Genomic DNA, 1,128,193 nt, shown 5'->3' with positions numbered 1-1,128,193 from the left:
TTCACACCTGATCCCCTGGATGCAGGGCTCTCTCCTGAGCAGCCTGAGGGCTGGGGCTGGGGCTGGGGCCTTCCTGTCTCTATTAGCGGGGGCCCAGTAGGTGTCTGTTAGTCACTGCTGCCATGGCAGAGGACACGATGGCCCTGACCACGTCTGTGGGAGCCACGGGGGTTCTCTGAGCTCGTTTCCATGGCTGGCCCAGCGATACTGCAGATGCGAATGTCTGGGCGTGGCCTGGCCCGTCCAGGAGGACAGCATTTCTCTTCCTGACACCGTCCCACTGTCCACGCTGTCCGGCTGGTGCCAGGCTTTCCGGGAGGGTGTCTTTCACTCACTCACTGGGGGTGATTTAGGTTCCTCGCTCCCTCCTTCCTTCTCCACACCTTCCTGCTTTCTCCACCCCGCACCCCAACCTCCTTCCCATCTAAGTTGCAAGCAACAGAAACCCGTTAGAGAGAACTTCAGAAATAAGGAAATCTGAGGAAGGCTCATCGGGAGCTTGCACACATTTCGGAAGGGAAGTAGGGAAAGCAAGTGTGACTTTGTATGGGGACTGGGTTACAGCCCCCAGAACAACCAGCCCAGTCACCGCCAGTCTGTCCTCTTCCAGATTTAAACTCTAGGAGCGAGTAACCTGGATGCACCTCTGGAGGGGAAACGAAGTCCCTAAAAGGAGCTCAGGCTGCTGTGGGGATGGGGAAGGGGCTGCTGGGCCTCAGCCAGGCCACCTGGTGCCCAGCCCCGGGGCACTTGGTCCAGGCCGGGAAGCACCGAGCTGTTCTGACACAGCTCCTGCCCCCCTGGGGTGCACAGTGAGGCCAGGACACAGCCGTGGAAACAGGGCAACCAGGGTGATGGGATGTGGTGGAGGGACACTTGGGACAGCGGGAGCAGTGAGCAGAGGCTCTGCTGCCACTCAGGTGGAGGTAGGTGGGCAGCCCTTGGGAAAGACAGGTCTCAGGTCAAGGTGACATCTTGAGGCAAGAGGGATATCCACACCTCGGGGGTCCCTTTGTGCAAATCTGCCATCCTTCTGTAGAGAATCCAGTTTAGTTTTGGTCCAATTAGGGCTCTCAGGGAGCTTGGGGACCGCATGCCAGCTCCACGCTGCGTGTCCTGCCTTCCACACAGAGGAGATCCTGGTTTCTCTGCAGTCAGGCTGCAGGTCAACTGAGTCCCTTCGCTAGGTCCGCCCCAGTGGAAGGCAGTCTCCTAGGCCCACGTTCCCTCAAACGTGTGGAGGCCATGTCTGGGCGGACGGGGAGCTCCCTCCACCACCTGCCCACCTGTCTGGCCCACGGTGGATGCAGGACTGTGGAGAGCAGCGCCCGGCGGAGGGGCCATCCTCGCCCCCTTGCTCTCCTTTCTCCCTCCCATGGGCCTCAGCCTCCAGCATGTCTCCCAACCTACCGCCTCTACCAGCAGGGCACGCACACCAACGTCTCCGTTCTTGTGGTTGTGTGGCACTTACCCAGTGCGGGAAGCACCCATCACTCCCTTCCTGGCTGCCTGTCCCCTTTCCTGATAGAAACTTCACTGCCACAGAAACATGTGATCCTGCCCTGCCAGCCATACCACGTGGACCAGGGTGGACAAGTCCATGCGGGGCCTGTGTCTCTGGGAATCTGGAATTGTGACAGAGAAGAGGGTGAACAGGGGAGGTCACTTGGGCACAGGTGTTAAGACCACAGGATGACGAGCAGCAGCCTAGGGGCACAGAGGCCAGCCTGGGGAGGAGGGGAGAGAGAGGAGGTGGGGGAACGAGCGCGGACAGAGCAGGGGGGAGAGGAGGAGGGAGGGAGGGAGGGAGGGAGAGAAGAGGGGAGAGAGAAAGGTGGGGACGAGGAGAAGACAGGAAAAAGTCAGCTGTTTCCATAACTGTGAACAAAATACCTAACAAGAACCACGTAGAGGAGGAAAAGTTTAGTTTGCTCCTGGTTTCAGGGTTTCAGTCTGTGGTCGGCTGACTTCATAGCTCTGGGCCCGAGATGAGGCAGAACATCATGGCAGACGAATATGAAGGCAGCAAAGCAGCTCAGGTCGTGGCAATCAGAGAGAGAGAGAGAGAGAGAGAGAGAGAGAGAGAGAGAGAGAGAGAGAGAGCGAGCATGCACTGCACTCTACTCACCAGGGACAAAATATAAACCCCAAAGGCAGGCCCCCAGTGTCCACCTCCTCCAGCCACATCCTCCAGGTCTACAGCTCTAGCCCAGTTAATCCCTATCAGTGGATTAACACACCAATCAGGTCGTGCCTCTCATAATCTGATCATCTCACCTCTGAGCCTTCTTGCATCGTCTCACACATGAGCTTTTGGGGGACACCTCACATCTACACCATAAGAGAGAGAGATGGAGGACGCTGGGGTGGGGACTTCCTTCTAGTCTGACTGGAAACCTGGACCTCTGTGGTATCCTCTTGTTCCATGGCTGCCTCGATTACTAACCCTGCCCTGCTGCCACCCTGCCTTATTTTCCCTAGAAGAGCTCTTCTTCATCAAAAAGAAAAAAATACCCCTTCACTGAGGCACCCAGCAAACGCCAGGAACGAGGTTTTGCCCATAGATCGCTGGGTTTCTCAGTGGCAAAGGAGTTCCCCAAATTCTTCATCCTAGATTATCTGTTGCAATGAAGAGACGGATTTTGCTTTGGTTTGTATCAGAGATAATGAAGACAATTCTCTGCAAAAGGAAAGGCAACAAGCATTTCAGCAACTCTGAGATTGCTTAAAAAATCCAATGTACTTAAAAAAAAAAAAAAAAAACTACCACCTACAATACAGTGACATCTATTAGAATAAAAAGTGCACATACTATTTGACCCAGCAATTCCACCCCCGGGAATCTGTCCCACAAAAGCACTAGCTCGTAAAGGTTTATGTGTAAGGGTGTTTATATTGCAGCATTGTTTGTAGCAGCAAAAAAATTAGAAAAAAAAACTGTAGATAAGAACTGTCAAACTACTTCTCTGATTATTACATCCCACATCTTATTAAGTATAAAAAGGGATTCTGTGCGCAACGTGCCTCAAAAATAGTGCTTTACCAAGTTAGAGGGTCCCCCTGACCCCGCCAATCACAGGGTCCTTCAAGCTGTGGAGATGCTTGTTCAGATACTATTTTAGGAAACATTTTTTGGGTGCCCACTGTGAGCCAGGGGCTGTGCTGAGGATGTCAGTAGTGCCATTAGTGATGGGGGACAAGTGTCACAAAGGAGAAGGGGAAGCCAGTAGTACAGTGGGAAGCCCTGGAGGGCTTCATGCAAGAAGCGGACATCTTGGGGACCACTGCAGAAGAAACGGAGTTAGCGGGAGGAAGGGGAGAAGGGAGAAGGCAGGTGGGGAAGGCAAGAGAGGGGCGAGGCACTGGAAAGAGCCCAGGTGGAGGGATCAGAGAAAGCACGGCTAGGGCGGAGCCAGTCACCCAGCGGAGGTGCTGGGCCGCACCAGTAGGCAGCAGAGGCAGCTCCGAGGAGTTTTATAAAATCACCTTTATTGAGGTATAACTTAAATGCCACGGATTTCCCCCTTTTAAGTTGAAGTGGGCTTAGTTAATTATGAGCTTTAGTTTATAGATTGTGCAACCACCACCGCAGTCTGGTTTCAGATGGCTCTATCACCTCCCAAAGGGCCCCACCTGCCCTCGACAGCCCTGGTTTTCCACCCCTCTAGTTCCTACACACGGAATCATACATCATATGTCCGGCTTTGTCCACTTAGCATGTTTCTCAGGCTTGACCGTGTTGTCGTAGGTGTCCCTAATCCTTTTTAAAATTACTGAACAGTATTCACTGCAGTTTGGATCTTGAATTTTCCCAAAGCACGTGCGATGAAGGGTTTGTCCCCAGACCTTGTCCCTGCTGGCAGGTGATGGAGCAGGCAGGAGGGGAAGTTAGGTCACAGAGGTGTGTGGGGACCCAAGCTCTTCCTCTGCCTCGCTGTTTTTGCTGTCTGACTGCTGTGACGTGAGCAGCTTCCTCCGCCATGGGTGGAAACAGCTAAAACTGTGAATCAAAATCAACCTCTGTCCTTGTGAGTTGATGATCTCAGGCATCTGTTTCAGCAGTGGAGAGCTACCAGGTTCTATCAAATGGATAAAACACGCTTCTCCATTCACCAAACGGACGTCTGCGTTCTTGCCTCTACTTGGTTGTAATAAATAATGCTACTATAAATATTTGAGTCTGAGTGGACAGATGTTTTCATCTCTTTTGGATAGATACTTAAAAGGAGTGAAATTACTGTTTTAACTTTTCTAATAGGTATGAAGTAGTGGCTCATGCTGGTTCCAGTTTGCTATCAAACCCTCATGATTAGTAGTGCTGAGCATCTTTTCATGTGCTGGTTTGTCATTCACATGTCGTTTCTGGTGCAGTGTCTGTCTTGGGGCTCCCATCTTTGGTGACTTGCTGGAAGGACTCACAGACCAGGGACAGTTATACCCATGGTCATGGTTACCGTGGAGAAGGACACCCAGCAGGTTGAGCCTGGAAGGGTCCAGGACAGGTGTCCACCGTCCTCCCTCCTGGGGTGGAGTCCCACAGAACACAGTCTTCCTCCAGCAGTGAAATGTGGCCACAGTGCACAGTCCTGCCCAGGGAGGCCTGCTTGAGACTCAAAGTCCCCTGTTCCTTCACGGGCTGGTGATGTATGTAGGCACCGCCCTCTGCCACACGGCTGGCCATGCTTATTGAAATTCCAAACTCCTAGCAGGCATTCACCACAAATGGCATCGTTTGTAGCAATGGCCTGGACAAGGTGGTACAGCAGGCTTCAGTGCCTGAGAAAGACAAAACAGCCTCACCAGTTGGAAACACAGGCAGTTTTCCAAAAGCCAAGCTCTCGGATGCCAGATGAGCACAGTCTAAAGAGCAGAGTCAGGATGCTGGGTCCACCCTCTCCTGCACGTGTCTAGCTAGTGCTTCTGATCACTTCTTAAAAATGTGTTCCTTTTAGAGGTACATGACAGTGGAATGTACTTTGGCATATCACGCATCCGTGGAGTGTGACTTCCCATTCTTGTGGTTGTGCATGATGTGGAGTTACACTGGTCGTGTATTCACATGTGAACATAGGAAAGTGATGTCTGATTCATTCCACTGTGTTTCCCATTCTCATTCCCCCTCCCTACCCTTCATTCCCCTTTGTCCAATCCAATGAACTTCTACTCTTCCCTTTCCACCCCTCTTATTGTGTGTTAGCATCCGCGTATCAGAGAGAACATTCAACAAAGGAGAAGGGGGAGCCGGAAGTACAGTAGGAAACCCTGGAGGGCTTCCTGCAAGAAGTGGCTTCTTGGGGACCACTGCAGAAGAAATGGAGTTTGCCAGAGGAAGGGGAGAAAGGACAAGGGAGAACATTCAACCTTTGTTTTGTTGGAATTGGCTTATTTCACCTAGCATTTTTGTCTTATTTCACATACATATCCAGGAGACAAGTTATTTATTAAACACACATTTTGCAAGTGTTCCATACATTTACCAGCAAGTGCCATAATTTCAATATTTTTTATGGCTGAGTAATATTCCACTGAGTATATATATCACATTTTCTTTATCCATTCATCTGTTGATGGGCACCTAGGTTGGTTCCATAGTTTAGCTATTGTGAATTGAGCTGCTATAAACATTGACGTGGCTATATCACTGCACTGTGCTGATTTAAGTCCTTTGGGTATATGCTGAGGAGTAGGATAGTTGGGTCAAGTGGTGGTTCCATTCCATGTTTTCTGAGGAATCTCCATACTGCTTTCCAGAGTGGTTGCATCAATTTGCATTCCCACCAGCAATGTATGAGTGCACCTTTCCCTCCACATCCTGGCCAATATTGATTGTTGCTTGTATTCTTCATAATTGCCATTCTGACTGGAGTGAGATGAAAATTCAGTGTAGTTTTAATTTGAACATTTTTTTCATATATTTGTTGACAGATTGTATTTTTTCTGTGAAATACCTGTTCAGTTCCTTAGCCATTAATTGATTGGGCTATTTTTTTAAATTTTTGGGGTTAAGTTTTGTGAGTTCTTTCTCTATCATGGAGATTAGTGCTCTATCTGAGGTGCAGGTGGCAAAGATTTTCTCCCATTCTGCAGGCTCTTTCTTTGCGTTCTTGATTGTTTCCTTTGCTGTGAAGCAGCTTTTTAGTTCGATACCACCCCATTTATTAATTCTTGATTTTACTCCCTGCACTTTTATGAGTCTCCTTGAGATATGGGCCTACTTTTCCTTCTAGTAGTCGCAGGGTCTCTTTTTAAGTCAAACTGTTCACCGTATCTTGTTGTTCTTTACATCCCCAGGAGACAAGTTATTTATTAAGACACATTTGGCAAAGGTTTCCTGCTAGTCTGGCTTTTCATTTTCTTAATGCTGTCTTCCAGAAGGGGTGTGAGCAGGACAGGGACGCGACCAGATAGGCATGCAAATCTCCTGCGGAGAACGGATGGCAGGGCCCGTGGGCTGGGACTCTGGGTAGGAGGGCATTGCTGTCGCGGTGACAGCTGATGGCGGCTGGGTGGCTGGGTTTGGGAGGCCATGGGGAGGATGGGGGAGAGTGGCCATGTCGTGGGGCTGAGTGGAAGGCGACACTCTCGGGCCGTGCCAGCACCCCGCGGATTCCAACAGGAGCAAGGAAAGCCGTACTCCTGAGGCCCGTCTGCATGACGCGGCACTGTGGCCATTTTAAACAGTGACACTCCTGTTCATTTGTGGGGCTTCAGTGTTGAATATCAGAGAAAGGCGAGACCAGATGGAATTCAGGGTCCCTTCTAGTCTCCTGTCTGCAGTGCCATGAACGATTCTTTTTAAGTCACTTTAACAATACTAAACTGTTCTGAGGCCCACGTCGAGGCCAATTCTTGTAGATTATGCATTTGTCACGTGTGTGTGTATCTATAACACCCAGTTTGGGTCTGAGAAAATGACTTCATGACTGAAATTAAATTGCAGGGAGACCTCTGCAAAAAGGAAGGGCAGAAACATCGCTGTAAAGGAAGCAGGGGGAGAAGGATAAGGAAATTCATATTCATGTATTAACCCAATTACCAAACGTACCTTGCAAATCCGGAGCACAATCAGTTTAAAATGGGATTTCACATCATTCCGTCCCAAGCGACACAGACAGGATTATAAATGAAAAAATTCTTTCTCCAGGCAAGGATACAGGGCTCCTCTCATTTGGGCAGCAAATGCTACCGCAGGAGAACCTTTATTTAAGACTGGAAATTCTATTTACTGAGGAGCGCAAACTACTGCTTTTCTGTTCTTGCAAAATAAACAAAACATTCTGGCAAACTAGATGCAAAGAGGACCCGAGGAAATGGGAAGGAAGGTGAAATCAGGTGTGTAGGTCAATGTCCACGCAGTACGTCAGGGGCATAGCTGTGACGCATATTTTCCTTTTTATTAAAAAAAAAATGGATACGTGAATCAGTAAGACAAAGCAAGAGAACAGAAATGAAGATGCATATATATGCATGTGTGTATGCATATGTATATATTTTAATAAGGGTTTCCTTGTGCTTTTTATTTTTATTTTAGAAAAGACAATGGAAAGGCTCAAAAATTAATGCCTTACCTGGTGGAAGCCATATTATACAGCTGTGGATCAGGGAGACGAGGGCTTCCCCAGCAAGTCTGCTGGGTCTGATACCCTGATGCTATGGAAAGACTGGCCAGGGAGATGGCGGCAGGCAAGGTACCCGCTCTCAGGGGCATGAGGTAATAACTAGGCTTTATTGAGGAAGTGATGATGAATCCTGCTTGGTACTTATTTTGCCCTCTCCTGCCACAGGGCCTTTGTACATGCTGTTCCATCTGAAGTCCAGTCATCTCCATCACATCCAAGTCTTGGGAACACAACCCCTGTGTCTCAAGTCCATTGTCACTTCCCTGCCGTCTACACGGTCATCAGGCAAATCCATTTCATGGAGTCTGAACATGTGTGTACTTTCAAACAGAACAGTAGGTCTACAGTGGGAGCCGAGCACCTCCAGGGTACAAATACTGATGGCCTGCGACTGCATTTTGAGTAGCAAATTTAAAACAAAGACACCCCGTCCCCCGCCTGTGGGGAATTGTCTGTCTTGCTAGCAATGTGCTGAACCCAAAGAAGGCTGGACAGGTTGAAAAAAGAAACGATGTCAGAAGCACTCAGAGTTAGGAAATTAGAGGTGGGAGGGCATTTAGAGGATATCTAATCAAACTCCCCATTTTAGAGGTAGAGAAACTGAGGCTTAGAGCAGGGAGTCCTTGGGCAAATCACACTACTTGCTGTGGCAGCTTTTGGACAAGACTGTTTGATTCCTGTCCCCTGACTTATCTGAGTCCTTGGGCATGTTAGAGGGCAGAGTCCAGTAGGGGAGGCAAGCTTGGGGGCCCTAAAGGAGTGTCCCGCCCTCTGGCTTTTCTAACATTGATTCTGTGACACGACATGCATATTGGGGTGTCTTAGGGGGAGCACTGTTTTTCTTGCCTGCCCTTTGTTTTTCTGCAAAGCTGGACCAGAGTAGAACTATGGAAAAGCAAATTCTCAGTAAGGTCAAGGATCAGCAGATGTAGAGCAAACACCAACAGAATCCGGCCACCAAAGCCCTTGCCTAACCTGGAGTGGAATGTCCAATCCTGAACACACCAGAGGCCCCTGCTATCCTCTTCCAGGCCACCTGAACAGAGCCATCGACCAGTGCTTTGAATTAGGAAGCTATTTGCATGGTGCTGAAAAGCAATAATTTCCTCCACCTCCTGGACCCGGCACACAGACTTTTAAATTCCTGTCAATTCAATGGGAGCAGTAGCAAATTTCTGGAAGTAACTAAGGCAGGTACACCAGGCATTAATAATATAACAAAGGGAGAAAAAAGAGAAACTTTTCATTAGTACTTTTTGATGTCAATTTATTATTAATCCCTTTACCAGTATTCAAACAGGCAGGCAGTCATAAAACATTCACAAACATCTTCTAAAACAGGCATCTGTTTTACCTCAGTTCCTTTTTAGAAACAGGGAAACCAGAGGCCCTGGCATTTAGAGGAGAGCAGTGTTAAAAATACTTGCTGTATCAAAAATAGCACTTGGGGACCACGCCTTACAAAGAGTTTAGTTTAAATTTTACGAAAGGCCGGTAGGCAGGTAGACGGTGGTTTGTACGGGAAGATGCAGCGTAAATCAGCAGATTTCCAAATGTCGGAGTCTGCGGTTAATATTATTCTGTTTGAAAGGCGGATGTTGACAAGGCCCACTGTCCGCATCCTGTCAAATCCCGCCAATGGAGACCTGCAAGCTGCACCTGGTCTTAGTTAAAAAGTGCATGCGGGCGATTCTGCTCCGACCCTGGGGCGCCGTCCTGCGCAGAGTGGCATTGGGTGTGTACCACCTAACTACCACCCGGTGGCCGAGAGGTGCTGCCTAACCCTCAGGACCTGCCCATCATTCTAACTTCGTTGGTACTTGTCTGTCCTGCATGGGAGCAGGCTAACTTGTCCTAGGGTAGGACAGTTAAGACTCGAGAGTCAAATCACTGTAGAAATAAGACAAATGAAAAATGCTGGAAAGCAAAAACCAAAGCAGAACAAAACCCGAACCGGCCTCTCCAGCGAGGAGCTGGGCGGAGGGGAGGCGGCCGGCTGCGAGTCCCGCCTAGCTTGCCTTTCCTTTGCCCCTCGCGGTGCCCGTGCCTTGCCAGGAACTGTCCTTGGTGTAGAGCCCGTGGTCCCGGATGTAGGCGATGACCGGGTCAGGCAGCAGGTACTTCACGCTCTGCCCTTGGCTCAGGGCCCTCCTGACGTACGTGGCGCTGATCTCATTCTGCACCGGCTCCCTGGCCAGGTGAATGTTGTGCTGGTACTTCCGCAGGATGGGCGAGTCCAAGACGTACCCTTTGGGGTCATGGCCCACCCGGCTCACGCACACCAAGCCAAACTTCTCCACTATTTCCTGGATGTGCTCGTCTTTCCAGAGGTTGGGGGTCTGGAAGGTCCTCAGGACATCTGCCCCGCAGAGGAGCTTCAGCTGGGGTGCAGCTGTGAAAACAAGGGCGGATCTCAGCAGAGGAAGGGTCGCTGCCAGGAGAGAGAACGCCATATTCTGCTGGGAAATCCCGCCAAGTGCTTTTCTTGGAATGTACTGAGGGCTCAATGTCTCTGTGTTTGACTTAAGAAAAAGCAAGTGAAGGAATCTGAAACTATTTCAGGGTCTGTGGTTATAAGCAATGAGTTAATCAATACAGCTTTTGTTTAATTTTGACAAAATATCAAATAAAGCAAAAAGGATCCCCCCTCCCAGTGCTGTAACAAATTTGTGATGGCTTTGGATTTGTGTGTGAGTGCAAGATCAGAGGTGGTGTCCCCAGAATCCCCCTTTCTGAGGAAAGGTAAGGTTTATAAAGCCCTAAGACCAACCAGCTGTGGGCTTGGACAAATCACTGCCATATTTGAGATCCATGTCAGCCCTAGTGTATTGGGCACTAGGACCTGGTCCTTCTACAGAAAACATCATCACGAAGATGAGTTAGTTATAAAATTCTTTGAATAACCAAAGAATCTTTAAGACCTCAGTTGGGGACCTTATTTCCAATATTCGAAGCTCTAGAACAACTGCTTCGGGTAGGTAAACTTTGGGGATTTTTTCCATCATGTAGATCATGTTGACAAAATAACACTTAACATTAATTAGGTGCTTAGTGCAGCATTATAACTCAACACTGTGTGTATATAACACCACGTGATCCTCAGAACAATTTTAGGAGGTAGGCATTTCTGTGCCCATTTTGCAGAAGGAGAGACTGAGGTTCAGAGAGTCAGAAGTCAGTCAGGCAGCCAGCCTCCAGGTGGGGCACCTGTAACTGCTAGGTTCTGCCGCCGCCTGCTGGTGGGAATCTGTATGTGCATCATACCTGCAGCATTGGGCATCAGCCGGGTTCCCCCACCACCATTCATATTCTTGAAAAGGAAAAACCAGGTCCATGCTGGAAGCATGTTGCCGGCTCTCTGGTCCTTCTGGAAACCCACCCCAGCTTCAGTAGATGGTGAAAGCTAGGCTTCTGGAGGGCTGGCATCTCTACTGCCATTTTGCCTCAGGAAGGAGGGGCAACGCTGGGGGTAAAGGGTCTGGGCTCCGCTGTGGTGGAGCATTTGAAAGAATCTGGATGTGGACCAGAGAGGAGGTGGGTTTACAAGAGAGCACTGGGTGGCCGGGTGTCAGAGACGAACGGTGTCCTGCAGAGGTCTGAGACCTGGCCTCAGACGGGCACAGGCTACTGTGGTGCCAAGACCTTCCCTTCTCTGGGCCCTGGATTCCCCATGCCTGGGACAACAGGCACAGGACTCCTCAGAGAGCAGATGTAATGATGGAAACACACCTCTCGGCCCCTCCAGCGGCAGTCTATCGGTAGTGATGACGTTCAGACCTTCACGCATGTGAGTTCTTGGTGGCTGCACACCAACACTCTAGTACAGACCCTACGACTCAAATTCCAACCCTGCCATTCAGAGACTCAGTGATCTCTTAAAACGAGGCTGTTAGTAGCACTTACTTAGAGGATTAGTTTCAGAATTGAATAGGTTTGTAAGTCTAATGCACTTTGAAGCATGGTTGGTACAGAGTAAGTGCTATATATGCTAACTGCCCTTAATTAATTAATTAACTTATCCATTTACCCATTTATCTACCTGTCTACTCACCAAAATATCCATTCAACATTTATGAATCATCTCCTAAATGTCTGGCCTTTTTAAACTAATGAAATTGCATTTAAAAATTATTTAGTAACACACTACATGCTTTTCACTAATCTGGGTTGGTCTCATTGCTTACATTGTATATATTCTACACTGTTCTACAGCTGTGAGGTTTTTTAATTTTTAATAATTTTAATAATTTTTAATTATTTGACCACTGTAGTAAAGAAGAGATCAGTGACTTTTCAAGAATTGTATGAGGTCTATGGTCTTCCCAGGGGCGGGTGCTAAATGATGCCCATTTAATTCCTGGGGCACACGCCCTCTGTTTCCAGAGATCAGAGAACTCAGAAGATGCCCCCTTCTTCTCCCAGTGGTTCTGTGGGGGCAATTTCCACATATCAGCTCCATATTAGGTACTGTTTGGTTTATTAACCATGACCGTAAGGGGTACTATTCACTCTGACCCTTGTCTAGAAAGGACAAGCGCCCACATGTCCCCTGGCCCCCATGGAGGTGGGCCTGCGAGGCTGGTGGTGCCTGTTATTCCAGGTGACATCATGCAGTGGATCAGTTCCTACGGTGACATTTGCTCAGACCCCAGTCCTGAGCTGTCTGGCCTTCTGGTCTGACGAAGGCATTCACATATCCCTTTCAAATTCCCTCACATCAGTGCTACAGAATTTTCAGACTAAGTGACTGTGTCCAAGTCCAAAGTACGTAACTCCAACGCCTAGTGTAAAGGTTTTCAATGTGGTTTGTCCTAAGGGTGATACAGCGACATGTCTGTGGGGGTTTTGGGGGCAGTGCGTCCTGCCTTTGAGTAGCTGCAGGCTTGGCAAAGCAGGTGAAACCAAGATTTACATGGGCATCCTGGGCTTGGATTTGAGGTTCGCTGGTGCTCTGGGAAAGCCGGCTGTTTCTCAGGTGGGAAATGGATGATCACTCATGGCCACAGAAGTCATGGAGATGGGCGGTGGAGAGAACGCAGCGTACACGTCCCACGTGGCACAGATCTGAACACAGCCACTCATGGTGACATCTGTCACAGCATCCCACTGAGAAGCCTGGGACGATGGGTCCACACAGGACACCAGAGATGGCACCAGGGACGGGCATCTAATGGGCAGCACTGAAAAGTGGGAGCAGATTGAACACCTGCTGTTTGAATGGAAAGGGGTCCTGTGAGCAGCACCGAGCTGGGCTCTCCCCGTGAGCAAGGGCAGGGACCACTTTCACAAAAGATGGGCAGTCAGACTTTAAAAGGGGGGCCATCATCCACCCTGAGGGGTCCTGTCCCAGGAGCTCCTGGTCACAGCGACGCACAGGACTCTGGGTGAGTCCAAGGAGGACAGCAAATCACAGAAGTGATGGGCAAAGCCGGGCTCTGGCAGAAGGAACGCTGAACTCAGCATGCAGCTCGCAGCCCAGGACATAACAAGACACGTAAAAGACGTGGCACACAGGATGGTCCCTTGGAAATACGTCACTTGCAACAGACCTGCCATGTCATGGAAAACCAAATGGAGGCTGGGAAAACTCCACCTTCTGGTTTTGAATCACTAACTTTTCCTCCTGATTACAAACATGAAATATGTGCTCCCCAGGGAGCATATGGAAGGTATGTAAGTATTTAAAACAGAAAACAACAACACGACAGTAAGACTCATTCTACTTTCAACACAAACCATCAACATGTTTGTATCTTTCCTTAAGTTCTTCTATTGATGTAGACATGTTTTCTATGCTTGAGGTAATATCTGTGGTATCGGATCCTGATTTTCTCTGTTCCTTCAGAACCGTTTCTCTGTGTCCTGCAAACCTTCTATGCAGATTCCTCACCCTCTGTGTACAGGATGATTTACTTACCCATTCTTTATATTTCAACAATGAGGTTGCTTTTATTTTCTGCCACTGTAGAAACTGCTGTGACAAACATCTTTCTGCATAAATCCTTGTCCCAATTTCTAATAGTCTCCTTAGCTGGATTCCTAGAGGGGGATTTGTCAAGCAAAGAGCATGGCGGAGTTTTTTTTTTTTTTTTTTTTTTTTTTTTTAAGGGACTGATATATTTTGGTAAATGGAAAAGCCTACTTTTCACTCCATGCACACTATCATTTTTGCACAGTTGTTCTAGAAAAGAACAAGACAAGCAGAATTTAGGGTTTTAAAAGAGAGACAGAGTCCAAATAGTACAGGCAGGTGGAGCTAGAGGGATCTGGGGAGAATGGGGGAGGGCTTTGGCAGAGGGAGTGAGCCCACATGGAGGACAGCGGCTGGGACAGGTTTCACAGGGAAGGTGGCCTCAGGACTCAGCCTCACAGGACAGGGAGGGTTTCAACAGGGGAGCCAAGAAGGGGAGGGGAAGAGGGACCTTCAGGCAAAGAGAGGAGGCAGATTCTGGAGTCTCTGCAGGGAGGCCAGGGGCGAGAGGGTTGGGCCTCTGCGCGGCATCCCTCCCAGGTCATCTGGCTGCTCCGTCTCTCCCTGTGGGCCCTGGTGATCCCCAGGCACGAGTGCCCCACACCAGTGCTGGTTCCTGCCTTGTGCCCTACCTGTTCCCCTGTCCTGAAGTGCCTCCAGAGCCTACTCAGCCTGAGCGTGTGGTGTAGTCATCTCCTTCCAGCCCACCTGGGCTCCCTCCTTCACACCTGTTCCCAGCTCAGGGCAGGGGCTGGCACTGGCTGTCCCTGTTCTCTGCCTGAGCCCAGAGCCTGGCCCAGGGAAGTACCAGGGAGCACAGGCAGGAGGCGCTAGAACTCCTTCTTAGATTCTCACTCCCGTGCAAAGACCCCCAAACTGGCTGTAAAGTGAACTGAGTGCTTATTAAACATCCAGATTCCTGGGCCCTGCCTCCACTCAGGGGCCTGGGAATCAGTGTTTTAACCAGCCTCCAGGTGATTTTGCTGTGTGCCATTTTTGAGCAGCATCTGGGGACTGTATTCCCCCATCAGGGCCTGGTGGCATGCCCAGCTTCTTTTAGAAGTATGCTCCCTTCCTGCTTGGGAGCATTAGATTTGAGAAAAACTAACAGGCATTAAAAAGAAAAAGAGTTCCAAGGTCAAGAAGTGGTAGGGATGGCTGAGGGCTTTTTCCCTTTCTGGATGAGTCACAATGCACATGGGTGTAGTTAAGGTTCTGGAAAGTTCTGCCATGTGTAAAACATCTTAGGTGCACCTCTCCTTGTCAGTGTAGAAGTGTGTCCCACCAACCCACGCTGCAGACCCCACAATAGAAGCCTGTGCAGATGGACGGCTGGAATCTTGGCCCAGGGGGCCAGTGATTCCCCGGGGACGTCACATCCTGCCTCCCACCGCCATGCGGGGCTCCTGCTTGCTTTCATAAGAAGGCCTGTGCCTCTGGACACCCTAAAGTCACAAGCAGCAAGTCTCCATCAACCACAAGGAGGTGACAAGCAGGTGGAATGTGGGGTAGGGTTAGGAGATCAGCCAAATGGACTGTAAATTCCTTAGAAATAGGTTTCCTCCTCTGAGTGAGCCGTTGAGCTACTGCGAGGAAGTGTTAGTCTCTCTTTCCTACTGAAATGGTACAGTTTGAATTCAAAAAGGCTAAATATGGCTTTTAAGAACCCCAGCGTCACTCACCAGTGTATCCCTGTGTGGCCCCAACTGTAATCCATGTCACAAGTGCAAGGCACGGGGTAGGTAAACTCCGTGGGCAGCAAATCCCAAGTTAGCACAGTAACTTGGGGACAGAGGTGGCAGGTGGTGTAATCTGAGCTTTTGACCTTGGAGGATTCACCCAGCCAGGTGGGCTGCGCTTTCCTTGTCTGCTCAGAGGACTGGATTCAAGTCCCCCGCAGCGGTGACGCTATCAGTTCTCACGGGATCCCTGGCCCCTCCCCCTGCTGCAGAGAGGGGGTGGACACCCACCTGTGGGGGCTGAGGGTGCCTGGCCAGGGCTCGGGTCTTCCATCGGGGGCGGAGATCGGAGCAGTTGGCTGTGATGGTGCCTGCGGCATAAACACAGGGGCTCAGGCATGTGGCCCTCCCGTCCCCAAAGCCACCCCAGGGGTCTTAGAATTTAAGTCTTGACCTGCTTCTATCCATCTTTATCTGTTCATCCTGTAAATGGGTCAAGGGTGCCCGGGGTGCCGGGCACTGTGCCAGGTCCTGGGACAGAGAGCGGATGCCATCTGGGTCCTCCTGGAGAGCCCCTCTGAGCCAGCTCACCACCCTCTGTGTCCCCCGGGTGAAAGCAGCAAGTGAGCCTAATCCCTCACATCCTTCAATGTTTCCCTCTTTAAAAACACGGAAGTCAGTGCTGAGTGGGGTGAAGGACACACGCCGTTAGGGACAGAGCTGAGTGCGTGGCTTCCTTTGGAAAGCCTGTGTCTTAGGTTTTTGTGAAAGTGAAGAGCCACCCACATTAAGCCCTGGCACAGCCTGGCCCCCCCGTGAGCTCTCTGTAGAGACGCCTGCTCTTGGTATAAACCAGGGTTTTAAAATGCAGCGGGGCGATGGCTGGGATTTGGGGCGTGGAGTCAGACAGCCCGAGTGGAACCCCAGTTCCCTCACCAGCTGCGTGACCCTGGGTGAGACCTGCATTCCAGGTCTTTGCGAATGGTTCTGCAAGGAGGAAGTAATGACAGTGGCCACCCTGAGGGGTGGTTCTGAAGATGAGAAGGGTTAACGGATACAGTGGACATTTTGGAGAGGATTGGACTTGCACCCGTTGGCACGCTCAGCTTCTTAAGCCATCTGTCTCCCTTAAGCCAAGAGGTACCTGTGCCTTCTTATGGAACACAGGTCGTCGCTGTGCACGCTTTCCTGTGCCGACTTGATCTTCCTCTTCTACTTACTGTATTATGCATTTGCTGGGGCCGCCTTTGGGAGGGGGCACAGCCTGGTGGAAAAAGCACATGCTCTGCAGCCAGAACGTGCGGGTTCAAGTCCAAGTGCAAGCCAAGTGCTCTGAGGACCCGGATGAGTCACCACCACTCACTGACCTCACCTGTTAATTGTTCGTGAAAGTTCACTCGGGCCTCATCTGCACCACGTATCACAAGACCACAATGAGCAAGTGCCCTACCCTGCCAAATGCCAGGGAAGCAGCCCCAGCTGATTGTGACCAGGAGGGGGTGTGGCAGAACAGGAAGCTCAGCGCACGCAGGACGCGCTCCAGTAACCCAACCTGCAGTTACGATCAGCTGTCTCAGTCTGTCTTCCCACCAGATAGTGAAAACGGACCTCATCTCATTCATCTTCATATTCTTGTCTCCTCGGAAAGTGCTCACCTTAAAGTCTCCTGAATTCAGGAACGAGGGAGGGAGTGGACGAAGAAGGAGATCTCACCCTGGTCCAAAGCTGCAGAGACTGGGCAGGTCTGCCGGGCCTGGCCCGGCTGATTCCATGGCTGTTCTGCTGCCTGGCTTGGTACGCTTCCTCTCTGAGGGTGCACCCCTGGCTTGGTCTGGGCTTTCCGGTCAGACTGAAGCAGGTCTGAGTCCCACCTCCACTTTCTGACGGTAGGACTCTGACTGAGCTGCTGACCCTTCCAGAGCCTCCATCGCCTCACCTGTAAACCCAGCCTCCCAGGGCTGCGGAGCTGACTGGAGACTGCAGGAAAGAGCCTGGCGTGTCAAGGTGTGGCTGCTATCTCGTCTGACTCGTCTCTAAGCTCCTAGTTCAAGTCCTCTGTACTCTGAATCTTGGATCTCTGGATTTTGTTGTGCAAATGGTTACTTTCAGACCAAGTGCGCTTTCCTGATGGACGTCCTCTCTGTCTCCTGGGCCGGGGCCACTGCGGCTGCTTCAGGCAGCTGAGTGGTACCCTGGTGTGGCCTGTGGATGGATGCTGGCAGCATGCCCCGTGTGTCCCCAGCAGCCCACTGATCTCCGGGGAAGCCCCTTTGGAGAGCCAAGACAGCCACCTCCTGCTCCGGGCTGGCAGGTCACTGTTCTTGCAGATGGCCACAGCGTGGCTCCAGGACAGCAAAGTGGCCAAGATCTTTAACAAATGGCATCAAAATGAACAACCTGATGAAAAGAAAGATGATCTTCAATAAGCTCCATGGAGAACTGATACCACGGTGACATCTGTCCCTCTGTCATTTACCACTGTGTCACTGTGGTATTGATCCACTGTGGACGCTGCCAGGAGGGGACCAGATGGAGCAAATGATGGGACCAGTTCCTGCCATGCTGCCCAAACAACCTGACTTGATGATTTTAGCCAGAGTTTCAACCTTTGAAAGGTCTCTATCAGCTCCCTGTGAAAACTCGTCTATGCCAGGATTCTCAACCATGGCAGCACATAAATCATCTGGGACCTTCTAAAAAGCACCCACACTTAGAGTCCGTCGCAGCGAGACCACATCTCTGGAGTGTGGGTGAGCATTTTTAAAAGTTTTCCAAGTGACACTTGCAGCCAGGGTCTTCGATCAAGGTCTTGAGTGAATCTCAGTTTGAATCATAAGCCTGATCTACACGCTCAGTGGCCGAGGCCGTGGGACTCAACCCTAGCCACACATTAGCATCACCAGGGGACTCTTACCCCGCCCCTGGCCAATGAGATCACAGGCATCTAGCTCCCTAGGTGGCTCCAATGTGCAGCCAGCGGTAGAATAAAGAACATAATAAAGAAAGGGGGGAAAAAAGATAAAGAGTATGTTCAGTAAAATCTTTGCTCACACCTGCATTTTTCAGCCGAAGCGTCAAGTGACATTAAATTACTATGGTTGTGCCTATGTATCTGTGAATGACTGATGGGTTTTGAGGACAAGTCACGTCGGCCTAGGCTGAGGGTGCAGAGAAGGGAGCGAGCACTATCCAGCACCTCCCATAAACCAGGTGGTTGGCCTGCATCATCTCAGTCAATCCCCACAGTATCCTGTGAGGTAGGTGACATCATCCGTTTTACTAGGGGAGGAGAGGAGACTCAGGGAGGCCACACCCCCGCACCAAGTCATTCGGCTGGTCAGTGTGGCTTCAAAGCCTGTGCCTTCCACAACCTGCCTCTCCCTGGGTGGAGGAGAAAGCAGATCGCTTCGAGCTAAGTGACTCCTTGTGCCATCTATTGCCTTGCTTCTGTCCCCTCTGTCAGCCTCTGTAGATGAGGCAACTGTGACTCATCTAGAAGGATGGTCTAGGTGCGAATTTATTCCTTGGGCAACGCTCAAGATAGGAGTCTTGCTTATCCCAAGGCGTGGTTCAAAAAAAGGGTGCACACATCTTAACAGTTACTTTGTATTTGCTCTCCTTTTAGTTTGGCAGCAGCTTCTGAACTGATGAATGCTTCTAGCTGGTTCTTCCACAGCAGAAGGTGATGTCATTGGAACCAGGCCCTGGAATCTAAATGATTACCTTTACTCAAAATGTAAACAGTTTCCTCTCAAGTGCCTCTGCAGTAAGTGAAAAATGAAGACCAAACTCTGTATGGACAGGCCTGCCAATGATTTGACCTGTCTGTCCCTTGTGCCTCCTATTCCAGGACAATCCTGGTGCTTCCAAACGGGAGACCCCGTCCGCAGTCCGCTGTCCCTGCATGGAGCTGGTGACTGTCACCGATGGTGAGGCTGTCCCTCTCACACTGCTGACAGCCAGGACAGATGAAGCTCCTGCCTCTCCCCCAAACACCCTGGTCCTGGGCTTGAAAGAGCTGTGCTGCTTATGTCGAACACTAACAGCAGTTCCAAAAGACAGAGAGGAACAAACATCTTGAGAAACTATTTCTAGCTTTACAGCCTTTTTTCCCTATTCTACATAAAAGTCTGGATTTAGAGAACCTAGAATTCGTATAAGCAAAAAAGACAGCTTATTGTATGGATTCAAATTCCAACCTGGTCAATGAGGAACATAATAACAAGGATGGTTCTGAGGCTGTTCTAGGTTAGGAGAGTTATTCACATTAAAAAAAACCCTCATTAGGTTTATTATCCTCAGTTCGCAAGTGAGAAACAGGTCTCAGAGACGAGAAGTCACTTGCTCAGAGTCACTGGCCCAGGGCCTGATGCTACAGCTCTCGGGGGGGGGGGTGGGTCTCTCCACAGTGGTTTGCAATTTGTTGCTTGGGGTCCTTTCTTAGGCGATGACTCTGAGGCCCTTCTCAGACCTGGGCTGAAGAGCTCTGGCTGAAGCCCCTGGGCAGCCCTGCCCGCTCCCCGTGCACCCTGCCGGTCGAGGCTCGAGAGCATGACCACCTCTACCTCAGCACCGTCACCGTCTCCATCCACTGCGGCTGCTCACTCTCCCAGGGGTCCACCCGGATCCAGTCGGACGTCTGCAGGGCCAGCCGGGCCATGGCCACTCGGTGATGCGAAGCCACCAAGTCCTTCTTCCCGTAGCCGTCATTGACAGGTGAGATGATGCCCTGGGTCACCTGGTACATTCCTAGGCAGGAGAGAACGGTGATACTGCACGTCCGGGTGGATGCCTGCCACCCGGCGGCGTGCGTCCAGGCAGGTGGAAACCTCTGCCTGCCCCGAGGGGTGCGAGCCTGGTTGCTCCCCTGTGTGGGCCAACAGCAAGGCAAAGGCATCACCTCAGAGGGCTCGTGCCTCCCTGACAGTCTCGTACAACGTGCAGCAGCTCTTTTACTGAAAGGAAGTTGCAAGAACAGAGCCTCTATAGCAACAGGCCCTCAGAGCCAAAATGTCAGAATATGTGTGATGAGCTGGGTGCAGTGGCCACGCCTATAATCCCAGAGACTTGGGAGGCTGAGACGGGAGGATTGTAAGTTTGAGGCCAGCCTTGGCAACTTACTGAGGCCCTGTCTCAAAATTTTAAAAAAATGTATTAAAAAGTGTTTTGGGGGGTTTGTTGCTGCGGATATGGCTCAGTGGTCAAGTGCCCCTGGGTTCAATCCCCAGTACAAGAAAAAAAAATATTTGCGGAACATCATGATTTCCCCTGTGTGGGACAACGGGAGTGCATTTTGAGGCTGCACAGTAGAAGAGGGGATGCAGCATGAAGCAGGTGTGGGGGATGATAGGGTGTGGAGGAGCCTGCTGCCAGTGGAAGGGGTGGCCTGCCCGGGAACGGATGTGGCATGTGCTGATCTGCCACGGACACGCCCTGCAGAGCCCGTGAAGCTGCCTGGGGTCTGCCTGACGAGAGGACTTTCATGTGTTATGCCCTTGAGGCCATTGTCTTCCTTTCGTACTGGGTCCACTTGGTCCCGACAGTGTTACTTTCAGAGACATTCTCTCTTTCTTGCTTAAGAGTCTCTGACATACAAGAATATTGAATTTTATTCAATTTTTTTCCCCTGCAACTGTTGACATGCTGGTGCATTTTTCCCCATGGTCAGTTTCCATGGTGGATTGCTCTGATTAATGATCTAATCTTAAACTGACATTTGCATTTCTAGGTGAACCTGACTTGGTAGAGATAGTGTCCTTTTTTATGCATTGATGGCTTCACTTTGCCAGTTACTTCTAGGAAGGAAGATGGGTCTGTGGTTCCTTCTCTTACTGTCTGTTGTGGTCTGGATATGAGCGGCCCCCACCCCCACAGAGCTCCCGTGTTAGTGCAGAAGTGTGTGCAGGTCAAACGAGTGGCCTGTGGGAGTATAACCTACTGGACTAACTACCTGGTAAATGTAGGCAGGTGGGATGTGGCTGGAGGAGGTGTCAGGGGGGTGTGCCCTGGGAGGACGGCCCTTCCCTGGGACCCCTTCCGCTTTCTCTCTCCTTGCTTCCTGACTGCATGTCTTGAGCAGCTGCCCTCTGGTATACCTCCTGCCATGATGTGCTGCCTCATCTTAGGCCCAGAGCAATGGACTTGGTCAACCATGGATTAAACCTCTGAAACTATAAACCAAAATCAACTTTTCCTCTTCTAAATTCTTGTCAGGTATTTTGGTCACAGTGACACAAAGCTGATTAACACAGAAACAGGTATCAAGGGTCGAGGGGTCATTGCTGTGACAGTACCTGACCACGTGGTTCAGACACATTTGGAACTGGTCTGTGGGAGGAGTTTGGAAAAGTTTGGAGATGCAGAATAGAGAAGTCTTAGATTGTCGTATCAGAGCTTCATAGGCAATTCTGGTGGGAGCTCAGAAGACCAGAATTCCCATAGGAATGTGGACTGTGCTCATGAGGGTTCAGAGGGAAATGATGACTCTCTGCAGGGAATTGGACTAGAGACTACTCATGTGACATTCTGGCAAAGAACTTGCCTATATTTCCTATGTCCTGAGACTTTGCATGTTGCTAAACTTAAAAAGTGATGGGATAATTAATCTGGTAGAGGAAATTTCAAGGCAGCACAGCATTCAGTCAGTGGCATGAATTTTACTAGAAGCTTTGAGATAAATTTACTGTGAGAATCAGTAGCAGAAAGCAGAGTGAAATAAAAACTTGCAGTTTGACCAGAAAAGTGCATTTAAAATTGAGGACAAGAAAGGTGGGGTTGTTGAAGAGATCATAACCACAAAAGAAATGCTAAGTACTTTGCACAGAGAAAATGGGAAAGAAGACTTGAAGGCATCTCAGGAATTCACAATACCACACCCATCACAGGCTTAAGGATGTAGAAGGAAAAATTCCTTTGAGAAGAGATTCCAGTTATGTCCTGCTTGCACAAGGGGTCCTAGGAATTTTTTTTCACTGTGCTCAGTCACCCAAGTACTCAGAGGTTGCTGTAGCTGGCTAAGATTACAGGGGGCACCATGAACTTGTGGTCAACCTTGGCATCATTCATATACTGCTGGTTCTGCAGGAATGAAGGATGTTGAATTTAAGCCGTCAAGGAGGTTTCCACCAAGATTTTGAAAAAAGGTCTGGGAGTGCCAGGCAAAGTGAAGCAGGGTCAGCATTTGTGCAGGCTGCCCCGAGCGGGTGAAAAGTGGAACTGTGAAGGTGAAACTGAATCTGGAATGCAGACCCTAGGAATTCATGCCAGTAATATGAACTGTCTTCTGACAAAAGCTGCTGACTGGAGAGAACCAGGCTGGTCGAGAGGTCATGAATACCTTCAATGGGCAAGGCCAAAGCCTCTCCTAAGCTGCCAAAGCCCTTTGGAGAGAACAACTTGCCCCCAGGTATCCTAGATGCTATAGGTGAAATTAAGGGACCTGTTTGTCTGCAGGGTTTCAGTCTTGTTTGGTCTCATCCCTTCTTTCTATGCCCCTATTCTTCCCTTTTTGAATGAAAATATTTACTCTGCACCACTGAATACTGGATATCTATAATTGCTTTTGATCTTTACAAAGGTTCACTGCCAAGAGTTTGCCTTGAGTCTCAGAAGACATTTTGAACTTGGATTTTTGGACAATGATGAAACTGTTAAGACTGTGGGATCTCTTGAAGATCAACTAAAGGCATCTTTCATTATGAGATGGACATGAACTTTTGGGTGCTGGGATGGAATGTTATGGTTTGATACAAGGTGTCCCCCAAATCTCCTCTGTTAATACAGGGATGTAAAACGATTGGATTGTGAGAGCTGCAAACTAATCAGCCCATCCTTGTTGGAAGGGCTAACTGTGTGGTAACTGTAGGCTGGTGGGGCATGGCTGGAGGTGGTCGGTCAGTGGGGCTTGCCCTGGAAGGGTTCACATTCCCTGTAGGCCCTTCTGCTTTCTCTCTCTCTGTGCTTCCCAGTTGCTGTGTCCTGAGCAGCTTCTCTCTGCATGATTTTCCGCCTTGATATGCCTCATCTTGGGACCAGAGCAATAAACTCAGCTGACCATAAACTAAACTCTGACACTGTGAATCGAAAAGACTGTAGCTGGCTAAGATTACAGGGGGTACCTCCTCCAAGTTGTTCTTTTCAGGTATTTTGGTCACAGTGACACAAAGCTGACTAATGCAGTGTCCTAATGCGGTGTTGGTACTGAGGTGATGCCAGACTCATACCGAGGCTTGAGGCATCTCCTCTCAGCTACACCCTGAGAGGGCTTATGTGGAGGACTGAAATAACATTTCTTCTTTGGTATTTGGTAGAGCTCACCAGTGAAGTCTTATGAGGCTTGAATTTAATTTGTGTGAACATCATTGACAGTTGATTTAATTTCTTTAAAAGATGATACAGATTAAAAGATGGTTAAAAGATGATACAGATTTCATTTCTTCATTATGATTTTTGGCAACTTACATTTTTCTAGGATTTCTGTCCACTACAGCTAACATATGAAATTTATTGGTATAAGTTTCTTCATGACGTTCTCTTATCTGTTTAATGTCGGCACCATCTGTACTGATGGTTTTTTCATTCCTAAGGCTGCTTGTGGCTCCTTTCCTTTTCCTTGCACGGTAGTACTGGAGGTTTGTTATTTTATTAGTCTTTTGAAAGAACCAACTGTTGGCATATTGATTTTTCTCCACCGAATGCTTGTTTTCTGTGTTCCACCAATTTCTGTTCTTATTTTTATTAATTCTACCCTTCTACTCTCTTGGTGTTACTTTGCTGTTCTTTTTCTAACTTCTTGTGATATATGCTCAGCTAATTAATCTGCAGTTGGTTCTATTTCCTAAAATACACAGTTCAGGCTATAAAATTTCTCTCTGAGCACATTTTACTTACATTGGTAGAGAGTGTTTTTGTGATCATTCAGTTCAAAATACTTTCTAGTTTTTATTATGATGTCTGATTTGATCTATGAGTTATTTGGAAGTATTGTTCTTCATTACCAAACATACTGTGACATTTGGAATATAGTTTTGGTATCGATTTCTAATTTAGTTCCACTTGTAGTCAGAGAACATACTCTAAATTGATTCAATCATTTGAAATGTGTTGAGCCTTGCTTTATGTCCTAGTATTTGGTTGGTTTTGGTAAATGCTTCATGTGTGCTTGGAAAGAATTTGTATTCTGTGGTTGTTTGGTGTAATGATTTGACCATTCAGTTAAGATTACTCATTGTTTTGTTTTTATCTATATTCTTACTGATTTTTTTGTCTGCTTGTTGTATTAATCACAAGTGAGAAAATCTCCCACTACATAGATTTTTTTTCTATTTTCCCTTTAGTTCTTTCAACTGTTGTTTGATATATTTTAAGAGTATATAACTAAGTACCCTTATAATTATAATTCATATGTATTCTTCTGTGAATTGAGCTTATCTTTGGTAAAATTATGATTTTCTAAAATTCAGCTTATTTCTCTGATAATAGAGACTCAACAGCTTTCTTTTGGCTAGTATGTTCACCACTTCTTTTTTTCCACTTTTCAATTTTCAATCTCTATACTTCTGTGTTAGACAAGACTCTGTAAATAGCCTATGAAAACATTTTAATGCCAAGTTTGACAATTTTTGACTTTTAACTGAAACACAGGTTTACTTATGCTTAATGTGAATGCTGATATTTTGAGTTTAAAGGTACTATCTTATTTTGTGTTTTTGGCACACATATTCTAGTTACTTTTATTCTCTATGTTTGATTTTATTATTTCAGTTTTTTCTCTTTGAGACTGCTGAAATTACATACAGTCTTACTGCCACAGTAAATCAAAACCTTTGTGTTATTAAAGAGAAAGGCAAACATAGCCTTCAGAACTCCATTTGCCACCCTCTTATTATACACGTCACTTTTGCTGCTGCTTTAAATTTATCTTTCACTTTACCCTATTAGACCTTGCTATTCTCTTTTATGCAACCATGCTTATTTAAATTTTTCATTTATTTACCATTTTCTTGATATTCTTCTTCTTTCTGTATGTCAGACATTCCATCTGGGAATCTGTCAGAATTACTCTGTCTGGAAGAATATATTCTGTAGAATTTCCTTAAGTTAGTGTGGCTTCAGTCTTGACAGGTATTTTCACTGGGTATAAAATAGTTGGTTGCAACATTTTTTCTTAAGTATTCTCAAGTTACTCTTCCATCATCTTTTATTGTTGATATCGAGAAGTATTCTATAGTCTACCATTTCTGTGAAGGTAATCTGTATTAATTTTTGTCTTTAAACATTGTCTTTGTATACATATTAATTGCTTTTTATTAACCCTGATTTGGGATCCCTGGGTCTCTTAAATCTGTGAGTTGTAGTCTTTTGTCAGATTTGGAAAATTTTTAGTTATTATCTGTTTAACTTTTTCACCACTGTGACCAAAGGACCTGACAAGAACAATTTTAGAGGAGGAAGAGTTTATTTGATACTCATGGTTTCAGAGGTCTCAGTCTGCAGACAGCTGACTCCATGGCTTTGGCCCTAGGTGAGGCAGAGCATCATGGTGGAAGAGCGTGGTGGAAGAAAGCAGCTTAAGATGGATAATCAGGAAGCAGAGAGACTAAGCTACCCTCACCATGGACAAAATATGTACCCCAAAGGCATGCCCCAGCGACCCACCTCTCCAGTCACACCCCACCTGCCTACAGTTACCACTCAGTTAATCCCTAACCGTGAACTCTGCACTGATTAAGTTAATGATTTCTCACCCAATCATTTCACCTTTGAATGTTTAGGCATTGTCCTACTTGTGAGCTTTTGGGGGACACCTCATGCCTAAGCCACAGATTATTTCTTCAGAAATTACCTCTGCTCTCTTTCTTCCCTTTTCTTTCAGCCCTCTCACTGTATATATGGAGCCTTCATGTCTCCTGCCCTCTCTTCTGGAATTATAAAATTTCTTTCTCTATGCTTCATTCTAAATAATTTCATTTGATCTGTGTTCCAATTCATTAAATATATGTTTTGCTCTGTCAATCTGATTCAGTCATTCGTTGAACTTTTGAGTTTTCCAACCTATGAACATGTCATACCTCTCTATATTTGTTTAGGTCTTCTTTGATTTCATTCACTGGCATCTTTAATTTTCAGGACAGAAATTTTATACATGCTTTGTTCAATTTATACCTAAGAATTTTACTTTTTAAGAATAATTTTAAGTGGCATTGTTTTTAATTTTGGTCTTCACATGTATTCTATTGGTGTGTATATATATATATGCATATATATCTATATATATGTGTATATATAGATATATATATTTATATATATAGATATTTGTATGCTGATCTTTTTGGAGAGGTGGGTATTGGGGATTGAACTCAGGGGCACTCAGCCACTGAGTCACATCCCCAGGCCCATTTTGTATCTTATTTAGATACAGGGTCTCATTGAGTTGATTAGCACCTCACTCTTGCAGAGGCTGGCGTTGAACTCATGATCCTCCTGTCTCAGCCTCCCAAGCTGCTGGGATTACAGGTGTGTGTAATTTATTTTGCAACTGAAATCACTTGTTCTACAATTTTGAGAATTTTTTAGTAGATTCTTGGAATTTTCTACATAGACAATCCTGTCATATACATGAAAAGTTTTTTTTTTTCTTTTTCCAATGTGGATATATTTTCATTTTCATTTGGTTCCACTTCTTTAAAAAAAAAAAAAAAACTCCTTTGAAATATTTTCTTTGAACCATGGGTTTTTTACAAGTGTGTTAATTTCCATGTGTTTTAATATTTTCCTTTTTTTTCTTTTATTGATTTCAGTAAGATTCCATTGTGCTCAGAAATCATATTCTATGAGACTTCAAATTTTTTTTGATTCACTGTACACAAATGGAGTACAACTTTTCATTTCTCTGATTGTACACAATGTAGAGTTATACTCTTCATGTAATCATACATGTACACAGGATAATGATGTTTGTCTCATTCCATTATCTCTCCTTCCCCACCCCTCCCCACCCCTCATTTCCCTCTACACAATCCAACATTCCTCCATTTTTTCTTACTTCTCCCCACCCTGTTATGTATTAGCATTCACTTATCAGAGAAAACATTTAGTCTTTGGTTTTCTGGGATTCGCTTATTTCACTTAGCATGATATTCTCTAACTCCATCCATTTACCTGAAAATGTCATAATTTCATTCTTCTTTATGACTGAGTAACATTCCATTGTGTGTATATACCACAGTTTCTTTATCTGTTCATCTATTGAAGGACATCTAGGTTAGTTCTACAATCTAGTTATTGTGAATTGAGCTGCTATAAACATTGATGTGGCTGTATCTCTGTAGTATGCTGATTTTAAGTTCTTTGGGTATAGGCCAAGGAATGGGATAACTGGGTCAAATGGTGGTTCCATTCCAAGTTTTCTAAGGAATCTCCATATTGCTTTCCAGAGTGGCTACACCAATTTGCAATCTCAACAGCAATGTATGAGTGTAACTTTCCCCCTACATCCTTGCCAACACCTATTGTTGCTTGTATTCTTTCTTGATAATAGCCATTCTAATTGAGGTGAGAAAGCAGGAATCAATAAATGGGATGGATTCAAACTAAAAACCTTTTTCTCAGCAAAGGAAACAATAATGTGAAGAGAGAACCTATAGAATGGGAGAAAATCTTTACCATATGCACTTCAGATAGAGCACTAATTTCCAGAACTAATAAAGAACTCAAATAACCAAATCAATAAAATAATACAACTAACCCAATCAATACTAAAATACAAACAACCCAATCAATAAATGGGCTAAAGAACTGAGCAGACACTTCACAGAAGAAATACAAATGATCAACAAATACATGGAAAAATGTTCAACATCTCTAGTAATAAGAGAAATGCAAATCAAAACTACCCTAAGATTTCATCTCACCCCAATTAGAATGACTTCAATTCTTTTAAACTTGTTGAGATTAGTTTACATTTAGAATATGGCCTATCTTGGTGAATGTTACATTGGTCCTTGGAAAAATATGTGTGCTCTGCTCTTATTGGGTGGTGAGTTCTGCACACACCAGTTTTAAGTTAATTGTGTGGTTCAACCCCTCAAATCCTTGCTGGTTTTCTGTCTAGTCATTGTTGAGAGTGGGGTGTTGAAGTTCCCACCTATAATTGTGAATGTGACTACTTTCCCTTTCAGCTCTGTTTTGCCTCATGTATCTTGAGACTGTTTTTTGGTGTTTCTGTTCTAGAAGTTTTAGAATGATTATGTCTTCTTAGTGGGCCTTCACTGAACTTTTAATTTTGTTCATTTTAGTCATTTCTAGAAATCAGACTGGTTCTTCAACAAATCTGGCAAGTCACTTTTTAGTTTTTTTTTTCTTTACATATAGGTGTAACTGTTTCAATATTTGTATTGGATAATATTAGTTTCAGAGTCTGGACAAGGTGTTTTTCTGCCTTTTATTTCTGCCAGTTCTCAGCCAGATTGTTTTACTTCTGTGCTTAGTCATCTTTGAATGCTTACTGGTCAGTGCCCTCCCATCCTGATGGTCACGTCCTCCTCTTGAAAGGCCTCACCCTTGCTCTTGCAGGCTCCTGGAATTACTACAAGTCATGGAGCCGTACATCAAGATCCCGACCTGAGCTTCTTGGGTTAATGTGGGCTGAAGGTTGTGAATCTGAACCAGGGCTCATATGTGGTCCTTCTTCCTGGGATGTTTTCTCCTCTCTTTTGTCTTCTGATTGTCTCAGTACCAAGGTACCAAGGCTTCTCACAAGTCCTCTAGGATTGGGGGAAAGAGAGGAGTTAAGATCCTGCTCACCTTGGCCCTGAGGGTGTGGTTCCTTCAGGTTGAGCTTAGTGTTGGGGAAGTCACCTCCATGCTCCCTGAGGTTGGGAGAGTGCCTGCTTTTGGGTTCTGCCCCTCCGGGCTTGCACGACCCTTGATTCAAAACTTATGTGTGTATTTCAGGACATCAGTTGCTCTGGTGCTTCAGTAGCCCACTAACCTCTCTGGTTACAAGTGATCTCTCATCTTTTCAGCTTTAACAATGAAGTACGAAAGACATTCGGTCCACCATGTCTTGTTTCAGAAGGAGAGTTGATCCAAAGCATGTAGCTTTCCCCCAAGAACTTGATGATCTCTGACGCATTTTCCCTGGCCATCCTGGCTACCAGGGGCCCTCCCTTCTGCAGACTGAAGTAACCACCATATCAAGGGGCGGCAGAACCCAGCAGAGAACAGGGAGGTAATTTTCACCTTTTGACTTCCAGAATTGGCTCCTGAAACTCATTTTAGAGGTAACACTTGCAAGGGTTAGAGCTTTCATTTGTAGGAGTCAGGTTTATTGAGAGAGAAAAAGTTTAAGTTCCTTTAAATGAATCAAGAACCAGAGTCCAGGGACTCAGAGCACAAAGTTACCCCAGAATCCGGAGTATTAAGAAGAGGAGAATATGCAAATGAAAACGAAAGGCCCTTTCTGGGCTGAGGGTGGGCGTGGGAGGTGAACTTGGGAGCAGGGTGGGAAGATCCTGGAGGATGGTCAATGGTTTAGAGAGCTCAGACTCGAGTCAGGCCTGCTCCCTGTGCCCTGCCACTTTTCAGAGTTGGGGCTGGGCGGGCAGAGCTGAGGCCCAGTGAAGTTTGGAAACTGCAGAGCAGGTGGGCGTGCATGGCGCTTCCTTCCTAGAGTGCTGGAGGAGACCTGATGTCGCCCTGTGACAATGGAAAGCAGCACCAGCAGCACAGAAATGGCGGTGTGGCGGGACAGTCAGAGTGCTCCGGAAGCCCCCACCCCACCACTTCAGCAGGGCAGCCAAGGAGCTTTGGAAATTCCCAAGGTTCCTTCAGATGGTAGTGACAGGGGTTAAGAATTAACAGTGGATGTGGCTCTATGGGGAGGGTAGAGGGTACTGGGGTGCAGCCCAAAGCCAGGGACCATGGCATTGGCAGGACCAGGGGGAGCCCAGGCACCAGCCCAGAAGCCAGGGATGTGGTGCTGTGGCCAGGAGATGCTGAGGAGGCTCCAACAGCTGAGGCAGCGAGGACAGAGGTTAATGCCTAAGATTGAGGGCAGAGCCCTCGGCTGCGGGCAGTGAGGGCCAGATGGCCTTTCTGGATGCCAGGATGCTAAACTTGCTCTGGAGATGCAGGAAGGAAAGATGAACTTGATTAATGACTGACCTGTAAGAGACACCACCTAAAATAGAAAATTTTTCTTTTCACCATTTGTGGTAATTGTGGCTTAAGAGAGTGTTGAGGGTTAAGAAAGCAAAATTACATTCCTGCCTACCTGGGTCCTACCTGAGTCCTGTGTTAGCTGTGGGACACACATGCCACTTCTTTCTCTTTTCCTCTTTAAAAGGAACAGAACTGGGAGGACTAACTCCTGTTGGGCTCTGACTTTCTGGGACCATTTACATACATCTGACCTTCACATTAATCTCTGTTTTACAGGAGGAAACAGGGTGGGAGGCTGGGCCCATCCGGGCAGCTCTGCAGGGCGTGCTGGATACCCAGGAGTCCCCTGTATGGGTCAGCTCATTCTGACAGCACAGGTCATGCATTGAGAAATCAATGCTTTTTTATAGCACCCAGGAGAGGAGAGTCAATAAAAATAACAATTTGAGCTAAAACTCCTTCTTGTCCTCCAAATGGTCATGAGTCCAAGCCTTTTCCCTTCACTTGGCTCCTGGCCACAATCCCAGCGTTGCCTTTCCTGTGACCCACCTCGCTCCTTCTTTACAGGCAGGTTCTTCTCCAGTGACCCTCAGCAGACCCACCCACCTCCACTACAGCACTTGTGTGATGGTGGTCTGTCTGCCTCGCCTTTCCTGAAGACTGGCAGCTCCTGAAGGCCTCAGCCTTCTTTCTGTCTGGGTAACTTGCACACTGCTTAGTATGGGGCCACACCACCCTTACTCCGGTGTTGTCCGAGCAACATGTGGCTGTGAGTTTAAATGGCGGATAGGACGGCTTGTTTATCTCCACCCCTCTGGAACCCAAGCAGATGACAATGAGGGAATAAAATAAAAACGGCATCACATGGACAAAGGGAATGGGAAGCCTTGACAGCAGCAGTTGGGAAGAGGCAGCAAATGTTGGACACTGGAGAGTGGACATATCGATCAGGGTGGTGGGCAGTGGAGGCAATAAGAGGCAAGGGGCATGTAGGGCAGGGGCCCAGAGCAGCCCAGGACCTGCAGGAGCAGCAACCTTAGGTTGGGGGTAGGGTGGGGGAGGGCCTGAAAACAGGGGGCCAGTTGAGAGGTTCTAAGGAGTCCTTAGATCCACCCCAGTCCCTGATTACTGACCCTCTTCTCCCATCTGGAAGAAGGCCCGATAGCTGCCTTCTGGACCAGAGCGAACGTGACACCTGAGTACAGGCACAGCCGTGGGGAGGAAGTACCATCTTCAAGACCAGGATCACATCTGTCTCCCAGAATGCCAGATCAGAGCTGTCTCTCTGGTCTCTCTGGGGAGCAGACTCATCAGGAGAAGACACAGACATATTTACACCCGGGGGTCTTGGACCTAAGGCACGGTCAGATACAGTGAGGACCGCCAGGTCCACCAACACACCCAGAGCTTCCAGGCTGCGGTCAGGCCTGAAGGGCAGCACGGGTAGACAGCTGCTGCGGCCGGGATGTGGATTCAGTGCTTCCCCTAAAGGTTCGTGTGTTGGGAGCTTGGTTCCCATAGTGGCCGTGTTAGGAGGTGGGGCTGTGGGAGGTATTTAGGTCACTGGGGACCCCACTCTTGGAAGAGCCAGTGCTGGTCTCGTGGACTGAGTTAGTTCTCAAGATGAGTTGTTATAAAAGCACAGCTGGCCCCTCCCCAGCTCCGGCTTCCTGTCCTGCTATCTGATCTCTCACGTGACTTCTCTCCAATGTGACACCATCTAGCACGAGGCCCTGGTCAGAGGCTGAACAAATGGAGCTGTCTCATCTTGGGCTTTCAACCTCCCAAACTAGGAGATAACTACTATCTTTTCGTTATAACTAGCCTGCTTCAGGCACTTTGGTATCACAACTTAAAATGGACTCAGGCAATATCCTAGGAAGAGACAAATTTAGAAGGTGGAGATGTGAGAGAGCTAGATTCTCATTTTTCATAATTGGAAGCCAACGGATAATATCTAAATCTGAAAAGTCAGGAAGCAACAGTATGACCTTGTTATTTACAAATAGGGAGCTGAAAACCAGAGAAATAGCCAAGAGTCAAAAGTGATTGCTCTGTGACCCAGGAATCAGGGTTGGGGAGAGACCAAACCAACAGTACTGCACTCTAAGTCCTACAGTAACTTAAATGTTGTCAATGAATAAAATAAGCTTAGAAATTAATATAAATGGTAAAGATCTAAAGTTAATAAAACACATCTAGCAAGTTAATGCTATTTATATTTTGGTTCATTTTCTTTGTCTTGAGTACACTGTTCTACAAATAATGCAAATCTACCTATATATCTTCCTATTTAAAAAAAATGTTCTTTTTAGTTATACATGACAGTAGAGTATATTTTGGCATATTATACATACATGGATTATAACTTCCCATTCTTGTGGTTGTACATGATGTGGAGTAACACTGGTCATGTATTCACATAAGAACACAGGAAAGTTATGTCAGATTCATTCCACTGTCTTTCCCATTCCCACACCCACCCGCTTCCCCACCACTCCCCCTTTCCAATCCAGTAAGCCTCCACTCCCTGCCCCTCCTCTCTGCTGTGAGTCAGCATCCAAATATCAGAACATTTGGTCTTTGATTTTTTTTTTTTTTTAAGGATTGGCTTATTTCACTTAGCATGATAGTATCAAGTTGCATCCATTTACCAGCAAATGCCATAATTTCATCCCTCTTTATGGTTGAGTAATATTCCATTGTGTATATATAGCACATTTTCTTTATCCATTCATCTGTTGAAGAACATCTAGGTTGGTTCCACAGTTTACTATTGTGAATTTGGGCTGTTATGAACATTGATATGGCTGCATCACTGTAGTATGCTGATTTTAAGTTCTCTGGGTATAAACTGAGGAGTGGGATAACTAGGTCAAATGGTGGTTTCATTGCATGTTTTCTGAGGAATCTCCATATTGCTTTCCATAGTGGTTGCACCAGTTTGTAGTCCCACTAGCAACGTATGAATGTACCTTTTACCCCACATCCTCACCAACATTTGCTGTTACTTGTATTCTTGATAATTGCCGTTCTGACTGGAGTGAGATGAAATCTCAGTGTAGTTTTAATTTTCATTTCTCTAACTGCTAGTGATATTGAACATTTTTTCATATATTTGTTGACCAATCAGATTTCTTCTTTTGCAAAGTGTCTATTCAGTTCCTTTGCCCATTTATTGATTGGGTTATTTGTTTTTTTGGTGTTAAGTTTTCTGAGTTCTTTTTATATCCTGGAGATTAGTGCTCTACCTGAGATGCAGATGGCAAAGATTTTTCTCCCATTCTGTAGGCTCTCTTCATGTTCTTGATTATTTCCTTTGCTATGAAGAGGATTTTGTGTTTGATACCATCCCATTTATTGATTCTTGATTTTACTTTTTGCACTTTTGGAGTCTTGTTGAGGAAGTCGGTTCCTAAGACAACATGATGGAGATTTTGGGCTTACTTTTTCTTCTAGTAGGCTCAGGTCTCTGGTTTAATACTTAGGTCCTTGATCCACTTAAAGTTGATATTTGTGCAGGGTGAGAGATAGGGGTTCAATTTCATTTTACTATATGGATTTCCAGTTTTTCCAGCACTGGTTGAAGAGGCTATTTTATCTTCAATGTATGTTTTTGGCACCTTTGTCTAATATGAGATAACCATATTTATGTGGGTTTGTCTCTGTGTCTTCTATTTTCTACCATTGGTCTACATGCCTGTTTTGGTGCCAATACCATGCTGTTTTTGTTACTATAGCTCTGTAGTATAATTTAAGATCTGGTATTGTGATGCCTCTTGCTTCACTTTTCTTGCTGAGGATTGCTTTGGCTATTCCAGGTCTCTTATTTTTCCAAATGAATTTCATGACTTCTTTTTATTTCTATGAAGAACATCATTGAAATCTAAATAGGAATTGCATTAAATCTGTATAACACTTTTGGTAGTATGGCCATTTTGACTCTATTAATTCTGTGTATCCAAGAACATGGGGATCTTTCCATCTTCTAAGGTCCCCTCAATTTCTTTCTTTAGTGTTATGTAGTTTTTATTATAGAGGTCTTTCACCTCTTTTGTTAGATTGATTCCCAAATATTTTATTTTCTTTGAGACTATTGTGAATGGCATAGTTTTTCTAATTTCTCCTTTGTTTGATTCATCATTGATGTATAAGAATGAAATTGATTTATGGGTGTTAATTTTATAACCTGCTACTTTGCTGAATTCATTTATGAGTTCTAGAAGTTTTTTGGTGGAGTTTTTTGGTTCTTCTAAATACAGAATCATGTCATCAGCAAATAGGGCTAGATTGAGTTCTTCTTTTCCTATTTATATCCCTTTAATTTCTTTCTTCTGTCTAATTGCTCTGGCTATTTCCAGGACTATGCTGAATAGACGTGGTGAAAGAGGGCATCCCTGTCTTGTTCCAGTTTTTAGAGGGAATGCTTCCAATTTTTCTCCGTTTAGAATGATGCTGGCCTTGTGTTTAGCATATGTCACTTTTCTAATGTTGAGGGATGTTCCTATTATTCCTAGTTTTTCTAGTGTTTTGAACATGAATGATGCTGTATTTTGTCAAATGATTTTGCTGCATCTATTGAGATAATCATGTGATTCTTGTCTTTAAGTGTATGGATGTGATGAATTACATTTATTGATTTCCATATGTCGAACCAACCTTGCATCCCTGGGATGAACCCCTCTTGATCATGGTGCACTATCTTTTTAATATTACATATCTTCTTTATGAGATTATATCATCAGCATTTTTCTTGGTCCCTTTGAAATTTTAACCATTTTAAATAGTTACATAGTAATGGAAAATTTTTTTTGTGTGTGCTAGAATCAATATATAGTGGCCGTCCTTTGATCTTGGTTGCAAGTTTGGGGTCATTTCCAAAGATAAATTAATAGAAATGTTCAAATGGCTTGAAGATTTGGGAGACTTTGTTACATTTTGCTAAAATGCTATGATGCTTCTCTGAATGAGTGGAGAGAGAGCTATCAGCAGGTGTGAGGGATCCCACCTCGCTGCACTCTGACCAGTGGGGCTGCTCATTTGAAACATCTTTGCCCATGTCTGAGAGTATCTTTTTGTGTTTTAAAATTTGCATTTACACTTGCCTAGGTGATTTTCAGCACTTGTTACACTCACATCTCTTCTTTTGAAAAGTGCCCACCCACTGTCACTGTCCAGCTGTCTACCAACACATAGGAACTCTTCTTAACAAGAATGCTCAGTATCTGACTCTTGGTTCTCCTGGCCACTGACTTCCCCTGCTCCCGTCTGGCATCAGTTCTCTGTGTCTTGGCTTAAAACTGTCATCTCCTTATCTTTTTATTCTTAGGAATTCCTCCCAGCATTCTAATTCCGCTTCATTGCTAGGAGCAGCCCGCCTACCTGTCTGCCCCCAGCATCCATTCTGCAATGGCGTTTCCACTTTCTAAGCACTTCGGTGTCCCCAGACTGCTCCCGCCTGTACTGTCCACTCTCCTTGAGGCTCATGGAGAACCAGAAATTCAAACATTCTATTTTCTTCCTTAAATGGAAGGCCACTTGCCCTGAATCTGCAGCCTGGCACCTCCTTTGGAACTGCAGTCCCTTTTCATATGACCTGTGTCTTTGGTTGGCCTCTTCCAGAAAGTTCTATCTGCCCCGTACTGGCTGCTGGGTAGGTCCCTGTTTCACAGAGGTAACATTTGACTCTATATTATCTTTAGTATTTTACTGAGTGAAATACATGAGGTAGGAAATCAAATTGCTTTTTTCCTCTAACTACTTAAATGTCTGTCTCATTTCCTCTTACTCCACACTTTTTTCCCTCACCCCCATTGATTCTGTTTTTCTCTATTCCCACATTCCTTTAATGTAGATTTTATGCTCCATTGTGCTAACTGGAGTTAGCATCACACCGTTGGTGCTGTGTGATGACACAGTGGGAAATTTCTGAGCCCCTAGTTAGTCTCTGGATTTCTTTCCTCCAGTTAAATAAATAAGACAAAATTCCCACCCATCGACGTTTTCACTAAAAAGCCAATAATAAGTGTCCATACCCATTTGGTCACATTTGCACTTGGTCGAGTGTCTCAGGAGAAGGCCACGCTGCGGCCCTTGGCACCCCTCAGGTGTCTGGCTCAGGTTGGCCCCAGAGAAGTGTGTTCTTGGCCATTATGCTTGTGATGGATTTTTTTCTCATGATATTTTGTGTATTTATTTAAATACATATTTGTTTCATTACCTAGTACTACCCTACCACTGTGATATAGAAAACCCTGTACTTTGGTTGGTTTATTCTGGATCTACATTCCCTTACTGAACTTATTAATTTTAATAGTTTTTCAACGTTTCTCCCTTGGAGGGATGCAGGACCATCACCCACAAACAATGAAAATGAAGTCTCCTTCCTATTTTTTGACTGATGTCATTGGGAAATCAGGGCAGTGAGCAGGCATTCTTTTCTACTTCCTTGCTTCTGTGGGAATGCCTTGTTATGCCATTAGGCATCAGGCTAGGGAAGGATTCTTGCAGTTCTAATTTACTAGGAGTGCAAAAAAAAAAAAAAAAAAATCCCTGAATAGGTATTGGATTTTATTGAATGACTTTTAAGTATGTATTGAGATGATGATTTAGGTTTCATAAAAATATATTGTCTTAGTAATGTGATATATTAATAGATATCTTTATAGTAAATTGTCCTTGAATACCTGGGATAAATGCTACCTAGTCTTGTAGAATTATTCTTTTATTAGCAATTTGATAACCTACTACTTTATATGGGTATTTTGCATCCAAGATTATACTGTTAAACACTAGCTGTAATGCCACAATATCCTTATCCAATTTTCTTCGTGCTAGAAAATGGCTATGGTAGTTTGAATTATTGGTCCCAATTCCTCATTTTGCCATTATAGCATTGCACAAAGGCAGAACGTACTTCCCCACCCCTTGACTTTGGGCATGGTTGCCTGGACCAGCAGGGTGTTAGCAGATGGGACATGAAGAGATGCAAAGCTTGCTTGGTGGGGCTTCAATCCCGAGCCCTTGTTTCCCCATGAGAAGAACATGGAAGTGGTCACTGCCCTTCCTGTTTCCCTGAACCCAGAGGCTGGGGACAGAATCCAGATGTCCCAGCTGACCCACAGACCTGTGATCAAGAAACAAACTGTTTTTCTAGCATATCCCCGCTATTTTGTGGTTTGATGCAGATGAAGCTAACTGATAAAATGCTTTACCTGGAAACAACAAAAATGCATGTGAACACTACTGTTAAGACCCTCGTGAATATAATTAGGTAACATGTGACCCGCTCATGGCACGCAGATCCATTCCTGGGTCTGGCAGGTTCAGCAGAAGAGAGAACTGTGGAAGAATGAGTTTTCCAAACATGGCCCCAGCATTATCCCAGGGCCAAGGACTCCTGGAAAACCTGGTCACTCTTCCATGCAACTCTTCTACCCAGTGGGAGGAGTGGGAGGAGTGGATTCTGAGGCACTTCCAACTTAGGGTCTTGGGACACTGTGTCTTAGAAGGTCACTGCCATGCTGTGAAATCCCAAACTCACCTATGGAGAGAGACCCCAGCGTACACGTGACAGTCTCCATACCCAGCGTGGCTTGCCAGACTTAAGTGAAGAGGTCTCCAGATGACCACTGCCTCCAGTCATCTGGTCACTCCCAGCCTTAGAGTTGTCTTAGCTGAGTCCCCAGACATCACAGAGCAGAGATCAGCTGCCCCGACTGTGCTCTGTCCAGATTCCTGATCCACTAAATCCATGAGCCTATCCAAATGGTCAAGTTCTACCTCTGAGCTTGGGGTGGTTTGTTATGCAGTAACAATAATTGAAGCGGTAACAAATATTCCAAAATGTCATGTGGTTTTCCAATGGTTATTCTGTTCCAGGGCAAGGATCCATCACAGAGCTGAGGCAGCAGCAGCAGACCTTTTAGTTCTTGCAATCCCACCAGAATGATTTCAGACATGTTGCTCAGAGTAGCTGGTTATGAGTTGAAGGGACAGGAAAAGGGGAAGGAGAGAGAGTTGGTCTCTCAGACAGAGAAGGATGGCTTCTCTTCTCCTGCCCTCCAGTTTTAGTGTCCCAGGGAAGTGTCTGGAGTTCCACCCAGGACCACCTCTTGACTTTTGACTGACAACAGGATGGCATTGGACTTTCAAGTCCCCACTGCATGTGGTGAAGTTCCAGGGCAACTCTACATCACGTTGGCCCATGCGGACTGGTTCTAACTGGAATGTGTTCTTACAGACTTCACGGGTAAGAAAAATTATCCTTCTCTCCCTGAGTTTTGCGATCTGGTCTGTGTAAGGGTCACAAAATTCCACCCCTTCAGGGTGACTTGTGTCCTTACCAGCATTTCAGGCCTGCATTCCTCCTTCAGATAGCAGGATGTTTGCTGGGGAATGTAACATATCCTGTTGACCTAAGCCAGGCAGGGCTGCAGGTAAATGGCTTTTAAAAAGAGCATGCAGGGGACAGTACAATGGGCCTGGGTTATAGAATGATCTCTTTAACCTCATGTTCCTACCATTCACGTCATTTGCTACCTATCAATACTACCAGATAATGGTAGGATTAGGACTTGAATTCAAGGCTGCCTGTGTTTCTCTACTAACCTGAGGGCGGGTGGTGAGGTTTGGAGAGGCAAAGGCTAGGCCAGCCAGGGATAAAGGACACCACCGGAAAGCCCCACCTCTGTCTGTAGTCTTAAACCAGGTCACTCTGGGATATGATGGAGGAACTGCCCCCCTCAGGAGCTGGCCTGAAAAAATGAGACCCCCTCCCCAGCAGGACTGGTTTCAATAAAATGTTATTGCTGCTTAAAATGCTAGCAGCCTCACAAACCATGAAGCGAAGACTTAATGGCATTCCAAACTGTAAAAACTTCATTATTTCCACAGAGAATGCCTTGGCACATTTATCAGTATTTTATTAAGAATTACCATAAATATTTAAAACAAAACTACACGTGTCAAAACCATTGAGAAAAGCATTAGGTAATGCTCAGATGTGGCTTCCCGGGAGCACACACTAATCCCTAACTCTCCCCTTCCCTTTGCAAACACGGTTCTGGGGCTTTTGCTGGGAGAAGCTCAGTGTCGCTGTGGGTGTAGGCACAGCTGGCCACTACCTACTCTTTTGTCCTTTTCTTCTTCTCCTTCTTCTTCTTCTTCTTTTTGGTTGTGCAGATTGAAAAGGACCCTGGGAAACAAGGCCTTGAAAGGCAAAAAATCTAAGACAGCTCAGGAGCAACAGTTGCAGAGCTGTTAGGAACCAAGTAAACAAGGAAAGGAAGCTGGGGTAATGGCAGGTGAAAGGGAAAAACACTGAAAGCAAAAGCCCAGGATCTCAAACCTCAACCAAACAGATATGCATGTTTTTAAAAAGAGATTATTGTGGTTTAAATTGGCTTTCAAGCTAAGCCTGAAAAACATGGGGGTCTGGCCAGAAGCGATTGAAGCTTTGATGCCTTTTCTTCATTTTCACATCAGATTTCAAGTGTTTTTAACCATTTTCCATTTTTTCCCCCTCTTTAGCCAGAAAGCTCCTGGCCTGCACAGTCTAAGTGAACTTGAGACTGTCCATTTTCTGTTCAGCTCTCTGCCCTGTTGGCCAGCAGTGCCCATCAATTTCAAAGGCCACTGCATGTCTAGATCAAAGAAGCTTGTGGTAGAGAGAAAAGCAGATCCAGGTATCCTGCTGTCTCAAAGTAGAGGCCTGGTCCTCTGGAAGCACAGCTGGCCGCTGGAAGCCAGATGGCCTGGCCTCCCTCCCCAGGGCCCTGGGTACACTGCCTGCCATTTCCCTTCTTTCTGTCTGTGCAGTGAAAGGATCTTTCAATCACCAAACTCTTCCTGCGTGGCTACAAAGCCCCCTCTGGTCTCCAGAATTTTCAATGCCCAAGTTTGTCAGTGTGAAGTTTTCCTTCCTTTCTTTTTCAAATGTCCTACTTTCTTTGAGTGCGACTTCCTAAAAACTTGGTCAAGTAAACAACAAAGCATCAATATTGCACAGGGTTTGTATTTCCCTCTGGGACTGGACAGAAAGGACTTTCACTCTCTCTCTCCTGCCCCATTCTCTACAATCATCTCTGAGTCCCAGGCACTTGGCACTTGGTTGGCTGGCAGTGGCTCTGTGTCTGAGTAGTGATGAAGCCCCTGGTGAGGTGGCTGCCTGCGGCTGCCTGTTCCAGGTCCTACTGCTTTTTGGACATTAGAACCCTTTTTTTTTTTTTTCTCTATTTTGTACCTCCATCTCCCACCATTTAACTCCTGCTGCGTGCTGAACAAAATGTGTCCTTTCAGAGTGGGTGATTTAAAATGAACTCACCAGAGCCCTCCATGCTAGGGTCGCTGGGCTCCTCAGAAACTTATTACATTTTCTTTGGGGACCTTAGACCTGGCAGGAAGTTTTCACAGAAAGAAAGGCAGGGGGGATGGAGTGGGAGGCACAGCTGTAAACAGGCGTTTCTGAGCGGGGGTAAACCCCTGGAGGTCTCATGGGGGAGCAGCTCAGGATGCTGCCTTGGGCCGCCTCTGCTTGTGGGATCTATGCAAACTGGCCCTGTTCCCTGGGCAATGTGCCACTTCAACTTCTCAAGATAGGCTTTGGACAGTGGAAGGAACATGAGAAATTTTAGTCCCTTTACCTGTACAATGAGAATAAATGAGAATACACATTTCAGAGGGCTGGTATGAGAATCAAGTTTACAGAGACCAGTTCAGGGGTAGATACGGTTCAGAGCACACTGGAAATATCACCAAGTCTGGGCCCACCTCCTTTAAGGGCACTACAAACACTGTTTCCCTTCCTTCTTTTTAAGGCAAGAGGAGATATTCATTTATTCAGCAGATGGCATTTCAAGCCAGGTAGTCTGCCAACACTATAGATTCAGAAATAAACATGGAGGGATGGGGGGTTTGGACTTGGGGAGAGGAACAGCCACTCAGTGTCAGGCAGAGGCATAGGAGGGCAGCTTTGGGAGCCCAGAAGATCTCTGAGCAGGCTGGAGCAGGTTTTCTGGAGGATGGGGCATTTACTGCCACCCTTACTGCAGAAGGCAAATGGTGACATAAGACAGGTGAAGCCTTGTTCATCAAATCAATTCGTCCCACTTTAATTGCATTGAAAGGAGATTAAAAAAAAAATCTTCAGCACACCGAAGCTCAATGACTCCTTGATTCTGCACTAATGTCCTTGCCCATTTCCTGATACGTTTTCAATTTACCTTCATGGCAATTTACACTCAAGGAAAGTGTCCAGGATCTGTGCCACGGGATTCAATGAAATAGGTCATGGAGTTAAATGCTGTGGCAGAACACAGGGCTTAATTTTATAGATAAAATTTAAACGGCTAAGCTGCTTTTTTTTTTTTCCATTTTTCTTGTTAAGACTGATGTTTCTCAGTGGCAGAGGGATGGTCGTAGAAAGCAGGAAGCCATCTTCCTGATTCTGTACGCAGTTAGGGTCAGGCCATGCACTCTGGCCTCAAAGTTGACAGACATGGCCTTAGAGAAGAGGCCTAAGTCGCCCACCTTCCACTTCACCTCACCTGTCTGCTCCTGGACAGGATCCTTTCCCAAGACTGACGCTGGTTGACAGAGCAGAGGACGACATTCCAACATCAGTTCTGCCGGAAATTCTCAAGGCCAGGTCATTGCTAGTAATGCAGAAGCTGTTCCCCATCAGCGAGGCGTGGGAAGTTGATCCCAGCTGATCTCTACACATTAGTGGAGAGCCACAGACTGGCAGGAGCTGAAAAGACCGCTTCCTATCAGTCACTGGAGGTTATTTCATTAACCCAGCTCCAGGCTCCAAAGTAAACAAGGACCACTTTTCTATAATGACCAAATTACCAATTTTATGAGTATGGAATAAAAGGATATGGGTTTCTTAGGTTGTAAATGTTTTATAGAGTTAATGCAATTTCATTTTTGAGACTTGTTTCTAATAATACCCCTAATTTACATGTCTAATGTATTCCTTGGTCAATTCTGCTTATGTAAATTTAAGATGATCTCTTCCATGTGTAATATAAGACATAATTTAAGCTAACCTAAAGCCAGCCATTCTTACCAAGCACTTAAAAATTAGTCCCCATAGGGAACGAACATTTTTGTTCAAAGTTTTTTTTATTTATTTTTTCATTTCATGTGCTCTTTAGTGTTTCTCTAACTGTTCTGCATAATGGTCGACAGGGACCTACCACCTCCTCCAGAGAAAAAGGATTCAGAGACCAAATATGCTTGGGAAACATTGAAGTAGACAAAGTGAGACAGATTTTTGCTGCAGACTGTAGATCCTCTAAGAGTCCAGAGCACATGGATGTGTATAGCCGATCTCCAAGAAGAGGACAGAAATCCCAGCGTTTAACTAACTCTTTAGGCTTTCATGGATCATTCTGTGGAATAAGTGTTCATGCTTTGTGAAATAGTTGGCTAACTCCATCAGCAGATTACATCATGGGTCAGATTGCTTTCACTGCCCATGAGACCCTGAGAAATTATTTTACAACTGTGGGTGTTTATAGATCATTTGGGGGAGCTTCCTCAAATATAAGCCTCCATCCCTGTCATCCAGGTTTAAGTACTCATGAGAATAGCAACCAGCATCTACCTGGTTATCTCCAACACTGCTACCGTCCACTCATGGTCAGCATCCCTGCCCACCAGCAGGATCCTCACAACCACCATCATATCGATAGTACCATCACCATCCCACCATGACCAGCAAGATGACTGCCAACACCATTACTGTGACCTTCACCTCATTACCACCACCAAGGTCTCCACTGTCATCCCAATAACACCAACACCATCACCGCCACACAGACCAGCTAAGTCCACTGCATCATTACCACCGTCACCTACAGAAAGTGCCACCATTGCCACTGTGCAGCCTCTGCACCACTGCAGCCACAGGACTGCTGTCAAAGCAGCCATCGCCACTGCTCCTACTGGTGCCATCATCCTTCAAGGTCAGATGAGGAGAGGGGAAGAGAGGACACAGAAAACACGGCGTCGTCGTTCCAGGTTATATGCAAAGTGTGGAAGGTAAATACAATTGCACACAGTTTCCCTAGTTACTATGGCATCTCAATACCATGAAGTGGAACTAGTGGCATCAGCAGAATCCTGGGATCTGAAGTCTAGAGTCTAAAGAAGACCTCCAATTCAAAGCAGGGGTCTCCATCTCAGGGGTTACAGCTGTCATACAGGGATGCATACCAGGTAATCTCACTGGAGGATTCAGCCCCACTCTGCCTTCAGATATGTGGATGGTGGCTTTGAGCTTATTGTTAGGGAGCAGTCCCTGGTATTAGCCATGGGGCGATCATAGAGGAACTTTAAAACCAGCACAAAATGAAGCTTGTGGCTGTTTTGAGCAGGTAACCTAGGGGGAGTCACAATAGACTAGCACTGAACTTCCTCAACTGTGTACTCTTATTAAGTGTGTTAGTCAGCTTTTTGTTGCTGTGACAAAGTACCTGAGAAAAATCACCTTAAAGGAGGAAAGATTTATTTTGGTTCATGGTTTCTGATGCTTCAGTCCATAGTCTCTTGAATCACTTGGTCTGAATGCTTTGGACCTTTGGAAAGACAGAAGATCATGGTCACGTAGCAGTGATGCTTAACCCTGGCAGCAGGGAAGGAGGGAGAGAGGGGGAGAGAGAGAACAAGAGAGAGAGAGAGAGAGAGAGAGAGAGAGAGAGAGAGAAGGAGAGAGAGAGAGGAAGATGGGGCTGGGAGCAAGATGTATCCCTCCAGGATGTTCCCCCAGTGACCTGCTTCCATCCACTAGGTCTCACCTCAGTCTCCACTATGTGCCAATCATCCTTTCAATGAACCCATCGATGGATCAATCCATTGATGATATAGTCACTTCCCCAAAGCCTGTCTCTCTACATTGCTGCAGGAGAAACCTAACCTAGCCTTTGACATATGAGCCTTTGGGGTGTGTTACTCAGCTTTTTATCACTGTGACCAAAATACCCCATAAAACAATGTAAAGGGAGAAAGGTTTACCTTGGCTCATAGTTTCAGAGGTCTCATCAATGGCTGGCCAGTACCATTGCTGTGGGCCAGAGGTGGGGCAGAATGTCTGAGGGAAGCACCCACCTCATGGCTTCCGGGAAGCAGAGAGAGAGGAGGAGCCAGGGGGACAAAATAGAAATCCCCAGGGCATGCGGCCAGAGACCAACCTCCTCCAGCCAGGCCTTACCTGCCTGCAGCCACCACACGGTACGGCGGTCCTTCCCGATTATTAATTCATCTTCCGTATTCATCCACTGATTAGGCTACAGCTCTCACGATCTAACCTTTTCACCTCTGAACATCCCTGCATTGTCTGTCACATGAGCTTAAGGGACACCTCACATTCGAACCATAAAATTGAGTAATTCCAGATCCAAACCATAAAATTGAGTATTTTAAAGTTACATTTTATGTATACATTGATACACACACACACACACACACACGTACATATACACATATGTATGTATGTATAATAAGGATACTAATGAGTGTTATGTATGAGTGCTAACCAAGTCTCAGGAACTATCTAATGATTTTACATATACCATTTTTTGTTTTTTGGTATTGGGGATCGAACCCAGGAACCACTGAGCCACATCCCCATCCCTTTCTTTTATATTTTATTTTGAGAGACGATTTTGCTAAGTTGCTGAAAAGGCCTGGCCAAGTTGCTGAGGCTGGCTTTGAATTTGTGATCCTCATGCCTCAGCCTCCTGAACCCCTAGGATTACAGGAATGGGCCACCAGGTTAACCATCTTCTTATTTCTTATAACTCTCGTGTGGAAGAACCGTGATGATCACCCCCACTTTCCTGATGAACAGAGTAGTTAAATAATTAGCCCAGGGATGCAAAGTTCATTAGTTGTAGCACTAAGATCTAAACCAGGTAATCTGATTCTAGGACTGTGATTTTAATCCAAATGCTACTGTGAGCATACTGTCTGTGCCCTGTCTGTGCATATATGCAGTGTGTAAATGTCAACTGTATACACACCATCTTGCTTGGGGTGGTTTGGGGGGTGTTCAGAGTATTTTTGATTATGTGCAATTTGTCTCATGTGCTGACTTTTGAGGGTAGCACCAGAGGACATGCCGGTCATGAAAGGCCACCAAGCACAAAGCACAGTGGCATCTGATGTAGCAGTGGAGTGCCACCTGTCTGTGGGCCAAGGTCTCCATGATCCATGTCAGCAGAGTGCAGCTCGGGGCTGCGGAGTCAGGGGTGTTGCTCATTATTCTACAGCATATCCTGGGTGCCAAAGTCCTACGTGGGTCTCGAGGAAAATTCCTCAGGCTCCAAAAGCTGGAAAGTTCTCCAAGCACCTGCACAGAAGCAAGAGCGAGTCCAGACAGACTGAGGAGAGTGAGGTGCCCCCGTGATCATCAACCCCTCATCCTCCTCTTGCTCATTCCTGAGACGTCTTGATAATAATCACTTTGCAAATCCAAGTATTGTTAACTCTTAAAGATAGAAAAATAGATGAAGACATATGTATACCCTCCACGAATACAGATAGAAACTGGAGAGAGAGAGAGAGAGAGAGAGGAACCCACTCAACACGACGTGAAGCTATGTCCCTCTCTGAGGGTCGGTAGTGGGTCCAGTCATTGTCAGGGACGCTCTGACTCCGCCATCAGGGAGGCTGCTGGGCTGAACTTGAAGATGCCCCTTGGCTCTCAGGTCCCACCACCAGCATCTCCCTCACCTTATTCTTTTTGATCAGTGCCCAGGACGTGCGAAGCTCTGTGCTGTGTTTATAGGGCTGGCATCCTTACAAGTCTCACAAGGCGGCTGCCGGCCTTCCTCTCAGGTCTCTAACGGGCTCGGCCTCCACAGTCACTTCCAGGCAGGAAACACAGGACAGGAACCGTTTCTCCGGCTTTGAGGTTGTTGCTTGTTTATGTGTTTTGTGCTCATTTTAACCATAACAAGTACCTCTTAGATTAAGATTTCTATCCATAAAATGGGAAAATAATACCAACCTCATGGATTTGTTCTGTAAACAAATTATAAAAATATTCTGTAAAATTTAAGAAGCTATTCATGTGTAACACTACTACTATTATTTTGTTTTCACATGATTAATTTTATTTTTTATTCTAACACATTAACTTAAATATTTGATGATGATTTCAACATAATTGGCTTCCTTTGCTTTTCCACCTATTTGAACATTTAATTTTAAAATAATTTTAGACTAAGAAAAGTTGGAGGTAGCACAAAGAGCTCCCACGTGGTCTTTGCCTCAGCCTTAGTTACTGTCGACATCTTACAAGATTATCTAAACCAGGAAATCAGCACTGAGGCCATCCACTAATCTAGGGACTTCACCCATTCTGGTCCCCACTGCCCGACGATGCTTCTTTCCTGGTCTGAGGTCTAGTCTAGGATCTCGGATGGCATGTAGTTTTCCTGTATCTTTAGTCTCCGCCAGTCGGGGCAGCTCCTGGTCTTTCAGGATCTGGACCCTGGAGAAGCCCCGGATGGTTATTGGCAGGTCACCCCTCAGCCTGGTTCCTTGATGTTTTCTCACGACAGGGGAAGCTCATTCGCCTTAGGCAAGAAGACTTCAGAAGGGCTGCTGTTCCCTTCCCAGTGAGCCACGTCAGAGGGCACGGGATGCCGATCTGCCTCGATTCTGGGGATGTTAACGTGGGCGCTTGGTCGAGATGGTGTTTGCCACATTTCTCCCCAGGCAGTCACTGTTTGCCCCGTGTATCTGTAATAAGTGCCATGCAGGAGGACGCTATGAGGATAAGTAAATATCTTGCTTCCCATCGTACTTCCGCGTCTAATTTTAGCATCCACCGATGACTCTGGTTTGCGATGATCATTACTGTGATGTTTGTGAAACGGTGATTTCCTCTCCCAAACATTTCTTCTACAGTTTTAATTAGAATTCTAACATAAGGAAGAACTGCCTTTTCTTCTGCATTTATTTATTCATTTATTTTTGTCAATATAGACTGAGATGTATTCATCTTATTCCATAGGTTTAATCCAATATTTTTGTTAAATGAGCCCAGATTTGCCCATTTGTTGCCTCTCTGTCTCCGTTATTTATGAACCATTTCCTTGCTCTCTGGAACCATGGGATGTTCAGGCTCGTCCTTAATGGCCCTGCCCAGTCCTGGGTCAACCATTTCTTTAAGGGACTCTGGTTGCTGCTACTGAAGAATGGCATTTAGAAGCCGGGGGCACTGGTTGTACCCATTGCCTCTAGATGTCATGGTTTCTAGACCTTCTTAGAAGACAGAGCTTGGAAATTATATGCCTGTGTGTACAATTATACTCACTATCCCCTGCATCTGTGCCTATCTACTTATCCTAGCAATATGTCCACACACCTGTTTATTTCTATAATGTCCATCTGTACATACATTAAAAACTATCCAACTCCAATTCAACACCAAAGATTTCATTCTAGCTTTCAGTCCTTTGACATATGTGATCACTTTCCTCGACAGTAAGAAGCCTGGCTCTATCATCCACAATAATTATTTGCTTGATCCTAGTATTTACATAAGGTAGTTGCAAAAACACGCACCCCTACCCCTGTGGAAAACCAGTGCGAGCCAGAGAGGTGCGCTTACATGTCCACTTCTGTGGTTCTGAGCCCTGCAGGACCCGGCTTCACGCTGCCTTCTCTCCCCTCCTACCGCCTCCAGTGCGGTTATGCGTTCTTTTGTAACAATCAGCCTCCCTTCCTACTGCTCGGCTTGTGCTGGGTTCCCATCGAATCCCCGTAGGCTGGGATCACACGTGTTGTTTTTCTGGCTTGGGATCCCACCAGCTAAGAGTCGGTGCTGTAGAAAGAGGCACACCCGGGGACGGGTCCCCCTGCTCACCCCATCTTCTGCTCCTTTCCCTCCCCCATTCTTTTCACTTTCCATCCACCCCTGTGAGTAGCCAATCTCATTGGTTTATAAAATCTATCCTTAAATGATTTTGTCCTTTTAAATTTATTTTCCCTATAATTATCAGTAACTCATAAATTTCCCCAAGGTCTGACTGGGTCTTGACAACCTCATCTTTAGGAATATTTATTCAGACACATCTATTCAATTCCTTTTAATTAATGCCCTTTGTGCTGCTGGGAATTCTACTTCACAGAATGTCTTACCCGACTGGATTTTTTGAATGCTCTTTGCATGGGTTCTCTTGATGGTCCTTAGTGAAGGACCCTGACTCTGAATGATGGCCGCTTCCCATCTGCAAGGCAGAGACAGTTACCAGCTCTGGCATATCAACCCTGGAGCTGTCTCCCTGGGGACCCGAGAGTTTGGCCAGACCGGCTGGTGTAGCGGCAGCAGCAGCCGAAGGTGACAGGGAGCAAGCCTGCCCAGGAGAAGAGCCGCCTGCGGCAGGATGACAGCCCCGGCTCTGTGCTCTCTGGGACCCGGGCTTCGCCAAACGCTTGCAGAACATGTCACCTCTCCAGACCTCGGGTGTCCTTGCTCCTGTAACACCGGGAGCACTGACACTTACCTCACGGGGCTGTTCTGAGGACCCAGTGTGGTGCCCAGTGAGGGGGTGTGTCCTCCTCACTTCACCCTTCATCCTCACACAAATGGAGTTATGTTCCAATTTGGTTTTTTTTGTTAATATTTTGGGTGACTGTGGATTGATGGGCAGTTGTAAAAAGTAATAGAGAACCATCCCAGGGACTTCACCTCGTTACTCCCAGTGGAAACTTCTTGCAATATTGTACTTCCGTACCACAGCCAGGACACTGAGACTGGTAAAATCCACTCATCCGCTGATCTTACCAGATGTTTTAAATACACTAACCTGAGTTATTAGTTCATCTGTGGTCTTCACGTACCCACTGGTCAAGACGTGAACACTCCACCCCCACAGGAAACTGCGCTGCTCTTTTCTGTCTATGCCTCTTCCCTCCCGTCTCCCACGGCCCCATCCCTAACCCCAGCGACCACAAATCTGTTCTTTAATTATATAATTTTATTGTTTCAAGAATGTGTGCTAAGTGGAATCATATAACATATAACCTTTTAGGATCGGCATTTTTGACTCAGCATTGTTCCCCAGAGATTCATCCAAGTTGCTGCATGAATAGCTCATTTCTTTTTATTGCAGAGGAATATTCTAGAGTATGGATATATTCATCCCTTGAAGGACATTTGGGTGGTTTCTGGGTTTTTGCTGTTATGAATGAAGCTGTAATGCACATTTGTGTACTGGTTTTCGTGTGAACCTAGGTTTTCGTTTCTCTCAGATGACTGTCCGGGACACGACCGCTGGATCATGGTGGTTGCGGGTCTGGTTTATAAGTAGCTGCCCAGCTTCTTCCCAGAGTGGTCGAGTCATGTTACATTCCTACTGTCACTTATGAGTGGTTCAGTTTCTGAGCATCTTTACAGCATTTGGTGTTATTGCTGTGTTCTTATATTAGTCACTTTGATAGGTGTGTAGTAATGTCTTACAGTGCCTTTTACGTGGCATTCTCTAATGATTAATATCTTTCATGTGCTTATTTATTATCTGTACTTTCTATTCTGCGAAATGTCATGTCTTCTGCCCATTTCCTAGCTGGACTGATTGTGTTTTTATTATTGAGTTTTGAGAGTTCTTTATATATTCCAGATACCAGTCTCCTTGGATGTGTGGTTGGCAACAAGTCTTTTTAAGGAATGAGAAAGTAAAACTAAAGAAGTAAGAAGTAAAGTGAGACTACTGACATATTAGAGTTTTGTGTCTTGTTGGGGAAAAGGAGCAGAGCACGGGACGCTAGAGGAAGGGGCTGGGGGCATCTTACAGCTCAGGGGATGGGCAGGGGGTGGCAGTTTTCATACATTGTGGGGATCAGCAAGAGTGTCAGTGCAGCCCAGAGACTGGGGACTCGTGAGGTGTCTGAGGGTCTCAGTGCGAAGCACACACACCTGTCCAGTGCTGTTCAAACCCTACCCTGGTGCAACCGAGTCTGGTGCTGGAACATGTGCCTTGGCAACTGCCTCCTCACAGACCCTTTCAAAGCCTGCTTCACTGAAGTCACATCTCAAGGTAGAAATGCAGAGACAGAGAAAATACTGATTTGTCATGAAATCAGAAAAGCACCTCTGTTTGAAAGAATTTGGAATGTAACACTGTAACCTCAACTCCTTGAAGCCTCCCAGGATAGGCAAAAACTTATCTCGGTTCAAAACAATTGCTGGAGTAATTCAGCATTCTTAAGCCTATCTTCTCCAGAAAAAATCTTTTAAATTAGAAATGGGAAAATGAATAGTTTTTTCTTTTCAGGTCAAGCTGGAGCACTGCCCATGAATATATATTAAAATCACTCTATTTGATTAATAAGCGTCTGTGTGAGCCCAAGATTAAAGTAACATGCTGAGCTTATATAATATTTACTCACGCTCTCGTGGTATCTCCAGAAGCCCAGCAGACCCAGAACTGGGGCTGTCGCTGCTGTCAATGGAATTATTATAGCTTAATTTCCCCCCTTATCTCAGATGGTACTGCACCACCTTATCATGATGCATTTAATTCTCTCCATATGCACTATGTAATAGAGAACTAAAATTAAAATCACAAGGGTAGCGGAAGTGCCGTGCATCATACTGGACACCCATCAGACATTTTTATTTAACACAGAAAATTGCTGGTGTAAATGATATTACAATAATATGCTTTAATTTAAAATGCAAGTCACTGAGAAGAAAAACTGGGAGCCATAAACTATTTTTCCCCTCCTCAAGGTTGTCCAAAGGGGAGGAAAAAAAGGACGAGGCTTTGGACTGGGTTGTTATCTTTACGATGCAATTTAATCTGGGATGCCACAAGCATGTGGGGCAGGATCGTTAGGAAATAACATCATAAAGTATCAAGAAAGGGCTAAAAGAAAACATGAGAAACTGTTTCGTGGTTTTCTCACTTCCATGCATAGATATGAGAATATTATGTTAACCTGTCTGGTCATGGCCGCAGAAATGGGAGACGCTTTAAATCAGCACTGGGTTGGGGCCTACTCAGGACACAAGAGGACAGACCTAACACAGACCAGATATACTGCATGGGCTGGACGCTTTATGGGCATCATCTCTTTTAAGGCTTAAAATAAATAACCCCGTAAGGTTAGGAGAGGTTATTCCTACGCTACAGCGGAGGAAACAGGCTGAGGGGCAGAATCAACGGATCAAGGTCATGTAGCTCGTGAGCAAGTTTGACATCAAGGTCGACTGCAATGCCAGCGAGCTCTTTCTGTGACCCCATGATCACAGCGAGGGGACAGTGTCCCTGCTGAAGTTTGCCACCATTCTGCATTATGTTCTTTTGGTATCCAAGGGAGATGGGAGAATCCCAGGACCCAGGAGCAACGGAGTCAGAGCTGAGCTTGGCTGGGTGGCAAGTCAGGTCTGGGTGGGGTCTGTGCACTGTCGGGTTCTCTGCCATAGCATGGCCTCCTGGATCCTGCCTAGGTCAGGACAGAGATTTGAATGACCTCAGATCTGTGCCCAGGTCTGCTCCACAAGCCTGGAAAACCAGTGCTTTTACTTCTGGAGGGATCTGTTGCATTGATCATTGAAAAGCTTGGAGAATAAATTCTGGAGACCTTAATTTGGAACTCTGAATTTGACCCAGAGCAAAATCAAGGAAAAGAGCCTGAAACTGACTGTCTCTAAGCGCTTAGAGAAAGTGATGGCTGCTCAGCGCAAGCAAGAGTTCATTAGGAATAGGTCACTTCCCTATTTGGTCGTTTGCAGATGAGCAGGCCAGTAACGGCCATGGTCACAAAGCCTTATCCAGGCATTTATTTGACAAGGTTCCAAGACGACCTTGGTAAAGAGGTGGTAATGCACACAGGGCCAAGTTGCAGGCAGGTGGAGTTGTCCAGCGCTGCATGACTGACCCCCAAAGATGACACTCCTCTCTGGTGGAGAGTGCCGGAACAGTCAGGGTCAGCAAGCTGAAGCACTGGGTCACGGCCGAGGCTCTCTAGATCCAGGTTGCTCTGAGGTTCCAGCAGCTGCTTTTCCAGAGGCTGAAGATCCTTTGCCAAGGCTCCTCCATGGTCTAGGTTCCACCTAGTGGGCATCTAATGGGCCACTTGGTTAAGAACTTTCGATGCGTCCCCTTCACCTGAAGGCTACTTTCCTTGTCTGGTCTTTCAGACTCCAAGGTCAAGTCCTGGCCACTTCTCTACTTCCTGTTGGTCCACCCAAACTCTCAGCTGCCCCCAGATCTGTCAGTGGGACCTGCACTTTCAGGACCCACAAAGCCTGCAGGGCAGCGCGGGGCAGAGAACAGCACTGGCCTTTGACAGAACCGGAGTTCAGGTCCCAGCACCCCCACAGTTAGCGGCTAGGTGACAATTCCCTAAGCCTCCATTGCCCTGTGTAGGTGGGGACAGTACTGCTCCTGACAGCCGAGCTGCGCCTGCACACAGCTTCCCTCAGTCCTGCAGCCAGGGGACGTCCTGCGTGTCACTGTTACTCCTGAGCCTCCCGTGTTCTGCCCGTTCCAACGCCTGCCTCGTTCCATTTGAATCAAACCTTGAGGAACAAAAGTACCTTCCTCTTTGTAAACTACGTCTGTACTGAGGACTCAACGTGGGACAAGGCTCTTGTCCTCTGCTCCGTGGTGCTTTTCAGAAGGCTCTGCACTCCTCTGCCCTGACTCTCACCGACTCCCTGAGCTCCTGTGCTCAGCCTTCCATAAGGAGGCTCCCTCCCCGCCTCTCCTCCTTCACTGGGGCGTCATCTACTGAGCTTAAAAATATGGCCACACTTTGGCTTTGAAATCTGACACTCACGTTCCTCTTCACCCCTCATCTGGCCACTGCTGGGGCGATTTCCAAATCTGTGTGGACAACCCAGCCAACACCTTGGCTCTTGCCTGCTTGCCTCTCACGGTGCCTCCTCTGCATCTGGGTGTTGCTCTGTGCCCTGGACCTTACAAGTCCTAGGACTGCTCCTGTCACAAGTCTCTGTCGCCAAGCCCTGACCCCATTTTGGCTCCCCCAAGTCACATATTCTGCCATTTCTGATAAGACCGTGCGTCCACATCCATGGGGCTCCAGTGCATTTGTGGCCTCCCAGTCTATCTGCTGTCCCCTGCACTTGATTGTTGGTCTGCCTGAGGTCCCATGGCGAGTCCTTTCAAGGATACTCAAAGCAGTCCTTAAAGCCACTGTCCCTCCTCACCCCCACCACTCTCAGGCAGCCCACTGCCCACCCCCCACCAGTTGAACTCAGATTTCCTGCTTCTCTGAGGCTTCCCTACAGTGGCCAAGAGCCGCTGGCAAAAGCCACCCCAGGGCCTCTTGCAGCTGTGACCCACAGCCACATTGTCTGGGAGTGCTTTGGAGGTCCTGGGCCACATGGTCACGCACCACATAGATGATCCCTCCCTCCTCAAGTCTCTGAGCTTCCCGGTTTCCCTTGCTCTCAGTTGAGGACTGTGCCCCTCACCTTGGAGGACAAGAGAAGTCACAAAGGGTGCCTCCTCTCCCTGCCGCTAAACACCTCTTCCCAACGTCCACCGCTCTGTCCCGCCCATCTCCCCTCCAGCAGCAAGGAGCAGGAGCCCAGGTCAATCCATCCACCTGCAAAGACTGGAAACCAGGCAAGCACAACCTGAATCTTTTGGGGAAGGTGGGTGTTATGTGGTCCACACACTATAATTTTTTTTACCTTTTAATAAGCCCATATTTAAAATTTTAGGATTTTTTATTTTGCTAAAACTTCAGACTTCAGGAGAAGTTGCAATAATAGTAAAAATAATTTACATATATATTTCATTCAGATTCCCTGAATGGAAATATTTTACCACGATTGCTTTATCCGTCTCCCTAACTCCACATACTTTTCTGAACAGCTGAGTAAATTGCAGGTACAATGTCCCTTCATTCCTAAATACTTAAGTATGTTTCCTCTGAACAAAATCTTTCTCTGACATAGCTAAAATAAAATAATCAAAATCATGAAATTAACACAGACACGACACTATTATAGATCTAATTTATATTTTACCAATTGTCTCAGTATTCCCCAATATAGCAATTAATCAATTAATCAATGCATAGGCCTGGGCTGCATTCAGTTGCCATGCCGCTTAGCTCTTCTTTCATCTGGAACAGCTATTTTGTCTATCTTGGCATTGACATTTTGTATAGGTCAATCGTTTTGTAGAATGTCCCTCTCAATGGCTTTATCTGATATTCCCCCAGGAACAGAGTCAGAGTATGCCCCTCTGGGGATGGCACAGAAGGGACGATGTGCCCTTCCCAGTAGGTCATATGAGGACGTGCATGATGCTGCTCTGTCCCACGCTGGTAGTGTTAGCTTTGACGGTTTGGTTAAGATTGTGTAGGCCATGTTTCTCCAGTGTGAAGTTGTTATTTTTTCCTTTGGAATCACTATGTCTATTACTAGGAGTTATTCTGCAGATGTGTACATATCTTGTCCTCCCAAGTCATCTAGCTTTAGGACTGCTAGTGATTCCTGTATAAGTCAGTTTTGCTGGTTGCCAAGTGGGGATTTCCCAACCCTGGGTCCCTTCTGCACTGGCCTTCTACCGAGAAGCCCTCTCCTTCTCCACCATTTGCTTGTTCATTTGATTGTTAAATCAGTTAGACTCTTATTGCAACTTCATCCAGTGAGTCAAATGTATTTACTGATTACACGTATTATTTATTTTCATGCTCAAACTGTCCTGTCGTGGCTGTGGGACACCTGCAGGCTGGCCTCTGTGTCCTTCGACAGGTGGCCATACTTCAAGTGCTTCTTCACTTTCGAGTATCATGAGATATTCCAAGTTTCTCTTTCACGTTCTCTTACCAGACCCAGCACCAACATTTTTCTAAGGAACCCTCTTATATGATGGTATTTGGAAATCAAAATTAGGATGCCAGTTTATATAATTGGTACTGGGGTATAATTATCTCTCAGCAGACCAGGCTAAGATATAGATGTAAGCATAGCTGTATATATACTCACATCCATTATCTGTCCATCTAATCAGTCCATCTACCTATCGGTCTACCTATCTCTGCCATCTACCCATCCATCCGCCTTTCCTATCCTGTCTCTCCATGACTTCACACTGATACCTACAATTCCAATCCCACACCGCAGGGCATGTCTCTCTTCCCTCTGTTCACATTTGTATTTCTCCTCTCCAACAATAGGAAACCTGCCTTCCAAGATCCACAAGATATTTACTTACTGCTCAATTCTAGGATACACAGAAAATAACTTCAGAACTGTTAACCTCTCTGGGAAAAGAAACCTACTTACTAGATTTAAATATTTGTTTACTGTAGAATATTTTGCACTCCATATTTTGCAACTGCAAGTGATGCAGACATTAATAACCTTCCAAACATGGAAACCTGTGTTTCCAGTTTCTCTTGAGAGGTCAGGTGTGCCTTTTCCTGGCCTTGAAGAGGGCACACCTGCTCCCCCAGGGCAGACCATCTCTCTTTGCTCTTGTACACTGGGCCCCAACTTTCCCTAGATCCTGGCCATCCCCCAAAGGACTGTCTGCCTGTTCCTAAATGGATAGCTATGCCGGGGTCAATACCACTGCCCCTCCCAGACTCCAGCAACCCAGGCTACTGAACCCAGAGTTTGCTTTTCCGTCTTCCCCTAACTTGAACTCCAACCTCTAACACTGAGTGCGGGGGGTTCTCTGTCTTTTCTGGGTTCCTCTCCTCTCTGAGGCTTCCACTGGCTACTTTGCAAGCTCTTCCTCCTCCGTGGGCAGCCAGTTGCTGAGTGTCCCTGAGCTCAGCTCTCCCTGTAGTTCTCTGTGATTGCTTCATTGTTATCACGGTCTCTTACGAAGGTCCCTCTCTATCCTGTCTTCCCAGAGCTCTCGAGGTTGACACGTCTAAAGCTGAACTTGTCTGCTCCCCAAATCTGGCTCTTCTCCTAGACTCTCTAGCAGGGGCAACTCTCTCCCTCAGATTCAACCCAGTCCTGGATGAACCTCACCTTCTGATCACCTTCCACTGCACTGCAACATCTCTCTTCATTCCTATAATCTCTGTTGTGTCAAAAATGCCGTTTCAACTGCCTCCTAGTGTGTGTGCTTGCCTGGGCAACAGAGAGCGCGAGATGCAAATGATCTCTGTGTGGGTGAAAGCAAAGTTCTTACAGGTGCCTACAGGGCTCTTACGATGTGCTCTTTTCCTCCCCTACCTTGCCAACTGCAGCTTTTCCCTTTGCTCCATGTTTCCTAGTCATCACGAGCCAGGCATTTCTTGGAGGTCCTGCTCTCCTCTGCCACAGGGCCTTGGCACATGCAATTTCCTGTGCCAAGACTGTTCTCTCCCTGTATCCCCTGACCCCAGCCAACCTCATTTTTAACCTAAGAAGTGCAGCATAATGTTCTCAGCGATGTCTTCCCTGGACTCAGCCTACATCAAACACTGCTGCCTCTGTTCACATTGACAGCACTGGGAACAGCCCCTTTGTGGTGCAGGTCACCTGGTAATTTTTACCTCTGGGATTTGAGTAGTGCCTGTTCTCCAGAAATGCTAGGGCTCTTTCTGCTCCCTTCCATCCTTGCATCTAGCATAGCAACCAGCACAGACTGATGCTCAAGAAGAGATCTGATGCACGGAGGCAGTGTGGCATGGTGATTATGGGCATGGGCAATGGGGGATACTGGCCCTATCACTTCCTGGCTGTGTGATCCCAGCCAAGTTACTTGATCTCTCTGAGCCTTGGCCTCAACCTCCTCAGCTGTAAAACAGAGTAAGTGTATCTGCCTCCTACGCTTGCTATAAAGATTAAAACCAGTTCATGAAACACTCTTAGAACACTCTCTGGTAAGTGGAAAGGGCGATGTAAATGTGTGTTAACTATGTGAAATGAATAGGTGCTAACTAGTCATTAAATGAGTATTAATTAAATTGGCAAAATCTGATTTTAAAAAAGGAATACAAGTAGACTGTTGTTGAAACATAGGCCAATGGCCAAATTATATTGATCGGAAATAAACCATCTAAATAACATAAAACAGGATTTAAATTAAATTCTGCTTCCATTAGAAAGTTTGTGAATCCATGTTGGAAAACAACCACTTCTAGCTGGGAACACATCCAACGCCCTGAGAGGAACGCAGGCTGGAAAGCCCAGTGTGCTCAGCCAACACGGGTGCGTCTGAAGCTGCCCACGGGTCACATGTTGGGCTGAATCGATTCTGACAAACATCAGTCAAACAAGAAAAAAAATCCCCCAGGAACTTTTAAAAGCCACTGACGTCCCCTCCACAGATTCCTCTGTCCAGCCTCTCAGAACCTCCTCTGTGAAAGCCCAGGGAGCCCGAGGTACAGGGCAGGGGTGCTGCTAGGATGGGAGGACCACACTAAGCAGTTCAGAGAACACAGGTGCACAGCCTGTCTTTTTCTGGAACATTCTTTCAAGTAAAGGAGCATGAAAACCAGTGGGTGCAGCATGTTATCCATCTGGCTCCTAAGACTTTGGTGATGGATGAGCAACAGTGAAAACCAGCAGGGACGTGTGTCCTTATCTAATGTGCCTTTCCAGGATAGGGGCTGGGTCATCACAGCACTGAAGACAGTAGGCCGTTTGATACCTTAGAGCGCCTCTATTGGTTTTTTAAAAAAATAAATACTTTTTAGTTGTCAGTGGATCTTTTGTTTAATTTTATTTATTTATATGTAGTGCTGAGTATTTTCTTTTTCTATTGGTTTTTAAGGGTCTGTTTCAGGAGAAAAAGGAAGAAAGGAAGGAAGGCCATTTGAAGTTCGACGGGCTGCTTGTAGCAGAGGGGTCAAAGTCAAAGGGAAAGAGTCGCAGCGCAGGAGGAAGAGGCCTTCATTTCTACCTGAAGCCACTAAACAAATCCCCTTAGCTTTGTTTAATTCCATTTATATCCACGTGATATAAAATTAAAACTGGAGTTGTTTTAGTGGTACACTGACAGCAGGGAGGGTCGCCGGGGTCTCCATTCTCCTTCGGTCTTCACGACAGTATAAAGGCTCTGGCCAGCATGTGGCCCTGCAGAGCAACGGTTGCTGTGGGAGGTTGTGGCTGGCGGGGTCCCCGAGCAGCAGGGGTCAATGCCGGACAGCCACAGCGCAGATGAGGGACACCCACCCCGCACCCTCAACATGGCCAGGAAGTCCCCTCGCTGCCTCCGGGGCTCTCCGTGCTCCAGCCCCACCTCCACCTGCCGGCTTCTCCCCATCCTGCTTTCTCTTCCCAGAGTGACCTCGGAAGTGCTCCCTCAATCCCGTCTTCTACCTTCTTCAAGGGCTGGGGTCACCTCCTCCAGGGGCTTCCCCGGCTGCCGGGGGGAGACGCCCCTCCTGGGTGCCCAGCGCCACCTTTGACCACCGCTTCCGCGGAATCCCGCCCCAGCTGCGGCTCCTTCTGGGCGGGGCTGCAGTTGGACCCGCCCTTTCCAGCCCGGCGCCTGGCCTGGAGTGGATGCAGCAGGCACCTGTGGGTCGTGGCAAGCCGGCAGCCCGATGGGTGACATTCAGAGGGACTCTGTCCTGAACCTGAGGAACGACCAAGCGTTTCCTATAGAAAGAGGCACTCAAAATACAGGCCAGGGGCCACTGGGGTCATACGCGACTCAGGTCTGTCCATTGATAGCCTAAGTGACAGGAATCATGTATTAGGGTTCTGTATGATTAATTATCTATGCATTCTGTGGTTCCGCGACCTTTCATGATCGGGAGGACTCTGAAACCTCTCGGGGTCACCATGAAGCCTTTCCATGAGGCTAAAGGAGAGAACCTGCGGGCTCAGCCTCGAGCACCTTAAGTCCCAGGACAGAGCAGATGGAGCCGTCCATGGAGCAAGGGGTACCGGTCTGCCTCTGAGGAACCTCACAAGGAAGATGGCACCGAGCCAGGGGACGTTGCCATGGGCCACGCTGGGCAGGAAGAGCCGCCGAATGGCCAGGAGTCAAGCTGCTCCCCAACAGTGAGCACATACAGGTGGAGTCTTACACATCGTCAGGCAGGCGTGCAGAGCGCGTCGCACGCTGCTGACCCAGGGGAAGCTAGGCATGTCCCCAGCTGCAGGGGACTTGCACTCTTGTAAGATATACAGGGAGTGCTGCACCAAGGCACATACTTCTCCCCTGAGAACTAAAGACACACTTAATTTTAACACGATAGCAATACCATCATTGACCTTAGAAATTAAACAATAATTGTGTTTTATATGATAATTCTTTAACACTATCTAATATCCATTTGGGCTTAAATTTACCTCAATTTCTTAGGCATATCATTTCATAGTTGATTCGTTTGGATTTGGATTCAGAATATGACCATATGAAAAGTTAGGGTTTGGAAATGAGCTGTCCCACAGAGCTCCAGTATGCATGCAGGGATGTTCAGAGGTGAGGTGACTGGGCTCCGAGAGCTGTGCCCTAATCGGTCCCTGACCGGGTGGTAACTGAGGCAGGTGGGGTGGGCCTGGAGGAGGTGGTCCCTGGGTGTGTGCCCTGGAAGGGTGCATCTTCCCTGTGGCCCTGTCCCCTCCCTCTCTCTGCTTCCCAAAGGCCACCAGCTGACAGCTTTCCTCTGCCCTCCCTTCAGCCATGATGAGCTGCCTCACCTTGAACCCAGGGCAACAGACTTGACTGTCTGCAGGCTGAGACCTCTGAAATCAAGAGCTCCAAATAAACTTTCCCTCCTTTAAACCATTCTCATCAGGCATTTTGGTCACAGTGACATGAAAGCTCACTAATGCACGTAATATTTTATTTACATGTCTCAAGTCTGTTTACAGTTTCCAATTCCTCCTTTTCTCTTGCTGTTTGTTAAAAAAAATTGAATTATTTGTCCTAAAGAATTGCCTTTTATGTATAACTAAGGCAACTTTGTAGAGTTATTGTTTATTTTGGAAGTTTGGTATTTTCATTGATGTATAATTGACACATATTTAAAGTGTATTATTTGATAGATTTTGATGTGCGTGTCCACTTCTGAACACCGTGATCAAGATAGTGAACGTATCCAACACTCCCAAAGTTCCTCCCTCTGCTGCTCCCCTTCACCCCAACTCCGAATCGGTTTTCTATCACTGTAGATTAGTTTGCATCTTCTAGAATTTCAAATAAATGAAACACTTATCATCTATATTTTCGTAGTCTGACTTCTCTCACTTGGCATAATCATCTTGAGACGCAGCTCGAGGTTTGGGTCATTCCTTTTCCTGAGTACTATTCTGTTGTGCAGATAAACCACAATCTACTTCTCTATTCACAGGCTGGTGTTTCTAGTTGGAGGTTATCATGGTTAAAGCTGCTGTGAACATTCATGCACAAGTTTTTGCATGAACCTGTTCATTCTTTAATTTCTCTTCGCTAAATATGGATGAGGGAAATGGCTGAATCACTAAGCAGATGTACATGTAGCTTTTAAAAAGCTGCGGAGCTCTTTTCCACAACCACTGCGCCATTACAGTCCCTTGGCGGTGTGCGAATGACACACTGCCCAGGGACGGGTCTTCAGCTGAGCTTGGCAAGCTCAGGCTGCAGGGGACAGTGGCACGGCACGTGGCCTTGATCTTTATCTTCCTTATGCTATGAGAATTTTTCATGTGCTTACTTGCCATCTCTATATATTCTTTGGTAAAGAGTCTATTCAAATATTTGCTATTTTATTTGTTTTGTTTTATTTCTAAATTGAGAGGTCCACATATACTCTGGATACCAGCCACTTATCCGATCTTCCAGTCTATGGTTTAGTTTTTCATTCTCTTAACTGTCCTTCAATTTTGAGGAAGTGCAATTTACCACTTTTTTTTTCCATTATGGGTCATGCTTTTGGTGTAATATTTAAGAAACCTTTATCTAACCTAAGGTCACAAAGATTCTTTCTCCTAGAAATTTTATCATTTTAGATTTTACATTAAGGTCTATGATCCATTTAGAGTTGTGTGTGGTGTGAGCTCTGGATTGGATTCTTTTTTCTTGTGTGGAAATCCAGTTGTTCCTACATTATTGAAAAGATGGTCCTTCTCTACTGTGTTGCCCTTGTGCCTGTGTCAAAAATCAGCTGTCTATGTAAGCCGGAGTCACACTGATACTTTCCATTCTGGTCCTTTTATCTATTTAACTATCTTTATGCCTATGTAGCTTTATAATTAGTCTTGAAATCAGATAGTGTGAATTCTCCAATACTGTCCTTTTTCAAAATTGTTTTAAACATCTTGGGTTCCTTCCATTTCTATGTCAATATTAGAATCAGTGTATCTACCTCTACTAAAAATCCTGTTCATATTGGCCAAATTAAATTTTTATATCATGGGCACGTACAAACGTGTAACAACAAATCCCATCATTTATTTACAACTATACTGCACTGATAAAAAATGTGAAAAAAAAAAAGCCTTTTGAGATCATGTTGAATCTATGGGTGAATCTGGAGAGAAATGAAGCCTGATCATTGTTGAGTTTTCTGATCCATGGACAAAGTATACCTCTCCATTTGAATTAGGATGTCTTTAATTTCTTTAGCAAGTTATGGGGTTTTTACTGTATAATCTTGCAAACTTCTGTCAGGTTCCTCTAAGTATTTCTTTTTTATATTATTGCAAGTGGCATTTTATTTATTTATTTTTTTATTGTAAACAAATGGGGTACAACTTGTTTCTCTGTACATGAAGTATAGGCGTACCATTTGTGTAATCATACGTTTACATAGGGTAATAGTTTTTGATTCATTCTGTTATTTTTTTCCTCCCCCCCACCCATCCCATTCCTCTTTTCCCTCTATATGTCCCTCCTTCCTCCATTCTTGCCTCCCTCCCATCCCCCATTATGTATCATCATCTGCTTATCAGCAAGATCATTCGTCCTTTGGTTTTTTTGAGATTGGCTTATCTCACTTAGCATGATATTCTCCAATTTCATCCATTTGCCTACAAATGCCATAATTTTATTATTCTTTATGGCTGAGTAATATTCCATGGTATGTATGTATGTATGTATATATATATATATATATATATATATATATATATATCAATCACAGTTTCTTTATCCATTTATCAATTGAAGAACATCTAGGTTGGTTCCACAATCTGGCTATTGTGAATTGAGCAGCTATGAACATTGATGTGGCTGCATCACTGTAGTATGCTGATTTTAAGTCCTTTGGGTATAGGCCGAGGAGTGGGATAGCTGGGTCAAATGGTGGTTCCATTCCAAGTTTTCTAAGGAATCTCCACACTGCTTTCCAGAGCGATTATCAAGAATACAAGCAACAATAGGTGTTGGCAAGGATGTGAGGAAAAAGGTACACTCATACATTGCTGGTGGGGCTGCAAATTAGTGCAGCCACTCTGGAAAGCAGTGTGGAGATTCCTTTTTATTTCAATTTATAATCCTTTGTTGTTAGTATACAGAAGAAATACAGCTGATTTTTATGTATTGATTGTGTGTCCTTCTCATACTTATTAAGTTCTAGTTTTTTTTTTTTTTTTTTTAGATTTCTTAAGATTTTCTCTGTAGATGATGATATCAACTGCACGTAGTTTCATTCTTCCATTCCAGTCTGGATGCCTTTTATTTCTTTTTCTTGTCTTATTGTTTTGGTTAGGCCCTTGAAACAATCTTGACAGCATAGTAGGAATAGACATTCTTATCTTGTTCCTGATATTATGAGGTAAAGTATTAGTCTTTCCCTTGTTGTAAGATGTTAGTTGTAGCATTTTGTGGATAGAGGAAGGTTGCTTTCTATTGCTATTTTGCTGAAAGTTTTTTTCAAGTTATGGATTGATGTTGCCATTTAACAACTGTCTTTCCTGTGTCTGTTGAGATAATCATAAGGTTTTTCTATTTTAGTTTGTTAATATATTGAATTACAATAATTAATTTCTGAGCATTGTACTAACATTGCACCTCTGAGATAATCCTACTTGCTGATGATATATTATCCTTTATATGCATTGCTTTGTTGATTTAGTTTTGAAATATATTGTTTAGGATTTTGGAATCTAAGTTCATAGTTTATAATTATGAAATGACACCTTCTTCTTATTTCTGGTAATATTTTTTCCTGAAATCTATTTTCCTTGTTATTACTATAGCTGCTCCAACTTTAACAGGAGAGGCTTCTATTCTTTTCTTTTAACCCATCTGTGCTTTTATATTTAAGGTGCTCTCCTTCTACCACTCCCTACATTTCCTTCTCTTGTGCAGGACTGGGGATTGAACCCAGAAAGTGTGCTTCGTATGCACACTCCCTCCTTACCTGTAGTTTCAGTTTCCACAGTTTCAGTTACTCAAGGTCAACAGTGGTCTGACAATATGAAATGGAAAATTCCAGAAATAAATAATCCCTACTTCTTAAATAACTTTTACTATAGTATAGTTATGATTTTTCCCGTTTGTTATTGTTGTTGTTAATCTCTTATTATCCTAATTTATAAACTACACTTCATCACAGGTATGTGTGAATGGGGGAAAACACAGCACATACGCTGCTATCTGCTGCTTTAGGCATCCACTGGCAGTCTGGGAGCATATTCCCTGTGGACAGGGAGGGCTGCTGTATAGCTGAGTCTTGCTTATTTTATCGAATCTGACAATCTGCCAGTTACCAAAAGTCATTAGACTATTTATATTTAAAGCGACTACTGATACAGTCAGGTTTAAGTCTCTTATCTTATTTGCCTTCTATCTGCTCCATCTGTGGCTTCCATTCCTTCTTTCTTCTTTTGAATGAACTGAGTATATTCAGGTTCAAATATTTCCTTTGTATGCCTATTAGCTCTGTTTGCTTTGCTATTTTGAAGTTTAATGTGTACATCTTTAACTTATCACAGCCCACCTCCAAGTGGTATCCTATCACTTTATGTATAGCACATTTCCATTTTACCCCTCCCACCCTGTACACTACCATTGACATATATTCTACTTCTACATGTGTTATAAACCCCACAATATAATTTTTGCTTGAACTGTCAATTACATTTTAAAGAAATTTAATAAGAAAAAAGTCTTTCATATACCATATAAAAACTCATGTGGTTACTACTTCCAATGTCCTGCATTCCCTTTGTAGATTAATAGTTCCAATTTGGTATTATTTTCCTTCAGCCTGAATTTTTTTTTTTTTTTTTTTTGGTAATGCAGGTTTTCTGGTGGTTCTTCCATTTTTTGTATATGTAAAATATCTTTTTCTGTTCTTGAAAGATATTTTTGCTGAATATAGACTGGATATAGAATTTTAGATGGATAGTTTTTTCTTTCAGTTCTGTAATGAGGTTATTTTACTGAATTCTCTTCTGGTAAATTCAGTAGCAAGAAATCTGCTGTCATTCTTACGTTTGCTCTCTTGTGGATGCTTTTAAGATTCTGTCTTATTCCTGGTTTTGAGAAATCCAGTTATCACATGCTCTGCTCTTATCTTCTTCTTCATATTTTCTTGCTTGGGGTTTGTTGAGCTACTGGGATCTATGGGATGTTTATGTCAAATCTGGAAGAAACTTAAGTCATTATTTTTTCAAACATTTTTTCACACCTTCTCTTTTTCCCTTTTGGGATTCCAATGACAAGTGTATAAAGCTGCTTGAAGTTGTCTCATGTATCACTGATATGCTTTCTTTCTGTATTAAAATTCTTTTTCTCTCCATATTCCATTTTGGGTAGTTCCTTTTAGTGTACCTTCATGTCACATTCTGTTCTACAGTGTCTAATTTATTTTTGTTCCTATCTAGTGTATTTTTCTTCTCACAGATTATAGTCTTCACCTACAAAAGTTTGATCAGGGTCGTTTTTATGTATTCCACGTCTTGACTTCATTTGTGAACATTTGGCACATAAGTGTTTTGATCTCTCTGCTGATTCTAACATCTGAGTCCGCCCTTGTCAGTGCTGGTTTGGATGCCATTGATTGATTTTTCTTCTCATTATGTGTGGATACAAATTTTAAACTTCTTGTCACAGAACACCAAATTGTCCTTCAAAAGTGTCTCCTCCTTTACTCTATCACTAGCAGCATGAGAGTGGCTGTTGTCCTCCCTGTCCTGCTAGCACGGATCCTGTCAGACTTTAATGTGTGCCAGTCTCACAGGCTAAAACTACTGACAGACACAACTGATGCTTACAGGCACCAACTATGAGCCCAGGGATGGACAGTGGCAATTCTATGGTGCCCAGACAACCAGGGTAGCTGCCCTCATGGTGCCTATAACCTTGTGGTATTGACCATATTTTTATTTGTGTTTTCATTGATTACTAGTGACTTAGGGCATCCGTTCTCAAACTTACTGGTATAAATATTTATTCTTTGGTACACTATCCACTAATGTCCACTGGCCAGTTTCAACTGTATTGTTTGAATTTTTAAAAACTCCCTTATATGTGTGTTTTAGTCAGATTTTTCACTGCTGTAACTAAAAAAATCTGACCATTACAATTTTATTTATTTACTTATTTATTTATTTATTTTTTATTTTTTTGCGGTACTGGGGATCGAACTCTGGGCCTTGTGCTTGCGAGGCAAGCACTCTACCAGCTGAGTTATCTCCCCAGCCCAGATCATAACAATTTTAAAGGAGGAAAAGTTTTTTTGGGGCTCACAGATTCAGAGGTCTCTGTCCATGGAAGACTGGCTCCATTCCTCGGGGCTCCAAGTGAGGCTGATCATCATGGCGGAGAGTGTAGCAGAGGGAAGCAGCTCATGTGGTGATCAGGAAGCAGAGAGACTCCACTTGCCAGATAAAATTATACCCCAAAGCCACGCCCCAATTCCCGCCTCCCCCAGCCACACCCACCACTTCAGTCACCACTCAGTTAATCCCTGTCAGGGGATTAATTCACTGACTGGGTTAAGACTCTTCCAACCCAATCATTTCTCCTCTGAACCTTCTTGCACTGTCTCACATGTGAGTTTTTGGGGGACACCTCACATCCAAACCATAACAATGAGATGTGTCTTTACTAAGAACAGAGATGCACTTTCACTTTTTCAATACTAAAAATATGCTTTTGTAAACAAAGGTATTTTCTTTACAATAAACACTTGTACATGATTTCTTTGAAGAAATGACTTACATGGTTACTCAAATACTTTTTTATGTATTAAAGGTAAACAGGAATTGATTCTGGTATGAAAACAATGCCCTTAAATGCAAAAGTATTTGAACAAAGCGAAAATAAAAACATATTTATATGCACAAACATACATAAATCCATAATATGTAAATATTTTCACATACATCTGATATCAAATGTATAAATGACACAATCTTTAGAAAGAATCATACAGACTCTAAATGCCATTTTATTCCCTTAATAATGAAATGGAAAGTCAAGGAGATGAAACGTTCCCAGATTATATATTTCCAGCTGATTAAATATTTCCTGCAATGTCATGCCATCTGTATTGAAAATACCCTACAGACAGGATTGTTAATTTGCAATAGTCTAAGATCTATTCTTCAAAAGGAGAAAATGTCAGAATCTCCATTAGGGAGCTCCTGCCTTCCCACTGAAGAGTGGCAGGAGCTTTCAGAGGTACACGCTGCCTATTCACCTGGCTGTGGAGGTGCATGTTGGGAGCACAGGGAAGAAGCCCCTGACTGAGGCCCAGGTCCCCTAAAGGGCCTGGTCTCTTTTAGCGTCAAGGAGAATGTGAGGCAGGTGGGGCGGAGAGTGACCCTGAGACGTGTCCAACGCTGCAGCCAGGGCGTGACTTGCACGGGTGTTACTGGCTGAGGGGCGTCAGCCCTCTGTGCATGATGTAGGAAAGCAGTTACGTGGTGAGCGAATCAGCCGAGCACTTCCACTGAGGGGGGCAACGACAGTGGCCAGCACAGTCCCTGGAGGTTCAACCCACCCACCAGTTCTGTGGGACTCGGGCCCCTCACCAACCTGTTTGGTGCAGGTGGTCTCTGGCAACCTCAAACAAGCGCAGGTGCATGTTGGTGATGGGGTTGAAGGAGCCGCAGGCCAGGAGCACCACCGGGATTCGGCTCTTCATCTTGTCAGGCGCATCGGCTCCCACTGCAGTGGCCACCCTGCCTTTATGGGGACAAGAACTCGCATCAGGGAGCTGGCACCAAGACAGAGGTCCAGGCCAGTGTCCCTCACCCTCAATTGCAGGAGGACTGAGGAGGCAATAAGATCAGTAGCATTTAGGGAAGGCTCACATGGGCCAGGAACCAGGCCAAAGTCAAGGTACACGCCTTCTGATGAATCCTTTCAATAGCTCTGAGTGGTTACTCATGTGGCTCAGGGACCTTAGAAGCTGCTGGGCCAGGACTGGAACCCAGGCAGCCTGACCTGAGAGCCCACACTCTGCCCTTCACCCCTAAGCCCTCCCCGGGCTCTCACGGGCCACCCTGAGGTCAACAGGAAGTCTATGAGATTCCTGTAATGTCAACTCTGGTAGTCCAAAAGGAACTCAGGAGGGCCTGCAGTACACAAGCACTTTAGAGAAACTTCTTATTTTGAAATAATTTCACACAAAAAAATTGCAAAAAATTTGTACAAAGAATTACTGTATACTCTTTACCCACATTCCCCGATGTTAACATTTCACAACACTTGCTTGATCATTCACTCGTACGTGTATATATACACACTTACACACCCACATAACCTGTAAATACTTAGAAGTAACTTTTCCCCTGAAATTGTTGAGTGTACGTTGTAGACATGATACCCATTGGCCTGCAAAGTCTTCAGCATGTGTTTTCTAAGAACAAAGACATTTTCCTACATAACTGCAGAACAATGATTACAATCAGGAAATTAACACTGCGACAGGACTATTATCTAATCTACAGACCTCCTGATTTCATCTACTGTCTTTTATCTGGGACCTGAGCTCTGAGAGGGCCCAGCTCCCCCTGTCCCCACTCTTAGCACCAGGGTGAGGTTAGGGGAAAGAAGGAAGCAGCCTGGCCCCAGGGCAGCTGCAGACAGGACCCTCCTGCTGGGCGCCCTGTGTGCTGGGCGGTAGTGAAGAGCCCCAGGGGAGGTAGGCCTCGCCCTGACTCCTGCCTCTGCCTCAGTGGCAGCGCGACCTGGCGCAGAGCACAGCCCCTCTCTGAGACTCAGTTTCTTCATCTGTGAGATGGGAAAATCACTCTGACCATGGCAAGGGCGGGGGAAGGAGAAGAGAGATGGTGGTGGCTCCCGATGCTCCTCGCCTCCTGGTTCACTGGCAGCCGCCTCCCCTGCACCGTGGGCAGGCCTAGTGACTTGCTTCTAATGAACAAATGCCCGGGGAAGTCCTGCCTGAGGGTAGGGTGACAAGGCCGGGCTTCCCTCTTGCTCACCTCTCTAGCGCACTCTGAGGGAGCCAGCTGCAAGGTGCCAACTGCCCCCGAAGAGGCCGGTGGGGCCAGGAGCCCACGGAGACCCCTGGTGGCCGAAGCCAGGAGGACGCAAAATGGCCAGCAGCTGTGTGGAAGTCCATCTTCGATGGTCAGGTTTTCAGGTGAGACTGCAGCCCTGTGGACACCTGGCTGAGGGCTGGTAAGACTCTGAGCCGGCAGCCTGGAGACCCACAGGGACTTGAGCAAAGCAGCAGGCAAAAATAAACAAATAAACAAGTGGAAGGAAGACCCGTGGAGCAGCGGAAGACGAGGGGGGAGGATGGCGGCGTGGGGGGCACCTGGACCGAAATGAAGCAAATCAAATTCCAGGCATGCAGAAATATGTCAAAGTGAACCCTGCGATTATGTACAATTACACGACTCTAATAAAAAAGCTGAGATAATAAATCAAAATAATAAACAAATAAGCGTGCTGTTCCAAGCTGCCTGTTTTGGGGTGATCTGTCATGCAGCCGCAGATGACGCAGTGGCCAGCAGATGGGATCCATTCCCTCCTCTTATCCCTCCAGCCACAGGGGCTTCGGCTGTGGGTGTGAGTTCTGGGGGAACCTGGAGAATTCTCAGGCGCTGGGAACTGGGGCCCTCTTGACCTAAGGAATTGTTTTTTATTTTAGACTAACTAGTGCATTATGGTTATATATAATACTGGTATTCGCTTCGACATATTAATAAACTGGTTCCATTTTAATCCCTAGTCCTTCCTCTCTCCCTCCCTCGGTCCCTTTCCTCTTCTCCACTGGCCATCCTTTTATTCATTATTTTTTGGTGTAATTATGGTCACATGGAGAATTGGAATGCACCGTGATACATTCACACAGGCACGCAGCAGAACTGGGTCAGCTTCCTTCCGGTTCTTCCCCTTGTCCCGCCCTCCCCCCTCCCCCAGGGTCCCCTGCTCCTAGTCTATCATCTCTCTTCTGCTTTTGCAAGGTCCTCTTATATTTACAGGAACAGGTTTCAATTTGGCCACGTGGTCAAATTTTCCAGGCTCATACCCACTGCTGCTTACCTGCTGCTTTACTGACTAGCAACGAAGGACTACCTGTCGGTGGTTTCTTTGTGAGCATCTCATGGCCTCCTGCTTTAAGCTTCCTTGCTATTTCAGTTTCTCCCGACCAGAACACCCCAGCACACCCCCATCTCTTGACTCAGCTCAGCAGATCACGTTATTTATGACTTCAGTCACTGGGTATCGACTGCCCGCTAGGAGCTAATATCAGAGACACATTTGGTTTTAAGTACCCAAAGTCTAACCTCAGTGGCTTGAGTGAAGAGAGGTCCATTTGTTTCTCATGTGACAAAAAGCCTAGAAGTAGACAGCTGGTGGCATTGGATCATGGGCTCAACAAGGACCTGCAGTTCCCTTGCTTCCTCCTCATGGTCACAAGATGACTGCGGCAGCAACAGCCACCATGCCCTCCATCAAGGCCACAGGAGCAAGGAGTTTCAGCCAGCTTTTCTGCTGCTGTGGCCAAAAGACCTGGCGAGAACAATTTTAGAGGAAAAGCTTATTTGGGGCTCACAGTTTCAGAGGTCTCAGTCCATAGGTGGCTGATTCCACAGCTTGGGAACCAAGGTGAGGCTGAACATCATGGCAGAAGACCGTGGTGGAGAACAGCCGCTCAGGACATGGCACCAGGAAGCAGAAAGTGTTTCTCACCATGGACAAAAGATCAACCCCAAGGACATGTCCCCAGTGACCCAACTCCTCCAGTCTCACCCTCTCTGCCTACAGCTACCACCCAGTTAATCCCTAACAGGAATCAATCATTTCACCTCTAAAAAACTTTCTTGCATTGTCTCATACGTGAGCTTTTGGGGGACACCTGATATCAAAGCCTTAACAAAGGAGTCATACTAGACTGGCTGTCCCTCTTAATCAGAACACAAGTGCTGTAGATTCTTCTCATTGGCTAGAATTCTGTCACACGGCTGCTCTAGCTACAAGGAGTCTGGACAGGCACATATCCAGCCTCATGGACTCTCAGTAGGAAGCAGCAAGGACAGCGGGTTGGGAATTGGGTTCGCTGGTCTACAGTGGCTGCCACAGGGCCAAGGATGCGACTGTGCTCAGAGCTCAGAGGCTGCTGAGACGGCTGGGGTCCACTCATCTCTGCTTACCTTTAGTAAATCACATGCGACGATCTAGAAGAAACCTGCCCACGCGCTTCCTATCCACCTGAGAGCAAGCCCCTAGGGGGCAGGGGGCTGTTTCCCTTGTCTCTGGATCTCAGCTCTGAGCACAGAACCTGGCCAGAGTAGGGCTCAGTGGTGTTGGAAATAGGACACTGGCCAGCTAGCTGCATGAGGGACCGGTATCCTGGCAGTGGGAAGCCCTGAGTACTTCCCAGTGCACAGAGAGGTTGTCCTGGATATACTCTGAGCTACGCTGTGAAGGTGAACAGCTCTCAGCCACAGGGTAGTACTGTCTCCCCAAGCTTCCTCTGAGGCTCAGGAACACCCACTGCTGCGTGCCAAGACATGGGCCTACAAGCTGCCGCCAGCTTCTTCCTGGGAGGCAGAGTGGTTTAATGAGATATTATTTGCAAAGTGCACTGAGCTATTCACAGGAGCAAGAGCAGCCTCGTGGAGATGGGTATATTTAAGGAAGATGACTGTTTCTCACAACTATTTTGAAGCCTTTCAAAATTCTATTTCATTTTGACAAAATATAAAATTTTGGAGCCATTAAAACATGTAAGTGCAGCATCTCAGTAGCCTACGGTTTTAATTCATTTTCCAGAAACTGCAAATTAGAACATTTATTTAAACGGCGGCATCAATGGCAAGGGGTGTGCTGTTGAGAAGAACGATGACCTTTACCAAGTACCTCTCTTGCTTTGCTTTCCTCGCTGGGCCATCCTGAGCCACACTGCTTGACAGTGACCGTGCCCCGTCCAAGCCACGCCTCAGGCTGGAGGACAAGGCTCAGGGACAAGGCCAGGGCACCTGCAGCATGTGTGATCTCCAACTCAGCACCCGCCCCGCAAGCCCCGCAGAAATGCGCTAAGGGGTGGAATGGGCTCCCTTGGGGTCCATCCGGGAACAAACCAGGCTCTGATTTGAGTGCAGATCCACCAGGCACGTGTGATAAAAGGGCCCACCTGCCCTTGCCACCTAATAATGTCTCGGGAGAAGAGTAAGCGGGGCAGACTTTCTGCTGCTGGAAAGCCTGTTCGTCAACGGGGTTAATGGAGGCCCATGGAGTGGGTAATAAACGCTGCTGAGTATTTAACAAGTGGAGGAGGTGGCGAGCGGCCTTCCTGGACTCTGCCATTAAACCGGAGCCAAGGCAGGTCCCACCTCTGGCCTCCCACCCTTCAGCCGCCCGCCCAACAGCATTTCATCCACTCCTCAAAGACAGCCTGCTGCTTCTGCAAATGACACCACTTCTAAGGGCGTCTGCTTTTGCAAACATGGCTATGACCTGAAAGGCCCTCCCACCTCTGGTGATGCACGTTCCTGCTTTTCTCCTTGGAATATCTACCCCGTGCCCGCCCCCATGCTGACGGGCTGGGACACCCTGGCCACTTTCTTCTCTCACAGAACCGTGGCGCCCTTTTCCCAGAAGGTGGGTCCTGGAGGTGGTTCCTTCCTCTCTTGGTGCCCTCAGGTCCCCACACTGGCGCACCTGGGTGCTTGGGACGCGGGTGGGTAAGGAATCAAGTGCTCCTGTCAGACGGCTGTCCTCTCTTCGGTTCTGTTCCAGTCTAGGCCTGGGCCTTCCAGAGCAGACTGGCCTTTCTGACTCCGTGGGGCACTTTAGACCCCTCCGGTGACGGCACTGCGCCCCCTCAGGTGGAGTGGAGGACACACTGCTCGGCTGCGCCTCTTCCAGGACCCCTCCGCACACTGGCCCAGCTGGCTCCGGCCCTGGGGGACTGAAGGTTGGTGGCTGCTACTTTGCCAGCAGAGTTTGGACAGCCCCTTCAGACCCCCTTCCCAGACCCTGCCAGCCCCTCTGAAGAGATGTCCCTGAGGGTTTCCTGACACCATCCAGAGTCTGCACCGCAGCCAGGCCCCTGGACAGGCCCATGGGACAAGCACTCAAGTGTGTGCCAGGGCCAGTCCCTCTGTTCTGGGCATGGGGTACAACGGGAAGCAGAGCAGACGCGGCCCCTTCCTTGAGGAGCCTCCAGTCACCTACAGAGCGACGACCCATCACCCAATAATCACGGGTGGGGCAGGCACGGGGCTCAGAGCTAACGCGTCACCTCGAGAGGCAGGATACTGGCGCCCACATGTCCGCACCTTGTCCTCAGAACCTGTGACTGTTATGCTCCACGGTACGAGGAACTTTGCAGGTGTGACTAAAGGAAGGGTCTCGAATGTGGAGGGTATCTTGAATTCTCTGGTTTTGTCACCAGCGTCCTTGTAGGAGGGAGGCAGGAGGGTGAGACAGAGAAGACGCGTGGATGGAGCAGGGTCAGAGGAAGGAAGGTGCTGGCAAGGGCTACCCGTGAAGCAGCACAAGTGGCCTCCAGAGGTGGGCACGGCAAGGAGGCAGCGTGTCCTCCAGAAGGGGGGCCACCCACCCACCTTCGCAGCACATTTCTGGCCTCCGTGTGCTGCTCCCGGGCACGAAGCGCGTGATGACTTGTCACAGCAGCGGAGGAAATTCACACTCTGCCTCTCTAGGGCGGGCTCCCAGAGCGACCTCGGAGCCAGGCTGCAGGGAGGGGAGCGCCCTGGGGAGGAGGACAGTGCTGCGGAGGTGTCCACACCACCACCACAGGCAGGCAGGGGAGGCGGGAGCGAAGGCCGCGGCGGCGTCCTCAGGAGGTCCCCTCCGCCCTGTGGAGATCGGGTGGGACCCAGCTTCCCAGGCCTTTCTGCTGCTCCCACCTCTCCTGGCTTGCCAGGTAGCGAGGTGCTGGCCAATGCTCCACACGTACTGAATTCCAGCTCAGCTGCACCCCGGCCCTTTTGTCACAGGCTGTCGCAGACACGGAGGAGGAGGCAGAGAGGGGAACGCTAACTGCAGACTGTAACGGGCTAATGCTGCTGCTCGGGAGGCAGTCAATTTACCTTTCCCTGCGGTGAGCACCTGACGCCCGACCCAGAAGGGCCGCTGCCAACTCCCTGTTGATTATGGACATAAAGCCGGTGGCTTGGGGCAGCATGGAAACGGATTCCCGAGCAGCCTTCATTACCCAGACCTCTCGGACCGGACTCCTCATCTTCGAGAAAACAAGAGACACAGTGTGTAGGGGGTTGACGAGCACACTTTTCAGGACCCAGGGTGACCCTTTCCACCTGGGTGAGCGTGCCAGCTGGTACTCTTCACGAGAGCGCTGGTACTTTTTCTTTTCAGCTGGGTTAGCTCGGCCCGTGGTTGCTATGGGCACGCAGCACTGCTAAGAACAAAAGCCACACAGCCTCCTTGTCGGTGTGCAGATCCTCCGCCAGCCAGCCCTGGAGGAAACAAACATGCCAATTATGCCCTCGTCCTAATTACGAGACTCCCAGTGAAGCGGGAGAGCGGGCGGCCGGCTCTTCAGCGCTGAGAACTTTCAAAAGACTTGAAGGAGCCCAAGGAACGGAAGGAGGTCCCTCGCAACCCCACACTCGTGAGTTTGGGACTGATTTCGGTCGTGGCAGTAAGTGGAGCTCAGCAACTGCCACGGGGCTTGCCGAGCCTGGCACTTGCTAGAAACCTGACACTCGTTGAGCCTCCATCTTTCAACAGCCTGGGAAGGATGGGTGTTTACTTGCAAGAGCCTCATCAACTTCCCCAGCCCCCGAGAGCCACAGGGAAGATGCAGATAATGACACTGGCCCCTCTCACACAGGACCGGGTCCACAGGGGCTTCTCCAGAAATGTTCATTCCTTTCTCCTTCATTATGTTTAAAACAGAATTCACCATCCTTATGCCTGCTTCTGTGTGCTTGGCTTGCTGTCTTGTTTGAAAAAGACCCCAGCAATGTTTTTCTAGTCACCATGATTAAAACTCGGCAGCCCCTGGGCACACATTCCTGTGGATAGGTAGGTCACTCAGACCACGTTGCCCGGGAAGAGGGCTCGGTCCTCCTCTGCTGCAGCCTGGTCCAGCTCCAGCCATGTCAATCATCAGTTCCAAGCATCGGCTGTCCGGGAGTGAGACATTGAGAAACAGGGACAGGGCGTCTGAAGCCATTCTGACAGAAATCACGTCTTCTGAGAATAAAGAGTCAGCATGTCCCAAATCACAGCTGACTGGCCGGCTGGGAACAAGGAAGTCAGAAGAGAGGGCAGAAGGTGAGAGGGCCCGGGGTGGGCGGTGGGAGGGAAGGTAGCAGATAATTAAGAACACAACCTGCCTGCTACCATGCTGGTGCCTTGGAGGTCCAGGGACAAAAAAAACCTGCTCCTGCTCACAAGAAGTTTGTTAGCTCACAGGAAGAACAAGCACCCAGGACCTCAGGCATGGCGCCTGCTGGTACCTCCCAATATGGATTCTTCCTTCCGTTTTAGCCACAGCATCTGTCTTTTAGCTGGGCATATTGCTACATTTCTCCGCCTCCTTAGCAGCAGGGTGAGACTTAGCAGTCCATGAGACTATGGTCTGGTCAGGGATGGGGAGCAGAAATCTTAGGTGATAATTCCCAGAACTCTCTTTGAAATGGAAGCCATGCCTTTCTCCCGATCTCTATTCCTGCTGCCTAGAATGCAATGGCTGGAATATGGCAGCTATGTTGTTTGCCGAGAACAAGGGCAAACTCAAGTTTGACAGAGAATAAAGCGAGAGAAAACCAGGAGCCTGCGGATCCTGAAGCTGCCATACAGCACTGGACCTCAACTCCAGGTGGCTCTTACCTGGGGGAGAAATACTCTTCAAAGCCATCGTTTTCTATTTTTTCCTATATGCAACTGATCCTAATTCTAATAGTTATACTGATCTAATGAACGCTTATTGAAGCAGTTTATAAAGAAATGAAAAAGTCCGTAAAGTTTGGGAAGTTTCTATTGCCCAAGTGAGATCTATTTCATATGCAGCAACTCAAAGGCAGATTGTTTGAAAGAGGAAAATACACCTAAGGAAAAAAAAATCACCATAACTTAATTTTTATATGAATTTTTCATGGAGGAAAATTCCTTACTCAGGAATCTGGAAAGCTGAAATAAGCAGCAGTGAACCTGCTTTTCTGGAGATCACAAAAGCCAGACGCCTTCCCACCTACTTCCCCCCAAACAGATCTATTATGGTGTGCTGCTGCACCCTGCTTCCAGGGGGCATTTGCCATATGGCTTGGCAGTTAAATGGTTTTTCAATACTTGACAAAAATGAAGCACAATCATTTTGCAAGGAACTTGTGTTCCTAGATGGGTCTTTTCCAAATAACAGCTGTGCCTCAAAATTGAGTTACTCAATTTGCAATTTGTGGACACAATACTCAAACATTTACAAGTGAGCAAAACCTCAAGTCACTTGGGCAATTTCCAAGCTTCAGAGTTTATGAAGTTTTTAGCAATGTTATGAATGTGCAGCTGTCGACAAGCTCAAGCCAGCATCTCTAAACAACCAGACCCTGCAGGGATGTCCTACTAATCAGCAGGCTATGTGGCATTGATGGCAAATCCATGGCAAAGAACACAAGATAGAGAGAAAGTCTCACCCCAAAGTCCACAGATGAAATCCTATGGCTTTCTCTCCACTCCCCACCACACCTGTGTAGATGACACATCTCCATTTTGCTATGGACATCTACAAGTCCAGAGATGTCTACTTGACACCACTTGATAACAATCTAGATGAAATGGAATCAAAGTCAATGAGTACTTTATAATTGAGTGACCTCGATTGACTGTATTAGTCAGGAGATGTTGGGTGAGCTGCAGTAACAAACAACCCCCAAATCTGTATGACAATAAAACTTTATTTCATGTTCATGTTACACACCATTTCACGGTGTCTGGAAGCTCTGGTCTGTGTCATCTGTCTTTCAACCCAGAACTCAAGACAATACATGATTCACTATAGAATATAGTCAGCCACCACAGCAAAAAGAAGAGGGTTCTGGGAGGCCCCTTACCAGCAATTTTACACTTGGTTCCAAATTGGACATGGCATCTCCATAGACCCGACTCCACTACAGTGAGCTAGAATGTCCACTCCTGCTCTGCTGAAGGTGGAGAACCAGAAGCATTTGGTGAATAGCATGTGCTCACTATAGTAAGTGCATCGACCACCTGCATTTCAGAGATCCGTGAGGAAAATGGAGATGATTACACCTACCTCTAAGGATTGCCATGAGGGTTAGTGGGATCAACCCAAAAAGACCCAATAAGATGCTCCAGAAATACCAGCTCCCTCCTTTCCCGTGTTCAAGACATAATTCACTATCTTCCAAACCTGCTCGGCTGTTGGTACCCCGTTGTCTGAAAAAGACTCCCCCAGTTTTCTAGTGGCCCATGGTGAAGGCCTGCCAGTCGGCCATGATATCTCCTCATCCTTCACCAAGCCCCGCCCCAGTGCAGCCAGCCTCAAGGACGGCCCACATTGCCTGGACCCGCGTCGCTGCAGGATTTCGTTATCTTATTGGATTAATTAAACCGTGTTTTAAAATCACATCGAAGACAAACAAACTCTGGTTATCTTGGTCCCTCTCCCCAGCGAGGGCAAAATGGTGAAGGAGCACGGACAGTTCTGAGAAAGCCATCTTCCAGAATAAAGGACGAGCTGAGCCTGAGGCCTGAGTGGACAAGGGTGGCACAGTGCCACCGTCCCAGGCTGGACAGGGTACCATGGCTCAGACAGGGTCACTGGAGCCCGTCCCAGTACACAATGCTGCTCCCGGAGAGGGGCCCCGCCTGGCGCCCAGTGAAGGTTCTCACATTTGTTAAGGCCAGAGAGTCTGAAGTCACCGCCTCACCTCCGGTTTGGCCCCAATCCAATCTATTCTTAAAACGTTAAGCACACTGACCAGTCCTGACGCCAAACTCAACCATTCAACTAATGTGACACCCCGCATGCTTTCTGGGCACCAAGCACTGTAATCGGTCTTGGCCCTCCTGCCGACCCAGCGAGAGTCTTTGGTAACTTGCTCTCCACGAGGGCCAACTTGCCAGGCTACATCCTTCATCTGGCCTCCACTGCCCACACGGGTGCCATATCCTCGCCCAGTGACAGTCACCTGGCATTCTGTGTGGTTTTGAGTTGATCCTGCTTCCTGGGCACTCGCCCTGGTGGTCCCCCTGGAAGTCAGTGCTTCCTCCTCTGACCTCTTAAAGGGGCCACACCATCTACTAGGGATTGCTGAGGCCCCACTCTTTCCTTGCCTAGAACCTCGACTGCCCAGGGGCAGGGATATGAGGGTCTAAGGCAGAGTGGAGGGAATGTCTGCCTTCTTCTTTGGTGGACAAGGTTAAGGTGAAAATTAGATCAAAATGGGAGCCTGGGATCCACAGCCACAGCAGCGCAGGGTCTAGGCGGAAGCAGGCGTCACAACCCAGAGCGAACGAGTCCCCAGTCAAAGCGGCAGAGCCTGGGCCTTCCCCCTTGGCTCCCACTCTGGCTTTCAACGTGGGGCCTGGCCTGGCCCCCCAGTTTGCCTTACCCTTCAGGGTTTTTGTCTCCCCAGTTGGGATGTCAGCTCTTAAATTTTGTTCTCATCCCACAAATAGGGTCTCTGGTTTGGGTGGGCTCCACCCTAGGATCTGGATTCCCAATTCCCGTGCTAGAAGTGTCCCGGGATTTCCTGTCCTCGCTCTGCCTCTGGCCGTCCTGACCCAGGTCTGTGCCAGGCCCCTGCTGCAGCCCAGCTGTGGGCGAAAGGCCACATCTCATGTGGGAAGCAGCCTTAGGTCCCCTACAACGCTCGGGGTTTCCCTGTGTGGCAGCAACGCGCAGAACTGCTGGTGACAGCAGGGGATGGCACTGTGGCACCAAACTGGCAGCCATCCGGGTCTTTCCCTCCCCTCCCCTGGACAGCCCGTTAGTTCCAGCTCTGCAAAATCCTTACTATCTGTTCCTCTGCACCCTCCGCAGTCCTTGGTTTGGGCCCATTATTTCTCCCCTGGGTCTGAATCTACTCTCGTCTCCTGTCTCCACTCCCACCTCCCCTGACCCATCTGCTCAGCAGCCCAGGGGGTCTTTCAATGTGCCTCTGACTCCCACCCAAGCCCCTCGACCTTGGGCGTTCTAGGGTGCTGGCACTCCTCAGCCCTGTAATCTGCTCGTGACCTGCTTCTCCAGCCTCCTGGCTCATCTTCCAGCTCCTTCCTCATGCTGCTCCATCCAGCTGCTCTCTGCCCTTGCCTGAGTGCCGTGCTCACTCTCATCCCTATGAGCCAGGCCAGGGGCGCATCTTTAAGTGTCCACCTCCTCCAGGAAGCCCTCCTCTGGGCTGCCACACCCCCTTGGACCTCTCTTAAATCTCATCACACAGCATTTTGTCCATTGTCTGTCTCTCCTACTGGACAGTGAGCTCCTTGAGGGCAAAGAATGTGTTCTACAATCTGTACTCCTGCTCCAAGCAGGGGTCTTGCTCCGAGTAGCTGTAAGACACGTGGGGAAGAATCAAATTGTGTGGATGAATCAAATTGTGTGGATGAGTTCAAAATCCGGACAATGTTGAGAGGCAATTCTCCATGGGTCATACACATTTCCGCTTGTCTTATGAGCAAAGCATTGACTACTTGTTGTCCTGGACTATCTTTTCAAGAATATTTGTATAGTGAACAGCAGCCTTGGAAAGCAGATATTATCTTCTGGTGCAAAGATGGGCATAGCTACTATCTAGTATAATGAGGTTGATGTCTCTTTGGAGCAAATTATAGGCATGTTTGTTGTCCATTATAAAATATTTGGGTTCCCTAAACATGGGGTTTATTTCCTGTAACAAAATTCCCTGCACATGAAGGCATGACTTGATCCCCTTCACTTGACCCTTTGGAACTACAGCCTAGGAATGCAGCAGGAGAAAATCCTCAGATCTAACTACTGCTATGCTGTGAGTCACACAGTCCTCCGTCTCTGTCTCAGGATTCTCACGTCCTCTGCCAGTGTCCATGAGAGTGGCATGTGAACTTGCTAGCTTGCAAGTAGGGCAAAATCTCAGACCCTTAGAAGTTCTTGAAAGACAGGAAAGTAAATTCTGAACCGCTTCTGGTGGCCCAGGAAATACGTCAGGGTGAAGGATAACTGAGAAGGATGCTGGGAAGACGTCAGGGGCTGAGACCCACTCTGCTCTTTCCATGTACGTACAATTCTTTTATTTTTGTCATAAAGACACTCAGACACAACTACTGTCCACACGACCGCAGCCAGCTGTCCTTATGTGGAAGGGTGGTGGGGAACCCCCTTTCCTAGTGAGGAGGGTCCACGTTGGGGCTGGGGGTGGAGGGCGGGTCAGGCTGCCTGGAGCTGTGCTCGCGGAGTAGAAATGGCAAATGAGCTTCAGGGTAGGTGGTGGGTCCAGCCAACGGAACGGAGGCAGACAGGAGGCGCCAGTGGCCCAGTGTCTGCCCGGGGTCCTGCCTGGTACTGGGTAGGTGGAAGCAGCTTGATGCTCTTGAAGCATCTTGAACTTGGAGGACAGCCAGGCTGTTTCCTGGTTTTAAGGAAGGAGGATTTGCTGAGGAGTGTGGTGTGACAGCTGTCCCTCCTGTACCACTATCAGTTTGGTCCCTAGGATCTCAAATCCCCTTAGCCTGAATTTGAAGACCGGCCCTAAAACAAAATCTGAAAGTTCTAACCAAGTAAACACCTTCGTTTTGGCTTGCTTGTCCGTGTACTCACACGGGGAGAAAATCAGCTGCCACTGCTACCAAGTTCCCCAAGACCACAGGGGGACCCCAGGGGACCTTCAAACACTGGAGAGCTTCAAACTTGGCCAGTCTGTCCACGAAGGCAGGACAGACCAGCGAGGCTCGGCGAATCCCGACAGAGGGATGCAGCCCGCCGGCGGGATGCTCAGAGGCAGTTGTTCGCTTGGGAATTTCCCCAGGCACAACAGCCAAGTTCAGAGCCACTCTCTCCAGTCACACGTGATATAATTTCCTCTGGAAATTATGAGCCAAGCGGCCATCTTCCCGTCTTTACTGCGCTGTGAGCAGACAGCCATGTGATGAGAGACCACTGCAAATTTGGGCAGTGACCTGTGAAGTCCGAGCACGGCTGATCCGGCGCTGGGCTGTGGTTAATTAGAACTTGAACGGAGTTCCTCCAACACGAATATAACGGGATGCACAGTCACCACGGTGCTGGCCGCAAGTGAGGCCAGCGTGGTGGGCAGGTCACAGGAACGACTGCAGCCCCTCTCTGAGTCTTGAACAGACAAACTTGATGTGTCTTCCCTCAGTTATTGCTTGAACTTTGGCAGGACTAGCAGAACGTGCCCTGTCCATGTCCCCATGTCCATGTCCCCACCAAAGCTTACCCATAGGCTGCCACTTCTCATGAACAGGAGGACATGGGCACGCAAACAGCGACAGACATGGACATCGCCTCTGTCCTTGAGCTGAGGCTGCCTGGGCTTGCGCTTGGGGGGCCCTGTGATGGAGGAAGTGACGGGCTCTGCGACTCCGAGCAAGCCCTCCCGTTCTCTCCAGGTGAGGACGACCCACAGAGCGGGGGTTGTGAGGATGGGTCAGGGACACCTGAGGACTCCACTCCTGACGCGTCCACGGAGGGAGGAGGACACTTCCCATCGTGCCACCAAGGAGCAGGACCCACACTGCTAACCCTGCGTCGAGACACCAGTGTCCACCACAGATTCGGCCTGTCCCTGCAAGGGCAAGACAGGTGAAGCCGCCACTGGTCTGAGGGCGTCCAGGCCTCAGGGAATGGACAGACCAGGGACTGAGTAGTCAGTTTTCCGGCTGATTTCTGCCTCGGGCGGGATGGCCTCCCGGGCTGACCCGCATCTGGGCCGCGGCACGCAGCACTGCAGCTGACCCCCCGGGCTCCCTCCCGAGGGGAGCTGGGCTCTGCTGCTCTGTGGGATCTGGAACCAGCCCCAGGCTGACAGCTGCCGTGCTAGGCCTTGACCCATGGCTCCTCACAGGGCCTGTGACTCGGGGCAACCTGTGTGTGCAGGCCACCCGCACGCGTCCCCTGTGAGCACGGAGGTGTTCAGAGGTTCAGGCAAGAGGTGGCCTGACCCGGGACAAAAGGACTGACCCAGGGCAACAGGCTTAACCCGGGACAACAGGCCTAACCCGGGACAACAGGCCTGAGAGGGACAACAGGCCAGTCCCGGGACTTTGAGGTCATGGATGGAGCCGGAATCCCCGGTCAGGCCACAGTTGGGGTGAAGCCCAGGGGGGCCGAGAGGCGGTATCAGACCAGGAGGCCTCATCCCGGGGCTCTAACCCTGTGAATTCCCCTCGGTACGCGGGTCTCACTAGATCAGTGAAATAACAGTGTGAGTATAAAGTAAAACGCAGGCGAAGATTAAGTGCTTTAAGTTAACTGATCTCCACGAGCGGATGTCACAGAGGGACGCGTGCTGGCCAAGGAGGGCCTGCGGGCCTTTTCCGTGGCACGGGGACCCTCCCCTCCCTCCTGGCTGGCAGACTCCCACGCTGTTTCTTCAGGGACGAGCGGCACAGATCCAGGCAGGAACCACAGCATCACACCCCCTGTGGTGACCCATCCCTTTGCAGTGGTCAGGGGTAGGCGTGTGACCTTGTTCTGCTCAGTGAGAGGCAAGAGGAGGGACCCAGAGGCCTCTGGGATAGATTCCCCCAGCTGATGAGGAGCAATGAGAGAATGTCCCTTTTTGGAGCTTTTCTGCCCCTTCCTAACCAGGACACTGTGGTGTAGGGATCCGATGCTCGGAGCTGCCGCAGCCTTCCTGTGCCATGAGGGAAGGCCCAGAGAACCGCATTAGCCTTGTGCTATCATCCCTACTCTGATGACATGAAATACTAACCATCTTTACTGTGGAGCCCACTACAGGTCAGGTACTCAGGGACTTGGGGCATCCAGAGACATCTCTAGGGCGGCCCCATCCCCTGCCTTTCAGGGTGTGTGCACTGCTGTGGGCCAAGTGGTCCCAGTGTGTGGACACAGGCACTCTCTGTGGGAGGTGGCCCTCGAATCCAGGCAGCTGTCCATCTGGTGCAGCTGAGAGAGGCCACACCAATCAAGGACCTGGGGATGTTGACCCCTGACGGGGCGCTGTGGGGAAGTTTTCAAGGGTCATTTTGGGAAAACATGGTTTTCAGGTGACACTGTGATCTGAGGACTAAGGGACGCTTCCCCTGGAGCCCCTCCCTGTGAACTCTGCTCCCCCAACACCCAGCAGAGACGCTGTCCCGGGCGGTGTCCAACGCCCAGGGAGATGCCATCCCCGGGTGGTCTCCTACGCCCAGCGGAGAAACAAACCTGACTGGAGAGTGGGTGAAAGGCCCGGGTAGTGTCGCTCCAAAGGAGATCAGCAGGGCATCAGGCACGTGAGAAGATGCTCAGCGTCACTGACGCAGGGAGATGCCAATCAGAACCAGGATGGGAGCCCCTCCTGCGCCAGGAGGAACACCCTAGAAGAGCAGGCGTCGCAAAGATGTGGAGAACGGGAACCCTCGTGCGTCATTGGCGGGGACACCGAATGCTGTGCCTGCTGTGGATAACGGGACTGAGGTTCCTCGAAGATTAAAAATAAGATTTCCATGTGATCCAGCAAGCCCGACTCAGTACACACGCCACATGTGGAAAGGAGCGACACAAACAGCTTTCTGTACAGCTGTTCACAGCAGCGTTACTCGTAAGAACCAAAAAGTACACGAACCCAACCATCCATGGATGGACAGATGAAAAAGCAAAACAAGTAGAACAGTTTAAGCACATCGTGTGCATATAATGGAATATCATGCAGCCTGAGAAAGGAAGGGATTCTGACGTACGCTGCGAACGGATGAAGCTCGAGGCCATTGCGATGAGTGAAATAAGGCAGAACAAAGGGCAGATACGACCCCAGCCAAGGTGAGGTACCTAGAAGAGTCAGATTCTAGGTGAGGTACCTAGAAGAGTCAGATTCATAGACAGAAAGCTGCGGGGGCCTGAGGGCCTGGGAGGAGGGGTGGCAGTCACTGTTTACTGTGCATGGGGTTTAGGTTTTCCAAGATGAAAGGTGTTCAACAGCTGCACCACAAAGCCAAGGCCCTACTGAACGCGTGCTCAAAACGGCCCCGACGGTCACCTCTGCCATGTGTACTTAGGATCACACGTGAGTCCCGAGGGCGCCTCCTCTGCTTCTCCGCGGTCACCCCGGCACAGGCCGTCGCGTCTCAAAGCGATCCCGAGACAGCAGAAAACCCGTCTCCAGGCCCGTCCTGACCTATTAGGGTCAGCGCCGCTCCTGACGTCGCTCCCACTCGGGGCTTTTCCACTACGTGAACCGAGAACCCCCACTTCCACTGTGAAGCCAATCTGACCCAGGCCGACCCAATGGTGACACACCCCAATTAGGTGGAGGGACAGGGCAGACTTCCGACCCCAAGGTCTGCCTCCCGGGCTCTCCCGTGTGCCAGGCAAGGCTACACCACGGGGTTCCATGCCAGCCCCCCGGGGTTTTTCTTGAGAAGTTCTTTAAGGATGCGTTCCAGCAAAACAAAGACAGACCAGAAAGGCACAGTGTAAGGCCGCCATCCAAACCAGGAGGTGGGGCCGCCAGCGTGGACGCTGTAGCAGCCGGAGGGCAACATGGGCCCCTCAGAGAACAGACGGCACTGGAGAGGCTGGGAGGACTGGGGGCGGGGTGAAGGCAGCCCCCCCTCAACAGCAACGGCAGCAGATGCAAGCAAACAAGACCAGAGAGGGGCGTGGGCCAAAGTGCATGTGCCTTAAAATGAGGCTGAACGTTACACCTGGAATGGAAGAGGAGAAGATTCCTCTGACCCTGATACCAGGGATTTCCCTTTATGTGACCCAGGACTGCCTGGCCCAGGAGGGAGCAAGCATGAGGTCATAAGCCACACAGCCTACTTCATGGTGCTCAATATTTGGAGCCAATCTTGCAAAAAGACCTTCATTGTGATTACAGAAAGTCATGTCCACCCCACAGGCAATGTAAGAACACAGCTACTGAGGAGACGTGGGCAGAGAGAGTGTTGGGAAGACAGAAAAGGCACTAATACATTCCTCTAAACTCAGGGAGGGTCTAGATGCTCATTAAAGTTGATGAACAAGAAACAGAATTGGTTGTGAATAACAAATGTGAGGAAAGAGTGTCTTAAGAGAGGGCTTCAATTTCCATTTTCATAAAATAAAATGAGAAGGTAGGCAGTTCAGGGCTATAGCAGCAGCTGTGATGATATCAGTATTTTTTTTTCTTTTCTAGTATTCTTGGAAAATGTTTTCCATCTACTATCAGGATTGCCTCATTGTCACAAGATCACTGTTGCAGCTCCAGCCATCACATCTGTGTTTCAAGTGGGAAGAAGGAAGGGGGAGAAGGGCAAAAGGAGTTAACCTGCTGAGTCAGCTGTCTCAGTAGTTTTCCTACAGCCCCACCTAACAACTTCTGCTTATATCTCACAAGCCAGAATGCAGGGACAAGGAAAACTATCACAAGAAAAACCGAGAAGTGTAGTTTTTTAGATGATGCATTGTTGCTCTCAAGAGAAGTGGGTTTGGCTGGGCATGGCGGGGCATGCCTGTACTCTCCACAATTCCGGGAGGCTGAGACAAGAGGATCACAAGTTTGAGACCAGACTCAGCAATTTAGAGAGACCCTGTCTCAAAATAAAATATAAAAGGGCTGGGCTGGCAACATAGCTCAGTGGCAAAGCACCCCTGGGTTCAATTCCCAGCACCAGGGGAAAAAAAAAAAAAAAAAAAAACAGGAAAGGGAGGGTGCAGAGTACAAACGAGTTAAATCTTCACCTTTCATAATGAGACTCAGTGGCATGAAATTTAGAGCTGTGCATTTAACCCCCCAAATAATTAAAAAATTCAAGTCTTGCCTTTGGGATGTAGGCGAGGGGAGGGGGCGGGACAGAGCTCTAATTCTTCATGAGAAGCCCTGTTGTGTGAACTGATTAATAAAAGTGCACATCTTACTTTGACTTAAAAAGCAGCGACAGCCTCTCGCGTTGCCGCACAGGCCACTGCCCTCCGGCGCCGGCAGCCTCTTCTGGGGAGACACCGTGGTCTGGGTTTCAGTCCTGGTCACTGGCATAGAAAGCGACCCGGGCTGGCTGCACTTCTCTTCTGGCGGCTGACACCGAGCCCTCCTCGCTCCGGCTCCCTCTGGGAAGGCAGACGGGCGCCCACGTGGCCCTGCCCAGGCGCAAGCGGCAGGCGCACCTGCGCCCGGCCCTGGTCTGCAGTGAGGCAGCTGCCCTCCCTCCGCTGCAGGTCCTCTCTGCAGGGAGGCACGCGCCCCACCTGCCGGCTCTGCACTCTGGGCCGCGGGCCTCACGTCTCTGTGATGTATTAATAGGCGGTGGCCAAACGGAGTTCTGCTGAGATAGGCAGGAGTTTGGGCCATTTTGGACGAAATCCTAGAAGCCCATGATAACGCTGAGCGGTGCAGTTTAATTTATGAGCGTGCAGGTCTGCTGTGAAATTGGGGAATGGAAGGAGAAGACATTAGCATTCGCACGCAAAGGCAGGGCCAAGTCCAGAGCTGTAACCGGCCTTTCTGGGGGAGGACGGGAGAGTCGGGAGGAGCGGATGTCCTCTTCCGCTCGAATCTGCGCGCACAGACCCAGCCTGTGTTCTGACCCTGCTCACTGCTGGAGAGCCCACGTCCTGGGCTCCTGCCCTTAATATTGCCCAGTGCCCTTCGTGGGTTTTTAACAAGAGCTGAACACCTGTACGCCCATCTGGGCCAACTCCAAAGACCAATGTCATGGCTTGAGCGTAATTTTGTTCTACAGGAAGGAAGGTGGAAAGGACCGCTTCTCAACTTCCTTTGAGCTAGGACATGCAGACCACCACACAGCTACACATTTCCAAATTAAACAGAGGAGAGGGGACGGTTCACTTGAACTTGCTGCAGCTGTGTGGGTAGTTCACGCCATGCAGTCTCTGGGCTAAGGAGCTTGTCAACCAGAGATTTTCTGTCTGACCTTGGCTTTGCTCCCTCACCTTTGAAGCCAATTTTGTAACCCACAGAGGAAAATAACTCTGACTTCCTCATTAGTGAAAATACATTCCTCCAAAGAGTTCAGGAGACATATCACGGGAGCCCCAAAAGCAAGTTAATATATTGCAGAAAAAAGGTCAGAAATCCTACCATAGTAGATTAAAATAATGTCCCCCAAAGATACCTGGTTCCAACCCCCAGAATGTGCAAATACTATTTTATTTGGAGAAAAGGTCTTGCAGATGAGATGAAGTTAGGGGTGTTGAGATGGGGGTGCGACATGCAATCACACACATCCTTAAAAGCACCTGACACACACGGAAAGCCAAGTGTAGAGGAAGCAGGGAGAAACCTGGATATGCCAGCCTTGAAGGCTGTGGCGATGTGGCCACAGCCAGGGACACCGGCAGCCACCAGGAGCTGGACCAGACCAGGAACGGGTTTCCCCTAGAACTTGGTTTCTGGATACCAAGTTCAAACTGTGAAAAAAAAAATAAACTTCTGCTGTTTTAAACTACCAAGTGTGTGACGATTTCTTCACAGTGGTCACAGGACACTGACGCACCCATCACGTGTTGGAGGAGGAGTTTCGTTTATGTCGAGCGTCCCGAGCGCTCCCCGGCTGGAGGATGGGATCTGGCAGAGTTCAACTTCCCACTTCCAGAAACTTGTAGGAGGGCGAATGTCACCCCAGGTTGGCGCAGGACCCCTGCCCACCCCCAGCCAGGCAGCACGCCCGCCTGTGGGAAGCAGAACCAGTTCAGTTCCTAAAGCCAACAACTGAACAGGTAAAGTGTGGAGGGGCAGAGGGGACGTGGGACTTGGGAAACTTCCTGTAAAGTGACCATAGCTCAGCTATGACTGTGTGTGTGTGTGTGTGTGTGTGTGTGTTTGTGTGTGTGTGCAGCACATCTTCAAATAAATTTTATGCTGACATGATTTTCCCCTAAGTTTCCTCTGTATCCACAGTTTTTCTTTCTAGTTTCCATTCCCCACAGTTAACCTCCACCTCAAAATATAAAGTGGAAAATTTCAGAAATGAACCATTCCTAAGTTTTAAATCTCAAGCTGTTCTGAGTAGCGGGATGGACTCTCGTGCTGGCCCACTCCATCCCACCCAGGACGTGACCCACCTCTTTGTCCAGCACAGTATCCGCACTGTATATGCTACCTGCCCGTTAATCCCCGAGTGGCCGTCTCTGTTTGCAGGCTGGCCGTAGAGGGATGAGGGTGTCTGTGCTCCACTAACCCTTATTTAGCTTCACAAGGACTCCGGAGTGCAAAAGTAGTGATACTGGCCATGTGACATGCAAAAGAGAATTTGTAAAGTGCCTCCTTCAACCAAAAGGGTGAATGTTCTCAACTTAGTAAGAAAACAACAATCCTATGGTGAGGTTACCAAGACCTACAGTAAGAACGGATCTTCTCTGTGAAATCCCGAAGAGGGAAAAGGAACTGTGTCCTGGTTTTGCCATTGCACCTCAGCTTGCAGAAGCTGTGACCACAGAGTGTGATGAAGAGCTTGGGTAAGTGGGAGGGCACTCAGTGACGGGGTTTGGCACTCTCTGAGGTTTCGGGCACTTGGTGGGGGTCGCGGAATGCATCACCATCAGATAAGGGCACTACAGTGTCGTTTCTATGGTCTCGAGAAACAAACCAACCAAGGCGAAAATGCAATGAACTGCGCTCTGAGCACCTCGCCCGGCAGGGTCTGGAGAACAGTGGCGCTCCTCAGGGACTGGGCCCGGTCAAGGGCTGTGTGGCGACAGTCTCGCGCCTGCCCGTGGCCTCCTGAGGTCTCCTGCAACCCGCCGGTGCCCAGCGGCAGAAACCCTGGCATGGCGCTGAGCTCTCTGGTGCCGAGGCTGCCGTGTTTTCATTTGAACAAAGAAAAAAGCCACAGTCAGCGGCTGAAGTCCCAAGCAAGTCTATCTTTGGTCTCTTTCCAGGCCGCGGGACAAAGTCACAGGTCACACGGAAGCCAAGGGGCGCCACTCAGTTCCTCCTGAGAAGTTCCTGATCTACACGGCGCTGTTTCTAAAGGTCATGTCACTGTCTGCCTCCCCCCCCCGCACCCCCGGGGTGACAGTTATCTCACTCGTGAACACACAGGTCCTGCAGGGCTCGCCCCTGGGAGCTGCCGGCCCGGAAGGGAGGCGCTACTTCTTTGAACTCTTCCCTCTCCCTCCATGGGCACAGTCTGAAGTCCCCAGTGCTCCCCCAACGCACAGGAGAGACTGTGGGCACGAAGGGTACCCCCGTGCCTGCCCAGTGGAAACCCAGCTTGGATTAATACACGAGCAGGCTGCTCGACAGCTCTCCCAGAGGGTGTTAGTACAGCCAGGGAAACACGCAGGGACCACAGCAGCGGCTCAGGTCCCTGACGAGATGCACGGGTGTGTCTTAAGACCCCCACGCAGAGAAGCGATTTCTAGACAGAAACAATCAGCCCAACTCCCTTTTGGATAAACACAGGCAGGAGCCTGGGTCACTTCTATCTCAACACACAGGAGCACAGTGCTTTGGAAGAGACAAGTCCCCCTAAATACCGCTTCCATGATGGTTCTTAGTGAAATGACTGCTTTCTGCTGAAAGGAACCAATCCCCTCTCTTCCCTGTAACATGAAGTGCTTCCTCTTCAAGGTGTGTGCCTTCAAGATTTGCTGCAAATCTGAAGAAGTCATGACACTGTACGATTGCTTTTTGCTAATTTCAGAAAGGCCTCTCCTCTTCTGTAGTTTGAAGAAATTGCCACCCAAACATACAGTATTGGGAGGAGGATCCTTCTTTAAGCAGAGGGAATGAGCTTTCTGGAAGGCTCATGCTTAATTGAAATATCGAACCCTGTTTATTCGGTGTTCCGTCTGCATAATATAACATCAGATCCCAAATCCCACTTTACAGTTAAAGAAACTGAGGACCAGAGAGGTGACATGGCTTAGCCGAGGTTACGCAGTGAGTTAACAAAGCTAGAGCCGGAGGCCCAGGCTCACGCGCCCTGCCACAGCTGGAATCTCTGTCACACAGTGACACTGTCTTATGAAGCAAGCACTTTGGTCCTGGAGATGTTTAGGCTTAATCTAAAGGTCACGTGATATGCAATATAACACGTAACCCTGTACAGGCCGGTGAGATTGACACTAGGGGACAGTGTGGCAGATGCATATGACCCTTTCTCTGAGGGAACACACTGGGGGACTCTAAGGCTAAAAAGGACCTGGAGACATTCTGTACTGCGTTTCCTCTCCCGGAGGCAGAAGCCAGACCTCTCTCGAAGGGAGAAGGCTCTATCTTATTTCTAATGCCCTTCAGGGAAGATTTCACAACTTCCCTTACAAAAGGGAATATCTGATTTCCTCAACAGGAGGATTCATGAAACAACAAAAGAAAATGAACACATAATTTTTCAAATAAAAATACATAAATAAAGCCTCCTCACTGTGATACCTCCAGAGTGAGTTTTTTAAAGTAACTTTCTGGTTTCATCCAATATGAACCTTTCAAGCTATCCAAGGAAAACGTTCTGGAAACTGGGAAGAGCTGGGAGTCCTCATGGAACCTCAGCTGTGGACTTCGTAGGAAGTGGTCACAGCGTGAGCAGCTTGTCCTGGGCTATGAGAACCCGGACTGCAAGTCTGGCAGACAGACTCCTGTGAGCAAAACGTTCCTCAACGCGAAGGCGAAGGCCTTGGGGACCACGCAAGGGTACCGCCCCGCGGATTCCACTTTAAGTTCCATAAGAAGCCCCTATTTTTTACAGAGTGGTTCTGCATTAGGCCTCAGTTCCAGAAAGTACATTTCCAAGTAATGTGAAGGGAAAAATAAGATAAAAACAAAATAGATTAAAAACTCCACCAGTGATTCCACATATATTCATGCCCAATAATTCCAAAGCCAGAGGTCAGCCTGAGAGGAGGAAGTCTGCCTAACATCCGTGATATTAAGAGAGCAGAAGCTAATAACGTGTGGACCTTTATCTGCAGAAGATGCGGCTGACTCACAGCCAGTGGCTTTGAACAGCTTTTCCAGCAGAAATGCTGAGATTCCAGGCTCCTGAAAATATAGGGTGCATCTCCAAGGCAGCTGTGGGATTAAGGTGGCCCACATTTGGGGTGCAGCCTATGCTGTCTGTGACTGAGAGCAGAGTGAACCCCCAGAGTCCTGGCCTCAGAGTCCCAGGCTCTGGGCGAGGGCATCGAACAGTCTTCCTGAATTCCCCCACCCCACACCATCCCACCCCCCAAGGGCCTGTTAAAACTTCACTGGATGTAACTCAACCCTCAGGCGGGGGCAATGCTGGCAGGAAGCCTCCTGCCCTGGGGTGGACCCCAGGCCAGCCAGGGCCCCAGCTGGGAATGGGGTCTCAGAAGACGTGGCACATCAGTCAAAAGCCATGATCCTCGAGTGCGATCCTCAGAGTGCCCAGACACCGCAGGGGGACCTCGATGTGAGCCAAATAGCTCTGAGGGACATGGAACAGACTTAGCCCTGAGCTGGGTCATGTCATTATTAACTATCTAAGGGGACCATTGCTATTCGTCTTATACCCATTATTTCAATTAGATGCTGTGACTCCACCTTTGCAGATGCAAAAACTGGGACACTGAGAAGGGAAACCACGTGCTCAAGGTTGCAGGTGAGGATTTGCCCCGACCCTGTCAGGTCCTCTGCTGGGCTTTGCAGCTGCCTCCCAGGATCTGGGTGTGAACTGGCAGCCTGTAGGTGGCAAGTGGGGCCCCAGAAGCCCTAGTGGGGACTTGACCGTTTCAACTCCATGTTCCCAACTGCACAACATTCAAGGAGAATTACAAAATTCTCAAACGCAAATTAAATTTGCTTTAATGTTGAAAGTAAAAGTGACCAGATGCCCCGCAGGTTCTTTCCCTAGGAGAGGGCATCAAGATCCAATAAGCCACCACCCCTGCCCTCCCCGGGAGCAGCTAGGAGTCACCACAGGACCAAAGCAGCTTTGCTCGGACAGCAGGCGGCTTTCCCAGTAACTCTAGAGGCTCACAGTCAAATCAACCAAAGAAACACTGGAGCTTGGTATGCTCAACCAGAGACATGCATTTACTGAAGAGATGATTGAAAAAGACTTAAAAGCACAAAATGAGTTTCCTGAAACGTCTCTTACTTCCACCTTCTTGAAACATTGGAGTCCAAATGTCACAGGAAAGGATAGAAATGGTGGTGGGGGGGTGGTCAAAGAATCGAAGCTTCATAAATGACCTTACTGGTGTTATCTTGTCATTTTCTGTGCCTACTATGTTTTATAAAAATCTTGTTTGGATTAAATGACTCCTAAGGGGTCATTCTAAAAATAAAATAGGACTCAGAGGTGTTTTTATTTTTTTAATTTCAAGTGTAAGAAACAAAATCTCACATGTCTCCATGTGTCATGGAATAATGAAAATGGTGGTGTTGTTAGAAACCTCATAATTAAAAAAAACTGTTCAATTAAAAATAATACAAACCAGCAGTTGTAAAATGCTTATGTGAGCAGAAGCCATTATTCTCTGAGCCGTCGAACAGATCTTGTATCATGCAGGTCCTTGGTTACCACTTTCTCGGGCCAGAGTCTGCAGAGCGATCAGCCAGCGTGCCTGGGACCCTTCCTCTGACCACGTCCACATCCTCCCTGGCGTGGCCTCTCCCTCAGCCCCGCTTACCTGCACTTCTCAAGGCAGATCTCCGGCCTCTCTGCCCAGGCCCTCACACACTGGCCACCGCCAGCTGCTACGTCCTGAAACCCCGCTGGGGTGCTGTGGGGCCTCTCCCGTCCCTCTGTGCCACCCTTCCCGAGGACACGCCTGGGCTGGCCCCCCTCGGTCCTTGGGCTGCAGCCCAGTCTCGTCAGCCAGGCACAAGGTGGGCCATGATCTGGCTTCTGTTGGCCTCTAAGGCTCAGAGGTTGGCCCCTCCACATTCCTGGCTCAGTGGTGACTGTCCCCAAGGGTGGCACAGGCTCTAACCCACCAGGACTGGAATGTGGACTGCGTGGTCACAGAGGAACAAACGGGTAGAACAGAGAGTCATGAAGGGATGTGTATGTGAACTTCGGTTTAAAATTAAAACCTCAGGTAGGTGACTTTTTTGTTGTTGTTGTTTTTGTTTTGTTGCGGTGTTGGGATTGAACTCAGGGCCTTCTGCTTGCAAGGCAAGCACTCTACCAACTGAGCTATATCCCCAGCCCCAGGTAGGTGACTTGATGCAGCTCTAAGGCACTTTTTTGGAGCAGGATCTGGAGCTGTTCATCAGCAAGAGTCCCCATTTCAGTTTCCTCTAGATAGGGAAGTCACCTAAAGATATGCGAGAAGCAACACCAGGGCAATCACCTTGCTCTCTGTCCCCTGCCTCCCTCTCCACAAGTATTTTACAGTCTAGTTCCTCCACTGATGCCTGGCCAGGGGAAGGAGAAGGGGCGGCGCCTACCTTGAGTCTTTCCAGAACATTCCATTCAGTTCTCAAAAACTACCCTTTCACCCTCACAGTTCATCCATTTCTGCAATATTTAATCAAGTTGTGCTACTCTATTAACAAACAGAGCTGGCACCGACGCAGAGGAGCTGAACAACTGCTGTCAAGTGTGGCCCGCACCAGACGGGGCAGGAGGTGGGACCGGGCACTCAGCTCCTGGCCTCTGTGCTCTGTGCCTGGCAAGGGCTGGGCTTAGCAAAGCCAGTGGAGCAGACACACCAGCCTCCCGCAGCCCAGCCCTGCCCCACCAGAAGTCCCCGGAGCCAGGCTGCCTGGTGCCCTCCACGTGCTGCCTGGCTCCTCACACAACAGAGGCACAAGTCGTCGCAGGTCAGACCCCACGGAACAGTGCTGCCACAGGACGGCTGGTCCAGCCTCATCACTCCACAGGTCCTCGCGCTGGAGACAAGCTACGTGGCCTGAGCAGGGGCACGTGGTCCCATTGCTGGCCCTCACCCCTCTCATGTCCCTCGGTCTCTGGGAGCTGGCAGATCACACGGCACAGAGTCCTGGGTCGGAACAGCTCTGAGACCAGGATTTCTCTGGAATGGTGCCACCGGCTGCCTTGGTGGGCGAGATCCCTCGAGCAGGAGTCACACTTGGCTCCCTTTGCTTCCCCATGGCGAGAGACGTGACAGGGGCCCGACAGAAGAGCTAAGCATTTGGCAACTAATTTAAAAAAACCTGTTTGATTAAAAATAATACAAACCAGCAGCTGTAAAATGCTTATGTGAGCAGAAGCCATTATTCTCTGAGCCACCAAACAGATCTTGTATCATGCAGGTCCTTGGTTACCACTTTCTTGGGGGTGAAAATGAAGCCATCTCCAAATGGGGGACTGCCTGGACGTAAGCTGCCTGACCCACGGCCCAGGAACTGGCTCAGAATAAGGGGGGAGCCCACCTCGCTCTGTGTGCCCCTCACAGGCAGGCTGAGCCCTGTGTGTCCCCAAGGGGAGCTGGTTCCATGCTGGGCCACAGAGCAGCGGCGTACATGGGCTAGACCCACTTCCTCGGCTTACAACTGATAAATAAGACTGAGCCCCTTCTCCTGTCCTTCAGTGCTTCTAATAATCCACAAGAATAAGACACAACAGCAGAAACACCGTTGTCCTGACTCCAGTGCAGAGGCACAGAGTATTTAAGACAAGCAAAGCCTGGTGTCCCCTGGGCCGACTCTGCTTTTGACTTGAAGACTGCTGGCCTCTCTCGTGATCCACCCTTAGTTTAGACACGGATGGTCCAGTATCTCAGCCGGCAGTGTGATGCACTATAGGATTTACTTCATCAATGACTGTGCCATAACTGTGCTTTTTCAAAGCCAAACTTTAAAGTCCTTTCAATTCCTTGGCTTCTATTAATAATCCCTTCATTCCACGAACATCAGTAGCATCTCCTGGGAGCTAGGCAGTGGGTCAGGAACCAGGGAGGCAGGCAGGGAAGCCCCATTCCTGCCAGCTGAAGGGGACAGGAAGGTCCCCTGATGGTCACACTCAGGGTGTTAAGAGCTGGTATGAACGGAAACAGGAATCTGGGTGCACTGGGGAGGGCGCTTGCCCAGCCAGGGTGAGGGAGGGGCTCCAGCAGGAGTAACAAGTGTTCTGAGTCTTGAAAAATGAATAGGAATCAGGCAGGTGAATAGGCTGGAAAAAGAACAAGCATTTGCAAAACCCTGGGAACTGAGAGGCTGGGCGGGGGGCATGCTGGGTTTGCAGGTGGGTGGGGGCATGGGCCAGGTGGGCAAGAGCCCTATGCTCTAGGTTGACAAGATCGATCTGGACCCTGATGGCAGAGGCTGGTGAGCCCCTGCGTGGCTGACGTGGGGGAACGATCAATCCACAAGTGATTACCTGAGGGTCCCTGAACAGCTGAGCAGCTCGTGGGACGCCTGCCTTCATTCACTGCTCCTGAGGCAACTGCAACTTAAAAGCCTCATTAGCAGGCAGGTCCCCCACCAACAGCTCAGCCCGCCTTCCTTCCACGATGCCCTCTCTTTGAGGCCACAGCTACTTTCAATTGCAATCTAATTTCAAGAAGTGATAAACATATGCTCATGTTTCCATTTACAAGTTTTTGATTATCAGCCTGGCATTGTAGCTGCAAATTACCCATTTTCTATTATAATTATTTTTACTTCTCTAGATGAAGGAGGCGAAGAAGCACTTTTAAATTACTAAAGTGCCTGAGCCACAGAAGGAGGGATGAAGCGAGGGACGAAGCAAGTACCACGGCATCTTTAGCCCACGGCAACAAAATAGCAAGAGTTTGCAAACTGCCATGTCAGTGTGGCCGTGCTCACTGTGATCCGTTTACCTAAAACCTGGCCCAGGTGACAGCCAGCCAGGGAAGAAGTCGGATGCTAGCACAATGGCTGCTTCTGAGGGCTCTCCAAAAGAAGTGCCTCGGAAACTGCTTTAGGTGACAGGCAGGCCCCTGGCACTCTTCGGCACTAGCTCTTAAGAGCCTTTTCTATTTCCAGGAGAAATTTTGAAAGGTGTGATTGACACACTTGGATGTGCCACAGCGCTGGGTCACACTGGGATGGGAATCCAGCCGTGCTCTCTGGCATCGTGGCCTTTCCAGAAGAAGACGGGGCAGGGCCAGGGCTGGTGGGCGCTGGCTGGGATGGGGGGAAGACAGGCCTCCATAATGGATGGGAGGCAATGAATTCGGGTCACTGATTGAAGGGAAACGGATTCTACCATGCAGAGTGCAGACATATTGGCAGCTTAATGTCCCATTTAACTGGCATGTACGTGAATCGACAGAGTAGCATGCAAATGAGAACGTGACTGTGGCTTCGAAGGTGCATTGGCAGCTTCGTTTCCCAAGTGCACTCTGGATGAACTAAACAGTGTTATTTAGGGGATGATGGACGCATCAAGAAATTGTGCCATTGCACTGATCTCCAGATTCCCAGCACCTTCCATGTATGACGTGCTTGGTCCTGGGGACAGAGGTGTGGAAGACATGGTCCCTGCCCTCAAGGAACTCATTTTAGAAGGGGAGTAAGACATGGGAAAAACAAGCAGCAACTTAAATGTTCAAAACACCATCTGTAGAAAAACAAAAAATTGTATCATGACTGTTGCAGGAATTCCAAATATTATCGTCTCACATTTTGAATCCTCGTGGGTGACAATAATAAATCAAAATCATACTAAATTGATAATAAAAGTAACAGTTACAGTAGCTAAGTGTAAGTGTACTGGGTGCTTTTTAGGTCTTCCGGCTCATTTCGGCAGCACCTGTGCCCGTAAGGACGTGGTCTTGGTGTCATCTTCAATCTGTGCGAAGGCTGTGCAGAGCATTAGGACCATCTTATTTCTGGGAAGACTGAAGCTGGAGGCCGCGTCAAAGGCGCAGAGCTGAGCAGCATAGGGCAAGCTCCTGTGGGTCACGGGGATGGGCCATGTCACTTTCCACTGCTTCTGAAGATGCAGAAACCAGCAGAGACCAACAGGAGTCCTGAGGGGCCCAGACTGGTCCCCAGGGAGCCCCAAGCTCTTTGGTATTCAAGATGGACTCCTTAGGTTTTGGAGGAAGCAATAGACTAATCAGCATATTAACCACCCTTTAGACATCAATCACAGACTCCTCCCTCAAGGCTAAATGGTTCTTCCTGAGCATCTCAAGATGCTGGCAGGTGTAAGGAAGGGGACAGCAGGTTAGCTTTGGTGGCACAGGGACCCCCAGGGCATTCCACCTCCAGTGGCAGGACCAGGAGCCTCCCCAGAGGCCAGCAGGGGTGTGCCCGGGTGGGGGAGGGTGTAGTGTCACAGGGGTGTCCCGCAGGCGCTTGTGCTGTAAGGAGGGCTGCTGAGTTTGCCAGAGAGGGCTCTGGCCAAGGACAGCGTGGGGCTCCCATGAGGAGGGCAGTGTGAATGCGGGTGGGTGGGCGGAGGAGCAGGAGGCCACCCTGCAACGTGAGGAAGTCACGTGGGCAGTGCCTAGCAGGGGGTGTGCTGTGAGCGTCACGGCATGGGTGGGCATGCTGTGGGGTTGTGCTGAGGGCACGGAGGACCCAGTCCAGAGTGGTGCCTCTGGTCCGTGGTGCAGGGTCCACTTGAGAACCCCTAACCAGGCCTGGGAAGGCTGCTCTTGCTCACGGAACCTGCCCAACCCCGGGGACAGTACGCTCAGGCCTCAGTGCCCCCGGCCTCAACATCCTCTGGGTTTAGAATGGCCAGCGAGACATCAGGGTGGCATGTTTGGGGGCCCTGTGGTGGGAGGAACTTGGGAAGTTTCCCTCTCTGTGGCGAAGCCCGGGGACATCTGCAGTTCACATCTAACACAGCTTCTGCAGGTCGTCCCTCCCTGGGCTCGCTGCTCAGGTGAGCACCTGGGAACCAGCACGGGGGGAGGAAGGGGTGCCTCGGCATCTCCCCGCATGGGCCCTGCACGGGGAGCCCAGACTCCGGGGCTTCTCTCTGGGCACCGAGCCCCTTCATAAGGACCCTGCCCTCCACTCCTGGCTCATCCCTCCTGGCCTCTGGCCCATCTGACATCTGGGAGGAGCCATCCCCAGGGAGACCCACTGGGGGGCTCCTGCTGAAGAGCTCAGGCAGCAGGGGAGTACTTGCTTTGAATATGTGTATTAACACCCCACCAGCATTATGAAGCTGCCCCAGCACACAGCAAAGGTGAAAGGACTGTAGAGTGGACACCTGGATATCCATCACCTAAATCTATAATTAATATTTTATTAGGTGTATTTGATCATCTATCTACTCTTCCATTCATTCATCAATCTGGATTCTCCTGATGCCTTTCAAAGACGCAGACAACAGCTAAGCCCATGGCCAACATCATTCTAAATGGAGAAAAACTAAAAGTATTCCCTCTAAAAACTGGAACAAGACAGGGATGCTCTCTTTCACCACGTCTATTCAGCATAGTCCTGGAAACTCTAACCAGAGCAATCAGACAGATGTGAAAAATTAAAGGGATACGAATAGGAAAAGAAGAACTCAAGCTATCACTACTTGCTGACAACATGATTCTATATTTAGAAGATCCAAAAAAATTCCACCAGAAAACGTCTAGAACTCATAAATGAATTCAGCAAAGTAGCAGGATATAAAATCAATACCCATAAATCAAATGTATTTCTATACATAAGTGACAAATTCACTGCAAGAGAAATTAAGAAAACTGCCCCATTCACAATAGCCTCAACAAAAATAAAATACTTGGGAATCAATCTAACAAAAGAGGTGAAAGAACTCTATAACAAAAACCACAGAACACTAAAGAAAGAAATTGAAGAAGACCTTGGAAGATGGAAAGATCTCCCATGTTCTTGGATAGGCAGAATTAATATTGTCAAAATGGCCATACTACCAAAAGTTCTATACAAATTCAATGCAATTCCTATTAAAATCCCAATGACATTCTTCACAGAAATAGAAAAAGCAATCATGAAATTCATTTGGAAAAATAAGAGACCCAGACTAGCCAAAGCAATCCTTAACAAGAGGAGTGAAGCAGGAGGCATCTCAATACCAGACCTTAAACTATACTACAGAGCAACAGTAACAAAAACAGCACGATACTGGCACCAAAATAGACATGTAGACCAATGGTACAAAATAGAAGACACAGAGACAAACCCACATAAATATAGTTATCTCATACTAGATAAAGGTGCCAAAAATACACATAGGAGAAAAGATAGCCTCTTTAACAAATGGTGCTGGGAAAACTGGAATCCATATGTAGGAAAATAAAATTAAACCTCTCTCACCCTGCACAAAAATCAACTCAAAGTGTATCCAAGACTTAGGCACTAGAACAAAGACCCTGTGCCTACTAGAAGAAAAAGTAGGCCCAAATCTTCATCATGTCAGCTTAGGACCTGACTCCCTTAACAAGACTCCTAAAGTGCAAGAAGTAAAATTAAGAATCAATAAATGAAATGCATTCAAACTAAAAAGCTTCTTCTCAGCAAAGGAAACAATAACATGAAGAGAGAGCCTACAGAATGGGAGAAAATCTTTACCACATGTAACAGATGGAACATTAATCTCCAGAATATACAAAAAACTCAAAAAACTTAACACCAAAAAACCAAATAACCCAATCAATAAATGGGCAAAGGAACTGAAGAGACACTTCACAGAAGAAATACAATCGATCAACAAACATATGAAAAAATATTCATTATCTATTGCAATCAGAGGAATGTAAATGAAAACAACTCTAAGATTTCATCTCACTCCAGTCAGAAAAGCAATTATCAAGAATACAAGCAATAGGGCTGGGAAGATAGCTCAGTCAGTAGAGTGCTTGCCTTGCAAGCCCAAGGCCCTGGGTTCGATCCCCAACACCGCAAAAAAAAAAAAAAAAAAAAAAAAAGAAAAGAAAAAGAAAAAGAATACAGGCAATAATAAGTACTGGTGAGGATGTGGGGGAAAAGGTGCATTCATACATTGCTAGTGGGACTGCAGACTGGTGCAACTACTATGGAAAGCAGTATGGAGATTCCTCAGAAAACTTGGAATGGACTCGCCATCTGACCCAGCTATCCCACTCCTCAGTTTATACCCAAAGAACTTAAAATCAGCAATACTACAGTGATGCAGCCACATTAATGTTCATAACAGTTCAATTCACAATAGTAAACTATGGAACCAACCTAGATGCTCTTCAACAGATGAATGGATAAAGAAAATGTGCTATATACACACACCACAGAATATTACTCAGCCATAAAGAGGAATGAAATTATGGCATTTGCTGGCAAATGGATGAAACTTGATACTATCATGCTAAGTGAAATAAGTCAATCCCAAAAAACCAAAGGCCAAATGTTTTCTCTGATAAGTGGATGCTGATCCATAGTAGGGGGTGAGTAGGGAAGAATGAAGGAACTTTGGATTATGCCGAGGGGAGTGAGGGGCGGGGTGGTGGGGATGGGAAGGACAATTGAATGAGACAGACATTATTACCCTATATACATGTGTGAAAAAAAATAAAAAAAAAAGAAAAAGAAATTTTAAAAAAATTTTTTAAATGCAGACAGCAGAGCACTTGGCATTCTTCACAGAAATAGAAGGCGCATGGCTCACCAGAGGTCAGCTTCTCTCTCTGAAGAAGATTTGCTTAGCTTTCCTTTTCCTCCCTCTGGACCCACAATGCACTGTACAACTCTCAAGGGCACCACTGGATGAATTCTGACAAAGGCAGGTGTCCATGGTACTCCAACCCCACCAACATCTGGAACATGCCCTTTGCCGCCGAGCCTGTCCGCTCCTTGAAGAAACCACTACTCTAACTCTTTCCATCGAGGCTGGTCTTGCCTGTTTTGGAACTTTAAGTATAAATGGAATCATACACCGACGCCTCCTGCGTCTGGCTTCACTCAGCACGATGTTTCTGAGATTCATCCGCGTTGCTGTGTGAATCTGCAGGGGCTCCTTTTCTGAGTGCTCTTCCATTACTTGGCGATAGATACAACTCTTCATTCTCCTACTGACCAGTTACTGTATTTCGAAAGTGAAGGTCGTCACCTAATCGGGGCTATGCTGTAACACCACCTGTTTGTCTTGTTGGCAGCTCAGCCGTGCCTGGAGGTAGCGCAGCTCTCCTTGGTCCGCGAGGGGGTATGAAGAACAAAAATAAATGTATGTCATCACCTTTGCAATAGAAAAGGATCAAGAAGCACAACTCCACGTGAGGCCTGGTGCCGCATGACTGTAATCCCAGCTACTCAGGAGGCTGAGGCAGGAGGATCGCAAACTCAAGGCCAGCCTCAGCAACTTGGCAAGACCCGGTCTCAAAATAAAATTTTTAGAAAGAGCAGGGGATGCAGCTCAGTGGTTGGGTGCTTGCCTAGAATGTGTGAGGCCCTGGGTTCCATCCCCAGGGCTTCAACAAAATCAAAACAAAAACAGGACAGAGCCAGAGTGGAGACTCCCAAGTGTGATGGGATTCAAGATGGTTCCAGGTGAGAATGCTAAAGTGCCAACAGGTAATATATTTGTGTTTATGTCCAATTTCTGGCCTGTTAAACTAGTTTTCCTGCATGAATATGTGATTTACTTTTCTAATAAATCTATTTACATGACAAACCCTTGATTGAAATCAAAACATTGGAGGGGCTAGCTAAGGGAGCTCCCAAGGCTGTCTGGGGCAGGTGTCTGGGGGAAGGAACATCTGGAGCCGTGGCTGTCAGTCCTGGACACCTCAGCATCACCTGGGGAACTCTGGCCACTGCCTCTGCAGCCTTTCACGTAATCGGTCAAGGCACGTCCAGGCATCGAGAGCTTTAAAAAGCTCCCTAGGTGATTCTAATGTGCAGACTGGGATGAAAAACCTGTTTTAGAAAGTAGCAGTTTTCAAATACCAGCAGTATCAGCAACCCCTGGGGACCTGTTAGAAATGGAAATTCCTAGGTCCACTCCAGACCTCCTGGATCGGGAATCAGGGCTGGGGTCCAGGAAGAAGGCAGAATAAGCCGTCAGGTGGTTGTTGCTTGGCATGTGGACCCACTGTCCTAGGGGTTGGTGGGAACAGGCCCTCACCTCCACCCCTACCCAGCTCCCAGGAGGTCTCTACCATGATGGTGCCTATTCATCCAAGGTCATTCCTCAGTCTAACCCAAGCCCAGAGGCACAGAGGGTGGGTGGGTGACAGTGAGCAGCTGCTGGCCAATTACCAAAGGGATGACATCCTAGGGTCCACCGTGTCCTAACCTCAATTAATCCCCATGCCAGTTAATCTGCCCTCAGAAAATCGAGTGTTGACTATAATCTTATTTTCACCATGATTTTTGATTACCAGTGACCTCCTTCCACTCCATTACCCTTGTTAATTGAGAATTGACTATGCAGTTAAAATGAATGTTTCCTGCACTAACAGAGCTGTACCAGATTCATCTTAAAGTCCCTCACAGCTCAAAAAATCGGATGCATCTGCAGATATATTGATCTGATTCAATTCATTTCCCCGAGAATTTATGAAATTACCTCTAAGGGGTCATTGGTTATTCATTCGTACATCCAAAGGCTTATAGGAAAGGAAGAGCTTTGTTTGGAGGATAACACTGTATTTAGAGAGTATTTTAATCCAGTATTTGGCAAAGCCTTGCTTCTTGATTAGCAGCAATGTCTCCCGTAAAAGACACTCAGCATAGAACTTGGGATTTGGTGACGGCCCCGGCGATACTGTTACCCTAGAGTTAGACGGGACAGGGGAGAACAATTGTCTCAGGTTCTTCTTCAACAGCTGGCCATTTTGATAAGGAAGAATACAAAGGAAGAGGGCTACCAGGAGATCGGGGAATCTGATTATCTGCTCCGATGCTATGTTTGAAAAATGAACTTTCATGTAAAACCGTAGAGATTACCGAATAGGCCAAAAATAAATAAGCAAATAAATAAGCCGTGCTGGGGAATCCATAGTGACAAATGCAATGCCTATTAAGTAGAATACACCATGAGAAGATGTGTATCACAATAACATGGTCCTTTTCCTGTATCACAATAAAGCAAAGCAATGTTGCCACTGTAGAGGGAAAGCCGCCGGGAAGGACAGTCACACAGCAAGGAAGCTTTCCCTCATCAGGCCACAAAGGACGTGGGCCAGCTGTCCCCTATTTACTGGATTCGGGACTGACCCCAGATGGCTGGACAAATGCCCTGTGCCGTCCAGAATCAGAATCAGAATCAGGTCTGGCCGTCTGATACCCTCCTGCACCTCCCCGGAGGTCCCAGCCCCTGCCCTCCCCGCATCAGGTGGCCTTGCTGTGCTCAAGTGACTTGGTTGGGAGTCTTTCCCTGGAGCGTAGGGAACTTCTCACTAAGAAACATCAGAAACAGGGAAACATAAACACAGTGAACAGTCACACCGAGGTCCCCAAATGGTCATTCACATGTTGCCGAATTCACTTCACCTCTTTTCCCTGAAGAAAGAACCGTCATAAACTCTATATTTTACCTCTAAGTACTTCAAAAATAAAGACCAGTTCCTAAAACAAGGACTCTCTCTTACTTATCCACCATGTCGTGATCACACCTGACAAAATGAACAATTAACAGAAATGTCCCAGGTTCGTCTAACACCAGTCCAAATGTCAGTTTGAAGAGTAAAACAGAAACCACTGATGTGACCAAGAGCAAATGGCAGATATGCATGTGCCCTCAAGTCCCGGAGAAGCAAGGGACCTCTGTCCCTCCCAGACTCCATCATCCCAGAGGTGTGGGAGGACAGGAGGGCTGTTCCCTCGTGGGGCTCCACTTGGGGACTTGGGGGGCTCACTCCCATGGCCACAGCACCCAAACACAGTCCTGCTGATTTCCCTGTGGGCAGTGAAGGATGCCGTCTCTCTTCTTCCCCTGGGGACCAGGTGTGTCGAGCTGGATCTGGGGCCAGGCGAACCTGATTTGTAGTCCTGCCCTGCCACTGAGGAGCTCTGGGGCCTTGGCAAGATGTCTGGCCTCCTGGAACCTGTCCGCTCCTTTCAACATGGTGGGGAAAGACCTGCCATCAGGGCCGTCCTGAAGATGGCAAGAGACAGCCACGCTGGCCGGTCACTGAGCCCCGAGCAGGTGCCTGGCCCAGGGTACGCTCACTACAGTCCCGCTCACTCGGAGGGCCTGAGGGTGAGGGTCAGGCAGCCCACATACGGATCCCTGAGGCCCCAGTGCAGTGCTGTGGGGCCAGCTCTGAGCTAGATCTGGCCTCCTGTTCTGCAGGACAGTGCTGGGGAGCAGGGAGTGCTGGGGACCCAAAGGAGGAAGGCCGAGCTGATGCTGGGGGCAGAGCACTCCCTCAGAGGACACCGGCCACCCCGCTGGGCACCTGGCATCTCCAATAGCAGCACCTCCTACAATCCTAAGCTCCACAGGAGGCACCAACTTGGTTCTTGAAAGACACTGGTCATCGCCCACCCTCCCTCCCTCTACTCTACATCAGTGACCCCCACCTCCACGGTCCACGCGGGATGGTGCTGTCATGAAGCATCTCAGCTCTGCTGGGGGCCAGACGTTATCTCCCTGACTCTAAACGCCAGTCTTGAGGTGGGCATGATTACTGCCCCTCGGAGGCGTGATGGTTTCCTATGGCTGTGGTAACAAATCACCCCAAATCCAGTGGTTTACAACGACGCACATCTCTTATTTTACGGTTCTGCCGAGTGAGAAGTCCCAAAGGGACCCGACGCAGACGTGGGCAGGGCAGCCTCCTCCCTGCAGGCTCTGGGAAGAAGGCCTTTCTCGCCTTTTCCAGTGTCTCTGCCACTTGGCTCCTGGCCCCACTGCCCTCTCTCTCATGCTGCTTCTCCCACTGGCCCTCCCACCTCCCTCTTGGACTTAGAAGGACCCTTGGGAAGAGAAAGGCCCCTCCAGAGGACCCAGGACCCTCCCCCTACCTTAAGCTCAGCTCTGGAGCAACCCCGACTTCATCTGCCACCATGGCTCTCCCCCAGGTAACCTGCCGTGGCACAGAGTCCAGGAATTAGGACGTGGGCGTTCCGGAAGGGCCACTGTTCCCACCTACCACAGCGGGTGAGGAAGCAGCTCAGCAAGGCAATGGAGCTCACTGGACGCCACACGACCATCAGGTGGTACGAGCTCTGCTCCTGCTACTTCTCCGTGTGGCCTGAGGTCAGCCACTTAACTCCTCTGTCCTCAGACACCTCACCTATAAAATGAAAACGTGGTCTCAAGGCTAAGATTTCCTCCAGCAGCCAGTCCATAACTGGGCTTCTGGGCCTCCCCCTGACTACACGGATCAGAAGGCCCGGGCCTTGCCGAGCCCTCAGCTGGTCTGTCCACCCCACTCAGGCTCAAATACCAGCCACGAAGGGGGAGATGCAGACTCATGAGCCCGGCAGACATCCTTCTCACCCAGCCGGAATCTTCTGAGCTTTCGTGCTGGACACCACGGAGACACGGACGTCAGGCCCTTGGGTGATTCCCCCGGGCCCCTGCAAGCACACCACAACACACCATCCAGTCAAGTGCCTTGTGTCTTCCTCCCAATCTCCAGCTTAGAGAAAAGGATTAAGGTTTCTTTGTACAATGAAAAGAACAAAGCAAGAAAACCAAACAGCAACCAGGGACGTGAAGGCTATTTGTTGAGAGTTCTCATACCACGGCAGAAAAAGCCCCCTTCTCTTTCTTTGATGCACCTTTTATTTTTTGAAGAAAGCACTTTTGTTACAGCAATTTTCAAACATATACAAAAGCAGAGAGATGGGCACAAGGAACCTTTTCCTAACTCCCGGGCCTACCATCCCCGTTCAGGTAGCTTCACAGTCTGAAATTCAGATTTGGAATCGCCATTGGTGGGGGGCAGCGCTGCTGTGCCGGCCAGCCCGCCTCCCTTTGTTCTGCAAACTGGCAGCCACCACTTCTCAGGATTCTGGTAATCAAGACGTTCAGAGCACTTGACTTCCTGGAAAAACTGACTGGTCCAGGGGTGGAGACATTATCCCTGCAGGACTAATGAGTCCTGCTCAGTCTGCACACTGGGTAAAAGAATGGAGCCATAAACTCCACAGAAGCCCAGAAGTGCCATCTTCCCCACCTTAGAGAATAAAGCCATCCGCAGCGGTAAGAAGATCCGGAAGACAGGGAAGGTCGGATTCCTCTGAGCACCTGGATCCAGCTGGGCCTGATACCCAAACCCTTTTCCATAACAATAGGCGCACTCCTAGTTTTGCTTAACCCACTTTGGATGAAGTTTTTATTTCTTACAACAGAAAGAATCCTGAATGTGCTGAACGTAGGCCATCCAAGAATGCCTTCTTTAAAGCAACAGGAGCGGTTCTCAGTCTTGCTTGTGAAGCTTACAGTATGGTCACTTCACTAACAGAATCAACCCACATTCCTTAAGGAATACAGTCCCTAATAGAAACAGCCAAAGGATGCTTCCTCGGGAAGGGAGAATCCCAGGTCCTTCACTTTTTATCTGGACAGCAATTCATCAGTGATGTTTGGGTGCTGCGATGACCCCCATCCACATCATCCACCACGACAAAGCCTGCTGGTGGCAGTTTTGAGCAGGACAAGCTGTCAGCAGCAGAGCTGGGCTGGCCTAGGGGACTGGAGGCTGCCCCCAGGGCAGGAAGACCAGCACTTCTCAACAGGACCTGAGGGAGGAACTGCCCAGGTCTGGGGTGGTAACTGCCACCAAGGGACAATGGCAATGGATGAGACTGGAGGAGGTGGGACACAGGCCACCCAGGCGCCTCCCCCTGCTCCTCCTCCCTTCTTGTCCCAGCCTCTGCTGTACAGTGTGGGCACACAGCTCTGTGCCAGACAGTGTGGAAATGAGCTGCAGTGGCCATGTCCCTGACCTCTGGGAGCCCATGCAGAGAGGGGTGGCATGGGAGGTGCCCTCTGGCATGAGATGCAGGTGCTGTGGGAGGAGCAAGCCTGTGACTGGCTGGGGCTCGTGTTATTCAGACAGGAAAGAGGACGTAGGTTATTCACTGCAGTACTGACTGGAAGGGCGAAGGGCTAGAGGCAGCTCAGTGGGCACCCTAGAAAACAGGCTCAGAGGCTCCGGGAAGCACGGGCAGAACACTGCGTGCCAGAGAGGGGCAGAGACCCTCTACGCGGGCAGTCCTTCCAGACGTAGTACTGAGTTAAATACAGCAGGGTGCAGACGGTGAGAGAAGAAGACCAGGTTTTATATTAAAAGAGTGAAATTTAAAAATACACATAAATCCTGAGATAGTGAAAAAAAAAAAAAAACCTGGCCAGCAACTGTCCATGGGGAGGTAGGGACAGAAGCTGCAGGATGAACGCTTTCAATGTACACATTCATATTTATTGTTTCTTAACTTTTATACCTTATAAATATATTCGCTATTAAAAAGATCAGACTCTAAAGCATAAACCGTCTGTGGCTTTAACGTGGTTTCCTCAGGCACGCTGGGCGCTGCGGCAAGAGGCCTCATCCCACACCGTCCCGGCAGGCCTCCCGTCCACGTGCTCTTCTCAGTGAGACGGCGACGTGTCCCCTGAGGCTAGGCAGGCCACAAAGCAACGTGGCAGAAGTGACGCAGGGCAGAGCACAGGCCGTGGTCCAGCCGCCGGGGTCCTCTTGGGACGCGAGTCCTCAGAGCAGCTGCCTGCCGCGAGACCAGGCCACGTGCCCAGACGCTCCAGCCAGCCTCCCAGCGGAGGCCCCAGCTGCCAGCCGCTGCCACAGGCAGGAAGCCCTTGAGGTGGCGCCAGTCCCAGCCACCCTCTAGCTGCTCTTGGATGAGAGACGCAGCCAAGCTGCCTAACTGGACCCCTCCACCACCAGAATCGCGACGGATGACGACGGAGATACTGTTCCTTGCGGGCTTCTCGGTTTTGAGGAGTAGGTCTTCGTTTGTGTGCTTGGCGGACCCTTGATTTCCTGAGACGGCCGCTTCCTGACAAGCTGACAAGTTTACCCTTGACTCAGAAATGACCCGACATGGCAAGTGCTTATTGGCCCTGAGAAAGAAGGAATGGTCTAGAAGGAATGAAGCATGCTGACTCTGGAAGCCTACGGGAGGGGCCACAAGAGGAGTCACATACAGGCTGCCGGACACAGAGGCCCAGGCTCCGGAGAGGAGACGTGGTGCAGACGAGGATGCTAGAAGCGTCTATGTAACAGTGACAGTTGAAAAGCAGGTATGTGATGGAACCATCAGGTGGAGCACATGGAAAAGGAGGCCAGGGAAGCCTGTCCCCACGGCGAATGCCACCAGGGGAAGGCAGCAGGCGAGGGGTCAGAGAAGGAACCACGAGGGAGGAGAGGAAAACTGAGACGGGGTTCCCAGGTGGTCAGAGGCAGCAAATGCTGCACGGACAACGTGGACAGAGAAGGCCCGCAAGATCTGGCAATGTGGAGGTCACTGGGACCAACAGCAGAGCACTTCTCGAAGTGTAGAAAAAAATAAAAATGCATTCCCACCACTACAAGTGACTTCAACCAAACTCGTAAAAAGAGAAAATAGCACGTAATCTGGGGCTACCTGCTTCATCTTCTGGGCAATGAGAAGAAACTGAGGGGAAAAAAATGCAACAATAAAACAAAAAAAGAAAGAGGGAGGTACAAACATTGAACTAAACTATCACCTGCACCCCCTGACCTGTGGGGGCCGCAGGCAGCTCTCTCAGAGGACAGTGGTGATGTCTGCTGCATGCACAGGGCACAGCGCGTGGGACAGGACTGTCCTCTCGGTCTTCCTGGGATGCATCTCAGACCACAGGTTAAAGGGAAATGGCTTCATGTCTCTGAAACATAAGGATCTTGAATTCTTTCTGTACAAATTTTAAAATGCCCGTAACTCAAAGCGCTTGAACTTCAGCCACTGACCCGAACGTACTTGCTACGAGAACACTTTTAAATCATTTCTTGGAGTGAAGCCTTTGTTCGTGGCAACGAGTACGCCAAGAGACTTTAATAAACATATGGCGAGTGGTCACAGAGTCTGCATTATGGCCCCAATTCCTGCTGCTATTCCTCTCCACGCTCTGACAGAAGCAGACAAAATGGGTGGGACCCACACGAGCACAGGCGAACCGACGAAGCATCAGCACCACCTTACCTCGTGCCTCAGCTGAACAGATATTTTGATGAAGAGCTTACTGAATCTTTACTTGGAGGTGGAGCATTTTGGTACAAAGGCAATGGCTACAAAATATTCATCACAACGCCTCAGGCTGTCACTACGGCGATTCTCTGCCATCCCCTGGCACTGGTGTCTGTGTAGTGAATCCAGTACCAATATTAGAGCATGGCACAGGAGCTGTAACCACGGGTTGATACAAATGAGGCTAAATGTTTGCGCCCAATGAAGTTTTCTTCTAAAATCATCTCCATTTACTAGAGAAATAACAGGAGCTATTATTAAATTATTAAATACCAGCATTATGACAGAAGGGGACACATGGTGCAGGCAAATCTTATTAAACACTCAGGCCCTCTTTCCGGGTGTTGGCTCTCCCCCTGTGCAGCTACAGAAAACTAGTTTGGGCCACTGAAGTCCAAGTTTGGGGTCTATTCTGATTCACTGGGCGGAGGATACGGTAACATTTTTCTTAAAGTGTTCCCATAATTTTGGGGGGTTGGTATTATGTGATGCAGTCTTCAATGTGATGTAACTGCGTCTGTGTCTTAGCGTGGAATTATGACCGTGGGTGTCTTCTGCACAGTCCTCTGGGAGTGCTCCTAGTTTAGGGAATGCCGTTACAGCAGGCGCTGCCAGGGCTGTGCCCCGCCTCAGACCCACTGTCTTAGAACAGGTCAGCTGGCCTTCCCACTACCAGCATCTGCCTCTTTGCCCCCATGCTTCCCCTGGAGATCAGAACCGGCCAGAGGAACCCATGAACTAATTCCCCCTAAGGAACAAAGCTCAACCAGCAACTGACAGGAATAGAGTATGTAGACCCAGCTCCCACGCTGCAAGGATAGCTCTGGGAATTCCCAGCAGGATACACTCCAGTCCCCACACTGGTGACCCGCTCAATGGCATGCTTCCTGGCCATTTCCCTACTTGTTGGTGCTTCCTGGAATCCACTCCAGATAAACCACTCGGACTCAAATCTTTGTCTCCAATATGACATGTCATGGCTTCCCTTTGTATGGCCAATCCAACGAGTTTGATCTAGGACTCACCGTTGGCCGTATGTTAGGCGTTGGCCAGCATCAGGCAGCAAAGGATGTGTGCACACGGGGATAACTGGCAAAAAGAACTGGCAACAAGGTATTGGAGCCCCAAAGCCTCAACAAGCCTGAATGGTGCAGGGTGCCCCAGGTAACTGCTGACCTAGGGTGTGTGTGTGGAGGACACAGGTGCTGAAACTTCATCAATGAGGTCCTGAAGGTGCAAACCAAATCCCCACTCCTTCCTGTGCCACTGGAGACCAGAAGGGTCAGTAGCCTCCATTAACCAAACACCCCGAGAACCCGAGTCTACAGGGCCAGGATGAGCACATCTGTAGAAACTGGCCAGGGGACCCAGAATATGGCCCTGGACCACAGACATGGAGGCGGGGATTCCAGGCTATTTTAAAAATTGCTGACTGAAAGATTTAATTCAGGATAAGGCTAAACAGGTGGTGCCCTTAAAACTGAAAACAGCAGAAAGATCATTATTTAATTTGGCTCATTTTAAGATTGTTTTTTAAATTATAGGAATAACAAAGCAAGAAACTGGACACAGTGAAAAAAATGGTCTCTTAAATCCTACTGTTCATATACAACTCTGGTTTCCTTGGAGGGCTCCCTGCAGACAGTCTGCCTGCATGGATCCTTAATGGCACTCTGTCCACTGTGCATGTGCTACCAAGGTTTCCTGAGCTACCAAACTTCACGTTTCTAAGGACTGCATAATATTCCACTGACCTGGGGTTCTGCGATTTCACAATCCTGCTGTTCTGTGCATTCAGACCCCGTCTAAGTTTTCACCATTATCAGTAATGAAGGAGAGAGTGTCTTTATACTGTGCCTATTTCCACTTTTCAGATTATTTTCTTAAAAGCAGAGTCCCAGAAAAAGCCAAGAGGTAGTGGCATTTCTGTGACACCAGAAACAGGCAGCTCGTCTGCTTTTATCATCTACGATCCTTTGATTACTAACAAAATATAAAGTGGCTAACAGACACTGGCAGCCTTTTTCTCACAAAGAAAGCAGTAAGAAAGATGGGCAATAGCACCCTAAGCATCTCAGGGAAGGCGGCCAGATGGGGGAATCAAAAGCAGAGCAGGCGTTGATACTAAGGATAGGGTTTGTGCAGTAAACACCTGTTTCTGATCTTTAAAATGAACATTCAAAAGTCAGTAATAATTTCAAGTTAAACTCCTACGTACTCATTCAGGTAACAGGCGTTCTGGCCTAATGATCACCTGCTCACAGAGGAACTTCCATCCTTCTGAGGCTTCGCTTCCCCTGGCCTGGCAGATTCCCCTACACTGACACTCGCTCCCTCCCATCTGCCACTCGCTGAGCCCAGATCCAGTATTTTCATCACTTGTTTACCTCGTTCACCTCTCCCCACCCCAGAAGCAAACCCTGGCTGGTGGCAGGGCTGCCTTGACGGTGGTTAGAGAACCTGCTTGTCAGCCGGGCTCCACTCTCCCTCCAGACACTGTGCCCAGGCAGCTAGGACCAGAGTCCAGGCACCGGCCCTGCCGCTCTGCTTCTCCTATGCTAATTCTCTGCTGCAAGGCAGTTCCGGGCTCCTGCCTGGGCTCTGTCCTGCCTTCACTCTCCATTTTTATAAGAGGAAGCAAGGGAGGGGGGATGATGGAGGCAGAAGGCAGGAAGAAGATTGGCTCTAATTTAAAACCATCTGAGGAGCTCTAAAAAGTTCCAGGTTGACTGATGGACACATTTACTCCTCAAAACCCTTTTCATAAATATCCACCACTTAACATGAGCTTTCAAGAGGCATAAATACCATCGCTGTGTGTCAGCCTTTATGGAAGGGAGATTTCCAGAGCTACTTCTTCGCTCCGTGGCTACAAGCCACATGATTACAATCCTATTAAAGCGGTACCCTGGGAATACAGCCTTTACCCGCCGGTCTACACTGCAGCCGTTAAACCTGCCCCACCAGGAGGGACGTGGAGGCCTTCCCTGTGTCTGCACGGCCATGCTGCCTCCTTCCTTTGCTCTGGGGAGGATGACAGCTCATCTCTCGTAATAAGGTCTACATCTAAGGCCAGTGGGGACTGAAGGTATATTTAGTCAACAGCTCAGGCCAAACAAATAAAATAACTAAAAATATTCAGGATATACTAGGGAGAGAGAATGTTTCTCAGGACTGTTTGGCTCCTTTCTTATTTAAACCGAGTCTTTTAGTGTTATAGTCTTCTGTCCTCCTGGGACTGAATGGGCCTGAGGGCAGCATGGTGTCCCTCTGGAGGCCTTGGTTCCTCACCAGGGACAGCACTGGGATGACAGAGCTCCACACGGGGAGGCCCACCACCCAGGCACCCTGCCACAGCTGCATGCACACAGGTGGGCTCCCCTCCCTGGACATGAGAGGTGGGCTCAGCCGCTGGGTGATCAAAGCTATGCTGGCCTTCAGGCTGCTGTGCTCAGAGGTAGAAAAGGAAGGAGAAAGCAAACAGGCTTTCAAGTGGATTCTGTCACTTGGAAGGGAGAGGACTCCAGCATGAGCCTTGCAAGATGGACCTGGGGGTGAGCAGGATGCCCACCTGCGGCTGCCACCCAGGATGACACTGACAACATCCGAGGAGGGACTCTGAACACCACGGAGTGCGTGACTCGGAGCCCTGGAGTAAGTCCTCCACTTTGCAGCTGTGAAGCCCGAACTGGGGACAGGCAGATAGTGTAGAAATAGGGGATCGGGTCAGAGGGAGGAAATGGAGGCCACGAAAGCCATCTGCATCTGGAAGTTAGAGACTGCCCCTGGGAGAAGGAATGTCAAAGACCTCCGGAGCCCAGGGAGCACCAAATCTACCTGTCCTTATAAGGACTACAGACAGGGAGTTGCTAATGAATGCCTCCTGGGCCCTTTCCTGCCAGGATCACTTTGGCCCTCCCCCTGCCCATTCGCTTCTCACTTTTTGCATCTCACTTGCAAAACTGGGCCTAGTCACCTAGTGACATAGGCAGGAAGGAAAGAGATAAGGGGAAAGCACAGGAGAATAAAACCTACAAAAAGGATAAGATCTGCTCATCCTATGCCTTTGGATCCCCTTCTTCCACCCAGAAGTCTGCTTTTACTTTTCTTTAATAAAACCTCTTACTTTCTGCTCTACGCTTGCCTCGGCGTGCGTGAGTTATAAGTCAACACCTGAGGAAGCGAGACTCCTTAAGGTGACCAGTGGTATCAGCTGGAGCACGACTGTTTTAAAAGTCACATCCTCAGTAAGATTACCTGGCACATAAAGCACTGCTTACAGGATTTATAGAAAATACCCCACGACAGTCTTCAAGGCATGTGAATAAGGAACATGAGCCTCCAATCAACACCCACAGGCTCGCTGAACCTGTGTCGATACTGACTGATCCGTCCCACGTCCCCATTCTACATGCGGTCATGACACTCAAGGCTCCTCCTTCATGAACACTGGCCCAGTTTGTGACTGGCTGCTGTGTGGACAGTTATGTACTTAATTCTGTTTTCATTAAATCTGCCTCAAGACGTGTGCGGCCTTCACAAGGGTCAAGACTGAGTCATTTTAACTCCTTATTCAAATCCCCAGGACACTGCCTGAAGTGTTCATGGAAAGAAGAAAGGAAGGAAGAGAGGTCGAACAATGGGCAGGCAGGAGACCTGGACAGCTGTGGAAGTGCTCCCAGCTCGGCAGAGGAGGATTCGGGCCCCTGGAGAAGGGCATGCAGCAGAGGTCGGGGTTCCACGGGAGGGCAGAGGAGCCCACTTAGGAAGGTTTCCTGTCTCAGCCTGCAGAGGCCCAAGACTATGGGTGGCGGGCAGCTCTGGCCAGAGGCAGAAAGATGTCAGGCCTCTCACCCAGGGGAGCAAGAAGACGTCAGGCCTCCCCTGGTGAGAGGCCAGGTCAGAGACAGCACCCTATGAGGCAAGAGCAGGCAGCTCAAACTGGCAGAAGAGACTGTCACCCTTGTACAAGGCACTTTCGCTCACAAACCCATCCACTCCAGAGCTGATTTCCAGATTCACACTAGCAACAGTTGCCTTGCTATTCTGGGGCTGGGGGTGTAGCTAAGTGCTGAGCTCCTGCCTATGCGCATGAGGCCCAGGGTTCCATCCTCGGCGTGTGCACGCACACAGACGCGCACATAAAGTATGCTTTGCTATTTTAATTTCTAAACTGACACATGGGTTATGTGCATGTGACAGAGACGATGAGGAGGGAATCGTGAGTCCAGTGTGGTTTGTTAAACACCATCATGTGGAGCCACACGGCTAAAAGAGTGGGCAGGAGCTGCCGTTCCAAGGCCTGCCCTGCAAAATGGGATCTGTCCATCTCTACCAGGGAACTATGATAAACGAGCACAGACAGACACTGGTCAGGACAAGCCACTTTATTTAAGAGCTTCGACAGCCCAAAGTGGTTTAACATAGATGCATGGAAGATTTATCTAGATGATAAAATACCTGAACTTGAAAGGCACATAAATTATAATTTTCCAGGTTTTTTTTTCTTTTAAGATCTCACAGTCAAGTGCTTTACGTAATGAATGAAATGCACATGAATTTGCTGCATTTCATACAAACTGCTTAGCGTCTGCAAAGTGCCTTTGCTACCAGATGAGTCAGAGTACAACATCAGTACCACACGTCTGTGCCTGTGGTTCATGGATTATGTGCATGTGACATCATGGGAAAATAATAAATATAATAAAAATAACACCAGCTATTATTGACTGGTGTTTGCCATACTGCATGGGTGCACTGAGGTCAGAGTTTTGTCTAGTTATCTTGCATACTGCTGAGTTAGGTACAAAGAGGCCCATTTTACAGATGCAAAAGCTTAGGTCTGGTAAACTCCTGTGATGCACAGGAGGTCATAGAGGTGACTTCATCTGACCACAAAGCTTCATGGTCACCATGAAGCTGCAACATGCATGAACATGCTTGACCCTTAGCAAAACAAAAACAAAAACAAGTTATCTTCCTCTGTCTACAGATTTCATTTTTAAAAACACATTTGTACACAGCCAAAAAGTTTATCTCTGGGCTTATTTTCATTTATTCATCCACGTATTTTGTTCATGGTACTCTGCCAGGTGCAGGGGTTATAAAATTGGACTCCACAGAGAGCCAGACAATTCCCATGCCCGTTTGGATGGTGGAGGTCAGCAGAGCAAAGGTAGGTAGTCCCCTGCAGGGGACCCACATAGGGCCAGGTGTTAAAGGCAACCCCCTGCAAAAGACCATTTTAGATCTCTTCCAACCTTCCTTCTTCCCCCAACCACCCAACCACCGCCATGGGCTGTGTTTCTGGTCTGAGTCTTCACAAGCTGGGCTGCTGTGCCTTTGACAGAGGCTCCCACAGGCCCTTTATCGTGCAGAATGTCCCTCTCATCTGGAGGCCTAGCTTCTGAGGAAACCACCACTAAACTAGATAATCCAACTTCCCCACTAATCACCCTGCACAGTCCCCAAGCCCCTACCCCACCCCCAACCTGCCTGCTGCTTCCTTCCATCCAGGATGTCTGCCCAGAACAAGGCATGTACAATAGCTAGCAGCAGCAGCGTCTTCCCACATGCCTGCACGGCTCAGCGTACTTCAGGTATCCAGACAATCCCCAGGATGACCCTCCAAGGAGGCCCTATTGTCATTCCTATTTTAGTTCATGCAGGGGAGAGAGACGGTGAGAGTTAATATTTCTTCCTGGCCAATGACATGCCAAGCACCTGTTTAGCTCGCAATTGTCACACTTCAGGAGACAAGCGACTGCCCAGGGTCAGGGACAGAGCTGTGAAGTGCCAGGTCTGTGACCGAGACTCGAGCTTCCTTTCTCTTTCTCTCACAGAGCTGTGGTCTGTGAGCGTGAGCCTGGTGTCCCAGGACTCATGGCTGGCAGTGCCTGGTGGGGGATGGAAGCAGAGCTGGGTTTCATCAGGTTCTAACTGTCACTCTGTGGCCCACATCCTACCGGCTCTAGGAGGGCAGGGCCTGTGTCTGATTTCTCAGAATCCTCACAGCAAGGGAGGGTGGACGCCAGTTAAATGTTTGAAGAATGAATGGCTGAACCAGACCTCATATTAGAGAGCAGGCTGCCTGAGAGATTCTACTGGGAACCCCTCACCTGGCAGAGGAGAGAGACCTCTCAGGAGAGGGGAGGGGAGCTTGCTGAATGCAGTCCCAGAGGACACCCAGAGTCCCTGCTGAACACCTTCACCCTTGCTTCCCCAACTGCTCCCCTGGAAAGGCACCTTCATCTACATACAGGGCTTCCATCTTCCCTAAGTAGGTACAGTCCCATTTTACAGAGGAGGAAGTCAAGGTTAAGGAACTTGCTTCCCCTACTTCCAGCTCTCTGCAGGCCAGTCCCACTGACTCCCTTCCTCAAACAAGCCACCTTCTCTCCCAACAAGACGTGCCTGCTCCATGGTTTTCCACACTGGAACTCTGATTCCCATGGAAGTTTGACTTCCAGCAGCTTTTGCGGTTGGGGCCCTGATAAACACTGGGCTTTCTATCTTCGCAGCTCTTCCTAGCTCTCCACACCTCTGTGTGCGGACATGGCCCTTCACGCGGCGTGCACCACATTGGTCAGCCCATCTCTGTGACCCCAGTACTTGGCCCAGTGGCGGTGAGCACTGAGCGGTGCACCAAGAAGATTTGTGGGTACTTATGTTTAACTGTCGCGTGCACGCGTGCAGACAGTGGGATCCGAACCCATCCAGGTCCGCCAGCTGCAGTTGGAGTCAAACCCGTAACTGGGGTCAGGTGGACGCAGTGAGAACCGGCAGCGTGGGGAGCAGGGGGCGGAACTGTTCAGGGCTACCGGGATCCGCAACTCCGCCGCCACCTGGCGCCCAGGTCTCCGCCGCCGACGGGAGTCACGTGGGCCCAGGCGTCCAGTCGCGATCCAGGTCCTCGCGGGCGCCCACACCCGCAAAGGCGGGCGGGCCAGGGTCCCTGGCTCTGCTTACCTGCGAGTCACGAGGCTCCGCAGTGGCACCGGGGGCGACGGGGACTGGGGATCTGTCCGGCCGAACTTGGGCTATCGACCCGCGCTGGAGGGCGGGGCAGGGATCGCACCCGGTGTCCCGACGCGGGGCCGCTTCGGGGCCTGGACTGTCCTGGGACTGGGACCGACAGTCCCGAGCTAGCCCGCCCCGCCCCCACGCCAGGGGGCGGGGTCTAGGCGCACTTGACCTCGCGCGCTCGGGGCTCCCCGCTGTGGGCGGAGTGTGAGCGGAGCAGCTCTGCGGCCGGCTACCTCGCCCGGGCAGGGTCCTAAGGGGACAGGGCCCCACCCGCCCCGCCCCTCGCCAAGCCACGCCCACTGTCCCCACCCCCGCCTCTCTCCCGCCCTGAGTCCCAACCGTCAGGACCTTTCCCAGTTGGCTTTTTATTTCCCTGTATTTTGAATTACGTTTCTTTCTCATTTTCTTTTAACTTACCTTTTTTTTAAAGGCCGAATTACAGAATATATCAAAGTATGCATGAGCACTTTTTACAAAGTAAAATGATCGCCTGTAATGTGCTTCTAATAGAAGCACAGGACCCTCGCCCTTGCTTCTCCCACCCACAACCCTTTTTATCATTTCCTCCGTTTAGTTCTTCTGGTGGTCACCCCTTGTCGCTGAAAAAATAAGCTTACATAGCGATTTCTTGATTTATCTATTGACTTTCTGCCATGTTAGATGAGAATTTACTCTCTTACAGCGCCCCTGCTTCCTTCTCCTGACAAATTTACACCTCTGTTCTCCAGCCCTGCCCTGTGAGGGCTGAGACCTCAAACCAGGAGTGCATGAAGGTTTTCTGGGGCCTGGAGCTTGCACGATTGTGGGAGATGGAGAAGGGGCAGTTTTAGGAAAGAAAGAAAAAAAAAATACAGAGCTAGGGCTTGCAAGGGAAAATTTATTTAGAATGAAAAAAAGAATTCATCACAAAATCCTGGGTCCTGGGAGATACAGGTCTTTAACCCCTCAGATCTTCTTAGGTAATATGGGTCCCTCGTTTGCTTCCCTAATGCAGACTGGCTTCTCTGCTCCCCACCCCCAAACCTCCAAAACTCCTGGCACTCACAAGGGACTTGCAGGGAGGGTCTTGAAGGTCAAGATTCACCAGCTTCTGCCAATTGGATTTCCTAAAGGAGTAAATTGGACTGTTCAAAAAAGAGGCATCGAGGATGATGTCAAGGTTGGTATTCCTAACTACAAGGGAGTGCTGTGTGAAACTCACTCTGGGTCCTGACTGTCACCAGATCCTCAGAGTGTCCCATGAGGTTGGTTGGGCTGAAACAGTGACCCCAGCACAGGGAGCCCCCAGCTAGCACCCCGATGGAGGGTGCCTCCCCACTCAGACTGAAGGGCAGTGTTCATGCCTTCTGGGTCCCTCTCTCCCGCCTGATAACCTGGGGCAAGTCATTTTACCTTTCCAAGCCTCAGTTTCCTTCCCTGTAATTGAGCCCTACTCCCACTAACTTTGGGGGAGAATTAAGTAGCTTAACATCTAAGTGTACAAGAATAATAGCCTTTGAATCTTCTTTATTAAGTCAATTTATGTCCCAGCATGGTAGGAGTTCCGCGAGAAAGCTTGGGGATTTCTAAGAATCTGTGTGTAGCCTGTGGAATGATGCATTGATTAGAGCCCCCAGATTAATATCAGAGGCCAAGTCATTCAGAGTCAGGTCCCTAGGTCAGGCAGGGAAAGAGTGGGCAATGAGTCCCCATGCAAGCAAAGCTTCCTTTCCTGGGCTAGTGAAAGCCAAGGCTTGCTCTAGGAGAGAGCCTGGCTTCCAGTGTCCACTTATTATGGGAGATGGGAACCTCGCATAACAGCCAAACTTTAGCTAACCTTTGGAGAGAGGTGGTGGCTGAGAAATCCATTCTGGAGAGACACCTGGCCCCTAACTCTCAGAAGGGAAACTACCTAGATGTGAGTTTGGCTGGCTATCACAGGCAGCTACTGGATCACGAGTATGCTGGGGTTAGCATAGTCGGCCCTCTCCTGTATTAGTAAGTTTAATTTCTCCTGGATCCTATTTGCCATTACAGCTTAAGGAAGGTGGCCAGGTGATGCCACTGGGAAAGGAGAAGGACTTTATATAGAAGATGGGTTAGATTGAGTCCCCCAGAAGCAGGTCCCAAGACTAGTAGTCAAGTGCAAATCGTTTATTTGGGAGGTACAGGAATCCCCAGAGGGGAATGGAGGTGTAACACAGGACATGAAAGGCAGCCCCTAGAAGAAGGCATGGAAAAACCACCACTGTAATAGGCAGGAGCCTAATCCTGTGGGAATGTTCTAGAAACCAGTATAAAGAACACACTTTAAATTATCCCACCCAAGAAAAGCCTGTAGGAAACAGGTCTCTAAGGGGAAACATGGAACTTAAAGATTTGCTTATGATATTGAATATTCAATAAATTATTTCTAGGCAGAAAAAGAGTTCAAGTTATAATATGACACTGTCCTGAAGGATCCTTGTGTCACTTAATGGTGTTCTGATGGAGCCTCATTGAGAACACTGAGCAGCAAGGAGTGTGCAGCTGGCCTGGCTGGGAGTCACAGGTTTAGGCTGTGATCTGAGCACATTCTGGAAAACAGGCTCTTGGGTGTGCAGTAATGAGACCATACTCTGGATCTACCTCTGCATTTAGATGCACCCATTCCAACCTTGACTTCTGAGCTCTCCCTCAGAAAGAGCAGGGTTTGCCTGGGTAGAAATAAAATGTGAAAAAGGAAACTGGTGGACTTTTAAAATGACCAGAGGGCAAACATTTCAATCACTGGGAGAACTGCAGAAGGTAGGTGCTTTCTTATGACCAGGGAACTGGCTATGCTAATGGCAAGTCTTTCTCCTGCTGCTGTGGAAGCAGGCCTCCACTAGAAAGCCTCCACTACCACTCAGCCAAAGTGACTTTCTGCAACACGAGTGGGTTTACAATACACCCCTGCTCAAAAGTCTCCAGTGGCTCCCTCCACAATGAGGATTAAACCTCCCGTTTGCCCCGTGGCTGGCGAGGCCCTTCTGTGTTTTGCCTTGACGAGTTCTCCAAGCATCGCTAGTCCTTTCCTCTGTTCTCCTTGATTATACTGCCCTTCCTTGGACACTGTGATAGTCAGGTTTTCATTGCTACAACCAAAATACCTGACAAGACAACTTAGAAGAGGAAACGTTATTTTGGCCCATGGTTTCAGAGGGTTAGTTCATGGTTGGCCAAGTCCATTGTAACAGGCCCAAGGTGAGGCAGAACATCATGGTGGAAGGCCATGGAGGAGAAGAGCTGCTTCTGGTGGCCAGGAAGCAAAGAGAGATGGAAGTAGGGGCAGTAGGGACAATGCTCCCCTCCGGGCCATGCCCCCAGTGCCCTGCCTCTTCTCACCACACCCACCTGTCCACAGTTACCACCCAGTTAGCCCATTTAAATAAGGATGGACCGATTAGGTTACAGCTCTTATAATCCTATCATTTTATCTCTGAACATTTCTGCATTAACACAGGAGCTTTTGGAGGACACTTCGTCTCCAAGCCATAACAGATGCCCTGGACATATTTGTACCGCAGAGCTGTTGTGTTGCTGTTTCACTCCTTGACATGACACATTCCCTTAGTCTCAAGGCAACTTGCCCAGTTCATTAGCTTCCTAACACGCCACCCTGCCCAAAACCAAAGAGCACCCCCACATACTGCCTCTTCAGAGTACTTCTTACTTGTTATTGAGGTGTATCTTTATTTATTATCTGTCTTTCTCACTTACATGTAACGTTCAAAGGAGCTGAGTCTTTATATTTTAATTCCTGATATATCTCCACACCCAGATGAGTACCAGGCTCCTGATAGGTATTCAAAAAATATTTGTTGAATGAATGAAAAAAAAAGATGAGTAAACGAATAGAATTGAGTGAATGAAGAATCAGTGAATACCTAGATTAAAAGCATTCTAGGATGCAAACTTTCAAGTAAGCTCGGCTGGATTTGTTGGAACACAGCAAAGGTAAGATGAAGCAGCTGCATTGCATTATCTGATCTGATTCGTAATTACAGGTTGAGTATTTGAGAAATTTTGCTATTTTATATTTGACCCAGTGTCTGTGTTAAATATTTAAGTAAAGGTTAGCTTGAAAGGCTACATGCTCATTTAAAAGTAGTAAAAAGAAAAAAGGTTCCCCGTGTCATTTTAATAATTCAGAATGGTGTTCCATGGCTTCTGTTGGTGTTTGAGAGCCCAAGATGGTAACTGGCTACCTGAAAAGAGAGGCCTTGATCAAATATTTAAGATCTCACTTATTTTCATTTTCTGCATATTTTGTATTCCTGCTTCTCTCTCACTTTTTTTTTTTTTTACCCATTTTGCAGCCACACAATTCATACACACTAAAGTTAATAGAAATGTTTCATGGATTATTAAATGCAGCGAAGCAATGAGCTTTTGCTAGAACATAAGGCCAAACTGGGGCCACTTTGCTGTTCTAACAAAATAATTTTTCCTTGAAGGTGTGGACTGAGTTTACAGAGGTCTCCTCTCTTTATGCCAAAGTTTTGCAAGGCAGTGCATGTCCCCTGCAAAGGAAGCATTCAAATGGAAAACAAATGCTCCCTAAAAACATCTCTTACAGTGGAGTAATTAAGAGGTATTAGATTAAGAACAGTTGAAACCATAGCATTTTAAGTGGACCCTAGAAAGTATGGCCAGAAGACACAAAGTAGTGCCTATTTGCTAATGAAAACATTGCCCTCTGGTGCTCGGTGGATTCTGAGTGGCTTCTACCTAGATTTAATTGTCTAAGGAATGTTCCAGTAGCTGCTCCCCAATGTTCCAATTGTCTTTCCTAATGGAGCTTTTACATCCCACCCTGCCTCTAAAATCTGAATCCAGGGCTTGGTGTTCATTAGGGCCTATTTGGTACAAAAGGCTTTCTGTAAGTGATCAGAGTTTAAAAAATTGTTCAGAATGGAACACACTTAAGGAATAGCCCATCATTTTTGTGATGAAGAGGTTGTTACCCAAAGAGGTTAGAGGATTTTCTCGGGGTCTCACGCAGCAGGCAGTCATGGGGTTGGACTATTAGGGTTTTGTTTGTCTGTTCGATACCATCCACACACACAGTCTCTGCTCACCTAGCAGAAGAGGCTTAATTGGCAGGATTGGACCTCAGAACTCACAGGAAGATTGGAGATCAAGATAGAAAGAGGCAGGAAGAAGGCAGCTCTGGAAAGCTGGAAACGAGAACCTTAGGAATGAGCTCTTAGTAGAAATGGTCCAGTTGGGGTGTCACTGCAGGGTACTGGTCAGATTCTAGACATTCTTATGTCCTCGCTTCTCTCAGTCATGAGTGACGGTCCTCTTGGAGAAGCCCTCTGATTGGCCACAATCAGTACACACTCTCCTGGCTGTCCTGGGGAAGGTGCTGCCGACTCCTTTGAATTTCCTCTCCTACTAAGGAGACTCTCATAGTGGAGAGAGGCCAGTCCCCCAAAGGAAACCCCGAAGGATGCTATTAGGGGGAGACGGGGATGCAGAGAAGCCAGGGTGTGTTAAAATCCCCACAGGTAGCTTCCTGTGCAGCTAGAGGTGGCCACGAGAAGCAAATAGGAGTCTGCTTGGGATAACTAGGAAGGTTTTGCTTTATAAACACAGGAGCTACCTGCCCCTCTCCTTTTTCCATCTTTTGGTCTGGGTGTGGATATAAGCCTGGAGACCAAGCAGCCATCTTGAGTTTATGGGGTAACAAGTCTGATGTTCAAGTCCATCTGCTAAGGAGAGCGAGCAGGTAAATAGGAGTCTGAAATGTTAAGTATGAACTCTGAACTGCCTATTTCCAGACTTCTTATCAGAAGAAAATTATATTTTGATTTGGCCAAGTTGTAGTGGAGGATCAGTAATACACAGTCTTGCACAATCCAATAACACCAAGTGGTTCTAGAGTCCCGTTCTCTGGATTCCCTATGCAGCACCGTTCCTGTTCTACATACAAAGCCGTGGTTTCTGTCTTCAAGGGCTCGTGGTCAAACTGAGGCTTTATTATACAGGGTTCTCCAGAGGGGCAACCAATAGGATATACTGAGATCATAAGAGGGATCTATTATGGGAATTGACTGGCAAGATTATGGAAGGATGGAAGTTCCACTGTGGGTCTGTCTTCTGCTCGCTGGAGAAACAGGAATGCAGGTGGTATAATTCAGTTCGAGTCTGAAGGCCTGAGAGCCAGGGCAGGGGGAGGTAGGGGCCGAGGACTTGCTCACATAAGCTCCAGAGTCAGAGGCAGGAGAATGCAAAGCCCTGGTGTTACGGTTTGGATGTGAGGTGCCCCCCAAAAGCTCACATGTGGGCAATGCAGGAAGGTTCAGAGGAGAAATGATTGGGCTGTAAGTGTCTTAACCAATCAGTGACTTAATCCCTAATGGGATTAATTGAAGTGGTACCTGGAGGATTGGGTGCAGCTGAAGGAGGAGGGAATTGGGGCGTGGCTGTGAGGTCTATATTTTGTATCTGGAGCGTGGAGTCTCTTTCTCTGCTTCCTGATGAAGCCAACTGCTTCCCTCTGCCACTCTCTTCCGCCATGATGTTCAGCCTCACCTCGAGCCCCGAGGAATGGAGCCAGCCTTCTATGGACTAAGACCTCTGAAACTCTTGAATAACCTTTCCTCCTAAAATTGTTCTGGTCAGATCTGTTAGTCACAGCAGTGAAAAAAAGCTGACTAAGTCACCTGGCATTTGAGGTCAGGAAAAGAAGGATGTCCCAGCTGAAGGAGAGAGGGAGAGCTTGCTTTCCCCTGCCTTTTTATTCTGTCCCAGCCTCTAACGGCTCAGACGATGCCCACTCAGACTGGTGGATCTTCTTCACTCAGTCTAGTGATTCAAATGCTAATCTCTTCTGGAAACATCCTCATCTCACCCAGAAAAAAAGGTTTAACCAGCTATCTGGGCAGCCTTTAGCCCAAACAAGTTGACGTGTTATTCTAACACGAAGGTTAGAATAATACTAGTGACCAGCAAGAGAGCAAGAAGCTGATGATTAGGACCTAGCATAAGACATTCTCAGCAGCGAAGGACACACTGCAAGGGCCAAGACACAGCCCAAAGGCCAGCTCCCCTTCCCGCTGCCCGTACCATGCCATTCCCTTCCTCGTCCGCCTCTTGGCCTTCTCCTTGTCCCTGCGCCTGCCTTTGGTCTCATCAACAACCTCAGCTCTCTCAACCTCCCACTGCAGTGCGCAGTGACCTCTCTAACTGTCCATCATGCACCTCCTCTTACCGGTACGTCTCTGTCCACGCCTTCTCTCCTCCAGTGAATCCTCGACCCAGGGCGCCTAGCTTCTGTCCACACCGCCACCCTGAAGCGGCTCTTGCCAATGGCTCATTCCTGTAGCACATCTGCGTCTTCATTTTGCGGGGCCTAGGGGCTGTGCTGGAGGCTGGCGTCACTACCTTCAGAGAAGCTTCTCCCTGGACTGCTCCTGGTTTCCTCCTGTGTCCTGCAGTGCACATCTATCTGGCCAGGACCGTGGATTGAGGCACCAGACCATGGCCCAGCCAGTGGGAGGACACCGTCCTTCCCCTTAGAAACGGAGCAGAGGAACGAAGACCCTAGAGGCGGTGGCATTCACCCATTTTCAATCAGTGCCTGGTGGAACCGTGCAGAAGTGCCTGCCACCCAGGACCTGGGGCCGCTGGGTTTCCGACTGCCCTCGGCTGGTTCTTCAGCTTCCAGAGGCCTCCCTGCAGATCTCCTTTCCTTTTACATTAGCCAGAATCGGTTTCTTTTGCTGGTGTTCATAGAAGCCTTAGTGAAACCCCACTCTAGGCTTTAAGTGTGGGTGCTAAACACACGTGTGTAGAGCAGGTTGCAGGCCCTGGTTTGTAACTGTGTCCCCAGGAAGCTCATTTATCAAAGCTCAGATCAAATATCACCTCCTCCTCCATGCAGCCCTCCCTGATCCATGTTCTGAGGATCAGCCCTGTTGCTTTCTGCTGCCTCAGCAAGCCGTGGATGGCCATCGATCCTTTAGGGCCTGAAGCACTCAAGAACCTGCCTCATATCAGACTTTAATGCTTGCAGTCAGAGCAGCTTGCCTGATCAGTGGGCCCAGCTGGTCTAGTAGGGCCATGGGGCCATGTCCTGATCTCCCCAGCTCACTTAGCATCTCCTTGCTGGTGTTGTCCTGCTCCAGCTGAGAACTGCAGGAAGATGACACGACTCCAGGGGTGTAGTAAGATCCGGGAAGCTTCCCTCTTCCGAAAAGGAGCAGGCAAGAAACGCAATGTGAACTGGAGTCCCTGGCATGGGAGGAGCCTGCTCATCCTTTTCTCCCTCCCACATCTCCTGTCCTCCTGAGCCTGTTTGGTTCTCCAGGAAGCAGATTCTGAGATGGATTTAGTGGTGCAGAAGTTACAGAGGCAGAGGAAGGAGGCATTATGGAGCAGAGAGCCCATAGACTAGGATGCGCCACTGGGCGAATCCTGCATCGCTCAGAGATGGCCAGGCCCTGACCTCTACTTTGTTTAATCATTGGCTGCTCGAGAAGACCATGACCTTGACTGAAAACAGAGGCAGACCCTAAGGAAGACAGCAGCTGCAGATTGTCAGGAAACCACATTCCTCTCACATCACAAGCCACTCTTTTGGAAGGCAGATCTAAACAGTGACTCTCTGCATGCACCACACCTTCATCAACAGAAGGACACCCAGATTTCCCATAGGACCTGCAGCTCTGTGCCAGCGTTTCTGGCAGAGCGAGGCAGGTTAGAGCTATCTATGTAGCCAGAGAGGTTTCCCCCATATCCTAGATCCTAATATAAAAACCCGAACTGGAGATTTCCCTGCTGAGCTCCTGCATGCAGTGAAGGACTTGGCCGGGTCCCCTTCCTCTGTCTGCTGGCCCTGCCCCACCCTACTTGCCTGCACCTCCTCTGCATGCAACCCAGGCTGTTGAGCACCCGACAGTACTGTGCTGAGTCCTCCCTGGCAGAGTGAGCAGACAAAAGAATGAGTTATGGAATGAGTGAAGCAAAGAACAATGGCCCAGATGAAAGAATGCAGGGACGATGGGAAAAGAGCAAATTGGATGAAAACGTGATCAACAGAACTACCAACTCAGTAATTGGGGATGAGATGATCATCTCTATCCCCCGCTGGGATTCTTTGGAAAAGCACTTGACCTCTTCCTTGGGTGGCAGTGGCAGCGTCTGCTACCTCTCCCACTGTTTCCCAGCGAGGACAGCTACTGTATTCAGTCTGAGCCTGCAGCTCGAGGGTTAAGTCACTGTTTTCCCTCAGAGGCAGGGTTGTTAAAGGCACGGAGAGCACAGATTGTCTATAAAGGCCGTGTGGCTCTCTGGCTCTCAGACCGCAAGGTGGTAATTGACTGCACTACCCCCGAGTCTCCCTTCCGTCCATCTTTATTGCTTCACGCTGTGCCCAGATGGCACCTGAGCCTGCAGCCTCCAGTTGTGAACGCAGCTGGCGGGAGCTCTGTGCCCCTGGAGGGGAGGAGAGCCGGCCGAGTGCTCCCCTCCACATGGTCCAGTAATGTCTCAGAGCCATGGACTAATTGGCCTGCCGTTCCCAGGGCAGATCCAGAGCCCATGATGGGGACGGATTCTGACAGCCTGTCCCATCAGGAGAGCATGCTGTGGAAATATACCCTGGAGGAGGAGATAATTGTCCCAAGATCATTTTCAGAAAGGACAAGTGGAATCTCACACTAGTGCTTTGGTGAAATGAAGAGGGCTCTTGCTTCCCCCCACAAGATCAGGGAGTATGAAATGCACAGTAATTGCTTCTCCATTTGCCGTTTTACATCCATCAAGTCAGTCAGCTTAGATTAAGTCACACTGTGTTAACAAACAACCCCCACATCCCAGTAGCTTAGGAAAACAAAGATCTAGTCTTTCCCAGGCCACCTGTTCATCCTGCACCTCACGTTTACACACAGATCTTCTTGGGGACTGTTTCAGTCAGGTTTTCTGCTGCTGTGACCAAAAGACCTGACAAGAACAATTTTAGAGGAGGAAAAAATTATTTGGGGTTCACAGTTTCAGAGGTCTCAGTTCATAGATGGCAGGCTCCTTCGCTCTGGGCCTGAGGTGAGGCAGAACATCACGGCGGAAGGGTGTGGTGGAGGAGAGCAGCTCAGGACGTGGCAACAGGAAAGGAGTGAGGGAGGGGAGACAGTGCTCTGCAGACCAGGGACAAAATAGATACCCAAAGGCACGCCCCCAGTGATGCCCCCTCCTCCAGCCACACCCTACCTGCCTAAGTCACCACCCAGTTAATGCACTGATTAGGTGAAGCTCTCATGACTCCATCATTTCACCTCTAAACCATCTTGTATTTTCTCACACGTGAGCCTTTGGGAGACACCTCATATCTAAACCAAAACAGGGACCTTGCCTTGTGGTAGAGGGAAGGGAGGGACAGGGAGAAGTCTAAGCTGGCTCCTTATGTCAGTCATGTCCCCCCAAGATGTTACCAACTGAAACGAGTCATATGTGGAACTTCTAGGTTCCACTGGCTGAGGATGTATAGTGAGGTCACCAGGGCCAAGTCTGAGGTTGACAAGTGGGAAAGTGAACCCCCGGAGAAGGCTAGCCTCCAGAGTTATATTATACTGAACCTCTCACATTTGCAATGGGGAGCCAAGCAAGGAAGTTCAGGCAATCTGGTGAGCTTCCAGGCACGTGCAGGGCTCTGAACCTGCAGGATGAGCAGAGGATGGGCCACTGCACAGGCAGCCTGAGTTAGTGACTGAGGGCCTAAGGTCTAGTTTGATTTCTACCTCTGCCTGTGTGACCTTGAGCAAATTGCCTAACCCCTCTGAACCTCTAAATAGCATATAAATAACAGCCATTAAGGCTGTTGTGAGGATTAAACCAGATATCAGGCAGGTGCATTATACATGGGAGATTTTATCATGATAAAGGAGTTCATGCTAGCTATGAACAATTTGGAAAATTTAGAAAAATAGGAAGAAATAAATAACATGAAACTCTTCCTTACCACCCAAAGAGAGTCAGAGTTAAAATTTTGGCATATTTCCTTCGAAAGATGAAAGCACGCTATTTTTAAAGCAGTAGCTGTTTCTGCGTTTGGGCAGCAGGACAAGGTAGGCATTTGTTGGGCAAGACACCTTAGTAAGCTTACTAGCTCTCCCAGCCTTTGCTAGGCTGGGTGGTAAGCATTGAAAAAGAAAAAAAAAGTTTTCTCAATTCCCTGCACGTGAATCAAACAAGTTTTTTTTATTTTTCTGTCAAAAGCAAAGAGGAAGGGAGGTTCCATTGTTGGGGTGTCCAGAAATTGGAAAAGACAGCTGTGAACCCAGTGGGAAGCCTAAGGGATCACCTGAGACAGAGACGCAGATGTGAGGGATGTACAGAGAGGTTGGAGAGTAGGGGACACAGAAAGACACCGTGACATGAAAGAGGCAGAGGCCAGGGATGCTCTTGCGCATGCGCTCACACAGAACGGGCCACCCAGGGTGCCAGGGTCTCCCTGCGTCTTGAATGAGAGGCACCAGGCAGTCTTGCCTGGGGCCTGGCAGGTCCGGTCACCACAGAGACTGAAGCCGGCTCTTCAGCTGGTGGCTTTTCCTGCCCATGCTGCAGCACCCGCCCCACCTTTTAATTTCAAACCTTTAGGATAAAGTATTTCACAAATAGCCCGATGTTGCTGGTGCCCGGAGGGATGCTTGTCCTGAGAGGGATGAAGTGGCTTAGGGAGAGGAGCGGGCGAGAGGGAACGGTGCTGAGATCTCTCGAGGGGATTAAATAACCCCGCTAAGAGGGTTTGCAAGGAAAGGTGAGAAGCAGCTCCTAGAAAAATGAAATCCTTTTGCTCAGGGTGTCCTTGAAATCTCAAGGAGGAGGTGGCTTCGGGTTCCTTCCTTCTGGTGCGATTTGGGCTCGAGTTATTATATTGGGATATTAAAGAATTCTGTAAATTGCTATGTATTAACTCTAAAATATCATAATGATGGATAATGGTGTTGTGGAGTTAATACACATCAATTTACAGAATATAAATATATATGTATATTTAACATAGTTGAAATCACACTGTCTCCATATTGTATATCCTCCTTTTCTTCCTAAGCATTATATCTCACATATTCTCCTACAACATTAAGAACTCTCCACAAACATCATTTTAGGGTTTTTTTCCCCTCTTAACAGGCATTGCGTTCGCCCTGCCTGGACCTCCTTGCTCCCCGCCCCACCTGCTTTGTCTCCTGGATTTCTCAGGGCTGAGTTGGGGGACGGCCTCCGACAAGGTCCTTGGGGGGCTCAATTATGGAAAACACGGACTGAGTCACGAGTGAGTGATCGCCGCCTCCCTCCCGCCTGTTACTCGGGAGCCGTCACAAAGATGCTTCCAGAGTGCAGGCCCAATTTTGTTATGTGGTTAATGAAAGGATGAAATTGGAGCCTATGAGTGCAACATGTAGGCAGGACCATAATTAGCCCACTGGAAGGTGAAGGATCCACTTTAAAATAAAAGAAAATAGCTTTACTCCCACAATGAAATGGCTGCAATTTTCCAGCTAATGCAGAACCTGCAGAATTTCTGTAATTATGTCCCCTAGGTCTTTTATCCACTGTAATTTCTCCCTTTCTTTCTCTCTCTTTCCCCTCTTTCTCTCTTTTTTACTCCCAAGTAAATTCCCTTCAGTTAAAGGAGGCTAAATAATATTATTTGCAAACAGAAAGAAAAAGCTCTTATACACATGGTGAATGCATTTTGTTTTGAAAAATAAAAAAATAATTTTAAAAAAGGCCAAATAATTAAGTTCTTAACCTACCTGAGTGTTCGTTTAAAGTTCAGCAGTACATGTATTGGTGATACTTGGTCTTTTTTTTTTTTTTTCCTCTGTGAAAGGAAAAGGTGGTTTTCTGGGAGGTGACTGACCGGTGCTACTGCATATCACAGGCAGGATGGGGCAGGGAGGGCGGGTCCAGATAGCGGCTCTGTCCCAGACCAAATCTGAGACCATCACCTCACCTCTCGGTTCCTGGGTCTCCTGTCAAGTTCATAAAAATCCCCCTTTGCAGGCTGCTCCCAAGCACGCTTCAAGTGTGGTTGAAGCATGGTTGGGACTCGGCAGTAGGAAGTATTATTACTTCTGCCCTGTGACCTTTGCTGGCCTGAGCTGGCAAGGACTCATTGGTTTCTAAGGACTTCGGGGTCTAGAAATCCAGAAGATGGTCAGAGTGAGAATCTTTGTATATTCTCAAAGCAGCACGTTGAGGGGCTTTGCGGGACCCAGTCTTGCAAGACAGGTGCTATTGTCCTCATTTGATAGCTGAGGAAACAGATAAAGCAACTTGCCAAGGCTGTGCTTCTTTAAGGCAAGCCAAGTCTTAAATTCCATTGTATCCTATTCTATTTCTCTGTGACTTTGCTCAAATTCTCTTATATCTCTGCTATGTACTGTTGTTTCTTATCTGTGAAATGGGCCTGTAGCTCATTGGTTATCAGATAGACCTGAATTTAAGCTCCAGAACTTCCTTCGCTTAACTGGGTGACTTCAGGCAAGGAACTTAACATCTCTGAGATAAATAAATAAAATTTAAAACAGCCCACCTATCTCACAGATGCATGTCCATAAAAGAGACAGCATTTGTAAAGCAAGTGAGTTCAGAACCTAGCGTCTTGTAAATGTCCAGTGAGAAAATAACTTTTGTGAGGTCACCCCTCCTGCTGCTGCGGTGAGGGTTCACCAAGGTCATAGACACGAAGGGCTTCCTAAGTTGGGAAGCCTCAGATCCAGACTGGCCCCTATCACAGATTCTGTATCCCTGGTCTCCATGCCCTCCTGGAGAGATACCTGTCACAGGCCCCAGTATGCAGGGGTGACAGAATCATCTGTACACCTAGCGACGCTCTCCACTCTGAACTGTCCCAGAACCGAGAGGACAGTTATCAGGTGAAAGTGTTTGCATGAGGCTTTAGCAGCTGGCGTGAAGGCTTAAGCCACAGTTCACCTTCCTGATTAGTTTTCCTGCAGATCCTAGGCAAACAGAGTCCCTGTTCCCTCAGCACACAGCAGCGTGGAGACCTGTCAGGGCAGCAGGAGGGGAACCGCTGATCTGTGATTAGAAATTCACTGCAGATCACCAGCCAACAAATCGTGCCCTTCGGGAAGACTAAAAATTGACTGCAGTGTCAATTTACTGCCCCAGCTTGGGAAACCGTGCCCCTGATCTGGGGATAGAGAAGTCACTGTCTTTGCCAGATCTGAGGGTCAGGGGGTGGTGGTGGCAGGTCAGACCTGGTGGGATTGGAAGAAAGGACTGTGGCAGTCCTTGGGGGATGTACCCCCTTTCCTCCCTCTGCGCCCCTTCCCCTGCTTCTTTTCTTTGTACAAATAATTGAGTTCAGTTGAGACAGGTCCCAGTCTAGGCTCTGAGTTAGAGGATCAGTCTTAGCTGGCTCACAAAAGGTACAGAGAGTAAAGGACAATGACAGGTGAGGGGGCGAGGGTGTCCAGGAAAGGGTTCTAGAGGAAATGGTGTCCTCTAGAGATTTTGGGAGTGCTGGCCAGACAGGGGTGGGACTTGGAAGAGCCTCGGCAGAGGCTCAGAGACATCTGTGGGGCACACTGGTCATTCAGCAGGGGTGCCATGTGGAGTGGCAGCATCCCAGGAGCCAGGCTGAAGGAGAAACCTGCCAGCCAGTCATGTCACGTGTCTGATGGCCTCAAATTCTGGTCCTGCCACTTTGCAGCTGGATAACTGTCTGCAAGTTTCCACATGGAGACTCAGTTTCTCAACCCGTAAATGGCCATACTCACATCTACACCCGGGGGTGACTCTCCAAGCCAGTGTCATTTTGACACCCATTCTTCTCCCCAGGTATGATGATTGGAGAGACTGTCACAGGAGACCCCCATCAGCAACTGGCCAGTAGAGCTTTCCTCTGCTAGAACTACCTACCCAAACCCGTTAAAGTTCATACTGTTGCTGGAATCAGGGAACACACAGAGCCCCAGTAGTTTCCAAGATCTAACCTTTCTGCTCAGTGTGGGGGTACAGGGGACCCCTCTGTGTGTTCAGCTCAGGGGCAGCCAGCTCAGCAGTCAGTGTCGTACAGAGAGGCCCCTAGTGGAGGCCCGGGCTTTAGGGAGGATGCAGATATTTATAGGCTGATTGAATGCAGATGCACTTCGGGTTTTATTTATATGCTCTTATTAGAGCAACACTCTTGGAAGGGGGAAACGGGGTGCCCAGCATCTGGCAGGAGCTGGCACAGAGCTCAGGGGAGGTTAACTGAATGAGCGCGTGGGCCATCTGCTCCTTCCCATTTTCTGTTTCTTTCCAGAATGCCTTCCCCGCCCCCCACTGTAGGAACCCTCAAATCATGGGGCCTGGGGAGGTTATCCTAGAAATAGCTCAGCCTGTTGCCCTCCAAATGTCCTATTTCTGCCCAAATGGTTGGTAGACTTGGCCAGGTGTGCCAGGTGTGCTCTGTCTTGTAACCAGGGATGTTTTCACACTCCAGGTGTCATCCTGTGGGGCCACAGGGGCCTGAGACAGACAGGCAGTGGGTCAGGGGCTTCCTGGAGCCCTCCGGGGTCACATCAGGGAGAGCTATGCTCCTAATATTCTGAAAACCATCTTTCCTTTCTGCTTTCAGTCATTCGTCCTCCTCTTCCAGGAAGGCTGCCCGGGACTCTCCTGCTGTCTGTTCTTTCTGTAGTGTGGGCTTCCAGACACGTACCTTGGTTCTTGTAATCTTAAAGCCGGCTCCTTGGCAAACAGCAGCGGGGGGTCTGGACTTCTCTGTTCTTGCCCAAAGGCCAGGTTCACCATGTGATTTTCACCCTTACCATCAACCTCTGATAAATTACTACCCTCGAGTCCAACTCTAAGAAGCACTGAACAAATGGCCTGGCTTTTGCTGATGGTTTCGTAGGGAGATGGAGTGGGGAAGTTATAGCATATGTTTTATATTAAACTTTTCAAAATATTCTCTTTAAAATGCTCTTTTGGCAGCTGCGCCCCTGCCTCCAGGCCTGCCCTTTTTAGCCTTTCCATGCATGCTCTTCTTTCCCACTCCAGGGTTACCATGTCGCACCACTGCAGGGACATCATAGTCCCTGTGTCTGATGTCCCCTGTCCCCTGTGAGGGTACAGGAAGATGGCCACCCTGCTATACTTTCTTCAAAAATCGCAACCCTAGCACACTGTCCCCAGTAGACCAAAGCTACACCAGGACATGCTGACTGGCCCAAACCTTGTCCCCCATCATCCCATGTCGAGAACTTCCTAACAGGGACCATCCACTGCAGGCGGGCATGAACACAGCCTCGGTGCTCTGGAGCAGGACATCTGGAGGCCAAGCCAGAGTCTGCATCTCATAAAAGAAGAGCAAATGGAGTCTCCAAGAGGCAAGTCACACGTCCAAGTTCACCCAGCTGCCCAGAGACACCGCCTGCCATCCCTGTCTACAGACCCCTGTTCTCCACCCGCCCACGATGCTCATCTTTCTATCTTGACAGTGGAGCGAGAGATGGAGCTCTGTGCTCTTATTTTATTATTCCTTCAAGGTTTGTCATAATGCCATGCACTTATTAGAGACTGAATCAAGAAGTTCAGAAAGATCAAAACCTTTCAGGTCATTAATGATACAACAGCATGCTGTACTTTTCTGACATGTAAGGCAGTAGCTGGTGTCTTAGGACATAGACTAGAGCACTGCATAGTCTGTGTCCCCAGCCAGCTCCGCCACTGTTGTGACTCAGAGCACCCTGCTTAGCCTCTCTGAACCCAGTTGTCGTATCTGTTATTTGGAGGTAGTTCCTTATACAGTTGTGATTAAATAATAGGTACAGACATTTAGAAGAGAGTCTGCATTTTAGTAAGTGCTCTAAGCTATAGTTATAGCTACAAATATTGGATGTTCATTCTTCAGCTTGACTATTCTGACAAAGGTTCACCAAGCAAAAACGGCAGCTGGATCCTTTTCATTCAAGAGGCTCAAGGCCTGGGCAATGATTTTGAGGGCATTTTAGCAACTTTGCTGATTAGCGAAAAAAAAAATTGATTGGCGGGCCAAATCCTTCCAGTCTTGGCCCAGGTGTAGATTCAATTATAATGCTCTGGCTGCCCCAGGAAGCACAGGCCATCCTCAGCTCCTGGCCCTTGGGTGCATGCTAATTTGCATGCCTGCATTCAAGTTAAAAAAAAAAAAATGGAACTGGTCAAAGCTATGTGATGGCAGAGAAAGGTATTTTCTTTGTCCTCTCCTGTCCCTAACAGAGTAGCAGATTGCCTTCAGGGAATAAATGAATTCAGTCATCCATTCCCGTAGGGCACTCACTAAATAAAAATACAGATCCCACGTCCCCAAGCAGTGCAAATCCCTTTGGCAAACTCAAGCTGCACCAAGAAAGAGTCCTGGACTTCTAAGTGTGCCAGAATTTTTGAAGTGAATGGATACAAAATAATACACTAGCTATCGAATTAAATACCCAACTTCTACAAATGACTAGAAGAAATATGTCTCCTGTAATCCCATGCCCCTTCTACCTCATTGTACAATACTATTTCATAGCTGGAAGAGGCCCAAGCAACCAGCCTTTCTCTGCTGAAGGACCCTTCCCCTCCAGCCAGTACCTGGGCTTCCCCACCAAGGCCCATGCCAAGTCCTCTGTTTCTGGTATAAAAGTAGCAAAAGTAATTTCAATGGCTAATAACAATTTGGGAAAACATTCTAAACTTCTCTTTCCCTCCCTTTAAAAGATCTGTGATGATCACCAGGCCCAGTGGTGCATGCCTGTAATCCTGGCGACTTGGGAGGCTGAGGCAGGAGGATCGAGAGTTCAAAGATAGCCTCAGCAACTTAGTGAGGCTCTAAGCAACTCAGCAAGACCCTATCTCTAAATAAAACATAAAAAAGGGCTGGGGGTGTGGCTCAGTGGTAAAGCGCCCCTGAGTTCAATCCCAGGTACCAAAAAAAAAAAAAAAAAAAAAAAAAAAAAAAAAATCTGTGATGCTTGTGCCACACTAGCTCTGCTCAGCCTCTGAGTGAGGGCACAGAGCTGGTCATTCCCAGGAGGGGACCCTGTGGGATGATGCACCCAGTTCATCAAAAGATTATGCACCATTGTGCTGTTTGCAGAGCTGCCCAAACCCATAAATCCAAACCAAGAAAGTATGGTGGGAACTCTTCAGGAGGGCCTGGGGATTTTTTTCCTTTCACTAAAGAGAAGCCAAGACATATGCATTTGCTAATGCTCCTTCCCCAGTCAACACAGCTCGGCCTGATTTCCAACTGGGTAGCTCCCTGGCCTTAATGGGCTGTAAGGGCGTCATTTTTGTTAATTTTGTAACCGACAATTTCTTCCTTGGCTTAAGCGGCCTACAGACTGTGATTTGTTAGTTCTCATTAGCAGGGAAAAGGCGTAGTCCCGCACTCCACAGCTTTCATAAATCACATTTTCAGGTGGTTTTAGCATGCTAGAACATTTCTGAGCACAGGGCCTGACATGAATAATCCTGCGGCTGTGGATCTGTGCTGGGCAGCCTGCTCTCGAAGCACTTCCACGATCCCATCTGTGATTCACCGAACATTCGTGCTGAGGCACAGACAAAGGTGAATTAGTTCCAGACAAAAATGCATCAATGCTCTATTGAATAGTCAATTATTAAACACATAATGGAATCCGTGGTTAGCAAGGCATGCTGAAGATGTGCCATGTTTGCACAATTTCTAACAGGAAAGGAGGGCCGGCTTGTAAGTTTTGAAAAATGAAACAATTCAGTGGTATTTAAAGTAAACTTGGAAACAAACCTTTCCTTACCTGGGGGTTGTGAGATTTCTTCTCTTTATTCACACGTTCTTCTTTTAAGTAGGCCTCAGGCTGGTTAGTCCACTCTTGAAACTTGTTGGCCAGCAATTCTGCAGGGAATGTTATGGGGTGAACTCTCCAGAGTGGTAGAATACCCAATCATCTTACGTTTAGGGTTTGTCTGGGCCTTTCTTCAACTCGCGTGTGGATACGTGTGCTTGTGTCCTGAACGTGCCTGGTGTGGCTTGTCTTCCTTCCTCCAGTTTCCTTCCTTGGAGTCACATGAAAATGAGCTGAGGATGGGTCATGAGGAGAAGGCTCTCCAGGGACAGGAAGTTCCTTCAGTGGAGGTCTGTGGGCAGTGGAGCGGGGACACATGCATACACACATGCCTGGGTGACCTCTGCATATATACAGACCTGGAAAGAGTCTTGAAAAAAGAAACTCCAGGTCTGTCCCTGCAGAAGTCCTAGCTGGGGCTGGAGGAGTAAAGGCCCACTATGAAGAGGGCATCCTTCTCCAGATTCTTCTTCTCCTATCCTGATTCTTGCCAGCAGATTCAGGTAAGCGGAGATGGAAGGGTTCCGTGAGGTGATGGGCAGGGAATAGCAGGGTCTGGTAATTCAGAGGACAAACATCCAACTTAGTAAGCCCTGGCTCTGCCACTTGGCAGCTGTAGCCCTCGGGACAAGTCACTTCTCTTCTCCTTGCCTCAGTCTGTCTGTCAGCATCAGGCTATGACGCTGGGTCTTTGGCCTCAACGTCTCCAATGGATGCAAAGCACCATCTACAAGTCACTCTTCTGACGTGCCTAGGTGTGTGTCTGCAGTGCCTTGGACGGTCCTGGGGTGGAAGGAGCTGTGGTGGTTTGAATTCCATGGGTACCCCTGCATGCCCACCTGGGTGATTACAGATGATGCTAAGCCCTGGTGTTCCCTTCAACCCTACCAGAAACCAGGCACGAGTTCTCTGGGTTCTGCTGCTGGACGTGTGTCTCGGGTGAACCACCTTCCTTTTGTGGTTTTATTCATGATAAAATGAGAGGTTAAATGGAAAAAAAAAATAGGATTATTAAAACAGAACTTTGGTTTTTCCTAAAAATATTGAAATCAGATAACAAATTGGTGAGGCCCTTATGGTTTGTGGGATAGTCTTAATTTACCTGGGGTGAATTAAATAAAGTCATGATTTTATTTTCTCTAATTGGTGCCTTTGCCCAGGCATGTCGATGCTTCTCCAGCCTCAACAACTTCCTGGGCAGATGCCACCATTATTCTGGCACCTGCACTCATTAGAAATTGACCAGTTTAAAGTTTCAATCTGAAACTCCATTCAGACCTCCTTGCCTACCCTCCCCCAGTGAAGGCCTCGGCCCTGTCCCCAGGAACTTGTAGGAGGAAGGGAGCCGTGGGCCCATCTCCTTCCTGGCTCCTTGGACTTGGGACACAGGGCTTGCCTATCAGACACCTGCTCCCCTCCATCCCGTGGATCCAGGCCCTCCAGGTTGAGGGCAAGAAGCAGGAAGAGAAGAAGCAGAAGTCCTCCCTCCTGAGAACTGGTCAGTAGTGGGGAGACGGTGCTGCTGGCCTCCTGAGGTTTGGTGCAGGTCTGACTCTGGCTGGTGGCCCACGCGGGGGTTTCTTATTGTCTCGGTCAACTTTGCATCACTGTGACCAACATACATGACAAGAACACCTTGGAGAGGGAAAGAATATTTTGATTCATGGTTTCAGAGGTTCAGACCATGATCAGTCAACTTCTTTGCTCTGGGCCCAAGTTGAAGCAGGACATCATGGTGGAAGGACATGACATAGGAGTGCAACTCCACTCAGGGTGGCCAGGAATCAGTAAGAGTGAGGGAAAGGGCTCACGGGGAAGACGGACCCTTCCAGGGCACACCTCCTCCAGCACGCCCTCCACACCCCATCTGCCTGTAGTTTCCACCCAGTTAGTTCATTCAAACTAGAATGGACCGATTGGATTACAGGTCTCATAACCTAGTTCTCATTCCACCCTGGACCTTGCTGTGCTAACACAGGTGCTTCAGGAGACAGCTCATATCCAAATCATAGCTCATACCCATGGTACATGCGGACTTTGGGGGTAGTATTCAACTTCCCCTTAGCCAAAGACTTATCCATGAGGGGGCAGCCAGGATTTCCTTCATTCACCCCCAGAGTGATCATTCCTACTCCCCTTCCTGGGAGCCATAGGAGGAGGGAGGTTCTTTCTGGCCCCATCTGTGGGCTACATGTGGTAGTAATGGTGGTGGTTTCTTTATACCATCACCCTCACTCCACTGCTGGTGTGAGCTGCTGCTACAGCCAGCCTCCAAGCTTCAGAAAATTCTAGGAGAGATGCAGGCCCCAGCCTCTGTCTAGAATTTTCCCCAAACTTCATGGAACCCATGTCAAGATTTTTCTAAAAGGTATCATTAGCCTTTATCCCAGTTGCCACCAACTGTAGAGGCACTGATGAGTGCTAAGTGCACCAAGGCACTTACAGGCAGGTGAGGCCCGCCCTCCCCTCTTGCAGCCTCCCTCAATCTCCGTAGCCTCATGTACCTGGCCTTGGCGAGGGACTGTGATGCTTTTCTCCTTGGACCTCCTCCTTCTTAGTACATTGTCCTTCCCCCTTATCATTTAGACAGGTGGAGAGAGGGTGGCCCAGGGCTGGAGGTGGCAGGCCTGGTTGTGCCATTTCCCCCTAAGCCTTAGGGAGGGGTCAGGATGTTGGACTCAAATTGCTTTGGGCTTGTTTTAGAATATAGGACACCTGGTGACTCCATTCCCCTAGACTTAGCTGAAAATTCTGGAACCACTGGAGAATTCCACATTCAACATTTTTTTTTTTAAACTAATAACAAGGTTGATGTTTTTCCAGTTTAATTGGATCCTTGCAGGCTCTCATGATTCATAAAGGAAGAGTGTTTGAAATCTATGATGTTTAAGGCACTTCTGCTTCTCAAAGTTGAGGACTTTAGTTGGAACCAAGGTTCCATGGTATTTTAATTAGGAAGTTGGTCAAATGTAGCTATCCTTTCTGCACCTGCCCGTGTGTCAGAGACTGAGGGCTGGTGACCATGAAGTTCTCTAAGGAGGTTCTCAGAGGAGGACCCACATGAGAGGGAGATCTTACTCCTGTGGGCAGGGGCAGGATCTCTGGTCAGGTTGGACATGACTAATGTTGCTTGCTGCCCCAAGAAATGAGGTGGGTAGAAAAGGGCCTTTATGAGATTGAGTTTCAGACTGGGTCTGAGAGATGGCACTAAGAGGCCTGCCACATGGTGGGCACCCTGAGACAGAGAAGGCACTTGTGGTGAACTATGGTGGAGAAATTGTCTACCGTGAGTATGAGATGACTCATCTTGAATCTTGTACTTCCCACTGGTCTAGTCCACAATATTTAGCCACGACCAGTCCAGGTGGTCCTCCTGGTCTCAGCTGAACCTCCAGGCATGACAGAAGGGCCTTTGTATCCAGTTGGTTCTCTCTGTCCTCACACCATACACCCCCTGGACTCTAGTGCACGGGAGAGCTCTTCTTAGCCCAAGCTTCTTAGGTTTGACTGCATATTTGTAGCAAATGAGCCCCCAAATCCCAGTGGCTTAGTACATCAAGAGTTCATTTCTCCTTAGACAAAGTCTGGTATGGGTCAGAAAAAGCTGGCTTCCACCTGGCGACACAAGGACCCAGACTTCCTCCATCTTGGTATTCCACCATCTTCCCACAAGTCCTCCAAGAGCTCCATGGAAGACAGGAGAGCACTGGAGCAGATCTATTCCTGAATCAGCTCCATGGCAGACAGGAGAGTGCTGGAGCAGATCTAGTCCTGATCGACCCTGGATGACATGGGCTTTAATTTCCTTAATGAACACTGCATTTCTTCACAGACACTTCCAGACGTTTTTCATGTCCAAGGCACATGTCTATGTCCCCAATTGATTACTGTAATGTACTCACCCAATAATGTTAAAATGAGTTAGGACTGGACTTGTCTGAACTGCACGAGGTGGTAATGATACTGTGCATTTATATAGCCCTTTTATTTTCCAAGAACTTTCAGATTTATCTTCTCATTTCACTCTTCCAACATTTTTCTGAGACTTGTAGCCCACTCCTCTGTATGGTTCAGCTGAAGGAGCCAGGCATAGCAGGGCGTGGGGCCCCACCTCTGCCCTCACAGGTGTAGCCAGCTCGTCCATGGCACCATGAAATGAGGGTGATGGAAGATGGATGGAACTCTCAGTTTCCTTTTGGATCCTCCCTCTTGTTCTCTCCCACTACCTGTCTAGGCTTCTCCTAGTGTCTCTTTCCTACCCATCTGCAACCTGTTCTTCCATGCTCACCGCGACCACCTCAGATCTTGCAGTGACCAAGAACCCAATCTAATGATGTAGAGCTAGCACAGGTGACTTGCATCAAACACCAGATGTCTGGACCTAAGTGAAGCAGGTGGGGTTCCAGTTGCGGGTAGGGGGAGCTGAATGTACCTGTTACTGAAATTCCCAGAAGATAACTTTTTAAGGTTCTTGAAAATGTGTTAGGACTGTCAGAAGGAAGAGATTTGACAGTTTCAATTGTTAAATACAACAGCTCTGTTTGGTATGAAACAATGTTAAATTGCAATTTTTTTTTTAAACAAAAGAAGAAAAATAGAAACCTTGAGTTAAACAGTGTGATTTGTACACATGCATTTTCCTTATTCTCTCCTGAGATTCCATTAAAATGGTAGAAATAAATGTGGTATAAATCTGCGGAGACAAAGAGGATAGTGGGTAAGAGAGAGCTGAGCCATTGAGAGTGTGGGATGGGGGAGGTGGAGATGGCAGAGATCCTGTCTGCAGCAGGGCAACCAGTGAGCCAGCAGGTGGTTCAGGGTGGGAAGCCCAGGTGCCTCCCAGGCAAGGTTTGAGACAGGCAGGCAGGATGCGAGCTCGTGTAGGGAGCAGGTAGGCTCTAGACCTCCTCTCTTCTGGTCCTAGGAGGTGACTCTGAAGTAACTCCACCAGGAGGCCATAAACTCTGGACACCCAGCGTGTGGGGCAGGGAGCTCTTGGAGGGTGCTGCTAAAAGCGGGATCAAGTCACAGTCCACAGTAGACTGGAAAGAGCCCAGCCCCTTTCCTTCCCTCGGCTCCCACAAGGATGCTGATGGCCTAGCCTAACATCACCATGTAGGAATATTCCAGAATGATATCTAGAACACAAAAATAGGACAAAAAAATAATGAAAAAGAAAGAAGGAAGGATGGATGAAAGGAGAAAGACAGGAAGAAAGATAAAGGAAGGAAGAAAAATTATGGACTCAATCAATAGGTCTAAAGCTAACCAATGGGCGCTACAGAGATAGAGAACAGATAAGATCGGTGGGAAATTATTGAAGAGATAATATAAATACATTTTCCAGACCTGAAGGCCTTGAGCTGAAGGTAGACAGAGAGAGCCTAAGGCATGCTCAGCCCAGTGGATGACAAATGACCCACAAAGCCCAGAGTACCAGAGATCATGAAAAGATCCTAAAGGGGGTAGGGGACATTTCATAGAAAAGTAAGTGGGTACAAATGGCGGAAGACATCTTAACAGCAACCCAGGATGCTGACTGATAATGAGCAATTCTTCAAAATCCTTAAAGGAAAAAACTTTTCAATCTAGAATTCTCGGTACAGCCAAGTCTTCAAGAATAAAACAGTGACCTCTCAGGCACCCTTTCTGTAAGCACAAAAAGGAGACATGGCATCCAGGAGGCAGAGGGAACAGGGATTTCAAGCTGGTGACAAAAGATGACCTGGGCCACAGCTGTGCAGCTAGAAAATGACCTGGGAGCAGAAGGTGGAGGGATCCAGGAGAGACATTGCCAGAAAAAAGTGAAATTTAGAGATTTTTCTTGTGCATTTGACTCTAATAAAAACCGTTTTCCAGCTGTGTCCGTGTTGAACATGCGTTAATGTTTGATGCCAAGGAAAAACCAGCGAATGAAAAGGTAAGGCAGTCTCAACTTCAGGGAAAATGAAAAACATTCAAGAAAATAAATGTAATTATAATGTACCGTTTGCCTCAGCTTTGAACAATGTTTTCACGGTCCTTAAAAGTAAACACTATAATGAGTCATCCAAAAACGGTGATGTGATTTTTTGGGGAAGGAAGGAGAGGAAAGGTCATGTGTGCATACACATATGTTTGGGGGGGTTGGTGTTGGGTGATGAGAGTGGGAGAGGCTCAGTCACCATCTTTCGTGGTAGAAGGTTCTAGATACTGCTTAAAACACACTTCAAGCACTAGCTGCCTCATAAGCATCTTATTTAGAAAAATGAAGATAAAAGTCAGGAAAACGTGCAGGAGAGTTGGAGTTTTTTCACTCTGGGGCGCTGGGTTGGGGTGTGCGTGAGAGGGGCGAGGTCAAACGGGCAGGGCTGGAGATTTTAGTGCAGAGGCTTCCAAATTTTGGGGATCCCCTAAGAAGAAGAATTTCCAAGTTAGTTCATCCCAATGAGGGGCTCTGCAGCTTAACATGGGTTGCTTCCTGGTGCAGCCACCACAGAGGTCCACTGTAAACCTTAGGGCGTTATTTATTGCTTAATGCTGTGGACTGACAAACTGTGTGTGTTATTATTTCATATGAAGAAGTTGAAGAAGAAAGAAGAAGGAGAAGAAGAAGAAAGAAGGAGGAGGAGGAAGAGGAGGAGGAGGAACACACCACTGACACGGGACTCAGGATGCCACTTCAGCTGAACCATTTCTAACTAGCCTTACATGCAATGCTGGGCAAACAGACCTTCTGTGGCTCCTTGTCCCCTCTTTGCATTGCTCAGCACAGGTGTCTCCTCCCCTTTGACAAGGACGGAAGTGAATTTTCTCATAGTGCTTTGTGCTTGCTTAACTGAGAGCCCTGGCACTAACAAGTTAAAAAAAATCTGTCTCCCTTCTCTCTCCCTGTAGGTCAGGTCAGGTAGGGTCCCTTGACCCAGGGACAACTCACCTTAGTCCTAGCAGCCATCTCAGCTGATGGATGAGCAGCGGAAGCCCTAATTTCAGGAGAAAGCTCCTTCCTTTCTCCCTTTCTTTCTTTTTTTTCAGCATTGGGATTGAACCCAGGGATGCTCTATCATTGAGCTACACTCCGGCCCTTTTCTAATTTATTTTTTATTTTGAGACAGGGCCTCATTAGTTGCTGAAGGTGACCTCAAACTTGTGATCCTCCTGCCTCAGCCTCCCAAGTCACTGGGATTACTGGCATATGCCACCATGTCAGGCTTCAGTTAGTACATTAGATGCTTTGCTTCAGGTGACAGACCCCAGACCAGAACTCAGGGTAGTCAGAAGGGAAATTAAGATTGCTGTAAATTTTGATAGGGCAATCTCTCTTAAATGACTGTAGCTCTTCCCCTTCTTGGTCCCTCAAAGTCATATACAATAGAGGCCATCATTCTGTCAAAAGTGGTGCAGCTGCATTTGATCATTCAAAGTATTCCACTCACATTCGATAGACATGCAGTGAATGCCAGCTGGGCACCATGCAAGGCTCTGTGCTGGAGGGACTCCACGTGAGGGCACTTGGCCCTGCCCTTAAAGAGTCCATGACCCAGGGCACAGGCTGCCTCGGTTCAGCTCAGCTTTGGAGCTGCTCCCACCTTCCAAAGCTAACTGGACTTTTCTGTGTGCCAGACTGTTTCCAGAGCTGGGGAGGTGGAAGTGGAATAGACACAGTCCCTGCCTTCTGGCAGCACTCTCTTGCTGGGGTCCATGGAAGACAGAAGTGAAAGTTGTCCTTGCTTCTGAGAAGGCTCCGTCCACCTGTGAACACGAAGTAGACCTGTTTAAGTCTGAGCTGGCTGGAATGAAATTCAGGGCAGGTGAAGAAGAAAGTGATTTTAATTAGGGAATTTCTTGTAGATTGAGGTTTTGCCCCCCCCCCCCTTTTTAAAAAAAAAAAAAACCTACGATTTAGTAAATTATGAGAAAGGGCACAGATATTCTGTTATTATAAACATAATTGTTGAGTAAATAAACTTGAACTTGAAGTCACTGTAGTTTCTACCCTTCTGGGGTTTGTAGGCATGCTACAACCTGAGCCAGGGACGCCTGACTAGGTTCTCCTAAGCTCACTAAGAGCTGTCCTGGGGTCCTTCTTCTTGGAAGGCTTTGAGGACATCAGGCTGAGTGAGAGGGCTTCCCTCCATGTCCCTTACCTCCCTCTATCATAACTGCCTGCTTCCCCAGCAGACTGCGATAAACTAAAGCCAGGGAATGGTTTGCTGAGCATCCCATGCCCAGTCCAGAACCTGGCCCATGGCAGATGCTCTGAGGGTGCTTCCCACAATGGAGGGGGCACCTGCTCTTGCTTACGCGAAGGAGCTTCTTCAGGCTGACTGGGGTAGTGGTGTGTGTGTGTGTGTGTGTGTGTATGCTGACTGGCTGGGTGTCTGGAGACACAGAAGTCTCTGCCCAGGTGTGAGTCATTGTCAAGTTCATTATCTCTAGGACAGATTTGTCCTTGAGTTCCAGAGACAGGTGCCATTTTTCCTCACTCTCAGGTGGTTCCCAGTCTGCTTACAAAGCCCTAAGAAAGACAGCCAGCATCAATCCCCCTCACACGCCCTGTGCAGGCCTGTCTGGCAGGAAATGGGTATTCAGAAACCCTGGTTTGAAGGATGGCACGCTTAAACTTCTCCTCAGAAGTTAACGTCTATCACTCTGCCTGTTTGACCAGCTTTCTCCCCCATCTTTGGAATACTGTGAAAAATATGATCTAAATGAGAGTACTGGGGCCAAAAGACATTTTTAAATGAGCATTTCTAGATTCGACTAGATTAAAATATTTACAAATTCCTAACAAAAATGAAAGTTCATCTGTCTCATAGGAGAAGGGTTAAAATCCAGGTGGGCAAATAATATCATTTAATAACAGGCAAAGAGTCTGAGTGGACAACTCCCCAAAGAAGATATAAAAATGGTCAATGGATGCAGGAAAAGATGCTTAACATAATTGTCCAACAGGAAAATGAAACCAAAATCCACATGAGATCCCACTTGATACCACCAGGATGGCTATAACAAAAAAGACAGATAATAAGTGCTGGCAAAGATGTGGAGAAATTGGAACTTTCATTCATTGCTGGTGGGAATGTAAAATGGAACAGCTAATTTTGCAAACAGTCTAGTAGTTACTGAAATTGGTAAATAGAGAGTCATGTAAAACCCAGAAATTCTTCTAAGAATATGCCTGAGAGAAGTGAAAACATATATCTACATAAGAACTTGTATTTGAATGTTTGCAGCAGCATTATTCATGATAGATAAGAGATAGAAGCAACCCAGATGTTTATCAATGGATGAATGGATAAACAAAATGTGGTATATCCACGCAATGGAATATTATTTGGCCATAAAGGAAATGAAGGACTAATGACCCTTCAACATGAAGAGACCTTGAAAGAAGCCAGACACAAGAGATGAACCACTGTATGATTCTATCTGTGTGAAATTTCCAGTAGGCGAATTTGTAGAGAAAAAGTAGATGAGCGGTTTCCTAGGGGATGGTTGCTGATGGGCACAAGTTTTTTCCTGGGATGATGCAAATATTATGAAATTGTGGTCTTGGTTGCACAGTTCTGACTATGACAAAAACCACTGAATTCTATACTGTAAATGGGTGGATTGAGTGGCGTGTGAATTTTACCTCAACTCTCCTAAAAAAATATATAAAAAATCTGAGCAGGGAATCTGAGCTAGTCTCTCCCACATGCACTGAGAGTTCTTTCAGGGCAAATCTGGCATTTTCTGCTTGTTTGGTTTCCCCATGAAAGTAAGCGTAGTGCTAGGCTTCTGGAAGCTGGCTCACTGATTAATTGGATAATTGATAAATATCCTTAAAATGGAAAGAGGCAATAGAGAAATGATCTCCCCACCTGTCATTATCAACAGATGGTGTGTGTGCAGGGGTGTGTGTGTGTGTGTGTGTGTGTATGACAAAGAGAGAGAGAGGTTGATTAGGTGCGGTGCCCGTCCCTCGCCAGTCCTTCTAACGCTGACTGGTGGATGAGGCAGCAGTAGAGAAGGGTGGAGGCACCTGCATTTTTATCCCAGCTCAGCTGTCACCTGGCCTGCATCTTGGGTGCTGGGACTCAGCTGCCTACCTGTGAGAGAAGGGGCAGGAGGTTAAGTTTCAAAGGCAGCTTGCTTCCTTTGAGAAAAACAGATTCTGACAGGGATCTGGAATGTTAGTTTTGCCAGAGCTTTCCAGGGTATAACCTCCTTCCTCCCCTGGGCGTCCTTTCCCTGGGGGTCCTGGTGGGCTAGGCTCCGGGCTGTCCTGTCTTCCCCCAGCAGAGCTCCTCTGAGTGGGAGCTCCCCGCTCCAGGACTCCGCCTAGCCACGCAGGTGGCCCCAATGGCTGGAGCCGAGGCTGCTTAAGGGTGCCTTCTTCCTCTGCTACTTCTTAATCCCAACTTGATGTTTCACTTTCCCTCTGGCCAAAAGAAGAAAAGGCAGAGCAGTGTGACTCCAGTAGACAGAAGAAGACGAGGAGAAGGAGAAAAAAGGAGGAGGAGGCAGAGGAAGAGGACAAAGAGAAAGCGCCCATGAGCCAGGCTGCCCCGGGTAGGACAGGTATTCGGGCAGCGACCTCTGATGAGGGGCTTGGGGAGGGGCAGGGGAGTGGCAGCCATAGTGTGCTGGACATCAGTTAGTTACCCTTGGAGCCAGTTTGGGTGGGTGCCATGATAGCAGCGACTTCGGAACCCTGACTGGCACCAGGTCCCTATCTTTGTCCCCAGAAGGGAGCGCCTGCCCTGCCTGCAGGGAGTGGCCTTTGTGGGCAGACTCATCTGCCTCTGCAGGATCTTATCTCCAGTGGTACCGTCATCGTAAGGCAGCCACTCTCAACAGAATTGCAGTTCCTTCCCCTGTCCCCATGCAGTAATTGTCAGCCCACTTTGCAGACGGGCCCAGAGAATGACACTTCCTAAGGCTCCAGAGCCAAATGCATCTCCCTATGGGGTCCCAGGTCCTTCCTTCCCTGATGCTGCTGCTCAATGCCAGCCAGAGTCTGGGCTTCCCCTCTCTCCCATCCCTGCCCAGCCTAGCCCACGACTTACAGACAAAGGCACTCAGCCAATATTTGCTGACATTTGAAGTTTGATCTGGGCTTGATTCTGCAGAGAGAAGGCTCCAAAAATAATCACCTGGGGAATGTCCCTGAAGGTCTCATTCGCTGCTCCCAACAGAGCAGGGGGCACTAAAGGATGAACTTGCCTTTCATTTGGCTAATCCCACTTCACACTCCTGGGAATGAGGCATTTAGAGCTTCAGCATCAAACCGACACCATATTCCAGATGATTCTCTTGAGCCAGTCTCTCCACTGCCACTGGCCTCCCCTGGGAGATGGCTGTTGGGATGGGGCAGGAGAGATTTCATGCATGCTGAGTCTCCATGGCTGCATCCTCTGGTAGCCATAATGGAGTCTCCATCAAGATGCTTGTTAAGACTATTTTTAAAAAGTCCCATTTAGCATCGAAGTGATGCCAAATATGCAGTCTTTAAAGAAAGATGACAAATGATCACTTCCTCTTCCAATTCTGTCCGAAACCCGAAGCTGGAAGACTTGCTGCAGAGTCTATTCTTGGACATTCAAGACAGAAGTTTCTGTTTTTATTATTTTTAAAAAATGTCAATCAAAATGTAATGCTATCAGTTTTCTCTGGGAGTCTCTGGATCGTGCATGAGCCAATGAGGCAGAGCATTGCCAACAGAATTGTCATCGTGGAGAAAAAGACAGAATATTAGAGAATAAATGCATCTGAATAGATGAAATCAATATCTTCTCAAACACCACCTTCCAAAAGCGTTTATGGGGCAGCTCTGGTGTACTAATGAAGACCCACAGGAAGTATGTTATGAGGGCCCCAGAGAGTAATAGCAAACACTTCTGAAGCACGAACACTGTGCCAGATGCAGTTTTAAGGGCTTTACACATTTATGTCGTTTAATCCTTATAGCCACTCTAGTAGGTCAGTACTATTATTATCTCCATTGTACAAGAGAGAAATTGTGTCTCAGAGAGGTTAAGTGATTTGCCTAAAGTCACAGAGTCGAGCAGGAATTCAAAACTCACGTATTCAGGTGCTAAGTATGGGCTCTTAACTCCTTTGTTGACTCTTCTCAAATGCATGCTTAAGAAGGTTATGCAGGCAGGGTCAGGGGAACCTGCCTGGGGGTGGTTGAAGAAGCTGGGTTTGGCACTTGGAAGAAGCTTCCTGCACCTCCTCTGGCCATTCCCCCAGGTGTGACTGAAGGATGTCACGTGTTTCTCTTACTATTTTGCAAAACATACTGTGTTTCCAGTACTTCTACCTTGTGCTATGGCTTGACTGTGTCCCCCAAATCCACATGTTGGAAATTTAACCGTCAATGCAACAGTGTTGGGTGGTGGGACCTATAAGGGGAGAGTAGGTCCCAAGGGCTCTGGCTTCATGAATGAATTAGTTATAACCCAGGAGTGGGCTCCTGATGAAAGAGAGTTCAGCCTCCTTTTGTTCTCCTGGTCTCAGGCTCTCTCCTCCTTCTAATATGGAATGATGTAGCATGAAGTCCTCACCAGAAGCTAGCGCTCTCAGACTTCCCCACCTCCAGACCCCTGAGCCCTAAAAAGCTTCCGTTAGGTGTATTACCCAGTCTGGGGTATTTTGTTATAGCAGCAGAAAGTGCACTAGGACCTCTTTTCTCCCGCCCACACTAGCTCCACATAAGCAGGATCTGTCTTCATTGTCTTTGTGCCCCTGACCCTCCAGCCATGGACTGGCTCAGAGTAAGAATTCAGGAAACTTAGGCTGAGTGGCATTGTTGGTCTAAGATAGAAAGAAGCAATAAAGGAATCTCAGGTTGGGCAGCCATATGAACAAAAGTATGGCAGTAGGAGGGACTTGGGATCTGCAGAGGTCCTGGAGGGCTCGTGGCAAGGCCAGGTCAGAGAACCAAGATGGTAAGCCTTGAATGCAAATGAGGATCACAGATTGGAGGACTCCTTTTCCTCGGCCTCCATGAAAATCACTGTCCAGCAAAGAGAGTTTAGGCATAACCATTTTTGGAAATATGAATGGACTTTTGGATCATGGGGAACACTGGAGGATACACTGACCCTCACAAATGCGAGTCTTGGGAAGGTTTCTGATGTCTGCAAGGGGGCAGCTTAAAGGGTGGACATATGGGAGGTTCAGAGGAGGAATCAGAGGCAGCGGATGGAGGCTTACCATGCCGCGAGACAGGTGGCGAACCCAGGGGTGGTGTCGGGGAACATTCTCTCTCCTCAAGCCCTCTCTCTCCTTCCCTGGTGATGCCATAGAAGAACACCAGAGGCTCTGCTCATGGCACCAGTTGACTGCATCCTGTTGGACACCATCAGCTTCACACACAGCATTTCTCATCACAGTTATCTTTCCCGCCACAAGGGTTGAGTCTACGAGCCTTCATCATTTCCCCAAGCTGCAATTTCAAGCATTATTTTCCTCTTGTGCAAGGAACTAAACTCTTTTATCCTACCCCATAATATAGGATTGGGAAAAAAAGGAATTGCTCCCTCTCAACAAAATTGATGCAAATGCCAACTCTGATTTGAAAACAGCCCTGTCATTGGAAAGCCATGTTTCTCCCTTATAAGCTATTCTTGAGTTCCCAAGAGAAGCAGAATAATCATTTGTAAGAATAATAAAATCATTTTCTCAGTTTGACAGTACCTGCTTTCCAGCATAGTTGACTATGAAGCAGGTGCTGATTCTTAGGACTCTGTTTTGCTAAAGAAACAACCTCTATTAGCACAGCCAAAAAAAAAAAAAAAAAAAAAAAAGTACTGATCATTAAGCATTAGAAATCCCCCACCCCCACCCCCAGCATACCCTTAGCTAGTAACTGAAAGGTCGAAGTGAGGTTAGATGGAAGTGAGAATTCATGGTTGACGGTACACACCCTTACCTTTCCACCTTTGCACACCTAGGTGTTTTTACCTAACCTAAATGTTCCCTTCTCTTCCTCAAATCCATTTCCATCTTCTGGCCTCTGATACTTCAATTTGCATCAACCTGACTGAGCTAAGGGATGCCCAGATAGCAGGTAAGACATTATTTCTGGGTATGTCTGTGTGGGTGTTTCCAGAAGAGATTAACATTTGAATCAATAGATTCAATAGGGAAGATTCTTCCTCACCAGTGTAGGCATGCATGATCCAATCTGTTGAGGACTGGACCAGAACAAAAAGGCAGGGGAAGGGCAAACTCTCTTTTATTCTTCTGGAGCTGGGATACACATCATATCTTGTCTTTAGAGCTCTGAGCTCTCAGGCTTTTGTATTGGGGCTTACATCAGTTTCCCCTCCCTGGTTCTCAGGCCTATAGACTTGGATTGAATTACTTCACCCATTTTCCTGGTTCTCCAGTTTGCAGAAGACAGATTGGAGGACTCCTTGTCCTTGGCCTCCATAATGATGTAACCCAATTCCCACAATTTATAAATCCCAACCCATCTCCTATAGTTTGTTTGTTTTTTCTGGAGAACCTTGAGAAATGCACAGGCCTAGAACAACTGCCATCTCTTTGGTGTGGCTGTCCATGGGTTTCTCCTAATCTGCTGGAGACCTTACAAACTACAGTCTGAACCATTTGAATTAGCCCTGATAAAGTCTTGGATGCTGCCCTTGGATTCTGGCATGTTAGTTTTCTCTTATCAGACAGGAGGCCTTTCAATGAGAGGTTAATAGCCAACTAGACTTGGCTCTACCATTTACTGCCTTATATAAGTCACTTCATCTTTCTTGGCCTCAGTTTCTATATCTGTAAATGGGAATTATAATAGTTTCATAGGTTGCCGTATTAAAAAAATTGTATAAAGCCCTTGCCATATGAGTAAACTCTCAGTTAATGGTATCTACCATTATTATCTTGTTCCTCCTCGTTCTCCTCCTCCACAGTATCATTAATCCCTGTATCTCCAAAGAAATGAAAGGTCTGAAGCACACATCAAATGTTCAATACAGGGCTAACTCATTCACAAGGCCCAGTAGGCACAGAACCTAAGGCCCATGATAACTTCAGGAATTCATAAAAATAATTTTAATTTCTTTTATGTTTAAAAAGGAATCTAGCCTGGATTGTATTTATAATTAAACCAATGGTAGTGATGACATGATTTAATTTTTTTTTTTTTTATGGAGAAGATGGTCCATAAAAGCAAAAATTTCTAAGACTGATCCATGAAAGTTATGATGGGGATCTGTTTCAACAAGCCTTAGTTAGGGTCCACCTTTGGGGCTGCTGTCACTAGGACAATGTATCTCCAGAGGAGGAACCTGTTGGAGCCTCAGGACCTAGGCAGGACTGGGCAACTGGCAGAAGCCGAGGAAATGTGGTTTACTCTTCAGAGACAGAGAAATCCCCTCTCTTCCCTAGCAATCCAAGGTATGCCATGTGACTGAAAGTTTCTTAGAATTTTTCCAGATTCCAGGAATTTTAGCATTAGAGATCTGTAGGAATAAAATCCACCATTTGGCAAATAGACTTTAGGCATTTAGGCTTTGGGAATTTATCACATCATTTTCTTGGGCAAGAGTGAATATTTGTACTAAGGTCAGAATCTGAATTCTCCAGAGCCTTTGGTAAAGGGCTGCTTTGGAAACTCTGAGGGAGGCAGCCTACCTTCTCCTGAATCCTCTCTGGCAATTTGAGTCCACCAACAGAGGCTACCTCCCAACCTCTCCCCTTCAACCTCCTTTTGCTTCTATGGGGAGGTCAGGGAGGGAGTTGAGGAGAGAGAACACAAGCTTGTACCCAGTCACTGAGCCCTGGGATGCAGACCTCAAAGGCCTGGGAGTCTTGCAACTCTCATGGCTCCAAGAAGGTAGCATCATGGATTCGGTGGTGGCTCACTCATGGACTGTGTTTGGGTGTCTTGGGAGACATTCACCATGATACAAGGGGAAGGATTTTTACATGGAATCTTCTTCCCATTTGGAGATGCCTGGATGGGATTTCCACCACTCCTGGCAACAGTATTAGCTACTAATATTTACAAAGCACCATTAAGGGCTTTCTGCTCACATTTTATCCCCAGAGTAACTTTGTGAGGATGTTATTTTTATCTCCTGGTGGATCTAAAAGATCCCTGAGATGGCTGATTGAAAGACCCGTGTGTGTGCTCCTTGTCATGCCATTTAGTTGTCCAAAGTGCGGGGCATTACTATTAGACCCAGAACTGGCTTAGAAACCATCTTGGCTAAGGGTTACTGAGTCCCCACTACTCATCAGGTGCTTTGCATGGAGACTCTTAACCTTCAACACATCCTCCGGTGGATACTGTTAGCACTTCTGCATACATCTGACGAAGCTGAGGCAGAGTTCAGCGAAGTAACTTGCTCAAGCTCAAGTCTATTAAGTGACAGAGCCAGAATTAGAAGCCAGGCAGCTTGCTCTAGAGACACCGCTGGCTCTCTGGTTCTCTTGTTGTGTAGTTTCTTCCTCTGTTCTTCCCTCCTCCTTTGTAAGGACTGGGGGTACCACAATGGGACTCCCCACAACCCTTGGTTTGTGCCCAGCTCTCACCATCTGTCCACACTGGACCATTCTCTTCAGGTCTGTTTACTATTTATCTATTTATTCTTTCTCCATCTCTGATCTCCACTCTCATCCCTCCATCCTTCATAGTCTCCTGTGCTAACAAGTTTTATATAGAAGTTTAAATAGTGTGAAAGTTGTCAGAATCAAGATGGAGCTCCTGTGTCAAACCTTAATGAATAAATAAAGAGGGTTACGGAGGAGACCTCACGTGTTATCTTTGATAACAAAAACTGTCACAAGAGACTCGACCAGAACGCCTTGCACAGAGACCAGTACAGCCTCACACAAAAAATTCTTCAGCAAGGACATCTGCCCAGCCTGTCCAACCTTGGACTGAGACCACTCTTATTATTGATCCTGGTAGTGAAGGATAATTGTTGCAAAACAACTTATGTAACCCTCCTCATTTTACCTCTAAAAACCCTGTCTCCCTTTGCCTCCCTGAATATATCCATAGTGTACTATGGTACACCCACTCCCACACAGTGTTCATTCCTGATGAAATTCATTATCTTTGGAGAATCTCTCTCTATTTGCTATTTAGATTGACAACAGTCATGTTACCTTAAAAAAGTCTCTGGAGTTTGTGTGTGTGGGTGTGTGTGCAAGCTTAGGTTCTAATTTATATAAAAGTGTTGTCCTATAAAATCCATTCTGGTTCTGAATTTCCCCATCAAATCAATGCTTTTAAGTTTCTTCATGTTCATTTATGTGCATCTAGTCTGCAGCTTCTCAATGCTGTCTGATATTTTATTCTCTAGCACATTTTACTTAATTATTCTCTCAATGATGGACCTCCAAATTTAACTTCCTGTGATTAGAATTAATAACATTGTTGATAAACATCCTCATATTGGTTCCCTTACTAAAACTATGCACAATCTCTGGGATGCATAAATGGAAGTGGAATTGGTAGATTATAGCCATAAATAACCAGTGTTTTACCAAGTTCTGCTAAGTTGCTTTCCAAGACAGCTGTACCAACTTCAAACTCCCAGAGAGCAGGCCACAGTATTTTGAACTCTTCACTTTTTTTCCTTGATAGCAAATTACTCACTTTTCCAATTTCCACTTTTCTAATGGGTGTTAGCCACCACCTTATTCATGATTTATTTTGTATATTGATTACTAGGTAGTAAGAGAATTAACTTATTATTCACTCAGCTTCCTATTTTCTGACATGCCTATTCATATCCTTGTTCCTTTAAACAAAATGGAGTTTCTCATCTTTTTCCAATGATTCAGTTTCTGATAGAGTCTAGAACAGATATTAATTCATTATTGGCATTAGATACTACAATATCTTCTTCCAGTCTGAAATCAACCTGTTAACTTTGTCTGTGATGCTCCTTGTTGAACTCCATGTCTATCAAGTGGTGATGTTCATCATTTTTTAAAAAGTGGGACACTGTTACACCTTCACTTTATTTATTTATTTTTATGTGGTGCTGAGGATCAAACCCAGTGCCTCACATGTGCTAGGCAAGTGCTCTACCAACCGAGCTACAACCCCAGTTCAATGTTTATCATTTTCAAGGTTTTTTTTTGTCTTACAGTTAGTGCTTTTGAGGATTTGATTACAGGCATTCAAGTTTATTTTCTTTTATGAGGTCTATGGTTTTACTTTCTGTGTTTAGGTTTTTATTCCATTTGAAATATTTCAGCATATAAACGACCTAACAGTACAGCTGAAAACCCTAGAAGAAGAAGAAAAGAGCAACACCAAAAGTAGTAGAAGACAGGAAATAGTTAAAATCAGAGCTGAAATCAATGAAATTGAAACAAAAGAAACAATCAAAAAAATTGACAAAAAAAATAGTTGGTTCTTTGAAAAAATAAATAAAATTGATAAACCTTTAGCCACACTAACAAAGGAGAGAGAAAACTCAAATTACTAAAATTCTGAATGAACAAGGAAATATCACAACAGACACGAGTGAAATATAAAACATAATTAGAAGCTATTTTGAAAATCTATACTCCAACAAAATAGAAAATCTTGAAGACATCAACAGGTTTCTAGAGACTGTGAATTGCCTAAACTGAACCAGAAGGACATACACAATTTAAGTAGATCAATTTCAAGTAATGAAATAGAAGAAGTCATCAAAAGCCTACCAACAAAGAAAAGTCCCGGACCAGATGGGTTCTCAGTCGAGTTCTACAAAACCTTTAAAAAAGAGCTCATTCCAATATTTCAGCATAAAATAACCACCCAGCTTTCTCTTCCTTTTGACAGATATGTTCCCAACTCTGCTGACTAAACAATCCTTTCTTGTCTCTCTGTGGTATCACCTTGATCATATTGTGTTCTCCTATATAAAGGGTCCCATTGGTCTATTGGGTCCCATTGGTCTTCTCTGTTCCTATGCCCTACCATCCTGCTATCACTCCTATGACTTTGTAGTAGCTTTTACTGTCCTAGGGTGAGTTTGTCCTCTTGGCTCTTCAATTTTTATTGACTTAGCTATCTATGGTGCTGCATTTTTTTCTTAGAAGATTTTGCAATGGATTTGTCAAGTTGTCAAAAAAAAAATACAGCTGCAGTTTTGTTAGAATTGCATTGAATTTTTAATATTCATTTGGGGGACTTGCTTACAATATTAAAATGTCACTGAACATGGTGCATCTTTCATATTACTCATCTTTTTTATGCATACCCTCTTATAGAGTAAAAAAATCATCATGTAGATTTTGTTAGGTTTGTAGATACTTTACCTTTTTTGAACTTTTGCTCTAATTGTAGATAATATCCTACTTTTAAAATTCATGTTCCATAATTGATTATTATCTGTATGGCAGAATGCTATTAAATTTTGTGTTATTATCTTACATTTGGGAATCTTGCTAAATTCTCTTAAAGTTGTAATAGATTGTAAATATTCTTTTTGTTTCTTCTGTGTGTATCTTTAAAATCTATTTTATTTTAAAATTCATTCTTTCATCTCTTTTTTTTTTCTGGTCTTATGGCATAGTTGAGGATCTGAAGTATCTGGTTAAATGGTGCTGTAGACAGCAGAACTACATTCTTTGTCCCTAAAGAGTAAGTCCTAAGGGAATCAATTCTTCATGCTTCTTTTAGAGTCCACAGTTGAAAGTTTATAGGAGCACAATTTGCCTTTTCTTCCCTTAAGGTTTATTTGCACTGTTCTTATGAAAAGTTAACCATTTTTTACTGGGAAAATAGGTACCATTAATTCTTGATTTTAAAGTATTGGCCTTCTTTACATCTAAGCAGCATAGCACATTTGACAAAAAACCAAAAGGGCACACTTGTTTTCTGGCCAAACTGCAAATGGGTCAAATCTTTCTGCTTCATTTCTATTTATTCCAGATTCTCACTGTAAATTTGACTAAAAGCACTCAATAATACTCATGCCACTACTTGAGTGTTTTGCTGCCTTGAAATTTTTACCAGATAAATTAGCCTATCAGTTTTCATAGCTTGTGGGAGGCTGAGTTTATCAAAAGTCTCAGGGCATGGAAAAAATGCATCCAAATTCTTTGCCACATAGTAACAAGGATGGCCCCTAGTATTGCTAACAGTCCTCATTTCCACCTGAAGCCTCCTCAGCATAGCCTTTACTGTCTGCATTCCCACCCATTCTGGCTTTATGAGTCTGCTCAAGAACTGCCCATTAGGCGCCACTTATAGAATTATACGTTTCTTCCAGCCCACTCTTATGAATTTCCCCAAACTCCTCATGCAAAACAATTCTAAATACTCTTCCACATTGTCAGGCATATAGTAATGGCAAACTTCACCCCACTTCTTGGAACCAATTTACTGTATTAGTCAGTTACTGTAAGAAACATGTGAGATAATCAAATTACAAAGAGAAAATGTTAATTTTGACTCACAGTTTTGGAGGTTGTACTGCATGATATGTTGGCCTGATTGCTTTGGGTCTGAGGTGAGGCAGCACAACACAGCTGGAGCTTGTGGTGGGGCAAAACCACTCAACTCATAGTTGGAAGCAAAAAGGAGAGAGGAAGAGACTGGAGTCTCATGCTCTTCTTAGAGAGCACACCTCAGTGGCTGGAAGATTTCCCAGTGGGACCCACCTCTTAAAGTCTCCACCACGTCCTAATAGCACCAAGCTGAGGATCATGCTTGGAACATATGGGTCTTTGGGGGAATTTCCAGATCCAAAGTATAGCAGTAATGAAAGCCTTTAATGAATTTCTACCTCTTCATTAGAACTCACACTCTAGTTAGAAGTGGAGAGACATGTAACAACGCAGCTTCAACACGGTGGACACCAACCAGAGGACTGAGTGAGGCACATGGACATGTGCAGGAGCGGGTAGTTGACTCTGATGAGGGAGAGGGGTGGAGTGGCCTTGTTGAGTCAAGTTTGGGAGCTGAGCCAAGTATGACCTTGAAGAGTGAGTGGGAGGTTTGGAGAACACTTGTGTATGTGGAGTTATGAGATTCCATCAAGGGCTTACTTAAGGTTCCGAGTCTGGCAGAAGCAGGTGTGAGTCAACTCCTCACTTACAAACTGTAGGCTGTCAAGAAAGCAATTTAGCTTTGCTGAGGTTAAATAAAGTGGGGTAGATAATACTAACTATCAGAGTTTGTAAGGGAGGATCAGAGGTGATGTATTCAGTATATAGTAAATCCCCCCCACAAGCACACACTCACAGCCCACCACATACAGATTGCATCTGTATATGCATATGACATTCAGGCAATGGGACAACCAGAGTACAGCTGGTTCGTCTTGTGAACATGTGATTGGACGATGGAGCTAGGTACAACCCGGCAAGTTCTAATTGTGGTTTGGAAAACCAAGGCAGGAAAACATGGCCTTAGTTCCTGTCCTGGCGCTCAAAGAACAGACTGCATCGATGCTGGCCTCCTAACCCCAGTGTGAGGCTCCAAGAGCAGAGAGTGGGTGGTGGGACTTGAGCCTGGTCTTGTCCTTCCTCTTATGCCTCCTATTACCAGGGGAATGGCTCTTCCTGGAGAGGTCAGCAGTTTTTCTCAGGTGTCCAGGGATTGTAAGAATGTCTGACAAGCAGGAGCCGTCCCTCGGCAGAGGGTGCTCCTCTGAATGCAGACCAGCATTTCTGTGTCCTGCCCAGGTAGTTCCAGAGAGAACCAGACACTCTTGGTGTTTGTGCTTAGAAAGGTTTCCTCTCAGGTGGAGTTGGTAACCTCCAGAACTCATTCTGAAACTCATCAGGATGCCGCTTAAAGATCCTGGGGTGACCTTAGTTTTTGGCTCCAACCTGCTTCAGAGGACAAGTCTATATTGCATACAAGATTATGTGTGGAATCAGGCTCAGATCACAACTGTCCGAGTTTATAAGCTGTGTGATCCTGGACAAATCATTTCTCTGAAACTTATTTGCTCATCTGTATGTGGGGCTCAGAGGACCTAAATTATAGAGTTGTTCAGAGAATCAAATGGAGTCCTTTGCACATTTTCTGGTACATGGAAAATGCTTAATAAATGATTTATACCTGGGTGAGAAAGCTTTGTGGAAAAGGTGGTACTTGAAAGAAGAACAGATGTTTGCTTGGCAGCTATGCTGGGGGCTTTTGGGTGAGAGGGAGCAGATGAACAAAGGCCCTGAGGCGTGAAATAGCCTGACATTTCAGGAAGCTTTAAGTGGTTTTGTTTGGCTGGAGCATGATGTAGGGGAGAGGAGAGACGTAGTGTTGGTGGCACGCACAGAGACAGTTAATTATAGATAGTCTTAGGTGATTCTCTGATTGCTTTGTGTGTGTCTCTGGCTATTTCCTTAGTATTGGTGTCTCCTGTTTGGCACTCTGCTTGTTGGTCAGACCAGGCTGGGCATCCATAAGAAGTGTCGCCTCTTCTGATCAGCACAGTGAGCTATGGCTAATAGGAAGCTTCAGAGGTTTGGGTTGGGGTACCTCAATCCTTGATCCTGAGACCCTTCAGCCTGCAGGCTGCAGTTTGGGACATCCCTGGCTTTGCTACTTCTTCAGCCTCTGCCTGCCATCTGGTCCCAAAGCCAATGTGACTTGTTTTCATTTTATTACAGCAGCATTTCACTCTTAGTAACAGTTCTGTGTCAGGTTTAGCCAGATAAAGTGGAGCGCTGTGTGTGTCATTGGACAGCAATTTATTATAAGAATTAGAGTTTTCACAATGGCAGAAAGAGTTGGGAGGGAAGGTCTGTGTTATAGGATGAATTATGTCTGCCCAAATTTGTAGGTTGAAGTTCTAATTTCCAGTGCCTCAAAACGTGACTCTGGAGACAGGGGCTTTAAGGAGGAAGGTAAGCTTGAGTGAAGTCACTGGCACAGGCCTGTCCCTCAAAAACCCATAGGCTGAAGGTTTGGTCCCCAGTGCAGCAATGCCCAGGGCCTTTTGAAGTGATTGGGTCATGAGGACTCTGGCCTCACTGGGAGATTAATCCATGGCTGGACTCTTAGCATAATAGGTGATTGGGGACGTGGTAGGAAATTTAGGATGTGGGGTCTAACTGGAAGAGTAGGTCAATGAGGTGTACCCTTAATGGGTTGATTTTGTCTTCTACCCCCTCTTCTCTTTGCTTCCCAGACACCGTGAGATGAGCGACTCAGCTCATGGCGTACTCCCTGCCATGAGGTTCTGCCTCACCACAGGCCTGTGACCATGGACTGAAACGTCTGAAACCATGACCCATAATCGATCTTTCCTTCTTTTAAGTTGATTTTCTCAGGTGTTTTATCACAGCAATGGAAAACTGACTGATCCAGGTCCTAATCCAATATGACTAGTACCTTCCTAAGGACAGTATGTTAGGACACAGACACATTCAGAGGAAGATCATGCAAATGCAAAGTAGAGAAGACTCTAATCATCTACAAGCCAAGTGTAGATGGGAAGAAACCCATGCTCCATCATGAATCTTTCACCTCCAGAACTAGAAAGTAAATTTCTGTTGTTCAAGCTACCCAGTCTGTGGTACCTTGTTAGGGCAACCTTAACAGACTAATGTGATCTGGAAGGGGAAGCTGGAATATCAGAATCACTATCTTTCCCCCTAAGGCCCTGTCATGGATGGGCAAGTTGGTGTTTGCAGAGAAATTCTGAGAAGTCAGGTAGGTCCAGCAGTAGAAATGTGAAGGTAGAATTAAGGGCAAAGTACCTGGGAGGCTGTGGCCTCTATAGGTGCTACCTCTGTGGTATCCAAGCATCTGGTGGTGGGTCTGAGTCACTGTTGGTGGTTAGGGATGGAAATCGGAAGAAAGAGCCAGGCGCACAGTGATGGAGGACAAGCTGGTATTCAATGAGTACTTCTGCATCTTTTTATCACCATCTCTGACCTTGGAGACCTTCAAAGAGAAATGGTTTCTGCCTTACTTCCACTTCCCAAAACTCACACAAGTTCCACTTTCAGCCAATGAACTTGAAACCGTAGACAGAAAGGAGGTTCTGAGAAACAAAGCTTCTAAGTTGATCCATCAGCTAAAATAATAGTGCAGCTCACGAAAGCTTTGAGATGCTTAGGGGAGAAAAAGGGAATCTAAGACGTTACAAATTGTACACCTAACAAAACTACAAACCTCACCACTTACTCACCAATGGTTCTGAGAAGTCTTTTGAAAAGAGACCCATTTAATTTGATCATTTCCCAAACTTCTTTGGCCCAAAACCTACTTTCTCCTGAGCATCTCATGAACAACACGTGAGGCTCAGACTGGATATTGGGAACTGCTGCCCGGGGGGACCTGTCAAGCAGGTGTCCACCTTCACGCTCAGCCTTCCTCCTGACCAGGCCCCACCTCCTAGACAGCAGATCCTCCCTTAGAGAACTCTTCTGCATGGAAGTCCTCCTGCCAGCTTCTTTCCTGCCCCTGGGGCCACACAGCACCAGAACACGGAACATCAAGCTCTCTTCCCCGTCACCCCCAGTTTGTTGAATGGGACAGGGCTAAGTGGCAAGAACCTCAGCTCTGGTGGCAGGTGACGTATGAGGTTGTGTGTGACAGGACTCTGTGGAATCTTGCTGGTGGGCTCCTGGCTGTCTGCTTTTCCATAGAGTCTGTTCCCCCAAATTGTTCCTTGGGTGACAGATTCACTTTTTGAACCATTTTGTGTCTAGTTCACCCTCATTGGTGGCAGGATGCTCCCTCGAGCCAAACAGTGGTGTGGCGTGGAGTCAGGAGGGAGCCTGTGTGACCCAGGAAGGGCCCTTGGGAATGTGGCACAAACAAGCCTCCCATTTGTCAAGTGCATACAACACGAAGCCTGTTGTTTTAGACAAATGACAGGGATTATTATTTGGATAACACTTTAAACATCAGCCAGATGTTTCTAAATCTATTGCCTCAGGGTCCAGGCTATTGTGATGTTTGCACTTCGCCCTACCAGGTCCTGTGGATCTGAACAAATACATTCTGGAGATGTATTTGAACAAATATTGGAGATGCCAGAAATCCTGGCTGTCAGCCCAGACAGAAACCAAGCAGAGGTGGGCTTTGCACGTATGTTGAGGTTCCTATTTTCTTTGTCATTTCAAACATTCATCGAGGACTTTAAAGCTAAGTTTTCCCTAAATCCAACCAAGTCTTGGAATTGGAAAAATAAAAATGAAAAGACAGACGTATTTCTGACAAGATTACAGCCTTTGGTTGGCTTGACAGGGCTTTAAATAGCTGTTATTGGGAAAGCGCTGAAGAGTCTAAAAAGAGTGCATTCCGACTCTCGCCTCCTGCGCCCCCACTCCCAGAGGTCAGTGGGCAGAGGAGCTATAATTACACTTCAAGTGGTTTTAATGACACAGGAGGGAATTCTGAAGACTTAAGTTGGAACAAAAACAGGCGCCTATCTTCAGTTGGTCCTAGTTCACAAATCTCCTAGCTTTCTCCAGATAAAAACAGTCCTGAGAATTCCTGAGAGATGAGATTCCCTGGAGGGGGCCTGGAGATGGAAATAGATGAACTTATTTTAAGCAGCTCGTATCCCTGGCCTTGAAGACCACTTCTCCACCCTGCCACACTGTGTAAACTAGGGCTTTGAAGACTGAAGTATTTGGGTGATTTTTCAATATTTATTGGGAAAACTTCTTTGTGAACGAACATTCCCAGTCTCTCCCTGAGGAAGCAATGTCCTCAAAAAATGCTCTGTGTGTGTGTATTTGGGAAAGTGACAAAGTGGTCACCTTAGTCAAAAACTGACTTCCTCCACCTCCTGTTATGGGAATGGCTAAAATACTCTGGCCATCAGGGACCCCAGGGAAGAGACAGGTGGCAGAGAAGGAGAGCACTGGGAAGGCTGGCTTTCTAGACTATAATGCCTCCCCTAGGCAGTTCTGTCTAGAAGCTGACAATGGCCAAGTAGCTGCATTTCTGCCAATGACCAGCAGAGGGCGCATGGAGTGGAAGCCAATTTCCTCTGAGGGCCTCAGATGGGAGCATCAGCAATTCCCATTTGTTTCTCTGTTTATGACACCAAAGGAACAACCAAGGGCCCCTCCTTGAGGTTGTGGGTGGGTTTATGCTCCTCAGACCTCCAGAGACTCCCGGCGTTCACTTTGGGTAGTGGGCTTCCCACAGAGTAGTGCAGTCTTAATGAAGGTCATCCTCCTGCCTGCATTCTTTGGGTGAGTCCCCACCCAAACCCCATGCATAGAAAGCCTTGGGAAGGTGGCAGCAGCTGCCCCCACGGCGGAGACACCCAGTGCACTGTCACAACCCGATACCTGGGAAGCAAGGGGCCTCTCAAGGAAGAGGCTATTTGAACAGAAATATTTTTTCCAGGACTAATTTGAACAGAGCCAGGTCTGAGAGACCTGGGCCCTGCTGGTAAGGATGGCAACTGAGATAACAAGGTGGACTTCCTGGCTGGTAAGGGTGGTTTAGCATGGGGAAGAGGTAGTGCCAACATGCAAAAGAAAGCTTTATTTTATTGTCACCCATTTCTTTTTTATTTGAGTTCTAATCATCACCATAAGATGTCTCAAGCATCAGCTCCATGAGAGTTGACTGGGTAGACACCCAGGTGCCACCACCTAGGTCAGGATACTGGGTGTTTCTGGCATCCCAGAAGTTCCTGCGATGCCAGTTCCTGGCTGGCACCTACTATCTCAAGATCATCACTGTTCTGACTCTTTGTCACCATCCATCAGTTTTGCCCGTTGTTAAATCCATATGGTGGGCTCACGTTTGTATCTGGCTTCTTGTGTCTGTGCCACCTGTCCACGTTGTGCTGGGCACCAGTGAATCTTTCCTGATGCTGGATGGTGTGCCATTGCACAAATATACCACGGTTTGTTTATTTGTTTCTCTAATGGGACTACTTTGCTTTTTTACCCATTTTTGGCTATCACAAGTGAAGCTGCTAGGCGCATGCATTCTTGTACAACTCTCTGTGAGGACAGATGTAGTCGCTTCTGTTGAGGATGTATTGGGAAATGAAGTCGCTGCTTACAGGGCAAGTTTATGTTTAGCTCTAGTAGATAGATACCGCCTCACAGCTTTGTGAAGTTGTGAACCGATTCGCATTGCTGCCAGCAGTGAGGGAGCCACACTGAAGAGCTTTTCAGCCCGGGTTGTCACTGCCACATCTCTGGTTTGATGCCATTCTGCTTTGCTGGTTTCCCGCAGATGCCACACTGGCCATGACTGGGTTCATGAATGCATGATGATCTTCACAGGACTTAGAGTACAATCTGGGTTCAAGGTCAGAGTTAGTCCTTGGTCAAGGGTTGAGTCTGTGGTCAAAGAAAGAGTGAGACCACCTTCCAGTTCTTATGGTGGTGCTTAGAGCTCTTCACTTGCTACAATGCTAGTGATGGTGATGGTGGTGGAGAGACAACCTACTGAGCCTTAGCCTGGGCTGGGCCACCATCTCCTCCACACTTCACAATAATCTGATGTGATAGGTGACATTATTCTTGTTTGGAAATTGAGGAAACCCAGTCTCAGTGAGGTTAGCCAGCCCATCCTAGTTAGAAGGGCTGGGATGCATGCCCTCCACTAACTACAAAATCCATCATTTTCTTTCCTTTTGTTACATTACTTATTCTTTGAAAACATATACTGGTCACAAATTCAAAAGTATACAAATATAAAGAAGAGCAAGCCATTCTTCTAGCCTCTGCTCCATCCATTTCTTGTCCCCAGAGCCAATTACCATAACCAGCCTCTCGTGTGTGTTTCTGGAGAACGTCTGCAAACACGGACGTTTTGAGCAGTCCTCTCCCTCACATACGGTCCTGCACCTTGCTTTCTTCATTTAACAAACCATGTTCGGTAGCTTTCCATGCTGGCATATGCAATGACCTCATTTTCAACAGCTGTACCAATCTATTTAATCTAATCATTCCTATTTTGGTGGACATTTAGATTGTGTCCAATTATTTGTTATTTTGAAAAATGCTGCCACAAATATCTGCACATATGCTACTTCACACATGTCAGTATATCTGCAGGGTGAACTTCTAGAAGTGGGATTGCTAAGCATGCTTATTAAGGCCCATAAATATTGCCAATCTTGACCTCCACATAGCTGAACCAGTGGCCCAAGCTCCAAGAGTCCAGGAGACAACCGATCTCAGAGGATTTAAATCCTCATCACCACCCCAATTGGCAGATTGGCAGGACTGGCACACTGTGTTTGCTGAATGGGATTGAAAGAACCTCTCCTGAAGTACTACAGGTAGCTCCTGGCTGCTGCTTCTCACCTCCATGGCCATTCCCTATCTTCTCTCCGATGACTTTGTCCTTGTGGGTTGACCTCCAGGTTAGACAGGAAGAGCTGAAGACAGAAACGTCTTTCCCACCTTTGTCCATTACATTCACCTGAGCCAGTTTGAGGCTGGGGTTTCTGAGTGAGTGTGGGAAGGCTATTTAATTATGAAATGATGACCATTTAGGAAAGACAACTTCATCAGACTCTCAGAAGAATGCAGAAGTCCATGGTGTGGGATTTCAGTCCCTCACTCTGGTGAAGATCAGGGGTGCATGGGAGGAGAGGCTTCTTAGTGCCACTCAAGCCTCATCTGTCACCTGCAGATGGTTTCCTAGACTTTGGATTTTGTTTCCTCCTCCTCCCCAAGCCTCTGAACAGGGCTGGCAGCAGGTGGGAGACACACCTCCTATTCCAGGACAAAAGGCTTCTGCCAACTGCCATCTTCATTTACATTTTGTTGACTTATTAAAGTGAGATCCAAATGTTTCATTGCTCTCAATTGCATTTATTAATGGAGGCTAAAAGCTTCCCAGAGTGAAGCTTATTGGAACATATGGTCAACCTTCCACCTTTGAGAGCCGGGGGCCTAGGAACGCAGGGAGGCACGATTTTAATAACCATTTGGTTCTTCCTGTTCTCCCCACCCCAAATAATTAAATAAAGAGCTCACCTTCTTAGTTTGAGGGGAGACTGACTGGATGGAGTCAGGAAAAAAGCAAGGAAAAGCGAGGAGATGTATTCAAATCACATGAATAATGTCTGTAGCCATAGACGGCAGAGGTGCAAATTTGCCTCCTTCTCTAAACTTTTCTCCAACTTTGCCTTATTTCTAAAGAGTTTTGATACTTGATCTGAGAAGGCTTATGTACCCTGGGCTCCATAAAAGACCTCATCAGTACCAGGCTCACAGACGAGGAAGCAGTCTAAAGAGAGAAGCAAAATGGCGGGCGGCCATGGGCAGAAGAAGAGCTCAGACTGGGGAGGTAAAGAGAGGGACCCTGTGGATGGGGTACCAGGAATCCTTTTGGGGATGATGTGGGTTTGAGCTTTGATTTGAAGAATGGATAGAATTTGGTCACCTGAAGAACAGGGAGAGGTACTGATGTGAGGACACCTGATGAACAGCTGTACTGAGAGAGGGGTAGATGGTACGCATTTAATAGATGGGAAGCAGGAGATGGTGATTGAAAAGGGTGGAGGGTCAGGAAGTGGGAAGTGGAGGCTGGGACCTCAGGAGGTGGCACCTTAGTGCCTGGGAGGGCGTTAGAAGAGAAGCGGTATTTCAGGCAGATGGTCTGGCAGCTCAGCGGGAAGCAGTGTCTCAAAGTGGCCCACTCGGCATTCACTGGGCACCCCTTGTGTTGTCGACAGGCATTGAGACTGGTGCTGAAGACACGTGGAAGAAGGTGCCATGCCTGATGGTGAGGGACTCATAGCGTCATGGGGGGCTGGAGATCATCCATTAGGAGGCAGCAGAAGTCCCGGATGTGAAAGGGTGAAGGCTTCAGTCAGGACACTTGTGGGGGTGGGTGGGCGGAAGAATACACAGGGAAAGATCTTGTACAAGGAGGCCAGAGCCCAGGAGGATGGTGGGACTTTGACAGCCAAGTGGGGAGGAGCCAGCACCCACTGAATGCTCCCCGAGGGTCCCATGTGCAGGCTTCTCAATCTTTGCACTGTTGGCAATTTGGGCTGGGTCATTCTCTTTGGTGGGGGCAGTGTAGTGCATTATAGGATCTTAGAGCTTCCCTAGGACCCTATCTAATAGATGACAGTACCAGCACTCTTTTGCCATAAAATTAGATGACCAAAAATGTTTACAGACACTACAAAATGTCCCCTGGAGAGCCACTGCTCCCCATGGAGAATCACTGCCCTAAGAGGTACAAGTACTATAGTCCTCACTGAGTCCCAGGAAAGTGGAGTAAATTCCCAAAGCTCAGCTAAAAATGATCTTAAACCCAAGCAGTGTGGAAGGAGCTTGCCTTCTTCACCAGGATGAGGCTGGATGAGTGGGGGAGGGAGACTGAATTCCAGCCAGGAGGGGAGAGAAGTGACTGCGGAGTGGGGTGCTCCTGGCAGCTGATCCCCGTCAGTGCTCTTAAGAGGACTGAATGGCCAGGCAGCCCAGCTCAGCACAGAAGAATATTCAAGAATCAAAGAGGGAAATGTTTATTTCTTTCCATAACACTAGGCTCCCAGACTCCAGGGGATCTGTTACTGATACGTTGCAATAGTTTAGAAGTCTGATCTGGATTAAAATGCATTTAGTTAAAATTAAATGCATGTTGTTAAAAAGTGGATAGGTTCAAAAAATTCTCAATCTAGAGATGATGTTTGCTTCTCTCCAAATCTAATTCAGGCCTCACCGTGCTACTATAAAATCTATTGATCTGTCAGTTTGTCTCACATTGGAATAAAGTAAATTTATAAACTCCAACACCTGGTGGATCTGTTACAGAACTCATTTCTTCTCAGGGCATCTTCCCTGCCTGGTTTAGCTGATTTCATGCTGCTTCTTAGCATTCAGTTATTTATTTAACAAATGTGATGTTGGGAATTTTAAAGCATTGAGTTTGGAGCTGGGGGATACAGATAAGATACAGCTTCTGCCCTCAAAGAGCTCACAGTCCGTGATCCGTCCAAGGCAAGCATGCGCTTCCAAGATCTTTGAAGTATGGCAGGACGTGGGTCTGTGAAGGTGTGCAAGGCATTCCAGGGAGTGGGCACAGCGTATGCAAAAGCCTGGAATCTCAGCAGTTTGATGTTTTAAAGAATGGCATGCCATTTTGTGTGACTGCAAGAGAGGACCTAGTTAAGAGCCCAGCATGGATTCCAGGCGAGCTGTCTCCTTTCCACTCTGGCCTTTGTTTCTGTTTTGTGGATTCTCCCACCACCCTCCAGCAGCTTACATGTTTACGGTGTCAATGTCCCTCCAGGAAGCCTTCCTCATGGGCTGCCTGTTCCCTGCCCCCTCTGTACCTGCGCCCACAGCTCTCAGGGTCCATGCCAATGTTGTGGTAATAATTGGGTTTTTGTCAATGGAAGGCAGGAGCTCTCCTGATGCTTTGAGGTGTTTTGAGGGCAGAAGTGGGGTCTTATCATCCCCTGGTTCCCTGCAGACCTCTTGGAAAGGGCTGGTACTCAACAAAACTTCCATTGTCCATTTCACTTTGAATTTCAGAGCATCAACTTCAAGGCCCTGTGTCATTTGTTCTGGACTTTCACCTCTGGCTCTGCTTGGCTTCATTTTCCATTCTCTCCTTCCCACTTCTTTTGTTAGTCCTTCTTGGTATCTCATTAGACCTCTGCCTCTGGCACCAGGATGTCCCCAGGGTTGTGAACTTGGGTCTCAGATTTCCTCACTGACTGCAGGCTGCTTGGCTGAATCCCTACCCTGTGGTTTTCATTACCACCTACTTGCTGACAACCCTCAGTCCAGCTGAGAGCTCTGCCTACATCTCAGACCTGTCTCTACTGTGACTACCTCTGCCCCTGGGGCCTCCAAACAGAATTCATCATCCTTACCACCCCGACCCCAAGTCTGATCTTCCTACTCTGTACGCTGCAGCCTCCTGAATGGCACCACTGTCAGTCATGAACTTCAGGCAATGTTCTAGAATTCCTTCTCCCTCCCTGATCCTATCAGACATAAAGCCCAATAGAGTCTCCCATCAAATTATTCCCAGACCTGATCCTTCCATCTCTCCCTACTATTATTTCAGAATACTTGCCCTTCCCTGTCCTTCCTTTCTTAAAGGGAGTCCCGCTATCTTTCTAAAGTTCAAGGCTGATCCTGCCATTCTTCTATTAAATTATTAAGGATTTAAAGATAGTATTTTAAGGACAGTATTTAAAATCCTCAAGTGACATCTCAAGATATTTATAATCTCACTCCTACCTCCCTTTTCAAAAAGTTAATTGATGGCAGAGATCACAAAATGCAGGGGATCCATAGCATTTGGTGGATGAATACAATGATTTTGTCTCTTGTGGATGTGATTGGAGTGTGCTTTGGGCTTGGACTTGGCTGGTATAACTTCCCACCCCATGTCATTGCTGGTGCCTGTTGTTCAGATTAGCAGGTTCTGATGTGAGACCCTCCCTCTGTGTTCTGACATTTCATTTTCTGTCCCAGAGAAGGTGAATTCCCCGTCTTGACGTTAGGTCATTACCTAATGCTCTGCCTTATCACTCAAGATTTGTCTGGAATGAGTATTCTTCAAAGGGAAACTGGTCTTCTTTTATTAACAGGCTTTGTTCACGCCATAAAAGAGGACTTGAGCTTTATTTCTAGAGTATTTGTTAGAGAATCAGATCCCTAAGAGGTTTTTATTTGGTAGGAATAAATCTGTCTAACCTGGCAATGCTTTTGCACTATTTATTATTTTACTTGCAATAACAATATCTTATGTGCTAATGCCTTGGTGATACAAAAGTGCTTTCTTGGACAGTATTTCATTTTTATTTTTGATCTTTGGGAAGTTAGGGTAGCAGGTGTTGCTATCTGAGAAGAAGGACAGGGACTTGGATTAGAGTTCAGTGAACTCCTAGACCACTACTCATTGACAGCAGTCACAATGTCCTCTTTGGAAATTGACCCTCTTTGTAATACTGGGGTTTCTAAAGTGGTCTCATGTATTTTTTCTAGTCTATTTTATTTAAAGGAAAATGTGTCCCCTTATGTCCTTGATTTCTATCGTAATTCAACACTGGTAAGATAATTGAATAGAGCAGTAGCTAAGAGTCTCTTTCTATTTTAGCATTTTCTGAGGAAGAACCAGAGAAAGGACTATTGTGGGCATGAGCATTTTAGCACCTTGGACAGTGCCCGCATCTGCTCTCCACCGCTTGATACTCAGGTCTCTGTCTTCAAATTCATAGCTGAGCTTCCATCAGGTAAGGTGGGAAAGTCCTAGAGATCTGTACCAAAATGGTTTATAGTTGACAATACTGTACCAAGAAAAATTAAAGTTAAAATTTTTGATAAGAGGGTAGATTTCCTGGGACATACTTTTTACTAGAATTTTAAAAAAAATCTTATCTAAGCACTTAAGGGTATTCTTGCTGCGTTTGGGGACTAAAAGTCTATTGCAGCCTGGAGATCCAGCCCAGGGAGCTATGCTATCTGTAGGAGATGGCCATACCCTTTCATGTGACAAAGGGGGTTCTCTTGGAGAGCTTCCAAAGCAAGGGCCCAGTTGCACTGATGGTGGACATATCTGGCCACACGGACCCGAGTTCTTAGAGCTTTGAAATACAGACATCATCACACAGTAATGAGAAAATCAGTGCTTGGTATTCATGAGAAAGTACTGTTCTCCATGGTTGGTCCTCGCTCCACCTCTTCAGCTTTGCACCCTGGATTCTACCCTTTACAACGTAGCCTTGAAATTGCCCCTCTGGGAAACCTCTCATCCTTCAGTTCAGAGTGAATTGTTCTTGCTGTCGGGATCCCATGATGCTTAGGATGCTTTTTGATTATGTGTCTTAGGAAGAGATAGTGGAGTGGAGGTTGAGACCCCAGCTCTGCAACTGTGCTGTGGAGTTTGAATCCTGATTCTGCCACTCACCAGCCGTGGGACCTGGGCAGTGTGAGACCTCCCTGCTTCTTTATCTATGGTGTGAGAATGTGATGAAACACCTACCACTGAGGGCAATGGTGCTGGACAACGTAGTGCAAATGCCAATGACCATCATCATGACAGTTAGCTAGCACAGCTTGGCCATGGTTGGAGTTGCTCATCTTAACCTCACTGAACTGAGCATATGATCAGCTTCAGTATTTGCTGAGTTCCCAACACTACATAATAGATACTCAATAGTTATGTGTTTATTGATTGTTATTGAATTGAAATCAATTGAAATCAAGACATATAGGAAAAACAACACTGAATTAATCAACCAATCAATGAAGATTTTGTTAAGTGCCCACCAACACGCTAGCCTGTGTGAAGATTTGTAGGCCTTCGTATAGTATAAAAACATAGCACTCTCCATAATATTGGTGTTCACTCTAATTATAATTAATAAATTCCTTTAAGTATCAAACTCAATCTAGCACAGAGCAGGCTACTTAACAGACATTGTCTAGTGACTCAAGGTTCCCTCCTGAATTTAAACAAGGATCAGTTTACAAAATCTTAAATTACCTAAATTTTGTTCAGAATTTGTTTGCTTGGGCAGGTAGTGACAGCTGAGCACACGCTGTGCTGTGTATGAGTAGCCTGGAATGCAGCCCTTAAAACCGGGTGCCTCCCTTTGAATTTATTTTAACTTCTTACTCAGAGACAATGATAGGTTCACAGGAAGTTGAGAAGGCAGAGGTCCTGTGTCCCCTTTCCCTAATTCCCCTAAAGGACTGCACCTTATGTAACTGTAGTACAACGTAAACCAAAGAATGGACATCATCAGTACAATGTGCCTGTGCAGTTCTTCCTCTGAATTTTAACTCCTGCCTCTCTGTGAGAAAACAGGGCAGGGGCCTGGTGGAGACAGCTCAAAGGCCACCCTGAGCAGGCACTGGCTCAAGAGCCACTGGGCAGGGGTGTCAGACCCTCACATCCACGCGAGGCCCCAGTGGGAGATGTAGCAAGGAACTTGCAAATCATCTAGGCTCACCACGAGCAGAGAAGCAGAAATACAGACATGGAGGGAGGCAGGGTGCTTCCGACCTTGAGATTTACGCGCAGGAATTCCCCAACATGACTTGATTTGCTTTTCCACTTAATCAGAGATTACTGCTACCCCAGGACATAACTCCTCAATGGATCCCCAATCCTAGGCTGGGCTTGGTGTCTTCTGTGAGGCTCATAAACACAGTATTCCAAGGGTCCAATCCTCATTTATGAGGAGGAACAGAGGGAGCGCCTGTGCGGCTGAGACACCCACCATGTCGCCCTGTTTATGAAGCTGCAAATAACCTGCTTACTGAGGTGTCGGCGGTGGTATTTTATAGGGGTTTAGGACACCTCATAAAGGCCTTTTATTCAGCATGCTTAATTTTAAATAGGTCCTTAAATTGTAGGGCATCTAAATGCCAGTGTTCTTTGAATATTTATATGCTTTCTTCAAGGAGAAAAACAGCAGAAATGGCTAAGACACAGGGAAAGAGACCCAAGCTGCTTCAAAGGGAAAGGAATCGGGGTGATGGAGGGAAGTCTCTCTTATAAGCAGGCTAGGAGGAGACGTGGCCATTAAGGGCTCTCCGGCAGCTGTGTGCTGAGATGGCAGCAGACAAATCTCCCCCTGCAAAGAACCTGGGCAGGTCACCCACCAGAATAGACAGCAGACCTGGTAACTACCAGAAGACCAGTGGGCAGCCAGGGCCTTGGTGGGCCAGAGTCCTTTCAGAACTTAATTTGATCCTGACTGCAACCAAATCAGATAGAGGTTTTAATTATCATTCCAGAGAGAGCAGAAGCGAGGCAGGAGATAAGGCACCAGACTCCAGGACACAGGACTGGCAAACAGGGAACCCAGAATTCAGTTCATTTACTCTTGTAGAATCACCACCCTCCTCCCGAGCTTCTTTACGGTAAAAGGAGGATGAAGAGAGAAGAAACACCTGAGCCACAGGCAAATGAGATTATCGCATAAATGTAGCTCAGGGCCAGGTTTATAGTATTAGCTCAACGTTAACTTTCACCGTCATTTTATTTATTTGGACTAATAAACACTTATAGAGAATTTACTAGGTCCTAGACACTCTTCCAGGCACTTAACAGATCTCAACTCATTAATCTCAGAAAGGCCCCAGGAGGTGGGATCATAATTATCTTACAGATGGGGGTTGGTACAGAGAGGTTGGCCATTACTCAGGGATGCACAGCTACACCATGGCAGGTTTGGGGCTCTGGAGCTTCTGTCCAGAACATTGTTTGGGTTGCCTCTGCTGCTGGGTGAGCTCTGGGATTCACGTGGGTGCTAATGGTCTACAAACACTGTTGGGTCTAGTCCTGGGGATCACACAGGGGGGCCTGCTTCAGTGTCACCTGCCGGGGAGTCAGCAGGCCACCAGGCCCCACCCTGAAGTCAGGGTTCAGAGGGTCTGGGTGAGACCTGAGAATGTGCATTTATAGTGGGTCCCCAGGTGATGCTGATGCTTCCCATCTGGGTCCCCACTTTGAATACAATAGGTATAGAGCAAGGCCAGGCTCTGCCTCTCCCACACCAGGTTGGGCGGTAAGAGCCGCCCTCAACTCTGTGCGTTCATGACTGAACCACGCTTCAGAGAAGCTGGGGTTTGCCTCCTTCGCGTTGGCTCTGATCCCCTGGTTCTCCTGCTCTTCTTTTCTTGACCCTCCAGGGGTCGTACGATTGGTGATACCCTATCCAGCCCAAGGTCACTTCATGAGCACATGACCAGTGCAGACGCCTAGGCCCTGCATTCAGGATGGACCCTACTTGGGGTCTAAAGCTCTGTGGATGTTGTCTTGGAATCCATAACCGCTGACCTTCTGATTCGTGTTTTTCTAAGTGACATTTGCTGGGATAATGGAGCATGGGCTGAGGCTGAGCCTCGGCTCCTACCTGGCGCCCCCCTTGCTGCCTCTCTGCGCTAGGTTCTCAGCGCCTGCTCCCCACCCTCTAGCGTCCTGGACCTCATCTGGTCTCCCCCACTACTCCCCGTTGTCCTGCATCCTCAGGGGGATGGAGCCGGTTGGAGGAGGCCCAGGTCTGTGAGCAGCCTCTGCCCCAGGTGGGCTGGGTGCCAACACCAGGAGCACATAGGGATCGGGTCGCGCCCCCTGGCATCTCACTGGGAGTCGGCAGGGACACAGGATGCTCAGTGTGGAGACTTGCAAGGGCCTCTCTTTCACCTTCAATCCAGGTGCCATGCATGTCCCGGTGTGGGGATGCAGTCGCTTGGGGGTGGCTCACCACTGTGAGTTGAGGCTGCAGGTCTTGGAAAGAAGGTATGGTTGATTTCCCGGCCAGTGGCCAGGGCTGTGTGTTTTCATTTTGCTCTGAGATCTGCAAGTCATGTTAGCCACCCTGATGGGACTCTCGAAAGCACTGTTCTGTGCTAGGCGGGTGCCCCATGCCTTCTCCTGTGCTGTTGTGGATCCCTAGCTCGGAGCCCACGCCATGGATGCTGCCCGATCTTGGTTCCTGAAGCACAGACATGAAGGTGGGAGCTGACTCGTGTGGATTCTATGGATCTTTCTTTTCCCTGTTATCCACCTTGCTTAACAGGGAAGGTTTCGAAGGTAATAAGTCAAAGTGATGTCCCCAAACGTGGACCACCTAGAATAGAGTATAGTTCTAATTCGGCTCCTCTCGCTCACACATTCATTACCCATCAAACTTTTACTGAAGAATGAAGAGGTTGAAGAGCAGGGTCATAGGGGTCATAGGGGAGATCAGGCCAATCCCTTCCCTCCAGGAGTTTGCCCTCGGGTGGGGAGGGGGAGAAGGACAGAGATACGTAGGATGGAGTGTGGTAACTGCTCTGGGGGGATTGTGCATGGAAGAGGAGAGTAGGGAGCAGGAAGTGACCTGGCCAGCCCCATGTCTGCCCTCCTCTCCTCCGTAAAACTGATGGATTTTACCAAGAGTCTCACTGTGTGCAAATGTCTCAAGAGAACGTGGGAACATGCTTGCTGGAGCCAGAGTTTCCACAATCTTCCTGCTCTCCTTGTAAACTGAGACCATTCCTGAGGTCCTCTTTTTCCTGCATATATGCAGGATGAGAAAAAAGCATCTCTAGAAACCTGTTTTCCTGTGACACCTTAAGAACAATAACAAGCATGTCTTTCCCACTCGGTTAAAGATGGTGACTCTAGTTGAAGAAAATCCAGGAAGCATCATTCCCAGACAAAGGAGCTGTGAAGGCCCAGACAGAGGAGGCTCAGGACCTCATCTGCTTGTGAAGGTGAAGTCCAGGCAAGTGGACACTGGCCCGGACTCGTGTAGAAGGCACTCCCTGAGAGCCAAGGCTTAGATGTGTGTTTGTGGCCATGGTTAATGTGTTCTTAGCCTGAAGGGTGCACATATCACTCTGAACTGCACAGGAGGGCGGAACACACTGTCAGCTGTGTGCCCAGAAGCCACCACTGGCCAGCCTCAGCCACAGGTACTATGTATGTGTCTAAGGAAGTTGGCACACCTGTGGTTCAGGAAAAATGTCCAAGAGAATCTTTGAGTATAACTTCTGAAAATTTGAAGAGCACATCAGGCGTTGTGCGATGAGAGAGGGATGTGTCATTGGGAAGGGTGTTTTGGTCCCTGCCACCTTCGGCATTGACCAAGGCTTGGGCTGTCTTTACCGCCCATTGACTAGCTCATTTAAAGACTCGGTGCTAGACACCTGCACGTGTGTTGAAACCCCCAGGAGTGTCAGGGATGAGTCCTTCCTTATCTTGTGGAGGACCCAGGTCCGTGGGGAGAGAGTATGGTACGGTATCTCAGGAGCTCTGCTAGGAGTCTGCCTGGAGGATGTGTGGGGAGAGAAAAAGAGAGAGAGAGAGAGAGAGACAGTGTGATTTTGGCAGGGTATACTATACAGAGGTCAGGGGAGACCTCAGCGAAGAGAGGATGAGCAAATCGAATCCTGACAGATAAATCTCTGTCAGTAGTGAAACCTCAAATCTCTAAGAACATTGAATGGGAAAAGAAATCTCAGTTCCAAATCCCAGCTCTGCTATTTATTAGCTGTGCACCAATGGACAAGTTAACTTTCGTACACCTCCGTTTCTTCACCTGTAAAATGGGTCTACTAAACCTGAATTTGCAGCAATTTAATACCTGTCCTCACTGTATGGTACCTAATGTGAGGTCTCTTAGGAGTGGGGTGGAATAGGAGAGGCATCCAGGTGTGGGGAGGGGCAGGTGTACAGGGGAGCTGCTGTGAAGCAGCTGGTACCTGGTGAACTGGCTGCGGACGTTGGGAGATGACAGAGCTCAAGGGGGGTGCTTTTGACGTACCCTGTGGGACAGAGGTGACTTTGAGGGTTTAAAACACAAAGGCACAGCAGAGCCACATGGAGCACTGCTCCCGGGTGGGCTGACAGGGTCTCCTGACAGCTGATGTCCTGGAGGGAGGGTGGAGTGCGGGGAAGCTTCGCATCCTTCCTCTGCCTCTGATGACTGCGGGTGCCCCATACTCCAGGTGGCACGTGGCCGTCAATTAGCACATCTCGGAAGTTGCAAATGGCATCATGGCATTGACACACATATCAGCAAGACCCTCAAAGGGATCCATTGTGCTCAAAGTGAGCCAAGAAAGAGAGAGAGAGGCCAGGCCCGGTTCACTCATTGTGCTCACTTCAAAACAAACAGAGACTGCGGGCCGAGCTGACAGCGTGGGGACGATCAGCAGCGGAACGGGAAGGCACGGGAGCTGTATGTTGGCTGCTCTCCACCCACACAACCTCGGGAAGAGTGCAGTCCTCTCCTGTCGTCTGAGGATGACTGACAGGGAAGCGAACGTCCAGATCAGAAGTGAGCAGATGCATCGACTCGACTCGATGGCTGTGGGGCTGACCTGCCTCTGCTGTCCATGCACCTTGGGCGGTGGCACCTCCAGGCCAGGGCTCAGCCTGCCCATCTCCGGGACATTCGTGGTCTCCTCTCATCGGGATCTTAGGACCTTGTGGGTGACAGCTCCGGGTTTGGAAGTACTGCCCCTTGATGGTGGGGTACACTTGGGCCGTCACTCACTCACTGTAAAATGGAGGTGATAATGTCCACTCAGTAAGAGACTACAGGACTTGTTCCTTCAGCAAATGTTTCCTAAGTAGTTACTCTGGCCTAGACTATGTGCTAGGCCTGGGAAATGGGGACAAATAAGGCAGATCCCCCAGGAACCCCAAGTCTAGCAGGTTGGCAGGGGCAGGGTTACACACACAGCTGTCCATGTGTAAGGCATCATGGCAGCCAGGAGGGGACATCTGAGCAGCTTGAGGAAAAAGCTTCCGGGAAGGTTTCCACATCTATGTGAATCAGGAGCAAAGGTCGTGTGCTGAGAGCCAGGGCATGTGTGAAGTGATTGACAGGAGAGCATGAGAAGTCATTGGCCAGGGATCGACATGTGGTGACCGGGGCATCCTGGTGGCGGTGGGAGGAGGCTATGCGTAGAAAAGCAAAGGATAAACAGCTGAGGGCAGTAGTGCTGGCAGGTCTTGCCAACAGGTGCATTGGTACCTGCTGCCACCTTTCCATAAGGAACCTCCACCTGGTGCCCTAGTTGACGAAGTTGGCCTCCCGGCTCGGTTTCCTGACGTGTCTGTGTGTATCCCTCCCCGTTCCTTTGCTCATGGGCCCCTGCTCCTCTTTCTCCTGGTGAGGTGGGAGTCAGTGGGGAAAGGAATAACTGTCGGGACCTCTGTTGGGGGTTCTTACCACCAACGTGATCAGCCACGGCCAGAGAGGCCACCGGAAGTCAGGCGGCAGGGAATAAACACCCTGGATTCTCTCTTGCTCATGCTCCTCGTTGGCTGAGCCAGAAGCTGGTTGACCTGAGAGCTTGACAAAGGCAGCATGAGGGGTCAGTCCCTCCGTCCTGCGGAGCAGGGGATGAGCAAGTGAGACCCACAGGAAAGCAGCCCCAAGGCCAGCAGGCGTGCTCTGCGACACCACCCGCATCCGCAAGGCTGTTCATCGCAGCAGACCTTCCCAGGGCAGACTCCCACAGACCCGTGGATGCTCTGGTTCTCATGCTCTGGTCTTTTTGTGCCATCTTTGGGGGCCATGGAGTCCCAGAGTGCAGGCTGAGCATCCTGTGGCATCAGAGGGCACAGAGGATGACCTGGGGGGCAGGGCAGTCAATGAGGGCCTGCGCGTGGGCTCCAGTCTCACCTCTCCACCTCCTCTGCCTCCGTGGCACCTGCGCCCCTCCCTCCTTTCCTGCCCAGTCAGTATTTCCTTGCCTCTTTACAGTAATTACCATTGACAGCTATTGACTGGTGGTGACAGGGCGGAGAGCTGAAGGTGAGGGGGTGAAGGATTTCCTTATGCAGTGAAGACGGTGATCAGCTCTCATCCAAATCCTAAAGCCTAACACTCCCTTGCTCCATCTCTCTTCCATCAAAAGAGGAACCTTTTGAGCTCTAGGTAAAGATCACCCCCTCCAGAAAGGCTTCCTTGATTGCTCCAGCCCACAGTCCAAGAGCAGGTGGGGTTAGTTCAGTCCGTCAATGCCATAGACATGCATATTCTAAAGCAGAGCGTCCCTAAATAAGCAGTCAGTAGCATCTGCTGGAGATCTTATGACCCACAGATCGGGGGATCCTGCCCCAGCACTTCTGATTCTGTAGTCCAAGGGGGCCTGGAAATTTGCATTTCTAACAATGTCCACTTGTGGTCTGAAGCGGTGGTCACTGCTTATTGGGTCTACGTCTCTTTCCTTAATGACCCAATAAGATATTTTGGCAGGGAAGGGTTTCTGTTTACCAAGAGGGTTCCCTAGGGCTTTGATAAAAACAAGTGCTTAATAACTCATTGGTCTTATGTTAACTTAAAATTTTTTGGTGTTTGTTGTTTTTTACTTATGAGTGATAGGGACAGAGAGAGGAGTTTAAAGTTACTGAACTGAATTTTATAATGATACCAAATAATGAAATTTACCTACGGAGTAGCTCTTTCTTCTTTTGGTGAATGAATCAGTATATAAAATCTTCTGAGCAATACCTGCAATACATTCAATGTGACAGAAATTATTATTATGGTGATAGAGGCACTATAATTCTGCAAAACCCCTTGACTTGCACAATCTCTGTTCCAAGACACACGAGGAGAAAGCAAAGACCAACCACTTGACGCCTTGTGTTATCCAAGATTTTCTCTTTTTGGAGGGGGAGTAAAATATACCCAGGTGTCAGCAGTACCTATCTTCTGAAGAGTAGATTATAGATGAGTTTTATTTTTTCTTTATACTTCTATGTACTTTCCTAATTTTCTTTGTTTAAAAAATGTCATGTATAACCAATTAGAACAAATAAAAAATAAAATAAATTAAAAAAAGAGAATATGTCACATTAATCCACACTAGTATGCATAGTTCCAATGCACTAATAAAAACCTTTCAAAAAGTAAGTAAACTGGGCATGGTGGTGCTCACCTGTAATCCCAGTGGCTCAGGAGGCTGAGGCAAGAGGATGGCGAGTTCAAAGCCAGCCTCAGCAAAAGCAAGGCACTAAGCAGCTTATGGAGACCCTGTCTCTAAATAAAAAATGCAGAATAGGGCTGGGGATATGGCTCAGTGGTTGAGTGCCCCTGAGTTCAATCCCAGGTACCCCCCTCCAAAAAAAAGTAAATGAGAAGATAATTTGCATCTATTAAAATGTCAAAATGAAAAAAAATTATAATATTGTTTAGTTATAGAGTGCAGACGTCTTTTTCTTTTTCACTTTCCTAAGTTTTTACTACAAACATGTATTATTACCATGATAAGCAGAAAGATGTTATTTACAAAACCCTGGGCATCTCCAACACAAGGTACACAAAACATCAACTTGGTACCCGAGGTGGTCCTGGGTGCTGGGCAGACACTTCATCCCAATGTGGGTGCCAGGAGCTGTTAATTGCTCATTCATTCTTTCACTTGGTCATTCATTTATTCACTTAAAGATTAATCGGATCTTTAGCACGTGTTAGCCCTGTTTTTGGATTTAAAGCTAGGAAGATAGCATAGCACACAGTCCAGGGCATGACTCTGGCATCTGCAAGACCTGGGGGAACCATACTTCTGCCACCTTCCAACTGCCACCTGGACAATTGATTTGCCCCCATGGTGTTGGTGCCTCATCTGTAAATGGGGAATCATCACGCTTCCTTCACTACAGAGTCTCCATGAGGGTGCGGAGGAAAGCCCATGCCCAGCACCTCGCCAGTACCTGCCAATCACAATCTGTTGTTCCTGGGGTCATTGTTCTGGGATCTGGTTCCTATCACAGTGAGGTAGCATCAGCAGCAGTCCCAGGACACCCGTATGGACGACTTTCTCACTCGGGTGTCCTAGACATGATTCAAGATGGAGACCATGCAGTCTTGAGCATAGAGCAGTCACTCAGTGTGCCACAGAAGTCGCCAGTGTCTCACATTGCCCTGATGGGACATCTGTGTCACTTCTATAAGAGAAGTCATCTTTGTGCTATGGATCAAAGCTGCTGAGTCAATTTGGCTGCTTTTGGAACAAATTCCCCAGCCCCAACATCTTAGTTCATTTGCTATAACAGGATACCACAGATGGAGTAATGAACAGAAATTCAAAATGAACTGAAATTGAGTTCTCACGGTTCTGGAGGCTGGAAAGTTCCAGCATCTATCCAAGGCTTTCTTGCTGCACCATAACATGATGGAGGGGGAAAGAAATGGTGAGAGAGAAATAAAAGGGGCCAAATTCATTCTTTCATAAGGAACCTGTTCCCATAGTAACAATATTAATTTATTTGTGAGAGCAGAGTCCTCATGGCTCAATGAGCTCCCAACATGTGCTTCCTGGGGCACATGTTCAAACCACAGCACCGGATGTCCACTGCCCTTTGGAACATCTTCCTTTCTCAGGGGTTAAGTCGAAAGGAGTTGTTTTAACTTAGTTCACATGGGGCATCTCACAGCTGCCGTGGCATTAATGAAGCTCCCTGGTGCCACACTGTGTGCATTGAGATGAAACGAGACCTCTTAGGAGATGAGAGCTTCCACCTGCCACTGAGTGCTTCTATCCAGGGAGCACAGTGCAGCCCTAAGCACTAATGAAAACATCCTTCAACATTAATAGAGTGATTACAATCAATTAGACAGCAATGGCATGCGGAATGAAAAAGTGGGTGCCCAGGGAACGTGGGACTCAATGGATCTTGGGAGGTTTGCTTGCTATATGCCCGATGAGTCATTTTGGAGATAAAGGCGCCATTTTTGTTTTCCCCAAGGGAGCTACCTGGTGTGTTTATTAAAGGCTGTTGGTGTCCTTCCCAAAGAGGAGCCACCAGGGATAGGTAGAAACCCAACTGCTCTGCAGGCAAAGTGGGAGACCCAGTCTGGTCCCAGCTGCAGGATAGATCCACTGTAGGGCCTTGGAGAAGCCATTTAACCTCTCAAAACTCAACCTCCTCATCTGTAAACTAAGAGTGATAATGACATCCTCACAGAAATGCTGGGAACAAAATATTAGAGAGTGTATAAGAAGTTGTTTGAGAGTGAGGAGTGCTATATAAATGACATTTTTATAATAAACATAAACATTTAGTAAAGATTCATTTATGGGCTAAAGTCCTCCAGAAATAAAAATTTCAGAGAGGCAGAACTTTGTGGTTCATCTTTTTATTAAAGGGCTCTTTTTAAAAATATACTGCCTTTTCAGATGGTAACTATTGCTTGTTCCCTGTTTGCTGTTTCTTTATTTATTTAGCCTTTATGAGTCTGCCCTTTGCTATTATTATTTTTTTCATTATGGGAAGTTTTAAACACATACAAAAGCAGAGAAGAAACTATAACATACCTCCATTTAGCCTTCACCCAGCCTCAGTAATTATCAATTTATAGCTGGTCTTTTTTCCTCTGTACTTTCTACCCACTTTCTTCCCACCCCACTCGTTATTTGAGAATGAATTCTAGCTATTCCATCATTGCATCCCTAAACACTTCAGGGTATACCTCTACAGGAGAAGCTATCTTTATAAAATCATAGCTACAATATCATTATCATATAAAAATTAGTAAGAGTTCCTTAATTTTATCAAATAATCAAACTGCACTCAAACTTCCCTGAATATTTTATATACATGCATTTTGCAGTTTGTTTGAATTAGGATATAAAAAAGCTTCATATATTTTGATAGATTGATGTCATTCTTTGTCACTTTTTTTTTTTTTAAATCAGGTATTGAACCCGGGGTTGCTTAAAAAATATTAAGTCAGGGTCTTGCTCAGCTGTTTAATCATATTTAACCTATAAGTTCTCCCTTCAACTATTTTTTGCTCTGCCATATATTTGTTAGAGAGTCTGGTCCGGGCTATTTGTTCTGGAGAGATTCTTGTGCTTTGGATTTGCTAATTGAATTCCTGTGGTGCTGTTTAACAAGTTGCTGTATTTCTTGCAAATCGGTAGTTAGATCGAGAAGCTTGATTGTGTATTTTTCCTTGGCAAGACCACTCTGTGGGGGGCGCTGTGCACGTGCATCAGGAGGCTCGTTGAGTTTGGTTGTCTCGCGGTGCTGGCAGACACTGATGCTTATTTTCTAGATTCATTAATGGATTGGGGCTGGCAGGATGTTGAGACACCAGTTCTGTCGTGCCGCCTCTGTTTATTCGCTAGAATACATCTATAAATAGATAATTCTCTTCTTCAACTCTGCAGTTACCCCGAGGGAGAGTTCATTTAGGAAAAGATAAATGTTTGATTAGTTCCTCTCTTTTCACCAGTTTTTAAGATCATTAGTTGGTTAGTTTGTGCCTTACAATGATGACTCACTTATTTTTGATTTTTTATAAACTCATGGACTTAAACATATTTGATAGCTTTGAACCCATCACTGCCGTTGTTGTTGAAGCTCAGCTCCCCTCCGCTTGGCAGTGAGATCGCCTTTAAGTGTGCCCCTCAGACCTTTTGACATGGCCCTAGGAGTCTTTGATAGTTTCCTTGCTTTTCAAGTACAACAAGGTGTTCCAGAAGGATCTTGCACGATTCTTGTCCCAAACCGGTCTTCAAACATTTCTTAAAGGATTTCCAGTTTCATTCAGTAGGAAAATTGGTACGAACATTGGCAAACCCCTGGTTTTAGGCATTTTTAGTGGCCAGAGATAGGGAAAAACGTGTATGTGCGTAAAGATTTAAGGTTAAATACATTGCGAGCAAGCACTACTGCTACCAATTTGGACTTAGGGCTATAGAATTGGACTTCACCTCATTGATCTTGCTCTTACGTGCCTTTCCTTGCTTACTGAAAACATCTTTCTTTCTGTCACCACATAATTACTCATGTGCTTTATTACATGACACACATGCCCTAGTCTAAGAACAACAATACAATCATTACACGAACACTATGATTTAAACATTAAACATGAGCTTAAGAAATTTTCGCAGTTCTTTTTGTCCTTAGGGCAAATTCCACTAGGGATAAATGTAGAGTTAAATTACTGTATTTGAAAATTGCTTGGAATAATTCTGCCCTGTGTGATTATTCTACCCACTGAATACAGAGTTAGGTTCACCTACTTCTTTCAGCTTTGGAGTTTTACAAATTACTTATGTAAAAATTTAATTTCATTTTATACTTATGTAAAATATTTTCAGGGTTCCAAAATTAAATCTGCAAGGCAAGGTATATATAAAGAAGTCTAGCACTGATCTACTTTTAATATAAGCAAATATGTTTTATATATTTCTAATTCATCTTTTTGTAGATTATTGGTAGCATACTATACATTTTTTTCTATCTTGCCTTTTGCACTTAATATATTCTGGTGATTCCTCTGTCATAGCATACAGGCTTATTAATCTTCCTTTTTAATAGATGGTACCATTTTTTTTGGTAAATACTGCTATCCTGTCTCTAGCATTCTGTCTTCTAATTTCAAATGTTGAAACTCTGGGCCTTGGAGAGCGGATCTCCCAGCTTACGAGGATGGTGTGTCAGCTAAGAGTTAGCAGGTTCTGAGTGATGACTCAGGATCTCCACAGTAAGCAATGGGTCTGGTCTAACAGGTAGTCTAACTGCTGATTTTTGTGTTCAATAAAAATTAGTTGAATCAAACTGCTCAGGATGTTTCAGACATCTTCAGATTGATCAGAACAGATGTCACTTTGTTGGCATGAGAAACACCCAAGGCATTTGGTCCTTTTTGGCAAAGACAGAAGTGTCTGAAAATCATTACTTTGCTTTTGGAGTTTCTCCTGGGAAAACTGTAATTTCTGGGGATCATGCAAGTTTAAGGATGAAGCATCATTTGGCAGGATCCATCCTAGGGAAAGGCTGTTTGGTAGGCCCAAAAAGAGCCCCTCACTTTTCCTCCATGGTATGACTTTCTTTATTGATTGACTGATTCACCCACTCCTGTGTTCACTAAACTTATAAAATAAACATTCCTTGAGAATCTACTATGTTCAGACGCCATGCTGGAAATTGGAACTGAGGGAATTCTCCTTCCTCCTATGAGTCCATGGGCAGCTTTTCTCATCTTCTCAGAGCAACCCTACACGACATTGTAATTTTTAGTTTCCCAATGCCAAATTCTCCCTCCATAGAGGCATCTTAAACCCCAGGCAGGTGGTAGGAATGGGCCAGGGTTTTCACACACCTGCTAAGATGTAAGTAGAACCTTGGAGGCTTCCGTTCATGGGTCCTTAGTTCACCAGCTGAAAGCATTTATTTATTTTTGATAGTTAAATCTGGAATAGACTTGGACCAAATATATCCAAACATACTTAGGCATTTAAAGATTGAAAGATTTTATGGGTTAATACTGTAGTTGTGTGCAGCATGAAAAAAAAATGGTTCCTTTTCTAAATACAAGCTCTTCTCTGGTTTCCCAGAGCTGGCAGGCTCTGCAGAATGGGGCACGGTTTGCCTTCTCTTCTGCAGAACTGGCTCTTGTTTTCAATAAAGTTTGAATGGGTTAAGCAGAGTACAGCTGTGTAATGCTGTAGTCTTCAGCTTAAAAAGGCTTTTACAAATTGCTCTACACACACCTTCAGACTGTGTCATTAAGCTACCTCTTGGGGTTACTGTGCACAAAGGAGATAATATAGGGAGAGAGTCTCTGAAGGTGTGGACCAGCAGGAGGCAGAGCACAGTTAGGAGGGGTGGAAGGAAGGAGCCCTCAAAAGTGGCACACATATGCATGCATGTGCACAAGCATTTACACACTCGATGCACAAAAGCACACTCAGATCCATGAATGCACACATGCCACCCTCACATGCATACACATATGCACATGTACTTACAAAGCATACATGCACACTTGTGCACAATTCACCTACTCACATCTACACCCACACAAATGGGGTCATTGTTTTCATACACTTGTTCAGATGTAAGGAGATTATACAGATATTCCTGCTCATCTATATACTCAGTGTTATGGTTTGGATATGAGGTGTCCCCCTGAGCTCCTCTGCTAGTGCAGAAATGTTCAGAGGTGACCTGACATTGGATTGATCCATAATAATTTGAAAGGACTAACTGGGTGGTAACTATAGGCAGGTGTGGTGTGGCTAGAGGACGTAGGGTGAGTCTTTGGGGTTTATATTTTGTTCCTGGGGTCTCCTACTTCTCTCTTAGCAGCTATGAGCAGATCAGCTTTCCTCCACCATGCCTTCTACCATGATGTTCTGCTTCACCTCAGGCAATAGTGTTAGTGGACCAGAGACTGAACCTCTGAAACCGTGAGCTCAAAATCAACTCTTTCTTCTCAGTTCTTCTTGTCAGGTATTTTGGTCACAGGGAAAAGTTGACTAACACTCACGTACCTGCTGACACACATACACACAAACATCTTCACCCCCACTACTCACCCATTCACGTCTACACTCACATACTTAGGAACACTTCTGCATAAGCATGTATAAAAGACACACTCATAAACAAACGCACACACACAGGTTTAACTCAACAAGTACAATTTTGCCATTCTTTGTTATTGTAGAGGTTTGAAATGACCATTTTTGATGGAAGCTCTTCTATTCTATCATTGTTACCCTCCTTGCTGTGTATGAAATCCAGGCCAAACGTGGAAAGATGGAAAGCCACCTACTGCCATGAATCTTGTCCTGGGTGTCCTAATGGGTTCAAACCATAATAGGTTTACTGTTTTTACTTTTTCTTTTGTAGTAAACATTAGCCCCGGAACGAATATCTAAAAAAAGAGGGGTAAAGTTTTATAGTCTCTACTCTCCAGCTGGGCAGGAAAACAGAAAGAGGACCTGGGGTTTTCCCACGCAGGGAGTTCACAGGTTGCTGAGCACAGCCCAGAAGGCAGCTCCCTTCAAACTATGGCCAGTAGTTTCAAGTTGAAGTGACTTGCTGGCTTGACACTCCCAGGCAAACATGCTTGTTTTTAGTTTCTAAGCATTCTGTACCATTAATGAATCCTTTAATCAAACTCATTAATTGTGTTTTTCATTATCCAAAATGACCCCTGGAATAAAACCCCCTACATCATTCAGTGGTAGTAGCTGTATATTTTGCATCTCATTTATCAAACTTTCATGAAGCAGTAATTGTGTTCATGTTTCCGGAGCCAAGCATGTCCTGAAACTGCTGGGGAAGTAATTTTTCTGAGTACTACTTCATTGCTGCCAGTCTGAGTGACAGAAAATGAAGCTGATTGTACAAGTGAGATTCTGTCTTCAGAGAAGAAACTATTTGCCTGATGCAGGTCCCTTCCCTCCAAGGCCAGGTATACATTGAAGTTTTCCTCTGGACAAAAAGGGCCTAAATTTTAGACTCTCACATTCTGACTTGTCCTGTACAAGGCCATGTCATATAGGGCCTGGAGTTGTGGCCCAATCAGAGCTGGCCCAGCCCCTGACCATCCCTTACCTGAGCCTCTCTTTTAACCTTTCCTTCCTAGGGGCTTTGGAGGAGCTGGGGATGTGAGGTTGCTTTTTATCCAGAATCCTTTCATGACTTTCAGTTTTCAGTCCGGCATTCAAGAAGTTTGGAAATCACCATCCCATCCTATCAAGTAAAAATCTGAAGAAACAGAAAAATAAACACCTTTACTCAGGCATGTGAAGATGTAAGTTTAGAAGACCAAATGCTGACCCCAAATGGGAAAGACCAACAAGTAAATACAGAATCACAACTCACCAGAGCAGAAACCCAGGAGCAGCACCCTTCAAGGGAACTTGTGCAGTAAAAGGAAACCTGAGACATAATTGATGCATTGCTGGAGGCTCAAGGGAGCCAAGAAAATAACTCCAAAGGGCCCAGTTATGGGGTTGGGAGGTTCTGACACTTTTGTGAGTTTCATCTTCTGGATCTCCTGGTGAGTATTGGAGAAAAATCCCCTCGTTTCCAGCAGGGGGAAAGAAAAGGAACCATTTTGAACAGAGCCACATTCCATTCTTCTTAATTAAAAAATTCCACAGGAGAAACTATTTCAAGAGAGTCAAACTTGCTGGAATCTTATCAGAGCCAAACTGACATGGCGAATGGGAAACACCAATCTCCAGCCTCCTCTAGGCTTCCATTACCCCACTATAGCCCCTGTAGCTTTCCATGTGGGGGAAGGCAAATCCTCCAGTCAAGACCCCTACAGTCATCCTGTCCCACCAAAGGGAAGCTGAAAAGCATGTAAGGTCTAGCCGAAGACACAGATCTAGCCATAAAACTGCAGAATGCTGCTTCTACCCCAGACCTCACCACCACATCACTAAAGGCTTATTTCCCCCTGGTTCATCAGGTACAGCTATCAAGAAAACCTTACAAGACTTACTAAAAGGAACAACAACAATAGAGTGTAAACAGAGATGATAAATGTTAAAACCAGACTCATACATGGCATGGAGGTTGGGATTATCAGAAATTTCAAATGATAATTTTTATGCTAAGGGTTTTAACAGATAAAATAGATAGTATGCAAAAGCAGACGGGCATTTAAACAGAGTGATGGAGATTCCAAGGAAGTACAAAAAGAAATGTTGAAGATAAAAAAATGCTGTAATGGAAATGATAAATTTCTTTAATGGGCTTATTAGTAGACTGTACACAGCTGAGGATGCAATCTTTGAGCTTGAAGGTATCTCAGAAGAAACTTCCAAAACTAAAATAGAAAAAAAAAAATGGGAGAGAGGGGAGATATAAATAGAATATTCAAGAATTGAGGGACAATTATAAAAGGTATAACATTTATGCAATGAGAATGTTAGAAGGAGAAGAAAAAGAAGAAATGTTGGTAGAATGACATAATTTCCTCCAGGAAACATGGGACACCAAACTATGGATCCTGAAAGCTCAGAAAACATCACACCAGATAAATCCAGAAAAACTATGCCTAGGTATGTCATTTCCAAGCCACAGAAAATCAAAGATAAATACAAAACCCCAAGGCAACCAGAGCAGGGTGGAAACAACTTACTTACAAATGAGCAAAGACAGGGATTACATCTGACTACAACTTATTTTCAGAAATTGTGCAAGTTGAATAATAGAAACAGAATAAAATGGCAGTAGCGAGTGGGAGGTGGAGGGAGTGGGAAATGTGGAGATGTAGGACAGAGCTGTGACTGTAAGATGGACAGGCTGGAGGACTATAATCAAAATATTGTGTTATGTACTGGAAAATTGCAAAAGGGTTCTATCTGAGGTGCTCTTAAGCACAAAATATCAGGTTGCTTTCCATCCAGAGTTCTTCTATGACTTTTGGGGTGCTGTTAGACACACAAAAAAAGTAACTATGAGAGATGTGAATTTTTTTGATTATAGCTATCATTTAACCATATGTATAAAATCATGTTGTACAGTTCAAATATGTGCAATGTAAAAGAAAGGAGTCATGCAATTAAGAAAAGAATGAAATATTTAGTGTTGAGAGAGAGAAAGAGAGAGGGAGAGAGAGAGAGAGCAACCAACCTACAATCCCAACCTATGAAAGTATCCTTCAAAAGTTCAAAAGAAATTAAGATTTTCTTAGAAAAACAAAAGTTGAGGGGGATTTCTTACATATATTTGGTCTGTTCAGAGTTCCTATTTCTTTGTGATTCAATTTTGGTAGGTTGTATGTTTCTATGCATTTATTCATTTCTTCTACATTATCCAACTTGTTGTTATATAATTGTTCAGATCAGTATTTAAGATCTTGCTTATTTATGTGGCATCAGCTGTAATGTCTTCTCTTTCATTCTGATTTTTTTATTTGAAGCTTCTTTTGCTTTTTATTCGTAGTTAGGTCTAGATAAAGGTTTGTTCATTTTATATGTTTGTTGCCAAAAAAAAAATCCCAATTTTTAGTTACGTTGACTTTTCTATTATTTTTCTCTTCTCTATTTCATTATTTTTGTTGTAATCTTTGTTATTTCCTTTTTCCTGCTACTTTTAAGATCAGTGTTTTATTTTTGTAGTTCTTAAGGTTTAAAGTTCTTTAAGATCTTTTATCTTTTAAATGGAAATATTTATTACTGTAAACTTCCTTCTTAGCACTGCTGTGGCTACATCCCAGAAGTTTTGGTATGGTGTGTTTTATTTGTCTTCGAGTATTTTAAGATTTATTTATTTATTTCCTTATTTATTTTGGTACTGGGGATTGAACTCAGGGGCACTCAGTCACATCCCAAGCCCTATTTTGTATTTTATTTAGAGACAGGGTCTCACTGAGTTGCTCAACACCTTGCATTGCTGAGGTTGGCTTTAAACTCATGATCCTCACGCCTCAGCCTCCTGAGCCACTGGGATTACAGGCGTGTGCCACCGTACCCCGCTTTATGATTTATTTTTTAATTTCTTCTTTGACACATGAGTTGTTTAGTAGTGTGCTGTTTAACCTCCACATATTTGTGAATTTTCTGATTTTATTTCTATTATTGATTTCTATATTCTGTTGTGGTTAGAAAAATATTTAACACAATTTCATTCTTACATAGTTAAGACTTGTTTCGTTGCCTAATATGTAACCTACCCTGGAGAACATACCATATACAATTGAGAAAATATGTGTATTCTGCTGCTTTTGGATGGAATGTTCTATACATGTCTATTAGGTCCATTTGATCTGTAATGTTATTCAACTTGTTGCTTCCTTATTGATTTTCAGACTGTGTCTTCTGCCCATTATTGAAACTGAGATAATGAAGTCTTTTACTATTATTGTATTGCTTTCTATATTTCCCTTTAATTTCATAAATATTTGTTTTATATATTTTGGTGCTTTGATGTTGAGTGCATGCATACTTATAATTGTTATATCTTCCTGATGATTGATCCTTTTATCATTATATAAAGGTCTTCTTTCTATCCTGCAGTTCTCTTTTGCTCACCATTTGCATGTAATATCTCTTTTATCCCTTCACTTATTCTATGTGTATTCTCACAAATAAAGTTTCTTATAGAAAGCACATAGTTGGGTCCTATTTTTTTTTCCATTCAATCCATTTGTATCTTTTGATTGAGGGGTTTAATAATTTACTTTACATAATGATAGAGTAGAATTTGCTATTGCCATTTGGTTAATTGTTTTCTGTCTTGTAGTTCTCTTGTTCCTCTTTTCTGTTATCTTCCTTTGTGTTTTATTTATTTATTTATTTAGGTAAGAATATGTTTTGATTCCTTTCTCTCTTTTTTCCTTCTGTGTATAGGTATTTTCTTTGTGGTTAGCATGAGGCTTATATTCCATACTTGTTACTGGAATATTTTAAGCTAAAAACAACTTTACTGTAATCATATACAAAAATCTACATTTTTTCCTTCCCCTTATACTTAATGTTACTTATGAGACAGCTAATATCTTTTTATATTGTGTCTTCATTAACAAATTTTGTAGTTGTTATTCTTAGTACTTTTGTCTTTTAACTTTTATACTAAAATCAAGAGTGATTTACATATCACCATTACAGTATTACTGTATTGTTTTTATCCATACATTTACAATTACAAGTGAGTTTCATACCTTAATATGCTTTCATGACCTATTTATTTCACCCTGAAGAACTTCCTTTAGCATTTCTTGCAAGGCAGGTCTTTTGGCAATGAACACCCTCAACTTTGTATGGAAAAATCTTTATTTTTTTGTTTATAAAAGACAGCACTGCTAGGGATGGAATTCTTAGGTGTCAGTGTTTTCTTTAAGTAGTCTGAAGGTACTATCCTTCTCTTTTCTGGCCTGGAAAGTTTCTTCTGAGCAATCAACTGATAGTCTTGTGGGCGGGGGGAATCTCTGTGCGTGATAAATTGTTTTTTTCTTGCTCTCTTTAAAATTCTACCTTTGAGATTTATGAAAAACATTTAAATAATTGATACTAATCCTAATGAAACTAATCCAAAAAGTCAAAGATTGGGGAACAGTTCCAAACTTATTTTATAAGGTCAGAATTACACTTATACCAAAGCTAGGCAAAGACACTGCAGAAAAAGAAAACTATGGGCTAATATCCTTGGTGAATATTGGCTCAATCTTCTCTTTCTTTATGCTTGGGATTGTGCATGCTGAACAGATGATGTCCTTCTAGTTACATTTTCAGTCCTGGGAAAACCTTGACATTGATCTAGGCAATGATTTCTTGGCAATGACACCAAAAGCACAGATAACAAAAGCAAAAATAAACAAGTAGAACTATACTAATTTAAAAAACTTCTGCATAATGACAATGTACAGTAAAAAGGTCACCTATACAGTGGAAGAAAATATTTGCAAATCATATACCTGATAAGGAGTTAACCCTCCCAAATAAATAAGAAAATCCTTCAACTTGATTCAAAACAACAATCTGCCTTCAAAATGGGCAAAAAACCTGAATAGACATTTTTCCTATGAAAGCATACAAAAGACCAACAGATAAATGAAAAGGTATTTAATATCACTAACCATCAGGGGAATTCAAATAAAAAGAGATCACCTCACACCTGCTGGAAGGGCTATTATTTTTTAAAAAGGCAACAAGTGTTGGTGAAGATGTAGAGAAATCGGAACACTTGTATATCCTAGATGGAAATCAAAAGTGGTGCAGGCACTATGGAAAACAGATTAGAAATTCCTCCCAAAATCAAAGACATAATTACCTATTATATGGTCCAGCAAACATACTTCTTGATATATACCCTTGGAAATCAGGGTCTTAAAGAGATCCACATTCAGGTTGATGTCATTCACAATAGCCAAGATATGGAAACAACAATCAAGTATCCAACAAAGCAAATGTCCATTGCAGATAAATGGATAAAGAAAATGAGGTTACAGATAATCACAGAATATTATTCAGCTTTATAAATCCTGTCACATAAAACTACATGCATGAACATTGAAGGACATTTACAATAAGAGAAAGATATCAGTCCAGATGGACAAATACTACGTTATCACTCATGTACGAGGTTTCTAAAATACTTCATAGAAGCAGAGTGAAATGGACGTTATCAGGAGATAGGAAAAGGGAGATGTGAGGAATTATTGTTCAATAAGTATAAGATTTCTATTATAAAACATGTGTGAATTCTAGAGGTCTGCTATACAGCATAGGGTTAATAGTTAACAATACTGAATGGTACATTTGAACTTAAGAGAGTGAATCTCAAGGTAAACGATCATACCACACGCTCAGACACTTGGGCATTCACACGCATGCACACCCAGAAGAGGCAGGAGGGAAATTGTAAAGGTGATGATTGTGTTTATTACTTTGATCATAGAGATGATTTTATGAGTGCATACATTATGGTAAAGCCCAATTTATATACACAAAATATGTGACATTTTCATTAGAAAAGAAAAGAATTTAAAAACATACTGTTAGTACAAAATATGATTGTGGAAATTTATTTCCAGAATATGTGCCTTGTAAGAAATGTCAAAAAAAAAAAGTTCTTTAGAGAGGAAAATTATGTAAGTATGAAACTTGGATCTATATAAAGAAAGGAAGAACACTGGAGAAGTAAGTGAAGGCAAAATAAAAACTTCCATCTTTCTTATTCTTTTAGCTGATTCGTATAAAACAGTTTATTCAGTTTATTCGTATAAAACAGTTTATTCAAAATAATTATTCAATAATAATAGTATTCGTATAAAACAGTTTATTCAAAATAGTCAGGGTTCTCCAGAGGAACAGAATCAACAGGAAGTATGATTCCCAAAAGGGGATTCATTAGATTGGCTTACACAACCAGAAACTGGATAGTCCATAGTGGCCATCTGCAGGCAGGAGAGCTGGAAGAACCAGCAGCTGCGAAGTCCAAGAGGAGGGAGCCCCAGAACAAGAGGGATCAACGAGAGCTTCTGGAAACTACCTGGAGAATCACTGGCAGAGTCTGCTTTGGACGAGTGAAGATGCGAGGGTCTGATATCCTCAGACGATCAAAGCACTGTCAAGAACCTGTTTAAAAGAGCTGAGCTTGCATCTGCATCTGCTTCCTTGTTTTCCAGCTTCTATTCCATCCTATTGGATGCTGCTGCCCATACTTAGGGAGGGTATCCAGTTCACTATCCCACATTCCAATCATTCCTAGTCACAACCTCATTGACACCCCCAGAAGCCTCTTACTCATTGGTATCTCTTAATTCAATCAAGTTGACAATTCAGATTAACCATTACAAATAGCAACAATGTATTCAGTTATGGATAAGTGAAAGAATGACAGTAATGATAGGAGGGATGAGATAGAAACTAGAATAATTTTGTTAATGTAAGTTATTCCCATGAAGCAGTATAGTTTTATTTGAAGGTAGACCTGGATTAGTTGTTGATGCATATTGCAAATTCCAGGGAAACCACACCAAAAAAAAGAAAGAAAAAAGAAAATGCAATACAAATGAAGTACGAAGAAAGGAGAGAAAATTGGATCATATAAAATAGTTAAAACTACCAAAGGCAGAAAAAGTGTGAATAAGGAACAAGAGCAATGAAGAAAACAGCAACATACATGGACCTTATTAATCTAACTATCTCAGCAATCACTTTGAATGACAGTGGTCTAAATACCTCAGTTGAAAGAGATTGGATCCAAAACAACTCTCAACTATGTTTTGTCTAAAAGAAATCCACTTTAAATATAAAAGCACATATAGATTAAAAGCAAATGAAGATGAAAAGACATACCATGACATCATTAACCAAAAGAAAGCAGGTGTAGCATATAAAATGAAGACAGAAAAGACTCCAGAGAAAGGAAGGTTATCAGGGATAAAAGGGAGCATTACTTAATGGCCCAGCGATCAGTTCTCCGAGGAAATAATAGCCATTCTTGACCTGCATGCACCTATCAGCACAGTGCCAAAGTATGTGAGGCATAACCTGAGGGATCTGCAAAGAGGAATTGATGAAGTGACCATTACAATTGGGCACTTGGACCCTCCTCTATCAGATGTGAACAGATCCAGCAGGAAGAAAATCAGCAAGGGCACAGTTGAATTAAGCAGCATCACCAACCAACTGGATATAAGGAACATCTGTAGATTAATTCATTTAACAACAGAATTCACATTCTTTCTGAACTCACATGGAATGTTCCTCAAGATAGACCACACTCAGGGCAAAAAAGCATAAGTTCAATTTTGAAAGAATACAAACCATACAGTATTTCCTTTCAGGCCACAGGGAATTAAGCTGGAACCAAGAGCAATACATAGAAAATATGAAAATATTTGTAGATTAAACAACCCACTGCTAGAAGACATAAAGGTCAAAGGAAAATTATAATAGAAAATTAAAAATAAATTGTATGAATTGAAAATCAAAATACAACTTATCAAAATTTGTGGGATGCAAGGTAAGGTGTATTAAAGAGGAACTTAAAATATTGAAGACATATTAGAAAAGGAGAGAGATCTAAAATCAATAACCCACATTTTCACACTAAGAAACTACAAGAAAAAGAGAAAATCAAATCCAAAATAAGTAAAAGAAAATCCTAAAAACTAGAGAAGAAACTAATGAAATTAAGAACAGAAAAATCAAGAGAAAAGCAATAAAACTGAAAGTCTGTTCTAGGAAAAGATCGATAAAATTGACTAAGAAAAGATAAAATAGACTAAGAAAAGCAGAAAACAAAATTACTAATATCAAAAAATGAAAAAGGGATCATAACTACAGATCCCATAGATGGTAAAAGACTGGTAAAGACATATTATGAATAATTCCATGTCCACAAATTCCTAGACAAAATGGTCCAATTCCTCAAAAGACACTGCCAAAATTCACCCAATAAGATATGTACAAATGAAATCTGTTAAAGAAATTGAATTGATAATTAATAAACTTCCCAAAGAGAAAGGACTATGTACAGATAGGCTCACTAGTGAATTTTGGTGAATTCTACCAAATGTTTAAGAAAGAAATTATAATAATTATAATAATAATTCTCTATGAGTTCTTTCAGAAGTTGGAAGCTCAGGGGAATGTTTTCTAACTCATTCTGTGAGACCAGTAATGTGCTAATAGTAGACAAAGATATTAGAAAAAAAGAAAAATAGAGACTAATACCCCTCGTGATCATAGATGCAAAAATCCCCAACAAAATATTAGCAAATTGGATACAACAATGTGTAAGAAGATTATACACTGTAGCCAAGTGGGATTTATCCTGGGTATTCAAGGATCATTCAAAATTTGAAAATTGATTACCATAGTGCTAAAGAAGAGGCTAAATAAAAACATAGTTTTATCAGTACAGGAAAAAAGAACATTTTACAAAATTCAACACTCACTCATGATCAGTGAATGAGGTATAGAAGGGGATCCTCCTCCACAGAAGGCTACAGCTGACACCATACCCAATGGTGGAAAGCTTCAGGCTTTCCCGGTAAGATCAGGAAGAAGACCAGGAGATCCCTTCACCTTTGGACAGAGCCTGACCCTCAGGGTACCCCATCCTGTAATAGGACAGTCACAGTGAACTCTCAAGTGTCCCTGGTCACAGTCCCTTTTATTCCTTGTCAAGACTCCACCTGTTACAGAGCAGCACCTTGAGAAGAAAGAAGACTTTGAGTCCCCCTGACGTTGGTTCCCACTCTGCTACTTCACGTCCCTGAGCGCCTGACCCATTCCTGCAGCCATGAGGCTAATAAAGCCCCCTCCTGTGTCTGGTGGAAGATGAGGATGAGACCTCACTACGTTTTGGGCGCAACTGGCACCTGGCTGGCTCCTCCCCACCTATCTGCCATTATCTGTCAGACTGGGCTGACCTGGGAGGCTGATCCTCACCAAGGTGTGGGTGGAGGATTCTCAGTCAGCTGCACACCGGAAACTCAAGAAGTTAGAAAGCACGCATGCCTGAGTCCTTGCGCTAGAGATTCTGATGTAACTGCTCTGCTGTGAACTGGGTCCCGAATTTTTTAACTCTTCCTAGGTGTTTTTTACTATGAAGTCCATCAGAACATCATTGGTTTGCCAAAGTAGAACAACCTTCCCTGGTGTGCTTTCTCTCCAACATCAGAATGAGGACCCTGGGAGCCTTAGCCTGTGGGGACGTGTAAGGGCTATTCTGTGCTCTGACCAGAGAGAGAATTAAGAGGGGCCCTTCCCTTTACACCCCCACCCCAATCCCAAAGGCAGTTGTCTCCTCTGCTGTTCCAGAAGGCCGGCCTTGGCTGAGGCATCTGAGCTGGTCTGATGCCCAACTCCCTACCCACGCTCACATTCCTCAGCTGTCACGGATGTACCTTCCCGGCAGCCTCAGCGGCCAGCTTTTCTCAGGGTGCTGCTCCTGGTGGGAGGTGAGCACACACCTCCGTCCACCAGGGCTCCTGGGGCCTGGCCCCGTCTCCACATACCAGCTGTCCAGCCCTGGCCCTCCCTGGGTGGAGGGGCACTACACCCTCTGCTTCTTCACTCCAGGCCTAGCCATGATGTCTCTCTTCCTGCCGTGGAAGACCCAGCTAGTTTGGACCAAGTGTCTGAAAGCTATGAAGTGACACGAGGAGGGTTTATTAAAACGGCCTGGATGAAGACCAGCACTTGTGATACCACAGGGGTATCTTGGGTGGGCAGGTGGGTGGGTGGGGCTGTGGGGCAGCTTAAAATTGAAACAAGTCATTGGGCTGTGGCTCAGTGGTAGAGCGCTTGCCTAGCATGGGCGAGGCCCTGGGTCCAATCCTCAGCACCACATAAAAAACAAATAAATAAAGCAGATCATTGTCAGAGACCTTGGACAATTTTGGACACTTGGCATTGGGTTTGTCACAGGTGTTTAAACAAGTCCTAGTCTGAACCTGAAATACAGGGACAGAGTATCTCAGCAGGTTCATAGGGACCAAAGTGCTGGTTCTTTCCTGACTTCCCAGCACAGTCACAGATTGGAGTGGCAATGGGGATATGGAGGGGTGGAGTATGACATCCTGAGGGCTAGACACACTACCTCACTTTACAAGGGAAATTCTGCCCCATTCCTAATCAGAGTCTAAGGTTGGGCTTGTGTCAACCTTTGACATTCCAAAAAGGTCATCGCAAACAACTTTGAAATCCATGAGTCCAACATCGACAGTCCTACCTGAGTGATAAGGTGAGTGGCAGGTTCGTCCTGATGTGTTCAAAACCTGGCTCTGGGCCTGCCCCACAGTAGATACTCAAGTCAACATTTGGAGAAATGGTGGAGGGTACCCCAGACACGTCCTGACGGGTACAGTGGCAAGGTTGCTTGGTCAAGGACTGATACTGTTTAGTCAGGCACTGGGCTGAAAACCAGCAAAACCCGACAGAGTCCATACCTCCAGGCAGCTTATAGCCCAGAGAGGAGGAAGGTATAGGCGATTGTCCCAGGCATCGTCACATGAATACATTTTTCAGGGCGGTGTCTATCTGATATGGGGAAAGAATATTAGGGAAGGTCCTGGAAGGAAGTATGAAGTGGGAATGACTTGGGCCAAAAGAGGAATTGGAGAGGGGACAGCTTCTGTAAGGGTCACAAGATGGGAAGACTATAGATCCTCTACAGACAGTGGAGGAGGAAGTGGGCAAGATGGCTGGATGGCCTCAAAGGCCAAGGTTAGGAGTCTGACTGTTATGAGAAGAATTCTGGATGGCCAGCTCTGTCATCAGGACTTCTTGTGTGGGCTACACTCTTCGCTTTCACTAATGGCCCTTCACTCACCTTGTGCATGGGACTGGAAGAAGCTCCCTCTCCCCAGTGTGATTTGTGTGCACCCCCAAGATTTAGAGCCATTGAGTTAATAAATGTGAGGTTGCAAAGTGAAATGAATTGAACCTGGTTTGTTCCTCCTTCCCTCCATCCATGAGACTTACAGAAGAATGGTGCACTTATGGTCAGTGGCTGGGTGGGTGGATGCCCTCGTGAACAGGGCTGAGAACAATTCTTTAGGAAAGAGGCAGCAGGAACCCTTGCAGCCAGGGTTGGGTGTACCCTCCCACCTTGTGCTGCATGTTCAGCCCCATCCAGAGGCCCTGGGAGCTGTGAACTGTTGTGCATTCCATGATTCTTATTGCTCTCTCTCCAGGAGGGAGGACCCTGTTCTTTGGCACCACACTTAGGGTGGTAGGGAGTTGTCACCCTCAGGAGGACTCCTTCTATGATCTTGAGATTGCCCCAGGATTCCTCAGGATCCAGGTTTCTATTAAGAAAGAGCTCTAAAGAGATTCTCCAAGTGGAGTCAGGGGTTTCGAGTATGTGACACACACTGGGGAGGCCCAAAGCCTGCCCAGGATTGGGAGCAGAAGCCATTTAATTCTGTGGCCTCACATTTCTTAAGCCAATGGCTCTCTTCATAACCTCCTGAGTGTGACCTTGGTAGCCATATTTTCTTACCGTGCCTGTGTTCTCTCATTGAAAACCCAGTGCTGGCAGTTTTCATTTTGTGTGCTGTGTTTTGGTCAATTAGCTGTGCCTTTCTGTACAAGTGCAATCCAGGCTCTGCTGGAATGAATTCCATGGTTGATTATTGGTACCTGGCATGGCAGAGGGAGGAGGTTCGTACCTAATGATTGTATCCTTGAATGGACAGTTTTGAAGGTCTCTTCCAGCTAAGGCAGCCGTCAAATGCTACATGAAAGTTTCCCAAACTCATTCTTCTTCCCTTTTCCTCAGGATAATTTATATTTCATCCCTATTCAAGTTCATTGGCAAGTACAAAATACAGCCTAATGGTAGTTCCATTTTTATTTTCATATATTATTGGACTTCCACATTATTATGTGATTTTCTTACTTAACCACATCCCCAGGTAGATAATAAACTCCTCAAGGGTAAGTCCTCTGCTCTGCACATTCCCTAGAGGCCTTCCTATGCAGATGGCTGCCTGTGAAGAGGATGTGGAAGGGCCTTGATTTGATTTAATTTTATCTGCCCGTGCACGGTTCCTTGTGAAGTTTTTGGCACCCTCTTGGTTGTGGCCTGCAGACTTGATTTATAATTTAGACAATTATCATGGATGCTCTTGGTGCTCTGCCAAGATCTCCCTGTTTACCCTGCTGCTGTTCAGCAGCAGCTCATTTGAGATATTTTGTGCCACAGACTCTCTTGAGTCTTGATATGACCCAGGAAGTTCAACACTTCTGCATCTTCCAACTTGAGCCTCCTAGGCAGCCTCCTGTCTAAAAAATTAGCTCCCCAATTCTTTTCCAGTCCTGAGGCTACCATAGTTATTTCTTCAAATATGGTCACTGTCGTGTGTTTTCTGAGTTACACATCAGGACCTGTGGTAAACATCGGGGAAAGAACTTTAAATCAGGACTGATCAGGGGAATGCAGGTGTGTGGTCATGATGAGGTCTGACCTGGGGAGTGGATAATCAGGAAAGTTCTGCTAGGGGTTCCCTCGGAAGCGTTGGGGCAGGCACCTGGGGCTGATTTCTGGGTCCTTTTTTGTTTCTCTAGAAAAGTCCTAAACTGGTTTTGTCGGCAGCCACACCCTCCTTGTCTACCTCTTGCACTGCCAAGAAAGCCCCTGATTCGAAGTGAGGGGCCTGCACAGTCCCCTCCGTCAGAGGTCGGATGGCCTATAGGAAGGGCCACTGTGTCCCTGTCTCGGAGCGGTTCAGTCCACATGACCCAGCAGTCCGGCTCGCATTGCTGGCAGTCCTCTCGTTCCCGTGTGCCCCCTGCAGCGGGCCCAGGAGAGAAGAATGCTGCAGGAATGTGGGCAGACATGAGCCCGCTCCCCTGCCTGAGCCCTGCAGCAGCTGCGCCCCGATTAAGCATCCCGGTTCAGACCAGGCCACCGACCCTCGGGTCACCTAAATAAGTCCAGTTCTTCAGGAATGCTGGGGATGTCACACAGGGCCCCACGGGGCTTTTGAGCTTCAGAGGCTCTCTATGATCGCACCCTGGCAGCCATGGGCACTGGGGGGTCGTGCCCTCCGAGCCTCCAAGCCTGGAGGGCAAACGACAGCTTCCCTTTCAGGTAAACTGTGGCAGGCTGTGAGTGAAGGTTCTCATCCCAGGGTGGGCCACCTTCTGGAGCGCTGTCATGATGAGGCCCTCTTAGGACTTACTTTACATCAGTGTCCAGAGGAACTTCCTTTCCAGCCTGAGGTGCCCCACAATAAGGGTTACCAAACTCTGTATGACCCATGGACCAAATATGGCCCACGACCTATTTTTGTATATAAAGTTTTATTGGAACACAGCCAGGTCTGTTTGCTTGCATGCTGCCTGTGATTGATTCAGGCTATGACAGCAGAGCTGAGTGCTTGTAACATTTACTTCCTGGCCTTTAAAGCCTGAAATATTTAGCATCCGGCTCTATACACTGTCCGGTACCATCAAAGCCAACTTAGCCCCAGATCCTATGTTGGGACTTGAATAGAGTAGGGGTTGATTCCTGGAGAGATTGAGCCAGAACTTCCCTTCCTACTGGAAGAACTTCCCTTCCTACCCTTCTGGGAAATGGAAACATATGATAGAGAAAAACCTGAGGCCAAATGATGCTGTTCTTCCCAAAGAAGTTCTGTTGTGTAAGAAGTTCTTGTTGTGTAAGATGTCCCCGAATAAAGAGTTTAGAAGCCAAAGATGTTTGAGAAACACATTCCTTCACCTCCTTTTAAAGATTCACAGCGTATATTAATATACTGATGGCTTTGAGAAGTCCCTTGGGTAATAGACCTTTTCACTTTATCAAATTAGTTCCAGAAATATGTTTTATGTATGCACTTCAAACACAACCCACTAAATCTAGAAACAGATTTGGGAAACAATAGTCTTAAAGAAAAAGTAAATTTCAAGAAATTCAGAAATTATTTGTTAATTCCAGAGCATTCTCACTTAGTTCTAGAAGGGACTGCAAAACGACTGGTACAGCCTTTCCTTGAACAAATTTGTGAGTGTTGCTCAGTCTAGGGTTCCAAGAGTTTTCTCTTTCGGGCTCCCGGTCAGTGGGTTGGGGAGGGAACGAAGCATTAGCATTATGGAGGATTAGCACCAGAGGTCATTTGGGTCCTCCTGCCCCTGCTTCCCCTGAACTATGTCGGTGGCAGCATTTAGCCATGCCTAAGAAGCGTGCCTCTGCGGAATGCCCTGGGAACTAAGGCACGCAGACGTAGAGGCCTCTCGAGGACAGACAGCCCCACTGGAGAGAGTCCCAGAGACTGGCTGGAGCTGTGCACATACCCAGGCCCCTTGCCAATCTCTCCTATCTCACATATTGGCATGAGTGGCTGGGAAATGGGAGGCAGGTAGGCACCTCTCTCCCTGGTACTCCCGGTGGGAGTTTGGGTTGGACATCACTATTGTGGGCCAGGGCTCATTAGCACAGAGAGACTGAGAGAAACGTGCCCCCTCTAGTGAGAGTTCATGAATGCACAGGCCCCTCGAGGAGCTTGGGAGGGATGAATGAGCCCCCACAATATGGTGTCCTGGCTGCCAAACCTGCTCTGTGAATTTCATCCAGGAGGCTTTTTAACATCCCCAGTCAGCAAAGGAAAAGCAAGATAGACGCCAGAAGTGGGAAAGTAACGGGAGCATATGGAAACATTAGAACACAGGTTGGAGAAGGAATTCGGGTGCAGTCCACCACTATGGGCTCAGACCTGGATGCAGTGGAGATTAGGCAGAAGACATGCATTTATGAAATGGAAAACAAGCCAATCTGGGAAGCTGAACTCAACCCACTGAGAAAATGAGCAGAATGCCTAACAAGTAATTAAAGAAACCTCAACAAAGCAGCCATGAGAATCTCTGTTATCTGAATCAGAATAACAAGACTTTTAAATGGGGAGATAATTGAGGGGTGTCAGGGCTGAGGAGGCTGGCCTGTCCCAAAGTGTGCTGGGGGTGAGCCCTGCTGCCACATTTCTCTACGCCATCAGAGCTTCCAACATGTCGCTACCCTTTGACCAGATGGTTTCATTTCTAGAAATCTGTCTAAGGGAACCATCAGAGGTGGGGAAGAAAAAGCTTTGTGAACAGAGAGGTTCATGCCACGCCATTTCCAGCATCAAAACATCAGAAGGCTTCTCAATGCTCAGTGACGGGGAAGGAAGAATTAGATGGACACCTGCATAGCGTGGAGTATTGTAGAGACTAAAGATCATGACGGCAAGGATTTTAATATATTTTTAGTATAGAATTAAAAGAAAAAGGAAAATACAAAAACATGTTATTCACTTATATCCGTATACCATGAGAGATAACAAAATGTTTAAAAAGTATTTTATGGACTGGGGATGTAGCTTGGTGGTAGGGCACTTGCTTAACATGTACGAGGCTCTGGGTTCAATCCCCAGCCCGGCCAAGATGGGGAAAAACATATTTATAGATGGTGGGATTGTGAATAATTTTTTTTTTTATTTTAAGTATTTTTCAGATTTTTGCAGTGATCATGCATTATGTTTATAACCAGAATAGTTGAGCTGATTCAAGGGTTCAGAGAGGGAAAAGAACATGGCCTCAGAATAATCAGATGCTTTGTGGAAGAGTTGAGATTTGGGAAAGGCCCTATTTGAGGTGACTGGTTCTGCCACAGGAGGTGGACCTGGTGGGTCTTGTGGTTCCCCTTGACAGCCAGGGAGCCAGAGACCTGTGGGTCAATGCACCACTGGATCTTGTGCCGCCACCTTAGTAGTCAGGAGGAGAACCCAGCTCCCAATTCTGGGCACGTGGGCTTTTCATTAGACTCAGCAGCCTGATGACCAGAGGAGCCCGTGGGCATCTGCTCATTATCTCTCAGCCCTCGTCCTCTGATTGCTTATCTGGAGTGACTGCAAAAGTGAGCCTGGGACGCCTGCCCCTGGCCAGGCTGGCTTGCTCCCTCTCCCAGTGTCCCAGCAGCCATTGCTCCAAATCACAGGGGCAGCTGCTTGGAGCTGGCAGCACTGTGGAGCCTGGGATTCCCAGGTTCATGGAGACTGAACCCCGGCAGCGCAGGGACAGAGACAGTATCTGCTGCACTCGGCAGTGCCCATGCAGTGGGGCCTCTGCAGACCCAACAGCTATTTGTTGGAGCAGCACTTGATCAGATGTGCATTTGGGTTCTTCACAGTGTCCCAGAGGAACGCTGCAGCTGGGGGCTCTCGCCAGGGAGCAAGATGTGTCATCAAACAACCCACAGAAAAAAGAGGGTGACTTGAGGAGAAGAACAGGAACCGTGGTGTCTGACGACTTGGAGTCGAGTACTTCCTCAGTCACCTCCAGCTGAGGTGTCTTGGCCAAGTCACTGAATCCTTCTGAGCCTTAATTTTCCTTATCTCTCAAATGGACACAATGATACCCACCTCACAGAGAGAATCAAGCAGCATGAGAATGATGGTTCATAAAGGTAGGCTCCAACTAAAATGATGGCTTTATTTAAAAAATATTTATTATTTGCTGTTGAATATAATTGGGCAATATTTTATTTAATTTAACATCTGTTCCAACTGAATGGTGCACCATGGGACATGGAGGAGCATTTTGGAACCATTAGAGGTGTTTGAGAGACTTCATGAAGCTCATGATAGTGGCTCTTAGGAGGACAGCATTACTAAACAGAGGACAGTGCAAATAGGAAGACCAAGGGCTCCATGACCCTGAGCTTTGTCAACATCAAGAGAAAAGTGAAGGGATCAAGGTTGGTCTGAGCTTGGGTGCTTACACAGGGGGAAGCAGATAATAACCCCCCATAGGCCCTAGGACTGCACCCATTCCCGTCCCCTGCCTCCATCCCCAGTTGGAGAGGTCCCTTGGCCTCCTTGACTCCTGTTATCCTTCCAGATCTGCTCAAAACTTCTCTTCCTGCTCCACTCCTGCTTCTCCATCCAGAAGTCACAGGTCAATCAACACCTCCTCCTCCTTCTGTCTGCCATGCTCACCTGGACTCTGTCTGAGAGGCTGTGCAGAGTAACAGGAAAAGCAGTGGCAGCACACAGAATCACACAGTCCCTGTCACATCAGTTTGGGGACCAAGGGAAAGTGACACATGGCTCTGAGCATCAGTTTTCTCATATGAACATGTGAATCGTAATTGCTGTTACCATCACTGAGCACTTACTGTGTGCCAGGCATTCTGCAATGAACTATAAAGACATTATTTCCCTGCACTTCTATGTATGTGAGGCAGGCAGTGGTGTGCTGGTAAATGTTTAACAACTGGCTCTCTCAAAAAAAAAAAAAAAAAAAAAAAAAGAAGCCAGTTGATCTGTAGTTTGCCGATTTCTGTGGTGTAAATGTTTCCACCAGGGTTAATTCCAACTTTCCAAGTTGACATCACTGAACAGAGTGGGGAAGAGATGTGCACAATCAACTCCCACAGACCATGAGAGCCAGTCTCTGGCATGCTTCTGGAATGAGGGAGGGAGACGCCATTGCTCCTAGTCTGTGGGTGAGGAAACTGAGCCTCAGAGGCATAAGTGACCAGCCTGTCACCCAGAGGTGAGGGCAGAGCAGCACTCTCTCTCAGACTAAGGTCTTCTGCTTCAGTCCACGTGGAACCCTTAGGAGGATGGTTATAACCAGGGTGCTCTGGATGTGGCCTGGTGCCTGGCAAATAGTGGATGCTCCAAATGGTGACTGTTGCTGAAACTATTGTCAATGATACTGTCACCAGCCAGTTTTCCAGGCTTGAAAACTTATTGGAGGCTCTTGGACTCTTCTTTCCATCTCTGTCCCCTTTGTATAGATGATTCAGACCCTTTACCAGTTTCCCTGGTGACAGTATTGGAAAAAGTGCCTTCTCGATTAAATAATGACCTCTGTCATTGCCAGAGGACAGTTTTTTATTTCATACTATTTAACACGAAGTTTCATAAACACATTCAGGATGGTTCATGTTCAAAAGAAAAGGAACGGTCAGTAATCCTGGGTTGGGCCTGTGGGGTGGGGAGGGAAAGGCCGGAGCTCATGACTCCTTGGTGGTCTTCTGCTAGGGACAGAAGCTTCCAGGGAATCTGTGATTTCACCTTTGGTCATTTACAGAGAATGTCTCCAGCAACCCAAGTACAAGTCCATGAAAGTGCATGCACATGCTTGAAGTCCCCAACACTGTGGAGTTAAGAATTCAGAGGGCAATGGGGAATGTGGACTGAAGCTTCCCTTGGATGTCACTAGGGGAAAGGCTGAGGGAACTATGGAGGGATGGATAGAGGATATAGCTTCCTCCAGGCCCTGGACCAGAAGTGAGATTTTCCCTGTGGACAGGACCAGCACCTCTTCTCACATCTTCTCTGGGAGTCGCTTCTTCAGGGACATCGGTCTTAGGGCAATGGCTAAGAGTAGGGGAGCCCAGGAAACGGTGGAAACAACACAAGTAAACACTCAATACTTACATTGTGGGTCATCTCATCTGCCCTGATCCTCACCGACGCACTATGGCATAGTAACTCCTTTAAATCTCTGCTTCATGTTTGAGCAGACGAAGGCTTCGGAGGTTGGGCAACATGCTCAAGGCCAGGTGCCCTGCTAAGGGTTCACAAGTATTATATGTCATTTGATTCACCCTTGTTGGTGGTGCTATTGGTTTTCCTTTTGACTCAAAGGGACTCAGAGAGGTTCAGTGAACTACTCAAGAGTTGTAGAGCAAAGGGTGGTGGAGTGAACGGCTGCTATGGATTGGCACTCAAAATATTTACCCCATAAGCCTTCCTGGAAGATCTGAGATGATTACCTGCCTGGGTCCTGGCCTCTAGCCTGCCTTCTGGGTGTAGTCCTGGAAGTACTGATGCCCAGCATTCCACCTATGACTTTTGGAAGAATGGTGTTTTTATTTCTCAATGTTAAAACTCCAGAAGCCATCTCATTGTTTACAGGCAATACACAGTTCCTTCTCTTTCTTTCTCAAATCATACCAGCTGGGCAAGAACCATCATTTCTTGGTTGGGGGCATCATTCCAGCCTGAAGAGAGGAAAGTCATGCATTGGCCTCTGAACCCCTTCACTCAACCAACCGTGGATTGTACTAAACCTACAGTAATCAAATTCTTGCACCCCCAGCCTCTGTTCCTAATTGGCCAGTATCCAGGACTCTGTGGAGGTGGAAAAACGTAATGATCTTCAAATGAGAAGACTGAACCCCCTCTTATTGCTACCACCCTGATTTGGACCTTGATTAGCTTTTACGGAGGGACGGCTACACCATTTGTAGAATTCAGGGAAAAACAAAAATGGTGTTGGTGGTGATGGTGAAGGTGGAACTGGTTCTGTAAGTGTAAAGAATTTCAAGAGGGACAGTAGAGCTTTAAACCAAGTGTGGGCCCTCCTAAGTGTGTGGTTCTGTGTGAGTATAGTCACATGCTCACGAAACCAGCTGGTCTCCACCAGACTATGGCAATCACCTCCCTACTGGTCTGCCTGCCCCTCCTCTTGGGCCCTCTCCAAATCATTTTCCATATTGCAGCCACAGTGACTTTCCTGGGTTATAGTTCTGTATAAAACAGTGCCCTGATTCACCCCTCTGTGGAGTGAAGGCCCATGTATGTGTATGGAGTGGCATAGAAGGTGCTCTGGAACTGGTCCCTCCTGACCCGGGCTTCTCAACCTCCACACTATTGACATCTGGACCAGGTCACTCTTCGCCTTGGGAGCTGTACACAGCATCTGTATTTGGCAGTATCCCTTGGCCTCTACCTGCCAAATGCCAGTGGCAGCCTCTGCTCCTCACTACCCCTGCATCATGGAGCAGATGATGTCTCCAGACATTGCCAAACGTCCCCTGGAAGCAACACCATACCCAGCTGAGAACCACTGCTCCAGGCCCAGAGACACTGAGCAGGGGCAGAGCCCGTGCAACGCATGGACAGTGGTGAGGAGGGAATCACACCCCACCTAGCCCTTCCAGTCAGACTTGGGTTGGTTGGCCCTGTGGGGGCTGTAGGAGTGTGGTTGTCCTTCCTCACACTTCTTTCTAACCCTTCCTTGAAACTTCAACTTCCCCAGGGAAAACATCAGGTCTGACTCAGGAAAACTTTTTAAAAAACTGGTTTCATCCTTCAGCTCTTATCATTCTTGCAATATGTCGAGGGACATATTGCTTGCATTACAGATTGTAATGCCAATTGCCTGCATTACAGATAAGGAAACTAAAGTCCCAGGAGGTGCCATGATTTGTCCAGTGCAGTGGGTATGACTTGCTTTTGATGACCTAGGTCCCAGGCCTCTCATCTAAGGTACCATGGCTGTTAATTTCCTTGAGGGACCATTCTAAACTCTCAAGCCATATGGTGGGCTTGAGCAGATTCATCCTTCCTGCTTTGTGGATTATCACATGAGCCTAAACTGGCCAATCAGAATGGGTCCTGGGATTCGTGCTGAAAAATCTTAGTTCTTCTGGAATTGTTGAATTGTTCAGAGGGAAGTCTGGAGACTTGGGGCACCTTGTGTAGGGAGCCCAAGTGAAAACAAGGGCTGAACCAAGGGATGGAGCACTGGGTCCTGTGGGCCTGGGAGAGCTCTGACATGCTGCTGGACTTAGCAGCTTTGTGAACCCATAAAGTCCTTTTTCTCTTAGCCAGTTCAGGGTTTATTTATAGTAAGGTGCTGCTCAGAAACGTTTGTGCAAGAGCCTTAACATGGCCAATTGTGTGTGTGATGGTTCCAGGAATTGACCTTTGCTCTCAGTGAGGGTCACAAGGAGATAGTGCGTGGTGGCATATACTTACCATGCCACTGGGAGATTTCTTTACCACTCATTAATGCATTCGTAGGGAACATCTACCCAGAGACACAGCAAGGAACAGGCCTCATAAATCTTTTAAACTGACATGAAAGCAAGGCTTTGATTTTTCCAAATCCCGGGTAGAAAGGGTAGCTTCTCTGTTTCAAAAATATTTATCTTTTAAGCATCTTCAGGCCTCAAGTTTATCAAGTGAGTTTTACTTTCACTTTTAAAGCAAGCTCTGGAAAGCAGCCAGAATGGAGGTGTTTCTCTTTCATTTTGCTACCCAACAATGCTTACAATGAGGTTCCTCTTTGGTAAGGCAGATTTCTCTCACCCTTGCTCTGGCCTTTGCATAATCTCATCTGGTCCTGGAGCAGCTTCCATCAGGCAGGGGAGACAGGTAAATAGGTAAATAGGAAATTATTCTGCAGGGCTGTGTGTGGGGAGAGACCCAGGGGACTGTGTGAATAGTGGCAGTGTGCCCAGTCCAGCTTGGGGATCAAGAAAGGCTTCCTGGGACTTGGATTGTGGCTCAGAGGTAGAGTGCTTGCCTAGCACGTGTGAGGCACTGGGTTTGATCCTCAACACCACATAAAAATAAATAAATAAAATAGAGGTATTGTGCTCACCTATAATTAAAAAAATATATATTTTTTAGAAAAGAAAGACTTCCTGGAGAGGTGACATCTTATCTGAGTCTTGAAGAATGAGTGAGGATTAGATCACCAGAGAAAGGGAGGGGACATTTCAAGCAAACTAAATGGTAGGCAGGCCCAAAGAAACATGAGGAATCAGCAGCACTTTGAGATGCTCCATATGGTTAGTGCTCCCTGTGTGGGTGATTCACGGCTCACCTCCTCAGGCAGGCCTTTCTGGATTGCCCATTAAGGAGTGTCTTCCACCAACTCTATCATATCAGCTGGAATTTTCCTTATAGCATTTGTCAAATCAGAAATCATCTTGTTTTGTTTTTGTTTTTGGATGGTTTAGGTTTTGTTGTGTGTCTTGCCCTTTCAGAGAAGGAAGTTTGTCTTGTTCACGGTCACATTCCCCAGTTGAGAGCAGGGCCCTCCATCAATACTTTATGGATGAGGTGGATGGACATTTGTGTGCATGTGTGTGTGTGCCAAAGACACCGAGGGAATTCCCACGCAGAGTGCCTTAGAACACATATGAATGGGCTCATATTTTAATTTAAAGGATGTGGGGGACTAACTTAGAGAATATATGCAGGGGGCTTCACTTAGTTGGAGCCCTAGAATAATCTCTCAGGTAGCAATGTGGAGGTTGGCTTGGAAGGAAGGACAGGCTTGGAGGCAGGAAGAAATAATAAGAGGACATTAGGATGGTCCAATCAGAATGCAGGAGGCAGGGACTGGGTGACATGGAGGACAGAGCGGAAAGGAGGAATCTGAGAATGTGAGTGAGGTAGAAACCAGGACCGGTGGGGTGAGAAGAAGGATGCTACTGCCAGGCTGTTCATCTGGGATTCCTGGTCCTGAGACCCGAGGCTGGGGGAGGATCTGCTGTGAAGTGAGTCCACGGTGCACCCACGGGTGAGTTTGCATCGGAGGGAAGCCTGGGTTGGAGGTGCAGCCTGGGCTCATTGGAGGCTGCAGGCGGCCCCTGAAGAGAGCATATGGAATGAGAGAAGCAGAGGCCATGGGGAGCATCAAAATTTAGGTGACAGCAGAGTTGAGGGCCTTACCTGTCTTCTGGACCAAGCCAGCCAACCTTGACAACATATTGTCACCTTTCCCACCAAACATGACCAGTGGAGGGAAAGTCTCCTCCCCCAGAGGCCAATGCCTCAGCCAAGGAAGTGGAATGCGTGTTGGGTGAGCACAGCGGGGAAAGTCTCTAAGCAGGAGACTGAGACACTCAGTCTCAGTGAAAGAAAAATCCTGCCCTCCCCGTCTCTCTAAGATAGTTTATGCATAACACAAGCAACTATGGACGTGTGTCTCTATGTGCATCTGCTCAGGTACGCACTTATACTTGTGGGCATCCATACATGCCTATGTGAAACGTGCATCCTGGAGAACTTTTGACATTGGCAGAGATTCTTCATTGCTTTGGCAGCTGCTGCCTTCCCTGGCGTGCATACACCATAATTGATTTCACCCAATCTTCTCTTGATGGGTATTTAAATTTTCTAGTCTTCTGCTGCTAAAAACAATGCTGCCACAAATAATCGGGCATGCATTACTTTGATTGCGTCATGTACGCATGTGGGGTAGATTCCTAGAGGGGAAACTGCTGTTGGCATTTCTGCTTTTGATGCTCATGGTTGACGAGTTTTCCGCGACAGGTGTGCCAGCTCCCGCTCCACCTGGGGCACACGCATGTCCATCCTCATGCCCTCTTCAGCAAAATGGGAGGTTGAACTTTTTGATCTTTGCCAACCCACTAGGCAAACAATGGCAGTGGAATGTTCACTTTTAATTTTGTTTTTTTTTTTAGGACACTTGACTCTAAGAAATTCAACAAAAAAACATTATTTTACTAGTTGATTTTTTTTTTTAACAAATGGGATACATATTGTTTCTGTTTGTACACGGAGTAACAGCATAGCATTTGCGTAATCATACATTTACATAGGGTAATAGTTTTTGATTAATTCCATTATTTTTCATTCTCCCAACCCCTCCCACTTCTCTTTTCCCTCTATACAGTCCCTCCTTCCTCCATTCTTGCCCTATCCCACCCCCCATTATGTGTCATCATCCGCTTATCAGTGAGATCATTTGTCTTTGGATTTTTGAGATTGGCTTAGCTCACTTAGCTTGATATTCTCCAGTTTCATCCATTTGCCTGTAAATGCCATAATTTTATTATTCTTTATAGCTGAGTAATATTCCATTGTATATATATACCACAGTTTCTTTATCCATTCATCAATTGAAGGACATCTAGGTTGGTTCCACAGTCTGGCTATTGTGAATTGAGCAGCTATGAACATTGATGTGACTGTATCTCTGTGGTATGCTGATTTTAAGTCCTTTGGGTATAGGCCAAGGAGTGGAATAGCTGGGTCAAATGGTGGTTCCATTCCAAGTTTTCTAAGGAATCCCCACACTGCTTTCCAGAGTGGCTGCACTAATTTGCATCCCCACCAGCAATGTATGAGTGTACCCTTTTCCCCACATCCTCTCCAACACCTATTGTTGTGTTCTTGATAATCGCCATTCTAATTGGGGTGAGATGAAATCTTAGTGTAGTTTTGATTTGCATTTCTCTTATAACTAAAGATGGTGAACGTTTTTTCATGTTTGTTGATTGTTTGTAGATCTTCTTCTGTGAAGCGTCTGTTCATATCCTTAGCCCATTTGTTGATTGGGTTATTTGTATTCTTGGTGTAGAGTTTTTTGAGTTCTTTATATATTCTGGAAATTAGTGCTCTATCTGAAGTATGAGTGGCAAAGATATTCTCCCACTCTGTAGGCTCTCTCTTTGCATTGCTGATAGTTTCCCTTTGCTGAGAGAAAGCTTTTTAGTTTGAATCTATCCCAGTTATTGATTCTTGCTTTTATTTCTTGTGCTATGGGAGTCCTGTTAAGGAAGTCTGATCCTAAGCCAACAAGGTGAAGATTTGGACCTACTTTTTCTTCTATAAGATGCAGGGTCTCTGGTCTGATTTCACGGTCCTTGATCCATTGTGAGTTGATTTTTGTGCAGGGTGAGAGAAAGGGGTTTAGTTTCATTTTGTTGCATGTGGATTTCCAGTTTTCCCAGCACCATTTGTTGAAGAGGCTATCTTTTCTCCATTGCATATCCTAGTATTTTTGGCACCTTTGTCTAGTATCAGAAAATTGTATTTATTTGGGTTTGTGTACGTGGCCTCTATTCTGTACCATTGATCTACCTGTCTATTTTGGTGCCAATACCATGGCGTTTTTGTTACTATTGCTTTGTAGTATAGTTGAAGTTCTGGTATTGCGATACCCCCTCTTTCATTCTTCCTGCTAAGGATTGCTTTAGCTATTCTGGGTTTCTTATTCTTCCAGATGAATTTCATGATTGCTTGCTCTATTTCTGTAAAGTACATTAAAAAATTAAATTTTTAATTAATTTTTTATTTGTTCTATTTAGTTGCACATGACAATAGAATGCATTTGTACATATTGACAGATTATAGATAAATGGAATGTAATTTCTCGTTTTTCTGATTGTACATATTGTAGAATCACATCGGCCAATAGTCATAAAAAAATATAAAGTGAACCAACTGCCATTTTAAGCGTTCCTGAGTCATTTCCCCCCTTTTGGGGCATGGATTGTTTGTTTTAGTCTTTTATTTTTCTTATGAATTTCTGGGGGCTCATTAGATACTAGGACATTAACCCCTGTCTGAATTGCAAATATTTTACCCATTTGCAGTTTGTCTTTATTCTTTTTAGGGGAGTACTGGGGGTTGAACTCAGGGGCACTCGACTACTGAGCCACATCCCCAGCCCTATTTCGTATTTTATTTAGAGACAGGGTCTCACTGAGTTGCTTAGTGCCTCACTTTTGCTGAGGTTGGCTTTGAACTCACCATCCTCCTGTGCCACTGGGATTACAGGCATCTGGCTGTCTTTATTCGTTTTAAACACTTTTTGTTAGAGCTTTATGGTTATACATAGTAGTTGGGTTCATCCTGACAAAGTCATACATGCATAGAAATTGATTTTGTTCATGATTCCCCCCATTTCCTCCCCCTTTTCCCTTCCTCCTCCGTTTTTCTTCCTCTATTCTACTTGACTTTCTTTAGCTCATTAATTAATTTATATTTGATGGTACTTTATATTATCCTATCCTTCCCTCCCCCTTTCTTTTATTTTACTCTAGCTTCCAAATATGAGAGAAAACATTTGGACTTTGAGTTTCTGAGTTTGGCTTATTTCACTTAACATAATAGTCTCTATTTCCATCCATTTACCAGCAAATGTCATAATTTCGTTCTATTTTATGTCTGAATAGAACTCCATTGTGTGTATATACCACAATTTCTTAATCCTTCATCTACTGATGGGCATCTGGGTTGGTTCAATAATTTAGCTGTTGTGAATTGTACTTCTGTAGACATTGAAGTGACTGTATCATTATAATATGCCAATTTTAAATATTTTGTGAAAATACCAAGGAATGGGATAGTTGGGTCATATGGTGGTTCCATCCCTAGGTTTTGGAGGATTCTCCATACTGATTTCCAGAGCGGCTGTACCAGTCTGCAGTTCCACCAGCCATGCCCAGGTGAGCTTTTTTCCCCACAACCTCGCCACCATTTACCGTTGTTTGTATTCTTAACCATTGCCATTCTGACTGCAGTAAGATGAAATCTTAGTTTAGTTTTGATTTGCATTTCCCTGGTTGCTAGAAATGTTGAACATTTTTTTTTTCCTTTTAATACCAGGGATTGAACCCAAGGGCTGAGCCACATCCCCAGCCCTTTTTAATACTTAATTTAGAGACAGAGTCTCACTGAGTTGCTGAGGGCCTCACTAAGTGGCTGTGGCTGGCTTTGAACTTGAGATCCTCCTGCCAGCCTCCCAAGTTGCTTGGATAACAGGCGTGGAACACTGTGCCTGGCTGTCATATATTTGTTGATCATTTATGTTTCTTCTTTTCCCCACCCCTGTCTTTATTCTTGCTGAACTCCTGGTGGCCTGTTGCCTGCAGTACCCACCCTGGAGCTGGGCCATCCACTGTACCCAGCAGAGGTGGAGGAAACCATAAGGGTTTGGAGGTTGAAATTGAATGAAGGAATGGAGCAGGTCAATCCTTGGCAGTAATAGATTCTAAGAATTCCCCTGGAGAACCTGCCACAGGAACGCTGCAGACAGGCTGCCCCGGGGGTTGTGCATCACTGGGGGGTAGGAAAGGAAAGCTGTGTTTATTCAGCCTCTAACAGAAAACTCCTGTTTCCAGCACCCTTGGAGCCAAATGAAATCAATATCCTTGAAATAGGCTGAGGCAAGCGGGGGTCATAGCCTCAGGCCCTGGGCCAGAAATAGCAGGACACGGTCTTCAGACAAATCTGGTGGGGGCAGTGTGCAGACAAAATGGCCTGGAGACAGCTGGAGGTGCAGGTGGGCGGCAGGTGACTCATATGTTACCACTGCCAGCCCACATTTGTCACTGTTTACCATGAACCAGGCCCTGGGGACATGGAGATCCTGCCTTCGAGGAATTCACAGACCAGATGAGTGAACAGATGATATCAGAACTGTGTGACAAGGACTCTGGCGGAGACAGCAGGAGGAGGCCAGGAGCCCCAAAGAGCATGGCCCAGTCTGTCTGGAGAAGTCTAAGAAGACTTCCTGGATGAAATGGCATAGAAGCAGGGTCCTGACAGACAGGTAGTAGTTAGGAGTCGAAAAAGAGTGTGCAGAGGGAGAAATACCAGGTGGAGAAGGGTTGAGGGTGAACTCCAGAGCGAGAGAACAAACTGTCCCTCACTCAGTGTAGCCAGAGGGTGGGTTCTGGGAGGGAGACAGATGGAGGGGGTGAGGTGCAGCCCCCAGGAGGTCTGGAACAGATCTTGAAGGACTCGTGAGGGCAGAGATGGGAGAAGGACTGAGAAACGCATCGGAAGGATCAGGTAGAATATATTTGATTGAGGGAAGACAGGGATTTCAGAGTGAGAGAGGAGACTGTGACTTCTGCTGGGTAATGACCCAGGGAGAAGAAGGAGGTGTAGATTTGGGGAAAAACGGATCAATTCAGTTTCACCATGTTGAGCCTGTGGGCTGTCCCCGCGGTGACAGTTGGATGTGTGATTGTGAAGTTCTGTGGGAGCCTGCGGGTGGGGGACAGGTGGGTCACTGACAGGTTGGAAACTGAAGGTACAGGGTCAGCGATGTTCACAGGGGTGGAAGGATGGGTGAGAAGTGTACAGGACAAGGGGACCACTGGACTGGATGCAGATCTCTGGCACTAGAATAGTTAAGGACTGGCCAGACATTATCAACCAGACAGGAGCAAGGGAGGAACCAGAGCATGGGGACAGAGAACTGGGACAGGAGTGGTCAGCAGTGTCCCCAGCTACAGGGAAGAGTCATGGGTCTGGTTCAGCATAAATCTTCTCAGCTGCTTGGAACTCAGAGGGTCTGTGCCAGGGACAGAAGACCTGGGTCATAGCCTGGGGCTTGATCAGAGGACAAGAGCTGGCTCCTAGAATATGTAAATATGGGTGCCTATTTTCCACAGTGGGGAGGTCTTTGCTTTCCGTCCTTCCATTGTCCCTTTCTCCCACATCATGGTGTCCAGGGGGACATCCCGCTTCTCTGTCTACTGCAGTCATTAGATGGTGCTTGGAGAGAGCTTAGGAAAGTGCCTGGCATGTTGTAAGAGCTCAGTAAGTGGTAGTTTTGTTCTTTTTTTTTTTCTACTTTGTTATTCTGAGTTGAGACTACCCTCTGGTGACCCTGATGAGTTTTTCCCTTCTATAATCCCCCCCTCTTGGGTGAGACAGAACCTGTGACTTGCTTCTCACCTGGAGAATATGGTAATGGGAAGCCTTTCTGTGATTACACAGCAAAGGTGTTGGGCTACGCTCCCTCAGTCATTTGATGCTCTAGGAGACTCTTCTAAGCAGGGGTGGGGGAGGCTCGGCTCTCCTGCTGGTTGTGAAGTTGCAAGATGCCCTGATGTTAATCCCCTAACAGGACAGAGAGATGCCAGTGGCCCTGAGGAACAGAGGCCCTCAGTCCTGCAAACACCAGGAACTGAATTATGCACAATGATATGAACTCACTAGGGGACCCCAGAGCCAGAAAGGAACACAGTCTGCCTGATAACTTAATGGCAGTCAGAGCACAAGGTCCATCTCACCTGTGCCCAGACTCCTGACCCACAGAAACTGAGATAATTGATGTGTTCTAAGCTGCTCGAGTTGCAGCAATTTACTCTAGTTGTACAATTTGTTAGAAGAGTAATAGAAAACAATTGCATTGACTTTCACTTACTTAATAAATGCATAATAAGTGACTATCACTGGTAGGTGCAGTGTTAGGCACTGTGGGGGGACTAAATGCTTAAGATACAGTTGTTATCTTCAAGGACTTCCAGTGAGTTACTGAAACTGTGGGTTCCCAAAGCAGGGGTTTGCTTATCAGCGGTGGGGTAAGGAGTTCAGAGGGACTTTCAGCCAGAGGGGACAGCATGTGGCAAGATCCATAGGCCTAGAAGGACTGGAACATTCTGGTGGGTGAGAACTTCGGTGGAGGACCACATGGTACCTGCAGTAGATGGGAATGGCCTCTGTCTCCTGGGCCATGACAGCCACACAGGAGAGTCTACAGAATTCTGAGCTGAGAACTGCAGGCGACAGATGTTAAGCTGATGGACTGTGAAGGAACAGGGAATAGTATTCCTACAAGACAACTCCCAGGAAAAAAGGAAAGACAGAGTGCCTCGTGAGGAGGAAGGGGAAATTAGTCAAACATTAAACCTCTCCGGGTAAATCCTTTCCCCAAAACAATGGGCCCTGGAGGAAGGAGGTGGACTCTGAACACTGGGCTCTGGACTTGGACCTTCCCCCTTGCAAATTAGTCCTGAAGGGAGGCACAGAAAATAGGAAAACTCTGGGAAACAATGAATCCCAGGGGAAGAAGAAGGGCAATTGGTGGGATTTGAGCTCTCGTCCCTGAGCTCCCATCTCTCCCGTTAACAACGAGTTTCAAACTTTTTACAACTGCCTTCCTGAGTTAAAATTTTAAGCTGCACAACTAATTCCCTGACTGTCCAAACCAACATGTCCGCAGTTCCAATGATTAATTCACCCTCTTTGTAACCTATAAAACCCAGACTCCTTCTGTAACCCACCAGCCATTTTTATACCCAGAAAATGAGCCCCTCCTGTACCTGATTGATTGACTTCACTTTGAAATAAAGGACAGCTTGCTGATCTGCTTGAGGTCTGCTTTTGTCCTGGTTATTTGTATTTTTATTATGGTGCTGAAACCATGTTGGTTATTTTTGCTTACAGACGGGTCTTTGCTGTTGGGCAGGGCCAACGTAACATGGATGCTCTTTTCCTGAGATGTGAGTTATCATCTCAGCTGTATGGGTGGAACCTACTGGGCAGGAAGTGGCTCTGCTCAGCTTCAGGATAAGATACTCACTGTTGGGGTCCTCAGACCACCCTGTGGATATAGGTTCTTTCTCCCAGATCTGTGGTTGCAGCCCAAAATTTTGGGGTTTCTGATCATTCTTAGTTGCTAGAGAAAAGGCTCCTGCCACAGTGGGGAGGAAGGGCACATTCAAAGAATCCTTCTAGAGGAGGTGACACCAGGGCATATCCCCACCAGCAGAATCCAGCAGTGCCTTCTCAGGCGAGTTCTGCTTTCTCCAGTCCACTAAGTGGAAATTCAGGAACAAAGCATGGTTTCCTGGGTAGACATAGTGGAACTTCTGAATCCAGCTTTTCTCCACACAAAGCCTCCTGCTGAGAGGAAACACTGACTTCCAGGTTTTGAAGTCCTGCCTACTCGGGATTTCCCCTGCAAGGGACATTTTACTTCTTAGAATAGAGCTGGGCAAGGCAGAGATTCCTCGTGAGCTCTTCACTGGAAGAAGCGCTCCCAGGATCAGTCCTCTTTCTCCCACCTCTCCCTGCAGGCAGAGATTCGCTGTGGTGTCTGATGGGTCAGCTGTCCTGGGATGCAATCCCTAGGGCCTGGGCTAATGGCCATGGTTTTGCTAGCCCCAGAAAGTGACAGGACACTGTCATTTTTGTTTGGAGGTCTCAGCACCGTGAGACTGGTTTCCCCTCCCATCTCAGCATGAGTCTTGGGAATCACATGCTCAGTGGCAGCTGTGTTGCTGTAGATGTGACAGTAAATATCCAGAAAATTGAGTGCTTTCTGGTCTTCAATTTAAGAAGTCATTTGCTGGATGGTGCTAACTAAGAACAGTCATTAAACTTGAGAAAGCGCTCCTCTGCTTCATTCCTTAATTAAATGGAAGAGAGAAACAAAAACCTGGTTATGTGAAACCCCAGGCTGTGCATGGAAATGCCCTGGAGGGAGGAGACTCAGGTGGAAGAGCCTGCCTGCGGTTCCTATTACATGCGTGGCTGAGTGCCTGGGCGGGTGGGCACGGGCATCCTGAGACCTGAATCCTGCCTTGTCTCCTGCCAGAATCAAAAGGCAGGGGCAGAATGGCAATGGGGAGGTTGGGAAAGGCCTGAGAAATCGAATGTCGCATATAGAATTGTGACTCCTAAATTCAAAATTGTAGGCCCTCACCTCCAGCACTGCGGTATTTGGAGACAGGGCCTTTTAGAGAGGTAATTAAGGTTAAAGGAGGCCATTATGACTGGAGTTCTTATAAGAAGGGGAAAGTTCAGCAGGCATGTGGGCACCCAGAGACAAGAGCATAGGAGGACACAGGGCGTAGGCAAGCTGCAAGCTGGAGGGGCCTGGCGAGGAACCTCCAGACACCTTGATCTTGGACTTCTGGCTTCCAGAAATGGGAAAACTACATTTCTGCTGTTTAAGCAGCCCAGTCTGTTGTACAGCCTTCCCTCCATGTCTGAGTGGTATTGGTTCCAGGACCCTCCTTCCCCAAACCAAAACACACAGATGCTCCAATCCCTTATATAAAATGTTGAAGCGTTTGCATGTAACCTACACACATCCTCAGGTATATGTTAAATCATCTCTAGATTACTTAAAATACTTAATACAGTGTAAATGCTATGGAACTGTTGTTAAACTAATTAGGGAATAATGAGAAGAAAAAATTCTGTATGTGTTCAATACAGACACAAGTTTCTTTTCAGTTATTTTCGGTGCATGTTTGGCTGAATCCATGGGTGCAGAACCTGTGGATACCGAGGGCCTATTGTCATTGATTTTGGCAGCCTGAGCTCACTAATGCAGCAACCATCCCCAAAGGTCAGAGAAGGCAGTAGGGCCGACAGGAGGCCACACTGAGAGGATCTGGCAGGCCCTAGAGGCCAAGGCCAGTGAGGCCCTCTCCCTCCACCATCCATGCAGAGGAAGATGCTGACAACTTAGGTCCCAGGGATGGACCTAAGTTGATGAGGGGTGACTTTGCTCACCTGCAGTAAGTCACAAGGAGGATGGTCTTTATTAGGCACTCTGCTCTGGTTTGGCTAGTAGGATAGGAGGAGCCTAGAGTCCCTTCCATTTGGGAAGATACCCTTTCCCAGTTTCTCTGTAGGAAGCCAGGAAGGACCCAGTCCAGGTGTCACCTATATAGAAAAGTCTGGGGTCCCTCTCTCAAGCCAGTGTCATTGAGCTAATGGGAGGGAAAGAAGGCTCCAGGGATCACCATTGGACCAAAGACTAAGAGAAAGAGGGCTATGGAGCAGCTGGAGTGGGTTCACATCAGCTTGGCTTCAGCCTGTCTTCAATTCCTGCAACAGGAATCCTCCTGCTCCACAGGCTGGCCATGAAAGGACAGGAACAAGTCCCACAGTGATACAGCTAGACGTCCCTCTGCCCATCTTCCTGAGGAGTCCTTGGAAGTGGTGCGCCACTGGAGGATGCAGGTTAGAGATCTGCTATGGTTTGGCTACTGTCTTAACCCAAAGGTTCAATTGTTGAATTTAATCCCTGTTGAGAGGTACTAAGAGGGTGGAAACAGTCTGGCCATGGTATTTAGAGGTGAGGTCTTTGGAAGGTGATTAAGATTAGATCATGTCATCAGTGGGAAGTCTCTATGATGGAATAGTAGCAGCTTTTAAGAAGAAAGAGGAAGAGACCAGAGGACACAAACTCATGTGCTCCCCGTCTCTCACCCTGTGATGCCCTTCACTACCTCAGGACTACCAGCAAGAAGGCCGTCACCAGGAACAGCCTTCCACCTTGGACCAGAACATGAGCCCAGATGAACTTATTTCCTTTATAAGTTATCCAGCCTCAGATACTTCATTATAACAGAAAACAGACTATTTCAAGGTCCTAGTCATGTTTACTTCTTTCTGATACAGGTAGACTAAAGAGCCTAAAGGAGTTCAAAATGCCCTTGGGTTTTCAAGAGCCTCATTGAGCCTAGCAGTGTGTGCCCCATGGCTGGAGCATGCTCAAAAGGACTCTGCCCACCACCTCAGCAGAAACTTCCTGAAGATGACCTGTCCTCTGGCAGTAGGCTGCTTGTGGCCAGTACCTGATCTGAACTCCGCAATATTCCTGGGTCCTCTGCTCCTGTCCTGACTTTCAACTTTATGGGACCTTACTAAGACTCACCTTCTCACCTCTGCCAGCACCCATGACAGAGTCCCTCCACAGTCATGGTGGGAGAGAGGGAGGAACACAAGACCAACAGTTCTGGGCTCATCCTGTAGTGTGGCATGCACAAATAGCTGGCCCTTCTAGTTATATGAACGAATATATTTTCTGTTTTGACCAAACTGGTTTGAGAATAGTTTCTGTCAGCATCCTGGCAAGTATTATGGATTGGGCATTTTCTTAATCTTGACTCCTTCTCAAAAAATGAGGACAATAAAATCCTTAATCCTATAGGGTTAAGTAAACTAGTACAGGGTCTGCAGCCAGTCCCTGGGGCAAGAAAAGAACTTCAGGGGTGATGCTTGCCAATATTGCTGCATCCACAGAGCTGTCTCTGTTCAGCCCTTCCTGCTCAGCCTTGTCATCTCTCTGGTCTTAGAATTCAACATGGCGCCCATCCTCCTGGAGACCACATGCTATATCTTTGTCACGATGGCATCACACTCTCAGAGGGGGCAAGCAGTTGGCCAGTGCTGACCCTCTGCCCTGTCTCCCTTCCCCAACCATGTTCTCTCAGCACTGGGGCCTCCCCCACCTCCTGCACCCCAGTGGGAGACAGATAACTCTTTTTCCTTATGTTCCCTGCATCCCTGAAGACCTGATAGCTTCCATATTTGGATTTCTTCTTTCTAGTAGAGAATCTACTATTTCTGTGTATCTAAAAAGATTCAGTGCTCTGTTTCAAATTGCATTGAGTGAAAATTTGCTAGTCAATACTCCATGGGCCAAGGAACACAACACATTGCTTGTGGAATCTTCATAAGTGAGTTTTGTGCTTGTTGTAAATAAGTTTTTGGTAATGAAATGAAGTTTTTGAAAACTTAAAACAATTGGTATGTGTTTGCTGGTGAAATACCCTGGTGTCTATACCTAACTTTCCAATAGTTTAACCAAGCCATTGGAGAGAGAGACTGCCATATGTGATGAAATTAGGTGACAAAAACATGTTCCCAATACAGTTGGGTTTTTCCAATACTATTTGTTTTATTTTCCCTAGGATTAACATTTTCTAAATAACACTTCTGAATAACATTTTCAAAATATCGGAACAAAGGGTAAAAGCCATCTGACACAACACAAAGAATAGTGGGTGATATAACTGTCAGTGGAATATCCGGTAGCACTTCCTCCTGCAGTTCTCAAGCCTGGTCAAGCCCTCTGACATCCAATGTAAGTCAGGTATACTTATATTTTGGAACTCACATGTATTTTATTAGTTATTTCATCTATGTTGGTTGAGCCATCTGGTATCTTTAGTCAGGTTCTCAGGGTGCACAGTTTTAGTCCTGAGCAGCCTGCTGTCTTCTGCCTCCTCATATCCCTACCTGTGACCTCGCAGGCAGTCCATTCTCCCTTTCTGCCTCTTCCTCCCCTTGACTCTGAAGGTGGGTTCTTGGGAGAGCAAACCTGGTTCTCTAAGCTGACCACCCTGTCTCTGCTGGCCTTGGATAAATCTCTCTCCTGGTGGTGGAAACTCCCCTATTCCATGGGGGCCTCTGATGCTCAGACAGAAATTGAACTAGAATTTATATAAATGAAACCAAGTTTCCCTGTGCTTATCTGTTATTGCAAAACATAAAAGCATTTGGTTTGATTTTCACAAAGCTTAGAGAGTCTGTGTGGGATGAACTGTCTTAAAGTATAGGCCATGTGGCCTCTGTGAAATCCCTGGGGGTCCCTGGAGGCACCTCAAAGGGGTAAGCAGACAGCTCCAGTGCAGCCAAAATGAGGCATGAGGGGAGGCCAGGGGGTTACCAACCAGAGGACACACACCATGCATATTAACATACCATGGCTCTGCAAAACAAACAGAGCTTTCCAACCTGCACCCCTAAATCAAAATCCCAAGTGTCGATTCTCCCCAGTTCACAGATTGATTTGCAATCTGGCTATGTCTCACACAGGCAACTTCACATGGCATGTTCCTGGGTGAGTAAAGTAGGAATTTCATTACTGAAAAATCATGGAGGCGTCCCAAACAACCCTGGGCAAAAGCTAGAGAGAAATGAAGTGGTTACCTGAGTAGCCGGTAGCACTTCCTTCTGCAATTCTCAAGCCCAGTCAAGTCCTCCGACGTCCAAGAATCCTTCCCTGCACTCTCAAGTGATCAGGAGCCATTCTCAGGGCTCCTGGCTTCCATGGATCCTGGGGTCCTTCTCTGTGCCCTGCTTTGTGTCCAGTGATCATTCTGTGATTTCCAACAGTTTAGTAAATTACTGACCACCCATGCCATGTCCTTCACCTGGCACAATTTCAGGAGGTTCCATTAAATAAAACATGGTGTTGGAAGAGAAAAGGAATGGGTTGGAGTTCTGGGCAGTGTGGTTTGTGCCATGCGGTAGTCCTGGTCCTTGAGATGTAACAATATCAAAATATTCTATACTCCCAGTGGCGATCTCACCTTGGTTCATGCTATGAGTTGAATACGTGTTTCCCAAAGGTCCATGTGCTAAAGCTTGCTTGGTCCCTGAAATAGTACTATTGGGAGGTGTTGGACACTTTAAGAGGCAGGGCCTCATGGGAGGTCTTTAGGTTGTTACGAATGTGTCCTTAAAGTCGATATTAGGACCCTGACCTTTTTCTCTTTCCCTCTTTTCTTACATATCTGCCACAAGGGGAGCAGTTTTGCTCTGTCATGTGTTCCTGCCATGATGAGCTGTCACAGGCCCAAAGCAATGGGGTCAACCAGCTATGGTCTAAAACTTCTGAAGATGTGAATGAAAAATAACCTTTTTCTCTTTATGTGTAGATTATCTCAAGTATTTGTTATAGTAATAAAAACCTAACAAACTTCAGTATCTATTCAGCAATAAATTCAAACTAAATTAGTCAAGCACAACATTCAACGGGATCCCAGAGAGAAGACTGTACCCACTCAGTAGGTCAGAGCCTGGTCTATAGTGTTGCTGTCTTCCTCCAGCCCTGGCCTGGATTGTGGTCCACTAGGTCTCCCTGATCTGAGCCAGGCAGGTAAACTAGGACTGGGATAGCCTCATTAGAGTCTCACCTAGAGTCATGCTGAAGATCATCCATCTGTACAGTTGGGCAGTGGCTTCCTCCACCTGAACTGCTATGACATGACAACACAGCTGGTGACGTGGGGAGAAAGTATAAATGGTGACAGGACTGGAAACGTGCTCACTCGGTAGCCACATTTTGGAACAATCCTTTCCCTGAGCAAGAAAAGGGAGAGAATTCTCTCCCCTCCAGAGTCGTGTATATTATGGAAGTTTATTCTGACCCTCTGGCACTAGTCCTAAACTCCTCTGTATCTGCCTTCAGGAGAGACTCCTGTTTTTTTCCCAGGGAAATGCTGGAAAAGACCCACGTCCCTATCCCCAGGAGTTTCTGGAAAGGCTGAGTGTGACATTTCCTTTATTAGGTGGTATGTTATTTTCTGTGACTGCTATAACAAATGACCACAAGCCCAGTGGCTTAGAACAGCACAAATCTATCCTGTCACAGCACCGAAGGTCAGTGATCTGAAATCAAGGTGGCAGCAGGGTCACACTTCCTCAGAAGGCTGTCAGGGAGAATCCTTTCTTGCCCTTCCTAGCTTTTGGTGGATCCAGTCGTCACTCCAGTCTAACTTCTGCATCTCCTCCTTTGTCTCTCTTATAAGGATGTATGCACTTGCATTTAGAGCCCACCCAGATAACCCAGGATGAGCCCCTCAGAAGGTTCTTATAACCTAACCATGTCTTTTACCATATGAGGTGACATTTCAATTTCTGGGGATTAAGACACGAATATACAGTATCTTTTGAGGACCCATCATGCAATCTGCCCCACATCATTAGGAACTGGAGAGGTCTGTGTCTTACCAAACTCTCCAACAGTGAGCACAGTTTTGTCAGGAAGTCCCTGCCCCTTGATATTAGTGGGATGGAGGGTCAGATGCACGAATGAAATGCACACATGCTGGCCGTGAATCTTAAGAGGCATCAGCGGCTGGAAAGAAGATGGTCTAAATTCCGTTCCCATCCCTGTTTCTGACAGAACAGGCTTCTCTCCTGGTAACAGGTTTTAAGACAAAACATGGCTGGAGTCTCTCAGAACCGAGCTCAGGCCAGACAGTTGTATTACATTCCACGAGTCATAAATATTTGGTGAGCAAAATCGATTCCTGCAGTAGTGGTGGAGGGATGGTAAGTGGAATGTTTGATTTTATTCTTTGGGTCAAGAATGCGTGAGTCAAAAAGCAATGTCTCTGGTGCTGTTCCCAGCAGGGTCACTGCTGTTCCTGGATAGGAGACAACTACCTGAGGCCACCTGAGGTGAACTGAAGACTTCCAAGGAGGTGGGGCTTGATCTCCCGCTGAGGGGCTCTGGGGCTTGTGTGAGCTACTGGCCCTCTAGCCTCTTCGGTGATGGCCCTTGGAGGGGATGCCCCAGGACTGGACTCAGTAGAAGAGAAAAGCTGGGGATTTGGTGGGCTTGGTACTCTTGGGTCAGAGTCAGCCTGTGCGAAAGAGGGATGAACCAGAGGCTGAGGCAAGCTGCAGGCACAGCAAGAATTCTCGTAAGACTCACAAGCCAGAAAATAAAGTTTGACTCCTTTATTCCACCACACTGGGTCTCTTCCACGCCCACAGCGGTGGATCACAGTTGGTAGTGCTAATTCGGGTCTCTTCCTGTCCCCCGTACCGAACTGCCTCTTGGAAGCTATCAAGGTCTCCCCAGGTTTGCCTCTGGCCTTCTGAGCCCTGCACAGGAAGCAGGAGAGAAGCCCCCTGCCTCTAGTTTCCCCTCAGCCTATCCACAATCCTTTCTGCCCACAGAGGGAGTTCAGAGCAGACCTCTCACCATCTGCTTTTTCTACTTATTTTACTTTCCCCTTCTTTTATCCACCAAGGGTGGGATTTCTACTTCTGGTTCCTATTTAAAAGGGATTTCCCCATATGCTGTGTTCTCTCCCTCTTTTCCTCCCACCATCATGGCTGGCTGGCTGCTGAGAAACACCACTTATGTAGGAGAAGGCGAAAAGCACATGGTCTAATGTTTTGTGGATACTAACCCCATTTTCTCATTTTGTTGTGATGCACATAGAACTGCATCAATAGTGATTTCTGTCCTTGAGGAGATCATGTTTACAATGGAAGGAAGAGCTCGAAACTTAAAAAAAACAAAAAAGTAGACGACAAATGACAAACCTGTGTGGAAAATCATGAGTTAGAGCCAGTCATTGCAAACAAGGAGGAAGGCAGAGCTCTGGAGAACGTTTTTCTCTGGGGCGTGGGTCCTCCAGCCTGGTGCTGAGAGTTAAGAAAAGATGGTCTTGGCTAAAGACCATAGCAAATGTGTGCAATATGGAAGCACAATAGCCCAACGAGGTATTGAGGTTTCTTTGACATTCCATTGCCAAGAGGAATTATGTCTTTATGTCCCTTGCATTAAATGCATTATTGCTAATGCATATTTAATAATGCACTTGTTTGTCTTAGCGAAGATTCCAGTTCAGTCTGTATTTTCTCATGACTCGAAGTCTGAAGTCTCCCAGACTGACCTTAAGGGAAGTATAAACAAGATCCTGACTTCCATGTACTGCAATCATTCTTGCTAGAGATGCGCATTGGATCATCATAGCAACCTTGACTCTGGACTTCTAGCACCACAGATTAGCTTGTCTGCAGTTAATTCAGTCAGTTACAAATTCTTCATAGGCAGGGCTTAGCTTTTAATCTGATGCCATATCCATCTCATGCAGTTTTGAGATGGTCCAGTGCGTTTCCTACCTTAAAGGTTGCACATAATTTGATTGATAACTCATAGCTCAAATGTTTTCAAAACAGGGGAAAAAAAGTCATTTCACAAATCAATTTCCTCAACTGTTCGATTTATTTTTTATTTTTGTTATGGGTTCTCAATTTAACTGCTGGAACTGGATCATTTTTTAAAAAATCTATTCTAAGATCATAACATCTGAGAGGCCAAGTATTTGCCTTAAAAGTAAATGTCAAAATAGTCTTTTTATGTTTCTAACTATTTGCATTTATCTTAATAGTTTTTTCCTGACCAAAAGAGCAATGTATGCATGCTGTAGAAATAATTTAACCATATAAAAAAAGAAACAGTGAGTTGAAAATCCTTGATAATCACAATTAGTGTTTTGGTATATATCCATCAGGATTTTATTCCTGATAATTTGAACCATGTGTGTTCAAGCTTCAATATTTATTTTAAAAGTATATTTAGTTTGGCCTTATATATCCAGAACAATTCTCTATGCTTCAACATACATTTTATGAAAATATCACATGATTTTTAATAAATGTGCTTTGTAATTGATTTAATGTTTCCTGTTATTGGATATTTGGGTTATTCTGTTCACTAACATTTTAAATTTGCTATGGTAAACAAGATTACAGCAAACATCCTTATACCTATCTGATTATTTTCTGAAAAAATTCTTAGAAGCACATTTCCTGGGTCAAAAAGTTTGAATATTTTAAACAGTATTGATGGTGCAGACCTTAAAGGAAATCATGAGGTCATGCAAAGAGCATTAACAGGGCTTTACACATGCCCAAATTGGAATCCTTCCATATGCATTAGCCTAACTTGACACTATCCTGTGATAGTGGTGTTTTATTGACTTTAAAGAATTGATATAAAGATTAAATAAGATACTATATTTGTTTTCTGTTGCTATAACAGAATAGCACAGACTGGGTAATTTATAAAGAAAAGAAGTTTAGTCAACTTAAGGTCCTGGATGCTGAGAAATCTGGAAGCCTAGCTTCAGCATCTAAGGAGGGTTTTCATTCCACATGGTGGAAATGTTGTGAGCAGGTGTAAAAGAGGAAGCAGAAGGGACTTGGCTTGTTTTTCAAACAACTTACACTGGAGATAACAGACCCATTCCAGGGATAAGGGTATTGATACATTCATGAGGACGCCACCCTCCTGCCCATCTGCCTCTTGTTGGGTACCATCCCCAACACTCTTGCATTAGGGATTAAGTTTCTGACACAGGAATTTGGGGGGACACCTTCAAACCATAGCAGATATCAAAAACAAAGGGTCTACTCCATTCCTGGCTTCTAGAAGAAATGCAAAAGAAGTTAGCTGTGCGCACACTAAGGCTACTTAACAGAGAACAGGGCAGTGTTTGTCCGGAAGACCCTGTGATGGAACTTCAGCCATCACGGAGGCCAGTGAGGGTGGGAGGTCTTGTCCTCCTCCTGCTCATTCTCAGCTTCCCTCTCTTGCCTCTTATCCCCTCATCCCAGAGAATATAGTGTGTTCCTCTACTGTAATTCTTAGAAGACCAAGGCTTTCTCCTAAATTGTCCACTTCTAACTTGAGAAGGAGGAGCCAAGAGGCAGTTGGGTGTAAGAGTCACAGCATCGTGCTCCCTGGAACTAAATCCCAGCTTGCCCACCAGAAGCTTTGCCATCTTGGGGAGGTTGATAGAATGTTCCATGCTCAGTTTCCTTCTTTATAAATCAGGAATAAAAAAGAGCAGTCTCTAGATGGCAAGGAGAAGTTATCACTTAGTAAATCACTTAGTACAGTGCCCAGTACATAGTCAGCACTCAGTAAGTGTCTGCTATTACCACTCCCCAGCGCCATTCCTACCTCAACCAAAGCAATCCTGCAAGCGTGTGTATTTTGACTGTCTCATTCACTGATGATTTCCCAGTGCACAGAACAGTGCCTGGCACGCAGTGGGCACTACAAAGCCATTTCTTGAACAAAGGAATGGTTCCCTGGACCTCTTCATCGCCAAACATGAGTGTGGGTACTGTTTGTGGCCACTTGTTGTTGCCGTTGTTTTTCACTCCTGACAGAGCCGTTCTGGAGTTTGCCTCTAACTTCTTCCCCTGTGGGAGAAAATGCTACAGTTTCTTGGGCATAAATATTTAATGTGCCTTTATCCGCAGAAAGCTCATTCCTTTAGTGCATTTGGAGTCACTCTGGTGTCTGCACAATCTGGCAGGCACTTTCTCTATGCAACAAGTATTTATGGATCCAAATCGCAGGGCACAGTGGACCAGGCATCTTGCTGGGTAGTAGTATCCCGAGGGACAGCAATCTCCTGCCGTCAGACTCCTGACTTTGGAAGAACAGACACACACATACACACACAGCCACATCTCCTGCTGTCAGAAAGGGTCCCTGTCCAGTGGGAATTGTTTCTTGCTCAGAACCATGAGTGGTGGAAGGATTGATGTGAGGAGAGAGCACAGAGGGGAGGTGATGATGTGGAGCAATATCTCAGCTCCATAAATTCCACAGAGTGCATGCCATTCACCAGGCACAGGGCTCGGTATGAGGGAAAAGATGGGAACAAGGGTTCTGGTTTAGACATGAGACGCCTCTCAAAGCTCATGTGTGAGACAATGCAAGAAAGATTACAGGTGAAATAATCGGGTTATGAGAGTTTTAACCTAATCAGAGAATTAATTCCCTACTAGGGTTTAACTGGATGGTAACTGTAGGTAGATACTGCAGGTAGATGGCTGAGGAGGTGGGTCACTGGGGGCATGCCTTTGGGGTTTATCTTTTGTCCATGGTGAGCGGAACTCTCTCTGCTTCCTGGTGCGATGTCCCCATCTGCTTTCCTCCACGACACCCTTCCACCATGATGTTCCGCCTCCCCTTGAGCACAGAGCAATGGAGTTGGCCATCTGTGGACTGAGACGCCTAAAACCTTGAGCCCCAAATAAACTATTCCTCCTCTAACATTGTTCTTGTCAGATCTTTTGGTTGCAGCAACAAAAATGTTACTAAATCAAGAAGACATAGAGAAAATAAGTTGACCATAAACTTCCCAAAGAAAGTATCCTCACAGGGTCCAGTACGAAGCAGTCAGTAAATGTTGACTAAATGAACCAATGGAAGTGCACATTCAGTTACAACATTTCATTTGCCCCTTAGGGTGTCTGGGTGGAAGGAGAGGCTGTTTCTAATGGATAGCCATGGAGCATACTCATGGGTATGCACAGGGAGGCAGATGGAGAGGAGTAAATTCTAATGTTCCATAGCACGGTAGGAGAGCTATGGTTGATGGCAACTAATTGAATATTTCAAAATAGCTAAAAGAGAGGATTTCAAATGTTCTTAACATACTCAGAGAAATGATAAATGTCTGAGGTGACAGATGTGACAGTTACCCTGATCTGATCATTACACAGCATATACATATTGAAATGTCTCACTGTACTCAATAAATATGTATAATTACCATGTATCCGTTAGGCAGGAAGGGAGGGAGAGAGGGAAAGAAGATGCGCTCTTTTGGCTCCAGCCTTCAGATGGATGTTCCTCTGAAGTACCTGTTTAAATAACCTCCCTCTGAGCACCGTGATTGACAAGTCTTACCTGAAGCTGGGCCAGCAGCCTCCACAAGCCTGGGGAGGAATCATACAGCAGCCGAGCCTCGCTGGGACCCTGGAACTCAGGGAGCAGCACGCAGGTGATTCTGCTGTGTCTGGAGGCCTGTGTGGCTCACTTGGGCTCCACCCCTGAAGGTGGGTCAGCCACCTCATTCTTTGTATCTTTAAGCTACAGTGGTCACAAAGTGAGCTGAAGGGTCATTTCAGAACCCATGGAGGTGCAAGGGGTAAGGTTTCTGTGAAATGTCCTCCCCAGTCCATTATGAATGGTGAAGAAAAGAGGTGAGCTCAGGAGGGAAGGAGAAGCCAGCCGGTTTCCCCAGGAAAGGGCTGGGTCACCAGGTAGGGTGGCATGGGAGGGGCTTCTAAGTGGAGTCTGAATGAGAGAGGTCAGATGCAATCCTTACAGTGATTGAAAGAAGCAGACTTTCTTTTCCCCACAAAGCTACTCACTGGCTGGAAATAAAGAGACTGAAAATTCTACAGGAAACAGAACCCTGACTGGGCTGGGAGGAACTGACTCTCAGTCCATCGCTGGCTCCTTCACCAACTGGCTTCCTCTTCCCATTCACTCCTCAGAGGCAGATAGATGCTAACTGCTTGTTAGAAAATGAAAGGGAATCAAGGCAACCCTGGCCACTGCTCTAAAGCATCCCGAGTCTAGTAGGGGCCAAAGAAAAGAAGAGAAAAACTGCATTATGGGAGGTGCCACCAGAGGAGGCTTTGAGCACAAATGTGGATGCCTAACCATCTGGGGATGGCCAGAAATAGCTTCCTTTAGGAGCTTATGGCTGTCCAGAATCTGGAAGATGCTTAAGAGTCAGACAGGCAAAGACTAGGAGAAAGAGTGTTTTAGTTATCTGTGACTATAACAGGCATTCTCCCCAAACTCAGTGGATTAAGGCAACAGTGAACTTTGACCCTCTCACAGGCTGTAGAGTTCAGGAGCATCCTCGTCAGGGTCTCTCGTACGGTTGCAGTCAAGATGTGAGCTGGGGCTGCAGTCTGAAAGGCTAACTGGGGTGGGGATCTGCTTGCAGGTGGACTCACTCATGGCTCTTGCAGAAGGTCTCATTTTCCTGCTGTGTGCTTCCCGGCAGGGATGGATGCTTGAGAGTCTCCAGAATACAGCAGCTGGCTCACGTGGACTGCGATGGAAGAGAGAGGGAGGCAGACTCTGCACTGCCTTTTATGATCTGGCCTCAGAAACCACAGTCACTTTGGCAGTATCCTATTTGTTATGAAAGTCCACCATATTCAGTATGGGAGGGGACTCTCCAGGACAGGAAGACAAGGAGGTGGGGATCATTAGGGGTCATCTTGGAAGCTGGTTACCATGAAAGCCCACCCATGCCAGGGGAATAGCATAAGTAACGTCACAGGATTGAGATGCTCAGGGATTAGATGAGGAACAAGCAGCAGTTCACTTTGGGGACAAAAGGTACAATTTGTATAGATGAGGCACCAGGGAAGGCATTTATACTCCTGAAGGAACTGGACAGCACTTTGGTGATGTGGAGGGCCAACAGGGACTGGGGTGTGATCTGGAAGGATCGTCCTGCCTGTCATACAGAGGAGCAAAGTTGGAGCCAGAAAGATCAACAAGGAGGCGACGGTGGCCATCTGGTTACAGCAGCGGGGGTTCTCCCCTGAGAGAGTCGCACGGAGCCTGACACTGGTCTCCTACTTAAGAAGTGACGGGCCCTGGGAACTAATTAAGTGTGGGATGGGAAGGATGGGAAGCGTCCAGGGAGCCTTCCTTTCTGCTAGCTGGATGTCTGGGTAGAGGGAGGTTACATTAACGGAGACGGATGCCAGAGAGGATCAGGATGGAGGAAAGCAAAGGGAGATGCTGAGTTTGTTTTGAACATGTGGATCCTGAAGAACTTCTAGATTTTTCACCGCAGGAATTTTGAGGCCAGAGGGACTTCCCAATTAAAGATAAGAACCACCACCACCAAAGGGAAAAAAAAATTATGGAATTCTTATTTGGGATCTAATTAAAATGACCTTGACTACGGTTTAGGTCTCACCGCTCAGAGGTGTAGCCTATTCTAGTGTTGGTAGGGATTCAGGGAAGAATTGAGCTGGACTTTGTTGTGCACCTACTATGTGTTCAGAACTGTCCTGTTTTTTTTTTTTTTTTTCTCACATGAATTATCTAATTTTGAAGACTGAAGCAGCATTATGAAGAGTTTGCTATTGGCCAAACAGTCTCCTAAGAATTTTAGGTGTGTAAACCATTTAATTCTCACAGTAAAACCACAAAGCAGGTACCACAGATAAGGAAACAGAGGCCCAGGGGCACTCAGTGATTTCCCCAAGGCCTGGAAGGGGGAGGCATGGTTGGTCTGGACTTTGTGCTGTGTTCAAGGTCACACGGACATGAAGGACAGAGGAGACGTTGAGCTCTCTCCTTCACATCTACTCACATGTGATAAGCAGAGGGAAGAGGAGGTGGCTTCCTGGGTGGCTCATGGTATCAAAGAAAAAGGTGGAATGATGAAAAATCATGTGAACATGAAACCAGAGACCCTTATAAAACCCAGGGGCTCAGGGCTCAGTGAGCCTTCCCATCCTCCTGAGAGAAACCTCCTTGTCTTTGCAAGCAGGAGCCCAGCACCTCTCCTGGGCATCCCTTGCTCTCCAGTCATGACACACCAGGTCAGGCTGAGGAGGTGACCTTCTAGGTACTAATGATAAAACGGAGGTTATGAGGTCACCATAGTTCACAAAATTTCATGATATAATACATGTGACCGCTAACTTCTATGTGTGACAAGCATTCCCAAACTTAGGGACTTAAAGCAACATTTTTTCTCCCTCCCATGACTGCAGGTCAGCTGAGTGGGGTAGGCTGACTGAGCTCGACTCGGCTGGGCGGGGCTCTGCCAGATGTGGCTCCAGGCTGTGCTCAGCCTGCAGCAGTTTCCAGTCTCCCATCCTCCTTGGACCTGTGGGCCAGCCCAGGGCGTGCTGCTCTCAGGTGATGGCAGAGCCCAAGGAGTCGCAACCAGCCACCCACACACAATGTCAGTCTCTGTTTGTACCAAGTCTGGTGATTTCCCATCGACCTAAGCGAGTTATGCAGTCCAGTCCCGGGTCAAGGCCTGGAGGAGCACACTTCACCCGTCAGGAGGCCCTGGTGACAAGGATGTGTAAAACTTCTTACTACAGGGGAGTGAAGTATGGTGGTGTGTTTTTGTCATGAGGCTAAGAGTACCTGGCAGGAACCTGGATGTGACAGCACAAGCCTGTCATCCTAGTGACTCCGGTGACAAAGGCCAGAGGATCACAAGTTTGAGGCCAGCCTCCACAACTTAGTGGGACTCTATCTCAAAATAAAAATATAAAAATAAGCAGGGTTGGAGGCACAGCTCAGTGGTATGGTAAGCATCCCTGGGTTCAGTCCCCAGTGGTGGCATAAGAAGGACCAGGAGGAGACAGGGCTCTTCTGATCAGTTACCCAGTTAACACGGTTGCTTGTGATCCCACCATGAGGGCTTCATTCCTGAGTAGGGCTGGGGCCACAGGAGGATGGAGACCCTGGGGAAGGCTCTCAGAGGCGGAGGAGCAGGGGGAACGGGCGGTGACAAGCAGGGAGGGGTGCTGTGAATGCAGCTGCAGCTGGGGTTCTCCACGGCCATGCAAGAAAGTAGTCTGCCTTCCCAGATGGAGAAACGGAGCAGACTGGACTCAGAAGCAGGTGCTGGGTCCACCAATGGGGGCTTCCTGACACCTCGGTTTATGGTCATCTCCCAGAAGGACATCCGGGAAGGTCGTGGGCCCAACCTTGGGATCAGGCTGCTTCTGGGCGGCTGCCCCTTTGTCTCATCAGTGGCACTCCGTGTTTCCAGCCACGGCAGCCCCAGAGGGAAGACTCAGACACCTGCAGGGGGCCAGGGAGGTAGGTGAGGCATGGTGGGAGCTGGAGAGCTCATCTCCATCGGAAGAGGGCAACAGCTACTCCGGGGACTGCCGCCACGTTGGGCACGAGAGCTTGCCAATGCTGACTCTTCTAGCTTTTCAGAATAATCTGGGACTCTACTTGTTGAAGTAAGTTTTTAAAAAATTACTAATAATGCTAGCAAAACAAAACTGGTCTATGGGCCTAATTGGGCTCTTGGACCACAAATTTGTAATCTCTGTAAAGACCCCTGGATCACATTATCTGTCAAGTCCAATAACTCCTTTCAAATTAGGTTTCCCCCAAACCCACTGCTCTGATTCAGGGGAGTTGTGGGGGTGGTTCTTGCTGTGATGGGTGGAGCCCCAGGAGCTTCCTTTACTGGCTGCCTCTGATTTCAGAGATCATACTCAATTTTGTTTATTCAACCAACACTTATTGAGCTGAGTTCAGCACTGCAGTTACAATAGTAAATAGGACAGACCTGGTCTGTGCTTTCAGAGACTCTGGGTGACCACGGGGCATGCACACAGGCACATAATCATGTTAATAAATACAGACTTAGCAATGGACTCATGCAGAGAGAGGAGAGCAGGAGGTGCAGCAGAGGAAGTCGGATTTAACCTGGGAAAGTGCTCAGAGAAGACCCAGGCAGACCCAAAGAGAGAGCAGGGAGCCCTGGGGCAATATGCACAAGGCCACACAGACTTTGGAGCTTTTGAGGAACACTGTGGAGACTCCACAGCAAGCAGGAAGAGAGTCTGGGGAGAGGCCAGGAGAGAGAACTCCTGAACTGTGGTCTGGGACCTCATTCTTGGCATCTGGGAAGGTGCGGGGGCATCTGATCTGATCCGTGTGTGTCAAAGCTTGCTCTGGTGCTGCATATGGAGGAAGCAGAGTGTATGAAGGGAGACAGTGGGAAGAGTCTAGAAGAGGGAGAGGGAGATCAGCTTGTTGGGGGCAGACAGTGCAAAAGGACCAAATAGTAGAGAGATATATTTGGAGGCAGAACTAATCAGACACCTCATGATTGTATTTCCATGAAATATTACTACTTGGTGTAAGCCAAGTTACTTGTTGCTACTGGCAGCAAAGTCCCTGGTGAGGCTGGATCTGGGCTGAGGACAACCATTATCTCTACAAATCTCGACAGCTGAGAATCACTAGTGCTCTCTGTGCTGAGTCCTCTGGCCCTGCTGTACTCACCGCCTCAATGAACATGACTTAATGTCTGTAGGCTAATGACATGGAAAACTTACCACCTCCTACCCCTGGCTGAGTCCTTGGTGGGGGGTACACACCAGAGATTCTGCATGCAGACTTCCAAAAAGACTAGCTAAAGCAGCTAGTCTATCAGGTGCCGAGTACTCCATGCTGTTTACATGTAGCTAACCAGTTTCACAGGTTTAATTGTTATCCCTATTTTGCAGATGAGAAGACTGAGGCACCCCGAAGATTAAGTCATTGTGTTAGGTTGCGTGTGAAACAAATAATAGTCTTGGGATATGAACCCAGTCTGTTCCTTAATCCACACACTTAAACTGTACTCTATGTGAACACACACTGTGGTCGTAGAGGGGTGTCATGTGTAAGCTTCATTCTGTGTTTTGTGGAAGGCTCATGAAGTGGCTTTGCTTGCATTGTCCCCATCAGACTCAGCAATGCTGCCAGAGGACATGTCCATCTCAGTGTCTGGATAGCCCATGGTGCTCTTCCCCAATTCCCAGTTCAAAAGAGCCGTGGTGACTGTTGGTTAGACCAAGAGTCAGCCCTTGATTCAGGAAAGACCTGTTCAAACAGTGCCAAGAGTCCCGAGGTGGCCAGAAATGAAGGGCTGCTCCACCCGGGGGGATGTTGTGAGCCGAGCCCATCAGCAGCTTCCCTGCAGAGATTTGCCTGGAGGATAGAAATGCAACTGGTCCATAAATAGCAAGAGGCCAGCAGGGTGGATATGCAGAGTCTAGTGAGGAAGATGGACAAGACGGCAGGTGATGGTTAACAGAGACAACACAGCCAGGCTGAGTTTCCCGTCTCACTATCACTCTGAACAGCAATGGATTTTTCTGGTAAAGAGGCGTCCCAAGAGGTAAAGGGCATCCTCAGGAGGCTTCCTGATAATGAGGCTACAGGGCAACTGGGTTGCCCAAGAAGGTGACAGAAGCTGGCCAGCTGCTCTCAGTTTGCATTTCTAGGGAAGCTGGTGGAGGTGAAACCCAAGAGAGATGGAAGAAACCCAGTTCCCTGGTGACAGGCTTCCGGACAGAAGGACCTGAGTTCTGTTATCTATGGGAGCAGAAATGGGTGAACTGTATGGCCCAACTCCTTGGGGACCCTCCCTGCCAAAAAAAAAAAAAAAAAAAAAAAGATTGCCATGTTTTTTCTGGGCAGAAATTCTTTTGGCAAAGACTGTGCACTTTATCATTACTTCACTTTATCTTTCAGATTCTTAAATTTGAGATGTACAGTACTTGCAAGCAAGACTAGGGCCGTGTTTTCTAAAGCAAGTGCCAGGAAACTGGTCCTATGACCTCACCTATTTCCATTCCTAACCTCCCCCTCCTCCAAAAGTGTTCCAAATTTAAATAAGTTTGGGGCAGTTGAGTTGAGTCTCCAAGGCCTCCAGGAGCTGGTATATAGTGGATAAAAATCCAAATAATTGAAGAAAGGACTGACCCAGTCCTTCATGTTGAAAATGTTTAACCATCGCTTTGTAGTTAAGGAGGGGAAGCTATGGATTTTGTTTTTCAGCAGAAGTACCTTTAGTGATTAAGCTATAGACATTTTTCAGGCTCATTTCCTTTGTAATTGAGAAACTGGTGATTTGGAAGAGCCATTGAGGACCCTTACACAAAACTTACTGACCTGTTTCTGACTTCACTGGAGCATGTTGAGTTGGTTGCCAAGGGCCAGTTTAGATGACACTGGAACAAATATGTCTGTCTACCTTTGCAGAAAGTAAGCAGGTGGAGAGAGAGGCTTATGCTTTCTAGACAGTCATTATTAAGCCACTTAGAAACTGTATGCATCCACTCTGCACAGAATCAATTCCTTGCAAGTGCACAGGACAAGAGCTCAGATTTCTCAAAACCCAGCCCAGTATGGGGCTGGGTGTTTTCATGCAGGTTACCTCATTCAATCCTCTTAACAATCCCTTGGGGAAGGGGGATATTTTATTCATTTTAATTATAGCAAAACTGAATTTTGGAGATTTAAAGTGACTAGGCAGAATGTCCTATTGATGTTTGGAGACAGATCCAAGTGCCCAATTATATTATTTCACAGTGCCTCCCTTGAGATGGTAAATGAGTGTTTTCAAAGATGGGTCCTGACTGACCTTTCCTTAAGATGTGGACCAAGCACCCAGTACTCCTGCCTCTGACCTATCATTCTGTGTATTGAAAACCCAGACATCGACTCAAATTGCTCAGTCACTTGTGACTATCTCTCATGACAACAGAGAATGTGTCCTATGCTGCTTTTACTGTGAGATAAACTTTCTTCTTCACCTGTGAGATTTCTTCTCCCAAATTGCCCCCTTTCCATCAAAAGATCGTCTCCCTCTGTGGTTTATTGACTGCTTTCTTGGCAGATAGTGGAGAATGAAGAAAATATTAGGGTTCCTCCTTCAGCTCCCTCTTCACTTATCATGTCCTGGAGGTGAGTGGTATACCTTTATATTTAGTATGCTATTAAGGCTAATTATACTTCTGAATTAAAAGAGTTTGCTCAAATTAAATGGGAAATGATTAAGTTCAGCCCAGTCTGATTTTCTGGTGAGATAGGAGCCAAAAGAAAGCTAAATGTAGAAGCAGGATTTCCATAACTGGAGAGCAGGTCTCAGGAAGGTAGGGGTGGAGGAGGGTGAAGCTGGCTTCTCCTGCCAGGAGGCCCCTGGGGAGGAGCGAGCAGCTGCAGGAGCTGTCCTTGGTGCTGAAGCATCTTCCGGAGTGATTAGTGGCGGTTCAGAAAACCATCTTGTGACAGTACCTTGGATATGTTGGGTTCTTATTTCTCCTCTAAAGTCACAGGGTTCCCCTTGGAAAAAGAAATCAGCTCATTTCTTTTTGCACCAGTTCAGTGCTCATTACATGGCTGAATGGAGGAATAAAGAGGCCTGGTTGATTCTGCGGCCCCTGAAACCCTTCCTACCCATGAACTGTGTCTATACTCCCAATGTGGAGTCATAAGTTTTGGAAAGCATACTCCAGGTTAGGAGGTACACACTTTGGGACATGCTTTACTGACTTCATTTTATTTTTCTCTGATGTTTTTAGATGCAGAAGACCTGACTGAAAATCTTAAGTGGATTTCTGAGATATACAACAGATTAAAATTCACTGCTTTGGTTGAAGTAAAGGAAATATCTGAAAACTCTGGTCACATAGGCCTGTCACAGGAAGCCCCCACCCCCAAGAGTCTATGTGAGTACCCTTAAGGACCATGGTGCAAGCTTGAAAGTCACTAATTTTAGTCCAAAACTTTGCTGGCCCTTGACTTCTAGTTTGATTCCTGTTTATTATTAGAAATGAATCTCAGGTTTCCTGCTGTAACTAGCTTTCCCTGACCCCTGTGCAGAGTCAGGAGTTGTGATTCCCCAGCCCTGGGCTCCTTTTTTATCACCACATTGTCAATCATTCCATTGGGCACTCACATGTCTCCTTCGCTGGACCTAGAGGTTCTTGAGGACCAGGAGCTCATGCCTGGAACATAGTAGGTACACAGTGAATACTAGAGGATTTAGGTTTAATGGAACTCCCACTCAGAAGACTCAACACCTCCAGGGATGGGGAGCTCATCCTGAACTGAGGTGACCCATTCCATTTTAGGGCTACCATGATGATAAGAGGCTCCTTCTTCATTTTAAACCAAAAGATGTCTCTCTGTAGCTCCCACTTTCTAGGGATATGTAGAATGGCCTTATATCTTTTCTATAATAGGATCTGCAAGTACTTGATGAGAGATAGCACATCAATTGATGCTAAGATTAATTTTATTCCTGGAATATCATATCTTCAGTCTTTTTACTTACTTATTTTCTTTTGCACACAGAATAGTTCTCTGTATTCCTCTTAAGGTCTGGAACTGGGTTATGAAATTTGTATAATCACCTCAAATTTGTTACTCTTAGCCCATTAAATTATTCTTTAGTTTCATCCTACTATTCCAATTTGGACTGTGAGATTTTGTCTTCTATATTTTCAGGATATTTTTCTGTCTAATATTGGAGACTTCCTACACTAAAAAAAAAAAAAAAAAAAAAAAAAGCTAAGGAGGTGCCCTATAGCCTTTTGCCACTTCTTTGAGCAGAATGATTGATGGGGTGAAGCCAGTATTTCTTTTGTATGGGTCACCTTGGGCTAGAATTAAAAAGCCGAATGGCAGGAAGCTTTGTCTGTTTTGTTCATGACTGTATCCCCAGCACGAGAGAGAGCTTTGACATAACTTAGGTGCTCAGTAAATGTTTGCTGAATAACTGAAACAAGTCAGACCAATGCTGGCATTTCCTGGTCTTAGACACAATGGAGATGATACCAGACATGTGTCAGAGGAGGGGCCTCTTGCTTCAATATTCAGGGCCAGATTCCCTCCCAACTGCTGTTCATGTCTGCAGATTGGGACAGTCATAATCTATTTCTCGTAAATGGTACCTAACAACACAGGAAAGCCAAATGGAACCTGATGATAAGAGATAAAATGAGTTTCTATTGCTGATAAAAGTACCAAGATGAGTTTATACTTGTTGATGGCTCACCACATACTCCTCACTTTGTGTGCATTACCTCTCTTGAATCTTACAACATTTCTATTATTTTAGAATAAAAACCACACAATTCTCAAGTCTACTGCCCATTTACAGCAAGGTTCCCGCCCCAATGCTGACCCTGACCTTGGCTGAGTCATTGTTGTATCTATGCACAAGCAGAGCTTGGGGAAGAGTCGCTGTCTTGGACAAAGATGATTTATGAGAGTGGGGACCACCAGAGACAGAGGCCAGTTGAGAAGCTGTTCTTCATCCTGAATTTGGGGATGATGGGGTAACATGGCAAAAATAAAAGGAAATACATGTATACATATGTGTTTATTTACACATAAACAGTAAATGTTAATGAATATATTTAACAGTAAATGAAAAGTGTATTTTTAAACTCATTCTTCTGTTTTGTATTGTTGGTACTAAAGATTTAACCCAGGGCCTTGTGCAGGCTGGAAAGCACTCTACCACGAGCAACACCTCCAGTTCTTTTTATTTCATTTTGAGACAGGGTGCTCACTAAGTTACCCAGGGCGACCTCAAACTTGTGATCCTCCCGCCTCAGCCTCCCGAGTACCTGGGATCATAGGCATGCACCATCAAACCTGCGTTAAAGTTAGTTTTTAGTAAATTATACTTTAATGTTCTGAAAGCCAGGGGTTCCTTTCTTCATTCTTTTTTACAGTCAGCAATATTGAGATATAATTTAATAAAATAAAATTTACTCCTTTAAAGTGTATAGCTCAAAGAATTTGGTCAAATGTGTTGGTCAAACCACCAATGCAGTTAACATACAGAAGAATTCCGATATCCCCAAAGACCCAAGTGCCTCTTTACAGCCAATCCTTAATTCTTACTCCCACCTCTGACAAACACTGATCTGACTTGTATTCCTTTAATTCTGTATTCTTCTAAAACATCATATAAATGGAATCATAGGATGGAGCCTGTTGTTCCTGACTTTTTTTCTGGTAGCATAATGCTTGTGAGATTCTTCCATGTTTTTCCATGTGGTTCCTTTCTTTTTATTTTTGCCTTTTCTATTTTCTGGAAGAATTTATGTAACTGATAATATTTCTTCAAAAAATGCTTTGTAGGATGCTCCAGGGAAGCCATCCAGGACAGAAAGGCATATTTAAAGATACCAATAATTCCAATGGATATTTAGGACCCTTTGTCATTGGGTGTAGGGGCTGATTCTCCTTCCTTCCCTCATCTGAATAAGTGGAGTTGTCCACATACCACTGGTTGCTGCTGGGTGGGTTGTGGATCAAAGTGTGCATGGGAGGAACAGGAGCAGAGAGAAGGATGAGGCTTCACTGACAGCTTGGGGAAGAAGCTGCTGGGAAATGGTGTGCAGGGCTTCCAGAGCAGACCACAGGGACCAGGAACTCAGCAATGCCTCAGTCCTCCTGGTAGCCTGTTCATTTGGGAGAAAATCACATTGTGAAGATTGCTTTGTTGTTTGTTTGCTATTTCCACTCTCTGTAGAAAGAAAGACAAAGCAATCTTCAGAAAGAGGCTTCTCAGGAGATTTCCTGTTGTATGTCTAGACCAAAGTGGTTTGGACAGGCTTTAGATAAATTTCTGATTGCCTTTACAGCCTTGGTAAGGTGAAACTTCCAGACACTGAGGAGTTCCTGATGTTTCTGAAATTTTTCAGAATTTAACACTCTGGGATCTTCCCAATGGAAGAAGTATTGATTTCATCATTCCTGGTCTCAGTTCCTGAGGATAAAGCAAGTGTGCTGCATTTCAGGCCCCTGTGAGGGCTCCCACCTGCTGAAACCTAGCGGACGTGGGTTTTAAAGAGATGCCCTACTTGTGTGGCACAACAACATGTATTGCTGAGGTAAACTAAAGCATGACCATCGTTGATATTCTAATGAGAATGTGCTGTTCCAAAGACCAGGACTTCTAAAATTCAACAAGGAGGGTTCTGGACAGAGAGAAAGGCAGTCCAATAGGGAAAATGATGCAGAAGTGATTTGGAGTGCCAGGACCAGGGGTCCTGAGAAGGTTTACCAGGGAGTGATGCCCCACTGCTGTTCTTCTCATCCGTCACCCTAGCAGTGCCCCAACAGCATCCTACCATCAGCCTCCCACCCACCTCGCCTTTCCAGCTCCTCCATTAAGTTTTGATTTTATTTTTACTGTTGTTAAGTGGGGCGGGCGGAGAGGTTCACCTAAAATAAGCTGCCCACTCACACATTCTTTTAGGAAACGCTCATGGAGTATCCCTATTTGTCAGACCCATGCTCAGCTACGTGTTCCATCTTTGAACTCCCAAACATCATTAACTGGTATTTAAGGTCTGACCTCCTTGGGTTTCCCCTGCCTGGTTGGTTGGGCAGACTATTAATGATGAGAAGAAAAACACACTCCACACCCAGTAGGATGGCTCTTATAAAAAACAAAGCAACAGCAGCAAAGACTTTTAAAATAAGAAAATAATCAATGATGGTGGCAATGTGGAGAATTTGGAACTCTTGTACATTACTGGTGGGACTGTAAAATGGTGCAGTTGCTGTGGAAAACAGTATGGCAGTTTCTCAAAAAAAATAATAAACGTAGATTTAACATATAATTCAGCATTTTCACTTTTGGCTATCTACCCAAAAGAGTTGCATGCAAGGACTTGAGCAGATATTTGTACACTCACAATAGCCACAAAGCAGAAGAAATTCAGGTGTCCATCAATGCATGGGTGAATAAACAAAATGTGTTTATACATACAATAGACTATTAGTCCCAAAAATAAAGGAAATTCTGATACATGCTACAACATGGACGGACCTCAAAGGTATATGGCTAAGTGTGAAATAAGTCAGTCACAAAAGGGCAAATATTTTATGATTCCACTGATTTTATTTATAAAGTCATAAAGTATCATGTGATTACCAGGTCTGGGGGGAAGGGTTAATGGGGAGATTTTATCTAATGGGTACAGAGTTTCAGTCCCGGAAGATGAAAATATTCTGAAGCTGGATGATGGTAATGATTATAGAACAATGTAAGTATACTTAATGCCACTAAATTGTACACTTAATGGATAAAATATTAAGCTTCAAGTTAAGTATATTTTGTCACAATAAAAAAGTGATACACTCAATCATCTCTACCTACTTAACAGAGTATAAAAGCAGAAGGCCAAGCTGCTTCCAGACATTAGGGAAGTTCTATATCAGTTCTTTGACTATAAAGTACTGTCCATATATAAAGAAATAATGCATTTTTCTGGAGAACAGGGAGTCTATGGTAGTTAGGTTTAGGTTGCAGTTAATGGAAAAGTGGACAAAGACTTGTTTGTGCAGTAGAGGAAATTTCCTGGATTTACACAAGTAAAATGTATAGCGGTGATATATTTTTTTCTGGCTGTGTCATTTATTTTCAGCTTCATCCTCTGCTGTGTTACCCTCTAAGATGGTGACCACCACAAACGTCACAGCTACCCATCCTCTTTTTCAGAGAGGTGGGGGGCTCTCTTCTCTCAGCAGCCACAGGTTTTGCCTGGAATTTCCTCTAATTGGGCCAACCTAGGACTCCGCTGATTGACTCAAGCCAATTGGGAACTAAGATTCAGAAGAAATAAGGAGGTCAAGTTCATCCTCATGTGGCTAGCCTCAAGTCAAACTACATATGGAGGCTTAATTAGATGAGCCTTTTGTTCCTGTGGTTTGCAACCAAAAGATTCTGGAATGACTCACACCCTTACCATGGAGATGGGGAGCGAAGTGGAAAAGGATGGGCATAAAAGGAAATAGGTTTTTATTAGGGTGAAAGAAAATTGAGGATTGAGTCCTTTTGGATTCTATATCTGAGGCAGGGAATATACCAGATAAGCCTGGAACATCTTGTTATACCAGAAATCAAGGAAACATTCAACCAACCAGAGTGGTGTTTAAAGGACTCAGAAGAAAAATAATCTCCCACTGGCCTAATATGAAACAATCTGAGGATCAATAAAGGTAATAACTGCAGTGGATTAAAGTACATCACAGTAATTCTTAAAAAAGGAAAAGAAAGAAAGAAAAAAAATAAGCAATCCTACTTGGTGACCTGTGAAAGATAAGATCAGTGACTTAAAGACAGTCATACACTTTTTGCTACTCATCCAGAGAGGTGGAGTCTGAGTCTCCTTCCCTTGAATCTGGGCAGGAGCCTGTGTCCACCAATGGGAAGGGTGGGACTGAGATTCACAAGATCTGTGTATTTCACCACCTGTCTTGCTGTCTTATCAAAAGCTTTGGTACTGGGAGGCCACCATGCTGTGAGGAAGCCCAATTCAGTCACGTGGGTGAGAGCTACCTCCAGAAACACCCAACCACTCCTGTCACCCCAGCTGAGGTGCCAGACCAGTGAGTGACAAAGCTGTGGTAGATGATCCAGGCCCAGCAGACACCACAGGAAGGGGAAGGACCACTGAGCTGAGCCAGCTCAGATTGCAGAATTGTGAGGAATAAAAAAATGCTTATTGCTTTAAGCTGCTACATTTTGAGGTTTTTGGTTACCTAGCAATATGTAACTGAAGCCCTTGGGAACTGCCTCATTATTTAGTCATTATTTTGAAAATAAAGGGAAAGAATGAAGCATTTACCCTCCCTTTCATTTGTGAACTGGAAAACCAAGTACTAGATGAGGATAAATTTCTCTTATTTGGTACATTCCAACAAATAAATGAAGAAAAAAATGATAGAAATAAAATGTCAGCATTTTGCAACCCCTAATAAAATAATGGATTTTGGTGTGAGACATCAATAACTGCTAAAGTCCCCAAAGAGAGAAACAGGCATATGTGGTTTGTCCGTTTGACAGGGTCTTTCTACATTGTCTATGTTGCCCAGGCTGACCTCAAACCTCAAACTGTCTCCGTGTCCTGAGTAACTGGAACTACAGGTACGTGACACCATGCCCAGAAAGATATATGTGGTTCTTGATAACAGAATATACCACCAGCCATGAAATTGATTTGCCAAAAATAAGATAAAAGAAAATCTGAATCTCATTATGCTTATTAGATTTAATTACCAATTTACAGGAAATACAGAGAGCAGAGAAACATATTAATCTACACCAGATAGACACAATTAGAAAAATACAGACTACAGTCAACTCTCTAGAAAAATGACCCAGTTTTGCTAATTATTTCAGGAGGGAATGAAAGGAAAGAGATGGATGAGGGAGAAACCTGTAGATTCAGAGTGGCTTTTGAAACCTGTCAATCAACTTTAATATATGGATCTTATTTGGTTCCTGACTCAAGTAAACAATTATATGAAAATTCATGAGCCTATTGATTCTTTGAACACACATTAGATACTTGGTAATATTAAAGAACATTTCCAATGCTGGAAACAAAAGACCTGACAAAACCAATGTAGAGCAGGAAAGTGGGTTTTTTGGTTCAGAAGTTCAGTCCATGATCAGCCAACAACATGCCTAAGGTAGAACATCATGGTGGAGGAAGGCATGGCAGAGGAAAGCAGCTCAGGACAGAGCACCAGTAAGGGTGGGAGACGGAGAGAGAGAGAGAGAGAGAGAGAGAGAGAGAGAGAGAGAGAGAGAGAGAGAAAATGCTCTGCTCACCAGGGACAAAATGTAAACCCCAGCCATATCACCATTGATCTACCTACCTCCTCCAACCATACCCTACATTAACCACCGAGTTAATCCATATCAGTGGATTAATGTGCTGATTAGACTAAGGCTCTCATAAACTAATAATTTCACCTCTGAAATTTCTTGCATTATCTCACACACAAGTTTTGGGGGGACACTTCATATCTAAACCATAACAAAGAATTATTGAAATTTTTCTTAAGTGTGATAATGGAATTGTGGCTATGCTTTTGAAATACCCTAATTGTTTAGGAATGAATAAAGTGCTTATAAAGCGATATGAAGTCTAGGATTTGCTTCCCTGTAGTGTGGGTGGGGCAGGATCGGCCATGGCTGGTGATTGTCGGGGCTGGATGCTCATGCACGAGGAGGGCTCATTAGTCTGTCAACTTTAGTGCATGATTTAAATTTCCTGCCATAACAGTTTTTAAAGTTCTGTAAGTAGCCCCACCCAGCCCTCACTGTTCTTCTGGAAACCTTCTGCTCTCACAGAAACAGGCCCTGCCTCAAAAGTCTCACATACTGCTCACAGTGCTACTTTGCATGTCTATAATATATGTCTCTGAGGTCATCGGACTGATGTGAGAATGACGGCCACAAACACATCTTTGTCTCCTCCACCCCCACCTGCTCTGCAAGAACTCCCGCCCCCTCATGTTCCTCCCAATTCCCTCCCTCCTGCTGCACCTGGGTTGCCTTCCCTTTGGAGGGGCGTGGACACAAGCTGCAACTGCTCTGCTTGTCCCCATGGGACCACCCACTGCTGCATGTGTCCCTGAGAAAAGCCCAGCTTCTGTACCCACAGACTATCTTCCTGCCCCAGCCAAACCCTGGCACGGCTTCCATGTTTCTGATGCCTTCAGCTCAAGATGGGGCAGACATGCTAAGATAAGCAGTAGGAGCCAGTTCAACTCACTGCAGTGGCCTTGAATGCACCATGCAATCGGCCGTGATGGATCCAGGCCATCATGCTGATGCGGGGTGACCAATTCCCTTGGCCTTGGACAATTGGATGGAGGGAGGCCCCTCTGCTCACCCCAAGCCAAGAGTTTTTATGGAAATGTAGGATTAAGAGAAAGAGTTTGGCTAGAATGCTACCATGTAACCTCGGGCTACCGTCTAACCAACAGCTACACGGGACAGAGCAGCACAAGTTTCCAGTTTCCTGAGAAATAGCATCACCCGTGTGCTGAGCAAAGTTGAGAAGACAGACAAAGAGCCATTCCTAGTTTAGACCGGGTGCTCATATCCTTCAATTCCCATTTCCTGTTTAATCCAACCTCACCAAGTTGCTGTTATTTGCAACCAAAGAGTTCTAACAAATATGCTAGAACTCCTTTAATTTATATATTGCTTTACAAAAAGGATTCAAAGTTCCCTTTTCCTAGAGTTATGAGTGAGTTCATTCCATGAAGGACTAGACTCCGAATTAACCCCAACCTTCCCATCCTGTCTCTTGGCCCTGAAACCACACTGGGCATGTTTGGGACTGCCCTTCCCCAAGGGGGAATAGGTTCCTAGGCATCATCATGTCAACATGCTCTTGCTGGGCACAGCATGGTTGCACTCCTAACAATCTTGCGGGGAGTACCTTTTAGAACCAAGGTGTGGCCCTTACCAGCCGTGTCTCCTATATCCTATGGAAAATGCCAAGTGCAGGAGCTGAGTCAGCCATTTCCTGTCCCTTCCTAGGGACCAGCATAGATGCTTACAACTGTGATTAGAGATGGATTGATTGACTGATGGGTGAAGAGACAGCTTCACATTTCCGATTTTGTATGGCAATTGTCTGCTTTTACAAAACATCCCTAGACATGATAAGAAGTTAAAGTAATTGCTTTCATTGTTCAAATTACTTGGCTTAATTGCTTTTAAAGAGTAGAACTCCAAAAGAGACACATTGTAAAAGCTGAGTCTGTTCTCCAACAAGATCCTCTGGTTAACGAGGAGACTGATAGCAAACTAGAGCCCACACCTCTGACCCCATGGTCTTGGTAAAAGGAAGGTATCCGTCCTGGACCAAAGATAAACTTCTGGTTGCTTACTTTCTTGTTATAAAACTCAGTCACAGAACACACACACATCTCTCCCCCAGGCAACAAAATCTGGTTTGTGTATTCACCCTGTTCTTCTGTTGTTTCTGGAATTTGGGTAAAACTGGTCCTTGTGAGCATTCTCTTTCTTTTTAATGTCTATCAACTGAAATGAATTAAGTATTTCCACTGAACAGGTGAAGTATGGGGCTCTCTGCAGAGGGGAAGGCTTGCAAATCAGGAAAAGAATCTGGTAAATTTTTGTGTGAGTTCAAGAACTCTTGATTTCAAGATAAATAAGAGGAAAGATGTATTTAGGAACATATGAGAAAACACCAGTTACCTTCCTTGAACTGGAGGGAGGGAGCTGAGGCAGCCAGAAGACCCCTTAGAAATCAGCCTTTACAGGATTTCACCATAGTCTCCTTGGCAGGATATTAAGAAAATAGGCGGAAGTTGTGGGAGCGATGGGGACGGTAATGTTTTAGAGAAGCATTAGCACGGAGAGGAGCAATTTGCAGGCTTTTCTGTGTTGTCTGAGTAACGCCTGCAAAATGATCAAAGACAAGATTCAGGTAGGAAAGGCCCAACCACCCTCATCTTCAGCAACGGCTCTGGGCTGGTGAGTAAAGATTCCATGGTTGAAAAATGGCTGAGGTGGCCAGCCCAGTCCGCGTCATCAAAGCTACGGCAGAGATGTTGAAGAGGGAGGAGGTCATGGTCATCATTTCTCACTTAGAGAAGAGCCAGGCAAGGGGCCACCAGCCAGACTATTGTTCACCTCAGCTAATGGGATGACTGCAGAGGCCAGTAGCCATACACAGAGGCTCCGGTGGGGCTGTAACTTAGGGCGGATCTAACTTTAACTTCTGAGTATATTTTAATTTATGATAAAGAATATCATCAGCCCCATCTATTTTCCCTTTGCTTTGCTGTTTTTCTCAACAATTTTCTTGGTACTTTTTGTAGATTTTCTTGTTCAGGATAAACTTGGAATCTACCCTCCAAATTCCAGCCTAAATCTATGAGACTTTTGACTGAGACTATATTGAATGGCAAATAAATCTTGGGAGAATTGTCATTTTTGCAATGTTTTGGCTTAATAAAACACCATGAAGTATCATTCTATTTATTCAATTCTTTTTAATGTTTTGACAAAGTTTGAAGGTTTAATTCAAGCAGGTCTTGCATATGTCATGTTAGATTTATTCCTGGGCTCATTATAGTTTTGGTTGCAGACCTGAGCAAGGTATTTCCTCCCATGACACTTTGTAATTGGCTGTTGCTGATGCAGAGAAAGCTCTTGGTTGTTGAGTTCTATTGTATCCACTCGCCTTCTGAAACTCACCTGTTGGTTTTAATGGCTCTTGAGTGCACTCTCCTGTTTTTTCAGGTAGGTAATCAGATGGTCTGTCTTCCCTACCGTATTTAAGCTGTGCTTCCTTTTATGTCTTTATTCCTCTACAAACACTGTATAATTTATCTTATTACTTGTATATCCTTCTTGAATTGTAGTAATGTCTCTGCATTTTATTGCCTTTAGTAGATTGTCTGAGAGTAGAAATTGTCTTATTTATCTTTGTACCACCTCTCTCCATTCCCCTAAGACCCTGGCATATTACCTGGTAGACAGTATATATAGATGCTTAATAAATATTTCTGTAGTAACCAGTCATGCCTTTTATTGTAGCAAATTATGTACATTAAATGTAGACTAGATTATGTGGTAAAATAGCACTTTGTTTTAGCCAATATATCCTAGTCTGATTTCCTTGTATACCACAGTTCTTACTTCTGACCAGGTGAATTAATTAGAATCACATTGTTCAGAGCATGGAGGGCTGCAGAGTACAACAGGGAACAAAGAAGTCAAATTCCTGGCTTTGGAATTAAAAAGTCAAGCCCAGATGAAAAGGCAAACTTTGTAGTTCATTGAACTTTCACACTTCTTCCAACCCCACCTAGCATGCACGTAGATGTGTGCGCACGCACACACACACACACACACACACACACACACACACTTGGACGAGACAAAGATCCCACGATAAGGAAGGGTGAAGCTGCACTCAAGTCAGCAGAAAAAAACCCACCCCAAGCCTGGAGCTCTTTCTGGGCGGAGCCTGTCACTGACCCCATGGCCTCCTACAATCTTGTGCATGAACAGAGGACGTGGCTCCAGTGGAGGAGCCATGATAATTGTCTTCTAAGATGCAGCAAAAATGTTTCACCTAGTAGTATCTGCCAGTCGGTCTATGTAGATGCAAGGGCAGGCATGAAGTCTCCCTCCTCCCCACCCCATTCCAACACTCTGCTCTCCCTGGGCCAGGACATTCCTAAGTCTTGACGCCTAGTGTTGTGGGAGTGGCCTAGAAAGCAAAGTTCTTTCCCTGCACTCACCCAACCCTTGGCATGGAGGGCCTAGGGGGACCCTGCTTCTGCTCCCACACTAGTGGAGGCAGAGGTGGAATGTATCCTTCGAGGGTAGAGATTGGTTGGGTTAACAGTGACTCTTCCTCTGCACCTGTCACCACCCCAAGGGCCTGGCCAAGAGCCTGGTGCATGCAGGATGTTTAGTAGCTATCGGGAGGTTGATGCTTTGGAGGTGCAGAGATGCAGGTGGGTAACAAATAGAACAGCAGGGCCAGAGAAGGTGTTTTCTCTTCTCCTTTTCAGATCAGTCACCCACCCGCCACTTCCACCTATGAGGAACCAGCTAGGGAAGGAGGCTGCTGATGGTCTCCTGCCGGGGCTTCCTGGGGAGACTCCCAGATCCTCACTCTAGTTAGCTCCTCAGCTCAATGGAGGCATGAACTTCAGGGAATGGGCTGGGGTTTCCATCAGACCTGGGTTTTGATGGCCCTGTGAGCTCCCTTGGAGCACACTGCCACATCAGACTCAGAAGCAGAGGAGATCCAGTCCGTGTCATCCAGAGAAGTGAGTTGGGCACCGTTAGGGAATTTCTAGCTGAACAACAGACCAACTATGGAAACTTAAGAAAATGAAAGAATGTCTATACCACGATGGCTCCAGGGATGCTAAATCCAATTTTATCCTTGTACTGCTGGGTGCCTGATAGGGGCAACTGAAGACTGTGACCCCGCAGCTGTTCAGTGTCACCTCCAGGAGCTACTCCAGTCCTTCCACCCTTCAGACCACAAAGCAGTCATGACTGCCTGTATTTTCTGCCCAAGCCAGTGCAGCTTGGTGTTTATAGCTGCATTCATTGCTGCCTTCAGAGAGGGGGCTTCGGGGAGCAGGGATGGCTTCCGCTGTTTCCTGGAATCCTGCACGTGGGTTGGTAAACAGCAGACAGCTCGTAAACATTTGTTGAGTGAATGAACGCTACCCTCTCACTGCTGAGTCAAAACAGGGAGCTGGAAGATAAAACAGAGCCAGTCTCCCTTCTCCTACCCACGGCCCTTCAGTTGTGTGCCCGTGGGTAAACCAGGGAGCCTCCTGGAGCTTCATCTGCAAGATGGGAGGAATTGTGGATCCTGCAAGGACCTCAGGATCATGCAGGAGCTGTGGCATCTTCCACAATATCAAAGTGCTCTTCTTTTCGCAAAGGTGCTTAACTCTCTCTGAGCTTGCTCTGGTTTCCTAGGACTTCCATAGCAAGGGACACAAGGGTGGCTAAGCAACAGAAAGGTCTCTCTCACTGTGGAAGGCCAAGAGTCTGAAATCAAGATGTCACAGGGTCATTGCCATTTGAAATTTCTGAGTAAGAGTCTCCCCTTGCCTTTGCCAGCCTGTGGTGACTGCAGCAGCCTTGGTGTCCCTTAGCATACAGACACAGCTTGAATCTCTGCCTCTGTCATTATATCAGCTTCTTCCCTTGCTCTCTAGATGTCCTTTTCTCTATATTGTGTAAAGACACTCACTGGATTTAGGGCAACTCTCACCCAATATGATCTCATCTTCATCTTTACCTTAATTGTACCTGACAATATCCTATTTCCAAAAAGTTCACATTTTGAGGTTCCAGATGGTCATAAATTTTGGGAGGAGCTTATTCCATCACTATGGGTCTGTAATCCCATTAACTGGATTTCATTCTCTGTTCCAGTCCATTCAGGCAAATACCTATTAGTGATAACTAGGTTCTCAAACAACGGCTCCCCATCCTGCAAAGTTAGCAGGAGGGGAAGGGAGAAGTGACTGTTGTCAAAAGTTTGCATGTGCCCACTGCCCCACAAGGCTCTGTAGGGCCCTCGGTTCATTTAACTCCATGAGATATTCCTGTCCTCATCTTCTTAAAGAGAAAATCAAGCCTAGAAGGATTAAAAGACTTTTCTGAGAAAAGGAATAAAAAAAGAGATCTCATGCAAAAAGCGGAAGAAGGGGATTGAGAGGGAGGGAGGAAGGGAGGGTCTGGGGAAGTACTGGGGAACCAACTCAACTGGATGATGCTGTATCCATGTACAAATAGACCACAGTGAATCCCACTCATATATCTAATTATAATGCGCTAACTCAAAAACAGTAATAGGAGACCAGTAAAGTAGAGGAAGAGAATCAGGGAGAGGGAGGAGGGGAGTCCTAGGGAATGAGATGGATGGAAGTGTTATGTGCATGTCCAGATATGTAGGGATGAATCCCACTATTGTGTATAATTATAATGGACCAATAAAAACCATAAGAAAGAACTTTTCTGAAATTGTGAATCACATGCTAGGGTTTAAGCCCAAGGCTATCTGACTCAGAGTCCATTTCTTATCACACCCATTACACACCTGTGAACCCAGGGCACTGGGGATACAACCGTGACAAAGGCCCTGTGACACAGACCGTGTTTGGGTGGAGGAGATGGGCAGTGCGTGGCATGGGTCCCCAGCAGGATATGTAGGTGCTCTGATAAAGCGACAGGCCCTAGGAAGAGTGGTGGTTGGCAAAGACTTTTCGGGAGAGAGACGGCTGAGCATCGGGGTCAAGAGAAAGCCAGCCACGGGAGCAGCCCAGCCTGGGGAAGTGGAAAAGGCAGAGGCCTTGCTGTGTGAGTGAACTTAGCAAGTAAAAATCAGAAAATAGTCTAGTGGGGCTGGGGCAAAGTCGGGTGGAGGGGCCAGGTCAAGCCAGGCCTTGGAAGCAGGGACTGAGGCTAATGGAAGCCCTGGGAAGGACATGACCAGGTGGCACGGTGTGCTTTAGTACGGACCACTTAGACTGTGCCAGCATTGCTTGTTTCCAACCACAGGGAAGTGGAGATGTTAGGGGGCTATGGCAAGCTGGCCAGGTGAGAAGGGATGAATGACAGCAACCTGGACCAGGGTGGAGGCTGTCGCGATGGATGGAGGGCTTGGAGTGAGGAAGTCTAGGGACAGAGACAGAGTTGGGATGGAAGAAGGATGAACTGTAGTTTGAAGGAAGAAGCAGGGTTGGGTCCTGTTTTGACTTGAGCAACTATGTGGAAGATGTTCTTCTTACTACGCAGGGGTGTCTGGTAAAGTGAGAGTCACTGTGTGGGGTGAGGGTAGGGAGGCGGCGACATTCTGCCACTCTGCTTCCTTTCCCTGCACCCCAGTCCACGTGGTAACAAGTAACCACCACAAACACCTGGTGTCCATGAGACCACCATGTGGCTTCCCTTGTCAGTTACCTGAAACCACCCAGGGGAATCCAAGTTGGTGTTGGGTGGAGGCAGGGAGGAAAAATCCTGGGGCCTGGCACAGCTCTGGAGAGCTGTGTGAGGGGAGCAGGGACTCCGCTGGAACAGTTTGGGGACAGGCATTGAGACCTTCTGCAGAAAGAGAAGCTGGTGGTGTGGAACAGAGAGGCCCTGGCAGAGAAACTGAGATGGGGAGGCAAACAAACATGCTCAATGGTGTCAGGACGAGAGCCTGAGCAATGGGGTCAGAACTGGGACAGGAGAGGAGACGCCAGCAGGCAGTGGGACAACCATTTAGATGATTGCCGAGAAGTAACACCAAGGCCACTAAAGAGGCAAGATGGCGCCCTTTGGTGTGGTGCCACCAGAGAACATGGTGCTGGAAGGGGATTATTATGAACCCCCCCAGGGTGGCCTCATCCCTGTCACTATGCACCCCACCCCACAAAGGAGTTGATCAAGAGGTTCGTGTCTAAAACCAGCTAGCATGAAGCACTTCCCCTCTTCCACTTCCTACACTTTCAAGTTTAATAGGTTTGGGAAATATTAAGGTGAAAGATGGAACTCAGCTGTGGCAACCAGGCGTCAGGCAGGAGCGGGGAAGGTGCTATCTGACACACCCCAGAGCTGCCAGCCCCGACTCCACTCGAGAACAGAGCCTGCTCATCTCTGTCCACGAGAACATTCTGTTCATCAGAGCGTCTCACTCCCACAACACAAGTTTTCCGTATCAGGCAGACTTGTAGACAATGTCTAAGTTTAAATGTAAATATTTAAAAATCATAATTCATTCTCTATTCCTAGAAGGATCCGAGGCAGCTTACCAATGAGTTAGGGGAGTTGCAGCGAAGATTTTTAAAAGAGCTTGCTGAAAGTACATAAAAGAGAGGAAGAGGAAATCACATCAGGAAGTCAGGAGAAGAGGAAATGATCTCTAAATTTAGCTCAAAGCTCATGACATCCCTAGGGAAAAAAGTGCACTTATTTGTTGAGTCCTGTGCACCTGAGAAAGGCGAGCAGCAGAGGTGAACATCTGGTGGGGCACTGAGTCCTTCTGGAGGGGAAGGGCCTCGGAGACAGACGCAGGTCTAAGACCAGGCGTCGTGATGCTGGGATTAAGTTCTCAGCACAAAAGCTCCTTTTTCCTTACCGTGAAGATGATCATGGTAAGCAGGGTGACTACTAGGTACACTCCTGGCTCCTGGCTCATAATTCTAGGAGGAATGTGTCATGGGAACCTTATGTAACAAAGAGAAAATGCCATCTGGTCAAATCTGCCTCCTCTCTGGCCTCCTGGCCAAACTGTCATTGGAAGAACATGCTTTTCAAAGGGAGGGACCACTGACACCTCCTGAGTCCTGGGCGTGGCCGCTGGAGTTCTCTGCCCCAAACTGACATCTCAGGTATCCAGTGGCAGCTGGGGCCAGGTAACTCCGGCTGGTCTGTAGTTCCTGCAATTTGTGTCTTGGAGCAAAAAACTGGCAGCCCTGAAGCCTGCAGAAAACGCCTCCATTCCTTAGAAAGCCCAAGCACGCTGCCGCACGACGCTGGCCAAGCTTCTGTCTGGACCATCTTGCTGCATGCTGTGGAATTCTGCTCCTTCTGGTGCATTCGACGGGCCCCGTGTCCTCAGGAGACCCCCCTGTCATCCCCAGTCCCATGCCAGGCTTCCTGGAGTACAAACCGAGATTGCAAAATCATTTCTGCCTGCTCACCTGTCCTTCATACTGCTCCTCCCCTGCCCTCAGCAAGACCTTGCTCCCTGCTGGGGACACCAGGAAATGGAACAGAAACAAACTCTCAAGGAGGTAACGCCGATTATAATAAATAGTGATGATGGTAGCAGCCAATATGGACTGAGTGCTCATAGTGACCCAAGCACTCTACAAGTTTGTCTTATTCAACCCTTGGGTTGACTCAATTTTATCTCCATTCTGTGTAGACGGAAATGAAGGCTCAGAGAATTTCAGCAACTTTTCCAGGGTCACACAGCTAATACCTGAGGGAGGAGGGGAGTCAATTCATGAGCCTAAAATATTAACCACTTCTCTTATCAATGTGGTGGCCTCTCTAGGCTTTTCTGTTGGGGCCATTCCATTGCAAAAGAGCTCTCAACTTTTGTCCTACAAAGGGGTGCACTAATTTTAAAACTTAGCTCTTAGTGGAAGAGGTACTCTGAGTGAAGAGTACCTTCCTAGAGCCCCTTAGATGACATCATGGGTATTTAGCCTCTCTGTGCCTCAGTTTCCTAATCTATAAAATAAGGATGGTAAGTGCTTGACACACTTTAGCTGCTGCTGTTGTTGTTATCATTACTGTTATTAGTGGAGTAGGTCAGATTAAGTAAATTTGGTTGGCAGATGGCCAGGAAGATTGCAGAGCAGTGGTGAGTTCTTGCAGAGTTTAGGAGGATGGAATGCTGTCCATCAGCTCATCAAGAGGGAGAAGGCCACCGCGGGTGTGGACATGTGTGCAAGCATGAGTTAACACTCAACCGCGTGTTCAAGCAGCCAGACAGCACCGTCCAGCCTGCCCTGGAAGACGGACCACCCGACTGACTGTTCCTGTGAACGTGTCCATCCTCAGGTCCGTGGGATGGCAATATGGAAGCAGCTTCCTCTCCTTCCCAGGTAGGAAATACCACATCCACCCAGTGTCCTGTGACTTCAGCACAGGAATGCTGTGTGTCACGGCCAGGGACCTTTCTATTTGATATGTGGTTCTGGCTGGCCAGGCCTGGAGGCTCGCTCAGCCAGTGTAGGGGGAGCTGATTGGCAGATGAGCATCACAGGAGGTCTGATGTCCTCGCCCCTGGCTGTCCCCGACGCTGCAGCAGATGGCTTGTCTTCCCCAGTTCTTCAGAGACAGCCCTTTGCAATTACCACTCCACAGCTGCCACGCACGACGCTGAGCTTGGTACTTCCAGCGTGTGCCTGGAAGATTATGTCACCCCCGCTGGCAGGAGAAAGCCGGCGCACTTGGCGAGTTTAGCAAGATTAAATGTGTCAATAGTCAGTTTTGAATATGAAATAATGCAAATGTCTCCTTATTTCGTTTGAATTTTTTTTTTTAAAGTCAAGATTGGTCATGTTTTTTCTGAAGCGCCGTAGACTGTGAATATGTTTAACTCATTCCTTCGTTCCACGAACGCGTGCTGGGGGCTTCTGAAGTGCCAGGCAACTGAGACATCAGGAGTCAAACACCGTCGGCAATCTCTTCCTCCTGGATGGAGCTTACTTTCTGGTAGGGCAAGGCAGACAATAAATAATAAAGACAAAAATGACATATACGACAGACTATGACAGACGCTGAGAAATGTCATGGAATAAATAAAAAAACAGCAGGGGAGAGAAGATCAGGAGTCCGGAGTGAGGCTGAGTGTTAAACAGGCCGTCAGATCTGATGGAGAAAGTGGACTTGACGTACGTGCGCAGGCGCCGCTCACTCTGGTTGACAACTGCTTGGTAGGTAGTTCTGGCAGGAGCTGCCGGAACTGTTCTGCTATGCCTACGACAACTCCAGTCCTTGTGGGAAGTCCCTGGGGAGACTGGAGAAGCAAAATCCACCCCCTGCCACCACCACCAAGGGTGACCAGCTGGGAAAGAAGACCTTCTGGGACCTGGGAGATTCAAAGCTCACACCTGGTAAATCCAGGCGAATGGGGACAAATGAGCATTGTAACCCCACATCAGTGCCTCGGTGAGCCCTCAGCCCAGCCTCTCAGAGTGGACTCTGGCTGACCAAAGCTGGCCTTACTTGTCTCTCAACACCCCCAGGGCCTCAGCTGAAATGCATTTCTCACCTGAAACCCAATCACTGGAGATTTCATCGAGCTCCAACAACTTGATTCTCTCCCTCTGCTGTGATTTTTATTCCTGCTTTGCATCCTAGAGTTAAGGGAAATCAACACTCATTTCCAGCATGCTTTGGGAGGTCTCCAGGGAAATTTTGCTTGAAGACACCATAGAACTGAGACCCATGCCTCAAGTGAGGTTGGAGTATCCCCGAAGATTTCACCCGCCAAGGCTCCTCCTGAACCACAGACAGGTTGGGCCAGGTTGACTCCAGAGTTCCCAGGACAGACCCCGCCTTATCTAGCAGAGTGCTCCTGGTGCTGAGCCCCGCCCTTACCTCTGGTCAGTTCCTGCCATCTTTTCTCAACCTCGACTTGTGCAGAAGCAAACTAGCCTCCATCCCCCTTACTTGTCATGCACGTTCTTTCTTGAAAGCTCTCAGTTCAGTGAAGAGTCTGATCATCAGCCAGGACACAACCTGTCTGAATCCTCCCTCCTTCTCTCTTATCCCCACCACCCATAGACCACCCAGCCTCCCTCTGCCATCCCCCAAACCTGCCCTCTTGTTGCCACCTCCACGTGCCTGTCCGTGACCTCATCAGTTGGCCCTCGGAAGACTCCAAATGTTGTCATTGGTCTCTTCTGTTTCCTTCCCAACTCCTTTTCAATGCCAACAGAGGAATCTTTAAAAAAATACTCACTTGGCTCCATCCCTGTCTACCCTGAAAGATCTTCAGTGTTTTCTTATTACTTATTGGACGAAATCCCAGATCCTCAGCAGGGCATGCTGAGTCCTCTGGAGTCCTGTCCCTGATTACCTTTTTAGCCTGAGCCCAGACCTGTTACCCCTCGCTCCACGCTGACTGCACTCTGTAACCTGATGGTCCTTGGAAGAGACAGTCACTCCTTCTACTCCTTCAAGATGACCCTTTTCCTTATCTATCTGATTTCAAGCCTTGGCTGATGTCCCCTACAGGAGACCTGCTTGATCCTTCTCAGTCAGAGCTGGGGTGCTGTCCTAGTTGTTGTCCGCTGACATTTACCAACCTCCCTGACTTTCTGAACTTGTCTTCATTATCGTAGAGTTTGGAAGTCTGGAAATGACATTACCCAGATTTAGTTACCAGCGCAACATGGAATGGTGTCTACCCTCCTCATACAGGGTCTGCTGTGATGTAAGACAGGCAAAAACTCCAATTTATATTCTCTAAGTGAAGGACGGGTGCCTGAGATTTGGAGGGCAAAGGAAGAAAATAAATCATTATTTACTTCCAGGAATGGTAGAGAGATGCACTGATAAATGGCACATGTCGGTGATTTTATTTTACTTTTTTTCACTTTCTGATTTCTTGAAAGCCAACATTTCTATTACCATGATGTCCTTAGCTCTCTCATCAGTTTTATAAGTATTGAACCTCTTGCAATAAATCCCTCCCTCTTGAAAAGAGGGTGTTTTCCATTTCCCTCACTCATATACGTACTCCCTGCTTTCCTAGGTAGAATTAGTCTGTATATACCCAGTGCCTTGTCCAGGATGTAGCACTCAATAAGTACTAAATATTGTTGTTACTAAGTTAAACTGAATCATAAAAGAAAAGAGCATAGGTCTTTTTACCCCCCACGGCTATCCAATGAGACACAAGTTTTTGCTCAGTTCATTGGAAATCTATAGATAATGCCAGATCATGTGTGGAATGAAACACAACAAAAAGAGAGAACCTTTGGAACAGGGGAGCCATGCTTTCAGATTGCAAATTTATTACCAATTATCTGGGATCTAGAGCCACTTAACTTCTCTGTTTTCCAATCTGCAGAATGAAAGAAGAAATCATACTTTTCAGAGTACTTATGAAAGTTGATTGTCAATAAACATTGGTTTCCTTTCTCTTCCAAGGAAGAGGAAATAGACGGTTTGAGATGTAAATAGCCGTAAATAGAGATTATTTATGATCTCATCCCCTCATTTTACAGATGAGGAAATGGAGCCCAAAGAAGGAAAGTAACTTGTGTAAGATTGCATCGTTATTAAATGGCGGAGCCAGGATCAAGATGAATTCTGCTGACTCCAAGAGCAGCTCCTTTTTCTTCTAGAAATGTAGATGATGATGATGGTGATGATGATGATGATGATGATGATTTCATGATTTCAGAAGGACAGAGAGTTCCCAAATGGAGAAAATGTAGGCAAGGTGACTTTTTTCCCACCCGATGTCCTGTGACATGAATGTAGTGTGATTGAGAAATAACTATGTGTTTGACTACCAAAGTTTGGGGGATTTTTGTCACTGCAACATGGTCTGTCCTATCCTCATTGAAACAGGCTGTGAACTGATTGGAAATCCATAGTGTTGGCTGATGTGGGATACCACAATTCAGACTGAAATCGCCACTGGTATTGCAAACTGAAGCCAGTGGAAATGTCTGGGACTCTAACTTGCCAGAAACATCCATGCTTCAGTGGGAAACTGAGAAGTGGAATATGAGGTAGGCCTTTGGAGTTTTGGAAACTTAGGGCTAGGCTGGTTAGCACAGGCTCACTGGTCTCAGATGCTAATTTTTGTATCTGCTGTTAAACTGCATCCAGAACTAAGAAAGATATGTGTGGCCCGCCTGGGTGGGATCCCTATGTCTGGCTCATGGGTTCCTGAAACCACCTCCCCCTTTATGCTCTCCAACTGGCTCTGGATTGTTCTTCCATACCATCTCAGCATCCTGGTTTATTCAGGAATGTAAATGTAGGGTTCCCCTTGAGAAGTGGTAGATTTTAATTCATGATGGACAAAGAGGCATAGAGATTCTGCTTAGACAAAGTATATGCCATTTTCCTTTATTGACGTGCCAAAAACTTAGATGGAATTATTGAATTATTACTCATTCTACAGCTCAGAAGGGAAATAAAAGTTTTAGCTAGAAAAAAATTCATGATAAAAGTGGTGGGCACCCAGCTCGAAGGCCAGAACAGCTAGCTACACCTGAGGGCTATGGCGAATTCACATAAATTTGAGAAGGGAAGATTTGAATAACCCCAAGAGGACGATTCAAGCTAGTAAGATAAATTTCAAGGTGAGACACTCATCTTGATGGGAAAGCAGACCTGGCACAAGCTTCTGAAATGTGGTAGAATAATGTGGGGAGTTGGGATGGGAAGAGGATCAGGGAAGCCAGATAGGAAAACTATGGCCAAAGGAAGTCCAGGGTAGGGGTTGGCCTGGGCTTCTCCTGAGCACGAGCCCCAGCAGGGCAGGGGCTGGGCTTGCTCGCTGCTCTATCCCAGCATCCTGGACCATTCCTAGCACCCAGTTGGGCCTCCAGAGTTAGTCGTGAGGTGAATCTGGTACACCAGATGCACCCTGGTCCATGGTACATAGTACCCTGTCTTCTCAGAGGGACAAAGATAGGCAGGATATATTTGGAGAATGGATTCATTTCCCTCTAATTCTTTGTTTCTCTTTTGCTTTGGGGGACTGTTCCTGACAAATGCAGTTGAAGACTAGGACCACATACATCTGAGCCAGGAACAAAGACACAGGGAAATAAAAGAAAGTACTAGAATCCGGCCAACAATACAATATGAGCCAGTAGAGAAGGAAAGGGGCCCACTTAGGAGGCTGGTTGTCATAGCAGGAGTCAGGGAACTACCTACAGGGGCAACGAGAACCCCAGATGGCTACCCCACTGCTGTGGGCAAGGAGGGGCAGAAAGAAAGACTGGAAAGAGGGGAGTGAGGTTCTGGAAAGGAGCCCTGGGCATGAAGAGATGGTCTTCTCCAGAAGCATGGACAGCAACTGCAGTTCCCAGAATTCCTGCAGCAGAGTCAAAGACAAGGAGGAAGAAAACTGTCCTGATGGAGGAATCTCCGGAGGCCTGAACGGGAGGCAGAGCAGCCGCAAAGGAGGCACAGCCTGGGAAATGCCCAGGGACGCCCTGCCAATCCCGGAGAGAAGTAGGGACGCAAGAAGATCAGAACCATACATGCTTGGTGTGGGCAGTTCCTGCTCACAAGAAGGAAGGGCAGGGGACACTGATCCTGTGGAACAGCCCCAGGGCTCCAGGAACCTTTGCTTAAAGGGGAAGTGGGAATTCAGCTTTTTTAGACGCAGAAAAGTTGGAACCTCAAGGAAAACCGTGTGGGACTGGAGCTGCAGCTGGGCACATGCCAGTCTTGTTGGGCAATTGTAGAAAGTCTGAAAGGATAATTTTTTCCCAGTGTCTTACATTTGTTTTCTCTATCTCCTTTCCCCCAGATGTCACCGAGCATCTGCTGTGTACCATGGCTGGCAACAGAAACTTGGGTCTGAGAACATATTGTTGCTGGGCTAAATTTGGTGACTTTGGGGCTGGAGCTGGGATATTCTGGTATATTCTATTGACTTTCATGCTCTTTGCAAAACAGGGCCTTGGAACTGGAGGGACCCCATCCTCTTGTTGTCTCCCCAGCCACACCCGTGCCCAGTGGGTGGACAACACCGAGAGCAGCTGCTCCCAGGGAGACACTTGGGCTCCAGCTGGGATGCTCCCCGGGCGAGTCTTTGGGGGACACAAACCTCAGGGGGCAAGGCTTTCATTGTTTTGGATTTTAATTTGCAAGAGGAAGGGGGCTCCAGCTTTGAACTTTGCTTTCTGTCTTGGAATTTAATACTGGAAAGGGTCCACAGCACTCACGTTCAGGGTATTTTTAAGTTGCTGGTATTGTGCCTCTTGGGGTATTTTTAATCTGTCACATGGTGTTCATGGCACAGCTTCCTCTGCTGAGCTATATTGGACAGGGTAGCTTGAAATTTGAGCTGGGAAATACAATCAGGATGAATTTTTGACCCAGGGCGCGGTGGGGACTTGGAGTGACTTTACTGAATGACTTGTTTTGGCCATTGCAGAGGCTTTTGAAGGTAACAGCTGAGGCTCCTGCCCCACAGCCCCTGGTAGTCAGGGGAGGCTGTAAACAGGGAGAGCAGAGCTCCTCTGCGGCTGTCACCCCAGAAAGGACAGGTTTACTCTGACTACCAGGAGGCTTGGCACTTAGGCCCAATTAGATAAGTAGACAGAACCTGGGTGGAAGTCGGGCGGAACGCTAATCCCACCTGCCTCCTGTTTCCACAAAGAAGTGGCTTCTCCTTGTCTGCCATCTGCTCACTTAATTCCTTCCAAGGACAGTGGAGTTGCTAACACTCAGAGGCCAGATGTGGGCCGGGGAGTGGAGTTGGAGACTAGTGATATGGCTCACAGCAAGGAGCCATAGGTGCCTCTGCGAGTTTGAAAATGGCCTCCCCTCTGGGCAGGCACGGTGGCACAGGGCTTGGTAACTCCATATATGTGTGCAAAAACAAATATGCCCCTTTTGCTTCTGTAAGATGCTTGGGGAGTAAGCTGGGCTCAGCTCCAGTTGCTGCTGGTTTCCTTAAGGGAATCCTTTTCCACAGGGCCCCAACTATACGCAGCCCTAGATATCCGCTTGCTCTCTGCACACCAGGGAAACTCGGCAAGCCTGCCTCTGGGGACACAACCGGACCTCTGTTCTCTTGGTTTGGCCTCTCGGGCCCTGTGGTCCGCCAGTCTGGATGGAAAGGAAGGAAAGTGCCCTGTTTTAGCCTAGCTTGTCCAGGGGCTCTTGTGCCTTGGGAGTTATCAGGTACCTGACTGAACCAAGAGTAAAGCATCCTCAGGTCTCTTCTTAGCTAGCATCTGCCATAATGTCCTCTGTCTGCCAGAGCCTTAAAGGGCAAAGGGGTTAAGTGAAATAAACTCTACCCAAATGCCTAACCATAATGGTAATTCAGATGATTTGTCCCTTATATAATAACATGTGAGGTCTTATGGTAGTAAAATCCCTTCCTTTCTTAGATAATTTTTCATCATGGCTGAAGATTGTACATTGTACCCTATGTCCCAAATGGATACTCACTTCTCTGTTTGTTTGACACAGGGTCTGGAGATGTTGCCCAGGCTGGTCTTGAACTGCTGGGCTCAGGCCATCTTCCTGCCTCAGCCTCCCGAGTAGCCAGGACTCCAGGTGTGAACTGGCACACCCAGCTTAAACTCACACCTGGATCCATTTGCAGAATTCCTTTGGCCTCTCTCTGAACCCTCTTGCTGTCACCCTGTCTGTAACTGTGAAATCCAATCTGTGTGACAGGGAATGCTCACAGACGGTTGGCACCTTGTTAAGACAGAGCTCGAAGGGAGGTGTGGGGTGCAGATGAAGCAGAAATAATTAAAGTAGAATTTAAAGTGGCACCTCACTCCAGTAGGCAGGCCAAACCTGCTCCATTAAGATGTTCACTGATGGAGTCATCAAGAAGGACCCTTCAAATGAGGACGTCGTTAGGTGGATAATGGAAAGCATTGAACAGGACAGAGCACAGCCCATACCCAGAGAGGAGAGATCAATATGTCCTAGGTCTTAGTTCCATGTATTAGCAGTAAAAGCTACACAGTAGGTTCTGATTACCGTGCCCAGGTCTGGCAGGGGTCAATGGAGAACCAGTGTGCCCCTGGGCTTGTCCTCTTACAGGCACTTATAGGCACCTGTGATCCACAGCTGCCTGCCCTAGGATGTCCACACTTTCCCTCCAGACACAAAGGGCCAAGCGCCTTGACTTTGTCTCTGCAAGTCCTCCACTTTCACCTTAAGTGCGGCCTTGGAAAGTTCTCCATCTCCCCTGAGCTTTGCTGCTCTGCCGGCTTTGGGTTTAATGCAGAGATGGTCGCAAAGGCTGCAGTATCTGCTTCTCTCCAAATGGAGTGCACTTGTTCTAGGGTCTGCCTGGGACGAGGAGGTCTCCTGGAACATGGACTTCCAATGCTAATGCTGGGAAAGTGCGGGGCACACTGAGATGTGCTGCTCACCCCGTGTGGTGCTCTGATTCTCCCGCCCTTCTAGTGACTACGTTCTCTGCACCTGATGGGAATTCTCCGCCTCTCTGTACTTTCCTGCCATCCCCACCAGCCATGCTGGGTGATGGATCTTGGGTAGGAATACCAGGTATGAGCTTGAGTTATCATAGCTAATGAAACTGAACTCTTTCCTTTCCGTGTGTCTAGACTCAAAAAGAGAGAAAGCTTAGAGACACAGGTGCTCCCTTGTCTGCAGGGTCATCCTCAAGGTTAATTCTGGAAGTGGCTCTCTCTTTTAGTATCCACATCATGCTTGGAAGTCCTGCTGTGTTTCTCTGGGTTAAAATAGCATCTCTGTTTCTTTTGTGCAGAACGGGGGAAACTTTCTTGTTTCAGATTCCATGCCAAACAGGCAGAGACTGGTAGTGGAACCATCATTTCCTCAGTTTCTCTTGTTGGCAGAGTGCTCACGGGGCTAATGACCAAAGCCTTATGATGTTTTGGCTATTGTCTTATCTATCTATCTGTCTGTCTATCTATCTATCTATCTATCTATCTATCTATCTATCTATCTATCTATCTATCTCAAGCAGACTGCTGCCTTGGGGCCACAGCCAGATAGGGCCTTCCAGTGGTAACCATGTGACTCCAGGAGGCAGCCAGAATACAATTGATATGATCTACTTGGGAGTGTCACATGATAAATCTGCACCTATGGGCTTGGCTGGGTCAGGTGATGTCAACTCCAGGACAAAGGTGATCTGTTTGCAGTCCCAAAATCATTAGTTCTTTATTTGTATTCAGTATGGTAAAGCTATTCATGAGAAACACATTTTTAAAACATCATTACTGTAAAATTTGTTAAACTGAGCATAAACATTTTACCAGCAATATGTTCTGGAGAGTCATTTTCTTTTTCTTTTTGTTTTTTAACGAGAACATGTCTGCCTAGCTGCCTGGTTCCTAGGTTGGGTCACATGTTACTGATGTCTCTACCTTGGAATGCAATGGGGCCCTCTCTGCTGTCTCGTGAATTAGGCCACAGCGAGTTCTTCCTTTCCCAGGGCTGCGGCAGTAAGCAGTGCATCATCATTACGAAGCTTTCTTTTCTACTTTATCTCGTACCATCAAGTGTAATCAGAGGACCAGAGGGCCTGTGTTCCTTGGAAGCAGATTTCAGGCACAAAAACATTTGGTTTACTGGTCTCAGAGGAGCCCTGTGTCTGTCACACCAGGGAGATTGCTCGGCACAAATGTTACTCAGACAACAGATAATCTTGAAGAACGACCTTTCCAAGAGTAGGAGCAGATTCATCTTTGGTTTTTAAACTCTTCCGTGTCCTAGAGTCTAAATGACTTTGACCCTTGACCTTTTCTGTTGCAGTTTTCCAGTTAAGGTTTACAAATCAGAATTGCATTTGCCTCTTCTCAGGCACATTGGGCACAAGTAGATTCCATGTCCCATCACATGAGCAGGAGTGACTTATGCTCAGAGCAATTGAGGTTTTTCCAGATGAGGGGAGGACAGAGAGGGAGCAACCCTTGTCCATCAGCTTCTCCTGAGTCTCAATCCTTGCTACATCTAGCTGTGTGATCTTAGGGAAGTTACTTAGCCTCTCTGCTTCATTTTCCTTCACTTTACAATGAGACAATGACACTTGCCTTAGAGACTCATCAAAGATTAAAAGGTGGAGTGTATAAAATTTCCAATAGTAGTTATTTGCTAGTGTCATTACAATTTCAGCTGTTTCTGAGGCTGCCACTTCTGAAGAGACTCACAGACAGTCTACAAGCAGTGCGTTATGAGCAGAGGGCATTGGCTGTGAGCTGGGGCCTGAGCCCTCCTGATAGGTGGTTGGTAAGAGGAGGCTGCCTCCGTTCTGGTCTAAGGGACCATTATGGTTCTTCTCTGATCACTCCAAATGACCTTTCCTCACTCCAGCCCTGCGGGGAGGGCTGAGCTGAACATCCACATAGTGTTAAGGGAGAAAAGATCACTTTGGGGAAGAACATAGACTTTGAGAGAACGTTTGGAAAGCAGTTACAGCCAGATAACACCTAGCATTACCCTTTGCCTGCAGCGTTCAGCAGGGCCTTGGGGACCATGTTCCTTATACACAAGCCCTTCCTGGGGTGTGGAAATGGATCACTGGTGTTCGTGCTGCCCCGGGGTGGTGTGACGGGGAGCACCTCCAGGGTCCTTGTGTTTGGCTACAGTTACCAGCCCTCCATGGAGATCGGCTTCACCTTGGGAACCCCAAGGGTCACTGCAGCATGTGGCCCCAGAACCAGGGCTTTGGTCTAGGGTGGGCTGAATCCTTTCTACAAAATGCTTGGTTTCTGCCCCCATAATGCCACCTCTCAGTCACCAATCCTGAGATTTAACTCACAGGTGAGTTGTGCAAACTTTCAGGGAACCGTGGTCCCTGCTGTCATGGAATAAAACGCATGATCTAATGGAGGAGTCATGTGCGAATCTGTCTAATTACCAGAGCGTGGTAAACGCTCTGAGAGTGCTTGTTGTATTAGGAAGAAATCTAACGAGGTCCTCAGGGATCAGGAGTCTCTTGAAAGACACGTTTCTGAAGGAGAGGTGAAATTTTCCAAGTGAAAAGAGAGTGAAGGTGTCCTTAAAGAGAAGCCGTCTAAGAAAATTTCAGGAGGTAGAGAAAACCTGGCACATTGGCGTAACTGAAAGTCATTTACCACAGTTGCAGGACAAGGGCCTGCTGAGGTCATGAGTGGCCAAGAAGCAAGACATACGTACGGGGAGGAAAGCAAGAGTCAGATGGTGCGTGACCTGGCAGAACACCAGAAGGACTTGGAGCTTATTCTGAAGACGACCAACATCCACTGATGATTTCATAAAGAGGATTGGCAGGATCAGATTTACAGTTCAGGAAGTCCATCCTGCTGTGGAGTGTAGACGCAGGGAAGACGTGATGTTGGCCCTCATTAGGGAGTGAGAGTGTGTAGGGGAGAGTAAAGTAGAAGTAAAGTTTAATAAACTGAGAGAGGAAAGAATGAAAAACAGGCCTCGATTCCTAGGCGAGGAATGTGGGTAACCCCAGGTTAATGGTAGGGAGGCCCTTCTTAGTTGATGTATTTTTTTTAGATACAATTCACTGGCAAAATATTGTTTTTATCTATTTTCTTGAACTTAGTAATTATTGTTATTTTAAAGTAGTTAAAGTATGCGTCTGAAAACTCCAACGTTCAGGTCACCTGTGCATCTATTTATATTGACTGTTCTTCTCAAGGGTTTCAGTGATTTGGTCCTGTTTCCTGGCATGTCTGGTATTTTTTTTTTTTATTGAATTATGAGCACTATATGTAAAATGAAAACATCAGATGTTTTATGTGTCCAGAGAGGAACAGAAGAATGAGTCATTGTCATCTTTTCCTCCCCCTCCTTCTCTTTTTGATTTTGAAACTTTAATGAAAATGAAAAAAAAAAAAAACATATAATATGGAGTTCAAGAACACTCTTGTTTGGTATGTCCTTGGGTCATGTGTTGGGAACATACATGACGGAGCCAGCAAACAGAATGTACATCCACAAACACACGCACAGCCACAGAATGAAATGTGAGCACTTGGCATGGCCAAGTCTCAGTTTCTCATCACACAGCAGCATGTCGGTGACCCCACGGCTGATGGAGAGCAGGGGTTCAGACTCTGGGCATGGTAGGGTGCTCCCTAGCCATGTCCTACCTGTGCTCCGTCACTTCCTGCAGCCCACAGATTCCTCCTCATGCTCAGACCTCTGAATCCGCCTCACGGATGCTTCAACCAGAGGCAAGGAATCAGCCACCTCCAGAAGCCCTTCCCTTTGCACCCTGGGGCTGTTCGCACCAAGGGGTCGATGTCAGCCTCAGGTCTGGCAGGCATAGGGGGAAGCCACAGGGTCTCCCCACACTCAGGATCTCAGCTGGTGGTGGGGGAGCAGCTTCCTGTGGCCGTGACTTGGTCTCCCCGGGTTGGAACTGGAAGGACAGCCAGGTTTCTTATAAGCCTGTTCACCAGCATGGACACTGCTTTCCCCTTGGTTTCTCTGTGCTGTGTCTGACTAGGAGCTTGGACATCGTCGAGTTACTCAAAGGGAAATGGCACAGCAGGTCTGTCTCCCTGTGGCTCCTTTTCCTTCAGCTTCTTGGGCTGCAAGTCCTGACTTCTTGGTAGCTGGAGTTCCAACTTTTGTCTGTCCCACCCAATGAGATGCTGTGAGCTCTAGACCACAGTTTTTTACTTCCCATACTGGGAATGGACAACTGGACCAAGGAGAAAACACCTTGTTGAATGCAGGGCTCATCCCCGCCTGCTGCCCTTTCCTGGGGATCTTGGCCCCTCGAGTCTTGGGTGGTTTGCTTGTTCTCTGATGCCTTCAAACAGATGCTTTCAGACTCTTCTCCAGCTCTTACAGTTTTTCTTAGCCAAGAGTTAGTCTGGAAGCATCTATGCAGTGTAAATCTGGATTTAAGATTAATATATTTCTTAAATGCATAAAAACCTGAAACCAGATTCATATTCTTATGAACTTACAAAAACAAAAGGCCCAACAGATGATTAAAGTTAAAGTGATTTAACACGTGATTAACAAACCATATCAATATGGTCCAACTTGTTAATCATGTGTTAAGTTCGAAACAAAACCAGTAAAATTAAAATCATTGCTAACTTAATATGATTAATGATGTATTTAAATATGTGACTGTCTCCTAACTGCAGGTGTTTAATTATGCTGTGTGGTTCAGTCTCAGCTCTCTTCTTTATCCCAGCAACTGAATAACTTCAACTCTACTCCACAGCATTATTTGGCCTTGTGTTGCATCACATTGTATTTATGCATAGGATGAAAACATGCTCTTCTCTCTTTGTGTAAAGTGTTGAAGTGTAAAGTACTCTGGGCACTTAGAATGATGTTCTTTGGCACCAACTTGTGTTCACAGAGATGAACACAAACGCAGGCCCTGAAATCTCACCACAGTGCCTGCATCTGGGTGGCCATCTTGACGTGTCAGGATGTTTTCATGCTGATATTCTTCAAAGATCATTGAGATGAAAACACAAGCGTAAAAAACGACCCCAAAGGGGCTTCCAAGAGTCTGTCAGATAACTGAGATGGGCAGACAGTGGCACCCAGCAGGGGTGGGTCTGCCTCAGTCCTAAGTCTCTGATGAGCTTCTTCTCAGCCTGGTCGCTCCTACAACTGAGAAAAGCACCAGGCCCAAGATCCCCACCCTGAAATCCCAGGATCCCTGTGAACCTCTACAGTCACCGTCCCCTCCCCAGCCTTCAGCCTACATCAGTGACTGCTCCTCCTTAAGAAGCAGGTGGCTGACACACCTGAGTTTCTCTTCCTGCGAAAACCTGAGGGACAGGAATCCCCAGCGAGCCCTCCTCGCAGCGTTCGGCTTCTTCTTCCAACACGTGAGTGAGAGAGAGAGGAAGTGTTCTCCAGACTCTGCCCCTGCCCAGGACCGTGCACTCAGGTCCCAATCCTCCCTGCCTCAGAGAAATGGTGGTGTCCAGAGACAGGGTCTTTGAAATCGTGACGTTAGAATGAGGTCATTAGGGTGGGCCCTAAACCAGTATGACTGGTGTATGCACCTTATTGAGAAGAGTGTACCTGGACATAGACAGATGGAGGGGAGAAGGGACAACAGGGACAATACAGCCGTCCACGCCAACCAAGGAGAGAGGCCTCAGAGGAATCCAAACCTGCCAACAACTTCGTCTTGAACTTCAGGCTCCAGATCTGCGTGAAAATAAATTTCTGTTGTTTCAGCCACTCTGTCTAGTCTAACCTAGATGGGTTCTCTTGTTTGGCAGCCCTAGCAACTGAGGAGGGAGGAGGAGGAGGGCAGAGGGGGAGGGGCGGAAGAAACCCAAGGAAAGTGCAAGAGGAGAGATGCAGGCTCAGGGTCTGGCAGGCACGTAGGCATGATCCTGGGAGCTAGCGGGTGCAGCCGGGCTGGGGGTGCCAGTCTGGCTGCCTCCCACTCACTGAGGGTCTGTGCCTTCAGAGAAGAAAAGGCACTGCTTGGAGCCTTTTATTCTTGGATCTGTTACACAACAGCAGCAAAGCGCTGCTGACAACCTTGCTTCTCCTGAGCTCCGGCACGCTGAAGGACTCGACTGATGATGGCATTGAGTAGAGGGAATGGCTACCAAGCCCAACCAGAGCAGGAAGAAGCAGCGGGGGCCTGGGTGGGAAGGAAAACCCAACAGATCCAAGCTTGGGGGACAATCAAAGTTTTAACACACACACATACACATATGAAAGTGAAATTTCCACTGGAAGTCACTGTGGGACATTAGAAAAGATGTTGGATTTAAAGAGACCTGAAATTAAATCTCTGCTCTGTCACTTACTTATGTAGCTTGTGTACAACCTTGGGGAAGATGTTCAAAGCTCTCCAACTCAGGTTTCCGAAAATGTAAAATGTAGATACTGACATCTGCTTCACTACACTATTAGCAAACTGCTAAATGGGCTAAGGAAATGAGCAGACACTTTACAGAAGAAGATCTACAAGCAGTCAATAGATATATGAAAAACTGTTCAACATCTCTAGTAATAAGAGAAATGCAAATCAAAACTACCCTAAGATTCCATCTCACCCCAATTAGAACCGTGATTATCAAGAATACAAGCAACAATTGGGTGGCAAAGATGTGGGGAAATGGTACACTCATACATTGCTGGTGGGGTTGCAAATTGGTGCAGCCATTCTGGAAAGCACTATGGAGATTCCTTAGAAAACCTGGAATGGAATCACCATTTGATCCAGCTATCCCACTCCTTGGCCTATACCCAAAGGACTTAAAATCAGCACACTATAGGGACGCAGCTACATCATTGTTTATAGCAGTTCAACTCACAATAGCTAGATGCAGAACTAACTGCAATCTAGATAAATGGATAACGAAACTGTGGTATATATACACAATGGAATATTACTCATCCATAAAGAAGAATAAAATTATGGCATTTGCAGGTAAATGAATGGAGTTGGAGAAAATCATGCTAAGTGAAATAAGCCAATCCCAGAAAACCAAAGGCTGAATGACTTCTCTGGTAAGTGGACGACAATACATAATGGGGGGTTGGAGGGAGGCAAGAATGGAGGAAGGATGGATTGCACAGAGCAAAATGAAGGGTGGGGAGGGGGTGGGGGGAAGGAAAAATAATAGAATGGGACAAACATCACTACCCTATGTACATGTATGAATACACAATTGGTGCGACTCTACTTCACGTACAACCAGAGAAATGATAGTTGTACTCATTTGTGTACAATGAATCAAAATTTTAAAAAATTGCAGGAGACGAGTATGTGGAAAGGGATGTAGCCTAGTGTCTCGCACACAGTGGGAGCTCAACAGATAGCACTTTTCCTTCAAGCAGAAATAAAACCTTTCCTTCCATTACCCAAGTGCAGGGTCCCTAATCTCCAGTAGTCCCTTTAAACAAAACATCCCTGATCATTTCTTGAGTTTGAGTTTGAGGGAAGTGAAGGTAGGGGGCCTGGGGTGGGATACCCAACTGAAAGGAAGTAGGGGTGAGCAGTGGGGAAGGGGTGGGGCTGAGGAGGGAAGAGAAGTCTACAGAAGCAGGGACGCACTTCATCGAACCCAAGGGGTGTGCAGGGGATGTCCCTCAGGAGGAGGACCCTGCAGCAGTGTCATGGAGAGGGTGCACCTGGAGGCAGGGTGAGCTGAGGTGACCCAGGTGTGTGCAGGGCAGCTGAAAGAGAGAGGCCTGGTGGAGGAGCTCAGGTGGGCTGTAGCAGAAAAGGCCCAGTAGGGGAAGGACCTGAGCTGGGAGACCAGCTGTGCTCCTGTGCAGCTCCTGAGACCTGGCTACAAAGTGGAAAGCAGAAACCAAGAGAGCCAGAAGCACGCCAGGGAAAGCCTGCAGCAGAGACCAGGCCAAGATTCTGTCTTGGTTACTGCTTCCTCCAGAGAATGGCAAACACAATTAACCCAAGGGAAAACCCAAGGTTGGCAAAAACACCAGAGACGTGATTATTGCTGTTTCCACTGCAGAAACAGTTAATAGTATCTGTGGCATGATAGGCACTTCCATATGTTTATTGACTTCTTATTACACCTTGTTTTGCATCAGGGTGGTTGAAAGGCAAAGCCAGGAAATCAAAGGTTGTTGATTCCGAAGTTTAGAATGTCAGCACAGGACCTTGGGCAGCTCCAGAGCCTCCAACCTCTGGAGGGCCAGAGCCTCCTGGGTGAAGGAAGTGTCATGGTGCTGCTTCTGTCCCTCTGTCTGAAGAAGACCCAGCACTCCTTGATCAGGGGGAGTTGTTTCTAATACGGGCTTATAGGCATGTGTGCTGGTGTGGTCGGTGGGGAAGAAGAAGGAGGGAGAGATGCTTCTGATTTTCATGTTGTGTCTTCCCCAGCATCACAACTAGGGCCATTAAATTGCTTATTAATTGTTAAATACATGCGTATTGAAGGGAGGAACAGTGAACGTGGGGATAGGGGAGCCGACGGAAGGGAAAGGAGCTATTGCCAGAATAACTGACGTGTACTTAGTGCTTGCAGTGGCCTTGCTTTCCCCCAATGCCATTTCACTCTTTCATCATCCTTATGAGGTAGGTATTTATTATCACCACCACCACCACCAAGATCATCATCATCACCACCATTTTAGAAATAAAGCAACAGAGACACAGGAAAATGAAGTAATCTGCCTAAAATCTTTGAATTGCCAATAGAATACAGAGTGCCCAGTTAAATTTGAATTTCAGATAGAAATGAATATTTTAGCATAAGCGAGTCTTAAATATGGCATGGGAATAATTATATTGAAAAATTATTTGTTACTTATATGAAATTCAAATTTAATTGGGTATCCTATGTATAGCATACTCTCTATATATGTCACATACATAATTTTTGTTTCTAAATCTGGTAACTACACTAAAGTGACAAACTGAGCAAGGATTACAGCAAGTCTCTGCTCTTCACACTACACTGCACATTTGAAATGTGCCCAGTGTTTTTTAGAGATCTATCTAAAAATGCCTTCATTTTTTTGCCTGATTCTTGGTCTATTTAAGCTTTCTACTTCTTTTTGAGTCAGTTTTTATAATTAAGGTTTTCTTAGAAAACCATTCATTACATCTAGATTTTGAAAGTAATTGGCCTAGTGTGTTGTCTTATGTTTTTAAATCTTCTTAGTCTTTATAATTTTACTGTTTTTAAAATCATTCCTTACTGTCTTTTCTCTGTCAAAGACACAATCTTTTCATCATCTTGAACTTTTTTGGAAGAATGGCTTTTTCATTTTATTATTTTTGACCACAGGGTCCTCTATTTCAATAATTTCTCTTTCTATTATTTTTTCCATTTCTTTTTGTTTTATTCTGCATGTTTTTAATCTTCCAGAAATGGATGATTAGTTTTTCATTTACAATATTTCTTGTGTCTCAACCCAACATTAAGGTTATACATTTTCTTCTGACTTTTATTTGGCTGATTCTCATAGGTTTTAATATGTAATCTTCTCGATTTTCATTTTTAATTAAAATTCCAGATTTGACTTTTCTATATTTCAGAGATTATTGAGAGTTTTCAAAATAGCCAAACAAGTTTTCTATTTGTTTACATTTTATGGACAAAGTTTTTCTTGACATTTTCTAGTTTTAGTGTATGATTTCTATTTGTTTGGGAAGTAATTGATGTTTCCTTTAAACCCTAATACATGACCCGATTTCTAAGAATGTATGAAAAGAATGCACATTTTCTATCTGTTGATTAGGAGGGAATGTGTATGTGCTTCGAGCTTGTCAATTATTATTCAACTCCCCTCTAGTTTTACTTTATATTTATTTAAAGGAATTGAATATTTTTGAGAAAAGTGTATTTAGATGTACTAGAATTTCTTTTCTCTTTTAAAATTTTTATCTTATTTGTTCTAATTAGTAGTACATGACAGTAGAATGCATTTATACATTTCAATAGATCATACATAATTGGAGTATAATCTCTCAGTTTTCTGATTAAACATATTGCAGGATCACATTGGTCATGCAGTCATACATGTACGTGAGGTAATAATGTCTGCCTCACTCTACTATCCTTCCTACCCCCATACCCCTTCCCCTCCCTTCGCTGCCCTCTACCTAATATAAGGTGAATATTCTTCCCATCCCCCCCATTGTGAATTAAATTTTTTTATAACATTGAATATTCATTAAAAGATAACTGTGTGTACAACATATTTGCAAGATGTCCCATACAGGACTCACAAATACTCTTAACTTAGGCTATGGATCTGCCAGTTTACAGTGCATAAGGAAAAAGGTTATCTTTAGAGCAACTATGTAGCTGAGTTTTGTGCAAAATAGAATTTGACTTTAGCACATACTTTTACATTGAGGAAAATGTCCTAAACATACATATATATATATATATATATATATATATATATATATACACACACACACACATATATATATATATATATATTTTAAATTTTAGTACATTCAGAGTAAGGAAAAAATAGGATTTTATTTCATATAAGTCTCAAGAATTCCTGTTTTTTTTCTTTAAATAAAACTATTGGATATTTTATGGATAAAAAAAGTTTCAAAATACCTTTTGTTTTGTTTTCAACTAAATCCCTCTTCAATTATTCTTTATTCTGCTTGACAACTTTTTCTTAATGTGATTATGGATTTGCTTATCTTTTATATTTACTTCTGGCAGTTATTTTATACATTGTAAAGTTATGATATTGGTGCATGTAGAGCTTTTTGACTGTTAGGGCATCTTTATGGATTTTATCTTGGGTCATTAGAAAATATACATATTATTTTACAATACTTTTAGCCCCAATTCCTCTTTATATGCCATAAATATAGCTATTCATCTCCCTTTTCTGTTTGTTCTTGCATCTGTCTTTTCAGACTTTGTTATTTTTAGATCTAGGTATAGGGCAGAGCATTGGAATTTGCTTTTTCCCAATCTTGTTCTTTGTCATTTTGTCTTTAAAGCAACTTTCTTGGGCATAATTGATGTACAGTAGAATTCACATGCTTAAAGTGCACAAATGCACACCCATGAAAAACCATCACAGTGCTTGCTTTCAGAATGAACGACTTTTTCATCATTATTTACAATAGGGATGTTAAATAGAGTTGCCTTAATTGAAATAAAGGACCTGTTGCATGTTTGGTCTTATTTTATGCTTTCTGTACTATTATATTGTTTTTGTATTTTTCCTCATCCAGTTTTGCTGCATGAAAGGGTCTTATTTTTAGTGACTATTTTGGCCCCTGCTAACTTGGAAGCTGTTATATATGTTCCTGGATTTTGGTGGCTACGTAGATTGGAAGAGTATAGTCAAGTCTTTACTTCTCCATCAATAGGTCAAAGGTCCCAGTGTCCCTTTGAGACATTTCAGTGTGGTTCTTATTCAGCTCAATCCCAGTCACATACCCCACACTGAAAGGAAGGGTCACTTTCCCACTCCTTCTGTCCCCCACACATTGGCAATTCTTGGGGTCTGTTGCAATCCTTTGAAGTTTTGGTTTCCAGTTTAAAAAAATGTTCACAGGATGTTCTGTCTCTTTTAGTTCCTTCAATGGCAGGCGTCAGTCCCTTACATTCCTCCGTTCCTGCTTAGCCATAACTTTCACCTGGTCAGTCCTAACCCCTGTCCTGTCCCTCAGTCATTGGTCCCTTTGGCACCCCGTCACCTCTCCTGCCATCATTCCTGGGGCTTCATCACCACCTTAGTGACATCCTATACCCTGATCTCTGAGGCCCCTGCCTTCCTGTCCTCCAATGGCATTTTCTCAGATGTCACCCAAGTTGCTCACTCAAGTGCCTGTTCCTCAGACTTTGTCATCCTCACTATCGCACTCCATTAGCTACCATGATGTCACCCACAATCTTTCTCCCTGTCTCCCCACGGCCTTGCTCAGCAGCTCTCCAACCTGAAGACACCACTCTCCCTTGTCCTCCGCCTCCTCCTGTAGGACCTACTTTCCCTCCTCATCCAGTGTGGATTCTAGGATCTGGAGCCTCCCCTGAAAATCCACTTAATTCACTTGCCTGTCCTTGTAGAGAACTGAGTAGTACCCCTGCCATCAACATAAGCCTTTTCTGATTCAGGAAAGGTCATCTTTGTAGATGTAATCAATTTAAAGATCTAGAGATGTGGTCATCTGGGTGAGGGTAGGTCCCAATCTAATGACAATTCCTTAGAACACAAAGGGAAATAGTCACACAAGGACAGACACAGAAAAAGTCAATGTTAAAACAGAGGCAGATACTGACGAGTCTGCAAGCTGAGGAATGCACCAGTAGACAGGCATGGAACTGAGGTCCTTTCAGAGTCTGAAGAAGAATCCAATGCAGCCTACACCCCGATTTCAAATCTCTGGCTTCATAATTATAAGAAAAAATTTCCACTGTTTTAAATCACCAATTTGCAACAGGCAGCCCTAGGAAACCAATACATTCCTGCTCATGTACTGAACCAGGAAAGGCCTGAACTACTTAAAACCAACTACTAGTTTAGTACTCCTCACTTCTACCCACGGTGCCAAACAGCAGGGGAAAATACCTCCAAGCTCTTTGGATTCTGCACTTTCCAGGTTTTTCTCCTGTGCTGATGGCACATGTCAGTCTCCATTGCTGGCTTGCCCTCACCCACCAGCACTCGGAGTGCAGGAGAGTCCTGGGATCTGCTCTGTCCTCTCAACCAAAGCTCTGCCCCTAAGAGAATCCGCTTAGCTACACAGGCTTCAGAAACAGGTACACTGGTGCTTCTCAATGTCCTTTCTCCAATCTTAATCTCCTATCTGCAACTCGAGATTCATCTCTGTCTTGTCTCCCCTTGGATGTCTAATTGACATTTTGAATAACAGGAATAAACAGAAATCTGGATTTCCCATCAGACATATCTGCTTTTCATTGCAGTTGTTCATCTCTCAGTAAATTACCTGAAATTCGTGAGACGTCCTTTTCCTTTTCAACAGCTCCTATTTCAAACACATCAGCTCTACCTCCAACATTTCTCCAAATGGAATTACTTTCTGTCTCTCAATTTCCAAAACTTCAATCCAAATCACATTCATCTGTCTTCAAGATGGTGACGATGGTCTCTTCATTGATCAGGAACTTCACCCCGAGACCCTCGAGTATAAAACTGATCATGTCTCTTCTTTCCTGAGCTCCCTTCCATCCATACACACACACCAGTCCTTCTCACCAACTTGGAGGAAAATTCAAACTCTGTACCATGGTCCCACAAGACCCTGCAAAGCTGTAATGCTCAGAGTGCACTGTTGTAATAAATTTGCCCTGTAACCAACAATGGCTCAAACCACGTAGATTTTTGTTTCTTGCTCACAGACCAGCACTGAGGTTGGTAGATTGGCAACTTTGTTCACATATATTCATCGAGGGGTACAGGATGACCGTTGTCTCCCGTGTGGTGACTCCCTTTCAGAGTCACCCTGGCAATCTTTTCTATTTCAACCAGCTATAAGGGAGGATGCTCAGTGAGGGATGCATATGGGTGTCGTTTTATGAGCAGAAATGAATGTCACTTCTGTTCACGTTACACTGGCTAGACTAGTAAACACTTGGCTTCCAGGAGGGCCAGGAAGTGTGGTCCAGCTGTGTGCCCTGGAAGAAGGGAAAGAGCTGGATTTCAGTGGCCATGCTGCTGTCTGCCACGCTAGCTCCATGACAGTATCTCCCTCCATGCCTGCCGCAGTTCTCTATGTGCAGCATGGTGGTTTTCTTTCTCAATGACCTGAACGCTCCAAGCTCATTTCCTGTTCAAGACCCAAGTTTCTTCTGCTCAGGATGCTCTTCTCTAACTCTGCACAGCTGCCTCCTTCTTGCTGTCAATTCCCAACACACATGTCATTCCTAACTCTGCCAAAGAAGCACCAGCACGATGGTCCCTGGTCTGATCACCACTCAAAACTTCTTCCTAACACTTGGTATCTGATCATGTGCCTTTGAAGGTCAGGGGCTCTGATGTGTTCACTACCATATCCTAGAATCATATAGAGACATATTAAATATTTGCTTGAATCCTACCCTTTGAATATTACATCCTACCTTGCGATTTTTGTTCTGATTTTTATTTTAGTTATTCTTTTGAAACTGGACTTTTGAGATGAAACTTAGATTCTCTGCTTCACCAGTTTCTTTCTGGTTTCTTGTCTTGCAAATTTGAAGAATAGAATCCACAGACCATCGTCGAAGGGAAGAGTAAATGGAGTAGGATTAATTTAAGGGAAAAGAGAAGAGATGGAACTCCTGTAATGCGGGAGGGGACCTGATAGCAGGAAAACCCTTTTCTGTGTGCTAGCTTGGGGGCTTATATGGTTTTTGAGTTTGAGCATTGACCAAAATCTATGTTAAACGGACATTGAAAAAGTTATTGGCTTTGAGTTTTAATCCTTCTTGTTACTTTCATCTGGGTTCACCTCCATCTTCCATTTTCCCCGCATTCTGAGACAATGGAATTGGCTGGAATATTCCCACAGGTAAGCCTCATGGTCTTTACAGATGAACAAGATCTTAGTTGTGGCCCATTACCTTGGTGACCTGACTTGACTATTCTTCAGTAATTTATTTAGAAAGTATACTTGGGTGTCATACTTTAAGAGTCTGGTGGTCAAAAGACTTTCTCTTTCCACACGGATATTTTATTAGCTAGAGTAAAATTCTCAGCTCACCATTCTTTTCTCTAAAAGCGAAATGCATTTTGTCCTCTTGTCCTTGAGTTGCCAGAGTTGCAGATGAGAAATTTTTGTTGGTCTAATTTTATTGAAACTAGTCTTTTCTCTGTGTTTGGAAGTCTATAAGCAAATTTCTTCATCTCAGAGTTCTGAAATTTTTGCAGATATATGTCTTTTTTCATGATTTCTATCTGATACTGTATATGCCTTTTTAATTTGAAAATTTATCTTTTTTCAACTCCAAACTTCTCCTTCTTCTTCTTAGACTTTTGCTTCTCCTAGTTCTGTTCATTGATCTCTGGAAGCTACTGCCTTCTATAAATTACATTTTTTTTGGATCTGTACTCTATGTCTCTTCTTATTTTTACTTGTTTCTTTTTTTCTTTGTATTTTTTGCTTTTGTGTGGTAAAATAGTTCTTCCACTTGAAGTTTTAGATGAGTCATTCAGGTTTTAGTTGAAGCAATTCTATATTTTTTTCAGTTCTGCAACTGAATTTTTCGATTTTGATGGTTTAAAAAAATACTTAATCAAGCTCCTATTGTATAGATTTATGCATTTTCATGGATTTTTATCTAGCTTTGTTGTTGTTGTTGCTTGTTTCTGGATTCAAGTGCCCTCATTAGGAAGGGGTCTGGCCCTCTGCTTGGTCTTCCTCCACGCTCCAGTGTCTCCTGACTTGCGGTCATTCATTTCATGAGGCCCGTCTGTGGGTCTGGCTTTCTCCAGCATGACCAGGTCAGGTGGTCAGACTGATGGGTCTCTGGAGCAGTGGTGCATTGAAAGTCGGAAGGAGGACCTGAAGGACTGCAGTCTTCTCTCAGTGCTCGGGGTGACTCTGGGAGCCAGCAGCTCAGATATTGGGCCTGCTTGGTGGTTGACTGTCTCCTCCCTTGTCACTGATCCTAGGTCCTCCATCAGCAGAAGCAAGTCTCACAGAGCAGAAGCCACCCACTGCCCTGGCCTGCCTGGGCCCCTTGTAGTCTGAAACCTCAGATGTGAGTGGGCTTCTCTTTAGGGTTCAGCTCTAGGGCTATTTCCACGTTCTTCCTTTTTTTGTTTTCACACAGAGTTACTGCGGCAGGGAATCTGTTGACAGAGGGCATCAGAAATGTGGGCCCAGGTTGCCATCTTCTAAGAATTCCTTCTTGATGCTACTTATTATTTCAGTTGTCCAGGGGCTGAATGTAATCACCTTCCAACCGATGATTCACTCCCAACTCCCATCTCAGGGCTGATAAGGCCATCTCTGCCTCAAGGGCCTGACAAGAAGAAGGTCCCTAAGGGACCACCACATTCTCCCTGAGTGTAGCGAGGTGGAACAAGTGGGTAGGGTCGGAAATGGAAGGGGAAGACAGGCAAAGTCCATTATTGACTGCCTAGGGACACTGGTCAGAAAGGGCTGAGGATGCCTCCTGTTCAATGGGCTTTATCCCAGAGGACACACAGAGTAACAGTGGGGAAGGAACAGGACAATTTGTTGTCCTGATAAGGCTAAAATCGGAGGGACAGGAGATGATGTTCACTCTTCAGGTCCACTCCCCAGGCAGGGAATAGTTGGCAAGAGCATTTCCCTGAAGTGAATTTTCCTGGAGTAGTTACCCTGTTATCCTGCTAGAAGACCCTCTTAGAAGGCACATGTGGGAAATAGATTGGCTAGACATTTGGGATCCAAATCTTGGCCATCTCTCCTCTCTTGAAACACAACTCACAGAGTTTTCTGGTTGCTGGACAGGATTGAGAAATGTAATGTACTTGGAGAGAGGATTTGAGTTCATTGGGAAAGAATAAATAGATCTTTCCGTCCTCTCTCTAAGACTTCGGCAGCCTCAAAAGCTTATCTAAGAAGAGAACCAAATGCTTTTAAACCACACTGATAAAAATCAAAAGTTAAGGAACCACATTTGCAGTGGAAGTTGAAGGAGACCCAGATGGTGATCTCCACAATCTGTCCGCAAAGGTCCTGCAGGTCTTGTGGCACTAAAGTGAGTGAACCCTTGCGTTTTGTCTCTCATGTGCCTGGATCTGCACTGTGGGCGGAGGCTATGGAGTCGCATAAGGTGAGAGTCCTCGTCTCAGAGCCTCCCTAGGTGGAAAAGTGATGTAGGGTGGGGCAGGCAAGAAACACGGAGAGAGTGACGTTGGAATGAAATGCACAACATGGCATCCATAGTGGAGAAGGAGCACCCAGCCCATCCAAGATGGAGGGAGAGAGGTTAGGGGGTGTCCCCAGGGATATGCTCTGAACCTCCTGGGGAAGTCAGTTCTCTAGCTAGCCACCATCTTCCCTGTTGGTCAGGGGTATAGGGATGGGTAAGAGGAGACAGCAGAGGAAAGTAAGACCAGGGCCCATGAAGGACCCCATTCTAGACCTCAGGAGAGAACATTTTCCCTTGATAACCTAAATAATCCACGGTCTGAGAGAACCTGTGTTTTTATCTGCAGCTAACCTGTGATGTCACCCATAGGCAAGAAAGTAATCTAGATGAAGCAAATCTGATCCACCATTCCCAGTTCTATCCTCACCTTCTATGAAGAGGAACCTGGTGGGTTTGGTCAGTGTTTGAATCCTAAACCACCAGAGACTCTTTGTCTTCTGGCCCACATGGGTGACTGTGAGTGGTGGGCCAGAGACAAAAAGTATAAAAAGCCAGCAGGCTGCAGGGCGGGAGCTGGCCAAGAATGGTTGGTAGAGCCAGGATTTCAGAAGGGGGAGCAGGTTGGAGCAGAGGCAGGGGTATTTGCCTTGATGCCCCCATGACCTGAGGAGTGGAAAAAGAGGGCTGGCAAGCTCAATGGCAGCTCCATCAAACACTCAGATAGATCAGGAGGAGCCCATCCCAGGTACCCAATTCTTTCCAAAGATCGATTTTCAAAAGTTTCTTAAACTTATAAGAACCATTGGAAAGACTATATATTCTTGAGTTCCCAATAAGAATTTCCAAAGCAGAGAAAATATTCCCATACTTTGGAGCTCTTGCTCAATGTCCTGGAAGGATGGGTCAATAGGTGAGACTCACTGACACAGATCTCCTCCTCTGCCTCCCCCTCTCCCACGCACCCAGTGTTTACTGGACTCTAATTGGCATACAGTGAATTGCACCTATCGAAAGGTTAGACTGGGATAACCTTCACCTTATGTAACAAGATCATACTCATCATGCTCTTTTGGGATTGCCCATCCACCCATGTCTAGGTAACAAGTGCTCTTCCTTCTGTCACCACACATCACTTTACATCTCCTAGAGTGTCATGTAAATAAAGTCATGCATCCCATTTGTGGCATCTTTCACTGAGCATGATTATTTTGAGGTTCTTCCACATCTTATGTATTAATGGGATTTTGCATTTATTGCTGAGTAGTATTCCATTGTGTGTATCTACCACAGTGTGTTATCTATTCACCTGTTAATGGGGATTTGGTCATTTCTAATTTGGGGGCAATAACAAATAAAGCTTCTATGAACATCAAGTGTTCCTGTGATTTCTTTTCTCTTTGGGAAATATCTAGAAGCTGATCATGTGGTAAGTGTAAATTTGACTTTTTATAAACATTTGTCAAAGCTGAACAGAGTGGCTCATGCCTATCATACCAGCAGCTGGAAGCCTAAGACAGGAGGATCATAAATTTGAGGCCAGTCTCAGTAACTTAGTGAGGTCCTAAGCAGCTCAGTGATACCCTATCTCAAAATTTAAAAAAATAAAATAAAAGAGCTGGGGACATGGCTCAATGGGTTAAGCACCCCTAGATTCAATTCCTGTAACCAAAAAAAGAAAAGAAAAACTGAAAGAAAGAAAGAAAGAAAGAAAGGAAGAAAGAAAGAAAGAAAGAAAGAAAGAAAAAGAGAAACTTTATGCATGACACTTTATTTACATGCCAACTGCTGTCCAGTGTTCTTCCATTTGACATTCCCACCAGCAGTATATGAGAACTCTATTTCCTCATCAGCTCTTGCAGTAGTGAGGATTTTTCATTTGCTCCATTTTAATAGACATCTAATGGCATTTAATTGCATTTTTAATGTGTATTTTCCTAATGACAAATGATATTCCGTACCTTTTCCTGTTTCTTTGTGATCTACACGTCTTCTTTGGTAAAGTGCCCATTAAAATTTTTGTCCATTTGAAAATTTGGTGCTGCTTATTTTCTTCCTAAGGAATTTTAAGATTTATTTATATATTATAGATAAATGTCCTTTATGTAATTTGAAAATATTTTCTCCCAGCCTTTGGCTTGTTTTTTCACTCTCTTACCAATATCAGCAGAAGCTTTTCATCTTAATATAGTCCAATTTATCAACTTATTTCTTTTATGATGATACTTCTGATGTCAAAGGTAAGAAATATTTGCCTGACTCAGGACATAAGTCATTTTAAATCATTTTTGGCATTCAAGTCCTGTCCAAAAATTAGAACTCTAATGCATTGTTTAGGAAAAAAAAAATCCCAATTCTTGATTTGTTTTTATTTTCTGTGAAACCACTGCATTGCCCTGTGTTTGGACAGCCCGTGGGGCTGTCACCCAGAGTTACTGCCTCTCAGAGACTCCGGACATTCCAGGGTATCCAGGGACAGTGTTCTCTCAGGAGGACTGCAACAGGGTCACCCTGGGCCTCGGCTTGCTTTCCTCTGCTGCCCCCTCCCAGCCCCACATGCCTGTCATCAGGGAAGAGTAGCTCGTGGCAGGGGTGGATCGAAGCCGTGGATTTCCCTGGTGAACACTTCCTTCAGATTCTAGGAGCAGGAGGAGACAAAATGGGTTCCCTGCAATACTAGGCTCCTGGGAATCCTCAGAAAGGAAAGCAGGCTCCACCATTACAGAGCACGTGCTCCGTGCCTTAAGCAGCTCCCAGAAACCTCACCTTGACTGTGAATGTGAGCATTGCCGTCCTTACTCCACAGCTAAGGACACAGTCTTGGGGATGTGACACAATCTGTCCAACTACCCGGAAATGAAGTGGCTGGGCTAGAACCTGAACAAGCGTCACTTCAACCATGTGTCATTTGGACAAAGGGATATTTATTTAACAATCACCCTTGAGGGCATTCCTCTATCCTCTATGGCTTTGATTTTCTCTCTGGTCTCTGATTGGGACCATAGGGGAGCATGGAGACCACCCAACTCCAGAGCAACTGAACACATACCAAGAACCTGGGCTGTAGAGTCAGAAAACTAAGATTAAATCCCAGTCTTTCAACATATTAGCTGTGTGACCTTGAGTGAGTTTCTTGATGTTTCTGAGTCTCAGTCTCCTTGTTAGATAGAAAATAGAGAAAAGAAAATGGATATGGGCAGGACTGCTGCTTGAAGACACATAATCTCCCCTGAAGCTGCCTGCAATGGAGTGAGATGCACAGATACGGATGCGGGAGGAGCACGGCCAAGCTGAGATTTGGCCACCTGCCAGTTTGGAAATGGCAAAAATATCACCACTGGACAAGGACTGTGAGCAACTGATATGAGTCCTTGTGCTGGAGAAGAGTTGAACTCAAGAGAGATTTCAAAAAATAAATCTTCCTACTCAAGGTGATCATGTAAATAAAACTCCTAAAACCTAAGAGAAAATCTACTGCTAAGAAAGATTGACAGTTGTGAGCTGAACCCATTCTAGATGAAATAAAAATAACAGATAATGTGAAAATTACATATGTAAAGGGAGTTTAGGATTCTCAAAGAGGTAAAGAAATGTCATCGTGAATAAAAGAGAACTTTGCGGAATTAAGTTGCCAAAGCGAAATAGGACCAGTGGGTATTAAAAGAGAACGAGTTGGAATCCTAGAAATGTAAATAATAGAATATTAAAATAAAAATACAGGTGGAAGCCACTTTAGATTGGAAGTTGTTGAAGAAGGAATCATTAACTGAAAGGCGGTGGACATAAATTCATTTGGAACTTAGCACATGGAGAGACTTCGAAGTGTGTTAAATAGACTGTTAGAAGGAAAGAAGAAAGAAAATAACGGAGCCACTAAGTATACCTATTAAAAAGTAAAACAAGAAAACTTAGATGTAAAGCTTTCATGACTTTAGATTAAGCAACAGTTTCCTAGCTATGACACCTAATAGCACAAGCCACAAAAGAAAAAAAAAAAAGAGAGATAAATTGAAATTCACTAAACTTAAAAATCTTTGTGCTTTAAAAGACATCATTAAAAAAAATAAAAAACAGCCTATAAAAGGGGGCAGAAATTTTGCTGATGATATCAGTTAAACATTTGTATGTAGAATACTCAAAGTGCTCCTACAACTCAATAATAAAAAGATAAACACCCTATTAAAAAATTGCCAAGGATCTTTGTAGACATTTGTCTAAAGAAGATATGCAAGTGTCCAAAAGGACATGAGAAGATAGACAATGGAATTAGCCATGGCCACATGGAGATAGCACTTCACACCCACTAGCATGGCTACAGTAAGGACAGACAATGAGAAGTGTTGGTGAGAATCCAGAGGAAATGCAGGTCTCATAGTCTGCAGGTGAGAAGGTAAGTGATGCAGCCACTTTGGAGATAGCCCAGCGGTTCCTCAACAGATGAAACCCAGATCTGCATGTGACCTAGAAAATCCACTCCTAGGTATATTCCTGAGAAACACGTGCGCCCATGCAAATAACCTGTACATGAATGCAAGTTTACATTATCACTTTACAGCATCGCTCAGAACAGCCCCCAAAGACAATATGATTCTTTGCCAATTGATAAGTGGACAGATCTAGGTGCTATGGCCACACAAGGGAACCTGATTTGGCAATAAAAAGGAATGAAGTTCTGCCACATGCTATAGATGCAGGAGCCTTGAAGACATCATGCTGAAAGTAGGCAGTCATGAAACCACATATTGGGGGACCCCATTTATAAGAAGTGCCCACGTATAAGGAGAACCCACAGAGGTAGAAAGTCAATCTGGATTGCCTAGAGCTAGGGTGGAGGGCTCAAGGAGAAATGAAGAGCGACTGCTAATAGGTTTGGGGTTTCTTTATGGGATGACGGAATATTCTAAAATTAATTGGGATGATGACCGCACAAATCCATTCATACAGTAAAAGCACTAAATTTTATATTTTGAGCGAATTGTGTTGCAACGTGAATGATGTATTTTTTATTTAAGAGAATAAAAGTAAAAATAATAGTGTAACAATTAGTCTATAGCTTCCAAACTGGCAAATGAGAAAATGGAAAAATAAAGAAGCAAAAAAATCACTAATTAAAATTATCCACTAATAATTAAATTTAAATATATCAAAAATCTCTCTTTTGCTAGTCTAAAATCACCTAGCAAAAGAGAGAGCATAACTACTACCCTGATATAAATAATAAAAATCAAACTTTTTGTTCGTTAAAGACATCCTTAATACAAAGTCAAAGAGAATATTTTAAAATAAAGAGGTGGGCAAGCTATAACTATAAATACAAATCAAAAGAGAGAAAGCTTTGTGGCATTTCCCATATGAGAACATTGAATTTAATGGGGAGAATTATTAGCGTCAAAAAGGGCCCTATGTATTGATCAAGTATTCCACCAAGAAAATATAACCATCCTGAGCATACAAGGCATGATATATTCATACAACAGAGTATATCACAGCAATTAAAATGTATGAGATAGATCTTAAATGCATCAACATTGATAAATCTGAATAATGTATTATTGAGTAAAAAAGCAAGATGTATCTCAAAACATAAAGAATGACACTTTTATGTAACTATTATCTGAGTTCTAAAACATGGAACAATGTATATTGGATATGGATAAATATGATTTTATAATTTTATGACATATTTAAATAAATGCTTGGGTCTTTTTTTCTGCTCTTTTTATATAGGAATTTCATGGATTGAAGGAGGTGACTTTTTACTCCCCACAGAATCTAAATCTGTAGTTTTCCACCAATGCCTTCGGGTGCCCACAACATTCCTGGTCAGCTATTCTGTACGTGGGATAAGATGAACAAGACACAATCCCTGCCTTGAGGGGTCTCCCAGGCAGCAGAGTGACAGATGGAGACATGAAATGCAGAGAAAGCACACTTCTTCCTCCCTGTGGGCTTTCTGGAGGAGGTGCCTCCTGCACAGAATGTTCATGGAGGAAGTTCTCTCCAGGCAAAGGTGGTGGGTGAGGCTGTGGTGAACCGCAGCGCCTAGCCAGACCAGCTTGGGGCAGGTGAGAACCATATGAGGTTCTATGTGTGAGTTTCAGGTGCAGGTAGCAGAGGCGAGGGAGATAACTAGCCAGAGAGATGTGCAGGGGCAGATCACCAGGGACCACAGAGACATGCCAAAGAACTGGAACTTGAATCTAGGAGAAGAGTGGAATCTCCTTGGCGTTGGTAACAAGAGCGTGGCCAGAATTGTGTCTTACCTTCATCACTCAGGTTCAGTCGCAGAGTTGAGAAGTGATTTCAAGAGATCAGGAGGGTGTGAGGGGAACCTGGGGTTGGAGATATATGTAACGGTGAGAGGACTTAAGAAGATTGCAGAACCTGAAGATACAGCCAGATTGGAGCTTGGGCGACTTCTGTGGAGGAGTGGTGGACAGGGTCTGGGGATGGTTAGGCAGATGAGGGAAGAAAATCATGCATTTGTTTTCTGATGCTTCACAGTCCTGAAGCCCCTGAGGAGAGGGGTGGACCCCCTTTGTTCTCATGGCTGCAGATTGTGCAGGGTATTCAGGTCGGGGACAGAAAGCACGGTGAGAAGCGATCTGTACATTATTTCAGCTTGTGGCTTTTGGGTATTTCCTTGTAATAATTATCTTGCATTCACGTTATCTACTTTGTGACAGGGAACACTGACATGGGGATCGCAGCGTGAAGTTAAGCAACACTGGATTGTATTGAAATCAGAGGATTGCTAACGTGCATCCCTGACATTTCGGCAGTATCGAATCTGATTCTGTCACATTTACAAGGTACCCTGAGCTGGGATCCAGAGGCGGCGTGTTATCATCGCCTAACATGGTGTTCCTTAATTATCAGCACTCACACTTCCTGCAGAGCAGATTGGAATCGCTAGAAATAGCACAAACTTGAAAATTAGCGTTTTCTCTTAAATAATCAGGGTGCTATATTTATAGTTTTTATGGGATCGGCATCTTAACAAAGGTAAACTAATTTCACACTCAAAGGTGAGGTCGTTTTCTCCCCCACCTTTTACTGTGTGATTCTTCCCTTTACTGGGGGCTATTTTTTCCATCTCTCAAAATTTCCATAGCAGGCTTAATTCTCTCCACGTCCCCCCCACCCAAAGGGTGTTTCTGCACTTGGCTTGCCCTTGTGATCATTCACTATGTAGGCAAGGAGCCCCTGATCAAAGGGAAGATTCTGTTTTTCTTTTCAGTGACTCACCAGCCTGTGACATTGCGACAGCTGATCACATGAATTGTACAGTTTTTAAATTCTGACGAAAGCCCAAAGGCCTTGTCTAGGTCACTGAATTCTAAATCAAATATAAACTACTGCCCATCAACTCGCAGTTGAGTGGAAAAGGAAAAAAAGAAGAGGAAGAAACTTAAGCAAGGTCTAATAGATGGAGAAAATTCTGTATGGCCTGTGACACAAAAGCGAGGCTTATAAAATCAGTATTTGGAGGTTCCCTCTCCAACTGGGGCTTCGTTCTTCCTCGGTGCTCACCTTTTCCTGCATCATAGGCACAAGATGCCTTCCGGGGAGCCCTATGCAGAAACCCAATGTGGATCTCCCTACAGATCCCTGTGCTAGAGTCCTCCACCCCCACCACTCACACATTAAAACAGACATCCTGCATTTGGGTGGAGAGTGCCCATCTTAGAGCAAACTTTGGAGCTAATTAATTCTCCATTATAAGTGCTTGGTGTGTAACTTACTAGTGATTCTCAGGGAGTGGGAAGAGGTGACGTGAGGAACCTTCAGCACTGGGGAGGGAAAGGTATTCTGGGACTTGCAGGGCTCCCTGAGCCACACGGTGCACAAGGCCAGGCCTGGGAGAATGCAGCTGGACTGTCAACACGGGTCTCCAGGCGCTCTCTGGGTAGATGCCTGTGGTGAGCTTTGCAATGAGTGATGGGTTCTTTTTGGCAAAGACATTGTAAACTTGAAGAAATGAGTATAAGTCATACGTCTTTGTTTTTGCAGTACTGTAGCTGTGCTCAGAGTCTGACAGTTATGGGTGTTTGGTAACAGAAAGAAAGAGACGGAGAAAGGAAGTGGGAAAGAGAGAGAAATTTAGAATTCTAGATTTTCAGGCTTAGAACCGAGAGGGCTCGGTGTCGTCTGAGAGGGCACTGAACTCTGCTCTCATTCAAAGTGGGGTTTCTTTGCCTTTGAATCATGGAGGCTTTATCTCTCTGGTACTGGTACCAGGTCAGCCAGGCTGCATGGTCAGACATGGTCTCTCTGAAGGTGGTCAACATTGTAGGTTACCACTGGCCCAGGGTATCATGACCCAGAAGGGAGCCTATGGTAAACATCCACCTACCGTAATGCACTCTTTCAAGAAAAGTTACCTCATTTCACTTCTGGAAAAGCACTCCTCTCCTCTCTCAGGCTAGGTACAGTGAGCAGCAGTATTTCCCCCTGGGACTCTGCGGTAGACCCGTGCTCAGGCTTGGCCAGTTGTGGCACTGCATCCCCCGGCCACTGTGAATGGCAGTGATGGATGAATGACCCAATTCCAGTCTGAGACAGTTGAACACAACCTTGCCACTGGCCGGGGCTCTTGAGAAAGAAAGCCAGCTCCAAATTGTCGTAAGCATAAAAAATGAGGCTCAGAGACTTCTGGTACCATGGAATGAAGAGATTGGAGACTCTTCTGTTCAAAGCAAGAACATGCAGCACATCTTAAAAAACAACCATTCCAAAGGTTTGAAAAGTGACCAGAGGCAACATATGGAACAGTGTTTATTCTTGTAAAAACTGTTGAGTATACAGCCATCTTGCCTGGGATGGCCCTGTTCCTGGTTTCCTGTTCCCTAAAATTAGTTGTTGAAGTAGTTCTATCAGGGTGGGGTGGGTCATGAACACCAGCAGTTTAGTCACAACTGGAAAATATTTGCAAACTAGGCAACGAATTTTTATCCAAAATATCTAGAGAACTCTTTCAACTTGATAAGGCAAAGACATTTGAAAATAGTCAGAAAATCTGAATAGATATTTTACCAAAGAATGTATATGAATGACTAATACACATATGAAAAGGTGCTCAACATCACCGGTCACTAGGGAAAAGCAATTTTAAAGCACAATGAGCTCTAATTATACACCCACTAGAATGATTATATTCAAAAGAACAAAGTCAAATGCTGAAGATGGTGTTGTTAAAGAGAAACCCTTTCATGGTGTTAGGGTAAAGGTAGATTGGTACAGCTACTTTGTAAAACAGTTGGCATTTAAAAGAAAAATTGAGCACGAACTTCTCATATGATCTGAAAATTCAATTTTTAGATATCATCCCAAGAGAAATGAAAATATATGTCCACACAAAGACTTGTACACAAATTTTCACGGCAGTATTATTTATAATAGGCCAAAGTAGAAACAATCAAAATGTTTATCAGTTGGTGAATGGGTAAGCCAAATGCAGTTTATCCATGCAGAGAAAAATCATTTACCGACAAAGATAAAGGATATTCTGATGCATGTTATGACATGGATGAACCTTGAAAACATATGCTAAGTGAAAGAAGCCAAACACGAAATATTTCTAACAGGAAAAATATATTTTCACAGAAAGCAGGTCAGTGATTGCTTGATTGGGGATGGGAGCAGGGATTCATCATTGACAGGCACAAGGATACTTTTTGGAGTGAGGAATAAGTTCTAAAATTGGATGATGATAATGGTTGCACAACTCTATCCATTTATTAAAATCATCCTATGATACAGTTACAATGAGTGAATTTTATGGAATACAAATTACAACCTAATAAAGCTGTCAAAAACTTGGAGATGCCTGGCTTCATTAGCGGTCAGACACATGTAAATTAAAGGCTCAAGAAATAAGTTTGTTACCTTAAGTTTGTACCAGATTTACAAAAATATTAAAGAGTAAAATTATGTATCAGTGATAAATATTGAGGAAAACAAGAATAATTATTTTAGTTTTTATAGATAAATATAGAAATAACTATTAAAATTAAAACATCTATATTCTCTGGCAATGGAATCTGTCCTTGAAATGAAGACACAGAATTTAAATATATAGTTTAAAGGATTTCATTGCAGCATTGTGTTTAATAGGAAAAATTATAAAAATCACCTGGAAACAAAGGGAATGTTCATTAACATGGAATGAATAAACAGTGATGTACCCATAAAATGACTTCAGAGTTCAGTTATCCATATATGAAGGATGAAGCAAGTTAGTATGGCGGAATGAGGTAGAAGCACAATCGTTGGAACTGCTGAACCAGAAGGGTCTAGGTTGAGCCTCTAGGAACAACCAAGTTGAGTTTCCAGGACACCAGCCCAGAGCTGGCCCACCAAGTTTTCTGGCACAATCAGAATTGGTAGTAGATTGTAATTTTTGTTCTCAATGGTTTGTAAGATCATACAAGTAAGAGGATTATACTTCTCCATTCCACTAACATAAAGTTGGACCACATGATTTGTTTCAACCAAAGAAATGGCAGTGGGGTGATGTATATCAGTTCCAAATAAAAGGTTTCATTTCCTTTGTAGGGTTCTACTATCTTTCCAATCTAGTGCAATGATCATGTGTCCTAGATAGGGGCTGTTCCTTCAGCCTGGATACCACAATGACAAAGACAGAGGAGCAGAGGTAAATCAAACCCAGAGCCAAAGTGTAACTACAGGGAAAAAAAATCATTCTTTGTCTTTAACCATTATTTTTTTTAAAGCAGCATAATCTAACAAAAGTTGGCCAATAAAACTAGTGATTCTTGAAGTTGAAGCCTCAGTTGCTGGATTCAAGATGCACTGCAGTATTTAAGAAAACAGCCAATAATTGCCCTGTGCCCCGACTCTTACTATCCATGAAGCTAGGCATGTCACTAGGATTCCTTGGACAGTCCCATAGAGCAGCCTCTCTGATTGCAGCTGAGTCAAAGAAGCAACCAAAGCAACATTCTTCCACACATCTCACTTCCAAATCTATCTCAAATACCTATTCAGCATGAGAACTCAGGTCCAGGGGAAGCAGGAGAGGTAGTCCTCAGCACTCAGGAAGATACATACCAACAAGATTAGAGAGCAGTTTCCTGAGATCACCTGCATCACCCGCCACTCATATCCTGGACCATCATTTAAGCCTTAAAAGAGAGTTGACCCTCATTACTCCGGTTGTGGTCTCCAGATGGCATTTCACATTAGGAAAAGGCTATCAAAGACTAATGGGGCATGCCCAACGAACAGAGCAGTCGATCACAGGGGCTCTTATTAGCTAAAGTTGGGGAAAATTGAGTTTTAAAAGTAATAATAACTGCAAAAGGTTAAAATGTATAAATGGCATGCATGTGAATTTTAAGTATACCCAAATGAAGTTAATGAGATAATGGATTAAGGCAATCGATTTCCAGTAGCACTGGGTGAAAGGCTTTGGGGAAACTTCATAATGGATGGATAGGCTGCTGTCACCTGCAGCGCCAATCTCTCCATCCCTGGAAGTAGGACGACCAGATGTAGTGCAACAGGAAGCCAAAAATGCTGAATCTAAATTCTATCAAGCCTCTGGCTCCAACTGCTAGTTTACAGGAAATATAGCAGGTAGAAGTACACGTTAATTGATATCTTGAGGATGTGATTAGCTTTATGCAGAATGTGGTAGATTCCTTTGAGCAAATGAGCAGTTCTCTTAAAAAAAAAAAAAAAAAAAAAAAGGAAGAAAAAGGAAAAAGTCCTGTTTAAAAGGGAAAAAGAATAAACTAATGAATTAAAAGTGACCTAAGAGAAACATCAATCAAAACTTGAGGACCTTCTTTAGAACCTGATTAAGTATGCCAAGTAAAAAATTCTTTTTTATAATTTTAAAAAACATTTCCCTATATTTAACAATAGGGAAATTCTGAATCCACAGTATTGTATGACATTAAATGATTGGTTATTTTGTAAAGTATGCTAGGCATTGTGATTACTTTTTACCCTTCATCTGTTAAAATATGTGGTGAAGTATTTATGGGTAAAATGCTATGATATCTGAAACTTGCTATAAAATACTCTAGCTCCCACCAGAAAGATGGGAAGGGGGTTGTATTTGGATTTTGTTGTCATTGTTGCTGCTGTGACATGTAAGTAATTATTCCAAATTTAGTAGCTTAAAAGAACCACGTATTTAATATCTTGCAGCCTTGTAAACTGGAAATCTGGCATGGGTCTCGCTGGACCAGTATCAAGGCATTGGCAGGGCTGTGTCTGCGTTCTTCTTCTCTGGGGGCGTCGGGGAGAACCCACTCCCTTGCCTTACCCAGGTTCTCGAGGCCCTGGTTCACAGCCCTCTTCCTCCACCTTCAAAGTCAGCAAGGTTTCGCTTCTCGGGTCATTCTTCCATAGTTAACCATCAGGAAAAGTTCTCTGAGTTTAAAGATTCACATGGTTGGATGGGGCCCACCTGGGCAAATTGAGGATCATCTCCAAATATCAAAGTATTTTAATTTAGGCATATTTGCAAAATTTCTTTTGCCCCGTAATGTAGTGTATTCACAGAAGATTTGCATGCGGACATCTCTATGGGGGAGCCGGTGAAAGTAAGGGTGGAGTGGGAATTGTTCTGTTTATCACAGGGGGAATTAATAGGAAAAGATTTGTAAAATGTCAATATTGAGAGTTTTTGAAGTTGGGTGACAGATATGTGTATGTTCATTCTACTTCACTCACTTCTTTTGTGTATGTATGAAAATCCCATAATAAAACCTACAAAAAAATGAGTTAGGTCTATTGCAGCTGACTGCACACAATTTATATGATGGATTATAAAGTGGGAAAAGTAAACTTCAGAGAAGTATAAGAAATATAAATTCCCATTTCATAAAATAAACAGTGACTTAACTTCTGTATATTTGTTTGTTGGCCTATCTATTTATCCCTTCTTTGATTTCATTTATCTTTGTATGATGAAATGAATCTGGAGAAAACTAGGCTAGGATGTTTAGGCAAGCTTTAACATGTTGGTGATGTACAATGTATGCATTAGAAGAGGAGAGAGGAGAACAAAACCCAGACAGAGTTCAGTGAAAACTCACTCGAATTACAAAGGGAACATATAAGCCCATTTATAAGACATTTGCATATGGAAATGTATAAATGTATATTTACACATAGAGATACATGTATGAACAGTTGCTCAGCTCTAGTTATCCCGGGATAGAAAGTATGCTGTGTGATTGAAATTTCCTCCCCTTCTACTTTATGGTTTGAAAATGCTTTGCAATAGACACATTTTCAAAAAACAAAAGTAAACCAAAAAAATTGAAGAAGATAAAAATATTTTAATTGTGAAGAATAAAAGAGATGCGAGTGAATTTTATGAACAGTCCTAACACCATGGGTGTAAACTGCACTCCTGCACCCTCCTCCTCTCTCACCTCCTCAGCAGAGGTACAATTTAAATATTATTAACACTGAAGATGATTCTGTGCAATCTAGAGGAAGGGAGTGAGGTAGGATATCTCCAAACTTCACACTTCATTAGAAAATACAAGCAGGTAAAGATAGATACGAAAAACTTTTGAGCAAACACTAAAATAATGCATATAATAACTGTCAAATCTGCAAAGGGAGGAAAAGGGGAGGGTGAAGAGAAGTAAAACAATCGAAGCAGTAGGGGTGCTTTAGTTGGCTTTTAATTTAGAAAATGTAGAATTCACTTACCTAGTGTTTATAGAGTCAAAATAAGTAAAATCAATGTAGAAAGCTTAAAATTAAAAATGGAAAGAGCTTTTAGGAAAATATTAGCCTAAGATGGTTACTCTGTTTTACAAAATGGAATTTAAGGTGCAAAGCATTAAGACTCTGCATGATAAGTGGTATAATTCATTGAGAGTAAGTGCGACTTTGAACTACTAGTAACATGGCCCAAAAAGACAGGATTACGAGGAGAAATGGACAACTCCAACCAGGTGGCAGGTATTAATACAGAGCTGTCCCACTGGTAGATTGAGAAGACAAAAATTAGTCCCTGGTTCTAGGACCCAGGAGATCCTTACAGGAGGACACGGGTATAGGGCTAGGGTGGCTGGAGGTGATGAGGAGACAGGAAACCCATTTCCTCTCATTCCTAGGCACGCATCAGAGGTCATATAAGCCTCAAATTTGAACTTTGCCCTGATTTCATTCTCCTATGTATCAGAAAAAAAAAAAATCTTGTAGTCTACGGGGGGTCAGCCAAGGCTTTAAGACCAACTCAAAGCCTATCATCCAGATTTTGGGATACAAATTGAAAACATTTGCTAACCAAATACTTTTTTTTTTTTTTAAATGTATGTAAGTTTTGAACCAGGAACTGGTAAGGAATGTTTCCTTCTGAAAATGAAAGATTGAAAGAGAAAAAACATAATATTAACATGAACGATGTTTTCCATGTGCTGTTAACAATTCTTATGAGTGAAACCCAAGTGCTAGAGCAATTCCTCACTCTGCAAACAGCTTTCTCACTTTGCAAAGTGATTTGCCACAGGGCACCTTTGAGTAATGAGCTCCTTGGTGCATTCTCTGCCAGGCACCTGTTTGCAAGGTGCAGCCGGAGGCAGTTCTGGAGCATGGAATCCTTCATAGGAAGGCACTCCTGGCCTGATGGGCTTCCCTTCTTGTAATGCTTTTGTAGCTGGAAATGAAACTATAGCCAGGGGCAGGTGTGTACCAGGCTGCAGCCTCCAGGTGGTGTGAGGGAGCCAGGAGGCCCCTGGTAATCCAGTTCCCACCATGAATTACATAGTGCCAGGGTTATAAATCCAGTGCCTGAGCATTTGCAATAATGAAACTGGAGAGGGCCATGGTTATAATATGGTTATAATGCCAATCTTGTACTTCTATGCGAGGTCAATGGGAGAAGGGCTTTAGAGTCCACTGTGGGACAAACATTCCAGGAAACGTTATGAGCTAGAGAGACTTTCAGCAGATTGGTGAAGCTTCACATCTGGCCTCACTGTAATAAGGTTTAAAGTAAATGGATAACATAGCCCACTGTAGAAAAATAAGAACATATAGACAAGCCAAAGGACAGGAAAATCACATAATTCCATATATAAACAGTCACACCCAAAATATGAGTTCTGTATCTGTGGATTTAACCAAATGAGAATTAAAAACATTTTCCAAAAGAAAATGGTGTCTCTACTGGATGTGTGCAGATATTTTTCTTAAAATCATCTCATCCATTTCTTCTTGTTGGAATTCAACTTGTCTGCTATTCACTAGATGTACTTGTGCACCCCTCTGTGAACGCTCCTCTGACCTCTGGCTTAGGATAAACCCCCAACGTATTTTCTAGGTCAAGGGGCTGCACATTTGCCAAATTACCACACACGGAGATTTCCATGTGATTCTGTTCCCACCAAATATAAGAATATTCAATTCCATTCACCAAACTCATGACTGGACATTTGTTTAATCTTTCCAATTTGATAATGTAAAAGTTACCTAGAATCTTTACACATTTTCATGTATTTGGTAACCAGTGATACTGTGCATTTGGTCATTGGTTAATTTCTTTATATGACATGCTATGAGGGAAAAGAAGAGATGACGGGGCTGGGGAGATAGCTCAGTTGGTAGAGTGCTTGCCTCACAAGCACAAGGCCCTGGGTTCAATCCCCAGCACCGCAAAAAAAAAAAAAAAAAAAAAAAAAAAAAAAAAAGAAGAGATGACTGAGAGACGTGGATGCAGGTGGAACAATTTCTGAATGGGTAGCTTTAGCAGGCTCTGCTCAAAAGTGGTGTTTAAAAGCTGAGACCAGAAGCCTTTAGCAGGAGCAGTGTCTCAGGGGAAGGGGAGTGGAGGCCGGGGAGTAAGGGAGAGGCTGGTACGTCCATGAAATGGAAGGACAGCCAGTTTCCAGGAGGATGCTGCCCATATGGGTTAAGAAGACAAACTTAGGTGCTGGTTTTGCCACTCACCAGCATTTGATCTTGGACATGTCATTGGACCAGATCAGGGGTCCATGTGTCCCTCCTAGGCACATGCATGAAATAGAACAACACTAACACTTGTGCTTTGAGGTTGTTTTAGTTAGGTTTCTCACTGCTGTGACCACAACACCTGACCAGAACAACTTAGAGGAGAAGTTTATTTTGGCTCACAGTTTCAGAGGTTCAGTCCATGGTCAGCCAACTGCATAGCTCTGAGCCTGAGATGAGGCAGAGCATCAGGGCCAAAGGCAGAGGAAAAGCAGCTAGGCTATGGTAGCCAGGGAACAGAGAGGTCTGCTCAGCAGGGCCAAAATGTAAAACCCAAAGGCACGTCCCAGTGACCTATCTCCTCCAGCCACACTCTACCTGCCTATAGTCACTACCCAGGTAATCCATCTCAGTGGATTAACCCACTGATTAGGTGACAGCTTGAATAACCTAATCATTTCACCTCTGAACCTTCTTACGTTGTCTCATGCATGAGCTTTTGGGGGACACCTCAGATCTAAACCATAACAGGGGCTATTATGAAGATCAAATGTGCTAATGTTTATAAAGCATTTAAAATCATATCTGGGAAAAAATAAGCAGAATAAAGATATTTGTTAAATAAAATAGCCTTGAGTTGCGAGTCCTAGGATCTTTGCCATGTTAGCTTGATCCTCATGGCAGCCCTTGTGTGGTGGGAATGATGGTCTTCTCTTCAGAGATGCGGCCACTGCAGCTCAGGGGTCCTTCAGGGAGGTGTTGGGCACTCAGAGCTCTTAAAGCCCCAGCTGTATCAGCCCAGAACTCCTTCCCAAATGGCAAACCACGCCGAAGAAAGGGAGATGTGGGACTGGATGAGGAGACAAGGCAGCGCTGAGGAATGTCCCTGAAGACATTCAGGCAAGGCTGGTGGGGACAGAGAGCAGAGGAGGTCTCCCTAAAGAGGGGAGTTGTTGGGACTAATGACACGTTAACTAACTCAGGCTGACTCCTTACTCCCTGGCGAGTGAGCAAGATCAAGGCCTCAAAGGTGGTTTCAAAGGTTAATGACAATAAATCAGGACCACCGTCAGGGATTGGTTAACAACAGTCCCACCAACGTGATCAGCTCGTGCTTGCCATGTAGTCCTATGGGACTTTCGCCTGCATGAATCCCCGTGCCTTGCTGACCTTTAAGCTGATTGGTTCCCACCTAGCCTTCACCCTACATAAAAGCTGTGTGATTTCCTCAATAAACAGTTCCTGCTGTGACTGGTCTCCCTGACGTGTCTGATTGTCCTCCACCCGGAGGGCTGGGCAGCGGGCAGTCAGTCAGTCAGCCCTACCTTTCCGGGTCTGGCCTTGTTGGGGAGTGCTCCCTTCCCTTGCCGCTGGTCGAGAAGAGCAAGGGGGCTAAAGACCCCAACAGGGAGTGAAGATGAGTCTAAACCCCAAGGTCATATCCAGGATTCATGGATGTGCTCCAACAGGAAATTGTCCAGCTGGTAATAAAGTTCATGTAGAACAGAAGTCTCAGTTCTCCTCCAGTTTCTGAAGTGACTTTTTGACTAAAAATGAAATCTGATCCACATGCATCTTCTCCAAGAGCTTTACCCTTAGTAAATGGGTGCTTAGTATTGGAATCAGGATTAAGAAGCCCCTTTGGAAGTATAGAAATCCATTGGATTAGACAAAGGGAAATGAAGCAGAGAGGAGGGAGAGGCATAGGAAAGACAGTAGAATGAGTGGGACATAACTTTCCTGGCCTTGTATTTGAGTGCTCGACCCGGGTAACTCCGCCTCATGTACAACCGAAAGAGTGGGATCCCAAATAGAGTAAGTTATACTCCATGTGCGTCTAATTGGCCAAAATACATTCTACTGCCATGCACAACTAAAAAGAACAAATAGAAAATATTAGTAAAAAAGAAGTCGCTTTTTAAAATGGACAGCTTTGTCTAAAGCAGAATGACAATCTAGCCTTCATTCTTGTCGAAAGTGCCCTTCCCGTCTGGGAGGCTGAGGAGGGTGGTCAGGGGCCGTGCTGTGAAGCGCTAGCTGAAGTGAGGAGAGAGGCAGGGCCAGGCCTGCTCTGCAGCACAGGAAGGACCAGCAGGCCCTCGGAGGGACACCGTCCGCGGGGTTTCACACGGGTCGCCCCAGCCCCCTCCTTCACAGCTACTCCCACCGACGCTGCGGACAGCACATGGTCTGTGAGAAGCGGTGAATTCTTGCTTCCATTTTACTTTTCCTGTTTGTGGTCTTATATTTTGCTTTTATAAGTATAAAGTGGGAACTAGCAATATGCAATTGTTTAGTTGATTCATTTCAATAATGAGAATAATCTCTTCTTTTTTTTTTAAATTCTGTTCTCAGGGGTACAGGAGGGAGTTGAGTGGCCCCTATTCCTCACGTCACCTATTTTCTTCTAAGCATCCTTTTTCTAAACAGATTTGGACCACCCACAGCCTGTCCCTACCCCTCCTATGACTCCCTGTGAAGTGTTCTTTTCTTTCACTGCCTGTACTCCATTAGGCCACCAAAGGGTCAAGGGAGTATGTGACTTTCAGTTTCTCTAGCAGGAAGCTAGGAAGAGAGAGGAAACTAAGGGGAAATATAGCTTAATGCCATGGTTTTCAAACTTCAGTATGCATCAGAAGCACCTGAGGGGTCCTTCAGACACTGGTTTCCAGATTCCCTCCCCCAGTATAGTTTCTAATTTAATAGCTCTGGGGTGTGCAGCAGTTATCTGCATTCCTTGAAAGTTCTCAGGTGTTGCTGAGGTGCCTAGTCTGGGCGTCAAACTTTGAGAATCATTGACCTAGAGCAGCCCTGCCTCCAGGTACCCTCAGGAGCAACAGGCATTTTAGTGATGAGAAACAGAAGAAGTAGTAGGAGCACTTAGGTGAGCACCTACTTATCCCCCAGCTACTCAGTTCAGCATAAAGGTCATTCCCAAGGGAGGAAAGACAGGACAAGAGGCCAAATAAAGAGGTGGAGCATGTCAACAACAAGTGCTACCTTCCCATAAGTCCAGAGTACTTTCTCAGTACCCACTGCATGGTGCTTTGTACCTCCTACCTGCTATGGATGCATAAAATGCTATGTATGCATTTTTCACCCTTTCTGTTCCATGTCTCATATCTCACTGTGAGTTCACTGAGGACAGAAATTGGATTGATCATTCATTTATTCATCCATAAAAAAGATTAACTGAACACTTACTCGTATCAGCTATTATATGTCTGATATTGTGCCTCATCAACTTGCAATATAACAGACCATCATTCTTCAGCTGCCTCTACCCTGAGGCTGGCAATACAGCAGCCAAAAGTTCTGGATCTATATTCTCACAATTTCAAGTCAGAGGAAAAGACTTTAGATGTCCACTCCTACCCATGCAGAGTAGCTTTTACTCTAGGACAATTCTTTCACCAAGAACAAGCTAAAAGCCTAAACAAAATATTTATTTTTACAACAACTTTGTGAGGCTGAGACAGAAGTCTCTCAAGTTCAAGGCTGACTTCGGCATCTTAGAAATACCCTCAGCAACTTAGTGAGACCCTATCTCAAAATAAAAAAAAATAAATAAATAAAGGACTGGGGATGCTGTTCAGTGGCAAAGCATCCCTGGGCTCAATCTCCAGTACCAAAACCAAAACTTCCAACATTAAAAAACAAACACAAACCATATATTTAAAAACAATTATTTGAAGGTGTTGAAAAGCTACTAAGTCAGGGAAGGTTTCCAAGGCCAAGGTTAGAGAGAAACATGAATTGTAGAGAGGTTAGTCCCATATCTGGCACTGTTTTTCTCCTGGAGGTGTCTGCCAGTTTGAAAGACCAAAAGAGGCTGAGATGATTAGTAGAACTTTAATATGTCTCACAGTGATGGATAAGGGGAAAAATATGAAATAAGAGCCCAAGATGGAGAAGTGGCCTCATAACCGTTCAAGGTTTTTGCCTAGGACTCCTAAAAATGTATACCTTAGGTATAAAGGTAAATTAAAAATAGAACATTGTTCACAAAGAAGTAAGCCCAGCTATGAATTATCTCACTTTCTGTTTAGATTTAGGTAATCTGTGCCCCTCCTAAGTTTCTGGTAGAATGAAAACTAAATTATTTTTGGAGTAATATAATATTTTCCAGTGCTTTGCATTCTTTCTTTAAATATTCATACATAATATCTGATGTGCAGAAAAATTAAGCATAGGGAGTATGGGGGTAGTAGAGTAAAACAGACATTATTACCTCATGTACATATATGACTACATGACTGATGTGATCCTATAAAATGTACAATCAGAAATATGAGAAATTATACTCATTTATGTAAGATTTATCAAAATGCATAAATGCATTCTACTGTCATGTATAACTAAATAGAACAAGTAAAAAAATTTAAAAATAAAACAGGTGACAGAGAGTAGATGGAAATTTTTTAAAAAAGCATAGAAAAAGAGAAAAATGGAGTGAATCATGATAAAAAAATTATAATATAAAATGTCTGTAAGGTACCAGTTATTGTAGACTGTAAACTCACATTAGTACATTTTAGAAAATAAAAGAAATGATGAATACTTGGATCAGAGAACTGAAAACAATATATAAAAAAATTAAGTGAAAATTCTGGAACTGAGAATATAATGATTAAGAAAGTGATTGATTTTAGCATTTAATCAGCCCAGCCCAGACCCAAAGAAAACTAGTAGAGTAGAAGATACAGATATGTCAGAAGAATACCTCCAGACTTCAATATGAGGAGACAAAAGAATGAAAATACACACAAACTTGCACATGGCTGAAAGGTCTAACACAAGTGCAATTGGAATCTTAGGATGAGAATAGAGATACTAGGAAGAGCAATTATCTCAAGTACAAATCACTAAAAATTTTCAAAAGGGATGAAAATACAACATGATAGAGTCAAGAAATTCTACAAAACTTAAATGAGATGCACATAAAGAAAACCACATTGAGGCATATAAGAAACAAAAGACAAAATGGAAAATCTCCAAATCACCTGGAGAGTTGGGAAAAGAATCATTACCTTCCAGGAATAGGACTTCTATCAACAGTTGACTTCTCTACAGGCTTCTGTTAAACCCAGGAGACAATGGACTAGCATCTTTAAGGTGACTAAAGAAAAGAAAAGCAAATCTGGATTCTCATCCCCTGGTAAATAATCTTCAAAATAAAGCTGAGAGGGAGGATTTTAAGACAAACCACAACTAAAGGAAATAATCACTATCAGAAGGGCTAAAGAATCTACCAAAGGGAATTTTTTCAGGTAGGATGAAAGTTATCCTGGATAAAAAGAGAGAAATGAAGGAAGGAATGTAAACCCATGGTAACAGTAAATTTTTTGAATACCATCCAATAATTTTCTATTGACTCAATACTATCACAGAAAACATCTATGAACTCTGGAAAATTACAAAAGACAATGTCAGTGACCTGCAGACACTAAACAGTAAACAAAAATAGGAAAATTCTAAGTGTGGAAACATGAAGAAACAGAAAGGAAGGGAATGGTGTGGGATTCAAAGTAGCCACGAACACACACATACACACACACACACACACACAATAAATGACATTTGAGCTACCCAAGAGACAGAGTTTTAAGTCTAAACAAGTTGTTTGCTGAGATAAAAACAAGTATTTTTCTTCAGAGGACTGTAATATAATCCAGATTCTTCGTATCATATGATTCAAGTGTCCAGGGTACTATTCAAAATTCAAAATATGAAGAAAAAATAAATATGACCCATGACCCAGTCATAAGAGAAAAGACAATCAACTGGTATCAGTGATGAGATTATGTTGATACTTGAATTAGTGACAAAAACTATAAAGAAGTTATTACTACTATGTGCAATGAAGTAAATGAAAATATGCTCTCAGTAAATGAAAAGATAGAAAAAATCTTATCAGAGAAGTAGAAGCTGTGCAAAAAGAAGAAAACAGAAAATTTAGAATTAAAAGTATACAGTATGTTATGTTAAAAATTTACTTAATTGACTTAACAGTAGACTAGATACTCTTTTCATTGCCATAGGAAGGGAATGGAAGAGGATGGGTCAGAGATCCTATCACTAGTGGAAATGCATTTGTTATCAATAAAGGGCAATAGTATCTAAAGGAAAATTCTAGAAGTTTATAGAAGTAAATGCAAAACAGAAGAGTTGGCAGTGGAAATTTTAAACATTCTAAATTTGAGAATTACCTTATTCAACAGAAATCTTAAGCAGATGGGATCCAAGATGGCGGACTAGAGGGTGACTGTATCTCCCGTCACTCCAGAACTCAGGATTCAATAAGGGGAGGTATTGAGAGACTCTGGACAAATATAGAGCCACAGAGTGAGTCTCTCCCACCGGGTGAAGCTCGGCCTGGGCGGCAGGCCCAGACAGTGAGTAGCTTCTCAGAGCAGGGCAACGAGAGTCTTCCCCAAGCAGCCCGGCTCCCTCCGGCGGCATGCACAATCCACAGCCAGTTTCTAGGAGCAGGCCCGCTCAGTGAGAGCTTTTCCGCATAGAGCCAACCCCAAGCCCCAAACCCAGCAGCAGACACCAGCCCACAGGCGGCTTCTGGGACCAGGGCAGGACAGTGAGAGGCTTTCCTGAGCAGCCGGCTCCCTCCGTCGGCGGCAGGCCCTGTCTACAGCCTGCTTCTAGGAGCAGGCCCGCCCAGTGAGAGGATTTCCATGCAGAACCAGCCCCCAGCCCTGGACCCAGTAGCGGGCTAGGGGCAACTTTCTTCAGAAGCACTGCATTATCAAGTTCCTCCAAGACTTCAGGATACTGAAGGCTGGGAGGTGATATACTGGAAATCTACAGGGACACTATAAGCCAATAGAGGAAATCTGCAATATCTCAGAGTCCCACTGATATCTGACCAATATGAGAAAACAAGGGAAGAAAATGTCCCAAACAAACCTAGATACTATATCAATAAAACCCAGTGACAGCACAGCAGAAGAAATGTCAGAAAGGGAGTTCAGAATGTACATAATTAAAACAATCAGAGAAGCAAATGAGGAGATGAAAGAGCAAATGCAGGCATTGAAGGATGAGATGAAAGAGCAAATGCAGGCATTAAATGATCGCACCAATCAACAGTTAAAAGAGCAAATACGGGAAGCAAAAAATCATTTCAATAAAGAGTTAGAAATACTGAAAAAAACAAACAGAAATCCTTGAAATGAAGGAAACAATAAACCAAGTTAAAAACTCCATAGAAAGCATAACCAATAGGATAGAACACCTGGAAGGCAGAACCTCAGACACTGAAGACAAATATTTAATCTTGGAAACAAAATTGACCAAACAGAGAAGATGGTAAGAAATCATGAACAGAATCTACAAGAATTATGAGATATCATGAAAAGACCAAGTTTAAGAATTATTGGGATTGAGGAAGGCTTAGAGAAACAACCAAAGGAATGAACAATCTATTCAATGAAATAATATCAGAAAATTCCCCAAATCTGAAGAATGAAATGGAAAACCAGGTACAAGAGGCTTATAGGACTCCAAATATACAAAATTACAACAGACCCACACCAAGGCACATTATAATGAAAATACCTAACATACAAAATAAAGACAGAATTTTAAAGGCTGTGAGAGAAAAGAATCAAATTACATTCAGTGGGAAACCAATAAGATATCAGCAGATTTTTCAATCCAGACCCTAAAAGCTAGAAGGGCCTGGAACAACATTTACCAAGCCCTGAAAGAAAATGGATGCCAACCAAGACTCTTATACCCAGCAAAACTTACTTTCAGCTTTGATGATGAAATAAAATCCTTCCATGATAAACAAAAGCTAAAAGAATTTACAAAAAGAAAGCTGGCATTACAGAACATTCTCAGCAAAATATTCCACGAGGAAGAGATGAAAAACAACAATGCAAATCAGCAACGGGAGGAACTAGCATAAAGCAATAACCAAATAAAGGAGAAACCAAATCATGTCAAAAAACAAAATGAGTCAAATTGTATGACTGGGCATACAAATGATATCACAATAATAACCCTGAATGATAATGGCCTGAACTCATCAATCAAAAGACATAGACTGGCAGATTGGAGTAAAAAGAAAAATCCAACAATATGCACTCTACTGTCATGTATAATTAATTAGAACAATTAAAAAATTAGACTAAAAGAAGTCATGAATACATGTTATAATCTCTGGAGCAATAATAAAAGAGAAGTGATCAAGCAAAAGTCCCAAATGTCACTCTCTTGTATTTAAACAATAGCTGCTGTGGCTGCAACTGGAGGAAGGGGTGGGCCAGGGTCTTATGGCCTGTTACGAGTGGCTGTCACACTCTAGAGAAGAAAGAGAGCCAATCCCTCTTGGACCAATTGGGTGGCAGGTGTATTATAAAACTTTCCCGTGTTATGGTTTGGATGTGAGGTGTCCCCCAAAAGCTCAGGTGTGAGACGAGGCAGGAAGGTTCAGAAGAGAAATGACTGGGCTGTAAGAGTCTTAACCCAATCAGTGAATTAATCCCTGATGGGATTAATTGAAGTGGTAGGGTGTGGCTGGAGGAGGTGGGAATTGGGGTGTGGCTAGGGTGTATATATTTTGTACCTGGAGAGTGGAGTCTCTCTCCTCTCTGCTTCCTGGTGATGCCAGCTGCTTTCCTCTGCCACACCCTTCTGCCATGATATTCAGCCTCACCTCAATCCCCACGGAATGGATCCTGCCTTCTATGCACTAAGACCTCTGAAACCGTGAGCCCTAAGTAAAATTTTCCTTCTCTACAGTTGTGCTGATTGGGTCATTTAGTCACAGCAGACACAAAACACCCACTCTGACTTTGGACCAGGCCATGTGACTTGCATTAGCCAATAGAAGGAGGCAGAGTGGTAGTGTGCCATTTCTGGGTGTAGGCATCAAGAAACTTGGAGCTTTATAATCTCCTCTTTAACCCCTGCCGTTGATATGGACACATATCCAGACATATGACAGTCACACAAAACAGTCAAACCAAACCAATTGCCCTAGCAGAGGCCAGCCTGGATTAGCAAATAACCAACAGTCTCACCAAAGGTGAGAAAGTTCCAACAAGATCTACCCATGGCTGATCTTACTCAGGTGAGCCATGAATGCTTATTTCTGTAAGCTTTGAAATGTTGTGATAGTTGGTTGTGCAGTATTAGGGCTGGAAAAAGAAGATGGTGGTTTCTGTAAGGAAGACGGTCTGTACACATGGAAGGGGCACAGTTAACAGAAGAGGGATGTCTGCCTTTACACAGCAAAAGCAACAGAGGCCCATTGTCCTGAAGCTATGTATCGCTCTTCTGCCCTGGCTGCCATTTTAGGTACAGAACCTGACGCAGCAATGCTTATCACTGAGGGGTGATTCCCTAAGGATGGGTTCCAGGATGCTGGAAGGAAAACGACCCCGCCTCCTTCAGCAGGCCAGGGTGGATTTTATGGCCAGAGTTCTTCCAGGACTCCTAATATCACCGTTTAGTTGGGGTGAAATGGGGAGTGGATGTGCTTTTAGCAGAAAGGCAATAAATGGTTTGAAAAATGATTTGCTCTTCTTCCCACCAAGGAATCTCTATTCTTAATGATCCTGTCAATAATGTCTCTTAGAAGAGACCCACAGTAAGTGGCATTTCTGTGGAAGCTGATCGCCAGACTCAGCCCTGAGAGCTAGGTTCTGAGAGCTAGCTGGGATTAACAAAAGAGACATAATTGCAATCCAGGGGGAAGTCTCTTCTTTGAGTTGTGTAAATGTGTTACATTTCCATAGCATTTTACCCCTTTATTTATTTCTCGATTATCTAGTACATTTCTTAGAGAAAATGGGATTAAATGGCAGCAAAAGAAATTTATGCCTATAATAAGGATGGAATTCTTAATGTGATGTTCTTAGGTTTGGGAAAGGGATTCTGGAAGGCAGTTGTGAAATCCCTGTCCCTAAATCTCAGAGACACAGACTGATCTGGAAAAATGGGTTGGTCAGTTTGGTGTCATCTTTTTTGGAGGCAGAAAAAGAAAGATCAGAGAGCCTTCACACTGAGCTCTCAGGGCTGGCCAGTTCTTTCTCCTACCCCAGCCTGGTTCAGTTCCATCAGGTTCTGAGATTTCCTCTCTCTGACTCACACGCCTGCTTTCTAGCCAAAGATAATGTTTGACCTTCACTAGTGGCTTCATTGGTCCCAAGCTCTCTTTCCCTATTCTGTGTGGGAGCCAGGGATGGTGCAACAGGGGAAAGAAGATAGGTTTTGAGCTCAGTCATCCAAACACTAAATGAGGGTACCATGGTCCAGGCATTGTGCAGAGCACACAGGTCAGAGTGGGGTCCTGCCTTCATTCTCAAGTGGGAGAGAAAAACGAACTAACAGATGAGGATAGAGAAGGTGCTGTTGAGTAGGAATAAGTGGGAGAAGCAAAGCAGGGAAAGCCATTACCAAAGGGTTGGGGTAGAAGACATTGCATTAAGAGATAAGGTGGTCAGGGAGGGCCTTCCAGGGAGGTAATATGTGTGCAGAGACCTCAGTGAAGTGGTGCAGAAACCATGTACAACTGGAGGAAAGGGTTAGTGCCAAGACCCTGAGGCTGGAATGCTCTGGGAATGTTTAAAACACAGTAAGAAGTTCAATATGGCTGAGTGGAAGGAGCCAGATGGAGCCTGATCAGACATGAGAGCAGGGTTTCAGACATCTGGGGGCTTGTAGGACATGGAAACATTTTGGATTCATTCTCAACCCTATGGAACTGGAAAAGCCTTGCGGTGCTTTGAGCTGGAAGTGAGAAGGTCTGATTTGCCTTTCTCAGGGGCTCCCGGGCTGCTGTGTGAATGCTGCCTGTGGTCCACACAGGGCGTGGTGGGGGAGGCCACCAGGCAGGAGGCTGTGGTAACCGTCTAGGCAGGAGATGATGTTGGCTCAGGCCAGGATGGTGGCAGTCAAGTGATGACTCATTTTGATACTGAGTCAATTCTGGCCCTGTTTTTCACAAATTGTGACCTTGGGCAAGTTGTTCAGCTTCTCTGAACTTCAATTTCTTCTTTTAAGAAAATCAAGGATACACATGTTTCTTTGTAATCAGTTGGTACACTGTAATTAGTGACTCCACAGCTCACTTTTTCCTTCCTGGGAAGTGATCCTCCTTCCCCTGAGAGGGAAGTCCTGCAACTAGTGTTTAAGCCCTGGGTGCAGAAGGAAGGGTTAGACCCCCTCATCTCTCTGGGTTCATGACCATGGTTGGTCCATGCAAGATCCCTCTCCTCTCTCATCTGCTTCCTTTCTCTCCATTCCCTACTTCCATTTTCCTCTCCCTTTTATCTTCAGCCTATCATTCCAGACTCTTCCATGTGTATCCTGTTGCAAACAGCATATTGTTAGTCTGCGTACTTGCATTTCAAATTTACCTAAATGGTATTATATCATATGTTTCATTATTTCTTATTTTCCTGAGCTCTGTGTCTTCCATATCCAGTCTGGTTAGCGTGTAGGTAGTTTGATCTATTGCTGCTAACTGCTCACTAGTACGGTACACCATGGTGAGCAGCTGCCCTGATTTACCTGAACAGACAGGTGAGTCTTCCAACACCCTGCAACTTGGAACAGCTCAGTATCTTTATGCTTGTGCTTCTTGGCCTGGCATGGAAATTTCTTGGGGAATATACCTGAGAAGCAGGGCAGCAGGGGCTAGGTATTACCTGATTTGACTGAGTACCACCAGACTGCTTTCCAGAATGCTGCACCTATCCCACCAGCAGCCTGTGGACATTTCCATGTTCCCCAGCGTCTCTCCAGCACGCAACATTATCCAGTTTTCCAGTTTTACCAGTCTAAATAAGTCCTCAGGTCTTTGTTATTTAATTAGCATTTCTTTGATTAGGAAAGAGTTTGAGCTTCTCATCCTATGCTTATTATCCCCTTGAGTTTCCTTTCTATAAATTGTTGAATTACACCCTTTGAATACTTTTAATTTGAGTTTGATATTTTTCTTTTGACTCAACAAGAGTTTCTTATAGCTTCTAAATAAATTCCTTGCTGATGTTAAATGCCCCGAATACATTCTTCCATTCTGTCATCTGTTAACTCTTTCCTTGAACTGAAAAATACTTAATTTCAATGTGACCGAATCCTCTCATTTTCTATCGTGTGGGGTTTGTGCTTCTGACATATCATTTTGGAAGTGCTGTCCTACCTCTGTTGTTGAAATACATTCTGCATCTCATTCTCATGACTTCAGATGTTCATCTTACACATGTAGATCTTTCATCTACTCAAGATACATTATCTTTCTCCTGTTGCAGTTGTTCCAATACTGTTATTAAACTATATTTCCTTTGATTTGTGATGCCATTTTATCATATAATAGTGGGTCTGTCTTGGCTCTCCATTCTGTGCTATTGATCTGAATTCTGTTCCTAGACCAATACTAAACTGTTTTTATTACTGTGGCTTTATAGTATATTTTATTATCTGATAAAGCAAGTTTGTCCTCTTCGTTCTTCTTTTTAAAGACTCAACTATAGATTTTTATTTCTTTCATAGAAATGATTGAGGTAAAACTTTCATGTCAAAAGATAGAGTTTCAAGTTCATTAAACTGAATACTTAGGATTTTTCCATGTTGATATTTCAAATTATATCTCAATAATTTATGTAAAAGTATAAAAACTCCTAACTAGCTGAGACAACCTTAAAATGTAGCACATATTAATCACTCCAGAAATTTTCCTTGTTATCTCCTGTCTCCTTTTCTGTTTATAGGTTGGTTTGGCCTGATTTAGAACTTAATTGACATGGAATTAGACATCCCATAGTCCTTGAAATCTGGTTATCTTTAAAGCTTCTGTTGTAAACATTAGCATTTTATTCCTTTCTGTTGCTTAGTAGATCGAGAGTTTTTGATGCGATGTACAAGGTCACTAGAAACCATACTTTTGAAGTCCTTTTGTGAGCATGTGTTTCAATTCTCTTTGGTTGTTACCCAGGAAAAGGATCACTGGGTCTTAGGGTGGGGCTATACTTAACTTTATTGAGTACTGTCAAACCGTTCTTCAAAATCACTGTAGCATTACATTCTCCAGCCATCTTTGGAGTTCCAGTTGCTCCACATCTCACCAACATGTGGTGGTGTCTATATCTTAGGTGGATGCTGTCCTAGTGGGCGCGAAATATATCTCGGTGTTGTTTTATTTTGATTTCCATGCTGACAGTGGTATCGATCATCTGGTACTATGCTTATTGTAGTGACTTCAGATCTTTTGCCCTTTTCTTTTTCTTGGCTTACTTATAATTTTTTTCATGGTTGACATAAGAGTTCCTAGCACTCCCTCCACCTTTCAGCTGTTGAATATGAATCTTCTGACTGATAATTTTTTCCCCAGTCTGTGGCTTTCCTTTTCATTTTTTTAATGATGTTTTGATGAGCAGAATTTTTTTTTTTAATTTTGTGGGAGTTCATTTTTTTCTTCATTATGTAGAGTTCTGCATAAGCAGTATTTACTCACCTATGATCACAAGGATTTTCTCCTGTATTCTATTTGACTCAAGAAAGTTTATGGTTTTAGCTGTTATACTTTGGTCTACTATCTCTCTCAAAGTATTATGATTGTTTTGTATGAATTAAAATAAAATTTGAGGCTCATTTTCCCAAAGTTGTTCCAGTACTTTTTTTCCCCTCATTGAATTGCTTTAGTGTCTTGGTCAGAAATCAATAATCTGTAGACCTATTTTGGAGTTGTCCATTCTGTTCCATTGATCTATTTGTTTTATGCCACCAACACCATCTTGATTACTATCACTTTAGAGTAGGGTTTGAATCAGATTGTTTAATCCCTTCAACTTCATTATTTTTCCAAATTGTTTTGGCTATTCTAGATCCTTTACATTTCCATTTAGTATTGCCCATTCAATTTCTTTTAAAAAATTCTTCCTGAAATTTTAATTGGGATTACACCAAATCTATAGACCAATTTAGGGGGAATTAATATTTTTGTCAACTTCGAATTTTATAATCCATGCATATAGTGTGATTTTTTTCATTTATTTATTTTTAAAAACTTTCTCCTAGAAATGCTCTACAATTAGATTCATCCTAGGTCTTGCATTTGACACTATTATCAATGCTTTGTAAAATTTCATTTTCTAATTGCTAATGATAATATAAGTAATTTTTGAATGTTGATCTCATATCCTTCAACTATGCTGAAGTCATTTACTAAAGTTAGTGGATTTTATGATGCTTTCTATATAAAATATTATGTCATTTGTGAGTGAAATTTTTTTTCTTCCTTTCCACTTTTTATGTTTTTTTTTTTCCTTGTCTTATTGCACTGAGTAGAATTTTCAGCATACTGTTGTATACAGAATTGAAGAAGAAAACCTTTAAACTGTTTTCTTAGGGAAAAATTCAATGTTTTGCCATCAAATGTGATTTTAGCTGCAGGTTTTTCACCAATGCCTTATATTAGATCAAGAAAGTTCCCTTCTCGTGTAGGCAAAATAATGACTTCCAAAAAGAATATTCCTTATTTCCAGGACTCTACAAATATATTGTTGGTGGCAAAGGGAATGAAGTTTACAGATTGATTTAAAGTTGCTAATCATCTGACCTTAAAATAACAGATTATCCCGGATTATCTGGTTGGGATCATGTCATCACAAGGGTCCTTAAAAGTGGAAGAAGGAGGCAGAAGAAGAGTCCAAGATGCAGTTTCAATAAAACTGATTGGTGAGGTCCAATGTCCCTGGCTGGATGTTGATGAAGGAAGAAGGCCGTGTGCCAAGATCATGGGTGACCTCCAAGAGCTGAAAAGTACTAGGGAACAAATTCTCCACTAGAGCCTCCAGAAAGGACCGGAGTCATGCCAACACCTTGATTCTCATCCAACGAGATCCATCTTGGACTTCTGACCTCCAGAAATGTAAGAATAAATTTGTGTTGTTTTTAGCCATCAAGTTTGTGATTATGAGTTATGGCAGTAATAAACAATTAATTGACCTTCAATTCCTCCGTAGTTGAGAACAGAAGTTGTTTTCTAGATAAGCAAGAGCTTCGGTGCTTCCTCTCTTGACTGTGATCTGTCACATTGTCTTGATGGCTTCTGTGTCTCACAATTTTTGAATACACCACAGATAATTCCACCTTTATGTGTATCTATGAAACAACAATTAAAAAAATAAATAAATAGAAGGAAAATCAGTAGAGTAGAGGAAGGGGAATGGGGGAGGAAGGAGGGGAGGGAAGGAGGAAGCACTGGAGACTGAAATGGGGCAAATTGTATTCCATGCATGTATGATTTTGTCAAAATGAACCCCACTATTATGTATGACTATAATGCACTAATAAAAACGAGACGGAGGTAAATACTTTTATTCTCCTGAAAGAGGTGTGGTCCTTTTTCTCAGACTGCTAGAGTCAGGGGGAGTTCATTGAAAATCCACTTGTGCTGGGTCTGGGACCTTCTTGCATTTTTAATTGGTTTCACCATGAGTATTTTGAGGCTGGAATCAAGATTTCCTCTTTAATACCTTGTGGCTCCAAAGCTCTGGTGTCCCTTGATACTTTATAGCCCAACTCGGTGGCCTCGGGAACATTCTGCTGCTGCAGGGAGTTCACTGTGGGCTCCATCCCGACCCTGTCTTCCTCTGCCTCTGCTCTCTCTGCTCTGCTGCCCTCGGTGTCCCAGGGCTGCAGGGCACCTACTGAGGCTCAGAATGCTTCAGGAGGATCTTAGCAATGCTGCTCTCTCTTCAGCTGACAGCAGTTTCTGGGTAGGAAGGCCCAGAGAAACTCAGAGGAAATCCAGTTCGCCAGCTTCCATGCCAACTTTAAAGAGCATTTATCAAGTTCCTTTAAGTTCCCCTAAGGAGATTGCTTAGAATTGTGTTGATGTTATAGAATAATCTGGGAAGAAATAACATTCTTATAATATTAAGTTGTGACCTCTGGGACCTTGAAATACATCTCCACTTATGCTGACCCATAATATGTGCATGTATTCATGTGTATCTCTATATATGTAAATACATATATTTATTAAAACTTTTGACATTTTGTTCTCTAGAGGTCTTTTCTATTCTCTATATTTTATGTTTAGGGGACATTATGAATTATATCATTTTAAAGATTTATTTACTAGTTAGTTATTAGTTGTGTAAAAATGACACTTTTTTTTTTTTTTTTTTTGGTACTGGGGATTGAACTCAGGGGTACTCAACCACTGAGCCACATCCCCAGCCCTATTTTGTATTTTATTTAGAGACAGGGTCTCACTGACTTGCTTAGCACTTCTCTTTTCCTGAGGCTGGCTTTGAACTCACCTCAGCCTCTGAGCCACAGGGATACAGGCATGCACCTTCATGCCTCATTTTTGAGGTTGATTTTAAAACCGGCAACTTTGCCAAGCTTTCTTATTCTGCTTGATTCTCCTGGGATTTATAAGCACATATTTATAATATTTCCAAATAGTGAGCATTTTATCTCTTTTCCCAAGTCTATTTATTCTCTTTTTTTCTTTTCCATTTGGCCAGGACCCCTGTGTCCTTTGATCTGCAGCATACAATCATTCTTAAACCACCTCACACTTCCCTGCCCTTGCTTCATGCCTTCCTGGCCACAGTAGAATTGAACTAGAAATGAATACCTGACCCAAGCTGGGCCAGTCGGGTGCTCTCCACCCAGGAATTTAGAATTGTAATTCAAAATTGGTGGTCAGCCTCTGCTAGGCAGGTGAATTGGAAAATATTATAAAGGTTGCATGGCAGCAGCTATGTTTGGTCACTTTGCACACAGAAGCAGAGAGAGAGAAGGAAGAGGAAGGTGGTTGAAGAGAGGTAGATCAGGAGAGAGGAGAGAGACAGAGGGAAGAGACAGAAGCACAGACATTTCTAAGCACAGGGGGAGAGAAAAGGAAATAAATAACCATGCAGATGCAAGATCAAAGAGAGACGCAGACCTTGCACGCAGCCACACACTTGCAGAAAGGGAGGGACATGCAGGGAGGAAAAGTCAGACACATGACTGGAGACCAGACTTCAAGGGCTGTGTGAGACCCCAGAGATGCAGAGGACTAAAGGCTGCTTTGGCTCTGGGGTTCTGCTGGGCTTCCTGGCAGAAGCTCCTCAGGAGGCCAGCCTGCAACTTCTGCCTGTGCTTTGGTGAGAATCATCTGCATCCTCCTAACAAATCCCATGTTAAGCTCACTTGAGGGACTTTTTGGTGTTAGATGCTTGGGTCAGTGCCGCACGCTCCTCTGCACTCCAGGTTCACAGGAACCAGGCTGCACCTAGAAAGTTCAAAGGCATCACACGCCTAACCATTCCTAACTGGAACTCTGCGCTGCTCCCTTCACTACATGCCTCGCCCCTGCCCTGAGCTCCAAGAGGTGCAGAGACAGCTTGTCCTCCCTTGCCCTCGGCTCCTGCAAGAGAGTCACTTGGTCAGCCGTGTCTCTAACCTGCCCACCTCTTTTCCTTTTCCCATCTCTGTCCTGGTCTAGCCACAGTTGTCTGTCTTCTGGCTCACTGCAGCCACCGCCTGACTGATGGTCCTGTTTTTGCTTTGGACCCCTCTTATCTATTCCTCATACAGTTGCCAGAAGGTTCTTCCAGAACTTCTAATTGTTTCAAAACCTGCCCCTGCTTAGAAACCTTTAAAGTTTTCCTATTTCGCTTTGCACAAAATCCAGGACCCACTTCGGCTTCTCAGACCCACTTGACCTACACGTATGCCCTCCCTCAATCACTGGACTCTGCCTCAAAAGACTGAGCTCATATTGACCGCAGGGGCCTTGCACATGCCAGCCTCTCTGCCTTGATATTTTCCATGGACAGTTTCTTAATTGTTGAGTCTCACCAAATGTTACTTCCTCGGGGAGAATAGAGGGACAATTTACTAGTGGAAGACCATCTAAGGCAAACACTCCCCGTCTTTTCTAGTTTGTCCTTGATCTCCTTCATAGTACTTATCTACCACATTTTATCCGATTTAACTATCTACTCTCTGTGTGTCCTTTGACCCCTTTTCCGAGGACCTCTATGGAGGAGTGGCCATTCCTGATCTTCATGCAGGACCTGACACAGAGAAATAGGACAATAAATACTCATGAATGAGTGGGTGAAGGAAGAGAGAATGGAGAGAAGGAATAATGGAAGGAATCCTCCCTGGGATGGACAGTGGGAAAGTGAACGGGGATGGAACGGCAGTGACCAAAGCAAGCATGGCATCCCACGGACGCTGGTCCCACTTGGCACCAGGCTCCCTCTCTGCTGCAGAAGCCAGCTCGGGCAAGGCAGGGTGGTGGAGGCAGTGGGCTTCCCAGGAGAGGGAGGGCTGGACAACGGGTCTGGAAGACCTCCCTACCTCCAGGCCCCCCTACCTCCAGGCCTGGCCTCGGGTCTTCGGGTCTGCGCATGCGCTCCCTCCTTCTGGAATGACAGGCTGAGAGAGCATGGCGGACCTCTGGGGCCCTCCTGGAACAACCCTCAAGCCCTTCCCTCAGGGGGCTGGGCTCAGGTTTGGTCATCTCTAAGGAATGTACTGCCGGGAGGAGACTTGAGCCGTGTCCTGGGGGTCTGCTCCCGCTGGCTCTGTCCTTCAGGCATTTCATACTCCTCCCTCTGAAGGCTGCAGAATCTGATGTCAAAGTTGATACTTTACAAAGTCAGTTTCTGCTTTCAGTCGTCTAAAATTTAATTCAATTATAGCAATTAGCAGCCTACCTGTGAACGTTTCTGTCCTTCATGAAGAAATAATGCTACAGCTGGGTGGATGCAGTCCTCCTTCTAGCATCTGGGCCACTGGGTGATTTCCCTTCATTAGAAAGCCCTCCCTCAGGTCCCAAGATGGAACCCTGGCTGTGGGGAGCCATCCATGTCTAGCAGAATCAGACTGGGCTGAGTCACGGGATACAGAGGTCTGACTCCCAGGAACTAGCTGTCACGAGAGACTGACTGTTCCAGACCACCAGGGAGTAGGTGACCCTGTATGGAAGTGGCTCACTGTCTGAGGATGTGCTAATTCCCTAAACAAATGGCTTCCCTAACTCCACCCATCCTGTTCCTCATAGAGGAAGCCCCTCCTGGTCCGGGCCTTTTACCTGTGCGACTATGAAGGTGAAGGTGCGGTCCTTCATGTTGTTGGAGGTCAGATCTGGTATGGCCTGACCTGCCACACGCCCTTCCGATTGAAGAGATTATTGACTCTTGTGTTTATTGGTTAGATAAGTTTATTAGTAAGTAATTGATTGATTGCCGGCTCCTTCATCCTCTGACAGAAACTCTTCCCGTCATCCACATGGGACGTGGACACCCCCACACCTGTCATCCTCGATGGCACAGCTCAAAGCCTTCCCCAGGATGCCATCTGAGAACTCCTCGAGTTAGCCGTCCTATCCTCTGAACTCCCAGATGAACTTCCCGGAGTCCCTTGAGACCACACGGCAAGGAAGGCATATTTGGGGGCAGTGTTTGGACAGATGCCCCCACAGCCACAGGGAGAGTCGCTGGAGCTGTGTACAGCAGTGTCACATCTCCACGTCTTCTCTCCTCCTGGTTGAGTAAGGGTGGGCCCCAACCCAGCTGCCTCAGTGCCAGGCCCATTCTCTGTCCTGGGAACTCTGCTTCGGGCCTCAGAGGCACTGATTTTAAGGTGGTCTTTTAAGATATGGCTGAGCCAGGGCATCAGAGGGGAGCCACGTGACCTGCAGCAGAGTTAGAGTCAAGGGGGAGGGGCAGGGTCACAGACAGGCAGGGGCGTGTGCCCTGCGGTCTCTGCTGCTGGTCCTCCGGTCATGACTATCTTTATAGTGAACACGTCCATAGCTTTTATCTGTAGCCCCTGTTGGCCTGTTTGAATAGGTTTCTGCTGCCCAAGACCACAGAGAGTCTTCGTTCAATTGCACATTGTTGCCCTAGTAGGAAGCGTGCCTGTAATTCCAGCATATCAGAGGTTGAGGCAGGAGGATGAAAGTTCAAAGCCAGCCTCAACAACTTCGTGAGGCTATAAGCAAGCTAGTGAGATCCTATCTCTAAATTAAAAACATTAAAACAGCTGGGGATGTAGCTCAGTAGTTAAGTGACCTTGGATTCAACCCTGGTGCAAAAAAAAAAAAAAAAAATTGTGTATTTGTCGCCATCTTTCCTCTGAGCTTTCAGCTTTTGAAGGGCAGAAAAATCGGATCCCACACCTATACTTCACAGTGATTAGTAGAGTGATATATTCAGTAGTGGCTCAATTACAATTTTCTTGAATAAACAGACTATTCATGATGGAAAATATATTCAGATGACCTTATTTATACCATCCACAAGATAGAACTAAATGCACTTATAACATTTTCCAAGAAATGATGATTAATCTTAAAAAGTGCTCAGTATTCAAACAACAGGCACTTAAGGAAATTATCATTTTAATGTGAACTCACAGAACCAGAGTTGACAGTCCTCTGGTTCAGAACTTCTGGTGGCTTCCGTTGCCTACTGTATTCTATCCAAAGTTCTGCACTGGCATGCAGGACCCCTAGAGTGTGGTTCCATCCCTCCCAATCCATCTCCTTCTTCGCACTCTCGTCAAATGAGACCACTGCTCTTTCCATTGTCAGAGGTTTGAGCATTTTGTCAGACTTCTACAACTCAACAAAGCTCTTCCTTTGTCTTTACCTTCAAAAATATTGACTTATTCTTGGACACTGCCTTAGAATCTCATATTGTTTTTCCGATTAATACCAATTCTTCTATTTCTTCTTCCAGAACTTCTGGAAGGAGTGGACACAGGGGAAAGGGAGGGAGGGAAATACCAATAACCAAGGGCAGGGGGTGATTCAGGTCACAAATAAAACCAGTCCATCAACTACATACACTCAGGAAACTTTTCCCAGGTCCTTATAGTCTGTAGGCATTGGGCAAATTACTGAAGTTTTCCTTGGTTTCCAGTCATCCTCTCCTTGACGATGAACAGGGACAATATCTTTTTCCAAATCCTTTAGGAATGGAGAGGGAACCAGAGTTTCAAGTGGCTCTACCACATCAGACTGAAGCCCATGACCCCATTCTGTAGAGAGAGTTTGGGGCCTCAGTAAACAGCTTCAGGAGTGTGAGCACCGGAGACTGACAACCTGCAGCCTCTAGGAGATGGCTGGCGAGACTAGAAAGAGCTCTCTGTGCTGGCTTCCATCTCCATTACCTTCAGGCCCCTGAGCTTAGGAATATCAGGGAGGGCTTCCTGGAGGAGGCAAACTGAGTTAAATCTGCAAGTTATGTGCCAGTCTATTTCTTGGCAATCCTGAAGCTGCCACTGTGGTCTTTCAGCTCTACCTTTCCTCTCCTCCTGGGTCTGGAAAGGCAGCTGAGGTTTGGCTGATTCTCTTAGAAACCCTTTAAATGGGCCCCCAATACTCCAGGGACACATTCATAATGAACCCTTCTGCACTTTATTTTTTGAAAAGTAGATTTCTGCTGCTGATTTGGACTCTCAGACTCATGTTTGCTGAGGTGAGGGTCCATCAGAGACAGGTGACAGTCAGGATCAGCACTGGCTGTATTCTATATTCAGCATCTTAACGCGGCTGGCAAAAATCCATACCACGTGCCTTGGGCCTGTGCACAAGTCTCTTCGGGTCATAGAAAACTCTATAATATTCATTTTTCAGAAATCGAAGGTTTCCCTTCAGGTAACACATCAAGATTTACAGTACCTTGGACAAAATTAGGCATTGGATTAGGAATTCAATGCATGACAATCTGTCTTCCTTCCGGAGGGATATTGTTGCACAAATCAGAAAATCATAGCCTGGCTGTATAATCAACATTTCATTCCAGAAAGCATATTAGAGTTGGAGTGATAAGGCCTATTGAAGCTGTGGATGGCAGTTCTTGAGGTTTCTGAACAGCCACACTTTCTGGGAGCCCTTGTGGCTTTTCCAAGCACATTTGGGGATTTCCAAGTCAGCTCTGTTCCTTATGATGGGCTGATACAGCCAGGGTCACGGGTTCATTTCAGCAAGGGTCCGTCGTCTTCATTTTCTACAGCTATGTTTTCAATCTCTAAAGATGCTCCATTGAATCTATTACGTGTCAACCAACCAACAAACAAAAATAAATCTACTAACTCTACCTCCCATTCTTGCTGTGCTCTTGTTTTTCAAATCCTCCCTAGACAAGGGGGAGGGAGGAGGGGGACGAAAGGAGGACAACATTGGGCAAATTATATTGTTATATTGTGTGCATGTATGACTCTGTAGTAACAAATCCCACCATTATGTACAACTGTAGTGCACCAATAAAAAAATTTACAAAAATTGAAAATTGAAAAAAATTTGAATTGTGAAAGCCAAGATAAAAAAATTCTTCCTAGGCAAGCAACACCAATACTACATGACATGTTTATCATAACTGCTATTTACGGCACACCTACTGTTTGTCAAACACACTATGCTTTACCTATTTTTACTCAATTGCAACAATCCTGTAAGATCAGTATTAGAGCCCCTAGCTCTGGGTTGAAAATGGAGGTTCGGAGAGGTCAAGAAGGCTCTTCAGGAGGGGGCCCAGCACAGGGGCGGGGCGTTTGACTTTCTCCTACTTTCTACTCTCACTTCAATGCACTGCAGACTGGGCTCCTCTTGCAAGGAGCTGCAGCGTCAAAGGCACCAGGGTTCATTGTTGCTAAGTCCAATGGAAAGTTTTCAGTTCTTACCTTAGCTGACCTCTGCAGCATTTACCACTGTCCCCTTCCCTTAGCCTGCACTGGCCGTGCCTTTTGATTCTTCTTCCATTTCCTCTGGATGCTCCTTGTCTCCTGTGTAGCTTTTCTCATCTCTGTCCTTTCTTAACGAGAATGTGGACCAGCTCCTTTTCTTGTCTGACAGGGTCCTCGCCCTTGGGTGGTCTCATATGCTCCCATGACTGTAGCAGCCTCCCTACATCCCAACACCAGTCTGTGTCTCTAGCTTGGCCCTTTCTTCTCAATCTTAGACCTGCAGCTCCCACCATCCATGGGACCTCAATGCCCAGGATGCCTTGCAGGGCCGTCAAGTTCAGTATGCTCCTCAGAGAACTTGGGACCCAGCTGTCCTGAGGGACAAGGGCTTTCACCACTGAGGGCTCAGTCCTGGGTCTCTGACCTCATGTGCAGCTCTGTGCAGCTGTGTGGCTCAAGATGACCCACCTCATCCACTTCTCCTGGGCCTTCTGGAATGTACCTGCCTCTTCTCTGGTGCCCCCCTTCTTGCTCTCATGGCACCTGATTCCCCCCCCAAGGACATGACTCCCTCAGCGGTCTTCTCAGGTGGACAGCCTGTTCTAAAGCAGGAGTCCCCCTTGCTGCTTCCTGCCGTCTTCTAATGATCCTAGACCTCTTCCCTCCTAGACTGGCCTCCATCCCTGTCTGTTTGACTTGCACGTCATTGGAACACCCACCCCTGACTCTGCTGCCATTATATACCATCCTCCTTCTCGCTCTTCTTTGGCTGTTAGTCATTAGATATTTTAGTACCTGGCTCACAGTTTCCTCTCCTCCACTACTCGTGCCCTCATTTTTGGTGACTGGGGCATTCACAGAGATGAGTCAGCCACCTTCCTGACCTTGCTGTTCCTTAGCTTCCTCATCTCCAAAGGCACCTCCTCCATGACCCCCAGTTGTCCTTTCTGTGGGCGCCCCTAAGACCTTGTCATCAGTAACCACTGAACCCCGTGACCTTGACTTTCAGCACAGCCACTCGGACCCCTACCAGTATTCCAGCTTGCTTCCTGGAGTGGCTTCACTCTGCCACCTCTTGGGCTTACATGGGGCCTTCCACGTCTTCATAGCCTCCACCACAACTGCCCTCCTTTTAAGGTTCTGTTTCGTTATCATATTTTCTTTTATATACAGTCTTTCCTTTCTTTCCTTTTATTGTACTTTCCTGGAAAAAACAAACAAACAAACAAACTAATCCTGTTGGTTAAAGTTTGGCTTTACCAAGTTGGCTTCCTGCCAAACTATACCTGCAGCATTGAGGACACTCGTACAGGAGCCCAGCATCAGGTTCATCTGAAACTGGCCATCACAGAGCTCAAGGATCCAGATCTGGACAACTATTTCCTACTTCTCTGTTTTTTTTTTTTTTTTTCAAACTTCCAGCACCTTTTTATTCGTGGTTTGTAATCTTGCTTCTTATTTTATGGAGAAAGTAGAATAAATAAGAAGAAACCTGCCTCGATTTCCTACCAGCACACCCATCAACCTTTCTGCTTGTGTCCAAATGCTCTACGCCTGTAACCATGAATGCATTTACTTCTGAACTTCCCCAAGGCTAACCCTTCCACCTGTGTTCTAGCTTCCTCAAGAGATCTTCTCATACAATTTCCCCTCTCCTACAACGTCAGCTCCTCTCCTCTATTGACTCATTCTCATCTACCTACAAACATATTATATGAATTATTCTCCCATCTAAAAAACAGAATCTTCCTTGACTCCCATGCCTCTCTACTGGCCTATTTCTTTATTCTTCTTTATTGAAATATAAAGAATATAAACTCTTTGGTTCTGCTTCCCCACTTTCCCTTTTTTGAGTCCACCCCCAAATCTTTTATCTTCACTACTTTACTGACTCTGGTCTTGCTGAGATCAATAACCTTCACATTGCCAAATCCAAACACCCTTTCTTAGGGCTGATCTTAATCTCTCAGCAACATTTCATTGTGAATCACTCCCTCTGTCTTGAAACCCTTTCTTCCCTCGACCTCCAGGACAGCTGGTGAACTTACCTGCAATCTGGATTTGAGTTCTTATGGTATTTGTATGTCTAATGGGCATTTCAAACTTAATAGTCCTTGTTGATTTCTACCTAAACTTGTGTCTGAAACCTGGCTTAGCCACTTGTTAGTAGTGAGATATTAGGCAAAAACATTTCTCTGAACTTTGGTATCTTATTTGTAAATGGAATATAATAATATGACCTACTTTATAGGATTAACTGAGGTAATAGTGGCATTGATCTTAAAGCCCGGCATATAGTAAGTGCTCAGTAAATGACAGATCTCCCTGTCACTGGTGCCTCCTCTTGGGTGTCCTCCATGCAGTGAATGGCATTGCCCAGTCACCCAGATCAGAACCTGATACCACCCTTGACTCCTTCCTTTGCCTAACCTTCCACATGCATCAGTAACCAAGAGTTCTCAAGTCGACTTTTTAAATACTTCTCAAGTCCCTTTGGTTTATTTTGGTTTTTTTCCCACCCTGCACCCCTACTGCAGTTCACCGGTTGCCCACCTGTAGCTTCCACCTGGCTCTCAGTCCTGTCCCCTCCCTGTGGTCAGCGATCAGTGCATTTCCTGGTCATATTACCCCACTTCTCCTTCTCCCCGTGGACTTCGGGAAAAGGTCTAAATTCCTTGGCATTGCTACGCATTGCTCCTCCTCTACGAGGCACTTCAGAATTTGATCTTGGCTCCCTTTGACCTTGTAACACTCTCTCTCCTGTCCCATGGCACACCTCTTCTGAACCATCTGTTATCTCCCAAATTTGCCTTGCAGTCTTAGCTCAAGGCTTTCGGACCTGCAGGTCCTTCCGCCGAGGACACTCTACTCCCCTGCCCCCAAACTCCCCACCTGGCTCATTCATACCATTCCTCAGATTTCCATCTTGAAGAGGCCGGGGCTGACTCCCCCTGCCCCAGGTGAGCAGGCTCCTCTTGCCAGTGCGCGTAGTTCCGTATGCTTTCGGGGGATCGCCCGTTTAAATGATCTGTTTCCCCACCAGGTTCCGAGCTCCTGGAGGGAAAGACCCAATGCCCCAAATTCCTGGGAAAACACATTTTTAATCCCTTGACCATTTTATAATACTCCCCCGTTTCTTAATAGTAGTGCACATAATTGAATGCAGCAGATGTGTACTTATAAGTGTTCCTAGACATTAGTACTTTTGATATTTGAAATGAAGCTGTGGAATTATATGATAGCTAAGATTCTTACTTGTTCTAAAATACTAGGACTTCCTGGTGGATTTGGATCTATGGGACCAGATTGTGACCTACCAGATTGCTGAGGATGCAGTAAGATTCTGAGACCTTCCCTATCCAGCCTAAAATAGCTAGGCAGTTGATTCTTGTTTTACTTTTCCATTCATTTGTTTAGGAACCATGCAGACACTGTATGAAAGGAAGTCACTGAACCGTTTTCTTTAGGGAATGACTTAACTGTTTTATATTCATTTTCTACACCGGCTTCTTAGCATAATGGAGGAGGCAAGAGAGAACAACTAAATGGTGATGCTCCCCACAGGCAACTTGCTCCAGCTTGCTCATAATTCCGTTCCTGCCACATCAGGGCAAACATCCTTCCTACAGTGACCCCTCCACTCTTGGTTTGTTAATGGATCTCAGTGCTACAAACATGCTACCCCGCGGTGGGTCAACACCATTGCTCTGGACCCAAGGCAAGCCAACACATCATGGCAGAAGGGTGTGGTGGAGGAAAGAGAGAGAAGAAGGGTCACATGGAAAATGAACCCTTCCAGGGCATGTCCTCAGTGGCCCGCCACCTCCAGTCGGGCCCCACCTGCCTACAGTTCCCACTCAGTTCATTCAAATGAGGAAGGGCTGATTGGGTTTACAGCTCGCACATCTAAACACGTCGCCTCTGAATATTCATGCATTAGCACAGGAGCTTTTGGGGGACACCTCATTTCCAAGTCACAACAGTAGCCTATCTATTGCAGTATGCCTACTCCTGAGTCTTTGTGCTGAGCCAGTGATCTAAAGATGAGCAAACTGCAGCTCTGGCCTAAGCAATCTCATTGACTAGGGGAGGAAAGTAAGGATGGCAAGGTGGGACATGATATAACAGAGGGAAGAAAGCCCAGGTGTGGGAGTACCAAAGACATAGGGAATTTTTAAGATGAACTCCAAATAACGAGAATCAATTAGTCTGTGGAAAAAAGAGATAAAAGATATGTTATGGATTGGATCTGTCCCCCCAAAGTCATGTGTTTAAAACATGATTCTCCCTCAATCCAGCAAGGTCATTAGGTGGAACTTTAAGGAACTGGTCTGTTCATGAGGACTGCAACCTTATCAGTGGGTTAATACATTTGATCGGTTAATGATTTTAATGGCCTATTAATTGGTGACTGTAGACACGTGTGGCCTACTTGGAGAAAGGAGTCAACTGGAATCATATCGTCGGGGACTATATCTTGTCCCTGGCTTCTCTCTCTCTCTCTCTCTCCCCCTCTCTGCATCATGGCTGCCCTGAGCTGAGCATGCTCTCCTTTCATGGTGTTCTGCCTTGGAGTCAGTTAGCCACGGTCTGAATCCTCTGAAAGCATGAGCCAAAATAAATCTTTCCTCTGCTAAGTTGTTTGTCAGGTCTTTTGGTCACTGCGACAAAAGGTTGACTAACCCAAGGGGAAAGGGCATTAAGGACCAAGGGGAAAAAGGAAAGACCCAAGTATAAAGTTCCAAGGTATGAGAAGGGATGGCAACAGAGACCTTCCATTCATATGCATTTTTCTGAGGAATGGCAATAGCGTGTCATGAAGGAGGAGACAGACAGATGCAGGGCCATACCATGAAGGTTTTTCCCAAGGCAGGGAAACTCTAGGACACTCCAATGCTTGGCAATCGGTGGGGTCAAGGTACCGCCCAACAGAATGAACACTGAAGGATAATGAGAATACTGGAGAATTCTAGAACCATCTCTACCCATTCTGAAATACCCAGGTAACTAAGTGCTCTTGTTCCATTTTCTTTTCAGTTGTCTGAAAAACATGTGGACACCCTGTGAGCTGAGAGTTATCAAACCACCAGGCCCAAGAGATTTACTTGAACCCTGAAGGTGACAGGGAGGCATTGGGGTTTATTAAACCAGGAAGCAACCTGGTGCATGTAGCCTTTCAGGAAGGCCAGGCTGCAGAACGAGGGAGGAGGAGAGTGCATCAGAGGGCAGGGATGGGAGTGAGGAAGTTGTCATGGCTCCAGCATCCTCTGTAAGGAGTGGACAAGGTGTGATGTGCTCACACTGCAGCAGGCAGCCACAGCTGGGGCCCAGATGGGACGGCAGAGGGTGAGACACGCACAGGGGTCCCGAGAGCAGCCAGACTTCAGCTCTCCAGTCCTGTGGCAGCTCTGTCTGCCCAGCCAGCTCTTCAGCTTTCATCGCCAATGTCACCTCCCCCTTCTTCCTGACACCCCCACTCTGGAACTTAAAACCAGTCCAGCCCCACTTACCCCAGGTCCCAGCTCCTCACCCTCCTTTCCTAACCTGTCTCCCTCCTTCCTGATCTGTTTCAGAGATTGGCACCACCATCAAGTCTGGAGTCCTCCCTCCACAGTCTATGCCCACCCAACTCTGGGTTCTGCCAGTTTTGCTTCCTGACTATTTCTGGACTCTGCTGCCCACAGCTAGCCCTTGTTACCTCTGGCCTGGACTGCAGCCACAGACTCCCAGGCCTTGGTAGGGGGTGGTCATCCCCAGTGCCAGAGCAGCTTCCAGGATACAGAGTCCTTTCCTGTCTCCTATTTTCCCCGGAAAAAGACTAGGTCTTTTGGTGCCATGTACAAACAGCAGATCCTGCTCAACTCTCCAGCCCAGTCTCTCACAGGCCTGATCCATGAGTAACACAGCCCTGAACTGATTGGCTCTCCCCTGCAAATACTTTTTTGCTTATTACCTTCCTACTTATGTTCTTTCCTGCCTCTTTATGAGTCACCCTTACGATGCTCGTCTTCTTCTTTATCAAGTTAGTTTCTACCTGCTTTTTAAGGCACAGAGTCGACCCCTCTAGGAGTCTTGCCTGGATGCAGACTGGATCCAGGGACCTTCCTCTAGGATCTAGCAGTTTCCGTCTTCCCCTGCCGTGGGGTTCTTCTCCCTGGGCTGGAATTGTCATTTCTTCATTCCTCTCTTCCCCCCTGGATACCTGTTCCCACAAGGCAGTGATTCCCTTGTGTGTATTTTCATGTGCCACAGAACACAGTGGTGGGCACAGATGGTGGAGGCACTTGATGTACATTTGTTGATGAATGAAGTGACAGGTGATGTGGACTGAGTCCTCTCCTAAGCCAGACCCTGTGCGTAAATCGGCTCCTCGCGTCAGCTCTGTCTCGGATGTTCTGTTGGATGATTCTCCCTTTTAGGTGGCGAGGCCAAGGGTTAAAAGTGAGTGATAGAGCCAGAGTTCTTCCCAGACACATCTACTGTGGAGCTTCATCACAGAGGAAATCACCCAGGAAGACAAGGAAGGGGCTGGGCCCCTGGGCCTTTATCGCCATGGACAGCTGCCCTCTGGAGAGGCAAGATGAGGAGCTGAAGAGTCCCCGGCCTTGTCTGCTCGGCCACCAGCAGTCAGAGAAGACATTGCCTTTTAACTCCCTCTCTCTCTTACCTTCAGGCTGCAAGTCCGATGCCTACTAGGACTGAGTGCAGCCCAGTCTCAACTTCCCTCTTTGCTCTGCCTCTGGATTGGGCTTTTAAATTGCCCCATTATGGTTTGACTATGCAGTGTCCCCCAAAAGCTCACCTGGGAGACAATGCAAGAAGGTTTAGAGGAGAAATAATTGGGTTATGAGAGCCTTAATCTCTTCATTGAATTAATCCCTGAAGGCAGGTAGGATGTGCCTGGAGGAGGTGGATCACTTGCGGCATGACTTTGGGGCATATAATTAGGTTTGGCAAGTGGAGTCTCTCTCTCTCTCTCTCTCTCTCTCTCTCTCTCTCTCTTTGCTCACTGATCATCATTCGTGGCACTCTCCTCTGCCACACTTTTCCTCCATGATGTTCAGCCTCACCTCAAGCCCCAAGGAAGTGAGCTGGCTGTCTATGAACTGAGACCTCTGAAACTGTGAGCCCCTAAATAAACTTTCCTGCTCTGAAGTTGTTCTTGTCAGGTCTTGTCATCAGAGTCATGAAAAAACTGACTGAAACACCTCTTCCTTCACGTTGCCCTCCCAGGAGGATTATGATGTCACGTGCCTCGTGTCCTGGGTAAATACTGGTAGTTCTCACCTGTAGGAACACATCCGAAAGGCTGAAACATCCCAAAGCCCAACGCTGCCCTGAACTTGGGAAGCACTTCCCACGGCCTGGCTCATCCTTGGTTCTAGCTGAAGCGAGCAATCCAGCCTGACCAGGGAGAGGGAGGGGGCGGGTCTTCTGCATCCTTCATCCTGTCCATCCCAGCTCAGGCTCGGGGCTCAGCAAGGAGGCTGTAAATACTGAATTCAATTGAGAACCATCCTGTAGCCAGAGATCTGTGATTTGCTTCTCAGCCTGCTGGGGGATGTTCAGCCATTCCCAGAAGGGGAGTTTTGTGTCAGCCCCCCACTACCTCTGCTGCCCAGAGTCCAGGCAGAGAAACACCCCATGAGACCCAGAAGATTAACCTACAAGAACAAATCACCAGAATACCTTTTTTGTTCCTATGGAAGCCATTTTCACAAGCGGCACTCTGCTAAGAAATAGGATTGAGGCCTGTTTATTTCCACATCAGTGAATCAAATCTGTTTTTATAAGAAGTGTGCATTCTGAAAAAAAAATTTTTTTGTGTGTGTGAGTGCATGTGCACACACACACGAATGCATGGTAAATATTTTAAGGCTAAAGGGATTAACTTCTCTTGGAGCTCAGAATTCTTTGGGGGTTTTGTGTACATAGCCGATGTGACTTTGCAATATTGGAGATATGATTCTCTCCTCAAGAGCCAATCAATTGCCTGTGTATTACTCCTAATCACCAATGGTTGTCATTCAGTCTCCCTGATTTAAAATTTCTTTTGGAGAGCAAAAGTTTTCCAATAGGAGCAAAGATTCCCCACATATGCCACCTTTAGCCTCCTTTGGAGTGACCTGCCATCCCCTGTTAGGAAGAGCAAGAGGCCAGCTGGCCACATTGCTCGTCTGTGTGCTTGTATTTGTTTCCAAGCTGCCAAGTGGCACTGATAGAACAGTGGACACGAGGCCAGGCCAGAGCTCCACAGTTGGGAGGGCGGAGAGCCCGGAGCTTGGAGAAGTGCTTTCTACTGGACTTGGCCAGGCTGACAAGGCATAGAGGACTGTGCCAGGCCAGGCCAGGAGGCACTGGGCAAATGGAGGCCTGCAAAGCACAACATGGTCTGAGGACAGAGTCACAGAATGGATTCCAAACTGCCTACCACCAAGGGCTCCTGTGCAAATAGCCAAATAAGATACCTCCTCAAGCGTGGCCAGCATCTGGCTAGTTTAATTTGGAGATCATGGTCTAGGCTGCAGGAGCACAGCTTGTCCATTACTCCCATACCTTTTTTTTTTTTTTTTTTGAGTTATCAGTTTTTACAGGATGTACCTCTGTGCCCTGTGCTCTGTGAGATATTTGAGCCATGTTCTATTGGCCAGAATTGCCAAATTCATTCCTTTTCAGAAATCCACTTTCATTTCCCTCAATGGTAATTCAATTTTTATTAGAAGTAAAAATTCTGTGCTTCTCTTAAGCCCATTGCTCATTTGTGGAATCACATTTCCCACTTAACTTTTGGACAGACGTGAGATTGGGAATTTTCTGTCTGGCTGAGGACATCTCTGCTTGAGAAGAGTTGATCTTGGCAGGAGTCGAGTCAAGTCAGCTCATGGTGGTTCTCCACACCCGCTCCATTCCACTCCAATCTCATCTCCTTGACCACTAGGAAAGGCCTCCACCTTCCCTCCAACCAATCCCATCTTGCCTGTGCAAATATCCCAGGTGGAACTAAAACCAGGGTCTCAGCACAGCGGCCATAGCTACTTTCCAAACAATGTGCCACTTCGGATTTTCCAGGTTTATATTATTTCATTTTCCTAAAACTCCATTTTGGAGCTTGATGAGATGGATGCACATGGAGAGGCTAATCCTCGGTCTCAAACTTGGTGCCTTCCTTGGACAGAAAACTGAACCGAGGGGAAGAGACCAGGGTTGTGTGGGCAACAAACCACTCCCGACACGCCCTTGTTTCTGCTGGGAGGACAGTGACATGGGGCTCAATGGACAACTCTCCTTCTCAGCTTGGACTCCCATTGATCGTTACCCTCCCACCATTTCTGTGTTCGTGGTTTGTTGTTGCCTCTCACAGAGCCTGTGGAGAGTCCTGCCTAGGTGACAGTAACCCAGGGCACAGCTGTGAAAACAAGGCAGGATCTGCTGCCCTGGGGAATCTCTCCCTCAGAAACTGAGAAGGCAGTGGCTAAACTGGGAACAGCCCACACCCGCTGCCTGACCCGAGGGTGACAAAGTGGGCCTCCGAGAGGTTTGCTTTAGACGGCTCTCACCCCGGCTCTCGGGTGCAGTCACCCACAGTTGTCTCAGATACCCTCTGAGATATATTTGGAAAAGAAGTTTGTACCAGCCCCTCTGTCCTCTTTTGTGATCCTCTCAGTGCAAGATACTTGACGTCTGTCTCCTGAGTCCTAGGGAACTGCAGTCTCCTAGTAAGAAACGGAGTCCCTCTGCCACCCTGTGCTGGCCCCAAGGGGGAGCGCGTTCAGCTGCCTAGGAGAACCGGAACGTGCTCACTCTCAATAAGGCCAACCCCAGGCCTGTTGGTTGGCAGTCCAAGGAGGCACTTGGTGAGCTTGGCTGCCCTGATTCCTGTCTTCTATGTTCAGGTCCCCTGGGAGAGTCCTGGCAAGTCACTGCTGCCACTACCACAGTGGCCTTCTGAGACATTCCCCTTCTAAATCTGAACAATTCGCAGCTCTTCACTGATTTCCCTGTGGACAGTGCTGGCAATAGGCAGGAATACTTAACCAGGACTCCACCACAGAGCTCCTTGGTAGGAGCAGGGAAGTAAACAAGCAGGAGCTAGCAGACAGCTCAATCCGCCAGGGGCCCGGGAGACCTCCTGGACCACTGCCCAGAGGCAGAGGCCATCTCTACCTACCGCCTCTGGTCAGCATGTCCAAGTCCCTCAAGCCCAGTCTCTCCCAGGGATGCCACCCCTCTTGAGTTCCAAATCCTCCTTTCTGGTGCAATATCTCATCAAGTGACCATCTGCTTCCCAGGCTGCTGTCCTACAGCCTCCTCCTCAGGACCCCTGACCCCAATCCTCAGTATCAAAATCCAACAGAAGGTTCCCAGTCTCTGGTGTACACACCAAGTAGAAGGCGTGGGGAAGCAGATGCAGGGTCAAGGAAAGCAGCATGTTTTCCTTTTTTCTGGAAGTAGTAAGTAGCAAGTAGTCATGATAAGTAAAAGTGGTAAGATTTGGAATCTTCCGAAAATCCTCTTCCCTTTCTTTATGGTTGGTCAGATTATCTCACGCAGTCCTCCTACCAGTGCCTAACTAAAAGCTCGAAGATCCCTGTTAAAAATAGTTCAGTTTCACAAGAGAGATGATGTGTTTAACCCTTAACAACTCTTTAATGCCCTCCACTCTTTGGTCAACGTATCTTTTCTCATACCACCCCTCCATGACGCAAAACCTAGTGGGAACCATCTCGGGGTCTCTTTGTAAAAGATGCCATTGCCTAAAACACAGTTCAGACTAAAGCAACGCAATGACCAATAGTAGGCACTCTGTATTCACGCTGCACCGGGGTCATGACCAGCAGGGACAGTTTTCCAATTGCCCTTTCTGGAACCTGCAACCTCAAATGGAGATAAGGTTAGAGCACGGAATAATCAGCAATTAAACTTTAATAATTTATATTTTAGAAATGATAGCATTCAATAAAATTTCTTGAGGGTCAACTGTGTGTCTGTCTGTTGCTAGTCACTGATGAGAAAGATGAAGAAGACTTGCCTATTCACTCAAGGGACTGCAGCTCCAGAGGTAAGTCTCTCTGACCTCTGTCGTCATCAGTTCTGTGCTTTGCTTTAGATTTATCATGTGCATTTGCAATCATAGGAAATGAACTTCCTGCCAGGCATGGCGGTGCACTCCTATAACCCCAGCAGCTCGAGGGAGGCTGAGGCAGGAGGATCGCAGGTTTGAAGTCAGCCTCAGCAACTTAGAGGGGCTGTAAGCAACCTAGTGAGACCCTGTCTCAAAGTAAAAAATTAAAAGGACTGGGGATGTAGCTCAGTGGTTAAGCACCCCTGAGTGGGTTCAATTTCTGGTAGAAAGAAAGAAAAAAGAAAGAAAAGAAAGGAAGAAAGGAAGGAAGGAAGGAAGGAAGGAAGGAAGAAAAAAAAGAAAAGAAAAAGAAAGGCAGGCAGGCAAATTCCTTGTGCTTATGTTAATTTTTATGAGTGGAAGGCTACCACCGTTGGTCAATTGTGCCTGCCTTGCTTTGCTTGACATTATGTGTGAGATTCATTAGTGGTGCTAAATGTGCAGCTATAGTCTGTTCATTTTCATTACTCTATTGTATTCCACTGAACAAAGACATCACAACTGATTTAGCCCTTCCTCTGTGAATTGGCACTTGGGGTGTTTCCAGTTTGAAAGTATTGCAAACAATGCAAACACTTTTGTGTCTTTTTTAAAAAAAACATTTTTTTATTTGTTGTTTCAGATATACATTACAGTAAAGTACATATTATACATGCATGGAGTATAATTTATTCTAATTAGGTTCCCATTCTTGCAGTTGAACATGATGTGCAGTTACACTGGTCGTGCATTCTTTTATGAACATAGGGAAGTTATGCCCGATTCACTCCACTGTCTTTCCCATTCCCATCCCCCCTCCCAACTGTCCATCATGTCAGCTTAGGAACTGACTTCCTCAACAAGACTCCTAAAATGCAAGAGTCAATAAATGGGATGGAATTAAACTAAAAAGCTTCTTCACAGTAAAAGAAACAATCAAGAACATGAAGAGAGAGCCTACAGAATGGGAGAAAATCTTTGCCACCTGCAGTTCAGATAGAGCATTAATCTCCAGGATACATTAAGAACTCAGAAACCTTAACACCAAAAATACAAATAAACCAATCAATAAATGGGCAAAGGAACTGAACAGGCACACTTCACTTTTGTGTCTTCTGACCCATGTGTGTAAGGAAGGTATACTCTGATAAATATCTAGCCGTGGTACTGTTGGGTTGCGGTTAAGTGGTATCTTAAATTTTAGTTAAGTACCAGATTGTTAAAAAATTATGGAAATTCCCAATCCTGCCAGTGGGTTAAAATAGCTTCCACTGTCCCAAATTTCTCACCAAATGTTTGATACAATTTGACTTACAATTTTGGTTCATCTGATGTTATAATTCTCATAAATTCGTAAGTATTTATGTGTATTTAGGATACTAGACCTTAGTCACTTAAATGCATTACAAGTATCTTCTCCAAGTACTGGCTCTTATTTTTACTATTTTATAGTACTAGAAAAATGTGAATATATTTTAAATTTAATGTAATAGCATTTATTAATCTTTTCCTTTTATGGTTAATATTTATTGTTTTTTTTTAGCTCCCTTTTCCCAAGAACACAAAAGATATCCTCCCATATCATTTTCTAGAAACTAGAGTTTTCAGGCAGATTTTTCTTTAATGCACATAAAATTAGGGTGAGGTAGTGATCATCAATTATGTTTTTTAATTAGTGAGTTATCAAGAAATCTCAATTCATACATTCAATTTGACACGTCCATCTCATCTTCCTCCGGGTCTCCCTTGAGTCTGCTCAAGTGAACATGCGTCCCCAGATTTTTCTGTGTTATTCCGTGGCATTTTGTCACCCTCCTCCTACTCGATGACAAGGCCTGTCTTCCATGCTGGACACTGAAATGTCATTTCTGTCTGGTTTCAGCCTCCCTTGCTTTCAGTGTGCCCGTTGAGTCCAGTCCTGCCCCTGAGAAGGTCTGTGCGGAGGGTGGATTTTCCTTCTTGGAGAAGCACGTGGTTCCTCCTCTCTGGGTTTCCTGTCTTCTTCTGAGTTCCAGAAATGCCCCATCCTGCCGCCTCGCTACCTGCCTGCACCAGGGGCTTTGGATCTCACTCAGCTCACTCCAGTTAGTTTTCTCCCTGATGGAGAGACAGTCAAGTCTTCAGGGTCCTCTCCCAAAGGACATTTTCCAGGCCAGGTTTTCCTCTATGGATATCCAGTCATCCTCCATACCTGATGGTATAGGTAGTATATGTCCTCATCTGTCTCTGATATATCCCTTGGTAGGTTTCTTCATGTTTTTGTCTAGTTCACTGGGCTGCTTGCTTATCTGTGATTCTTATTACTATAGCTTGCAATATTTATTAATATACTTTATAGCATTCTGTCTCAATTACTACAGTTTTATAATAAATCCTGATATAAGGAAGGCAAGGTTTCCAACCCTGTTCTGCAAAAGTGTCTTGGTTTTTCTTATTATTTTATATTTATGAGTACATGTTAGATGAGCTTAAAACCTTGACAAAACAAGCAAAGCACTTGTTTTGGATCTTTATTGGGATTCTACTCAAGTGACACAACATTTTTTGGAGATGTGTTATCTTTACAATAAATAATACTTTTGATTTTTCTGGTCTTTTAAATGTCTTTCGATAATGTTTCATAATATTCTCTGTATAAGTATTTTGTTAGATGTGTTGCCATATTTTCATATTCTTGATGTTTGCATTTTAAATGTTCTATTTTGAATTGTGGCTGGTATGTGGAAAGGCAAAGGATTTTTGCTTATCATTTTTGTTTTCAGTGGTGGTGCATGCCTGTAATCCAGTGACTAGGGAGACTGAGGCAGGAAAATCCCAAGTTCAAAGCCAACCTCAACAACTTACCCAGGTCCTAAGCAACTTAACGAGATCCTGTCTCAAAATTCAGAAAAATAAAATAAAAATTCTAAAAAAGAACTGGGGAGCCGGGCACAGTGGCTCATGCCTGTAATCCCAGCGACTCAGGAGGCTGAGGCAGGAGGATTGCAAGTTCAAAGCCAGCCTCAGCAACTTAGCGAGGCTCTAGGCAACTCAGTGAGACCCTGTTTCTAAATAAAAAATACAAAAAAAGGGCTGGGGATGTGGCTCAGTGGTTGAGTGACCTGGAATTCAATACCTGGTACAAAATGGTAATAATAATAACTTTATTATTATTATTTTTCATTATTATTATTATTATTATATTTTGCTGAAGACATTGATTCTAGTGATCTATCTATAGATATTTTTGACTTTACACATTTAGTCACTGGATCTGCAAGCAATAACTACTTGTTTCCCTTTCTTCTCAGTTTTTCTTTCTTAAACTCACATTTACTAATCCTTCCGTGCAAAACTGAACAAATATGGTGATAGCAGTATCTTTGCCTTATTCCCAGTCACAGAAGGAAAAAGTTTCAAAGTTTCACAGTTAAATATGATATTTAATATAAGTTAATATTCATTTATATGTAATATATAATGTAGATATAAAAAAACACATTGAGATATATAGATACGCAGGTAGATATTCACATTTTCATTACAAGAGAGAGAGGAACTTTCCATCTATTCATAATTTTTTGAAACCTTAAAAACCATGAGTATATATTGGATTTTTAAAGACATCTTTATGCATCTTCTAAATTAGCACTCCATTTATGTCTTTAAATATGTTAATGAAGTGAATTACATTACTCTATTTTCTAAAATTAGAGGAACCTTGGGTTTCTGAAACAAACCCTAATACTGTTAGGTTGGCTTGGTAATGATTTTTGGTGGAGGGAGGACTCTCATGTAAGTTCACCAGTGAGTTTGTCTTGTAATTTTCTTTTTCTCTGCACTATCCTTATCAGATTTGGTCATTAAGATTTTGTAAACTCAAAATGCATTTGGAGTTATGCTTACTTTTTCTATTCTCTTGACAATTTTAAGTAAGATTGAAATGATTGATTTCTTGAAAATTTATTGAAACATTTGATAAAAACCACCTAAACCTGGCATTTTCTATGTGGTCTACCAAATTCACTGGCTCCATTCCTTGGTTGTTTTCAGTCAATTTTATTAAGAATGTTTCATTATATTGCTTTGTGTATAATGTTGACACTGCGAATTTGTGTTTGAATTATTTTGAAACTTTTCAGGCTTTTGAAAAGTTTCAAGGAGGGTCTGGTGAATATTCCCACATCCTTCACTGGATTCACTGATTGCCAACATCTTGCCACGTTTCTGCTCTCCTGCTTGTTGGAATTCTACCATTTCTCCATCTCTCTCTGATTTTATCTCACACACACAAACACATACATAACTAAATCTACAAATACGTTTTTTTTCCTGAACCGTTTGTTAGTTGGAGATACTAGGCTATTTCATCCTTAAGTGTTCTCTATGAAGTGTCTTCCTCCTACCATTTGACATTGATATAACTCTATTATCTAATGTATAGCCTGAATTCACATTACCCACGCTGTCCTGAGAGTGTCAGAGGTTTACAATTTTATTTATTGATTTAGGCTCCAGGAAAATATCACATGATGTAATTTACATTTTTTCTTATTAGAATAATTCCCAAGCCTGCTAAAATTATTTTTATAACACTGACATTTTGAAGACAACTTTTAGATTTTTTAGAGTTTATTTATTTCATCAAAACTTTAGATTTTATCAGTATACATAATTCATAATATCTTCTTATTATCTTTGTATCATCTGCAGCATTTTTAGTTTTCTATTCCTTTTGATTTCTAATAGTGTGTATGTGTGTTTTCTCTCTATTTCCTCTGGATTAATCATGCCAGAGTTTTGCTTACTTCAAAGCACCAACTTGGGCTTTATTGATATTCTAGATATTTCCTTTTTTTTTTTTTTTTTTTGAGGAGAAATAAAAAGGGCTCACAGCTTCAGAGGTCTTAATCCATGGACAACTGGCTCCATTCCTCAGGGGTTCAGGTGAGGCTGAACATCTCTGGGAGAGGCAAGCAGCTCACATCACCCTCAGGAAGCAGAGAGAGACTCCACTTGCCAGATACAAATACACACCCAAAGCCACGCCCCAATTCCCACCTCCTCTAGCCACGCCCCCCACTTCGGTTACCACTCAGTTAATCCTTATCAGGGGAGACTCTCACAACCCAATCATTTCTCCTCTGAACTTTCTTGCACTGTGTCACACGTGAGCTTTTGGGGACACCTCACATCCAAACATAACAGACTTTTTATCATCAAGCTGGGAATACATACCCATGAACATAGAAGATAAATGAAAAGATAAATGGACAGATGGGCAGATAGATAGGTACATGATAAATAAATACATTGGTAACTATTGATATTTGTCCCAAGTTACATAATAAATTGGAATTATTGTGTGCATAACACAGTTTTCATGAGTGTGCTAAGTGCAAGCATGACCTCACTCCATTTCTCCACACAATCATGCACGCCTTCTCTTTTTTTCTTCTTGAAATGCAAACCAACAAAAACAACTATTAAAAACTGGAGTTATCCACCACGTGCCAAGTGCTGCACTGAATCTTGGAGTAAAACCTTTCTCTTAAGAGAAAGGTCTAACTCTTAGGGATCTTATCTTCCCAAGGAAGAGAAAGGTGAATCAAAAACTAGTGTACAGGCTGGGCACAGTGGTGCACTCCTGAAATCCCAACAACTGGGGAGGCCGAGGCAAGAGGGTCTCACGTTAGAGGCCAGCCTCAGCATCTTCAAGAGACACTCATCAACTTAGCAAAAGCTTATCTTGAAATAAAACAATAAAAAGTTTGAGAATGTGGTTCAGTAGTAAAGCACCCGTGAATTCAATCCTCAGTGCCAAAATATAAAAATAAAAAATAAAAATAAATTATAGTGTAATGCAGATAAAACCACTCATTATCTTCATATCAATCTCCATCTCATCTTGTGACTTTCCAAAAGCATGTACAGGCACCAGCGTCAAACATTCAGCTAAATGCCTTAAATATTTAAATTCAATTAATTTGCAAAAATACCAATGAGTTACACAGTATCATTATTTCACTTACTTTTAAATTAAGAGTTGTGAAGCCCAGGAAACCAAGTATCTTCTTTAAGAATATTCAGCCAGTGAATGCAGAAGCCAAAATTCAAACAGAGCTTATAGTGCCCCCAAATCCATGTTATTACCTATTTGATAAAACTACCTCTTTGTGGTGGAAAATAAGTCATTTTTCCCCTTCGAAGGTAATTTCAGATTTTTATACCTATTCTATGTACATTTGATTTCTGATTTCTTTGTAGTTGTAATTCTGAACAAAAACTTGCTGAGAGAGAGGACCTAGTTATAAAAAACAATCAGCTGAAAACTGAAGGCAGTGGTGAAGTGATAATTATATAGCTGCTGCTTCTTAGGAATTGGTACCACTTTGGGGCTTCAACTAGGATCTAGATATTTCCTTTATATTTTACTAATTTACCTTTCATTTTTGTTGCTCCTTTTAGTTTATTTACTTACAGGGTTATTTTATTGACTTCTTATAGTAAATGCTTAAATCATTAAATGCAAATAATTTTCATTTTCTAATGCAAGCACTAAGACTATAATTTCCCTCTAAGCACTGGTTTTACTGTAGGTAACTGACTTGATATATAATATTTTTGTTCAGTTTTATAATTGTAGTATGTTTTCTTCTTTGATTTATGAACATTTTAGTTCTATATCTTAAAATTTCAAAAATATGAAAATTGAATGATATTTGTCCTCTAATTTTTTTTGTTTTTGCTTTATAACTATCATATTATACACAATTGCATGGAGTGTATGCCAGTCTATTGCTTAATAGGAATAAGCACTGTGTGTTTGAAAAGAATACATAGTCTCTAATTGTTTGGTGCATTGTGCTTTAATTCCTTTTATTCATATTATTAAGTTTGCTATTCAAAATCTTCTATTTACTTATTTCTGGTCTACCTAATGTCAATTGCAGCAAGTTAATTAAAGTTAGATACTTACACATATCAAATAATGCTACTTCTTTAGTTCTATCAAATTTTTATGGATTTGGGACTGTTATGAAGAGACTAGAAGGTTGTTTTTTATCTTCCATGTAAATTGAAAATTTGATATTTGCGTAGTGATTTTTTTTTAACCATAAAACCGGTTTGGGTGTGTATTAACATAGTTACTCTAATTTTCTTTGGGTTAACTTGGTTGGTATCTACTTATGCATCCTTTGAATTTCATCTGAGTCCTTATGTTTTAGATACTATGTTTTAGTTACATCTCTTAAAATCAACATACAGCAGGATTTTTTTTTTTGCAATCAAACTTTGGCTTTTAAGAATGCTTAAATTTACATTTTTAGAATATTACTCAGCTTCAAAAAAGAATGAATTATGGTATGTGCTGGTAAATGAATGGAGTTGGAGAATATCAGGCTAAGAGAAATAAGCCAAACCCAAAATAAACAAAGACAGAATATTTTCTCTGACATGTGGATGCTAATTCACAATAGGTTGGGGGGCACTAGGGAAGAAAGAGTTACTTTATATTAGGTAGAGGGGAGTGAAAGAAGGGAAAGGGATATTGGGGTAGGAAAGATAGTAGAGTGAAACAGATATTATTATCTCATGTACATATATGACTGCATGATATATGTGATCCTACAATACATATAATCAGAAAAATGAGAGATTACACTCCATTGATGTCTGATTTATCAAAATGCATAAATGCATTCTACTGTCATGTACAACAAATTAGAAAAAATGAAAAATTTAAATAAAAAAATAAACCACAAAAAGGAATCTCCAAAATCTACAGAATATGTGAATTCATAAAAATTTTCAGAGGTGAAGTCACTATATTAAAACTATTTAAATATTACATACCTACAAAAATTTCTATTATTTCTGCCTTCTAATCAGGCACTTTCTCTTTATCCCAGTGTTTGTTTCCATTTTCCTGTATTATTTTCTTGCTGCCTTTAGATTGAATACATGCTAATGTTGTTTTTCATCTTCTAATGCTACTTTTTTATTATAATTGTTTGACAGTTAAATCTTCTATGTTTACTTTTCCAGTGTTGCACTGCTATTCGAGCGTGCCTACTTATCAAATTATAACAGATTCTAGTGACTCCTCCACCTGATTTTCATCCAAGAAGCTGGCCTGGAGCCACGCTGGCTAAAGTTGCCTATGGAAGGGCACTGGCTTTCTGCAGAGGGTGGCCTTTCCGGGCCCTGGTTCCAACAGCGGCCAGCAGCCTCCCACAGTATCTAGCTCCCTGACTGGGTCCTCTCTTGGCAGAGGGTGGATGCTAGCTACCCCTACCTGCGCTGTACTTCAGTGCTTCCCTGATGGACAGCATGGCAAGCCTTTTCCTTTCTTAGTATGTGTGGATCTCAACACTGGGAGAGGTGAGAGCTCTTCCTGGGGGCAGTCTAAAGGATAACGATCATTTCTTATGGATGCTATACCTACATTCTTTATAATTCTCTTTACTTCTTAATACTGTTATGATTTTGACATAAGATGGCCTTCGAAAGATCATGTGTGATCATATGCAAGACTATTCAGAGGTGGAAGTGATTAGATTATAAGATTGTAACCTAATGGGTGGATTAACCTAATGACAGGGATTAACTGGGTGGTAATTGTAGGCAGGTAGGGTGGGGCTGGAGGAGATAGGTCACTGCGGCTGTGCCTTTGGTGGTTATATTTTGTCCCTGGTGAGGGGGTTCTCTGCTTCCTTCTTGCCATGTTCTGAACTGCTTTCTTCTGCTATGTGGTTCCATCATGATGTTGTGCTTCACCTTGGACCCAGAGCTATGGAATTGGCCATCTAAGGATTGAGACCTGTGAAACCGTGAGCTCCCAGTAAACTTTCCCACCTCTATGTTGTTCTTATCAGGACTTTTGTTAATGAGATGAAAAAGCTAATACACACTAGCCAATTTCATATTGTTCCAGTTCCCTGTTTATAATCATTTATGTTATTAGATTTTTTATCTTCCAACAACACCTGGACTAATACATTGTCTATAAACTATGAGCCATTGTTGTCCAATATTTCAAATGCACTCTATTTCCTTCAGAATGGACATTTATCTTGTTATTTCATATTGCAAATATTTATCCTTAAAGAGATATTTATCAATACCTTTTCTCTCCTTTTCCATTAGTTTTCTACTGCTGCTATAAAAATTTTTTCACAAATATAGTGGATTAAAACAACAACAAAAATTTATTTCACAATGCTGTAACTGAGAAGTCCAAAATGAGTTTCACTGGACCAAAAACAAGGTGTTGTCAGAGCTACATTCTTTTCTGGAAGTTCTACAAGGGGGCAATTCATGTTTTGACCCACTTTCCAGCTTCTAAGAGATCCCCACATTCTTTGGCTGGTGATTCTCTCCCGCCATCTGTAAAGTCAGCACGTGGGGTTAAATTTTTCCCATGGTACAGTCTTTCTGACCTCCTCTTCCCTCTCTCTTTTTCACATGTAAGAACTCTTGTGGTTACATTGTGCCCACCCAGGAAATCCAGGATAATCTCCCTATTTTAAAATCAGTTGATTGGCAGCCTTCATTCCACTTGAAACCTTCATCCTCCCTTGCTGTGTAGAGTGGTACATTCACAGGTCCCAAGGTTTATGAAGGGGACCACTCTGGGGGAATTATTTTGCCTACCATGTCACTCAGGCACTTCAGATTCCATCTCGGATTATTTCCCTTGTTCCTTTATGATTTTTCTTAATGAGAATAATTTTGCAAGACAGACTTTCACTTTTTTTTTTGTCACGGAAGTGGCTGTACGTCCTTTCCATTCTTGAAATAATTTTTGCGGACACAGAGCTCTAGCGTGAGGGTGATCTTCTTCCAGCACTTGGCCCTTGGTCTCCCACGGTTACCATAGCAAAGTCAGCATGAGGTCACCGTCAGTGACCTTTCTGGGTCTTTTCAGAACTTACGTTTTTCTATGGGGTTCTGGGTTTCACATTGATGTATTTTGGTGTGGGCTTAAAAAGTATTTATCCAGTCTTGAAATTATTAGAATTCCTGTACTTGAGACTGGGTAACTCTCAACAATTCCAATCTAATCTCGGAAAATATCTATTTTTATGTCATCTGTTTTCCCTTTTATTCTTGTCTTCTAGAATTCAAATTATACTGGATCCCCCTCCCCTGTTCATGTCTTTTGACCTTGCTTTCATATTTTTGAGTCTCATAATCTCTAGTTTGAATATGGGGTAATTATTTGAGAATATTCTGCAGTATAAAATTTATCAACTATGTTTGACCTGTTGATTAATTTGCCCATTTTAAAAAAATTTCAATGATTATATTCTACTTTAAAGTTTCTTCTTTCTAAAACGTCTTTGGTTATTTGTTATGGTCCCTTCTGTTGATCTTGTCAGATTTCTTTTTTTTTTTTAATTTCTATAGATGCATTAAACAGAATTATTTAGATTTTTGTGTCTTTAGATTCCAGTATCTGACGTTTTGTGTATCTGTTTCTGCTGCCTGTTGTTTCTGCTGGTCCATATTCATGTACATTTATGTAGTTTTTAAATGCATGCTGTTTCTTTCTCCCTGAGCCTTCCTTGTGGAAGTTCTTTGAGGCTTATGTGAAGTTTTGTTCCTCCATCAATATGCTTGTTTTTGTCACCTGTGGGTGCTAAAATCTTGCAACTTCAATTTTAATTTTGTGCTTGGATTTTCTTGGAACACACAACTTTGATTTTTGCATATACAGCATGGAAGGGCTGGCTTATGGTCAGCTTTGGTTTAATCTTCATTCACTCTCTCAGTAAAGGTGTCTTTGAGGTGGAATGTAGACTTTATGCTGTGTACCTTGTATGACAAGCAGAAATTATAGGTGAAATAAGTCAAGGTCCATGGGTTGGAAAAACCCCTCAGGACACAGCCCACCTTGGGGCCCACATATTTCCGGGGGGTCCTGCTTTCACTACATTTTGGATTTTACGGAATCGTTATTTTTACATTAGCTTACTAATGTGCTTAAATCTGCTCTATTTTGTCTATCACTTAAATATCTAATGTATTATACTGTTGGAAATGGAAGCGGAAATTTCCAGCTTGTACTTTGTTTATCTTTCATCATGTATTTTGGTTTTCAAAAAGATGGTTTTCATGATACGAGAAGTTTTTTTCCCCCTTTTTATATTTTATTTTGAGACAGGGATTTGCTGAATTGCTTAGGATTTCACTAAGTCGCTGAGTCTGGCTTCAATCTTAGAATTCTCCTGACTCAGCCTCCTGAGCCACTGAGATTACAGACGAGTGCCACCAAGCTCGGTGGGAAATGCTATGTAACTATTACATAATATTCTATTAGATGAATATATCGTGATTGAACTCATCTTCTGTTGAAACATTTATGTTTTTCTATTCTCATAGTTGTGAAAATGCTACAATGAACATTTATATGTGTGTATGTGTGCGTGTGTGTGTGTGTATTTCTGTGCATGGGAAATTTTTAAAATATATAACCAATAATTACCACTGAATATTGTGGGTGGAATTTTGTCTCTCCAAAAATAGCACCTTAGGATATGACCTTACTTGGAAAAGTCACTGCAGATATACTTAGAGTAAACTCTTACTGGTGTAGGGTGAGCTCCTAATCCATTATGGCCTTGTCCTTGGAAGAAGATGGTCATGTGAAGGCATGGAAACAAAGGGAGAAGGAGCCAAGGGTACGAAGGCAGAAGCTGGAGTTAGGCTGCCATACGCCAGGGACCCTCCAGGGACCCTACAGGGCTACCAAAAACCTGAAGAGGCAAGGAAGCCTCCTCCTCTCAAGTGTTCCAAGGAAGTCTTGGGACAACTAACACCTCGATTTTGGACACTGTAACTGTGAAAGAAAAGGTTTCTATTGTTTTCAGTTAGCTAGTTTGGTGCTTTGTTATAACAACTCTGTGAAATTAATACATAGAGCATGTGCATATCCAGGGTTAGTGGCTCCTATGTAATGGCTCCTTAAGTGTTTGAACCAGGTTTCCTCTGACCATGAATGTTCCATGTTCTTCATTGTCCACAGGGGATGCTCCTTTTCTGATTTGATGTGTAAAGCAATCAATGTTGATTTTAATTTCTGTTTCCATGATGACCTATGATATTGAACATCTTTTGTAGGTTTGTCGTTCAGATCTTTTAACACGATATCAGTTTATGTATTTTTTGTATTTTTTAATTGCTTATTTTATTCCTACTGATTTATAGAAATTCCTCAAATATTCTGGGACCAATTCTTTTTTTTTTTTTTTTTTTTTTTTTTTTTTTTTTTTTTTTTTTTTTTTTTTGCAGTGCTGGGGATTGAACCCAGGGACTTGCGCTTGTGAGACAAGCACTCTACCAACTGAGCTATCTCCCCAGCGGGACCAATTCTTTGTTAGTGATGAGGGTTAAAAATATCAATCCTCACCTCCTAACTTCACAATTCACTTTATTTTTGGTGTCAGATGATGAGCACAAATTCTTAATTTCAATGTTCTGAATACATCAACACTCTCCTTCAAAATTTGTGCATTTTGTTTTGTGTTTAAGAAATTCTTTCCTCCCTTTAAATCATAAAAATATTCTCCTAAAATGTCTTCTAAAGTTCATAATTTTGCATGTTTCAGAGTAAGTCTCCCTTCCATCTGGAATTCTCTCATTATCTTTAATTGAGTAGTCCATCTTTTCCTCCATTGACTTCCAAGCATACATTGTGTTTCTGTAATGAGTTGCTGTATTTCTGGACCCTCCATTCTGTCCCATTTCTCTGTCTCTGACTTCTGCAAAGCACACAGTCTTAAGAACTATTGTTCATTTTCTCACTTTTGATGTTGCACGCTCAACTGAAAAATCTCTAGACTTTCATCTTTCCAAGATAAGCGTTAAAAGCTATTATTTTTAAATACCACTTTAGCTTCTTTCTGCAAGTGTTGATATGTAGTATTTTCAGTTATTGTTCAGTTCTCAATGTTTTCTAATTTTTATTTTCACTTTCTCTTTGATCCATTAACTATTTATAAGCTTTCCCTCTAGTTTCCAAATATGTGAGCACTAAAAAACTTTTTTTTGCTGTGAATTATATTTTAATACAATAGTTATTATATATTGTCTACACGATATAAGGTTCCTTGGTATTTGTTGGTACTACTTTGCAAATATCCAACTTATACTTAAAAATTAAATTGTACCTTAATTGTCAATTGCAGCACTTAAATTTGTCCATTAGAGCAGAATTACTGATAGTGTTGTTCAGATTTTCTCTATTCTTGCAAAATTTTACCTACACATTGCAAAAATTAAATACATTAATGTTTTTAATTGTGATTGTGCATTTGAGTCTTTTTTTTTGAACACTTCACTTTTTATACTTTTGAGATTAGGTTATTGAGTGTAAGGAAGATAAGAATTATTAGATCTTCCTGGCAAATTGAGCATTTTATCTTTATGTAGTGCTCTTCATTGTTTTTAGTAATACTTTTTGCCTGAAATTCTGTCTTACCCGGAAATAAAAATGCTACATGATCTATCTGTATGTGCGCAAAGATATATGTATATGTATGTATAATACACAAAGAAGTATAAATATGTACACACTCCTGAATATTATTTATTTCAACCTTTCTGTGTCCTTATTTTATTTATTTATTCATTTATATTTTGGTGGAGCTGGGGATTAGGACCCAGGGTCTTGTGCACCCAAGGTAAGCACTCTACCAACTGAGCTATATCCCCAGTCCTGTACTTAAGTTTTAAGTGTGTTATTTGTAAACAGCATATGGCAGTTTTAATAGTATATGTCATTTTGGAATCTCTATAGTAGATAAGTTTAATCCTGTTCCATTTATTGATGGAATATTTGGATTTATCACATAAGCTTACTTTTTTTTTTAAACAAATCTGCCCTGCCTATGCTTCTTTGAAAAATTCCTTTATTGTCATTTATTGTATTGATCAAGTTTTCTTCCATTCCCCTTTTCTTCTTAATTTTTGGTAAGTTATTTGTTCTATATATCAACTGCTTATCCTCAAAATTTTTCAAAAGAACATTAGCATGAACAAAGTCTACGGGTAATCCATGTCTCTATTCTCCTTTTGAACAAATTGTGGAACCTAGAATATTTTAATTCTGATCATTCCACCCCAGTTTCCATGTGATTTTTGTGTGTATTTTTTTGTTGCTATGTTTTTAGGCTCTTTAGTATTACTGATTATCCTGACTTATTTTATTTTGTCTAGCTCTTATGTGTATCTATCAACATATTTGTTATTCTCTTTTACTTTTTTCATCTCAAAGTTTCCTTCCATGAGGGCCTGTTAGCTATAAACTAGCATCCGGTGTCTGAAAATGTCTTTTTTTTAAATTCACTTTTGAATAACAGATTGGCTATTAAAGAACTTATTAATTACAGTCCTATCTTAAACACTTTGAAGATATATGTAAATTGAATCAGTTTCTGTGAAGAGTTTAAAATAGGCCCTAATCTTTGTTTGCAAAGTACGAAGTTTCATATTTGTGTATATGAATCATATTACATAAATCCTCAAAATCCTTAACCGTTGTGTGCCTAGCTGCTTTTTGAAAAGGCTAACCCCCTTTCCTAGGTAGCTGCAGTATTAAATCAACCTTTGGGCCAATTTTAAGGAAATACATTTAGTTTGAATTTTAGTAGTCTGATTTAAGAGGACTGATTCCCAAACTCTAAATCCAAAAAATAGCTGGATATCTTTTACCATAAAACCAGCTTCCGGTATTCAGTTACTCATGGACTAAAGCAGAAATGGAGTCACACTTGGCCATTTAGGCACGGCACTGGGTTTTAGATGTCCTTCAATTCCTCTGCTGGTGAATACATGCCATTTATCAAGTTCCATCCACTCGACACAGCTTCTTGACATTCCCAGGTGTTACAGAATGTCATGTGAAGGTGATATACTCTGTCCCCTTTGGACACATGATTCACAACACATAACGATGCCAACCTGAGGGGGAAAAAAATTCTTAAATACTGAGAAATCGAAAGACATAAAATTTTAAAATTGCTTAGTTGAAATGGTTTCCTTGGAGGAGTCTAACAGTCATCCTTAAGACTGGAAGTCTCTCAAGAGCCGACCCGGGCGGCCTGTTACTTTGAACTGGGGAGGAAAATGGATGCTTATCCTTTCACTTCCCTTTCACTGGGGTCTTCCCACCGGGGCGTGTTGTGTGGAAGGTGTTTCCTGGCTCAGCTCAGTCAGCTCTGGGCACTTTAAGCCTTGCTGTTTACACACTTGTTGACCCTCACTCTCTGTCACCATCTACCAGGATGTAGTGTGGAGACAGATCTGTGCACCGGGACTCAAGAGCTCTAGATGCCAGTGACGTTTCCATTTCCTCATGTAGGAAATGAGTATCTATCCCACCCGACCTTCCAAAATCCTGTCTTCCTCACACTCCTACCCCCACAGTAAGAATTTTTTCAGCACCAGGCTCAGGCTACACCCAAATGCAAAATCTAGACTTTTATAAGAATAATGCACAGTTAAGTGGTTTTGCAAATGGTGAAAAGTCAAAAAAGAGTGAGGCAGGAAAAATGCTCTGTTGAGAGAAGGTAAACCATTCCTCATTCATTCAACAAACCTCTCTCTAAACTGATGTGCCAAGTGCAGGAGTCTCTCTCCTATCCTGTGGTTTATTTTCTATTGGGGGACACTGGAAATTCTAGCAAGAAGAAACTGTCAGCAAGGAGTAAGTCAGGGCATTAAAAGAGAGCAGGGGTCTAGAAAGCGACGGATGGCCTCTGAAGAGGTGACATTTAAGATGAGGGCTAAATGTCATGTGATGAGGAGAGGGGAGTATAATCCCAGGAAGTGGTTTAAGCCTAAGACAGAAAGGAGTTTGTATGTTCAAAGGCCCGAAGGCCAGTGGACAAGGAATATGTTCAGAGAAGCAGGCAGGAGCCCATCAGGCAGGGTGATGAGTTAGACCACAGTGTCCTTCTTTGAAGTGTGATGGAAAGCCTCTGGAGAACTTGAAGATCAACATATTCTGGGGAGTCAGGATAAGACTCTCCTTGGAGGTAGGACTGAGTAGGTTGGGTGGGGAGGAAAGAGGAGAGACTGTAGTTAGGTGGCTTAATTTTCAGGACTGACATCACATGGTACCACAGACTGGGTGGCTTACGCAATTAATTTCCTCACAATTCTGGAGACATCTGAGGTCCAGGCCTCAGCAGGCTTGGCTTTTTCTCTTTGGCTTATAGATGACTGTTTTTCTCCCTGTGCCTTCACATGGTCTTCCCTCTGTTAAATGTGAGTGTTCAACTTTCTTCTTCTTCTTATGAGGACACCAATCAGATGGGACTGAGATTCACCCTAATGGCCTCACTTTAATTCAAGTACCTCTTTATAGACCCTGTCTTCAAATGCAATCACGTCGTGAAGTATTGGGAGTTAGGATTTCAATACATGAATCTGGGGAAAGGGGCACAGGACCAGCCAATAACAGTAGGGGATACAGCGTGACAAAGGCTTAGTGGCTGAATTAGTATGGTCCCTATCAGTAAAGAGCGAGGGGACCAGCCTGGCTAAGCAGAGCACACATGTAATGGAGTCACAGAAGTCAAGTGATCAGTAGAAGTTGAGGTCAGACTTGTGAGGTTCTTGAATTTTTGTTAAGAAGCTCAAATGCCTGCTGTAGGTCATGGGATGCCTTGGAGGGTATGTGAACAGTGAAGAAGAATTAGAAATGGATGGTTAAACCTCTGGTTACCTGAAAGCTGTGCATGAGAGTAATGGGTCAGGAGAGTGCTCAGCTCATGGACTTCAACTTGAGCTGGTAGGGACAGAAAAGATAGAGGAAGGAACATCTCCCAGGAAGAACCACCAATACTGAACGAAACAAGAGACAGGACTCCACCTGGGAAACTGTGAAGGAACCGGTCAGGCAAGGACTTCCCTGCAAAACTTGTGTTGGGATGGCAGTCAGGGAGGTCAGGACAGCCCACCTGTCTCCAGCAGGCATGGGGAGCTGGACGTGATGCCTCAGTGGGAAGGGCAGGCACTTCAGGGTGTCACCTGAGGGCGAGACAGACCTCAGTTCAGATCTCAACTCCCTCATTTACAGGAGTGTACTTTAATCTCTTTGAACAGATCACTTAATCTCTTTAAGCCTTAATTTACTGAGATGTCTAATGGGAGTAATAAGCTACGTCCCTAGACTTTTAGAGGGCGAAGTGAGGTGATGTGCATGATGCCTGACTCACCATAGCTGCTCATGAACAGCAGATTCTCCTGCATCCCACTTAAAGGAGCAAAGCCCTCAAAGAACAGAACAGATAGATTTAGCTGTTAATGACATATCCAAAGTACTCTGCATGGGACACGACCAGGCGCTTCCTGCAGTAGTACTGACAAAAGAGATGGTGTGGCTGCTCTCTGTGTTTCCTTACGTCTTCCTGGCATGGAAAACAGTGGACATTGAATGAAGCATCAGGGAAAAAGCTAACTACAACTTGTGTGGCCTGGTGAGTATCCATTGCAACTATTGATGAGTCTATTTATTGTGTCCCTACCGTCCAGCAGGAGAGGATGTGGCTCATTCTATTACATTTAACTCTAAAAGCAACCTTGCTTCCTTAGTCCCAGTTTGTAGAGAAGGAACAGATTCAAACCAAGTTAGGAACTTTCTCAAGACATGCATGGTTGGAAAATAGAAGAGCTGGGTTTGCATCGTTGGCCTGTCTGATTCTGGAAGTTATTTCTTTCCACTCAGTTCTACTGCCTCCTTTCCTTGGCCTCTACAAATCTCAACATTTCAGCTACAAATGGGGCTAATTACACACGGCTTATCTCAACCTGCCTCCCTTTTCCCAGTCTGTGTTGCAGGAAACAAAGGAGAATAAGTGTGTTCTAGTGAATTTTGATTCAGTCATAAACCATCTCCAAACTTAGTGGCATAAACAAACACTTGGTGATACTCAGGGGTTCAATGGGTCACAAATTTGGAAATGGCTTGACTTGGTTCCAGAATGTCCAAGGCTTTAGCTGGGAAGATCCAAATAACTGGGAATGAGGTGACTACACAGCCAGCAAATGGAATTATCTGGAGATTCTGGGATGCCTTAAATGTTGAACTTAGCTGAGGCTTCAGTCACACTTACACATAGCTTTTCCATGTAGCCTATGATCTTCCTAACATAGCAGTCCTACATAGCTGAACTTTTACTGGAATATCCAACTTTCACGTGTGAGCATCGTAGCAAACAGAGCAGAAGTTACATTGCCATGATGATCTGAGAAGTCACGCAGCATCACTGCCTGAAGTCTATGGGTAGAAGGAGCGTTCAGATTCAAGGCTGCTCAGGTTCAAGGAGAGGAGAGATTCCATCCTGCAATGGGAGAATGGTCACTAAATTTTATTACAATAGCCACCACAGGGTATAAAGGCCCAAGAAAAGTACATGAAAGTATTTAAGAAAAATGTCTTGCTACAATTAATGCCATGTTTGTTTTTTGTTATTTTTCTTTCTTGCTGAGCTTAAAATACTCAGGCCCAGACAATGCTGAACATGAACTGGATTTGTCCTTGCTCTTTCCTGAAGAGAAGGCCTCAACTTAAAAATGTGATAACAAGTTCCTTCAGCAGCTGCTGCATTTCTGTCTAGCACCAAACTTCTGAAAGTAATGTTGAAACTTCTGTAACCTACCCAGTCACTCGGAAGTCACAGTGACCCAGTGTTAGCAGCAGAGATAGGGAAGGGAAAAAATAAATGAATCCAGTTGTTTAAAAATCAGCTTTTCTTTTAAAGTTAAGTACTCTGAGTTGAATTCAATTTGGGTCACACGTAGAAAGCCTCAGTTTGATATTCTTTTTAAAAATAAGTTTCCATAAGTAGGCATAATTTATTTATTTTCTTCATTTATCTAGCATAAATTACTTAGGGGCTGTATTTTGTTGCTCAACTGGGCAAAGTATTAATGACCCATGTGAAAATAAGAGAGAATGGCTATGTGTGTGTGTGAGGCCTGTTTGTTAGATTCTATTTTCTAGAAAGGAGGAGTTATTTACTTATTAAAAACTACTGACCCAGATAGGTTGCCTGAGGGTCATTATTACCTTGCAGGTGGGGCCCTGGCCTTGGGGCTTACATCATTCTGCTCACCAGGTTTTTGAGCATGACCTTTAAAGAAATGTGCCCCAAGAACAAGTTAAGAATGAGCAGAGCAGTCTCCAAAAATTTAAAGATTTGTATCACTATGTTGGTGATAATTGTACATTTAAATGGGCATCACTCAGAGGCTATGAAGTCTAAAAAGTTTTTAAAAATCAAATACCTGAAGTTACCTTTTCTGATCTGAAACTACTTTTTGTTGTTTATTTGGAGCTTATCCTCTATGCCACTCCCCAAACCACCATATATGGGAGAAAGATGGAGTTTGGCTGATGTAAATTGACATTCTGCACAATTATATGAACATTGATAAGTTACTCAAGCTTCCTGGGCCAGTGATCTGATTATAATAAAATAGGGAAAAATAGTACCTGGTGTTGCAAGAATTAAAGGAGGTATGGAATCTATGACCTGTGTTGCCAAACCTGAGTAAATGGGGATCTTTAACTTCTGGGTTGCTTGATCCAATTTTTGCATCTGGGTTTGGGGTGTAGCTCAGTGGTAGACTGCTTGCCTTGAATGCATGCATTGAACCCAGGGTTCATTCCCCAGTACTGCAAAAACAACAACAAAACACACACACACACACACACAAAAGCAAAACAAATGAACAAGCAAACAGAAATCCTCAGCATTTTCACACATGCAATCATGTCATCAAAGCAGACAGCACGACAGTGCTCCATACAAATGGTGTGGACTTGAATCTCTTGGGCCCCTTCTTCAAGTGAACCAAATCAAGGCTGTGACTGGCATTTCAGAGACTTGTGAAGTAAGATAAGAGGAGGGCATTTTTACATTTATTAAACATTGACTATGTGCAACATGCTGTTTCATAGACATTTTTCTCATTTTCTTCTTATATAATGAATGACCTTACACGGTAAATGTCATGCTGTTTAGTCAATTGCTATCAAACACAGTGGCTAAATGAAGTACTCATTCATTATTTCTCATAAGTCAACTGAGCAGTTCTGATGTGGGCCAGGCTTGGCTGATCTTGGCTTGCTTATGTGTCTTTGAAGGGTTGCTGGGTCATCTGGCACTCACAAGGTTAGAGGCTCCAGGTGGTTTCTTACTGTCCTGCGGGGTTGTTTTGTTCTGTTACTTCTCATGGCAATGGCAGGAGTCCCGAAGAGAGAGAAAACATACATGCTGCTGTCCCATTGACCAAAGTGAATCATATGCCAAGCTCTGAGTTGGAGCAGGAGGCACTTCTACTGGAAGTAGATTCCAGGAGGCATGAACAAATGGAGCCAGTAGGGCACTTCACTGTTCTAATAAGCATTGTTCTTACTCTAACTACTAGGCAAAGAGATGGAGGCTACCAAGGTCATGCTCTTTGGTCAGTGGCCTGCCCCTGGTGTTTCTCTTTGCTATCATCTTTCCCAGGGACCTCCTACTTGGAAATGTTTTCTAATTGGTTCTGTTTCCCCAGTCTTTCTCATTTTTGTGGTCTGAACTTGAAATTTCATGTAAAATGTTTGGGATCAACCAAGTGATTCTCAACAATACTCAGTATAATGGCATCAAGGGACAGTGAAGGTAAACAGGTAAGGTAGGTCTTACTAATTAGAAAAAAATCAAGAGAGAACAGATATGCAATTGGATGTAGGCTGGCTTCTCTGATTTTGTCTGGGTCAGCTTGTGCCTTTCTTTCCATGCTATTCTTTTTGGAATCTGATACTCAAATCTAAGAAATGCCAGGTCTTGGTGTTGGCCTGGGGCACTTTCTAACTTGTTGACCTTGGACAAGGAAATAATCTAATTTCCCTGAGATGCCATTTCCTCACATGTGAAATGAGAATAGTTAGGTAGATGCCGATTTGTGACTTAAAGGGGACCTGCAGAGAAGAGCTCAGCTTGGTCAGAGTCCCATGCACCCATTGTGAGTCAAGTCTGTCCTCACGCATCTCCTGGTGACTGAAATGATGGAGAGTGAACTATCACCACTGTAGTGCTCTGGGTGTGCTGCCAGTCGGGCAGAGGAGGCCGAGCAACACAAGGGCTGTTAATAGATTTTATGGCTTCATTGAGTACCCCAAACTTTACTTATTAATTATAGATGTGATTTAGTCACTGTTGCAATATGTACCTTGTGTTAATTGATTTGTATGGGCTCATACCTAGAAACATAAAGAATGTGCAGGATTATAACTCCCACAAGGGATTGTAATCACTTAACTACCTTTTCTTTCCCCGGGGTGGGGAAGCAAAGGCTTCGAGACCCTCCAATGCCTAGTCTAGTGCTCCCTGGCAGGGTGATACAAGCTGTCTAGGTGCTCAGGAAATGTCTTGAATCAATTAATAAATAAATAATTTTGTTTCCTTCTATGTTTCTCTATCTACTTTATTTCCAAGCTACTTCTTCTGAACCTTGAATTGTGACATGTATGGAAACAGGGTTGGGGTTTCTCCTGAGCCATTAGTTAATGTTTATTAAGTAGCTTTGTGAGTCTTTAGTGGCCTAGGTGTGGTCGAGGATGTCGAGATGAGATGAGATGTTACGGTCCCTGTGCTCAGGGATTGACGGTACTCCCTAGCAAGAGATTTTATAAGGCAGGAGGTCAGGTGCTTAGGGATCCAGAGTGACAACGTAAAGTGGTAACTTCTTGCAGAGAAGTTTAAACGTGATCCCCACTGCAGACCCAGGTTTGCCTCTTCTGACTCAGCCGGTTCATCAGCCTCTGAGAACCTTTGCTGCCCTGCTTCTCCGAGATGGTACAGAGCCGGACCATACCCGGGTCCAAGACGATCGACCCTGCAACTCCTAGCAGCATTTAAGTTTCTCGGTTCTGGTGTGTGGCTGGCGCCCTCCCCAGACCAGGCGGCGTAGAGCGTCCAGAGACCCAGCCAAGGGCAGGACCCGCAGCGACGCCCGCCCGGCCACTCCGCCCAGATGTCAATTCAAAAGGCATGGCAGGGCAGGGTCCCCTGAGCCCGCGCAGGCGACCCTCAGGCGCCGGGCGATCACTTTCTAGGGGAGCCCGTCATCCCCGGCAGCAGCTGTTTGGAGAACCTGACTGGGGACGCCGAGCCAGAGGGCTCCGGGGAGTCGCCCACCAGGGTCCTTTGGGAGCCGGGTCCTGACTGAGGCAGGAGAACGCGAGTGCCCCGCGTGGGGTACGCGGGAGGAAAGTTGGGGGCCAAAGCCGCCCGGCTGGGAGCGCGGAACCCGGGGCCTGTGTCCGCGTCTCATGAATATGCACGAGCCACCTCCCTCCCTCCGTGACGTCACGGGCCGTCCCGGGGTGAGCGCCGGAGCCGCTCCGGGTCCGCGCCAGTGAGCGCGGCTGCTGCCGGCGAGCGAGCGGCGCGGCGGAGGGCACCGGAGGCCGAGCGCGGCGGCGGCGGCGGCGGCGGCGCCTGAAGCGCACCCAGCGGGCACGGCGAGGCGGCCTGCGACGCGGCGGACACCGGCAGGCGAGAGCCGGCGCGGGCAGTAGGCGGCGGCGGCAGCTTGTTGGCGGCGTCGGCGGCGAGGATGCTGCCTGGGAGGCTGTGCTGGGTGCCGCTCCTGCTGGCGCTGGGCGTGGGGAGCGGCAGCGGCAACGGCAGCAGCGGGGGCAGCCGGCGGCGCCGCCTCCTCGCGGCTAAAGGTGGGTGCTGGGGAAGTTTTCTCCTCTCCGAGCAGGGAGGCAGGGCAGGCTTGAGGGTGCGAACGGCGGGGACCCGGGCTCACGCTGGATTTGCCCTGGGTCCTTTACCGCAGCTTCTTAGGCTTCTGTGCGCCCGCAATTCCCGAAGTCAGCGCCCTATGCAGCGGACCGGAGAGGTTCTGCTCGCGGACGCCGGCCCCATCCCTGGGTGGGGTTCGGAGGCCAAGGAGAAGGCGAGGTCTGGGGAGTCTAGACAACTTTGGGGGCGGTCTGTGCCGGGGTGGGAGCGTCACGGGTTCCGGCCCAGGGATGGCTCCAACAGGGCGCTGGCACTGCCGCGGGGAGAAGCAGGTGTCTGCTCCTGCCCCGGGGGGGAGGATCAGCGGTGGTGTCTTTAAAGGAGGAAGCCGAGCTGTGACTGGTCTCTCAGCTCCAGGATGGAGTGGAACCTGGAGGCTCCAGGGAAGGGAAGGCTCCCGTGGCTGTGGCTCTCTGCGCGCTCCCCCAGGGCGTCTCTGGTTCCCCTGGGAATGCGCGCCCTCCGGGTGGGTGCCAGAGTCCGGAAGAAGTGCGCGATGTGATGCTGCTCCGTCTCCCCGACTCTGCTTGGGCTCCCGAGGTCCGAGGCGCCGAATTTGGCACCCCTCCCTTGTTCATCCAGTTGTTCTGAAGATGTTGACCTCCCCACCTCTCCGGCCCAGAAGGAAGCTAGAGCCCTGGGAATGCCTGGGGATGTCAGTCGAGCCTGGGAGCTGGCGAGCCCCGGACCTTGCTGCTGGGGAGCGCGGGTAGGGGCGCCCGGAGGGCGGGTCTGAAACTGAAGGTCACGTGCTAGCAGACAGTGTGGAGGCGTCGGGAAAGCAGGGCCGCGTGAGGGTGGATGCCGGTGGGCGCAGGGGAGGCAGTGGCAGAGCCAGGCTAGAGCGCTCAGCCTAATGATAACTTGTTGATTCTCTGCGCTGTTGACAAGGAGGGCGTGCGTTTGGTTTGCGGACTGTGGCCAAATTTGCCCCTTGACAAAGAAGAGGGTACATGACTCTTGCAATCTTGTCTGGCGGTCATTTTAGGGCGGAGGGGTTTGCGCCAGTCGGAAAAGAGACTCTCCATTAGAGACAACCTGATCCAGAGGCTGGCTTTGAACTATTGTGTACCACGAGCTCAGAGAAGTGAATGCGTATCAGGTTGAATTACTCTTGGCGGATGGAGAGATTCAGAGGAAGGCGGACGGTCTTGTCTGAGCTTTGGGAACTGCTTCTCCTGTAACTTGAGAGTAATAAATTTGAGAAGAATAGGAAGAGTTTCTGTGTATTTGTAATCTTTTAATTTTTTGTGATGTAATATCGAAAAGATCTTATTAGCAGGCACCCTATTTCTTTCTAACCCCTCCCCCGCTCCCTGTGTATCTTTAACAGTTTTTCTTCTGGAAAGAAAAAGAAAAACTCATTGGAGGGGGGATGTGTCAAACATAGTGTGGTAAAGGTGACACGGAGATGAATGGATCAAACTGAGAGACTGTTCCGGTGAAAACAAGAATGAAAAAACAACAAACTTCCCAACCTTCTGCCTTGTTCCTCAGTATAGACACTTTGTTAAGCAGGCAAATTATGCTTTTGGCGGGAGGGGGGCAGGGATTTTCCATGTCTTTGTAGCAGAGCAAGTGGCATATTTATAAGCAGATGTCTACAAACAGGGGACGCAGTTCACAGCAAGTGAAAACCAGGGAAGAAGTCATTTGGGAAGAAAACCTGGTGTGCATAACACATTGCTGAGTTCTCATGTCAGGATGGAAAGATGAGAGAGGAAGAAAAAATAAGGCTATCAGTGATTCACTTTATGTGAATAATTATGTGCATTTTAACCAACATCCTTCATCTTCCCCACTTAGCACATATCTATTTCACGGTTAAAACCAGTCATTTGTCTTCGTAGTGTAAAAAGTTTATAGATCCTCTGAAGTGAGAGTTACAGTCTGAATCCCCTTCATTTCCTCCTCTTTCCCCTTACAACCACTGGGGGGCAGCAAAGAGCACCTTTTGCTGCTTTTTTTTTTTTTTTTTCTTTTTTGAGACAAATGTGTAATATTTGATCACAGCCGAGACATTCATTATGACACTTTAGTTTGTATTTACAGGACCGACTTTCTTCATTACAATGCACTTGCAGTTTATTTTTTCACACCATATAATCTCTGAAGAATTATCTTGAGATAATAAAACTATATGCTTTCTGTATGATGCACCCTGGCTCTGATTTTGCCACTTTTAAGGTTCATGTTGCTATTCCCATCACCAAAAAGAAAAATCAGGAAACATGTGTAGACGATTGAACAAAAAAAATCATCTCTTTCTTCTTCCATACACTTTTCGGAGGGTGACATTAAGCTGTCTGGCTGAGTTGAATGTGCCCTCTAGATAATATTGTGTGCTCCCAGCTTGGGGCTGGCATAGAATGTCCGTGTCTTTGGGGCACAACACACACTTCCTTGTTTCCTGTTGTAGGAGATCAAATAGCTAATCCCCAGCAACAGTTTGGGTTTTCACAGAATCTCTGCAGAAATCATGCAGTGTCCTGGCAGTTACAACTCTTTCCCTCCACCCTTCTCTATCTTGTCAATCAAAAAAGAAAAAACTCTTACTGGATTCCTTGAAAAGACCAGATTACCCACCATGTGGTCTATGAAAAAATAGCTGGGGAGGGATTTTGGACCCAGAGAGTCTCTGGAACAGAGAAAGACATGTCTTACCCAAGGGAAAGAAGACAGTACCTGCTTCTGAAGGTTTGTGGTAAATTGGGCAAAATGTCATGGGTCTCACCATCTCAAAGACCACCAGGTACACGGTCCCGTTTCAGTGCCCAGCATTCAAGCATAGAAGTCATTTGGGACAATCTTTGAGGATAGACTTTCAGTTATTGGGGTGCTCTCACCTGTGTACCCAGAGCCTGGCCCAGGGCTCTGGAAGTTTCTGAGCAGATAGCTGAAGACCATGATTATGGTCCCTTCCTACTTGTTTTTGAGGAATTTTTGACCCAACTAGAGAGACAAGATTTTTATGTGGAAATTTTAAGAGAATGGCAGTAGACAGAATCTGTCCAAAGTCTAATACTAACGGAGCGATGGGGACATAGGCAAGGGACATGGGGGTGGGGAGAGAGAGCTTGCAAAAGTAGCGTTTGGTAATAGGGAGGGGGGAACTCAGGGCAGAATTCTAACAATAATAGTGCAGTTGGATTGTAGCATTTGGAGTTGGGTTGATCCTATTCCTGGGCTGTCCTGTGCTCTTATAGCACCTGCACAGCCTGTGTTAGCTTATTTTACACATGAGAAAAGGGGTCTGAGAGAGGACATGTGACTTGCCAAGAGTTTCAGCTAGAAAGTGTGGCACTGGGGTGAGAATATAAAGGGTTGCCATGTCATGTCCTCTTTGCCAGATGTTCTTCCCTTTGGATTTGAAACAGGTCTAGGGATCATCAGGAAACCGAGCGGTTTGTGTATCTGAGTTACCCAGGTGACTCTGAGGGTCCAGGTTGCTGTATCCAAGGGGCCTGCAGGTGAATGAAGAGAGTGGGCCTCGCTTTCACCTGTGGAAACCAGGTGCTTGCTCAGAGCAGTAGCCTCGCCCTCCTTCCCACAGATTCAAAGCCTGTCTTGAATATTCCAAGCTGCACACTGTAGAACTTCCTGCAGGGGCCAAGATGATACAGAACTGTATGATGAATTTTCCTTAATCATCCTGAGCAAGTAGCGTGTGTCTCCTAGGGACACGACAGAGCTTTTTCCCTGCCTGCAGTAGAAATGCCAAAAAGCCTTCAGCAGTGCATCAAAGTGTACCTCAGAGTCATCCCGAATCACCTGTGGTTCCTGGACCAGAATGTGCTTCATCCCTGCCTTGCACCCTCTGTCTTCTTGCTAGAAGTTCATCTTCCTCAGCTTCATTCCCATTGTTACTCAGAATGTGGCCAGACGTGGACATAGCCGTCCCTAGGAACCTTCCTGAGTTGGACACCCCAGGAGACACTGACTCTTTGTGGCCGCCTGTGTTTCCTTGTCTGATTCCAGCACCACTGTTCTGAGCCCTGGGAGTGTCATGCTGGCTCTTGCTGCATGTCCGGGTCTGACCTTGAGACATGAGATGTGCAGTCAATGGTGTTTGGCTTAGTGAATGCACCTGTTTGTAATTCAGGGCGTTATTGTATCTTGTCCTAGGCATTTGAGATTTTTCTCCCTTCCTGTTCAAGGTAAAATTTGGGTTTAGTTGCTTGAGAAATCTGGGTTCCAGTCCGGGCCCTCTCACTTATCCATAGATGATCTTGGGCAAGTTAGTTAATGCTTTTGAGGCTCAGTTTCCTCATCTGTAAAATGGTGATACCGAAATCTGCTTTGCAAGGTTGTCTTCATAGTGCTTAGAAAGCACTTAGCTTATTTTGTGGTATATAAAAGGCACTAACTATACAATAGTTGTAATTATTTATTGCTTAAACACCTGTCTAATGTATGAGACTTGGACAAATTCCCCCTTTCTGACCTCTTAGCAATTCAGTACCTCTGTTCATATTTTCTCCCAGGTCAAACTCTGTTCAGTTTCTCTGCCTCTCAGTCCGTCTTTTTGCTGTTTCTTTCTGTGTGTGAATGTGCATGTGTGTGCCAATGTCATATAAAAATACAAACGCACATGTACACACATATTTGACTCTGTTTATAAAAACAAAACCAGTTTCTTTCACTGGTCTGTGAATGCCTTTGAAGCCAGAACCCCCATTATATTCACCTCGAACTACTTGGAACTTAATTCAGGATCAGTTCAGAGGAAGGGTCAGCTGTGTTTGCTACACAAACAAATACACAAGTGTGACTCCATGTGCAGACCAGAGGTGTGGGAGGCTCTGGTCTTTGGAGGAGGAGCTTATGAGGTGTGATTTGGGGTATAAAGAAATGTTTCCTACCCAGTTAATGTTTTCCTCCCAGCTCTGCTGTCCCAGAAAGCAGAGAAGCGTTCTGCTTATGACCTTTATGGTGTTTGCGATTATGTGTGTTTACATAGACAGGGATTATCCAAACTAGACACCCAAATAAAAGACTGAAACAGACAATTTATTTTACTGTTTGTTGTGTATCCCGCCAGTATTGGGCCCTGTAGAAATCATTCCCTTGGGATGGTGATTTTGTGGTTGAGCCGTGGAGAGGACTGAGCTTGGGGAGAGTGTCACACTGAAGACACTGGTGTGAACAGGACAGCCTTGTGCTGTGAACTGTGGGGAAGAAACAGCAGAGGCAGGAGGGGGCAGTGGTCAGAGAGGAGTCAGGCCCGGAGAACATGCCCTGAGCCCCGTTCCCTGGTCTTTTCAGCCAATGGCTATTTCCCCTTCCTGTTCTTCTCTCTGAGGGAAACAAAATATGAAAGCAAGTTCCAGATATCAGAGTTCATCCTCTGTCTAGGGCAGGCCTCACACATGATGTGAACCATTGCAGAACTTGGGAGCTTATGGGAAAGTGGCAGCTTGTGCATCACAGATCCCCAAAAGTCTTGTAAGAAAGAGATTGGCAAGGTAATAAGAAATTAGGGAGGCTTGGTGGAGGAGATGAAAGGAGTCTTGATGGATGAGTAGGCACTGGGTGAGCAGCTGGCCATGGGCAGGGCAGGTGAACGCCAGACAGTAAGAATGCCCACGGTCGGTACACAGGCGCCAGAGACGGGGCTCAGTCAGCGTAGAATATATTTCTGGGTGCAGACTCCAGAGCTAATGAAATGGCACGTGTTATTGAATGCGTGCCCTGTGCCAGGCACTGGCTTGAAGCTCTTCACGTGTCAGCTGGTTTGATCATCACCGACTCTAAGGAGGCAAGACTATTCTCCCATTTTAACAGAACAGGAAACTGAGATTCCCAACTACTTGCTCAATACCTCACAGCTCCAGGGCGGCAGACCTGCAGTGCCAAACCCAGAACACCGTGGTCCACGTGGATTTCCCACCTCGCAGGGCCTAACCTACCAGAGGGACTTCATGTCTGCCTCAGGAAGGCTCTGCGTGGATCAGAGAGGCTGCGTAGGCCCGGAGGCATCGCCTCCCTGTCTGAGAATATTTGTTTGAGTTTCATGTCAAAACTGCTGCAAGAGTCACTTTCTCTAGAAGCCTTGCTGTCTGATTCACTCTTTGATTCAGGATGAGCAGGGTTGTCTCTTCCGGTCCAGGCATCTTGAAGCCCTCCTTGCTTCCTGTTATGCCTGGCCTCAAGCAGAGAAGGCAGCTGTCTGCACCGATGTGCTTGGAGGAGTGTCCTGTACCAAAAGACTGTCCCAGCTGGCTGGCCTATGTGCCTCCGGTTCTGTTATGGCTCTTTATTTGGATCACATATTGCCCACTTCTCACTCTTTCAGAACCAGGCAGGTTAATAAAAGATACCACATATACTTTCAAGGATGTTAGATGGTTAGACACTGGAAACTGAAGAAAGGGTGTCCAGAAAGGCAAATAGGAGGGGGTTTTCAGAAAGAGAAGCAGGTGTTTGACTGCCTGTGACAGCTAGTTTTGCTTTTAATATTATAGCAGAGTTCATGTATGTCAGCTGCATCTTTTACAGATACTCATTTCACAGGTTGGTGAGTGGACATCACAGGACCCGTAACAGTAGAGCCAAGAATAGATCAAGGGGTCAGACTGATTGTAGCTGGTTATAATCCAGTGGCAGGGCACTGGCTTGGCAAGCCAGGTGACTTCTTAGATGATGACTGCTTGAAGCCATTTCTCTGAAGCTTAGAAATTTTCTAATTCTTGGAGCAGATGACTTGTCTCCAATACCTCCTCAGGTCCTTGCTTGTCCCCAGCCCAGGGTACCCTCTGGTCACATCCATCTCTCCAGGGACATCTTTGGCAAGAAACTTTTCTCCTTTTTCAGTTTAATCCCCTTCTACTGGCCCAAAGCTCTCTCTTTGTCCCTGTTGGGGTGCTCCAGGGTACGACTGGCCCCTGTATCCTGACTCTGACTCTCACCATCCTTCTGAGAACCTACTGCTTGTCTCTATTTGGGCAAAAGGAATCCTCCAACTTGTTTGTCTCTGGACATCCATCACCTCCTTTCCTTCATCATGTTCACTTGATTCCATCCAGAAAGATCTAGAACCCGTCCCCCATGCCTATCCCAGGATGGCGGCATGAACCCCAGTTCTGCCTGGCCTACAAGAAGTTCCATTCACCATGAATTCCATGCTCACCAACCATGCAGGGATCTGAAATGGCCCCAGGACTTCGGAGTTTCTCAAGCTTCCATCCCTCACCGATTGCCCTTTGTTATGCCCATTGTCCAAACAGCGTGGCCCCTTGAGGTCCTGGGATCCTACTTCTGCAGGCACTGGGGTCTTTACCACCAGTGCCCAGACTCACTGTCTCTTGCCACATTCCATCGTTATTGTCCCAGGGTACTGCCACCCATTCCCGTCCCTTCTCAGTTTAGGTGGGTACCCCAAAGCCTCCCACCTCTTCCACCTCTCCCACCTCTGTCATGACCTCCATAAGGAGCTTGGACATTCCCAGAGTGAAGGCCAGGGCAGGAGGTGTCTGCAGGGAACTTCTGCCTTTACCCTCGACACTCAAACCCCTTCCTTCCGGAGTAAGAATGTGAGGACCCTGTAGCCTTCTTAAGACTGGCAGCCGCACCTTGCTGACAAGCCCCCACAGAAGCGCCCAGGCTCTGACATTGGTCCCAAACTTGCCAGGCTGGCATTAAAGTCTGTTGACAGTTTTGCTCCTTGCTTCCTCTCCTCTCAGTGAGCATTCCAGAAATTTCCAAATGGTAAACGGCTCCATCTTTCAGGAATTCACTATGTGCCAAGCACTGTTCTGAGTTCTCTGTGGGTGTCAACTCCTTTAATCCTGGAAACCAAACAATTGGGTGAGGACCCTTATGGTGCCTGCTTTTCAAGTGAGGAGACGGAGGCAAAGAAGGCGAAGCTACTTACCCAGTTCCCCAGCTAGTTGAACAGAAGAGTCAGGAGCTGGATCCACATTCTAGTTCCAGAGTCCGCTCTCTGATCTCGCCCTGTGAGAGAGTCGTAGAGGGACACTGGTGCCCGAGTCCTAACTGCTCTAGGCCAGGAGCTGGGATTTTGTGCCACGCTCTCTGTTGTTTGTGGGGCCCAGCAAGTTGGAGGGGCACCCAGTGTACCGTCCTTCTTCTCCTGATGTTGCTGTTCCCAAGTGGGGACCCTCTTCCTCTGTATTTCCCCCACCCCTTGTTTGTTCATCTCTTAAAGCACCTTTCGCCTTCTTGTCTCCCCAGGTGGACTAGGAGCCCCTGGAGGGGATGTGTCCTGCTCACCTCTGTGTGACCAGTGCCCAGCACCGTCTGAGGCCCAGAATGGATGCTGGGTGCTGAGGTGGTGACTGTGTGCTACGGTGCTGCCACTCACTGGAGTACTCTGCCCATGCATCTTTCTCTCGGTCATGACCACGTCCTGCCTTTGGTCACTGGGAGGAGCCACCCATCTGACCTTTCCCCTTTAGTTATCCAACTACCCACCCAAGCCAACTTGCAATATTCACTTTGTAGCGGTCTCGAATGCTCCGTTGGGCAGATGAATCAGGAGAACAGTAGCCACATCAAAACGTGTGAAGGAGTCAGGCTCTGCAGGTGCCACTGGAATCCGTACTTGGAGAGGCTGCAAATGGTTCTGGAGAATGCTTAACTGGCTACAATTTGACTTCTTCCTTTGGAATCAGTGCATTGAATCAGTGTCATGAGAAAATTGCCAATTTTTTAAAAAGCACATCATTTTTGTAATTTCTACCACTTTGCATTTCCATGATGTCTGTTATACTATGTGGTTAAATGTGCATCCTCAGTCAAATATGACTAGGAAATCCTGTGGAGTGTCAAGGCCATGGATTCCCTGCTGGCTGGGCCTGGATCCACTCATGGGCTGAGAGGCTCCGGCAAATCCCTCCGTCCCTCTGGACAGGAGCTTTTCCTTCCTAGGATCCCAGGGTACCTGCCTCCTTCCTCTGAGAAGTTTCCAAATGCAAGAGGCTTGAACACCCTTTGAAGATACCAAGTGCCTAACACAATAAAGTGATCAGACTTAGGAAATTTGTTTTGAGACTTTGGGACTCCAACCCCCAAAACAAAACTTACATCTTTCTTTATATGGTCTTGTAAATTTAGTTAATTATAATTTCCGAAGTTTGAATTGAGCGTTGAGTCCCTTCCCAGTTCTTTGATATACAGTCTCCAGTGTCACACAGTGGTGGTCACCGGGTTATGCAATGAATGCAACTTGCAGGCCCATAAATTTCCAGGAAGAACCAGTCAAAACTGTTAATATCACGTCAGGCTGATGTGTCGTTTTCCAATTTGCATGGGTAACTGCATTGCAGGAAATTAATTAAAACAGATAAATGTTAATCTAATGCATGTCTCCTTGTAATTAATGAAATATAACCATTACAGGGACATTTGATTTATTATTTTAATTTATAAAATGCTGAATTCTCCCATAAAGTGAGATATAGTAATAGGAGAAGCTGACCCATCTATAGCATTAGGAAAAATAATCACATTTCTATAAATTAATCACTCTCTAAAAGGATATAGTTCATTAACACCCTGAACTGAAAGTGTTAGATGTAAATTAGATTAACCTTTTTAGTGACACTTCCATTTATATTGTGCATTCTCTTCAAACTCAAAGCACTTTACATATATTAATTCAATTAACCCTCCCCAGACCCTTGTTAAGTAAGTACATATATCAAAGTTGGAAGGGAGGAGAAATGAAACCCTTCAAAAATATTGAAGTCCTGGTCTTAGGATGTATTATTTATGATTTCTTCTGCAGCAGTACAGTTTAGCTGGACTTATATAGCTTGAGAACATGGGTAGGTATTCACACTTTCTCTCTCAGGCTGCCAGGAAACATTTAGCATTCCACTCCAAACCTGAAGCCAGAGACTCCTCTGCCTGATGCTTAAGCCAAAGGCTGTAAGGAAACTTCTGCTTTTATTTAGTAAAGTGCACCCCAACCAGGATGGGCTGGGTGGGGGATAGGGGATCTCTAAGTCGGTGCAGGTAGCACAAAATTAGCGCTCGGGCATCCAGAGGGTCACCTTCCCCTTGAGATGGCTGCTACTCTGCCTTCATCCTCTTCACTTGACCATCTGAACTTGGAGGACACACTGAAGCTCTTGAACAACACCTTGGGATGCTTGTGGAAAAGAAATAAGGAGCAATAAGGAGGTGTGGACTGGGCTTATCCTCTTTCCTGGGAGCCTATCCTGAGGCCTGTTCTGGGGAGGACCAGAGACTGCTGTTCTGTTCCTCTGGGATCGAGAGGAAGGAAGAGAAAAGGACTAGCAAGAGAAAGGACTATCTATTCATTCAGCTTAAGTCTGCTTCTCAAGGGACATTTTCTGAGTGAGGGTCTGCTGTGGCTTGTCACTAGGAATGCCCTGTCTTTTATGGCGGCCATGCCTATTTGTAGCTCTTTGTCTCTTGCAGGGGCCTCCTGGAGATAGATATGCACATTGGACTGGAGGGAGTCTTGCATTGTAAGTTTGTGAACTTACAGTGTCTTAAGGGAAGAGACTGTTTCCTCAGCTCCCGTGGACATGTGTTTGGTCACTTGATGACCTCCATGTTCTTGTTTCCAAACCTTTGTTATCCTTCAAGTTGTTAAGCCTGCAAGCACTCCTGAACGTTACACTGTATTCCACAGACCAGATCCCTTTGGAATGCACAGTGTCCCCTATAACAGCTGGCCTTGTAACTAATGGCTCCAAACCAACCAAGGGTAATGGCTAACCCAAAGGAATGAATCGCTAGTGGTTAGACAGGAGATTCAGTGTAGGAGACTAATTCTGGACTGCAGAGGATTCTTCTCTGTGCCTCTGGAGTTAGCAAATCACTTTCTTTGATCCTCTCAGCCAACAGACAAAGACAGAGGAAGCCCCGGGAGTCCTAGCATCTCACTTCCTGTGCTCTCCAACACTTCCAGATCGGTTTGCGGCCAATCGTTCCAGCTTCTCCCCTCTGCAGCCCTGCCTGGGACAGACCAAGAGTCAGGGTTTAGAGCCAAGTCCTAAAAGACAAGTTATCACTCAGGAAACAGAGGTGCTGGAGATGGGAACAAAATACTGCTTTAGCTGCTTGTGGTATTTTAAGTCTTCTTTTTCTCCTTTTGGTATTTTTGTCTGTGGGAGTGTGGGTTCTCATTTGGAGAAGAAAAGGAGGCTCAGATCATTCATCATCAGAGGGAGAAGAATGTCACAACCAAGACCTGGACCTCACCTTTCCAGTTTTCTTTTTGCGGTTGTCAGTGTTGTTTTACAAACCAATCATTTTTGGCTTTATTACACTGACTTCAGAAATGTCAGGATGGTTGTATCTTGATTGTTAGTTTTAGAATCATATTTAAGACCATCTAGTGATTTACTCTTCTTTTAATTGGAAATCATCGATAAAGCATTTTTTTATTGTACTCATGTCTTTTTGGACAACCTCCTGCCTCACTTCCACCCTTCTCATCTTCCAGAACATAGATTCTAGCCCTCCTGGCAAGAGGAACTCAAGTTAGGAACCAGTCGAGAATCTTTGCTGGCAGCTGTAGCTTTTCCTGAAGTCTCACTACCACTCTGTCCCAAAGCCCACCAGGAAGAAGGTGAGGGGTGACAGAAGCGTCATATCAACCTTCAGGACCCCTCTTGTTCCCTCATTCCCTCACCATTCCCACCCCTTGCATCATCTCTGCGTGTCCCCTCCTAGCCCTTCTGCATCTCTCTCCTCCTGTCCTTCATGGCACCATTAGTGGCTTTTTGGAGAAGGGACTCCCTTGCTCCCTGAAGCCACTCCTTAAAATACTGCTAATAATGATGAAAATCATTACTATTTAACTTTACAATTTACGTTTCCTCAAACCAGTGGAAAATATGAGTAAAGCATCTTGAGAAAATATGGCTACATGTATTAGTCAGAGGCAGCCAGTCCTGCTAGACAGAGGACTTACCATGAGCCACAGCTTCAAAACAAGTCACCTGTTCCCACGTCCAACCAAAGGGCCTCCAGCATGGGAAAGCTGGAGCTGCCACTGCTTTGGATCTAGGAGATACCGGGCCCCCGAGCTCTTCTCTCTGCATCTTCTCAGGGAGGAAACGTCTCTGACCTTCACACAGACTCTGGTAATGGGACATGATAGGCCATCTCACCTTGCAGTGATTGTTTTGAGAGAGGGCACTGCTCGCCCATAGAGAAGCATGCTCACAGGGCAGCATCGTGGTTAGCATGGCAGACTGGGGCAGCGTGGGCAGACATGTGAGGCCCACAGGTCTCTGCTGTGGTGCTCAAGTTGTGTTCAACTAACAGCAGCATCTGTGTCTAAGTTGTGTGCCCTCCTCCAGGGATGAGTCTGTGAGACACGCCTTCTAGTATCTCAAAGCTGGCAGTGGCTGGTCACGGATCAGCAGGAAAGAGGGCCTGTGCTGGACAGAAGCTCCGGTGGGACTTAGATTCTGATTTGGGACAATCTTGTGCCTTTTCTGGGCAACTTCTGTGGCTGTAGTAGGAAATGTGCACTTGGATGTTCCTTCTGCTCTGGATCAAGGCAGTTTTGGGGAACTTTGGGGCCTGCCGATCCCTAGTCCACCCTCCCTAGTCCACCCACCTGAGTGTCTAGAGAGACCTTTGAAGGGATAGAAAGGCCCTGCCGTCCATGAGGAACAGGTGCCTCAGGTGTGCAGCTGGCGTGCTCAGATCCAGTCAGGGAAGCCTCACCTGGACATGGACATGGACATGGACTTCCAGCCTGGTGTCTTCCTTGTTTAACCATGAGATGCCTGTTCTTCATCCCATGGCGTCTGTTGGAGGAAGGGCGGGGCTTTTCCTGAGCAACTCTGAACACTGATCCAGCAGCCCCTAGGGCCCTGATCCTCTCCACCGGGAGCACAGTGTGTTCTCCTCAGCACCCAGGAAGCTTCTGTCTCTTGTCCTTGCTTGTCCTGGTACAGACTGCACCCCCAGGCCTCTTATCCCCCGGCCTCAGCGCCTCAGAACTTGGGGAGAGGGTGGGAGGCCAGCAAGGGCTCTGTGGGGGCCTCACTACTGAGGAAGCACTTGGTGACATGGATTCTCCTTGCCTGTGACTGTGGTTCTCTATGTCACCAGCCAGCGATGGATCCCTCTTCCACCCAGTTCAACACAGCCCACCCAGCGGCTCCCCTGAGCAGAGTCCCTCTGGGTCACTTTTTCATTTTCAGAATGAAGTCTGCCTCGTTGACTTATCTCAAAAGGCCTTCAGTGCTCCCTGGCTGGGAGGGAAGCTCTGCATGCGCACAGCCCAGCCGGAGCCTGGTGCCTGAGGGAGAGAAGCGGGCCCTCCACGCTCCCCTCCAGCTTCCGTTCACCGGCCTTCTGGAACTTGCCTGTGCTCCCGGCTCTGTACTCTCTGCTCAGTCTGTGCTTTGCCCTGCCTGGCTACCTGGCCCTCACGCTGCTGGCACCTCCTCTGGGACTCCCTCCCTGGGCATGTCCTGGCTGAGGGAGTTCCCCATTGTGTGGCTCCTCTGTAGACCGCCCCAGGGGCTCTTTCTGGTTTGTCATCATTGCCCACCTGCCTCCCCTTCATGAGACTGTGACTTAGCATTTCTGCGTCCCCAAACAGTCTAGCGCAGAGTTGGTGAGTGGGTGGTAGAGCTTCCAGGAACCCAAATCTTTGCTGGGGGTGATGTAGAGATGTGATAGTGTTTTCCCTGATTCCTGCCCTGGAATCCCCAGGATCCATTTTCTTGGGCCCACACGCCAGTCCAGGGCAGTCACAGCAAGCTTTAGGAGTGGTCAGCATCTTAAGTAGGATCTTACTGGCTGTCACCAACCTAAGCTGGTGCATTCAGTGAGAGGGATAGGGAACCCTTGGAGTGTGAGACAAAATTAGCTAATAGGAAGCTAGATAGCCCAGAGCCTTGAACCTCTGTGGCTGATGATTCTGGAGGCAGTTTCCAGAGTGTGCATTGTTCTTGGATAATGGACGGAAGTTGACTTTGCCATCCGTGAAGTCGTGTAGTCTGGAGCTCCCCCTCCCTGTAGCATCAGATACCCTCACTTTCCAGAGAGTATCTTCCTTCACTCGTTGGTGAGTTCAGCTGTAACCACCGACTGCTGCAGATCTGGCACTCTCCCTTGTTGCTCTTCAAATCCTCCTGGTTCCCATCAGCATTCCGTTAAACCCCAGACTCTGCAAGTCCTGAGCGTATAAAGCATGCTCTGCTTTCTAAACAGTTTGCTAAAAATGATTTGCAATTTACGATATCAGATGCATGTAGAGGTGAGATGAGGTTTTTAATTGGAAAAGCTTTATCATTGATTCAAGTGGGACAGCCATAGAGGATGAGACCTGTGGATTTCTGAGCCCACGGCTACAGCACCAGGGAGCAGGAAGAGGGGCTAATTTCTGGCTGTGCTGAGATTTCTGAGTTGTGTATATATAGCAAATGGGACTCTTTCTGAAGTCAGAACATTTGCTTTTGGATCTAAGGATATACTGACTTAGTTCTGAGCATTGAAACTGTGACACTATGCCCATGAAATACCACCACCCCACCCTTCTCAACCAACCCAAATCCAGAAATTCTGAGGCTAATGTTGGGAGGGAAACCTCAGGGATGGTCCTGGAGGTGTGGGCCATGGCTGCAAGGTGTTGATAGCCCTGATTCTGCCCCTGAAACTCCTTTTCTCCTAGACCAAGGGTTTTTTCTCTAAATTTGCCATGGCATGGGCTGGATCAGGGCCCCAACAGAATGGAACTCCCTATCTACCTGCAACTCTGCCTCAAATGTCCCTTTAGGTATCAAGTCTGGAACTTGGATCAAACAAGCTTTATTAAAATTTGAGGGTGAGTGACAGGGAAGTAAATGGAAAGGGTTGTGGAACCAGTGACCTCTTTTAATAACACATATTTGTAGTCTCATCATCTCATCCTGAAATGAAATATGCTGATACTTACTACAAATATTACTTAAATATGTAATGTCACCAACTGGTAAAGTTTCTAAACATATAAAAGAATGAGGAGGCAGTAATGTATTATAATAAAATATTATGTATTCCAATGTGCAAATTCTAAACTAGAGGAAGTAGCAGAGTGGATTCAATAGGGACGTGATGGGAATGACCACGAACTCAACAGCCACAGATGCAAAACACAAATGCCGCAATGTGTGTCTTTGGCAGCTCAGATGCCATGGGTCATGTGGTGGTGAAGTGACTTTTGGAACTGGTTAAATACTCTGGTACTGTTCTGATCAGGGCAAGGCACAGCTGGCTTCAATTCTTAGGATGGATATATTCCTGGAAAACTCAGGGTATGTTAAAGCTACTAAAGAATATCCAGCTGATTCCCTCCTGTGCTGCTGGTGGAAGAAGAAAACTGTGGAACTCTAGGTGAGGCACCGGGAGATGTTCAGGCAGAGAAGTGCCCAGACACACTTATGCATGTGCACGCGCACATACACATACACAAGTTCCTGGTTCTGGTTCTGAGAGGTACCCCAAATGGATCCCATATATGCTTGCAGGCTGCAATTGCCTTAAAGGGTACAGAGTATCTGGAACTACAATCTTTTGTGGGTTTTTGTGGGGGGAGTAGAAAATGCCATCAACTGAAAGAGGTCATCAGACTTCATGAAGAGACTTTCCAGAGAATAAGAAGGGGCCCCTGCCCAGTGGTATAGGTTGGGGGACCACATGGAACACATAAACCGCATGCTACCTCATTTACATCAATCAAGATGAGGACTGCTATTTCGCCCAGTTAGGCATGGAGGTATCTCTTGGTTTTTCCCATCTCTTGCTTCTCTCCCTAACACACGTAAGTGCTAAGGTGAAATTGGGACAGGGCAGGCAGGGAGCAAACCTTCCTCTGCCCAGACTCTATGACTCTTGGATCAGATATGAGATGAAGTTTAAAAATGATCTGCATTCAATTTTTTTTGGGGGGGACAGGATACTGGGGATTGAACCCAGTGACATTCCACCACTAAGCCACATCCCCAGTCCTATTTTGTATCTTATTTAGAGACAGGGTCTCACTGAGATTTTTAGCACCTTACTTTTGCTGAGGCTGGCTTTGAACTCACGATCCTCCTGCCTCAGCCTCCCAAGCTGATGGAATTACAGGTGTGCACCACCACACCTGGCTGCATTCAATCTTTGTAACCCAAATGGAATGCAAAGCTGTGGAACTGGGCTGGAACGTCTTTAAGGCAGTTGCACTCTCTGGGAAACAAGCTTGACATTGCAGCGGAGCAAAAATAACATCATCATTTTTTGGATTAGACTCCAAAAATACTGACTGGAGTATTTGTTACTGTCAATACTGGTGTTTCAGAGATAAGACATTGTTCTATTGATGGAAAATTCTCCCTTCATGTGCTCATTGATAATTTAGAAGGACGAGGATTTTGATTTTGTTTTGTTTTGTTTTTTATCCCTAGATATCTATTTTTTCCTCTTTCTTCACATACGCTTGAGGCGCTGCGAAAAGAGAGACTAGTTGGCCAAAGAGAGTTTCAGTTACTTTGAGAAGAAAATGCATTTTAATATTTTGCCATAGTGGGGAATGGTATATCCCCTTAATAAGTGGTTTGGTGACATTTGGTAGTTCTGTCATGTTTGACAGGGAGTTGAGTTCATAAAAATTTTTTCAGCCCACCAGTAACGTCAGGGCACTAAGGGATGTATGTATTTCTGAAATGAAAAGACCTGGTTGACATTCCGATTCTAAAATCAACATCATCTCTTATGCGTCACCATATTTTCAATTATACCGGACGATGGGCTGTGCATTTCGAAGTGGCTTTCCTGCTGGCTCCCGCGAAGACCCAATGTGCAATGAGAAGCAGGCGAGGATGGGAGGGGGTTCTCATGCCCACCCTTCCAGCCTGACTCACTAAATGCTTCCTTCTCCATGACTGTCTGCCCCAACTCTGTCACCCACATTGGTTCCTTCAGGATTTTATTTTAGAAAGGAGATTTGTTTTTTTTTTAATTTTCTGGAAAAGTACATCTTGATTGCCCTGAAATAGTTGAACCCCAGAAAGGAAAAATCATGGCAGTGAAAGCCTGATATTGTGTGAAGTACCGCTTACAGTCAGACAAAGATGCATCTAGCAAAAATTGGGGGGAGGAAGACTTGTTGATCAGGGTGTGATGCTATTATCTCTTTGGCATTTCAGGATAAACCCAGGCTTTGGCTACCTGGTTGTTTTCCATTTCCTTATCATCTCACTCTCCAAGTGGAAAATGCCCTAAATGTTGTTACATTCCCAGCGTGGCCCTTGTTTTAGTCAGCTTTTTCGCTGCTGTGACAACAGCACCCAACCAGCACAACTGTAGAGGAGAAGAGATTTACTCTGGGCTCACAGTTTCACAGGTCTTAGTCTGCGGAAGGCCAGCTCCATTCCTAGGGCCTTGAGGTGAGTCAGGACATATGGCGGAAGAGGATGGCAGAGGGAAGCAGCTCACATCACATGGTGATCAGGAAGCAGAGAGAGAGACTCCACTGTCCAGATACAAGTATATACCCAAAGCCACGCCCCCAGTGCCCACCTCCTCCAGCCACACCCCACCACTTCTCTTACCACTCAGTTAATCCCTATCAGGGCATTAAGTCACTGATTGGGTTAAGACTCTTACAACCCAGTCATTTCTCCTCTGAACCTTCTTGCATTGTCTCCCATGTGAGCTTTTGAGGGACGCCTCACATCCAGACCATAACGGCACTCTTGGGCATGGATTAAGGTCAGAATTACACTCAGGCAGCTCTAGAATGCATTGATTTCATGGGATACTGGATTTTTCTTTCCTTTCCTTTTCTTTTTTACCAGGAGGTTCAGGAGCAGACCTCCCTGACCCAGAGGGTAGTCATGAAACCAGGTTGGAAATGGCCCCATATTCTACCTGTGTCCAGGTGAGGACAGGAAGGCTGGCTATCTTTCCCACTCCACTAGGCAGAGCTGGAGGTGCAGAATGGGCTTGAGTTAGGTGGGACCTGCTGCTAGGGGCTTAGAAGTTGGAGCCTCCTTCTTGGAGAGGATGTGAACTTCAACCTGGGCCTCACAGCTGGTTTTGCCCCCCTCTCTGGGATGCATTTTTCTTCAGATTCAATAAAGTGCAAGTCACATGAACACAGAGGTAGCCACAAGGGTGCATGGGGAGAATGTGTGGGCAGAGCATAGGTGTAACAAATGCCATCAGTGCCCTGCCTGGGTCTCCTCTACTTGAGTGTTTTCATGCATGTAGCCTGGCGTCTGTCAGAAAAGCCCTTCGCCTGTTGGCTCTCTCTGGATTCTAGAATTCTCTGTTGGTAAGTTTTGCAGGTCACAAGTTCCAGGGAATTAACTCTTCCAGGAAGTGTTCTTACCAATGGCCAACAGGAGTCGGCAGTCAGCATCCCAGCTACCTCTTCCCTGGGTGGCAGGACATCTGAGTTGTTTTGCCCAGGTTTCCAGAACTCCGCCATGGAGACTTGCTTCCACCCTTTCCAGACTTCCTTGCCTTCTGCGTCCCTTCTGGATTTTCCTGAGATCACTCCCAAGTACCTGCACTCAGATCCCTGTCTCAAAGCTGCATTTGGGGGGAACCCAGACCCAGAAAGGGGCGACCAAGAGAAGGTGTTTATGGAGAGTACTTGTTGTACTCCATCAGGTTGGGAAGGCTGGGGCTCCTTCAGACATTTGATCAGATTTGTTGGGTAACTGCAAGGCTCTGTGGGACATTGGGGGGGCTCTGATCCCCTGACAGGTGCCTCCTCCCACAGAGCCCTCAGTGCTCATTAGCAGTGCGTGCCTGCCTTCACACCCATCTGGGGTTGGGAGATTTTGCTGGAAGAAATGTACAGTGCAGTGCGCTACATCTCTGGCAGACTCTTGGTCTGGTGGTGGTAGTGATTTTTCCTCTGGACCCAGGCTCTGGAGTCTTCTTGAGAGTGGGGTTGCCCTAGCTCCTTCCCCAAGCTCTAGGCAACGGCAGGCACCCACCTTCTGGCGGTGAAATGAGTTGAATTAGGCTGAATGCCTGCAGCCCACGTTTTCCAAGTGTCTGGGGGAACATCTGGCACCTCTGATCACAGCCAGATTTCTGAGTGTCTATTTTCAGCATTTTTCTCAGAACACCTCTAAGTGAATTTGCAAAGCAGTTACCTCTGTCATCAGCACTTCCTGGTATGGAACAACCAGGGGAACTAAATACCCCTCCCAGATTCAGGTCAGATTGCCCATTTGTCTGAATTACTGTGGTCACTCAGAAATTTCAGGTAAGGCACTGAAAATCTGATTCATAAAAATTCTGCTCTTTCTCTGAATGACTTAAAGCTTTGAGACATTGTCAGAGAAGCAGTTTGAAGCCCAGTTCAGGTGGGTGGAATTTAGTATTTATTATTTTTTGGCAGCCAAATGAGGTTATTTGAGAGGTGTTACCAGCATGGAGGGTATATGTAAATGGGCAGTTGCAGGTACTGAAAGCAACACCTGAATTATTACAAATGCCCTTTTAATTCTGGGTGTCTGAATGATGCCAGGTGTGTGAATGGCATCTGGGTCCTGATTACGCCACTCCTGGGGACTCAAATCTCAGACATACAACTCCTGCAAGACTCCAGTTGTCATCGTTAAAACAGGTCCAGTAAATCCTAGTTCAAGAGGCTTCTGTAAAGATAAAGTAAACCTAAGGATAAAAGCAGTTGGACTACACAAGAGGCTAGTGGGTTGGTTGTCTACTGCTGCCTAACAAACTATCCCACAAGTTAGTGACGTAAAACAGAAGCACTTTATTCTGCCATGGATCCTGTGGCTCAGGAATTTAAGCATGAGGAAGTGATCGTAGCTTGTCTCTGATCTGTGATGTCTGTGGCCTTGGCTGACTGGGCTTTGGGATCGCCTAAAGGCTTCTTCAGGTGGTCAGATATTTCAGGGTTGGTCTAGCGGGGGCTACCAGCCTGGCATGTGCTTCGGCTTCCTGGCTGCATGGACATCTCGGCATGGTCATACTTGCTGCCTGGCAGCTCAGGGATTCAGTGCACAGAGCGGAAACTTCAAGGCTTCTTGTGGGTCCCACTGAATCCCACTCCTAAGTCATCTGCAGTGAGGCCCTTTGCATCTCAGGTGCGTCCCTCTCTGGCCGGTGGCTTGCATTTTCTGTTATTCTTTGTTCTTGACCTTGGGCTCAGCTAGAGTTGTCTCTATGCCCCATGAAAGAAAGAGTGGACTGGGGACACTCCTTTTCTGGGGAGCGGATCTCACGCACACCTTATGAGGGTAGCAACTCACAAGGTGGGAACTCTGGAGGAAAGACAGGGCATTGTAGGAGGTCAAACTGGAGGGAAGCGAGGTGTCAAGGGGAGTAAGAACCTGGGGATGGTCACACAACTTCCTCGGTTTGCTTTCAGCTGCCCTGCCACCAGCCCTTGGTGAGTACTGTCATGAACCAGCATGTTCTAGAGAACTGCATGCTTCATGCCGTCCTCACGCTCCGTCAGCTGGGCATTGTCCTGATAGCCACACCAGCTGGGTAGGGGTCCGTGAGAACAGGGAAGGCCTTGCTGCTCATGTCTGGTCTCCAAAGGAAACTTTTACTGGTTTCTTCTTGAAGTATTGGTTTTGAAATTGACACACAGAAGGTCTACCAGAGGGATGCCCCATTTGGAATGGACTTTCTTTTTTTCCCTGTTCTCAGGTTAAAAGCAATGACTATGAAGCAGACAGAAAGAAAACCCTCCGAAGAGTACTGTGAATGGCTCTGATGGGTTAAAGCTGATGAATTTACATGACAAAAAACCCTGAGCACAAAGCTGATTGTCATCGCCAGTAATAGGATTCCCTGAAAAGCTAAAAATCTTAATTAAAAAAAAAAATACATCTTTTCTTTTTGTCAGGAAGTGTGGTAAGTGTTCTTTTGCCTCAGGAAGGCTCAGGCTAGAATCTCTCTCTACAGACAGGCTTACTAAGGCCATGTCCCTCTCATAACCCTTCCCACCTCCTCTTCCTGGGTTTGGCAGGCTGCGTGGAGCTGGAAGGCTTCAGTGAGTGTTGTCTATTTGAAAGACAGTTCTTTGCCCTCAAGATGACCTACGTTTTGATGGGGAAACTAGCAAGATGACAGGTTAAAGCATTAAAATGATGATGCTGCCCAGGAGGGCCGTAGTTACCGAGTGAGGCCGGAGTCCAGTTGGCAGGGCTATGAGGGCCTCCCTGCTTGGGGCGGCCCAGCGCTCTCCAGCCTCGTCCCTGCCACAGGCCCTTAGCACTTGGGAAGGTACCACGTATTTGTTTGTTTGTTTTTTACTTCTCCAGGCAGCATCATTTCCTCCCCTTGCAGGACCTGCCTGGGAGGTCCTCAACTGCCCCTAACCCTCACAACTCCATCCCAGGTCCTGGACCTGCCTCAAATGGCGTTCACGCCATCCTCCTCCTCCTCCTTCTCCTTCCTTCTCCTTCTCCTTCTCCTTCTTCATCCTTTATTTGACAAACCTGATTGGCTTACCAAGTAGGGAACCCTGTAAAGGGGCAGGTACCCCAGCACCTGGTAACTATTAACTGGGCGAGTAGACAAAGAGATGGCTGAAATCATCCAGTGAGATCGTTTTAGAGCACGCGGGACTCTGAGTAGCTGTGAAGTTGGAGAAGGTTCCAGAGCGGGGAGATGATGATGACCCAGAGTCCCAGTGGGCAGAGGGCACATGTTACATTGAGCACATTTGAGACCACCTGCTTGCCAGGGCTCCCGCTGGAAGGCCTGGGAGGATAGGGACCCCTTCAGAATGTTGGGCCCCATGGCCTTGAGCTGGGTGGGCTGGGCTCATGCAGGAAGCCCCCCCAGGCACCCCCAGGCTCAGAACCGCCCTGGGAGGCCCCGTGTTGGAACTCATCAAAGCAAGCACTCGCCCTTGTTTTCCTGCTGTGAAAGCAGCAGGGAGGCCCCCTTGTTTGCTTTGATCCACACAGCAGGTGAAGCCAGGGTGCCCCCCCACGCTCTCCTTCAGGAAGAGAAGCTGGAGCTCACTCTCACCCCAAAGGCTGGTCAGAGCACATCCTTCCTCCTGCTTGATTTGAAGTGCACTCTCACCCCAGGTTTGGCCACCAGAGCGCGTGCCCCATAGAGGTGTCTTTTAGTCACGGTGGCGGAGGCGGGGCATGCAGGACTGTCACTACGTACGAACCAGGGATATTGCTGGCCACTCTTGGCAGCCACGTGGTGCATTTGCTGCACCTCTAGCACTTACCTGGGAGATGTCGAGTGGCTTAGGTGTGCTCATTTTCTCCACAGGTCTTGCTTGCTGCTACCCGCGTTTCCCCTTCCTCTGCTGGATGATTACTGTCCCCTTTTGGCACAGCATGCATGCATACACAAAATATGGACATCCATGGAGAATATGGTGGGGCATCAATGAATAAAATAATAAACTTGATTTCTGTCCAGGGCGACCTGATGAATAGGAAAACGTGGCTGGCTATGATGTAGCAGGCGGGTTGGGGGAATAAGCCCTGGGGAAGGGAGAATAATTAGGAACCTGCAGAGAAACACATCCAGCAGCCCTGTGCTCCTTCCAAGAGACTGGGATGTGTTTCTGTAGATTCAGGATTAGACAATAATCTCATGCAATGGAAATACAATATATCAGGAAAATAGATTTGCTGGGAAGCATTGTGTCATCTGATCCTGTCTCCACAGGTATACCATATTTCACCCACTCCAGGTGACCATTTTCCCCTGAATATTAGCATTTCTGAAACCAGGATGGGTCTATTATGGATGGTGCCCTAGATGTGATGAAATGTGGTAAATGATTACATCAGTTGTTTGCCTGTTTGCTGTCAGATCTGTTCCTACTCTTCTCATGCTCTGCTCTGGGTGGTGGGAACTACATTCCCCAGATGCCTGGCCACCTGGGGCAGATGCTGCTGTCCAGGTTCAGCCAAGTTGAGGCTCTGATGGAAAACTGCAGGGGGGAAGCAAGCCAGAGCACCCCCTCTCTTCCTCTGCCCTGGGCCGTCTCACAGTGGCTAACTCTCCTCTTCTGTTGCTCTGCCTCCTGGCACAGTATCCTGCCCCTGCTGGGTCCCTTCTGCAGGGAAGGTGCCAGGGTTCCAGGTCTGCTGTGTGGCCCCTACCTCCTGGGCTGTGGTGACCCCATTTGCTCCTTCTGTCCCTCTGGCCCTGGTGGCTTCCTTTCTTGCCATTGGCTACTTGCCCTCTGGTTCTCCACCACTTGGTTTATCAATTCTTTGTATTAAATTTCCTCCTCCTAGTACCTGGAGTGTTCCTGTTTTTCTGATTGGATCCCAATGGGCATAGTGATTCATCAGAAAATGAAACAGGTATTGAGGGAATATTATTTCTCTTCTTCAAATCTCTACCTTTTGCAGAATTTAGTCTAGTTAGTCACCAGTGATTCCATTGATGCTCCCTGTCATCTCTTTCTCAAGTCCCTTACATATTGGGTTCTGAAGAGTTCCTGAGTCATCTCCCACTCCATTTAACTCTGTTTATACCCCTGTCTTTAAATAGACCTCACTCTGCAGCAGGGAACTGCCTCCCAAGCTTTCAACACAGAACGCCTCTGACTTCAAGTCACATTATTTGGGTTGTCTTATAGATCCCTCAAACTCAAAATGCTCTGGGCTAAGTTTGCCTCCTCCATCCATGAACCCACCTTGCTCTCTTGTGTTGTCCCTCTCCAGGGACAGAACCCCATCCAGCCTGAGATTCAGACTAAAACTGGCATCGGGTATATCCTGGGCTTCACTCTCCACTTGATCTCACCAATCCAGCTGATTCCAGAGCCTGTCCCCAGTGGTACTTGTAAACACTTAAAAACCTGCTTTGGGGTGGGGGTGGGGAACCCTCTGATTTGATTTGTAACATTTTCCAAATTATTGAAAATATTCCTATGATGGCTGATTTCAAGATACCAGTGTGATGTTGCTGACCGTGGACTTGGGAAATGATGCCCGTGGCTGCTCCTTGTGCACCCCTGAACTAGACCCATCCTCTTATTCTCTCCTGCTCTGTCTTCCCTAATTTAGACCTGCCACTTTCCCTCTTGGATGGTTGAGATGTAGTCTCACTTGTTTCCACTCTCTTCCCTTTTCTAGGAAGTTTTCACCAGATCTGAGCATGTCTCCTAAAAGCTTGGGTAGTTCCCTATGGTTTACAGGAATACTGAAGATTTTAGTATTCTAGGTTGGTTCTGGAGAACATGGGCCATGGCATCTCTGTCCCCTCAGGGCTCACACTGGACTTGTGTCCCCAGGAGCAAGTGGGGCATCTGTTCACACAGCTGGCATTTGCCACCCTTTCCTTAATTGTTAAAGCATTTGGCCACTGCAGAAGGGTTGCTTGGTGGGCTGTGGTGGTGACCAGGAAAGAAGCCAGAGAAGACTCAGCTTTACCTTTGGGGCTGAGAACAGTGCTAGGGAACTCTTGAGCTAAGGGGCAGATCTCCTCAGTGCCTCAATCACTTGTGGCTACTGCCAAGACTCTTACGAAATGAGTAGTAGTTTATAGGGTCAAGGCCTCAAGTAGCTCTTGAAAAACTGAAGATTTTCTTGGATATGGGTTACAATAGAGAAAATGGAATAAAATCCATAGCCATTTGTTAGCCAATTTCATGGTCATTCTTTCTATTTCTTTCTAGAAATCACGCAACAAAAAGTTGCCAAATCCCTGCCTTGGGCAATAGAGGCACAAAAACAGCAGTTCATGGTGCCAACTCACAGGCTGCGAGTGACTGTAGGAACCCCTGTTTCTGTTTGTTGCTCACCCAGAGAAGCCAGGGAAAGACTCCTGAAATTAGTCCCAGCAGCTTAGTGTCTGGGTCTCATTTTCCTTTTCATAAATAGGACCAAATTACTGACCCAATTGCGCACCCTCCACCCTGGGCTGATGCTTATTGAAGACTTGGTAAAAGAAAAAGAAAAAGGAGATGTTATTTTAAGAACAGGATAGAGCGTGACCCTTTGCTTATGTTATCATTGTGTGTGTGTGTGTGTGTGTGTGTGTGTGTGTGTGTGTGTCTGTGCGCGTGCACACCTCTGTGTCCTCAACTCTTTCTGAATTTTGTGGCAGCTGGAGTGGGCGAGGTTGAGGAGGTAGAAGCCAAGGGAGACACCCTATTTTTGCCTAATGGGGACCTTTTCTCAAAATGTGGATAGTTGCAACAAAACATTCAACAGAATTAGGTAACTGTGGAGTGCTGATTAGTTGGTTCTCTGGGTGGTTTCAAAGCAGAAAAAGGAATGTGGCTTCGAGTTAGAGTGGCAGCTTGTAGAGAGGACATTTCTGCCTTTTCGCAGATGCACGGATTAGAGCCTTGCAGTCTGCCTCTTATCCTTACAAGGCCTTGCTTTTTCAAGGAACAAGAAAGATCAGAGGATTTCCTTGAATATTGTTAGAGTTTAAAAAATACATTCTCATTGTAGAAAATTAAGGATGTGCATTAAAAATGGGAACATTGTTTTAAAATTCCTGTTAAAAAATTAAAAATCAGTCATACCCACCATCACTCAGAGATAATCCTAAAGGTATTTTGGAGATTTTTCTGTGCATATTTTTACATAATTTAGTTCATACCATATATGCAATTTATATCTTGTTTTTTTTTTCATATAACATTACCACATACGTATTTTTACAGGTTATTAAAACTCTTCATAAGCCTTGCCTTTAATGGCTACACAATATTTCAATATGTGAGTGTACTATAATTTATTGGAGCAGTTCGTTTTTGTCAGATATATTAGTGATTTCCATTTTTTTCACTATAAATAATCCTGCAGTGAAAGTTTTGTATCTCGTTTTATGTCCCCAGGATACAATTCTAAAAGAAGTATCAGAGAATATGAACATTTTAAGTTCCTGATACATTTTGCCAAACTACTTTCCAAGAGGAATCCATGGGTTTATATGCATATTTATAACCTTTCAGAGCTTTCTCGACTACCATTTTTCCTAACAGGTATAATTAACATACAGTAAACTGCACATATTTAAAGTGTACATTTTGATCATTTTTGATGTAGGTATACAACCCCTGAAGCCATAATCACAGCCAAGGGCAATGAACAAATCTATCATCCTCCAAAATATCCTCATCCTCTTTTGTCATTCCGCCATATTGCCCTTCCTTCCCAGTCCACAGGCAACCACTGTTCTGTTTTCTCTCACTATGAATTAGTTTGCATTTCCTAGAATTTATCTAAATGCAATTACACAACATGTTCTTCTTTTCTTCTGGCTTCTTTTACTCAGTGCAATTATTTTGAGATTCATCTGTTGTTGCATGTATTCATAGTTCCTTCCTTTTTATTGACGAATAGTAAGTATTTCATTGCATGGAGGCACCACAACTTGCTTATGCATCCAGCTGATGGACACTTGGGTTACTGTTCCAAATAAAGCTGCTGTAAACACTCATGGGCAAGTCTTTCATGGAATATCTGCTCTAATTTGTGTAAATACCTATGAATAAAGTGGATGGATCCTAACTAGCATCTTTTGTTACCAGTGATCCCCTTTAAGAATAAAACATGATGAATTATTATCACTATGATTTTACTTGGCTCACTGAATATTGCACTGGTTCCCCATCAAAGATGAGAATGCATTCAGGAGGACAGACACCCACCCGCTTTCTGCCACATCTTTTAGGGTCTCAGCTGAGAGTAACCAAGAGGGATACTGTACATGCAGGGACTTCAACCCTGCTCCTCACACAGGGTCTGTAGCCTTAGCTCTGTCCCAGGCACCTCCAGACCCTCTTGGTTTTCCCCAGAAGAGCAGACTCAGGTCTTTATGGTCTTTGCTCTGAGCTTTCTTCTTGGATTCAACTTCCTTTGTCTTTACAGAGAAATAGAAATTTTTCCTTTCTCTTAAAGGTGAAATGTTCTGGTCCTTCTCTGCCAAACACATCATCTCCTTTTCTTTCTCTGTACTCGATTGCTTTCCTAATATGAAGAGTGGGATGGGTAATTGTGGGTGGGAAAATGCAGAAACAGCTCACACATAACCTGTGTTGGAGGCCCTGCACCCAGCATTTCAGTTATTTTGGACTGAGGCAGATGGCAGAGATTAGTGTCATCTCTGTGCTGGACTTGCCTCTTTCTTCTCTAAGTCTTCTACTTGGAGTCACTCATCACATTGTCCCTATCATTTCTGACATGTGTATAACAAAGCAGGGTATTTTTCTTCTTTGAATGTCAGTTTTGTGTCTGGAATTGCAGGCTCTCCAGAGGACCACTGGGAAGGATGGTGGCTGTAGTTCCTGTGACTGTCAGTGCAGCTTGCTCTTCCTGGGTCACATCTTGCCTGGATGCTAGACCAGGTGCTGCATAGGAACATGACCTTGACCCAATGTTGAGCACAGCACTTGGCACGAGGTAGGAGCTCAGTAGATACTAGAGTGAACTGGGTGCATAGGCACAGTGGGAGTGCAGGTGGGGCTGGGTGACATCAGCAGGGTGAGCTGGGAGCTGTCGCTCCCATTCCCTACACTCGCCTCACTGTAAGCCAGGGTTCCCCATTTCTTTGGCTCACAGAACACTTTGTGTCTTGGTACTCTTTTTAGAGTGCCCTTAGGCTCTCGCTCATATACCCAACTGATGTTTATTTAGAATTCCTAAAATTTAATAAGTACTTAACGTCTTCACATGGTAACTACAGTAGCATACTACAGTGTCTTGGATCATGGAATCAGGATCGGCACTGTCCTCCCTTAGTTCATCCCAGTGTTTTTTGGGTACTGACTGAATTCCCTGTCCTAGAGGTAGAGCCATGCAGGAAGCACCCTCAAGGACCTGCTCATCCAGTGGGCCAGAGGAATGTGTGTATGGTCACAGTAGAATCCAACACAGGGCCATAATGGAGGTGCATGCAAGCCAGGGAGAACACATGAAGAGCTCATTGCATCTAAGAGAAGACCTGCATAGGTGGATAAGCGTGGGGCATGGTGCAAACCTATGTGGGTGCTTCCATCCAGCCAAGTCAGAGGAAGCTGCGGAGCGAGGGGACACCCTGGCTTGGTCCAGGAAGGTGGTGGAAGAGCCTTAGTTACAGGAGGAATCTTCCCTTGTGCCTGGGTACCCAGTACAGAGCCAGCCCACCTCAGAAGAGCTCAGGAGAGGGCTGTGGAGTTGGATCCAAGATCCACATGTGTGGGACTGTCGCGCCTTGCAGAGGGAGTAAGACAATATCACCCTATCCTGCCCTAAAGGACTGAGTCCTGTGTCTTCTCCCAGGAATTCAGGGTGGTGCAACCCCAACTCTCTTCTGCAATTATTTTTCTTCTCTCTCTTTTTTACTTTTGTTTAAATAAAGGGAAACGGCGTTTTGCCATGCTTTTTCCAGGAGTTTTAATCTTACTTCCTGGCCACGTGTCTGGCCCAGGGCCGTTGCCTCACTTCTCTTCAATTGGGGAATGACCTGCTTTGTCCTTCAGAACAGCGAGTTGACAAATACCATCTGATGTTTCTCCAGGAACCCCCCATTCATCTTGATGGCAGGCTTCAGACAACACCGCTGAGGTTGATATTTTCTACTTTGGGAGGTTTTTTTCCAGTGATTTCATTTAATGTGCTTTTGATTTCTGTGCCACCCTCCCTTGGTCCCCAGAAAGTTTACACGGTGTCATTTGGTGAAGAAAATGCTTTTCCTCAATTCCGTTCAAAGGCTGTTTAAAAGAATTAATCAAAGGCTCTGTCATTTGCCCAAGAATGGTTGCAGGCGATGGTTCTGCAGGTGAAGGATTGGCATTGATTGATCCTTTGACAAGAGGGCTGTGTCGACCAGCTTCCCTGCCTAAGTAGGCCAGGAGTCTCTCTTCTCACCTTTGTGCTGGCCCCAGAGGGGATAGGAGGGGGGAGTTTGTACTTCTGAGCAGGCCACGGATCCTGAGCAGCTCTGCAGATAGAAGCCAGGAGATCTGTCTCTATTCTCGGGCTTCTTCCTGGTGTGCTATGGGAGTGGAACCCTTCACAACTGGGGTTCTGAGTCCTGGGGTTGGGGCCTCCACTCTGGTGAACATGGAGGGGAAGACGGTGGTAGAAATACCCTGTCAAGATGCAAAACAGAACAACTGTCTTTGTTATATGAATCAAAAGAATCATTTGCATTTTCTCCAAGAACAGGGGGACAAACATATTCCTTTCTCAGGTCACCTCCCAGCTGTCTCAGCCCTCTAGAGAATCAGGCATGGCACCAGACTCTAGCTTCCTTCCACTCTGGGATCTTCCCCTTCTTCTTCCAGAGGCCCAGAGCCCTCACAAAGTCTCCTGCTTCAGAAACTTCTGGCATCCTCCTGGAGCCCCCATATGCCCCTTCAATGTGCTGCAGCATGCCCACCCCTCAAGCACCACCCAGGAAATCTGGCTCTTCTCTTCCACTTCTCTTCAAAAATCAGCTTGCAGGAAATCTGGCTCTTCTCTTCCACTTCTCTTCAAAAATCAGCTTGCTCTGTGAACTGGCTCTGTGGTGGTTTGGAGATGGATCCATCAAGGTAGTAATGTTCCTCTGTTTGCTCTTGGACTTCACCAACACTGACCAGCAGAATACAGACAGGTGTTGGACAAGTTGGGCTGGACCTAGGAGAAGGGACCTGCTAGTGAGAGGGATAAAAGGGATGCCAAGGCTTCTTACTTGTGACCAAATGATAGAGAAAGACCTGAACTCCTCTGGGCCAGTGGGTCTTACCTGTGAGTAGGGGGTGGCATTGAATCTTAATGTCAGGGCCCCACCTGGGGTGCCTGCAGCAGCTTCCTACCCAGTCCTGCAGCTCCTGTTCTTTGCACAGTCTAAAATCTGCTCTGCAGCCAAGTGACTTCATCCTCAAACCTGGATCTCAAGTGACCACTCTCTTGTTTAAAGCCCTCCAGTCTTTGCAGTCACGTTGAGGATGTGGTCCCAGCTCCTAAACACATCTCTGTGGTCCTTTGTGATCCTGTTCAAACTTAGTTCATGACCCTGTGCTTGGTTGTGCTTGCCACATAGATGCCATCATGGCTGTCTTCTGCTCTTGGGGATGCCATTTCCTCTGCCTGGGAGGCTGTTTGTTTTCTCCCTGCCCCCCATCCAAACTACTAGTCTCTATTTTGGTTTCTGTCCATTCAGAAAGCCCTCTGAATGCTGGTCAGGTGCTGCTGGTCAGGTGTGGAGCCTCCTAGCCTCTTCCTATTCACATGGTACCATGGTGTCCTTTGGAGCACACATCATGCCATATTCAGATGGTCTGTTTATTTATTTGCCTCTTCCATTACAGAGTGGAAAGCTGAAGTTAACTCTTGGAGACCTCAGAGGAACATAGAGTTTGTTGATGAACTCAGTGAAAGGAAGGTGCTCAGAGTCAGGCCTATGGCTACATCATTTTTGGCCCTTTGTGTGAAAAGTAGGCAGGACCCAAACCAATAGCTGAGGGATAGAGAAGGGTCATAAGAGTGACGCAGGGAGTCATCACCCTATTGTGCTGCCAGGGTTCTTCTGGGATACTGGAGCATATATCAGAAAAGAAAAACATCTAGGGGCACCAATGTGTTTAAACACCTTGGGGACAGAGGGAGCCTGCAGCTCCTTAGGGGACACCAGTAAATAGCTGCCATCCCTACATAGGGCATTGCGGAGCTGGCCTCCTGGCCATTGCTCCTGAACACCTGCCTCTGATCATGGCATAAATCAGGGACAGGCAGGAAGGCCACAGTGATGATGTATGAATGGGATGTATTTTGAGATCAAGAGAATAAGGGTCATCTTGCTTTTCTCTCTGACTGACCAAACAGTAACCTACAAGGTGGCCTTAACTTTTAAACCTTGTACCCCTTAGGACATGATTAATCCAATTGATTGTGACTCTACTTTCCATCCTAGGTATCGGGTCAAGAAGAAGTCGCCATGCAGTGGGCACCGTCACCTTCCAGCTGCCATAAGCAGCACCCAAGGCTTATGAGGAAGGATGGCTGAGGAATGGTCATGACTATCTGCCACGTTTGTCACTGAGGCACAAGTCAAGGGAATTTGCATGTGGGATTCAGGCAGTGGCTGGAAGGAGTCCCAGACATCTCTGGGCATCTCCATGTGTCTCCCTGTGTGTTTGTTCTAAGGCTGCATTGCCTTTCTGTCTTCCCTCCTGCTTGGAGAAAAGCTGTTTTGCTATTATAAGTGGTTGCCAATTTAATCCTTTCCTGAAAATGAGAACTCCCAGTTTCCCAGGAGTTAAATATTACAATTGTGTGCTGGGTGTTTTGAAGTCATAGCAAATAGCTTTTTAAAAATGGTGAAATAACTCAGTGTTTTTACACATCTACACTAATGTTTATGCGTGATGGTATGTAGGCAGAAACTACCCATTTGTCAGGAGGCCTGTACAACTAGTAGCCCTGCCCATTCTGTCACAGTGAAGAGACCCACAGGAGCTTATTCACACCTCTTAGGTCATACAGTCTCCTATTTACGTTTTCTGAAAATGGAAGAGTGAGTGAAGGGTATTGGGTATGCTGAAATATTTACAACACAAAATGTGTGGCCCTTGGCAAGTTATATGACTTCTTCTGGAAAAAGGGCAGTAATTTTTAGTTGTTTGTGAAGATAAATAAGGATCATATTATATATCCTATGTTATATCATAAGGATATTTTATAATACCTATGTGATGTTTATGTGTTCCAGCAAACACAGTTACATGTTTTGTATGGTCAACATGCTTAGCAATCAATTATTTGTTTAAGAATTGATTAAGAAATCCAAATGAGACCCTCCAGTTTGATAACATATCTACCTCATGAGCATTTAGAGTCCCCGAACAAAATCTACACCCATGTAGAGGCCACAGAGTAAACTGGAGGCCAGACTTAACTAGAATTTTACAGTTGCAAGGACTGGGTTCGCTTGGAACTGTGTAAGTAATACTAGTTAGTGGAATTCTGGGGATAATTGAAGGATATGTCCCCAAATCTGTTTTCTTCTGTGGTCTCTTTTGTATGTTCTCTGAGTTTCAAGATATATAATTGATGGAGGACCTTCTGCATAAACATCAGGAGCTTCATGAAACCATCTTATATTACCCTTAATAACTAATTTCTTTTGCTTAGGAGGAAACCAGAAGGTAATTTTTTCATGACCCCAATGATATGAGTGTGTCCTCCAAAATTTATGTGTTAGAAACTTAATTGTCAGTGCAACAATGTTGTAGGTGAGGCCTCATTGGAGGTCTGTGGATGATAATGGATAATGCTTCTATTTAAAGAGCTGTGGGAGTTGGTTCAATCACTTCTGCTCCTCTGACATGGGAGGACACAGTGTTCATCCCATTCTTTGTCTTTCTGCCTTCGCCATGTGGGAAAGTAGCAAGAAGGCCCTTACCAGACACGAGGCTACTGCCTTCATCTTGGACTTCCTTGTCACCAGAACTGTAAGGTCTAACATTCTAATCTATATATATTACCTAGTCTGTGATATTCTGTTATAGTAGCATAAAAAGGCTAAGACAACAACTTTGTGTTCTGGTTAGTTTGGATCTTGAAACATTTCAGAAATATAATATGTAGAATATATTGCTACATAAAATAAGGGGGAAAATATAAAAAGAAATTAAATATATTTTAAGAAACTCAAATAAAAAATTATTGACATTTTAATTTAAATTCATGTTGGTAAGTCTGTTCTCCAGCAACTGCAAAAGACATAAACTCTTTTTATTTGTTCATAACTTTGAGCTATAAAAGACACCATTATTAACACCTTTTTCTCATACGGAAGCATAGCCTTCAAGTTTAAGAGCTTAGGAAAGTAAAAGGAACTTGCAGAGTGTTAGTGACATCATGAAATGGTGTAGGACTTTCTATATGACTCTTTTTTATTTCTCTATTTTCGCATGCATTATCTTGTTTGAGACTCACAGCCAGACTGTGAGAGGGGCAGAGAAGGCGTTGTTTGCATTCACCAGAGCTGGATACAAGGCATATAGGTCCAAATGACTTGCCCAAGATCACTAACTAGTAAATGCTGGGGCTGCTACCCAAGCAAAATTCCCCACTGCCAAGTCCTGTTCCTTCTGCCATCCCAGTGGCTCTTCCTCCTCAGGGCCTGCACTGGGTCAGCTCCAATTCATGGGCCCTAATGATTCTCTCATCTCAGTCCATCTGCCCTTTCATCTTCTTTTTCCTGTGGTGGAGCTCAGTACCTTCCCTAAACCTCTTCCTAGGTGACTCTTCCTAGCATGTGTCCACAATCATGTCATTGCTAGGTGGAGAGTCTTTAGGGGCTTTCTATTGCTGTCCACATAAATCATGGCCTCCCCCTTCTCTCTGTCAGGGCCTCTCCACACCACACCACTTCTCTTCTGCCCCTGCCTCGGCCCACTGCATGGCATACCTCAGTGCTCCAGCCTCACTGCCTGGGCCTGCCTCTCTCCTGCCCCTTCTTTGTGTCTGCAGTATGGCCCACCTATGATACCTCCCACCTCCACTCTTTGAGCCCTTTCAGTGAGACTTTCCCAACAAACCATCATCACCTGCCCCAACTCAGGGATCTCTCCTTTCTTGAACTTTGGATCATTTTGGACCCATCAATCATGACATTGATGGACTCTTCTCTGCGACCCTGAAGACTGGCCTTACTTCCCTTGTTAGAGTCTGAAGGCAGGGGATTTCAGACAGAGTGACATAAAGGACAGGGCACCAGTTTTGGAGTCAGACCATCTGGGTTCAAGTCTCCCTGTTCCCCTATTTTAGCCATGGGGACTTCAGCCATTCAGGAGGCCATTGCTGATGTCACCTGAGGGACTTACAAAAAACAAACAAACAAACAAACAAACAAAACCTGTTTGCATCCTGCTGTGAGAGATGTTGATGTAGTTTCGACTGGGGTGTGGCCTGGGTCTCAGAATTTTTAAAAGCTCCTTAAACAATTCTGGTGAGTAACAGTCTGAGAGTCATTGGTTTCATCTGCCTGAGTAGGTAGGTTGAAACCCACTCTCTGATAACGTACTGTAGCCCAGGGCTCCTGGCACTGTATGAACTGGTATCTGGTGGGGTGCTCTCCAGATGCTGCCAATAAATGCCAATAGATCATCATTATGATGATGATTCCATTTCATAACCTTCACAGCATTTAGCATTGTGTTCTGGACAGAGTAGGTGCTCAGAACCTAGTTCTAAAATACAGAGCATAAGAAAATAACTGCTTTTATGATAGACATGTGATCTGTCAATAACCCCACAAGGCTTGTGAAGACCTCATGAGATCAATCCATGAAAGCTCTTAGCTGAAGTCCCAGGTGTTTACTGAGTGTTCCTCTGTCCTAGGCCTCTGTACCATTTTGGCTTATCACAAGTGGCCTGCAAGCAGCTTTGCCTTGCTCACCCTGAGCACAGCTGCACCTGACCACAGTGGGCCCTCAGCCCTGTGGATTTATGCAGGATCCACCTGAGGATGCCTTCTGCACTCCCACTGGGAAGGAGCTGACTTGGTGCTGACTCTGTGGTTTCCAAGGGCAACTGTGACCTCTCTCACATCTCCAGTCGTGATGGGCCAGTGGCCAGGAGAGAATGCACACTTTAGAAATTGCTCTTAAAATGGTAATGATGGAACTTAGCTTCCAGAAAAGCAGAAGGAATGATAGGGGACCCATTGTACATCTGCCCTTTGCCCCAGGTCAGTGCATTGCCCAATGTTATGGAAGACTGAGAGTCTCTGTAAAAATTTGGGTAGGCAACACTGATTTTAATGGAGAATTTTTGCCTTGAGGAAATCAATCAAAAGGAAGATTATGGCTTAGAATTATCAGGCTTTCTTCTTTGCATTCATTTGCTCATCTCAGAACTGAATAGCTATTAGTAGTCCTTCCTAATGCCAGAGAAAAGAAATGACCACTGAAGACATGGCGTCTTAGTACTGTTAAATGAAATGCTTATAGAATAAATATAGAATAAATATAGAATAAATAGTACCTCTGATTATGAGAAATACTGAAGAGCTTGGTGCTCTGCAAGGCTAGAGAGAAATGAGACAAGTGGCCTCATAAAGTAGCAGTCAGTTATTTTAAAGATGAGTTGGCATCTTTTAATTCCTTGACAGATAATGAAATAACTATTTGAACCTGAGGCTGTTGATCATTTCTGGTATAGTCAACAAAATGTATCCAACAATTAGTTTTTGAGTGTTCCACCATGCCAGGCCCTGGGCTTGGGACTGGAGATCCCTGGGGAGTAGGCCACAGTTGATGTCCTTGGGGAGATCCAGTCTTCTGAGTGGAGATGTAGGCTGGAGAGCAGTGTAGACTTCCCAGAGGAGGTGTGGCCTGAGTCAGGCTTGGGACTGGGGGAGGAATTGTTAAGCAGGAGAGGGGTTTAGCTGATGTAATGTAGCACCCTCTAATGTAGCACTGGATTCTGCACCCACACGTGGCTACAGGTATAGACCTGGTCAGGCCACAGTTATAAAGGCTGGACAGAACAGAGTTTTCTTGATTCCCCTCCAGGAGGACAAGGGACACAGACACTGGCTCAACTCTGCCTCAGGCCTTCTTACAACATCAGCAGTCCTGGCCCACTGCAAAATGCTGGCTCCAGTTGCTCCGAATGCCTGATCAGGTGTTGAGGAAGGTCACGAGACTCCAAGTTGGCAGAGGGGCCTTAAAAGAAAGGGTTTGATGGGACCTGGGGGGTGGAGTTTCTTCTTTTTTTGAGGGGGTACCAGGGGTGGAACTCAGGGACACTTGACCACTGAGCCACTTCCCCAGCCCTAGTTCGTATTTTGTTTAGCGACAGGGTCTCACTGAGTTGCTTAGGGTCTCACTATTGCTGAGGCTGGCTTTGAACTCACGATCCTTCTGCCTCAGCCTCTGAGTTGGGACTTCACCATTTGGTGAGACCTCCTTTATTTTTTCTTCAGGCCTTCTAGAAGTGTCTCAGTCCTCTACCCTTCCCCCAGGCTGCAGGCAGAGGATGCTCCTAGGAAATGATGATGTCATTATGAGCATCTCTCTGAGGATTCAAATCCTCTGTAAGGACTAGGTTGAGTGGAGAGGCAAGAGTGGGGTCATGGATCCAGTTCTGTCACTTGCTGACAGCACTGCCCAGCTCCCTCGTTTTTTTTTTCCTTCTTTTTCCTCCTGGTTAGTCAAATGAAGGTAATTCAAGGTATTCAAAGGCTTGTGAGAATTCCATGAGATCATCCATGAAAGCCCTCAGCAGAAAGCCTATGCTATCACCAGCATGCAGCAGATTACAGTCAGGGACATCTACAATGCCATGACAGTTCCCACTGGGAAGGATCTGTGTGATGAGCAAGCAATGCCAGACAAAGAACTGAGGATGCCAGACAAAGGATCATCCCCTCCCTCCTGGCCCATAGGTAGTTCTCGGTATTTATTGATTGAATGGCTGGATGAATGTATGAATGAGTGAACAAATGCAAATCAGAACTGGCCCTTCAGTATTTTTTGCCAGGAATTTCATCTATATATATATATCTGTGTTGTTAAAAATTAATTGCTCCTTCAAATATAAAAAGGATTCCTACAGAGTTTTATGTTTGAGTAATATGTTGGGTAATTGGGCTCTTGATCAGGCTGGTAGGGAAGGAAACCAACTCGTAGTCAGTGCTCACTGGGAGCTAGCTGTGAAGGCTTTCCTTATGGACCCTTGGAGTGAGGCCTTGAAGCCAGGAGGCTTGGTCCAGAGAGCTGCAGTCCTCAGGGGGCTCTGGTAGGGAAGATGTGCCATCAGTCAACACCTCATTTCTGCTAGGTTTCCTTCATCACCAAGCAGCCATATCTGCATGACTGACGAGGTGTCAAGGGAACCATGTGACTGAGAAGCAAGGTCTCTGGGTTTCCCAAGCACCAAATTCCAGCCACAACCTTGTTAGTGGCTGGGTCAGGTTAGAATTTAGAAAATTGGCCAAGGATAGGCAGACCCATCTCAGTGTGGCTTTAAAAGGTGAATCTTTCAGACCTAAAAGCAAGGAGTGCAGAGAGAGTGGATGGGTGGTGGGCCAAGGACTTTTCCTTGGAAATGAGAAACCATCTACTGGTATGCAGTACCTGAGATTGGGTATAGGGCAGGGGAGGCTAGGGACTTAGGATTCTAGACTTTCTTGGACAGAAAGAAGGGCACTTTGAGGAAGTTGTCTTCATCCAGTCTGCAGGACTCTGGGGAGGACTGGGTGGGTCCCATGGGTGTGTTGGGTTGAAAGAGGTTACTTTGTAAAGAGCTAGACTGTGAAGTCTGGACCTGGGACTTAGAGTAGAAACACTGACTTCCCCATAACAACCCAGTCTTGTTGTTCCTTGTCCATGCTGACAATTGTGTTTCCACTCAAGCTTATTGTGCTTGTGAGTCCGAGAGAAGCTAACTTTGACCTTCTGGAGAGACCTTGAAATGACGAGGTGAGACTGCAGGCTTTGGGACCTTCAGATGACACTGCCTGACCTGTGAAAGCCAGTTAGGGAATGGGATTCACAGATGAAGATTAAAATCTCTCGCTCCTGGACTTAACCAGGATGTGTACACATCTTCAGCCATAAGAACCTCTCTCTGGCCAGGCTCAGTGGCATATTCTGATGTGGACAGTGGTCCAGAGAGAGGTCCTTACTGTGAATTGAACCCAGGGCCACTGAGCCACATTCCCGGTCCTTTTTAAAATATTTTATTTTTAGAAATGGGATCTCACTTAGTGAGGTCCTAAGCAACTTAGTGAGATCCTATCTCTAAATAAAGTATTAAAAAAGAAAGGGCTGGGGATGTGGCTCAGTGGTTAATTGCCCTGGGTTCAATCCATGGTACCCAAAAGCAGAAACAAACAAATAAAAAAGAAAAAAACCAAAATCCCGCCTCTCTCTGTACCACTGTCCACATCAGAATATGGTCCAAGGTATGCTGTTGGTTTTCCTGCTCTGGGAGTGATACACCAGGGCTAATTTGGACCACTTACCTCTGGTTTTCTCAAGGTTACCCTGTGACTTCTCCAAAACCCTGTCTCTGGGAGATGGGAGTGTCTGTGGAGGGTCAGCAGCCTTCCTCTGGGAGCTGCATGGATGGGATTTATACCCTTGCTCAATGTTTTACAGTGTGTGTTGAACTGAGTAAATTGAAATTAGGCAGGGAGGTTTTTAACCAATTCATCAGTTCAAGTAAATCCCTGTTAAGAGGTAGAAATGAGCTCTTATGGGGATAATAGCCAAAGGAAAACAAAGTGCAATAATATTCTTCTCTTTCCAAATTACATATAAAATCAATGGCTGGTTCCCTGCTAAAAAGCCTAATGCCCTGCACTATAATTCATTCCAGGCGGTCAGGCCTGTGGGTCTTGGCGTACTGGCAGCCCTGGGGTCGTGCACAGAGGTCCAGGCTACTCATCTTAGAGTGGCAAGTTGAGAAGGGTCTCAGCTGGGTGGAGGGTGGTGTGGCCAAGATGACAGAGCTCTGGGGAGAAGGCAAGATGGAGGGTGCCGCCTACCTCACCCTGAGTGCCTCGTGAAATCCCAGAGGAGCTGAGGGTGTCTCTTTTTTAGTCAGGAAGTTGAGAGTCTGAGGGAGGAAGTACATTCTGAAATGCCTCATAGCTGGTTAAAGATGGAGCCAGAGTGGTAACATTCACCCAGGACCTTCCTGTGAGAGCTATTGAATCTTAGAGCTTCTGCGAGGCATGCGGCAGAGGGGGGCTTGGCAGGCACAACCTCAAGAACCACAGTGAGAGGTGGGACTGCGGAGGCCTGCCACACAGCACCCTGGCAGAGGGAGAGACACTAGAGCGAGCTGGTGAGTCCCCTAGCCCTAGGATGGGGATGGGGGACTGCAGGGCCTGGCTCAACTCTGCGCTCTCTCAGGGAGAGCGCTCATCCCTCACAGGCCCATGGTCTCCCTCGTGTGGCTGGAGTGGGTGCTCACGGAGTGTGAGTGAAAGCGTGAATACCCTTATTCCAGACACAAATTGAAATATGAAGTAGGACAGCGGGTAGAAGTCATTTGACATACCCAGGACTAAGGGACTGCTGGAGACGTTACAAAATGGAGTGCAGGAGATTCTGGTTCTAAGAAAGGTCCCGTGGTGTCTGAGCCTTAGACACACGTAGAGATAGGAGTGAGAGGCTTCAGGCTTTTAAAAGCACAGCTCCCTGAAGACAGGGCCTGGGTCCTGGTCATATGTGTGTCCCAGCCAGCCTGTTGGCTAACAGAGTAGAACTCAGAGAGTGCTCATCTGGGAATGGACAAATGAAGGGACGGACAACTTCCCTGCCACCTCTCTGCATTGTGGGTGGTCAGGTGAGTTAGGGCAGCCCCAGGGTTTTGTGTGGAGACCCTCCTCCCTGGTCTCTGAGGAGATGACTGAATCATGGCCCCAGTCATTGCAGCAGCGGCCTCAAGATGAGCACCTCCGTGACCACAGCCCCCCTGAGCTCTGAAAGCATGGCCACACCATGGCAAGGGCTTTGGACACCTTACTTCACGTAGTTCTCGTGACAGTCATCAGTACAGATGGGACAGTACAGAGAGCCTGAGGTTTGCAGGTAGAATTACTCTGACTTTTCCATGGCGTGAGTTCAGATCTAAAAGCTGAAAAATACACCTCATCGAGTTACCATGACCCCCGGGAGCACATTGTGGCTGTGTGCAAATCACTGATGTTTCAGAATGTGTCCAAGATCTTGTCACCAAATGCTTTTCAGGATAGTCATAACTGGCAGAGTCTGTGTGTGGTTTACAGGAAGGACCTGCCTGTGCCCTGGGCTCAGGAGCCCACCCACATGATGGTGCCCTTAGCTCCTGGCTGGTACACTCGGACCCCTTCTCTGGGCCTACTCAGGGATGAAAGCTCTTCCATGATGGGCAGAGCCATTTAAATCTGCCAGGACTCTGAATATGAAGGTGAGAATTACTAACATCTGCTATGAAAGGAAGCAGCTGCTGTGTGCAAGGCCCTAGGCCAGGTGCTGCACACTTGGGGCCTCATGGGGTCCATAAGCAATGGGAAGTAGCTGCTCCTCTCTCGGTGCAAGATGAGGGGAACTGAGGCTTGGGGGCTTCAACAGTTTGCACAAGGCTGCTTAGCCCATAAATGGTAGGGCAAGAGTTCAAATGTAAGCTGCCTGATGCCAAAGTCTCCACCTTCCCTACTGGGCCCACCATGTACCTAGCAAAGGACAACAAGTCAGAAGCAAGAGCAATGATCTCTAGTCCTGGCTCAACATGCAGCTGCTGCTGTGGCTTGGGACAAGTCATCTCACCTTTCCAAGCCTCCTGACCTTCATCTGTACTAGAAGGTGCTGAACACGCCAAGGTTTGATTCTCTAAATACCTGTGCACCTCTATGTGTATATTAGAGTGTGTGTGTGTGTGTGTGTGTGTGTGCACATGTATATTTGTGTGTGTGTGTGTGTGTGTGTGTGTGTGTGTGAGTGTGTGCACATGCATGTCCATGCATGCTGGCAAACTGGATACCTAAGACCCTCCAAGGTAATCATACTTCCTAGAAGGCAAATATTCAATCTGCTCATTTGGAGACCTCCAGTAATGAAGTGCCCACCCCTCCATCTGCCTCCTCTTCCTGTTTTATCCAGTTGTCAACTGGGCATGGAGTCTGGGGAGGATGTCAGCCACTCTACTTGCAAATGGGAATCAGTGGAGGAGAAAGGACAAAAGCTCAAGTCCTGCAGGTTCCACCTGGCAGCGCTAATGTGGGCTTTGTAGGTGAGAAGCACACAGCAGGACTTCTTCTGTTTCCTCCAGGGTTCCTGGTCCCTAGCAGACCTCCTAAGCTCAGCACATCCTTTCCACCAATGGATTGGCTGGGCAGTGCCTCCGAGCCCCCGTTCCCCCAGGCAAGCAGACTGTAGGTTTGGAGAAGGTGAAAGAGGAGAGAAAGGAGTAAGGGACAGGAGCAGGGAGAAGAAAGAGGCCACAGAGAAGCAGCTTGTGGTGTCAGAAGCATGAGCAGGGACATCCCTTGACTGGCCCTCTTGGCCTGGTGCCCCACACACCTCCTAAGCCTCTGTTCTTTTGTCCTCCCAGAATCACAGATTGCCTTGAGTAAGATGACAGCATTAGCCATAAACAGTGTCAACTAGTATGGACTTTATACCTGTGTCTCTTTTTCTTCACCCATGAATCTCTGAGGAACCTTCTAGTTTAAGTGTTTTGGCATCAGAATGAATGATTCTGTGCTGACATCATTCCATTCACATTCTCTGCAGCCTTCCAGAGGCCCTTCTTGCTTTGCACTGACTCTTTGCCAGATCTGGGTGGCCTGGAGGCTGGAGTGCAGATGGGGAAAACCTGACCAGACAGCCTGAGCATGGTGGGAAAGTGGCTGCCTGGCATGGAGCAGACTGCATATGCTGCTGCCCGTTGACTGGACAGAGGTCACCCACATTATTTCTTATTATTCTTCATCTGCTGAGAAAAAATACAGTTATAGAATCAAAGTTATTTTCTCATGTTCTCTGCTGAGCATGTTCTTAATGTTTCCCTTGCTGGCCTCTTTCAATGGCATCTGGTGACATGGGAGGAAACTAATATTTCTCATTTTGACAGTTGTGGGGGCAGGGGGGCACCTCTGAGGTAGGCCCCCAAATAACAGCATCTGCTTCTAGGGAACCTTGTGTCAAGTACAGAAACCAGAGAAATGGCCCATGCAGAGTAGAGGGAGGAATAAAAGGGACAAGTCTGTCTTAATAGAAGCAGGGACAGAAGAAATCAGGGGATCTTGAACTCATCTCTTTAATAGTTCAAATGATTTTTGAGTCCCACAGATCCAGTGCTATGCCAGACCTTTGCCAGTCTTACTGGTGATAAAATTCTTTTCTCATGCCTATAAACCTGCTTTTGAAATGTTGCTGTGGCATGCTGTCTCCATCCTCCCTGAACTCTCCCCAAGATGTTAATGCCTGGGTAGAGACAGGAGAATTGGTGTGTGATGTTCACATTTGCAAGTGTAGGTTGAACTTAGTCATATTGTCTTGCTGGAAAATGGCAAGATGATGATGATGAAAATTTGGGAAACACAAAATGTCAGAAAAGGGTGATGCTGGGTGTCTCTGTGACTTAGCACCGACATAGTCATGCTCATGCAAATGATGAATTTTGAGTTATCTGGAGTGCAACATTGCTGACTTTACTGGGACAATGATGGGTTGTGTGTGTGAATGTGTTTACACATGTGTGTGTGTGTGCACATGCATGTGTGTGCACGTGCATGTGTAGGTGAATGGGGTAAAGAGAAAAAGAATTAAATCCTCATCTTTCAAAGTGGAAAGTCAATAGATGATGCCTAGCAGTGGCAACTGAGGTGGAAACATAAGCATATAATTTATCAGTGTGGAGGAGGTAAATAAAGAGAATCAGCAAAAATAGTTAAAAGGCAGTTGCCTCTCAGAAGTAGAAAATAGGACAGAGGAAAGATTCACAAAGACAACTGTTCTTTGCAAGGAGCCCTATTGAATGATCTGACTCTTTTAACCAGGTACATGGAGAAGAACTTTGATAAAAGATATTTACAAAATTAATAAAGTTGAATATGAAAATTGGATATTTATTACTCAGTGGAATCCCTTTATTATGTCCTGGGGTGTGTGACCCATGCTGGAGGTGGAAGGCCTAGGGGACTCTGAGTGCCTGAACCCCTGAATTCTGAGTTCTCTGCACCACTGGCCTCTGATCCTCCATAGAGGACTTGGATGCCAGCCAGTCTGCCGTGCTGTGTGGCCTCCCACCCTTCCACCTGAGCATGCCTGCATCTCAGAGCAGCAGAGCCCTTCAGATTGGCCAGCTGTCTGTGGAGAGTGTCCAGGGTGAATGTTGGGCAATTCTCTTACTTATTTTTAACATTTCCTTGTTCATGGATCTCAAAATAACTTCAATCCTTTTCTTGCCAAAGAAGGGGTTCTTGTATGAGCTCCAGAGACTTCTTTTCAATTTTCAATAATTGAGATCCATTCCTTATCTTCCTTTTTACCGAATGACCACTGCCATGATCATATTCAGCAGGGCATATTTATGTTCCTAAATGAAGACGTTGACTTCCCCTCTCAAGCCCATCCCACGCCCCCACATGTTTCCTATCTCCATAAACAGCATTTAGGCCTCCACTCATTCAGGCTGTCTGTCAGTCATCTTTGACTCTTCTCTGTTTCTTTTACTCCACGTCCCACCCTCCAGGAAATCCTGTGACTCTCCTACTTCTAAATGCATCCAGAATTTACCCACTTCTCTAGTTTCACGGTGATCACACTGGTGCAGCCCATCTTCATTGCTTACCAGGAACACTGCACCATCCTCCTGCCCATCTCCCTGCTCCCACCTGTGTCCCTACAGTCTGAAAATGCAGACCTTAAAATTCTGATGTCTTCCCAAGGCACTGGGAACAGAATCAGCAGTCCTTGCAGTGATTGGCAGGCTTCTGCATGATTGGCCTACTTCTCGGGCTTCCTTTCCCATCATTCTGTTCCCACTCTTCTCTGCTTCACCCAGATCATCCTTCTGGCTTGAAAGATCCAAGCTTGCTCCTGTCTTGGGTCTCTGCACTTGTGATGCCCTTCTAGATTCTTCTCCAAGATTGACACATGCCTGGCTCCTCCACTTCCTTTCGTTCTCTATTTCAATATAAGTTCATTAGAAAATCTTCTAATGATGATATTATGGAAAATGGGACACCCTTCCCCCATACCTCACTTCCTCGCCCCTTCTCCTCCGTTACATTCCTTCATGGAACTTGGTATTTATCAACTGCATTATACCTCTATCTTTAATTTCCCTTCTCCTCTAGGCTTTAATCTCCATAAGACTATCTGCTGTTTTGATCCTCCAATGGATCCATAGACCCATAGGAGTGTCACCACATCATGGGCACAGAGTAGGCATTTGTTAAATATACTGGTGAATGCATTGTGCTCCCACTATGAGTAGAACATTTCCAGGTACTACAGGCTACAGGGACTTTGGAACTGTGCCTGCATCAGGTTTTTTACATCCACAGAGAGTTAGGTGACCACAGGGAGTGGCTTAATTGACTTCTGGCAGGAATTGTAGAGGGAGCCTATTGCCTTTTTAGTTCCCTCTTAGAACTCTTGTCTTGATGGCTGGAGTAAATGGTGTGTGTTGTTATAGGGTATGGGCAGACCATTCCCTGTGGTGGGGAATTTTATGTATAGGTTTGATTGGGCAAATCAAAGCTACCTCTGCCAATGTGTCATCTGCACATCTTTGGGTTTTACTGATGTGTCTCAGAGGCATCATCTCCTTTCTCTCACCTTTATGGAAAATGTCATTCTTTCCACTGACTTTTTGAGGAGATTTAGCTATGCACTTGGGAAGGAATGCAGCCCCACTTCCAAATTGCCCTCTTTGTGAAAATGTGGTGATATTTAACAAATCCTTTTGAGCATCTCTGTGTTCTGAGCTCTGCTCAAGGCAGTGGAGAAACAGGTGGGATATCAGCCCTGGGCTGAAATGTCTTCACAGGGGCAAGAGTGAGCCATGCAAAAGAGCATGAGTCTACTGGGGTAGTGGTGCCCTTTGAAATATGTGCTCTGTGTAACTTCTATCATTGCCTACTCTTCAAGATGGCGTGCCAAACCTCCTTTACTGCCACTTTCTCCTTCTACAAATGGAATGCCAGACATTAATTAAATGTCAATGACTATTCCTGCCAGTTCAATTTTCTGGCTCTATCTAATTAGGATTAAATGGTGAGAGAGGTTAGGCAGACTAAATCAAAGGAACAAAAAGAGTTCAGGCTTCCAAACTGGGTCCCCGCATTTGCTACATCGATTTCAATAGGCTGCCTAAAGCCGTTTGGCTGCTTTGTGAATCAAGATGTTTGCCTTTGCGGAGAGAATCTGTGCTCTTCTTGGTTACCAACATTGACTTTGGGTCACTGCATGGCTCTGAAAGCCTGTGTCTCCTTTGGTCCATGCTATAAGGTAAGCGAGTGAACATGTGTGCTTCCAGGGGTGACCTGCAGGTGCCCAAGGCATCCTGCTTTCCAGGATGCCCTGCCCTTCTTCTCCTTCTTGTGCTGGTCAATATCTGTCCTCAGCATTCAGAATGGCTGGGTTGGGGAAGCTGACATGATTTGTGTGTTCCCTTTTGTCTATTGGCAGAGTAAGGAAGAATAGACCTGGGAGATGAGCAGCTTGCTAATTCAGCCAATAATAATTTATTTGCTATTTGGAAGAAGCCAGATTCACTGTGGGCAGCTTCTCCTAACTGAACTAAGTGTTCATTAGCAAATTAAAATCTACTACAATTGAACATTTTAATCCAAAGTCCCAGATGTCCCCAATCTGAAATTTTTGAGTGCAACGTGGTACCCCAAGTAGCAAATTTTACACCATAGAACTTGTTTCATGCACAAAATGATTCAACATATTGTATAAATTACCTGTGATTGAGGTGCATATGAAACATAAATAAATAAATTTCATCTTTAGACTTGGGCCCCATCCCGAAGATAACTCATTATGTACATGCAAATATCCCAAATGTGAAAAACTTCAAAATCTGAAACATGTCTGGTCCCAAACAATTTGGATAAAGGACACTCAACCTGCACTAATTTCTTTTTGTAGGTTTGGTTTTGATTGAACTTTAAGTATTTTCATATATTATTATTATTAATTTATTCTTAGATTATTGTTGATCAAAGGAACTTACCATATGCTAAAATTATATGTTTTGTGGGGCTTTTGATATGGACTTTTAATATACTTATTTTGTAAATGATAGCATATTTTATTAATATTAAAACATCTTAATTTTTTGTTATTACAAAATGTTCACAAGTTCCTGTCTGAATATAACACCCTTGGTATTAAAATACTTCTGTGGGGCTTAATTCTACTGATAATAATTGTTGATGGATGTGGATGGTATAGTCCTTTTAGCAGCACTCAGAGAAACTTTTTTATTTAGCATCTGCAACTTCCAAACATTCACAGATTAGAAAGCCCTGCACCAGGGCAGAGGCATGGCTAACTGTGCCCCTACACCAGTGGTGGGGTTAGAACCTCACCTTTCTGTGAGCAGAGGCCCATCTCGTTTCACTGCATTGCAACTGAAAATCCTCCTGTGGAGAGTTCCCTAATGGCTGAAGCCTCAGTCCAGGTCCCTGTTGCAGCCTGTGAAAAGCAAATGTGCATACTACATGGATACAATAGGCAGAGGATTCATTAAGGACTCCATAAAAACAGAATGTAGATGTGACCAAATAATACGTGGGCTAAAGTTGATACTGGGCAGATGGTAGGCATTTGTTCAAACAAGATATATAAATACACACGCAAATGTGTACATGATACATGTATAAACACATACACACAAACACACATACACACACATCTATACACACATATACACATACATACACTCATGTACAAACATATACACATACACACAAATGCACATTCACAAGCATATATGCACACATACACCTATGCACACACACATATACACATATATACACAAACGTACTTATTCATGTATGAACATACAGATGTACAAACATACACATGTATACCCATGTATACACACATACACATATACACAAATGCATACGTGCATATACATAGATATATATAACACATTCATGGCTGTGCATGAGGGCTCTCTAAATGACATACTCCAAGCAGTCACTGATGTATTAGAATAAAGCACAGAGAAAACCTCAGTGATTTATTCTTTCCTATTCAAAAGTCTTCCTCTATTTGGTAATTTTTTTGTCCTTATGTTACTGGAAGGAATTGGGGCTGGTTTGGGCATGGTATGCCCACATGTGCTGATGATCTGTGAAACTTGATTCTGTACATGTTACACTACTCGCCTTTAAATAGCAGTGAGTCATGGGGGAGTCTGTTTACAAAAAGAGCAAATGAAAGAAGAAAGATGGGAAGGATGTTTTTATCTGATTTAATATGATCTAATCACATTAACATCTGAACTATGAGTTTTAAGCTGTGGGCCTCATCTGGAGAAATATGCCTGGAAACACTCCTAAGAAAGAAACGAGCTTTTGCTTTAACTTGCTGCTGTGACTGGGTTTACGTATTCATGCCAAGACCTTGGGATGATCCCCTGTTTCAACCCACAGCCATGAGAATCCACGTGCCACTAGATTACGAACTTTGCGCATGGGAGTTTATTTCACATTTCTAAGGTGGCTTTTCACTGGATTTAATGAAATTATATGTGTGAAGTCTGATTGTAATTAAATCTGTAAGTATTATATGATTTACATTTCTTGGTGCATCAAAATGTCACGTGTACTGTGCTACAGCATTAAACTATGTGATAATTTAATATGTTGCTTTTAGCATACTTAAAAAGTCACTTCCCAGATACTGTATATTGCCTTTTGTTTTGTGGAAGGAGCTTCACACCCTGAGGGGGGCTTAACCAATCCACAGTATGTTATTAACTTTGTGATATTTATCATAATGTGAAATTAAAAACCAGCAGTCTCATGTTTCTAAAAATGAATGTATAAGTTGATTTTACTTCTTCATCATTTCTAATTGGATTCAACCTCCACAAATGGTCTTCCTTCATTACATTATTTGTTTATTTGTTTGGTTTTCATTCCTCAGGGAACTAAAGGCAAAGCATATTGACATCAGCCCATAACTGACCCATCTCTTCAGTCAGCCAAGTGAGGGTTATTTTAAACAATGTATGTTTGGAAATGCTCATCAAGGAAAGAGGGAGGACCTATGAGGGAGTTTAGGGGGAAATTTGTTCAGAAGGCAGTAGAGAGCTACTGCCAGTGTCCACTGTAGTGCCACCACACGGACTGGTCAGTGCTAATCTTCACCAAGAATCTGGGTTCCTGCTGCCAGGAACTCTTTTCCAGATGGCCATAGGTCCTTGGAGGCTGCAGGTTTCAGTGTTCCCACAACCAAGGAATGTCATCAAAGATACTGTCCTGGGAGGGAAAAGTGCTTGCCAGAAAGAGATGCTTCTTTTCCCTCTGTCTGCTCCTTCTATTCTGCCTTCACCCACCCCAGTCTGGTTCCGTAGCTCAGACACTGAAATAACCCGTGGATCACCACACCACTGGGTCCTTCCCCTTCTTACCTGACTGATTCTCTCAGCAGCACTGAGTGTCGGTGACTGCCCTTTCCTCCTTGAAACAGCCTTTTCTTAGTTACTGAGGCACCAAACCCCTTCCTCTTGTTCATCTGGAAACCTCTCCTTCCTGATTGCTTGTCCTCTTCCCATCCTTCTGGTGGTTTTGTTGACCTTTCCTGGGGCTCTGTCAAGGTGCTGATCCTAGCTCTCCTACATTCTCCCTGGATACTACCACCCATCCTGGATGAGATGCCTTAAATACCATCCATAAGATGAAAGTGTCCAAAGTCGATTCCTAATTGAAGCTCATATCTCCAATTCTCTGCCTGATCCTTCCACTTGGATACCAGTTGGATATATCAGAGGGTTGAAACAGGATGCTGTTCCCATATTCCCTGTCCTGGATCTCCAGCACATCTGTCCCTTTTATGTCTACACCATAACTGTTCCAGCCAAAAAAATTTTCTTTACCCATTGCATCCAGACCAGCACCAGTGCAATCAGCTTCAGCACCAAAATGTGTCCCAGGCCTGCCCAGTTCTCCCCATTCCTTCTGCCCTAGTCACACTCAAGTCATTGTTGCCTGTCACCTTCTCTTACATCACCCACTGCATGACTTCTGTGCCCTTTCAGTGGTTCATTCTGCACAGGAAACTCAATGTTCAGCAGATTCTTAAGGCAAATAAGATCATATCATATCTCTGCCTAAAAATGTTCAGTGACTTCCTGTGGTCCTCTGCCTAAAATCCAAACTTGATGGTGATCTACAAGAGCATGAGGGGTGGACTGAGCCAAGCACCAAAGAGGTGTCTAGGGAGTTGACCATTTCTAAATAAGAGCTAAGGAAAGAATGTCTGGAGTAAAGTAATCAGCAGCAGAAATGAAAGGTATTTTAGCTTTGTTCCCTCATACAAATTTTCAGGTGTCCCTCCCAGGTTTCTATCAGTCAGTCATTTGATCCATGAACCTTCTAGGCTGTTCTCTAGATTGAATTTCCTAGTTAAAGGTCCATAGGTGTGTATATACCTGAACCTCTGACATTGTTCAAAAGGTGTGTATGTGTGTGTGTGTGTGTGTGTGTGTGTGGTGTGTGTGTGTGTTCCTCTCTCATGTGTGTTGCTTTTCCTGGAAAGAGAACCCATTGCTTGCATCAGTTTCTCAAATTCGTCTGTAGCTGTTTCCAAAAATAGCCTATTTGAATATAGAAACTTAGGGTTAAATCTGAGGAAAGGAAGGTAAGGGATCCGAGTTGCTTTGAAATTCCTTGGTGTCTGTGTTTAGGGTCGATTGCCTTGAGGTCTAGTTCTTGTCGTCCAGACTGCAATACTGAGCCATAGGCAGTCCTGGGATGATGGGGCTGGTTCACATCTGTGCCATTCAGTACAGCAGCTGCAACATATGCACTTGAAATGTAGCTAGTGCAACCAAGGGGCTGAGTGTTTAAATGTCACTTACTTTTAATTAACTTAAATCAATATGGCCACACATGGCTACTGGCTACCATATTGGATGCTGCACATTTGAGCTTAGTTGTCCGGTTATAGCTGGGCATAATTATTCCTGATGCTCTTTAGCACTAAAATCTTTCCAACCTCCTTAGCATCTCTCTTTTCTAGTCATTCTACTTGGGGATAGGTTGGATGTGTTTTCTCCTGTCATATTGTTGAAGAAGAAACAGTCATGTTTGCATCATTTGTCTGGGTTTCTGAGATTAGAATTAAAGTTTTATAGAACAAGTTCCAGAGTGTATTGAAAATTCTAAATTATTACATGCACATAAAGACTTTTGTTGTAATAATTACTATAATTATTAATAATCACAGCTACCTTTTATTGCTTGCCCTCTGTGGCATGAGGTACTATGCTCTTTTATCTCATTAACTTTCACCCCAGCAGCTTGATCCTGGGCTCAGAGAGGCTCCGTATCTTGGCCAATGTAAGAAGCAGAACTGGGCTTCTGAGCTGTGTGCACCTCTGGTCCTGCAGCCAGTCCTCATCCGCATTTCCCTCCACCTGACACAGGGACCAGCATACCATAGGGAGGCTGCTTGTTCAATCAAAATCTGCTGCCCTCCTCTCCTGGAGCATATTAGTTCTAGTAGTACTAAGACCATACCTAGTAGTAGGGACTCTGGCGTTCTCTCCCCTCAGCTCAGAATCTTCAGATCCCAAAGTAAAATTTCTCTGGTGCTCTTGGCGGGGTCTCCCCCAGGCTTTTTGGGTTTCTTAAATGAAGCTGTGCAGTCTCATATTACCTGATAGCGCTCAGCCATGCTAGCTGGCACTTGAATGCATGCAGACGTAAGAATACGGGTTAACCCAGCAGCAGCTCCAGCACACAAAGCACTACGGAGCTGGGGTTGCCCATACCATCCAGTGCACCACCGAGGGCTGGCTCTCAGGTGGTGTTAATGGGTTGTATTTGGAAAAGTGGCAGAGATTTCTGAGAGATTGTCATGACGGCTGGGAATCTATTTGAGAAGATGCACTTGATCATCCTTAGCAAAGTTCTTATGTATTGTCCTTGACTCCCAGATGGATCACACATACCTTTTATCTAGCTTGATGCATTTTGAAAAATCCCCTTGACCTATTAATGCTAAGAGAAGTCACCCTCCATGAATTAGCTCTTCTGTCTTTTGGAGACTCAAGTCTATATCATAATCCAATTAATGCAACTGAAAGTATAACTCCTCTTTTCTTTCTATTGATACAATTTGAAAAGATAATAAATAACAACTGTGCCTAGTGCTGGGCCCCTGCAAACTGCAGGTGGCAGGGTACTTTTGCAGGGTGTGTAAAATGATTTTAATGTTTTTACCCTTCTGTGAAGGCATAGAAATTAGCCAGAAGGCAAGGCTATTACAAATGGGCAAAACTTACTGAAAATGTTAATGACAGCATTGTCTGCGACAGGAAACCACTGAAAGCAGGCAAGCCAGCGACCCTGCTCAGCAGTCCCATCTTTCAGCTTGTCCCCTAGTAGCTCCACCTTTCTCACCACCAAGCTCTCTTTTCAAAAGCCGCTGCCGTTGCATCACTGGTTTCAGGCTTATATTTTATAGGTAAGAGAAATAGGAAGCAAAAAATTAAAAGCACTTCTTTAAAAGCATGTTCTGTCAATCGGCAAGCAGCACAGGGACACTGTTGTTGGTGATGGGATTTATCCACCTTGGGTGGTCCAGGGTTTCCAGGTCTCCTGCCTCCAGTGTCCTCGATCATCCCTAGGAGAACTGTCAAGGTGCCAGGCACAGAAGTCCATTTGCATACTAAGGGCAACAGGTGGGCGAGCTCAGGCCCTGAGCTGTAGGAACTGGAATGATTTTAATAGGTTGCTTTTGATTTTGTTGTAGCAAATCTGCATCTTCTGTATAGCAGCTCTGTTGTTACTCCACACTGCAGTAAAAAGTGAGGAAGAAGGAAGCAGTTCTGAGATGAATAAGGAGGGTCCACCTGGATTCTCAGAAAGAGAGAAAGGGCCAAATTCTTTACTTAGCATCAGAAACCCAGTGATCAATATTTTCCAACTTTTCTAGTTTTATTATCTGAGTTTCTTTTACCTACTTAGGCCCAATTAGACTTTTTTGTTGTGTGCATTAAAAACAAACAACAAAGAAATAAGAAAAAAAATGTGACATTCACAAAAATAGGTGATTTTTCTGCTGGATAGAACTTTCAAGTACAGTATTGAGAGCCAGGTCTCAGCATAGCGAAGAGAACCCCTCAATATGGTGCCCCCCTGGCCCATCCCACAGCATTTTTGAAGCTTCAGACCTGTCATTAGTTCCCACTCAGCAAATGCTTATTGAGTTGTATTCAGTGTGTACTGGTTGCTCTGCTCGGTGGCAAGATGCAAAGATGAAGAGATCACCTTTGCCCCGAGATTGTCAGTCTTCATGGGGACACTAAGAAGCAAGCATCATCTGGAGGCCATGTGCATCCCGGTCTGGTCTAGGGGTCGGGCAGACCTTCTGGAGAGGCAGGGTGTTAATGTGCTAGGGAGTGAGGGTGGAAGGACATCTGAGCAGAGAATGATGTAAGGAGACATCAGAGAACTTGACAGGACTTGAGCACTGGGCTTCTAAATATTGTCCCAGAACAACTAAAAGCCCTCTCTGGCCTCCCAAATTTGGAAACTCTTGTATGAACAAATACTGCCAGGGGTCTGGGAGTGACCAGACAGATGGATTTGTACAAAATGACTAAGTTCAAGGAGAAAAAGTGACAGGTCTTAGAGTTGGGACCTGACAGGAGTTCAGCTCCACTCCCTCAGCAGGGCAGGGAAAGCCCTCTGGCCCAAGACTGCCTCCCTCATCTGCTCTACAGTCTGAGGAACGCGGATTGGCGGTGTCCAGTCAGTCTTCCCAGCAGGCTTGGAGCTGGGATCTCTGAGAGCCAGCTCAGTCTCACAGGTGCACAGTGGTCACGTGGAATCCAGGATGGCCCTGGGTGGCAGCTCTATGCGGCAGTCCTGTCAGAGCCTCCTCCTCTGCCCACCTCAGTCTGAGGCCTGGTGTGGGCCTCGAAGGCACCTTTGCAACCACCCACAGCCCCACCTTGCTACACAGGGTGCCACACAGGTGCCCTTTTCCGAGCCCACCGCAGACCCTGACTTGCTTCCTCTTCCGCTCACTCTTCTCCCGTGCTCTCAGTAGGGGCTCTTCCTCCCGCTGACATTCTGAGGCCTCCCACTCCCCCCGTGTGGTTTTCTGACCCCACTTGCAGAGAGCTACTGCCCTCCACGCGCCTGTGCCCTGGCTGCCCCACTCTCCCTCCCTCTGAGTGTGGCGGGCCCTTCTCTTCATTCCTTCTTGCCTGAAGCGAAGGCTGTCTTCTCCTTGGCCCTGCACAGGTAGCCAGCTCCCCAGCTTCTTAGCTCTGAAAGGGGGATGTGAGAATCCATCAAGGCCATGTTTCCAACAGTTCTGCACAGAACTTACCGCAGCCAGGGTGCTGACCAATGGCAGGCTCCTTCCCCGCCCTGCACTTGGACAACTTCCCTACAGGGGCCACTTCGAGGCCTCTGCCACCCATCCTGCAGTCCATGGGACTCCTGAATCCCCTCCCTTCTGAAGGACCCTTGCCAGCAACAATGTACTCCATGTGAAAGAGAATTAGCAGATTTGAAAAGTGTGATGTGAAGGTTTTAAAATGTCTCACTTCAAATACAAAATTAGAAATAACCTGACCTTACCCCCTTTCTTTCTTTCTTTTTATTTATTTATTTATTTATTATTTATTTACAAACTACATGATTTCAAAACCAGATAGCAAAACCATAAACTGTGCTCATCCAGGAACTGGTAAACAGAAATACCCGCTTCTTCGTTCGCATGCTGTGAATTCTTTGTTGGGTGTGTCTTCATTGGAAGGCTCAAGTCATTTTGGTAGCCATTGTTCTGTTATTTTAACATTCACTGTTATTATAATTGGGAATCTTTTATTATACCCTGTAACAATGTCATCCAAGTGTTCATTGACGAGTATTGCTAGTCTTAAAAATCTCACCTGAATGCCGATACGTTTGATCCAGAGGGTAGAGTCGATCAAACACCGTGAAGCAGATGGGTTGGCTGCCTTGATAGGCTGCACCAGAAGGTGGGTGGAAGGACCAATCGAGTAGTAGCACCAATGCCCAGAAAATGAAAAGCAGCTTTAAGAGCAAGTATGCAGGAGAGCTTACAGACGTAGGTGCTTCTGTGATTGGTTTCCCTTCGTGTTTATTCCCGAGTCTTGGCATGCACCTGTTTTAAATTGTCTGACATCTTTGGAAATGCTTTCTGGACCTAAAATGCAATTGCCCTGCAAGATCGAAGAGGTCATCCAACAATCAATTGCTCGCTGGAGAGGAAGAAGACTCACCACTGGGAGGCGCAATGGAGAGGCCCTGCCTGGGGAGTTGCTGAGAACCAGGTGGATGTTGTGTGAGGCAGGTGGCTCAACGAGGCGCTGGACAGGGTGGCCGCGGGGTGCTCACTGGCGTGGTCCAACTAGCATGCTTCCCCACATGTGCTGGTCTCCCGTTGTTGGCCCGTGGGCTGACCTCAGGGTGCAGAGGTGGACTTTAGGTTAATTGTCACGTCTTTATTTCAGCGTTGTCCTGAAGCATAGCTAGCATATTGAACTCATGTGATAAAGTTTCCTATTAAAAATAAGACTATTCAAATGAACAAAATAAGGGCTGGGGAGATAGCTCAGTCGGTAGAGTGCTTGCCTTGCATGCACAAGGCTCTGGGTTCGTTCCCCAGCACTGCAAAAAAAAAAAAAAAAAAAAAAAAAAAAAAACAAACAACGCTACAAATGAACAAAATAAGACTGTTTAAAGACACATTTAAAGAAAATCATTGTATAGGTGGCAAGTGGCCATAGCAGAAATGATGAAAGTATTATGCAAATGATAGACTTCTGGAAGATGTTGGTTTTCACTTATTTAGGAAAATATGGTCCCCATGTTGATGGGAATCCTGGTGGGCACGTATTGTTCTTTTGGGACAATATATCACATAATTGGATATAGTGCTATTTTATATGAGGCTAATTTCGGAAGCTAAAACAACCGTATCTATTAAATGCTATTTTATTTGATTAATAAAAATGCTAGATTGTTTTAGGATTGAATAAATATAAAATGTTAATTGGATATAAAATGCTTATTTATGTGATCATGGGCATTGCCATAAAACTATAAGACAGTTATTACTGTTTAATATTGCTTTAATTAGAAGTGCTCTTCCAAAAGTTAGAAGACAATAAGCTTCTCCTTATAACAGCTCCTGAGGAACAAAAATGATGCTTCCATAGATCATCAGTCAAAACTGAACCGGGCGATTTTCATTCTCCCAAGACGACATAGGGTGATGTGAAGTTGCAATTTTGCAGGCTGGTTTCAATCGGCCACCACGGACTTGCTGAATTCAGTTTAATATGTATTGAAGGTGCACAGTGTGCCAGGCTCCGTTAGGTCCCTGGGGAAGTTAGCCAGGATTGGCTCAGGTGCAAGTGGTACAAAAATCTGACTCAGCTGCCTGAAACAGGGTGTGTAGGTTCACGTACTGAAGAGTCCAGGTGTGGGCCAGGTGCCATGGTGCACACCTATAATCCCAGTGACTCCAGAGGCTGAGGCAGGAGGATTGAGAAGTCCAAGCCAGCCTCAGCATCTTAGCAAGGCACTAAGCAACTCAGCGAGATCCTGTCTCTAAATAAAATGTTTTAGAATGGGCTAGGGATATGGCTCAGTGGTTAAGTGCCTTTGGGTTCAATCCCCAGGACCACAAGGGAAAAGAAAAGAAAAGTCCAGGTGTGGAATTCTGTCATGGCTGAATCCAGGTGCTCGAACAGTGTGACTGATCACCTCTCTGTCCGACTCAGCTCTTCTTTCATCTTCAGATGGGGCAGCCCTGACAACTTGCAGTCATCTACTCGATTTCAGGTCTCATAAAAAAAGGACATTATGTCAGCTTCAACATCGGTCTTAGGATTGAGGCTCCTCCACCAGGCTGTGCTACCTGTGTGGACTGAAGGTGGAGGTATGGGTTATTTTCCAAAGGAAGACGGGACACGTGTTACCAGAGGAAAGGGAACTGGCAGCAAATGTGGTCTTCCACAGACTCCCTGGCAACGGGGGTACATCAGCTTGAGCAAGACTTTTGACAGATGGACACGGGTAGGGAGCGCCATTTTGAGGGGACACAAAGGCATGGAGATTTGAGGGAAGATACGGCATTTGGAGAACTAAAAATTGGAGATTGCTGGTGCAAGGAATTTTAAGGAGGGGGAGGGTCAAGTTCGGTTGGAATTCTCTGAGAATTAGGAGGATGCATCCTCGTATTGGGCAGATCTTTCCTCTTATCTCCCGAGAAGTGGCAGAACTGGGATGGTGGATGCAGGGGACCTCAGCAGGAGGCTCAGAGACAGCGTACAAAGGGCCCAAAGCTTTGCTGTCCTAGCACCTGCCTTTTGCCCTGCTCCCGCTGGGAGCGAAACAGAGAGCTTCAGTCATTCATTCTACAAGTGCTTACTGAGCACCTATTTTGTGTCAGACACTGTGCTGGGCTCATTAATGAAATCAGTGCTCTGATGGCCCTTATCTGGTGCTTTATTAAGCAGCTCCCAGGCACCAGGCACCAGGTATCCAAGGGGAGGACCAACCAAGAGGAACAGGGTATCTGTCCTCAGGTTGAAAAAGATGCATGGTGGGGCAGGAGCTTTAGACAGGAGAAGGGGGCTCCTGGCACAGAATTGCAGAGTACAGGGTGGAGGGTCTGGGAGGGGAAGGTTGCTCTCCTTTAAGTGCTTGAAATCTTGATTGTGCCAGGGTTTCCAGGATGTGCGTGTGTTGCAGGACTCTGGTCTTTCTCTCTCTTATGCTTCCATAGGGACATCTGACCTGGCTTTTCCTCCTTTCCTCCTATTCCAAAATGCCTCTTGGTGGGCACTTTAGGTCCAGCCCTCTTCTTGTGCCTAGTGGTCTCTCCTTATCTTCCTGCTTCTACATGCAGACGTTCTAGCACACAGGGGTCCCAAGATTTGGATTCATGTGGCTCTAGATCTACGAGGTATGTACCTGTGCGCCAACCCATTGTGCACCACACACTTGGGATTGGGATACTGGCTGTCCTTTTCCTTCCCCTTAGCCTGCTGATTCCTTCCCTGGGACCTGGAAAGAAGAGGAGGGGTGAGCAATGGCCAGTGTCTAGCTAATTTTGGGATGTGGCATCCCAACCTCACCTTAACTCCAACATACCCTTTCCTGAAGGGTCTTTTACCCAAAAAGTACATCTTGCCATCCCAACCAAAACAAAATAAAAAAGAAACTTGTAAACTGTATCTGCCTTTTCCTCCATGTTGGTGTGATCAATTTATTAACAGAAATGCTGCAAACAGGGGATACAAGTTTGGGCTTTGTGGACAAGCATTTATCAGTTTAAATCCTAATTTAGCTGCAAAATCAGTTATGTGACTTTAGGTCAATTTGAGTCTCAGTTCCTCATCTGTCAAATGGGGATAAAAATACTGACGGATGTGGTGGGGTTGGGAAAAATCAACAAAAGTATGTGATCCGTGAGTGTAAATGGCTGGATTCTGCACAAATGAGACTTGTGATTGGTCTTGTGAATGTAAGGGTCTGTCCTTGGAAGCTGCTTGGTGTTGCCCAACTCATCGGACGCCTGTGGGAGGGTCTTTACTGAGACGTAGAGATGGTGTCCTAATGGAGCACTGACTTAGCCTAGCTCAGCACTCGGGGACGATTGGCTCCTCTGTTGTTTGCACCTGCCAGGTTAGGGATGGAGACACAAAGTCCACTCACTCAGCTCTTCTTGTCAACCTGGCACTTCTCTGCTATGAACCAGCCATGTCTTCATTTTGGTATTGTCTTTTTCTGAACGGATGCATGTCTGTCTCCAAGGAATGGCAGCCACTCCTGTGGATTGGCTTAGCATCTGCCAAGAACCTTTCCTTGTGTTTCAATAATGCTTTTTAAAACTTTATGTCAGACTTCTGCATCAAAATCCCTCAGTCCTGATACAACCTTGGTAAATATTATACCCGTTTAACAGACGAGGAAACCGAGACACACAATGCCTTTCTTTAGATCTCCGAATTTCTAATCTTTTGCTCCCTCCACTGCCCTGAGCCACTACACATGGCCTTCCATCTTCATTATTCCCCTATGGTGGCAATATTTGGTGAGGTTTAAGTGTTTGTATTATTCTTAACTCTCTGAGATACTGGTCTGCACATCAGGATGCACAGTTCCCTGGAGAGATCTGCTCCCCTTTGTCTCTTCCTCACTAGCCCCCATCCCCAGCCTCTGCTCCTATTCTCAGGTTATGTGACCCTCTGCCCTGGGTGAATCCTTCCCTTACATATTCCCTGTCACTTAAAGGAGCCTTTTGGATTGGAGAAACTGATTAAGAATCAGCCCCATTTGCTGTGAGTAATATGCTGCAAACACCGCCAGGCAGGGAAGGTGCCATAAGGAATTATAAGCCATTTTCTTTGGCACTGAGAAGCTCACAAAGGAAAGGCAGTCCCCCTCCTTTTGATTTCCTCTCTCCTGTAGAATCCTAATGTCTTTCCTAAAGGACTCAGGTCAAAAACTCTTTGGTTTTAACCCAAAGAAAGAACCATGCCTCCCTGGGGTCTCAGCCTTTATCTGTGCAAGTTGGGCTGGGTTCCTGCTCTGAGCTGGGGCTCTGGCGTTGGGGAGCTCTGGGGCTTTTGGAAAGTTGGAGCTGCTGATTTCCAGCCCTTGGGGCTTCCTCAGTGTCACCCGTCAGGCTAGGGTGCTGTGTGCTGTGAGCATCCGAGGACCTGCTGTAAGAATCACATTTCCTTCCTAAACTCTCACCATCCGTTCTCTTTCAGGGACCCCAAATGACCCCGTCATCCATGAATGGAGATATTTCTTTGGGAAACTAGTTTCCATTTCCAGCCTCCATACCTCATGGCAAAGCATATTTCTCACATGTCAAGTTAAACATGCTGTCGTCTCTCCTGACTTCCTCTTTCTTTCAAGAACCAAGCAGGCGGGGAGCCACGGCACTTCGGGGAGGCTCAGGGCCTTGTCAACCAGGGGCCACATGGCCGGGCCATTCCACAGACTTGGTCTCCCATTTCAGTCGCCAACTCCCCTCTCTCCCCTGGCCTGGGATCCTCCAGTTCTTCTCTGAACTGTCTGCCATTCTGGGCATCCTGATGGAGCTTCATTGTACAGAATGTGCCCGCTGTTCCGCACGCCTCATTTCAAGGGGCTGTGGAGGAGTTTGACATTTTAGCAGGTCCATTATTGATGTCTGCTGTGGCCAAGACAGGGAAAAGGGATGGTAGTGTTAAGTCAGCTGCACACCAATCTGCTGTCTGTGCTCAGAGAGGAAAGGGGGATGGAGAGTCTCCCGGCTATGGGTTTCTGATCTGCAGTGTGTATACTAAGCAGGGGCTTTTTATAGATGGCATTGTTTCAGAAATTGCCAATGTTCAATTGCACTTATGTTCTAGACTTTCTTTTAATAAGACCTGAGGGATACAGAATTTATTTTCATGATATACTATTATTATGAAATCATAGTATGATATACTCTTTTTTTTAACTAAATAAATAGTAAATTCTTTGAGAATTCACAACTTAAACCAAGAGAAGTACATTACCAACAGCTGTGTTCTTCCTGTGCGCTCCTTCCACATCCCATCTATCACAGAAATGACTGATCTCGAAGACTCCTTGTCTTAGAAAGGTTTTATCATGCATAATACTTCAACCTCAATTTATTTAGTTTCACTTGTACAGAATGTTATAAAGAGTACTATTGGATATTGTCTTCTGGGTCTTTGTTTCCCGTCTGCTTTAAGATGCTACTGTGTGTATCTGTGTAGTACTCTGGCATGTGAAGTATCCATGCTGTGTTTCCCAGGCTGTTGCTGATGGGCCTCTGAGTAGGTGACTGTAGGAATTTATAGAATAATGTTAAACTATTGTTCAAAGCGTTTGGGTCGTTTTATACTTCTCCTGGCAGTATATAAAATATCTATGTTTAACTGCTTCCTCTCAAGCACCGAGTTTTGTCAGACTTCTTATTTTTTCAGTTGAATGAACGCACAATGAAATCTCTGGTTTTGGCTCTTCAGTTTCCTGATTTTCTTCAAAATAGAACAAAGATTGGTGGAGGAGAGGGAAGGGAAAAGGGGGAAGGAGGAAGGATGGGAAAGGGGAAGTACTAGAGACTATGTTAGAGCAAATTATATTCCACACTTTCATAATTAAGTTAAAATAAGCTCTAATGTTATGTATAACTAAAAAGAACTAATTTTAAAAGGATACCTTTTTTTTCCCCCAAAGTCAGAAATATACATACATGTGCACGTGTCCCCTGCCCCGCATCTACACAGAGTTGATTTTTGTGAATGATATAAGCTGGAGGTCTAAGAGCAAGTTTTACCCATGGAGAACTCAATTTTTCAACTCCACGGATTGATTTGTCCCTTCTTCCTCCTATACTGAGTATGCCGTTTCTTTCATGTATTAAATCCCATGAGTGTGAAAACCTTCTCCTGGGCTTTCTACTTTGGTTTGTTGGTTGTTTTTCCAGCCCCATCCAATAGCATTCTGTTCTAATCATGACATACCTGCATTTAATTTAGTATTTGAATCTTTAGTCAGGATTCTTCTATTCTTTTTTTTTTTGCGGTGCTGGGGATTAAACCCAGGGCCTTGTGCTTGCAAGGCAAGCACTCTGCCAGCTGAGTTATCTCCCCAGCCCTTGATTCTTCTATTCTTCTTCAGAAGTGGTATGACTACCTTTTGTTTATTTCTCTTCAAATGTGCATTTAGAGTCAATCTGTCAGGTCTGTTCATAAAACTTGTTCTGATTTCATCAGAATTGAGGACAGTTTAGAGAACACTGACACCTTCTAATTATTAAAACCTCCTCTTCATGAGTGTGGTATACCTCTCCCTGAGTCAAAATTGAGTTTAAAGTTTTCTTAACATCCTACAATGTTAGGGCATATCTCAAAAACAGCACTACTTTCCTTTCTTCTTGCCAGTTACAGATGTTAGATTAGACAAAGCCTTCATGGACATTTGACCCGACTCGAAAGTTTTCTTTCCCACTCCCTGGGAGGTCCTGAGAATTAAGATGAAGTTGTATCTATAGAGGATCTAGTGAAGTGTGTGTCCAGAGCTATGCCCCAATAGTCAGATCTGAAGTTCTGTAGGGAGATGAGTCTTTCTGAGCTGAAGAGGCAGACAGAACTGGCTGTGCAGTCCCGCATCATCCAACTCAGAGGCCCAAAGCGAGACTTTGCTTCCCAGATCAGTTCCTTTCATTACATTAGAGATAACGGCACCCACAGCATGCAGCTCCTGGAGTGTCCCATGGAGGGCGCAGTTCAGCATGAATGCTTGGTATGAGGTCAGAACTCAGTCAGGAGTGACTTCCTACCCTTAGCCAAGGCCAGGCCAGGACCCTGATGCGCTCCCTTCCAGCTTCAAGGGCTGCATGAACCTTCTTGTCAAGAACCCCACCTGCCCTAGCCTGGACCAGAGTGGACTTTGAAGCTCATGGCCCCATTTGCTCGACTGATTTTCTGACTTACATTCTAGTCACATGCAGAGACTACCCAAGATCTAAATAGGTTTCTGGAAACCTTGAGGCCAAGTTTAAAATGAGATTACTTCTGATGGGAAGCGCAGAAGTGTCAGACCCAGCTTTCCTCTCCTGCCTGGACTTTGTAATTTCTTTTTTTTTTTTTTTTTTTTTTCTCTCTCTCTTTGGTTCTAAATCCTACAGTGATACCATTTTTTCTGCCTGTCCCCATCGCCTGAGTTCCCTTTGGAGAGGTGCTGTCTGCAGACATCAGCCACCTGGGCAGCCTCTGTGGCAATGGCCTGAGGTGGCCTGACCCCTGAGGAACCTGGAAATGGGGAATAAATCCAGCATCCTGAGCCTGTCTGCCTTCGGCCCTGGGGTCGACCTTTTACCTACATATTTTTAAAAGATGCATTGGAGCCTTGTGACGGGTCCCCTGTGATAATCTGCTTGGTCAGAGATAGGGAAGCTGTTCTGGGGTCTTAGATTTGCCCGAGAGGGGTGGTCTAATAAGATAACACTCCTGGTACATCCCAGTGAGCTCTGATGCTCTAATTTACAGTCTCCAGACTGGAGACAGATAATCCTGTTATTTAATTTCCATTCAATACACCAAAAAGTGCAATCATAAGAGCAGATGTTTCCAACTTTTATTCTCTGTGCAAATTCTAGGTATGGAACATGTAAGTCCCAGATCTTCCCTCCTTTCCTCTTTTTCTGAAATTTCTGTTGTCACAGAAATGAAAGAGACAGCCTTCCTAAGGAGTGCTGGCAGGTGATGATCATGGTGATGGGCACTTTGTATACTTATCCCCTGGGAGCTTAGCAGAGGGAAGTTCAGTGTCTTGGAGCTGATGGCTCCGGTACAACTACACTTGTAGATGAGAAGACTGAGTCTGGGTGGTTACTGTTTGGGTTCAACAAGGTAGCTATAAAGGGTTTCTAACATATAGAAGTAGGAATTATATTCAGTAGCCAGTAGCATTCATCCCTTGATACTTCAGGTTTGACAAAGAACCTTGTTAGATGGTGCCCTTGAGGAAGATATTTAGCTAATACTTTTTTAGAAGGTTGTTGGTTTGAGTTAATCAACATGTGGCGTGTTAAGGTAGGGCTCTGGCATATAGTTTTCACTCACTAAATATTAGTTATAAGTGAAATAGTATGTAAGAAATCTTTACAGTCAATAGCTAGCCCAATGGCGAATAATAGGACCCATATTGGAATTGTTACATTGTTTTATCCATAAATTGATTCAGAAGACAGGGATTGCCCAAATGGAGAGGATCAGATGGGGAGACTTCACAGAGTCAGGGCCCAGAGGAGTATTGTTCACACTGCTTTCTGCAGAGTGTTCCCATCTCAGGGATCGTCATTGGATAATGGCACCAAGAAGCATCCCTAAGAGCAGGACTGGTTTCATGGATCTTGAGTTCTGGCCGGGGCAATGCTTGCTCTAATTAACAGCCTGGGTTTTACATCTTGCTTTCCTGTGGCTCACCTGAGATTTCCTTTCTTCAGTTTCCTGTCCTGTGTCATCACTTACTTTGCCCGGGAGAAAGGAAAAACCACCCCACCAGTCTCCATCTCTATCTTTCCAGCTTTCACGTTGACTAAGGGCTTGTGAGCCAGGAGTTGAGGGTGAGGGGCCTTTATTTTGGAGTTCTGCAGTTGTTGGCATTTATCCTAATTCTGGGGCTGGTATGATGGAGGGGCTTATTGGACCTCAAGGAGATGACTGGAGAAGGACACAGCTAATACTGCAGAATATTCTGCTCACTTTAGTAAATCTATTGACTTATTTGTCCCATTTTTATGTGCAAAAACTGAAGCTCAGAGGAGTTAGGATGCTTATAAAGAACAACAGTTGCTGAAAACTATGGAACACTAAAAAAAAAAAAACTGAAGAAAACCTTTGAAGATGGAAAGATCTCCCATGTTCTGAGATAGGCAGAAGTAATATTGTCAAATGGCCATACTTCCAAAAGTGCTATACAGATTTAATACAATTTCTATGAAAATCCCAATGACATTCTTCATAGAAATAGTAAAAGCAATCATGAAATTCATATGGGAAAATAAGAGACCCAGAATAGCCAAAGCAATCTTTAATAGGAAAAGTGAAGCAGGGGACATCACAATACCAGACCTTAAATTATACTACAAAGCTATAGTAGCAAAACTGGCAGGGTACTGACACAGAAACAGACATGTGGATGAATGGAATGGAACAGAAGACACAGACACAAACTCACATAAGTACAGTGAGCTCATATTAGGTAAAGGTGCCAAAAACATACATTAGAGAAAAGATAGCCCTTTGATAAGTGGTGCTGGGAAAACTGGAAATCCACATGTAGCAAAATGAAATTAAACCCCTGTCTCTCACCCTGCACAAAACTCAAAGTGGATCAAGGACCTAGGCATTAGACAAGAGATCCTGTACCTACTAGAAGAAAAAGTAGGCTCAAATCTCCATCATGTGGGCTTAGGAACGGACTTCTTCAACAAGACTCTTAAAGGTCAAGAAGTAAAATCAAGAATAGGTAAATGGGATGGAATCAAACTAAAAGCTGCTTCACAACAAAGGAAATAATCAAGAACGTGAAGAGACAGACTACAGAATGGGAGAAAAATCTTTGCCACCTGCACCTCAGAGCATTAATCTCCAGGGTATACAAAGAACTCAAAAAACTTAACACCAAAAATACAAATAACCCAATTAATTAATGGGCAAAGGAACTGAATAGACACTTCACAGAAGAAGAAATATGATTGGTCAACAAATATATGAAAAAATGTTCAGCATCACTAGCGATTAGAGAAATACAAATTAAAACTACACTGAGATTTCATCTCACTCCAGTCAGCAACAATAAATGATGATGAGGATGTGGGGTAAAAGGTACATCCATACATTGCTGGTGGGGCTGCAAATTGGTGCAACTACTCTGCAAAGCAGTATGGAGATTCCTCAGAAAACTTGGATGGAACCACCATTTGACCCAGTCATCCCTCTCCTTCGTTTATACCCAAAGAACTTAAAATCAACATACTATTGTGATGTGGCCACATCAATATTTATTGCAGCTCAATTCACAATAGCTAAACTATGAAACCAACCTAGATGTCCTTCAACTGATGAATGGATAAAGAAAATGTGGTATACATACATAATGGAATATTATTGAGTTATAAAGAAGAATGAAATTATGGTATTTGCCAGTAAATGAATGGAACTGGAGACTATTATGCTAAGTGAAATAAACCAATCACAGAAAACTAAAAACCGAATGTTCTCTCTGATATGCAGATGCTAAAACACAATAAAGGGGACTGTGAAAGAAGAATAGAAGTTCAATGGATTAGAGAAAAGGGAATGAAGGGAAGTGGGGATGGGGATAGGAAAGAGGGTAGAATGAACTGGACATCGCTTTCTATGTTCACATATTGAATACATGACCAGTGTAACTCCACATCATGTACAACCACGAAAATGGGAAGTTATACTCCATGTATGTATAATATGTCAAAATACACTCTATTGTCATGTATAACTACAAAGAACAAATAAAAAAAGAAAACTCAAATATGTATGGATAGATATAATAAATATCTTCAAAACATGCAGAAAAAATATAAAGAAAACCTTTACTCATAGGATAAGTGAGGAGACTGAGGTTCAGCTCAGTTCTGTCTGAAGTCACAACATAGTACAGCTCTCATTACAAGCACATGAGACAGTTTGGACATTTCCCATATACCTCTGGCGTGCTTCTCTCTTTTTAACCCTCATTCATTTTTCTCTCTGGCTTTAATATTGCTATGTAATAATCTTGTCTTCTGCATCCATCCAGTTTGTTATTTAATACTCCTGGTAAGTTCTTTTTTGGGGGAGAGCAGTTACTGGGGATTGCACCCAAAGGTGCTTCACCACTGAGCACAGTTCCAGCTCTTTTCATGATTATTATTATTTTTAAAATTTTGAGAAAATGTCTTGCTAAGTTGCTCAGGACCACTAAGTTGCTGAGGCTGCCTTTGAACTTGAGATCCTCCTGCCTCAGCCTCCAGAGCCACTGGGTTTACTGGCATGTGGCTTGCTCTACTCTGAATTCTTAATGTGATATATTGCATGTATTTCAGTTACAAAATGTCTTCTAAAAGTTTTATTTTCTGGGCTCCTAATTGTTAGAGTTCTCCATGTTTTTATCCATTTGTTTATCTTGTACTTTATTAACTTGTTACTGATAATGGCTGTAGAGCTTTTTGACTTCTGATTTCAATATCTGAATTCCACATGGGTCTGTTTCTATGATCTTCCTTCCCTTGATTATTGGTCACATTTTCCTGCCTCTTTACACGTCCAGTAATTGTTTACCGTATGCTGGCCATTGCATATAAAATGCTGCAGATGGGCTGATATCATTTTCTACCAAAGGCTCTACCTTCCCTCTATAAGGCTATTATAGTGAGAAAATTATTCAATAAAATATTCAATAAAAATACATACTCAGATTTTGCACACCAGTCAGGGCCGGTGTCCTCTTTGAAACTTCCATGGTCATGCAGCCTTTGCTGCAGTTTCTCTTATACCAATTAATTAAACAAGCACCTTCATTAATATACATGCCTCTTGTTTATCCACAGAATTAAGACCAGAGAGAGAGAGAGAGCACACTAATCATTTTGAAGGTGACTTTCTTAATGTAAACGGATGACTAATCTGACCTTGGTTTTCATTCATGACAAGTCCCATCAGGAGAGCCCTCCAGGGGAATTACAGAGGTGAGGGATGGGAGAAGTCAGTGAAATCCACCTCTGGCATCTGGACCCAACAGGAAAACCCCATACAGAAATCGCCACCACCAGTCATTTGCAAGGGTAGCAGGGAGGAGTGTATGGGAAATCCTTCATCAGGGAACGCTTCCGAGGCTGGAGCCTTGTCCCGCTCTTCATGGATTTCCACTAAGTCAATAACACCATGGGGTTGTTCATCAGGGAGCAAAGACATGGAGACATTTCCTGAACTGGAAAAGGAGACACATTTGTAGTCAAGATCTGGTCTCCAATTCCTTCAATCAATGGAGGTAAAATCCAGTGTGAGAGGCTTCTTGTGATAATGTTTGTGTTGCCTTTGGCCATTGTACAGTAAAACCCATTGCATTTATTTTCCCGAGCCTCTGTGGTCTTTAGTGAGTAGTGGGCAAGATATAAAAATATCGCCCAAATCCCTCTCTACCCTATGGTTGGCACTGTTGTGCCAGCCTTTACATACTGACCACGTAGTGTACCTCTTTTACTGGTCAATTGATACCCCAGTTTAAGATTCATGAACAGGTGCTCTTACAATAGGTGGCCTGGATCCCCAGTGGCCATTGTAAAGGCCAGGGAGAACGGGAACACTGGATACCCCTGGATATCCGGTGGTGAAGGAGCTGATCACTGAGGATATCGGTTTGTGGATGGAGGAAGCTCGTGGCGGGGTATCCCTGGAAGGACAGAGTGTCCTGATACTTGGCCATCAGGTGGCCCCCAACACAAGTGCCAGGCATGAACTCAGTCCTAAACCACATACCTGGACTGATTTGTGTCCTCCTCAATCCAAACTTAGGGTTATTGTTTCCTCTGTGCTATGTCCCTCCCCATTTTCTCTGGCTCTGTGATGATCTTACAGATTCAGTGTGCACCTGGCCTATGGGCACATTTCCTCCGACTGTTCCGACCCCTCAGTCCTCTCCCGCTCTCTGCCGAGCAGGACCTGTGTGCAGTGCCCCCTCTGCCTCGCTCTGTGTCTACCTTCGGCGCAGGAAGTCTTTTACTCTCTAGCCTAGTATTGGGCTCAGCCCTAGGCCAAGCTGTGGGAATAAGTAAAATAAAATTCCTGCTGGTGAGTAGCTAATTCTACCTAAGGAGACAAATATTTCTCCATCCTCACCAAGATGGACTGCATTTAATTAAGTGTTAATGCTGCGGTGCTGACAGGTGTTGGAGAACGTTTGATGTGAGACCTTAATGTTTGAAGTAGAAGAAGGTGATCTTGACCTGGGACATGACTTCTGTCCACTTCTGGACTTTGGCCAAGGTCATCATCCACTGGCAAGGTGTGTGGCAAATGCCCATAGCAAAAACACAGGGTGAGGAACAGAGTTGTAGAAAGGGGTCAACCCCCACACAGAAGAATGGTGACAGCCACAGGTGGCTCCTGCTGATGGCTCAGGCCAGACACCATTGTGTTTGATCTGAACTGGAGTTAACCACGTCTCCCCTCATTCATACTACTCCAGTATCAGCGAATCGTGGTTCAGAAGCCGGAGCCGGCACATTGACATTCAGTGTGACATACACAATCTTGAAAAACAGCTCCCGATTCGGGCTCCGCGGTTTTTGGTGACGTTTGCATGGATTCCTGGATGCTAACGAGAATGTGATATTCATGAACAGATGAAGAAGCTGACCCATGGCTTTAAATCAAATCAGACGTATGGGTGTGAGAGAGATAACTTTGTTTTATTCTTTCGGAAAAAAAAATTAAATCGTGAGAAAAATACTTTTGGCTGCAGATTTCATCATCATTTTTCTCCTACAAATCTAAAATAATCTTATGAAAAACTCAAAGCCTGGATCTTAAAACACCCACCAGTATGTGAATGCTGTAGCAGGGAAGCCTTTCCTTAGTCCCCATGCAAATGCTGGTGGAAGCTACTGGCCTCCACAGCCCCCTCCAGATCCCTTAGAGCCCCTGCGGTTGCCTCGGATTCCACTCTCGATTGCTCTGGAAGCCTGTCTGGTGCTCCACTGCACATTCCCCAAGTCGCCTCTCCCCGCAGCAGGCTGGTGTTTTCTAACCGGCATGTCCCCACTATCTCCTCCCTGCTGTCGTGACACTTAATGCGTCATTTACCTTCTGTGCCTCAGTTTCCCCGCTTTGTCAAGGGAGACCTCACAGCTGGTAAGAGTTGTGAGGAATGAGGATTGTGAACGTTATGTATTTGTTTTTTTAAGTGCAGTGTCTGGCATATTATTGGGAGCTAATCAATAATAGCTCTATCCACAGGGATTACCGTGCAATGAGTACAGCATTCATCCCAGCTGTAGAAATTAAGTAGTTGCCAAAACAAGCCCTCAGAAATTCAGATAAATGGTACATAATACAGTATTTTAGAAAAATCAAGATTGATGTAAAAATATATGGTGAACAATTGTCCAAATTCTTTTTTGTCTTTTTAAAAAACATTTTTACAGACTGTGTTTGGATTCATTGTACACAAATGGGGTACATCATTTCGGTTCTGTGGCTGTGCACGATGTAGATTCATACCATTCATGTAATCATACATGTACGTAGGGTGATGATGTCTGTCTCATTGGTGTGTTATACATAGTGACAGGATTCGTTGTTATATAGCTGTACATGTACACAATATGGCAATATAATTTGCTCACTCTACTTCCTCACTATTTAAAATATCAAAATTTTAAATCAACCTGAGATCAGGGTTGCAGATTTTCCTTTTACTTCAGGCTCCAATGGGGCGAGGTGTGGCGCAGGCAGGAATGAGTGACCAACCATCCCACTGCGAATATTCTTCCCCGTGAGTCCTCTGTGGCCCGCCAAGAAGACCCTCTTCCTCCATCACCCACAGATGATCGAAAGTGCATGTTTGGGGCGGGGGTTGTCTGCATTATAGGAATAAGTTCTCCAGCTGCTGGGCTTGTGAAGCCATAGCCCTCAGACATCCATGGGTGTGTCTAGGAGCAAGCAAGGTCAATACTATCATAAGCCCAGGTGGAGGCTGTTTGGCTGGCGTGGAGGCAGGGTACAGGGGAGCAGGAGAGGCAGGTGTGCTGGCAGCTGCTGCGGTGCCCGCAGCTGAGTGGGACCAGCTGGGATTGCTGGCCAGCCCTGAAATCTGATCTGACGGGACAGCCTTTTCCCTTCCCCCAGCCCATACCTGTTTCACTTTGAGTTTATGATAATCCAATTATAGGAATGCAGCTGAGTCCCATGTAATAGGAATTTTGTTTATTCACTTGTGTTATTTTGAAGAGGAAAGAAAGAACAGCTTAAATACTGCTGGGGATTCTGTCCCTGTTCCACCCCAGGCAGGTGGACTGCAGCATCAGCAGAAGGACTGGACCTGGCCCTCCTCTCACTGGGTCTAGGTTCCTATGGACCCACCACGGTACCCTGGCGATGCTGAGTGTGTCCTTGCGGTCATTGCTTATATGTACCTGTAGGAGTCTGTGCAGCCTGAGGATTCCCCGAGCCAGGTACCCACTTCCTTTAACTTTCGGCAGAAGAACCAGTGACCTCATCCAGTGGCGGAAGAGAAATGCTGGCTGGCTCTGCATGTACCTTTTGGAAAATTTAAGGGATTTCCTGGAGGAAGTGTGATCATCTGTGATTTTTACAGTGTGTGCTTATTTAGAGCCCAGCCTTTGGGAAAGATGCACTTTTGCTAGTTCCAACCTCATTCATCACTCACTCATTTAAGTGCCAATAATTACTGAAGAAAGGGCTCTTGGTCAGATATTGTGCCAGGTGCAGGGATGCCAAGCTAATCAGCTGCAGGCCCAGCTTCAGGAGTTCATGTTCCAGTTGGGAATAACCACACAGTAACAACTGATTCCAGCCCCAAATGAGTAGTGCTGGTGACATGATTCTGTGGGGTGATGGCTTCTCTTCTTTCCCAAGTCCTTGAGTTTGTCCTGTGAGTGCCTCCAGCTTTTTCAAGGGAACAGCAATGAGCTGCTTGGAGCGATGGTTTAGGTCTTTCCAGTGGCTAGCACAGCCATGTCCCTGCATCTTTGCTCTTTAAGCAAGCCCTCCAAGGCTCAGGTCGCCCCCTGCTCTTGCTGTGTGCCTTCCTAACCTCTTCAGCCTGCCGAGAGTGGGGAGGCCACAGCCTGGTATCTGAAGCAGACTTGAGAAGGTAGGAAACATGCTGCTTGTGCAGGGCCCGGGAGGCCTTGTAGAATGGAGGCAACCTCTCTTGTGGTGTTGGGGGGTCCCTCAGGGCCCAGTCCCTCCTCCATTTGGCCAGCTCTCCAAAGCACCTGCTGCCAGGATCAGAGCCAGCACTGGGCCTCCATCAGGGCTTCCAGAGTTTCAAAGTTAACAGAATTTTCCTAATGATATGAACAGTCAGAGGATTACTATTTGGCAGCGAAAGGCCATCAGAGACTAGGTAGTGTTGTTTGCCCAGCACAGACTTTCAGCGATGGTGACGAGGGAGCTGACCGTGCATGTGCCTGGTTTTGGCTTCATCATTTGAGGCCACAGTCTCTGTTTTGCTAAAACATTAGAGAAGACTGGACAATACAGTCCGTCACCCCAGAAATTGATCCAAATGGCATTTGTTTTGCAGATTTCCCCAAATATTTAGCTGTTTGACACACATAGACTTTTTTAGTGTAATCTTTTTGGCATCGAACAGACATAAGCCTTGTCGACTTCATTTTTCCATCAATGTAAATGTTTTCCTTTGCTAATATTGAACTAATGTGCAGTGTTACAGATAGCTGAATAAATAAGAAGTGGGGATGGACTTGTATTCAAAATGTTTTGCTGTGACATTGAATAAAGTTTTATCTCCCCTCCATGTTTATAGGAGGGATATTTCCTGTCTGTTGGATTTATCTAGCCATGTTATTTTCTGTTCTTTCCTGAAGTCCCATTTTCTAATTATGAGTGTTGATCTTTAAAACTGACCTTGATAAGTCATTGCTTGCTTTGTATAGATTTTTTTATTTATTCCTTTTTATTGTGCAAGTAATTCATATGCATAATGCAAAGAAAACAGATAGATCAGATAGGCAGATACAGAAAAGAATTTTAAATCACCAATAATCCCATCACCTAGAAATAATGAATGTGAGCATTTTGTTTGCTGTTTATCTGCTGATATATTTATTTTCCATTCATTCAGCAAATATTTATTGAATTCCTATTTTGTGCTCAATACATGAAATCATCCTGTACATACTCTTTGCGGCCTGCCTATTTCTCCTAGATGCGTACATCAATAAATGTGTGTTTACATTGTCTTTTAAAATGTTTTCCAGCAGTAAAGGCCTATTGACAGAACTTGCTGTTAGTTTTAGGATTCCATTGTACGTTTTTGTTGTTACAAACACTGTTGCAAAAAAAATCCTTGTAAATAGTTCTTTGCTTGCTTATTTGATTAGTTTGGGAAGATTTGTATGTGTTTTTATTTCAAAACTACCAAAGAAGATGTAGAATCTACTTCTATCTAGTCTGCAGAAATGCACCATTATTTAATTAATTAATTAATTAATTTTATTTTTACAGACTGCATTTGATTCATCGTACACAAATGGGGTACATCATTTCATTTCTGTGGTTGCTCATGAGGTAGATTCATACCATTCGTGTAATCATACATGTACATAGGTAATGATGTCTGTCTCAGTCCACCATTTTTCATACCCCCTCCCTCTCATTTCCCTCTATGTAATCTAAAGTTCCTTCATTCTTCTCTCACCGCCCCCGACCCCCATCCCCATTATATATCATAAGAAGAATATTATCATGGCATTTGCAGATAAATGGATGGAATTGGAGAATATCATGCACCATTATTTTGGGAGTGGCTGGTGATGAAACTGCCGCCTCAGCCATGGGTTTCATGGGTACTGTGGTCCTGCCCAAAATGGCTTCTGGAAGCTTCCGGGTGGTTGACCTTCAATTTCAATTTAAATGTGACTTTAGGAGAAAGTCTTTCCTGACTCTCCCTCCGAGTAGTTTTGCATTATTGCTGCCATCCCAACCCCTCCAGCAATGCCTGCTGCTGTCCTATGAAGGTCCCTGAACATGGGGACACTTCTTTTGGGCACATTTACTGTCTTTCCAACCAATTAACATCATGCTCAAATATTACCCATAAGTATTTGTCAAACGAGTGAAAGTAACTGTGGGTGGAAACCTGTGCTTTTCTTTGATTTTAGCTTCTATTTTGGGGGAGATTTCTGTGCACTACCACTAATTAGGAGGCCTTGGCTTACTCTTTGTTCTGGTATGGAGACTCTTTCTGTCTTAAAACAAGATGAGAAAATATTGACTGACTTAACTAAAAACTCCAGAGGTGGTCCCAGTAGCAGACGTGGCTGGAGCCTGTGCTCAGTAAGGTTCCCAGAGATCCATATTTGCATTCTGTAGCTGGCTCTCCTCTTCCCCAGCCTCAGTGCCTGGCAGGCACTCCTCAGTGCTGAGGGGGTGGCCTGCCTTTTTTCCAGGCTGACACCTTGCTCTTCCCTGATAATTCCATCAAACATTCCAGAGAGGATGCAGAATGACCTGAAAAGGCCATGGGTCCTTCCTTCCTGCTGTGCCTAATAAGATGAGGATGCCTGGGCACTGGGTTCCACAGGACAGCAAATGGAAGGAAGGGAAGGCACAATTGATTGCTTCCAATGTCCACTGCCCTCTGAGATTGTGGTGAGGTCTTTAGCTTGCCAGGCCCCTTGGAGCCTTGTTGGGTTGTTGATGTTCCTGTAAAAATTTTGAAAAGTCACGCAGACTATTCTTGTGAACACCCAATGAAATAATGGATGTGAAAGCTCTTTGGCAATCACAGACAAGTGGGAAAAAGAAGGGTGCTGCATAGTCAAGATCTGTCAGTCTCTTTATCTCTGCTCCTTGGGGGTGGCTGCGTGGCCTGTGCATTCTGGCAGTTCCAGTGGGCTCCAGCTAGAGCGGTGGAGTCTGAGGTGGGCGGAAGCCAGGTCCCCAGCTGCACAGGGCATATCACCATAGTCAGGATGTGAGCTGACCTTGACGGCCAGGCTGCTTCCACAGACCCACCTGGTTAGACCCAGGGACCTGCCCTGAGGGCTGTGGGCTTGAACCACCATGCTGTTAACCCAGCAGCTTGTTAGGAAGCAATGTCCCCAGTCCATGATCCCCTCACTGGTCTTTTGTCTGCATAGTGATAAGCACTGTGACATTAGGGTTAATTCTGTCATGGCTCCTGTGCCGACATTAGGTGGGCATCTGGCTTAAGGAGGGTCTTGGCAGAGCTGAGGAGCCAGTGGCTGTGGGCAAGGGGAGATGGCCGTCTTCTGCTCCCCGAACTTGCCATCTTTACCTGCAGACCTCATTGCTGTCTGTGCTGTGTGAGTTCAGATCAGATGCTCAGTCACTCTGGGTCTCAGAACTGTTCTCGGTAAAGCTAACCCAGTTGAGCATTTTCAAGTGAGATAACACACAAATGATCCCTGGCTCAGGCTTAGTATATAGTGTGTTTATGCAGTGACTGTCTCTCCCTGGCCTTTGTCCCTACAGGGCTGTTTGGATCTTGTGCCTGAAGGCAACTCTGGTCCTTCTGAAGTGCTTTGACCACTGGGCCCTTTTCCTGGTACTGTCACCTCGCATCAGGGATGTGCTGAGTTAGCGTGGGGGTCAGGGATGTGAAGTGTCTGGAGAGTGACATTGAAGTGCTGAGACCAGAGTCTTGGTGACAGGCAGTGGGTGTGGGGTGAGGGGCAGGAGTCCAGTTCTTGGTTACAGTATGGTCCCAGGCAGGTGAGTGAGGCCACAGAACCCTCGAGGGAAGACTTAGGGACAGACCTTATTGGAAACAAGACTCGGATTCAGATTGTGCTGGAGGTGTGCAGGAACTCTGAAGAAGTCAGAGGTGAAGGTGGCAGGAGCCTGACAAGCTGGCACTACCAGGGTGAGGAGTGTGGGGAAGATGGGGCGGAGCCCTAGCCCGGATGCTCCCTGCAGTCCTCTGTGCGACCGCGTGCTCTTCTCTCCACCGCACCTGTCCGGAGGGGCATTCAAAAAGCATTTGGCAAAGAAGTGCCAAGTGAAGGACAGAAGGCCAGTAGAAGAAGAGAGGAAGGTCAGGAAGTCTGTGTGAGTGACGGAGGGAGGGGCAGAAGAAATACAGAAGGAGCTGCACGTTCATTACCAGTCAGGATGCTTTCCCTGCAAGCAGCAGAAAACAATAAAACAGGTACCCCACCCAGGATGAGCTGTCCGGAGCTCGGGGGCCAGTGCCACCAGAGCCCTCCTTTTGACACTTAGCACGTTACTTGCTGTCCCTCTTGTGTCAGGGTTGCCCCAGCTCCAGATGACACAGCTGTGCTGTGATGCAGTGGGGGAAGAGGAGCGCTGGACGGAGGAGTCCCCATGACGTTTGTCCATGTTTTCCAGAAAGCAGCAGCTTTCCCAGACTCCCCAGGAGAATTCTGTTTCTAAATCACCGGACAGAGCCGTGTTGTGGCTGCTCCAGGTGCAAGGCGGGAGAATCAGTGGCTCGGGGCGGGGCTGGCATGCAAGAAGGGTTGGGAATGGGTGTGGCATGATTTGATGCCTGGGGACAGAGAGGGTGGAAGGTGGATTAACACAGTAAGCGAGGGAGGTCAGGAGGCAGGGAGGGCTTTGGCGGGAAACTGAGTCCTGGAGACCAAGGTACAACTGAGTGGAAACAGCACTGGTGCTAGAAATGCAGCCTGGGGGTGTTGGACATAGAGACGTGGGGTGGCTGTCGACCATGGGGTGACCACTGCCACAGCAGCCATCGGGAAAGAGTGCTGTCCTAGTCCAGGCAGCAGGGGGAGGCGAGGGGCACTGTCTGCACAATAGAGGTCCCCAAGGGGAGGGCCCATGGGAGGATGAATGAGCCATGAAGCAAAGGAGCATCATCCACAGGGAAGAGTGTGATGGGGTCATGGATCCAGCAGGAACACCAGGTCCCTTCAGGCGCACGTTCATCATGTACCTCTGAATGCCAGGAGTTAAACCCAGGCATGCTTTGCAGGGAGGCTTGCTGGGTAACGATGAATCTGGATGGGTGAGGGGAAGTCCAGAAGGACCTGCGGCTCTGGAGACCAGGCTCAGGGCGGAAGCCCAGGCGCCGTGTGCCATGGGGAAGCTGGCAGGCAGCTGCTGGGTCTGGCTTTGAGAGAAGGCCTTGCTGCCTCTCCAGCTCTTTGTTTTGGCTCCCGGGGGATCTGCAGGTTGTCTCCGAGGGTGTGGGAATTGAAAGTAGTGCACGGAGACATGGAGATGTGTGGGTGACATTGGAAACAAGCCCATTGGGTGCCAAATATTGAAATATCCCTTTTCTGAGGTTTTGCAACCCAAAGATATCAACTGCCTCTATGATCACAGCATGGTACATTACAGACAAGCCAGTGCTCAGGTCTTAAGTTTTAATTTAAGAAAATTTAATTGCAAAACACTAAAAATAATCAGAAGCATAAATAGCAGAGCAGGCCTGTCAAAATCACCAAACAGAAAAGAGTAGAAGATGCTGTAGAAAATGTAACAGTTGAACAGATTAGCTGACTCTTCCAGACGTCGCCAGCCTGATCTAGAGGCGGGGCGGTTTCCAGCGATCTGAAGACCCAGATCGCTGCAGCCTGAGCTTGCTTCCAGCTGTGATTGGGGCTCAGTCCTGGGCCACACCTTCTTCCCCAGTCCTTGCCCAGCTCCTCAGGGATGCTGACCCCTGCTTAGACCACTGTGCCAGTCACCTGTGCTGACTCTCTTCTGGACTCTTCCTGCTTCATCTGACTGACATTGTGATCCTGGGTGTTCCTCATCCCATGCCACAGCTGAGACCTCAAGTCTGTTGATGCCCCATCTCACTATATGGTGTGGTGAGACTGGCCAGCATTGCCTGGGGTGAGGTGGCACTGAGGGTTATTGAACTTAGCCCAGGACAGACTCGAGGAGGTACCTGCCCAGCTGGGGAGCAGATGGCTCTTTAGGGATTCAGGGGTAAGGGAGATAGTGTTGAGAGACTGTGATGAGGAGGATGCGATTTCAAATAGGGTGGTCTCAATGAGAACCTGACCTTGAATAAAGACCTTATGGAGCCGATGGAGAGAGTCATTTGGATGTGGGGGGAAGAGCATCCAAGGAGTGGAACAGCAAGCACCAAGTCTGCAGCAGGGCCTGTGCCTGGCATGTCTGAGGAACTGTGGAGGCCAGCATGGCTGGGCAGAGTAAGGGATGGGAGAGAAGCAGGAGGTGGGGAGCCAAGTGTTAGGGCTTTGATGTGAGGTGTTCCCCAAAAGCTAATGGTGAGACAATGCAGGTGAAATAATTAGAATGTGAGAGGTGTAAACTAATCAGTGGATTAATCCACTGAGGTGATTAACCAGGCAGTACTTGTAGGCAAGTGGGGTGTGACCAGAAGAGAGAGGTCGTTGAAGGTGTGCCTTTGGGGTTTATATTTTGTTCCTGGTGAGCAGAGCTCTCTCTGGTTCTTGATTTGCATGTCTTGAGCTGCTTTCCTGTTCTTCCACACCCTTCCACCGTGATGTTCTGCCTCACCTCAGGCCCAGAGCAATGGAGTTGGCTGTCTATGGACTGAGACCTCTGAAATCTGAGCCCCAAATAAACTTTTCCTCCTCCACATTGTTTTGTCGGGTTTTTGGGTCACCGTGGCACAAAGACTGACTAACACACCAGGTGTCAGGGGATGAGGTGGGGGTGGATCATGCAGGGCCTGTGGCCACTGTGAGGACTGTGGACTTCACCATATGTGTGTGTGAGGGAGTGTCATTGTGGGATTTGGAGTAGAGGAGTGACTTGACATGACTTAGGAGGTGCACATGTTGCCAGCTGTGCAGGCGTGTGAAGGGTCTGCTGTCATGCTAATAAGTCAGCCTGACAGTTTCACAGGTGCTGGTGGAGACCCGGGATTCCTGGTCAGAGACCCGGACTTCATTGCTCATGGCACAGAGGGCAACTTGAGCCCCTTATTCACATCATTCCCCTTGCTCCCCAAGTCCCATGGGGCCAATTTAGAGTAGCTGAGGAACCCCGAGCGTAGGATTCAGGCCTTTCCTTCTGCCTGCAGGTGACATAGACAAATCTTCCGAAGGGGGGACTTTGCCAGGGCCTGGGAGCTGCTTTGTTGCCTGGTGCTGGGGTATTTATGAGCATGTGGCTTATGGCACAGAGTGTTTTTTCCTAAATAATTCTGCCAGAGGAAGGAGATACCATCTTGGTGCCTTGGTAGATCAGACTAAGTACAGTCTAGTTTTGCTCGTTTTGTCTTTTGAAGAAGGAGGCTGTAGAGTGGTGTGTGCTCTTCAAGACTGAGAAATGGATCTAAAATTATAAAGTCTAACTAAAGGGCGCCCCTTTCTGTCATATTCTTTAAGAAAACAGGTCTTCTCTCTTCCCTTCCATACCATCATGGCGGTCCAGCGACAGGCCACGGCCCCTGTGTGTGTGTCTAGAAGATGCTTTTCCTCTGGTGTGATGCTTTCAGGCACAGTAACGCAGCGCCAAGGTGAAACCCACTTACAGTTGTAATGTGACGTTCTGTGGATGAGTCCTCAGGTCTGAGGGGACACATTTGCTGTAACTCTGGGAACATAATTTTTCCTAGTTATCCTTGCTGATGGGAGTCCCTCCCGTGTGAGGGGACTGGCTGTAATAAGTAACCCACACAGAAGCTGGGAAGACATGTGCAGGCTGCCATCGTCTGGGCCTGCAGCCTGCTCTCTGGGAAGAGCACTTGATTGAGGGTTCAGAGACCAGGGGTGCCTTGGTGGCTCCCTTTTCCCTTGGTGGAAAAGGCAGAGGACAGTCTGTGGGTTGGCTCAGGCTCCAGTCTGAACTCCCCATAATTGCCGGTAAGGTCTTAAGGGACCATTTCCTTGTGCAGTATTCTTTATCTGCAGAGGAAGACCCTTGGTGTGTGACTAGCAGCACTTTCTAGCTGGGGAGGGCCTTAGAGTCTTATTCCCTTCAGCTCCTTCATGCTTTGCCCCAAATCTCCCCAGACAAGGAGACAATCCAAGCAGAAATTGTGTGCTCGCCATGGAACTGTAACTTCAGGACAGACCCCACCTTATCTGCTTCCCACTGGATTTCTGTCTTAGGTCCCTGCCTTGTAGGACCCCTGACCCCACCCACCACACACACACTGTGTCAGGAGGACAAGGCAGGGCCTGCCACTCAGAAGGTACTGGATTCTGATCAGTGATAACTGTGGATGCTTTTCACCTGACAACAGGGTTATGTCCTAGTAACCCATTGCAAATGGAAGCATTGTAAGTTAAAAATGCATTTCAGCTACTGAACATCACAACTTAGCAACACTGAACACTGGAGAGTGTTGGTTGTTCACCTCGATTGCTAACTGGGAGCTGTGGCTTGGTGTTGCTAACCTAGGAAAAGATCCAACTTTGAGACTTGAAGCATGGTTTCTACTGAGTGTGTATGATTTTTGTACCATTATAAAGTCAAAAAATCATAAATTGAAAAAAAAAATCATAGATTGAAACCAGTGGAAATTGAGGATGAGGTCAGGTAGCAGGAACCTGTTCTAAAGTTACATTTCCATAGCTAGCACACAATTTCACAAGAGACAATGCCTTGAAAGTTCATCTCAATCTCAGTTTCAATTCCTTCCTGCAACCCAGGGTGCACACGCATGCGCGCGCACACACGCACACATGCACATACACCCTATTGATTCTGTTTCTCTGAAGACCCAGACTAATACAGATGGCATAATCAGGTCTTTTAAAGAGGTGTTTGTCAGATATATTCCCAGGCAAAGCAGTTTGAACCCCATACTGATTTTGGCAGGAATCACTGGAGAATTTAAAGCAGAGGAGGGGCATGATGGGAATTATATTTTAGACAGATGCTGGGGATGGACAAATGATGTGTGGGGAAGACTGAGGCAGAGGACTGGTGTATTTATCCAGGTAGGAAATGATGGATTTGGTGGCGGCTGTGGGAATGGAGAGCGGGGAGCCCATGTGGGGAATATTTCAGCAGAAGAGCCCGAAGGACCCAGGACCCAGGACCCAGTGTGTGAACGGTGCAGGAGGGAGTCAGGTTCCAGGCTCGGCTTGCCTGATGGCGTGAGGGCTGGGAAAGTAGGTCAGGGAGGGTGGTGAATTTTCTGCAGGGCACGTCACATCCTGAAGGAGCTGCCCAGGAGGGGATCACCGAGACCCTGTGGTGTGTGCAGAACTTGTTTGTTTCCACGGAGTTCATCTCCCAAGGGATAGCCATCAGGAGTGCCTTCCCAGCATGCACTCCTGCCGAGGTCTGTCACCCAGGAACCCACAGACAAAGTAGACTGGTTACGCCGAGAAGGGAACATTCAGCACCTGTCACCAGAACTCAGCAGAAGTGTTAAACACCATCTGGTGCCAGCTAAGAAAAACAAATAAAGGCTGTGAAAAGACCCAGTACCAAAGGGGAGAGGCTTTTTGCTTATGCAAGAGAGGATTTTCCATGTGCGCATGTGTGTGCGTCTTCTTAGGTACGAGGCTCATGCGCCTGCACATGTGTATCTGTATGAGCCTACCATCGTGTATCTCATTTTAGCTTCAAAAGCCCTCTTCTTCCACCTGGCGACAGCTGCCTTATCCCCAGTGACAGATGAGGAGAGTAAGGAAACTGCCTGCAGGGAGGCCCAGGGTGCCAGCGAGGGTGGGCAGCATTTCTGTCCCCATGCCTACCCAGTGGATGCAGGGTGCACTGCATGCTGGGAAGGCAGATCCAAAGCCAGACAGGCTCTGGGCTCTCTGCCCTGGTCAGCAGCAGCTTCTCCTCCTCCTCCAGGCTGACCAGGCTGAAGACAGGACTCTGACACCGGCTTATAAATGCATCTGTCTGGGTACATTATCTAAATTGTTATGGATCACCCTGGGTAATGGCAAAAGTAAAAACCGCTGTTAGCTCAGTGAATAAATCCTTGGTGTTGATCAATCATTGCATGGTGTAGACTCTTTTAATAGGCACAATTTACACGAAGCCTTGGCAGACTGCTCTGTCTACTAATTGCAGTTGGAAAACGGATGCCGATCTCTGCTGTGCCGTAAAAACGTAAACTCTAAATGACTTAAATGCTCGCACGCTCCCTTCTCCCCCCGGCACTCGTTTCACCTAGTATTTAGATACAAATCGGAGGAAAAACTACTCCCCTGCGAGATAATAACTTTGATGATGCGAGGCTCCATACTTCTCCCATCTGATGCCCTAAATGCTTCCTGGGGCCGTGGCTTCCCAGGTCTCCATCCACAGGGGAGGCATTGTGATCAGCTACCTAAAGGAGCCCCAGCCTCCTGAGCACCATGATGTCATCGCACTCTCTTAAGTACCCCAAGTTTCTGCCCCTGGGTTCACTCATGCTCCTCCAAGCTGACGGCTCTGGAGCTTCTAGAGGGGCCAAATCCAGCATAGAGCCCTGGGAGAAGTGGATTTCAATAGCACATGTGTGCCCAGAGCAGGCACTCAGATCAGGCCAGGTCTGCACAGGTACATCCACCTGAACACCCAGGCTGGCTGCGCCCTAAGCTTAGCTCTCGGACACCAGCAAGTCCTGTCCTGTGGGAAACTTCCCGGTCAGGTGGAGGGGTTGGGGGGTGCACCTGACCTTATCATACGGTCCAGGTGGGTTGTGTGGGAGTGTGTCTCTGTAGGTTGGGGCTGGTTTTCAATTCATGTTTTGGGACCACTAAAGAAGCACATGTGCGTATTTTAGAATGATTTGAGGGAAGTCCTCTCTTCTCAGCTCTAGACTTCTTCTCCCTCACCTGCCGTTGTCCCTGAAATTCCACCCATAAGAGATACATTTCTTTGGGGTTTAATACAAGAGGATCCCCCTTAAATCCCAGATGAGAGGACTGCCCATAAGGCTTTCTCCATTGTTATTATCTTTGTTTAGTTTAGAGCGTGGAGTCCTAGAATATTAAAAATGGATGATACCACCCACACACTTTGGGAATACAAAGACCAGAGTGGACATGTAACCCACCCAGCCAGGCAGCAGGTGGACAGCTCTTCTGGCAGGAAGCCACGTGGAAAGGTGCTAAAGGAAGGTGACACACCCCAGGCAGTTTTGATGGGAGCATATTGGGAACTCTGGGTCCAGCCTGGGGTGGCAGGTCACTGGCAGTGGTGAGAACTCTGAAGGAGAAAAGGGAAGCACAGAGGTTCTGGAGCCCAAGAATCTCCACTAGTGGCTCCTTGCTCTCCCAGGAGACTCCAGATGACACCTGGCAGCTTTCTGGGTGAGGGAGAGAAGCATAGACCACAGAGGGCCTGAGGCATCCCTGGTGCAGGTAAGAGTTGCTGAGAGAACTGTTTCTCCTGCGTAAAGGAGAACTGTGTCTCCTTGATCTGTGCCCCGTGGCCTGCCTGCTTTCTGAGTCCCCAGCCTTCCAGACAGCCTGAGCTTTTGCACCGTCCAAATATAAGGGATGGGGAGGAGGCGGGCTTCCGTAGACTGGTCCACTTTGGTGAGCAGATGGCTTGCTTTCCCTGGGCTGATGGAACAGTCTGTTTGAGAACTAGTAGCCAAAAGGGCTCAAAGTCATTTTCAAGTGAGATTTTTAAAATAAACCTAGTGATTAGTCGTGGCCAAAAAGAGGAGCATCATTTAAAGATGTGATTGATTTTCTTGGCTATTTTATATGTCTTATTAAGCCCCAAATGTTTACAAATCTCATTTCGTTCTGTGCTCTGGCCCCTGGGATGGTCTTAGAGTTGAACTGTGTGCAGCCTCTGCTCCCAGAGGGCTGTCAGGATGGACAGACAGTCAGAGGAAGCCTGGTTGGTTCAGGAGGAGGTACCAGAAAGGGTCTCCAGAAAGGAATGATGAGCCCCATGCTGGCTGCCCAGGAGGGGCAGCAACTGAGCCAGGAATTGGGGGACAAGGGGGCACCCCCAGCAGAGAGCGATGAGCAGAGAGTTCCAGAGTAGCAATAAGGTAAATGACGCAGCCGGGGGCTGAAACAGAGGCCAGGAGCCGTGGGGCGGGGCCGGCGAGACGCACTGTGAGCCAGGCGGGGCTGTTTGGTAAGGGTTCTCACGGGCCCCGCTGGAGGTGATGGCAGTGCCAGGGCCCCTTGAGCAGGGGGTTGGCTTCTGTTGGAAGAACTTGAAGCACTGCTGTGAGGAAAGTGGCGGAAGTGGGGGTGGCAGGGAGGCGGTGCCCACCCGCAGTGCTGGTGGGACTTGGTGGTGCCATCCTCAGTGTGTGCCTGCCTGGCCCCTGGCCTCTGAAGCCCACCACTCCCTCTCAATGTAGGAAAGGCACTGGGCAGGAAACGCTCCTGCTGCCCCCAGAGGAGCTTCCCCTGGCTCCAGGCGCCTCCGTGGCGGCTCAGAGCTCCGTGAAGACTCCTTGTTTACCACGAGCGTCTCCCTAGATGCTGTGTGCCTCTCCCTCCTCCCCAGCCCTGCTCACCTCGGGCACTGCTGCTGCTCAGGAGAAGGAAGGCTCTCAGGCTGGACTCACTGAGCCTCAGGCACTGTGGGTCTCGGTGCCACCCTCCTGGCTGTACCCACAGCCCAAAGGGACCTCCACAGGGAACTGTGCCTGTTCTGAGGCAGCCAGCAGGAGGTTCATGTTGAGACCAGGTTGCCTGGGTTTGATCCCTGGCTCTGCTAACTCCAGAACCTAATGTCTCAGTCTGTATTCTGCTGCTATAACTGAATACCACCAACTAGGTAATTTACGAAGAGTAGAGATTTGCATGGTTGTGAAGGCTGGAAAGTCCCAGAGCAGGATACCAGCATCTGATGGGGGCCTTCGCTACGTCATACCACGACACCACCTGGCGAGGTAGAACAAGTGTATCCTGCATGTCTCTCTTCCTCTTATAAAGCCAGAAGTCCCACGAGGGTCTTGACCCTGACGACCTCTCTAACCCAAATTACCTCCCAAAGGCCCCACTTATGAACACCGTCAGCCTATGAATTTGGGAATTGCAAGCACCTGTCAATCTGGGCTCCAGCCTCATCTGTGAAATGGGGATAGACAATGACCAACTTCAGAGAAGGGCGAGGCTTCAGGAAGGGTGGATGCCTGGGAAGCCCTCACCGCCTCTGACCCATCCTTAGCCCCATGGGGGCCCACAGTGTCATGGTTGTTACTACCAAGATGGTGACAGCGTGAAGCACGGAGGGAGAAGTGTGTTATCCCGAGACACAGGGACATTTTCATTTGTGTGTATTTCTTACACACATGTGCAGCCTGGGCGGTGGGCTGCCTGCCTCCAGGAGCCCCAGACTGAGCCCCAGGCAGGTCCCCAGCTGGATGTCCTTTTCCCTGTGAAGTCAGGTTTTCTTTCCTCTGGGTAACACAGAAGGTGTTAGATGGGTTTTGTGCAGCCCTGTGGGGAGGTTCCTCACGAGCAGACTTCCTGTGGCTCTGAATTTGGGCTGTGCTGGGCAGCTCTTATACCTCCCATAGCCAGCCCTGGACAGCAGCCTGTTGTCAGAACAGGGCAGTCCATCTTGAGTCTCTCCGTGGTCTTTTGGTGAAGAGACATAACTATGATTTAGAGAGGCCTGGGCTCCAGTCTCAGCTCTGAGCCTCAAGACAGTCACTTGGACTCTGTTTTGTCCTTCGTACAAGGAGGGTGGAAACCCTGATCTGCAGGATCGTCTTAGGACTCAAGACACCGCACATCAAGCACCTGGCACATATTTGGTGCTCACTAAATGCTGCCTTTTTGTTAGATGAATGTACCCAATGCCAAGAATGTGACCTTTTCAGGATCAACCTTGTGATTCAGAAATTATTTTAACTACAGTAAGAATTATCAAGCTGGAAAAGCCATAGTTAATTTTAGATAGTTTTTTTTCAGATGGTAAATCAAGGCCCTGGGGGAGCTGGTAATTTGTTTGTCCAGGGTTTCTCTGGACAGGAAACTTCCTAATTCTTAAGTCGATTTTCTTCAGCTTTTAATTTTTTTGTTTGTAAAGAGGAACTTTGAAAGTGACCCGGACTTTGTCCCTGGAGTAGTTTGGGGTTTCTGTTTATTATCTTGGGTACATTAGAAATTTGCTCAGCAGACTTTATTCCTGTATATGCAGGTCCACACCAAAGGTGTGTGCATCTAGTGGCAGGCCTTAAAAACATGTGCACGGGTGATGGAAGTATGTATGCGCTGGCGTCTGACTGAAGCTGTTCCAGAGCAGAAGTTTGGAGGTACTAGGTTTGAATCCTGAAGCTGCTTGCTCTTTGTCCAACTCTGTGACCTTCAGCAAGTTACACACCCTATCTGAGCCTCAGCCTTCCCATCTGTAGAGATGAAACAAAAGAACAAACTAATTTTATCAGCACAACCTGATAAGGTGTTTGCAATTATGTTGCAACTGGTTATTTCTGACCTCCCATAGCCCCCCCACCCCAGGGTTATTCTCGTTGGGGTGATAGATGGTGTGAGAAGTTTTCACCAGGAGTAATGCAGGAGGAGAAGGAGAGAGAGACGAAGCAGCGGATGGTCAGAGAGGTAAAAGGGTTCAAAAGAAGTTGCTGGTGTGACAGATTCGGTGATCTTCTCCAAAATCTGCAGTCATATCTGTCTTGCTGGGTGTCCTCTCTGAGGCTAGGGATAAAGGCAGAACTCAGTACTGCTTCAAAATGGGATGGAATGGGGACAGAGACACTCACAGGGGCCAGGTAAGGAAATGATGTTTGGCCCTGGGCTCGTTGCTATGGGAACGAGGAAGCTTGGTGCATAGAGTTAAACGTGGTCAAGGACCCATGCTTGCTTGCTATGCATAATAGTGAAGGTGGTCCCTTGTGTCCTTCCCTCCAGGAGGCCCAGTGACTGCTGGATGCTAGAGATGGGGGTGACGGGAGCGCTGGTGGGTCCTTCTGCTCACAGGGTCTCTCCTCACCCCTGCCTCCCTCCCGTGGGGCGGGAGTAGATTAAGTTCCTGACCCCACTCGCAGGGTATTGATGAGTTCCCTTTGATGAATTCAGGCCTCAGCACTCAGTATTCTTGACATGAGGATATATTGCTATGGAAAACATAGGAGTTGGGGACTATTAAAGTGTTTTCTGAAGTCAGGCCGTGGGCCGTAGATTTATAGGGAAGGGTTTTGTTAGGGGGGAAAGTGCCCAGAGCATAAAAGCCGACCATGCCCAATATCCTTCCCAGACAGAAATGATATTTCAGTAGGTAAAATAAATAGTATATGGAAGTGCTTGCAAATACATCACCCGACTCCGTCTGTGCTATGTGGGGTGTGTATGAGCGGAATGTGTCCCAAGGCTCGGGAAGTGGAAAAATCTAAATGGACAAGAACATTTGCCTTCATAGAAGGGCCATCTTTCCTCCGCTTCCTCGCTGTCACGGAATCCAGGGCTTGAGGAATGGAGCCGTTCCTATTCCTTGTCAGACGGTCACGGGGACAGGAGGGGAGGCGGTGGGCCTGCTGTTCAGGAGTCCTCCCCTCAGGGTGCTGAGACCCCACTGCCAGGGGACCCCACAGGGTGGCTGGGGTGCCACGCTCTGTTGGCAAGGCCCCCTTCTCCACTAGCTGCCTCTTCTCACCACGGTCAGGAGTGTCAGATCCAAGAGCTAACTTCCAGTTTTGCAGACCAAGGGGCTCCCAGAGAGGGCACTGTGCTTGTGTCAGGACTAGCCACCTCTCCCTGGGCAGCCCAGGCTTCTGAGCCCAAGGTGTGAGAGCGACCTTGGAGCTGTGTCACACAGCCACTGCAGGCTGATGGCCTCTCCCCACTGGATGGAGCTTGGGAGTTGCAACTCACAGAATCCCAGGTGAGATTCGGGGCCAGCTGCGAGACTTCCCTTTAAGAAGCTGTGAAACTCAGTGACCTTGCGAGACAAGTATCAGCTCTTGCCCCACTGCTGTCTGCCCTGGGGCTTCATCAATGCCAGTTTGAACCAGCAGGGGCGAGAAGAGGCTTTGCCTTCTGACATTGTCGTGGGTTCAGAAGCGTCTTTCCCCAGTTTCTCCCAGAACCTCAGCATGCAGCCTTGTCTAGAAAGGGAGTTTTTACAGATATAACTAGTTGGGATGAGGCCATACTGGATTAAGATGGCCCTATGTCTAATGCCTGGTGTCTCTATCAGAAGAGAAGGCAGCCTGGTACGGTGGCACACGCCTGTAATCCCAGTGCTGGGGAGGCTGAGGCAGGAGGATCGTAAGTTCAAAGGCAGCCTCAGCAACTTAGAGAGACCCTAAACAACTCAGCAAGACCCTGTCTCAGTGGTTAAGTGACCCTGGGTTCAATCCTGGTACAAAAAATCAAAAAATGAAAGAAACAGAGAAGTCACAGGGATGAGACCATGTGAAGGTAGAGGCAGAGGCAGCCCCAAGCCAGGAAACCAGGAGCCCCTGGAAGAGGCACAGCAGGATGCTCCCCTGTCGCCTTCGGAGGGAGCGTGGCCCTGCCGACACCCTGACTGTAAACTTCTGTCCCCAGAACTGTTAGAGAATAATCTCTGCTGCTGCAAGCCACACATTTGTGCTGGTTTTTTACTGTGGCTTTGGCATATTAGAGCAGACTGCGTGGTTGGTGTTGGCCCAGCCCAACCATATGGAGGCATCTTCCCGAGAACCTGGCGTCCAGTCTGGAACCTGCTCATGGGTGAACACTAGCTGCTTAAGCCTCCAGAGCCCAGGATTCTCCACGGGAAAAGGAGCTGCCATGGCACATGTTCTTACTAATAAGACCTGGGCTGAGGGAATTTTGCTTCCACAATGGTATTTATCCCAGAAGGGAGGAGAAGGAAGGGACAGAGCAGGTCGCTGCTCGCCCAGTGGTTAAGAGCAGGAGTTCTGGCATATCACCTGGCTGGAATCACTGATTTGCCACTGACTTGCTGGTTAACCCTCGGGTCAGTTGCTTTCACTCTCTAGCTTAAAAGCGAAGTTGCATTACCCTCCACAGTGTGTAGGAAGCTAGGACTGTGCTTGGTCAGTGCAGGTGTGGGCAATGGCAGCTACTGTGATCCAGGAGGCTTTCCCAATTCTTCAGACTCTACCCTCAACCATGGCGATCATCCCTAGGACCCCCTGGTTTCCTGGCGCATGAGGAGGGAGGCAGCAACCTGGAGGGAAGGCCATTTTTCTCAGGTAGAGGTGTGTACTGCCTTGGGGTGCACTGTCCATTCCTAGCAGGAATGTGCAGGAGAAGAGGCGCGCTGGGGCCCTTGGTCAGTCTCTACAGGCCTGGTGGCCTCTCTTCTCAGACACCAGAGTGTCCCCTGCACAGAGGCAGCTGTCTTCTGCTTCACGTGGACATGCCAAGATGCCAGGGCAACTCCCTGAGGAGGCAGCGTGGACCCGGCCCCAGGCCTGTGGATGGAGAGTCTGGGCACCATGATGGAAGGCGGGGTCCAGTGTGGAGATGCATCCTGCACAGATACGGGTGCCACGTGCTCCCAAGATCATCTCCTCGTTCCCAAGGCAAAGACAGAGAGAGTAATCAGGGGCAGAGTTGGGTGTGAGGGAAGCCAAGAAAGGGAGCCAGCCATAGCAGAGAGCAGGGCAGATGCCCATGGGTATGACCCAGGAGACTGGAGGGCCCTCCCCACCCCAAGGCCAGGACATCCTGCATGTCTTCCATGAGCGTATGGCCCAGGCTTCCTTATCACGGAGCTGACACCACTGGGAGATGCCGGCGAGAGTGGAGTTATGTTAACATGGAGGTCAGAGGACAGGACCAGGGAAAGCGACTGATGGATGACCCCTGAACTTGGACTGCAAACTGACTCTCAGTCCCATGTCCCGCACTGGCCATGCAGGGGCTGCTTGGCCACCAGGTAGCTCAGCAGGAGACCTGAGGTGCATGCCAGATAGGGAAGGGCGGACCTGGGTTGCTCTTTGAGGAGGGCAGGTAGCTTGTGGAGGGGGGGCATTGGCCAAGGGGAAGAGTTTCAGAAAAGAATGTTCCAAACCCGGGCTTCTGGTGGGAAGTTGTGGGGAACTCTCAGAGGGCGAGAAGTGACACCTGAGGACACACGGGGGCCTTTGTCCTGGAATCGCACCCTGGGTTGGGTGGGTCACTTCTGGTCCATCTGACGTTTTATCTTATAATTATCTACTTCCTCTTTTTCTTGCCTCCTCCAAAAACACTCGTAAGATCCAGGTTCTGAGAATCTAGTACGTTCTTCAACATTTCTTTCAGGGTCTCTGGAGTGAAAATGAGGGCTGTCTATAAAAAAAATGGAAGATTTTTGAAAAGAAATTCTATTCTTTTTGATTTTCTTACTTTTTTTCTTACATTTTAAGGGAAGCACAAAATAATGAGTTTTGTGACTAAAAGTCTGGGATACATATGGTATGTATGTGATCTTAAGCTAACATTTAAATTTAGATCTCTAAAGAATGCTGGGGGAATCAGAGCAACCCATAGGGAGGTCTGGCCCGTGCCTACAAGGTCTGTGTCCCACGTGTGAATTTTTAACTTCAGTGTTTGAAATTTGAACTCATTTTTCTTAAATGTACAATGAAGCCTTCATAATGGTCTCTCCAAAACTCTTTGACTAAATGAATTAAGATTTTGGTGAGGCGATTTGGGCTTGGGGAAACCTATATATAAAAAGCACAGAGAGGGCTGGGGAGATAACTCAGTTGGTAGAGTGCTTGCCTTGCAAGTACGAGGCCCTGGGTTCGATCCCCAGTACCACCAAAAATATAGATAAAATAAATAAAAAGCACACAGAAGCTAAGCACACACAGCACTGAGAGATGCTTAAATAGCTGGTGTCTAAAATGTGACAACTTTTTTCTGTTGTTTCCCCCAGTCTTTTGTGTTTGAGGGTATTGTTATCTCCTGTGTTGGCATCATTATTTCCCGCTCAGATCCCTCTAGGATTACCTTTTATTTCCACTCTCCATCTGCTGATCCTGCTGTGTCCTGGGGTTAGTCAAACACAGAGATCTCCAAAGACCCCAGTCAGAGACACCACTGAATTTCAGAGTTGCCAGAGTGTGGCAGATGTCCTCGGTTCAGAGGCTCGGTTCAGAAAAGCCAAAGCTATTTCCGAGAGGTGACTGTTTCAGCTGGTTCTCTTAGCATTTCACCTTGGCCCCACATTCTCCGAGTTTTTGTTCAGTGATAAAGCATGCTGCCGGCTGCTGTGTTTGCCTGGCAGGAACAGCAGCCTGGGGGACAGCCACAGAAGCTCAGAGAAGGAGCTTCCTTTCCTGTCTGGAGGGCTTTCTGGATGCCAGATACCGTGTGCTTCACGTGCCTGTGTCCCACTGTCCTTGGCAGCCCTCCTGTGAGATGGGTGATATTTTACCCACTGTAGACAAAGACACGAAGAGGCCCCGGTATTATACCTCTAGTGTGAGGCAGAATTCACTCCTCAGATTGGCGAGGCCCAAGGTCTCTGCTCCTTCTTCTTTTATTGACTCTTCCCCAGCTGGATGGGATGATGAACTTGCTGCATCTCAGCAGGAGCTGAAGGAGTGGACAGAGGCAGATGGATGGACAAAGGGGTGGCTCCACCAGCAGCCTTCATTTTTCCCTGTTCTTCCCTGGGGACCTGCTCTAGCGACCCAGTAGACTGTGGAAGAAAGACCCAGAGAAAATGGGGATGGGAGGCTTGGAGAACTTGTAGTCCCCTGGGTCTCAACATATAGGAAGCAGCCCCAGGGTGGGGAGGACACAGAGCTACTCAGGTAAATGACCCTCAGAACTTCCCGCAGCCCTCCTCAGTCTCTTACCAACAAAAATGGTTCCGTCACTTGGTTGGAGATAATGTAACTGAAATCAAAATTCCCGAGCACCCTTTTGGAAATGTTAATTAAAAAATGCATGCCTGATAACATTTTCACTAAATGCCCCAAATGGCAGATCCATTGCATCTTCTGCCTTGAATTCCCTTTGGTGGGACACATATTGAAAGTCAGAGAAATGGTGTACTGCCTCTGAGGCATAAATTAGACAGAGGGAAAGAGGAGCCCCAGACAAATGGGATCCTTTGTTTCTTTCCCTTTTTCCTGGGGGCCGTGCGGTTGGGAGATGGCGCTGCCACCACACTCCCTCTTCTTGCTTCTGTTGCTCAGGGAACATCTTGACCATGCCATGCCCTAAGACATCAATGCGCAGAGCTGTTTTTAAGGGACCTTAAATAAATGCAGCTGAAAGACTGGCAGCCTCACTCGTAGGAAGCCAATGTGGGATTGGCCTTGCTTCTGTTGGTTCTATTATAAATCAAAGTGCACTCACCTGGGGCACACGAAGGGAAGATCTTGGCTATCCCACTCCTAGTGACCACTTGAACGTCTTTCAGGGAAGTGACCCTCACTACCTGGACTCTTGCTGTGTCTGGGAGACACATCCAGGTTCTCTTCTGGCAACTGTAGAGCTGCTGCAACTCAATGGGGCGGGGCTCGCCAAAGCTAGATGTGGGATGCGGTCAGGTCGCTGGAGGTTTGCACAAATGGAGGTGATTTCTGTCTCCAAGAGCTCGGCACTATCGAATTAGTCTGTCCAAAATAAGGCAAAGGTGGGATGCAAAGGAGGCTGTGCCCCAGACCGTGTCCTTACCCACTGCATGATTGATGGTGTGACCCTGCACAAGTCCTTCCTCTTTTCGACCTCAGGGCCCTTGTGCAAATGGGGAGATCGTATTTCATGATTTCCAAACCACTCACCGTCCTAATCCTCTGTACCACTGGGGACACTGTGACAAGCTGCTCTGTACCCATGTCAAACATAAGCAGAAATGGGAGGGACCCTGATCACCCAAGGAAGGTGGAAGCCCTGGAAGTATTGCATAGACCTGCCATGAAAATTCTATCTGTGCAAAATGAATCTGCTTGCTTGGGTGAGTTGTACCTGTAAATTTACTCATGAGAAAAAATTAACTTGTTAAAAATATATTTCACATGTAGCCTTTATACGAGTCTGCCTAAATATGATCTTTCTCCTGCTGTGCTTTTTGCCCATGAAGACTAGATTCTAGGGCCAGTAGCTATTTTTACCAGGTTGTCCAAAGCTGGTACAGGGAGGCAGAGATGTGCAACCTCCCTGCCAGCTGGGCATCTGACGTCCAGTAGGATCTGCAGTGGCTTCTGGCTGCCTAGTCACTGCTAGCCATCTGCATGACCTTGACAAATCCCTCAGTCTCAGGGCCCCTCAAGTTTCCACTTACAAAATGGCAATTGAGGGTAACAAAATGCCCCTCTGGGTTTGTTTATGAGAGATGAGTTGGTGTGTGTGCAAAGTGGAAAGCGCTGTAGGGACACAGAGGCAGCCTGGCCCTTGGGATGGAGCAAGGACATTGGAGTGAGAGAGTCCCTGTTAAATCTGGATGCACCAGTTGTCAGCCGGTGAGCCAGCAGGAGCCCCTCACCTGCCTGAGCTTCAACTTTCTCATTTTTACAATTGGAATATGACACCTAGCCACCTCGGGGAGTTGTTTCAATATTATAAAAAAGAAATAGAGCAGGCACGCAGTACATACCACATAAACATGACAATATGCCCTGAGACAGCTTGAGGACAGTAATACTGCACGGTCCTCCTGTGTAGACCGAAGGGTCATTGCACAGTGACAGGGTCAAACTAACTCTCCAGGAATTTGTTCTGTGTCCCCCAAAATAACACTTTCACAATAACATGTTTTTTGAACATCTCTCATGTGCCAGGATCTGGCCTGAGATAAGAGAGAACATTCTTCCCCCACAGTACCTTGCTTTTGATGCCTGGTATGGCTTTTTTTTCCCATTTCAATGGTGCATTTAGCTAACTGTCCCCTCCAGAGGCCATTAGCACATTTTCAATGTGTGTTCAAAACACCCCATAGTTGAGCTTGGGAGCAGAGAAGTAAACACAAATACCACTATCATTCTGCACTCAATACCAATCCCATCAGTGAAACAGGCAGCCATCAGTTTAATAAACAAATTAATGGACTGGAAAAAGAAGAAAGGCAGACATTCTTCAGGATTCCCAGGCTCTCCAGTGGACTAGGAAATATAGGAAATTATTTTTATGTGCCAAATAATTGTGTGTGTGTGTGTGTGTGTGTGTGTATGTGTGTGTGTGTGCAGGTGCACATGCATGGGTAAAAGGACATCTTTTCCCCCCTGGGGAGAGGATCTGAATTGCTCTGCACATTCTTAAAGGGATCAAGATCAGAAGGTTGCAGTACCTAAGCTACTGAGCTGTTATTCTTGTTTAGACAGAAGGAGGTTGGAGCAATTAGCTTTACTATAATGTGTTGGAGAAGATGTCCCTTGTTAAACAGCTTGGAAGGGTGCAGGCTTTCCAGACTTCACCGGTGAGCACTTTCAATTACTGTTGAGTAAATTTGCATTTTGTAAATGTTATCAAATGTATATGATTCCATATTAGAAGCATTTCTAGGTTCTGACAGAAAGCACAAACCAGTGCATAGGGGTTAACACTGACAATCCCAGGCCGACTCTGTATGCGTTTTGGAGATAGCTTTGCAGTGCTTAGAAATTAATAAGTAATTTTCTTGGTGATGGCCTGAGGCAACCTAACAAATGCATAGTTGCAGTCATATGCAGAGTGGAAGAGAGGGTGTGTGTGGCGGTGAGGGGAGAGGGGAGAGGACAGTGCTGGGGGGGGCAGCTAATGAGAATTCTTGATTCCAGTCATTAACCTACAGCAGGGATGTCACCATCCTATATGAAAAAGAGGTAATAAAAGTCCCAGAAGCTACAGGAGCCCAGAATGCCAAGTTGGAATCCAAGTTTGACATGGGGCTTATTCTTTCCTGTGCTGTTCATCACAATTGGCCCTCACCCTGAGACGGGCATTCCAGGTGGACAGCTTGCCCCCTAAGATCCCAGGGAACTCCCTTCTTCCTTCTCCTTCATCAGATCCTTTGCTTCAGCTGGATCCAGCTTTTGAAGGTCCAGGAGAGTGAGAAGCAGGGATAGATAAGGAGTTTTGGTGTTTAATGTCCATTTATACCAATCAACCGTTTCCTTCCAACCTCCTCATTCAACAGTGTGAGGCAGAGACTGGAAGTCAAATATACTCAGATCCCAGTGGAAATTTCTCATCCATAAAATGGAGATCATAATGCCTACTTCACAGGGTGGCCAAAAGGCATATTATGTATGTACATCTCAGGGTTCATAGTGGATACCCAATAAAATATATTATTGAAGCCTTGTTATTCCATTCTGGGCAAGAAGTGGTCTACACACAAATCCTTTCCTGGGCTTTGGAGTCCTGCTCTTGATGGCTCTTTTGTGCCCCTAGTGGCCAGTATAGGTATTCCTGAGAAACTGCCTGTACCTGGTTTAGGGAATTGATTAACATTCTAAAAATATGATTTTCTGCTTAATTATACATATTGGAACTTTGCTGAAATAAATGTCTTTCTTGGGGGGTTTTAAATACTGGTCAGCAGGGATGCCATCTCGAGGGTCTATAGGTATTTGATCGCCCGTGAGTTGGAATGTCTTCTTCATGGTGCTTTGTGTACGGTCTACCGGGCAACAGGGATGGACGACTGCGTTTGCCTATGGGATTATTTTCCTTCCCATCAGGTCTCTAGCCCCTTCTTGATGTGACAGCTGGTGTGAGCTCAGAAAGGCAACAGAGCACCATGGAGTATTGGAGAGTTGACTTTGGGGTCAGGAATTGAGTCCCAGTTCTGTATCTTGCTAGCTGTGGGAGCTCGTAGATGGTATTGAACCTGTCTGCTTCCATAGCTCCATCTGGGATAATAACCGTACCCATGTCATGGGGATGTTGTGCTGATTAGATGAGAGGATGCTATACACCTCAGAAAGTACTTGCTCTGTGGCTGTGCTTGGTGATATTAGCAATTATTACTATTTTGTCGGTTCTGCCTAAAATACTTTATTAAGACCAAAAGCTTTACTGTAGACTTTGAGGCCTTGCAAGAGCCATCTCTGCCCACCACATCAACCTCATCCTGAGCTCCTGGCCTGTGGTACTTTAAGGACAGCTCTTTTCTGCGTGGTGCATTTCCCCACCCGCCTCCCCCTCACCACCGCTCACCTCCCCCGTTGCTTGGGTGACATTTGCTGCGTCTACGTCTTGGAGAGGTCATCTCTGACCACTGGTGCTGCAGGCTTAGGGCCCGTTACTATCTGCTCACACCATAGCCTCCTCTTTGGCTTCATGGTATTTATCACCCCTCATCATGGGACGCTGTTTCTTTATTTAAGCAAAACCTGTTTCTACCAGTAATTTGTGAGCTCTGGAAGGACAAGGGTAGCATTCACTTCCTAGAACTTCCTTGATTCCCAGTGCCTGACGTGAGACCCCATACCAGCCGATGTCAACTGGGTGGTCCAGCACTTATCTTCCAAAACACAAGCAATCAGATGCACTCTACTTACATCCTGGCTCAATTTTAAGAACTGTTTCCATTGCTCTAACTAAAAACAATGACATCGGAGTCCCAAATCCGTAGAATGATTTCTGCTGCTTTTAATTAGGATAAGTTCTGAGGCAGCGTGACTCAAGCCCAGTAGAACCCCAGGCCTTGCAAGTGCGTGCCCTGAAGAGTCAGAGGGCATTGTTCGTCTCTACCTTTTCTAGTTGAGACTTTTGTTTGAAGTAAGTGGGAAGTAATGATGGCCCGGGGCACTGTCTCCCCCTACAAATATGTAATTAGAAAGCCCCAAATCTGAGCACAACTCAGAACATCTGCCGGTATTTGAGTTTTTGTTTTAAGATTCTACTTTTCTTCCAAATTGTGCGTGAAGTGAATGTGATATCAGTGTCCAAAACATTGGATGCTCTGGCCACCCCCATTATTCTGACTGCATGGAGGGGGATGCTTGATGTGTCCTACAGGACACTGAGCATCAGATACAATGCAAGGCATCTGTCATTCATCAGAGTGTCTCCACTCTTCAGCATGTTGCTATTATTTTCTGACCTACATTTTAGATTATAGTTATTTAGAAGGGGAGTATATTTAGTCTAATCCTTGAATGTTGTATACACCGTTAGATGTAAAAAGCAATAACATTTTTTAATTAAAACATGTGATAATTATAAAGAAAGTGTAAAATACAGGTGCATACAAAGAACATAAAAATCTTGCATAATACCTGCACCCCGAGATAATTGCAGTTTGCATTTCGAAGCATATAATTTTAGTCTTTTCTTGTGTGTTATTGGGAATCACACAGTATCTGCTATTTTGTAGCATCTTTTCTTTGAAGATTGAAAGCATCAAGGGTACTTTGTCATATTCTGAATTATTATTTTCAATTTTTAAAAATCTTTTAAGCCTGGAAAATTTCAAAAATACATGAGAACTGGGCACAGTGACCCATATCTGTAATCTCAGAGACTGGGGAGGCTGAGGCAGGAGAATCACAAGTTCAGAGACAACCTCAGTAACTTTATGAGGCCCTAAGCAACTTAACAAGACCATGTCTCTAACTAAAAGAAAGGACTGGGGATGTGGCACAGTGGTAGCGCCCCTGGGTTCAATCTCTGGTACCAAAATATAGATAGATAGATGATAGATAGATAGATAGATAGATAGATGAGAAGAAACAAAACATCAAAACTCTTTGTGTACCTGTTATCCAGGTTCTATACTTTTGACTCATTTGTCATTCTCTTATCTGTCTTGGAGCTATTTTGAAGCAAAATCATATCACATTCATGAATATGTAAGTCTGAATTTCTAAAAAATAAGAACCTCTTTTATTAAATACATACCCAAAGTGTCATCTCATCTCACCTAAAAAACGGTAATAAATGCCTCACTCTCATAAACATTTAGTCAGTGTTCAGTTTTCACCAGTTGGCTTATAAAAGTTTTTTTTTTATAGTTTGTTTGAATCAGGATGTAAATAAAACCCATAAATTACAACTGGTTGATATGTCTCTTAAGTGTATTTTAATGTGAAGTCTTCTCTGCATGCTTTTTGCTTATTGCAGTTTATCTGCTAATTTGCACCATAGAATTTTCTACCATCTGCAAATGCATCCCTGTAGTGCAGTCTAGCAGGCTCCTCTCTCCTCTATATTTCCATTGCATTTATAGGTGTGTCCTTGAACTTCTGCTAGGTGCTGATCAGAAGTTTTAGCAAGATGACTTCATGTCTGCTATAGTATATTTGCATCAGGTAGTTTGTAATAGCTAATTGTCTTTGTTTTGTGATGTTGGCAGTCATTAATGATTATTGTCTAATTCTTTACAGAATACTGTTAATATTCTTTACAGAATACTGTCTAATTCTTTGCAGAATACTGCTATTATAATTTTATCATTGCTCTTAAACTAATTCTATTAAGATAAACTTCCCTTCATTAACCACGTGGTTGTCAGTTTTCAAAACAAGCTCTTTCTCTGATCCTTCTGCCTCAAAGGTAACTAATGTGTGTTTTGTAAATTAATGGGATTGAGCGTGTTTGATGTGTTACAATCTATGCCAGTCAATATTGTTATTTAGACTCAAATTGCCCCATCTTTGTTCAACAGAAGCTTCTTCGGACTGGTTCCTGTGTCTGCTGAGACATAATACCATAACTTTTGTTTTAATGACATCCTCGCTTTCTATGGCAAGATATTCTAGACTCATCCCTTGTTCATCTTTGTTCCCAGATCTAGAACTAGCTACTTGTTTTTTCCTGGTACCAGGGATTGAACACAGGGGTGCTTAACCACTGAGCCACATACTCAGCCCTTTTAATATTTTATTTTGAGACAGGGTCTTGTTAAGTTGTTTAGGGTCTTGCTAATTTTCCAAGGCTGCTCTTGAACTTGTGACCCTTCTGGCTCAGCCTCCCAAGTCACTGGGATTATAGGCATGTACCACCATGCCCTGTGAAACAGCTCTTTTCTAAGAAGCCTTTCTTTCCTCCTTTTATTTGAAAATTTTGTTTTGCTTTGCTTTGGATACCAGGGGTGTTCGTTGCTACTGGGATGTTCATTGTTTCTCATCTTGTCCTTGGATGTAGGTAGGAAAAATGGATTAGGTTGAACTATATGAAATTACATGCTACTAATGTGGTTCAACATTTGTAATTTCACATAGTTTGACGTACTTTTAAGAGAAAGCACATTTTGAGTTTATAGCAACATATCCCAATGAATTAACCAGTATTCAATTTCACCAATCCTGACAGTCTATGCCACTTATCTCCTGATATCTGGTGGTGATTGTTCCTATTGTTTGGAGCCTCATTCATTCATTCATTCATCCAGGAGTTGTAGGAATCCATCATTGGCATTGACATTGCTATATCCTTTTTCTGGATATTTTTCTTGCTGTAAACGTGGTTATGGTGAATGTATTTGTATATGAAGTTTTATTTTAAATCTTTAAACATTTTGTTTATTTATTAGATAAATTCCTAAAACGTGGAATTTGGGGTGAGAGCCCCTTTTAAGACTTCAATTCATCTTGTCAGACTACTTTCCTCCCCGCTTCTACCCCTGGTTCGCCCTTGGCTTTTTGAATGAATTCTCTCTTCCTCACCACTGGAATATTTCTAGTGTGTACTTTCTTCACTTGCATATTAATATTTATTTTATTAATGCTAAAATTTTTAAAAAGCAGGAGGAACTGTTTGAACATAAATTAGAATTTTAATTTTATTTCATAACCATGCCTGACATTCCTACAGCTAATTCAGATTTAGGGCCTTTCTTAAAAGCACTATTGATTTCTTTCCCACGACAATACCCTGGTGTCTGTCTCCTGCCATCAGGTAATTTGTAGGGCTAGAAACAACTTGAAAGCTGGAATTCCAGGCTTTGGCCAGAAGTCCTGTGTCATGTGTGTAGATTTATGTATTATGTTGTGTATAATATAAATATATGTAGTGTTATACATATATACACATATGTAGTATATATAAATGTATTCTACAAAGAATTTAACCTATTAAAAGCATAAGCAGATGTATTAGCAAAATCAATCAGATTAAGAAATATGCCAACTTTTTTTTTTTTTTGGTACTGGGGAGTCACATCCCCAGCCCTTTTTATATTTTATTTTAAATCAGGGTCTTGCTGAGTTGCTTAGGTCCTTGCTAAGTTGCTGAGACTGGCTTTGAACTCACTATCCTCCTGCCTCAGCCTCCTAGGTCTCTGGGATTACAGGCATGTGCCACTGGGCCGGGCTGTATCAATTCCAAGTGTCAAAAATATTGGACAGGCCAGGTGCAGTGGCATATGCCTGTAATCCCAGCAGCTCAGGAGACTCAGACAAGAGGATCCTAGGTTCAAGGCCAACCTCAGCAACTTAGCAAGGCCCTAAGCAACTTAGTGAGACCCTGTCTCAAAATAAAATGTGAAAAAGACTGTGACTCAGTGTTAAGGACCCCTGGGTTTAATCCCTGGTACCAACAACAACAACAAAAAAAGTTCAACAATGCCTAAATTCTTTTGACTTAGAGAAATCTGACCTCTCCTGCTCTTATTTTAAACTACTGTAAGAAATTGAGGCTCTAGTATTCAATCGCACGTCAGACAACAGAATTCCTCATCCATCTTCTGAGGGCCAGGCATTATACAAGGTGACTCGGGTAGTTTATAATGATGCTTCCTGAGTTGCTAAAGCCACCAAGTGTGGAACTCACGTGGTCTGGTTCTCCCATGTTTTGCACGTCACCATTTTCTGTAGCTGCTCCCCCATACCCGCCACCATGCATCATCTATTTTGGTGTCTTTCTTAAGTAATGACCCCTACATATGGCTGAGACAATTCTCACCCTGAAACAGAAGGCACCACTCAATCCACGTGCTCTCTAGTTCCTCTTTGCCATTTATCACAGAAACACATGGCTAAAATTTTACTCAATATTTCTAGGGTGCTAATGGGAAAAAAAGGAGCCACACATTCTACAGGTGAAATATTGTCCGACGGGCTGGGGTGTAGCTCTGGGGTAGAGAGCTTAGCATGCATGAAGCCCTGGGTTCAGTCCCTAGCACTGTATAGACACACACCCCTCTGCACACACACACACACACACACACACACACACACCACACTCTCTCTCTCTCTCTCTCTCTCTCTCTCTATGTGTGTGTGTATATATATATATACATATACATACATATATATATATATACACACACACACACACACACATGTATACATTTATATATTTTAGAAAATAAAATTATAAAGTATATGTAATTAATGTTATGGTTTAGATGTGAGACATATGTGAGACAATGCAAAAAAGATTAAGGTGAAATGGTTGGGTTATGATAGCCTTAACTTAATCAGTGCATTAACCCCCTGATAGGACTTAACTGGGTGGTGACTGTGGGCAGGTGGGGTGTGGCTGGAGGAGGCAGGTCACCGGGAGGCATGCTTTGGGGTGTGTATTTGGTTCTTGGTGAGTGGAGCTCTCTCTCCCCTTTCTGGTGTGATGTCCTGAGTCACTTTCCTCTACCACACTCTTCCACCATGATGCTCTGCCTAACCGTGGGCCCCAAAGAATGGAGTCAGCTGTGTATGGACTGAAACCTCTGATAAAAACTGTGAGCCCCTTAATTAGCTCCCAATACACATTTCCTCCTCTGATTGTTCTTGTCAGGTCTTTTGGTCACAGCAGAAAAAAAAAAAAACTGACTAAAAGCCTTATACATTTATTTGTATATACACATACACACACACACACACACACACACACACACACACACACACACATGCATATATTTGGCCCTGGGGATTGAACTCAGAGTCTTGCACATGCTAAGTTCTCTGCCACTGATCTTACAACCCCCACCCAAATCTGACTATATATTTGTGTGTGTGTATATATTATATATATTTGTGTGAGTGTGTACATGTGTGTATATGCTGACTAGATCTGTATTTAGCAGAATGGTTTCAAGGTGTGCTTGTAGGCAGAAGTGGATTCTCATGCGCAGTTTCTTTCCCTGGGATGTAGAAAGAAGGTCACTGGCCAATGACCCTCATGGGCACCTGCCGGTAATCTTAGCAGGCAACCTGAGCCCACCTCATCCCGATTCTGCCAGGGGCTGAATACTGAGTTCAGGGCTGGTGGCTTTTCCTGTTGGTGAAGAGGAAGTTGGAGTGGCTAGGCAAGCTAAAGAGAGTAAGGAACATGGAACACGTCACACTTAGCTGGCTTCAGTGGCAAGAGCTGAAGAACCGAGTCGTGGCTTGGAGGCTGTTGACGCTGCCGTGAAAGTCCCCCTCCGACGGGGAGGGAGCATTTGTCACGATCACAGGGTGGGGCATGCGGATCTGGCTGTCAGGCAGACCCAGCAGTGAATCAGTCATGTCTGGCATGACGTGAGGACAAGGAGAGAAAATGGGGCTGTGACATCCAACTCGTGTGGCCGTCAGCAGTGATGAATGAAGGAAATAAGCGCCCTCCAAATCAGACGCCCGCGTGGAGAAGAGGCTCTGTAATGAAGACAGGAGGTCCCCTCCACCAGCGCCGGCCAGCCATCCCTGTGGCCCAGCCTGGCATTCATCACGGGCCCTCAGAGCAGGGGAACACGGAACTCTTCATTTTTATCACCTTGGGACTCACGAGCCATGGGCCTGACTTTAATTAACTGACTCGAAGCAAGTTTATTTAGAGTTACTTCCTAAAGCCCTGTCGGCAGTCACTGAGGGAACTTGGCCACATCCAGCCAGCTTTTGACTGAGAGGGCCTACCACCCACACCAGGGGCCATTTGATTCACAGGCACTGGTTTTTTCTTTTCAGAGAGCAGAGGTGAGCAGAAGAGGCATCTAGAGGCCCTGTTCTCTCCCCGACCAGGAAGCTAGGGTGACAAGAGCAGGCAGCCCGGCCTTAGACAAGACATGTGCAGAGGACAGTCCCAGAGGAAATGCAGGCCGTTTTCCTTACACATTATGGAGAAGGGCCCTTGTTAAGGACGTGGGGATCCGGACCTCAGCAGAGGCCTCACCACAGAGGACCTGTGGTTTCGTACAACCCTGGACATCCTGCACGCACGCCTTACAGGCCCCAAAGTCTCTTGCTTTCAAGCTTTGCATGGGCCACTCCTTCTGCCTGAAGTACATTTCCCACCTTCCGGGTTTGACCAACACCCGTGAATCTTTGAAGCACATCTGTTTCATTTCAGGCCATCAGTGTCGCTGCCTCTCTAAACCCACCAGGCAAGGGCTGCGCAGAGGCAGGGGCCTTACCTATTTGGGCCTCCACTCTGCCTGCAGCATCCTCCACAATAGCTCATGCAAGTCGGGGAGGCTACTTTTGTCGAAGGGAAGAGGAGGCTGATCTACCTTCAGCTGGCACGATCCCTCTCCCCTGTTTCATTCACACTCCGCCTTGAGTCTTCTTATACTTCAATACATGAAGTTCTTGATTATGTGTCAACTTTATTGAGACAGAAGTCACATGCCATACTCTTTGACCATTATTTTTTTTTTTGAGGGTCTTGAGCCCAGGCCCTTGCACATGCTGTACCACTGAGCTCCATCCTTAGCCCAATTCAACCACTTAAGGAATATTCAGTGGTTTCTAGTATATTCACAAGCGTTGTGCCACATTTTCATCTGTGAAACCCATACACAGTAGTAGTCAATACATAAAATGGATTTGAATTTTTATTCTTGGGAAACAAAAAAGATCAGAATTTCATTAGTCATTAGCAACCTCTCTTCCTGCACCCTTTGGTCCTCAGTGACCACTAATCTCCTTTCTGCCTCTTTGGGTTTGTCTCCTCTGAATATTTCACATAAATGGAATAATATGCTAAGTGTCTGGTCTTTTTACTCAGCTCGGCACTGTCTAGGCTCACATGTGGTAATGCTGTAATGTGTATTTGTCCCTCTTTCTTTCATTGCCAAGTAATATTCCACTGTATGGACATGGACATACCACATGTTATTTCTCCATTTGTTAATGGATCCTAACTCTAAATCTTAGTGAGAACCCTGGTGTCACCTCTTTCTGGGGTTCTTCCTGTCTCACCTCTTTGGCAGAGCTCTTCAGTCTCCTTTCCTCTTCTTGTCATTTGAATACCACGCTGGGAGGGCAGGTACTTGCCTCCCTCTCTATGTCCCTACAATTTGGCATCACCCTAACTTGGGGTTGTTTGTCTTCAGCTGTCCCTCTGGGTGATTTCCGCACATCTGTTTATCATCTATATTGTCATTTATATTGAGATACTTATAAAACAAAGGTAAAAGTATTTAGCAAACATTCAGATTGTTTGATCCAGGTTGCTAACATTGTATCATATTTCCTTCAAGTCACTTCTTGCTTTAAAAACAACCAAACGAACTGAAACCTTTTATAGATTTATGTCCCCTTTGATCACCAATCTTTCCCATACTCCCTCCTCTTTTCTTCCCCTTCCCCTTCTGTGGAAACGCCAACCTTCTAGTTAATTTGGCATCTTCACAGATACATACATGTTGTAATGGAAAATATCACTAGTAGTATTTTGGATATGTTTAAAGCTTCCCATAATTTATGCCATGACATATATATGGTTCTGCAATTTTCTAATTATTCTACTGTATATCTTAATTGTCTGCATTTATACATAAATCTAGTCCTTTTTTCTATCTTCATACAGTATTCAAAACACCCCTGAAATGTATAAGAAACCACAGAAGACCCTCAGTAGCAAAGAATAATTCCTGGGCTAAAAGAATAAAGCTAGAGATATCACAATACCTGACCCCAAAACATACTACCGAACTGTAGTAACCAGAACAGCATGGTATTGGCTTAAAAACTGACATAGAACAATAGAATAGAACAGAGAACCCAGAAGTAAATTCTCATGTTTACAACCAATTGATTTTTAACAAAGACAGGAAGAACATACAATGGAGAATGGACAGTCTCTTCAAAAAATGATCCTGGGAAAACTGGATTTAGGTGCAGAAGAATAAAACTGGACCCTTGTCTCTCACCATATAAAAATATCAACTTCAAAAAATGGATCAAAGGCGTAAATGTAAGACCCCAATCTATGAAATGGTTAGAAGAAAGCAGGAGAAATTCTTCAGCACATTGGGATAGGCAAAGATTTCTTATTTATTTATTTATTTTTTCTTTTGATGACCCCCACAGAGTCAAAAATGGACAGATGGGACTAAAATCAAACAAAATGCTTCTCTACCTGAGCATTTCACTTGTATAACATTTTCTTACATAATGTTTTGTAACTCTCTTCTAATGTAAATTAATTAAAGGAAACTGACCCCACCGGAAGTGGGAGACGTTTATGCCTCGCCTTAAATAATGATACAAGAAGTAACAAAGTGTGTAGCTATGAATATTAAAATACGAAGTATGAAGAAATGACCAGGATGTTGTTCCCATGGTGACCGAGGGGCGAAGGCAGGGGGAAGGAACACAGCTAAGGACCATGATCAAAGGGGCTGTAAATTCACCCCAAATGTCATCATTATTTATTTAAATGGAAGGCTGGTATTTCTTGCCTTACTACTGATAAAAGGAAACTTTTAAAATGCATGACCGTGAAGATGAAACCAGAGTGAATGGTGTAACCCTCGCCATCAGCTTGAACACCATGGCTGTGTGCCCACAGACTTCTGGGAAAGCAGCATAGTTCCCAGGTGCCTGCTGTGCAGGATGCAGGGGGCTGCAGGCTCCAGGCACTGACCTGGAGCCCTGCAGGCTCCTGACCACTGGCAACCTGTGGTCAAGCTGTGTCACACAGGATGACCCTCTGAGACAACGGTCCTGCCATCCGCGACAACAGCTAGCCCCGGTAGCCCGCACCAGGAACCAGGCTCTGCTCCGTGTTGGTCTTCCCAGCGTCCCTGTTGGGCAGGTGTGTTGGTTACCATTCCTGTTTTACAAATAAGGAAACTGAGGCAAAGGCAGGCTGAGTGGACTGTCCAGGCTCACACAGTTAGTGAGCAGAGAGCCAGATGTGAACTCAGGCAGGTGGCTTTGGACTCCTCAGTCCTCACGTCTGCCTACTGGGCCTCTGTCCACCTGCTGGTGAGGCTGTGCTGAGCCTTTCTCTGGAGGCCTCAGGGAGGCCAGGCAGGAACCAGCACCCTCTGTGCTCACGTGCTAAGGCTGTAGTTCTCCAAATGCCCCAGTGTGCTCCTCACTGCACTCAGAGGGAATGACCAAGAGCCCTCCTGACCAGGCCTGAGCTCCCCAGACTCCCATTGCTCTTCTCCAGTCCCAGCTGCTTCCTGCTGCCTCTGTTCCTCCTATTGTGACTGGCTGTGCTGCTCTGTCTGGCCCTAGGGAGCACGGCTTGTGCCAGTCCTTGTCCCCAGAGCCTGTCTCTTGGGGAGGCACGCATAAGCAACACTGTTTGGAACCCCCAAAGGGACCTGGCAGTGGGGAGTGAGGAGTTAATTCTGTCTAAGGCAGGGGGAGGCATTTCATCTGAGGAGGCCTTGGCCCTAACCCTGCAGAGGGCCCGGCCAAGAGGAGTAAATCATTCCACTCCCGTCCCCTTTGGGTGTCCTGACTGACTTCTTTGTCTTCCTGAAGGCTGTTGCCAAGGAAATCCAAGAATTTAATAGTAAAATCAAGAACACCATCTTTTAAGGTGAGTTTTCTAATCCCGGGTGCAGAAAATCAATGTGTGATAAACAGTTTTAACCTCCCTTCTGAAACCACCAATTATAATCTCCAGATTAGAAATATTATTCCCAGAATAAGGAAACAGAACCAACCATTTATTAAATGTGTATTTGAGACACACATTTTGCCTGCAACCCCCGCCCCGGCCCCCAGTCTTTATTTCATCTCCTTTGTCTATGCCCTCCCTCCCAAGGGAGCACCCTGGAGTGAAGGGAAGTTCAGACCAGGTGTCTGAGGTGTGGGGACAGAAGGTGCCTGAGTTGGATCATGGTCTCTCTGGCTCAAAAGCTTCCTGTCAACTGCATTGCTCTGAGAGAGGTATATTGAAGTCCCAGTGGCTAGACAGGAACTTGATATGGTCATGGAAAGGAAGCCGGTAACCTTGGTGGCTCTTCAAAAGGTGACTCCAGTGCAGGTCCTTAGTGTATCTCAGTTTATTTTAACTAAAAGTACAGGAGTTTTTATTCTCCTTTTGTCCCTGTGAACCCCTTCACCCTGTTTATTCTGGTTAGCACTGTGTTCTGGCGTAGATGTGGTGTCCCCCAAAAGCTCACATGTGAGACCCTGCAGGGTTTGGCAGAGAAATGATCGGGCTGTAGCCTTAACATAATCAGTGGATTAATTCCTGATGGGATTGACTGAGTGGTGACCGGAGGCAGGTGGGGCGTGGCTGGAGGAAGCAGATCATTGGGGGCGTGGCTATGGAGTATATGTTTGTATCTGGAGAGCGGAGATCTCTCTCTCTGCTTCCTGATCACCATGTGCGCCGTTTCCCTCTGCCACGCTATTCCGCCATCATGTTCAGCCTCACCTAGAATCCGAGGAATGGAGCCAGCTGTCTGTGGACTGAGCCCTCAAACATTTCCATCTCTGCGGTTGTTTTGATTGGGTCCTTTGGTCACAACAGCAAAACAGCTGACACAGACACATGTGAGGTCAGCCTCTACAGACTGCAGCATCAGAGCTCCCTGGCCTTCTTGCTTCTGGCTGGATTTGACTAAGGGAAGCACTAGAGTAGATTCCAGAGCCCCAGTTTCCTCACTGGTAAAATGGGCATAATAATAGTCCCTGTTGCAGAGTTTCAGGGATTCCATGAATTAACCTCTAGGAATTGCTTAGCCTGCTGCCTGGCACTAACTAACTCTCCACCTGTCAATTTTTATTTTTTCACCACCATATTAGATGGCTTTGGGTTATCCCCTAAGGCTGTTTCTTGCCTGTTTGCAGTGGACAACATCTCTCCACACCTGCTGTGTGGGTTTGCAGGAATCAGCCTCCTCGAAGGTGATGGGAAAGCGTTTGAGGTCAGCACTCATTACAGAGTTAAGCCATTTGAATTGCCATTAGCTGACCCATAAACAGCAGTGGTTCAAAGGTGTGGGGGAAATTAAGGAACACCAGAAGAGGTAGGAGATATTCAGGGCTTGCAAAATGGAAGCCATTAGCAAGGAAGGTACCAGCAGTGGATTCTCTGCTTGCTGAGAGTTAGAGCTTGGGAGAGGCTCAGGAGCTGTGGTCCTCTGGGGAAGAACAGCTCAGTCCCCAAGGCACCAGAGGAAAGGGCAGTGAAAAAGGGTCTGGAGGGGAAAGACTAGCCTCTGTGCTCTTAGTGAAGACAAAAGGGACTATTCTGCAGGGGCCTGCTGCTGAGCCTGTGCCGCCGGCTGTTCTTATTAGTATTGGGGTTTTGAAGGCCATTCAGGATTGAACAGAGATGCAACATTTCAGAACAATCAGAACAAAGAAAGAGACATAGCGCTTGGGTAACCACTACAGAAGCACACGCAGAGGGCACCCTGTCAGAAATCAGCAGCCTCTAAAGTCCCCTGGCTGGGCTCTGAGGCTATCTGCACACCTGGTCTTTTCTGCCCACCCTCAGAGTCTCCCGCAGGTCCAAGGGAACAGGAAACAAGGCCTCCAATTCCCATGCAAAGCCCAGGCCTGGCTGACGGTGTGAACAGCTTCAAGGTCTTTGGTAGAACTGGGGTTTAAACAGCAAATTACATCAGGGAGAAGCTGTTGGGAGAAGCCATCAATCTTGTGGCATGTGCAATTTGCACAAGTTTGCAGACCTTCAGGACTTTTTCTGATGAATGAGAAACAATCAGACTTGGATGAAATATCACAGAGTTTTATGGAGCCCATTAAAATCAAAGTCGAAACCCTTCCTGCCTTCAGTCCGTTCCCGATCCATCCTCGGCGTGGCCGCTGTGCATCTTCCATGGCCCCACAAGGAAGGGCTGTGAGCCGGCTGCGAGCGGCCTCCAGCAGGGGCCGCTCATGCTCCTGTTCCTCCATTGTTACCCCGGGCTCTTCACTACCCCTGGGGACCACAGAACAGTGGTTCTCAGCCTGGCTGCACCTGGGATCCCCTGGGAGACCTCAATATTTAAGCCTGGCTCTTACTTTCACATCAGTAATGGTGACATTATTGGTCTGGAACGTGAACTGGGTTTGGGGGCTTGTAAAACCCCTCAGGTGATCTGAATGTGCCCCTGTGTGTGCACATCGGGCCTTCTTGAGCTGCTGCAGAATCCCCTGGAGGGCTTGGGAAATGCCACCACTGGGTCCCACCCCCAAAGTTGCTGTTGCAGTAGATCTGGTCCCGGGCCTGGGAATGTGCATTTCTAGCACCTTCCCAGGGGATGCTGGTCTGGGGTCCACGGTTTATGAAGCCTTTCCTCGGTGGAACCAGAGGCTCCAGAATTTAGAAGGCTTGCTTGAGGCCAAATGTCCTCAGTGGAAGGAAAGTTGAAGTCTGTCAATCCTTCTCCAGATCTGGCTGGGTGAGTCTGTGCAGAGGGACATTTCCTTCAAATATTTCTGGTATTAATTATTAAGGGCTGACACCTGCTTTCCACCCTCATTATAGGTTTATTCTCACAGGTCTCCCACCATCAAGAGGAAATCGCCTGGAGTGTTGGTCTCCCTGAACCTCCCTTTTGAAGTATAACACTTTCCTTCTCCCTCTTGGCAAACCAACTCTGTTCAGCTGGTTGGTGTGAAAAGATTCATTGCCTTTTTGAACCCTGGGGTCCAACAAAGTTGGGTCCTAAGCACCACTTATCAATTCACAGGCTGTGTGTCCTTGGGCATGTTACTTAACCTCTCTGAGCCTTCTTTCCTTCTCTGGCAACCAGCCCCATATCTATACAATGAGGATTTCAAGAGGCTTAAATAGAATGTGTTGGTGTGAATAGAGCCTGATGCTTCCCTGCCCGTGTGCAGGGCCGAGGGAGGCTGCCATGAGAATGCACAGCTGACCATGGACTTGCAGGACTGAGCACAGACCCCTGTCATGGTGAATCCATTGCATCCTCTTGGGTTCCCCACCACCCTGAGTGCTTGGAGGTCAGGGGACCTGGATGCAAACATCCTCCCACCCAAGAGGCCACTCCCTGCAGCCAGCAGCCCACCGTGCTCCTCCTGCCATGCCCTGGGCTCTGAGAGGAGGTGATTTCATGCCCCTGGCTCTCTGCACCCTGGTGATGGATGTGTGTAAGTGACCTTGGCCCCTGCAGCCACAGCGGGCACAGGGGATGATGTAATTGAATTTGTATACACCGTAAATTTTATGAGAGGAAAGCAATCTCGTTCCAGTTCTGGTTCTCTGGAGTTACTGGATTGTGTCTGAGGATATACTCGCTGGTCAGCTGAGTGGGGACGGAGGTCAGGGCCACAGTTCCTCTCTCGCTAGCTTTCATTGACCATGATAAACAGAAGGGTGCAGCAAGTGCCAAGGGCACCAGATGCCTCTGGCCAGGCTGGAGAAGGGTGGTGTGCAAAGCTCTTCCCAGGGAGCACTGCAGAGATGAGCTAGGTGTTGTCTCTGGCACGAGACGCCTCTGTCCGTCTTCCTCACACCCTCATCTCCCTCCTCTCTCTCTCTCTCTGTCTGTCCTCTCTTTCTTTCCATGATTCCACCTCCATTCCTGTCCTTCTGAACTGTGGTGCTCTGGGGAAGCTGCTGGCTCCCTTCCTTACACCTCAGTTTCCTCATCTGTGAAATGGAGTTGACAACCCATCTCAAAGACTACGTGTGGTGGAGGGAGAGGGACCGTGTAAAGGGCTTCCCCATAACAGAGACTCAGCAGAGGAAGGGAGCTTTGCCACTGTCTGCAGGCACGTGTCAGCGAACTGCCCTCTCTGAGTTAGGTCCAGGCTCTGCATGGTACCATGCTCAGTCCTCAGGTGGCTGCAGCTGTGCACCATCATGCACAGACTTTCATCTCTCAGAGGACAAGGCAGTGAATGACTAAGGACTGGGGACTGGCAGTGACCAATAGCACCATGGAACTCATCAGAGGGAGAGGTCCTCAGAGACTCATGGTCAGGGAGGGCTTCCTGGGGGAGGCGAGGTAGAACTGGGCCTTCGAGAGTAGACCAGATTGAGGGAGGCCGAGCAAACCAAAGAGGCCAGGCACTTGTGAAGTGCCTTCCAATGCTCTGAACTTCATATTGTCATTTAACCCTTATCTTAACCCTAACTTGTACTCACTCTGATCTCCCTTTGATAGATGTTGATAGAATAAAGCACCAAAAAATACAGTGACTTGTTCAAGGTCATGAAGCTAAACAGTGGGGAGCACAGTCAAACCCACATCTGTCTGACCACACTTACTCAGCCCTGGCCATGGAACACACCCTCCTGTTCACCCTTTCCACCAGAGGCCCTTACCTGTACAGGTGAGGAGACAAAATTCACACCTGTTGACGAATCCACAGAAAGCAGTGGGTTTGTCTATAGGAAAACCACTGCTCATTAGTTTGTGGTGTGCGTGTTAATGCGTGAACTTACTAGAGGAGGTCGATTCATGGAGTATTCTCTTGTGCAATGAGGAGTGTGTTGAAACTGGGCTGGGTGGTGCCCACCTGTAATCCCAGTGGCTCCAGAGGCTGAGGCAGGAGGATCACAAGTTCAGGCCAGCATCAGCAACTTAGTGAGGCCCTAAGCAACTCAGTGAGACCCTGTCTCTAAATTGAAAAATAGAAAAAGCACTGGGGATGTGGCTGAGTGGTAAAGCACCCCTGGGTGCAATCCCTGGTAACCCCCTAAAAGAGCGTCTGTTGATTGTGATTGGCTGCTTATCAAGGGTGATCCTATTTAGGGTGGGAGAGGAAAGGTAGACAGTTTAGGAGAAAAATGTAAAGCTGACCTCTTAAGAGGCGCTACTTCAGTTCCTTTGCAACAGAGACAGCGCCTCCTCATGGGAGTCGCAGGGAAAGGTTCACCCCAAATTTGATTTCCACCCAACTTCTCAGAAACAGGGCTATTTCTGGAACCCACCTGGGAGATGCCTGTATTTTTATGTACTGTTTCTGAACCTGCAGGAAAAAAAAAAATTGGCTTTGATTTCATTGAAGGTTTTGTGTTTTATTAATGTCGGGTTTCCCCCTAGATAGGAAGGCAGCTCAGTGATGTGTAGAGCTTCCATTTCTCTTTTCTTCCCTCAGAATTTCATTCCCTTTCATTACCTGCTACTTCCTATCTACGACTTCCCAGAGATGGATGGCAGTGTCCAGAAACCATTTCCTATTCAGCTTATGTCGTTTGCTTAAACCTGGTATATTATGTGTGTCGGGGGGAGGTTCTCCCTCCAGAAAGCCTGGGATTTACCTGATTCTGGGCCCATGCATGCCACACACCAAACAGGTGGTGTTGATCTTTCCAGATTGCAGTGCCAAGCATGCCTTTGGAGGTAGGGGAGGCCATGTGTTCTTAGGAGGAAGCGTGGTGGTGGAGGGAGGGCTCAGATTCCAGAGCCGCGTGACTGTGCCTGGATCCACTTTTGCATTGCTGGCGTGTGACGTGTGAACATTACATTGAGGCTACGGACATGTGAACTGCCTCCCTCCGCCTGGTTTCTGTACCTGACACAAGGAAATAGCAACACTGGCCTGCCAGAGCTGGTGGGAGTTACAGCAGGGATAGAACCGAAGCCCCGGCAGGCACAGTACCTGGCACGCAGCAGGTGTCCTTTCTTCTCTCTCCTTGAACACGAAAGCCGTGCGTGCCGCAGTTAGCTCTGCTCTTAGGAAGGTGGCAACTGGTAGGAACAAGCCTCTGGTTTTTGGAGCCTGGTTAATCTGTCTCTCCGTCTGCTCAGTGTCTAAAGCTGACGTGGCACAATGAGGAATCAAAGAAGAAAGCAGCAGAGCTCCAACTCCAAGAATCACAACATCTGAATAAGAGTGCAAGACGCCCCTGTGTGACATAGCCAGGGCCTGTCCCTCTGGGCTGCCAAGGGTGGATGTACGCAGGGGCATGTGTCACAGATGCAGAGAGGAGGTTTGGAAAGAGGCTGAACTGGAGGCTGCTGAGGGCTTTGGGTTGGATATGCGTGGGAAAGGGGATCTGGTGTGGCATGGAGGGGACATTTGGGGGACGTCATGTCAGGGAGTCAGGGGAGTCTAGAACGGAGGCCAGAGTGAATGACTAGAGGAAGCCCTGTGGCTGCCTATGGGGGAGTCACATGCTCTCACTCAGTAATGGGCCTGCAGCATCCAGCACAGTGTCCAGTACACAGTAGTTGCTGACTGATGGCTTCATGAATGGTTAGAAAACTGAGACTCAGCTCAGGCCTGGCCTCCTCCAGGAAGCCTGCCCTAACCCTCCTTCCAGCCCCACTCTAGCTCAGGTCTCCCCAGCCCCACGTGCACAACTCTAGGCCCCTGCGGGTTGGCCTTGTCTATTTGTAGTCCATATCCTGAGCCAGGGTGAGCGCACGGCTTATGGAAATGTCGGGTAATGTCCGGGGACATGCGCTGGAAGAATAGGGTGTAACTCCTGGGAGGAAACTGAACAAGAGATGGGAGAGAGAAAGAGAGTCTGCAAACTGAGAAAGTTTGCTGAACTTAGAAGCCCTGCAGGGCCGCCACCTGGATTATGGGCAGTATAACTCTGGGCACCTGTAGCTGTGCACCTACAACCCAACCAGGTTGACAGAAGGTCCTATCCAGAGAAATCCAGGCTACTGGGGAACAAAGCATTGGAGAAAAATATGAAAGCCGTTTTGTAGCATTGAGCAATGCTGGGTTTCTAGAAGAGTGCCTTGGGAATGGTTTGGTGAAATCCTGTCATTTTGTAGACATTGAAAGCATGACTCCAACGCCCAAGGTCACAAGGCTTGAAAGAGGAGGGCAGGGTGCAGCTGAGGATCCTGACCCTTGAGGCCCCCTTGCTGAAGCCCCCTGCTCTGTGCCAGGGCTCCTCCGGACATGAGGGATTCCTCATGCCTGCCCACTCCCCAGCTTTAATAGCAATTCCTCCGGGACATGCTGACCCACTCTTCTCTGTACCAGGCACTGACCTACATTAACTCATGTGTAGGAGGTCACATCATTACCTACATAAACAGATGAAGAAACTGAGGTCCAGTTCGATGGCATGGATCATCCAAAGCCACTACATTGTAACTGGTGGAGCTGAGACTTGGGCCCCGCACTTCTGACCTCTGAGTTAACACCACTTTGGACACCATGTTGAAAAGAATCACCAGGAGCAGCACACACCAGGCAACCGCTGCTGGGAACATTTCCAGCAGCACATGCTTCGTAGTCGGACATAGCAAGCTGCCAAGAAATGGGCACTTCTCACGGCCTAGCCCTCCCCAGCCTTTGCTGACAGTACCAATGTCCTTTCTCCTTAGATCCCTTTGGTCACTGATGCCTCCACACTGAATTTCTTAGCATGGGAATGTTACATCCCAGCGATTGATTTTTGTGCGTAATATTTCTGGAAAAGCTAATCGCCTCATTAGTCATATTTACATTCTGTTTTAATTGCATCCTTGAGAGCAAATGCATTCATTTTTCTCCTATGTTGTAGTTCTCACTTTAACAACCTCTTCACAAAGCAGAGACAAGATCAGAGCACGTGGAGAGGACCTTGCTTTCTTAAAATATGCCACCTCCCCAAAATGTGGGGCCCAATTACCACTGTGGCTATACGCTAATTATCAGATACAAAATATGGATCACAACTAATTATCAGGATCTGACCTTAATTTGAAGTCATAGATTCCTGTAAACTAGGTTAACGTTACTGGAGAAATAGAGATTTAAGTGGGAACTCAAGAACTGTGGAAAGGAGCCAGAATGGATGCTTGCATTTCTGATAAATGGCAGAAAGGCAAGAGATAATTTTCCTAGACTTCTGTCTGGTGAAACTCTTCAGTCCACCCTCTGCAAGTCTTTATTAGTGGGACACAGATGACGAAGAGTCCTTTTCATTAGCATCCTGGAATTCTTTATCCTGCAAATTAAAATGACTGCCTCCATTTATCAAAATCTCAAAAACTAAACCCTATATGCCTGCTGTCTCCCGAGCTCTGTTCCAGGTGAAGGCAAAGACGATGAATTGACTAAGCAGGCAGTACCCTTGCCTTGCCCTCAAGGGTCCAATTGGGCTTGTGGAAATGCGATGTGGTCCCAAATTCCAGCAGTGAGCGCTGGAATCCCATGTGGGTAGCTCGGGTGAAAGCCTCAAGGGAGAACCGTGTCCAGCCTCCAAACATTGGAACTGGGCTTTGATCAGTGAGTAGGATCTCATTAGGATTCACGAATGAGAATGAAGGAAGCATTGAGGGTGGAGGAAACGGCAGGAGCGATGTTGAGAAGGAGATGCAGACACACACCCGTCTGGGGAATTAAGGGACAGTAATAAGCTTTGCATGTCTACAGCAGGAGTCCTCATGGTGACAGATGGAGCTGGCAAAGTCCAGAAAGGGAGTGATAACTTTGGAAAGTGTTTGCGTAGATTTGTTTTCCCTGGGAGAAATGGTCTCTCCCTTTTGTTAGCTACTCAGAAAGGCCAGTAATTCCTCTGCAAGTTTGGACCCAGTGTCCAGGAAGCAGTTTGTGTGAGCTGAGCTTTGGAGAATGGAGGGAAGCGTGCGGCAATGTAGGTTAGGCCACTGAGGGGGGCCTCGAAGGCCAGCCTTACCCATGGAGATGCTGTTTGGGAGTGGACTGGCCAGGCCGGCGGGGTAGGGTGTAAAGCAGCCTGGAGGCCGGAGAGACAGCCAGTGTCAGAGGTGCCATGGAAGGCAGGGGGTGAGGGGGGGTTTGGGCTTCCAAGAGAAGGAATGAGCTGGGACCAGGGGAGGAAGCAAGAGCGGACTGGAGAAGCTGAGGAGGACAGGGGGACATGGTCAACTCCTCACGAGGATAGAGGAAGCAGGGTGAAGAGGAGGTAGCAGGATATGGTCTCTGGCACAGACTCCCTGGGTTCCAACGCCGGCTCTGCTGCTTCCTGCCTCTGCACCTTGGGACAGCGTACCTGGCTCTCCTGTGCCTCGGTTTCCTAGCTGTAATACTTCCTTCTGCCTCCAGGTTTGGAGGGGAGGAGAATGAAGTGGGCAAATACACACAGAGGACCTTGCATGATCCCTAAGTCCTCGCGGTGTTAGCTTTGAGTCCCAGGTGGCCAACAGTGCAAGGAGGCAAGTCTTTTTGTGTGTGTGCACCGCTGACCCCTCAGGGCTTGAAAAGTGCTGAGAGTACAATAGTCACTCCCTAAATATATGCCCAGGGTGGCTGCACACTCAGGTGCTGTGCAGGGAATTGGGACCCAGGCCTGCTCGGGATGGAGATGAAGAGCTCCAGAGAGCCACGTGGAGAAGGTTCCAGGGGGTCGGCAGGCCCCACAGACCTCTCCCCAAGCCTGCGTGTCCAGCCCTGGCACTGGTATCTTGTCTAGGCCTTGCAGGCTCCTCTGAGGATGGCCGTTCTAGGCCTCTTGCAAACAGCGGACAGACTTGCTCCCTGGCGCTGTGTCGCCCCCTTCCCATCTCTTGCTGCCTCCCAGGATCCTCAAGTCTTTGCTTTCCCAGATTTGCAATGAGAGGGACTCATTTATCAAGAAAACAAAATGTCCAAAGAAAGGATTTTCAACAGCAAAAATGAGAGATTCTTAGTCTTGTAGAAAGAACTCGTTCAAGAGGCAAATGCTTTTGTCAGTGATGGGGCTGAGGATGACATCCTGACCATAGGTACTGGAGGAGATGGGGTCACACCCTAGACCTGCCACTGACCAGCTCTGTGGCCTTTGGTGAATTCTCAACCACTCGGTTTCCTCATGAGGCCTATTCCTGGGCTGTTGGCAGAGTTACACAGCATGTTTATCAGTAGTTCAGCAGGGTTCCTGGTATGCAGGAAGAACCCGGTAAAGGTTTGCCATCATTCTTTCTTATATCGTTATGCCTCGTTTGTACCCATCGCCTGGCCCCAAGGGAATAATATGTGCTCTCAGCAACGAGGGTTGGCACGGGCATGCTCTTGCCAGGAGAGGGGAAGGTGCAGCAAGGAGCAGGTCCAGGGAGAAAGATTGCCTATGACCATGACCAAGGCTGCCCCTCTGTCCGCTGCCAGATGTTGAAGAACTGCTCAAGGCTTCTTACCTTGAGTTCCACAAGGGCAAGGGCAGCCTTGACTTTCCCAGGCACAGGGAATGCGTCCTTTCCAGAGAAAGCCCCGGGCCTCCTGGCTCTGCCACTCTCTGGCTGTCCAAGTGTCCTGAGCCTCAGCCGGCCTGGGAGGACCAAATGGGATGACCGAGTGGCACCATGGGAATGTATGAACGCCTGGCCTGAGGAGGTGCTGTTGGAGCAAACCCTTCAGTGCCTAGGTCCCTCACCAATGGGGTGGTCTGAGTGGGATCTGGAGGAATGGCATGTGGCTGACTTAATGAATAACTAGTGTCAATCACAGTGGTGGGTGACACAGGGAAGCATCTGGGTCTGTTCACATTGGTGTGGGTCTTCTGGATCCGTTTCATGGGTGTGCTGCTTCTGTCACTTATTCATTTCCTGAGCATCTCTTAGGGCCAGGTCCTGTGCCAAGCTGAGGGAACCTAGAGAAGAGGAATGGTCCCTGTCCTCAAAGAGTTGGCAGCTGGAGAGGGGGACAGAGGAGTCAGCAGACCATAGTGGAGATGGCTTCAGTGCTGTGGCAGAGGGAAGCCCTGAGCAGGGGGCAGCAGGACACCCAGCCTGGAGGGTGGAAAGCAAGAGGCCCTGAGGTTTTTCAGATTTCCCCTAATCTTCAAGGACTCCAGCCTTCTTGATTCCACTCTAACGTTGATCATTTTCTTAAAGCGAGCATTTCTGGATCAAATTCTATTTTGCCACCAATATGGCGGGCACTTAAATGGATGCATAAGGACACCTTTCCTTTATGGGGAGCATTAGTTGGTTACTAACACAGGTGCACCAATTCGTTCAGGGCCCAAGCTCTCTAATGCTGTTAATGAGAAGAAAGGCTAAATCAAACAGCCCGGTGCTGCAGAATCTCAATATGTCCTCCTGCTTTTACTGTCCCTGGCTTTCCAGGTAGGGGATCACTTCAGGTTGCCCTGGGGTATCCCCTGGCTGAGGACAGGGCACGGAGAGCTGGCTTACACTGCACCCTACCAGCCCTGCTCCTTTCTGGGTCTGGGATGTGTGTTCTAGAGCTGGAGGCGTGAGTCCTGCTTCTTCCCACAGTGCCTTGCATGAGCAGTTCTCTGCCTGGAACTCCTGAGGCCGCTACGCCGCTTCTTCAAGGCCTGTTCTTCCAGGTGCCCTGCAAGCCTGTGCTCACCTTATCTAGCATTAATCACTCAGTATTTAAGATGATTGTTGCCATAGAAGCCTCCCGTGTAGCCTGAGAATTCCCGTCTGCTAGCAATCTCCAAACTAGGAATTTCTACCCAATGATTATTATCATTGTCGTGGCTGTCGTTATTGTTATTTCTTGTGTGGAGAAGGAATGTCGGGTGAGGGTTGAACATGAGCCATGAGTGACATGAGTCAGGCAGGGAGGGGAAGGCCAAGGGGAAAGTGAGCTGTGCCCTGGAGCCTCAGGCACCCAGTTTGCAAAGTGCTGGGCCTGATGATGTCGGTCCTCCCTGGACACAGGAGCAGCCTCCTCCGAGAGGCACCTTGTGTGCTTCCAATTGGTTGATCTCCGGAAGTCTCAGTTGCAAGAGGAAGGACTGTACTCGCCTGGAGGGCTTCCTGTTCTACAGGCAAGCGTGCCTGCCCTTGTGAGAGGGTAGAGCGAGGTATTCTATTATCTCCCTGAGCTGCTCAAATACAATTATAAAGAACACACATGCATGATGTGGGTCTTAAGTGTGAAGACAAATCAAGCTTGCTACCTTCTCCTGTGGCCACTGAAGGATCGTTTAATCTATTACTTGGTTCCACATGAGCAGATTTCAGGAAAACAAATAATAAATATTGGTAATCGCTGCTCTGAGAGCCTCGCTGGCCTCGCTGACCTCTCTGGCAGAGCTGCAGCCTGCTTGGCTGGGCTTTTCATCTTTCCTTGTCCCTTCTGGCAGACGCCCCCCCACCTGTCGTGGATGGTCACATGACTGAGTGGTGGGCTCACTTCCCACATCTCTCTGTCCAGCCTCTCATTCTAAGCACAAAAGCGAGGGAGGTTGGAAAACTTGGGTTCTTGTCCTGATTCTACTGTGTTGACTGTGACTGAATCACTTCTCTCTTTCCTTGTCTGTAAGCAGGGTTTTTAACATGTTTTTGTACCAGGGACTTGTAGCAATCTGGTGAAGTATATAAGCCTCTTCTCAGAATAATGTTTTTTTAATCAGTAAAATAAAAGACATTGTATTATAAAGGAAATTATATTGAAATAGTTCTCAAAATATTTAAAAGCTTTGCAATTCATCTGCTCACTTATTAACACATTAAGTGACAACCTTGAAGCTGTGGGTGTACTACCTGTGCTAATTCTGAAGTGTGATGAATGCAGATATTTTGATATCTCTGGGGCAACCATATGTGCTGTGTAGATACCTCTGATTTCTATGGGTCACAAAACCCCAAGTCCACAGTTAATGCTGTGATCTGTTGCCAACATGCAGAACGAAGGAAATCCCATATTGCTGTGAGGTTGAAGTTGTGTTTCCCATCTCAGTTTAAGGACCCTCCCTGAAATCTGCCCAGGAATCCTGACACTTCAGTGATGTCTCCTTTGGTGCGGAGACTGCCATCTCCCAGCTAGAAACTAAAGACTAAAAGGAAGGCGGAGCAAGCCCCAGCTCAGCCTGGGTTAGTAGAGCACCAGCAATCCTAACACTTACATGTGTCCCCAGGGCTCACAATAGCACAGTCACACTGCAAGAAAGGTGAAACCACCCTTCATATTAGGCACAAAAAGCAGGCATGAAAAGAATGTGCAAAAAATTCATTTCAGAGTTTAAGGTGTGGGCTGGGGAGATAGCTCAGCTGGTAGAATGCTTGCCTTGCAAGCACAAGGCCCTGAGTTCGATCCCCGGTACCGCAAAAAAAAAAAAAAAAAAAAAAAAAGAGTTTAAGGTGTAACCAGTGGCTCAAAACCCTGGCAGGATCAAAATGTGGTCTGTAAAAACAAAAAACAATGAAAAACAAAACAACAAAACAAACACCCAGCAGAACCCGATGGGTCCATCTTGACACAAGCCTTTTAGGACAGCAAGGGCGGAGTCTCTGCCACATCCTCCTGCCATATCTTGTCACCCTTTTGTAGCAGGGGCCATCCTGCACCATGAACCCTGACCTGAGGGAAGCTTCTGAATCTTTCTGAGCCTCAGTTTCTTTATCTGTGAAGGGGGCTCATAACTACTTCAGGTAATCCAGAGGATTTCATGACACAATTATGGACTGTCGCCCCTGGAATTGTATGACCAATTGGCTCCCTCTGGTCACATCTGACTATGACCTCTGGTCACTGTTTATGCACCTGGAGGGCCTGTGTTCAGCCTCTGCCAGGGCCTTTGCTGCTCCATCCTGGTCCTAGTCTGGAAGATGCAACAGTGGCCACTGGCCAGCATCCACCCTGCTGAGTGAACAAGCCGGAACAGGAAGCAGGGCTGCTCGGTGGAAGTGCTGTCTCAGTTACTCTGAGTGGGGACCTGCGTGGTGTTTTAGCCTGGCCTCTGGCTGCTGAAACTTCTTCAAAACATACAAATCACTTTTCTTCCCAGACCAAGGAAAGACCCTGGTTGTGCCAAGTCTTTTACTGAAGGAAGATCTGAGGGAGTACCTACTTTTGCGACGGGTTTTGACTCTCGTTTCCTCTCTTCCGCTTTCATTGCTAACTGCCTCTGAAGTTTTACTCTGGGGTCTCCACTTTGTAAGTTCTTGCTCTCTCAAAAGTGGGATGTCTTCCCTGACTATGGAGGATCATGCATGTACAGTTAAAATCAGAGCAACATAAAAACCCAGGCACTTGGAAAGAAAAAAAAAAAGGATATAGCTTTCTTAAATGATTTTGGGGTACAAATGAAAATTGAAACCACAATTACAAGCTATTAAGAGAGCAGTGTTATAAACCAAGATTTATGGAATGTGACCAAAGCTGTACTAGAAGCAAATCCGTAGCCTTAAATGTTTTCATAATCAATGAGGAAGAATTAACATAAATAAGACAGTCAATATGTGAAATTAGAAAAAGAGAAATCTGAGGAAATTACTAAAGAAATAAGCCATAAATCTAGTAAAAATTAATGTATTAGAAAATAGAAAAACATTAAGATTTATAAGTGAGTGTAAAACTGATTCTTTAAAGAAACTAATGAAAGGGACCACACTCACCTTAGAAATCATCAAGAAAAGAAGAATGGAAATGTAAGTACACAGAAAGTGAACACTTGTACAAGTCCAGTCTCAAGGAGGTTGAGCAGAAGAGTCTCCTCTTTCTGCCTTGCTCAGCGTGCCTCCTAATCTCCGACACCTGAGATCCTACTCACAGGCACCAAACCTTTTGCTCCACAGTAAGAGACCTTGGAAGAAAATGGCTTTATATTAGCATGGACATGTGACTGATTTCCAGGTGATGCTCCCTAGGAGGAAGCAACCCTAATCCTAGGAAGGAGGTTAGGGTTGGAGGTACCAGACCATTTTTTGGCAGGAATATTTCAAAAAAGAATAGGCAAAAACAGGAGGGGCTGGTGCTTGTCGGGACACTCTGTGCCTTTTACAGCTTTGCCACCTTTGGGAGCACAGAGTGGGCATCTCTTCTAAGCCTCCTCACACAGTAAACAAAAGCAGCATGTTGCTGGTTCACATTATCTGTGACCACTGTGACCTCCAGATCTCCATCGCATGCACCGGCTGCCTTGCCCTCAAACACGCACAGGTGCTTGGGAGTCAGAAGAAGATGAACCGTTGGTAGACTGCATTGCTGCTATTCCCTCCTCTGTCATGATCACCCCGGCCCCGCTGTCTCTGGCACTTCTATCACTCATGTCTCCATGTCAGGGAGTTTGGTCATTTATCACGGGTGCATTTTAATCAGAGCAAGACACGCCTGAAGTGGATTTCATCAATCTTGAGGGAGGAGAGGTTTGACCTCTGACCCTGCCCCACCCCCAGTCTGTGTGACTCCCATGATGGATTAGGCAAGGTCCTGTGGTCCTCATTCAAAGAGGGGGATAGTGATGTCATGCTAGCTCTCTGGCCTCAGCCTCCTCCTCGCCAAGTTGGGGACATTGCAACCTCTTTGACAGGGTCATTCTGACAATCACATGCATAAAGCTCCAGGCACAAGAAAGCACATGGTTGGGGCTAAAGAGATTTTGGTTTCTTGCTTCTCTCCAGTTATTTAGTTATTTTTCGATAATAGTTATTACTATAATTTTCTAAAACCATAAAGCTCTTGTTTAGTTACCCAACTTTGTCGGGGGGCAATTCACAGTCTTCCTCTGCTCCCCACATGTCTCCAGGTAGACATGCACCCTGGCCTCTGCAGTTCCATATCCGTGATTTCACCCCAGCTCCTGGGAGAGGGCCACCAGACCAAACACCTGCCTTGCTGAGCATCTTCCATAAACGATCTCCTTGAACCCTCAGAGTCCAGACATCAGGCCCATTTTAGAGAAGAGAGGATGGAGTTTCAGAAAGGTTAAAAGATTTCCCAGACAGCCACAGTAAGCAGAAGCAGTCAGGATGTAAATTCTCTTACCTTCCCGAAAAGGATTAAATAATAATAAGGAGCATGAAGGAAACCCTGGTTGCCATGGAGGCTCTGCCATCTTGGCAGGAGCCGTGTTGATAGATTGGTCCTCTCTGTTGAGGCCCCGGTGGCCCTCCTCCACGCCCTGGACTGAGCTCTCTGGATGCAGCCCTATTATTCTTGGACTTCCAAATCCAGGGTGGTGGAAACAGTTAAATCCAGATGGTCGTCAGGTGATGATTTAAAGGGCAACAAAGAAAGGTGGTCCAGAGCAGGGTCAGACTCAACTCATTTAGGAAGAGGCAGAATTGATCCTGGGCATCAGGACACATTGCATCCAGATGGAAGAGAGAACAGACGTTTGGTGGAAAGAGCCCTGAGTTGCTCCTTTTATTATTTATTTATTACTGAGGATTGAACTCAGTGGCACTTAAGCACTGAACCACATCCCCAGCCCTATTTTAGAGACAGGGTCTTATTGAGTTGCTTAGAGCCTCATTAAATTGTTGAGGCTGACTTTGAACTCACTATCCTCCTGTCTCAGCCTCCCAAACTGCTGGGATTACAGGCGTGCACTACAGCGCCTGGCCTGAGTCACTGCTTTTAAATTCTAGATTGCCACTTTTGGGCTCTAAGAATCTAGACAATTCTCTTAACCTCTTTGGGCCTTAAAATTTTTATTTATAAGTAGCACCAAGCAACCGTATTAGAGTTATCAACAGGCCCAGATAATCTGATGCCTGGAAGTTCTGGCGCAGTACTTGGCCCACAGTAGACTACCTAAGACCCCACATGGACTGTTGACTCCAAACCTGGGCCTTTTCCTCCTTCCTTCCATCCAGATGGACTTAAAGGAGCCCTGGGTACCTGCATGAGATGCACTTGGTGGTAATGTGCTCTGCTTCTCTGTCCCCAGAGCAACGACACATACGTCGAGCTGGTTGTGACAGTTTGATTCCTGGGATGGCATTAGCTGCAGCATTGACTTTTAGAGGAATCCTGATGAGATTTCCAGTTCCTAATGGAGAGTCAGTGCCTGAAGGTATCACTAATTCCTGACGCGAGGCCGGTTCCTGGCAGTGGCTAGTTGCCAGCCTGTAACTACCATGCATGGAGCATCAACCACGGACCCAGTGCAGGGAATTCATAAGTGAATGATTTTAAAGCCCTCCCTAGGCATAGCATGTAGATGACAGAGATTAAGAACCCACTTCTAACATCACACCACCTGGCTCAGATTTCTTTTTTGCTACTTCAAGCAAATGGCTTAATCACTTTTTGCTCTTGGGTGAATATGGACTCTCTCCCTGATAGGGTTTTTGGAGACATTTTCTCCTGCTACATAGTAAGCGTTCATTAACATTTAACTCCCCATCTGCCCCTTTAAATCCACATCTTACAGACAAGGAAACTAAGGCTTGGGAAATGTCAGTCAGAGAGTCTTTCTTTTTGGAGAGAAAAAAATTAAGTTTAAATCCAGCATGAGATCCAATTCTGGAGCTCAGGATTATTCTAGTCTCATTTTCAATTAGGCCAGCCTTTCCCTGTGTGAAGACAGAGCCTTCCCACTCAGTACACACCAACCAACCTGGACTGGAAGTCTGTGACTGGAACCTACTAACTGAGTCCGTACCCCATTTTAACTTGGCTGTAGGGAGCATCCTGGGTGCAACATGACATTGAGACACCAGATTCATGGCAGGAGCAGGAGGGAACCACTCCTTTGTGTAGATGGTTGAGATGTTGAGACTCCATGGAAAGCAGCCCCCTGCTGGTGGTGAGGTCAGGGTGCAGTCCCAGGGGTCTCACAGCAGAGATTAAGGCAGGTGGATGCCAGTTGGTTGGACTAGAAGTAAATTATGACCATCCCATTGTTGAATGACCAGCTTCATATCCTAAGGGTGGCTTTTGGCTCTCATACATTATCTCTTGTAATTCCTACATCTATTCTAGCAAGGTATTTCTGTTGCCCATTGCTGTTAGAAAGCTGAGGTCACAGGATTCTCATCTTGTCTTACAGAATATGCTGCCAAAGGCAAGTTTTAAACTTGGGTTTCCTGGACCCTGGGTCTGTTCTATTCCTCCATCCACACTCTTCCCTCCGTGAGGATAGGACTGCAGCGCTGACAGTGGGCCAGAATAGGACCCTGGCAGGGGATTAGGGAATTGGGAGTCAAGTTCATGATTCAAGTAAGCTGGTAGAGCAAGGTTCTGTGGGAAGACACGTCAGCCTGATGGAGAAGGCTTGTCATGAGCAAGATGGATGGCTCCCAGCCTTCCAGAATGTCTCAGCCCATGTACACAGGGGCGATGACGGGAAAGCCTTCCCTGAACCTGGCCATCTCTCCTACTCTGGAGAGCCTGGCAGGTAGTGGTGCTCAGCCTCTCTACTCCTGAAGTCTGTATGTCACTAGTCACTTAGATTTGGATTCCACTTCAATGCCAAAGCCCTTCATTGAGTCAGGGATCTCATATTTGGGGAAGGGGAATGGAGAGTGGTCTTGAAATTCTGATGGGAGATCTAGACTATCTTTCCAGAGAAATATACTGCTTCACAAGCATTTCATGTCAGCACTAACACAAGCGCCATAGGCTCTCTCCCACCACTTCAGGGAATCCTGTAGACCTGGTTATGAGCCTTCTATTAAACTAATGGGTTGAACCCTGATCTATGAGCATCTTGAACAAAAATCAATGGAACCGAACAATTCCATGTACAATAACAAGCAAACACAGAAATAGATAAAACATCTCACACTAAGCTTAACAAGAAATGTGCAGAAACTCTAAGAAGAAAACTTCAAAATCTTATTAGAGGATAAATAAAACTGTGAATAGGTAGAAAGAATGTATTCTTGGATGCTAAGATTCAACATTTGACAATGTTAATTCTCTTACAATTAACCATTAACCTTGAACAATCTCAAGCAAAATAATAGTCCAAAATAATTTGATTCATTGGGTAGAGAAAATTTAAAAAATGATCCAAGAGTTCCCTAGGCACAGGGCTCAGCAATCTGTGGCTCGCCCAAATCCAGCCCACTGCTGTTTTGTCAATAAAATTTTATTAGCACACAGTCACCCTCATTTGGTTATATACAGTTTGTGGTTGCTTGCCTTCTACAAAGTCTCGGTTGAGTGGTTACTTCTGAGACTGCACAGCTCCAACTAAATTATTTACTATATATCCCTTGAAGAAAAGTTTGCAGACCTACAATGTAGAAAATTAAACCCTTGAGAATGTCTGTGAAAACATGAGAAAAGGAGATGGATGTGGGCAAACCTCACCGAACTTCAAAATGTTTCCCAAGTACACAATCCTTAGGTCAAGTTGGTATTAGCACTAGAGTAGAAGGCTAGTCCAAATAGAAGAGTTCCCACCTAGGTATGATAATTTCACTTTTCAAATAAGCAGGGAAAGATGGATTATTCAATCAACTATGTTGATATTAAGGAAAAGGGGAAAAATTATCTATACTTTCCTCATGACTTCCATAAGAGTAATTCTAGATAACTACAATATTTGACAATAGTAAATGAAATCTTAAAAATGTTAGAAGGAAACCAAAGTTACAAAGAAAAGAGGGTTGATGAATATCACTTTGAGAAGAATTTTAAAGCCTACCCAGCTAATTTTCTACACAAAAAGTGTTAGAGATAGATAGAAACATGACAAAGTATATGGCCCATGAAAGATAAAGAGATGATATGTAAAGAGTGCCAACAAATCAACAAGAACATAGTAAAACAATCAAGTAGAAAATAATCAACAGAGGGTATCAACCAGCAGTTTATCTGTACACAGTAAAGAAATGAAAAACATCAGATAAATATATCAAAAAAGTGCTTAATTGTCCCTTGATTAAAGAAATGTAAATTAAAACATCTATCATATATCTTTATTTACCTGTCAGATTAGCAGATTGACAAAGATTTAAAAAGTGTCAAGGGTACTTAGTATCAGACAACCCCATACCTGGTTTGAGAGAAAATTTGCAATCTCGTCAGAGGGTAATTTGACAGCATTTGTGAACATTGTAAATTAATTTGCTGTTTGACTCAGCGTGGCCATATTTAGAAATGTAACCTACAGTCATGCTCAAACCCAGAAAGATACTTGGAAGAGAGATTAATTGCACATTGTTCCTCTTAGTAAAGTAACAGGAAATAACCTATTGACCCACAGTGGGGTATTTCTGAAAACTGAGCAATGTACTGATTGCACTTAACGGAAAAAGAAACTCAGAAACCCTTACTATTCAATATAATTACTTTTATTGTCTAATATATGCAATTATTAACTAAACATAAGTATCATGAGCTTATAGTTCTTATAAATCAATCAATAAAAAGCAAATGTATGAATTATATGTAAATAAAACAAATACAAATAAATTTCAAATTGACAATGTTAATTTTGTAAGATGCATGGTATGTTCCACTGAAAATAAGGAGTGGTTATTGTGTGGACACAGGGGTTGTGTAGACACAGATTCAATTTTATTTGTAAAATCTATAGTTTTAGTTTGGTAATACTGGCAAAGAGATGGACTGTTTACAGAAATAGACTTTTAAATTATATTAATACACTCAGGCTTTGCTTGTTAGTTCAAGATTTTCAGATCCATGATTAATCAAAATCTTCAAAAGCCAGTTTTAATGAGCTGTCATTGATAATTCTGTGAAGCCACCCGGTTTATTTGAAGATAAGGTTTGCATTGTGGCTTATTGAAATGTGAGTTAAATAGTATTTAATCTAATTATGCCTGGAACTGAGGGCAGAGTCGTCCTTTCCTGGTTGCTGGGCTCATTGCTAATGAACCAAGGCCCCTTACCCAGGCACACGGTGCTGGAAAGGTTGTTTGAGTTCCACTTTTTGCTTTTTCTGACCCGAGGACTCAATTTCTCTTCTCATTTTTCTCTTTTCAAATTACTTGGAAACCTTTGTCTGCACAGACTTCCGTGAGGTCATGTGATCTTGGTTTGCCCTGACTCTCAGACACAAAGCAGCGCTGACATGTCAGGCAGTTCTTGGTTAAAAGACAACTATCCTTGGGCTGGGGAGATAGCTCAGTTGGTAGAGTGCTTGCCTTATAAGCACAAGGCCCTGGGTTCAATCCCCAGCACCACAAAAAAAAAAAAAAAAGACAAGCATCCTGATCACCTGAGACTTGCCTTTTACCTCTGTCCTGGCGACATATCAAAATGGCAATACAGAACCAGCAAAGCCTTAAGTTTCCGACTGCTCTGTAATACCATATAATTTAAGGTTACAGAGAAGGAGTAGGAAGGAGGAGGAGGAGGAAGTCACCCCAACTCCAAACACACAGCCACTTGGGCTACCCAGGGTATGTTCCCTGGGTCTGCTGTGGTGTGTGCTGAGCCTGGACTTGGACAATGTAGGTGCAACTCTGAGTTCAGTTACTTACTCAGCAGCTGACTGGTGGGGACTTGCAGGACGGTGAGAGCCAGCTCTGGCACTGGGGGCAGCTGGGCCCTCAGCTTAGGATGGCCACCTCTTCTGCCAGGCCTAATTGACCTTCTTCCTTATTCATGATGCCATGCAGCCACCTGCCCCTGCAAAACCTCTTCCTGTGGACCAGGGACACGGCAGGGTGGGGGGGTTTGCAGGTGCGCAGACTCTGTCCTCAGAGCAGGAAGCCCCAAGCCCGGGTGAGTAAGGAGATTCTGGCAGAGCACTCAGAATCCTCACATCAGAAGTTTTCATGCACTTCCCTGCTGAGAAGTGCAAAGGGCGCTGGGTTTAACTGTGGTTATTTACAGCCAAAAGAAAGTGGCTGGCAGTTCACAGGAAGCCTGTTTTTCCATTTCTGTGATTTATGGTCCTGGGGGTTGGCAGAACTTGCCTGAAAAGATCTGGACTCTGTCCACTTAGGCTGTGCCCCACAGAAAGCAGGCCTTGCTCCCTGCAGCCTGAGGGAGGCATAGAGACCCATGCCTGGTGCTGCTGCCTGGTGGCTGGCCCACCAGGCTGGCCTCCTCCATTTCTGGCCCTGGGGCACCCCAGCCCCGTAGTGTTTGGCAGAAAAACTATGACTCGCTGCTGCCTGTTTTTTTTTTTTTTTTTCTTTCTCCATCTGCCGTGTGACATCTGATTTTCCTTAGGTAAAACGTTTATTTTCAAGAAATTGCCCACTTTGGCTACTCGCACTTCCTTGATTCTTCAGCACTTCAGTATCTGGGGTAATTCTTCATGAAATTATCTGACATCATGGGGAAGGTGGACAGACAGTCATTTCAGGGTGTCCATTGACCTGGGTGTTGACCAAAGGGACCCCCCACTCTGGGAAAGACCTCGACAACTCAGTGGGAAGGGCAGTTGTCTTAGCTTGCGGGAGCTGCTTAGTGAATTTCTGAGCAGATGGGATAAGGGATGCCTATTGCTTGTCCTGTCCACTGAAGTGCATTACGGGCTTCCTGCCCAGATTGGTACCTTAAATGATGTTAATAGAAGTATAATAATAATGATGATAATAGTAATAATAATAGTAATACTCAGCAATACTCAATGCATTTGAGCATATATTCACTACCATTTTTTTTTTAATGTTCATGACAACCTTATAAAGGAGATACTCTTATTATTCCCATTTTACAGATGAGGAAATAGACAAAAATGGTAACGATTTGTATAAGGTCACACAGCTCATTGGTTGCAGAAATGGGATGCAAATTTGGTTCTATTTGACTTCTGAGTCTGAGCTTGGAAACATGATGAGATGTGGTTCTCTTCCAGATCATCCAGGTCCCCTGGGCCATGAAAGGCTCTCACTGGCCATGAAAACATCTGGGAGGGGTTCCACTCCTACCCACTCTGGAATATCTTCCATGGCATCCCTTGTCCAGGCTCCCTCTCTACTGCACCTCCCACCAGGAACACTCATTTGCTGAAATTGCTTCCTGATATTTTTGATGGATGTAGGTCTTGTCCCCTCTCCCTCTTCCTGTGTTTTCTGGAACCTGAAGTAGGAGCCTGGGCTTCAACTCCAGATTTTCCAATTCTGTCTGTAAGAACGCCTTCATGAATAATCCCTAATTCTGGTTATTGACTCCTCCCTTTTTAAATCAGCCTTAGCAGATGGTTATCAATTTTATTAGCCTTTATTTGGCTTTTTGTGCCCTTTCTGAATTACATTTAGGATTTCTACTAATTGCTTTAAGCTTTATGATTTTCTTTCTTCCACTTTCCTTGACTTCAGCTTGCTCTTCTTTTTCCAGTTCAGGAAGATGGATGTTTGAGTTCATTGATATTTGCCCTTTTGTAAAGCTCTGCATTTTCCTCAGAATACTGCTTCAGCTGCATCCTGTGTATTTGGATATGTGGATTTTAAAATCATTGGACTGATTATATTTCCCTGTTTGCACTATGATTTCTTTTGTGACTCATGGGTTATTTAGAAGTGTGTTTTGGAACTTCCAAACACATGGGGGATTTTTCTGGTTTATCTTTGTATCATTGATTTTTCCTTAAATAGCAATATTCTTAACATCTCAGCAGAAATGTCCTCCCATTTATCACTGTCACCTGTGGCAGGAACTCACTCCTCGTCATGCCAGCTCCTTACACTCTTCCTGCTGGGTGGTGTCAGTGTCTCCATCTCATGGCTGAAGAACTGAGACTGGAGGCTTCTCCTGGTGTTATCAGCAGCTTACCTGCAGGAGTAGTTATTGTTGGGAAGGACAGTGCAGTCCAACTCAGCTCTTCCTGGTCCCAAGCTCATCTTTTGCTATCACCTCCCTTCATGATGCAACCCTGGGGCCATGAACAAGCAGAGTCCTAGTGCTGGTGGAGGATGGGAGGAGTCACATCACCTTCACTCATGTGGGCACCAACTTCTCCTGCCCCACATTACCTCTTCAGCACCCACCATGTGCTCATTTTATAAAAAAAATGTGAAAACACTTAACATGAGATCTACCCTATTAACATTTTTATGTGTGCAATACAGTGCTGTTAATTATAAACACAGTGTAGTTCAGTGGATCTCTAGAATAATCTACTTGTATTCCTGGAGCTTTATACATGCTGATGGGGAACTTCCTGGCTTCTCCTCCTTCCAACCCTAACGGTTCTGCCTTCTGCTTGTGAGTCTGGCTGTTTTAGAAACCCAATGCAAGTGGAATCACGCAATAGTTGTCCTGTGTCTGGGTTATTTCTCTTGGCATGATGTCTTCAAGGTTCATCCATGTTGGTGCACCAGTCAGGATTTCCTTCTCTAAGGTTGAAAAACATTCCGTTGCAGGTATATAGCAGTTTCTTGACCCACCTATCCATAGGTGGACATTTACTAGTTCCACACCAGCTTTGTGCTCATTTTCAATCATTAAAATCCTCCCCTTACATTATCCGGGTGAGTTTTGACAAACTCCAGCCTCTGATCACCCACTCTCCTTCATCCAGTCACCCACAGAAAGAAGCAATACTCCTACAGTTACAGCAGAAGAGAGAGAGAGAGGGTTATAAAAATGCAAAAATAGCTTGGAGGGAAGGGCCTGCCTTGGGATGTGAGTGACAAGTCATTTGAGCCACGATGGATGTCAGCGCCAGCCTCCTACACTCCAGCAGACAGGCAGACCTGTCGGCAAGCAGTACCTTGATGGTTCCCGTCATAAAACAAACCCATCTGGGTGGCTCATCCTTAGCAAAGTAAGGAGAAAAATGAAGACTCTGGTCATTCTTTGGCTCAAAGCTTTTCATTATTGTGTTGTCCCTCAGCATGTTTTTCTGTGCCCTCCTGGAGGTAATCTCTAGGCTGTCAAATTACTCAAGGCAGCCGGAGAGAGAATTTGCTTCTGCACATGTCCTTTCAGAGAGCATCAATAAATAATAAATAAACTTGGGTTTTCTAGACCCTTCTGTTTTATAATGAGGTCATTTGAGCTTGAAATAGCATGAAGGTATGTACTATAAGGAGGAAGGGAGAGAGGATGTGGTCCAGGTGTTCCGAGTGCTAGGAATCTAACCTGCTGGGTGTCTTTAAGTGGCGGGAGTTTAATGTTGAATCCTAAATGGTCCAGGGCTGGAAGGAGCTTACAGACAGTGATCCAGTGGCATGTCTGTCCCTAGGGAAGATGGCCTTTCATGCCCTTTGGTCTTCACACCCTCCATATGAGCTCAATGGGCAGTTTAGTTGGTGATGTTTACTTACAGTGTGTATGGGGTTTGGAGTGAAGGGAATGTTTTTATTAAAATAACATTTTCCTCATACAAAAATTGTTACGTGCTTATTGTGATAAGAACGATTGAAGAAAAAAGAGAAAAAGAAGAGGAAAAAGAAGCCCTTCTCTAATTTCAGCATTTACAGACAATCACTTCAACTTTCTTGAGTACATTTTTTTCAGACTTTTCACAGGGAAAAAATATTTGTACAAAAATGAATCACTCTGCATACATTTCTTAGACATATTATATTTTAAGTGACTATATATTTCAGACATATTTCCATGTCAATAAATATTCTGGTACATTGTGTTAATGACCGCCTTGTATTTCCTTGTATGACTGTACCATAATTTATTTGACCAATAATGTATTTTTTTTGTTGTTGTTATTTTGCTGTTATAAACAGTGCTGCAATAAACAACCTTACAGCTAATTTGACCAGAATTGTTTAATAGAGTTCCGCTAGTCCTGAACCCCATTATGTCCCCACATTGTTTGAAGGTGAGGACTCTCTGTGTCTTCCATTCTCAATAAAAGGCACAAAAAACTGGAAGAATACTCCCAGACCCGGCTGTGGCTGTGCATGTACATTCCTGATAGTACCTAATGCACTACATTGGAATCATCCACTTCCTCTTCTGTCTTCCTGACTGGATTGGAAGTTTCTTTAGTTCAAGATTCTTCTTTATCTTTGTCACTCTAGCACACAGTAGGTGTGCGGTAGGAGCTCAGTAAACATTTCTGCATTAATACATTTAATAAGTATCTATGGAAGACTTGTGTGTGGACACTTCCAGGCACTGGGGGTACCACAGTGAATGAGGCAGATTGACGTCCCTCCTCTTGGGGGGCTTAGCTGGAGCTGGCCTATGTGGTCAGTGATTGCTTTCTCCCCATGAGTGATTTCTCCATCCCTCCAGACCCGGCTCCTCTCGAGTCTTCCCTGATCACCCTGGGCCACACTGTTCCACTGGGAACTCTACAGCAGTGAATGCCTGAATGATTTATTTGGTACTTAACCTACACAGTGTGAATTATTTTCCATATTTTTATAGCTCTCTTTGGCCTCTCTGGCTTGACTCAGGACATCTGGGGGGGAGAGAACACCATGAGAACGGAGACCACAGTTGTGCATTCTTGAGTTCACATCTCCAAACACTACGTGGCCACAGAGGGATGCTCTGCACACCCACCAGGCCCTGCTGGACACTTAGGCTTGGTGGCTGCTGGGCTCCCATCTTTTCTAGACTGAATCTCCAGAATTTAATGCTTGGATTACATTTTCCTACTCTGAATTTACAAAGACAACTAACTGAGTGAAGAAGACTCAATTCTCTCAAAGAACTAGAAAGCATATGGAATTTATTAGAAGCAAATTTAATCAAAAAGCAAAAACAAACAAACACACAAACCCAATTCTGATGGTCAGTTGATACCCAAGAGAGCCTCATTGTGAGCCCGAAGCCTTCTTGGGCACCACAGTGGGATATGGATTCCTGGACTTAGCGGCATTCTGAGCCCTCTCCTTCCTAGCAGTTCGCTGGCAATGACTGTCTCTTCCTTTGTTCTTTGCTAGGCTAACCCCTCCTCTGTCCCCACTTCCCCTTGCTCAGTTGTCTTCCATGCCATCTGGGGCTGACTGGTTTCTCATCACAGGACTCTCAAACGCATTGTAGGATTCTCAGTCTTTTTGTCCTACACCTGCTCAAAATTCCTCCTCTTAAGACAAGATTTTTAAAGAGTCTAAAAGCTCTACCGGTGTTGCTGTTGCTCCAGTTATTTCTGTTTCTGTTGGCACAGAATGTCTTTGCAAATGTAAGAGATCTGGGAGCCACCCCTTCTCAGAGAGGGCGCTCTATCCCTGTCTGGTCACTGGTGAGGTTGCCTGCAAAACCCCACCATCCTGCAGGGGGAGGGATTTTGTCCTCCTTCCCTTCATTTGGAGGTGGTTGAAAATGCTCAAATCTAGAATACTCTTCCATCCGCTGCCCACAAAGCCCTTTCTTCTTGTGTCCTTCCATTCAGTAACAAGCGTCTACCTCCTGGTAGGTGATACGTCTGGAATGGCTGGCTTACTCCTCTGCTACACTGAACCATTAGTTCCCAAGGTGACTCTTGGGAACTCCAGGGAGTGAGCCTATTGTCTCCTGGAATTCAACCCACTCTTCAGTGTGGTTATTAAAGTTTGCAGCTCCATCTCAGGGGAAGTGATTGGAATGGGAGGAATCAGTTGTGAGAATTTCCTGGGGTTGTTGGTGAAATTCCTCTGCAAAGGGTTAAGAAAATTAATGTTGGGTAACAGGGTGGAGGGAGAGGAGAGAAGATGGAAGGGGAAGTAGGGATTGCCGTGTGTGCTAAAGTCATTTGGGATCTCCATCCAGATGACCTGAGCTCCAACCTCTGGACTCACAAAACACCCCTGACCCTATCGTCTTTTGTTTATGGTGCTGGGGACTGAACCCAGGCCTTTCACATACTAGGCAGGTGCTCTACTACTAATGAGCTAGACCCTCAGCCCCTACCTCTTCCTTTTTGGGATCCATGTTAGGAGATGCTTATAGCAGCTCCCCTGTGATCAACTCTAATTCTTACCTTTGTACTTTGTACTTGGTGTATCTCCTTGAGCAGTAAGTATGGAAGCACTGGGCTAACTTCTACTGGTTGATCAGTTGTTTAAATTGGATATTAGAAAATGTAACTGCCCAATGCACAGTATCCAGTCACTATGCTATAGAGGAGGTGGCTGAGGAAGAATGGCGAACCATGTTTTTGCTAGTATGGAACCAGAGTGGGATATAACATGTTATTGGAAACATAACAAAATTAAGGTGACTCTTGGGAACTCCAGGGAGTGAGCCTATTGTCTCTAGCGGAGATGTCAATGACTGATAGGTGGAAAGCTGTGCCCTAGCCTGGGATTATGCTCACACACAAAAGAGGGTGAGAGTGACAGTGTGATGATCTATTAGAGCTGTCTGCAGGGTTAATGGTAAGCTTTCCCACTGCTAGTGGTCTATAAAGAGAGTAAAAGAAAGGGAAATGGTGCAGGGGAAAATCAATAGGATTAACAGAGTCGTGGTAATAAATGCAATCATTTATTTCTGGGATGGTTTTTATTGAACTGGTTTTGAACTTGATTTTTTTTCTTTTTAGCTTATAAATTGGAAAGAAGGAGATTGCTGGGGTGGGAATCCAGCTTCTGGTAGACACAGCAGCCATTTTGGGTAACAAAAGCTACAGTTCTGAAAGTCTATAAAAAGGAAAACTGAGAAATGAGTATATATCCATAAAGAGAAAACCCTGGCAATGCTATGGGATAGAGTGGGATTTTTTTTTTTTAATTAGAAAGCCCAGTGTTTGAATCCTGGTTCTATAGGTTATGGACTCCATGACCATTGGACAATTTCTTCCTCTGTGAAACAGGATTTTCATGGCCAGAGGAGTTAGGAGGCTCCAATAGCATCATATGTACATATAAATATGTAACATAAGACCTGGTAGAAAATAGCTACTCATCAAACCATGGCTCTGATTGGCTGCCATCATCATAGTGTGACATCTTGTACCTCACTGCAGTCTTCCAACTCAATGACCTCTCAGTCAAAGACCAAGGAAGAGTTGTGTTTATCTTTTTGACTTCTTGATTAATAATAATCATGTTAGCATCAACATTTTTAGGAGATTGCTTTCTACTCTAAGAAATGCAGAAAGTTATTCCAAATGATGACAACCTCTATAAATACCCAGGCATAGGCAGGAGGGTCACATATCCTGAACACTGTAGCAAAGAAAGCTAGCTGAATGGGAAGGGGAAATAAAATTCTACCTTTATTTACTTATTTTTTAATCTTAAGTTTCAAGTTGTTTTTAAAAGTTGGAAACCATTTTGAGAATTAATCTATAGGTTTTCATGTTTTGCTTTTTAAGTGGTTTATTTTAAAATTTTAAAACTTGTATGCATAAGTTATATGCTTTTTAAACTTACGTCCATAAGTTTGATTATTTGGCATGGAAAAATGAGCATGTGTCAGCTTTGAGGAAGTTGTGCTTAATGCATTATTTCTGTACTTCAGTGATGTAAGACATTTTACCAACACTGCACAGAACCTCTTGAACTTACCAGAAGCAAAATATACATTCTGATCAACTAGAGATAATGCCTAAGACAGCCCTATTGTGAGCCTGATGTTCTCTCAGGCATCCTCAGCTAGATCTGGATTCCTGCTCCAAATTCTATCCTGGGTCTTTTCCTTCCTAGCAGTTCTCTGCCAATGTCTGTTTCTTCCTTAGCTGAGATAGAGAACAAAATATTTTATATAGACTCAAGTTGTGTAGGTGGAGTGAGCTGGAGTTCACTCTCCAGCCCGTGATCTTCCTGCTGCCTCCTGGCAGAGTGAGAATGTTGGCACCTGGATAATCTTCCTCTTTCCTTCCTCTCTACAGCCCAGTGAGAACCCTTCTTGTAGGCTCTGACAGCAGTTGGCCACTGACCTTCACTCCAGGTAGCTTGCTGTCCTGTGCTTATATTTTCACTAATCTTTAGATCTTTACGTAAACTCCAAACTTGAAAAACCAGAGTCTTCTTCATCTCAGAATTTCCAGAAACTTAGTAGGGGTGACGGACACCTAGCTGGTTTGTGGGGAAGGTTGTTTAAATGCATGAAGGATAGTACTCAAGTGTCCATCTCCCAGGCTTCCCTGTGAGCCTCAGCGGGTCTCAGTCTTATCTATTTAGGATTGTACTGGGGCTCATGTTCATCCCAACCCACCTTCCTTCCATGAGTCTCTTTTCATCCAGACCACAGCTCTCTCAACCCACTGACCCTGCAGTCTCTGAGCATCTGCAGTTGCCTCCTGGTGTTTGCTCTGTCCAAGGTGCTGCTGGCTTCCTAGGCTTTCATGGCTGGAGTTCTTGCTGTGTCTGACCTCTCCCATCAGTGAGGACTCCATAAGTCACTCTCCAAGTCATTCTCTCCCTGGGGCTGGAGTTCTGTAACCCACCCATGCTGGGCAGCATCCATGGTTTGCCACAGAATGAGATGAGTCCACAGTGGTACAGGTCAGGACGAGGCGAGGAACATGGAGACTTCAACCCCACTTTTCCCACAGTCAGCAATGGGATACCCAATCCTCCGAGCTTCCTTTTCCTCATCTCTTCAATTGGACTAAAGATGGGTATCATAAGTTTCCAAAAGCACAGATTTTATTCAGGGATTGTGAACATGATATGTGTGGTGAGTCTCTAAGATGGTGGGAATGGTGGCTAGCCAACCTCCCAACACGCTTCTCTCCACAGTGTGCACGGTGATGTAGTGATGTGACAGGTACACTGCTGCTTTGTGGGAAAGGGGTCTTCCAAAGACAGGAAGGTGCATCTGCTAATGACAGGATGGATCAAAAGGTGAAGGTGTGTGAGGAAGTGATGTCTCCCTGCAAGAAGACACATTCAGTGGGGGGAGTTTTGGACTGCGATAGAATTTGTCAATTTGGGTTTTTTCCCTCCTTAGGGCAGATCCCTTACAAATGTCAAGCCACTACTAAAAATGAACAATGAAGAAAAGACAGAGCATGCGAAAGTATTGAAAGTGCTGGGAAGTTTCATTTGTTCCTTTGTGTTGAAAGATTAATTTCTCAGTGCCAAGGTTGATGCTTCTCCTCTTTTGCATATTTGTCATTAGTATTCCGCGTGAAAAGTTAAACACTTGAAACGGATAAAGATTACCTGCCAATGCTTTCTCCATGAATCAGATTGAAAATGCAAACTGTGACGTGCAGCAGAGACATTTATTTTATTTAGTAGGGAATCAGGAGAGAAAATGGCTGGTTTCTGGGTTGCAGCCTCAGGCACTGGTAGGTTACACTGGCATATACCTCACCCTCTTCTGTTCCCACCCCCACTCACATCCTCCACTTCCTGTGACTTCTCTCCTTCCACTTCCTTTTTACAAGCTATGCCCCCATACTGGGCCACCCCTTCTGAACTCCTCAAAGCATCTGTCTGAAGCTGGAGGTAGAGCTTCGCCACTCATTCTGATTGACTGAACTTAGCCTTCATTCTACCCTGGAGACCAAAGAGAGCTTGAGGTTAAATTATCAAGTTCTGCAACTAAATAGCTGTTTGACCTTCAGCAAGTTGCTAAACCCCTCTGGATCTAGCTTACCTATTTATTACTATTTTTATATAAAATGCAGCTATAAATATCTATTGGCTGGTTCAGTGGAGTAACTATAACACCTCCATTGTTCTCCACCCTCCACTTGCCTGGAGTTAATGTCAAGCAGGGCATCTCTCTCCAGCTGTTTGGGAACAGCAAGTCTATTAGAAGAACTGCAGTGACTGAAACACCTCAATGGAACAGCAGGAAAGGACCAGGTACAGCTCCCAACTCACGGCAGGTGGATGCCCAGCCAGAGGCAGCACCACTGTGGAGCGTATTGCTCCGTGCAGGGGGCAGGAGAACTTTGCAGGAATGCAATCCATTCTGCTCTGCTCTGTGATCATTCTCCCAAAGTTATTTGACTGCTCTCAGCTCCTCTGGTGGCCGGCATTCTTTGCCTTCTCTTATTCCTTGATCCGTGAGGGTGTGTGCTGCATTGGGAGGGTTGGTTGGGGGAATGATGGGAATGTGCATTGCTTTCTGGATTGGGGGTGTACCTGGGGAGAAGCTGGGAGTGGTCCATCCTTCTGATTTGCTTCTCAGGTGGCAGGCAGTAGGGGTGTATCTCCATGGTGCCTTATTCCTGGGATCAGAATGAATTGGGTCCACCCTGAATTTCCAAGGCCTTCATTCTCTTTACTTCCAGAAACCTCTGACTATGGTCTAATCCTCCCCACACCCCTCTCAAGCAGGTCAGTTGCTTTTAAGTCCCTCTCACAACCCACTCATGTGACTGCCTTCAAGCCTTGTGTCCCCATCCCCTTTCTGGAGTGGTCTAAACACTCTTTTGTACCCCTTCAGATATGTTAGCTCAATCCATGAACTTTCTATGATCCACCATAATTTCCTACTTACTAGTCATTCTGAGGCTTAACCTGTGCCCACAGCTATGTTAGGTGCTGGGAACAAAGAAGTACTGATGGTCCCTGGCTGCAGTGAATCCCCAGCAAGGCTATGTCTTTCATATATTCCTCATCTTTGTCTCAGTATAAGCACAGATCTTGTCATCCAGATGCATGTTCCAAATGGTACAGCCATGGAAAAGCACCTCATTTCTACCCAAGTGCCTTTACACATGAGGTTTCTTCTGCCTGGGTAAGTCTTCTTCCTCCCTTGGACTATTAAATTCCATTAGGTCTGAAACATCAACTTCTTCATGGAAATCTTTTGAATGCTGGACACTACAGGGGATCATTTTTATTAAGCACCTTGACTTCTTGTGATCTGTCTCTGTAGTTCAGTGCCATCTAAAGTGTGGAGTACTTTATGCTCAGTACCTGGCACAGTGCTGTCTACTCCATATTAATTTGTATCAACAAATGGCTGGACAACTGGATGAATGAATGCGTGGATTAATGGGTGATTGAATGAGAGAGTGATTGACAGGACAAAACCAGTCCATCCCAAGAAACTTCGGCCCTTCAGAGCCATCTAGAGGTTTACCATGTGCCTTCTTTTCCTCTCCAACCTCTGACCCAGTCTTTGCTCTCCAATCTTCCTTCACGCTGGGTCCCTTGCTCAGAGGTGCTGGAGGTGGAATGCAGAGCTTGTGCTGAGCTGGATGAGTTTGTGTTGCAGTGCAGGCTTACCCATCCACTTGCATGCAGCCCAGCTGTGCTGGGGACTCTCTTCCAGCACAGTGAGGCTACACAGTTTTAGTGGTAGCACAGCCTAAGAGACGTCTGTGGGCAGGACACAGCCATGGACAATAAATGAAATTGAGAACATCGGAATCAAGTGTCCTAAGATTTCTGAGCTTCTTTCTTCCTTCCTTTCTTTTTTTAAGTGGTTAACTTTGATCCTCTGCCTCCATTCAGTAAGCATCAAAGGTGGACCTGATACTTACATTTTTGATGTGACCCACAAACCAGAGATCAGTAGGAGCCATTCTTCATTGCTTTTAAAAGAATCATCCCGAAGAGAAGTAATAGGTTCTCTTGATCTGGGAATGTAGACATTTTGTGATGCTGTATATGACCCCAGAAGAATGGGAGGTCACATCCCAGTGAATCAGCATATCAGGGCTCTCTCTGCCTTTCTTGTGGCAAATTGGATGTAGTGCATCTTACATCTGCCCTCCTGAGAGGCACTGACATATACCTGCAGCATCAGACTCCTGTGCTGGATGATCAAAAGGCACAAAGGTGTGTACATGGGGTCGGGAGTGAAGATGTGACTGTATTAAGTGAATAAGAATAGCATCCTTTCTGGCCAAGGGAAGTGGACAGAGTCTTGGGCAAGGAATGGAGAGATGAGGTTTCTATTCAGCAAAGCCTTTAACCACCTGTGTGAGCCCCAGCAAGTCCTTTAATATCTTTGGAGTTTCACTAAGGTGAGGAGTAAGGGCGTTTATGGGTATGTGTGTATTGTATGTATTATAGCTGTCTGACAAAAATCTAATTTCCTACATAACTAAGGGTCTGCTGAAGTCTGTCAGAAGTCAAGTCTATAGACAACAGCATGCGCTGCCATTTTTAAATGGTTATTTTACCCAATTCACAGGTTGATGGAGACAGTATTTGAGGTTTTTCAGTTGTACTGCATAGTGCAAGACACACTGATGTAGGATACAAACTCTTGCTGAACTCCAACAAATTCCAGAGTAACAAATTCTAAGGGTTTGAGGGAAGCCTACAGGCATTTCTTGAGACACTCAAATCCCTTCTCCAGCATCTGCAACAGGCATTTTCTACTTCTGCTTACCCACTCATAATAACAGGGAAGTAGTGGCCTCCTCAGGAATCCTGCTCACTCTGAATCAGGACTTGACCCATCTGTGTGTGCGTGTGTGTGAGCATGGAGGTGTGTGCATGCATGTGAGTTTGCACGTCTGGCTGTGAATGTGGTGCATGCACAGAGTGCCTGATTCGTGAGTGCCTTGCCAGTGTGTGTGTGTTGGGGGTGACTCTCCCCGTTCTTCTCTCTGACTTCACCAAAGAGACATAGACCTTCCTGGGATGGTCAGTGGTTGGGATTCTTGCAGTTTCCCTCCCCTGGTACGGTAAATTGAGGTTGGATTTTGTTTGCAGTTGTATGCATTATTCATCCAGGGTCTCCACAGACTTTTCATTTCCTGCTTTAGGAAAGAAATCAACAAAGAGATGAGTGTCATTACTGTTGCATCGTGGCAACTTTCTTTAAGTTGGTGGGCTGCGGCATTTTGTCTTCATTGGCACATTGATTTGCTTCCTGCCAACAACAGGAAAGCCCGTTGTCTCACGACGGGGCTCTGATTGACCAGCCTTGGACCCACATACTTTTCTCATCACATATAAGGAAACAAAGATGTGGTATAAGCAGACGTTTGAACACCCCAGGAACATTGTTCAGTCCTAACCTCCTGGGGACCATCTCCACCTAGAAGCAGGAAGGAAACTTACTTTATCTAAAGACACAGCTGATTGTCTGGGGCAAGGTCCTGGAGTCCCTCTGGTGAGACGCAGGCATCATCTTCATACATCTGCTCTCATATCCCAGATGGGACACCGCCTCCTCTTTTGCTGTTCCTTCCATTGTTCTCAGGACCTTACACAAGGCTGGGTGAATCCAGGCTCAATAAAACTCTGTCTAAAAACTGCACTCTTGGCCCTGAAGACTCCCTGGTGTGTGCAGCCTTGGAGAGTTTACAGCTGGGATCTCCTGTGTGACTTTGTGGTGTGATCACCAGATCCCGTGCTTTAGCTCTTTGGGCATGTTCTTGGTCTCTGTTGCATGGAACATGGTCAAGTTCAGGTCTCTTGGGGTAATTCCTGGACACCCCTGCCAGAGGAGTATTGCCTTTACTGAGAAGTATGACGTTTTCAGGCATGTTCAGCCTACTACAAATCTACCTTAGGCTTTTTCCCTACCTAATTCATAAGAACATCACAGTAGAGGTTTCTGACTACCTTACAGACATTAGGACATATATACCAAGGGCAAGAATGGTAAGGATTTTCCTCTGGTGTGGCAATGCCAAAAATTTAAGTGTCCTACCTCTGAAGTACAATCTCACAAAGAACACTGAGGCAGTACCTGTGTTCAGGGACACTGAGTGCTGGTGTTGATGAGCAATGCATGCTGTTGGAATGGGATCACAGAGTGATGGTGTCCATCCTGTAGACTCTGGGACTGGACTTCACCAGTTCAAATCCTACATCTCATACCGCCTACCATGGAGGTCTCGGGAAAATGACTTCACTCTTTATGCCTCCGTATCTTCAACTATAAATTGAGGATATTGATAGTCACTACCTCATAAGGCTGTTTTTAGTGGATTGAATCATCTAATATATGTAAAGTGTTTAGAATGGCGTCTGGCACGTAATATGTGCCACATAAATATTTGCTGTTATTATGATTATTAATACATACCTCTTCCATCCAGTGAAAGTCATTAATGAGTTTGTTTTGGGTCCTTAAGCTTACCACTTTAGTTTCTAAGTGTGTATAAATCATCTCCTCAGGAGGTTTTCTACAGCTTTCCTGGGTATCAGGGTACCTCTCTCAGATGTGTGGGTTTTGGTCTATGCTTTCTGGGTGCTTTAAAACCAGGGCTTGTCCCCTATCGCCAGGCTTTCATTGCCTGTTATGCCACAGTGGTCTTGGACAGATCCTGGTGCTGTGGTGAAGTAGTCACTGTGTATCACACGCAATTCTACAAACTTCTAATCATGGTGTCAGCTGTTCTGTGCAACAGCCTTTTTAGATAGGCACCACAGTCATTTCTGTTTTACAAGTAAGAGCACCAAAGTTTGGAGAGATTACGTACCTTGCTTGAGATTGCTCAGCTGGTGCATGGCAGGGCCTGAAGCTGAGTCCAGGTCATAACCTACATGAGACGTGATCTGAATACCTCTTTTTGGGGTGCGTACTGGGGATTGAACTCAGGGGCACTTGACCACTGAGCCACATCCCCAGCCCTATTTTGTATTTTTTTTTTTTTTTTTTTAATTTGGAGATAGGGTCTCACTGAGTTGCTTTTGCTGAGGCTGGCTTTGAACTTGTGATTCTCTTGCCTCAGCCTCCTGAGCTATTGGGATTACAGGTGTGTGCCACTGCACCTGGCTGAAGACCTTCTGTTCTGTGGAGAGGAGTTTAAAAATGGAAGGAAGGGGGTCACAGCTGACATGCGAGACAAGACTTGGAAGCTGAAAGGAAACTTTGGCCAGAATCCCATGTCTTAAGACCAAGCAGACTAACATTAGGACGAGCCCATTTTGCCTTTGTCGAGTAAGGATGGCGGTAAAAAGAAGACCCTGATCTTGGATTGAGTTTCCCCAGTAGGTCAAGGGAAGGATTATTAAGATTAGGACAGAATCCAAGTATATCTGTGAGCTAAGGATCAGGCAAATGAAGCGATAAAGGGTAACACGGGAGTTATGTTCATGCTTTACATTGAATTTGTACTTCTAAGATCCTGGGTGCATTTATAATAACCCCATACATTTTTAGCTATTTCTTAGTGTCCTGCATCAGAAGGGTTCAGTTACTTCCAAACACCTCTCTCCATCCTTTTGTTCAAGTGTGCCCCCACCAACCCTTCAAGCATCTAACCTTCCCTGAGCTAGATTGTGAGTCAAATAGATCCCCTGTTCCGAGGAATGCACTTTCAACATAAAGTAGAAAAAATTTAAAAGTTAACACATCTGAGTGTAAAAGTGAGACTGATAGAGAGATAATAAGTTCTATGGAGTTTCCAAAGCAGACACCTAACCCAGCCTGAGATGGGAGAAGAATATTGCCGAAGGTTTGGTTTGAGTTAACAATGTAGCATAAGTTGTTTGTAGCATAGAAAAGAGTTGAGGAGCGGAGTTCAGGGCAGAAGAAGCAGCTCAGGGCAAGGCAGGGAGAGATGGTAGTGACTGGCACATTTGGAATACTTCAAAATGTTGGCAGGGCAGAGTGAGTTTCAAGGGCAGCAGTACCGTGGGGCAAGACGTGGGTCACATCCCTGTGGGTCTCATAGGGCAGGTCAAGGAAGAAGGACTTCAGGGAACTCGGAGCTACTCATTTCTGCAGGCGGGACAAAGGCTGAGAACTGAGTCTCCCTTCATTGTGCCGTGACATCTCTAACACATTGGAGTCTTTGTGGCCCGTTATTCTTTTCCCCCTTAGAAAACCAGATGCAAACACCATCACTTGGTTAAAATAAGATTTAGAACACTTTTTTCACAGAAGAGATGGTACTATCATAAAAGTCTCCATCCCATAGGCAAGCTTTTCTATTAACAGTGGAAGATTTAACAGATGTCCATTATCTGAGAATGGAATTTGTTCTGATAATGGTCAGACAATGAGTTCCAGACACAGTTTGTAATCCACAGGCGCCTTTATTCTCTTGCAAGGTACATAAATCAAGGCTGACTTTTATGTGACACCTGAACACACCATAACTTGTTAGGAAAGGTATGTTTCTGCAAGTTTTGTATTTTCAATCTAAAAATCAGTTGAGCCACAATCTCCTACCCCTACCCTACTCCACATTTATGGCCACCATGTTTACACTGACATTTAAGGTCACCTGAACTGACCTTCACAGAACTGGAACACCAGAGAAGCAAAGAAGCTGCTCTTAGCAGCAGCTGTCAGTACCACCTTCATCCCCTCCTAGAGTCTCCCAATCCAAAGTCCTCCTGCCCATCATCTCTGAGGGTCCTGGGAGATCTCCAACTCTGGCACGGCTGGACCTGCACAGTGGATGGGTGATGCTGTGCATCCTTCCTGGGGCTCTGTGGGCCCTCCAGGAGGGACCTGCCTTGGCTTCCAGTGGGATATCTGTGGCAAAACTAGCAAATAGGATTTCTTGGTATTTGCCCCCACCTCCTATTTTGTTGGTCTTTTGATCCATTCCCCCAAGTTCTGAAAACCTGTCAGCTTTGGGGTTACTCATGTAAAACACAACCCAAACTCCAGTTAACTAGCTGATTGATTGAGCTCTGGTCTCAGCTTGCCACTCTTAATCTCATGTACTACTTGCTCAGGTCTCTTGGGATTCTGACTCGGGGCTTGTTTTCCTGTGTGTGACTTTGTGAACCCTCCAGAAATCAAGCTTGTTCTTCTGCTCCTTCAGGATTTACTTCTGGTTTCTCTTCTTGGCCAGGGTTGAGACTTGTCCTTGGATGATGTGACTTCTGGTGGCTCTAATTGAACACCTGAGATGGCTGTGCCTTGGTGCAGATCTTCAAGTCTGTGTCTGCACCCTGGCTTCTCCAGCAGGGCACTGTCCCAGGGCAGCCATCTGTCTGTCCACTGTAGAAAGTGACCTATTAGTTCAGCAGGCTTCAAGCATGCAAGGTATTGAAGCAGTATTCTCAGGGTGTTGCATTTTGATGATCTTCCTTTTCAGCTTCTTTATATGCATCAATCTGTTCCATCCAGGATTAATGAAAAAAAATCACCAATGGATTAACAAGTGCAGGTCAAGTTCTTACTGGAGTCTAGCGTATGTCAGGTGGACATGAGATCACCTCTGCTCTGGAAGCTTAAGGCCTCTTATAGATGTAATAGGAGATTGATTCTGAACCATAGAAAGTAGTGAAGGACAGTGAATTCTTATGGGAGAGATGGGTTATGGCAGCCAGGGATGACTTCCTGGAGGAAGTGAGGCTGAATGTGATCTTGACAGGAGGACAAACTTAGTCTAGTTCTTTTAAAGCAAGAAATCAAGACTCAGAAGCCAACTGTGCATAATCTGAGCAAGAAAGAAAGGAAAGGGGCAGGGTGGGGGCAGGGCAGGGAGCTGGTCCAGGGATGAGACAGCTCTGTTGTGTAAATTGGAGACCCTCAAATGGCAGCTTGGGAAGAGGGAACCTGAGTGTAGGGGTGGGGACGTTGATTATGGTAACGGACAGAAGAATTTTGAGAAACTTCTCACAGCGTGACTCAATGGGTCAGGCACCGGATTCCCAGAGTCAGTCCCCATTTCTGATGCTAAATATGGAAGAATAACCCTGACCCCCAAAGCCTTCATGTCCTTCCCAAACACCAAGCACCAGGCCCAGAGGATTGTCAGTACTTGATGCACATGCGACCCCTGTGGCCGAAAGTGGACAGCACAGAGGGGCTGGGGAGGAAGAGACTATGCTCAGAGCCAGGATGCCAGAGTCCAGGACTAACGGGCATATCCTGGGCGACAGGAACTGCACAGATGCTCTCGAACCTTAAAAAACTGGGGAAAATTCAGAGACCAAAAACAGTTATCTTCCTGGAAACCTGTACCTCTACTGTTCTCATCAGACCTTTGACTTCCAAGAAACCATGCTAATGAGTAGGCCTGCACTTCCTTAGCCCTCTGGCTAGGGCCCAGCTTTCATTGGGAGAAAGAATTCCTAGAAAAGATGGGAACCTGCTGGGGGCAACTTGTGGCATTCAGAGAAACCAAGAGCATCTCATTACCAAAATCCATTTCTAGTTGGAGATATTTTGAAAATCTTCATGGTGCCTGGCTGTACTTCTCTATGAAATAATTTTTTTTTAACTCACCCAGGAAATGAAAAACACTTCCTTATGCTTTGATGAAATGCAACAGGCACGGGCCATCCATGACTCTAGGCTCTCTGTGGCTCCTCTGACGAGACCAAAGCCACAGAAATAAACACAAAAGGAAGAGTGTCCCATTAGGGATTCTGTAGATGATGTGCTTTAGTTATATTGTGTTGTGAAGTTTTATTATGAATGGGAACAATGGCCTCCTGTGTTCACCTTCATTACTTCTCCACACAATATTGCAGTTGCCTTCGCTCTAATTTCCTCCATCCGTCTTGGTATTCTCAGTCCCCAGTCAATGTCCATGTAGTAGGTGCTCAGTAAGTGTTTGTTGAATAAACAAGCATGCTCTAACTCAAGTCTGGCTGTGCCTGGACATCATCCAGGGGACTTATAAAGAAAGTATGTCCTGGGCTCCCTGCACCCCCTGCCTATGGGATCAGCAGCATCATTGAACTCTGTCAGAGAGGTTTCCGTGGAAGGACTTTCGACTCTGGATCCTTGATGAGACTGTGGGGCTCCTGAGATCGCAGTGTATGCCCCTCAAGCCTCCTGGTCTGATTGGAGCAGCTTAGAGCTGGGATCTTGTCTTGCTGTAGGATTCGCAGAGGGCTCCTCCCAGTCATCTCCGGGGAACACTCTTTCAGGCAAGCTGCCTGATCCTGCCAGGACAAGTGAGCTGCTTGATGAGAGGCTTCTGTGGTTTGAGTAAGGCCTGTCCCCTCCACCACTCACTGGGAGCTTCAGGCCCCAGTGCAGCATCGTGGGGTGGTGTTAGGATCATGGGAGGAACATTCTCCGTGGGTTAGTGCCTTTCTCTCCAGAATGGGTTAGCTATCCCAGAAGTTTGGCCCTTTGCTCCTTTGTATGTGCCCATTTCCTCTTCTGATTTCTACAGTGGGTTGGAACAGCATGAGGCCCTCAGCAGAAGCTGAGCAGATGCCAGCACAAGGCTCTTGGAGTTCCCAGCCTTCAGAACCATGAACCAAATAAACCCCCTTTCCTTATAAATTATCCAGTCTCGGGTGTTCTGTTACAGCAACAGGAAAACGGACTTAAGGACACTGATGCCTCCATTCTGCTCTGAGCCCTGGGCATGCCGCCCCGCACAGCTCACGGCAGGAAGCTGGCACTTATTCAGCATGTGCTTGGTGCTTACACATGTCACCCCTGTCCCCTGCAGGAGCCTTAGAGGGAGGAGGTGTTGTTCCTGGGTAATCAAGGCTTAGAGAGGTTGAGGGTCTTGCCTCAGGAGCAGAGCTGGGAGGCAGAGCAGGTGCCCGTGCCCCCCAGGCTGCAGGGTTGGCACTGCAGGGAGCTCCAGGCTGATGAGGTCTGGAAACTGTCAGTCGAGGTGACAGGACGGGAGGCAGTGATCCGGGATTCAGATGATCCAAGTATGATTCCTGCTTTCCAGCCTCAGGCCTGTGGCCGCACACGGGGAGGGAGCTGCAGGAGCAGCAAGGTTCCGAGTGTCACCACGGCCAGACAGGCCCGCGCCGAGGGTGGAGCAGGCTCCTGAGGCCTCCTCCCACCCTGCCCTGCAGTGTGGCTCCCTGGGGGCTTGGCTGAGGTGGGTGTTCCCTCGCTGGCAGTTACTCCTCCTGGCACAGGGGTCCTCCTCTCTGAGCCCACTGGTCAGCTGGTCAAGGACCAGGAAGGAGAGCTGGTCCTCTGCTGGAGTCTTCTGGAGGCCACCGGACCCCTCCTTCTCCACAGTGTGTGCACAGCACCTGGGCTCCTGTGAGGGGACTTCGTTACTCCCGGGGGTCAGACGGGACCTACAGAGCTCACAGGCTCTTGACCCCTTTGGCCACCTGTCTCCCAGCCACGGCGCTGTGGCTCCAGCCTTCCTTGGGTAGAGGCTGAGGGGGTTCCTGCCATGGTCACTCCCGGACTCTTATGTCACAGAAAGCTTTAATTAAAGCTCAGTAAATATCTGAATCTATTTAAAGTCAAGTAAGCGATGGTTGCAGTTATACATAATGGCACCAGGTCACCCTGCCTGGAGGCGTGTCCCACACCCACCTGGGCCCAAAGGTGTCATTGCCACCTTCCTCTGTCCCTGTTCAGTCCCCGTATCTCTTACCCACGTGTGCCCTGGTCCCTTTCTTCCTTCTTCCTTCCCATCGTTAAATGGCAGAGTCTGGCTCCCTCTAACTCCCTCAGTTCCTGTATTTAGCATTCTTGAGTGTTAGATCTCAATGTCGCCCAATGTCAATGACTGTGGTTTGGCAGATCGTGGGGTGGGCCTCAGTGTCCACTGCTCTTCACAGGCCTCATTCCTTTAAGGGGGACAGGGAGGGAGCCATAGTGGTCTCCCACTCCAACTGGCCCCTGGGCAAGTATTTTCCAGCAAGCACTGTGTAAAACGATTCTGAATGGCACTGGGTAAACATGGATATTTATAGCTGTGTTTTTATTTCATTGTATATTAAAATGCATGTGATTAGGATGTCAAGCCTAATATTTCTCTGATAAAAGCAATTATGTCTTAAGGATAAGCCAATGTAATGAGTTCATTCATAATCAAGTAAACAACAAAAACAAGGAGGAAAAAATATATATGTAGTGTCGAGACATGGCAAGAACCCTCGAAGGTAATGTGGGGATGATGGGAATTCTGGGACATGGCCCCAGGGCATCCAAAATAGAAAATCTCATGCCTGAGATGATGCATTTTCTTCTGAAACCAGCTCATCTGTTCCATGTAGGAAATCAAGAATCCCTCTCATTAATAGATCTTCAATTTGATTATTTTATCACTAATATTCTTATTTTAAGAGTGACCAACTCCCAATCCTCAATGCCAAGGTAAAGAAGAAGCACATGCTGGATGCCTTTGACTGTCAGGCCCTTTACCACATCTTCCCAATCCAGTGGACCAGGGAGTGGCACATGCTTGTCCTCATCTGAGGTCACAGACTCAGGAAGGGGCAGAGCCAAGTTTCAAACCCAAGACGGTCTGACTCCAGAGACGATGCCCTTCCGCTCATTTCCCTGTAGGAGCTGTTAAGTCTCTTCAACTCTACAACATCTCTGACTTGAATTAAGAGTATTTTAATTTCTTTCCATGCCCTTTGAAACATAAAATTGACCTTATATTTTCCTGGGGCCAGCTGATTCCTTTAACTCTCCTGGGCATTTTAATTAACATCAATTCCATGTATTCAAGGAAATGAATTTTTATTTCAAATGGTTTGGGAGCCTCTGTAGGGAAGAAAGGAAAAAACATATTAGCAAATGAAATGTTCTGCATTCAAAACTTTCGGATTTAAAAATGCAACCTCGTAAGTGCCTCCAGTAAGTAGCCTGAGCGCTGTGCAATATTAAAACTGTATCCTTTGGTCTGCCACAGCGAGGGCAGCAAAGGCTAAGAAAAAGCACACAAAAGCCCTTCCCAGGATCTGTGCCCCCAAGTTAGACTGTCAGAGGCTTCCTTTAATGTGGAAATGGGCAATCTTCTAAGGTCTCTGGAACATGCTGTCTTCTGCTTCATGGCAAACTGAATTTCCACGGTTGATGAGGTACATCAACAGTTCCATTGTCGCCTGGGCTTCGAAGTCATTACCAGAATCAGCAGAACTTCCAAAGCCTCTTTGAGGTCTTGAAGTGCCTTAAATGAAGACTAAGATTGATTATGAAACCTCAGGTAGATTTTAATGAATGCAGGATGCTTTCACCATATGAGAGGTGGCCAGTATCTCTAACTCTATGAGAGACTTTATGAGCTAGATTTCTCTGTCGCTTTCTGATTAGCCCAGTCTCCCTCCCAATACCACACCATAATTGTTCCCACATTAAGGATGTCTGGGGCTTCACAGCAGTAATGGTGGAGAGGATAATAATAGAATGGAAAGATAAACTCGCAATGTTGACTTTTGTTCTGAATGTTCTCCATGAATGACTACCACAAGGGGACGTCGGTCTCTGTAAAGGTCCAGTCAAGTGGACATGTCCCTGTTTTGATATTCCAGATGGCTCAACTTTAATTCCTTGATGCTCTCAAGCCAAACATCCAAAAGTAAAAATTATTAGCTATTAGGTATCTCAGGTTAACAGAGACATTTTCTATGGATGTTTAACACAGAAAAACCCAGTGCCATTTGTGGAGAACTGGAGAAACCAGTTGACTATTTATCATGGATTCCTTTTCTTCTAATGCCAACTAATGGAGATTGAGTAGCATGCATTTCCTGCCTCACATGATAATTGGCATTGGACCCTGGCACAATTACTAATATGATTCCTCTTCAGCTACAAATACCTCCAATTCTCATGGAGTGTGTGGAGGTGTAGCCTGTGTCCTGATTGTAAGCATCTGTCACACTGTACTAAACTTTCGGCACACAAGGGAAGAGAAGGAGTGAGTGAGTGCAAGGGAACACCTGGGGGCTCAGGCCCATGTCAGTGACAAACATCTGTGTCCCTTCAGTGCCATGTGTTTTCCAAGGACAGTGGCAGCTGCTCCGAACCCTATAAATTAGCTTTTGGACTTGGGAGTAATTGAGTTGGAGTCCCCAGGAGTGGCTCCTGTTTATCATGGCTGTACAGTTATGTCCAACTGCTCTCCTAGGAGAGAGAGCAAAAGGGGTAGAAGAGGATATATAAGGTCACTGGATGAGGATTTTGTCAGCTTCTTGGAAGAATAAAAGTGCCTTTCTCAGAGAAAAGATTCTAAGGGAAAGTAATTTGACTTTACCAAATGACTGCAAAGCCCAGTTTCAGGGTTCCACGTCCCCCTTTCCATGCCTGCTTGCTCCTGCAGTCTCATCGCCCGCTCCCTGCAGAGTCCAGTGGTTTCATGCTGTCCCTCCCTCTCCGTGCAGCTCAGGACCTCGCTATCACTCCTTCTAGCTTCTTTCCCTTTCCTTCTCAAAACACTGCTATTCCAGTGAAAATCATGTTCAGCTAGGAAGTTTCCCTGCAAAGTTGACATCAATGGCGTGTAATACATCACATCTCCCAGGAGATTGGTGACATGGGAGAGGGTACAGAGCATCACTGGAAGGGTTAGAAGTCTGATGGCAGGTTTTGTGAAACTGGTGGTAAGGTGCTGGGGCGTCTTGGACAGTAGAACTTCCTGCTGTTCTGTGCTTTCTTTGGAAGACTGGCCCTGATTCCCATGGCTTCTTCTTGTGAGAGTTGGGTGGAGCCAGTTTTTGGGACCTGACTCAGGACCATAGCAGCTAGGCACATTGGCGGACCATGCGCTTTGGTGCACATGGAGATCCATTAAGGTCTCCTTTGAAAATGCTCAAAGCTAGATGTGACCCATACTGGAAGCTCAGTCATTATCCCAGGCTCCTGATTCAGAGTTGGTCTGTTCTGTTACATGAGGGGCCTGTGGTCTCTTAGTCTGGGCTAGGAAGCTGTGCTGAAGAAGGCAAGAAGAGAAGGGGGGTCTCATTCCCCTTGGACTTGGGATTCTATCTGGAGAGATGTAAAGTGAACGAGGTAGTAAGAGGGGAGGTAGAACCACAGTCTGGGGGGAATTCTATTCTTATAGTGGCACCAATCCTGAGTTGCTAGTTCCAGTTTAACTTGGGTTCACTGGGTGCATTCCAACTCTTTTCCCTAAGCCTTGATTTCTTTCTCTATAGTGAGGGCAAGAGGTTGGACCAACGGAGCCCTGAGACTTCTCCCAACTCCAGTGTTGGATCCAACACATAGGACAATAGCTTCAGATGAGTGGATGCTTTTTGAGTACCTATAATGTGCTGCGGCTACTACCTGTATTTTTAGTATAATAACAATGACATTATTATCTTCACCTTATACATGAAGACTCTGTGCCCCAGGGGATTTGGGTGTCTTATCCAGATGACAGAGTGGAAGTGCTTAACCGAGCTGTCTCTAAGCTCAGTTCCCTTTCCTCACTGTACCCTCCCTTTAAACTGGAGAATGACAGTGACCCTCTGGTTTGGACTCTGGGTCTTTGCCAAAGCACTCCTGGCTCTACTGAGGAGCTGCTGCTTCTCCTGGGATCACCACCAACCAATGCTCACAAGTCTTCGGACCTTGCTGTGTGCTCTTGAGCAGCTTAGAATTAAGTTGAGGAGATAAAACATAGTAATACATCACAATTAGGTAAAACCCTATAAATTATTCAGTTGTAGATTAAGCCTTGTTGATGCCACTCCATGTACTTTCAAATTTTATAAAAAAAAAAGATGGGGTGGGCCAGAGAGCCCACACATACCCCCCTCTTCTCAATTAGCCTCGGTCTCAGTGCAATCACAGGAATGGAAGGTGCTGGTATTAAAAGCTACAGATGGGCTCCATAGAATAATTTGTGTAGTTGTACATTTTTATTGTCACAGGTGGTTGAGGTTTTCAGGAAGTGATTTAAGATCAGGAGATAAAGAATGTAATTATTTCCCCCAAAATGCAAATGGGCAGCTTTGATTACACTGGATGTGAGTCCTCATATTTTTGTTCTCCATCTAAAATACAATGAAACTTTATTTCCCGCTATTCCTCTCAGAGAAATGAATTTCCTAAATGCTTCGCACAATGCAGTGATATAAGACATTGGAGGGAATATTCCTGAAAACAGCATTGGGGAGATAATATAACCTGAATAAATTTGTCTGTTCAGCATACTGGCCAATAATGGTGAGAATATAGCGCGAGGAAGCAGAGACCCAGGAGATATTTTATTTTGTGCAAGTGTGAGAGCTAATCAGAAGTTTCGAGACCGCTGTAAAGCAAACCACATTAAGTATGGCAGCTCAGGTGGAAACCTGCTTCTGCACATGGTGGGTACCTACTTCTGCAAAGCCCTGTCATTTTTACTATTACTCCGGGCCTTCCACAATCCAAGTTGTTATTTTCTACCCAACTTCTGCAAAGATGGTACAATCTGCAAAGTTAGAATAAGCCTTTTCCACACCATTAAATTTTAACATTTCACATTTCCAAGTATTTGGCTACTAACACAGCATTACTTTTAATGAGAAATCTCAAAGCTGATTTCTCGCCAGCTGTCACTGTTGAATTGTTTGACGTTAAATCCTTCAGCAAGACTGAGGGAGAGGGAGAAAGAGCAATAAAGTGACATTAATGACTTAATCAAAATATGTTTGTTTGGAAATGTATAGACACTGCATATTTACTATTTTGAAGGCAATAATTTTTTTCCTGGAGATTTTATTAATTCCCTTGACTTTAGAGGCAATTACTAAATACTAAAAACCATGTAATTCTCCCTGAATATAGTTCACTGTTTTATAATAGACATGAAGTCCCTTGTCTTCCTCCCATCTGGTTCCCAAATATCTTATTCCATGGGCCCTGAATTACGGAGCTGGAGCCTTTGTGCCCCTAAAATATTATGACTAGTATTATTCTGTGTAAAAACAATTAGGAGTGTGCCCTCCCAGGAGCAGAGGGAAGAGGTAAAATTCACTGGACTGCCTTGTCAGAAAGGACAGAACAGAGCAGGCTCTCTCCAGCCAGATCCATCATAAGTCCAGGACCTCAGCGGAAGCCATACTGAAAGGTGAGATCATACATGGGTACCTGAGATGACAAGAGTCACCTGTCCGGGCAGACTGCCTAGTGATGGATGCGCAATGCCACAAACTGAAGAAGAGCGTAGAATCTGCTGGTCCCCATGTGGCCCAGATAATCTTTCCCCATTGCAATGGCTTCTCCTGGGGCAGATTTTCATTTAAAAAAAAAAATAGGGTGAGGAGTGGTTGTCAGCTTTTAAGACTCTCCCAGAAGTCCTGCTGTGTTAGTTTCCTAAGGCTGCTGTTACTATGAGGTGGGTGGCTTAAAACAGGAATTCATTCTCTCGGGGTTCTGGAGACCCAGAGTCTGGAATTAGCAGTTGGCAGGGCTGGGTTCCCCTGCAGCTTCTAGGGGACAATCCTTCCTTGGGCTCCTAACTCCAGTCTCTGCCTCTACCTGCACGTGGCCATCTCTTCTCCCTGTGTCTCTCCTTGGTGTGTATCTTGTAAGGACATTTATCATCAGATTTAATGCCCACCTGGATAATCCAGGGCGATTTCATTTCTAGATCCTTAAGTACATCCTCAAAGACCTTTCTAAAGAGTCTTTCCACATTCACAGGGTCCTCGATGTGGACATGTCTGTCCAGGAGCCTCTATTCAACTCCACACCCACTGACTGCGGCTCCATCTCATTGACGGGAACTCATTGGCAAGGCCGCCTCTTCCTGCTCAGGAAAGTGAAGAGGTGCAGTTTTAGTTGAATGTCTTTCTGCCGCAGAAGTGCTCTCGCTTAATTCTGCAGGTTCGATTAGAGCTGGCATAACAGATAAAATCTATTTGCCAACTCTGAAGAAAATGGCTGGCACAGGTGATGGGGTGAGATGAACACAGATGCCTATGGTGAATTTAGGAGGCCAGTCTGTTGACCAGGCTGTGGGTCACCCATCTGGAGATGCTCCTGAGGCTGCAGCACACTGCCCTTGTGACCTAATTTCTCTGACAGTTGATGATCTGATCCTGCAGAAACCTGAATAAAGGCTGGTATTGCTGCTTTGCTGGCCATCTCCTGTCTCCTTCTCCCTCCTTCTGGAAGGGCCCACAGTATGTTTCCCCTCTGGTTGACCGTAGACATGCTTGCTTGCAAACACACTCTGCATTACTCCCTCTAAAATCCCACATCTTTTGTAAATTGCATTTCTTTCTTCCTCTTTTAGCCACCTGACTCTTGTTTTGGATTCTTTTACCCTGGACAACCTTCTTATCCTTTGCTGTGAACTCACTCTCCCTTCTTGACTTGACACTGAGCATTTTTTTCTGTTCTTTCCCTCCCCTACCTTTACCCTGCTCCCATCCCCTTAGCTATCTGTAGCCTGTACCCAGATATTACCATTGCCATCTGCATCCCTAAGCAATGCCACCCCCTCCATTTATTAACACCATGCAGTGATTAAGGTGGGCACTTTTTTCTTAAGCAAAGGAAAATAATTTAAAATGTTGCTTTCATTATTCCCTTTTAAACTCTAAAGATAGAAGGGAAGGACTGGAAACTGAGATTCTCTTATGTTCCCCTCAAAACATGACCTTGTGATAGAAAAAAATATATAAATTTGCAGTCACTGAAAAGCTTTACTTTTTCTTTCTTAAATGTGCTTCTGATTAGCCAGCCTCCCACATAGTATGCTAAGGATTCAGGCTGAGTGTGGGGACAAACACCCCTTTGTCTGTGAATGGAGCATTATGCTATGTCCATGCCCAGCCCAGGTGGGCTATGAAGCTCCTGTTCATGACAGGAGAGGATCATCATCTGTGAGGGTTGCTGTGGTGACAATAAAGTCTGAAGTGAGAATATCTGATGGTCCCTATACTCATGTGTGAGAGTACAGTCACCTGTCTACTCTTGTCTTGTGCCCTTGGTGCTCCTAGACAGGAGGCCAAGACAGTCTTTACTGGTAACTTTTGTGATGCCCCTTGTGGTCAGGATGTATCACTGCAGGTCCTGGTGGAAGGCTAAGGGAGGTGAGGTTGTAGGGAGCCTGCTGGGTAAAGGGCCACTGGGGCTCAGGAGTCAAACCTGGCTTAATTGATGAGAACTATGAGGACTAATGAGGACTATTGGTTGCATGTCCTTTAAATACTTTATCAATTTTCATTTTTAAAATCAAGGTGATAATATCTACTTTATTATTAGAATTTTTAGAAGAATCAAATGAGGCCATATTCCTGGTACAGTCACTCACTCTCTAAGTATGGGTTCCTGTCCACTCCTGTTTTGCCCCCACCTTGCCAATGTACTGTGCTGCATTATGTTGGTCACAGACTTACCTTTGTTTGCCACTTTATCAATCAGACACCAAACAGTAATGTTAGCATTAATGTTGAACATCAGTTCATGTGCTAAGCTAATTCTCTGTGCTTGTGTCCACCATTTTTATAGACAAACTTTTAGTGTAAACTTAGAGTTTTACATGCATCTTATGGGAGTTCAGTAAAAGCTGAGTCATTAAAACTGGGCAGCTCTTCCATAGCCATCTCATTCTCAAATTTTCCATGTGCAGCTACGTCTTTCTCTTCCTACTCCCAGGTTGCTTCTTTGTATAAAGCCCAAGATGGTTTTGACCCCCTGTATATTAGTCAGAATATGCCAGCATACACTGCATAACACACAAACCCCAAATATCAAAGGCATGATGCAATAAGCCTTCACTCTTGCAAAGCTTGGTGCGAGTTTTTAGCTTTCTGGAACAGTGCTCTCCCAATGCAGGCCTCAGGGATTCGGGCTGTTCCATCATGTAGCTGTGCCACCTGCAACAGGTAGCCAAAGAAGGGGACAGAACCATGCAAAAGGCACAACTGCTTTGAACTACAGTAGTCCAGAAGTGAACTACTCAGTTCTGCTCATAGTCCATTGACCAGAACTAGTAATATGGCTCCAACCCAATTGCTGGGGCACGAAGGAGAGAAGGTAGATCTTTGGTTAGCACCAACTGTCTCTGCCACTGTGGGCCAGCAAAGTCTTTCACATCCAGGGTCCATAGGTCACTGGTAACTTCCCTGAGAGTTTCTTAGTTTGAATCTCTAAAGGAACGATTTTGGGGGATTCTCATCTCAAACTAGACCACACATGTCATACAGGAGTTGTGAACTCCCTTTAAACAACTGTCCACTCCTGGGCTCATCATCTGTGACTAGGAGGGTTACAGCCACATGATCTGCTGCCTCCTTGAAAGGGCTGAGTTAGGGCCATGTTCTCTAAGAACATTTCCATTTCTCAAATGGAAATCAACCAAGGGGCTTAGTGTGATCTCCCACGGACCGTTTAGGACCAGCATTCATGATCTGGGATCAAGAAACCTATTGTTCTCAGGCATCTTTTCTGCCAACCAAAATCTCATGGTCATTGCTTTGGTTCTCCATGGTGACTGATGAGGCCATTTCAGGTCCTGGAAAGCAGGGCTGGGGACAGATAAAGAGATATTTTTTAGAGAAGCTTGCTTCTGATTTCAAATAGAAACTTCAAAAATCTTATTGTGCATTGCCTAGCAAGACTTTCCTTAAGCAGGAGGTGATTTTCTTGTATATACAACAAAAATTAACTGAAGATCTTTGTGTTCGCATGATCCCGGTAGTTCCTTTATTATTTCACATTCTTAATTACATTGATATTAAGGGCTGGGGAACAGAAATGCCAGCTCCTCCCAGTTGGCGTTGGAGATATTTTGGGCAAAAAACTGCAATTGTGGTGTCCAGAATATCATTTGAAGGTAGAAGAGTCACAAAAGCAACCAGTAATTGAAAGAGCATTGAAGTCAGACAGGTTGGGATCTAGTAGCCCAGGTTCAAAACTTTTTGTGTGATATATAATTCACTCGACCCCTCTGACTCTGTTTCCCCATCTATCAAAAAGGGATATTAATTTCTATTTTTGTTGTGACAATTTAAAATAATGTATGAAAATCTCATAGCTCATTGCCTGCAGGAGAATAGCTGCTCAATTAAAGGCAGGAGCTAGTCTTGTTTTAATAGTCCCTTAATAGCAGACCTGACCTGGGGTTGGTCATGCTTAGGTACCCAGGTTTCAGTCACAGCACCCACTATGGGGTTGCAGCTGCTGAATGGGATACATAGAAATATCTTCTTTTAATGAGACATTGGTCTATACCTTTAGCCAAGCCAGGGATGGGATCGCTAACTTCTGCCTTGCTTTCTGCTATGATTTAGATAAGGGTATCCCAGAAGTCCAGGTGGAAGAGTCATGGTTCCCAGTCCATGGCATGAATAGGAGATGGTGAAGCCCCTAAGAGGTGGGGCCTAGCGGGAGGTTTTTAGATCATTGGGGATATGTTTTTGAAAGGGATAGAAGAAGTCCAGCCCCTTCTTCCTCTCTTTCACTTCCCAGTCATAAAATGAATGATTGATTTTGCTTTCACCACATGCTCTTGCCATGATGTACTACCTCTCTCTCCCTGAAAAGATCTAACAGCAATGGTTCTGCCCAATCATAGACTGGAACCTCCAAAACCGTGAGCCAAAGCAAACCTTTTCTCTTCATTAGATGATTATGTCAGGTGCCTGTGATAGCAACGGAAAGAAACGCTTCTTCACCCTGCCTTCTGTACTCTGCTGAGAATGGAATGAATGATGCACAGTTGCCCTATTGTGAGTGGAGAAGTGGTTACACCCTCCACAGTGTGCTTTCAGGGGAGAAGGCACACTTCTGTCCATGATTTTCTCTCTGCCTTTCACACCTACCTTGCTACCTCCATTCTATCACTGTAGGCTTTTGTGGCTTCATTTAGAGATCATACATTTATCCTTCCATTAGCAGCATGGATAAGTGAGTTATGCACTTATGTATTTTTTAGTACTTTCAAAGATGGCATTTTAGCTGAGAGCTCAGATTCTGGCCACACTATATCAAAGTGAGTTGAAACTGACTGGTGTACTCAGCCATTTCCAGATTGTCAAAGATAAAACACAAAGTAGATTTCTGGGAATAACAGATACATTTCCCTTGTTTTCCATGGCCTTACTGAAGTCCTAGATAATCACATCCAGTATGACAGGCATTTATAGAGCACCTACTGTGTACCTTGTCCCAGTCGGGCTTTCAAGGACTAGTAGGGAAAGAAGATAAACACACGAAGAAAGGATTCACAGCGCAAGGGGCGTGCAATGACGAGGACAATATCCGCCAGTAATTGAAAAGCGGTGGTATTCTGATCTCCAGAGAAGCGGGGCATGATTGATGGAGGAGGCAGAAGGAACTGGGAAAGCTGATTAGAACTTTATCTTCACCTTGTTCTTATCAGGGAACAAGGAGACACCTGTTCACATTAAAAGCCGGTCAATTTCGCTTAGAATGGAAGGAATCACACAGCTTTAATCAAATATTGCCAAGTGGTCCAATTTCCTCTCCTGCAGTTAGTGAGGGTATCTCCCCCTGCTGACTCCGATGGTGATAAGGGTCCAGTGGCACACTTCAAAGGATGACCTGGATTGTCCCAAAGACAGTCCCTTCCACCTGCCCTGCTCATCACAGAGCAGTAAGCTCAGGCCAGGAGAAAGAGATAAACTCTGAAGTCTACCACCCATACTTGGAAGATCATTGTTCTTCTTTAATGGAGAAGTGCCAGCAGCAGAAGTTTTAACTCTGTCCTCAGTACAAATGTCAGAAAAATCTAGAAATCTTTCTTTGCTGCCAACCAAGCAATGCCAGCTGAGAGGGACTCCTACTTTTCTTACCTCCCACCCCCAGGCTCACCAGCTACCAGTAGGATGGAATTCTTTGGGCTGACTTTATAACCATGGTAACTATGCAAAATATAATAATTCCAGCTCGTGCCTGGTACCCATGGATTTGCCCCAGAGAGAGTAGCTCTTCATAATTAAGGAAAATACAAAAGCCATACAGAATAAAAACAAAAACTATTGCTGAGAAAACCGGCAACGGTTAAATTCCTGGTGGTGACATAGAATGAATCTTATTCAAGGGCGAGGATTGGGAAAAAAAATGCTCAGTTTAGTTCTTGCAGTGTCTCCAGGTACAGATGAAGCAACAACTAACAGCAGTTAGGAATTACTTACGTTCCAAGTTTCTCCAGGAACTAATCTTAAAAAATGAATCCTTTAAAGATGTACTGTATTTAAATCCTCTGTTTTCTCTGACTTCGGCTTTGTTGCTGACAATGGACAGTCATATGCCTGATAATAACCAGGCTTAGGACAGACCCTGGTTGAACTTTAAGCTTTTCATGGTGGCTCATGCCCCAGGTGCAGACACTGTGCCTGAGATGAAGACATCACATCCTAAACCATCCCCAGACTCGCCTCATGAACACAAAAGGGCCCCCCAGGACACACATCTTGTTCATTTTTGCATAACTAGTAACTGGACAGCAGTGTCTGTTCTGCTGTCCTGGGCTGCAGACCCTCATGCATCAATGGCACATGTCCTTTTTCTCCCCAGCTGCTCAGCTTTGAATCCTCTCCCCTCTTTAGGGTATAGCAAACAGGTTGTTTGCCCAGTCTTGCACCCTGAGCATCTAGCTATATCGGGCAATATGGCACATATTTACTGAGCATTTAATCTGCACCAGGCTCCTTCTAGCATCAAGTGTGTTAGCTGGGAACATGAGGCTGGGTGGGCTGCTCTTTCATCAACCCTGGGGCATCCCGGACCCCAACTTCCAGAGATTGTAAGATGCAGCAGGCCTCAGAAACACGTGGTGTCAAATGTCCTGTGTGCAGCACATAGGGGCCACTTTGATCAAAAGTGAGGCTCAGTCCCCTAGGATGAGGTGGACCCTGAGTCCACTCTCCTTGTGTGGGAATCACCCTGTGTAATCCGTGGGGCTCTTGGTGAGCGTCTGGGCCTGATTTCACCTGTCAAACATGGTAACTTTCATTGGAAGGAAGGGTGGTGGTCCCATCTTTTCATATCTCCCTGTGTGTGGCAGGCTTTTGAGGTTGCCTTGTATCGTCAGAGCAGTCTTTAAAGATCCAGTCTCGGTTCTTCTGCTTCCCTTTCCAAACACATGTTCCACGTGCACAAGTTCTCTGAATGACTGGTAACTAGGGTCTGTTTCTGTTGTGGAGAGAGGTTGGCCTACGTGATCTCCATCGTTCTCAACAGGTGCTCCCCTGAAAGCCAGTTGCAGGAAACCTCCCCAAAGCCTGCCTGCTAGCTTCTTCCAGGGAGGGGACAGACTTGACCAAGAAGGACTTTCTTCTTTCTGGCAAGTGAGCATAGCATTATGTCTGGGTCCTTAGCCTGGACCCTGCAGGCCAGGACCCACTGCTTCTGTCTTCCCAGAGGGTGGCCTCTTGGTCACACAGGGCAGAGCTGGACCTGCAGGGTCAGTTCCCTCAGCATCCCATGACCCCATGCCCCTTCCATGCTCTGGGGTGGTTTCTGTCCCCATCACTGCATTGCCCATTTCTTCCTGGAATTTTAGGCGGTGACCCTTTCCAGGGTGGTGTGAAAGGAGGTGGGAGGGTCAATGATGTCTCCCCAAATTATCGTCCCAGGATGGATGGTGTGCAGGGTCTTCATTACGCTTCATTATGCTTAAAAGCACCATTTACACAGAAGTAAGGTCACTTGCAAGATGAATCTTCGTAAAAGCCAAATAGCAAATTTCATGGTAGGTTTTCAGACTTGTTATGAAAACTATAATTAAAATATGAAAGCATGTTAATTTTATCTTATAGAATTTAGCAAAAATCATAATTGCTCCTATGGTCTACTTATGCTAACTCAAGTGTTGAGTATGTTTCCCCAGCAACAGTGATCAACAGTGGGGGAATATTTGAGTGGGAACTCACTTTACAAATGATCAGTTGCCTTTGGTGCTTTTCTTTGTTGTTTTTTTTTTTTTTTTTTAATTTGGGGGCATAAAGATTCTTTTTAAGAAGACTACCAACCTATGCGAGAACTCTTTTGCTGAATGCTGGGACTGATGGGGGAAAAAAAAATAAAAGGCAGGTAAGAAGAATGAAAAGTCCCCTACTCCAGATCTCTGCAGAGCTCACAGGGAACTTCCCCAACAATGTAACCCTGTGTGAGGGCATACGCTTGGGAGCCCCTTGCCCTGGCTCCCTGCTGTCTCTGTAAGAAGATTCTGTCTTTTGGGCTCTTTGACTCCACCCCCTCCTCAGATTCCTCCCCACCTTTCCTCCCAAGGCAAGAAGGTATCTCTTCCAGCATCTGCTCTCCTCCCCCTAGCTCGTCCTTATTTAGTCACATTGCAGGAGCAGATGTGGTGTCCCTGTTGCTCTTAGACACTGATGGCTCTCAGGAAGAGTTTTTCAGGGAGACTCTTCAGGGGAGGGGTTTCCTGCCATCAGACTCCCTAGATGAGTACAGACCTATCTGATCCTTTAAACACAGGACCTACTGAATCAGACAAGGGTGATGGTCATGTTCCGAATCAGACTGTATCTAAACTGTGGAGCAGAAGGAACCATCCTGCCTGTCTCATTAGCTGGGGCTGCCCATTCATGTGGAGCTGGTGAAGTTCACAGGCAGAGCAGGGTGCACGAGTCACATTGTTCAAGGCTGCTCCTTTCATTCCCACAAGAAAAAATGCATCCACCACTCTGTTGGGGGACTAATGGAATTATTTTGTCCTTCTCAATTTTATTTTTTTGATTCTTATGAGACTGCAGAGGCATAATGCCCACCTCCCAATTTGATAACTAAGAAAAAGGAGACTAAAAAAAGCTTAGGGACTTCTCAAGCAGCCAGTAGGCAACATGGGAGGTCAATCTGGGCCAAGTCCATGTTCTTATCATACTGTACTGTCGTGTGGGAACAATAGAGGTTGACAAGGGACCCCTTAAGAAAGATGGTCTGCTATGTCCCAGGCACTAGGTATCTTTCTCCCATTCATAGAAATTATAGAAATTAAATTTTCAGACAGCATCTTCTTGTGAAATTTTAATCTCTACTCTTTCAATAATTATGCAAATGTATGTGGAACCACTATATGAGCCAGACCTGAAGCAGACACTGGCCATTTTAAACATTCCCTCATAACTGGTTTGGGGAAATTAGAGTGTATTTGGTATAAAATATGCTTGCTTTTTAGATTATTTAGCCTCAGTATTTAATACTGTGCTGTGTGCAACTGTGTTCTTAGAAGTCAAAGTCCCTATCATACTTTACCAAGCCATAGAGAAAACCCCCTTCGGGAATTCTGGGCACCTATGGAAGCTGGGCAAGTCACCACTGAGGCAGTGGGGCTGAGTCCACCCTCCTGCACGACTTCAGCCTTCCTCCTCCAGGTTCTTCCCTGCCTTATCCCTGCAGCTCCGGGTCCCATCTCTTCTGATAAGGACCTTGCATCTAATACACTCACAAGGTTCCCTCTTTGGACATAGTCACTGTAGAAGATGAGCCCAAAACAAACAGCCCTCTCACCAAAGAGAAAGGAAGGAATCAGCATATGCTGTGCCCTGCTAGGCACCAGGCACTGGGAAAGATCCATTTATACCCCCTCATCCAGCGGGCACTCTGTGGGTATCTGAATCCCTTAAAAGTTGGAGAACCTGTGACTCTCAGGCATCGGATATCTTGCTCAAGTTGGGCAGCTGTGACATGGTGGAGCTTAGTTTTGGACACAGAGACTGGGGTGGGCAGAACTCTAAGGTATCGGATTCCCAGGTGCTGTGGTTTGTGGCTTAGGGAGCTAGCTCCTGGCATTGAGGTCTCTTTTGGGTATTAGCAAGTTATCCATGGAAATAGTTTCTTGGTCCCCCTTGCCAAGAGATAAAAAGAGACCATTCTACCCATTGCCCTTTTCTAGTCTTTGGTTAGTGACCTGAGGATGGTGCTTTCTGCTCTCAAGAAATCCAGGTTGTTACCATGGGGCACCACATTCAACCCTGGAGGGGCTGCAAGTCTCAGCACAGGCTACCTTCATTGTCAGCAAAGCTCCCTGGAAAGTTCAAGATGCATGCAGGGAGGAAGGTTTAGTTGGACCCATGCTGTAAGCAGGAGTATCTCTCTTACCTGATTGGAGGTGTAACTGGTAGAAGAAGATGGAGAGTCTTCTTCCCCCTTGCTTCTAACAATGGGTAGGGTAAGAGGCATGCATTTTTTGAATGAATAGACTGCTTTTTGGTCTTTTCCAGGCAGTTATGGAGTTGAGGAAACCCTCATAGTGTCTGTGCACAGAGCTCTGTAAAAAGAGCTTTAGAAGAGCTTACAGAATTCTTTGGGAACTGAAGAAGTTCCCTGACTTGGTTCAGAGACCCACTATTTCCAACAGTAAAATTCGAAGGTGGTGCAGAGGCAGGACCAAAGGATCAGCCCAGGGCCAAGACCAGGAAGACCTGAGACTTGTGGCCCTGCCAGGGTTGAATGTGGTGGCCTATGGTAACAACCTGGATTTCTGGAGAGCAGAGAGTGCCATCCTCAGACCCAGGAGGACGTGGGTCTGGAATGATCTAGTCAGGAGCTGGGTTCCAGTTCCAGCTTTGCAACCCACATCCATGTGACCTACAGGAAGTCTCACTCCTCTCTGGGGCACATTTCACCAGCAATAAAGGAAAAGAAATTTGCTAGAGGTTCTCTGTCACTCTTCCCAGTCTGCCCTCATGCTAGCCCTCCTCTGCTTTCCATGTCCACCATCTTCTATGTTATTTCTGCCAATTTTTTGATTTCTTTACTTTAAAGGGCTGGCCATTTCCACTCATATCAACACTCGTATTAAAATCTGCAAATATTGGAACAAATCTACCTTACTATTCAGGTTTCATGTTGAAATTTTTCATTTCTTTTATTTTGAGGTTCATGCCTAATTAGAAGGGTCAGGGCTTCTTTGAATTTTCTAATCAGAGTGAAGTTCTTGATTTCCAAATGAATGTTTAAACAACCAAAACCTTTCTTACAGAGCTGCCTACACCCTGATCATTAACACAGGAAATTCCAAAAACCTGGCATGGGCCCTTTATAAGAGAAACTTCAGATTGTATTTGCACAGTAGTATTTTGGCACAAGCAAGAAAAGCTATGGAGACATTAAATACCAGGGGGCATCATGTTATTGAATTAAGAAATTAATTTCTACACTTTTGTAGAGAGGGTAGAACTTTGAATCAGAGGTCAGGACTTTGCACTTTGCTGTTCCTGCCAAAGCTCTTTCATTCATTCCTTATTATTAGAGAAAAATCAAAAAGCCAACTGTGGTTGCTCTAAAATAATTCCCCTGGAGGTCAGGCATGTTGCCGCAAACTTTGGGATCATTATCATCATTATCCCTACTGTAGATCAAGGACAGCTGAGGCTTCCCAAGGTTCAGGGCCTCACAGGCACGCAGGGAGTGAGGGCTTGGCTTTCTGACTCTGAGTCCTGACTTCTCTCTGCTGCATCTCAACCTCTGGTGACTCATAGCTGTCAGCTGTGTACCCTGCCTCCCAGCGGATGGCAGGCCTCTGGGATGTGGGTTGTTGGTTTCTTCTCTTGGTCCCATAACAGCCCCCAGATCAGGTAAGGATTAAAGTTGGAGCCCAGGAAAGAAAAGCAGGCTGGTTGAGCCAGGTCCAGCTTCCGGATTGTGGGAACAGAATCCCCAGTGTGGATGACCCAGCTTGTGCTCCTAACGGTACCTGGGCTCCTTATCCCTGCTCCCTGGTTGTTCTCAGGGGAGGAGGATGCATGTTCCAGAATGTTCAGGCCCATCTCATGGGCTTTCGTTCTTGAGATGGCTGTCATTCCAGGGATGGGGAATGATTCTCTTGGACAGTCGGCTGCACTCTGAGCCCAGGTGTTGTGAACTCGCTGCTTCTCCCACAGACACAGTCCCTGTCCTGTTGCACGTGTCCTTTCTTCTTGCTCTGCTCTCTCCAATGCACTTGGGTGTTCACATCCTCTGGCCAGAGCCAGAGAGCACGGTTCCTGCCAAAGAGCTCATGGCTGTGGGCTCCCAGAGCTCCCATCTTTGTCATCCAAATCAGAAAGGGGGTCTCTCCAACAGAAGAACCACCAGATCAAGCCACCTGGGGAGGTGCCTTCAACAGGGACAACCTTGAGACAAACCCTGAAGCCATGTGCTGAAGGAACAGGGTCCCAGTTTAGGCCTAAGCCACGATGTCTCAGCTTAGCAAAGTGTGCCCTTGCCACAGAGGTGGCATGCTCGGCCCTCCTCGAGGTCATCCTTCTTATCCGGGACCCAATTCCCCCTTTTCTTGCCCCACCACCTGATTCAACAGCGCGTTAATCTGTCAGACCTTGCTTTATATCTGCCCCATGTGTTCCTGAGACCTACAGGAGGAGTAATAATGGTCCATCCCTTCAAGAAATCAAAATACGTGTTCAGAGAGCCACAGTGTCACCATCCTCACAGTATGACTGAGTGCCATACTGCATGTGTCTGGAGCCGCTGTGCCAAAATCTTCCTATGCACAGCCTCATCTGATCCTTAGAACTTCCCTGGAAGTTACACCCACTCTACAGATGGGGGAACTGAGGCACACAGAATAGAAGGGGCTTGCTCAAGGCTGCACACCTAGTGGGCTGCAGACTGAGCTTCAAACCCCAATGACCCCTGACTCTGACCCTCTTACAATACAGAAGGACATGGTACTTGTGCAGATGCCACATATCACTGCTACAGCTCAGCTGAAAAACCCAGTGAAAGAAATGGAAGGAATTCCTCATGGGACTGACTCCAGGGTCTTTCTTCAAAAGAGGATTTGCATTTGTTTCCTGCTTCAGAAGAGAAAGGACCATCTTGATGGAATTTTCTTTTCTGTTCTGTGAGGGGCTGATGAGGGAAAAAGCATCCTTTAACTACTTATCTTCGAAGAGAGTTCAGGAACACTGTTATTTTTGGAACTTATTTTGCTTTTGAAATCACAGATGAAGTGAGATTATGGAGAAGAGGAGCAAATATTAAAAGTGTTTTTCATACCACTCCAAATAATTACTTTTCTCCTAAATTTCTGGGAATAGCATATAACATTTTTAAAGCCTGCAGCCATCCAGAGCCTCTCACACTGGAGTGCGCCATCACGGGGACCTCTCGATGAGCGGCTGAGTGGGTATAGACGCCCCTTGCTGCCTGCCAAATGCAGAGCCATGATTCCTTCCCGAAACTGTCAAACGTGGATGGACATGAGGGCTGGGATCGCTCTCCCCTCTGGCCTCTCCTGCTTGCCTACCGTCCAGGGGAAATGCGGAAGGATGAACCTGTGCTGCACGCCTGACCTACTGAGCTTCTCCACCATCATGTGGGTAAGAGCCAGTGGGTGGTCTGCCTTGGGACCTCTAGGCACGTGCTTGTCAACACTGCGACACCGTGAACTTGAAGACGTCTCTCTGCTCTGCAACAGCCTTTAGAGAGAGCACACGGGACAAACACACCACGAGCGTCCCTTTGCAGCTGATTTTCATTTAACCCAACTCAAGTGCAAATGCTTATTATGGAAAACGGCTGGTAACCTGTTTGTACTAATTTCCTGGAGAGGCTCAAAGAAGCCCAAACCATTCTTCTGCCTGCGTGTTCTGCTGGGGCTGGTTCCTGCTGGCTCGTGGGAAACAATTGGTAAATATTCCTACTGGGTTTTTTTTTTTTAGTCAATGGCTTGAAATTGATTGTGGTTGAAATTTTCACACCATGGAAATTGGCAAACACTACAAATTGAGGTTTCTGCTCCCTCCCTGAGCCAATTTACTCACATCACTGTCACCAACTACTGTTGCGTTCAGAGCATCCAATAGCAACCCAGGCTGGCCAGCCCCTGAGCCCCTGCAGATGGGGAGAAGACCCCGGCTCGCTCCCTCCGTAGCCACAGGGCTCTCAGGGTTTCCCTGGAGTTTCAGGAGAAGAGCTGCATCCAATAATCACAGCCAGAGGCTGTCACGGGACGTCCACCTGAGCCCCCACTCCAGGACTGGGCCGCTCCCAGTGCCCTGCCTGGAGCCCCTCTCCCCTCCCGTCCTGGTGTCCGCGCAGGCCATGCCCCTTTTTTCGTGCCTTGTGTCCACACCTTCACACAGATAGCAAACGGAGCTGTGGGACTTAGGGCTTCAGTCACACAGTCCCATGGCTCTTGTGTTAAACTTCACAGACCTTCCTAGGAAACATCTCACCTTCGAATGAACCCTCCACGTTAAGTTGGGTGAGATCATTTCTATTCCCCAGACAAGGAAACCGAGGCAGGCAGGGGCCAGAGACATTGTCACCATCATGAAGCCCTGAGGGTGATCAGGGCTATTGGGTGGTGCAAAAAGTTTCATTTTAAACCTTAAGGTGAATGAAGTGTGTGTGTGCGTGCATGTGTGTGATGTTTTGTGTATATGAGGATGTGCCACAGTGTGGGAAGTTATTTATACCCATGGGCAGCCACCGGCTCCATGAGAGAGCTGTTAGCTTGAGCTCTAGGTGCACCTAGGACTGTCATGCTCTGGGGTCTGTGGTGGTCTATGGTAACTCACAAATGACCTCTGAGCAAACATGCACAATTACAATCCAGGATCGGGCCCAGATCCCTGGTCTCATCTCTGTGCTCCAGATGTTCCCTCACCTGCCTCAGGAGTCCCCATCTTCAAGGCTGTGCTTACAGCTCCCTGCCCTCCAGCTCTCTGAGCTACTCGGTGTCCCCAGAATATGTCTGCGCACACTGCAGTGCTTTGCCTACTTTGATTCCTTACTTAGATGCTCCCTGAACCAATCCTCAGGCTGCCTGATGCACTCTACTGCCCCTGTCTGTCCTGACCCTCCCTACGCAGCATCTTGGCTTATCTTTGGTCTGCCGTTCATCTCCATCACTGACCTGTAGGCTCTTGGGCAACAGACATGAGAGGCTAGTCCCTGAAGCTGCATCCCTGTGTCCAAGTGTCTCAGTACAAAGGGGTGTCTCAGAGGGACGATGACTCTCACAGTAAGATCCAGCCAGTTGCTGACAGCCCTGGGTATTCAAATGAGCGCTTTCCTGTGAAGGATGCTCACAGCTAACATAGCCCCACAGCCCCACATAGCCCAAGGACATACATTCTTAGAGACAGGATATACTACCTCTGTCATTTCTATTCCTGGTTCCTGACACATAGTAGATGTGTCTTCTAAATATTTATTGGAGGAAGAGATAAACAATGAATAACAAAAGCAGTGATGTTGGCTCACCATCCAGCTGCATGGCGCCCCGCACCCCTGCCCCAACTCTCTGTCATTAAGGCTTTCTCTTTCCCGACAGCAGCCGTGGCTGGGAGCCTCTCAGTGAGAGCTGCCTCCGTCTCCCTTCTCCTGTCCAGTTCTGCCTTGCACCTCAGTCTTCCCAACCCTCTCCAGTTCCTGTGGAGTATGTTTTCCTTTGTGATAACAAGGTCCTTTGCCCAGTGCTGCTTCATGTCTGGTCTACTTTCTGACAATTTTGGGTTTTTCCCTGAAGGAAGCACTAGCTCATCTTACTTACTAGAGCTGCGAGAGGGTCGCAGGACTTATTCAGTGGCCGGCTGTAGGTGAGAGGTGGGTCTGAGAACTGTACCTCTCTCTTCATCCCCTAAATCTATGGAGGAACTGAAGTGGGGAGCACATTTCCTCCAAGCAGACATAGATGTTCCTCTATGTGTACATTCAAAGACATAAGATTGTGAAATGCAAAATAGCTTATCAACTGCTTGGTGCACGTGTATGCATGTTTGTGGGCTCTCCATTCTCCTGCCTCCCTCGGCCTCCCCTCTGGCTCACCAGGGCTAGAAAGAGGCCTCCCACCCATCCTTACTGGCAGAGGCTGAGAGGCCTTGCCCTGTGAAGGGCATCAGGAAAAGATCCCACTTCTGATTAGGTCTTCTGATCGGCCTGTACCCTCTGACCCCTGACCTTCCAGGTCAAAAGCCTCCTGGCTCAAAAGCTTCTGTATTTGGAATTTTTCTCAAATGAAATCACCAGAACTAGGTCCTTGTCAGTCATCAAGGTGCCGCACCTCAAGGATGGGTTGACGCACTAAGGAAGACTTGATGGAGAAATCGTCCCCATCCTGTTGTTCTCCCTCAAAGAAACCTACCAGGGGATCCTGGCAACAAAACATGGCTCTCCAGGATTAGTGGGAAATCCTGTAGAGGTGCTGGCTGAAGCCACCCTGAGGGGGCTCAGCTGCTATGTGGAGATGACCTAGGAAGCAGAAGGCTCCCTGGAAACTCCCAGGAATGTAAGCCCAGGGTTTTTGGAAGTGGGAGCCAGCCTTGGCTTTCCTTGGGTTCTGGGTTCAGTGATTGGGGCCTTGGGACACGAGGTAAGGGGAGCCGCCCTTCCCTGGCTCCCCCTGACCAGCCCCGGTCCACGCCTGGAGCAGACAACGTGGGAGAATCTAGTGTCTCCCAGCCTCAGTCAAACGCATCCTCCTTCCCAAGTTTGGATTCATCTGCTTATCCCTGCTCTATTATTCTCTTACTATTTTTCTTCAGCTAAACTTTATGAAAAAAAATTAAATTTATTTTAAAAAGAAACTTCATATTTTGACTGCAAATGGAAAATGAATATCACTTACTTTAAATCTGTCAAAGTAAATTTGGTAAGGACTTACCACGAGTAGTAGTAGTACATTCTGGCGAGATGCTGTTGTCTCAGAGCAGAGGCTTGCTCCGAGCCAGAGGGTGTGAAGCTAACTTGTAAGATGTGATTTGCCTTCTCCTTACGGGAACAAGCACTGAGCGTGAACTGAAAAGAGGCTGACTTTCTCCCCCTGAGCAGGGCCAAGACTAGGGTGAGACCAGTAAGGGAGCTCACAGGCCCACAGTGAGGGCCTCCTTACATGTTGCCCCTGGGCTCCTGGCTGGCCTTACTTGGTCCCAGCCCCCTGTGAACAGGTGTCCTTCATCACCAGGCCCCTGTCCTACCTACATGCATCACCACCTCCTTTGGAAACCTTCCAACTTTCTGCCCAATCAGAAGAGAGCTTGCATGGGCATGCGCGTGCTCAGACAGCCTAAAGACAGCCCGGCACCTTCTAAGTGCGCACACCCCTCAAGCTTAGTAGATCTCACTGCAAAGCCCACTGAGTTCTTTTACCCAGCCTTCCAGGCCTAGATTCCAGATTTTTCCATTTTGTCCCTTTTGAACCTAGGTTCTGTGCCTTTGGCCGTCTTCTGAAATCTTGATTCCATCCTCTTGACTGTCTCTCTTCTTTCCAACTCACAGTTCCAGACTGTGTGCATCATGCTGCTTCCTGGGCAGAAAATTCCAACCCCATCCTCTCTGCTTCCCATTACCACGTGGGTCCCAGTGAGAAGACGGCTTCTGCAAGTGAAAGAGAGAGACCTCAGGAAAAGACCAACCCTGCTGCCACTTTGCTCTTCAACTTTTAGCCTCCAGAACTTTGAGGATGTAATTTTTTTTTTTTTTTTGTCGTGTAAATTACCAGTCCATACAGGTTATATGTTGTAATCGGAAGACAAAAAAAAAAAAAAAAGTGGGCCATCTGAGCAAGAAGAATGATGGGGAACTTCCCAGTTCAGAGACAACTGAGGCTTCATGATTTGGTCTCACAGTGGGGACTTCCTGAGAGACGGCAAAATAGAATGCTCTGGAGGACATTGGTCGTGCTGAGGTTTGGGATGGAAACTGGGTTTTATTTCGTAACAACAGTGGATAGGAGGGGCAAAAATGGGCTTGGTTCCCTGAGGATCCCAATGGTCCCCCACCTGGAAGACAGAGTCAAATAAAAGACCCCGGGATGGCAGTCCTCAGTTGAGTCTTGTTGGGGAACTTGACTGGGTGGAAGGGCACGTGGTTAAATTTCAGATAACTCCTGGGTTGGAATCACAGAGCCTGGGTAAGCTACTTAATTGCTTGGAGACTCAGTGTCCTCATCTGTAAAATATAGATGATGCATTCTGTAGTAAGGCGGCAATGGAAGTGCAATGCCTGGAAGGGAGCGTGACTCCCTAAGTGGTGGTTGTCACCATTATTATCATTTCATTTATTAACAGTTGGCTTGATGTTGTGCTTGTACTCCCAGGACACAGACAGCAGGAATCGTGGGGCTGAAGATAGGGAGGAAGCTCCAGAGACCGGAAACCAGCAGAAAAGGCTGGTGGGAGCCAGGGAGAGCATAACGAAGGGAGAGAGAGAGCTTAGCTCCCCCGCTGCTAAGGGGCCTGGAAGGGTCATAATGCTTGTCCAGAGAGTCGGGGTACAGGTGTCACAGCTGAAGGTCATAACAGCTAATGATCACATTTCTTCCACTCTCAACTGCCTGCTTCTCCAAAGGTCTTTCTCCTGGATTAGAAGCAGAGAGACTCCATATGTCTCCATGAAACTCAGCAGAATTCCAGAACATTCATCCCAGGGGCAATCAGTAGTTAGCCATGAGCACTGAGGAGTGGGAAGAGGGGGAAGTCTTCGTTCCTGCTTTTCCTCCTGCTAGGCCGGCAAACAGACAAGAAATTATTAAGACAAGTAATGGTCTAAAACACCCAGCCCCTAGTACATGTTCAGAAAATGCAAGTCGTTAAGTAGAGCACAGTTAATAGTTAGAATGCTTGGGAAGTAGAAAGGAATCGTAATGTCCCAGAAGGAGCAGGGATTTGGAAGTCACTGGACTTGGGTTGGAATTGTCAACTGCCACTTATGTGCTGGGTAGCAGCTCCCTAGCCCTTGAATGAGTGTCACAGGGCTTCTTCAGGAGGCTGTGTGGTGCTCCCAGTGGGAGAGCCATTTACCTTCTGGAGAATTCCTCCATAGAGGGGACTGTCCCATGCATTTCAGATCACTGGGTATCACTTTGCCTGGCCACTAAATCCCCTGGCAGCCAGCTTCACATATATTTCAGTGCCCCTTAAGCATTTTGAAATCACTCGCCAGATGAAACTCAAGACAGAGCATTTTATCAATGGGGGTACCCCATGGTGAACAGGTTAAGGTAACTAAGTATATTTAAGAGAGTTTAATAAAGGGACTAAGGAAACCCTAAGAAATAAGGCAGCATCTTAGAACTGGTAACAGTGAGCTGTTAGCACCTCTGGGTGGAAATGACAATGCCTTGAGGAGAGGCTCCAGGAACCCCAACAGACAGGCTCTTGAGGGACAGCAGCCTTCCATGGATGGATGCAGCCAGCATGGGTGCACCACAGGAAGAGAGTCGGGGACATTTATGCTGGTCTCTGTAGGATTTCCTGAGGTTCAAACCCAATCAGAAATGAGAGGCCAGGTCACCTTCTCAGGCAGCCAGTTAAGTCAGCTTCCAGGCCCAGAGCCCAGGGGAGCAGAGTTGAGAGAGAATCTACAGGGTCAGAGACAAGGTCCCAACAGACACCTTGACATGCAGCAGGGACTCAACCAACAGCAGACCCTCCCTCCCCCAGAACGGAGCCCTTGCTGGGGTGCAGAGATGAGGAAGGTGGGAAGAGCAAGAGGCATTTAAGAGCAGGGTAAACAAAGCCTCAGACCCCCAGAAATAAGGGCCATGAGGGGCTGAGCCCACCCCCCTCTCCAATGTCCCCATCCCAGGTCCCCTCATATGAGAGTTAGTACTACTGCAGGGGACTTGTTCTGATGTTGGGGAAAGAAGACACAAGATGTGTGGCTCAGATACTGTTCAGAGGGCTCAGAGAGAAGAAGCTTGTCACTCGTCATTGAGATCATCCATCTCTGCAGACAAGGCCTGGGCATCCTTAACATGGATGGTGGTGCCACCAACACAAGAGTGGGCAAGCATGGGGAAGCTCTGGGCTGGTGTTAGTCCCCTCCCGAGGAAACCAGTCTCCCTGAGTCTGAATTGTGGAGGAAATAAGCCTCAACTCTGCCATCTGAAGTGGACTCCAGCAGTAGCTTCAGAGAGAGTAAGTAGGACAGTGAGGGGGGATCCTTAGAGTCTTGACCCAATCAGGGGCCAGCGAAGCCACACCATGGTTCTATACCCTGTTGTCCATTAGCTGGACATTTCTCATGCTGCCCTTAGAAAGTGTGACTCGGGTCCCGGGTTCCACACCAACTTCAACCCACATTGGGCAGGGAGGATGCCCCTCTCTGGGGCCTGAGCGTGTCAACTGGTCCTTAACATGGGAAACTATCAGCAGCACAGGACTGGCATTAAGAGGAGGCGAGCCTGGATGGCCCCTCTTAACTTCAGAGCCAGCAAAATGCAGCAAATGGATGTGAGAGAAAGAACATTTGGTGCACAACAGAAATCAGCGGCAAGGAGTGGTGATAACCGCTAATGGAGTCGTGTCAGCTGAATCATGGACTCCTGATTCACAATATAACTATTTTATTAGATAATAAAAAATGCCTTCCCTCCCAAGAAATGGATTCTTAGAAAATTCCCATGAAGAAACCTCCCGAGCACTCTGCTCTGTAGCACATTAGCTCCCCTAATGGGCTGGAAAGGTGGCAGTAACGTCTCAGGGAGAGGGTGGGCCAGTCGGGGTCACGTGGGAAGAGAGTCTGTCAGGGTGGAACAGCAGTGGGCAGGCCGCCACTGACATGGACTCTTCTTCTGATCCATCTTTTTGTGTCCTCTTCAGCCCTCTAAAAATGTAAAGCCACTTTTAGCCCGTAAGATGTACAAAAACGTGGCAGGGACTAGACGTGGTCTTTGGGCCCCAGTTTGCTGACCTTGTCTTGGAGCCTTGGAGAGACAGTCATGCAGGAGTGTCTTGGTCTGCTCATGTGGCTATAAAGAAATACTTGAGAGTAACTAGTGTATAAATAATAGGAAGGTATTCCTCATGGTCTGTTCAAAGATCAAGATGCTGGCAGAGCTGGTGTCTGGTGACGGCTGCTTCCAAAATGGTACCTCATTGCTGCACCCTCTGAAGGAGGCAGAAGCCACGTCCTCACAGGAGGATGGGCCTCACTAGTTCCTCCAGCCCTTTATGAGATGCTAATTCCGTTTCTGAGGGTGGAAGTCCCCTAGCCTAATCCCCTCCGGTGACCCCCCAACCCCTTTTGGTGCTAAGTTTCGAGACAGATTTTGGAAAGGCGCATACACTGAAGATGAGGTGCAGCCCTGAAGGAGCCCATGTGGAAGTCAGTCACTCAGTCAGTGTCCCCTGAGAGCCTTCTACACGCAAAGCACTGTTTGTTCTAGAAGAAACCTCAGTGGGCAAAGAAAATAGGGATCCCTGTGACTGTTCATCTTGCATCCTGGGGGTATCTTAGTGGGCTCACACCACCAAAACACTGTGCCATACATGGGGTGGTTTCAGTGACAGCAGTTTATTTCTTCATAGTCCTGGACGCTGGGAGTTCAAGATCAAGGTGCCAGCATGGTTAGGTTCCTGGCTGGACAGCTGCCTTCTCATGCTGCCCTCATGTGGCCTTCCCTTGGTGCATGCATGTGGTGGGGGGTAGAGAGAGAAAGAAAGAAAAGAAGACTCTCTTCCTCTTCTTATAAGGACCTGGGTCCTATCGGGTTAAGACCCCATTTGTCTAATCTCATTTTACCTTAATTAGCTCCCAAAGCCCTGTCTCCAAATACAATCACTTTTGGGGATTAGGGTTTCAACATACGCTTGAGGAACATAATTCAGTCCAGAGCATCACTGAGAAAGACAATTAAAAAAAAAACACAATAAGTAAGTATGTCAGCACATGCTAAGTGTTAAGAAGGATGTAAACAGAACAGTAGGAACTACTAGAGGAAAGTGTATGGGGAAGAAAAGGTTTGTTTCCCCTTGTTTCAAAATCTGGTCTTACCTGTTCTTAGCTGTGTGACCTTGGATAGTTTCCTTAACTCCTCTGAATCTCAGTTGTCTGATCTATAAAATGAGGGTCATCTTCAAGGGCAGGTGAAAGTGTGAGATGAGCATGTGAAGCCACAGCAGAAGCCATTCAACAAACAGAAGTCGATGTCACCACCGTTGTCATTAGTAATCATGTAGTGGTGGTGGATAACACCAGAGTCCAGCTCCCAAACCAGCCACCCATTTGTGCCTGTGCCAAAGCTACCAGTCATGCCCATCGCTGAAAGGCTCATTGGAGTCATCAAGTCCCAAGTCCTTATTTTCCTAATGAAGGAAAATGAAAGCTACAGAGAGGTGGTTTTGCTCAAGGTCACATGGGGACTGTTGGTGTTCCTCCTATTACCAGCCTCAGATGCATCTCACCTCTCCAGTCCTGGGCTGATCACTTCTCTTTAGTGTTGTCCCCCAGTGGAGAAGAAGGGCCCTTAGATGGCACACGTCCCAGTGTGTTCACCTGACTACATCTTGGTCTTGACACACACCTGCTGTTGGACCTTGGGAAAGTTACTTAATCTCTTGCATTTGCTAATATTTGTAACAGACTTAGAGTCTGGAACATAGTAATTACTTTGTAAGTATTTATTAAATAAAGTAGATATGATAAAGAAAATAAATGTGATAGAGTGCTACCAGAAATGGTTGGTTCATTCTTCAAGGTGGGTTGGGGGTGGTGGGCGGTGCCTCTGAGGAGCGACGCTCGAGCTGAGATCTGAAAGCTGAGATGCCAACTGTGAAAAGATGTTGGTGATGGCATCAGGACAGAGGAGTACACGTGTAAAGATACTAGGTAGAAAGCGACTGGGAGTATTGAAGAACAGGGGTCTAGCACGGCTGCTCAGGGATTGGGGTTGGGTTGGCGATGAGATGCACAAGAAAGGGCCAGATCAGGGGCAGCTTCAGAAGAGGTGAACTTCTTCTGGTGTCACCATTAGTAGGCTGGGGTTTTGAGCAGAGTGCGGTGGTGGAGTTGAACTGTAGTGCGCAGTGACTGAGGCAAAGCCAGGAGTTGCTTCCTTCTGCAGTAGAACAGGCATCCCATGGTGGTCACTCGCAGGAGATAAAATGTAGTGCGAGGTGGGGAGAAGTAGATGGATTTGTGAATGTTGTGAAGGTGGAGCCTTAGGCCTGGCTGATGAGAGAGATGCTAGGAGAGGAATCAAGGATGACTCCCTGCATTTGGGATCTGCTGAGCAGACAGCAGTGCCAATAACTGGGATGCGGAAGACCAGGCAAGGAGCAGGTTCAGGGGGGCTAAGCTGGAGTCCCATGCTGAGCAAGTTGAAATGCCCGTGAGTCCTCCAAGTGGCGATGCCAGGTTGGTACCTGAGTCTTCAAACCTGAAGCTTAGAGGGAACCTCAGTTCTGGCAGTGATGGTTCATAAAGGACTAGGGTGGGTGAACTAGATGAGGATATGTGACGTCCCAGTGCAGAACGAGAGCACACAGGGAGTAAGTGCAGGTGAGAAGGGGGCCGGACTAGGTCCTTGGGCAACACCAAGTCTAGGGAAGAAGAAGTCGACAAGAAGATGGGGCAGCAGCCATGGAACAGAGAGAACCCCAGGTGAGCACCATGACATGGAAGCAAAGACAAGGGAGAGTCTTAAGAAGGCCAGTGTGGCACTCTCAGGAGAATGAGCAAGGGCGCAGCATGGGCAGCTGAGGCGTGACCATGGAGGGAGTGAGCTGGGTGGAGAGGTGGGGACAGAGCCCCGTTGGAGTGAGTGAAGGGAGGAAGGAAGGAGACCAAGTGGCAGAACAAGAGTGTGAGGAAAGATGGCGGCTGAAGGGGAAGAGGAATTCCGGGGTAGGAGTGTTTCCCAGAATCAGCCTTGAAACTCGCTTACATGTGAGGAAAAAGTTGACTGTTCAGGAGAGAGAGGGACATTGCAGGGGCAGAATCTGTGAGGGGTGAGAGGGACGTATCTTAGGCATGAGCAGAGGGCTCTGCCTCAGGAGCAGGGAGTGTCCTACCAGCTGTCAGTGGGATGGAGAATTTAGAGGAGATTACCAGCAATGGAGGCTTGGGAAAGAAATGTGGGTTGCTTTGGTGATTGAGATGTGGCCTGAGGAGTGTCTGAGGGGGAGAAAAGAGATTGTGGGGTTGAGGAGGTCAAGCAACTGGGAAGAGATCATTCTCATGGAATGGGAACAGTCCACCAAAATGAAGACGGCTGGGTATGGTGGCGCCCATAGTCCCAGCTACTCGGGAGGCTGAGGCAGGAAGATATCTGAGCCTAGGAGTTTGAGGCCAGCCTGGGTGACATAGTGAGACCCTATCTCAAAAGCAAAACAAATAAATAACAACAAAGTCACAAAATGTGAAGATGGCAGAAGGGAGGGGGGAAGAAGGGAGTGGGTTTGAAGTCGCTGATGAATGGCCAGTTGGGGGTAACTGGAAGGTTGGCAGATGGCAGCAACGAGAGGATCCACTTCAAAAGCTGGGGTTCCTGGGTGAGGAAGGCAGGAAACAGGTTTGGAAGTAGCCACAGGGATCCAGAAGGACACCTTCCACCTCCAGAGCCTCAACTATGGGAAGTTAGACCTGTAAGCTAGGGTAACGGTCTGGATGGTAGAACTGCCATGGGGATCGCTGAGGGACCGTGATGCCTTAGAAACTCGGAGGCCAGGGCTGGTGGTGCGTGAGGAGGTCTCAGTGCCCTCTGGGTCAAGTGTGTCACAGTAGGAAAGATGTTGAGAGTCACAGGTCTCAGAACAGGTGACTGTGCCGAAGGCTGAGGAGGAGGCAGGGCTAAGACCCAGGTGCCTGGGAGCTGGGGGAGAGGCTGCAGGCTGCGGCTCTCAGGCCCTTCTTAAATTCTGCTTCGTGGTCCTGACCCTATGGACCAAAGAAGCCAGGCTGGGCCCAAGGACTGGAGGAGTGCAGCGTGGAATGAGGAGGCAGGGCTGACCTTGTGGGGTGCTGAGGGCATTGAGTGAGTTATTTGTTAAGCAACAAGAACGGTGCTGGGGACAGAGTCAGGGCTGTATGTGTCCTGTTATTATTTTTCTTTGTAATTTATGCACTTAATAATAATAGTATGTAAATGGGTCCAGGAGGATGGTATGAAACAAAACTGACCTTACCACATTGACTTATAAATCTGAGTGCCATAGCCACTTTAATAATAATATCAATTATAAGAACAAAGCCTTCAGAGTTGACCAGGCCTTAGAATTAGGAGGCAAGCCCTCACATCCTGATAGGACTCTTTGCTTTACTAACTAATGGACTTGTTGCAGGGGTTCTGAACCTCTGGCTTAGAGGAACCGCCTGGAAATCTATGCAAATGCTTCTGAAAACATGCATGTGCATAATTTATGCAAATGTTTATGACAACAAGTTTGCATAATGTATGCATATGTTTATGAAAATATGCAGTTGTGTCATTTTCTAAGACTGAGCTTTCATCAGATTTCCTAAGAGATCCATATCCCTGAAATAGGTTAAGAGACATTAACTTCTTCCAGTGAAAACAATTCCACTTGTTATAAAGAATAATAATGCATTGAAGTAAATTTGTCATAAGGGCAACTTTGGGGCGAGTGAAGAGAGAGTCAATCAGACATTCCCACCCACTGTGTGTCTAACTCTGCTCTGTGGCAGATTCCACAGGTAACAAAACCACGCGTTCAATATGGTTGCTGCAAAGATGGCACCTGACAGCACCCTGACAGGAAACAGATGGCACCTCCAAGTTAGGTCGTTCTAGGTCTTTTTAATTTTTAAATTTTTTTTAGCTTCCACATATGAGAGAACATGAGAACATGTGATACTTGTTTTTCTGTGTCTGCTTATTTTTCTTAGCATATAGAAGATTCATAGTAGGAATTGGGAGGGGTGCTGATGGGAGGAGAGGGAGGAGCAGGACGGGTGGACAGGCTCCATGCATGCGGGAGGGCTGTGTGGAAATGTCATGGTGGATCCCATGGATTTGTGCAATTAATAAGTGTTAATAATTAAAATAAAAGAACATCATTGGGGTCACAACAAACAAATTAGGTAGTTTGAGGAGAGGTGTATAAGGGGTTGTTTAGAAAAGCGTGAGCCGGGATTTGTAGACTACAAAAAGGAGCATGATATTCTGGGGCTAGATATGGTGGGACCCAGGGGCAGGAATCATTAAGGAACCTAAAGGGAGGGTCACCTGAGAGGAGTGTGGCCTTCCTTTTGGTGGCAGAAATCAACCACGTTGCAGTGTTCTTACGGGGAGGGATCGGGCTTGGCAATCCCACAGCCTTTCTTCTCCCTTCCTGATCCCTGAACATTCCCCACTTGGACCCCAGCTGGAGAGGCCAGGAGCAGAGCTCTTTGATGTGGTCCACATGGCCTCTGGGGCACAGATCTGAGTGAAGCAGGAAAGTCAATCTGGAGGGGCAAAGGCATGATGTCCAGCTCAGAGACTGTGGCAGGGGAGCAGGGAAAGCTGAGCAGATCACATGAGATTCATCTAGGGGACCCTCAGAGGCGGACATGGTGCATGTTAAATTTTCCTCTCAGCGGGAAGAGTGGAGTGCGCCACAGTTAGGGGCTGAGAGTGAGAACGTGCCAGGGGATGTGAATCTTATTCTGTCCAAAAAACGTATAATCCTGAGCTCCTGGAAACCCAGAAGCCATCTCCGTTTGCCCTGATGTTGGCACAGAGCTGAGCCCACTTTGGGTGTTTAATAAGTGATTGTTGCATCAAGTTGATTCCTATCGTTTGTTTATTAAGCTTTATTTTGAACTAATTATAGACTCATACAAAGCAGGAAAAAAAAAAAAAAAACACAGAGAAGGCTGTCCTGAGAATATAAACAGAAGTCTGCAGAAAGTCTGGTACCCTCCTCTCAGCAGCCTCCATTGTGTGCAAAACTGGTCAAAACTCTGAACAAGTACTCTGGGGCCAGATGGACCTGCGTTCAAACCCAGGTTCTTTTATTAATTACCTGTGACGACCTTGGGATGGTTAGTGAATCTTTCTTGGTCTGAGGTTTTCAATGAGGATTCCGCCTACTCCATGGGAGGAGTGAAGATTCAGTGAGACTGTGTATATAATGTCTCGTACAAAGTACAGGCTCAGTAATTGATGTTTCCATTATTAGATGGCAGGTTAAAGATAAAGACCGCATCTTCTTTCCATCTCTGTAGCATCTAGCGGGTTGCTGGTTCAGACAAAGTGCTTCGTAAATTGTTGGTAAATGGATGAATGCACCAAGGATCGGATCTTCGATGAGACGGTGTTCTTGAATCCCTAATCGGGCACCAGATCAGCTGCTTCCGGGGTGCTGGAGCCGGGAGCTGCCAGGAGCCCTTCCTCTGGGGGCCGCATTCATCACCCCTGACTCCCGCACACCCACACTGAGAAGTGATTCATCGCTGAGCCCCTTATCACGTGGAGGAGGCCCGCTCTCCAGTCCCCACTCACGTAAATACAGCCAGGACCCCATTCATCAAGGGGACACAGCGTCCTCCTGGTAAACCCAGCTGCCTGATGCACAGTGAACTTGAATCCCACCTACAGCATACTGAGCAGTCTAGGCCGTGCACCTGGATGCACGTCGAACTTGACCCACGCACATTCAGGAGATGAAACTCCTAGGTGTCCTAGAGTGACTGTCTTTGCCAAGGGTTTCCAGACTAGGGAGAAGGTGAGGGCCAGAAAGAGGAGATAGAACCTGAACTTTAGTCAGAGAGATCCAGTTAAGCTCTCTTCCACCCTGTTGTTTTGAACTTGGAAATGTCACACTACCTCTTGAGCCTCAGTGTCCTCCTCTGGCTGGTGGGGCTGGTGATCAGGAACTCACAGAGCAGTAGTGAGCAGCACAGTGTTTTCTGGGTTCTCTGCAATCACACAGTAATAAGGCTATTATGTGGCTCCTGGGTAACTGGCACCCAACTGTTTTTTAGGGAGACTCCAAGGGAGGCTTCTCTGATGCTCCACGTTCCAGGAGAGTCCTGCCCAAGGAATCAGAGGTCAAGCCCTTAGGGGAAGTTACCGAGGGTGTAGTGAAAGCTCAGATAGGATTTTTCTTGTTCAATTTTTAAATAAGCATTTATAGTGACAAACTATATGCCACTAAATTGGGGGAAAGATGCAAATGGAAGAACCCCTGCTCTTTAGGGGCTCATGTTCTTCTCATAGCAAAGAAAAGATGAAACAAGTTTCAAGGGCAGCGCTTAGCTGAGTGCTTTGATGGAGAGAAGCCCTGACCCAGCCTGAGGAGTCCTGGGGGCTTTCTCAGGGGAAGAGGAAGCTGGCTGTGTTTTCCTATGTGTAGAGTCCCAAGTTATATTTTGCATTTTTTTTATTTTAGGAGTTTTGACATTTGCAATTTTGTCGCCCAGTTCAAAACAATGTTAAGAACGTGTGTGTAACTGGCTTTGGCCATGATGGTCCTTTTACACTCTCGCTCCCTGTTCCTGAGCTGTTAACTCTGCTGCTCTTGAAGTGGATTGAACCCAGCTCATTCCGCCTTGGCCCCTTTTATTCCACCACCGAGGAGCCCATCAGGGCTGTGCTTCCTGAGTGGTCACAGAAGGAAGACCATCTTCCCACTGCCTTAATAAATGCAGGACAACTGGGCCATCGTATTTCCATTGGATCAGAGTCACTTTGTCCTTCAAACTTGATCTTTCTGTGCCATGGCACTCAGTCTGTGGAAGGAGAGTCCAGCCGGTTTCTGGACAGCAGACTTATTTTATAACTTCTAGTTGGGAAATTTACTCGACCCTATTTTGGCCTTTCAAATTCTTTTTTTTTTTTTTTTCAGGTTTCTAAGAGTGAGTTTCTTCAATGAATTTTTTTTTAATATAATGATTGTCTTAGATCATTTTTTGGATAAGCCAGTATTTTCTTTTATGTCTTTATTTGTTGCATCTGCACAATATACTCTACATCAAAGCTTTCTTCTGGGATACAAGTCATGTGCGTGTTGAATGTCTGCTATCTTCTGTATTGATCATCTTTTTCTTTCGTAATTGTTTTCTTCTTTTCTTCTTTGTTCTGGGAGCTGTTGTCAAGATTGTAGTTCACACCTGGAATAAATATCCATAGTCTCTGGGCGGCAACAGACAAGCCTGACTACTTTTGCAGACTCCTTCCTTCCTTCCTTCTCCCCCTCCCTTCTCCCTCCCTTCCTTTGCTTTTTGTGGTACTGGGTGACAGAACCTTGCACATGCTAGGCAAGGGCTTTAGCACTGAACTACACCCCCGGCCTTGTTAAATTTTACTTTGAGATAGGGTCTCCCTACTTTGTCCAAGCTGGCCTCAATCATGTGATCCTTCTGCCTCAGCCTCCAGAGCAGCTGGGATCATAGGTGTGTTCCACTTGTTCTCACTTCTCCTTGATCTCAACTACTTCCAGCATGGTCTCTGATTCTGCTTCTTCTTGAAAATAGTAGTAGTGTGAGATGATGAGGTGGGACAGACAGGCCATGGCTGAATCATGAGGGTCTGTGTCCTATGGGTGATGGGCGCCATCCTGAACATCCAACAAGCATGATGAAGACAGTGTATATTTTAAGAAGTGCACTTTGGCAGCAGCATAGGGGATAGATAATGGATTGGAAGGAAAAAGAGGTAGGAATGCCAGCCCAGAGAGGTGCCTAAAGCTGCCCTACAATTGACCAGTGTCTTGTCTGAACTGGCTTTCAGATGGGGAATTAATGTAGACACAAGCAGCACCATTTAAAACATTGAAGACTAAATACATCATTGCGGCTATACTTGTGTGTGATTTAAAAGCAGGTGATACAACACCCCCAAAGTAATAAGCTCCTCTCAGAGATGAATTAGGATTCAGTCTGGCAATTACATTAAGGTTTCTGATAGATAGCTCACATGGAGAACTGCAATTATGATGCATATCGCTATTCTGCATGGCGGGCTCACATAACTCATCATGTTGGTTTGAAGTTTAACAAGAGAGAAAGGATGTAAAAGAGTCCTCACTTTAAGGGGAAATGCCTTCCTCTGATTTCTATGATTTTACCGATAGCACTTAAATAATTAACTCCTTTTTCTGTGTTGGAAGGTGAATAATAAGTAGATCCAGACATACCTACCTTCCTTCTTGTTTTTCCAAGCTGATACAGGTAACCTCACTTTGAATGCATAAATCTTCTAAAACTACTTTGTAAACCCACATCATGTCCCTAGGCAGGAAAAGAAGAGGAAAATATTCTCCTGCACTACAAACGCAGAGGAGAGAAAGGGTGTAGCAGGAGAAAGTACCTGGGCCAGGGACTTTGGTGGAACCAATTCTAATTCCAGCTCTGCTACTTTCTAGATGTGGGGAGTTATTTTGTGTGTCTGAGGCTGAGTTTTCTGCCTGAAAGTTGAAAATTATGAGGGTATCAGGAGGATTAAATGATAGGATATGTGAAAATATAGCACAAAACAGGTGATTCAAGGAAGCGAGTTATTTTTAAACTTTATATTTCTTAAAGTTGAAATACATTGTTCATAGCAAAGGCCATTCAAAACAATTCTTAAAGAAGCAACTCAACTAATATCCCCAGCTAGAAAGTGATCACTGCCCTGTAATCATGACTGTGTCCTTATAGACAGAACAAAAATCTACCCCTCAGTCCACCTGGGAGACCTCCTGTATGTAAGATAATATATTGAAAGTGTTTTCCATGTCTTTGGGAAATGTCTTTATCTTAGGGGATTTTTAAGTGGACGAGGGTATGCTCTTAAAATGTTTGCTCCATGGAGCAGGTGTCTATCTGAGGACTTTGAATTTGTGGAGGTCTGACTCTTTACTGGAGTCATGCAAACCCAGGCTACTTGTGTTCACATCCGAGTGCTCTCCAAAGAGATCAGGAGACAGCTGGCAGTTGGTAAATCTATTACCAGGGACAGGGTTGAAGGCATGCTTGAGGTTCTGTTTTGGGAAGGCCCTGGTCCCTCCCAAAGCATCTGAAGGTTGACTCTTGGAGAATGGTACAGATGGGCCAGTCAGGAGCCTGCCTGCACTGCCAGGTTTGAAAGCACTCACAAGTGTTGCTGGGAGCCAAGCCTATTACCCAGTACCGGAAAAGCTTGGGAGGCAGGAGCAAGGTGATCCATGCAGGCCATTCCATGCAAGCCAGGACATGTGGGACATTCAATGAGAGTATAGTGTCTATCCTTAACTGAATAGCTGCAAGTCACCTTGCTTGCAATAGGACATGTGTGACTTCATTTTGGATCTGGGGGTTGTCAGAGCTTGGATGGAGTATCTCCTCCTCCCCATCCTTGATCTTTGGGTAATAGGTTGTAGTTAAAGTTGAATGAGCAATTGACTGGAAATTAGAGTTAATCTCATCTGGCTGAGAGTTCAAACTCCATTAGTTTTTCGTGGGACCTTCAAAATAACTCCACCTCCTCTGAATGATTTTCTCATTTATCAATTTATCCTATAATGGTGAAGACTGAAAAAGTTTTAATAACTCACCCAATCTTGTTTACACAATTATACCCTGAACTGGACCTTTCCCTTCTGGACACAGGATAACTCTTTCCACTTATTTTTGTAGAGTTCTCTGCTGCCTGAGTCTGTCGATCTCTTGTTTGGCTGACTCTCTACTTTTGCTGGAATCAGACAAAGCAACTCCTCTATAAATCAGGGCTGCTCCCCTACCCTCACTCCACCCACTGGCTCCTTGGGAGAAGCGGCCATGCACCAGAATCATAGGCCAACAAAGTTGTCTGGAAAGCTAAATTAAGACATTCCCTGTAAAATAATGTTTCCATAGAAACCCAGCCTGTGCCAAAGAAGAGAAAGCTTGGATTTTTAATCAGCCTCTTTGGGCAGAGGGAGTTATCATTTGGGCATTAGCTTAGAAGATAGCTTGACACTTTCTAAGCATCCTTATTAAAGATTTCTCCCAATACAATCCAGAAGCCACCAGGCAATACAGTGTGCAGTGTAGATCTGGGCGAGGGGAAGGAGGGACAGGTGGAGGCAGCAACTGTCACTTAATGCCAAAGATGCAGGAACTCTCATTTTACTCCTCCATCATGGAGCATCATATTCATCGAAGCTTAAAAATGCAAGAAGTGACCCTCCTACACAATGGCTTGTGGAGAATTTCCCATGTTGACTTGTAAAAAGAAGATTGGAAGGTGAGTGTAAGAACATTTTAGAATGAAGAACACATGGAATTCCACCAAAGGGCATGGTTCACTTTGCAATGGGTGCAAGAAAGGTTTAGATGGTGTTTTTATGGGGGCGTCCCCCATAATAGTTCAGGGCGATGCTTAACACAATTAGATATATTAGACTATTCGAGGTACCGCAGTTTTCTCATGGGATTATATAGTGCAAACTTACATATCAAAAGTTCAGAGTAAAGATTCCCATTCAATTTTGTTTCATTCAATGTTTCTCAAACATATTGATTCTGGAACCCTATGGATGTCCCTAATAGCTTCTCATCCATCTGTCATGTATGACCCACACTGGGAAATCCTGGAAGGCTTCCATCACACTCTCCCTACTTGGAAGACTTGCTCCAGAGCTGAGTGAGAATGAATTGACGCCATGTGTTGCTGCTGTCATGTTTCTATTGTCATAGGAAAAGTAATTTGAATTGGAGAAATCATGAGCACCTAAAGTTCCAGGAACATCTAGGAAAAGCGGATGAAGGGAGGAGGAGCACAGATAATGGAGCCATAGAGACAAACTGTGGCACTGGCTTCAAGGCTGAAAGTGGAACCCGAGGCCATCAGCACACACAGGCACGCAGAGGACAATTCCATCTGGCTGTTCTCATGGAGATGTTAATCTGGTGGCAATGTCGTATCATACTGAAGTTGGAGAATGTCTCAAACATTTTTTTTTTTCAGGGTGCCTTTGGTGTGTGAGTCCTTTCCTGTCCTTCCAGTTTAAGAAACTGACCTAAGATCTCATTTCTGAAATCTTGTAACTCCAAACTGTTATATTTCTGCATCTATCTTAAAAGTGGTAGTGAATGCAGATATATGCTTAGGAGATTTAGATCTCTATCGTGGAGCATTAATATGAGTAAGTCATTATTTATCTTGGACTTAAGAAGATTTGAAGGTTTTAGATCCAGGAAGGCAGCGTGAGGTCACTTTCATTCTTAATGAGCTGCTCTTTCAGAGCTTATTAAATAGAGCGAGGCTGATTATGTCTCTCTGCGACAGCTTCCCTGGAATGATTTGGATGGATAACAATGCTCTAATAATTAAAAAATAGATATCACTCTTATTCATCCTGCCTCAACAGGATCTTGGATTCCTATTGAAGATGATGGGCAGATCTGTTCCTCCTTTCTTGCTGTGCTTGTCGTTGGCACTAATGTGGTATTATGATAAAAAGAATATGCTTTGGAATTAGGCAAAATTAACTCTACAATTTAATAGTCGTGCCCTCCAGGAAGTTACATCCCCTTTCCGAACTTCAAGATCCACATATGTAAAATGGGGACAATGATAGTATCTGCCAGGCATTGTCCTATGAATTAAGCAAGATGACAGTTAGTATCAGGCTGATTTTGTTTTACTGCTGCTTTGTTACCAGGTCCTCACTTCTGTCCCTGGCTTTCACCCAGGTGGACGCTTGGATGGAAGGGTGGCCAAGAATACAGGTTTGGGAGTCAGGGAGACTTGAGCTGGAATCCTGAGTGTGTTTGTCAACTACCGGGGTGATTTTAGGACTTTGGGCTTTTCTGATCTTGGGCTACTTCATCTGAAAACATTGATGTTCAGTGTTCCTGAAAAATGATGAGACTCAAATGGGAAAACTTACAGACCCCTCTGAGCACAGTCCTGGTGGGGAGCAATGAGCGGCTGCTCTTCTTACTCTGGGTTTGAGGGAGGTGATATTGTGACTGGATCAGGCAGAGGTAGCTGAGTGGAAGTTCAGGAGTGGGTGGCAAAACAACAGCAGATCCCTGGAGAGGTAGCTCATTTACACACAGCAGTGGAAAAACTGACTAAAACAGAAATTGGTAATGTTATGGTTTAGTGATGGTGTCCCCCAAAAGCTCACGTGTGAGACAATGAAGAAGGTTTGGAGGAGAAATGACTGGCTCATTGCCTTAACATAATCAGTGGATTAATCCCTGATGGGATTAACTGAGTGGTAACTGGAGGCAGGTGGGGTGGGCTGGAGGAGGTGTTCATTGGGGGCGTGGCTATGGGGTATATATTCATATCTGGAAAGTGGAGTCTCTCTCTGCTTCCTGATCACCATGAGCTGCTTCCCTCCCCCACTCTCTTCTGCCATGATGTCCTGCCTCCCCTAGAGCCCCAAGGAATGGAGCCTGCTGTCTGTGCACTGAGACCTCTGAAACTGTGAGCCCTGAAACAAACTTTTCCTCCTCTACAGTTGTTCTGGTCAGCCTTTTAGTCCCCGCAATGAAAAAACTGACTCAAACAGTAGCCTAAGTCAGTTTATAAATGTAATGAATAAAAACTGAGGGATTTTTTGATATTTTCATTCTTTTTATCATAATCATAGCCTGCTGCCTTTATTTTGGAAGTAGAAGATGTACTTATTCAATACACACAATTAACAATCAGCCATGTGCGGCGACCTGGGCTTGGTACTGGAGATACACTGATCTAAGAAAGAACCATTGATGAGAAATGCCTCTGTGATCAGGAACAAAAATAATTCCATCTTCCTCCTGTCCCAGCCTCTGAAGGGTTCAAGAACTCAATGACACAAAATCACGGAGGCAAGGAACTGAGGACATTTGCAAATACCAGATTACTGGAATACAAAAGTAGATTATTAGTATCCATAGCATCTTGCCTCTGGTTCATCACCCATGATTTTCTTCCTGGAAGGTCCTTACCTCCCGCAGGTACTCCACTTGAATCTTTCTAACATTCTTCTGAGCACACCTCCTCCAGGAAGCCTTCTTGGACCACAGACTAGATTTGGTACCTGTTTTCTGGAACCTACAGTTCTTGCTCTGTGCTTCCTTCCCTATAGTTTAGCTCAGTGTCCTCTGACTGTGAATGTCTTCCTCCTATCCCATAAGATCTTGGTATCAGGAATTGTAATGGCAGGGGTAGAAAACATGTGAGTTCAATGTGTATGGCATAGCACACTTGCAAACCATAAAAAAGCAATAATAGTAACTGTTATTACGACTATGCTAATATTTACATAGTACTTTGCAGTTTACAAAGCTCTCTCTCAATCCTTCCTGTTACTCCTCACCGAGCCCCATGAGTCAGATGATACCAGTAGATCAGACACTACTTCCTGACTCCTGTGTCTCCCAGACGAGGAAGAGGAAGCAAAGTCGGAACTGTTGAGTGGAGCACGGTTGAGCCTTATCAGGGTTGGAATCAAATCCAAGTCTGTGTGATTCTGAATCCTTCTGTCTTTTCTATTACAACAGGTCTTTAGTTGACTTGCTTACTTGTTTAACAGAAAAGAAGGACATACACAAAAATATACCACATATATATGTGCACATACAGAATCTTGGTGGCCAGTGTAAGTGAGGGGACTATAGTTAGACTCCTTGTTTGGAGCACACCTCCCATAAATTATTTACTCCTGCCTAATATTCTGAGACTTGGCATCTCTCCATAGGTACAAAAATTCTAAAAAAATCTAATGATCCAGTTGCAGTTAGACTGCAAATATTCAAAATGGCAGATAGCACATTTCTCCAGACCCTTAAGTGCTTGAAAGGAGAACAAAGTATCTTGCCAAAGGAGATGTTTTCAAAAAGGAAACAAGCTGTGTTGCCCCCTTGTGCTGCTTTCCAGGGATCCTTTTCTGTGTCAGTTCACTGATCTGGTTTTTACTAGAGTCAGCAAAGTGGGAGCCTGTCAGCCACCAGGCCAATGCACAAGGAGGAGCATCCTTCCCGGGTCAGATCCACTTGAGGTAGGTGCACATTCCAGGTGCCCTGAGGTAGCAAGTCAAGGGAGGAGTGTTTAGATCAGGGCTGGGTGACGACCTCATTCTAAACCTCAAATCAGAAGGATGAATCCACCAAGAACTGGAAGACATGTTGACACGTTTTTCTGGCAGTGAGCCAGCCCTGAAGGTGCAGAACTCCCTGTGAATGGCTCTCTGGGCCATTTCCCATGCCTGTACTGCTCCCTCCTCTCACCAAGGTCAGGGTGGCCCCTGAGGTCCTCCCCTATCCTGGTTGAGTCAGGACTTGTAGAAAAGATGGTGGAAAGTAAAAAATTGGAAGTTACAGAAGGTGTGCCTCTTTCTGGCTTTGAGTGACTTTTGTCATAATGTCTCCAAGTCCAAGTCCATTTGAAGAGTCAGTGTTAGCATTTCCTCTTGTCCTCTCTCCAAAAAAGGGCTGTGCAGTGCAGTGGAGAAAGCCCTGCAAGATCTGGGTCTAATGACATCTTCATCTCTTACAACTAGTGTGGTACAGAACGAGGAGATCTTTTCTGCCCCTGGGCCTCCTTTTGGTGAAGTGTGAATACTCACCTCTCTGGCAGTGTGGTCAAGTGCTGGCCACACAAGAGGTGCTCTGCATATGGCATAGGGCATCCCTCTAGGCATAAGGCAGAGTGCATATCACGGAAGAGGGAACTTGTGTTGTAGACGATCGGGGCCAGCCATCATGTCTCAGCTCAGTTCCTGAACACCCTACAACTCAGACTAACTACTGAGCACCTTTAGGGATCACAGGAAGCAATGTTATTATTATTATTTTTTGTACCAGAGGTTGAACTCAGGGGTGCTCTTAACCACAGAGTCACATCCCCAGCCCTTTTTTATAGTATATTTAGAGACAGGGTCTGGTTGAGTTGCTTAGGGCCTCGCTAAGTTGCTGAGGCTGGCTTTGAACTCACAATCCTCCTGCCTCTGCCCCCTGGGTCACTGGGATTATAGGCATAAGCCATCACGCCCTGCTGCAGTCTATTTTTTTTCCTCCACAAAATTGAAGTCATAACATTTGCCCTTCCTTTCTCTTAGGGTTTTTGTGAGGTCATGTCACTTCCAGCCCATGAGCTGATTTCCTACCTCCGCAATGAGAGAGGCTGGGCCTTTGGTCTGAGGGATGGGGAGGAACATCATGAGGGACTGGACTCTGCTTCCACCTGCCCGAGGTTCCCAGCTTTGCAGGTAGTTCACAGCTGGGCTGCACATTAGACAGCCCCACCCCTACCTTGCCTGGGAAGCTTTAAAGAATACCCATGCCTGGGTCTCGCCCTACACAAAGGAAATGTTGTGCTTTGTCTAGAGTGAAGCCTGGGTATCTGCATTTTTCAAAGTTCCCCACATAGTTCAAATGTGTAGCCAGGGTTGAAAACTACTGCTTTAGGAGAAAGCAGATCTAAAGAAATATATGTGGCAGCCCATATTTAACCAGTTCTGTCTCCATCAGTGTGCATTGAACGCCTGCTTTTAAGGCGAGTTCATTACTCTGTGTAATTGCAGCCACTCAGATTCTCATTGGGCTAGATTGAATTGGACGTGCTCTTGGCTCACGTTGAAATCAGTGGAACCACACTCTCCTCTTGCTCAGTGACTTGTCCCGAATGATCATAGTATGTCATTGACTGGTCTGGCCACTGGCCACGTCCTTATTTCAGCTCTGTATGTGAAACCTAGCACAGATGAAAGTCGTTCCTTCATCTCTGACTGGCATTTACTGAGAGTCTACAAATGTTCTCAAACTTCAGGTCTATTGATATTACCCAGAGGGCTTGATAACATGCAGGATTCCGGGCATCATCCCTATAGTTTCAGTTCAGTGAGTTTGAAGTAGGGCCAAGAATCTATTTCTAACAAATTTCCAGGTGATGTTGATGTTACTGGTCCAGGGACCACAGTTTGAGAAGCTCTGGTCTAAACAGCCTACATCCTTTTTTATCATGTATCCCTCATCTCCCAAAACCGCTTGTGCAGCATGACTGCGGATGTTTCAGAGCACTCAGTGCTGTAGCTTAGTGCTTTGTTGTACTCTTCTCCCCGTCATTTGTGAAGGTGCACAGTTTTTAGGTGGCAAGGTCAAAATTTGAACTCAGGACTTCCTGGTAGCATAGCCCCTTTCTACGTACTTCTTTGCCTCTTGTCGGATCTCTCTTTGGCTCCTGCCATATTCTCAGCCCTGTTCCAGGCACCACTGAGTGACAAGTGATCCTACTCAAACTCACTTCAAACCTCTTTTGTGGTCTCCATCAAGGAAGCAGACCCAGAGGGATGATGCCTAACAGGAGTTTGCTATTCCCCGTTCCTTCCCGAGATCACCCATGGAGTCAGTCAAGGTGGAGACAGTGGAGGCTGCGAGGTCAGGAAAGCCTTCTTATGTGAGGTGGGCCTCGAAGGACATGGTTGGAGCTCAGAAAGGGGTGTTCTTGGTTCTACCCCAGCCTTGATGGCTCTCGTCACAGGGCGAGCCTGTAGGGAGGTGGGGGGTCTCTACTTCTGATCAATCCACTCCCTGGACCTGGATTCTCACGCCTACTGGGATAGGCTCCCAGATTCTAGGGACCCACCGCCTGGTGCCTTGGCGGGCCGGACACTGTCATCAGTGTACTTGGGTGTGCCAGGGACCAAGTTGGAGCTCCTCGGGGAAGGCACAATGAGGAATGGCAAGGACAGCTCATTTCAGGGCCAGAGAAGAATGGCTGCGGGCTGTCTTAGGAGAATAATGGCAATAATAACAATGGCGAGGACAGCTACTCACAGATTCCTCCATTGACCTCCTAAAGTGACTTCCCGGTGGGTGAGCACGCAGTCCCAGGAGCCAAGCTGGTCACGCCACAGGCTTCTGCTGCCCAGGACCCCGGCCTCCAGCCCTGCTCAGACCTGGTGACTCTCCAGACGGCATGCCTCTGCACCGGGATGGGTCTGTGGGCGCGGCCTTGGCGTGGTCCTCACCACCCAAGGATGAGAAGCCAGTGTCTTCGCACTTCCCAGCTCCCTGTCCCAAAGGGTCTTCGCTAGACTCCTGGAAGGACTTTCCCAGGAGCCCCCTTCCTGGCTTACCCCAGAAGAGGTCTCGTCCTGAGTGGTTCTGCAACTGTGTTTCCCCTAGTCAGTATAGAAATACAACAGTAAGAGAGAGAGGAGCCTTCCAACAGAGTGAAACGAGGCAGGGACCCCGGGCTCCGGAGCCCTCTTCAGAGCACTGGGGTTTGGCCGCCTCACTTCATTCTTCCCAGCCTTGGCCATGCATTGGCCACATCAATATTGTCATTTATGATTTGCAAAAGGAGGTCAGAAAGCTAGCGGGGACATTCAGAGGTGTGTCTGCAAAGTCCATGCTTGCCCCATGTGGCTTCCTCTGTGGAAACTCCAGGGTCAGGACTTGTGCGTTCATTGTTAATATGATTATCAGGATTCATGAGGTAGCTGCTTGGGACAAGGGATACCCAGGAGAGGAGGCAGTTAGGTGCAGAAAGGCCACATGTAGAAGGACCCTTAACCTGAGGCAAGGCTCAGAGGCCCACAGGATTGTTCAGGCTGCCCAGGCTGGTGTGAGGGAGCAGAGCATCCTTGTCCCATGCTGAGCTGGGCAGAGCGGGACCCACCTATCCATCCACTCCCAGTGCCACACACTTCGGGTTGCACCTCCATAAGCTGAAGCAAATATCGTGAATGGCCACATTTTGCATGTGACTTTATAATAGCTCTTCTTCTTGCTTTCAAATCCCCTTTCCTTCTTTGTCTCTGGGTCTATATTCCTGCTCAAGTAGTGACTGTTCTAATGCTGTCGGTCCCTTCTATGATCTGGAGAGAAGCCCTAAGAAGAAGGAGGTAGATTCTTTTTTTCTTAATTTGTTCTAATTAGATATCCATGACAGCAGAATGCGTTTTAGTCATTATACACGAATGGACACAGGTTTTCATTTCTCTGGTTGTACGTGATGTAGAGTCATGGGAGGTAGAATCTTGATCCTGAGTGACCCCATTGTGATCTAAAGTCAGAACCTCTTTATTTCTTTGAACCTCAGTTTCCCCAGCTGCAAAATGGGAATGAGCAGTGGCTTCACGCACCTCGTGGGAAATGGGTAGTGACAATCATTTCAAAGGGCGTTGGGATGTTATAGACAACTTTGGAATTCACAAGCGTAAGGAGCAGAAAATCGATCTGGACTTGAAAGCACCTCACTATTTACTAACACTGAGCAGCGAGTTCTTGCAGCCCTGTTTTCTCATCTGTGTGATGGGAAGGACAGTACAGGCAGGAGTGCCGGACTGTGGCCTTGACGTGTGCAGAGCACCCAGCACTGTGCCTGGCATGCAGACCACCAGCTGCTGCTGCAGCAGCCGTTGTAATGATCATGCTCTTCAGAGTGAAAACAGGCGGTCAGCAATCACATGAATGCAGATATTCTGCCAGGCTGGTCCCATTCTTTCTTGGATTCCCCTTCCCTTCTCTTTCATTACAGTGGTTCTCAGGACCTCTGTTTAAGCCTTGCTGAATTTTCCTGCAGGCTGGATGAAGAGAATTTCCTAGAGCCCCGGGGTTCATGCTCACTGCATTTTACCCCATTTGTATTAGTCAGTGTTCTCCAGGGAAACAACCCAAAGGATATGTGTATATCCTGTGTGTGTGTGCGTGTGTGTGTGTTTGTGTGTGCGCGCACCCACTCATAATTTACTATGAGAATTGGCTCACACGATTATAAAAACCTATAAGTCCCACATTTTTACAATCTTCCATCTGCAAACTGGAGAACCAGGAAGCTATTGATATAATTCAGTCCCAGCGAAAGGCTGGAGAACCAGAGAAGACGATGGTGTAACTCCAGTGAACCTGAAGTCTTGGGAACTGGGTGTGTGTGTGCACATCCCCGTCTGAGTCCAAAGGCCCAAAAACCAGAGCACCAGAATCTGAGCACCTCAAAGAGAGAATACACTGTCCCCTCTGCTGCCTGTTTGCTCTGTCCAGTTGCTCGACAGATTGCATGATGTCTGTCCACAGCATGGAGTGCGGATCTCCCTGTCTCAGTCTACTGATTCAAATCCTAATTTAGTCCGGAAACACCCTCACAGACACACCCAGCAATAAGGGCTCACCAGCTCTCCGGGCATCTCTTAGCCCAGGCAGACTGACACATGAGATTAACCATCACCCCATTCTGTCAGTGTTAAAGGAATATTTCTGGGTCCACCTACATGCAGTCCAGAACTTTCCTAATGATTTGTGTGAGAACTCAGGATGCTCTGATAGCAAACTTCTTTGCCCAAACTCTTTGAAAGAAGTGAGCAGAAAGACGTGTTGTGATTCTGGCCTTCCTGGCTGGTGAGGCGTGTGGCGGGTGCTCTGCTAATTAGCATGTTGTGTGTCGTATCCCCCACAAAGGCCTTTGTGCTGTCTGGCAGCTTCCGCTTGGTAGATACTAAACACTGTTAAGGCAAATGATCTCATGACTGACAACTTAATAGTTGTCTCTTTGAGCTGAACGTGCTCCCCTAGAACTCCAGCCAGATAAAATTAACAGAAGCTTCCAGATCATCCTTCTCAGACTGAGGCTGGGGGGAGGTGTGCTGGAGAGAGGTGCTGGCGAGAACCTCCTGAGTGACATGAAAGGCAGCAGACAGAGGGAAACGGAAGACCAGGGGCTGCAGCGTTGTCAACAGGGATTGCCGAAAAACTGTATTTCCACAGTTATGTCTCATGACAGGTAAAAATTATGAATGGCGGAGACAAATCTGACTCCTGTCAAGGTGATCCGGCCTCTAAATGAGGGTCGATAAGAAAATTAGTTCCCCTAGGAGATTGCGTGCTTATTTATTCTGATTATATTGGAAATACTGAAAAATCACTTTTTTAAAAATGCCTAAGGAGTGAAGGTCAGATTGCTATTTGTTCTAGAAGGTAGTGATGCTGGGGTTCTCTTCAGACCCCCATCCCCTTCGTCCTTCCGTCTGAAATCCAAGTCACCCTTGGCGATTTTTGGTCACTCAGTAAGCTGCATATCCGCCTGCTCTGGGCCTTGGCACATGACTTTGCTTCTGCCTGCAGCGATCCCCCTTTCTTTGGGATCCTGATGATGTGTTATCTTTGAAGAGTCATTCCAGCTCATATCTCCTGTGAAGGAGGTCAACTCCCGTGGTTTTTCCTTCCAGAAGGCAATTTCCTGCCCCCACACCCCTGCCACCCTTTGGCCACTGCTTGAGTCACTTTTACCAGCTTGGAGTACTTTAGTTACATGGGGTTATTCCCCACACAGTGATTGCTTTTGGATAAGCTCTTTAGATCATTACCAAATGTTCTATAATCTGGTTTCTAGCACAGTGTGTCACCTAAGTAAATATTTATTCAGTGACTGTAGATGGCTCTTAGTGGGAAGTGCGGCAGGTAGAAAGAGTCCAAGATGTGCTCCAGAAAACCCAGATTTCAGATTCTTTTGCAGGCCCTCAAGAGGACATCTCCAACGTCTCTGAAACAAATTTCTTCTCCTGTGTGGAGATTCCTAAAGGAATAGGGTTTGCTGGAGAAAGGAATCACATGGGTCAGATTCTCTGACCAGCCACATGGGCCCATAGCTTCTGAAGCCAGCTCTCAGAGGAAGCACCTCAAATGGGTTCAGCAAGGCTCAGCTGTTGGAGTAGGTACCTGGTCTTCCAGGGGCTACTTAGAAGAAACCTCTCTCAGCACTGGGAAACACCATTTCAGTTACCAAAACCCAGGCTCACACTCAAGCAGAACTCAGCCCAAAGCTGCCCCAGCCCCCAACTTAAAGGTCCTGGTTGCCAATTCCAACACACTGCTAGTTTCATCTGCATGTTCTGTAGTTTTACAAACTCCAGGCAAGACTTCAGAAACTCTTCAGGCACAAGAGGATTCTTGGGTTCAAAGAACATCATTCCTGAAGCCGGCAGAATTATCTTTCTGACATGTCTTACCCTTGTGGGACAGATGGCGTTACAGAACACTCTGTCCAGTGAAAACCACTGTCCATGAGTGAGATTGCCCAGCCTCTGGGATGGCCTGCCATTTCAAAACATGTTTCCACAACGTGTTTTCTAGGAGTTGGTTGGACAGACTTGGACATAAGGTGACAAATGCTCATAGCCCACGCACAGGCACTGGGAAAACCTTTACCCAGGACACCCTGAGCCCACCTGTCACCCTCTGCTGAGGAGTAATTTCCTGTGGACCCTGCTGCTTTTTGAAAGCCTGCTGTAAAAATATGTATGAAGTGGCCCAGAACCTACTACAGAATTGAAAATCAACAAAACTGGAAATAAGTAGAATTTAAGATGTTCAACTAAGCATATCCAAACTTACAGTGGCTGGGATACCCTTGCATTGCTGAACACACCATAAAGGAGGAGCCATTTGACTGTTGCTAGCGATGCAGTGTGCAGCACAGGTTGTTTTTATTAGGAAAAGGATATTATAGGAACAGCCAAAGCTGAGCAAAGTGTTGTTGGGTTGCTGCTAAAAAGCAGGAGGGCTGGATAATAAAGAGGTCAGATGAAGCAAGAGAGGGGAGCAGCCCAGAAGTGAACGGAAAGCGTCAGGTGGAGCGGACAGGACTTTGCCCTCAGAGGCTACTCCTCAGAGGCTACTTGAGACCTTGCTAAATAAGACAGGCAGACCATTCAGAGGAAGCTTCGTTAGGGGAAGTGAAAACTTGAAAGAAATTGTGTTGTACTTAAAAGTGGCAAAATTGACCTAGTAAACCCTTTACTAGCAATGCAGGGAAAAAAAATATCTTCATTCAGAAGAGTAGTAGTGCTGGGAAGAAAATTTTCATGTTCTGGGATAGACCAGTGAGGGGGGCATTTCTGGTCAGTTGGGATATTTGTGTCAGTCCAGTTTTTTAGTCAGGTTTTTCACTGCTGGGACTACAAGACCTGACCAGAACAATTTTAGAGGAGAAAAAGTTGATTTGGGGACTCACAGTTTCAGAGGTCTTAGTCCTTAGAAGGCTGGCTCCATTCTCGGGGCTCCAGGTAAGGCAGAACATCATGGCGGAAGGAAGCAGCTCACATGATGATAGGAAGCAGAGAAAGAGAGACTTCATTGGCCAGATACTAATATATACCCCAAAGGTACACCCCCAAAGTCCTACCTCCTCCAATTACCACTCAGTTAATCCCATCAGGGGATTAATCGGCTGATTAGGTTAAGGCTCTCCCTACCCAATCATTTCTCCTCTCAACCTTCTTGCATTGCCTCACACGTGAGCTTTTGGGGCATACCTCACATCCAAACTGTAACAGTCCAGAATCAGAGACTAATCACCATCCTCCATTCTCTCCCCCCCGTGCGACCTCCTCCATCCCTATATCCAAAGGGACACCTGGGAAGGCAGCCTTGTGTACAGAGTGAGTCCTCAGGCATCTGTGCCTGTGTTTGTCAACATTAGCTAGTGCCTGCTCGTGCCAAACTCTGTTTCAAGTGCTGGAGATACAGAGACAACGTGAGCACCTGGCGCTGTGAACGAACATGCTGCCTCTCAATCTGCTGAGTGAATCTGTGAGTGATGGTTGGATGCCTGACGGGGCAGAGGTCACCAACAAATAGGTACAATGAGAAATGCAACAAGACTATGGGACCTAGGTTGTGAACTGCTCAGCCCCTGAAGTCAGGACCTCTCCGAGGAGGATGGAAGGACCCCAAGGCTGAGTCTCCAAAGGTGATCTTCCTCCTTCAAGCCCACCAGGTACCTAGCCTCCAGCCCCATATGCAGGCCCCACCCTTGAGGGGGCCTTTATTCCTGGGAATGAATCAGTATCTGCTGGATCCTTGGGATACCTGCCTAGAGTTTACCTCTTGTTCACTGACTTAATTTGTTGCTGGTCACTCCAGGATAACTTGTCCATCTAATCCAGTCTTTGGCCAAAGACTCAGTCATGGTGTCAGCCTCTGATCCCTGTGACTGACCCCTACTCCCATGGACAGGACAGGATTCCCCACATGTCAAATAATGAGTCGCTTGTTCACTTCAGAATCACCCTGTGTTGGTAGCTCCTGGTTGGTTCTTGAAGGTGAATCCAGGGGAAGTCAAGGTACTCCTAAAGAGATCTGTGGTGAAAACAAAGGGGACAGAAAGGACAGGGTTGAAGTGGGGGCAGTCCACCGCAGTGATCATGCCCTGGTTCCAAACCACCTCTGAAGGACACCAGGCTTCCTGAAGCCTTGTGAGGACCTTAGAGGATCCTCTCATTGAAAGCTGGAAGCTAAGTGACAAAGGTATTGCCACCTGCCACCAAGGAGAGCTCAGAGAACCTGAAAACTGGAGCCTAGTTGGAGAGAAGGGGGTGGACCTCTCCTGCCCCCCAAGGCTTTTAATTGCTAATGACTTTGAGTGGGATTTGTTAAAGCCATTCTTTGGGTTCCACCTTTCCTGCGTTCGAAGTCATTACTCACTGCGGTTAGTTGGGATGTTGGCGACAGCCCTTCCTGGCACATTCCCTATCATGGCACTTTATAAATGTTCATGCTGATTAGAACTTTTATTTTTCATAATGACCCACTAATGTAATGATAATGCAAGTAATAGTCCATATCTAATGGCTTCTTGTCCAAGGGCTCAGGGAATTCATTTAATGTATTTAGTGCCAAACTCCTAAAAGAAAACTATTTAAGCTGCTGATTCTGCTTATGCATTTTTATGAATCTCTGGGTAATAATAGGGAATGGTTGCTCTGGAAAGTTGGGAGAAAGGGAAGAGGTTCGGGTCACTGGTGAGAGCTGTTTGATGGTCTGCACACGGATGGTTTCCCTGTAGCAGAGCTGCTAAAGAACCACAAGTTCTAGGCCAACTTCAGGATGAGGAGGCTGAGGGAAGCTGGGGCTTTTGCAAAACTTGGCCTGTTCCAGGATCAGTGGCAGCGGGCCACCAGACTCCTAGGTGGCCTACCAGCAGGCCATGAGTGAGTTGACTGCTAGGGAAGAAGGGGTTACTGTGGGGGAGGGGGCAGAGTGTTACCCTTCAAACCAGAGAGGAAGCCCAGGAGCCTTCTATGCAAAGCTAAAAGACTGGGATGCCCTCCACATGGAGTCTGACTGCGCAACATGGCAACGCCTGCGAGACTATCCTACACACTCTCAGCCTCTTCTCTTTCTGAGACCTTCACCCCAGTTCAAGCTCCAGCACATCTTGGGATTCTCTGAGGCTGTCACTGAGCTGCGTCACACCTGTTATCTCCCTCTGCCCTTCCTGCTTCCTTCCCTTGCCCTCCGCAGGCGACAATCCCAGAAGCACTCCTGATTAAGCATCTTGCACATTAAACCCTTAGCACCTGCTTCCCAGGAACCCCAACATGCCGCAGCGTGGTACAGTTCCCAGCATATAGCATAGGACCCACCCCATGGAGAACATCAACAAAGAAAGAAAGGAAACAGCAGAGTCAGATAAACGATGGACCTAATTCACATGTGTTCCTTGAGGGGCATTCTTGGAAATTGCTCCTTCCTTATGGTCATGTCACTGACCTCAGATGTTTATGTTAGAGGCCTGAGCCTGCCTCTTGGTGGCTGTCATGGGGCTGTGACACAGGAGGTGCTTGATAAACTCTTGTGCAACATTTGCTTTCTTGGCCAAATGGAGTGCTCGACTTCTTTTGAACAGGTCGTGTGGAGATGCAACATTGCAGGAGGGTCTATGTTCCCAACCCCACTGTTCAAGGGTAACGATGGAGGGGTTGGCCTAGCGGGTGGGTATGGAAAGCTAGCTCAGGAAAGAGAAGTTTGGTGAGGGCCATTATGGAAAGCAACAGATGGACAGATGAGAGAGAAGGGAGGGATACAGGTGGATTCCTAGGTTTTGGACCTTCCTTCCTTTTCTTTGCTTTCTACTCAAATTATCTTTCAAGATCCAGCTTTGGTCTGGCGCCAGCTCTTCAAATCTTGCAGAATTTGTCATTGACCTCCCCTTCCTCTGAACTGCCCTTGACATTTCATCTGTTGCATTAACTGTTCATGTATTATTACTAATAATTAATGCACTTACTAATTCAGGTATTCCTAAGTAACACGGAGTTCTGAATCCTGGTCTAATACCCTTGGGAGCTTCTCCAGGCAGAAGCTGTCCCTTGTCTCCCTCATGCCACTCAGGAGATTATCTTTCATAGTTCTTTGTCAGATGGATAGTGGACCTGACCCTCCGTCTTTCCCGTGCAATCCTCTCTTCATAAAACGTCGGCTCCTCTCCCTCTCATTTGTCAGATCTCAGCTTACCTGCCACTTTTAAAAGGCCCCTCTGACACTCTCAATTAGGTCTCTTCCCCTTGACATATATCCATATAGGATTCTATCTTTCTCCTTCTTAGCACTTATCCTGATTATAATTATTAGTGTAATTACTTAGTATAATTAGGGTGGTTATTAGTATAATTACTAGTGCTATATCTCCAATACCTGGCATAGGCACACACACACACACACACACACACACACACACACACACACACACATGCAGGCACACAAAAGCTACTTATTAAAAAATATTTGTTGAATGAGATTATTGCTTGTGGACCCCACTGTTCATGGGGATATCAGTGTTTGCATCCTGGATCCTCCCCTCCTGGGGGTTTAAGCCAGTTTGAAAGTTATTCCAGTTGGGATGGAGTTATTGCTGCCCTCAACCACCCATCTCAGAAGTAGGCATGAAATCCCCAAAATGCTGCCTTCCAGGTATCCTCTTTCCTTGTGCTGTCGGAAATCCCACTTTACCTAATCCATGCTCAGTGGAATTGGAGATAATCTGCATACCCCAGACATAAATGCTTCACAATCTAAGAGATATGTAAGGAACTTCCTATGTACAAGCCATGGGGACAGGCTCTCAAGCCCAGGTCTGCCCCTGCATGCACTAAATTCAGCCCAAATATTACAAAAAGGAGCCAGACCTATCTGTGACTATAGCTGTGTTGGCTGTAGAGCTTGGTTACCTGCCTAGTTTCCATGGCATCTTGAAGAGCTTTTTAATGAGACTTTTGGATCCTGTGCCAGGGCATTTATGTGGAGCTTGTTAAACTCTAGTCGAGGAAGGGTTGAGGTCTCAGGTTCCACTGTTGAGGGAGGCGGTCCTGACACTTCCCCTGGATACTTCCTCTCAGCTCTCTTCTGTAGTCTGTGGAGATAGGGGCTGCTTTAGAGGACGTCAGGGTACAAGACAGGTGCACTCATTGGTAAAGAGAAAATAAAAAGCTGGCAGACAGTTAACATTTTTAACCCTCCACAAAAGCATGAGCACACTCTCCCTTTGACTGTGTAGTACTCCAAGGCTGGAGTATCCTCCCTGTGGGGGGAGTTTGGCGAGAGCTCGGGTTTAGAGTTTTGGCATTCTTCCCAGCAGAAATGCAGAGCAGGTCTGCCCGTCTGGCACTGGGGCAGGTTCTCAGGACTGTTGTCCACTGGCATGGGCAGCCAGGGGTATGGAAAGAGCTGTGAGGGCTGGTGCACCTGTTTGTACGTTGGAGTGTTGGAAAAGAAATCAAAGAGGCCATTCTCAAAATGGCGACTGTGCCCCTGAGTCCTTCTGAGAGCATCATCTTTCTTGAGGAAATTCTAGACTTACGCTTAGATAAACAAAGAGAATTTTGTCATGAAGAATGTCTCAGCTGATCCACTATCAACTCTTTGGGGATAATGGGAAGGGGGCAACTGAGGACCGTGATGGCAGCTATGCAGAGGAGAAGACTTGTAGGAAGAGGGTTTCCAGAAAGAGCCAGTGGGGCCAGGAAAAGACTTCTCAGGAAGAAGCAGGTGGTGTAGGAGAGAAGCCTCTCTGACTGCCCTAATAGCCATGGTGGTTGCTGTTCATTCGCTGGATCACCATATATTTATCAGTATCTCCCATGACCAGGCCCTGTCAGAGTTCCAGAAAAACAGATGAGGTGGCTATTATCAGAAGAGGAGTCTATCTGCAGAGTCAAGATAGGTAATAAAAAAAGTAAAGACTTTCAAAAGGTAATTTCAGGTGTGATCAGTGCAATAAAAAAGAATAAAGATGTGATGGGGCAGGGCACAGTGGCTCACACCCGAAATCCCAGAAGCTCAGGAGGCTGAGGCAGGAGGATCTCCAGTTCAAAGTCAGCCTCAACAAAAGCAAGGCACTAAGCAACTCAGTGAGAACCTGTCTCTCAATAAAATGCAAAATAGGACGGGGGATGTGACTCAGTGGTTGAGTGCCCCTGAGTTCAATCTCCGGTACCCACCCCCACAAAAAAATAAGATGTGATAGGGTGAATTGAGAGGGCTGCAGAGAAATACTTCAGATGGGGTCTTCAGAAAAGAATTCTTGGAGGTCTGAACAGAGGGTCATGATGAGAAGCAGGTGGTCATGTGACTGGGGGAAAGCATTAGAGGAAGAGCTAATACACATAACCCACAGCAGGGCCAAGCTTGGTGAACTTGAGGACCAAAAAGGAAACCAGCATGACTTGGCCACAGTAAGAACAGAGGTGGAGACTGAGTCAGCAGTGGTTCTGGGAGACCATGGGAAGGAGTTTGAACTTTAAGTGTTGAAGGCAACCTTGAGAAAGTCCAAGCAGCTATTGCTCTGGACTGCTTTATGACCAGACTTCCTTTTGAAACTATCATTCTGAAAACTCTTTGGAAAGGGGTTGTAGGAGATAAACATGAAGAGATGGAGGCAAATTAGGGGATTCTTGCACAGGAGAAGGTGGGAGAAGCTGTTGGCTGGGATGGGGTGTTGGCAGGTGGGCAGAGGAGAAGTTCTACATTCTGTGTTGGAATCCAAAGCTGGCACCTGGTCCAAGTGGCAGCAAGAGGCCAGGAGTTCCCTGAATGTTTCAGTAGGAAAGATGAATTGCATCTGGCCAGGGGCTCATCCTTACGAAAATAGCAGTTAGCTCAGATTCCAAAGGTGACTGAGCATCCTTGCTATCTTCTCCTCCCAAAGCCAGGGATCTGGGTATCCTGAGCATGTCCAAGAAGTCTATTTGCTTGATGCATTGGAACATCTAGGTGATAACATCCTTCCTTCAACCCAGTGAGGTACACACTTCCTGGGTGCCCATTTTAACTGGCTTCCACCATCAGTGACCACCCCCCTACAGTCCTAGAACAATCAGTAGGTCAAGAGATCCCCCAAATCCAGGACAGTCCTAAGAGTTCACTGCCTTGAGGTCACAATCTAACTCCAAAACCAACTCCAATCTACTTTGACCCAAGTAAGGGTAAGAAGCTAACTTTATGTCTTTAGCTATGCTTTATATCTGTTTCTGTCTGTCTCTATGTCTCTTTTTTCCCTTAAGATAGATTTAGTCCCAGCCCTCTAGGGGACAATCTTGTTGATCTAATTCTTGTCCTATTTTCTCAGTGTAAGCACTTCATTTGAGTATATAATGTTCTTCACATTCCTATTCTTCCCCCATCGCACTATCCACCACTCCTTCTAGACAGCAAAGGCAAATAAGTTTGTTCTTAAGTGCCACCTCTTATTGATTAGTAGAGACTGCCAGAAATAGTGTGTTGAGAAAGAGTCTGAGATCTTGTCCAGGCTCAGTGGGATTGATTATTCATGTCTGCCATGGGTATGATAAGAAGACAGGTCCTGTGAGCTTATTATAAGACGCTTTCATTACATTTTACTCTAAGTCAATCACCCTTAGGTATTTCCAGGAATAGGCTTCTTTTCTGCTTCATTGCTTATGCCTGGACCAGGATGTTCTATAATATAGGTTCTCAATGAGTCTTTATGGAATGTGTGAATGTTATTTGGCAATATGTTTTAAAGTTAATTTTAAGGGGAATTAGGGCATTACCAGGCACTCTGTGTGTTAGGCCTGAGAAAGTATCTCACAGACCACAACTGCAGGGAGTGTGATGAGGACCCCGGTCACCAGGCAGTGAAATGCCTTGGCACTGAGGCCGTGCCTCCCGAGCTTGTTCCCAACCAATGACTGAGGGTGGGGGGATTCAGGGACACTAAGGCAGGCAAGCTCCCGGGAGAGGTGAGACTCCTCTGGTGGTAAACTTTGACTTCAGGATGCTGATTGCATGACAGTCTAGGACACCTTCCCCCAGCCCTGCCTCCCTTTCTCCTCCGCTGGGGTTATGCTTCCATCAAGGTCTGACCTCCTCGCCAACCTTTGTGACTGCCTCCTTGTCTTCTGTCACATGACATTTCTCTAATAAATATTTGCTTGTGTGATCTCCTTGGTGTTTGCCTTGTGGGGAACCTAACGAGTGCACCCTGCCGACATCAGAGGCAGAAGGGCTCTTTTGACCCCTCGTGAGGCCACCTGGACAGCAAGGAGGTCTCACCCTTGCCCTTTGCAGAGGATAGAGTGTGAAGTACATCGGGTTTTTGGAAGTGCTCAGTGGAGGGAGGTGTCACTGCTGAGATACCTTTCTCTTTTAAGGGTGAAGAAATACATTGAGAATTAACATTTAACTTTTTATGAATTATTAATGTAGCAGTTGATGGCATGGCACTCACTTAAACTCAACATAACGAGCCCTGCAGGATAAATTCCATTTGTCATCCCATGTTCATAGCCATCTTTTAGATTCTCCCAATCCTAAGCCAGCTTATGGTTGGTTCATTTGTGTGCTTTGTCGCAGACAACAGGCCTGTCTTGTCCCCCACCCAAATGTCTGATGACAATCTAATTTCAGGACTCAGGAATTATCCTCTTTCTGCAAACTTCTCAGTTTTAGGCAATTCTTGCCATTTCATGTTGGACTGTTCTGGGTCAATGTTTATCATCTACCAATTTCCTTTTATCTACTCTGTCCCTCTGTCTTCTTCATTGTCCTTTTCCTTGCTTTCTCCTGGTCTAATTATCCCCAGAAACATTGATGGATACTAAATCCAAAATTCTCTCCATCAACCAAAAGTTATTCAAAAATAAATATGTTCAAACCAGAGATCTTGGTGAACATGATTTATAACTGGGGAGAAATTGCTCTCTCTGAGTCCTTGCCAGCTGAGTGACATGAGCAATAAGAGCTTCTTCATTCATTGCTGATCTTTTGACACACGTCTGTGGAGCACCCACCATGGGCCAGGCCCCATGATTAGTACTTGTGAGAGCAAGGGTCGCAGTCATCAATTTTGGGACGCATGTCTTAGGCCTTGAGAGCCTCTTCCAGCTGAAAAACACCTGTTCTATTTACCTCTATGAGAAATTGACACCTTGAACACCTTTAAAATTGCTAAGATCATGATTTCTCTTTTGAGACATTGTGGCTACCTCTCAAACACTGAAAATTCAGTCCAAATTTATTTCAGAAATTTATCATGATGCTTTTCACCTTTGATGCCTTGTGCAAGGGGTGATTTGTGAAGTTTGTTTCTTTTTATGGCGGTTCCTCCAACCAGGTTGCAGGAGATATAGGGACTGTGGTTTCAGATGCTTATTCTCGTGACAGCATGCATTCCCACAACGAGGAAGATGCTCTTCTGCCTCTTTCCTCAAGCAGCAGAAACTCCATCCACTGGACAGTATCTCAGCAATGGTTGTGCAAACCACTCAGTCAGCCAGTTGCCTTTCCTTCACAACCAGAACCAGAAACAGAACTGATCTCGTCCCTGCATTGATCCACTTCCCCCAGCTGAGCTGAATCTTCAGAACCATCTAAATCTCACCTTGACGATTTTAGAAATTCTTTCCTCTGTCCCTCCACTCTTTCTCTCTTCTGTTCCCCTCTGTCCCCCCATTCTTTTTTACCTGAATGGTTTTTACTATATTTCAAGTCATTCACCAGGCTATATATCCAAATTTCTTTTTGTCTCAGAACACTTTGACATTCTTAAATATTATTAATAACACCCCAAAGCATGTATTTATGTGCATTATACCTATTGCTATTTATTACATTAGTAATTAAAACTTTTAAAATTAATACATATATTTATTAATTCAGTTAAAGATAATAATCATAAACTCATAAAGGTGAAAATAAGCATGCATTGTATTAAAAATAACCATTATCAAGAATTTGGAAATAACAGGGAGTGCGCCCTTGTTCCACATTTCTGTAAATGTCATTAACGTCTGGCTTAATAGAAGACAGCTGGCTTTTCATTTCTACTTTTGCATTCAATCTGTTTCGGCATTACAGTCCTCTGGAAAACTCCAGAGAGAATAAAAGTAAACAGAGCAAATTGTATCTGAGTACTTTTATGAAAATAGTTTTGATCTTCTGAATCACTAAAAGGGTCTGGGGGAGCCCCAGGGGTGCCTGGCCATATTTTGAGAATGTTGAGCTAGGTTAGGGACACAGATATAAAAAGACAGCAATTTTACCCTCCATCTGGTAGCAGAAAGACACAAAAGGATATTTACATTCCAACATGGTCCTTGGTATGCTAGAGATAATCAGGGGGCCATGGAAGAACAAGGAGAGGATCTAATTCAATCCCAGGTGTGTTTGAGGGGAGGAGTGGTGGAGGATCAGAGTCCCTGGCTCCGTGATGCATAAGCTGAGCACAACAGAGCAGGCAGGAGCAGACTTGGGTGGGAAACGCAGCCTCCTTACCTGACACACGGTACTCGGCATGATCATGAGCTAGTCCCCAGGTTATGGCTCTTATGATTGTGCTTTAGTGGGGGTGGTAGGGGAGGAAGTAGGCTCTTTTTTCTTCTTTTTTTTTTTCTTTCCTGCCTGTCCTCTACCTGATAGTCCCTCCTCACAGGAAGGAGGGAGAGCAAAAGAAATGCATATAACCATCGACATAAATAAGAAGTGAAATTGGCCTGCCACTGCGTTCTTTCTGAAGCATCGAGAAGCAGGCTAGCACTTTGCAGTGAATATAGTGTAAACCGGATAATTGCCATCCATCGTTGCCAACATCTTGGGATCTAAGGCATGAAATGGAGTTTCAGTAAAAATGTATCACACACATTTGCTACCTTCTAGAACAAAGGTGATAGCATAAGTCATGAAGCTTTTATTTATTAGTCTGCCAGTAGAAAGTAAAAATACGGTGCTTCCATCAGGGGAGAAGAGGAATGTACCATTCTGTCCTATCGTCACTGGATTTGAGTACAACATTTCAAAAAGCTCTTCAGTGGGTGTGATGATTAATTTGTGATGTCTCAACTAATGAACCAGTTATTTAATCAAACATTACTACAGATATTGCCATTAAGGTTTTTTCTTTTATACGTGGTTAACATTTACTATCAGTTAACTTTAAGTAAAGGAGATTACTCTCAGTAACATGGGTGGGTCCCCTAAAGTCAGTTGAAGGATTTAAACAGCAAAAACTGAGTTTTTCTAGTTTTTCCTCTTTTAGAAAATCTGACTTTGAACTGCAGCTAACTCCTGAGTTTTCAGCCTGAAGGTCTGCCCTAGATTTCAGACTGATGGACTTCTCACTTGCATGATATATGAGCAATTCCTTGAAATCCTGCTTTCTCTTATACACATGCACGCACACTCACACATGCATAAATAGATTAACATAGGCACAGAGGTGCAGAATGTAGGTATATCGTGTGTGTGTGCACGCACGTGTGTGTGTGCACGTGTGCACACATAGACCTAGACCCAGGTATAGAGATACACAGCTATGATATACCCTACTGTTCCTGTTTCTCTGGAGAATCCTGACAGTTCTCCAGATGGTTTCTCTCTTGTCTCTATTGTCCCCTGTGCCCCACCAAACACTTGACCCACAGGGAATGGAAGTGAAGTCCTGCCACACTCACCTGTGGTTGGGGGAATTGTGACACCTGGCATGTGAGTCTTAGTTCTTCTGTCAAAGGCCATGAACCTGCATTCTTTAAGCTGTGTGACTCTCCATCCCACCTTGGTCCACAAGGTGGGGGCAATGCCACCCTCCAGGGGGTGCTCCTGTGGATTTAGTGAGATGGTGACTGTAAAGCCTGGCACATAGTAGGCCTCCAGCTCTTGACTCTCTGTGCAATAGTTCTGGTCTGACAGTAGAAACTGAAGAAAGAAGCTTAGACAATTACCTTCAGAGGCATGAATTCTGAAGTAAGTTCAGAGCTGGTTTTAGGGGTTAAAGATGTTTAAAATGCAGTGAAGTATGAGATATTAAAGTAATAACAATCTTGGGGAATTATAGATATAACAATTTAATGCACACTTCAGGCCAATAATGTTGTTCTGTAGTTAAGACATTTTGTGTGGAAAAATGAGTTGGCTCCAGCAACTGAATGGGAACATTAAACATTTGCAGACTCTCCTCCACCCTTCCTGGTCTAATGACATTTTCCTGAATGACTCCCAGTCTTCTTTGTAGCGTTAACCTAATTCTTTCAGTTCAAAGGAATGAAGCCTAGACTCTGTGAGGTCCTTGACCTGACTATAGTTTTGTTGGTTCATGGGCATGTCTGTTGGAGGCATCCTAGGTTCCATGTGGATCTGGATCCCAGCCTGCATACGTGGAGGTTCACAATGAGCCTTTGTCAGGGACCTGTGAGCTGCTAGTCACCATGGAGTCACCTCTGACTTAGGATCTCATTTTATCCTCCTCCCAAAGAACCAGTGTGTTTTAGTCAGCATTTTCACTACTGTGACTAAAAGAATCTGACCAGCACAATTATAGAGGAGGAAAGGTTTATTTGAGGGCTCACGGTTTCAGAGGTCTGGCTCTGCTCCTTCGGGCTCCAGGTGAGGCAGAGCATCATGGCGAAGGGAAGAGCTCGCGTCATCAGGAAGCAGAGGGAGAGAGAGACTCCACTGTCGGATACCATCTGTATACCCCAAAGCCACACCCAAATTCCAATCTCCTCCAGCTACACCCTACCACTTCAAATAATCCCATCAGGGATTAATTCACTGATTGGTTAAGACTCTTACAACCCAATCATTTCTCCTCTGGACCTTCCTGCATTATCTCACATGTGAGCTTTTGGGGGACACCTCACATCCAGACCATAACACAGTGGGGTTGGTGTTACTTCCATTTTAGGTAGCTGAGCAGGGATCTGGGAAGGTAGAAAGACCTGACTAGGGCATCCTGCTGGTCTTCAGGGTTAGGACTTTGAAATGAAGCCCATTCCCCTTGCACCCAATCTCAGGGTGTGTCTGAAGGTGAGCTTTGGCCAAGCTATTTCATCCTGATGACTTAGGTACCAACGACCTGAAACCTCACTTCTGTCAGACTACAGGGTGCCCCGGGGCACCATCCTGCCTCCCCTGGTCCCGTTCCTCCTGCTTGTACCAATGGACTGTTGGCATGTGGTTCATCCCCAGGCTGGCAAAATGCGGCTAATGACTTTGAAAGAACTCACACTCTAAACAATTATTTGTGTGTGGAAAGGGATAGATAGAAAGGAAGAAGAAAACGGGCATGTTGGATGGAGAAATGGATGGGAATAAAGGAGAAAAGGAAGGGAGGGAGGGAGGCACGTTGGAGGGAAGGAAATCGTTCTGGACTCAATGAAAGAGCCTATTGAGCAGCTGAGGATGAATGATTCGGTCATCTTTCCCACAAATTCTTTTCAACAGAATTAGAACAGTGCAAATAAGCCTCCTCTTCTGTGAATTTTTGTGCATATGAGTCACACACATGGGATCTGTATTTAAAGTGCTCTAATTGATCCCAGCAAGCAGTGTACATTACCTCTAATTCAGCAATGATCTCAGCCTGAGGTTTGGTACCCCTCTTTCTATCTGGGCACTGTGAGATCCTTACTCATTGAACTCAAAGCATAGCTAAACTGCCTCAGGTCTTGGAGGTGTCAGGAAGGCAGATGCACCCACCTCGATGTCCTCGCATGTGCCTGGCTCTATGAACAGTGGTCCTCCTCATGACTGGAGTACCGCCTTCCGCTCAAGGAAGCACACCATTCTGTGAGGAAGAGGGACAAGGACACAGCTAATGGCAATGCAGTAAGTCTGTGGCGTGAGAGTGGAGACGCAGAGGTACAGAAGATGGCACTGGGGGAGGTGGGGCTTGAGCTAAACCAGAAAGGATGGATAGGTAGAGTCTGGGGTGGATGTAAGGAGAGGGGCACATGAGGGATCACCTCACTTCTCCCCCTAGGACAGCTGCAAAAGAATCCTGGGTTAGAAAGTTCAGGAAACAGATCTGCTTAGACAGGGATCCCATCCCCCCTGCACACTGAAACAGGGATTAAAAATACCTTAAAATATGAGATTATAATGACCAGGAATCATTTTATTGCAAGAAGAGACACCCATTCAAATGAGTACACATAAAAATAAAATAGTGGCTGGGAAGAGAACTGTTGAAAGGCTTCCTGAGATAACCTCATATACCCTGTGGTGGGCTGAGGAGTCCACGCAGGGTGAGCAGGGCCTGGCCTGGAAGGCGGAAGTGGAGGTCCAGCTGCCATGTTTCCTGCAACTTCTGGGATGCAGCTCTTCTTTCTGCATGTCCACTCCCAAATCCTGCATCCCCTGGTCGATTGACTTTTTCTCATATTAATGACTTTTCAGGTCTTCCCTAAAGTTTGAGTGATCATTGCCTAAAGACTGGCTGCAGCTCTACATAAGCTTGTATCTCAAGATCCCAAATTCCCATCACCAAACATACTATAGTTTCTGAACCCGAACTAGTCAAACAATTAAGCTCATCCCACCCCATCAATTTTCCCAGGGATCCAAGATCCACCCTGGCCTAAACTCTTCCAGTAGATTAGGTCAGAAGGGAAAGTTGGGCGTGGCCAGGAAAAGATCGACTTGACCACTGGAATAATCTGTTACTGAAGTGTCCTCAACTCACTGAAGCCTTTTGCAATCAGTAAAGCATATTTTTTTCCTCAGAGCTTACTTTTACTGAGGTAGCAGAATTGGAGTTCTGAGGATTTAGGAGTTAGCAGTGGCCACAAGAATGAACTTTGGGATGGAAGCAGAAAAAAGCAAAGGGTAAATCACCAGCCACGGGGTTCTGCTGCTTGCTACGGGCATTAGCACACTTTTGCAGAGTGGAAGCAAAGAGAAGAGAGCCGAGGAGCTCTCCTGAGAAGCGCCTCTGTGCTCTAGTTAAAGGCGTGTTGGGTGGCAAGACCTAATTTCTCTGTAAATGGAGCAGAAATATCACACCAGTGTTCCCTCTGCATGAGTGCAGAGACAGGCATTTTCCAGACACCGAAACATCGTAGAGAAGAGGCAAGACAGAGGCAAGAAGCAGTCCTCAAGGGGCATGATATGACAGAGCTCAACCTCAAGAAAGGGTGTGCAGCAAAACGGAGCATTGCCTTATGAAGAGTCGACAGGGGTTCCGTTCTGAAGTTCCATCTAAATAGAGCAAAGCATGAACCCACTGACCTCAATCCATTGGAACAAAAAGGCAAAACATTTTGGTCAGGCAGGGATTGGCAGAGGGGGGGATTAAGTAAGAAATAACAGCCAGTCACAAGGATCAAGGCCTACTGCTTCTTCCTGGATAAGACACGGCTCCTCAGCATCCTGTGAAGCCAGAAGCCAAGTAGCTTCTGGATGATTCTGCATGTGCCATTAGCCCTGCTTGGGTGCTACCTGTCAATCAGCCATGCACTGACCTTGCCCCGTCCAACCTTGTTCTCCAGACAAACCTAACTACTCACGTTTTTTCAACCGCACATCAGCTGCTTTACCCTTGGGCCTTTGCCCCTTCACACGCCTCTGCCTGGGCCTGCTGCTTCCTTTGTGTTTGCTTGATTCTGACTGCTCATGATTTAGAAGCCACTTTCTCCTGGAGGTAATCCTGAATTACCAAGGCTGGGGTATGCTTCTGCTCTCCTTCACGTAGCCCTCCGCACCCCCTCTTCTTATCTCCTTGCCATAACTGGTCATCATGGATTCCCCGCCTCCTAGTATAACAGGACATATTTCACTCTTGCTTCACACTTATGGAGGTATAATTTACACGTGGTAAGATTTACCCTTTCGGGCTGGGGATATAGCTCAGTTGGTAGAGTGCTTGCCTTGCAAGCACAAGGCCCTGGGTTCAATCCCCAGTACTGCAAAAAAAAAAAATAAATAAATAAAATTACCCTTTCTAGGAGTGCAGCTGGATCAGTTTTGACAAATGCATCAAGCAGATATAACACACAGATATAACCACCACTACAGTCAAGGTATCGAGTAGTTCCATCATCCCACCAAGTCCCCGCCTGCCCCTTGGCAATCAAATGTTACCCTAACGGCTGCTAATCTTGCCCTACATTTCCATATCATCTACAGTGGCAAATAATGGCATCAAACAATGTAAAGTTCTTTGTGTCTGACTTCTTTCATCTATTTCATCTTATTTCAGTGCATGCTTTAGAAATTCATCCATTATGTTGTGTGGATCAGCCGTGGATCTCTTTTTTTTGAGGAGTAGGTATCCATTAGCTGGATCTACTGTCATTTGTTTATTTACTCCTACTTGATGACCATGCTAGTCTCCAGTTTGGCTCTCTTCTGAATTAATACGATCATTTACATATATGTCTTTTTGTGTAGTTTATATTTTCTTTTCTCATGAATACGTCCTAAGAATGGAATCTCCCAGTCATCCTGAAAAAACTATTAAGTTGTTTTCCAAAGTGACTGTAGTATTTTGCATTCCTACTAGCAATGCACGAGAGTTCCAGTTGCTTGTTGGAACTTGGAATTGTTGATCTCAGCTATCCACGTGATCATGTGGTCATATCTGTGGTGGCTTTACTGTGTGTTCCTCATGATTCATGTTGACCATCTCTTTTGGTTCCTTCCCGCTGCTCATGGATTTATTTTGGTGACAGATTTGTTCAATGTTTGCTCATTTTAAAAATACAATTGTTCATTATTCAATTCTAAGAGTTATATATTTTGGATACAAGTCTTTTATGAGATGTTTTACAAATATTTTTTTCTAATCTGTGACTTTTAAAAATTATTTTTATTAAACATGACTTTTAGAGAATATAATTTCACAATTCTTAAAACGTTTGACATTTTCAATTTGTCTTCCAGTTTTTTGTCCCTTCTAATAAGTCTTTGTCCACCGAAGAACACTAAAATTTTATACTTTCTGTTAAAGACTTTAAACTCCTACATTTAAGGACTATGGTCCTTTTAGAGATAATTTTGTGGATGATGCACAGTGGAGTTGAAGTTGTTTTTCTTCTCTCCTCCTTTCCTCTGCCTTTTTAAAAAAATCCCAGCAGCATTTAATGAAAGGATGATCCTTCTTCCCTTTGAATTGTCATGAGACCTTTGCAAGAAATGAATTGACTGCATGCATACCTATTTATGTCTGGACTTCATTATTTAATGTCAATCCCTATGTCTATCTTTCTGTCGATTTCACACTGTGTTGATTAGGGTACCTTCAAAATGCCTTAAAATCAGGTAAAGTAAGTCTTCCAACTTTGTTCTTCTTTTCCAAAATTATTTTGACCATGTCAGGCCTTTTTGATTTTACATAAATATTAGAATTAGATTATCTTTCTAAAAAATTCCTTCTGGCATTTTGATAGGGATTGTCTTTAATCTGTGGATCAATTTTAGGAAAAATTCATTTCTTAACCATATTGAGTCTACCAAATCATGAACACTGTCTATTATTCTATTAAGACCTGTTCAGGTCTTTAAATTTTTTAGAAGCATCTTGGATTTTTCAGTGTACAGATTTTGCATGCATTTTGTGAAAGTTATTACAAGTATTTCATGATTTTTGATGCCACTATAGTATTTTTGTATTTGTTGCTAAGCAATTATTTATTGCTAATATACATTGAAATGCCATTGAAAGTTACACATTGACTTTCTATTCTATGACCTTCCTAAAAGGTCTTATGAGTTCTAATAGCATGCTTTATTGTATAGAATTTTTAAAATTGGTAATTATGTTCTCTATGGATGAAGACAACTTTATAGTTTGGTTTCTAAACTGATTTTTTTCTTATTTTATTGCACTAGTTAGAACCTCCAGCATGATGTCAATAGAAGAAGAGAGAACGTGCATCCTTGAATTCTTCCTTCTCTTGGGGAAAAGCATTCACTCTTGGAATATTATGCATGGTGTTTTCTGTCTGTATTTGTACAAGTTCTTTATCAGATCGAAGATACTCCTTCTATTTCTCATTTTTTTTAAATTAAATGGACACAGAATTTTGTCAAATGCTTTTTGGAAGGACTTTTCTCCCCATTTTACTTTAGTGCTTAGAATGTTTTCTATATATTTGAGACCCTCCATAAATACCTGTTGAATGAACAAAACTGGACTGAGTATCTCAGAGACTGGAGGGCCACACCTTGGCTACCCAGGACAATGAAATGGGCGAGGGGGACTTCAGAGTGTCATAAGGCCTACTCTGAGCCAGGGTGCTACATCTGTCTATATTATCTCATGCAATTGTCATAGGAATTCTGAGAAATAAGTATCTCCATTTTACAAAGAATGAGTGAGGGATGGGAATGGGAAAGACAGCGGAATGAATGGATTGGACATAACTTTCCTCTGCTCATATATGAATACACAACCATAGAAACTCCGCATCAGGTACAACCCCAAGAATAGGATCCTAATTAGTAACGGTTTTACTCCTTGTATGTATAACATGTCCAAGTACACTCTACCGTCATGTATGTCTAAAAAGAGTCAATAAAAAAATGCCAAAAGAAAAAAGAATGAGAATTAGGATGATTTAAAAACTAAAACATGTTTGAAGAAGTTCTTTGTTTCATTACTCAGTATAAATAAGACGATTATTAAAGTCAGAAAACAAAAACATACACAAAGGAGACTCCTTCCAAATATGATGTAAACTTAAATGGAGTGTGATCCAGCTATTTGATGGAGTGAAAGAATAAAAAAATCTAGATGACCTGGATGCAAGATTCTTGGAATGGACACAGAAGAAACAAACAAACAAACAAACAAACAACAACGAAAACCCCCACTTCCTGTACAATGCTCGGCTCAGCCACAGACATTATCCTCACTGTAAAAGTAATGTAGATTTAAGTTTTGGGTTTGGAACCCTTAGGATTTGATCCATAGACAAAACAGATTTAATTTTGTTTGCACATCAAAATGTGAATGTTTACCAACCCTGATAATACAAAAGTCCAGATAGGTCTGAGGGAAGTTGGAATGTGGAAAGAAATAGGAAAACTTTAGGGATTTAGCATTCTTCTGTTCCAAAATGGGAACATTTAAACCCTTGGAGTCCCAGTGCCTCACCTTACCTAATGCTGTTATTGCGAGGATTACTGAAAATGTGCATGCAATATGTAATAGGCACCCAAGGAACTGCAGCAGCCGGAAGTCAAGGGAGGCAGCCCATAATAGCAGGAAATCAACCTGTCCCCTCTCATGAGGGAGCAACCTCAGCTTTAGAATTGGCCTATGAACCACCTCTGCCCAGAGATAGGCAGGAAGTCAGTCACGGAAGGGCAGAGGCTGTGGGTCCAGCCCAAGGTAGCTGAGCGACAGGATGACCCTCTGAATGATGTCATCATCCCTGCTTTACAGTAGAGGGAACTCTGAGGGGCTGACTCACCTAGAAGTAGCCCTAAGCAGCTAAGCCAGGGCTGAAATGTGACCCTGGATTCTGTGGCCTGCCCCTGAGCCAAGCGGCACAATGAATCTGAAACTCTGGGTGAGCTCCTGGTGCATGCTCTGTACACATTTCTAATGAATAGGCCCCTCGGTTTAATTAAGGGGGAAAAAAGATTAATTGATTCTCACAACAGCTGCAAATTATTTACTTTGCATTTGTGTTGATGGCTAATAAAAGAGTAAAGGAGTGTGGGGACAGCCCAGGATGGCTGTAACTCTTCCAGGGTCCATAATGAAGCACCCGTTTCAATGCCAAAATACAAAAATGGATGAGCCTGCGGCTCCATGCACACCGGCAGCAGGCGGGGCTGCTCTCCACCCTGGGCATGATTCAATCTGCAGAAGTGGATCTAGGAGCCAAGACCCGAGACTAGTGGGACATGTGACCCTGCCCCCCTGGACTGCCTCCCAGTTAGTTTGTGACTGCTGGGGAAGGAGTAAGAAAGAGAAAAATGGTGGTCCCTCCCATCCTGGGACAGCGCTTAAGTGGCCTTTTGAAGGATGGTGGGCTGAGAAGGCGTAGGAGACTTCTGTGGAGCTGTTCTAAATTCTCTAAGGTCTTGCTTTACCAAATTGAAAAATTTGTAACATAATAGATACAGTGTGCATTGTATATATATCGTAACGTGTGTGTGTGTGTGTGTGTGTGTGTGTGTGTGTGTGTGTTTTGGATATCATAAAATATGAAAGAGCTTTTGGTTTTCCCACTAGGTTAATCACTGACCACGTGGTTATCTTGAGACAGTCACACCTCATGGAGTTAACTTCCTCATCATCTTTACAGTGATCATGCCTAGGTCTCAGGGTGCTTGGTAGAGTATTACATATGGGACCCCCACCTTTGAAACTGGTGTTGGGATACCTGATTATTCTAGGTCTCCCTCTAACCTGTTGTTTTGTTTTAAAATCATTTAATTTGCTTTTAGACTTCTGTGAGGCTATGTGGGGATTGAATAGAGATGAAGAGTCTCACAGCTGGGCAATCATATAAACATTTTAGGGAGGTCATTCCTGAGCCCAGTGTGTGTGGAGTGTGGACTAGGGGGAACTAGAATTTTCTGCTGTGAGACCAGTCACAAGGTTATTGCAGTGATCCAAATGGCACAGGCCTCAGATGGAACATACCAGGGAGACAGAATGGGCAGAAATTGGGTGTGCACCAGATAAGAGGCCCACAAAGGAATATTACACCAATTTTTGGCACAAGACTGATTCCCATTCTCTTCCCATCATTTGCCCCTGTTGACTATAAGCATATGATACTGATTTTATAGGGTTGCATACCAAGTACCACAAGCTGAGCATCTTAGAATAACAGAAATTTATTGTCCTGCACTTCTTTAGGCCGGAAGTCTGAAATCAAGGTGTTGCAGAACATGCTCCCTGTGAAGGGGCTGGAGAAAGTTCTATTCCAAGCTGCTCTCCCAGCTCCCAGTAGGTCCCTGGCCTGTGGCAATCAGCTCTGGTTCCTGGAGCTCTCCCTGTGCGGGTGTCTGTCTCTGCATCCAAATTTCCCCTTTTTATAAGAACATCAGTCATGTTGGACAAGCCTACCCTAATGGCCTCATTTTAACTTGACCACCTCTGTGAAGTCCTATGTCCAAATACAGTCAAATTCCAAGGTACTGGGGATTAGGATTCTAATGTGTCTTTCTGGAAGGTAGACAAAATTCAACCTAGAACTTGTTAGATACTTAAGTGTATTGATAGTTCATCAGATAATACGTGATTTAGCTCATCAATTTATTGAAGAGTGACTTAAGTTGCTTGATAATTTAGGACTTAGTCTTGAAATGATCAGAAAATATTGGAATGTTTGTTGCATACATATATATTGGTACTTACACATATGTATATATTACGTACACATGCCTGTAAATAGCTCTTCAGGATAGGTCCAGTTAGGTTGAGATCAGAAATCCCAGCACACACAGCCATAACCTGCCAGATTTTTGATTGATAATGGACTCTGAAACATCCATTAACAGAGATTGGGATTTGAAAATTTAACTTATGAATCAATTCTTAATAATCTCTACACTGGGCATTGAGAAATAGAAATAATGGGATTTTGTAAGTTGAAAGGTCCATGACCTTAGAGATGAAAAATGTTTGAGTCTTGGTCCTGCCCCTTAGCTTAAAGGTACCTGGGGTGAGCTGTGGAAGCCCTCTCTGCATGACTCTGAAGATTCTCTGGGTGTCCAATGAGCTAACACAGCTCTCTTGGGGTTGTTGTATGGGAACCTGTGGTTGCCAAATGTGCAAGTGAGTATTATTTTGGTTAATTGTTCATATGATGATCTTCTTGTTTTGTTTTGTTTTTCTCCATTGTTTTCTAGTCAACAAGCATAAGCCATGGATCGAGACCTCATATCATGGAGTCATAACTGAGAACAATGACACAGTCATTTTGGACCCACCACTGGTAGCCCTGGATAAAGATGCACCAGTTCCTTTTGCAGGTGAGATGACTGTTCCTATGTTGCTCTTGGCTTGCTTTGGAGATGTGTTGTGAAACCTCTGAGAAGCCAGGCTAAGCCTTTATAGCTGTGGTCACCAGGCTGTGTGTGTCCTAGATCAGCCCATGGTGTCAATGCTACGTGCCTCTTCTTGTTTCTGCTGTGAATTCTGTATCTCGTTGTGGTTCCCTTCCACCCCCGTCAAAATGCAAAACCCAATGCAAAACCCTGTTTCTTTTTCTTAGGAGAGGTGGCAAATTACTGAACCGGCCCTTGGAGTTGGAGTTGCACTAGTAAGGTTATTAAGAAAATTTTTATCTCAATAAACTATCGACATGATAAACTGTGTGATCCGCTGCCCCCACTACCCTCACATCATGGATAGGTGGAAACTTGTTACTTGCTAGGTTGGCAGGAGAAAAGGGGATGAAAAAGGGTCAGGAAATACTTGCTAAGGATAGGACGAGATCAAGCCCATGAACTTAAACGTGTGTGTGGCTTTTGAAGGAGGAATCAGAAGGCAGGAAAACTTTCCCCTCTGCATCTTGTGACTAGAGAGCTTTCCAACTATGAAGACCACCACTGCTCCTTTCTGACCTCCCAAAAGGGGGGCTGTCGCAGGAGGGGTGTGTGCAGGGTCCTACGATTTCACATGTTTCCACAGATTTTGGCAAAGATCAGAGGATGGGTGATGGGAGTAAAAGGGATTGGACAAAGAATTTCTGAAGATCCCTGCATCATGAGTAATACTGTTAACATTTTATAACTGTCAGGAGAAAGACAGGAAATTTAATGAAGGTTTTCAAGACTTCCAGCAGATTGCTTTATGATAGATGGGTGCCAGGCAGAGGTTTTCACCATGATGAAGTCTATTTTTTCTGACAGTTTGTCTGCTCCATTATGAGCTACTTGGGTAGGAAAAAATGGGCTCTTTTGCACTTTTAAGAGATAAGCTTTGTGAAGGCCCCTTTTTCATTATGGAACATTATAAAGTAAGGAGTGATGGGGTGGGTTCCATCCAGTATTATGTGAAGATGAACCCAAAAGCATCCTTGCAGAGCATAGGGGAGACACTCTGGACTCGCAGAAGGTTCTCTTTCTTTTACTTAGGATGATAACCACATGGGCCCCTAACTATGACTTCCATGGGGTTTAGGGTTGGGGTACTTCCGTACATCTTCCTGACATCCGTCAAGCCCCCAGTGCTACCAAATGCCTATGCTATCTTTTCCCCTAAAGAGGATGTCTCTTCCCCAAACCTTCTTGGCCTACCTTGGAATACTCTAACTCATGTTTCTTGGAGATAACTAATAGGTATTGTAATTAATCATCAATTCTTAGCAACCCTTGGAAATGAGATTTTTAAACAAATATTAGCAAAAATGTTGGAGTCATGGAAATGTTTGGTTTAGCATGTACTGTGTGTTTAAAAACTAGAGATGACATTTAGAAATTGGGAAATTTAACATAAAAAATCAGGATTCCAGTTTATCTTGGTTAATTGGATCTGAAATACAGAATTGAGTTTTGACTTCCCTCCACACCAAGTGCCCGTTGTCTCAGGCCTTTCAACCACACAGGGCTCCTCATTCAGCTTTCTGCCTAATATGTGGCTCCTCCTTCAAACATAACAGAGTAACGAAAGGGAAGTAAACAGTTGACATTGAGTCATTTTGGTGTAATGAGGTTAACACTTTAAAAGATTAGGGATGTGTCTGACTATTCATTATGTCTACTCTGAATGCCCTCATTCAATACGGAGTTGCGAAACCAAAGTCCATAGCAGTTACAAGTTCTCCAATGGTCAGACCAGAAGAGAACAAAAAGTTCAAGCAAATCTGATATTTGAAATTTTATGTTTACAAAGGTTACAAAAGGGCTAAAGGACATTGAAGTTTCACCTGGAAGTTCACCAAAGGATTTGCTAAATCAGAAGCCCGTCCAACTTGAATTTGTATTCTGACCTTTGGCTATATCCACAGTTTTTCAGGTTCATCTTGAAACTAAGGTTCACTCCTGAACCAAGCCCTGAGAAGTTATTTCCAACTAAAGACAATTTCTGTACTCCAGGTATTATTTGCAGCTTCCCTAAAAAAAATCTGGCTTAATGCATCAAAATGTAATCTTCTGAGTTCGTAAGAGTAAAAAATAAAGGTGCTTTCTAGAATGGTCAAAGCTATTTTTCTCAATGTTATTTATGATAAGCTCCAAGACAGGACTCAGGCACTAGCCATCCATCCATGCTGCAAGCATTTATTTTAAAACATTTATCTTAAAAAGAAAATACTGGAGATTTATTTCAGATCTCTATCATTCTCATAAAATTGAAAAATTCATATCTGTCAGCTCTATCACTCCTCCAAGTCAACTGAAGCTTTTAGTCCCCCCCGCCCCCTGCTTATCAGCGGCTCCTGCATCGAGGGGCAGTTTTGCTCCCCTTTCCCTGAGGTCTTCTTTTCCAGTTTAGCCCACGAGGTGAGCTATAAGCTTTGTGGAAGATAGTTGCCTCTATCATTTTTGCTCTGTCTTGTTTCTCTTATCCATTCCTCCCTAAAAACTTCTTTTTTAGCAAAAAATAATCTTACATATAGATTCTGCTATAATATCATTTAGAATCATCTTCCATCTCAAGTGATTGTAATTTAAATAAAAATTGTGATTTCTTTGTGCACATAAGTGCAACATTCAGGGGTATCAAATAGATTTTATATCTCCTGCTCATGACAATGATAAGCATTGAATATAGAAAACATGAAAAATGTAGTGAAACACACAAAAAAGCAAAAACATTAACATTTCAGTGTACTTCCTTTCAGTCATTTTTCTACTTTTTAAAGACTATGATCACATATCATAGTTAATCTAAAAATTTTATTATATTAATATTCTATTAACAGTTGTTAAATGATACTAATACTACTATGTGGCAAAAGAAAAAAACTAAATCAGTTTAATATTAATACTAATGTTTAATCAATTTAATAATATTAAATATTTAATATATTATATCAATTTAATAATATTAAGACTTAACTTATTTTTTCCACTAAAATAAAGAGAATATATCATTTTATTAAATGTTCTGCAGCTTTTTAAATGGCTATGTGAGTTTCAACTTAACGAGTAATTCTACAGTTTACCATTCTCTAGCGGACAGGAACTTTGTCTATTTTTATTTCTTTGTTATTGTAACATGTGCCCACATTTTGGATTCTGTCATTTGGATAAATTTTCATGATCAGAATGAATTGGTCAAGCATTTTAAAGTTGCTGAAACTTGTTACATTGCTCTTCTCCTGGGAAGTGTGAGTCTTCGATCTTATTCACACCATGAGTCCTTGTTCCCTGAATCACATAGGAATCATTTTGATGGTGTGCTTTAGGGTCAGTATGGCAGAGTGACCTGTCATTACCTGTCAGATAATACAGGCTTTCCAACACTGTTCTGATGGAGTTTAAAGACTGCCTAGGACTTGCATGTGGCAATGATAAAAACATGGAAGTTTGATAACTTTGAATTTCATTTTCTACACCTTCCTCCCTGCTCATGTCATAGAGGAGACCCCTGAGTCACATGGAGGCTGTGTGACGTGCCCAGTATCCCAGAGCAGGCCAGCACGGGCTGGATGCAGGGAAGGCTTCTCCAAGTTCCCTGTCCCTCTGATCCTGCCTTGTGATCCCTGCCCTATCTGATCAGGAAAAGCTCCCTCCAACTTCAGTCAAGTCTCAATTCTCGGCCCAGAGTCTGAGCTCCGTAGACTTGACCTTCTTACAGAATCAGATACAGGAAAATCCTTGAGTAATAATGGAAATCCTGTCCACGGCATGGCAAAAAATGATAATGAAAGGAAGCTGGGTACACCGTGAACTTATTAATTTCTCCATGTGCCCCACTGAGGCCTGTTAGGATACTGTGGAGACTTTTAAATTTGAAGGGAATTAGATTGCCTTTCAGAGATAATAGAACTGCTCATTTGTCTACATTGGGCCAGTCCGGACTTGTCTTTTGTAAGGACAGGGCTGAAGAGAATGATCAGGCATAATTGGCTGGCTTCTTAGGCTGGGTGAGTCTCTGAAGGCTGCCCAGACAATTGCCTGAGACATGATTTGACCTGGTTTGATTAGCTGGTTAGTGCTGGTAACAGCAGAGACTGTTCTTAGCTCTACTCATCTGTCTGCCCTGCTGTCTTTGGGTGGGCCTGCCCAGGGGCCTTATTCATACCTCAGTCCCTACAGATGCCTAATGGCAGAGACCCTCCCAGGACCCCAGGTAGCCATGATGTTTGAGAGGGAAAGGCTGAGGGTTTTGAACCTCTTTTTAAAAAAATTTAATTTTGTTGTTTCCTTAAGTTGACAGAAAACGTTATTTATTTTTATTAAGTACAATATGGCATCTTGAGCATACAGGCATATACCGAGGAATGGTTAAATCTAACTGATTAACAGATGCATTACCTCACCCAGTTATTATTTTTATATGTTAGGATAAAAAATCTACTCTCCTTAAACTTTCCAAGAATGCAGGATATCATGGCTAATGATCACCTTGCTGTCTAATAGAGTTCTTGAAATTTATTCCTCCTCTCTCACTGCCATTATATATCCTCTGACCAGCATCTCCCCTTCTCTTCCCCAGCCTCCCCTGAATTCCACCACTCTACTTGTCCCTCTATGAGGTCAACCTTTTTAGAGTCCACACGAGTGAAGCCAGACATCATTTGTCTTTCTGTGCTGGCTATTTTCACATACCAGACCCACGTTATTTTACATTTCTGCTCTGCCCCTTACTAGCTTTGCAATCTCAGATAAGTCACTGAACTTCTCTCAGGGAGGAATTCAAAATGGGAGGTAATGAGAGTACCTACTCCTGGGATGGATAGGTGAATTAAATAAGATATTAATGCAAAGTGCCCAGAGTCCTCTCTGACAGTCAGAACATGCCCAGTGACACACAGTCTGAGAGTCGTAGCAATAGTAATAATGAGAATCATCAGAGTAATTGTGATCCTTATTATTATCAATAAGCCACAAGTGTTTGCTTCATTTTCATTGTAATCAGTGCCGCAATTATAATTATATGTGATGATGATGCTAAAGAAAGGAGAAAAGTAATTTTGGAGGGTTTCTAAGCCTCGATATAGTCATCCGCTTGTAGCATTAAGCTTCATTTCCTTGGTAGTTTGGTTCTGTGGTGGTGCAAGGACAATCAGTTAAATGATGTAAGAGAAAAGAGTTTGGAAATTATGTGCAACTCTATAAATAAATATTACTTAGTTGGAATGAATCTCCTTACATTCTACCTGTAATTGATCCCTGTGGAATAATCTGTTACTTGCAAAATAACTTTCAGACTCTCACAAATCATGTGCCTTTTGATTATAAACACATGAAAACACAGACAGACAGACAGACAGAAACACACACACACACACACACACACACACACACATACCTGATGCTCACCAACCTGTGAAACAGGGAGGTCGGCTATCACTAGTAGGTTTTGCAAATGAGAACATGGAATCACAGGGAAATTTTGTGAACTCTTCAAGGTCACCTCTTCAACATGGATCAGCCCTGCCACTCCATTCCAGACTCCCAGACCCTAGCCTGTTGTCCTCTGTCTCCTCTGTAAGTGGTCCAGAGTGGGAGACACATCTGGCGTGGACGATTTACCTGGGACCCAGATGTCATGAAAGCAGGCTGACGGCTAGGTCCTTCCCCTTTAAGTTCTCTTTCCATCTTTCCGATCGTGTCAAAGAGAACCATGCAGCTGGGGCAGTTCAAGACATCGCCAGCACCTGCTCATCTCTCAAGAGCAGGCCCTATCGCAGAACCTTCTGTAGGCAACAATGCAACTAGAGTCTGAATGACATTTTTTTTTATTTAGGTAACTTTTATTTAAGGCAAGTATTGCTGGTTATTCCTTTCAGGCATTTTGTTGTTAAATAAATTCTCATGAGTTTTAAAATGTTCCAATTTAAAGGAAAATATATATAAATAAATATTCGGTAGTGTATGGAAGCGCAAAACCAGGAAAGAGGTCTGTGAATGAGTACCTAGTAGGCCAGGGTGGAACGACCACATCTGGGTGAGCTCCCTCATCCGGTGCTCTCCGGCCCACCTGCAGGGGACCCAGCTCTTCAGTCCCTCCTGCCCTACTGCTCTCCGGGCTCCCGCCCTTACAGCAAAGGAGCCACGTCTGTCAGCCGCATGGCACAGTAGGTAAACCTTTGCCCGCAAGCCAGTTGGTTGGGGGTTGCTCAAGGGGGCTGGACGGCAGGTGTCCCCAGGCCTCCTTGCTCTGCTCTCTACAGTCACTTGGCCTTAACGCAGGTCAATCCTTAGCCTTCCCTACGGACATTCAGGTTCAGGCCTGTCTGAGACCCACCAGCTGGGGTGCTGCCCCACAGAGCTGGAATCAAGAATAACGCAGGAAGACATGAACTGACGTCTATTCATGCAAGCACACGTGCAAACCACCAAGACAGGAAAGAGAGTAACAGAATTCACACAGTCCCCTGCAACTGCGACAGGCCTTCCTCTATTCACGTATAAATACACATTTTTAATTAATTTGGGTCATAGTATGTATGGTACTCAGTCTTTTTCTTCTGTCTACAGATATTTTCTAAACTTAATAAAAGATGTTCAAAACTATTGCGTGCCAGTCTTAATTCTGTGGCACAGAAACATACCGTAATTTATTTAACCAGTTCTGTTTCTGGACCTTTTTTTAGCTTATTATCCATAATTTTTCATTTTTTAAAAAACAGAATTCTCCCACTGCCCACTTTGTCTGAAATGCCTTTCTTTAGTACACCTAGGAGTCAGGATTATATTTTTGTGGTTTAGTTTGTAGATGGTGACTAAAAACAGATGTGTTCTTCTTTCAGTGACAGACTGAGACCATGCCCTCAAATGTTCTTGCTGATGAGATCCACGATGGCCCAATTTCATGGCAGCTGGTGGGGTTCAGAATAGACAGGGAGAACACGTTCCCACACCTGTCTGCCACCTGTCCCATGTCCCAGACTCCAGACCTCCCTCCGGGGTAGACAGTCTCCCCCCTAACCAGGGAACTCCGATGGCGGGGCTTCCGGTTGCAGTAAGGAGTGACTTGGGAGCCCGTGGGAGCTGGGCTGAAGTTGCTTTGGAGCTGAGGACAATTGAGCAGTGAGAGGACAGCAGCCAGTGAGGCATCTGGAAGACTGGTGGAGGGTGCTTGTCTTGCTGATAGGGAACAAAACATGACTCCTGCCACAGAGATTGTGGGTGACCCCTTTCTGTGGGGCAGGTGCTGGCTGAAGGGAGAATAAGAGGCTCCCCAGACCCTCTGCTGCCCAGGTGTTGGGACCTTTGTCCTGATTTCCCACCCTCATCTGTGACAAATCCTTCCAAATCTTTCCTCTCATGAAATATCTTTTCCTTCCTCATCGCTAATTGGCTCACAGAGTCCCCGAAGCTGCCCATCCACGTGGCCTCTGCCGCTGACCCACTTTTGATTTCGTTTTGTGTTCCATGCTCTTATGTTGAAGGCCCTCTGCAGTTTTTGCCATGGGGCAGCTTAGCCTTGGGGAGTCTGGGAGGGCCCATCTCACCTGGGAGATGCTCCCGGGCACTGTTCCTCCATCACGTCTGTCCTGAAACCTGGGGCCCCGTGCTTTCCACTGCGACCTGGAGGAAGAGAATTTGTTGGCAGCAGCTGCAGACCCTGTGGAGCCTGGTCACTCCAAGCCCCTGGTGTCTGAGGTGGACTCTGAGGAAAAGTAGGCAGGGGAGGACCAAGGAGTTCAAGGGACCCTGGAGGGGGGACTCAGAGGAGAGCAGGGTGGACCCACGGAGGACCGTGGCTCCATGATCTCAGTGGTGGGAGAGGCGGAAGGAGGCTGTTGGGGGCGGCCACGCTCTTCCACCAGGGGCCTGGCCCAGGCCCGGGGTCTTCTCAGTGAGAAGGCTGGAGGTGGGCCTGCTCTCCGTCAAACTCACGTTTAAGGGATAACCAGTGGATACTTGTAGATCGTTCTCCATCACTAAGGTCCAAGAGGAAGGGACAATCAGGGAAGCAGGCCACCCTCGTTAGCTTGGGACTAAAGGGTTTCCTGGGATGTAGGGCTTTTCCTGGGATGTAGACGGTCCTGAGAGATGTGGAGTCCCTCTGTAGAATGCTTGGGCCCTGGCACTCGGAAATAACTGGAGAGAAGCCCTCGAAGGTAGGCATTTCACGTTTTCTGGACCCCTGAGTTAAGAACAATACTATGCTAAAACAAGCTGAAACGTGAACAATGAAATAAAAGATAATAGCAAGACTGCTGCCAACCCATATGGTGACTGTGCAAATTGGAAACAGGTGCTTCTTCTTACAGATGGACACTGTCCCACGCCAGAGCACACAGCTTGGCAAGTGGAGAAGGAGGTGGACTTGATTCCCCACTTGTCCCCTCGGTTCTACATCCTTGTATCAAAAACAAGTTGCATAAAGCAGCTGGGAAAATTAACCTACATTTATTGTTTCTCGGTACGAGACACTATATTACAAACGCTGTATCATTGAATTTTTACAACAATCCTCTGAAACAGGCATTATCATTATCTCTGCTTTATAGAAGGAGAGACTGAGGTTAAACCAGATCGTATAATGTGCCGAAAACACAGTCGTAATGAAGTTGTAATTCCAGCCCAGATGTCTCCGTTAAGTATTACTGTGCAATCGCCACACCAAAACTTAGGAGCATAGCAAACAGCAGCCATTAATTCTCTCTCATTAGTCCACCTCCTGATTGGGCAGCTCTGCTGATGCGAGCCAGGCTCAGCTGATCAGCGCTGGCTTGTTCTACCAGCAGGCTGTGTGTGGGCTGTAGGCAGTTGATTTAGGGTGGCCTTGGCTGGGGTGACACCCGATTCTTCTCATAAGCTACTGTGATGTCCCTATCATGACTGCTGAGAAGCAAAGAAGGAAAGAAATGCATGGGCAGTTTACAAACACTTTCTGTGACAGGTTCATTACTGAACCACTGGTGGAAGCACTTTGCGTGGGCACTCCCAGGGCCAGCCTAGTGGTTTGTTAAAGAGCAGGGTGGGATGATGTTCGGGTCATCGGCACGATCCTTCTATCCTAGTCTGCCTAAGGGCCACCCTATTTGCATCCCTCCTCATGAGAACAATGCTTCTTCCTATCCTAGGACCCCTGGAGGTTGCAACCAATCATGTCGTCCAGCTTGCAACCCAAGATCTTGTGATCTTGGTAAAAGCTGTAGACAGCAAGTCTTGATTCATAGACCTGTGAAATAAAAAAATATATCCATATCTCCTCATCCGCACTCACCAGGAGAAGGAAAAATTCAATTAAACCCCTTCATTCAGAAAGGTGAAGAATGGGAGGCATTCAGCAAACACGAGCAATTTTGAGATCCTGCTGGAAAGTGTAGCCAGGTCCCCTCGTGTCCAGCGTGCTTGTACTCCCTAGGGAGAGACCCCCACCCATCATTCTCTGCTGTACCCTGTTACCCTGTTCTCTCTTTTGCAGTCTTTTAGTTCTGCTCTCTCACAAGTCTGGGGGATTCAACAGGAGTTGACATGATGCTCTTGTAGCCAGGATCCTGAACTCAGTCACTGGGGAAAATGCTGACTTCCTTTGTCCCCACGTTAGTGTCTGGGACTCTGTCTGGTCTCAGTGAAAGAGGTGGGCCAAATTCAGAACACTTAAGTCAGGGCTCCTTATACAAGAAATCAGGAAAAACAAGAAAACACTTTGGTGGTGGTATTGTTGGGAAAGCACTTCAGAAGATGTAAGCCTGAAGATCCCAGAACATCAAAGCTCCAAATCTATAAAGTACCTGATTGACAAGAATGACACCCAACACATTTAGAGGATTTTCTCTTTCACTGTTCGTGGTAGGCAAATTTCAAGCCACGTGATCCAGCCCCCTTGCCCAAGTTATGCAAATGAGGCTTCCCTGATATGTGGAAATCACAGTTATGGACACTGAGTCAGCAGCAGAGGGAGGGAAGGGCAGCTGATCCTAGAGAGAAGACGTGCCTGCAAGGGAGAGCGCTTAAGTGACCCCTGCCAGGAATCCTCAGTTCCCAAGTGGCCCTCATGTCCTGGTGATCCTGCAGACTCATGAAGTCATCCTCATTACCGATTTGTGTAATGATTTGTGCCTCCGCGTCCTCTCTTGAGACGAGTGTGTCTTTATTCCCACAAACCGAGGAGAGCTAGTGAAAACCGCCTGTCAGCATGGTTACTCTATGAAGGGTGCCTGGGTATCATCTGGGCTACTGGAAACAGAGGGTCGGAGAGAACAAGTAAGTGGATAGCAAAGAGAAGAATGAGCTGAGGATTTGAAAACATTTAGGACATCCTCTTGAAATGCCCTAACTGGTGATCATGGCAGCAAAATCAATGATGATTGAAAAATCAGCACCAACTCTCAGTAATTGGACCGTTTAATGACCAAGCTTAGACGAGTTAATGCCGATTCAGATCCCTTCTCCAGAAGCGGTGGCTATGGCCTATGACGGTGGCCATATTGAAATTGGAGCCCATCACATATCTTAATTAGGAACATGAACTTATAAGGTCAGTGGTTTTAACTTTAATGGGAATTTGGGCCGGATGAATGCAAGTCCTAAATGTCTTAGACTTGTCTGAGACTCCGAATCAAAGGACAGCAGTGCTGGCAGGCATTTATGGAGCTCTCTGCTTGGCAGTGTGCTCAGGGTGAGATCGCTGAATACCTTGGCGAGAGTTCAGAGCTCGATTTTATTATCTTGTAGCTGCCTGTAATCGCAGACGAGGCATCAAAGGCCAGCTGTCCCCCATGAACCTTGACAGTCTATATAAACTAATTACCTTTTTATGAGCCATCCTTTCAGAGGTTTGGAGAAAGGGCCTATTAAGCCGAATTCAATATGATCCACAAACTTTAAAAATTATTATTATTTATCTAAGTTCCAGCTGAGCTCCACGGTAAATGACATCCCCTGCAATGGCCGGCTTGGGTAGCCCTGGGCTTCATTAAAATACAATACGTTGCATCTTTTGATGGCAGGTGAGTCCTGGGACAGCAGGGATTCTTGGTGCCCACTCGTAACGTCAATGGCATATTCGGAAGGGCAAAAAAGAGAAGAAAGAACACAACTGGGAAGAGAGGGCAGATTAGCAGAAGCCCCTCTCCTGGCATGGCCAGGCTGTGGATGAGTCCAGAGTCCAGTCCAGAGCACGCTCTAGCACTTTCCTTGTAAAATGTCTCTCTTGAAGTCCCTAAAGCCAGCCACCGGATGGAACACTCATTGCCGTCTGCCCCTCCGTGGCCTTCCCTGCTGTCTGTGGCCCTCTGCTGTGAGGCCTCCTGGACTGGTCTGCCTCCCTGCGATGAGGCTGCACACCAGGTCACTTGCAATGGGAGGACCCTGCACTTAGGAAGTGTCCTACCTCCACCTCTGCCACTTGGTTCTCACTGATACACCACTGCCCTCCCTGGTCCACCATGATGCTGGCCTGCCTCTGGGTGCAGCTGGAGAACAAGGCCTTTCTCTTCTCCTGGTCTGTCACTGCTCAGGGTCTCCACGAAGGCTTCCCTGTGGGATCCCTGTGACAGCGCTCTCTCATTTTCCTATGGAGTCCTTCCTTTCCAGAGATGGATGGGCGCCCCCAGGTATTAAGAATGGGTGATGTGTTCAGATTCAGGCTCAAGTCTCAGCAGCTGCTTCTGACCTCTGCATCTCAATCCTGTCTCTTTTTTCCATATTTTTATTGGTGCATTATAATTCTGCATGGAGGTAGGATTTATTGTTTTATGTTCACATGTGCACACAATGTAACAATTTGGTCAGTCTTGTCCCCCAGTATTTCCCTTTCTCCTTCCCTTTTCCCTCCCCTGGTCCTTTTCCTTTACTCTCCTTGGATTATCGTGAAATTTCTCCCCTGTACCTCACCCCGTTTTTCTTTTCCTTTTACCTCTCTAGTGTCCATATAGGAGAGAAAATATAACCCTTGACTTTGTGAGTATGGCTTTGCTTAACATAATGCTCTCAAGTTACATCCATTTTCCTGCAAATAACATAGTTTTATTCTTTATGGTTAAATAAAGCTCACACATATGTATAAAAGCTGGGTGCTGTGGCTTACTCTGTAATTCCAGCAATTTAGGAGGCTGAGACAGGAGGATTGTGAGTTCAAAGCCAGCCTCAGCAAGACACTGTTTCTAAATAAAAACGATAAAGAGCTGTGGATGTGGCTCAGTGGTTAAGCACCCCTGGGTTCAATTCCTGGCACAAAAAAAAAAAAAAATTCCAAAACACACACACAACTTTCTTTACCCATTCATCTATTGAAAGCCTCCTAGATTGATTGCATAATTTAGTTATTGTGAATCATGCTGCTAAAACATGGGCATGCATGTGTCACTATAGTATGATGAATTTAATTCTTTAGGATAAATACCGAGGAGTGGTGTAGCTGGGTGAAATGGTGGTTCCATGCCTAGCCTTTTGAGGAACCTCTATACACCATAGTGCTCATACTAATTTACAGTCCCTCCAGCAGTTAAAAATGTTCCTATTTCTCCACACCCTCTCCAGGATTTATTATTTTTTGTATTCTTGATGTTCTGACAGGTGTGAGATGAAGTCTCAGTGTAGTTTATGTTTTATTTTTACTTTTTTAAATGGGAATGGAACTGTACTTTATTTGTGGTACTACAGATTGGACCCATATTATGGTTTAAACATTAGGTGTCCCCCAAAAGCTCATGTGTGAGACAATGCAAGAAGGCTTAGAGATGAAATTGAGTTATAAAAGGTTTAACCTAATCAATGCATTAATCCGCTGATAAGTATTTTTTAATTATTTACTTATTTTTAATTTTTTTACAGACTGCATTTTGATTCATTGTACACAAATGGGGTACATCATTTTGTTTCTATGATTGTACATGATGTAGATTCATACCATTTGTGTAATCATACATGTATATAGGGTAATGATGTCTGTCTCATTCCACCATTTTTCATACCCACCTCCTTCTCATTTCCTTTTACATAATCCAAAGTTCCTCCATTTTTCTCTCAGTCACCACATCGCCCCACCCCCATTATATATAATTCTCCACTTATTGTCGGGGTTTCCAGGACCCCCAGCCTTGGGCATGGTCAAGATGGCGCCTGACGCTGAGCCAAAAGCGGCCAACTATACAGTAAACAACCAGCGAATTCCAATGATTGGCTAGTTAACGATGTGACTAGAGCATGCCCCCCTCGTGTACCTATCCTATGCTTGCAGCTGTCCGCGTTTACCTCGTGTACTCTCCCCTGATTGGTTGAAGTGTATATAAGCCTGGTGGGTGGGAGAGTAGAGAGGCAGAAGCGGAAGAAGCGGCGGAGGCGGAGGCGGAGGCTGAAGCTGAGCTGGAAGCTGAGAGTGCGCGGAAGCTGGGAGAAGCTGAGAGAAGAGAAGCTGGGAGTGCGCGGAAGCTAGGAGTAAGGGAAGTGTAGGAGAGGGACTGTACATAATAAACTTCCAAAGCTTCAGACGTTTGTCGTGTCTCTCTCTGCGGGCAGAGGGAGTGCGATAACTTATCAGGGAAAACAGTTGGCCTTTGGTTTTTTTGGGATTGGCTTATTTCACTTCACATGATATTCTCCAATTCCATCCATTTATTTGCAAATGCCATGATATTATTCTTTATGGATGAGTAATATTCCATTGTGTATATATACCACAGTTTATCCATTCATCTGTTGAAGAGCATCTAGGTTGGTTCCACAATCTAGCTATTGTGAACTGAGCTGCTATAAGCATTGATGTGGCTGCATCACTGTAGTATGCTGATTTTAAGTCCTTTGGGTGTAAACCAAGGAGTGGGATAACTGGGTCAAAAGGTGAGTCCATTCCAACTTTTCTGAGGATTCTCCACACTGCTTTCCAGAGTGGCTGTACCAATTTGTAACTCCACCAGCAATGTATGAGTGTGCCTTTTTCCCCACATCCACACCAATATCTATTATTGTTTGTGTTCTTGATAAAAGTCATTCTAATTGGAGTAAGATGAAATCTTAGAGTTGTTTTAATTTGCATTTCTCTAATTACTAGAGATGTTGAAGACTTTTTTATATATTTATTAATCACCTGTATGTCTTCTTCTGTAAAGTGTCTGTCCAGTTCCTTGGTTCATTTATTGATTGGGTTTTTTGTATTTTTGGTGTAAAGTTTTTTAAGTTCTTTATAAATTTTGGAGATAAGTGCTCTATTTGAAGTATGTGTGGAAAAGATTTTCTCCCACTCTGTAGGCTCTCTTTTCACCTTCTTGATTGTATCCTTTGCTGAGAAAAAGTTTTTTAGTTTGAGTCCATCCCATTTATTTATTCTTGCTTTGATTTCTTGCACTTTGGGAATCTTGTTGAGGAAGTCTGGTCCTAAGCCAACATGATGAAGATTCGGGCCTACTTTGTCTTCTATTAGGTGCAGGGTCTCTGGTCTAATTCCTAAGTCTTTGATCCATTTTAAGTTGAGTTTGTGCAGGGTAAGAGATAGAGGTTTAATTTCATTTTACTGCATATGGATTTCCAGTTTTCCCAGCACCATTTGTTGAACCAGCTATCTTTTCTCCATTGTATGTTTTTGGCTCCTTTTTCTAGTATGAGGTGACTGTATTTATTTGGTTTTGTCTCTATGTCTTCTATTTTGTACCATTGGTCTGCCTGTCTATTTTAGTGCCAATACTGTGCTGTTTTTGTTACTATTGCTCTGTAGTATAGTTTAAGGTCTGGTATTGTGATACCTCCTGCTTCACTTTTTCTACTCAGGATTGTTTTGGCTATTCGAGGTCTCTTGTTCTTCCAGATGAAGTTCATGGTTGCTTTCTCTATGAGTATGAGGAATGTCATTGGGATTTTAATTGGAATTTCATTGAATCTGTATAGCACCTTTGGTATAATGGCCATTTTGACAATGTTAATTCTGCCTATCCAAGAACATGGGAGATCTTTCCATCTTCTTAGGTCTTCCTCAATTTCTTTCTTTAGTGTTCTGTAGTTTTCATTGTAGAGGTCTTTCACCTCTTTTGTTAGATTTATTCCCAAGGTTGTTTTTTTTTTTTTTTTTTTTTTTTTTTTTTTTTTTTTTGAGGATATTGTGAATGGAGAGGTTTTCCTAATTTCTCCTTCAGAGGATTCATCACTTATGAATAGAAATGCGTTAGATTTGTGCGTATAGATTTTATATCCTGCTACTTTGCTGAATTCATTTATTAGTTCAGTAAGTTTTCTAGTGGAGTTTTTCGGATCTTCTAAATGTAGGATCATGTCATTGGCAAATTGTGACAGCTTAAGTTTTTCTTTTTCTGTTTGTATCCCTTTAATTTCTTTGGTCTGTCTAATTCTTCTGGCAAGTGTTTCAAAGATGATGTTGAGTAGAAGTAGTGAAAGGGGGCATCCTTGTCTTGTTCCAGTTTTTAGGGGGAATTCTTTCAGTTTTTCTCCAGTGTGAATGATGTTGGCTGTGGGTTTAGCATAGATAGCCTTTAAAATGTTGAGGTATGTTCCTACTGTTCCTATTTTTTCTAGTGTTTTAAGCATGAAGGTGTGCTGTATTTTATCAAATGCTTTCTCAGCATCTATTGAAATAATCATAGGATTCTTAACTTTAAGTCTATTGATGTGATGAATTACATTTATTGATTTCCGGATGTTGAATCAACCTTGCATCCCTAGGATAAACCCCACTTGATCATGGTGCACTATCTTTTTAATATATTTTTGTATGTGATTTGTTAGTATTTTGTTAAGAATTTTTGCATCTTTGTTCATCAGGGATATTGGTCTAAAGTTATCTTTCCCTGATGAATCTTTGTCTGGTTTTGGTATCAGAGTAATACTAGCCTCATAGAAAGAATTTAGAAGGGTTCCCTCCTTTTCTATTTCCTGGAATACTTTGAGGAGTATTGGTATTAGTTCTTCTTTAAAGGTCTCATAGAATTTGGCTGAGAATCCATCTGGTTCTGAACTTTTCTTGGTTGGTAAGCTTTTGATGGCTTCTTCTATTTTGGTGCTTAAAATTGATCTATTTAAATTGTGTATGCCTTCCTGGTTGAGTTTGGGAGGATCATATGTCTCTAAAAATGTGTCAATGTCTTTGATATTTTCTATTTTGATGGAATATAGATTTTCAAAGTAGCTTCTCATTATGTTATGTATTTCAATGGTATCTGTTGTGATCTTTCCTTTTTCATCACGAATTCTAGTAATTTGAGTTTTCTCTCTCCTTCTCTTCATTAGTGTGGTTAGGGGTTTATCAATTTGGTTTAACTTTTTCAAACAACTAATTTTTTGTCAAATTTTTGAATGTTTCTCTTGTTTCAATTTCTCAGTGTAGTTTTGATTTGCATTTCCCTAATTGCTGAAGATATTGAACATTTTTTCAAGTATTGGTTGGCCATTTGTATTTCTCCTTTTGAGGGGTGTCTGTTTAGTTCATTTGCCCACTTATTGACTGAGTGAGTTGTTTGTGGGTTTTTTGTTTGTTTTTAAATTCTTTATTCTAGATATTAATCTTCTGTGAGAAGAGTAGCTAGTGAAGACTTTTTCCCATTCTCTGGGTTCTCTCTTCACATTCCTAATTGTTTCCTTTGCTGTGCAGAAGCTTTTTTATTTGCTGTTATCTCACTTCTTAACTCTTGGCATTATTTCCTGAACTTTAGGGGTCCTCTTGAGAAAGTCATTGCTAGTGTCTAGTTGGAGTGGTGACCCTATGTTTCTTCTAGGAGTTACCACATTTCTGGTCTAATTCCAAGGTCTTTAATCCATTTTGAGTTGACTTTTGTGCAGGGTGAGAGATAAGGGTCTGGTCTTATTCGTCTACATTTGGATAACCGGTTTTCCCAGCACCATTTGTTAAAAAGCCTGTCTTTTCTCCAGTGTATGTTTTTGGCACCTTTTTCAAGGATCAGATGACTGCAGATGTGTGGGTTTGTCTCTGTTCTCTTCTGCTCTGTCCATTAGTCTAAATGTCTGTTTTTATGCTACTAACATGCGGTTTTTGTTATTATAGCTCTATAGTATAAAGTCAGGTATTATGATGCCCCCAACATTTCTTATTTTGCTTAGAATTGCTTTGGATGCACTGGGTCTTTTATTCTTCCAAATGACCTTTAGGACCATTTTTCCCCCTAATTCTATGAGGAATATCATTGGCATTTTGATGGGAATTGCATTGAATCCATACATTGCTTTTGGTAATGTGGCCATTTTAACATTGATTCTGCCTATCCATGAACATGGAATGTTGTCCCCTGTCCCTGGGTCTCCTTCAATTTCTCTCTTCGATGTTCTATAGTTTTCACTGTAGAGGTCTTTTTACCTCCTTGATTAGATATATTCCAAGGCTTTTTTGTTGTCTTTGTTTTTGGCTTTTGTGAATGGGGTTGTTTTCCTGATTTCTTTCCCAGCGGGTTCATTACTAAAGTATGGAAGGCTGAGTTTTGCACATTGGTTTTGTATCCTGTGAACCCCATCCCCTGTGTGTGCTTTGCTTTCAACAGCATAAATGGTCCTGCTTGCTGCCTGGCTTCCACTGTATACAGCCCCACCCCTTCTCCCACGCCCAGGTCGATGAGTGGAATGTCGGAACTGGGAATATCTGAATTGATTGGCAAAGAGGGTCCTGAGCTACGTGCTTCCCAGTGTGTGTTGCTGGATATCAGGGGAATGGCTGGGGAGGCTGCATAATTCCATCGGGGTCTCACTTCCACCCATAGGGCTTGGTCCTAGGTAAAGTGGATCCTTCCCTCCTGGCGGTGTCCCCATGGCCCTTGCCACTACAGGCTGCCATTGACTGTTCCTGAGCCTGCCTTCTCCCTGGTCTGGAGCAGGAGTGTTCCTCAGACTGAACACTGAATAGGTGCTCATTTAGTGTTTGTTGACTGACTGAATGAATGACAAATTAATTTATTATAGGATTAAGCTGACCTGTCATTTTCTCTTACTTCTCTTGGCATATTTGCTCCTGGGCTTAACCCCAGGTTCTATAGCACTTTCAAGGCGATGTCTTTAATTGTCTGTTCTTCCTACCAGAGTGGGTTTGTTTATTTATGTGTCCTCTCAAACCATCTTTTTTAGAAGAGCTCAGTGAGTATGTGTTGATGTGAATTGGAAAGGACCGAGTGGCAGACGAACGACTTCTAAACAGCACAGCAGTAGGGCTGGAGCAACTGGGGACCTCCAGAGGTCTCAGCCAGTCTCCTTATGCTGCACCCGGCAGGGGCTAATGCTGACTCCTGGTGGCCCTCTAGGGTAGCTGGGAGCAGTGCCCCCTCAGCTGATGTGTTTCTCAGATCACTACTCACATGCTTAAAGCAGCCAGTGAAGGAAGAGACCTGGCTAAAGGAAACTGGGACTAGAAGGGACTGTGGTGTTTAGAGAGGAAATAGCCCTAGGGAAGGAGCTGCTGTTACACAGCAGTGGCTAAACTTTTTAAAGGAATGTTGGTTTTCTAAAAATAAATCAAATTCTTTAGATTTAGGTAGTTGTATGTTTACATGCAGTTGTAAGAAATAATAGAGGGGACCTGGGTGCCTTTTATCTCATTTCCCTCAGTGATAAATCTTATGAAGCCCAATATCACAAGCAGGACACGAATCTGGTTACAATTAGGATGCAGGACCTTTGCTTCATCACAGTGTCTGGCATATTATCCTTTAAAGCCGCACCTCCTTCCCACCTACCATCTCCTTAATCACTGGCTACTTCTTATCTGTTCTCAATAATTTACACATTTCAAGTATGTTACAAAATAGACTCACACAGTAAGCAATTCTTTAGAACTGGCCTCTTTTTTGCTCACTCAACATCACTCTGTAAATTCATCAGGCTGTTGCTTGTGTGAATTTTATTTATCATGCATCTTTTTTATTGCTGAGTAGTATTCCACTGCATAGATGTACCACAGTTTGTTTAACCATTCATCTATTGAAGGACATCTGGGAGGTTTCCATTTTGGAGTTATTATGAATAAAGCTGCCAAAAACATTTTGGTACAAGTTTTTATGTAAACATAAGTCTTCATTTCCCTGGGATAAATGACAGAAATATAATTGCTGTGCTGTATGTGGTTGTATGTTTAGTTTTTTTTAATAACACAGGGTTTGGGGGTTTTGTTTGTTTTAAAAATATTCTTACAGTTGTGTATCAAGAGTTCTTACCTATTCTCTATACTTGTCTTTTATTAGATTCCTGATTTGTAAATATTTCTCCTATTCTGTTGCTTGTCTTTTTGTCCCCTTAAGAGCATATTTCTCAGAGCATAAGTTTTTTTTATTTTGATGGAGTCTGGTTCTATGGATCACACCTTTGGTTTCAAGTCTATGAAATTTGCCTAGCCTTAGTTTCTGAAGATTCTTTCCTCTTTTTTCCCCCTAAATAATTCTATGGCTTTACATTTCATATTTAAGTGTATTTTCCATTTTGAGTTAATTTTTGTAGGAACATTAGGTAAAACACTTAGATGGAGACCTACCTCTCTCTCTCCCCCCACCCCTCATTTTGCTTACGGATGTCAATGACTCCAGTACCCATTTCTTGAAGTTTCTCTCTCCTTCATTGAATTTCACCTTTGTCAAAAATCACTTGGGCATCATCTGAGTCCATTTGAGCTGCTATAACAAACTATCATAGACCAGTTGACTTATAAGACCAGTTGTATTTCTCATCGTTCTGGAAGCTCGGAAGTCTGAGATAAGTGTACTGCTATCATGAGTTCCTGGTGGGGTAAACCATCCTTACCATGTATGAATAATCAGCTTTGGGGTGCACAGATGTCACTTACTGCCTCAGTCCTCACATGATGGAATGGAGAAGGCACTCTCTGGGTCCTCTTTTATAAGAACATCAATGCCATTCATGAGGGCTCTATCGCCATGACTTAATCACTTTCTGAGTCCTCACCATTTAGTATCATTACATTGGTGATTAAGGTTCAATGTAAGAATTGGAGGGAGCACAAACATTCAGACACCAAGGGCATAGTTGTTAAGGGCTATTTCTCAGTTTCCATTTCTGTTCTTTTAATCTTTGAACCTACAGTTCTACCAAAACCAGTCTTGACTACTGCATGTACTTGATTTTGTATTAGTATATAATGCCATGAAATTGGATAATGGATTACTTCCAAATTATTTTTCTTTTGCAATATTGTCTTAACTATTCCAGTTCCTTTGCCTTTCTGAGGGAATTTTATATAGTGCCCTCAATTCCTGCTAATATTTTAATAAGAACTGAGTTAAATGTGTACTATACAATTTGAGGATAGTTACCATCTTTACCTTTTTGAATCTTCCAATCCCTGAACTTGGTATATCTCTCCATTTATTTAGATTTTTATTGATTTTTTTCATCAGTTCTTTATCATTTTAAACATACATTTCTGCATGTTTAAGATTTATACCTAAGTATTTAAGTTTTTGAGTAGCTATAAAATAGTATATATGTAATTGTTTATGTGCTCATTTCTAGAATGTAAAAATTGTTTTTTATCTTTACGTTTTCATATTTTTTATCATGCATCCTTTTTGTATTTAGTAGCCCTTGGAGATGTTTTTGGGTACATAGGAGTTTCTACAATCAAGTTATCTGCATTTAGGAAAGATAAATGCAGATAAATGTTTGTTTTTCTGATCTTTGGGGGTTTTGTCCCTTACTTCACTGACTAAAACTTCTAGTATGATATTGAATAAAAGTGATGAGAGAAGGCATTTTTACCTTGTTCTTAGTCTCCTGGGAAAGCATTTAGTCTTTCACTACTAGGTATAATGCTAACCTGTAGAGTTTTCAATAGATGCTCTTTATCAAGTTGAGGCACTTTTTCTCCCTCCCTTGGTTTCTGTGTGTGTGTTTTTTTTAATAAGTGGTTGTTGATTTAATCAAATACATTTTCCCTGCATCCATTGATATGAGTGCTATTTTTCTTCTTTGGTTTGTTAATATGGTGATAGCATTGGGTGATTTTCAAATGTTCAACCAATCCTGAATCCCTAGAATAAATTTCACTTAATAATAGTGTAGAATTATTTTTATACATTGCTGAATTCTGTTTGCTAATATTTTATTCAGAATTTATCCACCCAAATTCATGAAGGTCATAGTCTTTAATATGGAGTGCTGATTATTGTGGTCATTTGTATCAACATTGTCCTATTTTATATGCATGAGAAATAACACTACTTCACAAAATGCATTGGAAAATAGTCTCCTCTACTTTCTGGAAAAATTATGTGGAATTGGTGTTAAGTCTTCTTTAAATGTTTGGTAGAATTCTGTAGTGAAATATTCCATAAAACATCTTGGGAAGTTGTAGAAGTATGAATATAATTTTATTGGTACCTATAGGACACTTCAAATTATCTGTTTCATATTGGGTGAATTGTAGTAGGTGTGATTTTTCCAGGGATCAGTCCCTTTTGTCTAGGTTGACAGAATTATGTGTGTAAAATTGACTTTAGTAATCTTTTTGGTATCTGTAGGATCTGTAGTACTGTCTGCTAGTTCACTCCTAATATTATCATTTTTTGTCTCCCTTTGTTGCTAGGCTCATTGGAAGTTTTTAAATTTTATTAATCTTTATAAAGAAATAGCTCCTTGTTTCATTGATTGTTATCCATTGTTTGAGTTTTTATTTCATTGTTTTTTTGTTCTTATATGTATTATTTTCTTTGTTTGGGTTTACTTTGCACTTCTCTCTTTTTTTCTTAAAATTAATTACAAAGAAGTTGTATTTTATAACTTTTTTGGTAGTTTTTGAATACTAAAGATCTTTGCAAGCAAACATTCAAAAAAGTAATTGTACAATAGTTCCTTAAACTTTTTTTTTTTTTTTTAGTTCCTTAAACTTGTTAGGTTATTTATCTGATTTATGGCATAATAGTCTTGTGTAATAACTATACTAAAGAACATTAAGAGTTTATATAGGTTTTTGAGGTGGGAGCTTAGATTATTGCTTTACATTGTTTCCTCTTTTTTACTGCATACATTTAATGCTATAAAAATTGCTCTCAGGACTACTTTATATCTGTCTCACAAAATTTTATGTGTTGGATTTTTGTTTAGTTTAATGTTTTGGTCATGTTCATTTAGATTTCCTCTGCATCTCATGAGCTTGAAGCATGTTGCAAAGTTATTTTCACATTATCTTTCTCTTATTGATTTCTAGTTTCATTCTCTTGTGGTTGTGGAGTATACTTTGTATGATTTCAGTTTGTGATCTTGGTACCTGTTCTGTGGGCACTTGAAAAGAATGCATGCGTTCTGTGTCAATTCGATCCTGTTGGCTGATAGTGTTGTTGAGATTTTTTTATATCTAGAGGGTTTTCTGTCTAGTTCTATAATTTTTGAGAGAAGTTGAAGTCTTCAACTATTGCAAACTCATTTATTGCCCCTTTTAACTCTATCTTTTTGCTTCACACATTTTGCAACTCTCTGTTCAGTTCAAACACATTTACAATTGCTCTATCTTCTTGATAGATTGACCCTTTAATAATTACGTCGTGTCATTTCTGTCTCCAGTAATTTTCTTTAGTGTAAAGTTTGCTTTATCTGACATTAACATAGCCACTCTGTTTTCTTTGGAATAATGTTTGCATTATAGCTCTTACATATCTTTTCCCCTTATTTTCAACCTGCCTCTATCATAATATTTGAAGTAAATTTCTCATAAATAGTATTTTTGCTCTTTAGTCTACTTTTTAAAAATTCATTTATTTTTTTAATTTTTTACAGACTGCATTTTGATTCATTGTACACAAATGGGGTACATCATTTCATTTTTATGGTTGTACACGATGTAGATTCGTACCATTTGTGTAATCACACATGTACATAGGGTAATGATGTCTGTTTCATTCCACCATTTTTCATACCCCCCTCCCTCTCATTTCCTTCTACATATTCTAAAGTTCCTCCATTCTTCTCTCACTCCCCACCCCCCACCCCCATTATATATCATCATCCACTTATCAGAGAAAACATTGGCCTTTGGTTTTTTGAGATTGGCTTATTTCATTTAGCATGATATTCTCCAATTCCATCCATTTCTTTGCAAATTCCATAATATTATTCTTTTACTTGTTGTATTTATAAGATTAAACTTAATGTAATTGCAAATATGGTAGGAATTTGTTCTGCCATTTTCCTTATTGGTGTGTGTCTGTGTGTGTTAGTTTGTGTATTTGTTTTCCTTTCCCTGTCTTCCTGTCGTTTGTTTGAACATGATTTAGAGCTCCACTTTTGATTTAAATGTTGTGTTTTTAACGTATTTTTTTCCATATAACCTATCAGTGGTTGCTTCAAGTAGTGCACACACAATTTACCTCACTCTCTCTGTGTCGCCATTTGATCAAAGTTGAGCATAGAAAACTTACCTCTTATTGCGGTCCTTTCCCCTTCTTTGTTTATAATAGAATTCTTGTAAAGATCAGCTCCATATTTGTTTAGAGCCACGTCAGTGTAATATTCTTCCTCCAACTGACAAGTATAATTTAGAACACTCTAGAGGAGAAAAGCAGTCCTGCTGTGTTTACCCATATTTTTGCTTATCTTGTTCTTTCTCCTCTATTGATGTTCCAGTTTCCTTCTTTTAGAGGATTTTTTTTTTTCTACTCTGAAAACTTCCTCTACTCATTCTTTCAGAATGGGTCTGCTGGTGGCAATTCTCTAAGTTTTCCTTCATCTGAGGATGCCTTGATTTCCTCTTCATTTCTGAAGGATATTTTTGCTGAGTATAGAATTCTGGATTGCTTTTTTTTTTTTTTTCTTTCAGCACTTGAAAATCATTGTTCTCTTCCTCCCTCCTGGCATCCTTCATCTCTGATGAGAGACTCACTGTCATTCTAACCACCTTCCCCTGTAAGTGAGGTGTTATTCAGGCTGATCTAAATGTCTTTCAGTGTCTTTCATTTTCAGACACTTAATTAGAATGTCCTGGTTTGGGCTTCTTTGAAGATACCTTGTTTAGTGTTCACTTAACTTCTCAAATTTGTAGGTTTGCATTTTTCACCAAATATGAGGAGATTTTAGCCATTATTTGTTGGAGTACATTTTATTTTTCAGCCCCAATCTCTTTTTCCTCTCCTTCAGGACTCCACTGACAAAAGTGTTAGATCTTTTGTGATACTCCCATACGTTCCTGAGCCTGTTGTTTATGTTTTGAAGTCTGTTTTCCTTCTGTTGTTCAGAGTGAGTCTTTCTATTTTCTCTGTTCCAGGCACTCGTTCTTTTCTTCATTCTGTCGACGAACCCATCCACTGAGTTTCTTATGTAGTTTATCCTGCGTTCCGTTCTGAAGTTTCTATTTCATTCTTCTTTGTATTTTCTGGTTTGTAGCCCAGATTTTCTAATTCTATGCTTGGAGTTCTACTTTTTCTTTAGATTCATTAGTGTTTATGGATTGACTACTCAGGCATGTTTATCTCAGCTGATTTCAAATCTTTATTACTATCCTAGTCCATTGGGGATCCCAAAACAGAATACCATAGACTAGGGGACTTGTGAACAGCAGACATTTATTTCTCACCGACTGGGAGGCTGGTAAGATCAGGGCCCTGGTGGACCTGGTGTCTGATGTGGATCCACCTTCTGATTCAGAGCAGGCTCATTCTCACTCTGTCTGTCTACACATGACAGAAGGGTAGGAGTCTCTCTGAGGTCCTTCTGGGGCATCAATATCATTCATGAGGGCTCTTCCCTCCCGGCCTCCAGTGTCTTATCTGCAAATACTATTGGAATGGAGAGTAGGTCTCAGTATACAAATGGAGCATAAACATCCAGTCTGCAACGAATGGTAGCTCTCATATCGGTTATCTTTAGGGTGGCCTCTGTAGAATGTCGGTTTTTATTCAGCTTGCGATCTTCCTTATTCTTGGCATAATGAGTGATTTTTCCACTGAAACGTGAATAATTTCATATCACGGTGAGACTCCGAGTCTTATTTAAACCGTCTGTTTCAATTCACTATTTCCGTCATTTGCTTCAGCAAGGAGAAGGGGCAGTCACCATCTCCTCACTGCCCGCTGAGGTGGAATTCCAGGTTCTCTGCTGAGCCTTCCTTGGGACTTGTGGACGGGGAGGGGTGTCTCTTCGTAAGTTCTGGGTGGTGATCTCCAGCAGCACTATAGTGGCTTTGTTTCAGCGGGGCGATCCTGAGAGTGCCAGTTTTCCAATAAGCTCTTTCTGACACCACTCCAGGGCAGAGGAGAGCTGAGATCCTTGTTCCTGTCTGGTGAGGATGGACATCCAGGATCCCTGTGACACTACAGGAGGGTCTTCATTATTGGCCATTGAGAGTGAAAGTTCTTCCTACTTGACCTTCTCTTATACTGCCCCAGCCGCTTGTCGGGGCACCTCATTTCGGCCTCATGAGGATGCAAGTCTAGGCTCCCTACCCGACTTTGCCAGCACAGGTAGAGGTGGGACCACGATTCCTTACCTCTGGTTGAGCGGGGTGTCTAATCGCAAGCTTTCTGTCCTGATGGACTGCTACTTTCTAAGTCCTGCGGCTAGAGAGTCCAGCCTTACCTTTTTTGTGTGTATCAGCTGGCATTTCAAAGTCGCTGTCTCCTTCAGCTCCAGGTTTGAGATACATGAGATTAAAAGAAAAAGAAAACCCAAGGAACTGACCACTCCTAAGTCATTCCTCAAGTCCCAAGGACCCTAGCTGGCCTCGCTTCTTGTCTCCAACTCCCAGAGTCTTCTTAAATTTGTTTTATATATCATGCCCAGAGTTTTTAGTCGGTCTTAGTGGAAAATATTGTTGAGGCTAATATTTTTCATCCCTGAGGGTAAATCCAAGGCTGCCAGATATGATCATTTTCCCAAATCCAGGATTTAGTTGTTGTTGTTGAATTTCCAGTTGTTTTTTTAAAAAGTCACTGATTCAGGTTTATCCATACAGCTCTGTGTGTACAGTCCGTAAATGAAACGCCACCATTGGCTGCGTCTGAGCTCATCCCCTGGCGAGTGGCCCCTGGTTGAAGCCATGGAGGCACTCTGGGTGCACACTTGGAGGTTTGCGTGTGTCCGAGAGGGCATTAGTCCTGTTGCCACACTGACCAGTCCTGAGGGATTGCTGCAGGTCCTGTGTGTGAGCTGTCCTGGTGAGTGGGACGGACGGGGCTTCTCGCTCTGGGGCTGCCATGAACACACAGATGAAGCACCCTCTGGATGGTAGGTGTCATGGCGGAGAGGAGATTCCAGGTAGAGATTTGACGCTGTGGACAGCTCCGAGGGGGCAGTCCTCCCAAGGGGTGGTCATAGGTGAATATCCACCAGGCTCCAGTGATGGCTGAGAGGGACAGAACAGGTGCCTCTTAGCTCCATCAGGTTCTGGCATCCAGTTCTTCTGTCCTAGCTCCTGGCCATCATTAGAGATGGCAGAGCTTTTCCAAATCTCATGGGAGGGGAAACAATCCAGAGCACACTGCTGAAGGCCAAGGAGACAAGAGGGCTGAGACCAGATGGAGGTTGGTGGCATGAGTTGTCCTTGCCCTAGAGATGAGAGCAAAGGCTGGGGACAGTTGTTTTAGGACATGCTTGCCTGGTCCAACAAGGGCTGCTGGAAGGGGCTGGATGGAATGGGTACCACTCATCATTTCTAGGGGAGAGAGGAGGCGGGGGTGGACCCAGGTCTCCAGCCCACATTCATCTGACACTTGTTGCTCATCAGAGTGAGAATGAGGTCACCCATCAGTCCTGGCTCAGAGAATGCACATGTGTTCTCCAGCCCCCTGGAATCTCAACCAACCTAAACATACAAAATGAGAGAGGCAGCCAGCAGGCAGAGCTGTTCCACTTTCAACTATTGTACGATTTTGAGCTTCTGCACACAGGGTTTTATGGAGAAGCCAAAGTTTGAAAACCCCCGAATTGACATTTCTGTTTATATTCATGTAACACAGTGTGATCACAATGGCAACGTGGTTGTTTTGTTATTTTTAAAAAAATTATTTCTCTTCTCCTCTTACACCAGGGCTTTTCCATCTTCAAACCTTGAAATCTTCAGAGGCATTTGGCAATTTTACACTTTTTTTATGAGTTTCAGCAATAAAAGCAGTTGACTTACTCAGCTAGGAAAAGGATGATAAATACTAATTGAATTTCACTTTGCAGAATTCTGCAGCTGGAGATAAGGAAGCTTAAATACATGACAAAAACAAACAAATAGGACGTAGTTTGTTTTCCTGCATGGGTAAATACAACCCTGCCTGGCCTGCAAACTCTCTTCTTTTCCTCTAAATGTGCAAAGGCCATAGTCTCAGCTCACCGCTGCCAAGATAGCTGTCCCCGCCATGAAATGATTGTTCAGTGGCATTTATAGCAGATTGCAGAGAGGAGAAAGAACTTGCTGGGTCTAGATGGATTGGACTCTGGAATTGAGCTCCTTCATCTCATCAAAATAATAGCTATTACCAGGCTTCTGTGGGCCTGGCCTTGTACTAGGGACTTACATACATAATTTAATTTACATGCATCAATTGCATGATTTGTAAGATGACAGTATTTTTTATTTTAAAGGTAAGAAAACTTTATCCTCAGAGAGGTTGTGTGGCCTACTAAAATGAGAGGTGAACATTGGAGCCACAATTTACATAGGTTGGCATCATTCATGGTTCGGATCACTGGTTCTTGAATGGAAGTGACTTCACCCCTCACAAGTCCGTTCCCAATGCCAAGACACATTTCTAGATGGTCTTAATGGGGGTTGCTATAGCTTTTAGTGTGGGAAGACCAAGGATGCTGCTAAATGTCCTACGGACTAGCTCCCCATACCAAAGAATTACCTGGCCCAAAATGTCAACCATGTTGAGGTTGAGAAAGCCTGGTCTAAGAAGCAGGAGGGCTGAATCCATATCTGATCTTCTTCTTGCTCAGAACATATTCCTTGGAAAATTACTTCCTGCCTGGGAGCCTTGGTTTCCTCATGGGTAGAACAAGGGACTTGACTGACTAGGTGATCGCTAAGGTACCTCTGGCTGTGGTACCCTGGGAAATTTTAGAATTTGATTTGTGGCACTCAAAGCATTCTTCAAAGTCCCTTTGAATTGTGCTGATGCTTTCAAATAAAAGTAATGGAAAGTTTTGGTAAGGCAAATGAGATATTCGGAAACACTCATATATACTTCAGCAGAAAAAAAAAATGTCCACATCATATTGCATCTGGGTCTTAGTTGTTGTATTGTTAAATTTGGGCTTCTTACCTTATTAAGGTGTCTATTTGGAACCAGCCAATGACCATCTCCCTGGGTTCACCCAGTGGGCTACTTCATAGGGTGGTGGGGTCTTTGGGCAAGGCAACTAGGCTGAGAGTTGGACCAAGAGAGGATATGGCAATGACATTGGGTCATGACCATGCAGATCTGACAAACAGAACAGACCCATGAGGCTTACCTTGGTGCCTTTTTGATGGCATCAGCCTAGCTGGTCAGCAATGGTAGAAAAACATTACTCAAAGGTCACAAATCACTTCTTGGTAATATGCACCTCTCAGGTGCACATGGATAAGCCCACAGATTTAGCAATAAATTAAGTCTTTCAATCACTTTGAGTGCTTGATGAAGTTTCATCTCTATCCTGTGTTTCACAGTTGTGAAGAACAGACCTTGTGTAGCAAGGATTCCTTGCTCCTGCTTCAGGGAAGGCCATTTAAGGAAAGCAGAAGAGTTTGCTTGATATTTTGGTCTAAGCTTGTAGCAGACAAGGCAGGAATGTTCAGAGGTGAAATGACTACATTACAGGAACTATAACCTAATCAGCAGATTAATCCACTTGATGGTTTAATAATTTGAATGGATTACTGGGTAGAAACTATAGGCAAGGAAGCAAGTTGGTCACTGGGGGATTTTTACCTTTTGTCCCTAGCTCCTCACTCTCTGTCTGTCTATCTATCTTTCTATCTATCTCTGCTTCATGGCTGAGATAAACTGAACAACTTTCCTCCACCACAACCTTCCACCCTGATGTTCTGCCTCATTTTGGGCCTAGAGCAATGAATTGGGCCAACCATGGACTGAACCTCTGAAACCTTGAGCTCAAATTCAACTTTTCCTTCTCAGAGTTGTTCAGGTCAGGTATTGTGGTCACAGAGATGAAAAGCTGACTAAAACCCTTGAAGTTTAGAGTAAGTAAGAGCATTTGAGTATGCATAAAGTAAACTGGTAGGTTGAACCCTCAACACTGCATGAGTCATGGGGTAGAATGGCCGTGTGGGCATAGTCAGTTTTTGCCTTAAAGGACCTGGCCATCTCTTCGTGAGAAGGCATATCAGAGCTGGGTGGGGAGGGACGTGACCTGGGGATGGCCTCAGAGTTGCTGTGGGACAGGCCTGAGGAACAGAACTGAGAGCTTTTAGCCGGGTGACCACGTCTGCGCCTTCAGGGATGAGCAAGTGCCGGGCACACGAAGACCCTTGAATATTGCTCAGCACAAGAGACCCAGGGTGACTGGCTCTCACAGTTCCACTTATGCCGCCTGGAGGCATCACCATGCCCTGCACTGCCCGCAGCTGGGAACTCCTGAAGTCAGGAGCCCGGACTCCATCTCAGTAGCCTCCACGCCTGGCGCAAGGAATCCAAGGAAGGGATGGCTTCCAAGGCACTACCTTGTGTTTCAGGGACAGAAAGTCCCTGAGGGCTGAGAAGAAAAAGTTCAATTTGAGCTCAAGGTTTCAGAGGTTCAGTCCATGGTCGGCCCAATTCATTGCTCTAGGCCCAAAATGAGGCAGAACATCAGGGTGGAAGGTTGTGGTGGAGGAAAGTTGTTCAGTTTATCTCAGCCATGAAGCAGAGATAGATAGACCATAGGGGACCTGCAAGATGGGGCAGAGAGAAGTGAGAGGGAGACTTTAGGAGCATGGAACGAAGTCACAGTGCTTTTTCCCAGTGAGAGTGGGCCACTGTTGGGTGTCTGAACACCTGCATGAGTCATCTCTTGTGACATAACAAAGTGCCACAGATTTAGCGGCTTAATATAACACCCACTTACGAGCCCACAGTTTCCATGTGTCAAGAGACTGGCCCCAGTGTGACTGGCACCTGTGTCCAGAGTGTCGCCAGGCTTTAGCCAGGGTCTGGTTCAGTTGCCCTCACTGCTTACCAGCTGGGGTCCTTCCCCAGGTTCTCGGGTTGCTGTGAAGTTCAGTCCCTTGACGTTGTGTTCGAGGTCCCAACTTCATTACTGCCTGTCAACCAGCAGAGGTGTCCAGCTCCTAAAAGTTTTGGAAAGCTAATAGTGGAGGGCAGATGCCAGAAAGTCACATTAATTATCTCGTCTGACTCTTTAAACCAGGGGTCAAAAATCTTTTTTCTTGAAAATACAATAATAAATGTTTTAGGATTTGCAGATTGAGAAGTTAGACAAGGCTGTTGTATAGGTACCTATAGAACCATTTCCAACGCAAAATCCACCCTGAGCCTGAAGGCACTTTAACAAATATATCACTAGCTGAATTCAGCCCCTGAGCTGTAGTTTGCTGATCCCCAGTTCTGAACATCCTTCTAGGCCTAAGCTGGTAGTGTCCCTACTTTAGAGATGAACAAAGTGAGACATGGAGCCTTCAGGTTACTGGCTGGACTCGGACGCCCCCTAGGGAGGGGTCTCATCTGATTCCCAGGTTTAATTCTCCAAGGCTGGAATCCAGATGCTGACTCCCTCTCTTTTCCTCAAGTCCCCACCAGGGCAACAGAGCCAGAAAGTAGAACATCACATTCCAGCTCTTGCACATGGTGATCCTGAGCTAGATGTGCTGTGAGCCCCACTCTCCTCACCTCCTAAGTGGGCTGAGGGTTACTTTAGACTCCTGGGTAAGGCAGTGCTCTGTCCTGATGTGGGGTGGCTAGGGAAATCCTGGGGAGCATAAGAGACTTGGTAGATGTACAGCCTTTCTCCGTCAGACTACCCCTTCATCTAATCCTTGATCATTATCTGTGTTTGGACATCAGAATCCCTGGGCAGTGTTCTAAAAATCATATTCTTTGGAATCGTTCCATGGAGGAATTTGGTTCAGTAGGTATGGAGTGAACATGGGAAGCAGAATTGATTCAAAACCTTCCAGGTGATTCTGATGCAGGCCAGATCCCCAGGGGATCCCGATTGCTGATGAGACTCTGCTGGAGTGCACGTCAAGCTTGGACCAGCACAGACTCCTGCCCAGGTGATTATCATCTTCAGAGATGGGGAGACTCTCAGAAAGTCTTTTCTTTCAATCTCCTTCTGACCCAGAAGCCCCACACGTGGCTTAGAGATAGGGTCACAGCCTGGCGGGATCTGTGGCCAGCAAGACCACTCGCAAGTACCCCATGTGAATCTGATGTTCTCCAAAGTTTGGAACCCCCTGGCACGAACAAACTAAATAAGTGCACCTGGCCATCAGGTGGACTCGGTAGAGTATGCTTCAAGCAATCACTTAATTAGACTTTAATGACATTTAATCCAAATCAGACGGTGGGTGTTAGGAATTGGAAAGGTCTTTTAAATTTAGTGGCATTGAACCCAAACATTACACGCAAATAGAGTTCAGATTCTGGCTGGAGGCTGTTATTTAGGCCAAGAGGGAGACAGCTGGTGGCTGTTTCCAGGTGCTTCCTAGGAGGCTGTTAGCCCAGCCTCAAAGGCAGGTCAGCTCAGAGGAGTCTGGAGGAGAGTCAAGATTCCTTTGGTCCTTGGTTGGGGTACGGGGCAGTAGCTGGGACACGTTTTAAAATCACAGTCCCATTGAAATGCAATGAGAAATGTGCAACCTAGTGCCCTGAACAGGACCTGGGAATTCTTATGTAAGATTCAGGGGACTTATGGAGCCCCTAAACCATTTCAAGAACCTCATCCTTAGACTCCGGATAATGACCTCAAAATGTAGCAGCGAGTCAGGCGAGGAGGAGAGAGAGAGCCTGTGTTTAAAAACAGCACGCTTGTCAGTGGCTGCCCAGCCATACGGCACTTCCAAGTTCATTTCTAAATCTGTGAAATGGCTGAGCTAATACCATGCTTTTTATATCTACAAGATAGTTGTGGAAAAACAAAATATATCATGGACGTAAAAGCATCTGGGTGTGTTAACAAGGCCATTTCGGCATTCAAGATCCTGCTATTGGGTTAAAATTTTTTTCTGATTCTAAGGCATCCAAGCTTCCCCTAGACCTCAGTAAGAAAGACATTGTGCTTATATAATCAAACATTTACAAAGAAACATTAAAGACTGAGCATTTCTCAATGATCCAGCTGAATTCCACAAATAATAGGTCTTTTAAGATGGCTCTGCTCTCCGACTCTTCTTTTGAACACCTCGCCCTTCTGAAGGCATCTTCTCCTCACCTGAGCCTGTCCTTGTCCTCCTCCTTCCCATCATAAGTGGCACGTCATTCAATATGTGCCTCTATAGGACCCTGGCAGCCTGACCTTGAAACAGCTTGTTCACTGAGCTGCCTCCTTTCCCAGCTGTTAGGCTTTGGATATTAGGTGTCTCCCAAAAGCTCATGGGTGAGACAACGCAGGAAAGATTAGAGGTGAGCTGATGGAGTCTTGAGAGTTTTAACCTCATCAGTGCATTAATCCCCCATAGGGATCAACTTGCTGATAAACGTAGGCTGGTGGTGTGTGGCTGGAGGAGGTGGGTCCCTGGGGGTGTGCCTTTGGGGTTTATACTTTGTCCTTTCTGGGTAGAGCCTCCCTCTCCCCCTCCTCCTCCCCCTCCCCCTCTCCCTCTCTCTCTGCTTCCCGGTGCCATGTCCTGAGTCGCTTTCCTCCTCCAGACTCTTCTGCCATGTTCCACCTCACCAGGGACACAGAGCAAGGGAGTCGACCATCTATGAACTGAGACCTCTGAAGCCATGAGTCCCCAAATAAACTTTTCCTCCTCTAAGATCTCTTGGCAGGTCTTTTGGTCACAGTAGCGAGAAAGCTGACAGAAACGCTGATCATAAGGACCCTGAAGTTGGGGAGAGTGACCTCCTTACCAAGGGCCCCAATCCTTGCATACAGCAAAATTGAGTTAAGTGAAAAGCCAAATCAGTGAACATAAAGCTCTGTGCTTATGGCAGGAATACAACCAAGGCCCTGCCCTCATGGGACAGCCAGCCCCCAGCCCACCCAGCTGGATTGCCACAATGGCCTTCCCAATTCTGCTCCTGTCCCTGACAATTTATCCTCCACACAGGAAGCAGAGAAATCCGACTGGAATAGAGTCAGATCATCCTCTGCTCAGGGGCCAGACAGGAGGGACTCACGCAGGAGCCTTTGGTTTAAAGACTGGTGCGGTCCTTGTTCAGCTGGGACATCAGAGAAGGCTTCAGTGTGGGTGACAAGTCTTTGAATGTCCCCTGGAAGATGGCTGGACCTGAGGGGCTGCCTTCAAAAGAGGAGGAAAGGCAGGAGCAGCTCACGCAGGGGAGCGAGACAGTTGCTGGTTGGGCACACAGGCCTTGTGGGGTGAGCAGGGCTACAGGAAGCAAAGACCAAAGGTGCAGAATACAGAGGACGTTGGTGCCCGTGGGTGTCTTCAGTAGGAGCAGCGGGCGCTGAGTGACAGGACGGGAAGGAAGCGCGGAGCCCACACAGCCTGTCTAAAAGACATTTGGAGTACTCGATACATTTTCATGATGCAAAATACTAACTACTTAATAAAATATTTACTGAGTACCTACTTGTGCTAAACTCTGTTCTAGAAACTTAAGAAAGTGAGGAAAAACTCTTCCCTGGCTGGGCACAGTGACCCATACCTGTCATCCCAGCTGCTGGGAGGCAGAGGCAGGAGGATGACAAGTTGGAGGCCAGACCAGGCAACTTAGTGAGACTCTGACTCAAAATTTAAAAAAAATAGAAAAACAGGACTGGGGATGTAGCTCGGTGGTACAGCTGTAGCAAATAAATTGATGATGGTGCGTTGGGTACAAACTGAAAAGGTATAAACTTGGACAGCTGGAGCAGGAAGGGCTGGTCGAGAGCTCAGAATGTGAAGATGGCGTTGGGCAAAGACTGGAAGGAAATGGGGAAGTGCCCTGCACCCCCGGGAGGGATGCTTCTGGAGAGGGGAACCACTGGTGCAGAGGCCGACTGCTCAGGGAGGAGCTGGAGGATGGAGAGGTGTTGCCACAGTGCAGAAGGAGCAGGGCTATGGGCACACTCAGAACCCCGACTTTTCCTCTGGGAGAAGTGGGAGCCACTGCAGAGGTTTGAGCTGAGGAGTGACTTGGTCTGACTCATATTCTGGTAGGACTTCTCTGCTTCCTTTAGGGAGGATAAATTGTGGGAGGCAGGAGCAGAATCAGGGAGGCCACCACAGCAATCCAGCGGAGAGTGCTGATGGCTTCTGTCAGATGAGGGCTTGCCGGAGGGACATTCTGCAGGAAGGACTTCCTGATGCATTATGTCTGAGGTGTGAGAACAACATGGGCATGTCAACTGCCTCTAAGATTTTGGATCTAAACAGGAAGGAGGGAGTTGCTAGGGTTTGGGTTGGAGGAAGACCACCGGCTAAACGACTGGGAAGAATGACCAAGCATTCCTTCTAGAACGTTCCATTGGCTGAGTTTTCTGAGGTCCAAGTGGAGATGTCAAGGAGCCGCTGGATACCTAATTCTAGAGTCTGGGAGAAAGGTGTGACTGGACAAACAAATCAGGATTGTTGGTACACAGCTCGTCTTTTAAGCCGGGGAACATTGGTGAATGACGATGTCCAAGGGGAGAAGTGGAAGAAGCCACGGAGCCTAAGAAGAAATGGCCAGTGTGTTAGGAGGGCACTGAGAGAGGCAGGGGCTGGATCACGGTGAAGACACGTGGAGGCCGCACCGGGGACAGGGCGGTGCCCGCCGGGCAGAGACCTCTTTATCCTGGGCCCATGGCTGGGCTACTGGAGTCAGGTGCATCCACGTGCCTGGGTTCCTGACAGAGGGATGTGGGTGGAAGTGACGTGTGCCAGCCCCAGACCCGGCCAGTAAAATCCCTCGGAGCAGCGAGCGGAGAGCCCGATGGCCCTGGGGGACCCTCTGGGTGGGAGGACCTGCTGCCTGAACGGTGGCCACTGAGCTGCTGTGCTGTGGCCGTCAGCACCCTGTGACCAGGAGAAGGAGTCATCAGGCCAGGCGGGCTGAGGGAGGGTCACGGAGGCAGCAGCCTAGAGGTCACTGGTGACCTTGAAAATGGCTTCAGGGCAGCAAGGAAGGAACGTCTGAATGGAGTTGGTTCAATAGAAAACGAGAGGAAAGAAGGAGGTGACCGTGGAGGGGTCCCGCTCCGAGGAGCTGCCCGCAGAGGAGGGGAGCACGGCTGGCGCGGGAGGACGCTTTGCTTGTTTTTGTCGAAACTGGAGCGCAGCGCTCGGGGCGCAGCGCTCGGGCCACGCGGGGAGCGTCAGCCCTTTCCCGAGACCGCGGTGCAGTTTGGCAGGGCCATCTCTGCGCACACCTGGGACGGTTATTTGTTTCCGCCTGAATGGCCAATGATATCGTTTGCAAAGGCCCCCTGGTGCCTGATTGATTTGTTAGGGAGCCTGACAGCCTTAATGGACTCTTCCCACAAGACAATGGCTTCTCTTGGCTTTGCTTGTTTTGGAGAGATTCCAGGATGGTAATGAAGGGTTTTATGCGCAAAGAGGGAGGAGGAGGAGGAGGAGGAGGAAAGGAAGAGGGAAGACGTAAAGATCTTAGGTAATGTAGGACCCGGAGCACGGGGAGAAAATACACCCCCAGGATCTGTCTTATTGCAGGTGCCGGAGGAATGTTCTCCAGGGTCTTGGTGGGACTGGCCGTTAAGACCACCCCGTGAGAAGAAGGCCTCTTGCTGTGAATCTCCCTGGAACTCCCCTTTCCTCCCGCACCCCACATTCCAAGCAGAAAGCATGCTTTGCGTCCAGGGCGGCACGTCTGGAAGGCTGGACCTTCCTTCCTGCTTTTCCTCTTTCTGTCTCTGTGATCCTGAGTCGCTTAACTTTTCAAATCTCTAATGTCTCTCGCTGGAGGATAGAAGTAGTGACATCTAAAATAGCAGCAAGGGAGGGAGTGTGGTCACAGGTGGCAGTTGTCATCGGGACCATCAGGAAGCCGCGAGGCCTGCAGCAGGCAGCAGGGCGCCGTGGGGACTCTCCAGACTCCTGCAGCCCACTCAGCGTCTGCACAGTGAGGGTCACTGGGACCCCGGCCTCGGACTCGAGGGCCATGAGCATGAAGGAACCCTGTGAAATGCTCGGTGTCCACCACACAGTGACTCCTCAGAGGACTTAGAATGACCTGCAGGCATGTGTGGTTGGGGGTTCATCTGCGCGGGCTGGTTGTAAAAGAAGGCCTTATTGTCAGGGACGGAACTTGGGATCTGTGATTAAAGGTAAGACTGGGAGACTCAGCATGTCACTGACTCCCCCTGGCTTTTGCCACACAGATAGTCAGACCAAAGTGGCACCCACGATGGTCAGACCTGCTGACATGTGTTTACGTGGTGACACGGAGAGAGACTGGCATTCCCACCTCACAATAATTGATAGCCTTTGAACATTATTGACCTGCTTCTTCTTAGAAGGTTTCAACTCCTTTTTCTTTGAAAGGGAGTTGGGGAATCAGGAAGAAGGGAGAAAGGGACAAAGTAGGAGAGAGAGGCATATAAGAAAAAGGCAGGCATTTTCTGTAAGTCGCGGACCTTGTTCTACCCATGATAAGGTAAACCTTATTATTTGCATCTTAATAACTCAGAGAGGTTAAGTAACTTGCCCAAGATCACACAGCATCAAAAGAGGTTTTCTAGGATCTGATGTCCAAATCCTATGGGTTTTATTTCTTTATCATTATACCTATGTGTGTACCTACCTATCAACTCAGTTCAAATACTTATTGAGTTCACATTGAGTCCTCATTGATGGATGGGAGACCTATTGAACAGAGGCAGAGGGTGTGATATTGTCTGTGAAGCACTCACAAGGAAGACAAGGAAGCAATATGGATCTGAAGACGTGTCAGTGTTCATGTGAGCCACACCTTGAAGCAGGAGTTTAGAGCAAGGCAGTTTCCAGGTGCTGCATGTGACATGGAAGGTGAGAACATCAAAGCTGTATTAAACTAGGATGGGGGCAGGGTTAGGGTGTGGTTGCTGCTTGGACCTGTCCCCTCCACAGCTACCTTCTGTGCATGCTCACAGAGAGAGATCTTGGTTAGTCAATGAGCCCATCCGTCTAAACACCACCTTCGGTCACTCCATGATGATCGCACATCTGCTGTGTTCAGGCACCACGTCCGAGACTAGAGCCAGGGCAATAGGCCAGGTGGCTGCCCTACGGACCTCTTACTCTCCGGTCAGTGCAACAGCCAAGCCTCCAAACCTCCAAGCCAACATCCCACTCCCCCAGAGTGGAGGCAGCTCCCGGGTTGGGGGCATGCATGGTGTCCCTGCGGGCTGGGGCTCCATCTTCCCATCTGCAAAGACAGCCCAGCAGCTGCAGAGGAGTAAGGGATTTTATAGGTCTAACCTTGAATCCACTCCTCTTTAAAAAATTAAAAAGAAATCATTCACTAACTTCAGAATATTCGCTTTTATTTAGTAACACATTTCTGCCTGTGGAAATGGGCTGCTGAGACCCAGAGCTGGAAACAGCTCCAAATCAGTCTGTTCCTGGGAGCGGGGGCGCGGATTACCTGGTAATGGATTCGGAGGCGTAAAGAGAGCCAAGGAGCCAGGCAGCCAGAGCCTCTGCTCCTTGGGAGGGCAGACTTGGTCTCAGAAGGAGGCAGAGCCACCGAGCGGGGACAGTCCTCAAGATGAGGCAAGCCCTTCAGGGCCCCTCAGCTTGGCCTCCCGGCATTGGCAGCAGAGGCTGAGGGAGCGGGGCGGGGCAGGCATTGGGCAGAGTGGTCCTGAAGGACCTGATCAAGGAATCGCGGCCCTCGCGGGTCTCCAGGAGGCCGGCTTCCTTAATCCCTATCTGCTCTTATCAAATATGAGGGCGCCTGACACGAGAAAGCCCAACACGGCTCTTATCTCCCAGGCCTGAATGAGCTCCCCCAGCCAGCTCCTCCGCTTCCTCTTTTGAATAATGAAGTGTCTGATAAATCTGCCAGGTGCGTTCAGAGCCGCTGAGGAGAGAGGCAGAGACCAGGCTTAACGTCTCCCAGCGAGGCTGCTGGGAGACACGTGGACTTGCCTGTTGGCATCTTTGGTTAGGGAGAGTCTGGGGCCGTGGGGCGCTGTCCATGGTTTTTGTGGAGAATCCTCCAGTGCTCAGGCACCTGGGTTCCTGCAGTAGCTGCTCAGGGATCCACAACCGGGCCCTGGCCACCGGCTGGATCCAGGAATTCCTGCTCTCAGGAGGGTTGGTGGCCTGCCTGTCTGAGTGGTGGATGAAGCCCTTGGCCTTGGTTCCCTTGTATTCCTGTTTCCCTTTCGCCCATCCAGGTGCCCTGAGACCCGGAGCCCCTGCAGAGTGAGGCTGGGTGGTCAGGGAGCTCCCGAGTCCTTCCTTTCTTCCCCAGAGGGACCCATCGTTGCCTGTCCCTCTCCAGCTTCTCAGGTGCCTGTTTCACCCGCGGAGCTCACAGACAGCAAGGAGAAGCTCCGAAAGCAGGTCCATGAGGACCTTCCCAGGAGTGTGGGTGCTTCCCACAGTTAGTGCCAGAGGAAGCGCATCCCAGAGCCACCTTGGGAACATCCCCTCTCCAAAATGCCCGTCCTTTAATTTGTAAGAGGAAGGAGTATCCATGGAACACAGTCAGGTTCCAGAACTTCAGACATCAGGAAAAACCTTCTCTGACCTTTAACTCGAGCTACTTAATTGAGCTACCCCTTTGTCTTCTGGTGTCTTTCCAGGCGGATAATCATAATAATGGCAGTAACAACGCCTTCTGGAGGCATCGGAGAAACGGGCATTGGGGAAAATGCTTCACAAATTTGGAAGTTCAAAACACCTGTGAGGGTAGATGGTGATGGTGGTTTTTTAAATAACCCTGACCATTAGGAACAGGGTGGACACAGCCCCTTGTTAGGGAAGATTCTGCACTCACTTGCATGCACTTGCTTGTTGCCTAGGGTGAATCCCCAGGAGTGGCATCACTCGGGCAAATGGAGGCATTGTTAGTATTTGTGGCACCCAGTGCAGAGCTGGTTTCCCCAAAGAGACTGGCTGGCCAACAGTCACGAGAAGAACTGCTTGCCAATTCAATAAGCAAAATGGCGGCCACATTTTATCCTGCACTTGGTTGCTTATTGGGGAGGGTGAACATTCCGAAATTGTTGTCAGGTATTTGTAAGTTTCATATTCATGCATCTTTATAATGAATGTGATTATTGCTTCTCTATCAACATACACAAATGTCTAACTTCCTCTTTTTAATAGTAACCTCGTGGCCTGCTGTTTTTTTGACAAAATATGTTACTTCTCTTTGTACTTTTAATTTTGGATTATGTCAGTTTGGAAATAAATTTCAAACTGTATTAGTCTAATCTGTGAATGCTTTATTTTGTGCTTTTTTCACTACCTTTTGTTCTAAGTAAAATGGAAATGTTCTTCACCCCAAAATCCAAACAATGCTAATAAAAAAGTTTTTTTCCAATATGCTCATGTATGAATTAACTCTTTTATCTGCTGAAATTTGTTTTGATGTTGGATTAAACACAAGGCTCCAATTCAATATCCTTTTAATAAAAAATAGTTTACTGATTGTCTCAAAATAATGTTTACTAACCTTCAATTTAATAAATTTAACTGGCTTTTTTTTTTTTTTTTTTTTACTGATTTTCTTTTGTAGAAGACCAGGAGATCTTTTAATCTTACAATTAAATTTCCCTTTTATTTGAGGCTACATCTTTGTCTACTGATTCCATTCCCTGAGAATTGCAGTTTATGCATCCTCTGCCTGTGTGCTGTGTTCTGAGACTGCTATTTGTTGCTGTGACATTTCCCTGCCTTCTCTGATGCCTTCTCATTATACTTTTTGCATGGCTGACTTAGTTTTCCAGTTCATTTTCCCTTGCTGTGCTACTGTGGCAAATTTTCATCCTGAGGCTGCATTTGGGGATTCGGTTGCAATCTTTCACATGCCACTGTCTTTTTGGTTCCTTCTGTTGGGTTTTCACATTACTTGTTGTTTAACCCAGTTCTGTGACTTCAAGTGAGTCGTGAAACTTCTCTGTATTTCTCAGAGGTCCTTGGGAGAATAAAATGAGTCGTTACTCATAGAGTGCTGTCACTGTGCCTGCCTCATGGGAAGGGGCTCAGTCCATCTATTAGTATTAACACCCTCCTGCACCACCACCATGTCAGGGTCTGAAAGATAGTGTATAGAAATGGAAATGCCTAGCTTGAAATGCCCCATGTCTCTTGACATCTGTCCCATCTTAGTTCCTTTCCATGAGAACCATTTATTTGAAAAAAAAAGATGTCACTATGGTGCCTTCTACTTCACACCCATGTTGCTCTTAGACTCGGAAACTTGGGGATTCCAATCATCTATAGAATCACTGGCTGTGCTGTGGGCATTGTGGTGGCCATCAGGAGGCAGTGGATGAAATTGTGGGGCAGCATTCTGGATGCTCCAACCAGATTCTGCTCAGGAGAAAAAGATTGGTGTTTGGGTGGGTGTCGACTTCGCATTTCTGGGTTGGAAGAAGACAGGGAATGAATGGACTCTGATCCCATCAGGTCTGCAGGTTCACTTCCTTCTGGCCACTTAACTTTGGTGGCCTTTGATCGATGTTTTCATTCTCATTGTATCAATGAGAGAGCCCTCTCCTCTCAATTCTGGATTCTAGTGCTTCTGTAGATACTCCCATGGGTGCTCAGGGAGCTATATCTGCTGCTGCTGGTCAGGGACTTTGGAAGTCAGGTGTAGATCCCTCTTGAAGTGCAGTGCTGTCCACACAGCTGTGTGAGCCTGCAGCTCCCCAGGCTGAGGCTCGGAGCACCCGTGGTTCAGTGGTGGAGAAGGTCCACCACCTGTACCCTCTTCTCTCCCACAAGCAGGCAGCTGGGGAAACTGGCCCAGTGAAAGGGAATGAACTCAGTTCAGAAGGTGGCAGAAGAGGGACTTTCAGCCATGCAACTTCAAAGTGGTTCTAACTCTTACTGTCCACAGTAGAGCCTTAATTAATGGAACTTTGCAAGCTCCGGGTTCAAGGACTTTTCTGTGCACATCCTGGGCTGGAAAGCAGACTGTTCAGGTGTTCCTGCATTTACTCCCTCGTCATCCTTATTGAGCTCTGGTGATCCTGGGAATTCACCAGCAAACAAGACAGAACCTTCCCTGTTTCTTCTAAGAAAATCTTGTCTGCATTGCACACCTGCGTATCTCCTTCATTTATCGCGTGCATCATCACACCTGTGTAATGACTCTGGAAGGTGCCTGCCACTGTCCTATTGCACGAATGAGAAACTGAGGCACAAGGGACTTGCTCTCTGTGGTAGCAAAGGGCCAGGGTTGGAGCCTCTGCTTGTCTGGCTCTAAAGTCCTTAGCTCACAAGTCTCACATTCTAGGAATGACACGAATGTTTGTCAGGATGCGTATCCTGAAGCAGAAACATAGTGTTGGACTTGAGAGAAGGGGCGATAACTGGAGCAAACTGAGGGCAAGCCACTCTGTCCTGACCAGACACACCAGTCCTGAGGAGGAAGGCTTCTCTGCTGGATGTTTCATCTTGGGTGGATCTTGGTGACCCTATCTGTGCAGTGGGTATGAAGGAGGAAGGTCTTCACAGCTGTTGGGGTGGGATTTGGGGCAGGGTTGGGATGGTGACAAGTATCTCAATGGCCATGAAGTTGAGGATAGCAGTATTTCCTCAGGGTCCTTGGAAGCTTGGAGTCTTCTGTTTATAACATCTCTCCTCTCCCTCCCTTGTAGGGGTGCCAGGCTAGCTCAGGCGCAGGTAAGAGCTGCGGAGTCAAGACCCCAGACTCCGGAAGTTGGGTAAAAGCAGGCTTGTGGCGAACAGCTTGCAAATTTGTTTATTGCAGGAATACCCATACATTTTCTAGACTTTTTGCCCAATCACAATATGCCACAGAGGATCAGACCACCAGGCCCCTATAAAGGTTCCCTTGATACACTAGGTCAACATGGGGCAGTCGTTTACATTCCTAGGTGGTTAGAGCGGAATGCTCCTCTCTGCAAGTTTATACACTTGAGACATAAACTGCTGCGAGCCAAGAACTAGGATTTCTCCCAACACTCCTTAAGTACTCCATTGACAGTGCCCAGAGAATCTGCAAACTACACTAATGTGGGTGTGGTTTTTAAGAGGTTTTATAGACGCGAGGTTGATGGTGGAGGGGTGGTGTCTCAACCCCTGGACGGACAGAACCAGGCTCCCATGGAGGGTCAGTGTGCTGGAACAGAAGGAACAGCAACTGGTTGCGAGGAGGCCTGGGGCCTCATCCCACTGAGCTCTCCACCAGTGTGGCTTGGGTACATCCTTCTCTTTCCTGGTCTCAGTTTCCTCCTCATGAATCCAGTTTTTCGGATTGAATTCTTTTAAAGAAACTTCTAGCTTTCTTATTTAAAATTCATTTTAGGGTGAGTCATTGGCAGAGATGGGTAATCAGTTCTGAATAATCCATGACCAATAGACATAAGGAGAGGTCCCAGGTCACTTAAGATGTGCCTGACAACACACACACACACACACACACACACACAGTTCCTGTGTATACATATGTGTGTATCCATTTATCCCACACTAAAAAAAAATCTAGGTAGTTACAATATGTTCAATATTAGAATGGAATTGAATCACAATACACATTTAATCACTTGAACTGAACCATGTTTAGGCAGTGAGAAATCTTCAGTATGACCCGCCCCTCGCCCACTTACCATTTTTTCCTCAACTCTTCCAAGTAAACTTTAATCTCTGGTGAATCAGTAAAATATAGGAAAAGGAAGGCAGAAAAAGGAGAAAGAAAGAGATCTCTGTGGGTTTCCAGGGGCCTTGTCCTCGTGAGTTAAAGAGGATTTGGGAGTTTTGGTTTGTTTTGTCTTAGTGTAATTTTGACTTGCATTTGGTTTTCAATGCTCAGCTTTCCTGCTGACTTTCGACTCTAAACATGCACAGACATCCCCTGCATGGTCTGTGTTAGACCTCAGATAAAGGAACTCATGCCTCGGGATTAGGAAATCTGCCAAACACCACAGATCTAATGAGGAGCCAGGATTCACAACAGTCTCGCCCAGTACTGGCTGAGCTGGTTCCCAGGTGGGCTGTTCTGTCCCTCAAGAGCGCAGCGGGCGCTGGCCTGAGCATCCCCTGATGGGCAGCCATTTACCCTGGGCCTTCTCATGCATTATGTTCATCATTTTTAGCAGAGAATTACCTTCCGGATTTGGTTTGACTCAGTCTGGTGGTAAAATGAGTTTGCAGACGTGGGGGAGCTGGTGACGGATGACAGAAAAGCAGCCATCGGTGTCCTGCCCAAGAATGGAAAATCAGTTTGGGATTCACATTTTTCATTTGCCATGGGTGATCCACAAGGCAATCAATCTGCATATAGGTCATTAGGAGGTGATTCTCTTGTGCCTCTTTGAAATCAGGACCCTGCGCATGTGAGCAGAATGTCCTGGTGCCCCAAAGCTCTCCCTGAACCTCCGGCCAGGGAGCTCCTTCCAGGCTATGCAGCTCCATGAATCTCCCAGTCCTTCTGCTCTTCGGTGCTTTTACACTGAAATCTACACTCTTTTTCTTGGGGAGGGGGAACGGGTACTAGGGATTGAACTCAGGGGCACTTGACCACTGAGCCACATCCCCAGCCTTATTTTGTGCTTTGTTTAGAGACAGGCTCTCACTGAGTTGCTTAGCACCTCACTTTTGCTGAGGCTGGCTTTGAACTCACCATCCTCCTGCCTCAGCCTCCCACGCTGCTGGGATTACAGGCATGCACCACTGCACCTGGTGAAATCTACACTCTGGCACGATCCACCAGACCCAGTCTTGCTCACATTCTGCCTGTATCTTTAGCTCCGTCTCTCACATACCTCCCAGCGGCCAGAACAAACTCACTTGATGTTCTCAAGCAGACCATGTTTCTGTTTACCTGAGACCTTGCCACATGTTGTGCCTTAAGCCTAGAATACTCATCCCCCATCCTAAGACCCATCGGACCTTGTCCCCCAGGCTCGGGACTTTTACCCAGACCCCCTTGCTGGGCTGTGTGATCCCTCACCTTCCCCTTAAACTCTGTTGCATGGCTGACCCTCCGCCAGGAGCTCTGGGGGAGAGCGCCATCTCCTTCCCTCTCACCCTGTCCCTTGTGCAGTATCAGGAGCCGCCTGATGGATATTGGTGAATGGACAAACCAATTTTCATGCAATTAAATTTCAAATAGCCTCATGGTCATCAACCCTTTTCCTTTCATTTTTAATATCAGATGTCATATATGAATATATTATCCTTGTTAAAAAAAAAAAGGAAAAAGAAACATCACAGATGAAGCTAAACACTCGCAGTCCCCAGATTTCCCCTGTATTCGGTGTCAGTTTCCTGGTGTGTGGGGGTCTGCACATTGTATTCCTAAGCCCACCTGTCAATCAAAGGACACCTACAGTATTATAGGGAAATATCTATCTGCAGCTTGCTTTGGTAAATTTACAGCGTGCTGTAAACTTGGTCCTGGGTTAGCACTCGTAACTCTAATTCATTCTTTTTAGAGGCTGTCAAGATTTCCGAGTGTGGACGGAACAGTTTATTTAGCTACTCCCCTATTGTCTATCAATATTTAAATACATTGTGATCTTGGCATCTTCAAGAGAGAAGAGACTCAGGAATCATCTGAGCCTGGAGTTCTTCCGATAGCAGCCTCCTTGTGCAGAAGTCCCTGCTCCTGCTTGGATACTTCAAGGAAAAGGACACTCACTACCAGAGAGGGGTGCTCCAATTAGGACATTAGGTTACACTTTAAACCATCATCTTCTCCCTTTCAACTACCACTCTTCCTTCTTCCTTCTGTTCTCTGAATCTCTTCTACTAATTTTTCCTCTGTCCCATGTGACAGAGACTGTCATGACCCCCACTAACCATTCTTCTTACTCCTTTGCCAAATCCTTCACGATTTGATTTCGAAACCCCATCAACAGCAGTGCGCCTTCACAGATGCACCAGAATGCAGAAAATCTCCTCTTAAAGGGCTGCTCTTGAGATGGGATGATGGAGTGCAGTGGCCAGATGTGGCCTTAATTGTACTGGGTATTTGGGGTTATCATCTCCCTCATTCTAGCCACTATTCTTCTAGTGACATCATCCATCATCTGCATAGTTCACACCTTAAGGAAAAAGGACCAGTAAATGTGGATCATAGTAGAAATGGGTCCTGGATGACCTGGGGAGGGGACTTTTCTCTTGGGATTCAGGCTTTGGCAGGGGCTGGGGAGCAGTAAGGAGAATCCTGCAGGCCCCCTAACAATCAAAGGGGACAGAGAACATAATCCTTCTGCCTGACCGTTTGCTTGGTGTGAGCTATGGGGGAAGCAAGTCTTAAGGAAGCTGGGGACCCCACCCTGCCTGCTGATTCTTACCAAAGAGGGCAGCACCTGGCCCCACAGGACTGAGCAGGGATGCCAAGTCAGAGCTGCCCAGGATTCAGGGCAGGATGCAGCACTGAGGAGCAGCCATTGTGGCCAAGCTCCTCTGCTCTCTGCTGCATACAGGAGGAGATGCCCCGTTCTACCTTCATGCACCTACTCTAGATGTGACCTTGTGATGGGAAGTGCAGGGCCCCTGCATGGGATTAACAAGAGGGTGGAATCTCATTTTTCTGCACAGGAGGTGGGCGTGGCCTCATGCATTGGCCACAGCTAGACCGGGGCTCAAGTGCCTATCAGTCAACACACGTGGATTGCAAGCAACAGAAACAGACTTAGCAGAAGATTTACTGGGAGGATGTGAGAGCCGAGGGAGCTTAACAGTCACACAGGAGGTTGAAAACTCAGATTTAATTTCAATCCTGGAGCCAATTCATTCAAAATTCAGTGACCTGCAAAGTTCAATTGGCCAGGCAGCTTTGTTTATAGTTCTAATCTAAAGTACAAAGCAGTGAGGGGGAGGCATCCCCATGGCAACCATTCTAGCTCTGTCTTAGATAAGGTTAGCAAAACCTCAGTTTCCTTATCTACACATATTTTTAAAGGATGACTATATCTACCCATTTAAAAGTACCTAGCACAGAGGTGTTGTTCAGCTTGAAGATGTTGCTGGCACTAGAGGCAGAGGTGGCATTACCTCTGAATATCCTCGGCATGACACTAGCCAGCTTGTCTGACTTCTTCCTAATACCTCCACTGCTCACAGACCTTCAGTAAAGAACCGCCTAATGATTTAAATAGTATCTTCAAGGAACACTTCCAGAGATCTAGGGAAAATCCCCCCACCAAGTGATTACTCATGTGGCAGACAGCTTTGAGAACAGAGAGCACAGTATAAGGGTAGAAATTCAATAACTGCATAATTTAATGAAAGCAATCTTTCTTTACTGTCTAAAGCCTTCTCTGTTTTCTTACTCTTTGCAAAAGCACAGATACCATATATTTTTGAAGTCTTTATACAATGTAATAACATGAGACCATTTATTATATGTACGTTAATCAGAATGTATCAAATTTTTACCAAGCGACCAAAATAACTAATGCTTATGGATCGTGCATTATGATGTAAATCTAGGGCAGGAGAATGAATATTTTAGCAACTGCACTTAGTCCTTGCCGTGACAGAAAACTTGATCCCTGATCAAAATAGGAGGCAGGAAGGTTTTTTTGTTGCCTTTACTCTTATGCGTGATTGGTAGATTTTAGGATCAGAAAAAGCCTGTGGTTTTGTGGTCTTCTTCCTCTTGCCTCATCTGTTCTTCCTTTTTCTTCTCTTTACCCCTACCCCTCCCTCCTTCCATCATTTGCCTTGTCCTTTCTGCATTTCTTCTCTTCTCCTCTGTCTCCCCTACTGCTGCCTTAAATGACAATAGCAAACTGTCCCTGGGCCTCAACATCCACCATGACAGGGTTATTCTTGGGAATAAAGCAGTTTTCTCGGTCAAATGTAAAAAGCACCTACAATAGGGGTCAGGTAACTTGTTAACCAAGAATCCTTTAAGAGTGGCAATTTATCTGTCCCTTTTCCCCATGGGAGTTATCTGTGTTAAGAGGTAGCAGAGGTTTTAGAGAAAGAAACAGTGGATATGAAGTCAGGAGGGATGGGAATTGCTGCTGGGCTTTCAACTAGCTGTAGAACCTTGGGAAAACCTGAGGCTGCTTGCTCATTAAAACGTTTCATGCAAAGCCATTCAGAGAGCAAACATTTGGTAAACTGAATCAGTGGAACATAGTAGTAATCAGGCATGAGTAACTGAACCTCTCTGTGCCCTGGTTTCCTCATCTTTAATATCAGGGGACTAGTGCCTCTTTCGAACTGCATTATTGTAGGGATTAAATATGCTGATTTATATAGAATGGTTAAAACAGCATATAGCACATGGAAAATATTCCATAAATATTACCTTATATAAAGTAGGTTCGTCTGTCTGCATTTTGTCAGGAAAATGGAAAACACTCTGAGTATTTCAAACAGGAAGGAATTTAATAGAGGGATTTAGGGAATCCAGTTCTGTGGATGAAGGAACATCCACTCTAGTGTTAGGGAGGTCGGGAACTGTAGCCCCCGTGTGGATGGTTCTCAGGAGGAAGCCCAGATGCCTGTGGCCTCCTCCCTACCCCCTGCCTTCTGCTGGGAGTCTGTGTGAGTGCTCCCTGTGCTACTCCCCCTTTCCTCCCCTACACGCTTCTCCCACTGTTACTCTTCTAAACCCCAGAAAAGATGCTGGTTAGAGTCTAAGAAATCCAGTTCTCAGGCCTTGTGGTCCTGTGACTCAGGAGCAGGCACAGAGGACAGAAGATAGTACTAAGTTGCCCCAAACCCTCAGGCAGAGTGGGGTGCGACCCAGGGCTGGTGTAAAGATGCAGTGGATTTAGGTGCACAAGCATGTGGTAAGGTTCATGTTCCACAGGGACACTAGATTTGGGTGATCATGGAAGTGAAGTGGGAAGAATATGCCCAGTGGATCCCAGGCCAGGCAGGAAAACCTGGAACACCAAAGGAGGATGATGTAAAAGAAGTTCCACAAAAGACGCACGCAGATCATTGAAGAATTTATAACACGCCAGGCTGTGCTATGAACGCTACGTGTGTAGCGTGTACCAACTCATTTAATCCTCCCCAGCCCACGCAGTAAGCGCCAGCACTGAGCACATTTCACAAGTGAGAAAACCATGGCCAGAGAAGTAACTCCCCAAGTAACTCCACACTGCTGGGATTCATTTAATCCCGGTGCTGTGACTCAGGTGCAGTTTCTTAACTGCCCCCTTCTTGTGCAAGGCCAGGACGCTCACACTGAGGTCTGCTGACTCACCCTGGGAGCTGGCTCAGGCCAAGCTGGCCCCACACATCCCCAGCCTAATCTCTGCATCCTGACAGAAGAGGTTATTTTTTTAGAGCGTGGGTTCTTATTTCACTCTTCTAGAGGTAATTATGTGCCATGGTTAGGGATGTTCTCTCCCATCAGGAAGAATTGGACAAGGTAACTAAGCAATTATGCTCCCAGATGGCTGTCCCCCAAGCTGCACTCTGCCCTGGAAACCAAATTTTCTTGTTAGATCTCTCTTCATCAATCTACAGGGGTACCTCCTCAATGGTTTTCTGAGATCCAGGAAAAGCTGGTTCTTACTCAACAGTCTCCAAAAAAGAACACATTCATTAATTACTCTGGACATGGCAAAACTAGGAAATAGGAAAACACAGGAAACAAAGCAATGCTTGCCCTAGACTGTGATTATGATCTTCTCTGTGCTTTTTCAGGATCTGGGAGAAGTAGGAGTGGTGGGTGTCCCGAGCGAGAGCTGTGGCCCTAGATTTGTGGCTAGATGACTCTTGTCTTCTCACCTCTGGTTTTCTCCCAGTCAGCTGCTTCTAGGGCAGGCAAGGGCATATTTGCCTTAGAAAACCACTGCATAGTTGTTGGGCAAGAAAATGAAACTATTAAAGAACTGTCAAGTGCAGAGGAAGCTTAGATCTGATGACTTGAAACTCCAAAGTCCCTACAGCAGAAAGGAAGAAATCAAACCAAATCTCCCTCAGCTGAGAAACTCATTAGCAACTAGCATGGCCTGAAATGAATGGGATGCTCCCCAAAACTTACACTGGATGACTCCCCATTCATGGACTGATTGATCTCTCTGCCCCAGTGGCTAGCTTACCAGGAAGAGGAGCCTGGAGTCATTTTGCAAGAACTCATCAAGGGGAGGACATTCAGGAAGTAAAAGCAAAGCTAAATAAATGTTGATGAGAAAATGTAATAGTTAAAATTCTTGAAACATAATGTTTTTATGTTGTTATATCCCTGTCAGCAGACATTGCCCAATTCTTGTCTGAAATAACCATCTCAGGATCAGGAGCCAAACTCTCCTGAGTCACCACATTGTCTATTCTGCCATTTTTCTATACTATGCAGGCGAAGAGGCAGCCTCCCTGGGCCCCTTAGGTGTAAAACTGTTAGAGGTCTTGGGTGGGGCTCCCAAAGCAACCTGGGCTTTCAAAAGCCTTTGATCCCTAATTTTATCCTTCTTGGGTTGGAATGATCCATCCCTGGACCAAGCAGGAAGTAAAAGTGAGTGGGACAGCAGGGTGTCAATCAAAAGGCTTTTTGGGATCGTGGAAAAGTGGAGGTCCTGCTCTCCCCAAAACCAGAACCCAGCCAATGGTGGCCATGTTGGAGCACAGGCCCCTGTAACTAGATGCTCTGATTTTTCAAGCTGAACCTGAGTTGATATGTAAATCCTCTTGATTAGCAACGACTTAGTCAGAGTTGCTAAAACACAGAGTAGATCAAGCAATCTTGTCTTTGGGTTGGTTTAGTTCCCAGGAACTTTCTTCCCAAGCATACTTCCAGATGGATGGCCACTTTATAAAATAACCAAAACCCTCTGCAACCTGGAGCAAACATAGTCTTTGGGGACAGGACTCATTCAGCAAAATGAAACCTTGGGGTTGTTTTTAATAATGGGGTATGTGCCGTCCCAGGGGAGGAAGGACATAGAAACAACCTCTGGTGTTCAGTCACACAAGGCAGGACTGAACAGTGCAGCCATCTTAACCGTTTCGGTCAACCACATGCAGAGGTGGTGCGGTGGGGGCACAGGGAGAGGCAACCCACGCAGAGAAGAAGCCTAGCTGACAGCATTGGGTCTGCACCCAAGGTTGTGGTGGGCACCACGCGGAACTGCTTTTGTTGTGATTGCTTTTGCAGTATATTTTAAGAATGTTAATATTTTAGTTTACTTTGATTCACTTAGTGCATCGTAGCAACCCTTCTACATGAACTGCAGGAATAGTGGACATTTGGGTGCCTGGAGAGTGGGATGCACAGCCTTTCCTAAGGAATAGGGAAGGGGGACAGAGAGTGCCCCGCATGCGCAGCTGAGGACTTCAGAGTTTCTCATCAAAGACCTTCTCTGACCCACCTTCCCAGGAGCAAGCGGGGTCCCCTGGGCTCACACATTAGCTGCGCACGAGTGGGTTTTAATTAAAGCCCAGGGCTTTAAAAGCTCCAGATTTCCTGCAGGTGACCTTTCAAGCCACAGTTCCTTAATTCAGAGAATTCAAAGCTTCTTAAGAAAACAAGGTGGCATTTTATCTGGTAGTGATCTTGTTTCTAGAGTTCTTTGTCTTGATGTATTTTTTAATGTTTTAGGGTTTGCTGCTCACTGGTCTCAGTGAGCCCCACCTCAGTCCTGGAGACAGGTATATGTTTTGTAGAGGCTGCCCCCTGGTGTGGCCAGGGCGTCCAGCCCTTCTCCGCAGCCTGAGCCAGGGTGGATCAGCTCTGGCAGGGGCATCAGGGCTTCCTGTGCATCCCACGTGGGAAGGTGCATCCTGAACACTCTGGGAAGCCCTGCTTCTTTCAAGCTCCCGGGTTGTACTGGCCCCTTGCTATGGGCATGCCACATCAGGTAGTGAGACACAGCATGGTCACTAACGTGTCTGCTCATTCCACATCACTCCAGTCTCAGGGGGAGAGGACGCGGTCACTGTCCCCACTTTGTGGCTGGGGGAAATGGAAGAAGAAAGGGCGTTCGTATGTTATGTTATGTTCGTAAAGGCTGAAAATGGCGAGCCCGGCTTCCCATCCCCCTCGTCCAGCTCGGGATGCTGTGCTCCAAACGTCTGTGCCACCCTGCCTTCGTGCCTTCCTGCAGTCTGCAAGATAAGAGCGAGACCCAAACAATCACATGCAGCTGTTCAGCTCTCAGCATCAGCAAGAGCACCTTCGTGCTCGCTCACCTGTTGCTGGACTCCCCAGAAACCTGCGGGCTCGCTACCCACAGCGCCCCCTGGTGGCTATGCTCACCTTCCTGGTGGCATCTTTAATGCTCCAACCACTGTGGATCATGATGAGGCATTTGGCCACTAGCCTAGAAGACTGGAGCAGGCAGGGAGTGCAAGAGCCCACGGAGAACAGAATTGTGGGTATTATCAGGGCTACTAGTGGAATTTGGACTGTCTTCTTCCCACCTGAGCTCCATGGTTAATTTACAGACAGCTTTGGGTTTTAAATTCATCTAAATGTTCTTCAGCTTTGGAACCAGGCATCCCTGTCTGGGCAGCACGGCAAGCACCCCTCCCATGACTATTGTTATTAACTCCATAACTCATGAAGAAGATTCTGGATGCATTCAGAGGCAAATATGCCAAGAGACATTCCCATTCAATTCAATTCAAGTATCTTCAAGAGCTCTGAGCTCAGGATTCATGAGCAGAATTGGCACCTTCTTCCATGATGTTTTCCATACAATTGAAAATCCAAAAACCAATGCCCAATGTCATCTTGTGTGGATCTGCAAGGAAGACAGACAGTTCCCATCCAGAGGAGGGAAGGACAGGGACAGCTGCAGATGGATCTATGTGCAAGAAAGTGGTCTTGGTATGTTGCCTACAACATTCCCTCAGACCCTCCACCAGATGGGTTTTAAATATTGTTATTGAAATAATAAATGTGGTCACTGGGGCAAGGAAGATCAGAATATAAACTGGTTCTGGATCTAGGGACCCTGGGATTGCACTGTGAGATCAGGTTGAGAGTGGGTGGAGAGTGAGGGACGGGTCCCAATGCTGTAACCCGAGAAACCTGACATTATCTGTGCCCCAGAGTTGATTCAACACGAATGGATGCCTAGTGCTACTCAGACACACTAAGGCTAATGGGGAAACCAAAAGGGAGACAAATAATCATGCAGAAAACAAGCCATATGCCTGCCTGACTAGTGAGTTTTCTCCTTATAAAAAACAAAGATTTAATCAGACTATTGCATATCAGAGACAAAGGTTAGGAGGAAAACGTCATCAACTCATGACCAATTCTGTTATGTCTATCTTCACTCCAAAGTAGACTATCACAGGACCTGGACAAGACTTGTCCTGAGACGGGCAGCCTCACCCCTGGTTATTTCTTGGGTGGACAATGCTATATCTCCATTGCTCTATCTTGACCCATTATTTTTATGAGAAAAAGCTTTAGCCACATTAAAGGTTCTAGCTCACAGAGCATTCTATTGTTAAGGTATCCCTTGCAGCTCTGTGATGATCTAACAGGTGTTAGGGATGCACCACTAGTTAAGACTGGAACTAGCAGGAACCAGCAAGCAGATCTGACCAGACACTGGGCATTGGGTATTGAGCACCAGACACAGGGCACCAGTCAGGTCCTTATAGGGTGGAGGCCCTGATTCAGCCAAACCCCACACTCAGCCAGGAATGAAGCTCAAGCGACCCGAGTAGGAAGAGGATCTTCCCAATACAGACACAGCAACCCAGTGCAGAGGTACCAGAGACGCCAGTCAGCACTCATTTATCCAAAATTCAAAAAACTGTGAAAAGAGAGAGTACCTGATACCCGACTCATTTGGTAGAAAAATTATTTATCTCATTTAATATAATTGTTTCTAGGTTTAGCCACAGAAATAACATTTGTGATTATGAGATACGGCCATCAACTCTGCAGGGGGTGCTACATTATATAAATTGCATGTACCACGTCACCTTGCTAAATTCCAAAAATATCTGAATTGTGGAACACAGCTGGCCTCAATAATTTTGGATACAGAAATGTAGACCAGAAATAGAAATAATGGAAGCTAACACTTCCGTGTCAGGCCTTGCACCTAAATGCCTTATTTCTGTCTTTCCTAAAGTTTTTTATTTTCTTTCTTAATGAGCATATACGTACTTCTGGGGTACCATGTGATGTTTTTGATACTTGTATAGATTGTATGATGCTCAAATCGGGGATAACATATCAATCTCCTCAAATATTAATCATTTCTTTGTGAGAACAAAAGCGTTCACAATTCTTTCTTGAAGTACACAGTACACTGTCAATATCTTTAGTTGCCTTACTGTGTGATAAAACACCAGAACTTGTTTCTCCTACTAGCTACAACTTGGTACCTGTTAACCAAACTTTCCCCATCTTTCCCACCCCTCCACTCCCCAACTTCTTTTAATCCTTGCTATAATTGTCTGAAGTCAGAATGCTGTCATTTTAAACCCTATCGTGGATATGGAGACACTGAGACCCAGAGAAAGAAAACGTGTCCAAAGCAGACGCAGTAAGTGGCCAAGTAAAGAAATGAACCCTGACCCTAACTCAGGAACGCCTTCTGAGCCACCACTGTCCTCTGCTGAGTTGAGGTACTGTTAGTTCAGAAGTCCTATTCATGTCCTCAAATAGCCCTGTCCCCCAGTACCTGGTGACATCTTTCCAAGAGCCAGCACCAAGTCCTCCTCTTTGGCTCAAACTCCATCTGCATGGAGAAACCAACTGGTTGAAGGAAAAGTTGTCATTGAGAGCGTGCTTAGAGCACAACCCTACTAACAGCAGTCACTGACATCTTAACACCCGTGGTGGCTGCTCTTCCTCTAGGCGGGGCCCTGTTGGCCAAGTCTTGTTGACAGGGACTCCCTGCAAAGCACAGCCACAGCTCCAGGGCCTGGGCCAGCCTCCTGCAGCCTGGGGCCTGTAGTGTTGCCAGCCTTTGGAAGGAGCTGAAGGAGTGCTGATTCAGTGCTGTCTGAGAGATGCATTTCCGGTTTCCAGAGAGGGGTCCCAGGACGCCGGCTTTGTCCCATGTCAACATCCACTTCCCTCGACAGGTTTGCCGGCTGCTGCAGGGCTGGGTAGAAGAAGCTCAGACACACTGGGAATGAAGAGAGCTTGCGATGCCTCCTTCCTGGGCCTCTGTCTACTGTGCTTAAACAAATGCTTTTAATTTCCTGTTCGAAAGCCATAGCAATTACTTGGTGGCTTCAGAGGCCCTCATCTCCTCCACCCCTACCATGCACCCTGTTCCTGTGGCTGCTCTATTCTAAATGCTAAAGTGTTCAGTGTTGACTTTTTCATAAAGAATCACACATAACTAAATGAAGGTCAAATGGAGTATTGCTGGTGAATCTTGTTCTTGGAGAAGCTTCCCACGGAAGCATGTTTTATCCTCTGCAGTCAGGAAGGTTCCTCACTGAAGCATCCATCTGCTCTGCCCTTACTACAAGTGGTCCTTACTTTTGGATTTGTATATTTACTTATCCATCTCTTCCTGGAAGTCATGTAGTGGATCATTTGCCAGCGTGAGCTCAGGAATCACATACGCTGTGATCAGGCATCAACCAGCCCCTCCTATTAGCATGACCTTGTGCAAATTGTTCGAACATTGTTCATACTCAGTTTTCTTCACCTGTAGGAGGAGGTTGGACTGGAAACTTGTTCTCAGGATCGTTTTGAGAAATTAAATGAGATAATGTCCAATAAAAGTTTAGCACGCTTCTTGGAACTTAAGACATTATTATTTTTGAGCCATTTAACCAGCATTTAGTGAGTACCTGCCGTGAACCAGGCACCGCTCTTGGCAGTGGAGACACTGAGGGAATGTAATGGGAAGCCTGCCAGCATGGGGTTTATATCCTGCGTTCAAGTGCACGCAGGCTTCATGGACCTAAACCAAGCAGATCAGAGTCCAGAAAATGCAACTGGAGAACTTGTCAGGGCTTCACAAGAAAATAAGTCCTCTTGGCCAAATTAGTGAGAAAACGCCTGATAGCATTGTTATGATCAATAATGATAACCAGGTACTCATACGTATGATAACCTCAAGATCTTGAGCATGCCCTGTGCATGGTCCCATGCCCCAGTGCTGGGCTGTCCTAAGTGACCCAGCAGTAACTTTGATTAAACCAGTATTTCCCAAACTTCCATGACCACAAATCTTTGTTTGCTGATTCCTATCAGATTCCCAAAGACCTGCACTTTGGGAAGCACAGGAAAGAAAACACTGAGCTAGCAATTAATGAAGAGGCAAGCACACGCTACCGGGAGAAGTGCAAGTGGTCTGTATCTAAGCCAAGTCGTCCAGGGAGGGGCAGCCATGAGGAGGGCTTTCTCTGCTCTCTTGGGCACGGAGGCTTGCTGGCAGGTGCCAGCCGGCCCTCCACAGTCTACTCTGGGCCCACCCGGGTGGTTCTGCCTCTGAGAGGATTCAGCAAAAACCTACAAGGAAGCTGGATCCCAGCTGACTGATCAGCATCCTCCCAGCTGAGGGGCACAGGATCGCCCACGCTCGAATCACTCTGGGCACCCTCCTCCGCCCTTCACTCACCTGCTACTTGAGGTCTTGCCGTCCCTGTCATGAAGAACTCCTCTTCTTCTCACTCATCTGCCTTCCCAGGCCGGGATCAGTGTCCCCCTCTTATATCAGTGGTACCAGGCTGCCACCACATCCCTTCCCCCAGGAGTCTTTCCTACAGACCTGTGGAGGGCAAGACTTGAATGCTAACTGCTAAATTCCCCTCTTCGTGTGGAGAATTCCATAAATCTCTGACTGTTGTTTGCCTTCTTTGGAATAAACTCCTAATTGATTTCTAAAGATTGCTGTTTGCAAATTAAATTACTCTTCCCTTCTATGTTATATAAAGAAACATCAGCCGGTCACCTCTCCTGGGCACAGGACTCCTCCTCTGGCTCCTGGACTATGATTATATTACTGCCATTGGGCTCTTTCCATGCAACTAAAGCTACATGAATTGTTTCTCTTGCTTGTTTAATTGCCCATGTCTTATTACAGAGACAATTTATTGTTTTAGTGCAGCATAAAGTTCAAATATTTCATGCAAGATGAATATGGCCACTGACATTTTTATGTCCTTCTCAAATGCACACATACAAAAATCATGCTGGAAACTTTTCAAAACATTTGTGGCCAATAACCACAAAGTGTCAGAACCTCCAGAAGTTGATTGTTTTTAAAAAAGGAAAGGCTTTAAATAATGTTTCCTTCTATAAAATTGCTAGAGATTTTTTTGGGTGACATTGACATATGGAGAGTGAACCTTGATACACAAGAGCCTGGATGAATATCTAGAGGGTTATATTGAGTCGACAAAACCAATCCCAAGAGGTTATGAACTGCCTGTTTCCATTTATGTAACATTCTTGAAGTTTGAAATTATCAGCCGGGTGCAGGAGCACGTGCTTGTGATCCTAGCTACTCAAGAGGCTGAGGCAGGAGGATTGCAAGTTAGAGGGTCAGCCTGGGCCACTTGGTAAGACCCTGTCTCAGAATAAAATAAAAAGGGGTGGGGATTTAGATCAGTGATAGAGCACTTGCCTACCATGTGTGAGCCCCTGGGTTTGAACCTGGATACCAGAGAGAGAGGGGGCGAGAGAGAGAGAGATACAAAATTATAGAAATGGAAGGAGACCAGCTTTGTGGTCACTAGGAGCTAAGAAGTGGATAGGCTGGAAGTGAGTGTATTTTTACAAGGGTAACTGTGGGGTCCTTGTGGTGATATAAACTTCCTTATCTTGACTGCATTGATGTCAATGTCCTGGTTGTGATATTGTACTACAGCTTTGCAAGATGCCTTCCCTGGGGAAAACTGAGTAGAGGATCCAGGATTTTTGTTTTGTTTCTTACAACTTCATGTGAACGTACACATAATTACCTTAAAGTAAGCTTAATTTAAGAAGCACATGGATAAGGCAGCTCAATGGCTAAATAAATGGGTAGACATGTGATAAAGGTGGATATAAGGGTAACCACTGTAGAATTCTTTCAACTTTCCTCCATATTTGAAAATTTCCATAACAAAATGTTGGAAAAAAGAGATGGGCAATGTGAGCAGAGCCCGGTGAGGAACAGATACAGGACAGGACTTCAACGGCACGGGGCTGGAGATCAGAGCTGACCACGGAGCCCTCAGCATGGAGCAGAAAGAGAAGGTGCCCACTCCCTACCTGTGGGAGGAGGAGTCTGAGCTGCCAGACCCGCAGCTTGGAGTGTGACGCTTCTCACTGCCCCTTCCAGCAGCCAGAGAGGAAGCTGAGCCCGTCACACAGTCGGCTGGGTGGATTTGGCAGAGAAGAGCCATGAGCAAGGACATAAGCTCCAAGGAGGCACCCGACAGGGTGGCCCTGGGCAGGAGCCAGTTGCCCTCTCTTTGCCAGCACTTGCTGGAGCTGAGCATGTACACAGGAAGCTCACCATGTGCGCTCACCACTGTAGAAGAGGGGCACTTAGTGGAATTGAGTTCCAATGGTGTCTCCACGATGGCCACACAGATGCTTCACCGTCAAAGTAATAAAATCCAGCAACTGTCCTCCAGCAACTCAGCATCTCTATTCCAGCCTGGTCTCTCAGAGGCGGGAGCTGCTGAGGGGTCTGAGGCGCTGCATCTCCACCTCCCAAGCAACACACCCAGCCAGGCTCTCAGCCTGGTCTCCCCCTTCCCCTCCTCTGCCCATCCACACCTCGGGGCTACAGCTCTCAAAGGTGTCTTTCTTTTGACAAAACAAAAACGAAATTGATGCTCCTCACATGGCTAATCAAGAGAGCTGAAGCCATTCAGGCAGGTAAGGAAGTAAGTACCCGCATGAGTGAAGGACCATGGAGCTGCCCTGCTCGCCCTGCTCCCAGCTGCCTCTCCATGGAGTCCCCTGGGCCTCCGTCAGACCCCGTTCTCCAGTCTTTCCCATTAAGACACACTCACGAAGGCAAATGGAGCTCCTGCTCTCTGTAGTGGAAAGTGTGAGCCAGGAAGCGTTCCTTCCTGCCCTATAGAGAGCAGACGGAGCCTTCAGCTGGCTGGGGTCTCGCCTCAGTCTGCCATGTTGGCCACTTGGAGCAGAACGTGAAGCAGCCCAATCTAGTTTTGTTTTTGTTTTTTGATGTACAACTATTATAGAATTTCTAACACTATGTTGAAATGATCACTTTTCTGTTTGTCTTCTCTCATAGCCTGTGAGCAGCTTAAGGCATGTGTCTGATTTATTCCCTTACTACCAGGGTAAGCCTTGATTTATAAAGTGTATACTTAGCCAGTGGATGACTGGGATGGATGGATGGATGGATGGATGGACAAATGGATGGATGGAATACTAATGGAATGTCAGACCTCAGAAGCAGGGGCAAGAGGTAGTTTGGGCGTGGACTTCTGATGTATGGAACATTACATGTTGACTGTAGTGACATGAAGCAATTGTATTTGTTTGGGAGATTTTACATGGCCATATAGTCTGGCTGAGGAGCCAGCATAAGAGCCAAGGGATATTTTCAACCTGTGGGTATTTTAGACCTACCTAAAATATTCTCAGTAAATAGAGCTAGTGTAGTGCCTGAAGCGAGTTTAAAACAGTAAATACAGCCTGCTATGTTGGAATGCTGTTGTGTCTCCCCCATCCCTGCCAGATTTATACATTGAAATTGAATACCCAGAGTGATGGCCGTAGGAGGCAGGGCCTTTGAGAGGTGGCTAGGTCATGAGGCCAGAGGAGAATTAGTGTCCTTATTTCCAAAGGACCCCAAGAGACCTTGTCCCTTCCACCATGTGAGGACCTAACAAGAACCTGTTAATTTTGATGCTCTCTCTCTTTACCGTGGATCTGCCGGCACTTTGACACTGGAGAGCCCAATCTCCAGAACTAGAAGAAATAAATTTGCATTGTTTATAAACCTCTCAGCTTACCTTATTTGGTTATTGAAGCTCAAATGGACAAAGACACAGCCACTTCAGAAACCACCTTGGGACATCATGTACACCCTACAGAGGATGCTAAGCTGGTATCTATAGCAGGGAACACCTCCCAAACCATCCTGGTGAATCATGGCTTCTTGGGGGTCTTAGGAAACACTATGAAGACGAGAACCTCAGAGGTTCTCAGGAGACTTCATTGGCAAGTGAGGTCAGCCTAGAAGCTCTAGAAGGCAGTGAGATATCTCAAATATGGCTTGTAAAGGGAGAAATAATTCTCCCACTTAAAAAATAAGCTAAATATTTCTCCACCATGAAACATTCATAGACCCCCTCCCAAGCTGACCTTTCTATTATCCTAACAACCATATCCTACATAGGAGATCATTTCTAAGAAGCAATGGAGAGCTTTCCTTTTGGAAGTTCTTATGTCTCAAGACGTCACCCAGAGTCCTTCCTGTCTAAAGAACACTTACTCTGTCTCCTTCCTGGCTCTAGAGCTATCAATATCCTCCCCATCATCCATTGCAGGAATTCCACAATTTTATAAATCCCAACCCTCTGGGTTATAAATGTCTAAATCTGCTCTCATCACCAAAAGGAAACTGAAAAAGCTTTAAGATTTTTTTTTAATGGAGTCTGACTCATGAGAAGGAAATTATTCACCACAAAAATACCTTTCCCACGAAAACACACAAGGGGAGATAAATTCAGGTCAAGGCAAGTTTAAAATATCCAGTGACTGTGCCCTTAAACTAGTTCATCCATTATAGCTCCTCTCAGGTCGAGAAAAGTACTCTGCACTGAGGTATGCGATAAAGACCTGTATTTAACTGAACTGGTCCCCAGTTCAAACCTTCTCCTACGCAATTCAAGTCTCTTCCACAATCTATCACTCAGCTCTACTTGTCTCTTTGTTGTTCGTCTTTCCCCAGTAAGACTGAAAACCATTCTAGAAGGCACTGAAGTGTAAGATCCATTTGGATAGGAATTGTGACATTTTAGCTCATTTCTGAATTGCATCAGCTAACATGCCTGGTACATGAAAGTCACTTGATTGGCTCTGCCCAGTGGACGGCTGCAGATCCATTGAAGCTATGTAGTAGAGTGCTTAGGAGAGGAGACTTGGGAGCCAGGCTTTCTATGTTCAAATCCCACATCTGCCACTTTCTAACTGTGTGACCTTCAGCAAGTTTGTTGGACCTAAGTTTCCTCATTTGAAAAATGAGGACAAAATGGCACTAATTGTTGCCACTGGATATTATCAGATGACTGTGAGGATTGAATGAATGAATATATTTAAAATGTTTAGAACAGGGCTTGGAGGACAGCACTTACTAAACAGAATGTTAGATGCTAGTTTTCTAGACTGTGATATTGCTTATACAATGGCACCATGTAGCTAGACTTCAAAGAAAAGCCAATATGGGTTTCAATCCCATCTCCGCACCTCACTAGTGTTGTCAGCGTAGTCAGGTGTACTTGACCCGGGTTATCCCTAGTTCCCTTATTTGTGAATTGAGAACAATCAGATCTAGCCACAGAGCTTCTGGAAGCATGAGTGACAATGAACATCAGGCCCCTCTCCCTTCCTCCTCCATCCTCACAGTGCCTTTCGCTTCCCCTTTATGGTTCTCCTCCCCTGCCTGGGTCTTCCTAGGAGTCCCCCTGGACCCTCTGTTCTTCCTTCTCGTGCTCCCTCTTGGGGTGATCTTATTCCGGCATAGCTTTGATCACAGGCTGAAGTTTCAAATCCTACCTCCCACCCAGAACTCCCCGCTAAGTTCCATCCCAACCCCCAACCTCTCCACTGGTCTGTTCTGTTCCCCAGACATGCATAGTCAACACGTCCAGGGCTGAACACATTACCTCTGCCCCAGTCCCGAGCCCCCTCCTGTATCTAATACTACACTGAGCCGCGCCAATGCCCACCAGATACTCAGCATATTTGGGTGTCTTCTTTAAACCCCTCACCACTGACATTGTGATGCTCCCCAAATTAGATCGGTTCTCCCTCTCCAGGTTTTTTTTGAATGGCAGCTACCTCACCTTAGTTCAGGACTCCAGTTGTCTCCTACGTGACTTTCAGAGTTTCCCAATGGGCTTCCCCTGCCTCCCCTCAGTCTCCCTATTTTCCATAGTGAAACCTTAGTAAAGTTTCTCTAGATTTTTGAAAGAGAAATCCGGATGTGGTGTTTCCAAGGTTTAAAAGGCTTCAGTGCATCCTGTTGCCCTAAAAGCTGGGTGCAACTTCTTCAGAGGCTGTAAATGTCTTTCATAATCTGATCCCAGACTCCTCCTCACCCTAACACCCTCTGTTCCCTTCTCAGACTCAAGTCTGGTTCCTGACTGTTCAATGTCCCTCAATTCCTCCTGTCTCTGATCTTGACTTGTTGATCCCTCTGCCCCAAACCTTGATTGAATTTTCAGCCTCCAAACCTTCAAGTCTCAGCAGAGCCTTGGAAGCTGCTTCTATTCATCCTTCCCTGGTCTGTATAGGGTACCCTCCTCCAGGTTCACCTGGGGCCCTATGACTGTCACCATCCCAGCATGCACTGCTCTGGGTTGGCTGTCTGTTTACAACTTCTTCCCCATGAACTATGAACTCTTTGAGAACAGGGAAACTTCATCAAGCATCCTGTATTTTCCTACCTGCCATATAGTAGTCATTCAGTGAAGAATGAATAAAAAATAATTGACATTAGTTGTCATTTCTTTATACTCTACTGAACTCATCTAACAAGAACATGACACGGATGGGCAAAACACCTTTGAAATCATAAAGTCTGCTGCTCTTCGACATTCTGTTGGAACTTGTGATGTTCATCCCAGACACCTAGATTCCAGAGCTTTTCTATCCCAACTGATATGTCCAGCATCCAGGTGGCTAAAGGATACCCATTTAGCTTGAAGTGTGTTTTTTCCTTCCACAGGTGGTCTTCTAGAGGGGAACTGTCTGTACCCTGGAATAGGTACATACTAGGACTCAGGGCCAAATTCAACTCATTACCTCATTTTGTAAATAAAGTTTTATTGGAAACAGCCATACTTACTCAATTACATACTGTTTAGGTCTTCTCTCATGCCAAACTGGCAGAGTTAAGTAGTCATGACAGCATCCTTATGGTTTGCAAAGCCTAAAACCTTTACTCTCTGTCGCTAATGATGAAAAGTTGCAGACACCTGCTGTAGGGCTTATCTAAGAGCACATAGGCCCACCCAGCTCTGTGCTAAGATTCAAATATGCAAAGCATGATGCCAGAAAGGGTCATGGTCTCAAATCCAATTTCCATGGCTGAAAGGCATTTCTAATACCTTCTCTTTGATAATGCTTGATGTTGTCCTAAGTACTTTCAGATCCATTAAGGGAAAGAGCTTTAAATAGAAATGCCACCGCTCATGGGTGAGGTTGCTCCTGCGGCACTGTGGACCACTATCTGAGTTGCCAGGCCCTTGAGGACATCTCACTGCCTGCATCTCCATCAGACTCACTACTTACCAACTGTGTGAACATGAAGAAGTTAAGGCACTTCAATTCTCTGGGCCTCAGTTTGCTCCTCCATAAAATGTGTTCAATGGGATTAATATCTATCTACCAAGTCATAATGGAGAGAGATGGCTCATGTAAAGCTCTAATCAGAGTTTAACTTATTTAAAATGCTTCATATATGTTAACTGGATTGTTTTTGTTTGACTTGTGCTAGAAATTCCAAGATCTGGATTTTGAGTTCCCTCTCGCAGCTAAATTTCTAAAAGTTGCTTTTCTTCATATTATTCTTCTGCATGAAATCTTCTAGTGATCTCAGTGCCAAACTGGAGACTTTACTCATTCTGGTGTCACTCAGTTTATAAATTAGGAAAAATAATATATATCTTTCAAGATGGTTGTGAGGATTAACTACAATATAACACATGCTTCTTGCACATAGTAGTCTCAAAATATATCCCTTTTGTCCTTCATGCTTTTAGGATATGGCTTTTGGCACACACTTGGGTACAATGGACTGATGAGGGTACATTGCCCCAGATAGCAGTGTTGCCAAAGATTGGCCTCTGAGGGCCACATGGAGGGCCCTGACAGTCCCTGTACCCTCCCATTTCCATGAAGATTTTCCAGGTCAGCAGCTCTCTAACCAGAAGGGTGGAGGAGAGCTTCCATGCTTCTGGGTATGGAAGCAGATCATCTGTCTGGGGGGACATTTAGACACATACATGACCATACAGTGTTAACTGATGAACCAGTACCTAAATTCTTTCGTGGATTGTGCAACTCTGGGGACACCTGTGGGTCTGGGTGACTATAACTAATCTTATTTGCTGTAACTAATGGAGACTCTGACCTTCTATTCTCTGGTGGGGAGCCCTTGAGGTCTACCTTGTGTGCCATCAGGCCCCGGGCAGGGCGGAAGCCTCAGGTGCATGTCCAGGGCTCCTAAGCTCTCTCCTACAGTGCCTTCCCAAACTGGGGGTAGAGGCATGACTGGTCTTTATCCAAGATTTCAACTCTGCTTTGAGCTAAATGATTTAAGAGATGAGGCCACTGTGCTGGAAGGCAGGGGACAAAAGTGCTTGAGAAGAGACCCAGATATGGAGAGGAGGTCACAGTGAAGAACAGGGTATGTACGAGCCTAGAGAAGTTCAAGGGGTTGGTTGTGGGTGGTGATTGTGCCAGATGGTGTCAGGATGAACCAAGAGTCATGGGCTCCTGAAGCTGCCTCTACCTGCAACTTGTCTGGACTCCTGAGCCCGTGCCAGCCCCATTCTGAGCCTCAGCATCAATGCACCGATGTCTGGGATTTCTATTTGATGGTCTCTAAGGGCATCTCCATGCACCTAAAGTGTCTGTGTCCCTTGGGATAAGAATCCTCTAATTGTAATTTCTTTTTCAAATTGATCAAGCACTTAAATAGAATCTACTTTGAACTTTTCTAAAAATGTTGTAATAAAAATATTCTTTTTACAAGCATTAACAGAGCCTGAAGAGTTGTTAACTTCTAACTTTACTTTAAAAATGTTGCTCTACTGTCTTCTGAAATGTATTATTTCTAATGAGTCTGGGCAATCTATCAGTCTTATCTTTGCTTCTTTGTGTGTAGCAAAATTTTCTGATTTTATTACCTAATGCTGCTTTTCAGCAAATTGATCACAGCGAACCTCATGCTTCTCCTTCACTCCTTCTACTTGGGCCCACTGAGTGTCTTCCAGTTTTACAGTTTTCATCACACTTGTTAAATTTTCAACCACTCTTTCCTCAGATATTTTCTTTCTATTGCCACTCCCACTTTCTGAGACTCTAATTACATGTGTACCAGACTGTTTGATATTGTCCTGGGTATTGTCCTCTGATATTCTGTTCAATCAGTTGTTCATTCTTTTCTTCCCTTTTTATTTCATGTTGCACAGTTTCTTTTTCTATGATTTCAAGTTCATCACTTCTTCTCCTGTAGTGTCTAACCTGGTGTGAATTCGATCCACTATATTTAATCTGTTTTCTTTGTTCAATTCTAGAAGTCATATATATAATTAATATATGTATATTATATGTATGTATATAATATCTATAAAATTTCCCAAGTCTTTCCTTATCTATGTATGCTTCCTTTCTTTTCCTTCTTGAACATATGGAATATATTTATTGTGCTGTTTTAATGTCCTTATCTGCTAATTCTATTATCTATGTCACTTCTGGGTCTATTTCTATTGCCTGGTTTTTCTCCTCATTATGGGTCATGTTTTCCTGCTTCTTTGCATGTGGGTAATTTTTTTATTGGATTCTGAACATTGTGAATTTTATTTTATTGGGTTGCTACATGGTTCTTGTTTTGTATTCCTTTAAATACTTGGGGACATTGTTCCTGAAAGCTTTTAAATTATTTAGAATCAGTTTGGACTTTTCAGACTTGCTTGTAAACATTGTTAGGTGGGACCAGATCAACTCTTTCCCAGGGGTAATTCGTGTCTACTGCCAAGGCAATATTCCATGCATCATTTATTACCAGGGTTTTCTTCATTGGCTTGTGGGACTATTCCAAGCCTGGGTGAGCTCCAGGAATTTTTCTACCTGCTCCTTTCTAGTGGATTTCCCCTCAGCCCTGGTAGTGTTCTCATGAGCGTTCTCTAATCAGAACTTGAGGGGAACCATCTGGAGAGTTCCAGAGTATTCTCTCCTGCTCACTCCATCTCCTTTCTCTCTGATACTCTACCCTACAAATTATAAAATGATAACTACCATGACCTTTCTGAATTTCAGACAATGACCTCTTAACGTCATGTAACTGCTGAATTCCATTTAGGTGCTCTCTCTCCATGCTTGTGGCCCTCCAACTGGCCAGGCAGTTAGCCTAAGAGTAAGGTGCTCTCACTTGCCCCGTTATTTCTGTTATACAATATCTGAAAACCATTGTTCTATACCTGTCCCCAGAGTTCTGGATTTTTAAAGCAGAAGGATCCTGTTATGCCATCATAGCATGAAGTGTGAGTCCTGCAGATACTATTTTTATCCTTGTTCCATAGATGCTGAAACCAAAGCACAGAGGTAACTTTCCCAAGCTTGCACAGTTAGCACAGTCCAGGATTTGAAGTCATGTTCTTAAACTGTAGCCTCTATCATCTCAAAAGCATTTCTGTAAATCTAATAAAATCTGTACACTTGATAATTTGGTATTTCCAAATTACAGAGAAAGGAAGTCAACGTGTGTCTGCATGTAAACCTATTCAGTATTCGAAGGGACAAGCCCCCTCTGCTTCTTCATGCACTTAGAGTTAAAGATGGATGCTTTTTAAAGCATCAACTTCAATGCTGTACTTGGATCCTATCTCAGATCTGAAGAAAAAAGACTTTTCTCCTGACCCTTAGGGCCACAGGGTAGATTTTTCTGAGCTTACTGTTGTGACAGGTACTGGTAATGAATAGAAATATAATCTGAATCTTCAGTGCTATCTGGAAAATTTCTGTTTTCAGAGCTCAAGACATTTAACCAACAGTGTAAAGAGATTATGGTTCACTGTCTATGCTGAATTATGCATGGTTTTGAGCTAGGTAAAATTCTCTAGGTTCTATTTTAGGAACATTTCCTGCACAGAGCAGGAAAAGAAAATTCTATACTGTCCATAAGCAACTATTCTTGATATATTTTACTTCTAGGACAAGGAAGTAAGTCTAAACTTCATCTGTTTTTCTTGCAACCCGTTTTATAACTGGTAATCAGAGGTTTCTCTTCATTTTCATAAGTGGAATTTTTCCTTCGTGTTCCAAGACAAAATAATGAAAGCTAATTTGGCCCAAATTTTAAAGCATCTATTGAGGTATACTCATTATGACATCTTTTTAGAATTAGACTGACTAATCCTGCTTAATACACGAGGAGTGTTTGCTGTTAGGCACTATGCCTTCTCAGAACATCATGTCAAAGCCATTTTAATTTGAGTTAGGGGTGATTTTTATAATGTCAGCTCTAAAAGGAGGATTTCAAGAATGCCTCAGAGCCTGGAGTTCAGCTACAAAGGAATTTGCGATGCATTGAAATAATAGAACGATTAAGGCAGGAAAAGGGATTTGAATTCCAGAGTTCTACTTCAGCAGCCAAGGTATAAAATACAATGGATGTGGGTCTAAAAAAAGAGTTGGATTGCCCAACTGAACGGAAGGCATTCATTTTAGGAGGGAAAATCAAAATGACACATGGAAAGAATGTTTCTGTACATTTCTCAAATGACTCTACACCTCATCATTCATCTAGCAGAACTGTGCTGCAGCTGAGTTGCAGGAAGGCCTCAAAATCCCCAGTGTCCCTGATACTGGCAGAGAGGATGGGACAAGGTGGGTCCTGGCCTGAAAAACAAAACGAGAGAGCCCCACAGTTTTGAGGCTGACCCGATGTGCAACTCATGTTTCTTTAGAGGCTCAGAAGAGACGCACCCATGCACACACGAGTGCACACACGTGTGACTCCAGACCCAGTACACAGAGGAACTCTACCTCTCGAATCTCTAATGCCATCAGTTGTAATAGGTACCATTGTTTTATGTGCCTTGGGACGTGAAAAGTCAGCCAACTGACCTGTGACACACTGCTGTTTCAATATTTTAAATTTCTGTTTTGTACTTATTCTTAAAGCTTTTTAAAAAACATAAATGCTACCACTGTATGCATACCTAAATGGTAATGTTGTATAGGCAAAATTAATTGGTTGAGGTGTTCCCAAATCAGCTTCATGACTGAAGGTTTATCAACTGCAATTCAAACTTGTCCAAGCTCCAGTTTTCTCACACAGTGTCATCCTCTGAGTCATGAAGAGTGTTGCTAATGCAATGTTCTCTAAAAGTGCTGCATTTATTGTGTCCAGGACTTTCTACAACTGCTAAAAGCCATTCTCTGAATTTGGATGTGAATGCACTGGCAATGACAACTATATTGTGGCTACTCAGCCTGTCTAGAGATGGTGAGAGGCCATCACTTGTAAGATACAGCCTGAAATTATTTTTGTAACACATTTTTTATATTTATTTTTAATTGACACCTAAAAAGCAAGTGTGTTTGTGGAGTACTACGTAAGGTGTCAGTACATGCATATTATGTGTGATGCTAAATCAGGGTAAACATGTCTGTCTTTTCAAACATTTACTATTTCTTTATGGTGAAAGCTTTCAAAATCCTTTCTTCTAGGTTTTGAAATGGAGAGCACATTATTATCTGTAGTTACCCAACTGTGCAATCATACACCAGAACTTCTCGCTCCTATCTAACCATAGTTAATCTCACGGGTCAATCTTTCCCCATGGCTCCCTCCCTCCTACTCTTCCCAGAATCTGGTTTAACAAAAGATTGTTCTCAACTTATATGAGATCAACTCTGATAGATGCCACATGGGAGTGAGATCATGCGGTATTGTGTTTCTGTGTCTGACTTATTTCACTTAACATAATGACCTCCAGTTCCATCCACATTGCTGGAAGGACAATATGGCAGCACCCTTTTATGGTCAGATAATATTCCATTGTGTATATGTACCACATTTTCTTTTGATGGACACACAGGTTGTTTCCATTTCTTGGCTATAATAGTGCTACAGCAAACACAGGAGTAGATGTCTTTTCAACATACTAATTTCATTTCCTTTGGATATATACCCATTAATGGATTGCAGAATTATATGGTAGTTCTATTTTTAATTTTTTGAAGAACCTCTGCACTGCTTTTCAAAATGCCTGTATCACTTTACACTGTCACCAACAATATGTAAAGTTCCCTATTTTCCACATCCTTGCCAGTATTTGTTATATTTTGTCTTTTTGAAAAAAACCATTCTAACCGAAGTGGGATGACATTTCTTGGTAGTTTTGAGATGCATTTGCCTGATGATTAGTGATACCAAGCATTTTTTCATATACCTCTTGGCAATTTGTGTATCTTTTCTTTTTAGAAATGTCATATAAATCTATTGCCCATTTTAAAATCATATTTTTTTTTCCTGTTGAGGTGTTTGAATTCCTCATGGATCTGGAGATGAACCCTTTGTCAGGTGTATCTCTAGTAAATATTTTCTCCCATCCTATGTGTTGTCTGTTCACCCTGTGGATTGTTTCCTTGGCTGTGTGGAAGCTTTTTAGTTTGATGTCATCACATTTGTCTATTTTGCTGTGATTGCCTCTGCTTTTAGAGCCTTATCATAGAAATTCTTGCTTACTCCAATGTCCTGAAGCATTTCCCCTGTGTTTTCTTCTAGCAGTCAGTTGCACAGTTTCAGGTCTCATATTTAAATCTTTAATACATTTTGAGTTGCTTTTAATACATAGTGAGAGCTAGGGATTCAGTTTCATTCTTCTGCATGTGGATATCCAGTTTTACCAGCATCCTTTATTGAAGAGACTGTCCTTTCCCCAAGGTGTGTTCTTTGCGCCTTTGTTGAATATTGATCTGCTGTAGATGGTATTAATGATGATAAAGTATGAAAAATGTGCATTTTAGAAGAGATCAAATGATAATGTATTTGTATGAACGCATATCTTTGTCTATGTACATTCATGCTTATCTATATCTATCAATCTGTCTGTATATACATATATTTGTAGGTGTATATGTAGATAGAGAGATTTAAGAGAAAAGAAAATTTTGTCTTATAGACTCTTGGAGAGTAGGATAATAGGATAAACTTTCTCCCTGTCCTGGATACAGGCATTCCATCTATGCACTTGTGTCTGACCTTGGCATTTCCCCAAGCCCTAGCCTGAGCCTTGGCTCTAGAGTTCTGCCTTAATAGCCCCTGGATGTCCTATTCTTTTATGGTATCTCTTATTGAGTAAGTTATCAAAATAACTTTTGATACTGCATGGCATTGGGGAAAGAGAATGAGACTTGGAAACAGAGGAAGAAGATTTGAGCCCCCACCTACCTACACTATTTACTTAGTATAAGATTTGCACACCTCCCCTAACTGAGAGATCATGGACAAGTAACATACTCCCTGAACTCCTTTTCTCATGTGAAAATGACCAGGTAATAATAAATAATACTACTTAAACAGGTGTTCTGAGAGGGTATGTGAGATGACACTTACACAGATGTAACTCATTATGCACAGAAATCATACTCATATTGCCAATGTACTGCTATGCTTCCAAGAAGCCAGGAGGTAGGGACTTTGCTAATGGTTGATGCTCCTTCATCTTGCTCTTAGTAAAGCAGTAGAATAGAGAGTTAGGGAGGGAGCAAGACTGGAACAAGCCAGCTTTGAGAGATTGAAGCAATGACAACTGAGTAGGAGGTAAGGGGGATTATGGAACTGGGGTAAAATACAAAACCAAAGTTTTAAATGGCATACACTGTGCATGAGAGAACTGTTCTCTTCTCAAATGAAATGCTAACCATCATCTAGGAGGCTAAGAGTGAGTGAAATGGTGTGTGTGTGCCCCTTCCACCAGTTTTAATGTGCTGAGATTCTAAGAAATGAGAGATTGTAATTGTTGACAAGGTGGCAGCACATGAAAAGTGAAATTAAGTTTGAAATTGTAATTTGTTGTTACAGCTCTCTGTCTTCTCAATATTAGTAACAATATATAAAAATTTAAAAGGAAAATCAACCAATGTGATCCTGCAATATGTATAATCAGAAAAATGAGAGATTATACTGTATTTATGTATGATCTATCAAAATGTATAAATGCATTCTACTGTCATGTACAACTAATTAGAACAAATAAAATAAAATAATTCATTAAGAAAGAAAATAAAAAGAAGAAAGATATAAATAAGGGAAGGAATAAAAGAAAAATAAAAGAGAAAGGGTCCTAAAAGTGCCATCTCATGGAGTGACTTATACCCATTTGGTCAAACTGTGTCTGCTTGTTCCTGTCACCTGTGGTCAGCATGGTAAGTAGTTTTCACATTTCTCTTCATTTCCAGTCAATTGCCAGTGACTGCTGAGAATGCGCTGGTGACCAATACTCTACAGATAATGCTTATGTTCAATAAGCAAGTGTGTGAAAACACATGAATATTTGCCATGGATAAAGGAAAGGACTCCATTTTCCATGAATCCACAGACCTTAGTCTGTGGTCCAGGCCACTAGTCAAGATCTGAAGGTGGAGAATCACTATGTCAAAGCTGGTTAAGGATGGAGCTGATCCTGCACTTAGCTCCAGTCTTGATACCCATGTCCTGTACTTGTTCCTTGGCATCTTTCCCTGATCTTGCTTTCCCAGACTCATTTAGCACAAATGATTAGTACGACCATTGATTCACTACTAAATTTTGATTGGGTACTTGTAGTGTACCAGAGTTGGTGCAGGAATCTGGGGATATATCAGTAAACAAGACAAATAGAGTCCATGGAGTCTGGCTGTCAGGAAAGAAAATAGACCTTCAACAAGCACAGATGTTCTTTACTCTAGTCGCACCATGGATTATGGAAGTCCTAAATAGCACATTGTGAATACATAAAAGTGGAAACAACCTGGTCTGATCCAATCCAGGAATCAGTGAAGTTTTCCTTGAGGAAGACTCCTAGACACCATGTTCACATTTTAAATGCATCTTCAGTACTTCCCACTACAAGTTTTCTGTGAGGCATAGAAACAGAAATATGAAGCACATTGAAATACTAGAAAAGGTGGCCCCACGTCTTCCACGGGCCCACTTCTGAGGGTATTTTTTAAAGAAGCATTTTGGAGGCCTGGCATGCTTCATCCAGAGCTTCCATTCTCTACGCTCAGCCTCCCAGAGCCGGGGAAGTCAACACTTTCTAACACAAGAGGAGACAGCTTCACCCCAGCTGATTCCACTTGGCTGAGGACAATGGCATTTTTATGGACCACAAGGGTTTTGACACTCAGCCACTGCCTTCCCCTGGGGATAGTTAACAAGCAGCAAGAGCTCATGAGACTCTGAACTTTATGAGAGGACATGACTCCCATTCCCCAGGCTGCCCCTGTCTGGCACTCACAGAGGCGCTGGGGCCTGACCGAGTCCACACTGCCAAACAGCCTGTGGAGGAAAAAGTGCTCATTCCCCAAGTGCTTCCCTCGAGGAACACTGCAGTGTTTCAGCCCTGCCCTGGGTGGAGGATCTGAGCTCACCCTTGTTGTCGCCCATTTGGGACTCACGTACACACCTACGTATACCCCGCCACGGTTATTGTGCTCTCTGTGTTTCCTTTTATCAGCACTCCCCTGCTCCTCTGCCTTACTCACTGGGAAACTCTGATTCTTGCTAATCCTCTGCAGCCCCTGCACTTTTCTGCTTCCCCCAAATTCAGAATCATGTGTTTGCTAATTGTGAGTCCCATTTTCCAAAGCACACCCAGGGTCAAAGGGCTCCTCAAGCTCAAAGTGCACCTCCGCCGTCACAGTGGAGGGCAGTGTGTGGTCAGCAGACCACACAGGAGGTGTGTGCCATCAATCCAGTACATGATGGGTGGGGGTAAAAAAGTGCTTGGGTTTTCTCTTCCCAGGCTAAGATATTAGTGCTTACTATCCAAGGGCTATGCTTCCCCGTAAGTGGGTCATGAAGGGGTCGGGGTGTCCTGAGACATCTGGATAATGTTCCTCTCCTTTTCCCATGGTTTAGCAGGTGAAGGGAGGTTTAGCAGAACACAGGTGGAGAAGAGGGAGGACCCATGGCACCTAGACATGTGCATGCATAAGCCCAAAGGAGCATGCTGTGCGGTGTCTTGTTATTCCCCATACGGCTGCCAGGACATAGCAAAAGTGCTGCATTTGGCCCTGAGCACTGAGGGCCAGCAGGAATTCTTGTGCTGCCTGTATGCAGACTCCACAGGAAATGCTGAGCTTGTGGACACTGTCCACACTGGGAGGGGGAAGCGAACTGAGTTAATCAGCTTTCATTGCTGTGACAGATGCCTGAGAAAAACCACTTAAAGGAGGAACCATTTGTTTTGGATCAGTTTCCAAGGTCTCAGTCCATGGTTGGCTCGCTCCATCGCTTTGGACCTGAGTTGAGGCAGAGTGTTGTTTGAGTTAGGTTTTTGTCACTGAAACCAGAATACCTGCCAAGAACAACTTAGAGGAGGAAAAGTTTGTTTTGAGCTCAGGGTTTCAGAGGTTCAGTCCAAGGTTGAACAAATGCATTGCTCTGGGCCCAAGTGAGGCAGAACATCATGGCAGAGGAAATCTGACCACCTTGTAGTAGCCAAGGAAGCAGAGAGAGAGTGAGAGAGGGGCCAAGGGGACAATAAACACTCCCCAAGGCTGTGCTCCCAGATCTACTTCTTCCTGCAGCACCCACCTGCCTATAGTTACCACCCAGTTAGTCCATTCAAATTATTAATCCATCAAATGGATTAACCCACTCACTAGCTCATAGCTCTCATGACTTAATCGTTTCACCTCCGAACATTCCTGCGTTCCCACAGGAGCTTCTGGGGAGCACCTCATATCCAAACTGTAACACACATCATGATGGAAGGGCATGGTGAAGGAAAGTTCCTCACTTTCTGCCTTTCAGGAAGCAGAGAAAGAGGGAGAAGAAGGGACCAAAGTCATGGTATAATCCCCAAAGTCATGCCCTCAAGAACCCACTCTTACTAAGGCCACACCTCCCTAACCTCCCAGAGGTATATACAGCTACCAATGGATGAATTCGTTGTTGATATCAGAGCCCTCATGATCAAATCAGTTTGCAAAAACCCCACCTCTGAACATTGCTGCATGGGGAAACAAGTGTTTATCACATGAGTCTTTGGCAGACCCTTCATATCCAAACCAAAACAGAAGTTTAGAGCCTTGCTTCTCAAAGTATGGTCCATGGATCAGCAACATCAGCTTCACCTGGAAGTTGGTTACACATGCAGGATCTGAGGTCCCCAGATTCACTTTATTGGAGATTACATTCTAGCATAATCTCTAGGTGACCTATAGGCATGTTAGCATTTGAGAAGCATGTGCTTAGAGTTTATCTCCTTGCATTGAACAGGTAAGAAAAAAGGCCTGGAGACAGACCATGTCAGGGCTGGGACTATAGCCAGGTCTGGTTATGCAGAATACGCCTGGCCTTCCTTGTGCAACTGAGGCCGGTGTTCATACATCTCACATGCCCAGTATGTGACTCCTGTCCTGTCAGGAGCTAGCTCTCTTAGAAATGCAGAAGACTGGTAGAGGGGAAGACTGCCCATGTTGAGTGCTGAGGCAAGAAGTGCTTGCCTCTGAACTTGGTCATGGCTCGGAGAGGCCAGGATGATGTAGCAAGTCCCAGGATCTTTCTGATATCCCTGCAACTGAATGTGCCCCTCGGACTACACCACTTGACCAATAGGGCAGGGGGTGGAATGGGTGCAGGGAGGGGCACCGTGTCAGAGGGTGGCTGCTGCAACGTGGCAGTTAGCAGAAGGGAATTACTCTAGTGTGAAGCCAAACTCAGATCACTGGCATCAGGCCGTTATGCTGAACGAGACCTGCCTGGCCCCCTCGGGAAGTGGCATCTGCACTTTTTTCTCCTGCACTCCACACCTAATTGCCTGATGATACTGTTTGTGGGAAGGATCCATGTTTTAGGCAGCATGCATGCATGCACACATGCACACGTGCACACATGCATGCACGCACGCGCGCACACACACACACACACACACACACACACGAAGCACCAGGCCTCAGGCCCTGTATCCAGCTCCTTTCTACAACCCCAGCCCTAAAGCTCATGCCTGGCACACAATAGCTGCTGCTTTCTCCTCCTCCTCCTTCTTTTTTATTGGTCTAGTCATGGATTTTTTCTTATTTGTTCTAATTATTAATACGTAGCAGTAGAATGCATCATTTCAATGCATCATACGCAAATGGGGTATAACTTCTCATTCTTCTGGTTGTATATGACATAGAGTTACACTGGTCATGCAGTCATCTATGCACATGGGGTAATAATATCCAATTCATTCTACTGTCTTCCTACTCCCATGCCCACTCCCTTCCCTTAACTCTCCTCCATCTAATCCAACACACCTCTCTTCTTCCCTAACTCCCCTCCCATACTGTGAATTAGCAACCACACATCAGAGAAAACATTCATCCTTTGGTTTTGGGGGACTGGCTTATTTCACTTAGCATGATATGACCCTCTGAATAAAAGTTTATCAATGCCAAGTCAGGAGTTAGAGAAGGGCCCGTCTGCAAGACCAAGACCAAGTCCTCCCATATCCAAAGGAGAGGCCACTCCCATCAGACCCCTGCTCACACAGACTTCCTTTGGTACTGAGTTTCCATTTTCCAGGTCCGCAACTCTAGTCTGATGTTTACTGTAACTTGCTCTCGGAAACACCCGTTCCTCCAGAGTGTTAAGCTTATCCCACGGATAGCTTAGTCAGCTTTCAAACGTCCTGTCGGGATTGAACACACTGTGGCGTGACTGGCCTTGGACTTCTCACACCTCTGCTGTGCCTCTGCAGGAAGCCAGGGCTGTGCAGGTGGTCTCTCTCACTCCCACCACAGAACCTCTGCTTGAGAGCATTTTGGTTTCTCAGAAGACTCTTGGGGAGACCTTGATCTGGCTGTTCTGGTATGCATATCATTTGTCTCTGAACCCGAGAACCCTGTTGTGTTCCAGGGCTGTCAATGGGTTTTATACTTGCCCTTCTTTCCACGAGGCTGAGGACTTAGTAGGTATTCAAGGAATGTCTCTGGAATGAGTGAGCTGATGAAAGTATGCCTGTGAGAAAATCAGGCAGACTTAAGCTCCAGGGTGAAAAACAAGTTCAATTTCAGTCTCACTCAATGCAATGCATACGTTCCAGGAACTGCTGCTACACCAGCACTGTGCTAGGCAGGGCGAACCCAGAAATGGAGAAAACTTAGTTCAATCCCCGAGAAGCACCAAGGATTGAAGGAGAGACCAGCATTTAAATACAGAAACTGCCTGGCTGTGAATAAGTGGAACCAACGATGGATGTCCAGGCTTGGAAGTTGCACAGAGAAAGCAGCGTTTCATTCTTCATCTAGGTGATGGCTGAAATAGCTCTGGGGAAGGATGGCCCAAAGTTTGCCAGTTTGCAAGGAGCAGGGAGAGTCATCTAGGGAGAGGGTACAGTGCGGGCCAGGGCGTGGAGGTACAAGCTCATCGTGGTGTCTCAGTGACCATTAACTTCCAGGAAGGAGAATACAGTGACTGGCAAACGGAGTCGGGTGTGCTCAGTCGAGATGGTACTTCCTTCCCTTCTCTAGGAGCTGATGGAGCTCTGCAGAGCAAGCGCCCTCTGTGAGTGGAATCTCCCACTTCAGAGATTCTTGGTGGCTTTGGACAGTGGCCTCACCCTTTCTGAGCTCCCTCTTCATTTCTTTTCTCCCAGGAATGGAGACAGAATCATTATGAGTGCCTGTGCTGCCCTAATACCAATGGCTGGTGGCACCCGCTTAGAACATATGTGTCACCGATTTTCTTATTTCCTTAAATTCTTCTTATTATGCAGTACAGATATGTGCAGCATTTTTTTTAAGCTTGCACTCAATAAACTGTGAATCTGTGACTGTAAATAAGACAACTTGTAAAAATGCATTTATGTTGATACTTCCAACTTAAAATTTATTTTGCTTTTACTTTAGCTTATTTATGAGCCAGGAACGACACTGATAGAGAAGCTGTTTCCACACTAATAACACTAAAATAGATTTAGATGCAGATCAGATGGAAGCTGAGTATCATTTTTAATTATGATTAAGGTGACGTTTTTGTTATTTTCCCCAGGAGAGCCATGAATTTTGACTCTGCATGAAATGTTAATTGAATGCATCTCTTGCCCCTTCAATCAAAGGGTATTCTGGTAAATAATTATGGTTCTTAGTGGACAGTTGTCATGGGGGGGGGGTGACTTTTGCTGGTAGGTGTTGCACAGAAACTTCTAGAGAGCTTGCTGCTTCCTCACCTGACAGTGTCACTTAGTAGCTGTGTCTACTTTAATCTTTCCCAGCCAGAGTTTCCTCACCTGTATGGTGGGCATGATGCCAACCTCCCAGGATGAGGATTTCATGAAACAGTGTTCTAAAGTGCATTGAGAAATGCCCAGCCCAAGTAAATGCTATTATTACTATTAGTGTTGCCATTTTACTGAAGTCTTAATACAAATGGTAAGTCTCTAACTAGTGAATTAATCCACAAGGTGGGACCAGAGTGACAAAGGAACACCTGGGCCTGTAAGAGGCCAGGGCTGAGTCTGGAGAAATTCTAGAAGGGACTGTCTGGCTCCCCAGCAACTCTGTGGGGGTTGCTACTATTCCACGGCATCCTCACCTGCTTCTGAGTGAGGGCTTTAGTCCTGGAGTTATAAAAAATTCTTAATTATGATGAAGGCATCAATGGGATTCTGGGTGCCCAGTACTTGGGGCCCACGGTTATGAATTGATACCTGGAAACACAGAATGAGGGGTGCATCTACCCACAGGCTTAGGAAGTTTTCTTTTCCAATTAAGAATGAATGCCTTTGAAATGTGGGTTTTCTGTTCAGAAAAGTGAGCTAAAGTTCATGAAAGGGCTTTGCCATGGCCTTGGGGTCTCCACTTAGCTGTCAGTAATATCCATCCTACGAGGCTCCAATTTTTAAACCTGTTTCTCCTTTGTGTTCCTCCTGAGAACCCAGCCAAATACTAGCAGCAATTAGGAGTTAGTTTTCATTGGAATGACCATCTTGGGATTTCCACAGTTGTAGCACTGAAAATCCTGCTTTGTGCCAGGAAAATAGGATGGGTGATCCTCTTGCCTGCACCCCCTACAGGTGAGACGTGACCTTCATTATAGAGCCCAGAACTTCCTTCACATTAAGCCAACTTTACTTGAAGTCTAAAAAATCCTCCAACTGCTGTATTGAACAGATTTCTTTCATTCATAATGAAAGCTCAAGAGCATGGAACACCTGGGTCTCTGAGGTCAAACAAAACGTGTGATTTATTTCCTGGCTGCAGTTCTACCCTGCTGACAGTTTGGGGCCTGCCTGCTGGTTCCTCTAGTGGGGAAAGGGGGTGTGGTGAGAAGGGCCACCCATAGCAATGCCACCTCTACCCATCACAGCCTCCCCAGAGAAAGCCTCTGCCCCTTCTGTGGCAAGAGATGAAGGCATAGAGCATCTCTAGCACTCTGGAATCTTCCCCCTACTCCCTGCCAGTTAGCAAATATCCCCCAGGGAACCTTCCTGCCTGCGCCTTCCTCCTTCTGACCTTTCACAGCTTTCCAACACAGGGATTCCTAGGCCACACCCACAAGGGTCTGATGCAACTAGGCTGCAAAGGACCGGGCATTGGGATTCCTTCAGTGCTTCCTAAGGAGATGCTAACATGCCACCAAGGTTGAGGTCACTTCTCTAATCAAGATGAATGCTGGAGCAATAGGAGATTCTGGATGCCAATCACAATTCAGACCTACTCCTTCCTGGGCATCTTCAAGCAGGAATTAGTGGGCATATGGGAGAGAATCAAAGGCCAGTCTGGGTATCTGAAGGGAGATGAGGGACATGTGGAAGATTTTATGTGTCCATCTCATGAGCAGAACACAGCATTGGTTTTGACATGAGACCCAACAGTGGGTAGATGTGAAGCCCAGGTTACCAGTGTGAAGCGCAAACACAAGCCACACTGCTTAGAGACTGTGAGGAAGTGCTGTCCTTCAGAAATGAGGAGCTCTCCCCTGAGTCTTGCAGGCAGCTGGGTCTGCAGAGTGATAGCTGCCCCACACCCTGGATGAGAAGGTGAGTACAGTGTGGGGGCCTAGGGATCATCCTCAAATGACCTGTGAGCAGAAGGGGCTGCAATGCCTTCAATAAATGGACATGTGCACGTGAGACTCCATCTGAGAACTTCCAGAAGTGGGCCCCTGAGAAGATGTCCACCGGCAGACAGAAGAGGGACTGCTGGAATCCTGCAGAGATGGAGAGGTGGCTGAAGGACTGGTTAGTTAAGAGCAAATCCTCAGGGTCAGGCCTTCCTTGTGGTGCGGAACTGGCCCGTGAAGGAAGGGTCTTGGTAGAATCCCTCCCACTGAATCTTTCCATGATACATATGTAAGATTATTTTATTATAAAAATTTTATCCACACATGAAATAGAAGGAACTATAGTCTCCAGATGTTGAGGTCAGGAGTCAACATCAGTTCTCCTATTAACTAATTATATAAACCTGGACAAGTCGCACCCCTTCATTGGACTCCATTTATCCAATTTTGAAATCAGGAAGTGGACTTCTAGGGGATCCCTCAGCACTGACATAGGAGCGCCCATTTTGATCTCAGTTACTTGGTAGAGAGAGATACAATGTGGGGAAAGGGGGTGCCTGGGATTTGGGGCTCTTTGCTTCCAGTCCCGGTCCCTCCCTCTCTCCCTGTTTCTTCAAAGTGGATCCCCACAACTCCTGAGCTAGGGAAGGCCCGAGATGCCAGACAGCTTTGTCCAAGTCATGTCCTACTTCCATAAGCTGTTACTTTAACAAATAAGACCTGGAGAAAGACTGTCCTGTCCCTAAAGTTATTTTCCCCCACTCAAATAACTTCAGCTGAGAATTGAGCCTCACTGAAGATAAATCTACACTGACAGATAGATGTTCTGACTGGAGCAATTGCCCCGTAGCTCACACGAGAACATTTAGTCAGTATGCACAGCCGCGAGTGTAAGAAGCTTGACGAGGCAGCCATTAGGGCCTGTGCTCCTCAGAAGATTTATTTGCACCATGATGCTTTGGGGACTGGAACTCTTTGGAGGAAATGGCCAAGGGGATGTCAAGCATTATGTTTTCTGGTCTGACTAATGACCTGGTCTAAGGGAATAACAGTAAATGCTTCCATATTGGCCACCTACAATGATCCAGATACAGCATTTCACCCTAATCCTCTTACTAATCCTATAGGATTATTATCTCCATTTTACAGATGAGAAAATCAAGACTGACTAGGAAAAAGTGTTCATTTGTGTTCCAGACTGTCTGATATGAAAACCTATTTTCTTTCCTCAATTATTTACTAAATTCGAGCTAACTCCTTCCACTTACCATTCTTGGAAACTACTGTCACCCATGGGTCCCAGTCAGGAGCACTTGGTACTACAGGAAGTGAGAGGTGTCAGGGAGGGGTTTGAAAAGGCATAAGGTGAGGTCGGCCGCCTAAGAGCTTTGCCCAGTAGGGCACCGACTAGAGGCAGCAACAGTATCATTGGAGGTATCCAGCCTGGTCTGAGGCCTGTGGCTGGCACAGAGGGCCCAGAAAGACAAGCAACGTGACCTTAGATACAAGGCAAGAGTCAGGTCAATGGAACAAATAGCAAGGTCCCCTTTCCTGGAGGTACATGCTTCCTATTTTATCAGAAACGTGGGGTTTCTTTGTGCTACGGAGAGAGAGGACCGAGGTCTACACACAAGGCACTAGGGAGACAGGCATTGTTCAGCAACCAGACCTCTGGTGCCAGCAAAGCTGTCTCAGGGGATCACGCACTCGCTCCACACAAGTTCACTGGCATTGGCTCTGTGCTGAGCATGGCACCAAGGTCAGGGAAACTGAGGGAGCCCCATCTGGCCCCACCTTCCAGGAGCTCACCCACATTTAGAGCCCTCCAAAGAATATACCGTACTCTCCTGTGGGACATGGCTGGATTATCTGAGAGTAAGCTGGGGAACATTTCCATGTCCGACTGTCACAGCTGAGAGTCACAACTACTTGGCTGTGTCTCCTTTGGGGATTGGGACTAATGTCTCATGAAGTTTTCATAGGGGAAAAATGAGAACAATCTATTTCAATTACTTTTAGAAGTCAAATTTACATAATCATTTGATGTAATGCTCTTCATGATGGCTTCCCTGGAGTGTCAGAGCCACTGTCCCTGCAAGTGTCTCAGCCCTGGAGGAGCAGCCAGACATTTCTCCACACCGGGAGAGTCGGGCCGCAGTCAGCTGCCACGGGATGGCCCCATGGCCAGGGATAATGAGGACAAATGGGTGTGAAAACCCCGGGTGGGGGGAGAGAAGGGAGAGCGTTCTCTTAATTAATCACTCTTTTTCCAAACTTCAGAGTAAAGCAGTAAAATTAAAATCCATCGCAATAATATAGTCTTCATTACCATGAAATGTAGTTTTAGACAAACCTTAATTCAGAGCTGGCTTTTTAAAAATTTTTTGATGGAAAAGAATATTGCTTTTTGTGTGACCTTTAATAAATCCAGATTTGACAATATGGAATTGTCAAGGATTTCTTAAGCAGCTGAGTTCTGAGCAAAGCCTTTACCCCACCGACTGTTCTCTGTGTGGCAGATGGGTCCAGGCTGTGACATTTGTGCCAAGCATATGTTGACTGAGTACACGAGGGGAGGCCTGAGTGCCTGGTGCCCCTGCAGATGCTCTGAGGCCGCATCTTTGGTTGACTTTCTCCAAGTCTAGCCTTACAGACACGCAGGCTCTGCTTGTGCAAGAAAGAAAAGAAGGAACGATCCAGAACATGACTTTGTTGTTCTCCATCCTAAAACTGGTCATGTCTTCGAGGGCAAAGCAATCATTGAGTTTTCCATTTGCTAGAAAATGTGTAAAGGAATAATCATAAGTATCTTCTATTAGAAAATTGCTGTGGCCTAGAAGGATGTATTCAGTGCCTGTTTCTGTACTTTGGTAATTTGCCTAGGTATTAAATGAATGTTTTGTGACTGTGAATCTGAAAAGCTAATTTTCTTTCCTCAAATCTTTGGCAGGAAGAGCTAAACTGTTTCATGAAGAGTGGAGACACTCTCTAGCAATGGACACCTGGTTCCTTGATGGGGGGCAGGGGAAGGGAAACCCAAATGGGCAGCTGCTTGATTCCTTCCTTCTTTCTTTCTGTCCTTTCTTCCTTCTTCCAAAGGTTACTCGGCACCTTCCTTGGTCAAGCCTGTGCTCTTAATGAGACACTATGATGACAGATAAAACCTGCTTGGGCCTTCATGGGGCTCTGTCAGTGGAGGAAAAAAAGGAAGTGGAGAGAATGGTCCCAGTTCTCCGAGGAGGTGCAGAACTTGGAAGGAGGAAGCATCACAGGCGGAGAAGCAAAATGGTGGGAGGAGGAGGCCTGGAAATGTCAAACGGCATTCCTCCAACCTAGAGGCAAGCAGCCATGGTGCAGCTGGGGATGGCAGGTCTTGGTGGGCAGGAGCTCAGAAAGAAGACAGGAAGCTGCCGGAGACACAGGGCCACAGGGCCGAGACCATACGGAGCCATGAGGCCTGATGGAGCTCCTCAGCCTTGACTCATTTAAGAAGAGCCAGTGATGGCCAAGGCTGTGCCATTGCATGTCTGTGGAAGCTAGGGAGGCCAGGCTGTTCACGTCCCCACTGACTCACCTCACTGCCAGCCACTCCTGCACATCACTGCCTGAGAAAACTGCACGCACATGTGAGTTGATCACGGGATCAAACGGGCCACCGTAGAGTCCAGGTGCACCAGGCAAGAGACGTGGAAGCCCTACCAATGGCCGAGACGGAGCATTGGAGTGCAAGGGGACAAATTCTAGATCCAAAGTTACAGTTGCAAAACAGAGTCCGCTAATCCTGTCCTGGGCAGGAGGAGCAAGGTGGGGGCTGGTCGAGGTCAGCGCGTGTGCCCTGCCTGGTCACTCTGACGCTGTGGCTCAGAGGGGGACCACAGGATGGTCTGCACCTGTTGTTGACTCCCCTCAGCTCTGTGCATCCTGCATGTGGCGCCAGAGAATGTGATGTTTCCTAATTAGTGTTGGCAGTAGTTCTATTTGTTTATGATGTTACATAATCAAATTTGTATAATTGCTCTTTATAACTCACTTGAAAAATACAAAGTGGCACAGTGCAGGCACAGAAAGTGTAAGTAGGGGGGGCCTGACGTGTCAGTGTTCCAACCTTTCCTGACACAGTGGGAGTGTGTGTTGGTAGAGAAGAGCCAGAAAGAAGCCACGGAAGAGTGGTTTCCTAATCTGCCAGCAGCAGGCTGGCCCCAGTTTTAGACAGAACTGGGCCTTCCAGAAACCCGCGTTTAATTCTTTTAATTACAAAGACATAGAAGTTCAAGATCCAGGAGACAGGGACCCACCAAAGGGTTTGGATCTTCGTTGTTGCTTCTTGCAGATAGACAACCATCCAGATATGACTGGGGTTTTTTTTGTTTTATTTTTGTTTTCTGGTACTGGAGATTGAACCCAAGAGCACTTCGCCACACCCTCGGTTCTTTTATTTTTAATTTGAGACAGGATCTTGCTAAGTTGCTGAGGCCAGGCTTGAACTTGCATTCCTCCTGCTCAGCCCTCCCAATTGCTGGCTAGGAAGACACCCCAAAGCACAGGAATCTTTCAGGAGCAACAATGAGCTGAGAAAGGCAGACAGTGGGTACTTAACACATTTTTTAAATAAATGAATTTATTCATGCAACTAAATTCAGTGTTCACTAGAACAGTTAGAAAAGGGTATGAAAGATCAACTTTAAAGGCAAATATGCTCCATGGTAAGTAAGCCTTATAATAATAAGCATATTGTCCATAAATAGCCCTTAGTGCATAACACACAGGGATAAGACTCTGGGATCACTTTAGAGATTAAAAGGTTAACGGGAAAAAAATCTTTCAGTGAAAAGTGGAAAAGGGTGACCCAGTGGACAAGGCATACTCAACGGTTATGCAGCCTGCCTGTGTAACGAGGACAGTCTTGTATTTGCAGGGCAAGAACGACTGGAGGAAATGACGGAGGGGATTTTTGTCAGATCATACATACGTGTCGTGGTGTCAACCTCTTGCACCTTACAGAAAAGAAAATCAAAACCACTGACGGATTTGCTAGCATGGAGTGGCAGGCCCTGTTCATATTCTGGCCTGTTTCTTTCCGGTGTGTGTGTGTGTGTGTCTGTGTGTGTGTGTGTGTGTGTGTGTGTGTCTGCTAAGGGATCACATGTCATGTGCAGAATTATTTTTATGTATAATACTGAAGAATACCGGTGTCATTAAAATGTCTTGAAAATGTGTTTTTAATAGACTGCAAACTGTTCTGACATATAGATATGTCATCATTTAATTAACAGTTCTCACCGCGGCTGGGCTCGTTGCTGGTTTCCAAACCTTTGCTCATGTAAATATCAATATTAAAAGGGCTGCAGTGAACAAGGGGATGCAGATAGCCCTTGGACACACCGATTTCATTTGCTTTGACGATTATGCCCAGAAGTAGAATTGCTGGATTACATCGTAGTTATATTTTTAATTCTTTAAGCACCTTAATAACATTTTCCAAAATGAACCGTGCTAATTTAGCATGCCTGCTAATCTGTGTAAGAATTCCCTCTCTCCCACACCCTTTCCAACACTTATCTTTCATCTTTTTTGTTAAAAGTCATCCTAACAACTGCGAGGTGATATTACATTGTGGGTTTAATTTACCTTTCCCTATTGACTAGTGATGTTGAACAATTTTTCGTGTATCTAATGACTATTGTAATGTCCGTTCGAGTCTTCTGCTCATTTTTAAATCAAGCTATTTTTTTTTCTTGCAATTGAGTTGAGTTCCTTATATATTTGGGGTATTAACCCTTTACCAGATATATGGTTTGCAGATACTGTCTTTTCCCTTCTTTAATTGTTTCCTTGGCTCTGCAGAAACCTTTAGTTTGAATGTAGGTCCCCTTGCTTTTGTTATCTATGCTTTCAGGGTTATAGCCAAATAAGGCATTGCCCAGACCAAAATGGCACAGATATTTTCATCTATGGTTTCTTCTAGTGGTTTTATAGTTTCAGATTTTATAACTAAGTATTTGAACCAGTTTCAGTTAATTCTTATATAAATATACACTATGCTCTCATGTAAAATATACACTATATAAAATATACTAGTTATTTTGTATATAATGTAAAATAAGATTCTAATTTCATTCTTGGAACTGGGGTCTAGCCCAGTGGCAGAGCCCTTGCCCAGCATGTGTGAGGCCCTGGGTTGGATCCCCAGCACCACAAAAGGAAAACAAAATAATAATTTTACTGCTGTGCATCTGGATATCTAGTTTCCCAGCATTATTTATTAAAGAGATCATCTTTTCTACATTATTTGTTCTTGGCACCTTTGTCAAAAAACAATTGACCATCAGTGTGTGTGGATTTATTTCTGGGTGTTTTTAGTCCTGTTCCATTGGTTGGCATATCTGGGTTTTAGAATTGTTCTATGATATGAAAGCAGGATGCTTGGTATCTCAGATTTGTTCTTTTGTTCAAGATTACTTTGGTTGACTATAAATTTATGGATTGTTTTAGCCATTTCTGTGAAAAATGACATTGAAATTTTGATAAGGGTGTCATTGAATCTGTAGGTTGCCTTGGGGAGTGCAGACATTTCCACAATTCTTCCAGTCCATGGACATGGGATATCTTTCTATTTATTTGTGTTTTCATTAGCTTCTTTTGGCCAGGTTTGCAGTTATATGCAGATCTTTTACCTCCTTGCAACATTATTAACAATAGCCAAGAAATGGAAACAACCTAAGTGTCCACTGGTATATGAATGGATAAGGAAAATGTGGTACACACACACACACACACACACACACACGCAGTGAAATATTGCTTGGTCTTTAAAATGCAGAAATTGTGTCTTATCTGACAACTTGAATTAATCTGGAGGACATATGCAAAATGAAGTAAGCCAAAAATATACTATATGATCTCACTTGTATGTAGAATCTAATCAAGTTGAACTCACAATAGGGAGTAAAACAAGGACCACCAGAGGGAGGAGGCTGGAGTGGAGAGGAAGAGAAGGGGGAGTTGTTGATCAAAGGGCACAGCCACATCGATGTTTGTGGCAGCTCAGTTCACAATAGCTAGATTGTGGAACCAACCTAGATGCCCTTCAACAGATGAATGGATAAAGAAACTCTGGTATATATACACAATGGAATACTATTCAGCCATAAAGAAGAAGAACATAATGATATTTCTAAATAAATGGATGGAATTAGAGAATATCATGCTAAGTGAAATAAGCCAAACCCAAAAACCCAAAGGCCAAATGTCTTCCCTGATAGTGGAGAATGATATAGGGGGGTCGGGGGGTGGGGAATGAGAGAAGAATGGGGGAACTTTAGTATATGTAGAAGAAAATGAGAGGGAGGGGGGTATGAAAAATGGTGGAATGAGACAGACATCATTACCCTATGTACATGTATGATTACATGAATGGTATGAATTTACATTGTGCACAACCATAGAAATGAAATGATGTACCCCATTTATGTACAATGAATCAAATGTAGTCTGCAAAAAATTAAAAGCTAAATTAAAAAAAATTTAAAAAGGGTACAAAATTTCAGATAGACAAGAGGAATAGGTTTCATATCTACTGTACAGCAGGGTGACTATAGTAAATAATAGTGTTTATATGTTTCAGAATAACAGTAAGTCTCAAATATCTCATCATAAAACCAGGACTGAGGTGATGAACAGGTTAATTAACTTGATTATTCATGCCACCTGGTATACATATATCAAAATATCACAGTGTACACCATAATGTACACAATTATGATGTGTCAATCAAAAATAATAATAAAACAAATTTTCAAAATATCAAAAATGGTACAAATGATCACTTTGGTTACTTTCATGTCAAAATATATGTCTCTGTTTTGAATTCTTTCCTAAAAATGAAGTCCCAGTAGACAAACAGTTGGGTCAAAGGATCTAAACATTTAAGGTTCTTCACATATATTTGTTTTAGTTTTTTTCACTTGATATTCGCACTATTTCACATACCCTCCTTTTCACAAAATGTTGCCCAAACTCTATATTCTTTTCTCTCCCTATATATCTATAATAGATATAGATATAGATATAGATATATGTAGATAGATATAGGTACACTCACACACACACACACACACACACACACACACATTCAATTTCTATTTTGGTGACACAACTCAGCTTGTTATTCTTTAATTTTTGATTGAACACTTTTCCCAATGCTTAATAACATTTTAAATTTCCCCTTTTACACGTCTTTCGTCTCAGCTTCCTCAGCCTCCTTTATTGTGCTAAGCTCCCTTTAGTAGTTATTTAACAGACCTTGAGATTGAGAAAAGAAGGCCCTTTGTGGAAACTTCCATCTAACCAATTTGCTAATTCCAGATGGGCATTGACTTTCTCACAGACATATGTAGCTGAAATTACTTTAATACTTTGTGCTTAGGTCAAATATTTATACATGGGTTTTTTATTTGACAGCTATCCATGGCCCAGCTTTGGGGAAGGCATTATTTCCTCCATGTGTCCATAGATTATGAATGAGGTCATTTCCAATTCATTTGTCTTTTCCTTTTTCTTCTTCTATCCCGTTTTTAGTCAAATCCTTGGAAGAGCCGTAAGTGCATCACAATAACAATGAGAAGTCATGTTTCTTGATGAGAGGTTTGTCATTTCCCATTTGTGGCTGTGATATGTATTCTGCTCAAAGCTAAAGTGAGGATGAATTTTTTACTTGTGGTTAAATTCCATTACTTCTTCCTTGTTCATCTTCCCCCTCCCTTTCTCTCCTCCCTGTTCTTTTGTGGAAACTTCCATCTTAATATCTTTGAACCATTTTCCATGGGGTTCAAGACCTTTGGGTTTTCACAGTGTGTTAGAAAATTTCAACTTTCGGACATGTGCTGTATGATTGCTAGAAATTATGAAAACTTTGATGACAATGAGGACTTAAAAAAGGATTTCTGCACAATTACCTTTACTTTTCAAAACTGTTCATGATACCCTACTCCCATGATAAAGAACGTTAATGATGTCACTCCTTACATTGCCCTTTACCTTGCCGATCAGTTTAACTGTGTACATTCTAAACTCCTTCTCTGACATTTCTTCCACTTTTGGTGTGGTTGGATTCTGTTATTGGAGTATCTTGGTTTATTGGGGCAGTTTGTTCCCGTGCTTTTTCATGTTATTTGTGTGTCTACCCAACTAACAATATGGATCTTAGGCATTAGATTTCTACCCTGAAGACTTATAGTGTCCCTGAAGATTTCCAGTATCTTACAGTTTAGGGGGAAACAACCAATGCAAACAATATACAGCATTAACCCAATAGTTCCTACTATGACATCTAAAATGTTGTCACAATAGACAAAGATCAGTTATTTCCCACAGTACTGCAAATGAAATTATTTTCATGGGTAATTATGACCTCTTGCTGGATGAAACTGGATGTGAAGAAAAATATTGATGATGGGGATTGAAAAGGTTGTAAGATAAGTGGTTTGGAACTATCTGGGGTCCACAGGGAGGCAGGCAGGGTGGTTTTACTCAAGCAATGAAGCAGAACGGAAGAGATGGTGTGGCAAGGGAAGGCTGCTTGGATCTGCATTAGGAAGGCAGTGTGGCTATCAGGGGAGGAAGGATCTTTGGTGTGACCAGGAGAATGGTGAACCAGGGCAGGATGAGAGTGAAGGGTTTTTGGTGGAGGAAGAGGCCAGGACATAGGGTGCTCACAAGACTGTTGACATCTCCAATAAGAAGTATTCCAAGAAAAAGAGTAAGCCAGGAGCTACACTCTGCAGAGAAGTGGAAGGGTCACCAGGACATCCATAGATGACAGCCACAGGGAAGATGGTCAGTCGTGTAGTCCAGTGGGGTGAACTTGAGATGAGCCAGGGAGATTGGAAAAAGGAAGGAGAACAAATGGTTTGGAATGACCTGATGTACTCGCCAGAATAAATTAATAACAAATGAAATTCCACTGAGAAGACTGCAGGAAAGTGGCGTCCTCAGAGAATTGCCTGGCTTAGGAAAAAAAGAAGAGAGATTCCCACACTCACAGACCCTGAGTTGCAGGGGTGAGCGTGGGAAGGTGCAGGAGAATAGGAGCTTGGCTCCGAGTAGGAGGAGTATGGAACCTACTTTGGGATTATTATGGGTGGTAAGTGTGATGTGGGAAGTTTGGGCAGAATGGTCCCAGGTGGGTTACGGGAAGCCAGCTGGAGGGTGTGGTCCCTGGATCAGCATCACAGGGCCCATGTTGCTCCCTCAGGCAGATTGTGGGGGACCACTGCCCCCACAGAAAGTGGGAAACCCAGACCCTGGGAGATTGAGCCTCTGTAGACTCATCTGTTAACAATTCCCAATTAGCCAGATTTGATAAGGTAGACATACTGTATATGGCTAACTACTACTTGTAACAGAGAACAGACACTCAAAAAATTCTTACATCTCTTCCCTTTTCTTCTTAGGCTGCAACTAAACAAAAGTCATCTTGTCTAATGACTTAGAACAAATGCCTCAATCTAATGCTTACTGTTTTGATAAAATGGCTACTTTTTAAAATAGCATACATTTCTATTCATATGAACTGCTTATTGATAATTCAGAAAAGAGAAATTTCCCTGAAAAAAAAGTTTGACTTTGAACTCCAGTAGTCAAGACCTCTGAAGCTATTGCCCTAGGAAGCATTCACTCAGTGGCCTTGCTATTTTCTTTCTGTAATGCAAAATCATAGACAGCGATACTCACCACGTGTGGATTCCATATCGGCCATTTTCGCTATTTGCTAACACTAAGTTGTGACCCCATATTAACTTGTGGTTCTTTCACAGTCATCGGTGGACATGTGCCGAGCAGTGAGAACTATGTTGTCTGAGGTGCCTGTTCCCAGCGAGATCAAGCCGGGTGATGCTCTGCCTCTGGTCTCAGCTCTCATCCGGAGAGCAAGTGTCCCTTTTATTTGCCTGATGACTGCCCCGTGCTTGGCACCACCTAGTTTTTGTTGATGATTGTGCTGTTTAAAAATGGTCCCTAAGCATGTTGCTTAATTGCAGTCCAGTGTCCCTAAGCACAGGCCAGGCTGTGACTTGCTTTTCTGGAGAAAAGTATATTAGGTAAGCTTCATGCCGGCATGATCATATAGTCTGTGGCCATGAGTTCAATGTTAATGCACTGACAATGTACATTAAATAAGGTACTGTAAACAGAAATGCACGTGATAAATAGCACAGTGACATCAAACAGGCATGTCATGATCAGTTGACAAGTGCTATGATGAGCAGTGTCTCACAGACACTTAACCTAGTTTTTCTCTAGGACCGTTGATTCTGTATTTGCTAATTCAGCATTTGCACTGACTTTATAGACTATAAGTACTACAGATAATAGAGAATTGAGTGTAGTTGGTGACGATTTCCTTCCATTGCCTTCAACCGACCTGTCAGCAAGAGATCATCTCAAGCCTCTTGTTTAGCGACCCAAGAGCATGGGACAGAGAGAGGAGTGAGAATTGGTCAGTGGGTTTTAGGGCAGCTCGTGTTTGATGCCCATTGAACAGGACTATTAATTGAGAGTTAGACCCAGTGGGGAAAGATTAAGGTACAGCCCGCTTCTAACACATGTATTTTAATTGGTACTTATAATCATGTATCGTGGTAGGATTCATTATGCCATATTTGAACCTGCATATACATAATTGATCATTTTCATTCCTGATCATCTTCCCTTTCCATTGGAATTTTCCTGTGTGCTCAGCTGATGCTGGGATTGCAGAGTGTTCAGACAGGCCCCTGCCCTCAAGGAGCTCATAGTCATATCTTCCCCTCATACTACAATTGTTGGTATTGACTGGCCAAGGCTCATCTTAGTCCATGCGATAATTCCTGGTGGTCCCATGAGTACTATTACTATTGTTTATTATATAGAGCAGGTCATGGAGGACAGCTAACCTGCCTGAATTCACTCAGCACGTGGCAGAAGAGGAACTGGGTTCATTCAGGGGAGCTTCTGAGAGCCAAGCCCTCAATCAGGCATCATGGTTGGAGAGACTAATGCAGAACAGAGAATGGTTGCAATCTGTAGGTGCATTTTATGGACAGTGCACCCAGGGGACTGACAGAGCCCAAGTAGGAACCCCGAACCAGTGTCCCTTTTTAAAGGCTTCCAAAAAGAGAGAAAGGACATAGACTAACTTTTCAGCCAAGGAGAGAAGGCTCAGAGACTCCGGGCAACACCTTGCTCCCTGGATCAGAGTTCTAAACCGCAGCTGTGTGAGGCCCTCAGAGGCCACTTGAGGGCCAGCCTCCAAGAAAACAAGCTTTTGTCAAAAAACGATAATCACTCTAGTGGCTTAGACCCATTGAGTGTGATTAAGTGTGGTTTGAATGTGCTTTCCATTGGCGCTGACTTTTTTTTTTTAATTTATTTTTATTGTAAACAAATGGGATTACATGTTGTTTCTGTTTGTACGTGGAGTACAGCATACTGTTTGCATAATCATACATTTACATAGGGTAATGAATGTTTGATTCATTCTGTTTATTTTTTTCCGCCCCCCCACCCTTCCTACCCCTCTTTCCCCACTCTACAGTCCCTCCTTCCTCCATTCTTTCCCACTCCCACCCCCCATTAGGTGTCATCATTCGCTTATCAGTGAAATCATTCATCTTTGGATTTTGAGATTGGCTTATCTCACTTAGCATTGATATTCTCCAATTTCATCCATTTGCCTGCAAATGCCATAATTTTATTATTCTTTATAGCTGAGTAATATTCCAGTGTAGAATATATACCACAGTTTCTTTATCCATTCATCAACTGAAGGACATCTAGGTTGGTTCCACAGTCTGGGCTATTGTGAATTGAGCAGCTATGAACATTGATGTGGCTGTATCTCTGTAGTAAACTGATTTTAAGGTCCTTTGGGTATAGGCCGAGGAGTGGGATAGCTGGGTCAAATGGTGGGTCCATTCCAAGTTTTCTAAGGAATCTCCACACTGCTTTCCAGAGTGGCTGCACTAATTCGCAGCCCCACCAGCAATGTATGAGTGTACCTTTTTCACCCACATCCTCTCCACACCTGTTGTTGCTTGTATTCTTGATAATCACCATTCTAATTGGGTGAGATGGAATCTTAGTGTAGTTTTGATTTGCATTTCTCTTATTACTAAAGATGTGAACATTTTGTCATATGTTTGTTGATTGCTTGTAGATCTTCTGTGAAGCGTCCTGTTCATATCCTTAGCCCATTTGTTGATTGGGTTATTGTATTCTTGGTGTAGAGTTTTTTGAGTTCTTTATATATTCTGGAAATTAGTGCTCTAATCTGAAGTATGAGTGGCAAAGATATTCCCCACTCTGTAGGCTCTCTCTTTCGCATTGCTGATGGTTTCCTTTGCTGAGAGAAAGCTTTTTAGTTTGATCTATCCCAGTTATTGATTCTTGCTTTTCTTTCTTGTGCTATGGGGAGTCCTGTTAAGGAAGTCTGATCCTAAGGTCAACAAGTTGAAGATTTGGACCTACTTTTTCTTCTATAAGATGCCAGGGTCTCTGGTCTGATTTCAAGGTCCGTGATCCATTGTGAGTTGATTTTTGTGCGGGTGAGAGATAGGGGTTTAGTTTCATTCTGTAGCATATGGATTTCCAGTTTTCCCAGCACCGTTTGTTGAAGAGGTTATCTTTTCCTCCATTGCATATTTTTGCACCTTTGTCCTAGTATGAGAAAATTGTATTTATTGGGTTTGTGTCCATGTCCTCTATTCTGTACCATTGATCTACCTGTCTGTTTTAGTGCCATACCATGCCGTTTTTGTTACTATTGCTTTGCAGTGTAGTTGAAGATCTGGTATTGTGATACCCCCTGTTTAATTCTCCTGCTAAGGACTGCTTTGGCTATTCTGGGTTTTCTTATTCTTCCAGATGAATTTCATGATTGCTGCTGTAATTTCTGTAAGGTACATCATTGGGATTTTAATTGGAATTGCATTGAATCTGTATAGCACTTTTGGTAGTATGGCCATTTTGGACAATATTACTTCTGCCTATCCAAGAACATGGGAGATCTTTCCATCTTCTAAGGTCTCCTCAATTTCTTTCTTCAACGTTTTATAGTTTTCACTGTAGAGATCTTTTACCTCTTTGGTTAGATTGATTCCCAAGTATTTTTTTTTTGAGGCTTATTGCAAATGGAGTTGTGTCCTCATTTCCCTTTCAGTTGTTTCATCGCTTGCATATAAAAATGCTTTAGATTTATGCGTGTTTGATTTTATAGGCTGCTGTTTTGCTGAATCATTGATGAGGTCTAGAAGTTTTCTGGAGGAGGTTGTTGGATCCTCTAAATATAGAATCATGTCATCAGCAAATAGTGACAGCTTAAGTTCCCCTTTTCCTATTCGTATCCCTTTAATTTCTTTAGTCTGCTAATTGCTCGGGCTAGAATTTCGAGGACAATGTTGAATAGAAGTGGTGAAAGAGGACACCCCTGTCTTGTTCCTGTTTTTAAAGGAAATGGTTTCAGTTTTTCTCCATTAGAATGATGTTGGCCATGGGCTTAGCATAAACAGCCTTTACAATGTTCAGGTATGTTCCTACTGTCCCTATTTTTTTCTAGTATTTTGAGCATGAAGGGGTGTTGTATTTTGTCGAACACTTTTTCTGCATCAATTGAAATAACCATATGATTCTTATCCTTAAGTCTATTGACATGATGGATTACATTTATTTGATTTACGAATGTTAAACCATCCTTGCACTCCAGAGATGACCCCACTTGATCATGGTGCACAATTTTCTTAATATGTTTTTGGATACAGTTTGCCAATGTTTTGTTAAGGATCTTTGCATCTATATTCATCAAGGATATTGGTCTAAAATTTTCTTTCCTTTATGTGTCTTTGCCTGGTTTGGGTATGGGGTGATATTAGCTTCATAGAATGAGTTTGGTAGGGTACCCTCCTTTTCTATTTCCTGGAATACTTTGAGAAGTATTGGAATAAGTTCTTCTTTGAAGGTCTTGTAGAACCTCGGCTGAGAATCCATCTGGTCCTGGGCTTTTCTTGGATGGTAGATTTTTAATGGCTTCTTCTATTTCATTACTTGATATTGATCTGTTTAAATTGTGTATGTTCCTCCTGGTTCAGTTTGGGAGGAGCATATGTCTCTAGAAATTTGTCAATGTCTTTGGTAGTTTCTATTTTGTTGGAATACAGATTTTCGAAGAAGCTTCTCATTATGTTCTGTATCTCAGTGGTGTCTGTCGTGATATTTCCTTTTTCATCACAAATTTTAGTAATTTGAGTCTTCTCTCTCCTTCTCTTTGTTAGTGTGGCTAAGGGTTTGTCTATTTTGTTTACTTTCTCAAAGAACCAACCTTTTGTTTTGTCAATTTTTTGAATTGTTTCTTTTGTTTCAATTTCATTGATTTCACCTCTGATTTTATTTATTTCCTGTCTTCTACTACTTTTGCTGTTATTCTGTTTCTTCTTTTTCTAGGGTTTTGAGCTGTAATGTAGGTCATTTAGTTGTTGACTTTTCATTCTTTTCGGGAATGCGCTCCATGCAATGAATTTTCCTCTTAGTACCGCTTTCATACTGTCCCAGAGATTTTGATGTTGTATCATCGTTCTCATTGACCTCTAAGAATTTTTTTATCTCCTCCCTGATATTTTTGTTAGCCATGTTTCATTCAATAGCATATTATTTAGTCTCCAGGTGTTGGGAGTAATTTCTGTTTTTATTTTGTCATTGATCTCTACTCTTAGTCCATTATGATCTGATAGAACACAAGGCAGTATCTCTATTTTTTTGCATTTCCTAATGGCTGCTTTGTGGCATAACATATGGTCTATTTTCGAGAAGGTTCCTGTGCTGCTGAGAAGAGAGTGAATCCGCTCGTTGATGGATGGAATATTCTATATATGTCTATTAAGTCCTAGGTTATTGATTGTGTTATTGAGTTCTATGGTTTCTTTGTTGGTTTTTGTTTGGAAGATCTATCTAGTGGTGACAGCAGTGCATTAAAGTCACCCAGAATTATTGTGTTGTGGTCTATGTGATTCCCGAAATTGAGAAGGATTTGTTTGATGTACAGGGACGCACCATTGTTTGGGGCATAAATATTTACTATCGTTATGTCTTCCTGATTTATGGTTCCCTTAAGTAGTATGAAATGTCCTTCTTTATCCCTTCTGACTAACTTTGGCTTGAAGTCCACTTTATCTGATATAAGGTTGGAAATCCCCGCTTTTTTACTGAGTCCATATGTGTGGTAGGTTTTTTCCCCATTCTTTCACTTTTAGTCTGTGGATGTCTTTTTCTATGAGATGAGTCTCTTGCAGGCAGCATATTGTTGGGTCTTTCTTTTTAATCCATTCTGTCAGTCTATGTCTTTTGATTGATGAGTTTAGGTCATTAACGTTCAGGTTATTATTGAGATATGATTGTATTCCCAGTCATTTGGCCTATTTTTGGTTTGTAAGGTGGCTTGGTTTCTCCTTTGAGTGGTTTTCTCTAAGGTAATTCCTCCCTTTACTGACCTCCATTGTTGTTTTTCATTTCCTCCTTATGGAATAGTCTGTGAGAACATTCTGTAGTGCAGGCTTCTATTTGTAATTATTTTAACTTTTGTTTATCATAGAAGGATTTTATTTCATCTTCAAATCTGATGGTTAGTTTTGCTGGGTATAGCATTCTTGGTTGGCAACCATGTTCTTTCAGAGCTTGAAATACATTGTTCCAGGCCTTCTAGCTTTTAGAATCTGGGTTGAGAAGTCGGCTGCTATCCGTAGTGGTCTCCCCCTATATGTATTCTGATAGTTTTCTCTCGTGACCTTCAAAATCCTATCTTTATTTGAATGTTAGTCATTTTCAGTATAATGTGCCTTGGTGTGGACCTGTTGTGATTTTGTGCATTTGGTGTTCTGTAAGCCTCTTGTATTTGATGTTCCATTTCAGTCTTCAGGCTTGGGAAATTTTCTGATATTAGTTCATTGAATAGGTTGTTCATTCCTTTGGTTTGTATCTCTGTGCCTTCCTCAATCCCAATATTCTTAAATTTGGTCTTTTCATGATGTCCCATAGGTTCTTGGAGATTCTGTTCATGATTTCTTACCATCTTCTCTGTTTGGGCAACTTTATTTTCAAGATTCAATATTTTGTTTTCATTGTCTGAGGTTCCGTCTTCCAAGTGGTGTAGTCTTTTGGTGATGCTTTCCATTGAGTTTTTTATTTGGTTTATTGTTTCCTTCATTTCAAAGGATTTCCATTTGGTTTTTTTTGAGAATCTCTATCTGTTTGTTGAAATGATCTTTTGCTTCCTGCAGGTGGTCTTTCAGCTTATTGGTATTATCATTCATTGCCTGCATTTGCTCTCTTATCTCCTGCTTTGCTTCACGAATCATCTTAATCATGTATAATCTTGAAGTCCTTTTCTGACATTTCTTCTAACATACTGTCATTGGATTCTATTAATATAGAACCTAGATTTGTTTGGATCATTTTCTTCCCTTGTTTTTTCATGTTGTTCATGTATCTTCCCCTCTAGCAGTGCAGATCTGGGGTATTGCAGATTTCTTCCTATAGGCTTATAGTGGGCCCTATAGGTTTCCAAAACCCTTTCTTTAAGGGGAGATCAATATTAGCAGTGCCAATTCAAACACTATGCAATCCTAGACCTAATAGCCCCTATGAGGACAATAGCAAAATTGTCATAATAAACAGAATGAGTTGAAATATATATTCAGTAAAACAAACAGATTGCAATAAGGTCTGCAGTTTCAAATGGAGGACAAAGAGGATGCAGAGGGATGTAGAATGTGGCTGTTAATGGGATAAGAAAAGAATATACAGAAGTTCTAGATAATAGAAAGAGTGAGAGTGTAATCAAAAGAAATTGGATGTTAGCATGCAAAAAAGGGAGAAAGAAACTCTGAGGGAACAGGTTAACAAAAGGAAAAGAGAGCAAGAAAAGTAAAGAAATAAAAACTTAAATTTTCTATAAGGAAAAAAAAGAAAATCTACAGTATAACAGTCATATACTAATGAAACCTCCCAGTGTTCAGTAGCCTGATGCATGAGAGGTACCCGACAATTAGCTTCAAGCCTCCAGCAGAACGTCTCAGGAGGGGATTTGCCCCACCTAAAGATGGGAGCTATGGCTTCCAGGATTATCCAAGGTGGCCGCTCTGTCTTCGAAATGTGTTGGCAAAAGGGGAGCTGCAGCTCGGGATGTGAATGTGGTCAGCCCGAGGTCCTGGAGGCAGGATGTGCTTGGTCAGGCAGGGGTCCTGGAGGTCGGGTGTGTTTGGTGTGATTGTGGGATCCTGGAGGCCGGGTGCAATCCGTCGGTCTGGGGTCCTGTGATAGGATGCAGTCAGTTGGTCTGAGGGTCCTGGCAGCAGGGAGCAGTCAGTCGATGTGAGGGCCCCAAGGGGCAGGTATGATCGGTCGGGGCTGAGAGATCCTGGAGACGGGGCTCAGTCAGTCCGGCCAGGGGTCCTTCAGGGCCGGGCTGTTGTCCTCAAAATGGCGGCAGCCACGTGTACCAAACCTGCATGTACTGTAACAGTGGCACTGACTTTTAAAAGTGATTCTCCTGCTGCCGCTATGAAATAAAGCCAGTTTTATCTGGAAGAAAAATAGAACCATCAGTGCTTTGAGTTTTCTTAGGTAACGGCTGGGATTTTCATCATTCTTCACACTCCCACAGAGCTCCTGAAGAGGGGAGTTCTCAGTCAGCGAGAGAGTTACACATCAAGCAGACGTTCTGGGCCGGAGGTTGAGAAAAATCAGGCAGAGGCATTTGTGCCCGTCTGAGTCGCCCTCCTGTGATCCGAGTGGATAGATCCAGAAAGCATTCCTGCACTAGGAAAGCCAGGGCTTGGGCTGCTAGGTAGTGGCAGCCAGAGCGGCCATCAACACTAACTCCACTATCCCAGGCCAGGTCTGAGACAAACGCCTTTAATCCCAGCGTTTGAGGACACGGAGGCAGGAGGGCTGCAAGTTTGGGACCAGCCCAAGCAACATAGCCAGACCCTGTCTCAAAATAAATTCAAAAGGCTTCAACTGCAGCACAGTGGGAGAGGGCTTGATTGACAGGCCTGAGGGTGCACGGCCACCCCCCTGTGGCAGACTGGACCCACAGGGGTGGTTTTGTGGGTCTTCCTCCAAGCCTTCCGTGCTGCACCTGGCACGGGCAGTGGCTCGACACCAGAATCGGAGGGGCTGGGCCACTGGGGGCGACTGAGTCCATTTCCTTCTCTCTGGTCTCTCCATATTCCTGCCATTGTGCTGCGATCACCCTGATGGGGGAGGGAACGCAGAGTCAGCGGAGGGAGCACCTACGTTCTTAATCACGGCAAGAATGAAAGCAATATAGAAGAATAAATAGGCCAAATGTGAAATAAGTAAGAACACATGGCAAATCCCACAGAGGCAGCGAGGTACAAAATGACAACAGGAAACTTGGAAAAGTGTTGAATTCACATTCTGAGAGAGTGGCTGCTTAAGGTCCACGTCGTGCATGCCTAAAGGACAATTGCAGTCCTCCGCTACTAGAGAGCAATTCAGAGACTCATCATTGGTATCCTGTTTACATAACTATTCTTAAAGCTCATCATTAGTTTTAAGTAGGTTGTTTCTGCCTTGAGTAGAGACCCAATAAAGGAAAACGTGCCCGGGTGTGTTTTGGTTTCATTAATTTTGTTTATGTCGGGCATTAAAGCTCAGACGAATTGGAGTTGCACTAATGGTCACAACCTAGGATCTTGAAGAGTCCCACAAGCTATCATCCTTTATAGTACATTTAGACAGACCCAACCCACAGACCCACTGGTTTGCTCTCCTTGGCTGTGAACGTTATCCGATTATTTGTCTTTAGTTATTTGACAAATGGGAAGAGAGCTATGGTACTGCATGCGCCAACTCTGATTGTTAGTTATTGTCTGGAACGTGGTGCTGGAAAGAATGCCAAGGCTGAGATTGGCTCGGCAGGGGACATGATCAATTAGCAATGTCTGCCTTGAGCATGCACGGAGAGAATCAGGACACCTGAGACCTCTGTTTTTCTTTCCTGGATTAGAACTGCAAGATTTGGAAACCAGATCTACCTGGGAATCCCTGCGTGGATGGAGAATGGACTATTGGGCTAAGAGCATCTTCCTGTCTGTTACGTCACATTGGTCCTCCTCTCCATCCTCCAAGGCTTGTGGGCATCAGTCACCCACCTGAAGCCTGGTATCTTGCCTTATGAAGGGGGTTGGAGGGAAGCAGCTAACGGAGCAATACGGATGAAACATGATGCTTGGCAGTGAGACCAGCGTGCAGTGCTGCTCTGTGAGGTGTCTCTGATGCAGAATGCTCAGTCCTAGCCTCACACTCAGACACTGATTCCAATTCCTAGGTCCAAGTAAGCTCTGGGATTCAGGGCAAATGCGAGTCCCCAAGGAGGGCTCAAACCTTCAGAGATGGAAAGGATCAGCCTGCACAAGTCCAGCCCAGGAGCATGCAGGGGATCCTTCCTGCATGAGATGCAGGAGATGTGTTTGTGCATGTGACCCTTTTATACATTGTTCATTTAGGGTTACGTGCCCCACGTTGGATGCTGGGGATGCAGAGATGACTAAAGCTTGCTTCTCCCCCTGAGGAAGTTCAGGAAGTTCTTGAAAAAGGAACCTGAATAATGAGAGACACGTGCACTTTATAGTGTCATGGGTATTGTGATAGACCTGATGGGCGGTGGGCTTGGGTATGTCCAGCCTCCATGTGGCACATTAGAGAATGGTGCCTCTGGGAAGACACCACCCACAGGCCGGTCAGAGACGTCATTGGCAAATTGGGGAGAGGGGTTGCAGTCTCTGCCAGTGCAGCATCCAGCCACAGTATTGGCTGGGCCAGTGGCTGTGAGAGCTTCCAGGGGCCCTTGTGCAGCATGGAACCTGCACCACTGCACATGGTGCCCTGTGGTGCCGGGATGGAAGCACAGGTCCTGGCTTTGATGCTGGGTATGATGTTCAACCCACTCGATTTCTTCCTACCTGTGCAGGATGAAACCGGAGAGTCTCCTTCCTGGTTGTTCTGAGCATCAGTCAAATGAGATAATGTATGTAATGGTGCTCTGAGCCCAGAAGGCTCTACAGAGATGTTAAATATGGTTATTCAATAGACAGTTGTCCATTGATTAATTGATCAGGGAAATCTTTAATAAATCCGCTGCTGGGTAAACATTCCATAGCTTCTCTTCTGCTTCTCTCTCTCTCTCCCTCCCTCTCTCTCTCTCTCTCTCTCTAACACCCACACCACACCCACACCGACACACACACAAACACCACACACACACACACACACACACACACACATCTCTCTTCCACCATCAGCCCTGCCAACTCACCACCTTACACCCTCTTGTTGAGACACCCTTCTTTCAGGTTTTTAGGCAAGAGGTGGATTTCACATGGATACAACTCAGGACCTGATTGTGTTGTGGGCCATACTTGCTTATTTTCTTGCAGACACAATTTTTTTTTAAAAGAAGACATAGAGAATAAACAGTCAAGAAGGTGTTTGTCCCCAATCGCTTTATTGGAAAGCATTATGGGGCCAAATGAACCGAGCTGAACATCATTTGCATTAATTAATTGACCATAAACCCAGCTTAATGTTTCATTTCACCTTTTCTCCTGGCACGATGGTGCCTGAGAGCTTTGGAACGGAGATACACACCCCACTGGCAGGAATGGCTGAGAGATCAGCGACAATCAGTGTTTGTAATCAAAGAAGATTAAACTTCATATTAATTAACAGAAATCTAATGGTCAACACTGATTTGGGGCAGATTAGCTCAAGCCTGTAGTGCACTGGTGGACCTGGAAGATATTAAACAGTGGCTCTTCTGGAAGGAAAGCTTTGTTACTGTTGAGTTAAACTTCATGGATACTAGACCCAATTCTTAAACCAATGGGGAATCACAAGAAGTATTGTAGGAAATCAGGACTGGTGTGAAATGCAGCTTCTGACCGGTTACCCCTGTGGTGCTTCTGGGCCCAGAGTTTGAAGTTTAAGAGAACTTATCTCATGTTTAAATTCCAGCTCCGTCATCTGGGTAGCTGTTTGATCCTAACAAGCTACTTAACCTCTCTGAGTTTTAGTTTTCTCATGTGTAAAATGGTGATCATAAGTGTACTATCTCAGAGGTTTTGTGAGGATTTGTTGAGGTCTGAAGGGATAGAGAATAGTATAGAAGAAATAAATACAAACCAGTTATTGAGCAACTGCTTGCTGGTTCCCATCTTTACAAACAAGAGTGCATTTAAAACCTAAAACCAATACATGAGGTGCATGTTCTGAAGCTCGTTTTCCTGGGTGAACATGCCAAGGAACTTAGAAGGGTACACTAGAGCTGCCCAAATTCCCTAGTGAGTTACCAGAGGGCTAACCTCATCACTTGCTCCATTCTGCTAATTTTGTCTTGCTTGCTCATGTAAGGTCTTCTGACAACAGGCAAGCACATGGACTCTCAGAGAGGCCCAGGGGTACCTGAGATCCCAGGCTGGCCTAGGCTCACACCCCATGCACGTGGCCCCAGAGCCTGGGTCTGCTCTGCTCTGCCGTGGGCCAGTTGCTGGGAGGGTCCAAGACAGGGGAGGACACTACTTGGAGATGGTGATGGTCCATTTCATCAGCTACTTTTGTGACAAAATGAGGCCAGGTTTCTGGTTGGGAGGTCCCCGCGATCTGGTTGTGAAGACGGAATTCACAAACTGAGAACAAAAGGACCACCTGGGACCTCCTCTCCAGCCATGTACCCTGCACAAATGATACACACCTCAGGCCAACAAAGGACACGGGCCCTCTCCTGCAAGGCCAGGTGTGTGCACCCCGGAGGACAGTGATGGCGGTGCCAGGGTGAGAGCAACCCCCCTTGTGGGTCTGTGGTCTACAGTTGGAAACTCTGGTCCAGGAGGAAACAAGAACCCCCAGGACACTCAGTGTTTCCAGATGATTTTATACAGTCCACAGAGTAGCTGGAGCTTCGCTCTTTCTTGAAAAGCACAAGGGTGCCCACCTGGTTGCTGAGGGCAGAGCAGCCTACAGCCCCCAGGGGAGACCTTGCTGCTCCCCCCTTCTTCTCCCCCTCTCCAACAGTTCTCCACATTTGACTTCGCATGCGAGCAGGGAGACCACTTAGCATCACAGGCTAGTCTTGCACAGAATCCTAATTCCAGAGGAATCACTCCCTAACATGATCATGCCAGATGATTCTTCAGCAGTGTCTCCAGTAGACGTCCTTTCTGGGGAGCAGAATGACCACTTTGCACTGGCTCACCAGATAGCTGATGGCTCGGTGCATCATTGCCCCCAATCACGTTGTTTCAGAGGGCCTGCCTTCCGTTGATCATTTACCCCCAAATCATGGCAGAGGTCACCTCGGCTCACCAAGGTCCCAGTCTGAATTCCAACTCTCGTAAAGCAGGGTTATTTGGTGGGCTTTTGTTTGCCCACGTCCCATCCAGGCTGAATAAGTTTGTCATTGAAAGGTGTCCTTCGTCCGTTCAGGCTGCTGTAACAAAATATCTTAGCCTGGGTAGTTCATAAACAACAGTAATTTATTTCTCATGTTCTAGAGTCTGGGAAGTCCAAGATCAAGACCAGCAAATGTGTGGTGTGGGCCAGTTCTCATAGATGGTGCCTACTCTGTCCTCACATGAGGAAAGAAGAAAAGGAACCAATAAGCACCCCCAGACCTCGTTATAAGGGCACTAATCCTTTTATTGGGGGGCTTCACCCTCATGACCTTATCACCTCCAAGTTCCTACCTTCTGATACCATCACTTTTGGGAGTAGGTTTTACCATGAATTTTAGAGGAACACAAACATTCAGACCATAGCAAAAGGTTGATGTGTTCATTAGCACATGAAGCTACTTTCTGGGCCTGATTAATTTTAAAAAGAAGAAAAGCTTATGAAATTCAAACTAGATGTCCTTATATGATACCAAATGTGTATAAGTCTCTCAGATGAGACAAAGGCATGTTGACTTAAGCCAGTGAGCAGTTTCCAGAACAGAAGTACAAAAGGAATCCAAACCGGAATCCTCCATTCTCTTTCCTTCCTCTTTCTGGGTGGATGGGTGATAATAGCAGTATGTAGAGCAGCCACCAGGGATGACCCTCCACCTTCCACCATTCTAGAATCAGTGGGTGGGACGCAGGGGAGAGGGCTGAACCCAGAGCAAGGGTAAGCTTCCCTATTTTTCTTGCTCACACCTAGATTCTTAAAGGGTTCTAGAGTCATGGGGGAAGAAAACACACATTTGAATAAGTTGAATCTGGGCCCAAATTGATCCCAGACTGGCTGAGTGACCCTCAGGCAAGTCACAAAGTGTTGCTAGCCTCAGTTTCATCCTTTCTGACTTGAGACAGAGTGACAATGTAATCAATGGGTGCAGGGCATGAAGAAAGGCAGCAATTCATACCTGATTGGGTAAGTCTGGAGAGGAGAGGTTCCCTTGGACAGGGGAGGGTACGACACAGTAGCCAGTTAGTAAGCCTATAATAATTGGAACACCCATGTCGGCTTTTGTATTCCGTATCTTTCATTTCATTGCGTTGGTTACTGAAGGAGAAGATCATAAAACGTTCAGGGAAGTCTGTGATTGGTGGTATCCCTCTCGGTCCTTGCCTCACTGTTGAAGGAAGGTCATTTGTACACACTGAGTCAGTTCATTTGGGGTTAAGATCTCACTTCCACGTCTTCCTTGACCTACTCATGGTCATTGTAATATGATCAGATGCAGGCAAGGAAGCACCCAAGACGAGGGAGCATCTTCTCCATGTCTTGAGGGACAACTTCCTGAAGATTAATGGAACTTTGAAATCAGACTCACTGTCTTTGGATTCCTGCAGGTTGGGAAAGAGGGTTGGGAAATAGGCTCATCTCCCTCTTCTCAAGAACACTGGTCATTCACCATGGCTGCAAGATACTTTTCTTGTGTGAAGTTCAGTCAATTTCACAACACTGTTATTGCTGAGGAAACCAATGCTTCACAGGTGCCCGTGACCTCAGTGTGACTCCAAAAGGTCTTTTGGGTTTTTTTTTTTTTTTTTGGTACTGGGAATTGAACTCAGGGGCACTCGACCACTGAGCCACATCCCCAGCCCTATTTTGTATTTTATTTAGAGACAGGGTCTCACTGAGTTGCTTAGTGCCGTCGCTAAGTTGCTGAATCTGGCTTTGATCCTCCTGCCTCAACCTTCTGAGCTTTTGGGACTACAGACATGGACCCTCATGCCCAGCTAAAGTCATATTTTTATGCCACATATGAACTGAGATAATAATAACAAGTTGTGCTGTTAAATAAGCCACCATATCAAAGTTAGTTCCAGGGCCTTGGATAATGTTGGTGCCTAATGATGCTGGTACCTGAACGTCCTTTCCTCAACCCCAGTGAGGGCCTCCATAGAAAACCTGGGATCCCTCAGGGGCTTACCCATTGTGCTGACTCACAGCGGTGGGTGTCTGATCACTGGAAGGGCCTTGGACAAGTGTTCAGTTATAGGAGGTGTTTTGGAGTTGACCATTCACCTGGCTGCAATGGCTTCCTGGACCACTTGGATACTGTGGAGGTTTGTTTTATTGTGTGAGGACACAGGACTAGAGCAGCTCAGCAGACCTCAGAAGATGTTTGATGACTGAACTCACCACCAGCATCATGGACATCTCAAATGGCCCGGGGTGAGCAAAGATGGTAGCTCAGCCTCCTCTCAGCTCCAGGGCAGGGCCAGGAGGAGCCTGCCCACCACACTCTAGCCTGGAAGATGTCTCCTGGCCCTTCTCATGTGTCCCTTGTGAATAGGCCTAATGTACCATACACCCACTAAGGACAAGCCACATCCTTTAACACAAGATAGGAGCTTCAGAGTGACAGAGGCTCAGGCATTGCTTCTCCCGGAGCCTGGGTCGAGCTCTGACTGAGGACAACTTAGACACAAGACCCCTCCAACCTGTGAGGGAGGCAGAACAGTCCCTGATTCCTGCTGAAATGACCCACCTCTGTTCATTCAGTTGATCTTGGACAGTAATTATTCATGGAATTGGGCCTGTGAGGACTTGGCAGAACTGCTAAGCGGAACCAGCATCTCCAGAGAATAAGAGCAGAACAGAAAGCAGACGCACCTGTCATCACCTGTTGTGAAAGCCTGGATATTCAGAGCCTGGGGGGAGTTGACATCTGTCATGTCCAGACGGGACACATTCCACCGGGCATGTGGTTTACCAGTTCCTGGGATGGCAGCAGAGTGACCTGGTTCCCAGAGCTACTGTAAGTAGCATGTTGTGCTGGAAGTGTGTGTTGTCCTTCAAGGAGGTAGGTCAGAGATCTGAGCCCAGGGGATGCTGGTCTCCTCAGATCTGAACAGAGAGGCAAGGTTGTCAAGGGGAAGCAAGTCATGGAACCACAGCATAGAGCAGAAGGCAAGGGGAGCCAGACACAGGGGTCAGCATTTAATACAGGATCTGGGTGAGAGTCCAGTCTCTGCTCCTGTGTGTAAGAACTTGTGTCAATCACAGAGTCAGGTTGCTTCACGTAGTAGCCAGAGTGGGCAGGGCAGACCCCTCAGCATTGACTTTCAGTAGTCCGCCTCAGGATGCTGAGTCTGCTTTCTCCTGAAGCACAGGACTCCGGTGCAGGTAGCAAGCTGAGATGACTCTAAGAAGCTCACATGTAGGATGGAGAAGGTTGAGGAAGAGTCAGTCACTGGTGCAGGAATGAACAGAAGCCCTCGGGGACCTTCTGAGGTATAGTCAAGGTGGCCACCCACCTGCTCTACCCAGACTGACCCAGTGTTTTAGTCAAATTTTGCTGCTGTGACTAAATGACTCGACCTTTACAAACTGTAAAGGAGGAGGAGTTTATTTGAGGGCTCACAGTTCCAGAGGTCTTAGTCCATAGAAAGCCAGCTCCATTCCTTGGGACTCGAGGTGAGGCAGAACCATCATGGCGGAAGGGAATGGCAGAGGGAAGCAGCTCACCTAGTGATCAGGAAGCAGAGAGAGACTGCACTCACCAGCTTTAAATATATATACCCTAAAGCCATTCCCCAGTTCCCACCTCCTCCAGTTACCACTCAGTTTAATTCCATCAGGAATTAATTCACTGATTAGGTTAGGACTCTCAGAACCCCATCATTTCTCCTCTGAACTTTCTTACATTGGTCTCACATGTGAGTTTTGGGGAATACCTCACATCCAAACCGTAACACCCAGTTTATCTCCTGAAGTCTCACTTCCTGGGAATCCCCTCACTCTCTCACCAACTGGTGTGGGTTGGTCACTGCTATGATGTGGAAGGTTCATGGTGCACAAGGAAGTCAGGGATTTGGCTGAAGCTTGTGTCTTATTTGGTTTGGTTGGCCCTCTGAGGTTGGGCACTCTTGGTCTGCATCCCGCATGCTACTATGGCATGGGAGAAGCAGGGAGATGGAGGCCACTGAGATAAGAAAACAGGAACATTCTGTGTCGTAGGTGACTCAGGTGGGGCCGAGAGGATATGGCGATGTCTGTCAGGAGTACCTGTGATTTTTCAGGTGCTTGTCCATGCTAATCCATTTCATTGTTCTTAGCACTCTGCAAGGTAGGGATGAGTTAGTTACTTTCCCCAAGGTCACTTGCTTTGTTTCTGTGGGGAGTAATGTCCAGCCCAAAGCCCAGGCTCCTGACTCTCCACAGCTGCTGTTTATCCTCTAGCAATCTCCAACTGCATCTGGCCCCAGACAGATTCCTTCTGAATGTTTCTGCAGACAACTGCTACAAAGAGTCTATTGAAAGCCATCCTAGAATTAGATAGTAATAGCTCACCTTGAAAATAACAAGGTTAAGGCCTGAAGAATGTTCTATTCAATTCTGCTGTAATTAAGAGAACTTTTCTGCATTTCATGCTGCATATTGAATTACACCACCGATTAATTTTTTAAAATAATTATTTGTGGATTTGTTCCCCCTACCCGGTGCACTTTAAAAAATAAATAATGTACTTTGCTACTTAATAAAGCAGATAGATGCTTGAGGGAGAGACGGTGCAGGAGATATTGTTTGTGTGGGAGTTCCATCATTGGTATTGATTGTTCGGCCCTATTATTCACCTCAAAGACATGGCAATAATAGTAATGGAAATGAAGGGATATCCATGTTCCGTGAGGCTTTATGGAAGAGGAAATAAACAATACATGTAGACAAGTAATAATTCTTTGTTGGCCATGACAACTGTGGCTTTTAGACGATGCATGAGCCTGCGTCTTACCAGGCAGCCCAGGCCCTCCCTGCCAGGGCTGGAGGACATTTTCCCTGCCAACCAGATACTGGGTCCAGGAACACCCCACTGCAAACCCAGCTCCGCGCTGACCTGCTGAGGCCTGCAGAGACAAGGCTGTGGGCAGGGGCAGGCTCATCCCAGAGGGCCCCTCCCCCAGTCCCTTCATGAACTTGGTACTCCAGGCTGATGTTGGATTAGGGTATATCATAGATCCCGAGACAACAGAAGCCTGAATAATGAGGGGACATGGGGAGGCAGCCCCCACCGGTGCTCAGGGTGTTATTCTGCATGTGTGGTCCTCACCATCTAGCCCCTGCCTCTTTTCTGCCCACCTTTCCAGACACTTCTGTCCTGGTGCAGGAGACCTGGCCAGAGTCCCGTGGCTCCACATGGCTCCTCTGGTGACTCCTTTGCCTGCAAAGCTCTTTGTCTCAATTTCCCAGGTCAGAGGCTATTGCCCTTCAGGCTCAGCCTACCACTGCCTCTGGGGTCACCTCCAGCTGCCTCCTCTCAGAGTCCAGCATTCACAGCAGCGTCCCCAGCAGATCATGAGCCATGTGTCTCTTCATTTGCACCCCCTCCCCCGGCCCCAGGAACCAGTAAGGATGGTGACATGGAGCAATGCCAGCAACTCTCTGGGGGTTGTAGGGGACTAACGTGAACTTATCTGTGAGCATCCACAGGGACTTCTAAATGCTGCCCTGAAGATTTTTTTTTTATTGAAGCATAATTTATATGCAGTACGATGCACTCTTCCTACAGGACAGAGGATGGTTTCTATATGTATATGTACAAGCATGTAGTTATTAAGTGGATGACATTATAGAATATTCCCAGCACCCCAGAGAGCTTCCTCTGGCTCATTCCAGCACCTCCACCCTGCTGCACACCTACGGGGCACCCACAGTGGGCCATTCTGATTTCTGCCACCCTAGATCAGCCTTCCCTGCTTATTCTAGGACTCTGTATAGTGGAATCATGCAGCTGAAAGGCAGGGTCTGGCTTCTTGCCTTCCACCCATGGAGTTCCGCATGCTCAGAGCATGTCCTCTGCAGGGCTACCCTGTGTCCTCTGAGGGAGCTTTACAGAGGGACAAGCCCGGGGCTCTAGGTACTCTCAGTCTAGGAACACTCCTGACTGCAGAGCACTCATAGTTCAGCAGCAGAGCTTGGGGGCCGACAGTGATGAGGTCAGTATGGGGTGACCAGGCTCCTGCTGGACACCATGGCTCAGTTTCCTGAGCTGATGCAGCCATAGACCTTGGCGTTGAGGAAAGGCATCCCAGGTGCACTCTCGGGGGGTTATATGAACCAGGAGATAAACACGAGGAGGAATGAGCTCTTGGTGGTGGATGGGGGGTGGGTTGAGCCCTGGAAACCCCTGGTTTTCCATGTCACAGCATCTGATATGAACCACCTCTTCATCTCTGCAATAACGTAGCTGTCTCTGCTCAGGCACCAACAGGGAGCTATTGAGGAAGCAGGTAACTTATCTACAGTGGACTGAGCATCTCAAGGTCAAGTGACCCCCTTTTCACCCCCTGCTTCCTAGCACCTGTCAGATGCCTGGTGCACAGGTATGTACTCAGTAAAGTTACTGCCAATGAACAAAAGAAGAAAAACAGGTCAACAGTCTCACCTGTGCTCCTTCAAAACACCCTTACCAGAGATGATGGTTTGCTTCCTGGTCACACTGCCCTGGGGGATCTATACCCACCAGTGCCTCTTGGTCTCTTGGTCTGTTAAAAGGTGAGTGTGACCTTGCAGGAGCATAGAAGGCCATCACCTGGCCCTCAGCAGTCCCTCAGATTGTTCCACTCTCTGGCCTATCTGCTCCTGAGCTCGGGGCTGTGGTCTGTCACCTCTGTGCCTGCACCGGGCCCAGGCCAGACCAAGGCATCTCCCACTAAAATATGCATTATAAGTAAATAAAGGAAAATGTTAGGCAAGGAAAAATATGTTGTGCTTTGAAATCCCTGAATCCTACCTGAAAGATATGGAAGTGAAAATGGATGTTACCATTTCAGCATCCATGTGTGCTGCCCCTGCCCTGTTCCATGGCGGGATGCTGACATCTACTGTCATGGGGTCTTGGGTCTTTTGTGCAGTTAACTGGGGAAGCTGAAAAGAAGAAAGTCTGCTGGGGTTTGTTGCATTGAAAAAGGCATAAAATTACTGCTGGAAAAGAGCAGAGATATAACCATGCAGACGTGTCAAGAAAAGGGAAGGGGGCAGCAAGAGGCAGTGGGGGCCTGGGTGGAAGAGAATTTTAAGAGAAGAGTGAGAAAAGTAATTGGGAAGCAGCTGCCATGCCTTTGAGGGCCTGAAAAAGATATAAAGAGAATGAGAAGGACATTCTGCTCTGCATTATGGATGAATTCCCCTTTGGACAGATTCTGAGAGAGCTCAGCAGACATGTGAATTTCTCTCCGTTGTTGGGTGCCAAACTGGAGCTTCCTCCATGATGCAAGATGGTGCATGAGGCAGCTGGCTTTACATAGACCTCACATGCAATGGCTGGCTGGCCCAGTTGCTGAGGGTGCATGGGGCCCTGTGGCTGGGAGACCATAGCCATTTCCAGAGAACTAGAATGTTTCGTTCTTAGGCAAGTACTACACCACTGAGCTACGCCTGCCTCCCAGAACTTTTGAGAATTTGTGCCAGTGACCTATTACGACCCATAATGGGATCAGTCCGAGCTTACAATTGACTCTGGTATTCTGAACTTGATCTGAGATGGGAAATAACTTTCACACCTAAACCCAGTCCCGAGTAGTTGCTAGAGTCTTCTCAAGGTGCTGCAATAAGTAGAACTTCGAGGTAGGTTTCAGGCTTAGTAAGAAAGAATGGCGTGATTGGCCTAATGAGCTATGTCTGTTCTGGATGCTGCAGAGAGCAGACCCGAGTTGAGTGTCCTCTGAGCTGCCCTTCAGGGGTCAAGTCTAAGTGTGGCCCATGTAAGTCCACATGTGTGGAGGACAGCCTCACGGCGGGTGGCATGGTGTGTCCTTAATCCCGAAAACTTCATTCACTGAGCACTGGAGTACGAGATGAAGAAATGCTCTTTAATGTAATGACTATTAAAGGACAGTGTTCCTGACCTCAGTGAACTCGTGGCCTTTGAGGAACATTCCAAAATGAAAAAGAGTGAGAACAAAAACAAACACTCCACTCCGATCCCACAGCCCAGGGGCAGGGGTTGCCAGGCAGCTTCTCGCCCGTGGGTGGGAAACAGCTCAGAGTTCTGTACTCACTGTAAATTGTCCGCATCTCTTAATCCAGAAATATGCGGAGGGGAACAATGAAAGCACTTCCAGTTATCTCACTACGGAAATCTCGGACATGTTTTCCCGATTCCTCTCATTTCATAGTCCACTCATCGAGAATCTTCATGGAACGCTAAGATCTGAGATTCTAAAAGCCTTCCTGTCTGTTCCTCAACCCTCTGGCTGATTAGAACAGCAAGTTTTGATTGGGATGCGGAACACAGCATCCTAAAGGGAGCCCTCTGAATCATGAAATATCTCAATGAATAGACAGAGAGGAGCCTGAAATCATGAGAGCCCGAAGCAGACCTAAAACCAAGGAGGGCCAGCACTAGGGGTGCGGCCTGCCCCTCTCAGCTACTGACCCTAAGGCACAAGCTGCCAGATCAGATTAGCTGCCAGGTCCAACAAGGCCCAGATGTGAGGACAGGGCCATTACCTGGAGGAGCCTGACCATCGACCATGCTAATCCCAAACAAACAAACTTAATAGGGGGATTGTTAGGGGGCCAAGGCATAGGAGTGTTGAGTAGGGTAAGCTTGTCCCTCCAACCACACCACACAGGTGATACTATGCTTAGACCATGAGCTGGTTCTGAATGGGACATCCCTACAGGACAGCCTGGCTCCATGTTTCCTGGAGCATCCCCTCTAGCTGGGGGACCAGAGAGTGCCCCGTGTCCATAGAGCCTTGGCCTCCCATCCCTGCAGGCAACTGCCACATGTCGGGGCCAAATCCTGGCAAGACAGACTTTTCCAACCAGCTGCAAGTCAGAGCTTCCTGCAAATCTCCCCAGTGCACCACATTGGCAGTTCACTCAATTTTTAAAAACACCCTATAGACAAAGAAGCACGTATTTCTTCTGTTTGTTTCGGTGCCAGCACTCTCTTCTTTCCCCAACACGCCGCCCGGGGCGTGATCTTCTTGCGGGGTGTTGTATTCTCTGTACACACGAGGAGTCCAACTCATAGCTTGGCATGGGAATTTGCCAAAAGTCAAGAGCGGGTAACCAGGGAAACCAAGTTGGAAACAAGGTGTGAGTTCACAAGCGACTCAGATCCTGTCATTGTGCTGATGTCCAGTGTGTGTATCATTTTACAATTTCTGAGGTCTTTGGACTTTCGCCATCTTTGCCCATCCTGGCCAGGATGAATGAGGGGACTTTCCTTTGCAAGAGCCTCCGAGCTCCTATTTGCAAAAGGAAAGCACCAATTGCTGCTCAGAATGGCTTTCTCCCCTCCACCCAAGCTGCCATCCTCCACTGCCGTGACATACAGGGACTTCACCGTGGAGCCAGTGATGAGGGACAGTCCCTCCGCTGCGGGGTTCAGAGTTCCTGTTTCCTATGGCAAGCAGAGCGTTACCTCTTGCCATTTTCATAAAAAAATAAGAGGAAGTTTTTTCGTAATTCAGAATTTTCTAAAGATTAATATAGCAAACTTGGCTTTTCCTTATCCAGCTTAAAAAAATAAATAAGCAAACGCCAGTTTCAGATGAGACTTACCTACTACCCCTTAGAACAAGTTTCAGAGGCGTGCCTATGCTAGAATTCGGTGTTTACTGATTCCACACATGCACCTGTCTTTCTGAAAAGCAAAGTCCTTTGAGCTTTTGTAGGTCACATGCATGCGTGTGCATATCCTGTTGCACCTGTGCAATCGCCTGTGTGCACCAGCTGTGTGCAGAGTGGGCAATTAATGCTTTACTTTCAGCCTGTCTGGTTCAGCCTGCAAGGCCAGCCTGTGGGGACCTTAGGACTGATGGCATTACAACCATAAGGAGGAGGAACATGGACTTCAGCAGGGGACAGGAGTCAGCCAGACTGTGGCAGAGCCAGACTCAGCCTGGGACGTCCCCTCCAGGCCCTTGGCTGTATCCTCCCGACCAGGCCTCAGGGCTGTGCTCCCACGTCCTGGGAGCTGTTCAGTTACCAACAAAGACAGATGAGTCCTAACGGAAATCCTTTCCTCCTTGGACTGAAAACATCAAGTCTCAGTTGGAATTTGTTTCTTCCAATTTGTTAATGCATTCTCTGTTCCTCTTAACTTCGCCCACTAATTGATAATGCTCCCTGCCCAATCCGTTTCTTTGATTGCTTGTCCCTGTAAAGCCAAGGGCCGGGAACTGGGTGGGTGGCATTTTAAGTTATGACTTGTTTAGGAAATTGATATTGGCATTTTCTGCATGACTTGCCTTTCTTTAGCGAGCTACTTTGGTCTGATTCTCGTTAGAAGCGCCAACTGTAAAGAAGATACCGGCTAATTAAAAACAGGAAGCTGCTAAATTTCACCTTGAGCAGCTTGGTGTGTGTTTTTGGCAGGAATTGGAACAATTATTGATCAACTAAAATTGTCATCCCAAAGAGCAGCATTTGTTAAAGAAAGCGACGAGATATTTATTATTGAAATAAGCCTTTACGCCAAAGATGCAGCAATGACAAATGAAAGCCACGTACGTTTTTGTCAAAATGAAGAATTATATGTACTTTAAAATGTAAAAGCTGGTGGATTTTTAATGAAGGTAGAAATTGGGCTTCTAATTTATTGTTGGGCACCATGCTAGCCGCCCCCGTAATTACTTGTCAAATTGAACTGAATTGAAAAGATGTCAAAACGCCACCACCCTTAGCTTAACCAGTCTCTAAGGTAAAACAGACAGTCCCGCATGGACTCCTAAAGAAAATGCAACGTGATTCTCTTAGGAAAGTCACATTATTCATAAACTGCAGGGCACTGGGCGGGGGGAGGGGGTGGTCCTTGAGTCAGGGCTCCGGCTGCCACTGTGGATTTCTCTCTTCAGAGTCCCTCCATTGGGATGCACCCTGCCCCGGTGCCTGTACTCTAGGGTACAAGACGCTTCCGCAGCAGGAATCCTCCCTCAAAGTCCTGGCAAGCCCCTGCCGGAAGTGGCTCCCGTTCAAAGACTTTGCTCTCTATAATCTTCAGGCTGCATTTCTCCGCCAGAAGATCCCTTTGGCAACAGCCTGTGTTTGCTAGGCAACAGCAACCTGCCCAGGTCAGCTTGCTCATTCTGCCACCAGAGGCAGGGGTAGGGGCAGGCCTGGGACCAGCACCAGGGCTGAGGGTCTGCAGGGGCTCCGTCCCTCCCTAGCCCTTCCTCCTTGGTAGCTCCCTGCTAGCCTGCCATCCCCACTTTCCCCTGGCTTTCCCGAGAAAGCTCACCTGAGACCGACACTTGAAAGGGGGTTCATTCCAAGACACAGGATTGAGAGGCTGGGTGGAGTTTAACAGAGGAGCAACAGAAGTCTACACGGAGGCAGGTTCTCAAGTTGGGCACCAACTTAGGTTCGAAGTGATCCCTAATCCGTGTGCCACTTTATCTGTGCCCCTCAAACTTATTTTTATGCCAGCAAACGTGACCAGGTGCTCAGGATGCATTAATAAGCCAAATAACATTCAGAACCTCGGAGGACTCTGTTGCTCCTCTTTCACAGTGGTTTGGGCCGGGAAGGGATTCTGCTGTGGTTATCAAGGTGGTTTTGGTTCGGTGTTTCCCTCCACCTATGCTGTTTCCTGCTGTCAATCAACCAGGCGCACTCTTAGCTTGAAAGGCAGCCCTGACAGACAGCTGACCCGGGAGAGTCAGAAGTGGGTGTGGCAACTTTACCTTTTGGTGTGCAGTGATCTTTGCCTCTCTGAATATTTAATTTGTCACATAAATTAATATAAATAAAAAATTGGGGAAAGTAATAGAGGAGGGTAAGAAGTGGAAGGAAGGAGAAAGGAGGAGCGAGAAGGGGGACAGCTGAGGCTCAGGCACATCTGGGTTTAGTGTGCAGTCCAGTGTCCTCTGTGATGTTCCTCTCTGCCTAAAACCCCAGCAGGAAGAAGTGACGGTGACAGCCCCGGTCCCTGGGGTTTCTCAGCTGTCCAGCTGTTGTGAGAGGCGATTGCAATCATCCAGCATCAGAGTCTTCTGCAGTGCTGGCTAGGAAAAAAATAAAAGTACATCTGATTGAGACCTTTGTTCCCCTCGTATTTCAGCAGAATTCAGACTCCCGAGCCCAAGACATAATTTCTGAGGTTTGTATATTGACTCGAGGAAATGCTGATCGATTGTTTTGATTTTCCTTCTTCTCACCATGCCCCGGTTAGTATCCCCTGCTTCCCACCAACGCCACTGACTAATTACCTCTTATGATGTTATCATCTCTGCCGAGCAAGGTCCCATTAACGCCTTCCAAGGGACTGATATGAAAATGACCTGAACCAGGCCTGGATGCTAATGACTTCATCTATAAGTGGGGAGCAGCCAGCTGATTCTGAGCAACCTGTGCAGCCTCCGCAGCCCCCTCAATGAGCTGGATCCTTCCTCTCCAGCTTTGATACAAACCTCCTGGTCCCTTCTACAGGGCCACCTCCTCAAATACCCTCAGAACCTGTAGGCCTGGTCTTCCACTGGATCAGCTGCTACTGTTCCACTGCTACCCTGATCCCACTGTGCTGAAGCCCCTTGGGTCTCCATTGGCTGCTCCTGAGTTAGGGACCATGGCCATTCCCCTTTGGATCCACATGACCCCACATGGACTTACATACATACAGCTGATGACATTACTGTGTACCAGGCACAGTTCCAAGGACTTCATCTACCTGGGATCCTTTAATCTTCAGAACTCCATGAGACAGGCTGTTGTATGAGCCCCATTATATAGATGAGGAAACCGAGGCCCAGTATACTTGTCCAAGATCACCCATCTAGAAAGCGGAGGTGGTGGGATTCAAACCTAGCCAGCCTGGTTCAGAGCCAGATCTCATAGTTTTCTGACATCCATTCAGGTGGCACTTTTAGGAACTGGATTCTTTTCATCTGATCCCTTGCAGGCAACTGATGGAAGACTGAAGTTGAAGGGGAGGCGGTCGTAGCCTGATGCCACAGCACAGTTCAGCCTGTGGCATGACACTGGTGGCTCTTCAGAACCATCAGGCTTGTCCAGAGTTCCTCCTCCCTTTCAGAGTCAAGGCCAATCCTGTGACAAACCTTTGCACACTTCCTTCTGTAACGGACCGTGGCGGCACACTGTGGGGAAATTAGTCATTGTTGCATGAAGGAAGGAAGGAACGGATGTCTTTGTGCCCTCAGACACACACCTGTGGGAGGGTGCGGGCTGGGCAGGGGCCGCCTTTCTAAACTCACACCCCAGTCAACTTGATCGTGAACTGAAACTGTAACCCATCACTTGCCTCTTAGACCTGTTTCTTAAATACTGGACAAGGCTCGAAACCCCAAGACATAAGATCCTATCAGGATCCTCACCTATGTTAAATGATGACAGATTTTCATATTGAGTCCTGCAAAATGGTGTTTGCAGATTGGAAACAGGGCTTGTGAGGCGTGTAAAACAGTCTCAGAAGTCTCTTTGACCAGTCTACTAGATGCTCAGCAGCTATTTTAAGACGTTTAAAATAGACTTTATGTAAAAGGTAGAGAAATAAGGATTGAAATTCCCTTTAGTGCCCTAATTTAGCTCATAGGCATGGGGAAAGATCTTCATTATCTCATTGAACTTTTAAAATGATGGATTCTGGAATTGCTTTGGGACCCCAGGTTTATGAAGCCTTGGAGCCTGGTTTGGAATGGGATCAGGCTCATTTCCTAGTCACTTAGGAAAGCGCTCCCATGAGTCTGGCACTGAGCTCACCCTGGGCTGGGGGGCTGGGTGCCCTGGAATAACCAGGCACTGGAGAGGTAAGAGCCCTGCCTTCAGGAAGCTTCCCATCCACGGGGGACAGGAACACAGAAGGAGGAGCCTGCAAAGTGAGAAGTGAGCCTGTAAAGTTCATGGTCATGGGGGAAACACCATCACAGTGTAACCAACGATGACTGAGAAGGATAGGCTTGTCTCTGGTTGGGATCCTGCAGAGTTCTGGCTCACCCTCCACTTTGGAGTATAGAGTGGATCATTTTTCACTTGCCCTTCTGACCTCAAACCACCTTTAGCCTCTGCCTTTCCACCACACCCCATACTTCATAATAATAGAAGCTGTGGGAAGGCATCACCCTGACCTTCCATCCTTCAGTGGAAGGAGCGTCCTCATGTCTCCCAGGGCTGATCCTGCACCTTGTCTGCAAGGATACCCTCTCTCTCATGCCCCTCTCTTCTAGAGCCTTCCCATCAGCACATAAACAGGGCCAACTACCTAATATTAAAGAAATATGTCTCTTTTTCACATTACCTTCGACTATATTCAAAGCCTCTACCACCCTCCCTGGCCAAACATCATTCATTTCTCTGCATCCATTTCCTTATCTTCTGTTCAAAAGTTAAGTCAATGAATCCACGTAAAGCACTAGACAAAACCTGGCCTGCTTAGGTTTGCTGTGTGTGAGCTGTTATCAATCTCCCATAAGTCACCTGTGCTCCTGGCCCCCCTCCCTGCTCCCCGGTCGTTGCTCCTCACCGGCTCCAGTCTGCGCTCCCTCCCTAACGAGCAACTGAAATTGCTTTTGTCAAGGTCACCAGTAAACGACATGAAGCTAAATCAGATAAATGCTCCCCCATCCACTCCCTGCTGGACCTCTCACATCACTCAACGACACTGACCCGCCCCTTCTGTGTGAAGCCCGTTACTATCTCAGACTCCATGATGCCATTGTCTTTCTGGAACTTTCTTCTCAGTTGCCTTTGCTCCTCCATCTTCTTCTATCAGACACCCTCAGAGTTTCTCTTCTTTATCATTTTTACCCTCTATCAAAAATGTATCCTCTGCCCCATCTGCTCACCAGCAACTTCCACCTGCTTCAGCCCAGATCTTCCATGAATGACAGAGGCTCATTTCCTCTATCTCCTTGACATCTCGACTCCGCTGCCCCAAGCACCTGGAACCCAAGGTCAAGAACAGAGCCGTTCATTCCCACTGCCTCAAATGGTTGTCCCTCAGTCTTCTCCATCTAAAAAGATGAGCTTCCAACTACTCCAACTCAGACCCTTAGATTCCTCCCTGCCCATCCAGGTTCAGTACTTCCCTTACCAGCTACAGATTCCGAGCAGATCTCCAACCCGTGCATCCTCTCCACCTCCATGAACAGGGTGTCTCCTGCCTGGAGCCTCCAGACACTTCCCCAAGGTCTCCTGTCGCCATCTTGCCCTACCTCTGTGCACACACCTCTCTAAGTTTGTAGGATCTTCTAAAAGCAAAATTCAAATGATCTTTCTCCCATTTTTCATTTAATTTGAGGACCTCTCTATTTTCTTTACAGTTAAGAAAAAACAGTAACTCCCTCCATGGGTTGTCCTCCTGCCAAGGCCTGTCTGGGGTCTACCTCCCAAGCTCTTCTGTGCTGGTGACACCCAAACCCTCTGACCTCTCCCAGTCCTCCAGTTGACTGGGTCTTTCACATGCTACTCCCTGTCCTGTGTTGCCTGGTTGTTCCATATCTGCCAGCTGCCCTCCTTCCTGTTATGAATATTTTCCCCAAACATCTCCTCCACCATTAGGCCTTCTCTGATTCCCCTGGCTAACCATGTCCTTGATATTTGTTTCTTTTCTATCTGATCCACTGAAAGAGTCCCCCATGAGCAGGAACATTATCTGCCCTGAACACCTGAACATCACTGTGTCCTCTGTGACTTGCGTGGCGATGGATATGCAACCAAAACCCCAGCAATTGAACAAGTTAACACCCCTGCCCCTAGCCTCGGCATCCATGTCTACATTCCAGCATTTATAGATACCTCTTGTAATTACTGCATTGAGAAGAGAATCCTACAGGATGCAGAATCAAAAGACATGGATGTAAATCCACTTTCCAAGTGACATTAAGCAACCTCCCTCAGGTTCGGTTTCATCATTTGCCAAATGAGAGTGAGAATAACGATATCCTTCCTGGGGTGCTGGGAGAACTATCCAGGATAATGTGTGTGACTGTGCTTTAAAAATTGCTGGGAACTTTTCAAGCAGTAGTTAATGACTCCAGGAGACTGTGAGAGTATTTAGTCGCTTACAAAACAATGAGGTTGAATCTCTGCTTGGTGGTTTCCCTGGAGTCACCTATGTCCTGAATGCCCAGGTAGTTAGAAAACTGTCCCCTGGACTTAGTGTAGACTTGAGATAAAAGCTATCAGAGCACAGAACCCAAATGGCACACAGGTAGGGGAGCCCAAAAGAGAACATGGAATCACGCTTGATTTCTCTCCCCTCTTCCTCCTTAACAACAGCCTTCTGGTGGGTTTGTATTAGCTGAGTCTTCAGGGAGAGAAAATAATTAGGGTTTCCTGAAATAAATGGGCTTTGAAGAGGTAGTTGAAGGTGGCTTAGTGGGTTGATAGGCAGGCATAGTCCTGCTATAGATGGAGAGATGGTAGCCATGAAAGAAGAGAGAGGGGCAGCATTTAGTAGGCAGTAGTGAGGGGACCCTGCTTAGGGGGAGGCTATGGAGTTGCTATGTGGTGACCAGGAAGTGGCACTGACTCGCATCTCTCACAGATGTGTGCCATTGGGTATGTCAGACACCAGAGCTGAGCTGAGATGCCCCGTGGTGGTGCTGACACCTTGAGGGAGCCAGGGAGAGAGTGAAATTGAGAGATATGAGGCGGAAGGGTCCCTTGACACATGATGAGGGAGTAGATGAGGGATAGAAGGTATTAAGAGGGTCTCAGGACCGTCACGCTGAGAGAGGAAGAAGGCACTGATTTACTAAATGATAGGAACCCTGGTGGGAATGAGGCTGAGGCACACTGACAATTTGACTCTGGGCTTGTTGGATCAAAGCATCCATGTCCACAGCTCAGGTCCTGAGCCAGTGCCTGCCTGGATCTTTCCTTTGGCTTTACTGTGTTCTCTTTCATAGATATATAGATACGTAGAAAGATAGATAGATAGATAGATAGATAGATAGATAGAAAGGGGCTTCTGCCCAGAAATGACACACGTCTCCTCTGCTCTTATTTCACTGGACAAAGCAACTCACGTAGTCATCCCTAAAATAAGGATCAGGAAAGTTCTCCTGTGTCAAGGAGCCATTCTGGTGACTGCCACTGGAGTAGACAGGGAAACTCAGGCCCTCATCCTGTGAACATCAGATGGAAGTTGATCTCATCACCCAACGCACTGGCTGTGGTAGAGGGCTGTATGTGACTCTGAATCCAGAACCCCAGGTTTCCACCCCAACTCCACCACTGACTGAATTCGTACCAGTTACTAGACCTACTCTCTCTACTTTGTTTTCTCACTTGTAAGATGGTAATAATAATAGTAGGGTTCATGTGAAAACTAAATGCTGACGCCCCAGAAGAGGGTCTCAGTCCTTTGTAAGTACTCAGTGGAGTGTTGTCTGTAAGCCCCCGTGGGAAACCCTAAGCAGTTTGCCTGTTATTCTGTCTTATTTCCCATGATAGTTATTACTGGTTTTAGCCAATGGGCAAACAGGAATCCCATGAGGCTAGGCGGCCAGTTTTGGTCACCCCTCTCCCTACAGTGTATTAGTGTGCCAAGCCTCTGCCACCAGGGAGCCCTCGATCTCTCTCTCAGTCCTCGATCCCTGTGTCTCATTAGCTGCTCTAACAAAGTACCATAGACCAAATGCTTTATAACCAACAGAATGTATTTCTCCCAGTTCTGGTGGCTGGGAGTTTAATATCAGAGTAGCAGCATGATCCAGTTCTTCTAAGGACCCAGTTTTGGGGTTGCAGACAGCTGTCTTCTTATTGTATCCACACGTGGCAGGAAGAGGGCATGGGTCCTCTGGGAGCATCTTCATAATAGTTCCACCCTCCTGAACTTTTACCCCAGAAAGACCACATCAGCTGAATATTGTCACATTGAAAGTTAGGATGTCAGCATACAAATTTAGACCAGGACACAAACAGGCAGTCCATAATATTTTCTTTCTCTTTCACTAAAATTTTCTAGCCACACCTGCTTTTATACATATTATTTTGCCATATTCTGGGAAAAATTACTACCTTGAATTTTTATGTTCATTTTATTGTAAGTGAGGATGAACGTATTATCAGATTTTCATATGATTATTGGCTATTCATATTTCATCACTAATTCATATATTTCTTTGCCCATTTTTGTTGTTGTTAAGATATTGAACTCTCCCTTATGGCTTTGAAAACAGTTTGTATATCAGGGGTTTTAGTCTTTTATCCTTCACATATTTATGACCTCTCATTTTAAAATGTATCATTCCACCTTATTTTTCATAGTTTTTCCTTCCAAGATTTCTGCCTCTCTTACTTCAAACCTCCAAAAATATTTACCCACATTTTCATTCAATATTTATGCACTTGTGTTATTCACATATCAATCTTTGGTCTCCCTGAAACTCATGTTCGCTTATAAAGTGATGTAAAGATCGAGATTCATTTTCTCCCTGAAGAGTTCCGCAAGGGCCCCGACTCCGGTTCTCTCCGCCCGTCTCTCTCTGATTTACACAGCAGTCTTTGCCCCTGGATTTATTTGCAAATTCTCCCTGTAGTCTCCTGGCTAATTTGTCTTTTCTTTCACCTACAATCTACAATTTCTTTAACTGTCTTCGGATCCAAGAAGCTATTCCCTTCTCCCTGCTGTTTCTGTTCTAGTTGTCTGAAGTCCTTCCGGATTTATTCCTGAGGAGGATCTTGAGAATCGCTGTGACACCCTTTCAGAAAGTACATAGAGACGGGGTACGGAGATCTAAAATGTTGATAGATGCTGGTAAATCGCGCTCCAGGAAGCTGAACTACTTTATAATCTCCCAATTCCCTCTCACTGCTGCCCACATCAGACATCGTCACACTTTACCTGAATTGCCATGGCCGCAAATGACACCCCATTGTTGCTTCATTTGCATTTCTTTGATTATAGCAAGGTTGAGCATCTTTTCAAATGTTTACAGCTCCCTTGTTACTGTTTTTTGTGGATTGCCTGGTTCACATCCTTTCGGGTTGTAATTGGGACACTCATCATTGTCCTATCAATCAGTAAGATTTGCCCATAGAATGCAAATAAGTTGATGTAGTGGCTTTTGTTTTCCTTATAGAAAATTTTGAATTTTTATGTCATGTCTCACCCATATTAGGAGCTTAATAAATATTAGTTGACTAAATAATTAATAAAATCCAAACTCTCAACTTTCCCTTATGCTTTCTGGCTCTGATCATCTCTCCCCTGAGGACTTTTTGTTTTTAATTTCTAATCATCACATTCACTTTTCCATTAGTTCCTCATAACCTCTCTGTTGTATAGAGAGAAAAGGTAAAAAGATTATTTACAAATTTAGAGCCCCCAAGTCCAGAATGGATAAAAGGAGCAAGCAGAGGCTGGGCCATCGGGAGCAGCCAGACCCGCAGTGCAAGTGGCCTCTGGTCCACTCTGCTGGATGGACAGCTGAACAGAGAGCTGGACACACAGATGAACTCTGGACTTCCTGAGCCATTCCAGAGGGTACCCAAGCTCCTCCAGGTGAAATTTGGACCCTCTGTCTGCTGCTTAATGAGGAACTCTCTGGATAATATTTAAAGTGATTAACTTCTTATGAATTTTTCAACTAATTAAGAAACATTTGGACACAACTGCATCCGTTCATTTGCCAAGTACATTCAGCCAGTATGGTGTTCAATCAGCCAGTTCAGTCCTTCAAGAACTCTCTGCATTGACTCTGAGTATTGATCTTGCAGAGGAAGCCTATGACCTCTCTGGGTGTTGGAGGACATGGAATCTCATAGCCGCTGCTTAGAAACAGGTGCAAAGGACTTTGGGAAAGATGTCCACCTCCAACATCAAAATCCTGACTCATATTAATAATCATGAGACTAACAATTGCACGTGTTAATAATTCTTTCTTTTCAGAAGTTTCACCCACAAAATTCACTTAGTTCCCATAATGAGTTTGTGAAATAATCCTTACATATAGCAGTGGGCAGCAAACTTTCTTTTCTTTTAAAGACCAGATAACAATTATTTTAGGTTTAAAAGACCAAGAGGCAAAAATTAAATAACTATTCTCCTGAAAGGCTAGAGTCTTTGTTTTAAATTTTACCAATCTTTGATCACAGGTGATGTAAAAATGAGTATAAGTTGTAGTTTTGCTAACCCCTGATAGATAGCATTATGATTAATTAACAGATGTTAAAACTGAGGCTCAGGGAAGCTGTTACTCCACATGAATTACCATTTTTTTAGCATATAGGACAATATGTAGGACTTCCAGTTTCTGTCATGATGACTCTACCTAGTATTCATTCATCAATAATTTCCTAAACTTCTGCTGTGTGTTAGGTCTTGTGCTGGGGGGTAGGATGATGCAAAGAACAGCTCTTTGATTTAGGCAGGGCTCACACAATTTCTGGCCCTGCTATGTACCTACTGGGTGACCTCAGTCAAGTCACAATATATTCGAGAATCAATTTCCTCTTCTGAAAAACAGGTGTAATACTGTTCATTCATAAAAGTACATATAATGCCAAGTGCACACCTGTAATCTCAGCAACTCTGGAGACTGAGATAGGAGGATCACAGTTTCAAGGGCAGCCCCAGCAACTTAGCAAGGACTTCAACAATTTAGTGAGACCCTGTCTCAAAATAAAAAAAAATTTTAAAAGGGCCAGGGATGTGGCTCAGTGGTAAAGTGCCCCGGCACCAATAAGAAAAATACGTATATCTCATTGGACTATTGCAAATGCTTAAGGAAATACTGTATATAACATCCTTAAAAGTATTTGGAACACTGTTCGTTAGATGAGCAGAAACAACAAAAATAATAGTAACAGTGACTGTCATTTACAATGGCTCTGAACTGTCAAGAGCTCACAGTCTAGAGACGGAGACAAAGAGCACAGAACTGCAGGAAATGGTGATATGACATGCTGAGGACACATAAGAGCCACACAAGAGGTGAGCAGAGAGGCGCGGCCTGTAGTGGTGTTTCTGGCGGATGAGGAGTGTGTGTGCCAGGAGCAGGCTGTGCAGAACAGGATGTGGAGCCGCTAAGAAACCGGCTGGGAGCCCTCCTGCCCCACACTGGGAGGCGTGGCCATGGCCAGGTTTCCTGGATGAGGAAGCCGAAACCCAGGGAGGGGAGATAGTTTGCCCAGGGTCACACAGGGAGCCCCATTCAGCTCTCCATTCATTCATAAAACCTCGATTTGGCTTGTGATGGGCAATGCACCTCCCCAGAAAGCCCATTGACCAGCGCAGCAGCAGATGGGGAGATGAACACACAGGAAGCAGGACACAAGGCCGACCTAGAGGAAGCGGCAAGTGCGTGCACAGTTGGAGTGGAGGCGCACACGTGTGTACATACCCATAATGGGTGAAAGTTTTATATTTATGTCTAGGAATATATCAAGGCATGCCAATTATACATTAATATACTCATATATAGAAACCTAGGCCTTGATGCCCAAGTGGACAGAGGTTGTATATATAATATACATATATAAAATATATAAATGTATACACACACATGTGTACACATTATATAATGAATTCTGTTCAGTGTACTAAACCACTCTTCTTAGGCATAGTATGCATATACTCTACGTATGCACCTGTATACCTGTTCACAGAGAGAATTCACATCCAATCCCACTGTAATGATGGGCTTGCATTAACTGCAACCCTTCCTCATCAGGGAAGTGGTGAGGCCCTAAGTAGGGTGCAGGAGTGTGTGTTGGGGGCTCATCCTGTCCTGGTCCCCTTCTTTCTCTTCTCCAGCCACTGATCTTTACCTGTTCTTCAGGCTGAATGAGTCTGACTTTTGCTCTGCATCACACAGAGTGCCGCTTGTATAAGATTGGAAGACGGATTTGCAGAGACATCTCAGTCTCTGTGTTGCCCACCACCCCAAGTTCACACTAAGGACGGTTTTATGGTTTCTGTCACGCGAGCGAGTTTCTCTGATTTGGTTTGCGTGGATGTGTGTGGTTCTAGACCTGCATGCAAATTATGCAGATTTGTAGGCTGGGGCTTTTGGTGAAAGTCTTCTTTCTCCTTTCCTACTAATGTTTTGATTGAATGTTTGGGAGAATGCCATGTGCCGTGATGGTTTTGTGTACAGCCTTGACTATTGATGGAAAGCAGCAACTTGCAAATTGTAAATAATCTGAAAATGCTTCCTCTTGTTGCTCAGAAAGCTGCAGCCCTTGGCTTCTTCCCTGGGAGCTCGTGCCCAGAATGCCATCTTCCTCCACCGAAGCCCACACCTGTGCAGGATTTGTTATTTAATTGTCTCTGGGGGTAGGAATGCCAAAATTCACAGTTTAATAAATAACACAAGGGAGCTTTATGCATAATAATGCATGGGAACCCAGGCCTTGATGCAGGAGTGGACAGTGATTAGGCCTTCAGTGAATGATCATGACTGGGAGTTTTATGGGTTTTGCTGAATCTTTGATGCTCATTAACACCTTTCAACCAAAACCTCTCCAGGGCCTGCTCTTCCACCTGCCTCACATCCTTTCTGCCTGCCTTCCTTCATTTCTTCCTTCTGGGTTTACTAACTCTTCATGGGTACCAAGCCTTCTCTTTGGCATTAAAAATGCAGAAATGAAAAGCACCCAGCCTTCCCTCAGAGAGTTGGCATTGGGCAACAGACAAGGAGATCTCTGAATATAACACTATAGAACAGTGAACAGCAGAGCCGGCATAGAGGTCAGGGCTCAGAGTTGGCTGCTCTGAGAAGGTGTCTTAGAGATGCATCTGAGGGTGAGTAGGAGCCAGGCAGGCCCATGAAGGGCTGAGGAGTGTCCTAGATCACAGTCTCATGCACCTTGATCTCAGGACCTCTTTATACTCTTAAAAATTATCTTTGAGCTGGACATGGTGGCTCATACCTTAGCAAATTAGTGAGGCCCTAAGCAACTTAGTGAGACCAATATATATATATATATATATATATATATATATATATATATATATGTACATATATATATGTATGTTATGTATTATATGTGTACATCTATATAGGGAACTGAGGACCATGAAGAAGTTATTTATTATAGTTCTGTGTCAGTTAGGGATCTGCAGAGAGTGAAGCCAGTAGGGTGTGTGTGTGTGTGTGTGCATAAAAGTATACATATACACATACCTATTGGTATATACACATATCTACATACGGAGATTTATTATGAGGAATTGACTCATGCCATTATGGAAGCTAAGAAATCCCACTATCTGCCATCTGCAAACTGGAGACCCAGAAAAGCCAGTGGGTAATTCCTGTCTGAATCCATAGGTTTGAGCACCAGAGGTACTGATGATGTAAATCCCAGTTCAAGGACACAAGACCAACAGACAGGAAACCAAAGGCAAACTCCTCCCTCTTTCACTTTTTCCTCCTGTTCAAGCCCTCAACAGACTGGACAATGGTCGCTCACCCTGGAGAGAGCAATCTACTGAGTACCCTCTGAAACGCTAGTCTCGGGCAGAAGCACTCTCCCAGCTAGATCCAGAAACGATGTTTAACCAGGCACCCTGTACCCTCCAAGATGATGCATAAAAGTAACCATCATGAGCTTATATCTATCAGGTCTTAACCTTATCAAAACTTAAAGCAATACATACAAAATATTTACTTAATTCATTTTTTAAAGTTAATCCTATCAAACCCATTATATGCTAGCATAAATAAAATATTTTATGAAAAATAAATACATTTTCTAATCCAAGGCAAATCCAATGAAAAAAAATTTATTGCTTTCCATACTCTACATTTCTTTAATGCCTAACAACAGAGTTCTTATTTTTGATTTTCATTTGCTCTAGTGCAATATTATATCTGTTATGGTTTTTGTGAAGTTTCACTGCACATTTTTTAGAAGGTGAGTGAAAACCATGACTTTTTCATATAATTATGAAAATCATTTTGACTTCATGGATCTTTCCCCTAAAAGGTTACAGGAAACCCCAGGGGTTCCTGGATTATGCTTTGAGAATTTCCGTCAGAGACGAGAGGCTCAAGGATTTGCAGTTGGGTAACTTGCCCAACTTTGAGCTTCCACTGTGTTGACAGGAAGCCCATGTGCTTTTCCTGGAGGCCATGAGTCTGACAAGCAGCAGGGTCCCACTTGCTCCCCCTGCCCAGCTACCTACCGGGCAAATGGGAAAGGAACAAGAGCAACTTCAGAACAGAGGTGGCATTTCCTCACACCTCATGGCATGCTTTTAAAGAGTCTCTACCATTAGAGTACATAGCTTTGTGCAAGAAGTTCAGGCCTCTATTTAAAGCAAATATGATTTTTAGAAGGTAAATAGGAAAGCATTCTCTGCATGGATTGGACTTTGTCACCAGTAATTTGGTTTCCATGCTGTTATGTAGAACAACATTAACATTTATTTGATTAAAGTCCCTCTAAGCCCGCATCTTAATATTTGGAACATTGTGATCATTTGAGGCTTGGTTGGATTTTGCTAGTTTTTGTTGTTTAATGTTTCTTAAAAAAAAAAAAGTAATAATCTCAGAACCAGAACACTAATTCCATTATTGCAAGGCAGGGTGAGCTGTCGGAGGAGCCCTGATGTTGGGGACCACTTGTTAACTGTGCTGACATACAGGGGCCATATTTATGAGTTACGTAATTGAATAAAGATGAGTTTATAGATGGGGAAAAAAAAGAATGAGAGCGGAAATGGTGAATAACTGTGTTCATTTGCCTCCCTTGGGATCGGGCTTGTTTTCTGCTTCCTTGCTATTAATGAAAAGAAATCCAATTTGTTCTACATGGTGAGATTTGTAATTTAGATGCTTATTAATTCTGGGTTCACGTAGGAGCTCTTTGAAAAATATGGTCTTCAAAGCATTTGCTCTCAAAGGCCAGTAAACCTTGGCTGAAAACAAGCCAAACACGTGTGGCTAAAATGTTTTCTGTGTTTAACACGAGTTTATTGAGTACCTGCCTCGTGAAAACCCCTGATCTAGATGTCGGAGTGGTGAGAGGCATAGAAAAATGCCCTCCCTGTGGCCCACTGTGGACCTGGGGACGGAGCAGAGAGACTGTGTCCCTGTCATAGGCAAGGTGGTGGGGGTGGGGACAGGAACGGGCAGCTTCTAAGAAGGACTGGAGTGGGCTCAGGTGTCCATTGAGGACTCTGGCATTATGATGAGGGCCAAAGATGTGTCAGGCCAAAGGCAAGCCAGCCCTGGAGATGGCACAATGACTGTGATCCCTCGGCCATCGCTGGGTTCTCAGGCTCTGTCCAGCTGGGTCATACACAGCACAGCAGCCGAGAGGAGGATGCAGGTCTCTGCCCTTGAGGAGCACACGGTCTTGTTGGGGGCACCTGAGAATAAGGGGAAATGACGACAGGAAACCCAAAGGTAGCCTTGCATGAATTCAGTTCTCAGGCAAGCAGCTGTTCTCCAGCTGTTCACAGGAGGAAACCAGATCCTGAGCACACATGGGTTCATGATTTGATTCATTCAGCTCACATTAAGTGTTTTATTCTGTGCCCAGCACACCTGTAGGCTTGTGGAACCAGAGAAGACTGGTCCCATCCAGGGACCTGCACATTCTCCCTCTCCTGTGTGCCCAGTGAGATGTCCCTGGGCAGGTGGAGTTTCATGAGCACTTCCTGGACTCCAGTGCTATGTCAGGCTACAGTTTCTGTTCTGTCACTACCCAACTATGTGATCTTTGACAAGTCGTTAGTTTCTCTGGACAGTTCTTTACCTGCTAAACAGGGCTAATGTCTAAATCCTTCCAAATTTATTCCAAATGCAATCACAATATTCTAAACATTGAGGTCTCTATAGTTGGTAAAATACTAACTTCTGAAACTCAAAATTTCTGGAAAACCTGAGAAATGCAATGTCTACATCAGCTCTTTATTTTCAGGCTGTGTGAATGCAGCCCTTTCTGACCCTAACTTGTGTGGTGACATTTGCAGGCTACTCAGCACGGGGAGGAGGTTTCTCAGAGTGAACTTCCCCAGCTAAAGTTCACTTGGAACAAAGGAGATGATGATGGTTTTTAGAAATGCCTGTAAAATGTGTCAGAACAAACTTGAACCTGAAGGGAACATTCAGTGGCCCACTTTGACCCTCAGCCTTTGGACCTGGCTTCAAAAACTCAGGGTCCCTTGAGGAGGCTGGTTCTGCCCCTAGAAGGAGTCAGCCTGCTCTGGTCAGACCCATGAAGACAGTGGCCTTGACCAAGAATCCTACTCTGGACTTTAATGGGGCTGTTATTCACCAGGAACGTACTGTGGCTTTGGCACCTTGAGAATCAGAAGTCAGGGGGGAAATGAAGTCCATAGCAGTGCCATTTGTTCTCTGTGACTTTAAGCAAGTCACTTGTTTCCCTAAGTCTCTTTTCCTTTGTCTTTGAAATGGTGATCAGAAAACCCACTCATTAGTGCAGTTGAATGGATTAAATGAGACAATATATGTGATACTCAGACAGGATACGTGTGGCCGAGGTCACTGTCTCAGAAATTCACAGTGGGAGATGAAACGGCTCCTGGCTGTAACCACACGAATTCATTTCTTTGAATTTCCTGGTAGCTGTGGCTAACCTGAGCCCGACGCGTTCCTTTTCTCATCACCGATAATCTAAAATGCCTGGTTCAGTTCCAAATGGAGTCTTTGCTGGTAGCATGACTGAGTCCCTGGGTCTCAGCCAGACCTCCATAACAAAATATGGTCCTAATCTCTTGGCCACAAGGATATATTCTGCGAAACACCTCATTAGGCAAGTGTGTCCTCCTGAAGTGTTGTGAAGCGTACTCACACAGGACCAGACACAGGGCCGAGGGCATGCCTAGGCTGTGTGCTATGTGTGCGTTCAGGGTGGTGTGCTTCATAGCAGCCACAGGCAAAGCGCCAGGAGATTAAATCAAGTACGAGAGAAAGTCATGCAGTCCAGAGACGCAGTAGACATACAAGGTTCGAAGCTACTGCTGGGGTAGCATAGCATACTGTCATACAAAAATCTTTTTTATATAAGTTATAAGTAGAAGAATATACTCTAAAATACTGGTAAAAAGTAAACACTACAGTTAACCAGTAACACACAGTCACATAGGTGTTGACTCTCATTATTAAGTATCATGGACTGTACATAATTGTATTGCTATGTCTTTTATTTTATTAGTGCTTTATAGTTATATGTGAGATCAGGGTTCATTTTGATATAATTACACATGCATGGAATAGGACTTTCTCCCCTTCTGTCCCCAGTGCTTCCCCTTTCCCCTCTTCCCCCCTCTCCCTACTTCTCTACTTCCTATATTCTACTGTTCTTCCTTGATTCATTTATATATATTTCTTAATTAGTTCTTTATAGATACACATGCAGCTATGTTTTTATATGCCTGACAGCAATGTAGGTTTGATTGCACCAGCATCACCACAAACTCGTGAGGGATGCACTGTAACTTTGATGTTTCTAGTGGCTGGGATGTCACTGAGTGATGTGAATTCTGCTCCACTATGGCCTTAGGAGAAGACACGGTGCATGTGGTCCAGGGCTGACTGACATGTCACTATGCAGCACATGATCATGCAATAAGTCCTATCCCAGGACCCCACCTTGCGATCTAAATCTACTCACCCCTGGAAGGCCCCACTGGCCAATGCCATCACACTGGGGGCCAGGGCTTCAATGCGCATTCAGTCCATAACTCCCCGTGGCAACTTTGAATGTGGCTTCCCAGGGCTGGGGCAGGAGGGAGACAGGAAGGGGGCATCTTTTCTCTTGGGACCAAGGTGAGAGGGCAAGGATATACAGTGGAAAGAAAGCCGGCTTTGGATCCAGGCTGATGTCAGGCCCAACCACAGTCCCACCACTTTCTGGCTATGTCATCTTGGGCAAATTGTTCAGCCTCTCTGTTTCCTCTGGCAGAAGCACCTGGCAATCATTATTTCCTTATTGGTTGTTGTAGGTCCAAAGTGAAATAACCTACAGCAATCGTCCAGTGCCCTGCCTGTCATGGGAGAGGGGAACTAGGCACACTAGTTTGCTTTTCCCTGGAAGATGAAGTCAGGCTGCTGTCACTCACATGCACTCGCGTGCACGCGCACGCACACGCACACTCACCGCAGTATGGTGGTGCTCTTTCTCTTGCTTCCTCCCTCTCACCTCGACTACTCCTCTCTGGGAAACCTCCTCCCTGTGCCGAAGATCCTGCAAATGGATTCAAGCAGACACCATACAAGCGAGGATCACAAAGGGCTCCATTCATATGGCCTGAAAATATTCCTTCCCAACAAGGAGCCGATTTAGAAATTGCATTTCTCAATACTTCCAGAAATCAGAGACAGGTTCCTTGAAACTCTATTACCTTAGAGAGTGTCTGTTAAAAACCTTTAGTCGCCGTGTTCCTGGTGCCATAGGGTTGAAGGCATTTCTGGTCCCCACCTCCGCATGCAAAGTAGATGCTTCCTGTGTTCCCTTACATCATCCCCAGCAAGGACATCTACCATGGAGGAGAGGGAGCACGGCCAGGCAGCAGGACGAGGTCACGAGGGCCCCTGGGAGCCAATCAAGCTCCTCATCTCCCAGCACAGGTGGACACGGTCACAGGACCAGGGAAGAACGTGGGAGACCCTTAAAAATCCCACCCTGCCACAGAATTGCAGGTTCCTGAAAAATGTGTCAGCAGAGTAAAGACTCCCAATATTTTGTTAAGCAAAACCCAGCAGGACATGGGATTGCGTGTACAATCCAATGACAAATGTGTTTTGTATTTTCAAAGCACGTGGAACAAAGCCCAGCAAGACAGCCACCAAACATGGATGGATCAGTTTCTAATTTTGTCTTTAGACTTTTCCGTCTTTCCAAGGATTTTTACAGTGAACATATGTTCCTCTTATCATCGGGCTGGGAGTAGGATTTTGGAATGTCTACCTGTTTCAGAACCAGGCATCCTTCCCTCTGGCAGTTGCTCAGGCTGTGCCCCCTGGACTCCCATAGAAGGTTCTGGACCTTTCTGCACATGTGCAAATGCCATGCACCTTTCGTGCCCTGCAGACTGCCCTTGACCTGTGCTCACAGCACATGTTCTGTGGGCCTTCTTTGCTCCCCAGGGCCTCTTCTGTGTTGGTGTGACCCTGGTGGTACAGGAGGGTTTGTGCACACGGGGCCTTGGAATCCATGAACCACACGCCATGAAGAGTCGCTGTCCTTGCTGCTTCCCTTCTATAGACACTCGCGGTATAAAAAGCAATGCTTCTCCACGCGGCCACCATCCTAGAAGGAGGGCCGCGTGGTGTGGGGGGAGCTCAGTTTTCAAGACCACCTGATACTGGCTCCACCACTCTGTGGACCTGGTCCAGTTCTGAGTCCCAGGTTCTACCTCTGGAAATGGAAGCAAAATACAGAGACGAATATGCAGGACTTGAGAGAGAAAAAGAATGTCGTAAGAACGACACCTGCCCCGAGGTGGCCTGTCACCTCTGTCCTGCAGAGCTTGTCCTACCCAGTTCACACCATTGTATTTCAGGCACAAAGTCCTATCACTGCTCTGAGGGTCTGTCCTCAGCACCCACATGATGCTATCTCTGTCACTGAAGTGGTATCCGCTGATCTGGGACACATATCTGTCCTTATCTCTTTATTCCCTATTCTTATTCCTTCTACAAGAAAAACCCTGAGTAACTCATAGCCCATCACCCGTAGGTCATTTCCAAAATCCTCTCTAATTAGCTCCCGGCTGCAAACCCTACAGATCCAGGGCCCACCCCTGGCTCCTCCTCTTGGCAACACTTGGTCTCTGTTTCCTGTCCCTTTTCTCAGGGACGTACACTGTTCCATGTCCATGTTCCCTTACGTCATCCTCAGCAAGGACGTTCACACTGTGAAGAAGAGGGAGCATGACCAGGCAGGAGGACAAGGTCATGGGCGCCATTGGGAGCCTGTCATGTTCATCTCCCAGCACAGGTGGACACGGTCACAGGACCAGGGAAGAATGTGGGAGTCCCTTAAGAGTTCCACCCTGCCACAGAAATGCAGGTTCCTGAAAATGTGTCGGCAGAGCAAAGACTCCCAATATTTTGTTAAGCAAAACCCAACGGGACATGGGATTGTGTGTACAATTCAATCACCTCCCAAGCAAACCCCAGGAGGCGATCTGATAGTCTCTCTTTCTCTCAGGATTTGACATAAGGTATATGGCATAGAGTGGATGCTAAAAAGTCACAGGGACTTTGGAGGCTGTGCTTTGCGAGTCGTGCCCATGGATCTGTGCCTCTCTTGTTGAGGACATGGCATATACTAAGTTTCTCTTAATTTTGTATGACTGGATTTTTCCAACATTTTTTATTGGTGCATTATAGTTGTGCATACCGATGGGATTTGTTGTCACATCTTTGTTGGTGTACACAACACACAATATAACAATAGAATGTCACTCCCCAGCACTTCCCCTCCCCCTCCCCACCTCCCACTCTCAGGTTCATTTCCTCTACTGATCTCCCTTTGATTTTTTGAAATTTTTTATTTTATTTGTTCTAATCAGTTGTTCATGACAGCAGAATGCATTTATACATATACCTTTTGATAGATCATACAAAATAGAGCATAATCTCTCAGTTTTCTGATTATATACGTTGCAGAATTTTAGGGAATCCACCCCACCTTTCTTTTCCTTTTTCCTCCTTGGCTTCCACATATGAGAGAAAACATAGGACGCTTAAACTTCTGTGTTTGACTTTTATAACTTAACATAATGGGTCTCTAGTTCCATTCATTTTCTTATAAATGACATAATTTCATTTTTCTTTGTGACTGAATAAAACTCTATCATATTTATATATATCACATTTATCCATTCATCCGTTGATGGACACCTAGACTGGTTCCATGGTTTGGCTATTGTGAACTGCGCTGCTATAAACATGGGTATGCATGTATCACTATGGTATGATGACTTTAATTCTTTAGAATAAATACCAAGCAGTGGTGCGGCAGGGTCATATGGTGGCTCATGCCTAGGCTGTTGAGGAACCTCCATACTGATTTCCATAGTGGTTGCGCTAATTTACAACCCCACGAGCTGCGTAAAAGTGTCCCTTCTACTCCACATCCTCTTCAGCATTTAATATCACCTGTGCTCTTGATGGCTGCCATCATGACTGATGGGAGATGGAATCTCGGTGTAGTTTGGATTTGCATTTTGCTAATTGCTAGAGATGTTGAACCTTCTTTCATATATTTTTGGCCATTTGTATTTCTTTTGAGAAGTGTCTGTTTAATTCATTTGCCCATTTATTAATTGGGTTATTTGTTATTTTTGGTGTAAAGTTTTTTCTTTATAGATTCTGGATATTAACACTCTGTCAGAAGAGTAACTAGTGAAGATTTTCTTCCAATTTCTAGGTACTCTCTTTACATTCCTAATTGTTTCCTTTGCACTGTAGAAGCTTTTTAATTTGATGCCATTCCATTTATTAACACTTGGCATTATTTTCTGAGCTTTAGGAGTCCTATTGAGAAAGTTGTTGCCTGTTTCTATATGCTGGAGTGTCGATCCTACATTATCTTCTAGGAGTTGCATAAATTTTGGTCTAATTTCTATGTCTTTGATTCATTTTAAGTTGATTTTTGTGCAGGGTGAGAGACAATGGTCTAGTTTCATTCTTCTGCATATGCATAACCAGTTTTCCTAGAACCATTTGTTTAAAAATGTTGTCTTTTCTCCAATGTATGTTTTTGGTACTTTGTCAAGGATCAGAGGACTGTAGATATGTGGGTTTGTCTCTGTGTCTACTATTCTGTACATTGATCTGTTGTCTGTTTTTATGCCAGTATCCTGCAGTTTTTATTACTATAGCTCTGGAGTATAACTTAAAGTTAGGTATCATGATGCCTTCAGAATTGCTTTTTTGGCTTAGAATTACTTTGGCTATTCTGGGTCTTCTATTCTTCCAAATGAAGTTTAGGACTTTTTTCTAGTTCTGTGAAGAATGTCATTGGTATTTTGATGGGGATTGTACTGACTCTGTAAATTGCTTTTGATAGTATGGCTGCTGTAACAATATTAATTCTGTCTGTCCATGAACGTGGGAGATCTTTCCATCTTCTGAGGTATTCTTCAATTTATTTCTTTAACATTTCATAGTTTTCATTGTAGAGGTCTTTCAGCTCCTTGCTTAGATTTATTCCTAGTTCTGTTTTGTTTTGCTTTTTTGAGATTATTGTGAATGGGATTGTTTTCCTGATTTCTTTCTCAGCAGATTCATTTCTAATGTGGATACAGGAAAGCTATTGAGTTTTGTATGTTGGTTTTATAAACTGTCTGATTGTTTCTTCCTCTTTATCCTTCCTTAGGATTCCCTGTACTTATCTTGTTGAAGTAAACTTCCCTAAAATGATTGAACCCTAGTTTGTGAATATTCCACATCTCCTGCCATTCATGTGCACAGAGTAGTCTGAGCTGTTTCTACTTTTCAGACTTCTGGTATATTAAGAGATAGAGCAAAGCCAGATCAGTTACAGCACCAGGACACATTTCAATGTTTTCATGGAACAGTGAGAGTTGTGCAGTGAACGCATTCCCCTACAATCTGCCAGAGCACCCTTTTCATATGACGTTGAGTAACTCAGAACATCCCTAGGACATTGCCCAAATCCTCTCTAACTAGCTCCCTGCTGCAACTGCAGATCCATTGTCCTTTCCCATCCTGCGGTCTCCATCGGAGGCTATTCTTGGGTAGGAAGGATGACCCCCCACTGCTAGGCTCTCACTACACTTGCTGAACTTTGAACCTGCCAACTCCATCTCAGACCTTTTGGGAAAGTGCACTTGGGGTGGCCAGCGAACTTGGAATTGGCTCTGTGTAACCACAGAAAGCTACAGATCCCTTATTTCTGGGACACTGACCTATCAGTGTCAACTCAGGAGCCAGATAGATGAGCACAAGCTTCAGGGCAAAGGGCCTTAGGTTTCCAGGCCAGGTTGACTCCATGTGAGATGCTGGGACCCAGGCAAGTCACTTAGACACGGGGTAGATGACACTGCCAGCTCAGCCAGTGTCACTCAGTCCCAAGGAAGGTAAGATGTGGGCGTAGGCCCCGGGCAGTGCCGGCACAAGTACCCTCTCCGTAAATGATCCCAAATCCTCTGCAGTGCCTGCCGGAATGCCCATTCCACCCTCATACATAAACGTGTGGTGTTTGTGGAGGCTCCTGGGTCTCCTTTGGGACAGACTACCTAGTTAATTCTAGCAAGCACATTTCTAAGTGAATGAGCGCAATTCCAAAGCATTGTGCGAGGCATTAAAATCAGATTAGCTGGCCTTCCCCAAGAGAACTGGTGAATTTTTCAAAACCGCCCCTGCTCATTTCTCAGCCAGCTGGAGTGCTGCGTGTTCCATGTTGACAGAATCCTCTCATCACGCGATGCCAAATTATTAAACAATGTTTAACATTTCAGAAGCAGTCTTCACTCCGATTTTATGCGGAACCATCTCGTATTCTCAGAAAACTGACATTCACTGACACGTTAGAATCCCTCCCACCCTCCCCCACCCCTCTGCCGCCCTTAAGGGCAGCTCCATTGTAGCTTCAAGGGCAAGTTCTGCATTAAGAGTCGTTTTCTAATGGACTGGCCTGAAGCCTCCACAGAGCAGGCGAATGGAATCCTGACTCGACATTTTCCTAGCCCTGTGATCTCTAAGCCCCGGTTGCATGTGCCGTTCATTCATTGGTTTGTTGGACAAATATTTACTGAGCACATGCTATGTGCTCAGCTCCGTTTTAGCTGGTCCCTGTTCTCAGAGAACTTTGTCAGGTGGGAGGGTCAGACATTAACTTAAGCACATGGTTCAACAACTCATGACTTGAATTATGACCTTGACAAGTAAGACGAATAGAAGCATGTGACCAGGGGTTCTGGCCTCACTGGGGTCTCAGGGAAGGTTTGTCTGCAAAACTGAAGGTTGAATGGGGGGTGGGGCACCAGGGGATGACAATCTGGGATGGGTCTGAGGCAGCCAGATGCTCAGGTGTGTGGATGCTGGGAAGACAGCTGGTCCACCTGCTGAGCCCAGCCCAGGAGGGGTCCCAGGTGAGGCAGGGCCAGGTGAGACAGGCCTGGCCTCATCCACCAGCACAAGATGGCCCTGGAGAGTGCACTCTGGGGCTTTCTGACAGTAGTAGAAGATGAGAAAGACACCAGGTGTCTGAAGAGGACAAGTGGGGGATACCCCAGAGGGCTCAGGGGATGGAGGAGGGAAGGCCAGTCTTACCAATGACCTCACAGTATCACAAAGGGCTGGTGCCTTCCTAACCAGGGTACAGGTGGGGACAGAGCAAGCAGGGCAGGTTGCAGGACCCAGGGATTCCTGCAGACCTACTGGGCACACTAGGGCCCCTTGGTGACCACAACAGTTGGGCAAGAGCCTCAGTGGCAGCTAAAAGAGCCAGGCAGCCACAAGGGCCACCCCCATGTGTCTAAGCAGTGGTTGACTCTTTCCTGAGTCCTTCTCCTTCCCGGTGCTGTGGAGTCTTCAAGTCCTGAACATCTGCCTCCTGCCTTGGTGCTGGGCCCTGCCCTCCTCTTCTCAGGCCAGGGTTCTGCCCTGTCCCTCCTTCCCATGCTGTACGTGCAAACACAGTCCCGATTCTTGCAGGACCAAAGCCTGTGAGCGTCTCGGGCTGGCATTTCTCACTGTCGCTGTGTGTTGCCTGGTCATCCTGCTGGGCCCTCCCTGCCCGGTCCTCCCTGCATCTCCCCAGGGGAGGTCTGGTCCTGAGCTTCAAGTTTTCCCTTTTCTCCCTCTCCTCCTCCTGCATCTTAATTAGGTCCCCCTTCCCTGAATGCCACTGCTGCAGAAGTTCATCTCTGAACATCTGTCCCCTGGCTCCTGAGCAGTGTCCCAGCTTTTCCCCTGGGCTTCTGCCTGGCCCGCCCCTTCTCACCTACACTTGGGGCAGTAGCCAGAGAAGTGTTTAGGACCATGAATCTGACTGTCCATTCTGAAGTGTCTAGTGGACACTTGGCTGGTCCTCAGGCCCCCATCTCCTAAGTCTGCCCCCACCTCCCCCTGGACCCCTCCCTCTAACCTGGTGTGGTGGTTGATTTGAATTGTCAACTTGACTGCATTAGGAGATGCTGATGATTGAGAGGCCTCTGGGAGTGTCACCGAGGGCATGTCTAGGGATGACTGGATTGCGGGATAGTGAACTGAAGGGGAGCCCCTCCCTAAGCGGGGGCAGCACCACCCAAAAGGATGGTGGCTTGGGTGGAATAAAAACTGGGAGAACAGGAAGCAGTTGCAGATGCAGCTCGGCTCTTCTTGAATGGGTTCTTGATCGCTGATCGTCTGAGGATATCCGACTCTCACTTCTTCACTCTTCCAAAGCAGACTCTGCCAGTGATTCTCCAGGTAGTTTCCAGAAGCCTTGGTCTTGGACTAGGGCAGCACTGTTGATCCCTCTTGTTCTGAGGCTCCCTCCTCTTGGACTGTGCAGCTGCCGGTTCTTCCTGCTCTCCAGCCTGCAGGTGGCCATTGTGGACCATCCAGCTTCTTGTCGTGTAAACCAATCTAATAAGTCCCCTTTTGTAATCACACTTCCTGTGGATTCTGTTCCTCTAGAGAACCCTGACTAATACACCTTGTCTCTCACCTGATTCCATCTGCCCGGCCCTCCCTCCCTGGCCTCCTTTCTGGGAAGGCCCTTGAACGTCCTGCACACCAGGCCTACTGGTCCTTTGGCTGGTTTCAGTCTCAGGCTACTTCAGCGCGGACTCCACTGGCATCTGCAAACAGTTGGAAAATTATTTCTAGCTGCCATGGTGCCTTCTGCTCAATTCTGCGATGCTGCTTAACTTGCCAGTTTGCGAATTCATCCAGTAACAGGTCTTTCTCCCTTATTACACCCCAGTTAGGCTTCTCTTTCCTAGACATTCCTGGTTTATTCTAATCCAATCCTTTTCATTCCTCTCCCCTCCACCCCATTCCTTTCAATGTGAAATAGATCTAAAATAAGAAAAGTGCTTAGAACCACGCCTGGTACAGAGCAAGTGCTAAATAAATATTAACGTCATTATCCACTATCTTACATATTAATTCTTTCTAACTTTCACTTATTTACTTATTCATTAGCTCAATGACTATTGGCTGTGCACCAAATACAAAACAGTCCTCTGTGTTAGGTGCTGTGGATTCAAGAAGGTGTTGACTCCGCCTTCCTGTAAATCTCAGACTGAGGTTATAGGCTGTGCAAAGGTCCTGGGGAGCACACGCAGCACTGCTGGTCAGAGACTGGAGCTAGGCCAGTGCTGCAGAGCAGAGGGAGGAAGGACTAGGTCAGTAAATGTGTCTGGAAGTCAATTGGAATATTTACTTTAAAGTGGTGAGAAGCTGTTGACTTCAAGCTAATATCTCCAGACCTATCTAGCCCCAGAGAGGAAATATTGAAAATACCTAGTAAATACTGTTTGAGTGAATGGATGTGTCAATTAATAACGACCGTAACAACACTAAGATCTATGCACATGACATTTAAGGCACTATTCTAAGGGTTTCATTCGTGATAACCCCCATAATCCTCATGACAATCCAGGGAGATGAGTGCTAATTGAATTACTTTCATCCTGCAGAGGAGGAAAGTGAGACCCAGGGAGTTGGTCCACTCGCCCCATCACATGCATAGTGAGTGTGGCCAGGATTTCCATGTGGCACTTGGCCCCCTGGTGCTGGGCTCTGGGTAGAGAGAAGGGTGCACGTGCACAGAGGAAGAAACTTTTGTGAAGGAAGCTCCAGGGAACGAGTTGCCTTATCTCCAGTTGCATCTCTAATTATGCAGATTGTTCCAGTTACTTCTCTACATGTGTGGCGTCAATGTTGTTCCATTCTCATTAGAGTCACCTAATTAGAGGTAATCCAATTAAGCAGGATCTGCAATCTCTGGTTCCTCCCGTCACTCAGCCCTTCCCCGTTCTCCCCTGCAGTACAGTGATGTCTCCCCCAATCCTTGGAAGCAAGGCAGGCATTATTTTTTAATAAGAGGACAAGAGTTTCATTAGCACGTGAGGCTTGGGTCTCCTCCAGGTCTCTTCCAGGTGGCTGGTGGCCATTCGCTCTGTGCTAGTTTTGCTAACAAGCAATTGCTTTCAGATCTCTAGGTGAGCATCACGTTACAAATCAGAATCCCTGTTGCACAGAGAAGCTCCTTCCTCCCTCTTGGAATGCATGCTGCACACTTCCCCAGCGACAGCTGGCTGGAGGAGTTGCCCTTCGGTGGCTTGCTCCCCAGCACCCGCTCTTGATCTGCTCCATCATCGATGCATTTTTTCTTTATTTTTCTTTCTGCAGTTCCCCCACTACTGCCCAGGAAATAAGAAAGCTGTCTTGACAGCTGAGGTTATCAATTTCAGTTTTACAACTCTTCCCGGAAAGTTGGAATCCTGAAATCCTCTGAAGTAATCACTCTGCATTTGGAACGTGCCAGAAAAGTCTAAGCCCTCTTTTGAAATAATGAGAAATATGCATGCCGGACACCTCGGGGTCCCTCCTGTCTTCTTGTTAGCGTCCTCGGAGTCAGGATAAGCTGGAGTGTTGCAGTCAACAGCAAAGTGAGCTCTGTAAAGCCACAAGGAAATGGTAGTTAATTGGGGTCAAGGAAAAACTTGGGGAAGTTTAGGAGAAGGCAATTTTGTTTTGGAGCCTGGCAATGGTTACAGGAGAGAACAAGGGACAGAAATTTGCATTTGTTTTGAAAATTGAAAGCAGACCCTTCTTAAGACTGCCTGCCATTGGATTATTTGTTAGCTTGTCTCCCAAGGTCTCCACCCTAACCCTGGGCAATTTCTATTTTGTGTTCCTGGTGCATTTGTTAATTCTTTTTGAACATAAAGGAAACACTTTAAAGCTGCAAAACAAGGATCCTTGGGGGAGAAAAAGTTGAGGCAATTATATTCAGTGAATGAAACACGTGCCATTCATGGTCCTAGGCGGTGGATGGTAAAGATGGATGAATTAGGCGCTGCCCGCACCTCCCGGAAACTTGAACTCCAGCAGAAGAGCCAGAAAAACAGGAGTAACTAAGTTTTACAGCTCCACACGGGGCCCCTCTGCAACTCAGTTGCCAAGTATTTCATGCTGCGAAAACTTCCCGAAAAACCCTGCAAATTAGGAACTTGTGCTCCTTTTCCAGGTAAGGAAACTGAGACTATGGCAGGCCAGGGTGACAGGTCAGGGCTTTCTGACTCCAAAGTCTGTTGCTCCTTCCACTCCCCATGCACCTCCAGACCCTGACAGGGACCCACAAGGGTTCTTCCCTTCCTTCCCAGCTGGGGAACAACTTCACAAAAGGCTCCAGAGACGAGATGGCAGTCCAGTGGAGCAGTGTCATTTTGAATCATATGACAAATTACCGCTGAGCGAGGTGCGAACCGAGGACCACGAGCGCCTAGAGGAGGTGGCAGCTGCGGTCAGCGCTCTGGAAGGAGCACAAATGGGTTATAAAGTTGTAGCAAAGGGGCATCATGATTCCAGGAGGGAGGTGACGCCGGGATTGAGTGTGAGGCTTTTACAGCTTTCAAGTGCAGCTGTCTCCACTGCACAGAAGCTATTTCTAGACTCGCAAAGTGAAGTGTGTCGTTGGTAAAAAGTCTAGACAACATAATGGCTTTGCGACACAAAGCACAGCGCACCTGTCTCCAAACCGCGGCCCTAGGCCCGTCGCGTCCCTTGCCATTGGCTCTCAGGCCCTTGAGAAGGTGACAGCTGTCAGTCGGAGAAGGTTGAGGGCGGATCAAAGTAGCAAGAGGAGTAGGGTCCGCTTTACCCTTTCACCCAGTGCCTGGGTGGCCTCGGGGCCAAGCGAGCAGAACAGGTCTGGGGAAGGGTGTGCTTTGGGTCACCTGGATTCTTGGCTGTAATTAATAAGCTCCGCTTCCCGGAGGGCACACGTGGGCAGGTGATGCTTGGACCTTTCCCAACTGCCGCCTGCCTCATAGACTCTTCTCAACAAAACTGTGAGTCTCCTTTTTTTCTTTTTTCTTCATTTTCTCTTTGAGAAATTAACTAGCCCACCTCTTAGGACAAGCAGGCCCCCTTCCTACTGCCCTGGAGTGACTCCCATGAGCCTGGTTTCAATGCCAAGGCCCCTGGCCTGGGGAAGATGTCAGGGTACCCCTTGGAACTTGGGGCTTTGCGCTTCTTGTTTTCCGTGTCTCCTGCTCGTGCCACCTGAGAATCCTGGGTACGAGCTGCTCACTGTCAGGCCTGTCCCTGGAGCCTCATTGGCCCACACCACGCAGCATCCTCAAGTGTATTTTAATGAAATAGTTCAATGTTGAAACATTAAACTAAACAAACAAAAACAGGGACTTTTGCAAAAGAATCTGGAGAAAACCCAGAATCTCTAGAAACTGGTACAAAACCATCATGAAGCTCCCCGCCGGCCAGAGCTCCCCGTCCCCATGTCCTTTGCTCCAGGCCCACTTGGCACTGTCCCTAGCCCAGTCCCAGGGGCACTGGAGCCACCATCTTGGTCTCCCTGAAGGAAGCCAGCCTGTGCTCCTCAGGTCCAGGCCCTGCTCCATTCGCAGCCCGTCTCTGGTACACCATCAGAGACCCACCCCTGAGGGAGCCCATGGCTGAATGCACTTCTGTGACCTCAGTTAGATGAGAGCCTTAGGTCACTCTCCCGCCTCTGCCAGGGAAATCATTAGAGTGGCCTGCGAGTTGTGGACGCTTGCTGGCAAAGGGCGGGTAGAGTCAGGGGGAAGCGCAGCGGTGCTGAGAGGACAGGTGAGGACTGGGGGACAGTCCCCGGGCATCCCTGGAGTCCACCCCAGAACTGCACCCACCCAGTGCAGAAGTTCTGATCCGTCCTGCATGCAGAACATGACGGGAAACTCTTGACATAGACTCTTCCAGAAATCCAGCTCTGCACGGCACCTGGCCTCTCCTGGCCAATCACCAATCCTGCAATGGAGAGAGAGGGTTGCTCGGAAAAAATCACGTCAGGCCTAATTAATGACTCCAGAGCAATCAACCGGGCTCCTCTGATTTAAAGCCCCACAGACCAATCCTTGTTAATTGGATTTGATTGTATTTGCTATTTTAATTAGTAAGCAAATTATGAAAATGTTCATTTGTTCACGTGGATGCGATTTTCCTCTCACGGTTGTGGCTTTTTTTCCCTTCCACGTGTTCCCAATGTGAGACTTTCCGTTGTCCCTCACTCAGGTCCTTCAGTTGTGAAACCGATTTGCAATGAGTAAAGGGAGATGCAAAGATTCAAGGGTCCCGGGAGGCACCACTGAGTGGCTGTTTCTTGAATATAAGGACCACCCCTGGCAACCTGTCGTCAGGTGCCATTTCTGAGTAAAATCCCCAAGCTGGAGCTGGCTGGCGCCTTTTAGCAAGATCCTAGCCCACCTGTTACCAGTTCCTGGAGTATGTGCTGCATGCTCATTGAGGTCCAAGGTCAGGGGTGGAGGGTGAGGGGTACAGAAACAGAGTGGCCACTGCCTGCAGGATGATTTGTAATACTGGGGCATGGTCAGGGGAGGCAGGGAGCTCAGGGTCAGCAGGCGCTTCCAGGGAGGACACCTTTGTCCAGGTTCTGGTCCTGGGGAACTAGAAATATTTAGACTCATCCAGTAAGCATTGGCTGATTGTCAGCTGCATGCCAGGTTCTGTGCTAGGTGCCAGGGGCTTGGTGGTGAACAAAACCCAGCTACCTTCTCCACAGCCCAGCTGAGGGACAGATCAGCCTCTAATGACAACTGGGTATGAGCAGTCGTCTGAGGGAGGCCTCCCAACCCCTGCAGGCAGCACAGGAGGAGGGATTTTGCCTGAGATCCTTGAGGGAGGAACCCCCAATCTCGAGTCCGGAAGGAGAGCCATGGTCATGCCAACTTCAACCACGTCAGCTGTTTGAGCTTGGGCGAGCCTCAGTGTATTTCAGAGAACTGGGATCACTAGCTCAGTGGCTCCCCCCTTCCGTTACTCCCTCTCCTCTGCCTGAAACCCCTTCTTCAGCCCACACGATCTTCAGCGTCTCCTGGTGTCCATGTCTCTCGCTCCACCTCTCACTTGCACACCATTTTAATCAACAGCTAATTCTATTAGGACAGTAGTTCCTTCAGACCAGGGGCTGTGTCTCAGATCTCTCAGATCAGTGTAGGTCACACACAAGTGCTCAGCAAATATCTGTGTGGGGGGTGTGATTGACAGAGGGGCTCACGCGTTTCCCAGAGTGGTAGTGATGTGTGATCAGAAGCCATAATTGCCTCGGAGGTGAGTGATATTCTGATCTGTCACTGTGTTTGGGAAGTGAATATTTCATGTCACATAGTTAGTGGAGGCTTGGCTAAATTGTTATATCACTCAACTTCTGAAGAGACACCTCATGTTAATAATATCATCAAACTACTCCAAGTTTGAAACTCACGGTGAATGCAAGAAAAGCCTTCCGTAAAGGAATGCAGGGAGCTGTCAGGACACTGATGGGGAAATTGTCTCACTTTAGAGACAATTCCAGGAAATCTAGAAAAATAAGTCCATGGTGTTAGATGGAGTCATAGTAAAGTGAATCATTAGAGGTATTTTCATTTGAGGGTTTCTGTGAATTCCCCGATTAGTGAATCCTTTAGGAACGATTCTTTATAATGAAGCTGAACTTCAAAAAGCCTAGCAAAGAAAAACAATCCTGTGGACACCAAAGAAGTGTCAGGGGGACCAGATGGCTCCGTTATAAACAGGGTTTTTTGTTTTTGTTTTGTACCAGGAATTGAACCCAGGGGCAATTAACCACTGAACCACATGCCCAGCCCTTTTTATGTTTTATTTTGAGACAGGGTCCTGCCAAGTTGCTTAGGGCCTCACTAAGTTGATGAGTCTAGCTTTAAACTTGTGATCCTCCTGTCTCAGCCTCCCGAGTCGCTGGGATTACCGGCATGTGCCACCTCTCCTAGCTATAAGCAGGGACTTTGTTTCTTGCATTCTCCTTTCAAAGTGTAGGTGGTAAAAGTTCAGGGGATAGTAAGCTGTGTCAGGTGGTCAGAAGTTGCAGCTCTCTGGTACAACTTCAGCTGCAAAGACCAGGGAAGGAGGTGGTGAACCTTTAGAGGACAGACTCCTGTTGGCAGCCTCCCAGCCAGGTCAGATCACTCACTCAGCTTCAGTCCCCATAGAGGAGGTGTCTTCTGGAAAAGGCCCTATTGCTCAGTGGCCACAGGTCCCCAATTCCAGTGTCAGACCTGGTAGTGACCAGATGTGCCAAGAGTCACCAGCATCTTCAGACTTGGTGTTCCTCACATGCAAAGCAGAAAATCCTCTTCGTTCAGTACTATTTAGGCTCAAATGAGACAGTGTATATGAGAAATCTTGGGAACATTTATCTTCAAATACTTCAAGGGGTTGCTACTATTATATGATTTAATTGTTAGAGAAATGAGTCAAGGTTGAAATTCACAGTAAGACGCAACAGTGTTCTCCATCACACGTAGCACCAGGTGTGTTAGCTCCTTGGGAAGACTCAGTGCTTCTTACAGTTTTGTAACTCTTATAATCAAGGCTTCCAGAGACGGCACCGCTGTTGGGGTTGACAAGATCAAGTATGAATGGCAGCTACATGAAAGTTAGGTGCAACGTGGACTGATGAGCAGGCTGTGCCTCCTGTCAGCAGTGCCCTCCAGAGCTGTGCAACTCCTTCGTGCCCCGGTGACCGGGCGTACCACGGGACACCTCCCTGTGAGGAGGTGCATTATGGTTCCCACCTTAGATGAAGACCACCAAGTACAGAGAAATCAGGTGACCTGTCCAAGGTAACCCGCACTGTAAGTGAGGACCCCGTGAGGCCTGGCTCCAGAGGACACGGTCAACACCAGCACTGTGCTCACTCTGGGGCTGTCCCCCAGGAATGGCATCACCCAGGTTGTCATGAAGAAATGGGGTCCAGCGACCAGCCAAGGGGCCGTGAACCCTGGTGAAGCAGCAGAGAGAGGCACAGAAAAAGCTAAGGGGCTGGATTTCAAGGGTTGTGCAGAGAACAGGAGACGAGGCAGGGACAGTAGAGGCAGAGCAGAAGGATCAGGGAGCTGGGTTTTCCAAGCAAAGGTGGGGCTTAGGCAGAGGTCCGTTCGTAGAAGCTAGCAGAGCAGAGCACCCCTGGAAGAGCCTAATCCTAGGAGATTATCAGGAGCCCCTCAGATCTCATGTCCTGACCACACATCAGTGATTAATTGTGAAAACTTTGCTACTGCGGAAAGGGAATTATTCTCTGTTGAACAGCAGACCTTGGCATGAACGTGTCCCAGTGCTGGAGTCCGGGGGATCTACTGTAATGCAAGAAAGGATCCAGAAACCCGGTTCCTCAGAGCTCCCAGTTCCTACTAGGCCCTTCATTCTATCTTTTAATAAAACACATATTTAGTGTCTACTCTGTACTAGTCTTGCACTAAATATTGAGGAGGAATCTTTAGAAGGAGTAGGTGATATGAACTTTAAAATAATTTCTAAGAGCAAGGCCTTCGACAAGACAGCCTGTCTGAGTTCATGGGGGATGATGTTGGCTGAATGTATTCTGCTTCCCTTCAAGGAAGGTAAATTGGGAAATTTCTGTATATTATTTTAAGAACCTATATGTCAGAGCAATTAAGAGTTTGGACTTAGTAGTTAAATTATCCTTGGATTTCACACTGTTTACTCACTATATTACCTTGGGCAAGTTAATTAGTCTCTTAAGCCTGTTTCTTCATCAGTAAAATGAGGATAATAATAGTCTTAGATCAATTCGGATTTTTCCCAGTGTAAGAGTAATTCCAACTTACCCTGAAGTAAATGACTTGCTTCACACTGCAAGATGCTCAGGGGCAGGTGGCCAGACCCAGTTGCTCTGTGACAGCACCAGGGACCCTGTGTCACCCCCCCCCCCCGCCCCCGGCTTTTGTCCTCAGAACAGGCGCAATGCTAAGGGCAGTCCCCTGAGGTCACAAGGGAGCCGCCAGTGACACTGGAGCCCGTGTACTCTCTTCTTCCCCAGCACGAGGGAGGGAGAGAATCAACCTCCCACATGACACAGGTGGCCCTGTCCTTGGCCCATTAGGGTCCTGGTCGCAAATCTCCTCCCAACCGAGTGACAGTGGCAGGGGAATGCCTGGCATTGGCTTCCTTCTTCAGTAACCGTGTGAGGTTCGGGGTGGGCTGGTTGTAGAACAAACTGGGAGATAATGAGGACGTGAGAGAGGAAGCGGGTGCTGGGAAGGGAGCCAGCTACAGCCTCCTCCACAAGTGCCAAGAGAAGGTTTTGTCATGAACAGAGAGGTGACACCCTCCAAGTCCCCAGCATGTGCTTGAGCATGGCTGTAGATCACTCTAATAATAAGCAAGCCCTTCCAGGAATTTCTGTCTGTCTCTGTTTCAAATCATAATCGCTCTGCTCTTTGGAAGGTGCCCCAGGCTACCTTTCTGCGGACACTTTGGGGAAGCGGCAACTCGGTCACCTCAGAGAAATGGTGACTCTCAGAGCTGCAGACTCTTCTCTACTACTGTATGGCTTTTCTATTTTATCTCAAGTGCAATCCCAACAGCCTCTGGACACTGTGTTCAGTGTCCTAAACAAATGTCCTTGTCCCGCTGTGAGATGCATTCGCATGTGAAGTGTCACCGCGGAGGGTGAAGTGTGCTCAGGTCTGACTGCAGGCAGCCATGCATGGCGCCTTCCCTCGGTTCAGCTGCTCTGACAGCTCTCCCGCGCAGGATCCCTTCAGAAACCCTGCAGTGTACACCAGCATGAGCCCCGCAGACCCAAACTCCTGCAGAGGAGCAGTGTGGCCAGGACAACCGCCCACCTGGAGAGACCCCAGACTCCAGGTGTCGGAGTCCTCGCCAGGGTTCACCCCCATTTGCAGTTTCCAGGTAGGGAACCAGGAAACCATGTAAGGGAGAAGATAAGCAGGAGACCCACGTGGCTCCCCAGCCCAGCGCAGGCCACCCCTGGCCGTTAGCAGATTGTTCTCCGTGAGTAGAACTCTGGGAAACACATTTTCCCATTCCTGCTACGTTAACGTCCAGTCCTGATGGATGTTCCAAGGGCGTTCCCTGCTCCCAGCTTCCCTGGCAGTCCCCGCACCCAGGTGAGGAGGGCTGTAAGATTGCAGACTTGTCTAGGTCAGCAGTGGCATTTGGAGCAGAGTGGCTTTGTCCTATTCCACTTCCTGCTGCTGTCACAGAATACCTGAGACAGGGTAATTTATAAACAATAGGAGTCGATGGGCTCACAGTTCTGGAAGCTGGGAAGTCCAAGACTGGGGAGCAGTCGCCTGAGGAATAACAGGGCAGAAAGCACCGCACACCTGTGTGTCAGATAGAGGGGGCTGGGCCGGTTTTGTAACTAACCTGCTTCTTCAATAATGACCTGAAGCCAAGCAAGAGGTAGTGCCCCATGTCCTAATCACCTCTTAAATGTCCCACCTCTCAGTCAACACTGTACCATTGTGAGTTTCAACAAGAGTTTTGGGGGGACATTCAGATGATTAGCTGTAGGGCAGACTGAGGGACCTCACTGTTACCTTCTGTGGCTCCATCTCTGCAGACCCCAGACCTTCGGGAGAAAGGATGCCCTAGGACCATTCTTGGGGCCGAGCGTTAGTTATAGCTAAGTTCTAGAAAAGACTTTTTTCTGTGAAAGGAAAGAGATAGAACTACAGTGTTGGGGAGGGAGAGGGCATCACCCAGCCTGGGTCACACTGTGCTGGCCTCAGTCAGGCTGCCTCGCCCAGAAGTGGAGAGAGCCAGGCAGCAAGAGCCCAGCCTGAACGCTGAGCTGGGACCAACCGTGAACCATTTTCGTATTGAGTCACTGAATCAGTATGTACTGAGCCCCGATCCCCCTGGCAAACTTCCTGCTGAGCACTAGGGATCCAGACACGAATATGATGCAATTTCTGTTGAAAGAATTCAGAGTCGAGTGGAGGAGACAGCTGGGGACACAGCCAGGTGTGATACAGAGTGAGATGCTGAGTGGGGACCATCTTGTGGGACTGTAGTACAGAGGAGGAGCCCCAACCCAACCGCGGGTAAGCTGTGGTCAGGGAAATTCCTGGCACGGATGGCAATGAACTGAGTCTTTCAAAGTGAGCCCTTTGTGATTGTTTCTTGTCAAACCTTAAAAATACATTAGCAAAGAGATTTCCCCAAATGCAGCTTGTGAAAGAGCAGGGACAATGTATCTCGGACTCACGCATCCATCAGGATGCTATCACTCCCAGAATCTCTGAGACCTGGTTGTGAAGCCTCCCAGGGATTTCTGAGTTACAAAGTTCTAATGGAATCAGTGAATCAAAAAATAAATCCCCTGTTTGCAAAACAGCATCCCTGCCATGCAAAATCTTGTTTCCCTAAGCAGAAGTTCCTCACCCCCAGAAAACCGTGTACATTATCAGAATTAAAATCTAAGGGAGAAATAAAAAGGCATCTCATGCTGGGTTGATTTTCTCTAATGATCTGATCCATGCCCCCTTTTTGGGTGGGAAGTTATTACAGCCATAAATATTTGTAATTCTTTCTCTGATGTATTATATTTGTTAACAGCACCACGGGGTAGATGCTACGCTTGAGAAAGTAAGAACATTGAATAGTGGATACCAAAGAGAGAAAGCCAGGAAGGGGCGGGGCTGGTGCCCAGCAGTGGGCTTCCTGGGTTCCCCCAGCACTAGTGGAGGGAGTCGAACCCGGGTTCAGCTTCATAGAAACTTGGTACCCTCACTTCTCTGCTCCATCAGGCTCTAGACTCACAAACGGATCCAATCTCAGGTCAGTGATTTTGGGTATGTCACATGGCTTGCCTGACATTCAGTCTTTTCGTTTGTTTAATGAGGAGAGTTACTGTTCAATTTAAAATAAAGTCTTAAAGACTTCACAAATGGTCGCTATTATGATGAAATGTGTTGGTTTTACTTTATCAGTTAAAATACTTTCTGCTGCAATTAACAAAAAATAATTCCTACTTAACTGGAAGCAACAATGAAGAAAATATATTTTTCTCATTTAGTAAGAAGTTTGATGGGAGGACAGCATCAGGAATCAGGATGAGTTGAATCAGCAACTCAATCACATCCCACGGATCTAGGTTCCCATGTTGACTTTCACCCTAAGACTAATCCTTTACTTCTGTTCCCCAAAACGACTACTACAGTTCCTACCATCTCAGCCTTACCCGACAATGTTCAAAGGCCATGTTCAAAGCAGATCTTTCAGGATGTAAATGGACTAAGAAATTATCTCTCAATGATGAATAACTCTGAGTCACATAAAATCATCTGCCACCCTTCTTCAAATAAAGCTCAGAAGCATGGATGTGGTACTATACCACCATGTCTCTTCAACATTTTGAAAAGAACTAAGTACACAGTAGACCTACACTAAAGCATCACTATTAACCAGAAGCAGTTGATGGAGAGCTCAGTAATTAAAAAACTGCTGTGCTTAGCAATATTTATTCTTTATGCAGAAAGCTATCCACTGTAGTATAATTTCTAAAAGAAAAGGAAGTAGCTTATTTGTTTAATAATGGAAGAGTGGCTGAATAATCAATGGCATACTCTTCTACTTCTACAGTATTAAAAATAATTTTGAGTGTCTTATAAAACTGTTACTGTACAATACTCAGTGGGTAATACTGAGATGCAGATCCACCACATTATTTCCACCAAGGAAAACAAATGTACAAACAAAAAAAAAAATCACAGGTAAAGCGAAAACCTGCTAAAACTAAGTGGAACACATTTTGACAGCCATTTCTCTAGGATTGCGGAAGCCTGGTCAATTGGTTTTCCTTTCCTTTCTGGCAACGTTCCAAAATTTCTACCATTTCCATGTTTACTCTCTTAACAGGGAGAAAACAATTTTGAAAAATAATGGTGCTTAGCCTGACCGCAGAAAATACCTTCCTGGCTTGAATCTACATGTATATTTATATCTTTCTATTCCATCCAAATCAATGGGAAGAGGTGGCCCAGACTGTGTGTGAAAGTCCCTGCATCTCATGCATTTTAAAAAGAGTTATTGAAACAAGTGGGAGATGAGGGAGAAGACCTCTCTGCCCTGAGAACAGGTTATATAAACTGGAAGTGATACTGCGGCGAGGGACACCACAGAGATGCAGTTTAGGGGACTCCTCAGGGACAGCAAATGTGTCACCAAAAAAATGCTTATGATTTGGGAAAGCACAGTTAATATATGGGTGACAAATTAAAGAGGATTGACATGCATTCTTATCAGGAGAAGATTTATTTTGATTACCAAGAGATTAAAGAGCTAAAGATGGCTCCAATCAGAGACGTTTCATGAGGTGCATCAGGGAAGGTACCGGAAGCAGGCAGAGGCAGCCTGCAGGGAAGGGGAGGAGTTTACTCCATCACCGGTGGTCTCATGAACACCCCCAACTCCTTGCCCTTGAACAAGGAGCAAAGCCTTTAAGAAGCTCAATGTATTCTTCCTCTCTTTATAGTCCTGTCCCTGGATAGTGTTAGAGAAAACAGTATGGGAAGAGGGCTAAGAGTCTCACCCTCCATTACTCAGAAGCAAACTGAGTCCTGGACCTGAAATGCCACCATTATAGCGTTATTCTCTTGAGCCTTCCATTGCCCCTAATTTCTTAAAGTTCCCCAAACAACACTTTCTTATCAGGAATAGATTTCGGGGTGCTGTGAGCAGCCTCTCGTGGACGGGCAGTTGACTCCCAACAGGGACAGTTTTGCTGAGCAGCTGGGGAGGCAGGGAAAGGAAGGAGCCCCAATGCCAAGTTCATCTCTTCCCTGGAATGTCTTGTGCCCAAAGCTTCCAGAGAGGATTGTTCCCAATAATTTGTGCAGATATCTGAGACTGTGAATTACCTAATTCTTCCATGAGATCAAGGAATCAGGAACCTGGAATGGGTTGGGCATTTCTCACACATAATTTTATTTCACCACACCAGTTTTTCCTGATTTGCAGAAGAAAATTAGTTCTGATGGGATAAGGAGTCAGAGGTTTGTATGTTAGAACCTGGTGGCTAGGAGATGCAAGGACACCAGCTGAGGTTCTCCCAAAGATCCGAGAACTGGAGAGACGGGATTCTCTAAAAGCTGCCCCGACGTCTGGGTAGAACCTGCCACCGTGTTGGTCACGGTCCTGAACGTCATGACATCATGCCAAAGATAGGAAACCAAGGAACACACGCGGAGGACCTGGCTAGGAGCTTTCTTTTTGCTCCAGCACTTTCAGACGGAGCTCTCAGTGACCTGTGCAATTTGGTGACACATTTTCCCAAAGTACCTGCTATAAACGGACTTGCTTTAGACATCTCTTTTCAGAGTGAAAGGTCGATTTCCTGGATGTAAAATATTTTATACCTGACCTTTTATCCACCATCGCTAAGATTAATACAAACGGTTTGCCTTGAAGAATTTCAAAAAATGCAGTCCGATAACATTTTCCATTGCTCAGGAAAAAGAAAGAAATGGCCACACATTAAAGTGATTATGTATGTAGCTCTGGAAAACAGGTCAGTATCATTGAAACAATGCCAGAAAGCACGTGGATGGGAAAGAGAAGCCTGACCCGCAGAAACACACACACACACACACACACACACACACACACACACATGCATGCACACTCTCTCCCATGCACTTGGGATGAACCAGAGCAAATTCTGGTGGGAGAAAATTGGAAATCTTTATAGTTGAAGACAAGCTTACTGGTACCCAATTGAAACCTGAGGCTCACCCAGGCACTGTGGTAACAAATGCTCTTACTGTTCTTCACAACATGGTCATTATCCTGCACTCCAGAAGGACAATGACGGGGGAATAACTCCAAACACTCACAACCTGCCCCTGTTGCCCTAGCAACCTGCTGTTGATGAAGCACCTCCGTTCAGGAGAAGGACCCGGAGCCTTCTGGTATCTAGACAGAATCCACAGCCTGACAGACTCAGGTTGGCATGCAGGTCTCCTGAGGACTGTTCCCGGACCTTCCTACACACCTGTCCTCTAACTTCAGGAAAAGGAGTTAGGGGAAGACTCTTGACATGCAGCCTGGGCTGCTCAAGACAATGCAGGCTTTGGAGTCAAAACAAAGAGCATCCTGTGCAATCCCGCTGGGTGATCCTGGGCAAGTTACCTCCCCTGCCTGGACCTCAGACTCCTCGTCTATCAAGTGAGTGCAGTGGCAAAACCCGCCTCCTAATGTTTTGTGGGGATTGGTTGAAATGAGTTTCAGGCACTCAATAACTATTTCCTCATCACTCATCTCTAAAAGACTGTGGCATCTGGTGAATTTTGTGTAATGTGATATTTTCCAACTAGTTTTCAGACACATTTAGCCACTGGGATATTTCTTTAATGAAACAGAACTTAGAAACCCAACATGTAAAGTGATTAAGAGCTGAGCTGTGGGGTGGGAGCCGGGGTCCCAGCCTCTCACGCCAGTTGTCCTCTCATGTCACATGCAGAGCTTCCCAGAAGCTCGTGGGAGTCGCAGGGAGATGCTCCAACAGTTGTTAGGGCAGTTGTTTTGACTTCTTCCACCTACCCTGGCACTGCTGCTGGTTGAACGTCTCCAAAAGGGAGCTGGTGACCTTGACCAAGGCCAGTCCAGGAGGTTCCTGGAGGTGGACCAGGGAGACACATTCCCTGTCATCTTGGAAAGTGAACAATCGTGTCTGTCTGCGCCCCTGCCTCATGGTTCCAGGGAAGGACAGCACACCAAGATCATCAGCACAGGACTGTCTCCTGCAGCCTGTTCATCCTTCAAAACCCAGGGCTGCCTCGCCCCCGCCCAGGAGTCCACGGAGCTGCTGGGCCCCCAGAGACCTCTCCCCTGGGGGTCCTCTTCACTGGATTATGCAATCTCCAGATTGTTTGGAACCATGCATTGGATGTTTTCCCACGGCTCTCACCCCTCTTGTTCCCTAATTTTGCTTCAGCTAGAGGCCCTGCAGGAGCCCAGCACTCTCGTGATAGTACAGAGAGCTTCCCTCACGGAACAGTTCTCCAGACAGGTGGCGGGTGGAGGGGCTCCCTCCAACCACTGGATGTGACGAATCCTAATGAGAAGCAGTTTAGCAGACAGAGTCAGACTGTGGACTCTGGAGACAGAGTCTAGAGTCAAGCCCTGCTTCTGTCCTTGAGGAATGTGGGCCAAGTTACTTACATTCTCCTCACCTCCATTTCCTCATATGTAAAATAAATTCTTTTGTGTTAGAGTCATTATGAGCATTTAATAAGTTAATAAATGGAAAAGTTTGAGAGCAGCCTGGCACGTAGTATGTTTTCAATAAACTCCTCAGTGATATTCTACAGTGTTTCCAAGCGACGTGATCTGATGGAGGATTTTCAAAAGAGCACTAAGCTAAGATCAGGATCTAAATTCTAGCCTCGATTCCTCCATCAGTGTGATGTCTGATTTTAAGTTACTGTGTCTTCAGGGGCCTCAGTTTCCCTCATTTGTATCAACAACGGGTTGAAATAGATCACCCACAAAATTTCCTCTCTCCTTTATCTTGTGACTTATGAGGCTGATTCTGGGCTCTCCCACCCAGTCCCCTGGTTGGTGCCTCCTCCCCATGTCTGCTTCCTGTGCTACATACTAGGTATTCACAGAGCAATCCCCCCCTCTCTTGGCAAAAGGATCAAGACTCGGCTTATAAATACATGTGACATGCACCTTAAATTAAAAAAGAAATTCAGCTCAACCTCATAAAAAATAATATCAAATGCCTTCCTTGGATTTTATAGGTGTAAGCACTCTGGGTCATATTTATGGGGTTAGGCTCCACTTTCTGATTGATGACCTCTCATCTGGCTTCCTGTATTCATGGCAGGATCCCAGCAAAACAAGCATGGGGACTCTGTGGTGGGGTGCCACTAAAATATAAATGTCCCTTCATTTCTAACGGATGCTGAAGAATGCAGCTTGTATCATTATGCCTACCATAAAATATGAAATGGAACTCATTAAATGTTACCCAACATCCAGAGCCAAGCTGGTGCCTTTTCCCCCTGTTCAGAAGGAATGGCCTGTGTGCCCATCCTGACCTCCAGAAGCTGGCAGGACGTGCCCATCCGGAGGTGCCCATCTCAGCATCCTATTCTGGTGGCTGCCCCACCGGCAATGCCTGGCAGAGAGTGAAGCTCTTGAGCAGCATCTTTGGCTTCTCCTGGGAAAGAAGGGACCAGGGGAGCTGCTCCTCCCAGTGGCTTTCATAGAAGGAAGACACCCCAATGTCCCATTGAGCCTCCTATTAAGCAAAAGCAGGTGGCTTTGTGTCCCATGTCACATCCCCTCTGCCCGCCTGATTTTAGTGCAAGCCTGGTAGACAGATTAATGTGTGTCCTGGGCTTCTCCACATGTCCTGGGCTTCTCCACCTCCACTGGAGCCTCCCTGACCCACACGCAGGTGCTTTGGAGTGCATGACACTCCTCGTTGCAACTCCCAACTGATGCAACTGATGGATGGTGGGAGGAGGGGATGGTCAGTAACTGTCCCAGCCGCTGGCCTTTTGGAGGGACAGCTTTGATGTGCATCGTGCGTGTTTCTTCACAGCGTCCCCTGCAGGATCGTCCACACCTCCCAGTGGCTTCCTGTGCTTGCTCTCCTTGACACTCACTCCTAGTCAATCACCTGGCCCAGCCCCTTGTCTCCGGCTCTGCAGGGAACACGGTGCAGGCTAGCAACACGAGGAGGAATCCTGGAGGCAAGTGAGCTCTGGACATTGGGTTCTGTCACAAAGGCCCACTGGGCTGATAGCTCCATGGTTCAGGACTTACCCAGCAGGCCCAGGGCCCAAGTTCCGTCTCCAGTACCATGAAAACCAAATGGCTATAAAATTCAGATTTCATAAAGGGAGATGGGCTCCCGTTGTCCCTGTTCTCTCCACATTTTGGTGGACTCTCAAGGTCAGGCAAATGCATATGTGGTTGTACAGGTTGGTCCTGACAAGTCACCTAACTCTGGGGTTTAAAATGTGGTGTTTGCTCTGCTCACCAGGTCGCACCTCAAGCTTCATCTACCAAGTAATGGTCTCCTTTTTCTTGTCACAAAAGTACTGACCACGGCCCAGGCCACATGGCTTCAGGTTGGCATCTGCACAAAACGTTACCTTTTTCCATTCCACACAAGCGTATCTTTTTTAAGGTTTCTTAAAGATTTTTTTTAATTTTTTTAATTTGTTGTTTTTAGAGATACAAAATAGTAGAGTGGATTTTGACATATTATACATACATGGAGTCTAAGTTTTTCTAATTAAGATTCTATTCTGTACATGATGTGGAGTTATACAACAGCTGTGGTCCTCAGTCACTTGGGCTTCTGCCTTATGTCTGACTACTTTTATCCATAAATCCTATCAGTATAATAACATAATAGGTCTCTCACCCATGCTCCATCTGACCTTTTTGTTTCTGCATCTGTCCTGGGCTAATGCTGACTCATTCCCTCACTCTTTCCCCAAAAGATAAGTCCATGTTCTTCAGTATTTAGTCTTCAGGTTTCCACTAATTCTAGTCCACTTTCAAGCTCACCGTGTTTCTTTCCTCCAAACCACAACAGTGCTTGTTGGAATATACCCCTTGACTTGTTTATTTGTGCATTTATTCTTAGATCATCGTTCCACGCTTTCTAGTAATTCTCTTCTATCTGGGTCTGCACACATGACTCCGTCCAATTCCTGTGCTGGTGGAGAAGCAAACTGAGCAGAGAGAAAAAGACAGCATGGTGACAGAGGGAAGTCCTTGGGGCACAGAGGGCTCAGGAGCAGAGGCAGGCTCCCTCCCTCCGCCCAGGGGCCAGTGTCAACCTCATGGCAGCAGTGACAGGTTATTACGGGAGCTGTCCTAACACTGATAAGGGGAGGGAGTGGACACGGAGGACAATCCAAGGGAGGAGCAGCTGAAGAGACAAGGAGACAAGAAACGTACAGGGATGCTGAGCTGTTCCGAGTTGCCGCAAGATAAAATCAGAGTCGGGAAAGAGAGCCATGAGGCTGGTGGGAAGGGTGACAAGGCCCTGTCCCAGAGGAGAAGCCCATTAAGAGTCGCCTACTCAGCCCCCCAGGGAACAGGAAGTCATGGCAGAAGTCCAGCAAGAGGTTTGCTCTTGCTTTTACTTTGCCAATAGTAGAAATGCAATGAATATTTTTTTCAAGATCTGTGTATGTTTCTCTGTGGAAAGCAATGTGTTTTCCTGGGTTTAGATGAGCACTTGATCTTCAGGAATGGGTGAGAATGTTGTAAAAGTGGACTTGGCCTTCAAAACATGGAGGATGTGTGGAGTCAGTGAAGGAGGTCAGAGGCAGGGATTGCCTCTGTTGACCCCCATCCCGTTCTCTGATTGGTTGCTGGGTTTTCTCTTCTGCACATCTCCCAGGGAGGTTCCATGGTCTTTGCTGGTGAGAAGGTCTATGGGAAGCTTCCCTTTGCCCTTCTGCTGGAGACAAGCACAGGTGGGAGGAGAGGAGAAGCTGCCATGGATGGCCATGGCCCTGGGGGAGGGTTCAACCCTGTCCTTCTCCTCTGGATCTTAAAAGGACTTTGTAAAATTTTAGGGAAGTTCAGCTGAGCAGAAGGAGATTAGGGTTTCTTTTGTCTTAGCAACCTTTATTCAAAGCCAAGTTCATCCGGGCTTAGGTAAGTTATCAAAATTCTCTGAACCTTAAATCTCCTTCTCAGGGGAGCTCATGATCCTTTTCTTATTGGGCTCTTAAGACAATTAAAGGAGACAAGATGGCGGGAGGTACCTGGCACAGACCATGGGGCTGGGTGTGGAATCTGTCCCCTCTGCCTGTCTCTCCACTGGGGGTCCCCATCCACTCCTCCTGCCCAGCTCCAGGACAAGGCATCTCCCACCTCCTGACTCTCCCTGAAGGCAAATTCACTTCTCCCAGTAGACTTCCTAAGCCAGATCCATAATTAACCACTCCCTTTGCCAATAATTTACCATGTGACTTTTGGCAAGTCACATCCCCTCTCTGGGACTCAGGGTGTCCATCTCTAAGATCAATGGGGGAACCAGACCCCCTCTGGAGTCCTCCCAGATCTAACACTAGAGGAGCCCATGAACCCACGGCTCCCGCCCTCTAGATATAAGACCCAGACGTCTCAGCACAATGGTGGAGCTCTGCCCAGTCCCAGCCCCATGGTCTGACTAGAGTGCCATCCTGCACCCCACTCTGGTTTCTCTCCCCAGTATCCAGCCCCCTTCCTGCTCTTCCCTGTGGGATTCTCTATGCCAGCTTGGACCACAGCCACCCTGGGCGTCACCCTCATTCATCTCCAATGCCACCACAGTACTGGGCGGGGAGGAGACACAGACGATATTTTTGAATTATTCATTTGAAATTGCATTATGAGTGGATGTTACTGAGGGGAGACAAAGCCAGTCTCAGCTTATAAGCAAAGATGTGGTCGTGAGTTAATCAGACCAGGAGAGACAGTTGTTAGGGCTGAAACACTGATCCCAGAAATACTGGCGTCTCTGCATTCAGCCTGCTGTTGAGGCTGTTAACAGATCAGATAGAGGATGAAAAATGTAAAAGAAAAAATTACCCATGGAGTTTATGTCTGGATGGCATGTCACTTTGATAAAGGAGACTACACTGGTGTTGTGGACAAACCATGGGGTGGGGCAGAACAGAAAAATATCAGGAGCTTCACTTGAACTTCACCTTAGCTCTCCAGGGGACCTTGAGTACATGGCTGCTTTGCTTCCTCAGTTTCCTCATCTGTGAAATGAAAATGCTCCTGTTCCCGGAAGAGAGCTACATGCTGATAGAGACGTTGCCCACCAAGGTGCACTTGGAAGAACCATCTGCTGTCCCAAGGGGAGGAGCATGATCATGAAGCCGTTGCTTACCGTCCATTACAGAAGAGCTTTCTAGAATGAGCAAAACCTCTCACTCCCACCAGCCCCTGTGAGATGGCTCACCCCACGGATGTGAGCTGAATCAAGGCAGGAAGCTCAGAAGCATTGAAATGCAGTACAGCCTGGTGGCTTCATTTGTGACTGCCCACCAGCAGGTTTCTGTTGAGTGCCACCTGTACATTATTCACACCTCTGTGCTTACTCAGGGAGCCCCCAGCAGCAAGACCTACTTTGTGCCAGCCCCAAGTTAGACTGCACAGGCACAAGTGGAAGCACAGGGTCCTGCCCTGGAGCCCTTCAGAGGCACACCAGAGGCCCTGGATGAGAACTGCAGTAGGTTCTGCTGACACTGAGGGACACTCCATGTGGGGTCAAGAGAAGGGTCACTAAATGGCAGGAATAGAGGCAGTGTCACAGAGGAGGGAGCTCTGAGGGATGGCTGGGGTGTTTGCTGAGGCGGGTGGTGGAGACAGGAGGTCCAAGGTCAGATGAGCCTTGGAGGTTGGGCTGTGTCCATGGGCAGAAATTGGAGAGAAAACGTGGGAATCAACCAGCAAGCTGACTGAAGTTGGAGCGGGCAGTCTGGAAGCTGACCTCGGACGTCCATCTTTTATCTATCTCAGAGCTTCAGGAAAGCGTTGTCATTGTTACCATTTGTGGTAACCTTCTGAGCAGGCTGATGCAGGGTCTGAGTCTCCAGGGCAGGTGGCCACAGGCAAGAGGGTCTAAATTGTCATAGAGGAGAGGCTAAGCTGCCTTCTCCAAAGAATGACTGGCTCCTGACCTTGACCACATATTATTTTGACTGTTACCCTGCTGGGGACTCAACAGCCTGGGAATCTGCACTGGTTAGTTGGGAAGTCCTGCTGAGTCTCTTACTGTGGGGGTAGCAAGTTGCTTACAACCCAAGTTGGGACAGGCCTCTGACCACCCAGGACCTTTGGAGTTGGTGACCCATTTGGTGGCAGGAAATGGAGGCAAAACGCAAGATCGTTAATCATTTAAGGATCTTGTACCATTAGGATGACAGTGGTTAAAGATACAAAATCTTCAGGCTGCCTTTCTATTCTTTTTTCTTAATTTTTTTTTTTTTTAATTTTTACAGACTGCATTTTGATTCATTGTACACAAATGGGGGACATCTTTTTGTTTCTATGGTTGTGCTCGATGTAGATTCATACCATTCATGTAATCCATACCTGTAAGAGATTGTGGTGGCAGCAGGTAGGGGAGAAGTGGCCACAGAGACTGGAGCTGTGTGTGCTTGTTCAGAAGATGTGGACAACAAAGAAAGCCCCCATGAGACTGGCCTGGCTTCCCTCTGACCTGAGTCAAAGGGCTCAGTGTAACCCCCATCCCGGCCTCTCGCCCCCGCAAGCCTGGGTCTGCAGCACACTGAGGTACAGGATCCTCATCTGGTTGCGCCTGGGCTGAGACAGCCAGCATCTCAAAGAGAGTTAAAGACAGGATAAATCAGAGTGGAAACCTCGGAGACTGCACTTCTCTCTGATTGCCATTATTCGTAATAAAGACAGAAGGGAGGGTATGATTACCTAAAAGGATCTTTTCAGTGGCTGCAGCTCCTGCCATGCTGGTATTAATTCAATCATACACCTATAATTTTGAATCCGTGAGCATAAGAAGTCAAGCTTTCCAAGAGGAGTGGAAAAAATGGACTAACACGAGGCTTGTGTGTGTGTGGGGGGGGGGGGGTTGGAGGGGAGGGAGTCCCTGGACAGCTCCTCTCAGGGAACGGGGGGCTCCAGGCCACACCAGTGTCTAAGTTTAAACTAGTCTTTTACAGTGTCACGTTGGGGCTTTGGAAGTAACTGGAGAACCAGGTTGAAGGCGTCCACTACTGCTCTTCTGAGTATCAGTGAATCTTCAATGGGCAGCTAATTTGTGGCTTGAACACTAGTAAGTGGGGTCACTGATGAATGAGCTCATGACGACCCCTAATAGCTACCACTGAGTGGGGTGGGAGCTGGTGAGGTCCTTTACACATCTCATCTCATGGAATTCTTATAACATCAGTTCACAGAGAACTGATATTGACGTCTCCATTCTGCAGAGGTGGAGACCAGCTCACAAAACAGTGCGTAGAAGCAGGATTTGCTCTCTGGGGGAGCTCAGAATGAGGGAGGGGGACGAGGAGATGAGGCTGGACCTCAGCTAGGGAGGAACCGTGGAGGGTCTTGAGAGCCATTCCGGGGGGCTTGGACCTCCTCCTTCCGAGTGTCTCAGGCTCTGCCTGTGTGCCAGCCCCCCTCAGGGCCCCTCCCCCAGAGGCACAGCAAGCCCCGTGGCACGGCAGAGCTCCTGATGCTCAGCACCCGGCTTTTGTGGCTCTGTGAGGTACAGAGTCCCACCATCACCCAGCTGAGGTGGGGCTGGGAGCTGATGCTCTGCCTTGCACCCAGCACCCAGCTTCCATGAGCATCAGAGGCAGTGCAGATTTGCCAAGATTTTGTTGAAAACCCACTGCTTCCAAGTATCCAAAGCTGAACTCCTGGGGGAGAGGGGTTGTGTTCTCTTTCATGGAACCATTTGCCGCTGCTCTGTGTGAATTGTGCTGCAGGGGACTGACTGCCAGTGGTTTGATTATGTGCATTCCCTGGACAATGGTGCTAAGGGGACTGCTGAGGACCTTGCAGTCACCATGAACCAAACTGTACAGCTTCCCAGGTGGACACCAGCATGGTGCTCACTTTATAGACAGAGCAGGTCTATTGGTGAGCAGCGCCAGGGTTAGGGCTGGGGTGGGAACACAGACACTCTGGCTGCAAAGTCTGGGCTCTCCACCCCAAATTCTTGAGAATGCAGATTTCTAGGCTTTTCCTCCAGAGCTCCTAATTCAATGAATCTGAGATAGAATTCAGAGGTCTGAATTTAAGAGGACCTGCAGAGACTCTAGTGCAGAGGCCTCTGGGTAGCATGTGCCCTGGTTTTCCTCCCCCCTTTCCTATAGTTCTTCTGTGTAATGGATCCCCATCTGTATACACTCAGTGAGAGGTGCTCTTGCAGAACTGTGAGGAATGTATTTGTGGGGACCCTATGAGGTTAATAACTGTGCAAAGGCTAGTGCTCCTTGCTGCGTAGGCCTGGGCGCTGGTCCCTGGGGACTTTCCCTGCCTGAGACCAGAGAACACACACCTTGGAGAACAGAAGAGACGTGGACAACCTTGCTCCAGGCCTGAAGTGCTCAGGGTACAGATGCTGTGCCCTCCCGTCCCCTGTGGCCTGGCCACTTGCTACCCTAATTTAACTTGCACCAAGCTTGTTTGTTTCTTCCAAGCAGACAGTGGGGCAGGCTTTATGGGATCTTCTCTAACGAGGCAGGGGGCAGAGAGGAGGGCTCTAGCCACCAGACTGAGACTCACATATGCTGCCCTATTAGGAGAAAACGTGTCACACTGTGCAGTGGCTCATCTCAGCAAAGTTGCCCTGTGCTTTGCTGAGATGAGCCGCGCATGACCAACAGCCACGCCATCTGCTCCTTTGTGCTTGAGGTGGAGAGTTCAACTTTGAATATGGTCCCGGGAACTTTGGTACCTTGTCTGTACCAGAGGAGTTGGACTGAAAGATCACAGGGATGTTCCTCCCAATTGGATCATTTATGCTTTTTTGATGTCCCAAGAGTCCAGCCCTGGTGACCAGTGTTCTATAGGCAGACTGTGGGGTTCTCTCTCTTTCTCTCCCTCCCTCGTTCCCTTTTTCCAAGGAAAAGATATTAAGATGACCAGAAGAGGACCTCTGGAATTATAGTGAGATTTGTGAAGAGTAATTACCGAGATTTAATTTGCTAATCAATTGCTCTTAGCATCTTAGAGCTGAAAGGGACAGATCATCTCTGTGGTTTGCAAATCTGAATGTGCCTCAGCATCACCTGGGAACCTTGAAAAGAAACCAATTCCCAGTCACAAACTGGACCCACTGAACCACAGCTGGGACCTGAGAATCTTTGCATCCAGACTGGCATTGTGCTTCCTCAGAGCCAGAGGGACCTTGAAACAGGCTTAGAAGTTTGAGTACACCTAGAGCCACATAAACCAGTCAGCTATTCAAAGAGTGCAAGAACAATTAATTACACATTGCATAGTTAATGAATGCTGTTGCAGAGGCTCAGATGTGGTTACTCATATAACTTGAAGTTTCACCTGGTCCAAGCAACAATGCTGCATTATGTAGAGGAAAGAGCCCAAGATTTAGAGTTGAACTTGGGTGTGTAGATGCTGCTTCACCATATACAACTAAGTGGTGTGTGATTTGGGGAAGGCACAGATATCCCACAGAACCTCAGTTTGCTTTCCTGAAAATGGAAACTGTGGGATCTATTGTGCAGGATTTCTGTGAGATGGAAAGAGAGGGTGTTTCTGCAATGAGAGGAGTCACTGTGGAACAGGCCTGGGCTCTTCTCCACGCCTCCCCTCTGCTGAATGCATCCTTTATCATCTCACTTAAGCTGGTTCTTGCCTAGCAGATGTTCTCCTGAAACAAGCATTTTTATGTTGACCCAGGCCAATCCATGAAGCATGCCTGACTTTCAGAAGTCTATTTCACTTTCTCCTTATTTTAGTCAACCTTTGTGTTGTTGTGAACAACATACCTGACAAAAACAATTCAGAGGAGGAAAAGTTCATTTTGGCTCACAGTTTCAGAGGTTCAGTCCATGGTTAGTCGACTCAGTTGCTCTGGGCCCGAGGTGAGGCAGAGGAAGGCAGCTCAGGACAGGCAACCAGGAAGCAGAGAGCTCGCTCTGCTCACCAGGGGCAACAATAAACCCCAAAGCCACGCCCCAGAGACTTCCTTTTTTCAGCTGCACCCTACCTGCCTATGGTTATCACCCCGTTCATCCACTGATTAGGGTTAGGCTCTGACAACCTAATCATTTCGCCACGGAGCATTTTTTAATTATCTCATAGATGAGCTTTTGGGGGGCACCTCATATCTAAACCCTAACATCCTTGGATATGGAGTATGGTAGTAACATATGCTGGCTAGAGTGAACAGACGGAAAATGGAAAAGGTTTAAAATCACTAAGTATAGACTAACTCTGTTTAGGGTTAAAAAGAAAACATATATATATATTTTTTTTAATATGTCTTTTTTGATATATATATTATTTGATATATATGTCAAATATATATCATTCTGTATGCATATATGTATATATAATTATATGTGTATATATAGTTTTATGTATATATAATACATATATGCATACAGAGTGATTATAAACATGAAAAAAGACAATAAACCTTAGTAACAGTAGTTTTGGCAAATGGACAAAATAATTGATGATTCTATGTCTTTTTGTTGTTTAAAAATCCTTATTTTTTTTTTAAAAAGTTTTAGATGTACATAAAAACTTCAAATGATACTACATAGAATTCCCACAAATCCTACTCCAAGTTTACCCTTTGATTAAGGTTATGATTATAGTACATTTGATACAATTAAAGAACCAGTATTGATACACTATTATTCGTTTTTAGCTAATGTTCTCCTTCTATTCAGAACCTCACCCAGGATACTACATTGCATGTAGCCACCAAGTCTCCTTAGGTGCCTCTTCTTGGCTGTGATAGTTTCTCAGACTTTCCTTGTTTTTGATAAACTTGACAATTTCAAAGAGGAACTGGTCAGATATTTTGAAGAATGTTCTCAAACCATGCACTGCACATACCTGTAATCTCAGCAACTCAGGAGGCTGAGGCAGGAGGATCACAAGTTTAAGGCCAGCCTGCTGAGAGCCAGTCTCAAAATAAAAAATTAAAAGGGCTAGGGACATGGCTTACTGGTTACATGCCCCTGAGTTCCATCCCCAGTCCAAAAAAAAAAAAAAAAAATCCTCAGCTGAGATTTGCCTCTTGTGTTGCTCATGATAGAGGTTGGAGTTCTGGGTCTGAGGAAGAAGACTGCAGAGGTCAAGGGTCATTTTTATTACACCACCTGGAGCCACCTGAATTACAAATCACTTGTGACGTCCACCTGATCACCTGACTGGGGTCGTGCTTGTCAGGTGTCTCTATAGGGAAGTTACTCCCCCTGCCTTTTCCATATGCTACTCTTTTGTTCTTCTTTATTGTTCCATATTATGTGAAGGGAAGAAAAAAGTTCTTTTCATTTTGGAAAAAAACAATATTGACAAAGTCTCACAAGACCTCTGTCCTTTCTTTGTGGGTTCTTTTGTCATGGTCTTCAACATGGCTGCATGCATGCCGCTGCTCCAGAAGTCTGCTGGTAATCTGTCTGCACACTGGCCTGGGTTCCCACTGACCCGGGCCCCATGCTGCCTGGCTGGCAGAGGGTGCATCCTCCTGGGTCACTTTTGCCGGCACCCCTGAGCAGGTCCACAAATCAGCCCAGGCTGTGCCCTCACTGTAAAACCGAAGGGGACTTCCAGCCGTGCTCTCTCCCTACTGCTGAAGGTAAACAGGGCATAAATCTTGCTGAAGGACATTTTGTACAGCCACCTGAAAACACCCCAGGTGTTTGGAGGACAGTTTCCCTGGCTTCTCCTTCCACTCAAACACCCAGCACCCAGCACAGGGCCAGGCACGCTGAGTTCAATTATTGGAGGGCTGAGCATGTAACTAGCAGCAGGACACCCATCCCCAGTGGCCTCTTGACAAAGAAGCAGGTGAGCGATGCGTTGAAGTAGATGGCTCTCACTACAGCCGCTGCTTCCTGGCGCCTGCAGCAGACACTGTCTTTAATTCACTATCCTTATAAATATATATTTATATATTTTTTTCCTCCAAAAGAAGTTGTTCTCCAGAGTATCTAAGAGCAGGTGGCTAATTATTCTGCTTTAGAGTTTGTCACAGAAGGCAAGTTTGGAGGGTCGTTGGGGGGACTGGGCACCTGAGAACACACAGCCTGCAGATGCTGCTTTGTTTATTTAATACCAGAAAGAGAAGAAAAAGAGTCTTCTATCATAGCTTGTCATAGCCCTGTCTTCCTGGCCCAGGTGACATTCCTCTGTGAAGCGGAACATTCTTAGCAGATGACCCAGCTCTGAGTATTTTCTGTCCTCTAAAGGAGAGTTTCTGAACCTCAACACTGCTGACATTGTGGACTGGGACTTTTTGTTGTGGCGCATCCTGAGACTGCAGGATGGTTAGCAGCATCCCTGGCCCCTAGCAGCTAGATGACAGTCAGGTAAGTCCCCCAAGCTGAGGCAATCAAAAATATCTCCAGACACTGCTCAGTTTTCCTTGGGGGACAAAAATCAACCTCAGCTGCAAACCACTGTTCTAAAAAGTTAAGTGTCTTTCCAAGACGATAGGATGAAAGAGACCCACACCTCTGTCACATGCTAGTCTCTGATTCAGGACTGGACAATAGGGACACTTCCTGCCTGCAGAGGGCAGACACCGTGCTAACCATTGACTACACAGGATGAGCAGAAAGGACAGAGCAGAGGCCCCAGCCTCCTGTTCCCCGAGTCTACGCTGTGTGCCTAAGCACCCTGTTGTGGGTAGCTGTGAGGTGTCCCCAGAAGCTCGTGTGTGAGACAGCGCAAGAATTAAGGGGTGAGATGATTGGATTATGAGAGCCTTAACTTAATCAGAGCATTAATCCTCTGATAGGGATTAACTGGGTGGTGACTATAGGCAGGTGGGGTGTGTCTGGAGGGGATAGGTCACTGGGTGTGTGCCTTTTGGGGTTTATATTTCATCTATGGTGAGGGGAGCGCTCTCTCTCTCTCTCTCTCTCTCTCTCTCTCTCTCTCTCTCTCTCCTCCTGGTACCATGTCCTGAACCCTTTCCTCCACTACGCCCCTCCTCCATGATGTTCTGCCTCACCCCAGGACCCAGAGCAATGGAGCTGACTGTTTATGGACTGAAACCTCTGAAACCATGAGACCCAAAATAAACTTGTCCTCCTCTAAAATTGTTCTTATCAGGTCTTTTGGTCACAGCAGCAAAAGAGCTGACATCCCCCAACTTACTGAGACAAAGCAGCCGCTATTTCTGGATTCTGTAGATTAGAAGGAACACAACAGAGTCGGCTCGTCTCCACGTCTGATTGTTTGGCGCCTCTCTAGAGATGCAGCAAGGCTGGGAACTGGCACCTGGGAGGGAGAGTCGCCTAGAGCCGTCTGCACTCCAGGTCTGGCAGTTGTCTATGGGTGCTGCCATCTGAGCTAACTGGGGCTGTGACCAGAACATGGACTCACGGCCTCTCCACGTGGTCTGGGCTTCCCCACAGCAGGGCCGCCTCCTATCCCTCCAACACGTCCAAGGATCTCAGGGCTCCAAAGGCAGGTGTCACAAGAGAACCAGAGGGAACTGCTTTGCCTTTTATGATCAAGCCCCAGAAACCTCCTGGCTTCCGCTGCAGCTGCAAGCCCTCCCAGAGGAAGGAGGGTTAAAGCCACCTGTACGAAGAGCACATGGGAGAAGATATGTTGCCGTGACATCTGCTCCAGTTCCCTCCTGACATTATCTTTCCTCACCCCACACCTTGGCCCTGCTCTCCCGGGCTCTCTGTTCTGCTTCCGTTCACCACAGAGGGTCCCCATGGAGCCTGGAGAGGTTAAAATGAAAATCACCCTCCGGCTCTGCTAGCACAGGAGGTGCTGGTGTTTGGTTTGGTACGTTCCCTCTGAATAGCCTCGGTGGCTCCGGGAACCTTTTCATTCTCACAGCTAGGGATCCTAAGAACAGCTAACTCCAGTTCACCCTAGGAAAGCCCGTTTCAACACTGGTTACCAGGAGGTTAAGATTGGTGGTGCTAGTGCACTTGAGGAAAGTTACACATAAATCTGCACGTTTTAAAGATCATCTCAAACAGGCAACTTTTTTCTTCTAGGATCTGCCAGGGCAGCATACATACCGGGTGCTTAATAAATCGTTACCACATAAATGTTGCCAGTCTCAGTAACTGGCATTTATCTTATTGTACCCAATATTATCTGACATAAAGGCTTGTGAGATTTTTCTTGAGCCTGGAAGTTCTAGGAAAAAGATAATTAGTATATGGATTTGGACTTAGCTCTCTTGTGCATCCAAGTTCTGGTGGTTACATCAAGTTCATATGATTCTTTTACTAACCTGAGAGAGTTCCTGCTGTTTGTGCTGAGCTCAGCTGAGATTGAGTCCGTGTCTGCTCTACACATACTTCATTGTTGTTGGGTCTGGAACTTTCCTAGACATGGTATCCTGGAAACAGGGAGGAGGCCAAGCCTGACTACGCAAGCACATACTAAGTCTCTGCTCACATCTTGTCCAATCACATGCCAATGGCCCAGACTTGTCAAGTTGCATGCCGGGAGGAGGGGCAGGGGCAGGAATACTTCCTGAACAATATGCTCTTTCTGGCCTCAGGCCTTTGCTATGCCTTCTCCTCCCTGAAACACCTTCCCTTGGGTGTCAGACTACCCTGATCCCTAATTCCTCATCCTCTGAGATTCCGGCCAGTGGCCGCCTCCTCTGGGCTCTCTTCCCTGAGAGCTCACTCCAGGTCCTCTCCTCTCCTCTCCTCTGGGTTCCCTAACAGTCCACACTCATGGCCCCATTATGCTGCTCAAGATGAGTGGACCTGCCTCATCCTTCCATGTATATGGAGCCCCATTTTCTTCACCATTACTCCTGCAGAGCTCAGAGGATGTGAAGAGCAGATACAAGCTGTGTTAGGCATGCTGGGTGAGAGCATCGGGTCCTCTCTACGCTGACAGCTCTGGGGAAACACAGAGGGAAGTGGGCTCTGGCATTTCCAAGTGGGCAGGCCATTTGGAATGAACCATGTGAGCCATCGGGCACATCTGACTGTGTCCAGCAAATGCCATCTGCTTTGGGGGCATGTCGAGAGAGAGACAATAGTGTCACGCATGTGGCTTAGGTTCTGCTCTGGATGGTATCATCTCCTCATTTGCCCTTTTTGCCTTGCAGACCCACTATTAAGCCTCACATAAGGAAAAAATCTGCCTTGCTACCAGTTTACTTCCCAAGAGTAATTTTGGGGGCCCAAGACAGGGAGGCATTGGGAAAGTGCAGACTCTGTGTTCAGGACTTGTCACTGAGGTTCATGTATGGATTTTGTGGTAGGAGGGGGTGGGACAGGAAGCAGAGGGCCAAGCACATTCTCAAATGCAGGAACTTGTGCAGAAGTCACTCAGCTCTGTTTGGATTTTCCAGAGGCCGGATGGAGGCTGGAGGGGACAGACTTGCTGGCTGCTCCAGTTTCTTCATAATGGGACTGGAAATGGGAATGTATATGTTTGCCAGGTGGTACTTTAAGTCACAGATGCTCCTCATTTAAAGGAATCCGGAGCCTTTCCCCAGGAATGATCATTCTGCAGGCGACTCTATGACCTGTGTTTGCTGGTTCAATATGGTACTCTTACCTACAATAGGCCGTCTCAGTTTACTAAAACCACACATGGTTTCCCAGGCTGGTTGCCATCCACAGAAGTGAGTGGAGAGGTTCAAATGTCTCTTCTAAATCAATACACAGAATGTAAGTGATGTGGTGGGGTGGCAGAGCACCTAATCCTGCTGTCTCTTCTTGGGCCATCTCTAATTCCCCAGCGCCAGATGATTCTTGTCATTTCAAAGGTGTTTATTCTGTGCCAGTTGAATTAGCTGTAAAATTCATGAACTATCATACCATTTTTCAAAATTAGAATTTTATGATATGACCCAAATTCTTTTGAGTATTTTCATTTAGGGAAGTTAGAGAAGGACTACAGGGTGCTACAATAAGAATGTATATCCCAGCGGCTCCGGAGGCTGAGGCAGGAGGATCTCGAGTTCAAAGCCAGCCTCAGCAACTTAGTGAGGCCCTAAGCAATTTAGCAAGACCCTGTCTCTAAATAAAATACAAAAAAGGGGCTGGGGATTTGGCTTAGTGATTGAGTACCCCTGGGTTTCATCCCTGGTACCAAAAGAAAAAAAGAATATATGAGGTAGGTAAGGGTGTGGGGCACCCCCACCTCGTTTTTGGTGACCCATGCTGCAGTTCTTCTCACACCAGGTTTCACACTCCTGTTCTGGGTTCCACCTGCCCATCTTCCCAGTTCTGGCTACTTAGATCTGCCAGGAAGTATATCCTAGCAGCACAAATGGTTTGAACAGAGCAGATAGAAGTGTGGAATTGAATTGCGAGAACAAAATAATAAGTAAGTTCCTAAACTTACTTATTACTTTAGTCAAACACTCAGAAACTTTGAGCAGACCATTATCAATCCTTGTTTATCCAAAATTGGGGCTGAAAACTCCCTTGTAGAACCCACCTCCCTCTCTCCCCAATGACTCTTGGCCAATGACTTTATCTCTCAGCAACTCATGTTGCTCCTCTAAACTATATGAGATAATCATGACCTTGAAGGTGACTGTGAGGATTGTGGGTAATAGACAGAGATGTACATCTCTTTGTAGATGATCCAGACTCTGGAAAAAAATGGCTAATATGTGGACCCTGCACCTACCAATCCTCTTCCCCTATCTTGGTTGATAGCATGAACTTTCCCAAACTGGCACCTTAGGCCACCGTGTTTTTCTTTTCTTCTAACAGATAGTAAACACTGGAAAAATATCTTTTCTCATCTTTACTTTTCACAACTTTTCTCTCCTGGGAAGGATTTCACAGCTCAACTGAAGTTTTGTTTTATTTTCTTAAAAGGGCCCAGATTCTGTTTTCTCCAGAGGATCCTACACATTTTGAACAGAACTATTTCTCTCGATGGTTTTCTCACAAAACACACTGACCAAAACTCTGACTGAACCAACAAGAAGAAGAAAAATACATTTCAGTTCTTGAACTTTTCCTTGTTGAACAAGAAATTATTAAACAAGGCCATTCCTAGTGATGCAGAGTCTAAGAAAATTGAAGTCCTTGGGTGGGTTTAGCAGCACTGCTGACCTGGAGCCCACTGTGGTCTTGTGCAATGACTGTTTTAAAGGTGATGCTCCAAAGTACACCATCTTGATGGGCTCCAGACATCTCCCTGGAAGCCTCAACCAGAGAGTGAACAAAGATGAGCCAGCTAATGTGGATGTGGTAATTCCCCATGATTCTGCAGGTTGGGGAAAGGCTGCACCCGACTCCTCACTGTATTACAGTTTGCATTTCCTTCTTGCTAAGCATGGTGGAACTCTGTGTGGATAAGGCCTCAGTGGATCTCCTTCCTTCCAGAGGCAACAGAGAAGGAGCAATCGTAGCAAACGCACTTTTATGATCTCCAGGCAATGCAGTCTTTCATCTTACTCTCAGGAATTGTTGTTAGTAGGTCAATTGCGTGTTCCTGTTTTCACATGAATTTTCATCAAATACTCAGGTCTACTGAATATCTACTCAAGTACCCCATCCTGAATTGCCTCTTCAGGGGGATTAAGAAAATATAAAAAAGCATAGAGATGGAAACTTTTTGAAGAATTCACATGCGGAACCTCTTTATTATTTTTGACTAAGAAAGGAAAATAGATTTGGACCCAAGAGCTGAGTCCAGTCAATTAATTCTGGCAGCCTGGAGAACAGAGTTGAAAGAGTCTGAGGCTTATTATTGGTTCAGTAGGAAGACTGCTTTGATGAATTAGCATTGGTTTTTGCCTGGGTAGAAAGGCTTGGCTGTGTCTCTAAGACTTGGAATGCTGACCAGTTGTGGTCAAGTTCTAGAACTTTGACTCTCAGAAATATTCTTCCCCCACTGCTAAAATGGTAGTGACCAAGGTGGATTGTGGCTCTATATTTTTTGACTTTAAACTCTCCAATAGAAACCAAAAGTTTCAGTCTAGTTCCATGAACTTGGATGGGCTGAACTCTGTAGTTTTATCTATCTGTGTACTGGTTCCCCCCAAAAAAACTTTTAAGCCATTAAAACATCTGTTTCAAGTTCAAAGGAATTTCTCTTGCTCTAATTTAGGGTTGATCAGCAAAGACGACCTTCCATTGCCTCACCTTCTCCTTTCTGTCTTGGTACCCCCACCAGGGTCCTCTTCCCCTCCACCCACATCAGTACCAATTGGTCTGCCTCCAGAAAGGATCTGCTGTCAGTCATGAGCAACTGAGCATGAGTCTCACTGTTTTTCTTCTCTCTGAGAAATTGTTTTTGAGGATTGAATGACTTTCCCCTACACTCTATAGCAGGTGAGGGGACATAATTTCAAACAAGAGCTCTATATTACGCCCCAAGTCGGGCCATGTACATAACACCCCAATCTACCTAAGGCATGGAGTCAGCCTTGCTGCCCTCCCCCGTGCTGGTGGGAATCCCTTCCAAGATGGCTCCGTATGTTAACGACACATGCCCACGTGCCCAGGCACAGGTGTGTTCCATGCAGCTCAGCCAGCCTATCCCTACCCTCCAAGACCCTTCATTCTGGCACAAATAGTCTCCCAGTGATTTTGTCAAGACTGGCTGTCCATCGCTACTGTGGTGGGACTGTTTTCCTCACTTGACGCCATGGGTGTATGGTCTACCTTGTCACTGAGTCAGGATCCAATTACTTGTAGATCATGCAGATGGAATTTAGTGTAGGCAAAAAGCTCATGTTCCCTTTGTAAAATGGAAATCCTTTGGCAACAGGAATAATTCATGTATTTATGCAAGAAATATTTGTTAGTTGCTTTCTCTATGGCATATAAATTCTCCAAGGAAATTGTAGATGGCATTCCAGTGGGGGTCTAGTCTACAGCTGCAGTACTGAGTGAGTCGTGAGGGTGGGAATGACCAGACCTGAAATCTGGAATCTGCAAAGTTTTTAAAATGGTTCTCAGACATTTGAATCTAATTGCAAGGTGACCGGAGTCAGAATCAATGCAACAAATACCTATTCATCCTTTGCTATTTTCTACCTTAGTTCAGGCTTCTTTCTCTAACAAAACTGAAAATGCATGCTGTTGGAAGTGAATATTCATGCTTTCCCCCATCACTGCGCTGATGGTTGACTTTAAACAGAGAACAAGCACTTAGCGTCATGGTATCTCTCTCCAAGTCCTTCTCCAACTTTCCTGCCTCTCACCCTATTGACATCTCTCATAGACTGAAAGGATCATTTGAATGACAGTTTTTGAAACTTTGTCTGAAGTCCAGAAAGAAGAGTCAGCAACTGGGTGGAGACTGAGGACTAACAAACCTCTTTTGCTATTCAATGCACCCTGCACTCCCCATGAGACAGGAGTTGGCTGTGACAGCAAGCAGTTCTGCCTCACGCCTTGGTGGCAGGTTAGGGTGGGAATGGGCAGAACGAATAATAACTTTAAACAGCTGAAAGGAGAACAGGCCTGAAAACTAAGTCTTTCTTAAATGACGCCAGAACACTACCTGCCAGAAATCCACCGTAATCTTAGAAGATAATAACCGCTAGAGGATTTTCATTCATGCAAAATGAACTTGCAAATGCAGATGCATATTATGTAGAGACTGAAAGGCCAGGTACCGATTTCTACCTCCAACACAAAGCTTTGCCAGGGCCATTGGAGCCTGGGGCTCTGGAGAGTTCTGAAGAGTTAGAGGTTAGGTGCTTGAGATGAAGAAAGTCAGGAGTAAAGTGGTCAAAAGTCCACCTTGGTGTTTCACCAAGTCCTTGACCCCTGGGCGCCAGTCCCCGCCCCCACCTCTGTACACACCCAAGCTCTTTCTCCTCTCAGACCCATGTTTACTCAAAACCTGGGACTCAGTGCTGGTGAGAGGGTGCTCAGACTCCTTAAGGTGCAGAGAGAGCAGCCAATAGCAAGGACAGGATGGAGCAATACCCTCAGGGAAGACTTCGCAGTGAAGGGGACAACCAGCAAAGTTGTGAAGTGTCATGGAAAGTGGACAGAAGAGCTTGTCAAAATAAAATTCTCAAAATATGTGTGCATTTGAGCATGTGTGTGTGCGAGTAGCAGACATCACACTTTATAATGTTTTTCATGAGAGAATCAGGAGGATGAACAAATATCAGTTAAAAAGAGAACATGAGAATCGGGATTTTACATAGTGTGCAATACAAAGGCATGCCGGGAAGAGAGCTCAGACAGCGACAGAGCCGGGCGACCTTGCAGGGCAACAGAATCCTAACTCTTCAGGTCCTTTTCTGCCAGCATTTTTCTTTGTCAGAACTGTCAGTTCAGTGTATACCTTAACAAATAGGGCCTAGTACAAAATACCTGGTCCATAGTAAATAGTAAATCAAAAGCAGTCAAGTCCCCCTAGAACAGGGGTAGGAAACTATTTCTGTTAAAGCCCACACAGTAACTATTTTAAACTCTGTGGACTGTAAAATGTGTATATTAACTACTCAGTTCAGCCACTGTAGTGCAAACTCAGCCCTAGACAATATTAAATTGAGTGGGTGGTTGTGCTATGTTTAAATAAAACTTTATATACGGAAGTAGGTGGTTGGCTGGATTTGGTCTGCAGGCTCTTGAGTCCCAACCACTGTCCTAGCATGACCATAAGGGGCCCTATAATCATCTTTTTAATTTATTTCTGAGTTCTGATATTTTTTTCTTAGTAGACTTAAAGCTAAATGAACAGCAAACACAAAGGCATGGACACATGAACTCACACATTGGTTTTGGAAAATTAAAAGCAAGTAAAAATTCTTGGAGTACATACCAGGATAGAAGTGTCACATGGAGAGGGTCAAAACCAGAAAGGTAGGAAGTCCACAATCTTTTTCGCATACAGTGGTAGGTACACCTGAGCAACACACCTGGGCAGGCAGGAGAGTCAGCCAGACCCCAGGGAGGAAGCTGAGAGTATTGAGCCAATCTTTCTAAAGCTTGGTTGTCTTGCTTCAAAAACAAGATAATAATTGAACTTCTCAGAGGGTTCCATGACACTCGAGAGGTGACCCATTTCCTAGTACTCAGGAAATGGTGGCCTCCACTCACCAAATTACCCTTCCTGTATCTTAGCAAAGCTGAAGGGCGGTCCCAGAGCTGCTGAAGAGGGAAGGAGACCTGCCATGGAGCCCGAGACACTGCAGATGTTCTCTGCTTACAATCTTGCAATCTTACAGGAAGGACTTGACAGAAGTCACACATAGTAGCAGGCAGGAGTTTAATAGAGAGACAAGTGAGCAGTGCAGATTCTGAGAACCCTGGACCATCTCCAAAGAGAACAGCGTGGCCCTCAGAGAACTGGGCGTTTTTACAGGGTTTGAGTTCCCTTGTCCTCGTTCTATTCTCTTGTATCCCCTTAAGCAGTTAGTTATCCCTTGGTCTATCCTTTAGTGCATTTCCTACATGCAGATTGTGATAACCCCATCACAGGGGTGGTTGTGACATGGTTTCAGTGGTAAGGGATAATGGTGACTGGTCTGGGACCACTAGTTCCTTTAAGAGATTATTGTTAACTGTGGCTGAGGGAGAGTTGCATGTTCCAGAAGCTTGTCTGCTTGGACAAGATTCCCCATGATTTCAAGTAATGGTTTCCAAAAGAGTTATCATTACCTGTGGGTTAGGAAGGATTGGTCATTTCCCACCTCCCCGCCCCATTTTTTGAATGTTTGCTTGTCTGATAAGACTCCTTGTGGCCTCAGTTTTGTGACTTGTGGACTTCTGAGATGTCCTTTCCTGTCCACCTGTTCAGGGCTGCCTCACCCACCTAACAGGGCTACAGGTGGCTCCATAGCCTAGCCACTTGTTGGAAAAGCAGAGTTTATAGGGCCACGTCCTGTTGCTCACTTCCTTCCCATTCAAGGTCTTAGGTCCTTCACGCTTTGTCCTTTCCTCTGGGGCCAGCTGGGTTTGGTAGCATGGTTTCCTAGTATTCCCTTTAAGAATCCCCTCCCCCCTACTCTAGTAGCAATTTATAAACACCAAAGATTCTGGGAACAATTACCTTGTAAATAAGGACAGAGCTAGTAAACTTGGAGAAAGCTGCTTGGGTTAGCAGGCTCATTTGCATTTTAACAATGGATGTGCTAATTAACCAGGATTCCTACCTAGTCATTAAAGCCTCTAAGATTCTCTAAGAAATATAGTGGCCCCTTTCACGCAGGCCCATAGTCAGCACTGTCTCGTGCTTACACAGAGTCGCTTTATAAAACGATACCTATTATTGGATTTTTTCCCCTAATTAGGACCCGTTGTCTCCTTTGGAGCCAAAGAATGTACCTTATTACCCAAGCCCCAGCATCTGCCAGGTTCCATCTTTTCAGGAAGCAGCATCTGCCTTACTGGAGTTGCCAATAGTATCTGCCCCACTTAGCAACTCTGAAGCTTACTTAGAAGGCCATGATAAAATATTAATAAATAATGATAATATTTACTCTAGGCCATTTATGCATTTCTTTTTCATTTCTAAATAGTAGTACCCAGAGAGTAATGATAAAAGCTACACGGTGCTGTCTCCGCCTGGATTTAACCAAGCAGACCGCTTTGAGACTGGAGCTGAGGGACAGCCCCAAAATACTGAGGTCATGTCCGACTGCAGAGATGTGCCCTACAAGAGTGGACCTAAGGCAGGTCTGAAGGATGAGCCTTCTGGAAAAGTCTCAGCCTGGGAAATTGGTCTCCTATTCATGGATCACCCATCATTGATCGCTCAGGAATGAGCTGGCTTATTTTGCATTATCTCCTTGTGTTTGGAAAGTAACTAGGCACATTGCCTTCATCCTCAGAAGAAGGGAGGGATGGGGGAGGTCAAGCCTTCTTAAAGAAGACCCTCCAGAAAACAGAAATGGATCTTCTCACACCTGACAGCACCCCTTCTCCATGTGACCTTACCAGCCACATTTGCATGGATCAGGATGGAACTTGGGGCCACCCATGTAGACTCTACCTCATCTGAGAACGGGTCTTCTGTTTGTCTCCCCAGCTTTGTAAGATGCTGTATTTTTTTGTGGTTGAAGACATTCAATGTCTTATTTTTTTAACTTTGATAAAATGAATTTATTCAGATGATCGAATGAAACTGATGAATCATATATGGTGTAGTAGGAAGAATAATACCCTCCCATTGCATCCTAATTCCAAAGGCCTCTGAATATGATCAACATTTTTAATTGACACTTAATATTGTTCATACCTATGGGGTACAATGTGATGTTTTGATTCATACATAACATTGGGTAGTGATCAGCAGGGTAATTAGCACATCCATCTCCTTAAATTTTTATCATTTCTTTATGGTGAGTTGTAAAGAAGCTCTACATTCCTTAATTGTCAGTTGGCGGTAACTTTCTGCCCAACACATTTTCATCTTCTTATGACAACCATGTGAACTTAATTTTCTGGGTCATTCCATCTGTGATTGTACCCACATGGGCTTCGGGTCCACCTTGCAAACTGTCTGGTGCTCCAGATGGCGCTGTTGGTGAGGGGACCCCTGCCCATCCCATTGTCCTTCCTGATTCTCCTCTGACTTCTGAGACACCTGGAGGAACTTTTCCAACCCATACAACCCCAGCCTGGATGGAAGCTACCGTCACATCTGGATGTCAACATGGAGCGGGAGAACTCAGGGTAGGCTTGGCCCATGGTGGGTAGAAATCAAGCATAGGAAAATTACCCACGTCCTCCCTTCTGTGTAGGAGAGAATGGAAAAGAAACTTGGTTTTCTCACTATTTCTCCCTGTTTCCATCACTGTCTCCACAGCGGCCAGGTCAATATTCACCTTTACAAGGCAGCTCTGGTGCTATCCCCGCTGTGCCCTACTAGTTGACAGACCTGCTCAGAGCATGAGCCATCTCTTCCACATCCTCCCTTGCTCCACCTGTGCCAAGCTCTGACAGGTGTCTGGATAATGAAGAAAGCTGGTACCCCACCTGGGGAGATTTAGACTCCGCTGGGGCAGGAGCCGTAGCCAACTTTCACTGTGTTATCAGAAGACCAGATAAGCTATTGTGTACGTCCAGGGTGCTTTACAGAAAGTGTCTTTGCTATCAAGTTGTGAATGAATAGGACAATTTCATTTCTTAAAATGGCACTTCTTCTTTAACAAAAGTATTTTGTGCCTGTTATTCCTGCATGTCCAGATGCACAGATGTGGGGACCGATCACAATCACCACCATCTAGAATGTTCCCCTCTCCTCCTTCCCAGAACAACTCTCTAGAAGTCTAGTTGTAGATGGAAAGTGTGACTTGCTTCCCCTGGGAGCATGGTGGATTGGTACCTCAGTGAACTGCATCCACTCTCTCAGGAGAGCCAGTTGAGCTGGGGAAGGCCTTGACCCAGGATGCATTTGGCGTCCTGAACGCTCAGGCATATATTCTCAGACCCCACAAGTTCCTGGCAAAAGTCCTGAAAGGTCTACAGGGCAGCAGATAAACCCAGAACCCCAGAGTCTCTCGAGTCTAGTCCTGGAGAAGCGGGCACAGAAGACCCTATGCACAAAGTCACTGTACCTCCCCCAAGTACGAGAAGTCCAGTTTGCCCCACCCCAGAGCCTGGCTCAAGGAGAAACAATTGTACCTGTGCCCCTTGCAGACACAGGGAAAACTCACCAGCACCCTGAGCAGGGCGAAGCCTCAGGTGGGAGGCTGCTATAAGCAGTGACCCTCCCTCCCCTGCTGGCGATCACAGTGTGCCTGCTGCTCCGCTCAGACATCTCCTCCAGAAAGCCATCCCTGCCTCAGGCTGGGCTGGGTGTCCCAGAAACATGCCAACTCAGCAACTCAGCATATTTGAAACCAGGGCCCTTCCTTGCATGATGTCTTGCATATTGGAATCTCTGCATGAGCCAGAGGAACCCAAGAAATTATTCTAGATTGTCACTACTCTTGTTTTCACTTTAGCACCTGCCTCGCTGACCCAAGATAGCCCGTGATGCTGGGGAGAGGGGAGGGGGCCCCTGAGTGGCAACAGGTACGCGACTTGCAGGGTGGAAGCTGAGCTGACGCGTAGCATCTCCTCGTTTCCAGTTCTGTAGGATGAGGTTTAGAGGCAGGATATTTAGGATCCAAACTGTCTCATGTGGGGGACAAAGGGCTGTGGTTTGGGAGCATTGATGCTATAGCATGGGTGGGGGTGCTCTGGAGCTCTAGTGGCTCTGACTTTGTCCAGTGCTGAGCTGATCAGTCTCAACAACTTAATACTTAGGAAAAAATGACGCATTTCTGAGTTACATGGCAGAATCACTGGCTCTTTTATGGGTTCTGACAGCCCCCAGCCAGTAGCCAAGGGGTAAGCGTGAAGAACTCTGGCGAGCACGTCTCTCCCTGTTACATCATGAGCCGGGCTGACGCTCAGGGAGGTCGCCCTTGCCACGCTGGGGTTAAGCTGTCTTTGATCCCCTGTCAGAGCTGACGGCTGGCAAGTGCCCACTGGGTAGGATAGGGCTTCCCATGCTGTGTGACGGAAGTGACCCAGTGACAGGGCTCCTCTGCCTGGAATTCTGTAAAGCCTGGCTCTCCCGCCTACCAGACTCTCAGGGAGACATGGCCATCCCCCTCCATCGCTCCTTGGAAAGTTTTCTGGAAGCTTCCTGGCTTCAGGGGGCATTTAGAGCTCCAGGAGGTGGCTCTGGGCTGGGGTCAGCAACCTGTGTCCTGTACCCAGCGTGTGGTTAAATAGCTGCTGACCTTGGGAGAGACTCTGAACCGCCCTTTTCTGGAAAAAAATATTTTTTTCCCAGCCAGAAAATATTTCATGCATAAAGTGTCTCAAATACCTACCTTACTATAATATTAGTATTTAAAGATCATTCCCTTAATGAATTTGAAAGCACTTAGAAAAACATAAGACATTATCAAAGGCAAGGTATTAGACATTCCTTTCAGCTATGGAAATGTAATTTGCGACCATGACCCTTTCTTGGGTGATGTCTTGCATATTTGAGTCTTTGCACAGAGCCAGAAGGGACCCAAGAGATTATTCGAGATTAATACAATTCTCTTTCTCAACCCTGGCAGCTCCCGGCCACCACCTGGGAGCATTTACAGAAGTCAGTCCCCTCCTGCCACCCTCGGCCCCATCACTTCAAGTCCCCGACTCCCGTAGTTTGGTCCTTTTAGTCTGGGTTGAGATAACAGCATGGGTAGCTTCATGTGCCCCAAGATGATGTGTCTCTGGGGAGGAAAAGCTGGTTGGTCGAGATTTCTGTTTTGTAGGCAATGGGGACGTCAGCCAATGGCAGGGATTCCTCTATGGTACAGACCAAGGTACACGGGACAAACAGGAGGGCAGAGGCCACAGCCAAAGCACCCTCCCAGGAAGGGCCAGCATCCAAGCCCTTTTCTGACATCCAGACACCTGCACCAATAGCAAAGATCCTGTCCTCCAAAAGTGTCACCTGTGAGTCTGCAGTCACCCCTCAACCCACCCACAACTTCTACACCAGGAATCATTCCCAGGCCCGGGAGATGGCGGTTGATCTGCTTGCATTTGGTCCTGTTCCCTGTCTCGACTCTGAGTTCCTGGGGGAGGCTAAGTCTGCTCTTCGCTGCATGCCCTGATGGAGGAAATCAAACCCGAATAAAAGCTTCGAGTGGTTGAGTGAGTGAAGGAACGAACAAAAACATTTGATGTGCTTAAGTACAAGGCTTCAATTTAAACCAAGTCTGACACATAATGAGATCATTTCTATGCGTAACTAGCTCTTCTGCCCTAAATTTTAATTGAGTCAGCATACAAATAATTTTGATAGTTAGCCAGGGCTGCACTGATGCTAAACATTATGTGTACTCACTTTAAGAAAGGAAAAGGAAAAAGGGACTTTGGATTCTCTGCCTGACTCCCAACGAACTATCTCTGGTGTTAATTGTTATAATAACTTAATAACATAATTACTCCTGCGTAGTTTATGCAGAGCCATGAAAACGTGAAAGGACCTCCAGCCTGTTGGACTAAGTTTAAAGGAAGGCAGGCTCCACTTGGAATGAGCTTGGTCACAATATGTGTCCTTTGATGTACTCACCAGCCTTACTTTTCAGGGGGTGATGTATCTACATTTCTGAGTCATGACAGCAAAGTGGCGACATAATATTGTCACTTGCAGCCATATCCTCATGATCAGATTTACTCACTAATGGCAAGAGAGGCCTGGAAGCGTGCAATGGAAGCCGGTCAGCTCTCGCACCGTTGAACTCTGTGCATTCGTTTCTCCTTGACTTCCTCGACTCCCACCCTGGAAACCCATTTATAATTTAGGCACAGGCACTGGATCACCAGGCTATCCAAGAAAGAGTGTTCCCCTCCTCCCGCGACCCTGGCTTTCTTCTGTCCTTCGTTCCCTCATCCACTTGTTCATCGGTAGATGCGTCTTGGGACCCGGCGTGTGCCTTGAACTTGAGGAAGCCTCTGACTTCATGCATGCTGTTCCAGCAGGGAAGCTCAGGTGGGCAAGGAGTGACACACAGACCACACAAAAGTCAGAGTGACTGAATAAATGTGAAATTCCACGTGGCGATAAGCTGATGTGCTGGTTAGGGAAAGCAAGACCCGGCAACTTAGCAAGACCCTATCTCCATAAAAACAAACAAACAAACAAATAAATAAAATGGACTGGGGATAGTGGGCTGCTGGGGTCGATTCCCAGTACCAACAAAGAAAAAAGGTTATGCATCATTACCAAGTTGGATTTATCAAGAATCAAAGATTGGGTTAATGTCCAATGATCAATATATGCCATCTTATTAGAATGTACAAACTTAGAAAGGAAAATAAAAACTACATGATCATGTCAATAGAAAGAGAAAAAACATGTGGAAAACTTCAAGACCCACTTGATTCAAGAGTAAAGGGGTTTCCTCAACCCGTCAAAGGACATTAACACACAATCTATAGTTAACATCAAACTTAATGGGGAAAGATGGGAAACTTTCTCTACGGGTGGGACAAGGTTAGGATAGGCCCCCCTGCACTTCCATTCAACATTTAACTAGTGTTTCCAGCCAGGGAAATAAGACCAAAAGAGAAGGACCAGGAGGAAGAGGAGGAGGAGGAGGAGGAGGAGGAGGAGGAGGAGGGGGAGGAAAAAGAAGAAAAAAAGAAGATGTTAAAGACATTCATGTTGGGAAGGAAGAATTAAATTGTACATTTTTTTACTAGATATGAACAATCTGAAAGTGAAATTAAGAAAAAAAATTAAAAATGGCATCAGGAGGGCAATTATCAATAATAAAAACAAGAATAAATGTTGGTGAGGATGTGGGGAAAAAGGTACACTCCTAATACATTCCTGGTGGGTCTGCAAATTGGTTCAACCACTATGGAAAGCAGTATGAAGATTCCTCAGAAAACTTGGAATGGAACCGCCATTTGACGCAGCTATCCCACTCCTTGGTTTATACCCAAAGGACTTAAAATCAACATACTACAGTAACACAATCACATCAGTGTTTATAGCAACTCAATTCACCATAGCTAAAATATGGAACCAATCTAAATACCCTTCAACAGATGAATGAATAAAGAAAATGTGATATATATGTATACACACACACACACACACACACACACACACAATGGAATATTACTCAACCTTAAAGAAGAACTAAATTATGGCATTTGCTGGTAAATGGATGGAGTTAGAGAATACCATGCTAAGCGAAATAAACCAAACCCAAAATAACCAAAGGTCAAATGTTTTCTCTGATATGTGGATCCTAATTCACAATAAGGACCCGGGGTGGGGAGATAGGGAAGAATAGAGTTACTTTATATTAGGTGGAGAGGAGTGAAGGGAGAGGAAGGGGTATGGGTTAGGAGAGATAGTAGAGTGAAACAGACGTTATTACCTCATGTAGATATATGACTGCATGACCCATGTGATCCTGTAAGATGTATAATCAGAAAAATGAGAAATTACACTCCATTTATGTATGATCTATCAACATGTATAAATGTATTCTACTTTCATGTACAACAAATTAGAACAAATAAAAAAATTTTTAAATGCTATCAAGATAATATATGTCCAGGAATAAATTTAACAATAGATGTATAAAATTTTTACACTGAGAACTGCAAAATCATTGCTCAGAAAAGATAGGTCACATCTAAGGAAATGGAGAAATGCTCCTTCTTCATGGATTAGAAGATTCAATGTTACAATGGCAGTTCTCCACAAAATCATCTACAGATTGAGTGAAATCGCTACCAAAATTCAGCAGGCCTTTTTTTTTTTTGAAATTAACATGAGCTTGATTTTGGAAAAGCAGGAATTCAGATTAGAAGCAACAATTTTGAAATGAAAGAAAAGAGTTGAGACTTCAACTCTGATTTCAAAACTTACTATAAGTCTGCAGTAATCAGAATTGTGGGCTACTTGTGTAAAGATAAGATACAGATAAACTGAACAGAATTAAGAATCCACAAATAAACCATTATCCTTGTGTTCAAGTGATTTTTCAACACACATGCCATGTTAAGTCAATGCATACAGTTCTTATAACAAATGATGTGAGAATAATTGTATATTCATCATTGTAAACCATAAATTAAAACCCTTAGCTCACAAGAGACCCGTAAGGCAACTCAAAGTAGATTATTAGTTGACTTAAGTGGGAAAAAGCAGAATTATGCATAAAACTTCTATACTAAAACCTAAGAGAAAAATCTTCATGACCTTGGCTTCAGCAAGGAATTCTTAGCTGTAACATCAAAAATATTCTTAGATATGACTCATAAAATATTGATATAGTGGACATCATCAAAATTACAAACTATTTTGCTTCAAAAGACACCATTGAGCACATGAAAAGATAAGCCATAGAGCTGAAGATATCTGCAAGCCACACATCTGATAAAGGATATGAATGCAGAATAAAGCCTTACAACTCGAGAGTAAAAGAATAAACAACCCAATTTTTAAAAATGGGCCAAATATTTGAATAGACATTTCTCCAAAGAAGATATGCAAATGTCAAATAAGCTCCTGAAAGGGTACTCAACACCAGTAGTCATTACAGAAATGCAAATTAAAACCACAGCAAGCTAACCACTTCAGGCTCCCGGGAATGGATATTATCATGAGGGAAAAAAGAATAAAACCACAGACAAAGGAGGGTGTTAACGAGGATGTGAAGAAGCTGTAACTTTTGTACATTACGTGGTAGAGTGAAGTGAGGAGAATACAATCAATCACTTTAATAAAACAGTTTTCTAAAGTGTTTAACATAAACTTGCCAGATCATCCAGAAATTCCATCCTTGGATACCTAAGTGATAGGAAAACATTTGTCTTCATACAGACTTGCACAGGAATATTAAGAATAGTAGTTTTTATAATAGGCTAAAAGTGGAAACAAACCAACTGATGAACAGATAAACAAAGTATCCATACGATGGAACATTACTCACCAATAAAAAGGAATGGATTTGTACCTTATACAACATGGATGAATCTCAAAACATGAGGCTAAACAAAAGAAGTTGATCACAACAGACCACATGTCGTATGACTCAAGGCTTATGAAATATCCAGGAAAGCCATCTGTAGATGTGCCTCGGGTGGTTGCCTGGGGCTAGGGGAGTGACTCCAAAGGGGCCTAAGGGACCTTCTGGGGAAGGTAAAACCGGATTGGAATAATATAGTAACTGCATAGCGCTATAAATTCACCAAAAACCATTGAGATGTGCCCTTGTGATGGTTGCATTTTAAGGTATATAAATGATACCTTGGTAAAATTGCTACCAAAAAAAAAAATCAAAATATCAGATTTCTCAAATTAAGATTGATACAAAAGCAGAGACGTGGCTTTGGTGACACCTGAGAGTGGAGCTGTGTGACAGTAGGAGGGACCCAACAGGACTTTTAGGGCTCTGTCTACATTTCTCCCCGCCTCACATTCCACCCAAGCAGGGTGGAGGTGGGTGGTGATGGACCGTGTGTGGGGACTTTATCCTAAGGACCATGAAGGGTCATCCAAGGCTTGGATCTTTTATCCAAGTTGGGTTCCACAGAGGCCCTCTGATAAGGGATGGGTCTGGCGGGGAACTTGGAGTAGGTCCTTTGGTAATGGCCACGCGGGAGAAATGTGGACTAGTGGGAGGCAGGACCCCGGTGCACACCCCAGCTGCGTGCCCTGGCTCGCTCCCTCCTCGCATCTGCCCTCGGAGAGGAAGCAATCTCTCAGTGCCTCCCACACACTGTGCTCCATGTGGGTTCCATCAGCAACTGTCCCTCAATGTCCTTCCCTGTTGTTCTTTCCTAAGTTCTGATCTGGACCTCCGGGAGCCCATTTTTCCGAGTCGGCCATCTCCTCCATCCCGTGGTCAATTCTAAGGAGGGGCTTGGTTACTTCCGGTGTGCAGCGGGCAGCCTTGGGCATACGACACACTCGCCCGGAGTTCCTGGAGAAGGCCCTTGGAGGGAACCCAGGGAACCTGGGCACCTGGCTGGTGCTGGCCTGTCTTTCTGACCTAAGTGCCTCAGGGTGGAGACCTGGGGCTGATGGGTTCTTCCCTGAGGTATCAAAGGGCCCCATCTCCATCCTCTCTTGAGAACAGGAGTTTAAGAAAAACCCAGTTACCATGGAAACTGCCTGAGGTTACCTAGAATCCTACCTTTCCTACTGACCCTCTAATGACCACCTTAAAACTTGAATATGAAGCCTGCGCTTGTTTTGAAGGTTGGTTATGAGGAGACTTTGAGAACAGGGAGGGCTGTGTCCAGGGAGCCAGGAGTGGGAGATGAGGGCGGGGCGGGGAGCCAGCGGCTTATAATAGGATCTAGGAAAAGAGATCAGGGGAGTCTCACCTCTGGAGAGGCGGGTGAGAAGCAGGCAGAGGCTTGGGAAGGGCTGCAGAGGTGCTCAATTCACATTTCCTGATGTCACTTACCTTTAAGGAAAACAACGCAAGTGAAATTTACTTATTCATTCAGTGAACATTGTTTGAGTGCCTCCTATTGCCCAGGACCTACGGTGGCCCTGGGGACACAGTGGGGTCACAATGATAAATAAAGGAGATGAGGGCCCTCTGTTACCCAATTAACAGTCCCCTGAGGGGGCAGAGAGCACCAGCAGGACAGCCAGGGAGCCGAGGGCTGAAGGAGGAGGACACCCAGGGACCCCTCCTGGAGGACACCAGTCCCCACTGAGACTGAACAAGGAGCATGAGTCAGCAGCAAAACAGAGAAGGGAGGAGCCTGGGCCAGGCAGAGAGATGGCCCTCGCAGGGCAGCGGGAAGAGCGTGGAGATGCCTGCAGAATGGACCGTTGCAGGGACGGCATCAACGACGACGGCACCCACGCACAAAACCACGGATGCGCACTGCCCCTCGAAATGGGCGAAGCCAAAGACTTCCGTAGCGCGGACACAGAGGTGGGGATGCTGGCATTCTGGGGCAAGGGCCGCCCAAGCTCTGAGGGAGCAGCTTTGAACTAAGCAGGCGTGGAGGGCTGGGGAAGAGGCGCCCATCTTAAAGACTTCTTCAAAGAGGCCCCCTGCAGCGTCCCCAAAGCGAAGAATTCTTAGTGTCTTCAAAACAGGATGTGACCCTGGCCAATTCAGAAATCAGTCAACAAATAAATGGCCCATTACCTCCATCTGTCATCTCGGATGTCCTGCCCACAGCGCAGGGAGGAGGTGGGGCCAGGATGATCCTTCTCGTCCCAAGATTACGTGGGGGAAACTGAAGGCCTGAGAGGGGAAGGGACTGACCCAAGGCCACGCAGAGGGTCAGTGACGGTGCCAGAACCAGGACATCCGACTCTGCCTCCTGGGCTGCTCTTCTCGTGTGTCCACTCAAGGCTCACCGAGGGCCCGCTCCTCGCCAAGTTCTGTCCGAGGCCTGGCGAGTCGCAGACAGCGGGCAGACAGAGCCGCACAGGGGAAACACAATTTTTCTTCTTGTTTATGAGTCACGAAATGTCTCTGAGAGCCTGGCAAATGTCTCAAGAAAAAACAAGGCGCAGGTTCACAGCCTGGGTCTGGAGAGGGGCCTCCTTGGGGACCACACCCAGGACTCCTCCTCAGGGTACCTCTCCCAGCTGGACCAGAGGCTCCCTCTGTGCGCACGGCCACCAGCACTAGCTGGCCAAAGACAAGCGGGCGAGCTGGGCGTGCAGGAGACACAGTGTCCTCGGCGTGCCAGCCCGCCCTGGGGTCTGCTGGTGTCAGAGAGGTGCACGCATGGACTTCCCGGGTTGTGCCGACCCATGGACCTTGTACTCGGTGTCCCCATCACCCAAGCGCTTCCAGAAGCTGCTGGCGAGGACTCTCGGTGGAGGAGCCTGGGTCCACAGGGACACCTTCTGGGCGTGAGGGGAGCGCCACACTCCTGTGCAGACAGCAGCCCCCGTCTGGAGTCTCACGTCATGTCTCTCCTGGAACCAACCTCCAACCACTGCAGGAGGGACAGGGGACAGGATTTGTTCTGCCACACAAGAGCATTTAAGAAAGTAGCCATCAAATATTTAGAAAGAAAAGTGTGTGAGTCAAAACCAAAACACTTCCGCTGTGTGGGCAGCGGGCGGACCCCTCCCCGCTCTGGGGCTGACATCAGACGGGCTGAGGCCCAGAGCGGGCCGTCCACTGTCACTCAGTCTCCCTTCCCTCTCCCTCCGCCCTCCACCCCAGTGAGTGCCACCAGCCCTTTGCCTGAGCTTCACTCCCTCTGGAATCGCACTCTCTCTGTACCAGTTCAGAGGTTATCTTCCCAGGGGTCACTGCAGAGCCCCTGCTACCTGTGGTCACATCCTTCTCTTTAACTCCGACAAAGTTGGCTCCTCTCTGAGGTTTGTCCTAACACTTGGGACCTCTCTTCGGTGTTTGCATTTTTCCTTTCCTGCCTCAGGGACCAGCTGGTGACTGGGAAAGGTCGAAGGTGCTCATGGCCCGAGTTTTGGGAATGAGAGGGGCGCTCTCACGAGGCCCACCTGAGTAGAAGCAGCACTGGGTGTGACCTGGGCCCGTCCGCAGGACAGAAGGACTAGCCAAGCTCAGGCAGACTCGGAAGGAGGCCTGCTGTGGCCAGCTAGTGGTTAAGGTGGTTAAGGACTTGGAGCTGAGCGTGCCCCCGCCCCCAGACCCACCGTCCCACCCTGGCTGTGTGGCCCACAGATCGGCCGCAGAGTGACTTAGGCACCAGCAGAGCAGGGAGCTCAGAGAGGAGAGAAGTTCGCCCACAGGAAATGGACATGGAGCTTTAGAATTAGAAAACGTAAGAGCCCTTTTACTCCCACCATCTCCTCAGTTTTGTGTTGTTGATGTTTTAAATTATGAAGATCGTGGGGTGCCACAGTTTTTTAAATACATAAGGTCCCTAAAGTTCTTGATCCAGCCCCGGGTCTTCTTCTGAGGCACGGGGTATGGCGGAGGCCTTCTCTGAGCCTTGACTCCTCCATCTGTGGAATCAGAGTGTGGCGGCTGCCTGGTGGGCCTGTGTGATCGTTAGGACACCTACTGTCAGCTTCCAGCACAGCAGAGAGAGGCTCAGGAAATAGTGTCCGGCTCAGGAGGAGACAGGCATGACCTGTGCTTTGCCTGAGCTTCATTCCCTCTGTGTCACTGAGGAGGAAAAGGGAAATAGACGTCCCCTCCAGACCCACGATCTGTGAGGACATGGGACGCTTCCAGGTGATTTCTTTTAGAGAAGCAAATCAGAGAAATCCTAATTAAGGCAGAATATCATGAACATATGAAGCTCATTACCCAAGTTTGAGGAGAGACGGGCCACCAGTGATAAGTAAGAAAAACAGGGGTTACTCAGTACCCATGGGCCCTGCATCTGCAGATTAACCAACAGCAGAGAGAAAATGTTAGAAAAGACTGTGTCCTTACTGAACACATTCCAGCTTTTCTTTGTCATTATTCTCTAAATAACGCAGTATTACGGTTGACCTGGCATTGAGATCATCGTAGGTAGTATTATAAGCAGTCTAAACATGACTTGCAGGCACAGGAGCATGCGTGTAGGTTCTGTGCAAACCCTACACCGTGTTATGATAAAGAACTTGAATATTCGCCTATTCTGGTATCCACTGAGGGTCCCAGAATGCACCCCCAGGAACATCAAGAAATGACCACCCATTCACAGGCCGCTCAGCCGATCGCTGAGCTCTGGAAGCGTGGAGGAGGGACACCTAACCTGGCCTTGGATGGCAGTGCCAGGAAAGCCTCCCAGGTGACACAGCCCTGCTATATATTAAAGGACATTAAAGGGGGGCACGTCTGCTGTGCTCCCTTGGCCCTCGGAGCCCCAACTGTGTCCTGGGTAGAAGGTGCCACCAGCAGGCTCCCTTCCTCTGGCTCCCGGGTGGTTCAGCAAGTGGAGCCAGGCAGGAGCTTGGGGGGAGGAGGGCAATGCCAGTTCCCCATTGCAATACACCCTGGACATGCCCTTGACCAAGAGCCAGATGTGCCATTAGGCGGTTCCCTTATCATAGCCTCTGGCTTCAGGTCCCTGAAACTGCCAGTCACCTCCCCAGGCCTCGGGGTGATGGCGGTGCCTTTCTTGCCCTATCCCCTATGCTTTCTCTACCCTGAAGCCTCTCCCTCACTTGTCCTGTGACCTCCTGGTCCAGGTAGAGGCAGCACCAGGTACAGACAGAGGGAGGTAAAGACCCATCTGGACTTGGGCCTGCCGGGCCTTTGCACAGGGGCTGGTGGATTAGGTGGAAGAAGCAGGAAAGGCCCAAGAGGGGAAGGCTGTTGTGCTGAGCCCTCTTCTTGCAGAATTTCCACCACTTGCTATTTATTCATCTGATGTGGAAACTTCAGAATTATTATTACAGCATTGTCACTCATGTGTTTTGGACAGGCTTTAAAATGAAAGTCATCAGAAAGAAAACCAAGGAAGCACCCGGTCGGCTGGCCCCCCATAGCCCCTCATGGTGGCATCTTAGCTCGCTAGTTCCTCTCCTCTGGGATAATGAGTCTTTGAGGGAGGGCTCGCTGTCCCTTCTTGGGCACAGTGTCCACTCCTGCAGATGCCATAGCTACGTTCAAGTAAGTGAATGAATTGCTGGCTAGAGCGTGGTTGCACTGTTGCCTGGCAACACCTTGGACCACATGTTTGAATGAAGAACAAGAATCAGCAAAGTCACGAGTTGAATCCCAGACTCTTCTGTTGTTGTAGCTTATTACTTAATTGTCATCCATCATAAGTCAACACTGAGAGAGTGAGAAGGAGTCTTTCACAGGTCTTTGGGAACTTCCACTTGTTATTTCTTAGCTGCAGCAGAGTGGGGTCCATGATAGGAACTTCCTGCCTCAACATTATATATTAAACCAGGGGTCGGCATAGGCTGCCATGCTGACCCATCACAGAGAGTCTGCATGTGGACAGACTCCCTCCTGGACAGAGCACTTTCTCTCCTCTTGGCCCAGAAATAAAATCTGATCAGTTATCATGTCTGGCTCCAATTGCCTGTTAAGCTTTTTTTCTTTTTTTAAAGATTTAATAGTGTTAAAAAGTTGATTGACTTTCAACATTTAAAACATTTAAAACTCATAAAAGTTTGCAAAAACAAACAAACAAAAATCTGAAGATCTACCAACATGGCTCCTCATTTCCTGCTTGGCCACATCAGTTGAACCTGATGAGAGCCCGTCCACTTTGACCCAGCATGTCCATACATGGATACATATGGCCCCAGCATGGGTAGCTCTGTGGCAGAGCAGACAATAGACCCCCTGCAAGTCATTTCTGGGGATCACTTTCTGTTACAGATGTGCGATTACTAGGTATCAAAATGTAAAGGTATGTATTCACCCACTTCCTTGGAGTCATGGAGCTATGACTTCCCTCAGAGAGTCCCCACTTCAGGGCAGGTTGGCCTCCATAGAAACACGCTCTCTTGGTGGTGGTTTCAGGGGAAAGGATGTTGGGCGGACTGCTGGGGCTCCAGGGGTCCAGAGCAGGGCCTCTCGGCCGGTGTGGGTTTGAATGCGCGGCCCACGCTGCTTTTGGTTGAGGCCCGGTATCAGCACCTGCGCGCTCCCTGGGTGATTCCCCTGTGCAGCCCAGTGAAGGGTGCCCAAGGAGGCCGGTCTTCTTAAGGTCAGTGATCCTCAGGCGGAAGTGCAGTCCAGGTTGGAGAGCTTGTGCTCTGCCTGCCCCACCCGAGCGGGGCCCAAGATGGCTTTGTGTTCAGCCTGTATCCTTCACTGGGCACCGCGTCCTGAGTGGGGTGGGTGCTCAGGTACAGCAGGGGAGGGAGGGAACTGATGCTGACTTGGCAGTTCTGGAGCGTGGCCACTGTCAGGCCTGCAGGAGGAGGGAAGGGCCTCACCGCAGCGCCACTGGCCTGAGAGAATGCTATTGACTCAGCAAGCCCTCGCCCAGGCAGCCTGGGCTTGAGCATACTGAGAAGCTCACAGCTGCACAGAGGCAGCCATGCAGGCCTGCAGAAGAACAAACACTCATTTCAAGGTTGGGTTGTCTTCTGGGAGCTGAATAGCTTTTCCCAGTGCTCAGCTCAACTCAAGGACCGTGCTGGGCCCAGGAGGACACTGGGTGTCTGCCATCAGGAGCCTAGCACGCACACCCTGACCCCAGCCAACCCACACACTCTATGCCCACTTCCTGCTACTTGGTTGGGGGGAACACAGTGAATCCAGATAACACCCATCTGAAGGCTTGTGATTTCCACAAAGTTTGTGTCTCATAAAAATTTGAACACCTGCTAAGTAGAAACAACACCCTTTGCTGTCTTCCTGGCAAACACTTTTCGCAGGAATTTTCTCACTCCTCAGAGGTGACATATTTCACTGGCAAGACTCCTGGCTCTGAAGGAGTAAGAAAGCCAGGAGAGGCACCCCTGGGAGTCCCTGCAGGCACCTCTGGAGGCAGGAAACTGAGAAACCTTGAGAAGTGGAGGGATGCAGGGCCGCATGTAGGTTGGTCTTGAGGATAAGGGGCCACGGCTGGGTCTAGAACGCAGTCCTGGAAGGCTGCTGCAGAAAAGCTACAGAGGACTAAGAGGACCCACGGGAAAGTGAGGGATGGACAGGGGTTGGGAAACATGGAACCACCATGTGCTAAGGCCCGGCCACATGCCATGAACGTTTTATACATAAGCCACTTTCCTCAGGCCACACCAATCTTTGACATAGGGAACCCCTGCACTAGAACTTAGGCTGTTCCCGACACCAGCATGCTACAGGCTGCAGATCAGGTAAAGCTGTGCCATTCCCAGGGTATCCCGTGAACTCACAGGTACAGCCCCTGTTCCTCCCTGTCATGGGTTCCATTGTGTACCCAAAATTTATACATTGAAGTCCTAAACCCAAGGACCCCAGAACATAACCTTCGCTTGTACTGGGTTGTTTCAGATGTGTCCATAAAAAAGCAGGGAGATTTGGACACAGATGTGCACACAGAGAAGACACTTGAGAGGAAGAGAACAGAGATCAGGGTGAAGGCCAGAAAACCACCCGGGAGAGAGGCCGGGCAGATTCTCCCTCACAGCCTCAGGAGGATCCCACCTGCCAATTCCTCTATCTCAGCTTCTAACCTCCAGAACTACAAGATAATATATTTCTGTGATTTAACCCACCTGGCTTCTGGTATTTTGTTACAGTAGCCCAGGTAAAATAATGCACACTGTATTCCTGACTGTCATTAGGTTGCCAAATGACTGCCCTGAGAGCCTTCCTAAAATCAGTCCCCAAGGTCCCCCCTCCAGTTGGCCACCTATGTCAGGACACCTTGAGTCCTGGTCTAAGCTTGGACCAGAACCTTAACACCCACACCCCATGTAGCCTTTGCTAAAGAAACCCGAGAGGGAAATGAGTCCCTGACATTCAGCTGAGAGATTGCAACTCAGGAGATTACAGCTTCAGGTTTTTCTAGCAAACTAGTTATGGTTCAATGGCAAGTGTGGTTAAAAATAGGTCATCAAGGAGCTTCCCACTAAACAGTGGCACTGCCAGTAAATGACCCTGCTATCTAGAACAACCTACCTCCCTGGGCAGAGTGTTACACTATGCTGATGTTCATGATGGGCATGGAGAGACAGACCAAGCCAAGAACTCCTGTGTGACAACAGGGCTTGTAAATGAGGGATCTGAGGGCCACCTGTAAGGACCTACGATGAACAGGCAGAAGGCTGGCTCCCAACCTGACAGGTCCCAGAGCTGGAGGGAGAAGCAGGAGCTCTGTGGACATTGCTCAGTCTGGAATTCTCGCTTGAACATGCTTGCCCTTGAACCTGGCTCCAAGCTCCTCAGTTTCCAGAATGAAATCCACGCTCTTCAGCCTGTCTCCTTAGAACATCTCCACTGTGGCCTCTCACTCCCTGTTGGCCTTACCTAGTCTCTTCTCTAAAGTCATCCTGTTCTGGGACTCGCCAGCTGCTTGCGGGCAACCAAGCACGGTGTGCTGTTTCCTTGCCTCCCAGACTTAGTCTGTGTTGTTTCTCTGGAGCACATTTCCCCGCTCCCTGTTGGGCATCTCCTCCTTACGCGGGCCCTGTTCACATTCCACCTGGCATGGGATGGGTCTCCCCTGTCCACTCCCAAAGTGCTTGCCCTGCGCCTCTTTCACAGTATAGCACCCAGGAAGGTAGTTCTCCCACTTGACCTTCTCACTGGCGGGACCGTCTCTTACATTTTGCCCCCACCCCAGCGTCTAGTGCTGAATATTTCTGAATGAGGGAATCAGTGGATAAAAGGAGGTCTGTTAGGATAGGTAACCCGGCGAACAGCCTTCAGCCATTTGCATCACAGTGTGAATTATTTATGCCTTTTAAAAAATATATAAGAACAAATTTAGAGGCAGAAAGAGTGAAGAACTAGGTGGAGAGGGGCGGGAGACCTTTGAGGATGCATTTTGCTGACTTAATTATTTAATGTCACCAACTGTGATGCGTTGAAATTCCCCTGCGTTCTTGAGGTTCTGATGTGGAGGCAAGCGAGGGGGAGGTGAATCTGAAGGACACCTTCAGAACACAGGTGGCTCGTCACTGTGCACGTCAGGGGGCACGTGGCCATCTTTTCTGAGTAGACCCCCTGTGAAGCTCTGGGTCTCTTAGAAACTTACAATGCAAATTAGCATATTACAGACTGAAAAGTCTTACAGTTAGCCTGATTGAAACTCAGCATTTTCCAAAGGTATGTAGCCATTAAAGGAACAGTAAGTGTGCATAATATCCATGAAGAATCAGCAACACTAAGGGCTGGCAAGGACGTGGGGGGAAGGTGCACTTGTACCTTGTTGGTGAGACTGCTAGTTGGTACAACCACTCTGGAGGCAGTATGGGGATCCCTCAGAAGACTAGGAATGGAACCAACATATGACCCAGTCATCCCATATCTTAACATTTATTCACAAAACTGAAATCAGTATGCTACAGTGATGCACGCATACCAATGTTTAGAGCAGCACAATTCACAACCGTCAAGTGATAGAAATGGACTGGGTGCCTGTGAACATATGAGTGAACAAAGAAAATGCAGTGCATATATATATTTACACAAGGGAGCTTCATTTGGTCATAAAGAAGAATGAAATTATGGCACTTACTGGCAAATGGATGGAACTGGAGAACACCATGCTAAGTGAAAAAAGCCAGACTCAGAAAGTCAAGGGTCGAATGCTTTCTCCTATATGTGGATGCTGGAGCGAAATAAGGAATCCAAAAGGGGGGAGTCTTGTGAAAATAGAAGAACAGTAGAGTAGAGGAAGGGGATGGGGGAGGAAGGAGGAATGGGAAAGAGCAGTTACTGTGGGATGAAATGAACCAAATTATGCTCTGTGCATGTGTGAATATATCCCATTGAATTCTGCTTTTATAACTATAATGTGTGCCAATTAAAAAGCAATCAATAGTAAAGACAGTGGAGGAGAGGAAGGGGCCAGGGGGAGGAAGGAGGGCATGGAAAGTGGAGGTACTGGAGACTGAGATGGAGCAAGATGATGTTGTGTGCATTTACGGATATGTCAAAAGGAACCCCACAACTATGTGCAACTATGAGGCACTAATAACACATAAAGAGCATCAGCAACACACTGGCAAGCATGGGTCAGCTCCATTAGTAATAGGGGAGCTCATTACACTGTAACTGTAAGGACTGTTCCTTACTCTTGGGGGAAACTTTGCTCAGCAATTAGGGAAAAATGACCTCTTCCCACTACTGCTCCTTGGGTGACCACCAGACGTAAAAACATGCCCGATGTTAACAACTCCATTTTCAAATGGAAAATGATCAGATTTCTGCTTCGCTGCCCCCCACGAAAGCCCATTCTGAGTTCTGCTCTGGGATGCGCTGCCTGCCAATTCGAGCGGGAGAAGGAGCGGCCCAAAGCCCAGAACAGCTCTCTCCGCCATCCCTTGGTTCAGGGCTGCCCATCCAGATGCGGGGCTGGCTTTTACAGGAAAGAGCTCTCTAAATGCAAAGGGCACTGGCAATCCACACTGCTGGTCCAGGAGGGGAGAGCTCTATCTTAGGGCAGAGCAACAACCACGCTGACCTACATACACATCACGAGCGAGGCTCTGACCGTCGGAAAGTTGGGAAGGCGTAATTGTGTCTTTGGAGAGCAAGCAGGAGCCAATCTTCCCAGTCACTGGAGGGAAAGGGGTCAGAGCAAACCGGCTGGGGGCTCCCTGAGAGCACCGGAGTGCTATCCTGGCCACTGACACTTTCTGGAGCCTTCCCTGAGAGACTGGACATCACGCTGCCCTCAGTCTTCCCCTTCTCTCCAATTTCTCCACAGGTTTCTGCTACAGGACAGCCCCCTCCACCCACCAGACACCTTTAGTGGCAGTCACTCACCTCAGGATGTGTCCCAAACCCTTCCTCCAGCTTTCCCATCACAGCCACTTATATTCTGGCCCTTTCTTACTATTTAACTCTGTGTCCTTAAATCCTGCAGCAGAAACCAGGTAGACCAACCTCTCTGCTCCATGGCTCAAGTCCTCCAGCCCACCACCTCTTCTTCCTCCTCTTCTTCCTCCTCTCTCCCTCCTCTTCCTTTTCTTCCTCTTCTCAGTCACTCCAAATACTTTTATCTTTTACAACCCAACTCAATTTTCATGCCCTGTCTGATGAACTTCTCCAAGTAATCCCAGATAGGTCTGATCACTAAACATTGGGTGGGGAAGAGACTTCCTCTCTATTAGTGTTAGGGTTTGGATATGAGGCATCCCCAGAAAGCTCACATGTAAGACAGTACAGGAATGTTCAGAGGTGAAATGATTAGATTATGAGAACTGTGACCTAATTGGTGGATTAATCCATTATTTTGGATTAATCCATTTTGATGGATTAATACTTTGAATGGTTTGATGATTGGTAACTATTGCCAGGTAGGGCACGACTGGAGAAAGTAAGTCACTGGGGGTCTCTCTGCTTCCTGGCTGTCATGAACTGAGCAGCTTTCCTCCATCATGTCCTTCCACCATGATTTTCTAGGAACCCAGAGCTATGATGTCAGCTGACCATGAACTGAACCTCTGAAACTGGGACCCCAAATAAATTTTTCCTCTAAATTGTTCTTATCAGATCTTTTGATCACAGTGATGAAATACTGACTAACATAGTTAGCTAACTTTTATAGACTTTTGAATATTTTTGCCCTAATAGTCCTTTCTATTTTATGTTTATTTGCTATTTTATTAATTCCTATTTGGGAGATTTGCTCTTTGAAAACACTACTAAAATCATTAAACCTTATCTGAAGATGAAAAGTTATATTGGAATAATATAATCCAATTCCTGTATCATCTGTAACAGGAATGAAAACAGAAAACATCAAATAATAAATGATGTGTTCCAAATTAATTATGAAAATCCAGTTGAAAATTTAAATGACATGAGCCAATTTCCTTTTTATCAAATTATGTCAATTTATCAAAATGTATCAAATTGATACAAGAAGAAGTAGAAAAGTTAAATAATCCTATACTCTTAAATATATGAAATGAGCAACTTTTCATAGGCAGATGCCTGTTCTTTCTGGCCTTGGAAGTTTCCTGGTAACTCTCAGCTCTATCTTGCATCAAAAATTATATGTATAAATATACATATCTATGCGTATTGCCATATTGCCTGGTTGCTATTGGTCTTCTGATCCTCATCAGCACCCTAATAAGCATGGGCAAAGGAAAGCACAGACACTCTTCCCCAGTGTCCACCTCCGACCACTCCAGCCAAGCTGAAAGCCACTGTCATTTTTCAGGATCCCAGATTACAAGTTCCTCAGCCTGTCCTTTCCTCCTCCCATCTGGAACCCAGTGTGGCAGCTCTGAACCTTCCTGCCTGGACTCTGTGATGGACTGTATGTTCAGGCTCTGTTCCTTGTTGCCCATCAAATGTCGTCGAGGTGCCCAAGGAAACCAGGTGATCTGGTTCAGTTCTAACTGAAGGGGGTGCCAGGTTTTTCCTCTGATCTCTTAAAGGAGCTGTAATGGGGTGGGGCACACATGGGAGGAGAGAGTTCAAAGGGAAAACACCAAGGTCCTGCTCCCTGACTCCTGGGGTCCCCTGACCATGGGAAGACAGTCGTGGCGGGTCATGCACCAGTGGGGACCAGCTGGGCTGGAGAGGCCCTGACAGTCTTTGCCAGTGGACACTCAGTCCTCGGCATGCGCCCTGTGGCCTAATGACCTGTCTTCTCTTCTATTTTGTTTTATGGCCTGATTACCCTACTTTTATAGTTTGTAGATTATATTCTTTTAGTCTTCGCTTTGTTCTTTGTTGCCTTGTATTTTAATTGTTCTCAGCTGACTCTGAGCTTAATGACTCCCTTTTATCTCTTTTTTACTTTTATCCGCGGCTCATATTTTATCTAGTTCTCTCATCACGTTCAACTTTTATTTTGAGCTTTATTTTTATCTCCTGCCTTGTTATTCGAGCCTTGTTCTTCGCCTTTTCTGCTGTTTTAAATGATTTTTTGCCTTGACTCATCTCCTTTGTTGGCGCGCTGTTACTTTTGTGGCTTTGACGCTCTTTAATTACAAAACAGAGAGTCAGGCAGAGTCTTGAGGGACCCCGTGCTGAGGGCTGGCCAGCATCTTGGAAACCTCTGGGGTGGCTGAAAGAGCCAGCTACACACAGTTACGCCAGGCAGGGAAGGCCTGCTGGAAGGATACAGACAAATACCAAAGAGCCAACGTGCAGCCTGGGAGGCCAAGCCCCTGGGCGTAGAGAACGTCCATCCACAGTGGGGGCTCCCCTGTGTCTTGCTCTGGGCTCCTTTCTGCTCTTGGGCTTCATGATCTCTCTTTAAAGAGTCAGGGCTGCTCCCAAGGTCTTGCCTAACTGCTAACTCAATCTGCATGTCCCCAGATCCAGAACCCACCGCCGTCCAGCTGGCTCGGTCCCTGTCAGCCAGTCCGTAGCACCAGGGAAGGAGACCCTGACTGGGCTCTTCAGCTCGGCTGTTTCAAGTCCCAACCCTCACTTCACCTCTGTTCCCCGTCGCTGGTGGGGTGCCAGAGAGTGGTACTGATGCAGCTTGTTGTGGGCTGTAGCGGGCGGGTCCCTCCCCATGGGCAGTGATGGACAGGGGAGGGAGGGAGGCTGGATGTGCTTCCTTCCAGATGATTCTGCAGCAGCATCGTGACCTCCTCCCAAAGATCCCACCCCCTTCTGCACAGTCCCTGGATCTCCTTCCCCTTTACAAATTATCCAGTCACAACGAGCATCTACCGCACATCAAAGGCAAGAGTCCAAGTCCTCCTCCCACGGGGCAGACCCCGCGTGGATTTTGTCATAAGATGTAGGGACAGGCTGTTTTTCACAAGGTGCGGTGTCGAGTCTCTGTGAGGAACTGTGTTCTCAATCCAGCGCCTCGTCTGACCATGCAATCGCGTTGGTCAATTGACACCACGTCTGCTTAACTGAAATGAGCCCCTGGGACTCCTTGCAAGGAGGCAGAACGACAGGACCATGACCAGAGAGCATCATTGTTTCTTCAACGTGGCTTGACGAGGCCCGAGAGCAGGCGGGAGCCATGTCCTGCCACCTGGACGTCCTCTTCCCAGCAGGTCCACACAGAAACAGGCTGGGGCTCAAGGATCTCTGATCGACCTCCAGACACTCCAGGCCTGCTCTGGAGGGCACGTAATACATGCTCAGTAAACACTGATAAGTGAACTCTGAAGCCTTCTGACCCTATAATGGAGCCCCCCTAAAGACTAAGAGCACTCTGCTGGCACTAGGCAGGGCAGAACTCAAGACTTGGGGACCTTTACCTGTCCATTTTTTGTTGGAGCTCTGATATCCACCTGATGGAGAGTTGAGACCTACCTAGGCTGTCTCACTGGTGCTCGGATCCTATAGTTCATCTGAAGCAGCACAGGGTTTGTGAACATCCCATAGGAAGGGCTTCTTTAGAGACTGGCACCAAGGACTATGCACATGGGAATCAGACAGGCTGGGTCACTTAATGGCTGTGTAACCTTAGGCGAGTCACATACTCTCTCTGAGCTTCAGTTTATTTTTCTCTAAAATTTAATAAAAATAATTAGCTCTCAGCAGGATTAGGGGTGCTAATGTGTCTGAAATGCCACATCTAGCATTCGATGTATAGTAGTTGCTCATTGTACACCCTTGTTCTCCTTCCCTCCCTTCCTACAGCAACCAGTGAGCCTTAGATCAGGGCCTCAGCCCGCCTGCTGCTCACGGGCACAAGCTGGAGGGCGGGAGGCTTCTGCTCTTGTTGACTATGAGCATTAGCTCGGCAGCTGTGCTTCCCCAGGAACAGCACATTCTGCTCCACTCAATCCTGCTGTCTAGCAAGAGAGGTGCTCATTGCAACCCCCAAGGAGCCCCCACATTCTGGGGAATGAAGAGGCAAAAGTGAGTCACTTCCCTGTGCCGCTGCTGGCGTCTGTCAGCAGCTCAGTCCAGCTCCCTGGCAGACAGAAGCCTTCTGTTTCTCTGCTACAGTCCCCTGTGCCTGCCTGCTCAGAAGACAGGAAACAGCCTGGGACCCTCCCCAGCACCTTGTACCCCAGAGTGTCACAGGGGGTCGCAGTGACTGTGGGGGTTGCCTGGGAGGGAAGGAGGGACGTTGACTGGCCAAAGTAGCCCGTTGACTGAGATTTCCAGTAATCGTCCAGCTGAGCTCCTGGGCTCCAGCCCCCACCCCAGCAATGGGCAGGCTTGCTCCGTTTGCTGGGAGGCTGGTATCAGAGGGTGGAGTGTTGGATAGTGCCTCCTTATACTGGAAAAGTGAGGAAGAGGGGTTGTATTTTTAAGTCAAATAGCAAAACAGCATGAGCTTGAAAATGTTTGTGCCCACTGTATACATATGCACTTTTAGAGCTCATCAACATTCTGTCAACATTTTAAAAACATATGAAACTGTTCATCTCAGTGCTATGTATGGTTGTTTAAAGTCGGAAACAACCTACACGCCAACCATTCAGATACAGGTTAAATACCTCGGCTACATCCATGGAACGGAATATTGTGCACACATCAAAATGATGCTCGCAAGGAAATTTTAATAACCCAAGAAAATGCTTTTATGATATTAGATTAAAATACGGTATGCAGAACCGTATATTAAGGAAGACTTGTTTTTAAAAATTTACTGAAAGAAGACTGGAAGTAACTGTGTCAAGAATTTACCGTCAGCTCTATCACAGAAGTGGGATCGCCATTCCTTTCTGCTGTTTCATATCATATTTCTAAATTTTATCTCGTTGGATGGAAGATAAAAATTGAAAATGAAACCAGTAAAACCAAGAGATCACAGTATGGGTGATACTGAACCCTAAGAAATAGGGTTTCTGGGTGGAATTTTAGGCACCACCAGGGGGCGATGTGCGGGAAAAGAGTCCTCTCGGGTCTGTTGAAGGGCGCCACCCAGAGGATGGTCCATGAACTGACCCCTGGCGGCTGACTCAGTGCTGGACTTGCGGAACAACCAGGAGGTTTTAGGGGCAGTGGGGAGTGTGTGCCGGTGACAGCCAGGAGGCCCTGAGAGCCCTGCCGTGGTCCCCAATGGAGAGGGAGGCAGAGCACCTACCGTCTCCTGAGAAAAGCACATAAGGTGACCCAAGACTGTCCAGCCAGGTCTGAATGGGAACGCTTATCAGATTGGCCCTGGAGGAGAGGCATCGCCATGAAATAACAGCAGGCTTATTTATAGGCCTTTTATTGAAGTACTTGAGAATTGCTTTTTTTTTTAATTCCACAATTCTTCTAAGTTTTAGAAACACTAACAGGATTATTTTCACTTCCTCTTGAGAAGCTTAAAGCCCATTTAAGTCCCTTCGGCAAGCTCTGGAGGGCCCTCTGACTGACCCCAGCCCCACGGCACGCGATGCCGTGGATGGGGTTCTGTGGCCAGGCTGCTGCCTAGGCCCGCACTCCCTGGCAGGAGACCATGGGCGAGGGGGCCATGGCGCAGAACCCGCGGCTGGACCCAGGCCTTCTCTCCCTCTTCTCCCCCATGGCTCCCACATCCCACCCAGCTGGAGCCGAAGGGCAGCTGGGAAGAGGCACTGCATGGATTTTGTAGCTCAGAAAGCGGGATGTGCCTGATCCAGGCTCGGTGTCTGTGGCTGCCATAACACAGCCCTGAAAACTGGTGCCTTAATACCACACGTATGGCCTCGCAGTGGAGGCTAGAAGTCTGAGATCAAGGTGCCACAGGGCCATGCTCCCATGGAGGCTCCAGGGGAGGGTCCTCCCTTGTCTGTCCTGACGGCAGGTGGTCCTGGCTCTGCTTGGCTTGTAGAGGCGTCACTCTATGCTTCTGTCAATCATCTGTCTCCCTGGGGGTCTTCTCAGCCTCCTCCTTCTGTGCCTCTCTCTCTGTGCCCAAATTTCTCCTTTTCATAAGAACACAGGCCACATTGGATTAGAGCCCACCCGAATGACCTCGATCTAACCTCTAGAAAGACTCTGTCTACATAGGGTCGTGTTTTGAAGTTGGCAGCTCCATGTGTCTTTGGGGGAGTATATTATTCAACTCTCAACTGTTACCAAGGCTGATTCCATCATTGTGTAGCCTTGGAAGTCACATAACCTCTCTGAACCCCAGCCACCTCCCAATCTGCTAAATATCAGGAAGCAAGACGTCTTCAAAGAACACCTTCTGGGCAGACTGGAGAGCCTTGAATTGAAAGCATGATGTGACCAAATCAACCACTCCAATTCTCGTTATGCCACCGATTCCCTTATTGTATTCAGACTCCTATCTTTTCCACCAGCGAAGGTTCACACTCTCCTGCCTCAGGGTCTTTGCACTTGCTATTTTTCCTACCAGAAGTGCACTGAGTACCTTCCACCCTCCCAACTCCTTAATTTGTCTAATTCTCATTCTTTACCTATCCACTATCTCTCTGCCTAACACAATTTGAAATCACATCATCAATCTTGTACTTACTTGGCATTTGTCTTTTCCATGAGGCCATGTCCTAAAATACAGGGACCATTTCACTTTCATTCTCTGTGGGCTACTCCATTCCTCTCTCAGATCCTGCACGAGCAGGTGCTGGCACTATTGCATGGACGTGTAAGGGTTGGAAATAGTAACCATTTCCCCAGATGTGTTGGCCCATGATCCTGAGAGAAGCCGATCATGCCGGGAAAATGAACGATTCACAGCCTTTGCTTTCAATGGGGTCATTTAAACCAAGGCGACTTGTCAGGGAAATCAACTCATTTGCATGGAAGCTGAAGTCCAAGATCAGAGTGTCGGCCGGGTCAGGTTCTGGTGAGGGCCCCTTTTCTGAGCTGCGGATGGCTGATTTCTTGGCGCGTCCTCACCTGGGGCTGAGGGACGAGCCAGCTTCCTTGGGCCTCTTCCATGAGGACATTTGTCCCATCAGTGAGGGCTCTACCCTTGAGGCTTAGTCACTTCCCAAACGCCTCCCTCCTGATCCACCACACCAGGCATGTGCCTTGCGGGGAAGACACACACATTCAGATCCCAGCAGAAACCCTGTAGCAACCTCTTTCCAAGAAGTGAGGTCCAACAAAGAGGGCACACCGGGGCTGCTCTGCTTTGCACAGACTCCAGGCACCCACACATGCTCTTTGGAATGATGTCAGGCCATTCTACTCCCTCCGGAGGGGAAATGAAGAAAATCCAACTAGAAAGCTTAGGGGATTGTCTGGTGCGTGACAGGCAGGAGATCAGGACATGAGTTCTTCCTCATCCAGCTCCCCTTCCTCCCGAGACGTCAGCTCGAAGGACAGAAGTGGAATCCTCTTTCTCCTGCCTCCCTGCAATATCTCCTGCATAACCGGCCCTCATTCATTATTCTGAATATCTTATGCACGAGGGTGGTTTTGGGATGAACGAGTGACAAGAGGGATAAGCAGTTGAACTCTAAGCTGGTCCTGGAAGTTCTGAGCCAACTACTCTTTGCCAAGGATGAAAAAGCACTGCTGATAAATTCTATACTAGAAACAAGTAATGCAGACTTCCCGATCGATAAAAACCTAGGAAATTCTGAGGAGCTACCAAAAATGACTTTATCGATTTCCTATTTCTGGGATATGCAGAATTTTGGCTCTTGCTCGGAAATAGTATCATCATGTGACCTTCCCTGCTAGGGGCCAGGGAATTAAATCCTCTTGGATCTTCTACACATACCCCCCACGTGGAGAGAGGCAGGAATTCCATCTCTCTTCCACTTCTACACAGCTTTACAAGTGAACTGCACGCACAGATGTTCTGCACAGAAGGTGAAGAAGTAGCCTAAGCGTGTTTCCTATATGCTGAAATAGATCAGGAGGCTGTAATTTAACTTGCATTGGTCCAGGGGGGAAATGAAGCATCCTATTAGCATTGCAGGTCCGTGCGAATCACAATAAGCAAATTAGAGCCCCAGCAAAGCACCTATAATACAAATATCCTCGTGCAGCAAAGGAAAATGTCAAAGCAGAGTCTGGCTCTGCTGGAAATGGGCTGCATTTAGAAGACATTAGCTTCTGACTCCCAGGGCCGGGGTAATTTACAGCTCTTTCAAGTTATTTACTGTAAACTTTGAAGCAGACAACCTTTTACATTTGCATTGGCTTTCTGTTGCCAGGAAGAAAAAAAAAAAGGTACATAAAAAGGAAATGAGACAGTTGTTGGGAGTCTGTTTGCTGATAGGGCAGCTCCAGAGCGCACATCCCTGCTGGGGAGTGACCCTGTCTATCATGGCCCAGGGAGGACTGGCCTCTGCCATTTCCTTCCTCCTCCAGCTGATTTTTTGGAAAACAATTGTTGCAATTTGTTCCAAAATTAGAAAAGAAGGTGACTGAAGCTGGAAGTTAGAGTCTTAATTATCCTCCCCGGTCTCTTCTGCGGGAACCTAAAATTGATTTTCAGATCTCTCTCCTGAGTTTGATTTTACATTTGAATCGGCATGTCTTCTTGTGAGGGTTTCGTGGGACCTATGGGTGACAAGAAATTGAAGAATTAGCCAGCCACCACAAGTGAGCCGTCAGGGGTCACCTGGACCCTGAGTGGGGAGGGGCACTGTTTCCACTCACCTGGGTGAGGATGAAAGCTGGAGTCACCCCCGACAGGCAGCAGACCTCTGAACTTCTGTTTTGAAGTATGAAATTGTCCCCTGAGATGCCGACTTATTAGCTCCAGGAATTGATGGAACAGTAAAAGAGTCCATATACTTCTGTAGTATCGATCGGGCTGCCATTTCTCTTCTGCAACTCAAAATATGGATTTTCCTTTAACTTGAATTAAACTTGTAAAATACGTCTCTGCCCCTGTGGGGTTCCCCGCCTGAACGTTTGGGAACCTGAGTATACACCGTGTGGATGATGGGTGAGGCTTGTCAGGCAGAGGAAATGGCCTCCGTCCCCACAGCTGTTCCTGGGTATCAGGGGCTCCGCTGGCGGAAGAGGCAGCCGGGTGCAGAGAGCCGGCTGCAGAGCCGGAAAAACAGGTGAGTCAAAGCTGGAGTGCCCGGGGGCACTGCTTCCATGGCCCTGCGCCTCGTTGGAGCCCCTGCCAAGGGGCACTAGGCCCTGCAGCGGAGGGGAGACTGTGGAGTGTGCTCAGAGACCGTCCATGAACCCAGGGAGGAAGAAGCAAGCCAGCAGCCCGTGCTCAGGGGCGGTGTCACACATGAGAGGGGCCCCGGGGCCTGGGGACCCCCAGAGACAGCTGGTTGCATGAGGCCGTCTGGGGCTGGGGCCCATGAGGCTGGTCACAGAGGCCGATGCTTGGCCAGCGGCAGAGGAGAGGACGTGGGGCTCTGTCCAGGGCACAGCGGGGTGGGAGCCGGCTCTGCGGCAACTCCTGTCCTGTGGGGTCAAAACCAGAAGATGAGCCTCAGCCTCCACCGAGGGCCTGGCCGTCCCCAGACTGGCCTTTCACAGAGTGCTTCGCCGCTTTGTCTGGTTCCTTTTAAACTTCGGGCCAGCGGGGTCGCATCTGCTAGGATCCCGCCCGTGGAGGAGGAGGGCCGGCTGGAGGGCTAAGGCACATCCTCCGGCCCCCGTCACAGAGTCAGTGAGTTTGGAGCCGGTCCTTGTGACACCTGTCCTAATCGCTGTGGGAGGCTTCCTCTGACTTCACTGAGACTCAGTTTCTCCAACACCCACTGAACGTTCCCTAAGGGCCTCCCTGAAGTCAGGCCTGGAGGGAGGCGGGGAGGCCAAAGAGAGGAGCAAGTCCAGCCTTGCCTCAGGGAACTCTAGGAGGAAATACCACCTGTGGACACATTGGCATTGCAGGAAGAAATGCCCAGGAGGGACAAGAGATGCGGGGCTTGGCGAGCACTGAGGAGGCGGCCCCAAGTCAGCTGGAGAAGCTGGTGCAGGCTACTCGGGGGGTGGTCGTGCTTAGACTGGGTTTTGAAGTCTGCGTAGGAGTTCTCCTGGTAGATATAAAGGTGAATTCTCCGCTACCCAAGCAGGAGAAGGTGGAATGGCTCATGTTTTTTGGAAACAAAATCTACAGAGGATTGTAAGAACTGGTTACCACCTGGGTAGCTCGCAAGACTTTCTGTTCCCACCGATGCTTACTGCAGTTAAGCTGCAAATGCTGGCTTCTCATGCTGGTTTTTGTTTTCTCTTAATTTGCAAATGAAAAACCTTGCTCACTTATGGCCAATTGGCTTCCTGATGTTTAGCTTTCAATCAGCAATTCCAGGAGAGGGCTTTTCTCTGCCTGAAGTGACCCTCATCAAGCACGTTTCAGAGGTGCCAGATAAACCATGACACATTCTCTTAGCATGTTTTCCATTCAAAGATGCAAGAGAAATTTCATGCTAAAAATATTTAGACATTTTTATAGAGTAAATTGCAAAATTTGCACGGCTTAAAAAATAAGCCCTTCCCTCTGAGAAACATCGCAGTTGACATGGGTCATTTTTTTAGCATCCTCCTTCCTTCTCCATCATTGGGAAAAAATGCAAAGGCTGAGTGAGCCTAGACTCGGCTTTCCTGTTGTGGCCAGCCAAACACTAAATGCACAGCCTCCCTTGGGAGGGGCTGGGTCCCCCCCACCTTGCAATCCAGCCCAGGCCTGCTCTTTGCCACTCTCCTGCAACAGCTGAAATCTTACCATGGTTCATGTCTTGCTTGAAATTAAAGTAATGGGCCACGTGACCATCAGAAACCACCACGGCAGCATCAAGTCATAAAGCCATAATGCTGTGAAATGGCGGCAGCAAGGAATCACTGGTGTTGTGAAGGCAGAAAGCAAATATCCACTGGGTTTTTAATTAACTGCCTCTAAATAATGAAAATGAGCAAATTAGGCTCACTTTTAGTAGCAAAATACCATTGTAATTTGAATATTTCCATTGATGGGGAACTTGGCGCCTTTGATGGAGGGGTGTAAATCGGAGCCCAAACTCTCTGGCTCCTCCTGGGGACCACGCCCTATTTAGCCTGCCTCTGCTCAGACCCTGGGGAACAAGCAGCTGTGGTTATTTTTTTTTTGCCTCTGGGCTTGTGGGAGGGAAATGTGAAGAAAAAAACAGACACAGACTTCTAACTGCTTCTACAATCCTGTAGTAATTATCATTCTACTGCTGCTGAAAAGACACTCGGGATTAGGAGGTAGACTCTCAAGTGGAAGGAGATCTGTTCAGATTGTGGCTTATGATTACTTTGTGACATAGGGCAAGTTTCTTAACCTCTCTGTGTTTTGTTTCTTCATCCGTATGATGGAAGAAAACTTGGTACTCATACAAAGGTTTGCTCTAAAGTCATTGGTATAGTTGCTGGTCCCTAATAAGTATTCAAGAACTATTAAGTGGTTAGAACAGGCATCCCGTCCTGTCCTGATCTTAGGAAGGAAAGATTTAATATTTCACTGTTAGGAAGAAGCAAACTATACCTTTTTCTTGTATGTCTTTGATCTGTTAGAACAAGCTCCCTTCCATTGCCAGTTTATTAGAAGTTTTTATTATGCATGGATGTTGAATTTTGCCAAATTCTTTTTGGCATCTCTCCAACGGATTTTTATTTTTCTCCTGTATCCTATGAATACGGTGGATTATTTTGACTGAATCTTGCTTCCTGACTTAAATCCTACTAAGCCACGATCCTTTTTGTAGAATTGGATGAAAGTTGCTAAGATATATTGTTGAGGATGCTTGCACCTACATTCACACACCGGTCTCTAACTGTCTTTGCTTCTAAAATCTGGTCAGTTTTGCTATTAGGGTAATGCTAACTTCCTAGGGGAAAAAAAAATCTTTTTTTTTTTTTGGTACCAGGGATTGAACCCAGCTGTGCTTAACCACTGAGCGACATCCCCAGCACTTCTTAAAAATATTTTGTTTAGATACAGGGTCTCACTGAGTTACGTAGGTCCTCACTAAGTTGCTGAGGCTGTCTTTGAACTTAAGATCCTCCTGCCTCAGCCTCCTGAGCCACTGGGAATATAAGTGTGTGCCACCACCCCCAGCTTAGAAAGAATTTTTTAAGAATCATTCCCTTTCTCTCTATTTTCTGAAAGCAAATCCCATGTGATTGGTGTTTTTTCCCATTCGGTTATATGATAGAATTCACTAACGAAACATGTAGTTGTGTGAAATGCTGTGTGTCTGCTTAGCTACTGACCTCTCAAGTGTTATATTTATATAACATTCAAATTCTTTCATAGGATTTAAATACAAAATTAGTTGTTTGTTGTTTTAGACCTACTTACTTTGGGCCTACTTTGCTCTTTTTCTAACTTCTTGATTTTAGATTGTTCATTCTCCATAACCTACTTTTAAAGCTATCTATTTCTTGAAAGCACAGGTTTAACTGCATTCTCAAATGTCTACGGGTGGCATTTGTTATCTTCAGTTCCATTATTTTGTAATTTCCCTTCCGATTTTTCTTCCATCCATGTATTGAGACGTGTATTATTTAATTTCCAAATATCTGGGTTTCTCTAGATCTCTCGTTAAATGCTGATTCCTGGTTTATTTCCACTGTGGTCAGGGCCCAGCACAGCATGTGGTCCGTATGAACAAGACCTAGGGTTGGGGGTGTCCTGCCGTTGAAGGCGGCCTTCTCCAGGACACATTATCAGGACAATGTGGAAGGAGAGTGGGGTTCAGATTATCAGTGACTTCGTGAATTTGTTTTTTATCGTGCTTGATTAGTTACTGAAAGAGAGATCTCAGAATTCTCCTGTTGTGATTGTGGGACTCTCCATTTCTCCCTTGAACTCTCTCATTTTTGCTGTATATGGTTTGAGCATACAAATAATTTCTTTAACATGCTCATTTGAGAATTCAAAAACCTGAGTTTTCTCCAGGTTGGCTTCTGTTTTCTTTTTTCTTAATAAGGGGGCTCTTTTCTATTTCGGGGGCTCTTCATATGCCAAGGAAGTTGGGACTGTATCCTGGACATGTTGAATATGAGGTTGAGACAGCTTTGTTACAGTCCTTCAAAAAGTGTTGGCACTTTCTTCCAACAGACCATGAACTCGACTCTATTCACACTGCCAGCTTTCCCCTCCCACCATGGGTGCCAGTTCCCACTCCAGTTCCAGGACCTGCCATCTGTCCCCACTGGCAGAGTGTGGTGGGGTTTAGACTCAGAGTGTAGGCCGTCCCTTCTCAGAGGCTCCTCCTCTCTGAGAGTCCCCTCTGACACTCCAGTGACCCGGAAGTGCATTTGCCCTCCTCCAGGACCACAGGTTTCCTATCCAAGGTTTGACCCCCTGCACCCCAAAGCTGCAGCTGCGCTCAGGACAAAGACCCGAATCAGAAAACTCACCCCAGCTAGGAACTTCCTGCAGGTTTTGTCTTCTCTCCCAAATCTGCCTGTTTTTAATCACTCTCCAGAGCCCTTAGACATTTTGTGGGGCAGGTGGGTACTTTTCCAGGTTTCTGGTGTTCCTGTGAGAGGGTGGCGTGTTTGGAATTCACTCACCTAGATCAGAGACAGAACTCCCCAGAACCCTCTGCTTGTCTCTAGCCCCCACCCCCATTTCATTCAAACATGCACAGTACGTATTTTGTGTGACTGTCAATCATTCTTGTTAGAAATAGTGCAACCAGAATACTAATGGAATGACTTGATATGTAATATGTACTTATTTGATAGAATTATTGTTTTATCATTACAATAAACCTAATATGATCGTGCTAAATCTATTTTAGAGTCTGAAAATTTTCTTTATCAAGAATTACCCAGTTTCAATTCTGGTGACTGGGTGAATTCTGTTGCTAGAATTCCATTGCAGAAAGATTTCGGCTGAGCTGATCATCAAAGCCACTTCTCAGCACATATACACAACTCATTTCAACAAGTGACCAATAAGCTATTATTTTAATATTCAATGTTATTACATTTTAAAAAATATTTTCATGTCCTATAACAATACGGTCCCAGCAATCATTAAGAAGCCATGCTAATCTGGGGCCCGACAGCACGCAGTTTGGAAAATGGAGTTAAATGTGACTTCTCCATCTGGAGCAGGTCAAATGGGCTGTCATTTTTAAGAGGGAGCAATATTCTAAATATTAGCAATTTATGCCAGGAAAGTAAAATTCAACAAAAAAAGCAGAATAATTCTATAGCTATTGTAGAATGCATCTTTTCTGCTTTTCATTTATTCTGTGGGAAAATTAGCCTTGAACGACATGTGCCATCAATTGTGTAAAGCAGCTCAGTCCAACAGAAACATCTTTCAAGCCACGTACATAATTGTATGTTTTCTAGTAGCCACATTATAAAAGTAAAAATAAACAGGTGAAATTGATTTTAGTAAGATGTGTTACTTAACCCAAAATACCCAACATTATCATTTCAACATGTTATCAAATTAAAAAATAATTCATGAAAAAATTCTATTCTTCATTTTAAAAGCCTTTCAAATCTGTTGTGCATTTTACACTTACAGAACACCTCAACTTGGACACAAAATTTTCATCAGAAATGCTTGATCCGTATTTAGATTTCCTGTTGTTTATAACTGACTGACACGTGCAAACATACTTGAAAGTTTTCCAGTAGATGAATTGAGTATCTGTTCTTAAATTTAAATCAATAAGTATAAAAATTAAATACAATGGAAGGGCTGGCTCCTTGGTCAGCTGGGCACATGTCCAGGGTTGGAGAGCTGCCCTACGGGCCAGGGCCTCTGCAGGACAGAGTGCAGACCCAGAGCCTCAGCTAGTGTCTTTTGTAGGAAGACTTCCCAAGCTGAGTCCTGGAGACACTAAGGATGAGTGAGCCACTGATAAAAAGGAGAGGACATTTTTTTTTTTTTTTTTTTTTTTGATTAGGTGGAGACAAACAAGGCCTCAAGGTCATTATTCGCTGGTTTGACCTTGTAGTCCTACATCAGACCCAGGTTTGGACACAGGATAAGTGGACAGGAAGAGAATCCAAAGACTTCTCTTCCAGACTGATTCTCACCAATTCTGTTTGAATCCCAAATCTTCCTCTGGTTGACCCAGGAGGCTGTGATAGTCACCCCAGTACCTTGGTAAGGCTTGGGCACATTAACCTCACTGTCTTTATTTATTTGGCCCTATGTATGCTTCTGTTCCTCAAACCCACCTGTGACTCAGCCTAGGCTTCTGGGAACCTCAGCACTTGCTAAGATCACCCCTACCCTGTCCTGTAGGAGGCAGATGCTTAAGAAAATTTTGTAGGTGAAGAAATTCACCAGCAATGAAGGGTCATCAAATGAGTAGGGGACCTTTCTGCAAAGGTGTTTCGCCATGCATCACCTTCCGGAAGGACAGGTAGAGTTAGTTAAGATTCATCCCAGGTGATGACCCTGGCTTACCCGTCTCCCCACAGCGGTGCGCCAAGATGAGCTTCTCTTCCCTACATGACAGGCCCCTGCTCTTGCCTGACAGTGAGAAAGTCATTTATCCCAACCTGTAACTGGCTTTAGGACTGTGACTTCTGAGGTACTTAGGGTTTCAAGCATTCTTTCAGCAAATATTTGAATTGCAGCCATTACAAACTCAGCCACTGTCCTTGTCAGTGTGGTTCTCTTGCTCCTCCCTCCTCCTTGCATTTCATGGCAGCTGACAAGACTTGTGGGCTCCTCAGGACCAACCAGGCAGGCATCGGGAGCCCAGGGATCAATCAATGGGTACAGACACAAGGGTGGACTAGAAGTGCCCGTCTGGTCTGGTCTATTGCTGCTTTCTGCTGTCTTTCTCATTAAACTTCTGTGAGAATTCAGTTGGCTAGCTCTGCACGAATCACAGAACCCAACTCCTGCCGTAGTAAACTCCCAGTTAAAAAATAAAATAAAAAATCCTGTTCTGATAATAATGCGGTTACACCAAGGAAAGGCAATTTTGTTCCCATTAAACAGAAGGGGAAATGAAGGTCTGGAGATGTTCTTTTTCAGGGTTACAAAGATGGCAGGTGGAGAGTGAGCCTGAGTCCAGGTTTACCTGACTCTGGGCTCTGAGCAGCACCACCTGCGGAATCTCGGAAGAGAAACACTGAAATGCCATCACAGACACACAGGACAGGGTTCACGCAGCTTTGTCTCAGCAGAGCTGTTGGGGCTGAGACTCCTTTCTTCCTGCAACCTCCAGGGTCCTCTGTGGTGGCTCTATGTGGTCAGCAAGCAACTGACCCTGGAAGTATTTGCGGGGAGCGACTGACCTGTCCTTGTGTTCTCCCAACATGCAGAAAAGACACCTGCTCCAGACTCCGCAGTGCATCGGTGCACTTAATACATGCTCATCCGCCTCCTGTCTGCAAAGACAGAGCTGGTTTCTGCTTCATCTGAGTCTCCGCTCACTAGCCAGGCGGGTCAGTGCATAAGGAGATGGGATTGTTCCCAGTGTAGCCCTGAGTGCCTGGCTCAGTGTAGACACTCAATAAAAGTGAATCTCCACAATTACTCTAAACTAATAGTATTATTCGTTTTCTTCTTACTACATTCTTTATGTCCAGGAAGATTTGCTGCGCACATGACTGCTCTATGCTTTTGCACCTGAATCCCTCAATTCCAGAGCCACCATGCACTAAGCAGATCAAATGACCCCTCAACACCTGCTCTGGCTCTGCTTGACCTAGTTATGATGAGCTGAGCCACAGGGACCTCTCCACATCTCTCAGCATTTATATCAGTTGTTATATCATTTATTCATTCAACAAACATTGCCAAAGAAGGAAAAGTGCCTTGTCTTTTGTTCAGAAACATGTCACTGTGCTGGGTTAATCTTCCCAAAAGAGAGGGAATTTGATCTCAGCACAGGGCTTCAGGAAAATGACTTTTAAAATTAAAGAATGTTTTATCTAACTAAATTTTCAGTATAGAAATAGTGCTAGATGGTGACCTCCATCCCCAACCCCCTTTGACTTCTAATGGGAATGGCAGCAAGGTGACAATAAGCATCTGGCTTTGCAGGCCAGAAGGCAGCATGTATCATAATTGTAATAATAAAGGCCCAGAGACCTTTCTACTTCCCAAAGCACTTCTGCATTAAGTGTGTCATTGTAGCCTTAGGGCACTTTCTGGATTAAACATGGTCAGTGTCCCCAGTTGTAATAGAAAGGAACTTGGGAGCCACCCAAGGTCATACAGCTGAGAAAAGCCGAGATAGGACTCGATGCCAGACCAGTCCCAGAACCTCCCCGACACCCAGACCTCTGATCATCTGCAGAAGTGGCAATCTAGCAAAGCTTTCCTTGTAGTTTTCTGCTTCTGAAGATTTTAAGTTCAATCTGAAGTGGGAGGGCTTAGTCAGTTTTTCTGAGTGTAGATTTATTTCTCGGTGCAAACCTCATTTGATATTCTGAGCATGATTACCGTTGGATGTGATCAGCATTTGTCCTTTCTCATTTGGGGATACTTAAAGTGACGACAGACGATTCTATGTAGAACCGTACAGCTTGCCCGAAACCCTCGCTCTGCCCAGCCCTCCAGGGGTGCCGTCAGTGTTGACTGTCCGTCACGCACGTGCTAGGGAGGGCAGAGTGTGCGGCCCAGAGCAGATGCTGATCTGGAGGGACCTCTCCAACCTGGAGGAGAAGACTTCCCGAGACCCACCTCTTTCCTCAAATCTGAAAGTGTGGCCCAAGGCAGGTGTTTGCACCAAAAGAACTTCACGCTTTTGATGCAGAGTGAACAAGTCAAATAGCATCTTAGTATTAATATCATGATCATTTTGACTTTGTGGACAGCCCTCCACCAGGAAGGGTCTTGGGAATGCCAGGTGTCCACAGATTGCACTTTGAGAACTACTGTCCGGCAACCTCACAGCGACCCAGTGCTAAAGTGGCGTTAAAGAACAAAGATTTAAATGCCAAGGATATGGCTTCAGCCTTTGAAGATAGTTCCTTACTGTCCGAGTCACCTTGGATGACCCACTTCATCTTCCTGAGACTCAGTTTCCTCATCTAGAAAATGAGGGACACAATCTGTTCTTTAAGAATATTCAAGGATAGAAACATAACACACTAGAATGAACTCAGACATGTCCCCCAGAATCTTGGTGAGGCCAGGTTCAGCCTCCGTAGGCCACGCCAGGTCCAAGGTGGCACCCAGAGGACCAGGAGCCTCTTTCCCCGTCAGCCCCTTGCCAGCTGAGGCACTGATCACATGCACGTTCCTCCAGCACACACACCCCCACCCAAGAAAGCTTGCTGGAGAGCAAGATTCTGATAGCGATATTTTTATCTGGAAACTGGTCTGATTTTTCTGGCTCTAAGTACATCGCCTTCCCACTGAAGTTCTTTATCAGTGATAACCAATTCCAGTGAGGGCTCACAAAGGATCAGAGCAGCCAGGTGGGAGACCGGGATGCAGAGAATTATGGTTTTAAGCATCCCTCTTCCTAGGACTCCACCCAGGAACGAACTTCCACCTATTTCTCTCTCTCTCTTTCGACTTGTTGCGATATTTTAAATTTTCGATGAAGTGTAGTTCTAAGTAAAGAAAAATTAAAAGTTTAAAGTATTTGTCTGCATTTTACTATTTATCTTGAAATTTTGCAATTCCAGTTTTAAATACAAATGGAAGCATTGAACTGGTGTGTAGAATCACCAGAATCGTAGAATTTGCATTTTGTAGTTCACATATGCATATATATTTAATTCATATCCACATAAAGCCTGCACCAAACAGACTTAGCAGTTTCTATTTCACTTCTTGGAACGTGCACCTTCCACCAGCACGTTCTGCCTCTGGCTCACTGGTGAGGCTTGTGGGAAAGAAAAGCATCTCCCACTGTCTTATCGGCAAGGATCCCACAGGGTTCCCTGGCAATCCTGCTCTCTTAACACCACCTCACGGCCATCTTCTCACCTGCCAAACAACTCCGGTTCAAAGGGAGAGCACAGCATGGGGGGGGGGTGCCCACTTTCCGCTCAAAGACGGAACATGCTCACCTGCTCTTGCTCTGAGTCCTGAGGGTCATGGTCCATTCTGTGCTCCCGGGGCATCCTGAGTGCTGTGTAAAAGTGCGAAGCAGGACACAGTGGGCGTTGGCGCCGCCCATCTCTTCTCCTGGCATGAACCATTGTCCCCTAAGACTTCATTCGCAAACACAAGGTCAAAGGTAAAGTTATGGTCAGGTGTGGTCAGGTGCAGCAGCTAGGGAGGCTGAGGCAGGAGGACTGCAAGTTCAAAACCAGCTCCAGCAACTTAGTGAGGCCCTAAGCAACTCAGAGAGACCCTGTCTCTAAATAAAATATATTTTTTAAAAAGGGCTGGGGATGTGGCTCAGTAGTTAAGCACCTCTGGGTTCAATCCCTGGTACAAAAAAAGATAAAATTATGGAGAATTTCAAGACAGGCATCAGAGATTGAAAGCTAGCTCAGGACCCTTTTGAGCCTGTGGCTCTTGTGTGGCTCTCAGGTCACAAACCCATGAAGCTGGCCCTGCCCTTGGGGCTTCTGCTCCTGCCACATTGGACCCAGCAGTCTCTTGGACTCCTGCAGAATTCCTTGCCCCTGGAGGTTCCTAAGTGCCTCCCACTTCCTCTTCCGATGTCTCAGTCAGACCCCCATGTCCTTCAGCAAGCTCACCCTGCCCCGCGGACCAGGCCAGCGCTCCAAACAGCACACCGCTCTCTTTAATGCACGGGTCACAGCCACCGCGTCCCTGTAGGTAGGTGGCAGCTGCGCTGCCTGTTCCCCTGTCCTGCTGGGTTGCTGGACAAGCTCCCGGCCAGGCTCCTCTGGTTTTATTCACCACTGCTTCACAGACGCCCGGCACATGGTTCCGAATAAATATTTATTAGGTGTGTTAGTAGTTTTTGTCACTGTGACAAATACCTGAGGAAAACAACTTAAGAGGAGGAAAGATTTATTCTGGCTCAGGGCTTCCGAGGTTTCAGTCCATGGTCGGCTGGCTCCATGGCTGTGGGCTTGAGTGGAGGCAAAGGGTGTGGAGGGAAAGAGCTGTCGGCTTGTGGCAGCCGGGTCCCAGAGAGAGACGGGGAAAGCGAGGGAAGGGAGCAGAGATGGTACCCTGCCTCCCACCGTGCTCCCCCTGCTGTTTCTGCTCCTCCCAGGAGTCCAGTCAGCAATTACTGGGCTCATCCACTGATGAGCTCAGAGCCCTTGAGATCCAAGCACGTCCCCAGAGCCCACCTCTGGATGTTGCTGCATTGGGCACCGAGCCTTCAGCACATGAGTCCTGGGGGACAATCCAGATCCAAACCATGACATTAAGTGAATGAATGAACGACTTCACAAGTGAAAGCTTCAGCCAAAGGAGCACAAGGGTCAGATGAAGAGGTAGAATAAATGAGGGTAACTTGACTTCCAGGTTTTGTTCTAAAGGGGGAAACCTTACCTGAGTCTGAGCTGGTGACAGCTAAGTGACTACTACATTGCCTTGCCTGCCTGTCTGTAGGTAGGAAATGCTTGAGAATATTTTAAGGTACTCGTGTCATTTGTGCGTGTGTCTCCAGGCCAAGTGGAGTGCCGGGGACTTGGTTACCTCCAGGGGGAGCGGGGAGTTGGTTCTATTGGATTTCATTGAGCTAAGCTAAATGGAAGTTTGGGGCCCTGAAGTTTATTTTGTCCTTCAGTGGATCTCCTTTTCCATCTCCTCTTTCTCCTTTCTCTCCCTCTTCTCCTTTCTCTTGTTAAGGATTGCTGAGTCTTGAGAACTACTTTGGTTGTGATCAGATGTTTTCAACAGAAAATTATTCTCATCTATTTTTGGTTTAACTTGGCTCTTCAAAGAGAAATGGTCTGATTAGACTTATAATCATGGTGCTGGCTGGGCATTCCAGAGAATGCCCTAGAACAAGTCGGGGTATATTGGTAACATTCTCACATTGACATCCATCTTGGTATAAATGAACTTTAGAGGTTCATCCATTCAACTCCAGCAAACTCAGAGCAGAAATTAAACTCGAGATCAGATGAAACCTATTCTGCCCTGAAGACTGCAGAACTAGCCTCGTCCAAATGGGCAGCACAGAGACACCCAGTGCTCCTGAGCAATGGTAGCTAATGGAACCAGTGCTCTTGCAAGAACCTGGTCCACAATCTGTCTGTCTTGTCCAATATTCTACAACTATATTTGATAAATGACCAGGAGGCAAGGTAGTAATAATAGGTATTCATAATGAAATTGAAGGTTGAAGAAATAATAATAATAAAAAAGCCTAAAGGTAAGATTGGTATTGATTGAGCATGTTAGAAAATGTTGTTAGTTAGAGATCAGGGCATGCCTCCTGTATGTAAAACAGGGCATTTCTTTCCTGAGCAAGACTTAAAGTGGAATGCAGAATGTTCCTTGAAAGTCCCGCAGGGGTCCCCTTAGAAGTTATGGGGCTGTTTGGATATGTGTGGTGGAATAGAAAGCACAGAGACTTAGGAGTCAGCCACACCTTAGCTCTGTGACCTTGAGCCAGTAATTAACCTCCCTGAGTCTCTTCCTCCTCCTAATTTGTATAAGTTTGTGTAGAACACCTGCCTGGCAGGTTTGTTATGAAAGTCAGATGAGATTACCTGGATGGCAGTACAAAGCTCAGTGGCCAAAGCAGGCAAGCGACCGGGTTACCCCTTGTCGCAGGGCCAGCTCTTATGAACAGCTGGGCAGGCCTGGACGAGGCTGAGGCAAGCAGGTGCCTGCGTCACCCTGAGAGGGGGCCTCCTAGGCCCATCCTGGGCACTTCCTTTCTTCCCTCTCATCCAGGAAGTGTGGCTGGGGCAATGTCCGACCAAGGTATCTCAAGAGCAGATCCCTCGTCCCAATACCATCTCCTGGACCACTGTACAGAGGAGCCAGATGAGACCCAGAGAAGCAATATAATCTGATTTAGGCCTGTCGGTTAGTAAGTGGTGAGTGTGGAATAGGAATCCAGACCCTCAGCTCCGGGCCTGTGTTACTCCCCAGTATCCTCTTTCCTGCCCATATGACCATATAATGCTCACATACTTCTTTGCTCTAGGAATGCTCTTTCTCTCTCTCTCTCTCTCTCTCTCTCTCTCTCTCTCTCTCTCTCTCACACACACACACACACACACACACACACACACACTTATATCTGCACATCAGCGCTCTCAGCACTGGAGAAGGATGTGTCTCGAATATTCAGCATATTGCAAGGCATTAACTACAGAGCTTGCTTGCTCGTTGGGGTTCAAGGAATAAATAACCACCAATGGAGAAAAAAAGAGATATCCTCGTGGCCTTAGAGTTTTAATGTAGAGAAACAGTTACGATACACATTAACGCAGCCGAAGGGGCGAAATGCATTAATTTCACAACATGTCTAGCTCTTTAAGAAGTTAGCTCTCCAGGCTCCACAGGGAATCTTGAACTCACATAGACGCACCCCCACTGTTTCAAGAGAGAAAATACCCTTCCAAGTAGCTCCCCTGTCTCCACCAGGAAGAGGCGGGTAGAGACACATAGTGGAGGGCAGGGAGCGGGGAGTTTGACTACAGCATGTGAACATGCTGCTCAGAGTTCAGCAAGCAAATGGATCCTGAGGATCCAATTAAAATGCAGATTCTAGCTCATGTCTGGGTGGGACTCAGGATTCTGTAATTTTTTTTTTTTTAATTGAACCCAGGAGGCTTAACCACTGAGTCACATCCCCATCCCTTTTAATTTTTATTTTGAGACGGGGTCTCACTAAGTTGCTTAAGACCTTGCTAAGTTGCTGAGGCTGGCCTCACACTTGCAATCCTCCTGCCTCGGCCTCCTAAGTCACTGGGATCCCAGGGGTGTCCGAATTCTGTCTTTCTAATAAGCGTCACACCCTGCTGCTGCTGCTTCTGGTTCAGACACCAGACTTTCACGTATGGAGGGTGTTGTCATGGGACAAAAGAGTGAGAAAAGCTGTGGTGTTTTACTCCTCTCCTCTGTGCCAGTTTGTCTTTTGATTGTAGGCAAGGTCCTTAATCCCAGACAGGACTAAGGGCAGATAGGAAGTCTGCTGGGAAAACTGGGGAATCAGCAGCTCCCCAGCACAATGACCCACTTTTTTTTTCCAATTCTATCAGGATACACCTGACAGACGACGTTTCCTTGCATGAAACATTCTCATTTTCCTCTCCCTGAATTGAACATGTGAGTCTGGATCTCTGGAGACCAATAATTCTGGTTGAGGATCCTGTGTGGGGAGTAAATGGCGCGGCTATTTTGAGTTTGTGAATCTGGTCCAATAGAGGCTCTGTCTGCAGTCTGGCAATTCCCAGGATGCCCACTCCCTGTCTTGCCTGCCCCTGCAGGGGAGATCTGTGCATTCAAGATCCACGGCCAGGAGCTGCCCTTTGAGGCCGTGGTGCTCAACAAGACGTCGGGAGAGGGCCGGCTCCGAGCCAAGAGTCCCATCGACTGTGAGCTGCAGAAGGAGTACACCTTCATCATCCAGGCCTACGACTGCGGGGCCGGGCCCCGGGAGACAGCCTGGAAGAAGTCTCACAAGTGAGTGGCACCCGGTCCCCTCGGTCCCCGGCCTCCATTCACTCTTTAGATACACTCTGCCACACCAGGGGTCCCTGCCTGCTCACCTGCCCTGCAGCTCCCCAGCCCTGCTTCCTGGTCCAGGAATACTCCACCTGCTCTCCTCCACTGGAGGCCCGCCCATGGAGGCCGCCTTCAGCATGGAGTTCAGAGTCACTTCTTCCAGGAAGGCTTCCCCAAGGTGGGAAGGGCTTTCCTCCGGGTTTCTGCAGAGCAGGGTCCTCTCTGCCATGATATCTCTTCCTTGTGGGCTGCCTCTGTTCCTGCCCTTGTGGAATTTGGCTCAGAGTAAGAGAGGTCCAGCGGTACTGCCTGGACCAGGGAAAGGGGGGAAGAGGAAGCGGAAACCCGCTGGCTGCTGTTGGGTGACAGGGAAGGACAAAGAACAGGGAGGAGTGTCAGGGGTGGATGCACACAGAGCAGCAAGGTGAACACAGATAGAGGGTCCCCCGCAGGAGGGAGGACAGAGGACCAGGCCCTGAGTGGCTTGTGTTTCTCTACTCACTTGGTCTTCGGCTGAGTGGGGGCCTCAGGGAAGGATGGGAGGATGGAGTGATTCCTTTTGACCACCAGCCCCTTTTTTCCAATGTGCGGTCCAGGGCCGTGGTTCACATCCAGGTGAAGGATGTCAATGAGTTTGCTCCCACCTTCAAAGAGCCAGCCTACAAGGCCATCGTGACGGAGGGCAAGATCTATGACAGCATCCTGCAGGTGGAGGCCATCGACGAGGACTGCTCCCCCCAGTACAGCCAGATTTGCAACTACGAAATTGTCACCACAGATGTGCCTTTTGCCATTGACAGAAATGGTAAGTGTCCTGGGAGGACTCAGGGGGTCAGTAAAACGAATCCACCACCCCTACTCTGAAGGCCAGTGGGACCCTGCATATACCTTGGCAGTAAATGCCTCCCTTGAGATCCTCGGTGTTGTGACCCAGAACTTGGTCCTGAACTCAAAGAAATGAGCCTTACACAATCAGCAGCCCTGCCGGGTCTAGAGTGAACCCTTGGAAACCTCAGAAACCTGCTCACTGAACAGTCTGTAGAACTCAGTGTCACAGCTGGACACTGAAGAGGGTCGGTTTCCTGGCAGAATTTTCCAGTTACCACCTAGATGCCACCCGTTTGGCCGTGACTTTCCTATTTGACAAGTCGTAACGTGACTCCGAACCACACACCCTGCTCCTTGCTCACAGACAAAAGATGCTAAAAGAGATGGTGGGGATTTGAACCACCTCCTAAGCCATAGATCCATTCCAGAATCCTTAAAGCTCTTGCCAGTGTCTGTTTTGAGAAATTCAACCCCAGTGAGAAGTTCAATCCCAGAATGAACTAAAACATTCCCATAAAGCCATTTGGATATTGCTCCATGATCATTAATATGAAACTCGTGGTAAGGCAAACAACACAGCCAGAAGCCCAATCACCTCAGCCTGCTTTGGCTATGATTTTGGAAAACTTTGATTATAATCAAATGGGAATATTTACCAAGTGTATTGTTTAATTATTGGTGTGAATATGTGGGTGTCTGCATATTATCCCTGTTTCAAATAACACTTAAATACCTCACAGAGATGCAGAAGTTGCAAGATCTGACATTTACACAGTCTATTTACTTACTGAGTACCAGGAATGGTGCTGGACACTTGGAATGCAGACAGAGTGGAACTCGGGCCTGCCCACAGGAAGCTTACCATCTAGTGAAAACAATAGAAAATCGGGGGCATCAAAGTTGAAATTCATGCACAAACCATGCCATGAACCAGAGTTAGACCAAAACTGAGCCTTGAGTGTCTTAGATGCCAATGTCTAGAGAGGAATGCCATCAGTCACCTACTTGCAAGTCTTGACATCAAGGCCTGAGATAAACTCACTCTAAGACATAACCTGCAACCTCAGAACCACAGCAGATCCCACAGGAGATGAGAGCTGTGTTATGCTTTGTACTGCTGTGACCAAAGACCTGGCAAGAATAATGTTAGAGGGGGAAAAGTTTATTTGGCACTCACAGTTCCAGAGGTCTCAGTCCATAGTCGGCTGCCTCCATTGCTCTTGTCCAAAGTGAGGTGGGACACCATGACAGAAGGGTGTGAAGGAGGAAGGCAGCTCAGGAAATGCAGTCAGAGAGCAGAGAGAGAGAGTTCTACTCATCAGGGACAAAATATATACCCCAAAGTCACACCCCCCAGAGACCCACCTCTTCTCGCCTCACTCTACCCGCCTACAGTTACACCCAGTTAATCCAGTCAAGTGGATTATTACACCAGTTGGGTTAAAGCTCCCATAGCCCAATCATTTTACCTCTAAACCTTTTTGCATTGTCTCATTCTTGAACTTTGAGGGGACATCTCATATTGAAACCACAGCAGGAGCCAAGAACATGCCCTCATCCCTAACCTCGAGTAGCTTATGGTTTGTCTTGAAAGACAAAATAATATTCATAAGACAGAAAAAAATCGTATTGAGGTAGCTTCCCTACAAAAGGCTAAATGACATGGGAATGACAACTGCCACCTAGACATCACCCGCTTAATGGTCCAGGGCACAAGGGTCCAGGGCATGGAAAGGCAAAGGAGGAAACACTGGGTTTGAAATAGAGTCCAGCACAGGACTAAGAAGAAAAGTTTCATTAGTAGAGCTTATTAGAACTCTTCCCTGTGGCCTGTCCCCACCACACACACACACACACACACACACACACACACACACTATAAAACAACTACTTTGTGTTGTTCTCCTCTGGGCTTCTGTGATCAATTGTGCAGTCTCTCCACGTGAAAGCTCTGGAATCCGGAGTGACAGATCCATGGTGGACAGCAGTGCAGGTACCTGTGATCAGCGGTCAGGTTCCACTTGGCCTCCTGCCCTCTTTCTGGAAAGCCAGAGCCCAGTGAGAGAGGAGATGCAAATCCTTTCATCTGAGGGTAAACTGCCCCAGTCATGAAGATAATTACTCACCTTGATGAGCCATTTCGCTAACATATGCCAATTTATTTCCCTGGCTGTCTCATTAAAAGTGAGTAATGGGCCTCTGCCAGGCCTCTGCCTCCAACTTTGGTTTACAACATAAGAAGAAGAGGAGAGTGGGTGCCCCAGGGAGCGTGGGCCCCCGACAGCGAGGTTTACAAAAGCAGTTCTCCAAGTCGTGAAGGCAGGACCTCGGGGCAGACGCAGAAGCAGCGTACCTTCTAATGAGCTTCCCAGTTGGCCCCTATCCATTTCTTCCTTGGATGACCTTTCTCAGCTCCTTGAAGAAGTTCTTTGTTTCCGTGCATACCAGGGAAAGTGCTGTTGGACTTCAGGTCCTCTGTGGAGGTCTAGATTTTCCACACCCTTTACCCCATGGTTTCAGGTAGATGAATCCTGATTCCCTCAACTGGCCAGGCTCTTTGCTTTAGGGGAAAAGAAGGGAGGCAGGGCTCCAGGAAGACAGAAGATCCTGTGTGGAGTCAGCCTGACTGGAGACCCAGTCCCTTCTGTCTAGAGGCCTTCCACCTCACTCTTTTTGAATTCCTCCCCTAAGAAATCTCAGCAGTAAGAATCCCTGCCTCTTTATGGGGTTGTGAAGCTTCAAATAGAGGCAGTAGGTAGGGATAATATGTGCAGGGTACTTGCTATGAATTGAGTGCTCGCTCGGTAATGGTGCCATAATTATTAGATATTCTCCTGCATGACTGGGACGTGAGATTTATTCACTCTCCAAGGATTTCTGGACTGAGATTACAAACATGTAACTGAGTTGAGACGTTGTCAAACTCTTGAAAAATTCTGGGTCCATTTCAGATGGCATACAGGCCCCCACTGGTTGGCACTTGGCCTGTCTCTCCGAGGCAGGTAGAGCCTGAATCCCTATTTCTATTGGACAAATGGAAAAAAAAAAACTGAGTCCTAAAGAGTGAAGAAGTTAGCTAATTCATTTTCACACTGGTACTAGCAGACTTGGGACTGGAACCCAAGTCCCCTGAGTATGTGTCCCCAGGACTTCTCACAAAGTCACTGATCCTCAATGATGATTGACAGAGATGTCATGGTCATGGTGTTTAAGTTCATAAACACAAAGTGAGGAAAGATGGCAGCAGGTGACAGAATAGGATACCCCAGCTTCTATTCCCTCCACAGAGAATGAGTGGGACTGTTACCCATGAATGAAAATAGCTCTAGGAGAACTCAGGAGCCCAATGAAGAAACTACAGCAATACGGTGGGGAAAAGTCCAGAATAACTCCACCCCCAAAGTGGGTAGGAGCAAGAGTTCATCCCATCCCCCAGCCCAGCAATCCTTAAGCGTGGAGAGGAAACTTCTCGGCTCATGAGTTCCTCTCACAGAGCAAAGCGGAGTAAGTGAACAGCTTCCCCTGCCTCTCAGGACCCTCCCCAAATGACCCACTTTAGCCTTATGACAATCACTGGGGAGACCAGCATGACTTCAGTGCCTGAAGACAGGTAGAAACCAATTATCTAGGTAAGGGCTACCACACTCAGCAAGGTGGCAGGAGCCATCAAGGCCCTGGTGACCTGCTGTACACTGGAGCCCAGCAGCCTCAACAGCTCTGGTGCCCACCTCACAACCCCTATAGCTTCACTGCCAAGGACCCCACAGTGTTGGCCACTGTGAACCTCTCAGTCTGCTCTGCAGAGGTGGCTTTTGCCACTGAGGCAAACCACAGCCAGCAGAGCTGCAGCAGACCCTCTCAGCTTCTGCCACCAAGGACCCAGAGGTTTCCACTTTTCCAGTTTCCAGGTGCTTAAACCACCCATCTTCTTCCTCTCTCAGAGTTGTCTCAGCTGCTGCAGCCAACCAAGACACCAGCACAGCCACCGGCTGCGTGTCCACTGCAGACACAGCCCTCACCACCATTCATGCTGCCCCCGTGTCTGATCCCTTAGCCATGTGCCTGCAAGCAGCTGGCCTCAACTCTTGTTGCTAGGTCTCACAGCTAAGCAGGAGCCTGCAGCCGGCCTACCCAGCCATGTGCTCACTTGCCACGAGTCATGGTCCCTACCGCTGAGTACACGTGAGCAACCTGCCCTCTCACACCTACAGTGGTTGCCTGAAGCAGGTCCCCCACCACCATGCTTACATACACAGCTGGACCCTGCAGTCCTGCATATGCACACTGTTAGCTCTGCTTCCGCAGATGTACATTTGCATAGAGCCACCATCTCCTGTCATGGACACCCATTGGCTATTGTGCCCACAGCTGGTCCTAGCTGCTAAAGACATATACCCATACACCCACAATTAGCCCTGCTCAAGCCTTGCCAACATGAATATGCCTGCAGTCAGATGCATACACACCACTGACCTCAGAGTCACCCCCACACACATACACACACCGAACTAATCCTTGTCACTCTAGTCAGGCACACTATTGAGAATACCAATAGCCCTCTAGCCATCATAGACCTCCCGCCGCCCTTGACACATGAAAGACCCTATTGTTGCTGATGTTGCAGATTGCAGCTTCCTGAACCAATAAGACACCATGGCTCTCCTTTCAAACCTGAAGCCACCACACACTAGGCATCAGGCATGTCACAGTGCTTTCTAGTCTCAACCCACTCAGCCAGCAGTACTGCAGCCGGTTCATAAAGTCTAGAAAAGGTGACTGCTTCTATAAATATCCAAACACCTACACAAAACTACAGGAATCATGGAGGATGGGAAACATGGTACCATCAAGGGAACTCAATTAACTGCCTGCCCATAACCAACCCCAACAAACTGAGGAGCTACCAATTGCCTAAAGTTATTCCAACTGATTCTATTAAAGAAGCTCAACAAGTTACAAGAGAACACAGATAAGCAATGTCACTAAATCAGGAAAATAATACAAAAACTAAGCAATAATTTCAACAGAAACAGAAAGCTAAAAATAATCAGATTTTTGGAAATGAAAAATACAATGACTGAGTTAAAAATTCAATAGAGGGCATCAACAGCAGACTCAATCAAACTGAAGAAAGAATAAGCAAACTCAAAAATAGGTCATTTGAAATGGACAAATCAGAAGAGAAAAAAGAAAAGAAGAAAGGAATGAAAAAATGTATAGGATTTATGAAACAGCATCAAGAGAGTTAGCATTTACATTATGAAGATATATTTGGAGAAGGGATAAAGTGGTAATGGTGCTTACTTACAGAAATAATGGATGAAAAATGCCCACATCTTTGGATAGATATGGATATTCAGGTACATGAATCTTACAAGTCTCTAATCATAGTCCATTCAAAGAAGATTCCACCAAGACACATTATAATCAAAGAATTAAATGCTGGGAGTATAGATCAGTGGTAGAGTGAATTTTTAGCATGCATGAAACTCTGGGTTCAATCCTCAGCTACAATAAATAAATATTAAATATAATAAAGAGAATTTTGAAAGCAGCAAGAGAAAAGTATATCACATACATGGGATCCTCAGTAAGGCTATCAGTGAATTTCTCAGCAGAGACCTTACAAATCAGGGAAGAATGGTATGATACAGTCAAAGTGACAAAACAAAAAACTACCAAGCAAGAATACTTTACCTGAAAAAAACTGTTCTTCAAAAATGACAGAGAGATAAAGGCTTTCTCAGACAAAAACTGAGGGAGGTCATCACTACGAGACCAGTCATAGAAATGCTAACAGGATTCTTCAGGCTGAAACAAAGGGAGTTTGATAAATATGGAGACATGAAAATATGAAAACATATGAAAGTGCAAAGTTCATTGGTAAAGAGAAGTAGGCATCGAATTTAGAATATACTAATTCTGCAATGGTGATATGCAAATCACTCGCAAATCTGTTTTAAATGTTGAAACACAAAAGTATTAAGAATGATTTTAAATAGTTACTTTATAGAAGGTAGAGGGGAGTGAAGGAAGGGGAAGGGATATGAGGTAGGAAGGATAGTAGAGTAAAACAGACATTATTACCTCATATACATATACGATTGCATGACCCGATGTGATCCTGCAATATGTATAATCAGAAAAATGACAGATTACACTCCCTTTATGTATGATCTATCAAAATGTATAAATGCATTCTACTGTCATGTACAACTAATTAGAACAAAAAATAAGTAAAAAATAGAAGAAAAAACAGATAAGAGAATGTAATAAAGTTAGTACATGTTTAAAAAAAAAAGAATGATTTTATCTAAAATAACTTTTTAATAGATGCACAAGATAGATGCATATAAACCCTGACATCCAAAACATAAAATGTGGGGGAGGAAAAGTGTAGAGTTTTTAATGTATATAAAGTTATCTGCCTAAAATGAACTGATTCAACTAAAGATATTTTATGTAAGCCTCATGTTAACCACAAAGTAAACACCTGTAATAGGTACATCAAAGAGAAAGAGAAAGGAATTAACTCATACCACTACCTAAAATCATCATATCACAAAGGAATAAAATAAGAGGAAAAGAAAGGAATCAAAGATTGGAACAATAAATATTATCAAAATGTCCAAACTATCCAAAGCAATATATAGATTCAATGCTATCCCTATCAAAATTGCAATAAAAGAGTTCAAAATTGTTATAAAAAGCAATTCTAAAATTTCTATACAACCACAAGAGACCCTGGATAGTAAAAACAATCTAAAGAAATATCGCGCTCCCTCTGGCCGCAGAGAGAGACACGACAAACGTCTGAAGCTTTGGAAGTTTATTATGCACAGTCCCTCTCCTACACTTCTCTTACTCCCAGCTTCCGCGCACTCCCAGCTTCTCTTCTCTCAGCTTCTTCTCTCAGCTTCTTCTCTCAGCTTCTGCTCTCAGCTTCTGCACACTCCCAGCTTCTTCCGCCCTCAGCTTCTTCCACCCTCCTGCTTCTTCCGCAGCCACTTCTTCCGCCTCAGCTTCTTCCGCCCCCTTACTCTCCCACCCACCAGGCTTATATACACTTTAACCAATCCGGGGGGGGGGGCACTCGAGGTAAACCGCGGACAGCTGCAGGCATAGAATAGGTACACGAGGGGGGCATGCTCTAATCACATTGTTAACTAGCCAATCATTGGAATTCGCTGGTTGTTTACTGTATAGCTGGCCACTTTTGGCTCAGCGTCAGGCGCCATCTTGACCATGCCCAAGGCTGGGGGTCCTGGAAACCCCGACAAAGAAAGAAGAACAAAGTCAGAGGCATCACACTTCCTGATTTTGAACTATATTACAAAGCTATCATCATCAAAACAGCACGCTACTGTCATAGAAAACAGAACAGAGAACCCAGAAGTAAATTCGCACATACATAGCTAGTTAATTTTTGACAAAGGCACCAAGAATATGAAATAGGCAAAGGATTGACTTGTCAATAAACAGTGCTGGGAAAACTTCGGTAAACAAAACAAAACAAAAAAGAAATTGTACTCTTACCCCACATGAACTCAATTCAAATGAATTAAAGATTTAAACATAAACCCTATAGTCATCAAATTCCTAGGATAAAACCTAGGAAATTTCCATAACATTGGTCTTTGCAATCATTTTTAGCAATTATTTTGACATGAATAGAACAGGCAAAAGAAGGAAAAATTCAAAGTGGGACTCTACCAAACTTTTCTTTTGCACAGCAAAAGAAAAAATTCCAACAAAATAAAAGGCAACCTACAGAATGGAGAGAATATTTGTAAGCCATATAAGCAACAAGTTTTCCAAAATATACAAGAGATACATACAACTCAATAACAGAATAACAATCTAATTTAAAAATGGCAAAAAACCTGAACAGATGTCCAAAGAAGACATAAATGGCCAGTGGGTACAAGAAAAGATGCTGGATGTCATTAATCATCAGTGAAACACAGAGCAAAGCTTCAGTGAGGTGTCCCCTCAGCACTATTAGGATGGTTCTTACAAAACATCAACAGAGCAAGTGCTGAAGAGGAGATGGATGTGTCCAGCTGGTGGGAATGGAGACTGGTCCAGCCAGTAAGGAAAACAGAGCTACCATATAATCCAGCAATCACACTCCTAGTTCTATATCCACAGGAAACAAAAATACTGTCTTGACGACACTCCCATAATATTACAGCTTAATTCACAGCAGCCCAGACATGGAAACTAACAAAGTATCCATTGACAGATAAATGGATACGCAAAATGTGGGGACACACACACACACACACACACACACACATATTATTCAGCCCTAAAAAGAGAAGGAAATCCTGTCATTTGCAACAACCTGAATGAACAGACAGTAGAACGCAGTGGTTACCAGGGATTTGGGGTGGAAGAAAAGGGAAGACACTGGTTCAAGGCTACAAGTGCCCTTAGAAGATGATTAAGTGCTTGGGACCCAACATAGAGCACGGTGACAGATCGTCATCCACAAAATGACGTGCCTAAGCCATTGCTACCTGAACTAATGCAAGCAGGTGCTCACTGGGGTGTCTGGGTAGGCCACTGGCTGGAGCAGGTTAGGGGACCACAGGAGAGGCAGCCACAGGTATCTCAACCACACGAGGATGCCCAGTGACCACGTGGCAGATCGTCTACTTTTCAAGCAGCTGTTTGGTCTCAGTTGGGCTCTTTGTCAGAACACTGTCCCAGAGTCCTAGGACTCTGGCGTTTCTGAGCAAGCCTGTTTATTCTTTAAGTCAGTGGAAATGCTCCTTTGCCACATGAATAGCATAGCAATGCAGGCCCTGTGTGGGGGACCAGGAAAGCCCAGAGGAGGGTGGAGAAGGAGTGTCACCATCCTCCTGCCAAAGAGAGCCACTGTCAGCTGCTTACCATGTTTCCAATTGTTTTCTATGACTTTTAAATAAAATTAAGACCCCCCCCACTACCGTGGCTTATTTTTGTCTTTGATTTTTCACTTAAATTTGAGGGTATATGCCTTACAAATATTTAATAATCTTATCTCCGTGCTAAACAAAGCTCCTTCTCGTGCATAGGAGACTCTTACACTTCTCTTCCTATCAGACTATTTTTTAATATATAAGTTACACTTAGATGAACATATTTGCACATGTATCTGCAGTTTTATCATTTCCCAGGATCCATTTTTAGATGAGGGAGTTCATGTAGAAAGGTAAGGGCAATTTCAAAGTGACTGGCTTGGGTTGCCAAGAGCTTTCCAGAAGGGTCATTCCCATTTAAACTCCACTGAAAGGAGGATGCAGTACCTCTCTCTCTCTCTCTCTCTCTCTCTCTCTCTCTCTCGGTACCAGGGATTGAACCCAGGGGCACTTAACCACTGAGCCACATCCCCAGCTCTTTTTTAATTTCATTTAGAGACAGGATCTGGCTGAGTTGCTCAGGGCCTCGCCAAGTTGCTGAGGCTGGCTTTGAACTCACGATCCTCCTGCCTCAGCCTCCTGAGCTGCCGGGATTACAGGCATGCACCACCGTACCTGGATGCAGTGCTTATTTCTTTGTCGCCCCACCCCACCCACCACCTCCCCTTAGAGTAAAAGCAACCTTCATTAATATGTAAGGGCGGGACTAAGGGTTCCTCAAGGGCTTGCTACTGTGAGCTCAGGTTCCTGAGACCAGGACACTCAGGAGGAAAACGCAATCACAGCAGAAGTCAAGTGGACGATTTTTCTGCGCTTCCAAAAGATCTTAGTTGTGCATCTGAGTCAGAGGTGACCTGCCACGCAACAACGGGCCCCAAGACTCTTCTCTCATTTTTGAGCTAATGCTTCAAATTCTTGTGCTTTGAAACCCATTTTCCCATGCATGAAGTTAGTGGTGGCGGAGAAAGTAAATTAGTTTCTCAGACAGTTTCATTAAGACTTGTTACAAGAAGTGGAGTCAGGACAAATTGAGTCAGGGATTCAGCTTGTGCGTTTATTTTTCTACCACAATCAATAGTGTTTGTTCTGCTTAATGTCACATCCACTGGAAACTCCAAGCCTTCCTCTTCTAAGAGGCCTATCTTTTGAGAGCCATTTAAGGAAAGAGAAACTTAAAAGCATTTTGTTCTACGTTCAATCTGATGCTGTGGAAACAGACTTGTGGTGGTTGGATTAAAGGGCTTCCACCTGACAGAATCCTCCCCTCTGACAATAACTTCACAGGCAGGTTTGTTAACAGATTCCCTTGGGAGCGTTACCAACCAAATACTGAGAGGTCCCAGCCTGGGCAGGCTCTCAGAACCAAGAAGAAAACAAATATTTTGGGGGAAATGAAGGCAATTTTGGATGCCAGATATAAAACCAGAGACACATCAGATCCATTCTTAATTCACAGATTTTTTTTTTTTTTACTGAATTTGTTAAATTAAATGCTACTTCAAATCAATAGATACAGTTGCATTTTTAGAAACAGTCCAGAACAAATGAATTGTTCTAATTCTTGGTCCAGTGTAACAGTGACTTTGTCCCCGCTCCTTGCCATTAAGCAGTCCCTACCACTCCACCCTGATAGCCCCGCAGGTGCAGGACCAACCTGAGACCCAGTCCTGAGGACTGTCTTTGTGACCCTGGGTGATGGATAGAGCCACTTTTCCAATAGTGAAAGCATCATTTTACTTTTCCAATTTTTTCAATCTTTTTTATTTGTCCTTTTTAGATAGGCATGACAATAGAGTGTATTTCACCATATTATACATGCATGGAGTATAACTTATTCTAATTAGGACCCCATTCTTATGGTTGTACCTGATGTGGGGTTTCACTGGTGGTGTATTTTTATGTGAACATAGGAAAGTAATGTCAGACTCATTCCTCTTCGATCTTTTGGGTCTTAATTCCATGTTGTCCCATGTTGACATGAGTAATATACGTCAGTTAGAATGGAAGAAACTCAGCTACCTTTCCTTTAGATTTAATAAGACATAAAAATGTACCTGAGTCAGCCATTCCATGTTCATTTGTTCATTGGCCTGTTCTTTTGATTTCCATTTTTCTTAATTTCACTTCTCATAAAAGATGATGATAACATTTCGTGTCTAATTCGCTGTCAACTTCACCATCAAAAAAGAAAATAGAAAAAAAAATTTAAAAGCAGGAATGAAATTATGCTCAGCAAAGGAAGACTTTCATCTCTTGGAATTAAAAACTTTAAAGTATTAAATGAGCTTTGGGTCTTTATTCATTCTTGGGCATGAAAATTGTAATCCTGAAGAAACAGTCAATTAAAATTTTGCTCATTAATTACCAAATATTTATTTATAAATTGTAATATCAATCCCACAGGATCAAAAAAAAAACACACAAATGACTCAAAAAAAATTGTTAGGTCTCTCGCGTAAAAGAAAAATGTCTTCTTCCTCAGGGCAAAGAATCTGTTATTCTGTGTAACTTTCGGAAGGGAGGTCACACGTTTCCTTATTGATTTTACTTCCTATTTGGTAGCAAAATAATGTGAGAAGAGGCAGTGAACATTCCTGGCAACAAGCCCAGATGTTCAAAAATATGTGTCAGGACATTTTCTGAATTTCATTTTTTCCAGAAATTTCATGGCAGATGGGTTCTCTCTGCTCTAGGTCAGGGACACAGCCACATGTGTGCACTGTGGGAGGGAGCTTTCTGGCTACCCATTTCTTACAAACACAGGCCAGTTGGATTCTGGATGTGTGCTCAGAAGGTCCAGCAGCCACACTGCACAGAGAGGTGGCTCCAGCCAGGGTCCCTTGAACTCTACCACCACAGCATCAGCAGGCCGTGGGTGGGAGCTCCCGCTGCCCCCGTTGTTACAAAGAGGTGGGGAAAAGGCTGGTACCATCCTTGTGCAGGTTGAAGGAATGGCGAAGGGATTGTGAGGAAGTGCAGCGTGGTTAACCCCTGACCCATCTAGTCCTGAGGAATGGGACCAGGGATGAGTGTCTGACCAAAAGGCAGCCATTCAACGTCAGACTGGGGACCTGCAGGGTGGCCTGGCACTAGTCTGCCTGAAAGAGAAGAGAGAATATAAAAGGGGGACAGAGAAATGCAATGACCTGAAATGATTTTGAACTTCATTCTTCAGGCAACATCAGGAATACTGAGAAGCTCAGCTATGACAAGCAACGTCAGTATGAGATCCTGGTGACGGCGTACGACTGCGGACAGAAGCCGGCTGCCCAGGACACGCTGGTGCAGGTGGACGTGAAGCCAGTGTGCAAGCCTGGCTGGCAAGGTGGGCCTGTGTCGTCAGTCCTGTTCGGTGAAGGAGGCAGCGTGGCCTGGTACAGAGGGGCTTCCGGCCTGTGAGCCCAAATCATAGCACAATGAAAGGAATGTTTTCCATGCAACCATTTTGCTGCCAGAAATGGTTTGTTCTCACAACTCTTACGTGATTTATTGTCCCCATTTTAGAGCTGAGAATGTCAGAGGCAACTTGTGTAAGGTCAGCGCTCCCTTTCTCAAATCTCTTGACCTTTCTAGATCAATGGTTATCATCCCACCGCGCTCAGGCGGGATGGCGGGAGCCCCCCACTTGATCCCAGGGTGCTCAGTCAGGCTGATGCCCCTTGGGTTTCTATCACCGCTCCATACCTTGGGAAGGTCGCCATGCTCTTTGTGCTCAAACAGATCGTGATAGGTGGGTGGGGATGCAGGTGGCAGCCTCTGGGGGTAGTGGGTTTCTAAAAGGTAAACTCAGGGAATGGAGAAGCAATGGCTCTTGATGGGCTGGATTTTGTGTCCTCTCATTTGGATGCAAAGACAGAGCGGGCGTTCCAGTCACCCTTACATGCAGGCTGTGTCACTGGCCTTAGGGTCTGAAAAGAGGGTGAGGAGAGGTGCATAGGAGGATCTTGCAGAGAACTGACAGCTCATGGAACAGTAATTCCAGTGGTGATGTCAGCGGACCTCGTGACCGAGCAGGGAGGCCAGTGACGATCTCTGTGTCCCCGTGTGGGTGCTGGACTCCCCATCTCTTCTCATGTTGGTGATGCTGCAGGTGTCTGTGCCTTCTCCTGATGTGTCTTTAGGTCTCTGTCCCCCTTTTATATTCTCTCTTCTCTTTCAAGCAGACTAGTGCCAGGACACCCTGCAGGTCCCTGGTCCGACTTTGAATGACTGCCTTTTGGTCAGACACTCATCCCTAGTCCCATTCCTCAGGACTAGATGGGTCAGGGGTAGTGCAACACCCCTTTGTCTAGGATACCCGGACCCCTGCACTCTGCTTTGAGAGCAGGCAGCCCCCAAAATGTGCTTCCCAGCACACTTGATCTCTCTTAAAGAGAGGTTCCTACCCCTGCTGAGAGCTCAGAACTGCCTGACTGAGCAAAATAAAGAAGATGAAATGCTCAGGAGAAGAGCCACAGGTGAGGCACAGGAGAGGACAGGAACGGAGTAGAGTCACCTGTGCTAGTTCATTCAGGATCAAACGGGGACACAGAAGGGGGCTCAAGTCAGAATGGGAAACAGTGTTCTCCCAACCCTCAGCAGTCAGAGTTCGATTGGGCATAAGTCACAAGACCTATGGGTCCAAAAGGCAGGATTCTGTCTTGTTCATTATTGTGTTTTGTCATGACCAGCCCGACCAAACTCTGGGGTCCAGCGAGGGGAAAAGGGGGATTGGAAAATAAAGATTCACAGACACAGATCTTGAAGATTAAGCTGGGATCAGGTGGAGCATGATCTCTGATGGAGCTGCAGGTCTAAAGAGTTACGCCAGCAATCTTTATTTATATATGCCTCATTATCAAGTTAAAGACGATGCAACCATTATTCTTTGTATTCAGGAAAGTTACAGAAACCAGGACATCTATGTAGCTTTTCCATAATTGCAGTCCACAGTTGCAGAGTGCAATGTTAGGAGCTTTCAAGAAAGTCCAGCCTTAAAAGTTACTATAAGGCGGGCAGGAACTGGAGAAGAGGAGCTGGTGAAACATTGTGGTTGTCTAGCATAAGAATTCCTTCCTTCCCAGGAGCTGTGTGCCTGAGATCAAGGTCAGAGCTGATAGGACTCTTGCACAGAGCCTCCTCAGGCAGGCCATTGCTGCAGTAGCTAGGTATCCTGTGCCCTTGCACAGAGACATTCCCAAGCACTAGGTATGCCACAGCCATGAGGTCATCAGAGACCCCAATCTCAGTCACTGCTGTCCCATCCTCTGTCACTGCTCTCCACAGTGTTTCTCAGGCTTAGCACGGCATCCAGTTGCAGTGGGAGATGCTCAAGAAATAGTCAATGCATGACCAGACACAGTGACACACAGCAACTCGGGAGGCTGAAGCAGGAGGATTGCAAATTTGAGACCAGCCTTGGCAACTTAGCAAGACCCTGTCTCAAAATTAGGAAAATAAAAAGGACTGGAGATGTAACTGAGTGGTAGAATGCCCCTAGGTTCAACCCCCGGTACCAGAAAGAGAAAGAAAGAAGGAAGAATGGAAGGAAGGAAGGAAGGAAGGAAGGAAGGAAGGAAGGAAGGAAGGAAGGAAGGAAGGAAGGAAGGAAGGAAGGAAGGAAAGGAAAGGAAAGAAAAGGAAGGGGAAGGGAAGGGAAGGGAAGGAGGGAGGGAGGGAGGGAGGGAGGGGAAAGGGAAAAGAATAGGAATGAGTGAATAAAAACTACGTGAATAAAGAAGAACTCATCCTGTTTTATTTTAACATAAGGATCAGCAGTAAAGGTCTGGCCTTTCAAGAGAAAGTCTAGAAAGAATCTATGTGTACATTTTCTAAGTGTGGAATGTGCTCATAGTGGGATTTTAAGTAGGAAAAGCCAGAAGCAAAGCCATATCTGGAGAGCAATCCCAATGTTTTTTTGTCTTTGACAAATGAGGCGCCTACAGATTTGGGATTACTTGTTCATAACTATATTTAAATGTAATATCTTTACAGAGTGTGTACTTGTTAAATCTATGCAAATGTAATGTTAAGTATATGCAAAGAAAATCTTGGTCGTGATGTTCAATTCTGTGTGAGGAACTTGCTGAGCCCCCACCCTGCAGTGCCCAGCGTGGCTGGCAGCAGCCCACAGCAGGCCCCCAGAGGACAGGGTGGGGCCCTGGGTGATTTTGTCCCCAGTGCTCAGCACAGGACAGGCACTCGCAGTGTAGAGCGAATGAAGGGATGGGCAGTGAGACCTTGGTTAAAAAACGTGCCTTTTCCTGCTCGGGAGGCTGAGGCAGGAGGAGTGTGAGTTCAAAGCCAGCCTCAGCAACTAAGCGAGACCCTAAGGAACTCAGTGAGACCTTGACTCTAAATAAAATATAAAAAACAGGCTGGGGATGTGGCCAAGTGGTTAAGTGACCCTGGGTTTAGTCGCCCATACCTTTCCGTGGAACAAAGAAAAGAGGGTAGCAATAATTCTCTGCGTCAGTTCATCATGTCAGGCTGGGTGATTGAAGCCTGTGTAGCAGGCTGGGTAGGGCAGGGTGTGTGGCTGAGAACTTGAAGCCAGGGTGAGGTGACTCAGCGAGCCTCAAGGACCCCCAGGCCAACTCCAGTGATGCCCAGGACCATGGACCCCGATTGCCATCCCCATAATTCCTTCCATGTTCAGGACCCCCAATTTCCCAGCATGCTTCCGACTTTATCCAGCTGTGCCCAGGACACCCCACCCCGGCTCTGCTTGGCCAAGGTGTCGTCTGCTGGTGCTGTGGTTTTGCTCCTTCCAGCTTTGTTCTGTGGGTTGGGCTTGTCTTCTCAGAAAGGCTTTGGGCTCCCTCAGGGCAAACACACTTCTCCCGACCCTGACATTGAACTTTTCATGCACCACCCAAGCATGGCATCAAAGCTCGCTTGGAAGCCTCCCTCGCTCACCAGTGAATAGACTGGGGTTTATTAGGGGTTTGGCTGGCAGCAAGAGGAAGGAAGTCTCTGTATCCAGAAAATGAACCCAGGGTGCCAGGCACGGGCATGAGTTTTGTGTTCTCTGCCATAGTCCAAGATCATTATTCTGAACAAGTGGTAAGGTGGCCCACTCTTCAGGAGAAGATGGAATGTGCTAATGGGGATCTCCTCATTGTCACTGGGTCAAGGAGGAAGACGGGCCTCAGAGCATCTTTGTTTTGTCCAGAGCTTTGAGGACTCATGGTGTGCTTGGGGGCATTTTGCTTCATGGAGATAAAAGAGTACACTAGGAAACAGAGGTGTGCCTGTAGGCCACATGGCAAAGGCCTCCCCTGCCAGGTGTCTGAATGACAGTCTTCTTAATGGGCATTTCCCTCTCACCAAACAGGTGAGATGGTGCCAGGGGGCCTGTGTGTGCTCTAAGGACTTGGAGTGGGAAGTGCATCCCTTCATGGAGCAGAGCACTGCAGAGGGTGGGTACCCTGGGAGACTGCCAAGGAGGTGGTGGCAAAAACAGCAGGGCACCCAGGTAGAGATGGCACTGAGTCGGTGAGCCTGCTGACCTCTACTCACAGGGGCACTGACCTGTCCCTCAGAGGATCGTTTGTAAAGCAATTGTTAGTCTGGGGATTTTGCTTGTTTATTTAGTTTTCACTTTATTTTCTGTTGTTTGGAGAAACACATTTCTGGTTTGTGCTTTTCCATATCCTTCCTTTTAATCATTCAGTTCTTCTCTATGTTCCCAGTTGAAAACATTATCTTCCACAACACTTCCTTGTCAGATTTTGTGTTTATCACCTGCTTCTGCCAGGAGGGACCCAAAGTTCAGTGCTTCCTTGCCCCTTCATGCGAGACAATCCCCCTGTGAAGAGAGCAATGGATCCTGGTGACCCTCAACATTTCCCCCTGGACTTGTTCCTGACCAAACATCCAGCCATTCTGGATGCAAGGCTTCCTGATCCCTGATCTCCAACCCCACAGAACCACTTCTGTCTGCTCACCTCCTCTCTGAGCTCAACCCCAGAGCAGCTAACTACACCCCACTCAGCAGCCGTCACCCAACACCCTGGAAGAGTGTCCCCAGGGCCCAGCCAAAGCCTCTTCCTTTCACCTTTACATTGAGGTGTCCTCTGTAAAAGGAAAAGGAGAGGAGGTACGGCTTCATGATCAAACCACTTCTCTTTTGGGTTTTGACTAATTCTCCAGGTGCATCAAATTGTTTTGAATGTCTCACCATTTCACCAATCAGGCTGCCCTGGGGAAGGAAGGGTGGGATCTTTCTGGAGAGTTCTATTCAGAGGTGCACATGAGTCAGCAGGGAAGCCTGGGTAAAATGCAGATCCTGATTTAATACGTTTGGAGAGTTCTACCTGCTGCGGGTTCATAGACTCCACTTCGGCAAAGAAAATATTCCCAAGTCACCTAGGGTATCTAATACTTTGGTATTAAAAAAACAGAAGCATGAAAGCTGAGAGAGATTAACTTTCTCTAAGTCCTTTGCAATGTGAGAGAGAACTGAATTTGACACTACACGGTGTTCCCTCATTATAGAAGGTGCTCTGTGTGCTGAAGGCTGGTCACAGAGAGTCAGACAGGACCTGTTGATGCTCATAGCAAAGGAGATGATGGCAATATTGAGGACCAAGCCCATGGCAGAGGGACCCATGTGAACCTGAACTTGCACCAGGCAGGGGACCTAGGAGAGATGTACCTGAACCAAATCTAAAGGGCAAAGTCTTTAGCACTAAGAAGAAGGTGTGCCAGACCCTAACAGGTATTAGGAAGGCCAGGGACGCCCAGTGTGGCAGGGACAGGGGAAGAAGACTGGACTGGCCGAAGGGGGTCAATCCACGGAGGGAGGGCCTCCGTGTCATTCTGAGGGCAGGGGAAGCCCTAGGGACCCCCATGCCTTCTGCAGTTCGGGGGATCTTAGGGAAGAAGGACTTCTGAGTCAACCACACAGAGGATGACTGGAAGCTGGAGCTTGGGGGCAGAGACCAGCTGAAAAGAGTGACTATTTCCAACTCCACTTTTAAGTGCAATGCTTCCTGAGAAGTACCCAGGGCATTCAGTCCAAAACCAACGGAAAGTCCTGGATGGCAAAGGAATCTGATTCGCACTCAAATCTCACAAGACCCCACAGGCAAGGAGACAAAGTTGGCAGTCAGGTGTCCTGGGACAGGTGAGGCTCCTGCTAAGCCTTGTCAAGTGTTTGTCTCTGTCCCCTCTGTAAGTCCATCTCCTGCCACCTGGAGAAAATAGACCAGGCCCCAGGGGTCAGCTGGCTTCATCCTGCCCCTTCCGAAAGTCAGATTAATTATTGATTGAGAAAACGGAAGAGCTGGCTTAGGCTTTACTACATGAAAGGCACTGACTTCAAATCATAGGGTGATAAGCACAGTAAGGGCTCAGATTTGCTCAGGGAAACAGAGTTGTCAGGGTTTAGAAAGTGGAGCTGTGTCTGTCAGAGGGAGACTAGGAAGAGCTCCTTGCCTTTCCTGTGCCGTCCTATCAGTATTTGAGGTTCCACCAGCACAGAACCAATGTTTCATTTTAACAGATAATCCCCACTTAAAATGTAAATGCCTCCTGCTCTCATGGCGTGTTAAGCCAGGGGCCAGTAAAGCGTAGCACATAGACTAATCTAGTCAAGCCCCTGTTTTTGTTTAACTGTGAGCTTTAAAAAAAAAAAAAAAAAAAGTTTATATTTTAAATGATTTAAAAAATCAAAAGAATAATGCATGCACTTGAACTTGAATAATAAGAAATTCAAGTTTCAGTGCCCACAAGGTTTCCCTGGAGCATAGCCACACACATTCATTTCCAGATTGCTTATGGTGCCCTGAAATAGTGAAGCTGAGTCTCTGTGACAGACCTCGTGGCCCTCAAAGCCTAAATATTTACCCATGACCCTTTACAGGAAAAGTTTCCTGACCCCTGCATGAAGCTCTTACTGTCCCTTGATTGACACCTTAGCTGGAAGTACTTTACTGGATCATGTAGCACAACCCAGAAGCCTGTGACATCAAATGCACATATTTGGACAGAGACAATGGAGTACAGAAAACCAAAGCAAGGTTCACTGCACAGAGGACAGGAACGACCTGTGAGATAAGAATTTCTAGTCCATTCCCCAGATAAGAGGAAGTTAGGCTAAAGAGAGATTGAGTGACTGTCCCCAAATCGCAGGCTGTGAAACAACAAGGATGCAAGTCGAATTCCTCTCTGTCCTTTCCAGCGGGCCAGGAGTAGGACCGAAGGCAGGAAGGGGCTTTGGGACTTTCTTTTTTTTTTTTTTTTTCTTGTATAGAATTTTTTTTTTTTTTATTGTAAACAAATGGGACTTTCTAAGGGGGCACATTAGCAGCTTTGTGAAAGGCTGTGCCAGAAAACTGTTTCCAAGGGAAACAGGACCTGTGTGTCCTTAGGCAACTCACGGAAGCCCTGGTACTCTCCCTGTAAAGTGGCGCCTGCGAGGGGAGCCATGACAGGGCGGAGGGAGCAGCCACAGGAACCCGCCCGCTCTCTGCTCCCCGCAGGACGCACTTCCCTGATCAGGCTGGTCGAGCAGCTCATTCACAGGTAAACCCACACCTCCAGGCTGTCCGTCCCGGAACCCAGAGTTGCCTTGGTTATCTCCTGGGCCAGAGAAAACAGGGTGAGCATGAGACACAGAGATGCTGCCCCAAAGGGAGGCTCCTTACACCACAGTAGGAAATCTCTACCTTCCCTTCAAATAGAATTTAGCATGAAAAATCACCCCCTCCACCCTTCCACTCAGGCTTTATTTGAAGTTCATCTCCGGTGCTCAGTTCCTTCCTCCTGCACCCTCCCTCAGCCTCCCCGGTCCTCCCTCAGCCTCCCTGGTCCTCCCTCAACCTCCCTGGTTCTCCTCACGCCCCCTTTGATCCAAGGCCTCTCCCCTGGGTTCCCCTTGCCTCTGGTCAGAGACTTGCTAAAGCCATTTCTCTGGCTGAGCTTTGGTCTCCCCAACAGTGAATTAAGAATCATAATCCTTGGACAAACCATTTTGTGGGATTGTTAAAACCCAAAGAGGTTCTATTGTAGAAGGACTTTCCAAAATTTAAATAACTACACAAAGACTGCTAGGATGACAATGGGGACAATAGGTGCTGCCGTAGACATGGACACGCAGGGGCACACGCGTGTAAAAGCACAAAGCTGCACACGGCTGTGTGGCTGCAGCATCCTTCCTGGATTTTCCTGCTTGAGGTTGGGGCCAAAGGGAGGCAGCGGGGTCGGGTGCAGGCAGCACAGTCCTAGGGGTGGCAGGAGTGGGAAGCCAGGTCCTGGGCCCAACCGGGCTCTAGCGCACGCTGCAACCGTGGCAGAGTTATTCAGTCTGGTTTCAGCTTCCCTAACTGTAAACAGAAAAGCGTCCTCTTGTGGGGGTCAGAGGAGAGCCTGCTGGTGGAGCCGGGCAGAATTGCACGCACCCGCTGAGGGAACGGCAGCTCTTCTTTCAAGTCTCTTCTATTCCAATTTTAAAACTCACAACAGAGCACTTTGCCATGAGTCATGGGGGAGACTGAACTCCACAGGGTGACCCTGAGCTCCAGTTGGCTTAAAGCTGCCAGGGGAGCAGGCTGGCTCCTGGCGGAGGGCCTCAGGGGACACACTCCTGTGTGAGTGATGACCTGTTGTGACATCCCTGACATAGCTGATCATTAAGGTAAACAGATGCCTTGTACAGGCTGCTGATTTCCTCCTGGATGGCGTCGTAATGTGCTTAAAGACCTTCTGGATGTAAGTGTCCCGCTCCAGCCTGCTTCCCTGGCTCCCCTGTGCCTGGAGAGAAATGGGCCTTGGAGGATATCCGGACCCACTTTCAGCCCTGAGTAGGAGCAGGGTGTGGTCAGACTGCACAGACCCAAACTACTCAGTAATGATGATAATAATAATAATAATAATAACCTTTGTCTGAGCATTTACTATTTACCAGGCCCATCTCAGAACTTTCTATGCACCCTGCTTGTGTACTCTTTGCCACACCCTGAAAGCTACTACTTTCTCATTTTATAGATGAGGACACTGAGGTTAAGACTCTTGCCACACAGCTGATAATATCCAGGCTGGTCCCCTCTGTCTGCAGACATCAAGCTCCGGATCAGTCACCCACGATGCATCTCAAAGCAAACACAAGGTCTCGCCATCTTTAAGGCCTTAGGAAGGAAGCTTTTTTGAGGGAAATTCTGCACTTAGAATGCTTCTCTGTGTTATAAAGAGAGTGTGTAATTGAACAAGGCAGCCTGGAGATACCAGGGCTTTCAGTGTGGTGGGGACCTGCTTTCATCCAGGAGAGCAGGGCCGTCCATCTCTCAGCTTTCTTAGATGACCTCTTGGGGAACAAGCGGACAGGGTTTGCCCAAGAAAACACACGGATGCCGAGGGAAGGACCGTGGTGGAATCAGCTCCCCTGAGGACAACTGTATACGCTCTTCCTCTCTCTGTGCCACACGGTCAGCCGACTCCATCATCCACTGACAGCTTTTTAAAATATTTGCTGTCTCTACAAATGAACTAAACAGACGCTTCGCAAAAGAAGAAACACAAATGGCCAACAAACACATGAAAGAATGTCCAACATCCTCAGCAATGAGGGACATGCAAATCAACACTACACTGAGATTTCCTCTCCTATCAGTCAGAGTAATAGTCGTCAAGAAGCCAAACAATAATAAAAGCTGGAGAGGATGTGGAGGAAAAGGAACACTTTCACACTGTTGGTGGGGTTGAAAATTAGTACGACCACCATGGAAATCAGTATGGAGCTTCCTCAAAAGGCTAGGAATGGAACCACCCCATGACCCAGCTGTACCACTCGGTATTTACACTACAGAATTAAAGTCATCACACTCCGGTGATACAGGCATGCCCATGTTTACAGCAGCACCATCCACAATAGCCAAACTATGGAACCAGCCCAGGTTGGTTCTTTCAGTGGATGAATGGATAAAGAAAATGTGGCATATATACAAAATGGAGTTCTATTCAGTCATAAAGAAGAATGAAATTATGTCATTGCAGGAAAATAGATGGAACTTGAAAGCATGATGTTAAGCAAAATAAGCCAAACTCAGAAAGTCAAGGGCTATTATTTTTTCTCATGTTGGAAGCTAGAGAGAAAAAAAGAAAAAAAAAAGGTGGGGTGGGTAACTCGTGAAAATTGAAGAAAGACCAGTCGGGTGGAGGAACAGGACCAGGGGAGGGCAAGAGGGGACATACTGGGAAGCGATGGTGACCAAATTATATTGCTATGTCATGTGCTTGTAGGAATATGTAACTATGAATCCCACTGTTAGGCCTCATTATAATGCACCAATAAAACATGGAAAAATAAATATTTGCAGCCCCTAGGATGTCTCCCTGCAGGGAGCCAACAGAGGTTAGGGCTTCAGTGTGTTGGCCCTGACGTCAGAAATACCTGGGTTTGAATCCAGGTTCCACCAGACTTTGGCTTAGGGGTACTGGACAAGTCCCTCAGTCTCCAATGTGGCATCTGCAAAATGAGGCTAATAACATTGCATCCTGTGGGACCTTCAGGGGCAGAACTGTGCCTGGCATGTGGGAAAGAAAAATCTAAAGTGAGCAATGAAGGAAACGAAGGAGGAAGAGAATAAAGAGAAGCTACAAAGGTATATTGGGGAGCCGGGCCACCTCTCAACATGCATGCTGACTGTGCGACCCTGGGCAGGTCATCTGATGTCTCGGCTCCGTTGTCTCCATTGAGAAATGAGCCCCCTGCTCATCCATTCCTCAGTGGATGCCCTGTGGCTTGATCCACATGAAAGAGTCCCAGAAAGGAGTCTAAAGGACGGAGGCCTTCTCCCTGCTCTGCATTATCAAGTGACTGGCAGTCCCAGACAGCTGGCCAATGTCATCTGCAGACTAAATTTGGGCTGGTGGTGAGCATGATCCACATGGCTCTTAGTAGAAGGAGGGTCAGGATGGGGACTTAGGAATTGTCATCCTGGGAACCCAGAATTTGCATGTCATTTTTGAATGACACGTGACTGATGAGGAGGTGGAGCTCCAACTCCACCCCACACAGACAGAGGGGGAGCTGTGGTCCTAGCCCATCAGGAAGCCATCAGAGCCTGCCTTCCTTCAACTCAATCGCCTTCCCCCGGAGCCTGCAGCTGCCAGGCCATGGGGAGACCCTGGGCCCTGTGAGCTGCAGCGTTGGCTCAGGGCAGGCAGGTAAAGAGGTTATCCGACACAGGCCAGGGCAATCACCAGGCAAGCCCCGACAGGGAGAAAAGACACCAGGGGAGCCTAGCCCGTGCTTGCTGCCCAGGAGAGGCAACCAGCTTGAGAAAGACTCCTGGAGGAGCTGCGCGGAGCTGAGATCTAAAGGCAAATGCAACCTGCCCAGCACCCTGACAAGAAGGAGGACAAGAAGGACAAGAAGGAGGAGCTCCCGGGAGGGTATGTGCTCCGCTGCCACACCTCCTGGGAGCCTGTTGGCATCCACTCTGCTCAGCACCTCTTGCTTTATAATTAACAGGAGACCGAAGTCTTAGTTGCAGAAGTGAGTTTTAGAAAAGGTTGTTTGTTTCCCTGCCAGCATTCATGAGTGATTCAGTGAGGCTTCTGATATGGACAGTGGGTAAAGTAGACAGAACTTTCTAGAGAGAGGTTGTGAAGCAGTGTCTATAATAGAGTTCTCCCGGTCTAAAGGGACAAGGGAGGCCCAGTGGGGAGGATTCTGTATGCCACCTGTCAGTCTGTTCTGCTTTGCCACAACAGGATACCTGAGGCTGGATACATTATAAAGAAGAAAGATTTTTGTTGGCTTACAGTTCTGGAGACAGGAAAGTCCAAGAGCACTGTGCCAACATTGAATTGGGGTCTGGTGAGGTGTTCACACTGAAGAGAAGTGAGGAGTGTGTGTGCAAAAGAAGCGGAGGGGAACCTGAACTGTCTTATGACAACCCACGCTTGCAGTAACTAAGCCAACCCCGGGAGACCTAGCTCACTCCCTCCAGGCCTAACCCAGCCTCTCAAGAAAAACACTGATCCACTCTGAGGGTGATGCCCCCGTGACCTAATCACCTTCCGGTAAGCCCACCTCTTAAAGATCCCACCATCTCTCCAGACCATTACATTGGACTGTGCTTCCATCCCACAAATCTTGAGGGAGGAATAATATCCAGACCATGTCCCAACTTTCCATGGAGCCCAGTCAACCTCTATGCCTATAGCCTAGAGGCCTTCAGAACATCCACCTCTCTGGAACCTCAAAAAGCTAGTATATTCTGAGAATTCATTGCTGATAACATGGTTGGTGGAGTTTTAGAATCAGTTTTTAGAGTACAATGACACCTCACTGTCAACCACGGTTTAAGACGAGTTGGTTGTCTGATCCCTCTTGGCCTCCCAATAAGGCCTCTGTTGGAGGCCAGAGGCCAGGAGACCCTTTGCATCCATCCATCTCTGGCCTCAGCCTCTGCTTCCCTGGGTCACTACATCCAGCCTCCCACAGGCAGAACCAGTGAGGAGCAGGGGCCCTGCCCACCTGCTGGGAGTCCTCATTAATGACACCCTCACACGTATTGATCTTCCAGCTTCCTTGGGCCTCTTGGGAAAAGCAGCCCCTTCCCAGGCTGCAGACCAGGAAATCAATATTGACAGTAGGCCGTCCCCCTTCGCAGACTCCAGGACCCTATGCTTCTGGCTCTCAGCTCCAGGGATTATACACCCACATCACCAAGTGCCAAAGCACTCTGTGTGAGATGCCAAGACTCCTGCATGCCAACAGGGCCCTGCGACCAAGGGAAGAGGCCGCCTAGCTGCCCAGGCAGACCGCTTCAGGCAAGGGAAGGATGTTTTCCAAGTGAGATTTGCAAGCTCTGCATTCTGTAGAAAACTTCAAGGCAAGAAGTGGCATTGGGGTCACTACAGCTTCTTTTATGTAAACACTTTTTTAATTACAAAAAGTTTATGTTCATTTGAAAATGATAAATATTGTAGAATAATAATCACAATAAAAATTCCCCATGATCTAATAATGCAGCATTTTTAATATCGTAGTATAGTTTTTTCCCTTTATTCAGTCATTCGAACTTTGTGTCCTTTTTCCACTTAACTTTATGTCCTGTGTTTTTCCCACATAACAAAACCTCCCCACCTGTCCACTGCAGCATCGAGTTCCTCACAGAGGTGTGTACAACATGTGCGTCATGTCCTTGTGGTTAGGCCGGGCTGTGCCATTGGTCGCCAGAATGGTTCCAGGTTTCTTTACAATGCACTGGTGAATATTCTGCAAAAGTCTTTGAATTTTGGCTTATTTCTCAAGGTGCATGTATGGAGTGGAAGCCTCAGACATCTCCCCACCCCCAGCAGTGTGCAGGTGGTGCCTCTCCCAGGTCCCCACCCAAGGGTCACAGTGCATTCTGCTGACTCAGGATGTGTACCATATTTTTCAAAAGAGATGAAAATTTGGTTCCAACCTCAGAATGTTGTTCAGTGGAAAGGAAAGTCCTGCACTCTGGTACCACCTAGAGTCAAGGTCCTTTTTCTTGAAGTAAATAAATGAATTTTGAAAGTGTATACAACTGCTAGATTAAAGAGATTTACATAACTAGAGCATGAAAAATTATGCATACGCCATCTTTTCAAGAGAACTGAAAATATGTGCATAAAAACTATACTCTTCGATTGTAAATGCTATTCAAAGCCATAAAAGAAAGATTCTTAAGGAACAGCTGCTCCATCTTACACAGAAAATACATTTGTCCCAAGATAAGAAAATTGACTGGAAAATGCTTGTGTTTATTAGACATAAGTGGGAAGCATTTCTGTAAATTCAAGAGAGAGTAGCCTGGCTGGTGGGTGAGGGACGACCTCTTGGGAGGGTTCCTCAGATGGGCTGCTCTGCGCTGCCTGGTTTCTGTACATTTCCAGTACCCATCCTGCCAGACATGTTCTGTTGGACGGCTGAGAAATCTGCGAGCTGGGCACCTTCAGGGGTGACTGGTTGAACAGAAATTAGTGGGCGGAGGTGTGGTCTCTGAACACCACAGGGTTCACTTCAGCCTTGGTTGTTGATCCCACAGCCCACCAGAGGGCTTGGAGCAGAGACGTAAGGAAGGAGAGGATTGTTATGGGCTTTAAAGGGGTGGTTCCCGACACCACCTAGCTCAGAGACTTGTTGGGGAACCCAGGTGTTCACACTGGCATAAGAGAAGTACACAGAACAAAATGGTCTCCCGTCCCCACACATGGAAGGACAGAGGCTGCCGGAATTGGGGTGCAGAATCTCAGCTGCCTGAGCTGCGCTGGCTGGCAGAGCAAAATTTGCACCAGGGCCATGGGCAGACAGACCTGAGGGCCCTGGAGAACTGGTATGTAGAATGAACCCCAAACCCAGCCTAGCAGAATAGCAACAGCATCTTCAGTTCAGAAGGGCTGGAGTGAGCAGGGGAACCCACAAGAAAAGCAAAGAGAAAAACGTTCACCAGCACAAGAGGGTCAGGAATCTCCTGAACCCGGGAACTGGGTACAAGTGGCCTTCCTAATGCACTCTTGTCAATCATGCCTCAATATTTAGTGAAAACAAGCTGGGTTCTGGGAGTTGCTCCAGGAGAACTTAGGATTAGGGGTGGGGGTTGACAGTTGCAGAGGATCGCAGAAATAAATGAACAGTTGGAAACCAGAGTGGCAGACAGATGATGCTATGAAAGAGTGGGTGGAGCTATATGGCCCAGGCTGGCTCAGAGTTAGCATTCAATCGCATTCGTGTGATTACCTGGAAATCAGTGTGCCTGGGGCTCAGAGCACACCCAGCTGGGTATAAAACTCAAAAGAGGCTCCGCAAGGGAGTGTTTTTTAATCCTTCTTACCCCTTTGAGCCACAGAGTTTGTGTGGTCAGTCTGGAGAGAGACTCTCAGCCCCAGCATCCTTCTCTCCTCCGATCCCTAAAGAGGGCTTTTCCACCCCCACGTCAGGATGCACAGGGTGAAGCAGGCAGGCTCTGCAGTATTGCCTTCTCAATTTGAAGGCTTTGGAAGCAGGTTTTAGGAAATAACTTTGACAGGGTACTATTTAAAGCAATGCTTCTCCAATTATCTATTAGAAAAGGACCACAGTCTTTCACGTTCAGTCATGAACCAATACATTTTTCTAGAAGAAAAAAATGAAATGAGTAGCAAAGATATACAAGATATAAGCCTAATCTTTTATTGCTATTAAATTCCACAAATATAAAATTACTGTGGAATTGCTACTACAGCATCTAAATGCTGACTCTTGATTTCTGGACTCACACCATGGCAGAGTGGCAAGGGACAGGCAGGCCAGGGACCAGACCCATTGGTAAACCTCAGTGAGGAGCAGGGCTCAGGTCCACAGAGTGGGAGGTGCAGATCGTCTCCTCATTCAGTCTTCCCACACGCCACCTTTACATGTTGTTCTGACCTGGTGTCCAGGTCTGGGACACAATTGAATCCCTTCTGTTATCAGAAAACTAGAGAAAGCTTCATGGACAGGACAAAATTGGAGAACAAATTTCAGGTTATTTCCCATGACATTTATTGAGAATGTCTAGGGGGACTAAAAGGGTCCAAAATACTTGGGGATTTGTAAGATTGGAGCCATTTATAAAAGCAATCCTCAGACCTTCAAACTCAGGCTGGCATGTGTTTTGTGTGTGTGTGTGTGTGTGTGTGTGTGTGTGCACTAACACACACACACCATCCATAGCTTGAATCCCTCCCATTATAATGCCTGGCAGTGTGGCATTTGCTAGCTGGCCAGGGGCGAGACAGGTGATAGGTAGGCAAGGTGTCCCATTCATGTGGACAGCGGCCAGGACCCCTGCCTTAGCAGCCAGCCCGGTGTGTGTGTGTGTGGATGTGCACACATGCACAGGTGTGTGCTCTGATTTTCGTCCATCTGATCACACACTCATTTCAATAATCTTGAGTCCTAATTAGAGGCCACACAGTGCACAGAGCCATGTAAGCCCTGCTCCGGCGCAGGAATGGGACATCAACAAATGACTCTAGTTCTCAGGAGGGTGGGGGCTGGGTGGAGTGCGGCAGGCTCTTCACCAGAGTGACCCCAAGATGGCCTCCTTCACAAACTCACCTGTGAGATGCCAGAGGAGAGAAGGAGCAACCACAGGAAGGGCAGGGTCTGAGCGCCCGGGCAGGGAGGGGCTCAGCAGGACCCACGGGCTGGAGCCTTAACCAAGGATGTGGCACAAAGATGTTTATCCTTCCCTCCTTTTCTTTTGTAGTTAATTATCTCCTTTTAGTAGGAATTAAAAGGTAATAAAATGTTGTGAAAATAAAATATAGTAAATGGAAAAGGGTCAGTAATAAAGGAAGAGCAGGATTCCTTATATTTGTAATTGAGTTCAGAGAGTCTGCTTTGTTCCTTTTGAAATGGGTCCTGTGTGTAATTGTTTTTAATTGGAAAAGAGAAAGCCAAATAATTTAATGCTCAAAATGTATGTGCCTATTATGTGTCAGGCACAGGGCTAAGTGGTTTGCATTTATTATCTCATATAAACCCTGTAAACAACTCTGAAATAGGTGTTCCCGTGAATAAACCCAGAGAGAGAAGGAAATGACGTGCCCACGTACTGAACTGCAAGCGACAGAGCTGAATTCGCACCCAAGTCTGACTCCGAAGTCCCGGTTGCTGGGAGTTATACTCCACCTTTGGGGCAGCTAGTTAACATCCCCATTCTGCAGGTGAAGAAACTGAGGCTCAGCCAATTTAAGGAGCCCGTCCAGGGTCACTCAGCTGGCAAGGCAGGACCAGCAGCATAATTTGTGGGTCCTGGTACAAAATGGAAATGAGGTGCCTCTTGTTAAAGAACCTCCCCAGAACAGTAAACCAAGCCTGGGGACCTTCTGCCCACGAGCTGGCCGAGGAACCAGGAGTGGAGACCCAGCCTCCCTAACTCCTCAGCGTCTCCGGCCTCCCACCAGCCAAAGGTGCCACCACAGTCACAGATCTACAACAGGGGTGACCAGATGGGAAAAGAAAATCAATTCAGAAAAGCTAGACATGCTCTGCGGGGTTGGCTTGGGAGTCGGTCAGCTGCCTGTGGGACGCTCAGGAGGTCACTGACCCTCTCCTGGGTCCAGTTTCCTCTTCCACATGAAGGGATGACGTTCTTCTCTCACAGAGTCGTCAGACTGACCTCAGGACAGTCTGGGCTCTTCCAGGAGCTGGTCACCGGGAGGGCAGGCTCCGGCTTCCAGACTCCCTGTGATTCCTGAGAAGGACCAACAAACGTTTGGAAGCTGGATAAAAACAGCCACGCCCCTCACCCACGCCCTGCGTTCAGACCCTCAGCTGACGTTTCCCGTGGACCAGCGGGTGACTCTTCACGACAGCCCCGTGAGCGGCAGCTGTGACCTTTACCCCCTTTGCACATGAAGAAACTGAGGCACAAGAGGATAAGGAGTGGCTGCCTTGGTCCAGCAGCTGGAAGCAGAGGAGGCGGAGTCTGCACCCAGGAGTCTGCACGTCACCTGGGCCCTACCCAAAGTCGGGCGTGGGCCTCAGCACCGCATCCCCGGCCAACGCAGGCGACGACAGAGGGGGGCTTTCATCACTGCCGCCACTAAGGCCTCAGAAGAGCGTTGACAGCACACTGAAGAATCCGCCCTGGCCACCACTTGGTCCTTGTAATGGACCTCGGGGCCTTGCTGACCCCAGAGTGACTCTCCACTGAGCGTGAGCTGAGTGGTGACAGCGCTTCCCCCTTCAAAGACCAGCCAAGCAATCCGGAGCCCACAGCCCCCACCACGTCATCACCATCTCACCCCCTGGCCACCACTCGCCAGCCCAAGTCACCCCAGGGCCTGGTGCCCGATGACCAGAGACAGCCCCTGTGGCCTAGAGCCTCTGAAATCATTGGAACTAGCCAATCCCTGGCTGGTCTCTCCGCCTTCCCTGTTCCTTCCCATGGAAACCACAAGGAAGGCTTTTGCATTGCTGTCTCTTCCTGCCTCCTGACTGACACTGCGCTCCTCTGTGTGGCCACCCCATGGCACAGTGCGTCCCCTCCCCTGGGGATCCGTGAGTATAACCATCTCCTCAATGGCAGTTGTATCCTGATCTGTTGGCCTTATCCCACTTAGTCAAAATCATAATGAAACCTTTTTTAAAAACAAATATCCAGGTCACTTACTCCAGGAAACCCCCTGAGAGCCCTGGTCAACATAAATCATCCCTTCCTCTGCTCCCTGGAGTCTGTTCTTTGTTCTGGCAGCCTGAAATCTTGCCCTGTAACTGCCACCTCAGAGAGTGAACTTCAAGTTAGGGGCAACAACCTCTCTGCCTCCCATGACAGGCTCTGCTTGGCACATGGTAGGATGGTAGGTGGCCTCTGAAATAAAGATAAGAGCCATACAAGAATGGTGATATTCGTGGCGACAATAGCCATCTGTTCCACACGCTTTCTTTGCCTACCTTTTCTCCATTTCCCAGAGCAACTCTGCAAGGTAGACTTGGGTTAGCCCATTCTGCAGATAAGGGAAACAAACCTCAGAGAAGTCCAGTCATATATCCAAGACCACACAGCCAAGAAGCAGCAGAGCCATGAGTTCAAACCTGAATCTGTCTAGCTGCAGAGTTAACACTCTTGAAATAAACTGACTGAATTGAAGTTAGTATCCTTTTGTATGACCCCGTCAGAGTGACACCCTGTGCTGATGGATCAGGAGGTGGTAACTCAGCTGTTGAGTGACTCTCCCAAAGCATTCTGGATACTTTGTAGCCTCATTGAACACCTATGCGTGGCTGTTACTGGCCCTGAGAGGAAATCTAAACCTCTTACCCAGTATTTGCCCTCCAACCTCTGCTTATGTCTGCAGCCCATCTCGAGCTCACCACCCACCCAGCCTCGGATGGCCAGAGGAGACCATGGTACCCCTGAGCTAAGGGACCAGCTTCTCCTCATGGGAGGGTCTTGGTTCCCAACTCAAAGCCACCCATCCCTTAGAGAAAACCTTGGAAAGTGCCGGATGCTTGAGTCTGTGTGGCCCGATTACAATGTCAGTCCCCTGAACAGTCCCTGGGCAGGGGACACCTTTGCCATCCCACCCCCTGCCCAGCATCCGGGGATCCAGCCCCTTGCCTTGTATGGATCTCCTAGAAAACCTGAGGCTTCTTAAGCAACTGAAGGCAGAGGGTGGAAAGAGCTGGAGGCCCCTGGCCAGGTGCCCAGGCGAGCCGGAGGGTCCTGCCCCACGCCTCTGTGACGTGGCTCAGCGTGGAACTGGAAGAGCCGGCCTGAGTGTCTTGGATTACAAGAGCCCGGTGCTGTCAGAAGGCCCGATGAGTTTGTTTGCCTCTAGGCCTCTAATATGGAAGTTCCAAGTGGTTAATATTCTCCTGATAAGAAAACATATGTTCCCCGAATTTAGCAGGAGTTATAATAAAATCATCATGTTTCGAAATCCTTAATCCACAACGAAGGAGTTTAAATCCCGACGGCATTCCAATGTTAGCTTTTTCAGGAATACTTACAGGGTAATTTAGGCCTGATTATTAAAACAGCAGGCCGTCTGCTTCCTTTCTGTTCACTTAAGAAAAAAATTGAATCACGATTCATAAACTAGTCTCTAGGCTCTATAAATTGAAAAGATTTTCTCTCCAAGCAGGAGAGCTCAGAGGTGTTTGGGAAGCTTGTAAGTCAATAAGTGGGATGGTCCTTCATGGGAAGGTCTCTGGTTTGGGCCTTTGGTCTACATTGTCTCCTTTAAGACTCACTGCCCGCGGGGCTTGGTGGTACATGCCTGTAATCTCAGCAGCTCGGGAGGCTGAAGCAGGAGGATTGCAAGTTCAAGGCCAGCCTCAGCAACTGAGTGAGGACCTAAGCAACTTAAGACTCTGTCTCAAAATAAAATAAGAATTAAAGGGCTGGGGATGTGGATGTGGCTCAGTGGTTAAGCTCTCCTAGGTTCAATCCCAGGTACAAAACAAAACAAAACAAAACAAAACAAAAAAACCTCACCACCAGCCCAGGTGTAAAAATAACTGTCCCAGATCTACAGATGAGGCAGTGGAGGCTCTCAGATGGCAGTGGTCTTGCCAAGTCCACATGCTCATGTCTGGGGGAGATGAGATTCAAGTGCAAACCTCTCCAGTCTTCAGGGCCAAGCAAAGCCCCACCCCCACTAGCTGCCCTCAAGTTCAGGCAGTGCAGAGCCCAGCAGCCCTCCTGGACCTTTGCCAACATCGGGATTATCTCTTTTAAAAAATCAGCCTAAAATGAATGTTCAAAAATAAATCTGTAAAAATTAAAGTTGTTCTCAATTCTGACAAATCCTCTGGCTCCTGGAGGAACTTTTGTAAAAGAGCCGTGTGGCCTCGGGCAGGTCACGCCAGCTCCCAACCACAGTTCCATCATCTGTGCAATTAAGATAATGAGACCCCCCCTCGGACCCTGGGAGGGTTAAATGGAGGCTCTTCGTTCTCGTGCATGGCTCATCATTGTTAGTTCCTAAAATAAGTATTATTCAATAAGTGATCACTTAACACTAATGTGTCTATTGCACATGTCCCTTGTGCTTGGTGCTGAAAGGACTGCTTGTTCTGGGAGAAGGAGGGACAGATTTTACAGATGAGGAAACCGAGACTCCGGGAGGATAAATGATTAGCCCAAAGCCACACAGTGAGATTTAAACCCGGCTCTGCTGAATTTAAAAGTCACGCTGCTACTCCTCCCCGCCCCCCCGCACTACCTTACTCTCCAGGAAATCAGCAGGAACAGATATTTTATGACAAAGGCTGAATTGGATGGCTCACCCTTTTCTCTCTTAAGCCTCACCCCAACTCCTTCTGGAAGAGCGGAAGGTGTTTGGGCGAGCTTCCTACTCTCTCAAGGACACTGAGCTGAGAAAGTGCCACCCATTTCTGTTACTATAGAGCAGCAATTTGCCTGCTTCACATCACCCTCAAAAAAAGCCTCCTGAGGTCAACAAAGCCACAGGCAGTTGTGATGTTCTTTAGGCTCTTTTGTACCTGATTCTTCCCTCAGGGCTAGAGGGGTCCCTGCCTCCCAGGCAGGAGTGGTCAGAGGATGAAAACCGGCTTTGCTGATGTGGTTTACCTGCTGGTCAATTGCACTCCTCTGGAAGGAGCTTTCAGATGGGATTTCTCAGCAGTAACAACCACTTAAAGAGACGCTGCAGTGTCTTCAGAACAAATTTAAGTGCTTGAGAGTGTCTTGGGTCTCTCTCTGGGAAAGAGGCCTCTGGAGACGATGACCAAAGCAGGTGGTGTGAGGTGGCTTATCCACAAGTGGGGGACCCTGGAGAGCTGGTGCTGTGGGCTCACACCTAGCCCTCAGGCAGGAAACCGCATCTCTAAAGAAAGGGAGAGTTCCTCCTGGGAGAGAGGAGGGAGGGCTGGAGCACAGGCTTCCCCTTTGAGGTTGGTTTCTTGTTATTGGGAAGCAGATTCCTTCCTCATGGGTCTGGGACCCATTACCTTGCCAAAAACCAAGAGAACCAAACACGTTCTGTGGTGCTGTGAGGGTGGATGGTTCTGGAGGCAGGGGTACATGGAGCAGTTCCCAAGAAGCTGCAAACAGGCCCTGGATTTTGCTTGCAGCCCAAGAAGGGCTGTGGCTCAAGAAGGCTCAGAGTCTGGGGCTCCCTGAATCCACCTGGCAAATATTCCCTGCACTCTGATCTAGGCGTGGAAGACTCCAAACAAACCTCATCACCCCTGCTTTTAAAAGGTTCACGGTTCCTGAGGGAGGCGGCACCCAGAGGGATCATTTCAATAGGGCACCTTATAGGACTCACTCACACTCTCCACCACCAGAGAGCGAGCACAGATTCTGTGCCAGGCACCGTGGGGCGTCGTGGGGATTCAGAGTCACATGAAGCTGGGCGTCCAATGCTTCAGTGCAATGTGGAGGAGACTGTGGGGCACAGGGGGCACCTACCTAGGCTGGAGAAGTTCGTAAAGGCTGAGTGGAGAGGGCAAGAGGGAAGGTGATAGAAGGGAACTACTTGGAGAAGAAACAGCAAGATCACACCCACAGCGGCATGAGAGCTTTTGCTATGGTTTAGACATGCCGTGTCCCTGAAAGCTCCTGTATTAATGCAGGAGGATTCAGAGGTAAAAAGAATGGATTATGAGGGTTAGAATCTAATCGCTCCATCCTAGTTTGAATGGACCGGACGGTAACTGTAGGCAGGTGGGGTGTGGCTGGAAGAAGTGGGTCCCTGGGGGGCGTGCCCTGGAAGGGTGGGTGCGTCTTCCCTGCGGCCCCTTCCCCTTGCTTCTCTGCCCCCTGGCTTCTGTGAAGGGTGACATTCCTCCAGCACGCCCTTCTGCCATGACGTGCTGCCTCATCTTAGGCCTAGAGCAATGGAGTCGCCGAGTGGACTGAACCCCTGACACTACGAGCCAAAATAAACTTCTCCTCCCCTAAGTAGCTTCTGTCAGGTATTTAGGTCACAGTGACAAAAGACAGACTAACACAACTGAGACTCCATGCCCAGCCAGTGTGGTCTCCTTACAGTGCTGTGACTCAGATAAGAAGCCCATTGTTGGCTCCGGTGTGTGTCCTTGGGGTTGAACTTGGGCCTCGGGAGCATGGCTGCAGAGGCTCCTCATCTCATCCTCCAGAGGGTGGTAGGACTCAGCTCCAGGCCTCCATCAGGCCTGCTTCCTTCAGGTGCATTACTCTCACCATGCACCCTCTGATTACAGTTCCCTGGGGAGGCACCCCACAGCCAAGGCCATTCATGCCATGCCCTGAGAAACCCTGAAGGATCAGTGGAACACGGTAGGGTGCAGGCCCAGAAGCCACTGCCCCCTTCCTCACTGCGGCCCTACTATGTGCCAAGTGCACATTGTCACATTCTATCCTCACCCCATCCTGAGAGGTCGGCACTCTGGTCCTTATTCAACCGATGACATTCCTGGGATTTGGGGGCCTCCAGGGACCTGCCCAAGAACTTCCTGATATCACAGAGTCAAGCCAACTTCATGGCGGCCTCTGCTTCTAACATGCTTTCCTGAGACTTCCGGGCACAGGCCATTTAGGCCTCAGCTCAGGTGGGAGCTCCTGACCCACAGAAGCCCCCTCCACCTCCCACAGCACTGGCTCCCCTCTGACGGGACGCGACAGGCTTCCTCACCACCCGCCTCCTCCCCCAGCTCCTGACCCGTTCCCTGCCTTATCCTTGGTGCTCCAGAGCATGGCACACGGATACCCCAAGAAAATGGCTGCTGAGTGAATGAAGCCATAGGGTCGTTCCCTAAACCCAGCCTTATCACCTTGATGGTGGCCAGCATCCCACTGGGGACTGGTATAGATGCTGGTGGCTGCAGATCAGCCCAAAGTCCCAGCTTCTCATGTCAGCAAGACATTTCATAGATTTTCATTTCTACCCCAGCCAAAGGGTCCCGTCTAGTAAGGTTCTACGTGACCAACATTTGGGATTTGAGAATTAATAGCACCCCTTCCTCCACACTTCCCCTCACTCACTCACATGCGAGTGTGGCTGGGGACAGTTGCCCAACCCCTCAGACACGGGTCCTTGCAGAGTGTGGACGCTCGGGGTTGTCAGCAGACACGCAGTATCAGCCTCTGGGAGATGGCCTTGAACGGGCTCTGACTTTCCGTCGCCGCTGTCATGTATCACTCACTTGCCGTGTGGGCTCACACCCGTGTTTACTTGTGCTCCTTGCTCCGTTCTCGGGTGGCGCCATTTTGATTGTGATGTTTTCCTCTCTTCAATGCTTTATTGCCTCCCAATTATCTTTCCACTGAAAAGCAATGACGAGATCATGGGCCCTCCTTCAGCAAGCCACAGCCCCGAATGTTGGAGACTCCTTGCACCCTGCCTCATGATCTCCTTTCATCCTTGAGTGACCATGTCCTCTTTGACTTTGACACAAGACATATGTACTCTTCAAAATCACCATGTGAGGGAGAAATAGGGTGAGAGACACAGCACTCACAAATGTCACCAGTGACACGTAAAAAAGGGAGGATGAGAGAGCGTGAGCGCAGTTCTATACCATACCGCCTGAGTGTTGCACTTGACCTTGAACAGACCTGGTGTTTGTGGGAGGGAGTGGACCCGTCCACACCTGCGGTTGCAACCTCCTATCTGTTTCCAAGATCCCCCTTCCACCTCTTCACAAGGACACCCCAGCAGCACCCCTTCCCACATCCACTGCCACCACAAATGTCAGCTCTCTTCAAGGTCAGATGCCATCTCCAGAATAGCATGCATGTAGCAGTGAGCTGATGCTTTCTCTTTCCCCCTCTTTTATGCATCACAGATGATGTTTTTGAGCGTGATGGCGCCTTCTGTTTCTCCCACGACACAGGGTGAAGTAGGAAACAGGCGGGTGTTTGTGGGGTGCACATGTGTGTGTTGTACTCCTCGATGGCTCAGTTCAACTGGGTGCAATTTGCTATGTTCGTCCGATATTTCTCAGGGGGGCAGATGTCACGTCACCAAATGTGAAATTCCCATTATCTTCAAATGGTTCCTTAATATATTTGCTGAGACGAATCATTTATTGGAACAGATTCCATTTTCAAAACAAGAGTTTGGGCAAGAGCGGCCGCGCCTGATTCACTTGTCATCCTGCTTCTTGTTTATTCAGACTGGACCAAAAGGATTGAGTACCAGCCTGGCTCGGGGAGTGTGCCCTTGTTCCCCAGCATCCACCTGGAGACCTGCGACGGTGCCGTGTCCTCCCTCCAGGTCACCGCCGAGCTGCAGACCAATTACATTGGCAAGGGCTGTGACCGGGAGACCTATTCTGAGAAATCTCTTCAGAAACTGTGTGGTAAGTTTTCCCCATGGGAATATGTTAAATTGATTGCGTTTAAATGATAGATGCCAATAAAGGCCTAGATTATTACACTGCGTTTAAGTATGATTTACCAAATGCATAAATGCATTCTACTGTCATGTATCACTAATTAGAACAAATTAAAATAAAAATAAAACCTAGAAGAGACTCAGCCCGCCCCCACTGCATCCATGATTGTAGCTCGTGGATGGATGTTTGCTACCTCGGAGGATCAGAAGAAGTCGCTTCTGGCGGCAGACACAGCAGGTTCAGGCTCTGTTGCCAGTCGTGTGGCCTTGGACAAGTGGCAGAGCCTCTATTCGTCACTAGGAGAACAGATGAGATGGCACAATGTGTTTCAAAGCACCTGGCACAGCTTAAAGACACACAGGCTCTCTCTGTCCTGCTGGTTTACAGAGGGCCAATAGGAACCAGTGGAGTCAGGCACCTGGGCAGGTCTCCTCTCCACAGGGCCAGCTTTGTGACTTGCAAGGCCCAGTGTGAATGAAAACACAAGACCCTTGTTCAAAGATGATTGCAAATTTTAAACAGCAAAGCATTAGACCTGGTGCACACAGCTAAGCCAGGGAACCTGTACAAGGCTCAAATCAATCACCCACCAAGTTGGGCCCTGCCCAGCAGAGAGGACCTCTGGGGGAGCCTAGGAAGGCTCATGGAGATACCCACGTGTGGGGAAGAGAGGGCTTGCTGTCAGTGGGCTGATAGAAGAAGCCACAAGAAAGGAGGCAGGCCTGAAATGCAGAAGCCAAGTCAACTGGGTTGGGTACTATGAATGGGGGAAACCTCACTTTTAGCACCTACTGGGTGCACCCCGTGAGACTCTTTATGGTCATTTGCTGATTTTGTTTCCCATCTTCTCTGTGGGGAGGATGTCATTCACTCAGCTCTAGAGATGAAAATTTGGGGACCCAGAATGTGAAAATGACTTGTCAAGTTCACACAGGTAGCAAGGGCCACCATTTGAAGGTAGGTCTGTCTGAATGGTGGGGTCTTTAGCTCTGTATCCATGAAGGCCAACCTGGACCCTGGAGGGGACTGTAACTCTCCAGTGAGCCTGTGGGAGGAGAGGTTGGGGACAGTCCCATGTGCCTGGTAAGTCAGACTGTTGATGGGCTGGTGGGCCAGCTCACCCCTCCTCTCCCTGCAGTCCATTGCTTCTTTGTTCTTTCCAAGAATCTCCAGGGACTCACCTTGGACTCCTAACCATGCTGTGGGAGCTGGGGAAGGCTTGCTCCTACGTGGGGCCCATGTTAGGAGGGATAGCGCCTCTTCCAGAGGAAAGGGTGGCTCCTGAACCCTCCGTCTAGCCGCCACTCCCTGAGAGCCCCCACCACTATTTTGGGGCTCCTTTGACGTTGGTGTGCAGGAACACACACACACATCTTTACCCACAGTGCTCTTGCTCAAAGAACCAAGGGTAAATTTTAGAACAGAAATGCATCCTGCTTAGGTGTCACCATGTCCCTTCCTCATGTCACCAGGCTGGCAGGGAAGGCCTATGGGACAGTGCAGTGAGTTGGGGGAACGCTTCAACTCCAGTGTTCCAAACTGCTCTTGCAGGAAACTGCCTCCAGGCCTCTCCTTCCCTCTGCGTGTGCAGAAGCCACCTAAGTTGACGTCTTGCTTTAACAAACATCCCATTCACTCCCCGTGTACCTGGATTATAACTCAACTCGACCCGGAGCCTCTGTGGGTTGGAGTCATTTCCTTAACTCCTCCAGGTGAGGAGGAGATGATGGCATCTGTCTGTTAAGGATCAGGGGGCCCAAGGGCAGAGGCTTGTGATTTGATTTCGAACACTGCCAGCAAGACGGGAAATATGGAGGGCAAGAAGGAAGAGATTCAGAGCGACATTGTACGTGGTGGGTTAACGCAGCTCACTCCACTGGGCTGCCAGAGTCACCATGCAGAAGGGCAGGCCACCTGGGCCAAGAAGGCAGCTCCCTGCAAGCGCAGCTTCATCCGATGCTGGGAACTGCCCTTCGAATAGCAGAGGTCTGTTTTTCTCTGGTGACCTTACCTACCCCTGGCACTGCCCACCACACTTCTGGGAACACTGTCCCAGTAACCTTGGAGGCCAGACCAGTCCGGCCTCACATCAGAAGCCTGACTCTTGATTGCTCTGGGGAAGAGATCAGGGGAAAGGATCAAAAGCAAAGGCGTGAGACCCAGGCTCCAGGCTGTCTCTGAACTCCGAGGGGGATGCGGCTGGATCCCTCCCGAGACTGAGGCCAAACGGGCTCTGGGGTAAGCCGAGTTTTCAGTGGACAGGAGAAAGGCTTCTGCTGTGCTTCCCCACCAGAGAGCTGCCCGGACACTTTACGTCTGAGCATTCCTGCAGCTTTCATCCTAGAAACCTTTATTGACTTTGCAGGGAAACAGGGAGACCAATTAGGATGTTATTGCCATGGTCTAAGCAAGAGATAATGAGTTCTGAACCAGGGCAGAGGCAGGAGGGGTGAATCTAAGACAGATTTGGGAGGCAGACTCAGCAAGAGTCAATGATTGATCAGCTGCCAGGGCTGAGCAAGAAGGAACCTAAGCAGGCCCTGTGTGAGCCTCTACCGGGACTAGGGTGCCGCCCACCAGAGCTAGGGATCCAGGAGCAAGAGTAGATCCAGGGACAGTGATGACAGCCATCCGGGACGCTCAGGGGCGGTGCCTAACTCTAGCCTCCTCCACCCTACAGATCCATAATTGTAACCCAGGACATCATCCTGGTGTTCTCCTGTCTCCCACTTTGGTCCCTCTACCTTTTCAGCTCTTATCCCTAAGCCACCACTAGGACGCTCTCTCCCCTTCCCTTTAGGCGCTGGCCACCTGCCTCCATGCACCAGGGCTCCCTCCTGGGGTGCTTCCCTGGTGGCTGGAGTTCACAGCTTCCCGTGTGAGGCTGTGATTGTGCAGGGGCCTCGCCAGGTATGTTTCCCAACAGGGCCCTTGTGGAAGCCTGGTCATTGCCACTGCTTCCTCCTCCGGAAGCATGAGCTCCGTGCGGGGCAGTGAAAGGTTCCTGTGTAAGGGAAGCAGATGACAGCTGGCAATAGCCCTGCCGTCAGGAAGTACCTGAGCAGAGGCAGCAGCCCTTGAGGAGCACCGGATGGGAGGTATTAAGGGAGACACTTCCCTTCCATCTTGGACAAAAGCATTGGAGGGCCGGAAGCCATGTTCCCTACGTGAGCCAGACAGAGACTCCCAATGTCCCCACCGCCCTGCCTTTCGTAAAGCCAGGCTTCTGGAAGAAATTGGCCAACCACTTAAACTTTCAAATTCAGGGAATCAGGCGAGGGACCCCCTGCCTCAATACTAGACTTTCCAGAGGCGAACTTGAGTATGAACTTAAATATGAATTGAATGTAGAAGTCTTTAGCAAGACCTGTCCGATGAATTAAATTTGACATTAACAACAGCTCATGAAAAGGCCCACTTCAGTGACCCCACGTCACTACGTATTACAGAAAATAGAAAAGTACTTTGTGATGCTTATACCCTATGTAGTGCAGAGGTCAGGGGCTGTCCCTGGAGGGGATCGCAGGGCTCCTGGCAGCTGGCCAGTACCTACTGTACACAATGCCAAGGGCAGCTGTTTTGTTGACAAGTTGAGAACTCCCAGAACAGGTCCTGCAGAAAGAAAGGCCACAGAGTGGGAACATGTTATTTAAATCAATGCTGCATATGTTGGAACCCTGCAGGTGACTAAACCTTGTGTCAGTCTCAGGATTGGTACACTTTTGAGCCAGGAAATTTTTATGAAGCATTCATTCATTCATTCATTCATTCATTCATATATTTATTAATTCCACAAATATTTGTTATTTGTCTAAATGTTATGTAAATTCTTGAAATAATATAGATATTAATAAAACTACTTAAAAATTCAGTCTCCTGGGGAAGACAGACATGCTTAAAAAATTACAAGTCAGTGTTTTAGAAGTTATGAAAGTCTACGGTTTTCTATTATACCTTTCAGCTTCGCAGAAGTTGTTCTCATCAGGAAACAGCACTAGAAGCTTTAATATGCTCAGAATAGCTCAACTCCAAGAAGCCATCACAGGTTTCTCCAAGACAAGGACAACAGGGGACACCTATTGGGAATTAGATTAAATCACTAATCACACATCAGCAAAGAGCCACACACGCTGACTCTCAAATGATGGCAGTGAGCAGGGACCTCTTATTTCCTGGGGGTCATTTAAGCAGATACCATACCACATGCCCTCCCATGTTGGAGAAAGGTCTTTGCCTGCATTGACCTTGTCCAAGCTGGTCAGCAGCTAGGTAGGTGTCCCAGGCCCAGCCCCAGGAGTCTGACTGGTCACCCTTATCCCTGCCCAGCTGCCTTCACTTAAAAATCAAGATTTCTATTCCAAAGCCTGGAGGAACCCCTTTGTCTAGGATTCTAGAAGTAGAATGTGTCAGCTTTGCATTACTTTGTCAGATATTTTTATAATATTTTAAAAGAACAACTTAAAGGAGGAAAAATTTAATTTGGGCTCATGGTTCCAGAGGTTCAGTCCATGATGGACTGAGTCCACTGCTCTGGGCCCAAGATAAAGCGGCATATCATGGCAGAAGGGCGTGTGGAGGAAAGCTGCTCAGGACATGGTGTTACAGAGGAGATTTGCCCCTAGAATGTTAAGCAAGTCACATCAAGTATGGACAGAATTTTATTAGAAAATATAGAAAGGAAGGCATCCAGGACAGAAACTGGATGGATCACCTTAAGCAAGGTCCACATGGCCTTTACAAAGTTAGGATTTTTAAGACTAGGGTCTCTTTTTTCTTCTTTTGTTTCCCCTTGATGGTTTATTACTTTCGAATAGTTCTCAGCAAACTTTCTTTGTGAGGGTCCTGATGTAGTCCCAAGGGGTGATCAGGTGGTTGTGACATGGCTTTGGTGATAAGGGAGGGTCCTGGAGACATGGTATTGTGTGACATGATCTCAAAACAAGTTTCTTAAGAGAATGCAATTAACTGTGGTGGGGCCGGTCGTTGACAAATCAGGCCCCCACCCTCCAGGCTGTTTGATAAGGCTTCCTGCGATTTTAAGTAAGGATTCCCTTAAGGAACTGTAATTCTCTAATTAATTCTCTAATTCTTGGCTTGGGGAAGGTTAGGCATTTCACTGCTTGCTCCGGATGCCTGTTTGCCCAGTAAGATTCCCCATGGTTTGTGACTCATAGATTTTACTTAATGGTATCTTTTTATAAGTCAAAGTTTTTCACCTTTCTTTCCCCTGTCCACCTGCTCACCACTGACTAACCTACCTAACAGTGGTAACCAGGAAGCAGAGAGTGGGAGGGGACAGGGCACACTCCCAGTGACCCACCTCCTCCAGCCACACCCACCTGCCTATAGTGACCATCCAGTCAGTCCATTCAAAGTAGGATGGACAGGTCTCCTTATCCAATCACTTCAACTCTGAACATTCCTGCATTCACACAGGAACTTTGGGGACCCCTCATATCCAAACCATAACATAGAAGGATATCTAACTGTAGGACTCAACATGGTGTGAGTTCCTGGAAAGACATCAGGAAGAAGCCCTCCGTGTCTGTGCCTCCCGTACCCAGATAGGGAAATGGAATTGTAGCTGTTGATATCAATCTCTTACATGAATTATCAGCCGGGCAAGGACAGGTTATCCTGCAGTAATAAATGGCCTCACAATCTCACTGGCTTCTCCTTCCTATCACATGTCATTGGCCTGGCTGAGGCTCTGCTCCATGATAGTTCCCCACCAGGGACCCAGCTAATGAAACAGCCTTTATCTAGAACACTGTTCATCCCCGTGCAGATGTCTCTTGGGGCTTCTGCTCTGATATGACATAGGTCACCTGCACTCACATTTCAGTCTTATGACTGAGCTGAAGTCATGGGTCAGAAAAGCATGTTGCACATGGATGACTATAGTCCTCCCAGCCAGCCCTGGTGGCCCATCAGGCATTGTAGAGGACCTCCCTGGTTTCCTCTGAGATCCTCTTCCATTTCATTTCTCCTAGAAAGTAAAAGGCTTACTGGGTCCCTAATGGGAGAATCACTTGTCTGGCTCATGGCTGCACCTGACATAGCTTGAACATGACGTCAGCATTTATTGAAATGATACGGGGTCCACATTGTGTAGCTGCCATGCTCACATGTGTCTGCTCCACGCAGAGAATACTGCATAGAGTGGGTCCCGTTCCTCGTTTATAGTGGCTCCTCTCCCTGAAGTCCTCCCACTTCCATCTACCCTCTCCAAACTCCTGTGGTGGACCCAGAGGACTCTGTCCATCACCCTTGCAACAGGCCCACTTTGAATTGCTAAGAATGCTGCCCGGGTCACACCAAGGACACCCAGAGCAGAATGCAAACTAAATTCAGAAAGTGACCACCGCCCCCAGACCCCATGTGAATTCTTATGCCATTGTGTACCCCAAATCTGCCCCTTTCACCCTTGTCTGTATCCACTTGCTGGCTCAGAGTGGCTTCCCCAACCCTGACGAGGCCCAGGGAGCTGGCCTCAGACCTCACCTCGGTGTCGAAGCCCCCAGCACTCAAGCTGCAGCTGTTGAGCACCAGAGCAACAGGAACTCTCAGCTGCTGGTGGCTCCAGGAACTGTCATGGAGGATTCCAAAGGAGCTTCTTAAATGCACCCTGATGTTCAGATGATGTGTATCATCTCTGCAAGTGATGCATCTGTGATGTACCCTGTTACCCGGCTGCTGCTCTCCATGGGATCCTGTGGGGAGAAGAGACAGAAGAACTTGGGAGCAAGTAAATCTTTCTCAGTTTGTTTAAGTGCACCAAGAAATGAAATACAATCTGTTAAGTTTGTGGAAGTCTGTACCATCTGGTTCAATGCAGCTTCATGCTTTCCGGCAGCAACATCTGCAAGACAGGGAGGGTGGCCTGTCACTCCCCCTCCACAGGGAAGGTGGGGGTTCCACATCGATGGCCCTTCCAGGGTGCAAGTTGTCCTCAACGAGCCCCTCTGTGACATCAGCCCCCTGTGTGACTGGCAGGGTCCTGTGGCACTTGGTTATGCTATGCAGGCCAACCAGCCAGCCTCGGGACACTAACGTGTGGTAGAAAGACCCCTGCCTGTGTTTCTGAGGACTGCACCTGCCTCTAGCCAGCTGTGTCGCTGTGCAATCTTGGTTCAGTCATTTTTCCCTTCTTTGAGCCTCGGTTTCCATATCTGCAAAATAACCCAGGAAGTTACAAGATCTGCCCCAGGTTCACTGAGGTGGTGCGGTGGGGAGCCTGGGTTTGAGCTCCCCCTGATTGGCCCGCTCGCCAGGGCTGCAGTCCCGGGCTCACTCGGCCTGGGGTTTCTCACGGTAAACAGGACTCCTGGTAGTATTCGCAACAGACGAGTAACTAAGAAGGACCTTGTAAAGTGCCTAACTAATTCAGGGTGGGCACCATTCAGTGCCCATCAAAAAATTGCTAGGAAAATAATAATTTCATAACAGCAAAGCTATAAAAAGCAAAGTTCTGTAAATATCAGCTGCACGTATAGCATGTCACCATCTGGGGCTTGGGTTATTCCGTAACTTGTTGTGTCTCCCAAACTTTCATGTCATCCCAAACTAGCCCTGAATTTTCAACCGACCCCTTCCCTAGTCTAAGGCGTCAAGTGCAGTGTGAATTCTACAGGCACAGCAGAGTCCTTAGCCAAAAGAAGAAACTCACGGGGGGCAGTTTCAAGCCCTGCGAGCCCGCCTCCAGATCTCCTACATGGAGTCCTGGCTGCCGAGTAGATGGCAGAGCCAGCCTCCACAGGCACCAGGTGCACAGCTGCCCCACTGTGTTGGCATCATTGGCCTGAACCAGATGTCAGGAGCCCTGAGCAGTCAGCCTGCATCTCTGTGGCCACCCCAGACTTCAGGAACCAACAGGCACTCTGTGTGTTCCCCAGTCACTGACTCTTCATACTAGAAAATTCTGGTGTCAAACTGGAGTCAGGTCACCTGAGTATCAGGTGAATATCCAGAGCATCTCATGGGGGCCCTGGGTGGGAAGATGGACAGTCATGAACACCTCAGTTGCAGGACAGGCAAAACTCGTGGGAAATACCCACGTAGACAGGGCACCAACTCTGGCCACACGCCCCCTGCCCAGCACAAATCAAGAGGCCCGCATCTCCCACCTTCTCGGGCACGCAGTTCCAGAGGCCTCTCAGGATGGACCTCTCACAGTGCTACGCAGAGCCTCTGGGCTCCCAGGAGGCACATTTTTCACATAGCATAACCTTCCACTGCGAGTCAGTGGCTACTGGCCCAGACTCGAGGAGAGCTGGCTGTGCTGCACCTTTTAAAGAAGTGCTCTGGTTTCCAATATGGCACCTTCTGGAGGATTTTCAGGGCCATTTTCACTGTGAGAGATTTTGTGTGGTAGCTGACCTTGAAACTCACACTCTACATGAGACGAGGCTCTGCTATACAGAAGTCAAAACTCCGTGATGCTGACCACAGCTGGTGCGCACAGTCAGTCTCCATCAGAGTTCATGACTGACTGGTGTGTGTGGTGCCAGGTGGCAGCCCCCATGCATGCCTTAGACACCCCAGTTCTTATTAGCTGAGCACAGCAGAGAGTTCCCGGCCCTCCTCCTTCCCTGAGCAGCTGAGCCTGGCCTCTGTATGGACAGAAGGATGCAGAGCACTCCGCATCTGAGCCTTTCTGGAGGGTGAGTGGGGATCCTCCCAGCAGCACAGTCCAGCCCTCTCTGCCAGGCCTGCCAGGCCTCTTACTCAGCCCACTCTCCACCAGTTGACCTGTGCTTCTTTCTCCCTGAACATTCATCTGTCCACTGTTTCTCACTGGTCCATGTTATGTCCCCTGGTCTTAAGCTGGAATCCAATGGTAGCAGAAATAATAAGGTGCTGATGATAAAGTTGTAGCTAACACTCACCATGTGGTGAGCATGCTGCTCCGGGCTCCCATGCATTAACGCATCCAGTCCCCAAACACTGGGGAGAGGAAATACAGAGTCAGAGAGGTCAGGTGACTTGGTCCCCATCTCAAAGCTAGCACATTATGCTGCCAGGTGTCAGATCCATCCAAGCGCTGCTTCAGAGCTACTGTTCTCTGTCACTGCACTATTTGACCTCAACACGTGGTAATGAGAAAGCATGCTAAGGACCAAGGGGTTCACGCTGCTTCTCATGGGATCAGGACCTGGAGCTGCCCAAGTCACAGTGTGGGTCATGCTGGGTCGACATGTGGGCTCTGAGCTCCTGCAGGTCAGGGGCTGTGTCTGATTCACCTTCAGGACGCCAACACCTAACAGACTTGGCACTTGGTGAGTGCTCAATACACAGCCGATGGGTTAGTGGATGGGTAGAGGTGTGAATGAATCCATCCATCACATCCAACCCTGCCTTTCTCCAGGAACCCTCCCACGGTAAGGCCCCCGAGTTCTCCCAGCTCCCTCAACTCATCCTGTGGTCCCTTTTCCTTCGAGAATAGTGGGTTGCAACCCACCTGGCCACTGCCATCACTCATGTCTGATGCCAAAGTGACTGCTGCCTCTGCAGGGCTGGGGATGGCCTTGGACACTTCTCCCAGGTCACCTCTGCAGGGCTGGGGATGGCCTTGGACACTTCTCCCAGGTCACGGAGCTCAGGTCTAAGCACAGACCTGATCCAGGATCAGAAAACAGAAGGTGAAGAGGCCCAGCCCCTGAGGACTGACCCTCTGTGATTTCTGTCCCCCTGCCCTGTAGGAGCCTCCTCTGGCATCATTGACCTTCTGCCATCGCCCAGTGCAGCCACCAACTGGACTGCGGGACTACTGGTAGACAGCAGTGAGATGATCTTCAAGTTTGACGGCAGGCAAGGTGCCAAGGTCCCCGATGGGATCGTCCCCAAGAACCTGACGGACCAGTTCACCATCACCATGTGGATGAAGCACGGCCCCAGTCCAGGCCTGAGGGCTGAGAAGGAGACCATCCTCTGCAACTCGGATAAAACGGGTAAGTCCCCCTAGCCCAGTCGTTCTGCCCCAGGTGTCGGGGCACAGACAAGGTCATGGGAAAGGGAGAAAGGAGGCAGTGTGGGCGGGGCCCTGGGAATGCATTCTGGTCTCTGGTTTTCTGGTCTTGGGGTAAAGCAGGAGTAGAAAAGAGGAGAAGGTACAGGTGTAGACACAAGGGTGCAAAGCTGGAACCAGTGGTGTTCAAACTGGGTTCCTCAGAACTCCAGCATCCCCCGAGGTGCCTTAGGATGACTATCGATGAGGTGGGAGGAGGGATCCTCATCTTGACTTCAACAAAGAAGCTCCGCCTTTAATACATAGACTCCCAAAGGACTTCTTTGAAATAAAAGGGTCCTGCAATTTAAAAAGTAGTCATTTGAAAATGACTGGCACAGGTAATCATGGTAGCTCACACTTCCTAGGCATTTCAGCAAGTTACACCTGGGCAAGGCAGTTCACAGGTTGGTGGTTAAAATTACTCCACCTCTTAGTAGCTATGTGATCCCAGGCAAGCTGTTAGGCCTCTCTGTGCCTCACTTTCCCAGTCTATAAAATGGGCATTACAGTATTATAATGGGTTTGCATGAGGATTAAGTGACTGAATACACATGAAATCCTTAGAACAGTGCCTGGCACATAGAACATGTGACTGGCATTGTCTCTTACTATATAAAGTTTCTGATTCCTTTTCCAACATTTTATAATAGTATCGTTGCTTCTAATCTTAATGGTAAGTACACATCCCTGAGAAGTTCAGCAACTTGTCCTGAATCAGTGCTGGAATGACAGCTCAGAACCAATCAAAGCCAAACCCCACACATGCACAAGTATACTGAGATCTTATGCAAAATATATAACTCTGTCTTGAATTATACTTACCATTTTCCATTCAAATACAATGTTTGTTAAAATGCCCAAGTAAGTAAACACCATGGCAGACATAATACTAAGGAGATGACATAGGAAAAAGGCCAGCAGCTCAGCTCTACTGTCGGACAGCTCAAGTTCACCCCTTCAGGTACAACCTCAAGGAGTTGCCCATCTCTCTAAGCCTCAATGTTTTCGTCAACTTTTGAGTCACTGTGACCAAAATACCTGACAAGGACAACTTAGAGAAGGAGTTTATTTTGGTTCACAGATTTAGAGATTCAGTCCATGGTTGGCTGACTCTAGCTCTGGGTCAGAGGTGAGACAGAACATCATGGGAAAAGGGTGTGGAGGAGGAAAGCAGCTTGACCACACCCTGTCTGCCTACAGTTACCACCCAGTTAATCCATACCAGTGGATTAATCCACCGATTATGTATACCTCTCATAATCTGATCATTTCACCCCTGAAAATTCTTGCATTGACTCACACATGAGTTTTGGGGGACACTTTATATCTAACCATAACACTGTCTCCCCATATGTAAAATGGGGACAATAAACATAAAGTAAAGAATGAAATCACCTTGCCGCACCAGATATATAATTAATACCCTATTAGTTTACCTGGTGTTGCTAATGAGTGTTACTATCGTTATTATTACTGCTTCTGGATTTATTCCACTTTATGCTGCTACAAGAACCTCCACCCTCCCTGTTTCAATTGGTCTTTACAGCAAAGTTAAGGCATTTTCTGGATGTGGAAACTGAGAGTGAGTTACGTGGATTTCCCCTCATCACCAAACAAGGAGGGGTCAGTGCCCTCAGGAAACATCAGGTTTCCTCTGGGACTTGCATGCAGAAAGGATTCCATGGACCTGCACTGAGATCTGGGACCAGGTTTAGGACCTGGTGATGTACTGCCATCTTGGTCCTGGATCTCAAACCACTATGAAGCAGCAGCTTAGGATCATGCAGACAGACAAGGAGCAGCTGAGCTATGGTCAGCGGCCACCATCTCAGGGCTTTCTGAGATGTATCAGGTACCCCTGGGTGGCAGAGGAGACGGTGTAATTAGTATTGCTTACGGAAGGAGCAACTGGAATCTGGAAAGTTGAGTGACGGGCCCTGGATGAACAGCCAGTTACCAAAACAGCAGGCTTGGACTCAGGAACTCTTAGCTCATGTCCAAGGCCAGACAATTTCACCTCAGGTTCCCTTTAGAATAAGTTACTGCACTTGCAAAAATATGTAGTTGCCAGGACCCTATCCTCTGCCCATTCATCAGAAACTCAGGGGACACTCTTGGGCAGCCAAGGCTGAAACTCTGCATTATTAGACAATGACGCCTCAGGTCATCAGAGCAGAACAGGAGAGTCAGCACCTGAGATCGCCAAGACCAGGTGCTTTGCAACTTTAGCCTAGAAGAAAACACTTTACAAAGCTCAAGACAGGGCACAGAGAAGATGGAAAGATGTTTCCTTAACTTCTCTGACTTTAAAAAGAAATTCTACAGATATATCTTTATCGTGAATAAAAATTAAAATCATTGTACTAAATTAAAGCCTGATTAGGGCTTTTGCATATCAGACATTTTCCCAGCTGTAAATATTTATGGTAGAAACATGGAAAACACAGAAAAGTATGAAAATATACAAACCACAAAATCCCAATACTAGGGGAGATAGTATCACTAAGTATAACACTAAGTATATTTCATTAAAACCTTCTTTTTATTTCTTTATACATGTCCAATGTCCTTACTTTTTTAATCTATATTTATACTACATGTGATACTATTATCTGTTTCCTTTATGTAACTCTAGCCAGATCTTTCCTCTATGTGATAAAATAGTCTTTAAAGAATAAATTGTATGGCAGTTTAAGACTCTGTCATGTGGATTTATAATGCTTCATTTTTTCTGGCTCCCTTTTGTTGGGTATTTAGATTTTTCCTTTTAAATGCAAATAAAACAATCCTGGAGAGAGCATTCTACTATATAACTTTTGGACATTTCTGATTATTTCCTGACCAGACATTGAATTACTAAATCAAAGGATATAAATATTAAGAAAGCTATTAATGTAAATTGTTGAATTGCCCTTCATGAAAATTGCATTAATTTCTGTATGGTACAATAAGTAAAACTTATTAATGCTGGCCCACTGTGAAGTAATTTATAAATAGTTGGATAACAGAATTGACTAGTCAGCAAAGGCTAATTGCAAAAAAGTGTTTGTGGGCTTCACTCTTATCGCTACCAACAAACAGGATCCCTAGTGACCGGCTCTCTCTCATCGGTTTTCCCTGGTGCTGTTGTCCAGTGACAGGAGGACCTGGGGGCAGGGAAGCTCTGCTTTGCACAGACATTCTGAGACCATGGATTCCTGCACCGTTTGGTGCTGCGAATCTCAGCCACAGGTCAGAGAGCTAGAATAGAGTTCAGGGCAAAAGGGTTTTATTGACCAGTTCAGCAGATCACCCTCCACCTGCCAGAACTTGGTCCCATTGCCCCACCTGACCATGAGGAGGCTGTGACATGTGTCTAGGAGCAAAGGGAGCAGGGCCAGGTGGACACACAGCATGTCTGTGGCGTGGGGCCCTGTGCCTGCTCCAACCCGATCTGGCTTGGCCCTTCCTGTGTGAGCGGCGCTCTTTCCATGCCCCTCTTGACCTCAGCTCTGGCCCTCTCTCCGCAACCTCCTCCCACCCACACCCCTGCCCCTGCTGCTGGGACCCCTCCTCCTGGCCAGCAGTGCTCTGGCTCTGTCTGAGGTCTGCAGAAAACAATGAATGAACAGTGGCCACATGCAGGGCAAGCCACTTCCCTCCAGGGCTTTCCCAAGAGAGGGCCAACCTGAGCCAGCAATCCTCAGGTGAGAGTGGCAGAGGTGTCAACCTGGTGGAGGGCGGGGATGGTCCCCACTGCCTACTGGGAAAGGGAGGGCTGTGCCCAGGCCCCCAGAGTGACCAGAAAACCTCTCAGAAAGGGTGAGGTTTTCTGCTGGAGAAGGTGCGAACCTCCCTTCCGGCCTCCTGTTGACTGAGCTCAGACTCTGTTTGGAGCCTGAGGCAGAGGGAGGGAGAGCCCTCCTGGGCTAGGAGCGCCCTGGCTGAGAGAAGTCTGTTCTTTCGTTCTTCCTGACCCACCACCTCCTGGCTCCCAAACTCTTCTGACTCCAAATAAAGCTAATGAAGGCAGACTTTCTATCTTCCTGCACTTTCCTAACAGTTATTAACAGAAACTACAGAAAAGTCAGTGATACAGTCCCCAGGGGGACAGGAATGTTTGAAGATGCCCACAGCTGGCCAGGGTGTTTGGGCAATCCAGAGGCTCAGAGGGTGACCCAGGCCTGGCCTGGCAGCACTGCCTCGCTTGGTGACTGACCATCCTCTTTCCTGTTGTCCTGGGTCGCCTTCTGGAGAACAGCAATCCTCGTGTCCCACCCGGCTTTGCCACGTGGTCTCTGTGATAATGAAGTCATCGAGCGTCTGTTCCAGGCAGATGCTTTACACCCATTTCCTCATTGTGTCAATCAAGATGCTTTCAGTTCCAAGGAGTGGGAAGTCCCCAGGAAACTGATATCAGAGGTCTGAAAAAAGCAAATGAATACAGGGAACGGGAGGGTCTTGTAACTGAAAACGTCCTGAGCAGGGCCACTTCATAAAGTCACCCTAAAGGTAAAGTGGGATTGAGGTCTCAGATCTGTGCCCACGCATGTATGGATCCCACGTACGCAGGCGTGGCTGCCCCCCCCACCCCCAGCTGGGCATGGCCACTCCAGAGGGAAAGGACAAGCCTCTTCTACTCAGGTTCTACAGAGCTGCTCAGGAAAACACTTACCCTGGCCTGGGCCCAGCTCTCCCTTGAAGGTCCCCAGCAGAAGCTCTGTGGCCAGGAGAACAGCCCCCTGACTGAACTTGGGCATACCTCCTGAGCTCCAGTGCCACAGAGGGGTTTTGCAAGTAACTGTCAGAATGGAAGCAGCCAGGACTCATCCCTAGGACTAGGTGGGTGTCTATTCCTCCCACACAAACTTCAGAGACGAGGTGTGCACAGGAGGTGCAAAGTCAGTCCTATTCTTAGGCTACGTTAGGATAGTTAGCTTCCCCAGTGAAGGTGACTGAGGTTCTGAGAAGCTCTGTCTAGGGCCATGCTCTTTCCACAACACATGGCCACCTGCTCATTCACCCTCATCTACGGAACATGCACCTTCTGCTAGATTTCTCATGTACTACAACACAGGCAAATGTGAGTTCTCCGAGCACCTGTCCAAGGATAGCCCCCTTCTGACAACTGGTGGGATCTTGTGGCCATGGGCATCCTGGCTGGACTTGACATGAGATTTCCTAAGCAGGAAAGGAAGTTTTTATATCAGAGGCAGCAGAGTTCCCATGGATTGATCGCTGAGTATGGGGATGGGGGTTCACTGCTTTGAAGAGGCACAGAATCTCGTGTAATGTGGAAAATCAATTTGTCCCCTCCTCCTAGCAGCAAAAGGCCAGGTAGCTCCTCTTAACAGATTAAAGCGACAGAGGAGACATGCTCTGTGGTCATTGTGTCAAGTCTGATGAAATAAACTCCAGGAGAAACCAACTATTCTAAGGAGTCCCGAGCAGCTGACATGATTGGCAGGAGTTCCCTTAACCCTCTGGGAAGTGTTTGTCACCAAAGAGAGAGAGAGAGAGAGAGAGAGAGAGAGAGAGAGAGAGAGTCAACCTAAGGAATTTTTACCCTGGGTCTCATGCAATACTGAGCATAAGTTAGGCCAGAGTTTAAAGCCCGGATGGCTTCCCAGCAGGGTTTCAAGGTGGACTCTCCCGAGTCTTCCTCCCCGAGGTTGTCAGTGTCACCCTGTATGTTCCAGAATATTCACCGGAAGCAGTTGGAAGCAAGTGCCTGTTTCCTGGGTTTGTGGGCCGCGCTGAGTGAGGTGGCAGGCAGACTCCTCCTTCCCTCACTCACTGCTTCTGCTTTTCAGAGATGAACCGGCATCACTACGCGCTGTACGTGCACAACTGCCGCCTGGTCTTCCTCCTGCGCAAGGACTTCGACCAGGCGGACACCTTCCGCCCCGCCGAGTTCCACTGGAAGCTGGACCAGGTCAGGCGCTGGCGGCCCCCTGCCTGGGCGGGGCTGGGGGTGGCAGGGGTGGGCGCCCCAGGTGCTGGTGGCTCGCTGGGTTCGGGGAAAATCCGCTCAGGGAGGCACACGGCATCTCAGAGTCGGGCTGGAAACTGCCCCCTGAAGCCAGTCACCGGGGAGGGTGGCGACTCCCAGCTAAGCTGCGGCGTTTGCTGTGCGCTGAGGTCAGGGAGTTGGCTTCCCCCGATCCCCGGGCCAGCTTGTGATCTTGGTTAGCACGTCTTTGTATCACAAATGCGCCACGACATTTGGTGCTCTGCCACTGCTTTGCTGGACGATGCTCCTTGCTTTTGGTGACAGGAGGTTGAGAACAGGGGCCTGAGGACTTTGAAGTGAACAGTGACACAGAGCACCCTGAGCAGTGTGTGGTCTTTTCTGAAATGGAAAATCTGACTCCCTCCAGGGCCTCCAGACTTTTGATCACGAGGGCCACGGTGTCACCCTTGTCAATGACAGATCAAGTATCTGGTTTGAATCCAGAGATTTGAAGTACGTGTCCAAGGGCTGGGCAGCAAGCCCAGAGTTAGCCTTTGCTGAGATTCGGACAGGGCAGGGGGTGCATCATTTAAAACAGTTTTAAATTATTGAGGGGGATAATGCCAGTAGCCAGCAATGGGGAGTGTAGAATGGGTGATGCTTAAGGAAGCAGATGGAATGATGCTCATTTTATGACCCTTACTTCCTGGGGCCTCGGCTTCTTGTTTTTCTTTTATTCTACCCTCCAACATCCTGAGTTGGGTGCTTCTGGGACCCTCAGTCTTTTTTTCTTCCTCCAAAGTCTATTGTGTGTACTACCCATGTTATCTTGTCTAGGGTGGAATGTTTCAGTAGCCTGTCCCTCCTCTTTCCTTGTTGCTACATCTCCACCCCATCCTCTTCCTAAATCCCTAGACCCCCATTGGGACTGATCTCTGAGAGAACTAATCCACCCTGAGATGTGAGTGATTGCTCTCCCCTTTCATCCCCCCAGAAGGATACATATACACTCTTTAAAATAAAGGTTCATTAAGCCTGGGGAATCCCCACTGGTGGGACTGCAGACAGTGAGACAAGATCAAGGGTGCCACACTTGGGAGAAAGAAATGTGGATGAGTCCAGTGGCCAATGCCTGACCCTCTCCCAGTAATTCCCATCCTGCTAGATTCTGGGGTTCCGGGAAGATGGCGTCTGGATGTGTCTGTGTTCCTCTGTGTTTGGAATTCTGGGTCTTGCAGGAATGGTAGATCTTGACATGGTTGACATGATTTCTTAGCAACCTCTCAGCTGTGTCCTAAAGTGCCAGATGGCTTTTATGGGATGTTTTAACATATATAATACAAATTGAAGTGAATTAAAATAAATTCCATATTGCGAGGGGTCTTTTAATAAGCACACTGCCATACTGGTGGAGATAATCATAGATACCCCGTGGCATTTTCTGAAATGGGCTTGAGAGGAACGGATATAGACAGAGTCGCGGGGTTTGAAATTAAAAATAGGCAAGGAGGGAATTCTGGTTGTACAGATAAATATATAGTGAATCTAGAGATTCTGAGAGCTGTTCCTAAAGGCTCCTTCCACACCACCCTGGTCTCTTTGACACCCTTGGAGGGGCCACTTTAAGCTCTGCTACAGGCCTTCCTGTGTGCACTGCCAGCCAGGAGACCCACAGTCAGTGACCCCAGGCCACCCCACAAACCATGGTTGGCCCCTTCCCTTCCTTGTGTCACACTGCTTCTTTGGTGAGTGGGCTAATTTAAAATTCAAAGCACGTTAAGTTCTAAAATGTTTTAGAGTTATGGATCAGAATTATCACTGAAATGCACGATGTTTGTAGTTTCGGTGAAACCCTGTAAAATTGTCAAATCTTTGCTTTGCTCATGTTCCGTCTTCCTCCTTGACTTAGATTGCGCAGACTGCTGCCGTAACAAAATACCCCAGGCTGGATTTTTTTCAACAGTGAGAATTAATTTTGAGACAGTGACAGAGACTGTGAAGTTCAATACCAAGATATTGCCAACTCAGCCTGGCTTGCAGGGGACACCTTCATACCATGTTCTCACATGGCAGAGAGAGGGAGAGAGAGAGAGAGAGAGAGAGAGAGAGAGAGAGAGAGAGAGAGAGAGAGAGAGAGAGAGAGTGTTCTAGTAGCTGAGGTTAGAAACCAGCTGTATCAAATTACGGTCCCTCCCATTTGGCCTCATTTAACCTCAACTGCCTCCTAAATGCCCTATATCCAAAAATATTGGGTTTAGTGTTTCAAAATGTGAATTTGGAATGGGTACAATTCAGTTCCCAGTATTTCCATAATAAAGAAATTAATATTCAAAAAATTGTTTTAATTTATGTTATTTGTTCTTTTTATTTATAAATGACAGGAGAGTTCATTTTGACATATTTATACAACCATGGAATATGTCTTATTCTAATTAGGATCCCAGTCTTGTGGATGCACATGATGGTGAGATTCCCTGTGGTCTATTCATATATGTACATAGGAAAGTCATGTCAGATTCATTCCACTGTCTTTCCTAGACCCGAAACCTTGCACCTCATAGGAGAAAACGTAGGCCCGACACTCCATCACGTCAGCTTAGGAACTGACTTCCTCAATAAGACTCTAAAGTGCAAGAACTAATATTCAGAAATTTTAGAGGCTGCCTATTGATCAGACGCCCAGCTCACCTGGACAGTGGTCTTCCCTCTGAAGGAAGACACAGCGAAGAGGGGCTTACAAGCCAGTGTGGTCATAACCAGCCCCCAGGTCCATCTTTCTCCTTCCTTAACTCCCTGCATTAGGGGATAGATAGATATGAGTGGTGGGAACACACAGTTAAGAGAATAATTCTATAAAATGGGTCCACTGTGCTGACCCCACATGCTTTCTTTCCTAAGAAAGCAATTTACCTGCAGCCCTGCCTGGCTATGTCTCATTCCTCAGGAAACTACTTGTAATCTGCAAGGAAATACAGGCCTGAAATAATGTCAATTAAGAGGAACCCAGGTGGGCTGGGGAGACAGCTCAGTTGGTAGAGTGCTTGCCTTGCATGCACAAGGCCCTGGGTTCAATCCCCAGCACCGCAAAAAAAAAAAAAAAAAAAAAAAAAGAGGAACCCAGGTTACTTTGAAGGGAGAGATTTTTTGTGATCCTTTTCACAGACCAGATTCCAGAAGATGAGGGTAATTCCTCCTAACCATAAAACCTGTAAGAATGTATGGTTAAGAATCCAGTTAGAATCAGCATGAGCCCAGGGGACCTAGAGTTGTCACGGCAGTGAGGACTTGAAAGTCTGATGTCACCCTCTGTTGGTCAAAAGTCAAGAGGTGAACCTGGACAAGACTTTCTGGAAACTTCTCCAGAATCCCCAATAGAACTGGAGTGTAGGAGAGGCACATGGTTCCTCTCCTCTCTGAGAGGGTGCTCCCTCCCTTGAGAGTGTCCCCTTTCCCTTTTCCTATTCCTTCAATACACTCATGCCTGCTTCTCTGGGCAACAGGTCTAAAATCTTTCTGATCTGATCACAAGAATTGGGGCTTGAAAGGGGGTCTTTATGCTGCCTCAGTTTCCTGGAGGCCCCTGCTCTGTAACACCTGTATCGTATCATCAGAACCTTACTGAAAGTTTCTTGGGTATAAATCACTCAATGCCCAGAACATGCATACCTGAGAAAGCCTCTGTCCCCAAGAAACCATCCTGGGGCCCCCCTGGGAGGCTCCCTCTCCCCTCTGCTCATCAGACTGCAGAATGCCAGTGGGATTCCTGCCGCTCGGCACTTACCCATTCACCCCGCCCGCTGAGCTCCTGGGCAGGACTGCCTCAGCAGCCTCGGTCCCTGAGTGCATGTCACAGCCCTGAGCTCAGTGTTGGTGCCCAGCAGATGTTTGCATATCACTGAGTGGGTGCTGAGATCCAAAGAAGGGAGAGAGGAAGTGAGGCGGGAGGAAGAAGGAAGAGAGGGAAGGAAGAGAAAAAGTATCCAGAGACATATTCAAAACCTCCTGGTGATTAATTGATCTTTTGATTCAATTGATGGAGCATTTTAAAGTTCTAAAATTCTGTCATTTTTCGCTCTCTGGATCTCTAATGTTGTTTATCTTTGATCTTGATATCTTATTTCAAAGATTCAGCAGGGTTTGCTGGCAGCGGGTCTCTAAAGGACTCAAGCTGGCCTAATATCATGTATGTGTTTAAACTGCTGGTCTACCTTGGGAGTTCCAGAGACATTGTACCTGTTCTAATGGAACTCATTTATTTCTTTACTGATCAGTAAAGAAACTTATAAACTATGAGCCCATTTGTGTGCTGGGAACTCAGGATTAGCAGATAAAATAGGAGCATGTGCTTTCTAGAAGTTTCCATGATCGTGGATCAAACAAATATATGAACAGAGAGTTGACAGTCTCATGCAATAGGCAGGGGCAGAGGGCAGGGAGACAGATGTTGGAGTCCGTGCAGCCGCACTGATGTGGATCTGGGATAAGAGCCGGAGAAAGCCTCCGGGGGGACAGCTTGACATAGTGGAGGGCTCCATGGTGCAGGGCTAGGTGGCCAAGATGGCAGACAGTGGGCAGAGGGCCCTTGTCAGGCAGGCATAGCTGCCGGGCAGAAGGGAAAACTTTGGCTGAAGTCAGAACCCAAGTGTGAAGGAGCACGTGAGAATTAAGCCCCCAGTGGCTTTTTATATCATGTTACTGAGTTGTTTTTTTTTTTTTAATCCACCAAGAAATGGGCCGTAATCCAAGCATCTGTTATTCAATAAAGACAGAGAATGTTGGGGGCGGGTGAAGGTAAGGAAGGCTGTTCCCACAGCCATCACATTTATCAAGCTGAGCAAATAAAACTCAGGCCAGGCCTTTCCATGCATGGGTCAGTGTCCAGGGCCAGAGAACCAGAATCTCCCTGCTTCCTGTCTCCATGCCCAGGCCAGGGGACCCAACTCCAAACAAGAGTGTTGGAGCAGTTGGCTCCTCACAGGCCTTGAAGCCAGGGCGTGGGGTACCGGCGGCTTCCACAGAGCTCTTCCAGAGTGTGCCAGGGAGCGCCCAGTCACCACGAGGCAGTGCACACTCTCAATCCCGTTGCCCCCACCTTTAGCCAAGGTGCATGGACAGCCAGGTAGGTCCATTACTGGCAGCTCCAGGAAATGCCTCTGACAATCCAGTGCATCTCCTTAAAGTGATCATAATGACGAGGAGAATGTCATTTGAATGGGTTTTTTACTTATGATCTGCTAATGCACATCCCTGGAGCCTGCAGTTGGTCACATGAAAACCCAGACAGGAGCAGCAGAGAACACACAGCTGCCTACACACGGGAAAGGTGTACTACTTTGCAGTCCCTCCTGGCTTTAGTACTCTGGATATGTTTGACTCGGTGTTGCTAATTCTACTCATCTTCCCCTGGTACCTGTTGGTGCTATGATGAAAACCTGCTGATAGTTTATAGCATTTCCCACTTGGTCACTTGGTGCATGATACAAGTTTAAATTTACAGCCTCAATTGACCAGTAAAGGAAAAAAAAATCTCTGAAAAATTACAATGATTACAAGATTCATTTGGTTGACCTTTGTCCTGTCTGTCCCAGAATGTGTAATAGGCACCAGGAATAGAGAGAAGACAGGCATGACTCTACCCTGGGGAAGCTCCCAGCCCTGCCCAGTGCTCCCCAATCCAGGTACTCTGGGAAGGTTCTCCTACAGGAGGCCCAGACCCTAATAATTGTGGGCTTCTGGGAGGAGCAGAAGGAATGAGTGAGGACCTCAGGCCAGGTGGAGGCAGAGATACCTGGCCAAGTGAATTAAAGATTGAGTTGCCACATAGTTCCAGGCCATACTCCAGAGGTTTGAAGTCAGGTTATCATGTAAAATATTCTAGTTTTTAATATTTTCTCATCTAAAAAAGGGTGTGGTATGTATACACAATGGAATATTACTCAGCCTTAAAGAAGATTGAAATTATGTCATTTGCAGGTAAATGGATGGAGTTGTGGACTATCATGCTAAGTGAAATAAGCCAGTCCCAAAAAACTAAAGGCCCAATGTTTTCTGTGTTATGCAGATGCTAATTTACAATAAAGATAGAGGTACTTTGGATTAGGCAGACAGGAGTGAAGGGAAGGAAGGGGGTATGGGGATAAGAAGGATAGTAGAATGAATAGTACATTATTACCCTATGTGCATATACAGTTACACAACCAGTGTGATTCTACATCTTGTTCAACCAGAAGAATGAGAAATTATACTCCATTTATGTATGATGTGTCCAAATGCATTTTACTGTCATGTATAACTAATTAGAACAATTAAAAAATGTGTAATACCAGACATAACCAAATATTTTACAGTCCACCATTAGTTTGAGATGACTGATTTAAAAAAAAAAAAAAAAAAAAAACTTATTTGGAGACAAGAAAACCACACACTAGTTTGTCTGTCTGAAAAGTTTGAATCTTCTTAAACGAAGCCCACTCATCCTTCATTAATAGTTCCCACCTCCATGTCCCTGGAAAGGGAAGCACACCTGGTCCCCAGCAGCCCCTCCTCACATCCAGAGGGAAGGGGCAGGTACAGGGTCTCCCACTGCAGGCCGGGATTGAAGGTGGTCTAGTTCCTCCCTCATCACAGAGACACAGGCCCACACTGGTCTGGGGCCTGTCCAGCCCACTCCTCGTACATAGAATTCTAAAGCTTCTGGAAGAAGATGAAAGTGCCTCTCTCTTTTTGCTGAAGGGAGGGCGTTACAATGAGGCCCCGTCAGTTTACTTGCATCTGCTCATTCTGCCACACGGGGAGTCAAATAGGTTAGTTCCATCATTATTATAGCCACGTGCCAAGGAGTTAATTAGAGACTGGCCGGTCCAGGCCAGACCAGTCGTCTTAATGAGCAAAATAATTGGGTGTTGTCAGCACTCTGCTCCCACTGTTACAGACTAACTCTTGGACACGCTGGCCATGCTTCTTCCAAGGCAGTTTAACCCCCTGCTTAGTGTCCCTGCCCATTCACGGTCTTAAGTGAGACCTACTTTCCTGCAGGGACAAAAGTGCTAAACAGAGGTGGGAAGAGAACCTCTCTTTTCTCTCATTCAGGCAGAATCCCAAGCAACCTTTCCTGAGATGCCAAATTGCAGGGTTACTTGGGGTCAGTAACGTACAGGGACTCTCACTAGCATACCCACAGAAAACCTAGATTGTTTACTTCTTTATAATAAATACTGGGTCCCCGTTAAGCCCCCAGCCCTCTCAGAGCACCCCTGCCTGCCTCTTTGCATCTGCCTCTTTGCTTCTAGACCTTTGGGAAGAGGTGGCTTCTGCGGACCACATTCTGCTACCAGGACGGTGCAGCGCCTGGATGGTCTGCTCTCCAGAAGTGTGAGGCTGACATGCTTAGCCCACTCGTTCTGTTGACTCTGAGAGACGGTGCCAACCTGCTGGCCCCACCGCTGCAGCCCACTGCCTGGCTGAGGTCCCTGTCACCTCATAGTCCTTCTCATGCAGCTTTCCATCATGCCGGAGTCCCTGGTGCACAGCTGCGCCTGATGACCTCTATGCCTTGCCACCTCGGCTGGGTTCCCAGCCCACCACCAGTACAGCATAGTAGCACCTGAAGATGTCCACCTCCCGGTCCCTGAAACCTGTTGCCTTGTCTGTCAAAAAGGGGGTCTCACACCTGAGATTGGTTGAGGACCTTGACGTGGAGAGATTCATCTGGATGGTTCCTATGGGTGCCAGGTGTCTTTTATAAGAGGGGAGGCAGCAGGAAGCTTAGAGCCAGAGGACGAGATGTGAGGATGGAGGAGAGACCAGAGTGATGTGACCAGGGATGGGAGCCGTGGGTCAGGAAATGTGGCAACTCTAGAAACAGGAACAGGAGGGAAATGGATTGTCCCCTGGAGCCTCCCAGACGCATACAGCCCTACCCACATCTGATCTCAGTCCAGTAAAACTCATTTCAGCCTCCTGACCTCCAGAACTGTAAGATATCACATCGGTGTTGATTTAGGCCACAAAGTTTGTGGTAATTTGTTACAGCAGCAACGGGAAACAAATACATCATCGGGAGCCTCCGGGAGGCCTCAGGCTCATAAATCAAGCCATGTGTCACCTCCTCATTCCTTACTGAGGTGACCTGGGCCAGGCTTTCCCAACAGGCCCCTAGACTCCTCTGTACGTGTTTGTAGGTGCCGCAGGCACAGGTCTCCAGCAAGCCTCTCCCCTTCAAGGAACACCAATGACTTCCGCCATGTGCTGTCCTCTCCTCCTTCCCCGGCTGACTGTCCCACTGCCCCTCTCTTCCTTCCTCGAGTCACCTAGTTCCAATCACCTCTGGAGCACAAGTAAAGTTCCAGATCACAGGCGGGCAGTTAGCAAACAGGGATTGCCGTGATGACTGGCAAGAAAGAGACTTGCGTAGAATTCCAGAGGCAGAAGCAGGACTGAAGGGGAAGTCCCCAAGAGACCAAGGAGAAGCAAATAAAGCAAAGGAAGGGTAGTTTAGTGACGAGTCCTGAGTGTCAACAGGTGTCGGTGGGGCTCAGTGCATACCTAATCAAAGGAAGATCCCACGGATCGGGTCATCCCGTTTATGTCCTCTTATGGACATGGTCTCCACGAACCCACTGCAGGCTTCCATAGCCTTGTTTGTTGGTACCTCCTTAAGCCACTTGCTTGATGAGCTTGTTTGCAGGACTTTCTTGGATTTTCACTATTATTCAAAGGTGCTTCTTGAGTTTTTCTATAGAAGAACCTGTGCTAAAGGAGAATCCAAACTCTTGGTGAGCATGGGGCCACACAGATGCCTTCTCTGTTCTGCCCCATCCCTATTGATTCCCACTGTCCCCTTAAGTCTGTTAAATTTCATCATCTGAAAGATACTAATTATTCTAGACCTTCCTCCCTTTGTTGGCAGACCTGACTCCTCTCCCGTCTCTCTTCCCCTGATGAGCACCTGCCCCGTCCTTTGACTCCTGTGAAATCATTATTTGTATTTTAGCCTTGTACATCTGCCCAGAGGCAATGAGAGCGTGTTTTTAATAGACTTCCCTTAATACATATTTAAAATAAGTGTTAAAAAGAAGGGAATAATGTCAACATTAAAAAGAATGTTGTTTTCCTATTAAAAGAGAAAACAGTGTCAACACAATTAAAAATGCTCAGTAAATCAAATAACATTTTCAATAATGAATTAGGATGCCAGAGCCTCAGGGTGGTCTTGATGGCAGCAGCATGGATTCACCGCACTGGTTGAGCCAAGCTCGTTCCTTCTCGTTTCCTTGGGGGATGGGTACCAGTGGGAGGGAGGGAGATGACTCCTTGGTATGGAACCCAAATGTTTGCCTTTGTCTTTCTCTGTCTCTTCCACAATATGGAAAGGCAAGAAACTGGCAAAAATTGAATTCTAATGTAAAATGGCAATTACATTAGAGAGACATGAGGTGGTCACTGGTCGTTGTGAGGTCCCTGAGACAGAATTACGTCTGTGTTTACTTTGTATTGGGTCCTTTCTTTTAATTCTAACAAAAATCTTGCAGTGTAGACATAACACCCAGGTTGGGGTTGAAGACAAGAGAGATAGGAAGGTGCCTCCTGCAGCTCTCACCTGACAGACGGATGGACCTTGAATATGACCTCAAGAAGTGCCTCCTCCAAGAAAGTGAAAGGCGCCATTCTTGACATGGGAGAATTTACAACCAGGGTTAATACCAAGATGAAAGGAGTCAGCCAATGCTGGTACCTGCGGTTTAGAAGTAGGGTTGGGTGGCCATCCAGAAACAGATTCCAAACTCAACCCATCAGGAGTCATGTTTTAGCATTTTTGACCGCAAAATCAATTTGCTCCTGAGTCTTGGTGATCAGACAGCCACTCATCCCATAAAATAAGAGAAGATGGCGGAGTTGACTTCCTGGGGAAGACCACTCCTTTGAGGAAGTCTTGAAAAGCAATAACCCTGGAGGCCCAGTGGTGAGATTAATTTGTTCTACCTTCCCTGCTTCCTCCCAATCTCCTACGAGTCATCTGTTTCCATCCTTAATGTCTAAACATGCAAATATTGCTGCACTTACTGCTCATTAGTTTAGCTAAAGGAAGTGCCCTTTAATTATGCTTCTAAATAATGAACCTCCTCCATCACCTTGACAATCAGTGCATATTTAGAAGGAAGCCAGGTCTCATTATGAAGCAGCCACTGCTTCCCCTGGTTGCTTAGAAGATGGTAGCTTTCTTGAGGCCATAAAACCAGGAGTCCAAAGACAAACAAGCCCTGTGATTCCATTAACTCCTCGTGGCCTTAGGTGCAAGAATGGTGAACAATTAATAACATACCACATGCCAAGAGGAAAGAGGAGACCGCATTCTTAAAAGGCTACTGCATTCCAGCTTCTAAACTCTTGATTTATATGCATTAGAACTGAGCCCTACAGTTACTTGTAAAGTCAGATCTTTTTATTAATTTATTAATTTATTATTTTATTTGTTCTAATTAGTTGTACGTGACAGCAGAATGCATTTATACATTTTGATAAATCATACATAAAATTCCATTTTCTACATAGTGAAATTGAGGCTCTGAAAATTTAAGTAAGTTGCCTATGTTGCTAAACCAAGTCCCTTGTTCTCCAAAGCTCATGTTGCTTTCCATGTTTTGTCTGGTTGAGAAGATTTACAGAGCTTGGCAGAACTAGGTCTCCACCAAGCCTTCACCACATTTCATTTGTGGGTCTAAGCAAGAACTCACAGAAATGGTTTGTAACCGTCCAATTCCCAACAGCACAGATAGACTGAAGCACTTGAACTGTGAACTTGTCTGCCCAGCTTAGGAGAATAGCGTACACTGTGTCATGAGCAGGCAAGTCATTTCCATTATCTGACCAGTCACTTATCTGTTCATCTTTCAATACCATACTCAAGAGTCACATTCTTGACAAAGACTCTCCTATAGCTTCGCCTTCAACAGAGAATTGACCTTACCTCCATGGAGGCAAGGGGCATAAAAGACTTTTATCTTTTCCTCACTTTATTACATGTATTTTTCCTACTATACTAGAATGTCACATCTTATTTCCTTATTTAATCTTTAGCACAGTGCCAAACACAAATATGTGTTCAATAAATGCTTCTTAATTTTTTGAAAATTATCTGAATGGCATACTCTGATCTTCAACACTGTGATTCCTAAATACTGAGCCCTAGACCTACAAGTGCCAGCTTGGCTACATAAGTGTGATCTGAGGAATGGGGGAAAGAAAGCTCCCAGAGAAACATGGGATGTCCTTTAAACTACTTGGTGTAGGAACCAACCTCAGAAATATTTTGCTATGTGGAATCACCTAGGCACAGAGATCACATATTGTATGACTTCATCCCCATGAAATGTTCATAAAAGGCAATTTAATAGAAACAGAAGGCTGTTCAGTGGTGCCTAGGGCTTGGTCAGGGTGGAAATCACCGGCAGATGGTGATGAACATGTTCTGAGACTGGATTGTGATGATGAGTGTGCAACTCTATAAATCTAAAGACCACTGAATCGTACACTTGCAATGAGTGGATTTTATGATGTGTAAATCATACCTCCATAAAAACTATTAAAATAAGATTTGAAAAAAAGGGAGAAAGGAAGAATAAGAGGAAGCAAGCAGGCAGTCACATTCATTGAGCTTGAAGTACTAGAGGCATTGATTGAGCAATGTCAGAGTTGCCAGAATTTGAGAGGGTTAATTACTACTAGAAAGGATAGAGAAGCAGGAAGCGGGCTAGAAAATCTGACTATAAACTCTCCTAACGTCCCTCAAGTCCTTGACTGCCCCCTGTACAGCTGATACATGGGTGAACCCAGTAAAAACAATATCAGGAAACATGGAAAAGCTGAGTAGATATTTTAGCCACTGTGTACTGTAAAAGAGACAAATTTCACAATTCCTTAAAGTAGAGGGTCTAGGTAAAAATATAGTGTTTTCAAATGAAATGCCAGAAAAGCTGTACCTTACAAGTAAAGACTGTGTACCAGGATTAAAGGACTGACCCAGGACTAAGGGTAAATCCAACATGTCCTTGTGAAATAATCTAAACTTCTTGGGTACAAAGTGGTCATCTGGTAATTTAACAAAAATCAACATTCTTAGAGCACAATAACAGAACCCACAATTTCCACTGTGTACTACCCACAGCATCCAGTGTGTAACAGAAATTATTAGACCTGTGACAAAACAGAAAAACATGAACAAAGGTTCAGAGTAAAATCACTTAAGAAAAACAGACCCTGAGATGACACATAGATCGGAATCAGCAGAAAATAACTTCAAAGCAGCTACTTTAAGTATGTCTTAAAAGTAAAGATTGTCACAATGAATGAGCTGAAGGGAAGAACAGAGAAATGGGATGTAAAACCTGGAGTGGGAAATCTAACATCCAAGGTAAAAGGATGGATTTAGAAGAGAGGAGCGTGGAAGAGAAAATCTCAAAAAGGTCCAGAGGATTAGAGAAAGTGAATGGGGCATTAAAAAATTAATTGAACCAGCAATGGTGGAAAATTTTCTAAATATGGTACAGAATAGCATATTAAAGATTGAATAAGGTCAGCAAGCTCATGTTCAATAAATACAAAGAAAACAATACCTAATCATCTTACCCTTAATTTGTTGGAAAAAAAGAAAATCTTGAAAGCACCTAGTAAACAAACAATACATTCCCTACGGAAGAAGAACAACATGAATAGCAATCAATATTTTCCTAAAAACTCTGAAACCAAAAGACAAAGGAATAGCAAAGAAAGTCTGCAGGTAGAAAGGAAGGATCAAGAAGCATTAGAAATGGTAAATATGTGAGTAAATATAAAAGAGAAACTTCCCTTCCTTCTTAGTTTCTTTAAGTGACTGTGACTATAAACAGTGATTATAACAATGAATTACGGAGCATATAGTGTATATAGATGTAAAAGAACAATAGAACAAGTGGAGTGAATGATGGAGGTGTTAAGTAAGTTACAGTGATGCACAGTTCTTATGTTTTATAGGAAGTGTTATAATGTTGACTATAAATATACTGTGATGAGAAAAGCCCTCTTTTTTTTTTATTGTAAACAAATGGGATACATGTTGTTTCTCTGTCTGTACATGGCGTAAAGGCATACCATTTGTGTAATCATAAATTTACATAGAGTAATGCTGTTTGATTCATTCTGCCATTTTTTCCCTTCCCCCCTACCCCTCCCACCCCTCCCCTCCATCTATACACTCCTTCCTTCCTCCATTCCTGCCCCCCTCCCTAAACCCAACTCCAACCCCAACACTAACCCTTCCCACCCCCCATTATTAATAAGTGGATGAGAAAAGCCCTCTTGAGGTGAGAGGTTGTGAGGTTACGGGGACGTTCGGTGTTTTAGAGAGGTTTTTCATTGCTGTGACCAAAAACCTGACAAGAACAACTTTAGAGAAGAAAGTTTATTTGGTGCTCAGGTCTCAGTCCATAGATGGCTGACTCTATAACTCTGGACCCAAGGTGAGGCATGGCATCATGGTGGAAGAGAGAGGAGGAGAAAACAGCTCAGGACATGGCACCACGAAGCAGACAGGGTGAGCTCCAGCTCACCAAGAACAAAATATATACCCTAAAGGCACACCTCAGGGACCCACCTCCTCCAGCCACACCCTGCCTCCCTATAGTTACCACCCATTAACTCCTTTAGAGGATTAATGCACTGATTAGGTTAAAATTCACATAACCCAATTATTTCACCTCCAGACTTTCTTGCATTATCTCACACATGAGCTTTTGGGGGACGCCTCCTTTCGACACCAGAACACGCTGGCAAAGATCCAGGCTCAGGAGGGTAGGGTTCTTGAAGCAGATAGACAAAAAGATGGTGGTGACAGTGGTAAAGAACTGTTTTTGGTGAAGGGGCCCCAGCTAGGAAGGTGGAAGTTGAACTGGGATTTCTAGACGATGCCGTAGGAGATGTCTCTGGAGGTGTCATGAGTGATGGAGGCCTCAGCCTCACCTCCAGACTCTAAGCTGGAAGGTAGGCTCACTATTTAAGGATGTAGGGCTGTTTCCTTGGCACAAAACAGGATTCTAGAGAAATTTTGGGTTTTGGATCCAGGAGAGTAAGCCAGAACGCTAATGAATGTAAGTTTAAGGGACTTGGAGAGTGACCTAGGGGAATGGAACACACTGCTCCTAGGCTGCATGCAGTGACAATCTTATCTCCGTATGGATCCATGCTAAAGCCCCAAGAGGAGTGGAGGATGACCAGGGGTGGAATAGATGTCCCTCCCCTTGATGAACAGCACGATCACTCAAATAGCACATGCTGGTCATGGGAGTGAGTTCAGAGAAGAGGTCTGCAGAAGGGATGGTTTTAGCCATCAAGAGGTTTGTAGGGGAATTTATAAGCAGTATTCATAAATTGGAGAAATCACAAAGATCTCAGAAATTATCCCTCATCTGCAGGAAGAGTTTTTTGTGTTTACTTGGACTCCTCCTCGCCTGCCTTCATGCGTTTAGGCCATTTTCCTATCAAGAGCAAACCAGCTTCTGAGAACAGCCCAGTGAGGCTGTTCAATTTCCTTATAATAGTCTAAGCTAATTAAAGATATGGGCAGAGTTTGGCCTTCCAGAGAGGAGCTGGCGTGATTCCAACACTGCTCTGACTCCAGTTTCCAAAAAGCAAGACAGAGGGTGTAAGAGAGTGGAATGAATCTGACGTATTCCCGTGTACATACATATATGAATACACCATAGTGAAGTTCACCATCACCAACATCCACAAGAAGCTACTTTAACAGAGTAACTACGGGTAAATGGCAGAAAGATCAGTAGAGTAGAGGGAAGGGACCAGGGGCTGAGGGGGAAAGAGGGGAAGGGGTAATACTGGACACCAAATTAAAGCAAGTTATATTCCATGCTTTGATAATTATGATGAAATGGATTCTACTGTCATGTATAAACTAAAAATCACCAAAAAAAAAAAAAAATAGTTCTAGAACCATCCCTAGGTTAAGTGCCTGGAGCCACATGCGGGTCTTCTCTCCAGTGGTGGCTCCCGCTCCCAAGGGAACTGTAACATCTGCCTCCTCGCCTTTGCGTGAAACGCTGGGTTCCGAGCTCTGCTTGTTCTATGTGGGCAGCCCTGGAAACTGAGGACTTGGTCTCAGCCTTGCACTGTGGTCTGCTTACATTGAAAGGGCTGCATACTTTTCCATCAAGTGCAACTTTGTCAAAAGACTTTATTATAGTCAAAAATATCAGTGACTGTATGGGGCTATAACTATGTGAACAGAAAGCCAAGAGAGATTTTTATACCCACATGGAGTCAGATCAAAATGAACTGGTAATTGGAGTATAAATGTGAATTGGAACTTGATCTACTTGAAAATTATCTGATATCATCCACTGATTTTTCCATCTGTAAACATGAATGAAATGAGCCTCAGAACCCAAGAGTAAAAATACACCTTCGGATTTATTCCAGAATACTAAAAATATCCCTGTGCCAAATCTAGCAAAAATATGTCCCACTGGCAACCCAAAAAAGAAGGACCAGCATTCTTTGGTGGGGCCAAGTGTGGAACTCAGCTGCATTTATGTCTGCACACTGAGTCACACCCACGCTATTACTCAGGGCTGAACAATCCTGAAAAAGATCCAACTTAAAACAAATTCGTATTTTAGGGACAAATATTCATTGAAGAGCAGGGAACACATGTGGGAAGGCTTTCCAATCTCTCAGATCTGAGTCTGCACCTCAGCTCTGTCCCTGGTTATCTGTGTGAATTTGGACGAATTGCTTCATCACTCTGAGCCTTGATTTCCTCATCTGTAAAGTAATTATAAGCACCTCATGGGTGACTGTGAGAATTAAATGACACAATAAATGTTAAAAAAAGAAAAAGGTGGTTAATGGGGGTAGTGATAGGATAGCAGAACATTTAACCCATGGAAGTATTCGGTTGAACCAGCTTGGCTATATATCCCCACACATGCATGATGGAGAGATAAATGATGGATAAAGGAATGACAGATGATAGATTAGATAGATAGGAAGATAGATAGATAGATAGATAGATAGATAGATAGATAGATAGATAGAAAACAGGTGATAATAGATGATGAATGGACAGATACACAGACGGACAGCCATAATGGGTAGGTGCTCTAGATGGACTAAGCACTGTCCTACTGCTGAAGTCATTGCTTACTGAATAGTCAGCATCTACACTGTAGCAGACGCTGATCAGCTGAGAGCAAGGCATGTTCAGAACTATGCAGATTCCTCTTCCCATTGTCCAGATTGTGGTCTTCAAATATCATTGGCACTAACAGAAATTAGAGTTTCTTGAAAAATTAACTGGCTTTGTTTGAAGGCAAATAACGAACAAGTTGAGCCAAGATCCAGTTAGCAGGAAATGCCAGGGCAGGGCAGAGGAGTAGCTTGGGCTGTGTGTGGGTGTGCCAATCATAAAATCCAGGCTGACAAACTCTACTGGCCAAATGTCCTGGGTTCTTCAACAGAAGAAATGTAAAGAAAAACAAATAAACAAACAAACAAAAAAAAAAACAATGAAGGAAGAATCTGTAGATTTGAAAGTACTTTTTAAATGTTATGAGTTTCCAAGGGGCAAAACTGAGCTCTAGGGATGAGGGATCCAGATTTAAGTGATAAAATCGCAGCAAATGTGGACTACAGAAGCCAAATGGTGGGAGGGGCACAGACAGCAGCTTCGGAGTTGCCGGTGGGTGGCTTGGCCTGGGTTTGGCCACGGGACAGTGGCTCCAGAATACTTCACCAAGTCCTGCAGCTGTCGTCTGTGGCTCTCTGCATCTTGCCGAATATTGCAATAGAAAGTAAATGGAAAAAGCAGCCTGTGTGGAGGATTCCTGTGTGCCCAAGACTTGGCCAGATGCTGTAAGAACGAAAGAGGCTCAATTCTAGACCAGAAGCTGAACGTTTACGGAAAGAGGATTACAAAGCCATGATCGGGTCTGGACGGGAGGGGAAGACAGAATCCTGGCTGGGAAAGATCACCTGATCTGGGAACATCAGGGACAGGCCCCAACCGCAGGCGGGCCCATTCTGAGGACACAGGATGGATTGACACTGACTTGCTGTGAAGGCTCCTAGAGGGAGGCGAGCTGATCAGCCACCGCAGGCTGGGCACCCCCATCTTCACTGCAGTGTCCCCTTAACTCCTGCCAAGCTTCATGGCCCCATTATTCAGATGTGAGGCGACTATGGCTCAGAGAGGTTAAAAACCCACTGGCCCTAGATCACCTGGCCAGAAACTTGAAAAGCTAAGATCTGAACCAAGTCTACACTCTCAGGGAAGTAGCAGGTCTGCCCGAGGGGTGGGCAGCCCCAGCCAGGACTTGAAGACATTGGCAACAGAAGAGAGTCCCTTCTAAAATGTTAAGAGTCATTTTCATCAAGTAGAGCCCAAAGTTGATTTTTATTTTTGTTGGTGCTTTAATGAGAATACCAAGTTTTGGCAAAGGTGCCTTATAACTAGGCTGCTAAGGGCAGGTATAAATTGACACGGGCTTGCCAGGGGGCATTCAGAGGAATGCAGTCCCTTTCCCAGGGGACAGGTGAGGTTTCACACTCAAATTGCCCTGGAAAGTAAAGACAGTGCGCATGCAGTGTACCCGGAGAAAACAAGGAAAATGTGGGGAAACAGAGAGCATCAGGTTCACCTGTCACCAAGGCTGCCCTTTGTTAGTGGGAATGCAGGAGTATTATCAGACCCCTCTGAGCCCCCACGTCCTTATCTATAAAATGGGTCATACAAACATTAGATGATAATGTTTCTAATTCATGCTAGACGATCACGGTTTTACCTTATTTTATCCCATACTGGAGATCAGAGTCTTGGCTTGATCAGTTCCAACCTGTCCTAGAAGATCCTAAGAATTCAGGGCATCATAGAAATAAGAGTCTGCGCCGGCCCAGGTACTAGGTTGTGAGTGGCAGCCTGGCTTGGTGAAGCACCTGGATTCTGGAGTCCAACTTCTTGGGTTTGAATTGCAGTTCTCCCTAAGTTCACCGTGCCTCAGTTTCTCCACCTGTCAAATGGCACCTCGGGTTCCTATAACTCGTTGCACCTAGTGCAGCTCTTACGCTCTGGGTTTCCTACATTGAAGAGCCAGTGTCCAGCAAAGTGGTTCCGGCCCGTCTGACTGGAGCCTGCTCTGGAGTCACGGCTGCTCACGCCTCCTGATGACAGCTCTGTCTCTAAGGGATGGCTGTGGACCAGGACCTCTGTGCACCCCCCCTGCATTTACACCCCCCCCCACCTCTACAGAGAGGGAAAGGGTCTTTTAAATCTCCTTATGAAAAAGATCCCCTTCTACCGGAATTGGGGACAAGCATGAACCCTCTCCTCGCCGTACCTGTGTATGACACTTGTCCCCAGAAGCTGCACCTAACAGACAGCACTGCAATCATCTGCCACCCAGGCTAGGGTCTTTCTTTCCACTGACTCTCATGCCAGAAACCTGAGGCTGAGCCACAGGGAAGGCTGTTTTCCTTGCTGCTGGGACCGGCTGAGGATGTGGCACATCCCCGAGGAATATGCTCCAAGCAGGCTCTGGACGTCCAGAGCAGGAGTCTGTGACTTCCCACCTTCCAGCTGTGGGCGGTCTGTTCACCAAGCACAGCTGGTTGCAGGTTCACGGCTGCAGGTTGACCCCAGCATCTGCTCAGTAATGGGGCAGACCCCACAGCCGGCAAAGGTCGCAGGGCCTGGCTGTGGCTGTGATGGCCTACGCAGGCCACCGTCAGCCCGGAAGCGTGTGTGTTAATGGCCAGCGGTGAGACTTCCTCTTTAGACTTCATTGCTTGGGGCTTCTCCATTTCTGCATTTCAAAAGCTTATCTAGGGAGACAGAGGCGGGACATTGAAAGCCTGCTCATTTAATAAGATTTTACACGGTCTTGACCCCCTGTAAGTCATTTGTCCCTAATACACTTAAAGCTTTTTATCCGTGGAGTAAAGCACAATTGGTCACTTAAATTTTTTGAAAAGCATAGTACCTCACAACCGGATTCAAGTGTTCATTTGTCTTTCCATTTCTCATGGATCTTTCCAACCTGGCACCCCTCCATCCGTCTGCCCATTCTGCTGCCTCACCTTGAGAATGTTCTAGAAACATCTGGAGGGCTGCAACTTGCCTAGACACATTTCCTGAATCCCCAGGTTTGCCCCTGCCTTGGGTTTGCTTAGAAGAGAGCTAATCAGAGCTAATGTCATGAACACTTAAATGTTTCAGGGAACTCAATTCATTAATTTAGGGGATATTAATATATCATCAATGACACTGAGGGAGAGATATTAGAAATACATGAATGGAGTTTTAAATTTTATTAATTATCTCTTTGTTTTAAGGAGTATGAGAAAAAGTGTAACTTGCCCCTTACAACATGATTGCACAACTATGAAAAGACACAAAATTATTGTGTTTGTTTAGATAAAAGTAAGTTGATTTAAAGAAAAATGTTAAGAAAACGATAGCAGAAGAGGCTTGTGAATCTGCTCATTTATTTAACAAATACTTCTTTCTAGTGCCTATCATCTGACGGGTGGTTCTGGAGTCTGGGAATAAATAAAAAAGTGTTCAAAGCGGACAAAAATCCCTGGACCTCCAAAAGCCCCAAACAAGTTCCTTATGAAAGAAGTTATCCAAATGACCAGGAAACACATGGAACAGCTGGGAAATGCAAATTTTAAATCTATAATGAGCTTAACTAAACATCCACAGGGATGACTAAAAAAGACAGAGAGAAAGAGACATTATCCAGACTTGGCAGGAATGCGGAGCAACTGGAAGTCGGTATATTACACTTGCAGGAGTGTAAACTGGTACAGTCCCTTTGGAAAACTCTTGGACAACAGAAGTGAAGTAGGCCCAACCGTGTCATTCCTAGCTGTCTGCCCTGCAGAATCAGGCACACGTGTTCACTAGAAGACACGTGCAACAATCGAGAAATGACTAGGTTTCAGGGAATGCCGTCTGAAGGAATTGAAGTCTGTTCTCCAGCATTCTGTGAAGAGGCAAGTCAGACCTTGCTCCATCCTGGAGGAGAGTAGATTCCTGCCATTGAACACACTTTTTTCTGAGTGTTTACTGGGCTCTGAATTTCACGCTGGACCCTAGGAAAATAGGACTAGATCAAAGACGGTTTTATCCTCTTAGGAACACAATCACTTAGCTCAGCGACCAGAAACCTAGGTCTTTTACACTTGGCTCAAGGAAATTTGGTTGAGTGAATATCGACACGGGCAAGGCTAGGTTGCTTTTATATTGTTTATATAATTAGGTAGTCTCCATAGGAAGAGGGATTTTTCTGTCTTATTTCCTGCTGAATCCCTTAGGAATATAGCAGGCTTATAATAGCTGGTTCGTAAGCATATGAAGGATTTGGATTGGATGAATGGATGCATGGACGGCTGGGAATGAATGCAGACGGCAGAGCTCCGGAGTCTGTAGACAAACTGTCCCCACGGGAGGCAGGGGCTTCCCACCGTGGAAAGAACATTCCACCAAGAGGCTGGCAAACCCCACCCCTCTCTGCCAAGGAGGCTCTCCAATAGTTGGAATTATTATAATCAACTGTAGACTTTTTTTTTTTTTTTTAACTTAGGACATAGATTAATATTTCAGGAGAACAAGGTTCTAATTTACGACCAAGACCTTTGGTTTAATCAGCCCAAGGAAATAAAAAGAAGTCTGTGAACATCATCGCCTGGCTGGTGTTTTCCCATCGCGCTCGGGGCTGGGTTTACCTCTTTGTCCTTTAATTATTCCGAGCTCTCCTCGGCTTTATCTCTGACACTTTGGGATGAAAATGTGATTTGGCATTCAGAGGTTTCAGCAAAAATCGCATTCCAGTCAGCAAGTTGAGAGTCTGATAAAGGAACAGAGGGTCGGGGAGGGTTGGAAAGGATGGTTTTAAAGTGTTTTTAATGAAATCTGTGTTGTTATTTCGAATGTGGCGAATCATTTACATGCCTTATGGGTTGGTTTGGGGTCTGAGGTGTGCTCTTCCTCTAACCGTAGCACCAGTCATGGAAACTAAGAGCAAGTGTCCTTCCTCAGTCAGATATTTTGTGAGCAGCACCTACTGTGTACAGCTTTTATGAAGGCGTTAAGCTAGGTTCTGTGGAGTTCAAGACATATTTGGCAAAACTCCTGGTCTGTCACATCAGAAACTAAATCACATTACCAGGTCATAATATCAGAGAAGTGGGGAGAGGAGGAGAAGGGACACAAACCTCACTGAGCCCCCCAGGCCAGGAGCTCCACAGGAGCTTGGCCTGCTGAGTGCCGAATCATCACTCAGTCTGTGGAGGAGAATCACCGCCCCGTGCCATGGGGGGACCCGAAGCTCAGAGAGTTCAACTGACTAGTCCTAAGCCACACAGCTCCTTAACTGGTCTCTCTGAAAACCTGCTCTTAGTGAGGTATTACCTTGACATTGACCTTTCAAACCACTTTGAAGGGTATGATGAGAACCAGGCACAAATAAAATACAACAGGTGCTTGCCATCTGCTCATCTAGTCCCTTGAAAAAGAGTCGCACCCTCCTGGCACCCCCTTTTCTTGATCCCCTGGAGTGCCCCAAAGAGTGGCAAAAGTGAAAACTCAAGGACAAATGATCCCAACTGGTGTCATCACACTACAAGGTAACCTTGAACTCGCCATCTCAGGCGGAGTTCCTGAGCTGTTGTTTGTTTCCTGAGGTGTTTCCTTGCAGACTTGGTTACATGTGTCACCGGAAGCCCCAAGATTGTACAAGGACAGTCTGTCTTTGGAATCCCCAACACTGAGCCCTTCTCCTGGCATTATGGACACACAATGGATGTTTTATCCACAAACTTAATTCATTGACAGTGACGATGCCCAACGCTGTTGCCCAATACGGCCCTGCCTGGCTTTCCTTGCTTCCCCTTCACGCAACTCAGCTTTTACCAACTGTGGTGTGGCTCAGTTATGCAACGCCATGAGGAAACCGATTTACATGGTTATGGATTTTGCTTAAAAAAAAAAAATACACATGTACATGCCTGTGTGCGCGTGCACGTGTGCGTATCTGACGCTGGAAAAGCATGCAGTCCCATCAACCCAGTGTCCAGCCCTTGAAATAGCCTTTGGCTTCTCTGGAAGCTTCTCTTCCTCCTGATTCCCTTGGTCTCAGGTTCCCCTCTTCAGCAGTGTGACTCACAGCCCCATCTAGACTGCTACAAAAACAACGTACCTCTCAGAACTCGGCAGCGAGGTGGCCTTTCATTACCTAATGTCTTCAGGGTCCCTGGTGTGTAATTAGTTTGATTGGACTTTGTAATTAAGTGGTCAGCCAGGGACGTGGGAGGGTGCCTTTGGTTGAGCGTGCTTTTCTTTCTTTTCCTGGACTGAGAATCTGAGAAGTGCAGCCTAAGAAATACAGGCCCACCTGGTTGCCGAGCTGCCTCTAACCTGGGACGCTGGGGGAGCGACCGGAGGTAGCGAGGCTGGTCTTTGTGTCGGGCAGCCTGCTCACAGGAAAAATTGTGGTTGGTAGAGATCGTGGCGGGTAAAGTCCCCCCATCCTCAACTGTTTCTCTCTGAGTCCTGATTTGCATGCCCAGAGCTGAACCTTCCTCCTCATGCTGCAGGCGGGGTTCACTTAAGACCTTGCAAGAGGCAAGGGCTCTCATGCAGAGCAAGACAAACTGGAAACCGGGGCTCTCCTGGGGAGGTCAGAGAAACCCAGGTCAGCCGCCCCCCATATGGAAGCTCAGGGATTCCAAGTTGCCCTATGAACCTCAGGGTTCTGGACATCAGTGTCTCCTCGCCTGTCCGATCGCTGTAACCCATAGGCATTTCTTCTAATTGGGTAGGGGGCCTGATCCAAAAATCAGCCTTGCAGGTAATTTTTCAAGTGCTTGGAAAATATCTGGGAATTGAAAAGAACAAACCAAGTAATGGATAAAATAGACCCATCCATGTGACCACAGAAGAAAAGCTTATTTAGAAATTAGGAATCCACTCAGAGTATCTGTGAGGGGGAGATAAACTTTCTAATCATGTGGGTAGTCCTGCCATCAGACCGATGCCAACCACTCACTGGGTCATGACTGAAGGATCGTACTGGAAGCGGGGACTCAGGCGGCAGTGTCCTGACTCGGGACATGTTCTCTCTCTTCCTGTTTTTTTTTTTTTTTGCCCTCATTTGATGATTGGTATAATGTGCTGTTTGTTTTCCACATTTGCCACATCTGTTGGAGAAATCAGCCAAGGAGGAAATAACACCTAACATTCAGGAGAGTTGGGGGCCCTGGCCCTCCACCCCACCCCAGAAGTTCCCTCTGTTAAAACCACTGCACTTTTACAAAACTTTATTTTTTTTTTCCTTTTGTGGCATACCTAAAATATTCACGCACCCATCTCCTAGGGAGACTGAGGAGAAAGTGGGATAATTTTTGTGGAGCATGTTGAAAATAATAAAGTATTATTTCATTAATGGAAAACGATTAGTGTTGCTGCCATTAATGAAGGTTATTAAGGATCTATTATTAATACAAATTAATGTTAAATCTGATGAGGAATGAAGCAGGTATAAATAAATAAGATCTAAATGAATGGGTTTAGAGGTAGTAATTACAGTGATTGAGTACCGGTCCTGCTTTTTCTCTTACTTCTTTCTGGAAGAGAGGCGACAGGAGCAACCCCACACTGTTTAACGGGTGGCCCTGGCTGTTGAGAGGGCAGCTCTTCCTGCCAATCACCTTCCCCCCACCCCGGTCAATCTCTCTCCCACCCTCCCTGTCCTCTCTCTCTGTCTCCTGCACACCTTAGCTTGCCATTAATTCAGTGCCTGAAATCCCATTGCTTCCTGCTTAGGCTAAGGGAATCCAGTCCTAACAGACTTTCTCAGGAGCAGTACGAGTCACTCAAATGCTCTTCGGAAGCCATCGGCTTCATGGTCACTACAAGAGGACAAACACCCAATACCAGTGTTCCAACAAATCCCCAGGTTTGGTGCTTCCCTGCCTGGCCTGAAGGCCGGATGCAGAGAGGAGACACCCCTGAACTGGTCCTGTGGAGTCAATGGAATGCTTCAGGAGGCCTCATCTCTCCTGAGACCCTCCCGCCTCCCTCAGTGTCCGTTTCCACTTGACCTCAAGAAACCCTGCACAGGCGCACTTCAAATTCACATCCCATAAATGATTGGTTTTTTCTTTCTTGAGTTAACATACCACGGTGGCTTAGAGCCACCCCTGCCTATCACCTCCAGATCCTGTTAAAAGGCAGACCAGGATTCAGAAGGCCTGAGGTGGGAACCACACTTCTGCATTCGCGACCTACTCCCCACCGATGCTCCGGCCACTGGTCCATGTGGTGCAGCTGGTGGAGCCCCACAGAAGGCTGCACAGGGCGGGTCCCAGGGACATCCAGACGCAAGCCCACTGTGGCACTGGTCAAGTCATCACACTCTCTGAGCTCAGTTTACCTGTAAAGTGCAAAAGTAACTGCTGCCTCCAAGAGAGCCCCAGGAAACAGCCCACAGGCAAAGAGGACCTTGGACATCCTGCCATCCATAACCTGCCTTCCCTCCCTGGCCTCCCCTTGCCAGGCAAAGCCATAAGACCCATAGGAACCTCAGGCTGAAAAATCTACTCTCTCTGACGTAGTCTTAAGTGGGAGCGTCTCCCCCAGAGCGTACGAGAGAGCCTGGCAGGCCTTCCAGGGACGTGCTGGGCCTCCAGCCACCCTGGGCTGTCTGCCTGGAGCACGGTTGCCAGGGACAGGCAGGTTTCCTGGATATTTAGTGATTGTTTGGATGAATGAGTGGGATGAATGGATGTGGTTGACAAACCCTTTACTATTATTACTTAACAAGAGGACCCCCTTGTAAAAGTGCAATTTCCTGAACGCGTATAACATCTCACAGATTACTATCAGCTCAAATGAGATTTAAACAATTTTTGTTCTTTCTACCAAAAAGGTGCCTCCCGGCTCCTGAACACCCCTTTTCCAGTTCTGTTGAACGATGGGATTGAATGCTGTGTCTCCATTGAGCGCTGTTATGTCGCTAGCCCTGCACTTGAAAAGAAAGTCAAGCAGAGTCCTGGACTCTGAGACCTTGGCAGTCTTATTCGAAATGTAGTAAAATCTAGTCCCTGGACAGTGTGACTGAGACGGAAACCAGGATGAACGAGTTCCATTCATCAGCGAATGCCGAAGGCCGTTTACCTGCGCATTTTCTGACATCCACAGTCAGCTTGGAAGCTTGAACCAGTCTTGCTTTGCTTGTGACTGGCACTTCTGAAGCCGATGCTGGGTGTCCCTCGGTGGACATGGAGGTCAATGGACCACCCATCTTCTCTCCCAAGCCAGAGAGACTCGGTGGTTGGCATGTTTTTGTTTGTAGTGTGTATTTCATTTTGTTTGTTTGTTTGTTTTGGTTTGGGAGGGAGAGATTGCTGGATTTTAACCAATTTCCAGAGTTTCACATGAGACCAAAACCCAGGTATGAAAATCTGCCTTGGCAAATATTCATAATATCCGCTGCAACCCGGGCTTAAGCTCTTGGATATTCTAATGGATTTTAAACTGCAGTCATTTCCCGAAGATTCCTACAAATTCCCCAAAGCTAATGGACTGACTTGTAGCTCAGAAAAAGTACCCAATTTCTTTGCTGTAGAAGCCTGAGCTGAGGCAACTGTGGCAAGCCTTCCCTGGAGAGGCCCCTGTGAAATGCAAATCAGACTTTCCAGGAAACTGCTCTGCAAAGGGAGTGGGTGAGCCGGATACAGCTGGAATGTTTCTTCTGCTCAGGACTTGGTCCTCTGAGGAACTTGAACTTCATTCAGTTGCTCCAGATCCACCAAAGCCAGATGGGTTGAGGAAGGGCACGTGGGGAAGGGTCTGGGCTGGAGGTTCACAGTTCCGTCATGCACGCTCACTCTTTTCTGCTGCCACCAGAGCAGACAGACACCCCCCCACTCCACCTATAACTGAAGAAGTCCCTGGTCCCCTGGAGCTTTGAGAAGTAGGATGTGCTTTGACTCCTTCCTCCCGCCCCCCAGCACATGCAGTGTCTGAAAATAGAAACACTTAACCAATTCCATTCATGACCAGCTCACTTTCCCAGGTGGAGGGGGGAGCAGAATTTATTCTTTGAATTATTCAGGGGAAGTTTTTCTCACCAGCACTGAGATATGAGATCTGTCAACTAAATTATAATTATGTTTCTCTAAAGATATCCACTGAGATTCCTCTTTTTTTTTTTTTTTTTTTTTTTTAACTTGCACGTATTCCATACCTGTTCACTGAGAGACAGACTGTATTTATGGACAGCCAGCCTCAATATTCAGAGTGGCAAAATGAAAAATTAATTTTCTTCAAACATGTTACTGAACAGTGAGCTGCATCTCCGTGGCCTATTAGTTGAATATGCTGGGACCCTCTTCTACGGACTTAAAAGAAGAAGCTCTTAGCTACTTTTTGAAATCCAGGCTTGGGAACAGGAAACAGAAGTCCTCGGCTGGCTCTGGCCCTGCTGCCCACAAGCTGACTTTCCTGGAGCAAGTCACTGCCGCTCCCTGGGACGCAGAGCAGCTCTGGGAGACCCTCCCAAGTTCCCGCCTGTAGATGCCCACAGACCTGGGCTTCTGGGGGTCAGAGAGTTAGTCGTAACCACTCTCTGTGGTTTATCTGTCCAGGAGGGACTGAAAGAAAAACTGAGCGTGAAAAGAAACATTTTCGTACCAGCACATTCTCTCCTTTCATCCCCTGGCTGATCCTTGTGTCCCTGCCAAGTCCCTAAGAACTGAGAGACACTTTGGAAGTTAGCACCTCCCTCTGCTGTCTCCTGGCCTGAGAACCAGCAGGCCCTGTGTCTCCTGTACACAATAAATCCCTCCCCACCTCCCTCTCCACATTCTCCTCCTCCTGGGGCTGCCTGGGACCCCAGGACCTTAAGCCTACCCCTCACTTTCCCTTTGAGAAGTCCCTTTGGCACTTGAGACTCAGGATTCCTTGTTGCTGAAAGACCGTGTCCCCACTAACACACCAAGAGCCTCATGGGGGCAGGGAACTTTGTAGAACGTGACCACTGTCCATCCATACTCCCATCTCCGCTCTCCCGTGTACGATCAGCACTTACTGAGAACCCACCTCATACCTGGCAATACTGCGGTAGACATGGTCCTTGTCCTCGTGGACCTTGGGGTCAGTGGATGGGCTGAGCAGTAGTACAGCCATGGGCCATGTGTGACTCTCAGGTGTTTGAAATGTGGCTGGTCTGAATTAGGATATGCTCCGGTGCAAAATGTACACTGGATTGCAAAGACTATGAAAAAATGTCAAAGTTCTTCACATTTTTAAATTGAAATGATAAATGGACGAACTGGGTTAAAGTATAGTATTAAAATTAATGTCATGTGTTTGTTTTTACTTCTTTAATTTGAGGATAAGAAGATGCAGAATTCCACGCGTGTCTCGTGGGTTGTAAGTGACGGTTGAAGGAGACGGTCAGGGAAGGCAAGGCGGGTGCAGATGAAGTGGTCCAGCTGGGTATGAGGAACACCGGGAGGCTGGGGCTCTTCCTGGACCAGGCTAGGGGACAGGACAGCAGAGGGCTCGTGCCAGGAGCAGCGTAGGTCATGTAGGTCCATGAATCCAGGAACAAACCACCATAACGCCTACCTATTTTTTTTTTTTACCAGTATGTAAGGCGGCATTCCAAGTGTTTTACATGTATTGACTCAGTTATCTCCACGCCAGGGGGCAGTTACTTTTCTTACCGACACCTTTTTATAGGTGAAGGAATTGAACAGAGAGGGGATGCAAGTTGCCTAAGGTCACACAGCCAGGCAGTAATTCAATCAGAACTTGAACCAGACAGATCTGGCCCCAGAGCCTTGGTGTGGACCTGTTCTGAAGCTCCTCTCCTGAGTCACAATGGGCACCCATTGCCCCATTTGGGGCAGCGCAGAGCCTAGGCTGAGAGAGAAGAGTGATGTGGGGAGACCTCAGGCTGTGCTGGTGGCGGCAGGAGTGGTGGAAGGCAGAGGTTGTCGCTCTGAAGGCACCTGCTCCTCCAGGTCCTCTGCCCCATCCGGCAAGCCCTCCCCGCTGAGCTCCTGGACCCTCTTACCCACTGCTCCCTTTCCATCACCACCCCTCCTGACCTCCACGTGCCCAGTGGTCCAGTCTGCCCAATATGGATCCTACAGCACCTCGTGCCTTCACCCTTAGAATTTCTTACAGATGTAGTGTAGACGTACTGATGTGCGTAGTTTATTCCACCAGGGAAAACTGTTTCTTTTTGCTTATTTTATACACTCAGCACCTAGCATCTTGCTATTCTGTGATTGGTACCAATAAATATCTATATTGGATAAATGATCAAATTCCTGCAAGATAGATCTTCTACCCATTTTACAGATGAAGAAACTGGTACTCGGCAAGCTTTAGAAACTTGCCCCAGGTCCCCTTCCCAGGTAAACCGGTAGCAAAGCTGACACTTTCCCTGAGCTGATTTAGTGAGAACTCACTGGATTCCTACTGCCCCTCAGTGGAAATGCCAGGAGGAGCCAGAACCCCAGGATGTACGTCAAAGCCGAGGCCAGGGAGGAGACGTGCTGCCCCTCCTAGCCAGGGTCTCACTGCGACTCCCAAATCTGATGAAGTGCATCCTCCCTGCCTCCTCCCCGCTCCAGGGTCTGGTAAGGCTTCTCAACCCAACCTTTTTTTTCTTTTATAGACACACAGCACGGGAGAATTTGCTAGAATTCCATGTGCTTGGCTCAGATATGACTCAGATAAGGACCATGGTCCAGTTTGCCCAGGTGGACCCTCTGTTCCCCTTTTCTAGAGGAACCATTCCCAGAGTTGCTAGCTTTCCCAGTAAACCTGTCCATAATGCTAATTATCAGGTGGCTGCCATGTCCCTTGCCCTATGCCATGAGACACTCACAGTCTTCCCTGGCAGAGGGGAGGACCCATGGGTGAGCCTCCACCCACCTCCCCACCCCATCCTAAAACAAAGGACTCACTCTGAAGACCTTTCGTGTCTGGAGCTTGCGAACCGCCTGGTCCCTGCACAGTTGATTGCGCTCAGGGTGGAAACACCTGAGGAGAAATGTTCCCCTTCCTAATTGTCAAATTTAAGACATGTGCTTCCTGACCTGTTAAAATATTGAACTTGCTCAGTACATGGGCGCTTACAACCTCCAACAGGCAGACTGTGCCTCTGCGCCTCCGAATCTGTGCCCCAGGGCCCTGACAGATGTCATCCAGCTCAGGAAATTCATGAGGGAATATCCCCAGGTGAATTCCGCCACTCACTAGTCCTGGAAGCAAAAGCCGTCCAGGAGGAAGAAAGCGTGGCGGGCCAGGGCTGCGTTTTACTGTGGGGGTAAGAGTCCTAGAGGGAGAATCAAAAGACAGGAGCCAGGCAGGAAAGCCCTGGGTGGGCAGGGGCAGCGGAGTGGCCCACGAGGTGCTGGAAAGCAGCAAGGGCCTGGCTAGGGTCTTTCCGTTTACTTCACTGTCACAGCACCCCCCCTCCCCGCCAGGAAGCGCCTGAGGCATAGCGAGCCCATGACACATGCATCGCGTGAGCTGATGGGATTTTTTATTCCAGATAATAGTCCTAGGTGCCTCGCAGGGGAACAGAACAAATGAGGTCCCAAAATCTCATAAATGGCCCACTCTGTCCTCCGTCCGCCTCGCCAGATTACATTCTCCAGGCAGAGGCCGCCAAGCTTGGCCGCACCAGAACCCTCTGGAGGGCTTACCAATTTCTATACTGGAGCTTCTGACCTTGGCATGTTGAGGTTGGGACTGGGGAATCTGAATTCCTAACAAGTTCTCAGGGGGTGCTGATGCCTCTGGTCCAGGGACCACACTTTGAGAAGCACTGCTGTGAAGGAACCTGCTGAGGGGAAAGAACAATTCTCCTGAACTGTGTTAAATGAGGCTTCAGAGACCCTTCTATGCATTGGTCAAAGACTGTTCTATAGAATCCCAGTTGGGAAAGGAAGCCTAAAGGAGTCCGAGGAGAACATGTCCCGAGTGGGAATGAATGAGGCCCTGGCGTCCCCTGGCGTCCCCTGGCTGCCCTGTTCCTCTGCCTCCTTCTTGTCCTGGAGAACGAGACGGCACTGCGTGCACAGCTCCCGGCTTCACTGAGAACCGATTTTCTCCATGAAACCTCTAACCTCTGACCCCCCAACACACACACAGCCAGCCCTGCCTCACGGGGCCCTGAAGCCTTTGCAGACCAGCCCCATGCTGAGTGAGGGAGAAGCTGTGAATTTGGTGGTGAGAGAATGTTTGCTGGGAACTTTTTAATCCATGTAAATGGTGACTGGAGACATGAGGGCATCGGCCACGGGTGCCATCGAAGGGAGAGCTCACCGGCATCTCTTAAGGGGCACGCCTGCCAGTGAATAAACCAGCTGGTCACACGGAAATCAGAGCAGGTGCCAAGGTGCCAGGCACATCGCTACGCTTCATACAGGACTGATGTGCCTTCTCTCCCCAGAGGAGTTTAAATCCCGGGTGTGAAGCAATTCTTGACTTATAGGCTCTAAGCACAACTTAGGATTGTTTTGGGGATTTACCCAAATTTTAAATGGCGTGGACTCTTTGACCACCTTTTGTGCTTCCTGCTCCCTGTGCCCAGAAGCCCTGAGTCAGCAGTCACTTTTTGACAGGAGGCCCCCTGGGTGCTTCTGAATTGCCATGGTCACTTTCCAGGAAAGCACATTGCACTCCCTCCCTGAGGCTGGCTGGCTGGAAGGACCAGCGATCTCCTGGGAAGATCTCAAATAGATTTGCAAATAGAAGTAGCATCCTTGCCTTGGCAGGAGCCTGATCTTGGCGCTGACCAAAATCTCATCTTTCTCCTGTTCCAAAACAGTAGTCTGAGCCCAATGGCCTCATAAGTCTGCAGTGAGACCTGGTTTGCAAGGTTTCGATTCTCTGGTGAAATAGCTCTCCGTTTCATGAAATGAACTTCAGTTTTGACCTACTCTTCAGATGCCTTCTGTGGGGCAGGGGCTCACGTAACTCCATTATCCATCACCTACTGAATGCAGTAGACGATAGGTCTGTGGAAGTCAAGTATACGAGGCACTAAAATAGAGTTGCGTTCTCAGCCTTGGTATGGAAGATTTCCCCCATCCAGCTTCACCTTCAAGGTGCACCTTCCGGGTGTTTGCTGGTATTTATCATTCTGTCTCCAGTGGAATCTGTATCTCTTAACTTTATCAGTTTCTTTCCATATAAATGCTCTATACTTTCATCTATCTTCCAATTCACTCTTTCTGTTTCTGGCTTTCCCATCTATGATTAACTTACTGTTGATTTATTTTTGTTCCAATAACTATGTGTTGCATCCCGGGAATTTCTGTTTGGTTTCTTGGTAGCCTCTGTTTTCTTCCATTCCCTTTTGTTCCATTTTTCTGTATTTCCCATTATATGAATCTGACCATTTGTCATGTTTGCTTTTTTTTTTTTTTTTTTCAAACTCAGAGGGCTGTTTCTTCTTTGCTTTGTAACTTTCTGCTCTGAGCTCATCTCAGAGCTCAGATGGGGCTTGCACATGCCCCACGTTGTAGGTGTCTCTCTATCGCGAGGCTTTGAGTGATGCCTTTGCCAGGAGTCCTACGGATTTCATGGGTGCATTTCTAAGTTAATTTCTGCATCCAGGGTGTTCGTGGAATGTCAACTGTGCACATTTGGATCCGATGCCAATGCTCAAAGCAGGCTTTGGGGACAAAATGCTTGGCTGGCTTTCACCCTGCACCAGGTCAGGGGTGGTATTTGTCCTGGGACCCAGGCTTCAACGGTTCCTCACAGCAGAGGCTACATGCAGACATCACAGCTCCGGTCTTCTCTTTGCAGAGAACCTGGGTGTCCATCCCTGTCTCCCGGAGGACTGTCTCTGCCGATGGGGTGGCCACAGCCCCATAGTAGCCTTCAGGGTCAACTCCCAGGCGCAACCTTGGTTCCTCTGGGTTTGATACCCAGAGTCCACTTCCTAGCTCTTCTGTCTGATCCTTCTGTCACCATAGCTGTTACATTTTACCCAGCATCTTAGTGCATTTGGAAAAGGAAAGTCTGAACATATGCGCTCAACATTATAGATGACTTCACTCGGTTCGCACGGTCCCATGGGTAAATATAATTATCATTATTCTCATTTCACAAATGAGGCAGCAAAGGATTAGAAAAATTACATTATTTTCCCAAAGTCCAGAACATGATTCCCCAGAAATTCATGAAGAAGGTGCAACACCCAACCCCTTACCCAGCCCTGGCCTGCATCAAATCCCTCCTGCCCACACTGTCTGCTGCACTGGCCATCTTACTCTGTGGCCGGCTCCAGGGTGGCCAGTCACAGAAGTCTCTCTCTCTGACCCCCATGCACACCCAAGCTCTCTATCTTGCAACAGCCTGTCCCAGATGCACTCTGTCAATCAAGCCCTCCAGCCCTCTCTTTGCTTCCTCCAGTATGATCAGGGTTGTGACTTGGATGACAGACCACATGGAGAGCACCTGCTGAGGCAGGAACAAAGGAGAAGGAGGAAGCAAGGCTGGTGGAGGTGGGGTTGAGCTCACCTGGGGGCACAAGGAATTTGAAGTGCCTGCAAAACTCCCGGGAGGATTTTTCAGGGATGATGAGACACACAAGTCTCAGGAATTGAGTCTCTGTTCTGGGTCCCAATTTAGCAGCGTGTGAAACTGAGCCACTGGTTGAGTGTGAACTGAAAAGACAAGAAGCCAGACGTGAAAACCCGTGGTGGCCCGCGTGTTACTTTTCACTCTCAATAAGTTGTAAGTTCCTTGAGATAAGACACCATGTCGCTGGGCATGGTGGTTCACACTTGTGATCCCAGCAGTTTGGGAGGCTGAGGCAGGAGGATTGCAAGTTTGAGGCCAGTCTCAGCAACTTAGCAAGGCCCTCAACACCTTAACAAGATCCTGTCTTAAATAAAATATAAAAAGGACTGGAGATGTGGCTCAGCGGTAAAGTACTCCTGTATTCAATCCCTGGCACAATCTGCCTCCCCCCAAGAAAACACAAAGAAACCAAGTTATTTCTTTCCTTTTATTTTTGAAAGGTACCTAGGACAGAACTGATTCTCCTACTTCATCAGGTGGTGACAAGGACTGAATGGTATAAAGAATAATCGGAAAAGCTGCTTCAAACTTGAAAAGCATGTCCAAGTTTGACTGTTATTAGGACTCCCATCCCTTCCTCCCACCCAATGACCTCTAGGCCTTCTTGGCCTGCAAAATAAAAGCAATCCGGGTCCTCAGCCTCAGTTCCCAGGTGATCCCTGCAGCTGCACCTGAACGCCTCACCTTCCTCTAACACAGCCCCCTGCGCCCCAGCTCTGCATCTTTGCTCCCTCCTGTCCTCCCAGTGGGTTGGACACCATCCTCCTCCACACAGTAAAGCCGGCACCCTGCACGACCCTGTGACAGCTGTGAATCAGTGTGCTCTCAGCCTTTTTGGTGACATCATGACTGAACTGGAAGCTTCATAAGGGCAGGTGCTTTACCTGTTGTTGGTAAGTAGGAGAAGCAGTTAGTTAGCAAGTGTCTGCAGGAGATACTGAGTGGATCGCCATATGCACCTGAACCTGGTATCACTGACAATAGAAGACAAATGAATAAAGGAAAAAGAGGTTTCTGCTTCATTTGCTTGGAATATATTCCTAATGAAATCTTAACAGTCCTCTGAGATTCACTCTAAATTCCCCCTTCTCCCAGCTGGAAAGAATCATTCCATTCCCTAGGACCTCACAGTGCTTCGTACCTGGCCTGCAACACTTATCTCCATTCCCACTGAATTTGAATATTTTGTGAACTCAATAAACCATGCCCTACATTAGATTGAAATTCTTAAAGGCAAAGGACATATCTCATAAACTCTCTCTTGCAGCCCCTGGTAGACATAGTAATTGATTCACAATAGTTGTTAGGTGAATGCATTTCATGTTGAAGAGCTATGTTCAAAAACACCTGATTAAGAAGGGAAACCAAGTCAGAACTTCCAGTCTGGCCCTGGGTCTGGTGCGTGGATCAGCCTCTCAGCATCTGCAAAGAGGACTTTTCATCTGGTCTTCTCAGGTCACCAGCAGCTTCCCTGGCTCCTGATGGCTTGGAATGTCGGCTGCTCCTAATTTCGACCTCCTTTGACTCTGTCTCTGCTACCTTTCCTCAACATTTGCATGTGGATTTGTGACATGCTAGACAGCAGCTACAGCCACCTGCAATGGAAGTGTTTGCAGGTGTTCAGAGAGTAAAGTTTTCTAGGTGCAGCCTCGAGCATCCTCTCAGGGGATGGCACGGGATGTGCATGATGCCAGGTGGCTTCACCAGTTACTCACCAGCAGTTAGGAAATAAAGTTCTGCTCTCCCCCCAGGAAAGGTCACCTTTCCTAATTTCCTTCTGTCTTGGTTGAACATTGACACATTTATTTTTGCTACCTTCTGGCTCGATCATTTTTCAATTATAGTTTGTCCCTGAAGTTCTAGCAGAGGTCAATGCAGGTCTCTTCTTGATCATAGATCCACATTTATGAAACCCTAATTAGGCATTTCCCTTAGCTGCTAACATAGATTACTTGGTGGGATAAATCTACAAACATAAACTCAGTATGAACTAAAAAACTGTTAGGAGGCCCAATTAGGAGCTCACCAGGCAGCCTCCAATCATTATTACCTCTGAGTCTTGACTCGGGCTGTTCCTCTTCACCCAGAATACCCTCCATTTTTATTTTAGAGGATATAAATATTGCTATCTTTTGTTGGCCCGTATTAAAATGAGATAAGATGTATCCCTTTTCAAATATCTGCGATTCTAATTTTCTTACTTTCTTTTATTTTTTAGTACTTCATGTGGCAAGGAGACAAAGGCCTGTCCTTATATGCTGTGGATAGGAATATAAACAGTCACAATATTTTGCAGGAAAAAAAACGTTGACAATATGTATCAAGAGCCTTAAAAATAGCCTCAATCTTTGACCCAGAAATTTCATTTCCAGGAATCTTTCCTAAGGATATAATCAGAAATGCAAACAAATATTTATTCATAAGAAATTAATTATAGCATCATTTGTAAAAGCTGATATAAAATTATCTGATACTAAAGGAGGAGTTAAGTATATTATAGTAGATCCATATTACATAGCCATTTAAAATGAAGCTTGTGAAGGTGTTTTTTTAATTTTTTTTATTTTATTTGTTCTAATTAGTTGCTCATGACAATAGAATGCATTTATACAATTCAATGCCGATGTTAAGGGTCAATGCAGGTCTCTTCTTGATCACAAGGGGTACATGCAAACTTTCAAATTGTCATACGGTGTGAACTAAATAGAACTTCCCAATTGTTGTTTCACAGGATGTTTATGGGAATGCTATAAATAGAAAAGTTCCAATCTCCAGCCAGGTTGAAAAGGGATTGCAGGAATATACTTAGAGGCTGCTGGGAGCCTTGGGAATGCTAGTGGGAACAGAAAAGGTACTCCCCCAACCAAAAAGAGGCTCAACTCAGCACACAGGGTCACTGTTTTAATGCAGGGAGCCACAGCAGTGGAGCACAATTCAAAAACCTGGAGGAAAAACACCTAGGGAAAAATTGTGATACTGAGAGGGAATGCTACTGCTGTGGTAATATGAAGTTATTCATATTGCTCCTTCCTTGGAATTTTTTGCATTGTCGTATAAAAGTGCTATGCATTGTGAAATTAGATAAAACCAGAGCGACCTTCTGCATCAAGTTACTGGAGACGTGGGGCATTGTAGAGTCAGCTGGAGCACAGAGTCAACCACCTGTCTCACGAAGAATGGTAGCGAGGGCCTAGGAGGGATGGACTCTCCAGTGCTGTTGGTTGGCTTGCACCTCCTGCAGGGTACAGGATATGGTCAGGACCACCTCACTGTCACATGGGCTTCCAGATGCCTCTGGGGACATCCCCAGGATGTGAACCACATTGCAGATTTTCCTCACTTGTCACCCCCACACCCAGGTGGAATTGGGCTTCCTTGAAGCTTCATTCAGATATTCTTAGTTCCCAATTTTCCACCAACCCTAGACTCTGTCTCTCCTTTGTGCCACCTCTACAACCCGAGGTCACCTCTTCCTGGTCACATGCCCTTCACCATGTCAGGGTCTGGCCCAAGGACCTCATGCAGAAGAGGAGTGTAAACTGAGTCAGGGCCTCTCGCTCAGTGTGACAAGACTTAGGAGTGACGTTTCTGGACCCCTCCAGCTTACCTCCCAAAGTCTTCTAAAATATTCATCAGGCTTTATCGGGCTAATGGGCTTCAAAAGGAGTAATTTTCTGAGACATGAGACAGGACAATATAAAAAGAACATTAAGGAAAAAATTCTTATTCCAAAATGAAAGGAATAGATCATTTAGCATCCCTATTGGTGTTATCTATTCATGAGAAACAGCGCATTTAATCCAGAGAGGGAGGTAGGGAGGGCTTTGATGCCCTCACCTTGGGGTCACCTTCACGCAGAACTCTTCTGTCTCTCCTGACACAGATGGCAGGGCAGTGGAGACCAGGGGGTGCAGACCAGCTGTGTCAGAGGAGGACTCCACAGTGTGCAGAGGGAGAGCGGCGCAAGTCCAGCGGGACTCCAAGGCACAAGGAGGGCAGGGGAGGGTGACACTCCCCTCCTGTCTCCTTCCCAGGACACACCAGTCCTGGCTTCAATTTCGGATCACGCTCTATGAGTTCAGTTCCTCCAGGTCAGGGGATATAACTCCAGCCCACTCCCACATCTCTACCAGTCCGTTAAAGAGGGTGCCCAACCCTGAGACCAAGAGTCTTAGGTGTCACAGGCTGAGAGGACTTATGTGAGAGTGCCCTGCTGAGGCCAGGCCAGGGGAGGTCCACTTGTGATCCTCTTCTGCCTCCCTGGTGCACCAGGGTAGGGACAGCTGAGTGTGCTGGGAGGACTCTCCCCCTCAACCTTGACCTCTCTTGAGTTGACAGGGCCGTGAGATCACAGCAGATTCTCAGACAAGCCCTACACTACAGACAGAGGGTTCCAATTCTTCCATGTCGTGTACTTCTTCCTCTTTCTGTGTTCATTGCCCCTCTGTTCACTGGATTTCCAAGACTGTGACAAAATAGCTGTGAAAAGCAACTTGCATGGAGGAAAGGTTTATTTTGGTTCAAATTTCAGAGGTTTCAGTCCATGGTTATTTGACCCTGTGGAGAAGCAGAACATCATGGTGAGGACCCATGAAGGAGGAAACTGCTCACCTCAGGGGGGCTAGGAGGAAGAGAGAAAAGAAAGGGCTGGGTTCCCAATATGCCCTTCAATGACATGCCTCTGTGACCTACTTCCTCCTACTAGGACCCCATTTCCTACAGTTACCACTGTCTCCCAAAAGTACCACCAGCTGGGGACCAAGCCTTTAACATATGAGTCTTTGTGGGGGTCAAACCCTGATATCTCCCACTCCTTTCTGATTCCTGATTCTCTCTTCATCTTCCTTTTCTGGTACTCCACCCTCCTCCTCTCCTTTATCTTCATCTTTATTTATGCTTTTAATTTAGCATCGTTTTTACAGCCCCATCTATCCCCAAACCTAGAAAAAATGATTCCAACTGAACTTTTTTTCTCTACTAAAGAACTAAGAGAAATTTTATTCAAAGCAATTTATGTTGACACCCCTACCTGTCCACCAAAAATTTGTCAGCTACAAAAATTTGTAGCTGGTGATGATATGACCAAAATTATCTGCCTTTAGTCAAATGAAATCTGCCTTCTGTATCTGCAGGTTCTGCGTGTACAGATTCAAACGACCAGCAGAGCGTCAAAGCTGTTGGAAAAATCTGCATCTGTGTTGAACAAGAACAGATGTTTTTTCTTGTCATTATTCCCTAAACAACTGCATGACAACTATTTATCAAAACTTTACCTTGTATCAGGTATTATAAGTAATCTAAAAGTGAGTTTAATTATGAAGGAGGATGTGCAGGGGCTGTGTTTAAGTACTTGTTATGGTTTGGATGTGAGGTGTCTCACAAAAGCTCACGTGTGAGACAATGCCCAAAGGTTCAGAGGAGAAGTGATTGGGTTATGAGAGTCTTAACCCAATCAGTGAATCAATCCCCAGTCAGGGATTAACTGAGTGGTAACTGAAGGCAGGTAGGGTGTGGCTGGAGGAGGTGGGGCATTGGGGGCGTGGCTTTAGGGTACATATTTGTATCTGGTAAGTGCATCTCTCTCTCTCTCTGCTTCCTGGTCATCATGCGAGCTGTTTTCTTCCACCATGTTCTTCTGCCATGATGTTCTGCCTCACCTCACACCCTGAGGAATGGAGCCTGCTGTCTATGAACTGAGAACTCTGAAACCATGAGCCCCCAAATAATTGTTCTTGTCAGTGTTGTAGTCATGACAGCAAAAAAACTAGCTGAAACAGTACTGTATCATTTTATAGAGGGACTTGGAGCATCTGCAGATTTTGTTCTGGCAAGGCACCTGGGAGTCCATCCCTGTGAAAACTGAAGGGTCACTATAGCCACCTGAGGATTGGGTTCTCAGGTGTTCCTCTTCTCACCGTGTCTGGCAATGAGCTTCTATAACCTCAAGCATGTGTCAACCACCATGTTTCTTGAATTTTTTGCAGTAACAATTGTTGACCCAGAAATGTCTTCCCCACCTTTCACAATTAGGATAAAGGAGACTGTTGGATGTTGCACTGTGTATTCAATTTTAACTTCTGCTTTTCTTTCTCTTCATTAGATTTGTGACAAAGAGTGGCATTACTATGTCATCAATGTGGAGTTTCCTGTGGTTACGCTGTACATGGATGGAGCCACATATGAGCCTTACCTGGTGACCAACGACTGGCCCATTCACCCATCTCACATAGCCATGCAGCTTACTGTTGGTGCTTGTTGGCAAGGTAAGGCTACGTGGAGTTCTTCTCCCGACTTTGTTTGTGTACAGTATATGAATGATGCTGATAGAAAAGCAAAAAGCGGGGCTGGGGAGATAGCTCAGTCGGTAGAGTGCTTGCCTTGCAAGCACAAGGCCCTGGGTTCGATCCCCAGCACCGCAAAAAAAAAAAAAAAGCAAAAAGCGTAAGAGTTAGCCAGAAAAAAAAAAAAAAGTTCTTCTATCCCTTACTAATAAAATAGGACTTACAAAACTTAAGTTTTAATCCAGACACTAAAGCTGTGTAATCAGGAAGCACTTGGCTTGAGACTAGATTTTGACTTTAGATCAACAGGGTCAGTTTCAGGTTGCCTCTGAATGGCTAATGCCATATATTATCCTGGAATCTTATCTAGTTCCAAACTGGGGATGCATAGAGTAAAGGCTAAATGTAGAATCTTCTATTGAAATTGCTGGTTGGTTCTGTTGAGTTAGTTAGGAACTCACCCCCAACTAAGTTGTCCAAGCACCCAACCCTCTGTCCAGGGGGACTTATGAATGCCCAGGGTTGTGGGGAGTGAGTTGTCCACAAACCATAAGGCCATGGAGGTCGTGCTTAAAGTCAGCTCAGTCCTAAGCCCCTCCCTGGTGGGCCCTCTGTCCCTGCCTCACTCCCTCAGCTCTGCCTTCTAATCCCCACTTTAGGATTTGGAAGCTGGAAAGCCAGCTCTCTGTGCATGCATGCATGTCATCTTATCTTTCACTAGTTCTGCTGGAGTCTCTGCTGTGCTGCCTCAAGGACTGGGTCCTTTGAAGTTCTTGTGAAAGCAGAAGGGAAGGAGAACGCTCCCAAAGAAACAGATCAGTACTTTGAGATAGGACCCAACCTTGTGTCAAAGGATTCTGTGAAAATTCCCAAGATTTGTGACATTAGACATTCACCATGGGAGGGTGAGGGGAGAGGTGGGATATCATATAGTTGTCCCTTACTGTCCCCAGGGGACTGTTCCAGAACCTCATGCAGATACCAACATCTGCTGGTGCTCAAGTCCACTCAACCCATTAAGTCCCATCATCCCAGATAAATATGGGGCGTGTATAAAAACAGACTGGGTGAGTTCTGGGCTGCCCCATGAAGCTGAAGCTGGAAAGAACTGCACTCAGTGCAGCCTGGGAGCACTGGGGAGGCCAAACCCAGGAAGGAGATGCAGCTGAAGAGGGAGAGGAGCGGAGGTGTTTTTGAGCTGAGGCCACCTACTCAATCTGATGTGCATCAGCTGATGATGGGAAGTTCAACAGAACTCAGGGCTGTGAGTTTGTTCAGTTCTTCTGTTTCCCAGGACACCAGGAAAGGGGACTCTATCACCAGGCAGGATCCCATGGAACTGACTGGGATAGCAAGGCACTAAATTAGAGGCTGCACAGAAATCATCAACCACTGGACACAGCTGTGCTAGAGTCATGGCCCTTGGTCTTGGTGTGGTTCAGTGCTCCAGCTGGATACTATGGTAGATACCATTGAACACAGCCTGGGGAAGCCCATAGGAAAAGAGGGTCACGTCCCCCATGAACCTTACCGTGATTCCTCCTTATAGGCCCTCAAAGACCACATCTGGATCCCTGTCATCCTAACCTCAAACAGAAACCTGTCCCCACCTCTGCAAGGCCAGTTACAGCCATGGCTACTTAGTCATAAACCTGGACCCCTGAGTGGGGAAACTGTCCCACCAAATCAAAAGTGATTTCATAAATAATTAAGATGATCCTTGAATTTGTTAAAATAGGCTAAGTTGTGCTGCAGCGATAAGCAAGCCCTGATTCTCACTTAATTAAAATAATTCTCACTTCCTAGAGGGATCTTCTCTTCTCTTCTCTGCTCTATCGTCAGAGTAGGGCCCAAGCAGACAGAGCAGCCACGTTGCTGGGTACCTAAAAAGAGGAAAAGAAAGCATAGCAAGTTGTAAACGTTCTTAACGCTTCTACCTATCAGTGATGCCAATCATTTTTGTTTCCATTGTGTTTTGCTGGTCAAAGCAAGTCACAGCGAACTCCAACAGGACAGGGGGTTGACAGCCATGCTCCCTCTGGGAGAACTGAAAATGCTTTATGAACTAATAATTTTGATAAACTCCGCAGTGTGTCCACCTGGTCAATAGGTATTCGTTTGACTCTCCTACCTTTTCCTAAGAGAGACAACCCCAAGGTCCCACCAGTTCCTATCTCCAAGTTCAAATCTCCAGGCTCTCTGAGTGATTCCTGGTAATCTGTCCAAGTGAGGTGCAAGGAGAACTATAAACCAACAGGACAAATTACTTCCCACCACTGTGGCCACCTCACCTTCCCCTCAACACACACACTCACAGAGTGGAATGAGGCATAATAACCAAGAAGCACTTCCACTAAGAGGAAGAGAGTTAGAGAAACACAGCGGTTTGGTCCATAGCAGTTCTGAAATCCCTTTGGTGGATGTGGTGAGGACACCATTCACTGAGAGATGATTCCTTCTCCAGTATCGCCAGAGGCCATGTCTCAAGAGGGCACAGTCACTCCATAAATACCAATGCTAAGACAATACGTGATTGCAATGTATTTAGAAGCCCTGCCACAAAATGTATTTGTAACGTGAAAACCAAATATGCACTTATTTTAAAAGAATGTGGTGGGAAGAACGAGTACCGACTGTTCAGTATTTCCGGTGCTCTTCTCTTACTTGGAGTCAGATGTGACCACGTGTCTTGCCTTGGCTACTGGACTGTGAGTGGCAGTGCCTCATGTCATTTCCTGGAGGAAAATTCCAGAGCAGCTCTTTATATCCATGGGTGTCTTATCCTCTGAGAAGGTGTTATTGGTCCCACTGTATAAATAAGTGAACTGAGGCCCAGAGAGGGGAAGCAGCTGACCCACGGCCACCCAGTCGAGCCTCCCCACCCTGTCCTCCTGTGCCTGTGCTCTTGTCTCTGTGGCTCAGGGTCGCCCATTGTAAGTTATCATTTTGTTGATGTAACTATGTGTCTGGGAAGAGACACCAGCTGAAGTGTATTGATACAAATACTATGAACCCTTTGCCTTTGGAGACAGGAACAGTCTCGAGATCAGAGCAACCTGGAGACTTGCTTTGCTGTGCTGTATCCCCCTTTAAGTTTTCCTCTGGTGACAGAGCGTTTAGCTTCTGGAGTCAGGAAAAAAAAAATTAACTTTGACTCAAATTCCAGCCCTGCCACTTGCTAGTTTTGTGGACACTGCAGGGTCCTTAACTTCTGTGAGTTTCTCTGCTGTAATCTATAAAATAAGAGTGACAGCCGCCTCACAGAGTTATCACATGGACTAGGTGTGGGCACACTGTGTATGCTTGGCATGTTCCCTTGAATGCACAGATTTAAAAATGTCTCCTGGTTTCGGCTCCACCGCCTTCTCTATTTCTCCCAACGAGACCTCCATTGCAGAGCTGGCATGTCCAAGTCGTGGTCCCAGCCTTCCTGTCTTCCTGCGTGTCCTGACTTTCCTCCTGCCCCCCAGGACTAACGCTTACACACAACCCTGCCCTCCCAGGTCCAAATGGGACTCAGAAGCAAAGCCAGTGACACTGCAGAATAGCCAATCAGAAGACCGATGTCGGAAGATGGGGTTGACGTGTGGGCAGGGATCTGACCAGGGAGTCTTCTGGGCCGTGGAGACTTGGATATTTTCTCTGAGAACAAGGAAGACACATGGTGAATTTTCAAGAGGCAAAGAGCCTTAAAACCTTTAAAATTGGAAAACGGTGTTTTATGGGGGGAGCAAGTTCAGAGGAAAGGGAAGGGAGGTGACAGAAAGGAAGGTTGGCACGGGCTTGCTCAGGGTTCCCTGTCACCATAGGTGGGTGGAGGAAGTGGAGAAGAGGCTGAGAAAGGGGTTGCAAGGAAAGCCTGGGCCCACGCTGCCCAGATGAGGAACCTCGACTCCCAGGAACGCTCACGTTCTTCTTGGAGTCACATTTTTTTGTCTGCAGGTCAAAAATCTTTTGGCAGGACATAGCGCTGTGAAATGAACGGCCTGCAATGTGGTCCGTATCTCCGTGCGTTTCCAAACCTTCTGCTGTCCACTTACGTACGTGGTCTCAGCCCTCCGTGGGAACCTCTAATTGCCTTTGGGCCTGCAATTGTGGGGAGCTTTTCAGGTGCTTTTGAGGTCGGCAAGGAAACTAGTGCTCACTGGTGATATTTCTGATCAGGATTTAACAAGGGGGATAGAAAATGATGTGATAGCAGCACCTTGCTGTTGTCCTGAGCTCTGGCCCCGCTCTGTTGCTGGGCAGTGTTCTCCGTCCCCATCAGCCCACTGTCTCCCGTTAGCAAATTTGAAAGCCAGTGCAACCAGTGGAACTTCATTTTCATCAGTATTTTTCTAGTAATTAAAAAATGAGATATCATTTATACTTAAGAAACGTTGCCAATGAGGCCTAGAAAATGGAGCATCTCACAATTACAAGAAATGGCTTTCCCACTCAGAATAGACCCTGAGTATCACAAAAGAGCTTTCGTTCCTCTGTGTGGCTGACGCACACCACTTTTCATCACCTCTGTGTTCAGGATGGACTCAGACCCTCTCTTGAACAAGCTCACTTTGTGCTAGCTCAGACACTGTTGGCTCTATACAAATACCAGCATCCTTGTTTCTCCATGGGTCATATGAATCTGTTTTCTGTTCCTATAATAAAGTACCTGAGGCTGGGTATTTTATAAAGAAAGGAGGTTTACTTAACTCACAGTTTAGGGAGGTAAAAAGTCAAAGAGCATTGAACTGGCTCTGGTGAAGGCATCTCTAGCCATGTCACCTCATGTTGGATGTCATCACAACGGGTCAAGTGCAGGTGGGTGAGATCACATGGCAAGACAGAAGACCAGAGCACAAGGAGGAGCTAGTCACCTCTTAACGTTACTACCACATCTCAATACTGCCACCCTGAGGACCACATTTCCAACCCAGGAACCGTGAAGGACAAACTCAAACCATAACAGGTCACAGCAGAAGAGCTCATTCAAAGGACCAACATCCTTTCCCTTAGACTTTCCTTAGAATTTTTGTTTTTACTCATTCCATTTTTAAGGACAAAAATTTGAGTTCTACTCATAAGAAGTAAAAATCATATCCTCAGATCTGCCTGGTCCCCGGACCTCTACACTGGGCTGGTCCACCCAGATGCTGCAACCCAGCTGTGCAGGGAAGTCAGGAAGGCTGTCCGTCATGCCAACCAGGAGCCCTGGGGGTTCTGGGAGATGCCCCAGCACGGGGCAGGCCAGGGCACCTCTGCCCACTCCACCACAAGAGCAGCTCTGTTTCACCAACTCCGCGTTGGATGTCTGGGCAGGGGCTCTTTTACCAAAAGAACTGAGTGTGCTTGAGGAAGCACGGTTCCAGACAGGTTCAGGAAGTCGCCCTCCTGCTCTTGCTTGGTCCCCATCTGCTTTTGATGGATCTCGTCACAGCATCCCCTACCTGTGGCTCTACCCCTCGTGACTGCCTCGCCCCGTCTCTGCCAGGGTCTTTCCTCCAGTGTTCAGGACACTGGCCTTCCCAGAGTGTCCAGCCCCGCCTGGTCATGGATGGTCTTGGATGAGGAAGGCCCTGTTCTGGGTGGATCCTACCCCCACTCAACAAGGCAGAGGACAGAGAAGGGTGTGCTTCTAAAGATTAAAGTTTGGCAAAGGACAGAAAGAGAACTTCACTGCGGCTTTGGGAGGAGCCTTGGCAAAGAATAGAAATGGTTCAAACGGGATGAAGAGGCAGTCATTGCCCCTGGGAGTTGTGGTAATCAGGAGCATGTGTCCTCAGATACAGGGGAATTGGAGCCATATGTGGCCCTGGGATTTGTTACACATTTTCAGATTATTTTTCTTCCAGACACTAGTTCAGACACTTGGAGTACATGCCTTCACTTAATCAGCTTGGTCTAATTTAGTACAAATTTCTCTTAATAAAGTCTGTGTTGAAATTATCTCACCTCCCTAGGGTCTCTGCTGTTGGAATGAGCGAGGCACGTACTGGTACAGCCTGCCCTGCATTCAGATGGAGCTTCCTGAGGAGGGCTTCAGGAAGCTCCAGTCCCCCCGAGACACCCCTTCCACACGGAGGTCAAGATCAGGCTTTTTGGGAAGCAGCATACACCATTCTGAGTCATGACGCACCTTAGCTTATTAAAAGCTCTCAAAAAGACTGAGGCAGGAGGATCCCAAGTTCAAGGGCAGCCTGGACAACTTAGTGAGACCCTGTCTCAAAATTAAGTTTACAAAAGGCAGAGAGATGGGGATATAGCTCCAGGTAGAGTGCTTGCCTAGCATGCGCAGGCCTTGGGTTCCAACCCTAGTACTGGAAAGAAAGAAACAGGAAAGAGGAAGGAAGGAAGGAAGGAAGGAAGGAAGGAAGGAAGGAAGGAAGGAAGGAAGGAAGGAAGGAAGGGAGGGAGGGAGGGAGGGAGGAGGGAGGGAGGATGGATTCTCATAAAGCACTTCAATAAAGCAACCTGCTTGACATTATTTAGTTCATTTTTTTTCCATGTTATTTCACCATGGAACTCACTCTGTCAAATGGTGTTCTGTTCCTAGGACACCCTTTGGGTTTGAATGCAGGTCTTCACCCCTACTCAACCAAATTTCCAGAGAGTCAAAGCTCTTTGTTGTCACAGATCTTCAGATCCTTGACTCCAAGACCTAAAGAAACTGTATAGCCTTTGCTAAATCTCCTTCTGTTTTGCAGACTGTTTTGACAAAGGCATGTGGTTCATTTTCTCTCTCTCCACACACACACACACACACACACACACACACACACACACACACAAATAACAGGATGTCCCGATTTAACATTGCCCATACTAAAAAATTAAGAAAAGTGTCCTAGGGCTTGGTGTGACTTTGATGCAGGGGTTCATTTATTTTGAAGATGACACAGATGGAATCGGGTTTAAAGTTCAGTGAATGTCTAAAAACACAGTATAACTGAATTAGAAGTTTAACTTTGCATAGTGTTCTGAGGACTGTATTACTGAGACAACTCGATGGCAGTCTCAAAGCCAAACCTGCCATTGCCAAGTCTCTAAGAGATGCATAGCAGGGAGGAGGAAGAGACCACTGAAAAGAGACAGGAAACTCCCATGACACACTTCACTGGGGTTCCTTGGCATCTGCCGTCATTATACCCAGCCGCCCCACCTAAGCTGCTGGCCCGCACCATGCACCATGCTGAGCAGTTGACACAGTCTCTCCTTTAGACCTCATGAGGACCCTATGCGAGGGGTAACTATGAACTTAATTTTGCATATTAGAGAAGATGAGTGTCTTCCCAAAAGTCACTACGGTCTGGATTGGAAGGCATATCTGTACCACAGAACCCTCTCATGAAGTACACTTCTAGACCACCACAGCCAAGTAAGGAAGACCAAAGAATTCTGGGCTCTAGGGTCAAATCATGTGCCCCAAATTCCTTGTCATTTTCCCAACCTATTGGACAAAGTCAAGCTGAGGTCTAGAGATAGCAACGGGTCCGTTGGGCATCATGGTTTGGTGAGGGGAGGGCTGACTTTGGAGTCAGGAGAGGGGAACTCCGGGCCCTCGCTGCTGATCTGCTCTGGTCTTTTGAGACAAGCTTGCTTCACTTGGGCTCTTAATTCCATCATCATCTGGAGGATGCATGTGATATTCTGGAGGATACGTGAGGAACCTTCCCACTCTGAATTGAGGTCCCCAACACCAGAGAGACGACTTTTAGGATCTTCCCTAAGGCATATGTTTTGTTCACTGTAACATCATATAAATGTTTGCTGGAAGGCAGAAGACACAGGGCATCAATAATGAAAGGGTCAGGAAAGCCTGCTGAGAGTGTGTCATGACCAGCCATGATGACAGATCACGTTTCCCTGCAAGTCACCTGCCACCTGCAGCCGTGTGAGCACACCCTGGGGTGAACAGAGTTTCAGAGTGCAGCTGATGGGGGTCTATTACACACTTCACTTAGTCTTTGCATTCCATGGGTGTCTCCATCACTGAAATGAGGAAATAAAAGAAAGCAAGATTTCAGACAGTCTTGCCATTTGCATTGCTCAAAATTGATACCCAATCATCCATGAAATTGTGTTCATTGAGGGGCTTCCCCATCTGCACGCCTTGCACAGAGCAGTGTCCAACTCAGACAAGGGGGATCATATCCCTCACTTGTTCCTATGAGTTTCTTAACCTAACAACCGCGGCAATAGCAGCAGGAAAGACCAGTAGCACCCTGAACACTTTGCCAGGGAGAAGATTTACTGCATTCATACGACATAGAATATTTACTTCAAATTATGCTTAGAGGAAAGCAAACATTACTGATTCCAAAGCTGTCATCATAGTGAGCAGGCCCAACCTCCCAGAAAGCAAGCTGTAGCGTGGGAGGGGGTGGGGGGACAGACACGGAACCCTTCATTCCCAATGCAAGCTCTGGCTCAGAATAAGACAGGCTACATCAAATCATGTTTGCCAGATACAATCATCCCTCAGCATCTGCGGGAGATTGGTTCCTGGACCACCTGCAGATACCAAAATTTGGAGATGCTAAAATCCCTTATATAAGGCATTTGAATAAAACCTACACACATGGTCCCTTGACTATTTCAAATTACCTCTAGATTACTTATAATACCTAATATAATGTAAACCCTATGTAATAATTTTCATACTGCAATGGTTAGGGAATGATAACAAGAATCTGGACTCATTGACTATAGACACATTTTAAAACTATTTTCTCTCTGTGGCTGTGTAACCCGAGGACTCAGAGAGCCCACTGTCCATTGTTGTTTATCAAGATGATTGTGTTTCCTGACCAACTGACACCAGCCACTGGGCATCTCTGGAAAAGCCATGTGGGGTTCACAGAACCCAGAATAATTGGACATTCTCCCCAAGCCCCCTCTGAGAAATCCTCTTTAGATCTTTCCAACAAAATCTCATTATCTGATGTGTAGGCCAAAGACCTGGGAGCAAGGGAGACCCAAGTTTGTATCTTGACTTCACTCATTTCTGGCCATGTGGCCTTGGGCAAGTTATGGAACATCGTAAACCTCATTTAGAAAAGAAGATGTTAAGTGCAGCGAGGAAGCATCTCCTTCACAGGTAGAGACTGGCTTTTTCCCACACCCTTCTTGTTTCATTTCAAGTCCTTATTCTAGTTGAGTGGGGGAGATTTAACCTCCAAGGATTTGGGCTTTTCCATGTTCTCAGAGTGCTGGCTGATTGCTGGAATTGGATAGTGCTAGGGTGTCGAGGGACCCTGGTCACCTTCCCATGCAGGTATCCCCTGAAATGGTGCTCACCTCTTTTGGTTCTCAGTCATGATGGTCCTTCAGATCTGTGTCCTGGTGTTTCCCTGCCTTACTGGGGGGCACATCAATACTTCCCTGATTCTCATGCTCTCTCTGGAAGTCCATCTGTGGTAATTGTCCCTCCAGCCAGATCAGCATGCTGGCCAGCATTCCACATCCCAAGCAGCTTCGAGGACGTTCGTTCTGTCTGCATCTCTGACACTATATCCCCCACCTCCTTACTGCCACCCTGCTCTCCACCACACCTGGGGGAAAGCCAGCTTATTTTTTCTTATTTTCCCCAAATGTAGACCTATTTCCAGGTCTTTCCTGCCTTCCTGAAGCTTCTGGAAACCTAGCTTGGGAAAAGACTTCACTTTAGCTTCTTCCCATGATCCCCTGAGGGGCAAGTCCAGAGATGTGTTCAAATAGAAGTGAAATGGGAGAAATGTCATGGAAAAACTAAAGAACAGAAGCTAAGATCTCCAAGATAGACCCCCACTTAAGGATTAAATAAAGTAGCTCATGGAATAAAAGAGCTCATTAAAGAACCCGCCACGTTTCAAGGATCTAATAAAGGGTAGCTATTTTTCTCCCTCTGACCTATTAATAAGACACTTTGTCTATATCACTTGTTTGGAAATTAATCAGGTACCGCTTTAGTATATTTACTATGCTGGCAATTTAATCTTATTTTTATTTTATTTTGTCAATGTCTGTACTCTATTCTCCTAGCTAGTACAAGTTCCTGTAGAGTGTGGTTCACATCTTATAATTAAACTGAATCTGATGGTTAGACTTACAGCAATCACTTTAAAAATGGGTGTCGATCTAGGCTCCGGAATCCAAAACCATGTATGCAAACACTTACGGAAGGTTCTTTTTGGACAAAAATAGAAAGTCATTTTGTTTTCTTAAAATGATTCATGACCATGTTTATTGTAAATGTTAGCAGAGGAGCAATATGGCCTATGTGGTCACCGTAGACATTATAAAGTTCAGTGTGTCTATTGTTTCTTTTTTTAATTCTACATCATCGTCGCCACTGGGTGCAAATATACTTCAGATTTCAACCTGGTCTCCTATTGCAAAATGCTAATTGAATTGATTTCCTGGAGTCCCATCACTAAAAATAGAGCACAAGAGCTGAGATTCTTAAGTCTCAAAAATACAGAACATGACTGTGTTTTAGTGAGAGAAAACTGTGCTGTGGCATCCGGGAGAGCCGTTCAGTCTCTTGAGGACGGAGCCACTGAGGGGGACGTGGAGGAAGGCCGGAGGCAGGGTCACAGCCGGTCTCCCTCAGCTTCACTCTGCACTGCGCTGCTCGCCCCACCTGGACACAGTGCTGGGCGTGGGTGGATGTGCTCACACGGTAGGGACACCCATACTTCCTGCAGCGTGGCCTCAGGCCTCCATTGGTTCAGCTGTGACTGTCAAATGAGGACCTACCTCCCGGGGGCTTTACGAGGATTCAGTGAGACAATGTGCGTTGAGGACTTCACGTAGCAATGGGTTCATCTCATGCCCTCGAAATGATGGCTGATGGATCTGCTGCTCCAGGGCAGGGGAGGGAAGACTGTGTTCACGCCCCGGGGAGGGGCAGTCCGCCACTGAGACCCAGCTCACGCCCTCCTGTCGGCAAACACATCCTCTGCTAGGACAGGAGCATGCTAATGGCTCAGAGGAGCTTTGTCTGGGGGGCTTTTAGGATCCAGATCAAAAGTCTCAAACTGACTTCCCCATAGTCAAGGGCCACTCAGTCCATCCCTCCAAGCCAAAATCTACTTAGAGTTCCCTGTGAAGTGAGAGTTTCAAAAGGGACCTTGCATTTCCAGAGTAAAGTGCCTTTGGTGGCATGGAGCATCACAGTGAGTCAAGATGGCTTAACCCTTAAAGGAGAAGAGTGGCCCCCGAAGCAGAGGACACCCCAAAGCCAGCAGTGAGGGTGTCCGTCAGGGCCTGCTCAGTCCTCCTGGCTCTGCCCTACTCCCGGCACTGCCTCGGTTGTCTCCAATGGCAGGAAGCTGCAGCAGCCCGTGGCCTTCCGTCTTGACCTAACCATCCTGGGGAAAGGCAGGAAGAGTTATTTGAAAACTTTCTGGAGAGAAAACCAGAAGCTTTTTTGCATAAGCTGCAAGTCAACATCCGTCAGGATCCTTGCCTACATTTGGTCCCATGTTTATTTCTGGCCCAGTTCCTCTAACTTACAAAATGCCAGGTGCTGATTGGCTTCATCCTGGCACTGGGTCCCAGGTCCACCCTGGATCAATCACTGGAGCACAGAGATGGCATAACCTATTAGCTTAAATGAAGTAGAGTCCACCCTGGAGATTGAGTCAACCCATACACCTCAGGGCTGCCTCAGCAAGAGGGACAGAGTGAGACTGAGGTGGACGAGACGGCCACAGTGCCCACCACCTTACTGGCATTCACCTCATCGCCTCCTTCATTTAAGCAGGCAATTATAGAATGCCCGTCGTCTGCCAGGCAGAGTACAGGGTGCCAGGAGGACAGAGAGGCCAAGCGTTGTTAGGAAGAATAAACGAGCCAGCTTATGCAAAGTGCCTGCGGTAGCCCTGGTATCCCTCAGTATTGTCTTCATTAAAATGAATAATGCATGCGAGATCCTTGCTATCCAGGAGAGAGACTTAAACTAATAAATTAGAGCGGTGTGCAAAGAGTAAGCCTGCGGGCAGCATCGAGGGGAGCGATCCCACAGGACTATGCAAAAGGCCCGGCCACGTACAGCTCCGCCGTGCTTAACCTTGGCTTCACATTTGATTCACCTAAGAAGCTATTAAACTCCCCATTCCGAGTGAAGTCAGAACCCCTGGGTGTCAGGCCAGGCACCAGACATCAGTTTATCTTTGTAAAGATCCCCAGATGATTAAACCACGCAGCCAAGGTGCTAACAACCACAATTTTAGGCTACGGAGGACATAAAAAAACACAAATAAAGCATCCTCCAATGATGCCAGGTCACGGGGGGATAGAGAATCAACTAGAATCAGCTGTCTATGTTCCAAGGGTCAGCGCAGAGAGCACAGTGGGACCCTGAGCAGGGAGAGGGCACAGAGGACGGAGGACTTGGGGAAGGTTTCAGTGCACAGCAGGGGACCGGGAGCTTAATGGACCTCAACAAACTGAGATTCACCTAATCTGAGCTACTGGGGAGGCGGCGTCTCGGTGTACAGAGGAACAGGTGTACGTGCCGGCACGCGGGCAACCCAGAAGGTGTTATCAGTCTGCGTCCCACAGGAGGGAGAATCCGCCCGGTGACTTCTGTTATCAATGGGGAAATCTGTGACAGGGCTGTCTCCCTGGAGTGCGCTGCTGTCAACCTGGGCAGCACGGAGGTCTAGGGAAGCTGCAGGAGCCCCTGAGAGCTCCTGGATCCTCTTGCAGATCCAAGCTAGGTCTGTCTGTGGAGGCTGCCCAGACACGGAGAGGCCCGTGCTCAGTAAAGTCAGTGGGGAGGGCTTCCTGGAGGAGGCGGCAGCAAATGGAGACCAAGGGAAGCCTGGCTCAGAAACCAGGGAGAAGATGGAAGGAGCAGCTCCCTGGATGGATATGCTACCTGAGTGCTTTGAGCACTTGTGGGTAATAAGGGACTAGAGGTCCCATGGGACACACACACACACACACACACACACACACACACACACACACGTGTCACAGAGTTTGCCTTCTCTCTCAGGCTCATGAGACGCGCAGGCAACGTGACCCTGGCTCCGTGGCCAAATGGTGTCTTGAGATGGCCATTCTGACCCAACCTCCGCAGGCAAATGATGGAGCCTCTTTCTCTTTCAGGAGGGGAAGTCACCAAGCCCCGGTTTGCTCAGTTCTTCCACGGCAGCCTGGCCAGCCTCACCATCCGCCCTGGCAAAATGGAAAGTCAGAAGGTGATTTCCTGCTTGCAAGCCTGCAAGGAAGGGCTGGATATTAATTCCTTGGAAAGCCTCGGGCAAGGAATAAAGGTAAGGAAGGAGCCGGCGTGGCCCCGATGAGATGCTGATTTATGAGGCTGGGCTGCCCAGCATCCGGGTTTGCCAGGAAATCATGATTTCTTATAACCTGCACAGAAAGGGTGCCACTGCTAAGTGGGGAGGCAAGCAGCTGCGGCACCCAGGATGGACTGAGGTCTGCTGCCACCTCCTGAAACTCTGAGATCAGGTCCTGGTGTGTCATCTGTCACGGGCCCGCTGGGGGAAGTTGTGCTCGTCTGAGCAAATGAAGCAGTGTACGAAAAATAAGTACATCTCTGAGTAAATACAAATAAATAAATACAAGGTCCCTGTGCAGTACAGATTAGGAAGGGAAGGGAAGGGGGAAGGAAGGGAGAATTGGGAAGCAGATGTGGAGGCCATTGGGTCTCGCTCATCATGGTGACACACGGGTTGTACTCCAGGCCTCCCTGGCCTCCAAAGGAACGTGAACAGATTCGTGATTTTTATTGTCCACGTGAAACAAAAACATCCAAGTGGTCTGAGAGAATTAAAGCTATGCTCTGATAAAAAAGCTCTTCCTGACAGGGACAGGGAAGGATGTGACCATGGCCTCAGAAAGCACCCCAGACAGGCAGGGCTATTTTCTGCCTCACCTGGACTGACAGAGCTCTTGCTGGCAGTGGGTCCCTCGGGTCCTGAATAAATGGCAGAGACAACATCATCAGAGCCCCTGCGCAGTCAACACGGACCCCAGTATGGGAAGGCAGTTTCTCAGCTCCTCTCTGGAACCCCACCTTGTCTCCTGGGGACAAGGTCAGCCCCTCTGGACCTATAAGAGGTTACAGTTCCCTCCTTGGTCATTTTCCAGGGAGTGACTACAGCAGAGGTTTCCCAGGTGCTGCCCGTCCTCATCCATGGCTGCCACGGAGCTGTGTCCCACTGTCCCACCCTGGGCCTGCCTGCCCTGAACAACAGAGTGACTGAGGGTCTCCCTCGGCAGCAGCTTCTGCCTATGGGGCACAGACACTGGGCAACCCCGGAGCGGCTGTGGTCAGCAAGCCTTCCATGGACACTTGCATTTGCCTCTGGGCTGTGTACTAGGATACAGAAATGAACGTCCCAGCTTCCTGTCTTCAGGGGGCATTTGTAATGGCGCTTGGTGACACTGCGATGATGAAGGGCACTGGGATTTACCAAAGGTCTCCCACTGCCAGGCACTGATTGTTCTAAGTGCTTTATGGATATTATTTCCCAGAATGCCCCCTTGACAGAGGTACCATGAATAGTTCCATTTGTCACAGCAGGAATTGAGGACTGAGAGAGAAATTTCCCTCAAACGGAAGAATTAGTGATGAGCAGAGCCAGAAATGGAACCCAGGAAGTCCTGCTCCAGCACTCCAGGTGCTGGGCAAATGGCCATCAAAGAAGACTCCTCGGAGGAGGCAAAGCCAGAGCAGAGTGTGTAAGGAAGTAGGTAGGAAGGAGTCACCCGGAGAAAAGCAGGAGGCAGGGAAAGAGGACTGTCCTTCCAAGAGCGTGAGCAACGGCAGGTGGGAGGCTGAGGAGAATCACAGGGCGCGCTGGAAGTTCAAGGTCAGGGCTAGGTGCCCAGACGGCAGGAGGGAAGGGGGATGGGGGACCGAAGAGCTAGACAGAGGCCACGTCTTTGTTTAGGTGTTCACATTTATTTTTCTATAAGCAACTGGATGCCATTGAAGGTCCACACGAGGGAGCATGATCTCTTGGTGACGTGGGGTTTAGGGGCTCGCCCTTGAGGCTGGGTGAGAGGGGAAGATGGACGGAGCATAGGAAGCATCACAAGGCAAGACTGACTTTCCAGATCTAAACCCAGACACACACTCAACAGCTGATCACCCGTCATTGGGGGAAGCTCTCAAGATGGCCTCATATTGGAAAGGCCAGTCTTGACCTACTGTGGGTGTTGTTTCCTTAGGGTTTTGTCAACCAGTGATGCAGAGAACATTCTCCAAACCCCGCGTCTTTTTTTCTGGATTTACCCCCTGCCTCTGAAAGCGTCTTCTCTGCTCCCAGTCACTCCAGGTGGCCACAGTCAAAGGCACTTCCGGGCAAATAAGTGAAAGATGCTGGGCTTAAAGCCATGGAAGATCGACGATGAATGAATGATAAATGAAGAACAAAAGTAGGCCCGGCCTTTGAAAAGCAGAAGCGTTACAATAAGAGGCACCAGAATGTGTGGGGTTGGGGGTGGTTAGCCCGGCTTTTCAGGATGCCACCCGTTCTTAACCAAGTCACCGCAAATGATCCTCTTCCGTCCCCAGGGTGCGTCTGGTGAGAGCCAGAGCGCTGTGTGAGAAGTTAATAAGACGATTTATGGAGCGCCACTGGGGGCGATTTTACGTTCATTATCCCCGCTCTTCAAAACAAATTAAATATTATGACCTCATTTCAAAAATAAGGGGACTGAGGCTCAGGGACTTGTCCAAGATAAATCCACGCTCTTTCCTCTGCACCAGCAACTCAGATTAGAAGATGATCTTGAAAATTATTAAAACTAACTTCCTTCCCTGCATTTATCCCCCAAATCATTTCTGAATAATGACCATTATTTTATTTGCTGGTTACCAGTCTCCTCCTGCTTCTCTGGCTAGAAAAATTGATGGCTTCCTGTGATGAAGAGAATTCCTCATCTGCTCACAGGGCTGGACACAGTTTCCTCCCTAAACTTGCCTTCCTCTGGATCATGGCCATTTCTGAATATTTCCCCAGCTGTCGGAAGTCTTTAATGGTTGTGGCGGTTGCTGACTTCTATCCATGCAAGATACTGTGGAATAGCCACATCCCTGAAGAAGACTCTGTTCTGATTTTCACAGCATGGTCCCTGTCACTGATATCTTTGCAGCATGAAAGAGCAGGAAAGAGCAAGGATTTTGGAGTAAGACATGCCTGGGTTCAAGTCACACCACCAGCATTTATTAGCAGGGTGGCCTTGGACAAGATATTTAATCCCTTATGCCAACCTTGCATGAATAAAATTGACTTAATGTTACTTATACTATAGTAACATTGTAAGAATTGAATATATATGTACATATACGTATGTACACACACATACATACACATTCATCAGCACACCTAAGCAGGTCTCACAAATCACAGGTCCCTTTGTGTTGGGGGAGTCTCTAGAGTAGTAGTTTATATCTGGTCCAGTCCACAGGGGATGGGGGATGGCGGGTGTCCAGGGGAATGGCAAGATGGTTAGAGGGCCATGACCAAGGAACAGGCAGAAGCCTGCCTGATGGCCCATCCTGCCAAGTGGCTGGGGAAACCAGCTGAGTCTCCAGGAAAGGCAAGCATTCTGGAAGGGCCATCTGTCCCCAGGCTGTCTTCTGGGCTCACTGTGACCCCAGCACAGCTTCCCAAGGGAGAACGAACACTGTCATGCTTTGCTGGAGCCCCAAGGATACCACCATCCCCTGCCCCTGGGGCAATGCCAGAGTGAACAGGGATCCAGGCACAGCAGAGAATTCTGTAGTTGGAAAAATACAAGATGCACTTTGGAGGGTCTTATTGATCCTGCAAGAACTGTTGATGGCGAGGCCAGTGTGCACCTTCTTGCTCTGTGACGGACCTCTGGGTGCTCTGGCAGCCAGAGCAGAGTGTCAGCTGGAGACCCGACACATTCCCTGGCCTGTGCTGTTGCCAGGTGTCTGTCCCATGGCCATGGGGTAGTGCTAGCACATCCCTCTGGGAGAACCTCCTGATTTTCCTGTTCGGCCCTCATGCCAGGCTGAGAGCAGACTTCTCTGCGAGCCTCATGGTCCCTCTCTTGCTTATCATGGGCTGGACCCTGTGGCAATGCTGAGGAAAGATCAGCAGACCCTGCCCTGGAGGTGCTCACAGTCTGCAGCAGGATGCAGACAGACAGACAGACAGACAGCAGCAGCACAAGACTCTGCTATAGGAGTGGGACAGAAGGGAAGATAGGGGTGAAGGGCAGAAATTCATTTGGGAATATAGGTGGTATTTTTAGAATGACCTTGAATCTTCTCAAATCTGAAGCAGGTGACACATCTAAGATTTAATTACGAATCACCAGCGTGTGGCAGCTCCAGGGCTGAGCACCTAAGCTGGTGAAGCGTCTGTAGCTAGTGACACAAGCCCAGAGCTGACTGCCATGCACCTGCACACAGGGGCAGTGCTGTGGTCAAGAGTCACAGTCAGAGAGACCCTTCCCAGGGCTTTGAGGGACAAAAGAGAGCAGGGCCATGGGGAAGGAAGATCAGAGAAGACAGGGGTGACCCCACGGGCAAAGACTCAGCACAGACCGAATGGCAGTGTGATCAGAGCTGTTGTGTGCTGGGCACCTTGAAGATGCTAGAAACCGTATATGCATCCAGCATCCCCGGTCCAAAGATCTGAAGCATGAAATTCTCCAAATCCAAAACTCGTCGAGCACTGATGTGATGTCACAAGTAGAAGATCCTCCACACATCTCATGTGACTAGTCAGTCAAAACACAAGTGCATAAAAACTGTGTGAAATTACCTTCAGACTATGTATCTGAGGAGCCCAGGAAACATACATGAACTTCACGCTTAGACTTGACTCTCACCCCCAAGATATCTCATCATATAGATGCAAATATTCCAAAATCGAAAACATGTCCTCTAGACGGGTTAAACTGTGGTGGTCGTGTCTTCAAATCCTCAATGGCTTAACACTTACAATTTTGCATTTCTCTTACACTCAGGGAGGTCACGAAGTGTCCTGGGAGGCATCTCCCCACCTGGGCCCAGAGCACCACCCCCATCTCCCTCGTGTCTCATTGGCTAGATGTGGTCACATGACCCTGGCACGTGTTGCACAAGGGGCCTGGGAAGTGTAGCTGCCAGGTACCCAGGAAGGTCAAGAGAACGTGGTCTGGCAAGGATTGATAATGAGTTCCACTGAAAAGCCAAGTGAATGAAAGAAGTCCCTTTGGCTAGGAGCCGAGAACTATTTGCTCCTTCATCCAACAGGGCTCTCAGAACACTAGGGCTAGGTTCTGGGATTGAGGCAGAAGAGTCAGGGTCCCTGGGCTCAGCAGCCCCCTCACTGTATTATAATAAGTGTGCTACCATTTGGTAAGTGCCACAGGAAGAATGGACCAAAGCCCAGTGGGACCTCAATGAGAGAGCCCAGAGGTCTCAAGTAAGGGAATGAGAAGACACTCCCCTGGGAGAAAGGGGTGAAGATGGAGCTGTTGGCTGGGGACACTGTGCAAGAGATTGACGTAGTCCAATGTCACCAACTGTGCTCATGACACACCCATCTCTTGCTGGGGTGCAGATACAGAACAGGGTGCCCTTACGAAGTCAAATCAGATCTGGAGACAGTGAATATGAACTGATTTTCCCTTAAACCCATAAAAAGATAGACTCAGCCTCCTTCACATAAGAGAAATACAAACTAAAACTACACTAACATAGCATTTGTCATCTACCAGATTGACAAAATTCCCAGTCTGACAGCAGGCTCTGTCGCCGAGGTGCTAAGAGGCGTTCTCACGCACTGTTGGAAAGAGCACGCACTGACTTACCCCCCGCAAGGGGGAACTTGGCAGTGTTTATCAAAGTCAAGTGCAGGTACTCGTTGGCCTAGTCATCTCAGCGAGGGGATTCATCCTGCAGATATGTTTGCATGCTCTGAGTATGAGATTACCCATTGTGGCACTGTCAGTAAAAGCTAGAAATAACCCACCAAGTCATATTCGTAGACTGATTTTAAGTTTATAAATGATGGGGAAAACTGGTTATCCGTATATCACAGAATGAGACTAGACCCTTGTCTCTCACCCTGCACAAAAGTCAACTCAAAATGGATCAAAAAGCTAGGAATTAGACCAGAAACTATGCAACTCCTAGGAGAAAACGTAGAGTCAACACTCCAGCATATGGGCGCGGGCAACAACTGTCTCAAGAGGACCCCTAAAGCTCAGGAAATAATGCCAAGAGTTAATAGATGGGATGGCATCAAAATGAAAGGCATCTGCATACAAAGGAAATAATTAGGAATGTGAAGGAGAACCTGAAGAATGGCAGCAAAGTCTTTCTACCTACTTTTCTGACAGAGGATTACTATCTAAAACAGATAACTCCAAAAAATTTCACACCAAAAAACAACCCAGTGGGCAAATGATTGAAACAGACACTTCTCAAAAGAAATACAGATGAGCAACAAATATTTGAAAGGATGCTCAACATCATTAACAGTTGGGGAAATGCAGATCAAAACTACACTAAGATTTCATCTCACTCTGTTAGAATAGCAGCCATCTAGGATAGAAGCAATAATAATGCTGGAGAGAGTGTGAAGAAAGAGGAACATTTTTACACTGTTGATGGGATTGTAAATTAGTGCAACCACTCTGGAAATCAGTATAGAGGTTGCTCAAAAGACTAGGCATGGAAACACCACTTGACCCAGCTATACCACTTCTTGATATTTATCCTAAAGCAGTCAAATTGACACACTCTGGTGATACAGGCATACCCATGTTTATAGCAGCACAATTCACAATAGCCAAACTAGGGCACCAGCCTGGGTGTCTGTCAATAGAAGAATGGATGAAGAAAAATGCAATATATACATGTACATGATGTTTTATTCAGACATAAAGAAGAGATGAAACTGTCATTTGCAGAAAAATGAATTGAACTTAAGAACATTATTTTAAGAGAAATAAGTCAAACTCAGAAAATTCAGGGTCATATGTTTTCTCTCATATATGAAAACTAGGGAGGAAAAAAGGAAAGAAAGATGGAGGAGATCATGAAAATCAAAGGGAGACCAGTAGAGGAAAGGAACCAGGGGCAGGGAGGAAGAAGAGGGAAAGGGAAATACTAGGGAATGACATTGGCAAAATTATATTTTAATACCATGCACATGTACAAATATGTAACAACAAAACCTACCGTTGTGTATAATTATAACACACCCATAACAAACATGAGAAAAAATTACCATTTATATATAAAAAATACTACACATCTGAAAAAAAGGAATAAAGAAGCCGTTCAGGTACTGAAACAGAAACCTCTGTGAGATATGAGCTAAGTGAGAAAAGCAAAGTATGATACATTATGAAATATGCTACCTTTGGTTTAAGAAAGAAGGTGAAAATCTGTGCTCAATGACAATATATAAGAGTGCTTAAGTATAACTGTCAGGATAGGCTAGGTTGTGCTTCAGTAACAAATGACTTAACATCCCAGTAGCTTATACAATAAATTTTATTACCCGTGCTTCATAGGCACTACAGATTGACTGCAGCTCTATTCCATACCACCTTCACTGTGAGACTCAGGCTAATGAACCAGGAACTAGGGGAATTCTGCAGGTTTCATAGCAGAAAGAAGGGGACATGGTAAGCCACAAATTGGCCTTGAAATCTTCCATATCAGTGTGAACCAAGTGATATTTTTGCTCACATGTCTTTGACTAAGCAAGCCACATGACCACTCCTGAGTGCAGCAGGGTAAAATGTGTGTGCTGTGGGTAAGGGCACCAGAAGTCACATGGTCAATAGGACAGACATGTATAGGCCTCCCTCTGGGAAAGAAAAACAACTAACTATGCACAACATTAGAATTTACTACTAAGAAATAAGTATAAGAGTGACTACCTGTGAGATCAAACTGTGGACACTGGATGGATGAGAGATAGGAAAAGGATCTGCATTTTCACTTACTTTGTATATACATTTGAACCAAGTGAATACATGATATATTCAGAAGTGTATATATGAAGTCAGGGACCTAGATAAAAATATATCCATGTTCCCCTTACCTGTGTCATGGCCCCTTGAGCCTTGGATATATAATCTGAATCCAGAGTGCTCTTGCTATCCTATTGACAATAATTCCTATTGATACTTCCTCAGTGGGTCAGGATCAGCACCTCACAGCAATACAAAGGCAGTTCCTCACGTTCCCTTACTACTTGGGGGACCTGGGAAGGAGCAAGGGTCTGGATCTAACTCATGGGCCCAGGCAACTCAATAAGGAACACAGTAGCCCCTTGGGTTTCTACCACATGAGGGACTCCAGGGACTAGACAGATAAGGAACCCACATGTTAGCAGCAGGTTAGTCAAACTTGTGGGAAACCAGGAGGTCTGGAAGAGAAGGAAAGCTATTAACTGAAAATGAGCCCTAAGTTTAGAAACTAGGAAAATGCATCCTAGGTCATGAAGTGGAGCCTGGGATGGGCTGGGCAACAGCTCAAGTCCAAAGACAAGAAAGGCAGAAGAGGCAGCACCCCAGTCTGGGCTTGTCCAAGGAGACAGCAGGCAATCAAGGGCTGAAAGTGGCTGGACTAGACCACCCAGGTAACAGAGCCCAGGCCACCCTGCTGGCTGGGTTTTCAGAATTCCATCCTGTGTCTCAGGCTGATGTTACCAGGAGATTACAGTCCCTAGAGAGAACTCACAAGGAGGTTCCCAAAGCTCACCAGAGAGTAGCAGGAGAAGCTCGGGGGGTTGAAAGCAATCGTTTGTGCAAACACTTCACTTGCAGATGCTCTGAAGGTACTTCTGGTGGCCTCGATGGCCTTTTCATGGCATTGGACAGCTTCCAGTGGACTCTTGTCTGTTGCTGACGACTCTCTCCTGTGACCCCACTTCTGTCTTCCAGTATCACTTCAACCCCTCGCAGTCCATCCTGGTGATGGAAGGGGACGACATTGGGAACGTCAACCGAGCGCTCCAGAAGGTCTCCTACATCAACTCCAGGCAGTTCCCGACAGCCGGCGTGCGGCGTCTCCGAGTGTCCTCCAAAGTCCAGTGAGTGGACGCCCGTCAGCCCACGCCCCAGCGGAGGCAGCAGGGATGTTGCTTGGGGACTGTCCCCTTGAGAAGCAGCTTCTCATCTCCCTGGGAGGATGCGGCAGTGGATCCGGGCTTTCCTTTTCCTTTCTTAAGGAAAACTTTGTTTTTCTAGCTCGCATCCTTTCTGTGCTTTCCTCTGCATCTACTCTGATGCCTAGAAGGGATTGCTTCCTGTTAGTTCCCAAAGGGCTGGGTCTGAAGTGGTCTGATTTAAAGACACACCACCTGCCTGGTACCTGGTAGGCACTTGGCAAAAGGTTATTAAATTGAATGAAACGAATCAACCCAGCATCTTCGAATTCCTAAATACTGTAGGCAAGCCAGAGAAAGAAGAGAAAGAGAGGGCAAGGTCCTTGTCCCCAGGGATATGAGTTAAATTAACACAATGAGATTGGCATGAACTCTTTGGATAACACACTTACTGGCCCATCAAATCACTTCCCAGCCACAGCAGCTACCTGGTAGGGCCACTAGGAAGAAGGACCCAGAGAGATTCCCAGGAGGAGAAATGGAGTCCCCAGGCACCCAGAGCAGAACAACTCAGAGAGGGACGAGTGTGGGAAAGAGGGTCTGCTGATGGTGGCCTTGCTGGGCCTGGAAAGTGTGCCCACAGGGAGCAGTTACACTCGGTGGGCAATGGAAGGGGTGTTCCCACCCCTGGAGGCCTGGGGTCGGGCGGGCACCTCAAGTCAGCTCCACACTGGAGCAAAGAAAGGATTCAGGCTGGCCAGTGACCAGCTCTGAGAACAGGCTTCTATAAACTCCAGGGGAGAGGAACTTTTTTTTTGCCTCGGTGACCAAAAGACCCGACAAGAACAATTTTACAAGAGGAAAAGTTTATTTGGGGCTCACAGTTTCAGAGGTCTCAGTATTCATAGACGGCAGACTCCATTGCTCCTGGCCTGAAGAGAGGCAGAAGATCATGGTGGAAGAGTGTGGAAAGCAAAACAGCTCAGGACATGGCAAAAATAACCAAGATATAAACCCCAAAGGCATGATCTAGTGACCTACCTCCTCTATCCACATCCAACCTGCCTATAGGTACCACCGTGTTAATCCCTATCAGTGGATTAATCCCCTGATTAGGTTGCAACTCTCTTAATCTACTCATTTCACCTTTGAATGTTCTTGAACCATCTCACATGTGAACTTTCGGGAGATACCTCATATCTAGACCATAATAGGAGCCCACTGGGGTTGGCATGGCCAAAGCAGCAGAAAACTGGGAGCAGGAGCTTGTTCCTACATCTTGCCCACCCTACAGAAGAGCATGGACAGGCTGAACCTGGGACCCACCCAGCATTCCCTTCCCTCGGGGACCTTCCCAATGAGCGCAAGATGACGGCAGCCGCCAGGGGCACCCAGCCAGTATTTCCAGAGCACCCATCTGGCCAGGGTTCTCCTTGTTAGCCCAAGTTTTTGACCCTAATGATAGTGGAGAATACTATATGATGCAGGTCTGGGCAGCCTCTTTTCTAGAGTCTTCTTGACTGCTACTACCATAGAGCAGTTATTTTTATCCCCATTATATAGATGAAAAGACTGAGGTTCACAGCAGTGGAACACCCTCTGTCTCCCAGTCTAAGAGTGGCAGAGTCAGATTATAGACCCCCATCTGTCAAATTTGTCAGACTTTACTCTGTGGTCATGCCATTAGTGCCTCCCAGATACTTTTGTAGAGTGGATCAGGAAAAAGGAGGGTGGCTGCAAGAGCAGTCTGTCCCCACCCCTGGGAGAGGCACACTTGTGTAATCTCCCTACAAACACCTGCAGCAGGGACTTGAGCTTTGGAGTCTTATGCAGTAAGATGACTGCAACCAACCAGTTAGACAACAATTTGCTTACCAAATACCAATGCAATTAGTATAGCAATTGCTATCTAATTAATGTTGCCATTGATTACTTTGTTAAAGGATAATGAAAGCTTTAACGGTTCCTTGTTGATTGCATAGAAAATTCCCATCCCTCCCAGGAGCCAACCACTGAAATCCCTACATTGCTAGTAGTTGGGATTATCATGTAGCTTTGAAGGTCTGTTGACGTCCTCAGAGACTCCAGCGGTCCTCGTCCACAGCTCTGTAGCCGGCGGTTTGATCATTTCCTGGGCGGTGCCGTGACTCAAGCTGTCTTTCCAGGTGCTTTGGGGAAGATGTGTGCATCAGTATCCCTGACGTGGATGCCTATGTGATGGTCCTGCAGGCCATTGAGCCCCAGATCACCCTCCGGGGCACAGATCGCTTCTGGAGACCTGCCTCCCAGTTTGAAAGTGCCAGAGGAGTGATCCTTTTCCCCGACATCAAGATCGTGAGCACCTTCACCAAGGCTGAGGCCCCTGGGGACATGAAAACCACAGGTACAGGTGCAGGTGCCTATGCGGTTGTGGGGGAGGTGCACCTTAATTTCTTGTAGCCACGTAAAATCCTGCTTCAGGACAGCAGCGCTGCTCACTGCTCACCACGGCAGGGCAGTGCACAGGAGCAAAAGAAACAGTGCTGGGAAAAACAAACACACACACATGAACCACAGCGGGGAATGGATGGCCTGGCTAATAATGGCGCATCCACACGAACAGGCATCAATGCTAAATAATAAGTGAACAAAACATGATGCAAAATTACACAACACCTACACTTAGCAAGACCTCAACTATGTAAGAAGAAAAACAAGAAGGGTCAGGCACTGTCGCACAAGCCTATAATACCAGTGACTCAGGAGGCTGAGACAGGAGGATCTTGAATTCAAGGCCAGCCACAGCAACTTAGCAAGACCCTTAGAAATGTAGGGAGACCCTGTCTCAAAATACAAATAAAAAGGGCTGGGGATGTCTTTCAGTGGTAGAGGGTACCTTGGTTCCAAAACAAGAATGAAAGAAAGAAAAAAGAAAGAAACACCAAGAAGAGAAGAGAAGACTGCCTAAGAGTGAGTGATAGTCTGTGAGAAGCATGAGTAGAGTCAATTTGTTTTGCTTCCTTTCCCTTTTCTGAAACTGCAAAAAGAATTTTTTTCCTACAGTGGGCAAGCATTATTCTGATGATCATCAGGAAAAAAGCTAAAGATGCACAAAGAACAAAATATCATTTTATTAATATATTTGCAGTAGAAGTTAGAAGTCACTCAGCAGTATGACTCTAACCTCTCAGGAAACTTTCAAGTTGCTATTTCTGACAGTTTCATTCTTGGAAGGATTGCTCAGGGAGAGAGTAATTTAAATGATCTGCCGGGGAGAAATACTTCCTTGCACTGAGAGCTTCAGTATGTGCAGGCAGGGAGAAGAGGGAAGGAAGGAGACAGGAAAGGCAGAAGGGAGAAGAGACTTCCTTCTGTTACCAGAGGGGCCCAGGGTCCTATGGAAAGCATCCATCTGAGAGCTAGCTGTTCTTTGCTGCTTCTTCCCAAAGAACACTTTCAACTCTCCTGTCTCCCTCCAAAAGCCACTACTAATGATGTACTGGTGCCAGTAGGTCTGAGTCCCTGAAGAACGGCTTCTATAATAATCCTAATTACCCATTGCCTTAAACCACGTGGGTCCCTAGCGAATGGGGTGCTCAGGAGGCAAACCTCCTGAGCTCATAAAAATAGATGGTGCTTCACCACTGGTCCAGGCTGAGTGGTTTCCTAGTTATGCACCAAGTTGCATTAGGTCGTGTGAACTTCCCTCTTTCCACCGTCCTGATTTGTGGTTAAAGTCAGACAGCAAAAGGAAGGCCTGCTGATCTCAGCGGCTGCAACCCAAGAGTATCCAGATTGGCTACATCTGACCCTGACACCCAGGCTGCACAGGATAGCAATTATCTGGGTCCACGTCGCACCTTCTATTTATGACAGGTGCATGCGGAGCACACAGCCAAGTGCCCGAGAGCTATTATTGGTACTTTAAATTTTACTCTTGTTGTTGGAGTAATTGTTAATAGACGTGTCTTAAACAAGCAGGCTGATTGGCATTTGCTGTGGAGACTCAGGAACTGGCCCTAGTGTCATCTTCTGCCCCGCTGACTCACTATGTATGTGACCTCAGGAGCTTCCTCCCAACACACACACACACACACACAGAGTTAATTTACACCTTTGCTCTCCTCTCTGCCTGGAAGGTCCTCCCCTTCCCCAGCCCCACATTGCTGGCAAACATCTCTGCCTCCCACCGGTCTCCAGAAGGCTCTGCTTTCCACCTACCTGAGCCCCAGGCTGGGTCAGGCGGGGCCAGTCTCCTGCTGTGGACACTGAATGCTGGAGCTTCCCTCTCGCACACATTTTCCAGCTCTTGGGGCTGATGGTCTGTCTATTAAACCAGATCAGGAGTTCCCTGAGGGCTCAGCCGTGGCCGATTCACCTAAACCTAGTGGTCCCTTCAACACAGTGGAATCAAGGAAACTTGCCAGCGACAGAGAGCAATAGGAAATGGCAGCGAGGACACATGCCTACCTGCCTACCCAGCCCTGGCGCTGCCAATCACACCGAGAGGGAGGAGTTGGAAGGATCTAACCCCACCTGACAAGCTGAAAAGAAGCAGGAAAGACGATGAGAAGCCATTTGAAATGACACAGACACTATTGTCAATGTTAGATATCAGTGGGTATCATTGGGCTTTTAGATCTTGCTAATGTTTCCTGAAACCATTGTGGTTGACAAATAGTTAAAAAGTAAATCTATAGAAATTATTTATAATAACTTACATATAATGAGAACAAAACTATTTTTGGCATACTGAAAAAAATTAAGCAAAATTAAAATTCTTTAAAATAATTCCCTTATCATTTGTGAATCCCTGTTTTTAAGTTTGTTTTCCTGAATGTTCTATAATGCACACGATATATTTAGTCTGCTTTAGAGATAAAGAAATATACTTATCCAAATCGTCTTATTTCATTCATCTTTCAAGAGCAGTTGAAGTTCAAGTTTCTGAATGGGGATCGGAAGAACATGGTTTCTAGCTTGGCTCCTCCCACAGTCTCTATACCCTGGGGCAGCTCCATCCTGAGACCTTCCACTTCCCCACTGGTGAAATGTGGATAATAGTAGTACCCACATCAATGCCTGTCTTTTAGGGTTGTGTTGGCACAGTTCCCAGCACAGATCAACACCCCATAAATACCAATCACCTCCATCCTAAAATGAGATTTAAATTTAGGACTGCCAGACAATGTCCAGCATTCAAATTCTCAGGCACTCCTCTGAGAAATTTGGCGTCGTAAGATCAGGCAAGGACCCACAGACTGCACAAGTAACTCATCCATTAATTATTAATGAATCATCAATTAATTATTGGTTATATTGTGTTGACTTAATTGAATTATGAATTAATGACCCAGCTCCATTTGACATGACTAGTAATAACTGCTCAATGACAGCTCCTGGTCAGACATCGGGGATCCAGGCCGGTGCTTCTGCCCTTGAAAGCCCTCGAGTCTGGTCAGGGGAGACAGATACACACTCAATGGCTACAGGGACAGGGTGCCAGCCACTTAGCTCTCCCCTAATGGAGGGCTGTGGCTTATTGAGCACCTGGCCTGAGCAGCACACTATTTCCAATACTCCCAAGACTCTTGCTCTCTCCAGGGCCCAGGAGAGTGAGTGGCAGGGAGTTTCTCAGCTTTTGGCGGTTGGGCTGCATCTCTTGACTATCGTATTCATGCCGTTCCCACTAACTCCCGCCACCGGCCTTGGCGCCACCTGGCCTCTGAGTGGCGGTGGGCCTGGTATTTGGGAGAGCACAGCCTGGTCTCCTGCCCCAGCCTGGGGTGGAAACAGGAGAGAGATGAGGAGCAGGGCTGTCCTCCAGGCGGCGTCTCACGCCTGTCTCTCCCCCGCCTCCACCTTCCCGCAGCCCCCAAATCGGCAGTGCTAGAAGAAATGCTGCACAACTTGGACTTCTGTGACATTCTGGTGCTTGGAGGGGACTTGGACCCAAGGCAGGAGTGCTTGGAGCTCAGCCACAGTGAGCTGCACCAACGGCACCTGGATGCCACCAACTCCACCGCAGGCTACTCCATCTACGGTAAGGTCGCGCCCAGCCCCCTCCAGCCCGGGGGTCTCCTCTCTGAACCACCCTGACAGGGGGCCTGAGCGTGCTGACACCTGTAGGAAGCCCTTGACGTTACAGCGTGGGTGTCTAGACCCCCCTTTGGAGAGCTACTCCAGCATCTTGGGTACAATCCCCCACACCAACTCAATGGCAAAATCAATAGAAACTAGGAGGGAACTTCTCCTATAATGTGTGATCCCCAGGTCTCAGCAATATTTGGGAGACTGAGACCAGACATTCCAGTAGAAACCTGTCTATATGGAAATGCTCCGGATCCGTTTAATTGGTTCCTTGGAACTTCTGCCTCTGCACATTGTCTACCCACAACATTTGGACCTCTTGACCTTGATGGACTCACACACCCACAAGTTCCAGCATCCCCAGCCTGCCTCCCCCATCTCCTCTTCCTCCTCTTCTTTTGCTTCCTGATGACGAGCGTGGTCTCTTGGCACAGGTGTGGGCTCCATGAGCCGCTACGAGCAGGTTCTGCGTCACATCCGCTACCGCAACTGGCATCCGACGTCTCTGGAGGCCCGGCGGTTCCGTATCAAGTGCTCTGAACTCAATGGGCGCTACACTAGCAATGAATTCAACCTGGAGGTGAGTACATCCTGCCTGGTCAGGGAAGCCCGAGTCCCCTGTTCAGTCCCTCACTTCAGAACTATTACCATGGGCCCTCCTGCCACTCCTGGTCACTGACACCTCCCCTTGCTCTTCCAGGTCAGTGTCCTCCACGAAGTCAGAGTCTCAGACAAGGAGCATGTCAACCACCTTATCGTGCAGCCTCCCTTCCTCCAGTCTGTCCATCACCCTGAGTCTCGGAGTAGCATTCAGCGCAGTTCAGGTAGGGCACCTAAGAGGAGGGACCTCAGGACTCCAGGTAGTCACTGTGACTCAAGTCTGTCCACCAGTTAGGTGGCAGCAGCCATAAGCACTCAGAACTGCAGAAAGGCGTCCTGCAGTGGAGAAGGTATGGGTCCTGCAATAGGGAGCCAGTCAAGGAATCGAGAAGTTTCACACCCTATGTGACAGCAGAGGTTGCCACAAAATCATACCAGTACCTTCAGATCCAGCTCAAAGTCATGCCCCAGATGAAGCTTTGTGGGAAGCCCCTACACGCACTCGCACACAGATCACTTACGTGCACACGCACACACAGGCACCACATTGCAGTCATCCGTCCATACTCTGCTGAGCACTTACCATAGTGTATCATGAGCTGGGGCCGCCGTGTCTCTTCCCACTATACTCAGAGTACCGGGCTCTCAGTGGGGTCTCCCTTGTAATTCGAGGTGAAAAGCTGGAGGTAGAAGAGAGCTGGCAGTTATTGAACACCCACTCTGTGCCTCTGGAGAAACTCACATGGATCAACACTTACTCGTCACAGTGACGCACAGATAGGAAGTGTTACCTCTGCTACAGAGAAGGTGAAATACAGCCCAGCCGGCGGAAGGGACTGACCAGAGTTCTGCGGGGAAGTGGGAGGGTGGATTTCAACCCACACGTGGATGCTTGGTTCCTGCTCCATCCCAGAATGAGCTGGAGCTCTGTTCGTGGTGCTATGTGGGTCCCTCCTCGTTGCAGTGGTCCCGAGCATCGCCACAGTGGTCATCATCATCTCCGTGTGCATGCTAGTGTTTGTCGTGGCCATGGGCGTGTACCGAGTGCGGATCGCCCACCAGCACTTCATCCAGGAGAGCGAGGCTGCCAAGGAGGCCGAGATGGACTGGGATGACTCTGCTCTGACCATCACGGTCAACCCCATGGAGGTGAAACGCACGTCGGGCTGGGAACTCTGGGTCGGGTGCTTCTGCCTCCACCCAGATCAGTTATCCCTGTGCCCAAAGCCTGTCCCTTTGTCCAGCTAGTCCATCCCACTGGGTCTTGCGGTCTCTGAGCTTCTCCAGCCCCCTCGACCTGACCAGACTATGTTTTCCCACCAACTGTAGCCTCTGATTAAAAACATGGGAATTGCTCTCACCCCACAGATGGAACCAGAAAGCTCTTAAAACAAGGAACCACGTGGTGTCTATTCCTTGCCTCTCCCATGGTTCAGTGCTCACTAACACTTAGGGATTAAATCCTGGATTAACTGACAATGCAAGTTAGATGACCTCGCTCCATATGACTGCAGAGTTCAGAATAGGCTAAAAAAGTACAGTAGCAAGCCTGCCATTTACTAAGCCGCCCACTGTGCCAGACCATGGTGCTCCATGTACAGCACCTTGTGAGGTAGAGTCATCATCCTCAGCTGCCAAGGTGGGAAGCACAGGAGAGAAGAGAAATAGAGTGCTCAAGTCACATGACCCATATTCAAACTCTAGGCTGTCGTATCCTAAAGTTCATTTCATTTCAGTCAGTGGACAGCCCCCAAACTCACCCATGATATCATGTACAAGACCCCTGCTCTGCACAGCAGTGAAGGAACGCCACCTAATCATGCCCTTTGCCCATGAGTGCTGACAGAGGGAAGATATGAGCTTTGGAAAACAGGGGACAATCAGGAAGAGTCACGGGAAATGACAAAAATAATCATTCTAGCCTGATCCCCAGTTTTGCCCTCTGCCCAATTTTGGTCTCATGCTCTGATTTCGAAACCACAATGCCCATGTGGCTTAGTTTCTCTAGGCACATGCTGTGGGGACAGTGCTGAGCTCAACACTGTGGGGACTCCAGAATTCCCTCCTCCAAGAGCGGAGCCTTGAATGGGAAAACAGTAGCAGTCTTGAGGACCGGGGAGCAAGGGCCAACCTGAGGTCAGGGCCCAGTGAGGCTGAGTAGGAAGAGCCTCAGACTGAGCGCACAGGGAAGAACAGCGCGTGGGGGAGGCCAGCCTACGGGAGGTCTTCAAGAACTGGCAGGATTTGGGGGAACAAAAGTGGAAGAGAGACAGTCTAGAGAGAGGCTGTAGCCATGCAAGGAGACACCTCTTCCATGACCTGGTTCACCAACTCCAGGTAAATCCAGAAACAGGATTTTGCTGGAATCACCAAAAAGCTGGAGGGAGGGAGGGAGAATGGAACTGGAAAGCTGGGGTATATATGAGGACACAAGCCAAGGGGTGAGGTCAGCCATGGGGAGTGAAGATCATGGACTTTGTTCTTTCCAAAGGAATGTTTTTGAGGCACAGCACACCTGAGTCTTGGCTTAGAAGGTCTTCTGCTCCCAGCGACATTATAGTCCCACCTGGAAAGGGGGTACAAGATTAATTGCTTTGCTCCCACTGAAAGCAAAGGATTGCAAAGTTCCACTTAGATGGGCTTCAGAAATGCCAGACAACATGTCCTGGCCTGAAAACTTCAGTCCAGGACACGGGGCATTCCCGTCCTTTACCCTAGTGCTGACCTGTAGTCCTTGTCTCCAAGTCTGCTGATCTTCAGGCCTTGTGTCTCACCTGACTTCCCTTCACCAGAAGCCCTCCTTCCCAGAAGCCTGTCTTAGGCCCAGAGGAGTCAGCTGGGAGATAGGGGAGTTCCAGGGGCCCCCCAGGTTTCCTCAACAGAGCGAGAAGTGTAAGCTCCCAGATTGCCCCCAGGCAACCCCTGACGAGTGTCTCCTTTCCCTCGGTGACATCCAGAAACATCAAGAACCAGGGCACGGGGAGGAGGAGACCGAGGGAGAGGAGGAGGAGGAAGCGGACGAAGACCTGAGCTCCAGCAGCAGCGACTCGGACGACAGCGAAGAGGAGGAGGAGCCAGGCACGGGCAGAGGCAGACACGAGCAGAGCGGCGCCAGGCAAGCCCAGCTGGAGTGGGACGACTCCACCCTGCCCTACTAGTGCCCTCAGGCCTGCTGCCCAGCCCGCGTGTCCCTTTTGTAAAGCCCGACCCAGTGTATGCCCGAGTCTATCACACTCGCCTCCGATTTCGATGACAGGTCTGGGTGGCCTTCTCCAGCTTCCTAGGACCTGCCCTACATGCCTTGGGCACTGCTTGTGTCCAAGCAAAGAGCAGCTCCAAGAAGCCCTGTGTCATCACCAGTGAAACTTCAGGGTGGACTTTGTCCTGTGGTCCCCACGTCTCCTGCCCTGGGCTCACCCAGGCAGCCAATCTGCAGAGTTCCAAACTCCTGCTCCTTCCTGCAGGGAAGAAGGTCCACCCTCGTGTCACTCACTCCCCCGCTCAGTGCTCCCAAGGCCGTTGGGTTCCGACTCACTGTGCACACACCTGACTTAGTGTCTCTGTCCACCCACCAGCAGGTCCTCCCTGTGCTGCCTCTCCAGGTTCCTTCACACAGGGTGGGCAGCAGGACTTCGCATAACTAAGGTCCTAGGACTTAGCCCTGGACAGAAGGCCCCTGTTGACAAGGAATTGAGTTTACAGGTGAAGGGACGCCACACACACACACACACACACACACACATACACACACACACACACACTGTCCCCAGCCTGAAGATCCTTTCCCTTTGCCTCTTTCTGAGGCCACTTGAGCTTATATGTCAAGTCCAAAACCAAGAGTTGGTCTTTGGCCACAGCAGAGCCTGTCCCCAGTCAAAAGGGCCAGCTTGCCAAGGGTGTGCTGAGACCTGTGTGGTTGCCCTGCCTGGCTGCTCGTCACTCCAAACCACAGCGCTCAGGAAGCGTTCCACCTGGACCCTGCCCCCCGATGCCACAGCCAGGGAGGAAGGAAGGGCTGACAGAGGGACAGGTCAGGCTTCATGGCAGACAGCTGTGGGAGACAGGGCGGGCTGGACTCTCCGGCACAAGGGCGGCCCCCAGGTTGGCAAGGCTGTCTCCACCGAGCCTCGCGGTTCCTTCTCTCCTATGCCATGCTGTTTTCCTCTTGAGAGTGGACGCCCCTCTCCGATGTATGAGAACATAAGTGAACAGTAGTCATCAAAGATGAAAGTTTGGAAGTTTAACTGCTGGGAATTAGAAAGTTATTTGCAATAATAGCAGCTGCTTCTTTCTTCTCATAGAAGAAGGACTAGAGGACAAATCTATCCAAATTCCTAATTTCTTTTTCTTTCTTCTGCTTTTTTTTTTTTTTTTAAATAAGAAAGTCTTTTCCATCACCATTCTATTGTCGACACTTCATGAGAATTGTTGCTATAGTAACCAGGGGGTGATCTTTTGTGACCAAATGAGTAGCAGGCAAGAGCTAAGGTCATTGTAAGACTTCCACAAGGCTCTGACGGTGCGTTTGCCTCAAACATCTCGGGTTTCTCTCTGTCCTCAGTGCGTACAAGCTGCCTCCCTCTTCCTACCCCTCCCCAGGTCCATCCCAGGTGCAGAGGGGCGTTCTGGCTCCACAGAAGTTCAGCATCTGCTCAGTGAATTCCCTTGTCATCCAAACACAGAGCTTAAGTAGGAGGACCAAGCCAATGTCCTGGAATCCAGCCTCCGCCCAGTGAGGGTCCGTGGAAAGTCTCTGCGACCTTTTGGGGAGAACTGCTTTATGCAGCTTTTTCTCCTGAAGTGGCTTTTTAATTTTAAAAAAAATTTTTGGCATCCCTCTCCTCCTTCAAGCCTCATAATAACCTTGTGAAATATTTGAGATGTCTGTTGTCAGACACATTTTCACGATGAATACACCAAGGCTCAGAGAGTCCATGTCTTGCTCAAAGCCATTGAGAGGAATAGACAAGACTAGTCGCCTCGCCCTCCACTTCAAGTCCAAGATTCTACCTATGCTCCTATTTAGGCACTTAGCAGGTGTCCTGAGCACCTACTATGTGCAAGCACTCTACCAGGAACTGTGGGGAAGGGACAAAGTTGAACGAGATGCACCTTTCCCACTGAGGAATTGGCAGTTGCAGAAGGGACCAAGGGGCACAGAGGCTGAGCAAGACACACACGAAAAGGGAGGGAGTGTCACGAAGGAGGTGTCTGCAGACTCAGCCAGGGCTCTTATTTTCCCCTTTTGGGAAAAACACTGAAAGAAGCTTGAGTTTTGATATTTGTTGAGAAGAAATAGATGCATCTCCTGTGAATTATTCCAATTAAACTTCCCCTCCGTTTTGTTTTGTTTTGTTTTGCCTCGTTTTTCAGAATCAGGCTTTGCCTGTACATCTGCGAGGGGAAATCTAGTAGGATTGGTTAGGCCCTCCAATCCCGTTATTTGAATAAGAAAAGATTCTTAGACAGGCATTTAGGAGTTACTGAATTCTCCCAAAATGATGGTAGCAAAAGGAACACTTCAGGTGTGTAAAGCCACCCCTTTTTGAATTGAATTTTCATTGCACATGTTAAGTCTAGGGTTTATGAGAGCACTTTTCTTCCTGCTCTGTCTTCGCAGTTTGATTGGGTGGGGACGATGTTCCTGGAGGCCTCTGGTTGTCTCTTGCGGCCACATTACTTATTCATGGTTGGATGAACTGTTCGGAGCCAGAGCAATCTCTATATATTTTCGGGGAATTGGTGGAGAGCAGATGAAAGTCGCACTTAGCCAGGACAGCAAAGATGTGTCATTTGAGGAGCCATTTGGTGACCAGATTCATTTACAGAGAATCAGTAGTGCTGACAAACCAAAGCCCTTTCCTTCAACTTTGCTACACACAGTCGTTCTACACGTCGGTTCCAGAAATGGGGCCCTGGGGTGACGCACTGGGCCAGCAGAGGTCATCCTGCTCCCTGTGCTTGTTCACAGCTGAGAACAAGGAGGGTGGCTGTGTAAAAGCCACAGAAGCTTCGGGAGGTTTCAAGATGAGTGGTGGTTAATATAATTTGCCCTCCACCAGATTTCCTGACCGTGAGTGGAAAATGTCATTAGCCAGTCTGGCGCTTTCCAACCCCCCTAGACTGGCACTTTGCAATGGAAACCATTGTGACCTCTCCATCAGATGTCAGCAGCCAGGAAAATGCAGGCTCATCCCCACAAGGACTAGCTGACTGGTTTGGCCACTTTCCAGTCCATCGCTTGTCTAGCCAAGTAGACAGCATGGTCTGCAGAACGGAGCTTGAAAATACAAAGGCTGAGACTTCTCAGGTGACTCAGGTGGCAGGAAAGAGGATAAAGTGGAGGCCAAGGCTGGAAAAGGCCAGTTAGAGAACGAGTTGTCCCAGTGGAGTAAAGCAATCACCTCGTTAGTGAATTGTCTTAAAGAATACAGAGCATACATTCTAATAGATTTAACCAAATTCTCCATGACTGACCAAAGCCCCAATTCATCTAGATGCCCCAAATGTGACTTCTGCGGGATCTCTTTTCATTGCCAGTTTCTTGAATTTAGTCAGTCTTTCTGTCATGCAGCGTTTAGACCAAATACCTCTGTATTTAACAAGGACTGTCCCTTACGAACATGGACACCCGAGGAGTAAGGCTTCTGCTGGTAACAACATCCCTGTTCCTGTATTTCAGGGCTCAGCAGACTTTTCATGGAAAGATCCACAAAGTCAACACTTCCAACTTTATCAGCAATATGGTTTCTGTTGAGAGTACTCAGCTCTGACTTATAGATTCAAAGCAGCCACAGACAATGGGTAAACAAATGAGTATTCCAAGAAAACTTTATTTGTAGACACAAAAAAGTAGATGATCAGACTTTATATAATTTTTACATGTCTTTTTTTTTTTTTTTTTTTTTTACTCTTTTGATTTTGATGTGCATGCACTCAAAACTACAGAAAACTTTCTTAGCCCACAAACCATACAAAACTAACAACCAACCAGATCAGGTCCCAGGGCTGTAGTTGGCTGACTCCTACTGTAGATGCATGGAAAGCAGTCTTGCATTTCCCAGGTAAAAGGAAACTCCTATCTTACCCCACCTCTGTTCCCCAAGGGTCTTTGCCTCCAAAATCAGGAAAATGTCACAGTCCTTCATTTTAAGCTGTTTTAAAGAAATTCGTGTTCTCAGAGGAAACAAAAGCAAAAACCAAAACAAAACAAAAAGCACTTGTTTCTTTTGTATTGACAAACCTGTACCCTTATTCCTAGGAGTTGGAGGCCTTGGATCCAGGAACAGACTAATCACTGAGCGCTCACTCCAGAGACTCGCAGGGCTTAGCGCTTTCCTGCTGCCGCTCAGTCCTAACACTTTCCAAGCAGGACTGACTGTTCTTTATCCCAGACTGATTTTTATTTCAACTCTGCTCATACCAGTGCTCTAAAAATGATCCTGAAGACCTGTGACGGTTTGAATCAATAGCAACATGATCAGTAGAAAGCCCAACCCAGCACGCTTCAAGATTAGTGGTCTTTTTGGCTCCATGACTCAATAGTAGCAAGAAGAAGAAAATTAGCATTTTTTTTTAATCATCTCCTCATTTAAATTAACCAAATAGGTTTTTACCAAAAAAATAAGAGGTAAATCTAATTCTTTTTTATGCCAGTAAAAAGTAGATGGTGTTCACATAAAATCATTTTCCGGCCTCTGAGGGATCCCCAAAGCCTCCTGTGAAGTATCCTGGCAGCTATGATGGTACACGATTCTCTAGCTGCATCAGACATTTATCCAGGCTGACAAGCCAAAGCCCTTGGCACAATTTAATTTTCATGTAACCGCTTTCTCTGGTCCAGCTGTAGGCAAAGGAAATGAGCAATGAAAGTCTTGAAGACTCCTCCAGCACCCTCGTTTCCCTGTCTTTATTTGCTTTACTTTTTGAATTTATTCTCTATCTGCTCTATAGATCTTGCTTTGGTTTCCTTTTGGCTCCAACTGGAAAAAGAGAGTTGGCTTTACAGGCACTGTGGATTAGGAGCCAAGCTTCACTTTGTCCCAGGGAGGCAAAAAGAGACAGAAGTTACCTCCGCCAGCGCCCCAGAAAGGAATCTGACACTTCCTGTGTGCAGTCAGTAGACAGATGGGCGCCTGGCTGGCAGCCACACTCCACGTAGTTGGAAAATGTGTGTAGGAGGCCCTGTGCCAGGGACAGGCAAGGAGGCGAATGAGACAGGACCCTGGCCCGTGAGGGTCTCCTGGTCTCCTGAGCTGTTGGGGTGTCTCCTTCGAGAAGCTGTCCGTGAGCAGTCAGGACTGTTGGGGGCAGATGTGTGGGGTTGGGGAGGCGGGGTGACTTGCTTTGGCAGTTCTCCACTAAGTCAGATGGTAGGTGTGACTCTGTCAACGCCTTGCCGAGGCAGACGGAGGAGATCTCCAGGGGAGTGGGCACGGTTTCCCCACACGTTCCTTAATTGTTTCTGAGTCTGACTCCGTCGCTTAGAGAAGAAGGCCAGTCACGGTGCCTGCCGGGCAGAAGTAACATGGCTGCGAGCTGAGATGCCGAAAAACGGCACCACAGGAGCCCGTAGGGGAGAAGAGCAGTCAGGAAGCCTTGCCAGTTGGGAAGGCTGGTCCTGGTAAAAGGGCTATCATCAGTCAAGGCCCAAAGGCTTGATCAGCCTGTGTAAGGACCTCTGAGGCCCAAATTCAGAGCTGAGAAGCCACTTAGGAGGACCTGGGATGGTGCACAGTATGCGACAGAGCTGTGGTTCTCAGTGCTTGGCCTCTGAACCAGCAGCAGCACCACCCAGAAGCCAGTGAGGAGGGCCAGTTCTGAACTCTGCCCTGGGCCTACTGAGTCAGCACCTCTGGAGGTGAGCGCAGCAGTCCACGCCTGGAAGAGCTCTCTGATCCTGCCGCAGGCAGAACTTTGCAAACCACTGATGGAGAGGCTGAAGAGAATGGCTTATGCTGTCTTTATCACAGGCTGCTATTATTACTTATAAAGATAAAATCATCAATTACTAGTGAAGTAATAGGAGGGCTATGGTAGATACCACCTAGGGCCTCTGAATTGCAATGGTTGGCGGGGAGCCCTGGTCCTAGTTCCAATTACCCCTTGGGCACAAGACAATTCCTGCCCTGTGCCTCTGCTATCCTAGAGAGAGATCCAGCCCAGAAAAGCCTGTTGTGAGGCCATCCATCCCAAGGAAGGCCAAGTTCCTGTCCAATGAGCAGCCTCCTCCAGGACTATATTTCAAGAGGAAACAGTGAAATTGCAGGGATGAGTCTAGAACACTATTATGACCTCTTAGCTCACAGCCCATATGCTGGTGGAGCATCCAGGGCCTGGCAGAAGCAAACGGGTCGTTCAAGGACACTGCCAGGTTACTGTAGCACAGTCTGCCCGTCATGGGCCACAGGTGTACAGCCTCACAGTCCAAACACTAAATTGAATGGGGAATGGATAGCTTTTCTTGGAAGGGCAGTAACCCACTGTACTAAAAATAGAAACCAAAACCCCAAAATAAACCTGCAGCCTTATTAAATCTGTCTAGCCCCTCTAATTTCTAAGGCCTGCAGAGGTCCGGGTTCCAGGAAGGCCCTTTCCCTCACCTACCAGAAGCCTTAGGTCTGCTGATTACTGGTTTGGGGTCAAACTCTGTGGAGGTCCTGCTTTATCAGCCATTGGTGCCTCAGTGTGGTGTTGAGTCTGTCCAAGACACAGAGGTGGATCCGACTGGAAAGGAACCCCAACACCTGGCCCGGAAGTTTCCTTTAACCCAGACTCTTCCTGCTCAGAGGCACAGCCCTGGTCTTCTCAGTAGTCTCACCAAGTCTCCAAATACCCTAAAAGAAATCCCATTTTGCAGCCCAACTTGGGAACAGATCTTGTGATTAAATGCCTGTGAGAAATCATGGCAGAAGTCATACAGGGGAGTCTGTATAGCCTGGCCGAGTAAATTCCCTGATGACACATTGTTCCCAAGACTTAAGGCAACTTAAGGCGTGTGTCATCCACTCTAGTCATTTATTACCAAAGCTTCCCATGGGACAAAATGACCAGTAAGGGTGGGGTAGTTCTAGAAGCAGGATGGGCCTCATTCCCACTGGCAGCTCTGGACTTGTGTCAGGCCAGGCAGGACAGGGAGACATCATGACCTGAGGGCAGAAGTCCTGGCCCAGCCTGGACACCAGGAAGAGACTGGCAGTGGGCGTCGTGTTTGGACAGGCTGCGCGGAGCTGAGGCATCCGAGGAGGCGGTCAGTGAGCCCACCAGCTCTTACACCCCCAGGACAGTGCAGAGAACCTCATCCCAGTGCCAGACTGGGTGTCTCCTGGCTCCTGCCTGGAGCAGTCCTCCCAGCCTGAGGAGCAGAGAGGGGAGAGGGCCTCTGTACCACTGAAGCGACACCTCCCCAGAGGCAGGGCCCCACCCCATGACAACTTTTAGTTGAATGAAATGGAACCACAGTCCTCCTTCCCAGGTACCTGATAGGAACCCTGGAAAACAAGATGGTGTGAGGCCGGCATGGATTCCCGACTCTTGGTGACTCTGCTTGCCCTAAACCAAGAGGACTGCCCCTTCTATCCCAGCTCCCTGGGTGCCAAGCACTGAGCTTGGCCTCCACAGATGTTGGATTGAGTGGCATCCCAGAGATCATGTGACCTCAAAGATTAGACTTGGTTTGCAAAATTAAGATGCCCCAGTGAAGGAAAACCCTTCCATCCTCTCTCTTAATTTGTAAATCAAAGTCCTTTATAAAATCAGATGGAAGCGGAAAGGAAGTGCAAATGACAATACGCTTGCCATCCAAATGGAAGACAGGGGTGAGCTTGTTTGCTAAGTGACCCTTCCTGGCCATCACCAGCATAAGGAGCCCTGTGCACGGAGCAGGGGTCGGCGGGCCTTGATGAGCCCCACCTGGGTCACTCTGTGAGTCAAGGGAAACATCCTAACCGAGGAGAGAAAGCCCTAATTTGCTATTGACCCAGCCCTATGCCTCTCTCCACTCCCTTTTATCAGATTTACTGCAGAGGAAATTCATCAACATGAAGCTCAATTCCCAATAGTCTAATGAAAAGAGGGCACCAGACGTGAGAAGAGCCAGAATGCAGATGGTGCGTGTTAATCACAAGCAACAGACACGTGCTGGCTCTAATGTTTGTTTGCTTTTATCTTGAAAGGAAAATGCATCTCCGTTACCTGGACCCCTTTCACTGAGCATTTCAGAACAGAAATGGGGCATGCGTGCACACACACACACACACACACACACACACACACACACACTTCTTCTCCCCAGCCGAAAGAGTTGTCAGAGCAGTGAGCCCAGAGGTTGGTGTCTGTTTGCAGAAGCAGAGAATCTACCCATGGTTTCAGCTGCAGACTCCAGAACCTCTGTGGGAAAGGGACAGGAAGGGATGAGGAAATAGTATCAGTGCCCTGAAAGGATTCCTTGGGGTCACAGGGATAAGGGGTTCGCTTCTGCCTGTGGGTCACAGATAAGAGTATAATGTGCAGATTCATCTTTAGAAGCAAGAGTTCATCCATCCCAGCCAAGGTAGAGCACAGGAGGGGCCCCATCCCACCCACCCATCCCCTGCTCCCTCGTATGGCTACCCAGGAGCCGATGGATTCAGGATTCAGGAGTTCTCCTTTCACAGATACCTGTCAAGTGGTGGAAATAAAGAACAAGTTTTTCAGGGGGTGGGGGTAGATTTGAGAAGATCATTCCAAAAGTAAGAGAAAGCGATCTTGAGAGAGGAGGTGACTCAGAGTTGGGGAGCGAACATAAAGGTGGATTAGAGAGGTAGCAACAGGATCAACCTGTCACCCAGGAAGCCAGAGTATTGCTCTGTACCTAAAGCTAAATTCAAGTTTCAAAGAAACTGTGGCTAAGCCTCGTCCTGTGACAACAGAGGCAGGCACAATTGATGTCAGAGCTGTTGGAAGATGATTTCAGTTCTGAATTGAACTAGCCCACTGGGTCGATCCACCTTGTTGCTTCAAGCCTAACCCCAGTGGCTTCCAGAAACAGGACTGTGGATGCCTGAGCTGTAGGTGTGCCAGGAGACTGAAGGCAACCGGTCAGTGAGTTTAGAAAAGAAACTGTATGTGGAAGATGGCTGTTCTCAAGGGAATCGGTAGATATTAGAGTTGGGTTTGTATGTTATCGGCATGGACATTATATTGTTAAGGGGAAGAGTCAGAATGATTTGGTGAAGTATTAGTTGAAGAAGTTAGAGTATTAAATATTAAGTATCAGAGATAACTAGGCTAAGGAGAGTGGGTAATGTGTGTGTACATACGTGCATATGCGTGTATACATGTCCTATACATATCTACAATAGCAAAGGAAGGTGTAAAATGAGGCCAATGGTACCAACACATTTCAAATTATGTTATATATCTTTTTCATTACTGTTTGACTTTAGTTCTCAAAGCACTGGGGACAGTGCCTGGCACAGAGTAGGAGTTTAGTAAGCATTTGGAAATGAAAAGTCCAGCCTGTCATTGCTTGGTGGAGACATAGAAGTATCCGTGTACCCCAAACTGAATAAGCCACAGAGCAGCAGGTCAGCCATACCCCTCTTGGCTGAGGAGAAGCTCTTGTGAATTCACAGGTCCCCTCTGGCTCTCTGGTAGTGAATGGTGACAGATGTCACTCATAGTGGGTTTGTACACACATGGGAATAACGCCACCATGCTATTTCCATGGTGGGGCTCCGGGGACCGCCTCCCACTGCGTCTGCCATTCCCTAAACATTGTTAAAGGTTGTTGACATTGTCATCTTTAGGCATGACCCTGGAACTGATGAAGGTTCTGGATTCAGGCAGCCTAAAGGTCCAGGCTTGTCTCCTCTCAGCCCGTCCCTCCTCCCCTCTCTGGAGATGCCACCACCATTTAGAAGCATTTTATCAGACGCCAGTTCAATCCCAGCTGCTCAACCAAAGTGCATGGGGAAGGGGCACCTCCCAGGCTGGACCCCAGTACTGTCCACACAGCAGAGGGCAGGGATGCAGTCTCCTTCCTCTCAGCGTCACCTTCAGTCACTGTTCCTGGCGGGGCAGTTGCTGCCTCCTGGGGCTGGCTTCAATCCAGGGAAGGGCCAGGGTGCCCCTGAAGCATGCCAGACTCTGAGTCCCCTGAGTAACCACAGAGAGTGGATCTTTTTAGTTTAGAAAATGTGTTTGTTTGCTAAATATATTAATGTGTGTGTAGGAGTGTGGTGCGGTACAACCTGGAACATGTCACTAGAGGGACTGTATGAGCTTAGAGGAAATTGAGTTTAACTTCAGAAGAGCTCACTGTCTCCTCGGTTGACAAGGGTGCCTCGCCAAGAGGGCCAGAGAAACCACCCTTCCTGTCCCTGCCCCTCCCCAGGCTAGCGGAGCTGCTGTACCCAATTCAAACCCACGCAGAGTGAGAGGTGCTGAGGGTCTGTATGTACATAAAGATGCAGGAAGCAAATAGGAACCGTCACAGGGATCTCTCGGGCTTCTTCCCATGACTGTGATCTTACCCATGTTTGAGTCACAAACTTTAAATTTCTAACAGTTACGATTCTTGCAGTTTCTGAGTAATTTGTTAAATGCCTATTCAACACAGACAGATATTTATTTTCAGCCTTGGCTTGTAAACGCCTACAAACTGATTCATGTTGGTGGTCATTATGACACTTCTGTGAATTGGTGAATAAATATGATTTTAGAATTTCACAGTAAAGATGACCTCAGAGTTTTTATTGTTCAGGCTGTTCAATGAGGTGTGCACCAAGGACGGCTTCATCAGGGTCGATGTTCTCTTGGGTTCCGTACTAAATCCCTGCTTGGGCAAGAGAGACAGGTAGCATGTGATGGTGGTGACAAGGTGAACCGGCCCTCATCAGGCCTCAGCCGGGGCACTCTGCTATACTCAGAGCTGGACCAATGGAGACCAGTACAAAGACACCCTAATAACACTGGCCATTTATTGAGCACCTACACGGTACTGGGGCTGCGTGGATCTTAACCAGCACAATAGGTCATTTTTACCACAACCATGGAAAACATTGACCCCAGGGGAGTCTGGGGTGCCGGCTCAGGGCAAGTGGGATTGACTGCAGCACTGTCCCCTCCAACGGCTCCAGGCTGACCTGTTCTTACACCCAAATGCCACCCATGGCAACCTAGACCCTGAAGCCCACTGCAGATGGGCTTCCCCCACCATGCAGAGCCAGTGGAGAGCCAGAGTGCTTCTGAAAGATTCTATGTCACAGTTCCTGCAGCCTCTCTCCTGCTTCATACTGAGCCAACACGAGGGCTGAGCCCTGCCTTTTGCCTCAGCACCAATTGGAAGGAGCAAAAATTCACACCAAATATTCTTGGAAGTGGCGAGGTCATAGAAGTCACTCTGCACTGGACATGCAGACAGCTGCATGTCATAATCGGCCTGCCTGCGTTGCAACTCCTGCGGGCCCTTTCCCAGCCTGTGCCCACTGCCACCCTCGCAGCTTCCTCTGGCTCTCATTTCTCTCTCCCTTTGTCTGATAAATAAATTTTAAAAAAAAAAAAATTCTTTCCTGATCCTTTGGAAGAACACCTATATCATCTTCTCCCTATTCCCTGGTCTTCTGCCAGAACCCATGTCCATTCTTCTACCCCAAGCAGCCGGTCAGCTCTTCTCCCTGAGACACAGATCATGCCTGTACCAAGAGGATTTTTTCTGCACCATGTTAAGTTAGCATGCTTAGCATGCTAAACTGGATTTTTGCTTTTACATCCCAAAGAGTTAAGAAGACTTAGAAGGCTTAGCGTGTTCTGTGGTTCTTCTGTGCTTCGCCTTGGTAATTGCCATACACCCGTGTACACACACACACACACACACACACGTGTGCAAGCATCTATCCTTGGGCTTCCCCAGTCCCTCTGGCAAAAGAGCTTTATTCTTTAACCTGAAAAAAAAAAAAAAAAAAAAAACATGTTCTATGTAGTTTGAACATAGCACTTCATGTTAGGTTGACTAATAGGTTTTATGGCAAAAACTTACAAACAATACCAAAACCACATGTTTAGTTATGAACGTCCCAGGCAGAAGTTTCACAGCAATCATATCTGCTTCCTGCTCCAAAGGAAAGCCTGGGATACAGCAAGGACTCAGAAAGGATCTATCGGGCTAAATCCAATTAACCATCCAGTCCTGCCCCTCCCCCATTAAGCTTTGGTCCCATCGCCCATCATGAATCCCAGGGCTTGGTCTACGCAAAGTGCGTGGTGAACAGTCCCGTCCCCACACTTTTGCTCCTGCTGCTCCTGTACCTTGAAGCCCCCTCCCAGCCCCCCTGAGACCTTGGGAACGTAACCCTAACTGATAGACCCACTAATGCAGGGCCCGGTGCAATGGGAGCCTGCTGTCCTCATACCCTGGAGTGTGTCCTGTCTTCTTACGAAGTTCCCTAAGTGAAGAAGGTGGGAGAATGGGATTCGGGACTTACTGTTAAAAGACAAAATCACACACCTGCTCCGTAAGGCAGGCGGGGAAGTGAGCCTAGCTGCCTGGCTGGCCGAGGGGAGGAGGACAGCACAGGCCAGGTCCAGAGGGAAGCCTCTCCTCTCCAGGGCAGGGCTGGTGGCCCGTTGCTGCCAGATCCTCTGATTTCGGTGAAAAGTCAGAAACAGGTTTTCATGTGAAATTGACCAGATTTCAAATTTAGGCAACTGATTCACATTTTTAAAACAAATTCTTTGTTGGTCAGATAAAATGGATTGGCAGGCTGAATTCAATACCCAGACAACTGGTTCTAGAGTACCTTAGCGTGGACCAGGTGAGTCTGACTAATCAGAGAAAAAATCACCCCAGCTCTTCAATCTGGGCTATTAGGTCTTGGGTGAGATGGGTTCTCTTACGTGCCACAGGAGAGAGGCAGAAGGAACAAGAAGAAAGTAAAGATAAGCTGCGTGAGCATCTGAGGGTAGCCAAGGCGAGGAGAGGCCTCTGGCAACAATATCTTTGAGGGTGGGGGCAGGTCCAATTTGTAAGATTGCTGACTCCTGTGGCTGATTTTAAGCTACCAACATGAAGTCACTGAACTCAGTTGGGAAGGGATGCCAACAATTGTGAGCCAGCTCTGGCACACGCCACCACTCACAGGTCAGGTACCAAAAAGAAGGCGGGGGCACCTTTAACCATGGACAGAGGAGACACGAGACTGCCACCCTCCTAAGGACTCAGCCTGGCGCAGGAAGGTTCGCGACCCGCATCAGAACCTCCTTCACACACCAGGCACAGAAGGCTGCCACTTCCAGTTCTGGGTCTTGCTCACTGACTTAAGTGGGGGCCGCTGGTCACTTTTAGCCAGGCTTGGTCATGGAAGACCCAGGGCGTGAGTGGGGGAGCAGAGTGGAGGGGTGGAGCGCTGGGACTGGCTCTGCTCCGGTAGGCAGAAGGACCCCCGGGGGGAGTGGAGGACAGCGGACAGCCAGGCTGCTTCCCTCCATCACCAATCACGCCACATCCTGGCTCTCGGAACGGAGACACAGGAGATGTGAAGCAGGTGGAGGAGAAAGGAGCCCAGCTGCGGGAGCTACTGCCAGTGGAAAGGGGAATCCACAGGATCAGGTCCCGGGGAAGGGACAGAGGGTTCTCAGAAGAGGCCCGACCACCAGTGCTCCCTTTTGGGATCTTTGATCAACTTTAAAATCTTCTCCAGAATCGGCACAGCCTTATCTAAGACCAGGCTTCACACAGGCAGCTGAGTGGACCATCAGGTCTGCACAGAAGCCTTGCGTTCCTGAGCAGTCATTGGTGGCAAGCTGGACACGGCTAAGCGTCTGTTTTGGATCTTGTAACCCAACATTGAGAAGAGCTGAGGTGTGGCCGGGCCTCACCACTGGACACTCAGGACTTCCTGACGTCTCACACACACACACACACACACACACACACACACATATATATGTATGTATTTTTTTATATATACACATATATGCATGTACATATATATATATGTAATAATTACATAAAACTATAATTCTATACTTATATGTTATGTATTTATATGTAATATGTAATTATTAGGACTTGCTAAAAGGATTAATATGTATTCATTACATATGAATATATATTAATTATAAAATATACATATATTTTTATAACTTTCTAAAAGTATGTTTTATTTTAAATATAGTTATAATACATTGTAATGTGTTTTATTATATAATTATATACTTACATAATTATCTATAATATGTGTTAATGACCTTAGCAAAGCCTAGTAGGTATAAATATATAATTATGTATAGCATATATTGTATAATTGTCATTATATATTTTATAATAATAGAAATATATATACTAGGTATAATATAGTATGTAATTATAGTTATATATTGTATAATTATAGAAATACAACTGTTTTCTAATTATAGTTATCTGTTATATGTTATTGATTATATAATCATATGCTGAATACTATTAATAAGCTAATATTAACAGATTATTAGTATGTATAAATTGTTAGGCATTGATTTGGTACCTCTCATGTGTTCCCCTTTGGAGTCTGCTGATTCTGTCTGATGAGTTTCAGGACCAGAGGGGTCAGTGGTTGCTGGCAGCTCCCTCACCTCTCTGCTACGTCTCCAGAAAGGAAGGGGCTCTTCTGTAACACCAGTTCAAAGTCTTGGCTAAGCATGGTCTTGGCCAGCCTGTGGCACGTATGTCCGCCATGGCCTGCCCACCTTTCCCCCAACTAGAAGCACATATTTACAAATGAGGAGGATCATTCCTCAGAGAAGGCACAGAGAACCCCACCCGAGGAAGGGCTGGTCAGACCTGAGAACTGACTCCCCAGTTGTGGCTTCAGTGCAAGAAGTCCTTGAGTCTGGGTCTCTTATTTATGCTGCATGGAGTGCACATTCCATAAGTTAGTCCCACTATTCTTTTTAAAGTTTCTCTGATAAAATTCTGTTCTGAAAATAATGAACTGAACAGATATCTTTTACTCCAGGAATTTTCAGAATGGTCTTTGTGAATCTTCTAGAGACTAGAGGAGAGTGTTTCTCAAATTAATTTGACTACAGAACCTTTTACTTTGTTCAACATCTTTGGGACAAGCATTCACTCCAAACTTCTCAGGGGACTACTGCCTTCAGCCTGTGATGAGGAGTTGGGGCCAAGATGCAGGGTTCTTCCCTTTGTTAGTACCTCATCCAGGGGAACCACCGGAACCAGGCAATTAAGTCACCTATGTATCATGACCAGGATGAAGACACACTCCATTTCCTTCCAAGTCTATCTGCTCTGATAGGCTCCCTTACTTTGGTGCATACTCTCCGTTGGTATCCTTATAACCTTGCACGTAAAGTTCAGATCATTCAATCAGCCCATTCCAAAGACCAAGAAAAATGACTGAACCCAAGTACATAGAGGTCCACTGTCCAGAAGGTGCCAAAGCCTGAGTGCCAGCAGCCATGATTGGCACTGGTCAGCAGAGTACTGGCACCAGGGATGGCACACCAAATGCCTGACCAATGAGTGGGTATATGGCAGCCCTGGGAAATATCCTCCTCTCCTCTCCATGAGCTGTTCATGGTCTGGCTTAAAACTCAAGTTGATCCCACCAAACGGTGACCAGAGCAAGTTAGCAAAGTAAACCAGGGTACAAACCTTCCAAAAAACCTCTCTGTGTCTTTTTAGAGACCTTAAAAGGTAGATGAATGGACCAAAGTTTGGGAATTTTTTTACGATATGAAATTTTGTCTTCAAAATCTTTATTAATCTGTGTATTTTATTAAGCACTAATGAAGTGCCAGGAACTACTCTGTGCTTTATATGCATCGTTTCAGTGTAACCTCACAAAAAGGTTGTTGATGCCTCCACTTGCACACAAGGAAGTGAAGCACAGAGAGACGAGGTAAACAAGCAGAGGCTTCGTGATGCCAGGGCTCACTGTTACCCAGCTCCATCCAACTTAGACGGGTGCCGTTAAGCTACATGGTCACTGAAGACAGCCTGCTGACGTCATGCAGACACCAGTTCCTAAATCCTGTGAGAGCCCACTGTTGGAATCATAGAGCTTCCGGGAAACCTTGAGGAGGGGAAGGTCTGGATGTGACATCCATCCCGCCTCAGGGATTTGCACATGTGCCGTGGGCTTCCTCAGTGCCCTGGCTGGACACGGCCCTGCAGCTGTGGCTCCATGTCCGTGAGCATGGCCCGCTGATCGTGCCCAGAGCCCACATCAGTTCTCCTCTCCCGAACATCAGGATGGTGGCCCTAGAAACCCTCTGAGTTCCCTCTCCCAAGGCTCCGTCGTCAAAACCATGATCCAGTTCTGCCCTCCACTCTGTCTGCCTCTGTTCCAATCATCACCAACGTTTGCAGCCATTCAGTATCGCCATCATGTCCCGGGTACCGCTGTTCTATACATTCGTGTGTACACACTATGCATATCTTCAAAGGAACTCTGCACCATCTGCCTATCTGGGGCCTTCTATCTTCATGGTTCCTTAGTAAGACCACTTACTAGTCATGTCACCACTATTAGGAGACAATCTCACTGAGCTTTCACATCCTCATTCATAAAATTGTGGTCATAGTACCTTTCTTAAAGGACCCTTGTGATAATTAAATGAGATCATCTCTGTCAAGTATCCACCACAATGTCCAGCCCTTTGGACCCTCACTAAACAGTAACTGTCACCATTACTATTCCAATATCCCCTAGTAATAAATTGTGTGGCTCACACCCTTATCCACTCAGAACTTCCTTTATTCAGTCAGGGAGTGAATTTACTCATTCGTTCACTCAGTGGCTCTTGTGTCCAGCCTGGATAAAATTCTCCAGAATCCTGAGTGAGCCTCCTCTTCATCTTCTCAATACAGACTTTTTTTCCCCCCCAGAAAGAGAAGGAAAGTCAAAGGCAGGGAGCTGTACAAAGATTTGTTGAGTATTTACTTGAGACTAGGACTTCACCGGTATTTTCCAATTTAATCCTTCCAATAACATCATGTGGAAAGTATCTTCATCCTTATTTTATAAATGGAGAAACTGAGCCCAAAGAGATTGTGTCTCCCATCCAAGGTCACACAGCTGTCAAGAAGCAGAGCCCAGATTTCTTCTCAGATGTATGTTCTGAATACTGTGCTTGTACCACTGAGCCACAGGTGTGCCACACGGCCGGGGACCAGCCAGCCATGAAGAGTGAAATGTCGCCTTTGCAGAGTTTGCAGGCACAGGAGCCCAGTGACAAATGTCATTTTCCCTTTTAGCACCTTGGGCTGAAACCAGTCCCCCAAACACATCAGACAGGAACTGAAAAGCTCTAGTTAGACAACTACAGTGCCAAAAATAAAATGAGTGCTAAAAAACAATGTGAGCCAGAGAGAGAGAGAGACTAAAAAACAGCAGGGGATGAAATTATGTGAAAATACTCACTTAGAAACAGGGACAAAAGGGTCTCCTCTCTTGGAACAGTAACGTGGGAATACGGTCCCCAGGTCTCTGTGGACCTCATGTCTTCAAACCTACACTGATCCTGAAGATGCGGAGCATCATTCATTTGCTGATTTTTTTCCTCGCCCAAAGACATTCCAGAACTGCTTCCTCAGCGTACTTACCCTCAGGGACGCCCTAGCACCAGCTCCCTGCCCTCACTGGGTTCTCAGTCTCGGGAGGAGATGGATGATTACTACATCACCTTATAAGTAAGTGTTTAAGTGCACTTAGAACCAGCACTACAAAGGAAGCACATCTGGAACTGTGAGCATCTGTATTCGGGTGAATTCCCATTATGGAAAAGACAAAACTCTCCCTGAAGACAGCTCATGGAGTCATTGGGAGAATAGAGAAAGTGAGTTTCTAGAAACACTTCCAACAGCACCCTCTCCAGCGAAAGTAAACGGGAGCATGAGTTCTGATGTGGGCTGATCATCTGGAAGGATCTTTGCCCTTCTTCTATTTCTTCCTCTCCAAAATGTGAAAATAGCATCATCAACCACAGAACCACCTCCTGCTTCTTCCCAGTCTCAGCTGGGATGACCCACCCGAGCAAGCATCAGCAGCGCCTGTAGGTCAGGCATGGCGCTATTTCCACATGGGCTCAGCTTTTGTCATTCAAGTCTGTGCTGCTCCCTCGTCCCCAATCCCAGACAGCCCCGTGATCTCGAGATCACGAGACACCTACCATGAGGCTGCCAAAGGCGTTAATGGCTGCCACCGACTTCCAACAGACAGACGCCCACCACGCTGGCCTGTGTGAGATCCTGGGATCCATAGCTCGACCCCAAGTCTGCTCATCCGACTCAGCTAGGCATGGGGTAGGGAAAGCAGAGCGGTCTGCTTTCTGGACAATGTAGCTGTTGATCATCAACACAGGTGATGGGCAGCCACATGCCTCCTCTGACAAGACGTGTTTAAAAATTGGAGAAACTGCATTGGGTATTCTTGTTCTGTTAATAAATGATAAAGTAACTTCTCAGTTTATTAAAATACAGCCGCTCTGTCACTTGGTAGGAGAGCACTTTGATGAAAAAGCCCTCTTGCAAACTCCCTCTCTCAACAGGGGCTGGAGCGCTGTTGTGAAAGCCCACTTCTAACACATCTTGACCCAAACACAACTTGAAGCTGTGTCCCCACTCGAGGGTGCCCCCATTTAGAGCCGGTGCTCCACAGCAGAGCAGTACCCACTTCTCACAGATAGCAATCTCTGACGGTGGGTTTCGCAGACAGGCAATCTGCATGTGGGTTCAGCTTGCTTGAACCAGTTTTGCTGCCAAATTTTCTCAACTCATTCAAGCAAGGAAAAAAAAAAAAAAGGAAACATCAAAGCAAATATCAGGTCTAGACTCAAGGATAAAGGTGGTGTCGATGAGTGTGTCTCCCTGGCGCACTGAAGAATAAATACTTCTAGCTGAGAAAATAAATTTAAGGTAACAGTGTCAGAACTGTGTCCTGCCTGGGGTGGAAACCCCTCAAATTCTCCTGGTATTGGGGGAGTGTGTTCAGCCTGCAATGTCAGCCCGTCTCGAAGGCAACTTGGGATTCTGCAAGGAGGACCCCAGGAGGATTTGATCTGTTCAGAGTGAAAATCTTAACCCAAGACAGATGGCTTTAAATGTATTCTTCCCCTGACGGAAATGTCCCCTGGGGAGAGCTCAGGCAGACTAGCCTGGGGGAGATTCTCTCCTGAGTGAGAGATGAGGTACAAAGGGGCAGCCCAAGGAGGTGCCCACCCAGGAGAATGGTACGATTTATATGCACGTTGTGTGGCTAAAGGCTTTACATTTCCTGTGATGAAAACTACTTCTCTCAAATTTAATTTGTTTTAGGTAAAATCATGAACCTTAAAAACATCCCCCAAATCACAAAAGTTTGATTTCCAGAACTCTTATTTTGACTAATACAACAGGACAGATGGAAGAAAGGCTAAAGGGGAGGAGGGAAGGCAAGAGGGAAGGGAGGAAGGAAGGAGAAAGGGAGGGACAGATGGAGGGAGGGAGGGAAGGTGCAGGAGCAGAGTCACCCTCTCCACCTTCTTCAGCTCCCTTACAGATTAAATTGACTATAAGATGGGAGTTTTAACTCAGAATAGTAGAAAAGACTGTAAATTGTTGTCAATATGGTTATGAAAAATTATAATAAGCACACAAAAAAGTGAATGTGAAATTAACCACTCCAAAGAAATTCTCAGTTAAAAACTAACTCTACAGATTGTTATATAATCCAAGTGATAATTTCTTTAAAATTACTTCATTCTGAACAGCAGTGCATGTGTGAGTGTGTGTGTGTGTGTGATGGAGAGTCACAGGTATGGTTAGCTAACACTTGAAATATTCTGAACAGCGATCCACACTCCAGAGAGGCTGGCTTAAACTCTTTAGAAATCACTATCAAAATCTACATGAGAGGTTTGTTTACCAACCATAAAAAAAGGATAAGAAATCAATTTTTTTTCAGAACCCAACAGAAAAACTGACAAAGGAAATGAACAATTCACAGAAAAAGCATATAAAGTTATCCTCAAACTCATCAGTAATTGTAGAAATGAACATGTAATCCAAAATCAGATATCAAGGACCCATCAGATCAGCAAAAACTGTAGAGGTAGGCAGTGCCCACATGGGTGAGGCCCAAACACTCTGCAGCCGGTGGGCACACAGACAGGGACAGCCATTCAAGAAGCAGCCATGACCTCTTCCCTTCTGAAAGCCCCACAGATGCTTTCTCAGAAGAACATGATAAATGGGCATTTTAATTATTATTTTTTTTTATTTAGCTTTTAATTTTTTACAGGCTGCATTTTGATTCATTATACATAAATGGGGTACATCATTTCATTTATATGGTTGTGCACAATGTAGATTCATACCGTTCTTGTAATCATACATGTACATAGGGTCATGATGTCTGTCTCATTCCACCATTTTTCATACCCCCTCCCTCTCATTTTCTTCTACATATTCTAAAATTCCCTCATTCTTCTTTCATTCCACACTGCCATTATATATCATTCTCCACTTATCAGGGAAAACATTTGGCCTTTGGTTTTTTGGGCTTGGCTTATTTCACTTAGCTTTTTTGCAGTATCTTTTATAGTTCCAAGGGTTTATAGTCATCTGGGAAAACAGATAATAAGTAACTCTAGTGGGGTAAGAAGTAGAGGCAAGAAATAAGAAATAAGAGCCATTTTTTTATGCTTTCTAGCCCTATCACATCATTCTGGGCTCAGGAACTCAATTCTCCCACTCTTACAAGTGCTGGTAAGTAATGGCTCTCAGGTGAATCCCCATCTGAAAATTACTCTGAGCCAAAGCAAGACCCTTGGTGCCTCATCCTACCAGGACAGCCCACAGTTAGTAACTGGTTGATGCCTTGAAGCCAGTTCCCTTTCCTTAAGTCAGGACCACATAGCTGGAACATCCCAGCTCCAGAGCCCACAGTGAGGTCCCCATGATCTACAGCACTGGTCAACTTCTCCCCTACACAGGCTGCTTCCCAGTCTTCCTCCTGAGGGTTGATTTCTGAAGCACAGAGGAGTTCCAATAAAAGGTCTTCAACTAATTGCTCTCTCTGGGTCTGTTTCCTAGGAAACCCAAACAAAAACACACAGAACATGGGAAGACCATGTGAGCATGCTGACCTACATCCAATGGGCAGAGGGGAAGGAACCAGAGGACTCTTCCAGGAAATTTATAAGGGCTGAGCTGGGAATGGTCAGTCTCACTTCCATGCACATTCCATGGCTAGAACACTGGCCCCAGGACCACACACTGGGAACTGCTTGCCAGGGAGAGGATGGAAGATGGAATCTCTAACCCAGTAGTATTGCTGGTGGTGCCAGACATGACCAATATTTGCTACCAGAACCTGCTCATTGTTAAAGACCCAAATCAGCCAAGTGGGAGAGACAACTAGCTCTTCACCATAGCATGAGGAAGAAAAAAATAAGCAACAGAAGGAAATCTCTAGCCCAGAACTATTACTATAAATTAACAATAGATGCACATAAAACCATGCCTGTTTTCAAGAACACATACGTATAAAATAACATACATGAACATGCTGATGAAGGGCCTACGTGAGGGAGGTGGACATAAGAGTGGGAATGAGGCCTTGAACAGAGACCAGTGATGACCACCTGACAAGAACTATGGGGTTCATTAAGTTAATCCTGTTTGTGCCTGAGGTCCAAATTGGTACTAAAAAAAAGAATAATTGATGAAATGATGGGTGATTCAGAATATATGGTTGTCCATGGAGATGACAAAGGTCTTCATGACCTTTGACAATGGATAAGAATGCAAGCACAGAGGGGTTTCGAGATGGAGATGGTGGAATAGAGCAGCTCACTCTCCTAGCTACTCCATGGTATGAAACCAAGAAAGCAAACAGGCAACTTCTCAGCAAGGTGGGAGGGGGGCTTTACTGAAACTTAATACTGGACACTCAAAACAGATCAGGGATTCAGGAGTTTGGATACAATAAAATAAGAAAGAATCTCCAGTACCACAGTTGCAGCCAAGGTCAGAGTCCCCAACCAGAGTGATCCCTCTGTGAGCACAGTGGAGGGATAAGGGAATTAAAGGAACCCACATTCTTAGGGGGACTGAGGCATGTTGGGTACAGAGAGTTTAGAGATCAAAGGAACTATCCATCTACACTGAAGGGCACATTGCACAATAACCTTTTATGGGAAATAAGCTGCCATCTCTCCTCACAGCCTGAAGAGGACAGAGGAAAGAACCATTTTGCAACTGTGGCCAAGGAACTGGCAGCTGAAGGAGTTGATTCCTGGCAAACCCACAATGTATGACATAGAATATGCCTGCATGATCAGGAGAAAATCAAAGGTAGAGAGGAGTTTATACAGAGGAATAATGTTTTCAGAAACCCATCCAACTCTCCCCCTGGGTCTTCAATCCAGCTGCTTGCAGGACTGGCTAGGAGAGATGTGCCTGGCCTGGAATTTGAAAGGTCAGGGATGAGAAAGATTGAGTTTGGAAACTGAACCCAAAACTAGGAAACTTTGGGTCCAAAGATGACTTAGTGGACTAAGAATTGGCTCTCTACCACACGAATGTAATCCAGAGGAGATCCCTGGGGCGCAGTCTTCCAGCATGGACTGGCAATTGCTGGTCATATTATTTCTGTTTATTGTAACATTGTAGACCTCATAGCAGGAACTATTTGGTTTAATGCAGTAAATTGTTTGCATTGGTTGTTGTTATTTGTCTCCCTCTAAATGGTGAGGTTCAGGAAAGCTTCAGGGACACTATAAGTCTACAGGGTAGAAACTCTACTGCCTCAGATCCATACTGTTAGATGGGTAGACACACAAACAACATGAAAAAGCAAGGGAAAAAATCACCCCAAACAAAACTAGATACTTCCATTACAGAATCCATCAACATCACAGTTGAAGAATTGTCAGAAAGGAGCTTAGAACGTACATAATTAAACTGTGAGATAAAGGACAATGCAAGGAGTAATATCAGAGAGAAAATACAAGAAGTGAAAGATCACTTCAATAAAGAGATAGAGATTCTGAAAAAAAATCAAGCAGAAATCCTTGAAATGAAGTTAAAAATTCAGTGGAGATCATCACCAACAGACTAGGCCACTTGGAAGACAGAGTTCCAGGCAATGAAGACAAAATATATGATTTTGAAAATAAAGTTGGCCATGGTGAAAAGATGTTAAGAGACCATGAACAGAACTTATAAGAAATATGGGATAACTTGAAAAGACAAAATTTAAGATTTATTGGGATAGATGAAGGCTCAGAGATACAAACCAAAGTACTGCACAATATTTTCAATTAAATAATATCAGAAAATTTCCCAAACCTAAAGATCAAAATGAAAAAGTCACAGGAGGCTTACAGGACCCTAAATATACAAAATTACAACAGACCCAAACCAAGACACATTATTATGAAAATGCCCAACATACAGAATAAGGATAGAATTTTAAAGGCTGCTGGAGAAAAATGACAAGTCAGGTTTAGAGGGAAGCCCATTTGAATCATAGCTGATTTCTCAACCCAGACCCTTGAAGCTAGGAATGATATATATCAAGCTCTGAAAGAAAATGGATACCAACCACGAATACTATCTCCAGTGAAATTAAGTTTCAGAATTGATGATGAAATAAAAACCTTCCATGAAAAACAAAAGTTAAAAGAATTCACAACTAGAAAGCCTGCTCTACAAAACATACTCAATAAAATAGTGCATGAAGAAGAAATGAAAATAAAAGTGAAAACCAGCAAAGAGAGGAACTACACTGGAATAATAGTTAATCAAAGAAGAAACTAATTCAAATGAAAAACAAGAAATAAATCAAAATGACAGGGGATAAAAATCATACATCAATAATAACATTGAATGTAAATGGCCTAAAATCATCTATCAAAAGACATAGACTGGCAGATTGTATTAAAAAACAAGACCCGACAACATGCTATCTCCAAGAGACTCACCCATTAGGCAAAGACATCCACAGACTGAAGGTGAAAGAATGGGAAAAAAACATATCATTCATTGTGTAAACAAGCAGGGATTTCCATCTTCATATCAGATAAGGTGGACTTCAAGTCAAAGTTAATCAGAGGAACAAAGAATAACATTTCATCCTGCTTTAGGAAATTATATATCAACAAGACATACTAATCATAAATATTTATGCCCCCCAAACAGTGGAACATCTAAGTACGTCAAACAAACTGATCTCATCTTCAAGAATTAAATAGACCAAAACACAGTAATACTTGGTGACTTTAACACACCTCTCTCACCACTGGATATATCCTGCAAACAAAAACTAATTAAAGAAGCTCTAGGACTAAAAAATATACAATTAATAATTTAGACTTAGACATATATAGAATATTTCATTCGTCGATGACTGAATACACTTTCTTCTCAGCAGCACATGAATCTTTCTCTAAAACAGACCATATCTTAGGTCACAAAACAAATCTTAGCAAATACAAAAATAGAGATAATACCTTACTTTCCATTAGATCATAATGGAATGAAATTAAAAATCAATGATAAAATAAAAAATAGAAGCTACTGTAACACCTAGAGATTAAATAATACCCTATTGAATGACCAATGGATAGCAGAAGAAATCAGGGATGAAATTAAAAAATACTTAGAGGTAAATGAGAAAAGTAATACAACATATCAAAATCAATGGGGCACTCTGAAGGCAGTGCTAAGAGGAATGTTCACTGCATTGAGCTCATTCATTAAAAGAATAGAAAGTCAACAAATAAATAACCTAACATTACTCTCCAAGCCCTAGAAAAAGAAGAACGAATCAACAGCAGAAACAGAAGACAGGAAATAATTAAAATCAGAGTTGAAATTGATGAAATTGAAACAAAAGAAACAATCCAAATAATCAACAAAACAAGAAGTTGGTACTTTGAAAAAATAAATAAAATCAATAAGCCCTTAGCCAAGCTAATGAATAGAAAGAGAGAGAAAACTCAAATTACTGAACTTCATGATGAAAAAAGAAATATCACGATGCAATGGACACCTCAGAAAAACAGAAAATAATCAGAAACTATTTTGAAAATTTATACTCTAATAAAATAGAAAATCTTGAAGACATTGACAAATTTCTAGAGATATCTGACCTACCCCAATGGAACCAGGAAGACATAGAAAATTTTAAACAGATCAATTTTAAGCAATGGAATTGAAGGTGCCATGAAAAGTCTACAAAGAGAAGCCCAGAATCAGATTCTCAGCTGAGTACTACCAGACCTTCAAAGAAAACTAATACCAATGCTCCTCAAATTATTCCATGAAATAGAAAAGGAAGGAACTCTTCCAAACTCATTCTATGAAGCTATTATAACCTAGGTAACAAAACCAGAGAAAAACACATCAAGGAAAGAAAATTTCAGAGCAATATCCCTGATGAACATAGATACAAAAATTCTTAATAAAAATACTGGCAAATCACATACAAAAACATTTTTGAAGGATAGTGCACCATGATCAAGTGGGGCTCATTCTGTGGGTGTAAGGTTAGTTCAACATATGGAAATCAAAAAAAGGTAATTCACCACATCAAAAGACTTAAAGAAAATAATTGCATGATTATTTCAATAGATGAAGAAAAGGCATTTGACAGAATATAGCATCTATTCACAGTCAAAACACTAGAAAAACTAGGGATAGTAGGAACATACCTCAACATTGTAAAGGCTATCTATGCTAAACCCAAGGTCAACATCATTCTAAATGGAGGAAAAATTGAAAGCATTCCCTCTAAAAACTGGAACTAGACAGCGATGCCCTCTTTCACCACTTCTATTCAACGTAGTCCTGGAAACTCTAGCCAGAGAAATTTAGACAGAAGAAAGAAATTAAATGGATACAAATAGGAAAAGAAGAACTCAAACTATCCCTATTTGCTGACAACATGATTCTATATTTAGAAGACCATAAAAAAACTCCACCAGAAAATTTCTAGAACTCATAAATGAATTCAACAGAGTAGTAGGTTATAAAATTAACACCCATAAATCAATTGCATTTCTATACATCAGTGATGAATCCTCTGAAATAGAAATTAGAAAAACCATTCCATTCACAATAGCCTCAAATAAGAATTCAGAATCAATCTAACAAAAAAGGTGAAAAATCTCTACAATGAAAACTACATAAAACTAAATAAAGAAATTGAAGAAGATCTTAGAAGATGGAAAGATCTCCCATGTTCGTGGATAGGCAGAATTAATATTGTCAAAGTTACCATACTACCAGAAGTGTTATACAGGTTTAATGCAATTCCTATTAAGGTTCTAATGGCATTATTCATAGAAATAGAAAAAGCAGTCATGAAATTCATTTGAAAAAATAAGAGGCCCAGAATAGCCAAAGCAATCCCCAGTGAGAAAAGAGAAGCAGGAGGCATCACAGTACCAGAACTTAAATTATACTACAGAGCTATAGTAAAAATGGCATGGTACTAGCACCAAAACAGACATGAAGACCAATGGTACAGAATAGAAGAAAGAGACTAACCCACGTAAATATGGTTATCTCATACTAGACAAAGGAGCCAAGAACATGGGAAAAATATTAAACGAATGGTGCTGGGAAAACTGGAAATCCATATGCAGCAAAGTGAAATTAGACCCCCTATCTCTCACCCTGCACAAAACTCAACTCAGAGTGGATCATGGACCTAGGAGTTAGACCAGAGACCCTGCACCTACTAGAAAAAAAGGTAGAGCCAAATTTCCATCATATCAGCTTAGGACCTGACTTCCTCAACAAAACTCCTAAAGCACAAGAAGTTAAATCAAGAATCAATAAATGGGATGGTATCAAACTAAAAAGCTTCTTCTTAATAAAGGAAACATCAAGAACGTGAAGAGAGAGCCTACAGAATGGGAGAAAATCTTTGTCACCTGCACCTCAGATGGAGCATTAATCTCCAGGATATAGAAAGAACTAAAAAAAAAAAAAAAAAAAAAAAAACCAATGACCCAATCAATAAAAGGGTAAAGGAACTGAATAGACCCTTTACAGAAGGAGAAATACAAACAGTCAACAAATATATGAAAAAATTTCAATGTCTCTAGTACTTAGAGAAATGCAAATTAAAACTACGTTTCATCTCACTCTAGTCAGAATGGCAATTATCAAGAGTACAAGTAACAATAAATATTGGCAAGGATGTAGGGGAAAAGGTACACTCATACATTGCTGGTGGGAATGCAAATTAGTGCAGCCACTATGGAAAGCAGTATGGAGATTCCTCAGAAATCTTGGAATAGAACCACCATTTGATCTGGTTATCCCACTTCTTGGTTTATACCCAAAGGACTTAAAATCAGCAAACTATAGTGATGTGGCCACATCAATGTTTATAGCAGCTCAATTCACAATAGCTAAGCTACGGAAACATCCTAGGTGCCCTTCAACAAAGGAATGGATAAAGAAAATGTGGGAGGGCTGGGGAGATGGCTCAGTTGATAGAGTGCCTGCCTCGCAAGCACAAGGCCCTGGGTTCAATCCCCAGCACCGCAAAAAAAAAAAAAAAAAAATGTGGTACATATACACAATGGAATATTACTCAGTCATAAATCAGAATGAAATCATGGCATTTGCAGGTAAATGGATGGAACTAGATACTATCGGCTAAGTGAAATAAGCCAATCCCAAAAAACCAAAGGTTGAAAGGTCTCTCTGATATGTGGATGCTGACTCACAATAGGAAGGGAGGAGGCAGGAGTGGAGGTTCACCAGGTTGGGTAGGGGGAATGGGGGAATCAGATGGGGTGGAAATAGGAAAGACAGTAGAATGATCAGATTTTTCCTATGTTTGTATATGAATATATGACTAGTGTAACTCCATATCATATACGACCACAAAAACAGGAAGTTATATTCTATATATATGTCAAAATACACTTCACTGTCATGTACGACTATAAAGAACAAATGTAAATTTTTTTAAAAAAAGAAGAATGCAAGCCCAGTAACCCGCTTCCTTCTGGAAAACCTGGAGTTGAGCTACCTCTGTGAACCCCCACCCACCATTATACCACCTGGGCTTCCCACTGGAGCACTGGGCCTCAGATCTTTGACTCTGCCCTGGGATGACACATCCATTGAAGGCCCTCAGCTAGGACTCCAGACAGAGTAGGGACATTCTTGTTTGCAAGCCCAAGTTGTGTGACTGTTTTGTGACCACTGTACAGTCAGCAGAATTCAGTTTAGACCTTGTTTTTATTGTTATTTTTCTGCAACAAAACTGTAGAGAGAAAAATAGCTCTACCGGTGTCTGATTTCCAGACACAACCAGTGTTTGCTACAAAAAACCTGTTACTGTTAAAGACCCAAATCAGCCTCGTGGTAGAGACAAGTAGCTCTGCACCAAACCTTCTGTCTTCTCCCTGGCAAGCAGTTCCCAATGTGTGTTGCTGCAGACAGTGTTCCAGAGATGGGATGTGCAGGGAAGTGAGGCTGACCATTCCCAGCACGGCCCTTAGAAATTTCCAGAAGAGTCCTCACCAGAAATTTCTGTCCCCACTGCCCACTGGATGCAGATCAGCATGTGAGCTTGGAATCTTCTGGAAAGATGATAGAGGCTGAGCTTGGAACCCCTTGAAGGAGAGCTCCTGCAGTTAGGAACACTGGACTTGGGTTTACATGAGCAAGGTCAAAAGGAATTAAAACATATTGGACAAGTCCAGGGAGGTGATGTGCCATCTAGTAACCCTTGGGTTTATGTGCTGGGGCCTCTAGCAGTTCCTTTGCTACACCTGTTAACATCTGCCTGCTTTCACCCCACAAATTGACCAAAAGAGTTTGGTAAAATATAACTGTGATGGGCTGACAGATCTGGCTCCATGAGAATGTGACAGTCCAGACTCTGAGGGAAAAGACTAAACAGACTCCATTTTGCTCTGAGACTCCATGATATGTAGGAACTAAGTTTCTCCCATGGGAACACCCCGCCTCTGTGCCCATCATCAGTTACTTGGTGTGATGTGCTTAACAATATAAAATGACAATTCCTGTTTAATGAAAAATTGCTCTCTTTTGATCTCCATTGCTCCTAACCAGTGTACCATGTAGCAGTAATTGTGCGGTTGTTAGTAACCATTCTTCAGTTCGTACCTAGGTGACCCAGTCCCACTCCCCGCTCTGTCGATGATCTCATGATGTTAATGTGTAATTTCAAATCATAGCAACAGACACTTAGGATTAATGTAATTTTTGGTATAAGAATCCCTACAACCCTGTGGTCGGGTCTGTTCTCCCAATAGTCATTTTTGGGGGCATTGTGTGAGACAGTCAACTGGCCAGCTTAATAAAGACTCTCAAATTTGGACTTCTCAGTGGTGATCGGTCTGTTCTTAAGTTGTACCCCATAACATAACCAGAGTTTCTTTTGTGGGGCAAGGTCCATATACCCCAGCAACAAATGCAGAAGAATCTAAGCCTAGGGGTGAGAAACGCTCTGACAGCTCTCTTCAAAGGAGGAAAAGGAGGTCGATATAACCAAAGACCGAATGTTTTCCCTTATAAGTGGATGATGATATATAATGGGGGAGTGAGAGAAGAATGGAGGAACTTTAGATTACGTAGAGGGAAATGAGAGGGAGCGGGTAGGAAAGATGGTGAACTGAGACAAACATCAAGACCCTATGTACATGTATGATTACACAAACGGTGTGACTCTACATCATGCACAACCATGGAAACGAAATGATGTCCCCCATTTGTGTACAGTGAACCAAAATGCAGCCTGTAAAAAATAGAAATAAATAAAAAAATAAATAAATAACAACATGTCTCCCATCCGGTCAGGAATCTGTGTTTCTGTTCATGTTCGGTTACAGGAGCAACTTCACTTTACCTCCGCAGCTCACAAATTCACTCTGCTAACTGCCTGTTCTGCATGCACTCCCACTTTCTGGCTGACTTCTCAACCTCTACCTGCCTTTGCGGACAAGTGTGGTCCCGAACTTCAGTTCTGGCCGGTGTGAGGTAGGCAGAACAATGAACCTCAGTTTCACATGTAATTATAATGCACTAATTAAGATAATAATAATAGGAGAGAGATCAGTAGCATAGAGCGAGTGGTGGGGAGAGAGAAAGGAGAGGAGAATGAGATGGATCAGGTTATGCTATGTGTGTGCACAGTGCGGCACAATGAATCCAGCTATCACGTGTCATTCTAATGCACCAAATAAACTTACATTAAGAGAAAGATGTGGGTGTTAGACCCTGGAAGAAGAGGCTCTTGTGTGAATTTGAAAGCAAAGCCATGTTAAGGGGTAGCCTTCCGGCCCCTCCCCTTCCTGCTCATCCTTCCTGGAACATGGCGGAGAGGATGTTCCAGAGAATACAGGCTTCTGGACACCTTACTGAGCCACTGTGACAGTCTGGTCTGCCTGCTGCCCAAAAGTCCCCTGCCTTCCTCTTATCTGTTGAGCAAATATTAGAGATGTTGTGGAGCCAGGATGTGACACAGCATCTCTTTTTTCCCACTAAAGGAAGCCAAGTATTCCAGATGATGCAACTACTATTATTTGCAGACAAATGGATTATTGATGCCATATTAATCTTTCTGCACACTTTCAAATATAAGGACTGGCTTTAAAAAAAAAAAAAGCTGTGAACTTAGTGCTCTATAATTCATGCACATGTCTTAGAATTTAAATTAATAATTTTAAAATGACCATTAGAGATTGTAAGTGAAGAGAGGGAAAGAGAAATAGATTGATAAAGGGTTTCTCCTGAATAGTCAATCTAAATTTGTAATTGGACATCTAAAACCCCATCTGGAAAAAAAAATGCTTCTTAAAAACTTCTTTTGAAAAGTCTGCTTAAGAAATAAATGTGTTCTGACAAGGAAAAAAAATGCGAGTGTTTGTTAAAAAAGAGCAACTTCAAGATAAATTTTAAAAAATCAAGAAAGAGGTGTCATCGTGATTAAACTATGCTTTAATTAATAATTGTATTTTAAAATATGATCTTTCCATGAGAAAGAAACTCATTTTCTGTGAAAACTGGCAACATTCTAAAATTATGCTAAAATCTAATAATAAGAGCTTAAAATATATAAGAATATGAGAAATTCTTCTAGGGTTAAATATTCTTCTTTAAAAAGGAAGAAAAAGTGTTACTTTCAATCATGCCTATGAAACAGTGGATTCCAAGCCATGAAAAGAAAAAAAAACTACTCCTTGACTTTTCTTCTAAGAAAATAAATCTTGTATATCAGCATTATTTTCTCTAAACGATTGGTAATTCCAAATTTGGGGACTTTTTATTGAATGCTTCTAGTTTGAAAGAAATAAAAATTGTATTGTATAATAAAACTAGGAAATTAAACAATTCATAGTCTAGTAATTTCCTTACAAATTGGAATGAGATAAAATATCTGTTGGTAAATTAAGTTTTTGTTGCAACTCAATTCTTTAAAAAGAACCGTGCTTTTTTATCTCTTCACTCTTTGTGCAGTTACTACAGAATGCAAGGATAGAAATATATCATGACATATTTTAATTCTGCCAAGATTAGGTTTTACAGCAAAGTAAAGGCAAAGTAACTGAAAGTTTTTATGACTGTATATTTTAAAATTTCCTATACTTATTTTCATATAAAAATAACAATAAAAAAGTCTAGTTATCCTTAATTATACTGATATTGGAAAATGCAGAAATGTAATTCAATGTGGTATCAAAACTAACATTACAAATATCTCAAAATTCAAATACTGGGTTAAAAATACGCAAATTGCTTCTGATGAAACCAAACATGGGAAAATTATATAGATGCATTTCCATGTTTGGATAATTTTCAAGAAAAATATTTTAGTAATATATTGTTACTATTAATTGTACAGCATCTTATTATTAATTTACAGACATTCTGTCATAGTGAGAGATGCACCATCCACCATGTTCAGACATGTTCCTCTGTGAAGTTAAATGTGGCTGTCTAGTGAGGCCTGACCAAGGGGCTGTGGATCAAAGTGTCCCTCCAGAGATGTTGTGGAGCCAGGATGTGACACAGCATCTCTTTTTTCCCTGCTAAAGGAAGCCAAGTATTCCAGATGATGCAACTTCAAGATGGTGGACCTTCTGTCAGCCTGGATCCCTGGGTAACCACGTGGAACAGAACTCCCACTGACCCTTGGTAGATTTGAACAATGAGTGGGAAACTTCAGTTGTGTTAAACTACATAGCACTATTCTGGCTAATTAACTGAGATAAGGAATATCTTTGTTCATCTAAATAGAGTTCAACACAAAACTATCTAGGATAGAAATATAACAATAATAAACACACATGTATATGCGAAAACTTGGTTCACATTTCAGGCCATAGAGATAAAGAGTTACAGAATCATTGTAGGCAATATCTCAATATTCTGTATTTGCATATGTTCTGCACTAATTGTATGACATGTCTGTATCAGATACTGAAAATCTTACAGTTTTGTGTTTCTTCAAGTTCCTCTGAGACAAAATAAGAAAGAAAGGAAGCGGATCTCACTTCAAATTACTAGTACCAGATGAAGCCAATATGGAGCATGACCTGGGAGTGGAGACGGTAAACACGCTTCCCTCACTGGGGCTTCGCTGGCTCTGAGGCGTGCCTTGCGAGTGCCCACGGATCTACCCTGCTCTAAGTCCATGCTGGAATTCAGCAACCTCCTGGAGACCCATCTTGCTCCTACACCTGGCCCACAGCTTCCTCTCCATACTCCTCCCTCGCAGCCCCTGTGAGGGCTTTCGGGTTTGGTCCCATGTCCCAACTCTTTCACTCTCACTGTCTCCGGTGGAGAGTTCGTCCTTGTCTGTGGCGTCACCGACTTCCCAACCTCCTCCATCATGGTAGACCCTGCACAGCACTGTGGCTGCATCTGGTGGCCCTGGGACACCTCCACTGCCCCCTTCCTCTGTCCTCTCAGCCCCAGACTCGCCCCACCCCTGTTCGGTTCAACATCCATGCGGTGGTCTTTCTAAACGTGAATCTCACCTGTTTTTCAGTCCCCGCCCGACCCCCCATGCAGTCCCTTGGCAGGGTCCTCCGAGGTCCTTTGTGATCTTGTCCCCGTTTATCTATTCAGCCTCCTTCCTCTCCATGCCTCTCCCTGGCGTCTGAGTTCCAGCCATCCTGAACCCCTTGTGGGTCCCTGGAACTCTGGGTCACTCTCCTCCAGAGCCTGTTCCTGCAGAGTCCTGCTTCGGAAATGCCCTGCTCCTGTTCAGCAGGATAAACGCCAGTCAGGGTTCAGCCTCAGCGCGGGACTACATCCCCGAAGACGCCTTCGCTGTCCTCCAAGCTGCCCCGGCGGCTCCCCGATGCCCCACTTCCCCGCGTTTCCCTCCAGCAGGGGATGAGGGCAGCATGCTGCACCTACCGACCACCGACCTCCGCGGGTCTCCATCTCCCTGGTGCACGGTGAGCTCTTCACGGGAAGGAACGAAGGTGGGTCCTCCAGGAAGCCGAGGCTGCTGGCGGTCAGTGCTGGCATCATGACCCTCCACCCTGGGAAGCCACCAGGACGCCCTCTCCCCGACAGTGTGTTCTCCTGGTCACGTGGCTTGTCAAAAAGAGAATATTTAAACACGACCGGACAATAACACCAACTCTTTCCATGTGACATCCCTTTTTTTTTTTTACATGTCATGCTTTATTTAAAAATATAAAATGATAGTTACAGATAAATGACAATTCAGTAGTTAGTTGGAAATTTTTATTTTAAAATTTACATATTCACAAGCTTATAGATCCTCTACAACCTTTATATATTTGTGTCATTTCACTTTGTGTGGGTGGCACCGGAGAGGTTGGGGGATAGATCTAATTTAGGTTTTTGGGGCTGCTTTACAAAGGAGCTTAGCGATCTTCTGTAGAAGACTAACCATCCACTAGCCAGACGCCCAGCACCGTGTACAGAGGGCAGGCCAGGGCTGCGGATACAGCTGGCGGAAGGTCGCTTGCCTGTCACGTGCGAAGCCCTGGACCCCATTCCCGGCTGTGCGCGTGTGGCATGCACACACACACATGTCAAATGCAGGGCCAGAGACGGCTATGATACAAATACATCCCGCAGCACCCGGAGGGAGAGGAGAACAAAGATTAAATGCACAGCTCAGAAGTTAGTCCACATAATGTTCTTACAATCACAGGACAAACAGAGTCACAGTACTCAGTCACACCTTGGTAAAAAAAGCCTCTCCTCTCAGGAACATTTTTAATAATGTTGTGTATACGATTATAAATTTGTCACACAGTTTAAAATTCTTTTTTGTGGCGATGCCACAAAACACATTGTATCATCCTCCTTGTGTTATAAGACACAAACCTGGAGCAACACTACTTATAGTATTCTATCATACAATAGCAATACTAATAGAGAATGGGTCTGTGCAGACGGTGCCTTTTGGACATCCCCACGAGTCAGGGCATATGTTAGCATGTCTGATACAGTTTGCCTCCCCCAAATGTGAAAATTTCAGATTAAACTACATACAGAATTCCCACCGATGCAGGAAGGTGACATGAAGACACTGTCCCAGCAACAACCCTGCACAGTGAACATATGTAGTTTTAAAAGTGCAGTCACCTACAAAGCAAGGCCATTTAAAAATGTGTTTCTAATCTTCTTATTTTTTTCTTTTTTGTACTGTGGATTAAATCCAGAGGCACTTTTCCACCAGTTCTTTGTATTTTTTTTTTTTTTAATTTTGAGACAGGTCCTCTTTAAGTTACTGAGGCTGGCCTCAGACTTGCAATCCTCCTGCCTCAGCCTCCCAAGTCACTGGGATTACAGGCATGCACCACCATGCCCAGCTGAAATCTTTTGTGTATGCTTTAATTTCAGATCAATTCTATGTACTCTTCTCAGAATTAATGATCACTCTGAGACTACTATGACAGAAAAGCAGCAACCTCGTGGAAGCCAGAAATATCGACTGAGAGGCGAGCAAAAGCATCAAGATGCCAAATGCTCCTTTATCACAAAGACTAAAACGTTGCGGATCTGGATGAAGGTAAGGAGAGAATCCTGAAATCCAAAAAATATTCAGTCACAGAGGGGTTAAAAAATGGTGAGAACCTGAATACTACCACACCAGAAGCTAAAGAGCAGAAGGGACCCGAGAGGGTGCATGTTCTGGAGATAGAGATTTTATTCCGAATTCATAACAATCCACGTTCACGTTACCGAAACAGCAGGCGAGGATGAAGGAAACTCTTCTCAACTACCAATCACATAGAGTCATTTTGGTAAACTCTGCAAAAGAGCTCGTCGCCCTTGCATCCTCCTTAGGAAAAAAAAAAAAAAATTCCAAGTTCACGGTCAGATGAAGAGACGAAGGGGATGTAAGCAAAATTGACAGTAATATAGGACTGAGGAGGAGTGTCTGCTAACTCAAGTACAAAAGTATTTTTTCTGATTTCGTCAGTTTTTTAAAATAGGGGGTTCGGCGCAATTTCTTTCTTATTCTATTCAGCATCCACTTCTTACCTACAGGTGCACTTATGACATTGTATTATTTTCAGTAAAGGGCTCCCCAAGGCTGGCTCCACTCAGATTTTGCCTGGGAACTCCGCTCTCCACGTCTCGCCCAGGCCTGTCATGTAGGTCTTGCTCAGTAAAACAGGGTTTTCTTGTGCCATCTCATTATTCTCGGCCTCTGTGCCTCGCCACGTCACTGAACCCAGGTGTCACCTTATTCCTCTGTGAACTGGGAGTCCTTTTGTCCCAAGGGCTCAGCACCAGGACCGAGGGACACTTCTACCTCGTGAGCTTCGGGGTCTGCCATCAAGCCTGAAAGGCAGCCTGCTCCCCACAGTGAGCACATCCTGGGGGCTCTGACTTCACGGGATCTTTTTCTAGATTATTGTGTTTCTCTATTTGTTTTTAGGACTTTGCTTTCCTTTAAAGAGGTTTCAGGTTTGCAGCAATAGTGAATGGAAGCTGCAGATTTTCCACAAACCCCGTCCCCGACCCCCGTGGCCTTTCTTATCATCGGCATCCCTCTGTGCAGAGACACGTTTGTCACAGCTGAACCCACGTTGACACATCGTAATTATTCAGAGTCCATGGTTTACATTGAAGTTCATTTTTTATTAACATCTATTAATTGATCCCATTAATATTAATGGGGTTCCATGGGATGTTTCTACACAAGCACACAAGCATACATGATCCTGCCTCCCTGACCACTCCCCCCAAGCCCTGATCAAACCTTCAGTAATCACTATTCTACTTCCAGGTCAATTATTTTTTAGCTTCTACATATGAGAGATTACATGCAGCATTTGTCTTTCTGTGTCTGGATTATTGCATTTAATATAAATGACTTCCAGTTCCATCCATTTTGCTGCAAATGACAGGACTTCCTTTTTATTCATGGCTGAATAGTACTTCATTGTGTGTATAGACCACACTTTCTTTATCCACTGTGGAGGGAGATGACAGAGGATGGGAGAGCAGTGACTGAGATTGGGGATCTCTGATGACCTCATGGCTGTGGCATGCCTAGTGCCTGGGAATGTTTCTGTGCAAGGGCACGGGATGCTTAGCTGCTTTGGCAGTGCCCTGCATGAGGAGGCTCTGTGCAAGAGTCCTATCAGCTCGACCTTGATCTCAGGTGCACAGCTCCCAGGAAGGAAGGAATTCTTTTTTTTTTATTGTAAACAAATGGGATACATGTTGTTTCTCTGTTTGTACATGGCATAAAGGCATACATTTGTGTAATCATAAAATTTACATAGGGTAATGTTGTTTGATTCATTCTGTTATTTTTTCCCTTCCCCCCATCCCTCCCACCCCTCTTTTCCCTCTATACAGTCCTTCCTTCCTCCATTTTTGCCCCTCTCCCTAACCCTAACTCTAACCCTAACACTAACCCCTCCCACCCCCCATTATGTGTCATCATCCACTTATAAGCGATATCATTCATCCTTTGGTTTTTTGAAGATTGGCTTATCTCAATTAGCATGATATTCTCCAATTTCATCCATTTGCCTGCAAATGCCATAATTTTATCATTCTTTATGGCTGAGTAATATTCCATCGTGTATATATATATATATATATATATATATATATATATATATATATCACAGTTTCTTTATCCATTCATCAATTGAAGGACATCTAGGTTGGTTCCACAATCTGGCTATTGTGAACTGAGCAGCTATGAACATTGATGTGGCTGTATCTCTGTAGTATGCTGATTTTAAGTCCTTTGGGTATAGGCCAAGGAGTGGGATAGCTGGGTCAAATGGTGGTTCCATTCCAAGTTTTCTAAGGAGTCTCCACACTGCTTTCCAGAGTGGCTGCACTAATTTGCAGCCCCACCAGCAATGTATGAGTGTACCTTTCTCCCCACATCCTCGCCAACACCTGTTGTTGCTTGTATTCTTGATAATCGCCATTCTAATTGGGGTGAGATGGAATCTTAGGGTGGTTATGATTTGCATTTCTCTTATTACTAGAGATGTTGAACATTTTTCCATATGTTTGTTGATTGCTTGTAGATCTTCTTCTGTGAAGTGTCTATTCATTTCCTTAGCCCATTTGTTGATTGGATTATTTGCATTCTTGGTGTAGAGTTTTTTGAGTTCTTTATAGATTCTGGAGATTAGTGCTCTATCTGAAGTATGATTGGCAAAGATTTTCTCCCACTCTGTAGGCTCTTTCTTCGCATTGCTGATAGTTTCCTTTGCTGAGAGAAAGCTTTTTAGTTTGAATCTATCCCAGTTATTGATTCTTGCTTTTATTTCTTGTGCTATGGGAGTCCTGTTGAGGAACTCTGGTCCTAAGCCAACAGGTTGAAGCTCTGGACCTACTTTTTCTTATATAAGATGCAAGGTCTCTGGTCTGATTCCGAGGTCCTTAATCCATTTTGAGTTTAGTTTTGTGCATGGTGAGAGATATGGGTTTAGTTTCATTCTGTTGCATATGGATTTCCAATTCTTCCAGCACCAATTGTTGAAGAGGCTATCTTTTCTCCATTGCATATTTTGTCTAGTATGAGAATATTGTATTTATTTGGGTTTGTGTCCGTGTCCTCTATTCTGTACCATTGATCCACCTTTCTATTTTGGTACCAATACCATGCTGTTTTTGTTACTATTGCTTTGTAATAGAGTTGAAGATCTGGTATTGCAATACCCCCTGCTTCGCTCTTTCTGCCAAGGATTGCTTTAGCTATTCTGGGTTTTTTATTCTTCCAGATGAATTTCATAATTGCTTGCTCTATTTCTGTAAGGTACATCATTAGGATTTTAATTGGAATTGCATTGAATCTGTATAGCACTTTTGGTAGTATGGCCATTTTGACAATATTAATTCTTCCTATCCAAGAACATGAGAGATCTTTCCATCTTCTAAGGTTTTCTTTAATTTCTTTCTTTAGTGTTCTGTAGTTCTCATTGTAGAGGTCTTTCACCTCTTTTGTGAGATTGATTCCCAAGTGTTTTATTTTTTTCGATGCTATTGTGAATGGGGTAGTTTTCCTAATTTCTCTTTCTGAAGATACATCACTTATGTGATGTATAAAAATGCATTAGATTTATGTGCATTGATCTTATATCCTGCTACTTTACTGAATTCACTTATGAGTTCTAAAAGTTTTCTGGTGGAATTTCCTGGTTCCTCTAAGTATATAATCATATCATCAGCAAATAGGGATAGTTTGAGTTTTTCTTTTCCTATTCATATCCCTTTAATTTCTTTGGTCTGTCTAATTGCTCTGGCTAGAGTTTCAAGGACGATATTGAATAGAAGTGGTGAAAAAGGGCATCCCTGCCTTGTTCCAGTTTTTAGGGGGAATGCTTTCAGTTTTTCACCATTTAGAATGATATTAGCCATGGGCTTAGCATAGATGGCCTTTACAATGTTAAGGAGTGTTCCCACTATCCCTATTTTTTCTAGTGTTTTGAACATGAAGGGGTGCTGTATTTTATCAAATGCTTTTTCTGCATCTATTGAAATAATCATGTGATTCTTGACTTTAAGTATATTGATATGGTGAATTACATTTATTGATTTCCTGATGTTGAACCAACCTTGCATCCCTGGGATGAAACCCACTTGATCATGGTGCACTATCTTTTTAATATGTTTTTGTATGCAATTTGCTAAAATTTTGTTGAGAATTTTTGCGTCAATGTTCATTAAGGATATTGGTCTGAAATTTTCTTTCCTCGATGTGTCTCTGTCTGGTTTAGGTATCAGGGTAATATTGGCTTCATAGAATGAGTTTGGGAGGGTTCCCTCCTCTTCTATTTCATGGAATACTTTGAGAAGTATTGGAATGAGCTCTTCTTTAAAGGTTTTGTAGAACTCGGCTGAGAACCCATCTGGTCCTGGACTTTTCTTTGTTGGTAGGCTTTGATGACTTCTTCTATTTCATTACTTGAAATTGGTCTATTTAAATTGTGTATGTCCTCCTCGTTCAGCTTAGGCAATTCATATGTCTCTAGAAACCTGTTGATGTCTTCAATATTTTCTATTTTGTTGGAGTATAGATTTTCAAAATAGCTTCTAATTATGTTTTGTATTTCAATGGTGTCTGTTGTGATATTTCCTTGTTCATTCCGAATTTTAGTGATTTGGGTTTTCTCTCATCTTCTCTTTGTTAGTGAGGCTAAAGGTTTATCGATTTTGTTTATTTTTTCGAAGAACCAACTATTTATTTTGTCATTTTTTTGTATTGTTTCTTTTGTTTCAATTTCATTGATTTCAGCTCTGAGTTTAACTATTTCCTGTCTTCTACTACTTTTGGTGTTGGTCTGTTCTTCTTTTTTTAGGGCTTTGAGCTGTAGTGTTAGGTTGTTTATTTTTTGAGTTTTACTTCTTTTATTAAATGTGCTCCATGAAATAAATTTTCCTCTAAGTACTGCTTTCATAGTGTCCCAGAGATTTTGATATGATGTTTCTTTGTTCTCATTTACCTCTAAGAATTTTTTAATTTCCTTCCTAATATCTTCTGTTATCCATTCATCATATAATAGCATATTGTTCAATCTCCAGGTGTTGGAGTAGTTTCTGTTTTTTGCTCTTTCATTTATTTCTAACTTTAATCCATTATGATCTGATAGAATACAAGGTAGTGTCTCTATCTTCTTGTATTTGCTAACATTAGCTTTGTGGCATAATATATGGTCTATTTTAGAGAAGGATCCATGTGCTGCTGAGAAGAAAGTGTATTCACTCTTGGTTGGATGGTATATTCTATAAATGTCTGTTAAGTCTAAATGATTGATTGTGTTATTGAGATCTATGGTTTCTTTTTTCAATTTTTGTTTGGAAGATCTGTCCAGTGGTGAGAGAGGTGTGTTAAAATCACCTCCTATTATTGTATTATGGTCTATTTGGTTTCTAAAATTGAGATGGATTTGTTTGACATACATGGATGAACCACTGTTTGGGGCATAGATGTTTATGATTGTTATATCTTGCTGATTTATGCTTCCCTAAAGCAGTATGAAATGTCCTTCTTTATCCCTTCTGACTAACTTTGGCTTGAAGTCCACATTATCTGAAATGAGGATGGATACTCCAAGTTTTTTGCTGAGTCCATGTGCATGGTATGTTTTTCCCCATCCTTTCACCTTTAGTCTATGGGTATCTCTTTCTATGAGGTGAGTCTCTTGCAGGCAACATATTGTTGGATCTTTCTTTTTAATCCAATCTGCCAGTCTATGTCTTTTGATTGATGAATTCAGGCTATTAACTTTCAGAGTTATTATTGAGATATGATTTGTATTCCCGGTCATTTGGTTCATTTTTTAAATTTTATTTATTTATTTATTTTTTTGACACAACTTGGTTCCTCCTTTATTTGACAGTTCCTTTAGGATAATTCCTCCCTTTGCTGATTTGCTTCTTTGTTTTTTATCTCTTCCTCATGGAATATTTTGCTGAGAATATTCTGTAATGCTGGCTTTCTTTTTGTAAATTCTTTTAGCTTTTGTTTATCATGGAATGATTTTATTTCATCGTCAAATTTGAAGGTAAGTTTTGCTGGGTATAAGATTCTTGGTTGGCATCCACTTTCTTTCAGAGCTTGAAAAATGTTGTTCCAAGCCCTTCTAACTTTTAGTGTCTGGATTGAAAAATCTGCTGATATCCGTATTGGTTTCCCCCTGAATGTAATTTGGTTCTTTTCTCTCACAGCCTTTAAAATTCTGTCTTTATTTTGTATGTTAGGTATTTTCATTATAATGTGCCTTGGTGTGGGTCTGTTGTAATTTTGTGTATTTGGAGTCCTATAAGCCTCTTGAACTTGATTTTCCATTTCATTCTTCAGATTTGGGAAATTTTCTAATATTATATCATTGAATAGATTGTTCATTCCTTTGGTTTGTTTCTCTAAGCCTTCCTTAATCCCAATAATTCTCAAATTTCACCTTTTCATGATATCCCATAGTTCTTGTAGATTCTGTTCATGATTTCTTACCATCTTCTCTGTTTGTTCAACTTTGTTTTCAAGGTTAAATATTTTGTCTTCAATATCTGAGGTTCTGTCTTCCAGGTGTTCTATCCTATTGGTTATGCTTTCTATGGAGTTCTTAATTTGGTTTATTGTTTCCTTCATTTCAAGGATTTCTGTTTGGTTTTTTTTCAATATTTCTAACTCTTTATTGAAATGATCTTTTGCTTCCTGTATTTGCTCTTTTAACTGTCAATTGGTGCTATCATTCAATGCCTGCATTTGCTCTTTCATCTCATCATCCAGTGCCTGCATTTGCTCTTTCATCTCATCGTTTGCTTCCCTGATCATTTTAATTATGTACATTCTGAACTCCCTTTCTGTCATTTCTTCTGCCATGCTGTCGTTGGATTTTATTGATGTAACATCTAGATTTGTTTGGGGCATTTTCTTCCCTTGTTTTCTCATATTGTTCAGGAATCAGATATTGCAGATTTCCTCTATTGACTTATAATGTCCCTGAAGAATGCTAGTATATCCCCTCTTATCCTTCAGTAGCCTGAAGTCTTGTAGGAAGTTGATAATGCTGTGCTCCACAAGGAAGCTGCCTCTCTAGGGTTGGTGACCCTCAGGTGAGGTATATTCCCTGATAGTGGGCAGAGGTGCCTCCACTTGTTGACCAATGGTCATCCAGAGGTGAACTAGGCTGCAGGCTGAGGGAAAGCCTGTTTGTGCCTGTGTCTCTGGTTTTACCATCCTTGTGGGAAAACCTCACCCGGCAGGGAAGACTCACCCGGTGGGGAGGTCTCGCTGGTCAGTTCCCCTCCTAGAGGTTCCCCTCAATCTACAACTACCGCCTGGGCTGGGCTGCCTTCCTCTGCAACGTTCCCAGGAGCCTGGACCTACCTCCTGGACCTGAGAGCCTCACCCTTCGCAGACGAGTCTCCTTAGGCTGCTTCTCCTCAGAGAATCTGCCCACAGTCCTGGAACCTTCGCTCGGCCCTAAGCGTGTCTCTGTGCGGCTCTTCCACCAAGAAGCCGCCTAGGTCCTGGGACCCTGCTCTGCACCTAATCGCCTGGCTATGCGGCCCCTCCTCTGAGCTGCCACCTGGAGCCCCATACAATAGCTCCGAGTCCCAGAGACCTGCCACACGCCTCTTCCTCCAGACAGCTGCCCGGTGTTCTGACTCACTTTGCGTTTCCTCCTCCCACCAACTGCCCGTAGCCCTAGGCAGTCACTCCAAGTCCAAGTGACCCACCCTATTCCTCCTCCTCCTCGGGGAGCCCCCCAGGTGTTCAGGCGTGGTCCCTCAGAGACCAAGCGACCCACCGCACTCCTCCTCCAGGCAGGCCACCGGTGTTCAGGAGCGGTCGCTTTGAGTCCAAACAACTCACCACTCGCCTCCTCCTCTGGCAACCGCCTGTAGCTCTGATGCAGTCACTCCTAGACCAAGCAACCCGCCACGTTCCTCCTCTTCCTCCGGGCAGCCCCCCGGTGTTCAGAAGCGGTCGCTCTGAGTCCAAACAGCTCACCACGCAGCTCCTCCTCAGGGAGGCACCCAGAGCCCCAGTGGTTGCTCTGAGTCCAAGCACTGTGCTGAGCAGCCACCTCTATGATGTTCCAGGAAGGAATTCTTATGCTAGACAACCACAGTATTTCACCAGCTCTGCTTCTCAGGTTCCTGCCCACCTTATAGCAACTTTAAATGCTGGACTTTCTTGAGAGCTACACAAAGTTCCTAACATTAGACTTTGCAACTCTGGATTGCAACTGTGGAAAAGCTACATAGATGTCCTGGTTTCTGTAACTTCCTGAATACAAAGAATAATGGTTGCATAGTCTTTAACCTGAAAAGGAGATATATATAAATAAAGACTGCTGGCATAACTCTAGACCTGCATCTCCATCAGAGAGCATGCTCCACCTGACCCCAGCTTAATCTTCAAAATCTGTGTCTGTGAATCTTTATTTTCCAATTCCCTTCCCCTCACCAGACCCTAGAGTTTGGTTGAGCTGGTGGCGACAATCCACTCACCCATTGATGGACACCCAGGCTGGTTCCATATCACACTTAGTGTCTTACACTCTATGGGTTTAGACAAATGTACAGTGAATGACATGGTCCAACATTACAGAATCATATAGAATATTTTCACTCCCTGAAAAGTCCTCTGAACTCCACCCATCGATCCCTTCCTCCCCACTAATCCCTGATGACCACTGATCTTTTTATTGCCTTCTCTGTTCTGCCTTTTCCAGATGCTTACAACTGGAATCACAGAGGATGATTGGCTTCCTCTGCTTAGTGATATGCATTTACGTTTCCTCCGTGTCTTTTCGTGGTTTGATACCTTATTTCTTTTTAGCACTGGTAATAACACATCACCTGGGGGTACCAGAGTCGAGTCTTTCACTTCCTGAAGGGCATCTTGATTGCTTCTGAGTTTGGGCAATTATGAATAAAACTGCTGTAAACATCATGGTGTGCACGTCTCTGTGTGGACATAACTTCTAATTTCTCTAGGTAAATCCCAACAAGCAGGAATGCTGGATCACATGATCAGATTAAGTGTAGTTTTGTAGAAAAACACTGAAACTTTGCTTTTGAGGTCACAGCCAGCAAAGAGCCCCATCTCCAGCCTCCAACAACACACTGAGAAAGGGCAGCCTCTTCAAAAGTGGGGCTGGGAAAACAGAATTCCCTACTCAAAGGACTGAAACTTGGCTACTGTCTCTCACCCTGAACAAAAATCAACTCAAAATGGATAAAGAACCTCAACATAAAAGCCGGAACTAGGAAACAGGGGAAGATGCTTCAGGACATTGAATGGGTAGGAATTTTTTATATGACCCCAAAGCACAGGCAACAAAAGCTTAAATCGACAAGTGGGACTTCAGTGAACTAAAAATCCTCTGCACAGTAACAGAAACCATCAGCAGAGTGAGGAGATAGCCCATAGCTTCAGGAACTCCATTTGCCAGCTTTTCATCTGACAATAATGCCCAGAATATACAAAAAACTCAAAAATGTAACAAAAAGGGTCGGGTTGTAGTTCAGTGGCAGAGCACTTGCCTCACACGTGTGAGGCACTGGGTTCGATTCTCAGCACCACATATAAATAAATGAATAAAATAAAGGTCCATCGACAACTAAAAAAAAATTTTTTTAAAAAGTAGCAAAAAAATTCAACATAAAAATGGGCACGTGATATGAATAAGATGAACCTTATGCTGTCAAATTAGTCAGAACTGGGGGGCAGCCCTGCATTATTCCACTGAGGTAAGGTGTCTGACATGTGCAAACTCGAGGGAGGAGAGAGTCCTGGGTGCCACAGGCTGCAGAAGGGCCATTGAGAGCATCCATTCGACAGATCTGAAACTTCATCTGTGTAGGAGGAATGCGCTCTCAAAATCTGCTGTGTAACATCGTGTCTATAGCTGATCGTACTGTTTTGTGTAGTTAAAACTTTTGTTAAGAGAGTATATCTCATGCTAACTGTTCTTATTACAATAAGAAACATCAAGGGATGCTGGGTAAATAAAATGTGGCATATACAATCTCAAAAAACCAAAGGATGAATGATCTCACTGATAAGCGGATGATGACACATAATGGGGGGTGGGAGGGGTTAGCGTTAGGGTTAGGGTTAGGGTTAGGGAGGGGGGCAAGAATGGAGGAAGGAGGGACTGTATAGAGGGAAAAGAGGGGTGGGAGGGGTGGGGGGAAGGGAAAAAATAACAGAATGAATCAAACAACACCCTATGTAAATTTATGATTACACAAATGGTATGCCTTTACTCCATGTACAAACAGAGAAACAACATGTATCCCATTTGTTTACAATAAAAATAAAAATGTGGCATATACATAAAATGGAATCTAACTGAACCTTAAAAGAAGAACTAGAGTAGTCCTCTGTTATCCAGTGTCAGTTACCACTGTCCAAACTTCACATTTGATTTGTAAATTAATGTCATTATATTTAACATGTGAATTAAATATGCACATATTTGATATGTAATTTTCATAATTAAAATTCCACGAATAAGCAAGTTCAAAAGACAGGAGCCCCACCTCTGTGATGGGCTGGTTTTGGTGACGCCAACGTGATGGAGATGAGCATCACCTGACCTGCAGGCCCAGGTTGCGTGTCCCTGCGCTGTGGAGGTTCACAGGCTTGTTAGTTTGCAGGCGAGGCTGAGAACTCTCTGTTCAAGCAGCAGAAAACGCCAGCTCTCCCATAGCCAGTTCCCAGGACAGGTCACGCTCAGCTAGGAGGCTCAGCCTTGCTCAGTTCAAGGTTACTGTCTCCACTGTGCATATTTTCCTGTCGGCCTCCTGAGTTCAAGGCAGAGGCTCATTCACCCTCCTGCTTCAGGAGTTTAGTAAAATGTTGATGGTATTTTTCTCCCGGGCTCATCTCAATGGAACCGAGGGATTAGAATGGCTGGCCTCAGGCGGTACTTTCCAAAGGCAGCCTGCTCAACTTGCTAACTTCCTTGAAGAAGTTCACGTTCTACCACTATCCACCCCAACCAAGTGCTCATCAGAAGCCATGCTGGATCCCAGCCTCCACCAGGCAGACCAAACCTACATCCCAGCCAGAAAATCACGTTCATGTGGAAGGCACCACCGTCAGGAGAACCGCCAGCCTGCACACGGAGGGCGCCTCCACTTCTCCTGGAGGTAACTTCTCCCTCAGTGCCGTGAATCCCTTCAACTACCTAGGAGGCTGTTCCGGTCTCGACCCTTTTTGCAGTTGTGAATACTGAGGTTCAGAAGGATTTAGTGATTTGCCCAAGGGCAAGCATCTGGTAATATTAAAACAGACCTCGCATTCAACACTGTCTCCTTAATTGTAAAATAGTAGTTTTTATAGCAACATTGACTGATCACATACCTTTGGGGGAATCAGACCCTGTGCTGGGGAATAGGAGTCAACAATGAGAAAAAATATGTTTTCTCCACAGCCTTTAATGAGCTCCTCGGCTGGGGTCTGCGACAGACAGATGTTTGAAATGGGGATTTGCAACACAGTCAAACAAGCGCAATGTGCATTCCCTGGTAAGAAAGCTGAGGTCCAGAGGGGTTAAGAGACCAAAGCCAGGTCACAAAGTAGAGTCCAAGTCTCAATGCAGATCTGTAAAAGTGCCATGTCCGTGTGCTGCTCTCCGCACCCAACACCGCCTCTTCTGGAACACAGCCATCACATGCCTGAGGGACACCCTTGCAGGACCAGGAACCAGAGAAAATTCCAGGCTGCGTGGGAGGTTTTGAGCCCCGGACCTCTGCTTCTCCTCTTTATTCTCCTACCCAACCACAGCCGCTCCACCTTACCAGGCCCGAGATTCATTGCTGTTGGTGTCCAGGCCTGAGCTCAGCTCTCCAGGGACCACACTGGAGGAGCTGGGTGACTCAGGGCCTCCACTCTAAATTCCTATTAAGCACTCTAGATTTAATAGCTGCTATTAATACAAATTATGCTTCATTAAGCATGAAGCTGAGGAGAACACGGCTCAGAGCTCCAGTTCAATACGGGGCTGAAGGACAAACAGAACAGCTATTTTTAATCCCAGCAATGTCAGCAGGGAGAAAGCAGCCTGACACTGTGTGTGCCTGTCGCTGCGGCCACAAATTGAGTTTTTCACATTCTCAAATAAACAGCCCTTGTTTTCCGCTCACAGCGCGACGGAGGTGAACGCTTCCCATCCTTGAGGAATCAGAGCGCCCAGGAGATTTTTTTTTCCTTCCCCAAAACTTTTTCCTACCAAACCTGAGAAGGTGCAGGGAGGGAGATGCCACCAGCAGGCTGTCAGCTGGTCCCCTAGCAGGAGACGCTGCTAGACATCTTCCTGCAGACCCCTGGGCCACCTCCATGGAGACTGGCTCTCCTGGGCGGGGGGCTAGCAGTCCTTACCAAGAAGCCCTGGCCACTACCTCGTTGGCTTTCATAGATGTGTTCTATCCACATGCAGCGCAGGAGTAGGCAACGCTTACAGCTGGGAAGTTCTTCCAGAGCAGAAGTCAGCAAACATCTTCTGTGAAAAGCCTGAAACTACATACCGTAGGCTCTGTGGGCCCTGTGATCTCTGTAGTGACTGCTCAACTCTGTCCCTGTAGCACAAAAATCACCCAGTTGTAGATTGCACATCAAAGAATGTACACAACTACCTTCCAATAAAACTTTATTGACAAAAACACCGCCTCTTCTGGAACGCAGCCACTACACGTCTGAGGGACCCCCTTGCAGGACCAGGAACCAGAGAAAATTCCAGGCTGCGCAGGAGTAGGCAACATTTAGCTCACTGGCCATTAACTCACTCTGATTCAAATGTTTTGCTTCAGCCTAGCTGTTTCTGCAGTGGGTTTTCCCTTAGTCTTTTAGGAGCATCCTTGCAACTATTATCTGTTCACTCACTAAGTTGTGACATTGGCATTTGCTTTAAAAAAAAAAAAACTCTATATGTGACTGCAGTGCAGGATCATGCCATGGCCATGTCTGGATTGGTTAAATTCACTTACTAGCCCTGCTGTGCTCAACCAAGTCTGTATCCTGGTCATGGGGGTACAATTTGTAGTCGATGCTTTTGCAGAAAAGCAAGTTTGCAAATTTTTATATATTATGTAGTACATGATTATGTTAGCCATCTTTTCATCACTGTGACCAAAATACCTGATAAAAACAGCTTAGAGGTGGAAAAGTAGATTTGGGGTTCATGGTTCCAGAGGTTCAGTCCATAGTCAGCCGATTCCATAGCTCTGGGCCTGAAGTGAAGCAGAACATGGTGGAAGGATGTGGTGAAGGAAAGCGGCTCAGCTCAGGACAGCCAGGAAGCAGAGAGAGAGCCAGGAGCCAGGAGGACAAGATAGAATCCCCAAGGGCACACCCCTAGTGACCTTCTCCCTCCAGCCTCATCCCACCTGCCTACAGTCACCACCTTTCAAATTACCAATCCATCAAGTGGACTAATCCACCACTTATGTTACAGGACTCATAATCTAATCATTTTACCGATGGGCATTGCAGCATTTGATAACCTATGAGCTTTAGGGAGAAGACCTCATCTCCAAAGCATAACAGAGATCATTTTTATTTATTTTTTTCCCAAGAATTTGACAATGAGTGTGATAATGAGTTCTGCTAACAAAATAGCCATTTATTCACTGAAATAGGTTGAATTTGCTCAGCTAGTGTTCATGCCCACCTCCTCCAGAGAAGTCCCTTGCCCTTGAGTGTGATGTGATGAGTATTCAAGGTACTCATTCAAAAGAGGAGGAGACGCTTAAAACAACAGGGTTGGGGTTTTACACCCTAAGTACATTTGAGTAAGATGGTAGAGCTCCTTCAAAGAGCATTTGAGGAACAGGGTTCGCGTAATCCACGAATAAGAGATATTTTTAAAAAACAATATCTCAATAATATTGCTAAGGAAAAAAAGGGAAAGAGGAAGGGAAAACATTGCCAGTCCAGATGCGGAAGTTGTTTCCTACCAGGCAATCAAGCCTTGGGGGAGGGGAGAAGAGATGATTTACTATTAAGCAGAAGTACACGCTAGCAGGTAAGTCCCAATGTCTGGGCTGTACTCCCTGGCAAAGGGCAAGGTCAAACGCAGGTACGTTTTTGGTGCATGATTAGTTCTTAGTTGAGGCTCTTACCTACTGACAGGACAAGTGCCTGCAGCTTTGCCTGCAGCCATTTTCCTTGACAGCCCTCTGAGGGCTACACAGCAACCATGGAGAGCGATCTGGAGGTTGTACGTGAAAGTCAGGGTCCTGGATTCAAGTCCCCGGAACTTCTTAGGAACACAGACCTGTGGACACTCACTGACATGGCCACTGGGTGCAAACGAACCAAGTGTTTGTTGCATCCTGATGCCTGAGTGGTTCCACCTGCTGGCAGGGGATGACTGGGGACAGACCCAGTGATGAAGCAATGGCTCAGCTCATTCCCCAAGGTGTGGCTTTCGTGGATGGGCTTAGGCTGAGCGTCCATGGCCCTGCGGTTCCTTGACCATTTGGCCACCAAGGAGGTTTGAACGTGTCCAAATGGTTAAGAAGAGCCAGCAAGGGCAGCGACTGCCTCACTAGGTCTAGCAGAACGTCACTAGAGCAAATAAGACAACGCCCCAAAACTTTCACAAAGATGCAAACAGTAAAAGTTACTTTCCAGGCTTATTGGTGCACACCTGTAATCCCAGTAAATGGGGAGGCTGAGGTAGGAGGATCGCAAGCTCTATATGAGCCTCAGCAACTTAGCAAGATCCTCAGCAACTTGGCAAGATTCTGAGATCCTGACTCAGACTGAAAATAAAAAGGGCTGGGGACGCAGCTCCCTGGTAAAGTGCCCCTGGGCTCAATCTCCAATACCATTTTTTTTTTTTTTTACTGTTCTTAATAGTATAGTATTTTCCTTAAATGCCCATGAATTCTGTCCTTCCCTCTTCCCATGACATCCTTTAGAGAGAATAAATGTGGCACACCTAAATTATGAAGCCCCCTTGACTGCCACACCAGCAAAGTTAAATGTCTCCAGGATCATCTCACAGTGTGAATACACAGGCTCACACCTCGCACGCCCAGGACAGGTAGGTACAAGACAGACTTCGGCAAAGCTTCCCGAGTCTCTTGGGGGCTTGTGGGAGTCTTAGGTTTCTTCTACTGAGCAGACCAGAGAGAGCAGGGGCTGGTCAGCTTTTATTGCAAAGGGTCAGATGTAAGCAGTCTGGGCTTCCAGCCATACCGTCTCTGCTGTAACTACTGGACTCTCGTATGAAAGCTGCGATGGACACCGTGTCAACAAATGGATGCAGCTGGTTCCAATCACTCACAAGAACAGGTGGCAGTGGGATTTAGCCCACGGGCCATGTTTGCCCACCCTGCTCTAGCCTGTAGCAACTCCCTAAACCATCATGACAAAGACCCCCTCCCCATGGTCAATAGCCCTGAGATGCCCTCTCCCTACACCCCTCCTGACACCCCGTAGAACTTCTAGCTTAAAGCTGAGTGACCTTCCGGTCACTACTGCCCACCTCTGCTGCCAGCTCCATCGTTTACAGACCATCAACACAGAAGTTCCCTCTGCTGGGCAGCAGCTGAGGAACCGCCCACAACAGCTCCTTAAGTGGACACGGGAATGTGGCGGCTGAGAGCCAGTGTCTGCTGCAGACAGAACCTTACGGATTTGAGGTCACTCACTGGAGAAGGAGGAACCCACAGCTGGTGGCTTCAAAGGCCACCGACTTAGATGAGGGGGGGTAAAGGAGGTGGGGCGCTGCCTGGGGTGTGCTCCTGATGCTCACGGACAAGGGTGGGGTTGACAGAGGGGTCGTTGACCAGCCAGCATGGACATGGACACGGACATGAAGGCAGAAGTGGTCGGAGGTCAAGATGGGGCCTGAGCAGCACCCAGGAGCTGAAGAGCTATAAAGCTGGACCCTCATGCATGGCCTGGGGCAATGACGTGGCAGCTGCAGCCAGAAGTGACAGGTCAGAGCCCCTTTCTGCTTGAACAGCCGCTGACCAGGAGCCTGCAAACACCGGGTCACGAAGGCCCTGGTGGCCCTGGTGGAAGCTACTCTCCGGTTCCCCTCGGGAAACTCCTTCAGTGCTGTGCGGAAGTTCTTCTCTTTGGAAAAATAAGAGAAACGAAAGAAAAAGATTCCAAGGCAAGGCTTTTGAGATGCTGAATTAAGCTCTTGGAAAAAACAGCTAGTGAAGAAACTATATAGAATTGTGCACGTGTGTGTGTGTGCGTGTGCGCGCGCGTGTGTGTGCGTGTGTGTGTGCGTGTGTGCGTGTGCACGTGTGTGTGCGTGTGTGTGCACGTGTGTGCGTGTGTGTGTGCGTGTGTGTGTGTGTGTGTGTAGGTTCTGAAAAGAAAGGCTTTGAAATCACCCCAACTCTGCCCTGAAGCTCTCCCGCCAGCCCAGAGAAGCAGCGATGAACAAATAATTACGATTAAAGTCACGTGTTATTTATGTGCTATGGTAATTTATCTGTGAAACATGCCGCCGTGGGAGAAAAGGAGAGGAGACCCTCCCCTCGCCCTCCCACCGCCCCTCTCCACAGAGGATCTGCACACAGATTCCCTCCCGTAGGCAGAGAGGCTGGGGGCGTCAAGGGGTTCACGACCACCCATGTTTCCAAGTGTGAACTCACACTCCTGCTTGTCCACATGAAAAAAGAACCAAAACATAATTTATAAAACAAAAACTCACGGCTCTGGAGATTTTTGAAGATGACGTGGAAAGTAGATCTGGGGTATAAAATCTGCTGAATACTAAATACCCAGAAGCCGAAGGCTGTCCTGTTCAAGTTGACTCTGCATCTCGCTGAGGGTGTTTACTGGTGCATACTGTTTTGAGGGTCACAGATCCAGAAGGGTCGGGAAAGGTGGGCTTCTCCTTAGCACTCTGGCCCACCTCCTTCAGGCCCGGGAAACTCTGTTGGTCTCCTGTGGTCGTCTGAGTCAGGCCCTTTGTGCATTACGTGGTGCGCATCCCATACTTTAAAACAGGAATGGGACTCAGATCAAAATAGTATTCCAGGTACATCACTCGAAGCCTATTTTCCTCCAATCTGAGCACATAGAAATGACAGATGAAATATGAGGACAAACTGGTAAGGTCACAACCAAGTTCAAAACAAGATGTCTATGTCTGCAGATACAAAACGGAAGAAAAATCCACACTGATGAGAAGAGACAGAACCAGCCGTCCCGCTAAGCTCTCAATTAGTGTGGGATGGCTCCAGTTTTATTCTTGCAGCATGGGTAGGACGTGTACGTGTTGAAGACTACATGAGGGACCCGTGTCCAGAGCTTCAAGGAAAGATTTTCTTCCAAAAAGCAAAGAATTTGTGGGGAAAAGGGTTCCACTCTCAGCCTACATCTCCCTTCTTCCCCCTGGGATGCTGCCATGCATTGACAGGACACCTGAAGCGGAGACAGCCTCATGCTAGTGTGTAAGAAAAGGAGAGATACCGACCTGGCGTCCTCAGTGGACCCTGGAGCACCAAGCCCCTCAAAGCCTGAAGTAAAGGCTAATGTCATTATGAGTCCCATGGTTGACTGGGTTCCGCCTGACATGAAGTCTCATGCATCCTGACTGGAACTCTGTGTGTGTGGACAGGTGAGTCAGGTCCTCCTTCCTAAGATGAGTCTATAAACCAAAATTCCAAAACAAGGAAGTCAAATGCAGGGAAAGAGAGGAAACAAAAGTAGGCTAATAAATAACCAAACATGAATACAGTCCAAATGGCAGTAAGGGTCTTAGCAGCCTGACATTGACTTTCCATGAAGATGTCTAGGAACCTCAGTGAGACTCTCAATAAAAGGGTCAGAAGTCAGGAGACAAAATCAGGCAGAAATTAAAATCACAGTAAGCCATTGAAAAACCAATTCAAATTCCTGAAAATTAAACATACAGTTGAGGAAATAAGCTCAATAGGGGAAGTGTACTCATTATTGGTTGACAAGGAAGGAACGACCCAGAGGATGGTCACAATAGAGATAAAAATAGCAGAAAGAGCAGCCGAGAGATGTGAAAAAATCACAAGGAAGCGGTATCTGTGAAGAGATGAAAGCAGAAAACTTTCCAGGATTTAGGAGGGACTTAAGTTCTCACATCAAGTTTGCTGTGAGCCCACAAAACAACAAACAAAAATGAATCCCAAATTCAACATGTCATGGTGAAAAAGATAAAGGGAAAAAAAAATCTTAAAAGTATCCAGACCCCTCCCACCCAGAAAAAGATTGCTGACTATCTCAGACTGCCCTGAGGGTGGCCTGTAGCAGCCTCTTCCCCTCCCTTCCCCTCCCCCTCCTCTTCCTCCTCCTCCTGCTCCTCCTCCACCTCCATTGTTGTAATTCCAGCCCACTCTCCACCAGCATCCTCTAAGCTTGATCCCCTCTGTGATTTCCTATCTCCGCCCTCCCTCCCTCACCCAGTTTCTTCAATATTCAAAACCCTTTCCCTTTCTCATCTGATGTTTTATATCCATACCCCCCTTGTCCATCTCCACCTCAACCATTCTTCCTCCAAAACACCCTCCATCGATCTTCTATTTATACTTCTATCATTTTTCCAAATAGAGTTTGTGGCGCCTTTCAATTCTGTGTACTCCAGACAGCAGAGAAATTGATTGACCAACACTAGTCTATGGCCATGAAGCCAGAATTCCTAAAAATGCATGGAACACGGTCTTTTACATTTAACTAAGATCACATGGCTTGATGGGAGATTCCGAGTGGCCAAGGCAAACAGGGAAATGCATTCCGTGCTGTATTTATGGTTCTCATAGCAGAGAGTGTACCAACTGGTAAGGAGAAGCAACATTTTTTTCTGTAAGAAAGTCAGAGAGATGGGATCTTGTTGCAGGTTCTCTTTTGTGTCTACCCTCAGTAACATTTTTATGGAACCAAAGCAAGATAGGCAAGAATTGGGAAACCCAATTCCCTCATGGCCTGTTGGGGCATTTGAAGACACTGGAACTGGAAAACAGAGCCATTCAATTCAACTCTGTGGCTTCTCCCAACACCGAGGTAGCAGTTGATGAAGGCAGAAAATTTACCCAAATGTGAAGCATTATCACATGTGCAAATCTTCATATTCAATGTGGTCTTTCTGTAGTTTAAAACTTTTTTTTTTCATTTCTATTATTTTTTTTTCTGTTTTGCCTATTTTAAGCATTTTTACAAATGCTTCAGCCAATTCCTCTAAGGGCATATCAGTTTTATTTAACTAAAAATCTTATGCATATTAAAGAAAACAAGACAGGAAAAGATGCCTTGAAGAACGTAGAAATCCCACAAAAAACTAAAGCTGTCTAACTTTATGATGTTCTATACAACTATTTAAGCACATATGTCATTAGATGAAAATGTATAAAGCAAACTTGATTGAAGGTTTCTGAAATGTGACAACGCTAAAAATTTATATGACTTTTCTACAAATAAAGTGTTAAACTGAAAGGAACATTTCTAAAACTATCAATAATAAAAAAAGTAAATTTGGATCAGCCATGCTAGAGGAAAGACTGAATTACCATTTAATTATCTCTACAAACAATGACATTACAAAATTACTGACATATGAAAAGGCAATCAAAAGTGAGCAGTTATAAATGTCGTGAGGGGGGCTGGGGATGTAGCTCAGTGCAGAGCACTTGCCTAGGATGCATGAAACGCCATTTAATCTCCAGAACGGAGAGAAAAAACGGGGGTTAGAAGAGCTCAGACCAGAAACTCCCCTGCTTATTAGCTGAGAACGCTGAAGGCGATACTGCTCTATAACCCCCACCCAATGACTGACCAGTAATAGAAACCACATCCCTAGCCCTTCAGCCCAGTTCCCTGACCTTGACCTTGCAGAGCCGCCTACTGCTGCACCCAGGACACAGACCAAATTTTGGGCACTAGCGGTAAGATGCTAACCTGAAGCCGGGGCTTGCTCTTCCACACACCTGTGCCTCTCTAGGTAGCTACTTTTCCCATTTGAAGTTTGAACTTTGGCTTGTAATATGCAAATCAAAACTTTCCTTTTGCCAACATTACCAATAAATCTGTAGTCAGGTAAAATTTTATTCACTGAATCTGAAGTTTTAGCTTTTGATTTCAGTTCTTTTACCTTGAACCCTGAGGCCAGTACTGATTAATGAAGTTGTTCCAAGCAGGAGCAAATGACCCCTATAGCAACTTTTCGCTTGAAAACTATTTTGTTAGGTTTGCAGTCTGGAAGACAGCTACGGCCTGTTTCTTCATTCCCTGGAGGGTTTACTGGGTTGTATTTCAGACCCGACTTCTATAGAACATAAATTCCCCAAGTGTCATACAGCTAAACATGACCCAGATAATCACTGCTGCAGATGCCAGTCCCTCTGGATGTGACCCAGCATTGCATTGTTGGTGATCAGGGGACTACCCACTTGACCCATCCCACAACCCCCAGCAAGCCAACACACAGACAGTCATGGTTCTATCGGAGAGAGAAAAAGGAGGTAGGTCCAAATTTGTTGCCTAAGAGTCCTAGGGCCAGTCTTTTGATGGTTAGGCTCAGCAACTATTTCTGTTACCCAAAAATAGGTCAGTTAATGGGAACAAAGCAACTGGGGTCACTCCAGACCTAGGTAAAGTTTGTGGGGATGGAGTACCCCTTTTAGGCACTACCCCAGTCCATCCTACACAACACAGTAACTGCAAGTTTGGGAGGGACTTGGAGCTGGAGTACCCTCTAGTGTTGAAACAGTGACAATACGCCAATTGTAGATGTAGCAGCAAACTTGGACTTAGAGTGCTATCTAATGCTAAAATATTGTCAGTGATGATAGGCTCAGAGAAAGGAAGCAGTCTGATTAGACTTTCTAGGATATGCACAAAAACTCCACATTGCAAAGACTGCGATGAATACCTACTCCTTCAATGTGCAAATGTCATAATAGGCTGAAAAACCTCAAGAATTTTCAGGGAAACATGACCTCACCTAACAGACAAAATAAGACATCAGAAACCAAATACATGGCAATGAATAAACTTGAAAAATTTTAAATAGCTATTTTAAGGAAATTCAATAAACTTCATGAAAACACAGAAACAATTCAGTATCTTATCAGAGAAACTTAACAGGGGATTAAAATAAGTTTTTAAAATTCAGCATAAAAATTGGACTGGAAGATACACTAAACCAAATGTAAAACAATACAGATAGCATCAATAAGATAGATAAAACAGAAGACAGAATCAATGAGCATAAAGAGAGACTATTTAAAATACAGTCAGAGGAGTTAAGAAAGAATGAAGAAGAATGAAGAAAGCTTATGGGAACTTTGAGACACTATTAAAAGAACAAATATTCCAGTTATTGGGGTTCAAGAGGGACTTGGGGATACCAAATCTTATTCAAAGAAATAATAACAACAAATATCCCAAACCTAAACAAGGATATAAATATTCAGTTTCAGGAAGGTCAAATATTTATTACCAGTCAGATTCAAATCAACTCTACCCCAAGAATATTATAATCAAACTCTCTAAGGTGACAAGGAGAAGGTTCTTAAAACAGCAAGAGAAAAAGAAACAACACATAAGGGTGTTCCAATTTACCTGCCAGTGAAATTTACCTCAGAAACCTTACAGGAAAGGAGGGAGTGGGATGAAATTTTCACAGTGCTAAAGGGGGTGGGGATGGGGAATCAACCAAGAATATTATACCCAGCAAAGCTATCCTTTAGGAAGACATAAAGACATTCCCAGACAAAACTGAGAGAATCCGTCATGGTCAGACTTTATCTACAAGAAATGCTAAAGGGAGTTCTTCAAATGGAAGGGAAGAGACACTGATGAGTAAGAAGAAATTATTAGAAAGGTAAAACATACTGAAAAGCATAACCATGTGGATGAAATCATATACTCTACTATCATCAACACGGCAAAAAAAAATTCATATCTTTAGTATGAAACAAAACATTAACAAAAATAACTACATGAATATGTAGAGAGGTAATATATAAAGATGTAAAATGGGACATAAAATATTCAAAGTGTGGTGAGAAATAGTGTAGATGTAGAGATTTTTTACTAGCATTTTTCCTCTTTCCTCCTTGAATTTTTTTCCCCATCTTCATGATCAGACTATTAAGAGACTATTATTTTTCAAAATTACCTGTTAAAATCAAAAGATGTTTTTGTTGAGACTCATGTAACTCTGAAGCAATAATCTTAGAGGTTAAAAGTTGACTTCTAGACTGGCCAAAAATAAAAAGTCATGGAACTAAAACATACTACTAAGGAAAAACCACTTAATCCCAAGGAAGACTGTAAAAGAGGGAGAAAGAACGCAACTACAATAATATTTTTTTAAAAAGCAACAAAATGGTAAGAGCAAGGCCTTGTCTTTGGTGTTTATCTGAAACATAAATGGAATAAATTCTCCAATTAAAGGACAGAGTGAATGGATCCTTAAAAATGATCCACCATTTACCTGCAAGTGCCATAATTTTATTCTTCTTTATGACTGAGTAATATTCCATTGTGCATATTTACCAGTTTCTTTCTCCATTCATCTACTGAAGGGCTGTCATGTATAATTAGATCAAACAAACAATAAAAAACATGATCCACCATATTCTACTGGCAAGAAACTTACTTTACCTCTAAGGACAGACACAGACAGAAAGTAAATGTATTATCACTGTTTGCAGATGACATGATCTTATATGTAAAAAAACCTCCAAAAACTCCCTCAAAGGAAATGCTGATAGAACTAGTAGACAAATTAAGCAAAAGTGCAAGGCAAAAAATATATATATAATATGTATATATACAAAAATCGATGGTATTTATTATCTGAAAAAAGAAATCAAGAAAGCAATCCCATTTACTATAACTATGAAAATTAAAAGCCTAAGAATAAATTTAACCAGTGAGGTGAGCTATCACTCCAATTAAAACTATATTACATAGAAGAAAAATTGAAAAACACACCTACACAGAAAAAAATCAAAGACATCTCATGTTCATGGGATAGAAGAATCAACATTATAAAAATGTTCATACTATACAAAGTGATGTACAGTTTCAATGCAATCCTTATCAAAATACCAGTAACATTCTTCATAGAATGGGGGAGAGATTCTAAAATCTATATGGACCCAAAGAAAAAGTCAAAGCAATTTTGAATAAAAATGGCAAAACAGAAAGCATTACACTCTTCAAGGTGTACTATGAACATATGGTAATAAAAATAGAACTATATTAGCATAGGAACAGATACAGACCAAAGAAGCAGAAACAGATCCTAAAAGTAAATCCACACATCTACAGTCAACTGTCTACACAAGCGCTGAGAACATGCGCTGGGAAAAAACAGCCTCTGTAATACATGGTGGTGGGGAGATGGATATCCTTGTACAGAGGAAGGAAACTAGACACCTTCCTCTCACCGGTTACAAAAAATCAACTCAAAATGGATTAATGATTTAAATCATAAAACTACCAGAAGAAAACAGGGTCAATGCTTCATGACCTTGGAATGAGCAAGGCTTTTGTGGATATGTCCCCAAAAGCACAGGAAGCTAAACAAAAATAAACAAATGGGATCGCATAAACTAAAAAACTTCCGAACAGCAAAGGAAATAACAGAATGAAGAAACAAACTGCAGAATGAGAGAAAATATTCACAAACTTTATATCTGACGAGGAGTTATTATCCAGAATATATAAGGAACTCAACTCAATAGCAAATAAAATAATAATAATAATCATATTGCAATTGGCAAAAGACCTAAACAGACATTTCTCAAAGGAGGACACAGGAATGGTGATCGGGTATATGAGAAAATGCTCAGCATCACTAATTATCAGAGAAAAGTGAATCCAGACCACAGTGAGACGTTACTGCAGCCTAGTGAGAATGGCTAGTATAGAAAGTCAAAAGATGACAATTGCTGGAGAGAAATGGAGAAAAGGGAACTGTTTGAATCAGCTTTTTCTATGCTGTGATCGAAGACCTGACAAGAGCAATTAGAAGAGGAAAAGTTTATTTGGCTCGGGGTTTCAGAGGTCTCAGTTCATAGACGGCCAACTCCATAGCTCTGGGCCCAAGGTGAAGCGAAACATCATGGCAGAGGGCATGACAGAGGAAAGCAGCTCAGGACATGGCGATCAGAAAGCAGAGAGAGCTCGACTCGCCAGGGACAAAATATAAACCCCAAACGGATCTCCCCCACCAGTGGCCTCCCTCCTCCAGACACACCCTACCTGCCCAGAGTCATGGCCCAGTTCATCTGTAGCAATGGATTAATATACTGATCATGTTACAACTCCCATTCTGCATTGTCTCACACATGAGATTTTGGGGGACACCATATGTCCAAACCTTATTAGGAAGTCTTACACAGCTGGGGCGAATGTAAATTCGTACAGCCACCTTGGAAAATTGCATGGAGGTTCTTTAAAAATACATTGACCGCACAATCCAGCTCTAGGTATATATCCAAAGCATTGGAATCGGTGTGTTCGAGAAGCATCTGCACTCCCATGTTTACTATAGCCTGTTCACAACATCCAAGAAATGGAAACAGTCCAACTGTCCATCAACTGAGGAGTGGGTAAAGAAAATGTGGTTCACATACACAGCGGAATATTACTCAGCCATTAGAAGAATGAAATCCTGTCATTTGCAACAACACAGATGGAATTGGAGGTAATTTCGTTAAGTGAAATACACCAGGCACCGAGGGACAAGTACTGCATGATCTTATTCACGTATAGACTCTGAACAAGTCAATCTTACGGAAGTTGAGAGTAGAATGGTGCGAAGATTGGGGGGGTGGAAGGATGGAGACAGGGTGATCAGTGGGTCCCACATCATTGTTTGATAGGAGAAATAAGTTCTGGTGTTCTACAGCCCAGCAGGATGACTACAGATAACCATGATGTAGTGTGTATTTCAAAAAAGCCAGAAGGAAGAATTTTCAGTGCTTTTACCTTAAAGATAAATGTTTAAAGAGGGAGAGAGATGTTTACCTGATTTAAACATTACATGCTGTTTGTATGTATAAAAACACTACATGGCACTCCAGAAATAGATACAATTTTATGTTTTATGTACCTACTAAAATAAATTTAAATTAAAAAATAAAATAAATAACAAGAAGCCCAGCCCGCCTGCCGAAATAGTCCTTCAGTTACACACATCACCAATCAAGATGGTTTAAGGTAGCATGTCGTCCAATAATATGATACAATACATCAGTTCTTTGAATTGGACTTGTGGGAAATTCCTTTTCTTTTTTGGTTCTTGGTCTTCCATTAAGAGAAAATTGAGTAGACCAGGGGCTGCAACCTTGTGAACCAAATCTAACCTGCAGTGGGTTCGGATAGACCTTGAAAAAATTTTTTTATTAATTTTGAAACTATTTTAACAATAAAGACTAGGATATTTCATGTTGCGGTTCACTTTTAAATTCAGATGTCTCCCTCTTTGGGACGCTGTCAAGGGAGCTGACCACAGAGAGCAAGCTCTGTCCTTGGCAAACATGGCTGATGCTGGGGAACTTCTGGCTTCTTTAGACAGGACATACTGCCTGTCACTCAGTCCCCAACAGTCTCTGCTTGCCTGCCAGTCTGCTCCCCAGATCTCTCCCTCTATTGTATTACCTGCCTGGCCCCAGGAGAAGGCTAGGTTTGTGATCCTTCTTGACAACAGAAGTAAAGCCAAGCCAGCAGAAGTCTAACCAGGAGGAGACGAGATGAATGGAATCTTGCCTCTCTAAGCGCCTTCCATGAAAGCCAGGGCTCACTGGCTGGGTGACTTTTGACAAGTTCTATCACTTTCGGGAGCCTCACTTTTCTCCAGGGTAAAATGGGGCTAATGGTACGCATCCTGCAGGATATTTATGAGGATTAAATTGTATAATGTTTGCACAGCACCTGGTAGCTATTATTGTGATTAGTTTATTCAGACATAAGCCATACTCCATTTGGTAAAGATGGGCCTAAAGCCAGCTGGGGCCTGGCAGGGATCAGAAACGCACCCAAATGCCACTTGACTGTGCAATGTGTGCGAGATCCAGTCTGAGAACACATTTTCAGGTATCTCATTAATTCTTCACAACAATCTTGGGAGATTGTGACTGTTATTACCCATACTTAACAGGGGAAGTGGTTGAGGCTCAAGAGAGTCCCAGCTCCTCTGCTATCCAGAGGACATCTTTATGACACAGAGCTTGCCAAATGCATTGCAGTAATTGTCTCTGCCTAGGTTTTCTTTCCTTCCTACGCTGTGAGATCCTGGAAATCAGGAGCCAATGGAAGCATCACTGAAGACAAGCCGCGTAACTCTGAGAACCACCAAGTGACCACGGCGAGTCAGGAACAGCCCTGGCTTGGCTTCCAGAGTACCATTCTCTCCCCTCCACATTGACCCTGATGAGTTTCCTGTGCCTTCCTTCAACTGCTTCTGGGCCCACTGACGCGTCACCAGATTGGAGTGAGGAGTTTCACCTGTGCCCTCAAAGGCAGATCCCAGGTTACTAATGAGGCTCCAGAAGAAAGAAATGTGACATCTCCTCACAGGTGCTAAGGAAGAAGGTGACTTCTGTTGAGCTGCGGACCCTGTGCCCCAGGCTACTCCCCTTTCTTCATAATACTCCACCCAGTGTCCTGGCCCTCAAGCATGCTGCCATAACGTGGAAACCTCATAACCAACATAATAGCAAACACTACAACAAGCTTTTAAATGAGATTGAACGAAGTCTAACTTATATACCAAAAGTGACCCATTTTAAAGTATATACCTGATGATTCCTGGCAAATGGTATACAATCTTAAAGCCACCAAACTCAGGATAGAGAAAATTTTCATCATTCCCCAAAGGTTCCTGCTGCTGCCCACCCCAACTTTCTGGTTTTAGACAATGACCCATCTGCATCCTCTCACTACCGTTTGGCTTTTTCTAGAGTGTCATAAAATGAAAGCACAAAGTAAGTGGTCTTTCATTCTGACTTTTTTCACTTAACGTGATGACTTTAAGATTCACCTGTATTGTTGCGTGTATTATTATGTTGCTCCTTTTTATTGCTAAGTAGTATTCTATTCTACTGCACAAACATATTCACATTTACTTACCCTTCACCTGTTAATGAACATGTGGTTTGCTTTCAGTCTTTGTCTATGTTGGATAAAGTGTCTATGAACTTCCATGTACAAATCTCTAGATGGAATAAATTTTCATTTCTCTAGAATAAATGTGTAGAATTAGAATGACTGGGTCGTGTGGTAGGTCTGTGTTTAACCACTGAACTGTTTTCCAAAGCCACTGTACCATTCTTCTCTCCTACAAGCAATTCACAAGAGTTCCAGGTGTTCCACACTCTCTTTGACACTTGGTGTGGTCAGTCCTTTAAAATCTGCCCATGATAATTTGGTGTCTCCCTGAGGTTTTAATTTGAATTTCCATTATGACAAATGATGCTAACTAAGTGTCTTTTCATATGTTTGCAGCAGAAAAAAATGAAGGGGTGAATATTTAAGTCTCCCTTCTAAGTATTGAGAAATGTTTTTAATAATATATTTTGGATAATACAAGTCTTTTATCTAACACATGGTTGACAAATATTTTGTTTCAATTTGAAGATGGCATTTTCTTTTTAACATTCTTCCAAAGGATAAAAGGTTTTGGCTTTCATTAAATCCAATTTATCAAGGTTTTTGCTTTTTATAGTTTCTGCTTTTTATATTTTAGCTAAGAAATGTTTGCCTAAGTCAAGGTCATAAAGATTTTCTCCTATATTTACTAGTATAGGTTTTAATAGCTTTAGCTTTTATATTAAAGCAAGATCTACTAGGATTAATTTTTGTATATGACATGAGGTTGGGATCAAGGTTCATTTCTTTCCCGTATGACCAGCCGATTGATTTAGTTCTGTTTGTTGAGAAGATTAGCCCTTCTACACTAAATTATCATAGCACTTTTGTTGAAAAATCAATTGAGCATTATGCATGGGTCTATTTCTGGACCCTTTTTTACCCTGAGTTATACAACTATCCTTATGCTTAGCAAGTGTGGAAAACAGCTACTGAGAGTCTTCCGCAATCATTCTTTCTTGATTAAATGGCTTTCTGTATGCTATGTTCTTTGCATTTCTGCAGAAATTATGGAATCACTTTCTGAATTTCAACAAAAAGTCTGTTAGAATTTTGATTGGGATTGCATTGGGTCTACAGACAAAATTTAGGATAACTGACATCTTAACAATATTAAGTCTTCAAATTTGTGAACAAAGTGTATTACTCCACTTTAAACATTTTAAAATTTTTCCCAGCAATAATTTTTGAAAATACACTCAGAAATACAGATTTTGTGTATGTTTTTTTAAAAATATTTCCCTATATATTTTTAAATTTTCCTAAATAACTTTATACTTTTGATGCTATTTTAGATGGTATTTTTAACTTTGATTAAGTTTGTTGCTAGTATATGGAAATACAATTAATTTTTTCATACAGACCTTATGTCTTTTAAGTCCATAAAATAATTTAGCAGTTCTAACAACTTTTGTATAGTTTTATTAAGATGTTTCTATGGTGACAATTATGTCATCTGTAAAGAGGGTTTTATTTCTTTCCAATCTGCAGGTTTTTGTTTGTTTCGTTGTTGTTGTTTTTCTTGCTTTATCACACTGGCCATGACTTCCAGTACAATGTTAAATAAAACGGTGCAGGAGTAGTCAGGCTTCCCTTGTCTCCATACTTAGGGGGAAATAAAACAGTCTTTCACCACTGAGTGTGATGTTCACTGCACCATTTTCGTAAATGCTATTATCAAGTTACGAAATAATTTTATTCCTGGTTTTCATCAAGCGTTGGATTTTGTCAAATGTCTTTCTGCATGTTCCTATATGAATACATGGTTTGTGTTAATCTGCTACCATGATGAATTACTTTGATAGATTTTCAAATAATCAAGTCAACCTCCTGTTTTATCCCAAACTAGAAAAGATCCATATGTCAATAAGACAAGGGTTCAACATTGTCATTTATACAGAGCCTTCTCCTTTATTTTCTGTCAAAGATTAGAAAGAAAAAGGTAGGAAACCCTGAAGAAAAATAAATAAAAGACAAATGACACGGACCAATCACAGAAAGGGAACCGGAAATTGCTTGTGAGTAGGTGAAGAAATGTTTAACCTCACTGGTAATCAGAGAACTGCACATTAAACTAAGAAATCACCATGTGTTACCTAGTCATCTCAAGAGCCACAGGTTTCAGGTTGCTTACCTTTCCAGGGGACAAAAAAGATGCCATCATAGGATACCCAAATTATTGATAAAAATTAAACAATGACTACCTAGTGCCTGGCTGGGAAAGAAGCAAATTGTTGCTGTGTTTGAAGTCAGTTTGGCTGGTGGGAGTGACAGGAAGCAGGCCCATGCTCTGTTACCTATCTGGAAGAAACTCCTACACCAGCCCAAGGGCAAGAAGAAAACTGCAAGCATGTACCACCGTGTTGTCTGTGATAGCAAGAGAAGAAAACAACCTGGCTTTCCCTCTGTCTGGAAAAATGATTGTGACATTTACCTATAATGGAATAATATCCTGGAGGAGGAATGAAAATGGATTTGAGTTCTATATAGCAACATGGATATATCTATAAAATAGACAGAGTAGGAAAAGTAAACAAGAAAATGAAGTCTCTAGCACAGAACCATTTGTGAAAACTAAGACACATACCTCATTATATATTTTTAAGAATAGACTTATCTGCATACACATGTGGAAGGTGAATTGAAAGGATAGACATAAAATATTCTAGCATAAGTTTCTATGGGATGAGGTATGGAGTGGACTTCTGAAATAAAGGAAAACAAATTGAAACAAAATAAAAAAAGAGCCCTCACACCAAATAAATGATGATAATGTGCTTTCAGCTGAAGCATATGATCAAATAAGCCTGTATGCCTGCATTATTTATTTTTATTTTTAAGTTTTCAATTTAAAATGAAATTTCAACCCCTGAGACAGACAAGCGGAGGACACAGATGGGTTCCAGGTGCTTCCATGGAGCTCTGCCAAAGACCAGAGAAAAAGGAGCTGTGTCTTTAACCAGACCCACAGCTACAAACTGTCAAGCTCTCCAGGCTGTGTGATTTCTTGAACTGTACTGACCCCAGGACATGCTCAGTCCCATCTTTTCAAGGCATGATTTTGTGGCTTCTGCTGATGATTTAATCCCAATGTCTACTGAACTGAAAGGGACTTTAAAAAATCCAGGCATCTCAGAATCCTCTCATTTTCAGTCCTTTAAATATAAAGAAGTCCCTCTCTGCACCTGCAAGAGGAAGGGCCTGTCCTGGGGCTCACAGAAGGAGCCACAGTCCGGGTCATCTTTTCTTCTGCAGGGCTGTTGCAATGAGATGCCTTGCCTGAGTCAAACCACAATCGAGAGAGAAAGCAAGGAAGGGAGACGTGCTGCTTTTTAAATTAACTCCACACTGAGCTCTGTCGTGCTCTGCTTTAGGTGGGTAACCTGCCAGCATCAACTCTTCTGTGTCCCACAAGGAGGGAAGCAGCCAACAGCCTGTGTCTGTCCAGATCTCTGGGAACCATGACAGAGAGAGAAATTGCTCTATCACGCCTCTCCCTCTCTCTCTCTCTCTCTCTCTCTCTCTCTCTCTCTCTGTTAGTCAGCATTTCATTATTGTGACCAAAATACCTGACAAGAGCTATTTAAAGGAAGAAAAGTTTCTTTCCTTCTTGGTTTCAGAGGTCTCAGTCCAGGGTCAGATGACTCGGCTGCTCCAGGCCTGAGGTGAGGCAGAACATCATGGCAGAAGGGTGTGGCAGAGGAAGCTGCTCAGCTCGTGGCAGCCCGGAAGCAGGGGCTGGGGCTGCTGGGAGGAAGGTAAGCCATTTCACCAGCAGCCTTCCTCCTCCAGCTAGGTCCCAGCTCCCAGAGGTTGGTTCAGTATCAATAGATCAAGGGATTAATCCACTGATAAGACCAGATGCCTCGTGATCAGTCATTGTCTAAAAGCCCCACCTCTGAGTCTCGCTGCCCTGGGGACCTTGTCTTCCACATGAGACTTTCAGGGGCTCCCCTGTTCCTTCCACATCAAGACCATCTCTCTTGTCATCTCTCAATCTAGTTTGTGACAATATAATAGAGCAGATGACTCCGTCATCATCTCCTGTGGAGGATGAAAAAACAAATGAATGAATGAAAGGGAGAGGAAGGAAAGAAGGATATGTTTTTTATTTAAATACTTCCTTTGCACACTATGATTTTGGCATTCACTTCAAGTCCTCCGTTCAACACCATTGCATGCTCAAATAATATCTTGCCTTTGGCAAGTCGTAAGTACATTTATAAACAATACTTTATAGCATTTGGCTTGTTACTATTTAATATGAATTTCTAGGACTATGCTCATCAGACCATTCATTAATCTCAAAAAGAACGAGGAGCTGTGCATTGTGATGTCAGAGCATGCCAGACGTGGCTCTAACCCGTGCCGTTGAAGTGAACCGGTTTCGTTTTGTCTCATCTTGATTCTTCCCTTCTACTGACTCACCACATGGACACGCTTGCTCCTTGCTCTGGTGAGAAAATGATCACTAACCCTGGAGGACCTTGTAGACTCCCCTCTCCTCCCTGCATCTACCTCTGACCACCCCCATTGCATAGCAGGCATGAACTCCCATTCTTGACCTGGGCCCCAAAACTTGTTCAAGAAAGCCCCTTCTCCTCACCAGTTGTTCCAATTAGGTTAAAATTCAGGATTCCAGCTGTTTGGGAAAGGAGAAGCTCTCCTGCTCTGAATGGAGCGTGGAGTAGCATGTGGTTGTGAAGCCACCAAATTCCAAGTCAAGTCACTCTGGCAGTGTGGGTGACCCACAACACAACAGAGAAGGAAGGATGGCAGAGAAACGGAGCCGGAGCCCCAGTCAGACCGTGCCTGAAGGCCTGACTCTACCCCTCCATACTTGAGCTACGTCACCACGTATTTGTTTTGACCAGTTTGCTTTTCTCCTTTCCATTATTTGGAAACCAAATCCATTCCTCGCCTCCTATCCCCGAAGTGCTTAAGATCCCTGGGAAGCTGGAGGGGGAGACGGTTTATTTTACAGAATCCTCTTTCCCACTTGCTTATCCAGCACGTTGTCTCATTTCAAGAGCCTCTTTGTTGGTTTGTGACACAGACCAGTGAATAGAGAGCAGCTTTTTCTTTCTAAACCCGTCTTCCTCCATACCCAGTATCTCTCCCTCACTTGTGACCTAATCTGGATATAATTGGGCTATGGGTTCTTGTACTCTTGAATTCCTCCAACGGACTGTGCTAAAGGAAAGGGGCTGGGAGGGTCAGCTCCTCAATCACTGGCCAGCAGGCCCTGGACAGCAGAAGCAGGCGATGGCAAAGCCTTGTCAGTAGCAATAATGGAAATGGAGCCCTGTAGATGGACCTGTCTGGGAAGGAGTCTAAGGAGACCGGCTGATCTGCTGACCGCAGCAGCCCCCAGTCTTGTGTCTGAAGACCTCTGCTGCCACTATATTCCAAAGGCAGAGTCCCTTCCTGGTTGCCGCCATGCCTGTTCCATTACTGCTACTCCAAGAGCCAGGTGCCAGCACCAGAGGTCTCGTTCCATCTTCCACCCTTCGCACGCCCAGCGCCTTCACACCCTTATGCCTGTCTGTGCTCTTCTGCTCCGACTGGGACCTCTTGCCTCTCTGTTCTACTTTCCACCTGTCCTCCAGCCCTACTCCTCAGTGATGCATGTTTAGGAAAAGGACGTGAACTTTGACGTCAGACTGGCCCAGTCTAGCTTCTACGTAAGACCATCATGATGATGGAAAGAGGCTGTATTTTTCTGGATCAGGGGTACGAACACTCAGAACCGGCTTTTGTACAGTCACCTGTTCCTGCTTCCACTCCCTCCTTCGTGGGACGCTGTATCTCAGGAATAACGCCCTGAAGAGACAGCCGTGTGCTGCCACAAGAAGAAAGGTGGCCCCACTTCCACTCTCCCCCCAGGAAGCCAGGCCGAGTCACCTGGAGGCTGCTTTTGCCTGAGCAGAAGGTGACCATAAGCTGAGTCATCTAGGGGGCTTCCTCTCTAGAACTCAATTCTCCAAAGGGAAAGGAAGGTAACCCCTAGGGGAAACACCCAGAAAATAGGAGGAAAGGAATTTCTAACACTAAGAACGGACTTTCCCTTTTTAGCATATCACCTAGGCCTTTTTCCGAATGACACAATTTCTGGACAGCAAGTACCCTAACGTCACGCACAAGTACCTGGGACATGAGGGGCGGGGGAAAGACAGATGACACGTTGGACCTCACTGCTCTGAATAAGATGTGACCTCCAGCCTCTTCTGCTTATTTCCTCCTTGACCATCTAAGTGCAAGCTTATCCCCTAGAAGACCTCAGGACCAGCAGAATAACCATGAGTCTTTTGGCACAAAATCCTTTCAAAAAAGTAATTCTCCACACTGCTTTCCATAGTGGCTGCACCAGTTTGCATTCCCACCAACAATGTACGAGTGTACCTTTCTCCCCACACTCTCGCCAACGTTTATTGTTGCTTGTATTATTGATTCTTGCCATTCTGATTGGAATGAGATGAAATCTTAGAGTAATTTTGATTTGCATTTCTCTAATTGCTAGACATGTTACTCGGAATGGAATCACCCTTTGACCCAGCTATCCCACTCCTTGGTTTATACCCAAAGGACTTAAAATCAGCATACTACAGTGATGCAGTCACATCAATGTTTGTAGCAGCTCAACTCACAATAGCTAAACTAAAGAACCAACCTGGGTGTCCTTCAACAGATGAACGGGTAATGAAAATGTTATATATATTTACATATATATGTATCATATTTATCATATATATATATATATGTGGTGGAATATTACACAGCTTTAAAGAAGAATGAAATTATGGCATTTGCTGATAAATGAGTGGAGTTGGAGAATATCATGCTAAGTGAAATAAGTCAATCCCAAAAAATCAAAGTCCAAATCTTTTCTCTGATATGCAGATGCTAATTCACAATAAGGCAGGGGGGTTGCATTGGGGAAAAATAGAGTTACTTTAGATAGAGGGGAGTGAAGGGAGGAGAAGGGGTATGGGAATAGAGAAGGACAGCAGAGTGGAGCAGGCATTATTATCTCATGTGCATATATGACTGCATGACCCATGTGATCCTACAACATGTACAATCAGAAAAATGAGAAATTCTACTCCATTTTTGTATGATTTGTCAAACTGCATAAATGCATTCTACTGTCATATATAACTAATTAGAACAAATAAAAAATTTTTAAAGTAATTCTCATGGGAATTAATTTACAAAAAGAAAATGAAAAACAAAGACCCCTCCAGCCTCGTGATTCTGCAGGCAAGGCCCCAGGGACAAGCCCCCTAAGAATTTATGGGTCAGGGCTGGGGATATAGTTCAGTTGGTAGAGTGTTTGCCTCGCAAGCACAAGGCCCTGGGTTCAATCCCCAGTACCGCAAAAAAAAAAAAAAAAAAAAAAAGAATTTATGGGTCTACTTCAACTCTCTGAGCACTTCCTATGGCTTTTTTTTTTTTTTTTTTTTTTTTTTTTTTGCGGTGCTGGGGATCGAACCCAGGGCCTTGTGCTTGAAGGCAAGTACTCTGCCGACTGAGCTATCTCCCCGGCCCCCTATGGCTTCTCTTTGATTGAATTTGCCCACGCATTTCTCCTAGCGACAGTGAGCTCCTGCATCACCTGGAAGAGGAGTTTTCCTGGAAGATCTTGATTCAACGACATCAGCTTACCCATACCCCTGCTCTCTGGTGTCCGCAGCCGGCTGTCCCTGCTCACCACCACAGATGACCACCCTGACAACTTCTGTGTTTGCCCTTAAACACATGCAAGCCTAATAATGAGCATTTCATGATTAAAATTGCATTTGCTTTTTGGAAATTGGAAGAGCTTTTGGAGAACCTTGTCTGACCCTAGTCTGTAAATAAAAGATGCCCAGAGGAGTCTGTGCCCAGTCTCTTTCCCCGCTGTCAGTTTTGCTACACAAGCAAAAGCACACCAATATCTTTGGGGGGAGAGATGTTTCCCTGAGAATGACGGAGACAAAGGTGGCTTCTCTCCCACCGAAACCATTAGCAAGGAGCTTACTCAGCATTTGTCCCCTTAGCCCTACCCACCTCCTTCCTCAGGTCGGCTGCTCAGATTCAGACAGAACTTAAGGTAATGTGAAGCAGTCATTTCTTTCTCTGTCAAAAGACCGAATTGACATTTTGTTGGCAGCTTTCTGAGTACTTCACACTTCTCTGGAAGATGTTGAAAGCAATTTATAGTTTCTCAGCACATATAATAAATAGGTTCTCAAAACAATATCTCTCAAAATTGCCAACAGTATCTAGACTGAGTGAGATACTATTTTTCCTCTGTTGGTTCCCCCTGGGAGATATTACCAAATAATTATAAAGACTATAAAGATTGAGGTAGCAGTTCAGTGACCATAAATCACTGATTTTCTGTGACAGACTTATCATTGCCCAAAAAATATGTTCCAGAAAGGACAAAGTCTTGGGATCATATTCCCTCTCCCTATCTGGTTTTATATCGAGAAGTTCAAAAATGCTTGGTCAGACCAGGAGGGGTGTTATGGTTTGGATGTGAGGTGTCCCCCAAAACCTCACGTGTGAAACAATGCAAGAAGATTGAGAGGAGAAACGATTGGGCTGTGAGAACCTTAACCTCATCAGTGAATTAATCCCCTGATGGGATTAATTGAGCGGTAACTGGAGGCAGGTGGGGTGTGGTTGGAGGAAGCCATTCACTGGGGGTGTGGCTATGGGGTTTCTCTCCGCTTCTGGATCATCATGTGAGCTGCTTCCCTCTGCCACACTCTTCCGCCATGATGTTCAGCCTCACCTGGAGCCCCTGAGGAATGGAGTCTGATGTATGTGGATTGAAACCTCTGAAACCATGAGCCCTCAATAAACTTTTCCTCCCTACAGTTGTTCTGTTGGGTCCTTTAAGTCACAGCAGCAAAAATCCTGACTAAAACAAGGGGCAAACATCTGGAGTTTTTGTCTCCTACCATCCTTTAGCCTTATTCTCTTAACTTTCCCAGCGCTCCCTCCCTCCATAGTCCAGGTACTCTGGGTCCATGTTCAGCCATGCCCAGCTCCAAGGTGAACATGTACATGAGTTTAAGTCAATCATACACTGCAATCCCTTGGATTGATTTAGAGCTCTCGTGACTCAGCCAGAGCCCACGGGATGTGAGAAGATGCTGCTAAGTCTCCTGGGAGAGAACAGGACTCTTCATTTCTGGATCGAAACCTGAAGGAGGACCGAGTGTAAGCCTGCTGCCACAGGGAGCCTGACCTGAGACCAGGCCAACACGGCCATGCAGAGAAACTTAAGTTTTGAGAACACTGCTTGAGCCCTTAGAATCGGCGACTCCTGAAACCATCTAGAACCATCTATAACTCTTTCATTGCATGAGCCCCAAATTTTTTTTCCTGCTTAAGCAAGTTTTCATTGAGTGTTCTTTTACTTCAGAACAAAACCAAAAAACATGAATACTCCATCATGTGCCCTGATTTTAGGTTCGAAAAACACTCAATGAAGGAAAAAGTGATAGGGCAAAGATTGTCTATTTCCATATTCCCTAAAGCATCTAGCATCTTGGGCACATTGTAATTTCCAAGATAGCATATGTGTATTTTACTAATTGAATGAAAGAACACAGACAGAAAGTTTAAGAATAACTGGAAACTCCTGGATTTCAAGGCAATAATTATTGAAATTAGGATCTCTAGAGTGAATATGCAACTGCCAGTCAATGTCAAAGAAATGGAGCTCGCTAAATACGGAATCAAAGGTTAAAATGCCTGGACCAAGATGGCGTCCTCTGACTGGGTGCTTGGCCAGATCCCCTGTCTCCCTGAAACAGGGAGCAGGCTAAACAAAAGGAAAGGCCCCTCCCCAACGACCCCAATTTCAGATGAACTATTTGAACAGAAAACAATCCAATTCAGGGCTTCCGAGCACCCCCCACAGCAGAAGATTGTAGAGGTGGGGACTGAAAGGGGCGGCCTTGATTTATAGAAGCAGCTCATGGAGAACCTGAGGACTTGGCAACCTCCTACTGACATTAGCAAATTAGACATCCTAGAAAGTGTGAAAACTCTTTTCAGACATGGAAGACCCAGAAAGCCAAGAAAGAGACATCCTCGTAAGACCCAAAGAGACAGGAAGAACTGAGACCTGAGCAGGAAGGGCTTCACAAAACAGTTAATGGAAGGAAGTTTTGTTCTCATCCACTGTGGTGTGTTTTCCCTCTCAGCACCTAACTCCCAGAGACCAGGCCGCTTCCACATCTTATTGACCAGGGAACCCTTTGTACAAAAGATGGGGGAATTTGTAAAGGGACACTAAGAATAGAAAACCAAAGAAAAAGAGAGAAGCTCGGAATAAGCTCAGCCCTCCTTTCAGTTCCAGTGGTGAAATTTCTCAGGCACTGACAAGTCAATTCCAAAACCTCCTTGTTATGGTTTAGGTATAAGGGGAAAGGCTCATGTGTGAGATGATGCAGGAAAACATAACAGGTGAAATGATTGGGTTATGAGACTCTTAACCTAATCAGTGTGTTAATCCCTTGATAGGAAGAAGAAGGTCATTGGGGCATACCTTTGGGGTACACATTTTGTCCCTGAAGAGTGGAGCTCGCTTTCTTTCTCTCTCTCTCTCTCTCTCTCTCTCTCTGTTTCTGGGTGCCATGTTTCCAGCTGCTTTTCTTGGCCACATATTTCTGCCATGATGTTCTGAGTCACCTGGTGCCCAAAGGAATGGAGCTGGCTGTCTATGAACTGAGACCTCTAAAACCGTGAGCCCCAAAATAAACTTCCCTTCCTCTAACAGTGTACTTGTTGGGTCTTTTAGTCACAGAGGCATAAAAGCTGACTAAAACATTTCTTTTTTAAACAAAGAATGAGATTCCAGTGCCACAGTTGTATTCTTTTAACTTCTGGATTTTATCATTAAAATACACATCTCTATGAAGACGAGCTAGTTGAGACATTAATCACTTCAGTCATTTGCCTCTTTGTGTGAAAGATCTGTCACTACAGAAGAAAATGAAAACTAGAAATGCAAACACACGAAGAAGATGAGGAAATGAGACTCCACAGAGAGAGAAGGACTTATATATGGACAAGCAGCTTACTGGAGGCGCAGAGAATGGACTTGGGTCAAAAAGACCTGGATTCCAATCTTGATTTCACCACCTACTGTTATCCTGGCTAATTCCTGAATATCTTGGAAATTCACCCATTTTCTATGTGAAGTGGGGCTAGATACCTACTCCATGACCTTGAGCTTTGAATGCTCTCTGTCATGAATACATGCATGCTCCTTCCCATTTACCTGGCTAATTGGCTAATTCCTATTTTATGGGCTGGGACTTCTGGGAAACTGAGGCAGTGTGAAGCCCCACCCACCCACCCACCCACACACATACTTCAAACCTCAATTCTAGCAATCAAGTCAGAAAGATTTCAAACAAGTCACTCAGAGGAACGGGCATGAGTTTATTTGAAGGGATAGAAAAGCGGGGAAAGGGACACTCCCAAAGAAGAGAATGGGTCCTTCTCAGAGAAGAGAAAGACAGCATGTCTCTCTTACCCTCCAGTTTTATTAGGGGTCCCAGAGAAGTTTCCAGAGTGTCCCGCCCAGGTCCTCCTCTTAAGTTTTGACTGACAGCAAAGTGACTTCAGACTTTCAAGTCTTGACTGCCATGACAACTGTAGGTCACTTTGGCCCATGCTGACCAGTTTTAATGGAAACCTGTTCTTACAGATTTTGTGGTTGGGGGAATCCCTGAGTTCTGGGATCTGGTCTGTAAAAGGGTCACAAAAGTCCCCCAACACACCTTCAGGATAACTTGTGTTCTTATATCAGCATTTCAGGATTTTCATTTCCCCTGCTGAGGAATGTGACATATCCTGTCCACTTAAGTCAGTCAGGACTGCAGGTAAATTCGGGGTCTGTACCCATTTTATAGAATGATTCCCTTAACCTCATGTTCCCACTGTTTACCTGTGTGTCCCCTATCACTGTCAATCTATCCCCATGTCACCTCCTCAGAAAGACGAGATTTGGGAGATGCCCCTCATTGGGTCCCACAGAATCCACCTCATAGAGCAGAAGCTGCATCCATTGTCCGTCTTCCATGTTCTGTACTGGGACTTCTTCCTGTCTCCACCAAAGGAAGAGGGCTTTAAGATGTGTTCGTAGCACCCTGTGCTCAAGAAATCTTCTTTTGCTTATTTTTGCCTTTTTTTAATATATTCCTCTTGCATATTTCTGCTGCTTCTGCTTTTTTGTGTGTGCATTGTAATAAACCAATTCACCGGGTCGCAGGAGGACTCCGGAATCTGTGTCATACTCATGAGTGCATTCTCAGGGCTTTGAGACCTTGAAAAAACAAAGAGGGAGCGCCAAAGGACTCTCACCTAGCAGAGACAGCAACAGCTGGGCTTCCGCGGGCCAAGGCAGAGCCAGGACACTGGGCAGGAGGCTCTCCCTCTACCACGCGGGGGGACAGTGCGGGCAGGGCTGGGGGAGATGGGCAGTCACGCCACTTCTGCTTTGCTCAAACCAGCTTCCTCACCTGGAAGGGCAGTTGCAAAGGACGTAAGATGGAAAATGAGATGCTGTTATTAGGTAAAGTTGAATTCAAGGTCAGAAGCATTGCACGGGGGTAGAAGCAGCCACTTTATAATGAGGAAGGCTGCACACCACACGATAATACAATCAGGAACCATCAGGAATCAAATAACAAGGCATTAACACTTGTAAAGTAAACCATAGGAAGTGGAAGAGAAAACGTAAAAGTAATAAAAGGTTTTAATGTACCTCCTTAGCTCTCCCACGGATAAAGCATATGAAAATAAGTAAGGAGATAAAATGTGTAAACAATATAATAAAAATTACATTTTTCTAGGTTGCTATGGTGCATTTACAAGAATTACCATCTTTTTAGGCATAGATTCCAAGAAGTTGTTATAATACAAACCACGTTCTGAGACTGCAATATAATAAGACAATAAATAAGTAGCAAACAAAAACAGGAACAGCCATGCACTTGGAAAAGGGAAAAAAAACACCTTGCCTACTTAACTATCAGGTCAAAAATAATAGATACATTGCAATTGTTAAATATCTAAAAATTAAAACAATAACATTGCATGTTAGAACGGGAATACTTTCAAAATTATGCCCAGAGGAAAATTCTTATCTTCGGACATTTATATTACTAAATACACAAGCATTCAACAGAAAATTAAAAAGGGAAATAATTTAGGAGAAGCATTCAATGAAACTATAAACTCAAAAAATAATGAACCAGTAATCAACAAATAATAGAATAAAGTAATTTAAGAGCAGGTATTTTGGGAGGGAAAAAAATCAATACACCCGATATAACATTAGTCAGCTAATCAAGAATAAGAGAGAAAGCACAAAATTGTAAAATCAGGAATAATTGTACATTAGGAATAAAGAGAAATAACGAATGCTTGGAAATCCTAAAACACAAAAGAATACATGCTGCCCAACGATGTTAGTAGATCTGAAAATATGAATAAAATGTATGATCTTCAAAGGAAAATATAAAATACCGAAGCTGAAAAAATAAGAGAGAGAAAACTATAGAGGAAACTACGAGGTCAAAAGCTGCCCTCTCTACATCACCCACCCATCCCAAATACTACAGCCAGGTGACTTTACAAACGAATTCTAGCATGTATTTGAGAGGAAGATAATACTAATATTTAAAAAAAAATTGCCCCAAAGGAGACACAGTGCACAATGGTTTTAAATTAGAAACACACACACACACACACACACACACACACACACACACACATAAAATATACACACATATGCATATATACATATTACATACACATATATACATATTACATATTATAAATTAAATAATACATTTCTAATAACTCTTGGGCCCAAAAAGAAATCACAAGAACAATTAAAAATATTTTAAAGTAACAATAAAAATAAGATATCACATCAATGTTAAAGGGATACAGCTAAAGAAGTTATTATTGGGAAATTTAACATGCAAGTGGTCAAATCAGAAGTGATAAAAATAAAAATAGAAATCAATAAAAATGGAACACATATAATAGAGGAAATCAACAAAACCGAGTTGGTTCTAGAAAATATTAATAAATCTTAAAACCCTAGCAAGACCTAACAAAGAAAAAAAAAATTCCCAATTCCAGAAATTGAAGTAGGAAAATCAATAACAAGTCTTGTAAACTTTTAAAAATAAGAGAATATTATGAATAAATATGTCAACATATTGAGCAAGTTAGAAAAAAGCAGATAAATTCCTTTGAATACAGCTGACAAGATTTACTATAAAATCTGAATAGCCCTATAACTATTCTCATTTAATTTGTAATACAAAATTTTCCTACAAAGAAAACTCAAGGGACAGATGATTTTACTAATTAAAAAAAAAAAGCACATAAATTGACTCAATAGACACAAAATAGTCTGACAAAATTTAACATCCATTCCTAATTTTAAAAGTAGGAACAGAAGGAACTGATGAAAAGAATACGTGAAAAGCAAGACTGTCACTATCCCGGTTCAATCCTGGACTCTCAGGAGTCCTAGCCTATGCGGTAGGGAATGAAGATATGTATTCATAAAAACTGAAAAGGAATAAATAAAAATGTGTGTGCACAAATGACATGACCGAAATTTTCACGAAAAAATTAATTAATTTAACAAGATCATAGCACACAAGTTCAATGCCCCAAAATCAAGCAGGGCAGCAAAAACTAGAAAATGAAACAAAAATTTCAACTGCAATACAGTCAGTAAACATACTTGAGTAATAAATTTAACATAAGTTATTTTAGTAAAAATAGCAGTAGAGTTTATCTGCCAGAGCCGAGGTTGGCGTGTTCAAGGGCCTGGGAAATGAGGTGACATGGCTGTCACGATGTTTTGACTCTGTGGGACTTTGGCAGCGGCTAATTGATCACAGCATCCTTAGGAATAAGAATGTCTACTTAAAAAGTACCCAATCAATAAAACGGGAAATACCCTAAATCTGGCAAGAAGAGCCTTGGTGAATTGCTCTGTTGAAGCATTTGGTCGGTTCCTTATGCTCGAACTCCTTGAAGGCAAGGCTGGGCCTCTCTTGGAGGGTCCCCACGACACATCCACAATGAATGACACAAATATTTCCACAAGTCTTACCCAGCAGAACTTGTGGTCCTTTATTAGGGTTGCTTTGCATTAGGAGGAAATTGTGTGGAACTTTCAAGATGACTAAGCTTGAGCCTTGGAATGAAGTTGATAACTCAACCCTGCTGGTGCACTGAGGCATGTGGAGACCTGGTGACAAGTAGAGGTGACCTGGGAATATCTCAAAGTATGTCCAGTGGACCTACAGACTCACCCTGCGATTACTGCCCCACTTCCCGAATGCGTAAGCAGCAGAGAACACTCAGGAACCGGCAGAAGCCCCACACTGACTTCCCGAGCTACAGAGGGGTGACCGTCATGGTCAAGGGAGGCAAGTGGAGCTCCTGGAACTTCCTCGCTCTGCCAGAACAGCCAAGCCACAAGGAATGCTGCACCCCAGCAGGAATCAGAGAGACCTGAGTGCTCATTCCTTTAACTCTCACTTAACTCACTTGTTGGGCCTATTAAGACAACAACTGGATCTTAGAAAATGAAAATGGATTTTTTAAAAACTTGATCAGGTGGGGCTCCAACTATAGTGTGTTTTTAATAAGTAAACCAATACAGCCCTTGGCAACTGCGGGCAAGTATTGATCTGGCAATGTTCTCTCTCGCCCTCCCTGTTGCCTTCAGAGGTCATTTGCTTTCATGTCAGGGACAGCAGTACACCTATCCTCTCTTGCCTCAGGGCTAATTGAACTCTTGCTTTCTGTCACAATTTCGCCATAGGGACTCAGTCATCCTAACATTCAATAAAGCCTTACACTGATCCATTCCACAAGTGCCAGTCATGCCAATCGGACACGGTGGGAAGGAAGTAGAAAATACCTAGCACTGCATATGCTAGTGGACAGGAAATGAATGTGTAAAACACACAGAAAACTGCACACTTTCTAGGGACCCGATGGTCTGAGACTTTGTTGGGATATTCCTTCCAAAATAAAAGTTGTTTCTGCTTCTTGCTTTGCCTACTATGAAGAAAGAGATCCAGAGGTTGATAAGCCTCTTGCATTTTGAAGGCAATTATATATGACATTTGAGTTGTCACACTGAACTATTTATTAAGCAGCCCACATGACCCCAGTTTGACAGAACAAATGACGGCTTTTTAGCAAGTCCACTGAAGTTCAAGTTATGCTGCCACTTGGGTCTTGTGCCCCAGCAAATACAGTGCTATTTGGAGCATCTGAGACAAATAGGGACACTAAATAAAGCCTCTGATATTCTCCCAGAGGATCATAACACGAGATCCAGGGGGTTGGCAGCAAGGCCATGACTTCTCCGTGTGGTTAACCGCTAAGCTTTGTGAGAGACAACGTTCAGCTTATCGCCCCAGAGAGATGGACTACCCACCTGTGAACAAGAAATGACCAGAAACGAGTTGCTCTTCGTGCACGAGGTGGCATCTGACCCTCAAAAGCGTAAGACCAGGCTTGCCAAGAGCTCCATCGCGTAGTAAAATGGCATAGCCAAGGCCTGTTTGTAGCAGGTCCTGTGGGCACAAGTAAATCACACAAGCAAATAACTGAGACCCTTGTGTCGCCTCTTCCTCAGCTCAGAGCTTCAGGATCAAGGAAAATCGTTATGACCAGTTGACAAAGAATAAACACTGAGTTCTGGTACTACACGATATGCTGGCACAAACTGAAGGTGACTGCGGCAGAATTCCAGCCCCACCCGGAACTATCCAGAAGAGAGTGGTGAGAGGAAACCCAGACCATTGAGAAGCACTTTCTGGAACCTCCTCTGTCTGGATAAGATCGCTGAAAATCCCGGCCTATACCGATTCGTAGACAGCGGGTGATGGTTTGGCTGTGCAATCAGGGCTTAGAAAGCAAAAGATCGGATGGGGCTCAGGGGATGGCTTGGATGGACTGCTCCACGTTCTCGACGTTGAGCACAAATTGCGAAGGCCTGTGTCCCATGAGACTCACTCCGAAGAGCTGTTACAATCAAGTGGACAAATAAAATTGATGTCAGTCAACCTCTGTCCACAGCCACTGCAGGGCTGGCCAACAGGCATGGTCATAGGAATGGAGGCTGCACCGGGGATCCCAAAGGAGCCCCTGCAGCCAGCCTCAGGGCCTACCACCTCTGCAGGTGACTTGCCCACAGCAGATCAGGGCTGACAGCCCATGTGCTGCTGTTTCCTGTTGAACCGTCCAGTCACATGGTGGCAGATTGATGGACCCTTCCATTGTAAAGGGCAACAATTTGTCCTCACTGAATCAGACTCTTCTGCCACATAGGGAACAACCTAGGCAGCCCACAGTCATCTGTGGAGGTGTGAAATGCTTACCCACTGTCGTCTCATGCCTCATGACACTGCTGCTGACCACATAACTCATTTTAACACTGTTTCACAGAAATTCCAACTAGTCTTAAAATACAGTGCATTCCCTGGAAGCAGGTATCAGATGGAATCATAGAAGGGCCTGCTGAAGATTCACTGCAGAGTCAATTGGGGAACAGTTTCTTGCAGAGTTGGAAGGCTAGCGTAAAGGATGCTGTTGGACCCATACCCAATAGGTGGCACTGTTGCCCCCATAACTAGCCCACATGGGCCTGGGAACCAAATGGGGGAAGTGGGCAGAGCCTCTCTCTTTATTACCTAGGATAATCCATTTAAAGAATTTAAATTTCTTGTCCATGTACTTTGGGGCTCTACTAGTAATAAAATCTTAGATTCCAAGCCAAAATTTTGTCACTGGGCAACAGAACAATGGTTTCAGTGACTGGAAGTCCACGCTGAGATCCGGTTGTGTTGGACTCTGGTGGTCCAACAGGCAAAGAAGTGGATTACTCTTTTGCCTGAGATGATGAGACCCAACTGTCAAGGGGAAGTTGGGTTTCTGCTGGGAGTACTCGTATCTGGCTCAGAAACTTCTACTCAATAAATGCAGGCCTTGAGAACTGGCGAGGACTCGGATTTTTTAAGTCAATAATGTCGACCAATTATTGTTAAACAAACTCAGAAGTGTCACAGAATATGTCTAAGTAATAAGACTGATGTTCCCTTTCCTATAATTAGCACAAGAGAACCCTGTGGTTTGGGGTGTAACTTGCGGCTAATATAAAATAAACATGGTTTTTAACTTGATTCAATCAAGAAACTACTTATTTTCCTGCATATTTCAAAAAACCCTTTGACTGCAAGTTAAACATGTGGATATGTCATAGGAAAAGATGTGACTTGCCAGTTGGGAGTACGAATATCCCCCCAAATTGATTGGTCAATAAAAAACAATTAAAATGACTTCATAAAAAAGAAAGCAACTTTTCAAAGAACATGGTCCCCGACCAAGGGATAGATGCCCAAGTGAGTCTGTGGTTCCTGAGACTTTAGCACATGTCACCTTAAGAGTTCCCCAGCTAGAGAGCTCCCAAATCGAACTGAAAAAGGCCTCCTCAGGCAGCAGCTCCCCTTCACCAGCAGAGCACAGGGAAACCCTGGGCCCAGGGTTGCAGGAGTGTTCAGGTCTACACAGGAGGGTGGAGCAGATACCCACCATTGTCCATTCTGGGCCTGCCGGTGTCAGCTCTTTTGGAGGGCAATGCCCAAGCCAGTGACCAGTCCTTTCCTCCCCTTCTTTCACACGAAATGCCCACAAAATGTTCTAACCACTAATAAGAAGGAGGCTGTGCTCTGACAAAGAGGTGGTAGGTCGTGGTCAGGAAGTCTAAGAAATACCTTGACTTTAGATAGGTTTCCAGAAATACCTTTCCTTGTCCCATACCAAATGTTCAATTCCTCTGTTTTCTTTACCACAGCCTTATTACATCTGAATGGCAGTCTTTGGAAAACCATAATAGTCATTTTAATCACATGAAAGACATAGGGGACTCACCAGCAGCTCATTTATATGTAAAAATGACCCATAAAGTAGATATTGTTATCACTCTTCTCCCTATTTCACAGATGAGCAAACAGCAACTTTGAGAAAATTGATTCACGCAAAGCTACATAGCTAATTAGTAACCACACTCACTGACACCTAACCCAGCCCAGGGGAATCAAAAGCCACACCAGTGTACCCCAAAACTGCACCCTAGTTACACTTACAGGGCAAGACAGCGCTCTCTTCTGCCTCTGTACAATAGCATAGGTCACTATAAATCAGCACCTTGAATCTTGGCACTGAATAAGATGCTACATAGATAGAGTCCACTTAATTCCCACTACCATCCAAGGTAGATATGATAATTCCCATTTTACTGAAGAGAAAACCAAGGCATGGGGCTTACGTGCTTTCCCGGTGCAGGACAGCTCTCTGAGGGAGAAGAAGCAGGATTCTCGCCAGATCTGGCCAACCCTCTGATGTCCTTACCTTTCACCAAATTGTTCTGATCTGCTTGTCCCCCTAAGACCTGTGAAGGTTACTTACAGAGCAGTAATTCATGCATCAAGGATTGAAATATTCCCCAAGAAAATTAGGAGGTTGCAGCCGGTAGTGACTACAGAAGAAATATTGCTGCAAACTCTGCGCAATCCTGTGCTTTTGATAATTCTCTTAAGGGAAGACACATTGTGTTAGTTTATCATTTTAAATAAATTCTCAACGAGCTATTTACCTGTCAGTCTGTATCTGTGGGAATTGTTTTCGTAACATCAGATAAATGAGCAATTAGAGAGTTTAAAAGCCTCTAAAATGTGATAGAGCTTGTAAACCTGAACTCCCAGGGATGGTAAATGTCACATCAAATGTCTTTGGTACACAGTTCCTGTCTACCCTTCACTTCAACAACCATATCCTGGTGCTCTTACCCTAATCTGAGGACTTCCACCCCAGCAGCAGGATATAAGGGGAAAACCAGGAACCTAGAATACAAGATTCTAGACCCAGCTGTCCTTGGGTAACCTTGACCAAGTCCACATTTCTCTCAGTTATTTTGCTGATAAAATGAGAATCATTTTTGAGAGCACTTCATCTAACATCCTGTGGCTTTATGAATCTGTGACTTCAACTATGTATAGCTTTATTCTGTAAAATGTCCCAATAAGGATCCTAAACCAGGACAAGTTTAACCCTCAGTAAACATTAGTTACTATCATATTGTCATCACTTGATGAAGTAGGTAAGCCTATGCAACCAAAACCCAGCAAAACCAGCAGGATCTAAACTTCTGTCATTCAAGGTTCATTTCTTTTCTTTTTAGAAGGTTTGAACATGTTTTGAACAAGAGGAATGCTTGAAGGCAATGGGTTATTTTTCATATGAAATCCATTAATGAACCCCTGTATATAAATCACAGAAGTGAATTTTTACTTATGAACCAGGGGATGGGGCAGGGGAGCAGGCAGGAATATCTGAGTTCCTCCACTTCACATCTCCATGAGGTCCCAAGAGTCTCCCTCAAAACCCCAGGATTCCTTAGAAGACCATTTAAAACTTACTATTTTAAGCCAACACCAGCTCAAACTTGTGAAGGACTGAAGAGCCAGCAGAGATGAAAATGAGTGTCTGGGAATAGAGAAGGGCGGGGTGGCCCTCTGTCCACAGGGTATTCTGCTAGACTCTTTAAATGTGCAACAGGAGGAAAGTATTTACATTATCCCTGTTTACAGAGACCCGGTGCCCAGGCTCAGCTTCTGCAGCATCTCCCTGTGGACCACGTCCATCCCACTTCTGTGCTAGGGTGTTGTCCCCGGATGCTCTCCACATTCTCCTGTCTCAGTCTTCACGTGGACCACAGCCCTGGCTTTCGAATGATTCCTCTGCCCATTTATGATGCATCCTCAAACTAACCACCAAAATCACCCTTCCCGAAGTTGGATCTCATCTTATCTCTACTCCACCCAGAAACTGCCATGGCTCCCCATTTTGCTCAGAGTAAAAACTGATGTTTTTCACAGATCTCCAGGGGCCGCAGGGACTGAGCCAGACACCCACATCCTGCGGTGCCCCCTCACTCTCTTCTTGACTCAACCATGACACCTTTCTGCTGGGGCTCCCCAAGCTCACTCCACCTCAGTGCCCTTGCATGGCAACCCCAGCTGCCTGGGCACTTCTCCCCAGTTGTCCACATGGCCTGCTCCTCAAGTTCTCACCCCAGAGTCCCCTTCTCAAGGAGGCTCCCGGGAATTCCCTGTTGAACATTTGAAGCCCCTCCCCACTCACCTGGCCCGTCAATCTCCCTTCCTCTTCTGTGAATTCACAGGTTGAGGTTCCCCCAATACCCCAAAATGAGACCTGATTTTGGGTAGAGTTGTTGCCAACGTCACCAATCAAGGTTTCAGTGCAGTAGGTGTCCTTATTTTTATAAGGGGGATTTGGAAGTACTGGGGGATGATATTGATCAAATTATCCTGTTATGTTGTGTCCATGTATGAGTATAATGATAAATCGCACCATTCCGCATGACCATAATGCACCTACAAAAAATGTAGGGGAAAAAAGTGGGGGGATTTAGGATGCAGGGATGGACACCCACACAGGGAGAACGCCAGAACTGGAGCTGGCTGGCCACAAGCCACGAACTGCCAGAAGCCAGGAGCAAGCTTGGGACAAAGCCCTCCTGAGTCTCGGAGGGAGCATGGCCCTGCAAACTCCTTGAGCTCAGACCTGCCGTCTCCAGAACGGGGGAGGAGGCATTTCTGCGGCTGCGGCCTCCCAGTCTGTGGTACTCCGTCACAGCAGCCTTAGCAGACATACATTTCCCCAGCTCTGCTTCTCCTGTTTTCAGTGGAACATTCTAGCATATTCCATATGCTGGAAAAGACATTCTTTTCAATGTCCACTGTCTCTCTTCCTTTCTGGCAACCAGGTCTACTTTGTTTCCTGATGTATAAGACAGTAAGCATTAAATGAATGCTTTGGAATGGATGGGTGAATGGATGGATGGGTGGATGGATGGATGGATGGATGGATGAATTGACCTCCTTTCCTCCATGTTCTCAAGAAACCATCGTAAGATCCTACCTTACCCCTTTATGCCTTAACGTTTAGACTTGCTTTTCCATGACTTCTCCCCTCCATCCCACCTTACCCATTCCCATCTCCCAGATTCCAACCCCTAGAGACGGAAAGAGCAAGTTGACTTGCTCCTTAAGATGGGAGGAGGGTGAACCAAAAGGGTGCAGCTGCACCTGTGTTGCACAGATTCAATTCTCCTAACAGCCCTGTGAACTGAGTGTTACCATTCCATTTTATGGATGAGGAAACTGAGGCTCTAGAAGTCAAGCAATGCACCCATAGTATCCTGTGCATAAAATGCAGACCTTAGCATGGCAGCTTCTTCGAGGCAAGAGCGGCTGTTTGGCCTGTGTATCATGAGCTCCCAGACCAGGCAGGGCACCAGGCCAGGTGTTCCATGAACACTGCTGAACTCACCACTAGGTCACCCCTGGACTGGAACACAGCTGGACTGGAACACAGCCTGACCCCACATCCCACACTCTGGCCACACAGCCCACAGGCCAGAGAACACAGGCCACCTGGTGGCTTTCTCTCATATATGCCAAGATTTTCAGCAGCCCCATTTCCTTACCATCCCCCAAAGCACTGTCTCCCTCCCCCAACCCCAGGTCACCTGATGGGCACCCACATATACACAAATAAGCATATGTAGGGTTTTGTCTTTATTTTTTTAAATGGGGTCCCACGTACCTATGTGCATTTTGGGATTTGGCTCTAGATGATTCTCTCTAATGGTTACATGGTCAGAAAGGACCACACTTTATTCAACCATATGCCATTGTTATCTCTTCAGTGTATTTTCAGGATCTTTTTTTCTTTTTGTTAATGTAGCTACATTAAACATTCTTACAGAGATGATATCTATGGATAGATTCCCCAGGCTGAGATTATTATATTCATTTTCTAACATAGCAGTAAAGAAGAGTGTACTAAGCACTTACTGTCCACTTACTGTCCAGTTTCAGGAGTTATCAACTCTTGGCTAATCTGGTTTTATCCAGTCCTCTACCCATTTCCCCACAGGGCAGATTATTTTGGAGAGGAAAAAAAAAAAAACAAATTATTTTATCATTTCAGCTATAACTTCATCTGTTTGTATCACTCAAGTTGAGGATTCTTTTCAATAACATAGCCATAGTACCTTCTGGGCTGAGCTTCCCTAATCCAAAAATCCAAATTCCAAGATATTAATCCAAAACTTTTGGAGAATCAACATGGTGTCACAAGTGGAAACTCCCATACCATAAAAAGTATTTTCATGCATAAAATGACTTAAAATATTGGATACAATTACCTTCTGGCAATGTGCATAAGGTATGTATGAAGCGTAAGTGAATTTTGTGTTCACACTTGGGTCCCATCCCCAAGATATCTCACTAGGTATATGCAAATATTCTAGAATTTTAAAAAATGCTGCCAAACACTTCTGATACCAAACATATTGGGTAAGGAACCTGTATTAACTAAAAATTTAGCAATCATTTCTTCCTGTCATACAGTCTTTAGTTTTGAGATTAAATCAATGGAATCATAATTTTTGCAGGTTGCTCAAGCCAGGATCTAAATAAGCTTCCTGCATTACAAGTGGTTTCGATGCCTCCTATCTCAGAGGTCTCTCTTAGTGTATAAATTTCCCCCTCCACATCTCTCTTTCTCCTCTCTCCTCCTTCCTTCTTCCTTTCCCTCTATTTCTGCTCATATCTTTGTTGATGAAATCAAATCATCTATCTCATTTGTCTTATTACGTTTTCCACAGTCTGGATTTTGGAAATTATGTCATTGCAGCATCATTTAACATAGTTCTCTGTCCCTGATGATTGGGGCTTAGATCTAGAAGCTTGATCAGATTCAGGTTAGAATTTTCTGCAAAAATACTTTACCAGCAGTGCTTCATCCTTCCAGCAGGGGGCACAGAATGTCTCCTGTCTCCCTGTGGTCCTGGTAGCAGGACCTGGTGACCCAGGACAGATTCATTCTTTCAGTAGAGGCTACAAAAGGATCATTTCTTAATTCTGTCCTTCCTCATTTATTGGCTGGAATATTTCTATAAAGGGAAAATTCCCCTTGTCAATTCACTCATTATCCTAAGGCACAGTACATATAAGAGAGTCTGTATAAACTATCCTTTCTTTTTAGTTGCCAGGTTTCAATTCTTTTTCTAGTATCCTCTAAATGAGGGTTGTTGGGAGTTTAGTTTTGTTTCAGTTATCTTTATGAACTCATAGTTTTTTTTCTCTTCATATAGCTATCAAATCATATTATTTATACAGATTAATGGGTCTCTGTGACATTTCCATAAATGCATATATCATGCTTCATACACAAATGTGAACAAAGAGTTAATAAAACTCATTTTCTTTCTCTATGGAAAAATGACCTTGGGTTGAATTTCCAGCTCTGTTCTCCTGGAAACTAATAAAGGTGGAAAGTCAGCCATGTTGCTAGGCAACATTGCTTATGGTAAAAATGACCTCTAGTAATTAAACTACATATGGTTCATGGAGGACCGTGAACAAACTATAAATACAAGTGGGCCATCCACAGTTTGAGCTTCTCTGAATACAAAGCATTTTTGCAACTGAAAATGTCCCTTGCTAGGACCCCTGGAAGCTATTTCAATGGGATGACTGGATAAAGAAAATGTGGTATATACAACATTGGAATATTATTCAGCCATAAAAAGAATTTGCTGTGGAATTAATGGAATGAAGGACATTATGTTAAGTGAAACAATTTGGACACATAAAGACAAATATTGCATGGTCTCTCAAATGTGAATGCTAAAAAATATCAGCCTGAACACAGAATAGTGATTGCTAGAGGTCAGGAAGGGTAGGAGGGAGGGAGGACCAAGGGAGGTGGGTAAGAGGTAACAAAACACAGAGGAATGATTTTTAGTTTTATACAGCACAGTAGGGTGACTACAGTTCAGAATAACCGATTATGTATTTTATGAATAATTAAGAAGAACTCAAGGGCTCCAAACACAAAGTAACAATAAGAAGATGGAAACTTTAAACCTGGTGTGGTGGCATTACATATATTTTAGAACTTTTATGCTCAAGTTTACAGAACCTAAGTATTTTTGTTGATTTTGTTCTTTGTTTTGTTCTCTAATATAAACTGGATCTTCTACATTGGGCAAGTCTTTTTGTTTGTACATATGAAGGCTATATATATTTTGTACGTTGATTTCATAACATGATACTTTACTAAACTTTCATATTGTTTACAGTGCTTTTTAAATCAATTACTTTGAATGGAAATATATTCATATCATCTACAAATAGAATCTTAGCTCTTCTTTACTTCACGAAGCACAATCGACCTACAAAAAGGTGCACATACTTAGTATGTAGAATAGATGAATTTGGGAATAAGTTTACAGGTGTGAAATAGCATCCCAAGTATGCTGTAAACTTATCCACCACCTGAAAAAGTTTTCTCCTGTTTTATTATTTATTATTTTTGTTGTAGAAAAGCATAATACTCTCTTAGCATATGTTCAGCATGAAATACAACACTCTTAACTATAGACATTATGCCTCACAGTGCCTAGACTTATATAATTTAATATGCTATAAAGAAAGCATCTCAAACCGGAGAGGTGAGAGATGGAGTATTTACTATGCCGGGTTAGGAGGGCTGGATACCCCTATGTTTAAAAAAAAAAAAAAAAAAGATGGAACTATTCCTCATTCCACAGACTCATCCATCTTGTACGACCAAAACTCTACCATTTAACTAAATCCCCAGCGACTAGCAATCTCCACTCCACTGTCTGCTTTTATGGGTTCCCTTGTTTTAGGTTCATCATATAAATGACACCATGTAGGATTTGTTCTGCTGTGTCTGGCTGACTTCACTCAGCATAACTCCTCCAGATTCGTCCATGATATTCCTCTGTGTGTATGTGTGTGTGTGTGTGTGTGTGTGTGTGTGTGTGTGTGTGTTTTCTTTATCCATTTATCCAATTACTGACAGTTAGGCCTCTTCCCGGTCTCATGACTAATGCTACAATGAATGTGGAATTGCAGACGTCTCTCTGAGATCCTAATTGGAATTCTTTTGAAACACCCCTAAAAGTGGGATTCCTGGATCATACAATAGTTCTATTTCTAATTATCTGAAGAAACCATATTATCGTCCATAGTGGCAGCAACTATTTACATTACCACCGACAGTGTACAAGTGTTCCTTTTTCTCCACATCCTTGCCAACGTTGGTTACCTCCTGGGTATTTTATCGTAGCCATCCTGCAAGGTGCAAGGCGATTTGTCAGTGTGGGTTGGATTTTGTTTCCCTGGCAATCGGTGATGTTGAATACCTTTTCATACCTTGCAGCCCATTACACATTCTTTGAAGAAATGTCTAGTCTGCTCTTTTTGCCCATTTTAGTTATGTAATATGAGTGTTTTTGTTATTGAGTTGGAGAAGTTCTTTATATATTTCAGATATGACCCCTTTGTTATGGATATGGTTTGCAAATATTTTCTCACATTCTGTAGTCTGCCTTATTCTGGGAATGGTTTCCTTTGCTGTGGACTCTTAGTTTGTTGTAGTCCAGCTCATGAATTTTCCCTTTTCACCCTTTTCGCCTGTAGTTTTTCTTTTTCTTTCCAATTTTCATTTCTTTAATCATTTTCTCCTGTTTATGTATGTTGACTAGTATCTCCAGTACCAAATTAAACAGTAGTGTACGCTAAGTAAATATAACTGCCTTTGACTTGACATTTGCTGGAAAGCCTCTAGTAGTTTCTAACAGCAAACTGACCTTGAGGCTACAGTATTTATATTTTATCATTTTAGGAACATAACCATAAATTCCTATTTTTGTGGTGTTTGTAACATTAATGGTTATATTGTGTTAACTGCTCTCTCTGCACATACAAAGATGATTATATGATTCTTCCTAGCACTGTTAATATGAAGACTCTAGTTAGTGGACTTTCTGGTATTGAACTAACCTTGTGTTTTCGGAATAAATGACAATTAGTTGTGTTATTTTTGTGATGTGTGATCACAGTCTATTGAATATTTTATTAAAAGACTTGCATTAGAGTTGCATTAAATGAGATTGGCTCTATTTTTCCTTTTTTCAGTGCAATTTTTGGAAGTTTAAGTTTTGTGACTTCATTTTGGCTATGTAAAAAGAATTAGGAAGGTTAATTTTATGCTCTCTGTAACAGCGCATGTCACACGAGATTCTTTAATCTTTCAAGGCTTTTTGAATTCTCCTGTAAAGAAGTCATTTGAACTTGGTGCTTATGTGAGGGAACTCTTTCATTATTTTCTCTACTTACCCCATGATGGTTTATTTAGATTTTCTATTACTACTAGGATCAATCTTGTGTTTCAAATTGAATTTTTCTAAACATTATCTATTACATATATATTTTTAAGTTACTTTTCACAGCTATATGCAGCAGTTCAATACAATTTTTAAATTATTCATTCATTCATTCATTCATTCATTCACTCATTCATTCGTTTATTGGTGCTGGGGATTAAAACCAGGGGCATTTGACCACTGGGTGACATCCCCAGACCTTTTTATTTTTTTATTTTGAGACAGGGTCTTGCTAAGTTGCTCCAAGTTGCTGAGAATGGTCTCAAACTTGCAATCCTCCTGCCTTGGCCACCCCGGAAGCTGGGATTACAGGTGTACACTATCACACCTGACCTTCAATATGATTTTTAAATTTTCACCCTCGTAATGCTTATTTTTTTGTAATTGTATTTTACTTTTGCTTTCTTTTGAATGTAGATTTATTTTTAACCTATAGATGACAAAAACAGTACATATTTTGGGATACCATTTAACATTTGGATACACACATCTATTCTGTGATGTTTAAATTAATCAAACATTTCTATCTCCTCAAAGATTTGTCATTTCTTCATGGTGAAACCCTCAAATTCCTTTCTTCTGGATTCTAAAACATAAACATGGTCATTATCTGTACTCAGTGTTACTTCACAACTTCTTACTTCTGATCGCAGCTCAGGATCCATTGACTGACAGCTCCCACTCCCCACCACCCATTATCCTCCCCAGTTTCACTCTCAACTTCTGTGAGAACCACGTTTTTTCTCTTCCACATAAGAGACCACGTGGTCTTTGTCCTTCTGTAGCTGCTTATTTCTCTTCATCTAATGATCTCTAGTTCCACCCATAATGTCATGAATGACAGCATCTCATTCCTTTTTTTAAAATTTGTTACAGACTGCATTTTGATTCATTGTACACAAATGGGGTGCGTCTTTTTGTTTCTACAGTTGTGCACAATGTAGATTCATACCATTTGTGTAATCATACATGTACATAGGGTCATGATGCCTGTCTCATTCCACCATTTTCATACCCCCCTCCCTCTCATTTCCCTCTACATAATCTAAAGTTCCCCCATTCTTCTCTCACCCCTACCCCTCTAACCCCATTACATATCATCATCCACTTATCAGGGAAAACATTTGTTTTTTTGGGATTGGCTTATTTCATTTAGCATGATATTCTCCAATTCCATTCATTTATCTGCAAATGCCATAATATTATTCTCCTTTGTGGCTGAAGAGTATTTCATTGTGTATATATACCAGAGTATCTTTATCCATTCATCTGTTGAAGGGCATCTAGGTTGGTTCCACAATCTAGCTATTAGCTAGACAGCATAGTGTGTTAATAAGTATTCATCATATGGTGTACATGTGCCACATTTTCTTTATTCATTCATCAAATGGTTGATAGTTTGTTTCCATTTCTTGGCAATTGTGAATCATTGTGCAATAAACACAGGATTGCAGATGTCTCTTCAATATATGACTGGACTGCTGAGTCATGTGGTAGTTTTATTCTCAATTTTTTAGGACCCTCCATACTGTTTTCCCTAATGACCAAACCAATTTACATTCCCACCAACAATTTGGAAAGGTTCCCTTTTCGTCACGTTCTTTTCAGCACTTGCCATCTTTTTTCTTCCTTCTTTCCTTCCTTCTTTCCTACTTTTCTTTCTTTCTTTCCTTCCTTCCTTTCTTTCTTTCCTTCCTTCCTTCCCTCCTTCCTTCCTTCCTTCCTTCCTTCCTTTCTTTCTTTCTTTCTTTCTTTCTTTCTTTCTTTCTGCCAGGTATTGAACCCAGGGGCACTTAACCACTGAGCCACATCCCCAGCCCTATTTATATTTTATGTAGAGACAGGGTCTCACTGAGTTACTTAGGGCCTCACTTTTGCTGAGGATGGATTTGAACTCAAGATCCTCCAGACTCAGCCTCCCCAGCTGCTGGGACTACAGGCATTCACTATCACACCCCAAGCATCTTTTGTCTTTTTGATAAGAGTCACCCTTACTAGACTGAAGTCTGCCTCATTGCAGTTTTGATTTGCATTTCCCTGATGATTACTGGTGTTAAGGCTTTTTCCATAAACTTGTTGTCCTCTTTTGAGAATTGTTTATTTAGGTCTGTTGCCATTTTTTAATCAGGTTATTTGGTTTTTGTTACTGAGCTTTTGGAGCTTCTTATATATTATGAATATTAACCATTGTCAGAAGTATAGTTTGTAACTATTTTCTCCCATTCTGTAGGTTGTCTCTTCAATCTATTGATTGTTCCCTTCATTGTAGAGAGTTGTTAGTTTGGTGTAATTCCATTTGTCTATTTCTGCTTTTGCTTCCTGTGACTTTTGGAGTCTTATCCAAAAGATCCTTTCCCATTCTAATGTCCTGAAGCTTTTCTCTTGCATTTTCTGCTAGTAATTTCATAGTTTCAGGTATCACATGTGTTTGATCCATTGGGAGTTGATTTTTGTAACCCATGAGAGATAGGGGTTCAGTTTCATTCTTCTGCATGTGAATATCCAATATTCCCAGTACCATTTATTGAAGAGACTGGTCTTTCCCCACTGCATGATCTTGGTATCTTTGTGAAAGATCAGTTGGCCGTGTGTTTCCGTTGAGGTTCTTTTTACTGTTCTGAGACCAATATCACATGGGGTTTATCACCTGGTACTGTATTTGGAAGTCAGGTGGTATAATGTCTCCAGCTTTGTTCTTTTTGTTCAAAATTGCCTTGACTATTTAGGGGCTTTTGTGTTTTCTTGCAAATTTTATTCTTTCTCTTTCTGTCAGGGATATCATGAGCATTTTGTTGGGCATCAAATTGAATTGAGTAGTGCGGACATTTTAACAATATTGATTCTTCTAATCCATTAACATAGGATATCTTTCCAATTTTTTTTTGTCCTCTACAATTTCTTTCAACAATGTTTTATAGTTCTCATTATACAGATTTTCACCTCTGTTTAAATTTATTCCTAGGTATTTTAATTTTGTAACAATAGCAATGGTGTTGCTTTCTTAATTTCCAGTTCAGATCAGTTTCTATTAGTGTACAGAAATGCTACTGATTTTTGGATATTCATTTTGTGCCTTGCTACTTTGCTGAATTTGTTTATTAGTCATGAGAGTTTCTTGATGGGGTCTTTGGATTTCTCTACATATAAGATTGTGTCAGGGCCGGGGATATAGCTCAACTGGTAGAGTGCTTGCCTCACATGCCTGAGGATGTGGGTTCAATGGTTCAATCCCCAGCACCCAAAAAAAAAAAAAAAAAAAAAAAGAAAGAAAGAAAGAAAGAAAAAGATTGTGTTCTTCTGCAAACAGTGACAATTTGACTTGCTGTTTTCCAGTTTTGCTGTCCCTTATTTCTTTCTCTTCCTGATTGCTTGGGCTAGGACCTCCAGTACAATATTGAATAAAAGTGGTAAAAGTAGACATCCTTGTCTTGTTCCAGATCTTTTTAGCTTTTCCTCCTTCAGTATGGTAATAACCGTTGCCTTATTACACATGGTCTTTGATGTGTTGAGGCACATTCCCTTTAGACTTAATGGCTTCAGAGTTTTTCCCATAATCTGATATTAAATTTTATAAAATTTTATAAAATTCCCTTTCTGCATCTATTGAAATTATCATGTTTTTTTGTCCTTCACTCTGTTGATATGGTATATCATGTTTATTTATTTGCAGGTGTTAAACCACTCTTGCATGCCAGAATTCCACTTGATCATAGTGAATAATCATTTTAGTATGTTGATGGATTCAATTTGATAATATTTTATTGGTCTGCAACTTACTCTGTGTGTGTGTGTGTGTGTGTGTGTTCATGTCTGACTTTGGTCTTGTAGAATGAATTTGAAAGAATTCCCTCTTCTCCAATTATTTGAAATGAGTTAAGGTAGAAACCAGCAGAGAATTCATCTGGTCCTAGACTTTTTTTTGATGGGAGATCTTTACTATTGAGACAATCTATTTTTTTTTTTTTTTTTTTTTGCGGTGCTGGGGATTGAACCCAGGGCCTTGTGCTTGTGAGGCAAGCACTCTACCAACTGAGCTATATCCCCAGCCCTGATATTTACTATTGAATTATTTTTTATTATTCATTATTGTCTGTTCAGTTTTTCTATTTCTTCATGGTTCAATTTTGGTAAGATGCTTGAGTCCAGAAATTGACCCATATCTTCTAGGTTATCAAATTTGTTGGCACATAATTTTTCAAAATAATAAGATCCTTTGTATTCCTGTGGTGTTTGTTGTAATGTCTTAGTCTCCGTCTCCGATTTTATTTGCATCTTCTCTTTTTCTTTGTCTAGCTAAGGGTTCATCAATTCTACCTTTTCGAAGAACCAGTTCTTCATTTCATGGATCTTTCATATTGATTTTTTTTTGTCTCTATTTCACTTATTTCTGTGCTGATTATTATTTGCCTCCATCAACTAATTTTGGTTTGATTGGGTTGGGTTTCTCTAGTTCCTTGTGATAGGTTGTTCATTTGAGGTCCTACTTTTTAATGTAGGTTTTAATCTCTAGAAATGTCCCTCTTGGTATTGCGTTTGTCACTCTCCACAGGTTTATGATGCTGGGTTTCCACTTTTACTTCTTTAAAAAAAAATTAATTCCTTTTCACTTCTTCTTTGATCCATTTGTTGATTAAACGTTATTTAATTTCCATATATTTGTATAATTTCCTAAGTTTTTTTCTTATTGCTTTCTTCTTTTTCATTTTCAATTGCATATATTTGCACTTTTTTGTTTTTTACTGTTAACACATGTTTTGTCAATGTAATTCATTTATTGTCAAAGAATTATCTCTTATGTTTATCTCTTATTTTTCTTTCGTAGCTCATTAAATTTCACTTTTTAATTGATTTGTTCCCTCTGCTTTTGTTGTTGTTGTTGTTCTTGTTCTTGTTCACTTTATTTTGCTTTACAAAATCTTTGAACTGGGTCTTTAATTCACTTTTTTAAATTTTTATTTATAAAGAGTTACACATTTTTTCTTTGAAAACTGTGTCAGCTGTAAACAGTAAGTTGAATGTCATATTTTTCATTATTCTTACCCTTAATAAATTCTATGCTTTGAAAACTGTGTCAGCTGTAAACAGTAAGTTGAATGTCATATGTTTTATTATTTTTACCTTTAATAAATTCTATGCTTTTATTGGCATTCCACTTGCATCTAATGTTATTTAATGCATATTTATTTTTAAGTTCTCAGTAGAAAGGTCTCTTGGGACTTCTTTCCTTGTATTAATATCTATTCCTTGGAATTTGTGTAGATTTTGTTTACAAAATATATATGATTTTCATGAATGGCCTATGCACATTTGATGATATATTGTTGATTAAAATTCAGAATTATTCATTTTGTTGTTTATGTCTACAGTTCTACAAATTTTTGTATAATTGATCTTTTACTGAAGAGCTGTATTAAAGTCCTCTAATATAATATGTTCCTCTTTCTTCTTTTATCTCCTGTTTTTGATAATGGAAGCTTTGCCAGGTTAGTCAATGCCTGAGTAAACTGATAGATCTTCACTGTAAATCTTGTTTATTTGTTTATTATTATAAATGTCCTACTTTGTCTCTTTCAAATTCTTTTTTTTCTGAATACCACCTTGCCCAATAAGATTACACCCATTCACTTTCTTTTTGTTTATATTTCCTACTGTATATTTTCTTAATCTCTATGTTTTAGGAGTATTTTACTTTGCATTTTGATTTTGAATTTTACTTTGCTAGCTAGATATTTTTAAAGATGAGTTAAATATGTCTACATTTGATCACTATGCCTGATTTTGGTTTTATCATAAGGTTTATGTTGTAGTTCTATCTTTATTATAAATAAAGACCATATTTAAACAATGTGCACTTTTACTTCTGTCTTTTGGGTATATCTTTTTGCATTCAGTAAGTTATTTGTTTCCAATAATCCTTGTACTAGATTAAAGATCAGGGAAAATTCTTAGCCACGCTTCATATTGAGAAAATCTCATTCATCTCCTTAAATCTGGTCTGGCTTTAATAACTTCTTGATCAATAGATGCAGCAGAAATTGTGTGGGAAGACATCAATATTAGGTCATGGAATGCCTTGCAGTTTTCACACAGTTCTCATGAAAGATTCTCTCTGGGAGCTTGATCTTCCATACAAGAAGATTGATTACGTGAGACTATCAAACTTATGAGACCATGAGAGCCTTAGCTGAATGCAGTCTTTGAATGAACCCTGCCAAGGTTCCACCAGATGAACAAAGCCAGCGTGAATGCTTCAGACAAGGAGACTTACCGTTTTCAGACTTTTTAGAGAAATTTCTAACCAATCATTAGCCAATCACTAAGGTAATGGTGTATAGACTTAAGTAGTCACACCAAAAAAGAATCCAGACCTTACATAATTAATTCAGAAAAGCCACTAAACAACAACCATAAGCAACAACAATCATCAACCCTGAGAGTGTGAAGAATCTGAATTCCAGAATTGTCACATCATATTATTTGAAATGTCCAGTTTACAACAGCAAAAAAGTCACAAGACATGCAAAGAGGAAGAGTGAGGAGGAGAAGGAGGAAACAAAGAAGAAAAGAAAATGTAACCCATTCACAGAGCAAAAAGCAATCAGCAGAAACTCTCTGAAGTTCAGACATTTCATTTTTTTCATTTTTTAACTCTAAAAAAGGATTTACAATTAGCTACTTTAAATAAGTTGAAGAGCAAAAGGAAACTATTCGCAAAGAATTAAATTAAGCATGAGAACTATGTCTCACCAAGTAGAAATATGAGCAAAGTGATAGACATTATAAAAAGTAACTAAATAGAAATTCAGAAGTACGGAATTGCAGTAACTCTGGGACATCTCTAAGCATACAGGTACAGGCATGAGGAGTCTAGAAGCAAAGAGAAATTTCCCAAACTTGATGAAAACTCATCTACTATCAACAAAGCTCATCAAATTCCAATGATAAATTCAACATCATAATCAAACTATTGAAAGAGGAAGAAAATGACAAAACAAAATAAGTACTAAAGAAGCTACAAATGGTCTTCTCTCATGTAAGAAGTGACTCACATACAAAAATCCTTAATCAGGCCAACAACAAATTTTTCCTCAGGAATAATGAAAGCCAGACAGCATGCAATGATATATTGAAAAGAAAACAACTGTCAATCAAGATTTTTATGTCCACCAAAACTATCTGTGAGAAATCGTGGCATTCCAAAATAAATAAAGACTGAGAGTTTGTTGTTAGTGTATGTGCTCTACAAAAACTACTGGGTTCTTCAGACTGAAATGAGAAGACACAATACAGTAACATAAGTATATATAAAGAAACTAAGAACACTTGTAATTACATAAAGTAATTATGTAATATAAAGAAAAATATAAATGCATTTTTGCTTATAATGCTTTCTTCCTATCCGGTTTAAAAGATAACTGTATAATTCAATAACTATCAGTCTATGTTGGCAGTTATATACTGTATAAAGATATAATTAGTGATGAAAACAGCATAAAGTAGTGGAAGTAGGCTGTGTAGAAACAAGGTTTTCACACATCCATGGAAATTCACTAGGTGCTTTTCAGAATCACATTGTTAGAAATTACATTGTTAATCGTAACCTACAGAGTAATGACTAATAAAATAACTATATATATATTAAAAGAAGTAGCAGGAAATTCTAATGCACACTAGAAAGTACCTATTTAATGGAAAAGAAGGGAATAACGGAGGAATTGATTTAAAAAAAAAGGACTTGTAACAAATAGTAAACAGAAAAATTATAGACTAAAATCCTAATGGCAACTTAAGTAAATGTGACTAAACGAAACCCTCTAATTGAAAGACAGATATTGGCAGAATAGGTTTTTTTTTTTTTTTAAGATCCAACTGACCGTAGTGAAATGAAATTAAAAAATAATAAAATAAGGAAATTTTGAAAACTAACAAATATGTGGAAATTAAACAAACCCTCCAAACAACTAGTCACAGAAGAAATTACAAGGGAAATTAGAAAACAGTTTGATATGAATGGAAATTAAAACACAGCATACCAAATTTACAGTATGCAGGCAAAGCAGAGCTCAAAGGGACATTTATAGCTGTACATTCCTACTTGAAAAAAGATCTCAAACCAATAACCTAACCCTCCAATTTAATAAGCTGGCAAAACAAGAGCATATTAAATACAAAGCAAGCAGAGTGAAGGAAATAATAAAAGTTATAGTTAAAATAAATAAAATATTTAGCCAGGCATGGTGGCACATGCCTGTAATCCCAGCAGCTGAGATAGGAGAATCTCCAGTTTGAGGCCTACTGCAGCAACTTAGTGAAGTCCTAAGCAACTTAGCAGAACCCTGTCTCAAAATAAAAAATAAACATAATAGTATATAGACGCCAGGAGCGGTGGCTCACGCCTATAATCCCAGCAGCTCTGGAGGCTGAAATAGGAGGATGTTGAGTTCAAAGCCAACCTCAGCAAAGGCGAGGCACTAAACAACTCAGTGAGGCCCCATCTCTAAATAAAATACAAAATAGGGCTGAGGCTGGCTCAGTGGTTGCCCCTGAATTCAATCCCCATAAGCCCCCGAAAAAAAAGTATATAGAAACACAATAGAGAAAAATCAGCAGACCAAAACTGTATTACTTGAAAAGATCAGCAAAATTAATAAACATCTAGTTAAATTTAGCATGAAATAAAAAAGAAATGACTAAAGTCAAGAATGAAAGAGAAGTCATTACCAATCTCATAAAAATAAAAAGAATTATTTAAAAATTCTATGAACAACAAATTAAATTCTATGCCAACAAATTAAATAACCAAGATAAAATGGAAAATTCTTAGACATAAACTATCAAAGTTAACTTAAGGAAAAGTGAAAAAGCCTAATAGGCTTATTAAGTAAAGTGTTCTATTAATAATCAAAATATTCCCCACAAAGAAGAGCTCAGACTTAGAGGGTTTCAGTGGTAAATTCTACTAAATCTCTAAAAAGAATAATATCAATCCTTCACAAAGTCTTCCAAAAATAGAAGAGGAGGAAACCCTTGCTAACTCATTCTATGTGTTCAGTATTACCTTAATAACAAAACTAGACAATGATTTCACAAGAAAAGAAAACCACGCACAATATTCCTTATGAACATAGGTAAAAAATTCCTAAACGAAACATTAACAAACTGTCAGTTCATCTTGTATTGCTATGACTAAACATCTGAGGCTGTTAATTTGTAAAGCAAAGAGGTTTGGATTTGTGAGTCTTGTGGCTAGTGGGTTCAAATAGCATGACACCTAGCTGCATAACGAATAAGGCAAAGAAGTAGAAAGGGAACTGGCCACATACAGAAGGGGTCAAGCATCTGGGTGGCCTCGTTTTATGACAACCTACTCTTGCAGAGTTAATTTTGTCCCATGACAGCTAGAACTCCCACAAGACAGCATTAATCTACTCATGTCCACACGGCCTAATTATCTCCCACTAGGTCTGAACCATTAAAGTTCCCAACCACCACCACACTGCCACACTGAGGATCAAGCGTCCAGTGAGTGAGTCTTTGGGGAGCAAGTCATAGTGAAATCATAGCACAAATCAAGTGCAAGAAATAGAAAACTTCCCGATGATCCAGTGGGGTTTGTGTAAGGGTTAGGGTTAGTCCAACACGTGAAAATCAAACAAGGTGATGCACCATGTTGATAGAAGAAAAGACAAGAACCATGTTGCGCAATCAGAAAAAGAGCACCTGATAAAATTCAGTGCCCTGTCATTTAAAAAAAAAGGAAGAAAAGTCCCCTCGACAAGCTAGGAATGGAGCAGAACTTCCTGAACCTGGTAAAAGACCCCCATGAACAATCCACTGTGGATCCCATACTAGTGACGAGAAAAGCTGAGCTTTTGTCTTAGGGTTTGGAACTACACAGGATGTCCATTCTCACCACTGTTTTGAATGTTGGTTACACACACACAGGCACACACACACACAAGAAGGAATTATAGTAATAAATGAGTTCAGTAAGGTTGCAGGATACAAGGTCAATATAAAAAAAAATCAGTTGTTTCTATGCACTAACTATGAACAATTCAAAAATCAAAATTAAAAATAATGCAATTCTTGCACTATGAAAAATTATTTTGAAAATGAAAAGACAACCCACATGACAGAGAAAATAACTGCAAAACACGTATCTGTTTAGCGTCTTGATTATACAAAGAGATCTTACAACTCAAAAATCAAAAGACAACTTGATTTAAAAAATGAAGAAAGTATTTGAAGAGACATTCTCCAAAGACACGCAGAAGGCCCATAGGCATATGAAAAGATTTCCAGCATTATTAGCCATCAGAGAACTTTGAATCTAAACCAGAGTTGAGGTCCCCCCTCATCCAGACCATGATGGTATAGCGCAGGGTGGGGGCAATAACGAGTCTGGGTAAGGATATGGAGAAATTGCACCCTTCCCATATTGCTGGTGGGAAGGTAAACTGGTACAGCCACTTTGGAAAACAGTTTGGCATTTCCTCAAAAAGTTAAACCACCAGTTACCACGTGACCCAGCGCCTCCATTCACTCCGAAGTACGTAACCTAAAGAATCGAAAGTATATGTTCATGCAAAAAGTCGCGCACAAATGCTCACAAAAAATGTCTATCCACTAACAATGGATAAACAATAATATTCAGTCATTAAAAAAGTGAAACACTCATAACGTGCTACAACACAAGAAACAGACACAAAAGTCACATACTATCTTATTCCATTTCTATGAAATGTTCAAAATGAGAAAATACATAAATATAGAAAGTGGACCATTCGCTAAAGGTTGGAGGTAAAATGAACAAAATTTTGAATTCGATAATGGTAACAGTAGCATAATCTACTGAATATGCTGAATCACTCACTTTACAATGGTGAATTTGATGGTAAGCAAATTGTATCTTAATTTAAAAAACTTAATAAGGAAATAAGAGGGGGCTTCATAGAAACTAGTGTTGAAAGTGCTGATAGAGCTAGGAACGACACCCAAACTCTGTGCCTCCAGAATGGGGAGCAGTATTGATCACACCGAGTTTGGGCAAACGCGTGGGGGGGGCGTGTCTCTCCCGCCCTGCTAGCGGCAGCATAAACTGGCACAGTGCATTTGAGTGAGCAGTTTAGCAGTAGCTTTCAAAAGAGGTAAAGCCCACGCCCTGGAATCCAGGATTTTCACCTGTAGGAATCTAAACCCGATGTGGGGCTGGAACATTCCGCACTCAGTGGAAGTTCTTTCTGGTTAGGAAGGTGGTGCACCCAGGGAGAGAAAAATGAATTCACAGGCAATGACCTCCTGCAACCACATCAGCTCTGGCTTCTGCTTCTTTTTGGAAAGATCATAAGACAGTGTTCATACTATAGTGTGGGAGGAACATGAAGTTTCTGCTCTCTTAATCTTTGCAAGCTACATAAAGAGGAAAGTAAACTTCTCCCCTAAAATAGAAGCTCTTATTTCTAGGGTTCCTGAGCACTTACTATCAATCCAGTTAAGGATTCTATGTGCATTTCTAGCCTGTTGATAAAAGGGTCAGAGTGGGATGGGGTTGGGGGGGAGAGGCTGAGCCTTAACCAAACCCCATGAAGCTGGGAAAAAAAAAAAAAAAAAACAAGAAATATCCCGAGTGTCTTAGGAATGTCTCAACGTGAAAATAAACAGAAATGAGCCGTGGCCATGTAGCAACCGACAAGATCAATGGCCCCTAGAAGAAGTGCCTAAGTGAATCTGTATCTATTACTCCCTTCGTTCTTTCCCCCAAACGGTGATGTCTCTTTAAATACGACTTGCTATTATTTGCAAACACTGCTTTGCTTTTCAGATAGACTTCTACCAAAGGAGAAAACGCCCGGGAAGAGGACAAACCCCGTCAATCTGCTTTTCTAAGTGATGATGCCCAGGCCTTTCCTGAATTCATACCTGAAGTCAACACGCCCAAATGGCAGGACAAGCACCCAGCAAGGAGAAAGAGCTTCTAAAACCAGCCGGGACCTGAGAGGTGACAAGGGACAGCTACACCTCCAGGCCACTTGTCGTATCACCACACTCTGGAGCCCGTCCAGTGGAAGCACAAGGTGTCCGTCAACCCACCTGCCACCCCACCCATGGTGAGACATGTGGGGAGGCAGGGATTGTGACATAAGCAAGTGCCCCCAGGCTGCTGGAGGTAGAGGCCAGCTCCTGAGCTTCCTGCTAGGGACCCCGCCTGAGAAGCTCTCATCAACGGCCAGCTTCTCGCAACCCCCAAGCTGACGGCCTCCCCGGGGGGACAAGGGACCCTGCGTGGTAGGACTGACCGCAGGCTTCTGGTAGAGGAGGCCTCGGGGTCCCTGGGGACCCGGCGGCAAGCATGGCCGACGTCATGGACACCGCCATGTGCGTCTGCTCCCCGTGCTGCACGTGGCAGAGGTGCTGTCCCCGCCTGTGCTCCTGCCTGTGCTGCAAGTTCATCTTCACCTCCGAGCGGAACTGCACCTGCTTCCCCTGCCCCTACAAGGACGAGCGGAACTGCCAGTTCTGCCACTGCACCTGCGCCGAGAACCCCAACTGCCACTGGTGCTGCTGCTCCTGGGCCAACGACCCCAACTGCAAGTGCTGCTGCACGGCCACCGGCAACATCAAGTGCTACTACTACGAGAGCCGCTGCTGCCGCAACGCCACCATCACCTTCCACAAGGGCCGCCTCAAGAGCATCCGCACCTCGTAAGTGCCAGCGCCCCTCTGGGTTCCCAGTGGCTCGGAAAAACTGGGGACCTCGTGCAGGCGGTGGGGTCCCCAGCACAGGCCACTGCCTCCCTGGGTCCATTTCTCTCTCTGGAAAGAGAAGAGCAAGAATTTTGTAGCAATTCAGCGTATCCTAAGCAGCCACTCACCAAGTATAGACACCGAGTTCCCAGCCCGAGCCCCATTACCAAGCAAACGGGCTCTGGCCCTGTCAACCCCAACCTCTCCTGGACAACACCACCAGAGCTGAGGCTCAGTGGGTAGGCAACTTGCCAGCCACTGCATGCATGGCCCCACCTGACCCTCACCTGTGCCACCCAACCTCAGAGAGGTTGAGTTGCCCGGGATCACACAGCTAGTAGGATGCAGAGTCAGGACTTGAGCCTAGAGCCTACTCTCTGAACTTTAAAATGCTATACTGCAAAATGGAGACAGTGATACCTGTCACACGTGGTGGGTAGGAGGCTAAGTACGTGCTTTGTAGTCTATGTGACAGTCAACTATGAATCGATGTTCCTCTTCCCTGTATGGACTGCTGATATTTGCAACATTTATTGGAAAAGGAAGAACTTCTGTGGGCCACGTTTGACCCCAGAAACCTAGATAAGTACCCTAGATACTCTCACATGGTTTTCTTAGAGAAGGCAAGTTCATAGCACTTAAGATGACAAGATTAGGAGGGACAGAACACCGGGAGGCAGGTTCTAAGGTTTTCAAGGCTGGAAAAGCAATATTCTGTATGCAAAGCTTTTGTGAGTCTGGGAGAAGAATACAAAATACAACTCATTTTGCAATTCAGCACTTAGTAGATGCTTAACAAACTCTTCACCATGGTCTTCTCGTGATTTTTTGCATGAATAGAGAATCTAGGGATTCTGGGTACAAGTCCAGGAATTCTAGGGTGTGGAAAATAATGTCCACGCTCCTGTCATCTCTCAACTGCCCAGCATGGAGAGTCCCCGAGCCATTTCAACTGGTGAGGGATGGTGCTTTGGGAAGATTCCTTAGGCATCAGTAGCTCCCAAATTTTGCTGTGAATTGGTTGAAATCACCTGGGGAATCTTTAAAAAGCATATTCATGCCTAGTCTCCACCCCTAACATTCTGATCATTAGTCTGGGGTGTGATGGGGGCATCCACATTTTAAAAGCTCCACCCCCTTCAGGTGATTTCCAGATGCACATTGGCCTGGAGGGGGTAGGGGTGGGGTGGAGGCTGGGAGGCTGGCCAGCGGGTGAGACAGAGAGAGCCAGGTGCAGGGAGAGGCGGCCTGGACTGGGGACAGGTGGGGGCTGTGCAGGGAGCAGAGGCAGGAGAGCTCAGCGGGAAGACAGGCGGCTGCGCTCCGGGACTTATTTTGACAAGGAAGCATGGTCCCTGGATGCCCATCCCACACCTGAATCTTTGGGCGGGTGGGGAGGAGGCTCCCAGGGCCAGCCGTCTGGGACACTGCGCTCGTCTCCCATGGCGCCTCTCTGGGCATCTGAACTCCAGCTGCCCCTCCCTTGGGCCACTCCGCTCCGCAGCTGGCCTCCACCTCATCCCGGTTTCCTTCTTGCCTCCTGGTCTTCCTCTCCTCCTCTCCCTCTTCCATCTCTACCACAGCTCTCTGAGCCGCTGTCACCTGCCCCTGAGGCCTGAGCTGGCGCTCTCTCCTCCCACAGCCCTTCCCTTCTTCCCTCCCTCCCTCTGCCTCCTTTCTGTCGCCATTTTCCTCCGTGTTCTGCCCTGCCTCCCAGAGTCCTAGGCGTCTATTAAACTGAAGAAGTCCGTGTACAATTGGCCCGCGCGTCGGGGCCCGCGCAGGAGGGGTGAGGCAGAGGAACCAGAGCTGGGAGCAGTGCGCCCTGCCTCCCTGTCCTCAGGGGTGAAGCCCCGGGTGCCTGAGCCGTGTATGCGAGGGGCGCCCTCGGACACCCCAGGCCCAGTCCACGGCAGCCTGCTGGGCACGTCCTTCTGATGGCCTGGGCTCTGACACACAGGCCCTGACCAAGGGAAGAGGGAAAAGATACAGAGAAGGCAACAAGGTAAGAGCGGAAGGAAGCCAAGCCCCAGGGCCAAGACCAACACCCGAACACTCTGAACAGAGAAAAGAAGGGGACAGAGGACAATGTGTGTCTGTTTCCAGCTCCGTTCCCACAGCCAGTTCACCTGATTTTATGCTTTTGCTCTGACTGTACCTTCTCAGGCCGTGCACTTGACTTTTCCAAGTGTGTTGCCGCTCTGCCCCTAGTTCTTATAAGTAATTATATAAAGTCCACAATCTCGCTATTGTGAATTGAGCTGCTATGAATATTGATGTGGCTGCATCACTGTAGTAAGGTGATTTTAAGTCCTTTGGGTAAAAACCAAGGAGTGGGATAGCTGGGTCAAATGATGGTTCCACTCCAAGTTTTCTGAGGAATCTCCATACTGCTTTCCACAGTGACTGCACCAATTTGCAACTCCACCAGCAATGTATGAGTGTGCCTTTTCCCCCACATCCATGTCAACATCCATTATTGTTTGTGTTCTTGATAATAGTCATTCTAATTGGAGTAAGATGAAATCTTAGAGTTGTTTTAATTTGCATTTCTCTAATTACTAGAGATGGTCAACACTTTTTCAAATATTCTTTAATAGCCTGTATATCTTCTGTAAAGTATGTGTCCAGTTCCTTGGCCCCAACCTAGATGCCCTTCAACAGATGAATGGATAAACAAACTATGGTATAGATGCACAATGGAATATTATTCAGCCATAAAGAAGAATAATATTATGGCATTTGCAGATAAATGGATGGAATTGGAGAATATCATGCTAAGTGAAATAAGCCAATTCCAAAATACCAAAGTCCGAATGTTTTCCCTGATAAGTGTATGTTAATATATATTGGGGGTTGGGGGTGGGGTAAGAAAAGAATGGAGGAATTTTAGATTATGTAGAGGGAAATGAGAGGGAGGATGGGGCAGGGGTATGAAAAATGGTGGAATGAGACAGACATCATTACCCTGTGTACATGTATGATTACATGAATGGTGTGACTCTACATCGTGCACAACCACAGAAACAGAAAGATGTACCCCTTTTGTGTACAATGAATCAAAATGCAGTCTGTAAAAATAAAAAAAATCTAAAAAAAAGAAATAAAGAAAGTGAACTTTAGATGTTAGACAAAGACCTTCACACATACCACACAACGTAGAAGCACATGCTTTCCTGGACCTGGCCGCTATTTCCTGCCCCCCAGCAGCGGCGTGACTATAGAGGCTGCACTTGTTGACCGCTCGCTATCCGTCAACAGTTAAGCGCACCTTATACATGATCTCATTTAGACTTTATAACCACCTCATGAAGGAAGTAGTACTGTGCACTTTAATTTATAGAGGAGGAAACAGGGTGAGATTTAAGAAGCCCTTGTCAAAGGTGCACCTCCCAAGTGGCACCCTCCATATGTCTGACCCGCACCTGGAGCCCAGATCCTGACCCATAACTGCTCCTCTGGAGTCAGATCATAGAGGTTCTAGGCTCAGCACAGGTATAGACAGACCTCCCGGTGTCATGGAAGGACAGTTAGTCACCATCCTTTGTGTTAATGTCAGTACCCTCCAGACAGAGCACAAGAATGCACCCGTAGTTGGTAAGATTGGATTTACTGACTCGGGGCAACAAGTGAGAACACATCTCACAGGCCAGCGTGAGTTATCTTGGTAGGAAGACATCAGTAAGCTAGGATGGGATTTGGACTCTTCTAAGGTGAGGACATGAAGGTAAATTTCCTACTGGCTATCTGAATAAATCTTATCTAGATGGGAAGAACAGAGTGAGCCTAGATCTGCAACTGAAAAAAAAAATCAGCCCTCATTCCCATTAACTCAGATAAAAGGATGCTTGGTGATTTTTGTGGTTTGGACACTGTTCTTGTCTGAGTTCCAGTTTATGAAGTAGCCTTGCTTCTGCCCTAATCTCTCCCAGTCACAGATTGGCCTTGTCTGATGCTGGTGTTCCCGTGACATTATTGATGTCCAACAGAACGCCAAGGCCCAGCTGCCAGTGCCAGGCCAGTCTCCTGCTTTTTTCTAGCAACAAGTAGTCAGAGTGCTTGTGGTCTGCTCTAGGGGACTGCTAGAGTCCCCTAGAGGGACTGCTCTAGGTCCGTACAGGTATTAAATTCAAATTTAATCTCAAGAACCTCGGTGGCCTGGCTACCTATGGCATGAAGAAGCAGACAGGGAGAAGTTAACTTTCTTACCTGGTGAAACTGGTGGAGGCAGGCTTGGAAGCCAGGCTCCCTGGCAGGAGCCCAGTCGGCCACCCCACTCAGTAAAAGAGCTCTTTCAGAGGCTGAGAAACGGAGCCGGCTCCTGAGCCTGCCTCCTGAAGCCCAGTGTGTCTCCTCTCAGGTCCAAGACCGCCCTGCGCGTGGGCAGCAGCGACACACAGGTGGACGAGGTGCGGTCGCTGCCGGCGAGCAGTCACCTGGTGGATCACCTGACCTGCCCCATGTGCAACCGGCTGCGCCTGCACTCCTTCATGCTGCCCTGCAACCACAGCCTGTGCGAGAAGTGCCTGCGGCAGCTGCAAAAGCACGCCGAGGTGACCGAGAACTTCTTCATCCTCATCTGCCCGGTGTGCGCCCGCTCGCACTGCATGCCCTACAGCCACAAGATGCAGCTGCCCGAGAACTACCTGCGCGGCCGCCTCACCAAGCGCTACATGCAGCAGCACGGCTACCTCAAGTGGCGCTTCGACCGCTCCTCGGGGCCCATCCTCTGCCAGGTGTGCCGCAGCCGGCGCATCGCCTACAAGCGCTGCACCACCTGCCGCCTCAACCTGTGCAACGAGTGCCTCAAGGCCTTCCACTCGGACGTGGCCATGCAGGACCACGTCTTCGTGGACACCAGCCCTGCCGACCAGGACGAGAAGATCTGCATCCACCACCCGTCCAGCCGCATCAACGAGTACTGCCGCAACGACAACGAGCTGCTCTGCACCTTCTGCAAGATCGCCTTCCACAGCGGCCACGACACCATCAGCCTCATCGACGCCTGCTCCGAGCGCGCCGCCGCCCTCTTCAGCGCCATCGCCAAGTTCAAAGCAGGTCTTGCCCCGCTTCTCTCCCCGTCTGCAGGAACTCCTAAATCAGGGCTGGGGGAGGGGAGGTGCGGGACCCCTAGGCAGAGCCTCATCCCTGCCGAGTGGAGCCACCCAGCCTGGGAAGCTTCCCGCAGGTCGCCGTGTCTACACCTGGCAGCTTGCACGTGCCACGGCCTCCCGTGCCTTGGTTTCCTCATCTGTAAAATGGGATGAGAGTAGTAATGCCCTTACTAAAAAAGCATACCAAAAAAAAAAAAAAAAAAACAAAAAAAAAAACAATTATCTGGCATAGTGCATACTATAATTTGTCCTTTGGCCTCATTTTCCCAAAAAAATGAGGACTTTGATCATAGAGTATCATGAAGTTTTGTAAATCTTTATAAGGTTTCCTGTCCCTGAACTTGAATTTCTACCCCTGCCCCTTAGTTTGCAGGAGAGAAATAATTAAGCTAATGCTGAGAATCACTTCCATTTAAAAATCCCCCCCCCACACACACACACATGAATTTTTCCCCAAAGTTGCAGGCAGCAAAGGAAAAGCACCAGCAACTAAGACATAATAACAGGGAAACTCAGAAATAGCCAAGAACATTCTGGTCAACACCTTGTCTTTCCTCTGTATGCCTGTTTGTAGTTGTTCGTCTTGGCTGCCAAGAATTTAGTTGTGGCTCCTATAAGGAAAATTGACCTTGGTTTCTATCATGGAAACAAGTACAATAATAGTTCATAAAGTTCCAGAAAGTGCCCCATAATTTCTGGCTGTATCTCCTTCTGGTTAGATATGAGGACCCTAGGCCTCCTTTGAGACCCCTGTTCCTCCAGGAACAGAAGGCGAATGTACATAAGCCTTGGGAACATGTCACATCCAATGGCAGTCATCCAACAGTATGGGCATCAAAATCCTCTCCACTGATAAAAGACAACTGTGCTCCAAGTAAATAATCAGCACAAGGCAGTTACTAAGTGGCAGACCCCATAGATCTGACTACAGCATCCACATTAATGCCACAGCATTCATTTGACAACCTACTCTGTTCTGAACAGTGGCCAGAATCTAAAATCCAATCTAACATCTGTGATCTGTTTCCTTAAGAAGTGACGTATGGTCAGTGAGCAGGACCACGAGATCAAGCCAGCTCCTCCCTTTGCCAGATACTTTGCTGTCCACTGTACTGACATGCCGTCCACCATACCAACCTGCCCAAACACACGGGGACAAGGGGGTTGGCCCTGAGTCACACAGACAGGTCCCAGTAGATATTACGGGGGGCTGGGAACAGACTTTGCTCCTGTTCACATCACCCAGGATCTCTCACCAACCTGGATATTTCAGGAGTGACTTGATTTTCTCAATTGCCACATACCTAGGAACATTGTCAATTGACATCCTATTCAGTTCTGGAACCACCTCCTTATGTTAAAGAATCCCTACAGGAGCCACATTGCTCAGAAAATGGTTGGATCCTAGAGGGTTTTCTTAAGGTGGGACTCACTGCCTACCCAAACCAGGGCCTTGACCAGATTCTCTGGGGTCTCAGCACGGGGAAGGAACTTCTGCCTAGAACCTGCAGCTCCAGGGAACCTGGGTCCTTAACACAGGCTAGTCAACACTAGGATTGTTTTCTCAGAGTCCAGGGCACTTAAAAGTCAGACAGCAAAGCTCAGTTCAAGGTTCAGGGACAATACCAGCCCAAATTCCAGGGAGCCCAGCAGCTGAGGAGGGGGCAGGGATGAGAGGTAAATTAGATATCAGATACAGGTAAAGAATTCAATCTGTTCATCCATGCTGAAGGAACAGAGCAAATTTTTGAAAACCAGAGTTGGAACTTGTTCTTGAGCACTAGATTTACATCTAGGGAGGTACCCCACATCTGCATTTTTTTTTTAATCTGAGTTGTTTGGTTTTTTTTTAAGAAATGCACTTTACTTTTTAAAAAAAATTTTTTGTAGTTGTATATGGACACAATACCTTTATTTTATTTATTTATTTTTACGTGGTGCTGAGGATCAAACCCAGTACCTCACACATGCAAGGCAAACGTTCTACCACTGAGCTTCAACCTCAGCCCCCGCACATCTGCATTTTTGAACACATCTCCAGGTTATTCAAAAGCAGATGACTTGAGCACATACATTAAAAAATTCTGGACACTACAGAGAAGATCCAGTTTGGGAGTTTCACTGACAACCTGTGCCCCTGTCCGGTCTCCACAGGCTGAGCAGCAGAGATTATTCTAAAGCTCCCCACGTGTTGAAATATGCAATCGAGACAGAACCACTGCATTGAGGGAGCTCAAAAATTTAGCTCCTTGCCACTCAATGTGTGGTGACCAGGAACATGGGTACCACCCAGGCTTGCTAGTAATGCAAGATCTCAGCTCGACCCCAGGCCTCTTACATTAAAAGCTGCATTTTTAGCAAGAGATTGCCTGGAATAGATTCCAAATCTGGTGGAAATTGCCTCACCAGGATTTCTGAGCCCCAACTGATTCAGAATATCAGCAAGTAAGGTAAGAGGACCATGTTTTTAAAACTCCCAAGGTAATTCTGGTGCTCCAAGAAAGCTCACAACCACAACAGGAGCAATTGAGAACATAGCCAGGGCGCACACCTGTAATCCCAGCAGTGCTGGAGGCTGAGACAGGAGGATCGGGAGTTCAAAGCCAGCCTCAGCAACTTAGTGAGACCTTGAGCACCTTAGTAAGACCCTGTCTCTAAATAGAATATTTTAAAAACAACTGGGGATGTGGCTCAGTGGTTGAGCGCCCTTGGGTTCAATTCCCAATACCCGCCCCCCCACCACCACCAAAAAAAAGAATATAGTCTTTGGGGCCAAAGAAGTAGAATTCAGAACAGGATCCGGTTTCTCCCATCTGCTTACCACATGACTCTGGGCAGTCACTTAACCCCTCTGAACCTTAGTTTCCTCATCCATAAATGGGAATAATACCTTGCTATATAGGAAGATACATGTAATAGATGATAATATATGGATCTGGTCCATAATATGTATAATATATGATAATACATGGATCTGGTCCACAATAAATGTTTAATAGATAGTAGCTAGTTTTCAGTGTATTGCCTGAAAAAGACCTCGATTTTCCTTTGCTCTAATTCCAGCTCTTGCCAAGCCATGATATTTGTGAGATTTGGGGTTAGAGGTGTCTCTGGCCTTTTCTTTCTGTTCTTCTTTCCTGATGCTGCCTCTTCTGACTCATTTAAGAAATCTTGTACTCTCTTGGACTTTGCTCTAGCAAACTTAACTAATCCCCAATAAAGCAAGGAATTTCCTATCCAAGTCTTATTAACAGAGGGTTGCTATTGACTAGTCAAAGAAAACAATGCATAAGGTGGAATTGTAGCTGCCAAAAGTCACAGTCGGCTTGCATTTGGGGCATTCAGGGGGCACTGTGAAGCCCCTAATCCTGAAATTAGACCCCAGTGTTTTCCCTGAAGCCCCACCTGCATGGCTTCAGTGCCAGTGTGAGGGAGGAGGTGGGCAGAGACAGGGGCTTTAGGGAACAGACTAGAAAGTGCTGCCATCACCCCAGAGACGGCCACTATTCACAGAAGCCCAGCTTCCTGTGGACCAAGAGGAGGTTAAGAACCAAGTGCAAAAGTATCCAGTCATCCTCACTATTGAATGAAATGTGGTGAGGATTATACACCCATTCACCGTAGCCCGGGCCCTCTATGGGGAGGACCCTACCTATACCTACATCCTATAGACCACTCTGCCCGGAACCCTCTAGCGTCAACAGATATTTTCATTCCAAAGATCGGAGTTGGGCCACACGCTCACCTTCCCAAGCACCCTCCAGTGGTAGTACTGTCAGGTGTATGAACAGAGGTGCCCTCTCCCAGTCACACCTGTATCTCTGGTGCCTAGAAAGGGCTCCAGTTAATCTTTCTTAGATGAATGACTGAGTGAACTTAAGATCCAAAGGCCGTGTGAGAAGGTACGGATGAATTAGTTCTCCTTGAAGTGGGATGATAGACCCTGTCTTGAAAAGATATGGGGAAAAGACAGGAAAGGGAACAGCCGAACCACGAGAGAGAGAAAGGCCCCCAGCTGAGGAAAAGGGTGTGAGGAGAGCCAGCTTTCTCCGTGGAGGGAAACTCTGGCTGATTTCCTGCTGTTGGTTGGTTTGGATTCCTGGCGACTGAGGTGAGGCAGCGTTTAGAAACTGTCGTCAGGTAACAAATCCCACCTGTCTGTATAATCATGCGGTGCCAAAAAATAATATCAAGCCATCATCAGAGATTGAATCTCCTGCCACCACGAAAGCTTAGATTCCTTTTAGGGAAAGAGAGAGAGGGTCCAGTAACTTTGTGACTCCGCCTCATCTCCAGTCCAACCTGCAGACAAGCGGAATCTGGTAGAAATGAAATACAAGGGTGACCTTGAGCTTCTAGCCTCTGCTCCAAGGTCACAGGGATCACCCTGACCAGAGAAATGGGCCGGGAGGGGGTGGTTGTTTGTGCTTGAGGGACGAACTGGAGAAGGGGGACAGGAGGAGGGAACTTCCTTTCTTGAACCTGTCCCAGCCCACTCACAAGTGACTACCCTCTCACTCACTCACTTCTGGAAGCCCAGAGTCATTTGCCCCAGCCTGCTACGGCTTCGCCACCTCGGGAGAGGAACATTTTAACCGACACTAACTTGGTTGTTTTGCAGTCCGATACGAAATCGATAACGACCTCATGGAATTCAACATTTTAAAAAACAGTTTTAAATCCGACAAGGAGGCAAAGCGAAAAGAGATCAGAAACGGGTTTCTCAAGCTGCGCAGCATCCTCCAGGAGAAAGAGAAGACCATCATGGAACAGATAGAGAATCTGGAAGTGTCCAGGCAGAAGGAGATTGAAAAGTACGTGTACGTCACAACCTCGAAGGTGAACGAGATGGACGGCCTGATCGCTTACTCCAAGGAAGCCCTGAAGGAGACGGGCCAGGTGGCCTTCCTGCAGTCGGCCAAGATCCTGGTGGACCAGATCGAGGACGGCATCCAGAGCACCTACCGGCCGGACCCCCACCTGCGGCTGCACTCCCTGCACTGCATGCCCTTGGACTTCGCCGAGCTCTCCAACGCCATCCACCAGCTCTTCCCCACGGGACCCAAGAAGGTGTGCTCCTCCGGGGATTCGCTGCCCTCCCCCTACCCCATGCACTCCGAAATGATGATTGCCAGGAAGGTCACTTTCAGCACCCACAGCTTCGGCAACCAGCAGATATATCAGCGCAGCTCCTCCCTCTTGTCCTTCAACACTGCTTCGGAGAAGGCCAAGTTGGGTCCGGAGGTCTGTGGGAGGGCCCAGTCCGCTGCACCCGCCAAACCCACCGACGGCCTCTATACTTACTGGAGCGCCACGGCAGAGAGCCAGCCCGTGCAGAACAGCAGCAGCTTCCACAACTGGTACTCATTCAATGACAACTCCGTGAAGACCCCTGGCCCCATCATCATCTACCAAACCCTGGTGTACCCAAGAGCTGCCAAGGTAAGGAGTGGGGGAGGAACAGGGCACAGAATGGAAGTGGGTCACTGGGAAAGGGTGTATGTACCTGTCTGACCTCCAAGATCTGGTCAGTCTAATCTGCTTCTCTGGACTGTGTGGTCAGCTCCTTCAAAAGGGGGAGGTTCCCGAAATCTTACAAGGTTGGCTTAAACCAAACAGTGTATTTAACTCACAGTCAAAAATGCATTGGAATGCCCCACCCTCCCCCTTGCAAAGGTGGACCTTCTGTTGACAGAGATCCCAAGTTGGGAACCAAAGGAATTTAAAGAGATTGCATGAGGAGTGTAATATTTCCCAAAGGAAAGTCTGTAATAGAGTTAGAAACCCAGGTTCCATTACCTATCTGCCCTGGATTCTTCCAAATTGCTACCTTTCCAAAAGAATATAGCCAGACTCCTTGTGATTTAGAACGATTGGAGGATAATCCCCAACAGAATTAAAACACATCTCCTGAGATTCCTTTTGTTTACTGAGAGGAAAGGTGGAGAGTGGGGTCTTTCAAAATTCTCTACAACTACTATGACCTGACCTCAGAAGATGTGATTCCCCTTTGACCTTCTTGACCTAACAAGGCCAAATATTCAAGTCCAGCTGAACCTAAATTGAATTGCTTATGAAATACTTTATTAAAATTCAAAGAGGCAAAAAGATAACTTGCAACTAGATTTCCCGTTAGAGTGTGTCTCGCCTCCTTTTTGGGGTCCTACAGGGCCATCCCTCCAGCCAGCCTGAGGCCTGCTTCCATGTGGCAGAGCCCATCTTTTGTCCCCATAATCTAGGAATACCCCCAGAGATGTTCAGCATCCTCAAAGTCTACATTTGTGGTTCTCAAACATCAGTGTGCATCAGAGATCTTGCTAAAATGCAGATTCTCTTTCAGTGGGGCCTAAAACTGTTCCTCAAAAATTTGCCAATGCTGCTGTCTACAGACTGCACTTAGGAAGGATTAATAACAAGAAAACAAAGGTCGGACACAAGACCAGACTTTATTCTCCCGTTCTCCCAGGGCGTTGTCGTCTATGTGGGTGTCTGTACCTGACACCAAGCATGACCATGCTGTGCAAGCTAGAACATGTCCTCCCAGACGCCACCGGAAAGTGTCCCTGATCTTGCTATAAGAGGTGCACAGAACCGAGCAGCTGAACTGCATTTTCAAATGGTACTAAGTCAGCAAGGCCTACACTGTAGGTGACATCAGCTCATGGATGGCAACAGGTCTCATCTCCAAGACTCCTCAGACTTCTTTAGGAGTTAGCAGGATCTTGCTCTAAAGCAAAGGGATTGCTCTCTACCCAGGCTTGGGAATAGTCACCCCATGCCATCTATCAGTCCTCCCAGAATGAACTTAGGAGAGGGCCTACCTAGAACAAGCAGTCAAGTCATTGGTCATCAAGAGAGGACACCTAACTACTGCCAGAAAGTGATATTTGATGTAAAAATATCACTGATCCTACGTTAAGGTCATGGGATGAAGCTCACCTAGGAATTGTAGTCTCCACCATGCAAAAGATTAACTCTGTGTTGACATCTCTCTCAAATCTTTAGGATTTTGGCATGGAAAATGCTCTTATAGTTTTATAAATTGTTAATATATTTTGTAAAAACCCTAGAGATTTTTAAACTCAACTTTATTTCCTGAAATCCCTTCCTAAGAAATGATTAAAAATTCAGATGAAGATTCATGCCCAAAAGTGTTCATTGCAGTATTTATTTATTAGAGTATAAAATTAGAAACAACCTAAATGTTCAAATGTAGAAGGAGTCAATTATTTATGGGGCAGATTTTAAAGATGGTGCTCTGCTTAATATTTAACGATATAGGAAAATATATAAAATACAATAAGTAAGAGAAAGAAGGAATCAATACAACATAATCCAAATTAAAAGTATTTGCATATTTGTGTGTATTCCAAAATTAGAAATATATAATAGTGAACTAACTAGATTGCAGGATTACGAGTAATGTTTGTTTTCTTCCCTTCTCTTTTTTCTGTATTTTCCAGTTATGATAAGTATGTTTGTTTTGATAGTCAGAAAAAATAAGTTAATTTTTACTGAGTTTTATAACTTCATTTGTAAAATTTGTATACTCACAAATTTTCTCTCATAACATTAAAATTTACTAAATTTTTAATAAAATCATTAGATATCTACTTTAAAAATACATTTATTATAAAATACTATGATCCCAGACACCATCTGCTAATTGAAACTTGTTTATATATCTCTTCCCAGGAGAGAATATTTTGTGCTTTGAGTGTGATCATAGATTCACCGTTATTGGATAAGTCATTTCACCACTCTGGATAGTTCCTTGTGTATAACATAGGAATTGGAATAGATAAGCTCTTTATCTTAAAGTGTTCTATGATTCCACGGAATTGGCTAAATGTATCCATTCTGGGTCTATAAAATGAGATAATACAGTCCATCTTCCTGGAGTTGTGAGGATTATGTAAATTAAGTACTGTAATACCTGACACTGAATTTGATGCATAGCAGACGTTCAGTAAATAGTAGCTGCTTTTGTTAGTGGTATCTGAAGGACAATTGTCATCTCCATGTTGATTGACAGTAACAGCCCAGAGGCACATTCTGTTTCTGAAGGCTGTCAGAAGCACCAAGCCAGGCTTATCCAAGACGGTGCACAGGGGCCTAATCGGAAACCCTCAGCAGCTGCAGAGGCTGAGGCTAGCTTCCACTCGCCCCACAGACACTTAACAGCATGAATCTTTATGGGAAAGAAGGCTGAGTGGGTGGACCAGTACCCCTAGCACCACACAGATACGGTCATTTCTTCCATAGGTTTACTGGACATGCCCAACAGAAGATGTAGACTCTTTTGAGATGGAATTCTATGAACTCATCACCACCCCTCCTAACAATGTACGGACAGAACTCTGTGGACAAATTCGGGACATAATGCAGCAAAATATAGAGCTACACAACCTAACGCCCAACACCGAGTATCTGTTCAAAGTGAGAGCCATCAATGACAATGGTCCTGGACAGTGGAGTGACATCTGTAAGGTACCGTGCACACTGTTTCTCAGATTTCCTTCATGGCTCTGGATCTGGCTCTGTTAGGATGGTTATGAGATCACAGAACCCAGAGGGACTCTCCCTCTAAGCTCAAGGAATTTGTTAACTCACCGTAGAAAATGGGGCTACTGGCCTCACCCAGACCTGGCAAGCGAGGCTGAGAATTTTAAGTTCTGCTTTATTCATAAACTGTTTGTTCCAGGTCTCGTGTCAGGAGACAGAAATTCAGAGAAAATCAGGCATAATCTCAGCCTCCATAGGGCTCCGGATCTATCTAGTAAATGAATAATTGTCTTGTGAGATGAATAAGAAATAATTGTAGTGTGAGAAAAATTAAAAAGGGGTGCTGTCCCTAGGCAAAGATAGAATGCTAGATTTAACAAATAGAAATACAGGACACCCAGTTAAATTTGAATTTCTCACAAAACAACAGATAAATTTTTTAGTGTAAGTATGTCCCATGTAAAATTTAAAAACGATTCATACTAAAAATAATCATGTTTTGTTTATCCAAAAGCTAAGAGTAGTCACTAAGCAGGTCAAATGGTCCCCCCAAAAGAAGTATCAGATTGCTACTACCTTCTTTATGATGCAAGGCTGATTCTTCTTTATATCCCCAGGGGAAACACACTCATAATTTTATTGATATTAAAGAGAGAAAGAGGAGGAAAACATATCAAGACTGCCCAGAGCTATCTTGATGAATAACCATGATGGTATTCTTTGGAATGGGACTAGCTTGTGTCTTAATCAGAAATTCTTTAGAAGGAAGAAGGGCAAGTCCATTCATTTCAGGTTTTGAAAACAGGAAATTGATGCTATAGAGAAGGAAGTCCCAGGAGAGTCCTTCCAGTACATAGCTCTGATCCGATTCCCAAGGGGCCTGGAAAGTCATGGGTCAGACCCCGCCCCCTGGCCCTCTCCCAACCTCCTTCTCATATCTGCTTCTCTCTGAATCTGTACCATTTTTGCCTAGCCCTTAGTCTCTACTCCCCTAAATTCTGCTTGGTTCAACCTCTGCGTGGTCTCAACTCCAGTGCCCAACAGTATCTCACTGGCCACACTTTGTGTCTGCTTGGTCAGATGTTTGGGGAAATGCATCTGATTGGTTGGGACATGGGGAAACAGGAAGTTTGGCGAGGCAGGCTTTGCTCTTGGGTAGCGAGTCTCCAGGGTGGGCGACTCCATCTCCAGGGCCAGCAACAGGCATTATGCTCTGCTTCTGGAGCCCAGCACCCACGTGCACACCCTCCCCAACTCTGAGGTCAGACACGTGCATGGGAAGGAGGTGGATGAGAGAGCTGGCCTGGCCCTTCTGCCTCTGCAGCCCTGACTGCTGGTCGGCCTCCCGGGTCCTTGGTCCCCTTCTCTTCAGGACTTGGAATTGCCCCTCAGCTGACACCACATTGCAGTGTGTCCTCTTGACTATGGATTTTTCTTTTAATTCCTCTGCCTTCTCAGAGTTTTTAAAAATCCCTCAAAAATATCTTGCCCATAAAGAGCATTCAGTGGTGTTATGACATTTTAAAAAACATATCTTCTGTCATTTCTAGGTGCTAGGATGTAGAGGGGTGGAGGGACAGGAGCATGTCATCAGTCTGCCATCCCACCCTCCTGGGTCTTTCTGGGTGGCTGCTCTGGGACCCCTCTGAAACTATGAACTCCTTGAGAACAAAATCCACAGCTAATCCATCTGTCTTTTTCCCACAATGCTTACCACAGCAGTTTGCATCTAGCAGGTTCTTAATGGTTATTGAATGAATACAAGAGTGAAAATGTGGCCAAACAAATGAATATATGGATGAATGTCTAAATTAAAAAGTGAAGAAATAAATTGATAAATAAAATTAATAATTACAAAGTACCATAAGATGCCCGAAAGCTAAAATGTTTTATACAATCAGTCAAGAAATAACATGCCCCTGAAATTGTGTTTATGCGATTAATTTACCCTCCCCATAAGAGAAGGAAATGCATTCCAGTCGCTTTGCTGTTTAACACAATATCTAAATGAGCAGAGTCCTAATTAATGAGGTTTTCTGGAAGCTTCATTTTTATCTGACTTGAGGAGCTGCAATATAGATTTTTCCTTTGGCACTCGTTCTTCCTCCCTTCTTGGTGGGATATTAGCATTCCGGGGGAAACACTGGTTTCCTTAACATTTGTCATGATTTGCATAAGTAAAGGCTTCAGTAGCAAATGAAAATAAGATGGTGTGTTTGAATGACATTTATAAAGCTTCATAAAAGTAATGACTTTAGCTCTTTCCTATAAAATCGAAATTTTTTCCTTTGGCATCAGGGCTATGCAGGTATTCCTGAAAGGTTTCATTTGAATGCTGCAACGAGGCAGTAGATTCATTTCTTATACAAAATGCAATATTTCCATCATATGCACTTTTGTAAAAGAAGTGCAATAACACCTTTTATATTTGATTTGCATAGTCTAAGACTTTTTGATTTTTTTAAGAGGTTTTCTTTGGAGTATAGGGCATGCAATGGGAAAATTAACTCTAAGGCTTTCTTTAAAGGTCTCAATTAAAGGTCATCTCTGCATCAGGCTTTATAGATTCATTATCCCCATCGTCCCAACCACTTAGGACAGAGGGACTTACTGCTCCATTCTACAGATGAGGAAGGTGAGGTTCAGGGAAGGAAAGCGTCTGCCCTCATGTAACATGAAGGGAGGGTTGAGTTGGAACCTGGGTCTTTATCCAAAGCCAGAGCCTTCGTCCCCCTATGCCATAATCAGATGCAACAAGGTCTGCGGAAGGGTGGGCTCAGCCCTGGGGACATATTCCAGAAGAATGTTGTCAAAGTCAACAGCAGGGAGAGCCAAATTTTTATTTTTATGGGGTAGAAGCATGCATTGGAAAGAGCTTCAGAATGGAGCTCTTGTATCTGGGTGCAAGTCCCAACTACTCTAGGTTGCATGCTCCATGGGGACAGGCACCTCTCTGCCCATGTCCCCAGCTGAGAGCCCCTGACATCAGAGAGCCTCGTTGTCAACTTCAAAGGGTCAGAGAAACACGTTCTCGGAGAAGTCGTGCGTTGTTTGGTCTGTTTCTCTCCAGATCTTCCTCCAGTCCTTCGCACACCTGCTGACCACTGTCCACACTTCTCCCTTGACTGTCTCCTTCTCACCTCAAGCCTCATCTAACTTCCATGAAATCTGCCCATGACAAATTGGATTGTCCTTCTGTGTATCGGTTTCCTATTGCTGCCGTAACCAACTAGTGACTTGAACAATACAAATGACGTATGACCTTACAGTTGTGGAGATCGGAAGTCAAAATGGGTCTCACTGGGCAAAATCAAAGTATCATCCCTGCTGCGTTCCTCCTGGAGGGTCTAAGGAGGAGTCTGTTTCCTCGACTTTACCAGCCCCTAGGGGCCACCTGCATACCTTGGCTTAAGGGCCCTTTCTCCATCTCCAAGGTCAGCAGCATTAGACTAGGTCCTTCTCACACTCCACCATCCCCCTGAAGAGCCTGTGTGATACCTGATCCACCTGATGACCCAGGAGGAACTCCCCATCTGAAGACCCACTGCCTCGCAACCTTAATTTCCCTTTGTCATCTAATATTCAAAGGTTCTAGGATTAGGACAGGGACATTGTGACAGGTCATTATTCTGCCTACCACAATCTGTAAACTGAAGGTCCTAGATGACTTCAGATTTGGAGGGAAAAATTCAAGACCCGCAAATGTCTCAAATGGGTGCTTTTCAGGTCTTTCTCTATAGCTCTTCAGGAAATGCGGCCGCCCCTGTTCCCAGCCAGCTTCTCAAAGCCCTTCTCAGTCTGTCAGCCCCGCAGTGTCAGGTGCTCAGGAAGTAGTCCTTGGACCACCCAGGGTCTCTGTACGCTGCCACTCTTCTGCTCCGTCTGTGCTCCTGCTGAAGCCACAGCCACGGAGCCACAGTACAGAGCAGGGCTTCCTGGCCATCGTGGTCCTGCTCCGACTTTTCCTCTTTCCCAGCTCCAGAACGTCTCCCCAGGCTGAGCCTCCCATCAGGGGTTGAGGCTGGAGGACGATCTGAGTGACCCCACTATTCTACACTCTGAAGAACTACCCTGCAGCCACCCACATGCTCAGAGTGGGGCCAGGTCCTGAAATGACACCTACATCCTTTGCACTCTCTGTCCCCTTAGGATTTAATGTCTTCTAAAGAGCCTTGGACACATGCCAATCAAACTCTACTGGTCCCTCCCTACTTGTCCTGCAGAGTCACTTGAACCCTGGAGCAAGCGTAACGTAGGCTCAAGCTGGACCTGGGTTTGATTTCATCTCATACACAGAGGGTTTAATTCATCAGACACCTCAGTTCATGATCCATGGTCAACACTGAGCTAGGCAAGGTTCTTCTCTTATTTCCATAGTCCTTTTTGTGACATCTGCTGTTTTATGTGTGTCTTTTGTGTTCTTATGTGTTCTTGCATGAGGTGTATTGAGTTTCAATGCGATTTCCACAAATAACAGGTAGAGTGTCGTGCATCTTACTTTGTTTCTTTCCCTCTTTTTTCTCCTCATATTGTGTTTTTAGGATCCAAACCTGTCACCATCGTGTCCCTTATTTTTGATGCATGTCATCTAGTCATCCAGGATGGACACCCAGGTGACCTCCAGCAATGCTGCAGTGAGCAGCCTTAACTGGGACACCCTTGAGGGTGGGCTGGGACAGAAAAATATCCCTGAGTTATCCCATGAGTTTGATAGGGCTCCCACGACAAAACGCTGCAGACTGGGTTGCTGAGACATCAGAAATTTATTGGAAGTCCAAGATCAGAGCGTCAGCAGGGCTGCTTCCTCCTGAGGCCTCTGCTCTTGGCTGGCATCTCACTGGTCGTCATGGTCTTTCCTCTGACAGGTTCATCACTGGCCCGTCTCTGTGTACCCACATTTCCTCCTAGAAGCACACCAGGCAGGTGGGAGTAGAGCCCCCTTCAATCACCTCACTTTAACCCCATCACTGTTTTGAAGGCCCTAGCTCCAAACAGAGTCACATTCTGAGGGATGGTGGGGGTGGGACTTCAACCCATGAATTTTGGAGGGACAATGTCAGATATATACCATGGGCAAAATTGCACAGAGGAGTAGGGGTACTTCACTTGCTCACATAACTTAATAGATGAAGCCCCCATAACTTAGGCTTAGATCTCAGTGAGATCTAGCTTTCTACTCTTTTGCTAGCCCACTTGTTATAAAGTGGCATCTCCTTATTGTTTTAAATTTCACTTCATATGCATATAAGTTTTCAGGACTTCCTCTTCAGTAAATAGCCTCTTAATGTCCCTTGCCCATTTTTCTCCTCTGTTTTTCCTTTTCCAAGTGATTTGCAGGATGTCCCTTATATATGCTAGGTAATAGCTCTACACATCCCTAAAACATTCTCCCCTTGTGACATTCGCCGATTACCTTTGGTCACAATGTACTTCATGAAACAGCAGAAATCTTCAACTTTGATATCATCAAAGTCATCAATTATTTTTTTCCGTATGGTTTGACCTTTTGAAGTTTTGTTTTAAAATCCTTCCCTCGACTTAGAGCCCAAAGATAATCTTCTATATATTCTTTTATTAAATTTGCTGTCTTTCAAATTTAGCTCTTTAATCCATACAGACTTCACCTTTGAATGCAATGCTAAGTAGAAAGTTCTTGTTTCCAGTTTTCCCAAAACCACCTACCGAGGAATCTTTTCTCTGTGAGTATACAATCAAGGTGCCACATTAACCTTACATCAAGTTCCCTTATATTTAGGGGTATGCATATAGGTTCTCTACTACATCCTGATCATCTATGTGACTGTTCCTATGTCAACACCATACTGGTCTTATTGGGTTTTTTGTTTTGTTTTGGGTACCTGGCATTGAACTCAGGGGCACTCTGCCACTGAGCCACATCCCCAGCCCTATTTTGTATTTTATTTAGAGACAGGATCTCACTGAGTTGCTTAGCGTCTTGATGTTGCTGAGGCTGGCTTTGAACTCGGGATCCTCCTTCCTCAGTCTCCTGAGCCTCTGGGATTACACCGCACCCAGCTGGCTTTATAGTTTTTTAACCTCAGTTTTGAGCCATGGCTTGATGAACTGCTAAGTTAGTATCTCCATTACCCCTCTTTCTTTTTTTAAGATATAATTAGATAATCATAGAGCTCTGTTCCTTCATATAAGTTTTGGAGTAAGTAAATTTAATTCATTAGAAAACACTTGAAAGATAGTAGAATGAAACAGACAGTATTACCCTATGTATATGTATGATTACATGAATGGTGTGAATCTACATTGTGTACAAGCATAGAAATGAAAAGTTGTACCCCATTTGTGTACAATGAATCAAAATGCAGTCTGCAAAAATAAAAAAGATTTTAATAAATAAATAAATAAAAAGAAAAAATAAAAATCAGCTTTAATGAGATGCTATTTACATATATCAATTTAAATTGATGAGTTCTGAAAATAGATGTCATCCTATAACTTCTCCATCATCATGATACAGAATATTCCACCTATTTTTTTTTTCCCCTAAGAGCTTTGCAGGGTTAGTTGTTACATTTAGGTTTTTGACCCATTTTGAATTAAACTTTATATATGGTTTGAAATAGAAAGAAAAACACACTTGATAGAATTTGATTAGGAAGACACTTGAGGTCTGTAGTTAGGAGACACCATTGATATTTTTGTAGAATATCTGAACATTTATTCAAACTGTCTTAAATGTTTCTTTTTTTGTTTTTTGTTTTTTTCAGTAGCAGTACGGCGTATTCCTGGGTAAACTAGTTTAGAAAGCTAAACTGCAACAAAAGAACTGTAGTTCACTATATCGTATTGTACACTAGAAATTGGCTAAAATTTTAGGCACTCTGATCACACACACAAAAGAAATAATTATGTCAGGTGATACACATGCTAATTTGCTTGATTTTAGTAATTCTATTTCACTATATATATATATATCAAAACATCAAGCTGCACACCTTAAATAGATCCAATGCAAATAAATAAATAAAACTGTTTACAGGTTTGGTTCATATTAGAAATGTTGCTTTCCCTTTCATTATTTTTCTAATGGATTGCTGGTTTGGAATTAAAACTGTTGCTGTCTGTAGACTAATCTTGATTTGAGAAATCTTTAAAAAAAATTTATCTTAATATTCTAAGAGTCTATCTGTTGATTCTGCTTGTTTTTCCAAACACTGGATCCTATCATCTATAAATGATGACGGTTTTTATCTCTTGCCTTACAATCTTTAAACCTGGATTTCCTTTTCCTAATACCTTTGGCGGGTGCCTTGAGTCATACATTACATGGTAGCAGAGACAACAATTCTCTTTGTCAGATTCCTGATCTTTAAGTTTCTCCATTGAATTATCATTTTTGATTTTGTGGTATATAAACCTTAATAAGGAAATTTCCTTCTAAGGCTAGGTTTCTGAGAGCATGTTCATCGTGAAACAGTAAATTTTTGCATTATTTGAGATGTTTTTCTCCTTTGGGTCCTTTTCGACAAAGTAAATTACAATGACTGGATTTTTCTTTTTATTCTTTTCTCTCTTTTTGTTGTTATGGTTGTTGGCTAGGATTAAACCTAGGTCCCTGTACAGGTTATGCATATTTTCCACCAATGAGCCACACCTCTAACCTTCAATGAGGGATTTTTCTGATGCTAAACTCTGCTTGCATTCATGGAATAGACCCTACGTGATTATCACGCATCGTTTTTAATATACTACTTCAAGTGTACCTGCTTCAATTAGCTCCTATTTTATTTTAGATTATTGCATCTATAATCATAAGTGAACTGGGTTTATAATTTTTTGCTTGTATTATTTATATGGTTCTAGAATCCATATTTCAGTAGCTTAATAAAAGAAGCTGTGAAGCTTTTGGTCTTCTCCTGGTGTTTTGGAGCAGCTCTATGTTACAGGCTTGGTAGAATTCATTTGGAAAGCAATCTGAGCCTAATGCATTTGGGACAAGGGAGGGAGCGTCAACTATCATTTCCATGACTTTGGCATTTCAGGTTCTGTCTTTCTGCTTCTTCTGTCTTCGGCTCTGTCTGGTACCCTTGTCCACAGACACACCTCAGTTCTCCCCGCCCCATTCGCAAGCCACACACAGTCTTTGTCTTTGTCCTGACTATTGCGTGAGGCAAAAACTCAGATCCTCCTTTTCTTATACGAGTCAGATCCTCACCCTCAAACCACCGTATCCCTCTCCTTACTGCCCTGGTGGTCCTGTGTGCTTATCTTACCCTACTTATTCTTCCTTCTCCAAGGTCATTTCTGCACCTCATTTCCATTTTCACCCAGCCATAGGTAATGTCACGTATATAACATGACCTTTACCTTCCATGCAACCTTGTTTTCTCTAAAACCAAAAATAAATTTTATAAAAGTCGAGAGCATAATGCTAGTAGGTATCTAATTTATTTTTGCCCTTTTCCTCTGTTATACAAATCTGGAAAGTTAAACGCTTTGTACATGGAGACTCTGTGCTCTGTAGATGTGCTCGTCACCAAGCACATCCCACCCTACCCCACCTGCCCCACAGGCCCTCATTCCAGGCGGAGTGCTTTGCCCAGTCAAATCTTTCCTCCTGGGGTCTCAGTCTGACTCCCTAAATGTGTCTTCAGTACATGTGCACAGAGAGATGGAGAAGCCCCCACCTTCAAGGCAAGGCATGGAGCTCACATCTAAGCAGAGCTGGGAGATTTCCAGGTGACCAGGGCAACCTTTTCTAGGATGTTTCCCCTTTTCCAAGAAACTTCTCTTTACCATAATCAGTGTTGGGACTATGGTTTCTTCCACACCCCAGTCAAGGTGCCCTCGGTCTGGTAAGAAAATCAAACACATCAGCAAGTTCCAGGGGTTACTCTACGTTGAGCTCACCTGGGCTGCAGCCCAGACACCCAACTTCAAGGCAGTTATGTGGGCTGCCCCGGGGAAGCAGGACCTGGTCCGTGGAATCGCAATCCCAGCACGCGTCTGGTCCCCTGAGCCTGGGTTTCTTAGTCCCTGAACTGGGGCCGACAGCACCTGTCCCCGAGGAGCTCAGGAGCCGGTGCATGCAGGGTCTGGCACGGGTGGGACTGGGCTCCCGGGAGCTGCTGAACCTCCACTGTGGTGCCAAGGCTGTCTGCTTCTCCTGCAGGTGGTGACACCCGACGGGCGAGGGAAGACGCGAGCCAAGTGGGGCCTCCTGAAGAACATCCAGTCGGCCCTGCAGAAGCGCTTCTGAGCCCTGCGGCCCGGGAGAGGCACCGTAGACATATATTTAGCACAGGTACATGTATTTTTCTCACCGTTTTCTTCAAGGAGGTTGTAGATGAATGCCCCCACGGCCTCTGAGCTTTCCAACAGAAGTCTTCTAAGAGCTAATAAAAGGAAATGCCTGACGTCATGGCCGGCCGTTGGTTCATTATGAGGAAGGGAAGATTCACAACAGGCAGCAAGTCTCCCTGTCCCCCTCGGCTTGGGGTCAGCCAGCCCTAAGCCCCCCTTCAGAGGTGCTGCGTGTGGCACAAGAGCCATGGCGCCCGGCGGCAAAAAGAACACCGTCTATGGTGGCGTTACGGCTCAGATTGGGTGCCCCCCAAAAGCTTATGTGTGAGACAATGCAGGGAAGTTTAGAGGTGAAATGACTGGGTTGTAAGAGGTTTGACCTAATCCACGCGTAGATCCCCTGGTAGGGATTGAGTTCGTGGTAACTGAAGGCTGGCAGGGTGTGGCTGGAGGGGCTGAGTCGCCGAGCTGTGCCTTTGGGGTTTCATGTTGTCCTTGATGAGCTGGGCTCAGTCTGCGCTTCATGCTGCCATGTTCCCACCCACCTTCCTCCACCACACCCTTCTGCCATGATGTCCTGCCTCCCCTCCAGTCCAGAGCAATGGAGTCGGCCATGGAGTCGGCCATCTCTGGACTGGGACCTCTGAAGCCATGGGCCCCAAATAAGCTTTTCCTCCTCTAATTGTTCTTGTCAGGTCTTTTGGAAAATCTGACTAAAATAGGTGGGGTGCCTGCATGGGCTTCCTAATGCTGGCCCCGCCAGCTCTGGTGTTTGGGGAAGTCACTGATTGATGGGGAACTCATCACCTCACCTCGCAAAATCTACTTCAGTACCAAGCAGCCAGCACTCTGAGATGCTCTTCTTAATTATTAAGCCTTAATATGTCTTCCCACGACTGTCGCCCGGTGGTCTGAGGCCTGCCTCTGGACTATAGGGTGTGAGTTGTCCCTCTTCTTACTCCTTCTATGCCCCAGAGCAAAGGAGAAGCAGTAGAGTGCCTGACTTTATTACAGTATTACAAGAATGGATACTCCAGAGAGCTTTGTTATGATCCTATTACTGTAAATGATGGCTTGAATCCACCATCAGATTTGGTATTACCATATAATCATTTCTGTAAAAAGCTTCAGAATCATCATTAGCACGGGGAGCAAATTAAATGACATGCCAGCAGGGATTTTAGTACTGATAAGCTAAAATGAAATTAAACTTAAAAAAAAGTTTAACTGTATGAATATTGCATTATAATGATCACACCTCCTCTTGGCACCAACAACCACCAGGCCAGCATTTAATAAACCGCAGAACCCTGATCTTGCTTCTCTTGAGAATATGTAAACTTGCCTTCAGGGACCACGAGACTGGATTCTCTGCCAAGCCACTTACCCAGGAGCTGAGCCACTCTATGAAAAGCAAGGTGGGTTTGCAACCAGCACAAAGATCCCTGGCACATTGTTTAGACCCTGAGGCTAGGATTCAAATGGAAACACACACACCCCTGCCCCAGGATCATCCTCCTGGTGCAAACATATATATGGATATAGGGACATATGTGGGTACGCTAAATATAACCAGGAGAGTCTCAGTCCACATTTACACTATGTTGTACACACATCCCGCCATGTTGAGCCATAATCTCTCTGTAGAGCTATATATTTTAATATCCCCAAGAGCTTTTCTTTAAAGAAGATCTGTGGTTATAGTTACACATAATTAGTGGCCGAATCTACTTGACAACCTCTCATGATGTGGTAGAACAGTTGCTAGTTCAATTAATTGTGGTTTTTTTTTTTTTTTTTTTTTTTTTGTGCGCACCTCTCCCTTTTTTTCAATTCATTCCAGAATCATTCTTTCATTGAGTACATCTGTAATGAGACTGGGGATTGTGGGGTCATAGCGATGAGTTAAATAGACACAGTCCCTGTCCTGTGGGTTTACTTATAATAAGTGGAACAGATCAAGTAAGTAAAGGTACAACACAGAGACAACAGGAAATGGTGAGAAGTGCTAGGAGGGAAGGAGGCAAGAGAAAAGGCGGGGGGGCTTGTTAGCATCATCCCTGGGCTGGGAGGATTCAAGGCAGAATCGGCAGCCCTCTCTGACCAATGGGGTGCATGCAAGCAAGCAGGAGAGAGGAATCAAGAGTGAGGCCCAAGATTCTGGACTAAGAATATATGGATGATACATCCAAACAGGGAAATGAACAACCGACAGGGAAATTCCAGAGTTGTGCTTTGGGCAATAGAAGTGTGACATGCTTGAGGGACACCCAGTAGAACCAAATAGCAGCAGGTGGCTATGACATGAGCTGATAGAGTCAGGAAAGCAGAAATCCAACCAGTTACTTTAACAGAGAGAATTGAATATGGGGAATTGATTCAGTGGGTATTAGAAGGCTGAGGACAGAAAAGGGACATTGGACTAACAGAGTCAGCAACTCCAGGGAGCCACTCTCCCCATTAGGGTTAGGGGAGTAAAGGGAAGAGGGTGGGATTTAAAGAGGCAGGCGCTCAGAAAGAGGGCTCTGAGCTGAGACTCAGATCTCCAATCAGGGGTCACTGTCTGGCTAGTGCCGGTATATCTGAGGGGTCCCAGGGCCTGGCTCTAAGAATGCAGGGGAAGTTGAAAAACTGCCAAGAGCAGAGCTGCCACTGGCCAGAAGGACTGTGGCTATAGCAATGCCATCCAGAATGGTGTGCAAACACAGGGGACTCTCCTTCTCCCTTCCAGGCTTTCTCTGGTGTCCCCTGGTAGCAGAGCCCAGCGGAGCCACTGGCAAATGAAAAATGCCTTGGGCAGAGCTCCAGCCCCAGCGCCACAGACTTTGGGGCTGAGTCAACAGCTTCATAATCAGCATGACTGTGCAAGGCTGGGGCTCAAAGGACAGCCCTGGGCTGGACACACAGAGCAGAACCAGTGGACATGACTGTGCTGTTCTAGAACACGAATGAAATGGAGTGCCCTGATCTTAGCTGGGCTCTGCAGGGCAGACCAGAGAGGCACAAAGCTAGTTCCCATCTTCAGGTTGCTTCCTAACTACAAAATAACTGTAAGAGCCCTGTAGGGTGGTGAGGCCTATAATCCCAGCAACTGGGGAGGTTGAGGCAGGAGGGTGGCAAGTTTGAGGCCAGCCTGGGCAACTTCGTAAGACCCTGTCTCAAAAAAAAGTTTTTAAAAGAGCCGGTTATGTGGCTCAGCAGTAGAGCACCTGCCTAGCACGTGCAAGGCCCTGGGTTCAATCCCCAGTGCTGCAAAATAAATAAATAAATGTAAATAAAATAAAAGAACCACCAAATAACAATTCGGCACTTGAATATGTGACTTTGCTTCTAGTCTCAAACTCTGATGAGCATTGCAATCCCTATGAAGCTTTTTTTTTTTTTATTTTTATTTTTTTTTTTAGTAGTCAATGGACCTTTATTTTTTATTTATTTCTATGTGGTGCTCAGAATCCAACCCAGTGCCTCACACAAGCCAGGTAGGTGATCCACCACTGAGCCACAACCCCAGCCCCGACCTATGAAGCTTTAAAAGTACAGAGGGCACAGGCTCTGTCTCTGGGTCCCTAATCAGGGGCCTAGACATTGTTTTCCGAAAGCTTCTGCCTGATTCTGACCAGCAGCCCTGAACCAACCCAACAAGCATGGGAACCACTAGGCTGTGAACCAGGAGGCCACAGGATGGCTCCTGGCAATGTTAGGACCGAATTAGGTTTGGAGACCGAGCAGGAAACCGGTAAGGAGAAGGCCAGTGGGCTGCCAAGGAGCCGAGGGCAGCCTGAAAGGGACAGGGAGGCAGGGCGAACTGGCGCAGGGACGCTCGGAAAACGCTCACTGATGAGAGCGGTTAAACTGAGCATTTATCAGCCCCTGGGCCCCCTCTCTTTGTTTTGCGGGCTTTCGAGAAGCAGGGCTTGTGGAGGAACGTTGAGATCATTTAAACCGTTGCTGTCATCTCCAGTTGCTCCCCTCCAAAATGAACCCAGGGATAAATCTCAGGTCCCACTCTGCGCCTGTCTCGCTGATACCTGAGAAATGCATGCACTTGATCTGGGAGCTCCGGAAGGAAAGACAGGGGAACCCGGCCACCAGGCAGGGAGCACGCCCGAGAGGCAAGAGACAATGGGACTCCTCAGGTGGCGGGCCCTACGTGCTCCCAAAGCAGCGCTGCGCCCTCTCCAGTGGGGAGCGCGGGCTCGGTCTCACGCACGCACGTGTGCTGACGCCCCACATCCACAGACACACGCTGGTGCGCCGCGCACGCCCGCACCCCAAACACGTCTGCAGTCACCGTCCCTGATCCTTCCATAGAGGCAGCAGGAGAGCCGAGAGACAGGAGAGGGCCCGCATGGGGGAAGAGGGACAGGGATTTTTCTGGTTTCCAAATGATCCGCAGTCATTTTGATTGAGAAGAAGGCATTTCTTTGCCAGTAAACAACCAGAAGAATCGGGTCATCTAGAAAAGTTCCCAGAAAAATGAGCACATTCCAAGGCAAATAATTGACTAAGTCTAAGGGGAAAACGCAAATTGGAGAGATGCCCACAGGGTACGTGTTGCTGAGGAGCTAAACCAGTCCGGAAGTTCCAATTGTTTATACCAAGTTGTAGAAGTTAGCAAAATAGGTGCAAAACAGAATTTCTCAGTGCTGAGAATCCGGGTGTGCCTTCATTTCCATTCCTATAATTCCACCAGGAGCTATAATTTCTAAATTTTCCTTCAGGAAAAAAAAAATCATTTAGCTCAGAAATAATGCTTTCTATATAAAACTGTGGGAGTCTCAGGGCTTAATTCTTTGATTTTTTTTTTTTTCCTTCCAAGAAAACCATAGTAAAGAGAGTCTTTCATCTTAATAAAGCCAGACATGGGAAGTTTCTCTCTGAGCACAAAGCAGACAACAAATTCACTCAATAAAAATCGACCAAGTGCTGCACAGGCCAGGCCCTTGGCATATGGAGAAATAAAGCGGTTCTGCCCTCTGTGGGCTTCCATCCCGGAAGTAGTGGGGACAAGTCAAGCCTTACCCATGCAGGCTTTGGAGTCGGGGCGAGCTTCAAGGAAGGAGTGGAACATTCTTGGCTTATGAAAACTGAAGGGAGTTAGCGAAGTCGAGGGACAGGCTTGGGCACATTGGCGAGGGAGACAGCCTCTAGGGGCGGACTCACATGTCAGAAGCAAGAATGAGAAAGTCCAGAGGGCACTGGTGGCCAGATGGCAGGGGTCAGAGAAAAACAGATTTAAAGTGGCTCTTGAGGATCGGATAAAGTTTGTTGGGCTAAGAACAAATCATAGTAAGTATAAAAGCAGTAGTTAACACAACTGTGGTCCTGGCCCACTCTCAAGCATTTTACATATATTGGCTCTTTTGATTCGCACAAGAATCCTATGAGGTAGACTCTATCGTCTCCATCTTCCTGATGAGGAAACTGAAGCACAGAGGAGCTAAGTAACCAGCCCAAGATCACACAGCTTATTAAAGGGCACAGAGCAGTTGAAATAGAGCGCAACCCTTTCCCGGAGGTTGTCATGGATGAGGTTCCACCCTGCCTCCCCACTGGGCCCTGCCTCACAGCTAGTCTAGAGAATGAAGCCAAAAAATAGACACTCAGGTGAGGCAGAAGGGGACCTGGTCACGTTCCTGGTTCTGCATCAGCGTCCACCGCTACCCTCCCAAATTCTCCTTTGTGGCTTAAGCTGGAGCAGGGTTTTGGCCACTTGCAAAATGCTTTCTCTTCTCCCCTAGTGTTATCAGATCGGGGCTCTCCTCAGCTCGAAAACAGCCTTCCTCAGCAGCCCCTGACCATGTCGGCATGTGATGATGCTGGGGACACCAAGATGAGGGAGACGTTGCCCCAGGCAGCCGTGAAGCCAGGGCCCGCCTCCTCCACCAAACTCCGCCCCTCCTGCATGCTTGGCCTTTTTTGCATGATTTGTGTCTTTTCCAGACCAGCCCCTCCCTCCCTTCACCTCAGTAGTGGGCTTTTGTGTCCACTCCCCCATAAGAACCGTGAAAGAAGGGCCACCAAGGTCCAAAGCTGGCATGCTGTGCCCCTGACCAAAGTTCCGGTTTCCCAGTTTAAAACAAGCCTTGCGTCTGGTGTGGGTAAAAGTGATCAGCTGTGGCTTAGAGCAGTAAAAGGGCCAGCGTCTCCCGGGACAAGCCAGGGCCTCCCTGTGCTGAAGCTGAGGAGGTACCTGCTGGGCGGAGGGACCTCCCCTCAGCTCTGCAAGGAGCTGGTTTTCACCGAGAATTGGTGTCAACTACAGACGGGGCTTCCCTCCTGGCTCCCCAGGAAAGCCAGGGCGGGAAGGGGAAGGCCAGGACGCATTCGCAGGACTCCCAGGAGGACTCCTCGCCTGAGCCACTGACGCCTTCCCAGGGTGGTGCCTGGAGAGAGCGCCAACATCACACCCCTCCCGGGAGTCCGTGTCCCCGTCCCCACACTCTGCAGGCCTTTTTCAAGGTCCTCGCACTCTCTTATCTGAGGGCTTCACTCTGTGGGAACCACCAGGAGCCCCACAACCCCGTGCCTGGCGGGTTGCCGGAGCTCCATGATGACCATGGTTCCATTAATAATCCACGCAGTGCCGTCACTGCAGCGCACCTAGGTGTGACCTGCCTCTGTCGAGGCAGAAGTGTCCAGGCAGAGACCCGGTTATGGACTCTTTGAGACTCTGGGGAGATGACCAGTCCTGGAGGAAAGAACATCCAATGAGACTGTGCCCAGGATTTCCGTGAAGCTAGGAAGCCCTTGGTTTACCTTCTGCCTCTGCCGCAGGCCAGGGGCTCCAGATCAGAGGCCCTCATTCTGCAGAGCTTGCCCGTCTCTGAGGTCACTAGTTTTGCGTGGAGACCAGAGCGAGCTGGCCTCTTTGCATATTTTCACAGGGCAGACTGGGGCAGTCTGTCGCCACCACCATCATGAGCAACTTACTGAGACCTCCTGCCCCAGGGGACCCCAAAATGCAGGCTTCAGAGCAAGTGAAGAGCTCGAGGAATCAGCCTGCATACCAGGCACTGGGCGCAGAAGGAAATAAAGCTCTTCTCCCGCCCCTGAGCTTATGTTCTTCAGAGGTAGGGCCACCGTGGCAGTGAACCAATACAAAGTCACTAAAAGCGCAAGCATCAGCCTGTGGGGATACCAGGAATATGTTGACATTTAAGGAGATCTGCAGTCTTGACAGGGTCAGAAATCCCTGCAGAGGTCCAGCTGCCCTCTCCCTGGCGCTGGTCCAGGGTGGCATCCATGACGGAGGGTTTCCTAGGCAATGTCTGAGCCGCACACCTCCAGTCACAACCAAAGCAATTAAAGCGGAAACCTTTCGGAGCAAGGTTTAGAGAGAAGCGAATCATGCCACATCCAGGGGTCCCTTTACTTAACTCCTACAAATGAATCCCATCTCCAGAGTTCCCAGGTCACAGTCTCTGCCCACAGCTGCTTGGCCAGTTTTCCATACCTTGACTCTCATACACAAAGAGAAAGATTTGGGTTTAGTTTGTTTGTCTTTGATTCTTTTGTCATTTGTCTTGCTCTCTGAAAGACACAGAAACTGAAGTTACATTTTTTCAAATTCCTTTGCTAGGTTTTCAAACTTAGGGAGCCTGGGCTTCAGTTTGTTCCCCTATGACTACTTAACCAAAATGGCAGGTTTAATCTGTTTTGGATGCACTGTGCTTTAGCAAATGGAAGTTTTTAGCAATAGTAGTAAGCAAGAGTTTGAGTGAACCAACCTCCCCGCAAGCCTCCCTTCCCCTCTATTATTACCCGTCTAGTTCCAAGCTGTACTTCTTAGACACTCGCTCCTCCTCTTCCTACTGACACTTCCAAGGGCTTCTGTCTTTATTTTTTTTTTTAAAGGCAATTAAGGTTATCATTTCTTTTTCTCCCTTTCTTCATAAACAATTGAGCACCAGGATTACCTGCAATTCAGGAAACTTCCACCAGGAGGTGGTACTCCATTACTACAGACCCAGCAATAACAAGGTCTTTCCTCCCTGAAAGAGAATGGTTCCAGGGCCCATTCACCCAACTGACCCACTTTCGCCCTCCATGCAGATACCAAGATCTGCAGATGCTCAAATCCGTATATAAATTGTGTAGTATTTGCATATAAATGCCCATATACTTTAAATCATCTCCAGATTATGTATAACACCTAATGTAAATGCGATATAAATAGATATTATATTGTATTTTTTAGGAAATAATGACAAGAAGAAAGCATCTATGCATGTTCCAAACAAACACATTTTTTCCTAATATTTTCAATCCACGGTTGGTTGAATCTTGAGAAGCGAAAACTGTGGATACAGAAGGCCAACTGTATTTGTATAATGTCAGAGTCAAAACACCAACATCTGTTCTTTAAGCTCCTAGGTGGTGGGATTATGAATGAATCTTTTTCTGTATCTTTATGCTTTTCCTCTTCTTCCAAAAGAAAATATATTTATTTGATAATCAGAAAGGAAATAAACTGAATATATTTTAAAGTTCTTACAATATAATAGTATTATTCAAGTAGCAACGACAGCAGCATGAATGCTTGGGTTTTACCTTTTGATATCATTAAATATAAGGGTATATGTTCCATGGTGCATATTCCATACTCGGGGACTCTGGATGGGGTCAGTCTAGGGTTCTCCCTTTCTGCCAGGTGGCTGCTCCTTGTTTGGATGTCCATCCTTGTCCCCATGTTCTGCATGTTAATTTGGCTTAAGGGATCTGCACCAACTACTGATACTGATGCAGAGTCTCCATTCTGGGGACTCCTGGGACTGGTCTCTCCTTTGACCTTAAGACACCTTTTGATCTTTCACTATCAGCCAGTGTGCCAACAAAATTTAAAGAGAGGATAGGAGAAACTGGCATGCTCTTCCCGCCTTTATCTTCTAAACTCCAAATCAGACTGTTTTAAATGGCTTTTCTGCTGCTGTGACTACAGGACCCAACCAGAACAACTGTAAAGGAGGAAAGGTTTATTCAGGAGCTCATGGTTTCAGAGGTCTTGGTCCACAGACAGCAAGCTCCATGCCTCAGGCCTCGGGGTAAAGCAGGACCTCATGGCGCAAGAGTGTGGCACAGGGAACCACCTGATGATCAGGGAGCAGAGAGAGACTGCACACTCCAGATACAAAATATACACCCCACAGCCATGCCCCAATGAACCCCTTCCTCCAGCCACACCCCACCTGCCTCCAGTTACCATCGGATATTAGTTTACTGATTAAGTTAAGGTTATAACCTGGTCTGGTCATTTCTCCTCGAAACCACCTTGCATTGACTCACATATGAGCTTCTGGGGGACACCATATCAAAACCATAACACAGACTGCCATTGGGGCTTTCCACTTTTACCCTAAAGTTCCCAATCTACAAAATTAAAGAGTAACAATGTTGCTTGCAATAGTGGATGTAAAGAAATATTATATGAAAGTTTTCTCCATGAAAAATAAAAATTGGCACAATCTTTGTTAGAGGTTATTGCTAATTCAACAATCCCACTTTTAGGAACATACTCTATGGAAATAAAACAAGTGTAGAAAGTATCAGGAATGCTTATCTCAAAGAGGCATGAGATCTTTAATATTAAATAAGTTAAAACACTTTAAAATACTGCAAGGGCATCGCAGCAGCGAGAGAAGTGCATATGTGTTGGTATTCACTGATCAGCATCAAATTGGGGGAAGCAGGTAAATGGAGAATTATAGCCTCATCCTATGGAAAGGGACTTTTCCTTTGGTTGGGAAAGCCCTTAGGCTGACTAAAGCCCCATAACTGAGAACAAAAGGTGTCGCAGAGACAACCATCCTGAAGAGAATGCCTACACATACCCATGCAGTATTTGCTGATGTTCAGCAAAACCAGCCCAGTGACTCCTACCGGAACCCGCACGTACATGAGCAGAGTTCACTGAACCTAAGTAGAATCTCCTCCCTTCCTTTGTGATGGGGGGAAGGAGCGCCCCCTCCAGGCAGGAAGAGGAGAATCACCTGAAGACATGGATAGGTGGAAGCTGAGTTGCAGAGGTTGGACACCATCTCCGTGACGGTGGTAAACTAGATTTCTACAGAGCAAATCTTCCCTCCCATCAGCCTTCTCCATGGGAATGTTCTTTCCCACTTCGTGGACGTTGGGCTTGCTCGGGGGACCCGCAGCAGAGCGTTCCTGCTGCTCCACCTCTGGACCGTGGACTCAGTCATCAGCTTGCTCTGGTCAGTGTGATATTAGCAGACAAGGTGCCAGCGCAAGATTGAAGTGTGCGTGCAGGGTTGGGTCCTGTCCATCATCTCCTGGGTAATGCTTCCCTAGTTAGCTGCTTCTCCTTCCCCTGGGCCCAGAACGAGTACACATGAAGTAAATAGGAGCCCAGCCGCCAGGAGTCAAGACCCACTTGAACCACCATTTGAAGCCATGCTGCCAGGCAGGACCATCTGGCATCAGCTGAATGGCAGCCATGTTGGTGAGAGTAAACGCTTAATGCTACAGGCACTGAGTTTGGGATGGTTTGTGGAACTGCATTATTGCAGCAATAGCTAACCCGTGTGACAGCGAGAATTTTCAGATACCTGGGTAATTTCCTCTGGGACTTTATAACACAGTAAGTCTAGGCAACTTGTGTTTGATTTCTACCTGGAAAAATTATGAGCACAGAGCCTGGGTAAGATGCTGCCATGGTTTAGACCTTGAATGTCCCCTGAAGTCTCACGTGTTAAAGACTTGGTCCCCAGCGCAGAAATGCTCCAAGATGGGGCTCTTAGAAGGGACTGGATCACAAGGGCTCTGATCTCATCAGTGGCTTAATCCATTGGTGGGTTCATAGCTTCTGAATTTACTGGGAGATGGTGGAAACTCTTGGAGGTGGGACCTTGGTGGAGGAAGTAGGTCCCTGGGGGCATGCCCTTTTAGGGTCTATCTTATCCCTGGCCCCTCCTCTGCCACCACTTCCTGGCTGCCATGAGCTTAGCAGCTCTGCTCCACCACACCCTTCCGCCATGATGCTCTGCCTCACCACAAACCCATAGCGATGGATCCAGCCAACCAAGGAATAAAACCTCTGAAACCGTGAGCCAAAACAAATCTTTCCTCTTTGAAGCTGTTTCTCTCAGGTATTTTGTCACAGTAACATAAACACAGGAGCCCATAATTTCAGGACAGGAAAAGACAGTCGGGCAGGCAGCACTGCCACTATTTTGTGAGGCAAGGAAGTATGAGATTCCTGTGTCAAGTGGACACCACAGTCTGACTACTCTGAGACCCGCCCACCCCCGCTACATCAAGGGAAGGCCAAGAGAGCTACTGAGGCTCTGGGTTGAGGCACCATGATGAAATTGGATCCTCCAGCCCTACACTCTGCAGTAGAGACGGATCATGCCTTCTCTGCTTAGTTCCCTCGGCTCCAACAATACGGCTCATTCCTCAGCAAATTTCCCTTCAAATTGTTCAGCCTGTGGCAATGAGATGTTTTTATGGCTTTTTATTTAATATCTCCCTGAGAATTATCTTTTGCTTTTACAGAGTACTACCAAGAAACAGAGGCAACAAAAACATATCTTAATTGTTCGAGCAGTTTGGATATTGAAGGAATCAGAACCCTGGAGGGCAGAGAACTGGACCCAGGAGTCCGAAGATGGGATTCTTGTCTAGTCAGTGGCTGACAGCCACTGTGTGACCTTAAGCAAGTCCCTCAACCTTTCTGAGCTTTATTTTCCTTCAGAGTAGATCCTCTGCAGGCCTTGCCCCAGGCATCCTACGTACCAGGACATGGTTTGTTGTGGAAGAGCCCTGAGCCAGGCTGGTAATCAGAACCTTCGTGTTTTAGCTCTTCCTACTCCACCAAGGGCATAACATCCCAAGAAAAGCATTTGACATCTTTGAGCATCCATTTCCTTGTCTTAAAAATAAGCAAGTAAGTCATGTCTTCCCTCCAGGTTTTACTGTGGGTTTCTATTTTGTCTGTCTAATGCTATGTAACACTACCACAAAGCACAGTAGCTGAGCCCACCATTTATTTTGATCCTGATTATGTGGGTCAAGGACTGGGGGAAGACTCTGTTGGTGGCTTCATCTGAGCCTGCGTGGCATGGCTATGCCTCTGGACTGGAGGATTTCGTTCCATCATGGCAGCTCATCCCAGGGCCTCCCAGCTCTCTTGGCCTTCTGTTATGGTTTAGATAGGAGGCGTCCCCCCAAAGGCTCCTGTGTGAGACAAGGCAATGGAGTCCAGAGGTGAAATGATTGGGTTGTGGGAGCCTTAACCTAATCAGCGCTTTAAGTCACTGACCTGGGTTAACTGGGTGGTAACTGAGGTGTGGCTCAGGTGTGGCTGGAGGAGGCAGGTCACTGGGGGCACGTCGTTGTGATGTGTATTTTGTCCCTAGTGAGTGGAGCGCTCTCTGCTCCCTGGTTGCCATGTTCTGAGCTGCTTTCTCCTCCACACACTTCCACCACGGTGTGCTGCCTCATCTCAGGCCCAGAGCAATGGAGTCGGCCATCTATGAACTGAGACCTCTGAAACCATGAGCCCCAAATCAACCTTCCTCCCCTAACTTGTTCTGGTCAGGTCTTTTGGACAGCAGCAAAAAAAAAACCACTGAGGAGGACACCTTCTCTCAACATGGCCGGTAGGGGTGGTCAGACAAGGGGCAGACAGGAAGCGGAAGCTGCCAGTCAAGTAAGGGCTCCTCCCAGAACCGCAGCCCCACAGACTGCTGTGCTTATCTGTCTGTCAAAGCAGTCGCCGCCCACCCATTGGAGGGTGGAGAGTCCACTCCACCTATCAGGAGGGGCGAGGTCAAAGAGCCTGAGGCATGGCAGACGCTGGGAAAACAATCTGTCACATGTTGTGATATAGGTGGAAACTCTTTTTTTTTAAGATTCTTTATGCAAAATTTTTATTACAGTAATAGAAAATTCACTACCATAAAGTGTCTATTCTTCTACCAATACAACACCATCTTGATAACAAAAACTGTGTAATAAATCTTGACATTATATAGTGATACCTCTGCATTTATTACTCTTTTTTTTAAATTTTTTATTATTATTGTAAACCAATGGGATACATGTTGTTTCTCTATTTGTACATGGAGTCAAGGCACACCATTTGTGTAATCATAAATTTACATAGGGTAATGTTTGATTCATTCTGTTATTTTTTTTCCCTTCCCCCCCACCCCTCCCACCGGAAACTCTTTGAAAAGTGAAATCTCCCTGCATCTACCAAGCATCATTGTGACCTCAGTTTGATTTTCTATGTGTCATCTACTTTGGCCAGCGTGACTTCAAGATAAGCCAGGTGTCCTGCTGAAACCCAGCTGCCGTGGTTTCCCACACGTTATTTGTCCTTCAGATTAACTGCAATTAAGGGTCCAAGGTAATTCCTTCAATAGGGGAATGCAGGGCTCTTTTGATTAAATAGAGAATTGATCCTTCAGTCACAGTATTATAGGTTATGATCCAGGAAGTAGCAACCCAAAATCAATGCCACGAGATAATAAATGTGTTTCTCTCTCAGTCCCTCACAGGTCGGCTGGGACTCTGCTGTTCTCAGACACAGGGTGACAGACACTGGGCACCATGGCAAAGTCTGGGAGTGGCCAACTGCACACCAACTTTTTTTTCCTTTTACTTTTTATTTTTAAAGACTGCACTTTGATTCATTGTACACAAATGGGGTACAACTTTTCATGTCTGTGGTTGTACAGGATGTAGATTCACACCATTCATGTAATCATACATATACCTAGGGTAATACTGTTCGACTCAGTCTACTATCCTTCCTTCCCCCACCCACTCCGGCCCCATTTTCCTCTACACCATCCAAAGTTCCTCCATTCTTCTCTTCCCACCCCTGCCACCCCCCACCTTTGTTATGTATTATCATCCACTTATTAGAGAAAACATTTGGTCTTTGTTTTTTTGGGCTTGGTCTATTTCACTTAGCATGATATTCTTCAACTCCATCCATTTACCAGCAAATGCCATCATTTTATTCTTCTTTATGCCTGAGTAATATTCCATTGTGGATATATACCACAGTTTCTTTATCCATTCGTCAATTGAAGGGCATCTAGGTTGTTTCCACAATCTAGTTATTGTGAATTGAGCTGCTATGAACATTGATGTGGCTGCATCTCTGTAGTATGCTGATTTTAAGTCCTTTGGGTAAAAACCAAGGAGTGGGATAGCTGGGTCAAAAGGTGGGTCCATTCCAAGTATTTTGAGGATTCTTCACACTGCTTTCCAGAGTGGCTGCACCAATTTGCAACTCCACCAGCAATGTATGAGTGTGCCTTTTTTCCCATATCCACGCCAACACTTATTATTGCTTGTGTTCTTGATAATAGCCATTCTATTTGAAGTGAGACAAAATCTTAGGTTGGTTTAAATTTCATTTCTCTAATTAGTAGAGATGATGAGCACATTTTTCATATATTGTGGGTCCCCTGTATATCTTCTTCTGTGAAGTTGCACAGTAGTGAGCCAGTTCCACTGGCTCCAACTCCAGTCACTTGGTGCACTTGGCGTCAAATGGGGCCGTGTGTGCAATCCCACCAAGCCCCAGCCTGAACTGTTGGAGGCTGTCGTTCCTACCAGCCAGACGTGGGCTGGCTTTCTCACGACTCTTCTCAAGGTCAGTGCACCAGCACCTGCGTAAAGATGCAGAGAGGGAAACGCAGGCCCTGCTGCTGTTTTCTGTGCCACATTGCTGCATTGGTTTCTGTTGCTGTCACTGTTGTTGGGGTTTTGGGTTTGGGGGTTTGGGAATTTTTCCGCCAAGCTTTTCTCTGATGTTTTGTGTATACTATTTCTTAGAGCAGCAACAGTGGTGGAAATCCCGACCCTGCCTGGAGAGCCCTGGAGAACAAAGCGATCCCAAAGGGAGAGTTCTCAATAGTCTCCACCCACCAGCTGAGTCCCCACAGTGCCAGCTCTAACCTTCCACCGTGGTGTGTGCTCCAGGCTCCGCACCGTAGAGTAGACGGGGCAACACAGCAGGACTCGCGCTGCCTGGGCTCAGGACCACCACTCTCTAGTGTGTGACCTTGAACCTTTGCTTAACTTCTTTAAGCCTCAGATTCTCAGTTGCAAAATGAGCGTATTATTTGCCTTCTGGAACTGTCATGAGAACCAAAAGAGATAATATGTACACAGTACTTAAAACCATGCCCAGGAAATTTTAAATTGCTATTCCTGCTGCTGCTGGTGGAATTATCTGGCCCAACTCTGTGAGCCCCTAAGCGGGGTTGAACCCGTGGTTGGCCGGATGGCTGTGCTCCTGACGTCAGGCCCCTGCGCTCACCTAGGATGGCATGACAGTAAGTGTTGTGAGGATGCCATTTAAAGAGATATAAAGGGCAGATTTCCTTACGTTTAATTATCGTGAAATGTGACAGTTTTGTGCATAGTACAAGGAAGTAGTTATCCTTCCTGCCCCCAAAATCTTCCCTACTAACCTGCCAAGATGCCTGATATTTTATCATTAGATATTCACCCCCTTCACTTAACCACTGCCTTGTCTAAGTGATTCATAAATGCTGATTGAGGACACAGGGGACTCGAGGAAAGGACTTAACAGGAATAGCCAAAGCATTTCTAACATACACCTTGATGAAAAGGACTAGAATCTTCTCCCAGAAACCCAACAAGAGTAGCTAAATTCTCAGCACCACGTGTGCTGAAAATTCTTACTACGATGGGTTTTCTCAACAGTATCACTGAATGAGTTTCTGAGCCAGCATCTTGCCTCCAGTCTGCCTCCTCCAACCCAGTCTCTGCATTACTGCCAGAGCGGTCTTTCCAGAATAGATGTCATCATGCCATGCCCTCTTCTGAAACCATTTGCTCCAAGAAAGAGACTGGTGCCCAGGCATGGCATGGGGGCTTCCACCACCCCAGCCACGGCCCCTCCTGGCCTTGGCCTTACTGCTGCCTCTAGCCCCCTCACTCCCGCCTCTCCACCCCTCCCCACAGACTGGCCAGTCAGCAAGCATCACATTCCCTATCTGTCCCCCTTAGAGGCACAGTCACCTGCCTGCATCACAGGTGAGGAACATCATGGTGGGGGAGGGGGGCTCTTCCTTCCTCAGCACTATCACGTGACTCCCGCGGGGCCAGTGATCATGTATTCCTCCCAGACATAAGAATGGGCATGTGAAATCACATACACAGATATATTAAAGAGACAGTGCACCAAGATCAAGTGGGACTCATCCCTGGAAAGCAAGGTTGGTTCAACCTACGGCAATCAATAAATGTAATACATCACATCAAGAGACTTAAAGACAAGAATTGTATAATTATCTCAATAGACTCAGAGAAAGCATTTGACAAAATACAGCACCTCTTCATGTTCAAAACACTAGAAAAAATAGGGATAGTAGGAACATACCTCAACATTGTAAAAGCTAGCTATGCTAAGCTTTTACATAAGCTATGCTAATGATGATGGCCAACATCATTCCAAATGGAGAAAAACTGAAAGCATTCCCTCTAAAAACTGGAACAAGACAGGGATGCCCTCTTTCACCACTTCTATTCAATATCATCCTTGAAGCCCTAGCCAGAGCAATTGGACAGATCAAAGAAATTAAAGGAATATGAATAGGAAAAGAAGAACTCAAGCTATCACTATTTGCCAATGACATGATTCTATATTTAGAAGATTCAAAAAATTCCACCAGAAAACTTCTAAAACTCATAAATGAATTCAGTTCATAAATGAACTCATAAATGAACTCATAAATTCATAAATGAATTTATAACAGAATATAAAATCAATACCCATAAATCAAATGCATTTCTATACTCCACAGAAAGAGAAATTAGGAAAACTATCCCATTCACAATAGCCTCAAAAAAATAAAATACTTGGGAATCAATCTAACAAAAGAGGTGAAAGACCTCTATAATGAAAACTACAGAACACTAACGAAAGAAATTAAAGAGGACCTTAGAAGATGGAAAGATCTCCCATGCTCTTGGATAAGCAGAATTAATATTGCCAAAATGGCCATACTACCAAAAATGTTATACAGATTCAATGCAATTCCTATTAAAATCCCAATGACATTCTTCATTGAAATTGAAAAAGCAATCATGAAATTCATTTGGAAAAATAAGAGAACCAGAATAGCCAAAGCAATCCTTAGCAAGAAGAATGAAGCAGGAGGCATCACAATTCCAGAACTTCAACTATACTACAGAGCTATAGTAACAAAAACAGCATGGTACTGGCACCAAAGAGACTTATAGACCAATGGTACAAAATAGAAGACACAGAGATAAACCCACATAAATGCAGTTCTCTCATACTAGACAAAGGTGCCAAAAATATACATTGGAGAAAAGATAGCGTCTTCAACAAATGGTGCTGAGAAAAATGGAAAACCATATATAACAAAATGAAACTAAACCTCTATCTCTCATCCTGCACAAAAATCAACTCAAAGTGGATCAAAGACTTAGGCATTAGAACAGAGACCCTGTGCCTAATAGAAGAAAAAGTAGGCCCAAATCTTCATCATGTTGGCCTAGGATCTGACTTCCTTAACAAGACTCCCAAAGCACAGGAAGTAAAATTAAGAATCAATAAATGGGATGGATTCAAACTTAAAAACTTCTTCTCAGCAAAGGAAATAATAATTTGAAGAGAGAGCCTACAGAATGGGAAAAAATCTTTACCACACGCACCTCAGATAGAGCACTAATCCTCCAGGATATACAAAGAACTCAAAAAACTTAACACCAAAAAAATAACCCAATCAATAATTGGGCTATGGAACTTAACAGACATGTCACAGAAAAAGAAATACAATTGATCAACAAACATATGAAAAAGTATTCATCATCTCTTGCAGTTAGAGAAATGCAAATCAAAACTGCTGTAAGATTTCATCTCACTCCAGTCAGAATAGCAATTATCAAGAATACAAGCAATAACAAGTGTTGGCGAGGATGTGGGGGAAAAGGCACCCTCATACATTGCTGGTGGGACTGCAGATTGGTGTAACCACTCTGGAAAGCAGTATGGAGATTCCTCAAAATCTTGGAATGGAACCACCATTTGACCCAGCTATCCCACTCCTCGGTTTATACCCAAAGGACTTAAAATCAGCATACTACAATGACGCAGTCACATCAATGTTTATAGCAGCTCAATTCACAATAGCAAAACTATGGAATCAACCTAGATACCCTTCAATAGATGAATGGATAAAGAAAATGTAGTGTGTTTATGTGTGTATATACATATATATATATATATATATATATATATATGATGGAATATTACTCAGCCTTAAAGAAGAATCAAATTATGGCATATGCAGGTAAATGGATGGAACTGGAAGGTATCTTGCTATGTGAAATAAACCAATCCCAAAAAACCAAAGGCTGAATGTTTTCTCTTATAAGCAGATGCTGATCCATAGTCGGGGGTGGGTAGGGAAGAATGAAGGAACTTTGGATTGTGCAGAGGGGAGGGAGGGGAGAGATGGGGTGAGTGGGGAGGGGAAGGACGGTAGATTGTGAAACAGACATCATTACCTTATATACATGTATGAAAAGAATTTTTTTTTAAATATTTATCACTGTCAAAAAAAAGTTAAAATGAAAATAAATTAATTAATTTTTAAAAAAGAATGAGCATGTGACCCAAGCTCAGCCAATCAGAGAACTGCTTTCCTTGAGCCACATGATCCAGATGAAACCAATCAAAGCCTTTTCTGGTGGCTTCGCGAAGGGAAGGGGAAGGGGTCTGATCTTTTGGGCCTCCTTGCACCAGGATGGAGAGCCCTTCCAGCAGAGGAGTGAAGCAGGAAAGGAGGCAGAACAGAGGGAGGGAGGGAGGGGAGCGGGGAGGAAGGCAGGCCTCTCCTTACACCCAGATCCACCAAACCTAAGGTGGGGTGAACTTAAAATCTGCCCACAAATCAGTCATTTGACACCCCTCCCCGTCTGTGGGCAGAGGCCAGTTCCCTTTCCCTCCGTGTGAACTGGTCTTAGTGGTATTTCTCTAACCTGCAGAACATGGTAGAGACCACAGTGTGACACTCGAGGGCGGGGCTCCCAGGCATCACAGCGTCTGCCTTTGTTCTCAGGATGTCTTGTTCTGGAGACATTCAGGTAGCCCTGCAGAAGGGGCCACGTGGAGTGACCCCCCCAAGAGCAACCTCCACCACAGTCACGTCTTCAGATGCCACAGGATCAATGTCTTATCTACAACCCCCTCCAGAGCCCCTAACCCAGTACCACCCAGCTGAACCCCCGAGAGCCCCTAACCCAGTACCACCCAGCTGAATCCCCGAGAGCCCCTAACCCAGTACCACCCAGCTGAACCCCCAAGACCCCCTAACCCAGTACCACCCAGCTGAACCCCCAAGGCCCCCTAACCCAGTACCACCCAGCTGAACCCCCGAGAGCCCCTAACCCAGTACCACCCAGCTGAATCCCCGAGAGCCCCTAACCCAGTACCACCCAGCTGAACCCCCGAGACCCCCTAACCCAGTACCACCCAGCTGAACCCCCAAGACCCCCTAACCCAGTACCACCCAGCTGAACCCCCAAGACCCCCTAACCCAGTACCACCCAGCTGAACCCCCAAGACCCCCTAACCCAGTACCACCCAGCTGAACCCCAAGACCCCCAACCCAGTACCACCCAGCTGAACCCCCAAGACCCCCTAACCCAGTACCACCCAGCTGAACCCCCGAGAGCCCCTAACCCAGTACCGCCCAGCTGAACCCCCAAGACCCCCTAACCCAGTACCGCCCAGCTGAACCCCTGAGAGCCCCTAACCCAGTACCACCCAGCTGAACCCCCGAGAGCCCCTAACCCAGTACCACCCAGCTGAACCCCCGAGAGCCCCTAACCCAGTACCACCCAGCTGAACCCCCGAGAGCCCCTAACCCAGTACCACCCAGCTGAACCCCCGAGAGCCCCTAACCCAGTACCACCCAGCTGAACCCCCGAGAGCCCCTAACCCAGTACCACCCAGCTGAACCCCCGAGAGCCCCTAACCCAGTACTGCCCAGCTGAACCCCCGAGAAGCCCCAACCCAGTACCACCCAGCAGCTCCCAAATCCAGACCCTCAGAAATTGCGAGATAATGAATGTTTGTCGTTTTGAATTGGTGTTGGGATCATTTCTTTGTCAACATTAAGTAACAAGTTCCCGAAGCAGCGCCAGGTCTGTGCTTGAACGTTCCGCATTTTTTCTTAGTTGGACTGAGTTCCTGGTCTTTTAAACCTGTGACTTCCCTGATCTGAGTATCGTCCTTCCTCCCTCTCCAACTTCTTCACCTGGCGAAGTCCCTCTTGGCTCTCAGATCCTCACTGGACAGCGTCCTCTGGAAAGCTCCATCCCCTTCTTCTCAGATGCTTCTCCTGCATGTTGGGCAAAGGTCCCCTCTCGGAATCCTCGAGACCCCAGGGCCTTCTTCCACAGCAGCCTTGGTCATTTCCTTGGGTCTCCCCAACTAGCCTCTGGACCCCTGAGGACAGGGACGGTGTCTGTTCACCACTGACCACTGTGTCCTGATTACCAGGAAAAGCTTACACACATCAGGCGCCTCGGTCGATGTAGTGGCTGGTGACGGTGTCCTCACTTGGGCCCACCTCACCATCAGGTAGTGTAGACGGCTCCCCCAGTTTGTCCAGGACTCTCCCGGTTGTCGCACTAAAAATCCCACACCCCAGAAACTCCTGGGTCCTGGGTGGATTAAGACGGTTGGTCACCCGTGGTGTCAGCTACACCTCGCCCCCAGCTCCTACTGACAGAGCTGGTCCCATGAGCCCAGTTAGCGGCCTTCTCCAGACGATCGTCTTCGGCAGGTGGGAGCTGCTCCACTCAGCCCCTGGGAGGCCACGCCACCACCCGGGGACCAGTGGCTGACTGATATAGGGGCGCAAAGAACAGCTCTCTCTTTGGGTCTCTTGTGGGGTCTCAGTGGCAGAGGCTGGAACCACCAGAGGCTTGACTCAACTGGATGTCTAAGACGGCTCACGTGACTGGCAGTTACAGCTGGCAGGTGCCTGGGAGCTTGGCTGGGGCTGCCAACCACCACACAGCACAGGTCTTCTTCCTGCGATGGTGGCAGCTGAGCCCTGAGGGGGCGTCCAAAGAGCAAGCTTTCCAAGAGGCCCTGGAGAAGCAGCAAGGCTTCTGATCCTGGTAACCTGGCCTGGGAACCACCCAGTGTCCCCTCCTGCCCCCTGTGGGTCAGGGTCAGCCCACATTCAAGGGTGTGAAGCTCAGGAGGTGCAGCTCACTGAGCGCCATCTTTGGAGACCACCAGCAAGTGCTCCAGGAAGGAGGGGAAGAGGAAGATCAGCTCCCACCAAGTGTCAAGTCCCACAAACACGTCACCCTCAAGTCCTCGCCACAGCCCCGTAAAGGTGTTTCTACCTCTCATTTCAAAGGAAAGTCAACTGGGATTCAGAGAGATGAGGTTTACCCAAGGTCATGAGACCATCAAGTGACCAGACCGGAACTCAGGCCTGTGGCCAGCTCGGGTCAGTCCAGGCAGCTGAGCTTCCCCAAGCAGCACTTCCAGGCCGTTCTGCCTGCAGCAGCAACCGTCTTCACATGCTGATAATTCCCCCCTCTGTCCACTGGGACAAGTTGCCCTTTCCTTGGAAAGGAAAACGACTTCCAGCTCCATCTAGGAGAGCCCCTGGCTCCCTGCTCTGCCCTCGGAGACGGCGAGGCCCAGCCACCCATCACTGAGACCTGCTTGCCAGTCCTTCTCCACCTTCTGGGCTCGCACCCCTGGGGGCTGCAGGAGCAGATGCCACCAGAGCTGCCTCCTTTCCCCTGCAGCTCAGAGACCCCAGTGCTCTGCAGATCTCCCAGCCAGCTGTGCAGACTGGCTTAGCTAAGGTTCCCTGACTTTTATAGACATGAGCAAAAGCCGGATCATTAAGCCTGAATCCTATGAAATCCCAGAGATTCATGGTCCAATCTAAAATCTGCAGTGGGTGAGGAGGAAGAGTACATATGGTCTGGCCCCTGGGGTTCAGAGCCTGTGACTGGGCATCTGAGGAGCCGCGAAGGCCTAGATTAACTCCAGAGGACCCAGAAGCTGAAGACCCGGGCAGGCCGCAACTCTGTGGAGGACTTGTGTGGAACCAGCCACAAGTCAGGCCCTGTAGGGGATGTCAGAGAGGAGCGGAGGGCTCCAGCCTCTTGAAGGGGCCAGAGGAGTCCTGACACCAAAGTCCTGTTGACAAATATGTAAACGGAGCGAGAGAGTGAGCGGACCTCGTAAACCCAACAGCACACTTTAGAGGATGCTCACTAGCCGGGGAGACCAGAGGATCGGAGAACGAGGACCTCTATTCATCTCCACTGAGCCCCTATTCTAGGCCTCCACCATTAGGTCCTGACAGGCAGTTCCAAATTCTCTCACCCACCTGACCATCTGGAGTGGAGAAAAGGCTGTGGTGGACCAAAGCTGAGGGAGCCGCCGTTCCCAGGAGAGCCTGCGCGTGGGCCACAGGCAGAGAGAGCCGCTACCCTGGGACCCAGGATGTGACACAGAGACACGCCTGCAGGCCTTCTAAGGCCTGGTAGCCCTGCCCCTAGAACAGGGCCCCACCTACCCAGGGGCTGCATAAGCACAGCCCCAGCGTTGGTCAGAGCAGGATGGACAGTGGGTTTGAAATGCCCCCACTTGGTTCCTGTCTTATAGACAAAGCCTGAAATGTGAGATTAGGACCAGATTCCTCTGCACAGAAGGGACCTCCAAGGTGAGTACCACAGTGGTGAGGACTTTACTTACAAAAGTGGCCTTCCTCAATGGGAGACCCTGGAGCATGCACCATGGCTGAATGTTCTGCCTTGAGGCCTGAAGGGTCAGCACGCCCAAGCAGTGTCCCCGCCACCCAGGGGGAAGGCCCCATGGAGAGGAGAGGACCACATCCTCCTGTGGACTCGTCCGCAGTCCTGGTTCCAGGAATACTGTTTTCCCCAGAGTTAGGACACTGATGTCCCTGTGACCTGCCCCTGAGGGTGTGGGGGAGGATAATCGCCTCTTCCCGGCCTCTCTCTCCCAGGAGCACAGAGCACCCTCCTCACTACAGAAGCGGGCACAAGTTTTCACATTGTCCCTACTTTATGCTAGAATTAAATTGTTCTAGCTCACTTTCCGCATCTGTTTGATGAGAGGCTGAGCTAAATAAAAGCTCCTCCCAGGTCTTAAATCTGTGCTTTTATGTCAGCGCAGTGGGGTGAAGTTCAATGGATTCATCCACAGAGAATCTCCTAGCGCTTTTTTATTAGCGCTATTCTCTGCTGCCTTCCACCCCCGGAGTTGCTGTGCCTCCACTGCTGCTGGTTTCCATCCCTGCTCTGCCACCGTGTCACCTTGGGCGTGTGACTTAACTCTGCTGAGGCTCTGTCTCCTCCTGGGAGAATGGGGCTGAAGTTCGCTGACTCACAATGTCATGGCGAAGATCAAATGAGATAACGTCTGCAAAGCGCCCGGCTCGGAGGAGACTCGGCAGATGCCGGCCACCGGTTAATTCTCTTCTGCTCCCTCCAGCGGTCCCTGCTCAGGAGAAAGTCCCTCAGGGACATGCCCAGCCTCACTTGCCCAGCCAGGGGGTATGGGAGTGAGGTTTCTGCTGCCCCAGTCCCGTCCCTGCAGAGCTGGCTCCTCCAGCCTGTGACTGCCCATCTCTTTCCACTCTGCGTCCAGTGACCTCATGCTGGCCGCCTGCAATTGGCCATGGTGGGCGTATCACACTACGGATATCAGCAAATGCCACAAATCAAAGATGGCTTCCCGCACACCCCGGCTGGCAGGCTACACTCCTCCCCTTCGTCACCCACCCGGGTCTCCCAGAGCCCACACAAGCAGGAGGCAGGACACTGCAGGCAGCTGTGGTCTGAAAGCACAGGCCCCCTGATGGCTAGCTGCCATTGAGGGGGACAGTGGCAAAAGAGCAGACGCTGAGGGGCCAGGCAGGCTCTTATGCCATCAGGTGAACCCAGAAGAACAACGACTGCCGAGAGCTTTTGGCCAGGACAGGATAATAGGGACTGTTTCTGAAGTAAAACCGCCGTCCAGAGGGTCCGCTCTGCACGCACAGATACCAACCTGTGACTTGGTTTTCCCTCTGTGAACTGGAAAATCAAGTTTCCAAGGGAAATTTAAAAACAGATAAATTATACATAAGTAAATCCCCCTTCCAATATTAAAGACCACAATAATCATAATACATACACACATTAATACGTCTGCCAGACCCTGTTTTAAGCACTTTATGAATGTGTCATTGAACGGTAGTTCTCTGAGAGCTACACTAGCATTATCCCCATTTCATAGATGAGGCAACCGAGGCAGAGCGAAGCCAGATTGACGACCTTTGACCTGGCAGCCCCAGCAAGCCCTCAGGGTGCCGGGAGCTGCTGCAGTTCACGCCCTCCCACCTGTTTGTCTTCTCTGACCATCTTCTCTACCCAGACCTTCCTTCCTCCTGCAGCCTGACAAACTTCTGCTCACCCTCAACTTCGCATTCTCAAAGGTGTGCAGGAGGGTTGCTTCTCCTCTGGTTCTGCTGGCCTTCCCCTCTCCCCACTTCCAGGGAAGAGATTAATATCATGACGTCCATCAAAGTGCTGCTGGGTGGTCCGTGAAGACTCGGAAGAGAACTTGCCCCTTTCGCAGAGCTTCCTGGAAGATGCTGTAAACTCAAAGCCTCCCCAGCGGGAGGGGCTCCGAGTTCCTCAGCATGACTCTGGAGGACAGGGAGGAAGTTAAGAAAAGATCGTGGTTGCTCTTCAGTCCCACCATCCCCAACCTGGGAGACCCACCTGTGGCCTAGTCAGAACAGTAGGGGGACATTTTGCATTGACCCCCCCAAATCTCAGTGTCGATTCCCCAACTAAGCCAGTGACTCACACATGTGTGCACAGAGCTAAGAGGTTATGGGATGAATTAAACTGCACACGGGAAAGGATAGGGTGTATTCAAGTATTATTTGTGTAAAAGGGGAAATATGGAGGAAGAAAGATTTCAAAAGAGCATCAAGCTTTCAAAGTCACCCAGACGTTGATTTTTACATGAATAGGGAGATTAATCTAAAAGAATAAGAAAATGGAAAAACTATATGCGGTCATGACTGAAAGCTCTATTTTAAATCCTGAGCCATAAGTCGAGAAAAAGAGAAGTGAATAACCCCATGTAGGCTTCTACCTGATGACTCGACTATGTTGGTGAAATTCGCAGTGTCACAGAAGAATCAGATGTGGGAACAATGACATGTTAATACTGTGTGCGACTGTTCTGCTCTTATTTTCTTTACAGAAAATGTTACTCCTTGTCGTCTTTTTCTTTCCATTCACAAATGCAAGAGTCTCTTGTTTGAAAGAAAGCAGTAAGTCCTGTTTAAGCTTGCCCAGTTCCCTTCCAGACCCAAGTCTTTGCTCAGGTGCATTTGTGCCCACATCATTGGGACCATAGTCTATATGGTATCCTGCGGCTCAGTGTCTTAGAAAATCTCCCGGTGGATACATACAAATTGACAGAGATTGGGTTGCATTCCATAAAGCGATGTGCTCATTCCCTAACGTACAACAGGGAGATGATTTCCAATTTTCCCCTAATAGAAACTATCGCAATGAATCCTGAACATATGTGTGCTCATTTAAGTATTGCTGAAGGGTAGACGCCTAGCAACAGAATTACTAGGTCCAAAGGTATGCTGGAGTAGATACTGACAAATTCCTCTCCCGTGATGAGTTGGCAGTGAGTCTCACACTAATGATGAATGTGAACTATTGAATTTATAAGGTAATTTGAGAAGAAATGCCATATTTTAATTAGTGTCTCTTCCCAACTAGAAACATGCTACGTCTGTCTGTCGCCTGGAGCCTTCTCCACGTAGATGGTGTTCCTCTCTCCTAAGTATTCAGACTTCTAAACTCGCTTCTAATTCTAATGCTTGCTCAAAACTACCCATTTTATTTCATTTTTCTTGTAGTATTGTGTTAGACTGTTTATCCTTTTTTCCCCTGTGCTGGGGATTGAACCCAGGGCCTCTGCATGCTAGGCAAGCGCTCTGCCACTGAGCCACACCCCCACACACAGCTGTTGACCTCCTCTCGGCAGCCTCCACTCACCTCTTACCTGGCTGCCCGTAGCGGAGCTCAGCCCAGGGCACAGGCATCGTCCCCGTGCGTGCGTCCTCCCGTGTGAAAGTAGCTTCTAATGACCGCCATTTTGAACACACATCGCGTTCCAGGGCCTGGGCTAAGCAGGCTATTTGCATTCATGGTATCCTTGGGTTCCCTTATCATTGCTCTGGAGAAACTGCTATCATCCCATCTTGCCAATGAGGAACCAGGTTCAGAGAAGCAGGGTGGTGATCCTGGGTCCACACAACTGGTACCTTGAGGAGCTGAAATGGATTCTAACCCCAATCTGTTGGCACAAGTCAGTAATGCCCTCCTGACACACACACAGAGCTCCAGCACCTTCTTAAGGATGGGAACTTATGTCACTGTCATCTCTTTGTGCCTTCTAGTACAGTCTATGACACATCTGGGATCCTGGGCCTATGTCCCTCTTGATATGATGATCCACTTGGAAAGGTTCTAGACAGTTTCCAATCCTTGCACAAAGCCCATCAGGCCTCTACCTGTGGTCTTTGAAGTTTGAAAGATGCTTCTAATAATGCTAAAGAATTGAGGTTTCAAATTGAAAAATAAAAAAGTTCTGACATTTCACATCCTCTTTGCCTGCCTTTCTATTCTCCCCATTAGGAAGCCACCAACTCCAAGAAAACGTTAAGCAGACAGCCCTTGTCTCCCTAGCTGATCTCTCAGTTTCTCTGCCCTGCCCACCAAGCCTTCTCTACCCTCTACCTATGAAATGCCCATGGCAACATTTGTCAACTTTGCATTACTATAATGAAATACCTGAGATAATTAACTTATAAAGATGAAAGTTTTGTATGGACTCATAGTTTTGGAGGTTCTGGTCCAAGATTGGGTGAACCCCCTGCTTTGAGCCTCTGACAGGGGTACTAGGAGGTCTTGAAGGGGGAGCATGTAGTGATTCAAACTACTTACTTCAGAAGACACGAAGCAAATGAAAGAGTAAGCAACCAGGCCCCATGGTCCCCTTCAAGAGTAAGCCCTCAGTGACCCAAGGACCTCTACTCGGTTCCACCTCCTGACTTACACCAGCACCGAACAGCTGTACCCCACGGACCACACCATTAATGCATGGATCTCTGGGGACATTTAGCAGCCTAACTATACCAGCCACTCTGAAGCATGAGCCTCCCTCTGCCGTCCATTCTGAGACCTGTCCCAGATAACTCCACGGAAGGTCCATGCAGAGTTAAATGGTGGGGGCAGTCCATGACACATCTTTGGATCAGCTTTCCAACCTTCCATTTCACTTCTCTCAAGCCCTGTTCCCATTCCCTGGGGAAGAAAATGTAGCATTAGTCCTTCCGGTATCCTATGCTACAGCAGATGACATCACTACAAATCCAGTCTGCTTACCTAATGTCAATAAAGCCCATGTCAAGCCCATTCGAGAACAGTCACTTTTTCACTTAACTTTTTGTCCCTAATCTCTGGCCTCGTCCTCTCCTACCTACGGGAGGAAGGAAAACTAAGGGACACAGAACAAGCTGCAGATTGTGGTCATTGATTATATGGGAAGGAGCATTAGATCATCCCATAATGCATCTCAGCATCTCACTAATGGTAAGGAGCACTTGACTGGCAGGACCAGGCTATAGTCAGCTTCGGACTTGAAGCTGGACCCTGGGCAGGTCATGTCATGTCAATCAGTTTCCCTCTCAATAAGATGAAATGGGTTTTTTTTTCCAAAACAGCCTAGATTTCCCACATTTTCGCTAATTCAGAATTATCTCCCCAGTTACCAAGAACCATTGATACCTTGTGTATTTAGGGGGAGGAGAAAGGGAGAGTTAAGACAAATGGACCAGCCACTGAGATGACCATGACTTCATCACAGCCCTTACTTCATTTAACCTTCACAGCAACCTAGATTCTTCGTTCCGTTCTATGGAACTCAAGAGTTCACTCTCAAGGTCAATCTGGTAAATGGCAGCACCAGGTCTTGGACTCAAGCGTCTCTGTACCTAACCCCACTTGCTACCCCAGTTCAAGATCACTGCTAACAACAACATCGTGCAAGGTTAGCGTTCAAAGATTCCCGTGGGACACTTCTCACCCTGCGAAGGTTGATTTACGGTGTCTGTAACTGGATGCATCAGGAGACATGGAACCCCTTCCTCTACTGCTGAAAGGGAACCCCAAGTGCTTTCCCTTCAGTCACAATTAGGCTGCCCAGGTGTGTCTGTGAGGGTGTTTCCTCAGGAGATTGACTTGTGAGCCACACAATTGGGTTCCTGGTTCTCCAGCTTGAGGACAACCCAATGCTGGACTTCTCAGCCTCCATAATTGAACAAGACAAAGTTTTCATGATCCAATGTATGAAAATTCTCTCCTTAGCTCAAATATTAACCTATTATTCCTGCTGTTAAAAAAAAAAAAATACCTTGGCAGGTCTATTCTCTCCAAAAACTCTAGCAGGGAACGTTTCTCTGCTTCTCCAGCCTCTGCACTTCTTGGATCATGGTCCCTTCTTCCATTTTCAAAGTCAGTATCTTCTGACTGATCCTGCTTCTATCACATGGCCTTTTTCTCTTCTGTCAGTAGCCAAGTCTCCTCTCTTCTTCTCATGAGGACACCAGTTGATGACATTTAGGAGCCACCTGGATAATCCAGGCTGACCTTCTATCTCAAGAAGATGGTTTAATTTAAACCATCCTCAAAGACCCTTTTTCCATATAGGGTATCAGGGGTTCCAGGGCCTGTACATTTGAGAATCATTTTTCACCCATCACAGGTTGGTCCAGAGCTATTCTGCATACTTTCTGAAGCCAGACCTAGCCCAAGTTTGGAGGCGCTCTAGAAAAGCCATGCAGAAAGCTACTAAATATTCAAGGTTACAGCCTGGACTGTCACAAGCAGAGACTTTAGAGCTGTGTAAAGACCAACTCACAACACACCCATGAAATAAATCAGCCAAATGCCAAGACTTCCTGAAGCCTCCGCCTGCCCCGCGGCCTCTGCTGGCTCCATGGATGCCACCCTCCTCACATCCCAATCCGCTCTGCCTTCTTCCACATCAACTGATTCTCAGGAGGGAAGGAGACCGGCAGTTTACTCTTCAAGGCTTTGCAGCCTCAGCCTATTTGACCATAGTGCGAAAGATCTTTTCCTCTGTAGAAGAGAAGATGGGCAGAGTGCCGGGGAATCCAACTGCTCACGCAGGGAGTCAATGGGGTCCTCTGACTCTTTTTCTCACCAGGGGAATGTTCCATGTCCAGCCAGAGACTTCCTCCCTTCCTTCCTTCCTTCCAACCATGGAAATGGTTCCATGGTTGGCACCTCGGGCTGAGTGAAGACTTTGCTGAAGACCTACCTTCCCCCCTGCATCTAACACCTGCCATGCTTGCTTGACACGCCACACATCTGGAACCCCAGCTGCAGGAGTGGCAGCTACAGGCAGTCAGGATGCACAGAGTTGGTGAAAAGCAGGGTCTTCAAGACTTAACTGTCCAAACCCAAAAGCTGGATTCTCCCTGCTGCCTCTGTTTTCACCTCTGCCTTCCAAGGACCCTTGGGCGACCTTCTTCCTGCCTACGGGCCTCACCAGCCGTGGGGACAGAAGAGACCAGCCAAAGCTGGCCCAGGCCCCTGCCACTTCCAGGTTCCATCCTCCTCCCAGAGGCCTCTCCGCTCATCCCTTGCTGGTTTTGACAGATCATGGAGGATGTTAAGCAACTGAAAAGCATTTTAAACTTGAAGAAAATAAGAGCTAATGGTGACATTTGGGGTTCCACAGCAGACCAGCGAGGGAGATATTTGGGAGCAGGGAAGTCTTCCAGGCAACCCTGAAATAGTACCTAATGGACAGTGGTCCCTTTTTGCTCATGCTCTGCTGGACCAGTACGTTGTACATCAGGCCTTGGCTGGTCCTTACTGAAGGGCGATTTGGGGAATTCACCTCAATCCAAGGTTCCCAGGATGCTTGGGCCTGGCCATCTCCCTGGCTGCTGCTCCTCCAGCCATATTGCAGAGTCCCTGGGCCCTTGAAGGGTCATATTTGGTCAAGCATAGCTCTGCCTGACCCCAGAACCCACTGTGGGTATGCTCCCTTTGGGTAGGGACCCAGGAAAGCAGCTTGGGGTTTCCATTTCCACAGAGCTCAGCCAGGACTAACTTAGAAATTCAAGCAGGTTACTCAGTCTTCCTGAGCCTTACTCTTCCCCATGTGGAAAATGGAAAAATGGAAATAACACCTTGCAGGGTTGTTGGGAAGACTAAATGAAGAATATATGTAAAACACATATAGCACAGTGACTACTATATACGAGGCACTCAGTAAATGCACCCATTATTAATGTTATTTTGAATAATAACAACACAAATTCACGCTGCTAGTTTATAGATTATGACCTAAAGTCATAATCTATAGCTATCTGAGAACAAGAATAATGACCCTCACACTCTTCCTTTTTATGCTTTGCTATTAAACATCTCCCAGTCCTTTGAATATGGAGCAATATGTTTTACTATGTCTTCAACATCCATAAATATCTACCAAGTTCTTGCTGCAAGCAGGGAATACCCCCAGTGTAAGGAATGGAGTTGAACCCCAAGGGAATCACTGCTTCAGTGAGGATCCAGAAACAACAAGTACAGAACGTTATCTTCCTCAATGCCGATTGTGTCCAACAGCTTCCAGAATTTGGAGAAGGTCTCTGTCCAGGGCAGGGGATGCACAGTAGGCTTCTTCAAGAGCTGGCCCTTGAAGAAAGGCAGAACATGGACATGTAGGGAAGAGTAAAGAGGCATCCTACACCAAAACTCAATGCAAAGAGTGCTGGGGACAGAGTGACAGGAATTTAGATTGGGTAACCAGGCTCAGTGAGGCATATCTGTAATCCCAGTGGCTCAGGAGGCTGAGGCAGGAGGATCGCAAGTTCAGAGCCAGCCTCAGCAACTTAGCAAGACCCTGCCTCAAAATAAAAAATAAAAAGGGATGGGGATGTGGTTCAGTGGTTAAAGGTCCCTGGGTCCACGCCCCATTACCAAACAGAGAGAGAGAGAACTTGGATTGGGGACATCTCCTCTAGTTGTCCCCAGCTTCCTTTGTGACTGTCGCCAAGATGATGCACACAGGCAGAATGCTGAGCAATTCTGCAGCTCTGTGAATGGACTCAGCAGTGAGCTGCGTGGGAAGTTCAGCCTGCAAGTTTCCAGCCGGCTTGTGGGAAACTGTCCCTGGGAGCAAGCTGGATCCTGCTTAGCCTGTGGAGGGAAGGAGCCGTCTTGGAATTTTTCTTTATGAAGCAGATTTTCCTGAAATTAGCTACGGAGGTGTTGTTAAGCCCCGTGTTATGAGATGAGAACGTATCGCTGCACCCAGACCAGAGCCTGACAGATACCTTGAAGGAGTTTGGATTCAACTCCTTCCAGTTCCAAGCCATGCAGCCTCCCAACCAGCTCCGCGGGCCTTGGCTGGAACAAGGGCGCCACCCCATGGCCACAAGGGTCTCTATTTGGAAGGGTCTCCTTTTCATTTAATGAAAGGCAATTCCTTGGTAAAATAGGCAAAGTCCTCCCTGGAGAGGGGCCCACTGTTGCCGGTCCCCTGGATTCTCCCGGCTACAGTCCCTAGGGATTGCCTGGGGAAAGGCAGGGACTGCCCTGCTCCTGGCTACTCACTGCGCATGGAGGGACCAGACCCTAGGCTCAGGGCTGAAGATGTGAAAATGTTAAAGGACCAGCCCCTGCCTCTCCACACAACCAAGAGATAAAGACACGACCCGCCACTGTCCCCTGCTCCAGACCAGCGGAGCCCCGCATCACCACCCCTCCCGCACCCCACAGCCGTGCCCCTCGGCCTGTCCCACACCTGCTGCTCCTTACAAACCCTCAGCTGGTCCTGCCCCTTTCCCTGCTTCACCTGGAGGAAGGGCCTTCCTCGCACCTCAGGAGGCTTCTTCTGGAGGCTCCGGGCAGGGAGGGTGTGGCTGGTGAGGTCGGCGGAAAATGACTTCTAACAGCAAATACCCAGGTGAGCAGCTGCGGTGAAAGCCACAGGAGGACACCCAAAGATGGACCTGGGGAGAGGAGAAGCTGCAGCCCCGGAGCAGCAAGAAGAGGGAGTCCTTCACAACCCCTCGCTCCGTCCCACACGGAGGCCAGAGGAGGGGCTGGGACTAGCGAGAGGATTTGCACCGAGCCCCTCGTCCCATGAGCAGAGGGGAAGGCTGAGTGTTTTACCCTGTGCTGTGGTTTCAACATTTGTCCCCAACTCAGGCTGACATTTAGTTACCCCTGTAACAGTATTAGGACGTGGAACCCAAAGGGATCAGGCCACAAGAGCTTCACCCTTGTTGGTGGGATTTTTGCAGTTAGAAAAGAATGGGTCAGGCGTCCTCTGGACCATCCTCCTTCTGCCATGGTATGAATGGCAGGGCAGGAAGGCCCTCAGCAGAGGCGGCCCCTCCATCCTGGACTTCCCAGCCTTGGGAACTGTGAGCCAGTACGTTTCTGTTCATTATAAATTACCTGGTCTGTGGTATTCTGATACAGCAACACAAAATGGACTGAAACACCCACAAACTCAAAAAAAAAAAAAGAGGAGGAAAGAGAGGAGAGTTCTGGAGATGGTGTGAGGTGAGGGCACTCTGTGAGGTTCGGAGTGAGTGGAAACGTCCCTGGATGTGGTGACTAAGATGATTTAAGGGTGCCTGTGACAAATTCAAACTTAGACTCTCTGCATGGCTGTATAGAAAGCTCCGAATTATCAGGAAGGCTGTAACATTCACATTGATGAAACTGTGTGAATGGAGTTTTTCTTAGGGTCAGGGCATTACCCAGTGAAAGGACTGTGTCTCTGTGCCTGGGGCGTATGTACCGTGCATGGAGAAAACACTGCAGATCCAAGAATGTGAGCAACGAGGGGACCATGGGCACAAAGGTCCCCTGGAAATTGAGAATTTCCAGCGAGGGCTGTTGCCTTCTGCAAGGCTCTGAACGGAGCTCCAAGCCCATCAGGTCCCTGGAGCCAGGGATCGCAGCCCATAGCTGATCCGTTCATGCTTCCCTATTTCCTTTCCCATTACAGGCCAGCATCTTGGCCCTGGTCCCTCCATTTTCTCCTTTGGAATCTGGGTTTTTTTGTTGTTGTTGTTGTTTTGGGACAGAGTCTTACTGAGTTACCTAGGCTAGTCGGCTAGCTTGAAGTCCTGGACTCACGTGATCCTCCCAACTTAGCCTCCCGAGTAGCCGTGGCCACAGGTGCACACCACAGTGCCCAGCTCATTCTGGTTGGGAGATGTGTTCCTACCTGGGAGGAGCCGTGTTATGGAATGAAGGCTTCAGAGGTGGGAATATGTGAATGCCAGTCCCAGTTCCCCTTCCTCTGAGCCTCCATCCCGCATCCGTAAGATGTGTGGAAGAAAGGTCTTTGAGGGTCAGCAGCTCCATCAGTGAGATTTGAAGTTCCCAGTCTTTGACAAATATCATTACCAATCTTTTTCTTTCTTGGCGGGGGGATGTTTGTTTGGGTTTGTTTTTATTTTATTGATTTTGGTTCTCCACCTCCATGCCCACCCCCACCGGTGCTGGCGATGGAGCCCAGGGCAGTGACCACAAGAAGCCAGGTTCTACCACCGAGCTACACCCTCAGCCCTAGATATCACCTTGTGAGGAGCAGGTCCAAGGAGAGGGAAAGGGGTCAGATTTGGGGATGGGTGGCAGTTCCCAAGACTCACGCAATAGCACAGGCTCTGAGAAGGAAGTGACAGGTGTCTGGGATTGACGCCTGGCCACAGCACCACGTAATCAGAAATGCATGTCCTCTGTCCTCTGTCCCCCATAATCCCCTTTCCATCCGTAGGTATTTTCAGACTTCATTGTCAGAAAGCAAGTGCCAGCGTAGCGGGAGTCTCTGAGATCATTAGCCATCTGTGGAGTGAATCTGGACTCTCATTATAAACACAATGGACACCTCCCGGGTCATCTGCCTACGAGGCTGGCTTTCTCCCCACCCACAGGCTGCAGCAGAAGCTCCCTGTGACAGTGTGGCCCATCCCATGGACCCGTCCAGGGAAGGGCACTGTATCCGGGGTGGAAAAGGAGGCCAGACTCACTCTGGCTGGCTGGTCCGTCCAGTATGCAAATTTGGTAGCAGTGGCCACGTTCCACCCTGAGAACCTGGAAGAGAAAGCTGGACCACAGCAAGACAGGAGAACAAAGAGAGAAAGGCGGGCACGTGAGAGACTAACGGGCTCCCGGGCTTGGAGCAGCACTGGAGCAGCCTCCAGTCCTGCTGCCTGCCCTCCTCTCCAAGGCTGGACTCGTGACACATCCTGAGCTTCTTCCCAGCGGGTCCTTTTTCACTTAGAGTAGATGGAGTGGCACTTCCAGAGCTGGCATGAAGAAAAGGCTCATCAAACATGCAAACTGAGCAGAGGGACAAGGACAGCAAGGGCCTGTCTCCCCCAGTGATGAAGAAACCCCTCCCAGTTCTGCAATCTGGGGAGACGTGCTCCAGCATGGTGCAGCCCAGGACCCCACGCGCCCCACGGATGGTGACTCCACTCGGCACAGCGGCGCCCTTTGTTTGACATTCTGCTTGTAAGGATTTCCTGCCACAGTGAGAACGTTTCCTATTACAGGACAACGTGCAAGAGGCGTCATTCATTGCACAGGAAAAACAGAGACTTGAGAAAATGGAAAGGTGTCCATCAGGCTGTGATGAAAGCCCCGACGGCTCCCCTCCGCACCAGCGTGGCTGACCCCCAGCCGGACCCAAGTCTGCACACCGAGGACGTCTGTGCACCTGGCTCTGGACTGCACACCAAACATGCCGGAAATGTGAGACTCTTACCAGTCAAGTTCAAGCAAATTTGGGTCTTTATTCAACCAACAGTCACAGCACTTCACTCAGCAGCTTAACTCAAATCCAGGCATCGCTGATCAGAGCAGGTCGGGCTGGAGTCGGTCACCATTGTTCTACGGGGGTGGAAGGATGGCTTATGGGAGAGAAGCCAGAGCTTTGGACGAATCCAGTTTCTCCTCCCAGTGCTGCTGCCGCCGCTGTGACCAACAGGGGCCTCCTGTTGCTGTTTCCATCCAAACAATGACTGAGCCCCTGGGCTGGGGGCCAGGAAGGTGACTGAGATCAGGTCTCTGCACTCAAGGAATTCACCAGATCCCACAGGATGACTGTCCAGCAAAGGGGCAATTATTACATCAACCAGAGGCTGAGGGCACAAAAGAGGCTTCTGTGTGGCATTCCAGGGATGAGCAGAAGTCAGCCCCCAGAGGAGGGAAGAACTTCCAGGCCCGGAGAACAGCATGATGGGGCACAGGTGGGAGGAACCTGGCACCCGGGGGCAAGCGTGTCCCCCTGCCTGTGCCCACCAGGACCTGCAGGGCCTCTGCCTGGAACCGAGGAGCCTCCCTACCTGGGAAGGTGGCCTGAATGATAGGCAGGGGTGAAGATGAGGGATGGGGACCATCGCTCTGTTTCCTTGGTGATCTGAGGAGCTTCCAGCTACAGCTCTGGCCCAGCGGATGGGACAACTAAGGAGAGGATCAGAAGGCAGCAGCCAAATGCTCAGATGAACTGAAGGGAGTGGTCAGGACAGGCCCCAGCTCATCCCACCAGCTGTGCCCTTTCTGTGGCAGGGGCCTCCACTGATCCTGCTCAGACACAGCTGGATCTCTGCTTTGGGGGGAATCGGGACTTCTTCCTCCTTCTCTTCCTTCAATATTTGTCAGCAATTCTCTTTCCTCCGCCTCCAACATAAACCCTATACCTGCCCATGCCTAGTCCAGGCCACTGTCATCTTGTGCCTGGTCAACTGCAACAGAGGGACATTTTATTCCATTATTAATTGGATCACTGTGTTCCACTCAAACCCCTCCAGAGAACTTTCTCACACTTAGAATAAAATCCAAGCGTTTCCGGTGGCCTACAGGCCCTTGTCTGCTTGGGGCCCCAGCCAGGCTCTCTCCAGGCTCACTTTGGACCACCCTGACCACTCAGGAGGCCCCTGGTCTCTCTGTGCCCACATCTGCCCAGTCCTTCCTCTGTCTGGAATGTGCTTCTCACTGAACATTACCACCTCAACGAACCGAACCGACACCAGGTGCACCTGGCTGTCTTCGTGGACTAGCTGACTGTCTTCATGGACTTGTGACTATCTCCTTATTGATTCCACTCCTATCCCTGCCAGTTGGTGGGCCCCATGGGAAGAACTACTTGGGACTCGAGGGGGTGATGCGCCCCAAGTTCTCCCAGACAATGGGACTGAGGCCCACTTGCCTGGTTTGGTGGGACCTGTAACACAGCACCCAGACTCTGCCGCTGGGCCTAACTCTGCTCTGTCCATTGGGCTTCTCCTGAGAAGCAGATCCCCTAAGATGTGTATGTACACACAGAGAAAGATTTGGCTTCATGTGATTCAGCAGACTACCACTCAACACAGGAAGAGATTGCCACTTCAGTGTGCACCGTGGCTGGAATTCTGTCTTCCACCTGAAGACCCAGAGCAGATAACTAAGGAAGCACCCCCTGGGGAGTGGCCCATGAAGCCAGACCCATCAGACAACTGCAATCCTAACTCCACATCAGCTCCCCGGAACCATGGGATGTGACCTGCATGTTACAGGACCAAAGTCACACCTGCAGAAGTGAATAGAGCTCCTAAGACATGTGAGACCCCAACCCCTGTATTTTGCATGCATCCCAGTACTATTAAGAAAGAAGCAGCTGGTATTTTCTGGTTGATTAATTATTTTGTACGTTGAGTTGGTTAGTTGTCTTCTTAATATTGTTGTTGGTTTATGTTTTATTACAGGTTTTGTTTGCTCATTTGTTGTTGTTCTTGCTATGATGGAACAGAGCTTTATTTATTGAATGTGGCTGTAGCTTCCTGAAAAAAATTGTCTAGGATGTTCCAAAAATAAACTCTTTGAGCGGGAATAGGTTGTTCGCCTTGGAAAAGAAACGACTTTCTCTTCAATCTTCACCTCGCTGATTCCTGTTATCTGAAAAGTTCCTTCACTTCCTGTGATCATTGGATCTTACCATGAGTCAGAGTAGGAGGCTTTGAGGAGTGAGGAACTCTCTGAACAGGAGCTATTGTTGTGAGACAATTCCAAGGAAGACAATCAAAGTTTTCCACTAGTGTTTACCAGGCAATCCCACCCACCTCCCATCACTCATCTCAGTCACCCACGCACTGACGTGGTACGTATTAATGGAGCATCTACTATGTGTGAGACATCGTAGAGGGAGAAAGCATGATCCCTAACTTCACATCTTAAGTTTTCGTAGGAATTAAACAGATACACACACTCAGGTTTCCATTGCAGTGAGGCACCTGCCAGGCAGAAAACTGCTGTGTGTTGTTCATCCATAAACTCTTCACTAGCACTGAGCACTCTGTCTTAGACTCTTACAGGCACATGTACCATGACAAAATCTGGGAGGTAAGAGAAGGACCCCCAATCCCACCCCAAGGAAATGATTTTAGGAGTTCACCCAGCAAGGAGGAGACCAGAAGAGCAGGACAGTCCAAGGAGCAAGATGGAGGGCCCTGGGCAGGATGTGCTGTGGGGAAGGGAAGGGAGCCGGGGGGGCCGGGGCTCTCCAGGCTATGCCAGGGTCCACTAAGAACTGCCTCTTCATCCTAAGGTGGGGAAACTTCCAGCTGGCTTTAAGCTGAGTAAGAGTCTCATCATTAACACGGCAGAATTCTGTCTTCTCCACCTTACCGAGGTTCTAGATCATATCAGATTTCCACGTGTCCATCAAAGACACTGTCACGCAGGTTCACATCTGAGGCACAGTGGGTGCCTTGGTGCCTTTCAATGTGTTTTGTGTCTTTTCTTCCTGGTCAGAAGTTCTAGTCATACTTCAAAATGCAGCCTGGCCATGGCCTCCTCTGCAAAGCAATCTGACTTTCCCGGGCCTTGGTATCCACTTAGACTCACCTCCAGACAGCAGTAGGTTCAGAGTGAGGGCCAGGGCCAGGGCCAGGTGGCCACTAAATGGTTAGTCACCCAGGGAAAGCAAGGAAATCCTGGAGAGTGAGAGTGTAGAAATTTTAGACCAATTGCACAGAACAATTTTATGACTGTAGAATCTAAAAATAAAAATAGGGGGCTTGGATTGTGTGTATCTTTTCATTTTGTGTTTCTAAGGATTCGTTTTTATGCACTGATCCATAATAGATTGCAATGTATTAAGAATGGGGGCGTCACCTCCCAGCAGATGACTTAAGGAGCCTGTCTAGGGTGTCTCCTGCCAAAGGCCTCTCTCTCTGCTCCTTCCTCCCTCTTCCACCGTCCTGGACACTGCCCATTCACTACAGCCCATCACACACACAACGACCTTGCAGGAAAAGCAATCCCTAGTTTACCTTCTCTTCTTTTATTAGAAATGAGCTAACTGAAGTGAAGAGAGGTAAAGCACGTCGCCCGTATTAGTTTCCTATTGCTGCTGTAACAAAATACCCCAAACTTCATGGCTTAAAACTCCACAAGCTTCATCTTATAGTTTTGGAACTCAGAGAGTCTCAATAGGTCCATTGTGTTAAAATCAGAGTGTTAGCAGGACCCCACACCCTCAGATCCTCAAGGGGAGGATGCATTTCCTTGCCCCGTCTAGGTTCCAGAGGTTTCCTGCATCCCGTGATCATAACCCCTCCTTCATCTTGAAAGCCAACAGGGTGACCATGCAGCATCCCCTGCCCTCTGGCTCCACCTCTGCGTCCATCATCACATCTCCTTCTCTGGCTCTACCTCCCTCTTATACGGACCTTTATGATTGCATTGGATGTACTTAAACAACCCTCTTCTCCAGATGTTGAACTTGGCCACATCAGCAGAGTCCCTTTTACCATGTAAGGTGGCATATACAAAGGCTCCAGGGATTAGGACGAGGATATCTCTGCAGGGCCACCATAATAATTGATTACCCAGCTACTAGGGCAAACCCAGGTCTTGTCCTCAGAACCCTGTGTTTTATTTGGTTTTTCCCAACTCTGCTTCTATTACACATGCATGTTGGTAAAAAGACTTTGTTTGAAAGCATTAGAAAATAGCACACTCCGGCATGAGTGGAAAAATAATTTACAGTCTCCCTCTCTTCCCTCGGAGTCACCTGCAGACCACCACGCAGACAGGAGGGGCTGTCCCCATTTAAGCTCTTACCCACAGGCAGAGAGCCAGGAGTGCAGCCGCAGCTGTGCCCAGGAAGACTGGGATGGGTGACCTGGAGAGTGAGCCCTGTGTCTCAGGAGAGGAATTTCTCCAGCAAGGACAATGCTCCTTGGCAGTGTTGTCTTTTATTCCCAGGCAGATAGATAAATAGATATGTGATGCTTATTAGCAAGAAAAATAACCTGCACACAGTTTCTCCAGGAAGTCATTAAGTTAATCCAGCAGCAGAAATCCACTGCCAGCCGCCAGCCATTCCTCATGATAAACTCTTCTCGACCAAACACAAGCCCTCAAGAGCTGCTTCAGTGATGTCTTGGCTGATGATAGCAGCCTCCGCTGTGTGGGGGTTGTCACATTGGCGTCACCCATAACCCTTCAATGCCAGCTCGTCCCACCTTGGGCCCCGAGACTCTTGGCTGCTCCTGGCCTCCCAGAGTAGCACATGGGGAGAGGAAGGTAGATGTTCCCCCTGGAGCACGAGCTGCTGCCGCCTCCTCTCTGCAAGGACTGCAGAGCCGTCATCCCGACTGGCTCTGGTATGTGGGAGGTGGGGGCCGGGACTTCAAGAGGAGCAGGTGCAGGGTGTCACCTGTCTACAAGGACAAAGATGCAGAGGCAGATGGGGCCAAGGCAGGGTCCACTGGACAAGGGAGAGGAGCCATTCTGACTCCTGAGAAGCTCTTAAGGAATCCGGAAGTCCAACCTGTGTAATCCAAAGCATGCAGGGGCCCCAGAAAGCAGCGTTAACCCCTCCCTTGGTGCTCTGGTCCAGCACCCCACTCACCTGTCTTATTATGTCAGGTTGTTGATATTTGCATGTCTTTCCTTGTCTGCATGGCTGCCATCTTGGATGCTCAGACTGTCCCAGGGAACCACATCTAAGCAATATCACTGAGGTCTAGGCCATGTATGTTCACGGAGAGCACACTGGCCAGTGTGAGGACTCCAGTCCTTTAAGCCCTGTGTGTACAGGGACAGCAGCAACAGGCCACCCTTGACATAAACCTGCCGTGGACACACCTGGCTATGTGCATGCTCAGGAATGGGGCCCACAGGCAATCTCTGGCTCCCCACAGCAGCTGCCCCTCTCTTGACTGCAGCTCTCTCACCCATCCATTGTTTTTGAAGATGCACCTCCCTCCCAGCATCCTGCTGCTGACTCTGGACCTGACTCCTTTGCCTGAGGAGGGGTCAGGGACAGGCAGGAATCTTGGAGTGTTCACCCACATCCAGTGGAAGCACTTATGTGCCCACAGCCCTTTCTGCCCACCAGGCTCTACAGAGCTCCCCCAACAGGAATGTGGCTCCCGCACTGCTCTTCAAACAAACCGTGCACAAGCTTACTGGGATTTTTTACCTAAGAAGGAAGCACATTTACATTTTTCTTTTTTTCAGAAAGATGTCTTGTGTTCTAGCTTGATCATGCATGTCTCCCACTTCCCCAGTGTGACAGAGTTTGTGGACAATTTGGTACTTCTTTGTACCCCTAGCAACCAGCAGGTGATAAGCTCTTAGCTTGAATGATGGATTGAAGGAGGGGAAAGGAAAGATGAGAGGGAGGAAGGAAGGAAGGAAGGAAGGAAGGAAGGAAGGAAGGAAGGAAGGAAGGAGAAACAATATTTGGATGGATGGATGGATGGAAGGATGGATGGATGGAGGGATGGATGGAGAGATAGATGAATGGAGGGAGGGAGGGATGGAAGGATAGATGGAGTAATAAGTTTTCTCTGTTGGCTAGACACAGACTCTTCCTGTTCTCTCTGATCCCTCTTTTTGACCATTTCTGGTCACCTCAATACTGTCCCCTTCTCTCCTGTCCCTCACATGTCCTCTGGGCAATTCCCAAAGTCATCTGCACCTTCTTGAGTAAGCCACCATTGGAGCCCCATGTCCTTCCACAGCTGTACCTGGGCCTCCACCCTCTTCCCACCTCCCTCCCCTGCTGAAGAAGTCCAGTCCCAGAAGCTGGGCCTCTGGTCAGAGGGCATCCCAAGGGCTGCTGTGCAATGTGACAGTACTCTTCCCCAGAAAATGAGTCGGGGTCCTCCTCACCTCTCTTCCTTGGCAGCAGAGCACCCTAGGAGGATCTTGCAACTGCCACCTCCCCTCTGGAAGAGCTCCCTCTTCTACCCAGCTCAATATCCTGAAGTCCTACATGCAGATTCAGCTTCTTTCTCCTTTAAGAATATTCTTTCCCCTGCTATTCTTAGTGCCTAGTTCTGTGAGGTTTCTCATGTGACCTGCTCCAGGGAACTCTGAGCATTCTCAAAGCTCCGAGATATTGACTCCAAAATGAATCCCCTCAGGGGCCTCCCAGTAGTGACTCAACAGCGTGAAGGGGGGACATACATTTCGAGCCAAGCATTGTCCTGTGCCTGAGCACAATCTGTGCCAAGCTTTGTCCTGTACCCTGGGGAGCTGCTGCAGACAAAATAGATCCCTGTTTTCATAGAACTTCCAATTCAGGGGGAGGAGAGTAATGAATCAATGAAACATGCTCCATTATAAGGATAGACAGGAGCTAAGGAGGGGTAAAGGGGATGGGCTGATGGTGGAGGCCCTTTAGCTCAGGGGGCCTCTCTGCAGATGACTTAGACTTGAGTGATGAGGAGGAGCACCCATGAACAGATGCAATGAACAGGTGAGGGGAAAATGGGCTTGGAGAGTTGGGGGAACAGCCAGAGGCCATTGTGGATGGAGCAACATGAGTAAGGAGAAGCACGGACAGAAGCGAGCTCAGGAAGGTGGAAAAGGACCTGATCAAGTACCTTTCCAGTCAAGGTTTCTGACACTTAAGATTAATGGTCACCCTATTGGGTTACTCAGCTTTTTATCACTGTGACAAAACACCTGAGATAAACAACTTAAAAGAAAGAAAGATTAATTTTGGTTTCAATTTCAGAAATGTCGGTCCAGAGTCACTTGACCCAGCTGCTTTGGGTCTGTAGCAAGGCAGAATGTCAGGGCAGGAGCACGTGGTGGAGCAGAGCTGCTCACCTCATGGCAGCCAGGGGGCACAGAGAGAGAGAGAAAGGGCTGGTCACACTGCCGCCTTCCAGGGCACGCCTCCCTGTTATTAACTTCCTTTGACCAGGCCCCACCTGCTAACGGCTCCACCGCCTTCCAACACTACCATCCAGCTGGGGACCAAGGCTTCATCACAGGAGCGCTGGGAGTTGTGGGGAGCCAAGACCCAAACCACGCGCCTACATTGAGGACTTATTATGTGCTCGACATTGTATTAAGTTCCTTTAATCATCACAACAGCAATTGAAGCTGAGATGAGGGCTATCAGCCCATTTTAACAGATATGAATGGTACTGGCATGTTTTGAGTTGTCTGAGGGACTATGCTCTTTATGTGTTCCCATTAACTCCTTGTGACAACGCTCTGTCATATAAGTATTCTTATTTCCCCTGTCGTCCAGGGACAACAATACATTTGGAGCATTTAAATGACTTGTTTGCTGTCCAACACCTTAAAATCAGGTCAGATTGATAGTAGGTTACCTGCCTACACCACACGGGTTCTCCCTGTACCTGTCATCGCACTCTTGTGCCTTTGCCCTGCAGTCTGCCTTGATGTTGGATGTTGGAAAACTTAAGAGCATAATTTCTGCCAGAGAAAAATACTGGGGACCTGTAAGAGGTTTTCCTTTCATCTTGTCTCTTCCTGGGGCCCTGGGCAGGAAGCTCAGGACAGTCAGAGGAGCCAGGGTGTGGGGCGCTCAGGGTCTCTCTCTCTCCAACAGGCTCTGGCCCTAAGCCTCCCACAGAAATGAGCCTGGCTCACACACCACCTCCAGAGACCAGTTCCATCTGCTGCCACCGGTAAAACCTCTGCTGCCTTTGAAGAATATTCTGCCTCTGAACTGAACCTCCTGAGCAGCTCCATTTCCATTCTTCTCTGTCACAGCCCAGACCAAGCCCAATCCACTTTAAAGCGATTTGCCTCCCGGAACTATCCAGGCCTCCCCAACAGCCTTCAGGCCAATAGATCATTTGAAATGTTTCTATAACATAAAAATCCAATCCTTTATAGCAGGCAATCAGCTATCTTAAAATAATTACCCATAACTAAAGAGAAACTAAAGTAACATCAAATGAAATCTGATTAATGGGTGGTAAGAACTGGCGTTTTAAGTAATTCCTTGAAATAAATTTCAGTGGAATAATCTCTCCATGAAGATATTTCTTTAGGGACTTAAGATAAATAGACTTTTTTTTTTTCCCTAAGCCCCTCATAACTAAATTACATAGCATTTTAGGAGCTTCTGGTTATTTTTCCTAAGTAGAGAATTTTCTATGTGCTTCTATTTTCCCTCAAGGCCATCACAGATAGAGAATAAAAATTTCACTTTCTCCCTGCAATTATGTAGCTGTATTATTTTTGTAATGGGCTTACAAAGAACAAGCTTCCCAAATGCAATTCTCCAGCTGAAGTTTACAGGGTCAAAATTGAAAGGCAAATCCTCTTTGCTTCTTTCTGGACTTTTTTTTTTTTTTTTTTTTTGGAAAGGTCAGTGTTAATGACAATTCAGAAAACTCAATTTATTCTCAGATGCCAAGGCTGTGGAGATTTGTCAGATGAGAATTTGGAAAAAGAGTGAAATGGGGGGTGGGGGGTGAAGAGACTCAGTTCTCACCCCAGCCCTGGGTCCCACTGGTCTCTTGCCTTGGGCTTGAAACATGATAAAACAGAGCAGATGGGACTGTGAAGAGGGAGGACCCGGAAAGAGGTCTTGCTCAGCTAAAGAGAAGAGGAGGGGCGGAGGAGAGCAAAGAGCCCTCGGAGGAGAGAAGACTGAGTGGTGATGGTCAGCAAGAGGGAACAGAATGTGCAAAACCCGGAGAAGAAACTGAAGATCCAGCTGCAGCCAGTGGCCCTGTACAAGAAGAGGGAGCTTTTCCCCCACGGGACCAGAAAGAAGGAGCAAAGTCGGGAGGGGTGCAGGAGTTTGGAAAGGTGGGCATGAACCTCATTCTGGGCGTGTGCTTTCTCATCTGGGTGTGAGGCCAGTCCAGTGTGAAGGGAGAGATGTTATCAGCACAGGAAGAAGGAAAGTCGAAAGATCTTTCGAGAGGTGCAGAGGAAAGCCCTTCCAGGAGACAGGTTCTTTCTGCAAAGCTGAGCACCTAACTCAGGTCTAGACCATGAGTTTCTGGTGACCTGTTAGCAAAACAGAGTGACTGACAACCCAGCAGCACTTGGCAGGCAGCCCAGGCAACAGAGCAGAGAAGGTGGACTGGCAGAGGGATCCAGGTGGAGGGGATTTGCTGTGTGGGTGAGACTGAGGGGCAGATTTAGTAAAGGGAGGGAAGACTTTGGCCAGAGAGAGAGGGAAGTGATGGGAGTAGACTGGGAAGGAAGGAAGGAAGGAAGGTAGGAAGGAAGGAAGGAAGGAAGGAAGGAAGGAAGGAAATAAAAAGAAAATAAAAGGATCCAATGATTGGAAGTCAAGGTGAACAAGGAGCCGGTGCACTGGGGGGCCCAGGAGAGTCATAGGAAGATGCACACATAGTCTGAGTACAGCCATAGTCTGAAATGCAGAGAGGAGGAGATCTAGGTGACAACAGCTAGACCCTGGGACTGATGTAGAGCAAAGACAAAGGCTTCTTGAACTGTGAAATCAAGACTCCGAAGGGTGGAGCAAGGGCTTGACTGCCAGGAGGATGCTGAAGTCCCCAAGAATGACAGCAGGATTTGCCAGGAGAGAAAATTCTGGCCAGTGTATTGGTGGAGCCTGGACGGTCCAGTTTGAGGGGCTGGGATGCACCCTCCTCCCACTCCCCAGTCCAGAGAAGCATTTTTTAAACAGAACTTAATCCCTTTGATCCACAAACTGTATTATTAGTTGCCTGAATCCGTAGGTCTTAAAAGCAGAGGACACGATGGATAACAAGGTAGGGATGGAATTTAAAAGCAAGTGTTTGAAATGTACTCTCCCCGAAATTTCTTAAACTCACCAGCTTCACTTCCCTTGAATGTCCCCTGGTCCCTGTGCTAGTGATCACCATTCCCCGCTCTTCCAATGGGTTCCTCCTGAAACCTCACCCTCACCCTGAAATCCATGTCCACAGCTCAGTTCCCTTAGCGGTGAAACGCGAGCCTGTGGTGTCCTGCCCCCAAGTGGTCCCAACACCCCTGGCCACCCCCAGCCACATCTTCTGGAGAACTTCTACCTATGAATAGGGGTTCCTTGGCTGAAAAGGGCTGGGCACTTTAGAAAGCTCTGCTCGTTTGGCCTCAATCTCACTTGGCCACCTGCACTCCCATGAACTTTTATGGTCATTTTTATGTCATTCACGTGAAACGAAAGATCTAAAGAGGAATGACAACAACATTTGACACAAAATATTAGAGTAGAATAAGAATAGAGTATAATGCAGTAGTTACGAAGGGGGTTCAGTGTATACAGGTACTGGGTTCAAAACCCGGCTCCTCACTCAATGATCCTGGCAAGCAGGTTCGTCTCTTACCACTCCTTGTTCTTCTGTGGCTAAGTGAGGATAACAACAGCACTTAGTAATTGTTCAAAGCCTCCGCCCATCAATGCTTGCTAGAATGACTGCCGCGGGTCCCTTCCCAGCAATGTCGGGAAGACCCTGCAGCCTCCCATGCTCCATAGGATGGAACTTGCACCCCAAGAGGGGCCTGACTGGGTGGTCCTCCACCAGTGCCCAGTGGAGACAGGGAATGAACCCCACACTCCTGGCCTCCTCAGGCCCCTAACACTCAGGGCCACCTGGAACATTTCTTTGACCATTTTGAGGTTTCACCTCTGATCTTCCCAAAGTGCCGGGTTTTCAAAGCTTGCCCACATCACCCGGACCTGTGCCAGCAGCCCACAGACCCAGGCTGCCACTTAAGAGCTAGAACCTCCTCTCCTCTCAGCATCTCCTAGAGCCAGGCCTATGACACCACGGCATGGATCTCACCCTCTGTCTTCCTGTTCCCCTCAACCCCTCCATGGGTGGTGGACAACCACCCCAAAAGGACTGAGTTACTAAGCTTCAAATTCTCAGAATAGCTAAAAAAAATAAAAGGGGGTGCAGAAATAGCAAATGCATTCCATAAAGCATAAACACACGGTGGGAAAGGCACAGTCACAAGACGGGGCTTGGAGCCACAAACCAGACTCCTCATTTGAGTCTGTTCCCCAGCCTTCAATGCAGGAGACCCTACCTCCCAGGGTCTCTATGAGGAGAATGAGTCAGTCCACAGAAACGTCTAAAACAGTGCCTGGGACACATTGACTGCCGCTTCTGCTCTGTCAGGGCGATGAGTGAGCCATGCAGCTGTTGGGGGAAAATCAACACAAGAAAGCAGGAAGCAAGTGGCCCAAACCCTGCCCCTGAAGAGGTGCCACACTTGGGAAACCTGGGCTAAGGAGGCCGAGCTTGCTGCTTGTCTTGGTTTGGATGGTCCCAGAAGCAGACCCTGAGCCAAATGCTGCTGGAAAAGCCACCCATAAGGAGGTAAAGAAAGGTGAAAAGGAGGCCAGTGGCCCGGGAGACAGAGGCATCCAGTGACGGCATGGTAGTGAGCCGCCGACACGAAGGGCAATGCCTGACCCCATGGGAAAATGGGAACCGTCACAGGTCACACCTCATTTCTCCTGGCAAGGGAGCCGGAAGACACTTGCCCTCTTGCCACCCAGTGATCGCGCGCTGACTCTAGAGGGAGGTCAATTCAGAGGCACTTCCAGCTGGCCGTGCACAGGGGCGTTGCTGGTTTTGTGGACGCACCATGACTCCCCGCCTCCGTCTCCACGGCCTGTTCTCTCTGGGTTCAAGTCTGTCTCTTTCCTTCCTCTTATATGGACTCTGATCATATGGATTAGAGACCACCCCAATCCAGTATGCCCTCATCTTAGCTTCATTACATCTGCAAAGACCCCACTTCCAAGGGAGGTCACCTTCCCAGATACCAGGGGGTCAGACTTCAAAAGATCACCTGCAGGGATGTCACTCAGCCCTACTGCGGGCCGCCGGCAGCGGCTGTGCTTTTCACACCTGCCTAGCGGCCGGTCTGCACAACTCAGTACTCTGCTCCCGCTCCCAGCCCTTTCGCGACACAGTTCTATTATCTGGAAGTCTCGCACCTCCTGTGCGCATCCGGCCCCACCCCTGTCCAGACCCCTGCCAGGCAGCCTCCCCTCAGCACTCCCAGCGCTCAGCCTTCCGGGCTGATCACTGGCCCACTGCCAAACTGTGACGTCAAGCCCACCCACAAGGCATCACAAGCATCCCTGACTTGATGGTGTCTTCGATGATTGACAGGCACAGAGACAGCCAAATGCCCAATGTGAAGGAGAGACATTGGGGCCAGCTACCCGCCACACACAGCATCTCACCCCAGGCTCCATCTCCAGCCAGTCGGTCTCTTTGATGAGACCAGACCACGTTCTATCTTAGGAAAGGAATCCCAGCTGCAAAGAACTGTCCTCCCCCATGACCCACCCTCCCCGAAAGGAGCAAGAGGTGGCTTGGGGAGGAAGCTGGGGGCCGTTGGGAGAGCAATTCAGAGAGAGTCCAGCCGTGTCCCCAGCTCCCTGTCCTACCCGGTTTCTGGGCTGCCAAGGGCTCAGAGCTGGAGAAGCCTTATCTTGAAGTAAGCTCTGAATTTTAGTTACTGTTCAGGAGTAAATATTGCAACTATTAAGATGAGACAGATATTATGTGTCATTTTTTTAATGAGATTATTCTCATGATTAAAAGTAAACAGGGATGGTTTTACTTAAGAGGGACAAGAAAAAACTTCATAGTGATGTCATCCAAGAATGGCCCTCGGGACAGGTCTGATGGAATACTGGTGGAAAAGAATAAACACATCTAAATGCTTGCCTTTCACAAGTGCCCAGGAGGGTTCCAATCATTTTGTGTGTTTGAAAGAAGGAGCTAGAATATAAATAAAATCCCAATACAAAATCCAAAAGAAGGATGAATAAATAGAAGTGAACTGAGAGACAGCACACATAAATTTGGGGTTCACAGGGTCATACGCTGGCAAAAAGCCGACCGCAAATACACCCGAGTTTCCTGGCAGCCGAAGGAAGACTATCAATTACGGAATTGAATCTGTCCACAAAAACATCAAGCACAGTAGCTTCTGGGATGAAACAATGCCTTTCTTGTATTCAAGCCCTCCATTTTTCATGCAGTTCTTCAAATAGGGTCTGCTGATTTAGTGGACAATATCCCCACCAACTAGCTACGATAAATACTGTAGAGAGTTTCACCCATCAGTTTCTTACCCCATCCATCAAAAGAAGCAAGAAAGCAGGGCAGAAAAAGCACATTTGTGGGAAGTTAACACAATCGGGCACAAGTAGTAGCTCCCTCGGGTCAGGTCTGATGGGTTTTCCCTGTTTGGGTTGGAGGGTCATCAGAATGGGACTCACCTGATGAATTTCACAAGCTGAGAGACGGGGGCAGCAGGGGCAGATAGAAGGGCCCTGTGCAAGCAGCAGGGTCACCATTTTCCATCATCCACGATGCCGGGAAAAGAAAATCCATCCATCACTCTGGAGCAAACACTGGTTCGCTTGCAGAAGCAATCTCAGACCTTCCAGGGAACTGACCCACCTGGCGCCATATGGAAGAAATACATGCCTTTGGGAGGCAAATTTTAAAATTTTTTTCTGGGTTTTTGGATTCACGAAACACAATTAGGAGCTCACTCATGTTAATTGTGACAGCAATCCAATGCCGAAGCTAAATGACGTTAGCAAAGAGAGTGACATTCCATCAAGATGAAACACGTGTGTCCTGAAAGAGTCTGTTTCAGAACTATAACTATTCTTACAAGGAATTGATTTGGATGTACAAGTATACTGTTATTCAAATAACTTTGAAACATAACGGAGCTTAGAGAAAAAGGCCATTTTCTACCTCAGCAGAGCATGTAATGGTTTGTCACTACATGTAAAGTTTAATTTGTACAAAGACACAATACGTCTTCCTGCGGGCCTCTGTCTCCCAGCGCCAGGCTGGGTTGCCTGGGCCTCCTTTCTCCTCCTGTCTACCTCTAAAGTTTTAGGAACAAATGTCAGAGGAGGGGAGAGTGTGTCACCAGCTGGGCTGCTTTCAACTCCGCAGAACTGAATGGAAGGTTGAAGGTGATCTCTGGAAGGACATTCCCAAACCACCACAGTGTCACCTTGGGTGGAACCCAAGCTGGTCAGACAGAGAGAAGGACAGCTGCGGGCAGGTTGGCAGGTGGGCACATAAAAGGCATTGAGTCTGAGAGCCAAGAAGCACCAAGGCCAAGACACAGCAGAGCCTGAGGGCAGATATGTTAGGGGGTCTTAGTGGGGTCATGTGTGGGGAGGGTCCTGGAAGTGCCCAAGGGCCAGGAAATGTGGCCAGAGCGATGGGCAGGTCCCTCTTTATGTATGAGCCAAAGAAGTTGGGTTTTCTTTCTCCTGATGATGAAGGAAGACAGACCCAGGAAGGTTCTGATCAGGGTAGTGACAGGGACCATCACAAGGCCTAAAGAGTACGTCCCAGGCAGAAACCCCACCCCCAGGCCAGCGGCCGTAGCCCACTCTCCGCTGGACATTCGTCCATTGATTTCAGGTGTGTGCCTTCCTCCACATGGGAAGGTCAGCCACCAAAGGACAGGAGCGTGCTTTCTGAGTTCCCAGAGGGGACTCATTCCATGCTTCCTCAGTGAGCAGACCTCCTGCTCTTTGCACATGTGGCCTGGGTCCCACTCAGCCTTGCTCCAGTTTCTGGCTGGTCTGTTCCCTCCTCTGACTAACCTGGAAACTTCTCACAGAGCCAGTTCCTGCACTGTAATTAGGAAAAGGCCTCCTCCCTCCAGTGCCCCTGTCCCAGATGCACGGAGCCAGGTGTGTGGCTATGCAGCAGGACAGGCTGGCTCAGCCCCACTAGACCCCCGGAGCTGGCACCCTGTGGTGCAGCCCACTCAGCCGTGCTGGGAAGCCCCATTTCTGCCGGTCCACCTCCAGGGCTGGCGCTCCTTGTGTCCTCACCCTTGGTGACTACTACAGTGTTAAAGCCTTAAAAGCACACAGATACTGGATGAACGATTGCTCAAAACCCCGCCAGTCAATACGCACGGAGTGCACTTGGAAAAACAGTGTGCTTTATTTGTGGTTTGGATGTGTGTTTATGTGTACATTAAAAAAAGGTCCCAGAGGATACAGAGCAAACTGTCATGAGAGGTCATCCTGGAGAAGTGAGACCGGAGGGAAGAGAGTTTTATTTTATTTTACAGTTGATTTTTTTATAACGAACATGTATTACTTTTATAATGCAGTATTTTAAGTTAAAAAAAATTCTTCAAAGCTCAGCTCACATTCCCAGATCCCCAGCTCTCTTGTCCTTTCCTATCTCTGGACACCAGCTAGGCAGAACAGAGTCCCCCAAGCCCAGTCCATTGCCACAGCTTGCCTGATGCCACCATCCATCTCTCTGTGAACAGAAAGGTAGCCAAAGTTTTCCTGCTTGGCCCTGAACCAGCCCCACAGCTGAGGATCCTTGGTGCTCAGTGTCCCTAATTATAAAGAGAGCACCAAGATGCTGGTTAAGAAAGAACCAGTGACCCTGTGACTCCGCTGCCCATCCCACCCTCCCTTATACGAAGATTAGAGACCAAAGGAGGCCATTGGTGGGGAAGGGCGATTGGGAGAGATAGCTGGGGGAAGGGAGTACGTGTAGCCGAGCCAGGTGAGGAGGACTCCTGCAGCCCCACTCAGAGGTGGAGCATGCGCAGGAAAGGAGCCTGGACACCCCTCCAGCAGGGTGCTTGCCCCGTTCTAGAATCTCCAGCCTGCCCAAGGCTGCAGCCATGAAGAATACAGAGGAACTTGGACAAGGGTCGCTGACATTTCCAGGAGAGAGGCTGTCATTTCCCGGATCTCACCAATTCTGAAGGCAGGACCCTGAGCAGAGCAGCCCAGGTCCCTCCACAGAGTTTGGAGGGACAAGGGTGGATGTCCCAGAGGACAAAGGGGCCAGTAGAAAGAGAGCCTGTAATGGGCAGGAGCTGGGGAAGGCCAAGAGGCCATGCCAGGAGTGAGGCAGAGAGGCCAGGGCCTGAGTAGTGAGGCCATGCTCCCCAGGGCCTTCTGAAAAGCCCACCCAGCCACCTCCAAGTGGGTGCATGCATTCCTGCCTGACGCCAACCAGCCCCGCGAGCCCAAAGCAACCAAGACCCAGCGCCCACCCGGTGAGTGAGCTCTGGCCCCTTCCTTCTACCTCTCCCTCCTCCTGCCTATCCCAGAAGATCCTAAAGATGAAGAGAGAGTGGAAGGAGACCTGAGTCACAGGCCAGGTCTGAGCTGGGGGAGGGAGCGGTTTTGCACAGGAGAGAGGCTGAAGCTGCAATTTAACTGGAAAGGACCTTTTGCTGACTGAGTGTGAGACTGGACTGTCAACAGGACCACTTCATTGCCAAAGGGACCACAAAATTACAGGATCTGCCTGAGCTGCCGTCAAGGGGAGGGGAAGGGAAAACATCAGAGCATTCTGAAGGCTGCAGTTGGACAGAATTTCATACTCCAGAGAGCTCTAAGATTCCAGTTACGGGTAAGTCTGTGCGTCTCCAAGAAGTTACCATCTCTTTATGGGAAAGGATTGTGCAACCTCTGTCCCCGTCCAACATGGGGAACCCGAAAACACCTACTGTATCAGTCAGTGGGCGGTCGTCTGATCCAGAAAGCTCACTACCCAGATAGCCTCCCTCATCTGGAAACCCTGACGTCAGAAAGACCCTGCTCTTTACTATGGTAATGTGCAACCCTGCCCTCCTGCAGGGGAATGAAATATGCACCTTATTCCGGTGCATGCATACCCACCATGCATTCCCGTCATTAGAACCTTCAATAGTAAGGTCTCACAAAACCAGCTAGGGATGTTTACAAACTATTACGCTGTGCTTTGCTGACTCAGCATCTGCCAGGGGTAGGGATCCTCCTTTCTCCTATTTGTTCCAAAAACACTCTAGCACAGCACTCTGCACCCAACAATGCACTAAGTGCTGGAGACAGGCAAGGACAAAACAGGCACTCTGGTTTCCCCTCTGAAGCACGGAACAATGAATGGGAATGGAGACTTGTGCTGGGAAGGAGAGCTGGGAGTTGTGGGGGTCCAGGACAGGATGGCCTGATCCACGGGGCGCTCGGGGGAGGGGGAGAGCTGTCAGGGCAGGTGCCTCTGAGGAAGGGACTTGCAAACTGAGAACTGGAGGTTCAATGTAAAGGAGTCGAGAGGAGAGAGAACTGGAGGGAATTCCGAGCTGGAGATGCAGTATGCAAAACAGGTAGGAAAAACCTTGTGTACCTTCCGAACCCACATTCAACTCCCACACCCCACAGTACCAGACGCTTGGGAGGAAAAAAAAACACAAAACACAAACTGCACTTTAGAAGTGCATTGAAAGTTAAAGTACGCACGAGTGGTCTCTTTGTTTTGCAGGAACCACTAATATTTCCCACATTCCCCTTCCATTCAGCGTCTGTGGACATGAAATTACTCCCTGGCACCCTCCTTGCCAGTCTGGACATCCAACATCTCCTCTGAGGGGGCGGCATTGATGGATGTGACACAGTCTTCCTTTACTACATGACCCAATCTATCATAAGACATTTTCTAAATTAGTATTCTTAAATTCCCATCGTATGTCAGTGTTCTTTGATTTATATAATATAGATCTGATTTATGGATCATTGCAATAATTTATGGCCCAGATAACCAACTTGTCGACCTAGCAACAAAACGTATAAGTCACTGAGCACTTTTCTCAGTGACATGGATAGGTCCTAAGTGATTCAGGTAATTTAATAGTAGGGGACTAATTCAGATCATGAGACCATGGAAAACCCAAGCTTCAAGTCAGAAAATCACTCTTCTCCTTAAAATCCCTAAAGGATGGTCAATGCCCTTTCATCCATACACCCCGTTTTCCAGAAATTTAACCTAAAGGAAATAAGTAGTTTAAAATTGAGAAGAGGCTTTAAAAATGCCTCTTGTAGTAGAGGTTACAATGGAAAAATGTTGGAAGCACCATAGATGTTCAACAAGAGGAAATAATTTGTTAATGTAATGAGTCATCAATTAAATATATATACCAGGCAGTGAATAAAAATGATTCCAAGAATCCAGCAGCTCTAAACTAGGAAACATTTTACCTCCTAGGGAACATTTGGCAATATTTGGGAACATTTTTTATTGTCCATCCCTGGGGTATTGGGTCTACCAGAATTTAGTGGGTAGAGATTTAGCGGTATGCATCCTATAATGCTCAGGACAATTCCTCATAACAAATAACTAGCTGGTACAAAATGTCAATAGTTCTAAGATGAGAAAAACTGACATAATTACATGCAATATAAGCAAGCAGTTTTATTGGTATAAGTTGACTGCCAGAATATAAAATCAGATTCATGCTATTTGTAGCTTTGGCTACAAAAACTGAACATGCATGTGCCCCAGGACTATGGGGGAAAAGATAAAAAGATGGCAGATGCATTATTATGGGGTGGAATTATATAATTCTCTTAAATCAGTTTTCTTATTTTTCAAAGCAATTTTACAACAGACAAAAATGAAAAAATACTTTGCAGCAAATGAATTATGTCAGAGAGGAAGGAAACAGATGAGAAATGAAAGGAAGAGAGAATGAAAAATATATGTCTCAGAAACAAAACAGGTGTTCTAAGCAATGTTCACCAATCTGTCTGAAATTCAGAGTCCTTCTTAGAGATGTTTACACCAAAATGCATCCTTCTCACTATGAAATCACATTTATCTCTAAAATGCTCCCTGTATGATCTGAATTCAGCCATTCTAGTTTTATTATGCTTAGCATTTCCATGGTATATATATTTTTTCTTCCTTTTACCTCAACCAGTTTGTTGCTTCATATGTACATTTCAAGGGTGTATCTTTGAAGCAACATAGGGTTGGGTGTTGCTTTCTTATACAATCTGATCATCTCTGTCTTTTAAACAAATGTTTAGTCTGTTTACATTTAATGTAATTCTTATTTTCTATTTATTTTCTTTGCTCTTTTTTTCTTTGTTTCTCCTTTCACCTTGGCTAATCCAACATCTTTTAATTCTACATTTTATCTCCTCTAATGACCTTTTAACTATGACTTTGTTTACATGTTGTGGTTACTCTCATAATTAAGATATGCAACTTTATCATAGTCTGCCTGAACTAACATCACACCATTTCCTGTATAATTAAAGAAACTTAAAAAATGATTCTATTTACATTCCCTCCTTCCCTTTGTACTATTATTGTCTATTTTATTTCTATATATATTTTAAATTCCTGATATATTGTTAGCGCTCTTGCTGTAGACAGTCAATTGACTTTAAGGAATATGGAAAATAAAGAAAAATAATACTTTTCTATTTACCAAACAGATTGGTTTTATTTCTTTTCTCTCCCCCACCCCCAGTACTGGGTAGTGAACCCAGTGGTGCTCTACCATGGAGCTACATCCCTAGCCCTATATTTATTTATTTAATTTTGAGACAGGGCCTCACTAAGTTGCCCACAGTGGCCTCAAACGTGTGATCCTCCTGCCTCAGTCTCCCAAGTGGCTGCAATTACAGGCAGTTGCCACCATGCCCAGCTTTTCATTCCTTTCCATAAATCCAAATTTCCATCTGCTATCATTTCCCTTTCACCTGAAAAAACTTCATTGAGCACTTCTTGTCGTCTAAGTACGCTATTGGCAAATATTCTCATCTTGTGTTCATCTAAAAATGTTTTATTTCACCTTAATTTTTGACCAGTTCTTTATTACAAAAGCTTTCAATATACAGGAAAGAATTTCATACCATGTATTCACTACCAAGGTTCCACAATTCACTTTATTTTCATACAAATAAGCTGCAGACATCAGTACATTTCACCATAAATATTTTAGCATTTTAGCATTTATATCAAAACTGCAGTTCATATTTATACATACTTTTTTCTTTTGAGGTAAAAGTTACATACAAGGAAATGCACAAATCTTAATTATACCACTATGACATCTGACATGTGTATACACAGCCCACACCCTTTTCAAGGTGTAGAACATTACCATTACCCCAGAAATTTTTCTTATGTCCTTTCCCAGTAAATCCCTGTCCACCTCCCACTGGGGCCATAACTGTTGTTTTCTTCTACCATAGATTCATTTTTAGTACTTACTAATTCATATAAATGGGATTATATAGTATGGACTCTTTTTTGAGGCTTATTACAAATGCATGTATTAATGATTCAGTCATTCCATTTCTGAGTAGTATTTAATTATTTCCTATGTGTTTTCTACTTGTCTTCTCTGTTTATTGTTCCTCTGCCCCTCCTTTCCTGCTTTCTTTTGCATTAAATAACTTTTAGAATTCTCCACTGGATTTTTAACTATGCCTCTCTGCATAATGTATTTTAGTGGTTGCTTTAGGAAACACAATGTACCTGCTTAATTTTTTTTACAGTCTACTTAGAGTTAATATGGTATCATTTCATGTAAAATGTAGACACCTTGCATAATACAGGTCCATTTATCTTCTGGGACAAGTGTAATCTTAAAGGTGCCTTCTGAAGATTCCTATCTCCTGGTTATTCAGTCAACACTAATCTAGGTACAGTGGGGGAGGGAATTTGCACCTGTAAATAAAGTCCCAAATCTGTATCACTTTAAGATACAGAGTTTATACAGGTGGGCTTGACCCCATCAGGTAATCCTTTTTTAAAAGTGGAGTGTTCTCCAGCTAGTAGCAAAGGAGAAAGTTATTGAAGTACAAAAGGAATTTCAAGTGCCACTGCTGCCTTTCAGACGGAGGGGACCATATGCCAAGGAATATGGGAAGTCTTTAAAAAGAGAGCAGCCCGTGGCTGACAGTCAGCAGAGAACCAGAGACCTCAACCTATGCCTGCAAGGAACTGAATGTCACCAACAAACCAAAGAAGCTTGGAAACAGATTCTTCCCCAGAGCCTCCAAATACAAGCCCAGCCCATCGATGCTTGACTTTGACCTCATGCAACCACAGGCAGAGAATCTAGCTGAACCCATGCTGCACCTCTAACCTAAAAACCACAGGATAGTGAATTTGAGATGTTTTAAGCCATGACATTTGTGGTAATTTGTTACACAGCAACAGAAAACAACTAGACTCATTCTCCACCCTCTATCCTATAGTTTTCATATATATTATGTTAACATGTATGAAAAGCCCTACAAGAGCGTGTTATAATTTTGACTTTAAATGCTCACAATTATTTTTTACTCAAGAAGAAAATCGTGTTTTAAGCTTTACTTACCCACACTTCACCATTCAGTCCTCTTCCCTTCTTCCTGCATTTCTGAATCTCCATAGAGTACAACTTTCTTTCAGCCTGAAGAACTCCCTTTAGCACTTTGTATAGTGCAGGCTTACTATCCATTCCTTTCTCAGGTTTTCTCTGTGTGTGTGTGTGTGTGTGTGTGTGTGTGTGTGTGTGTGTGTGTTTGTAAAATCTGGAAATGCCTTTATTATTGCCTTCATTTTTGAAAGGTATATTGGATGGACATAGAACTCTGTAATGATCCTTTTATCTCATGTTTTAAGGGTTTGTTTGACTGGCTTCTGGTCTCCTTTCTTTCTGAGGATAAGTCGGTCTCATTTGGAGCTTTGTTACTCTGTACGTACTGCATCGTATTTCTCTAGATGCCTTCAAGATTTTTCCTTTAATTTTCAGCAGTTTGACAATGTCATGTCCGGACGTGATTTTCCTCGTAATCATCTTGCTTAGAAGTGTTCTGAGCTCCCTGGACTTGTAGGTTGTTTGTTTTATCAATTTTAGAAAATCTTCAGCAACATTTCTTTAAGAAATTCTTCTGCCCCGTTCTGTCTCCTCCCATTTAGAAATAACAATTACATGTATTTTATATCGCTTGGTCACTTAATCACTGTTTATTTTCTTCCAGGATTCTTTCACTCTGTGCTTCTGTTTGGGTTATTTTTACTGCATGTCTTCATTTTCAATGCTGCTTTTTCAGGTGTATGTCTAACTGGCTCTTTCACCCAGTAAGATGTTTTTAAGATACACACTTTTAATTTTTTATTAATTTTTTCATTTTTTCTAATTAGTTGTACATGACAGTAGAATGCATTTATGCATTTTGATAGATCATACATAAATGGAGTGTAATCTCTCATTTTTCTGATTATACATATTGCAGGATCACATCTGTCATGCAGTCATACAAGTATATGCGGTAATAATGTCTGTTTCACTCTACTGTCCTTCCTACCCCCATACCCCTTTTCCCTTCACACCCTCTACCTAATCTAGAGTAACTATTCTTCCCTAGCATCTACCCCTCCTTATTGTGAATTAGCATCTGCATATCAGAGAAAACATTTGGACTTTGGTTTTTTGGGATTGGCTTATTTCACTTAGCTTGATATTCTCCAACTCCATCCATTTACCAGCAAAGGCCAGAATTTCATTTACATGTTTAATGTTAGATTAATGTTAGGATTTCCACCTGGTTCTCCTTCATATTTTTTGCATCTTTTCCAAAACATCCTCATCTTTTACTACATCCATCTTTTCCTGTAAGATTTCTTTAACATATTTACACAGTTATTTGAAGTTCCTGTCTGCTCATTCCAACAGCTGAATCATTTGCTGGTCTGTTCACATTGAGTGATTTTTCTTTTGTTTGTGATTTCCACTGTCCTGCTTCTTCATGTGTCCCATAGTTTGTATTATACGTTTAAAATTGTTTATAAAATAACAATGGGGCCAAAGTTATGAAATGTATGCTTTAGTTAGGCAGTAAGGATACAGTTCAGCTCAGTGGATGCTAACAGGCTGGGCTAGTTTGGGGACACAGAGCTCTTTACTCCCTCCAGCTGGGCCTTGGGATGTGAACACCAGTACTCTACGGAAATCTCTCCTTGCTTTTCATCCCAGGTCTTTCAGGGCATCCAGCGCATGCCACCATCGATTTCATCAATAGTCATGTTGGGCAAATGTTTGGTTACGTCTTTGATTAGGTTCTGTTCACATCTGTCTTCAAATACTTTGGCAGGCTTCTCCCTAAATTGCAAGACTGGCAGATCTCTGAACTGTGAAATCACAAAACTGGGAGAATGCATAGCATAATACCCTGGGACCTCCAAGTTCCAGGTCCAGGAAATTACAAAACCACAAAATCGAGAGACCACAAGACTTCAAGATCACAAGATTTTCTGATTATTCCACAGCTTTCTGCATGAGAGAATTACTGAGAAGAGTTGATTATTTTTCTTTACAATAAAGGTTCCTCCAGATTCAAATCCAAATGCCAGCTACAGACTTGTCAAAATTGTGGCATTTATGAACAGACAGCCTACAGAATGGGAGAAAATCTTCACCACCTGCGTCTCAGATAGGACACTAATCTCCAGGATATATAAAGAACTCAAGGGGCTGCGGTTGTGGCTCAGTGGTAGAGCACTTTGCCTAGCATATGTGAGGCACTGGGTTCAATTCTCAGCATCACATATAAATAACTAAAGTAAAGGTTCATAAAAAAATAAGAACTCAAAAACTTAACTCCAAGAAAAAAAATTACATAATCAATAAATGGGCAAAGGAACTGAACAGACATGGCACAGAAGAAGAAATACAAAGGGTCAAGAAATACATGAAAAAATGTTCAACATCACTAGCAATTAGAGAAATGCAAATTAAAGCTACACTGAGATGCCATGTCATTCCAGTCAGGATAGTAATTATCAAGAATACAAGTAACAATAAATGTTGACAAGGATGTGGAGAAAAAGGTTCACTCATGCATTGCTGGTGGGAATGCAGATTGGTGTAACCACTCTGGAAAGCAGTATGGAGATTCCTTAGAAATTTGGAATGGAACCACCATTTGACCCAGCTATCCCACTCCTCAGTTTCTACCCAAAGGACTTAAAATCTACATACTACAATGACACAGTCACGTCAATTTTCATAGCAGCTCAATTCACAATAGCTAAACCATGGAACCAACCTAGGTATCCTTCAACAGAAGAATGGATAAAGAAAACGTGATACATACACACAATGGAATATTACTCAGTTATATAAAAGAATGAAATTATGGCATTTGCCAGTAAATGGATGGAACTGGAAAATATCATGCTAAGTGAAATAAGCCAATCCCCCCAAAAAACAAAGGATGAATTGTTCTCTCTGATATGTGGATGCTAACACACAATAAGGTGGTGGGGGAGGAGGGAAGGATAGATGTTTATTAGATTAGACAAAGGGAAATGAAGGGAAGGGAGTACGGAAGGGCATAGGAAAGACAGTAGAATGGATCAGACATAACTTTCCTCTGTTCACATATGAATACATGAGCAGTGTAACTCCACATCGTGTACAACCACAAGAATGGGATCAAAATGGTCAAGGATTGCACTTCATGTATGCATAATATGTCAAAACACACCCTACTGTCCTGTATATCAAAAAACAACAAAGTTTTAAAAATAAATAAAAATCATGGCAGTTCTTCTCCCCACAGCTAAGGCTCCTTTCCCATCATGCCCCTAACAACTGGTCCCAGACATGAAAGTTTCCTCCATCTCTTGCCCACATGGAAAGAACTATTTCTCTGCCTTTTAAATTTTTTTCCTATTTCTTTGCACCTTCAGCTTTTTGATGGATTTAAAGGTATGTAATGGTTCTGTGGCTTAACCAGCAATTTCCTGTTAACAGCGAAGTGGAGGTCATTCTCATCCTTCACCATTCCATTACGAAGCAAAATTCTCCATCCTAATTTTTGCTGAAAAAGGTAGTATACAACCATCATTTTTTTCCCACTGCCAAGAAAAACATTCTGGAATCTGTCGTAGGAGAGAGATCTCAGGGTGAGCTGATCGTGTGTAGCTGACACCTCTGGGAACCACAGAGCCCATGTCGTGGCAGGGAGGACCATCTCTGAGAAGCAGCCGTCCTCAGGTGCCAACTCCCAGTCCACCCCTCCCTCAGAGACTCTCTGTAGTCTGTAATGTAATTATTTTACTTCTTTTAAGATGAACTATATCACTGGCCTCGATCAACAGACTCCTTGGATTTCTTCCCCTGCCTAAAGAACTTTCTAAATTTATATTTCTATTTTTGAAAACTCTCTAATCCCAATAGATTACATAATATGTGGGGTTCTCATTCAGATTCCCTGTTATGGCTTAAACATGATGTCCCCCAAAAGCTCACCTGTGAGACAATGGAAGGAGGTTTGGAGGAGAAATGATTGGGTTATAGCCTTAGCCTAATCAGTGGATTCATCCCTGATGGGATTAACTGAGTGGTAACTGGAGGCAGGTGGTTCATTGGGGACCCGGCTGTGGGGTGTATATTTGTGTCTGGAGAGTGGAGTCTGTCTCTCTCTGCTTCCTGATCACCATGTGAGCTGCTTCCCTCCACCACACTCTTCCACCATGATGTTCAGCCTCACCTTGAACCCTGAGGAATGGACCTGGCTATCTATGGATTGAGACCTCTGAAATCATGAGCCCTCAAATAAACTTTTCCTCCTCTAAAGTTGTTCTGGTTGGTCTTTCAGTCACAGCAGCAAAAAAGCTGACTAGAACACTCCCAAATCATTATAGGAAAGGGTCGATCCGGCTGCAAAGCAAGTACCCCCAAACTCACCGCATTCCCTCCCAACTCTGGTGGTCCCTGGCCTGTCGTGGGCCACTGCCACAGGAGCAGCCTGGATCTGAAGTCTGGCCAGCTGCTTAAAGGCCCGTCGACCCTGCCTGGCTTCTTGGCCCATCTGGGTATCAATTTTCTCATCTTCCAAATGAGGATGAAACAACCACACCCACCCCAGTGTCATCCCCCGGGGGGTTAAATTAGTTACTGCTTGCAGGTGGTCTTGTGTGGCAGGCGCTATACTAATCCCTCTCCATCCGTTTTCTCATTTAAACTTACAAAAGCCGTTGGAGGCACATGCTGCTGTAATTCCTGTTTAACGGATAAGGACCCAGTTTAGACAGGGGAAGTTACTTGTCTGATGTCATAAATCTAATAAGTGAAAGCGTCGAAATTCAAACTCAAGTTTGCCCAGACTGAAGCTCTTAGCCATTCTGCAAAATATCACCAGGATGCCAGAGCGGCAGAAATCACAGATTCATAGACCTCACCCCAGATCCACTGGCGGCTTCTCTGGATGGAGCCTAGGAATCCGTATTTTGCCACCGGCCTGAGATGACCCATGTTAGTGAAGTCTGGGAGACGTCACATAAACTATCCATGTCCACCTGCACAACCCCCTCCAAGGACAGTCCTCCCCTCTGTTCAAACACCACATGCCACTTGTCGGGTCCTGGAAAACCAGCCACAACACGTAATTCTGAAAAACGTTGTAGCTCCATAGATAGCACTGAGCATGGGGCTTTGGGGGGCTCAGAGAGGCACACCCTGCCGTCACCGTGACACGGACTCTCCTTCAGCTTGGAAGAGGACGGAATCAACAGGCTGTCGGTACTTCTCTTGCACAAAACTCAACAAGGATATGTGTGTTCACTCCCGGGAGACACGCAGCAAACACAGCATAAGAAAGATGTAGACAAATGCTATGCCAGGGGTCCCTCGGTGTCTAGAAAGCACGCTTGTCTGAGTTTTAATGTTTTTATTACATAATACCAAGGCGGGGGCCGTACCCTGCCTAGCGTGTTAAATACAATAAGACAGTCGTGATTACACGTCACAACCAAAGCTCCCCAGTGAGCGAGGGGCATTTCAATTGCCTCTCACTGTGACCCAGAATTTCTACCCCAGGAAAGTAATAAGAACGGGGTCAGCCGCTCCCAGCGTTGACACCACAGTCCAGGTGTGCTAGCAGAGAGCCAGGTGGCAGGCCCCCACTCTGCTGCCCTCCGAAGAACAATGGCGAACCCACACGTAGCACCAACCGCACACCAGCCCTGTTCCAGTGCTCCGCAGGTAACTCGCTGATCCTTCCAATGGCACTACAAGGTAGGTGCTATGGTCTGAATTTGGTGCCTGTCCCCCAAAGTTCATGTTGCATCCTAACCCCCAAAGTGACAGTATTGAGAGACAGGGCCTTTGGAAGGTGACAAGCCAATGATGAATGAGATTAATGGCATTATAAAGAAGCCACCAGAGAGCTGTTCCCCGTGGGAGGAAACTGGTCTTCACCAGTCAGGGGATGTGACCGGGACTTGGACTTCCCAACCTCCAGAACTCTGCAAAGTAACTTTATGCTGTTTGGTTGTGGAAGTCCCCAAGTACTAAGACAGCAGGAGTGAGTCTAAGTACCTGTATCTCACAGACAAGGATGTGGAGACACGTCGATTAAGTGACTTGCCCAATGTCACTACTACTAACAGATCCGGGAGTGGAGCCAGGCTGTATGAGTCTGAGTCACTTCCTGGGTCCCCGATTAACTGGGTAAGTGATCCGCGTGAGTGTGGGCGATTATGAATTGTCACGGTTATAAATTGTCGTAGGTGTTGCCCCTCGGGATCCTCAGACTTGTATCTCGTGGCAATTGCAATGACCAGAATGTGTGCCGTGGCCGGAGAGGGAGGCCCAAAGGCGTACGCTGAGAGGTAGATGATGCTGGGGAGGTGGAACGTTTGTTCTCTATTGAGAGAGAGAGGGCAGAAAGCTAAAGGGGGAGCGACAAGAGGCGCTGAGGGAGGCTGGAGGTAGGGCTCCCCAGGCCTTCCAGGGTCACTCCACATGGGTGGCCATCTCTCCGGTCTACAGCCAGGCTGAGGCCATGTTCACCGTGGCTGCCTTTATGGAATTCTTTGAGTTCAATTGACTGAATTCCATTTACAGAGCATCTACCGTGTTTTAGGGGCTGATTTATGTCCCATGAACGCCACGGTGAACACAGCCCTCACCGAGCGGGAGGCAGACATGGGGATCAACCCCACATGCTTGCAGCAGCAAAACATTGGAAATTAATCACACGTCCATGAACAGAGCACCAGTGAAGTGCAGGTCGTCCACGGAGTACCAAGCTGCTGTAGGAGGGTAAGGGGGCTCCCACACACGGTGTGGGGAGGGCTTCCTGATACACTCAGCAGAGGGGACAGCAGGGTATGGCATGAAGTATGTTACCCCACACATCAAAATGGAGGAAAGTAGAGTATATAGTAATGTTTGCTTGTGTGAGCTCGAAGACACCCCCTAAAAGACACTGAGAACACTAACAGTGCTTCTCCTGGTTGCTGTTGGGGTTCAGGGAAATCTGGGCAGAGCCACAGGTGGGGAAGGAGGGTCTTCACTATTACATATGTTATTCTTTTATTGTATTTTTGAAACCGAATCTTAGAACTGTTTTCAAAATTAAATTAACACACAGATGTGATGACAGACAAGGACGATCATCTGGGTATCGGTTCTCCATCTGAAAAGCACTCCTATCCCACGACACCCCAGTGCTGGGTCCCTGCCACGCGATCTTGACCAGTGGCGAGGAGAAGAAGGGGGGCCTCCTTCACCTGCGTGAGATCCCACAACCAGCCTGACACCCAGAGTGACCCCACGAGCAGTGACCTCAAGCACAATGACGTCATGCCGGCTCCCTCAAGCCCGTCCCTCCCGACCAGCCTCCTGCCCCATTAAGAGCAAACCCCTGGAGCCACTGGACGCTGCGGAGGGGCAGGCTGGGAAGTCTACGCAGCTAAATGCATGTGCTTCCTACCTCTTTCCTCTTTAATTACAGCATAATTTGCATTTATATGATTTCATCCCGCCATTGGGTTGTGGGGAGCGCTGATGATGCTCGACATTCCATAACGTCCCATCATAGCTGAAAGCCAGGAGGACAGCCTCCATCTCCAGTAAAATCCTTTCCAATTAAACAGTTCATTGGACATGTCATGGTTTGGGGTTCTCGTTATCCTCAGATGTGCGCATCTCACGGCTATTTCCTTACACCCATCACCATAATAAGGTCTGAGCACAGAAGATGCTCGGAAAATTATGCTCCCCCACTGAGTGACTGTAATGACATTGACTTAAAAATGGGCCTCTGTAGATCTGCATGAGAAGCAGAGCTTCTTCCTCTAATTGGATTGTTCTGGGCTTTGCTCTCCCCGGTCTTTTGTCTAAGTGGGATCAGATGCTTCACACGAGGAAACATGCCAAAGACGTTGACGAAATAATGTGGGGCCACAAATAGGGACGGCTACTAAGGCAATCAACACTTCAGCAGGCACTCCCTGCTCCAGATGGTGTGGCTCACCTGGCTAGTGCAGTCCACCTGGTCAGCAGGGCTCACCTGGTTGAAAACACAAGGTCACACTTCAAAGCCCAGGTAGGCAGTGTAAGTCTCACCCAGCTGAGATGACTTCCAGCACATCGCCTGCTCCAAAGCCACACCCACACTGCTGCCAGTGCTACCAACGCACTGATCCAAGCACATCAGTGTAGCTCAAAGCTCGAGGAGAGCAGCATGGATACTTGAAAATACCAAAGACTTCAAGCAAGACGGTTGAGGTGGATTCTGGCTTCACACTGTTATGGTTTAGATGTGAGGCGTCACCAAAAAGCTCATGCGTGAGACAGTGCAAGAAAGCTTGCAGGTGAAATAATGGGTTGTGAGAGCTTTAACCTAGTCAGTGCACTAACCCCCTGATAGGAGTTAACTGGGTGGTAACTGTAGGCAGGTGGGGTGTGGCTGGTGGAGGTGGGTGATTGGGGACCTGCCTTTGGGACATGTATTTTGTCTGTGGTGAAGGGAGTCTCTCTCTGCCTCCTGGTGCCCCGTCCTCAGCCACTTTCCTCCACCACACTCTGCAGCCATGATCTTCTGCCTCACTTGGGTCCCAAGGAATGGAGTCAGTCATCTGTGAACTGAGACCTCTGAAATCGTGAGCCCCCAAATAAACTCTTCTTCCTTACAATTGTTCTTGTCAGGTCTTTTGGTCACAGCAGCAAAAAAAGCTGACTAAACAATCAGGAGTTGTCAAGTGGAAGGCAAGGTACCCCCCTGAATTTCACTGTCCGCCCCTGTAAAACGGGAACCATAATGTTCACCTGGTTAAACGGGAGTAACTGTTGCTGCCCACGGCAACAGTCGCGCGGATATTGTTACCACCTGCAGCAACAATTGCGTGGGTATTTATCAGAGGTGACTGGAAATGAACTACTTCTACTATCTTTCTCTTTAGGGGGCTGCTTTCTTGCTTACTCGCTAGTTTATAGAGGAAGAGAGGCTTTGAGAGAAGAGAGAGAAAGGCTTTGCATAAGAGAGAGTCTTTGCTTAAGGGAGAATCTTTGCTTATCGGAGAGGCTACACTTTCAGAGATGCTACTTTTTAGAGTTCTGCTGCTTCTTAAAGGTGCATCCTACATCCTGTGTCCTAAAGGTGCGTGCTAGAAGTGCGTGCTAAAGGCGTGTCTATGGTGCATCCCGTGTACTGCGATCTATGATCTGTGATCTGCCATCTGCCTTCTGCGATCTATCAGAGGTGCTGCTTATAGACGAGGTTATCCGGTTATCCTTGGTGCTTCCTATAGGTGTGTCTTATATACCTAAGGCAGCCAATCAGCTTAGGATGAAGTAGCACGGTTGGAGCATGCGCCACGGTACCAATTAAGAATGAGGAACATCTGTTGACCACTAGCGCAGAGGAGACATTAACTAATCAGGCAAAAGTAGATCAGGCCGTGTTAACACTAACTATGCGTCACCTCCTGGCTCAACACCAGCCGCCATCTTAGGGTTACCCAAACATGTCTTCTGCAAGTAATTTCATCATTATTAGTCAGTCTCAAAACAGGATCATTTTCCACAGCAGAATATTCAAGACTTTCCAGCACCTCCCCAAACGGACCCAGAATTATTCAGCACTCCGCTGGAAACATTTATTTTCAGTTCTCTCAACTTTTTTCAAATAACTCCTTCTTGAAATTGATCTTTCCCTCTTTCTCGTACTACAGTCCTTCCAGGGTCATAGATGGCATCCCTTCACCACCAAAGAGTCACAATGAAGCTTCTCCAGAGACCCTCACCGTAACTGTTCTTATTAACAGGATATCAGTAAAAATGTCTGCAAAGAGCTCAAGGTGGTTTGGAACTTCCTTTTTCCTGTAAGGGCTCAGTTGCTCTTTCTTGCAAAGGGTAAATTTGCCCACAAACCTGATGATGTATTAAAAAATCAGTACTACTGCTTCCTGTGGTAAAAACCTGAGAGACCTCTGTCTGGCCTAGGAATGCAGGACAAGGAGTAGCCGTGAGGTGCCACCCACTGACGTGAACCAGCCCCTGAGGGCAAAGTTCAAAGACTTTCCAGACTTGAGGGCCAGAGATTTTTAGCCATAGCTGCCCTGGACCCTGCAGCTAATAAACCTGCTTCCTGCTATTCCCCGGATGTCCAGCCTCGTCTGTCCTACGCCGCTCACAGGAAGTTTCTCATCTCTAAAGCACTCCCCCACTCAGGAAAAAAAAGAAGGAAAAACCCACTTGTTAGCACAATGTCCTCCCCACGTTCCACCTGGGCTCCAGGGCACTAGCTGCAGCATGTGAACAGGTGATCACTCTGTTGTCCCTTCTCTTTCAACAGCCCCTCACCTCCCACTTGGACATCAGGTGTCCTTGGGGTCCTCCACCTCCCGTGTGCTGATTCCTCATCTCCCTGACCTCAACTTCAGCCTACCCCGGGTTCAGGTACAGGAACTTTTACTTCTTTAATGACATGAATCCCATAAAGATCTCATCTGACCTGCTGGCTTCTCCCACTGGCTCCACATGATGATTCCCCAAATGACATGCCCAGCCTTGACCTGCGCCTGCACTGCAGACCACGTGCCCAGCTGCCTGCTCAGCACGACTGCTTGCAAGCCCAATGTGCATCTCAAACTCAAAGGTCCAAACCCAAGCCCTTGGTCTCCCCCCTGGACTCTGCGCCTGCTGGAGTCCTTGGCGGCATGGTCAAGGGTAACTCCGGGTCCAGTTGCTCGGCCAAACCTGTGGCCTGGCTTTTCTTTCCTCCCACGCCTGGCTCACTGGCAATCTTGTCACTTCCACCTTCAAATCCAACCTCCTCAACACCTCCAGTGTGGTCGCCCGGACAAGCTACCACCACCTCCACACCCTCCATGGCCTCATCTTGGGTCAACCCACTACTTTCTTGGTTTCCCACACACCACATTGCCAGAGTGATTCTAGTAAATATATGTTAAATAATATCCCTCCTCTGTTCAAAACACTCCACTGGCTTCTCATCATGCCCAAAGTAAAAGCCAAAAGTCACTTCAGTTTGTGGCTTCTGCCCTGATCTTATCTTCCACACTATCCTCACTCTGCGCCAGGCACACTGGCCTCCTTGCCACTTCCTGCACACCTCAGACATGCAACTGCCTCAGGGCCTTTGCACATCCTATTCCCTATTACTTCAGGTGTGCAGATGGCTTCCTCACTACCTTAGATGTTCATTTAAGTGCCCCTTCTTATGAGAAATTCCCTGGTGACTCTTTTTCAAATGGCAACACTAAACCTCACCAACAGTCCTTGTGCCCTCTACGCCTTATTTTCTCCCTTGCACTCATACCTAATATACCATATATTTTATTTTGCTCATGTTTGTGTCCCCTAACCTTTGGTAGCACATCAGTGAGACAACAAAGATTTTGTCAACTTTGTCCCTGCCATACATAATGGTGCTTAGCACAGCACTGAGCACACAGTAGGGCCTTAACTGTAGTTACCACTGAGAGGTATGATGACTCGTGCATTTTTATATCTTTCCTCAGTTCTCTCTATGCTTCCCAAAGTTTTATTCGTTGTTTTGTTTTTATCATTTAGCACATTTAATGGTCTCATAAAATAATCAATAAAAAGTTTAAAAATCTTTTTTTATCACTGATTCTGTGGCCATGCTGTGGCCAAGGAAAGGAAAATATATGCCAAAGAGATCTGTGTTTGTCACCTTTTCATTGCTGTGACAAAATACCTGACAGAAACTAATTTAAAAAGAAGAAAGGCTCACTTTGAGGTTTCAGCCCATGGTCAGTTGATTCCACTGCTTCTAGGCCTGTGGTGAGGCAGAAACCTCATGGCAAAAGGGTGTGGTGGAAGAAAGCACATGGCAGCCAGGAAGCAGAGGAAGAGAGGAAGGCACCGAGGACACTATATAGTCCCCAAGGCCACAACCCCAAAGACCCACTCTTTCCAACTAGGTTCCCCCTCCTACGATTTCCCTCACCTCCTAATAATCCATTCAGCTATGAATCCACCCATGGTCTAATCCACTGATGAGACTTGAGTCCTCATGATCCAGTTACTGCCCAAAGCCCACCTCTGGACACTGCTGCACTGGGGACCAAGCCCTCACCCATGAGCCTTGGGGCCATTCCAGATCCAAGCTCTAATGAGACCTCTTCAACAGTGGCTGACCACGTCCTGTACATTTAGGGCCACCTAACATACCTGTCCAGGTCAGTCCCCACCCTCACTGCATCCCACCCCCCAATCAGTCAACCTGAACTTGAACTTCACCAATTCCAGAAACCACCCAGAACCTCCCACCTCATCCCTGAGCCCCGTCACTGTCTCCACATCCCTACCAATCCTGGCCCCCAGTTGGCTCTCTGATCCGTAGGGGAGGGAGGAGGGCTAATCGATAGATGACATTGTGACAAGCGACTTCAACCATGCTGTGTGGGGACCCTATTAATAAGCTGCTTGGTCAAAAAATCATAAATCTAACTTTCCCTCAGCTTCCTCCTCCAAAAACTCATTATGGCTCTTCTTTAAATTTGAGATCTCATTGAGGATTACAGCGAGGTGTTGCTCCAGGAGGGACCCCTGGGTGGGAATAAGATGTCTGTGAGATTTAGACAGACAGATAAAATGAAAGTGCTCAAGATCCTAGAAGATGGAAAGTGGCCAAAGGGTTTCATGTTTTTTAATTCGTGCAAATGCAAAATTCAAGGAATGTCTTGCTACAACCTGCATTCTCCCCAAATGTTTCCCTAAATTCCAGAATATTCCCTGATCTAAAAATCCTTGACCCCAGATCTGACATTTCTCCCTCAGTGACAGAAGCCAGTGACAAAGGAATTGCCTGCGATTTACAGCTTAATCGCTTCTGGCCCAAGCAAACTCTCAGGAGAAGCAGGAAAGACTTGAATGTTGGGACCTTCTATATTACTTTGACTGGGCAAAACTTGTGAGTTCAGAGCAAACTACAGTTATAATTTCCTTTTGCCTTATTTGGGAGTCAAAGAAATAATGTCTCTGATTTATTTATTACTTTCTGTAGAGCAAAAATTGTAAGTCTGCATAAAAGCCAAATACGAACTCTTTTGATAGATACCACATACATATCAAAAGATTAAATAAACAGAATTGCTAAACAAAGGGACTTTAAACAAGAAAATGGGAATGGTGTTCTCCCTCCTCAGTGTGATTATGCAGTTATGCAGCAAACTTTCTAAGCCAGGGTACAACGGTATTGGCCTATCAAACTTTGGGACAGGGAGTCTTAATTTTTTTTTTTTTTTTTTTTTTTTTTTTTTTTTGGCGGTGCTGGGGATCGAACCCAGGGCCTTGTACTTGTAAGGCAAGCATTCTACCAACTGAGCTATCTCCCCAGCCCAGTCTTAAGTTATTAATACTATTTGTTCTCATAAGAAAGAAAAATCACTATTTGGCTATGCCGGGGGTTCAAGTCCCACTCAGGGACTCAACTAAAACGTTTATATAAGACTAATAACATTACTGTCACCAAATACCATGTACACCTCAGCAGATATCATATATTAGGCAAAATAGCATGGAATGGTATGTTCCAGAAACAATTCATGATCTGCTCAGGATGATCGAGGAAGTCATTTCTAGCCCTTTGTCATGGAGATCAAGACCCTCTATTTCCCCATGACACATTCAACTCAAGTTCTTACTCACCAACGTGATTCGTTCACTAGTTCACTCAACGGTCGGGCAGTGTACTCCAATGACCAAGCAAAAAAGGTATAATTGTCATGGAAATTCTAGGGCCAGTTGAAATGGAGTAATCCCATCTCAACCCTCTCTCCCACTGGTTACAAATGAAACCTGAGACAAAATACAAAAAGAAATATTTGTACACTCTAAAACTTAACACCTGTAGACAGATTAGGGAAAGGAGGCAAATCTTAAAGACTAATCCATTTCAAGGAGTGAGTGCCATAATTATTTTCCTCCTTTATTCTCTGATTTTGACCCAGCAGTGGTCTCGTGACAGAGTTATACAGCAGTACACAGATTGTGAGGACTTAAACTTTGATTCCTTCCTGATTCCCACATCTGATCTAAAACCAGGAGAAATAGGGGTATGAAAATACTGAGAGAATATCAGAGTTGACAACCTGGGGAAAAGTTCCCCGGGAGCTAAACAGGATGGAAAAATCCTAAAGTGGAGAAAGTGATCCCTTCCTTTGGCCACAAGTTCCAACATCACCCCTCAGCACCAGTACAACGCAGGATAACAGAGACTTTGAAATCTGAACTGCAGCAGTAGCCACTGCCCACGTCTCCCAGTGGCACCTGCATGGAACAGACTCAAAAACAACATAATAAAGTCTTTGAAAGCTAGACTTAACTTAGAGCCACTGCCTGCAAATGGCAAGAGACAACTTGCACTTTAAACTAATCAGGTTGATTGGCTGCTATTAACATCAGCATTCTCCAGAAAACTTAATGAGACCTGAATATTTACAAATATAATGTTTGAAATCTCAAGAATACAATAAAAAAGTACTCAGTGTTCAAATAACCAAGGACCATGTGACCCATTCTCATGGGAAAATACATTTCATAAATGCCAACTCTGAGGTGAACCAGATGCTGGAATCATTAAATGCTTTAAAAAGCTAGCACAAACATGCTCCATGAGGTCAAGGTAAATACTCTTAAAATGAATAGATACGTAGACATTCTCAGCAGTGAGAATTTAAGGTGGGAATTTTACAACTAAAAAAAGAAAATATGAACATGTAAAATTAAAAATTCACTGAACAGGCTCAATGAAATGGAGATAAAGAAGAAAGAATCATCAAACTTGAAAGCAGATCGATAGAAATTATCTGGTATAAATGGCAAAGAAGAGTAAACATTTTTTTAAATGTTTACTATAGCCTCAGGAATATACAGACAATACCAAAAGGTCTAATATTTGTGACATTAGAGTACCAAAATTAGAGAAGAAAGAGATAGGGTTCAAAAAATTTTGCAGAAACAATGACCAAAAGACTTCCCAAATTTTGTGAAAGATACAGAAATGAACCTCTATGAATGGCAGAGAATAGAAAGAATTTATGTACCATGTGACAACTCAACAAAGAATATCAACTGCAGAGGATATTCTTCATAACAGGTACAAGATGAATTGTTTGGGGGATGTCAGTCACCCTAACGTTTGTTCAACAGAGCATGATAATGTGGGCATATTGGGGGAGATGACAGTTATACATGGACTCCACAACATGAACCTCCTCTTACCAAGGCTACTGCTAACTTGCCAATAGCAAAGCCCACTCATGAACCCTTGATGGGGTACAGTTCCCTAGGTGGACTAGCCAGCCAGGTGGACTAGCAAGCTGATTATATTGCATCCAGTTCATCGTGGAAGAGGAAACTGTATGTCCTCACTGGATTAGGTATGCATTAGGGAGAGGAATTTTTCTTTACTTACTAACTGTACTTCTTTTAGTACTTCCATCCTCGGAATTGCAAAATGGCCCATCAACATCACGGCATCTTACACATATTGTCTCTGATCAAGAAACTCATTTCATAGCAAAAGAAGTGTGTCTGTGGGCCGATGTCCATGGTACTGCAAGCTCCACTCTCTAAAACAGCAGGACTGGTAGAATGATGGGGTGGCTGAAGACTCAGTTCCAGAAGCAGAGAGCAGACAATACCATGAAAGGATGGGGCTCTGTCACGGGATGCAGTCCACAGTTTACATCGGAGACTAATACATGATGCTACTTCCTCCGCAGCCAGAATACATCGATTCAGAAATCCCAGGGTGGAAGGGAGATTGACTCTTTTCACTACTATACCTAAAATAAAGTAGCAAAATTTTCATTTCTGTTCCTACAACTCTGGATTTTTCAGGTGTGAAGGTCTTCATTACCCAGAACTCAGGAATACTTCCACCACTGAACAATGGTTCCACTGTGTGTGTGTGTGTGTATGTTCTTTCTCGGTCCTTCTTCCCCTTGGAAGAAGGTTTGGATGTATTATGGTTTGGATGTGAGGTGTCCCCCAAAAGCTCACATGTGAAACAATGCAAGAAGGTTCAGAGGCGAAATGATCATGTTTTGAGAGTTTTAACCTAATCAGTGAGTAAAATCCCTGATGGGATTAACTGAGTGGTAACTGGAGGCAGGTGGGATGTGACTGGAGGATACCGTTCATTGGGGTCATGGCTTTGGGGATATAATTTGAATCTGGAGAGTGGACTCTTTCTCTGCTTTCTGATCACCATGTGAGTTGCTTCTCTCTGCCACACTGTCCCGCCATGACGCCCTGCCTTGCCTTGAACCCTCAGAAATGGAGCCTGCTGTCAATGGACTGAGACCTCTGAAACCATGAGCCCTCAAACAAACTTTTCCTTCCCTACAGTTGTTCTAGCTGGGTCCCTTTTGTTGCAGCAGTGAAAAGGCTGAATAAAACATTATGTCTAAAAATATCAGTCAAGGGGCTAGGGAGAAAGCTCAGTTGGTAGAATGCTTGCCTTGCATGCACAAGGTCCTGGATTCAATCCCCAGCACTGAAAAAAAAAAAAAAAAGAGGTGAAAAATATTGGTATACTGGTCAAGATAGTTGATTTTACAATTTATTTTTAAGATAGATCATTCATGAAGATTGGGTCTGAATTTGATTAGATGACTACATTGGAACTGTCTTCCAATGTTTCCTAAAATTGTATATCTCCTCATGTTCTAAAGAGGATGATTGTACAAAGAATAATTGAATCTTTTTAGGTGAATGTTCATAGCAACTTTACTAACAATAGTGGGAAAACCAGCAACTACCCAAATACATATCAACACATAAATAGGTAAAAAATAGTGTGGTATTTCCATACAATGAAATATTACTCAATAATTCCAGGAACAGCCAGGAACTTCCACTTTTAAGAGCACTTGCCTAGCACATGTGAGGCACTGGGTTGGATCCTCAGCACTGCATAAAAATAAATAAAGGTATTGTGTCCATATAGAACTAAAAAAAATTTTAAATGCTTCAATAAATGACTAAAACATGCTTAAAATATACAATTGTGGTTAAGAAGTGAAGATATAAAAAAGAACAAAATGGAAATTTTAGAACTAAAAAGTACAATGATTGAAATTAAAAGCAATCCATGGATAGTCTTAATTGCAGCATGCAGGGAACCTTAGTAAATGAAAGATAGAACAATAAAGATAAAAGATAGAATTACAGAGGGAAAAACAGAATGGGAAAAAAAAATGAACAGGGCCTGGTGACCATTGGACTATAACAAAAGACCTGACATTTATGTTACCGGAGTTCCAGGATGAGAGAAGTTGGGTGGCCCTGGAAACATACTCAAAGAAGCAAGGAATAAAAACTTCCTGAATATTAATCATAGATCCTAAAAGATGGGCAAGTCTCAGAGAGGACAGATCTGAAGAAGTCACCCCAAGCTGCATCACAGTCCCACTACGGAAACCTGAGTCATGAAAACAGTGAAAGAGAAACAAACGATCTTCTCCAGAAATAGAAGAGGGATGAACACTTTCCAGTTCACTCTACAAAACTCATATTGCCTGAATTCTGAAAAAGGGCAAAAACATTACCAAAAAAGAAAAAGAAACTATAGGTCAAGATTCATAATGAACATAAACATGAAATCCTAAGTAAAACATTAGCACGCAGAATCCTGCAAAATATAAAAAGAATTATTTGCCATGATCAAATCGAGATTACTCCAGGGATTCAAGTTTGCTTCAGTACTCAAATATCAATGTAAACAGTTTTAGTTATAATGTCGTATTGTGTTATTTGTCAAGAGTCCTGCCTTACCTGAAATAAGACTCTGACTCCCACTTACTCCATGTTAGAATGGCTCCAAAATAGGCTAGACTGGAGCTCATTTACTGTCGTGTTCAAAACATAAAATAAATAAACAGGGGATATAATACATAACTAAGTAAAGGTTTAAGATTATAAAAATCATTTTTCTTGGATCATAGCTATTACACAAATTGAATAATTTTTTGTTCTGTTATTTTTATTTTGTATTTTCCTTTGTAACTGTTGCCTATTAGTGTTTTTCAGAGGCACTGCTTCTACTAAAACAACTTGAGTTCATTTGAGATAATAAGACATCACCTCTAAGACAGATAGGATATAATGCTGACTTCCTATACTGACCCCAATTAAGTGAAAGGGGTAACTGTAAAATTATAGATATTGAAGTTATAACCTGTTACTCCCACTTTAAAACTGGCCTGCTAGATGTTTGTATTAGTCAGGGTTCTTTACAGGAACAGAATCAACAGGAAGTATGATTATTAAAAGGGGATTTACTAGATTGGCTCATACAGCCAGAAGCTGGATAGTCAACAATGGTCATCTGCAGCTGGAGAGTTGGAAGAACCAGCAGCTGCACAGTCCAAGATGCAGAAGCCTCAGAACAAGAAAGATCAACAGTACTACCCTAGTCCAAGACCAAGGGCTCTGGAAACTACCTGGAGAATCACTGGCAGAGTTCTCTTTGGAAGTATGAAGAAGCGAGAGTCCAATATCCTCAGATGATCAAAGCAGCAATCAAGAAGAGCTGAGCTTGCATCGGCATCTGCTTCCTTGTTCTTCCAGCTTTTATTCCATCTTATTAGGTGGTGCTGCCCACGCTTAGGGAGAGAGGGGCTCCACTTCAGTTTCTATCCCGCATTCCAATCATTCCTAGACATGCCCTCATGGACACATCCAGAGGCCTCTTAATCATCCTTAATCATCAGTATCTCTTAATCCAGTCAAGTTGACACCAGGTCAGCCAGGACCCAGAGGACAACAGGACCCCTCATGGCCCTGCAACTCCAGTGAGTCCCCCTGTCTGCTGATCAGGGAGATCAAGAGGACCTTAGAGAACAGGAAGCCAACCAGTGCACATTCTGCAAAGAAGGAGGGTCACGGAGAGGGAAATGTCCCTGCTGCTTCCAAAAGAAGCCACAGGTGGTCAGCAGGACTCTGACCCATCCTGGCAGATGGTACCACCAGTAGAGGAAAGCTAAAGGAACCAAGAGGCTTCTCACATGTCCCCAAGAGCGATATCTGAGGAATCTCAGCTGACTCTTAAGAGCAGATAGGAACAAGGTCAGTTTTAACCAACTTGGTCCTAAACACCTAGCAGGAGAGCATAGCCTAAGTAAAGTCATACATACACATTTAAAGGGAAAACCATGTTTTTTAAAATATAACCTAAGATGTATGCTTGTGTCAGCCTTACCAAAAGTAAAGCTGGATGCTAAAAGGAAAGTTCTTGCCTAATAATAATGATCTTAAAGGACTTTAGAGTTACAAGTTTGTCCTGAGTTAATTTGAGCCTGATATCATTGAACTACAAATCTTCCTGACCTCCCACTTTGTTAACTTGGTCTGTTTTCCACTGATATGATTATGAGTTACTGTTTTCATGTTTTCGAAGACTGGCTTAAATACTAATGGCTTTTGTGCTAATTGATTACAAAAAAAAAAAAAGCAATGCTTTGCTCTCTTGTTTATTGTTGTCTTAGCACAATCTCTACCCTCTGTGCACCTGTCCAGTCACCTGCCATCTGCCACTGTGGACCCCTGGACTGCTCTGATGCTGAATACCCTTAACGGTCCACATACCATCTAACAGAGAACTCCACCCTCTTTCAACAGGAAGCAGCTTGGAGATGTTGTAGTCCATTTTTCCATAGAAATGGAATGTAGAATTGACAGTGGGGAAATGTAACAGTGAGTCACTTGATGCTATGAATACAGCCCTTGCTGCTCTGCCACTGCAACTTACTTTTAAAATGGACACGTTTCTTTCTCTTCCTTGTTCCCTGCACCTTCCTAAACTCTCTCCCTTCCTAATCGCAGGGGAAACAGGATTACCTTTCTTCCCCATCCAAGGCAGAGTTATCTGTCCCTGAGTACACACTCATCATAGGTACAAAGTAATCCAGACTTTGGGGATGGTACCAGAAGATCTCAGAAATGATTATTTCCAAATCAACAAGTGAATTACAACCCTAAACCAGAGAACACATGGAAGGTAGCCTTTGAGTCACCTCTTTAAAAGCCTCCTGTTCCTCCTGATGGGGAGAATCACAGCCTCTGGGACAGGAGTCCCCTGTGTTTCTCCTTTGCTTGCAAAACAATAAGCCTTTTTCCTTTTTCTCAAAAAAAAAAAAAAATCAGTGTAGTTTACCATTTGACAGACTAAAGAAAAGAACCACATGATCATATGAATTGATGCCAAGAATGTTTGACATAATTCAATATCTGTGAACAGCAATGGTTTTTTAATTTGTTCTTTTTAGTTATACGTGGCAGTAGGATCTATGTTGACATATTTATACAAACATGGAATATGTCTTATTCTAATTAGGACCCCATTCTTGTGGATGTTGAGATTCACTGTGATGTATTCATATATGAACATAGGAAAGTTATGTCCGATTCATTCCACTGTCTTTCCTATGCCCTTCTCTTCATTCCCCTTTGTCTAATTCAGTGAACATCTATTCTTCCCTCCCCGCCCCTTATTGCATGTTAGCATCCACATATTAAAGAGAACTTTCAGCCTTTGTTTTGGGGGGATTGGCTTATTTCACTTAGCAAGATAGTCTCTAGAACTGTCCATGCACTTACCAGCAAATGTCAGTAACATTAAAAAAATTTTTCAGCAAAGAATAGAGAATATCCCTATCTTAATAAGGAACAATTAAAAACTATAGTTAATATCATACTTCATCATGCAAACCTGGATGTTTTCTTCCTAAGATTCAGAGACATGCAAGTTTGCCTCCTTCTGTCCAGCCAGTGCAATAAGACAAGTAAAAGAAGTGAAAGACAGATGTGTCACAAAGAAAGAAATACAACTCTCCATATTTGCAGAAAGCATGATTGTTGATGAAGAAAATCCCAAATAATCTTTTGTAAAGGAATATAAAACTGTTTATTGATCATTGTTCACCAGAATTTACTGTAAGGTATACAATATACAGTTGGATAACATTCTGATTAATACAAAAGATATTTTTCTTGGATTCTGCTTAAATAACAAAAACTCAAATATTGGAAATATTGAGTCTACATGTAAGGAATGAGTTGGGATAAAGAAAAAAATGCAGGCCAATGATTTGGACTAGAGAAGTTTGTTGATTTGTCTATGCAGCAGTTCCTAACCTGACAACCTCTCTAACTATCTGATGAGGTTCCATGAGCCAAGTCTTAGATATTCCATTAATCATGCCCATTCAGTCAAACTGCACATAGATTTCAACATTTTGTAAAGGAACGCTCACTGGAGAAACCTTTAAATGTCCACGTAACTAAATCTTGCTTGGCTAATTAAAACATACCAGGATTTGTCTAGCTTCCTCATCTGGGTAGGACATAAACTTTTGCATTTATTCAACTATAGATGTAAATATGGATTTTAATAAGGCTGCTTTAAATTGTAAAATTTAAACTTTCCAATTAACTACAGAGTCGACCATTTAATTCTAAATCTTATGGCTTCAGGAAATTTTTTTAATTTAACTTAAAGTGATTTATTTCTCAGCTTGCTCAGAATGATGGCTTCGCACACACGTACAGACAGAGTATGCGAACAGTTATCCAGCGTCTTCTTCTGGACAGGAATACCAAGTTAGTCTCTTTTCATAAAAAGCAATTATAATGTCTCTTTTGTCAGCATCAAGCCTACCTCATCTGGTTCTTCCCATCTCATGAGAAAAATAAGATCTCCGCTGCTGTCTGTGTCACCAATTACTGGTTCAGGATCAAGACTTCTTGCAAGGACTCTTGGTTCATCTGCATCTTATTTATTTGCTAACATTCAGTTCACTGCCCAATATATTCTTTTTGTGCCATCTTTTTCTTTACCAGCTTTTAGAGAACTAAAAAATGTTTCAATAACTCTGGGCCATCAGTTTTCTCAGTTTCAGGCATTATCAGCGTCTGTAAATCGTTTTCACTTCAGGATGAAAACGATGCTGGTCCAGGACTTTTTCCACCACAAATTCTCCAGCCTCTGCCTCTTCAATGTTTTTTCTCTTTCTATTCTATTTAGTCCCATTTTTCAATGTTGTTGTATTTGAGGCCATTTTATTGCAGATTGAAGAGTTTTGATTCACCACCTATAAGAAGCTCTGGGTCACAAATTGGCAGTGTCTCCCCCAAATAATCCTTTAAAAAATAGAAGAAAAGACTCCTGAAACTAATAAATACGTTCATCAAAGTGGCAGGATACAAGATAAACATGTAAAAATCAAATGTATTTTTATATACTAGCAATGAATAAATGGATACCAAAAGTATAAATACAATACAACTTACAATCAATCACTAAAAATATACTTAGGTGTAAATCTAACAACACATGTACAGTATTTACGCTGAAAACTAAAAAGTAGTGAGGAAAGAAATCAAAGATCTAAATAAATAATGTTCAACATAGTAAAGAGGTCAATTTGCCCAAGTTGATATACAGAGTTAAGGTAATCTCTATCAAAATCCTGTCAAGATTTTTTGTATAGATAGGATAACTCAAAACCATATGTGGAAAGTCATAAGAAACACAAGAGTTAAGACAATCTTGGAAAAAAAGAAAGTGGAAGATATCAGTCTATCTGATTTTGTGATTTATTATATATCCACAGTATTCAAGACCATGTGTTATTGACAGAGGAACAGACACATATATCATAAAACAGAACTTAGAATTAAAAAATAGAGCAACACAAATATTTGAAAATGAAAGCACAATTCAATGGAGAAAGAATGGTCATTCTGACCAGTGAATATTGGAGTAATCAGACATCAGGCAAAATAATCAGTAATCAGTAATCAGTAATCAGTAATCAGTAATCAGGCAAAAGGCAAACAAACTGAAACAAAGCAGATGTTCATTCTGTGAGTCTTGAGAATAGTCACCTATAAAAGTCATTCAGTCTCAGGCAGGGGTGATCACTATCCTTCCATAATTGAAGGAATGACTGACTTTACAACTTATACAACTGTATTAACTAAATTGGTAGCTTATATTCTTATTAGGAAAATATATGTTGCTATCTAAGTTATGAATAACTAAATATACAGGCCATTTTTTTAAGGAATGAATGGTTTAAATGAAGTTCTAGAGCATTCAAAATAAGTTTCCAGAGGTAAAAACATAATAAAATGTGTGATTAAGTAAAAAAAAAAAAAAAAAAAAAGGCAAACAAACAAAAATCCTTAACCTAAGGTTCATAACCCTATACTAAAATTAATTCAAATGTATCAGCGTGGTCTTAAATGTAAAGCATCAAATTATAAAACTTTCAGGAAAAAAATTAGGCAAAGAGTTCTATGTAACAGCAGAAAGAGTAACTCAGAAAGGAAAAAGTTGACTTATTGAACTTCCTCAAATTAAAAACTGTTGCTCTCTGAAAGACTTCGAGAATGGGAAGAAAAAAAGAAAGAAAGAATAAGCTACAGTCCGGGAGGAAATATTTGTAAACCCTATATCCAACAAAAAACTACCACCTGTAATATCTAAAGAACATTCAAAACTTAGCAGGAAAAAATAAATCCAAATAGAAAATAGGCAAAAGACATGGAACGACATCTCACTTAAGAGGCTATAAGATGAAATCAGCACATAAGATGTTCAGAATCATCAGTCATGGGTTGGGATGTCACTCAGCACAGTGAGTACAGTGGTTGCCTGGTTGTCCTCCAGGTCATGTCTTCAATTCCCAACACCGAAAACACACGCACGCACGCATGCACACACCGCACGCAAAATCACTAGTCACTATAGAAACGCAAATTAAACTACAATGAAAGATCACTACACACCTGGTGTAAGGGCTAAAATTAAAAATAGTGACAACACCAAAGATTGTCAAGGTTATAGAGAAACTGGATCATTTATATATTGATGGTGGAAATGTAAAATGGTACAGTCATTCTGGAAAACAATTTGATTGTTTCTTTAAAAGAAGAAAAAAAAGAACATGCAACTACCATATGATCCAGCAATTGCACTCCTGGGCATTCATCCTATAGAAATAAATCTCAGTATCACAAAAACATGTACATGAATGTTGGTAGCATCTTTTTTATAATATCCAAACACTGGAAACAACCAGATGTCTTTCAATGAATAAGCAGGTAGACAAATATCATACATCCATACCATGAAATGCTATTCAGCAATAAAAAGGCAAGGAATTAGTGATAAAAGCAACAAGCTGAATGGATGTTCTGAAAGACTGAAAAAAGGCATTCTCAAAAGTGTATACTGTAGCATAAATGATCCCACTAATATACAATTCTTGAAATTACAAAATTATAGAGATGGAGAACAGGTTAGTAACTGCCAGGGGCTGAAGAATGGATGGGAGACTTCTGGTTTCTGGTCTAAGATTAGAAGCTTGGAAGTCACCACTTCTTCCTAAGAAGTAAAAACCTTAATGAATTGAAAATTCCCCATAGATCCTTAAGAGAAATGAGGAAACAGGGAAAACAATTGACTCAAAACCTGGAGAGACTGGCAAATAGAGAGAATCACAACTTAAAGGAGCAGAAATCCATAAATGGAAACCTCAGTGGAAGCTGGTGCTGGCCAGGACCTGAACTAGAACTGATGAGTTTCTGAGGCTCGGTGTGGGCAGCTCTGAGATATTAAAGCTGACTCCAGAGAGACCCAGTCATCGGGGTCCCCACACCTGTCAGTTACCTTCTGGAGCTCCACAAGGGTCTCAGAGTATCAGAGAAAAATCCCCGCATGCTTCCAACCAGGTGACAGGAAAGGAAGGATTTTAACGTGTGGGAGTGCTCTGCTCTTCTTGAGGAGCTCTGCCCTCTGAGGAGTCCTGTCACCAGACCCTCGTCAGCAGGGGTGTTGTCAGAGCCTAACTGACCTGGAGGAACAACCGGCTCAAGCCCTCTCCGGCTCCTGAGCCACCTATGCGGGAGGAAGGGGACCAGGAGCACAGGGAAGACCACAGTCCCGGCACAGGCTCCCGAAGACTGGAGCCTGATGACAGGACTACAGGGAACGTCCCCTCCCCTTCCGCCCAAGGCACCTGACTGACGGCCGATTCACAGAAGTTCCTCTTACCCAGGACATCAGGTCTGTCAAGAAGGAAATTATAAGACATACCAAACGGAAAAAGGACAGTCTGAAGTCTCCGATCAGACATCAAAACCAGACTCATGGAGGACCATGAGGGTGACAGTGGAATTAGCAGACCTGGAATTTAACGTGACTATGATTAAGATGCTAAGGATGCTCAATAGACTGCAGGCAAGAACACAGGGACAATGTAAGCAAAGAGATGTAAGTTCTGCAAAAGAAACAAAAATAATGTTAGAGATCAGAAATGGAGAATGCCTCTCATGGGTTCATTAGTAAACAGGACATAGGAAAGAAACTCTGAGCTTGGGGCTCTCAACACAAGCCTTCAAAGCACAAAAGCAAAGAGAAAATAATACCCAAGTACCACAAAAGGTAAAAAAATACATGTAATGAGAATACAGAAAGAAGAAAGATGGGAACAGAACAAAAAATTAAAACAATGATGTCTGAAACTGTTCCCCAAATATCAGACACCTAACCACAAATCCAGTAAGTTCAGAGAACACCAAGTAGTATAAATACCAGAAACAATACACTTAGTCACGTCGCTTTCAAACTACAGAAAACCAAAGATAAAATCCTGAAATAAACCAGATTGGAAAATAAAAGATTAAATTATATCTGACTTCTACTCTGAAACCATGCATGCAAGAAGAGAATGGAATGAAATATTTAAAGTCTTGAGAGGAAAAACCCATCAACCCAGAATTTTGTACTTTGCAAAATTTTCCTTCAAAAGTGAAAAAGAAATAAGGACTTTCTCAGGAAAAAAAAAAAAAAATGGGCCAGAATTTCTACCAGAAGACTTGTCTTAGATGAAATTCTAAAAGTTCTTTAGAGAAAGAAAAATTGTATAGATTAGGGACTCCGATCTACATAAAGAATGGAAGACTGTCACAGAAAGAATAAGTTAAGGTGACAGAAAAAGTTTTGTTTTTCTTAATTGATGTAACGGCTAACATGTTCTTCAATATAATAGCCACACTTTTATTTGATCATGTATTTATAAATAAGTATGTTATATTTAATGCATATGCTTATATAAAGTGAAATGAGGGACAGCATAACATAAGTAAAGGAGGGGAGCATTAGGATTATTTATTACCCAGGGTACTACACTACCCATGAAGTATAGTATCATTGAAAGTGAACTTGAATTAGATGTGAATGCATATTGCAAGCTCTAACACATCCTTTAAAAATTAAAGAAAAAACACAACTGATATGCTAAGAAAGTAGAGAAATGAAATCATAGTTTTAAAATCCTCAGGTGAGGGCATAGCTCAGTGGAAGAGAGATAAAGTAGAGTTGTGCAAGGTCCTGGGTTTGGTCCCCAGCACCCCCCAAAAAACTTAATAGAATTTCACATGCTAGATAAGCAAACCACAAAAGACCAAAAATAATGAGGAGTAGAAAATAAAAATAGGAACAAAGAATTAAGCCACAAATAGAAAACAGTAACAAATATGACAGCTCCTAATCAAACTATATTAGTTTATTACTCTGAATGGCAATGGCTTAAAGGTACCAATTAAAAGACAAAGATTGTCAGACTAGATCAAAAAACAAGACCCAATTATACATTGTCTCCAAGAAACCCATTCTAAGTACAAAGATATATGTGGCTTACAGGTAAGTGAATGTAGAAAGATGTACCACACTAAGGATAATCAAAAGAAACAGGAGTAGCAACATTAATTTCAAACACAGAGAACTTCACAGAAAAGAAGGTCGTTGGAGATAAAAGGAGTATAGTATTCCATATGCTGAAAGGGCTAATTTTCCAAGAAGATGTAACAATGCTTAACATATATGACCTAGCAACAGAGCATCCAAATACAGGAGGCAAAAACAAAGAGGAAATAAATGGATGAATCCACTAATATACTTGGAAACTTACACACCCCTCTATCAAAAATGGTTGAATCCACAAAAGAGAAAATCAGTAAGAACATAATTGAACACAACACTACCATTAATCAATTGCATAAAATGGACATCCAAAGATAAGTTCATCTGAAAGAACAGAATACACATTCTTCTAATTCACATAAAACAGTTACCAAGATAGATCATATTTTAGGCCAAAAGAAAACTTTTTAATAAACTTAGAAGAATAGAAATCATGTAATGTCAGCTCTTTGACTTGTAATAGAAGTAAACAAGAAATCGATAATAGATAACTATAAAATGTTAAAATACTTGTAAACAACACACTTTTAAATAACACATGAGCCAAAGAATGGATCTCAAATTAGACAAACATCATTACCTAATGTACATGTATGATTACACAAACAGTGTGACTCTACTTCACATACAACCAGAGAAACAAAAGTTGTACCCCATTTGTATACAATGAATCTAAATTTAAAAAATTAAAATTAAAATTAAAAAATTAGCAAATCTAATTATCAAAATCCAAAATGAAAAAAAGAAAAGATCTCAAAAAGTATCTTAAAATATTTTAACTAAATGAAAATACAATTTATCAAAATTTGTGAGATTTGCAAAAGCAGGGCTTGTAGGGAGATTTATAGCATTGACTACAACATTGGAAAAGAAAGATCTAAATCAATCATCTTAAGGGACTGCAAAAAGAAAAGCAAACTAAATCTAAAATAAGCAGAAGAAAACAAAAATTGGAACCAGAATCCAAAACATTTGGAAAAAAAAAATGCAACCAAACCAAAAACCAGGTCTTTGAAAAGATCAGTAACCCTTTAAGTGAGATGTTGGCGAAGAAAAAAAAAATGACAAAATGACTCACACTATGAAGGAAAGACAAACATCACTACAGATTCATGAATGTTAAAAGGATAAGCGAGAAATACTATGAACAACTCTGGGCCCACAAATTTCACAATCTAGATGAAATTTCCTGAAAGACACAATTTACAAAATTCACATGAGGAATATATAACCTGAATGTGCCTTTTTCTACTAGTAAGATGAGTTCATAATTTACTGACTTTCCAAACAAAAAGCACCAGGCTCAGGTAGTTAACTGGTGAATTCTACCAAATATTTCACAAAGGACATATACCAATTATCTATATTCTACTGAGGGAATACTAACTCCCTCAATAAGGGCAGCATTACTATAGTAGCAATTTAAAAAAGACCTTCCAAGAAATAAAGCCACAGACCAATATCTCCCATGAATATAGACACAGTATTAGTAAGTTGATTCAATAATACATATAAGAATTATACATCATGGCCAAGGGGGATATATCCAGGTATGCCAGGCCAGTTTATTGTATTAAAAAAAATCAATTAATACAATCTATCACATCAGTTGGCTAAAGGGGAAAAGTTACATGATTTTATCAATAGATGCAGAAAAGCATTTGACAAGGTGCAAAACCTCTGTAAGAAAACTCTTGGTAAACACGGAATAGCGGGGAACTTCTTCAATTGATAAAGAATATCTACCAAAAAAAAAACAAAAACAAAAACCTTTTCAGGCAACGTCATATTAAATGGTAAAAAAAAAATAGGAGTTTTTCTACTAAGATAAGGAATAAGGCAAACATGTCCCCTCGTACCATTGTTTTTCCACATGTTTTGGAATCTTAGTTAATGCAATAATATAAGAAAAGGAAATAAAAGTTATCCAGATGGGGAAGTACAAAATAAAGCTTTAGATGACATAATTCTTTATGTGGAAAATTCAAAAGAATTGACAAATTAAAAAGGAGGAACCCAGGGAACTACTAATGATTCTAGTAATGCTGCAGGACACAAGGTTAATATAAAAAGTCAATCATTTTCCTATATCCCAGAAATAACAAGCAGAAGTTAAATTTAACAGAAAATGCCATTGACAAGACTCCTAAAAAAGGAAATACATTGGTATAAATCTAACAAAATAAGTACAAAACCAATATGGGGGAAACAACAAAATTCTTATGAAATAAATCAAATAAGAACTAAATGCCATAATTTTATTATTCTTTATGGCTGAGTAATATTCCATTGTGTGTATATACCACAGTTTCTATATCCATTCATCTATCAAAGGGCATCTAAGTTGGTTCCACAATCTAGCTATTGTGAATTGAGCTGTGATAAACATTGATATGGCTGTATCTCTGTAGTATGCTGATTTTAAGTCCTTTGGGTATAAACCAAGGAATGGGATAACTGGGTCAAATGGTGGTTCCTCTCCAAGTTTTCTAAGGATTCTCCACACTTCTTTCTAGAATGACTGCACCAATTTGCAATCCCACCAGCAATGTATGAGTGTACCTACTTCCCCACATCCTCACCAATACCTATTGTTGCTTGTATTCTTGATAATAGCCATTGTAACTGGAGTGAGATGAAACCTTAGTTTTTTTATTTGCATTTCTCTAATTACTAGAGATGTTGAACATTTATACATAATGGAATATTTCTCAGCCATAAAGAATAAAATTATGGCATTTGCAGGTAAATGGATGCAGTCAGACAAAATCACACTAAGTGAAATAATCCAATCCCAAAAAACAAAAGGCCAAATGTTTTCTCTGATAAGGGATGCTGATACATAATGGGTGGAAGAGGGGCAAGGGAAAGAATGGAGGAACTTTGGATTGTGCAGAGGGAAATGTTGAGGGGAGGGAAGGGCAGGGGGAAGGAAAGATGGTGGAATGAGACAAAACATCATTACCCTATATACATGTATGATTATATGAATGGTGTGAATCTACATCATGTACAACCAGAGAAATGAAAAGTTGTACTCCCTTTGTGTACAATGAACCAAAAATAAAAACAAAAATATAAATATAAATAAAACAAAAAAAAGAACTAAATGAGTGAAGATATATTCCATTAGTATAGGAAGACAATATTATTGTCTTGATAAGTTGAAGATCCTATAACAGATTATCACGGACTGGAGGCTGAGACAGCAAACATCTGTCTCACAGTTATGGACTCTGAGAAGTCCAAGATCACAATGCCAGCAGATCCCGTGTCGGGGGGGACTCACTTCCTGGTTTGTATATAGTGGTTTTCTGGTTGCATCTTCACAAGGTAAAGAGAGAGAAAGGAAACAAGCTTTCCAAGACTCTTTTCATAAGTGCACTTTACTCACTCAGGAGGGCTCCACACTTGTGCTAAGGAACTTCCAAAGTCGCCCCCTCCAATAGTTCGCTTTGGGGTAGGATTTCAACACATGGATTTGAGAAGGACACAACATTAAATCTGTAATAATTATCAAGCTGTCTTTTCATCCCTACTTGATCTAAGATTCAATATAATCCCAATCAAAATTCCAGCAAGTTATTTTGTGTATACTGACAAACTAATCCTAAAGCTTATATGGAAAAGCAGAAGACCAACCCAATATTGAAGGAGTAGAATAAAGTTGAAGGATCAACACTACCTGATTTCAAGACTTGCCATATAAGTAACAGGAGCAAGACAGTATAGAGTTGGTGAAAGAATGGACTAATAGGGCTGAGGTTGTGGCTCAGTGGTGGAGTGCTTGCCTGGCGTGTGTGAGGCCTGGGTTCCATACTCAGCACCACATATAAATAAATTTAAAAAAGATCCATTGACAACTAAAATATATACATATTTTTAAAAAAGAGAATGCACTAATAGATCAGTGGAACCAAACAGCCCAGAAATAGATCCACATAAATATAGCCAATGATCTTTGGGAAAGGATCAAAAGAAATACAAGGAAGGAAGAAAAAAATGTCTTTTCAACAAATTGCACTGGATGAATTGGACATCCACATGCAAAAAATATTTAGACACACATACCTTTGCAAAAAATTAATTGAGAATTATTAGGGAGGTCTGAGCAGCCCCCAAGGGCGCCAAAGAACAACCAATCAGACGCCGGCAGATAAATCCCAGTGGCATCTCGCAACTGCCGTCAATCAACGGAGTCCCCAGCCAAACCTAGGGGACACACTAACCCTCAAGCCTTCCCCCACCTATGCCGGACTACAGGAAACGCAGCCCCATAGGGGCCGAAGCCGGGCTTCCCCAGCCCTGTACCCTGGCCTTCACCCTGGAGGACGGTGAATCTTGCCCAAGAGCCAAGCCCACTGAAGCCTTGGTCGGCTGCGTTTGGTCTGACTCCTATCTGGTCACCCGCATCTGACCTACAAGAATAGATCACAGACCTAATGTAAAACTCGAAACTATAAAGCGCCTCAAAGATAACATAGGAGAAAATCTAGACATGTGTGGGCTTCACAACAACTTTTTGCTGTAACACTAAAGGTGTGATCTATGAAAGCAAGAACTGATAAGTTGGACTTCCTTAAAATTAAAATATCTGTTCAGTGAAAACATCAAGAGGGAATGAAAAGACGGGGAGAAAATTGTAAAGCATATCTGATAAAGGACTCAAAATACATCAAGAACTCTTACAAGTCAACAACATGAACACGAACAGTCTTTTAAAATGGGCGGAAGATCTTAACGAACACCTCGCCAAAGAAGACATCGATGACAGATAAGTCTATGAAAAGATGCTTTGCATCGTACATCACAAGGGAAATGAAAATTACGACAATGAGATACCTCTGCGCAGGTTCTGGACTGGCCACATCTAGAACCCTAACGAGCAATGCTGGGGAGGATGGGAAGCATCCTTGGTGGTGGGGCTGCAAGCTGGTGCAACCACTCTGGAAGACAGTTGTCAGTATCTGATGAAAGTTAGTAAATGACATGCGATCCAGCAGTCAAGCTCCCTGGTATTTACTGCAAACTTGGGTTCTCAGGGAACGTTGGCAATGCTGGAGGCTGTGCTTGTGCGCAGGCAGAGTGTGCATGGAAATCTCTGTACCTTCCACCCAATTTGCTATGAAACTAAAACTTCTCTGAAAAATAATTGAATTTATTTTTTAAAAGCGAAGGCGTTGAGTCCGAGGAAGGTGGGCGTGGCTAGACAAAGGCCCCCGAGGGATCCCCTTCCCTGTGGTGATTCGCTTACACCAGGTCGACCTCTTGGTTTTAATCCTGTTCTGTTTTTGCAATAAGTCACCCCTGGAGAAAACGGGGCACAGCATACACCCATACACCGTCGTTCTTGGTAAGATTTCTTAGAACGGCATGCAAATCTACGATCAAATCAAAATGAAATTTTGATAAGAAAAAAGGAACCTCTCACATATTTAACGACATGGTGGATCTCAAAATCATTATGCAAAAGAAGTCAAATAAATATGGCTTCATCCATATTGTGTGATTCCATTTTTTATGAAATCCAACCTATTTTAGCTTGAGTTTTGTAAAATGCAAACTACAGTGACAGAACAAGAGATGAGTGGCGGTGGGGCGGGGGCCAAAGCTATGCAATGCTGTCCCGTCTTGAGAGCCGGCTGGTGGCTTTCCAGAGGCGAACAACTGGCAAAACTCTCTGAAGTGCATCCTTTAACTGCATGTGGTCTGTCTTGCGTATTATTTATTTCTCAATAACATCGATAAGACAAAAATATAAGTGAATGGTCCAGAAACCAAGGTCTCCAGGTAGTGACATTACTCACTGTGAAGCTCTTGGCCCAACCAGGGAGGACGGTCTAGGCTCGCAGCATTCCAGGGAGATTTGAAAGCCAGCCTCGTAATTACTCAGGAAACACTTTCCAATTCCCTTTACGCACGGAGATCCCCGTCTGTTGGAAGAGATGCAGCCACGTGAGGGACCAAGACTGTGCTGGGCTGAGTGCAGGCGGGAACCCAACAGGTCAAGATGAGAGACCCAGGAGCAGGGCTGGGAGGACAGCAGACGGGAGCTGGAGGTGAAGATTGCTCCTTCCCTTAACTACTGGGATCACCCCCTGTGCTTTGGCCACCCGGACCCTTTACTAGTATCTGTCACATTTGCTTCCTCCTTCACCCCATCAGGTACAGATCCTGGCAGGTTTACCACCCTGATCTCTTCCCACTGCCTCCTCCCCAGGTCACAACCGTGTCCTCGTGTGCCTGCGCCATCGGAGAACCTCCTGCCCATCTCACTCCACGACGTCCTCCTACCTCTGTGCGTAATGACAGACTTCCGTCAGGTTTCCTGGAAACAGGGCCTAAGCTGGGATTCTTGCTCAGTGACTTGTTGCAGGAATGCCCTCCAGGAAGACAGGTGAGGGAAGCAGGAGGCAGAGGAGTTAAGCAAGGGTGTGGTCAGTAAGATGAGGGGCACTAATTGTACCAGAGCTGGTCCCACTTTGCAGCAAGGTAGACTGCCTCCCTGTGTCCGCTAGCCTCTGACTTGAGGACGGGGAAGAGGGGACATCGTGTTTCAGGCAGTTGCAGATTGAAGATGATTTGGCCAAGGACAGCCCTTTGGAAAGGGGGATGGCCGTGAACAGCAAATACCACAGCTGGAATGGGCCACCAGCAGGAAAAGGAATTTGGACAAGGCGCCACCAGCCTCTACTGCAATGGCCTTTCCAACAAACATGCCTAACTGCCTCACATCTTTGATTAAAACTGTCAGATGGTTCGTCTGCACCGTGCTGGGGTAGCGGGGACATAACCTAAACTCTGTCTTCACCACAACTCGATCCAAACCAAATCAACCTTCCTGATGGCTCACCAGGTAGTGAGTGGAAGCAATCGCCCAGATAATTTCTTTTCCTAATCCTCTTGTTTGGGGGCATCAGAGTTGGAACGATCCAGATTACCTGTATGGGTTGATCAAACAAGACTGACAAGAGCATCCCCTCGTCTGTCACTTTGGCTCGGAAGATGCTGTCACCGAGGTCCTCTTTTCTTCACTCTCGCCCTGAGGAATGCAGAGAAGGTGACCTGGCACACGGGTAGACTGTCAGCCTGCATGGTGTGACATCTCAGCCCCCTGCTCTTTGATCCCACCTGCCTAATTGGGCTTCGTCAGGATCACTCTCTCACTCAGGAGGGTGGAGTTGATGCAGCCTGATGGAAATCAGAAGGCACTGTCGGCTCCGTCCTGGGGCCCGGGAGCCTGTCAGCATGCTGATCACAGAAGAGCTGCAAGCAGAAGCAGTGTCTAACCAGCAGAGCTACCACTTAACGATGACAGACGCCACACAGAACCTGTGGGTGCCCTGCATGGGCAGGAAAGACGCATCCCCTGGGGGCCAGCAGAGCCGGCCCCTCGGCTGTTGCCCTCACAGCACTGCCCAAACCATGACCATCGCAGCTTCCCTAGGCTACCATGTTCTAGGTTCTGTTACCCCCACGCACAGGACAGGCTTGGGACGGTGAGGGCACCTGCCCAGGGCTACCTGCAAACCTCTGTAGGACCCAAGATTCACATGCAAACCTATTTTTCTCCTCTGACCATTAAACTCCAGGGGAAAGGAAACACAACAGAAAAGAGAACACAATACCCAGATGAGAGAGATTTGGCTCCTGTGATTCTCCTCAGCTCAGCTGAGGGGGTCCCAGGTTCCCCATCCCTGCCTTTTCCATGTTGTTCTAGATGGAGGGTGGAAGGAAGGGGGGGTCCTGTTACAGCTTTGAGCACGGGGAGGAGCCTCTGAGGGCAGGATGTCCCTGTGGCCACTTCCCTGGGTAGAAGCCTGAGCAGAACGAAGCAGGCAAGACGATGACCTTGAGGGCAGAGAGGTCCGGCAGCCGCCAGCAGGGGCTTGGGATGGAGAGACTGAGCCCTGCTCATTTGCCGTCACCTGGCACAGTGCCTGGTATACCGAAGACGGACAGATGAACGAACGAACAAGGGAAGAAGTGAAGGAGTGAATGGAACGCGCAGAGGATGGAGGTTCAGAGCAAGGTGTGGCTGCCAGGTGTCCCGCTGAGCGCCGACCCCATGTGTCACACCATTTACCAGAGAAAGTTCTTCAGCACCTAAGGCAGAGTGGAGGCTGTCATTCCCCAAACCAGCAGCTTGTCCTGTGAGTCGGGCCCCGCCAGCTGCCTGCACAGGAGTCCTGTCGGCCCTCCTACCACCCTTAATGAGATGTGACTGCTGAAGGCAAGCAACTAATTGCGTGATGTTTTATTAATCCTTTCTCCATGAAATATTAATTGTGAGCTTTCACAAATACAAAGCTCTGTCTGCTTTTTAATGGTCCAGTTTTGTGGGTCTCTCCAGGTAAATATTCCAGGGTTTCCAGTTAAGGGACCAAAGTGACAATCATGATGTAGAGGAAGAGCAGCTGACAACCCAACATACATAGTATGTCAGAAACGCCTCCCTGGGCTAGCTGCTCTGCCCAGAGGCCAGGCTTCATCCATGGGCAGAGGGAGCGAGCTCCCTTACTGTGTGCGATGAACTGAACTAACCACAAATCACTTCCAAACATCCATCCCACTGTGAGCACCAGGAGTCAAACAGAAAGCCACTGACGACTAGAAGCCATTGGCACCAACACGGCAGAGGTCCTACTGTGAGGCTCACCCCTTCCTTCCCCCCTTCCCATTTCCCTGAAATTGGTTCACCTTGGAAAAGCATCAAAAAGAAACATGAGGGCTGGGGTGGGGGTTCAGTGGCAGAGCGCTTGCCTAGCAAGTGTGAGACAGTGGGTTTGAGCCTCAGCACTACATAAAAATAAATAAATAAAGGTACTGTGTCCAGCTACAATTAAAAACATATTTAAACAAAAAAAAAAAAAAAAAGGAAAAGAAAAGAAACATGAGCCTTAAGTCAGCTGTGTAGACTGGGGAATTCTGGGAGGGGAAAGACTGGATTCCAAGACTGGGACAGATGGAGAGACATTTATAAGGGACTTCAGCCCCCTTCCTACCTGGTCCTGGAAGGCTGCAGGGGGATGGCTGGTGTCCCGGAGAAAGGACCCACACGCTGTGCTCCTCCTGGGAGGGGTTTCTGCACCAGTGGAAGGATAGGAAGGACCAGGCCCTAAACGTTCCTGGAGCCAGTCCCAGAACTGGTGGAGACCCTGGTGCCACAAGAATAGGTCAGTTGGTTCCAGGATCATGTGAGAGGATACCCAGCCTGGGGAAGGGGTGGTACGATTCCTCCAGGAGCCACAGTGAGGTAGGGCTGCTAAGAGACAGAGGGATCTCGGTGAGCCATGTCCTAAAACCCCACAGAGCACCATAATGGAGACAACCAACAAAGGCCCACAACCTCATGCAGAGTGGAGCCTGAGACACCTCCAGTGACTGACATGCAGGAGAAGGAGGAGGGAGCCTTCGCCACCTCCCCATCTCTCTGTCCTCAAGCCCAGTGAGATGCACTTGGGGCAATGGGTTGCACCTCAGGACCAGAACACACTCCCCTGCTCACTCTAAGAGGCAGGACCCAAGTTCTAATCTGCACTGGAGAGAAACCATTTGAAATTGGAGTGTTTTCAATAATGAACAGGAAATAAGCTTTGGCTTCCAGAATGAGGAGAACTTTCAAGTGTGAGAAAGTTACAGAATAGAACAAAGGCCGTGTTCACAGAGAGACAGAGAGGCAAGGGCATCCCTCAGGTAAATTTCCTTGCTGCTCCAAGTGTGGAAGGCATTCCACCAGCATTGGCTTCTCACAAAAGCAGAATCTCTGCCCGTAGCCCAGACCTGCTGATCCAGCATCTGCAGGATCTCCTGGGATGGCATGCACATGACAGTGTGAGAATCACAGGTAAGGTTGACCCTTACATTCCAGTGAATTAAGATTCCTCCATTATTTGGTTACATTAGACAGCATCTGTTTCTGCAGCTTATGATCAGAAACCTTATACTGAACCTATATGAATAGCATGCCTTCCATGTTCAACCCTTCTCAAATTGGTAAAGCAGCAGCTTGGTCTTAGGAAATGTTGAACCTGTCCCTGAACCTTCCGAACACCCGTGCTTACATCTGGTTCCCAGCAAAAGCTGTTGTGCAGTAAACCCACCCACAGCCACCTTTGGTTACAGGGTGTCTTCTATGCAACCCTGGGGTACCATGGACTGAATCAACATGGCGACCAGCTTCTCCCTCCCAGAAGTCTGTCTGCCCTTCGCCACTCCCTTGACCTTTGTAAAATACCAAAGAGTAAAATTGGTGTTAGAATAAGCGCTACCCCACGCCTTCTCAGCTGAGGTGTTGTCCACACGCAGATCTGCAGGCACCACCCTTGAGAGCAGCCCCCACAGAGTGGCTCCACCCAGATTCCCCACATGCTCCCTGCAGAGAGCACAGCATCCAGCTGGCTCCAGGGAGCTGCACTGGGGGTTTCACGGACAGCCACCCACCTCTAACCTGGACACAGGCCTGCCGGGAGAGGTCAGAGGACGAGTGGAATTACAGATCCTACCCAGGTGTTCCTAATCACCACCACCCAAATACTTCTCAGAAGGAGTGTTTGTTTTATATGTAAATAAATACACACACACACACACACACACACACACACACTCACACACACTCACACACAATAAGCATACATATACACATGTATACAAATATACAAACACACATGTATATATGCACATACCAGTTTGACCAATATTCATCTCCCTCACTAGATCACAAACTTTACAGGACGGTCTAGTTCTCCTTGCTTCCCTGCTGTTATTCAACACCAAGTTCATTGCCAGATACAGAGTAGGGGCTCAACAAATTCCTGGATGAATAAATAAATGAATGAATTTGTCAAGTAAACAATAACTTCCTACTTTCAGCAAGTCCCAACCACTCCAAGCCTGAATTTTCTGATCAATGTCATGGAGCTCAGACCGTCCACTTCAGAAGGTTGACAGGAAGCTAACCTCTCTCTATAAAAGAGCCTAGCACAGGACTTTGTACCTAGTAGACCCTCAAAGGTATATTTTCTTATTACCTGTCTAATGACGGCAAAGGGA

At 45.7% G+C, this 1,128,193-nt stretch overlaps 3 protein-coding genes, 1 non-coding gene and 1 pseudogene across 9 annotated transcripts; 3 read left to right on the top strand and 2 right to left on the bottom strand.

Moving 5' to 3' along the window:
- Positions 1–8,882: 8,882 nt before the first annotated feature.
- On the bottom strand, positions 8,883–117,083 carry Nmnat3 (nicotinamide nucleotide adenylyltransferase 3). 6 transcript variants are annotated; one of them, XM_047565410.1, is made up of 5 exons: positions 116,815–117,083; positions 67,301–67,450; positions 19,835–20,018; positions 15,561–15,640; positions 8,883–10,011 (listed from the first exon to the last, which is right to left on the bottom strand). In XM_047565410.1, the coding sequence occupies exons 2-5, from the start codon at positions 67,407–67,409 to the stop codon at positions 9,629–9,631; spliced, it is 756 nt and encodes a 251-aa protein (XP_047421366.1). In that variant the 5' UTR covers positions 67,410–67,450; positions 116,815–117,083; the 3' UTR covers positions 8,883–9,628. The 6 variants fall into 6 exon arrangements, 5 of the variants coding, with proteins under 5 accessions (XP_047421366.1, XP_047421367.1, XP_047421368.1 ...); XM_047565411.1 differs by having other exon boundaries at positions 67,301–67,446; XM_047565412.1 differs by lacking the exon at positions 116,815–117,083 and adding an exon at positions 68,713–68,791.
- A 233,582-nt stretch (positions 117,084–350,665) lies between these two features.
- Positions 350,666–910,007, top strand: Clstn2 (calsyntenin 2). Its single transcript, XM_047565351.1, has 17 exons — positions 350,666–350,875; positions 566,865–566,987; positions 784,353–784,548; positions 785,187–785,395; positions 797,500–797,649; positions 821,881–822,066; positions 831,804–832,052; positions 837,904–838,025; positions 876,812–876,974; positions 890,073–890,239; positions 898,863–899,011; positions 901,192–901,409; positions 904,878–905,048; positions 905,530–905,675; positions 905,796–905,919; positions 906,660–906,844; positions 908,653–910,007. Exons 1-17 carry the CDS (start codon positions 350,761–350,763, stop codon positions 908,851–908,853), a joined length of 2,874 nt encoding a protein of 957 aa, XP_047421307.1. The 5' UTR covers positions 350,666–350,760; the 3' UTR covers positions 908,854–910,007.
- A 68,056-nt stretch (positions 910,008–978,063) lies between these two features.
- On the top strand, positions 978,064–978,137 carry Trnaa-cgc (transfer RNA alanine (anticodon CGC)). Its single transcript has one exon. It is a non-coding gene; the product is annotated as a tRNA-Ala (tRNA).
- A 32,394-nt stretch (positions 978,138–1,010,531) lies between these two features.
- Positions 1,010,532–1,033,768, top strand: Trim42 (tripartite motif containing 42). Its single transcript, XM_047565597.1, has 5 exons — positions 1,010,532–1,010,872; positions 1,015,275–1,015,972; positions 1,020,650–1,021,470; positions 1,024,294–1,024,518; positions 1,033,682–1,033,768. Exons 1-5 carry the CDS (start codon positions 1,010,532–1,010,534, stop codon positions 1,033,766–1,033,768), a joined length of 2,172 nt encoding a protein of 723 aa, XP_047421553.1.
- A 78,169-nt stretch (positions 1,033,769–1,111,937) lies between these two features.
- On the bottom strand, positions 1,111,938–1,112,429 carry LOC124992847 (chromobox protein homolog 3-like; annotated as a pseudogene).
- Between the last annotated feature and the right edge of the window lie 15,764 nt (positions 1,112,430–1,128,193).

Source organism: Sciurus carolinensis, chromosome 9, assembly GCF_902686445.1.
Source record: "Sciurus carolinensis chromosome 9, mSciCar1.2, whole genome shotgun sequence".
Lineage (NCBI taxonomy): Eukaryota > Metazoa > Chordata > Mammalia > Rodentia > Sciuridae > Sciurus > Sciurus carolinensis.
This window is presented reverse-complemented; position numbering and strand designations above follow the sequence as displayed.

What these genes read in the sequence shown, in the direction of transcription:
- Nmnat3 (XM_047565410.1), bottom strand. Translation starts at nt 67,409, where the DNA reads ATGAAGAGCCGAATCCCGGTGGTGCTCCTGGCCTGCGGCTCCTTCAAC. An exon ending in AGACCACCTGCACCAAACAG is followed by an intron (nt 20,019 to 67,300) that starts GTTGGTGAGGGG and finishes TCTCCTGCCTAG; the next exon opens with GAATGTACCAGGTGACCCAG. An exon ending in GGCACCCTCAGCCCCCACAG is followed by an intron (nt 10,012 to 15,560) that starts GTGGGTGTCCAC and finishes TTGTTTTCACAG; the next exon opens with CTGCACCCCAGCTGAAGCTC.
- Clstn2 (XM_047565351.1), top strand. Translation starts at nt 350,761, where the DNA reads ATGCTGCCTGGGAGGCTGTGCTGGGTGCCGCTCCTGCTGGCGCTGGGC. An exon ending in TGCACCAGTTCCTTTTGCAG is followed by an intron (nt 566,988 to 784,352) that starts GTGAGATGACTG and finishes CTGCCCCTGCAG; the next exon opens with GGGAGATCTGTGCATTCAAG. An exon ending in CGCAGGCTACTCCATCTACG is followed by an intron (nt 905,049 to 905,529) that starts GTAAGGTCGCGC and finishes CTCTTGGCACAG; the next exon opens with GTGTGGGCTCCATGAGCCGC.
- Trim42 (XM_047565597.1), top strand. Translation starts at nt 1,010,532, where the DNA reads ATGGACACCGCCATGTGCGTCTGCTCCCCGTGCTGCACGTGGCAGAGG. An exon ending in TGTACCCAAGAGCTGCCAAG is followed by an intron (nt 1,021,471 to 1,024,293) that starts GTAAGGAGTGGG and finishes TTTCTTCCATAG; the next exon opens with GTTTACTGGACATGCCCAAC. An exon ending in AGTGGAGTGACATCTGTAAG is followed by an intron (nt 1,024,519 to 1,033,681) that starts GTACCGTGCACA and finishes CTTCTCCTGCAG; the next exon opens with GTGGTGACACCCGACGGGCG.